General features: G+C 40.5%; 2 protein-coding genes across 7 annotated transcripts; both read right to left on the bottom strand.

Annotated features, from left to right (window-relative positions):
* Nucleotides 1–40220: 40220 nt before the first annotated feature.
* etv1 (ETS variant transcription factor 1) lies at nt 40221–175822 on the bottom strand. Of its 5 annotated transcripts, XM_063043774.1 has the most exons (12): nt 175675–175821; nt 175082–175205; nt 174175–174262; nt 173425–173472; nt 167564–167617; nt 112063–112192; nt 107716–107904; nt 106287–106534; nt 65171–65239; nt 57040–57209; nt 45441–45542; nt 40221–40658 (listed from the first exon to the last, which is right to left on the bottom strand). In XM_063043774.1, exons 2-12 carry the CDS (start codon nt 175136–175138, stop codon nt 40437–40439), a joined length of 1377 nt encoding a protein of 458 aa, XP_062899844.1. In that variant the 5' UTR covers nt 175139–175205; nt 175675–175821; the 3' UTR covers nt 40221–40436. The 5 variants fall into 5 exon arrangements, with proteins under 5 accessions (XP_062899844.1, XP_062899845.1, XP_062899847.1 ...); XM_063043775.1 differs by lacking the exon at nt 65171–65239 and having other exon boundaries at nt 175675–175822; XM_063043777.1 differs by lacking the exon at nt 107716–107904.
* A 67674-nt stretch (nt 175823–243496) lies between these two features.
* On the bottom strand, nt 243497–1071525 carry dgkb (diacylglycerol kinase, beta). Of its 2 annotated transcripts, none has more exons than XM_063043771.1 (25): nt 981558–981568; nt 981134–981415; nt 901961–902037; nt 870702–870722; nt 853666–853831; nt 826697–826858; nt 813279–813328; nt 804644–804718; nt 785488–785607; nt 759838–759955; nt 748271–748359; nt 748056–748172; nt 713467–713565; nt 674574–674690; nt 651546–651619; nt 649640–649714; nt 620848–620933; nt 617317–617406; nt 614735–614895; nt 486499–486563; nt 395796–395886; nt 383179–383371; nt 330469–330589; nt 325454–325514; nt 243497–247722 (listed from the first exon to the last, which is right to left on the bottom strand). In XM_063043771.1, the coding sequence occupies exons 2-25, from the start codon at nt 981219–981221 to the stop codon at nt 247627–247629; spliced, it is 2412 nt and encodes an 803-aa protein (XP_062899841.1). In that variant the 5' UTR covers nt 981222–981415; nt 981558–981568; the 3' UTR covers nt 243497–247626. The 2 variants fall into 2 exon arrangements, with proteins under 2 accessions (XP_062899841.1, XP_062899842.1); XM_063043772.1 differs by lacking the exons at nt 243497–247722; nt 981558–981568 and adding exons at nt 317020–317092; nt 1071508–1071525.
* Between the last annotated feature and the right edge of the window lie 58728 nt (nt 1071526–1130253).

The raw sequence follows: 1130253 nt of genomic DNA, 5'->3' as shown, positions 1-1130253 counted from the left end.
GCTCAGGGACCTCAAAATGTGCCAATGGCACCGGAATATGACAGGTAATTTTTGCCTGCTGGCACTCCACACAAGCTGCAGTCAAATCCTTACAGCAACCATGTCTTTTCGAAACCCGTGCCACAGAATCTTTACAGCAACCAGGTTCTGTGAAGCCTTCCGGCCCACATGCGAAAGGGCAATCCATCACAATGGTGCAAGGGCAAATAGTGAGAAATCACAAAAGAAAGAAAACTCAGCTTCCCTGAACTTAATGTCAGCTATCTTCAGGCCTGTGACTACTGTTCAGTAAGCTCTGACCTCTGGGTCAGTAACTTAGTTGGCTCCCATGTCAACCCCTATGTGTATGGCCTCAACGGCTGACCATGAGAGGCCGTCAGCCACGGCATTATTTTCCCCATTGATTCATTACATGTCAGTTGTGAACTCTGAAATGTAGGCCAGTTGGTGTTGCTACCATGCAGACCAAAGGTCTGATATTTTGGCCATCATGTACACAACAGGTTTGTTGTCAATGAACGCCATGATATGGTGACCCTCTAGAAGAAAATGAAAATGGCAGACAGCCAGATAGAGACAGAGAAGCTTGTAGTCAGACGTGCTGTACTTCCTTTTAGGAAGGCAGAACTGGCAGTTAAAGAAGGCAAACAACTGCCACACACCTCCGACCAACTGTTCGTACGCAACACCCACAGCATAGTCTGAAGCATCAGCAGTAAAGGGTATGAGTGCGTTGGGGAACGGTGTTAGGAAGAGCTCATTTGGTATCATCAAATACACTAGTCATGTCCACTGGCCAGATAAGCACTTGATTAGAGATATTGCCTTTAAGCGCACAGGGGGAGCATAAGTTCAGCGGTTTGCAGAATGAAGTAGTGATTGAAGTTCGCCATGCCTAAAAAACTCCTGTAGTATTTTAGAAGTGCGGGGCAGTGGGAAGTTCGTAATATAGGCTACTTTTGATGCCAAGATGCGATGGCTGAGAAAGTCAATAGTTGACAACCCAAATTGGAATTTAGCAGGGTTAATAATCAACCCCTGTGGGCTTAAGCATTTGGAAATTATGCAGAAATGAGATACATGTTCAGATTTGGATGAACTGGCGACAAGTATATCACCTAGGTGAACAAAAAGAAAATCTATGTTTTTTAATACAGAGTCCATCAGTTATTGGAAATTCTGTGCTGCATTTTTCAGCCCAAGAGGGATGCACAGAAACTCAAGTAGGCCAACTGGGGTTATCACTGCTGTTTTGGGAATGTGCTCCAAGCACACAGGCACCTGATGGTAGACTTTGGAAGTTTTGGATGTGCGGGACCAGGTAATGATCGGAAGTGGTAACATCATTAAAGCATTGGTAATCACTGCATTGGCAGCAACTACCATTGGAATTAGTGACCATATAGTGGGCCGACGCTCAGGGACTATTCGGACTATTCGACTGGTGTACAATGCCAAGTCTTTCCATGTTAGTAAACTCAGCCTTCGTGATTGCCAGCTTTTCTAGTCCAGTCTGCGCACACAGGCATGGCCTGGCGGGCCAGTTGTAGAATGTGATGCTTGACCCCATGTTTTGTGACAGTAGTGGAGAATCTGGCTTGGTGAGGTTTGGGAATTCACCCAGTCAAGTAAACTCACATGCGCTGGTGTATGTGCAGGACAAAGTCGTTGTAGGGAACTTACTGGGGGAGCAGGGGAGCAGGGTGACACTCACAAGTCTGCAGTTCTTAAGATTGACTAATACTCCTTGGGCACACTGGAATTCTGCACTGAGCAGAGGTCTAGCCACTTCAGCCACAACCAAGTCCCATGTGTAACATCGCCCACTGAAGCACCAGTCGTGTCTCATAAATCTGGATCCTGCTTCCACTGGCGGCCTCCAGTGAGGGTTCATCGCTCTTTGCCTTCTCGTCAATAGGCGATGCTGGCAGCACACTCATGTGAGCACCCATGTCACACAGGAAGCGTCGCCCTGTAATGAACAGTGGACACCTCTGGCAGCGGGAACCCATGGTGTTCACAGACCTTTGATGTCCTGATGTGCTGGCACTATCAAAGCTGCAAGGCAGTTGACTCTTCCTAGTATTCATACCAAAGGGAGCATGGTAAATGCACAGGTCTAGCTTCGTATGTTTTGCAGCTGTGGGCGTCCTTATGTTGGGGGCCTTGCTTACCAGGCTTATTCAGGTGGAGAATGGAGGAGGAATGGCTCACCGCTGCCTAGCTGAGCGTAGACTGTCAGCCATTTTAGCGAGCTCCCTATAGTCTTTCATGGCTGCATCAGTGAGGGCTATTGCATTCGTTCTGCGCATTTGCTGCATGAAGGGTTCTTTAAAAATAAAACAAAGATGGTAATTTCCCAGGAGGGACAGCGTGTGGTGTATTAGCTCCAATGGCTTCCCATCTCCGAGAGCGGGTAAGGAGAGTAACTGCTTGGCTTGCTCGGACTCCGATAGTCCAAAAGTCTCTAAAAGGTGAGTTTTCAATGATGGGTATTTATCGTGTTCAGGCGGGTGTTCAAGCAGACTCACCACTCTCGCAGCCGTGGAGTTGCTGAATGATGCTACCATATAGTAGAATTTGCTGTTGGTAGTGGAGGTTTCTCACAGTGCAAACTGGGCCTCAACTTGTACAAATCAAGTGACAGCATTTTGTGCCCAAATCTCTGGTAGTTTCAAAGTGATTATGGTGGCCGACATGTTCAATAACACTGGAATCATCCAAGAGCATTGGGGTCACAAATGCAGGTGTATCGGAGACATTTTATGTTTCAGAAAAGTGGTTGCAACTCATTTATTGAAAACCAAAAACTGAGCACAAAGCACACTAAAAACACTATATGTAGTTACATCATTGGGGACCCAAGTCACCCCAGCACAAACTGTTCCAATTGCTACCATCCGGAAAATGGTGCCACAGCGTAAAAGCCAGGACTAACAGACTCCGGGACAGCTTCTTCCACCAGGCCATCAGACTAACTAATTCAAGCTGATACAATTGTATTTTTTCTATTCTATATTGACTGTCCTGTTGTACATACTATTTATTACAAATTATTATAAATTGCACATTGCACATTTAGATGGAGATGTAACATAAAGACTTTTACTCATGTATGTGAAGGATGTAAGAAATAAAGTCAATTTAATTCAATGCAATTCATCACAACATCAGACCAGCTTCTTAAAGTGAACCTCAACTCAATATTGGTGGTTTTGAATTATGTATATTTCTACCAATTACATTACCCTCTAACACCATCATCTTATCACTACTAATCAACAATTTTCAAAACCTGGGCTTCTGTACTTCAGCCTGCAACTAGATCCTTGACTTCTTCATCTTGAGTCCACAGTCAATACAGATCAGTACAGATCAGTAATAACATCTCCTCCTTGCTGACAATCCACACAGGCACATCTCAAGGATGCACACTTAGCCCACTACTCTACTCTCTCTAATCTTATAATTGTGTGGCTAGGCGCAGCTCAAATGCAATCAATTAATTTGCTAGTGACACCACTGTTGTTGAGAGAATCTCAGATGGTAATACGGAGGCATACAGGAATGAGATAGATCAGCTGGTAGAATGGTGTCACAACAACAACCATGGATTCAAATTCAGCAAGACTAAGGAATTGATTGTGGACTTCTGGAAGGGGAAGTTGGGAGAAAATATTGAGAGGTCAGCAGTGGGGAAAAGGTGAGCTGCTTCAAGTCCTGGGTGTCCACATTCTTGAAGGAGGCACACAACAGCTATACATTAGGAGTTTCAGGATATTCAATGTTCAAAGTAAATTTCTTATTCAAATGCAGTACATATATTGTATGTGAATTTCTTAGTCATAGAAAACTACAGCATAGAAACAGGGCCTTCAGCCCATCTAGTCTGTGCAAAACTATTTAAACTGTCTCGTCCCATCAGCCTGCACCTGGACCATAATACTCCATAGACCTCCCATCCATGTACATATTCAAACTTAACTTAAATGTTGAAATCAAAGTTGCATTCACCACTTCATTGGCAGCTCATTCCACACTCTCTCAACCCTAGAAGTGAACAAATTTTTCCTCGTGTTCCCCTTAAACATTTCACCTTTCACCCTTAACCCATGACCTGTAATTGTTGTCTCATTCAGCCTCAGTGGAAAAAGCCTGCTAGCATTTACCCTATCTATACCCCTCACATCTATCAGATCTCCCCTCAATCTTCTACGTTCTAGGGAATTAAGTTCTAACCTATTCATTCTTTCCTTATAAATCAGGTCATCCAGTCCGAGCAATATCATTGTAAATACTTGAAGGCATTTACATAAAAAATAAAGAAATACGATATGATTTATGAAAAACTATACACAAAGACAGAAAAACAACCAATGCGCAAAAGAAGACAAATGGTGCAAATAAAAAATAATACCGAGAACATAAGTTGTAAAGGGTCCTTGAAAGTGAGCCTGAGGTCATGGAATCAGTTCAGAGTTGTGGTGAGTGAAGTAATCCCTGCCAGTTCAGGAGCCTGATGGTTGTAGACTAATCGCTGTTCCTGAACTTGGTGGTATAGGACATGTAAAAAAAAATGAAGACCATATTAACAGACAGAAAGATGAGCACATACACTAAAAACAGAATATTGCACTGCTACATTTATTCTATCCTGACTTATGGAAATGAATACTGGACCATTTCTCCAGCAATGGAAAAGAGACTAGAAGCAGCTGAATTATGGTCCTACAGGAGAACGTTAAAATTATCATGGACCACACACACATCAAATGAAGAAGTTCTCAGAAGAGCCCAAGCAGTTCGATCACTCATACCAACAATAAGAGAAAGAAAACTCAGATTCCTAGGACACATCATGCTGAAAGATAAACTAGAAAAGCTCATACTCTCTGGAAAGATTGAGGGGAGCAAACCTAGAGGAAGACTTCGGCTTATGTACATCAAAAGCATAGCCAGGTGGCAACGCATCGAGGAAATGGAAGTCATCCAAAAAAAACGAAGGATAGATCTACATGGAAAACCATGATCACCAAAGTCCACATCGGATATGGTACCTAGACAGACAGACTCCATGTAAATGTGCTCATTGGTGGGAAATGCTTTGCCTGTGATGGACAGGGCTGTAGACTTTGCTGATCTTGGGTATTGGTGTTTCCCCATGATGCAACCAGTCACAATAATCTCCACCATGTACCTATAGAAATGATTCAAAGTTTTAGAAGACTTGCCACATCTACCCAAAGTTCTAAGAAAGTAGGTGTGCTGTTGTGTATTTTTTTTTGTAGTGATATTTATTTTCTGATACCAGGAGGAGTTAATACCAAGGAATTTAAAGTTAAAGACCCTCTCTACATCCAATCTCCTAAAGACCAGCTCATGCTCCTCCAGATTCTTTCTCTTGTAGTCATCAATAATCAGCTCTTTGCTTTCACTATCATTGAGTAAGAGGTTGCTGCTGTGGCACAACTCAACCAGATTTTTCAATCCCCGTCCTATACACCAATTAACCACTGCTTTGATTCAGTGAACATCAGTGGTGTCATCTGCAAACTTAAATACAGCATTGGAGCTGTACTTGGCCTCATAGTCATAGGTATAAAGTGAGTAAAGTGGAGGCCAAACATACAGCTTTGTGTTGCACTTGTGCTGATGGTGAGTGTGGAGGAGATGTTGTTGCTAATCCAGACTAAAAGGGTTTTGTAAGTGAAGATATCAATGATCCAACTGCACAGGGAAGCATTGATGGCCAGGACTTAGATTTTGGTAATAAGTTTTGAAGTGATGGTAGTGTTGAATATTCTGTTATGGCTATTATTCCGTAGATTTATTGAGTATACCCACAAGAAAATTAATCTCAGGCTTGTATAAGGTGACATATATGTACCTTCATAATAAAATTTACTTAGAACTTAAACTTTGAATATTGAGCTGTAGTCAATGAAATATTTATGCATCTTCATTGTCCACATGTTCCAGAGCTGAGTGAAGATCCAATGATATGGCATCTGCTGTTGACCTGTTGTGACGGTAGGCAAATTGGCATGGATCCAGGTCACTCCACAGTCAGGAACTGATATGTTTCATGACCTCCCTCTCGGAGCAGCTCATCACAGGGGACGTAGATTTTGGTGTGTCATGAATGACTCTAGCAAATTTCTACAGATGTATAGTGAAGTGCATTCTACCTAGTTGCTTCACTGCCGGATAAGGAGCCTCCAGTGAGTAGGATCGAAAGAAGATGCAGAGGGTTGTAGACTCAACCAGTTCTATCCCCATTATCAAGGACCTCATCGAAGGTTGATACCTCAGGAAGGTGGTACCCATTATTAAGGATCCTCACCATTTGGAACATGCCTCTTATCATTACTACCATCAGGGAAGAGGGATAGGATCCTGGAGACCCACACTCAGTGTTTTAGGAACAATTTCCTCCCTTCTCCAATCGGACTTCTGAGTGGTTCATGAACCTATGAACGCTTCCTTTCTACCCATCTTTTGCACTGTTTATTTGTTTGTTTGTTTATTTATCATACATTCCTTTATTTGTGCATTGATTTATTGTACCAATTGAAAGATTATAACTTATAATAATTCCTATGTCTTGCATTGTACTGCTGCCACAAAATAGCAAGTTTCATGACATGGTTATTAAATTTTTATTTATTTTTTGCTGAGATACACAGGCCTTTTTGGCCTCTCGAGCCACACCAGCAACCCAACAATCAGCCTAATCATGGGACAATTTACAAAGACCAATTAACCTACTAACCGGTACATCTTTGGACTGTGGGAGGAAACCAGAGGAAACCCACACATTCACAGAGGCTCCTGACAGAGTAGGCCAGAATTGAACTCTGAACTCCAACACCTTGAGCTGCAATAACGTCACGTATGCTAGTGACAGTAAACCGGATTCTGATTCTGACATATGTCGTCACTTGTATCCTTGACTGGAACTGCAGTGATACAGCAGCAGGTACATAACCCTGTTGGGAGGGATTGTAGCGAGTTCTGGGAAGAGTATGAATTTGGGAGGTTATAACACATTCAGGCTATTATTCTTAAAGATATATAAAACTAGATATAACAAATATATTTCTTTATTTTTGCACTTAATTCCCCATTTAAAAAAGCCAGATCTGCCATTCAGTTTGTTAACTACCTTATCAGTTTGCATTTGTGAATGTGAACCCTTGGGCAACAGCACATCAACGCATGTGTGTTCTATACCAATACCCTGAGTATGTCAGTGATTGAAAACGAAAATGGCAGATAATGGATAATTATGAGAATGGTGTTCCTAACACAGAACTTGCATTACAGAGGTGGGATAAAGGAGGGCAATGGCAGGACATGTGAGCTTATCAAAAAACAAAATGATGGGCTCTATAGAAATCACTGAAACTTCCCACACTAACCAGTAAGAATGATCTGTTTAACCATAAATTATATTTAGCTTCAGACCTTTGTGATACTGAACAAAAGAGCTAGGAAAAATTAAAAGTTTTGTCTGGGAAAAATATGAAAAAAGATTTGTAACTAACTTGCGAACATCCACAGGTTGTACCCCCTCACTGTGACATTATTTCAATTATATTGCCACCCCACATTATTCCTGCTAAAGTTCATCATTTCAAATTTTTCCACAACAAGCAGCAACCATTATGAAATTAGCCATTTCTTTCACATTGGTAAATCATTCTGAAAGCTGCCTTCTCCTGTAATGTGCCACCTTTTGAATTGTGAAATATCTGGTGATTTATACTTTTAAAATTGCTCCTAATGTTGATCCCTGGGCTCATTAAATACGTCACTCCAACTAGAAAAGGATCCATTGACTACCATTCTCTTCCCGCTGTTCTCTTAGTTAATTAGAGAGCAAAGTCAGTATTGTAAATTTAGTACAATACCCCAGTTTTTCCTCGTCCTTTGATTATAAAAGTAATTATAAAGGAACAATTGATTGAGAGATTTGAATAGTAGAGAATCAAAGGGATTCATGCTGGTCTAGGTTAACAGAAATCTAAACTTTAATCTTTAACATTGCATAATATATTATGATGGTTTAAACAAGCAAAGAGACTATAGTAATTAAAGCCCACCAACTTAAAACCAAGTAATAAACTGCATACAAATGAGTGATTAGATTTCATGAGGCATCTTTATTCAATAGACTTTTGTGACTTCTCCTGCATTCTCCATCCTTCTTTACTTAATCCATACTTTTCCAACCTGTTGAACCACATCCCCCCTACTTAGTTTAAAACCCTATCCACAGCCCTAGCTACGTGATTCATCAGGATCCTGGTCCCAGCACATTTCTTCTGCTGCCCATCCCACTGGAATAGCTCCCTGCTTCCCCAATACTGCGGCCAGTGTCTTACAAATTCAAACCCACTTCTCCCACTCCAATCTTTGAGCCAATTTGCATGTCTCAAGTAACAATTTAGATTAGATTATGATTAGATTAGACATTAGACAATCCAGACATTATTATCTTTTTGGTTCTGTGTTAGTCTCTTTTTTAATTTAGGCACCCACATGAATGACAACAACTGGATCTTTCCTCTCCCACTCCAAATTCCTCTGCAGGTCAATGAGATGTTATGAATCCAGGCACGAGGCAGACAACACAGCCTTTGGGACTCTCATTCCCTGTCTCTACCTTTCACTATACAGTTAGAAGTACATTTTTCTTTTCTCCACCCGCCCCCCCACCCCTGAATGGTTTCCTGAACCACAGTGGCATGGCTTGGTTGCTCATCCTCACAGGGAGCAACAGACTCAGACCTGCTGGGCAAGCTCAAGGGCTGAGGTTACTTCCCCCTACCTGCCTCACTCTTCTGCCCCTGGCAACAGATTGAATTTGAAATAGTTCATTTAATAGGTATGGCTGCCTCCTGGAACACAATGTGTAGGTAACACTCCCCCTCCTGGATGCATCACAGTGTTTGAAGTTCAGATTTTCAATCATCAACTTTGAGCCTGAGTTCCTCGAGGAACAAACACTTGCTGTAGATGTGGTCACCAAGAACCAAAATGGGGCCCACCAGCTCCCATATAATGCAATTAAAACACATCTCCTGCACCCCTATTTATTTAATTTGTTGTAATTTAGTATATTTTTTGTTAACTACTATATAAAAACACGCTTACTTGTCCTTACTTGCTACTTACCTATGCTTCCTTGCCAATGCCTTGGATCTTGAACTGCTCCACCAGTCCAACCACACAATGGGCCACCCAAATGACCTCTGCCTCTTCTTGCCAAAACCTCTTGAGCCAAAGTCTCAGTTCAAAACTCTAATTCTGCCCACTCCAAAAATGGCTTCTTCCGGAATGTCGCTCAGATTAAACCTTTCTTCTTCTTCTTCTTAGTCTAACTGGGAGTTGCTGTTTTCAATGGTTCTCGCTCTCACATGGACCACACTTCCACTACATTAAAAGAATGATATCTTGAGGTTGCCAATTATTGCCTTTTTGTCTTCCAAACTAATAAGTGTTCTTGATATTATTTTGTTATACTTAATGCAAGCGTTGGTTTATTGTTGCCTATTCTGACATCTGATACAGCCTACAGAAATTTCAATATTTCATCCCTTTTTTGTCAATGGTTCAGAAAGAAAAAGGGAAAAAGGAAACAAGGGCCATTTGATTTGGATCTTGCCACCGTTATTTTGTTCCTCATCTTCGGGGAATTCAAAAGTCTGAAGCAGTGTCTGGACCATCATTGGTTTACATTCAACAGAAGGCATATTAATACATTTGGAGAAGTAGTCTGATTATCTCTCCACATTCAAATCCCATGACCATTGATTGTATTTTAATGTGGTGAGATAATGTTAGATTGTAAGGCTGAAGAGACAGTGAACCAAACATGAACACCATTTAACATTTGATTTCATAGATACACAAAATTTTTCAGGCAATGTGAAGATCCCATTTTCAAGTTGTTAATGATATCCTGCCAAACATTCGTCAATAATTCTGATTCTGCCTTCATTTCTTGTCACAGAGTCTTGAGGGGAAGTGATGCTCCATCATTGGGGTTTATGGATCAAGTTAATAGTTTGGGAAATCTGGAACAGTGGGCTGCTGAACTGAAGGCACATTTACACTTTCAATGCAATGTGCCTATCTAACAACATAATGAAGGGAGAAAAGGAACATCAGGGTCTTATTGGTAGACACTCCCAGTTTGAGTAACACTTTTGCTGATCCCATGACTATTTTCCTGCATGCTATTGCACTGTGCTCTGGTTATTCTGCAATCAATTAAGATAGTTTATTACAAAATTACTTTTAGATTCTGAGGGATATTGTGACATGCCTGTTTGGCTAATAATTGGTGCTGCACAACTCATCCTTATTGTCCCTGAATTGCACTTAGTTATTACGTTCATGTGGTCATATTACCGGCATTAGGGATTGTTGCATTTGATGCTTCTAGAGAAGATGCGGTGACTTCAATAGGGAAGGGCTCTCTCATTCCATGCAACCTAGTTGTCATAATAAACCTAAACAGCTGAATTTCTTGGCAGTATTTCAGTTAATCAGCTCTTCCCTGTACAAATCCTGAAATAATCTCTCTAAATGTTCAACAGCCTTACACCAGTCATTTTTATAAAGCAATCTAGAAGACATTAATATAAGTCTTCATTTGCTTATTTTGTTCTGTAAGACTTGATTATCTCTAAAAGCAGCAATACAGGGATAAACAAATAAATTTCTTCCTACAGACTCTTGATATCAATCATTGAACTGTGTATCTAAACCTTCAAAGTTACATTCATGAAACTAAAAACTGGAATTGTAATTAAAAATAAGGACATACAAATAGGCTTTCATCTTCTTCTGAAAGGTGTAATGATGTCCGATTTTTGATTTCATTGAGGAGTCTCTACAAAACATTGATTAATCTCTTCAGATATTGCTGGATCTGCTTCATTCCATCATCGTTTACACATTTTAACTCTCTAAATCAGTGGAATGGAAAAATAGTGTTTTAAGAGTTCTCAGTCAATTTATAGATTGAGGTAATGCCTGTCCTACATACATATGTGTTATTCATTCATCACAAGGGGGTGGGAGAGTTAATATGCTCCATGTACTGTTTCGTGTAAGTGTGATGTTTAGGAAAACTTCCTTATCCTATACCTTTGCATAAGTATGTGGAACAGGCCTCATCTCATGATGTCAGTCATTAGACCATCAAAAAAGCAGCAGGAATATATTATTCTGATACCACTCCCTCCCACGACTGTTCTGCCATTAAATAAAATGATGCTGATCTTGTACCTCAGCACGATTTTCCTCCATGGTCTCTAGATCTTCCACACTTCCTTTAATGTCTTGAATTCAAGTGACCTCTACTTTAAATGCAATCAATGGCTGAGCCTTCATAGCCTTTGAAAAAGAGAATTCCAAAGATTCTTCACCCACTAAGTCAGACATCCCACCTCTCCCAGAAGGTCTGGGAGTCTCTCGCAGATTAATAGTGGCTCCCTGATGCCCGCAAATTATATACAATGTCCCGGAAATTGATTTTTTTGAGAACGAGCATGAGAGAACGTGCGAGAAAGAGTGAGAGAGCAAGTGCAAGAGCAAGAAAGCAAGCGCGAAAGAGAGCAACCATGAGAGAGAGAGAGAGAGCACGCACAAGAGCGAGAGCAAGAAAGCAAGCAGGAGAGAGCGAGCGCAAGTGAGAGTGATCACGAGAGAGAGTGCGAGAGTGAGAGAGCAAGATTAAGAGCGAGAAAGCAAGCACGCACGCGAGAGACCTCGAGAGCAAGAGCAAGAAAGCAAGCATGAGAGAGAGAGAGAGCAAGCGCAAGAGCGAGAGAGTTCCAAAAAAAAGTCAGTGGCAGAGTGTTCCAAAAAAAAATAAAACGTACGTCACCCCAGACTACACTGAAGTGTACCCCTGCCTAATAGGGGTCAAAATAATGACAGTGTTGCTCGCTGCACTGTTTGCAACAGTGACTTTTCTATTGCCCGTGGTGGGTTAAGATTGTAAAAGACATGTTGAGGTGAGTTTAACAGGTGTCATTCATTCATTAGCATAGCTAATGTTATTTAAACTAGCTGGCTGGCTGCTAAGGAGATACTCTATTGCAGACATCCCACCTCTCCCGGAAGTCTCCCGCAAATTGATGGTGCTACCTCCCTGAAATGAGTTTTTGCAGGGTGGGGTGTCTGCTAAGTGAAGAAGTTTTTCCTCATTTTAGAATTCAATGGCCCATCCTTATTTTGAGACTCTGAGCCTTAGTCTTAGTTTTCCTAGTCAGAGGGACCAGACTAAGAAGTTAGGCCCTTTTTTTCTCAACTGTCTGTCAAACCCTTTAAGAATGTTTCATGTTTCAATGAGGTCACTTTCAATTGTGAACTCTGGATAACAGCCCATTCAAGCTCCCTTCCTATGACATTCACACCTCCCCTGAAACTGCTCTGGTGAACTTTTGCTGCTTCTCTTTTACAGGAATTATACGACTATCTTGGTATTGTCATAATTGTACGCAATACTCCAAATCTGATTTCACTAGGCCCCATATAATTGTATTAAGATATCCTTATTCTTGTACACAAAGCCTTTTACAATGAAGGCCAAGATACCACTTTTCTTCTAAATTGCCTATTGCACATTCAAAGTTCAAAAACGTTAAAGTTCAAAATACATTTATTATCAAAATTTGTATAACTTATACAACCTTGCAATTTGTCTCCTTACAGGCAGCCACAAAACAAGAAACCCAAAAGAACACATGGAAAAATGACCAACAAACTCTCAATGTACAGAGGAAAAAAACACAAATCATGCTCATGCAAACAATAAAAGTAAGCAAGCAGCATTCAGAGTGAAAGTGAGCCCATAGACATGAGGCTTGGAACAGCCGAAGCAGGCCCTCAGCCTCAGTTTATCACACAGCGAAGCAAAATGTCAGATTGCAGACGTGAAGCTCAGAGCAGCAGGCTCACAGTCTCAGCATCAAAGTAGCAGAGGGTGGTATATACATTACGGAACAGCAAGCAGAACCAACTTGACCCTCATCTCTGATCCCAGCACCCTGCCCTTTCAATCCATTTGGCTCGTCCAAACATCAGGTTGTCTCTTACTTTATGTTCTTTGTTCTGTCACTTCGATACGCTCTGGACCTGTGTCCAACCTTTCCAAATCAGTCAGCTGCTTAGATTGATCCAACCTCACTCACCCTTTAGGTGGACAGGCTCTGAGATTCCTCTCCTCTGACTTTTCTCAACTTCACATGCCCTGACTCCATCTCGGCTATGTCTTGACCGCACTCCAACCACTTCTCCTCAAGTAAGCCTCGACCTCGCTCCAACTTTGCATTGCATCCGCACACCTCAATCCTCAAGTCAGCCTCGCCTTCGCTCACCTCATCATTGTTTGCAGTGATCGTCTACCACAACTTTCCATAGAAAAAAATGTTTATTAATAAAGTATTTGGTTGTATTTCTTGATTTTCAACCACCAGTAAGCTGTCACCTGTCTTCAGTGGCATCATGTTAAACCTGAGGTCATGTTAGGTTTCATTGACCTGTGCACAAGGACAGCCAAACCCCTGGGCATATCAACATTTAAAGTGTGTGAAAGTCTGATTTATTTGCTGGTTCTGATTTTAAAGGGTTTTCCCAATGAAAGGTGGAAAATGCCTTACCAGAAACAAAATGACAAATAGCAACTTCCCACGACGTGGTTTTAGAAGAAGTGTCAATGAAATGGTGGACCCTCTTCAAGTAAAGATATATCACTACACAAATCTGTTTACATATTTATAGTTATTTAGAGATACAGCATGGAATCAGCCCTTCAGGCTCTTCAAGCCATGCTGCTAGCAACCCCTGATTTAACCCTATCTTAACCACAGAACAATTTACAATAACCAATTAACCTACTAACCATCTTTGGACTGTGGGAAGAAACCGGAGCACTTGGAAGAAACCCATACATTCCATGGGGAGGAAGATGCCAGGATTGAACTCTGAAGTCTGATTACCCGAGCTGTAATAGCACATGCTATTACGTTACCATGGCATCACATATAAATACATATAAAGGCTGCAGAAGTATAGGTATTCTTCCACTCTGGGATTAAATCCTGTATCCAGGCAAAAAATGCAACTACTGGCTTCACAGTTCCCAAGATTGAGTGGACATAGTTATTAACAGCTTTGCTCTAGAAATTATTATGAAAATAATTCATATCTATATTACAGAAAAGAGAAAAAAAGTAAACAGATCACTTTAGCAACTGTTCTCTGACATCTGGGGAGTTCTGAAACATCAGTAGAAATACTGAAAGAATTGCAGAACCAGCAAATCACACCATTTTTTTAAAAAAGGATTTTTGTTGTTTTTTTTTTGCAGAATTTCGACCTTTAAAACATGGGCATTCCCACATTCTTGCACCTCACTGCATTGGACTTTCAATTAAATTATCCTGTAGCTCGATAGAAGTGGCAGATTGAAACAACAAATATTTGACTAACACAGAGTTTCTGCATAAGTGGTCACTTAAGTTGATTCAGACTCATTGTAAATTTAAGCAGGGTTCCTCACTGTGCTTTTATAGGCCCACCGGAAAGATTGGGACAGGAGGATACTAAGATGTCTAATTCTGATCACATGAATTTGTCCACTGCTATTACGATTTATCAGGTTGACAATTGACCTGAATGAATGAAATTATATGATATAATCTCTAACTCCTTACCCATCATTAGTCCATTTCTACGAGCTATTGAGAGTGGCGTTTTCCATTTGAAATAATGACAAAAGAATACTTCCAAATAGCACCAGGAATTTGGAATCCAGTTATCAGTTTTCAATGACAAGTGTTATGGGCAGCACACTGCCAAAATTCAGAATAATTGTAGAACAACAGCATCTTGTGAATGTTAATCCAACTCAAGCAAATTCAAATCTCTACCTTTGGCTGCTATTGCGATTTCTTTCCACAGATAGTTTACACACAATCCTGTAGAGAAATAAGCCTTATCAACTTTCATGGAATAAAAAAGGAGGACTGTCTGGCATACTTAGCATAATGGTGTAATCAAGCTGCTCACACAGTATTGCTCATCAAAAGCTGTCAACATTAGTTTAGGTAATACTTTAAACTTTGCTTGATTTATAGCAGAACCTACTTTGTGAAATATCATGTGTAAATTTATGCTATCTCTATCCAGACAGAGTGCAATATCATGCATGAATAATAAAAACCAAAAAGAAAACTACCAAGTCCTCAATTAGCATCAATGGGGAGAGTTTTCATCAGGATGATCATCTATCTAAAATGCTGAATTTGCTTCTTTCTCCTTCTCCTCAGTTTTTGCCTAAATTTCTGACTGCAAAATTCTGTTTTTTTTTATTTCTGATTTTGAGCATTGATAATATTTTGCTTTTAGATAAATGGGGTGTAGACCTTCCATCACTTTGTAATGTCAGGGTACCTGAACCTCTATCATGTTGCTTTATGCAATAACTTTAAAATCAGAACCAGATTGCTGGGAGTCATCAGCACTCTCTACCCTGAAATAAATTGTACTTCCATATACGTAACACACTTTGGCATTAAGGACCCAAGAAGGCATCAAGAAGATTTGATTGGCATCAGCAAAATTGTGGCATAAATATCGGCTTGAAAAGTTATGTGGGCCTTAAATGCAGGAGCAGCCAGTGCCACAGGATGATGGCCTATTCTAGCATATATTCAAGGGCAAGTGACCCACCCCAACCAAGCTTTCGATAGTCTTTCCTTCTTTTTAGGGAATAGAGGCAAACAACACTGTATCTTCAGTGCCTTTTGACATCATAGATCCATGGTACACATTCCTATCATTTACCTGGTCAAACCTGTCCCAAACAGGCTGCATGATTACAAGCAAGCATATAGAGCCATAGAGTCATAGAGCTATGCAGAGTGGAAGCAAAACCTTTGACTCAGTGTGATTGTACTGACCAAGATGCCTAACTGAGCTGGTACCATTTGCCTGTCAGATATTTTCTACATCTTTTCCTCTCTCTATTAAGACTATGCCCTCAAAAAATGGAAGCTCATGTACTTGAGGAAAAATGTTGGCTATTCACTTTAACTGTGCCCTCACCCGCATCTCCTCCATTTCCCGCACTTTGGCCCTCACCACATCCTCCTGTCACCACAACGAGAGTTCCCCTTGTCCTCACCTATCACCCCACCAGCCTCTGGATCCAGCACATTATCCTCCGCAACTTCCACCACCTTCAACAGGACCCCACCACTAAGCACATCTTTCCCCCTCCACCCCTCTCCACTTTCCGCAGGGGTCAGTCCCTCCGTGACTCCCTGATCCACATGTCCCTCCCCATGGATCTCTCACCCGGCACTTATCCCTGTAAGCGTAAGTGCTACACCTGTCCCTACACCTCCGCTCTTGCCACCATTCAGGGCCCAAACAGTCCTTCCAGGTGAGGCAACACTTCACTTGTGAGTCTGTTGGGGTCACCTATTGCAACCGGTGCTCCTGGTGCAGCCTCCTTTACATCAGTGAAACCCGACGCAGACTGGGGGAGCACTTCGTCATGCACCTCCGCTCCGTCTGCCAAAACAGACAGAATCTCCCAGTAGCCACCCACTTCAACTCTGCTTCCCACTCCCATTCAGATATGTCCATACATGGCCTCCTCTACTGCCATGATGAGGCTAAACTCAGGTTGGAGGGGCAACACTTCGTATACCGTCTAGGTAGTCTCCAACCCCTTGGTATGAACATAGAATTCTCCAACTTGCGGTAATTCCCCCCCCTTCCCCTATCCCTATTTCACTTTCCCTCTCCCCCAGCTGCCTCATGGTTACCTTCCTCATGGTTCCGCCTCCTTCTACTACCCATTGTGCTTTCCCTGTTCCTTCTTCACCTTTCCTGCCTATCCCCTCCCCCACACCTTTATCTTTCCCCTTACTGGTTTTTCATCTGGAACCTACCAGCCTTCTCCTTCCCATCCTCCTCCCACCTTCTTTATAGGGCCTCTGCCCCTTCCCTCTTCAGTCCTGACGAAGGGTTCCGGTCCGAAACGTTGTCTGATCGTTTCCACAGATGCTGCCTGACCTGCTGAGTTCCTCCAGCATGTTGTGAGTGTTGCTTAAACTAAAAAGTGCCATATTAAAATGGTTGATAATTACAAGACATTTTCAACACATGAATGTAGATTATAAAATGAATGCTTGAATTAGTTATTACACAGTATAACGCTATAATCCTCATAGAGGGATCAGAAGTGGAGACAGTGAGCATTTTCAAGTTCCTGGGTGTCAAGATCTCTGAGGACCTAACCTGGTCCCAACATATTGATGCAGTTATAAAGAAAGCAAGACAGTGACTATAATTCATTAGGAGTTTGAAACGATTTGGTATGTCAACAAAAACACTCAAAAATTCTATAGATGTATGGTGGAGAGCATTCTGACAAGCTGCATCACTGTCTGGTATGGAGGGGGGTGGGGAGAAACTACTGCACGGGACTGAAAGAAGCTGCAAAGGGGCATAAATTTAGTCAGCTCTGTCTTCGGTACTAGTCTACAAAGTACCCAGGATATCTTCAAGGGCCGGTGCCTCAGAAAGGCAGTGTCCATTATTAAGGACTTCCAGCACCCAGGGCATGCCCTTTTCTCACTGTTACCATCAGGTAGGAAGTAGAGACGGCTGAAGGCACACACTCAGCAATTCAGGAACAGCTTCTTCCCCTCTGCCATCCGATTCCTAAATGGACATTGAACCCTTGAACACTATCTCACAATTTCAATATATGTTATTTCTGATTTGCATGATTTTTAATCTATTCAATATACATATACTGTATTTATTTATTTGTTTGTTTGTTTGTTCTTCTAGTTAATGTATTGCATTGAACTGCTGCTGCAAAGTTAACAAGTTTCATGATACATGCCGGTGACAATAAACCTGATTCTGATTCTGATTCTCATTAGAACCAGGTTTATTATAACTCTCGTATGATAATGTGAAACTTGTTTTTCAGCAGTGGTACATTGCAAAATGTAATTAGAAAAAAACTGTAAATTACAGTAAGATATATCTTTTAATTAAATTAAATAAATAGTGCTCAAAGAGTGAAAAGAGCAAACAAATATTGAGGTAGTGTATGTGGGTTCAATGTCCATTCAGAAATGTGATGGCAGAAGGGAAAAAGCTGTTCCTAAAATGTTGGGTGTGTGCCTTCAGGCTCCTATACCTCTTCCTTGATGGCAGCACTGACAAGAAGGCACATTCTGGGTGACAGGGGTCTTAATGATAGATGCCATCTTTTAGAGGCATTGCCTTTTGAAGATGTCCTTGATGTTGATGAGGCTAGTGCCCATAGTGGAACTGGCTGAATTTGTAACTTTCTTCAGCTTTTACTGATCTTTTGCAGTCACCCCTGCATACCAGATAGTGATTCAACCAGTTAGAATGTTCTCCATGGTACACGTAGAAATTTTGAGTGTTTTTGGTGTTATACCAAATCTCCTCAAACTCCTGATAAAATATAGCTACTGTCATGCCTTCTTTGTAATTCCAGCAATATGTTGGGCATAGGATAGATCTTTAGAGATATTGATACACTTCTCACCTTTTCCACTGCTGATCCCTTAATGAAGAGGTGTGTTTTTTTCCCTTGATTCCCCTTCCTGAAGTCAACAATTAATTCCTTGGTCTTACTGATGTTGAATGCAAGGATGTTGCAACACCACTCACACAGTTGATCTATAAGCTCCTCGCCACCATCTGAAATTCTTCCAGCAACAGACCATAAGAGCATAAGACATAGGGTCAGATTTGGGTCATTCAGCCCATTGAGTCTACTCTACCATTCCAATATAGCTATTTATTATCCCTCTAAACCCCATTTCCCTGCCTTCTTCCTGTAATCTTTCATGCCTTAACTAATCAAGAACCTATAGACATTCACTTTAAATATACCCAATGGCTTGGTCTCCTCAGACATCTGTGGAAATGAATTCCATAGATTCACTATCCTTTGGCTAAAGAAATTCCTCCTCATATCTATTCTAAATGGACGTCCCTCTATTCTGAGCCTGTTACCTCTGGTCCTTAGACTCCTCATCTATAGGAAGCATCCTCTTTATATCCACTCTATCCAGGTTTTGCAATATTCAATGGGTTTCAATGAGATCTCCCCTTATTCTTCCAAATTCAAGTGAGTAGAGGCCCAGAGCCATCGAATGCTCCGCATACATTAATCCTATCATTCCTGAAATCATTCTTTTGAACCTCCTCTGGACCCTCTCCAATGCCAGTACAAATTTTCTTAAATAAGGGGCCCAAAACTGCTCATAATACAAGCGTGATCTGAGCAATGCCTCATAAAGCCTCAGTATTACATTATTGCTTTTAGACCATAAGCCATCGGAGCAGAATCAGGCCATTCAGTCCATCAAGTCTGTTCTGCCATTCCATTATGGTTGATCCAGGATCCCACTCAACCCTATATTCCAGTCCTTTTGAATTATAACATTGCATTAGCCTTCTTACCACTGACTCTACCTGCAAGGCAACCTTTAGGAAATCCTGCATGCAAACTCCCAAGTCCTTTTGCACCTCTAATTTTTGAATTTTCTCCCTGTTTAGAAAATAGCCTACACCTTTATTCCCTCTACCAAAGCGCACGCCCATACACTTCTCTACACTCTATTCCATTAATTCCATCATCTAAATCATTGAAATATAACATGAAAAAAGTGGTCCCAATACCCACCCCTGTGGAACACCTCTAGTCACCAGCAACCAACCAAAAATGGACCCTTTTAATTCGACTCTTTGCCTCCTGCCTGTCAGCCAATCTTCTGTCCATGCTGGTATCTTCCCTGTAATACCATGTGCTGCACCTTGTCAAGTGCCTTCTGAAAATCCAAGTAAACAACCTCCACTGACTTTTCTTTGTCTATCCTGCCTGTTATTTGCTCAAAGAATTCCAAATTATTTGTCCGGCAAGATTTCCCCTTAAGGAAATTCTGTTGACATTTGCCTGCTTTATAATGCGCCTTCAAGTACCACAAAACCTCATCCTTAAAAATAGATTCCAACATATTTCCAACCACTGAAGTCAGTCAAACTGGCCTTCTGCCTCTTCTTCTTAAAGAAGTCCTCCAGAATCATTTCAGAATCTAGTGATTCTTGATAGATTAAAGCTAATGCCTCCACAATCTCTTCAACACACTGGCATGTAGACCATCTGGAACAGGTGAAATCTACCTTCAGACCTTTCAGCTTCCTAAACATCTTCTCATTTGTATTAGCAACTACACTCACTTCAGCCCCCTGACATTCTTGAATATCTGGCATACTGCTAATGTCTTCCACAGTGAAGACTGATACAAAATACTTATTAAGTTCATCCGCTATTTCTTTGTCTCTCATTGTTACCTCTCTGGTGTCATTTCCAAGTGGTCCAATATCCACACTCATATTTTTTTTTATTCTTAATATACCTGAAAGTACTTTTGGTATCCTCTTTTCTATTATTGACCTTCATATTAACTCCTTTCTTTCCTTATGGCTTTTAAAGTTGCCTCCTGTTGTTCTTTTTAATGCTTCCCAATCCTTTAACTTCCCACTAATTTTCGCTACATTATGTGTCCTCTCTTTTGCTTTTACATTGTCTTTGACTTCCCTTGTCAGCCATGGTTGCATCATCCTCCCTTTAGAATAGTTCTTAATTTTTGAGATGTATCTATCTGTTGTGTATGTAATAGTTCAGTAATATTTGAGTAATATGGTAAATATATTGTTTGATTATGCATTCTTTGATGTTTGTGTAATGCATTGTGGGATATATATAAAAGTACATAAATGGCGTACATTATCACATCACCGCGCAATATACATGCCTAGCTTAAAAGTAAAAATGAACGTACTCAGGTTTATCTTCCAGACTCTCTATTTTTTTCCTTCTGATTAGTTCAATGATTTGGAGTTGCAAAACATAACAGTGGTGATGAGGTATTATAAAAATGAACCCGATCCAACTACCAACCTCTTGAATTGCAGGGAGACATTCAAGTTTATAAAATAGCAGAACATAGTGTGTGTCACTTCAAAAAGGGGAGAAAGAAATAGGTTAATTTTTTTAAAAAGATTGAAAAGGGAAGAATTCATGGGTTCATAAACATAGAGTATTAGGTGATAATAATAACTTAAAGAAGAGGAAAGGTGGCTGGCTACATGGGAAAGATTAACGCATTCGATAACACAAAAGATAGCTCAAATATGTTTATGGAACAGATTCAGCAGTATTTTAAATCAAATAGATTAGCCAATAAGAAACAAGTGCCAGTTTTGCTGAGTGCATTGGATTATGAAGGCATACAGTTTGCTTTGAAGTTTAACTGCTTCAACCAAACCAGCAGAAATAAGCTTAGCTGATATCATGAAAGTAATTCAGGAACATTTAGAACCAAAACTATTGTTGATTGCTGAATGCTTTAGGTTTCATAAGTGGAATCAAAATGAAGGGAAGTCCATTTCAGCATACATGATTGAATTGAAAAAGTTGTCTGAGTTTTGTCAATTCAATGATGGGCTTAATACTGTATTGGGAAATCAATTAGTTTGTGGAATCTTCCAAGAAAACATTCAAAAATGGCACCTAACCTAAACGTATGCACAACTTACATTTAAAAGAGCAGTTGAAATAACTGTATAAATGAGAACAGCAGACAGAAATGCAATTGAATTGAAGTCAGAAATGAAAGTGAGTGTGAACAGAAGCTCTGCTACCATTGAGGTAGAGGTTCACATACACCAGAGCAATGCAAATTTAAAAGAGAATCTTGTAGAAAATGCAACAAAGTAGGACACATACAAAGGGCATGTTGGACAGACAATAGTAAATGGACAACACAGGGTGGAGAAAAAAGCTAAAAAGTCAAGTTGCAATTTCAAAAAGAGCTCTAATATGCATGTTGATGATGAAAAACATGACGCTGTTTTGTATGACCTGTACAAAAAGGATAGGTTACACCTGAACCCAAAGGGGTCCAATATCCTCGCAGGCTGGTTTAATAGAGCTGTTAAGGAGGGTTTAAACTGATTTGACAAGGGGATGGGAAATGGAGTGATAGGGCTGAGGAAGGGAAAAACAGAAATAAATCAAAGATGATGTGCAACAGAGATGATAGAAAGGACAGGCAAGAGATTAGGCATAATCACAGCCAGTGGGATGAGTTACAGGGCAATAGAGGGGTGGTACAGATAAAACAACAACAAATACTGGACTAAGAGTGTTGTAAGCAACATAAGAAATAAAATGGACAATCTTGAAATTCAGCTACAGACTAGCAAGTATGTTGTGGCCATCTCTGAAACTTGGCGAAAGGATGGCCGCTATTGAGAGCTGAATGTCCAAGAATATACAGTTTATCAGGAAGATAGGTTAGTAGGCAGAGGGGTTGGTGTGGCTCTGTGAATAAGAAATAATATTAAATCGTTAGAAAGGGATGACATAGGATTGGAAGGTGTAGAGTCTCTATGGGTTGAATTAAGAACTGGCACAGGTGAAAGGACCCTAATGCAGGCCTCCAGACAACAGCAGCATGTGGATTACAAATTACAGCAGGAGATAGAAAACGAGAAACTAAATTCCAATGTGTCAGTTTTTCAGTGGAATGAAGAAAATTACAATGGCATGAGAGGGGAACTGGAAAAAGTTGACTGGAAAGGATCACTAGCAGGAAGGACAGCAGAGCAGCAATGGCTGGAGTTTCTGTGAAAAAATGAAGGAAGTGCAAGACAGATATATTTCAAATAAGAAGAAATTTTCAAATGGAAGAAGGACACTACCGTGGCTGACAAGTGAAGTTAGAGCCAAAGTAAAAGCAAAAGAAAGGGCATACAAGGAAGCCAAAGCTAGTGGGAAGATAAAAGATTGGGAAGCATTTAAAAACTTGCAGAAGGTCATTAAGAAGGAAAAGATGAATTATGAAAGCAAGCTGGTGACTAATATCAAAGAAGATACTCAAAAGTTTTTTTTAAGTATATAAAGGGTAAAAGAGAGTTGAGGGTAGATAGGACCAATAGAAAATGACGCTGGACATGTTGTAATGAGAGACAGAGATGGCAGAGGAACTGAATGCGTATTTTGCATCAGTCTTCACAGTGGAAGATGTCTGCAGTACACCGGACATTCAAGAGAGTCAGGGAAGTGAAGTATGTGCAGTGAAAATTATGACTGAGAAGGTGCTCAGGAAGCTTAAAGGTCTGAGGGTGAATAAATCTCCTGGACCTGATGGAATGCCCCTTTGGGTTCTGAAGGAAGTAGCTGGAGAGATTGCAGAGGCATTAACGATGATCCTTCAAGAATCGATAGATTCTGGCATTATACCGGATGACTAGAAAATTGCAAGTGTTACTCTGCTATTTAAGAAGGGTGGGAGGCAACAGAAAGAAAACTATAGACCTATTTGTCTGACATCAATGGTTGGGAAGTTGTTGGAATCGATTGTTAGGGATGAGATTATGGAGTAACTGGAGGCACATGACAAGATAGGCCAAGGCCAGCATTGTTTCCTGAAAGGAAAATCCTGCCTGACTAACCTACTGCAAATTTTTCAGGAAATTGCAAGCAGGGTAGACAAAGGAGATGCAGTGGATATGGTGAACTTGGATTTTCAGAAGGCTTTTGACAAGGTGCTGCACATGAGGGTGCTTAGCAAGATAAGAGCCCATGGAATTACAGGGAAGTTACTAGCATGGGTGGTGTATTAGCTGATCAGATGAAAACAGAGAGTGGGAATAAAGAGATCCTAATCTGGCTGGCTACCAGTGGAGTTCCACAGGTGTCAGTGTGGGACCACTGCTTTTTACAATGTATGTCAATGATTTGGACAATGGGATTAATGGATTTGTGGCTAAATTTGCCGATGATATAAAGATAGGTGTTGAGGAAACGGAGAGCCTGTAGAGAGACTTAGAGAGTTTAGGGGAATGGGCAAAGAAGTGGCAAATGAAATACAATGTTGGAAAGTGTATGGTCATGCACTTTGGTGGAAGAAGTAAACAGGCAGTCTATTATTTAGTTGGGGAGAGAATTCAAAATGCAGAGAAGCGAAAGGACCTGGGAGTCCTTGTGCAAGATACCCTAAAGGTTAACCTCCAGGTTGAGTCGGTGGTGAAGAAGGCCAATGTAATGTTGGCATTCATTTCTAGAGGTATAGAATATAAGGGCAGGGATGTGATGTTGAGGCTCCATAAGACACTCATGAGACCACAGTTGGAGTACTGTGTGCAGTTTTGGGCTCCTTATTTTAGAAAGGATATACTGACAGTAGAGACGGTTCAGAGAAGATTCATGAGAATGATTCCAGGAATAAAAGGACTACCATATCAGGAATGTCTGGCAGCTCTTGGGCTATATTCCCTGAAGTTCAGGAGAATGAGGGGGGATCTCATAGAAACATTCTGTATGTTAAAAGTCCTGAACAGATTAGATATGACAAAGTTATTTTCCGTGGTAGGGGAGTCTAGGACAAGAGGGCACAACTTCATGACTGAAGGGTGTCCATTTAGAACTGAGATTCGTAGAAATAACTTTAGTCAAAGAATGTTAAATCTATGGAATTTGTTGCCACGAGTGGCTGTGGAGACCAAGTCATTGAGTTTATTTAAGGCAGCCATAGATAGGTTCTTGATTAGCCGGGCATCAAAGGGTATGGGGAGAAGGCAGGAGAGTAGGGGTGACTGGAAGAATTGGATCAGCCCATGACTGAATGGCGGAGCAGATTCGATGGGCTGAATGGCCTACTTCTGCCGCTATATTTTATGGCCTTATGGTGTTATGGTCTTAAAAATCTGATGAGAGTGATGCCAGACTATGTGGCCTTGAGATTTACAATGCGAAAACTAACAGCACACAATCAATATGGCTTATGCCAGAATTGAACAGCAAATTAACTAAAGTGGAATTGGACACTGGCTCGACTGTTTCAGTCATTCCATAAAGTGAGTTTTAATGTCTTTACAAAGATATTGAACTAAAGTCTGCAGATATCCAACTAAGATCTTCTACTGGAGAAAAGTTAATTCCTATGGGAATGACATTTGTAACAGAGAAATACTATAAGCAGCAAGCCACATTGGCCTTGCATGTGGTAAAAATGGAAAGACCAGCACTGTGGAGTCATGAGTGGCTGAGACAACTACAACTTGATTGGAGATCCATCCACTATTTGTATCCATTGTAAGAGATTCAACAGAAAGCAAATTAAGAGAGGTATTGGATGATGCCACAACTGTCTCCATGCTAAACAGCATTAAAATTTGCCCAACACAGGGCAAACAGGTATTGGCACCAACCTCTGTGCCGCTGGTTGGAAAGCATATTTGACCAAGAAGGAACAATACTGCTCTGAGGAAAATGAAAGTGACAAAAGCAGTGGTCCAACTCAAACAGTCAGCAACATATCTGATATACTAATCAGGCAGTTGCTTGCAAAGTTTGGCTTGGTTTTGAGCTGGAAGAGAGTTCAAGGAGCTTCAGGAAAGTTGCAAGCATTCAGCTTTTATGAGTACGAAGAACTAGAATCTACTCTGCCTGTGTTAAGGTTATTGCATGATCTTGAAGTGGGAGACAGAAAGCTGCTTGTAAAAGTAGATGCAAAGACCAAAGCCCAGCTAGATGAATGGTAGATAAAAAAAAAGAAAGGAACAGATGGAGATATGAAAACAGAAGATACATCAGATGATGTTGTGGATGAGGAAACCAAGAGGAGAGATCAGGTTGTAAAGATAGCAATAGAAGAATTAATAAAAGAATACTCCAGTGAACTAAATGCATCTTTCCAAGTTCAAGATGAACATCCTTGAGAGAGGAGGATGATATAAGTGCTATGGAAATGGAAGAGGATAAACAAGACTTAATTTCTTGAGAAATTAGCAAATTCAGAGATACAACCAAGAAACTGGAAATATCTAAAGGAAGGCAAGAAAAAGAAAGGCAAAATGTTGAAAAGGAGAGAAGAGAGAAAGAATGGGAGTGAGAAAGAGAAATGCATGAAAGAGAGAAGGAACATGAGAAAGAAAAAGAGTGAATGAGAGTGTGAGCAGAACCAGGACCATGAGTGAGACGGTGATACGGATCAGGAGGGAAGCAAGGATCGAAGTAGATCCAGAGAGAAAAGCCAAGAAAAGGAGAAGCAGATGTTAAGAGCTGTCAGAACCACTTCCTGCAGTCCAAGACTCAACTCCTACAACCCCCACAGAGGAGGCCCCAGAAACTGAGATGGTTTTCACAGCCATAAGTCTCATCTACCAAACAGAGTGACCTCCCTCGTCAGGAAAGATGTTATCCCACAACAGTAAGATAGCCTCCACAATGATTGAAACTTCAGGCCTGAATGGGACAACTTAAAATTTACTATGCTGTGGAAGTCTATATTGTAGTTATACTTTCGAGTATACAGTATATATAGGTTTAGAGTCGCAAGGGACGAGACGAACCCAATCGCAGTACACAGGCATGGAGATTGAGTTAGGATGCAGACGCAGGTGTGCGCGTTGAATGGCAAACAGGTGGGAGTGCAGGAAGACAGGAGACAGGCAGAACTGATCTTGACACAGAACGTAGAAAGGGAAGCGGCAGACAAAACTTTTCTTAGCACGGAGAGACGGAGCTACATAGGTAAACATCATTGCTGAGGTAAAACTTAACGGACTTATCTTGACACGGAGCGACTGAGTCTCACAGGTGAACCTCAGAACTGGAGTCGAACTTAGAAAACTTATCTTGACACGAAGAGACTGAGTTTCACAGGTAATTCTCAGTACTGAAGCAAAACTTAGAACACACAGTCCTAAGCGGCTGGGAAATGTTAATTAACACACAGACAAAACCAACGATCTGGCAACTAGTGGTTGCAAAGTCAGAGTTCTTATGCTGCAGGTCTTGATGAAAACCAGGTGTGCTGTCATCAAAGGGAATTAGGAGAAAATGGGTCAAAAACAGCATAAAAGCAAAAGGGAGGGCATATAATTTAGCAAAAAATAGTGACAAGGTAAAGGATTGGGAAGCCTGTAAAAGCCAACAGAAGGCCATAAAATAACCTATAAAGAGAGAAAAGATCAAATATGGAGGTAGGCTAGCCAATAATATAAAAGAGGAAACAGAAAGTTTTTCAGATATAAAGAGTAAAAGTGAAATGAGAGTTGATATTGGATCACTGGAAAATAATGCTGGAGAGGTAATAATGGGGGACAAAGAAATAGCAGAGAACTTAACAAATATTTTGCATTACTCTTCAATGTGGAAAACACCAGCAGAAATGCAAGCATGCCAGAGGACAAAAGGGAGTGTTGTTGTCATACCAAGGAGAAGATGTTTGAAAGCAGAAAAATCTGAAGTTGTGTAAGTCACCTGGATCAGATGGACTGCACTCCAGGGTTCTGAAAGAGGTAACTGAAGATTGTGGAGGTATTAGTAATGATCTTTCAAGAAACACTAGATTCTGGAATGGTTCTGGAGAGCTAGAAATTTGCAAATGTCACTCCACTTTTTAAGATGGGAGAGAGGCAGAAAAAAAATAATAGGCCAGCTAACCTGACTTCAGTGTCTGGAGTCTATTATTTAGGATTAGGTTTCAGGATACTTGGAGTTACATGATAAAATAGGCCAAAGTCAGCTTGGTTTTCTAAAGGGGAAATCTTGCCTGACAAATCTTTTGGAATTATTTGAGGAAATAATATTCTGGATAGGAGAGTCAGTGGACATTGTTTACTTAGATTTTCAAAAGTCCTTTGACAAGGTGCCGCAGCTGAGGTTACCTAACAAAATAAGAGCCCATGGTAGTGTGGGAAAGGTACTGGAATTGGTAGAAGGTTGGCTGACTGGCAGAAGACAAAGTGGAAATAAAGGGGGCCATTTCTGGTTGGCTTTTGGTGACTGGTGGTGTGCTGTAGGGATTGGTGTTGAAACCACTTCTTTCCACATTGTATGTCAATGATTTATTAAAGGAATTGATGGTTTTGTGGCCAGTTTGCAGATAATATGGAGGTAAGTGGAAAGGCTCATAATGTTGAGGAAGTAGAGTGTCTGCAGAAAGACTTAAAGAGATTGGGGAATGGGGAAAGAAGTGGCAAATGGCATATAATTTCTGGGCGTGGCCAATCCTGCGCTTTGGTAGAAGAAATAAAAGCATGGACTATTTTGTAAATGGGGAGAAAATTAAAAAATCAGAGGTGCAGAGGGGCTTCGGAATCCTCGTGCAGGATTTCCTTAGGTTGAGTTGATGGTAATGCAAGGTGAGCAGTCATTTTGAAACGATTAGAATACAAAAACAAGGATATAATGCTGCAACTTTATAAAGCATTTGTGAGACCATACTTGAAGTATTGTGAACAATTTTTGGCCCTTTATCTAAGAAGTGTTGTGCTGCTGTTAGAGGGGATCCAGAAGAGGTTCATGAGAATAATCTCAGGAAAGAATAGGTAATTATATGAGGAGCATTTGCTGGCTTTGGTCCTGTATTTGTTGGAGTTTAGAAAATGAGGGGGAATATCATTGAAACCTATCAAATATTGAAAGGTCAGGATAGAGTGGATGTGGAGATAATTCCTTTACTGAGGGAGTCTAGGACCAGAGGACATAGCCTCAGAATAGAGGGATATCCATTTAGGACAGAGATGAAGAAAAGTTTCTTTTGCCAAAGGGTGGTTAATCTATGAATTTCATTGCCACAGGCTGCTGTACAGGCCAATCATTGGGTATATTTATGGTGGAGGTTGGTAGGTTCTTGATTTATTCGTATGTCAAGGGTTACAGTGTGAAGGCAGGATAATAGGGTTGAGGGGGAAAATAAATCAGCCATGATGGAATGGAAAAGCAGATGGTAGGCTGAATGGCCTAATTTTGCTCCTAGGTCTTAAGGTTTTATGTCTTTTTATGTTTTTCCAATAAACTTTGGCCAGCTCATATCTCTGTAATACTCTTTTCAACATTGTAATTCTGATACATCTGACTTTGCTTCTTCCTCACAAACTACAACATGAATTCTATCATATTTGATCATTGACTCCTAAAGGCTCTTCTATGTTAAGCTCCCTAATCAAATCTGGTGAATTACACAATACCTAATCCAGAATTGCCTTTCCCTTAGTGGGCACAACCACACACTGTTATAAAAATTGCCTTGCAGGCATTCTACAAATTCCATCTCTTGGGATTCTGCACCAACCTATTTTCCCAAAATACAAATGATGAAATCCCTCTTGACTATTGTAACGTTACCCTTCTTGTATGCCTTTCCTATTTCTCATTGTAATTTGTACCCCGCATCCTAGCTACTGTTTAGAGGCCCTGTGTATAGATCCTATCAGGGTCATCTTAGCCTTGCAGTTTCTTAACTCTACCCACAAGGATTCTACATCTTCTAGTCCTATGTCACCTCTTTCTGGGAATTTGATTTCATTTTTTAAGCAGCAGAGCCAGCCCAGCCCCTCTGCTAATCTGTTTGAAATGTTGATACAATGTGTATTCTTGGGTGCTAAGCTCCCAATTATGATCTTCTGTCAGCCATGACTCAGTGATGCCCACAATATAGAGTCATAGAAAACTCCAGCACAAAAACAGGCCTTCATCTCATCTAGTCAATGCCAAACCATTTAAACTACCTAGATCCATTGATCTGCACCCAGACCATAGTTCTCCATACCCCTATTATACATGTACCTATCCAAACCTCTCTTAGATGTTGAAACCAAAATCACAACCAGCACTTGTGCTGGCAGCTTGTTCCACACCTTCACTACCCTCTGAGTGAATAAGTTTTCCCTCATGTTTCCTTTAAACTTTTCACCTTTTACCCTTAACCCATGATCTCTAGTTATAGTTTCACTCAACCTCAGTGGATAAAGCCTGCTTGCATTCACCCTATCTATACCCACCATATTTTGTATACATCTATCAAATCTTTCCTCAATCTTCTTCATTCTAAGGAATAAACTCTCAGCCTATTCAATCTTTCCATATAACTCATGCCCTCCAGTCCCAGCAACACCCTTGTAAATTTTTTCTGTATTTTTTCAATCTTATTTACATCTTTCTTGTAGATAGGTGACTAAATCTGCATACAATACTCCAAATTAGTCCTTATTTTTGGCTCCACACATGGATTACCATGCTGATCTTCCGGAGGACCAATTTTGTCCCTTGCAATCCTTTTGCTCTTAACATATCTGTAGAATCCCTTAGGATTCTCCTTCATCTTGTCTGCTAGGGCAAACTCATGGCTTCTTTTAGCCTTCCTTATTTCTTTCTTAAGTGTCCTCTTGCATTTCCTATGTTCTCATTTGTTCCTATCAGCAATACACTTCCATTTTATCTCAGCCAGGACCTCAATATCTCTCAAAGACCATGGTTCCCTAAACCTTTTATTCTGACAGGCATATGCAAGCTTTGTACTCTCAAAATTTCACCTTTGAAGGACTCCCATTTACCAGGTACACCTTTGCCAGAAAACAGCCAATCCCAATGCACACTTGCCAGATCCTGTCTGAGCCCATCAAAATTGGCCTTTCTCCAATTTAGAATCTCAACTCAAGGAGCTGACCTTTCCTTTTCCAGAATTACCTTGAAACTAATGGCATTGTGATCACTAGATGCAAAATGTTTCCTGCAAAATATTCTCTCACCTCACCTACCTTGTTTCCATATAAGGGATCAAGTATTGCACATTCTCCCGTTGGGACTTCTATGCTCTGATTAAGGAAACTTTCCTGAACACATTTGACAAACTCTATCCCATCTAGTCCTTTTATAGTATTGGACACCAAGTCAATATTAGGAAAGCTAAAATCACCCATATCACAACCTTGCAACAGTCTGTAGTCTCTCTACAAATTTGTTCCTCTAAATCAGGGGTTCCCAACCTGGGGTCCACAGGCTCCTCAGTTAATGGTAGGGGTCTATGGCATAAAAAAATTGGGAACCCCTGCTCTAAATCCTGCAGATCATGTTAGTAAGGCTATAATATAGCCCCATTCACGTGGTTATACTTTTCTTGATTTTCAGTTCCACCCATAAAGCTTCACTAGACAAGTTCTCCAGTCTGTCCTGATTGAGCACTGCCTTGACATTTTCCCTGACTAGTAACCTCACCACTCCCCTCCCCCTTTAATTCCTTCAGCTCTATCACATCAGAAACAAGGGTACCTCAGAATATTGAGTTGGCCGTCCTGCCATTCCTGCTACCAAGTCTCTCTAATGGCTACAATATCATAATTCCATGTGTGATCCATGCCCTGAGCTCATCTGCCTTTCCTACAATACTTCCGGCATCGAAATATATGCAGGTCAAAACATTAGTTGCACCATGCTCAACCTTTTGATTCCTGACTTTGTCTGAGCTCTTGACAATATCCGTCTCCACACCCACACCACTTTCCACTATTTGTTCTAGCACTCTGGTTCCCATCCCACTGCTATTCTAGTTTAAAACTCAGCCCCCCCGCCCCCACCACTTGCAGTACCAGCAAACCTTCCTGCTAGGATATTACTGTCCTTCCATTTCAGGTGCAACCCATCTCTTCTGTACAGTTCCCATCCTCTCTGGAAGAGAGCCCAATGACCCCAAAAATCTGAAGCCCTGCCCCCTTCACCAACTCTTAGCCACGTGTTAAAATGTATGACCTTCCTATTTCAGGCTTCACTAGTATGAGGCATGGGTGGCAATCCTGAGATCACAACCTTTGAGGTCTTGTTCTTTAACTTAGCACCTAACTCCTTGAATTCACCTTCCTGCCTATGTCATCGGGACCTATATGGATCATGAGCTCTGGCTGCTCACACTCCCCGTTAAGAATACTGAGCACTCGGTCTGAGACGTCCCTGACCCTGGCACCCAGCAGGCAACGTACCATCTGGTAATTTTGTTTTCATCCACAGAGCTTCCCCTAATTAACTCATGAATTGCCAGTCACCACAGCTCGCCTCTTTTCCCCCCTTCCCTTCTGGAGCACAGAGCCAGACTCAGTGCCAGAGACTTGACCATTGTGAATTTCCTCTGCTAACCCCACCAACTGTATCCAATGTGATATGCCTGTTGCCAAGGGGCATGGCCATAAGGGTGCTCTGCACTGGCTGTTTAATCCCTTTCCCCTTCCTGACTGTCACCCACTCTCCTGTGTCCTGCAGCTTGGGTATAACTACCCTCTATATGTCCTATCTATCACTCTTTCAGCCTCCCTCTCTGGTCTTGCTGACACTGAATGCTATGCACTGATACTGAACGACATTAAATTTCTCATCATGTATTGCCTATTTACCTTCTCAAGGCTGCGTGCCTAGACCCCTACTTTACTCTTCTCTTTATACATGTATGATTGTGTAGCTACACGTACATGAGAATATCTGCAGGTATCGGAAAGCCAAGCAACACGCACAAAATGCTGGAGGAACTCAGCAGGCCTGGCAGCATCTATGGAAAAGAGTAAACAGTTGATGTTTCAGGCCAAGACCCTTAATCAAGACCAAGACATTGACCGTTTGCTCTTTTCCATAGTTGCTGCCTGACCTCCTGAGTTCCTCCAGCATCTTCTGTGTGAGACTGTTTAGCTGGCACAGTTCCAATGCCATCTTCAAATTTTCTGATGTCATTATATTTATTCGATGAATCACAGGTGGCAATGAATCAGCTAACTGGAGTGAGATGGGTCACCTAGTTAAGTGGAGACTCAAAAACAAACTCTCACTTAATATCAGTAAAACTAAGGAGCTTCTTGAGGAGGAAAGATGGCTATCATGCACATTATAATGGGAGGTGGGGTTGGCAGTGGATAGAGTCAGCAGCTTTAGAATCATGGGCTTAATATATCAGATGATGTGTCCTAGGCCTGGCAAACAGATGCAATCATAAGGAAAGTGCACCAGCATTTTTACTTTCTTGGGAGGTGAAGGAGGTTTGGCTTATCGTCGACCACGCTATCTCTGCTGAAAGCATTTTGTTTGGTTGCATCCTGGTCAGGTATGGCATTTCAAATGTGCAGGAGCATAAGAAGCTGCAGAGAGTGGTGGATTCTGCCCAATTCATCACAGGCACATCCCTCCCAGCCTTGGTAGCATCCACTGGAAGCACTGTCTCAAGAAGGCAGCATCCATCATGAAAGATCTTCACTGTCCAGGCTATGCCATCTCCTTGCAGCTACAGATATCATCAGACAGAAGGAACAGAACCTGAAGTTGCACATAACCAGGTTTCCATTCAACTGTTCGCTTCTTGACTGGCAAAATTCTAATCGCGGCTGTTTAGCAACACCATGATTATTTTGATCACTAAAATCAACTTTTTTTCCAGTAATATTCTTTCTTGTAAAAAATGTGTATTATTTATATTAATGGTCGTCTTGTGAATGCTGCTTCTATGCTGCTATGTCCCTGTGATGCTGTTATAAGAAGTTTTTCATCACACCTGTGTATATATGTACTTGGTCATATTTGTAAACTCAAGTTTGACTTTAAATTTGGTGTTTCTGTGTAGAAGGGAAGAGATGCAGAAATGAGGGACTGCAACACATTTCATTATGGATAATTTCAGTGAAAACAAACAAAATGTGGACCTTATTACAACTCTCCTGATTTAAATTCCCATCAACATCATCAGTGTTTACATTCTCTTATACAAGTCCCCATTCTGTTTAGAGGTTATGAAGTTATATAATCTCTCTATATATAATGCATTAATATGTAAATATTTCAACGTTAAATATTTGTAGCAAACAAGTGTGACTCTTTATGAGCAGTTGTGATATCTTAAGGCACTCTGTGGGTAGTTAGCCAATGATACATTGTTTTAAAATAATAGGCAGTAAAACGAAAGCCTTGCACCAGCAATCTACTCCATAGCTGGCCTGTAAAATCAGGACTTCTTCAACACTGGATTCCAATCCAAAAAAATTTACAAGGTTTTAATGTCTGTATTTTGCACTGTTCACATTAGTTACTGGTTCATGAATTGTGGCTTCATGGAATCCAACCTTAAATGTGCTTATATGTATTGAGCTAAGAGAAGGTTATTCATCCAATTACACTGCTGCTTGGCAAATCCCCTAATCGTTAATCACAGCAACCATTTACACAAAGTTATAAAGATGAACTTCATACTGAGCTACATAAATCTTGCTGCATGGTAAAAGCTCAAACTACTGCACATATTTTAGTTGAATATGATTCATTTCTTTTTTTTGCTTCTGACCCTAGACCCTAGTCAGCTCTCTGTATACCGCCAAGTCTGTCTCTATTAAGGCAAGTAATAGTGGTCTTGGACTCTATCCATCATCTGGGGCTGGAGTGATTCTGGCACCTTGGCAGCAACTGCATTTGCTTAAGGCTTATTTAGAGAGAAAACTTTCCAAAAAGATGAGAGGGTAATGCTGAGCAGATGATGGTCATAATACGCAGAAACAGGCCCTTCGTCCCTCCAAGTCTGCACCAGATATCAATAGAACTTAAGACATATGAACGGAAATAGGCCATTCAGCCCATTGACTGCTCCATCATTCCATCAAACACCCATTTATACTAATTCTGTTTTATTCTTCCTACATGCCCATGAACTTCCTGCGTATTCTACCGCTCACCTACCCACCAGGAGCAATTTATAGTAGCCAGTTAATCTAACAAACAACATAGCTTAGTGTTGTGGGAAGAACCCGGAACAGCAGGAGGAAAGCAAAGCAATCACAGGAAGAATACACAATCTCCACACAGGTATCCCCAAGTGTCATAGCGTCATAGAGCACAACATCAAAAAGGCAGGACCTTTGGCCCCTCTGATCACTTACGCTGGCAACTCATTCCTACACAGGTTAGTATCCAGCTCAGAGGCAATAGTTCTACTGGCTGTTCTATTGTTTCACTCCAGAGGGTGAACCAAACTCCCAAGTAGGAAGAATTGTTTAGAAACTTATTCAAAAAGATTACAAGATAATATCCTTAATAAAGTTCCAAAAAAAAGCAGGAATAACCCCATCAGAATGGGAGAGAATAAAGCCAGGCTTTACTGATGGAGAAAGTTTTTCAGATGCAGCAAAACCAGTTTGAGAGCTAAGATGAAGATGGCAGAATCCATCTGCCTGCCAATGGTCAAAGCCGCAGTCCTGCCAACTAGCTCAAGGATGATGACAGAAGGTGCTATGGACAGACCTTCAAATTAGTTGAAGCTTTATAATGAAATGCCTACATGGAAGGGATTCATAAAATTAATTCTATATTTTATTGAAGTGATGGAGAAGGGTTTCTGTTATGGAAGGAGGTAGGTGTGTGAGGTATGCAATGTTAAAAATAATACTTGGTAATTGGTATTAATAAGGTCAGACCCATCTTTTGCTGTTATGTACATAATTTTGTCCTGATTACTTTGCTATCACAGTTTTTGGCCATATACTTGGTTTTAACAAATATACTGTACTTCATTGCTTTGTACAAGGCTGTAACGTATTTAATTTACTGGCAACTGAAGTAATATGTGAAGTACAATGCTAGATAATAGCACATAGTGCTGTTAACACTTGTGAAATTGTTATTTTTGATTAGAAACCAAAACATACCCAGACTCCAAGCCAAACCATGAAATGCCACTACAGATAGATCCCAGGAAAATTGTCTTCAATGCTAAACTTAATGGATGAAAACTAAACCAAATATATGTATAGATAAATTGCAAGAATATTTTCTTTTGAATTACATATTTCACCATTCATTAGGAATTGAACAGAGTTTATTAAGCTATTACATTTTTTTTTCTTCAACACTCAAAAAAAAAACCCAAAAAAAGCAATACAAGAAGTCCATGAACCTTCAAATCACTCATGCCTTAGCTGAGGAAAATCAAATGACATTGTGATTTACATTAATTTGAATGCTACTTTGTGGCCATATAAAGCCAAACATACATGATAAATACAAAATTACAAAAATTTAGAAAATTTTTCAGAAACAGAAAAAATACTGTCCATCATTTACAGATGTCCCTCAACATTGTCTTTTTTTTTTGCTACATTAGATTTCCAGATGGCCATCTTCAGGCAGATGCGGTGTTTGCTTTTGTCTCCGGGCTCCTCAACACAATACTGGTTCACCTGTCACAAAGCTGGAGAAGCAGGGATTCAAGATGCTCTGCATAACATAGGGAGAACCTGCAAGGGTAATGCTCTAACAACTTAAAGTTTTTTTTCTGTGTGAATGTCTTAAAATTTCACAATAAATATGCTTAACAGAAAAAATGGACCAAGTAAGTACACACAAGTCTTATTAAACTTTGTTTGTCAGACTGCTTTGGAATGTACATTATTGGTTGCAGGAATTTACACTAAGTTTGGGAAACTTTGGGTCTAATTGTATTTTACAACAATAGTTTACAATAATTCACACAGCACTGAAATGTAATGTAAAAGTTTAGACATGTATATATATGGCAATTGTGTTTTGGAAATTAAATATATTAATTTATAACTGGGATTAGTAACCAAATCTCCACATACGTATATGCAGGTTATGATTTTTTTTTCTCTGACAGATTGTTAAGTGAATCATTTCAGTGGGTTCTTTCATGAAGTAAATTGGAGATACAAAATGCCAACTCCCTTTCTAAGGCCCAAAACCTGTCTTGCATTGACTTTGGAAGCTTTCTGTTGCAAATGACTATTTAATACTAATTTTGCATGTCCATACTCTTTCTAACTTGGGAAGTCATCACAACTAAGTTGTCCTCATCTTCATCTGGTGTCCATGCAACACCTAGGTCAAAAAGCTCATGGGCATGCAAAACTGATGCAACAATACTGAGAACTAACCACTGAAAACTCAGCAGTATAGGATTAAAGCTGGTCGATTCACATCTGCCATGTTCTTCCCTTTATGCACTAATCTATAATTCTTGTCATTATTCATTTTCCCACTTAATAATGTGAGGAATGCCAATGCTAGGCATCCACTGAGTGTATCAAATAATCTCAGAGAAGTCACTACATTCAATACATGCAAAGTAAGCTCCTTAATTCCAATCACAATACTTAATTCTATATTTAGAGATATGACTGCCATTTGGAGCTACATGTTATGCAAATACACAATACAATAAATCATGGGTCTAAAGGTGGCAAGCACTGCCTTGACCTTGCTGGAACAAAAATGAAGAGGGACGCTGTAAATATCGATGAAAAATAAGGGTACAACTTGATTATATGGTCCAAATCTGAACTCTATCAGTACTTGTTCCCTGTGAACCAGGCATGATTGCACTTGATGAGAATTACCAGAAGTACAATTCAGAAATGAATTGGAAAGAGCAAAACAACAGATTTGCCATTATATCAATAACCTGAAGTTACAATGTGGAAATATAGAAAAAGGTTGACGATCGCCCTTTTTATATTTATTTCATATACAAGAAGAGTGGTTGCAAAGTGGTCTGTCAACTACAACATTTAATTAGTGCCATTTCCCTTCCATTGCATTTGTTGGTTCTTGCAATAATTTATAATTACTCAATGCTTCAATGAGATTATAATTTGACCTCAGTTTGAGTATGGAGTTTCTCTGGAGGGATGTGGTGGATAACAAGAAGGGAATGTGCTTCTCTTTACATACTTAGATCTATTTCAGCAATGCAAGCTTTATGTGGATGAACACTTGTTCTGCCTAAATTACCTAACCATAATTCTCATCTGGTTATTTGACAGGAGGAGGAGGGCAGGGCCATGGAACAGATGAGTAGGATTAATTGGATAATTCTTTCAAATAACTTTTCTATGCAGTACAGTTCTATCACTCTTTTGAATGTATCAGTAAAATAAGTGATGGTAGCCGAGCAATGTTGCGGTCAAGGAGTGCATTCTACATGAGTGTAGTCATACTGATCTGAGATAACAGATGAAAAGTTTTAACCATCGCCACGCTTTTTACTTCCCAGATACTGAAAACATTAAGTTCTGTTGATACACAGAATTAGAAGGATATAAGGGTTTTAGGGTTTCACAAGAAGGAAAACCCAGCAAACTTGGCCAAGTAGAACTGAACTATGAAAGCCCCAGTGATAATACTCTCCGTATGCTCAGCAACCCGGAGAACCATATGGAATTTGAGATTTGAATACATTAGCAAAATAACATAAAAATCATTGTCCACTAGTGATCAGAATAAAAACACAATTGAAGCATTAAAATTATATTATTCGTAATCTACATTTTCCTTTTTTATTATCTCCATGTGTAATTATTTCATCACTACTTGGAATTTTTAAGGATTTCTCTGCATCTTGTGATTGCCTTCCCCAGATTAATTTTCAAATACCTGTATTATGAGGACTCGATAATATTTGATTCCTGGACTGAATGACTTGATTGAAAGCAGGTTCTTAAGGATTTTTTAAAAAGCTTACAAAATAACCCAGAGTGCATTTTCAGATGACAGTAATGTTAAGAATATTAATGAAAGGTACACAAATTTTCTTAAAGTTTGTTATGACTTCTTTTGATACAGAAAGGAAATGCAATATAATCCAAAATGATGCCCACTCATTTAGATAGATGGGGTAAATGCAAGCAAGCTTTTCCCACCGAGTTTGAGTGAGACAAGAACTAGAGATCATGGATTAAGGATGAAAGGTGAAATGTTTAAGGGGAACATGAGGGGGAACTTCTTCACTCAGAAGGTGGTGAGAGTGTAGAACGAGCTGCCAGCATAAGTGGTAGATGCAGGTTTGATTTCAACATTTAAGAGAAATTTGAATGGAGGGCTAAAATCTGGATATAGGTCGAAGGGACTAGGCAGATTAATAGTTCAGCACAGACTAGATAGGCCAAAGGGCCTGTTTATGTGTTGTGGCATTCTATGACTCTATAGCACTTAAAGTATCTTTTTAGTAGTGCAGAATAGTTAATTACATTATCATGCGCATGTTACTTCAATAAACATTATTGACTGAAGAAAAATATTGAAGCTTGAAGAAAGTGGGCAAACATTACCAATTCAGTCAGTAAAACAGAAACTTAATCAGCTCTTTGCTTTTGTTACTCTGGGAACAATCACACACAGTGCATACTTTGTCTTAATTTGGAATACCTGATTATCTGTCACAAACACAGCTTCTGCCATCTGAACACAGAAAAGGATGGCATGACACCCTCAATGTACATTAAACAAATAAAATTCAGTCACATCCATTTGCTTTAATTGTGATTTGATGAAAGAGCTTCAATTTTTGATGAAATATTGTGCTTAACAGGGTTACTAACAAAAGCAGTGAAATAATGCTGAACAATATTTGAGTAGGAAAGATTAATTCATTCACATCCAAATCCAGTTGACCAGTTTAATATCAATGCCGAGGCTACTCTTTGGGCTGCAGATATGAATATCTAAGGAATAAGTACTGATACTGCTCAATGTAATTTCAAAGCTCATGCATCCTGGTAACCCACTTTAAAAATTCTTAGTGATCTATAAAAATGTTTTATTCTCTATTGATATGGATATCACAATATGGTACTTGAATGTGCAGATCTGAAGACTGAAATGAGTGCAAATGAAATTTTGCCACTGACAGGCCACATTGGGTAACATTTCCCTTGATCTAGAAATCTTTAAGCTTAAAAAAAACCTTCAGCAAGTTGTAGGTGGGTAATCTTTTCTCAATTTCTAAAGCACACAGTTGCTCATGGTATAACTACAGCATAAGCTACATCGTAGGCAGTAAATGTTTAAGTTGACTATTTGTCCTGAAATGCTACCTGTACAGCAATGCTTCAAATTGCTTTATTAGACCCTGCGTTTGAAAGAATTTACAGAAAAGGAGACTGCAGTACAAGCATATTCTAGTATTCATATATTTTAACAAATATGACACAGCAGTAAAATGTTTGACTGTATATTAATGTGTACCCTGACAAAAAGTACTATATATCTACTTAGATATAGATTTTTTTAAAGAGTGACAGCTGTGTTAACACAGCAATATTAGATATGCAGTTTCTTTTATTACTGATATCAGCAGAGTTTTTGAAAGTTTGACTTGGTAAGTTTTTATCTGATAGGAAAGCAAAATTCTTAAGACAGCATCAATCAAACCACTTAAATATCTGCAACTTCCAATCACCCCATTCCCCCCCTCTTTCCCGCCAAATAAAAGGCAAAAACAAAAAAAACACTGCCCACCCTTTCCCACCCTGAAAAAAAAACAAGTAGAGCTCTAACGAGTCTTTTCATAAAGTGCACTGTCCCTGGTAATGGACCATGGGGTTAATGCGACAGAAACTGCGGACCCATTCCTTAACGTCAGAGATGCTGAAGAGACAAAGTAAATCCAGACTGGGTCACGGCTTACAGAGGAAAACAACAGAGAAAAAAAGAAAAATGAAGTGACTGCCCCAAAAAGGTTGCGTCAGTACACATAGGCTTCATTGTATGGATGGGGATTGCAACAGCCACTATCTTGTATATACGCCATGTTCTCATCAAAATGGGATAGAGGGACAGTATCCTCTTCATTGATGTGACGCTCCATGTCAGTTTTCAGTACAGGCCTCTGGTTGTCTGGGAAAGCCATGGAGAAAAGCGCTTCAGGGTCACAGACAAATTTGTACACATATCTTTCTCCAGCAACCTATAAAGAACAAAGTAAACAATTCCCATAAAGTCTAGATCTTCAAAGCATTAACAGAATCTTTAAACTGAAGTAACAAAATATCAAATTGCGGTGTGATTCCTGAGTGTTTTAATTTTGGAAATGTTATTATTTAAAAACTTACAATCATACTTTGAACATGTGTTCTGTAAAGTTATGGGAACTTTTCTCAACATTTTCAACATGACAGCTATGTTTTATCAGCACCTCTATTAACCAATTTGTTTCTCGCTTAATTGTATTGCTTTTTGAAGAATATCTATTCCAAATAAAATTCTTATCATCTGTTAAAAGGTTGGGTCAAGAAGGGACTTTTACTGTTCATTTTTACTTTCATCAGTGCTGCCTCATGGGACACACCAACTAATCGACTGTTTTTTTTTAATATAAGTAGGTCTCTAACTGCCTTTTCATCTCTGCGACAATCAACTCAGACTGATGAAATCTAATTTTTTTGTCACTGACTGCAAGATATTTTGAAATAATTCTGAGCAATACAAATTCACAGTGGAAATATAACCTCTGTAGGTTGATGCTAAATAGGGAATTAACAGCCGGTATTGTCCAGAATATGATGGGGCTAAACGACGACTCTTTTGCTTGCATCTTCGGAAACAGCTCTATTTCCATCTTTAATATCTCTATTTTTCCCTTTCCGGGTTCTTTTGCAGACCCTGACCTGGAGTTACACTCTGACTTTGGTTCTTTGCAGGAAAGGGACCCACTCTCAGGGTTTCACGATTGGCCGTTATTCGACATGCCAAGCATGCTTAGCTTGCCTTCGGAGGACTGTGATCTTGTGGCCCTGGAGATGGCCGGATCAAAGGTCAGAGTCCCAGCAGGAAATTGGCGAGTCGTGGGAGTTGGAAGATCTCTGGCTGTGTGCCCAGAGATCCGAGATCTTTGGGCACAGACCTCGGAAAGAGTGACACAATGGACTTTTACCATGGTAAAAAGAGTGAGTTGTTTGTTATGTCTTCCCTCTCACTGTGAAACAGAAAACTCTCTTTTTCCCTTATTAGGGAGGTGGAGAGAGAGCCTATGGTATGTCAAATACCGGGCAAATGAGTAGTCTTTGGGGTACCGCAAGTTTGTGTCTTTGCTGCACGCTTGAGTGCTCGGTGGTGGGTGCCGATGCTTTTTTTTTGCTGGTGGAGGAGGGGAGATCGTTGCTTTGCTGCTGCTTATGCATGGATGGAGGGGAGCTGGGGGGACTTTGAGCTTCTGACATTTAACTGTCATTCATTCTTTGGGGGCACTCCTCTATTTTTGTGGATGGTTGCAAAGAAAAAGCATTACAGGACGTATATTGTATACATTTTTCTGATATTAAATCCACCTTTGAAACCTTTGAAATACCATAAGAGGTTGTAGAAAACAATGACATGAGGAGAAATTATTAATTGTAGAACACAGAATAGTAGATCACAGGAAAAAGCCCTTCTGACATGATGTTTACGTTGACATAGATGCCAGTTTAAACAATAAGCAAGCCTGCCTACACAATGCCCATACATATCTTTATAGTTTATACTCTCTAATCCAGGCAACATCCTGGTGAACCTCTTCTGCACTCTTTCGAAAGTTTCCACAAGTTTCCTATAATGCAGTAACCACAATACTACAAATGCAGCCAGAAATTCCTTTCTTTGTCCTTGAATTGTCCTACTCTGTTCCTTGTTGCCCTCTTGCTTTTTATGTATGTGAAAGTGCTTTTGAATTTTCCTTAAACTGGCTAAGCACAGACATAATGTATCCTGGCCCTTTTTACCTCTCTTAATTTCCTCTTCTTTCCTGCTTCCCATATATAGCTCAAGGGCCTTGTCTGATTTCAGCTTCCAAAACCATTAGATGCATCCTTTTCCTTTCTGACTCAGTTTGCAACTTCTGTTAATGTTAATGTTAATCTAGACTGTAACGGAAACCATTTTTTGGAAAATTAACTTAATTAAAATAATCTGAAGGTAAATTTCTATCCAGTATATTCAAATAAACTGTAAACCTGGGTATTGAAGCTTTATTTTAGATCCTGTGTAAATATGCACCAAAAACAAAGCAAGAGGAATAAACTTCTTTTTTTACGCAGAGTGTAAATGTTAATGTTAATGTTCCTGAACTTTGAATGATCCTGTTCTTTATTTCCTCACAAGGACATGTAGGTCCTGCATTCTGACTAGTTGGTCTTTAAACAACTCTGATATGTCTTATATATGGACATACCCAGTAACAGCAGTTGTCAGAATAATCTTCCCAGCTCTGAGCTATAAAAGTTGTAATTAGCCTTTCCCTAATTTAACATATTCCTCCCAAGGGCTAGACTCATCTTTATCCATAACTATCTGATAACTGATGGCATTATGATCACCCTTCCATAAATGCACTCCCATCAAAAATAAATGTTGCTATAAATTCATATTTTTGGAATAAACTTGAGGGAGATACATTTTGTGTTTACTTTTAGTCAGAAATATAAATGTTTAATTTTTGAATGCATTTGCAAAGCAAACCTGTTCTATTTCTCTGCAAAGATATCTCAGTTAACGAGCAACAAACAAAATAAAGTAATAATGGAACTATTCTTTGAAAAATCAATACTACACTTACTGAAATCTATGGGGTCTCATTATGATTTTTGGTCAATACTTCCAACCCACTTTTAGAAACAGCAAAGTTAATTGTTAGTCAATCTTCTAGAGTTAACCCAGCATTGTCATTATAACTGGAGTGAAAAAAAAACAACTTCCAGATCTGAAAATGGGAGACAAAAACAGAAAACACTGGACCCACTCAGCAGGTCAAGCTGTATTGGTGGGGGAGAAATGAAGCTGGCACTTCAGGTCAAGGACCCTTCACCATGAGTGGAAATTTGCGAAAGCAAGCATATTATATTGTATGAAAAGGAAAGGTACTGGAGAACAGAGGGAACATTTGAGATAGGATGCAAACCAAAGCTAACAAGATAACAATTATTTATCATAAAAGCAGTTGGGGGGAGAAAAATTAAAAAAAAATGGAGAGAATCCCTTTAACCTGACCCCAAAACAAGTATTAATGAAATTGCTAATTTCAATACAGAGGATTAATAGTCCTTGTAAAATACTTACTCCCAAGCAGAATATTTCAATGAGTACAAAAATGTATTTTCTAAATAAGTTAAATAAATTATTCTTCAATATGCTTGTGGAATGTCTATTGTCATTTCTTTCAAATCTATAAATATCTTTTTGTGATATCTGTTCAGACAACATGACACTTCAATAGAAAAACTTTGTCAAACAGTCACAGTATCATCAAATTATCAGCACAGAAATGGGCCCTTCGGCCCATCACATTCATGCCAATCATTTTGTCCACTTAAACTAATCCTATTTGCTTGCATGAGGTCCATATCCTTCTGAGCAATCCCTATTCAAGTGCCTGTCTAAAAGTCTGTTAAAAGCAGTAATTGCACTTGACTTTACTAAGTTCTCTGACACCATATTTGGGAAAGCAAACACTCTGTGTAAAAAAAAGTCCCATCAAATCCCATATACAGTTTATTCCTCTTGCTTTGTTTCTGGTGAATATTTACACAGGATCTAAAATAAAGCTTCAATATACAGGTTTACATTTTATTTCAATATTCTGGATAGAAATTTATCTTCAGATTATTTTAATTAAGTTAATTTCCAAAAAATGGTTTCCCCTACAGTCTAGATTATTGAACAGATTATTAAACGATTGCTATTGACATTCCATGGGGCAGCACAGTAGCAGAGCAGATAATGCAATTGTTTTACAATGCCAACGATTGCTGATCAAGGTTCGATTCCCATCGCTGTCTATAAGGAGTTTGCACATGCTTCCTGTGACTGTCTGTGAGTTTCCTTCAGGTGCTCCAGTATCTTCCCACATTTGGTTAGGGTTAGTGAGTTGTGGGCATGCTATATTGGTGCCAAAAGCATAGCATCATATCACAAATCATGATGCAAATGATATGCAGTTCACTGTATGTTTCAATGTACATCTGACAAATAAAGCTAATCTTCTACTACCTCAACACGTTTAAATTGAACTGAATAAGAGGAGGTAAACATGGTACATGCAACATACTCTATACTATATTGCTGCCATGGTGATTTTTCCACCAGTAATATGATAAATCTTAAATTACAAACATAGGAGATATTACTTGATGATCAGCTCCCAAAATTAACATGGTTATGCAACAACTTCCTTTCTCTAAGAGTTTGCCAGATTGCTTATCTAAAATAGGCACAACTTTAAAACTGCATATTCATTGGCCAAAGTGTTACACCACTCAAATTTTGGGACATCACTGTTAAAATTCAGTGAATGATGGCATGCGTCTTGAATGGAAAGGAACCACAGACATATTTCTGTCTTTGTTTGATTTCTAATATGTAGGTTTCTAACACTGATGGCTACAAAAAAAGGAGATGCAAGTCTGGCCAGCTGTCTTCTACCTTAGTTAATCAAACCTTCATCATTCTTTTCTCTCTGGCCCAGCTACTGACCACTATGATTATCTGAACTATTAATGAATATACGAGTATGAAAAAGTGATTCAAACTGAGATTACTGGCTACTATTTCACTGAGAACATTCCCAAAGGTTTTAGCAAAAAAAAAAGAGATCAGAGTGATTTGGGCTCCTGTGATTAGTTTCCTTAGTTTAAGGAGTGCTGCATGTTAGATTTGGATGGTGTCTGAATAAGGTTTGAAGAACTGACTAGAGAAATTACTCATGCTTCTTGCTTACTTTTTGCATGATGCCTTTTTCATAGTAGTAGCGCAGTGAACGGCTCAACTTGTCATAGTTCATAGCAGGTCGGTTCTTCTGGATTCCCCAACGCCGTGCCACCTAGACAAAAAAGCATAAAAGTGCACACATTACAATACCTGCAAAGTAATATTCCATGCCAATGACATTGTTTCATGTTACTCATTATCCATTTCTCATTTAACTGAAGGAGCAAACACAACCTTTCCTTTATCTTAGCATTAAATGTGAAAAGTAGTTATAAAGAAGGCAAGATTTTATTAGGAGTTTGAAGAGATTTGGCACATCAACAAATACACTCAACAATTTCTATAGTTATACTGTGGAGAGCATTCTGACAGGCTGCATCATTGTCTGGTTGTAGGGGAATGGGGGTGGGGGGGGGGTGCTACTGCACAGGACCGAAAGAAGCTGCAGTAGGTTGTAAATTTAGTCAGCTCCATCTTGGGTACTAGCCTACAAAGTACCCAGGACATCTTCAGGGAGCGGTGTCTCAAAAATGCAGCATCCATAATTAAGGACCCCCAGCATCCAGGGCATGCCCTTTTCTCACTGTTACTATAAGGTAGGAGGTACAGAAGCCTGAAGGCACACACTCAGTGATTCAGGAACAACTTCTTCCCCACTGCCATCCGATTCCTAAATGGACATTGAATCTTTAGACTACCTCACTTTTTTTTAAATATACAGTATTTCTGTTTTTTGCACTTTTTTTTGCTCTACTCAATAAACATAATTGATTTACTTGTTCATTTATTATTACTATAATTTTTATTTTATTTATTATTATTATTATTTCTTTCTGCTAGATTATGTATTGCATTGAACTGCTGCTGCTAAGTTAACAAATTTCACGTCACTTGCCGGTGATAATAAACCTGATTCTGATTCTGATTCTTTAGGATAGCTTTGTAAGCAATTGGACTGATGAAAGTAAACAATGCACCAAAACTAATCTTCTGCTACCTGGCCTGACATAATCATTAAAGACAATGAGTAAAATAAACTAATTGTCCAGATGACCACCCATATATCAAAAGTACACAAACTTCACTTAAATAAAACAAACTATATCTGCAATTATATTTACGGTTTGAATCAAATTCACACTCCATTCTTTAATTTATATTGTTGAACTAATGAGTTATATTCAACAAAATTTGTTCCTCCATTAGCATTATAGCTTCACCCAGTTCTAGCTTCTCCATAATCATCCATTTCTCCTCATCTGTGAAAATCCTTTTATGAAAATCCACCTCTTTGATTGCACTTTGCATCTTGCCTCTGAACACCCCCTTTGGCTCTTTTCTCCGCTGACATAATTTAGATTAGATTAGATTATGAGGACACGCAGTCCTCTTTTATTATCATTTAGTAATGCATACATTAAGAAATAAAATCCTTTGCATCACATTTCAACCAGAAATGCAAGTTGCTGCTACCATCATATTTTATAATAAAGTAAAAGAAACATCACTGACTCTTACTCACTCACCCTTTTCTCCATGGTATTGGGTACAGAGGCAAAATATAACATTTTCTATGAAATTAAGATTTGAACAGACGATGATCGAACAGAAATCATGTTCCAAATCCAAGCCTTCTTTCCTTAGCACTGATAAGCTTTAGACATACCGTTGAGCACATCTACAAGGAGCACTGCCACAAGAAAGCAGCAAGCATCATCTTGGATCCCACCATCCAGCCCATGCCGTCTTCTCATTGCTGCCATTGGTAGGAGGTACAGGAGCCTTAGGTCCCACACAACTAGGTTTAGCAACAGTTATTGCCCTTTAACCATCAACTCCTGAACCAGCATAGGTAATTTCACTCACCTCAACACTGAACTGATTTCACAACCTATGTTCTCACTTTCAAGGACTCAGCAACTCATGTTCTCACTATTATTTATGACATAATTATTTATTATTATTATTTTGATATTTGCACAGTTTTTCTTCTTGTGCATGTTGGTTGTTTATCCATCTTTGTGTGTAGTTTTTCATTAATTCTATTGTGTTTCTTTGTACCTACTATGAATGTCCATAAGAAAATGGATCTCAGGGTAGCATCTGATGACAAATGCATACAGTACTTTCATAATAAATTTGCTTTGAACTTGAACTTTGAGCATTGAAGTTGTAAGGAGAGATTCAACAGTCAAGGACTTTACTCCTTGGAGTACAGGAGACAGAATGGTAACTTTATAGAGGGGCATAGATGGGGTGAATGCACACAGTCTTTTTTTCCAGGGAAGGGGAACCAATAACTAGGGGACATAGGTTTAAGGCTGTGGGGAAAATTTTAAACAGGATCTGATGGGCAACCTCCTCATGCAGTGAGTGCATGAGTATGGAACAAGCTGCCAGAGAAAGTAGTTGATACATCGACAACATTTAAAAAACATTTGGACAGAACATGGATAGGAGGGATGAGAGGAATATGGGTCAAATGCATGCAAATGGGACTAGCTTAGGTGGGCATCTTGGTTGGCATGGATGAGCTAGGCCCAAAGGCCTGTTTCTGTGTTGTGTTACCTATGATTTATTACCAAGCACAGTGACATCCATCCTCTAATATGCTGTTGAACATGCATTACCTCAAGCTGGCATCGGAAAGCACTGGAGAAGTACATTGAAATTGTCTCTCCAAAATCTAAATGTACTTGAAGGTTAGATGAACAAGTATTAGCTTCCCCTTCAAGCCAAAAAATCTCCATAATTGACTCTTTGATCACTCACAACGAGCTTTGGTGAGTGAACCACATTATCTGCATCGCAAGCCGAAAACCCACATTAATTATCCATACTATGAGCTTCATCAAAGAAAGAGATCTTTCAGAAGGCAGAGAAAATTGTGCTGAAGGTTTCAAGAATATTCTAAATTTGCCTTCAGCACAATACAACATCTTTATCAACTGCTGAGAATCCAACATTGATGATATGAAAGAGCATCTGGGAAGTCAGTGGCCATCTTGAGTGTCAATCAGGGAAGCACGGAAAGGCCAAGCACACGTGACAAAATATCTACTCAACTCCCACACCTTAAGCTTCACCCGCCCCTGCAGCACAGCCTGCAGATTCCACAGAGGTCTGTTCAGCCACCTGCAGAACTGGAGTGCAAATAAGTCACCCTTGACTCTGAGTTTACAATCCATTTTTCTCATGGTTGAGCTGTCATATATAAGACAACTAACCAAGAATCCACAACACAGCAACAGACCACTTGGTCCAAATGGTAAATGTAGGAGTTTATGCTGCACTTAAGCCTCTTCCCACCATCCTTCTTTTAACTATATTAGTATATCCTATTTCTTTTTTCTGTCATGTACATGTCTTGCTTCCTCTGAACTACATATGCACCATTTGTTGCAACTACTCCTTGCATTAGCCAGTTCTGCATTTTAACTATGTCAGAGTTTGAAAGTTTCTCTTAAACTACTTATTCAATTAATTGGAGACTGCCTTACATTTATGACACCTACTGATGCCCTGCTTCTACATCCAGGAAGCATCATTTCTACGTTTAACTTAGATGCAAGCTGAAAGGAAAACTCACAAGTTTGAGTATAGGTTATATTCAGACCACAAACTAGATCATAATGTTTCCCTAGTACTCTGTTAATATCACATCTTAGTTAAATAACTAACACTGTATTTGTATGATGCTTTACCTGTATTTAATTTCTAAAAGTATATGGAACGAACATGGCAATTTAAACACCGTAGCTTTAAGATTAACTAAGAAGAGCTATGATAAACTAATATATTCATTAACTGTATATCATGCATTGTACCATATGTAGCATACATACTTCAAATCAATTGACGGAAATGTAAATTTAAGGTGCCTCTCAGCCATTCTTTTGGTAAACAGGAAGAAAACTAGTTCATGAATATACATGATTTAAAAGTGTCTATCTGCCAGATACTTGAAAGCAGTAATGTCATACTGTTGATGTTCCTAGGCAAAATAGTATTTATCTTCACATTTTATGAATTCATAGCTGCTAAAAAGAACTGCCACCTTTGATCTTGGCTGAAGTCATTAAGAATTCTTTGACTGTTACCAACTGCCAGTGCAGATATTCTCCAAAACTGGCCAGGGAAGGAGGGGACAAACTTCCCAAGGGCTAGTCTAGGCATGTTCCCCTGCGTGCTTATTTGGAAAAGAAAATTCTCATATTGCAGTAACATACCAACAACAACTCAGTTCAAAACAAGCTAAACCCACTCTGAAGGCATTTTGAATAACATCTTTGACTGGGATTAAAAACCAGGGAGAACCAGACTGCTTAGAACAACAAGGCGCGGAGAGGGCATCCATACAAAATAATCTGTCTGACTACACGCTTAAACTTAAGATACTCATGTAGTAAGTGTTTCTTTTATTTCCTTTTAGTTTCTTCTGACTTCTATGGAATTATTCCAAAGATGTGAACATAGCATGTGAGTGAATATTTCATTTATGAGAACAAAAGCACTACTTATCCCAAATGATGCAAGCAAATGAATGGAACATTTTCACAAATCAAACATTGTTTTTCAAAAAAAGGCCACTTGCTGCTCCATTTTAGCTGTAAATCTTTCAGGAATGCATTATTTAGACAAGGATGAAATTACTTTATTGAAGAATCCACTGCTGCACTGCCTTTTAGTCAAGCTACTCTTCTTTCACAACAAAAAGCAGTAACCAACCTTAAAGATTTATTGCTCAGATTGGAGCCTTCAAATGCTGTACCATTCTCAATCTGCTTCAATGGTTTCTCTTTTTATGTGGTTCCCTACCTTCACAATTATAACACTTCTGATGGTTATATTGTCTGGTTCAAATGAAAGCCTTAGCAGTGTGGATGTGCTCATTAACATGTGAAACTTTTTGCATAAGCCTAATTATAAAGTAGAGCAGCATATTGCAAATTCCAAATCAGATTCAATGCAAATTTTTGCAGATGCCTTGTTTGAAGTGGGAAGATGAATTCTGATTGAACAGAACTAAATTCAAAATTGGTCTGAATATTGGAGCTTACCTGAGGTAATTTCTGACACAGTGCTGTTACGTTACAACAAAAGTTTTTCGGATCTGGGTCAGATAGGTAAAAGGACACAACTCTAATTTTCCACTTAGAACTACAAAACTTTATTCATTAGGACAGAATAGCAAATATTAAAACACTTATCTAGGTGTGTGCAAGCCCCTCTCACTGTAGCACACCTTCCACTCTGCCTGATCTGCAGCATTGCTCATGAACAGCCTGTTGGTGAGACCCTGATAAACTACCCCCAAGACCCCCAACTGCTCTACTTTGATACCCTTCCCTCTGATATCAAATGCTGCACTAAGTGGACCAATACATAGCACCAACTCAAACGCAACCATCCCTTGTCACCACTTTTCACGCGTCCCACCGCTGTGTTCACCTAACTTTCATGTTCCCATGGTTGTATTCCTATACTAGTCAGCAAAACTTCTTCAGCCATTTCTATTACATTCAAATCCACAGTGGTGTGACATTTGACAAGCACAGAGATTAACCCTCTACAATACAAGTGTTAAACAGTAAAATATCAGTTAGAATCCTGAAGCCTTCTCCTCATCATATCCTTGTATCATCTGTGCTTACTGGTCTTATTAAAAATCAGAATAATAATACTAGTTGAGACTAACTTTTCAAATCCATGATTTGAATGGAGAACCTTATCTGCAGGGAGAATGCACTGAAAATTTCAGGAGTTAATTTTCAAATAAATTTTAAATGGATGGTTAAAATATCAAACACAATGTACAGCAAAATTCATGGGTGTGGAAATTTTTGCATGATTTTTGCAGGACAACGGCAGAATTTGGATGATATGAAATAACGCAAAACGTTTCCATACTTTTAAATACTCAAATTACATTCATAAATGGTTTATGCTGGATGTTTTTGCAATGTTGCATACTGTTTTCTTTACTCATTCAGAGGATGTGGACTTTGCTGGCAAGTTTAACATTTACTGTCTATCCATAATGGTTCCTGGGGCGAGGAAGCAGCTAAGACAGGGTCTGGAATCATAAAAAGGTCAGACCCAGTATGAACAGCGTATTTCCTCCTTTGAAGAATATTAATGAACCAGGTAGTTTCACAGTCATTATTATTGAGTAAAGCTCAGTATTCTAGATATATTGATTTGTTCAATTTTAAATTCTCCAGATGACTTGGATGATTCAGTCCTGGTTCAATGATATCTGATAGTAGTTTAGTAACTCAACCACTATGTTACTAGCTTTTGACAAAATTCCATCTTCCATAAGAAGTTGGGACCACAAAACCTTCTCTGTGCCCTGGATAGTCTGCACATCACTTACTGTCGAGCAACAGAGTTAAATCATGATAGTTGACATCCATAATGAATGAATTATTGCAATGCATTTGGTGAACTATCAAACTTTTGAGTTAATAAGAAAGTTGCACAATTAGAGATCCAATACAGTTTCAATCCAAATGTATTAATTATCTAAAAGACTTTAAATATGAATCACCTGAGTTACACAAAGATCCAACAAATGACTATTAATTTAGTTAGTTTTTAGGCTTTTCAATCTGGTGCTTGCATGATAAGCTTTGGCCTTTTTCTATAATTTCTCAATTCAAAATTTATAATTGGGAAAAATCCGACAATTTTAATGTGCCCATTCTTAAACCAACATCTTCAGAACAGTTCTATTCTCATTCAGTTGCATCTCTAAAGCAACACAGAAAATGTCTTTGCCATCCTAACCAATCTGAGTGAATCCTTCCTGTTCTTTGGTTCATTCTTGGAAGACATTGCACTAGACATGTCCATGTCAATGCACTCTGAAATCTCTTTTAAAGCCACCAATTCAACCCAATGAAGGCAATGATAATAATTAGTAAAAGAAATGGAAAGAAGGACAGTAATATAAATAGCATTTACCCTTTGCCCTCTACTGTTAATTATATTATATATTCCATGACATAGAAGGAGAGCATTTGGCAAATCCAATCTATACTGTTCCTGTTATCTCATTCTTTCTTGGTAACCTATTCACTCTTACAAACTGAAAACTAAAACCCACCTTTGCTCAGTCCTACTGCTTTTTACACATGCTTCAGCGAGTTTCTGTTAACTGCTAAATTCACTCAACATATTAATGTACAACAGGTTGGATTTTAGAAATGTGCACAAGGAAGGCAAAACTACATGCTCGAAGAAAATATTGTCACATGCTTCATCAATGCATTTCTCTCTACTATAGCTCTGGGAGTGGAAGTATTTGGTGAAAATTCAACGATTCCGCAAAATTTACAAGACCCCAAATAAATCCAGGTTCTGACTCAGCAGCAGACAGATAGAACTCACACTACACAAGTGAAAGTCAATGGCTGCTTCAGCAGAGAAAAACAAAATAATACTTTCCTATAAGTTTTAACAGTAGAGTCATTAGCACACCTTGTCATCAATAACTTGTGCAGTTAGGAAGTCACCATTCTTCAGTAGATTAACTGGAACAGGCATATCATATTGATGAGCAAATTACAAACTACTCTGTTATGACAGACTCAGCCGTTGATACCACAATCCTTTTCCCTTTCACTCTCCAATCACACGCATGACTTCAAGAAACTCAGCAATCTGGAGTTTAACGTAGACTATCACATTAGGATGTTGCAGCCTATTATTAAGGGTTATTTTTACAATACACAATAATAATTATTTATTATTTGGTATTGTCTATCAGTATAAAATAAAATGGCAGAAAATTCATAGTTACATCATCAACTAATTCACTCCACCTTGACTTAGATGGGCACTGCTGATCTGGCATTGCAGCTGTGTTGCTGACGTACCTTACCCAGCTATACTGTATAGCTGGTGCCCCATCACCACCAGCAGTGCCTAAACCACCCAGTTGGGGCAGCACGGGAGGTTCAATAAATGTGGCCATGGCAGAATCAACCACACTCTGAAAACAAATTTTAAAAAATTCTTTTGGAGCATAAAGTAAATCTGCCACAGGAGTGTTTGGGACCTGACCATAAAACAAATGTTCACCGTGTTGATTTACCAAATAAAAGAGGATTCGACAGCCAACTAAAAATATACAGTTGGTTGCAAGTTTTTCAGGAAATAATACTTGCTATTCTGTGGTTGAAAGCGGTGTGTGACTCAGAAAATAAATGTGCCTGTATTTACGTGCTGATTTTCACAAACTTAGGATATCTTACAGTGCCAGATTTATTTAAACTACTACTGAGGTTGCTAGATAAGTGGATAGGGGTGGTTGAGACCATAAAACATAGGAGCAGAATCAGGCCATTTGTCCCATCGAGTCTTCTCCACCATTCAATCATGGCTGATCCTTTTTTCCCTTCCTCAGCTCAGTCACCGGCCTGCTCCTCGTAACCTTTGATGTCATGTCCAATCAAAAACCTATCAAGATCTGCCTTAAATACAATGAACAACGAGCCCTCCACAGCTGCTTGTGATAATTAATAGCACAAATTTACCACCCTCTGGCTAAAGAAATTTCTCTGTATCTCTGCTTTAAACGGAGACGGTGCCCTTTTATCCTAGACTCCCCCACCATGGGAAATATCCTTTCCAAATTTACCCTATCTAAGCCATTCAACATTCAAAAGCTTTCAGTGAGATCCCCCCCTCATTTTTCTAAACTCTACCAAGAACAAACCCAGAGCTATCAAATGTTTCTCATATGATAACCCTTTCATTCTCTGAATCATCCTTTTAAATCTCCTCTGAACCCTCTCCAATGCCAGCACATCTTTTCTTTGATGAGTAGCCCAAAACTGTTCACAATACTCAAGATGGGGCCTCACCAGTGCCTTATAAAGCCTCAGCATCACATCCCTGCTCTTGTATTCTAGACCTCTTGAAATGAATGCTAACATTGCATTTGCCTTCCTCTCCACCGACTCTACCTGCAAGTTAATCTTTAGGCTATTCTGCACAAGGATTCCCAAGTCCCTTTGCATCTCAGATTTTTGGATTCTCTCCCCATTTAGAAAATAGTCTGCACATTTATTTCTACTACCAAGGTGAATGACCATGCATTTTCCAACATTGTATTTCATTTGCCACTTTCTTGCCCGTTCTCCTGTCCAACTCCTACCTGGATCGTACCTGTTTCCTCAACACTACCTGCGCCTCCACCAATCTTCATATCATCTGCAAACTTGTCAAAAATTCATCTATTCTATCATCTAAATTATTGATATACAGCATAAAAAGAAGAGGTCCCAACACTGACCCCTGTGGAACACCCAAGTCACTGGCAGCCAACCAGAAAAAGATCCTTTTATTCCCATTCACTGCCTCCTGCCAAACAGCCAATGCCCTAACCACAATGGTAAGTTTCCTGTAATACCATTGGCTTTCAACTTGGTATGTAGCCTCATATGTGGCACATTGTCAAAGGCATTCTGAAAGTCCAAATATACAACATCCACCGCATCTATCCTATATGTAATCTCTTCAAAGAATTTCAATAGGTTCGTTAGGCAAATTTTTCCCTTAAGGAATCCATGCTGACTTTGTCCTACTTTATCCTGTGTCACCAAGTACTCCATAACTTCATCCTTAACAATTGACTTCAGAATCTTCCCAGCCACTGAGGTCAGGCTAACTGATCTATAATTTCTTTTCTGCTGCCTTCCTCCTCTCTAAAGAGTGGAGTGACATTTGCAATTTTCCAGTCCTCTGGCATCATGCCAGCATCCAATAATTTTAGAAAGATCATTACTAATGCCTCCACAATCTCTACCACTAGCTATTTTAGAATCCTAGGGTGCAGTTCATCTGGTCCGGATGAGATGTAACTTTGGGTCTTTCAGCTTTTTGCGCACCTTCTCCCTTGTAATAGTAACTGCACACACTTCTCTTCCCTCACACCCTTCAACATCTGGCACACTGCTAGTATCCTCCACAGTGAAGACTGATGCAAAATACTCACTTAATTCATCTGCCATCTCCATGTCCCCTGTTATTATTTCTTCGTCCTCATTTTCTAGTGGTTCTATATCCACTCTCATCTCTCTTTTATTTTTTACATATTTGAAAAAGCTTTTACTATCAACTTTGATATTGTTTGTTAGCTTGCTTTCAGATTTCATCTCTTCCCTCCTAATGATTCTTTTAGTTGCCCTCTGTAGGGTTTTAAAAGCTTCCCAATTCACTGTCTTCCCACTAATTTTTGCTTTGTTGTATGCACTCTTTTTTGCTTTTATGTTAGCTTTGACTTCTGTTGTCAGCCATGGTTGTAATATTTTGCCATTTGAGTATTTCTTTGTTTTTGGAATACATCTATCCTGCACCTTCCTTACTTTTCCTAGAAACTCATGGATAAAGAAGCCATTCAAGATGCCCGCATTTATTGGCTGGGACTTTGAGTAAAAAAGTTTATGTTGCAGAGATACAAAGCCTTGGTTCTGCACCTGTAAAATTGTGTGCAGCTTTGGTCACCAGGTGGTAGGAAAGATATGGAGTTTTTGGAGAGGTTGTAGAAGAGGATCACCAGGATGTTGCCTGGATGGAGTACAATAGAGTTTGGACAAACTTCGATTGTTTTCTCTCTAGTATCTGATGCTCAGGGATGACTTGATACAAGTATATAAAATTATGCAGCAGGCCTGGCCTGCTGCATTCACCAGCAACTTTTATGTGTGTTGCTTGAATTTCCAGCATCTGCAGAATTCCTGTTGTTTGCATATAAAATTATGAATGGATTTGGGTAGTGTAGAAAACTGGTGTCATTTTCCAGGATGGAAATGTCAAATATTAAGAGTACAGCTTCAAAGTGGAGATGGGAGAGGTTTAAAGGAAATTTGTGAGGCAGCGTTTTTGCATAGTTGGGTAACTACCTGGTTCACGCTGCCAGGGGAGGTGGTGGAAGCAGTTATGTGAGCCGTGTCGAACAAACATTTGGACACATGAACAGGCAGAGAATGGAGGAACTGTCTTCATGCACAGGGAATTGGGATTATATCAGTTTGGCATCATGGTTGTGTACCAAAGGCTCTGTTCCTACATTGTACAGTTCTATATATTTACTTTCCTACGTTAGGTAAGGTATCTTTTCAATATACTGCATATATAAAAAAAGCACATAGGATTCTGTCCCCAACATCTCAAGGCATGCAAGTCAAAGTGCCCTGTCCTTCTGCTCCTTCCATATTCCAGGCTTAACTAGGTGCCTCCCAACATTGCAGCCAGTCCATACTGGAGAACAGAGCAAGGGTAAGCTACCATTTGCCATAAACACCCTCAACATGTCATATTCGTTCAGAAAGGCTTAAAATCTCAGGCCTTTAGAGTTATATTGAAAAATGTATGTTCCAATGCAGAGTGAAACCAATTCCTAGATAACTAGTCAGCTCTCCATTCTGGACAGTCGTACTGCCTGAACCAGAAAGGACCTTTTCGAAGGGAGCCTCAACGTGACTATTTAATTTTCACTTCATTCTCACCTCACCACCCCATTGCAGACCTTACTGCTGATGTCATTAGCAGGCATCCTGCTTTTTGTCACTCTTGGTGCAGATGCTATGTAAACTCACCTCCTCTGGCTCAATGAGTTTGAACTCCATGCCTCGGCCTGTCCAGGCAATAAAGTGCGAGTTTGCTGGATCGTCCAGTAGAGCCACTAGGAACTGCCAGAGCTGGAGGGAGCCTCTGCGCTGGTAAGTAGGTCCTTCCCGGTATATGCCTGGCTCCTGCTTGATGTCACCTGTAGAAGCAATAGCCACCATTGAAACAACAATAACATGAAGCAGACAAAATTTATTTTGATCAGAATTCAGAAAAGGCCAGCACATTGTCATTGCTGATCCATCCTTTTATTACCGTGACATTTTCAACATTTCCTTGAGCAGGTTTCCATATTACCTATATACCTGAATCCATCAACCTTCATCCCAACTTACTCTTTTATCCATTTATTTTGTAATGCTGACCTACATTCACTCTGAGTTCTCAGCAGAGGTTTCAAATCAGACCATGGTGTTTCACACTTATTTCTTGCTTGTTTCATCCTCACATGTTACAACCTTCCAAGATTTCACACCTCTTCTAATGTTTCCTTCTTAAGTACAAAATCATAAGAATAGGCCATTCGGACCATCAAGTCAATGGAAGCTCTTAGTAGTACAAATGAGTCAAACCCATTCCGCAAAGTATTCTCCTTCAGATATGTAACCAAATCCCCTTAATTGGCCCTGATTGATTCTCTTTCCATTACAGCTAAAAGCGGTGTTTTCTGATCATAAATACACAACATCAAAAAAAAACTACAGATACCTTTGTAACTTTTGATCAAAATTTTGAACCTGCATCTCCTGGATTTTAATCCATTGGTTGATGGGGCAGCTTCTTTCTATTCATCCTATCTAATCCAGCCATAATCTTGTACACCTCCATCACATCCACTAAACCATCTTCGATGCAAGGAGAACAATCCCAGTTTCTCCAGTCTAACTTTATTCATGTAATTTTACCAATAAATTAGTCGTTTTATATAAAGATTGGGCATAAGATCTGCAGAACAACACATGCTTGCTCTATGTGAAGCTCATTGGCAAGATAATGATATTCACTTTGCTCCCTTTGAATGGAAAGCAGATGTCATGGAGCCGAATTTTGTGGGCAAGAAATCTAGTGTCATCTAAAATGGACTAGTTCCAAGATCTGAAGTTACACTGTGAAACTGAAGTACAAATGCTTAACCACACATATTCACTTAAAACTTCCCTCTCTGCTACATGAGTAGGTTAATCCTTATATAGGTTAGTGGAGGAAGTAATTTTGGGTGAATGTACCGACTGTTTATAGATCCCAGCCCTTGATGCCTGGGAGTTTAAAGCAAACTTGCTACACTTAGAATTCAGTTGGAAGTTGCAGAATAGATGTCAATATCAAAGTTAAGATGTTGCTGTGTTCTCATCAGGTTCCAGTTATTCTGAATTAAAAAAAATACTTTCACTTAGTACCTCATTGTCCAAGTTTAATGTTTTTTTAAAATTTCATATCTTGTATCTGGGGCTCAAGGAACAGCAATAGTGCAATGGTTTAAAGATTTAATTTAACCCTACTGAATATATTGACCATGAATATAAAAGATTTCCTTTTATTCATTTGTATGTATTTTTAAAATTATGAATAAAGTTTATTTTTTAAATAAATAAAGAATAAACCAAACAAGTTACATGTCTGGTGAAGAGCAGGACCCCTCCTCGTCACATCCATGAGGTACGCATCTACATCAGCTGGAAGATCAGAAATCAATGAAAGGTGCACTTTGGTTTGCTTTAAACGCACTGTTTTTTCAGTGCAAGGCACTGCGAACAATTGAAACCGCAGCATAGTTCAGGACTATGAAACCGTGCAGCAGCCACAAACCACTCCCTGAGAGAGTCCACAACGTAAGGCCACCACTATACTGCACACTGAGGACCTACATCAAATCCTGTCCAACCCATTGTTCTTTGGGTGCATGTAAAATTAAAAATGATCTCATGCTGAATTATATATACAATATATAAAAAAAATTATATAGCAATCTGTCCCCAAGAGCCCAAGGTATTGAAGCCAAGTACCCTGTCCTTCCATGTTCCAGGCTTAACTGAACAGCTCCCAACATTGCAGTGTGTCCACACTGGAAAACAGAGAAGGTGTTTTATTTGTCAGAAACACCATCAACATGTCACATTTGTTCAACTGAGGCTTAAACTCTCAGGCTATTAGAGATAGCTTCACCAATAAAAGTATGTTCAAATGCAGGGAGAAACTAATTCCTAGTTAACTAGTCAGCTCTCCATTCTGGACAGCTGTATTGCCTGAATTAGGAAGGACCTTTTCGAAGGGAGCTACAACCTGAATATTCAGTTTTCACCATTCTCCCCTCATCACCCCACCCCAGACCCCTCTGCTGGAATTATTCAGTTTGTACAGTGTATAGTGAGATATGAATACATTATACCATATACAGATGATTCTTACATTATAACCATTTGGGTAAAGGAAATTTTCCCTTACAAAATTCACAAATCACTTCAGAAAATTTGCAAATAAAATTCACTCTTGCAGAATTTATGAGAAAAGTAGTAAAGAAATAAACATAGCTTTCTTTTTAAACTCGTGTTTCTTGAAGATGACAGGGCTTTGCATTAGAGGGGTCAACTGTATTGCTAGATTTATGAGTATAGTTTTGAAAAGAAACAACAACTATCTTAAAAAGAAGAATGTTTCAGATGATAGAAAAGATCACCCATGAGGCGACTCAGATATCCTTCTACTAACAGCTTTTGGAACTTCTGCATCGCCTGTATACTGAGGGAGTGCAGATGACATTGAAAGCCAGCAAAAAGCTCAGCAGAGCCAGTGACATTGAGATCCTGCCAATGTTAACAGCAGGACCTCATTATCCTTTCTGTTCCATTTCCCACCTGGCAGACAGCCAAATCAACAGCCCAGCTCGTGGTGTGGATGGATCTCCAGCTGTAGCAGGCTGTAACTGGGGACATCTGTAGATGATCCCCTGATGGAGAGAGAAGGCTGCTGTAGGAAAGTGGTGGAGGAAAGAGGACAGTAGTTAATTGGTGGGAAGTCATCAATTTGCCTAGGATAGAGGAAGGGAAAGGACAAAGACTTCCTGCTTTATCTTGATCCATAAGGATTATTGTTTAATGATTTTCTCTAAGCACCTCCTTCCCATTGTTTTCCCAAGACTTAAACTACCTGACTGACCTCCATACTATTGAATGACTTGGAACCCTTTGCACCGTTAAAGGTAGAATTGTTACTGCCACTCTCCTCTATCTTAGAAAGGGGAATTGGTCACATAATTCTTTTACGGTAATGCCTCTATGTTCCTGACTCCCCTCCTTGCATGAATTTATTGTGTTTCTAAAAATACCTGATAATTTGATGATAGGGTTACATACCAGACCGCTTAGTGATCCTTTTCTATCAAAATACTGACTGACCTGATGTACACCTCCCTCATTTCCTGTTTATATTGTTTATGAATTCTACGCAGAATTCTCCCATGCCTAATGTTACTTTAGAAGACCTATCATTTTATCTCCCTGATATGTTTTTTTTTTCATGAACTAGACTGTTAAATAATAATACTGACAAGAAAATGTCTAAATGAACCTGTCTACATAAGGAAGGAAATAGTTATGTCAAACTAGTTGAAGAAAAATTTTTTGGAGGGGGGCATAATTTGGGCAGCAACAGACAGGTCAATCATTACCCATCAAGTACCCATTTGCCTTCTTGTGAAGGCTCATTCCATAACATAAATGCTTGTCATTTGAAAGTTGTTTGATCAAAACAGAATTCCAGTAAGTTAGTCACAAGGAGCACATATTATTTCAGAAATGATAGATGTTTGTGGAAGATATTAAATATTTTAGTGATAATGCTAAAGACATTATGCTAATCACAACTGGATTTCCCATACGCTGAATCTTTATTTGCTGTTTACTAATAGGGTGGACCTTTTCCTGGAGAATAAACATGTCATTCACAAAGAACAGCAACAGCATTTCTGTCGTAATTGTTTTTATTGATGAGGGGAAAGACAACTGGCCAAAATTGTATATTTGAAAACAAATATTCACTGTTATGTTATCTGATAATTTGCAAGTTTATATCAATATTGAACAATATTTTCATTCTTGTTACAACTGTTAATATCACATTTCCTCAAAATAAATGTTTTAACCCTCTATCTCACCAATGCCTTGATTCCCTTCCTTCCTAAGGTCCTCCACATTGCTTTAATCCCTTACATCCAAGTGCTAGTCTCTACCACAGTTCTACATGAATCTTTCCAACAGGCTCTTGTATCTCCCTTAGCAATGAAATACATTGAAACTGAATCTTACTTTTAAGCATTATCTTCTCCAGTTGTTTGACCATAGTCCAGAACATCTTTAGTCAAGTAAGTTCATCTTGCCTATTTTTTCATATCTCTATTCCTATCCTCTTTTAAAAAATCTAAATTTTTAGTGCAGCCTTTTACTGATTCCAACTTCCTTACTTTGGATTCATATTCAATTTTCCTTAGGTCTCCCAGATACATTTGGAAGATTTATTTCCTGTGAAAGTGCATAATGCATCAATGTAGTGCTACTGACAGATTAAAAACATCACGAGCAGCTATAGCTTCCCCTTCAGCAAGTATCAATGTCATTTCAAATCATGACTCAACAATCATGTGCCCTTTGATCAAATGGATCTCTAACAATAGAAGTTTGGAAACATGCTGCTGAAAGGATTAATTGTGTGTAGGTGAAAGCATTGGGGTAGAAGGACAACAACAGATGCAAAATGCAAAAGGAAATGAATAATTCCTCTCTCTTAAAATCACAAGATGGGTACATAACAACATGTGAAATGTGCTTAGTTAAAATGATGCAAGACCATAAGACATAGGAACAGAATTTGGCATTCATCCATCTAGTCTGTTCTCCCCATTTCATTGTGGCTGATTTATTATCCCTCTCAACCTCATTTACTCTATTTAGAAATACAGTGAGGAATAGGTCTTTTCAGTTCTTTGAGCCACACCAGTCAGCAACCCTTGACAACCCGGATTTAATCCTAACCTAATCATGGGACAATTTACAATGACCAATTCACCTATGTGGTATGTCTTTGCACAGTAGGAGAAAACTGGAGCACCCAGAGAAAACCCATACATTCCACCAGGTGGACTTTAAGAGACTTCTTACAGAGAATGATAGGATTAAACTCCAAACTCCAGTGCCTCAAGCTGTAATAGCATCATACTAACCGCTAAGCATTCTCCTGCCTTCTCCCCATAACCTTTGAGGCTTTCACTAATCAAGAACCTTTAAACCTCTGCTTTAAATATATCCAATGATTGGCCTCAGCTATCTGTGGTAATTAATTCCAGACTCACCACCCTCTGTTTAAAAAAATTCCTCATCTCTGCTGTAAAGGGACACCCTTGTATTCTGAGGCAGTGACATTTTGCCCTGGAGTTCCCCTATGTTGGAAACATCCTTTCCAAATCTATTCTATGTGGGTTTTTCAATATTCAATAGGTTTCAATTAGATCACCCCCCCACCCCCACATTCTTCTAAACACCAGCGAGTATAGGCCAAGAACCATCAAACTCTCTTCATACATTAAACCTTTCATTCCCGGAATCATTCTCATGAACTTCCTCTGGGCTCTCTCCAATGCCAATCCTTTCTTAGATAATGGGCCCAAAACCATTCGTAATACTCCAAGTGTGGTCGGACCAATGCATTCTGATACCTTAGCATTACATCCTTCATTTTATATTCACGTTCTCTAGAAATGAATGATAACATTGCATTTGTCTTCCCCTTCTTTACTAATGAATTAACCTGTAAGTTAAGCTTTAGGGAATCTTGCAGAGACCTCCCAAGTCCCTTTGCACCTCTGATTTCTGAATTTGCTCCCTATTCAGAAAATAGTCTACACCTTTAATCCTTCTGCAAAAGTGCATAGCCATAAACTTCCCTACACTATATTCCATCTGCCATTTCTTTTCCCTAAATCCTTCTGTAGATTACCTGCTTCCTCAACACTACCGACCCTTTCACCTACCTTTGTATTGTCTGCAGTTTTGACCACAAAGAATTCAGTCAATTCAGTCATTCAAATCATTGACATATAATGTGAAAAGAAGTGGTCACAATACCAACCCCTGCAGAATGCCAGTAGTCACTGGCAACCAACCAGAGTAGGTCCCCTTTATTCCCACTCTTCGCCTCATGCCAGTCAGCCTACCTTCTATCCATGCTAATATCTTTCCAGTAATACCATGGGCTCTTATCTGTTTAGCAGCCGCATCAAAGGCTTCTGAAAATCCAAGTAAACAATACCCATTGACTCTCGTTTGCCTATCCAACCTGTTATTTCCTTGAAGAATTACAACTGATTTGTGAGGCAAGATTTCCCCATAAGGAAACCATGCTGACTTTGCTGCATTCTATCATGTGGCTCCAAGTACCCTGAAACCCCATCCTTAATAATCCAACATATTACAACTTATGATGGCTACCAAATTAAGGCACGATATGCCTTCGAGCATCTTCACTTTGTCTGCTACAAAAGGCAAGATCTCTCAGTGGCCTTTCAGATTCCATTCATATTCTGAACGTTTGTCTGTGGCCTCTTCTAATGCCACAATGAGGCCAAACTTAGTTTGGAGGAGCAACACCACTTATCAGTCTGGGTAGTCTGCAACTTGATAGCATGAATATCAGTTTCACTAACTAACTTCTAGTAATCATTCCCCTCCCCCTACTCTTTCTTCCATTCCCCATTCTGGTTACCCTCTCTTCCCTTCTCGTCCTCATCTACCTGTCACCACCCTCTGGTTGCCCTCCTCCTATGATCCACTGTCCTCTCCTATTAGATTTTTTTCTTCAGTTCTTTACTTCTTCTACCTAAGAACTCCCATCTTCTTATTCCATCCCCACTCACCTACCCATCTACCCTACTCACATGGTCTCACCTATCACCAGCCAGCTTCCCCTCTACCTGCCCAACTTCTTATTCTGGCTTCTCTCCTCTTCCTTTCCAGTCCTGATGAAGGGTCTTGGCCTGAAATGTCAACTCTTTATTCCTCTCCATAGATGCAGCCTCGCTTGCTGAGTTCCTCCAGAATTTTGTGTGTGTTGCTCAAGATTTCCAGCATCTGCAGAACCTTTTTGTATTTATAATTGCATGTTCAATTGCATGTGATGTCAACTAAATTTAAATTCTTTTATTTACAGACAGTACCCATTCTTCAAATATGGTACTCAAATAACAATGCAAAGCCTATTTGTTACAGGAATTCCTTTAGTTTTTCATCTGATTTGTTTTCGTTTCAAGTATCATATAACCAAATTCTTGCAAATGGACAACAAAGGATATAATTTTACCAATAAAAAGCAAGCATGGCATTCAGACTTCTGATACATAATTACATCTGGTAGTCTGATCAACTGAATCTAAAAGGAAAATCTTCCCTGTCCATCCATCCAAGTGAACATCATCTCCATTTCTTCAATTCAGTGAATGTTTTCATGAACTATTCCCTCTCAACAGTATTATCAACTCAAAAATATCAACATCATACAGATTGTACTCTCACACCACCGTAGCCTCATATATACTGTATCACCATGCAAAGAGATATCATTGCTGGGAAGTTCCTCAGATGGACCTCCGACTGACAACTGTAAATCCAGTCAGGGGTTATTGGAGATAAGTTACTCTAGTGTCTCTCTGAACTTCCACTAATCTTTAGCTAAACTTAGCATAGACAATCCAGGTGAGATTCATAGCATATTGTTCTAAAAAAGTAATTTTGGATAAAATGTCTTCCAGTTTTTAAACATAACTCAAATTTTCCCGGGATGTGGAAATTCATCCTAATACAAACACAAAGAAACAAAGGAAGAATGCAGATGCTGGAATCTGGAGGAAAGAGTGAGCTACTGGAAAAAACTCAGCAGATAATGCAGAGAAATGGACTATTGAGGTTTTAGGTCGGGATCTTTCACATTGAGTTCCTCCATCAACTTTTTCATTGCAATTTAAGCCCAATTTGGTTTGTAGAAATATGTGCGCACCCCAAACAATAAATCCTATTTTTCACATGGTAAAGTGTTAAAATTAAGGGTAGATTGACTTACTGTCAAACTTTTCAGGAACTACACAGGTGTCATCATAAAAGTGTCTAGGACCTTTTTCATACATGCAACCTGTGGGTATAAGGAAAGAGACAATTACCAAAAGCTCACATTAGGATTAGTTTCCTTTCTGAGCAATATCCCTCTGGTTCACTAGGTGAAACAAGACAGGTTAATTCTCCTGGGCAGCCCTCTTGTTATCCCAGCTTTTTATGAGAATTATGCATCATTTGCAATTAGAAACCCATTTTAAAAGGCATTATGCCAGTAGTTTTGGTGACATAGCTGACAGTGGGCTAAATGACTGTAAAGGGAACTCGACTTACAGGGATTGGGTGCAATGTGGAACCTGGAGAGTGCATTCCTCTATGTATCTCCTCTTTCCATGAAGGCAAACATCATGGCATACTCCATGTTAAAAGCATTTTATTATCAAACACTCTCTGACAAGGGTAGAAATCATTAAGTGATGGAATATTCCCTTGCAAGTCGTTCACAGATTACAACTACGGCAGTCCAATATTGTGTTTCTGAAGACATACAATACAGCCAATTCTCCATGACTTCCCCCACTCCACTTCAAATGCACACCCAGCAAAACACAACACAACAAGTTAGTGAGTGAATAAAACACTTGTGTAAAATGGTAATAACTTTATGTGATACTGAAAGTAGAATGTTACTAAACGATGAAAGAGACCAAACCCCTGCCATTACACTGAGCCTCATCAAAAGGGTTGATCAGTGCACTGTTAAAGTAAACTGAAAATTGTTCTGTGCTATGTAGGGACATCAAGACTTCCTCTAAGTAAACAGGACATTTTAGGAAACGTTGAGATTGCAAAATATTTATTTTATTGCAATGTTTACATTCCTGAAGTACTTGCATGGCCCACATTTAAAATATACATTTACCAGACATGCACAGAAAGAACAAAATTTAAAAAAAACAGTCCGGCTAATACTCATAAAAGCACTAAAAATACACTATTATTTCCTTCCAGATGAAATATTGAGTTTCAGGGACAATGTTTTGACTTTAACTTTCCTGTTGACAACAGATTTCTTGACTCCATTGCAATCAAAGAAATAAACAATCCTGAAGGAGGCAATTTGAAGTTACAAAGTTTTGTAAACTCACTTTAAGGATGCGAGTGATTAGGAATGCTTCATTTGAGTGGAAGACTATAATTGTTGACTTCCGGGATAAATAATAATTCCATGATTTGTTGCAAATCTTGTTATGACAAATATACGAATTTTGAGAAAAAAGGTTAACTTACTGTTAATGTCACTGAAGTGATCATTACTACTTAAAGTATAATGTTAGATAGAGACAAATACACAAGCACAGGAATAGACTATGAGGCTGTCAAACCTGTCCTGTTATTCAGCGGGATCGTGATTGATCTGTCTCAGACCTCTTCTATGTCACCTCCATGTGGTCCTCAATTCCAAATTCTTTCAAAAGGTTAGCCACCTCCTCTTAAGATCCACACTCCAAAACTCCAAAGATTTATCCATCTCTGAGAGAAGAAATCCCTATGCACCTCAGTTTGAGACAACCACTTCCTGTCTTGCAATTCTGCCCCTGGTTTGAGACTCTCCCATTATTGGAATCATCATAATATATACCTTGTCATGCCCCCTTGGGAACTTTTCTGTATTAATGAGAATATGCCTCCTTTTCAGAATCCTAAAAAATATAGATCTAACATCTAGCCAATGGTCATAATCATTTCTCATCTCAATTACTAGCCAACTTTCTTCTGGATTACCTCGAACGCTAGTATGACCTTTCTTAAATAAGAAAAGTAAAACTGTGCACAATGTTCAGATCACCAACACCCTTATAGGGTGTGTGTGTATATATATATATAATCCCAGTTTATACAGGACAAATATTTCACAGTAATGTTATAAGTAAAAGGGAGCAAGAATTTAAATTTAAAACAACAACTCTCCTTTTAGGGTGGAGCTATGTCCCACAGTCACTGTTCTCTGAGGGAGCGTGAGGTGATTGAGGGAGCATGAGGTGACTGGATACCTTCCTAGTTGGAGTCCTGAAATGGGTGGCCACAGCCCTGAGTGGAAGCCTAAGGTGAGCGGCTCCTGTCCTCCGTGGAGCTTTGCTTTGGACAGTCAACAATTGATAAATCTGCTGTTTTACAACAAGTGTCAATGAATCATGCAGTAATCTGCATATGCAAAATTACATATGGTACAAAGGACATCTGTGAGCATTGAGTATGAATATTTAAAAAGAACACTTAGATAGGTTTATTGAAATTAAATGTGTTGCTGAGAATAGGTACTTTACAACATTGCGGGCATTTTAATAAAGTCGTCACCTAAGTAGTGACATTGTTCCTCTCCACGCCTTGTGGCACATTGGGCGGCAATCTTGCCGTTTCCTTGGCCATCTTTGTCTGCGTTTTATGAGGCCAAGTTGCTAGCTTGAAGCTCAACCCAGCACAGATGGAAAGCGTGCAGGGAGCCAACCAGATTCAAACCCAGGACCACTCGCCTCGAAGTTCGCTGCGGATGCCACTACACCACTGGCCAGCAAGTTATGCCTTCAGGCCACCATAACTTGCAACCCTGTTGTAAACTTTCACCAATCATATCTGTAACAACCCACTAACAGATCAGCCTTAAGTCTACTTGATAGTAATGCAGAGTGGTATCATTAATTGATTTTACCCTCACACAGGAAGATGATGACCCCGAGATCAACAAATTTTCGGGGATGAAAATGTGACAGAAAATCTCAAAGCCAAAATGAAAAGGCAAGAAAGTGAGGAAACTAATGAGCAGGCTTAATTAAAGAAGAACTTCATACTCTGAAAGCATCTTAATTAAAGACAATTGAATTTTCTTCACAAAACGATAGCAATGAGTAATGTTCTAACCATACACTAGTATAAAGAATAAAACATCACTGCACATGCATAGCTCTAAACACAGAAATACAAAAGCAGCTTTCAGTATTTTGACTCAATTACTATTATCCAATAGCACTTATATCCACTATACTGAAATGCCTTGAGAGGTTGGTGATGAAAAATATCAACTCCTGCCTGAGAAGTGATTCCTCTCCAATTTGCCTACCATCACTATAGGTCGAGAGCAGGTGTCATTTCATCGACTTTTCACTCAACACTGGAACATCTGGACAGCGAAGATGCTTATGTCAGGATGCTCTTTTATGACTACAGCTCACCATTCAATACTATCATCCACTCAAAATTAATCAATAAGCTCCAAGACCTTGGCCTCAGTGCTTCCTTGTGTAATTGGATCCTCAATTTCCTTGCTTGCAGACCCCAGTCAGTTCAGATTGGCAAAAACATCTACTCCACAATCCCCATCAACACAGGTGCACCACAAGGCTGTGTGCTTAGCCTACTCTCCATTAGCTCTATACTTAAAACTAAGGCCAAGTACAGCTCCAATGCCATATTTAAGTTTGCAAGCAACACCACTGTGGTTGACTGAATCAAAGGTGGTGATGGATCGGCACATAGGAGGGAGACTGAAAATCTGGCCACATCAATAACAACCTCTCACTCAATGTCAGAAATACCAAGGAGCTGATTATTTAGGAGGGAGAAACCAGCGGTTCATGATCCAGATCTCACTGGAGGATCAGAGGTGGAGAGGGGCAGCAACTTTAAATTCCTCAGTATTATCATTTCAGAGGATCTGTTAATAGCGTGTAAGTACAATTATGAAGGAAGCACAACAGCGTCTCTACTTCCTCAGAAGTTTGTGAAGATTCAGCATAACATCTAAAACTACGACAAACTTCAAACTTATAGATGAGTGCTGGAGAGTACATTGACTGGCTGCATCATGGCCTGGTATTGAAACACCAATGCCCTTAAACAGAAAATCATACAAAAATAGTGGACACAGCCTAGTCCATCACAGGTAAAACTCTCCCCACCACAGAGCACATCTACTCAGAGTGCTGTTGTAGGAAGGCAACATCCATCATCAAGTGCCTGCATCATCCAGGTCATGCTCTTTTTTCACTGCTGCCATCAGGACAGTGGTACAGGAGTCTCAGGATTCCCACCACCAGGTTTAGAAACAATTATTGTCCCTCTTTTGAACCAGAGTGGAAAATTTCACTCAACTTCATACCCCATCACTGAAATGCTCCCACAATCTATGGACTTACTTTCAAGGATTCTTCAATTCATGTTATTGGGATTATTGGCACCCAATTGCCCACCACTGAGAACATCTACCATAAACGCTGCCTGGGCAGGGCGAAAAGCACTATCAAGAATGCTTCTCACCCTAACCATGGACTTTTTACTCTCCTCCCATCTGGTAGACACTACAGGAGCCTCCACTCCTGCACCAGCAGGCACAGGAAGAGCTTTTACCCTGAGTCTGTGACCCTGCTGAACCTCACATCACAGCGCTAATTAGTATTGCACCTATATTGTACTTTCTCAGTACTTTTATATTTGTGTGCTGTAGCACTTACTTTTTTTCACAGTTATTTTCTAAATAACACTATTCTTTGCATTTCTGGCTAGATGCTAAAAGCATTTCATTTGCTTTGTATCTGTACTCAGCACAATGACAATAAAGTTGAATCTAATCTAATCTAATCCAATTTATTTATTTATTATTACTATTGATATTGTTATTATTTATTTTTTTTGCTTTTTCATTTGCATAGTTTGTTGCCTTTTGCATATTGGTTGTTTGTTCATCTCGTTAGGTGTGATCTTTCATTGATTCTATTGTGTTTCTCGGATTTATTGTGTATGCCTGCAAGAAAATGAATCTCACAGTTGGATATGGTGACATATCTGTGCTTTGATAATAAATTTACTTTGAACTTTTCTGAATTTCCACAGGATGCACTTTTTATCTTCTTTGGCTTAGTGACTAGAAATCAATTAAATGCAGAAAACTTCTATTATATACAAAGTATTTTTATTGCCGTACCCTCAAAAAACCTCATGTTTTCTTGAAATAATTATGAAGGTCTAACCTTGTATGATTGTTTAACAATCTCCTTCGGTTAAATAAAACTGACATTCTTGCTGAGAAACCTCACTACCGGTCATGGTGGTAAAAGGTTTCCGCTTGAGTGTCTGAGCAGTGCTTGCTCCCTTTGTGATATCCACTGGTAACTGCACAGTGCATTATCTAAACAGTATGAAGCTTGCAAATTAAACTAGCATTTCTTATTGGCAGGAGGCTGCCTCCTACAAAATAAGTCTTAGCTTTTTTTTAATCTAATTGCAAACTTGGAAAAAGCAGGAAAGCCTTCCGTTTACTAAATAATCTCTCTTCTACCTTTTAAGTAAACAGTAATGATGGGGACAAACAGCCTGTCCATCACAAACACACTCTTCAGGCAAGCTGACAAATACACAACAGCTTGGATGAACCTCAGGTCCAAACCTGGTCAACTTTATCAATAGTTTCAGGTGGGATATTTGAGATTTCAAGATCACTAGGACTACGCATGGTGTAAAGTGCCGGACTGATCATCAACTGGTCAGATCTGTCCTCAAACTACGCATTGGTCCATTGCATCACATGAAGCCAAAAGTCATTATACAGTCTTTTAGCATCAGAAAACAAGCAAACTGAACATTATGATCAACTTGCAACCAGCCGCGATGACAAGCTGACATCCCATGGACCCTTCACTGAAAGCACAACACAAAAGTGGGACTTGTTTAAAATTGTGGTGATGGAATCAACTTCATAACCCCTGACATCTGGAATCTCCATATACTGCTAGTGTCTTCCACAGTGAAGACTGTTGCAAAATACTTATTCAGCTTGTCCGCAATATTGATGATTTGGAAGAAGGGACTGAGTGTAGCATAGCAAAATTTGCTGATGACACTAAACTGAGTGGAAAAGCAAATTGTACAGAGGATGTGGAGAGTCTGCAGTGGGATACAGATAGGTTAAGTGAGTGGGCCAAGGTCTGGCAGATGGAGTACAATGTTGGTAAATGCGAGATCATCCACTTTGGAAGGAATACTAGAAGACCAGATTATTATTTAAATGGTGAAAGATTGCAGCATGCTGTTGTGCAGAGGGACTTGGGAGTGCTTGTTCATGAATCTCAAAAAGCTGGCTTGCAGGTACAACAAGTTATTAAGAAGGCAAAAGGAATGTTGGCCTTCATTGCGAGAGGGATTGAATTCAAGATTGAATTCACTGATTTATGCAATTGGCAATCGCCTCTAATCTGGGCCGACATTTACGTGCCAGGCAGCATCTAATTAATTAGCTTGTTTCTTTCGGCTTTTTTCTTAAAGATGTGCTGGGTGCATCCCGGCTACCGCTGCACCATTGCATGCTTCACGGCCCAGTATCGGTCCACGGCCCAGAGGTTGAGGATCACTGCTCTAATATTATTGGCTAGCTTAATTTTGTATTCCATTGTTACCTACTTAAAGACTTTTTTAGTTGCCTTCTGTTGGTTTTTCAAAGCTTCCCAATCCCCTAACTTCCCACTAATTTTTGCTCTATTATATGCCCTCTCTTTGGCTTTGACTTCCCTTGTTAGCCACAGTTGTGTCCTCTTTCCTTTAGAATACTTCTTCTGGTGGGATGTATATATCCTGTGCCCTCTGAGTTGCTTCCAGAAATTTCAGCCATTGTTGCTCTGCCATCATCCCTGCCAGTCTTTTCCAATCAATTCTGGCCAGCTCCTCTCTCATGCCTCTGTTATTCCCTTTACTCCACTGTAATACTGATATATCCGAGTTTATCTTCTCCTTCTCAAATTTCAGGGCGAATTTGGTCATATTGTGAACACTTTCCCCTAAGGCAGGGGTAGGCAACCTTAAACACAAATGATTTTCTTTCATGCATTATTGATTAATTTGAGGCAAAACATAACTAGATGTATTTAAATAGATAATTCCCATATTTCAAGTTTTTTATGGCATTTATCTGGTCCACCATCCACTCATTAATATGCAATCCAGCCCAAGGAGGCAAAAAGGTTGCCCACCCCTGCTCTAAGGGCTCTTTTACCTTAAGCTCTCTAATCAATTCTGGTTCACTGCACAACACTCAATTCAGAATAGCTGATCCTAGTGGAATCTTCCATGAACAGCTCTAAAAAGCCAACTCGAAGGCACTCTAGAAACTCCCCCTCCTGGAATCCAACACCAACCTAATTTTCCAAATCTACCTACCAATTGAGTCCCTTGTGACTATTGCGTTTTGTCCTTTTGGCATGCATGTTCTATCTCCTGTTGTAGTTTGTGGACAACTTCCTTACTACTATTTGAGGGTCTATGTACAACTCCCATCGAGGTCCTTTCACCCTTGCAGTTCCTTAGTTCTATCCAAAATGATTCAACATCTTCCAACTCTATGTCACCTCTTTCTAGTGATTTGATTTCATTTTTTTACCAGCAGAGCAATGCCACCCCCTCTGCCTTCCTGCCTTTCCTTTTGATACAATATGTATCTTTGGACATTAAGCTCCCAGCTATAATCTTCGTTCAGCCATGATTCAGTGATGCCTACAACATCATAGCTGCCAATCTGCAACTGTGCTGCAAGTTCATCTACCTTATTCCGTATACTGTGCACAATCAAATATAACACCTCCAGTCCTGTATTCACTCTTTTCAATTTTGTTTGCCTTTTGAATTGCAACTCATCCAGTTGACTGCAATTTTGCCCTATCAACAGCCTCTCCTCACTACACATTGCCTGTTTGTAAACCAGCTACCTCATCTTCAACACTATCATCTCCCTTTACTACGATACTTCTTGCATTGAAATATAGGCAGCTCAGGACACCAGTCGCACCATGTTCAACCTTTTGATTCTTAATTTTGTCTGAACTCTTACCAACATCTGCCTCCACAATCTCTCCACTCACTGTTCTGGCACTCCGGTTCCCATCCCTCTGCAACTCTAGCTTAAATTCCACCACGCAGCATTAACAAACCTCCCCGCTAGGATATTGATCCCCCTCCAGTTCAGGTGCAAAATGTCTCTTCTGTACAGGTCCCACCTTCCCTGGAAAAGTGCCCGATGATCCAAAATGTTAATGCTCTCCCTTCTAGACCAACTCCTTAGCCATATATTAAACTGTGTAACCTTTCTAGTTCTGGCCTCGAGTAGCAATCCTGAGATCATAACTCTCGAGGTCCTGCCCTTTAATTTAGCACCTAACTCTTTGAATTCTCTGTGCAGAACCTCATTACGGGACTGGTTCCTTAATGTTGTTATAGCCGGGGGTGGTAGTGGGGATATGCTCCCACTACCTATTAAATGTTCCCAATGGCGTGCATCTCAGATAGCTTCTGACAACCAAGTCCAGCTCCTGGCCTTCACGTATTGCTCAGCTGCTAATTCCAGTGGAAACTTTTCTACAAATAAGAGAAGGGGCAAAGGCTGGTAACTGGCACCTTAAAACCCGTTGCTTCAGGCAGATGGGACTCATCAGCCATGGTTGGCAGCACATGTAGGAGAAGAAAAATGCTGATCTCAAACCTTTGCCACCTTGGGGCTATACTGAGTCATGAGGAAGGCTTTGCGAGTAAACTCCAAGGAAAAATGCAGAGTCGAAGTCCCTAAGGTTGTCCTGTGTTGAGTTCAACTCTGACTTGCAACTCTCGCTGTGCCGCTGGTGCCAAGCTGTATCGGTCCCTGCTGTTTCTTTGGATTCATCAGTTGCGTAGAGGGGAGGGAGCCTGTTACATGGGCAATAGATTGCTCTCCATATGGCTTGCATATCACGTAGACAGTTGATAAACAACCTTCATGGTCAACCCCAACCAATGGAGGGCCTCAATCACAGGACAATTTACAATGACCAATTAACCTACTATCTGGTATGTCTTTGGTCTATGGGAGGAAACCAGAGCACCTGGAGGAAATCCATACGCACATGGAAAGGAACATACGAACTTGCTTACAGAGGTCACCGAAATTGAACTCAGAATTCCTGATGCCCCGAGCTTTAATAGCATCGCACTAAAGGTTATGCGGACGGAATCCTCACCTAGACATTCAAGTCAGCAGGTCCAGTTGCAATCAAAATGTTCCACAGTATTCTTACGAGCATCTGGGAAGAAAACATGTCTAAAGACTTCAAGGATGCCACGATCGTCCCACTCTTCAAAAAACAAGGGAAGCAGAGCTGACTGTGGCAACTACCAGGCAGGTCCTGGCCCATATAATTCTCAACCACCTAATCACAGCACATAAGAAGAGAACCTCCCTGAGACACCGTGTGGTTTTTGCTTGGGTAGCAGCACTATCGACATCGTTTTTGCTGTTCGTCCAGTTCAGGAAAAGTGCATGGAAGAAAATTTGAACTTCTATCCCATTTTCATAAATCTAACCAAAGCATTTGACACAGTCAACACGGAAGCAATGTGGATGGCAGTGTCAAAGCTGGGACCCCCTCGCAGATTCATCAACCTCATTTGCCTCTTTCATGACAAGAAGACTGGCCTTGTCCTGTCAAACAGAGCCATTCAACATTTCAAACAGTATGAAACAAGGGCATGTGTCGACCCCTGTGCTTTTTAACCTATTCATCACATTAATTCTGAACCATGCTGTCAGGGACCCTGAAGATTGTGTGTATCTGAACTACAGGCTTGATGGAATCACTCTTTGACCTGCATTGCCTGAATGTCAAGTTGAAGATGAAAGAAAAGCTCATCCTTGAAGTGCTTTATACTGATGACTGAACCCAATGGCCCACACAGAACCTGATCTCCAATTCTTTGTCATCAGGTTTGCAAAAGCCTTTCATCTCTTTGTCCTCACCATCAGCCTGGTAAAGACAGAAGTCCTATTTCATTCTGCTCCTGGATCTGCTGATGCCCCTCCTTCCATCACCATTGAGGGAACAAAACTGAATGCGGTAGATGAGCAAACAACAGGAGTTCTGCTGATGCTGGAAATTCAAGCAACTTTGATGTGTATTGCAGTAGATGAGTTCATGTACCTCGGCATCATCATCACTGATGTTGGCTCCCCGGACAAGGAAAATCAATGCCAGGATTTACAAAGTCAGCCAGAACCTCGGGCACCTGCACTCACTTGTGTTGAACCAGCACAATGTTCATCTATTCACAAAGCTCAAGGTGTACAATGCCATCATTGCTAGCAGTCCCCTTTATGGTTGTGAAACATGGACTATTTACAGAAGACAACTCAGAGAGACAGAGCACTTCCACATTTTCAGCCTGAGGTCAGTCCCAGACGTTCATAGCAGAAACAAGCTACAAATCTGGAAGTCCTCAGAAGATCAGAGACCACGGCATCGAGGCCACGGTGAGCAAACTGGGCAACAGGAAGCAAGGTAGGCTACGCAAAAGGTTCAAAGATTGTGTGAAACCTAACTTCGCATATGCTGGACTTACTCCAAAGCAGCTGGAACATACAATCAAGATGGGCTGGATGCGGTGCCTTGGTAAAACTTGCCCAGGACAACTTTAAGGAGAGGTGTCATGCAAACCAATTTACTGTCCAAGACCGATGAAAAGTTGCAGCAGCAATCGCTGCAGGTGACTCAGGACAGTTCCCCTGCCCTCTCTGCAAAGAAGATTGCTGCTCAAGACTTGGACCCTACAGCCACCTTCGGGTCCATAACAGATGAGCTGCACAAGAACGACTGCCATCATCGGACATGATGAATGACCATCAATGACATAGACAAGAGGCACCCCAGCACACATGCTAGGAACTTCCCCCACTCTTTCCATTTCAGGGTCAGAGATTAATGGTAAGCCGAAGAAGACCCTAAAGTTAAAAATAAGCATTTTTAAACCATTGAATCTTTGGACCATGGTACTTGAGCCAAAGACTTTTGAAGATAATAGCTAGCAAAGCAGGTCCTGTGGCCTGCAGGTGTCCTATTTCAAGATAGTAGACAAGAGCTGGGTGGATATGAGCTGTGCTTGCAACTCGCACTGAGTATAATCAGATTTGCTTCTGTTCAGCATCTTGGTAGGAAAAATCAGACTCAAAGATACTGAGGCAGAGCAAATTAAGTTCTCCTGCAATGCTCCTGACACTTGGTTTGAATTTTGACCTTTCTGTGTGGAATTTGCGCATTCCCCCCGTGACAGCATTGGCTTCCTCATGTTCTCCAGGTTCTTCCCACATCCCAATGTGCGGGTTAGTAGGTTAATAGTCTACTCCAAATTGCCTCTTGTGTATGAGAGAATGGTAGAAGCTGGAGGGAGTTGATAAGAATGTGAGGAGAGTAAGAATGGGGTCAGTGTAGGATTAGTGTAAGTGATTGTTGGATGGGTCAGTGAAGACTTGGCGCACCAGAGGGCTTGTTCCCATGCTGTGTCTCTTTAAGACTATTATCTGCTGTATCAGCTTCATTTCTGTAAAACTGGCATCAGAGTTTAATTAGCTCATTTCTGAGATCATATGCTTTATTTTAAAATGAAATGTGCATTCGTAAGTTGCTAACCTATTCTCCAATTTGTAAGCCTGATCCGAAGGCTGCTGAGTGAAAGTGTGCAGGTAGCTATATCTTAGTCTGCATTACCATATGCCTGCTGACTGACGTCCTCAGGGGAGAGCTGGTAAAATTAATTTGAAATAGTACAGCAGTTTGCACCAGGAAACAGACTCGAGTCAAATTGAACAGAAAATGATTTTATAACTGAATTAGATGTTATCTATCATAGTCAGATCAATCCATCATACACAATCTACAGTAGAATGCTGGCAAGCTTGTCACCAGAGTACAGATTGCATGTGGAACTATGAGCAGCAAATCTATTCTATCAGAATGAAATGACAATCCAAAAGTTGGCTCCTTGTCCTGCAGCTGCCTTAAACCAACGTGCATTGTACTGTCATAGCTTGAGCTGCAAAGGCAGGGCAAAATGGAGGAAATTATCCTCCAGGCAGTTCCCAGAAACCAGCTAGTAATTTCAACACCACCTGAGATGCAGATTGTGTACAAAATGGGAAGTTGGAGGAAGGGTGGGAGCTGGGTATGCAGAGTCACGGTGTGGGGGTAACAGGGCAGTGGGACTGGTTTCTTCCCAACAGTTCCTGCCTCCTTTCAATTTAAAAGGCACAATATGGAGGGACAGAATAGTCATCTTTGCTTCTTAGGAAAATCTTGTGGCTGAAAGACAGTAAAATATTTGAGGAAAAAGCAGTAAAAGACCACCAGGGCAGAAAGGGGCAGAAGATTTCCAACTCACAACAGCAACAAGACAGTTAGAAGTGTCAGGGAAAGTGTAAGCTGCAGCACCTTACCTCCAGCTGAGGCCTAGGAATTTAGAGAAGGATAAATTAACTGTGATATAAAAGCAGAAAGTGTTGAAAGCACTCAGCAGATCCAAGTAGGATCTATGGAATTACAGTGTTAATGTTTCAGATAAATAACCCTTGCTCGGAGTAACTGTTAACTCTGTTTCACTACCCACAGATGCTGCCTAACTTGCTGAGTAGTTCCAGCACTCTTGTATGTTTTTTTTTGTTTTGGATTTCCAAAATCTGCAGTTTTTAAAAAAAATATTCATTATTAGAGTGGAATGATGGGACTGTGAAGTCTGTGGCCTCTTGGCATGATAAGAGAAGATAAAATTATTTATAAAAATGTGAGCCGAATGTATAATTCTTGCTGGTTTATTCTAAACATGTCATTGTAACAGTCAGCACAGTGTTTCACTTCAGAAGCACTCTGATTTCAGTGGACATGGAACATTACGCACAGCCACTGCTGCAATACTTCCTGGCAAACTTAAGGCAGGATTAAATTCTGCCATATTGTTTCTCTCAAGGTCGTCACATTGTTTATGAAGATATAACCCCAATTTATGTAGGGTTGAAAAGGACAGGGGAGATTGTTGGTAGGGGAGGGAACCCGGAAAATCCAAGGAACATGTAGAGTTCTTTCTTTCTTTATTTATTAATCTTTTTATTGATTTAAAAAGAGCATAAATACAAACAAGAGGAGAATTATCTCAAATATCTATATCAATAACAATACAAAGAGGAAGTGAAGTAGACATTATCAAAATCATACATAGTATTAAGCTAATATGTGGTATATAATAGAAAAGAAGATAACTAATTCTCCTCTTATCAATTCATGGACAGAGAAAAACAAACTTTAAATTTTTAAATGAAGAAGGAAAAAACCACTACACTATACAAGAAAAGGGGAAAAAAAAGGGACTGGGCAATCCATTCTGAGGATACGACCAAAAAAAAAATGGAAAGACTTTCTGATTAAATCTAAAACTTTGAAAAAAAATAATTGAAAGAGTAATAAATCAAATCAAATGAAAATATTGAATAAAAGGTCACCCGATTTGCTCAAATTTAAAGGATGTATCAAATGTCTGACTTCTTATTTGCTCTAACAGGACATAATGGAGGAAAGCCAATAAAAGACAGTAGGTGGATTAGAGTCCTTCCACTTCAGTAAAATAGCTGATAAAGTTGAAAAGGCTATCAAACGTTGAGCAGAAACAGGAATATTTCCTGTTTCTGATGGGATAATCCCAAAGATTGCTGTAAGTAAATTAGATTGTAGGTATGGAGAGTCCTAATGAACAAATCATCAGGTGTAGGATACCAGAGCCAGGGACCACTGGGGCAGCCCTAATCAAATGGAAAAGACTGCAGGGCAGCAGTTCCGAGTTGTACAAGAAATGGAGAGCAATGAATGGCTGAAGATTGAGTATGGGTCAGGGAGACATTTATCTGCTGTAACCTTCAGATTCTGACTGCACCTTCCTGCTGGGTTTCTCAAGCCAACATGGTCACAGATAAATTTGAACCATTTAGTGGTTTACTGAGATCATTAACCTTTCACTTTGGCAGTGTGTGGTACTCACCTGTTTCAAGCAGGCTTCAATTATATCAGTGCCAAAGAAGAACGTGGTGACCTACCTCAATAACTATTGCTCAGCAGCACTTACAGTACATCTACAGTATTGAAGTGTTTTAAGAGGTTGGTAATGAAAGATATCAGCTCCTGCCTGAGAAGCAGCTTAATACTATTATCCCCTTAAAACTAATCAATGAGCTCCAAAACCTTGGCCTCGATACCTCCTTGTGCAATGGGATGCTCAATTTCCTCACTTGCAGACCCCAGTCAGTTCAAATTGGCAACATCTCCTTCGCAATCTCCATCATCACAGGTGCACTGCAAGGCTGTGTGCTTATCCCCCTGCTCTACTCGTTTTACACTTATGATTGTGTGGCTAAGCACAGCTCCAATGCCATATTCAAATTTGCTGATGACACCACTGTTATAGGCAAATTAAAGGTGTGTTGAATCAGCATATAGGAGGGAGATTGAAAATCTAGCTGAGTGGTTCTTATTCAATGCCAGCAAGACCAAGGGGCTGATTATAGACTTCAGGAGAAGGAAACCAGAGGTCCATAAGCCAGCCATCATTGGACAATCAGAGATGGAGAGGGTCAGCAACTTTAAATCCATAGCTGCTATTATGCCGGAGGACCTGTCCTGGATCTAGCACACACGTACAATTAAAAAGAATGCACAGCGGTGCTTCTGCTTCCTGAGGATTTGTGGAGATTTGGCATGACATCTAAAACATTGTCAAACTCCTATAGGTGTGTTGTGGAGAGCACATCTACATGAAATGCTGTTGCAGGAAAACGGCATCCATCATCAGGGACCCCCACCACTCAGGCCATGCTCTCTTCTCGTTGCTGCCATCAGGAAGAAGGTACAAGAGCCTCAGGACTCACACCACCAGGTTCAGAAACAGTTACTACCCCTCAACTATCAGGCTCTTGAGCCAAAGGGATAATTTCACTTGTATCATCATTGAAATATTCCCACTTTCAAGGACTCTTTATCTCATGCTCTTGATATTTATTGCTTATTTATTTGCTATTATTGTTTCTTCTTTTTATATTTGTTGTCAGTACTCTGGTTGAAGGCTCTAGTTGTGCAGTCTTTGATTGATTTTGTTACAGTTATTATTCTATAGATTTGTTGAGTATGCCCACAAGAAAATGAATTTCGGAGTTGCATATGCTGACATATATGTACTTTGATAATAATATTTACTTTGAACTTTGATATTGCCTAGAGAGGAAAAGATAGCATTAAAGGAAGTGAGATGTAAGGCTAAATGGCTGATTATGTGAAGTGGCTGAATTCAGTGGTTGACTCCTAAGCCCTCTCATGTTTTCTGACAGAAAGTGAGATGCTGCTTCTCAAGCTTATGATAACCTTTATTGGAAGTTGCTTGACAGCTCAGGATGAAAATGGGATGGAGTATTCAAGTGAAAAGTAATTAGATACTCAGAGACACCTCTGTAGACTGAACAGACGCGTTCTACAAAATGGTCACCCAGTCTGTATCTGGTTTTCCCATTCAGTGGAGACTGCAGTATAAACACTAAATGTACCACAATAAGTGAGAAGAGAGTTGCACCTTCATCTGGAAGGAACATTGGAGGCTCTGGACAACAGGAATGGAGGAGATAAAAGGTTAGGGGTTGCATTGCTTGTGATTTCATGGGGTGGTGCCATGAGAAGGGTGATGGATAACAGTGAATTGTAATCTTCAAGAGGGGCCAGTCTCCAGAATGCAGAAGTGAAGTGTGATGTCTGGTGATAGCATGTTTGAAATTATGGAGGATGATTGGTAGAATATGGATGCTGGTGGGTAAAAGGTGAAGACAAAGGAACCTATAGCTGAAAAATTGCAGAAAATGAAACCGATGTAGCTGGAAATCCCATCAATGATCATAGAGGTGAAAGCATGATTGAGGGGAAAAAGGACACATCAGAAGCATTGGCTTAGAAGGTGGTGATACAAAAACTAGGAGAAGCATTGTGGGAGGGAGTGTAGACAAAACTAACAGTAGCAATCTATGGGCATGTAATGGCCACTGGTTACTGACATTCCTCATCATATGGAGTGAGAGGATTCAAGAAAGAAGAGTGGAGGTATGGGGGAATTGGAGATGGACTATGGAAATTAGAGGCAAACTCTAACTCATTTATCTGGAATTATTCCTCTTTGCTGAAAAATAATGCATTTAAAACTGGTTATTTCTTCCACTCAAATACTTGAGAAGAACAAGTCATCTTATGCACACTGGACTGCACACTGGTATCTCACCATTTCAATTCAGGGATTTTTTTTAATATAAAAGTCTATCTTCCTCCAATTTCAGAAACTTAAGGATACTAAAATACATTAAGTTCAATGAAATAAAGCATTGTTATATTATTTATGCTTTATTTATGACTAGCACAGAGACTGCAAGTACAATTAAATTTCAAAAACCATCTCCACAAATGATTATCCAATAAAAGAAATAACATGGTTAATTTGGAACATCAATGTCATTCTGAACTTCATCGAAGTAATGGCCAACCTAATAACATTACTTCTAATTAAATTGCCAGCCTCTCCATTTTGACCAGATCTAATAAAAATCAAACAAATGCCACTTAACATTTACAGTAATAAATTACACTAACTGCTACACTCAGGGCACTTCAGTTTGCACAAAAGAAAATGCCAGTCCTTTCCAGAATGACAATGGGATAACATTTCAGTTCAACCTCCATAGAACCCTTAGTGAACAGATGCAGGTATCATTGCTGTCAGTAGTAACTGGCACTAAACAGCCTTGAGCTAACTTGGTAATGAGTTACTGTATTAGAACACCAAGTTCAAGATTTGTGATGAGCCATGTGCTTTCAACTAATCCAAAACATTTTAACTACAATTGTACTGCTCCTTAACTTCTTACTATCAAATTCAGATTAGATTAGATTAGATTATGAGGACACGCAGTCCTCTTTTACTGTCATTTAATAATGCATTAAGAAATGATACAATATTCCTCCAGTGTGATATCACAGAAACACAGGACAGACCAAGACTGAAAAACTGACAAAAAACACATAATTATAACATATAGTTACAACAGTGCAAGCAATACTGTAACTTGATGAAAAACAGGCCATGAGCACGGTAAAAAAGTTCAAAGTCTCTCGAAAGTCCCACATCTCACACAGACAGCAGAAGGAAGATAACTCTCCCTGCCATACCCAACCACAGTCCGACTCTGAGTCATCCGAAAAATTCGAGCTCCGACCAGCCCTCTGACACCGGGCACTGAGCACCATCTCTGCCGAATGCTTCGACTCCAGCCCCTGCTGCCAGCAGCAGGCAACAATGCAGAAGCAACATGCCAAGTGATTTTATAGTCTATGTTGACTGGCTTGGATAAGGGCCCAGAATGACCATCTCATTTATCTTAATGTGTCTGCATGCTGCATTGAGTTTTTAAAAAATCCTATGTGTATTCAAAGGTAGAGTGACCGACCAGGAACAGAACAAAGAACAGTATAGCACAGTACAGGCCCATGATGTTGTGCTATCCTTTTAACCTACACCAAGATCAATCTATCCCTTCTCTCCCATGTGTATCTCTATTTTTCTTTCATCCATGTGCCTATCTAATAGTTTCTTAAATGTACCCTATATATTTGCCTCTACCACCACCCCAAAAGCATGTTCCATGCACTTTAGTACTCTGTAAAAAACTTCTCTGACATCTTCCCTATACTTTCTTCCAATCATCTTTAAATTGTGCCCATACTATCCACTCAATAGCATCTTTCTTTTCATCTTGTGTACCTCTATCAAGTCACCTCTCACTCTCCTTCACTTCATAGAGAAAAGTCTTATATCGCTCAACTTTTCCTCATAAGGCTTTCTCTCTAAATCCAAGCAGTATCCTAGTAAATGTCCTCTACTCACTCTCTAAAGCTTCCACATCCTTTCTATAAGGAGGGGACCAGAAATGAACAGAATACTCCAAGTGTGGTCTATCTAGAGTTTTATAGAACTTCAAAATTACCTCATTGCTCTTGAACTCAATCCACAACTACACACCATACGACTTCTTAACCACTCTATCAATTTGTGCAGCAATTTTAAGGAATCTATGGACACGAACCCCAAGAGCCTGCTGTTTCTCCACATTTCTAAGAATCCTACCATTAAACTTGTACTCTAACCTTAAATTTGACCTTCCAAAGTGTATCACTTCGCTCCTTTCTGGATCGAGCTCCATTTGTCACTTCTCAACTCAGCTCTGCAGTCTGTCAATCTCCCCTAGTTACCTACAACAACCGAATAAATTATCTGCAACACTACCAGCCTGTGTCACCTGCATTGAAATTTTCAATATATATTACTACAGATATTTGAAAAAAGACATCGCTCAATTGCTGAAGATGCCTCACATGAGCAAACAAATTAGGAACAGAAGTAGGCCACTTGGCCTTTTGAACTTGCTGTACCATTCAATGAGGCAATAGCTGATCCGATGGCTGATGTTTGAGCATCCTAATAAGTGCTGAAGGACTGAATGTGCAGCATAGAAGAGAATTTGGTTGTCGGTGAACTATTAAAAAAACTTGAACTGAAAATAATGCATGAGGATATGGCCTGATTTAATGCTTTATTTACAATGTTTCAGCTCCTGCTGTTCTACCCATCCCCCACTCCAATAAACAATCATGGGTAATTGTCTCTTGACAGGGCCATATGTGAACCAGATCACACATCTCAGAATAGATCTCCAGCTTGCGCTTAAATAATGAAGATTCGCTTAAAATTTCATAATTGCAAAGTAGAAAAACAATCAGATTTCTGTGTCCTTGTTTCCCTGCAAGAAACGAGGCTCTCTGCAAGCTGGCAATTGGAAGGAAGTTAGAAAGTGGTGGTGAGATATTGAAAAGAGTTTATTGAAACGAGTGACTTAATTCACAATAATCACACAAACATATTTGTGCCCATTTATAGAACAATGCAAAATTGCCCAGCCATTCAAAGGAGATAGAAAGAAAACTTTAGAGGTTTAGAAGACTGAAGAAAGAGGAAGACAGAAAAAAAAGAGAGGATTATCTTTAATTTGTCATGGCCAAGCAGAAAGAGAACACAGATGTAACAGGTTTCAGATCACTTTTGAAATGTTTGGTGTAAAACAGTGTTCTGATCTGAATATTATTACAACACAATATTCAGGTTTATATTTGGATTTCAGGAACCAGAATCAGATTTAATATTACAGTAATATTAAATACTACTGGCATGAAATTTGTTGATTTGTGGTAGCAGTGCATTGCAATACAAAATAATAAGAACTACAGAGTATTAATAGATACAGAGACATATTCTGTATATATATATATATATATATATATATATATATATATATATATATAGATAGATAGATAAAATTAAATAAGTAGTACAACAAGAGAGGAAACAATTACTGAGCTAGTATTCATGGGCTCATTCTCTAGTCATAAATCTGATGTCGGAGGGGATGAAGCTGTTCCTAAAATGCTGGGTATCTTTGGGCTCCTGTACCTTCTCCAATGAGAAGAGGGCATGTCCTGCATGATGGGGGTCCTTAATAATAGATGCCACCTTGAAACTGCTCACCCTTTCCAATTCTGATCCCTTTTTGAGGACTGGTGTGTGTTCCCTTGACTTCCCCTTTCTAAAGTCCACAATCAATTCCTTGATCTACTGACACTGAGTGCAAGATTGTTGTCACGACACCAACCAACTGATCTTTCTATCTCCTAGCCACAATCTCAAATTTTGCCAAAAATAGTTGTCATCAGCAAATTTAATAGATGGCATCTCAGCTGGGCCTAGCCAGACAATTGTGGGTGTAGAGAAAGTAGAGCAGTGGGCTAAGCACGTATCCTTGAGGTGTACCAGTGTTGATTGTCAGCGAGGAGGAGATGTTATTTCCAATCCACACGGACTGTGTTTTCACCGTGAGGAAGTCAAGGATCCAATGGCAGATGGAGGCACAGAGGCCCAGGTTTTGAAGCCTATTGATTAAAACTGAGGGTGTGATTGTGTTGAACACTGAGCTGTAATCAATAAATCGCAGCCTGACATAGGTATTACTATTGTCCAGGTGATCCCAGACTGATTGGAGAGCCAGTGAAATTGCATCCGCTGTAGACCTATTGTGGCAATAGGCAAATTGCAGTGGGTCCAGATCCTTGCTTAGGCAGGAGTTAGTTCTAGCCATGACCAACCTTTCAAAGCACTTCATCACAGTAGATGTGTGTGCCACTGAGTGATAGTGGTTGAGACAGCTCACTCTGTTCTTCATGGGCAATGGAATGATTGTTGTCTTTTTGAAGCAGATGGGAGATTGAAGATATCCTTGAATACTCCTGACAATTAGTTGGCACCTGTTTTCAGAGCCTGATGCCTTGCAAGGGTTCTCCCTCTTAAAAGATTTTTTTACTTTAGCCTCCAAGACAGAGATCACAGCGTCATCAGGTCATGTAGGGATTTGCAGTGGTGTAGTTTAATTCTTTCTTTCAAAATGTGTATAAAAAACATTGAGTTCATCTGGGAATGAAGCATCATAGCCACTCATGGTTAGGTTTCGCTTTATAGGAAAAAACGTCCTGCATTCCCTGCCAGAGCTGAAAGGCAACCAATTCCATCTCTAAACTCAATTGCAATTATGTTTTCACCCTTAAAATTATCTTCTGTAGGTCGTACCCGAACTTCTTGTATATCTCTGGATCACTGGTCTTGATTGCCACAGATCTGGCCCTCAGCGGATTACAAATCTCTTGGTTCATCCACAGCTTTTGGTTTGTTCTCGAAGACACACTCATCTCAAAGACAAATCCCTAAGATGAGTCCAGTCCATATAATCAAAGCAGTCCTGTAAGCACTCCTCCAGCTCCCTTGACCATACCTTCTTAGTCCTCACCATTGTTGCTACAGTCGTTAGTCTCTGCCTATGCGATGGGAGTAAAAGTACAGCCAGATAATCAGACTTTCCAAAGAGTGGGTGTGGGTGACACAGTGAGCAATCTTGATGATTGTATAACAGTGGTCATATGTGTTGGCTCCTCTGGTTCCACAGGTGATATGTTGGTGGTAGTTGTTCAGGGACTTCTTCAAGCTGGCTTGGATTAAATCTCCTGCAATGGTGGGGAAGACATCAGCGTGTGCTGTTTTAAGCCTGTTAATTACTATACATTGCTCAGCTCCTCCAGTACCTGTCTGATATTGGCCTGAAATGGTATGTACACTGCTACAAGGATGATGATGGAAAACTCTCTCAGCAGATAGAATGGATGACATTTGGCTGCTAGATGTTCTATGTAGGTTGGGTGAGTTGGACTGAGACAGAACTGCTACATTTGTGCACCGTGATGAGATAATCATAAAACATACTCCATCTCCATTTCCTTTAAAAGGGTGAATGATGAAGCCATCGAGCTGCAGCACTGAATCTGATATTGCTGGTGTGAGCCATGTTTTCATAAAGTGGAGTACACAGCAGTCCTTGATGTCCGCCTACTAAAGTAATCTGGCTCTAAGGTCTTCAATTTTATTTTTCAGAGACTGTTCATTTGCCAGCAGAATAGTCAGGTGTGGAAGTCTAAAGTCTCTGTGTTTCAATCATATGTGTAAACTGGCACAGTGTCTCTGCTTCCTTATACTTAAAGACTAAATTCACTCATGACCCGAGTCTGCCGTCTGAGGTTCATCAGTTTTGATGCCCCTTACTGAAGTAACTGTAGCTGTGACTGTGGATTTCAGCTGCCATAGTCCTAAATGGGAAAATTTGATGATTCCCATTGGAGCTGCATGCAATAAGTCACCACTTAACAGAGCCATCTTACTGGAAATGTAACCAGATAAATGATTTATTTACATTTATCCAAGTATTGGTCAGGCAAAAGTAAACATCCATTACCAGATGTACACACATTGGCCTCAAAGAGCAATCAGTTCACAGTCCCTAATGCACAATGGATTATCATTCCAAATAATTGTGGTAGAAACCAAAAAGGTTGTAAGTGATAGAAAAGCTTCATGCTTTTGTGCTCTATCTCCATCTCAGTTAAGAGTAATCTTGGTTTTCAGCAGCTAATACACTTCCAGACCATCAAACATTTATTTTTGCCTCTCTGGTATAAATCATCATGATAACCTTGCTACTACCAGCACAGCCATTGGCCATGTTCCCTGCACTAACTTTACTTTGCGTCTCCATTTCCCACTCATTACAGGAAAGAGCACCAATCCGCATTCCAATCTAACCCACGTAAATTGTCACTGGTGAAATGAGAGAATATGTGGCAGCAGTTACTCTGCATGGACAGACAAGTACGATTTTGAAGTCTGAGTGGATTATTTTTTTCTTGGATGCACAAGCCAATGACATGAATGGGATGCCACATAATCCCTGAGGTTCAAATGGCACATTGAAACCCAAAATGTTGATAAGTGGTCAAACCAGCTTTAGGTAATAAAGCATATTTATAATGCATTATTTCAGCTGTAAGTCTGCAAATCCAAAGTTTTTATAGAGTCATAGAAAAGTACAGCACAGAAACAGACCCTTTGGCCCATCTAGTCCATGCCAAACCATTTAAACTGCCTACTCCCATCGACCTGCACTGAAACCATAGCCCTCTTTACCCCTACCATCCATGTACCTGTCCCAACCTCTCTTAAACATTGAGCATGGGTCCCACCACTTAATGTGCAAACTCATATTGCAGACATTGCTGAGCAGAATGTACGCTCGAAGGTTTCAGTTCGGTGTCAAGTGTGCTCATACCTACTCTCCACACCCTTTCATGCCCCATTTCTGTGGGACTTCCATGCTGCTAGCAAGGAGCCATGTCCCAAGGGTTTTATTAGGGAATTAGTGCTTTCAGACAGAATGTAACAGCAGCTTAAAGGAGAGTAGTTTGCAAAAATTCCATAATCCTTTCATGCATTTGTAAGTTGGTAGACTACATTTCTAAAGTTAATAGAAATCTATTATGTAGCACTAAACAAGTGTTCTGCCATCCTTTTTAACTGAGTAGAAGTGCACAGAGGATAGTGAGATCAGGGAGGGATATGTTGATATTCTGAGGTACTTTAATATCAAAAAGGAGCCATTGAGGCTCTTCAAGAACATTAAAGTGGTATATCACGAGAGTGTGGTGGGATCTATCCCAGGTTGTTCTTTTATTTAAGAGAGGTAACAGAGACAAGCTAAGAAATTATAGGCCAGTGTTAGACTATAGGGAAATTATTGGAGAAGGTTCTTAGGGATAGGATGTATTAACATCAGGAAAAGCCAAGGCTTTTGACAGACATTCAGAATGGCTTTGTGCAGAAGAGTCATGTCTTACAAGGTTCATGGAATTTTTAGAGGAGGTGACAAAAATTATTGATGAGGGCAGGGCAGTGTATAGTGCAAACATAGACCTCAGTAAAGCTTTCATCAAATCCTTTACAGTAACCTCACCCAGAAAATGAAAGCACATGGGATCAATGGACACTTGGTAGATTGAATTCAAGATTGGCTTGGCCATAGAAGACAGAGGGATGAATTCTGAATGGTTTATGAACCCATGAACCACTACCTCACTATTTTCATCTCTTTTTGTACTAGTTTTTTTTTTGTTTTGTACTGTACTGATGCGGCAAAGCAACAAATTTCACCACAGATGTCAGTGAAATAAAAGCTGATTTTGATTCTGGCTGGAGATGTGTGACCAGTGGTGTTCCATATGGGGAAGGTGAAGAAGAGGTTCACCAGGATATTACTTGGGTTAAAGGGTATTAGTAATAAGGGAAGACTGGACAAACTAGGATTCTTCTCCCTGTCTGAGGGAAGACCATAAGACATAGGAGCAGAGTTAGGCCATTTGGTTCACTGAATCCACTCCACCATTCCAACATAGCTGATCCATTTCCCTCAGCCTCAACCTTTTGCCTTCCCCCTGTATCCCTTCATGCCCCGACTAATCAAGAATTTATCAACCTCTGCCTCAAATATACCCAATGATTCGGCCTCCACAGTCACTGTGGCAACAAATATCACAGATTCACCAATCTCTGGCAAAATAAATTCCTCCTCATCTTTGTTCTAAGTGGACATCCCTTTATTCTGAGGCTGTGTCCTCTGGTCTTAGACTCCCACACCATAGGAAACATCCTCTCCAAATCTATTCTATCGAAGCCATTCAACATTCGATAGGTTTCAATGAAATCTTCCCCCATTCTTTTGAATTCCAGAGAGCCATCAAACGCTCCTTATATGATAAATCTTTCAATCCCTGAATGGTTTTCTTTAGCCTCCTTTGAACCCTCTCTAATGTAAGCACATCCTTCCTGATAGAAGATCATGAAATTATGAGAGCCATAGATGGGTAAAATCTTCCTTCCAGGGTAGAAACAGCAGATAGTCAAGGACTTAACGTTAAGGTGAGAGGGACTAGAGTAAAAGGGATGTGTAGGGCAGTTTTTTTTAATTTACATAGGGAGAGGTAGGTGCCTGGAATGCACTGTCAGGGGTGCTAGTGAAACTGTAGCAGTAGTGGCATTCAAGAGGCTTGCAGACAGGCACATGAATATTCAGGGTGGAAGTATATGTATTACATGCTGGCAGATGAAATGAGCAGAAGGACTCTGCTCCTGTGTTGTACTATGTGCTGCTCTGTGCAATGTTCTATGTTATTTCATTTCTAGTGATGAAAATATTTACATTTGTTTACCATACATTTAACCCTGACAATCAGCTAAGAGTTATATGAGGAAGCTTGCTATCAGTTTGACAGTTCAATTTCCATTGATGAATTCTTGGTCTGCCAATGCGACACAATCCATTGAAAATCCCACTGAAACAGTATAAATACTGCTTATGTACTGTATTCTTCCATGCTTTAAGCTGATTTCATGCAAAAGTTACTGATAATTAAAAGCACTCTTGCAGAACTTAACCTTGACGTTCATAGAGAACACATGTGACTTTGTTTTGAATAACAAATCAAAGGTCATTTTGCTGATACTCATTTGTTAATGATCTGCAATCCAGGTTCATTTCCATGTTATAAATAACCAGAATCCAGGTCAATGCCACCTCTACCTTGGGATCTGAAGGGAGACAATGACAATATCTAGCCATTTTATCCTTCTGTGAACTTCGAGCCTCAGCCTCCATTGGTTGTAATTCTTCACAGTTAGAAATCAAAGGCAAGCTGAAACCATATGTTAACAAACCATTTTCACAGAACCATATGTGTAATATCTGTTGATGCACGTTCTGATGTTGATTTTGCTTGAACAATATTTTTCTGACTTCAGTGAAAGTGGCAGAATTAACAGAATTAATATCTGAGTGGTTTTGTCCCCAGTGCACCCTCCAGCATACTATTCAGAACTAACTGAAATTCACCCCATTGGACAGGTAGGTTGATATTTTATTCCATTTTGTAACTTGGGAACAGCAGTGCAAACAGCAGTACATAATTTATTTAATTTCTACGCACCTACTCTACCGATAACCATAGCCACACGGCCAAAATTGCTAAGATTTTTATGTAAATGGAAATCAGAACAGTGAATTTGGCTCTGTCGCAAGTGTGTCATTTATGTGTCACTCCTAGTGAAAAGTTAGAATGTTCATTGAGTTTTCTTCAGAAAATAGTATCCAAAAGAGACCAATCTAAATTAGAAGTTGCATTTAATAAACGCCATTCAGAGGATGCAGGCCTGCTTTCGAAGGTCAGTATTTATTGTTCACGTTCAGCTGTCCTGAGGTGATGAGTTGTCTCACTTTGGTAAACCTTTGCTGCGTTCCCTGTGGTGCAAGTACATAGTTAGGTAGAAGACCAGATCTGACCACTGTGCTCTCTGAGACCATATATAATTGCAGATAAGAGAAGCAAGCAAAAGGGTAACTAGCAGGACAGTAAGGTTTATTAGGTACCAAAGTGGCAATCTTTGCAAGGAGCTAGAAGATGTTGGTGAGGCTTTAAATGTACCATTCTCATATGTATTTGTAATGGAGAAGGACGCTGTAGCTGGAGAATTCAGGCAAGGGAACTGTGGAATTGAGAAAGAGGTGGTATTACATGTCTTAGCAGGCTTAAAGATAAATCCAGGACCTGATGTGATGTATCCCAGGCTGCCGTAGGAGGCAGGAGAGGAAATTTCAAGGGCTTTGACAGAAATTATTAAATCTTCTTTGGTCACCTAAAATGTGCCAAATGACTGCAGGATAGCAAGACACCTTTATTCATTAAGTTCAGTAGGGTTAGACCCAGGTAATTCCAGGCCATGAAGTTACAAAATGTAATTATCAGTGGAATTATTGAAAAAAAAAGACCCGATTAACCTTCAGTTGGAAGGCAGAGATTGATCAAGGATAGTCAGCATGGGTTTGTTAGAGGGAGATCCTGTCTGAATAATTTGATTGAATTTTTCCAAAGGGACTCAGTCTGTTAATGAGGCTAGAGCATTCACTGTAATTTAAGTGGATTTCTTTAGGTTCTTTGGCAAGGTTCCACAATGGAGACTGGTTCTAAAGAAGGAGCCAGTGAAATGCTGGCAATTGGCAAGTTGGATACACAATAGGTCAGGTAATTGGAGACAGGGTTATGGTTAATTTCTGCTTCTGTTATTGGAAACTTTTAACCAATAGCCTGCCAGAGGGATCGATGCTGGGACCTTTGAAGATTGTTATATACATTTACAATCTGGATGTAAATATAGGAGGTATGTTTAACAAGTCTGCAGATGACAAGAAGATTGATGGTGTTGTTTATAGTAGGCATAATAGTCTTTCAGCTACAAGGTGATACTATTGAGTTGGTAAAATGTGTTGAGAAATGTACATGGAATTCAATCTTGAAAAAAGTGCCATCTGATACATTTCAGGACTAAAGTGGCTGTATTATATGCACTGAATGATAGTACTTTAGGAAGTACCAAGGAACAGAAGGAGAGGGACCTTGACTCAGTGACCAATTTATTAGGTACACCCTGCTCATTATCGCAAATATCTAATCAGCCAATGATGTAGCAGCAACTCAAGGCATAAAAGCATGCAGTCATGGTCCAGAGGTTCAGCTGTTGTTCAGACCAAACATCAGAATGGTGAAGAAATGTGATCTAATTGACTTTGAACGTGGAATGATTGTTTGTGCCAGGCTGGTTTGAGTATCTCACAAACCGCTGATCTCCTGAGATTATCGTGCACAACAGTCTCTGGAGTTTACAGAGAATAGCGTGAAAAACAACAAAAAACAACAATGAGTGGCAGTTTTGTTGGCAGAAGTGCTATGTTAATGAGGAAGGTCAGGAGAATATCCAGACTGGTTCAAAATTACAGGAAAGTGACAATAGCTCATAACCAAGTGGTGTACAGAAGAACATCTCTAATTACACAGCACATCAAATATTGAAGTGGATGGGGTACAGCAGCAGAATGCCACACAAAGCAGAAGACGACTTTCTAAGACCACTTTATAAGGCCACTCTTTTACATCATAATGTGGCCACCGAGTACAGATTTCCAAGGATCTCTGAAGGGAACAGCTCTGGTTAATAAGTTGGATAAGAAAGAATATGAGCACAGAAGATAAGAGCTTTGAGGGGACACTGGATAGACTGGGTTTGTTTCCTTTTGACAAGGGAAAGCTGAGGGTTGAACTGACTGAGGTATACAAAATCATGAACATCATAGATAGGGGAGAAGGTGTGAAACTTACCCCCATAGCAGTAGTGTCTATAACCAGCAGGCATGTGCTTAAAATAAAGGATGTGAGCCTTAGATGGAAGTTGAGGAAGAATTTTTTGAATCTGGATAGTGGTTGAAACCTGGAGTATGTTGAATGAAAGAGTAGGTGAGGGCAGGTACGCTCACAAAATGATTAGATGAGCATTTGAAATGTCATGGCATAGATGGCTACAGACAAGTGTGATACTTAGGGTTGGCAAAGTCAGAAATAGGCTGAAGGAGTACTGTTTCCTGGCTGTGAGTCTATGACTATCTTTACCCCTTTATTTGCATTCCTTTACAATAAAGGTGAAAGTGTTAATTGCCTTTCTAAACTTTTTGTTCTACCTGCATGTTTACTTTCACTGTGTACGTGTACATGTATTTGCATGGACGTGTCTTTTTAAAATCACTTCCTTGTTTTTTTGCAGTCTATTTTCTCTCTGTCTCTCCACTGCTTGACGTAATTCATATTTCTTATATTGTGATGTTATCTATACCTACGTGCCTGTGATATTGCTGTAATCAAGTTTCCCATTGCACCATACCTTAACATACTTGTGCATATGACAATAAACTCAACTTGACTAACAGTTCCCATTAAATACCATTGTTCTTCAATTCCTCACCATTTTAAAAAAAATCTGCTTTTCTATTTCCTATACTAATGTGTATAGTTTCATTTCTCCCACGCAATATTCCAACTTCTTTGGTCTCAGCCCAAAACATTGACTATCTATTCATTTTCATAAATGCTGCCTGACCTACTGAATTTCTCCAGCATTTTGTGTGTGTTGCATTGGATTTCCGGCATCTGAAGACTTCTGTGTTTGTGCTTGTCTTCAACCATTCACTTTGTCCTTTCATATCCCCTTGAAGGATCTCTGCATCCTCCTCACAAATCAGTTGTACATAATCAACAGTCTTTAATACTTCATGCCTACCCCCTCTTCACCACTCCCTCCCCCCAACCCTGTTCCATCAGAACCATTCACAAAGATTTCAAGAACCTGGGCCAAGCACCAGTCCTTATGATACCCCATGGTCCTCGCATCCTAACTCAAGGATCACAAGATAACCAGAGTGCTGCAGGGAGAACTCCAGCTTCAGTTCCAGTGACTCTGGTTCAATCCTGGCCTCCAATGCTACCTGTGTCAAATTTGCATGTTCTCCCTGTGATTATGTTGCCCATGGTTGCTCTGGTTTCCCATTTAATGACTTGTTGTTTGTACATTAATTGTCTCTTGTTAATTGTTAATTCTCATCAGAGAATCAGAGTGGAGTTGAAGAGAATGTGAGAGAAAACAAACGAGAGAAAGGTGAGGCATGGGTTTGCATTCTGCCATAAACAATAAGCCAAATTACTTCCTCCATTGTCATAATAAAATACCATTATTATTGATTTTATTCTCTGCTCCACTGTTCTTTATTTATTCTACCAGTTACAATTCAAGAATCTCTAACATATTTCTGGAAAATGATTACCCTTTCAAAGTTCTTATTATCGTGCCCATTGTTATAATTTTCCAACTGCTCCATTACCAATTTTTAAATAATAATAGTCCAACTTCCCTTCTATTGAAATTAAACTACCACATCAGTAGTTCTTTCATTTTGTCTCTTGTATTTTTTTAAATTGAAGTTTTACATTCAAGACCTTCTAATCTCTGGGAACAATTCTAGGGTCTATAGAACTTTAGAAGGCGTGAGCCAGTGCGTTCAATATCTCCATAGTGACCTCCTTGAAAACCTATTCAGGATGTTAGTTCTGGGAATTTATTAGCTTTCAAACCTATTACTATCATTTTACGAGTGACAACTTCTTTCAGATCCTTCATCTCTCTGGACCTGTTATTTTCCACTGTTGCTATGAGGGCTTTTGTCCCCCCCACCCCACCATTTCCTTCTCTGAAGCCACAAGTGGGTTTCTGTGCAAATGTCCTGGACCCAATGTAATTTCATTTGTCTCTGTCTATAAGAGACCATATTAACGTTTGGTGATTTTTCCTTCTTGCGCAGTACTGTATATTAGCTAAAATAGGAAAGTGGTTGGGAAATAAGTGTGACTGCTTCAATTTGTATTAGCTCAGTAGTATTAAGTGCACTTTGGTAACTGGAAAGACACAGTATACAGTATTGTGCAAAATTCTTAGGCAACCTAGCTATCTATATGTACCTAAGACTGCTGCACAGTATTGTATCTCAGCTTTTTCCACTCTTAAATTGGACTTCAATTCAACTTTTAAGCTCCTTTTCCAAAACCTGCAGAGTCTGAGTGATATCACATCATAAAAAGTCTACAGTTTGGAGACTGCCAGTGTTGCATCCAATTCATCATTAAAGTGTGAATGGAGCATTCACACTTGGGAGTAGTTTGTTAAAGAAGGATTAGGGGATATAATAGTCAAATTTATGACTGAAAGGGATTTTATGCAAAATGCAGGCTCCTCAGCTTCCCTCCCAGCTCTGTGCATCAAGAAACCTTTGGCATGTTTCCTGTATTTTCTTTTATGTACTATCCACATCTGATGCAGCACACATTCATAAAATTCTTTTTCTATGTTCACAATATCAAAATAAGGAATTTCCACACTGATGGAGGTACTTCTTGCTGAACCTGTACTTTCTTAGTGACTTACAGACACTTTACAGACGACGTCAGAATTGAACTCCGAACTCCAAACTCCAACACCCTGAGCTGTAATAGCATCGCACTAACCACTACACTACTGTGATGACCAATACTTCAATTACTTCATTGATTTGAACGAAGGAATAAAATAAAATTATTGAAGCAAATATATAGGAATAATATGATTGAAATAGTAGGTCATTGTAACTTCCCTCATATTGACTGGGACTGCCTTGGTGCTAAGGGATAAGCTGGGGCAGAATTTGTTGAGTGTCCCAAGATGGTTTGGCTAAGTAATATGTAGATGGACCTACAAGAGAAGGGGTGGCACTTGATCTCCTCTTAGGAAATGGGGCTGAACAAGTGGCTGAGAACACTTTAGGATCAATGACCATAATCCTATTAGTTTTAAAATAGTTATTGAAAAAGACAGGATACGACTGCCAAACGTTATAGAGTTATATTTGTAAAAATTACAAGGGACTGGATTGTCCAGTGTTCTCCTAGGGTTAGGAAATGAAGAGAATGGTGATGTAGGCAGTGAAAGAGGTTTTCAAGAAGTAGAGTGGGATCTTGATCAAATTGGAAAGCAGGCTGAGGAATGGCAGAGATTAATTTAGATAAGTACATTTTGAAGTGTTAAACCAGAGTAGAACTTGAATGATAAGACCCCGGAGAGTGTTGCAGAGCAGACAGAATTAGGAGTACAATTTCATAATTCCCCTAACGATGGCATCACAGGTAGACAATGTTGAGAAAAAAAAAACTTTTGCCACCCTGGTATTCACCCATCAGACCACTGGGTATAGAAATTGAGATGTAATGTTGGAATTGTACAAGATATTAGCCAGGCTGCATTTGGAGGATTGTGTTTCAGTCACTCTCTTGTAGGAAAGATGTTATTAATCTGGAAAGTGTAGAAAGGACTGAAGTATATGTTGCCAGGACTTGAGGGACTGGTTTTAAAGGAAGAGGTTAGGCAGGCTAGGATTTTATTCCTTGGAGCATAGGAGATGAAAGGGTGATTGCATATAAGTGTAAAATATCATGAGGGGCATAGATAGGATGAATGTGCACAGCATTTTTCCCAGGATTGGGAAATCAAGAACCAGTGGGTATAGGTTTAAGGTGAGAGGGGAGAGATTTAATAGGAACCTGGGTGGCAACTTCTTATATAAGAACATAAGAAATAGGAGCAGGAGTAGGCCATCCGGCCCATCGAGCCTGCCCTGCCATTCAATAAGATCATGGCTGATCTGTCCATAAACTCAGCTCCACCTTACTGCCTTTTCCCCATAACCCTTAATTCCCTTACTATGTAAAAATCTATCTAACTGTATCTTAAATATATTTAGTGAAGAAGCCTCAACTGCTTCCCTGGGCAGAGAATTCCACAGATTCACCACTTTCTGGGAAAAACAGTTTCTCCTCATCTCCGTCCTAAATCTTCTCCCCTGAATCCTGAGGCAATGTCCCCTAGTTCTAGTCTCACCTACCAATGGAAACAACTTTCCTACTTCTATCTTATCTATTCCTTTCAAAATTTTGTATGTTTCTATAAGATCCCCTCTCATTCTTTTGAATTCCAGAGAGTATAGTCCCAGGCAACTCAATCTCTCCTCATAGGTTAACCTTTTCATCTCTGGAATCAACCTGGTGAACCTCCTCTGCACTGCCTCCAAAGCCAGTATATCCTTCCTCAAGTATGGAGACCAGAACTGCACACAGTACTCCAGGTGTGGCCTCACGAGTACCCTGCATAGTTGCAGCGTGACCTCCCTGCTCTTGAATTCAATCCCTCTAGCAATGAAGGCTAACATTCCGTTTGCCTCTTAATAACTTGTTCTACCTGCGAGCCAACCTTTTGCGATTCATGCACAAGCACTCCCAAGTCCCTCTGCACAACAGCATGCTGCAATCTTTCACCATTTAAATAATAATCTGCTCTTCTATTATTCTTTCCAAAGTGGATGACCTCGCTTTTACCAACATGGTATTCCATCTGCCAGACGTTGGCCCACTCACTTAACCTATCTACAAACATTTGTATATCCCTCTGCAGACTCTCCACATCCCCTGTACAATTTGCTTTTCCACTCAGTTTAGTGTCATTGGCAAATTTTGCTCTGCTACACTCAGTCCCCTCTTCCAATTCATCAATGTAAATGGTAAATAGCTGCGGGCCCAGCACTGACCCCTGCAGCACCCCACTCACCACTGACTGCCAACTAGAGAAACACCCATTTATACCAACTCCCTGCCTTGTATTGGTTGGCCAATCCACTATCCATGCCAATACACTTCCTCCGACTCCACGCATCTGTATCTCATTTATAAGTCTCTTGTGCGGCACCTTATCAAATGCCTTCACAAAGATGGTGGTACATACATGCAATGAGTTGTCAGAGGACGTGGTTGGGGCAGGTAAAATAACAACATCTAAAAGGCATTTGGACAGGCACGTGAACAGGAACAGTTTGAGGGATATGGGCCAAATGTGGGCAAGGGGGACTAGCTTAGATATGGATGAGTTGGACTGGAAGGCCTGTTTCAATGCTGCAAGACTCTGACATTTGAACAGGTATGTGAATACAAAAAGATTAGAGGGATATGCGCCAAACACAGTCAAATGGGACTAGTTTAGATCGGCATTTTGGTCAGGATGGACAACTGCTTCTGTTCTGTAAGATTCCATAACATTGGCACAGTTACGTGCATAGAAAATGTTTCAAGGGACCTGGGCCAAAAGTAGGCAAATGGGACTAATTTAGGTGTGCATCACAGTCTGAATGGACTAGCTGGACCAAAAGGCCTGTTTTATGTTGTATAATTCTATGGCTATAATGATATGTCAAAATTTAGTAATGATACTTATATTGGTATAGTGGTGAACTGATGAAGAGTGAAAAAATCAGTGAAATGATACAGATAGACAAGACCCTGGTCTACTGCAGAGAGAAACATGAAACAGTACTAGAGGGAAAACTGGTATCTTAGATGCATACAAATTCAGGTCAAGTTCAGATGGGCTAAGTACAGAGCTCATCATTCAGGGCGTACAGATTCAAAAATAATGGACATTAGATTCAAAATCATGAACACAATTAAAACACAACTAAAACTAAGTTGCACTGTGACACCAAATTAAATTCTAATGTTGATATGTAATCTGTGCATATATAATTTACAGTTTCTTTAGTTGTACCTCAGTATGTCTGATAAGTCTGAATCAGCTCATTACTTTATCTTTTCAACTGGAATTGAGACTCCTCCATTTTTTTTGGCCTTAATTTTATTTGAACTCTATTTGGAATGTATACAATTCAAACAAAATAAAAGCTTCCAAAATTTTGTTTTGAATAGAAATGTTATACTTGGCTTCATTTTGCAGCAACATGTACAGTTGATTAATGAAATGATGTGGCCCAGCCTATTGGACTAGCTGTATAATTGAACCAGCTTAAACCCTTTGTTACACATCCTTCATCTCCTTTTCCTTCATCTATCTGGCCATCATAACATTATGACTTTTATACAAACATTTCTACTTTCTAGTTAGACACCAACAAGGATCCCTAGCATACCATATCAGCTAATATATCCACTTAATCTATAAGTTTTCACCCCATCAAGTCTCTCTGTACCAGCAATGTGCATTGGCAATCAGAAAATTTTCTTCACTCCATCAATCACCTCAACCATTAGGATACCAGCAAGCTTCAATTCACCAATTTGTTTTACAACTCCTTGATATCTTCTACATTTTATGAGAATATTATTTTACAGGGTTCTTTACTGCAAAATTTTTCTCTTTATAAATGATTGATCATCTCTAGAGTACTATTCAATAATCTTGCAATTGTTTAGAAATCATCGGTAAAGACGACAACTTTGACTTTTATCATAGGTCTTACAAAATACAGCGAGGTTTTGTATTCCCCCACCGAAATGATAGGTAAGTAGGCCCGCCCAGCTGATGTATCCAAAATTCAGGACTTGGAAACTGCATTGTGACCTTGTAAATGAATTATCTGCATTACCATGTGAGGCTGCTCTTGTTCCCTCCACATAACTTGCATCACTTACTTGAAGCTTACCAACAATGATGTGTAGCTGGAAGTAGTATTTCGAATGGAATTCAGACCATCCAGTTCTTGTTATCTCTGCACAATGTGAGTGGGACATCCTCATTCACTGGACTTCAATTGTGCACACAAGCAGAGCACTGGTGTCATTTTACTCTGGGCATGCCTGCTGCTGTAATGTCCGTATCAAGTAATCTGGCAAAGGAAGCAGCTGCTAAAATTGTACACTCTGCCCTGTCTAACTGGGAATTCTAGTCTTTCCTTTCCTCCATTTTCTGAATGAAACTTAATGCTCACTCGCTCCATTCATGCTCAAGCTTGGCTTATATGCTGAGGCCCCAAGGGGATAGATTGAATCAATCACTCCTGAGTAAAGATGATGGGATTGGTCTAATGTGGACTTCTGCCTTCCATTACTAGCTTAGGAAGACAGCCAAAACCCATTTGACCTCGTTATACTGTAATAGGAGAATAAATCCGGATTATACTGTTGACATGAGCTGAACTCAGAATGCTGTTGAATGCAGCTGTAACTGTGACTTATAATCATTTAAACTGAAAATATATATTTGTACTCATCAGTTTTAAGGGTAGACCACAGAAATAAATTATCTAATGTAGTGAGCTATAAAGCCCTTCTCAGCACTGCAACATTGCATTCCTAAGGGAAAAAAATTGTCCTTTCAGGAAACAAAATGTAAAATTAATTTATGTTTGAAGTCCAATTAGTGTTAAACATTGAGAACAAATACTGGGACCTATTCTTTTTCTCAATAGAAGCCTGTGCATTTACAATATACATATACCGTACTCTGCTAAAGTGGGATCACTTCTAAATGTGACTGTCATTTCCTTGATTTGCACACAAAGATTTGATTTGCCATTATACCTAAAATAATTGCTGGCAACTTAAATTCAGAGTTCTTTGTGAATTTACTGCATACCGCAGTGGACTGACCAGCATTGTTTTAAAAACAGAGATTTTATTCAAGGATACTATCGTTTTGTGTAAAGAATTAAGTAGTGAGTGAGTGACTGAATTTCATTAAGCTTGTCATTCTTCTGTGGGAGTGTCAGTGATGCAAAATGGAGAAGACTAGGGAAAGGCGAGGTCAGATGCTAGACCAGGAAAGAGCCAGACGTTGGTGCGTCAGTATGTCATGCCCAGAGGAAATTTCCATTCAGGTTACTAAGGGGCTCCTAACAGTTCCAGTGAGCCCTAAATAAGAAAATACATATCTGGATAGAGGGTTGTCAAGACCCTTGGTTAACATAGGGAAGAGACATTGTAGGGGGGGGGCGCTATCAAGTTAAGAGAAATGAAACTAGGTTTGTAATTGCTCCAGGATGCCAGCTGCTGACTACAGGATCAAACATAGGCAGACTGCATTGGCAGGGAGTAGCAATCAATGAAAAATATTAGATCAATGACTGGAGATCATGAATCTCGTGGGTGAATCTAATTAAGCAAAGAACAAATTTCTATCAAATTGTGCATCTATGAGAAATCTTGAACATTTTAAATATTCATTTATAAAGTACTTGTTTCTATACAAAACAGTGAGACTCAGATTTCAACAAATTATTGATGTTCCAAATCTATATTCTCGTTTCCCTTTAAACAATCATTTTGTACCAATGAAACAATAATGATAATGAAAACTTTGTGCACCAATGTCGAAAATTAATCATGTTCATACTAGTTCAGTAGAAGCACAGTCTTCTCTGAATCAGAAAAAGAGGAGCCTTCCCCATGGTAGGAGATATGGGATCGAGGAAAATATGGCTGTGTGAGTTCAGAACTGGCTTGCCCATTGAATCAGAATTAAGTCTAATATCAGAGCATATTTCATGAAATTTGTTGTTTTCTGGCAGCAGTACATTGCAAAACAAAGAAATTAAAATTATACATTACAATAAAAAGTATATTAAAAATAAATTAGATAACTAGTGCAAAAAGAGAGGGAAAAATGCTGAGTTTGTGTTCATGGGTTCATTGTCCATTCAGAAATCAGATGGCGGAGGGGAAGAAGCTGTTCCTGAAATGTTGAATGTATGTTGAACGAAACCCAATTTCCCTCGGGATTAATAAAGTATATCTATCTATCTATCTATCTATTCAGGCTCCTGTACCTCCTCCTTGATTGCAGCAATGAGAAGAGAGCACGTGCTGTGTGATGGGCATCCTTAATGATGGATGAAACCCTCTTGAAGGTGTCCTGGATCCTGGGAAGCTCGTGCTCATGATGGAGCTGGCTGAGTTTACAACTTTCTGCAGCTTTTTCCCCAATACCTTGCAGTGGCCCCTCCATACCAGACAGTGGTGCAACCAGTTAAAATGCTCTGTACCACAAATCTGTAGAAATTTGTAAATGTCTTTGGTGACATACCAATTCTTGGCAAATTCCTGAACAAGTATGGCTGATGTTGTGCTTTCTTTGAAATTACATCAATATGTTAGGGCCAGGATAGATCCAAAGAGATACTGACACTCAGGAACCTGATACAGCTCACCCTTTCCATGGTTGGAAGAAGCATGGTTGCAGATGAAGCATATTCTACCTGGAGGTTTGTGACCAGTGGTGTTCCACAAAGGTCTGTTCTGGGATCCCTGCCCTTTGTGATTTTTATAAATGGCTTGGACGTGGAAGTGAAAGGGTGGGTTAGTAAGGTTGCAAATGATATAAAGGTTGATGGACTTTGGGATCGTGTAGATCAGCGGTCCCCAACCACCGGCCCGCAAAGCATGTGCTACTGGGCCACGAGGAAACGATATGAGTCAGCTGCACCTTTCCTCATTCCCTGTCACACACTGTTGAACTGGAACATAGGGTTGCCAACTGTCCTGTATTTGCCAGGACATCGCATATATTGGGCTAAATTGGTTTGTCCCATACGGGACCGCCCTTGTCCCATATTTCTCCCGCTAAGGTAGAGCGTTCCTATGAAATCTTTCATGCCGAAATGGTGTAAAGCGAAGAAGCAATTACCATTAATTTATATGAGAAAAATTTTTGAGTGTTCCCAGACCCAAAAAATAACCTACCAAATAACACATAAAACCTAAAATAACTCTAACATATAGTAAAAGCAGGAATGATATGATAAATACAGAGCCTATATAAAGTAGAAATAATGTACGTACAGTCTAGTCAGGAAGATTAAGCCAAAACCGATTTGTGGGAAAAAAATCAGCACGTACGCGCATGCGCACGTCACGCATGTGCACACAGGTGCCTGCGCAAGGCTTCGTGGTCATGGTAGTTTTTCTCGGGGTAAACACAAGTGTCCCATCAACACACACAAAAAATGCTGGTGAACGCAGTGGGCCAGGCAGCATCTATAGGAAGAGGTACAGTCGATGTTCGGGCCGGGACCCTTCGTCAGGATTTGTCTACTACTTTTGTCCCTTATTTGGGAGTGAGAAAGTTGGCAACCCTAACTGTAAAAGACAGGTTGAGGTGAGTTTAACCCTATTTGAACACCCACCCCCCCTCCCCCCGGTTGGCCGGTCCGCGGGGCAATAAAGGTTGGGGACCCCTGGTGTAGATGGCTGTCGTGGGCTAAAACGGGACATCAACAGGATGCACAGCTTTGCTGAGAACTGTCAGATACAGTTCAACCCAGAAAAGTGTTAAATGATTCACTTTGGAGGGTGAATTTGAGGCAGAATATAGGATTAATGGTATGATTCTTAACAGTGTGGAGGGACAGAGGGATCTTCGGGGTCCACGTCTATAGATCTTTCAAAGTTGCCACACAAGTTGATAGGGTGGAAGGCGTCTGGTGCATTGCTGTTCATTAATTAGGAGATTAAGTTCAAGAGCCTTGATAGAGGTAATGTTGCTCTATCAAACCCTGGTTAGATCACACTTCGAATATGTGTTCAGTTCTGATTGACTCATTATAGGAAGGATGTGGAAACTTTAGAGAGTGCAGAGGAAATTTACCAGGACACTGCCTGGATTAGAGAGCATATCTAATGGAGATAGGTTGAGCAAGCTAGAGCTAATCTCTTTGGAACAAAGGAAGATGAGAGGCAACTCGAAAGCAGTGTACAAAATGATAAGAGGCATAAATCAATTGGATAGCAAGAGCAGGGCAGAAATGGCTAATACCCTGGGGCATAATTTTAAAATGATTGGAGGGAGGTATAGTGGGGTTGTCAGAAGGGAGTTCTTTACATAGCATTGAAAACAGTTTAAAAGTGGCAGCAGAGGCAGATATATGAAGGACGTTTGTAAAACTCTTTGATAGGTACATGAATGATAGAAAAATAGGGGCTATGTAAATGGAAAGGATTAAATTGTCAACTCCTTTGCTTACATCTTTGGAAGCTCTATTTCTATTTTTATTATCTCCTTTTTTCCTTTTCAGGGTTCTTTTGAAGACCCTGACCTGGAATTACATGTTGACTCTGGTTCTTTTTGAGTCTCATGACCGGCCACTTTTCAATATGCCAAGGACGCGGACCAGAAGACTAGTGCGCCTTCAGGGTGCCGGATTTTCGTGGCTCCGGAGGCGGGCGGACTTGAGGATGGTGCCGCCGCCTGGTGCATTGTGGGAGATGGAAGATCGTAAGCAGCGAACTGGCAGCTGCCCGAGTGCTCAGAGACCCAAGTTCTTTGGGCACATAGCTCAGAAAAAGCAGTGCAACAGACTTTTTACACCATAAATCAGCAAGTGGTTTTGTTATGTCACCCTTCTCGCTGTGAAACAGGGACACCTCTTTTTCCCCTGTTAAGGAGAGAGAAAGCCTGTGGTACGTCGAATTACTGGGTGAACGAGTAGTCTTTGGGGTACTGCAAGTCTGTGTCTTTATTGATGCTTTGCTGCATGCTTGACAGCTCGGTGGGGGCTGCCGATGCTTTTTTTGCTGGTGGGGGAGAGGGGATTGTTGCTTTGCTGCTGCTTGTGCGTGGGAGGGGGGAGCTAGGGGGGCTTTGGGGTTCTAACATTTAACTGTCATTCATTCTTTGGGGCACTCCTCTGTTTTTGTGGATGTTTGCGAAGAAAAAGAATTTCAGGACGTATATTGTACACGTTAAATGTACCTATTGAAACCTATCGAAATTGATCTTAGAGTATATTAAAAAGTCAGCACAACATTGTGGGCCAAAGGGACTGTACTGTGCTATAATGTTCGATGTTCTTCACTCCAAGGGCTTGAGCATATAATTTAAAGTAACACTTCAGTAGAGTATTCAGGCAGTGTTGCATTGTCAGAGCCAATGTCAGCCAAATGTCATTTACCATTTGAAGATGAAGTGCAAGGTTGGAACCCATAAATATAGTTATGATTCATTTGTAACCAATGCAGATGTGCTCATCTTCGTCACATTACCCCTGTGTTATAAGTGACTGCACTTCTAAAAACTAATAAGAAGATAACAATTGGGACTAGACCATTCAGCCTATTGTGTCCCTCACTGTCTTTCAAATAGATCAAAGCTGATCATTTGCCTCAGGACCCAAAGTCTTTCGCTAACCCCCTATTTCTTACTTCTCTCAACGAAATATATTCAATTTATCTTGAATACACTCAGCAAATGAATCTCTACAGCCCTCCTGAGTACAGAATTCCAGATTATTATCCACTGGGTGAAACGTCCTCTGAACTCAGTCCTGCAGATATTTTGAAAGGAACCCCTTGTTCTAGATACTCCAACAAAAGGAAAGATTGTATCGACATCTGCCCTGTTGAAATCCTAAACATTCTATCTCCTCCATAATTCACGGACAGTGAAGTACCTTTTTTCAAATCTTATAGTAACAAATGCAAATTAAACCTTAATGTGCACCTTTAAAAAACTATAGTTTAACAGAAAAAATCGGACAGGATGGTGGTGTAGTAGTTAGCATAATGCTGTACAGTAACCGCATCTCGGGTTCACTTCCCACTGTTGTCTTTAAGGAGTTTGTACGTTCTCCCCATAACCGTGTATGGTTTCTCCACGTTCTCCAGTTTTCTCTCATAATCCAAAGATGTAACGGTTGGTAGGTTAATTGGCCATTCCAAATTATCCCGTGATTAGGCCCAGATTAAAACAGGGGATTGTTGTGTGGCATGGCTTTAAGGACCAGAAGGACCTATTCTGTGCAGTATCTCAATAAATAAATAAAAACTTCAAATCCGCATAGCAGTAGTTTATTTTTTTTATAAACTGCTGAGGCTTGTCAGCTTCCTGTGACTAGTATTCTGTGTTAACAATAGACAAGGACAACATGTTGTGTGATTCAAAGATGTTGCAGGAGTTTTGTGTCACTGTTCACTTTATTTCAGACTTTTAATATGTGATAAGCTGATCAATGGAACGTTATTTACATACATTAATACCTCCAGGTTTCATTTAAAAATGTAAGCTACAATGCCAAAAGGGCAAACTAAATCCTTTTTGGGAATCTTATATCGTTCATTGTATTGAGGTGTTGTTCTTTAAGCAAATAATAACATAAAGATGAAGGATTGAGAGAAAGTAGCTAAGAGTAAGACCTCCCTCTAACAGCACCACAACAGTGGACAAAGCAAATAACCTTGGTAATGAATGGTTTTATCTTTAATAACCACAGTTTCTCTGGCCATTTTCACACAGGCAGAGGTGGAAATGTGAGCCCAAAGCACTTTTCTAATGCTAACACATCAGATAATGGATTCAGGCTGAGCCTCCACTGGGATTGAAAATGACTGGTAGCAGTCCCTTCAGTGTAATTGTAGAAGCCAGTTATTCGATAAACTCCAGCTGAAAACATCTTGCTTCATTGCTGCTGTTAGTTTGGATTCTGTTTTGTGCATTTGTACCTCAACCACACTAACCTGAATCATATGCATAATCCCGTGGCTCCTGCTTAATCATCATGGGCTGCGGAAAACTCTGGTTCGTTGGACCACTAATCATAGTGGCATGTTCGTAGACTGGATCATGGTATTCCTGTTTGAACCCCTGAGGGGGAAAGGGGATGTTGGGCTCAGACAACTGCCTCTGGTACATGGGACGACCTTCTCTGGGCAGTCCATGAGGAGGTGGGAATGAATGGCATGGCTCGGAGAGCTGACGCCGGAATCTGCAAGTGACATAAAACAGGAAAGATCAGTGAAAACTAAAGTAAACTTTTATCATATTCCTCAGTAATCAAGCTTTCTTTACACTGTCAAAAATTAGCATTTCTATGAATTACCCAGCATGTTAAACAACATTAGATGTAAGCTGAAAGTAAGATCAAGGGATAGGGTGATAAGACTCTGTTAAAGAAACAGGAGGGAATAATTAGATGTACTTTGGCTGAAGCTGATTAGATGGACAAACAACCTTTCGCTCACAGAAAATTTTGCTTCAATACTTAGTATACAACTACAATAAGTACTCAGAAGTGAACTGAAAGGCAACACAGTGTCATCCCACATGGATGGGAAAAATACATACTTTGCAGTGTTCACATTGAGATGACTGCCTAAATGGACAATAATCACACGGAGATTGAAGCTACTAGGGAGTAGATAACTAAGAATTTGCTTCCCCAGCACGGAGTGTTTCACTGTAAGAGACTTTAATGGGTATCTAGAAAAGCTACCTTTACAATGTTTAAGAACAGATATCAATGAATCATTCCAAGCAGTAATATATTTTTGCAAGTTGACCCAAGTTAAAACCAATAGCAGTTTGACCTTGTAAAAATATAGCAGCATGTGAACTCTTTGGTTCGGCTAGTGTCTTGTAGGCAGTCCCACATATCCATTGCCCACTTATATACAAGAGAATTAGTGCTAATAATAATGAACATAAAGACATATATTTTAATAATAGAGACGAGGCAGTGAATTTTCCAATGATCTGAAAAGACTGTTGAAAAGGCATGGTTTAGGATACGACACAAATCAGGCGAGAATAATTCAGTTGTCCATTGCAAGTCAAACTTGACTTCCATATCATTGAACTCAATGAAAAAGTAAATTCTAGTAGTGTAAAGCCATGATAGTTGACTGTGTTATACTACTGCCCAAGGCCTGTTGTTATTTCTGGCTGTATTCCCAACCAGTTTTCTATCCATGCACTAAGAACAGCTTTCAGTGCAGAATGGAACCAATATATGATCAAACCTCTGCAAGAAGCCCAGTAATTAGCAAAAAATGTTTGTTTGTTGCTAATTTAGGTTTTACCACATTTTAGAGGGCAGACATTGATAGAATGAGGAAATTCTCTTGACAACTAAATAAACATTCAAAAGGTCCAAGTGTACTTGCTAACCTAGGATCCATTGGGTAGGTGTTCTCTGGAATGGGCTGGGTGGCAGGAAGATGAGCTGGAAAACTTCTGTCCGGTTTGGGAGTAGCTGCAGGATTAGGTGACCCATGGTGCAAGGGGGACACTGGTGTGCTGGATGGGGTTGGCGGGTTAGAGGGTTTCAATCCAGCAGGCGGCTTCTGGTCGTAGGCACTGAAAGAAACAGAAGCAAGCCCACAAATGTAACAAGAGATAATTGGGCAAAATGCATTTCTCCCTGCATTGTCAGCTAATAAATTTGACCTTGCTTTTGGCATTAGATTAGCTGTAGTGAAAAGGATCTAAATAATCTCCTTAAGAAACATACACAAAATGCTGGAGAATCTCAGCAAGTCAGGTAGCAGCTATGGAAATGAATAAACAGTTGACATTTCGGGCTGAGACCCTTCTTAAGGACTGGTGAAAATGAGGCCATCAGGGCCAGGGAATTGGAAGTGTTGAGGAGTGGCAGAGTGGAGATACATCTTTACCAAAGGAGGTGTAAGCCACTCCTTCCCTCCGCTACCCTGAAAGTCACCCTTGGGCAAAGTGTAGCATTTGCTTAGCCCCAGATCAGGGTAACATGAAGCCACGGGAACAGGTGGTGGATGGTCGTATGAGCAGGTGGTGCATATCACAAGTTCTGGTTATGCGATCACTGATGCCAGACAGACAGTCTCTGAAGAGTATTGATAATGGCTGGGGTCACCTATTTTGTAAAGACACTGCCCAGAAGAAGGCAATGGCACTTCTGTAGAAAAATTTTGCCAAGAGCAATCATGGTCCCAGATACTTGTCACAAGGAGGAACAGTCCGTTGATTTTCATAAAATAAGTGATAGTGGGGAAAAAGCTACAAACGCTGGAAATCAAAAACAAAAAGAGAATTCTAGAAGTGTTGAGTACGTCAGGCTGCAGCAGTGGATAGAGAAGCAGAATCACCATTTCTGTCGAAGACTATTCTGATGTGTGGTCTGATGAGCGGTCTCCTGAAGGATCTTCAACTTGAAATGTCAACTCTCTTTCTCCTTCCAGAGATGCTGCCTAACCTGCTGAATATTTCCAACATTTGTATTTTTATTCCTGAGGGAGGACCTGCTGTTTCATTCATGTGCTGGTACATTTTAGGCACAAAAGATAAAAGCACAATAGTGTACTCCTGCACTAGCAGACTGACATTATGGCTCTGCTTTGATGTATAAAGTGAGCATGCTGATGTTCTGGAACATTTTGACTTACAGGGACAATCAGGGAATCCTCTGTATCAATATTCATTTGGGAAAAGAAAGAAAAGCAATGCTTTGCTGATACCGCTTTAAAACATTGACGTTTGTTAATTTTTGACTGTAATATCAGTGCTTTGTTGGGAATTTAACACCAAGATTTACTAAGGGCTTCATTCCACTTCCTGGTACAAGACAAGACAAAACCCATGACACCATTCCAGGGAAATTACTGCACTGGCCTGCATTATCCAAAAGAGTCAGGAATTCATTCACAGCTGCAATTCCTAAATTTCAAAGTTAAATTCCAACTCTATTTTTCTTTCCACTAATACAGCCTGACCTGCCGAGTGTTTTCAGCATTTTTTCCTTTTTACTCTAGATTTCCAGCTTCTGCATTTTCTTTAATTCTCAGGGATTTGTTCTTCCAACTTCAAATAAAGTATGATGTTCTTCAGTTGAAAAATGGGTTAACCTGGAGTGGAATAACTTTGTGCACAATTCTGGATGGGAGGCAGGAACTTAGTTTTCAGAGCGATTTTCTTTCTCCTTAGCTCAATTTTTTTTTCCAGATGGTCCACCTACCCAAGTGGCATTATAAGTAGTGCAACATGCAAGAGTCTTCCACAGTGGAATTTTCAACTGTGCTGATCTGTAAAGGTACAGTTCTCACTCAAACTGCAGACAGGATTAACAAACATCTTAAAGTTTGTGACACACTGCAGCAATAGGGAGGTCCCAGATGCCATACTCAAATGAAAGGACATCAGCTTTTTCCCCTTCAGTCCACATATGCAGGCAGAGCAGTCACTTGCCTGCATCACAGCGTCCCACATAGTTCAGGCATTCATAGTTGAGCATATCATAGATTCATAAAAATCTACAGCACATTCCACACACCCACCACTTTCTGTGTAAAAAAGCTTACCTCTAACATCCCCCTTGTGCCTACTTCCAAGCACTTAAAACTATGCCCCCTTATGTTGGCCATTTCAGCATTGGGAAAAAGCCTCCAGCTATCCACACGATCAATGCCTCTCATCATCTTATACACCTCTATCAGGTCACCTCTCATCCTCTGTCACTCCAAGTTCACTCAATCTATTCTCATAAGGCATGCACTCCAATCTATGAAATATCCTTGTAAATCATCTCCCCTGCACTCTCTCTATGGTAACCACATCCTTTCTGTAAGGAGCTGTCCAGAACTGAACACAGTACTGTACTCCAAGTGGGGTCTAACTAAGGTCTTATATAGCTGTAACATTAACTCATGGCTCTTGAACTCAGTACCACAGTTGATGAAGGCCAACACACCATATGCCTTCTTAACAACACTGTCAACCTGCACAGAAGCTTTGAGTGTCCTATGGAGACGGACCCCAAGATCTTTCCGATCCTCCACACTGCCAAGAGCCTTACCACTAATATTATATTCTGTCTTCAAATTTGACCTACCAAAATGAACCACTTCACACTTATCTGGGTTGAACACCATCTGCCACAAAGATCTGAATTTCTGCCAGAAAAAGATGATTGCAGGCTCAAAAGGATTTTCAAAGAGCATCCTTCCTGCAGGCACCAGTCATCAACAACCTCTCCAAGTCCCTTTAGTCCAAAGGGAACACTTTCCAAATCACCTCTCATTATTTAGTTGCAACTCTCCCCTGTGGCTGGAAGAGGGCTGTTTATATGCTGTGGCATTTCTCTGCAGAGACTGCATCTGTTGGGCTACACATTGAGAAGTGAAAGAACTCACAGCATATCAGTAAAGAAGATCACATTGAAACTGACAATGTTAATTTTAATGCAGTGTTTTTCAGGGAAAGTTAACAGTGCTGGTTTGTGAGGAACACAAGTTCACTCTCCTTACGTGATTGTCACAAGCTGCAATAGGGTAAATCGCAATGCCATTGTAACATCTACAAAATAACACAGAGAATTCTCTCGACCCTAATCTTTTACACCCATCCAAATTAAGCAATACCCAGCATAGCTACATTGTTTCCATGTAGCATTCAAAATATTGAATATTAATTAAATATTAAAAATTGTAATCTTATGAGAGAACTAGGGATGGAATGAACTAAGAATTAAGAGCACAAATGTAAAGTGAATTTACTGTGCAGGACAAATAAAACTTGACTCAACCCATAAATGTGACAAGAAGGCAACAATTCACCTTTACTTCATCTACTTCAGATCGCTTTAATTAAAGACGTAGAAGCCAACCATGAAAGTGACTTTGTAACGTATGAGGCAAAACTATCATCAGAAGTTGCATATCGTACTCCTGTTCCCCTACAAACCCCACCCCACCCTTCCCCAATCAAATACACTGATGAACACACTGGGTTAACTACGGAAGAAATGCGAGTGCAGTTTTAAAACAAGTCTGCGTTAAGTGTATTGATATGAGCAATTTCTGCTGCTTAAAGCAGAGATATAAATAATCATGGAACACCTGAAAGAGAAGGAAGACATTCGGCCCACCCTACATGCTAACCAAAGAAGAGCCATCCAGCCTGATGTACTTTCGAGCACTCAAACTATAGCTTTGCAGGTTCTGATACCTCTAGTACATCTGCAAATTTTTAAGCGATGACAGTTTCCCCCTCTACCTCCTTTTTCAGCTGTGAATTCCTAACCCCTACCATGCTCTGGGTAAAAACCTCTCCCTGTTCTCCCGTCTGACCCTCCTATGGATTACTTTCAAGCTGTACCCTTACATAATGCTCCTTCAGAAAGGAAATAACAACTAGAACATAGAACAGTACAGGTAATTCAACCTACTACGTTGTACTAATGTTTTAGCCTACACTAAGATCAATCTAACCGTTCCCTCCTACATAACCTTCTATTTTTCTATTATCATTTGCCTATCTAAGACTTACTTAAAATGTCCCTCATGTTTCTGCCTTACCACCACTTCCAGCAGCAGTTCCAGGCACTCATCACTCTCTGTAAAAACTTACCCATGACATGCCTCCCTATTCTTTCCTTAACTTCATGCCCCCCTCGTGTTAGCCATTTTTGTGAAAGAAACATATTAGCCATTGGAAGAATGAGTCATCTATTAATAACTGGGAACACCAGTGAACTCATCTTACCTGACATTATACAGGCACTTTTCCCCGTAGCTGAACTTGAAAGGTTGCTCATGGCTGCAGGCAGGGCTCAGCTCAGAACAGGGACTCTGCGGTTCCTTCTTGATTTTTAGAGAGAGGCCATGAAAAGCCACTGAAATGAAGTGGGAGACACAGAATGAGAAACAGCATCTTGGCAGATCGATACATGTTTTCAAAGAGATCCGAAAGAGTATCTTTGCTCTCTATCTTGCCATCACTCAGGCCTTGTGCTGGTTTCTTTAACGTGCTGTTAACAAACACTGTTTGATTTGTTTGGATCCCATTGAAAGCCTTCAAATGCAGGCTTTTAACTAGACAGGATAGGCCAATGGTGATATACAAGACGGTGATAGCTAAATATAACAGCTCACTCATTGAGGATTACAAATTAGTGAAAAACGAGGCAAACAAATACTCACAAGGATGCAATGTTGAAGAGTTAAGGTGCATAGCAACATAGTTTATTTTTCCTGAGATTTAATTTTCTATACAAACAACTACTGCCAGAAGTCTCTTTGCAAAATATTTATAATAAATTACTTAAATAGTCATAATTATACAATCTTTATTGCACAACAAGTAAAGTGTGTATATTTGGAGTGATAACAGACCAGTTAAATAAATGGTTTTGCTTCAGTGTGCCTTTTAACATTCATAGGACATTTAGATGCCTGGAGAAGGTGGAGCTTGCTACATGGGCGACAGCTTGCTCTCCATATTGCACTGCATATCTGGACAACTAGGACACAATAACCATGATCAACTCTGACCAATGGAGGCCTCAGGACAAAAAACAACACTGTTGTTTGTGATTGACCTAATCTTACATATGCAACAAGGTTATATAAAGATCTTGATGTATGTCAGAGTATGATGCAAATCTCTACCTTTACAATTATGTGTATGAAGCAATTCAGTATTGACTAAGGTCAGAGCTCTCAGATTCCAAGTTGAGAAAGCACTAATATGGGCACTCACAAGAGAAGCCAAAAAAAGTGTTCATTTAAAATTGTAAGCACTAAATCTTCATCAGAAGTAATGCTCTTCCCTCAAAACCAAACCAACAGCATCTTAAGATTTCCAACAAATTTTTCAGCAATCTAAATCCTCTGATGTAAGGTATGATGTGGGGAGAGAAATGACTATGCAATATTTGGAACGGCCAAAAATAGCTTCCTTTTCTGTAGCATTTCCACGGTAGAAAAATTGTCACAAGGCATTGCACTGCAGCATTTCAAACAAAACAAATTGGGAAAATGCCATAAATTTGGTTAAAAGAGCATGAGGAGGGAAGAGACATAGTGAGATGGAGAAATTTAACAATGCAGTTGATTTTCTGGCTGCAGCTAGGTTAATGAAATTGAAGGCAAGTACGTACAGCTTCACCCTACACTGTGGTGATGAGAGATTGTGTGATGGCATTGGATTTGCTGACTGCAACATTCTAAACTCAAATTAAAACCTTAAACCCTATCAGGTACCCTCACTAAAGGGAGGTTATACAGCAACTACCTAATATTCAAAAGCTAGTTCACTTCTGTTTATTCTCCACGGTGAGTAGTGAGACCATACCCACTACCCGAGTAGTCAGTCCCTTCTCAGAACTAAGGAGGAAATACTTCCAGCTAACGAAGTAGTTTAAGTAGTTCATTTATTTACAGAGATAGACATGTAAAACCAAACAATATTCTTAAAATACATTTAAAATTCAGATGATTTCTATCTTAAACATTTCCAAATTACAAACCACTTCTGAAACAAAGGATTTCCATAGCACAGTTACAATTCCTATAAGTAAAAAGTCATACCCACATGCTGCAGATGAACCAGTCATCCATCGCAGAAATCAAAGGCAGAGGAATGGATTCTAATTCACCCTGTGTTTCTGTCATAATTCTTGTTGCGTGACCATTCCTGACAAGCCTGGACTGCTTCTCTGTCCTTTATACTGTTTGTCTGCCCTTGATGACTTCACTCATGTGATATTTTTTCTTATACCTTTTAACACAGGTGGTCTAAAAGCTTCTGGAGATAGAGACCCCAGATAGCCACAATTAATGCTGTGAAGATGACTCCCTGAGTACACAAACCTTCCAACTATTAACACATTAGCTATTTGATATACAAACTGAAAATATCAATCCGGTCTGTAAGATGGAACTAAATAATTTAGCTACCATGGTCTTGTTTATAGTTTGAAACAAGCCAAATTAACAGATCCCATTGTCTTACACACTCTTCTTGAGCAGTTAGGCCAGGAGCTGTTAGACCAGCAATTCTCTGCTGGAGACAGTGCTTGTTTGCAAAGCTATATTTTTTAACTTCAAACTGATTACTGCTTGCCAGTTATATTAAGAACTGCGGACTGGGTCCTGTTTACAACAAGCAGCTAAGCAAAGAATATTGGATAAATTTTAATTTATTTAAAACAACACCGATCTTTAGAAATGTCAGTTACTGTGTTTAGAAAACTGAGCTGGTCTAAAAAGAATAAAAATGGTTCCTGGCCCTGGACAATAAATATCCATCACAATTCGAAGAAGATGCTGCAGTTGGGATGGCCGATCTAAGTCACAAAGACATAAGGTGACATTCCTTTTAACTTTTTCAGTCATTTAAATGAATTTATATCATAGCTGCTTCCACCATCAACCCTGGAAGTCTGTTCCAGGGACTTGTCTGTGTAAAAAGACAAATCTGTGTAAAAGACAGCCCACATATCTCCTTTGAACTTTACTCCTCTCATGTTAAAGCTATGCTTCCTAATATTTGCCATTTCTACCTTGAAGAAAAGGTTCTGCCCAGCTACCCAATCTATGCCTTTAATAATCTTATAGAACTCTATCAGATCTCCATTCTGCCTCTGATGCTGCAGAGAAAATAACCCAAGTTTGTCCAACCTCACCTTAAAGCTAATATTCTCCTATCCTGGCAAACATCTTCTGCACCCACTCCCAAGTCTTCATATCCTTTCTATAATGTGGCAAGTAGAACTCCACACAATACTCAAACAAATATGTTGTATTTGTTGACTGTAGTGATAACTTGTACTTGGTGATTATAGTGATGACTTGCAGCGGACTGAAAAGCTTGAGCATGTAGATATTAAGAAAGAGGAGGAAAGAAAGAGGAAATGCTGGAAAGCATCAAGTTGGATAAGTCGCCGGGGCTGGATGAGATGTACCCCAGGCTACTGTGGGAGGCGAGGGAGAAAATTGCTGAGCCTCTGGCGATGATCTTTGCATCATCAATGGGTACGGGAGAGGTTCCAGAGGATTAGAGGGCTGCGGGTGTTGTTCCTTTATTCAAGAAAGGGAGTAGAGTTAGCCCAGGAAATTATAGACCAGTGAGTCTTACTTCAGTGGTTGGTAAGTTGATGGAGAAGATCCTGAGAGGCAGGATTTATGAACATTTGGAGAGGTATAATACGATTAGGAGTAGTCAGCACGGCTTTGTCAAGGGCAGGTCGAGCCTGATTGAATTTTTTGAGGATGTGACTAAACACATTGATGAAGGAAGAGCAGTAGATGTAGTGTATATGTATTTCAGCAAGGCATTTGATAAGGTACCCCATGCAAGGCTTATTGAGAAAGTAAGGAGGCATGGGATCCAAGGGGACTTTGCTTTGTGGATCCAGAAGGCAAAGAGTGGTTGTAGACGGGTCACATTCTGCATGGAAGTCGGTAACCAGTGGTGTGCCTCAGGGATCTGTTCTGGGACACTTACTCTTCGGGATTTTTATAAATGACCTGGATGTGGAAGTGGAAGTATGGGTTAGTAAGTTTGCTGATGAGACAAGGGTTGGGGATGTTGTGGATAGTGTGGAGGGCTGTCAGAGGTTACAGCGGGACACTGATAGGATGCAAAACTGGGTTGAGAAGTGGCAGATGGAGTTCAACCCAGATAAGTGTGAAGTGGTTCATCTTGGTGGGTCAAATATGATGGCAGAATATAGTATTAATGGTAAGACTCTTGGCAGTGTGGAGGACCAGAGGGATCTTGGGGTCCGAGTCCATAGGACGCTCAAAGCAGCTGTGCAGGTAGACTCTGTGGTTAAGAAGGCATACGGTGTATTGACCTTCATCAATCGTGGAATTGAATTTAGGAGCCGAGATGGAGTACTGTGCTCAATTCTGGTAGCCTCACTACAGGAAGGATGTGGAAACCATAGAAAGGGTTCAGAGGAGATTTACAAGGATGTTGCCTGGATTGGGGAGCATGCCTTATGAAAACAGGTTGAGTGAACTCGGCCTTTTCTCCTTGGAACGACAGAGGATGAGAGGTGATCTGATAGAGGTGTATAAGATGATGAGAGGTATTGATCCTGTGGATAGTCAGAGGCTTTTTCCCAGGGCTCAAATGATTGCCACAAGAGGACACAGGTTTAAAGTGCTTGGGAGTAGGTACAGAGGAGATGTCAGGGGTAAGTTTTTTTTATGCAGAGAGTGGTGAGTGCATGGAATGGGCTGCCGGCAACAGTGGTGGAGGCGTATACGATAGGGTCTTTTAAGAGACTTTTGGATAAGTACATGGAGCTTAGAAAATTGGAGGGCTATGGTTAAGTCTAGTAATTTCTAAGGTTGGGACATGTTCGGCACAACTTTTGTGGGCCGAAGCGCCTGTATTGTGCTGTAGGTTTTCTATGTTTCTAAATATGGCTAAGTATTTTTTTTAATTCAGCTGTGAATTGACATCCTAAGTTTTATACTCATCCTTCAACCCAACCTATTAGCATCTGCTACTCAAATGATGCTATATCATTTGTTTTACCAAAGGTTCACCGATCTGCACTCCTATTCTGTATCCTCAGCAAAAGCTTTTTTAGAACTCTGTTGCACTGATCTCATTCTTCACCAACTCCACTTGAACTGTATCCTAGCCTCACATTTTTGTATTAGCCTTCAGTTCTTTACCATATCTGAATTCCCCATCCCCAATGCAAGTTCCTTCAAGCCTTGCCCATCGCAATACCTGTAACCCCTTCTAGCCATACAACATGTGATTCCCTGCCACTCCCCCTCCTCCCAACAACCAGCTGTATACCTTGTGCATTTTGTGCTTCTTTCACCATGACATTAGTGCAATTTTGTGGCATGCACTGGATCTCCTTAAACCCTCCTGCCCCTTTCACATTCTTTAAGACTGCCAAAGTCCAAGCCTTTGACCAAGTTTTGATAATAATTGTGGAACATTTTGTTTTGCTCATGATGCATTCTTTTCCCATTATGTCACAATTAAAAAAGTCCAAGATAGGAACATTTTATAAACAAACACATGATGTTGTCTCTCCTCAGACATTTCAGTTAGAAAACTCAAGATTTCCCACAGTAAAACGCAGAGCCGTAGAATTTTTAAAAAGCTGTTTAGCAGTGAAAACAGGGCTTTGACAGGTGGATAAATAGTTGACTCACTAGCACAGTCATCCCTAATGACAGAAACACTGCAGGTTATAGAGCATCACATCATGAAAACAAATATGTTTGTTGCACCATCCTTCAGGGGTTAAAATAAATGGCTGCTTCAAGGTTACATTATGTAGCATGATACAGGCAGGGATCTCTAAAGCATACATACATGAATGCAGGATATTAATTTACATAATTTACTTTACCTTCCCACATATACTCAATATAACAAGAGGCTGTTAAGTACTAAATTATTCCTGATCAAATTAAAATCATCTGAAGTCACGATCAACACTAATTAAGTTACTTCTGTTCTCAACACAGAAACATCCTATCATTTAGGACCAGATTTTTCTTCAGTTTGCATCCCATCACTGCATTTAACAGGTAAAACGGAACCAAACTAAATTGAACAGGCAAAATTGCCTGCATTATAGAGCTAGTAGCGCCCACAACCAAAAAGATCTGTGATTTGAGAGTTCAATGTAGCTTGGATGAATAAATTATAACTAATAATTTTAGACAGATCTCCTCCACAAAACAAATTACTAATCATGTGACTAGTTCAATCAATATCAAAAAGAATACAAAGAATTAGGAATAGATAAACACTTTTTCTTGTGTATCCGGGGTAAAGCTGCCTTTATGTCAAGGTGGAGACAGTTTCTATTCACGTAACAGATGACCGCATCCTTGGTAAAGTGAGGAAACAAAACAGATTCAAAGCGATGAAACATGGTATATCAGTTAGTTAGTCAGATATGTAAACAAAGTACATTGATAAAAGGACTTCAATTCAAATAAGAAATTAATAAAAGTGGGATCACCAAACATTCCTGCATTTCATGGGAACTAGTATTCAGAAAAAGTCAGGAAGGTTAATTCATAAAATTACAGACTGGACAGGAAATAATTAACTCATTTACTAATTTTTACTACAGATAATAGATGTTGGAATAACTTAATATGCTCGAATTCAAGGTGTTTTCCTTTCAACCTAATTTTCTATTTCAGCACCACTAAATCTAATTTTCTATTTGTAAGCTTGAAAATTTAAAATCCAACTTGACAAGGTAGCATCGGGTCCTTGAAAGTGAGTGAATCAATGATTCTGATAGAGAAGCTCTCTTCTCATTGAGTTGGGTTCAGATTGATTCAACCGCTGAGTCTTCTCCACTCTGAACAATGCTATGGGTTCTTAACTCTGCTTCTTGCAATTTTTTTGGGGAAAGCAAAGCTCAAAAGTTCTATGCTCTTACATTCCTGCAGTAACAACCCTCCAATACAGGGAATGGTTGGTATCGCTTGACCACATTGGTAAGATGCATCACTTTGGTCCTTTGAGATCTCCAGTGTAAGGATTCACCTTCTCCCCACAAAGAAATAATCACAGAAGAAATACATGAGAAATAGGGAATGAAAAGTGAAAGGGAATTAAAGAAAATGAATGAGAGAATAAACACCGAAAGCAAGAACAAATAGTCAAAAAAGGGGTATTTTTGAGGTATAAGAACAGGCATGCTGCTTACAATAGAGGAAAAAGAGGAATGAGATTTGTAACTGAAGGTTCCAAAACCGCAAACTGTCAGAATTATAAAGCACAAATTCATTCCATCTTGCCAGTACTAGCTCTTTAAAATCTTCACCAGTGAAATCCAGTGTTTAGTTCTTTGTCCCTTATTCCAGCAAATTTTTCATCATACATGCTAATTTCTTTCTGAAATCTATCTAAAGGTTCAAAGTAAATTTATTATCAAAGTATGTCTATAGTATACAACCCTATGATTCATTCCCCCACAAGCAGCCACAAAAAAAAGAAAAGAAACACCATGGAACCTGTTAAAAGAAAACATCAAACACTCAACGCACAAACAAAAATCATGCGAACAGCAACCAAAAAACTCACAGAACATTAAACATCAAACTGCAGAGTCTCAGAAAAATGGTCCAGGAGTGACAGCCACCGTGTCATGTCAGTTTAGCCCTTGTCGGTGACTGCAGGCCTCAGCCACAGAACCAGAGCTGCACCAAAGTGCCTTGATCAAATCAGAATAAGATGTATTATCACAAGCAGCATGTGTTGTGAAATTTGTTAACTTAGCAGCAGCAGTTCAATGTGATATATGATAATATAGAAAGAAAAAAGAAAAACAAATAAGTATATCAATTACAATAAGTGTTATATGTAAATACAAAATAAATTAAAATAGTACAAAAACAGATTAGATATTTTAAGAAGTGAACAGATAGAAAAATAAAAAGAGTAGCCAGAAACACATGGAACATGAACCGAAGCGTTATCCAATCCTCCAAAAGTGAGTCCCAGAGTGTGTTCAGCACTGAGGACATTAAATATCAAAATGCAGATTTCCCTGTAAAAGAGTCCCACAGCCACATACTGCGCTGCCAAATCAATCAAAATCAAGATTCCTGCACCTTCCAATGACAGCGGTGAGAGGGAGACCGGTCAAATGCAGGTAGACAGTGCTGAACACCCGCTCAGCCTCCGCTCTCAGCTTCGCCAATTTCAATCTCGCTCAGCGTTTTAATTGGTGAGTAATGGAGCTGACCGTGGGTTTGCATTCTGCAATTAGGAAATGATGGCTGCACACTACGCTCTCAACCTCACCAAGTTCCTCAGGAGATAGCAAAAGTGCAAGATCACTCAGTCAGCCCAAAAATACATCATCAAAATGGAAATTACAGACTGCAGTTGATTGCAGTTCAAGAAGCATAGCTAAAGGAAGAAGAAAAGGTAGTTTCATGATCTGTCTATACGATGTTGCCGTTGGTCGCTAGCACCACATTCAGATATTAACACTGTAAAAAGATAAAAAAAAGGACTATATATATATATATATACACACACACACACACACAAGTTCTCAAACTTGCTGTGAACAATAAGTTTAATAATTCTCCCTCCATACCCTTGCCACCACTGCTATTGCCATTTGAAAAAATAACTCCTGTGTTATGAATAAAAAAACTAATCAATTTATCCTCTATCATCATATTAATGATAGCAGAGTTCAATGGTATTCAGAGTAATTTTTGTGAAGCACCAATTCATTGGAAGAAATTATGAAAAATCACTCATGGTTAATTTATAATACTCTTTCCAGCAGTTAAATTAAAATAACAGGTTAAAATACAATTTAATCCATCTACATAATTTGTAATAATAATATGTGGAAGTTTTGACTTGCCCCACATGGCCCATCATTCCTGTACAACAGAGTAAATTTCCCTTGGAGTAAATTTCCAGTAGGACAAAAATATACAAGCCCACATTATCAATGCTTTGACCTACAAGCAACCCTTGTGCTTACTTTTGACACCACTAGCCTTACTCTCCATCTAGCAACTATCTAATTCTTTTTTAAAGTAATAAAAATATTAAGAAAGTAGTGTTAGAAAATTGTGGGCATATTGACAATAATCTTTTGGTGCACTTTGTAAATGGGACAGGTGCCAGAGGACTGGTGAATGACAAATGCTGCTCTGTTGTTCAAGTAAGGGGGGGTAAGGATAGGTCTGGTATCTGCAGGCCAGTCATCCCTTACTGGTCAGAAAATTTCAAGACATTGATCCATTGAAGGATTAATATTCACCATGAAAAAAGGATTCATTAAGGCAAGCCAGAATACATTTGTTAAAAGCAAATAATGATGAACAAATCTGATAGATTTTTGATGAGCTAATGGAATAGGATGATCTGTGGTCATGGATTCCCAGAGAGTTTTGATAAGGTGCCATGTATCAAGTTTATCAGCAAAGTTGAAACACCTAGTATAAAAGGGAAATTAATAGCGTGTACAGTATATGAAGTTGATTAAGCGATGGTCCACTTCATATATTGTTATAATTGTGGGTTCTCAGACTAAAGAAAGATGAGTTGTGGCAAAACAAATCCTGTTCTCAAATGCTGAGGAATACTTTGTTTCAATGTAAATCCTAGTGAATGTAGGCCTAGTTGATCCAGTCTCTCCCCACGTGATGGTATCTCCATCCCATGAATCAATCTAGTGCACTATTGCTGCATTCCCACTGTGCCAAATGTATTGTTTCTTAGGTAAGGAGATGAAAACTGGACACACTGTTCCATGCTTCATTTATCATTACCTTGTTTATTGTTTGTAAGCCACCAATGTTCCTGTATTTAAAACCTCTTGTAATGCAGACAGGACTTACTCACCTCTAGTTCACCCTACCCGAGTTAAACCGCATTCATAAAAGTCAGTTTGGATCTACTTGAACCTGAGCTTACATGGAAGTCCAACCTGGCATAATCTTTTGTAGTGAAGCCCCATGTATCAACAGGATCTGCTGTGCAGCAAGACCATACATGTATGGAGTCTGAACAGAATCTGCTCATGAAAAGGCTGGCATGTCCATGCATCGTGTTTTATTTCTAAAATAGCCACATCCCACTTTACATTTTGAAACTGTAGTTTCCCGGGAGCCAGCACAACTGGGAGAACCCTGAAGATAAGGGTTCAGTTCAGTATGACTCTCGTGTTCTGAAGGCAAACTTGTCTTTTCTTCTGGACATATAGAAAGGCACAAAACTGGGCAATTCAGCAGAAGCAATACCAAAGGTATTCAAAATTGATCCTGTTGTCCAGTGGAATAGAATTGCCCCTTTGTCTTCAGGCTGATATGACTACTGAATTTGCCTATCCACAAGGGAAGGTGTTACTCCAAAATCACAACAATAGGACAGGTCTTGTGTCACTGCAAGGAACTGGCATGGGATTGCCTCCTATTTATAGCTCTAGATACAATATACATACACCCCATTTCCCTTGGCATCATGAATTTGTGGTCTAGATTTGTTTTCTCCCTTTCTTAAGGGCTCCTTCCAATTTTTAATAAAATTATTATTTGTTAATAGGAGCAGAGGTCATAAAATTGCTAGGTATTTGCAAACCTTCTATTGCATCTCTTATTCAGATGTCTATTCATTGGCACACATACTATGGATTTCTTCTTCAATGAGTGTGATTAAGCCTGGATTATTTTAACATGAAAAGGGAACTATGAAAGATCAGCAAAGATTAAATAAGTATAATAAGAAAAACTGGAAAGTGTTCAAAAATTGTGCAAAAAATTGTGGTCAATAAGAAGTATCTCTTTAAAGTAAAGAAAATGCAATTTTTCCATAAGTCCATTGTGTTGTATGTATACATGTCAAATATTTGACTAGTATTCTATCTGTCTATGGCTGTAAAGAAATTTAATAGCTCTTAATTAACATCTTCCAATTCTTTATTTCCTATTCTGTAAAATATTAATGATAATTTACTGGGTTGAAGAAGCAGGGATATTATGAACAATTTTTCACACCTTTGGGAGTTAAAACAGAACAGTTTCATCTTCAAGCTGTGTGCTGCTGTTGTGGCACCATATGACTAGATTGAATGCCCAAAGAAAACTGTAGGCTTCATTTCATGGAGATGACCCAAAGAAACATGCCAATATCTCAAATAAAAGTAAATATTTTACTTTACTGTTAGTGGCAGTGCAGGAAGAGCAAATATGCCTGAAATAAAGCCACAGAGAAACATGAAATTCTGATGCAAACTGAAATGATTAATGCTTGGTGATAACTTAAAGGTCTTACAAAGGAGATACAGGCCTAAAATAATAACATAACCATTGTCATAAAAGATCGATGTCTGTACAAACAATTTGAAAGCCAGGATCAAGATAATTCAGAAATAAAAAGTCAGAATTCATTCATCCTTTTCACTCTCATGGATATAAATAATCTATTACATCCATTATTTGTAACATTGTCAGCATCATAAAACATCCAAACAGTATTTATTTAACAATAATCATTCAATCGCTTTTTAGAATTTGTATTTCCTTTACAGGACATTAAAATAGGTGCTAAAGAGCCACTTCAAACTTCAAATTGTCTTGGCACTTTTCAGATTATGGAAGGTGGTACAGTAATGGCTTAGAATTTATCACATTTGGTGCAATCCATCAGTCATATTTAATTGTTAGTGTGGCACACTGTTCTTTTGATGTTTCAGAAAATGAATTCATATCATTTGGAACAATGTTGCTATCTTATTAAATATTGGACAACTTGTAAACTGTGGAGATGAATTTCTGTTGGAAGGTCAGGAAACTAGTTTTAGGGTTAGTTTTGATTATCTGTCAAAATCCAAAGTTCTGGTTACATTTCTTATACCAACAATATAGTAGAATATTTGAGAAAATTATTTTAATATGAAATTGGTAAATGGTAAACTGGTTTATTATTCCCTGATGTACCAAAGTAAAATGAAAAATGTATCCTGTATTCTATCAATTGTGATGGTATCGCATTTGCTGACCACAATGTTCTGAACTCAAACGAAAATCTTATGCCCCATCTGATGATATGTAACCCTGAGTACTCCCAGTAAAAAGAGATTATAGTATAACTACCCAATCTTCAAAGAGTAGTTTAATTCCTTGTTTATTCTCCATCCATGGTGAGTTTAAGTGCCAATGCCCATTATTTGTGTTGTGCCGCGCCCCCCCCCCCACCAAGGAGGAGATACTTCCAGCTAACAGAGTAGTTTAAGCACAGTTCACTTATTTTCAGTGATGCACACTTAAATCCAACAACATCCTTAAAGCACATTTAAAACTCACAGGATTTCTGTCTCATAAAAGATTTCCAAATTACAAACCATTTCTAAAATGCAAAGCATTCTTAAAGCAAAAAGCACAAAGCATAAAGGATTTCCAAAATGGAAGTACAATTTCAATAACTAATATGTCATACCAAAGATGCAGAAAAATAATCTGTCACAGAAATCGAAGCTGAAGGAATGGATTCTTATCGTTCTTCAAGGTGCCCTGATGTTCCTTACTCCATTCCTAATAATCCTGAACTGTTCTCTACATTTATATCTTTTTTTCTACCACTTGCGTGACTTCACACGCATAAGAAAGTTTCCTCAGAAATCCTTTTAATACAAATGGTCCAAAAGCATTTTTGGGGATACAGTACTCAGCTACCTCCACTTAATACTGCAAAGTTAACTTCCTTTGAGTACATAAACCTTCCGATGATAAATACATTAGTTATTGATCTGCTAAATGTTTGTATCCATCTGACCTGCAAGCTTCCTTAACGAAGCAATTTAAGAGTCAGCCTGTATGTTTGAAACAAGCCAATTTAAACAACCCATTGTCTTGGACTGCATCTTGAGCAGTAACAAAGAAAGTGTAGCAACTTATTACAGACAGTGTTTGTGCTATAAAAGGAGCTTGTTTGCAAGGCTATGTTTTTGAACTTCAAGCTGATTAGTCTTTTCCATTTAGAAATTAAGAACTGAAGATTGGCTCCCATTTATGACCAGAAGTTAAACAAACTGTTAGTTGGAAGGTTACTTACAACAGTTTGTAATCTTACAAGTCACAGCTGCTGTGTTTAAAAAGCTGAGATTAGCAAAATATGAGACCACTGTACCAGCAGAGTAAATACCCATCACACCATATAGATCAATTCTGCATTGAGGCAGTATAAGGTAAAACAGTAACTGACTACAGGATAAAAAGTTACAGTACAGATAGACAGCAGGATGCAACATCACAAAGAGGTAGATTGTGAGGTCAAGATTCCATCTTATCGTACCAGGGAATCATTCAATAGACTTATAACAGCAGGATAGAAGATGTCCTTGAACCTAGTGGTGCATACTTTCAAGCTTTTGCCTGGCTGGGGTGCGGGGGGTGGTGAAGAGAGAATGTCTACAGTGGGTGGAAGCTTTGATTATGCTCCCTGCTTTACTGAAGCAGCAAGTAATAGTAGAGACCAAGGAGAGGAGGCTGGGTTCCATGACGTGCTGAGCTGTCCTCATAGCTCCCTCGTTTCTTCCCATCATAGACTGAACAGTTGCCATATCAAGACAGAATGCTTTCTATGGTGAACTAATAAAAACAAAATTGGTGATGGTCACAGGAGACATGTCAAATTTCTTTAGGTTCCTGAGAAACTTAACATACTGGTGAACTTTTTTGGCCATGACATTCATATTGTTAGACCAGGACAGACTATTAGTGATAATATTTATATAAAGAAGTCCGAGACAAAAATATCATTTTGGCAATGTTCATCTATTGTAAGGAAATAGCAAAAATATTCATACAGAAAGCACATTCATAAAGAGGTATGTTTATAGACAAAGCACTAAAATCTCACAAGTCCCTCTGTGTTCAATTTCTTTAGAGGAACTAAAGCTGTAGGAAGCCCTGCATCAAGTCTCATCTCTGCTTCGTGAATAAAACTTTATTATCCTCATCTCCAAATGACTACCTAGTATTTTTTGACTTTTCCTTTTGTAGTCTCCTAGCCTAAATGACTTTGAGCATCTCTATCTTTGGCTTCCTGTACAGTGAGCTCTTTGGGATGAAGAATTATCTGCCTCAACCCAATTCCTGTCCATAAGGCCCACCCTCACTCCACTTCTCCTTAAGCCTTCTAAAATCTGTTTGAAATCATTGATTTATAGGGCCTCTAACCACATTTTAGTGGCTTTAAAGCCACTCCTGTTTGGTTTTTATGTATGGCTCCTTGTCATCTTTCCTGATCACAGCATTATAAGCAAAGACTAATTCTTGCTGAAGAAATGGCTGTAATGTGTTTGTTGGTAATGAGAGTAACATACAATGCTGAATCCCACCAACACCACCAGTCATGAATAGATATTTTGGCACAATTACATGGGAAAGTTCGAAGCAACCAGATTCTTCAGTTCTTCGTGGAAAAGTGACAAAGATATTATCTACAAACCAGCCTATGAACAAAACCCATTACATGTTGAGAACTATCACCCTGAGCTGCCACGATGAATTTTTGACATGGCCAGCTTTCCCAAAATCAAATAAAGCGGGAAAGGGAAGTACAGTGCAGTTCTGCCACATCATAGGATTATTCAAAGCTTAGAAAAGATTATTCAATAGATGAAATTGCTTAGCATCTGAACCACATGTTCACAAACTTCAAGAACTCACATTCCTTCTTTGGTTAAGTGGTCAGTGACATTGACTGTGCAGCAGGCTAATTCTTGCTTTCAAGGAAGCAGCACAGTATCATTATATTTACGACAATCTCCTAAGGTTAATTATAACGAAGAAAGAAAGCTCAAAAGATGGCTTCTCAGTCACCGGTCCTATCCTATTTTCTTGTGAATAATGATTCTTAGTAGCCACAGTCTGAAGTTGAATAAACACAATGCTACTAATTCTTCTACATTCTGACATTAGAAAGCTAGAGCTATTTAAAAGCTGACGGCTCAAAAACTAAATATGTTTTGTTAAATTTCCTGCAACACTTGACTTTGGAGATTTACATCAGATGTAATTTTTCAGGATGAATGGAAATTTGAGTCTACGAATATTATATATACCTGCAGCACTCCTTAAAGAACAATTAATGATTTTTATTCACATTATATTTGTGGAACAATTACGATTTTAATCTAAGAATATTATTATAGTAATAGAGCTGCCAATGTTTCATTCTTCTCTTGATGGGTTTGGATTTGCAGACCATGATGTTCTAAACTCAAAGACCTTAAACCTATCGGATATAAAACAACATGAGTACTCTCGCTAAAGCAGGAATTTGCAACCCTTTTATGCCATGAAACCCTACCATTAACCGAGGAGTCCGTGGACCTTTGGTTGGGAATCCGTACAGTGAAGGGAGGTTATACTGCAGCTACCCAATCTTCAAAGACTAGTTCACTTTCCTGTTTATTCTCCATGGTGAGTTTAGCTGCCATTCTATTTTATAAAACATTTCCAAATTATAAATCATTTCTAAACCAAAAAGGATTTCCAGAACACAGGTATAACTCCTACAAACTAAAATACATACCAATAATGCAGACAAATGAGTAGTCCTTTGCTGAAACCAAAGCTGGAGGAATGGATTCTAGTCTCCCCAGCTTCCCATCATTCTTCTTGATGTTCTTCAACCACTCCAAATAAGCCTGAACTGCTCTTGACATTTATACTCTTTTTCTACCATTTGGGTGATTTCACACAGATGTAGTGTTTCCTTAGACACCCTTTTAACATAAATTGTGTATAAAAGCATTTGGGAGACAGAGATCTCAGTTTAATGTTCATAAATCACAATTCATACTGTAAAACTAAGTTCCTGGAATACATAAACTTTCCAACTATGAGCACATCAGTTATTTGATATGCTAAGTGATATAATCCATCTGGAATGCAGGATTCCCTGAACTAAGCTACTTGGAGTCAGCTTGTCTGTTTGAAATAAGCCAAATGAAACAACCGATGGTTTTATACTGACTGCATCTGTGCAACAATAAACCAGGTGTAACAGACTAGATCTTACTTCTCGCACATCTACCATCAACAGAGCTTGTTTGCAAAGCTGTTCTAGAGACAGAATTGCTTTAACTTCAAGCTGATTACTGCTTTCCATTTACATTTTAAGAACAGAAAACTTGCTCCCATTTATGATCAGAAGTCAAACAACTGCTAGTTAGAAATTAACTTACAATTGTTCGTGATCTTACAAGTGGCAGCTGTTGTGTATAGAAAGCAAGATTAGCAAACAACGAAGAGGCTTTCTGGCTCAAAGTGAATATTCATCACATTCACTATCAATTGGAATTCCAGATTTTTTTCTCTAGACCTATAATTGACTTTTGACTCAATTTACAATGAAATATTAGGTCCAGTGGGTGAAGTTTTGACTTTCTTTACTCATAATCCCATCAACCCTCTACTTTTGTTTCCAATTCTATGATTCCAGAAGAATTATAGAACTGTCATAATGAAGAAAGAGCCCATTCTACCTATTAAAACAATGCTACCTCCAGCTGAGCAACCTCATTTGTGCCACAAGTGCACAGTCTCTCTTGAAAACTACAATGAATTCTGTTTCTATCATCCTTACAGGCAGTGAGATTCAAAGCATAATAACCCCTTAAAAAGAAGCTTTTTCTTCACCTCTAATATCCTTTGCCAAAATTTTAAACTTAAGCCCTTGGATCTCTGAAACTTATCCTGTGTCTACGATGTGTGCATCTCTATAAAATTTAGTTTCAATCTTCACAGAAAATGCTGGAGCAAAGCAATAGGCCAGGCAGCACCCATGTAAAAGAGCAAACATTTGATGTTTCAGGCCAAGACCCCTCATCAGGACTGAGAAAAAAGGTGAGAATTCAGAGAAAGAAGGTGGGGAGAGTGGAGGAAGAAGTACAAGGTGGTAGATGATATGTGAAACTGAGAGAGGGAGAGGATTGATATAAAGAGCTGTTAAGTTGATTGGTGAAAGAGATAAGAGGCTGGAGAAGGGGAACTGATAGGAGAGGACAGAAGACTATGGAAGAAAGGGGAGGGTTTTCTTTTCCAAGGGTGCTGCCTGGCCTGCTGAGTTCCTCCAAAGACTGCTAAGCAACCAATGTGGAAAAGAAGACAGATTGTGCAAATACTAAAAATATAAATAGGTAAATAATTAATACTGAGAGCACGAGTTGTAGAGTATTTTTTTAGATTAGATTATGAGGACACTCAGTCCTCGTTTATTGTCATTTAGAAATGCATGCATTAAAAAATGATACAATGTTCCTCCAGAATGATATCACAAGAAACACAGGACAAACCAAGCCTAAAACTGACAAAACCACATAATTATAATATATAGTTACAACAGTGCAAGGCAATACCGTAATTTGAAAAAGAGCAGACCATGGGCATGGTAAAAAAAAGTCTCAAAGTCCCGATAGCCCCATCATCTCACGCAGACCGTAGAAGGGAGAAACTCTCCCTGCCATGAACCTCCAAGCGCCGCAAACTTGCCGATGCAGCACCATTGGAAGCACCCGACCGCAGTGGATTCTGAGTCCGTCCGAAAACTTTGAGCCTCCGCCCAGCCCTTCGACACCGAGCACCATCCTCTGCGGAGCGCTTCAACCCCACCTCGGCCGCCGAGCAACAAGCAAAGCCAAGGACTCAGAGCCTTCCCCTCCGGAGATTTCAGATGACACAGTAGCAGCAGCAGTGAAGCAGCCATTTCAGAAGTTTCACCGGATGTTCCTCCGTGCTCTCACGTCCATCTCCATCAAATCAGCATTGTGCACGGCAACCTACTTGACAAATAACAGACATCACCACCAGAGTGGCCACTGCGAGCTGCATCACGCTGCCATCTTCTCCTTGTAAGTGAGTCTATAGATTGTGGAATCAGTTTCAGAGTTGAGGTAAGTGAAGTTATCCACCCTGGTTCAGGAGCCTGATGGTGGTAGTGTAATAACTGTTCTTGAATCTGTGTATGGGACCCAAAGCTCCTGTACTGTACCACCTTTCCCATGGTGGTAGCAAGAGAGCCTGGCCTGGATGGAGGGGCACAAAGTAAATTTGATGGATGGAGATCCTGGTCTTGATGATGGATGTGGCTTCCTTATGGCAGTGCTCCTTGTAGATGTGCTCATGGTGGGAAGCTCTTCGGCTGTGATGCACTGGGCTGTATCCACCACTTTTTGTACACTTTTCTGTTCTTAGGCATGGGGGTATCTCTACCAGGCTGTAAGGAACCAGTAAGAATACTCTCAAATGTGCATCCGTAGAAGTTTGTTAAACTTTCAGATGACAAACCAAATCTACACAAATGTTGAAGAAAGTAGAGATGCTGTCATGCCTTCTTTGTGATCGTACTTATATGCTGGTCCCAGGACAGATTTTCATATATGATACTGTCAAATATTCATATTGGTGTTGATCAAAGATGAGTATTTTCCTAAGTTATGTAGCTTATGTTATTGGACCTCCTAAACTCAGTTTGTGACACTCACTTAACCAAATAGGCGTAGGTTACCACAGAGAAGGGCTGGAATCCAAAAGTGTGCAGATCCACGGCAGACATCATACTTGACATTTTGTTATTTTGCCCAAAAAGCAATGCATATCAGAGTAAGAAAGGCAATAACACACACAAAATGCTGGAGGAACTCAGCAGGCCAGGCATCATCTATGGAAAAGAGTACAGTCAAAAAATTTCGAGCCGAGACCCTTTGGCAAGAATTTTCCATAGCCGCTGCCTGGTCTACTGAGTTCCTCCAGCATTGTGTGCATTTTGCTTGGATATACAGTATCTGCAGAAAGGCAACAAAATAGTTTCTTTCTTTCTTTCTTTTTTTTGCATGCACGTGCGTGCATGTGCGTTTGTGTGTGTGCGTGCGTGCATGCGTCCATGCGTGTGCGATGTTGGCGGGACGATATCTTTTTCATGCCTTTTCAAGGCGCGGAGCGAGAGAGAGAGACTCCTCACACAGACATTTCGCAGTATTTTTCCCTTTATTTTGCGAGGTCGAGTTGCGATCTCGACACTCAACCTGGCATGGCTGGAAAACATACTCGGGAGCGGCCCCGACTGGATTCGAACCCGGGAACTTCCATTCCAGAGTCCGACTCTGATGTCATTGTGCCACCAGCCGGCCACAACAAAATAGTTTCAAATGACAATTATTAGGGTACATCATTGTGAACTGTTTTCTTTTTAAGAAAAAAAGATCACGATGTCAAAAACATTCATGATTCCCTACTTACCCCACTCCAATATCCAATGTAGAGTCTTTGCATCACAATAAAAATCTAGGCCATAATTTGTTTCATATTTGTTTATTATATCATTGAGAATAACCTTGGATCTGGACTCTGGTTGGCAGGATGAAACTTGAATGGACTTAGAGCTCATTATGAATATAACACCAGTGTTCTGGCCTCTGAAGTCGTGTTTTGTTTTTCTATGTACACCACTTGCTATACACAAGCTGTTGTTTGTATCATTTCCTGCGCGGGTTTGTTTTGATTCAATTTGAAACTCTTGGTGGCAAGGCACACATCTCCATCCTCTTTCTTTGCCCTTGACACAGTATTAACTGCGAGTCTTAAGTTTTTGTTAATAATAGTAAACATTTAGTAGATATATTTTGAAGAAAATATTATGTTTGTTGTTTATCATTATTAAGATATCATTGTGCCTCAAATTTACTCTTGTTTACATGGCATAGTTATGGAGTATTACACATGAGTATAACATTGGTTAACACTAATAGTGAGAATAATCAAGAGTATTAGTACATTCAGGTGCGTGACAATTTTGTATTATATTTAATACATATCTTGCTTCACATACTTCATTTTCACAAGTAAAAGATTTCATTAAAAGTTTTGAAGAAAGCTTCTATCTCTGATGATTTTTAAGAAGTTGCTTAAGTTACTGCACAACTTTGTAGATATGCCTAGCGAGGGCAGTAGTGTGAAAAGATGCACCGCCTGCATCTAGAACATAGGACGATAGAAAACCTACAGCACAATACAGGCCCTTTGGCGCACAAAGCTGTGCCGAACATGTTCTTACCTTAGAACTACCTAGGCTTACCCATAGCCCTCTATTTTTCTAAACTCCATGTACCTATCCAGGAGCCTGTTAAAAGACTGTATTGTATCCGCCTCCACCACCACCGCTGGCAGCCCATTCCATGCACTCACCACTCCCTGCGTAACAAGCTTACCCCTGACATCTCCTCTGTACCTACTTTCAAGCATCTTAAAACTACGCCCTCTCGTGTTAGCCACTTCAGCCTTGTGAAAGAGCCTCTGACTATCCACATGATCAATGCCTCTAATTATCTTATACACCTCTATCAGGTCACCTCTCATCCTCCGTCGCTCCAAGGAGAAAAGGCCAAGTTCACTCAACCTATTCTCATAAGGCCTGTTCCCCAATCCGGGCAACCATAGATCTGAAAACCATAGATGATAATGTTGGCTTCTGATCTGAACAACGTTGATCAGCAAGACCTGGAAGTCAGATCAGAATGTAGCTCATTTATTGCATCGTCGTGATGCTCGAATGAAACCACAATTAGCACAGTGACCACATGAGCTTGTTCCAAAGGTGAAGCAGAAAGAATGGGAGCAGCATATGCTAAGCGCAAAGTTGGGATGTAAATAGAGAAAGAACGTATTGACAGAGAAAGCTTGTATAGACATGCAGAAATAAAGTATAGACATGGTGGGAGCGCATGTAGAGGTTACGTTAAGTGTGCTCAAAGAGGAGCATACAGTTGAGGCTGCCCCAGCAGAGGCAATGGGGTATGAAGCAGTATTTGACTTGGACAGTAGTGAGTACATAACCAGAATTTATCATGCTTTGCTGCCACAGCTGTCATTGTAGCTTACTAAAGAATATGCCCAAATGCATTTTGGCTACAAAAAAATAGTCAGCACTCCAGCTCAACAAGGCGAAATGGTCCACTCCACACAGCCAACATGTCTTTCACATAGTCCGGGTATTGACAAACAAGGTCTACAGCAGCAAAGGACCACAACACCCCCTTCTGCAGTTCTGCCCATGGCAAAGACCTCAGTCAAGAGTTGCTACTTATGCCAGTTCCATCTGCACAGACGTGGACAGACTGAACATCCAACTATCCCAAGACACACATTTGGCAAACAAGTCTCCACATCGCTCTCATTCAGGAGCTGCATGTATATTAGATTTGGCTTGGTATCTAGCTCGTCGAGACCTAATCACAGCAGGACTAAAAGTGTTTGACAACCAGTCTGCCATGCATCTGTCCTGGAAGTCAAGCTTTTGCAATGGCATGGAAGGACTAAGTCTCAGACGTAGTGAAGAGCTATACCTTCTCTGTAAGTGGCGTGGTGGGAGTCACTGCAACATACAAGAAGGGTTAGGGTAGTTCACATTAATAATACAGCTATGGTTTTAAAAATGCTGTGGCAGAGGCTGGACAAATGTTATGGCTCTCCAGAGGCATTTGAAGAATCTCTCTGCAGTAGACTTGATAATTTTCCAACTGTCTCACACAAAGAACAGCGGAAGCTGCAAGAGCTTCCAGATCTGTTTTTGGAACTGCAAACTGCAAAAAAAAGGGTTACTGACTAAGACTGAGTTTCATGGCCACAGTGAGAGGAATAAACCCTGTAGTGGAGAAATTAATGAACAATATCCAGGAACAGTGGATAATTTAAGATTTTAGATATAAAACAAAGTCCCTTATCTGCCATTTTCATTCTTTGTGGAATTTGTCTGGCACCACACAGAAGTGCAAAATGTCTCTAGTTTCATGCTCTCAACTTCTAGTAACACACATAGACAGGCCTCCAGCAAAAGCATGGAAAACCAATACCCCAAACATGGTCAACAAAACTGAAGTAGAAAACTATCATGAACACTGATCATACCCTGTCCATAAGAAACCTCACCCCATAAGAAATGCAGATGGTTCAGAGAAAAAACATTTGCAGACAGGCGACACTTTCTAAAGAGCACTCAAGATGTTTCAAGTGTTGTGCTTCAACAGCACACCAAACACAGGACTGTAAATCTATTAACCACTGCACTGAGTGCAACGGTGACCAATACATATCAGCACTTCATTCAGGGCCAGCACCTTGGGCTGTTAATGGTTCCAGCAGAGCATGGTGGGCAACCAGCCGAACATCCATCCGTTGTAGCTACTTCTTCATGCCCAGAGGTATACATGAAAGGTTTCCAAGGTGAACCCTGCTCTAAAATATAGCTAGTCAACATCTACCCAAAAGGACATCCTGAGCCAAAAATGAAGGCATATATGACATTGGATGATCAGAGCAATGTTTCATTGGCAAAATCGACATTCTTTGACGGGTTCAGTCTTGAGAGTTCTGTTCTTCATACACACACTAAAGACATGTTCTGAAATGTCAGAGGTTGCAGGAAGAGCCAGTGAATTTGTAGTGGAGTCAATAGGAGGGGAGATCTGCTTATCCTTGCCAGCCCTCATTAAGTGCAACTATATTCCCAACAACAGGGATGAAATCCCAATTCCTGACTCTGCACACAATCATCCACATTTTGAGGACATAGCTGGTAAGATTGCCCCACTTGCCTCTCCTGCTGAGATTCTCCTGTTGCTTAGCAGAGATACCATCCATACAAATAAGATACATGAACTGCGCAATGGTTGGCACAATGCATCTTCTGCCCAACAACTGGAGCTGGGTTGGTTCATAGTGGTTGAAGTCTACCTCGATGGTGCTCATCAGTCCTTTGTCAGCACATACAGGACCAATGCCCTGGAGGAAGGACGCCTGTCATTTCAGAACCTGTGAGAGTAGAACCTAGATGGAAGAGAAGATTGTAGATAGGCATACCAAGTGCCCTGACTTACTCACCTCTGCTCAATCAGCTGGTATTCTGTCACTAGGATTATGACTACAAGTTGGCACATTTCATCAAAGATAAGGTCTTCCTTCGAATCATGAATGAAACCTTTATCAAGGATGAGTCTAACAGTTGGGTAACTCCCCTTACTTTCCTCTCTCATTGACAACTCCTACCAAATAACAGAGATCAGGCCCTAAGGTGACTCACGTTTCTTAGTTGCACATTGAGAAGGAAACCAGAAATTAAAGATCATTACATGGAGTTCATGGAGAGATTTTTCAGGTACAATCAAGCTGATTTAGTGCCACCACCAGATCCCAACGTAGAAAATTGGAATTTGACCAACTCGGTATTCACCACCCCCAGAAACCTGCCCAAATATAAATTGTCTTTGATTCAAGTGCACAGTTCAAAGATATATCAGTGAACAATGTGCTCTTGCGGAGTCTGCTGGGGATCCTGATGCACTTCCGAGCTAAGTCCATCACAGTGATGGCAGACGTCGAACAAATGTTCCACAACTTCCTGGTGAGAGAGGATCATCAAGGTTACCTCATATTCTTCTGGTTTCATGACCACCAACTGGACAACAAGATTCTTTAGTACTGCATGAGTATTCATATATTTGGAAACTGTCCCTCATCAGCTGTGGCAATCTAGGGCCTTAAGAGGATAGTTAGAGGGAGAGAAGGAATGTGGGACTGAAGCATGGAGGTATGTAGAAAGGCATTTCTACATTGATGATGGTCTGAAATCACAATCTAATGCAGAAGAAGCAGTCAGCATGCTAAAAGTAGTGCTAGCCATGTGGGCACAGTCTAATCTTAGATTGCATTAGATCACATCCAACAGTGATGAGGTCATGCAATACTTCCCATCTGAAAATTTGGCCAGGGTCTACAGACCTTGAACAGGACTTCCCTCCTATGCAGCATAGTCCGGGCCTTGGATGGAGCCTCATTACCCTACTTTCCCGGACACTGATACTGAAAGACCCTTTATACATCATGGTGTGCTATAACTATCAACAGCCTAGATGACCCTCCTGGATTTACTGCTCCAGTCAGCATCTGGGATGTTCACGTTAACAGAGTTGACCACGGACGCTTGCGGATGGGATGTCCCATTCCCTAAAACAAACATGACCACTGGTGGCAGTGGTGTTCTTCCCTTCAGGATCTTAAAGGCTTAAAAATCCCAGGAACCTACACAACAATTCCACTATCTGCAGCTCAAAAGAAAGAAAACCGCATCTTCTCTGATGCATCAAGAAAAGCTATTGCTGCTGTTGCATTTCTGAAGGTCCCAGGCACTGCTGGATATAGTGAAGTTAGATTCATCCTGGGCAAGGCAAAGCTTGCTTCCAAATCAGATCTCACCATTCCAAGGCTTAAGCTCGGTGCGGCTGTTCTAATAGTTGAGATGGCAGAGATGATAACCAAAGAGCTGGACACAGAACCAGATGATATGGAGTTCTTTACTGACAGCAAAGTTGTGTTCAATTACATATTTAATTAAATAAGGAGATTCTATGCTTATGTACATAATAGGATCTAACGCATCAGGCATTCAACTCAGAAGAGCCAATGGAACTATGAACCTACTGATCTCAACCTGGCTGAAAATGTTGCAAGAGATCTCCAAGCTCATCAACTCACTCTCTCCTCATAGTTAACTGGCCCAGCATTTCTTGCTGATCCCCACTAGGAACATCCCAAAAGCTGGCAATTTCAAAGTGAGAAAGGTGACTGTGTAGCAAGACAGTTTTCGAGGCCAGTCTCTGAGACCGTCCTTCTTTTGTCAGAAACTTAGTGAAATGATCATTTGATTTTTAGTTTCAGTAGTTCCGTATGGCATCCCATGGATGCCAGGTAGGAAGTGTTCTGGTCTCTAAAGGCACATCACTACCACGGATTCAGCAGCGCATCAGATTCGGCAATTGCGCTCGTGAATATGCATGTCAGCTAATTATTGTTTCATTGTAATGGTATTTAACTCCATTCATTCCATCGTAATTTATGTCGAGACTTGGACATGGACATAGCAACGCTTCGCTGCCTGCATTCAGTCTGAGAAATTGGACTGTCAAGTCAACTGACTCTGAAGACTAGCGGTATTCGTTTTATATTTAGTTGTTCTTTTCAGCCGCAGTGTAGGCTTCATTTTCCATTTGAGAGTTTTAGTTATCGGCCCTGTTTGGCCTAGTGTTTATTGTTCTTTATCCTGTAACACCGTTCGTATTGAAGTCTATGAACTATCGACCTGTGTCACTGTCTCTCACTCTGCACTTGGGCCATGTCCATCACTTTCTGTGTCATGACTTACCAAGTGCACATTGAGAAGGAATGTTTTTGTATCATTTCCTATGTGGGTCAGTTTTGATTTGATCTGAAGTGCACGGTGGAAAGGTGCACATCTCCATCCTCTCTTTTTGCCCTTGAAACAGCAATATCTGTGAGTCTTATGTTTTTGTTAATAATGTAAACATTTAGTAGACATATTTTGAAGGGAGTATTATGTTTATCCTTTATCATTATTGAGATAACATTATGCCATGTATTTACTCTTGTCTACTTGGCATAGTTATGGAGCATTGCATATGTGTATGACCTTGGTTAATACCGATTGCAAGAATAATCAACAGTATTAATATATTCAAGTGTGCAGCAATTCTGTATTAAATTTCATACATATTTTACTTAACATTCTGCAGTTCCACAAGTAAGAGATCTCATTAAAAATCCTAAAGAAAGCTTCTGTCTTGGATGATTTTTGAGAAGTTGTTTAACTTGCTGCATAGCTTTGTAGATACAGACTGTGAGGGCAGCAGACCAAGACTGAAATGGTCAATGCTGAGAAATGAGACAGCTGCTAAAATCAAACTTAAATTCTTGAAAAGAATGAGTAAATCTCAGGTTCTTGGAATCAGATTTCCCTGCTAAATAGTGTAAGGGTTCAATTGTACCCATCTGCCGATCATAATTCACCTATCTGTGTGTACGTTTTAACCCTCACTAACAATGATAGAATTCATTGCATTGATTCAGATCAGTCAATAAATAAATAGAAGAGAAAACAAATGCCGAGACTTAGATTCCCATCTTTAAAAAGAATCCATCAGAAAACATTATTCAGAAAGATGAACGGGAAATATATATAAGGACTATTTATCTCGGCACAGAGATTAACACATCCTTCTCTTGCTACGAGTACAAATAAAAACAATTCCATCAGGAGGGAAGAAAATACTCTAGCTCATCAGTCACTCAATGAATTTCCCTATGTAGAAATCATCCATGCACATTGAAAAAGTGCATTAGGGTTAGTGGTGAGGTCATGGTGGCCTTGGACAGGAAGTGGGGGGAAAAAATTGCTTTTTAATGACCTCCAGAAAATTGTGTGCAGGTAGACAGGAGCAGGATGGTTTGGCTCCATGAATACAAGTTACAGATTTTTAGTGTTCTCTGAGAGAGAGAGAGAGAGAGAGAGAGAGAGAGAGAGTGAGAGAGACCACCTCAAGGTAAAAGTAAAAGAGCCACATGAGCCTCTGGAACTGAACTTAACACAAGAAGAGAAAGAAGAGAGAGCAGGAGTAGGTCACTCAATTCCCCAAACCAGCTCAATATTTAATGTGAACATTGCTGATCTGCTTGAGACCTCATCCTCTCCTTTGTGCTAATTCCCTGCAGCCCTAAATCTCCGAGGCTATCAAAATATTATCCATTTCCTCTTTATATACTCCCATTGATCTAGCTCTGCAACCTTTAAGTGAATCCATCCAAACAAATCACATAGCTATGTCCCCCCATTTGAGATTTTCTCACAATGGAAATATCTTGACAACTATAAGGTCTCTACCTCACAATCCTATGCTTCAATCAGATCACAGCTCATTCTTCTAAACTCCAAAGAAAATACATCTAATTTCTTTAGTTGTTTTTGATAGGACAGTCCTCTCATCCTCCAGGAAAGTACTGGAGTGTGGTTGTTATGAGGGTTCCTGATAGAATCAGGAGGGAGTCGCTAATTTACTCTTATCTCATGAATCAGTTCTGGACAGCATCCAATGCCAATGCATTCTCTCTTATGGTGGCCTCACCAGTACTCTGTACAACTGTAATAACACTTTCCCTTTCTAAATTCTAACCATTCTCCACTTAGATAATAGTCTGCCTTTTGATTCCTTTTACCAAAATGCATGATCTTACGTTTATGCATGTTAAATTATATTTATCAAGTGTTCACTTACTCAAACTATGTAAATCCATGGGCAAATTCCTTTTACCCTTATTTCAGCATATCCTCCCACTTATTTTCATGCCATCCCTAAACCATTCATACAAGTTTCAATAGGTGCATTTAATGTCTCAGAAAATTATATAATATACATCTTGAAATTATTTTTCTTCACAGACATCCACAAAAACAGAGGAGTGCCCCAAAGAATGAATGGCAGTTAAAACTTTAGAACTCCAAAACCCCCTTCAACTCCCCCTCCCACACATAAGTGGTAGCAAGGCAATGACACCCCCATCACCCCCAACAGCAAAAAAACATCAGCACCCTCCACCGAGCACTCAAGCATGCAGCAAAGCATCACTTCAACTGCCTTCTCTGCAATAACCAATCTTTAATCCATTGTAACCCAGGTTAATTACACCCAAAGATGTAATGTTAGAAAGCCCCACCTGTGGAGAGATGAAAACAAGGTTTACCAAATTTTTTTAAAAAAAGAGAACTTGGAAAAAAAATCTATGCAGGAACAAGGCATTGCTGACGCAGGCAGACAAGCGAGAGAAATGCAGCAAACTATTAGAAACTAAAGATATAAACTGTTAAAAGTGGAATTAGTAGTACGTATCCCTCCCCTACGTACTTGAAAACCTCAGGGTGAAACCATTGGAAGAGAGATGATAGCGATAAAAGTTCTATTGAAGCTACGACTATAACAAGCAGCAGCTATAACGAGACAATATCAGCAGAGACAAGTGTCCAAAATCTCTACTGTGTAACTGGAAATTAGTTCTGTTAAATCATTCCAAGGGATTTGGTCAGTTTTTTTTTGTATAAGTTTGTGACTTGACTTTGCGTGGATGATCAACTATTTCATTCAATGAACCAAGAAACAAATGGCGAGCCAACCAAGATCAAAGAAACAGCGTGGGTACAAAATGTTTCATGATATAGCGGAATTAATGTGGTTGGATGTACAAGTTTATTTTCATTTGAAGGATCTAAATTTGATTTTCTGAAAAAACTGATTATTTTTGCAAAGACTGTGATGAGTTACTCATTGAGATTTGCTTCGTTTAAAAGTTGTGATGTTGGAAATTTGTCATGAAAGGAGTTAAGCTGTATAGATATATTTTTGGAATTTGAATTGGAATTTGTAGATTTACTAAATGGAACTGAAACTTAAGCATAATACTTAAGAATATGAATTCGATTAGTTTCTAACTAACAAGGGAGAAATAAAAAGGGAAGGTTAGTCAGTAAACCTTTAAATAGGGAATAACACTAGATCTAATTAGTTGGAGAAATTGAGGTAATAAAGGTTATTCTAATGAATTTCACTGATTCCAAATGAAAAGGAACTTGGTTTCCGTTTAATATCTGAGATTTGGAACCTAAGCAGAATGTTGGAATTTTGAATTGTTCTTACTCATGTAAATACCTTGTATATATTGTTACTTTTTATAAACAAAACTTACCTCCCGAAGTGTGCGTTTTCTACTCATTGCCTCCTCTCAATACCTAGAGCTACTAGCACCTAATGTGGTGCTATGTAATTTGATTTTCTCATAAAGAGTGCGGCAACCAGTCACACAAGATAAGACCAGTGCTGCACAGGTGTTACACCATAACATACTTTCCTCAATATCATGAGCTCTTATCTCATTTAAATGTCTTCCGTAAATCCAAGTACACAACATTCAGAGTTTCCCCTTCACTGACTCGGGGAGAATGCAGGAGAATGGGTTTGAGCGGCATATTCAATCAGCCATGATGGAATGGTGGAGCAGACTCGATGGACCAGGTGTCCTAATTCTGCTCTTATGTCTTATGGTCTCGTGGACTTTGCTTGTCATGGGAATGTACAGCACTGAAACAGGCCCTCTGGTCCATCTAGTCCATGATGAACCATTTAAGCTTCCTACTCCTATCAGCTTGCATTAGGACCATCGCCCTCCATACCCCTACCATCCATGTACCTATCCGAACTTCTCTTAAATGTTGAAATTGAGCTTGCATGCACCACTTGTGCAAGCAGCTCATTCCACACGCTCATGACCCTCAAAGAACACTACTAAGTTTGAACAATATGATTTACCTTACGTAAAACCAAGATGACTTTCTTTCATTACTTTAAACTTCAGGAAATGACTAGCTACTTCTTCCTTGATTAAAGATTCCAGCATCTTGCTCAGAAACATATGTTAAGCTTATACACCTATAATTATTCACCTTTTGTCTTTCTCACTTCTGGAACAATGGAGTCACGTTTGTGGTTTTTCATTTCTTGGTAACTTCTTTGAACTCACTTCAGCTTTGAGAAACTTGAATGGTTCCATTATCTCTACAACCTATTCCATTAAGGTGGGTGTTGCTGGGTTACTTGGCCATCAAAAATTGCTCCTAGTATGAGAGTTAGTGATGAGAATTTTAAAAGGGATTAATACAGTATGAGTGTAAATGGGTGGTTGATGGTCAGCATGGACTCGGTGGGCCGACAAAACTGTTTCTGTGTAGTGTCTGTACAACTTAAATGAGAAGCAAAACTTCGGGTGCCTAAAACCTACATCCACATAATTTTGCTTTCTTTGTTATTTAAGCTAAAATGACTTCACATCACTGCATTTATATCAATATTCAAAAGCATGCTGATCCCCTCCTTGATTAACAAAGCTACTTCTCCTTTCTACTTTTACTTATTCTTTTGAAGTCTTGAATAACCACGAATATTGGATTTTCCCAGTTCTGGTTTTCCTACAATCTTGCCTCTGTGTTAGTTATTAGATTGTACCCATGACACTATTTATGCCACACACACAAAATGCTGGAGGATCTCAGCAGTTCCAGCAGGATCGATGGAAAATAGTAAATGGTCGACATTTCAGGCCGAGACCCTTCATCAGGACAGTTTACTCTTTTCCATAGACACTGCTTGACCTGCTGAGTTCCTCCAGCGTTCTGTGTGTGTTGCTTGTGTTTCCAGCATTGCAGATTTTCTCTTGTTTGTGATTGGAATACTATTTATGCCATCAACTGCCTTTTCTGGCTACAATGCTGCAATATGTGCGTTCAGATAAAGAGCTTCTGCACTTTTTATTTACTTGGGTTTACTTTCGTCCACACATCTTTGCTTTTATTTGCTGCCCCTACCTGTCACACTTTGATTGTCATTTACCCCTGCATCACCACCCTCTTATTTCTCTTTGATTTATTCAATTTTCCGTGAACAGAAACCCTCATCCCTGACGGCACTAACCCCAACTGCGCACAAGTGAGTCAGCATCTTCAAGGGGATGTGAAGGCAGGAAGTGGAACGTTCCAGAGAGGGGAAGATAACAAATTCCCAGCTGCTGTTTGGGTTTCCAGTCAAGGATTCACTGATCTATCAGCAGGCTGGTGCCTATTTAAGATAGCATGATAAGGAGAAATCTTAGGATTGAATCAGAAATATTGGAAAAGAAAGTTGGATACTTCATAGAACATGTTCTACACTTAACTTCCTAAAAATGGTCTACATCTTTACTTTTTCAAAACTTAATCATGGCACTGTTTTTCTCAAACATTCTTTGATGAAGTCATCAGATAAACTTCATCTGGAATGACACACTTCCTTGATCTTTTGAGAAGTTTTATTTAGATAAAGGAATCAAACCATCAACAAGAGGCAAGAGCACTGCTAGGGAATGAAAACTGCACTAGACACAAAGGTAAAATGAAACTGGAGAAAAGTAATAGAGAATAAAAGCAATTTAACTACTTGCAGTTGACATGATTGTTCTAATAATTTTGAAAATCTCATTCAGTCATAGTGCAGAAATATGCTCCTGTCTATACTAATCCTCTTTACCAGCACTCCACAATTCAAAGCTCAAAGTTCATTTATGATCACTGTGTACTTTATATAACAGAAAACGAAGAAACTCGAAAGAACCCATTTTTAAAAAGAAGAGCACTAAACACCTAACGTGCAAAGGGAGAACAAAAACAAATCATGTAAACAATATAAGTTAGCAAATAGCGTTCAAATCATTGTCCAGATACTTCTTAAATGTGGCAAGAGTACCTACCTCCACATGCGCTATTGTGTTCTAGATACCACCCTCCATCTGTCTGAAAATAATTCTTCCTCACATCCCCTCTAAACCCTTCACTCCTCACCTTAAACCTCTTCCTACTGATTCAGACATCATGCCATGGGAAAATGTCACTTCCTATCTATTATTTTTGTGCCTCATATAATTAATTTATTTAGTGATATAGCTCAAAGTAGACCCTTTGATCTATGTCAACAAATTCAATTAACCCTGACATATTCACGGGCCAATTTATAATGACTAATCAACCTCTTTGGTACGTCTTTGGACTGTGGGAGGAAACCAGAGCACCAGGGGAAAACCCATGCTTTCCATGAGGAGGAGGTACAAAGACTCCTTACAGAATGGCAATGGAATTGAACTCCAAACTCCGAAATTCCCTGAGCTGTAATATCATCGCGCTAACCACTATGCTACATTGAGGCCCCTGCTAAGGATATTTAATACACCCTCAGCAGGTTCCCCTTCGGCCTCATCCGCTCAACGGCAAACAAAAACCAGTTCTATCCCCTGTCTCCTCCTAAATGACATGTCCCATTTCAGACAATGTCCTGGTGAATGTCCTCTGCATGCTGTCCTTCCAATAGTCTGGTGGCCATTACTGCACACAGTTCTAATCAATATTTTATACTGTTGTACCAATAGCTTCTTGCTATTATATATCCCTTTAAATGAGGGTAACTATCTAAGTGGGAAAATGGACAATCAATGTTTAGGGTCAAGTGGCATAGCCTGCTCCATTGAGTTACTCTGTGTAGCTCCATTTTCCAGCATCTGCTGTCCCTTATTTCTCCTTCTAATTGGCTGCTTTCACCACCCTATCTCTGCAAAGTTCCACTCTCAAGGACCTGGGGACTTGTTCATGAGGTCCCTTTGTTCAGCAACACTCTCTCAGCTCTATAATTTATGGCGTAAATCCTCTCCTTATTTGACACCCATAATTCATCACCGCCTGCTTGCCAAGATTAAGTTTCCATTTCCCATTGCTTTGCCCAAATAACCAGCTGATCAAGATCAATGAAGCTTAAAAATAAGTAGTTTGGGGAAGATTGTGGTGGATTATTGAGCATGTGGGGTGCGGGGGAAGAGGCTGGTGGTCAGTGGTGGAGTTTGCCACAAATGTAAGTGAAAATATCAGACATCCCACCCTGCAAAAAATCATTTCAGGGAGGTAGCACCATCAATTTGCAGGAGACTCTCTGAACTTCTGGGAGAGGTGGGATGTCTGCAATAGAGTAGCTCCTTAGCAGCTAGCCAGCTAGTTTAAATAACGTTAGCTATGCTAATGAACGAATGACACCTGTTAAACTCACCTCAACATGTCTTGTACAGACTTAACCCACCATGGGCAATAGAAAAGTCACTGTTGCAAACAGTGCAGCGAGCAACACTGTCATTATTTTGACCCCTATTCGGCAGGGGTACACTTTAGTGTAGTCTGGGGTGACGTACATTTTATCTTTTCTTTTTTTGGAACACTCTGCCACTCTGACTTTTTTTGGAACTCTCTCGCTCTCTCTGTCGCTTGCGTGCGCTCTCTCGTTCATGGTCACTCTCACTCGCGCTCACGTTCTCGCTCTTGCTCTCGCACTCTCGCGCACTTGCTTTCACGCTCTTGCTCTCGCTCTCACTCGTGCTCGCTCTCTCGCGCTTGATTTCTTGCTCTGGCTCTCGCATGCGCTCTCTCTCTCGTGGTCGCTCTCAGTCGCGCTTGCTTTCTTGCTCTCGCTCTTTCTCTCTCTCTCTCGCTCTCTCTCGCACGCTCTCTCTCTCGTGGTCGCTCTCACTCGCACCCTCTGTCTCGTGCTTGCTTTCTTGCTCTTGCGCTCGCTCTCTCACTCTTTCTCACACGTTCTCTCACGCTTGCTCTCAAAAAAATCAGTTTCTGGGACATTGTATATAATTTGTGGGCATCAGGGAACCACTATTAATATGCGGGAGACTCCTGGAACTTTCGGGAGGGGTGGGATGTCTGAAATATTCAAAAAGTGAGTCGACATATATGCCAAGCTTCTAATAACATGTTTAAAAATGATACTGGCCATTAGGGTTGGCGGGGAGGGGACAGAATAAAAAGAGATATATTAAACAAACTCAGAAATCACATGACCGACTATTTGCTCACCGACAGCTATGGAAGGTAATGCGATGACAGCACAAAAAAAATATTGGTTTGAACCAGCCTTATAATTATTTGGACTAGCTCTATGATAGAGATATTGCTGACAGCCAAGTCTAGGACAATGTTCTGTTAAACCGGAAGCCTGCTAAGAATCTGCTTACACTGAATCAGGTTCCTAAATAGCACTAAGTATACTGTGATGGCACTTATTGATTAATGATGTGTACAATCATTTCCTTCAGAATCCACAGACTAATGATGCAGATTTATAAAAGAAAAGAAACATTATATTCCAGGTATTTACAATAGCTTCAACATAGTAGTAAAAATAGTGTTTAAAAATGGATATAGTTTCATTCACTCTTTCATTTTGCACTCTGAAATGTGAGAAATACTAGCAAACTACATTTTAGTATGTTTACACCTTAATTTTTCAATTATTTAAAGGGTACACTGTTATACATAGAATTATGTTTTATACAAGATAAATATGCCAAAACAATTGCACAATTGCTTGATTTTTACAGCTGACAATAACATACCAGTCAAGAAACATCACTATTTCTCGATTTAGGGATGCATAATTCAAGATGCATTAAATTTACATCTACCATTGCAAATCATTTGTTAGGTTATTAAAACATATTCTAGAAAAATATAATATATGCAAATAAATTTACATCTGTCATTAAAAAAAACATCTCTTTATAAAGACTAATTCACAAAATATGCCACCTTTGAAAATCAAATCAATGTAAGTATTGTCACTAAAAGGATTGCACTCCTTGTTTGCAAAGCCTACATCTGAAATGGTTTTCAAAGAACTCATTTGAACTTGTCTCTTTCCTTTTGGCAATGCTCACTAGTCCTAATAATCACCTTGCAAACCACAAGTGATGAATGAAATTACTGACTGGATGTTGGAGTTCTCTTGGATTTTCAATAGGCAACGCTTTGCAGTCACTGTTTGGAATTCAGTATAAGGCTTAGAGTTGCTCTAAGACCCAAGGTAACATACAGGACTAGTCACCATGCTGGCACCTGCAAGGTTATTTCTCCTGTTCAATGGATAATTGTAAATCAGAAATCCACCTTTCTTGTTTTCTTAGGAGTACTCTACATCTAATTCAAAATAAGTGCCAGAAGCCGACAACAGGCCCATTCCAAGATTTAAAAATATGTGCTCAGCCGCTTTACATATATTTTCTCGGATCAGTGCAGTAGTAAGCACTTGAGATACATCATAGGCTTTCAATAGCTCCTTTCCAGTACATTTACCCCAGCTAAGTACTCCCCAAAACCCATTACTAATAGGTCTAATCTCAGCTATCAGCTCAGCAGTCTTTTACAGAGCCATTAAGGAAACTCACTTGGTGAGTGGCTGAAAAGGCAATGACATTACAGCAGAATCACTTAACTGCTACTGAAATGAATTTAAGGACTATGTATCTTACTTGCTCTCCTCATATGGTATTTGTTTTAAGTTTTCTGTTACAAGCCATGAATGAAGAACAAATAAAATTTCCTTTATCCCCCCTTATTTTTTTAATCTTCTGTCATACACCCAGCAACAACCTGCAAAAGGTACTAACAAGATGCCCCATCCTCGAATCCTGTAAATGAGACTTTCACTGAATATTCAGCTCAGTGTGGCCTGGCCCCCCAGTTGCAAATCCGGATTTGAATCACTGTTATCGCTGAGCCTAAATCAACAGCTAACCTTAGCAGTGTGGTGCACATTTTGGACTGGTATACTGGTACCATCTTGAACAGTGCTCCAAAGACACAAGTTTGAACCCCACCATAGCAGTCGAGGAGTTTAAAATCAGTTAATTAAACAAATCTAGAATACTGACCTAGCATGAATTCCCCAGCTTCCAGAAACAACCAATGTACTCAATCACCCATGACCTACGATACACCAAATTTCAAAGGTTTACTGTGAAGAGCATTCTGACTGATTACAGCATTGGAGGCACCAATGCACAGGATCAGAAAAAGCTGTGGATTCAGCCAGCTTCATCTTGGACACTAGCCTTCACCATCACCGAGGACATCTTCAAAAGGAGATTCCTCAAGAAGGCGGCATCCATCATGGAGGACACTCAGCATCGAGGATATGCCCTCTTCTCATAACTACCATCAGGGAGGAGGTACAGGAAGATGCACACGCAACATTTTCTGAACAGTTTCTTCCCCTCTGCCATCAGATTTCTGAGCAGTCCATGAATCCATGAACACTACCTCACCATTTTGCTTCGTTTTGTACTACTTACTTATTTTATATATTCTTATTACAACTTAATTGTTTTTCTTAAACATATTGCTCTTTACTACTGCTACAAAACAACCAATTTCACGACTTGCGTCAGTGATAATAAACCCGATTCTGATTCCAACAGGATCAAGTAAGTTTTAGTGTGAAAGAGAAAAGGTTTAAGGGGCATCCAGTTCTGAAGAAGGATCTCAGCCCGTAACATTGACCATTTGTTCATTTCCATAGCTGCTGCCTGACCTGCTGTGTGTGTTGCTTAAAATTTAAAGGGTAATAGGTAGATGGAACAAGCTACCAAAGGAGGTGGCAGACGCAGGTTCCAATGACAACATTTTAAAAATATTTGGATCGGAAAGGTTTAGAGGGTAAATAGGTCATGTGCTGGCAGATGAAATTAGCATGGATAGGCATCTTAGATGGATGGCATGGATAAGTTGGGCCAAAGAGCCTGTTTTATGCTCCACAATTTTATTAATTTGTCTATCTCTATGAATCTAGGAACCACAGTACTTCCAAATCTGGATGTGGAGACTGTAAGGAAAATGGCTCGATCAATAATCAAACTCAGATTGCTGGGTTGAAAGTCCAGCACTCAACCACTGCATCACAGAGGATTGTGAGTGAACCCAAATGCAGAAACCAAATCAAAAGTGCAGTGATCCAATCATAAGTTCAGTAATCCAAGATCTTGATGCACAAATAAGATCCAAAAACGGTAGGCCGTAAGCAGACATAAACACACACACACACACACACCTCAAAAAAATACCAGAGGCTCTTGCTGCTTACAAGATCACACTTTAAGACTGAGCAAAATAAAGTACAGGAAGTAAGGTCTAAATAAACATATGATAATTGGGAACATGTGCAGTCAATGATCAATAACAAGACAGTCCAAATCAGTTCTGAAAAAAAAACCCTTAGGGAATCATATCTGCCCCTGCTGGCCAATCCCGGAATAGACTGGAGTCCTAACAGAAATAGACAACATCTGTAGTCTATTACATTAGACCTTACATTCTAAACTTAGCCATGCCTATCTGTTCCAACATAGATATAGAGTTGGCTTTTACCCAACAAGTGAGAAATTTCCCAGGTACAATGTCCAAAAAAGGGTGGGATAAATCCATTTTGCACATTATACCCATTTTAGTCTACATTCAGTCAACAAAATATGAGGAAGTAATTTTGTTAATAGTCTGATCAAGTGGCACTTACTAATAATCTGATCACCAGTGGTGAGTTTGAATTTTACCAGGGCAGAAGGACTGAATTTAAGATGAGGCAATTTCATTGAAGGTGACTCAGACAACCATTGTTAACTTTAAGTCAAAAGGAACTGGGCAAAATTTTCCACGAGCTGGAGTCACACCCCACGCAATGGCAGAGGATAGCATTAAATATTTTAGAGGAAAATACAAAATAATGGATTTTCTTATTTGTAAGTTGCATATATTTAGGTAAACATCACGAAACATAAGAAAGACATTAAAGAATTCAAAGGAGTCAAGGTGTATGAGGATAATGCAAAATATAAAGCTGAGGTATGATCTGTGGGGCAAACTTAAATAAACAGATGGCCTACTCTTCCTCCTAACCCTTATGTTCTTTTATTATATTGTTATAGCTGTTGCTGGTAGAGACAAATCCCATCAGTTCCTGAACATTGCTGCAGGAATTCATTTGGCCATTGTCCTGGGTCAAGCTTCCTTCAGTTGTTTCATTACAATCCTTCTTCCATCATATGATCAAAAGTGGTAATGCCAATTCTTGAATTCACAGTGTTAGCGTCACTGAGAAAATCACATAGAAGAAAAAGTGTTCTATGTTTAATGCAGCAAGGTCTGGGTCACATTCAAATCAATTGGAAAATGAGCAAATACTCTTTGCAGAGCACATTAAATAAGCAACTGCAACAAGAGAAGCTCTAATTGCCTACCATTGATATTCAACAGCATTATTAGTCAATATTCTGGATGTCACCCATTAACCAACGATTTGAATACACAGATAGCCACAAGGGAAAACCAGAGACTAGATAACCTACAGCAAATGACTCCCTAAAGCATTTTTGTCCATGTGCCACACATGAGACTGTAAATCTTACAACTGACAAGATGCATACAGCTCCAGCTATCACCCAAAATGCCTGCTTAACTGACAGCCATTCCACATTCGATCTCTTCACCATGGGTCCAGTCTGCACCTGCTATTAAACAATCTGGCAACTCACCAAATCTGTTCAGACAGCACTTTTCATACCCACGGGTTCTACCTCTTAGAAGAAGGACAAGAGAAGCAGGCACAGGGGAAGATATCACACAACACCCTTATATTAATATATTCTCATCCTTTCATTATCACTGCATCTGAATCTGGCAACACTCTACCTAACAGATCTTTCATCACAAGATCCCAAAAGTTTAGGAAGGCAGCCCATCATTACCTTCTCAAGAGCAAAAGGAAAACTGGCTTTTCATGAATGCCATGCATAAATGAAAGGGATCCTGAAAAATGGCCAAGAATTTCATCTGAGAGGGCCATTTTTTTTGACCAGTATAGGTAACCAACTTTGTACTAGAAATCTGAGCTCAGCTGCCAGTTTGTAGTTACCAAGTTTGAAGAGAATCAGCAATCCAGCTTAATGTGCTGTTCAATTTAAGATCATATCATACATAATGCAACAAATGACTAATGACAGAATCTTGAAATTGAATGCACAAGACTGACAATTCATCAAAATTTCCCCACTGATAAATTGCTTAATTCCAGTGTCCTTCTGAGGTCACTTTAGGAATTCTATCCATTGTTTTCACTGAATCAGAATCAGGTTTAATATCACTGTTGTCTTTGCAGCAGCAGTACAATGTAATATATAATAATAGAAAAAAATATGTCAGTATATATATATTAAATAGTTAAATAAGTGGTGCAAAAATAAAAATAAAAAGGTAGTGAGGTTCATGGGTTCAATGTCCATTCAGAAATTGGATGGCACAGAGGAAGAAGTTGTCCTTAATCACTGAGTGTGTGCTTTCATGCTTCTGCACCTCCTTTCTGATGGTAGCCATGAGAACAATGAATGACCTGGATCCTTAATGATGGATACTGCCTTTCTGAGGTATCACTCCTTGAAGATGTCCTGGATACACACGACTAAATCGTCTTGCAAATCCTGAATTTTTCTATGCTGATTTAAACTATGTACAAAAAATGTTGAAATATGCTCAATCCTGACCTCTGCTTCCGTCTGTGCAGGGGTTACATATTTTTCCTTGTAATCATATGGATGTTCTCTGGTTGCCCCAATTTCATCCCACGTCCCAAAAATGTGGGATGGAACTAAAACTGAAACTGAGGATATAATGAGATTAGCGTAAATGAGTACTTCATGGTCGATACACTCTTGGTGGACCGAGCAGCCTGTTCTATGAGCACTATGTCTCAAAGTATAGCTCATAACAAATTTAGTTAGCCAAATATGACTACAAAAGTTGGAATTATACCTCAAAATAAAGACCAATTCTTCATCATCTTGATCATTCTCTACCACTGTTAGAAGTGACATGACTACCTTGGATATAATTCTTGTACATTTGTAGAATAATCAAACTTTATTAAGAAAAACTGAAAAAGGTTCTAGTTCTTTTCCAGCGTACGTGACTAATAAACTCTTCTCGAGCTTCCAGCTGGGTACAGTCATTGATTATAACCGATATTTCAATGACAAACTCTGCTATCTTCATCAGGGAAGAAATACTGAGTTAGGGCTCTGGCCTATCACTTGTGAAGTCTGGGATTTACTCTGGTTGAATCTTCTTAAAAGATAGTCTCCTCGCTCATTACACCACAACACATCAGGTATATAGCAGTTCAATATAAGAGTAATCCAACGAGTCCCAATCCTCTACTCTTTCCCCATAGCCCAATAAATTCTCTGCTTTGGAGGCTCAGCCCTCTAGATTGCGAGTATCGCAAATGTATTTTTCTCCATTGGTCTCATTCCAAACCTTAACCAGTCACGGTGTAAAGAATATTTTCTTCACATTGCTTTTGAACCTTTCGCCAGTCATTTCTATTTATACTCCCTAGTTCTTGGCCTCTCTCAACATGAAAACAAATTCCTCGACCCACTGGCCATCAGTTACCTATCAATATTAATCCCACCTCCTAACATTTGGTCCTCTGTGCCATGCTGTTGTATGCATTCATCTAAATGCTTCTTAAACATCGTCAAGTAGGGCAGATTTCAATTACCCTCTGAGTGAAAACAAAATCTCTTCCAATCCCTTCTAAATTTGTTTCCTCTTCCCTAAAATCTTTGTCCTCTAGTCATAGATATCTCTGTTAAGGGAAGATTTTTCTAGTGTAACTCATCGCTCATTATACAGCTCATTCAGATCCCACTCACTTTCTTCATGCTGAGGACAATAAACCCAGCCTAGCCAGTTTCTCCCCATAGCTGATACTCTATCCCTAGTAACATCCTTGTGTATTTCTCGTCAATCACATGCAAGGTTGAAGGTATGTTTATCATCATGGTGTGTATGTAGTATACAATTCTGAGATTCATCTTCTCCAGACAGACACATAATAAAAAAAAATGAAGGCCATTCAAAAAAGACATCAACCCCCAATGCACAAAAAAAAACACACACAAAAGGCAACAAGAAGAACATCAACCCCCATGTGCAAAAAAAATCATACAAACACAACAAGAACATCAGACACCCCCCATATACAGAACACAAATCAGGCAAATGGCAATAATAACATCAACCACCCCTTGCGTGCAACAATTAAACCGCACAAATGGCAACAAGAATATCAATCACCCTCCCCACGCATGCAAAAAAGAACAAACAAATCTTCTTTATGTGTGCTGAACAGAACTGTATATAGTACTCCACCTGTGCCCAGATATGATCTATGTATTTTTTAACCGTAATCTCCCTGCTCTGATTGATTACACCTCAATTTAGGACAGGTCTTCCGCATGCTTTAATGATCATCTACTTATGCTGTCACCTTCAGCCTTTCTTAGTCATGTCCCCCTAAATCCCTTTTCTTTAGTACACAACAGTATGAGGGTCTGAGACACAAGGTAATTCATGACTTAGAATGCATTTTCTTTCTTCTGGAAGGGGACATTTATCTCATTAATTGTGAGCCCAAGGAGTCCTTAAGCTGTTTCCTAAGCTGTATACACAATATGTGATAATCTGCATGAACACAATACAGCTGGCTTTAGAGCAGTCAGATTTTGCACAGTGGCACCCTTTTGTACCAAGAAACTCTACACCTTCAAAACTAAACAACTATAGCCAAGTGGCACTGATGCCAATCCATATGAAGTGCTTTGAACAGCTTTAAAATCTCCATTCCTGTCACACTGGAAACTCACCAACATTCTTACTGACAGAACCCCTCTACGACAGATGCCATAGCACTTGTAATGCACCTGGCCCTGACACACCTAGAAAACAAAGACACTTAAGTCAAAATGCTGTTTCTGGATTTCAGTTCGGTATTGAACACTATTCTCCAACAGATCTCGGTGAGCAAACTCCTACTCAGTCTAAATACACCACTGTACTAGGTGTTGACCTTCTAACCAATAGACCACAGATAATCAGGATGTACCACCGCTCCTCCCTACTGATCATCCTCAAGACGGGTGTCCCCAGAGCTGTGTGCTGAGCCCATCGCGGTACACTCTGCTCACGTGTCACTGCATGGCCAAACACCCGAGCAATCACGCTGTCAAGTTCGCTGACGACAAACAGTGTTGGAGCTCATCACCATCAATGATGAGATGGCCTCCAGAGAGCAGCTGGTAGAGCTCAAGGCCTGGTGCCAGGCAAATGACTTCTTCCCTAATGTCAACAATGTCAACGAGACAAATGAGATGGTTCTCAAATTCAAGAGAACTCACACCACTCAAGCTCCTCTTTACGTTTGCAGCATAGCAGTAGAAAATGCAAGCAGCTTCAAACTCCTGGGAATGCATATCTCACAAGAAACCTCATGGTCCTGGAATATATCCTGCACAATCAAGAAATCTCACCAACACCTCTACTTCCTGAGAATGCTAAAGAGATCTGGAGTATACACAACAATACTAACAACCTTCTACAAATACGTAGTAGAGAGGGTCCTAACATGTTGCATAGCATTGAAGGAAGGTGGCTATCTGAAATCATCATGTCAATATTGATGAATATGCAGAATTGGTGACAGGCTACATAGGATAATATATTTAAGGTATTATCATGGTTCATCATTACACTGCCAGAGCAAACTAGCAAGCATAGCTGACTGCAGAGGTTCAAGCACTGCTTAGGGATTGGGATGCTGCCTTCAGATTGGAAGAAAGGATGATACTAAGGTCTGCAAGAGCTGTGCTCTCCCATACCATCACAAAGGCAAAGCCCACAGAAAATCCACAAACACCTTTGCGACACCAGGGGCATGCAGCACATGTGGCACGGTATACAAACCATAACCAATTACATGTCCAGCCTGCACATCAGCAACAGCAACACTACCCTTCCTGGTAGCCTGAGCACTTTCCAATTACCATTTGAGCAATTGAATGATGTGACCTCAAAGAAAGCCCCTCTCTTCCTGAGGAACAGGGACCCTGTCTGACCACAACCGAGATGATGAGGAGCCTAGCTAGGGTAAAAACCACGCAAAGCTGCAGGACAGGACAACGAAACTGAGTCAGTTTCTGAGGGACTCTGCGGCCCAGCTAACAGAGGTCTTAAAGGACATCTTTAATATCTCTCGGTAACTGCAGGCTTCAAGACAGCCACCTTCATTCCAGTGCTCAAGAAAGCAATGGTAACTGACTGACCTGACTTCAACAATCATGAAGTGTTTTGAGTGGCTGGTAATGGATTGTATAAAATCACACTTTATTGTACCCTTTCCAGTTAGCCTACCGCTGAAAATGGCTCAATGGTGATGCCATCGCTTTGGCCCTCCACTCTTTCATGTCTCACCTAGAAAACAATGTCTCATACGCCAGGATGTTGTTCATCAACATCACCTCAGCATTTAAAATGATCATCCCTTACAGGTTGATGGGTAACTACCCTCGCTGGAACTTGACACCCCTCTGTAACTGGATCTTGGACTTCTTGATGGAAGGACCCCAGTCAGCCCAAGTTGGCAACAACATCTCAAGCTCTATCATACTGAGCACTGGTGCCCCTCCAGGGATGGGTGCTCAGTCCACTGCTGACTCACGCTGCACTGCCAGATTCAGCTCATTGAAAACCAAATAATGGCAGCATTAAGATAGGTAAATGGAAGCATTAGGATAGGTAAATGGAAGCACGTCTGAAGAAATAGATTTGAAGAGATTTTTACAGTGGGAATAGATAAGATTAGGGAGAGACTTCTAGGCAAATGTTTAAGAACTCAACAATTTTACAATAAAAAAAGAATAGGTGCAAGAAAAGTCAGTGCTTCAGAATTGAAGAAGGGGTCTGCAGTGACACAGAAAATAGTAATTTAAGTTTAAGTTGGGTCAGCTTGAATATTGATGTTGGAGAATGTCAGATTCATTCTAGAGAGGTGGCCTTAAAATCAAGATCTCAGATTTTTTTGGAGGGGTGAATAGATTGCCTCTCCAACACTGAAGTTAAGTTGCATGGAGTTACTTATTCATGCATTGCATGATGTTAGTTTTGCAGTGAAACAACATGGTGACTGATGGTTGTGCAGAGTATGGTGATGAAGGCAGAGATGGGACATCTCTTAGTTGACATTGTGTTGGAAATATAAAAACAGTGTGACTCACAAAAAGCAAAGGCTATTGACATAGAGATATAACACAGAAGGAAAACGTGTCTTAACATGTTGAACATGAGGTGGACACGGAGACAGTAAGCCAGATTGCAATCACATTTCATGCACAGAGGTGTGAACATAATACAAAAGGAGAGACAAAGCATAATCATCACTGTTTTTCCCCAAGATATTGTGTGCCTTAGACTCCCCACACTTATGGAAAGGGAGAGCTATTTTTTCACTGGGAGAAGGGCAACAAAGGACTGAACATTTCCTTGATCGTACCTCAGATACGAAGACTAATCAGCAGACTTTTGATGGGTGTTTACAAGAGGTGTGGAGCTTCAGAAAAATATCCAAACAATATAGCTTTATCATTGTTTCAAACTGATAAACATAGATAATTAGAACAGAAAATGCTGAAAATATACAGGGAACATCTGTGGAAAGTGAATTGTAGTTGATATTTCAAATCAATAACTATTTATCAGAATGGACCTGCTGAAGGCATCAACCTAAAGCATTGTCTGTTTCTCCTAAGATGATACTTGACCTGTTTCTATCAATTTCCAGTTAATTTCAAATTTCTACTATCAACAGCTTTTTTGCTTTTCAACTATTAATGTGCATGTACACAAGGCAACACTGCTAGCAGGAACATTTTCAGACCACAAGACCATAACACATAAGAGGAAAATTAGGCCATTCAGCCCATCAAGTGTGCTGTGCCATTTCATCATGGCTGATCCACTTCCCTCTCAACCCCTATTCTGCCTTCTCCCCATAACCTTTCATGCCCTGACTAATTAAGAGCCTATCAATCTCTGCCTTAAACACACCCAATGATCTGGCATCCTGTGGCAAAAATTCCATAGATTCATCGCTCACTTGCAAAAAAAAAACATGTCCTCGTCTCTGTTCTAAATGGATGTTCTTCCATCTGAGGCTGTGCTCTTTGGTTCTAGACTGCCCCACCACAGGAAACATCCGTTCCACATCCACTTTATCGAGGCCTTTCAGTATTTGATAGGTTTCAATGTGATCCCTTCAACAGCCCCCCTCCCGCCATTCTCCTAAATTCCAGCAAGTAAAGGCCCATAGCCATCAAACTCTCCTCATATGATTGCCTTTCTTTCCCAGAATCATTCACATGAACCTCCTCTGAACCCTCTCCAATGTCAGGACATCCTTTCTTAAATAAAGGACTTAAAACTGCTCACAATCGTCATGCAATCAAAGATTCTACTATTGTCAAAATTTGAAATCTAATATAATCCAATGATCTATGGAGTTGGTTCATTTATTCAAGTGGTCTGTAAATAGCCACCTAAAACAATACAGCAAAAGAGTACTCTAATTCACCTTATCATAAAGTGATAGTCTGCTAGGATAGCAATTCTGAACTTTGTCCATTTACCTCTGCTGGAAGTTCACGTGTGTAGATTTTGGATAATCCAGCTATAAGCATTATGTTAGTCAGGTAGCCTGCTAATGTATAATGTTATGGCTCATACATTTTACATAAAACTGATTCTCCAAGGAACCCCTCCAGTACAGAGTAACTTCTTTTAGGAGAATTGTTGGATGGGCAGGTGGGGAGGGAGTGTAAGGAAATTGGTGAGAAGAAAAGTAGCATAAATTGTATTCACTGGCATTTCAAACTTTATAATTGCATTCTTTCCAGGCTTTCTCTATGTTGTAATGTTGAAAAGTATAAAGGTTAACAAATCAGACATAGCATTAATTAGTCAAAAAACTGCAAATAGTTCTGGCTACGGTGTGGACTCAGCACTTTTTGCTTTGCTCGAGCACAGTTATTATAGGCAAAGATGGAACAAACAGAGTATTCATATTTCAAAACTGATTTTAATATTTTCCAGTTTCTAAAGAACGCAAGCTCACAGATACATGAAAATGAAAATGTGGCAAATATAGTGGGAATTCACATTAGCAATATTAATGTTATTTCATGTTTATTGAAAAGTAGTGGATCATTTACAAATATTACACTATCACTGGATAAAGTGAGATTTTAGCCATTGGGATCTGACTGTTTCATTTGTAAGCTTGTTTTTGGTAATATAACCAAAGTGTACAAGTTACACATGACTTTCCTCACAAGACACAACTCGGCAGTAAGCCAGCTGCCACAACAGCAGGAGCTATCTCTGCTCAGAGATTAGTAATACTGTGGACTGAAAACTGTGATGTAATTTTTCTTTTGTAAGAGCCTTTAATATATTCCCGGTTTAAACTATGGTAGAATGGGTTAACAAAAAAGAGGTATCTTCTATAATCAAAACTAGATGGAACCTTGTTGAATTAGAGACGAGGTTATGCAATGGTAGAAAGATGATTTTCATCGGACCTAATTTCTCCAAGGTAGCTTTCTAGCATTTTAGCAGACAACCCCAATCTGGTGATGTAGTTTAAAACAAAAGCAAAAACTACAAAGCTACAATCACGGTGCTGAAGCATTTCAAAGTGCTTTTCAAAGAGATTTAGCTTAACGTCACTCCACCTGCTTTTCACTGGAGAAAGGGTGGACTTATTGATTAGCTCCTTAACTTTCCGAGCCAGTATTAGCCTGTTGGTTGCAGCACAGCAGCACTAAGTTACGGAAGTTTGGGTGCAAGCTGGTCGTGATTGGTACGTCTAAAAAGGACAAATGAATGGATGAAATCCATGAACAAGAGGCCATCAAAAAAAATAGTATTATACTGAAAGACTCTCAACACAGTAATTGACCACAATATGGGCTTTCACAAACAGCTCTGCATTATGGCCATTCTGCTAATGTCAATGCACCATAAAGAATCTGCTGCACACACTTAGATTTGGAAAAATGGTCTGCATACATGAAAAAGATTAATTCATAAGAAGGTAAAAAAAAGGGCCAATTACAAGTTTAAAAGGCCTTAGTGCCAATGTCTTATCTGCATAATCAACGTTCACTAATAAGAAAAAAAACTCTTTGATATTGGCCTAAAATAACTCTACATGTTAATGTTATTTATTTTAAAAGGCCATTTTATTTTCAGTTATTTCTGATGTACATAAAATAGTCACTTTTCAACACAAAACTGAGGGAATAAACCACAGCATAATTCAGTGGATTCCGGGACACATCCGAACCAGTACATTTTGGCCCAAATTAAGTGGCTGCCCCAATTAGCCAATGTTTTACGGAAATAATTCTTAAAGTATAAAAAAGACAAACTGACGTTTTCCAGAGTAAGAAATTATATACTTAAATGAAATACGGAACAAATTAGAACACTACCTGTCATGTTTAATAATTCCAACACATAAAACTAATTGAAAGAAAAACAGGGGTGCCTGAGAGATGCACATAAGCTTCATTTTTACTTTGAGCAAGGAGCACACTGATGACGTGGTGGCATGGCAACGTATACCATTCATGCACTTTCCTATATACCTATAATGAATTATTTAAACAAACAATCAATGCTTAATAAAACAATAAATTTACATTATTCCTCAAATATTACTGAAATATTAAATACACAACACTACTGTGTTATAATACCGTACAATTAAATTGTGTATTCGTTCCTAATAGATATCGATGAAGGAATTAACCTGATGTATGTTGCCATGTTCTTTTGATTGACTGCAAATGAACATAATAAGCACAGACACCTAGTGCAGATAATGGACTGCCTTCATACAATGCTTTCGGTGATTGCATCATCCAAGTCTTCATTCTCATTGTAATATTCAGAATGTTATTGATAGCTTCAAATTCTTCATTGTTCCTAACTTGCTGAAGTAGTGAAATCATTTCATTTTCATTCCCGGCCATTTCTGACACCTCCAAACCTCAATGCTTGAAACTGCAGTGAGCAAAACGGTTCTGAATTGTTTTACTGCTTATTTCTCGCCAATTATCGGTGACAAAAATCACTGCTTTTTGCACACGAACACACGCAGCTGACCCTATTTAGAAACTGTTTGCTCGAAACACAAAGTAACATCTAGTGGCTACACAAGTATGCGTACACAACTGATGCTAGTTAGAAGCTGCTTGGCAACCGTCTTCTGTCCTGATTGAGCTGCATAGTGTCCCAATTAAATGTAGAGAATCCTGGCTAGTTTCTTGATTTGCTTTTCATCTTTAAGAGCTTTCCCAAATAAGTGGCTGCCCCGATTAACCGATGGCCCAATCAGTAGGAATCCACTGTATAATTATTCTTCTGAGCCTCTAAAACTAACATTATGAAGCTACGCTTGTGTTTTATCCACGTGGATAACTAAAGCAGAATTTTTGTCATTTATTCATATTTAAATTCATCTTTATATCAAGGGCAGTAACACAAGAATTTTCAAAATAATGTTTTTCCCAGATGCATGGAATTTAAAAAAAACTCGGTAGTTTCATCTATCTAATCTAGGTTTAAAATACCCATTAGAACATATATTTTTATAATGTTACAAAAGATAAACATCATTCCTGTTTTGAAAGGTCTTGAGACTTTTAGAAGGATTATATTGGAGGATTAATCAATTAGGCTTACAAGGCATATAGAGATGGCATTTTGTAAATGGGATGATTGGTGACTGCATGAAGTTCCAGTAACTGTCTCCATCTCTATTATATTGGGGATTTATCAGAGCTTAATGGACTGGCTTCAGTTGAAGTTCCTGGGGTGGTTCAGTTTCATGTAACCGGCTCATGGCAAAGCCAAAGACAGGTCTTAACAACTGAAACTGCTGTGTCACATTGACAGTCCAAAAGGAAACTGGGCTTCATTCCAAGTTGTCTGCTTAGATTCTAAAGATATTTCTGATATTTTAATTCTTCATTAGTTCCAAACCCAAACTCGGCATGATCGTGGCAGCAACATTCAGACAGGAGAGGGGACAATTCACTCTGACAATCTTATTCATAAAGACTACAGAGGCTGCAGTTAGGTTATTAAATAAGGTTAGTTTTACCATGCAATAAGCCTTTTGCAAATGATTAAATTATTTTTTTCTCCCATTAATGAATCAAATTAGATTTTTTTTCTCCTTTTAGAAACAAACCATCAAACACCAGAATGCAGAAATGGAATTTAAAAGCTTCACTACTCAACAAAAGAGTTTCCATACTTTTATCTTCTCTTTTTTCTTTTTTTTTCATACAATACACTGTTCCGCCAGAATCCTCAAAATAATAGGTACTGTATGCAAAGGCACGAAGCTCCAGGGACTGAGGTACAAACCTGTCCTTGGGTACAATTTATGTGGTGTTTACACGTTCTTTCTGCTGTCTGCTTTTCTCTGGGTTCTCTGCTTTTTCCCACATTCCAAAGATATACAGGTGGGGGGCTGGGGATTGGGATGGAATTAGCTACTTAATTCAACCCTTGGGGTAAATCAATATAGAAAGAATCAAATTGAATCAGCTGGGCATCTTAGGGAGAATAAGTTCCAGAACTACAGAGAAATAAAAAGGAAGGAAAATGGAATAGCTTGGCTTGGAGACAGCATGATCCTGACAGGCTTAATGGTCTCCTTCTATATCATAATAAGCAAGTAAGCACAGAAATAATTCTTCCGCAGTAAGTGCAATTCTCATATCTATTTTACTAGAACACTTGGAGTACAAACCTGGATCTCTGATCATATTTCCTTTTCAAATTCTAATTTATAAAATATATGACTGTGGAGATACGCAGAATTCCTGTTTTAAAACTCTGTGAAGTAGACCGTTCTGGTTCCCAGGCATTCTGGAAGTGATGAGATAACTCCATGCAATTCACTTTTATAAATGGAATCAAAGAGCTACTCCAGCACAGGAGGAAGCCATTCAGCCCATCAAGTTCAATCCCATCAGAGTTCCTGATGAAGGGTCTCGGCCCAAAATGTTGACTGTTTACTCTTTTCCACAGATGCTGCCTGGCCTTCTGAGTTCCTCCAGCATTGTGTGTGTGTTACTTGGATTTCCAGCATCTGCAGATTTTCTCTTGTTTGTGACTGAGCTCCACATCCTCACCTTTTTGCCATAGTCCAGCAAAATATCCTATCTCAACTGTCCATCTGTGCCTTTTTGAAATCAAGACACAAGATAATACAGATTCTGTAATCTAGGGCAAAAAATATTCTGCTGGAGGAACCCAGCAGGTCAAACAGCAACTGTGGAGGCAGAACAAAGGTTGAGGTTTTAGTTTCCTCTAGCAGATTTTCCGTTGATTCCTTTTTGAATGCCTTAACTGCTTTTTGTGCCACCCCTAGAGCATAACCACTCTCTGTAGAAAGCATTTTCTTCACAATACCAAATTTTGCCCCTCACGATCCTTAAGCTACTCTCTTATTGTAAGAACTATGGATCTCTTAACTGCCAAAAAGAAGCACTGAAGATGTGGTACATCGATCCTTTTATTCTTTTAAATAAAATGTTCTCTTTTATGATATGTTATAAATTGCAAGGCATCACTAGGTAGCAAGAAAGACAAGATTTTTCAGCTCCATGTCACAGCATAGGAGCCACAGCCCCTTAGAACAGACTGGTGACCATCTGGTAAAACAATGGGGCTGACCCGCTCATGTACTGCCTCATGTTTTCACAGTCATGTTTTGATATTAAATGACAAGTGAAATTGCTGAGTAATATTTAAAGGGAATAGATGAAAATAGTTAATACCAAGAATTAGAGGCTATCAGGTCCCTTATCTGTACCTTATGAAGCATTTTCCATTTTGTATCTAAAAATAAAAGCAGTATTGACTACATTTCTGATACAAAAAAGTTCACAAATTTAATTTAGTACAGTGTGTTATTTGTAAACCTGAATCCAGTAAATATTCAACCAGTGTAAAATGGTTTGCTGCATTGTCCAGTGGGTGCAATCTCACACCTCAATTACTTTTGAGGAAAATCTAACATAACTGGATCTGCAATGATTTAACTAATCTGACCCAGGATGCAATGGGGTGGTTCAAATGGTCCCAGAAAGCCTTCACAGAAAGGAAATGCATCTGCTGAAATTGACTTTCTTCATCAATCTTCAAGGACCTACAAAGCGCAGAGTGTGGCAAAATCTCAATCAGAGATGAGCTTGATTCTCTCCATTTCAAAACAGAAGAATGGACATCTGTCACTCACTGCCTGCACTCACATGAGGAACAGTAGTGTGGGGTGAGTCGGGGAGTAAGAAGCCAAGAGACTTAACAAATGGTACAAGTAAACTGGATCCCTTCCTTAAACAACCTCAGCATTCTTTAAAAAGCTACAACAGCACTGAACTGTTAACAGGTTTACTGTCAGAGCAATTTGCCAAACTAGTTTTTCGACATCTGTCACTGCATTAGAAATCCACATTTCAATAGTGAAGGGAAGGCTGTTGTGAGAAAAAGCAGACGCTCTTTAAAACAAAACAATGACGAGATGAGGTTAGACATACATATTTATGAACAATTACAAAGATATCAGTAGACATGGGAGTTCATGTAGAAATTTGCACCATGATGTCTGAATGAGCCGCCCCTTTTTGATCCCACAACTCTCCTGATCACAATTCAGTGAAAAGGGTCACCTTGATTTGAACAAAGATTACCATATAGCAACATAGAATCATTGCACACAATGACAGTACAATCAGTCTTGCAAATAAGATATTACAACAACTTCTAAAGGAAAACAATTTATCCTAAAATGTCTTCTACAACAAGCAGCTGAGTTGGCAATTCCTGCAGGTGCTAACTTGCCCGATTTACAATAGAGAGCAGCGAAAGCAACATTTTCAGTCTGTCCACAGCAAAAGGCAGGGTATCCCAACGGTTACCATTTCAAGTCTGCTTCCCTTTCACATTCTGTTATGTCTGCCCATGGCCTCTTCTACTGCCACGATGAGGTTATTCTCAGACTGCAGGGGCATCACTTATATTCCATCTGGGTAGCCAACTTAATGGTATAGATATCTATTTCTGCAACTTCTGGTGATTACTTCCACTTTTCCCTCTTCTCTCTTTTTCCCTTCCCTTTTCAGTTACCATCATACCCCTTCTCTTCTACCTGCCAATCATCTCGCTCTGGCTCCTCTCTTCCTTCCCTTTCTTCCCTGGTCTACTGCCCTTTCCTATCAGATACCTTCTTCTTCAGCCCTTCACCTCCCAGTTTCTTAATCCCACATACCCCTCTCCTATCACCTATCACTTGCCAGCTTGTACTCCTTTCCATCCTCTTTATTCTGGCTTCTGCCTCCTTCCTTTTCCAGTTTTGATGAAGGGGCTCAGCCTGAAACATCAACTGTTTATTTCCCTCTGTGGATGCTGCCTGACTTGCTGAGTTCCTCCAGCATTTTGTGTGTGTTGCTCAGCATTTCCAGAACCTGCAGAATCTCTCGTGTTCAGGATACAGTACACATGAATCAGAGCAGCCTGCTTGCCATTGTTTGAAAGGAAATTGCAAAGATGACTTCAAAGCACAATACATATGAAAATCTTCTGTATAAACATTTAGGTGAATTTTCTATTTAAGACTGGCAACAGCATCCTTAGAATTTAACATGTACTAATTAAAAGAAAATCAAATGAATTCATCCGAACAAAACTGAAACGGGACATAATCCAGCAAAGTTCTTATTTATTTGTTTGTTTGTTCATTTGTTTATTTAGAGATACAATGCGGTAACTGGCCCTTCTGGCCCAATTACACCCATGTGACCAATTAATCTAACACATACGCTTTTGGACCGTGGAAGGAAACTGGAGCACCTGGACAAAATCTACGCAGCCACAGAGAGAATGAGCAAATTCCTTACAAGAAGCGGCAGAATTGAACCCCAGTCGCTGGCCCTGTGTAAAGCAGCTGAGCTAACCGCTACACTATCATGCTACCCCATAATATCTACCAATGGGAACAAGTCACATCCTGTCAGTCGGCAGCATTAAACAAAATTATTTGTTCTGCTGTTCGGAAAAGTTTGTGAGGATCTAAACAAAACGAAACAACATAGCAGTTATGTTGTTTCAAATTACTTGACTATATGAATTTAATGAATTACACCAACCAACATTTTTGGATATTTCTGATTAAAAATCCATGTAAATATAAAAGTTTTATTCTCAGAAATTAACTGCAGAGCTGCCCTAACCAGGCAATGCAGTTTTCTGTATAAGATTCTAAATGCAATAATCTTATTTATTTATTCATTGAGATACAGTGTGGAATAGGCTCTTCCAGTCCTTCAAGCCATGCTGCCCAACATTTCCCCAATTTAATTCCTAAAGTTTAGAATGACCAATTTACCTAACAACCATAACATCTTTGGACTGTGGGAGGAAACCAGAGCATCTGAAGGAAACCCACACGGTTATCGGGAGAACATACAAACTCCTTACAGGCAGCGGTGGGAATTAAACTGTAAAGTGTTGTGCTAATCGCTCTGCTATTGTGCCACCCTAGCTTAATAAAATTGTTATGTCCCAATATTCTTCAGTGAGAACATGGAATTTAACAACACTACTTTACCCCCTGCTATCTCAAAGAACGGGTCAGTGACAATGTTGACCCATTTTGTCCTCCCTAGCTGAGACACCAAAAATGTATACATGAATGGTGTAAGCCAACAACCAAGTTTGGAATGGCTGCTTTCTTGACAATCCTGATTGGGGATACTTGGTGGTTGTCTCTTCTTATTGCAAGAAAACAACATGCTGTTGAATTCTTCATCAACAAGGAAGGAGGCATCCATGATGCATTTATATGAGTGTTGCATTAGTAGGTAGCTCCTCGGTGATTAGAGAAGGTCAATGCAGGACATCGGGCACCAAAAGACACCAACAGTGAATGAGTGGATATGCAAGGTCACTACAGACCAGTCAGCCTTATGTCAAGGGTAGAGAAATTATCAGAACAAAAAATACTGAGGAATGGAATTTATGGAATTTGAAACTGATTATGGATGGTCAGCATGGTTTTGTGTGGCAGAAATCCGGTCTTAATTACTTGATTGAGATGGTTAAGGAGGTAACAAAGGCAAATTATGAATGCAGTGGTGGTAATATGTTGTCTATATGGATTTTAGTGAAGCATTTGACAAGGTCTCACATTGTAGGTTGGTCCACAAAGTTAAGACACACAGGATCTAATGCAAGCTGACTAATTCAATTCAGAATTGGCTTGGTGATAGGAGACAGCTGAGAAGGCAGTGGCAAGAGAAATGTTTTATTTTTGTTTGCTTAGAAATAAAAAACTAAATATTACTGCAGGCATCAGTGCAGGGAGTTATGCTGTTTCCAACATCGTTATTGACTTAGATGTGAATGTAGGAAGAATGACTCATAAGATTGCAGATGGCAGGAAAATGAGTGGATATCTGGATAGCCATAGAAGGTCGTCTAAGGATATAGATCAGAGGGAAAGTCGTTTAGATCACTGACAGAAGTATTTTAGGGAGTCAAATAGAGGTATAGCGTATAAAGTAATTGGAAAAGCACTAAGAAAAGCTAATGAACAGGAAGACTTAGTGGTCAAAGTCCACAGTCCCCTGAAGTGGCAACACAGGTTGATAGGATGGTGAAGAAGGCATATGACCTGCTTGCCTTCTGGGGCAGCTGAGGGAACTATGTTTGCAACTTTACATAACACTGGCCCGGCTACACTTGTATCATTATGCAGTTCTGGTTGCTGCATGAAAAGAAAGATATGATTGTGCTGTAAAGAGTGCAGAGGAGATTCAACAGGATGTTGCCTGGATTCAGGGAGAGATTAGATTACTGTTGTTTTCTTGCAGGTAGGAGGCTACGGGATGATTTGACAGAATTATATATTTTTGTATAATATAGGGTAGATAGAACTACGTCATTTTCCCATTAAGAAGAGAGGAAGAGTTTTAGCTGTAATTTTTTTACACAAAGAGTAGTGGATGTCTAAACAAGAGGAGGGTACAATTACTATATTTAAGAACTATTTAGACAGATACGATAGGCAAAAGGGGATCTAGTCCTAATGTCGGCAAAATGTAATTAATGTAGATGGGTGTAAAAGTTGGTAAGTATGTGATGAATCCATTTTTTCTGCTGTATGACTCTGACACTAATGTCACTCATAGAACCAATGACACAAAAATAGAGTCAGCTCCACAGTAACTCTGATGTGGTTTACTGTATTGTCATTGTACTGTAAAAGCCATGTAATTCACCATCTTAGGTGCAGCATGCTGGCTACTAAGGCAGCGATGCCTGGCTTTACTTGTTAACAGAGGACCACTGCTCAGTACATAAAAAGTTTTAAATCCACAGAATTATAATTTGACCAAGAAGAAATATGATTAAGTAATGAGGCAGTGCTGCTAAGCAGCAAAGAGAAATGTCATCTCAGTTTGCACGCTCAGCCCTCACATTGGTTTAAGTGCCTCAAAAGGAACATTTATTTTTATAAACAATTTTTTCATGTCGATAATAACGCATGAATGTATATGAGTTTCAATGGCACACAACACGACTAATACATTCCTTACAGTAATATCAGCATGCCTAAATATTACACAACTAATCAAAGTGAGTAACATAGAGCACTTAACATTGATCCAATGGCAACAGGCCTAAAAAGGTTAATGGTATGAGCTTGCACTACTTGTTATGGTTTTTCACCAAGTCTCCAAATACCTGGTATACAGCATGTACGGCAATATGCAGTGAACACAAGCACATAAAATACTCCATACGCAGTTGGTCAGTAATTTTCAAATTACCCTGCATGTTTGGGAGGCTATCCCCTAACCCTTTTCAATTCCTGGCATACTTCCAGATCCTCCATCCTAACTTCTGAAAGATGGTGTTAGCTACTTGAAGGAAACCATCAATCATTGCAGAAAAATGTTGAAATCTGATGACTTTGTGGGTGCCAGTTTGAAAGCACACACTGAAAGTGATAATATGTGGATTGTTCACATTAATCAACAGTAATGTCTTTCTATCGCCGTGAATACCCAACCTTTTCAATAGAGCATGCAATGAATTCATGTTACTGTAACAAGAGTTGGCTCAAGCAGCCGAAGCTGCATGCAATTGGTTCCCCATCTGTCTTCAGTCCAGAGAACATATGAATGACAGATCTCTCTCTGTCTAACACCTTGATCCAGTTGGTATTTCCTAAAGCTGCCTGCAGCCACAACAGCCTCATTCATAACATGGATCCTAGCTTTGTCCTAGCTTTGTTGATGTCACACAGACAGGGAAAGAACACTTCACTACACCAAACCACCACCACCCCCCCCCCTTACCCCCACACAACACACACACACCAGCACCTCACCACAAAGCAGGACACTATTTAAATTAAAAAGAACCACTAAAAATTAAGTCATATTCTACTCACAATTTTCAGACTGGAAATCTGGCACAAACTGTTCATCATTGTCAGGGACCTGAGCTGTTGGGGGGAAAAAAAAAGAAAATCTGTGAAAATACTGAATGTGAACATATTTAAATGAAATGGCAGCTCAGAATAACCCAGTCTTGGCTTTTCAGTGATATGCAACACATTCAACATGGGGAAAGTAACTGCTGCAAAAGGAATAGCAATCCCAAAACCACAAAACTACCAATAAACTAAATCAATCCAGCCATTAACATTTCTATAGAAGATACGGAATTTTTACTTTGCTCTATTACCTTGAGTAGAGCCTATTCTTTGCATGTTTAATAATCTTTAAACCACTGAGTTGGCAGGGTACAGGGTTCCACGGTTCAGTTTCTGAAATGCACCAATCCACAACAGGAAAGCCTTTCAATGATATTTTCCACCACAACAAGTCTTTCCAGTTGGGATTGTCTGAAGGACAATTTGTTTTATTCCTGGATTTTCATTAACAAAAAGTCAATGAATGGCATTTTTAATCTTAAACAAATAGGACAATGTGAAATGGGAGAAAAAATATAACCATTAATGAACCCCAAAACTGTAACTCAGGGCTTTAATTTTCAATATTGCAGTTCTAATGAAATATGAATACATAAGAATCTCTCAATTACCCCAATCCAACGTCAATCAGACACCTTTTGTTTTTTACCCAATAACAAGTAACCACGATGTGGGAAATAAAATCCCTACTAGACTCAAACTCTGTTCCTGCCCTGCTACTCAAGCATCAGTTTTATTTCAGGCTTTTTGTCCTACTAATTTTGATCCAATAATTTTAATATGTATTTTGGTTTGTATCAAAACTAAAATCTTGGCCAAAAAATTTGGAAAAGAATAATTCACAATATGAAAATGGTGCAAAGTGCAAACGTGCACACACACACACACACACACACACACACACACACACACACACATGCAGGTACACAGGAAAATTCATTTGGAGTATACTTGAAACTATTTTTGACTAATGCAAATTGATTTGATGTCCTGCTTAGATCTGAATTTTCATGTGTAAATAACTAAGCTCTCTATTATGAGTTTAACTAATCAGTCTTGTGAGTTCTCCTATGCCATTTAGATTGGGAAACCTCAGGAACAATTTATTGTCTTTGCAAGCTTAATGAAATCAGTTGATAAGATGGCCTGGGATCTCCATTTAGTTCAATACCATGAGTTAAGAAATAAAAATGGTTCAGGTTTCTGTTCTTCAACATTATCCGGACTCATGCAAGGATAGGATTTTAACTGGAAAATACTGGAGCTGAATTGCCTAAAATGCTCACTAGTAGATTTTACCAATAAGATAATCAGAGAATGACTGCTGTATTTGAAGCCATATCCTGGGAGAGTTTATAGCTTTTGTCATGACATGTGAGGAGAAAATACAGACCAGAAAAGTAACTGTAGAACACTAATACATAAGAGTAAAATTTTGACCAACCAGGTAATTTACTTTTTGAAGCTAAAACTGCAGAAGCTGGAATTCTGAAATAAATACAGTTAATCCTGGAAATACTAAGCCGCATGTCAGGGGTATAGCTAAGTGAAATGGTTGGCGGGGGCAAGGTTGACAGGAGGACCTGTTTCTGTGCTGTATGACTATATGATTACTACTTAAGCTGCATTTTCTACAGCTACTCTGCAAAATGGGAAATCTGGCCGACTGTTAGCACATACCAGGAAACTGGGTGCGATCTGTGCTGATATTTTTTGACCCTTCATATGAATAAGATTCTCCAACTTTGAAAAGAGGTTCTGATAGGCTAGTTTGTCTGGTGGCCGCTGAAGTTGCAAAATTTTATGATTAACTGAAAAATTGAGGACCTTTCCCTAAATTGTTTTGTTGCCTATTACTAAAAACAAATTTTTCTAAGAATAACAATTTTTGTATTTTTCTCAAGATTGAGCACGGCCTAATATTACAATAAATGTCAGGTAATAGAGAATCCCTCAAAGTGAGTGTTTGCTTTGGTGGCTCAGTGATTTCCCACAAACATCACTGCTAACCGATGCTGGACATGTAAAAACCGCATAAAACATATTTCTGTCTTTGGGAATCTCAAGAACAAAAACAAAATTTAGATATGGTTTAAAATTAATTTTAGCTTTAAGGTGAGATTTGCTTTACTCTGATGTAAGGGACTATGAGGTTTGTTTTCTCAAGCACTTAAAATCATGGAGACTTTGAGGTGAAAAGAGGAAGTCAGCTCACTCCACTATCAATTTTTCTCCACAATAATGAACCCAACTGGCAGATTCATACAGGCATGAAAATATAAATGCAAAAGTATCATGTCATAATGAAAGCATTAATTTCTGTGATTAAACACAGGATCCAGTCCCTCATTTATAGTCATTGCACAACAAAACCAACAGCAACAAAACATCTGGAAGGACACACTTCTCCCTAAACAGAAGTCTGAAACATAATGAATGCCAAAATACATTTATACTTGTGGTAGTTAATGGTAACAAGTTCTCAGTGTCTTTCTATGTCAATAATAAGAATCTTCAGGGCACAGCAAAACTCTTTCTAAGCTGCTCTCTAAACACAACTAAACCCAAAAACAGAAGACTGCTTCAGTTCCAAAATTGTGATATTTTCCTTTGGAATGAGCCACTCTGACAGATTTTTCCACATGATGAACAATTTCACAAGTTTGTGAAAATTATGAGCATAATTTTCCTGAGGGTATCAATTCCACAAAAACTCAATTTGTCTGTAACTTTTAGAACCATCACTAACTGAAACGCTCCCTGTTTCTCTCTCCACAAATGCTGCATGACCTACTGTGTACCTCAAGCATTTTTGTGTTTTTAATGCAGAATTCCAACTGCTGCAGCACTTTGTTTGAAGACCGCCATTCTATTATTCTGACCGTTGTTTAGTTTCAGGAGATGCAACTAAGCAAACTAATACCTAAACAAATCCTAAAACCGAATCAATAAACTGAAATTTGCCTATCGCCGTTTAAGATTAGGCAGCTGATTCAACTGGGATTAGTGACACGGCACCAAATCTGGGCGACACGTATGGCAAAAGTAAATCAGGGTACAGATGCGCGTAATTTATAAAAGCGGTGTTCAACAAAAGATGGAAGCAGTGAGGAATATCGGGTTACACAATAAACAAACTTGATACAAATACACGCACAAAACGTTGGAGGAACTCAGCGGGTCAGGTAGCATCTATGGAGAGGAGTAAACAGTCCACGGTTCGGGTTGAGAACCTTCATCAGGACAATGCGAATATACTGTTTTGATGTGAGCGAGCATTTCCCCATTCTCGCTCCTGTCACAAACCAAACAATGCCAATTGATACTGTCAAAACGCACAACTCAACTATGAAAATAAACTGCTCAAGACAACACAAAGTGGTTCCTGTATACCTAATAAATTAAATATAGCTACACGCTTTTTTTTCTGAACTCAAAGCAGTATCCTCATATTACAAGCTAACAATCCGTGCGCAACAGAAAGGGATCATCTGGGATACTTTTCAATAGAAAGTAGGGAAACAAACATTTACTTTTTGGTCATTTCAATTTTAATGCTTTTCAAAATGCTTGATGGATGCTGGGATAGTTGAGCACACTTTGGTTACTTTCTATCTGTTTCCAGTTCGCCCAGTCCCCAATCATTCTCCCCATTCTGTTCATCAACTTCAACTGCAGCACGAACAATGCTTTGGCAAAGCGCGCTATCATTGCAGATTGAAATGGCAATAATCCAGCTCTACAGTTATTTTGCAAAAGCGCTGAAGTGGTCGCAGAATAGTGTAATGTCCAGTACTTTATAAAGCAGTGACCGTTTAGATCAGGTTTTCGAGACAATTCATAACTAGCAAAAATATTGCCAAGCAAACTGAACGTTTGGTAGAGCTTTGATATGATAACAAAACCAAGGAGCCGCACACTTAATGTTCTCCACACAACTTAACAACTGGGTTTCATGACTACTCTTTGCTTATATACAATAGATCGGTGTCACCAGAATTCACCTTCACGGCGCACAAATCTAGAGCAAAAATAACTTTAGTGAAAAATTATAATCACTATACTTCAGCAAAGCTATACACGCTATTAATCAATTTCATATCCACTTATGATGTTTAAACCTGAAATGCACTTTTCTGCTACAAACAGTTCATATTCGCATATAATTATTAATAGATCTTAGTAATCAACTTACAAACATCTTGTGTTTTGTGCGATCATCACAGAAAATTACTTACTGCTACACAAAACAGCTAAGTAAGTTTAAGAAGCCTTCCAGCCAAGAGTCAATTTCTTTTCAGTGAAATTGCCATTTTAAGTGTCTCAGAGACTTTCGAACACTTGGTCATCCCACACAGCCCAATGAAAACGCAGGGAATGCCTATTCCTCCTATCCTTTTGGCGTTCAGTCATTTCAATCAGCCGACTCAAATGCTATCGAACTTCTCAAAGGCTGCTCAGAATCTTTTAGAGAGCGCTGAATAAAAAAAATAATTAAACTTTTCTTTTAAAGTTATCATTGTCCTAAAGGTGCCAGGGAACTGTTATTCCCCATATAGGTTTGTAGAGACAGCAGTCCACATGTTCCAATAGGGGGGAAATATAGAACTGTAACGCAGCAGGACTTGCAAATACTGGGTAATGGAATAAGATATCTTTTCAACGAAAATCAATTACTACTCCTTAGTACTTTAACCTGCTCTCTTCTATTCACTACTGTGTTTGCTAATCTTCATTTGTGTTTACAAGAATGACAACGACCTGCATTGCATTTAATGCCCAGATTCGCAGATTACGATCAAACTTTAGTTATTTAAATGATACAACCAGGGTAATTAAGAAATGCAAACAGAACGAAGCACACTTGTGTAAACATTTTCTGCACTGTAATTAAGTATCGAAATTGCTGACTAAAAATCATAATGACATAAAGAGTGATAAAGAGAACTGTATTCTATGTCCGAAGTTCCTACAAATATTCTAGGGTCAACTATTTATTATAACGAACCTCTTTAACATTAGAAATATCCTCATACCTATTTCTAAATAAAACTGAAAATTATTCATAATGCAAACTGATACAATTTAAAACAAACAATAGTTACTTGAAATTAATTTTGGTGCTAAATTAAGGCTAATTTATATTAACAACAACATGTTTTAAGTATAAATGCAATCTAAAGTTATAAGTATCGAAATCGTCCGAGTTTCGGATTTTTTTTTCTTGTGTTCCAAATAAATATAACAGATCTAAAATATACTAGCTACAAACCTAAACTTTTGTGCTGTGAGCAAGCTGGATAAAAGACACTTGCACTCAGATCCTGAAGCATCCCGTCGCGATGAATCGAGGAATATAAACACTTTTTGCCATCAGAAAACAACACCTAAAGAACATCAGAGCTCGCTTTTGGCACCATCGGAGCTCAGATGCAGCTTAGTGTCTTAATAATTCACGCTTAAAAAAATCTCCGGCAGCAATGAAGATTGATCAAGTAAGATCATCGCCAGTCAAAACTAAATTGTGCTTTCAAACTTAAGTCTAGCTGTCTGGGCGGCTGCAGATCTTCTCCCAAAAGCAGATGTGATTGTATACTGGAAGCAATTTCTCCTGGTAATCTGTGATGACACTGGGAAGATCAGCCCTGTGTTCCCCAAGGCAGACTAATCACAGTCTATAATGTATGCATGACACATGAGGTGGCTCTTTTTGAGCTCAATTAATTGGGTTTCACGTTAGGAACGCAACTTTCAGGCGTCGCGATTGTATTTTCTACATTTTTATTCTATCTCGCAAGGATGAGACACATTCTTACCTTCTGCGAGCCACGTTTCCTGCAGCTGGCTCAAATCCTGGAAGAGTTCTGCAGATACAGAAAGAATGAAAAATGCCAGGTCATTGTTAAAGATGAAATAGTCCATCTGAAATCAAGTCAACCGAAAACACGTGAAATGGATTTATTAATAACCTTGTGCTAACATTCAATACGATGGAACAGTATCTCCTTATAATGCTGTAAACTTGGATGAGAATCTTAAACAGCGATATTGATCAGATCTAAGTTTCATGCGTCGGATGTTAAACAGCTCTTGGTCACCACTACCTAGATTTAGAAGTAAATTTTCACGCGGCTGTCTTTTAAGTTGAAATTGGACCTAATATTATGATCTGACCGCAACAACAGGAGGTTAAACGGCCAGAGAGGATGGCGCGATTTATTCAATTAGTTTCATCAGATATGCGCGATCTCCATGGTTTAAAACAGTAACATTCCCAAGCACAACAAATAGTGTGAAATTATCTGGACAGACTGTGTAAAGACCGAAAAACCCGGTATACAATATAAGTGTTAAAGCAGAATTACAGTTATACCCTATACCACAGGAGACTGAATATATAAACGGTGGTGCATTTGTTTGACAGTAAACGTGAGACGTGAATTTGTAAACTTATCCACAAACACTCGTGGTAGAGGAAATGTCAATTTATGTTTTGAGATATTTCTAACATAAATAACGGCTTGGGCGCTATAAAGTAGATATTTAATTTTGAAAAAAAAAGTTACCTTCTGAATCTTGAGCTAAATCAGTGTCAATGAGTTTCCTTTTCCTTTCATTTGTTGTCCTTTCGCTACATTTTCCTCCATGCGGTTTCTTCAGAAGACAAAATGTTTGTTAAATCGTAGAACTACATTCTTACTGAACAAAAAAGTATACAACACACCTCGCAGATACTCAGAGTTGAGATACAAAAAAAGTGTCAAGAGCAGCCCGGCTGGCTTTGACCAGTATCTGCACATTTGGGAGCGTAATGTAGAAACAAAACCAAAGGAAAACTTGATTCCAGACCACCACGTGGACATGGTTTCTTTTTCAACTATTTGTGGCAAACGATTCGTCAATTCGTATTTAGCAGTCATGCCAAATTGTGTGGGATTTCAAAACAACTAACTATGTTATTAAAATATGGAAAAAAGGCGGGATTGGTGTTTTGTGTGATAATGTTAGACAGCAATAGTGCTAAGGGAAATGTAGTTCTACGTTTGTCATGCACAGTAAATAAGCAGTGATTTCTCTGCTCGTACTTGCAACAGGATGGCCTGGTTTACAAACAGCGAACAACTGTCTTTTTTTGTCCACACTTTGCGGAAGCTTCTGCCTACTTCTGAGGTGTTCCTGATTTTTCATAATGATGACAATTTATGGCATGGTCGAGTCGAGGTACGACGTAGGTACTTGAGATATGCTTCCCCATATCTGGTGAAAGATAGGGAAGGTGAGGGAGAGTGGGGAGGGAAGGCAATCTTGAAGATTTCTCCTATTTTAAACGTGTTATTTTTTTATCCTCATTAGTGTGTTGGCTGTTATAAATATTAAATGATGTGCAACTGAGGTTACGTTCATAAAACTGTATTTTTAACATCACGTACGTTTGTCAAGTTTTTTACAAATCCACTTTGACAGTTCACTTACAGGAGTCACCATGTAAGGCACTTGCTGGTCGTAGTATCCGTCCATTCCGTAGCTCATCGCAAACTCTTAGCTGGCTTTATTCTTCAGCATTTAGATAGACTGTGTCTTGACGGACTCGATCAGCCTACAATGACAGACAAGATGGCCAAAGAAAAATCCTGAATGGACCGGCTGAACTTGCATAACTAATTAGCCTGCAGCGCACCATTCACAAAAAAAAATCTCAGACTACCGCCCCAACCTGTTCCAGAGAGATAGCGATCGGCCTGAAAACATGGACAAACTGCACGGAATTTAGCGGCGTGGTGGGGGGGGGGGTGTTGAGAAGACGACACAAATACGCGCACAAAACAGATAAACTGATCCCATCCCAGCACTTCGGAATTATCTGTAAATGTGCGTTCGCATCGATAGGGTTTGTAGACCAGAGTAATATACAGTAAACAGGTAATGGCGATAATCATGGGGTTCCAAAATGTGGTCTTTATATGCAGATAACGGGGCCAGATGGAGAGCGTTTTATTATTATTGTTATTTCTGCAAAGCTGTATCACGCAATGCTCTCGGCTTGCAAAAGTTGAACAGGGTCTCACCTGAATGGGTGTAGCGCGGCCGCCTATAAATATTCCCGTCAGATTTGGTAAATAGCATGAATTAGTTGATGTAAGTCCTTTCAAGACAGCCCAGACCTATGATTGTGCTCAATTCACTCGTTTTTCCTTTGCTTCTCCTCCAGGGGCCTCCAGTGTTTTCTCACGGATCTCTCTCATTGGTCGCCTGTCTATTTCATCGGCTCCAATTTCCAGCCGTCAATCACTCACTCCTCTACTTGATTAAAGATACAGGCTTACTTTCTCAAAGACTAACCTAGTTTTAACGCCTCTATAAATGGAGGAGGGGGTAAAGGGATTGAATTAGTTTGTACAAATCGCATACAATTTTAAACATGACTGTCTTGGAAAGAGAAGACGGAAATATTCATCATTTAAATCAAGTTGCTGAGTCCTAGATTGTAGCCAATCACAGCTTCCTCTCAGCACAAAGTCCAGATTCGAATCAGTGCGAGAGAAATGTGCACTTGTTTTGTGGGTCCGAGAATACATAAAACTGACTGCATAATTTCTGCCTAACAACATCCATCCTATATTCAAGTTATCCTTGCCTGCCTGAAAACGTCTCCGTGTTGACTGATATGATTCGCTACTTCTACCACGAATCACTTCTTTAAAATTGCAAAAAAAGAGAACTAAAGCTGAAGAATGTATCAACTGCATCATTTCTACCGTTGTCTAATCGTGTTTACTGCTTGCAAAAAGTCATAAAACCTCGGGCAGTCGTGACGCATCGTTGCATAGTTGCAGATGTTTTATTTTAAAACATATATTTTGTTTTTCTCTGAGCAACTGTTAAGAGTGTATGTTGAAACATTTCCTTTGAAAAGAGAGTCTTTGGTTCTAGAAATACAAAGTGAGTTAAAAGTTCTGTGGCTGAGCGTTTTAAACTTCATAAAATGCCCCAGTCTCTTTCCCACTGTTTCTTTAATATAATCTGAGCAACAGTTTTCAAGCTATCTAATCAGGCAGGAAGAATGGTTCCCGCAGCAACGGGGGGTGGCGCTTTGTGCATGACCAGACAGATTTGCATGGCTTTGGTGAGTTAACCAATGGTGCGGGCTGCTTTTCAGCTGATTGATTTGTTTATTCATAGAGCAACAGTTACCCTCCAGGCGAAAGACTGGGAGAACGAAAGAGAGAGAGAGGGAGAGAGAGAGAGAGAGAGAGTGAGTGAGTGAGTGAAAAGAGTCCTTTCAAAGTGAGGGGGGGGGGAATAAAAAGTCAGCAAAACCAGACCGCAAGAAATGATGGGGGAGGGAAAGTTCATTCACGAAAAAAAAACAGGCACAGCCAACGACTGAGAGAGAAAACGTGGGGGAGGGAGAGTTCATTCACAAAAAAGGTCAAATTCAGCGAGCCGCAAGAGACCAAGAGGAAGGAGTTCATTCACAAAAAAAAAGAATCTGGAACTTTGATCGAGGGGGAGAGTTCATTCACAAAAGAAGTGTGTATTGGACAAAGCAAGTGCGTGTATCAGACAAAAGTTATCAAGAAGCTTGAGAATAAAATATCAAGAAGAAAAATGATAAGGGAGAAAATATTTAAAATACGCGGTTAGGAATTTTACTTTGGAATTAAACACAGTGAGAAAAACTTCAGAAGTGTGAAGACAAAATAACAATCACTTATGCAGACATTATTGTCTACCAGTCATCTAAACACATCCTATCAAGTCATTATAATCACAAGTTCTGCAGCATTATTTAAAACGCAAATGTTCCTATTTGTTTCACTCCCCACCCCCATTCCTATCAAAAGCGACCAGTTTCTGTCATCGAAGGTTCATTTTGAATGCGCATGCACGAGTCGGTGATCCAGCAGAGTCCTGACTCCGGACACTCTCCAGAATCCGCTGCGTTTTGCCACTCCCGCTCATGCGCCGTGTACTTGGGTGTGCACATATACGGTGTGGGCTTTATGTTGGCAGATGGGGAGTCTGCAGAGTCGTAAATCAGCTAGCTTCTAGACTTTGTACCAAATAGGAGGTTGGTATCTTTGGGTTGTCATCGCATGTCTAAAGAATCTGCTTGGCAGAGCCACTTACTGCACAAAACCTGGTGACATCTCCGTCGGATTCAAATTAATGTGGCATGATATACAGTGTAATTGCACACTTCAGCGTCTTGGGACTTGAAATGTAAATCTATGTAATCATCAAAGAAGAGTTTAATCTGGACCAATCACTAGCAGAAGCAAAAGAAAGTCAGGAGAACTTAACTGTCTTATTTTAGATACAAATTGCTTTCTCATCCATTGCTTACTCATATTTCTTAATATTATTGCTGGCACACTTCTGTTATTTTTCTCCCTGAGGGTGGGAAGAAATGGATTAGTCTCTGATAACATGGAGGTATAGATGTATATGTGTGTGTGGCCAATGAGTTAACTATACAAGCCAACATTTCACTTCCGTTTTTTGGAGAAGACTGGTTAATGCACCGGGCTTTCTATGCTTGCAATACCCTTGCCCTGCTTCTGTTATTCTACAACTAAAACTGGCTTTGTAAATTAGATGCGGGGAAGGTGCAGGGGAATAGTGTCTGACTTAATAAAAGCAGGAGAAACAGATTTTAAGTTTGAAAATAAAAATTTAGGGTTCCTGACAATGATGTACCCAAGGACATTGTATAGATGGTGACTGAAAAAATAGGACATCAAATGAAGAGAAATTGAGTTGTAGTATCCTTGAAAGGGCTAGCTACTATGGATGCAGATGTGTGAGCTGGAGATGGGGGTGTGATTGCTGAGAATTTTAAAGTTACTTAATGGTTTATTTTTTAAATGGTATATTTATCCTCTAGTTCTCAAATGCCAGATTTGAGGGACAACATAGAAATCCAAGAATAAATAAAGTGTCAATTACAACTTATATCAATATATATTTTTCTTACACATACCGATGCATCAAAGTATGTAATGAATGAGAGAATATTCATTTTGATATATGTTCTTAGTGTGTCCTCTCATTCTTTCTTCACTTTTCATTACTCACTTTCTTCACTTCACATTATTTGGCATCCAGTTCCACGAGTGATTATCAAGGGTCAGACCAAAGCTTCTCTGAGTGAATGCATCACACCTGTGGACACTTGTGAAACCCCAGCCCGTAAATTGTGTTAAATGGGGAAGGGACATTTGGAGTGGCATTGGGAGCAGACAGAAGCCCTGCATAAACAAGCATGCAGGTACAGCAGGCAGTGAAGAAAGCTAATGGCATGCTGGCCTTCATAACAAGGGGAATTGAGTATAAGAGCAAAGAGGTCCTTCTGCAGCTGTGCAGGGCCCTGCTGAGACCACACCTGGAGTACTGTGTGCAGTTTTGGTCTCCAAATTTGAGGAAGGACATTCTTGCTATTGAGGGAGTGCAGTGTAGGTTCACAAGGTTAATTCCCGGGATTGCGGGACTGTCAGATGTCGAAAGATTGGAGTGACTGGGCTTGTATACTCTGGAATTTAGAAGGCTGAGAGGGGATCTTATTGAAACATATAAGATTATTAAGGGATTGGACACGCTGCAGGCAGGAAACATGTTCCCGCTGATGGGTGAGTCCAGAACCAGAGGCCACAGTTTAAGAATTAGGGGTAGGCCATTTAGAACGGAGTTGAGGAAAAACTTTTTCATCCAGAGAGTGGTGAATATATGGAATGCTCTGCCCCAGAAGGCTGTGGAGGCCAAGTCTCTGGATGCTTTCAAGAAAGAGATGGATAGAGCTCTTAAAGATAGCGGAATCAAAGGTTATGGGGATAAGGCAGGAACTGGATACTGATAGTGGATGATCAGCCATGATCACAGTGAATGGTGGTGCTGGCTCGAAGGGCCGAATGGCCTACTCCTGCACCTATTATCTATTGTCATCAAGAGTTGACTGCATCACTGCCCATGTGTTAATTAGGAGCATTTCCAGGTGCAGGTTGATGAGACTAGGCAGCACAAAGGACCAGCTTCTGTGCTGTCGTGTTCTGTGACTTTATGACTCTATTTCCACATCAGCCACAGTGGTCTGCAATTCCTACATTGACCTCATTAGGCACCTTAAAACTCGCAAAGCAAGTGTGGATGGTAGTTACCTTAATTTCCAGTAACCACCGAGAAGTTTTACTGCTTCTCAGGTGAATATTAATTCGGTCTCTCCTGGCTCACTTCAATCCCCATCATTCCCTGTGTAAGAAAATTGTTGTTTGATATGGTGGTGTCCTGTAGGGAAAAGATAACCAATCATTGCAGCAAAAAAGTGACCCTAGAGGTTCCTTTCTCACAATGGTTACTGCAATGATTACCTTCTCCTTCTGTGTATTGTCCAACCTTCATGTTTGGCTGTCATCAACTCTAAAAGAAAGCAAATTGAATGTTAGACTCTATCTTTCTGCCTGCATCTTATTTATTTATTTATTTATTTATTCGTTCAATAGACAATAGGTGCAGGAGTAGGCCATTCGGCCCTTTGAGCCAGCACCACTATTCACTCTGATCATGGCTGATCATCCACTATCAGTATCCAGCTCCTGCCTTATCCCCATAACCTTTGATTCCGCTATCTTTAAGAGCTCTATCCATCACTTTTTTGAAAGCATCCAGAGACTTGGCCTCCACAGCCTTCTGGGGCAGAGCATTCCATATATCCACCACTCTCTGTGTGGGTGAAAACGTTTTTCCTCAACTCCGTTCTAAATGGCCTACCCCTAATTCTTAAACTGTGGCCTCTGGTTCTGGACTCACCCATCAGCGGGAACATGCTTCCTGCCTGCAGCGTGTCCAATCCCTTAATAATCTTATATGTTTCATTAAGATCCCCTCTCAGCCTTCTAAATTCCAGAGTATACAAGCCCAGTCGCTCCAATCTTTCGACATATGACAGTTCCGCCATCCCGGGAATTAACCTTGTGAACCTACGCTGCACTCCCTCAATAGCAAGAATGTTCTTCCTCAAATTTGGAGACCAAAACTGCACACAGTACTCCAGGTGTGGTCTCACCAGGGCCCTGTACAGCTGCAGAAGGACCTCTTTGCTCTTATACTCAATTCCCCTTGTTATGAAGGCCAGCATGCCATTAGCTTTCTTCACTGCCTGCTGTACTTGCATGCTTGCTTTCAGTGACTGGTGTACAAGAACACCTAGATCTCGTTGTGCACTCCTGTTCCTAACTTGACTCCATTTAGATAATAATCTGCCTTCCCGTTCTTACCACCAAAATGGATAACCTCACATTTATTCACATTAAACTGCATCTGCCATGCATCTGCCCACTCACCCAACCTGTCTAAGTCACTCTGCATTCTCAGAACATCCCCCTCACATTTCACACTGCCACCCAGCTTTGTGTCATCGGCAAATTTGCTAATGTTACTTTTAATTCCCTCATCTAAATCATTAATATATATTGTAAATAACTGCAGTCCCAGCACTGAACCCTGCGGTACCCCACTGGTCACCGCCTGCCATTCCGAAAGGGACCAGTTAATCACTACTCTTTGTTTTCTGTCAGCCAGCCAATTTTCAATTCATGTCAGTACTCTGCCCCCAATACCATGTGCCCTAATTTTGCCCACTAATCTCCTATGTGGGACTTTATCAATGGCTTTCTGAAAGTCCAGGTACATTACATCCACTGGCTGTCCCTTGTCCATTTTCATAGTTACATCCTCAAAAAATTCCAGAAGATTAGTCAAGCACGATTTCCCCTTCATAAATTCATGCTGACTCGGACCAATCCTGTTACTACTATCCAGATGTGTCGTAATTTCTTCTTTTATAATTGACTCCAGCATCTTTCCCACCACCGACGTCAGGCTAACCGGTCTATAATTCTCTGTTTTCTCTCTTCCTCCCTTCTTGAAGAGAGGGACAATATTAGCCACCCTCTAATCCACAGGAACTGGTCCTGAATCTATAGAACATTGGAAAATGATTACCAATGCATCCACGATTTCTAAAGCCACCTCCTTAAGTACCCTGGGATGCAGACCATCAGGTCCCGGGGACTTATCAACCTTCAGACCCAACAGCCTATCCAACACCATTTCCTGCCTAATATATATTTCCTTCAATTCATCCATTACCCTAGGTCCTTTGGCCACTATTACAACTGGGAGATTGTTTGTGTGTTCCCTAGTGAAGACAGATCCAAAGTACCTGTTCAACTCGTCTGCCATTTCCTTGTGCCCCATAATAAATTCACCCACTTCTGTCTTCAAGGACCCAATTTTGGTCTTAACTATTTTTTTCCTTTTCACATACCTAAAGAAGCTTTTACTATCCTCCTTTGTATTCATTGTGATACAGTGCAGAATAGGACCTTCAGGTCCTTCGAGCCACGCCGCCAGCAACCCACCTATTTAACGCTAGCCTAATCACGGAAGGGCCTATTAACCTACTAATTGGTATGTTGTTGGACTGTGTGAGGAAACTGGAGTACCCAGAGGAAATCCATGTGATCACGGGGAGAACGTACAAACTCCTTACAGACAACAGCGGGAATTGAATTCAGGTTGCTGGTGCAGTAAATCATTATGCTAACCATGATGCTAGCATGCCTCTTGCAGGAGTTAGACATTGAACTCTGTTTCACAGGTGTAGATAATTATTAATGACCATTTTTAACACCAAATAGGGTAGTTTATTGGCTTTTAAAATGTCACTGCTTTTTCTTATAGAAAATTGAACATTAGCACAATCAAACATATGACCTTTTACTTTTTAATCTGACTTCTGTCTCTCCTATCACAAACTAATGGAGGGAGAATGATGGCTCTGAATAAAACTTCTATTATTGCACAAGCTGAGAGGTTTTTTTACAACATTGCAGATGATAACATTGAATGGAGCCTAAGAGCTGAAGGAGCTGTGGGAAGTGTACTTGTGAATAGTGGCTTCATTTGGCCATTCCAGTAATTATTCCCGGTCCCTGAATGGAGGAACCTGGTATCACAGCTTGGTATCACAGGATTAAGAGCTAAAAATCTTGAGTGAGAGGAATTAGAAGATAGGAAGAGACATACTATCACACTGGATGGAGAAAAAGCTGTTTCTCAACTTTTAACTTTCTTAAAAATAAATTTAGAGCTGAATATTTTTCTCTTCTGTGGAGGAATGGCTGATTATCCTGGCAGGAACTAGATTTGGAGCTGTCAGCATAACCAGATCATACTTTTGTTAATGGAGCTTATTTACATTGGTGCTGGCCATTGGATCTCAACAGAACAGGACCTTGGCCTGAAAATATATTAATCAGAGCATCATTTTAATGTTCAAACTGAAGAAGCTCCTTGCTTTTTTTGTGGAACTATTAAAGGCAACCATTTGCAACACTTTGTAGTAAGTGTCCAATAGTATGCAAAGCACTGAGGAGAATGACAGTTCAGGAGATGATTGTATAGACATGTAGCAAACAATCCAACTCCTGGGATAATGCTAGGCATTTCCTTACTTTATGCCCTGCTGACCAACTTATGGCAATTTTCCCAGGTGCCTTGGGGTGGGGTGGGGTTTGCAGCCCCACACACGCAAAAAAATAATAGTCTGCTAGTGTGTTTCAATCCCCTTGACCCTGAGTCCCAGAAGGATCAGCAGTGGTGTAATGTGGTAGGTGCAGTCTAGGAATAAGTAGCAGATTGATTTTTTCCAGGCCACTGAAAGTAATAATCACACTTCCAGGTGATGCCAGTACATAATGAAAGCAGCACATCTCATTGAATTATTCAAAACTAAATATGGAAACTTGGGTGTAAAGTTCTGTAAGTAATGGAAGTGGCATATTCTTGTTACAATGGAACGGAAATCAGGAACAGTTATTACCTTTAGGATCCTGAAACAGTGCAGATAACTTCACTCATCTCAACTCCGAACTGATACCACAACCTTTGAACTCACTATCAAGGACGCTAAAACTTATGGTATCAGTATTATTTATTTAATTATTTAATTTTTCATTTGTACAGTTTGTCTTCTTTTGCACATTGGTTGTCTTTCGTTGATTCTGTTGTACTTCCCCGATCTACTGTGATTGCCAGAGGTAGTGAAAACAAAGTTGAGGTTAGATATTAGAAAGTATTTCTTACCACAGTGAGAGCAATAGCCAGAAAGAAATTGTGTGGAAAGGTAGCTAATACTGGGGTACAGTAAGAAAAATATTTAAAAATTTGGTCTTTGTTCTTTTCTGACTCTGCAGCAAAGATATCCACAAAGGAGGACTGCACATGTGTCAAAGGTTATTAGAAATTATTTTATTATAGTTATATAAGGAATAAAATACAGAAAGAATGAAAAATGGTTAATGAAGTAGAAGTGATAAAATAAAACTGATCAACCCATCACTAAGTTACACAACACAATATACTGCCCTCTATCTCTTTGTCCCACTTTCACTCACTCTCACACTCACTCGCTCTCTTTTTCTCACTCTCTCAACACTTGTCACAACCCTGCCCAAGAGAATATTTCCCCTTTGCACAAAGAAAGCTGTCATTTTTTATATTCTTCCAGACCCTTTACTCTAATACTTACCCAGACAAACATGTTTTCCACCATTTTCTACTCTCAAGGATGCAGAGGGTAGTCACACTAAGTTCTCAAAACATTGCAATGGATTGGTTCCCTTGTACATTTCCACATGCCACAGCAACACCATTTTGTCATACAGACTTCCATTTTGTGTTACACATTTTAGCATATGCCAAGGAGATATCAATTTAACTCTTTCCTTATGGGTACTGGACATTAAATATTGTCAAGAAAAGGTAACATGATTGAAATTCTATGAGAAATAGAACAAAGCTTAATTTATCAAATCACATTCCATCTGGAGCCACAGTACCTTGTGGAAAATTGTGGACTTGTTTTGTGGGGTTTTCTATCAGCTGGAATTAAAGGCTTGAAAACTATGGCAGTGTGCCCAGGTTCTTATTATGCACTCATAGTGGATGATATTCCTGCCGAGAGGATACATCTACAAAATTGACCAAACCTCAAACAGGTAAAGCAGCTTTACTGTCTGAACCTATCTTGCAAATATTCCTTTTTGTCAGTATTTTTAAGCAGATTGAAAGGATTATTGTTCACAATTCTCAGGTGGCTTTGTGACATAAAGTGAGGACACAATACTACAATTTCTTAAAATCTCATTTGGTGGTGTTCATTATGTACGTTACCTTCTACATGTTTCAGTGCCCTGTTAATGCTGGCAATCCCAACTGTAATCGCTGCACCTGCGGTGACAATGCTTTAAGCTTTTAGACTCGAGAGTTATGGAATTCCATTTAAACTCAAATTCTTTTCTCCTCAAAACCTACCTCTCTCTCTAAGATTTTTGCCAACTACGTAGGTGGTTCAGTATCAAAATAGACTTTGATAACAGTCCAATGAAGTACCATGGGATGTTTTGCCATGTTAACCATGCAATAGAAATGGAAGTTAGTTATGTTTCTGTTTTTCCTACATTATGAAAGCATGCATTTTTTTTTGATGTTTCCAGCTGTTATATGGTACTACACAATTCTCACTGTTAGCATTGCGAGTGAGAAGATTAAAACATTCTGCTTGGTTTGTACATCACCAGCAGCTTAAAGGGGCATGTTGTTCTGTGACCCACATAACTTGTCACTTTCAGTCGTTCTTCTCGGTTTGGATACCCTGATTTGATGTTTGTTCCTGCTCCTTTTATCTGTTGTTGCTTGCCTCTGTAATAAGTGTCATCTACTTTCATTGGCAAGTGCCTAAACCACTCAGTATGATTGCTTTTTCCACGCTCTGCTTTTCAGTAAGATGCAGTAAATAGAAAGTGCTCACAGAATGTGCAGCACATTCCTTATCTGAAAAGAGAAAAATTATTTCACTTTGTGTATTTAATCTCTAGTCCCAGTGCTTCACCTCATGCAATAGCAGTTTAATTTAACAACATAAATTCTATTTTAGCCATGCCTGGACTCTGTAGGTGACGTATTGAAGGAATAAGTAAGATCTCAGTCAGGGTCCTTATTCTGATGAGTGACAGATGTTAATTCAATGTACTTATTTGTAATAACTACTGTTTTAATGGAGGAGATTCCGGAGAAGAAGGCCCAAAGACAAAGAATTCTAGCAACACACAAGTTAGCAGAGTGTTGCTGCTTCTTCTGGGAAGATTCTGAGGTATAGGATCTATTCTTGTCTGGAAAAACTAAGACTTATTAGGTATAGTTAGCATGTTTTATATTTTTCCAACAGTGGGGTGTGTCTTACAAATGAATGAATATTTTGAGGAGGTGAAAAAGAAGATTCAGGGTTGAGCACTGTATGTACGTATATGTGGACTTTTGTAATGTTTTCGATAAAGTCCCACAGGGTTGTCTGATTCAGAAGCTTGGTGCACATGGAATTCATGGAGACTTGGTAGATGGGATCTTCCGCATCTTGGCCCACAGAAGACAAAGGGTAGTGGCAGAAGGATGTTAATCTGACGAATGGAGGCCTGTGACCCTTGGTGTTCGACAATATATCACAAACAACAGAGGTCCTAGCACTGATTATCAGCCTACCTCTTTGTACAAAACATATATATGTGTGTATATGATTTGCAGACAACATTAAAAAAAAAGGCAGAATTGTGAATAATGAGGCAAGTTGTCAAAGAAATTAGCAAAATATAAACCAATTTAAAATATGGGCAAAGAAATGGCAGATGGATTCTGATTTGGACTAGTGTGAGGTATTACACTTTGGGAAGTCAAATGCAGGAGGAATGTACACTGCAGATAGTAAGCCACTTAGAAGCAATCATGTTCAGGGAGATATTTGAATGCAAGTCTGTATCTCCCTGAAAATGCAACACAAATGGATAGAATGGTAAACGTGCTATACTGAAGCTTGCTTTCATCGGATGGAGTGTTTTGTGTAAAATTAGGGAAGACATGTTGCAGCTGCATAAAAGGCCACATAAAAAGTGAGTATTGTGTACTTCTGGTTGCTGCATTTCAGGGAAGATGTGGAAGTATTAGAGAGCAAAAGAAGTTCATGAGGATACCTCTTGGATTAGAGAGGATTTGCTGCGAAGAGAGGTTGGACAAACTTGGATTGTTTTCTCTGCGGCATTAGAGGCTAAGTGATGGAAGTATATAAAACCATAAGAAGTATGGACAGGGTTTGGAATTTAGGGTCAAAAAGAACACATGAGTATTATAAGGAAGACAGAAAAGAACTAAAGAAGGGAATTAGGAAAACAGGAGAGGCCATGAAAAGTTCTTGGCAAGTAGGAATAAGGTGAATCCCAATGCATTCTATACATACATCATGACCAAGAGGATAACTTGGAAGAGAGTAGGACCACTCAAGGATAAAGGGGGGAACACTTGTTTGGATGTGGAGAATGTGAGTGAGGTACTTAATGGGTATACTGTATTACTTCAGTATTTACTAAGGAGAAGGTACTGGAGGACCAGGAGATCAGTACTGAGTGCACAAGTACGTTAGGACATTCAGAGGTCAAGGATGAGGAAGTGTTGGGCCTTCTAATGAGTATTAAGGTGGATCCCAGGGCCTGATGGGGTTTACCCCAGGTTGTTGAGGAAGGCAAGAGTTGAGATTGCTGGGCCCTTGACAAGTATCTTCATGTCCTCTCTAACCACAGGCAAGGTCCCAGAGGACTGGTGAGTGGCTAATGTTGTACTTCTGTTTAAGAAGGGAACAAGGGAAAAAGCTGGGAACTTATAGACTGGTGAATCTCATGTCAGTTGCAGGGAAATCACTGGACAAAATTCTGAGGGATAGTATATATGAGGATTTGGAAACCCATGGCCTAATTAAGGAGAGCCAGCTTGGCTATGTGTGGGACAGGATATGCTTTACCAGTTTTTTGACAAGGTGAGAGAGATTGATGAAGGTAGGGCAGTGGAAGCTGTCTATATGGATTTTAGTAAAGCATTTGACAAAGTCCCTCATGGGAGGCTAATCCAGAAGATTAAGATTTATGGGGTCCGCAGCGAGTTGGCTGTTTGGACTCAGAACTGGCTTGTGCATAGAATATAAAGGGTACTGGTTGAAGGGAGTTATTCAAGTTGGAGGTCTGTAATTAGTGGTGTTCTGCAGGGATCTGTGCTGGTGCATCTGCGGTTTGTGATGTATATAAATGAGTATATCAAAATGTAGATAGGTGGATGATACCAAGATTGATGGAATTATGGATAGTGTAGAAGACGGGCAAATAATACAGCATGATATAGATCAGTTGTTGATATGGGCAGAGAAATGGCAGATGGAGTTTAACCTAGATAAATGTGAGGCGTTCCACCTTGGTAGGGAAAACGCAAGGAGGCAGTTCACTGTTAAGGGCAAGATCCTTAACAGTATTGCTGAGTAGAGAGATATTGGGGTTCAAGTTCATAACTCCATGAATGTGGCTACACAAGTCGATATTTGCTTTTATTAGTCGAGACATTGAGTTCAAAAGTCAAGAAGTTGTGTTGCAACTTTTTAAAACTCTGGTTCGGCCTCATCTGGAGTATTGCATACAGTTCTGGTGCCCACGATAGGAAGGATGTTGGGACCTTGGAGAGGGTGCAGAAGAGGTTTACCAGGATACTACCTGGTTTAGAAGACATGTGCTATCATGAGAGTGTGTAGGTAGGAGGGATTTTTTTTTTTTGGGGGGGGCATTTGGTTTACTTTTTAGCTGGTTATATTAGTTGGCAATATTGTGGACTGAACTGCCTGTTCCTGTGCTGTACTGTTCTATGTTGTTAGTATGATTTTTTTTGCCAGAATGAAAAAAATTCAAATAGAGAACATAGCTTTAAGGTGAGAGAGAGAAAGTTTAAAGGAGATTTTTGAAGTAAGTTTTTGGCACAGAAAGTGAGAGAAGTCTGGGACACATTGGCAGGAGACAGTGGAAGGAGATACAATAGTAATGTTTAAGAAGCATTTGGACAGACACAACAATAATAGAGGGTTATATAAATGTGCAGACAGACAAGATATTTAAATTAGCAGGTGGCACAAGCATCTTTAGCCAAAGAGACATTCCTGGCTTGCACTGTTTTGTGTTTTAAACTCCTGGTATTCCCTACCATGTAAGAACAGAGGAGAAAAAACCTTCCCAATGGAACTAAGAATAAAAAAGTATCATACATACCTGGACAATGATTTTTCTAAAATAAATGAAACCAATGTAATAGAAAAATCCCATCAAAATTCTGTTCATGCTCCAATCTGGAGAAACATCTGAAATGTCCGCTTTGCTGCTGCTGCTACTGTGCTGTCCGGAATCTCCGGAGCAGAAGGCCCTGAATCCTCGGCTTTGCTTGTTTCAGCGGCTGGGGCGAGGTCGAAGGCGCTCGGCAGGGGATGGTGCTCGGGAGGCTGTATCGGAGTGGCTGGTCGGAGGCTCAAAGTTGTCGGATGGATGGTCTCAGTGTCGGCTGTGGTCAGCTGCTTCCAATGCATCGGCAGTCATCAGTGCCTGGAGGTTTGTGGCAGGGAGTTTCTTCCTTTTGCCGCCTGCTATCAGGGACTCGGGAGTTGATCGGGACTTGAGGCTATTTTTTACCGTGCCCATGGTCTGTTCTTTATCAATTTATGGTATTGCTTTGCACTGCTGTAACTATATGTTATAATTATGTGGTTCTGTCAGTGTTAGTCTTTGGTTTGTCCTGTTTTTCTGTGATATCACTCTGGAGGAATATTGTATCATTTCTTAATGCATGTATGCATTTCTAAATGACAATAAATGAGGACTGAGTGTTCTCATAATCTAATCTAAATAGCTGCAGATTTTAAACACCAAAGCAAAGTATTTCTCCTGTGCATAAGAGATTCTGCAGATGCTAGAAATCCCGAGTAACACAAAATGCTGGAGGATCTCAGCACGTCAAGCAACATCTATGGAGAAGAATAAAGTGCTGATGTTTCAGTGTTGATGAAGGGTCTTGGCCCAAAATGCTGACTATTTATTCCTCTCCTTAGATGCTGTTGAGTTCCTCCAGCATTTTGTGTGTTTTTCTCCTATTGTTTCTTCTTGTGCTTGTGATCAACACAACATAACTCCGATTCCATGACTACAAGTAGTAAAATTCATTCCATTTAGAAGTGTTTCCTTGTCATAAATGGCCCTGTCGAATTTCAGCCCTGATTTTAAAACAGATCTTTTATATATGCAGAAATTCACCAACTTGCTGCTTGGTAAAGGCTAGTGACTACATTTATTTGCCTGAAATCTAATATTACTTCCTCCTTGTGCAATGCATCCCACTTATTTAATTGAATAACAGATTATTAAGATTTGGGGACTTGTAGTGCCTGAGGGATCTGCTGGAATCTGACCAGTTAGTGTTGCACAGTACAGTAGTATGCTATCAGATATGTGTGCCAGGAGTTTCCTGCTGATTAGAGAAATGGTTTACTGTATTATCCAGAGACAATTGAAAAGAATGAGATGGATCTGGCAGGTAAGGTTAGGGGAAATCTCAAGAGGTTCTATGGCTATGTTAAGAGGAAAAAGTTGGTGATAGGGAGAGAGAGAGAGAGAGAGTAGGTCACCTTAGAGATCAGCAGTGCCACTATGAATTGAGCAATAGGCAATGCATGGGATTTAAACAACTATTAACTGTTAACTGAGGAGAAAGTTATTATTGCTCAAGTGCTGAGGGAAACAAGTGGAGATGTTTTTGGGGACATTCATAATACCAAAAAAGGACGTGCTTGCAGCCTTACAGTAAGGTGGAGAAATCCCCAGGGCCTGACCAAGTGCCTTCTCTTTTTTTAAATTCAAAGTTTTATTATTATTTATTCTTATTTTACAAAGCAGCACAGCATATCACAGAGCAGATACAGTACAGCATATTTACACAGCCATCCCATGACAGGAAAACAAATAAAACTTAGAGACAGAAAGAAGTTCTAATTTAAGTTTAAATTAACAAACAACCAAAATTAATCCCACACATCTTGCACTTTTTCCTCACTGTTATTTCTTCCCAACATGTGTTCATATGATGAAATCTTAATCAGTTCCTCAATCCATTCCTTCACAGTGGGACATCTGGATTTTTTCCAATTTTGCAATATAATTCTTGCAACTGTGATGAGACCCACCTTTAAAATAGTAAATCTGTCCTTGTTTACATTAGGTATCATTGTCCTATCACCCAAGATTCAAAGCCGTGGGCACAAGGGCAGTGTGGAACCCGACCAATTCCGTAACAGATTAAGATCTTTACACCAAAATGGACGAATCATGGAACACTCCCAAATCATGTGAGTTCTCAAACCTTATGGGAGGCTAGGGAAGAAATTGCGGAGGTCCTCATGAAGAGATTTGTTTCATCATTAGCCACTGGCAAAATTCCCAAAATCTGGAAAGTGGCTGATGGTGTTCCATTGTTTCAGCTTGGCAAGAACAAACCAGGAAACTACATATTGATCAGCCTGACACCTTTGGTGGAGAAGTTACTAGAGGGAATTCTGAGGGGCAGGATATTCCAGCATTTGGATGGACAGAGTCTGATCAGGAGGAGTCAGTATAGCTTTGTTTGTGGAAAGTTGTCAGTCAAATCTTTTGAAGAGTAACCAAAAATATAGATGAGCGTAGGGCACTAGATGTTGTCCATTTGACTTAGGAAGGCATTTGACAAGGTTCTGCATGTTAACCTGGTCTGAAAGGTTATGTCCCATGGAATCCAGGGAGAGCTTGTTAAAGTGAATTCAAAATTGCCTCGGAGGTGGGAAGCAGAGGGTGGTGGTTGAAGGTTGTTTCTCAAATGAATGCCTGTGATCAGTGTTTGGACTGTTGTATATCGCTATTATATAAATTATTTGGATGTGAATGCACAAAGCTTGGTTGGTAAATTTGCAGATGACGCAAAATTAGATGACATTGTTGACAGTGAAATTTATTGAAGATTATAGGGAGATTTTGATCATTTAGGGAAGTGGCCCAAGTGGCAAATTTATTTCAATCCAGATAATGTGATGCATTCTAGAAAATCAAGGCAGCATAAGGCTTGTACTATGAATGCTGGGCCAGTAGGGAGTGTAATGAAACAGAGCAACTTAGGAGTACAGTGGATCACTTGTTGAAAGTGGCATCACAGGTAAACAGGGTGGTGGAAGTAGCATTCAGCATGCTGGCCTTCATCAGTCAATGCATTGCTTTGTGAAATTATGTTGCAGTTGTACAAGTCGTTAGTGAATCTGCACTAATGACTTATGCAACTAAAATATGGCACAGTTAAACTGGAAAGGGTGCAGAGAAGATTGAGAAGGATGTTACCAGGATGAGAAGGCCTGAGTTATAGGGAGAGTTTGGTCAGGCGAGGTCTTTACTTCTTAGAGCTTAGGGGAATGAGGGGCAACCTATGGAAATGTTTACAATCATGAGAAGCATAGATAGAGTAGACATAGGGGAGTCCAAAACTAGGGGACAATTTTTAAAGGGACCTGAGGGGTAACATTTTCACACAGATGGTGGTACGTATATGGAATGAACTGCCAGACGAAGTGGTTTGAGGCTTCATTTAAGAAGCTCTTGGAGGGGTGTCACTTAGAGGGATACAGGTGAACACAGGAAATCGGGACCAGCTGGATGAGCACCATGGCTAATGTGGACTTATTGAGCAAGGGCTTGTATCTGTGCTGTACTGCTCTGTGGCTCGAATTACTGGCTCTGGTCCACATTTTAATTGGTTCCAATAATCTATTACATGCATTGAAGCTGTATAGCAATGTGGAGAACTGATTTTGAGGGCAGTTGCAAGTTCATAAATGACAAATGTAGGTTAAAACCCTGACTTGCCAGATGGTACAATTGAAAACCTTCAGAAGGAGCATCTTTGGCAATATTATTCAGACTAAGATGTATAGTGCAATGTCACTGTGCTTCTAAACACCACAGAAATATATATTATGTCCTGTTGAATGCTGATACCTATGCTCTCGAATTTGAATGTTTCTTTTTAAAAAGTGATATGTAACCCCTTCCTACCAAGCAATATAAATACTGTTCTTGAAGGCATAGAGGAAGAGAAGGGGCTTTTGTTATGTTAAACTTGGACAGTGCATGCTGGACTTTAGCTGGTGTGTTTTTAGGTGCTTGGCATTTGCGGACAAATTGATGAGCTCAATAGAATAAGATTCCAATAATCCAGCATCCAGCTGTGTGGAAAACTTTGCGTACCATGCAGTTAGTCTCAACGTGAGCAGAAAGTCAGACACTGTGTAGGGTTTACAGACAAATCCAGAGCTCTGTGTACAATGTAGGCTGTATATGTGGGTACAGCTCACTTCAGAGTCCAGAATTTCAGAGGTCTGGAACATGGTTAGATTTTCAGCATGAGGTAAATTCTGGAGGGCTGGAATGCTTCCCGCTCCTTTTAAACTCACCAGATTCACCAGGAAATTTATTATACGATTTTGCAACATGCCATTATTTTAAGTGAAACAAAAATGTGCTAAAAAGAGTAACATTCAGATGAACGGAAAATTGGGCTCCACCAAAGTCCCAAGGTTGCTGGACTATCGAAGTTTTATTGCAACCAGTTACTTATTTATTACAGTCGCACAAATTGTAACCTATTAACCCGCATATTTATATTTCTTTAATGTTTTGCCGTGTACCTACCTAGGGAAGAATGCACCTTAACTGCCAAAGATCTGCAGGTGTGTTAAGATTTTCCCAAGATGAAATTTTCCATTCCTAATTATTTTAGAGATTTATAATAAAACGTTAGCTAGCTCATCATATTTGAACATCATTGTCAAAAATGGTTAAGAAAAATCAACCTTTTATCTGCAAGGATGAAGTAATACTTACTAATTAGAATTTGGTATACAAAGCCAGGCAATCCCACAAGGATGCAGAACTGATGCAAGCAAATGGTATTAATATAGATAGAACAAAGTTCGGCTCGGACCATAATGAGACAAAGGGCCTGTTTCTGAACAATACGACTCTGACTCATGGTGAGACAACATTGAAATTCACGAGGTTGGGCATGGCAAAAAAAGTGACACTATGTTTTCTCTCTAAAAGCTATCTGCAAGACTTTCTCATTTTGAAAATTTGGGGAGAAATACCTACCAGTTTACGGCAGATTGCAAATCTTGTTTTTCCAGTGGGCAAAAAGCCAATGCCATCAGATTTTCATCCAGCTGCATAATTTTTCTTATCAACATGCCTTACTACTTGCAAAACATCCCAATCTGTTTGTCATAGAAATGAAAAGGTAATTGATGTGTTTATTCATAGTTCCTAGTTATGACTCCATTTTTCCTGCAGGCTAAACTGGGAATTCCATTCACAAAGCTTCACCGCAAAGTATATCTTGGATTAGACTGAGACAGGGTGGAGTCGTTTGCCTGCACTATAAACAATGAGGTAAACTTTCTGGTGTCCATTCATAAATGCCTTTCAATACTTAAAGGCAAAGTCTAACTTCAAGTACTCGGGAAAGAATGTGATGTTCTGCAAAAGAGTGTGAGAAAGGCTTGCAACCTGGGAAATACAATTCTTGAAATAGTATTGAATAATCTTATGCACTGGAAGTCAAACTTACATAAACTCACAGTATGTCTCCTGCTATCTTATATGTGCAATGAGTGATTTGAGCTGTGTTTGGGTATGACTGTTGCTACTGTGTTTTGTACCTTGGCCCTGGAGGAACGATGTTTTGTTCGGCTGTATTCATTGGTACTCACGTATGGTAATTAAACTTGAATTTATTTTTTTTAATTGAACCAAATTCTGAAAAAAAATCAAACAAACAGCTTTAAATATTTTGATATTGCATTGCTGAGTTGGTTTTCTGCAGATTTCATCTGCGTAGTTCACAATTTGTTTTTAAATTTGGGGGAAAAAAAAACAAATTTGTGAAAATGACCTTCTAGCGGCAATTAATATTTAGGAGCCATTTTCCCACAAGCTGTTTCAGGTCTGAGGCTTAAGTATAAAATATCAGGACAGAGGTAATATTGGGTATAATGCTCAAATATATGTTCATATAAGCATAAATAATGGATTGCATGCAGTTTCAGAGCAATTGTCAGCAAATGGAATATAGTTTGTGTTAATGGTATGAATAAATAATAGGCAATAACTTGCCAGACCAGTGAAGTCCAACGATACTTAGACTTGTTCCTTGCCTGTGCAATCTTACTGATATTTTATATTGCTAGTTACTAGAAGTGGGAGGTGATAATGTTGTGCTGATGTTAACTGAGAAGGTGGGATTCAAATTAACAGGGCAGGTCAACTGTATATCTCCTTAACCAATAAGATAGAATAAAAAAATTATAATAAACTGCATGAAATACTGAGCAGGAAATGCAAGTTTTCAGAAACTCAACAGGTATTTGTATTTGTAATGTCCCAGTGATATTATTATTCCGATAATATTGATTTTTGATAAATTTAAATGTGCAGTTACACAGAAAAGATCAAGCCCAAGGTTTCTTCAGCAACTTTAGCCATGTGAATTTCTATTAAAAGGTGGATGTAAAAAGATAATATTTTCTTAAAGTTCATGGAGGGACCAGTGCTCTTGGGGTTGCAACTAGTAATTGGCTTATTAATTTGACACGTACTGATATGACACGAAAGGCTTTGTTTTGCTTGCTGCTCAGATAGATCATTTCGAATTCAAGTACGTACATTGAGGTAGTACAAAGCAAAAATTGACGACGGGATAGAGTGTTACATTTACAAAGGAAGTGTATTGTAGGTAAACAGGTATGTTAGAAGGGCAAGGTAAGTGTGAGGTCATCCCCTTTGGAAGGAAGAATGGAAGATCCAATTATTATTTAAATGGTAAAAGATTGCAGCATGCTGCTGTGCAGAGGGACTTGGGAAGGCTCGTGCATGAATCACAAAAGGTTGGTTTGCAGGTGCAGCAAGCTATCAAGGAGGCAAATGAAACGTTGGCCTGTATTGCTAGAGGGATTGAATTTACGAGCAGGGAGGTTATGCCGCAAATGTATAGGGTACTGGTGAGGCCGCATCTGGAGTACCGTGTGCAGTTCCGGTCTCCTTACGTAAGGAAGGATATACTGGCTTCGGAGGCGGTGCAGAGGAGGATTCCAGAGATGAGGGGGTTAGACTATGAGGAGAAGTTGAGTCTCCTGGAACTGTACTTGCTGGAAATTAAAAGGATGAGAGGAGGTCTTATAGAAACATAATAAAATTATGAAAAGGATAGGTAAGATAGAGGTGGGAAATTTGTTTCTGCTGGTAGATGAGACTAGAACTAGGGAACATAGTCTTAAGATTTGGGTGAATAAATTTAGGATGAAGATGAAGAGAAACTGCTTTTCCCAAAGAGTGGTGATTCTGTGGAATTCTCTGCCCGATGCAGCAGTGGAGGCTGCCTCAGTATATACAAACGTTTGGAGATTTAAGACCTATTTGGATAGATTTTTTCATAGTAGGGGAATTTAGGGTTATGGAGAAAAGGCAGGTAGGTGGAGATGAGTACATGTTCAGATCAGACATGATCTTATTGAATGGCGCAGCAGGCTTGGCAGGTCAGATGGCCTACTCCTGCTCTTATTCCTTGTGTTCTATTTTTAAGGGCCATGGCAAGATAGATTGTGAGGTCAAGAGTCTATCTGATCAGATCTTGGAACTGTTTAATTGTTTTACAACAGCAGGAAAAGAACAGTTTTTCTGCCTGGCGGTACATTTTTCAAGCTTTGTCATCTGCTGATCTATAGAAGGGGAGAGAAGAGAGAATGGTCAGGGTGGAAGGGGTGTTTGATTACTTTTGGTTTTTGATTATGCTCACTATTTTCTTGAGGCAGCAGGAAGTTTAGACAGGGTCAGTGGAGGGGGGGCTGGTATTCATGATAGACTGGACTGTGTTCACAAGTTATTGCAACTTCTTATGGTGTTGGGCCAATCAGCTGCCATACCAAGATGTGATGCATTCCAATAGGATATTCTCTATGGTGCATCTAGGAAAAAAATAGTGAGGGTCATTGGGGAAATGCTGAATTTTCTTAGCCTTCTAAGGAAGTAGAGGTATTGCTGTGGTTTCTAGGCCATATTGATTGGAACAGGACAACCTATTACACTTAGAAACTTGAAATCCTTAAACATCTCCACCTCAGCACCATTGATAGAGACATGTTCTGTGTTTCTCCCTGCTTCATAGAGTCATAGAACACTACAGCCCACTAGAAAAGCCCGTCAGCCATCCAGTCCGTGCCAAACTATTAATCTGCCTCATTCCATTGACCTGTACCCACCCTCCATACCCTTCCCATCAATGTACCTATCCAAATTTCTATTAAATGCTGAATTTGAACCCATCACTTCTTCTGGCAGTTCATACCACACTCTCGCCGCCCTCAGAGTGAAGAAGCTTCCCCCTCAAGTTCCTCTTAAACATTTCACCTTTCACCCTTAACCCATGAACTCTAGTTCTAGACTCACCCAACCTCAGTGGAAAAGGCATGCTTATGTTTACCCTATCGATACCCTTCATAATTTTGTTTATCTCTATCAAATCTACTCTTATTCTCCTACGCTTTAGGGAATAATGTCCTAACCTATTCAACCTTTCCCTATAACTCAGGGTCTCTGGTCCTGGCAACATTCTTGTAAATTTTCCCTGCAATCCTTTAATCTTATTGATAACTTTCTTGTAGATAGATGACCAGAACTGCATGCAATTCTCCAAATTAGGCCACATCAACGTCTTACACAACTTCAATATAACATCCCAACACCTGTATTCAGTACTTTCGCTTATGAAAGCCAATATGCCAACAGCTTTCTTTATGACCCTATCTACGGTGACACTACTTGAAGTTATGGATATTCCCAGATCCCTCTGTTCTACTGCACACATGTGCCCTACCATTCATCGTGTATATCCTTCTAAATTTCTTTTATCTTTTATCTAGATGGCTCTTAAATGTTACTAATTTGCCTGCTTCAACCACTATTTGTAGCTGCTAATTTCAAATATGCACTGCCCTTTGCTTGATGAAGCTGCCTCAGATGTCCCTCTTAAATCTCTCGTTTCCGATCTTAAACCTATGCTTCTTGTTTTTTTGCACTCCATCCCAGAGAAAAAGATGGTGTTTTCACCCTGCCTACGTCTCTCATGATCTTATATACCTCTCTCAGGTCACCCCTTGATACCCTACATTCTCTGGAATAAAATCCTAATCAATACAACCACTCCTTATAATTCAGGCCACCCAAGTCTAGCGTAGTGGTTAACACAACTAGTTACAGTACAGGCAACCCCAGTGGGTTAATTGGTCATTGTTAATTGTCCTTTGATTAGGCTAGGATTAAATCAGGTGTTTGTTTGGCATTGTGGCTCAAAGGGGCAGAAGGCCCCATTCCACACTGTATCTCAATAAATAAATAAATAAATAATCCTGGTAAAAGCTGTTCTGTACTCTTTCTAGTTGAACACATCTTTCCTACAACTTAGTGCCCTGACTGATGAAGGCCAACATGCCAAACACGATCCTATCTACCTATGATTCTGCTTTCAGTGATCTATGCACTTGCAAAAACACTCCCTAGGGCCCTATCATTCACCACATAAATCCTAGCCTGGTTTATCTCCCAAAATGCAATACCTCACTTATACCTGGATAGAAAGCCATTTTCCAGTCCTCAGACCATATACTGAGCTGACTAACATCCCCCTTTAATTTTTCATAACCTTTTACATGATCTACAATGCCACCTATTTTGGAATCATCCACAAGCTAAATAATCATGCCTTGTATATTCAAACCATTTATACTGTAGAAATGACAAGCAACAAAGGTCCCAGCATAAAGCCCTATAGCATAGCACTGGTCACAGGCCTTCAGTCCAAGAAACAGCCGTCAACCATCTCCTTCTACTTCCTACCACTGAGTGAATTATGAATCCAATCCACCATCTCCTCTGGATCCCACACAATCTAACCTTCCAGATTAGCCTGCTGTGAGGGACTTTTTCAGCGGCATGCTAACGCCCATATGGATAACTTCTACTGCACAGCCCTCAACTACCCTCTTGGTTACTTCCTCAAAGAATTCTAAGAGATTTGTCAGACACTACTTCCCATACACAAAGCCATGGTGATGATTCCAAATCAGACCCTGTCTCTACAAATGTTGGTAGATCTTGATCCACTGATGTCAGACACCTGTAGTTTCCTCACTTGTTTTTGCTTCCATTTTTAAACATGAGTGACATTAGCCATCCTCTGGAAATCACCTCTGCCCAGGGAAGAAACAAAACTCTATGAAAGACCCTCCATAATTTGTTCTCTACCTTACCACTGGGTCTAAGAATGCACTAGGTCAGGCCCTGGGGACTTATCCACCCTAGTGCACTTTAAGGCCTCCAATACATTTTCTCCACTCATATGTGGTCTAAATCAGCACCTCTCATTTCCCCCATTTCCCTATTTTCCATCATTTTCTCCATAGTAAAAGCTGAAGAGAAATATTTATTAAAATATCACCAATTTCCTTTGTTTTCACTCACAGATAACCATGCTAATCTTTGACCATAAGCCCATAAGATACAGGAGCAGAATTAGAACATTTGGCCCATTGACTCTGCTCTGCTATTTAATCATGGCTGATCCAATTTTCCTCTCAGCCTCATCTCCTGTCATCTCCCTGTTTCCCTTCATGTCCTGACCAATCAAAAATCTATCAACCCCTGCCATAAATATTCATGAAGACTTGGCTTCCACAGCTGCTTGTGGCAAATAATTCCACAGATTCACCATCCTCTGGCTAAAGAAATTCCTCTTCATCTCCATTCTGAAAGGATGCCCCTCTATTCTTGAGGCTGTGTCCTCTTGTCTTAGACTCTCCCACAATTAGAAACATACACTCTATCAAGGCCTTTCACCGTTTGATAGGTTTTAATGAGGTCATCACTCATTAAAGAGGGCCTATTCTCTCCCTAACCACTCTTTTACTCTAAATATACCTATAGAATCTGGGATGTTGCCACACTTGCTCTGCCAGATTCTTCTCACATCCTCGTTTTGTCCTCTCTAAAGTTGGCAAGAGATTCACCTGTTCTCAATTCCTCATGTACAGTGTACATCTTGTTTTTGTTTGTTAACCAAATCCTCACTATCTCTCATCAACCAGGGTTCCTGAAACCTGCCAACATTGTTTTTTCCCTAACAGGACAACATATGTCCTGAACTCTTGACATATACATTTAAAGGCCTCTCACTTAACAGATGTGCCGGATCTGCTGATACTGATCCAGAGATTCTTCAGAAGTCAAGAAAGAGGCATAAAACTTAATGGTTGTAGCCATTTTATTAAATATTACAAGAACAAAGAAAAACAAAGAAAAGTGAAACAAAGAAAAAGAAGGGACAGTTGTTTTTATACTCAGACTAGAGAAAGCACATTCCAGTGGTAATAATTAACCTATAAAATACCTAACTTCAAGTAGTGTGACACCTGCTGAGGAAAAACTCAGAAGCTTCCAGCAAAATACAGGATCAACTATCCCACAATCACTGAACAATTGGACGTATCTAGCTACTATATAAAAAATATAGGAAAAGTAAACTCCAGGAAAAGTACGAGAAACCTAACAATTCTACACCCTAATCCAACAGACGGTGCTTCTTCTGCAAGCAATCTCACCCAATCAACTACTGCAAGATCCTCCTTAATGGCTCCAAAATTTGCTCTGCCTCATTTCAAGACCTTAGCCTGCGTACTGGACATAGCCTTCTCCATAACTACGTTTGTATTTTAAAATTAATAGAATTATAACCAAAGGGCCCACCAATAGACTCTGCCATTTGCTCTACCTCCCCAGTGGTGGGGCCCTGTGTTTCCATCTCTCTAGTAGTTTCCTCTATATGTTGATCAAGGAAGCTTTCTTGGATACTAATTTCAAACCATTCAAGGTGTTTACACTATGGCTGGCTAATATTAGGGAAGAGAATCTCCCACCTATCCTAATCTATTATGTTTACAACTAATTACAATCTTTACCTATCTGCTCTCTCATCGCAGCTGACTACTTGGGGGGGGGGGGGGATGTCTATAATACTTTCTCATGAAAGTGATCATCCTTTTTTGTTTAAGAACCTTAAAGGCAAGTTCTACCTATAAGGTCTCACTGGATGATCCTCCCAGAGTATCCTCTTTAATCACCATTATTATGTCCTTCATTAAGAAGGCAACTCCCGCTGCTCTCTTACCAGCACCAGTATTACAGTTGTAGCATCGCTGTGTTGAACATTGAGCTACCAGTCCTGCCCTTCTGTCAGCTATGTTTCTGTTATAGCTGAAGGAGGGGGAGTTCTCATAGGATCAGCATGTGAATAGTAACAATATTTTCACCATTACACTAGCAACAAATTGTGGTCTAATATGTTTAATAATTTATTAGGAACATGTCTAGGCAGTGATATTTTACTCTGACGTTAAGGAGAAGAAACACTTCTATTTGCCTTTGGACACACAAGGAGCATACATTTTTGTTTTATTTGTGACATTCAAACTGAATAATGGTCAGGGTCATTAGTATAGCAATTGCAGTATTGAATTTGGACTACTAAAATAAATAGTTGATTCTTACTTAACGTTCTGCAGTTATCAGCAAAGAAAGAAACTGAATATAAATGCACACTGTATGTCTTCAAAAGAGTGGATAGCAAAATACCCCACAGTGCATTTAGAGGAATTGCTTCTTTCAATTTGAGCCAACGTTATTAATTTCCAAAGGTCTAAACTGTTTATTTGCTGAATACCCAAGCTTTTAGATTTATTCTAGGAATCGCGTTTCTATAAGTTTTTAATATAAATGCTCCTATCGATGGTAAATTTGTTTCCTTAAAAGCCTGCTCATGTTAACTCTGAAGCATATTGCGATCAGATAATGTTTCTCACTAGATAAACTTGCAGTTTCACATGAATAAGCACAGCCCAGGATATCCTCATATAACTAAAAGTCACATTTTGATTTCTGATGGCTCCTGTCATGTCTGTTGTCACTGCCAGTCTTCCTCCTTTTCCTCCTCCAACAATTATATGCTACTTTTGGTGACAGCATCTGAAATCATGGTATCAGCTCTCATACATATTGATTCCAAAGCTATTGCTTGACAACCCAGAAGTCAGTCTGATGTTGGTTTGGATGACTGGCCCAGCTGATTGGAGATAAAGTTAAGATCATCCTTCTTACTCACACTGAGCTCCTATTTTCCTGTCCCTCCAGTTTCATCAGTGGTGTTGCTTGAGACTTTGATCAAATTACAATTTCATCCACATCTTGCATGTCTTCTTCAATTATTATTTATCTTTTCTTTCTCTTGCGCATTGAGTGCTGGCCTTTACATTTAATTTCATTCTTTTTTCTTTAATTGGTTTCTTTCGGGTTTCTTGCTTTGTGGCTACCTGTGAGCAAACAGGTTTCACGGTTTTATAATTTATACATTCTCTGGTATTAAATGAATCTTGAATCTTCAATTTAGCTCTGTCATTGAAATTTCTTTCTTCTAATGTAAATATTACGAAGTTGTGTCCATAATTTTGAAACTCTAATCTATCATTATCTTGTTCCTCAACTTGTTGAAAGCTCTCTTCTGAAGCCTCGCAAGTCTTAATACACTGCAACTTGTGTATCTGCCTGCATCCATCTCCATAGCACCTCATACACATTTACTAATGCCCCATCACTGGCCTTGGTGGCTCACTGTGGCCCTTCAGTTGAGTTTTGATACCTTCATACTCTTCATTTTAAATCTAGTTTCATTCTAAAAATCTTTTTCATCTTAAAATCAATGTTCATGTCCTTTTGCTTCTCCAATGTAGCTGGAATTCATTCCTCTCTGCCTTCTGTGCTTTCCCATTCAATATTGACTGCATTATATCCCCAACTACATTTGGCCCAGGGCTAGTAAACAGTTGGTCTCATTTTGCTCTTAACTCTCTTAATTAGCATTATCCTTTTAAGGCACAATAAGTAACTTTTTTTTAGTCATTGGGGAGCTTTGCAGTGACTCCTGCGCCAGTAGGTTGCCTTCATACTCGGAGATGTTAGAGGAAACTCGAGCAGGGGCAGGAACATTTGTTGCTCACTTGCCTACTAAATGCACTATGATCATAAGTCTTCACTTTCAGAATGAGTGTTACAGTCCCAAATCCACAAGCTAAGTTCTCAACTTTGAATACTGTAAAACTAGAGCTATAAACAATCTGCTGGAAGAACTCAGGAGGTGGAGAAGCATTTGTGGAGTCCTGGTGCCGGGTATTGACCCAAAACATCGACAGTTCCTTTCCTCCCATAGATATTGCTTGAACTATTAAGTTCCTCAGGGAAATTGCTTGGTGCACATACAATCTCTTGTGTTTCCATCGGCTAAAACTAAATTGCTAGATTTGAAGGGAGAGTAGGTTACAATGGATTGAGAAATTAGATTAAAGAGTATGGTGGTACATAAGTAGAAGCAAACACTTAAGAAACATTTCATAATTATCAGCAAAGCTATACATAATTGAGAAAGAACAATCCACCCCTGACTAACAAATAAGGTTGTGTTAGAAGTAAAGAAATGATAGTAGGTCCAAGGATCAGGAGAATTTTAGTGACGAATAAAGGTTAACTGAAAGGAATTAATGTAAAGGTAATATTGGAGCATATTAGCAAGGAATATGGAAACAGATTCAATAAAATTTTGTCCAGAAAGAAAGTGAGTAGCAAAAATAAATGACGGTCTATTTTATCATGAGATCAATGGAATGAAAAGACAGTGATAGAAGTACAGCACAGAAATAAGCCTTTTAGCCCACCAAGTCTGCACTGAACATCAAGAACCTATTTATCTGAAGCTTACCCAGCCTATCTTATTCTCCCCACAAACTCCCTCAGATTCAAGCACTCACAACATATAAGGGTCTATTTATAATGGACAACTGTACTGTCACTACACATGTTTTTTGGCACGTGGGAGGAAATTGGAGTGCTTAATACTCTTTCCCTAGTATTTGGGAACATCCCAGTGGGTTTGGAAAACTACGTGTATACTGCCAATATTCAAGAAAAAGGGGAAAGACAAAACAAAGCTACAAACCAATTAAATTAACGCAAGTCATTAGAAAAGTGTTGGAATTTGTTATTAAGGACCTGGTAACGTAACAGTTAGAGAATCATAATACAATTAGACAGAATCTAGATGATAATATTAAAGGGAAGCCATGTTTGCTAAATCTAGTTGAGTTCTTTGAGGATGTAGAACTAGCAGGGAACAAATGGATGGAGTATATTTGGATTTTTAAAGGCCATTCAGTACGGTGCCATGTGGAATGTTACTGCACAAGAAAACAGCTCACAATATTGGGGTTAAGCAGGAAGTCATCACAGTGATTAGGCTATTACAAAAGGAATTGGACATAGTAAATAGGCCACATTCAGAATGGCAAGCAGTAACTATTGGGTACCACTGGGATTAGTGTTGGGGCCGTAGCTTAGACAAAGGAATCAAGTGTATTGTATAAATGATTTATTGTAAAATGAGGACAGAGAGTCTGTAAAAGGATAAAAAGTGAGTGGGCAAAGTGAAGAAAGAGAAAATATAATGTAAGGAATTGTGATATTGTTCACTTCTGGAATTTGAGAACACAGTATGCATATGTTCAGAGAAGTTTTGGTGTCCTTGTATAAGAAGCAAACTGTTAGTATTCAGTATACTCTATATATTCAAGGTTGAGGTAGAATTTTAGACTTATGGATAATGAAAGTTTGTGTGAGGACTTGTGATGGGGTTCAGGTTAATGATGATCTTGTCGAAAAGTAAAGTTTTTGTTTCTTCAATGGATCTTTTACCAGTAGCCTACTCTACAAAGTGGGTTCCAACATTTTTCAGCAAGGCCTTGCACAGCAGATAGTGCTCTAAATGTCGTCGGCTAGTAGAGCTAGAACTCTGATTTTATAAATTCACATTTTATGGCATCGTCGACCAGGAATGCATGCTGCAAGCTCATTTGGAAGAGAAATCCAATTAATATAAGGATTTTAAAAAATTTATGACCTTGCATTTTTCCATATTATATTCCATATCCTATATTGTCACTCATTCACTTAGCCTTATGTTGAAGTCTATGCTCACTTAGTCTGTGTTCTCCTGAAGTGCCTTTGCATCCTCTTTGCAGCTAGGACTACCATCCACTGTTGAATTATTAGCAAATTTAGGCATCTTGTGCATGATCCCCTTATCCATACCGTTGTTATGGATTGTGAATAGCTTAAGTTCCAACATCATTGCTTTGCTATTCATAGCATTCCGAACTATAAATGAACTCTTCATTCCCTCTGTCCATTTTTTTTATGTCTTAACTCATACCCAACACATACCAATATACTACCACCAATTCCATATAAGTATATTCCATTTGGTGCAACTTTATAGAAAACCCTTTTGAATGTCCACACACACCGCATCCGCAAAAATGCTCATTATTTATTCTGCTAGTTACAGCATTAAGAAACTAACACATTTTTGTTAAATCCAATCCCAAACAAGGGGAAATCTGCAGATGCTGGAAATGCAAGTTACACACAAAATGCTGGAGGAAATCAGAGTTCTTCTAGCATGTTGTGTGTGTGACATTTTTGTCAAATATGATGTTCCTTTCATAAACCAATGGGGACTATGCCCAATTCCATTATTATTTCCCACATCCTTAAGAAAAGATTCCAGCAATTCATCTACTACTGAGCTCAGGCTAATTGCTTCATTATTATTCTGCCTCCATCCCTTTTTCAATAGCCGAGTTATATTTGCTTCTTTCCATTGTCTGGAACTTGTGGAATTTTGGATAATATTAGTTTATTGTTATCACATGAAACAAGATACAGTGAAGAGCATTGTCGTGTGTGGCGTACATAATTACGCCGAGTTAGTAAAAAGAAACTAAGATGTAGAATATAGTACAGTATTGTAGTTAAAGTGAAAGCATCGTGTAGGTAGACCAGTGCAAGGGCCATGATGAGATAGATTGGAAGAATTTGTCTTTATTGAATAAAGTTCAGTAGATATTGTATGTATGATACCATCTGTGCCACAATTCATCCAAAGTCGGGTCTTTATCTTTAAAGTACTTGCACTAAAATATCGCAATGGGTTGTTTCTACATATGCTGAACAGCTCTATTCTTTTAACAAATAATGTCCATTTCTTTCAAAATCAAAGTGGGACAGCAGATTTTTCTTAAGAGGTGGTGGAAGATTATCTGAAACATCAGGAAATTAAGGGTTCTGTGAAACAGGCACAGAAGAGGAATGTTTGGTGGCTCCAGGCCCGTACGCACTGGAATTCAGAAGAATGAGGGGGATCTCATGGAAACCTGTCAAATGTTGAAAGACCTCAATAGAGTGGATGTGGAGAGGATGTTTCCTTTTGTGCGGGAGTCTAAGACCAGAGGACACAGCCTCAGAATAGAGGGATGTCCATTTAGAACAGAGATAAGGAGGAATTTCTTTAGCCAGAGAGTGGAGAATCTGTGGAATTCATTGCCACAGGTAGCTGTGGAGGCCAAGACATTCAGTATATTTAAGACAGAGGTTGATAGATTCTTGATTAGTCAGGGCACAAAGAGATACGGGGAGAAGGCAGGAGATTGGGGATGAGAGGGAAATGGAACAGACACAATGAAATGGCAGAACAGACTCAATGGGCCAAATGGCCTAATTCTGCTCCTATATCTTATGGTCTTATGGCCTTTAAGAGGTTGAGGCCAGAGAGAGATCATACAGAGTGTTGAAGTAGATTTGAGGGGTCTGATAGCTTGCTTCTGCTGGTATTTTCTTGAATTCTTATGGGTGACTTTGAGGAATTAGAAGTGTTTTTTTAAAAATAATTCTGGTAGTTTCATCACTGTAATTACTGAGATTAACTTTTCTAAAATACAGATATACTTTAATTTATATTTTTCTGTCTGTATTGAACTTATATCTCTGGTTAAATTGTCCAGGACCCTGGGCACCAGCCCAATAACTTAATCTTAGTTGTCTAAATGCGCCTTAATGACATCAACCCGCAAAACCATTGGAAGACAAGTTAGTTCTCACTTGCATATCTTATTGCTTTTCCTCTTCTTGACTGAAAATGTAAAAACATTACACTTCCTTAGGGGTTGCTTCTTTCTTTTCTCAAACCTACTATTGATAATTATGGTTAATATTTCTGTTGGTCCATCCCCAAGTTAGCATCAATATTGCCAGCTTGGTATTGTGGGTCTAGATTTTGCAGTATGCAGGGTAACATGCACAAAATGCTGGAGGAACTCGGCAGGTCTAGCAGCATCTGTGGAGAGAAATACACAGTCAATGTTTCAGGGTGAGACACTTAGGACTGAAAAGGAAGGGAAAAGAAGCCAGAATATGGAGGTGGGGGAGGGGATAGACACACATTACCAAGCTGGCAATATTCATGCTAACTTGGGGATGGACCAACCATAATGATCAATAGTAGGTGATAGTTGAAGACAGGCGAGGGAAAGGTGGATGGTGGAGGAGGGGGGATGAAGTTATAAACTGGGTGGTGATAGTACGTATGATGGATATTCACTTCCTAGGGCCCAAGAGGCTTATTGCTAGCCTTGGCTTTCTACTACAGCAGTATAACCTTTCCAAAGGGTTGTTTGTGACCAGGTTAAACTTCTAATAAATATTCCTTGCTCAGCATCTTGTTGTAAACAAGAATCAGTCTCCATTCTTAATGCAAACTGTAAGCAGTAGTATGTTTGAAGTGAAAAGTTCACCTAGGCTAGCTGCCAAGAGAAGTGGTTTGCAAAGTGATGTGACCATAGGACTTCTTGTCTGCATTAGACAAATGCAAAACAACTGGGCTGTGTTCATTGGCCTACATTAAACCAGGCAACTACAGTAATTTATTTGCACAGTTTTCCTTAGAAGCTTTTAGAACATTGGTGTAAATAACTTTGTCCCAGCAAAGTTAACTGGAAAACATCACATATAGGTTATGTTATCTCGTATTAAAACAGTATATATAAATGAGAAAGCACTGGGAGCTGTTAGGAATGAGAAGGAGAATGACAGAAAGGTGGAGTGACAGAAAGAAGAACTAGAATTCCTTCCTCAGCTTTCAGTTTGCAATGGACGGCCCATTCACCTGTAACTCATTGGTATGTTCTTCTAGTTCGTAAGAATTGTACATGTGTTTGGAATTGCTTTGTAGTTTGTAAATGTTTTGTAATTTGGAAATCTTTTATGTCAGAAATCCCCTGTGCTAAGTATTATTTATCTAAATTTAAATGTGTATCATTAAAACTAAAATAAATTGAGTTTAAACTACTTCACTAGCTAGAAGCATCTCCTCCTTGGTAGGGAGGAGGCTGGGCCCCACAACTCAATCAGTGGGTATTGCCAGCTAGGCCTCGCCACAAAGGCTAGACAGGGAAGTAAGCTAGTCATTAAAGAGTAGGTGGATACAGTATAACCCATAGATAGCTATATCAGATCAGGCTTAAATCTTCTTTTGAGTTTAAGTCTTTGCAGACAGGGAACTCAAAGCTATCAGAGTAGAAAAGATAAAGGACTAAAGAAGAAGGAATCTGATAAGGGAGGAGAGTGGACCATGTGGGAAAGGGAAGGAGGTACAACACCAGAGGAGGTGATAGGCAGATGAGGAGAAGGCAAGGGTGAGAGAGGAGCCAGAACGGAGAGTGGAAAAGGAGGGAAGCTGGAGGGGGGAGAAATTACCAGAAGTTAGAGACATTGATGGAAGGATAGCTTCAGATGTATGCATCAATGGGCTCTCTTCCAGGATATTTGGGGCTGATAGATATTAGTAAATTGGTTTATTGTTGTCATATGTACCAAAGTATAGTGAAAATCCTGTCCTGCATTTTATTTTCATGGATCAATTCATAACAACAGTGGATTGAAGTAGTACAAGGTAAAACAGTAACAGTGCAGAATAGTATTATAATTACAGAAAAAGTGAACTGTGGGTGGACAGGTGCAAGGTCGTGGTGTGGTAAATTGAGGTCAAGAGTCTATCCTATCATACTAGGGAAATGTTTAATAGTCTTATTATAATGGAATATAAGCTTTCTTGGTTGTATGCACTTTCAGGCTTTTGAATCTTCTGCACAGTGAGAGGGGGAAGAAAGAGGATGACTAGGGTGGGCAGGTCTTTGACTATGCTCGCTACTTTACTGAGGCAGCAAGCGAAGGCTGTTTTCCAAGATGTGATGTGCTATGTTCAGAATTCTCTGCAGTTTCTTGTTGTCATGGACAGAACAGTTGCCATTCCAAGTCGAGATGCATCTGAATGGCGTACTGTCTAATGTGCATTGATAAAAATTGGTGTGGTCGAACCAGCTTGTGCTGTTAGTAATGTTCACTGCTCTGTTGACTTCAGCACTGTAAATACAAGCAGGAACCTCTGCACTCCTACCCCACCACCCTGACTCATCATTATTTGATATATGGCCCACTACAGTGGTATCATCTGCAAACTAGTAGAAGGGGTTAGAGCACAATCTGGGCATGCAGTCATAAGTGTGTAGGGTGTAGAGCAGGGGGCCAAGAATGCAGTCTTGTGGGACACCAGTGCTGAGGATAATCATGACAGTGATATTGCTGTATATCCTTTTTGATTGCAGGCCTTTGGTCAGGAGGTCAAGGATTCCACTGCAAAGGGAAGTGCTGGGTCCTAGGTCTAAGAATTTGGAGATTAGTTTGCATTGAATTATAGTATTGATGATGGAGCTGTAGTCTGATGTTCATGCTTTTATTGTCCAGATACTCCAAAGATAACCATAGGGCCAGGACAATGGCATCTGCCGTAGACCTGTTTTGGTAGTAGGTGAATTGCAGTAGGTTGAGATTGTCCAGAAAGCTGGAATTAATGTGTGTCATGACCAGCCTCCCAAAGCACGTAGTGATAGTGGGTTTCAGAGCCATTGGGCAGTAGTCATTAAGACATATTACTATGTTTTCTTTAGTTAATAGGGTGATAGTGGTCTTCCTAAAGCTGGTGGGAAGCATAGAGTGAAACGGAGTATTTGTAATGTCTGAAAATTCCCCACCAGCTGATTTATGCAAATTTAAAGATATATCTGGGTCACTATCTGGGCCACATGCTTTCTACAGATTCATTCTTTGGAAGAATGATCATCATCATCCTCATCATTATCATCATCAGGTGCCATGCCCAGTTTGAGCTTTGACAGCCATGGCCCACACACTCCTGTTTCAGGTCAAGTGGATCAATTCATGGGTATTCATTTCCAGTTCTCTGGCTGCTGTCTCCATCATCATTTGCCTTTGTCTTCCTCTTGCTTTCTTCCCTTCAATCTTTCCCATAATTACCGCACATTCTAATTCCTCTTTCCTAATCACATATCCAATGAAATTACGTTGCCTTTTCATGATCTCATACATTATTTCTCTTTTTGTGTTTGCTCTGTTCATGACATCCTCAGTAGATATTTGTTCCGTCCATGATATTCTTTGCATCCTCCTCTAAAACCACATCTCTGCTGCTTCAATTTGTTTCCTCATGTTACTAGATATTGTTCAACATTCTGAGCCATATAACATAACTAGATAAAGGTAACATTTCAGTACTCTGAGGCGGTTTGTCATGACTAGTTCAGTATTGGTCAGTATACTCTTCATTCTCCTAAAGGTGTCTTTTGCCATCCGTATTCTTCTTTTGATGTCCATATCGCACCTGCCATCTGATGTCACCCAGCTTCCTAAGTAGCAAAAGTTCTGTACTTGTTTTGTGTCTTCCCCATTAATTCTCAGCCTGTAGATAGGATTCTCCTTCTTTTTGGATATCACCATACACTCTGTCTTTTTGCAATTGATAGACAGACCCATTTTTGCACTTTCTTCAACAATTATATCGATTAAGTTTTGTAGATCTTCCTCCATACTTGCAATTAAAACAGAGTATTCTGCATATCTGAAATTATTGATGTTTTCACCGCCAACTTTGATTCCCAAGTTGTCTCTTACTTTTTGTAATATTGTTTCACTGTACACATTAAATAAATCAGGGGAGAAAATATACCCTTGTCTAATGCCTCTCTTGATATTAGTAAACTGACTCACTTCTCCATCTATTCTTACAGCGACAGTTTGTTCCCAGTACAGATTTCTGATTAGGCGGAGGTCTTTTGAATCTAGATCTAGAGTTTTTTGTAATATTTCAAATAACTTATTGTGCTTCACTTTATCAAATGCTTTTGTGTAGTCGATAAAACAAACAAACAGATCTTTTTTTGCACTTGAATAGCTCGTTCTGATAGTATCCTTAACATCAATATTGCGTTTCTTGTACCTTTGTCCTTCACAAAACCACATTGTTCTTTACCTATTTCAGCTTGTATCTTACTTTTAGCACTTGTCATCAAAATTCTTAGAAGTATCTTGCTGATATGACTCATTAAACTTATGGTCCCACGTAATTCACATTCTATTGCTCCAGGTTTCTTAGGAAGAGTGATAAATACTGATTTTTTTCATCTCTTCTGGTATTACTCCAGTCTCATAAATATCATTGATTAAATCAGTAAGTTTTTCAGTTCCATAATCTTCAAGGGTGATAATTTGTTCTATTACTAATTCATCAGGACCTGCTGCCTTTCATTTCTTCATCTTATTGTATTACAAACTTCAGATTTTAAAATACTTGGACCTTCAATGTTTTTCTTAATTTCTGGTGTTACGTACCTCGTAACTGGGTTGCCAAACCAGCAGAAATGGAACACTCATTGGAGTCTGTGATTACTGGAACTAATAAAGTTTTATTAACGAAATAAGTAATACAGTACACTAATCACAAGGATATAAATGTAACAGGTTAGCAATGATAATACACACATATACACTGAAATAGGGTAATAGGAATCAACCAAGCTGTATCACAGTCTTGGGGTAAAATGATCAGTCTTAAGTGAAGCAGAGTTCAGTTCAGTTTAGTGCAGTTCGAAGTAATCGCTGTTGTTGTACTGTTGGAGAGAGAGATAGAGAGTAAGAGATGCAGTTGGTTTCGGGCAGACCTTTTGATGTCTTCTGATCCTGCTGTGGTCACCGACTGTGACCCCTCCGTTCCGGATACGATCGTTCTTCCGTGGTGAACCCGGCACCCAGGGAAGGGTGGACACACACCCCAGGTTCCCAACGATCGTACCTTTACACCCTGTGAGCCTCTGACCGATTCCCGTGAACCGGTCCTCCAAACTTGTGGGGGCACACTGCTCTTTCCAGGGTCTCGTGGCCTGTCGTGCCTTAGCAAACCTGCTCTTTTTATCCCCCTGCTGGGGTATCACCTGCCCATCAAACTTCAAACAGTTCAGGTTCAAAGCAAAAATAGGAAAACAGATTATTATCTGAATGGTGGCCGATTAGGAAAAGGGGAGGTGCAACGAGACCTGGGTGTCATTATACACCAGTCATTGAAAGTGGGCATGCAGGTACAGCAGGCGGTGAAAAAGGCGAACGGTATGCTGGCATTTATAGCGAGAGGATTCGAGTACAGGAGCAGGGAGGTACTACTGCAGTTGTACAAGGCCTTGGTGAGACCACACCTGGAGTATTGTGTGCAGTTTTGGTCCCCTAATCTGAGGAAAGACATCTTTGCCATAGAGGGAGTACAAAGAAGGTTCACCAGATTGATTCCTGGGATGGCAGGTCTTTCATATGAAGAAAGACTGGATGAACTGGGCTTGTACTCGTTGGAATTTAGAAGATTGAGGGGGGATCTGATTGAAACGTATAAGATCCTAAAGGGATTGGACAGGCTAGATGCGGGAAGATTGTTCCCGATGTTGGGGAGGTCTAGAACGAGGGGTCACAGTTTGAGGATAGAGGGGAAGCCTTTTAGGACCAAGGTTAGGAAAAACTTCTTCACACAGAGAGTGGTGAATCTGTGGAATTCTCTGCCACAGCAAACTGTTGAGGCCAGTTCATTAGCTATGTTTAAAAGGAAGTTAGATATGGCCCTTGTGGCTAAAGGGATCAGGGGGTATGGAGGGAAGGCTGGGTTCTGAGTTGGATGATCAGCCATGATCATAATAAATGGCGGTGCAGGCTCGAAGGGCCGAATGGCCTACTCCTGCACCTATTTTCTATGTTTCTATGTTTCTAAACGGTCTGTCAATATCTGAATTGTGTCTCTTTCTCGTTAAGCTCTCTCTTCTCTCTTATCAGCATTTTGAATGTTTCTCCATTGTCTTCCGTTATCTCTCTCATTAGCATCATCCGTTTGGTAACTCTGCTTGGCGTCACACATGACACTAGTTTTTCGCCTCGATCGTCTTCAAACAATTCCTGAATATACTCAGTCCATCTGTTCATAATCTCATCTTTTTCCATGATAATGGTACTGTCCTTTGATGTCAAACATCCACCTGAAGAACAGAGGAGCTTTTTACCAGTTATATTCTTGATTTGTTGATGTAACCTTTTTGGATCAGTAATAGGGATTCTTTCTATTTGTGCACATTCCTGATTTAACCATTCTTTGGCTTTTTGACATAAGCTTTTAACTTTTTTATCTATGGACTTATATTTTATAGGATTTGCCTTCTTCCGTCTCCTTTCTTCCATTAGATTTTTGATTTCATCTGTAGTCCATTTATTCTTTGTGCTTTTTTCTTTTTTAGGGATCACTGACTTTGCTGATTCTACCAAGGCATCCTTTAGAGAGTTAAATTTCATTTCTACATGATTGCTCTCATCTTCAACAGATTCTATTTCTTGACCTTGAAATCAATTCCTGACTTCAATTGTAAATCTTCGTCTTGAGTTTTCTTCTTTAATTAATTGCAAGTAGTGAAGGGATTGTTCAGGTTCTGGCTACTTCAGTTTTTTAAGTTTTACTTTTACATGACATACTACTGGGTTATGGTCACTATTACAGTCTGCACCTGGATATGTTTTCCATTGAGTCACTGAGTTTCTAGATCTTTGGTTGAAAGTAATAAAGTCAATTTGATTTCTGGTTTTATCACCTGGACTTTTCCAGGTCCACAAGCGCCTTGGATGGTTTTTAAAGTAGGTATTCATAATGCCACATTCCAAGTGGAAATAATTTTCTTTTGTGTTACTTTAATTTTATGAGCAGTAGCTTGATGACGGTCGAGGATCCCCTGCTGACCAGAATCAACCATACCGAGCGAAGCATCTTCAGAATTATCTTGAAGATCCTCTTGACGCTGTTGTTGTGTGATACATTTTGTGAGTTTGACCATGGTTTTCTTAGCAAATAGATTCCAGGAAACCTAGTATCTAGCAATGGTGGTTTGCTATTGCCTACCATTGGGCAAAGTAAAGAAATCACCATTTCTCTTCCCATATATTCATCCGCCTGTACTATAGCCATTGACATTTGAGGTCCTAGGTCATCCGTCTTCTCCAAAATAAGTTCAGTTACTGAACGTGCCGGATCTGCCATTGGCCTTCGCTCATATCCTGAGCAGAAACCCTTGCAGGCGCTACTGTTCCGGGTCAGAGTGGCCCTGGGAGCAATGAATGACTAAGGGGTAACTCCACTTTCCCCAAAGCTCTGAAAGTCCCCAATCAGAGCCTCATCACCAGTTGCAGTTTAGAGTCATACCCAGGCCAAAGAATGATCATATGTCCATGATAGTGATGGTGGGTTCAGGTGCATTAGAGATTGTCAGGGTGGATGGTGAATTGACAATCCCCTTCTGTTCAAAACGTGCACAGAATGCATTAAGCTCATTGGGAAAGGATGTGCTATTGTCTGTGATGCTGCCCCACTTCCTTTCATAGACCCTGATGATGTGTAAACCCTGCCATAACTGATAGCTGGTCTTATGTCCACAATGGTGGACTGTGGTTTCAGGTGCATTGGATGCTTTTAGAGAGGGTGGTAATATTCCAATCCCCTTCTGTTCAAAGCATACATAGAATGGATTAAGCTCATTGGGAAAAGCTATTGTCATCAATGCTGCAAGGTCGCAGTCTGATCTTAGCTTCCAAAATCTTGATCCCTTTTCCTTCCTGACTAAATTTAGAACTACTTGGGTCACCTAAGGTTCCCTTACCTTCCCACTCTTGTCTTTCCTCCTTATTGTACATGCCGATCCTGAATTCTCATCAGCTGGTTGAAATCAGATGTGGATTTACCCAGCTGCAGTAGCTCCTAACCAGTTTCCCTATCTTCTGTCTTATCCTGCCATAATTTGCCCTCCTCCAATTTAACAGCTTCTTTCAAGACCCAATTTTATCCTTCCTCCTAACTATCTTAAAACTTAATAATTTGTGGTCACTCTACCAAAACTATCCGATCACTGTCAGATTCATCACTTGACCTGTCACCTTGTCCACAACTAGGTCCAGTAAGTCCTCTACATAAGTTGGACATCCCACATACTGTTTCAAGAGCCCCTCTTGGATGCACTAAAGAAATCCTGCCCCATCCAAGTTTCTTGAGTTAAGAAGTTCCAAACAAAACTGGGGAAGTTAAAGACCCCACTATGACAACCCTGTTGTTTCTGCATCTTTCCATAATCTGTATGTATGTCTGTTCCTCCACCTCTCAGGGGCTACTGGTGGGGCTATAGTATAATCCCATCAGAGTAATTGCACTGTTCTTATTTCTGAGATCCACTCCAACTGTCTGTGTCGATGAGCTCTCCGTATATTATCTCTGAGTACAGCTGCACCTTTCTCTCTCAATAGTGGTGCAATCAATACCTCCACCTCTTTTACCTTCTCCACTATTATGTCTAAAACAACGAAATCCAAGAATGTTGAGCTGCTAGTCTTGTCCCTCATGAAACCAGATCTCTAATGATGACAACATCATAATCCCATGCACTGATTCAGACTCGAACTTTTATCCTCTTTACTGTGTAAAAGTAAACACAGAGACTGGTGGGTGTGAGGAATGCACTGCCAGCGGCGGTGGTGGAAGTGGATAAATAAGGTCTTTTAAAGGCCTCTTAGATAGATACATGGAGCTTAGAAAAATAGAGGGCTATAGGCTAGGGAAATCCTAGGCAGTTTCTAGAGTAGATTACATGGTCGGCACAACATTGTGGGCTGAAGGGCCTGTAATGTGCTGTAGATTTCTATGTTCTAAATACATTTCTGCCAAACAGTCTCACCATGTTTAATAGCCTGACTTTGCTTTTCTTCCTTTCAGTCCTACAATTCGTACCATTGTTCTTGCCCTCAACCTGACACATGTTGTCCTGTTGTCATGTTTCCACCTTCCTACCACTTTAGTTTAAACCCTCCCAAGTAACACTAGCCTATCTCCTAGTGAAGATGTTGGTTCAACTCCAGTTTAGATGTAAACTGTCTTGTTTGTACAGGTGCCACTGACCTAATGACCAATAAATCTGAAGCCCTGCCTCCTGCACTAATTCCTTAGCCATGTATTGAACTGCACTATGTATCTATTTCTCACCTCACTCACATGTGGCATGGGTAGTAATCCTGAGTTTACAACCTTCAAAGTCCTTTTTCACTTTCCATCAAGTTCCCCAAAACTAGCTCCCTAAATTGCTGGGGCCTTGACTAGGCTTTTTGTATCCATTCCAGCCATAGATGAGATTCTAGAGAATAGCCAGTGTTGGTCTTTTGTTTAAGAAGGAAAATGGGGACAGTTCAGGAAATTAGTAGCTGGTCAGACTCAGACAGTGGTCAGGAAGCTATGGGAGAATATTCTTAGGATTCTTGCATTTGGAAAAACATGGGCTAATAAAGGACGGTTGGTATGGCATTTTGCAGGGCAGATCATGTCTTACAAGACTGAGTTTTTTGAAGAGGTGATGAAGATGATTGAAACAGGGCAATGCATTTTGTCTACATGGACTTTGGTAAGGTGTTTGACAAGGTCCCACATCATTCATCAAGAAAATTAGGATGCATGGGATCCACGGTGAATTCAGAAACACCGAAAATCTGCAGATGCTGGAAATCCAAAGCAACACACACAGACACTGCAGGATCTCAGCAGATCTGGCAGCATCTATGGAAAAGAGTAAACAGTTTGTTTTGGACCGAGACCACTCATCAGGTCCCTTCATCCTGAGTTAGGGTCTTGGCCCGAAATGTCGACTGAGACTGTGCCTTCTGGTCCTAGACTCTCCCGCTATTGGAAACAACCTCTCCATATCCACTCTTCTAATTTTCTCTGAAATCCTGTCCAACAGCACTATGAGAGTACTGTCACCAGAAGGATGCAAGGTGGTTATAGAAACATAGAAACATAGAAAATAGGTGCAGGAGTAGGCCATTCGGCCCTTCGAGCCTGCACCGCCATTTATTATGATCATGGCTGATCATCCAACTCAGAACCCCACCCCAGCCTTCCCTCCATAGCCCCTGACCCCCGTAGCCACAAGGGCCATATCTAACACCCTCTTAAATATAGCCAATGAACTGGCCTCAACTGTTTCCTGTGGCAGAGAATTCCACAGATTCACCACTCTCTGTGTGAAGAAGTTTTTCCTAATCTCGGTCCTAAAAGGCTTCCCCTCTATCCTCAAACTGTGGCCCCTCGTTCTGGACTTCCCCAACATCGGGAACAATCTTCCTGCATCTAGCCTGTCCAATCCCTTTAGGATTTTATACATTTCAATCAGATCCTCCCTCAATCTTCTAAATTCCAACGAGTACAAGCCTAGTTCATCCAGTCTTCCTTCATATGAAAGTCCTACCATCCCAGGAATCAATCTGGTGAACCTTCTTTGTACTCCCTCTATGGCAAAGATGTCTTTCCTCAGATTAGGGGACCAAAACTGCACACAATACTCCAGGTGTGGTCTCACCAAGTCCTTGTACAACTGCAGTAGTACCTCCCTGCTCCTGTACTCGAATCCTCTCGCTATAAATGCCAGCATACCGTTCGCCTTTTTCACCGCCTGCTGTACCTGCATGCCCACTTTCAATGACTGGTGTAAAATGACACCCAGGTCTCGTTGCACCTCCCCTTTTCCCAATCGGCCACCATTCAGATAATAATCTGTTTTCCTATTTTTGCCACCAAAGTGGATAACTTCACATTTATCCACATTAAATTGCATCTGCCATGAATTTGCCCACTCACCCAACCTATCCAAGTCACCCTGCATCCTCTTAGCATCCTCCTCACTGCTAACACTGCCACCCAGCTTCGTGTCATCCGCAAACTTGGAGATGCTGCATTTAATTCCCTCATCCAAGTCGTTAATATATATTGTAAACAACTGGGGTCCCAGCACTGAGCCTTGCGGTACCCCACTAGTCACCGCCTGCCATTCTGAAAAGGTCCCGTTTATTCCCACTCTTTGCTTCCTGTCTGCTAACCAATTCTCCACCCACACTAATACCTTACCCCCAATACCGTGTGCTTTAAATTTGCACACTAATCTCCTGTGTGGGACCTTGTCAAAAGCAATCTCCTGTGTGGGACCTTGTTATAATTACCTTCTTAAGGGCAGTTAGTATCAGTAAGTCTTTACTTGTGAGTGAATATTGAAGGTGTTTGAGTGGAAGGTGACATTGATTTTATCAATGTAAAAATTCCTGTGCTATTTTATACTATGACACTGCATTGAAACTTACTTCACATAGCATTTGATTAATTTCTTATAGATGTAAATAATTGTATTACTCTCTAACATTTTTTTAAAATCTGAGATACTTGCTTCAAAAACAAATTTCCTCTTTTGTTACCAGTTTTCTCTAACTTCCGGTAAATTATTCCCTTTTGCCCCGTCTCTCTTTTCCATTCCCCATTCTGATTACCCTCTCATCGCTTCTCTTCTCACGTACCCATCACCTCCCTTCAGTTCCCCCGCCCCCCTTTATTTCATGGTCCATTGTCCTCACCTATTAGATTCCTCCTTCTTTTACCCTTTAGAACATACAACTGCCTGTCTACATATTGTGTTGGGAATCCTTCCTGGGCACACCGAACAAATTGCTCCTCTTCTAAACCCTTTGTACTGAGGAGGTGCCAATCAATATTAAGGAAGTTGAAGTCACTTTTGACAACAACATTGTTATTTTGCATTTTTCCAAAATCTGCCTCCTGATATACCCCTTAGTATCTCTGTTGCTATGGTGGGGGGGGGGGGGTGGTGACAGACTATAAAATACTCCCCATAGAGTGATTGCTCCCTCCTGATTCTAACTTCCACCCACACTGACTTAGTAGACAAACCCTTCACAATAGTCTCCCCTTATGCATTTGTGATTCTATCCCTGATTATCAATGCCACTTCCCCCCACCCTTTTGTCTCCCTCCTTGTCCCTTTGAAACATCTAAACCCTGGAACATCTAGACTTCACCTCTTACACTTATCATCTCCCAGCTTCTTATTTCAATCCCTCTCCTCCCACCTTCTTATTCTGGCTTCTACCTCCTTCTTTTCGAGTCCTGATGAAAGGTCTCAGCCCAAAATGTCGACTACTAGATGCTATCTGACTTGCTGTGTTCCTTCAGCAGTTTCTGTGTGATTCTTTGTTTACTATGACTATTGGCTCTTTTCAAAGAAAATTTCTACTTTCTCAGAAAATGATAACTATTTATGACAATAAGCATTGATTGGTTAGTTGGTACTGGGGCATCAGGGTGATTGTAGCTGAGGCCAGCCCTGCTCTCTTTCATTTCTGGACATGCACAGTTCTATCAGGGATACTTGGAATTGTGTATGTCAACTCCAATCCTGATACAGATTCAAAGGCTAACCCTTTAAACATAATACCCCTCTATTTGTACCCCTGCACCTCAAATGAGGATTCAAAATCAACCTAATGGGAAATTTTTTTATTGTTCAGCCTTTGCTTTTTTTCCAAAGTGACAGTACACCAATGTACTACAAAGCAGAGCTATTGTGTTATACAAATTAGAGCATACACAGATTCTTTATTTCAAAAGACAGTTGTTATCAGTAATAGACTGCATGCTGACAATACGGTACAGTGTTATGTCTCTGATTCCCACTGTCCACACTTTTTGCTGCAGGAGAACAAGTAGTGTTAAACTTAGATGCACCGTTAACTCTGAGATCACATTAGATGGACTTTTTACATGTTCTAGATACCCATCATGTATTACATCAGCGCTGAGTCAGAATCCCTCATCCATGGGGGAGGTCTCTTGCCACACACATTGTAGATGTTCAAGTAATAGCAGATTGCCATTTATTGGGACATCTCAGCATGTGCAATAAATCCCATGTCACATAATTTCAAGAACCCAGGGAGTGGATGGGCTGGGGGAGTTGCTCATCTTTGAACTTGTGACAGTGATGCTCAGGGCAGTCCTTGGGCTGTTTTTGTAGAATTCTGGGCAATGTCTTCCTTAGGATGCAATTATTGTCATTCGTGGTATTGTTTCCTTTTTTCTGTTGGTTCACAATGACAATTACATTGGGGTAAGATGTCAGCTAATTGATAAAGGTCCTGTAGCTATTAGATATCACTATCAAAGGCACACTTGACAGCTGTAGTATTATGGATGAGGAGTGATACATCACCAGAAAACATTCATATTCATTGCTGCGAGGTTTGGTTTGTAAATCCTTCATGCTGATCTTCACAATTTTCTTATTATTATGTATACACAATATTATGTATTACATGGGAATTATGACTTTGTAAATATTTTGATTTACATTTTTTTCTACATTTGAATGATGATGAAAATAATGGGGAAAAGGTGAGAGATATCTGAGTATTAAAAAAACAGTGAACAGTTATGTAATATTTATGTGTAAAGGATGTAAACTGTCATAGTTCACAGAAAGGATAGATCACAAATAGTGCTAAAGCGTTCATTCCATCTGTACCACCACCATCTTTCAATAAAACATATAGGTCTTGCATTATGTAACCAAAATAAAAGGCATCATCAAAATCCTTCTAGGAAAGTGGTTAGTTTTTCTTAATGATATTATGATTACACAAAACTGAGCTACAGTGCAGATACCCTGAAGAACAATTCTATTTGTAGAAACACAAGAGAATCTTCAGGTGCCAGAAACCCAGAGTAACACACACAAAATGTCAGAGGAATACAGCAGGTCAGGCAGCATCCATGGAAATGAATATACTGTCGACTTTCTGGGCTGAAACCACTCATCAGGACTCGAAAGGAGTGGGGAAGAAGCCAAAATAAGAAAGTAGGTGGAGGGGAAGGAGTACAAGCTAGAAGGTGATAGGTAAAGCGGGTGGGTGGGGGAGGGGTGGATGAAGAAAGAAGCTGGAGGTGATGGTGAAAAAGGGAAAGGACTGGAGAAGAAGCGATGTGATAGGAGGGGAGAGTGGATCATGGGAAAAAGAGAAGAAGGAGGAGCACTAGGGGAGAGGTGATAGACAGGTGAGAAGAAGAGAAGAGGTAACAGGGGCCTAGGGTGGAGAATTGAAGAAGTGGAAAGGGGTAGGGGGAGCTTACCAGAGGCTGGAGAAACCACTGTTCATGTCATCAAGTTGGAGGCTACCCAGGCAGAATAGGAAATGTTGCTCCTTTAACTTGAGTGTGGCCTTATTGTGGCAGTAGAGGACACCATGGACCAACATTTTGGAATGAAAATTGGGATTGGAATTTAAATGGCTGGCCAGTGGGAAATCCAGCTTTTTGCAGATGAAGTGAAACTGTTCAACAGTATGGTCCCCTAATCTACTAAGGGTCACGCCAATGCAGAGGAGGCTGCATCGTGGTTAAATTAGATAACCCCAATGGATTCACAGGTAAAGTGTTGCCTCACCTAAAGTACTGCTTGAGGCCCTGAATGGAGGCGAGGGAGGATGTGAATGTGTAGTTGTAGCACTTCTTCCACTTGCAGGTGTAAGTGCTGGGAGGGAGATTAAGTAGGGACAAACAAATAGACAAGGGAGAATCTTTAGCCAGAGAGTAGTGAATCTGTGGAATTTGTTGCCACAGGCAGCTGTGGAGCCCAAGTCATTGAGTACATTTAAGGCAGAGGTTGATAGATTCTTGATTTGTCAGGGCGTAAAGGGATACAAGAAGGCAGGAGATTGGGGTTGAGAGGGAAATGGATCAGCCATGATAAAATGACGGACCAGGCTCGATGGACCAAATGGGCTAATTCTGCTCCTCTAGCATATGGACTTATGGAATCGTGGAGGGAATGATCTTTGCAGAACGTGAAGAGCGATGGTGGGCGGGGGGGGGGATGGGAGGGAATAAAGATATGCTTGGTAGTAGGGTCCCGTTGAAGATGTTGGAGGTTGTGGAGAATGATGTATTGGATGTGGAGGCTCATGAGTGGTAACTGAGGACAAGAGGAACTCGATCCTTGTTAAGGCAGCAGGAAGATGGGTCAGGGCCGATGTTCAGGAAATAGAGGAGATACAGGTGAGGACAGCATCAATGGTGACGGAACGGAAACCCCATTCTTTTAAGGGGACATACAATGGAAAAGAAAGCCTCATGTTGGGAACAGATGTGGTGAAAATGAAGAAACTGAGAAAAGGAAATGGCATTTTTACAGGAGACAGGATGGGAAAATTTATAGTCAAGATAACTGTGGAAACAGCAGGCTTATAAAAGATATCAGTAGACAATTTGTCTCCAGAGATGCAGACAAAGTGATTGTGAAACTGAAGAGAGGTTGGCCTGGTTTCTGACACCACAAAAAAAAAGATTATTTTAAATAATAAAGAATAATTTCTTACAGTTCAAATATTTGTGTTTTGGTTGAAGGATATATCCAGGCATTGCTCATCTTCATTGGCTACCATGTTTGATATAGTAAAATAAGTTCTGCATAGAGCTTTACATAAATAATTTTTTTAACAAGGCATAGATCCAAACTATACAGCGATGTGAACTATTACATTACTTGGTATTTAACCAAGGTGAAAGTGTTTGTGTCTCAAATGCAGTTCAACAGTATCCTTCAGAGTAAGAAAAAAATATTTTGTCCAGCATTTTCACTGGTATTAATTGCCCTGTATTTAACATTGAAACATTAATAAAAAGATGTTCTGTATGGGCTTTATGCTTTTCCTGCTTTTACTGTCCTGCATTGGTGACCTTAGTTGTAGTGTGTTGCTCAAATGTCAGGTTTATTAAAATTGGCAATCATACCTACACTGTTGGGGAAATGGTTGCTTATGCCCTGCAGATAAAGGTGGACAGACATCAACACTGTGTTATAGAGAGATAACAATGGTTATAGTGCACTGAGAAAACTTTACTGCGTGCTTAGTAAGTCTTTATTATTTTTTATTCCTGGCAGATACTAGAAACAAATATCACATAAAAAAGGGGCATAAATGTATACAATCCAGGTGCATGTCGCACTGAACTTACAGCAATAAGTAAGTGCTTTGTGATGAAGCCCATGACAGAAGAAAATATCAACTGAGTGGATTGGTTAGTATGGCCTTTTCACCTGGAACTTATTTTGGAATCCAATTCAAGCTGTTAACATAAGATAGGTGATTACTGATCAGGGGTCTCTCGTAAGACACTCACTTGCAAGAGACATTAGTTGATAATCTCACAGGTCTGCAACTCCTGATTTTTCATCCATCCAAACTAGTGGTGAAAAATTAAGGGCTAAGAACTTCTGATTCCCCATTGATACTCTCACCAGTAACTGCTTCTCATTTGAAATACCTGATCAAGTCTGTTCTTTTTGACAGCTGTTAGAAATAAAGCTACAGAGCCCAATTTGTACATGATCACATCCAGAAATACCTTACTCGCAAAGAGGATGAAAACTTGGGATCATGAGTGCTTGTGAATAGTGCAATAATTTATTAACTGGGTTTGATTACATAAATGGGAATTTGGAAATAAAAAGACACCCTTTATTGCTTGAATTTCTCTTGTTATAATGTCCTGGTTTGTGCTTGCATCTTTTTAACCGAGGAGAACAAAACAACCTATGATAATTCAAATTTTCTGACTTCACATACCAGATATTTCTGGTACCTGGTATAAGTTTAACTGTGCAATGATGTAGGCCCACCTTCACTGGATTATAGCTGTTTACATTTGATGAATATTTGGAGTTGACAAAAAGATGAGAGAGCGAGAGAAATCTTAATTGTTCAGCAGCCAATTAGTGGAATGCTGTCTAGTTTCAGAGTGTTATGGCTTCCCGACTTCTATGTTAAGATGCAGTAGTCAGGCAACGGCTAGTCGATCTAGTTGCACCTTGGCCTAATCTCTCCACCCTTTCACCTAAGCAGATGGAACGTCAGATGGCTTGAAAGGACAGTCTGGATTTTTCCTGACAAATGAGCTCATTTGCTCACTTAATCCAACAAGCATAATACAGAGGATTCAGGTTAACTGGGACACATCGGAACCAGTACACCCAACTGAAGCTACTTTGAAACGGTTCGCTCTTAGCATGGTGTATTGTCTAACGGCCCCACAAGATACTAGTTAGAAATTTGTTGGCAACTGTCCCCTGTCCCAGTTAAGCAGCAGAGTGTCCCAAGAATCTCAACTATTTTCTCAATTAGTTTCTGTTCTTTAAGAGATGTCTCAAATAAGCAACTGCCCTGATTAACCGATGGCCCAATTAACCAGTTTCCACTGTATATGAATCATTTTTGGTCAGGTTTGGCTGTATATTATTTATGGCTGTGCAAAGGTGATGTCTTTTTTTTGCTTTAGCGTACAATAATGATGAAACTTGACAAAGAGTCCAAATGCCAGGTAAATGTGAGCTCATCTCTATATAACTATTTGATTTTCTGTGTGAGAAAACGAGTAACAATCTTCTATGGCTAGGTAGGCAAAAATAGTGATGATGTCTGATTTGAACTCAAATGCCAATTGTGTGCCAACTGTCTGTATAATACCTTAAATATCAAAACCTTAAATATCTTTGGTAGCTTCATTTGTAACTGATGATATCTACAAAGACATATCTAAATATTTACTTATCTTTTTTGTCCCAGTAAAACACTTTTGGCAGTAAATCTTATCATTAGCAACTGTACATTTTGTTTTAAGAATTTACTTATCAAATTTTGGGCATGAACAAATGCAAACATTCAATAATTTGTGGAAACATAACAGAAGAAGCTTGCCAATGATGTGACTGGTTAATCTGGGATGAAATTACTGATATTACTGACAGTATCATTATTGACACTATAAATTAAGTTACAGTTAATTGTAGGAATTGAATGTTGATCTATTTGCCTAAGATTAAAAAAAACCTGAATACCTGATTTTTCCAAATTAAAACTTCCTGCATCAGTTTCATCTCTGTCATTATTTTGTAGGTAAAAGTATAACATTTCTATTCAACAAAATATACCGTCTAGGTAGTCTCCAGCCTCTTGGTATGAACATAGAATTCTCCAACTTCTGGTAATTCCCTCTGCCTCCCTTCCCCTATTCCTATGTCACTCTGCCCCCTCCCCCAGCTGCCTATCACCTCCTTCTACTACCCATTATGTTTTCCCCTATTCCTTTTTCACCTTTCCTGCCCATCACCTCCCTGCCTCCCTCCCCGACCCCTTTATCTTTCCCCTTACTGGTTTTTCACCTGGAACCTACCAGCCTTCTCCTTCCCACCCTCCCCCCACCTTCTTTATAGGGCCTCTGCCCCTTCCCTCTACAGTCCTGACGAAGGGTTCCGGCCCAAAACGTCGACCGATCTTTTCCACGGATGCTGCCCGACCTGCTGAGTTCCTCTAGCGAGTTGTGAGTGTTGCAAAATCTCCTCTCTTAAGTTACTAATTAATAGATCTTGAATGAATAATTGGATTAATCATAATCTGATCATAAAGCTATTTTTATTTAGTTGAATATGGTCCAATTTTTTAGTGTGTGTGTGTGTGTGTGTGTATATATATATTGTTTTTTTTATATTATATATTATATATTAGACAAAGTAAATATTCTAGGGATCCTGGGCCACAACGCTAATAGTATATTCTATTTTAAAACAAAGTTGTTAACATCTAGCATGATATTTTAAAATATCCATTTAAATTGTTACACATGAAAACAGTTGACTTGGGATTTTCCACTGGTTTTCAGGTTTTTACCACAATTCAGTTACAAATCATGATTAAAGCTGAATGTTTTGTGCCAGAACTGTGTGCTCTGGGGTGCAAACTGAAATGCAGCTTTCCACTGCAGTTAATTGGCATCTGCAGAACTTCTGCTATGTGCTAGTAGATTCCTTTTGGATTTTAAAGGGGTAATGCACATTCCATCAGATTTCCTATTAATGAGTGGGGAAGCTTTCCTGTTAAATTTCCTGTGTAATAATATCCGTAGATTACTGATTAGAACATTTATTTAGATTACCTGAGTTATCGTCAATTGTTTTTAAGGAAGCATAAATTATTTTTGCTTTTAACTTTTAATAATTTTAAAATTTTTCAACTTTTTTAATAGTGCATATGTGTTTATTAATGTCATTCCCAATTTTAGTGTGAGCCTAGGAGTCATAGCCCTACCAATTATCCAAAGTCATAGACATCAGTGAATCATTGTACTGGCACTTGCCAATCTCCTGGCAGTAGTCATGTGCAGAAGGATGTGCCTGTGTCCACACTAGACAAGGCAGTGAGGTCCTAGGAGAGACAAACTGAGGAGTTGCACCATTCAGTGGATAATATGGGCCAATAAACTAGGATAAAAAGGTGATTTGTCTGTTAATTCCAACTGTTATTTTTCAAATCATAATCTTTGTTCTCGTCCCTGCTTTCTGTTTTTAACTTCTGTACATCAGCTATATAAAACAAAGCAAGCAGTGCTTGCTCTAACCCCACAACCCTCAATCTGTCTTTACAACTGTACAAACAAACAACACCAAAACATTGTGGAAATAAATGAACTAATGCTTAACCACAGAATCACACTTGCGTTGGTTGTACCCTGTGATTTTTCTCTGCTCTTTTGTTGAATGCTGTAATTCACACGGGATTGCAGACTCTACAAGTGTTATAATTTCCTTTATTTCATCTAAGTATCCACTCTTCCTGTGTGAATCCTGACAATTACTAGATGGACAGATAACGTTGATTTTCACATCTCAGGCTCAATCTTGTGATCCATCAATTTATAGGTTGTGATCAATCAAAAAAATCAAAACGCACAAGACGTTGGTGGAACTCAGCAAGTCAGTAGTTAAGGACGGGAATAAACAGTCAATATTTCAGGCCTAGACCCTTTATCAGGACTAGAAAGGAATGGGAAGCAGCCAGAATAAGAAGGTGGGTAGGGAGGGAAAGCAGTATACACTGGAAGGTGAAAGGTGAGACCAGATGAGGGGGAAAGGTGGATGGGTGGAGGAGGTGGGAGGAGGAGGTAAAGGGCTGAAAAAGTTGGAATCTAATAGGAGTGGACAGTCGACCATGGAAGAAATGGAAGGAAGGAGGAGGGAAAATGGAGGGAGGTGATGGGCAGATGACTAGCAGAGAGGGGGTGAGAGGGTAACCAGGATGGAGAATGGAAAAGAGAGAAGGGGTGGTGGGGAAAGAAATTTCTCTGGAAGTCAGAGAAATCTTAATGTTCATGCCATCAATCTGGAGACTACCCAGACAAATTTGAAGTGTTGCTCCTCCAACCTGGGTTTGGGTTTGGGTTAAGATTAGTAAAGGAGGCCATGGGCAGACATGTCAGATTGGGAATGAGAAGTTGAATTGAAATGAGTAGCCACAGGGAGGTTTTGCTCTCACCTGATCTCAACTATTACCTGCTGAACTATCCCCTCCCTTCCTCCACCTTATTCTGACTTCTGCCCCCTTCCTTTCAGTCCTGATGAAGGATTTTGGCCTGAAATGTTGACTGTTTATTCCCCTCCGTAAATGTTGCCTGACTTGCTGAGTTCCTGCAGCAATGTGTGTGTGTTGTTCAAGATTTCCAGCATCTGCAGAATTTTTTTGTGTTAGCAATCCCAAGTATAGTCTTTCCACTGTCATTTCAGCTGACATGATCTGTGTTGTATTCACACTTTTATGCAAAAGACCATAAAACCATAAGACATAGGAGCAGAATTAGGCGACTTGGCCCATTGACTCTGCCATTCCATCATGCCTGATTTATTATTCCTCTCAATGCCATTCTTCTGTCTTCTCCCTGCAATCTTTGACATCCTAACTAAGAAGTTATCAATCTCTGCTTTAAATATACTCAATGGCTTAGCCTCAAAAGCCATCTGTGGCAATGAATTTCACAGATTCACCAACATCTGGCTAAAGAAATTCCTTCTAATCTCTGTTCTAAAAGGACATCCCTCTGTCCTGAGGCTGTGCCCTTGGGTCCTAGGCTCAGTCGCTAGAGGAAACATCCTCTCCATATCCACTCTGTCTAGGCCCTTCAATATAGCTTTCAATGAGATTCCTCCTCGTGCTTCTAAACTCCAGTGAGTACAGGACCAGAGCCATCAGATGCTCCTCAATTGTTAACACTTTCATTCGCAGAATCATACTCATGAATCTCTGGAGCCTCTCCAAAGCCAGCATATCTTTTCTTAGATAAGATGCCCAAAGCTGCTCATAATATTCCAATACCTTTAAAGCCTCCACATGATATCCTTGCTCTAACATTCTAGTCCTCTCAAAATTAATGCTAACATTTTGTTTGCCTTCCTTACCACCAGCTCAACCTACAAATTAACCTTTAGAGAATCCTGCACAAGGACTCCTAAGACCTTTTGCACCTCTGATTTTTGAATGTTATCCCCATTTAGAAAAGAGTGTTGATGCTTTTATTCAAAGTTCAATGTTCAAAGTAAATTTTATTACCAGTATATGTATATGTATGTGTCACCACATATAACCGTGAGATTTATTTTTCTGCAGGAATACTCAGCAAATCTATAGAGTAGTAAATATAACAGGATCAATGACCTTCTACCAAAGTGCATGACCATACACTTCCCCACACTTAATTCCATTTGCCACTTCTTTGCTCATTCTCCCAATCTGTCCAAGTCCTTTTGCAGACTCCCTGCTTCTTTATAACACCACCTGTTCATCCATTTGCAGACTTGGCCATAAATCCATCAATTCCGTCATCCAAATCATATTACATGAAAAAAGCAGTCCCAATAGCGACCCCTGCAAAAACCACTTGTCACCATCATCCAAACAGAAAAGGCCCTCTTTATTCTGACTCTCTGCCTCCTGCCAATCAGCAAATTTTATATCCATACTAGCATCTTTCCTGTACTACAATAGGCTCTTGTTCATCAGCTTCATGTGCGGCACCTTATAAAAGGCCTTCTGAAAATCCAACTAAACCTTATGTAATCAGGTGACTGTCGAATCTTATTCATTATTGTTAACGGTGTACTTAGGCATCTATCCGTATTCATTATTGTTAACGGTGTACTTAGGCATCCATCCGGGTAATGCTAGAATAGTTGTCTGTGCCTTTAAGTGGAGACGGTGATGTCATTATGCACACGCGGGATAGTGGGGAGACCATTTTTCTTTTCGGCAGAAGAAGTTGGTGGGGGTTTGGGATTAAGTTCCTCCCAGAGATACTGGGCATGGTGAGGAAAGATGAGTATTAATTGACGATATCCATGTGAATTTGTTTATGCTTGTTGGCGATTGAGAATATCCGTAATTTGACATGTTTTACATGTGGATGCTTTAGATTTTCATGAGTGAAGGCATCGACGCTGGATCGCGTGGCTTGTGCAAAGTTCCTCACCGGCCTAGTAGGTCAGCCTTCCTGTAATTTAACTACCAAGCAATATCTTGTAAAAGTTGTGCGAAAGTGTACCTTTTGTTTAACTTTATTGTATCATGACTGATTGTGAATGCAACAGCGTAAAGTGAATGTTTAGTCTCTGTTTGGAAGTTCAGCACGTGTGTACTAAAAAGTAGTAGACATCTTAGACGAGAAGTATTTGCTTACATTTTCGCTGCAATGTATAAGGTGCAGGGTTGGTGGGATTCTAATGTTGTTTGTATTGTGTTCCTGCAGAATTGCCACTACTGTATTAGCTTTATGCGGTTTGCTTTATGTATTTTTATGTTGCATACACAATTCATCGATACACAAGGGTGTGGATCGAAATTTAAACTGAGATTGTAATGGCAGGAACTGGTTGTAAATTCATTCGTTTTGTTTTGAGACCCTCTTCCAGCACTAAAACAGATAAAGGAATTAAAACCTGAAAAAGTATTTGTTGTCCTGAGTGTGTACTTTTCCCCAGGCTACAAAATTTGGTACCAGGAGTTGGGTTAATTCCAAGCCAGTTTAGAGGGTCTCTGATTGTTGTATGCAGTATAATATACAATACCTAATACAGTAATGTATGGCACGTGGCCAAGTGGTTAAGGCGTTCGTCTAGTGATTTGAAGGTCGCTAGTCCGATCATGAGACTGACGGATGCCTATAAAGTACGGTAGTGGTGAAGACAGGAACGCTGTTCCTGTCGGGGGGAAGGAGGGAGTGCCTGTTGCCTTGTGGAGGGCGCGGTAGAGCCGCGGAAATGTGCTATGACATCAGCGACTGATGTCAGGACGCAGAACGGAGACGTGGATCCAGGGAATTGTGGGCCATGAAGTCATCGCGTTTGCTGCAAAGGACGGCAGCAACTCCTTTTGCAGGCTTGTTGTTAAAACTTTAAAGACTTGAGCTTTTACTATGTTACACTCAGATTTCACACCAGTTGAACTTGATTTGAATGAACAAATTAGGGAATTGCATAGTAGATATGATGAAGCCATGGCAACCATAAATAAATTAAGTTATATGTCCCAAGGGAAAGACACATTGTTTCATTCATGGGGGATGTTGAGAAAGGTGGGAGGTCTGTTGATGACTTTATTGAAGAAGTACACTGTGCACTTCATAGTAGAAATCAGCCTGACCAGGATCAGTATGACTTTGTTCCCTGCTCAGGGGGCAGCCTTAGAGGAAGCACGTATGCGCAGTGATGCTGAGGAAGACCAGGGCTGATGACTTGTTCACCTATCTCAGGGAAGCTTTTAGAGACGAGTGTAGTGCACCCCAGCTGTGGCATGGCTTCTACAGTCGCAAACAGCGTGAGGGTGAAGATGTAAAAGAGTTTTCACATGCCCTGGCCCAAGCTCTTAACTTGCTACAGAAGCACTCCCCTGATGCCGTGACCAATAAGAGGGTGGTGCTAAGAGACCAATTTATAGAGGGGATCAGAGATCCTTCCCTCAGAAGGGAGCTCCACAGCTTCGTGCGGGACCACCCTCTGTCCTCAATGATAGAAGTGCGAGAGGAGGCTCGTCTGTGGCTCGTAGAAGAGCCCCTGGGAAATACAAGGTCTGGAAAGTCAAAGTGTAGCAGTGGCCAGGTACAGTGCTCGATTCTTAAAGCTCGGGAATCTGAGTCTGTCACACTAGATGATGTCCTTAAAGTGGTCGCAGAGCAGGGCAAAGTCCTTTGTGAAATGACTCAAGCAGTGAAAAATCTCACTGTACAGAGGGATTTTACACGCGCTACTAGCAGTAGACATAAGTTACAGCCTAGGTTCACAGAAGATGGGCAACCAATATGTTTCAAGTGTCAGGAGGGAGGGCATTTGGCCAAGGATTGCCCACAGAAGCGGAGTACAAGGGAAGTGGAGCCTGCATCCTCCTGCCCTCAAGAGGTTGGGAGTCGGGCAATCCGGCAGAACCTCAGACACAGATAATGTACAGTTGCTGCAACACGCCATAGGAACATGTCCAGTTGTTGAGCTTGAAATATCAGGTGTCGCTGTCCGTTGTCTGTTGGACACAGGTAGTCAGGTAAGCACCCTGACCGAGCAGTTCTTTCGAGAACACTTGAATGGACAGGACAAGGATATGTTGTCCACTGCTGGCTGGCTTAGGCTAACAGCTGCAAATGGTCTTGATATTCCTTACCTTGGGTATCCAGAGCTAGAGGTTCAAGCAATGGGCATGAAGATACCAAATTGTGGCTTTCTAGTAGTCAGGGATCCTGTTAGCACCGAACCACCTATCCCATGTACTGTAGGCATGAACATTGTCAGCCAGTGTAGGCAACTTGTCTACGCAGAGTTTGACACAAGTCTAAAAGGGAAGCTGGATTCTGATTGGAGAGATGTTTTCCAGAAAGTGCAGATGCACACCACTGAAAAGAAAGCAGTAGTCCGAGTATTGGGAAAAGATACTGGGCACATACCTGCTGGATCTGTAGTCACCATTGCAGCTAGCAAGGCCACTGGCGATGCTGGTAGTGACCTTAAAATGTTGCATGAGCCGCTTAACACCCCTTTACCAGGAGGTGTTGTTGACATTCCTATGCTCATTGAATCGTATAGTGTCAGTGCAGATTTTAAACCTCTCTCCAGAGGATGTATGGCTCGCACCTAGGATCTGGCTGGGTATCCTGTCAAAGGTGGAGTGCATGGATAGTGATCAACAATGTGCAGTAAGATTTCAGCGGATCTCAGCTGGTGTTGATCACGTGACAATGGGTGTAAAGGAGGAGTGTAGTAATCACAAGTTAAAAAGTCAATTCTAGACAAGCTCGACATTGGGAGTAGTGAAGGACAACAAGTTCAGCTAAGAGCTTTACTGGTTAAGTACCTGGATGTCTTTGCAGTTGAAGAAGTAGACCTTGGGTACACTGACAAGGTCAAGCATGAAATTCAGTTAATTGATGACGAGCCTGTTTCACTGCCATACCGTCGTGTTCTGCCAAATCAGAACAATGAAGTGAAAGCGCACATCTCAAAGTTGTTGAGGAAGGGTGTAATTCAGGAGAGCAATAGTGCATATGCCTCACCTGTGGTGTTTGTCCGGAAGGCAGATGGTAGCATAAGACTGTGTGTAGGTTATCGGAGACTGAATCTTATGACCAGAAAGGACGCGTTCCTGCTCCCGCATTTTGATAATTGTTTTGATGCCCTGCGGGGAGCGCAATTTTTCTCGACAGTAGATCTCGTGAGTGGTTACCACCAAGTGGCGGTAGAGGAGTGTGATAGGCATAAGACTGCTTTTTCGACCCCGTTTGGTCTGCATGAATACCTTCGCATGCTGTTTGGGATCTGCAGTGGACCGGTGACTTTTCAAAGGCTCATGTGGGCAACCATGAATGACTTAGTCTTCCAAATCATGCTTGTGTACTTGGATGATATTCTGGCGTATTCACAGACTGTCCAGGAACACTTGGAGAGGCTCAACACTGTGCTTAAGCACCTCGGGGAGACTGGTCTGAAGGTAAAATTGGAGAAGTGTCATTTTCTGCAGTCAGAGGTCAAGTTCTTAGGACACCAGATATCAGCCAAGGGGATAGGCACCAATCCTGAGAAGGTCTCAGCTGTTCAGCAGTGACCAGTACCATCGACAGTTAAGGACTTAAGATCGTTTCTTGGTTTTTGCAGTTATTATCGACGATTCATTCAGGGATTCTCAAAGATTGCAGGTCCGCTGCATGATGTAGTGAATTTGTGTACTAATGTAGGGAGTCCAAGTAAAACAAACCGGCTGTTAAAACAGTCCTGGACGGAAGAATGTCAAACTGCCTTTGACTTGCTCAAAGAGAAGCTGACCAGATCCCCCATCCTTGGCTTTGCCGATTTCTCCCAGCCTTTATAGTGGAGACCGATGCCAGCAAACATGGGCTAGGAGTTGTGTTATACCAACAGCAGGGAGAGGCAAAGGGGGTTATTGCATATACAAGCCGGCGATTAAGGAATGCCAAGAAGAATGATAGGAATTATAGCAGCATGAACTTGGAGCTGCTTGCACGTAAGTGGGCTGTGGTAGAGAAGTTTTGTGGATACTCGCTGGGTTCCAATTTCACTGTAATCACTGACAATAACCCCCTATCCCATTTGAAAACTGCCAAGTTGGGAGGAGTGGAGTAGAGATGGATCTCACAGCTGTCAGTGTTTGACTTCGATGTCCAGTATTGTCTGGGTCGGAGCAATACTGTGGCTGATGCACTCTCCAGGCAGCCATTTGCAGGGGAGCCTGAGCCTGTCTCAGAGGACGCGGAGTTTGATGGGTCTGTGGCGATCTGTAGTTCGATCAATCGCGGCACTGCTCTTGACCCGGCACTGGTTACTGCTGGTTAAGCAAATTTGAGCCTGAGAAGCTGGTACTAGTGATGTAAGTGGTCCGATGCAAGGGAACACTCCAACCCTCCCAGGTTATTCTAATGGGGACTTGCAAACTTTTCAGCAGCAAGACCCTGTGTTAGGTGTCCCAAGAGACTTATGGGATCAGAAAAGGAAGCTGAGTGGCCAGGAGCGTAAAACTCTGCCTAAACCTGTTTCGTCTCTGTTAAAGCACTGGGACAATAACAGGGAGCGTAAAGGGTTACTGTATAGGGTAGGTGAGGATGAGAAGCTTGGGGAGTGTTACCAGCTTCTGGTACCTATCAGCTTGAGGAGCAAAGTGTTAGAGTATGTACATGACTCTATGGGCCATCAAGGCATAGGACGCACTCTGCAGTTGTTGAGAAACCGATGTTTTTGGGTGGGCATACACGAGGATGTGGTATGGTGGATCAAAAATTGTCCATGTTGTGAGCTAACTAAGATGCCTCAGCCTAGGATCCATCCCCCCATGAAGTCATTTCTGGCTTCTAGGCCACTTGAAGTTGTAGCTGTAGAATGTCTTAGTGGTCACGGACATTTTCACTAAATTCACCCAAGCATTTCCCACTCAGGATCAAAAGGAGGATACCACAGTAAGGGTGCTCTTGAGGGAATTGTTCATGAAGTACGGTGTTCCTGAGAGATTGCATCCTGATCAGGGCCGTAACTTCAAAAGTGAGGTCATAGCTGAGCCTTGCAAACTATACAGGGTAAAGAAGAGCCGTACTACACCTCATCATCCTACTGGAAATGCGCAGTGTAAGCGTTTCAACAGGACAATGCATGATTTGTTGCATACATTGCCTCCAGAAAAGCGCAGATGGCCACAACATCTACCCGAGTTGGTGTATGCATATAATGCGACACCTCACACAACCACCGGGTATTCATCTTACTATTTGTTGTTTGGGGTGGATCCCCACTTGCCCATGGATGCTCTGCTGGGGCAAGAACAGACTGTGGACTGGAAATATGACTGGCTAGCTGTACACCACAGCCGACTGAGGGATGTGCATGCCAGAGCAAAAGAATACTCTGAACAGAAGGTGGCAGAACGCATTGCCTGGTAGGAGGACAGTGTACTGTCCCAAAATTGATGTGAATGCACTGGTTTACCTGAGGAACAAACCATTAGGCCGTAATAAGATCCAGGATGCTTGGAACTCAACTATCTACAGTGTGGTAGAGGTACTAGGCAATATATACACAGTGGAACCTTGGGAGGGTGGGCCGAGCAAGAGGGTGAACAGGGTAGACATCAGGGCCGGTGAGAACCATCCCACTCCAGCTACCTGAAGGAGTCTGCAAACTCCAGTAACTTAGGCCAGCTCACCCCTGGGGCATGAATCAGATTCTGAGGATTCAGAAAATGGTGTGATATTGGTAGAAGATATGTCAGAACAGGGTGCACAGAGTTTTGACCCTAGCCTAGACAGCATATCTGCTGAAAATATGACACCTGGAACTGAGACTGGAGAGCCGACGACTGCTAATGCAGGGGCGGAGGTCGGTAGCCCTCCTGTCGCAACACCCCGCAGGAGTAAACGAGTAAGTGCTGGACAGCACCCTAACCCACATCACGAACCAAGGTCAGTCCTTAATGAGTCCTCCATAAGTCCGGCCGCAGTGTCTGAGATACTGGCTAGTCTCAGTTCAGTTCTCTTTAGAGAAGCAGTTAAGGAGGTTAAAAGTACCATTGTAGTGAGCGAGTAATCGAGGACGATTACTTGAATGCAGGGCAGAATGTAACCGGGTGACCATCGAATGTTATTCGTTATCATTAAAAGTGTACTTGGGCATCCATCTGAGTATTGCTAGAATAGTTGTCTGTGCCTTTAATTGGAGACGGTGATGTCCTTACGCACACGCGGGATAGTGGGGAGACCAATTTTGTTTTCTCAGAAGAAGCTGGTGGGGCTTTGGGATTAAGTTCCTCCCAGAGATACTGGGCATGGTGAGGAACGCTGAGTATTAATTGACGATATCCATGTGAATTTCTTTATGCTTGTTGGCGAATCGAGACTATCAGTAATTTGACATGTTTTACATGTGGATGCTTTAGATTTTCACGAGTGAAGGCATCGGCGTTGGATAGCGTGGCTTCTGCAAAGTTCCTCACTGGCCTAGTCGGTCAGTTTTCCTGTAACTTAACTACCAGGCAATATCTCGTAAAAGTTGTGCCAAAGTGTACCTTTTGTCTAAATTACTGATTGTGATTGTGAATGTAACAGCGTAATGTGAATGTTTAGTCTCTGTTTGGAAGTTCAGCACGGGTGTACTAAAAAGTAGTAGATGCCTTAGATGAGGTGCAGGGTTGGTGGGATTCTAATGTTGTTTGTATTGTGTTCCTGCAGAATTGCCAATACCGTATTAGTTTTATGCTGTTTGCTTTATGTATTTTTTATGTTGCATACACAATTCGTCGATACACAAGGGAGTGGATCGAAAGTTAAACTGAGATTGTAACGGCGGGAAACCATAGAAACTACAGCACAGAAACAGGCCCTTTGGCCCTTCTTGGCTGTGCCAAACCATTTTCTGCTTAGTCCCACTGACCTGCACACGGATCATATCCCTCCATACACCTCCCATCCATGTATCTGTCCAATTTATTCTTAAATGTTAAAAAAGAACCCGCATTTACCACCTCGTCTGGCAGCTCATTCCATACTCCCACCACTCTCAGTGTGAAGAAGCCCCCCCTAATGTTCCCTTTAAACTTTTCCCCCCTCACCCTTAACCCATGTCCTCTGGTTTTTTTCTCCCCTTGCCTCAGTGGAAAAAGTCTGCTTGCATTCACTCTATCTATACCCATCATAATTTTATATACCTCTATCAAATCTCCCCTCATTCTTCTACGCTCCAGGGAATAAAGTCCCAACCTATTCAACCTTTCTCTGTAACTGAGTTTCTCAAGTCCCAGCAACATCCTTGTAAACCTTCTCTGCACTCTTTCAACCTTATTTACATCCTTCCTGTAATTTGGTGACCAAAACTGAACACAAAACTCCAGATTCGGCCTCACCAATGCCTTATACAACCGCATCATAACATTCCAGCTCTTATACTCCGTACTTTGATTAATAAAGGCCAATGTACCAAAAGCTCTCTTTATGACCCTATCTACCTGTGACGCCACTTTTAGGGAATTTTGTATCTGTATTCTCAGATCCCTCTGTTCCACTGCACTCCTCGGTGCTTTACCATTAACCCTGTATGTTCTACGTTGGTTTGTCCTTCCAACGTGCAATACCTCACACTTGTCAGTATTAAACTCCATCTGCCATTTTTTAGCCCATTTTTCCAGCTGGTCGAAGTCCCTCTGCAGGCTCTGAAAACCTTCTTCACTGTCTACTACACCTCCAATCTTTGTATCATCAGCAAACTTGCTGATCCAATTTACCACATTATCATCCAGATCATTGATATAGATGACAAATAACAATGGACCCAGCACTGATCCCTGTGGCACACCACTAGTCACAGGCCTCCACTCAGAGAAGCAATTTTCTACCACCACTCTCTGGCTTCTTCCATCGAGCCAATGTCTAATCCAATTTACCACCTCTCCATGTATACCTAGCAACTGAATTTTCCTAACTAGCCTCCCATGTGGGACCTTGTCAAAGGCCTTACTGAAATCCATGTAGACAATATCCACTGCCTTCCCTTCATCCACTTTCCTGGCAACCTCCTCGAAAAACTCCAATAGATTGGTCAAACATGACCTACCATGCACAAAGCCATGTTGACTCTCCCTAGTAAGTCCCAGTCTATCCAAATGCTTGTAGATTCTGTCTCTTAGTACTCCCTCCAAAAACTTACCTACTACCAATGTTAAACTTACTGGCCTATAATTTCCCGGATACTTTTCGATCCTTTTTTAAACGACGGAACAACATGAGCCACTCTCCAATCCTCCGGAACCTCACCTGTAGACAGCGACATTTTAAATATTTCAGCCAGGGCCCCTGCAATTTCAACACTAGTCTCTTTCAAGGTCCGAGGGAACACCCTGTCAGGTCCTGGGGATTTATCCACTTTAATTTTCCTCAAGACAGCAAGGACCTCCTCCTTTTCGATCTGTACAGTTTCCATGATCTCACTACTTGTTTCTCTTAATTCCATAGACTTCATGCCAGTTTCCTTAGTAAACACAGATGCAAAAAACCTATTTAAGATCTCCCCCATTTCCTTTGGTTCCGCACATAGCCGACCACTCTGATCTTCAAGAGGACCAATTTTATCCCTTACAATCCTTTTGCTCTTAATATACCTGTAAAAGCTCTTTGGATTATCCTTCACTTTGACTGCCAAGGCAACCTCATGTCTTCTTTTAGCCCTCCTGATTTCTTTCTTAAGTATTTTCTTGCACTTCTTATTCTCCTCAAGCACCTTATTTACTCCCTGCTTCCTATACATGTCATACAACTCTCTCTTCTTCTTTATCAGAGTTGCAATATCCCTTGAGAACCAAGGTTCCTTATTCCTATTCACCTTGCCTTTAATCCTGACAGGAACATACAAATTCTGCACTCTCAAAATTTCTGCTTTGAAGGCTTCCCACCTACCGATCACATCCATGCCAGAGAACAACCTGTCCCAATCCACGCTTTTTAGATCCTTTCTCATTTCTTCAAATTTGGCCTTCTTCCAGTTAAGAACCTCAACCCTAGGACCAGATCTATCCTTGTAAACTGAGATTGTAACAGCAGGAACTGGTTGTAAATTCATTCATCCTGCCTTTGTCCATCCTGCCTGTTATTTCCTCAAGGAATTCCAACAGATATTTCAGGCAAGATTTCCCTTTAAGGAAACTCTACTGACTTTGGCCTGATTTATCATGTGCCTCCACATATCCCGAAACTGAGAGCGAGAAACAAGCTGATGTCTGACTGATTTAAGTGCCGGGCTAGATTGAAAAGGTCAGCGTACTGGAACTGGAGGCGAGAAACGTTAAGCTTCCTGCTTGGTGAGTTATACTCGTCTTTGCGCTGAACTGAGAATGTGTGGCTTGCAACTAAATGGGCTCCTGGACTGGCTGTGGTGTTGGCCGGCTTTGTGGCTGTGAACTTTAGTTCTGAATATTATTTGCTTACTTTTTAATGTTTGCATGATGTGTTCTTATTTTCGCACATTGGGTGTCTGATAGTCTTTTTTAATAGGTTCTATTGGGTTTCATTGTTTTGTGGCTGCCTGTAAAGACACAAATCTCAAAGTTGTTTACTATATACATACTTTGCTAATAAATGTACTTTGAACCTCATCCTCAATGATAGACTCTAACATCTTCCCATTCACTGAAGTCAGGCTAACTGGTCTATAATTTCTTTTCTTCTGCCTCCCCGCCTTCTTAAAGAGTAGAATGACATTTGCAATTTTCCAGTCCTCTGGAACCATTCCAGAATCTACACATTCATGAAATATCATCACTAATGCCTTCGCAATCTCTTCAGCTACCTCTTTCAGAACTCTGGGATATAGTCCATCTGCTTCAGGTGATTAAACTACCTTTAAACCTTTCAGCTTCCCAAGCACCTTCTCTTTAGTAATGGCAACTGCACTCACTTCTGCCCCCTGATACTCTCGAATTTCTGGCATACTTCGTGTCTTCTACAGTGAAGACTGACACAAAATATTTATTAAGTTCATCCATCATTTCTTTGTACCCTATTACTACCTCCCCAGTGAAATTTTCCAGTGGTTCAATATCCACTTATGCCTCCCTTTTACTCTTTATATATCTGAAAAGAAACTGTTGGTATCCACTTTGATATTTTTGGCTAGCTTACCTTCATATTTCATCTTTTCTCTCTGTCTGCTTTTTTAGTTGCCTTCAGCTAGTTTTTAAAACCATCCTAATCCTTTAACTTCCCACTAACTTTCGCTCTATTATTTGCACTTTCTTTTACTTTTATGTGGTCTTTGATTCCCTTTGTCAGCTGTGGTTGCCTCATCCTCACTTTAGAATATTTCTGCATCTTTGGGATGTATCTACCCTGTAACCTTCTGAAATGTCCCCAGAAACTCCAGCCATTGCTGTTCTGTTGTCATCCCTGCTAGTGTTCCCTTCCAATCAACTTTGGCCTGTTCCTCTCTCATGCCTCTTTAATTCCCTTTACTCCGCTGTATTCTGATACATCTGACCTTATCTTCTCCCTCTCAAACTGCAGTGTGAATTCAGTCATATTATGATCACTGTCACCCAAAGGTACCTTCACCTTAAGGTCCCTAATCAATTCTGGTTCATTGCACAACACCCAATCCAAAATAGTGGGCTGAAACACAAGCTGCTCTAAATATCCATCTCGTAGTTCTCTCTCTCAGGATTCCCCAATTTACCTGCATCTTGAAATAACTCATGACTGCTGTAACTTTGCCCTTATAACGTGCCTTTTATATTTCCCATTGAAATTTATATCCCATATCCTACTTACTGTTCAGGAGGTTGTATATAACGCCCAGTCAGGGCCTTTTTACACTTACAGTTTCTTAACTCCATCCATAAGGATTCTATATCTTCCAATCCTATGTCACCTCTTTCTAAGAGCCACCTTACCCCCTCTGCCTACTTGCCTGTCCTTTCAATACAAGTTGTATCCTTGGATGTTAAACTCTCAAAACTTTGATCTTCTTTCAGCCATGAATCAGTGATGCCCACAACATCATACCTGACAATCTCTAAATGCACTACAAGATCATCTATCTTATTCTATGTAGAGCGTGCATTCAAATATAACATTTTCAGTCCTGTACTCATCACCCTTTTCAATTTTGCCTCCTTGTTACACTTCACCTTATCCCACTGACTGCAATTTTGGCCCAATCATCTCCCCGTCCACCCTCACAGTCTCACTATATTGCATTGACTTGTATACCAATTGCCCCAACCACAGCTCTATCACTCCAGTTCCCATCCCCCTGCCAACTTAGTTTTAACCCACCCACAGCAAACCTGTCTGCAGAGATAATGGTCCCGCTCATTGGACTGAGTTTAACCATCTGATCATGTTTCTCTTTACAATTTGATGAAAAATAATATGTTTGCAGTGTTGATTTGTACCAGGCATACAATCAGGTACTGACTTGCATCAGTTTGACTGCTTAGTGCCTACCCTGGTATCCCAATGCTAGTAATGTTCCATCTGTCATTTAAATGACTCTGCTCTTAAAAGGAGGATCCACAGACTTCTGGAGATTTTAAGGTAAGATCTCCTGTACTGCCAGCACATTCAATGAACTGCCTCACACTGAAGAAGCAGCCTCCTGATGAGGTAACACACATAAAAGTTGCCGGTGAACGCAGCAGGCCAGGCAGCATGTACAGCACCTATAGATGCTGCCTGGCCTGCTGCGTTCACCAGCAACTTTTATGTGTGTTGCTTGAAATTCCCCATCTGTAGATTTCCTCGTGTTTGCGTCTTGATGAGGTAACTCCACATCAAAATTTATCTTTTGGCCAACCAGAACAGCTAAAGTGTGTTTCCTTTTAGAAAACCAGGGAACAAACATTACAAGCAAAATGTTGAAATCCTCCAATCTCTGGCATTGCTGTCAGCATTTTTGAAATATTATTTTCAAGATTCAAGAGTGTTTAATGTCATTTCCTTTAGACAAATGTAAGGAGAACAAAATAATTGTTACTCTAGATCCAATGCAGCACAAAAAATACACAAAAGAATAAATAACACAATAATAATGCTAAAAGAACACAATACTCATAAATACATCAGATTGCGGATTTACATAGATTGATTGTATTGTGTGTCCATAAAGTGACGCTAGGCTGTACATAAGGAAACTGATGGGAAATAATAAAGTAGTGGTGGAGTTAGTGGATGGAGTTGTTGATCAGTCTTACTGCTTGGGGAAAGTAACCATTTCTGAGTCTGATAGTCCTGGCATGGATGCTACATATCCTCCTTCCTGATGGGAGTGGGGCAAACAGTTCATGAGCAAATGTGTAGGATTCTTCTTGATGTTACTGGCCCTTTTCTGGCACCTTTCTAAATATATTGTATGTACTGTATTTGATGGCAGGTAGGCTGGTGCCAGCGATGCTTTGGGTAGTTTTGATGACCCGTTGTAGAGCCTTCCCGGCTGCCACAGTGTGGTTTTCATAGGAAGCAATGATGCAGCTGGTTAAGATGCTCTCTACTGTGCATCTGTAGAATGATGTGAGCATAGATGTGCAATGTTCAACTCTCTTCACCCTCCTCAGAAAGTATAGGTTTTGGTGAGCTTCTTCATTGTGTAAGCTGACTTCACTATGGCACAAGATCATCTCATGGTTATGGTAATCATCAAACTACCTGATAATCCTTAGGATGACTGAATGCCAACCTATGTATGTCCACACTAGCTTTTAAAACATATTTTTTACACTATCACTGTCCAATATAGATCACAGAGATCTAAGCAAAAATTGAAATATTCTGAATTTCCCTCTGTAATACTGAAAATGTGGATGTAAATAGCATTGTCTGTGACTGCATCAAAGGGAATCCCACAGAACAGAAGGACTGCTCCTACAGGCAGCTGAAGGAACAGATACCATAAAGATACAAGCACCAAATCAGCCGCAGTTGGTGCTTTGAAGATAATTGAATAAACCCCTCATTGTGTTGCTGGAAAGTCTAACCCATCAGCAATGTTGCAGCTGAAATGAATGGTGGAATGTTCTGATAAAAATATGCTGAGGTGTCAAATTGTGTAGGATGTTTTGTCTGGTTAATACCAGGCATGCAGAAGAAAAAGAATTTTGAAAATTGGCCATGGGCAGGATATTAAATGTGCAATTGTGCTGTTTCATTTAGCAAGCAAACATGCTGAGATTAAAATAAAGCATTTTAAAAACACCATATTGAATGTTAAAATATCACAATGTCACATATTTAGAATGGCAATTTGCATATAGTAACATGCAAACAAATATATAAAATCTTACAAGTCATTTTAAACTCTTCTGCTATCTTGGTTAAGACATTCCAATTGCAGCAGTGATCTTGCTATTTCCCTAGTAGGTGATGTAATGAATCACAAAGTATTATAGGGCAGAATTAACCTATTCAATCTATAGTACTGATTTTTTGAACTAGTCTCTATCCCATTATAAATTTTCCCTTTGCAAGCATATGCAGTATCAAATTTCCTTTTGAAAGCTATCTCTGAATCTGCTTTCATCACCCATATGGATGCTTGCCATGTAGAAAGAAAACAAATTTATAAGTTCGAGTTCATTGTCATCTGACTGTACAACCAAACGAAACAATGTTCCTCCGGACCACGGTGCACCCACACAAAATATATCACACACAGCACATAAACCAAAATATTATCCAATAAATAAGTTAATAGAATATAATTCAAAATGCAAGTGATAAAGCGCAGCACTGGTAAACAGTACAGTAAACAGCTCACTGACCTAGTGACGAGACCTCGGTAGTGGCAGAGAATACACTAGTCTCACAGCCTAATGGAAGAAGCTGTTACCCAGTCTGACAGTCCTAGTTCTGATGCTTCTGCACCTCCACACTGATGGTAATGGGTCAAAGAGATTGTGGGATGGGTGGTAGGGATCCTCAACAATGCTTTAGGCCCTTTGTGTGCAATCTTCTTGATGAATGTCACAAATGGGGGGAAGGAGACCCCAATGATCCTCTCAGAAGTTTTTCCTGTTCTCTGTAGGGTCTTGTGGTCTGATGTCCTGCAGCTTCCATACCACACAATGATGCAGCCAGACACAACATTTTCAATGCTGCTCCTGGAGAAAGTTATTAGAATGGGAGCAGGGAGCCTTGCACACCTCAGTCTCCCCAGAAAGTATAGACACTGCTGTGCCTTCTTGACTGGTAAGGAAGTGTTGTGAGTCCAGGTTTGATCATGTGTTATATGCACACCAAGGAACTTTGTGCAATTCACTATCACTACACAAACCCATTGATGTGCAATGGAGGTGGTCGACGTGTGCTTTCCTGAAGTCCACAATCGACTCTTTTGTCTTGTCCACGTTGAGACTCAGGTTGTTGTTCTCACACCATTTGACAAGCCCCTCTGCCTCCTCTCTGTATGCTCACTTATCATTGTTGATGATGAGGCCAACTTATGTACAGTAGTATCATCAGCGAACTTGATGATGTGGTTTCAGCTGAATCTGGCAGTGCAGTCATGAGTCGGAAGTGGACTGAGCACACAGCCCTGGGGGTGCACTAATGCTCAATGTGATAGAGCTTGAGATGTCACTGTGAACTTGGAATCACTAGGGTCTTTCTGTCAAGACCTCCATGGTCCAGTTACAGAGAGGGGTGTTGAGTCCCAATGAGGACAGTTTACCCATAGCCTCTGGGAGATGATCATGTTAAATGCCGAGATGAAGCCAATGAACAACATCCAGGTGTATGAGGCATCATTTTCTAGGTGGGACAAGATGGAGTGGAGGGCCGAGGCAATGACATCATCAGTGCACCAGTTTGAGCAGTAGGGGAACTGGAAAGGTTCCAATGTAGCTGGAAGGTGGGATTTTATATGCTCCATTATCAGCTGCTCAAAACACTTCATTATTGTTGAGGCTAGCGCCACTGGGCAGTAATCATTTAGGCCAGTTTCCATCACTCTCTTATGCAATGGTCGCTTCCTTGAAGCCTGCAGGGACAGTGAACAGAGAGATATTAAAGATGTCCATTATGACCTCTGATAGCTGGGCCTCACAGTCCCTCAGGACCTGACCTGCTATGCCTCCCTGGACACGCTTTAGTCTGTGCCTTTCAAACAGTCCTGCAAAGCTGAGGTAGCATATTCTCAACAGGTCCTGATATCCCTGGGACCGGGTTTTACCAGTTGTCTCTACGTGGGATTAGCAAAATGGATATGTGGTCATAGTATCCAAGGTGAGGATGAACGTAGTCTTGTAGGCTCCATGTACGTTGGTGTAAACCACGTCCATAAGCCATAGGAGCAGATTTAGCCCATCTAGCCCATCGCCTCTGTTCCATCTTTTCATCATGGCTGATCCATTTCCCTCTCAGCACCATTTTTCTGCCTTCTCCCAGTAGCCTTTCATGCCCTGACTAATCAAGAACCTACGAGCATCTGTCTCAAATACACCCAATCCTGGTCTCCACAGCCACCTGTGGCAACAAATTCCACAGATTTTCCACCTTCTGGCTAAAAAAAATTGCTCCTTGTCTTCATTCTAAATGAATGTCCCTTTATTCTGAGGCTGTGCCCTCTGGTGCTAGATTCCTCCACCACAGGAAACATCCTCTCCACATCCACTCTATCTCGGCCTTTCAACATTTGATAGGTTTCATTGAGATCTCCTCCTCATTCTTCTAAATTCCAGTGAGTACATTCCCAGAGCCATCAATCGCTCCTTGTGCAATAAGATCTAATATATACTCTCTGCTGATTGTGAAGTTAACATGCTGGTAGATCTTCGGCAGGACTGTTTTTAAGTTGACATGTTTGAAGACACCAGCACCAATGAAGACACCGTCGAAGTTATTGGCTTTGAGGTTGCAAATTACATCGTACAGATCCTGCATCGCCTCCACAGCGCTTGCACAGGGCGGGACGTAAACAACAATAAGCACAATGGCAGTGAACTCCCTCGGTATGTAGAAGGGTCTGCACTTCACCATTAAAAACTCTGTCTGCAGTGAGCTGTGTGCTACCACTACTGAGGTATTCAGGCGCCAGTTCTTATCGATGCAGACACACAGACCTCCTCCACGGGTTTTCCCGGAGGTCGCAGCAGTTCTGTCCACCCGAAAGGAGAATGGGTCGTCCAGCTGGATGGTTGAGTGTGGAATGGTGTCCAGACAAAGCTGAATATTCCCATTATAATTTTAGCTAAGTAAATGTATGAGTACTTATCATAAGTTGCATTTTGTGTACCAAAATCATTCTCAATCAGTGCTGCTTTTATATGGAAATGGAGAAAATAGCTCACAGAGCAGACCTGACTGTTTAGCATTTATCCTGTCATGTTATACCTGCTTAATTTATCCATAAAAGAAGTCATTGAATGTTTCCCCACTTTTAGTCAAACTTCTTTTTTTTGTAAAAGACTGCTTTTGCATAAATCCATAAGCCACATGTGCAAAAGAGAGTATTTGCAGCAGTGGCAGCCATACGTGCAGTGCGTACTGGCGGACACTGTTACACCGGCGCCGCGGATTACCCATGCCGGAGTAAGCCTTCACGAGGGCCATGAAGACAGCTTAAATGGAATCTGCTGAAGTCGGGCATTTGAACAGGCTGTAGATAGGGTGATCTTGAAGCAGAAGAACAAGCCTGATGTTGCATCTTTCTCTCAAGCTTTCACCTCTCAGTCCCTGCCCCAGCTTGTTTCCCACAGTACATCACTCTTGAATACCTACCTCAGTTGACTGTAACCTCATCTCAGCAGCTAATCATTTAAACCCCCAAATTTTATTCTACTGAGTCCTTTTGGCCTGACCTGACCATTTTTTTCTACACTTGCTCCACCATGCTAGGTAAGAAAGTTCTTTTTTTGGTGTCAGACATGAAAAACCCATGCTACTCCACATAATTCCAAAACAGAACTCTGTAGCTGCAGGCTGTATCAAAGACACAGTCTGGCCTTCATGCACAACCTGCTTAATATGCTTTTCAGAGCAAAAGAGATTTTGGGGCCAAGGTTTCTGTCCCTAATCTGACTATTATTGTTGGTTTGGTAAATTGAATTGGTTTCTCAGCTGTTGTTACTAAATCAAGGGACAACCAAAAGAATGTCGCCGAATGAAATGGATTTCTACTCTTGAAGAATCACTGAGCCTAGCTCAAGGTAGATAACAAAAGTCTGGCAGGAAACTGGGGTTCCTTGTTTAGTTGGCCACTTGAAAAGATCTTATGGACAATATTCTGAGTTTGTCCTACAGCCCTGGAGTGTAAGACACTGAAAACATAACACAAAGATCCATTTATTACCTGAATCGCAGATTCTTACAGCCTCTTCACCCTTGACTTCTTGTAAACCCTTCTGCTGAATGGTATTTTGTGTGGGAAACATCAGAAGTACAGAATCACTAGCAGAGAATTTAGCTGCATTGCCAGCTTTTTTATGTTGTGTACACAATTTCAGTCATTTGCAACAGTATTTGAGCAAATTGGTAGGAGAAATAAAGGAGCACCTCCCACCCAAGTCTCCAGCCCCTCTGAAAGTTGATTTTGAAGCAACTTGTCAGATCTCACGAAAAGCTGAGATCTGACAAACTGCTTCAAAAGAGTTTTCCGTCATATTTTGTACATCTAATAATAGGATTGAAAATACTGCTGCATTATACCAGTAATAGGTTCTCTGATACATTCTGTACAAAATTCTTAAAGAATTGTTAACATTTTAGTTTCAATAGAGGACAAGGAACTCCCTATAAATATTTCTAATGTGACACAACTGCTCTTAAAATGGGTTTGTTCTGTATTAAAGTTTAATATATTTAATTGCTATCACTTTAGCCCTCTGTCCTAATGACAGGAAAGCTTCTGCAAAGGAAATAGCTCTGAGGTAAAAATTGTCTCCCCAACACTTGCCAAAAGGTTAAAGCTGGGAGGCTAAATCTGCTGTAGAAGATAAATGCTTGTCATCTGTATGCCACAGACCAACGGCACACATTCCAACAAAACTTTCATGATTTAATTCTTATATTCAATCATAGAAATGACAACTGTGCAAATAAATGGCCTACAGTAATTTAGTTTGGGGGAAGGGGGTTGTTCTGCCTTTGCAGTAAGGGAAAACCTCACCTGCTAATGGTGCCTAATGCAATTTTGGTCATCTATTACCTGATTTTCTGAATATGATTGTAAGTGGCCAGGACGACTATATAAAATCAGATTTTCAGTATGTGCTTTCGTGGCAAGATTCCAGCAGAGAGAGAGGGCAACTTTTTCATAATTCCTTGTTCTCACTTGAAGAGAAAAATGCACATAGTTTTTTTTCTTTCTTGTATCTTTAACTCCTAGTCCTCTTGATGATTGAAGAAACAAAGCCACTCTTGGGAGGTGGTGCCCTCAGCATCGGGGCTTGGTTCTTGTGATTTATTGTAATCTGTGAAAAACAGAAATAGAGGGAGGGAGGAGATTGAATGAGTTTAAAATTAATATTGGAGCTGTTTTATAAAATCATCATAATACTAGATTGACTAAAATATATATTGGATTACTCAAATGATTCACCAATCAGAAAAATAGGATTCTTAATTGCAATCCTTTTAGGTATGCCAAATATTCTCTTCCTTATGTGGGTCATGGTAATGAATGAGGATTTTTGACTGCAATTGGCACTTTTGAATTACACAGTTAAGTAGTACATTTTTGATAATATATTGGAGAAATTATTGCATTGTATGCCATTTATATTTTTTTCTTCTAATGCTACAGACTGCAAGTTACTTGAGAATTAATGTATTTACTCTAGTAGTTCTGCCCAATACAATCTGTGAAGGAGTGTCTTGCACAGTCAATATTGACACAATCAAAAAGAACAAAATATCTTTCATAATTTTAACTGAAAAAGGAATCAATCCCCCTCACCCTGTTATTGTTTTTAAACAGATTTGAGTATTAATCACATGAATACATGGTTTTCAGAGCATTAACTTTTACTCCATAAAACAGCTATACTTAGCAATCACGGTGTGACTGGATGTTTTGCCAGCTGGGAAAATGGTTGATTTGTTTCTTCCAGACGTTCAGCTGGTCATTATTATAACAAGCTGGCCTGGAACTTTAGCCTCTGAAAGGGACTGGAGTCATAGACATAGAAATCTACAACACATTACAGGCCCTTCGACTATGTAACTTACTCTAGAAACTGCCTAAAAGTGTCCCTTCACTTTTTCCTATTTCCATCTTGTTACATGTGAGCCCTTTTTTTGGTCAGTCATTAAAATATTGGTCTTCGTTAACTATCTTGGAATAATGGTTGCAATTCGTTCCTTTTCATATTTTTTTCCTTCATATACAGCTACTTTAGCTAATTATATGATAATTAGCATTAACGTTGGCAAATCCAGTGAATGTCAGATGGACTTCCTACCTTTTATTAAACTGGTAACATTTCTGTGGATCTGATACCCATTTCATTTTTTTTTTAAAATTTGCTTAATGCAGATGGTGCTTTCTGGGGAAAAATTCTTAGGTGATAACTTTAATTTATTTTCGAGGACAGCTGCATCAAAATGTACTAAATGTAATCGTATTATATCACTGCAATCAGAAGTAATGAACGTCAACTCTACTTGGAACATAGCAATTAAAGTATTCTTTCACAACGTTAGACTAGGGACATTATTGTGTCATTGCAATTCTATAACCTGCTATGAAAATGACAGAAATGCAAAATTAAAATAAATGATTAATGGTATTTTTCCATGTTTTATACTAATAGGTATCCCTGAGCCTTGAAATTAATAGACCTGTCAAGCTTCAGGTTGTTATAGATGGAGTGCTGAACAAAAATGGAAATTAAATATTCTTCAGACACTGCGACACGACACTTCTGAATATTTTAAATTTAATTACTAGTTACTGAATTTTTATCTTTTATCACTAATTTAATTGTTACAAATTAATTAGAATTTTGTCATAGTTATTTCTCTTATATTGAAGTGTGCTTATTTGACCAGAATGTTAAAGCACACAGTGTAAATTAGTTGTCAATAATTTTGTAAACAACTATTAAGAGAATTAATAGTAGAATTACCTTCCTCTCCTTTTGTGGTTTTCATTGGAATATGGAATTCTTTTTGGTGTTTTCATTGGCTAGTGTAATCAGTGTACTGTGTTATCTAAATGTTTACTTAAACTGGTGGTCATCTTAGAACCAATTCAAAATTTGAAGCAATACACAGCAAGTTGATTGGTTTATGTCAGGTTATGTACGTGACTCAATGATGGCTTCACTTACAACTTGACTGGGTATTCACCAGGCTTCTTTTAAAGATTTTGGTTAACAGAAATCACCGAGATTTTGCCAGGCTGCCTATGTCCTCTTTTCCACCTTTCACCGCAACCTTTCCTCCTTTAAAGGGTCACAATCATCTTTAGGACTGATTAGCTAGCTGGTGATACGCTTCTATACTGACAAAATTTCTCTCCAACTTGTAACCCAAGAATTTTAGATCAATGCAAGAATATAAAATTAACCAACTCTGACTAAATCCTTTGATAAATTAGTCATCTAAATCAGAATATCAAAATTTTGGACTGAAATCAATTAGCTTTATCTGAAAGGTCTAAGTTAGTGATATCTGAATAAAATCACAGTTTCTCAAAGTTGATCTAAAAGCTAGTTACATACAAATATCTGCCTGTGCACAACATGCAGATTCACCCAAAAACAGAGCAATACTAATCTTTGACAACAACGTTTTCATTTATAGGCAGACAATCCTTCCTCGGCTATAATTTTTACAGTAGTTAGGAGAATTTAGATTTATACCACACGCTAGTTCAAAAAGTTGTAGTTTTCTGAGAATGAAAATAAGTCTCTATCTTATCACATGAACAAGTAATACCTCTCGCATCTACATATCCTGTTATGTTTAGTTTCATATTTCAGACATGCTGGAGACACCGCAGATGAAGTGTTAACAACTGAATGTTATGAAATTAGGTTCCTACTGCTGATGGTTGTTCTAGGATGGTATGTTGAGAGGCATCACTAAAACTAAATTTCTATGTTCATTTTTTTCTTTGCAGGATTTGCTAGAATAATGTGTTCAAGTGTCCATGTTAGTCATAATGAATTCACAGCCACTATAATAGAAAATTTTCTATTGAACTGTCAACACAGATGCATTTTTCACTATCTAAAGGGATGTATAATGGGTTGTATTCAAAGATAGACTTAAAATTTCACATTTTGTTACAGAAATAAATCACAATTTTTGGAGGTTTTATTTTGAATGTTCTGCAAAGACCACTAACAGGGTGTTGTATTTATGGGCTATCCAGTACATGCTTGGATGTGAATTTTGTGATCAATGATCTGAAATTACCATAGAAACCATAGAAACTACAGCACAGAAACAGGCCTTTTGGCCCTTCTTGGCTGTGCCAAACCATTTTCTGCCTAGTCCCACTGACCTGCACACGGACCATATCCCTCCATACACCTCCCATCCATGTATCTGTCCAATTTATTCTTAAATGTTAAAAAAGAAACCGCATTTACCACCTCATCTGGCAGCTCATTCCATACTCCCACCACTCCCTGTGTGAAGAAGTCCCCCCTAATGTTCCCTTTAAACTTTTCCCCCCTCACCCTTAACCCTTGTCCTCTGTTTTTTTACTCCCCTTGCCTCAGTGGAAAAAGCCTGCTTGCATTCACTCCATACCCATCATAATTTTATATACCTCTATCAAATCTCCCCTCATTCTTCTACGCTCCAGGGAATAAAGTCCTAACCTATTCAACCTTTCTCTGTAACTGAGTTTCTCAAGTCCCGGCAACATCCTTGTAAACCTTCTCTGCACTCTTTCAACCTTATTTATATCCTTCCTGTAATTTGGTGACCAAAACTGAACACAATACTCTAGATTCGGCCTCACCAATGCCTTATACAACCTCATCATAACATTCCAGCTCTTATACTCAATACTTTGATTAATAAAGGCCAATGTACCAAAAGTACCAAAAATTGGAATCCTATGCAGATTTAGCATGGTTCCTCCTTTGCTAATTTTAATTTCCTGACTAATTTACTTTCATCTGTAAAACTGCTGGCAGTGTGTTGAATTCCTGCCCCATTATCTCTCAGTTCATTTATACTGTAAAGATTTTTCCATCCCTAATTAGAGGTAGTTTATCTTTGCCCACAAGTAATCAGACATCATTTCATATTTAATCTGTAGCCTGGATTAGCTCACCCTCATCTTGTCATCATTGACTGCCTCATATTAAAGAACTGTGAAGTGAAAGTAAGGGTTTATTTACAGTACAAGATATACTGTCTCATCAAATCAATGAACCATACCGATGAAGAAATCTTAAAGCTGAGAAATATTTGTGAAACACAGCATAATGAGCTTCAGTGTACAAACAGAAAAGTGGACAAATTTATACAATAACAGTATAATGGATGGCCTTATTTAGATGAAATAGGAAGATAAAAGTTGACAAATAAAACTTAAAGCCACAATGGAAATTCCAGACGATTGATAAGCTATTAAACTAACATAACTCCAAAAGAAAATGAATCAAGCTTTGCAGTTCCATGAAATAATGAGAAAAGATCAAGTCAGAAACTTAAAAATGATACTACTTAGGGAGTTATTAACAGAAAATGGAAACAATACAAGGTTTCTGAATTCTAAAGGCTTGTGTAGAACCCCAGAGTTATGGGATAATAAAATCCATTGACAAGAAGATATGCATGATGTAAAAAGGACTATACATTTAGAAATCAAGAACTTGAGGTGAATAATATAAGCCAATCTTATATTCTGTAATTTCTTTCCCATCTGAGAAACATCAGTTAACATCTTATTTCAGTAGCTAAGTAAGTTATATGCTGGCATTCTAAGATTTTCTCTTTCCTTCATTTCACGTCAGGTTTTACCTGTTGAGCTTTTTTCACAACATAATCACAGCCAGAAAAGCCTGACAGCAAAGGCTTTGCAATTAGTCAACGTCCTAGCTGCACCATGGAAGGCTCGTTTTAGAACTCATTGCCCCAAGCTAAGTGTTCCAGTATAGTTATAATACTGGCGCCTAAGAACAACGTGGAAACATGCTCAGGGCTCCCCTGTACAAAAAAGGCAGGACAAATGCAATCCAGTTCATTTCTAACTAATCAATCTACTTTTACAAGTTAATGGTGTGGTTAAAAAGGTGTATGGTGTGTTGACCTTCAGTAGTTGGGGGACTGAGTTCAAGAGCCATGGAGTGATATTGCAGCTCTAAAAAACTTGGTTAGACCACACTTGCAATTTTGTGTTCAGTTCTGGTTACCTCATTAGATGAAAGATATGGAAGATTTAGAGAGGATTCAGCAGACATTTACCAGGATGCTGCCTGGATTGGACAGTATGTCTTATCAGAATAGGTTGAGTGAGCTGGGGCTTTTCTCTCTGGAGTGAAGGAGAATGAGAGGTAAGTCGACGAAAGTATACAAAATGATAAGAACAGATAGGTTAGGTGAACAGATAGAGACTTTTTCCCATGGCAGGAATGGCTAATATGATGAGGGCGTAATTTGAAGGTGACTGGAGGAAAGTATATGGGGAGGTCTGAGATAAGTTTGATTTAAATACACAGAGCGGAAGGTGTATGGAACGTGTTGCCAGGAGTGGTGGTAGAGACAAATACATTAGGGACATTGAAGAAATTCTTAGATAGAAAAATGGGGAGCTTTGCAAGAGGGAAGGGTTAGATTGATCTTAGAGTATGCAGGTTTGATAAGGCTGCACTGTGATGGTAAAGCCCTAAACTCATTTTAAGCTATATCTGATTGTGACGGGATCCTGGATTACCCCTATGAACTGTGCTTTTAAAAGAAAGAGAGAGAGAGTTGTGGAACACGGACACCTTGTTAAAAAGAGAGAAAGAAAGAGAGAGAGAGGCGAAGACTGCTCACAGTTTGTATATACTTTCTACAAGGACGCTGCCTGCTTGTAAGTTTTTACAGAGAAAGAAGGAAGGAGCTACTTGAGAGACAGTTGGTATTCAGCACGGTAAGATAAATAGAAGATCAGATGATAGACCTGCAGACACATGGTTTTGGACACTGAATGAGCTTTGTTGTGCCCACAGAAATGGTGAGTTTTGGAGGATCGATCAGTGGCTCTCGCAGTGTGAAAAGGGTGTGACCAGTGGGGAGTTATTCGTGTTTCAACCCTCACCTGGGTTGATAATTCCACCACAGAAGAACGGTCCCCTTTGTTGTGGTCACAGTCGGTGACTTCTAAAGGAATTTGGAGGATAACGGGAAGATCGACGGCATCAGCTCACTTGAAGACTCAAATCACTCCCTCTCTCTCTCTCTCTCCATCACTACTCAACTGAATACCACGAACTGAACTGAATTTTACTCAACATCGTAAGACTATCTATTTATCCCCAGACTTGAAGAAGCTTGGGTTTCGTATATCTCCACACTTACATATATATATATATATATATAAAATCATTGCTATCCTATTTGATATATCTGCATTTATATTACTGTATTGCATAGTTACTAATAAATATTATTAGTTAATAGCAATACTGGACTCCAAAGTGTTTTCCATTTCTGCTGTTTCTTTAACCTGTCACGGGGTACGTGACATGGTATAGATGTCTACAGGTATCCTCACTAAAAGGAGGTTATACTGTATCCACCTACTCTTCAAGGACTATCTTGCTTCCCTGTCTAGTCTCTATGGTGGTGTTCAGCTGCCAATACCCACTGCACAAGTAGTGGATTCTCCTCCTTACCAGGGAGGAGATACTTATAGCTTACAAGGTAGTTATTTTATTTTTTAAATTATATACATTTAAATTTAGACACATAATTCTTAACACAAATTTAACACTCACAGACAATATCAGATTTATAAAAGGTTTCCAAATTACAAAACATTTACAAATTACAAAGGATCTTCAAACACAGGTACAATTCTTACGAACTAAAAGAACATACCAATGAGTTGCAGATGAATAAATCATCTGTCGCAGAAGCGGAAGGTTGAGGAATGAATTCTAGTTCTTCTTTTTGCCACTCCATCACCCTGTCACTTTTCTGTCATTTCTAATGCTTTCAAATATTTATACAAGATGACATATTCTACATGTGATGTTTTCCAGATATTAATAAACTCTTCTTGGGGTTCCAACTGGTTACAGGTATCCATTCTAACTGACATTTTGATGACAAACTTTGCCATCTTCATCAGGGATGATGCCTGGGCATGTCTAGTCTGGTGGTGTTTATACCCCCATCATCTGTCCCTCATGATTGGTTAGTCCTTGTCCAATCAGGTTTCTGCTCTCCCACCTTCTTTACAATTGAATTCCAGTTCTTACTTACAGTGAGACCTTTGTCGTTGTTAAAATTCTTTTCCTCAAGTTTTATTTCAATGGCTTCCTTTACCAGGCGGTCCCAAAAGCCATTGGCACAGCACAATAGATTTGTGCCATTGAAATCAATCCTATGGCCATTGCTAACGCAATGTTCTGCTACTGCCAGTTTCTCTGTGCATCCCAAACAGATACACCTCCTGTGCTCCTTGATGCAGGTTTCCACCGTGTCCCCCATCTGGCCGATATATGCTGCTCCGCATTCACAGGGAATCCTGTAAATGCCAATCATCCTGCGTCCCAGGTTGTCTTGACCCGCATAAGCTGTGATTTGAACTTCTTTATGAGTATGTGGATGGTATTAATCCAGTATGTCTTCAGAAACCTGGCAATATTTCCAAAAACCATGGAAATATAGGAAAGACACGAGGTAGCGACGGTTTCCTGGTTTTTTTGTCGGCCCTTTAAAATGCTGAAGATCCTGAAAGCTTACGGAGTGCCAGACCATCTACTGAGAGCAATAGAGTCCAGCTATACCTAAACCAGGGCGAAAGTTGTATCACCAGACAGAGAAACAGCACTGTTCGAGCTCCTAGCTGGTGCGCTGCAAGAAGACACTCTGGCACCCTACTTAATCATCCTTGATTACGCTCTGCGTCAAGCTACCAAAGATCATGACAAGCTTGGTTTTACCATAAAACCAGCACAAACCAAAAGGGTCAGACCAGTTACGCTCACAGATCTCGATTTTGCAAATGATATAGTTCTGCTCTCTGACCAGATGGAGGAAGCACAGCAGCTACTGACAAAAGTGGAAATTGAGTGCAATAAAGTTGCACTTCACCTAAATGCTAAAAAGACAGAGTACATGGCATTTAACTGCGACAAAGGTACTCTCAAGACCATAAAGAATGATACCGTTCTTTGACTGTAAGTACTTTGGGTCAAGAATAATGACTTCGGAGAAGGACATAAAGATACAGAAGGTGCCAGCGTGGAGGGCTATGAATGACATGAAGGAAATCTGGAAGTTGAACCTGACCAGAGGGCTTAAGAAGAGGAACTTCATAGCAGTCATAGAGTCTATTCTTAGGTACGGATGCGAGACATGGACACTCACCAAGACCATGCGAAAGTCTCTAGATGGTTGCTATACATGAATGCACTGGCTGGCTCTTGACGTGAGTTGGCAAAAGCACACGACGAACGTCGAGCTCCATGACAACATACCAATGCTCACCACTAAAATCGAGGCGAGAAGACTGCAACTAGTGGGGCACTGTCTACGCCACCCCGAGCTATCTGTCAGCCTAGTCATCGTATGGGAGCCCAAGCATGGGAGGATGAACCCTGGGCGCCCTCCCAAGCCTATGGTCAACACGCTCCAAGAAGACAGCGGCACGGCTAATGTAGATGAACTGAACACACTGATGAGGGAGAGGGAAAAGTGGAGAGTCCGTCATCATGCCCGATGCCGGCCCCCTAGGCCTGAGTCAACACAGTAGTTGTAGTTTAAAGGGCACAATTAATTTCCTTCAGCTTGTAGCTATTCTGTAGGAACATCGTGCATAATCATCTTATTTCCTTCTGGATGTTCTAATATGACAGCAACCGAACGATAGCCTCGGACATGCTGTCCATCAGAAACCCACTCACATAGACCTATACAGCACCTCAACAATAACAGCCACTGTCATGCTTTCCAATGCACAGTGGTTCATTCTACCTTGATTAACTGTGAGAAAGCTATTTTGGACCTGGAGGGTCTCCATGAGGAAATAAGGTTTCCCTGTGAATGTGGAGCAGTGTACATCGGCCAGAGAGGATGCACAGTGGAAACCCACACCAAAGAGCACAGAAGGTGTATCTGTTTGGGTTACTCAGAGAAACTGACAGGAGCAGAACATTGCATTTGCAATGGCCATAGGATTGACTTTGACAGCTCAAATCTACTGTGCCATGCCGATGGATTTTGGGACTGCCTGGTGAAGGAAACCATTGAAAGAAAACTAGAGGAAATGAACTTTACCAAAGATGAAGTTCTTGCTCTAAGTAAGAACTGGAGTTCCATTGTAAATGAAGTGGGAGAGTGGGAATATGATTGGATGAGGACTAACCAATCAGGAGGGATGGACAACAGGGGTATAAATACCACCAGACTAGATGTGCCCTGGCATCATCCCTGATAAAGGTGGCAGAGTTTGTCATCAAAACTTCAGTTAAGATCAATACCAGTACCAGGCTGGAAGCCCGAGAAGAGTTTATTCATCATATATGCTGGGAAAGCACTAAATCTTATTTCCATATACCTTTGCTGTGACAAAGTAACTCACACAGATAGTCTTAAAAGTTTCTGGTGACAGAGGTCCCAGACACCCACAATTAATGCTTTGAGGGCTGACCTTGGAGTACAGAAGCATCCCTATTTGTAACAATGTTTGATATATTAAGTGACACAATGCTATTATCCTGCGTTTAGCTGATGTAGAGAACTTCTTGGTTACAAACAAGAGAAAATCTGCAGATGCCAGAAAACCAACTAATATACACAAAATGCAGGAGGAACACAGCAGGCCAGGCAGCATCTATGGAAATGAGTAAACAGTCAACATTTCGAGCCGTGACACCTCCTGACGAAGGGTCTTGGCTCGAAACATCGACTGTTCATTCTTTTCCATACATGCTGCCTGGGCTGCTGAGTACCTCTAGCATTTTGTGTGAATTTCTTAGTCACTCCACTTTGCAAAGCAGAACTCTTAGCAGGCTATCAGCCTGTATTCTGTAACAACTGTTTGCAAAGCTGTACATCTAACTTCAATCTGATTATTGCTTATAATTTACATTAAAAACTGGAGACTGGTTTTTATTTATAACAAAAATCTGAGAAAAGAACACTTGTTAGAAGTCTAACTTTGTAACCAACAACTCTGACCCTTTGGAAAGGCCATGCCACTGTGCAAGTTAGCAATAAACCTCTCAGGTCCTGCAAAGTGAATATATATCACAGCACACCATCATGGGCAGAAGGGCCTGTACTGTGCTCTAATGTTCTATATTGTAAAGGGCAAACTCAAATTCTTGATCTCCCAAGCTAACTTGTCATGGCCCTTGCACTTTATTTGTCTCTCTGCACTGCACTTTTTCGGTAAGTGTAACTCACTATTCGACATTCTCTGTTTTTCCAATCACCTCAGTGTAATAGTATAGCATGCAGAACAACTATTTTGCTATCAAATTCTTTGAATCTTGCTACATGTAACGATAGTAAAACAATAGTAATAAAGGATGATAGTTTACCTCATGTCACACCTCAAATTACTCAGATAATGCATCTAAAAATACAATTTCCAGAAACAAATCCGCCTGACTTACATTTGAACTACTTAGCACTTAAAATGAAGCTACATTAATATATGAATGAGAAATTAGTTGATGGACTGGTAAGTAGAGCTGGACAAAATAGTGTGAGAAGAGGCTCATATGGGACATAAACACTAGAATCTGTAGTTGGGTCAAACAACCCATTTTTGCAGCATTTATTTAATGAAATTCTATGTAATTAATTCTAACTACTTGTACAGTCTTCCCAACTAGCACCGAGCCTCCTTCCTTAATGGTGTCAGAAAAGTGACATCCCTACATCGCTCTGCCGGAGAATTTGAGAAGATTCTGCTGATCTGCCTGCTGCTAGTCATTCATGGGAACTATCGGGATTATCCTCAGCTGCAGGTTTGATGTCACTTCTGGCTGTGGTCGAGTTATTTGACAGCTCCTAGGGAGCTTTTATTTTTTCTTTATGGAGAACCCATAGTGAAAATGATAGTTTAAGGTTAATACAAAGAGTGTAGTTCTTCAGTTGTATAATTGATTTCCTTCATGTTTGGAAGTATGTACATTTAGTTGGTGGTTTTGTATTAAGGCTTGTAACTGTACCTGGGCATTTGGAATTTTTAAAACATAAATCAAGTTGGGAAGGGTTTGGGAGATACCAAGCCTTCAGTTGCTTCTTCCTTTGATGGTCATAGCTGATGAATTTACACACACCTTGACAATTAATATCACCTTTTCCAAGCCCCAATCCAGTTTCATCAGTAAATTTACTGTTGATTGCAGAAATATGTACAAAGTTTTCTGCCTGCTGGTTCCAATTTTAAGTGCGGTACAGTTGCAGCTAAGTCAGAATATCTTTGCCCAATCTGATTAGTGTCCTGAGCTACCTAAGTCAGCTACGAGAACAATTATTTAAACTTTTTAGTCCCATCTAGCAATATTAAAAAGAGCTGATTCTGCGATATTTGGTTGAAGTCCTTAGGAGAATTCATGGTTTAAATTTGTGAGGTCAAAGCACATACAAGAACATGGCTAATGTATGCTGGGAGAAAATGAGCAAAAAATCTGTGTGAATGCACTTCATTGAAAAATATTATTTTCTTCCATTAAAAATAATATAATTGTGAAACAAAGTAATGAATGAGGTATCACTCAAGGTAATTAATTCATTCAGAAGTCAAATTAGGGATGGAAGTAGAAATAGGAATTGATTTATTTTGCTTAAATTTTCACATGGGATTGGAGAAAGAGTGGATAATTATTAGAAGTGGAAGTTAAAAGGAAGGTAATGGCCCACTTGCAAGAGACACAGGAGGTTTTGCAGATGCTGGAAATCTTGAGCAATACCCACTAAAAGCTGAAGGAACTCAGCGGGTCCAGAAGATCTATGGAAGAAAATAAATAGTTGACTTTTTGGGCTGAGACCCTTTATTACTGATGAAGGACTTGGCCTGAAACTTCAATTCTTCATTTCCCTCCATAGATGCTGCCTGACCTGCTGAGTTTCCTCCAGCATTTTGTGTGCGCAGACCAATTACAAGCATCCTGTAAAGTGTATGGAAACACAATTACTAAACCTTTGTCCATTGGCTTCCAAACTCTTGGAAAAGAAAAAAAATAATTTCAAAAGATCAAGGAAGCAGTAATCCTGCTTCAATGAATGAAAAAGGAGTAATCCAGGGAAATTAAGTGGCAGTGTTTTTCCAATAAGTCACCAATGTTCCTGATTGGAGATGATATTTTCTCATTTCATATAATTTCTCTTTGTTCTTTGTTTTTTTTCTGTTTCTTTTCTTGGGAGCAGCAAAGGCTAACGGGAGATCTGACAGAGGTTTAAAGATTAGGAGACACATTAATAAAGTAGACAGGGAGTATCTTTTTCCCAGGGTAGAAGTGTCTAATACCGGAGAGCATGCATTGAAGGTGAGAGAGGGTAGGTTCAAAGAGGATGTGAGGGGTAAGTTTTTTACTCAGAGAGTGGTGGATGCCTTAAATGTGCTGCCTATTATGGTGGTAGAAGCAAGTACTTTTGAGGCTTTTAAGAGATGTTTAAATAGGCACATGAACGTGAGGAAGATGGAGAGATATAGACATTGTGTAGACAAGAGGAATTAGATTTTGTTTTTTTAAATTTACCTTTTAGCTAGTTTGGCACAACATTGTAGATCAAAGGCTCTGTTCCTGTGCTGTACCGCTCTGTATTCTATGTTCTATGTTCTATTAACCTGGGTCAATCAGGATTTTGGCAAAACAACATTATTTTGTGAAGAACTAACAAGAAATTCAGTTTGTGTAGATATTCAAAGCGAGACATATGACCAAGATATGAAGTTGTGATCAACACAAAGGAAATATGATGCCCTCTATTCACTGTGCTGAAATGTGCTATTATCAACGATAAGATTGCTTGAAGGCAGATATCTGTGGTGATATCTCAGTGTACTCGGATAAGCAGCACAAAATTTTAAATCAGATTCAACAGACAAATGAATGCTGAAGAAGAAAAGCCAGAGGAGTTTTCTTGAGGAAAGTAGAATGGATCAAAATGTGATTTAGAATGATAAGACCTGCAAACCTCTATGTTGGACCATTGATATTCATGACAGGGGTAACTGTCATAATCCATCAGTTAGTTACTGTCAAGGCAAAGATGTCAAGGAAGTCAACCAAGGTAAGCTCGTGGATGACCAAGGGCTTCATTCTGAGCTGATTGATGTTCTGGAGAGGAGGCTTTGCAAGCAATATACCTTCAATCCTGGCAGGGTTCATTTGGACAAGAAGGAGGTTGATAAGAGCAGTACCTTCTAGGCAAGCTTGGTAGGGAGATAAGCATGATTATGAGATAGGTCAATCAGAAGATAATAGTGACTGGTTCCTTGGGGTGCTTTTTGGAGGCTGCCAGAAGAGACAGAGTGAAACCCATTGCTTAATAGGAAGAACTTTGCATCTAGTGATCATAATGCCATTGGATTCAAAGTAAATATGGAAAAAAGATACGTCTGGTGCATTGGTTGAAATCCTAAATTGGAGAAAGGCCAATTTTGATGGCATCAGAAAAACTCTGATAAGGAAAAATGGAAGATCCAATTATTATTTAAATGGTAAAAGATTTCAGCATGTTACTGTGCAGAAGGATTTGGGAGTGCTTGTGCATGAATCGCTAAAGGTTGGTTTGTAGGTGCAGCAGGCTATCAAGAAGGCAAATTGAATGTTGGCATTCATTGCTAGAGGGATTGAATTTAAGAGCAAGGAGGTTATACTGCAACTGTACAGGGTACTAGTGAGGTTGCATCTGGAGTACTGCATGCAGTTCTGGTCTCCTTACTTGAGGAAGGATATACTGGCTTTGGAGGCAGTGCAGAGGGGGTTCACCAGGTTGATTCCAGGGATGTGGGGGTTAGATTATGAGGAGAGATTGTGTCACCTGGAACTATGCTCGCTGGAATTCAGAAGAGATCTTTCTGAAACATATAAAATTATGAAAAGGAAAGATAAGTTAGAGGCAGGAAAGTTATTTCCACTGGTAGGTGAAACTAGAACTAGGGGACGTAGCCTCAAGATTTGATGGAGTAAATTTAAGATGGAGATGAGGAGGAACTGTTTTTCCCAAAGAGTGGTGAATCTGTGGAATTCTCTGCTCAATGAAGCAGGGGAGGCTACCTCAGTAAATATATTTAAGACCTAGTTGGATAGATTTTTGCATAGTAGGGGAATTAAGGGTTATGGGGGAAAGGCAGGTAGGTGGAGATGAGTCCATGGTCAGATCAGCCATGATCTTATTGAATAGCAGAGCAGGCTCAGTGGGCCAGATGGCCTACTCCTGCTCCTAATTCTTATGTAAGTATCCATGGGACAGGTTGTTCTCTGGCAAAGGTGTACTTAGTAGTTGAAAGGTCTTCTAAGCTGAAATTTTGAGAGTACAAAGCTTCTTTATGCCTCTTAGAATAAAATGTAAAAATAACAGGTTTAGAGAGCCTTGATTTTCAAGAGGTATTGAGGCCCTGGTTCAAAAATAAGGTGCATTGGATGCATAGGCAAGTAGGAACAAATGAGGAACTTGAGGATTATAAGAAATGCAAAAAAAAAAACAACAAAATGCACAGGAAAGAAATCAACAGGGCTAAAAAAAGCCATGAGATTGCTCTAGCAGACAAGGTGAAGGAGAATACTAAGGGATTCTACAGAAATGCTAAGAGCATAAGAATTGCAAGGGACATAATTGGTCATCTGGAAGATCAGAATGGTAATCTATGTGTGGAGCCAAAAAAGATGGGGAGGATCTTTATTAGAATTTTTGCATCATTATTTACTCAAGAAATGGACACAGCTTCTATAGAAATGAGGCAAAGCAGCACTGAGGTCACAGACCCTCTATAGATTACAGAGGAGGTGGTATTTGCTGTCTTGAGGCATATTAGGGTGGATAAATCCCTAGATCCTGACATGGTGTTCCATCAACCTTTTGGAATGCAAGTACAGAAATTGCAGGGGCCCTAGCAGAGATATTTAAATCACTCTTAGTGACAGATAAGGTATGGGAAGATTGGAGGATAGCTAATGTTGTTCCATTGTTTAAGAAAGGCTCTAAAAATAAATCAAGAAATTATTGGTTGGTGAGCGTGATACCAATAGTAGGCAAGATATTCTAAGGGACTGGATATATGAGTATTTGGATAGACATGGACTGATTAGGGGGCTTTGTACGTGGTAGGCTGTGTCTAACCAATATTATGGAGTTTTTCGAGGAAGTTACCAGGAAGGTTGATGAAGACAAGGCAGTGGATGTTGTCTACACAGACTTTAGCAAGGCATTTGACATCGTCCTGCTTAGGAGGTTGGTCAAGAAGGTTCAGTCACTCAGCATTCAAGATGAGGTAGTCAATTGGATTAGGCATTGGCTCTGTGGGAGAAGCCAGTGAGTAGTAGTAGATGGTTGCCTCGCTGTCTGGAGGAGATACTAGTGAGGTGTAGCAGGGATCAATGCTGAGCCTGTTGTTGTTTATCTATGTCAATGATCTGGATGATAATGTGGTTATCAATGTCAATGATCTGGATGATAATGTGGTTAACTGGATTAGCAAATTTGTAGATGCCACCAAGATTGGGGGTGTAGTTGACAGTAAGGAAGGCTATCAGAGCTTGCAGCAGGATCTGCACCATTTGGAAAAATGAGCTGAAATACGACAGATGGAATGTAATCCAGACAAGTGTGAGGTGTTGCACTTTGGTAGGACCAACCACGGTAGGTCTCACACAGTGAGCAACAGTACACTGAAAAATGCGGTAGTACAAAGGGATCCGGGAAAACAGATCCATAGTTCATTGAAAGTGACATCACAAATGTAAATAAGGTTGAAAAAGTACGAAGAAAGTTTACAAGGATATTGCCAGGAATTGAGGAGCTTAGTCATAAGGAAAGATTGAAGAGTTTGGGACCTTATTCCTTGGAAGGTAGGAGACTAAGGGGAGATTTGATAGTTATTGATGGTATAGATAGGATAAATGCAAGCAGGATTTTTCCACTGAGGTTGGGTGGGACTACAACTCTCATGGGTTAATGGTGAAAGGTGAAAAGTTTAAGGGGAACATGAGCGGAAACTTCTTCACTCAGAGGATCGTGGGAGTGTGGAATGAGCTGCATGTGGAAGTGGTGCATGCAAGCTCAATTTCAACATTTAAGGGATGTTTGGATAAGTACATGGATGGTAGGGATATGGAGAACTATGGTCCAGGTGCAGGTTAATGGGAGTAGGCAATTTAAATGGTTGGGCATGGACTAGATAGGCCTAAGGGCCTGTTTCTGTGCTGCGCTTTCCTATGATTAACAGTGGCAATAAAGTAGAAAGGCTGATGAATACTTGGAGTGGCAAACTGAATTCCAAAGAATTATAGAAAGAGTTTAAATGAAAACGAAAGGAGAGATAGGCCTGCAAGGGAAAATTAGTATGAAAAAATATAAAGCACTAAAAATGGAAAGGGTAATGATACGCTGGGGTGTGTGGCGACCGTCAGAGTGTGCAGGCAGATGAACACAAGGAAAACCCGTTGATTTGGTCTTGTAATGTCAGTATTCTTAGGATGCATATGTAACTAGGGAATAAGGTAAGAGTTTGAAAAGGTAACAGGAATAGTCATTAAAGGTGACTAATAAGAAGGTGAGTAATAGTCATATTCAGAGTGCCATACAGGATGAAGAAAGGCCCTTCAGCCCAACTGGTCCATTGGATCCAAGGTGCCCATCTAAGGTGGTCCTATTTGCCATATTTGGCCTTTATCTCAAGCAGGCTATTTCCACTGAGTTTTGGGTGGGACTACAACTAGAGGTCATGGGTTATAGTTGAAAGGTGAAAATTTTAAGGGGAACATGAGGAGAATCTTCTTCACTAAGAGGGTGGTGAGGGTGTGGAATGAACTTCCAGCACAAGTTGTGCATGAAAACTGAAATTCAAAGTTTTAAGAGTGGTTTGGATATGGATATTTCTTGTCCTTGTATTTCTCTAAGTGTCTCTTAAATGACATTAACGTACTTGCCTCAACCACTTCCTACGTAGACTACTAATTTTGGGGGTAAAAGTTGCCTCTCAGGTTCCTATGAAATCTCTCCCCCTGTCACTTTAAACTTATGCCTCCAGTTCTTGATTTCACAACATTGGAAAAAAAAGCTCTGTGCATTCACCATATGTCCCTCATGATTTTATGCATCCCCATAAATTCACCCCGCATTCTCCTATGCTCCAATGAATGAAGCCCCAGTCATTATATAAGGCAATTAAACCAGTTTCATATTTGAGACATAGAATACATAGACAAAACACATGACAAAAAAGACAGAAGCAGGCCCAGTACATAAGATAGTAGCTGATCTCCTAAACTGACCCCTATAACCTCCAACTCCCCTTTCATCAAAAAAATACCTATCTCAGCTTTGAGAATACATACAGGCCCCTGTGGAAGAGAATTCTAAAGATTTACAACTCTCTGAAAGAAGAAATTCCTCCTTAACTGAATCTTATCTGGAAATTTCTACTTCTGAAAACAAGTGCTCTCTCCCACAATTCTATATTGCTCCACCAAGAAAATGTCCAATGTGTCCACTTCATCAAAATCATAAGATCTTTCATGTTTCCTCTTATTTTTTTTCTAAATTCCTGACTTTCTCTGTGCCATTATACTCAATATTTTCTTGCAAAACAATACCCTCATCAGAGGAGTCAATCAAGTGAACCTATTTTGCACTAATTTTAGACATGTATATCCTTCCTCAACAACACACACATAAAATGCTAGAGGAATTCAGCAGGTCAGGCGGCACCAGGATCTGAAGGATCCTGATGAAGGGTCTTGTCCAAACTGTCGACTGTTCATTCATTTCCATAGATGTGCCTGACCTGCTGATTTCCGGCAGCATTTCATGTGTATTGCTTTGGATTTCCAGCATCTGCTGAATCTTTTGTGTTTATATCTTTCCTTAAGTATAGGGATCAAAAGTGCAGGCAATGTTCGAGAAGGAATCTCAGGAAACCTTGGACAGCTGGAGCAAGATTTCCATTCTCTTGTAGGATTACAACTAAAGAAAGTTAGACCAAAAAACCATGACAAAACAGTGCAAGGATTAAATTTGGCCACATCTGGAATATTGTAAATAACTTTCTATCTTATGAAAGATACAAATTTTTTTTAACAAATGCTACAGATAAAGCCAATGATGTTATTGAGAGAATCTTGAGATATTAGAACTTTTTCTATTGGTGTTGAAGTATGGGGTGATCTGATAGAGATCTTCAAAACAAGATAGTACAGCTGTGATAAGTTGTTTCCACTGCTCATTGAAATAGTTACATCAGGGCACATTTTCAAAATACTTTCTCAAAGGATTACAAGGAAGGCTAATAATACTCTATGAAAATGGGGGATTGAATATCGACTGCTCTCTGATAAAGTACCGAGGAAGAAGGCTCACTCAGAAATTTGTTTTGGAAGGAATTACCTGCTTTAAAAAAAAATGCAATATTTAAAGGAATAAGTGAAGAGGCAGAGTGAATTTAACTGGAGAGAGAAAAAAAAACACAATTAGTTACTATTTAGGATCCAAGATACTGCCTTGTAAACTGATATGTATCAACTCTGAATATTTGTTGCCTTGAGTATTTTCTGGTCAGTTCCTGTTATGCTGTTTTTTGTTTCCTATCTTTTTTCCCCCCTGACCTACAATTGCCTTTTAATGTTTTGGGCCTGGAATTGCAGGAGAGATGGAAAGTTCAAAGTGAGATTCAGAGGATCAGGACTTGGTGACTGGCTTTCTGCAATGTAGCTGTTGATTGACAACTAGGGAGAGCACAGAAGATGATCAGCATCAATTGGTAAGTGGTCTCTCTCTTGGACAGCTGTCAAGTGATGCAGGAGAACAGGGGAGACAGGATGAAAAGAAGCTGACACGGGGCTAACAGGGTAGGAAAGGAGTGAAGAGGAATGAGCTAGTGGGAGAGTAACTGAGGAGGGAGAGGACTAATGAAAACAATTAAGGGAAGTAAAGTAAAGATAGGAAGATTAAAGAGGGTTGTTTCCAACGGAGAGACAAGATCAGGTTAATGTTTGTGAGAAGGAGTTTTTAAGGAAAAGTGTGCGGACAGTGTCCAGGTCATGATATGCATTTGTCAAAGAGTCTTACAGCAAGAAAACTGTGTCTTTGGCCCTAAATGCCAAACATCAGGCATTCATTTACATAAATCTAATTTATTCTCTTGCATTTCCGTCAACACTCCATCCACAATTCCACAACCTACCAACTCTTGGGACAATATATAGCAGCAAATTAACCTACCAATCAGCATGTCTTTGGTATGTGGGAGGAAACCAGCACACACAAGGAAAACCCAAATGGTCACAGAAAGAACATGCAAACCATACAGACAGCACCCGCTGTTAGAGTCAAACCTGAGACCATGGAGGTGCGAGGCAGCAACACTAACCACAGAGTCTATGTACTGTAGGTTAAGTCCTGCAGTTGAGCCTACTCTCTAATTATCTTTCCCAGCATGTTAGTGCAGTAGTTAGCGTAACACTTTATAGCGCTAATAATTGGACGAACGGGGTTCAATTCCCACAGCCGTATTTTCATCACCAAAAGTGTGTGGGTAACACAGCGCAGCACATCACAGAAACCAATCTTCCGGCCTTGGACTCACTTTACACCGCACACCGTCGGAATAGTGCTGCCAGGATAATCAAAGACGCGACCCACCCAGCCAACACACTTTTCGTCCCTCTACCCTCCAGGAAAAGGCTCAGGAGCTTGAAGACTCGTATGGCCAGATTTGGAAACAGCTTCTTTCCAACTGTGATAAGACTGCTGAATGGATCCTGACCCGGATCTGGGCCATACCCTCCAAATATCTGGACCTGCCTCTTGGTTTTTTTTTTGCACTACCTTACTTTCCATTTTACTATTTTCTATTTATGATTTATAATTTAAATTTTTAATATTTACTATCAATTTGTAATCCGGGGAGCAGGAATCACAAAATCAAATATTGCTGTGATGATTGTACGTTCTAGTATCAATTGTTTGGCGACAATAAGGTATAAAGTATCCTCTCATATTCCAAGGACATATTGGAGAAGGTTAGTAAGTTGTGGCCATGCTCATTGGCATTGGACATATAATGACACTTGTAGCTGCCTTAGCACCTCCTCGGATTGTCTTGGTTGTTGATGCAAATAATGCACTTCCCTATGTGTTTGATGTACACGAGAAGTAAAACTAATCTTTATCTTTAGTAACGCTAATCCATTGGACAAAAAGACATTCCATCGAGACTGTGAGGTAACCAGTGCACGATGGCTACTGCTTTGTGAAAAGAATTCTTGCCCAGGCTTTTTGCACATTCCAAAAATATAGTGAAAGCAACACATCTTCCATGATAGGGGACTGCCAAAGAGAAATGGTAGCTTTCCGAAGGGGAATTTAGCAATATTGAAGCTCTCACATTACTGTCGAAAAAATTTCTGAATTTAGGAAGAGTTTCTGGGCTACTTCCAGAATTCCAGTTTTGAGTCTTGCTCACTGGCAAACATATATCTATCCCAAGTAAGATGGTTAAAGGACTGGGTTTACTTTCCCTTTAAGTAATCTTCAAAAGCCTCAAAGCTCTGCAATTGGAGCAAAAGGTTAGCTTCAGTGTCACACCAGTCAGCTGAGGTCTTTCTGAGTAACGGTAGTAAACATGCTTACAGCCAAGATAAAATGATCAACTTGGTCGTTCTACCTTATCATTGGATAAGTGTATTCCAGGTGTTATTATCAAAAATACTTGCTATCCTGCTTCCTTAGGGACTGTGTTAAGGAACTGGAGCTGCACTTCGATGACCCTTGGCTTATACAGGAAACTGAGATGATAGATAAAAGCTACAGGGAGGTGGTCACCCCCTAAGTTGCATGAGGCAGGCACCTGGGTGACTGTCAGGGGAGGGAAAGAGAATAGGCAACCAGTGCAGAGAATCACTGTGACCATTCACCTCAATAATGTCTACCACTTTGGATGCTGTTGCGGGGTCAATTACTGGGGGGGGGGGTGCAGTGCTATAGCTTACCAGCATGCAGGTAGATTGGAACATTTGGTTGGTGCAGAACTGGAAGAGAGGTAATTTGTAGAATGCTTACAAGATGCTTTTTTTAGAACAGGTTGTGGTTGACTCCACTGGGGGAATGACAATTCTGAATTGGGTGTTATATAATGACACAGATTTGATTAGGGAGCTTAAGGTAAATTAACTCTTAGAAGGCAGTGATCATAATGTGATGTAATTCATCCTGCGGTTTAAGAAGGAGAAGTTAAGTCAGATGTATTAGTATTAGAGTGGAGTAAAAGGAACTACAGAGGCATGAGAGAGGAGCTGGCCAAAGTTGATTGCAAGAGGACACTAGCAGGGATGATGGTAGAATAGCAATGGCTGATATTTCTAGGGGAGTATTGGAAGAAGTATTCTAAAGGAAGAATGAGGCAACTGTGGCTGACAAAGGAAGTCAAAACAACATAAAAGCAAAAGAAGGGGACATATAACATAGCAAAAATTAGTGGCAGAATATTGGGAAACTTTTAAAAACCAACAGAAGGCACCTAAAAAAGCAAAACAGAGAGAAAAGATGAAACATAAAGCCAACCAATAATCTAAAAGAAAGGTCTTTCAGGTACATAAAGAATAAAAGGAGAAGACAGTGGATATTAGATCACTGAAAAATGATACTAGTGAGGTAGCAATGGAGAACAAAGAAATGGTAGACAAACTTGATAAGTATTTTGTGTCAGACTTCACTGTGGAAGACAATTGTAGAGTGCCAGAATTACTAGAGCATCGGGGGACAGAAGTGAGTTAGTTGCTATTACTAAGGATATGTTGCTCAAGAAGTTGAAAAGTCTGAAGGTAGATAAGTCACCTGGACCAGGTGGACCTCACCTCAGGTTTTTGAAAAAGGTAACTGAAGAGACTGTGGAGGCATCAGTAATGAACTTTCAAGAAACACTAGATTCTGGAAGGGTTCTGAAGGACTAGAAAATTGCAAATGTCACTCCACTCTTCAAGAAGGGAGGAAGACAGAAGAAAGAAAATTATAGGCCAGTTAGCCTTACTTCAGTGGTTGAAAAGATATTGGCGTCCATTATTACGGAGGAGGTTTCAAAGTATTTGGAGACGTATTATAAAATAGGCTAAAGTCTTCATAGTTTTCTAAAGGAGAAACCTTGCATGACAACTCTGTTGGAATTCTTTGAGGAAATAACAGGCAGGATAGACAAAGGAGAGTTAATGGATGTTATTTGAATTTTCAGAAGGCCTTTGACAAGGTGCCACACATGAGGCTGCTTAATAAGATAAGGGTCTATGGTGTTACAGGAAAGTTACTAACATGGATAAACTCTGATTTCAAACCCCTGCTGCCTTGCGGCCATACCCATTCATGGGAAAGGCTTCGGGAGTAAACCCTGAAGACAAATCCAGAGCTGGAGTCCCTAAGGCAGCCCGACACTGCCTTCAACCTTGTTCTGGCAACTCCTGCGATGACACTGGTGCCAAGCTGTATTGGCCCTTGCCCTTCCCTTGGGCAACATCGGTGTCGTGGAGTGGGGAGACTTGCTGCATGGGCAACTGCCGGTCTTCCATACAACCTTGCCCAGGCCTGCGCTCTGGACAGGACAGAGACTTTCCAGGCACAGATCCATGGTCTTGCGAGACTAACGGATACCACCACCACTAACATGGATAGAAGATTGGCTGATTGGCAATAGGCAAAGATTGGAAAGAAAGGGGGCCCTTTCTGGTTGGCTGCCAGTGACTAGTGTTGTTCTGCAGGGGTTGGTATTGGGACTGCTACTTTTCATGTTATATGTCAGTAAATTGGATGAAGGAACTGATGACTTTATGGCAAGTTTACAGATGATACAAAGATAGGTGGAGGGGCAAGTAGAGTTGAGGAGGCAGGGTGTCTGCAGAAGAACTGAGACAGATCGGGAGAATGGTCAAATAAGTGGCAGATGGAATATAGTGTAGGGAGGTGTATAGTTATGCACTTTAACGTGAGGAATAAAGGCATGGACTATTTTCTAAGTGGGGAGAAAATTCAAAAATTAGAGGTAAAAAGGGACTTGGGTCTCCTTATGCAGGATTCCCCAAAAGTTAACTTGTAGGTTGTGTCAGTAATAAGGAAGGGAGATGCATTGTCAGCATTCATTTGATAAGGAATATAATACAAAAACAAGGATGTAATGTTGAGGCTTTATGAGACATTGGCCAAACCACACCAATTTTGAGCCCCTTATCTGACAAAAGATGTGCTGGCATGGAAAAGGGTCCAGAGGAACTTCACAAGAATAATCCGGGGAATGAAAGGGTTAACATATGTGGAGTGTTTGATGACTCTGGGCCTGCACTCGCTGGAGTTTAGAAGAATGAGGGAGTATCTCACTGAAACCTTTTGGATATTGATAGGCTAGATAGAGTGGATGTTGAGAGGATGTTTCCTATATTGGGAAAGTGTTGGACGTTAGAATTGAGGGGTGTCCACTTAGAATAGAGATGAAGAAAAATTTATTTAGCCAGAGGGTGGTGAATCTGTGGAATTCATTACCACAGATAACTGTGCAGACCAAGCCATTGGGTATGTTGAAGGTGGAGATTCGTAGGTTCTTGATTATCCAGTGTGTCAAAGGTTACAGGAAGAAGGCAGGGATTGGGATTGAGAGAGATAATTAATCAGCCATGATGGAAGGATGGAGCAGACTCGATGGGCTAAATGGCCTAATTCTGCTCCTATGTCTGATGGTCTTATGGTCTTTATGATCTTGTGCAGTAGAGTTTAACATTTAGTATTCAATGAAGATTGGAATATAGGATATACTGTATGTGTGTGTGGGGGGGGGAGGGGTGAGAGGGGAGGGGCGCACAGCACGGTAGCATGGCAATTATCGAAATGCTAATACAGCACCAGCAGTAAGATCAGTGTTTGACTCCTGCCGCTGTCTGTAAAGAGTTTGTACATTCGCCTGTCACCATGTGAGTTTCCTCTAGGTGCTCTGGTTTCCTCCCATATTCCAAAGATGTATGCTTAAGGTTAATGAGGTGTTGGCCCTTGAAATGTGGTGACCAGTAATCTTCACTGATTTAATGCAAAACATTGCATTTCACTTTGTATTGAAATATATGAGGCAAATAAAGCCAATTTTTATAAGTACTTATCATTTTGCTACTCATTAAAAAACATTTAATAATTCCACAGTTATGCAAACATTTCTAATTTTAAGAGACTCACAATATCTAATAATAAAATCTATATCTTAAGTATCCATGGAATTGTCACACTGTTTTGAATCGCCTCTACAATCCTACACTTAAGACAGTATTCTGCTACATACTTCAAAATGAAGTTCAGAGTTGAAATATTCCTCCGAATATTAAAAGTTATACACTTGAATTATTTATTTCCAAATGAACTTTGCAATTAAAATGTTTCCTTTCTTTCAGTGAATATTAAAACAAATATACTAATATGGCTTAATTTAAGTTTATTTGTTCACTGTGTACATTTTGTAGTAATTAAAACTATGTGTATGCTCATATTGTGTTTGAATTATACAGTGAAGAGACAGCTGGACAATGACAGTAACCTATTTTGCAAACTGAGTGAAACCTTCCTATTGAATTGTGGAGGCTACTCCAAAACATGGGCAGGTCCTTTGGGTTATTTAATGGAAGGGATCATTACCCCAAAACATCATTTATGAGGATGTCTTAAACTCCATACATGCAATTAACAAATCCTTATGAATATCCTAACTCTGTTTCCCAGCGATAAATAATATATAATTGAGAATAAGATAAAAATATTCATTTTCAGAATTTTGCCAAATTCGTTGTCTGTGCGGTTTAATGTACATTCGCAGTCCCACTGTTCACACTTCATTTATTTTCAGTTGATTCATCCGAGGTTTATTTTTCCTGTACAGATATATAATTTGTACACATCCCTTTCCTGGGTAAAATGTAAACACTGGAAAATATACTGTACACAGTCTTTTAAAAACATCAGTTACAACCCTCGCTCTGCCCAAATATTGGTAATTACTAAGATGCAGTATTTATTGGCACACCACCATTTTCTTTTTAAATTTGACTTTATAATGGTTTGCATTAGTCAACTGCAATTTTTTTCTGACAGGGAAGGTAAATTGTTAAATAAATCAGAAAATTTGAACTCTAAATTTCTCATAGCTTTTAGCGGTCCATTTAATAAGGATGTAATTTAGTTTAAATATGTGTCCATCTGAAATGTTGTTCATTATATTTTAACAAAGATAACACTTAGCTGTCCCAAAACCGTTGTGCATTGCACGTACAAACCCACTATTTATCAACATAACATCTGCATACAACAAGCATGAGATATGCCACAAGTCTCTATATTACTGACATTCTTTGTCCATTAAAGATTATGAGCTGCTGATAAAATCAAATGGATCGAAAGCTGAGGTGAAAACAGTATAGACTCCAACAGCCAAAAACAGATCAATTGGCCTGATGTGCTACTTTTGGCTTTTTGGTGCAATAATCCCATTTCTTTATCCTCCTCCACAAATCTGTACATGATTTCCTTTGATGTGTTAAAGAATGGATACATAGACACCTCAGTACAGAAGGAGGGAGTCCCAGGAGTACCTGGATGCCTAGAGCACACAGGAGTGGTGACCCAGCTGATCCAGGAGGCAAGGGAGAGCAGAGAAGACCTTGCAGCACTCTGGCTAGGCCTAACCAACACTTATGGATCCATCCCACACAAGCTCATTGAAACAGCACTGTCAAGACACTATGTTCCAGAGATGATCCAAAACCTCATTCTGGACTATTACAGCGACTTCAGGTTGAGAGTCTCCTCAGGGTCACTAACATCCGCTTGGCATCGGCTGGAGAAGGGCATAATCACTGGCTGAACAATCTCGGTGTCACTCTTCTCATTGGCCATGAACGTGATTGTCAAATCAGTGGAGGTGGAACGTAGAGGTCCCATATCTAGATCTGGTACTCGGCAGCCCTCCATAAGAGCGTTCATGGATGACGTGACAGTGATGGCAACATCCGTCCCCGGGTGCAGATGGCTCCTTCAAGGGCTGGAACGGCTCATCTCATGGGCAAGGATGAGCTTTAAACCAACTAAGTCCAGGTCTCTGGTCCTGAAGAAGGGAAGAGTGGCCAACCGGTTCCGCTTTACCCTGGGAGGGATCCAGATTCCATCGGTGACAGAAAAACCAGTCAAGAGCCTGGGCAAGATCTTCAACAGTTCCCTGAAGGACACAGCCACACTTTAACAAACCAGGAGCAACTTGATAACCTGACTCACCACGATTGACAAATCGGGGCTTCTAGGAAAACTCAAAGCCTGGATGTACCAACACGGAGCCCTGCCATGGCTACTCTGGCCCCTTCTAGTCTACGAGGTGAGAATGTCAACAGCAGAGGCTCTAGGGAAGACCATCAGTCAGTTTCTCCGCAGGTGATTGGGGCTCCCCTGGACCTTAAGCTGCATTGCCCTGTATGGGCATTTCACCAAGTTGCAGCTCCCCATCAGCGGCTGTCAGAGGAATTCAAAGTCACTCGGGCCAGGGAGGTTATGATGTACCGAGGCTCCTCTGATGTTAAAGTCGATCCGGCAGGAATCATTCATTTTTTATGGACTTTCACAATGGATACAAAGAAACACAATTGAACCAATGAAAAACTATATACAAAGACTGACAACCAATGTGCAAAAAGACAACAAATTGTGCAAGTACAAAATAATAATAATAAATTAATAAGCAAGAAATAATATGACAAATATGAGCTGTAGTGAGTCCATAGGTTGTAGAATTAGTTCAATCAGTTCACTATTGGGGTGAGTGAAGTTATCCACTCTGGTTCAGGTGCCTGATTGTTGAGGGTGCGGGACTTAAGTCTCCTGCAGTTCCTTCCTGACAGCAGCAGTGAGAAAGAGCATGGCCTGGATGATGGAGCTCCTTGAAGATGGATGCCGCTTTCCTGTGACAGGGCTCCTTGTAGATATCCTCATTGGTGGGGAGGGCTTCACCTGTGATTGACTGGGCTGTATCCAGTACCATTTCAGGCTTTTCTATTTAAGGGCATTGGTGCTCCCATACCAGGCTGTGATGCAAACAGTCAGTATACTCTCCACTGTGCATCTATAGAAGTTGCTCAAAGTTTTAGATGACGAAGTTTTAGTTTTAAACTCCTAAGAAAGTAGAGGCACTGCCATGCCTTCTTTGGAATGTGCTAGATCCTGGATCATTTCAGAGGATCTGTGCTGGATCCTGGACAGATCCTTTCAAATGATAACACTGAGATGGAAGTTACTGACCCTCTCCATCTATGATCCCCTGATGAGAACTGACTTGCGGACCTCCAGATTTCTCCTCCTGTAGTCCATAATCAGCTCTTTGGTGTTGCTGATAGTGAAAGAGAGGTTGTTATTGTGGCACCATTCAGCCAGATTTTCAATATGCTGATTAGTCACCACATTTGATTTGGCCAACAACAGTGGTGTTGCTAGCCTCCGTCCAATAGAACAGGGGTCCCCAATCTTTTTTTGCACCGCGGATTGGTTTAATATTGACAATATTCTTGTTAACCGGCCAACCGGAGCGGGCGGGGGGGGGGGTGTTCAAGTAGGGTTGCCAACTTTCTTACTCCCAAATAAGGGACAAAAGTAGCAGGCAAATACGGGACACTTGTGTTTACCCCGAGAAAGACTACCATGACCATGAAGCTTTGCGCGAACACCTGTGTGCGCATAGATGACATGCGCATGCGTGTACGCGCCGATTTTTTTTTCTACAAATTGGTCTTGGCTTAATCTTCCTGATTCTGTCAAGTGAAACTACACTGTACATACATTATTTCTACTTTATATAGGCTGTGTATTTATCATATCATTCCTGCTTTTACTATATGTTAGTGTTATTTTAGGTTCTATGTGTTACTTGGTATGATTTGGTAGGTTATTTCAAGTTCAACAGTGTGTGACAGGGAATGAGGATAGGTGCAGCTGACTCATATAATTTCATATCGCCAAATCATATTGTTTCCTCACGGCCCAGTAGCACATGCTTTGTGGCCCAGAGGTTGGGGACCACTGCCATAGAACAAAAGACTAGAGACCAATAATACAATCAGAAACAACTTACTGAAATTCCCCAGGGAACAGAAGTTTATTTTTCTAATTAAACTGCAAATATCTTCTGATCCATTTACCAGAAGTTTCCGAAAATATAAAGGGCTTGTTCTGGGACTCAGTGACAGCTCTAACCACATTGTTATTATGCCTAACAACAAGCAAGGTGAGACGAGATGAAGGGCACACTGTAGTGAAGCAGGTAGCACAATGTTATTACAGCTTGGGGCATTGGGGTTCTGTGTTCAATCCTGGCATCCTCTGTAAAAAGTCTGTATGTCTGCCCTCTACAGACTCCTTACAGAGTACACCCCAATTGAACTCCAAATGCCTGGGTTTTCTCAGGGTGCTCTAGTTTCCTCCCACAGTCCAAAGATATAGTTAGTTGGTAATTGGTCATTGTAAATTGTCCTTAGAGTTAAATTGGGGGGTTGTTGGGCAGCACAGCTCACAGTGGCAGAGCAGCCATGCTGAATCTTAGGATTCCATGCTGAAGATTAAAATAAATAGAATACATGAAAAATTAAATGAAAAAAAGACAAATAAAATGCTGTCATTCTTTCTCTGTCTATAAAAGTGAAAGGGCCTGTTTTAAAGGTACTGTTCTTTTAAAGGTTTTTTTTAAGGTACTTAGGGTAGTCCAAGGTAATATAAGTTGTCCCAGGATGTCAGGATGTTTACTAGATGGTGGGATCTACCAATGGAGTGCAGTGTAACACCCCCCCCCCCGCCCCCCGCCGGGGTATGTGATCCTACTGAATAGTAATTGAATGAAAACTTGGCTTAATTTTGTCAAAGAGAACTCAAAGAAAATCTGAAGTGGAGTGGGAATGAGTTACTAGTTGTCTTTTAAGACCAATAACCAGGCAGGTGTGATACCTCCAGTGATTGACAGCCAGAGAAGGCCAAAGTCACATGATAGCCAACAACTCTGTGTAAGATACCAACACTGTAGAGACTGATTGACAAGTAGGTTTGACATCACCTGTGCTTCCAGCATCGAAGTCAGGCCAGGCTCAATACTAACACTGCACAAGGTGCCTGTACTGTAGAAACTGAGAGTAGCCGAGCCTGATATTCCATGAGGTGCCAGACTATCATGGGGTAGGCCAGAAGAAAAGTCAGTTAAGCGGCATGAGCACAGTAGTTAGAAGAATTTGGGATGTAGGCTTGAAGACTAGGAAGAACCATAGGTTGCAAAGGTTTTAATGAAAATAATGAAAGCTAATAATCTACTGTTCCTGGTCTGCTGAGTCTGCTCGTATCTGCACATAATCATGTTGATTTATGGCTTCAAAGTTCTTCATAAACTCCATAGTTACATTACTAGATACACAATTAAGGATGTTTTGTTTGGCGTGAGGATTCCTTACCTCATCTCCTGCCTCTCTGGAAGGCAGGGAGACCTCCAGTGTCCTTGATGACTTCACCTGCAAGAAGTGCATACAGCTGCAGCTTCTCACACTCCACATTAAGGAGTTAGAGCTGGAACTGGATGAACTCCAGATAATTTGGGGGCTGAGGGGTGATAGACAAGACATATAGAGAGATAATTACTGTGTTATTACGTGTGTACTTAATAACAAACTTCAGTTCCCAGTGTGCAAAGTGGGTGGTTCACCCGGAACCTGAAGTGATGTGGGTGTGCTGGTCGCAAGAGCTCAGTTTGGAGCTAGAAGCCATAACTGGTGCATCCTGTAAATAAATATGTGGTAGCGTTAAAAACAATGCAAAGTTTGTCATTATTAAGAACAAATATAATGTGGTGTCAGAAGTCAGCGTAAGGATTAAATGTACCTTGAACAATTAAGAAAGAGACACTAGATTCCGATGGAGAGAAGCTGCCAGCCAGAAAGCATGTTGAGTCCTGAGAGAGACTCAGGTAAGAGCCCAAAAATTCTGTAATGGATAAGCTAAGTCCTCCCATCCCTATGCAGTTTACTGTCAATCTAACTGACAACTGAAAACATTTCAAACAGCGTTTCAATATATATTTAGATGCGAACAAAGCCGGAGGCGTGTTTGAAAAATTGAAAGCGTCTCATCTTTCTACATGTGATTGGCAAAGATGCTTTGGACATCTGTAACAACTTTCAAATTGATGAGACAGCCCTGACATTGGACACCGTGATGACAAAATCTGAGGAGTATTTAGTCCCAAGTAAAAACATCATGTTTGAAAGATGTAAGTTCTTTTCCTGTGACCAGAAACAAGATGGTAGCTTTGACTAATTCTTAGCTGAGCTTCATACACTGAATAAGTTCCTGTGAGTTTGAAAATTTGAGAGTCTCGCTAGCTAGAGACAAAAAAGTTTGCAGAATCCTAGATAATGGACTTGGAGAAAGCCTGCTCCTTGAAAAAGATTTAACGCTGCAAAAGTCTATGGATATGCATAGGGCAGCACAGACCACACAAACACAAGCCAAGAAGCTGCACAAGACAGACACAACAGTGAATGCTGTGAAAGCAGAGGGACAGAGCACAAGGCACTTCCCAAAGCAATAGTGAAGCAGAGAGGTAGGCTCAACCAGCAAATGTGGAGGTAGACACATTCCAAAGATGTGTCCTGCCTATGGATAGTCCTGAATTAATTGTGGAAAGAAGCAAAGTGCTGCAAAGCTGGGGCTACTAAGAATAAGGTGCACATGGTTGCTGAGGAAATGGAGGAAATCTTTGTCGATTCGATATAGACTGCTGATACTGTTAACACAAAATGGATTGTTCCAGTGACTATGAACAAGACAGTAACTCTATTCAAGCTTGACATCGATGAATCTATTATCCATAGGTGATTTCAAGACTCTCAAAGTAAAGAGCAAGATTTATCCAGTGAAGTTAAAAGTGACTGTCTAGACTAGAGAGAATGTACCAGCAAAAGGGGGCTGTATAGTGACATTTAAGCACAAGGGGCCGCAACTAAAGACACAACTACTGATTGTTGAAATAAGAGTACGGCCGATATTAGGTCTGAGTGCGTGTAAAAGGCGGAACCTGGTGGAACCATTTTTCAGAGTGGCTTCATAGGTGAAAGATGACCATGCAACACTCATGGAAGAGTACACAGATGTCTTTGAGGGGCTCAGATGCTTACCTGATGTAACCTGAGAGCATTATAACAGCATTGACAAGAGCTCCAGAGAGGTTATGCAGGAGAAACACAAGAACTCCACTTTGCATAGACATCTGTACCAGTTACACCAGCATGACAGTCAGGATGCCAGTGCTGAACAGAGTGATCATGATGAAGAAGTCACCAATCTTGCTTCCATGTCATACAGCTGTGGTTTAAAATCTGCCTCTCATCGACTTCCATTTAAAGTGAAAATCTAAAATTCTCCATGATCCTCTCTGAAGTTGTAAAGGAAAAATAAAAAGGAAGATGGAAGTTCACACAGAACTCAAGGTCAGAACAACAGCACCAGTTCAAAGCAAATCATCATGAGGAGTTGCTATCTATGATATGCAGCCAACAGAAGGAGCTCCATGAATTGAGATTCATTCAGTTGAAACATTTGCAAAGACTTACTGATTACATGGATGTAGTCCAGGGCTCTATTATGATGTACATGGAGTGAATTATGGTCACACAGTAAGAACAAGAACAGAGACAAACAGGTAGGAGCTTGGCAGAAAAATGTGAAAGAAAGAAACATGTTGATCAGTGTTCTAAAAAAGAAACTAATATAACACAACAAGTGAAAGCAATACACCTGTGGAGAGAAAAAGTAGACCAAGAAGGATCATAAAACCACCTCAGAGACTGATTGAGATTCGATGAGTGAAAAGGGATTGTATTTGCTCAATACAACTGAAGTTAATGTCAATAACTTTGTTGGAAAGCATTACAGCTTGTTGCAGGTTTATAAGGACATTGTATTGCATTTGTATTTTTCTTTAAAGGGAGAAGATATGTTATCATATGTGCATATACTATAGAACTTCAGATGCCAGTGGGCAATGCAGGCAGTTCACCTGGAATCAGAAATAACATGGGGGTGATGTCACATGCACTCAGTGTGGAGCTAGAAGCCATGGCTAGAATGTCCTCTAAATAAGTATGTGCTAATGTTAAATCCCACCCAAAGTTTGTCTTTATTAAAACAAACATAACAGTTATAGCAGTTACACCCAAGGTGCAAGGACACAGAAAACTGGATGAGAGTTGGGAGGGTGAAAGAGGTTAAACAGCCCATGCGGGTGAGACCTAGCAGAGAAATGTCACAGTGGCCAGGTCTCTGGCCCTGAGTGTGGCTCTGGAGCTGAAGGGAAGTGGGGAAAAGAGTCGACTTGTGGTGTTAAGGGATTTGTTAGGGGAATAGAAAGGAGGTTCTGTGGATGCCTACCAGGTGCCAGATTCCAGGACATCTTGGGTGAGTCCTCAGCTTTCTTAAGTGGGACGGTAAGCAGCCAAAGGTCTGGGTCCATATAGACACCAATAACATAGGTAGGAGGAAGGATGAGGTTCTGCAAAGTGAGTTCAGAGAGCTACGTGCTACGTTAAAGGAAGGGATGACCTCCAGGACAGCTACCCATGCCATAAGCTAGTGAGACCACAGACAGGAAGTTTAACACATGGCTAAACAGTTGGTGAAGGAGGGAGTGTTTCAGATTTTTGGATCACTGGGGTCTCTTCTAGCAAAAGTAGGACCAGTACAGAAGAATAGGGGAACTAATATTCTAGCAGGACGATTGCTAGTACTGCACCGGCAGTGGGGGGGGGGGGGAGTGGGGCAGCTGTGTTTAAACTAGAGTTGCGAGGTGATGGGAAACAGATTGCCAGAACAGATAGTACAGAGGCTGTGGAAACAGAGTGTTAAGACCATAAGACATAGGAGCAGAATAATGCCAACTAGCCCATCGAGTCTGCTCCACCATTCAATCATGGCTGATCCTTTTTCTCCTCCTTAACCCCAGTTACCTTCTCCCTGTAACCTTTCATGCTATGTCCAATCAAGAACCTATCAATCTCTGCCTTAAATACACCTAATGACCTGGCCTCCACAGCTGCACGTGGCAACAAATACCACAAATTCACCACCCTTTGGCTAAAGAAATTTCTCCGCATCTCTGCTTTGAAAGGGCGACCCTCTATCCTGAGGCTGTGCCCTCTTGTCCCAGACTCTCCCACCATGGGAAACATCCAATCCACATCTACTCTGTCTAGGCCTTTCAACATTCGCAAGGTTTCAACGAGATCTCCCCTCACCCGTCTGAATTCAAGTGAGTACAGACCCAGAGCCATCAAATGTTCCTCGTATAATAACCCTTTCATTCCTGGAATTATCCTTGTGAACTCCTCTGGACCCTCTTCAATGACAGAACATTTTTTTCTAAGATGAGAGGCCCAAAACTGTTCACAATACTCAAGGTGAGGCCTCATCAGTGCCTTATGAATCCTCGGCATTACATCCTTGCTCTTGTATTCTAGACCTCTTGAAATGAATGCCAACATGGCATTTGCCTTCCTCACCACCAACTCGACCTGCAAGTTAACCTATAGGGTGTTCTGCACAAGGACTCCCAAGTCCCTCTGCACCTCATATTCCTGGATTTTCTCCCCATTTGGGAAGTAGTCCGCACATTTACTTCTACTACCTAAGTGCATAACAATGCATTCTCCAACAGTGTATTTCATTTGCCACTTTCTTGTCCATTCTCCTAATCTAAGTCCTTCTGCATCCTACCTGTTTTCTCAACACTACCTGCCCCTCCACCAATCTTCATATCATCTTCAAACATGGCAACAAAGACATCTATTCCCTCACTTAAATCATTGATATACAACATCAAAAGAGGTGGTCCCAATACCAACCCCTGTGGAACACCACTGTCACTGGCAGCCAACTAGAAAAGGATCCTTTTATTCCATTTGCTGCCTCTTACCAATCAGCCAATCCTCTAACCATGTTAGTAACTTTCCTGTAATACCATGGGCTCTTAACTTGGTAAGCAACCTCATGTGTGGCACCTTATCAAAGGCCTTCTTAAAGTTCAAATATACAACATCCACGGCATCCCCTTTACCTATCCTACTTGTAATCTCCTCAAAGAGCTGCAACAGGTTTGTCAGGCAGGATTTTCCCTGACAGAAACCATGCTGACTTTGTACTATCTTGTCCTGTGTCACCAAGTACTCCATCACCTCCTCCTTAACAGTTGATTCTAATATCTTCCCAACCACTGAGCTCAGGCTGACAGGTCAATAATTTCCTCCCTGCTGTTTCCCTCCTTTCTTGAAGAGTGGAGTGACATTTGCAATTTTTCAGTTCTCTGGCACCATGCCAGAGGCAAATGATTTTGAAAGATCCTTTCTAATGCCACCACAATTTCTAATGCTACCTCTTTCAGAACCCTAGGGTGCAGTTTATCTGGTCCGGGTAACGTATGTACCTTTAGGTCTTTTAGCTTTTCGAAGATCTTTCTCCTGTAATAGTAACTGGACCTACTTCTCTTCCTTCACACATTAAAACATCAGGCATACTGCTAGTGCCTTCCACAGTGAAGACTGATGCAAAGTACTCATTTAGTTCATCAGCCATCTCCTTGTTCCCCATTATTATTTCTCTTGCCTCTTTTTCTAGCGGTTCTATATCCACTCACATTTTTCCTTTATTTTTAACATACTTGAAAGAACTTTTACTGTCCACTTTGATACTATTTGCTTGCTTGCTTTCGTATTTCATTTTTTCCCTTCTAATGATTTTTTTAGTTGCTCTCTGTAGGTTTTTAAAAACTTCGCAGTCCTCTATTTTCCCACTAATTTTTGTTTTCTTGTACGCTCTTTCTTTTGCTTTTTCACTTTTGACTTCCCTTGTTATCCATGGTTGTACTATTTTACCATTTGAGTATTTCCTCATTTTTGGAAGACATATGGCCTTCATCTTCCTTATTTCTTCCCAGAAATGCACACCATCGCTGCTCTGCTTACATCCCCGACAGCAGCTCCTTCCAATATACTTTGGCCAACTCCTCTCTCATAGCACTGTGATTTCCCTTACTCCACTGAAATACTGTTACATTAGACTTTACTTTCTCCCTTCCAAATTTCAAGTTGAACTCAGTCGTATTGTGATTACTGGTTCCTAAGGCTCTTTTACCTTAAGCTCCCTAATCGCCTCCAGTTCATTACAAAACATCCAATCAGTATTTCAGATCCCCTAGTAGGCTCAACAACAAACTGATCAAAAGAGTCATCTCTTAGGCATTCAACAAACTCACTCTCTTGAGATCCATTACCAACTTGATTTTCCCAATCGACCTGCATGTTAAAATCTCCCATGACTACCATAATATTGCCCTTTCGACTCACCTTTTCTTTTTCCCATTTTAATCTGTGGTCCACCTCCCAGCCACTGTTGAGAGGCCTATATATAACTGCCATCAACGTCCTTTTACCCTTGCAGTTTCTTAACTTAACCCACAAGGATTCAACATCTTCTGATACTATGTCACATCTTTCTACTGATTTGATGCCATTCTTTACCAGTAGAACCAGACCACCCCCTCTGCCTATCTTCCTATTCTTCCAATATAACGAGTAACCTTGGACATTCAGCTCCCAACTATAACCATCAGTCTGCCACGATTCAGTGATGGCCACAACATCATACATGGCCATCTATAATAGTGCAACAAGATCATCCCCCTTATTTCTTACACTGCGCAAATTTAGATACAACACCTTGAAGTACTGTATTTGCTATCTTTCCTGATTCTGTATCCATAATGTTTTAATAGTCAGCCTGTTGGCTGCAACTAAGTCTCATCACCTGCCTGCCCTTCCTGACAGTCTGACTGCATGCTATCTTTATTTTTTTACCATCTGCCCTATCCTGAGTCCCTTCACTCTGGTTCCCACCCTACTGCCAAATTAGTTTAAACCCTCCCCAACAGCTCTAACAAACCTGCCAGTGAGAATATTGGTCCCTCTCAAGTTCATGTGCAACCCCGCACTTTTGAACAGGTCATACCTCCCCCAGAAGAGATCCCAATGATCCAAGAACCCGAAGCCCTGCCCCATGCACCAACTTTTCAGCCACATATTTATCTGCCAAACCATCCTATTTCTATGTACCAAGACATCTGGCTGCTCCCCTGCCTCTCTAAAAGACATCAGACAAAGTTAGGAATCACAAACTTTAGTATGATGGGACTAATGTTCTGAATAGCATATATTTCAATGCAAGAAGTATTGTAGGAAAGGCAGATGAGCTCAGGGCGTGGATCAACACATGGAATTATGATATTGTAGCCATGAGTGAGACTTGGTTGCAGCAGGAGCAGGGCTGGCAGCTCAATATTCTGGGGTTCCGTTGTTTCAGATGTGATAGAATGGAAGGGTTTAAATGGGGAGGTGTGGAAGTACATGTCAGGGAAAATGTCACAGCAGTGCTCAGTCAGGACAGACTGGAGAACTCATCTAATGAGGTGCGATGGATGGAACTGAGGAATAAGAAAGGTATGACAATGCTAAGAGGGCTATACTATATTCCACCCAACAGTCTGTGGGATTTCTAAGAACAAATTGTAGAGAGGTATAAACTGTTGCAAGAAACTTCAGGTTGTCATAGTAGGTGATTTTATCTTTCCACATATTGACTGGGATTCCCATATTGTAAAAGGACTAAATGGGATAGAGTTTGACAAATATGCTCAGGAAAGTTTCCTTAATCTTTCTCTCCTAATATTGGAATGAGAAAGGGCTGGTGACGCAAGTCTGTGTAGGGGAACACTTTGCACCTAGTGATCATAAGGTCATTATTTTAAAGGGAATTGTGAAAAAGGATAGGTTTTGTCCTTGGGTTGAGATTCTAAATTGGAGAAAGATCAATTTTGATGATCTCAGACAAGATCTGGCAAGTGTGGATTGGGACAGGCTGTTTTCTGGCAAAGCTGTACCTGGTAAGTGGGAGGCCTTTAAAAGTGAAATTTTGAGAGTATAAGACTTGTATGTGCCTGTCAGAATAATAAAAAAAAGATAAATAGATTAAGGAGCCTTAGTTTGTGAAAGATATTGAGGCCCTGGTTAAGAAAAGAAAGGAGGTGCATAGCAGGTGTAATGTCCTGATTAAGATTCCTGCTGCTATGTTGTAGTTATTTCATTTTAGCAGTTTTCTGCAAAATTAGTGAGTCCTGCTGGTAGAATGTTTTGGTTTTGGCTAAAGATACAAAACTAATTTAGTATTATTATTTAGTATACTGTTCAATTTAGGATTATTGTGTCAGCCAATCAGGATGGTGAGATTTGGAGAAAGTTCCAGAGAGAGCAGGGCAGAGAGAGTTTTGTGACGGACAATAGTATGGTTTGGGGACTTTTGGCAGGAGCTGCGGAGTAGGACAGAAGGGAAGGTGCCATAGAATGCCATTGGAAGGAGAGTCCCCATTGCAAGAAGTGCCTTGTGCTGATGAATGGCTCCAAGGAGGAAGGGTAATACTCCTGAGAGAGTGAGCTAGTTTACTCAACTTGGTCTTTGAGGGGAGTTTGACAATGTGGCATGTGTTTTTCACACAGACCATGGGTTCAGTGTGTGAGTAAGAGATGCACCCTAAAATATCCAACTTTGGAAGAGATGAGCACCAATGGCTATGTACACATTGGCCTGATTTAGCTGTAATGGGCCCTTTTCTTTTCTTTTTCCTGTTAACTGTTCAATAAAGCTGAAATTGGTAAGGATACTTTTTTTATAATTTTATGCAGTGTACGATCTTTTACTTCGTGCTGACCGACAATTCTAAACGGGCAGTATTTACACAGCATTAGCTCAAACCGAGGATTCTTTAATTGGAACATCATGCCATTCCTATTTGGTTGAACCCCAAATCATACTGACCCCGGACAAATATTGTTTATGAAAGGTCGCCTTGTCACAATTGAGCTACATTGCTGCTAGCCAAGTTTGCATATGAGCCCGGTGAAAGGGTAACACAGGTATAGGCAGGTAGCAACAAATTAAGTACCTGAGGAATATAAGAATTGCAAGAGGACACTTAATAAATAAATCAAGAGGACTAAAAGAATGCATAAGGTTTTTCTCGCAGTTAAGGTGAAAGAACATATTAAGGGCTTCCACTGATAAATTAGGAGCGAATGGGTTGCAAGGAATACAACTGGCCCTTGGAAAGTTTAGAATGGTAATCTACACATGGAGCCAAAAGAGATGGGGGAGATCTGAAGTTGATTTTTGCATCGGCATTTACTCGGGAGAAGTGAGTCAAAGCAGTAGCGATGTCATGGGACGTTTACAGATTCAAGAGGTAAAAGAATTTTCAGGCTTGAGTCTAATTAGGGTGTGCCTCAGAGATCTGTTCTGGAACTCCTTCTCTTCATGATTTTTATAAATGACCTGGATAAGGAAGTGGAGGGATGTGTTAGTAAATTTGCTGATAACACAAAGGTTGGCGTTGTGGATAGCGTCGGAGATTGCAGTGGGACATCGATAGGATGTAAAACCGGGCTGAGAAGTGGCAGATGGAATTCAAGCCAGATAAGTCTGAGGTGGTTCATTTGGTAGGTCAAATATGATGACCGAATACAGTATTAATGGTGAGACTCTTGGCGGTGTGTTGGGTCAAAGGATTCTTGGGGTCCAAGTCCATAGGACACTCAAAGCTGCAGTGCAGGTTGACTTTAAACGCAAACAACAGGAATTCTGCAGATGCTGGAAATTCAAGCAACACACATCAAAGTTGCTGGTGAACGCAGCAGGCCAAGCAGCATCAATCAGGACGAAGGGTCTCGGCCTGAAACGTCGACTGCACCTCTTCCTACAGATGCTGCTTGGCCTGCTGCGTTCACCAGCAACTTTGATGTGTGGTGCAGGTTGACTGTGTGGTTAAGAAGGCATACGGTGTATTGGCCTTCATCAACATGGGACTGAGTTCAAGAGCTGAGAGGAAATGTTACAGCTATATAGGACCCTGGTCAGACCCCACTTGGAGTACTGTGCTCAGTTCTGGTCACCTCACTACGGGGAAGGATGTGGAAACTATAGAAAGGGTGCAGAGGAGATTTACAAGGATGTTGCCTGGATTGGGGAGATTGCCCAATAGGTTGAGTGAACTTGGCCTTTTCTCCTTGGAGCGATGAAGGATGAGAGGTGACCTGATAGAGGTGTGTAAAATGATGAGAGGCATTGATCGTGTGGATAGTTAGAGGCTTTTTCAGAGGGCTGAAGTGGCTAACACGAGAGGGCACAGTTTTAAGGTGCTTGGAAGCAGGTACAGAGGAGATGTCAGGGGTAAGTTTTTTTATGCAGTTAGTGGTGAGTGCGTGGTATGGGCTGCCGGTGATGATGGTGGAGGTGGATACGATAGGGTCTTTTAAGAGACTCCTGCACAGGTACATGAAGCTTAGAAAAATAGAGGGCCATGGATGACCCTCGATAATTTCTAAAGTAAGTACATGTTCGGCACAGCATTGTGGGCCAAAGGGCCTGTATTGTGCTGTAGGTTTTCTATGTTTCTATGAAAAATCCCTGACAAGGTGTTCCTTTGGACCCAGTGGGAGGGAGGTGCAGAACTTGCTTGAGCCTTAGCAGAGATATTTAAAGCATCAATAGCATAAGTGAAGTATTGGAGGATAGCTGATGATGGTTGTTCCACTGTTTAAAAAAGGTTCTCAGAATAAATCAGGAAATTATAGGCCGCTGAGTCTGACATCAGTAGTGGGAAAGTTATTGGAAGGTATTCTAAGGGACCGAATATATTAGTATTTGAATAGACAGGGAATGATTAGGGATGGCCAGCATAGCTTTGTGCAGTCTTACAGAGTTTTTTGAGGAAGTTACCAGGAAAGCTGATGAAAGCAAGGCAGTGGATGTTGTCCATATTGACTTGTATTTGGCAAGGTCCTGCATGGGAGTTTGGTCAAGCAAGATTAATCGCTTGGCATTAAGATGAGGTAGTAAATTAGAAACATAGAAACATAGAAAATAGGTGCAGGAGTAGGCCATTCGGCCCTTTGAGCCTGCACCGCCATTTATTATGATCATGGCTGATCATCCAACTCAGAACCCCGTCCCAGCCTTCCCTCCATACCCCCTGATCCCCATAGCCACAAGGGCCATATCTAACTCCCTCTTAAATATAGCCAATGAACTGGCCTCAACTGTTTCCTGTGGCAGAGAATTCCACAGATTCACCACTCTCTGTGTGAAGAAGTTTTTCCTCATCTCAGTCCTAAAAGGCTTCCCCTTTATCCTCAAACTGTGACCCCTTGTTCTGGACTTCCCCAACATCGGGAACAATCTTCCTGCATCTAGCCTGTCCAATCCCTTTAGGATTTTATACGTTTCAATCAGATCCCCCCTCAATCTTCTAAATTCCAATGAGTACAAGCCCAGTTCATCCAGTCTTTCTTCATATGAAAGTCCTGCCATCCCAGGAATCAATCTGGTGAACCTTCTTTGTACTCCCTCTATGGCAAGGATGTCTTTCCTCAGATTAGGGGACCAAAACTGCACACAATACTCCAGGTGTGGTCTCACCAAGGCCTTGTACAACTGCAGTAGTACCTCCCTGCTCCTGTACTCGAATCCTCTCACTATAAATGCCAGCATACCATTCGCCTTTTTCACCGCCTGCTGTACCTGCATGCCCACTTTCAATGACTGGTGTATAATGACACCCAGGTCTCGTTGCACCTCCCCTTTTCCTAATTGGCTACCATTCAGATAATAATCTGTTTTCCTATTTTTGCCACCAAAGTGGATAACTTCACATTTATCCACATTAAATTGCATCTGCCATGAATTTGCCCACTCACCCAACCTATCCAAGTCACTCTGCATCCTCTTAGCATCCTCCTCACAGCTAACACTGCCACCCAGCTTCATGTCATCCGCAAACTTGGAGATGCTGCATTTAATTCCCTCATCCAAGTCATTAATATATATTGTAAACAATGGATTAGACATTGTCTTTGTGGGCAGGTCAGTTGTAGATGGTTGCCTCTCAGGCTAGAGATCTGTGACTAGTGGAGTGCCACAAGGATCGGTGCTGGGTCCACTGTTTTTATCATTCGATAGCGAAGGTCTGCATGATAATTTTGTTAACTGGATAAGCAAACTTATGGATGACACAAAGTTTGGTTTGATAGTGGACAGTGAGGAAGACTATCAAAGCTTGCAGAGGTATCTGCATCAGCTGGAAAAATGGGCTGAAAAATGGCAGATGGAATTTAAAGCAGACTCGTGCAAGGTATTGCATTTTGGGAGGAACAACCAGGGTAGGTCTTACACAATGAACTGAAGGGCACTGAGGAGTGTGATAGAACAAAGGGATTTGGAAATACAGATATAATTTGTTACAAGTGGCATCACAGGTAGATTGTGTCGTAACAAAAGCTTCTGGTTCATTGGCCTTCATAGATCAAAGTATTGAGTACAGAAGTTGGGATGTTATCTTGAAGTTGTATAAGACATTAGTGAGGCCTAATGTTGAGCGGTTTAGTCACCTACCTTCAGGAAAAATGTAAATAAGATTGTTAGAGTACAGAGAATTTAGAAGGACTTTGCTGGGACTGGAGGACCTGAGTTATTAGGAAAGATTGAATAGGTTATAACTTTATTCTCTAGAACATAGAAGATTGAGGGGAGATTTGATAGAGGTATACAAATTATGAAGGGTATCAATAGAGTGGTGTCAAAATGATTGTTGTGATATGTCTCGGGTGGTAGTGTAGTGGGTAGTACTTGTCGGTCTCATTTCCAGCTACCGATGCTGGCTAGCAGTCTTGTAAAAAGGAGAGCTGAAAGTGTAAGTCTCTCCCTGCCAGTACATAGCTTCGACAACAGCAAGCCTCATGTAGTGCCTCCATGTGGAAACTGAACTCCTTTTGGACTCAGGCTGAACTACAGAGGACAGGCAGGAGGTCTGGCCCCTGCACGCATAGCACGCAGGCCTGCCGGTGTGTGGACATGTCCTGGTGCTCGTGAACCAGATCCCTAGGTAAATAGACCCACTGCCTTATGCGCAGCCTTAGGAGAGACAAAGCTATGGGAAGCCGTTCTAAGTGGAGGTCAGCGTGTGTGTGGCACCTGTTCCCCTGAGGGTCAGAGTGTGAGTGTGGGATCAGTTCCAAGCAACGAGTGTGTGTGTGTGTGTGTGTGTGTGTGTGTATCCTTTTCCAGTGATAGTGAGTGTCTATGGGACTCAGTGCCAGTGAGGGAAGGACAGTGTGTCAGTCCCGTTCACTGTGAGGGTCGATATATTTGTATCGTAATGGAATAAAGGGAATTACAGAGGCATGAGAGCTTGCCCAGGTGAATTGGAGAAGGTTCAAACATCAGAGGTGCAGAGGGACTTAGGAGTCCTCATGCAAGACTCACAGAAGGTTAATTTACAGATTGAGTCTGTGGTAAAAAAGGCAAATGCAATGTTGGCATTTATTTCAAGGGGTATAGAATACAACACTAGTCAAGCCACACTTAGAGTATTGTCAATAGTTCTGGGCCCTGTATCTCAGAAAACATGTGCTGTAATTGGAGAGTCCAGAGGAGGTTCACAAGGATGATTCTGGGAATGAAAGAGTTAACAGTTAAGGAGCATTTGGCAGCTTTGGGCCTGTACTCACTAGAATTTAGAACCATGCTGGAGCGGGGGGCGGGGGGGGGGTGGAATCTCATTGAAACCAACTGAATGTTGAAAGGACTAGGTAGGGTGGATGTGGAGAGGATGTTTTCTATGGTGGGGTATCCAGAACTAGAGGGCACAGCCTGACAATTGAGGGGCGACCTTTTAAAACGGAGATAAGGAGGATTTTTTTTTAGCCAAAGAGCAGTGAATCTGTGAAATGCTCTGCCACAGACTGCAGTGGAGGCCAAGTCTGTGGGTATGCTTAAGGCGGAAGTTGATCATTTCCTGACTGGTCAGGGTTTCAAAGGATAGGGCAAGAAGGCAGTTATATGGGATTGAGTAGGATCTGGTTTCAGCCATGATGGAATGGTAGAGCAGACTTGATAGGCTGAATGGCCTAAATGTGCTCTTTTGTCTTAAGGTCTTATGGTCTAATGTTTTTCCACTATTTTGTGAAATTGCCCGGTCAGTGATTTGCTTACAGTTACAATTCTTCAGTGCTTGTTGGGAGCACAAAGGTAGAAAAGTCACTTTGTAAAATGCCTTTGTTTCATTTACATGAGCCAAATTTAGCTCGAAGATCCAATGACGCCACCACAGAGCAAACAAAAAACATGGTATTTATAATGCACTTCACATTCTCAGTGCACTCCAACTCATTTTCCAGCCAACACATTACTCTTGACATGAAGTCACTGTTGTTATGTAAACAACAGCTAATGCCGATTTGCATACAACAAGATGTTAAATAACTAATCTGTATTTGTTTGTGCAGACTAAAGGACTATTAACTGAGCAGGATACCCAGAAACAAAGCCTTGCTCCTCTTAAAACATTGCTGTTGGATGGCAAGGAAATGAGTACTGGAAGGAGACTGTGGTGGTGTGGAGAAAGAACAAACAATCTGCCCTGTCTTGTGCTGCTTCATTTTGATTTGGAGATCAATGAATTTTAATAGGAAACAATGAGCTAATTCATTTATGGAGAATCATTTTAAACATTGGTCACTGCAGAATTTTATGTAGAACTGGAGTTTCTTTGGAATGCAAATGCATACACAATGATCTTTTTGAGTACCAGGTATCCAGTATTTAGAAACCACAGAAACCATAGAAACTACAGCACAGAAACAGGCCCTTTGGCCCTTCTTGGCTGTGCCGAACCATTTTCTGCCTAGTCCCACTGACCTGCACATGGACCATATCCCTCCATACACCTCTCATCCATGTATCTGTCCAATTTATTCTTAAATGTTAAAAAAGAACCCGCATTTACCACCTCGTCTGGCAGCTCATTCCATACTCCCTCCACTCTCTGTGTGAAGAAGCCCCCGCTAATGTTCCCTTTAAACTTTTCCCCCCTCACCCTTAACCCATGTCCTCTGGTTTTTTTCTCCCCTTGCCTCAGTGGAAAAAGTCTGCTTGCATTCACTCTATCTATACCCATCATAATTTTATATACCTCTATCAAATCTCCCCCCATTCTTCTGCGCTCCAGGGAATAAAGTCCTAACCTATTCAACCTTTCTCTGTAACTGAGTTTCTCAAGTCCCGGCAACATCCTTGAAAACCTTCTCTGCACTCTTTCAACCTTATTTATATCCTTCCTGTAATTTGGTGACCAAAACTGAACATAATACTCCAGATTCGGCCTCACCAATGCCTTATACAACCTCATCATAACATTCCAGCTCTTATACTCAATACTTTGATTAATAAAGGCCAATGTACCAAAAGCTCTCTTTACGACCCTATCTACCTGTGACGCCACTTTTAGGGAATTTTGTATCTGTATTCCCAGATCCCTCTGTTCCACCTCACTCCTCAGTGCCTTACCATTAACCCTGTATTTTCTACGTTGGTTTGTCCTTCCAACGTGCAATACCTCACACTTGTCAGTATTAAACTCCATCTGCCAATTTTCAGCCCATTTTTCCAGCTGGTCCAAGTCCCTCTGCAGGCTCTGAAAACCTTCCTCACTGTCTACTACACCTCCAATCTTTGTATCATCAGCAAACTTGCTGATCCAATTTACCACATTATCATCCAGATCATTGATATAGGTGACAAATAGCAATGGACCCAGCACTGATCCCCGTGGCACACCACTAGTCACAGGCCTCCATTCAGAAAAGCAATTCTCTACTACCACTCTCTGGCTTCTTCCATTGAGCCAATGTCTGATCCAATTTACCACCTCTCCATGTATACCTAGCGACTGAATTTTCCTAACTAACCTCCCATGCGGGACCTTGTCAAAGGCCTTACTGAAGTCCATGTAGACAATATCCACTGCCTTCCCTTCATCCACTTTCCTGGTAACCTCCTCAAAAAACTCCAACAGATTGGTCAAACATGACCTACCACACACAAAGTCATGTTGACTCTCCCCAATGAGCCCCTGTCTATCCAAATGCTTGTAGATTCTGTATTTTAGTACTCCTTCCAATAACTTACCTACTACTGACATTAAACTCACCGGCCTATAATTTCCCGGATTACTTTTCGATCCTTTTTTAAACAATGGAACAACATGAGCCACTCTCCAATCCTCCGGCACTTCACCCATAGACAGCGACATTTTAAATATTTCTGCCAGGGCCCCCGCAATTTCAACACTAGTCTCCTTCAAGGTCCGAGGGAACACTCTGTCAGGTCCCAGGGATTTATCCACTTTAATTTTCCTCAAGACAGCAAGCACCTCCTCCTTTTCAATTTGTACAGTTTCCATGGTCTCACTACTTGATTCCCTCAATTCCATAGATTTCATGCCAGCTTCCTTAGTAAATACAGACGCAAAAAACCTATCTAAGATCTCCCCCATTTCCTTTGGTTCCGCACAAAGCCGACCACTCTGATCTTCAAGAGGACCAATTTTATCCCTTACAATCCTTTTGCTCTTAATATACTTGTAAAAGCTCTTTGGATTCTCCTTCACTTTGACTGCCAAGGCAACCTCATGTCTTCTTTTAGCCCTCCTGATTTCTTTCTTAAGTATTTTCGCACTTCTCATACTCCTCAAGCACCTGATTTACCCCCTGTTTCCTATACATTTCATACAACTCCCTCTTCTTCTTTATCAGAGTTGCAATATCCCTTGAGAACCAAGGTTCCCTATTTCTATTCAATTTGCCTTTAATCCTGACAGGAACATACAAACTCTGCTCTCTCAAAATTTCCCCTTTGAAGGCTTCCCACCTACCAATCACATCTTTGCCAGAGAACAACCTGTCCCAATCCATGCTTTTTAGATCCTTTCTCATTTCTTCAAATTTGGCCTTCTTCCAGTTCAGAACCTCAACCCTAGGACCAGATCTATCCTTGTCCATGATCAAATTGAAACTAATGGTGTTATGATCACTGGAACCAAAGTGCTCCCCTGCACAGACTTCCGTCACTTGCCCTAATTCGTTTCCTAACAGGAGATCCAATATTGCATCCCCTCTAGTTGGTCCCTCTATGTATTGATTTAGAAAACTTTCCTGAACACATTTTACAAACTCTAAACCATCTAGACCCCTAACAGTATGGGAGTCCCAATCAATATATGGAAAATTAAAATCCCCTACCACCACAACTTTATGTTTCCTGCAGTTGCCTGCTATCTCTCTGCAGATTTGCTCTTCCAAGTCTCGTTGACTATTGGGTGGTCTGTAATACAATCCCACTAATGTGGCCATACCTTTCCTGTTTCTCAGCTCCACCCATAAGGACTCAGTAGACAAGCCCTCTAATCTGTCCTGCCTGAGCACTGCTGTAATATTTTCCCTAACAAGCAATGCTACTCCCCCACCTTTCATTCCTCTGCCTCGATCACATCTGAAACATCGGAACCCTGGAATATTAAGCTGCCAGTCCTGCCCCTCCTGTAGCCAAGTTTCACTAATTGCTACAACATCGTAATTCCACGTGTCAATCCACGCCCTCAACTCATCCGCCTTCCCCACCATACTCCTAGCATTGAAATATATACACCTCAGAAGATTTTTACCACCACTCACAACCTTTCTATCAGCGGATTTGCTTAAACTTTCAACATCATTTATTTTCACCCCAGCCACACTGTCAGCTCTGGCTCTCTGGTTCCCATCCCCCTGCAAATCTAGTTTAAAGCCTCCCCAATAGTACTAATAAACCTCCCTGAAATGATATTGGTCCCCCTTTGGTTCAAGTGTAACCCGTATCTCTTGTACAGGTCCCACCTGTCCCAGAAGAGGTCCCAATGATCCTGAAATCTGAAACCCTGCCCCCTACACCAGTTCCTCAGCCACTTGTTCCTCCTCCAGAGCATCCTATTCCTACCCTCACTGGCACCTAGCACAGGTAGCAATCCTGAGATTACCACCCTTGAGGTCCTGCTTTTCAACTTCCTACCAAGCTCTCTATACTCACTCTCCAGGACCTCCTCACTCTTCCTTGCTATGTCATTGGTACCGATGTGCACCACGACATCTGGCTGGTCACCCTCCCACTTCAGAATGTCATGCAATCGATCAGAGACATCCTTGACCCTGGCACCTGGGAGGCAACAAACTTTTGGTACTTTAAATTGTTTTTATGGTAACTTCAGTAATGAAATCCATCAAATAAAGGTTGGATAAGTTATTACGTAGATTTTGCATCCAATTACAGGCAGATATGGAGTATACTAGTAAGTTTCCCTGTGATCAATAATTTCAGCCAAATGGACTCGATAAAACAAAAAGGTGAAGGTGACTTTACCCAGGACAGTTAGATGGCAAATCTATGAATGTCAGCATGGTTTCCTTAAGGGGAAATCTTGTCTGACAGATCTGTAGGAACTCTTTGAGGAAATAATCAGTAGGATAGACAAAATAGAGTCTGTGCTGCTGTTTACCTGGATTTTCGGAAGGCCGTTGACAAGATGCTGCACATGAGGCTGCTAAACAAGTGGGACAGACAATGGTATTACAGGAAAGATACTAGATGGGACAGACAATTAGCTGACTATCAGAAAGCAAAGAGGGACCTTTCCTGTTTAGATGTCAGTGACTAGTGCTGTTCTGTACGCGTTGTTGTTTCCACTATTTCGCATGTTATATGCTAATGATGGGAAGATGGAATTGATGACCTTGTGGCCAGGTTTGTGGATGATATAGATAGGTCGAAGGCCGGTAGTCTTGAGGAAGCAGGGAGTCTGCTAAAGGACTTGGATAGATTAGGAGGATGGGCAAAGAAGTGACAGATGATTATAAATGCAGAGAAGTATATAGCCATGCACTTTGGAAGAATGAATAAAAGCATAGACTATTTTCTGAATAGAAGTGCAAAGGGACATGGGAGTCTTTGTGCAGGATTCCCTAAAGGTTAACTTGCTGGCTGAGTTGTTGGTAAGGAAGATGAATTCAATGTTGGCATTCATTTCGAGAGGGCTAGAATACAAGAGCAAGGATGTAATGCCAAGGATTTAAAAGGCATTAGTCGGGCTGCATTTGAAGTATTGTGAGCAGTTTCAGGCCCCATATGTACTAGCACTGGAGTGTGTCCAGAGCAGGTCTATGAAAATGATCCCAGGAGTGAAAGGTTTAACATATGAGGAATGTTTGATTGCTCTGGGCCTGTACATGCTGGTGTTTCCCTGAAAACTACATCTGCATGAAGTGCATCGAGCTGCAGCTCCTTAGAAACCATGTTAAGGAATTGGAGCAGCAGCTTGATGTCCTTTGGCTCATATGGGATAATGAGGAGGTGACAGATAGGAACTACAGGGAGGTAGTTACCCCTAAATTGCAGGAGGCAGGTACCTGGGTAACTGTCAGGAGAGAAACAGGGAATAGGCAGCCAGTGCAGAGTATCCCTGTGGCCATTCCCTTCAATAATATGTATACTGCTTTGGATACTGTTGGGGGGGTGGGGAGCAACTACTAGGGAAAAGCCACAATGACCTCAACTCTGGCACTGAGTCTGTCTTTGTCGTTCAGAAGGGAGGAGGGGTGAAAAGGAATACAGTAGTGATAGGGGATTCCATAATTAGAGGAACAGACAGCAGATTCTGTGGATGTGAAAGAGAGACCCGGATGGTATGTTGCCTCCCAGATGCCAGGTTCAGGAATGTCTTGAATCGGATCCACAGCATTCTAAAGGGGAAAGGTGAACAGATGGAAGTCATGGTAGATACTGGTACTAATGATATAATGTAAAGGAAAGAAATTTCTGAAGAGAGTATATAAGAAGTTAGGCAGAAAGATGAAAAGCAGTACCTTCAGGGTAGTAATCTATGGATTCCAGGTTGTGCCATGCACAAGTGATGGTAAGAATAGGGTGATATGACAGATGAATGCTTGGCTGAAGGATTTATGCAGGGTGCAGTGTTTCAGATCTTTGGGATCCCTCTGGAAAAGGTATGACCTGTACAAAAGGAGCAGGCTACACCTAAACCTGAAGGGGACCAATATCCTTGCGGGTAGGTTTGCTAGAGCTGTTGGGCAGGGGGTTGAGAACTGAAGTGATAGGGCTAAGGACGGGGCAGTTGGTATATAAATAGATGCAGTGTGTAGTCAGACTGTGAGGAAGGACAGGCAGATGATAGGGCAAAATTCCAGTCAGTTGGATGAGTTAAAGTATAATGGGGGCCAAAATCAAAAGGGGTGATGAAAACAGGACTGGAGGTGTTATATTTGGATGTACACAGTATACAGAATAAGGCAGATGATCTAGTAGCACAGAGATTGTGTGTTGTAGGTATCTCCAAGTCATGGCTGAAAAACAATCAAAATAGGGATCTTAACATCCAAGGATACATATTGTATCGAAAGGACGGACAGGTAGGCATTGTCTGTGGCGTGACTCTATTGGAAAAATAATTAAATCAAATCCTTGGGAAGAGGTAACATATGATTGGAAGATGTAGAATCATTGTGGTTTCAGTTAAGAAACAGCAAGTGTAAAAGAGTTATATACAGACCTCCGAACAGTAGTCAGGATATGGGCTACAAATTTCAATGGGAGACAGAAATGGCATGTCAACAGGGCACCGTTATGATATTGTTGGGGGATTTTAATATGCAGGCAGATTGGGAAATTCCGGTTTGGGCTGGATCATAAGAGAGGGAATTTATAGAATACATATAAGATAGCTTCTTGGAGCAGCTTGTGGCTTAACCAAGTAAGGGAATGGCAGTTCTGGATTGGGTGTTATGTAATGACCCAGATTTGCTTAGGAGGCCTAACATAAAGGAACCTTTAGGAGGCAGTGATCATAATATGACAGAATTCACCCTGCAGTTTGAGAGGGAGAAGATAAAGTCAGATGTATCAGTATTACAGTGAAGTAAAGAGAATTTTAGAGGCATTAGAGAGAGGTCAAACTTAACTGGAAGGGGACACTAGCTGGGATGATGGTAGAACACCAATGACAGGTGTTTCTGGGGGACATTCAGATGGTACAGGAAAGATACATCTCAAAGATGAATAAGTATTCTAAAGGGGGGAAGAAAGCAACTAAAAGCCATAAAGAGAGAAAAGATGAAATATGAAGGGAAGCTATCCAATAATATAAAAGGGAATAAAAATTATTTTCCAGTTATACAGTATAAAGAGTAAAAGAGAGATGAGAGTGGATATTGGACCACTGGAAAATGATGCTGGACAGGTAGTCATGGGGTACAAAGAAATGGCAGAGGAACTTAATAGTATTTTACATCAGGCGTCACTGTGGAAGGCACTAGCAGAAGGCTAGAAATATGAGAGTGTCAGGGGGCAGAGGTGAGTATTGTTGCTATTACTAAGAAGAAGATACTTGGGAATTTGAAAAGTCTGAAGGTAGATAAGGAACCTGGGCCAGATGGACTACACCCTAGGATTTTGAAAGAGGTAGCTGAAGAGATTGTGGAGGCATTTGTAATGATCTTTCAAGAATCATGACATTCTGAAATGGTTCCAGAAGACTGCAAAATTGCAAATGTCACTCCATTCTTTGAGATGTGAGACAGGCAGAAGAAAGGATATTATAGGCCATTTAGCCTGACTTTAGTGGTTGGAAAAATGTCTATTATTAAGAATGAGGCTTTGGGGTGCTTGGAGGCACATGATAAAATAGGCCAAATTCTGCATGGTTTTTTAAAGGAGAAATCTTGCCAGACAAATCTGTTGGAATTCTTTGAGGAAATAACAGGCAGGATAGGCCAAGGAGAGTCAGTGGATGTTGTTCATTTGGATTTTCATAAGGACTTTGACAAGGTGCTGCACATGAAGCTATTTAACAAAATAAGAGCTGATGATATTATGGGAAAGGTACTATCATGGATAGAAGATTGTCTTCAGAAGAATTTAAAGAGATTGGGGGAATAGGTAAGGAAGTGGCAGATGGAATATAATGTATGGAGGTGCATTGTCATATAGGTTAGGCAGAAATATTAAAGGTGTGAACTATTTTGTAAATGAGGGGAAATTTCAAAACTCAGGGGTGCAAAGGGACTTGGGAGGCCTTGTGCAGAATTCCCTAAAGATTAACTTGCAAGTTTAATTGGTGGTAAGGAAAGCCAATATTTATTTCCAGAGAACTAGAGCAAGAATGTAATGCTGAGCCTTTATAAGACAATCGGTCAGTATTGTGAGAAATTTTGGGCTCCTTATCTAAGAAAGGATGTCATGGCATTGGAGAAAGTTTAGAGAAGGGTCATGAGAATGATCTCAGGAATGAAAGTGTTAACATTTGGGGAGTGTTTGAAAGCTCTGCTCACTTGAGTTTAAAAGAATGAAGGGCATTCTCATTGAAACCTATTGAACATCGAAAGGTCTGGATAGCGCGGATGTGGATTCGAAGTTTCTTGTATTGGGGAAACAGCCTCAGAATTGAGGGTCATCTGTTTAGAACAAAGATGAGGAAATTTTTCTTTAATCAGAGGGTACAGCCTCAGAATTAAGGGATGTCCATTTAGACAGAGATAAGGAAAATTTTCTTTAGCCAGAGGTTAGTGAATCTGTGGAATTCTTTACCACGGATGGTTGTGCAGGTCAGGTCAATGGGTATTTTTAAGGTGGGAGTTTATAGGTTCTTGATTAATCAGAACATCAAAGGTTACATGGAGAGAACAAGAGACTGGAATTGAGAGGCATAATAAATCAGCGATGATGGAATGGCAGAGCAGATTCCATGCAATGAATGGCCTAATTCTGCTCCTAGGTCTTAAGGCCATAGTGATAGATTTTTAATTAGTAAGTGCTTCAAAGATTATGGGGAGAAGACAAGAGAATGGGTTTGGAGGGAAAATAAAATAGCCACATTTGAATAGCGGGCCAATCTCGATGGGTCAAATGTTTATTTCTGCTCCTGTCTTATGGTCTTATTGACTTTATCAAATTAAATGTTATCTAATATTAGTAACTTAGTTTTCTCATTTCATCTTAATTTATATTAACCCAAGACTAGATACTTAAAATCAGCAAATAATTGATGCTGAATACTCCTTTGTAATTTATTATGCAATCTGTTTCCACCACCAGTAAGTGCCACTTTTTAATTTTTCATCTTTCTTTAGACTCATTTGCCAATAATCTGAAATACTTACTGTAATTCGTATTATATGCAATTTCTATTTTAAGCAGTTCAGAAATGAATGCTAAACAAAACCCAGAGTATTATTGCATCATTTGTTAATATCCATCTCAGCTACAGCCAACACTAAGTCCCATCAATTCGAGTTGTCAGAATATACAACTGTTCTTATTGATCTTTTGGCCTAAATCCAAGTCCCAGGTTAGTAGATAATACATGGTAGTATTTAGCACAGATGTCTAATAGCTAATTTTGGATGAATACAAAGGATATTATTTTCTGCTTTGCCTTGTAAAGGATATAGCTTACTCATTTCTCATTGGGAGAATATTTACCTCATGTTGATAAATTATTCTCAAACATGTCATGTTATTTTACACATGCGCAAGTGTGTTCCAACTTTCAGTGGACCCTGGTGTGCTCCATGTGAATACCTTACATAATCTGGCAGCGTGACTAAAGTTAACCTCGTCAATATGCCATGCTCTCAGTAGTAAGTTACATATAATTAAGCCAACAAAAACAAGATTAAACAATATGCTCCAATATTTTAAAGATCTGAGGCTCACTGTATTTCATCAGTTAATTCATAAGCAAATTATAATCAGAGACCAAAGCAAATTTCAGACATCTTCCTCAGTTCGGTTGATATGTTTATATTAGCTTTCCTTTGCAATTGTTACTTTGAACTATGAAAAACAACCCTGGTGTTAGCATATATTGGTGACATTTTAATTTAGAATTTACAAGAATTATTATTCAAATAGAACACAGTATTTACAATTCTATCAAGATGCAGCTGGTCTACCCAGGGAACAGTGCTTTGCTGCTGAATAATTCTGCCATATTACTTCAATGTATATTTCATCTTTTTAGTCTTGATTATAACGCAGAAGACAATAGATTTAGGAGCACAATCAGGCCATTCAGCCCATCACATTTGCTCCACCATTCTATCATTGATGAACTATTATTTGTCACAACCTTCTCCTGCCTTTATTTCACACAGTATTTTTCCCTCAAATCTCTTAAAGTGTTTCTGATGTAGTAAAAGCAGAACAAAATAATTAAATAAATTAGGATACAAGTGAAGTTTGCAACTCACTGGTTACAGCTGTCTAATCTTTATCATTGATGTGCAATCCCACTACATTTAATCTCACTTTGAGAGTTTAGAAGCCCGCATTACTCCTCGCCATGAACACGTTCATGTGCCTGACTAAACCTACTATCACGTACATCACAGACCCTTCAGCGCAGGAAGCTTCTGCAAGTTTTGACACCAAGTTAAACTAATTCCATCTGCTTGCACATGATTCATATCATTTTATTCTCTGCATGCTCATGTGCCTGCCGAAATGCCCCTTAAAAGTTGTGATCATATGTACTTGCACCACTACCCCGACAATCCATTCCAGGCATGTGTCACTCTGTGTAAAAACACTTGCCTTGCACATCTCCTTTAAATTTTTCTCTCTCATCATACTGTATGTTCTCCAGTACTTGACATTTCAATCCTGGGAGAAAGGCTCTGACTATTCAGTCTATCCATGCTTCTCATTATTCTACATACTTCTATCAAGTCTCCACTTGGCCTCCAATACTCCAGAGAAAACATTCCAAGTTTGCCAAATCTCCTTCTAGCTGATGTTCTCTAAAACAGGCACCATCCTGGTGAAGCTCTACTGCACCTTCTCCAAAGCCTTCACATTCTTTTTACAACAGGGTAATCAGAATGGAATGCATATGCCAAATGTGGCCCCACCAAAGTTTTATACAGTTGCACCATGTCTTCTCAACTTCTATACTCAATAGCCCAACTGATGAAGGCACACTTTGCGATGCAGTATACCTTTACCTCCCTATCTATTTGTTTTGCCATTTTCAAGAACCAATGGACTTGTACTCTAAAATCCGTCTGCACATCAATGCTCCTAAATATCCTGCTATTTATCGCAGGCTTCCCCCTCACATTTGACCTCCCAAAGCAGCACACCTCACACTCTATCTAACATTTCTCTGTCCATATTTTCAGCTTTTCTTTACTTTTCTGTATCGTTTCCTAACCTCTTCTCTGTCTGCAGCTCCACAAATTTTTGTATTGGCTGCAAAATTACTAACCATCCACATTTTTTATCTAAATTATTTACGTATCTCACAAACAACAGTGGTCCCAGCACTGATCCCTGTAACACCATTAGTCATAGACCTCTAGTCAGAGAAACATCCCCCTTTCTAATTACTAATTTCTATATGCTAAGTCTGAATCCATTTCCCATGAATCACATGTTTCTTAATCATCTGAATATGCCTACCATGAGAGATCTTGTTAAATGTCACACTAACGTCCATTTAGAAAACATCCACTGCTCTAGACCCACCGAATATCTGTTATCTCCGTAAAATATCCAATCAAGTTAGTGAGACAAGACTTATCCTGCACAAAGCCATGCCGATTATCCCTAATAAACCCATGCTGTTACAAATCTGAGTAATCCTCTCTTATAGCTTTCCTACCACTGATATAAAGTTTACTAGATTATAATTTGCTGGATTGTCCCTATTGGCCTTAAGCAAAGGAACAACTTTAGTTATTCTTCTGTCCTCTAGGACCCTGCCTCACATTAAAGAATACCTCCTTCAACTCTCATCAAAGTTGCTGGTGAACGCAGCAAGCCAAGCAGCATCTATAGGAAGAGGCGCAGTCGACGTTTCAGGCCGAGACCCTTCGTCAGGACTAACTGAAGGAAGAGTGAGTAAGGGATTTGAAAGCTGGAGGGGGAGGGATAGAGCCGAGAGCTGGACAGGTGATAGGCAAAAGGGGGATACGAGAGGATCATGGGACAGGAGGTCCGGGAAGAAAGACAAGGAGGGGAGGGTGACCCAGAGGATGGGCAAGAGGTATATTCAGAGGGACAGAGGGAGAAAAAGGAGAGTGAGAGAAAGAATGTGTGCATAAAAATGAGTAACAGATGGGGTACGAGGGGGAGGTGGGGCCTTAGCGGAAGTTAGAGAAGTCGATGTTCATGCCATCAGGTTAGAGGTTACCCAGACGGAATATAAGGTGTTGTTCCTCCAACCTGAGTGTGGCTTCATCTTTACAGTAGAGGAGGCCGTGGATAGACATGTCAGGATGGGAATGGGATGTGGAATTAAAATGTGTGGCCACTGGGAGATCCTGCTTTCTCTGGCGGACAGAGCGTAGATGTTCAGCAAAGCGGTCTCCCAGTCTGCGTCGGGTCTCACCAATATATAAAAGGCCACATCGGGAGCACCAGCCGCAGTATATCACCCCAGTCGACTCACAGGTGAAGTGATGCCTCACCTGGAAGGACTGTTTGGGGCCCTGAATGGTGGTAAGGGAGGAAGTGTAAGGGCATGTGTAGCACTTGTTCCGCTTACACGGATAAGTGCCAGGAGGGAGATCAGTGGGGAGGGATAGGGGGGACGAATGGACAAGGGAGTTGTGTAGGGAGCGATCCCTGCGGAATGCAGAGAGAGGGGGGGAGGGAAAGATGTGCTTAGTGGTGGGATCCCGTTGTAGGTGGTGGAAGTTACGGAGAATAATATGTTGGACCCAGAGGCTGGTGGGGTGGTAGGTGAGGACCAGGGGAACCCTATTCCTAGTGGGGTGGTGGGAGGATGGAGTGAGAGCAGATGTACGTGAAATGGGGGAGATGCGTTTAAGAGCAGAGTTGATAGTGGAGGAAGGGAAGCCCCTTTCTTTAAAAAATGAAGACATCTCCCTCGTCCTAGAATGAAAAGCCTCATCCTGAGAGCAGATGCGGCGGAGACGGAGGAATTGCGAGAAGGGGATGGCGTTTTTGCAAGAGACAGGGTGAGAAGAGGAATAGTCCAGATAGCTGTGAGAGTCAGTAGGCTTATAGTAGACATCTGTGGATAAGCTGTCTCCAGAGACAGAGACAGAAAGATCTAGAAAGGGGAGGGAGGTGTCGGAAATGGACCAGGTAAACTTGAGGGCAGGGTGAAAGTTGGAGGCAAAGTTAATAAAGTCAACAAGTTCTGCATGCGTGCAGGAAGCAGCGCCAATGCAGTCGTCCATGTAGCGAAGGAAAAGTGGGGGACAGATACCAGAATAGGCACGGAACATAGATTGTTCCACAAACCCAACAAAAAGGCAGGCATAGCTAGGACCCATACGGGTGCCCATAGCTACACCTTTAGTTTGGAGGAAATGGGAGGAGCAAAAGGAGAAATTATTAAGAGTAAGGACTAATTCCGCTAGACAGAGCAGAGTGGTGGTAGAGGGGAACTGATTAGGTCTGGAATCCAAAAAGAAGCGTAGAGCTTTGAGACCTTCCTGATGGGGGATGGAAGTATATAAGGACTGGACATCCATGGTGAAAATAAAGCGGTGGGGGCCAGGGAACTTAAAATCATCGAAAAGTTTAAGAGCGTGAGAAGTGTCACGAACATAGGTCGGAAGGGATTGAACAAGGGGTGATAAAACAGTGTCGAGGTATGCAGAAACGAGTTCTGTGGGGCAGGAGCAAGCTGAGACAATAGGTCGGCCAGGCCCCACCGAACTCGTTTCTGCCGACCTATTGTCTCAGCTTGCTCCTGCTCCACCGAACTCGTTTCTGCTCGACTTCTCTAACTTCCGCTAAGGCCCCACCTCCCCCTCGTACCCCATCTGTTACTCATTTTTATGCACACATTCTTTCTCTCACTCTCCTTTTTCTCCCTCTGTCCCTCGGAATATACCTCTTACCCATCCTCTGGGTCATCCCCCTCTCCTTGTCTTTCTTCCCGGACCTCCTGTCCCATGATCCTCTCGTATCCCCTTTTGCCTATCACCTGTCCAGCTCTTGGCTCTATCCCTCCCCCTCCATATTTCAAATCCCTTACTCACTCTTTCTTCAGTTAGTCCTGACGAAGGGTCTCGGCCTGAAACGTCGACTGCGCCTCTTCCTATAGATGCTGCTTGGCCTGCTGCGTTCACCAGCAACTTTGATATATGTTGCTTGAATTTCCAGCATCTGCAGAATTCCTGTTGTTTCCTCCTTCAACTCTACTCACTTTCTATATATCAAAGACATATGGACCTCATATGGGCCCAGGACACTTGTCCTTTTGTGGATTGCACAGAAAAGTCTTTAATTCAGTCCTTGGCTCCTTCTCTCAATTTTTCTTCCAATTTATTGACTGCTGTATTGGTGCTCCTTGATTACATTTGCTGAAAATTTCCACCTTGCTTTTACCTTCCATCTTTGATCCCCTCTGTTTTTGGATCTCAGGGACCAAGCTAGTGTTAAACATTAACCCAAAATGCCAGCAATTTCTTTCTCCATACAGACACTGCTTAACCTGCCAATTTCCCCCAGCAATACATCTATTACAAGTCTTCAGACTCCCACAGCTATTTCCACCATTCTACCAGTTTTTTGATCGCTGTTGTAGTTACTCCATTGACAAGGGTTTCTCCAAAATGTCTTCCCTCTTCCTAAACCATGGCTCCTGTCTACCATAGTTTACCGAGTTCTTGACTGCATCTCATCTAGTTCTCCACATCTCTGCTTTCATTTCTTCTCCTTAACACCTCCACCACAGCAGCCTTTGTATTCAACAGATCATCCTCTACAATTTTCACTTTCTTCCACACATCTTTCACCAGACATAACTTCCCTTTTCCACTTTAGCAATCTAAAGGAATCATTCCCTTCCTGATTCCCTGGTGTATTCTTTCATTCCCTGTAGTCATACCCATTCTTACAGTATTTTCCCATAGCACTGCAGACAACATGTCATTTTACCTCTTCCCTTCCAACTACATAGGGGCCCATCCTCTAAATCATGCTGACTATTGGGTGGTCTATAATATAATCACATTAACATGGTCATCCCTTTCTTATTTCTCAGTTCCACCCATATAGCCTTGGTAGACGAGCTCTCCAGTCCTGTCTCAATATTGGCAAGACGTGCGGCGGGGGGGGGGGGGTGAATGTGTGAATTCAGATAGTTATGGAGGCCAAGTTATTGGGTATACTTAAAGCAAAGTGTGATAGATTCTTAATTAGTAAGGGTGTCAGAGGTTTTGAGGAGAAGGCAGGAAAATGGTGTTGAGAGGGATAATAAATCAGCCATGACGGATTGGCAGAGCAGACTCGATGTGCTAGATGGACTAATTCAGCTGCTCAGTCTTATGGTCAAACAATCCTCCTGAGTGAGCTAGGAATTCATTTGAATTTCTTTCAGTCTAGTCCACTGCATTTGGTATTTATGATGTGGTCTCCTCTACACTGAGGACATGAATTGGATGACCAATATGCAGGGCAACAATGTTCAGTCTAAAGAGGCAACTTAAAACTTCATTCCAAAGCTGCTAACTTTATATAAATGATTTGAGATTAGAACATAGTACAATACCACACAGTACTGATCCACAATCAATTCAAAGCTTTTTCCTACATGGCCCAGAACGCTGCATTTTTCTTATATCCTTTTACCACCCCTGGCAGTGTAATCCAGGCATTTATCACTCTTTATGTAGAAACTTACCTCTGACATCTCCCTTATACGTTCCTCCACTCACCTTAAACAGATGTCGTCTGGTATTGACCTCTGCCTGCCAGGAAACAGAAAATGGCTGTCTCCTGTATCTATGCTTTTCATAATCTTATACAGCTCTACCAAGTCTCTTCTCATCCTCCTTTACTCCTGTAGCCCTCTCATTGGGCTCGTACATGAACTTGGCTTGTTAGCCGGCTCTGCTAACAACCTTGTGACACATCAGAGAGAAGGCCACCTTTCATTTCAATATACGTCTAGGGTCGGTATGATTTGGGGTTCAACCACACAGGAACATCGTGATGTTCTGATTAAGGAAATCTCAATTTGAGAGAATTTTGTGTAAGTGCCACCCATACACAATTATCGGTTGACAAGAAATAACAGATCCTACATCACATAAAATTACAAAGAAAGTATATTTACAAATTTCACCTTTATCAAACAGTTAATAGAAAAAAAAAGAAAAAAAATAAAAGGGCCCATTACAGTTAAACCAGTCCAATAGACACAGACTGTTGGAGCTCATACTGGAGTCAGCTTTTACTCCCGTGCTGGGACCCACAGTCTGCGTGAAAGCACACACCACATTCTGAACCTCCCTTGAAGTCCAACTTGAAAAAACTGGTTCTCTCAGGAGTGTTAGCCCTTCCTCCTTGGAGGCATTCATCTGCACAAAGCACTTCTCGCAACAGGGACTCTCCTTCCAATGGCATTCTGTGGCATCTTTCCTTATGTTCCGCTCACTGCACCTGAACCAGACTACTGTCCTTCAGAAATCTCCTCCACAGCTCTTTAGACTTTCTCTCACATTGCACAAACCTGATTGGCAGACTCACATTTCTACACTGGACTGCGTGTATCTTTATCTTTAGCTGAAGCCAAAACACACTTTCCAGAATGGCACACTGCTTTTACAGAAAGCTGCTAATATGAACTACCTCACAGCACAGCAGTAGAAGTCTTAACCAGGATATTACACTCTAAAGAGAAAAGCCCCAGCTCACTTAACATTTCATCATAGATTGGCACAAGTATACCAAACTGTGGCTGCCAATACAAAATTAAGCAGCATTGCAAACTGAGTTGTGCAAATTACAATGGACAGCAGTTACTCCTAGGCAAAGCATGATTAGATAAGAAACTAAATACGTAGTAGTGAGAAGGGAAGTGGAAGCAGGTCTCTACCTGGTATAGAGGGTTATTTGCCTTTTATCTTTGCATGGGTGACTAAATTGAGGACACAAGAGGGAACAATAAAACAGATGTGTATCATTGTTCAGATTTTGTGTAAGTGATCTCAAGATCTTGAGTATCTTTGATGGGGATGCCTTCTGAAGCAGACTGCAAGATTGGAACAAAATACATTTCAAGAAGCAACATTGAAGAAATTGAAAACAGCAATGCAGAAATGACCATTGTAGAGCTATGAGACAATGACAAATTGTCAAAGTGAGCATCAGCATTTAACTCCTTGAACAGTATTTATATTCAAACTGTGAGTTAGTGTAATGAAAAACAAGCTAGAACAGTAAGTTAAATGTACAGTCATTAGTGATTAATTGAATGCCTCTATACTTGAAGTGGTTTGAGTACTAAGATTGAGTAGTACTAGACTTCATTTGAGTGCCTCTTGGTTTACTGTTGAAGCTGCAAAGAACCAAGAGGGTCAAGGTGGCATGAAAGTCAGCAGTTGGAATATTCTTCTCCAGATTCTCTCCTAGATCAATTTAAACATTACATAATAGAATAATCAACTCAATTTAAAAGATAACATTTGGTCCACAGTCTTACCATCAACTAGACCTACTAATGTAATATAATGTCCTGGGATACTTTGCATGAATGAAAATAATAAAATCCCTCTGAGACAAATAAGCTGGCATTTTGAACAGAAAATTGCAGTACAGCTTTATGAAGGAGATTGGCTTTATGGATCAAACTAAACAAGGTAAGGAGAATGATGTAGGATTAAGCTGGTCACATAATGGTCAGCTCAGATGGAGTGGGCTAGAGGGTCATTTTCTGAACTATGTTACTCCACAATACTAAGACAGGAAAAGAACATCAGCCAAATAAAATCAAGAAAGTGGAACAAGCCAGAAATTGAATTGGGTGACAGACAGGGTGAGGGGTTTGTGTGAGAGCAGAGTCGATGGAAGAATTGGAGCACAAGAATGAAAGGTTTAATTTCAAGCTGGAATGCAGAGCCAGCAGTATCAGTGCAGGGAGAAGCAGAGTTATCATATCAGCTGTTACCTCCCACATTGACAAGGCATTTTCACCCACAGAACTGCCCCTCACTGGATGCCTTTTGTGTTTTTGCACCATTCTCTGTAAACGCCAGACACTGTTGTGTGTGAAAATCCCAGTAGATCAGAAGTTTCTGAGATACTCAAATCACCTTCCAAGCAGGTGGGGCTTGTCAGCTGCGGTTAGCAGCTCACCTAGATGAAGGAAGACTCTAATCTCAAACTTCCACTGTCTTGCAGCAATACCCACTCATGGGGAAGTGTTTGGGAGTAAACCCCTGACCAATAATCTAGAGCTGGAGTCCCTAAGGCAGTCCTACACTGAGGTCAATGCTTTCTGGCAACTCCTTCAATGCTGTTGGAGCAGACTATATTGGTCTCTGCTGTCCCTTTGGATTAGTTGCGTGGAGATGGGTGGGCCTATTGCATGGGAAACAGCTTGATCTCCACATCATACTACCCTGGTTTGCTCATTGACTGACAGTGCTGCACCAACAATGTAGACATCTATAACACAACATTCATGTTTGACTCCAACCAACAGAATGCTTCAAACCACCCTGTCTGGCACCAACAATCATTCCATGGTCAAAGTCACTTAAATCACATTTCTTCTTTATTCTGATGTTTGGTTTGAACAACATCTGAACTTCTCGACCATGTCTGCATGACTTTACGCATTGAGTTGCTGTCTCAAAAATGTCTGATTAATTATTTGCATTAACGAGTAGGTGTACAGATGTACATAATAATATGGCCACTGAGTGTATAATCTATAATATAATAAGCCACTGTAATCAGAATACATGTGCAAGATCTTGAGTGAAACATGATCATGGCTATTTCAGACACATGGGTCATGTTGGTCCATCAATATCACTTTTGTAATGGATGTATGATAAGAAATGTCATTCCTTTGACATTATTTTTAATCATTGCTAGAGAAACAGACTGATCAATTTGGTCAATTCTGGAATAACCATGTTTTACAGGAACCGTGATGAATACAAATTTCTGAAGTAAAGTTTGGTCTTATCTTTAATATCTGGGCTCCCATGTTATCAACCAACCTGCAACACCAATCCCATGATTTGTCCACTGGCCCAGATGTCTGACCACATCTATTTTGACTACACAGTTCTCTCCCCAGCCCAGAGATTATTCTTCTTTAACGAGGTCAGCTGCTGCTATTTTCCACAGCAGTACTGTCAATAATGCATCTCTCCTCTTGGAATACCATAGTGCTCTCCTTCCTCGGAACACACCTGAAGTGCAGAGCAAGGTTATTGCATAGAAAACTACAGGTCAAGCGCTGGAAAATGGAATCTGTATAGACAGGCACTTGATTGCTGGCACTAACACAAGGGGCCGAAGGGTTTGCTGCCAATCTCTATGACAAATGCAAAGGACCCTGCATCACCAGTAAGCCATGAATGTGTAAATAAATATACTAAATAAATAAACATTTTTATAAATAATAAATACAATGCAAGTAAATAAATGTGAATGGTTTAAATATTTATCAGTGAGGTTGAAAAGATAAAGCAAAATCTCCAGAATTCTGAAAAGTTAAACATTGAACAACATTGGCAGAGCATGAAGAGCAAAAGTTGAAGAATGATTTGATGTAAAAGGTTACCAAAACATAAAGCAAATGATTGTAAATTTTATTTAGATAAATGTTAGAACACAGTTTAAAATTAAATTTCAGAAATATCAGAAAAACTATGAAAATATGGAGAAAGATCAGAAAATAGCATTAAAGTAGATAATTCAATTGCGTTAAGAATTCAACTCAATACAAACAGGTGACTCCTCTGTGTTGTAAAATCATTGAATCTGAAGCGTGAGAAGACGTAGCTCACTCAGGTTCACCAAATGAATTTGCATCGATTCGCAGCAGTATGGTGTTTTGAGCAGAGGCTAATCTAGGATCGGGATTGATTGGAAAGAACAAATTAAAATAAGGCAGCAGTAAACAAAATGGCCTTTGTTGGAATGGAAAGAGTTAAAGTGGGAATTTTGAGGCTTTAGCTCTTCGAGGCTTCAGCAAAGAGCTTGAAGCCTCAGAGAGGAGAGACTTGAGCGAGAGAAGGAGGAAGGAGAAAAAGCTGCGGGTATTCCCCCCCCCCCATTTTATTTATGGTTTTCCTTCTTTACATTTGCACAGTTACAGCAGTGGGGATGCCAAGCAGGACAGTTGAATGCTCTTCTTGCAGGATGTGGGAAGGCAGGGAGTCGTCAAGTGTCCCTGATGACTTCACCTGCAAGAAGCGCATCCAGTTAAGGAGTTGGAGCTGGAACTGGATGAACTTTGGATCTTTCGGGAGGCCAAGGGGGTGATAGATGGGATTATATAGAGAGGAAGTTACACCCAAGGCGCAGGCACCGGAGACTGGGCGGCAGTCAGGAAGGGGAAAGGACTTAAGCAGCCAGTGCATACTACCCTTATGGCTATTCTCTTCAACAGAAGATCGGGTGGGGCGGGGGGGGAGGTGACCTGGCAGAGGAAAGCCACAGCGATGAGGTCTCTGGCACTGAGCCTGGCTCTGTGACTCAGAAGGGTAGAGAGGAGAAGAGGAGATAGGGGATTTGGTAGTTAGGGGAACAGAAGGGAGATTCTGTGGATGAGGACAAGGTTCCTGGATGGCATGGTGCCTCCCAATTGCCAGGATCCAAGATCTGCAAAGTGAGTTCAGGGAGCTGGGTGCTAGGTTAAAGGGCAGGACATCCAGGGTTGTGATGTCAGGATTGCTACCCGCACTATGTGCTAGAGAGGCCAGAAATAGGAAGATCATACAGTGTAACGTGTAGCTTAGGAGTTGACATTGGAGGGAGGGCATCAAATTTTTGGATCATTGGGCTCTCTTCCAAGGAAGGTGGGACCTGTACAGAAGAGTCGCTTTGCACCTGAACTGGAGTGGGTAAGTGGGAATCTTAGTGGGAAAGTTTGCCAGTGCTTATGGTAGGGTTTAAACTAGAATTGCACGGGGATGGAAAACAAAGTGCCAGAACAACAAATGGAGAGGTTATAGAGGCAGATGTTGTTAAGACCCCAGACAAATTCAGGAATTAAAAAGGTTGAGCATGGTGTGACTAATATCCCGAGCTGCATATATTATAATCCAAGAAGTATTGTAGGAAAGGCAGATGAGCTCAAGGCATGGATCAACACATGGAATTATGATATTGTAGCCATAAGTGAGACTTAGTTGCAGGGGGGGCAGGGCTGGCAGCTCAATATTCAGGGGTTCTGCTGTTTTGGACCCTAAAGAGCAGGACGGGTTAAAGAGGAGGGGTGGCATTACTAGTCGGGGAAAATGTCACAGCAGTGTTCATTCAGGACAGACTGGAGAACTCGTCTAGTGAGGCTTTACAGGTTGAAATGGGGAATAAGAAAGGTATGACCATGTTAATTCGGCTTTATTATAGACAACCCAACAGTCCACGGGACTCAGAGGAACAAATTTGCAGAGAGATCACAGACTGTTGCAAGAAACATAAGGTTGTGATAGTAGGTGATTTTAACTTTCTACATATTGGTTGGGTCTCCCATGCTGTAAACGGACGGGATGGGAGAGAGTTTGTCAAAGGTATTCAGGAAAGTTTCCTTAATCAGTACATAATGACAGAGTGTGCAAATCAAAAAAAAGTCTACTATTAGGAAATGAGACAGGCCAGGTGACAAAAGTTTGTATAGGGGAACACTTTATATCTAGCGATTACAATGCTGACTAGTTTCAAAATAAATATGGAAAAAGATATGGCTGGACCCTGGGTTCAGATTCTAAATTGGAGAAAGCCAATTTTGATGATATCAGAAAGCATCTGACAAGTGTGGATTGGGACAGGATGTTTTCTGGCAAGCATTATTCTTGGTAAGTGAGAAGCCTTCAAAAATGAAATTTTGAGAGTACAAAGCTTGTATGTGCCTGTCAGAATAAAAGGTAAAGATAGCAGCTGTAGGGAATCCTGGATTTCAAGAGATACTCAGGCCCTGGTTAAGAAAAAAAAAAGGGAGATGCATAGCAGGTATAGGCAGATAGGAACAAGTGAGGTACTTATGGAGTATAAGAAATACAAGAGAACATTTAAGAAAGAAATCAGGAGGGCTAAAAGAAGGTATGAAATTGCCCTAGCAGACAAAGTGAAGGAGCAAAAGGTTAACAAGGAACAAAACTGGTCTTCTGGAAGACGAGATTGTTCTCTCGGACCCTATGGGAGGCAAGTGCAGAAATTGTAGGGGCCCCAGCAAAAACATTTAAATCATCCTTAGTGACAGGTGAGGTACTGGAAGATTGCAGGATCACTAATGTTGTTCCACTGTTTAAGAAATGTTCTAAAAATAAACCGGGAAATTATAGGCTGGCGAGCCTGACGTCAGTCATGGGAAGTTAATGGAAGGTATTCTAAGGGACTGGATTTATAAGTATTTGGATAGACATGGACTGATGAGTGGTACTCAGCATGGTTTTGTATGTGATAGGTCATGTCTAACCAAACTTTTTGAGGAATTTACCAGGAAAGATGATGAAGGAAAGGCAGTGGATTTTTTCTACATGGACTTTAGCAAGAGATTTGAAAAGGTCCCGCATGGGAGGTTGGTCAAGAAGGTTCAGTCACTTGGCATTTAAGATGAGGCAGTAAATTGGATTAGGCATTGACTTTGAGGGAGAAGCCAGAGAGTGGTAGTGGAGGGTTGCCTATCTGACTGGAAGCCTGTGACTGGTGGAGTGCCACAGGGATCAGTGTTATGTCCATTGTTGTTGGTCATTTATAATAATGATCTGGATGATAATGCGGCTAACTAGATCAGCAAATTTGTGGATGACACCAAGATAAGGTAAGTAGTGGACAGTGAGAAAGACCATCAGAACTTGAAGTGGGCTCTGGACCACCTGGAAAAAGGGTGAAAAATGGCAGATGCAGTCAAGTGTGAAGTGTGGCACTTTGGGAGGACAAATCAGGGTAGGACTTAAACAGCGAATGGCAGGGCACTGGTGAGTGGGGGGAATAAAGGGATCTTGGAATACTGGTCATTCATTGAAAGTGGCAGCACGAAACAAAAGTTCTTGCACGCTGGCCTTCATATATCACAGTACTGCGTGGAGGAGATAGGATGTTATGTTGAAGTTGTATAGGACATTGGTGAGGCCTAATTTGGAGGACTGTAAACAGTGTTGGTCATCTACCTATAGGAAAGATGTAAATAAGATTGAAAACATACAGAGAAAATGTACAAGGATGTTGCTGGGACAGGAGGATCTGAGTGTGACAAGAATACACATAGATGTTAGCTGTCCTGTGTGATCAGCAGTTGGTCTGCCACCTGTCTTCGGGAGGGAGAGAGAGATAAGGAAGACAATGGAACAGCATTTGGAGATGTGTAATGAAGGGACGGGAGAGAGAGCTGTCTAGAGCGGCTCCCCCTTTGAACCCTGAACTGTTTGAAGTGATGGACAGGCGATACCCCAGCAGGGGGATAAAAAAGGACAGGTTCGCTAAGGCAGGACACACACGACACCACGAGGTAACGAGACCCTGGAAGCGGTGCCCCCCCGCAAGTCGGCGGGAGTCGTTTGGAAGGCTGGTTGCGGAACCAAGCCTTAGACGCACAGGGTGGAAAGGTACGATCAGCGGGAACCCGGTGTGTGTCCACCCTTGCTTGGGTGCCAGGTTCACTGCAGAGGATCGATCGCATCTGGAGGAGGGGTCACAGTTGGTGACCTCAGGTGACATCACAAAGGACTCGCCCGAAAGCTGCTTGTGAGCAATATCGCAGGTCTGTGTGTGGAAGCCGTTTTGAATGATCATTCGTTCTTGTTCTCTCTCTCCCTCCCCCCACATTGTCCATCGCCACGGCAACGATTACTGCGAACTGAACTAAATTGGACTGAATTTTGCGTCACTTTGAAATTGGTCATTTACCTCTAGACAACGATAGAGCTTGATTGATTCTGTTATCTTAATTCTGTGTACATGTGTGTTTATCATTGCTGAACTGTTGCATTTATTATCCTTTTTTGATTAGAGTACTGTGTTGCTTGTTTCTTTAATAAAACTTTCTTAGTTCTAGTAATCCAGACTCCAACTGAGTGATCCATTTCTGCTGGTTTGGCAACCCAGTTACGGGGTACGTAACATAAGTTATAAGGAAAGATTGACTAGGTTAGGACTTTATTCCTTGGAACATAGCAGACTGAGGGGAGATTTGATAGAGGTATAGAAAATTATGAGGTGTATAGATAGGGTAAATGCAAGCAGGCTTTTTCCACTGAGGTCGGGTGGGACTACAACTAGAAGTCATGGGTTATGTGTGAAAGGTGAAAAGTTTAAGGGGAATATGAGGGGAAACTTCTTCACTAAGATGGTCGTGAGCGTGTGGAATGAGCGCCAGCATAAGTGATGCATGCGTGTTTGATTTCAACATTTAAGAGAGGTTTGGATAAGTACATGAATTTTAGGGGTATGGAGGGCTAAGGTTTGGGTGCAGGTCAATGGGAGTAGGCAGTTCATATGGTTTAGCACGGACTAGATTGTCCAAATGGCCTGTGCTGTACTTTCCTAAGACTTTATGATTTTATATAAAAATCATTATCATCTCCTCAGAGCCAATTTTTCTGACTTATGGTGAAATCAAGGACTGATAGAGAAATGCAGTCATGTATGAGTAAAACTAAAATATATTAAATCATTTTAAATGACTTAACTCTTAAGATTTAAAATTGCAGTCATCCTTCTGAATTGCCCGAAGTTACTTCAAGAAATAAAAGAGGCTTGTGTTAGTTAAGCCATCTTCAATTCTGTGAAATGGCAACTTAATTCACAGAATACATTTGGGCTTGAAGTCATTGGTTCTAAGTGATGCAGGAGACTCAATGGCTCCAAGTAAAGAAGTTACTGATAAAATAAGTCAGATGCTCAACTTGTCTGGTTCATTCAATTTTTCTCAAGTTTCTGTTGTGTCAATGGAGAATGTAGTCAAAAAAGTCCTGCTATCCCTTGGCTATTTCCACCACTCAAATGAAAGTTTTTAAAAGTGATCTGCGTACATGGGCTGAGAAATTTTAAAAAATGGATTATCACATGAGACCTATTAATGTTAATGACTTGTTCAAAATACAGGTGAGTGTCTGCATTTCCTACAAGTTACTATACCTGTCCCTGGGAATTCACTAACCAGATAATTAAATGATCCTAATAAAGAAATATTGTGATTTCTTTAAACATTTATTAAAAAGGTAACAATTAGGTTGAATGTTTCTATTGCAATATCAGATTAAAGTGAAGGCAAGAAAAATGCACATTATGAATTCTTTTTATCAGAGATTACTCCTACTGCTCTGAGCAACAGTAAATCACTTGGGACCACACAGGATGAGATTTTGACTACTACATGAGTTGGACTGACTATCAGATTTTGATCTGAATAGAGGAGGGAATACAAATTTGATTTGTAGGAGATTCCCAGTCAGGACCCAAGGAAAGGGTCCTGATTTCCCAGTCTTTTTGGTCCAAATTCCTCTTTTCATCATTATGGCTCGGTGAGGATGAGAATTGGATAGGAACTAGAAACGTGTACAACAGCTTTATGCATGTGACTTTGTACTGAAATTGCAGACAGGCATCAATAATATCAGTGATTCCTAAACTACAGAGTAAATAGTGGATCTTTCAAGTTAACCTCAGAACAGTAGATTAAGCTTGCAAGCTGTAGCAAGTCATCAGAGCTGGGAGCGTAAATTGCACTAGCCATTTTCATATCTATATTCTAATTATTCTTTACTTTAACTCACAAGTTTAAAAATTATCCAAATGTTTTTACCCTGCTGTGCTTACTAACAAGGCTGGATGGACAAATCCCATAAGCTGAATTTCTTATATTTAATATTAACAGCAAACTTTTCAAACATCTACTATATATTCCCTAAACATAATTTCAAAAGTTAATAAACATTGATGTGGAGTTCAGAAAGGAGGATTGCTTTTCTGCAGATTGATAAAAACTCTAAAAATGAGAAAGATAAAATTCTCAATAGTGGATTGACAAGAAAGGGGTGATGTTGTAAATGATATCAACAGATCTTTAGAAGGTCATAAGAAATATGAGCAGTATTGGACTCTACACTCCTTTACATATCAGGAACTGCAGATGCCAGGAATCTGAAATAAAGGCACAAGATAATGGAAGCACTCAGAAGGTCAAGGGAAAGAGAGAACTTCAAGTTTTCCCTTTATTAAGGAGAGAAAGAGAGAGCCTGTAGCAGGTCGAATTGTCGGGTGAATGATTAGTTTTTATTGTACTGCAGATCATGGTCTTTAATGGGGGCCTGCTTGGTGGGTGGAGGGTGTTGATGCTTTTTTGAGGAAGTTGTTGGGGTGGGGGATGGTTGTCCCTCTGCTGTTGATTCTGTGTGGGAGGGTGAGTCGGGGAGGGCTTTGGGGTTCTAACGTTTTAACTGTCACTTATTCTTCGAGGCTTTCTTCTGTTTTTGCGGATGTCTGCGAAAAAAAAGAATTTCACAATGTATGTTTGTATTTTATATACATTTCTCTGATATTAAATGGAACAACTGAATAGAGTTGTATATAATTCATTACTACAGGTAGGGAAAGAGTTTATGATGGAGTTAATTCTTATTGAAGGTCAATAGAAAGGTAAGAATGATTGATTGATATTTAAGGTACTGATGCTCCTCTTGCCGCATTAACAATCACTCTTATACCTACAATTTACTTGCTTTTGAATTGCCACAGATTTTCTCTTAAAAAAACTGTCAAAACCAATTTGCATCTTCTGCTGTACAGAGTAATTGAAATGGTTGTCCTACAACCATACCGTATATGATTTCTTGCTAGGACATTGGCAATGTAGTTTCTGACTCATGTGAACAACAAGTGAAATTCACCCTGAAAGTGTCATTTCATAACCTGAAAACCCGAGTCTATTTTCATTTTATAATTTATTTTGAGTACAAAATTGCAGGAAAAAGTCATAACAAGTAAATTAATAATTAAAAATTTCAACAGAGTAGATAAATTTTAAGTGTAGAAGAGCCAAGGATTATATGAATGAATGCAGGAAAACATCCTGAAATCTGATCATTCTAAAATTGACAGTAAATTGGAAACATTTTGACAAGGAATTCAGTCAGTCAAGGATGAAGGACAAGTTAAGAAACAAATTGAACAATTGTTTAAATATCAGGAGAAAATCTTTACTTAACCTTTTCCCAGGATATGTAATAAGTACTGTCATCTATTGAGCGGACTGCACGTGGTTTGTAATATTGCTTTAACCAGCTGCTTAGTTTCACTTTGACATGTTTTTTCTGCAATAACAACTTTTCAGCTAGTCATTTCCAGGAGCATAAGAGCAGGAATGAATAATTTAGCCTGGCCCATGTAACTTAACCAATAGCTTAATTCCCTTAATTCAAGGAGTCCTATTAGATAGAAATATATTATAAATTGCATTATTAAAATTTCCACTGAATTTTGACCAGTTGACAATCAACTATATGATCCCTAATGGACACATAGAAGACATGTTGCCATGGAGCTGCAAGTTCAATCCTCCATCTATGCTACTTCTTATTGGGAACAGTTTCATATGTCTACATTTGGTCCATATCCCTCTAAACCTTTCTTACCCACGTAACCGTCCAAGTGTCTTTTAACATTTATAACTGTACCTGCCTCTACCACTTCCTATGGCACTTCATTCCACCACCCTACCCTCTATATGGAAAAATGAGCTCTTTCAGGTCCCTTTTAAATCTCTCCCCTCTCACCTTAAACAAATGTCCTATAGGTATTTGAAATTGAGCAGGGTGGCAACAATCACACCTCCCTATACAAAGACTATAGTTCAAAGTCAAATCTTAATTCCTTTTGGCATTATGAAGAGTACTTCTGCTTACATCTTGCATGAAGATTGGCAGAAAGATCTCCAAAAATGAAATGTTATTTTATCTGAAATACCATTGGTCCACGTAGGTACTAATGACATGAACAGGACATGTGACAAGGTTATGTATAGAGAGTTCAGGGAGTTGGGTGCTATGTTAAAGGGCAGGACCTCCAGGGTTGTGACCTCAGGATTGCTACCCGTGCCATGTACTAGTGAGGCTCGAACTAGGAAGATTATACAGTTAATACGTGGCTAAGGTGTTGGTGTAGGAGGGAGGGCATATAAGATTTTTGGATCATTGGGCTCTCTTCCAGGGAAGGTGGAACCTGTACAGAAGGGACAGTTTGCACCTGAACTGGAGGGGGACTAATATCCTGGAAGGACGGTTTGTTAATGCTGCATGGTGGGCTTTAAACCAGAGTTGCAGGAGGATGGGAACCAAAGTTCCAGAACAATTAGTGGAGAGCCTGTAGAGGAAGATGTTGGTGAGACCTCAGTCAAAGTTAGGACTCAAAAGGTTGATCATGGTGCGACCAGTGTCCTGAGCTGCCTATATTTCAATGCAAACAGTGTCGCCGGAAAGGCGGATAACGGTGATGAAAATGAAGGTTTGCAGAGGCAGCATGTAGTGAGGACAGGCTGTTGATAGGGCAAAATTGCAGAGAAGAGGATGAATTGCAACATATAATGTGGACAAAATCAAAAAGGGTGAATACAGGACTGAATAGGTTGCATCTAAATTTGCGCAGTATTTGGAAATAAGATAGATGAACTTGCAGCATAGTTGTAGATTGGCAGGTATGATGTTGCAGGCATCACAGAAAGGTAATATCTGAGAGCTTAATGTCCAAGGATACACATTGTATTGAAAGGACAGGCAGGAAGGCAGAGGAGGTAGCATTGCTCTGTGGGTAAAAAATTATATCAAATCATTACAAACAGGTAACATAAGGTCAGAAGGTGTGTTGAATCATTGTGGACGGAACTAAGGAACTGCAAGGGTAAAAAGCTCTTGACAGGCGTTGTATACATATCTCCCAACAATAGTAAGGATGTGGTCTACAAATTATAATGGAAGAAAGGACACGCATGCCAAAAGAAATGAAACAATAGTCATTGGGGACTTCAATATACAAGTAGATTGGGGAAAATCAGGTTGATGCTGGATTACAGAAGGGGGGATTTCTTGAGTGCCTATGAGATGGCTTTTTTAGAGCAGCTTATGGTTGAGCCCACTTGGGGGATCAGCAATTCTGGATTGGCTGTTGGGCAATGAACCAGAATTGATTAGAGAGCTTAAGGTAAAAGCACCCATAGGGAAAATGATGAAAAATATGATTGAATTCTCCCTGAGATTTGATAAGGAGTAGCTAAAATCAAATATATCAGAATTACAGTGGATTAAAGGGAGTTATGGAGGGAGGAGTTGGTGAGAATTAATTGGAAAAGAATACTGGCAGGGATGACGCAAAGCAGCAACGGCTGAATTTCTGGAATCAATTCAGAAGGCACAGGACATATACATCCAAAGAGGATGGAACATTCTGAAGGGAAGATGACACAACCATGGCTAACAAGAGGTCGAGGCCAACATAAAAACCAAAGGGAGGGCATATAATGGAGCAAAAAATAGAGGATTGAGAAGCTTTTACAAACCAACAGAAGGCAACTAAAAAAGACATCAAGAAGATAAAGATGGAATACAAAAGTAAGCTAGCCAATAACATTAAAGAGAATACCAAAAGTTTCTTCAGATAGATAAAGTGAAAAAGAGAGGTGAAAGTGAATATTGAACCACTGGAAAATGATGCTGGAGAGGTAGAAATGGGGGACAAAAAATAGCAAACTAAAAAAGCATTTTGCATCAGTCTTCACTGTGGAAGACACTAGCAATATGGTGGAAGTTCCAGATGTCAGGGGTCATGAAATGTGTGAAGTTACCACTTCTAGAGAGAAAGTTCTTGGGAAACTAGAGGTAAATACGTCACCTAGACCAGATGGTGTACACCCCAGGGTTCTGAAAGAGGTGGCTGAAGAGATTGTGGAGGCATTAGTAATGATCTTTCAAGAATCACTAGATTCTGGAATGATTCTGGAAGACTGGAAAATTGCAAATGTCACTCCACTCTTCAAGAAGGGAGAGAGGCAGAAGAAAGTAATCTATAGGCCAGTTAGTATGACGTCAGTCATTGGGAAGATGTTCAGATAATTATTGAGGATAAGGTCTCAAGGTACTTGGAGGCATATGATAAAAGAGGCTGTAGTCAGCATGGTTTCCTCAAGGGTAAACCTTGCTTGACAAATCTGTTGGAATTCTTTGAAGAAATAAACAGGATAGACAAAGGAGAATCAGTTGATGTTGTATACTTGGATTTTCAGAAGGCTTCTGCCATACATGAGGATGTTTAACAAGCTACAAGCCATGATATTACAGAAAAGACTCTAGCATGGATAAAGCTGTGATTGAGGCAAAGAGCTGGAATAAAGGGAGCCATTTCTGGTTGGCTGCTGGTGACTAGTGATGTTCCATTGGGTTTGTGTTGGGACCCATTTTTTTAAATGTTATATGCCAATGATTTGGATGATGAAATGGGCTTCACTCCTCCCGTCCTCCTGGTCTCGCCTATCAACTACCATCTTGGATTTCACCCTCCCCTCCCCCCCCCTTACTCTGATTTCTCATCTTTTTTTCTTCATTTCTGATGGAGGACAATGAAATGGCAGGTGAACAGACTAAGTATTTTGCATCAGTCTTCACTGTGGAAGACACTAGCTGTATGGTGGAAGTTCCAGGTGTCAGGGGCATGAAATGTGTGAAGTTACGACAGCTAGAGAGAAGATTCTTGGGAAACTGAAATGTCTGAAGGTGGATAAGTCACCTGGACTAGATGGCATATATCCCAGAGTTCTGAAAGAGGTGGCTGAAGAGTTTGTGGAAGCATTAGTAATGATCCTTAAAGAATCACTAGATTCTGGAATGATTCTGGAAGACTGGAAAACTTCAAATGTCACTCCACCCTTCAAGAAGGGAGAGAGGCAGAAGAAAGGAAACTATAAGCCAGTTGGTCTGACATCAGTGATTGGGAAGATGTTGGAGATGATTATTAAGGATAAGGTCTCAAGGTACTTGGAGGCACATGATAAAATAGGCTGTAGTCAGCATGGTTTCCTCAAGGGAAAATCTTGCTTGACAAATCTGTTGGAATTCTTTGAAGAAATAACAAGCAGGATAGACAAAGGAGAATCAGTTGATGTTGTGTACTTGGATTTTCAAAAGGCCTTTGACAAGGTGCCACAGATGAGGCTTCCTAACAAGCTGCAAGCCCATGGTATTACAGGAAAGGTTCTAGCATGGATAAAGCAGTGGCTGATTGGCAGGAGGCAAAGAGTAATAATAAAGGGAGCCTTTTCTGGCTGACTGCCAGTGACTAGTGGTGTTTCACAGGGATCTGTGTTGGTACCGATTCTTTTTACATTATGTGTCAATGATTTTGATGATAGAATTCATGGCTTTGTTACAATGTCTGCAAACAATATGAAGATAGGTGGAGGGGCAGGTGGTTTTGAGGAAGTGGAGAGGCTACAAAAGAACTTAGATTAGGAGAATGGGCAAAGAAATGGCAGATGGAATAAAGTATTGGGAAGTGTATAGTCATTTACTTTGGTAGAAGAAATGAAAGGGCAGACTACTTTCAAATTAGAGAGAAAATATAAAAATTTGAGGTGCATAAGGACTTGGGAGCCCTTGTGCAGGATTCCCTTAAGGTTAATTTGAAGTTTGTGTCTGTGGTGAGGAAGGCAAATGCAATGTTAGCATTTGTTTCAAGAGGACTAGGATATAAAAGCAAGGATGTAATATTGAGACTTTATAAAGCACTGGTGAGGCTTCACTTGGAGTATTGTGAGCAGTTTTGGGCCCCTTATCTTAGAAAGGATGTGCTGAAACTGCAGAGGGCTCAAAGTAGCTTCACAAAAATTGATTCTACAATTGAATGACTTGTTATATGAAGAGCATTTGATACCTTTAGGCCTGTATTCCCTGGAATTCAGAAGAATGAGGAGTGATTTTATTGAAACCCATTGAACGGTGAAAAGCCTTGGAAGAGTGCATGTTTCCTATGGCGGGAGAGTCTAAGACCAGAGGGCTTAGCCTCGGAATAAAGGGGCATCCATTTTGAACGGAGATAAGGAGGAATTTCTTTAGCCAGAGAGCAGTGAATCTATGGAACTTGTTGCCACAGGCAGCTGTAAAGGCCAAGTCTTTATGTATATATAAGGCAGAGTTTGGTAGATTCTTTTTGGTCAGGGCATGAAGGGATAAGGGGAGAAGGCAGAAGACGAGCAGCGAGGAAAATTCGATCAGCCATGATGAAGTGGCAGAGCAGACTCAATGGGCCAAATGGACTAATTCTGATCCCAGATCTTATGGCCCTATAGCTTTAGGCTACCTACCCTGGAATAAAGACTGTGAGAGTCTATCTTAGCTGTTTCCTTTATGACTTTATAAACCTCTGGAGGGTCAGCCCTCAGTTTTCTTTGCTTCAGGGAAAACTGTTCCAGCCTATCCAGTCTCAAATAACTCATGTCCTCTAGACCTGACAATATTTGTGTATCTTTTTTGTACCCTCTTATCACATCCTTCTTCTGCTATGGTGATCAGAACTGCACGTAATATTCCAGATGTGGTCTCACCGCCTATTGTTGGCAGAATCTTATGTGGCAACGAGGAGACATACAGGAGTGAGAAAAATCAGCTTGTTGAATTGTTTTGCCACAATCTCGCACTCAACATCAGCAAGACCAAGGAATTGATTGTGACCTTCAGGAATAGGAAGTCAGGAGAATACTGAGGCACCCATTGTTGAAAGGATAAGCAGTTTCAATTTCCTGCATGTCAACAATCGTGGAGGATCTATCCAAGGCTGGATACATTGATACAATCCTGAAGAAGGCACACCAGTGCGGCTCTACTTCTGTAGGAATTTGAGGAGACTCGGTATGCAATCAAAGACTCTCATTAATTTTTGCACTAATACAGAGGAGAGTGCATTGGCTGGTTGGATCACTGCCTAGTATGGAGGCTGCAATGCACAGGATCTCAAGAGGCTGCAGAGGGTTGTAGAGTCCGCCAGCTCCATCATGGCGCAACACACCCCTACATCTTCAAGAGACAGTGCCTCAAGAAGGTGGCATCAATCACTAAGGACCCTCACTATCTGGGACATACCCTCTCCTTATCACCATTATCAGGGAGGAGGTACATGAGACCTACTCAACAATTCAGGAAGAACTCCTATGACTTCACAACTTTTATGGAGCCAATCATTTACAGTGGGAAGGAGAAGAAAGGATGCTAGAGAAACCAAAGTTTGAGATGCGGGTGTACGCCAGCCATGAATTGTGAAACAGATATAAGAGTTAGAAAGATCAACTTCATTTCCCAAGCTATGAGATGAAAATGTCCTTATTACCTTCCTGGTCTAATGAACGTCACTGCCAGGCCATAGGTGTGCATTTGGCTGTGATTTAAAGACTGCTGGTTTGGCTTTTCAAGATTGTGTCATCAATATTGCATTGCTGTTTGTATAACACCGAAGTTCCCAAATTGTCTGCCACACTTTTTACTTTACAGCAATCCCTTTAATTAATTGCAATTGCTCTGGAGAAGCCTCAAATTATAAAAAGTCCAAAGAAGAGGGAAAAAAACTCCATATAACACCGTATTTTTCTACATGATAGGCCAATTGGGGATTATCCCTCCAAATTCTGTTCAGCTATTTTTAATAATTGCAATAGTTCAAGTATAACTAGGGACTGGTTTGATTCTCAAACTCTGTATGAAAGTACTATCTTTCCTTTGTTGTTTATTCATAGAAAAGCAGTATTGAATAAAAAATACTTGCACATATGGAGCATCAAAAACACTGAAATGTTTCAAAGCATTTTACATAATGAATTGCTTTGGGAGTGTTGTATTTGTGTTGACTGTTATGTTCGTGATATGAATTAAAATAGTTGCAATTAGAATTATTATTTATCAGTCATCCATATAGCCAAAAGCTATCACAATTTACCTGCTTGTCTCGAAGTCAAATACTTAAATGTTTAAAATCTTCTGCCCTTTCCAATAAGCTTAACCTTTTTCTCATTCCACCATGTCATTTGACGGATAGTTGTGAAGCTTTCTCTGTAAATACCAGTCTTGCAACAGTTCTGTTTGTACTGCTAGGACTTGCAATACAAAAACTCAAATTATCTCTAAGATTTAGACAGAATGAAAATTTTGCTACAGTCACAGAAATTTAAAAATTCTGTAGTTATAGGGAAAACAACTGAAACCAGCATTTAAAAACAGTTAATGCCCAAGAGGATTTGGAAGCTCAAACATACTCTACTGAAGAATTCTAGCTGTGAGCTGATATTAACCTCCTCATGGAGTCCAGTAAAGGAGAGTGAATTTGCTACAATGCCCCAACATAATCCTTGCACAGCCTTTAACTAGGGTAGTTAAAGCGAGTTCATTCATCTCAATGGAGACGAATGGCGCCAAGAGATATGGGTATACATATTTGAAAATAATGGCTAATGATTTGAATTGTGTAAAATGTTTTGTAGTATAATAACTAAATTTTAATATTTACAATGTTGCTAAGATTATTTTTATTTGTTTTATTACTTTTTGTATGGTTTTCGAATGCCTGGGCAGAACTATGTAAACTCATACTTCAACATCTTGATTTAAGAATGAATTTTTGCATTACTTTAGGTACTATTATTGAGAGCGCAGCACAGAAACAGATGGTCCACTACATTCATGCCTACTCTTTTCACCATCTACTCTAATCCCATTTGTCTGTAATTGCTCTACATCCCTTTATGCCTTGCCTATTTAAGTGCCTGTCAGACATTTTTTCTTGTACGAATAAATTTTACGATCCACATGTCCTTACCGTGCAAGGGGTTTGCATCCAAGGTTCTCCATCAATTTGCATTGGTAGGAACTTGCTGGTTCTGAAAAACAAAGGAACAGCTGATGCAATCACAAGAGAACTAATTTAAACTCCTTGTAAAACAATAGCAAAAATCTTTCAGTGTCTTTATATATTATCTCTGATTTTACGTGACTACTATATTTATACCAAGGAGCGATTGTTCACAATGCATTGATATACTGTACTTGTCCAGTTTTGTGATTACTGATCATTATTATCACCCATATAAGCTCTAGATTTGCATTAGCAGATAGGTAATAAGACCATAAGACCACTACAGAAAGGAGCAGAATTAAGATATTCAGCCCACCGCGTCTGCTCTGCCATTTCCTCATGGCTGATCCATTTCTCTCTCAACTCCATTTTCTTCCTTCTCCCCATAACCTTTCACATCCTGACGAGCCAAGAACCTATCAGCCTCCGCCCTAAGTGCACGTAGTGACCTGGTCTCCACTGCTGTCTGTGGCATTAAATTCCGCAGGTTCACCACCCTCTGGTTAAAAAAATTCCTCCTCATTTATATTCTAAACTGATGTCCCTCTATTTTGAGGTTGTGACATTTGGTCTGAGACTCCTCCACTGAAAGAAACATCCTCTTTGTATCCTCTCTCTCTAGGCCTTGCAACATTTCATAGGTTTCAGTGAGATCCCCCTCATTCTTCTAAATTCCATTGAGTAAATACCCAGAGCCATCTATCACTCCTTATACAATTAGACTTTCATTCCTGGAATCATTCTCATGAACCACCTCTGAAACTCTCCCCAATGTCAGCACATCCTTTCTTAAATAAGGGGCTTAAAACTGCTCACAATTCTACAAGTGAGGCCTCACCAGTGTCTTATACAGCCTCAGCATTACATCCTTGCTTTTATGTTCTAGAAATGAATGCTAACATTTCATTTGCCGCTGATTCAACCTGCAAATTAACCTTTAGGGGATCCTGCACAAGGGCCCTTTGCACCTTGGATTTTTAAATTTTCTCCCCATTCAGAAAATAATCTATGCTTTTATTCCTTCTACAAAGTGCATGAACATAGACTTCCCTACATTGTATTCCATCTTCTACCTCTTTACCCATTCTCCTAATCTGTCTAAGTCCTTCTGCAGCCTCTCTGCTTCCTCAACACTACCTGCCACTCCACCTCTCTTAGTGTCATCTGCAAACTGGGCTACAAAGCCATCGGTTCCATCATCCGAATCATTGACGTACAATATAAAAAGACGCAGTACCTACACAAATCCCTGTGGAACGCCACTAGTCACCATCAGCCAATCCGATCCAAAAAGGATTCCTTTATTCCCAGCCTTCACCTCCGGCCAATCAGCCAATACTCTATCCATGCAGGTATCTTCCCTGGGCTCTTAACTTGTACAGCAGCCTCATATGCGGCACCTTGTCAAAAGCCTCATGAAAATCCAAGTACAGAACATCCATCTTTGTCAATACTGCTTGTTATTTCTTCAAAGAATTTCAACAGATTTGTTAGGCAAGATTTTCCCTTAAGGAAACCATGCTGACATTGGCCTATCTTGTCATGCGCCTCCAAGTATCCTGAAACCATATCCTTAAGAATTGACTCCAACATCTTTCCAACTATTGAGGTCAGGATAACTGGCTTTTAATTTCCCTTCTTTTGCCTTCCTCCCTTCTAGAAGGGAGGGACATTTGCAATTTTCCAGTCCTCTGGAACCATGCCAAAATCTACTTTATCAAAGTTGCTGGTGAACGCAGCAGGCCAGGCAACATCTCTAGGAAGAGGTGCAAAATCTACTTGTTCTTTAAAGATCTTTACCTATGCCTCCACAATCTCTTCAGCTATCTCTTTCAGAACCTGGGGTGTAGTACATCAGGTCCAGGTGACTTACGTACCTTCAGACCTTTCAGTTTCCCAAATACCATCGCCATATTAATAGCAACTACACTCACTTCTGCCCCTTGACATGCTCGAACATCCAGCATACTGCAAGTGTCTTCTACAGCGAAGACTGATGCAAAATACTTATTCTGTTCATCCTTCATTTCCTTATTCCCCATTACTATTTCTCCATTGTAATTTTCCAGGAGTCCAATATCTACTCTCACCCCTCTTTTCCTGCTTTAGGAATCATTTTTGATATCATTGGTTAGCTTACCTTCATATTTCATCTTGCCCCCCCCCCTTATGGTTTTTCTCCCAGTTACTTTGTTGTTTTTTTTTTAAATCCCCAAACCTCTAACTCCCCACGAATTTCTGCTCTATTATATTACTTTGTTTTTGCTTTTATATTGGCTTTGGCTTCCCTTGTCAGCCACAGTTGCATCATCTAACCTTTATAATACTTCCTCTTCTTTGGAATGCACCTACCCTGCACCTTCCAAATTTCTCCCAGAAACTCCAGCCATTGCTCCTCTGCCGTCATCCCTGCTAGTGTCCCCTTCCAGTCAACTCATGCCTCTGTAATTTCCTTTTCTCCTCAGTAATACGGACATAATCTGACTTTAGCTTCTCACTCTCAAATTGCAAGGTGAATTCTATCATATTATGATTACTGTTTCGTCAAGGTCATCCCTTCCCCAGATGCGAAGCCAATGGTCCAGAAATCTGAAACCTGACCCTTGCACCAGTTCCTTAGCCACGCATTCATCAGCCAAATCCTTGTCCTCACTGGCATGTAGCACAGGCAGCAATCTAGAGATTACTACTCTGGAGATCCTGCGTTTTTAATGTGAATATTTAGAAGGCAATTTAAATTTGAAGAGATAATCAGAATCAGAGCTTTATCCCGTTGAAGAATACCCTATGGCCATTGCAAATGCAATGTTCTGCTATCGCTTGGCTTCTCTCTATTTCTGCAGTCTCTGAAAGGATCACCAGGATCCTGACAAAATACCAGATGAGTATCACCCACAGACCCATAAGGAAGCTCAAATCGCAGTTTAAGTGGGTCAAAGATGACCTGGGACTCATGTCAGCTGGTGATTACAAGAGTCCCTGTGAACGTGGAGCAGGATATATTGGCCAGAAGGGGTGCACAGTGGAAACCCTCATCAAGGAGCACAGGAGGTTTATCCATTTGGGTTACCTGGTGAAAGCGGCAGTAGCAGAACATTACATTCGCAATACCCATAGGATTGACTTAGATGGCACAAAACTACTGTGCCATGCTATTTGGTTTTGCGACTGCCTGGTGAAGGAAGCTACTGAAATAAAACTAGAGGAAAAGAATTTTAATAAAGATGAAGGTCTCACTGTAAGCAAGAACTGGAATTCAATTGTAAACAAGGTGGGACAGTGGAAACCTGATTGGATGAGGACTAACCAATCAGGAAAGATGGATGACTCGGGTATAAATACCACTGTACCAGGCATGCCTCGGCATCATCCCTGATGAAGATGGCAGAGTTTGTCATTGAAAAGTCGGTAATAATCGATACCTGTATCTGGCTGGAAGCCTGAGAGGAGTTTATCCATCAGCTACTGTATATCTCTAGATACTCCAAAGTTTCTCTGCCATAAGCAAAGTATAGGTCAGTAGTGTAATGGAAAACTCTCTGCTGGCCCAAATGACCACAACTCATAAGAACCTCAACACTATACAGAACAAAGCGGTTTGATTGTGGTACACTTGCCCCTCTAAACATTCAATCCCCCCACCATCAGCACACAGTGGAAATGGTATGCACCATCTGCAGAAGATACTGCATTACTTGCCTGAGTTATTCAGATAACTAAGGCAAGTAATGCAGTATCTTCTGTACGTGGTACATGCCATTTCCACTGAATAACTTAATTACTGACAACTGAATAACTCAATAACTGGGCCGCACAGACGCATAGTGGTTAGCACAACTCATTTCAGTTCCAGTGACACAGGTTCAATTCCTGTCGTTGCCTGTAAGGAGTTTGCACGTTCTCCGCATGAGAGTGTGGCTTTCCTCTGGGTGCTCTGGTTTCCTCCCACAGTCTACAGATATACCAGTTGGTAGGTTCATTGGTCATTGTAAATTGTCCCATGATTAAACTCGGATTAAATTGGGGGATTGTTGTGCAGCACGGCTCAAAGGACTGAAAGGGCCTATCTGCACTGTATCTCAATAAACAAATTTTTAAAACATCTCCAAGACCCTTGAGCTTTACCAGAAAAAAGAACAAGAGCGACAGGAACCACCTGAAGATTTACATAAATTCTCAATTCACATACCATTGCTGATTCAGTTTTTTTTATCGGAGCTGGATCTAAATTCTGGAACCCCAGCTCCTTCAGAAGAAGGATTATAGCAGTCCAAGAAGGTGGCTCATTAAGAACAATTAAGGAAGTGCCAACTTGCCAGTGGTGCACAGATTCACAAAACAGTACAAGAGATCGGTAAAGCTTGTTTTCTGGTTTTGCATTGTAATGCCCAGATATGTAAAATCTCCAGGTAAAGATCCCTAATATGCCACCAAGTTATTAAATATAAATTAAACCTATGAAGATGCTAAAAAGATTCAAATATTTGGATTAAAAATCTCTTCTAAATATTGCATTGTAAAAGTATTCCAAATACTTTAAAGACACATATACACAAACAAAAAGGCAATTTTAAAGTTATTTTACCCCAAAAGTTTCTAATATGGACCAAAGATCACAGATTTTTTCATTTTAATATTTTTGCATTAATTCTGGACTTTAATGAGCCTGAGGCAGGAATGGGAATAATAAGCAGCATAAAAAATTCAGAAGACTTTATAATTGTTGCCAGAAATAACTTAGCAAGGCTGGTTCTCTCAGTTGAACATACCCACTGTCTGATGCATAGGGTGACTAAATCAGCATTCATCAGGTAGCCACAGACTACAGCTTATCATTGCTGGATTTATAACTATAGATTTACTTGAAACAAGTCTGGTGGAATTTGATATGTCAGCATTTAATCTTAGTGCTGCATTATAACGTCAAACCATCTGCCCTGCCATACCTTGTAGGACTGTTGAAAGAGATTGAATCGTACCTGAGAGTTACCAAGGAGCACTGTGCCAGCCTTTTCCCTGCACTTTTTAACCCAGTGTAGATCTGTCCCATTTCCATGGCCCCCTCCAAGCCGATTACTTCAAGTAACTGGTCACTTATATCTGAAAAGTAAATAGGAAACTTCATAATCCAAGAATGAATTAGTAATCGTAATAGGTCATAATTCAACCCAGTCAAGTTTTTCTCCTGGTAGCCAATCCTCACTGCAGAAACATTTCATAGATTAATTGCATTTCAGTAGTCCTTTTAGTTGTTTTAGCTACACAGTCATGGAACGATCAGCTCCTGTAACTGACAAATAGCTGGAATTCAATTCCAATTTTGCCATTAGACAGTACTTTTCAATTTAAGAAATACAAAATTGTTTTGAGCCCAAATAAATCCTGAGATAATCAATTCAGTTAATTCAGAGATACCCTCTGAAGTATTGTTTTGCTTTTTTTTTTGGACCAAATTCATAGAAGCCAATAACTTGCCATTGACTCTACTGGAAACAAATAGCACATAACCTAATTAAAAATGTCTGTTTAGATTTTCAAAGTTTAGTTGTTTAATTGTTATTTCTGCACCATAAAATACCAGTGGAAAACATTTCCCTACCTCTGATCTCAATTGTTATGGATGCTAAGAATCATCATAAATGGAAAATGAGATCTCGAGCATATATTGAACATGTCCAGGAAAAGACATTGTTGACATGGTTAGTAAGTTTGTAGGTAGCACCAAAACTGGTAGTATAATGGACTACTGTGGAATGTAGATCAAGTGGGAAAGTGTGCCAAAGAATTGCAGATGGAATTTAACTTCAACAAGTGCAAGGTGTCTGACAAGGAGAGTCAAAGCCAACATAAAAGCGAAAGAGCAGGCATATAATAGAGCAAAGATTAGTGGGAAGATGGTAGGAAGCTTTTAAAGCCAACAGAAGGCAACTAAAAAAGCCACAGGGATGGAAAAGATGAAATGTGAAGGAAACCTACCAAAGAGGATACAAAAAGCTTTCTCAGATATACAACGGGTAAAGGAGAGGTGACAGTAGATACCAGATTGCTGAAAAATGATGTTAGAGAGGTAGTAATCAGGGACAAGGAAATAGCAGATGAACTATTTTGCATCAGTCTTCACTGTGGAAGACACTAGCAGTATGCTAGATGTTTGAGAGTGTCAGGGGCAGATTTAAGAGCAAATGCGATTATTAGGGAGAAGATACTTGGGAAGCTGAAAGATCTGAAGGTAGATAAGTCACCTGGACCAGATGGACTACACCCAAGGTTTCTGAAAGAGGTAGCTGAAGAGATTGTGGAGGAATTAGTAATGATCTTTCAGGAATTACTAGATTTTAACACAGTTATAGAGGATTAGAAAATCGTAAATGTCACTCTACTCTTCAAGAAGGGAAGGAGGCAGTAGAAGGGAAACTATAGGCTAGTTAGCCTGACCTCTGTGGTAGGGAAGATGTTGAAGTCAACTGTTAAGGATAAGGTGTCAGGTACTTGGAGGCTCATGATAAAATAGGCCAAAGTCAGCATGGTTTCCTTAAGGGAAAATCTTGCTTTATAAATCTGTGGGAATTTGATGAAAGAACAAGCAAGATAGACAAAGGAGATTTGATGGATAATGTGTACTTGGTTTTTCAAAAGGCTCTTGACAAAGTGCTGCACATTAAGTTGCTTAACATGATGACAACCTGTTGTATTACAAAAAAAAAATACTAGCATAGATAGAGCACCTGCTGATTGGCATGATGCAAAGTGGGAATAAAGGAGTCCTTTTCTGGATGGCTACTGATGGGTAATGATGTTCCACAGGGGACGGTTTTGGAACCATTTCTTTTTACCTTGATTGTCAATGATTTGGATGATATAATATTTTAAATGTACAAGTCATTGGTGAGACCACACAGGAGCATGTTATGATCTTGCACCATATTGTTTACCTGCATTCATTATACCTTATTCTGTTTTCTGTTATTGTTTTACCTTGCGCTACCCCAAATGCACTTTGTAGTGAATTGATCTGTATGAACAGTACCAGTGTTTTTCACTGTACCTTTGTACATGGGACATTAATAAACCAATTCCAATTCTAACTTGAAGAATGAGTTATTTATAGAATGGTGGGATACTTACAGAATCCTCAAAAGTACAACCAGAAATGATTTTTACCATAGCTAACATGTTCAAAATGTCTTTTGGATGCATGTATAGCTCAAGATTTTAGAATAAGCACCTATTGTTCTTTCAGATGAATAAGTAATAATTTGCAAAGTTGAAAACTATGGCATTTATTGGAAAAAGATTTTTAAAATTTATGTATGTATGTATGTATGTATTTATTTATTGGAATACAGTGTGGAATAGGCCCTTTCAACCCTTTGAATTACGCTGCTCAGCAAGCCCCAAATTAACACTAGCCTCATCGCAGGACAATTAACAATGACCAATAAACCTACCAACAGGTATGTCTTTGGACTGTGGGATGAAACTGGACCACCCGGAGGAAGTCCAGACAGTTATGGGGAGAATATACAAACTCCTTACAGCTAGTAGCGGGAATTGAACCCAGGTCACTGGTATTATAAAGCATTGTGCTAACCATTACGTTACCATGCCGCCCAATTTTGTTGCATCTCCAATAAACGTTGGACTCTTCAGACTATTTTAATTCCCCAATAAGAAAGCTGGGATCAGGATGCCCTGTTCAATATTTAAGTGAAAATGAATGTATTAAATATATGGCTTTTGTACTTATTTAATAAATTCATTATCTTTAATTGTACTTAAAATGCACCAAAATATGTCATTGTGTTCTCTTAGAAGCTATTCTAAGCTTCTTTAATATTCGGTTAGTGCCATGCTAATGTGTCAGCTCTCAGTACACAGCTATCTCTAGATACACCAAGGCCAGCAGCAATCTAGACACATTTTAAAGTTTGCACTTTCATTTGGCTTAGTAAGTGTGTCAGTTCCCAAAGCAAAGGTTTAATACAGTGGGAACAATCCCAAAATAAACATTTATTTTGCTCTTCTTGACAGGTAAACAACTTATTTTATCTTGCTGTGGGAAGCCCGTGACCCATAAAAGTGAATGTGGAAACAGAGACAGTTAAATGTTCTAACTGGCTGTATTTCTACATGCTGTAATGCAGCCAGTTAAAAAGAATCTGGTTTTGTCCTTCTAGAATGAAGTCTTATTCAGTGTTCTGTTAGAATCGCAATCGAAGAATCCTTGCTGAGAGCCTGTCAATAACTTTTGCTCTCAATAATGAACAATTTAGCACAGCAACAGAAAGTATCAAGGTTAGAAGGCTGGGAAACTGGAAATGAAATGAATCATGAAAACTGATCTGCAAAACTAGCCAAGGTGGACATACAACTCATTATAAAATATAGAGCCTCCAAAAGACTCAAGAACAGACTTGAACTTGTACCAATATATGGAAAGAAAACCTGCTGGAAAGTACAGTGGGACTGAACTGATGTTGATCAACAAAAGCTAACAAGTAGGCATTTCCAAACCAACAGTATCAATAGTTTATACTCTTTATCACTGTCTAGCAGTCCCAGGTGAAAAGGAACTCTTCTTTTTCTGTTACAACTTCTTATCTGTGTTGCATATACATGTATCACTCCACTTCTTCACTAATTTCCTTTTCTCCCCATTGATGAAATTCACATTCATTGTTATAACCTCTATTGTTTGCTTGTTTTTCACTTCATGTTTATTTGATTTCCCCTGTTTTTCTTGTTTTTATTTTTCTCTGCTGGATCAAACCTTTGCAGGATCTAAACAAATGCTAGTAGTGGTTGCAAATTCTCATGATCAACAGTGAAGGACAACTAGGCCAAAGGCATCTTGGGCAACAGTACTAACCAGCAAGAGACAATTTATAATCGATTTTACACCCCATATAGCTGTTTTTTCAATAAACCTAGATATGGAGCTGGAAATAAATAAATCCTGGTGAATTAAAAGAACAACTATTTTCAGCTTTTGGAAAGAATATTAGAATTATTCCAGCAACAATAGTAATGTAAAAATAAAGGTGAATCAGAATTGGAATCAAATTTAATGTCATTGGCATATGTGTGAAATTTGTTGTTTTGCAGCAAGCAGTACGTTGTTTTACACACAGTAATAATAAAAACTATAAGTTACAATAAGAAAGATATTTTAGATTAGATTCGATTAGATTATGAGGACACTCAGTCCTCGTTTATTGTCATTTAGAAATGCATGCATTAAAAAATGATACAATATTCCTCCAGAGAGATATCACAGAAACACAGGACAAAACAAAGACTAACACTGACAAGACTACATAATTATAACATATAGTTGCAGCAGTGCAAACCAATACCATAATTTGATAAAGAGCAGACCATGGGCACGGTAAAAAAAAAGTCTCAAAGTTCCGATCGACTCCCGATAGTCCCGATAGCAGGTGGCAAAAGGCAGAAACTCTCCCTGCAATAAACTTCCAGGTGCCGATAACTGCCGATGCATTGGAAGCACCCGACCACAACCGACTCTGAGTCCATCCAAAAACTTCGAGCCTTCGACCAGCCTCCCGAGCACCATCCTCTGCTGAGCACTTCGACCCCGCCCCGGCCGCCAAGCAACAAGCAAAGCCAAGGACTTGGGGCCTTCTCCTCCGAGATTCAGGATCACACAGTAGCAGCGGCAGTGAAGCAGGCATTTCAGAAGTTTCTCCAGATGTTCCTCAGTGCTCTCACGTCCGTCTCCATCAAATCAGGATCATGCATGGCACCCTACTTGACAGACAAGAGAAATCATTCACTGGAGTGACCGCTGCGCGCTGTGTTGCGTTGCCATCTTCTCCTCCTCCATATTTTAAAAATTCATTTAAAATAAGTTGTGCAAAAAGAGAGCAAAAAAGGGAAGCATATCATGAGATTGTGCACGAGTTCAATGTTTACTCTGAAATCTGATGGTGAAGAGGAATAAGCTGTTCTGAAAATGTGAAGTGTGTGTCATCACCTGTACCTCCTCCTTGATGGTAGTAATGAAAAGACAGCATATCCTAGGTGATGGGCATTCTTAATGATGGATGCCACCTTTCTGAGGCATTGCCTTTTGAAGATGTCCTTGATGCTGGGGAGGTTAATGCCCATGATGGAGATGGCAGAGTTTCAATCCTGTGAAGTGGTCCCTCCATACCAGATGGTTAGAATGCTCTCCATGGTACGTCTGTAGAAATTTGCTAGACTTTTTTGGTGACATACTGTCTCCTCAAAGCCCGAATGAAATACAGCCACTGTCATGCCTCCTTTATAATTGCATCAATATGTTGGGCCCAGGATAGACCTTCAGAGATGTTGACATCCAGGAACTTGAAACTGCTCAAACTATCCACTGCTGATCCCTAGATCAGGACTGATGTGTGTTCCTGAAGTCTGCAATCAACTCCTTGGTCTTACTTATGCTGAGTGCAAATTGTTGCACCAAGAACCATGGACTTCGGTATGTCATCATCCACAGGGCATATCTGTGCAAGTGTACATAGCTCATGGTCTGTTATGTTTTCTTGTTATAGAAATGAACCATGGACCTCTGTAAAGCCTATATTTTAAATGGGTCTTTAATGTATTCCCAGGCAGTTTCTTCCCCATTCTCCAGTCCTGATGAAGGGTCTCAGCTCCAAACAGTAACTCTTTATTACTCTCCATAGATGCTGCTTGACCTTCTGAGTTTCTCCAGTATTTTGTGTGTGCTACTCCAGATTCTCAGCAATTTTCTCTGCGCAGAATTCCAAACGTAGTTTTGTGAGATATCTGGCAGACTGTGATCTTGAGTTGAGAGTTTGCAAGAAAGGTGCCATTTCTTTGCTTGTAAAGTTTGTGGATAGTGGAGAATGGATGGGGATTGAATAGAATTAAATTAACATTGAGGAGTGTGTTGTTTTCTATGACAATCCATGAGAAGTTATGCTATTCGTCATTGTGATTTTTTTTAAATTTACACTGAAATGTTAAAAAATTGTATAAAAAGCTGCAATTGTATAAAAAGTGGCATAATAGGAAGTACAGCAATCAATCGAACAAGCTTCCAATTTGCCATCATCGTTTCACCATGTCATCAAAATATTAAAATACCCAGTCTGAAAACAATAGTGAGAAGAATATGGCATGGGCATGACAGGTTTGGTTGCAATTTAGAACCTGCAGCATTTGCAAAACCAATGTAAATATTGAACTGGGCATCTGCTTCCCGTGATATTTTTCATCCTCTTTCTATCCATCTCACTGATAGTTATAAAGGTAAGTAGATGTTCTAATTAATATTAATAAACACAGGTCATAATTGAAGCTCTCAAAATTCAAATAATTTTCTAATTAAGAAACAATAGCAAATCATGAGCCATGAGCACTTGTACAAACATGCACTGCAGATGTTTACACTATGCTTTCCATGAAATGTGTACCTCACATGTTGTGGTATTGAAGATTTGGGCAATTTTGTTCTAATACAATTATAACACTTGCACCAACTCAAAAATGTGGAAAATTGCCAAGTACAGTCTGTCTGGAGAAAGCAGAATGGATCCAATCTCACTAACTGCCACCCAAACATAAAATGATTACATGAGATTCTCTGAGCATGATCCTAGGCCCAACTATCTTCAGCTGTTTCTTTAACAATTTTCATTTTATCATTAGTGAAGATATATCACTTATAATTGCACAGTATCCAAATTTCATTTGCAACTTCTCAGCAAATGCGACAGTGTAGATCTTAACCTGGACAGCATTCAGAGACAGACTAAGTAGGCAAGTAAAATTTGTATTATCAAAGTGCAAGACCATAACCATCTTCAATCACTCAGAGAGAGTCTAAATATCTCCCACTCCATCACTGACATGAAATGCATTACCATCATCACCTTGTGGATCAACTAGAAATACAACTGGACCAGCCACACAGATACAGTTGCTACAGGATCAAATCAGAAGCTGGTTATCCTGCTGAAAATGACTCACTTCCAATTCTTCCAAAGTATTTCTCCTTTCTGTGAGGCACAAACCAAGGATATAATGGGATGCTCTCACTTGGCTCTAACAGTACTCAAGAAGATTGGCACCATCCAGGACGATGCAGCCCAGCATCCCAAATATTCAGTCATTGTTCAAAGTTCAAATATCAAAGTTATTTTTATCAAAGTATATGTATGTCACCATATTTTTACAGACAAACACAATAAATACAAAAAAAACAATAGAATCAATGAAAAACTCTACACAAGACAAATAACCAATGTGCAAAAGGCAACAAATTGTGCAAAAACAAAGAGAAAAACAAAGTAATAACAATAGATAAATAAGTAATAAAAATATTGAGAACAGGAGTTGTAGAGTCCTTGGAGGTGAGTCCACAGGTTATGGAATCAGTTGGAATCCCAGTGTTGGGGTGAGTGATAATATCCACTCTGGTTCAGAAGCTTAATCGTTGTCGGGTAATAACTGTTCCTGAAACTGAAGGTTTGGGACCTGAGGCATCTGTACCTCCTTCCTGAAGGCAGATCATGGGCTGTGGTGTGTATCACCCATAAAAACATTTCTCGTTGCAAGATTTCCAGAAAGCTGTTTTGCTCTTACTCTTCATCATGGAGTGGAAACTTATTTTCCATCATAAATGACCTAAAAATATGCTGGACTATTGGAAAAACCCACCTGGTTCATTCATACTAGCCTTACCAACAATGCCAGGATGCAGAGAATGAATAATAAAAAGAAATTACAAGGTGAAATTCTTGGAATATGTACAACTTTCAAGAATTTCACACATCAAAGCATGGTAAACAACCCAGTACTGAGATGTATTTCACTTGCTGACACACAGGATGGCAAGATGTTGGCCAAATGCCTGTCACTGTACATCTGCTCCTCCAATGTGTAATGTATGAAGACTACTTCTGAGCTTATTTTACAAGATGAGGAGGATATTAGGGAAAACCTAAGGTAGACGAGTGCTGAAGAATTAATTTTTCTTTTGAGATCTCCGTGGGCATTCTTGTATTTGATGTTAAAAGTTACAAAAAAAATGTAACAAGGCCAATTCCCTTGGATAGAAAAGCTGCCCTGCATTATTACTAGACTTTATGGTGACGTGTGAGAATTCTTAGCTTATTACACAAAATAGATTTTGATTTGAGGTGTAGATTTTTCCAAATGTAAGTCTTGTAGATAGTGCTAAGTGCCACCAGCTCTTGAGAGATTTGCATGTTGGATTCTGACTTGTCTATAGCCAATGGTAGATCAAGACTCATGAGAGGGACAGTCAGCTTTCAGCTGATTTAGGGAGGAGTGTTAATTGTGTAGTCCTCTTCTCAACAGCACAGATTTAAAACAAGACATTTATTGAAGTCAACATCACTTCATGTGAATATCTCAAAAAATCACCCACATTCCATTGTATTTCATGTGTATTTAGGTAAGAAAATGTAAATAACAGTAGCAAAGGATGCTCATACTGTGATTATGCAAAAATCCAAATAACAATCTGAAATAGTCCAACCTCTGTTATTTGCAAAATTATAGAGTCAATAATCAAAGAGGAATTAACCAGTCATTTAGGAAAGATGAACATAATTAAATCAAGTCTACATAGTTCTATGAAAAGGTAAAACATGCTTGACAAGTTTTCTTGAAGTCTTTGATAATGTTACAGGAAGAGTTTTTAGAGGGGAATCTGTAGTCCATTTAGATATCCAAAAGGCATTTGACAAGATGCCACATAAGAGCTGAAATAAATTAAGTACAAGGAATTGGAGGAAGTGTGCTTGTATGGATTGCAAACTGGCTGTCACACAGAAATTCTCAAGTTAGAATAATTAAGTCCTTTTTAAGCAGGAGGGATGTAACTATTGGAGAAACCTCAGGACTCTTGCCCCTCAAATGTTGGAGTAACTAATGTTTCTGAAGGGTTTCTGAACTAATGTTAATGAAGGGTTTCGGCACAAAATGTCGACTGTACTTTTTTTCCATAGATGCTGCCTGGCCTGCTGAGTTCCTCCAGCATTTTGTGTGTTGCTCAGATTTCCAGCATCTGTAGATTTTCTCTTGTTTGTGATTTATTCCATGAAGTTTAGAAGAATTAAAGGTGCCCTTATTCAGATCTTGACAAAGTAGATATTGAAATGTTTTCACTAGTGGAATGGTCCCAACTAAGGTAAAAGCTACAATATAAAGGGCCAGTCTTCTAAAACAAAGATGTGTAGAGGTTTATTCTCTCAGAAGGTAGTAAATCTCTGGAATTCTCTGTCATAAGACAGAGGAAGAGAATTAGGCCATTCAGCCCATGGATTCTTCTCCTCCATTCTATTATGGCAGATTTATTATTCCTCTTAACTTCATTGTAAGTAATTTGAAGGATTAATTGACTTCTGCCATGCTGGACATCAACTGGCCCTGTAGAGGGATGCTGCAGCTTTTTCCCATTGGTTGCCTTGCATGCCACGGCACTGGTGTCCAGTTCCAGGCGCCTCAGGGGTGTAAGAATAGCAAGTGCATGAGACTTGCAGGCTTTCCTTTGTCTCCAGGAGCTCATTGTCATACTGAGTACTGAGGTTGTGACCAGTGCTGAAGAGCTATTGGGAAAGTATGCTGCAGATATAGGCCCATGTGCACACTTAGCTAAGGTTCGTCCATCGTCATCAGTGAAGACCTCGACACCATTAGTACTTTTTATGAGGTTGAGTTGCTAGCTCGACGCTCAACCCAGCATAGACGGAGAGCGCGCAAGGGAGCTGGCCGGATTCGAACTCGGGACCTCTCACCCCGAAGTCTAATGCTGGTGCCACTACGCCACCAGCCAGCTTGATGGTATCAAGATTAGCGCTTGATCTGGATTTAAGTGAGGGAGAGTTGCTCAGTGTCAGCCACACTCTCTCTTCCTAATTCTCATCTGGATCCAGTGGCAAGACAAGAGTCGAGATGGCTGGAGATGGGACTAGGCGCAGTGGGTGACCAGGACGTCTTCTGTGTCTTGTTGTGCTCTACACATTCCACGACGCTTGCAGAGACCACCTTCCTGACTGTTGGACCTTCCATTGGTCTTGTTCGCTCAATCCGCCGGAGTCCATCTTCACGTGCTGAGATAGATATTTCCCTATCTCACCGAGGGTTTGAGACCTGTCGGCTACGCTCACCTGGTTTAGCCGGTTTGTCGAAGCTGTTGCATGCAAACTGCTACGGGGAGCCACAGGTGAGAGCTGAATGCCAGGTGGGGACCAAAGGTGGACTAACCGCCCTGAAAAGGACGCGACATGTTTCCCCACCAGAGGTGCTACCCCTCCCTGACACTCCATACACCTTAGCTAAATATCTGTTGAACACTTAATTCTGTAGTTGTGCAACTTGCGGAGTCTTAATGAAGTACCTGTTGAGTTTGAAGAGTTACTGAATGTGTAGTGTCATTATTTCTGAATTTTAGGGGGACTTTGATGTTTGGTCAAATGTTTTACTGTTTGTCTGTAAATAAAGATTAATGTGCTAATTCATAATCAGTATCTCCTTTCTCACTTACCAAACCTGTGAGTCTGCTTCCTCATAACACCATCTCTCCTGCCTTTTCTCTGTAACCTTTGACAACCTTACTAGTCAAGAACCTATTAAAGTCCACTTTAAATATGCCCAATGACCTGGCCTCCACTGCCATCTGCGGCAATGAACTCCACAAATTCACCATTCAATGGATAAAGAAATCCTCTTCATGTCTATTCTAAAGGAACATCACTCTGAGACTGTGCTCTCTGGGCCTTTAATCTCAAAATCAAAATCAGGTTTATTATCACTGGCATGTGATGTGAAATTTGTTAACCTAGGAGCAGCAGTCCAATGCAATACATAATCTAGCAGAGAGAAAAAATAATACTAAATTAGAAATTAAAATAAAATAAAATTAAAATAAAATAAAAATAATAATAATAAATAAACAAGGAAATCACGTATGTTGAATATATTAAAAATGTGCAAAAACAGAAATACTGTATATTTTTTTAAAAAGTGAGGTAGTGTCCAAAGATTCAATATCCATTTAAGAATCGGATGGCAGAGGGGAAGAAGCTGTTCCTTCAGGCTTCTGTACCTCCTACCTGATGGTAACAGTGAGAAAAGGGCATGCCCTGGGTGCTGGAGGTCCATAATAATGGGTGCTGCCTTTTTGAGACACCACCCTAAAGATGTCCTGGGTACTTTGTAGGCTAGTACCCAAGATGGAGCTGGCTAGATATACAACCTTCTGCAGCTTCTTTCGGTCCTGTGCAGTAGCCCCTCCATACCAGACAGTGATGCAGCCTGTCAGAATGCTCTCCACGGTACAACTATAGAAGTTTTTGAGCGTATTTGTTGACATGCCAAATCTCTTCAAACTCCGAATAAAGTATAATCGTTTCTCCAATATAGGAAGCATCCTCTCCACATCCACTCTATCTTGGTCTTTCAACATTCAATAGGTTTCAATGAGATACCCCCTCATTCTTCTACATTCCAGTGAGTACAGGGCCAGAGCCATCAAATGCCTTATAACACTAACCTCAGTCCCTTTGCATCTCTCGTGTCTGAACATTCTCCCATTTACAAAAGTCTACGCCTTTATTCCTTCTATCAAAGTGCAGGACCATACAGTTTCCTACACTATATTCTATCTGACACTTTTTTGCCCATTCTCCTGCAGACTCCCGGCTTTCTCAAAACTACTTGTCCCTCCACACAGCTTTGTATCATCTGCAACTTGGCCATAAATCCATTCGTTTCATCATCCAAATCACTGACATATAACCTGCAAAGAAGCACTCCCAACACTGACCCCTGCAGAACATTACTAGCCCCTGGCAGCCAAACAAAAAAGGCACTCTTTATTCTTACTCTTTGCCCCCAGCCAGTCAGTCAGCCAATCTTTTATCTGTGCTAATTTCTTCCCTGCAAACTATAGGCTTTTAACTTTTCTAGCAGCCTCATGTGTGGTACCTTGTCAATGACCTTCTAAAAATCCAAGAAAACAACATCCATCAACTCTACTTTGTCTATCCTACATGTTATTTCCTCAAAGAATTCCAACAGATTTGTTAAGCAAGATTTCCTCGGAAGGAAACCATGATAACATTGGCCTATTTTATCATGCGCCTCCCAAGTACACTGAAACCTCATCCTTAATAATGGATTCCAACATCTTACTAATCACTGTTGTCAGGCTATTATATAGGCATCCGTTAGTCTCATGAGACCATGGATTTGCACCTTGCAAGGTTTTTCCAGGGCGCAGGTCTGGGCAGGGTTGTATGGAAGACCAGCAGTTGCCCATGCTGCAAGTCTCCCATCTCCACGCCACCGATGTTGTCCAAAGGAAGGGCATTAGGACCCATACAGCTTGGCACCGGTGTCGTTGCAGAGCAATGTGTGGTTAAGTGCCTTGCTCAAGGACACACACGCTGCCTCAGCCAAGGCTCGAACTAGCAACCTTTAAATCACTAGACGAATGCCTTAACCACTTGGCCACCAGTCAGGCTAACTGGCCTATTATTTCCTGTCTTTTGCCTCCCCCCTGTCTTAAAGAGTGAAGTGACATTTGCAAATTTCCCATCCTCTGGAGCCATTCCAGAACCTAGTGATTCTTGAAAGATCACGACTAATGCCTTCACAATCTGTTTAGCTACCTCTTTCAGAACCCTGGGGTAAACTCCAGGTGACTTATCTACCCTCAGACCTCTCAGCTTCCCAAGCACCGTTTCCTTAGTAATAGTAACTGCACTCACTTTTGCCCCCGACACTCTTGAATTTCTGGCGAACTACTGGTGTCTTCCACAGTAAAGACTGATGCAAAATTCTCCACCGTTTCATTATCTGCCATTACTACCTCTCCAATGTCATTTTCCAGCAGTCCAATAACCACTCTTGCCTGTCTTTTACTTTTTATATATGTGACAAAACATTAAGTCTTTATATTATTGGCCAGATTACATTCTTCTTTCCTCTTCTTGTTTTTTTTAAATTGCCATTTGTTGCTTTTTAAAAGCTTTCCAATTTTCTAACTTCCCACTAATCCTTGCTATATTTTACTTTCATGCTGCCTTTGACTTCTTTGTTCCTGGAGGGATCATGAGATATGATTAAGGTGCAGATAAATAAATATTAGAAAAATTACAGAGTAGAGAGACATACGAAATGAGCACAAAGTAAGTGCTGAGGGGGGCACAGATCCACCATAAACACATTGATGGCCAGGCAGGACTGGGTGGCCTGAAGGCCTATTCCTGCTGCTATTTTTTTTTTACGTTCTTGCAATGCATAAAGGCATAAATATTTCATTATGGTCACATAAGTTACAATTGCATTGAGCTTTTAAAAACTTGCAGAAGGAAACCCAAAAGGTCAATTGGAAGGAAAGGATGAATTATGAGAGGAAGCTGGCGACTAACATCAAAGAAGATACTAAAATCTTTTTTAAGTACAGGTTTCCCCCACTATCCGAAGGTAGAGCATTCCTATGAAATGGTTTGTAAGCCGGAATGTCGAAAAGTGAATAAGCAATTACCATTTATTAATACGGGAAAAAATTTTGAGTGTTCCCAGACCCAAAAAATAACCTACAAAATCATGCCAAATAACACATAAAACCTAAAATAACAGTAACATAGTAAAAGCAGGAATGATATGTAAATACACAGCCTATATAAAGTAGAAATACTTTTCTGCAGCACTGTCTAGCGCAGCAAAAATCTCGCAGAAACTCTCTCTAGTAACCTTTAAGCTATGAAGCTGCCAAATCACACCAAATAACACATAAAAATACACAGCCTATGTGGAGTAGAAATAATGTATGTACAGTGTAGTTTCACTTACCAGAATCGGGAAGACTCCAATAAATTGCGGTTTCATCACAGTTAAACACTTGCTTATACGAATAAACACCTGACGCAATTGACAATCGCCTCTGATCTGGGCCGACATTTACATGCCGGGTGGCACTTAATTAATTAGCTTGTTTACTTTGGCTTTTTTCTTAAAGATGTGCTGGGTGCATCCCGACTACCGCTGCACCACTGCGTCCTTCGCAGCCCGGTATCGGTCGGCGGACCGAAGATTGGGGACCACTGCTTAAACTATGAAGCTGCCCTCGCTTCAGAAACCAATCAAACCACCCATGACTACCTTTAAATTCCACTTTGATCACCATCGTCCAGTGCTTTCTGTTTCAGCTTATTAAAAAGACTGACTGATTTCTCCTTAAGTATGAGAAAAATTAATGGAATACCACACTTTGTACACCCATCAATCCACTCAAGCAATAGACTTTCCATTTTATCCATTATTGGATGCCGACTAAGAGAGACCACTTTGCTATGAGCAGAACCAACAGTAACATCGGCAGCTTTCAAAATTCTTTCTCTCTGCATATAAATAGTGCAAATGGTGGACGCAGGCAAGTTCAACGTGCGGACAAGTCCTTACTTTGTTCATCATGATCGAAACGCTTAATTATGTCTAGTTTTAGGCTAAGTGTAACACCCTTACAAGCTCTTTTAGGCTTTTCCAATACCTTAGAGCTCATCTTGCTAATGAATACACAAAAAAAAAGATCAAGATAAAGCATGCATTTAAGCAATGCCGGCTAGAATGCAGTTCCGGGGGAGGAGCTTGGTTGTTCAGGCACACGCTGCCTTTTTTCACATGCTGCCTTTTCTCATAACAGTGAAAACACCTTCTGTTAGTGAAAACAGGTAACTAATGTAGGTCTTTCGAAACAGCAAGGTGTCGTAAAGTGAATGTTCAGAAAATGGGGGCACCTGTATATAAAAGGTAAAAGAGACTCGAGGGTAGCTATATAACTAATAGAAAATGATGCTGGAGATATTGAAATGAGAGACGCAGAGATGGCAGAGGAACTGAATGCATATTTTGCATCAGTCTTCACAGTGGAAGACGTCTGCAGTATACTGGACATTCAAGAGTGTCAGGGAAGTAAGTTTGTGCAGTGAAAATTACGACTGAGCTCAGGAAGCTTAATGGTCTAAGGGTGGATAAATCTCCTGGACATGATGGAATGCACCCTCGGGTTCTGAAAGAAGTAGCAGGAGAGATTGTGGAGGCATTAATGATGATCTTTCAAGAATCAATAGATTCTGGCATTGTACCAGATGACTGGAAAATTGCAAATGTTACTCCGCTATTTAAGAAGGGTGGGAGGCAGCAGAAAGGAAACTATGCACCTGTTAGCCTGACATCAGTGGTTAGGAAGTTGTTGTAATCAATTGTTCGGGATGAGATTACACGACAAGATAGGCCAAAGCCAGCATGGTTTCCTGAAAGGAAAATCCTGCCTGACAAACCTATTGCAATTCTTTGAGGAAATTACAAGCAGAGTAGACAAAGGAGATGCAGTAGATGTCGTGTACTTGGATTTTCAGAAGGCCTTTGACAAGGTGCCGCACATGAGGAATATAAGAACCCATGGAATTACAGGGAAGTTACTATCATGGGTGGAGCACTGGCTGGTCGGCAGAAAACAGAGAGTGGGAATAAAAGGATCCTATTCTGGCTGTCTGCCAGTTACTAGTGGAGTTCCACAGGGTCGGTGTTAGGACCGCTGCTTATTACGATGTACGTCAATGATTTGGACTACAGTATTAATGGATTTGTGGCTAAATTTGCCGATGATACAAAGATAAGTGGAGGAGCAGGTAGTGTTGAGGAAACAGAGAGTCTGCAGAGAGATGTAGATAATTTAGGGGAATGGGCAAAGAAGTGGCAAATGAAATACAATGTTGGAAAGTGTATAGTCATGCACTTTGGTGGAAGAAATAAACAGGCAGACTATTATTTAGATGGGGAGAGAATTCAAAGTGCAGAGATGCAAAAGGACTTGGGAGTCCTTGTGCAAAATACCCTAAAGGTTAAGCTCCAGGTTGAGTCAGTGGTGAAGAAGGCGAATGCAATGCTGGCATTCATTTCTAGAGGTATAGAATATAACAGCAGGGATGTGATGTTGAGGCTCTATAAAGCACTCATGAGACCACACTTGGAGTATTGTGTACAGTTTTGAGCTCCTTATTTTAGAAAGGATACACTGACGTTGGAGAGAGTTCAGAGAAGATTCACGAGAATGATTCCAGGAATGAAAGGGTTACCGTATGAGGAACACCTGGCAGCTCTTGGGGGATCTCATAGAAACATTCCAAATGTTAAAAGGCCTGAACAGATTAGATATGGCAAAGTTATTTCCCATGGTAGGGGATTCTAGGATAACAGGGCACAACTTCAGGATTGAAGGATGTCTTTTAGAACTGAGATGCGGAGAAATTACTTCAGATAGATGGTGGTAAATCTGTGGAATTTGTTGCCATGAGCTGTTGTGGAGGACAAGTCATTGGGTGTATTTAAGGCAAGATAGATAGGTTCTTCATTAGCCAGGTCATCAAAGGATATGGGGTGAAAGCAGGGGAGTTGGGATGACTGGAAGAATGGGATCAGCCAATGATTGAATGGTAGAGTAGACTCGATGGGCCAAATGGCCTACTTCTGTTCTTATATCTTATGGTCATATATTTAAGACTGTAACTTAATTGAAGGATGAACATCAAATAATTTGAATATGACAAACAAATTACAGAAATTAAATGACTCCCTATTATTTGGAGCAATTGCAAAGATCAGTGGAAGTGAAGGTCAGAGAGGAAGAGGAAGACCAGAGATCGCAGGAAAGAAGGACTAGATACTCTGGCAGTAGTAGTGCTGATGACCTTCCAAAATGCAGTGCCCGCAATTGAGTTAATTTGGCCCTTTGCAGCACACTCCTAATATTGTAGATTCTGCAATATTACAATTCTAACTGGGTGTATAACATACAAAATCCAAACAAGAATAAATATTAGTCCTCTTCACTTTGCCTTTTTCGGTGCTGTAGTTTACCTTCAGATATGCCTTATCTAAATTACGAGCTGCAGAGTCCTGTACTTCTCATCTTTCCTTATTAACAGAAATTTTGCTGCACTGCATGGAAGCAAAGCACAGGCAGGTTGGAGTTTCCTGAGAAGTGTTGCCATATGGCAAACATATTGGCTCTACCAAGGAAATCGACCTTCCCCATCGTCTCCTGGCAACATCCAAGGCATAGTATGTGTCGGACACTCTCTTTTGCATTGAATCCAGCTGGCCCCAGCACTTCTGATTATGAAGAAAATAAAAAGCAGAAAAAAAGTGATCCTAATTATGGTGCTGAAATTACCTTGAGGTTCCAGTATTTTAAACTACATAACTTTGGTAAAATTCAACACTCACTTCTATTTCCCCATGTGGCAATACTTTAAATGTTCACAAGGTCAATAGCTGCACACATTTCATTCATGGTTCGTATTAAGATCAGATCTGAAAATAAACACTTAATTCACAAATACATTCTTATGACGCAGTTTCATGCCTGTAAGTGGATACTAATAATTAGTTGAAGGAAATTTACATTCCCAAATAAAAAGAATCTTTATTTTATGCTCTCTGCATGTCTACTGAAAGAAAAAAAACATCATGAGGACCCTCAACAATTCTCAAAATAAGTTGAAAGAAACACAGAAAATAATATGAAATCTCCCTTCTCTGCATGTTCGCAATATGTCTGCTGTGTATCAGTAAGATAAGGCTTTGAAGGGTGCTTGCTTCTTTTTCCTCCCTCTGCTTATTTTCAATGTGTATTAGCTTGCAGGCTGTGTGGGAATGTGTACACAGTACACAGCCACTCCTGCCTTTTCTATAATCTCTGCCACTTCACGTGTCTCTTCACATTACTGCAGGCTGAAAACAAGGCTTGACCTTATGAATGAGTGTTGATGTCAGCAAATTATGAATGGCACTCACTCAGCGGCTGACCTGTCATGCTCAGTCCTCATGATTAGATGAAATTACCAGGGAGACACCATGTTCATTTCCTCTTTAAATTTAGAAAGCCTTTGGACAGGACCGCAATCAGTTCAGAAATCATTTTGGTGCAATAGGCATGATTGAACTTGTTTTGGCCTCTACAGATCTAGATGTTAAAGATCAGCATTGATTTTATTGGCCTCTTTAGTCTGAACCTGCTAGCTACATAATGTGTTCTTTCACAGCTTCTTTCCCCTTTATACTTGTTGCAAGATCCAAGAACACAAGTAGTCAAACAAAATCGATTTCTCTAGCAAGCATCAAAAAATTTTCATGGAATTGCTTTCAAAAAAATCGTTCAGTCTTTGAGCTGAGGTAAAATATAATGGTGCAGAAATTATACTGTATATTGTGATGTAGTTCAATATAAAATCCTTTAACCTATGATTTGCCTTCCAGGTCCTATGAACATCTGATGCACTAACATAGGGAAGTGCATCAAGATCCACAGAAATATCCCAGGATATATATCAGCTGGATGCTACTCTGTGATTTCCATGCACGCATGTCTGACAGCAGATGATGTGAGTCTTTCAGGTACCACAGTACCTGTGAGGCCTGTTTTTCTTGTAAGATAAAAAGACCTACTTAAGCATTGAATTTGGCATTGATAGCCCATATCAAATACATCTCCATCTAGTTAAAATACTTACCCCTCGCACACGTCTTCTTCATGATCCTTCAGCCCTAATTCATGCTAGTCACAACCCTAATTCATGCTCGTCACAACCCTAATCCATTCTAATCCAAATACAACCTAATCCTACAGCCCCTCCCAACTTCAAATTTACTATCATGAAAACTCTCCATTTTTATTATATCCCACTTATAATCTGTGAGTTGTTCTCCTACACTCACTTCACAATGGTCCAATCTATAAAATACCCTGAACCTTTCTCAGAAAAGAAGCTTGTGGCAGCAAGAGTTATGTATTTAATATTTCAGTAATACTTGAGTAATATTGTAAATATGTTGTTTAGTTAAGCATTATTTGTTGTTTTCACAATGCATTGTGACATATATGTATTGTAAAAGTATGTAAATGGCATACATCATCATGCCACCATGTGATAAGTGAGCACCTCGCTTAAGGAAAAAGACAAAGTTAGACTTGCATTTCCGGCTCTTTTGTTTTCTTTTCAATTAGCTTTTATGCTTTGGACTTACAGTACCTAACAGCAAGCTCCCCTTGGCAATCCTGCACCAGTATTTAACATACCAAGCAGACACCGAAGCAATTCTAGACCAGGATATTTAATGTGAGAGGGGGAAAGTTTAAAGGAGGTGTGCATGGGAAGCTTTCTTCCCTCAACACATTGTGTAGTAGGTATTTGGAAGAGGCTGCCAAAAATTGTTCAAGCAGATACAGAAGTAGCAATTAAGATGCTTTTAGATAGACGCATCAGTATGCAAGAAATTAGGGAAATGTGTCATGGGCAGACAGAACACTTTTAGTTTAATTTATCACGTTCAGCATAGATGCTGTGGGCAAAGGGCTTGTTCCCGTGCTGTGCTGTTCATAAAATTTTAAATCCCAACCTGAGGTTCACTCTCCCAACTTCTTAAAATAGCTTTTGTCATCTGGACAGTCTAATGATATTATCTCGCAAAAAGCACAGCATTTTGAATTTTCTATTTACATTGCTGAGCAAATATTACCATAAAAACCCATGTGCCCCTCTGATCCTTTGCTGGATGTAACTCTGAAATGCAAGGTGTTAACACTGTCAAAAAGTTTAAAAAGGATACTCTCAATTACCACCTAAGAAACATAAAGCATCTAATGACCCTTGGTCCAACATTTGGCAATCATCTGAGATGGTTTCCTTCGTTCAAAATAGTTTCAGCATCTATCTTGGCAAGCTAACAATTCCGTTAAGGATTGTTGGATGGCTTAGACAAAAAGGTAGAGGCCATTACAAATAAATAGTGCATATCAGCAAGTCTCAGGGCATACTGTATGATGATAATTTGCAAACAGTGACTTCTATAATTTACTGGGATGATTAATCAGACCTTTTTGTCCAATGATATGATTATTTATTATTTCTAATATAAATCAGATCCAGGTTACAAAAAATCTCTGCTGAACATATGTAATAGGTAAGGCATACTGCTTGAAGAGGCATTTTTTTCCGTAGTTATTTAATTTCTACTTTTTTCTGAAGTGATTGATACACAGCACGATAGAATTACTTTCTCAGTAATGGGACCTGAGCCTGGATGTTAATGCATCTCCTTCTTCCTCTTCTTTCACACCTGTAAAAATAATGCTTCCTGCCTATATTTGTATGTGGTCCACTCCTCTTCTACTCCCTGCCTTCTCAATCGCCATTTTAGGACATAATCTGGCAAGTAATATCGACTACAAACCCATGGGTTCCCATTGGTCCCTCAACTACACGTCCTCTCACCAATTTGCTGTCAGGCCTCGACGCCCTTCTCTTGGTTTCTTCCACATCTGTATTGCATCTGTTCCAGTGATGCCACCCTCCACACCAAAACATTCAATTTATTTTCCTTTACTTTCAGTTAACAGGTCCTCAATTATATCCATGTTATTCCTTGCATCTCCATTCTCTCTGCACCCGTAATCACCATGGTAATTTAGCCCTCCAACTTTCACATTACCAGATTTCCAACAGCACCTCAGCCAACACTCCACTCTTCCCTTTTCTTTATTCTGAAGAGACTGTTCTGAGCAGGATATGCTGGTTCAATCCCTCCTTCAATCCCCAAATTTTCTACATGTTAAAATATAGTTTATTTCTGACTATTCCCAGTTCTGCTTAAACGTCACTGACCTGAAACACTGAGTTTGTTTCTCTATCCATAGATGCTGCTTGACATGTTTGGCATTACTGTCCTTTATTTTGCTATAACTTCACACTTCTGGCATCAACATTGTTTTACATTTATATCGGCTCTTGATTGTATGCATTCAGATGCATGCAACTGGCAGTATTTGATTCAAGACACAGATCAAGAGCTGATTATCTACCGCACTTGGCCAGCTGCAGAGTCAGAATCAGAATCAGGTTTATTATTACCAGCATGTGACATGAAATTTGATAACTCAGCAGCAGCAATTCAATGCAATGCATAATCTAGCAGAGAGAGAGAAAAAAATAATAAAATAAAACATAATAATAAATAAACAAATCAATTATGTGTATTGAACAGATTTTTTAAAAAGTGCAAAAAACAGAAATACAGTATATTAAAAAAAAGTGAGGTAGTGTCCAAAGCTTCAATGTCCATTTAGGAATCGGATGGCAGAGGGAAAGAAGCTGTTCCTGAATCGCTGAGTGTGTGCCTTTAGGCTTTTGTATCTCCTACCTGATGGTAACAGTGAGAAAAGGGCATGTCCTGGGTGCTGCATGTCCTTAATAATGGACACTGCCTTTCTGAGACACTGCTCCCTAAAGATGTCCCTAAAGGAAGCAAACTGTAATGTGGCACTTTTCAATGTAGCCACTAATCATTATTTTTATTTATTTTATTTTATTGAGATACAGCATGGAACAGGCCCTTTTAACACTTCAAGCCACGCTGCATAGCAACCACCAATTTAACCCTAGGGCAACTTACAATTAGCCTTCTAACCAGTATATCTTTGGACTGTGGGAGGAAACCCACATGGTAACCAACCAGGTGATCATACAAACTCCTTACAGACAGTGGCGGGAATTGAACCTAATTCGTTGGTACTGTAAAGCGTTGTGCTAACCACTATACCACTGTACTACTCCACAAGGACATGCTCTAAGCTATATCTGAATGTCTCAGCTTTTCCAACATTACTCTTGGGGAGGCAGCAGATGGAGGATGCACCTCTAAAGAAACAATGAATCAATCATTGTGCAGGTTATTTTCTCACTTTTAACTTCATAGTAGTAAAAAATGTCCGCCTTGTGAGCCTGTTAATAATTCTAATGCATGTTCCATGTGACTTTCTGGCTATTTCAAATAATGGTCAGAAAATTAAGGGCTGTTAAATCTTATCTTGGAGTGACAAAGATGTATTCTTAGCATATAAGGTTCTCTATTCTAAGTTTACCCTCTCTTATTACACTGGTCGACAATTTTTTTTTCCCAAAAGCGTTGCTTCCTCAGAATTTTTTTTTTGTTTATGATAGATCAATTGAAGCTGAACACAAATATAATTTCAGATGACTTGTATCACGTAGGAATTTGGAGAAACAAGAAATTAACTTATTGAATATAAAGTGTTTAATTGCATAACAGTGCTGATGCTTTGCAATAGTTAAACTAAGCTAAAAATGTTTTGACGAAGATTTTCATTTGTACTCAATGTCTGAGCCTTCTTACTTAAGTGTCCTACAATAAACAGCCGGCACTGATGGATTCCAGTTGTTCTGGTACTGTTTCTCCATGACCACAATGTCCTGGTGAAACCTTTCGCCACACTCACCACTGACTGGGCCAGGACCTCCATGGAAGAGGTCTAAATGGGAATGCAGAAAATTAATCTTTAGTGACATGTTGCACTTCATGGTTTTTGTATGTTGAAGTGTGTTGTCAACCAACTGCACGTAGTTTGCTGCTTTGTAGTTGCTACGGAATTTTCAACAAACTCCTTGAATGCCTTCCATGCAATTTTCTCCAGTCCAACTAGAATTTCTTCAACTTGCCTGTCAATTTGACTGGTTTGATTTATGGACCAACAAAAATGCCTTCCTTAATCTTGGCATCAGTTAGTCTGAGAAATACCTGTCTCAAATATTGAAATCCATCAAGGAAATTTATAGCTTTTCTAAAACCTGTCCTGCCACGCAGTATCTGCCCTGCCTAAACATGCCCAGGCATGCCTTGTCAAGATAGAAAACTTTTCAGCTTACATCGTGTACTTTGTGAGTAACATTTTAATTGACTTGAGTTATGAATTGAAATAACAAATACGATAGGTGATATAGGTGATTAAATAAGATTGTGTTAGAGAAATGTCATGGTGGTTTTCATGACCAGCAGCCCGAAATCCATAAGATATACTCAGAAGTATTCAGGAAGCAAAATCTTTATTGTCCAGAGTTAGTTGTCTCTGCACGGGGTACCACTCTTATAGAGCTAGCTCTTACTTTAGATGATTCTGACAAATCAGGATGTTGCAATAGTGATGAAGGACTATTTCCACTAAATCTGCCCTGGCAATTGACTTGAGTTTTCTGGTGAGACTTCCTAAAATAAGGGAATGTAAGTGGCTCATCCCTAGATACCACATCATTATTCCCACAAGTGGAAAATTAATAGCTTAAAAATCAAATTTAAAATTTAAAAAAATCAAGACCTGTTACAAGTTGAGAATCTGAACAGCACACATCAAATGAAGAAAACTGTATGTATAAGGTCATGTTAATTTCAGTCGCAACACCTGCATCTTGGGAAACAAATGATCTAGTTTGTTTTCCATTTTAAGTCTTCAAAATAGAAAATGTTGTACATCGTTAATCTCTAATGTACTTTAATTTTGGTGACTATGCCAACCATTCCTTTTGAATCCCCCAAGTAAGGACACTGATTCTCTGAATGTCAAACCATTATTGTAATGGCATTTCTAGGTTTTCCTGTTTCTAATGAATGTCTTTTTTATTATTGCAGCTGCTCGCATTGGAACACTAACCCAAATGTCTGCCTTTAGCACACTACTGGCCAGCATCCAGAACTCTAGCAGCGCGTGCATACTGCCCACATTGTATTTGTTTTGTACCACTGAAAACGTGCTGGGGGTATATGCACAGGGGTGACTGCAAGCTAACTGTAGTCCTGTATGCCAGGATATGGTAAATTTCAGTTCATTCATGATCAGCAGCTGATCCAAATGAAAGGGTTGTGCTATAAAGAGATCTTGTCATCATGGATTTCTGGCTCGCAAGGAAAGCTTTCTTTCCATGGAAGTACTATGCTTGAAAGTGTTCAAAAAGTGTCCTCATTGTAAAAGCTGCAGCAGATGCAAATTCCCTGCTCCATTTTAATTCTCTAGACTATTTGAGTATTATTATGCAGACAATGCCCTTTTTAATTGGTGCAAATTAACTTTGAGACTTGTTACACATTTGATTAAACTTTGGCTCTTTTTACCCTTATGAGGAATGAACATAGGTCAGGGTTTCAAATGTAGAATCTCTCTATGCAGTGAAGAGTCGTCATTTTTTTTTAAAAGCAAAGGAATGGAATCCAAAGAAAATACAAAGAAAAACTTAAATACGTCCCTTATTTTCACTGTATGTCCACAGCAGTGAAATGAGAAAGTAAATAAAACGTGGTTTGGAGCTGATTCTCAAATTCAAATGAGTAATTAGTTATAGTGTATATATACTTTTGTGCATGGATAGAATTATTGTGCATTCTGTAATGTCAATTACTAGATGAGTAGTTATACTGAACTGCCTGCACCATGCATTTGGTAACAAATTTTGAGGCATTTCAAATTGATGGCAGAGTGCTTTTAACATCAAATCATAGAAATGGTGCAAAGTAGTTTCATTCACTACCATTGTTAGGAAGTTGTTATGTAAATCTGGAGTAAAATCCTAATCTACCTCTGGAAAAAGTGATGATCATTTAGAATTAGAATCATAAACCAATACAGCACAAACACAGGCCCTTCAGCCCAACTAATCCCTGCTGACCATGGTGCCCACACAGCCAGTCCCAATTTCTTGCATTTGGTCCATATTCCTCTGTCCCACCCCTCATGCATCTATCCAAGTGCTTGCTATTTATTTAATTTATAATATTTACAGATAACCATGGTAATAGGCCCTTCCCGCCCAGCGAGCCCATGTCACTCAATTACATGCATGGAATGCAGGAGCACCCGGAGGAAACCCACGAAGTCATGGAGTATACGTAAAATTTCCTTACAGACTGAGGTGAGAGTTAAACCCAGCTTGCTGGTATTGCAATAGACTTACACTAACCGTGCTGCCCACTACTATTGTACTCTGAAATGATGCTATTGTACCTGACTTGACCACTTCTTCTGGCAGTTCATTCCGTAACTCATTTCTCCAGCTGCAGCATAAGTGCAACCTGAAGCTCAGTTAGAAAAACTGCATATATCTGAAGAAGTGTGTTAACTGCGATGAAAGGAGGCAAGCTAATAAAAATCAAACATAAAGATAATTGCAAAAGATTAAAACAATCTATTTTTTTGAAATCCATGGAATAATAAAACAGAAATTCATACTAAATATGTTTTAAAAACTGATAACCTACAGAATGTTTTGAGACTAAAAATCAATCAAGCATAATTAAAAGGTTGGGCGGACTAGATGGGCCGAATGGCCTAATTCTGCTCTTACGCCTTATGATCTTAATATATACAAAATGTCAAACAATGGGTTCAAATGTGAAAGAGCCAAAATAAGCTCAATGGACTGTGTGCTGGATAATTCAATGATTAAAATTGTACACAAAGTGGCTGTAAGTTTTATACATAATGTTATTATTAAGTATGATACAATTTGGAGAAATCAAATATGTTTCTCAATCATGGATAAATCTCTTTCAATAGAAATACCTGCTACCCAAATATTCCAATATAGCTTCTTAATATACATTTTCATCAGTGGTACAGTTGCAGTTGAATAGGCAGAGGAGACTTCATGCAAGTCTGGGAGAGAGACTTTAAAAAAGAGTTTTTTCGGGAGGTCAGCTTTTTTTGACAGCTCAGTCACAGTCGAATTGATGGAGGAGGCCTCAGCGAGAACAGGCTTGTGTGAAGTAAGTATCTGGTGAGTTTCTTCTTCTTCTTTCCACTTTTTCTTCATTCTTTGTCTGTTGGTGCATCGTTTGAACACTGAGAATGGCTCCAGGGGCTGTGTCGTGTTCTTTGTGACAGACATCCAGCTTCCCAGATAACCACATCTGCACCAGGTGCACCGAGCTGCAGCTCCTCAGAGAATGTGTTCAGGAGCTGCGGTTGCAGCTTGATGACCCTTCCACTCATATTGGAGATGATAGATATGAGCTGCAGGGAGGTAGTCACCCCTCAATTACACGAGGCAGGTAAATGGGTGACTGTCAGGATAGGGAAGAGAAATGCACGGACAGTACAGACTACCCCTGCGGCTGTTCCCCTCAATAATAAGAATACCATTTTGCATACTGTTTAGGGGGATGACTTCACGGGGTAGGGGCGCAGCGACCAGGTCACTGGCACTGAGTCTGGTGATCTGGCTCAGAAGGGAAGTGGGTACAAAAGGACTGCAGCAGTGATAGGGAAATTCCATAGTTCAAAGATCCAAGTAAATTTATTACCAACATACATATATGCCACCATATACAACATTTTCTTGTGGGCATACTCAACAAATCTGTAATAGAATTATAACCATAATAGAATCCATGAAAAGCCACACCAACCTGGGTGGTCAACAGTGTGCGAAAGACAACAAACTGTAAATACAAAAAGAAAGAACCATAGAACCATAGAAACTACAGCACAGAAACAGGCCTTTTGGCCCTTCTTGGCTGTGCTGAACCATTTTCTGCCTAGTCCCACTGACCTGCACACGGACCATATCCCTCCATACACCTCCCATCCATGTCTCTGTCCAATTTATTCTTAAATGTTACAAAAGAACCTGCATTTACCACCTCGTCTGGCAGCTCATTCCATACTCCCACCACTCTCTGTGTGAAGAAGCCCCCGCTAATGTTCCCTTTAAACTTTTCCCCCCTCACCCTTAACCCATGTCCTCTGGTTTTTTTCTCCCCTTGCCTCAGTGGAAAAAGCCTGCTTGCATTCACTCTATCTATACCCATCATAATTTTATATACCTCTATCAAATCTCCCCTCATCCTTCTACGCTCCAGGGAATAAAGTCCTAACCTATTCAACCTTTCTCTGTAACTGAGTTTCTCAAGTCCCGACAACATCCTTGAAAACCTTCTCTGCACTCTTTCAACCTTTTTTATATCCTTCCTATAATTTGGTGACCAAAACTGAACACAATACTCCAGATTCAGCCTCACCAATGCCTTATACAACCTCATCATAACATTCCAGCTCTTATACTCAATACTTTGATTAATAAAGGCCAATGTACCAAAAGCTCTCTTTACGACCCTATCTATCTGTGATGCCACTTTTAGGGAATTTTGTATCTGTATTCCCAGATCCCTCTGTTCCACTGCACTCCTCAGTGCCTTACCATTAACCCTGTATGTTCTACCTTGGTTTGTCCTTCCAATGTGCAATACCTCACACTTGTCTGCATTAAACTCCATCTGCCATTTTTCAGCCCATTTTTCCAGCTGGTCCAAGTCCCTCTGCAGGCTCTGAAAACCTTCCTCGCTGTCTACTACACCTCCAATCTTTGTATCATCAGCAAATTTGCTGATCCAATTTACCACATTATCATCCAGATCATTGATATAGATGACAAATAACAATGGACCCAGCACTGATCCCTGTGGCACACCACTAGTCACAGGCCTCCACTCGGAGAAGCAATTCTCTACTACCACTCTTTGGCTTCTTTCATTGAGCCAATGTCTGATCCAATTTACCACCTCTCCATGTATACCTAGCGACTGAATTTTCCTAACTAACCTCCCATGCGCGACCTTGTCAAAGGCCTTACTGAAGTCCATGTAGACAATATCCACTGCCTTCCCTTCATCCACTTTCCTGGTAACCCCCTCGAAAAACTCCAATAGATTGGTCAAACATGACCTGCCACGCACAAAGCCATGTTGACTCTCCCTAATAAGTCCCTGTCTATCCAAATGCTTGTAGATTCTGTTTCTTAGTACCCCCTCCAATAACTTACCTACTACTGATGTTAAACTTACCGGCCTATAATTTCCCGGATTACTTTTCGATCCTTTTTTAAACAACGGAACAACATGAGCCACTCTCCAATCCTCCGGCACCTCACCTGTAGACAGCGACATTTTAAATATTTCTGCCAGGGCCCCTGCAATTTCAACACCAGTCTCCTTCAAGGTCCGAGGGAACACCCTGTCAAGTCCCAGGGATTTATCCACTTTAATTTTCCTCAAGACAGCAAGGACCTCCTCCTTTTCGATCTGTGCAGTTTCCATGATCTCAGTACTTGTTTCCCTTAATTCCATAGACTTCATGCCAGTTTCCTTAGTAAATACAGATGCAAAAAACCTATTTAAGATCTCCCCCATTTCCTTTGGTTCCGCACATAGGCGACCACTCTGATCTTCAACAGGACCAATTTTATCCCTTACAATCCTTTTGCTCTTAATATAATAAGAAAACATAAATAAGCAATATATATCAAGAACATGAGATAAAGAGCCCCTGAAAGTGAGTCCATAGGTTGTGGGAACATTTCGATGGCAATGAAGCCCTGCTGTCACCTATGTCACATCATTTAACTTTATAACAGATGATAGTATTCAAGCCCTGTCACAACTGCTGAGCAGTTTCTGTAAGCAAACTTCTGTCACCTGCCCTGTCTCATTCTCCATAAGCAGATCAAATATCGCACACTCTTCATTGGGACTTCGATTAGGGAAACTTTCGGGAACAGATTTGACAAACTCTATTCTATGTAGTCCTTTTACAGAGTGAGATTCCCAGTCGATATGTGGAAACGTAAAATCACCTACTATCACAACCTTATGTTTCTTGCAGCACTCTGAAATCTCTCTACAAATTTGTCCCTCTATATCCCAGAGACTGTTCAGTGGTCTGTAACGTAGCCCCATTATCATGCTCTTGCCTTTCTTAATCCTCAGTTCCACCCTTAAAGCCTCACTAGACAAGTTCTCCAATCTGTTCTGACTGAGCACTGCAGTGACATTTTCCCTAATTAGTAACGCCACCTCTCCCCCTCTATCATATCTAAAACAATGGAACTCCAGAATCCTGAACTGCCAATTAAGTCTCACTAACAGCTACAATATCATAATTCCACGTGTTGATCCATGTTCTGAGCTCAACTGCCTAACTACAATATTGAAATATATGCAACCCATAATATTATTCACACTGTGCCTGAATTTATCTGTGGTCTTAACAACATCTGTCTCCACAACCACTCCGGTATCTGTTCTGGGACTCTGGTTCCCATCCCCCTGCAACTCTAGGTTAGCCCCCTCCTGCGCAGTACTAGCAAACCTTCCCACTAGAATATTTGTTCCCTTTCAGTTCAATGAAAACTGTCTCATCTGTACAGGTCCCACCTTCCCTGGAAGTGAGCCCAATGATCCAAAAATGTAAAGCCCTTCCTCCTACTCCAATTCATTAGCCATGTATTAAACAGTATAACTCTTCCTAGTTCTGCCCTCACTAGCATGTGGCATGGGTAGAAATCCTGAGATCACAGTCCTGGAGGTTCTTCCCTTTAACTTGGCACCTAACTCACTGAACTCACTTTGCAGAACCTTGTCCCTCTTCCGACGCATATCATTGGTACCGATATGGTCCACGACTTCTGGCTGCTCGCCCTCCCACCTAAGAGTGCTGAGGACTCGATCTGAGAATTGCTGGACCCTGGCACCCGGGAGGCAACATACTATCCGGGAATCTCATTCTTGTTCACAGAAACTCCTTTCTGTTCCCCTAACCAATGAATCCTCTATCACCAAAAGTCATCTCTTCTCTCCCCTTCCCTTCTGAGTCACAGAGGCAGACTCAGTGCCAGCGACCTGACTGCTGTCACTTTCCTCTGCTCGGTCATCCCCTGCAGCAGTATCCAAACTGTTGAAGGCTTGGTCGTAGGGGTACTCTGCACTGGCACCCAGTTTCCCGGGTCCACCACCTTGGTTGTAACTACCTCTCTATAATGCCCTGTCTATCACCCCTTCAGCCTCCCAAATGATCTGGAGTTCATCCTGTTCCAGTTCCAGCTCCAAATCCTTAACGTGGAGTGTTAGAAGTTGCAGCTGGATGCACTTCCTGCTGGTGAAGTCATCAGGGACACTTGAGGACTCCCTGTATTCCTCCATCCGACAAAATGAGCAATCAACTATCTTGCCTGGCATTTCTACAGCTTGAACTGTGTCACTATAAAGGAAACAACAAATAAACTGGGAAAACGCTTTTCACCATCTCTCAATCAAACGTCTCCTTACTAAAGTGTCAAAGAGCTAAAGCCTAAAATCTCCAAATCCCCACTCTAGCACTGTCCACTCCTACAATAGTCACTCTGCTTGCCTCTGCCTTATTTTTATTTATTCTTGTTAGTGAATTTCTAACTCTGATTGGCCACTGTTCAAATGCTGAAATGCCTGCAAAGAGCAGAGCTTTAATGCACACTCGAATCACCACTTCTCTCGTTCACAATCTCTGGCTGGCCGCTGTTCAAATGCCAAAACTCCTGTGAAGCATTGCTTTTTAATGCACATTTGCTAACCTGTGTGAGTCACCTCTTCCCTTGCTCCTGCTCTCCGACTGGCCACTATTCAAATGCCAAAACTCACACTAAGCGTTGCTTTTTAATGAACACTCGCCAACCTGTGAACACGGCCCAGTCCAACTACTTGAAGCAATCCCCTAGCCGCTCATCTGCCCCCCCCCCCCGCCCCCAATGACCTAACCTATGGAGCTTTGCTCCGAGCCTCTGCCTGTATGTACTGAAATGCGGTCTAGGCGCAGAACAGTAAGCATTTCTTATCTTAGTAAAATAGTGGTCATGTGCATCGGACTTCTGGTGCCGCTGGTTATATGATGATGGTAATTGGATAGGAGTTTTCTTCAAGCAAGCCTGGTTGAAGTCACTGACTATGATTTGAAATGTGTTGGGATAGACAGTGTCTTGTTTGGAGTTGGCATCATACAGTATCTTAAGCAATTGATTACAGTCGGCCACTGGTAGTACGTAAACGATACTCAGCATTATGGAGGAGAACTCCCTAGGTAAATAGAACCGTGGTATTTGACTGTTAGGTATTCAAGGACAGGGGACCAGAGTTTGATAAAGCTGCAACATCAGAGCACCACCGAGAGCTTATCAACAAACACACATCTCCACCAGTTGCCTTTTCCGAACCGGCAGTTCGGTCCATTCTGTGAATCAAGAAGCCTATAGGTCTGATCAGCATATCTGGCGTGCTAGGATTAAGCCATATCTCATTCAAACATAGAACACAGCAATCAGCATATTAAGTTAGAGGAGTATACACAAGATTCTATGGACACGATAGAGGCACCTGGCACCTGGCAGTATGTTGCCTCTCAGGTACCAGAGACAGAGATGTCTCATATTGGGTCCACAGTATTCTAAAGGAGAAAGGGGAGCAGCCAGAATTCTTGGTACACATTGGCATCAGTGACACAGGTAGGAAAAGCAAGGAGGTCCTGAAGTGAAAAGTTAAGGAGCTAGGTAAAAAGCTGAAAAGCAAGACCTCCAATATTACTGCCTGTGCCACTCAGGAGTGAGGGTAAGATTAAGATAATTTGGCAGATAAATGCATGGCTGATAAACCGGCGAGGGGGCAGGGTTTCAAATTACTAGATCTTTGAGCTCTGTCCTGGGGAAGTTACGACCTGTACAAAAGGGACGCTTTACACTCAAGGAGGACCAATATCTTTGCAGGCAGGTTTGCTAGAGCTGTTTGTGAGGGTTTTAAATAATTTTGCAGGGGGTTAGGAACCAGAATGATAAGGCTGAGGATAGGTCCATTGGTTTACAAGCGGAGGCAATGTAGTGAGATTGTCAGGAAGGACAGGCAGATAATAGGGAAAAATTGCAGTTAGTGGGTTGAGCTGCAGTATAAAAGTGGGACAAAACTGAATACAGGACTGAAGGTATGATATTTGAATGCCCGCAGTATAAAGAATAAGATAGATGATCTTGTAGCATAGCTAGACATTGGCAGGTATGACAATATGGGCAATATTGAGTCATAGCTGAAAGAAGAATTTCATTGGAAGCTTAACATCCAAGGATACACATTGTATCGAAAGGACAGGCAAGTAGGGAGAGGGGGAGGTGTGGCTCTTTTGGTAAAAAAAATCAAACCCTTAGAAAGAGGTGACATAAAATCAGAAGATATAGAGTCCTTATGGTTAGAATGAAGAAACTACAAGGTAGAAAGGCCTCCAAACAGTAGATTGGATGTGGCTACAAATTACAACAGGAGGTAGAAAAGATATGTCAAAAGGGCAATGTTACAAAAGTCACGGGATATTTCAATATGCAGGTAGATTGGGAAAATTAGGTTGGTGCTGTATCTCAAGAGAGAGAACTTGTAGAATGCCTACGAGATGGCTTTTTAGAGCAGGTTGTGGCTAAAGCCACTCGGGGATCAGCTGTTCTGGATTGGATTTTGTGTAATGAAGTGGATTTGATAAGGGAGCTTAAGGTGAAGGAACCCTTAGGTTAAAGTGATCAGAATATGATTGAATTCACCCTGCAATTTGAGAGAGAGAAGCTAAAGTGAGATCTGTCAGTATTACAGTGAAGTGAAGGGAATTCCAGAGGTATGAGTGAGGAGCTGGCCAAAGCTGATTGAAAGGAGATGCTCGCATGGCAAAATAGCAATGGCTGGAGTTTCTGGGGGCAATAGGGGAGGCACAGGATAGGTACACCCTAAAGAAGAAGAAGCATTCTAAAGGCAGAAAGGCAGAACTGTGGCTGCAAAAGAAGTCAAATCCAGCATGAAAGAGAGAGCACATAACACTGCAAAATTAGTGGGAAGGTAGAGGACTGGGAAACTTTTAAAAATGAGCAGAAGACAACTAAAAGAGCCATAAGGGTGGGAAAAAATGAAATATGAAGGTAAGCTAGTCGAAAATATTAAAGGTGATACCGTAAGTTTTTTCACATATATAAAGAGAGAAGGAGAACCCAGAGTAGATATTGGACTATTGAAAAATGACGCTTAAGAGGTAGTAATGGGAGACAAGGAAATGCCAGACAAACTGATTAAGTATTTTGCATCATTCTTGCCGGAAGTTTGGAAGTGTCAGGGCCAGAAATGAATGTAGTTGCTACCACTAGGGAGAAGGTGCTTGGGAAACTGTCCGGTGTAAAGGTAGATAAGTCAGCTGGACAAGATGGATTACATCCCAGGGTTCTGAAAGATGTGGCTGAAGAGATTCTGGAGGCATTCATAATGACCTTTCAAAAATCAACAGACTCAGGCAGGGTTCTGGAGGACTGGAAATTGCAAATGTCACTCCATACTTCAAGAAGGGAGGGAGGCAGAAGAAGGGACAGTATAGCCTGATCTCTGGTAGGGAAGATGTCGGAGATGTTGTTATGGATGCAGTTTCAGGGTACTTGGAGGCCAAAGTCTGCATGGTTTCCTTAAGGGGAAATCTTGTCTGACAAATCTGTTGGAATTATTTGAGGAAGTAACAAGCAGGACAGACAAAGGCGAATCGGTAGATGTTGTACACTTGGATTTTCAGAAGGCCTTTCACAATGTGCCACACATGAAGCTGCTTAACAAGATAAGAGCCCATGGTATTGCAGGAAAGATACTAGCATGGATAGAGCATTGGCTGATTAGCAGGAAGCGAAGAGTGGGAGTGAAGGGAGCCTTTCTGATTGGCTGCCAGTGACAAGTGGTGTTCCGCAGGGATCAGTGTCAGAACTATTTTATGTTGTACGTCAATGATTTGGATGACAGAATTGACAGCCTTCTGGCCAAGTTTTCAGATGACACAAGATAGGTAGAGGGGGCAGGCAGAGTTGAGGAAGCAGAGAGACTACGGAAAGGGTTAGACAGATTAAGAGAATAGGCAAAGAAATGGCAGATGGAATACAGCGTCAGGAAGTGTGTGGTCATGCACTTTGGTAGAAGGAATAAAAGCATATACTATTTTCTAAATGGGGAGAAAATTCAAAAATACGAAGAGCAAAGGGACTTGGGAGTCCTCGTGCAGGATTCCTTAAAGGTTAATTTGTAGGTTGAGTCAGTGGTGAGGAAGGCAAATGCAATGTTGACATTAGTTTCCAGAGGACTTGGATAAAAAAGCAAGGACGTAATGCTACACACATAAAAGTTGCTGGTGAACGCAGCAGGCCAGGCAGCATCTCTAGGAAGAGGTGCAGTCGACGTTTCAGGCCGAGACCCTTCGTCAGGATGTAATGCTGAGGCTTTAGAAGGTGCTGGTGAGGCCTCACTTGGGGTATTGTGAGTAATTTTGGGCCTCTTATCTAAGAAAGGATATGCTAACATTGGACAGGGTACAGAGGAGTCCCACAAGAGTGATACAGGGAATGAATGGCTATTGTATGAGGAGTGATTGATGTCTCTGGGCCTGATTACTTGCTAGAATTTAGGAGAATCATATGGGAGGGATATCATTGAAACCTATCTAATGTTGAAAGGCATAGATAGAGCAGATGTGGAGAGGATGCCTTATAGTGGGAGATTCTGATGTCACAGCCTCAGAATAGATAGATGTCCATTTAGAATGGAGATGTGAAGGAATTTGTTCAGAAGCAGGGTGGTGAATCTGTGGAATTTGTTGCCACAGACGGCTGTGGTGGTCAGTTCATTGGGTGTATTTAAGGCAGAGGTTGATAGGTTGTTGATTAGTCAGGGCATGAACGGATATAGGGAGAAGGCAGGGGAATGGCGTTGAGAGGAATAATAAATCAGCCATGATGAAATGGTGGACCAGATTCGATGGATGGAATAGCCTAATTCTGCTCCTATGTCTTATAGCCTTATAGTTCCCTGAGTACATTTTATTAAACTATCTTAATGGCTGGAGTTCCATAAGCTGCTATGCCAATATAACATAACTGGCTATCTTTAACTCCATATTGAATTATTAGTGATCCAGTTTTAAAGATGATTACATTCTAGAATTCTTGTTGAGTACCATTTAGATACTAAGTATTTATTCCACTCTCATAAGGAAATGAAGAAATGTAGTAAAAGATTGCAAAACATAACTTGTTCATGATGATTCATCAGTTTATTCCAGTTACACTACACTATGTGAAATTGCCAGCACGAGGGGATTACAACAACATCTGTGATTTTGTTAATCACAGTTCAGATAATATTCCAACAACCTGCAGGTTTTATTGAATAAAGTCTAAATGAGTACTTATTGGCTTACAAAGCCATAATTACTGCTTAGCAGGATCCCAAATCTTAAGAAAAAAACTAATTTAAAGTATGTGAATATGAATTACCTAAGTAAGAACTTAGGGAATTCAGCAGAGAACTGCAATGATCAATTTTAATATTAAAGTATCATATTTTATTGTTAATATTTATTAGATTTCTGATTTTATCTTAATCTAATGATGGTTAAAACATTTATTTCAGGCTCTGTAATATTAGCTGCAAGAGTGATTTCTATCTTTTGAGTTGCTGATCTTGAAAATTACATAAATTGACTTGTCAAACAGCTGACGAAATAGTGGTACCCTAACATTCAAACCCTGCCAAACAAAAAAAAGGTTTAATTTATTCCAACTCTTTGCTTTTTGTCTGATAAGTGGTTCTCAGTCCATATCAAAACATTACTCTCAATTGCATGTGCTCTAATCTTGTTAAGCAACTTCCTGCACAAGGACCTTAAAATGTCTTTCAGAAAGCTCTCTGAAGATCCAGAACCATCACCCCCATGAGTTCCTGCTAACTGTGCTACAGATTTATACAGGGAATAAAAGCACCAAGCAGCACCTACTTATACAAATCCCCTGTTCCTTTGTTCTCTTTACATTCCCATCAAAAGTCCTAAATTTGACCACTCATCTGCACACTAGAAACATTTTACAGTTAACAACTGAACTGGAACTGAGAGGTAGCAGTTCTAGACACTGCATTATTGTAACACCCCTTTTCTATTCTATTAATCACATCCTCAAAACACTCCAGAAGTTTAGTCAGAAGATTTCCTTTTCATAGATCCATGGTGACTGCCCAGTTCCACTACTTTTCTCAAGACGTTATGTAATTACTTCTTTCATTATAGCTAGTTAAAGCAGAAACATGGTATAAATATTATATCACAGCTCCAACAACATAGACACAATCATAATCTTCGTTTTTATTTGTGTAGAGTTAGCACATTTTCTCCATGACCAAACAAGTTTTTCCCAGATGCTTTGGCTTCCTCGACATCCCAAGGACATGCTCATTGGTAACATGACTGGCCATGATTTATTTAGTGTAGTCTGAGTGGCAAGAAAACCAGGGCTGGGGGAAGTTGATGGAATTCTAATTTGATATATTACTTAATAAACAGAATGTTAATTAATATGTTATGGTGGTGTCTTAAGGTTGTGAAGCTGGGGGTGAAGGGTAATAGGGTATTAGGGATAAGACCTATTAAATGCCCCCAATGGCATGCATCTCAAATAGCCTCTGATAACCAAGTCCAGCTTCTGGCTTTTATGTGTGGCTTAGCTACTAAGCCTGGTGGAACTGTATCTACTGATAAGAGAAGGGGCAAAGGCGGGTTGCTGGCACCTTAAAACCAGTCGCTTTGAGCAGATGGCACTCAACAGTCATAGTGGGCAGCTCACTTAGGAGAGGGAAAACTCTGATCTCAACTCTCTGTTGCCTGGTGGCTACACACACACATGGTGAAAGCCTTCGGAGTAAACCTCGTGATGAGAGACCTAGTTGAGGATGGCTAGGACCCAAGTGCTGGAGTATCCGAGGCTAGAATCGAGACTGAAATGAAGATTGGGTTCTTAACTAGACACCAGATGAAAATCCAACTTAGAGCTAATGATTGAGCACCAAACCTCAGTTCAGGTGCTCTTTAAAAATTAAAGTACCGGCATAAAAACATGGCTACCAATTAGTGAGCCAGGCCTGAAGCTTTAACGGGGCATGCCAGCTGTCAATATTCCACAAAGTCAGAGCATCTAAACCCTGGAGGCTAGCACAGATGGGTGCGTATTGTAACAGGACCCACTCCCCAATGGCTGACTCCTGATGGCCTTGGCTGCTCAGAGAGACAATGACAGTAGTCTTTGGTGAGAGCTGGATCCAAGATTTCCCTCTCAGGAACCCAGCAATGTTCCTGAGGTCCAAATCCTTCCCAGTCCCCAAGGAACTCCCGAACACCCCGTCCAGTTTGTGAATTCTTTTCATAGCCAACACCTGTTCCCCGTCGACAAACCTGCGTGACAGCAGAGGTAATGCTGTTGGGTCCAAGGGCTGGTGCTTACACGTTTTAATTTGGAAATGTGTAAAGTGGGATTGATCTTTAGGGTCTTGGGGAGCTGCAAGGTGTAAGCCACTGGGTTTACTTCCTAGGGAACTTTGAAGGATCCGAAGAACTTGGTTGCCAATTTCCTAGACTCCACCTGGAGAGACAAATCCCGAGTAGACAACCAGACCTGTTGCACAGGCTGCAAATCTGGTCACTGTCTTTTCCTGTGGTTAGTCTTTATTTCAGCCTTCTGGGTACAGAACAAAACAATCTCCCTTGCCTTCGTCTATTTCTCCTTGCAGCGTTGGACAAGATCCTCAGCTGCAGGAACCGCAACCTCGGTCTCCTGCTCAAGGAGGAGTGGCAGAGAATACCTTAATTGGCATTTGAACGGGGACATCCCATGTGCCAAATGCTGTGAAATGTTGTGGGTGACTTCTGCCCACATCAAATGGTTGCACCACTCGTCTGGTTTTAATGATGCCAGGCATCTTAGGGTTCATTCCATATCCCGATTTAGCTGCTCCATCTGGCCTTTGGACTGCAGATGAAATGCAGAGGAAAGACTCACTGTTGCCCCAATCAGCAACAGAATGTACTCCAAAAATGTGATGTGAATTGAGGACTGCAATCTGACACAATGTCCACTGGAAATCCATGGATCCTGAAGACCTGGTGCAGGACAATTTTGGCTGTGTCCACCACAAATGGTAGTTTATTCAAAGCAATTAATTTGCGGGACTTCAAAATCTATATACTACTAAAACTCTCATGCCCTGTCTGTCTGTTTGTCTGTTTGTGACCTCCAATTAGTGCAAACGGTGTATTACAGCGGCAGTTTTTTTGGCTAAAATGAATTAAAATGTGCTAACTTACAGAATGCAGGCAAATTTCAGGGTTATATATTCGTATAAAATTGCTAATTCGCAAAAATCAACAGATTCCCTTTCACCAGAGAGCCGATCCGCCATCATGGAAATCTGGACACGACAGCCCGACGCATGCGCACGGCCAGCCTCAGCAGCAACACCTACCAGAGCAAAAGGACAGGGCAGCTCTATCTCGAGGGGTCACATTCTGCTAACCACCATCAGCATGTGTAGGATTGGGACAGATCTAACTGCCACCCATCAATAAGAGATAATTAAATCTTATTGTAATGGCATACTTCGAGACACCCATAAAACCCTTTGCTGCAGTCAAAGGACAGCGCTGACTATATCACGTCCATTTAGAAGAGCTCCAACTACATCATCAAGAATAATCAGCATCCTTTGTGTGCTGCTAATCGTATCTTCATACCAACATTAGGGTAAAAGACATGGTCAGCCTAATTATGCCACATGGAAAGGGAAGAGGGACATTATGGTCAAGAGATGACGCAAAGCGTCATTGGGAAGCGGCAAGGAGAGGGAGAGAACAAGAACTGGATGATGCCAGGGCTGCACGACTCCAGGATCAAAGAGTCAGGACAAAAAAAGGATGAGAGAAGAAGAGACAGAGGAGGAGAGGCATGCACGTCTCCAGGATCGGAGACAAACAACAAACAGCAGAAGAGATGAAGAGATGGGGGATGAAAGGACTGCACGTCTCCAGAATGACAAGAAGAAGCACAAGGGTGGCAGATAAACCAGAAATGATGCCATTAAAGGTGTCTGTCATTAAACGAGGAGGAGCTATATTTGCTTTGCTACGTGTCGTTCTTCTTTGATAAACTGAGGTTTTCTATTCCGTTTCCAAAGCAAAGCGATACCAATAGCATTCAGGAAAATTTAATGTTCATTCTGGTCACATCAGACTGCACTACCCTTCTCTCAAAGAGTGCCCCAATGGGTCACCCCGTTGTCTTCTAGTATGATCTACAATTACCATGATGACAACACTGCACCCACTCCAATGTCTGAGGTGTCAACCTCCACGATGAAGTGAAGGTTCTGGTTAGGTGCAACCAAATGAGAGCTGTCATTAACTGCTGTTTATGCTCTGCAAAGGCAACCTCCGCTTCGGTAATCCAAAAGAAAGGACCTGTGGATCTCTTGGTTAGTGCTGTCAGCAGAGCCACCACTGAGCTGAAGTTCCTGGTGAAAGTTTGCAAATCCCAGGAATTGTTAGACTTGTTTCACATTTGATGGTTGTAGCCAATTTCTGAATACCTGAGTCTTCAGATTGACATTAGAGATAATAAAATCCAAAAATAAAATGGTAGTTATGTGAAATTTGGATTTTTCCGGCTTGACATAAAGTCCATGATCAAGAAGCCTCTTTAAGACGTATCTAATGTGAATGGCAGACTCTTCCATGGACTTCGAGAAAATTAAGATGTCCAGAAGGCAAAGGCGTACTTATGGAGAGCACCCCGGAGCAAGTCATTTATAAAGGCCTGGAAAATGGCTGCTGCATTCACAAGGCCAAAGGATATGAGCAGGTCTTCATTGTGCCCTGTCAAATGTAGTCTTCCACCCTTCACTCTCCATTAGGTGAACCAGAATGTATGCACTACGCAAGTCTAGCTTCGAGAATACTCTTGCACCTTGGACAATCTCAATGGCAGAGTTCATGAGTGGAAGGGGGTATCGATTCATGGCTATTATGCAATTCAGCCCTATATAATCAATGCATGACCGGGGACTCCCATCCTTTCGCTTATGAAGAAGAGGCCTGAGCCGGCTGGTGAGGTGGAGGACCGAATGAATTCAATGGCAAGAGCCTCTTTTATGTACTCCTCCATAGCATTTTTATCTGGACCTGAGAGTGTGTACAATCAACCCTGTGGAAGACAGGTACCAGGCTGTAGGTCAATAGTGTAGTCATAGGGTCAGAGCAGTGGAAAGGCTGAGGCTTTTCCCACGCTGACCTCCTCCAAATCCTTGTAGACAGAAGGGATTTCAACCAGCTTGGGTGTTGAAATTACCATCGAACCTTTCTCTGAGGATGACTCCTGAGGGTCCTTAGGTAGTGGGGTGATTCGGCAGACCTCAGAGTCTCCTCCATAGGTTCACTAGTTAAAACAGAAGCCTAATCAGAGTCCAAATCCTCATCCTTATCCTCAGACATTGGCAGCAAGGCACTACAAATAGTCCCTGTACTCCTGGGACTAGGCTTTGTGGGTATGCGTTTTGGAGCCTTTCCCTTAGATGGGACCTGGCGATTGGATTCCTTAGGCTTGGCTGGAGCCAGTTTGTCTGCCTTTGGAGACAGGACTGGGTCTTTCCGAAGGCTCCAGATTATTCCAAACAAAAATCTGCCTCCTCATAGGTCACTGGTCTCAGGAGAGTGTGGGCATTAGAGCACCAAGCCAAAAACATTCCTTTTCAACTACTGGATGAGGCAATGATCCTCCCTACCTTCCAGGTAATGAAAGAGTTATGCTGGGACAGCCAAGGGTGCCCGAGGATCAGGGTATGTGAGGATAATTGATACAGAAACAAATGTTCCCTATATGTTCCTCTGTCGTCATCCACAAACTCAAGATTATTGACCTCAGGAGGAGGAAACCAGAGCTCCATGAACCAGTTGTCATTGGGGGATCAGACTTGAAGAGGGTCAGCAACTTTAAATTCCTTTGTGCTATCATTTCAGAGGATCTGTCCTGGGACCAGCACATAAGTTCCATTACGAAGAAAGCACAACAGCGCCTCTAATTTCTGAGAAGTTTGCAAACTTCTATAGATCTGTGGTGGAGAGTATATTGACTGGCCGCACCATGCCCTCATATGGGAACACAGATACCCTTGGATGGAAGAGCTTACTTAAAGAAATTACATGGTCCAGTAAAGCCCTCCCCACCATTGAGCACATTTACATGGGCCTTTGTCGCAGGAAAGCAGCAGCATCCATTATCATTGACTGCCATCATCCAAGCCATGCTCTCTTCTTGCTGCTGCCCTTAGAAAGAAGGTACAGGAGCCTCAGGAATGACACCATCAGGTTCAGGAACAGTTATTGCTCCTTAACCATCAGGCTCTTGAACCAGACGGAATAACTTTCTTCCACACATCACTGAACTGTTCCTACAGCTATGAACTTACTTTCAAGGACTCTTCATCGCTCGTTCTCGATATTTATTGCTTATTGTATTTCATTTCTTATTTTTGCTCTGCTGAAGCTGGTAAAATCTGAGGTGCGGGTACTTGCAAATTCTAGGAGCTTTCAGATTATCCTAGTGGTGTTTAATATTGTGGCTTTCCGGAGATCCACATAGATATTGTTGTGTAGGCCTAATTGTTTAATGCTATTGTGTAGTGTCTCTGGGATCATACCATTTATAGATATTACTATTGGGACAATTACTATTGCCCATGTTTTATAGTCTTCAATTCCCTCTACTAATTCTGCATATCCCTGGTGTTTTTCATTTATCGAATTCTGTATGTTATGTGTGTTTGGGCTATATCTATTAAGTAAGTTGTTCTTGCTTGTTTATCCTGTAATGTTATATCCCAACAGTTATTATGGATTGCCCTATTTGTAATAACGGATCGTAATATAATTTATAGGACTCTGACTCTAAAAGTGGATCAGGCTTATATTTATGGTAAGGTATGGTGTCTTTTATAAGTTTGTGTCTTAAAGCCGGGTTTTGGAGAATGCTGTTTGCCACATAATTGGGTCTGCCTCAGTAATCAGATTGAGTTAAATTGCTGCAGGATCCTGCAATGTGCTGGATTGTTTCTGGTTTCTCTTAGCATTTTCTGCATTTATTGTCTTGAATTTGATTATCCTTTATTGTGCATTTTTGATAACGTTTTTGTGTTAGCCACCTGGTCCTGTATTGCCTCTGCTTCTGAGAAGAGGTCTCCAGCTCTGAGCCAGGCATTTGGCGCTTCCTTGTCAACATCTAGTCTGGTTAGATCATGGGGATGTCTTCAATGGAGGGTCATGCCCCTCCATTGGTTAACTTTTTCTTCTGTAATGATAATTTCTTCATTTACATGAGTTGTGCTTATTTGTTATTATTGTTACTTTTCTTTTTGTATTTACACAGTTTTTTATCTTTTGCATAATGGATGGGGGAGGTCATTCTTTGATTCTATAGGTTTTCTTGTATTTACTGTGAATGCCAACAGGAAAATGTTATGATAGTCATGGGAGATTTTAACATGCAGGCAGACTGGGAAAATCAGGTTGCTAATGGATCTGAAGTGAGTGAATTTGTTAAATGCCTATGAGATGACTTTTTAGAGCAGTTTGACATTGAACCTACTAAGGGATCAGCTATACTGGATTATGTAATGAACCAGGGATGATTAGGGAGCTTAAGGTAAAGGTAACCTTTTTGAAGACAGTGATCACAATATGATTAAGTTCAAATTGAAATTTTGTAGGAAGAAAGTCAGACATAGAAGTTTTTCAATGGAGTAAAGGAAATTACAATGGTATGAGAGAGGAGTTGGCCAAAGTAAACTGGAAGGAGATGCTGGCAGGGATGACAGCAGAGTAGCAATGGCATGAGTGTCTGGGAGAAACGAGGAAAGTACAAGATAAGCTTATTCCAAAAACAAAGAAATACTCAAATGGCAAAATAGTACAACTGTGGCTGACAAAGAAAGTCAAAGCTATTGTAAAAGTAAAAGAGAGGATATACAACAAAGCAAAAATCAGCGGAAAGTTAGAGGCTTGGGAAACTTTAAAAGACCCGCAGAAAGGAATTAAAAGAATTATTAGGAGGGAAAAGATGAAATATGAAAGCAAGCTAGCAAACAATATCAAGGCAGATAGAAAAAGCTTTTTTTTTAAGTATATAAAAAATAAAAGAGAGATGAGAGTGGATACAAGACCACGAGAAAATGAAGCTGGAGAAATAATAACGGAGGACAAGGAGATGGCAGATCAACTAAAAGAGTATTTTGCATCAGGCTTTACTGTGGAAGACACTAGCAGAGTGCCATGCGTTGAAGGGTGTGATGGAAGAGAAGTGAGTGCAGTTACTATTACAAGGGAGAAGGAAATCAAAAAGCTGAAAGATCTAAAGGTGAGTAAGTCACCCTGATCAGATGAACTGCACTCTAGGGGAGAGGTTGTGAAGGCATTTGTAATTATCTTTCAAGAATCATTGGACTCTGGCATGGTTCCGGAGGACTGGAAAACTGCAAATGTCAATTCATTCTTTAAGAAAGGAGGGAGGCAGCAGAAAGGAAATTATAGACTAGTTCTTCTGACCTCAGTGGATGGGAAGATGTTGAAGTCAATTGTTAAGGATGAGGTTATGAAGTATTTGTTGACACAGGACAAGATAGGACAAAGTCAGCATGGTTTCCTTAAGGGAAAATCTTGCCTGACGAACCTGTTGGAATTCTTTGAGGAGATTACAGGTAAGACAGATAAAGGGAGTGCAGTGGATGTTGTACATTTGGATTTTCAAAAGGGCTTTGACAAAGTGGCACACATGAGGTTAGTTACCAAGTTAAGAGCCCAAGGTATTACAGAAAGGCTTCTGACATAGGGCATTAGCTGATTGGTAGAAGAAAGTGAGTGGGAATAACAGGATCCTTTTCTGGTTGGCTGCCAGAAAGTAGTAGCATTCCGCAGGGGTCAGTGGTGGGACCACTTATTTTTATGCTGTATATCAATGATTTAGATAATGGAATAGATGGCTTTGTTGCCAGGTGTGCTATTGATACGAAGATTGGTGGAGGGGCAGGTAGTGTTGAGGAAACAGAAAGCCTGCAGAAGGACTTAGACAGATTAGGAGAATAGGCAGGAAAGGGGCAATTGAAATACAATGTTGGAAAATGCATGTCATTGCACTTTGGTAGAACAAATAAATGTGCAGACTATTTTCTAAACAGGGAGAAAATCCAAAAATCTGAGATACAAAGGGACTTGGGAGTCCTTGTGCAGAACAGCATAAAGGTTAACTTGCAGATTGAGTCAGTGGTGAGGAAGGCAAATGCAAAGTGAGCATTCATTTCAAAAGGTCTAGAATACAAGAGCAGGGATCTGATGCTGAGGCTTTATAAGACACCGGTGAGGCCTCACCTCGAGTACTGTGAACAGTCTTGGGCTCCTTATCAAAGAAAAGATGTGCTGCACTGGAAAGAATTCAGAGGAAGTTCACAAGGATGATTCCAGGAATGAAAGGGTCATCTTATAGGGACATTTGATGGCTCTGGGCCTGTACTCACTGGAACTAAGAAGGATGAGGGGAGATCTCATTGAAACCTTCCGAATGTTAAAAGGCCTAGACAGAGTAGACATGGAAAGGATGTTTCCCATGGTAGGGAGTCAAGGACAAGAGAGCACAGAGAACAGAGTGGTGACCATCTAAAACAGAGATGCAGAGAAATTTCTTTAGCCAGAAGGTTGTGAATTTGTGGAATTTGTTACCATAGGCAGCTCTGGAGACCAGATTGTTGGGTGTACTTAAGGCAGAGATTGATAGGTTATTGATTGGCCATGGCATCTAAGGTTACAGGTAGAGGGCCGGGGAGTGGAGCTGAGGAGGGGAAAAACAGATCAGCCATGATTGAATGGTAGAGCAGACTCGATGGTTCAAATTGCCTAATTCTGCTACTATGTCTTATGGTCTTATGGTCTAAAATGAATCTCAGGGTTTTGTATGTTGTCATATATGTACTTTGATAATAAATTTACTGTGAACGTTGCTATGTTGTAAGAGATTTGAAAAATATGAGGAAGAATGAATGGGCAGATCAAGTTTCCTGAACATATAATGACATATGGAAAACTAGGCTGTACAAAGAACATTGAGTCTTTACCAGGTTAGGTGAATAGACAGTGTGGGAAAGTGGTGCATAATGTGTGAAAATGAGAGGATGTTCTTTTTAGCAGGAAGAATAGCAATTTAAATGTGAGAAGCACGAAGGAATGTTGTAGTTTGAAAATCTTGACATACAAAGACAAGAAATAATCATGATGGCATAGCAAACATATAAGTGGACAATCTCTATGTTGGTGTTTATTGAAAGGAAATCAAGCACAAGAAAGGGAATTCTTGACAAACTTGCATAACTTTGCTGAGTCTACACTTAGATTACTTTGAGCAGATGTGAATACCACCCCCCCCACCCCCCCACCCCCGCCCAAGGAAAAGAGAATACTTGTCTGGAGATGAGGCAGCATGGAAATACAGGATTAATTCTTCTGAATGGGGTGATTGTCCATATGGAGTGCTCATAAGACCATTCTCATTTGAGTTCAGAAATATACATGAATTTATTGGACAAAAATGATTGAGAGAAATTGACGCACCAAATACCGAGATAATCTGATTTAACACAGATATTTCATCATACATCACAAAACAGTCCTCTTACTTACTGATCATCAAGCTCCCCCATGTAGAATCCTATACCAATTCAATTTTATTCTCCCCACCTTCCCTTCTACTCTCCAGGTTCAACCAGCGATCAGTTAACATAGACTTTGGGATGTGATCACAGGAAGAAAGCTCACACAAATAACACCAGAGATAATGATTGAACTGGATCTTGACAGCTCCGAGGTAACAGTTCTACAAACATAGCTATTCTGCTGGCCAAGTTGTGTAACTGTACCACCTGCTATCAACAAATTTTCATCCAGTGATAAAAGTTAAAATCATCCCAATTAAGCTTCAAAATTATGACAATTTGCTCCAGTATGAGGTCCCACTGGATCAGATGTAACATTTATTGTGACTAATTTGTGGCATCCCCATTTTCTGTCTATTGATTTTATCAGTGAGAAATTTGCTCAATACATGAATTTTGTGCATAAACCATTGAACCAATTCCTTGTCCTACATCCAGTTTAGCAAAACTTTTCAGCAGAATCAACATTTCAACAGCTTACACCTAAAACTGCAAAACAAGTTTTTCTCGTATGAATGACCTATACTTTTAAGTAAAGTTGCTGGGTAGAACTTTTCTGCTAACATAAATATGTCTTTTGATTTCTGCTGACTTGTGCATCTGAGTTGGTCCTCACTGAAGTCCATTAAAAAAAATCTATTCTAATTCTCACTTGTATTTTTAGTTTTTTTTAAAATCACTTCCCAAGTAATGATTATGGCAACAATAATGGTAATAGCTCAAGGCCATTATATATTACTTTTTATTTTTTTACACAAGCAATCATTAGTCAACTTGTCAAGACTGTTTTCCTTTTAAAAAACAGAGAACAGAATCTTTCAGGGGTCCATGGAAGAAATATTTGCTGTCAGGAGGAAATCCAATGCATTGGCAGACATGTGAAAACTAGCACCCATACTAGTTGTCAAACGCAATCAGCAAAGCCAGGTCTTTGCGGTATTTCTACAACTCCTTCATTTCTACATCACACAATATGTCAATGGGGGTCCCCTGCCAAGCACATTTGATCAAATGGCAGCAGCACTAACTCGTGACTGTGTGTTTTAGAAGAGGTATGAGGAATTCTTCAGCTCATTCTAAATTCATTTGTGGACCTTGTGCAGAGGGACTTAGGAGTCCTTGTGACAGACTCCCAGAACGTTAATTTACAGGTTGAGTCTGTGGTAAAGAAGGCAAATGCAATGTTGGCATTTATTACAAGGAGAATAGACTATAAAAGCAAGTAGATAATGCTGAGCCTTTATAAAACACTAGTCAGGCTGCACTTGGAGTATTGTCAACAGTTTTGGGCCCTATATCTCATTGGAGAGAGTCCAGAGGAGGTTCACAAGGATTATTCTGGGAATGAAAGGGTTAACATATGAGGAGTGTTTGGCAGCTTTGGGCCTGAACTTGCCAGAATTTAGAAGAATGTGTGGGGATCTCATTGAGACCTACCGAATGTTGAAAGGACTGGATCAGGTGGATGTAAGAGAGGATATTTCCTACAGTGGGGGTATCCAGAACTAGAGGGCACAGCCTTAAAATTGAGAGGTGACCTTTTAGAACAGAGGTAAGGAGGGATTTTTTTAGCCAGAAAGTAGGGAATCTGAGGAATGGTCTGCCACAGACTGCGGTAGAGGCCAAGTCCATGTAAATATTTAAGGCAGAAGTTCATATTTTCCTGATCGGTCAAGACATCAAAGGATATGGCGAGAAGGCAGGTGTATGGGGTTGAGTGAGATCTGGGATCAGCCATGATGGCCTAAATCTGCTCCTGTGTCTTATGATCTTCAGTACTGTCTACTGGATTACCAGAACATATTCTGCAACTTCTATTACATATATGATCAAAAAATCAAGAAAAATGATTTTTCTGTTTCTTTCTGGTATGGTTAGTAGCCTAGGAAATACTTACTCACTGATCCATGAGTCAGTGAAGAGGGCCTTTTCCACATAATCATAGTAGCCAAATATAACTACAATCCCACCTCACCAACTTCCTTGAGCAACACTATCCTATAAATAAAAGTGCACTTCTGTGTGAGACACTCACACAGACTTCAGTTTGGGATGCTGCATTTACTATTTTGAAGGTGTCTGAAATCTTCTGGAACAATCGTGTATTCTTCTTTTCATGACCCTTATGCTGATTCCTCCCTTGATGCAGAGGGAATGGCCAAGTTGTGTGAGGTTGGGATTCCCTTTTTCTCCGTAACTCTGCACTGCTTTGTGTCAGCTTCCTGGTACTCATACAAAGAAAGTGAGCTGGTGGGATTTAAATGATGCAATTTAAACTTATTTATTTAGAGATACAGCATGGAATTCCACCCCTAAGAGTTGCACTATTCAGCAATGCTCCTATTTAACCTCAGACTAATCACAAGACAATTTACAATGACCAATTAACCTACCAACCAGTACGTCTTTGGACTGTGGGAGGAAACTAGACACCTGGAGAAAACCCACATCCACCCAGGACTTAAAATAACCAGGGCTTGCCTTTTCTTCCAGCAGTGAGTATTGAACTGATCAAACTCAGTCACGAAAACCCATTTCCGTACAGACAGCATTAGCATCTCTGTCTCAATGCTTATAGTACAGCATTCCATATTTATTACCCGTTCAATTGTGCACCTTCATTCTTCTTGCTATAATCCCAAGTTAGCAATCACCTCTCAGATATTCAGTAAGCTTTGATAGTAAAGTTTGTCATGAATTTGAAATGCTGAGTAAGTTGCCCCTTTGACAAAAAATTCTAACACTGATTCATCTAGCTGTATCCATGGGCATTCATGTACGGTAGCTTAAGTTTCACTTGTTAACAGGTAGTGGAAATCAGCTGCCACTACCTATTAAATGCTCTCAATGGCATGCATCTGAAATAGCTTCTGACAACCAAGTCCAACTTGTGGCCTTCATGTGTGGCTCAGCTACTAAGACCAGTGGAACCATTTCTATTGACAGGAGAAGAGGCAAAGGCAGGTTACTGGTTCCTTAAAACCAGTTGCTTTGGGCAGATGGGGCTTATCAGCTCACTTAGGAGAGGGAAAACTCTGTTCGCAAACCTTTGCTGCCTTGTGGCTATACCGATTCATGGGGATGGCTTCAGGAGTAAACTCTGAGGAAAAATCCAGAGCTTAAGTCCCTAAGGCAGTCCAATGTTGAGTTTAATGCTGTCTGGCAACTCCCATGATGCCACTGGTGCAAAACTGTATCAGACTCTGCCGTTCCTTTGGATGCATCAGCTGCATGGAGAGTGTAAGCCTGCTACATGGGCAACAGCTCGCTCTCCATATCGTACTGTTCTGGGTTGGTTATCACATTGATGTCCATAGTCAACCCTGACCAACGGTGGGGGGGGGGGGGGGCTCATGTATGGTTGAGTGACAATTAAACTCGATCTGGAATTTGAAATGCTTCTCATAGGTCCATATACACCAGTAATAGTCATGATCTTCAGGACAGGAATAGATGCATGGTGCTATGCAGAAACATTAACATTGTATCTTCTGTAGATCACGCTACAGAATCTGATCCATACCAGCAGTTCTGACATTCACAGGTGCAGATTAGCCTGCGCTGACATTGCTATTTATATGGTTCATTTACTCTCCTCCCTTCATGCTGTCATCTACCAGTGCAACAAAACTTTCTAGCTCCACCATATCATTTCCACTGCCCGGTATTTAGCACCAGATACAGCTCTTTACTGTCAGCAGATTTCAGATTAAAATCTTCTTATAGAAGAAAATTGGAGTCACCTCGAAAATTAGATTTTGTGAAAACAATAACATCTGAGAATATTTACGATTCCTTTTCAAAAGCTGAAGGCAATATGTTGGGTGATTTAGTCCAGTGCGAGTGATTAAGAAGTCAAGAATACACCAGCTAAACTAAAACCTGTTTTCACCTGGTGATTTGATTTTTCTCTTGTTACCCAAAGATTCCATGAAATGCTTGCCACTTTTATATTTTTTTTAATTTTAAACATGTTGTCAGACAGTTGAAACTTTACCAATTTCTTATGCATAACAGTTGGAAATATCTGAAAAATCATCTTGTATGCAAGCTACAAAATATGATTTTGCTTAAACATGCAATTTAACAATATCAGCCACAATTTGTACTTTTGCCTCTCAATTTTTGGCTTCAATGACTCCAATGGATCCAAAAATGAATGCTACCTTATGAGTATTAACAGCTCAAAGGCAAACTTCTATCCAAATCCTCAATAACTGAAGGAATGAAAAGTGTCACTGTACTATCATTGCAAAATATTTAAAACCAAGAAAATTTCAGAATTCCAGAAATCTCACTCAGCATTCAAAAGAGAGAAAATGTGGATCCTTTTTATTATATTTTGTTTTGCTAAGGATCTCTAGGAAAACCACTCTTTCCAGATGATAAGAGACCTGGTTTATATTTCCTTTATTTTCACTGATTGAGTGTGTGGTGAATGATTTGAAACAACACTTCACTATCAACACTGTCACATCTTCTGTTGTAGCAAAGGCAGTTTTCTGCTCAGGGACATTTTGGTGGAGAGCACAGCATGACATCCAAACAGCATAAAGGTGACCTTGATACACTCTCACCCACTGTGTAGATGAGATTACTCTTTAATGGTTATGATTTGCTATAAAAGGAGTTGTGAAACGATTTGGGTTGCACTTATCTGGTCTCCACAATTTATATATTTATCCTTTTTCCTAGTACCATCAACTAGGACTAATGATCGATGGGTTGGATCAACCATCTGTCTGTGCTCTCTCAATTCGATGGCAATGGTTTCCTAGCTACAGGAGGAACTCTTACAGAAACAGAGTCAAATTGGTCATTTGCTTCTGCAAACATTCAGGCACTGAGCTTGATAAGCTTACTGAATCTACAATACCTTTATCATCCTGCTTAGTCTCTTTTTCCAGATGAAGGGGTGGAGAATTTTTTTTATTTGCCTATGCTAAACACAAATAAGAGAACTGACTACGGTTTGCATTCAGCAACTGATGTTCAATCTTATTAAATTCCACAGAACCAAATACTGAGAGGTGAACAGAGCCAGGTATCGAGTTGCAGGTACATGATACATTCGAGGCCAAAAACATGCTTCCTCCTGGAAGTTCAATACAAACTTTGTATCTTTCAGGTATGACAAAAGAATTTGCAGCTGCCCAAGTGTTTAAAGGTTTGTCAGCTAAGAAAACCTGCAAGCTACCATTATAATTTCAATTAGACTCCCTGGTGGTCATTGCTATATTCAGATTCACCTTTATGATTTATCACATGTACATCGAAATATACCATGAAATGTGTTGTTTGCATTAACACCCACCATATTAGTCCCCCTCTGGTTCATGTGCAAACCGTCCATTCTGTACAGGTCCCACCTTCCTTGGAAGAATGCCCAATGATCTAAAAATTTCATGCCCTCCCTCCTACACCAACTCCTTAGCCACATATTAAGCTGTGTAATCTTCCTAGTTCTGCCTTCACTGGCATGTGGCATGGATAGCAATCCTGAGATCACAATCGCAGAGGTTCTGCCCTTTAACTGAGTACCTAACTCCCTGAACTCCCCATGCAGAACCTTATTGCTCGTCCTAGCCACAACATTGGTACCTATATGGACCACGACTTCAGGCTTAATAATGCCGAGGACTTGATCCGAGATATCCTGGACTCTGGCACCTGGGAAGCAGCATACCATCTGGGAATCTCGTTCTCACCCACAGAACCTCCTGTCTGTTCCCCTAACTAACAAGTCCCTATCACCCCAGCATACCTTTTCTTCCGCGCCCACCCCCCACCCCTGAGTCACAGAGGCAGACTCAGTGCCAGAGACCCGACCTCTGTGACTTCCCTCTGTTAGGTCATTCCCTCCCCCCCACCCCGACAGTTTCCAAGTGATATACCTGTTGTTGAGGAAGATGGCCACAGGGGTGCTCTGCATGGGCTCATTCACCCCCTTTCCCTTCCTGACTGTCACCCAGTTTCCTTCGCCCTGCACCTTGGGTGTAACTACCTCTCTATATGTCTTATCTATCACTCCTTCAGCCTCCTGAATGAGCCAGAGTTTATCCAGTTCCAGCTCCAACTCCTTAACACAGTTTGTTAGAAACTACACTGGATGCTCTTCTCATAGTTGTAGTTGTCAAGGACTCTGGAGGTCTCCCTACCTTCCCACATCCCGCAAGAGGAGCATTTCACTATCCTGCCTGTCCTAGCTGAGCAGATATAAAGAAGAGAAACAAAAACTTGAGCGTTTCTTTCCTTTGCATTCTCTGAGTGAAGCTTCTCTTTGCTGAAGCCTGAAGAGCTAAAGCCTTAAGATCACCACTCTGACTCTGTAATCTCAGATGACGGCCGCTGCACTTATCCCTGTCTTCCTTTAATTTGCTTGCTTTTACTATTCAATCTTAAACACTGATTGGCCACTGGTCAAAGTTCTATTATGCTGGCGCATACTGCTCCTGCCTTTTATCCTCAGACAGTGGACCTGATTGAAGTCCCCTCCTCTCCAAATATCCTATGTCCGGATTGGCCGCTGGTCAAAGCTCTGTTCTGTTAAGTTATTAACATTTGGGACATTCTGATAAGTTGTTATCATTTGGGACATTATTTGAATATTAATATTGCAACAGATATCATTTTCCTATTACGAAAACACAACATAAGAATGGGATACAGGTGCTGTGTTACTCTCTTTCTGTGAATGATACATGACATTCAATAGAAGCTTTGAAATCAGCATCTGGCATCCTCCAAGGCTCAAGGTGGTGTGGACGGTCATATATGCAAACTTAGGCTTTGACTACATGTGATAGTTTCGATGAATAAGAAATAGATCATGCCTTCACAAATCTTCACGTAACAAACTGAAATATAAAGAGCAGCTGAGAGTACAGCATCAGAGCAACAGAAAGCTTAAACCTAATTAACAATCATGCATTTTACAACCATTAATGGAATTAAAATTACCTTCACAGAATAACAGGTTTGAAATCTAAATGTGATCTTATGATCAGAGGAAATAGACAACAGGTTTCATTTAGTGCTTCAAGTATGGAGATTTTGTTCCATTTTTAAAAATCCTATTGGATTAACTTTAGACTTTCGATATTGATTTTTTTGCTTTCCATATATTTTGTTTACAGAATACTTTTGGTATATCGAAGAAAAAAAACAAAAGGTCTGAAAATACTTCAGAATTCATCAAGCATAAATATCTTCTTAACGAATCAAATAGCAATTTTTTTGTGAATACTACCACTGGAAAATATCTTAGTATGTTGCATGAATAAGAAAATCTAATTTGTGGATCTATTTATAATCAGTATCTTACGTTGTCATGATTAACTTGATAAATTTCCTAGACAACTTCCTACCTTGAACACAGTATTTCAGCTCCTTGGCGTCAATCACTGTTCGCTTTTCTGGCACCTTTTTGCTGGTTCGATGATAACTGCGGCGTTTTTTGCTCTCACCCCAAAGGTTCGATCCACCATGAATGCTCGGTATATTCAAAACAGCTATGCCTTCTAGAGGCATATTGCTCAAGTCCAGTAGAATTCCATCACACTAGAGTGAGGAATCACAACAAGAATAAGACAACTACTTTAGTTGAATCAAGATAAGCTACCACATGCAATGTTAACTATTAATGTTAGTATAGTCCACTTAATAGTCATGTGCACAGGGATCAGTGAATATTGTAATCATCCATTTAATGCTGCATTAGATACCAAGGTTAGAAACTTGTTCTCTGTTGTATGTGACAATTTGCAACATAAAAAGATGTGTGCATATTGAATGCCACTTCTAAAATTTAACTGAATTGGCCTAGAGCCAATCATTTTCACAGCTGGCATCTGCATCTTGCAGTACCTGGGTTCAAAGGTTGATTCTCAAAGTAGGGCACCTTCCCAGATTGAAAAGTAGATGTCTTCCCAGACTGAAGCCAAAAACAAATGGAGAAACTTACGGCTTCTAAGGAAACCTTTAGATGTATTAACTCTCGCCACCATTGCATGTGAAGGCTCGGAGGCTATTTTTCGATGCCTGCTGGGAATTTATAGGTGATAAGCCATTCCAGGTTTGATCCTGGAGGAACAGGAGGTGTAAGATGCATTCATTTCATACCGCATGCTGAAATTTAAATCAACATTTAGAAAGGAAATAATTCCTTTGGAATGGTTTTGGCGCAGAATTCCTGCTCCCTCAGGCAATCCATCAGAATAGTGCCATTCAAGAATCAGGGCTTCTGATCTCCTGAAGTATGGTGAATTGCAATTGTTCCTGAATTAATTTGTTCATTTCTGAATCTCGATAACTATACTTAAAGGTAACATGCTGTGTTTAATCTGCATGAAGGGTAATCCTTCTAAATAGAAGATCCACAGGGGTTCTTAAATTTCCCTTGGCTTTCTGCTGAGGAGCTGAGGGCAGCTGGAGCCAAGAAGGACAGGTGCAGACAGCAGTATTTCATCATCATCAAAATCACACTCAACACAGTGACCGAATGTTAAAGATTAAGAAAAAATGGATTTCTGTGACATTCAATTGAGAGAAGATAAATTTGATACTTTTAATTGCCTAGGAGTCAATCTTTGTCTGAAACAGGTTATCATTAAAATTTAATTGTTGCCTCAAAAGAACAAATTTCTGTACGTAGACACATAGGGCTCCTGAATTATGTAGGAAGCTTGAGGAATTTTTATCAAAAGTTTACATACTGAACTGCATTTTTTGGCTTCTCCGCTAGGAATTACTCAATAGAACAGTGTCCTTCTGCAACAATACGTATAAAAATATTTCATTTTAGTTTTCAAGGAATTAAAATCTATAAGGTTCTTTAACATTTATGTAATTTACTCTACGGAAATTCTCCCCATGTAGTAAAACTATAAACTTCTCTTTTGTTTTCACCTTTGCTTTATCAGTGAAAATATACTTATAAAATTTTAAATACATTTTGAAGACCCTGTTTGAAGAGCATACTGAATCATTCAAAATGAATCAAAGATGTAAAATGCATGAGTTGTAAAATAAAGCAAATGGAATGAGCAGTATACAATTTATGAAACAAGTTTAGTTTAATATGCTGTTAAATATAACTATTGTTGTAAAGAATGATTCACATAGCATGACTTTGGTCTTACCCCTTGTTACACTACAATAGATTTGAGGATGCCTGCTCCAAGCAGATTGGTAGATTCTGCTGAAGAACATGTCCCTACTCATCGTGTTTTAGAGGACAGGTAAGTGACATCAGCAGACAGTAAGTCATTTAATTGAAGATCCAGGCTATGGCATTTAGGAGATCTTAGTGACAATAAAATTAATACTGGGAATATAAACATGCCACTGTTTGTCAGTTGAGGGATTCAACTATAAAAGTTATAAGCAGTGTTGGTAAAAACTCTGGCAGCCTCAAGACCATGGAGTTGATACAGAGCTGGCATAGGGTGGAAGAAAGGGAGGGGGTTTAGAGTTAAGTGTTACTGAAGTGACAAATTGTAAGAGAATACCTTCAAAACTGATAGAAAATAGAGAAGGAGGAAGTAACCCTAATGCTTTTAATTTCTACTCATGTAAAGGGGAATATAAAGGAGGCACAGATGTACTGCTCAGCTACTGAAGGAAGGGCTGTTGATACAGGTCACAGGAAGAAGCAACGGGGAACAACATTCTGGAATGAAAATATGTCATCAGTGGCCATTGTCACATGAGTGAAATCAGCAAAATTGACCAGCTGGCAGGTAATCATTCTCATGCATACAAAATATAGAAAATTTGGCAAAAAAAGGCAAACTTCCACCTGCTTTGCTGTGGCTGCAGGGGTCCATCACGGACGAGTGGCAGAAGGAAGTTGAAGCACTATGATTTCCAACTGCCTTTGGCAAAGTCCCTGATTGTATCACACAGGCGTTACACCTACTCGACTTGTGGCAAGGCACATCAACCCTTTTACATTCAGCCTAGAAACATCTGGTTAAAATTAAATTGTCTGGAAGGAAAATGCAATGGTGCAAACATTATGGAAAGACCCTGTGTGCATTTTTCTAATGTTTTCTGTTACAACTATCTTTATCAATGTAAGATTTAGGTTTCCAATAGGAGTCACATTCTGTGAATTTCAATCCTGTAAGGTTTATTCGCATGCAGTTCTATTTCTTTTTCTACTTTTTTCTAATCACCATTTGCAAACTAAGCCCCTTCACATTACTTTTGGACTATGAAGGTATAATCGTCTAGTTTAAGGAGTTATTCTCAGCGTTAAATGATAAGAATAAAACAACGGAGAGATTAGTAAAGAACAATGCTAATTATCGTTCAGTCCACACCAGCACAAGTGGAACCAATCTATCATTTCTAATACCATAATTAATCTCCTTTTTCTGCCAAGGGTAAAGATTTTATCATAATGAATCAGGCTTAATGAAAAGCAAAAGCAAGCAATGGCTAGCAAAATACATTATGCATGATGTGCAAAGCAGTGTTCAAAAATTACATCAGGTAATGATAATTGTGGGAGAGAGGTAATGGTTAATATACTAATTCTGGAGATTATGCTGGCATTTGTATATCATACAATTGTAATACACTTTGGTATATCAGTTTGAGTTTGTAATTCTTTGCTTCAGTAACAGCACAATTTCATTTAAATAGGAGGAAACCATCAAGTACAGGGCCAGTCTCTACTTGGATGTAATAAAGGGAAACGGATACTAACATCACAATGGTCATTTTTCCCACTAAACATTTCAGGATTAGCAGGTTAAAGGCAAGAGAAATAAAATCCAGGAAGGTTGAAAAAAGACTGATGATTCACTGACAGAAATTTACACAATTGCACAAAGACCGGATTTAGACCCTAATACCAACCTAAGAGTTTGTAGTACTACTTCATTTTTCATGCCCTCTGATTTTTGAAAATGCATAAAAGCCAAAACAATTATGCTCTTCTATTCTTCTAAACATATATCTGTGGAATGTGGACAGCCCTGACAAGAGCTCAGACTGAATGAACTGTTTTCTTAAATTACTGCTTCCTTGTAGTGAAGGTACTCAGCGTTACTTTTGGGCTGGATGTTCTCAGCATCAATAAAAGAAAAGTGATATACTTTCAAGTCAGGGTGCTGAGCAACTTAGAGGAACTCCTTCAGATGGTGTGAACTTACCTGTTACCTACAGACCTTGTCTTTGTGGCTGGTGGCTGTTGTGCTTTTCAGGAGAGCTAGCAAAGGTATTTTTTATAGCTGTATCACTCAGCTAATTGCTGCATGCATGTTGAGGACAGTGCGTGTGGAAGTCGCAGTATACTAATAAATGATGCTCGGGCTGGTGTTTGGCGTTCAAATCAAGTTGCTTTCTTTTTAACCTCTCTGATGTTGTACCTCCAGAGTGGTGCTTCAGCTGTACTTACTGAGGCAAGTGGATAGTATTCTATCACACTCCTGACCTGTGCTTTGCAGATAGTGGAAAGACTGTGGGGCATCATGAGATGAGTCACTCTTCGCCTGGCCTCTGATCTGCTCTTAAAGCCTCATTCAGTCTTTCTACAATTCTGTAAAATATTTATCTCTCTCGCTCTCTCAGTTGGAACAACATTATCATTACCATAGAATTTTACAGTGCATGAGGGGGTCATTTAGCCTATCAAACCTATGCTTAGGTATGCAGTGGCCTCTTGTAAGTGAACTGTCTGAAATATATATGTATATATGTAACTTTACTATTCAGTAGCAGGAACAATAAAAGTCAATTGCCCATGGGGAATGCCCAGAAAACAGCTGTAACGTTATATAATTTACAGGCTGAATTAAAATAATTTGATCTTTTACTTGGAAGAAATGTCAAATAGTAGGGGGTCTATTGCAAAAAATGATGCACACCACTTGAATTCCAACTAATTCATGTCAGTCACATCTTTATACATATTAAAGTGTGCTTCATACAAGATATGATAAATAAACAGTCTAGTACTCCCAATGGTTAATTTAAAAGGAATTTTCTAAATGAAGTAAGGTGACTTAAATAAAAAAGGAAGAGTTGTGTCAGATAGAAGTTGCTAGGGAGGGCTTCTATTAACACCCAATATCGAACTCAGCAGGTAATTTACTGCTGTAATTATTTGACTAAGCTCTGGCTTCTCACAGTCTACTTACTGGATTATAAAAAAAGCTAAAGTACATCACTACATTTTTAAAGTTCAAGAAGCAGAATTATTTGTATAACCTTTATTAAGAACATATTGGAAATATATAAATTCATTTCTGTCAAAGCCTGGATTGCCTTCCCTAGATTTCCCTTTGACCTCATCTTTAGAATTTCTTGATGACAATTTGTTGTTGGTTGCTGCAGGCATTTTTCCTTCTACTGATAAGAAATAACACTGGATTATAGTTCTTGTTGCTTTCCTACTTCTGCCACTCTAAAGTGATAATAAATGTTGAAACGGTTTCATTTGTTATGTGGTTTCATAAATCATATTTGAAATCTATTTAAAGTGTTGAACTCAGCAGTTTCTGATGGCACCTGAAAAGTAACTAAGCTAATCCTGTGAGGCTTTCCTCAGCAATCTAAAATAAAACACAAATTTGAAAAAAAGAAATTAATTCAAAAAGAATATACAGGAAAACAAATTTGGAATGAATTCTACCAAAGCTCTTCCTGATGGTGGTATTGTAGATTTATTTCTTTTGGGCTTGGAAATAAATTTGGCAGTACAGATAAAAATCATGCCAGAAGGGTCAACATTTATACTACAGGCTACTGACTTTTGGTCTATTCACATTAATTTTGAAGAAAATTAGACATATGACCCTTCATACCTGACTTTCTTCATGTGCTTCATTGAGATAATTATATTGCACAAAGCGTAAAATCTACTGTAGTGACCTGTGCAGTTATGGAAATATTTGGGATTAGGTGCATTTTTAAATGATTATAAAATGCACAATGTTCTTTAAAATAAATAACTCCTCCTGGGACTAACATGAATATTGCGACAACACACACAAAACACTGGTGGAACGCAGCAGGCCAGGCAGCATCTATAGGAAGAAGTACAGTCGACGTTTCGGGCCGAAACCCTTTGTCAGTCCTAACGAAGGATCTCGGCCCGAAATGTCGACTATACCTCTTCCTATAGATGCTGCCTGGCCTGCTGCATTTTGTGTGTGTTTCCAATGTCTGCAGATTTCTTCGTGTTTACGTTTTTAAAGAATATTGTGACATGTTGCTGAATCCACTGACTTAAATACTCAGAATGTGTCTTTGAGCTTTTAAATTAACTTATTTCTCTTGTCATGATGCTGCTTGACCAGTTGAATATTTCAGCATTTTGTTTGTTATATTAAATAAAATTCACAATACCTTTGGAATCGGACTGGAAGGGAGAGATAGGGGTGTAGAAGAAAGGGGTTAAAAAGGCAACAATTAAACAACAGTTAAAGTCTTTGTAAATATACAGAGATTTGGTGAGTCAATAAGATATAAAACCCTATATCTGTGTAAGAAGTCATCAGAGCAGCCAAGTAAATTATCTGCGCCTTTGACCTTTCCTGCAATTATTGTATCTATGTGTCATTCCTTCATCTATTAAGTGGAGTGTGACAGCAGAAAGCCTCAGTGCTCAGAATACTGGTTTTAGTTGAAGAACACTAGACTATTACACCTCAGACTAAACACAAAACGTAAGAAATGGCAGGGGTCACAATAAAGTTCAATCTATCTTCAATATTGACATCCTCTTCTTGGTCTGAAGTCAAAAGGAATATCAACATAAATGGTTTGTTGATAATAATTTGTGTAATGTTGGAATCAATTACAGGAAAAGGCTTAATACAAATCAATGGTATGTTTTGGCACTTCTTTGGAAGGTGTAGAACCACAAAGAATAGGTTTCAGCTGATGAAGAAAGTGCTAAGCAAGTGTATTTTCTCAACTTCCAGTACTTGCAGATCATAGTTCTGAAAGGATATATGTTTTCATGCAGTCAGACTCTGACCCTTAACAGCCTCCGAATGAAAAATATTTTTGATTTCTCAGGGAAGGAACTTTTTATTTCTTTGGCTCTCCTCTTTGTCACCCTTTAAGTTTTGCTCAGTCTCTTCTGTTGCAAGACTTATTCAATGATACTACATAGTTCTACTTTTCCAATCCTGACAACACCTTTGCAAATCTCCTCTCTACTTTCCCTGGTGTAATTACCCCTTACTTCAATACGGTGACTAGAATTGCAAATAATTCTTAAGCTGTGACCTAACCCTTGCGACATAGCTTCCCTAATCTATGTTCTAATTAATAAATGAAAGGATTCTGTGACTTATTAACCACAATATCTACCTGTTATACTGTCCTTAACGATCTGTGGACACACTTTCATTGTTTGTCTACACATTTCAATATCCTCTTACTTAATTGTTTATTCACTCACATTGCTGTAGCTACACAAATGTTTTCTTGCATTTTCCAGCATTAAACCCCATTTAAAAACTTACTGTCCAATTGACTGATAAATATACAATATATTTTTCTATAGGACTTGAGCTTTCCTTCTGACTGTCAGTCACGTAGCCAGTTATTATAACATCTGCAAATCTGCAAATTTCCATAAAACCTGCACAATTCACATCAAACACAATGTCATTCTTAAGCTTCCTTGCTACCTCTTTAAAGAATTAATTCAGATTACTCAAACTAGACCTTCCCTCAATAACTGGTTTCCTCTGATTAATCTGTGCCTTCCTAAGTAGCTTGTAATGATTCCTAGAATTTGCTCACAATCAAATTTAAACTAATTGGCTTCTAATTACCAAACAAAATGAATAGCTGGAAGAACTCAGCCAGTCAAGTAGCATCAGTTGAAAGAGAAAGTAGTCAACATTTTGGATCAATAACACTTCCTCTAGCCTCTGGTTATTTGGTTCAACTCTTCCTTGCTTTTTAACCAACTTGTTACTTGACCTCTAGTACTTTGGTAGCACTGTAGCTAAATTGAAAAAAAAATACAGATAAGGACTCTACAATTTTTTCCCTGATTCTTTTAATGAATTGGGATAAATTTAATCATGGGAACTGTTAAGTATGCATTAAGAACTTTTATTTATATCCATGAAGGCATATCCATCATGGGGAGAAGGCAAGAGAATGGGGGTGAGAGGGATAATAAATCAGCCATGATGGAAAGGTGGAGCAGACTCGATGGGGTGAATAATCTCATTTTGCTCCAAAGTCTGATAGTCTTAGGGCCTAAATCCACTGTCTCCACACACAGGTTAACTTTCAGGTTCCTCAGACCTTACTGATTTCTAAGTTATTCTTTTGCACTTCCAAAGCAGCTTTGGATTATTTTTGATTTTCATACATTCACTTTGGTTGCCTAATATAATTTGTTTTAATTTCACTCCTATACTTTCTATGCTTCTTCAGGTATTTTATGCTATCCAGACATCCCTTCCCACCGATCTCTCTTATCCTTGTAAGCGGAACAAGTGCTACACATGCCCTTACACTTCCTCCCTCACCACCATTCAGGGCCCCAGACAGTCCTTCCAGGTGAGGCGATACTTCACCTGTGAGTCGGCTGGGGTGATATACTGTGTCCGGTGCTCCCGATGTGGCCTTCTGTATATTGGCGAGACTGGACACAGACTGGGAGATTATTTTGTTGAACACCTACGCTCTGTTCGCCAGAGAAAGCAGGATCTCCCAGTGATTCCACACATTTTAATTCCACGTCCTATTCCCATTCTGATATGTCTATCCACGGCCACCTCTACTGTAAAGATGAAGCCATACTCAGGTTGGAGGAACAACACCTTATATTCCGTCTGGGTAGCCTCCAACCTGATGGCATGAACATTGACTTCTCTAACTTCCATTAATGCCCCACCTCCCCTTCGTACCCCATCCGTTATTTATTATTATATATATTTTTTTCTCTCTCTCTTTTTCTCCCTCTGTCCCTTTCACTATACTCCTTGCCCATCCTCTGGGATACCCCCTCCCCCTTTCTTTCTCCCTAGGCCTCCCGTCCCATGATCCTCTCATATCCATTTTACCAATCAACTTTCTAACTCTTGGCTCCATCCCTCCCCCTCCTGTCTTCTCCTATCATTTTGGATCTCCCTCTCCCCCTTGCACTTTCAAATCTCTTACTATCTCTTCTTTCAGTTAGTTCTGACGAAGGGTCTCGACCCGAAACCTCGACTGTACCTCTTCCTATAGATGCTGCCTGGCCTGCTGCGTTCACCAGCAATTTTTATGTGTGTGACCTTGAAGAGGTATATTTGGGAATCTCACCCTTTTTTAATAGGAGGAGATTACCCTGAACTTCTTACATTTTTATCATCAAGCCCTTTGCATGCAAGTGTTGAGGTAATTGTCATGACTGACAATGAAATAAAATAACTGAAATAACTAAAATAACTGGGCCCAGAACACACACACTCATGACTCAAACACACTTGTTATTCACTTGTGCACAAGGCCCCCCGGCACCCACACTGTTCTGAAGGCTCAACAGAAAACAGAATTTTATATACAGGTTTGGCTTATCATTTATGGATATTGATTATTCTAAATTGTATACAGTGGCATGCAAAAGTTTGGGCACCCTTGGTCAAAATTTCTGTTACTGTGAATATTTAAGTGAGGAGAAGATGATCTCCAAAAGGCATAAACTTAAAGATGAAACATTCTTTTCAACAGTTTAAGCAAGATTAGTGTATTATTTTTGTTTTGTACAACTTTAGAGTGAAAAAAAGGAAAAGAGCACCATGCAAAAGTTTGGGCACCCCAAGAGATTTGAGCTCTCAGATAACTTTTACCAAGGTCTCAGACCTTAACTAGCTTGTTAGGGCTATGGCTTGTTCACAGTCATTGTTAGGAAAGGCCAGGTTATGCAAATTTCAAAGCTTTATAAATACCTTGACTCCTCAAACCTTGTCCCAACAATCAGCAGCCATGGGCTCCTCTAAGCAGCTGCCCAGCACTCTGAAAATTAAAATAAATGATGCCCAAAAAGCAGGAGAAGGCTATAAGAAGATAGCATAGAAGATTTCAGGTAGCCGTTTCCTCAGTTCATGATGTAATTAAGAAATGGCAGTTAACAGGAACGGTGGAGGTCAAGTTGAGGTCTGGAAGACCAAGAAAACTTTCCGAGAGAACTGCTCGTAGGATTGCTAGAAAGGCAAATCAAAACCCCCGTTTGACTGCAAAAGACCTTCAGGAAGATTTAGCAGACTCTGGAGTGGTGGTGCACTGTTCTACTGTGCAGCGACACCTGCACAAATATGACCTTCATGGAAGAGTCATCAGAAGAAAACCTTTCCTGCGTCCTCACCACAAAATTCAGCATCAGAAATTTGCAAAGGAACATCTAAACAAGCCTGATGCATTTTGGAAACAAGTCCTGTGGACTGATGAAGTTAAAACAGAACTTTTTGGCCGCAATGAGCAAATGTATGTTTGGAGAAAAAAGGATGCAGAATTTCATGAAAAGAACACCTCTCCAACTGTTAAGCACGGGGGTGGATCGATCATGCTTTGGGCTTGTGTTGCAGCCAGTGGCACAGGGAACATTTCACTGGTAGAAAGAAGAATGAATTCAATTAAATACCAGCAAATTCTGGAAACAAACATCATACTGTCTGTAAAAAAGCTGAAGATGAAAAGAGGATGGCTTCTACAACAGGATAATGATCCTAAACACACCTCAAAATCCACAATGGACTACCTCAAGAGGCATAAGCTGAAAGTTTTGCCATGGCCTTCACAGTCCCCCGACCTAAACATCATCAAAAATCTGTGGATAGACCTCAAAAGAGCAGTGCATGCAAGACGGCCCAAGAATTTCACAAAACTGGAAGCCTTTTGCAAGGAAGAATGGGCAAAAATCTCCCAAACAAGAATTGAAAGACTTTTAGCTGGCTACAGAAAGCGTTTGCAAGCTGTGATACCTGCCAAAGGGTGTGTTACTAAGTACTGACCATGCAGAGTGCCCAAACCTTTGCTACGGGCCCTTTACATTTTTTGTTATTTTGAAACTGTAAAAGATGGAAAAAAATAGTTTTCTTGCTTAAAATATTAAATGTGTCATCTTTAACTTTATGCCTTTTGGAAATCAGGTCATCTTTTACTTGCTTAGCTATTCACAGTAACAGAAATTTTGACCAGGGGTGCCCAAACTTTTGCATGCTACTTTTGTATGTTTCAATTCCTTACTTGCACAATCATTCACCATTCACAATAGAGGTGTTAGAGTCAACTGAAACTACAAGTAGACCCCTGATGATATTGTGAAGTTGTAAAGGCAAGTTAGTTGTTGGGTATGTTTCACATCCTTCTATTATCGCATCTGTCTCTGGCACCTCCTATTGTATAAAAGGATGCTATGTTTTACGAAAAATTTTCTGGAGAAGTCTTGCTCATCTGGCTTGAGTATATCCTGCCACCATCTATCTGGTCTGTAGTAATCAGAGTTGTCTCTGGCAGTCGCTCTTCAAAGGTCTCACTTGACTACAACTGCCCTGTGCTATTTTTGCCTTATGGCAACTTCCACACTCTCTCCCTGTTGTCCTGTAGAGGACAACATAAATCTTACTGAATTTCAATAGCAAGGAGTCTCTGAAACTCTGTGACACTTTCATCAGGGGTGATTGGCTGTTGTATTATGATGGAGGTGGCTGTACTGTGGGCTAACATTCCACAGAATAATCTCAGGCAAGAGACTAAAAGGAGTATGACAATTAACAAGAATACATCTCGCATTGCCCACTGTACAAGGGAATTGCCTTAGTCCCCAAACAAACTGTGAAGTCAGTTATTGAGTTCCCAAGGTGAGGATGCAGCCTGGGCAGCTCTTTCTCAATCACCCTAACTTTATCAGCTTCTACCTGGATGTGCACAGCCAAACTGGTGATATTTTGAGACATAACAGAGATGTACATGCAACACACTTGACCAATGATAGCACAAGCACCTCCCTTTTTGGCCAACAAAATTCCAATGCTAATCAATTTTGAAAGGCCAAAGTGCCAGATTACCATTATGTCAGTAGTGCTGACATTGATGGCTCGTCTCATATCATATACAGTAATGCTAAGGCTCCATTTTGCTCAACCTAAACATGTTTCACCAGCTGTCAGTTATGAAATTAGCTGAGGCCCTCCAATGGTCAGGGTAGACCATGGAAGTTGCATCCCACCTGTACACGTGATATGCAATCTGATACACAAACGTATCAGGGCGGTAGGATATGGAGAGCAGGCTGAAGTTAGCATGCTGGAAAAAAAAGTGCTGATCTCCTGTACCAGAAATAAATACCTTTATAACAAAAGCCATGGGGAAAAATATAGCATCTGCAAATGATCTTGCTGTTGATTAGCAATTCTGCACTGACCGGAGATAGAATATTGTAAGTGTTCTTTTTGCTTGCAAGATTATTTCCACCAAATACATTACTAATGTAATGCATTTTATACAGGGCTTCTTGCCATGGATTAAGAATGAAGTATGTATAAAAAAAATTGTATTCAGTTTAATTCTCTCAATTGCCCCAAATAATTGCTTTCTGATATTATCATATGATATAAATACCATTAATGTTAAGAAAATCCCAAAATTGTACCAGAAATATTGGCTGCATTTATGCAGGTCTTCTCCCCAAATATATCATACCAAATTAATTCATTGCGAACCAGCAGCAGATTCTGTTTACCAGTGAATTTCCTGTAGCTTTTCTAAAGCCTGGTTCAATTCCAATGTAAATGGTGAAAAAATTAAATAAATCCATATAAGATGAAAGAGATGACTGCATCAGCCCCAAAATATGTTCATAGAAATCAGACCTCTGGATTCTGAATTAAAATGATTGTTAAGCATTGGAATTGCACACCAAATAATACTGCATATTCCTTAAAGTAACTAATCACCTGTGGAAAGGTTAGGGAGAGTTAGTCTTAAACCATTGCTACTAAATGGCTATTCATCTTACCTCTATCTCTACATATTCATGTAATCTCTTGCATGTAGCAGAGAATGTTTCAGATGTCCCAAATTCAAAATACCAGAATTTGTTCTTCATTCTACAAGGAAAGGATACAATATGTCATTTCTCAGAACTATTTCTTAGGAAGTAATCATAGATCAGAAACAAACTGATAATTAGTCATAGAATTATTAGTCAGTATCTCAGAAGCTGGGACTTTTGTTCACAACGGTCTCTAGAGGTTACAGAGAATGGTGCATGAAACAAAACAAAAATCCAGTGAGCCGCAGTTCCATGGGTGAAAATGCTTTGTTAATGGGAGAGAATGGCCAGACTGGTTCAAGCTGACAGGAAGGTGACAGTAATTCAAATAACCATGTGTTACAACAGTGGTATGCAGAAGATCATCTCTGAACACACAACACATTGGATCTTGATGTGGATGGGAAGAGCAGCAGAAGATAACAAACATACACCCAGTGACCACTTTATTAGGTACAGGAGACAGGTATCTATAATACATGGGATGGCTATTTCGCCTTTTTCGTCAGTGCAGCTCCAGAAAGACCTATCAAACCTAATCCAACTTTCCAATTTCTGCACTATAGCCTTGCAGTTACTTCATTTTAAATGGTTATGTGGGATAGCACACTACATCTGGGACAGCCAACCAGTCCACGCTGCTGGTTATAATACTCCCTCCTTTTCCCATCTAAATTTACCAGCATACCTTCTTTTCCCTTTCTCTCTTATTTGCTTAAACAAGCTCTCCCAAGTTGAACCAGGTCACTTCAATCATTCCCCATAGCAGTCAGTTCCTCAACATCACTACTCTCTGGTAAAGAAGTTTCTGATGTTTCTTTTTGATCAGTATTTTATACTGGTGGGCTCTGATTATATCCCCCATACCCCCAAATGAATGCATTTTTTTTGTATCACTTCAATCAAAACCCTTCACAATTTTCGGTCACCCTTCAGCCTCAATTGAATACACATCAAGTACTTTTTAAATGGGATAAGAGATTCTGCTTCCATCATTCAAGAAGTTTTAAAGAAAAACTATTTGTAAATTGAGATATTTTCAGATCATCATCTTAATTGAAAACACTATATTAATTAACTCTTGACAGTGCTGAAAATCTACATCACACAAAATCTGCTAAGGAAGAGAGGGAAAATACAGATGAAAGACAATGACAGAAGCAGCTGCTGAATTTTTTTAAAGTTGCTCGGTAAACTTTGTAGCAGCATTCAGAGATTAACGTTTAAGAACCCAGAAATCCCACAAGAAGCAAATGAGAAGTCTTTCCACTATTGTCTACTGTAACAGTTGGACAAAAGTTAACTCCCTGCCAAAGTGAAGCAACAGTTTGTTTACCTATCACTCTTTTGATCCTCTTCTTCTTTTTCATATGTCCTATTATTAAACTAATACTTTCCCAACAACTTTATGCTACTGACTTTCAGGTGATCCAAACACATGCCAACATTTCCTGACTAGGATCCTGCCAAAGTTTTCATATCACCACATTTTCAGCTATTTAAATAATTAGTTGGTTGCCTTGTGCTGTCTAAAACTGTTACTGAAAACACTGTGTATTTTATATGTTCTTGAAGTAAACTGACCATATAGATTATCTCTATTTCTAAACAAATTTCTGGCTACATTTAGCTGGTAGGCCTGGGTTGCTTTTAGCTTTATTTTAGCTTCTGTAGGAGTTTTGTGGACTTGAAGGAGTAATAATAAGATAACAGATATGCTCAATTCACTGTTAAATGTTTGACTGATTGATATTGTACATTGTCACCACTTCCTGTTACAGACTAGACTTGTCATCAGTCCAGTTTTATAGGGTGGCAACATTCTATTTAATCTTTGAGTTCTATTGTAGTGCATGTTTCATTAACTGGGCAAACATTCAGTCACACTAAAATAGTTCAAAGAGAAACAAATTTGACAATATTGATATTGTTGACTTGGAATAAATAGGGAAGTTTACATATTCTTTTCGCAATTTTCGCATTAAATGAGTCGATCTTCAGGATTTTGTTTCCTGATGCATTTGTCTGGATAGAACCAAATTTGGCAGTCACCTCTCCTCAGAAGATAACATGTTCATTCTCTCCATTTGTATCAGAACTGTCCATTTCTGCCAAACACTCATCTATGATATTGGTTCCACATTTCCCTCTACTAATATAGGCCATCCTGCTGGGCATATAACATAGCCGTACCATTCACAAAATAATACATGAAGAACCACACTGCCACATTAACTCATTTAGTCATACCTTGTCAGGGACATTCCCTTTGTTGTGTCTAACCCTCCTTATTCTCTCTGCTGCTTCAAACTAAATTGTTTTTGATTTTTCCTAGTTCTGATGAAGGGTCTCAGACCTGAAATCTGAACTTTATTTCTCTTTCATAGATGTTGCCTGAACTGTTGAGTGTCCCCAGCATTTTTCATTATTTAAGAAGTCCTTTATGTGACAAATTTGTTTCTTTTTACAAAGTCTGCTGTTCGGGCCCCTCGCAAAACCAGTGCAATTAAATACACAAGTGATTGTAAAAATGCTGGAAATCTTGATAAACACACACAAAATGCTGAAGGAATTCAGCAGGTCAAACAACACCTGTAGAAGGGAATAGTTAGTCGACGCTTCAGGCCAAGACCCTTCATCGGTTGTAATTATTTGTTTTTTACAGTTGATACTAACCCATAATTTACCTGGGGGACCTCAATGTCCATCACAAAGAAAGGCTTAGTAGCATCATCACTAATCAAGTTGTCCTTCATTACCAGAATTCACCTCATTGAAATGTATCGAATGGTGGAAGGTCTTGATAGAGTGTATGTGGAGGCGTTGTTTCCTATGGTGGGAGAGTCTAAGACCAGAGGACGCAACCTCGGAATAGGAGGGTATCCTTTTAGAACAGAGATGAGAAGGAATTTCTTTAGCCAGAGTGGTGAATCTGTGGAATTCTTTGCCACGGGCAGCTGTGGAGACCAAGTCTTTATGTAAATCTAAGGCAGAGTTTGATAGATTTTTGATTGGTCAGAGCATGAAAGGATACAGGGGAAAGGCAGGAGGTCAGGGCTGAGAGGAAAATGGATCAGCTATGATGAAATGGCAGAGTAGACTTGATGGGCCAAATGGCCCAGTTCTGCTCCTATATCTTATGGACTTCTGGGCTTATTCTAACTGGATGTAGCTGTCAGACTGAGGTTTTATAAGGTGGGTTGTTAGAACTGATAAGCCTGAAACAACTCCACCCAATCTGTGACAGGTTTCTGTAGGAGAAACCAGACCTACAGAACTTAGTTCTTCTGCAGACAAGCAGTTCCCATTGGATTGTGCAGCACTACCACTTGTTACATGGGATGCATTTGGAGCAGATCTTAACTGAAAAGTTAAAACTGAAAATCTGTAAGGAACTCTGAAGGGAAATTATTAATCCAAAATGAAAATATAAATGAAAATCCCTTACTCACTCTTCCTTCAGTTAGTCCTGACGAAGGTTCTCGGCCTGAAACGTCGACTGCACCTCTTCCTAGAGATGCTGCCTGGCCTGCTGCGTTCACCAGCAACTTTTATGTGTGTTGTTAATCCAAAATGATAATTTTGTTTTTCTTTCCACAGATGCTGCCTGACCTGCTCAATACTTGTAACAATTTCTGTAATTCCTTCCTGGAAGGGTTGTGCTCATGATGGACCTGGCTGAGACTTCAGCATTCTGCAATACTGTGCACGGGAGCTTCCATGCCAAGCTGGGATGCAACCACACCAAATGCTCTCCACTGCACAGCAATAGAAATTTGCAAGATTCTGCGGTGACATACCAAACCTCCCCAAACTCTGAATGAAACATAGAAAACCTACAGCACAATACAGGCCCTTTGCCCACAAAGCAATGCTGTCCCTACCTTAGAACTACCTAGGCTTTACCCATAGCCCTCTATTTTTCTAAGCTCCATGTACCTACCCAGGAGTCTCTTAAAATTCCCTATTGTTTCTGCCTCCACCACCGCCGCCAGCAGCCCATTCCATGGACTCACCACTCTCCGCCTAATAAACTTACCCCGACATCTCCTCTGTACCTACTTCCAAGCACCTTAAAACTATGCCCTCTCATGCTAGCCATTTCAGCCCTGGGGAAAGGCCTCTGACTATCCACACAATCAATGCCTCTCATTATCTTGTACACCTCTATCAGGTCACCTTTCATCCTCCGTCGCTCCAAGGAGAAAAGGCCGAGTTCACTCAACCTATTCTCATAAGGTATGCTCCCCAATCCAGGCAACATCCTTGTAAATCTCCTCTGCACCCTTTCTATGGCTTCCATATCCTTCCTGTAGTGAGGTGACCAGAATGGAGCACAGTACTCCAAGTGGGGTCTGACCAGGGTCCTATATAGCTGCAACATTACCTCTTGGTTCTTAAACTCAATCCCATGATTGACGAAGGCCAATGAACCATATGCCTTCTTAACCACAGAGCAACTTTGAGTGTCCTATGGACTCAGACCCCAAGATCCCTCTGATCCTCCACACTGCCAAGAGTCTTATCATTAGCGCTATATTCTGTCATCATATTTGACCTACCAAAATGAACCACCTCACACTTATCTGGGTTGAACTCCATCTGCTACTTCTCAGCCCAGTTTTGCATCCTATCAATGTCCCGTTGTAACCTCTGACTGATCTCCACACCATCCACAACACCCTCAACCTTTGTGTCAATCGATGAAGCAGAATCACTGGCGTTACCATCAAACAGAAACCCACCAGGATCGATGAAGAATAAAGGTCAGTATGATGTGTACCAATAAATGTAGTAACCCGTGACACTATGTCGTTAGAATAACAGAAAATAAAAATTGGGAGCGGTACGTTACAGACAAAACTAAGTGATCCTACAATGAACAAATCAGACTAAAGTTCTTTAATCATCCTACAGCCAGTTCTAAATTGTGATGGAGAATTAAACTTAATCTGAAAAGCTGGCTCCATCACTAATCTCAATGATGAAGCAGCCCTTCACAACCTCAGTGATGAAGCAGCTCTTCACTTAAGACTAAAAGTCAAGATGGAGGCAGTTAAAAATACCTCTGGCCCGAAGTGCTGGGTGCATAATCTATCAATGCTTCCTTCCAAAGACACCACCATCACAGAAGTCAACCTTTATGGAATTTGATTCATTTCACAAGAAATCAAGACATAATTGAGAGTCCTTAATAGAGGAAGAACTAATAACATCCTATGTGCAGTGCTGACAGCTAATGTTCCAAAACTAGCAGGTCCTCTATCAAGCAGTTCCAGAACAGCGACAGTGTTAACATATATCGATTAAAATAAAATCTTACCCATGTATGGAAAAACCTGTGCAACTCCAGTCCAAACTAGTACCGACATCTTAATCTGTTTGTCAGCATGGTGATTCAGGATATAATTGACAGTATTTATCTATAACCTGCTTAGCGATGTTCAATATGTGTTCCATCAGGACTAAGCGTTTTTATTTTAAAGAGCATAATTCCATTGACGAGGGACAGATCACTGGTTTTGACATCAGGGAAGCAATTAATCAAAGTGTAGCATCAAGGAGCCTGAGTAACACTGTAGATACCAGCAACTATGGGAAAACACTTGATTACCTCATCACTGGTATTTTGTAGAATTAAGAAACTACAAGGGTAAAAAGACCCTGATGGGAGTTATGTACAGTCCTCCAAACAGTAGCCAGGATGTGAAAATCTGGTTGGTGCTGGCAGAATGCCTACAAGATGGCTCTATAGAGCAGCTTGTGTTTGAGCCTAGTAAGGGAATGGCAATTCTAGACTGAATGCTATTTAATGACCTGGATTTGATTAGGATGCTTAAGGTAAAGGAACCATTAGGAAACAGTAATCATAACATGATAGAATTCACCCTGCAGTTTGAGAAGTTGAACCTAAAAAACAGATGTATCAGTATTACAGTGGAGTAATGGAAATTACAGTGGCATGAGAAAGGAGCTGGCCAAAGTTGATTGGAAGTGAACACAAGCAGGGGTGTTTGCAGAACAACAATGGTTGGTGTTTCGGGGGAAATTCAGAAGGCACAGGAAAGGTACATCCCAATGATTTAGAAGTAATCTAAGTATTCTAAGAGAAGGATGAGACAACCATGGATGACAAGGGGAGTAAAGGACAGTATAAAAGCAAAATAGAGGGCATACAATATAGCAAAAATGAGTGGTAAGGTTGAGGATGGGGATGCTTTTAAAAACCATGAAAAGGCAACTAAATCAGTCATGAGCAGAGAACATAAGAATATAAAAACATAAGAAATAGGAGCAGGAGTAGGCCATCCGGTCCATTGAGCCTGCGCTGCCACTCAATAAGATCATGGCTGATCAGGCCATAGACTCATCTCTACCTACCTGCCTTTTCCCCATAACCCTTAATTCCCTTACTACGCAAGACTCTATCCAACCTTGTCTTAAATATATTTACTGAGGTAGCCTCCACTACTTCATCGGGCAGAGAATTCCACAGATTCACCACTTTCTAGGAAAAGCAGTTCCTCTTCGTCTCCGCCCTAAATCTACTCCCCTGAATCTTGAGGCTATGTCCCCTAGTTTCACTTACAAGTGTAAACAAATTTCCTGCCTCTATCTTATCTATTGTTTTCATAATTTTATATGTTTCTATAAGATCTCCTTTCATTCTTCTGAGTTCCAGTAAGTACAGTTCTAGATAATCCCTCTTCATAGTCTAACCCCCTCATCTCTGGAATCAACCTGGTGAACCTCCTCTGCACCACCTCCAGAGTGAATATATCCTTCCTCAAGTAAGGAGACCAGAACTGCACACAGTACACCAGGTGTGGCCTCACCACGACCCTGTACAGTTACAGCACAATCTCCCTGCTCTTAAATTCAATCCCTCTAGCAATGAAGGCCAACATCCCATTTGCCTTTTTGATAGCCTGCTGCACCTGCAAACCAACCTTTTGTGATTCATGTACAAGCACTCCCAAGTCCCTCTGCACAGCAGCATACTGCAATTTTTTACCATTTAAGTAATAATCTGTCTCCATAGTGGATGACCTCGCATTTACCAACATTGTACTCCATCTGCCAGACCCTTGCCCACTCACTTAGCTATCTATATCTCTCTGTAGACTCTCTGTATCTTCTGCTCAATTTGCTTTTCCACTCAATTTAGCATCATCAGTAAACTCAGATACACTTGTGACTAGAATACACATAGATTAAGATGTTAGCTATCCTGTGCTGGCACCAGTGGGATCAGCAGTTGGTCTGCCACCCGTCGTCAGGAGAAAGAGAGATAAGGAAAACAATGGAGCAGCATTTGGAGATGTTAATGAAGGGACGGGAGAGTTTTAACGGAAGGAGAGCTGTCAGGATCAGCTCCCCCTTTGAACCCTGAACTATTTGAAGTGATGGACAGGCGATACCCCAGCAGGGGGATAAAAAGGGACAGGTTCGCTAAGGCAGGACACACGACACTGCGAGGTAACGAGACCCTGGAAGCGGTGCGTCTCCCACAAGTCGGTGGGAAGTTTTGGAAGGCTGGTTGCGGGACCAAGCCATAGACGCACAGGGTGGAAAGGCACGATCAGCGGGAACCTGGTGTGTGTCCGCCCTTGCTTGTGTGCCAGGTTCACCGCAGAGAAACGATCGTATCTGGAAACGGAGGGGTCACGATCGGTGAAAGCTGACTGCGAAGAATATCGAAGGTCTGTGTGGAAGCCGTTTGAATATTCATTCGTTTTGCTCTCTCTCTCCTTCCCCCCCCACTGTTCATCTCCCACAGCAGTGATTACTGTGAACTGAACTGAACTAAATTGAACTGAACTTTGCATCACTTTGAAACTGGTCATTTACCCCTAGACGACGATAGAGCTTGATTGATCCTGTTATCCTAATTCTGTGTACCTGTGTGTTTATCATTGCTGAACTGTTGCATTTATTATCCTTTTGATTAGAGTACTGTGTTGCTTGTTTCTTTAATAAAACTTTCTTAGTTCTAGTAATCCAGACTCCAACTGAGTGATCCATTTCTGCTGGTTTGGCAACCCAGTTACGGGGTACGTAACACACTACACTCAGACCCCTTTTCCAGATTATTAATGTATATCAAGAACAATTGTGGGCCCAGCACTGACCCCTGCGTCACACCGCTCACCACTGACTGCCAACCAGAGTAACACCCATGTTTCCCAATTCTCTGCTTCCCATTTGCTAACCAATCCTCTATCCATGCTAATACATCACCCCCAACTCTATGGATCCTTATACGATGGGTAAGTCTTTTATGTGGCAGCTTATCAAAAACCTTCCGGAAATCAAAATAAATAATGTCCATCTGTTCCCCTCTATCCACTGCGCTCATTATATCCCAAAGAACAGTAAGTAAAGTTCCAGTGAAAGATGTCATATTATGTTAAGCTAGCCAATAATATAAAAAAGATTTTTCTGATATATAATGAGTAATAGAGAGATGAAAGTCAATATCATACCAGTGGAAAATGAAGCTGGAGAGGTAACAATGGGGAATAAGGATATGGCGGAGGAACTTACTAAGTATTTTGTGTTAGTCTTCACTGTGGAAGATACAAGCAGAATGACAGAATTATGAGAGTGTCAGGGGGCAGAAGTGAATATAGTTGCTATTACTAAGGAAAGGATGCTTAGGAAGCTGAAAAATCCGAAGTTAGATAATTTACCTGGACCAGATGGATTACACCCCAGGGTTCTGAAAGAGATCTCTGAAGAGATTGTGTAGGCATTTATAATGATCTTTCAAGAATCACTAGATTCTAGAATGGTTCTGGAGCAGTAGAAAATTGCAAGTGTCCCGTTACTCCTTAAGAAGGGAGGAAGGGGGAAGAAAGAAATTATAGTATAGTTAGCCTGTCTTTAGTGGTTGGAAAGATGTTGGAGTCTATTATTAACAATGAGATTTCAGGATACTTCAAGGTACATAATAAAAAGGCGGGAGGAGAAGATGGCAGCGCGCCGCGCGTGTGCAGCTCTCCGGTAAAAAATGATATCGTATCTGTTAAATAAGGGCCGTGGACAATTCTGATTTGATGGAGAATGAACATGAAAGCACAGAGGAACAGCTGGAGAAATTTCTGAAACGCTTGTTCGCTGCTGTCGTTACTGCGCGGTCGGGAATCTTTTGGAGGGTAGGCCTCAAAATCCCCAGCCTTGCCTGCTTTTGGCGACCGAGAAAGACGTCAAATCGCTCGGACAGAGATGGCGCTCAGCACTCGGTGTCGGAGAGCTGATTAGAGCTCAAAGTTTTTGGATGATTCAGTGTCGGATTGTCATTGGCATGGCAGGGAGAGTTTTTCTTCCTTCTCCCATCTGCGTGAGATGTGAGACATCTGAGAAACTTTGAACTTTACTGTGCTCATGGACTTCTTCATCAAGTTATGGTATTGTTGCACTGCTGTAACTATATGTTATAATTATGTGGTTTTGTCAGTTTTTTTCAGTCTTGGTTTTTTCCTGTGTTTTGTGATATCACACCGGAGGAAATAATGTATCATTTCTTAATGTATGCATTACTAAATGACAATAAAAGAGGACGTGTCTTCATAATCTAAAAATAAGCCAAAGTCAGCATTGTTTTGAAAGGGGAAATCTTGCTTGACAAATCTGTCTGAATTCTTTGATGAGATAAAAGGCAGGATAGATAAAGGAGAGCCAGTAGATGCTGTTTATTTGGATTTTCAGAAGGCCTCGGACAAGGTGCTGCACATGATGATGCTTAACAAAATAAGAGCCCTTGGTATAGTAGGAAAGGTATTAGCATGGATAGAAGTTTGGCTGACTGGCGGGAGGCTAACAGAGGGAATAAAGGGGTCTTTTCTGGATGGCTGCCAGTGACTAGTAGTGTGCCGCAGAATTTGGTGCTGGGATGGCTTCTTTTAATATTGTATGTCAATGATTTAGATGAAGGAATTGACGGCTTTGTGGCCAAATTTGTGTAAGATATGAAGACAGGTGATAGGGCAGGTAGGGTTGAGGAAGCACAGTGTCTGAAAAGAGACTTAGACAGATTGGGAAAATGGGCAAAGAAGTGGCAGATGGAATATAATGTAAGGATGTAATGTAATGACACTGATATAATGTAATGACACTGTTGTGCCCTTGGCAGAAGGCAAAAGATGTGGACTATTTTGTAAATGGTAAGAAGATTTAAAAATCAGAGGTACAGAGAACTCATGCAGGATTCCCTAAAGGTTAACTTGCAGGTTGAGTTGGTGTTAAGGAAGGAAAATCAAATGTTAGCATTCATTTTGAGAGAACTAGAACAAAAGCAAGAATGTAATGTGTTTATAAGGCAGTGGTCAGACTGCACTTGGAATAGTGAACACGAGGAAATCTGCAGATGCTGACGAAGGGTCTCGGCCCGAATCGTCGACTGTACCTTTTCCTTGAGATGCTGCCTGGCCTGCTGCGTTCACCAGCAAATTTGATGTGTTTGCTTGGAATAGTGAGCACTTTTGGGCCTCTTAACCAAGAAAGGACGTGTTAGCATTGGAGAAATCCCAGAGGAGGTTCACAAGAATGATCTCAGGAATTAAAGGGTTAACATAGGAGTTGTATTTGATGGCTCCGGGTTTGTACATGCTAGATTTCAGAATGAGGAAGGATCTTATTAAAACCTATCATATATTGAAAGGTCTGAATAGGGTTGATGTGCAGAATATGTTTTCCAGGGTGGTGGAGACTAGAACCATAGGGCACAGCATCAGTATTGAGGGATATCCATTTAGAACAGAGATGAGGAAACATTTCTTTAGCCAGCAGGTGGTGAATTTGTGGATTTCTTTGCAACAGATGGCTGTGCAGGCCAAATCATTGGGTATATTTGAGGCTGAGGGAGAGAAGGCAGGAAAATGGGGTTGAGAAGGATAATAAATCAGTCATGATGGAATGGTGGAGCAGACTTGATCAGCAGAATGGCTTAATTCTGCTTCTAAGTCTTATGCTCTGATACTGTCGATGAGATAGTATGTCAGTGGTAAGTTTTTCTACGCAGAGAGTGGCGAGTGCGTGGAATGGGCTGCTGGCAACGGTGGTGGAGGCGGATATGATAGGGTCTTTTAAGAGATCCCTGGACAGGTACATGGAGCTTAGAAAAATACAAGGCTATGGGTAACCGTAGGTAATTTCTAAGGTAAGGACATATTCAGCACAGCTTTGTGGGCCAAATGGGCTGTATTGTGCTGTAGGTTTTCTATGTTTCTATACCTTGCTCACTATGCTGACGACCGGTCTCAAATACCAATAACCTGTTTGGATTGGATTTGCACAGCTTTCCCTGTATCTGGACAAGTCCGGTAACAAATGTGACCTCATTATTTAAGATATTTGGGAGAGAATTAAACACATGGACAATGAATGCCTGTTAGAGGAAAATTCTAGTGTCAATAATGAAAAAAGCAGGAACAGGACATCACAAAAATTTGGTGGATTTTTTGAAGAAAAATCATGTTTGTCTAACCTGCTGCAATTTTTGAGGATGTGACTAATATAATCGATAAGAGGAAACCGGTGGATATGATGTACTTAGAGTTTTGAAAGTTTGGATGGTCTACATGGAGAAGATTAATCAATCAGAAAGAATTATGGATAACTAGTCATTGATTGAGAATTAGTTATTGGAGAGAAAAAAAGAGTAGAAGTTAATACCTTTTTCCCTCTGGTTCACAGGCAGTGACTAACTTTTCCTGCATGATCAATGCTTTGAGCCCACAAGGATTTGCCTGAGGAGACCAAATGTCACATTTCCAAGTTTGATGGTGAGACCAATCTACAGTAGTGAGTGTAAAGGGAGTTCAAGGGTATAGGGACAAGATGAATGAGTAGTAGAGGAAATATGAAATAGAAAAACATGAGGTAATCCAATCTGGTTTGCTGAACAGGAAAATCATAATATTTCTTTATTGGCAATAGATTGGGTAGTGTGATGTTCAAATGAACTTGAATGTCACTGGAAATTACCAGACCAGTGTAACAAATGATTAGAATGGCAAATGATATGTTAGCCTTTATTATGAAAATGACTGAATGCAGGGAAAAAAAGTCTAAATGCAATTATATAGAGCTTTAGTGAGAACACATCTGGAGTACTGTGTAAACAACAGGAATTCTGCAGATGCTGGAAATTCATGCAATACACATCAAAGTTGCTGGTGAAAGCAGCAGGCCAGGCAGCATCTCTAGGAAGAGTTACAGTCGACGTTTCAGGCCGAGACCCTTCATCAGGACTAACTGAAGGAAGAGTTAGTAAGAGATTTGAAAGTGGGAGGGGGAGGGGAGATCCAAAATGATAGGAGAAGACAGGAGGGGGAGGGATGGAGTCAAGAGCTGGGCAGGTGATTGGCAAAGGGGATATGAGAGGATCATGGGACAGGAGGTCCGGGGAGAAAGACGGGGGGGGGGGCGGGAACCCAGAGGATGGGCAAGGGGTGTAGTCAGAGGGACAGAGGGAGAAAAAGGAGAGAGAGAGAAGGAATGTGTGTATATAAATAAATAACGGATGGGGTACGAGGGGGAGGTGGGGCATTAGCGGAAATTAGAGAAGTCGATGTTCATGCCATCAGGTTGGAGGCTACCCAGACGGAATATAAGGTGTTGTTCCTCCAACCTGAGTGTGGCTTCATCTTTACAGTAGAGGAGGCCATGGATAGACATGTCAGAATGGGAATGGGATGTGGAATTAAAACGTGTGGCCACTGGGAGATCCTGCTTTCTCTGGCGGACAGAGCGTAGGTGTTCAGCAAAGTGGTCTCCCAGTCTGCGTCGGGTCTCGCCAATATATAGAAGGCCACATCGGGAGCACTGGACGCAGTATATCACCCCAGCCGACTCACAGGTGAAGTGTCGCCTCACCTGGAAGGACTGTCTGGGGCCCTGAATGGTGGTAAGGGAGGAAGTGTAAGGGCATGTGTAGCACTTGTTCCGCTTACAAGGATAAGTGCCAGGAGGGAGATCAGTGGGGAGGGATGGTGGGGACGAATGGACAAGGGAGTCATGTAGGGAGCAATCCCTGCGGAAAGCACGGGGGGGGGGGGGAGAGAAAGATGTGCTTAGTGGTGAGATCCCGTTGGAGGTGGAGGAAGTTATGGAGAATAATATGTTGGACCCGGAGGCTGGTGGGGTGATAGGTGAGGACCAGGGGAACCCTATTCCTAGTGGGGTGGCAGGAGGATGGAGTGACAGCAGATGTACGTGAAATGGGGGAGATGCGTTTGAGAGCAGAGTTGATAGTGGAGGAAGGGAAGCCTCTTTCTTTAAAAAAGGAAGACATCTCCCTCGTCCTGGAATGAAAAGCCTCATCCTGAGAGCAGATGCAGCGGAGACGGAGGAATTGCGAGAAGGGGATGGCATTTTTGCAAGAGACAGGGTGAGAAGAGGAATAGTCCAGATAGCTGTGAGAGTCAGTAGGCTTATATGCAAGAGACAGGTACTCTTTTGGTTCTTTACCTAAGAAAGCATATACTTGGTATAGAGGTAGGGCAGTGATGATTCAGTAGACTGGTTCCAGGGATGTATGAGGCAGGACTCAGTATTTCGAGACAGTATTTTCTAGAATTCATAAGTACCGTATGACAAAATATCTCATTAAATTTACAAATCCTTGACAGACTAAGGGCAGGAACATAGTGTGGGCATCTAATAATTGAAGATTAAGAAGCAAACCAGTTAGAACAGAGACAAGGAGAAAATAATTCCTGACACAGTGTATGATAAGCATTTTATTGTGTGGAAGGGAGGAAAGGGGAGAGGATGGCTGGTATTGAAGGGATGGAGATACTGAAAACAATAATATTTCATGCATTTTGAATTCTACCTATGATTGTGTGATGCTTCTTTTGTAATATAGGTACTTGTAACATTGCAGAGGCTTATTAGTGTAATACGAAGTTTTATTTCCTTTAAGAGAAAACGTGATATGGTGCTAAAGCCTAGATCTTTTGATGTTGTTGGTAGTCTGGGGTCATACATGTAATGAACTGCCGATGAGGTAAGTACTATGAGCAGAAATTCATATTATCTATGCCAAAGTAGCAATTATTACAATTCATATGAATGTAATGTAAACACTCTTTATAGAAGCATAGAATGTAGAACAGTACAGCACAGGAACAGGCCCTTTGGCCCATGATGTTGTGCTGAGCCGAGCCAATTAAAATAATGACACTTAAATTAACTAATCTGTTCTGCTTGTTCATGGTCCATATCCCTCCATTCTCATTTTCTTGCACCAATCAAAGAACCTCTTAAATCTTATTAGTATATCTACAGTACTTCCACTACCACCTCTGGCAGTGCATTCCATGCACCCATCACTCTGTGCAAGAGAACTGTCCTATACGTCTGCTTTGAACTTTCCCCCTCGAAACTTAAATTCATGCCCTAGTGTTAGAGGCACTTCAACTCCAGGAAAATGTTTATCTATGCCTCGCATAATTTTATAATCTTCTAACCAGTCTCTTCTCAGCATTGACTGCTCCAAACTCTGTCAACATATGCCCTTTCATCCATTCAACATCCCGTAAACATTTTCTGCACCCTATCCAAATCCTCCACATCTTTCCTGCAATGAAACAACCAGAAATGAATGCAATATTCCAGGTTTTGTAACATAACTTCCAGACTTTTGAACTCAGTGCCTCGACTAATACAGTTAAGTATGATATAGGTCTTCTTTACCACCCTATTAACTTGTGCGGTCATATTTGGGGGAGCATAGTGGTGAAATTTACAACACACACAAAACGCTGGAGGAACTCAGCAGGCCAGGCGCTATATGAGTTATCTGTCATTTCAGGTGTATCCGATAACAAATTCAAATTTGAGATAAACAGATTTAAATTTCTGTATTTATATCAGAATAACTAGATTCATATTGCATAATCTTTGTCAACAAAAGGTTTTTCAGGTAGAAGATTAGGCCTGAACAATAATGTAACCATATGAGTTCTGGGAGAATCTACCGCGATTTTTCTTGTACATAGTGTCGAGGAGACCAAGTTACTTGGGGACTTGTAAGAATTTCTTGTTAAAAAATGTTGTATTACTATGCATAATCACAAAATCAGTCTTTCTACTGTACCCTCAACATCTTGAACTGAGATGAGGGAAAAATTCTTCAATCAAAGGTTTGTGAATTTTGTGTTCTCAGCTACTCAAACCAGTGAATGCTCAGTCATGGAGTATGTTCAAACCTCGAATCAAGGTCTTTTAGAACATTAGGAGATTATATTTTTGGCTGGATTGTTGCTGTACAACCTCCAAGAGGACCATAATCTTGTCGTGGTTTGGAGGCTTGCTGCCTCTATGATCCAGAGTACTATGTTGGCTGGAGCAAAGGCTTTATGCTTTGGCTCTTGGCAGGGTCACCCATGCCAAACAGGTCAAAGGGTACAGTCCATCAGTCCTCCAGACTCGAGGTTTCAACTCAGGATTAACAACCCTGATTGGTAAAACAAAATTGTTACAGAAACAGCAATGAAGAAACCTACATCTGAGTGCGACAGTATTCCAGAGTCTTCGTCCAGGGGTTGCATGACTGACAGTAGCTACTGACGTGATGAAGGAAGCCCTGAACACCACCCGAGATGAAGGACCTTCATCGCTGCCCTGAACAGTAATGGCGTAACAGGCAGTAAGTAATATTGCCCAGACATCGTACTGTGGTTCACCAAAGACAGGAAAATCATTCTGGTGGAGCTTACAGTACCAGGGGAGGAAGGATGCGAGGAGACTCACGAGAGGAATGCCCTGAAGTACCAGTCCTTAGTCCAGGAGTGCAGGGACTAAGGATGGCAGACGCGGCTAATCCCCGTGGAGATCGGCTGTAGAGAGCTCCCGTCAAGGTTGCAATGAAGATTGCTGTCTATACTAGGCATTGATGAAAAGAGCAAGAACCAAGCAGCTCGCAGGATGGGGGAGGAAGCAGAAGGGGCCTCTTGCTGGATATGGAGCAGGCAAGAAGAATTGATGGGCAGTGACTTGACCACCACTGCTGACCTGCCAACTGGAGATCGTAGTGATTAAGGGTCGAAACACTCTGTGAAGGTTGGGCACCACTTGATGACATCTGCTCCTGGCTAAAGGCTATGGTTACCTCATCAGGTAGTTGTAGAAGCACCCCAGTGTATAGCGCAAGCAACAACACAGAGGGCTCTCAGTGATGTGAAACACATTTTGTCAAGTAGTTCAAGGCATTAATACTTATGCCAGCTACATCATAAGTGAAACATCTCAGAACACCATTTGAAGAAAGAACAGGGGAGTTTTTATTTATTTAAAGGTACAGTACAGTAATAGGTTCTTCTGGCCCAACTAGCCTGTGCTACCCAGTTACACCCATGTGACTTACTAACTTACTAATGCGTGAGGAAACTGGAGCACCCAGAAGAATGTCAAGCTGTTAGGTTGAGAATGCACAAACTCCTTAAAGCCAGCTGTGGTATTGAACCCAGACTGCTGGCTCTGTAGCAGTATTACACTAACTGTTATGCTGTTATCCCTGATATCTTGGGAATTTGTACCCCCTTACTTATCATCACAAAAAAAGGCCTGATTAATATCAGAACAACATTTAAAGAGGTTTCCATGAACAATTTGGAACTATGAATCCTACATTACAACAATGGCAATGGCCTCAAGAACGACTTCCTTAGTTATAAAATGCTGCATATCATCCTTATTCTTTGAAAGGGACTTTCACACAGGCCATATTTTTTCTGTGTCAGGGGACAACCAGTTGAAGCAAAAGCATCAAGTCAGCAAAATGTTCCGAAACTGCCACACTATACACTGCAACTTGAACCAAATCTTAGAGAATCAATCAACAACAAGGCGAAATCTACCAGCAATTAAATTGCAAATAATGGATTATTTCTTAAAAGAAATGTCCTTCTTTTAGAGGGTAGTGAATCTCTAAAATTCCCTGCCTCTGTGCTTGGTTAATGGCCAGATGGTTAGATATATTTAAGGTGGGGATAAATAAGCATTTGAAAGATCAAGGAGTTGAAGATTAAGGGGAACTGGCACAGAGGAAGAGTTGAGGCAAGGTTTGGTCAGACGCAATCATATAGAATGGTGCTACAGACTTGAAGAGCTTAAGGGTCAATTTCTCTTGAATTCTTATGTTTTTGTGTTCCTGCTACAGCATACAGTATGTACTAAACTGTGTAATAATTAAAGGATAGTATTAGGTAGAACACTCAGGTCCAGGGTGTGGTTCAGCAACACTGGTGCCAAGCTAATATTGCATATTAATTGGTATCACAATTTGCCTTTTCTGTGTGGTTCTGATTGGGTTTCATTGCATGCATGATAACACAATACATTTGGATTTTCACAAGATAAGAGCTCATATGCTGTATTGAGGAATGGCTAGCTAACTAACAGCAAGCAATGTGCAGAGTCATTTTTAGATGTAAAACCTGTAATGAATGTCATGCATGTCACTTGCCTCAACACTGAACTGGCTCCACAAACTACAGACTCCCTTTCAAGAACTTTACAATTCACATTTTTAGAATTATGTAATTAGTTTTCACAATTTGTCTTCATTTGCACATTGGTTGTTTGTCAGTCTTTGTTAATGTATAGTCTTTAATAAATTCTATCTCTTTTTTAATTTTCCTGTAACTATCTGAAAGAAAATGAATTTCAAGGTAGTATATGGTGACATATATGTACTTTGATAATAAATTTATTTGACTTTGACTTCGAAGAATCAGTGATGGGACAAAAGCTGCTTACAAATTATATTAACAATTCATAGGACGTAAACAAATTTATTGTAGGTACAATGGTGGATGATACAAAAGCAGGGAAGAATGTGAGGAGAATGCAGACAGTTTATAGAGAAACATTGATAAATGATGTAAGTAGGAAATTGTTCAAAAATATTAAAGTAGATTATTATTTAAAAGACTGCAGAAATTGGCATCATAAATGAATTGGGCTGTGTTTGAACATGAACATAGAAAGTTAGCATATGATGTAGAAGATAAGGAAGATAACTGGAAATGCAAGTGGAATGCTGCCTTTTACTTCAAAGTGATTTGAAGATAAACATGGAGAAGTCTTACTACAGCAGTAGAACACACCAGTGGTATTACAAGTAGAGGATACTCTTTCTGGTTTTAAGAAAATAATCAGTGGATTCTGGTTAATTGGGACATATCAAGTCCAGTACGTTTTAGCCCAATTAAGTGGCTGCCCCAATTAGCCGAAGTTTTTTGGAAATAGTTAAAGCGATATTTTTTAAAAAAGACCAACTACTATTTAAGTGAGAAACACATTAAGTATTTAATTGAAATATAGAACAAATCAGAACATTACCAATACAGTATTATAAAACTGTGTATTAGTTCCTAAAAGTTATTGATGGAAGAATTCACCCAGGTACACCACTGTGTTCTTGTGATTGACTGTAAATGAACAAAATCAGTGCAGATAATGGACTGCCTTTATGCAGTGCATCCTCCAAATCTTCATTTTCATTGTAACATTCAAGGTGACTACCAATACCCTCAAATTCTTTGTAGTTCCTAACTTGTTGAAATAGTGAAATCATTTCATTTTCATTCCCGGTTGTTTCTGGCATTTCCAAGCCTGAACGCCAGAAACAGCAATGAGCAAATTAGTTCTGAATTGTCTTTCTGATTATATATTGCCAACTATAAGTAACAAAGATCACTGCTTTATGAACACAAACACACACAACTAATGTTATTTAAAAACTGTTAAGCACGGTGTACTATCTAATGGCCACGCAAGTGCACATGACTGATGCTGGTTAGAAAGTGTTCAGTAAATCTCCTGTCCCAATGTGTCCAAAATAAATGAAACGAATCCCAGCTACTTTCTCAATCAGCTTTTGTTCTTTAAGAGTTATCTCTGATAGATGGCTGCACCAATTAAGCAATGGCCAAATTAACCAGAATCATAGAATAGACAAATTGTAATTAACTGGTATATTATGATTGGAAGCAATTTCATGAAGATCTACCTGGATGAACCCTGATATGTCCTGGGAGGAAAGTTTGAACTGATCGTTTGTTATTAGGGGTTTGAAGAATGAGAGGTAATTTTATCAGAGCATAAATTTCTTAGATAGTGTAACAGGGTAAATGATGGAAGAATGTCTTGCCTCCTGCATGAGTCTAGGACAAGATCCATTGCTCTCAGAACTAGGATGTATCCATTTAAAGCTGGGATTAAGGGGAATTTCTTCTTTCAAATAGATACATGCCATTGAAATTCCTTCCCTCTGTAAGTTACAGAAGTTAAATCCTTTAATATATTGAAATCAGTGATGGAAAGACTTTTAGATTTGTAAGGGAATCAGGATTGTGGGGTTCACAGACAAAACACTGGAGGAACTCAGCATGTCAGGCAGCATCTATGGAAATGCTCTCATGATGAAGCTTTTCATTCCAAAAACTAATGAACACACAGCTACCTGGATGATACTTCTTCCCACCCTGTCACCTGTAAAAATACCATCCCCTTCTTTCTCCACTGCATCTGCTCTCAGGATGAAGCTTTTCATTCCAGAACTAAAGACCTCATAGCTACCTGGACTGTACCTCTTCCCACCCTGCCACTTGTAAAAATGCCATCCACTTCTCTCATCGCATCTGCTCTCAGGATGAGGCTTTTCATTCCAGAACTAATGAGATTTCCAAGAAAGGGGCTTTTCTTCCTCCACCATCAATGCTGCTACCCCACCAGGGATAGAGTCCCTCTTGTCCTTACCTACCACCCTATCAGCCTCTGCGTCCAGCACTTAATTCTCCATATCTTCCACCATCTCCAACGGGATCCCACCACCAAGCACATCCTTCCCTCCCCCTCCCCACCTCCCACTTTCATATCACATGTACAAGGGATTGCTCCTTACGTGAACCCCTTGTACATGTGATATGAAAGTGAGAAGAGGTAAGAGGCCAGAGTGGAGAATAAAAGAAGAGGGGTGGTGGAGGGAAATGTTAACTGTTTTACTCTTTTCCATAGATGCTGCCTGGCCTACTGAGTTCCTCCAGCATTTTGTGTGTATTACTTTGATTTCCAGCATCTGCAGAATTTCTTGTTTCTTATCCGTGGAAGTGAAGAAACAGTTGCTGTTTTGGGCCACGACCCTTCTTCAAAACTGGACAGGTAAGGGGAAGACACCAGAATAAAAAGGTTGGGGGGGGGGTGTGTGGAAGGAGGCTAGCGGGAAAGTGATAGGTGAAGCTGGATGGGTAGGAAAGGTAAAGGGCTGGAGAGGAAAGAATTGAATAGGAGAGGAGGGTGGGCCATAGGAGAAAGGGAAAGAGGAGGGGCACCATGGGGAGGTGATCGGTAGGTGAGAAAAGGTAAGAGGCCAGATTGGATAATAGAGGACGAGGGGAAGGGGAGAGAATTTTTTTCACTGTAAGGAGAAATGGACCAACACCTCAGAACGGTAATGGGAATCAGAATTAAAATGATTGGCCACTGGGAAGCTCTAGTTATGGCAGGTGGAGTAGAGGTGCTCGGTGAAGCAGTCCCCTTACTTACAACATGTCTCACAAATGTAGAGAAGGCCGCATTGGGAGCACCAGGCACAATAGACAACCCCAGAAGGTGAAGAGTCGCCTAACCTGGAAGGCCTCTTTAAAGCCCTGAATGGAGGTGAGGGAGGAGATGAATGGGCAGGTGTAGCATGTTGGCTGTTTGCAGGGATGTGCCGGGAGGGAGAACACTGGAAAAGTAGACTTGAGGATCCTTTTGAATGGCAGAACAGATGGATGCTGAATATCCTAGTCCTGTTTCTGTTTCTGATGATTCACAGCTGGTGGCAAGGCTGATACCTTTCGGGGACCCAAGCGGCAATCACAGTGCCCAAACAATTGACTTGACTGACCGGATCTTTAACAATCAACTTCAATTCAATACTTACTCTTTTTTATCCTCTTGTGAAAGTTAAATCCATAAAAAATACCCATTGAAAATAGATAAATACCACAGATATTAATTGTTGGAATTTCAATGATCTTTTCCAAGAGGAAAATTTGGATTAAGCTGTAGGAAGTCGGAACAAATATGCTGCAATTGGCATTAGTTCAAGTCACTCCAGCTGAAAAGAAAAATGTGATCTTTCATGTACCATTAGCCCTGCACTAATTATTGTCATTGGGCCATCAGAGCTTGTTTATGATGTCTGTGGTTGACAGAACACTGAGACACCCTGACAAGGCCAGCCCCTTGATGTTTTTTTTTCATTATTGGCATCAGCTCATCTTCCAGTTACTTATGTATATTACAGGCTTCATTGCCTCAATGACCATATATGGAGCATTGCACAATTACTGCTGTCAGAGAAATTAATTTATTTCTGTTTGATTTCACAAACCAGCTGTTTCATAGCAAATATCTCATAATCAACAGAATCAGTGAACTTCTGCTTGAACCTTCTGAGTGCTCACTATTGAAGCTATTTGAAAAAGTTACATCTGAAAACAAATAAACGGAAACGTCAACATACTATGAAGAAATATTAAATATTTACAGGTTATGTGCTGTTGAATTTGATATACCTGGTAATCTTCTGACCAACAAATAATTTTATTTATGATGAAATCAAAACTGAGCATCTCTATACAGCTTGCTAAAAACTTGGGGAAATGTATGCATACAGTGATCTGAAATTGCCAATAATTAAAGTCACCCTTAACAGTAAATCAATCTGTAGAATTATTTCTTTTTGGTTTATAGAAAGCATGGCAGCACCTCTACTTCCTTAGGAGTTAACGGAGATTCAACATGATATCTAATACTTTGACAAACTTCTATAAATTTGTAGTGGAGAGTATATTGACTGACTGTATCACAGCCTGCTATGGAAACATCAATGCCCTCGAACATAAAATCCCAAAAAATGTGGTAGATACGGCTCAGTCCATCACAGGTAAAGCCCTCTCAACCATTGAGCACATCTATACAAATAGCTGTCGCAGGAAAGCAGCATATATCATCAGAACCCCCCACCAGCCAGGACATGCTGAATTCTTGCTGCTGCCATCAGGAAGAAGGATCAAGAGCCTTAGGACACAAACCACAGGTTTAGGAACATTTATTACCCCTCAACCATCAGGTTCCTGAACAAAGGGGATAACTTCACTTAGGTTCACTTGCCCCATCATTCAAATGTCCCCACAACCATGGGCTCACTCTCCAGGACTCTTCATCTCATGTTCTCGATATCTATTGCTTATTTATTTATATTATTGTTTCTTCTTTTCGCATTTGCGCAGTTTGTTGTCTTCTGCCCTCTGGTTCAATGCTTTATTTTGGGCAGTTGTTCATTGATCCTGTTAACAGTTACTATTCTATTCTATTATATAGATTTGTTAAGTATGCCCACGGGAAAATGAATCTCAGGATCTTATATAGTGACATATATGTACTTTGATAATGAAATATACTTTGAACTTTGATCTTTAGATTCTTCTAATGTGGGTGGACAAATCTTTTGAAGCACTGTGATCTACATTCTGGGCCTTCAGTTTTCACTTTAGTATTTAAATTATATTAAATAAGGTAAATATATTTACTGCATTTGATATGTGTAAGGCTCATAAACAATGTTCCCTCCAATTTTTAGTAGACAGTGTGCGCAAAAATATTATGTTGTGCAAATTTTTTTTCCTGTGACAAAAGTATGTGCGCACTGAATGCACACATGGCACAGTTTATGTAGGTTTACAAAATATTTGACATAAAACTGCGCAGAATAACAACAAAATAACATACATATTTAAGTCACTCGGTTATTTTTTCTCTCTCCCGTCTTTGGCATTTACCCATTCTTTGTAAACTCTATCTAGACTAATAGAACTTCCATCCAATTGTTAGCTTTTGATTCTCATCAACATATCCAAATGGCATTCACCTAAATGGTTTCTCAGCTTGTTTTTCAGTTGATTCATTAGGCTAAAACCTCGCTCACAGTCCACACTAGATGCAAGAAAGATTCCCCCAATGTCCATCAACTGTGCAAGGTCGCAAAACTGTTCATTTTGAAGTACAAATGCCAACATTTGAGCGAAGTTTAAAATCGGTTTGGATTTAATTTTTTCTTGCACAGAAAATTTGAAATCATTAAACTGTCTAACTATTACAATATTTTTAGCTAGAAAATCATGATATTTTAGACACAAGGCATTAACTTGTTCATTGCCAATGTGAAGTCACAATCTGCAATTGCGGAGAAATCAAAAGCTGACCATTCTTGTACCTCAACTTTGATCTCCTCGTTTTTGCGCTCGCTCATCTGCACTCAACCATCATGCATAGCACTCCTGTAACGGGTAATGATGGGTTCTGTTGCCCGAGCTTTTGTACACCGTCCAAATGCAATTTACTTGACAAATGATGCTTCAAGAAATCAAATTTCCAAATATCATCTCACTTCTTTCCACTAGCAAATTCTCCAGCAACTTTCGCATCACGATAATACAGACAGATAACCCCAGTTTCCGAATCGAACATAAATATTTCTCGTAGCTGAACGTTCATGACCTCATGAGCTTTCAGTGTAGCAGTTTCTACTATTTTGTTAAGCCATTCAACTTTAAACAAATTTGCAGTTCTTTTGTGCTTCACGTCCTTCGCTTCTTTTGAATTCGACATAGTGAATCAATATTTTTTCCAATAAAACTTAGTAAGCTATCTACAGGATTTGAAACAAATCTTTGTAAAATTTATGCTATGAACACTGTCTGCCAAACATAGATTCTGCCATGATCCAGCTGTACAAACTGGAACAGGATAGGTGAGGTGATGTAAATTAGTGACATGCATTGTGGTATTTGAAAAACTGACTAGCTAGTTAACAGAAACAGTTAGCTACAAGACTGTTTTCAATAAGTATAATTATTAATTACTACATTATTTTAGGTAACTAACCTTTTGTGCGCACAAAATTTCAATTTTAAGGCTTCAATCTTTCCTCACAATACAAACCTTTGCCATTTTGCAACTGTTCTGTGTACAATTCCCAATATTTCAATACTCCTTTATGTCTAGGTATGAGAAATAGGGCAGTAAAGACATGCCTTGACTCCGCATTGAACATTCTGACGGAGCTAGAGATGAAAACCACAGGAAAGAGGGATTATACAAATAACTTTATGAGCATCAAACAAGAAATTGTAACATGAGCAACATACAATAAGGCTAATTGACGTTAAGTGGGTCACAAACAAAAACAAAATACTTGAAGTAAATGAAGTCTGTTGTGAAAGCAACTGTAATGCAAAACAAAGAAGGCTGAGCACCCAGTCAAACAGCAATAAATACAACCAATCCCCATGCTAGAATTTTAAAATTAGAATCTGTTATCATGCAAAATCATGCCATTCATCATATTGTACACATGATGGGTTTTATTTATAGAAATCCAATTTGCCCCATTTCTCATCTCTATTTCTGCACCTTGAAAAATATTACCTTAAAATCAAGAACCCTAGAATGGCACATGAGCCTTAAGCTAAATAAATGAAGGATATCAGAAAATATAGATAAATCATAAACAAGGCTGTAAAAGAAGGGTTCCCGATCAGGGGTCCATGGACCCCTCAGTTAATGGTAGAAGCCTATGGCATTAAAAAGGTTGTGAACCCCTGCTGTAAAAGCTTGAAGTTTTACAGTGCAAATGCTGATTTAGCACTGCATGCAAGGTTAAAAAGCACATAAAATAAAATACAAAAATGTCATTTATATTTAAAAAATGTTAAACATGGGAGGGATGATTTGTAAGCCCAGACTGAACAGGAATAACCACTAGAATATCAAGATTTAAAAAAAAGAATATTGAATGCTCAGCTCTTGCAGGATTTCAAGGGAACATAACATGTTACAGAGCAAGAGCAGGTGATCCGGAAAAGTAAATTCATTCCCAGAAGTCTTGACTGTAGAAATTCTGAATAAACACGACAAAAGGAGGAGGAATGGCTTGTTGTGGCTGTTAGATCATCCAGTACAATCTTGGCTGATCCAGTCTTGGCCTTAACATCACTTGCCCACTCTCTCTCCTTACCCATACATCTGTTTACCTCCACCTTAAATATGCTTAGAAAATGTGCCTCCTCAGGTTTCTGGGGTAAAGAATTCTTAAGTTTCAAGACTATCAAGTGAAGAAATCCCTCCTCTCTAACTAAATTTGACTTCACACAGGACACCAACAAATATCACTCAACCTATTTAAAACAGAATAATATATTGCGATAGAAAGACAAATGCATTACAGGCATGAATCACTGCAGAAAAATTAGCTTTTCTCATCTTTACACTCAGGCTTCTTAATAAACTACAGAAACCCAGTCTTATTGAGGTGGTACCAGCTTGCTAGTCTTTGTAGTTACAAACTGTCTTTGATGCTGTCATGAAAAAGACCATTGATCTTTTCTGACACTTAATGCATCCTTCAGCATGATTTACTGCCTTATTTCCACACTAATTTCTCCGCTATCATAGGTGATAAATATCACATACATATAAATAGTTTTCTTTAAACATTATAGTTTACCGATTGGAATTTTGCATTGTGTCTATAATGGAATACATATGAACGATCAGTATAGTAGCAAGTATTGCTATTCATTGATATGGATTTCAATACATTCTGCTAAGGCTACAGTTAGTTCAATAAGATAGGAGGTTTTCCTTCACAGTCATTCAGCAGAATGCAATTTTCCCCCATCTTCAGAAAAAACACTGCAAATCATTAAAGCACATCACTTCTTGGTTGCTATTAAATAAATGTGGTGAAATAAATTTCACTAGCTAAGCTTTGTGAAGGTTCGGATGTGAACACAGTCTGAATTTAATTTGCTTCATAAACTTGTGTACCACTAAATTACTTATTATATAATAATGTTTTGATTCCTCAGTGCAAAGGAGGAATGACACTGTTGTTCTAAAATCTGGCATCGGAAGGGCCCTTGCAACAGTAAGACAGGTAAACTTGCAATGTTTGGGTTGGCTGATGTCACCAGTGAGAGGTGCTATTCACTTTCAAGTTGGGGGTCTCAGAACAGAATCAGTAAGTTGCCAACAGTGAAAATATATTTACAGAACTCTCAGCAGGATGGGCTTTCACTTAAGAGAAGTGAAAGACAGAAGCCACGAAGAGCAAGAACATTACAGAAGATTTTTTATTTTGCTCCACCAAGGCCCAATAAAAATCACACCCAATGCACAAAATCTTATACTTAAGGACAATTACTGTTGTCATTTGTGATTTGGCCATTCAATATCTGAGCACCATATGTTTTGGTATCTGAACATACCTGAACAGCAAAATCTGTCCACAAAGATGAACACCAAATCTACATTGGGCCCTGGGACCCCACTCAAATAGATTAATACAAACGCTGCATGTTTTGAGTAAAAGGGTGAGCTGCTGTTTTTGAAACATGCTTGAAAATTGAGCTGGTCAGATATTGGGGAGCCAATGAAGAGTAGTTCATTTGAAACTAAGCAATAAATATTTCTTTAAGGACTAAATGAGATTGGCAGGGCTGTCTTCCCACAAACTTGAATAATAGTCTTAAGGATTAAATAATTGTGTAAGAAGATCACCTACAGAGCAAGGGTGGACAGCAGGCTGGGTGTTGTAATTAGAACAACCTGTACCACAGTGTCCTCAAAACTGCAGAGCTGATTGTTGACCAGGAAGGGGGAGGAGGATGAACTAGGCGGATCAGAAATTTAAAGATTAAGCAGCCTTAAATTCCTGAGCGTTACCACATCAGACTTATCCTGAACCCAGCACATAGATGCAATCACATGGAAAGCATGCCAGAGTATTTACTTTCTTCAGAGATTAAGAAGGTTCAGCTTGTCACTGAACACCTCCTGTCAAGATGGCACCTGACAATGTTCCTTCGTTCAACATCTTCTGGAAAGATCCCGAAACCATAGATTTCACTTCTTTTATGTTTAATTTTTGTCTTGGATGTGATTCTGGAACTGTTGGAGCCTTTGATTTGCTGTTTGGAGATTGTTTGTGTGTTCCAGCATTCTTCAGTCTCTGAGACAATTCTGGAAGGCAGAAGCAGTGTGTGTGAACCTCACGGCGGGCAGGGCACTAGCCAACATTTGACTCCATATTGCCGATTAAAGCTTCCATTGTTCAATGATTGATGTGACGAGGGAGATTGAAATATCGAGGCGGATGTGGAAGGTGAGTGCTGGCTGACTGTTTTTCGACCGCTCTGCTACCGGAGAGGGAGGCCCACCGCTGTGCCTGGAGAATGTTACCCAGATTTTCTGCATTTTCGATATGGACTTAAGACTATAGAATTTTTTCAGTCTTATAGATGTTTTTTACTTTCTGTGTTTTTTGCCCGATTTTTCTCTTCTTTTGTGCAGGAAGCAGGATTGGGGGGGGGGGGCGGGTTCCAATGTGCCTCTTCTGCTTTGTTGGTTTTTTTGAGCGGGGAGGGGGAATTAGGAGTTGACGTGCCTGTTCTGATTCTGTTCACTTTTTGTGCAGAGAGGAGGGATTTGTGGGTTGATGTACCTGTTCCATTTTTGTTAGTTTTTTTGTGCGGGGAGGGGGGATTTGTGGGTTGATGTACCTGTTCCATTTTTGTTAGTTTTTTTGTGCGGGGAGGGGGGATTTGTGGGTTGATGTACCTGTTCCATTTTTGTTAGTTTTTTTGTGCGGGGAGGGGGGATTTGTGGGTTGATGTACCTGTTCCATTTTTGTTAGTTTTTTTGTGCGGGGAGGGGGGATTTGTGGGTTGATGTACCTGTTCCATTTTTGTTAGTTTTTTTGTGCGGGGAGGGGGGATTTGTGGGTTGATAATTGTTCTGCCTTTCTTTTCTTTCTTGGTTTTATGGCTACCTGAAGAAGAATTTCAGAGCTGTATACTTTGATAATAAATTAACCTCTCAACCTTTGAACTTCAAGAAACTTCTACAGAAGTTGTGTTGAAAGTGTTCTGAATGGTTGCATCATGGTCCACCATGGCAATTCAAATGTGCACAAAAGTAGGAAGCTACAGAGAGTAGTGACTCTGCCAAATACATGACAGCCACATCTCTCCCCATCACTGGTAATATCAATAGGAGGGACTGTCTCAAGACGACAATATTCGTCATTAAAAGTCCCCGCTATTAAGGATCCTTGTAGCTACCATTGGGCAGAAGGTACAGAAGTCTGACATCCAACACCACCAGGTTCAAGAACAGTTACTTCCCTTCAACCATTCAGTTCTTGAACTGACCAGCACCACCCTAATCACCGGAGTTTAGCAACACAATGACCACTGCGATCACTTTGCACTAAGATGGACTTTGTTTATTTTTTGTTCTAATTGAGCTCTTTCTGACAAAAATTGTGTTTAATTTAAGCTTTTCTTGTGAATGCTGCTTATATGATGCTACATTCCTGTTATGCTGCAGTAAGTAAGTTTTACATTGCACCTGTCCATATGACAGTAAATTTAACATTTTGACTTTTGCTTTTGAAAGTCATGGCAGGTGTCTAACTTTGAATAGAAATTTGAACCACATTCCTGTATAGTTCAATAAATAAAGGTTCGCTGAAGGTAGTACTGACTACAGAACACTGGATACAACACTAATGTTTTGCATTGTTTGGAATTATACAGAACATTGATGGCATTATTTTGTATGCTTTTAGAATAAATAAGTAAACTTGCATCAAGTTCCAATAAGCTTTTGAAGCCACTCTAGTCATAATCCTATTATGACTGCATAGTTGGTTGCATAATGATGAAGAGCATAGAATAAACCAAGTAATTTTAGCATAGGAAGAGATCACTTGTCTGTTCTTCATCAACACTGAATTTGGATCCTTCAGCCACAGATTACAATTTTGTTTTTTTTCATTTTCTATCTGATGCCCTATATGTGTCTTTATGAAGTAATTATACAGAATCTATTTGCATATTATAATAATTTTATCATTACTCCTTGCTTTGGGCAAAGCATTTTACATTCCAATAATTCATTATTTAATAAATCTTTATACTTAATCTTATATGTTGAGCTTATTTTGTGTTTGTCCTCTTACTCTCTCTTTAACTACCAATAATAATTAAGTACTATTATTTGCTATAGCTTGAATGTCTCATCAATCTTCTAATGCTTTCTCATTAACTTTCTTCTGTATTCTTGTGCAATATCCAAGGTATTCTGGCTCCATGACTGGGCCAGCCTGAATTCGAATGCTACCTAGCACCAACATTCTCACACCCATCATCAAAATTATGTACACAGGCAGCCCACAAATAGTTCTACCAGTTAAGTATTATCTGATGTCTGCCAAGCTGTATAAAGAAACATTCACAAAGCTGAGAAGTTTTCAAAAATGGATTGAAGGCTTTGCATGCCATCAATATTATACAATTGTAAAATTATACAAAATTATACAATTAAGCAAAAAAGAAATCTAATTTATTAAATTATTTTTGTATCTGAATCAACTCTTAAATTTTCTCTGCACACTCACACACACACCATGAAATAAATACAGACACACTCTTTCTGCTAGGTCTAACCTAGCACAGAGAGATCCATAGACTTGCCAGTGGTGAGGGGTTACTGAAACCATGCTCCCGCACTGAATTCTATGAGAAATGGAGCATTGGAACGCACCTGGAAAAACAGCGCAGGGCTACTGATCACACATTTGGACTTGACATTCATGTGGAAAATCTGAAGATGATCATGGCTGGATGGAGAGCTGCACAGACCATAGGGACTGACAATTCCCAACCTTTTCCTTCTATTCCTTAATATTCTTAGTTCCCTTACTATTCAACTAAGAAGCAACAATAACAAAGTAATGGAAATCTGTTCATTATTTCTACCATAAATTTCAATCTTGAGCATCTTAATGAACAAAAGATAATTCACGGCTATTTTTGTTGGCTACAAGAAGTTGAAACATAGTTCTTGCATTTTATCGTGAAGTTTCATCTGGGAGTCTCAGATGCATGCCGGAGGCCAGGGATCACTGTTTCAGTAATCCATGAGTTTAGAGCTAAAGGTTGTGCTGTCATGCTGAAGGCAAAGGTGAACTTCATCAGTGATATCTGCCTTTGTTAAGAAATGGCTCCGAAAACATAGAATCAGAATTTCAGAATCACGTTTATTATCGTTGACGTATGTCATGAAATTTGTTGTCTTGTGACTAAGATTGACTCACCAGTATTCTCATTTGTTAATGTCATGACTTGCACACCATCACAAATCAAATGTAAGTTAAAGAGGTGAACTTTTGATTGGTAGCTGACTTTAAAGCTTGTGTGAAAAAGGCCTCAATTAGTGATTGGTGTTGCTTCCTGCATTTTTGTTACAGTTGGAATAGATTTCAGTGGTAACAGGACAGTCAACCTGAATCTTCACTACCATTACTAACAAATCCATCACGATATTACCATTGTTGATGTCTTCTCCTCTCTTTACAGCAGAGTGAAATTATTGTTTACCCACAATAATTTAGTTCACTTCTCAATTATCATCACTTCATCACCTCTTTCAACAGCAATTTCTTGCCCGACCACAGAAGATGAAATGGCATTTCAGAATACTCAATTTTCTGCTCACCATGCTGTTTCCTCCATAATATTTAGAGGACAAAAGTCTGAATGGGTAATTCTGATCTTTCCATTTGGAATACCTGCTCCGGAATAACTTCTGTCTTAAAATTCAAGTCCACAAGACCATAAGACATAGGAACAGAATTAAGTCATTCATCCCATCAAGTTAGCTCCACCATTCCATCATGGCTGATTATTATCCCTCTCAAGTTCATTCTTCTGCCTTCTCCCCATAACCTTTGATGCCCTTACTAATCAAGAAACTATCAACCACTACTTTAAATGTACCCGATGACTTGGCCTCCACAGCCATCTGTAGCAATGAATTTCATAGGTTCACCACCCTCTGGATAAAGAAACTCCTCTTCATCTCTATTCTAAAGGGATGTCCTTGTATTCTGAGGCTGTGGCCTCCGGTCCTAGACTTCCTCAATATAGGAATGTCATCAATCATTTCATTTGTCCTACCTTCAGGATTTCTTGCATTTTCTTCCTATTCCCACCTCTCTCTCTGCATCTTTCCTGCAAGAACAAGAACCAAGGACCCTGAAAGAAGTGGTTTACTTTCTCATAGGAGCCACTCCTCTAAGCAGACATCATCAATGAAAGTCACTAGTACCTTCAGTGTACCTTAGACTTGCAGCACAACACATGGTCTACTGCGCAGCACAGATTCCTGCCTTCCAACATGCTTCCAAGACACTTAACGTACGTACTGTATCATGATTACCAGTGCTCTAAAAAGTATTTTTCAGAACACTCATGCTCTTGCGAATAACGTGTGGTTAAACCTTGCAACCTTCTGATGTGGTAGATCTGCCCTTCACTTGCCATGAATGGAAACACTGACAGGTGTTGTGAAAAATCGAAGCATTAGTTCACTTATTTGCTACTTCCCCGACACATAGATAAAGAATTTACATAACTGCAAATACAGCAGTCATAAACAAACCAGTTATTCTCTGGAATTAACACCATCACCATTACTGATTCACTTCGGCCAGCATAGAATTTTAAAAATATCTCCAGAACATTTAGATCAAAATTATTCAACAAAGTTCATTCTATGTACAGTATCTGCAACAGCTAACCTTTTTTCATGGGGGGAGGGTCACTCTAGATTATAAACACCAGATTTTCTTCATTGAATCATTGCTAAGAGCAAACATTGCAGAATGTACAGATAATAGCCTTTTTTAAATGGATGATTCAATTAGTTCAACGATTCATTTTACTGCCTGTGTGTAGTAAACATTAGCCTCTCTTATTCATGACTATAAGTGAAATTTAGAGTTTGAGGCCTGGTAGCGTAGGGGTTAACACAACGCTTTACAATACCAATGACCCGGGTTCATTTCCTGCTGCTGTCTGTAAGGAGATTGTACATTCTCTCCGTGACCGCATGTGTTTCCTCTGGGTGCTTTGGTTCCCTCCCACAGTCCAAAGGCATACCAGATGGTAGGTTAGTTAGTCAATGTAAATCGTCTTGTGATTAGGCTAGGGTTGGAGGGTCAGACACCCTGAGCCAATAGGCTGGTCCTGGACTTATTTCCTGGCATAATTTACATATTACTATTTAATTATTTATGGTTTTATTACTATTTAGTTATTTATGGTGCAACTGTAATGAAAACCAATTTCCCCCAGGATCAATAAAGTATGACTATGACTAACAGTTGGTAGGTTAGTTGGTCAAAGTAAATTGTCCTGTGATTAGGCTAGGGTTAAATCGGGGGTTGCTGGGTGGTGCGGCTCAAAGGACTGGAAGGACCTCTCACACGGGGTATCACAATAAATTAATGAATAAATAAAATTCTTCAACCAAGCAACTAAAGAATGAGGCCAACATTTGCGACAAATTTGACTTTAGTAAGTAAATAGGTTCTGATTTACTTTTTCCCCTCTAATCTTCTTTACTTTCTCCTTCTACTCAAGAAAAAGCCCAGCTATACTACTAAAGGGGTTTCCAATGCAAATTTCAGGAGCTGCACAAAGTAGGATTTTATGCCATTTTATGTCTCTCTAAGGGCTCACTAAATTTCCTGCCATGGCCTCCAGATTGAGTCTCCTGGTGCTCCATGTGTGACCCTGGACACCAAGTGTTTATTAAAGAGTCAGCTGTGGAACGCAGCTCAGCTTCATCCAAGTTCCACAGAAAGCTTGTTTCTGGCAATGGTGAGAGGGATCTCAGGCAGTTACCCAGACTATTTGCTTTACCAAATACAGCTGCAAGATTTCTCATAGAAATTGTAATTGGTTTGTGCCTACTTCTAAGTAAATTCATGTGGAGTTGTTCCTGTCTTAGATTTATTTCATCGTATTCTGGATTATTTTGTACATTGGAACAGATTATCCAAAACATCTGTGAATGAGCAAGCTACAAACTTTAGTTAAGATGGCATTATTGATTTGTGACTTTCACTGCAAGGCACCAAACAAATACAAGGAATAGTTGCTCATAAGCTAAGAAATTAGACTAGTCATAGTCAAAATGATATTGTAAATGGCATCAGTGCTGGTACCACTTATTATCATTACAGACAATATCATTGCCTCCATGGACATTGTAATGGATTATTGCCATGCAAATGATTGGTAAAGATAGTCAGATCTTTAAATGTCCCTTTTGCTAGCAACTACAAAGTGGCTGCACAGAATGTTTTTCCTTATGATATGTGGGAAAGGATTGAAGTGACAGAGAATGAGGATCTTCTGTGTACTTGCCACATTATCATCTGACCTGACAGAGTGCCACTCTACAAATGTCCCCGCATGACTGCACTTACTGAATAATCAGCGAGGAAGAGAAGGCAGCACGTTGAACTGAGACGATAAAATAAAAAGACTGTAAACATTGATAGACCAAACAATAGCTATTTTGCAAACATCTTGAGCAAAGCAAAATTAGGCTGGCAGATGTTGTATGCTATATATCAATGTCAGAACAGAGCCCTTTAATTCACGGCTCATTGACAAACATCAAATGGCTTTGATCTTTTTTTATAGCAACTGTCATGTAATAGACATTTTCTCAATAAAGGAGTTCAATTGCAGCTGGTAAGGGTTAAAGGTGGAATGCCAAACTGACAACATGCTCAGGGTAAAATTAATTTTTCAATGTTTAAATGGTTGCTGATTGACCAAATTCTGTTGCAAGAGAAACAGTCCCCTGAATAAATTGTTTTTGAAAAGTTATTTCCTAATGGAACTCTACTCTTCTGTCCTGGTTCAATACAAATGTCAATATGTATTCCAATAAACTGGACAATAAGAATGGGATCCACTGAAGGCCCCAAAATGCAAGAGTACTGCATTTGTTGGTTTTGTTTGTTCTCCCCATTTCTAATAACTGGACATTTTAATTTGTCCAATGTCCTTGAAAAATCAAAAGTGCAACAGGTTTTTCTTTTCTTCTAAATAAACATTTTGTTGAATGCGTATTTGGTATTAATCCTAATGATGTATCAATGCAACGGGGCCCGGGTCCTTGGGTGAGGAACGACCCGATGTTTGGACGTTTTATGTAGGGCCAGGTAGATTGAAAAGTCGGGCTGTTTCTGCTTGCTACTCCATGACATTAGTTAGCTTCACTCTTTGTTGCACTGAAGCTGCGGCTGTGGGCCTGATCTGGCTGCTCGGAGCTTTGTGTCTACGGAGTCACTTTTGTTCTGAATGTGGTTTGCTTGCTTTTATTGTATATTTAAAGTATAAAGTATATTGTTTGCACAATTTGTTTTTTCATCTCTCTGCACATTGGGTGTTTGTTGGTCTTTTGTTATGAGGTCTTTTGGGTTTCTTGTCTTGTGGCTGCCTGCAAGGCGACAAATCTCAAGGTTGTATAATGTACACATATCTTGATAACAAATATACTTCGAACTTTGAACAAATATGTTTGTTGCTGCAAGACTAACTTGCAACACAATCTCTCAGATATTCTTGCAACAGGACAATGGTCCTGGGTAATACTTATCTTCTGTTGACATTGTTTCCACAAAATGCATGCACACTTATCCAAAATCTACAAATTGTTTCTGTTGAGTCATTTCTGGAATAATTTAAATTGTAAGAGGTTATTATATGGAACAAAAATTGTTTCATAAAAGGTATTTATATTTAAATCCTTATTGAAGGCCCACATGCATCAATTTAGGATGTAAAGAAAGGTAGACATATACAATCAAAATAGTGGGTTAGAAAAATGCTTGGTGATTTCAGCTATTTCTCATAGAATATGAGTGATCATACATAAGATAACCAACCTCAGACAGCAATAAAATCCATTTTAGCTTAGTCAAAATAATTTAATTCAAGTTATCTGATAATTTAAATGTTCTTTTTTTGCACTAAATCCTCATATTTCTTTGTTATTTGCATTGCACATTCCGATTATTTGATTATTTAAATTTTGATTTTATACAAGTATAAAGCTGAAGCAGGATTTCTCTCCGTATTTTTCATTAGGTAGATTATTCAAGTCTAAATATTTTGGCATATATTTGAAAATAGACGTACATGAGAGATGGAGAGAAGCATGGAGAGGAAGAGGGAGGGAAGAGGGGGAGAGAATGAGGAGAGAGAGGCAGACACATAGGAGACTGAGCAGCAGAGACAAAGGCAAGGGAGAGTATAAATGCAAATTATGATATTAAGAAGCGAGACTATTTTGTTTTTCCCAGATTTACTTGCTGATATTCTTGGAACTTATACAAGTAACAATTATTGATCTACAGTAAACATAAGAATTACTGAGCTTACTTAATGGTGGTATTAACTTGCTGCATATTTTATACATTTGGAGGCGGAACAGGTTTTAGAAATGTTTGAAAGACTTGGTAATGAAAACAATTATTAGAGCAGACCCTTAGGTTCACTTCAAAATGGGGATCCATCTGAACTGCTCAGTGGTTGCCCAGTGAGACGTGAGGGAGCTTGTACCCATACGGTCAGCACCTACAGATTAAATGCAGGAAGGAGGTGGTAAATATAGTGGCCAGACCCAGTATGGATAGATGATAGCAGCTCCTCACCTCACGAAAACAACAAAAAGAAATGCATCTTTTACAGAGTTGTCAGCATTGATCCTCTTAAGGATCACTTCCTGAGCTTCTCGACCCTTGTAGCATATGAACTGCCATCCAATCAAACCCAACTCTGCCATTTCTATTTGACAGTTTCAAATGTGAATAAATAGCTGGTGTGGGCCATGAATTTGATATTTTACCCCAGAGGAATTGAACACTGGTTTAGAGGCTTTGCTTGAAGCCAAATGAGGTGGGCAAATGGGTACACAATTCCCACCTGGGATCTTTGGGATTTTGATTATGTGACAGCCCATCTTCAGGGCAGCCAATCAGTTAATATATGCCCACTTTGAACAATAAATGCAGCATTTGGTGCACAAGGGCAGATAAAGCTTGAAACCTATATCACTGGCTGTCAGTTTGGGAATAACTACTGTCAACTGAGTTTCTCTGAGAGTTTGGGAGTTGCCTCTGAATAGGTGAAAGTAGGTGTTTCAGTGTGACACATGATCGCTAAGTGTGACAAATTAATTCGATAATCCGGGCGACTGGTGGACATGCCAACAAGATTTTGTCAGTCAGCCTCCTTGTAATTATCTTCCACCTCCAAAGTCTTATTGGACATTATGCTGGCACAACCCACATCTGCAAAGTATCCTCCTTCCGGATTTTCTGCAGTAATACTCATTTGACCTTTGTTCTTAGGAGTTCCTTGGACAAATGTGGCAGTTGACAGCTCATTCTTTGACAGGCTGTCAATTACTGTCCACCTGCCTTTCACCACACACACACACACAACTTCCTACAAAGTTAAATTGATAATTTTATTGTAAACTAAAGAGAGCTCAATTTGCAACTCAGATTGTCAGCATTTTAAATCTAGAGTGACATTATAATAGTTCAGTTCTAGAAAATTTAATGCAATCTAGTTTTGTTTGAAATTTAAACTCATAAAAATCCCCATTGGAATGGTGAACTATGCAAAGCAATTGCAAAGTAATTGTCCAGGAGAGTGTGATATCAAAATGCAAAAATGCTATTATACATGCATTTATCAAGTGCCATGTAGTGGCAATGTGAAATCTTGTCTGAGCATATTTTATTTTTTCAGAAAACGCAGGATAAAATCAAGACAGGTACCATCCAAAGTTAGACACACCATCCAAGCTGTGATCAGCAAAGAAATGGAAGGTCCACTTGAAAGTGTCATCAAGCAACCCTTATAAATAAACTGCTCATTGATATCTATTGTGGAGTCTACAAGGACCAATCCACCCCAGCATCATCACAGCTTTAGCCTGAACACGGGCCAAGAATCTGAATTCCAAAGGTGATACGAGAGCAACTCCCCATGACGTCAATATTAGAACTTGACTGAATGTGGCATCCGTCAAGATGTCCTTTGCTGTCAATCATCTCATAGGCATTTAGCATCTCCAACACTAAAGGACTTGCATACTCACTGGTTACATTGCCACCAGGAAGCTCCCTAGGGATGACATGGTAGTGTAGTGGTTAGCACAGTGCCTCCCAGTACCAGCAACCTGGGTTCAATTCCTGACGCTGCCAGTAAGGAGTTTGTACGTTCTCCCCGTGACATCATGGGTTTCTTCCAGGCGCACCAGTTTCTTCCCACAGTCCAAAGATATACCGGTAAGTAGGTTAATTGGTTGTTGTAAATTGTCCTGTGATTAGGCTAGGGTTAAAACAGGGGTTGCTGGGTTGTGTGGTTTGAAGAGCTGGAAGAGCCTATTCCACGCTGTATCTCAGTAGGTAACAACTTCCAGGAAACCAGAAAACACTACCAATCAGTCACAAGCAAAAACGTGGAGCATGTACTGTACACAAACACGAGGAACTCTGCAGATGCTGGAAATTCAAGCAACACACATCAAAGTTGCTGGTGAACGCAGCAGGCCAGGCAGCATCTCAAGGAAGAGGTACAGTCGACGTTTCAGGCCGAGATCCTTCGTCAGGACTAACTGAAGGAAGAGCTAGTAAGAGATTTGTCTCTTACTAGCTCTTCCTTCAGTTAGTCCTGACGAAGGGTCTCGGCCTGAAACATTGACTGTACCTCTTCCTATAGATGTCACCTGGCATGCACGTACTGTAGTTCTTGTTATAGACTAGATATCCTTTTGACAAGTCACCCACTCCCTGATACCACAAACTCATTTGACCATTGAAAGGCAAATGTTAGGAGCAGGGTGGAATACCCTCCATTCGCCTGCAACTGTGCAGCTCTAACAGATCACAAGAAACACAACACTACCCAACCCAGGACCATGTAAGCATGATGGTGGCAGAGTGCACCATCTGGGAAACACATTGAAATACTTGCCGAGGCTACTCTAACAGCACCTCCCCAACCACAACCTCAACCACCAAGATGGGCAAAGGGTGTTAAGCACAACAAAATGCTCCCCTTCAACATTCTGCCTTGAAAATAAATCACTCTTCTTCATTGCCATTGCAACTAAATCCTGGGAACATTGTCCCCAACCATAAAGCGAGAGTGTTATCTCCAGAAGAGCAAAAGTCATTCCAAAGACCATTGTTTCTAGGACCATAAATGCTGGCCTTGACATTGCTGCACAGATACCCAGGTGTAATAAAATAAAAAATGATGATGTTGGATTCACTCAAAGAGAATTCAGCAATCTGCTGCTTCTGAAAAAGTATTTTTTTACTTGAATGATGATCATTTTTAAAAGATTTTTTTTGTTAAGTCTACTAGTGTTTCATTAACTGCCTAATAACTAATAACACTTCATTAAGCAGATTACACCTATAGAAATTTAAAATGATCATGGAACTTAGAACTGAGGCAAAAATATGTAAGTGAAGCGGCAATCCAATCAGACATAGGTGACTTAATATAGACTTGAGTGAAGAGGGATCACTGCATTAAAGAAAAGGAAAAAAGTATTAAATATTCACCAGACATTGCTGATAATGTAATACACCTTAGTGGAAAAAGACCAATGCATTAAAAGCTTGGTTTAAAAAAGAGTACAAAACCGTGCATTAAATTGAGATCCTGCTGTGGCAGAGGCTGGGCCACAGGTGATATTTCAATGAATTACACTCATAAGTGGCCATGAATTATAGATGACAGCTTAGTTAGAGAAATTATTTTATTTCAAATTAGGACCAAGCAATTAGGCAACTAGAGGCGTTGTATCCTGCAGCAGTGTGAAAGCTAGTGCGGCAGGCTGGGTTGGGTCATATGACATGTCCTTTGAAGAAGCAGATAATTAAGCTAAGTATCTCTTAATGTTCTGGTTTCCCTCCGTCTTTTTGAAAGGTTAAAACAGTATATTTTAAAGAATGGGAGTTAGCAAAAAAAAGTAGTAGCATACCAGGTTTAGAGATTGAATAAATGTAACCTGTCTGCATGAGTTTTCATTTCCAGCTAATTGCAATTTTCATAAAATTCATAAAATGTGATTTTTTTTCAGACATGTTTTTAATAAGACAGCACAAAGGTGTTGGAAAATTGTTCCTGAACATTCCTATCAATTTTGTCAATGTTCAAATAGAATGCAAGGCAAGTTAAAAGACTCTCTGCATGTACAATGATTTAGTATACTTTCTCAGTGATACCAGTTTCAGTACTGAACTGCTACCAGCTGAAACTCACATGGAATTGACAGATTAGAATTATTCTGCACAGTCCTCATTAGGCTTGGCCCCTGTAAAACTGCATCTTTTTGCTCTCTTGGATATTTTACTAACCAAGGAAGGTCTGTTCCACCTGGACACTTCATTCCATAATATTTTGAGCTGTAGTTACCAAAGAAATAGAAGCCTAATCCTCAACACTTGTTTAAATGGAATTTGCATGACTTCACATTCATTAACATAAAGCCGAGTCCATCTTTCAAACCATCTGGAAATCTGTTACTACTGAATAAGTCGCACTTATTTTGCTGACTGATTTATATTATGAACAGATCGAGTACCCATCAAGGAAAACCTGTAATGCATAAACTGTTCATGCATCTTCTTTACAAACAACAAATATTTATTACAGGCCTGGGATCCGTCACTGTAGTGTTTCATTATAGAGTGACATAAAAAGCCTCCACTTTCAGCAAGAAATGGTCTGAATCAAATCAGTAACTGTGTACGTTACCAGGAGCTTTCATAGTCTTTCAAAACTGATCTCTTTTTTCAGACTCCAAAATCCAAAATTCAGTCGCCTCTTTTGCATGATGTTGGCTGGATGTTTTGGAACAGCAGCAATTAAACTAACCATGTTCCCTATCACAATCCACAAACGGCAGCTTTGTGATTTTACTTAAATTTATGAAGGTCTGAATATTCTTTAAAGTTTTAACAGTAGTCTAATCCTTTAGGATGTCTCCTGACCAAGTTAATAGGCAAATATTAAATCTGCTGACAATTTTATGGATGAGCTACTCATGTCAATCCCATACAATACTCCATGATTGCCAAGAGGTCCCAGCAATTTCTCATTGGGAGGTTTGCTGGAGGAAGGGTTAATCATATATATTCCCCAAAAAACAGCCACGATTGTAAACTTATAACTAACAAAGAAATCCAGATCATTGTGGACCTCAAAGTTCCTTGTGCTGCTTGGTCTTAGTTGTGTAAAGCCTAGTCAATGACTTTTATTGTGATTTCATTAAATCAAACCATCTTTACAAGACATCAGATCTTAGCAAAAGGACACCACTGAGCAAATGCAAATGTAACTAATGGGCTCTCTGTGATGTTAACTGATGAGGTAATGGTTTCTCTGTAGCAGCAATGTTTGGGTTATAACTAGAGATAACGGGTGACTATCCAATGGGGGAAATATTATTCTTTCTTGTGTGTCTGAAAGCTGTTGGTTTCGTGGACTTTTGCCAGAAGCTGTGAGGGAAATGAAGAGAGGAGACTCGACTTGAGCGAGCCAGTGGGTTGCTTGACTGGGGGGGGGGGGGACTCCGAGCGGGGGTCCGAAGGAGGAGAGCGAAGGTGCAAGAAGAACTGCTGAATTGCATGAGCTCCAACTTTGTGTGCATATGACTGTTTGATAAGATTATTGGCACCATTTCTTTTATATTTTGTTTCTCTACTAACCATATTGTCAAAGTAAAGAGTTAAAAAGCTTAATCATTTAATCGCATTTTGTGTACGATTTGTTATTTTGGGGTACTGATTTGTAATGGGACACATCGCGCAGCATCCACCCAAATGAGATTTCTTGAGTTTGGCCAGGCAGGGGTGTCATCATCCCCTAGATTAAGCCGCTAGAAGAAGTGAGTGTTACACAACACATACTGTATCAAGGGAAGGATACAAGCCTCAGAACTACTGTTCAGAAATTAATATTAATCTACAAATGTTCAATATGTCCGTCCAAATTCCTGTCACTATTGGTTTGCAAGTTATTTTAAACAGTTTAATGAGATTGTAAAAATAGCAAAAGGAAGCATGCTGTAATATAATCTTAAGCATGGATATCTCATTCTCTTTGCATCTCTGATTGTGATTGCGATTACCCAGGGTAATCAAGCAGTGTTCCTGTTTCTCAGCAGTCTCACATTGCCACAGTCTGACTGCTAGTTTAGAGATTCAGCAAATAGATAATTTATTTGATAACTTATAAATAAACCACAACTGTAGTTTCATGCAATTGTGAAATTATTGCAAATTTGTGTTGAGGATAATAGGTTTGCTTTGGGATTGGTGAAGATATGGATGGCTTGTTTGGCAAGCTTTAGGTTAGCTTGTAGCACCAAAACTCATTCCTTGCAAATTTTTCCATGGAATCTCACTGGTCTAAGGCTCTGTGTTTATTAAGCATGTACAATGGAGCAAACCCCAGAGGCATTGACTTATCATTGAATTACAGTATCACAAACACCAAGTTCAGCTGTGTCACTGTTGAAGAAGATTGAAGAAATGTTGCTGCCCAGACCAGCTCCTTTGGGAACCGAGGTACATAAGACTAAGCTCAACAAAATACCAGTTCAAATACTGAATGGACCATTAAAAATAACATTTTAAAAGATGAAACAGAGAAACTAAACCAATCTGATAAATGAGCACAATAAGTACTATTTCAAACAAGATTAAATTGAAAGTATATAGTATGCTAAAACATCTTCTTAAGCCACTTAAGGCAAAAGATACTCTTTTAAATATAAATGAGCACAATAAGTACTATTTCAAACAAGATTAAATTGAAAGTATATAGTATGCTAAAACATCTTCTTAAGCCACTTAAGGCAAAAGATACTCTTTTAAATATATTGTGTAAAAATTACAAGGTTATATTTATTTGAAGCTGTTAGAAATAGCTGAAAATTATGAGCTTGCAACAAGCAGCCAGAAGCAGTGAGTCAACTAGTGACTACATTGTTTCCATTTATGATCTTATTTATGTTGCAGTTTTTAAGTCTTTTTAAGATTGTGCCTTACTTACACAATAGATTTTTATCCATTTGAATCTATAATATATTTGATGCTGCATATAAAATTGCTGTATTGATGGAAGGAGCACTGAAGTATAGTTTCCACCATCAGACCTTGGAATAATTGCAGTCCTCGAGAGAGCTGAAACAGAGACCAAGGTTATGAAGCCAAGTCCAAAATGTACTGGTGAGTTCACTCATTTGCTATCAGTCATCATTTACCTCACTGTTAATCAAATTAGAAGAGTTGAAGTCCACATTTTGATAACCTGCAGATCCAAGGTTAAGCCAAGCCACAAAGCAATTTGAAGCTAACCTTTTACAGACTTTTGGACTATCAGAGTCTGAGTGAGCCAAACAGTTGCTCTTCTTACCCTGCCTCAGCGATGCTAAACTGCCAGAACTAATGGTCCACATTCTGTCTCTCCTGGGAAATCACCATCCTTGTTTTTATTTTTGAAGAATTCTTCATGAAGCAAATGCCTGATCAAGTTCACATAACCCTACTAATGCACTCGTGAAGGATTATTGTTAAAATGGCTGACAGACAACACTCAGCTAGGCAGTAGTGCATCATTCCTCCTCCTTTCTCTACCTCAATAAGTTTAGACAGCAAGACCCCCAATATAAGGACATCCGCAACTGCAAAGCAGACGATGCTGGGTCTGTGTTTTTATCATGCTCGCTTTAGTACAAACATTAGGAAGTGCCAACTGCCTTGCAGCTTTGACAGCGCCAACGCATTGGGCTATCAGAGGTCTGTGACCACTATAGGTACCAACTGACAGGGTTGTCTACTGTTCACTACTGATGCCCTTTCAGGGCGACGCTTCCTGTGTGACACGGGTGCTCAAGTGACTATGCTGCCAGCATCGCCGAGTCATGAGAAGGCAAGGAACGATGATGTCTCACTGTAGGTCGTCAACAGCAACAGGAGCCAGACCTATGGGACATGACGGGTGATGCTCTCTTCCTGTGGGTGACATTACACAAAACTTCATTCTGGCTAAAGTGGCTAGACCCCTGCTCGGTGCAGATTTCCTGTGTGCCAGAGGACTATGAGTCAATCTTAAGAACTGCCGGCTTGTGGAGGTCAAGGATTTTGGGTTGTTACCCTGCTCCCCCAGTAAATTCCCCACAACAAATCTGTGAAGCGCATCCACCACCACATCTGAGTTTGCTTGAATGCTTGGTAAATTCTCAAAGCTCACCAAGCCCACATTCTCCATCACAGTCAATAAACATGGGGTCGACCACCACATTTCTACAACTAGCCCACCAGTCCATGCCCGTGCATGCAGAATGGACCTAGAAAGGCTGGCAGCCATGAAGGCAGAGTTTACCAACAGGAATGACTTGGTATTGTACACTGGTCACATGGTCCCTCGGATTTGTCCTTCCATATGGTCACTAAGTCCAGTTGTGGTTGCTGCCCAGGTGGCATTTACCAATGCCTTAACGAGGCCACACCCCCGATTGTTACCCAGTCCTACACATCCAGGAGTTTTCAGCACATTTACCCCGAAAGTTAATTTTCTCCAAAGTTAATCTAGTTAGGGGCTACTATCAGGTACCAGTGTGCTCGGAGGACATTCCAAAAACAACTATGATAATCCCATTTGGACTTTCTTTTTGTTTACCTGGATGACATACTTGTCACCAGTGCATCCATATCTAAACACATATCTCATTTCCAAACACTGTTCAAGTGTTTAAGTCAATGTAAGCCACTGACTTTCTGGGCTAACTCCTCCCATCAAAAGTAGCTACTATTATGGATTTCCCACCACCCCCATAACTAAAAAAAATACAGGAGTTTTTAGGTGGTAAATTTCTATCACTACTTCATTCTGTGAGCTGCTGAACTTATGCTTCCTCTGTATAGTGTGCTTAAAGGCAATATCCTGTTTTTTTGTGGATGGAGCTTAGGAGGATGATGGCTCCTAACGGTGACTGTTTTGCTTGCATCTCTGGAAACAGCCTTTTTTCCTATCTTTGATATCTTTTTTTTCCTCTTTCAAGGTTCTTCGGAAGATGCATGCTGACTTCGGTTCTTTGCAGAAATGGGACCCACTCTCAAGGACTCACGACCAGCCGCCTTTCGATATGCCAAGGACATGGCCTGGAAGACTGATGCGCCTTCAGGGTTCTGGATTTTTGTGGCTCTGGAGGCGGGCTGATTTGAGGCTGGTGCTGCCGCCTGATGTGTTGTGGGAGTTCAAGGAAGATCAAAAGCAGCGAGCTGGCTGCTGGTTGTGTGCCCAGGGACCTGAGTTCTTTGGGCACAGAGTTCAGAAAAAGCAACGCAACAGATTTTTAACACCATAAGTCAGTGAGTTTCGTTATCTGTCCCCTCTCACTGTGAAATGGGGACACCTATTTTTCCCTTATTAGGGAGAGAGAGAGCCTGTGGTATGTCGAATACCGGGTGAATGAGTAGACTTTGGTGTACTGCAAATCTGTGTCTTTATTGTTGCTTTGCTGCATGCTTAAGTACTTGGTGGGGATGCCGATGCTTTATTGCTGGTAGGGGAAGGGGGTCATTACTTTGCTGGGGGGAGTTGGGTGGGGGGGGGGCTTTGGGGTCCTAACGTTTATTCTTTGGGTCACTCCTCTGTTTATGTGATGTTTGTGAGAAAAAAAAGAATTTCAAGATGTATATTGTATACATTTCTCTGAAATTAAATGTACCTATTGAAACCTATCGAAGTGCTTGATTGGTCAACAGACATGACTAGAGCATCTGATGATACCAAATGAGGTCTTTCTAACACAACATTACTGGCGCACACACAACCCAAGACACCACAGTCTATGCTGTTTGTGCTGTGCATGAACAGATGGTTGGAGGCATGTGGCATCTGCTCACCTTCTTCAGCCAGCAACTCCATCCCTCCGAAAGAAAGCATAGCACGTTTGACCGTGAGCTTCTCGGTCTCTATCCGGCTGTCCATCATTTGTGTTTTCTTCTAGACGGTTGCTATTTCACAGCATTCCACCCTCCTCAATAAACCCAAGTCCTTCTCAGCTATTCCTACCTCCCATCACGGCGTACAGCACTCTTGGGTTCCTGTTGACCTACATTCCCCCTCATCTCCTTCTACTTTAGGCCACGAACTTATCAATCATCCCTGATGAGTTATTAACTTCAAACTTTCTTCATAGTAACTGGAAGAGTTGAACTGCATGTGCATGTAACAAGAGCTGTATAACTCCTCTCCTTCACCTCAGGCCACGAACTTATAATCACCACCACTGTGGACACTTTCTGGAGGTCCAAGATCCATATGCTCCATGACTGCTGGACTAAGTGTGTACATGTAGCAGGGGACTATGTTGAAAAATAAATTGCTAGGTTTTTACAAATTGACTCCTTCTACCTTAGGCCACGAACTTATCAATCACCCCTCATGCAGTATTTGCCTAAATTGTAGGGACAACTCACTGAATTATCTTTTGTGGTCATATCCTACTAGATGTTATCAGAGAACTTTCTTAGGCTTCTGTGGAAAAAGGAATGACAATCTCACAGTAGTGATCACCAAAGTTGAATCGATAAGAAGCCCTAAGTTCAAATGTCACAACTGAGTGTACTATGGATGAATTTGGGTACATGCCATGGCTTAGCTAAAGAGTTGACTTCTGCCTCAATTTAGATCAACTTTACAAAGTTTATGAAATGAAATGTTCTTGAAATATGTGAAACATAGTTTGACCATTTTATTTTTTGCTTTATTAGAGAGTGACATTGCACCATAGCACAGCTCCTGACGAAGAAGTGATTGAAAATATTCTTGAAACTTGTTTAAATAAACTCAGCTTCCTGAGAATAACTGACCCATAGAGCTATGAATGTCATTTATGACACCTATTAAAAAGAACGTGGTTTCAAGCAAACCACATTTTGAGCTTTCCTAGCAAGTCGTTTACACAAAAGCTGTCTTGTTGAATTTGCTGACTGAATCCAAACTGTTCAACCTAGAGCAAATGATCTCTACTGATGTGAGCCACACATTAAGAAGTTGTGTGCAGGCTAGATCCACTTCAGAATGCAGCAATCCAAACAAGTCTGACAAAGAAACAAAACTTTCCTTGAATTCAAAACTGGCTTTCTCACCAAACTCTGTAAGGAGATCAAGAAGACAGGGAAACTAGTTTTAAATAACCCTATAACAATTACAGCACAGAAACAGGCTATTTCGGCCCTTCTAGTCCATGCCAAACTCTTACCCTATCCTAGTCCCACCGACCTGCACTCAGTCCATAACCCTCCATTCCTTTCCTGTCCATATATCTATCCAATTAACTTTAAATGACAACATAAAACCTGCCTCAACCACTTCTGCTGGAAGCTTGATCCACACAGCTACACCCTCTGAGTAAAGAAGTTCTCCTTCATCTTACCCCTAAACTTTTGTCCTCTAATTCCCAACTCATGTCCTCTTGTTTGAATCTTCCCCACTCTCAATGGAAAAAGTCTAATCACGTCAACTCTATCAATCCCCCTCATAAATTTAAACACCACTAGTAAGTCCCCCCTCAACCTTCTACACTCCAAAGAATAAAGACCTAACTTGTTCAACCTTTCTCTGTAACTTAGGAGATAAAACTCAGGCAACATTTTAGTAAACCTCCTATGTTTATATAAGAGTTAAGGTTCTTCTTCTTCTTCTTGTTTTACGGCGGTTGGCACCCAGCGTAATGGTGCATTACCGCCACCTTCTGCTCCAAAATGTGCGATAGACTTACATTCCAAATTCCTTCACCCAATCATACACACACATATACCCTAACCTACATTTTATCCTCCCATCTTTGGCCATCCTAGCACCCTATTCCTGCTTATTCATCATATCCTTTAAAAAAAAACCTGTACCCCTTAAGAAAGCTAAAAATACCTGTGCTCTCTCACCCATGCCCAGCAACCTTTTAAACATGAATTCCTGCACCAATTCCCTTAGATTGATTATCATATCATCATCTCTCTCTGTATCCCATACTTCCTGCAACTCAGAACTACATGTTCTACTGACTCCTCTTCCTGACATACCTCACACAATCCTGTCTGGTGTTTCCCTATCATTTTCAATGTTTTGTTTAACATACAGTGCCCCAGCCTTAACAACTTGCTCCCCATTCCCTACCAGTCAAACATCTCATCACATTTATTACTTTTTTACATTTCTCCTCAACTTTCCTGATATGGTCTGCCCATGTTAATCGTGATTCAAATAAAACTCCCAGAAATTTAAATGATCCAACCCTTTCTAATTCAATCCCATACATCCTTAACTTCTTCCCTACCTCAATTCTTTTCCTGCTGAAAAATACAGTTTGAGTTTTTTTCTACTGAAAATCTACATCCCCAATCATAACCCCACTCCACCACTTCATCAATTGCTCCTTGTAGTTTCCTGACTATATGCTCCATGTTCCTGCCTCTTTTCCACAAGGCCCCATCATCCACAAACAGTGACCTACCTATATCCACTGGTACCTTTGTGATCATAATGATGAAAAGTAACAGGCTAACCACACTACCATGATGTGTGCCATTTCCCACTATGTACTGTTTTGATAATTCTAATCCAATCGGAACTTGAAGTTTTCTACCAAACAAAAAATCTTTAATACAATTAAAAACTCTCCCACCAACCCCCATATTGTGCAGTTTAATTAACAATCCTTCCTTCCACATCATATCATAGGCTTTTTCAATGTCAAAAAACACTGCAACTACTGACTCTTTATTTGCTTGGGCCTTTCTTATTTCAGTCTCTAACCTTATCACTGAGTCCATGGAATTCCTTCCCTTCCTAAAACCATTCTGGTAACTTGCCAGCATTCCTCTCTTCTCAAGCTCATACAATAACCTTTCTGTTATCATCCTTTCCGTTATCTTACATATGTTTGTTGTTAATGCTATTGGTCTGTAGCTAGTGGGTTTTGATGGATCCCTGCCAGGCTTCCTTATTGGAGTTACTACTGCTTCTTTCCATGCACTTGGTAATCTTCCCTCCTCCCACACTCTGTAAAAAATAAAAATCTGCTGAAGTTGGAGGTCTAAACAGAGGACAGAAACTGGCAGATATCAAAATATGAGGTAACATCTGTGGATAGGAAAAACAGTTATGTTTGAGGTCAAAGTCCCTTCACCAGAACTTGAGAAATGAGAAATGAATTGAGAGTGAAGGGAGAGGAAGAATGGATAGAAAAAAAGGAAGCATTACTCATAGGATGAAGTCAGGGACTCCTAGTGTTTATGGAAACATCTGCATAATAGATCAATGACAGAAGCTGGAGAGATAGAGATACTGTAGAGATAAAGATAGAGAGAGAAATAGAGAAATAGAGAAATAGAGGGAGAGAGAGAGATTGAGAGAAATAGAGAGAGAGAGACACACACACAGAGGGATATGTTGACAAGTTTTTCACACAGAGAGTGATGGGTGTAAGGAATGCACTACCTGTGAAGGTGGTAGAGACAGTTACGATGGGATCTTTTAAGAGACTCTTAGATAGGTACATGGAGCTTAGAAAAATAGTGGGTTATGCAGTAGGGAAATTATGGACAACTTCTAGAGTAGGTTATATGGTCAGTACAACATTGTGGGCCAACGGGCCTGTAATGTGCCATAGATTTTCTATGTTCTTTGCTTTGGAAACATTTGGCCTATGATATCTATGACACACTTTGCAGCATGTCAAGCACAAATTGCCAAATAGCTGTAGATAGGCAATGGCAAAGCTATTTCAACCACATGCCTACTTTTAGTGGAATATAGCTTAAACTCCTACAATACAGATAAATGTTGTTCATCTGTACCTACACAGAACATGCCATTGGCAAAGTAATGTAATCACAATTGGATAACATCTAATTTACTTTTTATCACAATATTTTATTTACAGATGTATAAGGTGAACATCCGTATGCATATGCTGTACAAAAATGAGAACTGCATGCTCAGTGACTTCATATATTACCCATGAGAATAATTACAGACAACCTGGAACATTCATTCAGGCTGTTCAGAGAGGATACACTGGAGGGCTCATCAACAGAGGCAATCTGGATGGAGCTCAGAAACAGATAGGTGCAATTTTGCTGATGGTGCTGAGAGTGGGTTTATGGGATGGGGGGAAATGTAATTTATGGTCATCTGTCAAGCAGTTGGAGTTGGGGGGTTGTGGGAGTTGATGACTAGGAAAGGGTCAGGTCAAATGATTGTCACAAGCTGCTAAGAGTTTGAATGGAAGTCAGTATGTACAGAGAGATGGAGCATCTGGATGGAGAGTAAAGAAGACAATAATGCAGGATTCCCAATCCTTTTCATGCCATGAGGCAATACCATTAAGCAAGAGTTCCGTAGATCCCAGGTTGGGAACCTCTGGCATAAGGAAGCACTGTGAAAGCCTAATTCTGCAGAGATTCACTGTAAATGGTGTGGACTACTTTGATGTAAATGAAAATCCAGTAACTAGCTTTTGGAAGATGTCACCCTGAATGCCTTGAGCAATCACACCACCTAAGCCCCCAATTTTTTTTCTCAATTTACCTCTCACAGTACTTGAATTGTGCACTATACTTAAACATGATGATTCAGAATTTGGTTTCCAGAAATGTAACTATATCTCAGGACAATGATGAAGAAAAGAATGCATTGTCAAAGTAAAACATTTAGAGTCTGACTGCCCACCTTCAATGAGGCTTATAAAATGTGGTAGATTATTATTCTGAGATTAAAAGTAAATTTGTAGAAGATAGCTTTGTATCATATTTGAACATCATTTCAAATAGCTTCAGCAACACACATTCCAGTAAGTTCAAGTTTAATTGTCATTCAACCATACATGAATAACCATGAATACAGCCAAATGAAACAGTGTTCCTCCACAGCCAAGGTGCAAAACACAGTATCAACAGTCACACATTTAACACACACACACACACAAAGGAAGTAAATATATAATCACACACAAAAGATATATATAGCCCAATAACAATAAGGTGTCATTTGTTATTTTGTGAGTCAGATGCATAGAACATGATTATAATAGGAACTATCAGCACCAATACAATTCATAAATCATTACTCTCCTTACATTTCAAAGTAATTCATCATCAGGACATTCCATTCTTGATCAAGCTCCACTAACATCTTCTGACTAAATTATCTTTTCTATTCTTCCACAGATTAATAGAAGATAGAGGGAGTCTGTTGTCGGGAGGTGATCATATCTCCCATATATACCTTGGTATGATCATTTTAACTCAGGTGTAGGAAAAGAAAATCGTCCCTGAAAGAAGAATCTCAAGACCCATCCAGTGAAAAACAAAAAGGTCAGGGGTCAGTGTAGCTGAGTACATTTATACTGACGGAATGAAAATTCAATCTTGTTGAATTCAGAGACGTACCTTTAAAATAGATATTGTACTCCCAACCAAATGGAAGTCTTATGTGCAGAGCTAGATTTGATGATAATAGGATTATATAAAAAGGGGATTGCTGCAGACTGTTACAGTATTGAAAAAAATAGTAAATCTAGTAAGATAGAAAATGGAGCAACTGGTTGCCAAGGCTTAAAAGAGAGATAACACAATGCAGGAACTTGAGACAGAATCTGTGACCAGCTTGCAGTGTGCAGCAGACCCTTCCTGGCCTCACAATGCTTAATGGAGAAATTCTGTTGGATCATCACCTGTACAGGGTGGTGGTAAGCTTAATGCTATGCCTAGTATTAGTGATAACTGTTAATGTACTTGGAAGACAGCAAAGTAACTGCAGAGAATAAACAAGCTGTAGTTGTTTGTCAGGTGGATGCCACTAAATGTAATCTGCAAACTTTTCCCACAATTAATGCTCACTGATGCCAAGTGATCTTTCAAACGGAGATATCAGTAATTTCTCAACAAGATACCAAGCTGGGATGCAATCCACATGATACAAGATGTAGTGAGCCTTGCCCCAGTCATATATTCCAAAGACTTCTGGTTGGATGTATGACATAAACACAAGGAAGTCTGCAGATGTTGGAAATCCAAAGCAACACACACAAAATTCTGGAGGAACTCAGCAGGTCAGGCAGCATCTGTAGAAATGTCTATTAATTTCCCTAGATGCTGCTTGACCTGTTGAGATTCTCAGGCATTTTGTGTGAATAGCCACCATAGTCAGCCTTTTAGCTTCTCTGCTAACATGGAATGTGAATGCCTACGGCAAAATCATTTTGTAAATATCACCCCAAAAGGCTCTAAAGAGGATGGTGGCAAGCTACCTTTTCAACCAATTTAAGGGACAGTAACATATTGTGTATGTCTGTTCTGGTATTCAGCAGGGGAAAAAAAAAGTTAAAGTAGTGGTCATACGTATCAGTTAGACTTTTTGACCCTAACAGCACATTTTCATCTCGATCGCAGTGTTGCTAGATATCGCTACAGACAAGGTGAGTTTGTTTGATATTGACTAATCTCTGGACCGCAGTTCGGCAGCAAACTGAGGGTGACTGACAAGGAAGTATGTAGCAGGATGTGTGGAGTTTGCTTGCTTCTTGCATGTCTTTCTTCACCTTAATCATAAGTATTGTACCGAAGATATTTAAAAAATCACGATATTAAATTACCAACAGAAAAATTGTTGATTTCAGAAATATTAATAAAATATACTTGTAATTAATTGCTCAGTAATTGTTTGAGTCCTTATGCTCTTTCTATTTCGAACAGACATGTTGACAAAAATGTTTTTATATTAAGTTTAAGACCTTAACAAGCCCGAGCATCAGTTATAGGCACCTCAGCCCAGTAAAAAATAAGCAAATTGGGGAATAAAGAGTTGCTTGGTTCTCAACACCACACATATACTTCACCTGATGTCAGGATAAAGTATACAGCCTTGTGCAAATGTCCTTTCCCTCACACCCTTAAACAGCAGATTACCCGTTCATCAAAACATAAATCTGAAGTATGTAAATAACCACCTCTTTATAGAGCAAGTTTCTTCTGCCTCCTGTCTCTCCACTGGACCCCCTTTACAGATCGGAGAAAAGATCAGAAGAACTATCTTAGTTTTAAAGTTTGCAATAGCAAATAAAGTTGCCAAGTACATTAAAACCATGCTGTGAACATCAGCAGATGTTGGCTTCACAGATCATTTGAAGCTACAGTTTGCTGCTCCTTTATTTCATAAAACATGATGAACATCTCCACAGACTTCAGAGACATAAACTAATATTTAAAGATTTATCATGAGATTTCCACATCTTGAAAGGCTTATTTTGGGCTTTCATGCTTACTTTGACTAATCTTGAGAAGGGAACTAATACTTCTTCCTAAAAGATTGACAGCAAATGGTAGTAGTTGAAAACATCAAATAATATTCAATTTTCATATACCTTGTCCTCTCTTCAATTCTAAAAATGGAAAGTATTTTATACACCACTTAATATATTTTTTTAAAAAATCAGCTGATTGGGTTCAAGACAAACACATCTGAATAAACAAATTGGTTGTTTATCGTTGGAGAAAACCTAATTTTAAGGAAGATCAAACAAAGTGAAAAATTGTTACATCTGAAATACTTCCCGTCATGTTCCTGCAGTTCTTATATTTCATTTTACATCATGATGTAAGATTATCTTACTAAAACATTCCTCAGCATTAAGAAATTATCTGGTCAACTCTGCAATAGTCTTTGAGAATTTGCTGTCATCAAATTGGTGAAACAGTTACTACATTCCAAAAGCAACTTTACTCCGAAATGTACTTACTGACTGTAAATTATTTGGGAATGCTCTAAGGCTCTGAAAAACATAATAAAATTTTGAATTGAACTGAATTGACTTTACTTCTTACATCCTTCACATAGAAAATGGCAGACCTTTCTGTTTAGTACCCAGTGCCTGAGTGAGAGAAACCAGAGATTATCCAGGACTGGACATTGTGCCAGCTTAAATGATATTGTCACTGCTGTCTATAAAATGGCCAAAGTGTTGTTATGATACTAACTGAATGGGTTCTGAAACTCCATGGATGACAAATACAATCCCATTGATTCTTTACTGTAGATTTCTACGATAATGGAACTCAGTGATAGGTTAACGTTTCACTGAGGTTTCTACTGAACTTCTGTTAGGTAGATTGAGAGACTGGTCCTTCTGGTCAACATGGTGCCAGCGAAGAATGATTCTATGGGCAACATCTTTCAGATAGCAAATCTTCCCAATTATTTCACTTGTTCTATGCCTTCTGCTTGTCCTTTTGTCTTGTTGGTGTTACAGAAACTGATGGTGCCTGTGACGTACAGTTTGGAACTCGATCGAAGGAGCCCGCACTATGCTGTGTCCAGAGAGCCGCCTCGTTGAGATCAGACACAGGAGGGGATCGAGAGGGTCAGAGACACAAGCTAACTTGTGGAAAAGACCAGAGACGAGGTGCAGGGTCATGAACAACTCCACCTCAAAGCCATGAGAAAAGCTAAAGCTTCAAGGTGAATGAAGAGCAGGGGTCAGCAATGGCTCCCAACAGAGACGATCAGCAGCCAGATCGGCGCGTTCAGTCCCGGATCAGTGCGTTCGGCATTAGGACCTGGGTTGGCAGTTACTCTTTATGGAAGGCCCAAGTTCGTGCTGCTGCTCTCCTTGCATGCAGACGAAAATATGTTTCCCATATTCTGAGGTTTATGTGATTATTGGACTACACTTTATGTTGGTTACATTCAGCTTCTCAGTGTTTCCTTTCTGATGGACAATAGGCAGGAAGGTGATCTGTTAATTTTTTTTGTGTATAAGAGGGAGGTTGGGGTTTGATGCTACTGTCACTGTTCTTTTCTGCGAGTGAGGGCGTCGGGGATTGTTATTTGTAGAGGATCATTGATTGTTATTGTGACTTTTTTGCTGTGGGTGGGGGATTTTGGGGTCTGCAAGTTCTGTTTCTTTTCTTTTTCGTGCCAGTTGGAGGCGGGGGGGACGGATGTCTTTTCTTTCATCAACACCCATAGTCTTTCTGTATTTAATGGCCCTCTGGAGTAGGCAAATATCAGAGTTGTATTGTGCATGCATACTTTGACAATAAAATTAACCTTTTTGGACCATTGGTGATAAGTCTGAAGCATTAATATAAATGAAAATTAATTTTCATTGCATTCAATTTTAAAAGGGTGTCATTCTTCACTCAACTTAAAGAAAAACGGAATAGTCTGTTCCAAGCCTATAAAAATATGAGTGTCTTTCACCATCACAAAGACACCAGGACAAATAATGCAGGAAAGGTTACACAGGCAATGCTTCTTAGCCATTTAACAGTTGAACAACCAAAGGAAGTTGTCAACACCTCATGGTCCCTCTTGTTAGATGAAATGTCATTAGGTTGATGTACCTGGCAGAAGTATTATGGATTTTCAAAGCCATTGCCTGTGAATTATTTGCTGTCATAACTATTCATGGATCACATACGAGCCACAGTTAATGCAATGTGTAAATTAAAGACAATTCACTTCTGTTACTCTTTGTGGTGAAGAAATTACATTTTATTATTCTAATTAAGAATCACTTTAGAAAAAAAGTCTTTACCGATTTCTTTAAATGATAAAAAGTTTGCACTTCTGAGCTGATTCATCTCCAAGAAGGTATATTAGTTCCTGTTCATAGATGGTTTCCAAATGCTCAGTATACAACACAATTCAGAAGTGGAAATTTCCATGACTATGTACAGCAAAGCTCAAACGTAGAGTTATTAATTAGAGCACATCACCTTCCCTAGTTTTGAAATAAGGGAAGGTATACAGATGAAAGGTTTTTAATAATTCTATCCTTTTGTCTGGCCTGTTTTCACGTTATTAAAACTCTTTGCTTTATCCTGAAACCGAGAAGAAATAGGGTCATAAAGGGTGGTTAAATAATACAGCAGGGAAAGAGCCCTTCTGCCTAACTCATCTCTGCTAACCAAGATGTCTTTCTGATCTAGTCTTACTAACCTATATTTGACCCATATCCCTCTAAACCTTTCTGATTCATGTACCTGTTTTGTTCTGTTGGCGAACTGGGGGAGCTGACAGGCATGAGGGGGAGAATTGTCACAGGGGAATAAGAGATGGAAAGTGGTGGATGGGAATTTTCTGACTGCAGGTATGGACTGAATCGGCTATCATCAGAAATATAAACACAATGGATAACCTCTGGACCCTGTGCACCCCCTCTCCGAGTTGGTACATACAGAAATCATAGAGAGGTAATTTTAAGAAAATTCTCACATTACCTACAAACATGTTGGATTGATATCCAAGTCCTACAACACTGAAACCCTGTTTCCATAAGCCCCTGAGTGTCAGGCCTGTACAGATAGGTAGTTTTTGATCTCCACCCAACTAATAGAAATCACCTACCACTCATTTGCAACTCATCACCTGCAGCCTATTTAAACCCAGCTTTCATCCACAGTCCTTGTTCACCCATTGAAGCAGCCAGTCAATCCTAGCCTCCAGTTATCCTGTTGCTTGCTGGGTTTGGTATCTGTTCTCTCTTGTTTTGTAGTCCCTTGTGGCTTGTAATTTTTGTATTATTATTATTAAAGCTATTGATCATTGCTGAATTGTCTCTGCTGCTCTGCTTTTAGGTTAAGCTTCCTCTACATTTCCTGACAGGATAGGTGAACCATCGATTGACTCAGCTTGCTTAAAAGGAAGTTGTCTGTTGACATGAGCACATGACTCAGAAGAAGCAGGAAACCATTGACCATCTGCTCACCATTCTCTTCCAACTCTCCATCTCGATACAGCAGCCCCAGCACAGTCAACCTCCTCCCTTGGAGCTGTGGATTCCAATGCCTGAATGCCATGATGGATCTCCAACCCGATGTCACAACTTCCTATCCCAGTGTGTCTTACGATTTCTGTATTTGATAGACCAGGCCAAGGTTTCCTTTGTCATCTCTCTCCTGACTGGATGAGCTCTGACTTGAGCCACTACTAACTGGGACAATAAAACCACCATTTGCAATAATTGTAAGGAATTCACTGCTGAGCTGCACTGGGTTTTCATCCATCCAGGGAATGGAAGGAAGGCAGTGGATTGGCTACTTTGCCTGCATCAAGACTCACGCTTGGTGCTGAAGTACAGCATGGAATTCAGGACCCTTGTGGTGGAGTGCAGGTGGAACACAGAAGAGTTATTGGCCCATTACCATCGCGGCCTCTCAGAGCATTTGAAAAGTGAGTTGTCTACCCGGGAGATGCCCACTAACCTTGAATACCTCTTCCCAAGCTACCTCTCCATTTCCTGACCCTTAGGTAGAATTTCCTAAGATATGTTTTAGAAGCTGACTCTTAGTGCTGAACTTAGTCCTATCCAAAATCAATCTCACCCTCCCCCCCCACACAGCATATAACCCTCTATTTCTTATATCCATGTGCCTATCTAAGAGTCTCTTAAATGTCCCCAATGTATCAGTCTCCACCATCACATGTATACGGAGGAATTTAAGGTGGGGGGTTACATGGGAAGCAGGGTTTAAGGGTCAGTACAGCATTGTGGGCCAAAGGGCCTGTACTGTGCTGTACTATTCTATGTATGTATCTATCTATCACCCCTGGCAGTGCACTCCAGGCACCTATCACTTGTGTATATATTAAAAAACAACCTCTGACATTTCCCTAATCTTTTTATCCATTCACCTTAAAAGTATGTCCTCTGATATTGACCATTGCCATCTTGGGAAAAAGTTGCCTGCTGTCTTTTCATCTTCTGTAGCTCTATCAAGTCACATCTCATCCTACCTCACTCAAAAGAGAAAAGCCCTCATTCATTCAACTTTTTCTCATAAGACATGTTTAATCCAGGCAGCATCTTAGTGAATCTCCTCTGCACCCTCTCTAATGCTTCCACATCTTTCTCATAATAAGGTGATCAAAACTGAACACAATACTTCAAATGCAATCTTCAAATGCAGTTTTTGAACTCATTCCCCTAATTAATTGTCAGGACGCTGCAGCAGGGATCCAATTGCAGACCCAGTACAGGGATATTAATTGAGTAACTAATCGCAAGGTGCAAACAAAGTCTGTGTCAAAGTCCAGGCAGAGATCCAAACATCCAGAGAAATCCAAAAACCAGAATGAGGAAACAGACAGAGTTGATATTCAGACAGACAAAATGCTGGAAAGGCTCAGGAAAATTCACTGGCACAATTTGGCAACAAACAGGTGAAAACACAGGATGGAAATACACTGAGCAATAAACAGAGAGGCAGATGATAAGCAGAGTACAATGAGACACAGGTGGCAACAATACAGGTAATAATGAGAAGCAGATGAGAGACGGTGTACTCAGTAATACAGGGGCCAGAGTAGAGCAGGAGAGGGGACAGAAACAGGTGGCAATACAAAGCCATAGACTGACAGCGAGGGGGAAACACACAAAAAGACAGAGTTCAACTGGAGGTACTGACACTAATAAAACCCAACATAGCATACACCTTCTTAACCATCCTATCAATTTACATAGCAACCACGAGGCATCTATTAATTTTACAACAAAATCCATCTGTTCCTCAACACTGCTAAGAATCCTATCAACTTTTTACTCTGCTTCCAAGTTTATCTTCCAAAGTGTATCACTTCACACATTTGCAAATTGAACTCTATCCACCACTTTTCAGCCAAGCTCTGCATCTTGTCTATGTCCTTTTGTAATCTATGACAACCTTCTACACTATCCACAACATCACCAACCTTTGTGTCATCTGCAAACTTGACTAACCTACCTCCCTGCTTCATCATCCAAGTCATTTATAACACCACTAGTCATCAAACCAGGCAGAATATGCTCTATCTGGAATAGTGGTCCCCAAGGGCCACAAAGCATATGCTACGATATGACGCAAACACGAGGAAATCTGCAGATGCTAGCATTTCAAGCGACACACATAAAAGTTGCTGGTGAACGCAGCAGGCCAGGCAGCATCTATAGGAAGAGGTACACTCAACGTTTTGGGCCGAGACCCTTCGTCCTGATAAATACACAGCCTATATAAAGTAGAAATAATGTATGACCAGTATAGTCGAGAAGATCAAGCCAAAACCGATATGTGGAAAAAAAAATCGGCACGTACACACGTATGCACGTCACACATGCACACACAGGTGCCTGTGCAAGGCTTCATGGTCATGGTAGTCTTTCTCAGGGTAAATATGTGTCCCGTATTTGACTGCTAATTTTGTCCCTTATTTGGGAGTGAGAAAGTTGGCCGGTCCGCAAGAATATTGTCAATATTAAACCGGTCCACGGTGCAAAAAAGGTTGGGGACCCCTGATCTAGAATCATCCACTGCCTTCTGTCGGCAAGCCAATTCTGAATCCATGCAGCTAAGTTTCCATAGATCAGTTCCTCCTGACTTTCTGAATGAGCCTCCCATGGGAAACCTTGTTACATGCCTTACTAAAATCCATATACATACCACCCTACCTTCATCAATTTTTTCTGTCACTTCCTTGAAAAACTCAGTCAGGCTCATGAAGTATGACCTGCCCCTCAGAGTCATGCTGACTATCCCTAAAAAGACGGTTTATTCAAATGCTCACAAGACCTTTCCCTAAAAAACTCTCCATTAGTTTGCCTACCACTGGCGTAAGACTCACTGGTCTATAATTTCTAGGATTATCTCTATTACCTTTCTTGAACAAAACAACAACATTTGCCATCCTCCAGTCCTCTAGTACTACTCTTGTGGCCAGTGATCATTGTCAATGTCCCAGTAATCTCTTTGCTCGTTTTCTGCAGTAACCTGGGGTATATCCTGTGCAACCCTACGCAGCTATCAATCAAAAGTTTCAACATGACCCGTTTCTTGACCTCAACATGTTCCAGCACATTAGTCTATTGTCTGCTGATGTCACATTCATCAAGGTCCATCTCACTGTGAAACAAGGTATTCATTAAAGATGTCTCCTACCTTCCCTGACTCCCTTTATCCCTAATCAGTCCTACTCTCACTCTAGCTGTGCTTCTATTCATCATGTGTCTGTAGAATGCATTGGGGTTTTCCTTAAACCTACTCACTGAGGCTGACTCATGTCCCCTTCTAGCTCTCTCAAATCCTTCTTAAGCTGCTTCCTGGCTACTGTAACTCTTCAAGAGCATTGTCAGATCTCTGCTTTTAAAACTTCATTCTCTTGACTAACTGTTCCACCTCTCTCGCCAACCCTACTATCCTGTCCCTGTCTCAGTGGGACAAAGCTACAAAGCTATCCAGAATCCCATAAAATGGCTCCATAAATTTTCCGTTTAAGATGACGCTACTTACTGGTTTGAGCAACAACTTTGCTGGTGACAAAGGAAGCAAAAAACTAAATACTTTGATATTCACACTTTTTCTGGTAAATGATCTCTGCAAACAGTGGCCTGTGGCTTCCCTGTTGGAATTGAGTGCAATTGCCTGTACGATCTGGCATTTTTGTAGTTTGACTGGACTCTCACTGTTGGAGGGCGGTTGCAGCATGTCTGGGCTGGAGATATCGGAGCCGACTTGAAAGCAATTCAATGCAGTGGAGCCGAGACGGGGTGAGGAAAGATCCGAGGTTCGATTGAATTGCAAAGGCCAGGTACTGGCCTTATCAAGCCAATGGAGCTCGAGAGCGAGGAATGACACGAGGTTTGTACAATCTAAGCACTGGGCCAGATTGAAATGGTTGGGGTGTCGAGGTAGGAGGTGAGAGATGGGCCAGTTCGGCTCACTGCTCCTTGGGGCCTGCTCAGCTTTGTTCTGGACTGAGGCCTTCGAAATGAGCTTCTGTGGACATCTGAGTTGGCTACAGTGATGGCCAATGTTGTGAACTTCAGTTCTGAATACTGTTTGCCAGTTTTATTGTTCACACGATTTGTTTTTTTTCTCTCTGCACATTGGGTGTGTGACAGTCTTCTTTTGTTTTTAATGGGTTCTATTGGATTTCTTTGTTTCATGGCTGCCTGTAAGAAGATGAATCTCAAGGTTGTATAAAGTATACATTGTTGGTGCATTGGTGGCAACCTTACATTTTCTTTAGCATATGTGCCTGCCTTTTTTTTTTAAATGAGGTTGAGCTGATAGCTCTATGCTCAACCCAGCATGGATGGAAAGTGTACAAAGAGCCTGCCAGATTCGAACCTGGGACCACTTACCTCGAAGTTCGCTATGAATGCCACTACATTGCCAGACAGCAAAAGTATACTTACTTGGATAATAAATATACTTTTGAACTTTGAACAACCAGTCAGTTTAACAACGTTAAGGTCACCAGTAACAACAATCCTGTTATTTCTTCACCTTTCCAAAATCTACATCTTGATCTATTATTCAGGGCTCCTGTTGCTATGGGGGAGGGGTGCTATAGAATACTCCCAACAGAGTGATTTCTCCCTTCCTGACATCCATCCACACTGACTCAGTAGACAATTCCTCCATGATTTCCTCCCTTTCTGCAAAAGTGATACTATCCTCAATTAGCAATACCACATTCCATCTCTTCTATTTCCCACCCTAAGCTATTTGAAACATCTAAATACTGGAACATTAAGCAGCCATTTCTGCCCTTGCAACAGCTGAGCCTCTGTTTGCTTCCCTTCCCGTTAAGATACAACTTATTCTCATCTTAGGTGGAGCATTATGTTTATGATTACACTGGGATGGAGTGTTTCAGCTATGTGGTGATACTGGAGAGGCTCAACCTGTGTATGGGGAGTAGAATGGTTAAAAGGGTCATTGATTGAGGTATATAAAAACATGAGGGGTATAGATAAGGTAGATTGCAAGAAACATATCCATATATCAAAGGCAAATAACACTCAAGGACAAAAATTTAGGGTAATCGTGCAGAAGAGTTTCAGTAAGAATCTGAGAAAACTTTTTTTTTAACGTATAACGTGATGAGCACCTGGAACATAAGAACATAAGAAATAGGAGCAGGAGTAGGCCATCTGGCCCTTCGAGCCTGCCCCACCATTCAATAAGATCATGGCTGATCTGTCCATAAACTCAGCTCCATCTACCTGCCTTTTCCCCATAACCCTTAATTCCCTTACGATGTAAAAACCTATCTAACTGTATCTTAAATATATTTAGTGAAGAATTCCATAGATTCACTGCTCTCTGGGAAAAACAGTTTCTCCTCATGTCCATCCTAAATCTTCTCCCCTGAATCCTGAGGCAATGTCCCCTGGCTCTGGTCTCACCTACCAATGGAACCAACTTTCCTACTTCTATCTTATCTATCCCTTTCAAAATTTTGTATGTTTCTATAAGATCCCCTCTCATTCTTCTGAACTCCAGAGAGTATAGTCCCAGGCGACTCAATCACTCCTCATAGGTTAACCCCTTCATCCCTGGAATCAACCTGGTGAACCTCCTCTGCACTGCCTCCAAAGCCAGTATATCCTTCCTCAAGTATGGAGACCAGAACTGTACACAGTACTCCAGGTGCAGCCTCACCAATACCCTGTATAGTTGCAGCATGACCTCTCTGCTCTTGAATTCAAACCCTCTAGCAATGAAGGCCAACATTCTGTTTGCCTTCTTAATAACCTGTTGTACCTGCAAGCCAACTTTTTGTGATTCATGAACAAGCACTCCCAAGTCACTCTGCACAACAGCATGCTGCAATCTTTCACCATTTAAATAATAACCTGCTCTTCTATTACTCCTTCCAAAGTGGACGATCTCGCATTCACCAATGTGGTATTCCATCTTCCCGACCTTGGCCCACTCACTTAACCTATCTGTATCCCTCTGCAGACTCTCCACATTCTCTGTACAATTTGCTTTTCCACTCAGTTTAGTGTCATCAGCAAATTTTGCTCTGCTACACTCAGTCCCCTCTTCCAAATCATCAGTGTAAATGGTAAACAGCTGCGGGCCCAGCACAGACTCCTGCGGCACCCCACTCATCACAGACTGTCAACCAGAGAAACACCCATTTATACCAACTCTCTGCCTTCTATTGGTTAACCAATCCACTATCCATGCCAATACACTTCCTCCGACTTCATGCATCCGTATCTTATTGATAAGTCTCTTGTGCTGCACCTTATCGAACGCCTTCTGGAAATCCAAGTATACAACATCCACCTGTTCCCCTCTATCCACTGCATTCATTATGTCCTCAAAGAACTCCAGTAAGTTTGGCAAACAGGACCTGCCCTTTCTGAATCCGTGTTGCATCTGTCTAATGGAACCACTCCTTTCTAAATGTTTTGCTATTTCTTCCTTAATGACAGCTTCAAGCATTTTCCTGACTACAGACATTAAGCTAACTGGCCTATAGTTGCCAGTCTTTTGCCTACATCCATTTTTAAAAAGTGGCGTGACATTTGCTGTCTTCCAGTCCACCGGGATCTGCCCAGAGTCTAGAGAGTTTTGATAATTGATTACCAACACGTCTACTATAAGCTCCGCCAATTCCTTCAGCACCCTAGGATGAATCCCATCAGGACCAGGGGACTTACCTCCCTTCAGGCCCTCTAGTTTGCTCATCACCATCCCTTTAGTGACAGTGATTTTATCAAGGTCCTCACCTCCCATTTTGTCCATAACATCCTTCTTTGGCATATTAGACCTGTCCTCCACCGTGAAGACCGACACAAAATAGTTGTTCAATGCCTCAGCCATTTCCTTACCACTCAATATCAATTTCCCCTTATCATCTTCCAGGGGACCTACGTTGACTTTAGCCACCCTCTCCCGGTTTATGTATTTATAAAAACTTTTGCTCTCTGTTTTTATATTTTGTGCTAATTTACTTTCATACTCTATCTTCCCTTTACTTATTTCTTGTTTAGTTGTTCTTTGTTGCTTTTTAAAGTTTTCCCAATCCTCCAGTCTCCCACTACTCTTTGTGACTTTGTACACAAGCTTTTAATTTGATACTATCTTTTATTTCCTTAGTTATCCAAGGCTGGCTCTCTCCACACTTACTGTCCTTACTTTTGACTGGAATATACTTTTGTTGAACACTGTGAAAAATCTCTTTGAAAGTATTCCACTGTTCCTCAACTGTCCTACCAAATAGCCTGTGCTCCCAATCCACATTAGCCAACTCCTCCCATATCCCATTGTAGTCTCCCTTGTTCAAGCATAATACACTAGTTTCAGATATAACTATTTCATCCTCCATCTGTATGCGAAATTCAATCATACTATGATCACTCTTTCCAAGAGGATCTCTGACTACAAGATCATTAATCTTATGTGTCTCATTGCACAGAACTAGATCTAAGATAGTATTTTCCCTTGTGGGTTCGCTAACATGCTGCTCAAGAAAGCCATCATGGGTGCATTCTATGAAGACCTCCTTTGTAGAATGTACTTTCTGAAAGAATGGTGGAAGCAAAGGTTGCTGGCAGCATTTTAGAGATATCTAAGAGAATACTTGAATCCTCTGGGGCATAGAAGGCTAAAAGATGACTGTCAGTCTGGAAGTGTTAGGCTGAACAGCCCATTTCCATGCCTCTATATCTCTATCTATAAGTCTATGAAAATAACACATACTTTCTCATACCTGGTAAAACTAAATAAGATGTTAATTAATAATAAAAAGGCCAACAGGAAGAAGTAATAAGCTTTCTTTGGATGCCAGTCAGGGAATAGACACTAATCTGCTTCTACAACCTATTTCCAATTGGGGTACTACACCTACAGTCAGCTTGTGCAGTGAAAATGCTCCAAGATCACAGTAAAACGTTTAGATTTCCAATACTGTAGAAAGAGAACAGCTGTCATTAAATGAATTCCACAGGTCCCGCAATTCAACAGGATTTCTTCGGTGGGTGAATGATGCAAAATCAAGAGAAAAAGCTGCAAACAAGAGAAAGTCTTCAGATGCTGGAAACCCAAAGCAAACCACAAAATGCTGGAGGAACTCAGCAGGTCAGACAGCATCTATTGAAAAAGAGTAAACAGTCAACGTTTCGGGCTGGTACCCTTCATCAGGACTCAATTCTTCATCAGTCCTGAGTCCTGATGAAGGGTCTCAGCCTGAAACATCGACTGTTTACTCTTTTCTAGAGATGCTTCCTGATCTGCTGAGTTCCTCCAGCATTTTGTGTATGTGACAATTTACATTGCTTTCTAATGGGTTCCACAAGTACAAATATTCTGTTAACCTTCTGCTCTAAGACATTTCCAAGCTACTTCGCAAATTTCATTGAAGGCTGGTGATAAATATGCCTGCTATGTTTCTGTTCATCAAAGCATAAATATATTGGGGTCTTTTCTCTAGATCTCCAGGAAACAGTTTATCTTTTATTGAAATACATATCTGCATTTCAAGGATGATTTTTTTTTATGGTTTTGCATATATTTTGTTTCAAAGGTTCACATAATTTGTATTTCAAAATCTACATTTAAGTCCAACATAGTATTTTTCTTTCTATCTCAGGCTTCCCCTTTGATTTTTGCTCACTTCTTCAGATTAACCCTGCATCTCCATTCTCTTTTCTGCCAGATACATATAACTACTCCAATTCTCTTTCATCTTCTTTTCCAAACATAAATCAAAAGTATCAGTATTGAGTCTTTTATGGAGTGTGAGAGGCATGCAGGAGGATTGCAAAGCAAAATTAAATACTCTAGATTAAATACTCAAGATTTCTGAAAGCAAACAAATTATTTGGACTCGCAGAAAATGGTTAGATCTTGAAATCACTCAATGTAAAAGACTTCAGGTTTAAGATGTTGCTACCAAATGCATGTGACAGCTCACTGGTAGTTCAAAAGGCTAGAAATGTGACTAAAACATTAATAACAACACCTTTACTGAAGTAAATTGCAGTAAATTATCACCACAAACAATGAAAGACAAATGAAGGCTAAGCAAATTTGAGGGGTGAACCATGTTAATATGTTACCAAATTGCCACAGTTGGAGTGAGCCACTCAAAGAGGAGAGGTTGAGGCAAAGGGAATCCGATGCCTATACAACTGGCCCGGGTGCAAGTTTGGATTGCTCTAGGCATTAAGGAGATTTGGAGAAATCAGTAGCAGCTTCGGGCTGGGTGGTGAAATCTGGGCCTGGAGCAAGTTGTTGGGCAGTGTGTTCTAGGCCCAGTGCCTTTCACTGTAGCAGTGCCTGATCCTAGTGCAAAGTACAATATGTTGTTTGGACAATTTAAATGATATACTGGAAAGACAGGGTATTGGGATCAGAGGCAAGAACTGATTTCACTCACTCTCCGGCAATGTTTACTCCTCTCTCCATGGCACCGAAGCTATGAAGAATGCCCTTGGCTGCTGTGCTCCATGCCTGTTAATATGATGGACTGATACCAAGGCTCAGGCCTATTCTGGGTTGCTCCTAGATTCAGATCTAAGGATTCTTTTTGGTTCAGAATGTTGCTGCTCACTTCTATTGTTTGCATGATTTGTGTTTTTTTCCCCTTTTTTTGCATATCAGGCTTTGGTCTTTATATAATTTTTTTAAATTGGGTTCTTTTGGGTTTCTTGCTTTGTGGCTGCCTGTAAGCAAGCAAATCTCAAGGTTGTATAACTTATACATTCTTTGATAATCAATGTAATTTGAATGAAATCAGTTCTGTTTACGTGTGCTGAGAAATTTAGACGTAGGTTTCTTTGGGTTTTTGTAGAGCGGTAACTGGCAGGTTCTGTCTCTTGTTCCTTTGTGATAACAAATACAAGGCGATTAACACCTTCTTCAAGGACTATAGTTCATTGCAGGGAAATTGCATATCCAATGTAGAGATCGAATTAATGCCAGTAGCAAGGAAAAGACTGTTACCAAAATTATTGGAAATACCTCTATGGATTGTGGCAGGATAACCAACCTCATCACAAACCAGATGCTAATTCAGCAGTGGGACACAATCTGGCCAGAGTGGATATGAGGAAGACAGAGACTGCTGTGAAAATAAACCTCAAATGGAAGTTAAGAGTCACTACAGCTCAGAAGTTGTAGAAAGCTGGAAAATTCACTACGAGCCAGCCAGTAGATCTGGGGACGAGGGGCTGTCTGGGGTGGGAAGATGCAGTTTGGGGGTGGAGGTAGAATTGATCCTGGTACTAATTGAGGTCAAATATCTTTGTATTTGCACAAACAAAAATTACCTCAAGATCATTTCTTGTCCTTTCCTTGAGCAGCCGTCACCCTTCCTTTTGTGAATCACAGACTTAGGCCACTGTCCTTCTGTTGTGAATGGGGATGACAAGATGGCGCACGTGCACTCAAAAGTAATAATATGCTCCCCCCTGCCAAGTTATGAGATATTTGCAATGTTCCCTCCTCTTTCAAATGCTACTACTTTGCATATTGCTGGGAGATGATTGAATTCAAAGTTGTACATTGATGCTGTTTATGATAATCACTTGTTTGATGCTTTATCATTGGAAATAGATGAAGTCAACATTAATTTTTTTTAAGGTTTCTGCGCAGTAAAAAAAATTGCATGTTTCCTTCAGAGGAGAAAAGTCAATAAAAGAAAGAAGGTAATGATAAAGAACTAGAATAACTATAATTGATGCAATTAGATAATTAATGTACTGAGAATTTGTAGCAAGGCTCATCTCTGACTTGCAGGTGAGCTTTGCTACAAAATAATATTGAAATAATGCTGCCAAGATTCCCTACATGCTAGCATTTAGTAAATAACAGTTCTGCTTCTCTTGCATATTGAAAGAAAAAAATCTCAAAATTAAATGAACTATTGAATAAAATATCAATAAAAGAATATTCCAGAAATGCCAAGCAGATTGGTGACCTAAAGGCATCAATCACAGCAGTTCTGCGAAACAGAAGTGAGTATCTTTCTTGACCAAACTGAGAATTTCAGTGCAAACAATAGGATAGTTCCTTTCAACAATTTCAAGAATGGACAGTAGCATAAAGTACATAGTTACTGGCAGGACCCTAAGGAACATTGACTGCTCTGCTCTCAATACATGATTCTGTAGCGAGGCTCAGCTCAAGTGCCTTCTAAGTTGCACCGATGACACAATTATTGTTGGCAGAATATCAGCTGGTCACTTCTGGAAGGGAAAGTTGGCAGAACAATCCCCAAAGGATTAGTCGTAGAAAGGATCAGCAGCTTCAAGTTCCTAGGCTTCAGCATCTCAGAGGATCTACCCAGGGCCAAACATATTTACGAAGAAGGCATAGGAGCAGATATGACACATGAGTATGCAGAGAATGGAGGGATATGGACTATGTGCTGGCAGAAATGATTATTTTAATTAGGCATCATTAGTATAATTAATTTGGCACAAGATCATAGACTGAAGGGCCTGGTACTTGTGTTTGTACTGCTCTGCATTCTGTGTTTGAGAATAACAATGCATCAGAGTTATTTAAAAAAAAATATTTTAAAATCTTACCTCATGAATGGATGACTTCAAACAAATGTTACAAATAATGCTTTATCAGTTCCTCTATTTAAATATATTTAAATAAAAACAAAACTTTAAATTTTAGTGGAGTTGCTTGCAAAATTAAAAAAAAATATAGGAGACTGACTTTAATCCAGCTATTTGAATGCAAATAGTACAGGGAAATTTGCATTGTAACCCAAACTCTTTCTTACTCTCTCCACTATTTTATACCTGAAGATTTACATGAAAGGCCACTCAACTCAGAAGAACAGGAGCCCGATCTCATACCAACATGTGACATTTCTGACAGACAGTCATATGGTCTTGAAGCCTCCAGCAGTATCTGATGGCAGCAGAGTTCCCAAACACTAGAGGAACAACTGAATTAAATTCTATAATTTTGAAGGACACCATTGTGGAACCAGCAGATTAAGGTTATTTTCTTGCACTGGCAGGGAACAGCTGCAACCTGATTCTCTGTAAATTTTTTGTTACCTCTGACAACAGCGACATTCTTCCCACCATCTTCAAGTATGTCAGCATTTAGTCCTGCAGATGAAGCCTGGGATTTAAAACCTCTTGTACATAATGCTCCAAGGGAGTACAAATTGCCCACACCTACTCAATCATTTCCACCCCTAAAACAAAATGAGGGTTTAACATTTGTAGTTCAATTTCCAATATATTTTTGTTTCTCTCTTACATATTTATGCAAATACCTGACCAATTTAAAAAAGGTTCAAATCTTTTGCTAAGTTCATGAATGAACATGCCTTATGGAGGCATCCATTCGAAGACCGCAATGGGAAACTGTGAGTACTTTCTGATCTAGTGAATTCTATAAATCAGGATAAGTGCAGTTCACAATTTCCTGACATGTTGTTGGCAAAAGAGGTTCTCTGATGGAGGGGGAAGAGTGATAGCAGGCCTTAAGTGCCTACACTTTTGAACCCCTTTCATGGTACCCTTAGTCTCCCATTTGGCCTTGCTTAAATGAATAACTGACAGACTCAATTTAGCAGCTATTATCTTCCAAAGCGCTTGACATGAGCAAAGCTCTCATTATCTAGATCCTGATCCAAAGACTCAGAAAATCTGTGGATCTGTGCTAATCACTGGCAGGTCAACCTAATCATTCCTATATAGTTGTAGTATAATGGATATTTTCATCATTTAGTTTAATTGCAGTAATAAAATGACTTTTGACATTTCAAGGCTTATTACTGCCTTATTAAGGTTTGCTTTATTCTGTAGCACATAGCAAAAGCTGAAAAGTTATAAGGGGTTTATGGGAGATGGTCAGCTTATTTCAAGCTGTTTTAGGGAGCGCATTGGGTAGGGAAATGTTATGTGCATTTACTTACCTACATTTTAGCTAGAGGTGAGAGTGGAAGGCCCTGAAATTTTAAACTCTGGGCTTCATCTAAATGCTGGCAGCCCACTTCCTACCTATGGCCTATCTTATGACCCTGTTAGATGATCCTTGCTCTTCTTGGACCAGATAGTTAGATTCCGGTCAGTTGATCCATCAGGCCTCGAGCCTGATTTGCAGTCAGCCTAATGGAAAAGTACAACATTTTCCTCACTCAGCCTCAGTTACAGTACATACAGTGTGATTTGGTGTCCTGAATAGCATAAAACGCTTGAGACAAGGCCGCATTTCTGCTTGATCATAGTCTTCCTTACCTATTTCAAATGCCTGGCTTATTTAGATCAATAAACTGTGCATGTGTCCAAAACAAGTCAAACCAAGTTGAAATCTCTTGATTTCTCTTGGTTTTTGATCAGTCACATCAACTACAGTACTTCCAGGTTACTGATAAGACCATAGACCATATGGCCATAAGATATAGGAGGAGAATTTGACTATTTGGCCCACTGAGTCTGCTCTGCATGGCTCGTTCAATATCCTTCCAACCCCATTCTCCTGTCTTCTTCTCACTACTTTTGACACTCCTACTAATCAAGAACCTATAAACCTCTGCTTGAAATATGCATGCAACACACACAAAATGCTGGAGGAACTCAGCAGGTCAGGCGGCCTATAAAGAGTATAGTCAACGTTTTGTACTGGAAACACTTCAGCAGGACTGGAGAAACAAAAGCGAGGAGTAGATTTAAAAGGTTGGGGGAGGGGAGGAAGAAACACAATCTCTTAAATCTACTCATCCTTTTATTTTGTCCAGTCCTGCTGAAGGGTCTCAGCCCGAAATGTCGACTGTACTCTTTTCCATTAATGTTGCCTGGCCTGCTGAGTTCCTCCAGCATTTTGTGTGTGTTGCTTGGATTTCCAGCATCTGCAGAATTTCTCTTGTTTGTCTTTAAATATACATTATGACTTGGCTCCACAACTGTCTGTGGCAATGAATTCCATAGATTTACCAACAACTAAACAAATTCTTCTTCACCTCTGTCCTAAAGAGACGTCCTTCTCTTCTGAGGCTGTGTCCTCAGGTTCTAGACTACCCTGCTACAGGAAACATCATCTCCACATCCACTCTATCTAGACCTTTCAATATTTGATAGTTTTCAAATAGATCCCACGTCATTCTTCTGAACTGCAGCGAGTACAGGCCCAGAGTCATGAAACACTCCTCAAAAGTTAACTATTTCAGTCCTGGAATCATTCCCATGAAGCTCCTTCTATGCCAGCACATCTATTCTTAGATAAAGGGCTCAAAATTGCTCACAATACTCCGAGTGAAGCCTCACCAGTGTCTTGTAGAGCCTCAGCATTACATCCTTGCTTTTACATTTTAGTGCTCTTAAAATGAAAGCTAGTATTGTATTTGCCTTCCTTACCACCGACTCAACCTGCAAGTTGACCTTTAGGAAATCCTGCACAAAGACTCCCAAGTCCCCTTGCACCTCTGATTTATGAATTTTTCTCCATTTAGAAGATATTCCATGCCTTTATTCCTTCTATCAAAGCGCATGACCATAAACTTCCTTATATTATATTTCATCTGCCACATTTTTGCCCATTCTCCTAATCTGTCTGGATCTTTCTGCAGATTTCCTGTTTCTGCATTATCCTTCATACTGTACTCCAATATCTTCGCAACCACCGATGTCAGGCTAACTGGACTTTAGTTTCCTATCTTTTGCCTCCCTCCCTTCTTAAAAAATGTAGTGACATTTGCAATTTTCCGGTCCTACGTAAATATTTGAGAATCTAATGATTCTCAAATCAAGATCACTATTAATGCCAGCACAATCTCTTAAATTACCTCTTTCAAAACCCTGGGGTTTAGTCCATCTGATTCAGGGAATTTATCTACCTTCAGACCTTTCAGCTTCCCAAGCATCTTTTCCTTAGTAATAGCAACTAAACACAATTCTACTCCCAGATATTGTCAAACTTCTAGCATACTGCTGCTGTCTTCCACAGTGCAGACTGACACAAAATCTTTATTTAGTTAATCCACCATTTCTTTGTCCCCCATACAATATTTCCAGCATCATTTTCCAGTGGTCAGATATTCATTCTTGCCTCTCTTTTACTCTACATATCTGAAAAAAACTTCTGGTATCCTCTTTTATACTTGTGGCTAGCTTACCTTCATAGTTCAGCTTTTGTTTCCTTCTTGCTTTTTTTAATTCCCTTCTGTTAGTTTTTATAAGCTTCCCACTCCTCTAGCTTCACAATAATATTTGCTATATTGTATGCTCCCTCTTTTGCTTTTAAGTTTTCTTTAACTTCCCTCATTAGCCATGCTTTCCTCATCAATGTGGATAATGTGGAGGTTTTGGAACATGACCTGGCCAGGTACTTTGCATTGTCCTTAGCACAAGAGTGTAACACCAGCACAACACTGCATTCCTTAGACTCCTTCTTCAGTGTAAGAGCAATGGCCCAAATAGTAAGAATTATATCAAGTATGTGTAAGGATTGTTTTAGGAACTTTATCTAATGGAACTTAGTGATTACCTCCTCTATACTTGTGAGACCTGTCGTAAATCATTTAATTATTTAACCTATTTATACAATGTGGCCAGTATGATACTAATTCCTACAAACTGTGTGTTAATATGCATACAATACGCACTGGAAGTTTTGTGAAGATTCTGAAGAGATCAGTATCTGAAAATCTTGGGGACCTATGAAAAGGAGCTTCATTTTCTAATAAAAATCCTATAGATTGCTCAATTACTACTCCACTATTTATTAAAAATATTTCATATATTGCCTCTATAGTGGAAGGATTCACATAAGTTATTTAAAGCATGACTGATGACAAGTGCAAGAAGATGGCTAGAAAATGAAAAGTATACAGTGCAGTGAGGTACATGACTGGGCTGAAGCACCCACATTTATATACACTTCACTATCTAGAGAAAGTCAAAAATAATATTGCACTATGCTTGAAGCCAATCACTTAAAAATTAATTTGGGAAACTCCAAGAAAAATTATGTTGTGTACTTGATTGATTAAGCCTGGAGGAGAGCAATATTACATCTCAAAGTTCAAAGTACATTCATTATTAAAGTATGTATAGATTATACAACCTTGAGATTTGTCTTCTTGCAGACAGCCACAAAAGAAGAAACCCAGAAGAACCCACGAAAATACCAACAAATGCCCAACGTTCAGAGAGAAAAAAAAACAAAATTTTAAACCAATAAAAGTTACAAATAGCATTCAGAAGAAAAGTGAGTACTACAATAATTTCCACCTTTGCTAATCTGAAAAATGACAGAGCAACCTTTACTATATCATCTCTGTTCTGGGAACTTTACAACTGAAGATCCCATTGTTCATGGGACCACATTTCTAAATTGTTGACTGATATCAGTTAATTGTGACTGATCATGACTGATATAATGATAATTGTTGACTTATTGAATCAGATATTCAATAAATGGAAGATTTTGGACTGCCAATTAAGATCAGACCTCCATCGTTGACGGAATGCAATATCTTCTTCATTCACATCGGGGCAGCATTTTAACATAGCAGTTAGTGTAACACTATTATAGTGCCAGTGACTGAGGTTTGATTCACTTGCTGTCTGTAAGGAGTTTGTACATTCTCCCTGTGACAACATTTGTTTCCTCTGGGTGCTCCAGTTTCTTCCTAGATTCCAAAGATCAACAGGTTAAAAGGATAAGCAGGTTCAGCAATTCACCAAAAACTCTTTAAGTGTCTTATCGAAAGTATCCTGACTGTTTGCAACAGTCTCCCACAGCAACCTGAATGTGCAGGAACATAAGCAAGTGCAGAGAGTCTCTATGACACAAGGCATCCCTCCCCACCATCAGTATGAGGCACTGCCTCAATAAGGCAACATCAATCATTAAAGACCCTCACTATCTGGGCCATGTCATCTTCTCACAGTTACTTTTGGGCAGGAGCTACAGAAGCCTGAAGTCCCATACCACTAGGTTAAAAACAGCTGCTTTCCTTCAACTAACCTGCACACCACACCTCAGTGTGACCACTTTGCACTAAATTATTTGTTCTCTTTGAACTGTATTTTCTATATTTTTAAATATTTTTTCCTAGCAAATATAATGCTGCCTGTCTGTGAAGCTGCTGTAAGTTTTTTGTTATTGCACCTGTGCACACATGTACATGAGTAGATGATAATAAATTTGACTTTGACTTTAAAATGTTTGCATTTTTACATTGCTCTTCATCTGTTTCAAGCAGGTGAGTTTTTCACCCATCTCCAAACATATTAAATGTAGCATCGTATGTATATATATATACGATGGCGCATATATATATATGCGCCATCGGTTACCAGGAGACCCAGCAACTATGCCCTCTTTCCCTCCGTTGCTGAATTCAAGTTCCTGATGGTTCAAATTCCAAAATTCAAAATAAATTTATTATCAAAGTTCATGTATGTCACCATGGTTCCTTAAGCTTGTTTTAGCTGGGAGTTAAATGCTCCTAATGGCATGCGACTCAAATAGCCTCAGACAACCAAGTGCAACTCCTAGCTTTCACGTGTGGCTTAGCTACTAATTCTGGTGGATCCTTTTCTACCGACAGGACAAGGGACAAAGGTGGACTACTAGTGCCTTAAAACCAGTCGCTTCAGGCATATGGAGTTCGTCAGCCGAGGTTAGCAGCTCATCTAGGAGAAGGAGAACTCTGATCTCAAACCACCGCTGCCTTGCAGGTATACTCACTCATGGGGAAGGTTTTGGGAGTAAACCCTGAAGGGAAAATCTGGAGCTGGAATCCCTAAGATAGTCCTATGTTGAGTTCAATGCTGACTGGCAACTCATGTGACACTGCTGCCAAACAGTATCGGTCTCTGCCTTTCCTTTGGGTTTATTAGATGTGTGGAGGATGAGTTTGCTCCATGGGCAACAGTTTGCTCTCCATATTGTACTGCCCTGGCTTGTGTATCTAGACATCTAGGACACAACATCCATGGTTGACCTTGACCGATGCAAGCCTCAAATATGCCACCATATACAACCCTGAGATTCATTTTCTTGCAGGCATACTCAAAAAATCTATAATAGAATGATAACCATAATAGAATCAATGAAAGACCACACCAAAAGAGCATTCAACCAGTGTGAAAAAGGCAATAAATTGGGCAAATATTAAAATAAATGGGAGTAATAATAATAAATAAATATTCAGTAAGTATTGAGAAACTGAGATGAGTTCTTGAAAGTGAGTCCATAGGTTGTGAGAACATTTCAATGATGGGGAAGTAATGTTATCCCCTTTGGTTCAGAGCCTGATGGCTGGAGAGTAATAACTGTTCCTGACCCAGGTGGTGTGAGTACTGAGGTCCCTGTACCTGATGGCAGCAGCGAGAAGACAGCATGGCCCGGATGGTGGCATTCCTTGATAATGGATGCTGCTTTCCTGTGACAATGCTCTGAATATAAGTGCTCAATAGTGCAGAGGGCTTTACCATGATGGACTGGGCCACATCCACTAGTTTTTGTGGAACTTCCTGTTCCATGAGCTACTATTAAGGCTTGAAATTGGTGTCCTGAGTATTGCAGAAAAATTCCAATAATCTGTCGTATTCAGGACTTTACAGCATTGGCATGTTTTCTGAAGTATGGATGTTATTTTAATCTCCCACACAATTGTAATGATAAGTTTTCCGGTTGACACAGCAAGTTTAAAGAGAGCAAAGAAAACAGAACATCAGAAAGCCCAAATAATCCATAGCTTGAATACATTTCACAGAAAAGAACTGAAGAACAGAAATACACCCATCGATTTGTTCCTTCTGCTGCATATCCACACATTCACATGTGCAGAGTTTAAGTTTTACTCATACCCTTTCCAAAATCCACTGCTTCAGGCCAGTAACCCTCCCGCCTCTATCTCTTTTTCTAGGGATCGATGTAATGTGTTTGCAATGATTTAACTTTAATGTTGATACAGCAATTCCATTTTCCTCTGCTCAATGACATCATGTACTTTTCATTTTAGTGGATCAGTGACTTTGTATGTCTTTCTATTGGCATCTTCAGTAAAGTTCCACAGTACTTCCTTTTTTTATTTTCTGATGTGTAACTGACAAATGTTGCTAAGATTATTAAATCATTTTCAGAACAATGACATTTATCAACAAGACTGATTTGGTGATATCAAAACAGACTGTGGTGATGGAGCTCTGAAGGTCATAGCTGTCGAATTACATTTGCAGCAGGTAGTGAGCGAGCCAACATGAGGGAGCTCATCCTTGCCCTTCTCTTTATTGCAGAACTCTTTACTGTCGTTTTTCCTTTAGCACCTCACAAACCAACCTTTCATCTCAGGTTCTGAGATGCCAGTTTAGGCCGATCATGGAACCCAGTTGGGCAGCAGCAACATCCAGATTCCACCCCTCCCCTCCCCATCCCACCCCCGCCCCATAACTTGCAGGTTCCCCTCAACACACCAGGCCATTCTGACTTGAAAGTATAATTCTGAGTCCATCCTCTGTAGCATTTTGGGAGTACCTTCTTCAGATAATTCTCTACTAGCTTTGCAAAAATATTATGAACAGACAATTATTGGCGTACTCTTATTGCTCTGTCCCTGTTACTGATAACAAGGCATTTTGGAAGCTTATAAAATCACAAGTTACAAAACAGGTCAACTTCTGTAAAGCAACTCACACGAAATTCTGGAGAAACTCAAAAGGGCAGGCAGCATCAATGGGAATTAATAAACAGTCAACATTTTGAGCTGAGACCCTTCATCAGGATTGGAAAGGAAGGGGGAAGACAGCAGAAGAAGATGGTGAGGGGAGGGGAAGGAGGCAAGCTGGAAGGAGATTGGTGAAGCCAAATGGGTGGGAAAGGTCAAGGGTTAGAGAAGAAGGAATCTGATAAGAGTGGATCGAAGGAGAAAGAGGCCCAGAGAAAATTAATAGGCAGGTGAGAAGTGAAAGGTCAGAGAGGGGAATGGGGGAGGGATGGGGGTTGGTGAAGAGATTTATTCAGCAGGTTGGAAGCTACCTGGATGGAATATAAGTTGTTGCTCCTCCACACTGAGGGTGACCTCAACTTGGCACAGGTAATGGGAATTGAAATTAAAATTAAAATGTTTGGCCACTGGGAAGTTCCTCTTGTGGCAGATGGAGTGGAGGTGTTCGACACAGTGGTCCCCCAATACAGGTGTCCTCCACTTTTCGAACATTCGCTTTACGAAACCTCACTGTTACGAAAGACCTACATTAGTTCCCTGTTTTCACCAACAGAAGGTGTTTTCACTGTTACGAAAAAAGGCAGCACGCAAAAAAAAAATCAGCGCGTGCCCCGAGCAGCTGCTCTCCCCGGATTCGGAACGGCATTCTCGCCAGCATTGCTTAAACACGTGCCTGTGAGCAGCCGTTTGCAAGATGAGTTCTAAGGTATCGGAAAAGCCTGAAACAGCTCGTACGGGTGTTACACTTAGCGTAAAACTAGACATAATTAAGTGTTTCGATCGTGGTGAACGAAGTAAGGACAAAGTGAGTTTGGTTGTGGAAGCTGATGAAGATGATGTTGAAGAGGTTTTGGCATCCCATGACCAAGAACTGAAAGATGAAGAGCTAATGCAATTGGAAGAGGAAAGGATAACAATCGAAACCGAATGAGTAATGATAAAGTACGACTAATTTTAAAAGGGTCCGTCGGTTTAGGGCATATTTGCAAGATGGTTTGAGTCCTTACAAAGAACTGTATGACAGAAAAATGCACAAGGCTCAGCAGTCAAGCATACTGTACTGTCGTTTTTCAAGCCTTCCACATCAGACGACGAACATCGACCTTCGACATCGAGGCAGGCGGTCAGAAGAAGATGACCTGCCTGCCCTGATGGAAACAGATGACACCCCAGTGTCCCACCACGCCAACCCCCAGGCCACGGACAGATACCGATTCGCTGAGAATGCAGCGGTAACCGGGAGGCGCACAGCACATCTTTTAGAAAAAAGCCGAAATAAACATGCTAATTAATTAGGTGCTGCCCGGCACGTAATTGTCGGCCTAGATCAGAGGCGACGCAATCGGCAATTGGCTCTGATCTGGGCTGACAATTACGTGCCGGGCGGCACCTAATTAATTAGCATGTTTATGTCGGCTTTTTTCTTAAAGATGTGCTGTGTGCCTCCTGGCTACCGCTGTACCCCTGTGTACTTTGTGGATCAGTATTGGTTCACTGCCCGGAGGGTGGGGGCCACTGCACCACCCAAACTCCGACGACTCAGCCTAACACACCACCATCAGTGTGCTTGCTGTCTTCCCAATTCTGGTAAGTGTTAGTACACTGCACATACATTATTTCTACTTTATATCGGCTGTGTATTTTTACATGTTATTTGGTATGATTTGGCAGTTTCATAGCTTAAAGGTTACTGGAGAGCGCTTGCGCCATGTTTCTGCAGAGAGCGCTTGCGTGAGATTTTCACTACGGAGAACAGTTCAGGCAATGATTGTGGAAAAGTATTTCTACTTTATATAGGCTGTTTATTTATGACATTCCTGCTTTTACTATATGTTATTGTTATTTTAGTTTTTATGTGTTATTTGGCATGATTTGGTAGATTATTTTTAGGTCTGTGAACGCTCACAAAATTTTCCCATATATATATATAAATGGTAATTGCTTTTTCGCTTTACGACATTCCGGCTTACGAATTGTTTCATAGGAACGCTCTACCTTCAGATGGCGGTGGAAACCTGTACACAACGGGGCTCACCAATGCAAAGGGGGCCACATCAGGAGTACCAGACACAATAGATGGCCTCAGTAGATTTGCAGGTGAAGTGTTGCCTCATCTGGAAGGACAGCTTGGGACCCTGAATGGAGATGTATGGACAAGTCTAGCACTTAGGTCACTTGCAGGGAAAAGTTCAGGGAGAGAAATTAGTGGGGAGGGATAAATGGACAAGGGAATCGTGGATGGAGTGATCCCTGTGGAAAATGGAGAGAGGTGGAGAGGTAAAGATATGTTTAGTGGTGCAATCCCTTTGGAGATGGCGGAAGACGCAGAGGATGAAGTGTTGGAGATGGAGGCTAATGGGGTGGTAGGCAAGGACAAGAGGAACTCTATCAATGTTAAGGCAGCAGGAAGATGGGCTGAGCACAGATGTTCAGCAAATGGAGGAGATGCAGGTAAGGGCAACATCGATAGTAGAGGGAAGGAAACACAGTTCTTTGAAGGAGGACATGTCTGATGATCTGGAATGGAAAGCCGAGTCTTGGAGACAGATGTAACAGAGGCAAAGAAACTGAGAAGAGAGTGTAACTTCCGGAAATATAGTAGATGCTGGTTAACGGGACATCAGTTAATTGGGGCCACCGCTTATTTGGGACAACTCTTAAAGAACAAAAACAAATCAAGTAAATAGCTGAATTCCCTTAGCTTATATGGGATGCTGAAAAGCTTAATTGTGACAGGAGACTGTTGCCAAAGATAATTTAACTAGTATCAGTCAAGTGCACGTCGTGTGGCCATTACACGAAGCTTAGAGCAAACTGCTTTTAAATAGCGTGACTTGATAGTTTCTTTTCAAAAAGCAGTGATTTTTGTCACTGGTAGTCAGCGAGTAATAAACAGCAAGATATTTCGGAACTGTTTTGCTCACTGCGGTTTCAAGCATTTGGGCTCCGAGATGCCAGAAACAGCTGGGAGTGAAAATTAAATGTTTTCACTACTTCAACAAGTTAGAAACTACAAAGAATTTGAAGGTATTGACAGTCATCTCAAATGTTACAATGAAAATGTAGATTTAGAGGATGCGATCATTGAAAGCACTATTTGAAAGCAGTCCACTACTCTACACTGGGCGTCTTCACTGATTTTGCCCATTTACAGTCAATCAAAAGAACATGACTGTGTACACTGAATAAATTCCTCCATCGATAACTATGAGGAACTAGTATACAGTTTTATAGTACTGTAGTAGCTTTGCTTGTGTTCTAATTTAATCTGTATTTCATTTAAATACATAATTTGGTACGCAGTTAAACAGTAGTTTGCTCTTTTTTAAACCTTTTTAAGTATTTCTATGAAAGTTCAGCTAATTGGGGCAGCCACTTAACAGGGCCAAAATGTACTGGTCCTGGTGTGTCTCAATTAACAGGAATCCACTATATTTCTAACCTTAATAAGAAATAGGTAAACGTGATGGGGTAGGGGATATTGTTTAGTCCAGGTAAAGCAGCCATATTTGGACCTCTGATGAAATTTAAATTAATGCAGTGAAAACTGCAGATAACATCATGAAATATTTTAATGTTGTCCTTTAAGTGGATTATGCATGAATCTTTTTGAGAAGGAAACAAACAATTTCCTAATGATGCACACATTTTCTAATGCTCACTTTCAGTTGTATTGGGGGCCTGGAATACTACCGTGAGGCAGAAACTTCTTGTTCATACTTGGGCCATGGAATCTGCCATGAAGTGTCGACAAATAGACCAACAACTGGATACCTCCCAAGCAGAGACTGCACAACAAGCAGTAAGCCAGAGATTTGAGCCTCACTGGCTGTCACAGCCATCTTGCTGATGCATCTGTCTATTTGTGCATTGCTCTAGCCCATGCCTATGGTCCAGGAGACTATTTTCCAATGGAAGAATGCATCTAGGACAGTGGATAACTAAGCAGTGTGGAGGTGACAAGTAATGTCAGAATAGAAGAAGATCTCTTCCATTATTATTCATTGAACTGCCAGTGCCTTTTGTATTCCCACAAGAAACTCACATATCAGGATAAATTAATATGGGGCATATTTCCCCATCCACAACATAATTCTGAAGTAATTACGTTGTGGAGTGGCAATTGAGGAAAACTTAGATCTGGATCTACTTACTCCACAGCAATGATCATTTTTTTTTTAAAGCAGTAAGTAGCAGGTGACAAAGCTTGCCCACCACTACTCTACTCTCTGATACTGAATTGCAGAAAGTCTTCTGCAACATACTCTTCTAAAGACTCCACATCTGGTTCGGTCAGTGACCAAGGATGGCTGAAAAATCACCATACTCAGTGTAGGTTAGGAAATGTGATATCTTTGAAATTGTTCCCAAAGTAGGCCCTTATTCTGATTTTGCATCCAAATACAGTGGTATGCAAAAGTTTGGGCACCCCGGTCAAAATTTCTGATACTGTGAATAGCTAAGCAAGTAAAAGATGACTTGATTTCCAAAAGGCATAAAGTTAAAGATGATACTTTTCTTTAATATTTTAAATAAGATTACCTTTTTATTTCCATCTTTTACAGTTTCAAAATAACAAAAAAGGAAAAGGGCCCGGAGCAAAAGTTTGGGCACCCTGCATGGTCAGTACTTAGTCACATCGCCTTTGGCAAGTTATCACAGCTTGTAAACGCTTTTTGTAGCCAGCTAAGAGTCTTTCAATTCTTGCTTGGGGGATTTTTGCCCATTCTTCCTTGCAAAAGGCTTCTAGTTCTGTGAGATTCTTGGGCCGTCTTGCATGCACTGCTCGTTTGAGGTCTATCCACAGATTTTCGATGATGGTTAGGTCGGGGGACTGTGAGGGCCATGGCAAAACCTTCAGCTTGCGTGTCTTGAGGTAGTCCATTGCGGGTTTTGAGGTGTGTTTAGGATTATTATCCTGTTGTAGAAGCCATCCACTTTTCATCTTCAGCGCTTTTTTTTTACAGATGGTGTGATGTTTGCTTCCAGAATTTGCTAGTATTTAATTGAATTCATTCTTCTCTCTACCAGTAAATGTTCCCCGTGCCACTGGCTGCAACACAAGCCCAAAGCATGATCAATCCACCCCCGTGCTTAACAGTTGGAGAGGTGTCCTTTTCATGAAATTCTGCACCCTTTTTTCTCCAAACATACGTTTGCTCATTGCGGCCAAAAAGTTTTATTTTAACTTCATCAGTCCACAGGACTTGTCTCGAAAATGCATCAGGCTTCTCTGAACCTATTCTGGTATCTGGTCCCCACTTTTCCTTCGCTACATCGATGACTGAATTGGCGCTGCTTCCTGCATGCATGCTGAGCTTGTTGACTTTATTAACTTTGCTGCCAACTTTCACCCTGCCCTCAAGTTTACCTGGTCCATTTCCAATACTTCCCTCCCCTTCCTAGATCTTTCTGTCTCTATCTCTGGAGACAGCTTATCTACTGATGTCTACTATAAGCCTACTGACTCTCACAGCTACCTGGACTATTCCTCTTCTCACCCTGTCTCTTGCAAAAATGCCATCCCCTTCTCGTAATTCCTCCATCTCCGCCACATCTGCTCTCAGGATGAGGCTTTTCATTCCAGAACGAGGGAGATATCCTCCTTTTTTAGAGAAAGGGGCTTCCCTTCCTCCACCATCAACTCTGCTCTCAAACGCATCTTCCCCATTTCACGCACATCTGCTCTCACTCCATCCTCCCACCACTCCACTTGGAATAGGGTTCCCCTAGTCCTCACCTACCACCCCACCAGCCTCCGGGTCCAACATATTATTCTCTGTAACTTCCGCCACCTCCAATGGGATCCCACCACTAAACACATCTTTTCCTCCCCCACCTCTCTGCTTTCCGCAGGGATCGCTCCCTACGCGACTCCCTTGTCCATTCGTCCCCACCATCCCTCCCCACTGAATCTCCCTCCTGGCACTTATCCTTGTAAGCGGAACAAGTGCTACACATGCCCTTACACTTCCTCCCTTACCACCATTCAGGGCCCCAGACAGTCCTTCCAGGTGAGGCGACACTTCACTTGTGAGTCAGCTGGGGTGATATACTGCGTCTGGTGCTCCCAATGTGGCCTTCTATACATTGGCGAGACCCAACGCAGACTGGGAGACTGTTTTGCTGAACACCTATGCTCTGTTCGCCAGAGAAAGCAGGATCTCCCAGTGGCCACACATTTTAATTCCACATCCCATTCCCATTCTGACATGTCTATCCACGGCCTCCTCTACTGTAAAGATGAAGCCACACTCAGGTTGGAGGAACAACACCTTATATTCCGTCTGGGTAGCCTCCAACCTGATGGCATGAACATTGACTTCTTTAACTTCCGCAAATGCCCCACCTCCCCCCGTACCCCATCCGTTATTTATATACACACATTCTTTCTCTCACTTTCCTTTTTCTCCCTCTGTCCCTCTGACTATACCCCTTGCTCATCCTCTGGGTTTCCCCTCCACCCCTTCCTTCTCCTTGGGCCTCCTGTCCCATGATCCTCTCATATCCCTTTTGCCAATCACCTGTCCAGCTCTTGGCTCCATCTCTTCCCCTCCTGTCTTCTCCTATCATTTTGGATCTCCCCCTCCCCCTTTCAAATTTATTACTGGCTCTTCCTTCAGTTATTCCTGACGAAGGGTCTTGGCCCAAAACGTCGACTGTACCTCTTCCTAGAGATGCTGCCTGGCCTGCTGCAAACTTCTGACGCTGAATTTTGTGGTGAAGACCCAGGAAAAGTTTTCTTCTGATGACTCTTCCACGAAGGTCATATTTGTGCAGGTGTCGTTGCACAGTAGAACAGTGCACCACCACTCCAGAGTCTGCTAAATCTTCCTGAAGGTCTTTTGCAGTCAACCCGGGGTTTTGATTTGCCTTTCTAGCAATCGTACAAGCAGTTCTCTCAGAATGCTTTCTTGGTCTTCCAGGCCTCAACTTGACCTCCACCGTTCCTGTTAACTGCCATTTCTTGATTACATTATGAACTGAGGAAATGGCTACCTGAAAATGCTTTGCTATCTTCTTATAGCCTTCTCCTGCTTTGTGGGCATCAATTATTTTAATTTTCAGAGTGCTGGGCAGCTGCTTAGAGGAGCCCATGGCTGCTGATTGTTGGGACAAGGTTTGAGGAGTCAGGGTATTTATAAAACTTTGAAATTTGCATAACCTTGCCTTTCCTAACGAGATTGTGAACAAGCCATAGACCTAACAAGCTAATTTACGTCTGAGACCTTGGTAAAAGTTATCTGAGAGCTCAAATCTCTTGAGGTGCCCAAACCTTTGCATGGTGCTCCTTTCCTTTTTTCACTCTAAAATTGTGCAAAACAAAAATAATACACTAATCTTGCTTAACATGTTGAAAATAATGTTTCATCTTTAACTTTATGACTTTTGGAGATCAGTTCATCTTCTACTCAGTTAACTATTCACAGTAACAAATTTTGACCAGGTGTGCCTAAACTTTTGCATGCCACTGTAAATGGCAGAATGAGATGCAATTCCTTACAACTGAATGTGAATTGAACTGAACTTTTACTATACGTAACCATCAACTCTATGAAAGATGGAACACAATTTTAATGCTTAAGAAAACAATTCATAAACTAAGTATACCTTTGAAGTAAAAATTAAAGTATCTTCAGACACAATGTATCATTTCTGTCTGACCTCTAATTAAACTGGAACATCTGTGAATAAAATGCAATTGTTCTACTCCAGTTACTGAGCATAACTGAAACAAAGAACCTGTCAGCTTGTCATCAGTGGAGGGAAAAGATGATTGGATACTATTGACCCTTGTAAAAGGACTGCAGCAAGCAGATAGATCTGGAAGTAGCACTGTTGCATTGGTACAATGTGTGCAGGAGCACTTTGGTTAAATTTCATAAAACGCTAATGATATGGGAGGTCACTGAACACAATTTTCACTTTCTTATCCTGTCAGCCGGGCTTTCCTGCTGTTCAGTTAATGACATTCTGTAATTTGACAACCAATTATGTTCAGACCTGTTTATTACTTTTAGATTTCTTACTGTCAGGTCACCAAGGATGATTGGGGGTTGGAAAGAGAAATTCTCAAATGATGGCTAGAAGTGACAACGAATCATTTTATGAATGGTGTAAGTGTCTCAACTTTCTTAGGCCCAAAAGTCAATCGGCCTTAGAGGAGCATAAAATGTGCAGCATGAGCAAAAGTGTGACCAAGCACTTGGCTTTGGAGCTGAGGACAAAATTCCCTGTTTAAGCAGGGTAAAAGCACAGCAGGATATTTTTTGTCATGAATTCAGGCACATCAATGGCCATAGGGTTTCTGAGCATCTGGAATGGACATCTGCTGGCAAAATGAAAAGATATTGTTCTACAAGACTAGCAATAAGCAAATGTAAAAGTTAGTCATATTCTTCTTCCATCCTGCCATTAGCAAATGGGAAAGAGATTGCTTATTCTGTCAAAAAACACAGTCCAAAGACGTATCAGTTAGTATTTTAATTGGTCATTGTAAATTGTCCTGTTATTAGTCTAGGGTAGGGTTTCCCAACCTGTTTTTGTGCCATGGACCCCTACAATTAACTGAGGGGTCCATGGACCCCAGGACTAGGGTGACCATGGTAGCATAGTGGGTAGCGCAATGTTATTACAGCTGGGGGCGTTCTGGAGATTGGAGTTCACTTCCAGCACCGTTATGTAAGGAGTCTCTGTACGTCCTCCCTGTGGACTACGTGGGGTTTTCTCTGGGTCCCTCTGGTTTCCTCGCACAGTCCAAAAATCTACAGGTCATTGTAAATTGTTCTGTTTTTAGGTTTGGGTTAATTGGGTTTGCCATGGGTTGCTGGGAGTAGGAAGGGCTTACTCCAAGGAAAAGGGGAGAGGAGGGGAGAGGAGGGGAGAGGAGGGGAGAGGAGGGGAGAGGAGGGGAGAGGAGGGGAGAGGAGGGGAGAGGAGGGGAGAGGAGGGGAGAGGAGGGGAGAGGAGGGGAGAGGAGGGGAGAGGAGGGGAGAGGAGGGGAGAGGAAGGGAGAGGAAGGGAGAGGAAGGGAGAGGAAGGGAGAGGAAGGGACTGTTCCTACTGGTGGAAAGGATGAAAATAAGAAGGCACAGATTTAATGTGAGTGACAAAAGAGTTAAAGATCAGAAGAAGAAAATAATTTTTAGACAGCAAATGGCTATCATCTAGAATTAAATGCCTGACGGGATGGTGGGGATAGATTAAATTAAACCTTTTAAAATAAACTTTGATCTATATTTTTAAATGAAAAAAGGGTCATGGCTTCAGAAAAAAGGTGTGGACATTAGAAATACAATTGTGGTCTTACAGAGACTGAATCCCCCCTTCTATGTTGTCATCCTTCAATCTATGAAAACAGATTATCTAATGATAGTCACATTGTGGTTCACTGGTGCTTGGTACATGCAAAATATTTTCGATGTTTTCAACACCGCAGGGACTAGCCATCAAAAGATTTTTTTTTGTTTGTAAAGCATTTTGAAGTATTCCAAAGATGTAAAAGGTACATTTTAAGTATGTCAGTGTTTTAAGAAACTTTGTGTTCCTTGTGGTAAAGATACCAAGCCAGCTGGACAACGTTTAGCCCAGTGGTAAGTGACCTAGGAATCAGCCAGGACTTCATTAAGTAAAACTTGCTATTGCACTCCATTTGACCACTGTCAGTTGCAATCTCCCCAGGCATATCCCTCTCCCACTTTAGTGTTCACCTGAAGCTATATCTAATGCCACAGGTGGGCCAAGATTTGTACATACAGTGGAACAAGCAGCCTGTAGAGCTATGGCAAGCATTGGCAGCTTGCCCAGGTTATTTTCTTGAAGCCCAAGGGCCTCCCATTGTGGGCACATGATGAAATACATCAGCCGTCCTCATGCCAAATTAAGTTGCCAATTTTCTAACCCATCAACATTTGGGATGATAAACATGATGGATTCATGCATGTGCAGATATGCTAGCCAATCAACTAAACACTGCTTACTATTTTGATGACTATTATATTAATGAAGGAACAAAAATTGAAGATGAAGATATTGCATTCTTTCCCGAGCCCTTTTCATCTTAAATGGACTAGCATCTGTTTTAAAATTAACTTGGTAGGGATTAAAAGATTAAAAACTTGATTGAAATATTTTCCCTCAGGGTGCTAAAATTAGCTAGAACTCCACATCCAGTTTGGCAGTCTCAGAAGAATAATAAATTGCCACCTACTTTCTCTCAACATAATGTCTCAACTGAAATCTGCTATGTCTGATTACATTAGCAACCTAAAGAGAGAACTGAGCATGCACCAGATGGAAAATTTACCATAGATGTGTAATAGGCATAATGCAATTTGATATGCCTGGGACCAGCCAGAGAGATCGATTAGTCCTTCACAATCCTAAGTTCCTGACATCAACTGCATAAGACAACCACTTAGAAAACTACCATGCTGTTTTCTGTATCTCAATTTGATGTAATAGTTTGCTAATTTGCATCAAATTTAGAAAGGTTTATGGAAAACATTGACAATGATTAAGCATGTTCCCCATAAGATGATGTATTTACCAAAGGGAAATATATAATGGAGGATGATTTTTCACCTTCATTCATGGTTTGATTGTAAAATTGTAAAATTCAGAACTCAAGTGGCCCCATCATATATTTTTTTAATGTAATGTAGTTCCACTAATTAAAACCTGGATTACTCCTAAATCAAATGAGTCAAAACAGGTCATGTGTGCTGGGAGAAAAATAGGCATCATCCTGCATTTTCCTGAGTAGTGTCAGCAAGTCATGTTGCAATTGTCAGGAAATTTAGAGCTTCCACATCAACAGGAAGGTCTTGAGGTATTTGGTATTACTTGCTATTTCCTAGCTTTGCTCCTCAATACAGACAAAATCCCAACACTAATGGTGAGACTAGGCACATGGAGAGGACAAGCAGAAAAGAAAATTCTAGTCAGTTTTACATTCTATTGAAATATTTGAGATTAGATTAATGTATTTCATTTTTTTCTAGTTTTTGAAACTGTTGCTTGTTAATTACTCTTGAAAGAACTGAAAACTCTGAAATTGCAGCAAAAATGCTAGGTCATTCACAAACAATAAGGGTCATTGAAGCTGGTAAGCCTGAGGGTGGGTAGTTATTGAAGAGATGTATAAGGTTACTGAGCAGGTTAGTTCTGATTTTATTCAGGAAATTACTTTTAGAAGACCGAGAATGGGTAACAATAAGACTGGTAGCGATGAAAGGTTAATGATAAAGGCGCTAGATTGAAAAAGGGCAAAAAAATTCAGATCCCAAATTAACTAGGCATGACATTCAAATGAGGTTGTAATTGTGCAGTGGAAAAGCAGGGAAAGTAAGATGCAGACGATGCAAAGTTCAGCTCAGCAATTTTTTGTTGGTGCCACGGATACTGAATTGGTGACTGATACACAGTTGCACAATGCTAATTTGATATAAGTATTATGAAATTGGGGCTCGGTGCTTCAAATGATGGCCTCCTTAACTTGCTAAACAGGCATTAAGTAGCAAGAAGGATCCCCTCTCTGTTAGCATTAACTAATGTAATGAACACTGACAATTTTTTTTTTCTACTGCCAAGATCCAAGACAATTCTTGAATAACTTGAAATCACTGAGGTATAAACGTGGGCGTAAGATGCCAAATAGTGTGAACTGCATGAGTGCAGTAGGAATTATGGGTGCTTGGTTGGCATCACTACATACCTTGAGGCTACCTTAGGGGCTTGTTTGCTTCTCCAGCTTTCATTCCCATCACCTTTTCAGCATATGTTGAGAGGTCTTGCCAGAGATATTGGCTGTTTCTCTTCCTCCTCCACCAATGCCTGCACTGCACTGTTGAAAAACCATGAAGACCTCTCTGCTCATGTGGCATTATACTTGCTTATCGTTTGCTTTAACTGAACTTCTAGAATCCTTGCCAGCATCGACTGAAGATATTGCAGACTTCCACTTTAAGGAATGCACACTAATCTTGGTTAGTGGAGGTTAGATCTAAATGGTACATGACAATCCTGAAAATGCCCCACCATGTGAGGTGATAAAACACTGCAGTTAGCCAAAATCATTGTGAGTGGCTTAAACAGGTGCAATAAGATGGACATTTTAATTCTATACCAAGAAATGAAAAGTAGTGTAAATGCGCATTCATAAATTTGTGATATTGATAACATTGCTGCCACGTTTCCTAATTATACCATTTAAACAGTAATTGTAATTTGAAATTACATCACTGGCCCTTAAGTGACTTGAAATAGCTCGAGGTTATGAAACAACTGGTAATACATGTTATGTGTCCTTCTGACATATATGGAAAGTTTATCAATTGGTTATTATAGTCGTCCCTTTTGTACAGGTCATACCTTCCCCAGAAGAAATCCCAATGTTCCAGAAATATGAAACCCTGGCGCCTGCACCAATTCCTCAGCCATTCATGTGGCAAATCATCCTATTCTAACCCTCACTGGTTCGTGGCATAGACAGAAATCCAGGGATTACTACCCCAGAAGTGCTGCTTTTCAGCTTTTTACCTAATTCTCTATCTCCTCTCTTCAGGACTGCCTCCCTTTCCCTACCTATGTCATTGCTACCAATATGTTCCATGATTTCTGGCTGCTCACCTTTCCACTTTAAAATGCTGTGGACCCAATTCAAGGCATCCCTGACCCTAGCACCTGGGAGGCAAAGTACTATAGGGGTGTCTCTTTCACATCCACAGAATCTCTTGTCTGGTCCTCTAACTATAGAATCCACTATTACTATTACACACCTTTCCTCCCCCTTCCCTTCTGAGCTATAGAGAAAGACTCAGTACCACAGATACGGTTGCTGCAGCTTCTACCACAGCAGTATACAAGCAATCATCCCACCCAACAGTATCCAAAGTGGTATACTTATTACTGGGGGGAATGGCTGCAGGGTTACTCTGCATTGGCTGCTTATGCCTTTTCCCCCTCCTGACAGTCACCCAGGTACCTGCCTGCTATAACTTAGGGGTGTCAACCCTGATTCTACCTCCTCCTCATCCTTCCACATGAGTTGAATGTCATCGAGGTGCAGCTTCATTTCCTTAACACGGTCTCCAAGGAGCTGCAGCTCAATGCACCATGAAAATATAGGTATCAGGGAGACTAGAGGTCTCTCAGAGTTTTTGCAACAATTCCAGAGAACATACCTCTTACTCTGCAGCCACTGTGAGTGCTGTAGTCATGTAATAGTAGACAAAGAAAGAGAAAAAACATCTAACCAGAAACTTACTTAAAACCTCTGCTTGCTCAAGCCTATTCTCACCAAAGCTTGTTGAGCCAAAATCTTCCACTCCAACAATGGCTGCTCTATTTGCACCACCTTTCTTTTTATTGGCTCAAATAAAACTCTATCACAATGGCTTTGTTCTTTTTAAAGGGCTCCACCCTTCAACAATGTCTCTCTCTCTCACTCACTGCTTCAGATTAGGATTCACTCTCGATGAGCCTTGTTCTTTTCAAATGGCTTCTGCCCTGCAACGATGTCTCTCTCTCTCTCACTCTCTATTTCAAGTTATGATTCAAGATATTATAAGCAAAAGCTCTGATTCTCAGCTCTCCAAATTTGCTAAATTTATCACTTTTGGAATAAAAGTGATGCAGGGTTAACTGTTAAGAGTTAATATATTTTTCCACATCAATGATATGTCTGCTAAATTAACTTCAGTGACAAGTCTTGAGAAAAAAAAAGTGAATTCACTGTTCAGAACTGTTGAACAATAAATGGACATGGCAACCATTAAGAGACAAGCCAACCAAACAACTCCATTTACTATAAAATGGCTAATCAGTTCCACAGCAGGACGTGGAAGCTGAGATTTTAAAATTCTGTCCCTCAATATGCTGGCAGATTAATCTTGAATCATTGCTGTCTAATTCCCATTAGGATCAAATGTAATGTGAAATCGAATATTTCGAGCAAAATGTTTCTTTCAGAGATGCTGATTGCATTATTTACATGAAAAACCTGGAGTGGGAATGAAATATAAAGTTTCCAAGTTTGTCAATGATACAAAAATAGCCAGAAGGGCATGCTGTGATGAGAACATTGTGCAATGGGCGATAGATTGCAAAATATCTGAAGGAGTTTAATGTGGGAATGTATATAGTCAGGTACTCTGATAATAGGGATCAAAAAACAGGTTATTTTCTAAATGGAGAGAGACTGCAAATGAGGAAAATTCAGAGGAAACAACATGTAAAATGCTAGAAAAAGAGAGTGGGTCAGGCTGCATCTCTGAATGGAAATGGACACTTGAAAATTCAGGTTGAGACCTTTCATTAGGACCGGAAAGAAAATGTGGAGAGTTAAAGATGTGGGGTGGGGGATGGGTGATGGGGGAAGGGGTGACCAAGAGCAGGCAAGTGATCAGTGGACATGGGTGAGAGGAGGATAATAGGCAGGTGAAGGAAGAGGAGTGAGAGAAGCTGGGAGTAAATAGGGGGAAGTGATACAGGGACTGAAGAAGAGGACAGTGGGCCATGGAATAAGGGGAAAGAGGTGAGGAGGAGAACTGAATGGAGAAATGTGTGGGCAATAGGCAAGTGGAGTGGGAGAGAAAGACGAAAGAGAAGGGGTGATGAGAACAGTGACCTTAAGGAAAACAAAGGGGGTGGAAGATGGGCAGAGAAGAGTACCAGAAATTAGAAAAATCTCTGCTCATGTCATCAGGTTGAAGTTTACCAAAATGGAATATGAGATGCTGCTTCTCTAATCTGCATTTATCCTCATTCTAACAGTAGAGAACGCCATGTTTAGACGTGTCAGTGTAGGTGTGGAAAGTGGAATTAACTGCCTTTAGTGTAAGGATAACATCATCCTTTTTAACTTCTGATGGAAAGCTTGGTTTGTTTGGAGGTAGATGTGTTAAAACCTAAAAAAAAACTAATATGAGAGAGCATAGAAAATAGGTTAGTTAATAAAAAAATTGTGCCTGATTTTTACACCTGTTTTAGATATTTCTGTCCATTTATATTAAGTACAACATACACCTTTTTTGATTATCACAACTAATCACAGAATAAATATAATGATTCATGATATTACTGTTTTGGGTGGATCATTAATGTGACAATATTGTAACAAAGAGTTTAAATTAACTTACCGACTGTTGAACTTCTCAGGATGTTTCTCCCGCATGATATGGAATCTGTGGGCTATTGAGGCATCCTGAAAGAAAATTAAGGGAGAAATTGAGCAATCATGTTTTAGTATAAATTTATATGAAATTTAATATTTTCAAAGCAAATTGGGCAGAATGCAAAATGGGCTGTTGATTTGCTATTGCCTACTTTGAGCCAACATGCAAAACAAATTGCTGTCCTGTATATATAATCTTTGAATGGCTCAATAAACATATGCGTAAATTAATGTTCCATCTTTGCACTTTGTCTAACCCAAGTATAAATGTAATAGACCTGCCAGAGTTCCAGACACCAAGTTTATACTCTTGTGGTGGTGCAATAGGAATAGAAAGAGCACAATTATTATATCCATCCTTTTCATAAGGATAGCATCATTGCAGAAAACTGAACTCTGTTTGTAGTTCAAAGACACAGGTTTCCTTTTCAATGGTATTTTACCATTTGCATTCAGTTCATCTTCAACTAAAAGCTTGGGTGCTTTGCAGATATTGCAACCAACATGGGGCATATATTGATGCCAATGGGCTAACATAATGCTCCGAATTCCTTCCTATTTCAACATCAACTCCATGAAAATACTCTTAACTGCAAAAACCTACTCTTGTTTCTCATCACATGTACAAGTCAGGACATGTACTGCAAATTCTGACAGATAGTTAAATGAATTTTCAGATTAAAGCACAATTTTACGGCTAGATTTGTTACAGATCATTCAGAAATAAAGACCAAAATTGAGGGCAAGGGAGAACATACCCACTGTTGTGGGTGTTAAACAGGTCTAATTCCTATTGACTTGTCTATGGGACTTTTTTTTGCCAATTGTCAAGATCTTCAGCTGTGATGCTGTTCCTTGCTGGATAATTACAATCCAATGTCATCCATCTGGTCAGTATCTAATCCCCTTTCACGTATTTCAAATCGATGATAATAGATTCAGCTGTTTGCCTTCTGCAGCCACTTTTCTGATGAACTACAAGTAGAGATCTTGGTGTGTGAAGTGATTTGGAATCTCTGACCAATATAATTTGAGATCCAATTTCTTGCATTGAGAGTAATCTTTGCCCATGTAAAAGAAACTGGGCTTAGTAGATTTATACTTTGTCCAGTTTCCTTTGCTTGACACTCCCAAACTCAAGGATGGTAATCCATTAGATGGATAAAATCAGCCTCCTCAATGTCTAACATGTGCTATGATTTATTTGATGACGAATTAAGTTTAAGCAGCATTTCTTTAAAAAATGCCACAAAGAGTTTAAATCAAGTTTTCGTGATCATACACATCAGCAGAATGGGTCGGGTGAGAATACATCGCTGACTTTGAATGCCAGTAATAAGTCAGTATCTACGCTCAACTGTTTTCATGTACAATCTTTTGATATTTACTAGCAAAAACATACACACTGTCAAAGTTGAAAGGAAATTTAATCAATATGTTTTTACTCCTTCCAACTTCACATTTTTTAACCTTCCTGAAGAAAATCAAACATTTTTCCCCCACCAACTCTCAAACAGATAACCATTGGTGATAACGTGTAGGTAAATGTTAACCATGCAATTGAAATCTATAATCCAAGCTGTAAAGAATACATACTGTAAAGCAGAAGAAATGTTCCATGTTATGAAAGAATAGGTAATATTAAGCTGGTGGCTTAAACAGAGAATTCTGGATGAGTGGCCTGAAGCTTTAAGAAATGTTTCTCTTTGAAAAACATATTATTTGTATCAATCAAAGCTGAAACCATTCTGGAACTCTATGGTATTACATATATGAGTGAAATTGCATCAACATAATTTAGTTAAGCAAAGTCAAACTGTGAATTATGTACAGTATTTGCATCTGATCATAGGCCTCAGTTCCTACAGCAAATTTTGTCCAGCCTTCCCTTATGCATACATGAAATTGGAACAGTTAAGAAACATTTTGTTTTTCCAGCTAAATAGATGTTTTCAGTCTCATCACAGACATTTCATTTATTTTACATTTCCCTCTTCTACCTTCTCTTCCACTGAAAATTAACTTGTATTTCTCTATAACCCAGTTCTAAGGGCCAAACACCCAAAATGTTTACTGTTTCTTTTTTTTTCCAAAGAAGAGTTTTCCCTGCATTTTCTGTATCTGTTGCAGACTTTCAGCTTTGATTTTGATATCCATAGGTATATCCCTTTTTTCTCCCCTTTTCAGTGGAGTTTAAACTTCAGTCTTACTGCAATATTCAATAGCAGAAAGCAAAGCCAAGAGCAACCAATTTTGTTAGATCTTGGTGATGTAAATAGGAGTAACTAACACAGATTATTGTTGGGATCATTGAAAGTCTGAATGTTCTGGACAGGCATAAAAGGAGCTCAGTGCCAAAATTTACAGATGACATTAAAAAAAGAAAACTGCAAAGAAAAAAAATGAAAATGATAAAGATAGATTAACGGAAAGGGCAGATTAATAGTCAAATCAATTTAATACATGGAGATGTGAAAAGGATAAATGAGGTTATTGAAGATTAGAATTTTGGAGTTCAAGAATAGAGAGGATTAAGTAAAACTTGGAATTATGACAGAGTTGTGCAAGTATAACAGATAAAAATTGTATTAAGTATTCACATCAATGTGTATCTAATGATGAAAATACTAATAATAAGATTAAAATGGATTCTCTACTGCAACTAATAATCTTATGTAATGACAACAGTCCAGTTGTATTTCAGGTTATTACTAGTACTATTATTATTACTACACAGCATACTACTAGGAGAGAATTCAGCAATACTACTACAATCAATGCCTAGGGAATGTGGTTAGGTTCTCTGCTGTCAGTGTTAATGAGGCACAAGTACTGCTTTATACCTAACAGGCCATATTTGATCTTTGTCCAGGTTTTGTTCCAGTGGACATAGATTACTTCATGATTTAAAGAGGTTTGAATGAAATAGAACACTGCAACCATCAGCAAACTGACTCACTTTCGACCTTAGCACTGATGAAGCAGTTGAAGTTGAATGGACATAAGGTACCTCTCTTTGGGGAGTTTCAGCACTGATATCATGAAGGTGATATGTTTGACATCTTTCCACTCCTCCCACTCTGCCACCTCAAAATAATATCAACTTTGATCAGTTGTCCTTTGTGTGAGTCCTGTCAGTTTTCACCATTGATTCACAATGGCTTAACTCAATGAAATGTTGCTGTGGTATCAAAGACAAACACACTTACACTAATTCTTGTATCAGCTCACAGTGAAGCAAGGCTGAAGCAAGACTTTGAGTTAAATGGTCCTGATGAAATCAAACATTAAAAGAGGAGAACAAGTACTGCTTGATCACATGCTAACTAGTACCTTCTAACAGTCTGCTGAAGATGGAGCATAGACTAATGGAGCTGTAATTGGTTGGATTAGTTTGATGTTGTTCTTTGTAGAGAGAAACATAACAGAACACGTTTCTACATTGCCAGGCAGAAAATAGTTGTACTGAAATATGGCTAGTCCTGTAGCACAAATATTCAATTCTACAGAGGTGGCTGTGGATTCACCATGTTACCACTGCCTTTTCTGTGTGCCTGCTCCTGCCACTTATTGAATCGTAATTCATCTCCTCACTGTTTGGGTTCAATAGAATAATAGGAAATGCCAATTTATGAAGTTATAGATTGTGGTGGAGTACAGTTTTGTTGCTGCTGAATCCTGCAGCAATTGTTTTAGTTGTCATGCAGATGTTTAGTTTGTGCTGACAGATCAGCATTGACTCTGAATAAGACTGTCACATTAAATTAAGAGTTTCCTGGGTGCAAAGAAGAGAGTTGATCACCATAAGAATTGGGTGGGCAGTCACTTCTATCAATCCTGCCATGAGCAAGTACATCCAGAGCAGCTGGATCACTCCAGAAAAGACCAAGCAGGTTGCTCCCTCATGCTAATTCTTTCATCACATGCCCCTAACCAGTCTGTCAGTAATGCTGTTGAGGAATTGGCCAGCTTGTTCAAGGCCAGCTCAGTCTGATACATTCCTTCCACTACATTCTCTGCAATTAAAATCACCTGATTTATTTGTCTTTTCTCATTTTGAAAAAATACCTGGAACTTGAAACATAAGACAATTCTCTTTCCAAAGAGTGGGAAGGTCTGCCCCACAGCCATCCCATTCCAATTGGTTTCACATATCAGCTATGCACTGTCCCACACCACTCCCCAACCCACCTCTATCTGGCCATCATCTTCTCCCCATCTGGTTCCCATCAACTACTTGTATCTATGTACTGGCAATCTTTCCTGTTCCCTTAAAATCCTGGTGTAGGGTCTTGATCTGAAACATTGACCCACACCATTTGCCTATACAGATGCTGTTTGACCTGCCAAAGTATGGCCTTTGTTCTCTTTCAATTGACACTGCATGACCCGGTAAGATTAAAAAAAAAATTTTCAGTTTTTGTTTATTCCATATATATCCAGATTGATGATTGCCATTTGATACTAAGTTTCTTATTTCTTTCCAATTACAACACTGACTTTCCTAATCAGGATCTGCTCAGAGTGAGAGATGGGTAAAATTCCAATCATCAGTTTACTTTGTTGCGTGGTACTGGTTACGCTGTGTTTCCATTTTTAGGACAATAAGATGATGAAATCCGGCACTAATTAATTAAACTGTTTTGATTACTAATCTTAAATTGGTAGCCGTGACTTATTACTTCTCCATACAAAAAAAATGCTATTTAGTAACAATTTATTCTAAACAGCAGGTGAGTTTTTGTGCTCTATCAATTCTCACTAGGAACTTACAGTAGTTAACACCACTAGGAATGCATTTTCAGGAACCGTGGAATTAGTGATAATAGACGCTCTAGATAGTCTATTCATTCAAATTAAAATGAATAGCCAGAAAATCAAAATCTGACTCAGACTGTGCAATGATACCATGAAGCAAAAAAAACTTGATAATGCTCAAGTCTAGCAAGATTGCATTAACTAATGTAAAACAATAGTAAATGCTTTTGTTTTCCTTTTCTCAAGCAATGCTTTTGTTTTCCTTTATGCTCTGGGAGCCAACATCAGAAAATAGGACACATTACTGGCCTCTATTTACTGTTTTTAAATAGGACATTCTGTTTTATTTGAGGGTAGATAAATATATCAGAAGGAATATAGTGAAGAAATAGTCTGAAGGGTTGAGTATGTTAGGTTTTTGGAAGTATTTAAAGGTATTTTTTTTAAAGATTGGTGATTTCAAGGCAATGAGAAACTGGCATAGGAGAACAGATAAGACCTAATCACACTGAATGGCAAGGAAGAGTTGACTGTCTGAGTGTTCTTTTCCTACTCATGTTTATTTATGTTCTTTAGATTTTCATACTGTTAAATTACTTCTAGTTCCAAACAGTCTCCAATTCTATGTCACTGCAATTTCAAAGTGCAGCAGCTAGTACTAGTCTCCTTCCATCTTACAGCTATTATTTATCAGGTGTTTCCTCTTTTCTACATTAGATGCCTTACCTGAGAAGATATCTAATCACCTAGTAATTTCAGTAAGCAATAGATGTCAAAGTAACACAGGGTTAATGACCTTTCCTACAGAGAAAATATTGAAGTTCACTGGGCAAACATCCAGGCATCTAACCCACACAGTAATCCAGTATACTATCTATCCACAGTTCTCCAAATTCATATTTGCTAGATGACAAACAATCCACTAAAACCTCCTCCCTAAATTAGGGCTAATTCCATAAACCCATTGTTTGAGGTGAGTCCTATTCAATGGAACCAGCTGTTTTCTACTCTGATTCTTTATTCCTCTCCATAATTTATGTCTGAAATCTTTGTTCTTTGAGTCTTTGAGACTTTGTCAGCCCCTTCCATCATAATCTCAAACACCAGTATAAACTTATTCTCATACTGAACAACTTCTCCTGGAAATCTTCTGATTTCCTCCCAATAGAAAAGTTATTGTTGGAATCTTTGTGGGTATAAGCAAGACCTGTCATTCTGTGATTTATCTGCTCTTTTCTTTATTTCAGACCTTCACTAAACCCTTCCTTACTTCTTTCTCTGGTATGTTCATGACTGTATCACTATTGCTTCCTTCTCTCACACTGAACAAGAAAATAGAATTATCTTTGCATCCAACTTCAAGACCTTCCCTCACCTTCATATCTCCAACTTCCCTTTATGTTATTGTTCTCCACATTTCCAGGTTACGAGATGGGCTTACAGTAAACATTCACAAACTATTTCTTAGAGCAAAATGCCGTCACTTGGTTCATACAAGCAGAGGCTCAATTCACGCTTCAAAAAATCTCCACTGACAACACAAAATACTTCTATGTGGTAGCGTCGCTCAGCAACTCCATGGCTGTGAGAGTGGTGAGTCTGCTTGAACACACACCTGAACTCGATAAGCACTGATTGCTAAAAACACACCTTTTACAGACTTTTGGTCTATCAGAGTCTGAGCACACCAAACTGTTGCAGTCCCTGCTCAATCTTGGCACTGGTAAGACTTTGGAGCTAATGGACCACATGCTGTCCCTCCTGGGAAATCACCATCCTTGTTTTATTTTTAAAGAACTCTTCATGAAGCAAATTCCTGACCAAGTTTGTAAAGCCCTCACTAATGCATCCATGATGGACAGTGGGGAGCTTGCTAGAATGGCTGATAGTCTACACTCAGTTAGGCAGAGGTACGTTATTCCTCCTCCTTTCTCTACCTCAATAAGCCCAGTCAGCAAGGTGCCTAACATAAGGATGCCTGCGGCTGCAAAATAGACAATGCCAGACCTGTGCTCTTACCATGCTTGCTTTGGTAGGAACGCTAGGACATGCCGACTGCCTTGCAGCTTTGACAGTGCCAGCACATCAAGACATCAGAGGTCTGAGAACTCTGTGGGTTCCAGTTTCCAGAGTTGCCTACTGGACACCTTTTCAGGGTCACGCTTCCTGTGTGACATGGGTGTTCAAGTGGGTGTGCTGTCAGCATCGCCTATTGACCAGAAGGCAAAGAATGACAAACTTCACTGGAGGCCGCCAATGGCAGCAGGATCCAGACTTATGGGACATGATGGGTGACACTCTGCTTCACTGGGTGATGCTACACATGGGATCTTGTCCTAGCTAAAAGTGGCCAGATCTCTGCTCGATGCAGATCTTTGGCACAAGGACTGTTGGTTGATCTTGAGAAGTGCTGGCGTGTGGATATCAAGGACTTAGGATTGTTACCCTGCTTCCTCAGTAAGTTCCCCATGACAACTCTGTCAAGTGCATGCACCACTGCATTTACTCAACTGCTAGGCAAATTCCCAAACCTCACCAAGCTCACATTCTCCCTGAAAATAGTAAAAAATGGGGTTGAGCACCACATTTCCACAACTGGCCCGCCAGTTTGTGCCCACTTGCATACACTAGACCCAGAAAAGCAGACAACCATGAAGGCTGAGTTTGCCAACATGGAATGACTTGGCATTGTACGCTGGTCAAATAGCCCCTGGGCTTCGCCCCTCCATATGGTCCGTAAATCTGATGGTGGTTGCCACCCATGTGGTGATTACCAACAACTTAATGAGGTCACCACCACCAATCGCTACCTGGTCCCACACATCCAAGACTTTTCAGCACATTTAGCTAGAAAGTCAACTTTTTCCAAAGTCCTTTTAGTTAGGGGCTACCATCAGGTACCTGTGTGGTCAAAGGACATTCCCAAAATAGCTGTGATAACCCCATTTGGTGTCTTAAGAGTTTTTGCGCATGCCATTTGGCTGACATATGCAGCACAGACTTTCCAACAGCTGACTGACTGTTTTAAAAGACTGAGATTTTCTTTTTGTTCACCTGGATGTCAAACTCAGTGCCAGTGTATACAAATATGAACATGTATCCTATCTCCGCACACTTTTCGAGCATTTAAGACAACACAGGTTGATTATTAACCCTGTTAAACGCCAGTTTGGGCTGTCAACCACACACTTCTCAGTCATCGCATCTCCACAGAAGATGCGCAATTCTTCTGTCAAAAGTAGCCGGTATTATGGATTTCCCACCACCCTGCATTACTAAAAAAACTACAAGAATTTTTAGACATGGTAAATTTCTATCACCACTTCATACTGCAAGCTGCTGAACTTATGCTTCCCCGTATAGTGCGTTTAAAGACAACACCCCTAATCGTGAACTTGACTCGTCAGCGGACATGACCAGGGTATTCGCTGGTGCCAAACAAGTTCCTTCTAATGTGATCCTGCTGGCGCATCCACTCCCCAACGCACCGATTGCCATTATCTCTAATGCTTCAGACTGTGGTGTGGGTGCTGTGCACGAAGAGTTGGTTAGAGGTGTGTGCCAGCCGCTTGCCTTCTTCAGGTGGCAGCTCCATCCCCCCGAAAGGGCGTACAACACATTTGACCGTGAGCTTCTCAGTCTCTAGCTGTCGGTCCACCATTTTCTTTTTCTTCTAAAGGGCCACCATTTCACAGAGTTCACTGACCACAATCCCCTTGTGCATGTGATTGTCAAAATATCAGACCCTTGGTCTGCATGACTACAGTACCACTTAGCCTACATATCAAAGTTCACAACTGATATACAACATATCAAGGGGAAGAGTAATGCCGTGGCTGATTGACTCTCACAGCCAGCCACTAAGGTCATATGCTTAGGGGTTGACATGCCGGCATGGCAGCTGACCAAGCTAATGACCCAGAGGTCCAGGCTTACCGAACAACAGTCACGGGTCTGTGGTTGGCTGACATTGAGTTTGGGGAAGCAGTGATTTCTCTCCTGTGTGATGTCTCAATTGGTCTCCCTCGCCCCTTCGTGTCCACAAACTGGAGGTGGACTGTTTCTGACTCCATACATGGGCTCTCGCATCCGGGCTAGAAGTCCTCACATTAACTGGTTGCACTAAAGAAAGGACGTGCGTGGTTGGACTGCAGCCTGTGTGGAGTGCCAGCAGGAAAAATAACTGTTATGGCACCTTTTGAGGTCCCAGTGTGATGGTTCGACCATGTCAATATAGACTTGATGATCCTCTTTGCTCTGCCGTGTTTTCACACACCTCCATATCATGGTGGACCGTATCACCAGGTCGCCAGAGGTCATCCCTCTAGATTCAACGACGGCCGCATTGTGGCTCAGGCATACAACAGCACCTGGGTTGCTCTGTTTGGCACTCCATCTGATATTTTCACTGACTGCAGTCCCCAATTCATATTAAACCTTTGGGCTGTGATGGCCCAGAACCTTGGCATTAGGCTGCATCACACCACAGTGTATCACCTGCAGTCCAATAGCCTATGTGAGCGGTCTCCACTGCCCCTTAAAAGCTGCTCTGAGAGCTTCACTGACCGATGAGTGTTGACATGATTGTCTCCCATGGGCCCTGCAGGGGCTCAGAATTCTTCCAAAAGAGGACCTGCAGGCGTCTGTGGCTGAGTTGGTATAGAGACAGCTGTTATGTTTGCCAGGTGATCTCATTCCTGACACCACAACCTCTTGCTCGGCTTCTCAACAGTTTCCACCCTCTTCAGTAAATTCAATCCTTTTCACGTATTCCTACCTCCCCATCATGGCATACATGGGTGACTGTTGACCTAGATTCCACCTCGTTTGTTTTCATCCGCCATGATGCACACCAACATTCCCTTAGGCCCCCTTATGATGGCCCGTTCCGTGTTTTGGAATGTGGAGAAAAGACTCATCATAGATAAGAAGGGTAAAAACAGAATGTATTTCAGTAGGTCGTCTTAAACCAGCCCAGCAAGATTTGTAGGATTCCGCTACTATGCCCCTACCTTCACGACATGACCATGTGTGTGTCAACACAGCTCTGGACGAGCCAGGGGCACCCGCTGTTCCTCCACCCATGGAACAGAGGACCTAACAGGCTGGGCAGTCTCACAATGCTGGCAAATTCTGGGGTGGAGGGCTGTGTAGGGTAACATAATTGGTGGAAATGTACATAATTCACAACCATTGCCATTAAGTTGGGGTTTCACTTCAAGAAGCTGCTCTGACATGATGGCATAATTATGTAAAGGACTTCTACTGCACTTTAGGTTCAGTTTCAGGTTTTCAATAAATGAGTTGCAACAGCCTTTCTGAACCATAAAATGCCTCCACTGTTTTATTTGCAAAACCCCACAATAGAAGTTAGACAAGTAGAAAGTGTTCCACTTGTGTTGAGGTAGGGCAAGACTTGAAAAGGAAGTGAGAAGACCCCGCTGAGTATTGTAGAACAGAGACTTAGGTCCCGACTATCTAGTTTCCTGAAAATGGCAACACAGGTGGACAGGGTGTCTTGCACACCTGTCTTCAGTGGTTCATCACTGAGCATTTGGGGAGACACAAGACATAGCCCGGATTCAGGATTCACCATGAAATATTGACATTTTCCATCCTCCCACAGAAGATGCTTGACCCACTGAGTTTTTTGAGCAGTTTGTTAGTTACAATGAGTACAGGGGTTGGGGGATGAGGGTCATAGTACAAATGTACAAATAGTGCTGAGACCACACATGGAGTATTGTCCGCATTTCTGGTCACCAAGTATTAGGGAAATTGTAATTAAGATGCAAGGGGCGCAGAAAAGATTCATAAAGATGTTGCGAGAACTGGTGGGTTTGAATTACAAGGAGAGATTGGGTGTTTTTACCTTGGGGCATAGGAGATTGAGGGGGGGGGGCTGACCTTAAATGTCTGAAATAAGCATGTCTCAGGGAAGAGCAGCTGCACTTGGACATTTCTTGTTCAGGTGCCCTGTTGATTATTAAGGCAGCCTATCCTGTTAAAGGGAGCTAATAATGTGTAACTGAGAACTACAGAGCAGCAAGAATGATTTAGCAAGTTTAATTTTTCAAAGCAAAAATTTCACATTTCTTCTAATGAACTCTATTACATTGGCATAATTGAACTTGAAGTAGAATTAGACACTTCATATGATTTAAATACTCCACAGAATTAATATTAAAAATATACAGTAAATGCAAAAAAACACTCTAAATATTAATCACGTAGAACAGAATGTGTTGGTTAGGATCATTAGCACTAAGAATGAGATCAAAGAGACAGTAAACAAAAGTATGACATTAGGTGACATAACAGGTACTAATACAAAGTTATAATGCATTCAATATAATCAAAAGACTACTTTAGAATATCTTATTGTTCTCTTATCATTACTGTGTAAGAGTGGTGAACATATTTCTTAGTTGTATTGAAGTGAAAATGAAAATAAGTTGGAAGTTAGTTTTACATTTACACACAAGGACTTGTGCTCATATTATCTAGTGACTGTATGTGCAGTTGTAACTATTTTGTTGTGTGCTGTGTATTACTGCATGTAATACAGTGAGAGGAGGTGATAGAGAGGAGTGGAAGGCAGGTGGTCACGCCGGGGCCACGGGAGGCAGACAAGTGGGTCACAGTTAGGAGGGGTTAGGAGGGGGAGGGGGAAAGTCAGGTGATGGGGAGTACCCCGGTGGCTGTGCCCCTTAACAACAGGTACTCCTGTTTGAGTACTGTTGGGGGGGACAGCTTACCCGGGGGAAGCGACAGTGGCCGTGCCTCCGGCACAGAGTCTGGCCCTGTAGCTCAGAAGGGTAGGGCAAGGAAGAGGAAGGCAGTTGTGATAGGGGACTCGAGAGTAAGGGGGTCAGATAGGCGATTCTGTGGACGCAGTCCAGAGACCCGGATGGTAGTTTGCCTCCCTGGTGCCAGGGTCCGGGATATTTCTGATCGTGTCCAAGATATCCTGAAGTGGGAGGGTGAGGAGCCAGAGGTCGTGGTACATATAGGTACCAATGACATAGGTAGGAAAAGGGATGAGGTCCTGAAAGGAGAATATAGGGAGCTAGGAAGGGAGTTGAGAAAAAGGACCGCAAAGGTAGTAATCTCGGGATTACTGCCTGTGCCACGCGACAGTGAGAGTAGGAATGCGATGAGGTGGAGGACAAATGCGTGGCTGAGGGATTGGAGCAGGGGGCAGGGATTCAAGTTTTTGGATCATTGGGACCTCTTTTGGCGCAGGCGTGATCTGTACAAAAAGGACGGGTTACACTTGAATCCTAGGGGGACCAATATCCTGGCAGGGAGATTAGCGAGGGCTACTGAGGTGACTTTAAACTAGAATGGTTGGGGGGTGGGAATCAAATTAAAGAGGCTAGGTGTGAGGAGGTTAGCTCACAACAGAGGGATGGGAACCAGTGCAGAGAGACAGAGGGGTGTAAAGTGAGGGTAGAAGCAAAAAGTACAAAGGAGAAAAGTAAAAGTGGCAGGCCGACAAATCCAGGGCAAGCATTAAAAAGGGCCACTTTTCAACATAATTGTATAAGGGCTAAGAGAGTTGTAAAAGAGCGCCTGAAGGCTTTATGTGTCAATGCAAGGAGCATTCGTAATAAGGTGGATGAATTGAAAGTGCAGATTGTTATTAATGATTATGATATAGTTGGGATCACAGAGACATGGCTCCAGGGTGACCAGGGATGGGAGCTCAACGTTCAGGGATATTCAATATTCAGGAGGGATAGACATGAAGGAAGGAGAGGTGGGGTGGCGTTGCTGGTTAAAGAACAGATTAACGCAATAGAAAGGAAGGACATAAGCCGGGAAGATGTGGAATCAATATGGGTAGAGCTGCGTAACACTAAGGGGCAGAAGACGCTGGTGGGAGTTGTGTACAGGCCACATAACAGTAGTAGTGAGGTCGGAGATGGTATTAAACAGGAAATTAGAAATGTGTGCAATAAAGGAACAGCAGTTATAATGGGTGACTTCAATCTACATGTAGACTGGGTGAACCAAATTGGTAAAGGTGCTGAGGAAGAGGATTTCTTGGAATGTATGCGGGATGGTTTTTTGAACCAACATGTCGAGGAACCAACTAGAGAGCAGGCTATTCTGGACTGGGTTTTGAGCAATGAGGAAGGGTTAATTAGCGATCTTGTCGTGAGAGGCCCCTTGGGTAAGAGTGACCATAATATGGTGGAATTCTTCATTAATATAGAGAGTGACATAGTTAATTCAGAAACAAAGGTTCTGAACTTAAAGAGGGGTAACTTTGAAGGTATGAGACGTGAATTAGCTAAGATAGACTGGCAAATGACACTTCAAGGATTGACGGTGGATATGCAATGGCAGGCATTTAAAGGTTCCATGGATGAACTACAACAATTGTTCATCCCAGTTTGGCAAAAGAATAAATCAAGGAAGGTAGTGCACCCGTGGCTGACAAGAGAAATTAGGGATAGTATCAATTCCAAAGAAGAAGCATACAAATTAGCCAGAAAAAGTGGCTCACCTGAGGACTGGGAGAAATTCAGAGTTCAGCAGAGGAGGACAAAGGGCTTAATTAGGAAGGGGAAAAAAGATTATGAGAGAAAACTGGCGGGGAACATAAAAATGGACTGTAAAAGCTTTTATAGATATGTAAAAAGGAAAAGACTGGTAAAGACAAATGTAGGTCCCCTGCAGACAGAAACAGGTGAATTGATTATGGGGAGCAAGGACATGGCAGACCAATTGAATAATTACTTTGGTTCTGTCTTCACTAAGGAGGACATAAATAATCTTCCAGAAATAGTAAGGGACAGAGGGTCCAATGAGATGGAGGAACTGAGTGAAATACACGTTAGTAGGGAAGTGGTGTTAGGTAAATTGAAGGGATTGAAGGCAGATAAATCCCCAGGGCCAGATGGTCTGCATCCTAGAGTGCTTAAGGAAGTAGCCCAAGAAATAGTGGATGCATTAGTGATAATTTTTCAAAACTCATTAGATTCTGGACTAGTTCCTGAGGGTTGGAAGGTGGCTAATATAACCCCACTTTTTAAAAAAGGAGGGAGAGAGAAACCGGGGAATTATAGACCGGTTAGCCTAACATCGGTGGTGGGGAAACTGCTGGAGTCAGTTATCAAGGATGTGATAACAGCACATTTGGAAAGCGGTGAAATGATCGGACAAAGTCAGCATGGATTTGTGAAAGGAAAATCATGTCTGATGAATCCCATAGAATTTTTTGAGGATGTAACTAGTAGAGTGGATAGGGGAGAACCAGTGGATGTGGTATATTTGGATTTTCAAAAGGCTTTTGACAAGGTCCCACACAGGAGATTAGTGTGGAAACTTAAAGCACACGGTATTGGGGGTAAGGTATTGGTGTGGGTGGAGAATTGGTTAGCAGACAGGAAGCAAAGAGTGGGAATAAACGGGACCTTTTCAGAATGGCAGGCGGTGACTAGTGGGGTACCGCAAGGCTCAGTGCTGGGACCCCAGTTGTTTACAATATATATTAATGACTTGGATGAGGGAATTAAATGCAGCATCTCCAAGTTTGCGGATGACATGAAGCTGGGTGGCAGTGTTAGCAGTGAGGAGGATGCTAAGAGGATGCAGGGTGACTTGGATAGGTTGGGTGAGTTGGCAAACTCATGGCAGATGCAATTTAATGTGGATAAATGTGAAGTTATCCACTTTGGTGGCAAAAATAGGAAAACAGATTATTATCTGAATGGTGGCCGATTAGGAAAAGGGGAGGTGCAACGAGACCTGGGTGTCATTATACACCAGATATTGAAAGTGGGCATGCAGGTACAGCAGGCGGTGAAAAAGGCGAATGGTATGCTGGCATTTATAGCGAGAGGATTCGAGTACAGGAGCAGGGAGGTACTACTGCAGTTGTACAAGGCCTTGGTGAGACCACACCTGGAGTATTGTGTGCAGTTTTGGTCCCCTAATCTGAGGAAAGACATCTTTGCCATAGAGGGAGTACAAAGAAGGTTCACCAGATTAATTCCAGGGATGGCAGGACTTTCATATGAAGAAAGACTGGATGAACTGGGCTTGTACTCGTTGGAATTTAGAAGATTGAGGGGGAATCTGACTGAAACGTATAAGATCCTAAAGGGATTGGACAGGCTAGATGCAGGAAGATTGTTCCCGATGTTGGGGAAGTCCAGAACGAGGGGTCACAGTTTGAGGATACAGGGGAAGCCTTTTAGGACCGAGATTAGGAAAAACTTCTTCACACAGAGAGTGGTGAATCTGTGGAATTCTCTGCCACAGGAAACTGTTGAGGCCAGTTCATTGGCTATGTTTAAGAGGGAGTTAGATATGGCCCTTGTGGTTACAGGGGTCAGGGGGTATGGAGGGAAGGCTGGGGTGGGGTTCTGTGTTGGATGATCAGCCATGATCATAATAATGGCGGTGCAGGCTCGAAGGGCCGAATGGCCTACTCCTGCACCTATTTTCTATGTTTCTATGTACTGTATTTTGTACCTTTGCCCTGGAGGAACACCTTTGTTTAGCTGTATGCATGAATTGAACTTTATTTTTACCTTCATAATGCAGAATGAAATGCCAGAAAACATACTTAAAGCATATGCTTATGAATACAAACCCCGTGCAATAAACTAATTGATAATCTCCCTTTGTTGTCAGTTATGATGGTTGAAGGAAGAATTGAGTTGACACCCTATAGCTGTTTACGTTCTGAGAATGTAGGAATCCCGGCTATAACACTGAAGATCTGCTCTCCAGAGCCCGGCCAAGTTGCTCTATTACATCTACCCACAATGTGCAAAATTGCCTCAATTATGACTTGTTCACAAGAAAAGGTAAGTCCAACCCATCCAGTTTGTTAATCACCTGTGAATTGACAGTGGTATGGAGTGTCACTCACCCGTGCCTGGTTTGGATTTTAATAGGGTCACTAAGGGACAGATCTCATCACAACATCAGTCCAAATATGGATCAATGAACTTAATTATACAGAGGTGAGAGTAACTATCTTTGACATCAAAGTAGCATTTGCTGATCAATAACATCAAATAGCACTGATAAATTTGAAGTCAACGCACATTAATGGAAAAAGTACTCCAAACCCCCCAGAGTCATAACTCTCACAAAGGTAGATAGCCATGGTTATTGGAGGTCAATCATCTCAGCCCTAGGCATCACTGATGAAATTTCCAAGGCAATTTCTTAAGCCCAGTCATCTTCAACTGCTTCATTGATAACCTTCCTTCCACCCTATGTCCACATATGGATATTACACAATGTCCTCAGCAAATGAAGCAGCACATGCCAGCATATCACATTCAAGCATGTGCTGATAAGTGGCAACCAACATTCATGCCACATAGTACCAGGTAATGGCCATCACCACCTTGACAGAGTTTTACCATCTGCCTATGAAAATCAATGGCATTGCCATCACCAGAATAATCAGCATCAATGTCCTGCAGAGCACTTTCCACTTGCACCGGCCACAAAGGTGGATAAATTGTTCATCGTATGCCTCTTTGAGCTAATAGAATGAAACAATTTTGGCAACATTTGTTGACATGTCAGAAGCTTCCTCATTTTTCTTTAACAATGCAGATGTGTTTTTAGAATCATGCAAGAGGGCAGTTGGGAGTTCAGGTCAATGTCTCAACTGAAAAATATTACTTTTAACAATGCAGCAGTCACTGGTGTTTCACTAAATGCAGCTATCTTATAACCTAACCTCTGGACCTTCATGCGTCATACGCAGTCATAGCTGACATCCTAAAAACACCCAATGCAATATTACTTCAATATAAAACAAATGTAAAGGCCTATTGAAAAAGGCTTTGAGATTTTAGGGAATAGAGCACAGTAGGCAGCTGCTACTACAGCTCTTTCCAATAGAAGAATCCTTCCTCAGGCAAAAAATCATGTAGCTGGAGATGCATAAATCACTTACTTGTGAGAATGAAACTGGCTGTCATGGATGGTGAGAAAATGAGCCAGAAGTAAACTAGTTTGACAAGCTGAGGTATATGAGCTGAAGTACATCAGTCATTCGTTGAATCACATTATTCCAGGTGGAAAAGCACAGGTGCTTAAATATTTGTTAAGTTAACAGATTCTTTCCCAATGACCTGATAAATGTTACTGATTTTACAGATCAGTTCTGCAAAGAGTCTTTTGCACCCCTTCATGTAGCAAATGGAATTTTATTTAAACAATGAATTAAATTCATAAAACCCTTTGTTAAGGTGAAGATTCATTAAGTAAACAAATAATCTGCTAGGCTAGAGGAACACAATGGTTTGAAAAGAGAAATTGTTGATGTTTCAGGTCAAACTTTACACCAAGACTGAGACTGGAGAGGAGAAGTGGAGTGAATGAATTCATGAAGTAAATGCTTGCTAACCAGAGGTAGACCTGTTATTGGGCACATAAAGGTGAAGTTCTACCACTTCTCCTGCGCACTCTTTCAGAACTGTTTATTTGGCAGACATTATTTCTCCTGCCATGCAGAGAAAGCTGTGCCTTCCATGACTCCTCGGCATCTATCTGTGCTATTATCCAAAAGTGATGGCTCTCATTAATAATTAAATCCATCCAAACAATTTCAACATTGAAAGAAAAAACGGACAGAAACTGAGAGGTTTTCAATTTCTTTAAATTATACCAAAAGATGCATTTCCAATGCATACACACAATTCGTCGTCGTGGCTATCCCTCCAGGTCGGGGATGATGGTCTTCGTTCTGTTGATCTACTTATGGGCTCTCAAGTGGCTTATGAGTCCAATCTTGGCTTTGAAAGTTCTTCCGCATTCAGGACAGGTAGTTCCAGATGGCAGATCGGACTTTGGTTGTTTCTGCCTCTCTTTCCATTTTCTTCTCTTTTCTTCTAATTCTGCACATCTGTTGGCTTCGAAAGTTGCTGTTCCTCCTTAGATGATGGCTTGCCAGAATTTCCTGTCCTTGGCATTGGTTTCCCAATTGTTGATGTCGATGTTACATTTCTTCATGTTGGCTTTTAAGACGTCTTTGAACCTCTTCTATTGTCTGCCTCTTTTACGTTCCCCTTCTTTAAGCTGGGAGTAGAAGATTTGTTTCAGCAGACGTTCGTCTTTCAACCAAACAACATGACCGCTCCATCTTAGTTCGTTCTTGATGACGTAGGCTTCAATGCTTGTTGTTTTTGCTTCATTTAGCACACTGACGTTGGTTCTTCTATCTTCACAGCTGATATTTAAAATGTTTCGAAGACAGCATTGATGGAACTTTTCAAGTGCCTTCAGATGTCGTCAGTATGTTGTCCAGGTTTCTGATGCATACAGGAGCGTTGGGATTACCACGGCTTTGTACACTAACATTTTGGTGTCTGTTCGGATGTCACGATCTTGAAAGTCTCTTGTTCAGAGGTTTGTAGGTTTTTTGTGGGTTTGATGTGTGGTAATAATGATTATTTATGACCTCCCACAAGTTACTGTCAATACAGTAACTGAACATACATGATCCAGTATGTAACATTTCAGCTCAGAATTGAGCAACAGCAACACATGGCCATAAGTAATTCTATTTTCTTGATGAAAAGAAAGTGGACTTTCATGTGCCTTATTGGGATTGAGCGCCACAAATGGAGGTCACAAGTTCAATACTTGCCAAACCAAATGACAAAGATATCTGCTTTGGAACCTTGCTTTTTAGAACATAGAACATAGAATAGTACAGCACAGTACAGGCCCTTCGGCCCACAATGCTGTGCCAACCCTCAAACTCTGCCTCCCATATAAGCCCCCACCTTAGATTCCTCCATTTTGAACTCAACTATTCCAAGCTAAAGAATTCTTTCCAAATTTGATAAATGGCCATGGTGAATCTTTTATTTAATAACTTTTATAGTGTTTCTACCTAATTAAAAATACAAATATACACATTCTTAAAAAAATAGAAATCTTATGAGCACTGTTCTTTGAGAAGACCATTTAAGATGCTTGTCTCAAATTTCTCTGACAGTACTTAATGGCCAGTTTAAAATCATTTACATATGGTCTCATCCAAATTTCCTCCTTCGGGACATGTGCCGCATGAATTTAATAACAGGCCAAAATTGACCAATCATGGTGCTTGCTCACTATTAATCATTTTCATACTTTTTGGCACTCAATGAACTGCATAATTACTGTTCCTTCTTTTTGGGCAAAGAAGTAGATATTATGGAAGGAAATTAGATCATCACCTCATCACTCTAGCTGACAAGTTCCAGAAAAGATAAGAAGCTGCGTTGGCAACTACAGCACAGCCTATAATTTAAGTTTGTTGGAAGACCACCTGAACATTGCTTAGCCAGCACATTAACGAAGGATTGGAAACATACTTCTTTGGATGGAGTACTAGGAGTAGTAACCCACTTGGAATACAATGGAAAAATTTAAACTCCAATACTGCAGCCTTTTCTTGTAGCATAGGTTACAATGGGACATTATAAAATATTCCAAATATTATCACTTAAGAATCAAAAATAATCTAAGTAGCTACTTCCTTTCAGCGCCTGGGTGGGTTAAGTCCAAGATCATTGTGGAAAGTTTACTTTGCACATAACATTTTATAACACATAGTAAATAATGTAACAAAGGATTTATTTTGCTCAAAGCTCACTGATACCATCGAACTTCTGGGTGAGAGCAAGGCATAGTTACCTGGCACCTTGGTAATTACTATTGTTGTCATTCCACTTGCAAGAGGAGGTCACAACTGTGAATATTGCTTTGCAATAGATGAATTTGGTCAGTGGTGCTTTTCACGGCATATATTATCCTTCTGACAACATGAAATTGTTGCTGAAATTTATGTAACTATGCACAAAAGGTTTGACTTTTTTTACCAAGGAACACAATTTGTTTATCATTTAGGTAGTTTTGTGTCCACTGTGACACATCTAACTTTGTTAGCTGTTTTTTGTTCAGTATGAGGGGTGTTTTCTCAACATTGGCCCACTAACAGTAAATTCAGATGAAGTTTGGGCAATAAACACATTTTCCCATGTTTTAATATCAGATATCCCTCCTCTCCCGGAAGTTTTGGGAGTCTCCTGCATAGTGATAGCAGCTCCCGGACGCCTGGAAATTATATACAATATCCCAGAAATTGACTTTTTTGAGAGTGAGAGCGAGCATCCTGATTGGTCTCTCTTTGTGCTAAGTAGACCTATCAGTTTTCTCTGTGGGTGGGCTTTATAGTCAACCTCAGAAATAATGACAGTGTTGCTCTCTGCACTGTTTGCAACAGTGACTTTTCTATTGCCCATGGTGGGTTAAAAAGTAAAAGACATGTTGAGGTGAGTTTAACAGGTGTCATTCGTTTATTAGCATAGCTAACGTTATTTAAACAAGCTGGCTAGCTGCTAAGGAGCTACTCAATTGCTGTCCTATGTGTTGAGGCCAAACTCCCTGTAGACTTGCTTAAAGTTGTATTTAAGCAAGTCTACAGAGGTATTCAATATTCAATATTCAGGAGGGATAGACATGAAAGAAAAGGAGGTGGGGTAGCATTGCTGGTTAGAGAGGAGATTAATGCAATAGAAAGGAAGGGCATTAGCTGGGAGGATGTGGAATCGATATGGGTAGAGCTGCATAACACTAAGGGGCAGAAAACGCGTGTGGGAGATGTGTACAGGCCACATAACAGTAGTAGTGAGGTTGGGGATGGTATTAAACAGGAAGTTAGAAATGTGTGCAATAAAGGAACAGCAGTTATAATGGGTGACTTCAATCTACATATAGATTGGGTGAACCAAATTGGTAAGGGTGCTGAGGAAGAGGATTTCTTGGAATGTATGCGGGATGGTTTTTTGAACCAACATGTCGAGGAACCAACTAGAGAGCAGGCTATTCTAGACTGGGTACTGAGCAATGAGGAAGGGTTAATTAGCAATCTTGTCGTGAGAGGCCCCTTGGGTAAGAGTGACCATAATATGGTGCAATTCTTCATTAAGATGGAGAGTGACATAGTTTATTCGGAAACAAAGGTTCTGAACTTAAAGAAGGGTAACTTTGAAGATATGAGACGTGAATTAGCTAAGATAGACTGGCAAATGACACTTAAAGGGTTGACGGTGGATATGCAATGGCAAGCACTTAAAGATCGCATGGATGAACTACAACAATTGTTCATCCCAGTTTGGCAAAAGAATAAATCAGGGAAGGTAGTGCACCCGTGGCTGACAAGTGAAATTAGGGATAGTATCAATTCCAAAGAAGAAGCATACAAATTAGTCAGAAAAAGTGGCTCACCTGAGGACTGGGAGAAATTCAGAGTTCAGCAGAGGAGGACAAAGGGCTTAGTTAGGAAGGGGAAAAAAGATTGTGAGAGAAATCTGGCAGGGAACATAAAAACTGACTGTAAAAGCTTTTATAGATATGTGAAAAGAAAAAGATTAGTAAAGACAAATGCAGGTCCCCTACAGACAGGAACAGGTGAATTGATTATGGGGAGCAAGGACATGGCAGACCAGTTGAATAATTACTTTGGTTCTGTCTTCACTAAGGAGGAAATAAACAATCTTCCAGAAATAGTAGGGGACAGAGGGTCCAGTGAGATGGAAGAACTGAGGGAAATGCATGTTAGTAGGGAAGTGGTGTTAGGTAATTTGAAGGGATTAAAGGCAGATAAATCCCCAGGGCCAGATGGTCTGCATCCCAGAGTGCTTAAGGAAGTAACCCAAGAAATAGAGGATGCATTAGTGATAATTTTTCAAAACTCTTTTGGTTCTGGACTAGTTCCTGACAATTGGAGGGTGGCTAATGTAACCCCACTGTTTAAAAGAGGAGGGAGAGAGAAACCGGGGAATTATAGACTGGTTAGCCTAACATCGGTGGTGGGGAAACTGCTGGAGTCAGTTATCAAAGATGTGATAACAGCACATTTGGAAAGCGGTGAAATCATCGGACAAAGTCAGCATGGATTTGTGAAAGGAAAATCATGTCTGACAAATCTCAGAGAATTTTTTGAGGATGTAACTAGTAGAATGGATAGGGGAGGACCAGTGGATGTGGTATATTTGGATTTTCAAAAGGCTTTTAACAAGGTCCCACACAGGAGATTAGTGTGCAAACTTAAAGCACACAGTATTGGGGGTAAAGTATTGATGTGGATAGAGAATTGGTTGACAGACAGGAAGCAAAGCGTGGGAATAAACGGGACCTTTACAGAATGGCAGGCAGTGATGAGTGGGGTACCGCAAGGCTCAGTGCTGGGACCCCAGTTGTTTACAATATATATTAATGACTTAGATGAGGGAATTAAATGCAGCATCTCCAAGTTTGCGGATGACACGAAGCTGGGCGGCAGTGTTAGCTGTGAGGAGGGTGCTAAGAGGATGCAGGGTGACTTGGATAGGTTAGGTGAGTGGGCAAATTCATGGCAGATGCAATTTAATGTGGATAAATGTGAAGTTATCCACTTTGGTGGCAAAAACAGGAAAACAGATTATTATCTGAATGGTGGCCGATTAGGAAAAGGGGAGGTGCAACGAGACCTGGGTGTCATTATACACCAGTCATTGAAAGAGGGCATGCAGGTACAGCAGGCGGTGAAAAAGGCGAATGGTAATGCTGGCATACATAGCAAGAGGATTCGAGTACAGGAGCAGGGAGGTACTACTGCAGTTGTACAAGGCCTTGGTGAGACCACACCTGGAGTATTGCATGCAGTTTTGGTCCCCTAATCTGAGGAAAGACATCTTTGCCATAGAGGGAGTACAAAGAAGGTTCAACAGATTGATTCCTGGGATGGTAGGACTTTCATATGATGAAAGACTGGATCGACTAGCCTTATACTCGTTGGAATTTAGAAGATTGAGGGGGGATCTTATTGAAACATATAAAATCCTAAAAGGATTGGACAGGCTAGATGCAGGAAGATTATTCCCGATGTTGGGGAAGTCCAGAACGAGGGGTCACAGTTTGAGGATAAAGGGGAAGCCTTTTTGGACCGAGATGAGGAAAAACTTCTTCACACAGAGAGTGGTGAATCTGTGGAACTCTCTGCCACAGGAAACAGTTCAGGCCAGTTCATTAGCTATACTTAAGAGGGAGTTAGATATGGCCCTTGTGGCTAAAGGGATCGGGGGTATGGAGGGAAGGCTGGTACAGGGTTCTGAGTTGGATGATCAGCCATGATTATACTGAATGGCGGTGCAGGCTCGAAGGGCCGAATGGCCTACTCCTGCATCTATTTTCTATGTTTCCATGTTTCTAATAGAATAAAAAAAATGACTCCATAATATAAGTACATATTTTAATGTCACATTTTCTGCATATACCCAACTTGGTTTACACATTAGACAAAATCACTAAACAAAGTATTACATACACCCTTGGAGGTCGACTGGGGGGAGGAGGGGTATGGGGTTGTGGGGGGCGGGGGTGCTACCTCCATGAAATGAGTTTTTGCAGGGTGGGATGTCTGCAATATGGTTTTCACAAATGCTACTGGTGCAATGAACAACAGAACAAGAAAGATTAGGGAGCAGAGCTAATGGCATGTGTAAAATAATCAGAGGAGGAAATATTATTTCTTGGCCACTGATGGTGAATGCCTGAATGGAAAATGTTTCTTTTATCATCACTGACTACAAAGTGCATAGAGGGAAGAACAACTAGTGGCCAATATCACAACACCCATTCAGCACATATTTCTTCCCCACTATCCCTCTGGGTATCTATGGAATTGCTGATTGAGGACTAGAAATATTATTCTTCATGATAAACTTATCTGGAATTTACACAGTTCCCAGAGACAGTCAGAGTCTGAGTACAGATAAACGTCAACAGAATTCAAACAAATAAGGAATTGTCAGATTAGAAATGAGATAGAAAGAGACAGATCAAGAAGATGTCATTAAGCACGGAAATGGAGCAAGACATAAAGATAACATATGACACAAAAGAAATTTTCTATCTACTGGTGATTTGTTTCACTAAAATTATGCAGGAGCTCATGTATATGCTCAAATAAGCTTAACAAATGTCTTACTAAGATTTAATTGAAAGGCAGTAATTTCAGAAACATTTAGCTTAAAGTGTTATTTTAAAATCTATTAGCTTTCAAATCATTTATTTTTATAGACAAGTTTAAAGAGATAGTATAATTACAAATATTTTAAATTCTTATCTTAGATATATATTCTACTGAAGTGCATGATCATTTGAAAGCAAGTTTACCGTTACATTTGGAAAGCAGCTGCTGATTCATGTTTCTCCCCTCAAAATTAAGGTTTGTCAAATGTTTATTTTTCAAAGACAATCCCTCTTTAAATGTGCATGCTGTGTTGACAAAAAACATTCACATGACAAGGCAATCAGACAATGCCTCCCATTTTCTGGAGGGTGGTCTAACATTGATGACAATAATGAGCATGAAGTTTATCTTAGATTTCACGCACCACTGTCCAATTGAGCGGTTGACATTCACTTCATAGCAGAAACAGACACTATGTGCTAAAAGCCATGACAAATGTGCACCTTCTCCCACATTACTGTCCATCTCATGGGCAATTAACTGCATCACAGAAAATGTGACTGGGTAATGTGTGACTATCATGTACGAGTCTTAAATAGATTTAAAAAGGGAAACAAAAATAGGCCCTTTGATTTTTTTTGTCCTGTAATTGTATTTACCTTATACCCATTTTCACATTTTAAATTAGACTGTTATTAAAAACATAGACTAATTAGATCAGCCACTTTATTTATCATCTTTATGTTGCACAACTTATCCCTCAAGCATTTATCTTTCTATGAAGAAAGAAGCTTGCATCAAATTATGACCTTATTTCTTCGAATGATTTCTGACAGCTTCAAAACCAATGAATTCTTTTTTTAGAAAAGGGACTTGATTTGCATTTGAAGATATTCCTACAAACAAAAAGCAAATGAAATGACCAGAACATTTCTTCATGGTTGGGTTACAGAAGAAAAGTTGCCCATAGCAGCAGGAGAATGTCTTGCAATCTTTCAAATAGGATAATGCAATCCTCTGTGTCAACTTGAGCAGATGGATATGCTCTCACTTTAGCGATGCTGCTGAAAGATGACACATTGGACAATGTAGGACTGCCTTAATTATAGACAAAAGTACAAGCCTCTGTTCTATCGTAGAACTTGAATTCAAGTGAGGACTGCAAGGTTGAGAGTGTTATGTAGATTGAGCAGTGCGGAGGTGAGCCATTCAGCCCAGTTCATGCAGACCAGTTTGCACGGTTCATTTATCATTCTTCCGCATCTAACCCTGGATTCCATTCTCCCTCCTGTGCATATCATTAAACGCATCAATCATACCAGTGAGTTTTAATTGCTCATTGCTTTTTCTGGATTACATGGTTTATTTTAGTGACCACCTTGTATTGATGGCACTTGACTTCGCAATTCCTACGAAAATGGGGGCCTTTCCTTCCAGGTGAGGTGACACTTCACCCGTGAGTGGGCTGGGGTGATATACTGCGTCCGGTGCTCCTGATGTGGCCTTCTATATATTGGCGAGACCCGACACAGACTGGGAGATCGTTTCGCTGAACACCTACGCTCTGTCCGCCAGAGAAAGCAGGATCTCCCAGTGGACACACATTTTAATTCCACATCCCATTCCCATTCTGATATATCTATCCACGACCTCCTCTACTGTAAAGATGAAGCCACACTCAGGTTGGAGGAACAACACCTTATATTCCGTCTGGGTAGCCTCCAACCTGATGGCATGAACACTGACTTCTCAAACTTCCGCTAATGCCCCACCTCCCCCTCGTACCCCATCCGTTATTTATTTATATACATACATTCTTTTTCTTTCTCTCCTTTTTCTCCCTCTGTCCCTCTCACTATACCCCTTGCTCATCCTCTGGGTTTTCCCCCCTCCCCCTTTTCTTTCTCCCTAGGCCTCCAGACCCATGATCCTCTCATATCCCTTTTGCTAATCACCTGTCCAGCTCTTGGCTCCATCCCTCCCCCTCCTGTCTTCTCCTATCATTTTGGATCTCCCCCTCCCCCTCTCAAATCTCTTACTAGCTCTTCTTTCAGTTAGTCCTGACGAAGGGTCTCGGCCTGAAACGTTGACTGTACCCCTTCCTATAGATGCTGCCTGGCCTGCTGCGTTCACCAGCAATTTTTGTGTGCGTTGCTTGAATTTCCAGCATCTGCAGATTTCCTCGTGTTTGCGCCTTTAAAATACTTTTTTTAAAATGAAACAAATAGGGTCTTATCCAATAACACATTATGCCAAAATAGTCCTGAAGACTAGATTTTCCTATGAAAACAATTTCTCTTCCAACAGCTTTTTCAGTGACCATACAAAAGAAAAAAAAAAGCGTTATAAAGTCTTATGGAGTGTAGTTTCCATAATCACAGACACTAAAGCATTTTATAGCCAAAAATATTCACTTACAGTGCCCCTGTGTTACAGGGGTGTTGGAGGTGTTGTGTTCCTGGAAGACCATCAGTACCACAATTTTTGTAATTCGTGTGAGCCCTTTTCTCTTTAAGGTTGTCACAGCCGGGTATGTGGGGGGAGTGGGAGAGTAGTGGGGATAAGCCCCACTACCTATTAACTACTCCAAATGGCATGCATCTTAAATAGCCTCTGACAACCAAGTCTAGCTCCTGGCCCTCATGTGTGGCTTAGCTACTAAACCCAGCAGAACCATTTTTACTGACAGGATAGGGGGAAAAATTTAGTTATTGGTGTCTTAAAATCGGTCACTTTGGGCAAATGGTGCTCATCAGTTATGTTTAACAGCTTATCTTGGAGAAGGGAAACTCTGTCTTCAAACATCTGCTGCCTTGCAGCTGTACCCACTCATGGGGAGGACTTTGGGAGTAAACCTTGAGGGAAAAGTATGGAGCTGGAGTCCCTAAGGCCGTCCTATGTTGACTTCAATGCTGACTGGCAACTCCTGCGACACTGCTGGTGCCAAACTATATCGGTCTCTGCTATTCTTTTGGATTCATCAATTATATGGAGTGGAGGAGCCTGCTGCATGGGCAACACTTTGTTCTCCATATTGTACTGTCCCGGCATGTCTACTGTTTTTCATATCGACTTCAACACCTAAGACACAACAACCATGCTCAACTCCGACCAATGGAAGCCCATAATGTGAGCACTTTTCTCCCCATTGATTCCCAAGTTAGGGGCAGAGCTGCATCCCTCAACAATAATGCCCTTACAGGTGCGTGGTCTACAGGCAAGAGAACTCTCATTGCATAATTGGCAGAAGACAAAGGGCTGCTGTTTTAATTAACTAGGAATGTTACATTGTTTGATAAAGTAGTGTTGTAAAAATATCAATAGAAGGGATTGGCCCTAGTCAGTTTCCAAAGCATATCCCTTCAATGACCTCCAGCTGCCAAGCAACATTCTTAATTATTATCCTTGGTAAACTAGTTTGGTTCTCTGTTTACACTTAGTTCTTAACTTTTCTTACATAAGTTTCGTAAGAGTGAATTTTATTCCATTTCTCAAAATTTTTGATCATGATTTGTGAATTTCTTAAGGGCAGATCACTATTCCCTGACTTACTATATCACAGAGGTGTACTGCTCTATAGCAGACAAGCTGCGAATAGCAAGATTTCATGTCAGTATGATAAATTACCAAACAACCTGTTTCAGCATTGTCCAGCATAAAAAGGACTCCCTTATTCTTTCAATAACGCTGAGGGATTCCTTACTACCTCAGGAGAAATGGCAAATCTAAGACTGAAGCTCTCCTTCAGTCCTGAACTGAGAATCAGTCTAGGTTCAATGCTCAAGTCAGTGGACTGGGCCTTGAATACACAACCTATTGAGTGACAAAACTGAGTCAAGGCTGACACATAACAAGAGTTACATTACTTACATAAATATCATTCTGAAAGACATTAATTCTATATGTTACTGTCTTATTTCTTTAGCTGGATGCAGCCTCACATCTGTTAATTACATAAATCCACAGTGTTGTCACAAGGTTGTCAGGCAATGATAGGGATTCAGTTTAGGATACAGATAATAGTATTACAACCGTATTTCATTTCTTTCATTACTCTTCATTACTCTTCTCTTGCATCCTAATGTTGCAAATTATCCCTTAAAATCTCATCACCATCACTGAAGGTTTCTAGGAAGGGATAATCCTTAACTAAATTTGACTTTAGAGTTTTGTGAATGCCAGGAAGGCGAAACAAAGACTGATCAAATGTTACTACTACACATATCTAGTATAATAAGTATATCCAGAACAATACTTTTGCCAGCATTACTCCTTTAGTAAGTTGGCAGCAAACTAATTGAAATGGTTATTCCACAGTCTTTCTTCCGGAGGAGGGTTTCTTCCATCTTCACCATGCCCTGACCACTTGTTTTGGAGCAAAACATGGCTACAAACTTTCAACCTTCATTTCAACTCCATGAATGGATACCATTTCCCCTCCTGTTATCTGTAGGTTGGACTGAATTTTGTGCTCTGTTTTCAATCAGCCTGTTTTCCCTACTCATTCTATGTGCAAAATATTCCAGTACACTTGTTGCTGTGCTCTTCTTACAGATATTACACAAAAGGAGCTAAAAATTATTCAGCTGTACATATAATCATCATAAATTCTGTTTAATAAGGATCACATATTACTGATTGTTTCGAAGCTTATGAGTGAACAACTTCAGAGACCAAATATAGTGGCTTACAGTTCTCACAGCTAAACAACACATCTGTTGTCAGAGTGTGTAATGCCTTTATTTTCTCAGCAATTCAACAGCTTTTGTTTTTCTTTATGTCACCCAATTGATCATTTATCTGACAGACATAACTAGATGCCTTGAAGCACCTGCCATAGTAAAGTGTGACAAGTGGCACAGTTGTTACAACATCACTAATGGTTACTCAAGGCATATTGCACCCGTATTTCACCAGGTGGGTGAAGCAAAGTGCAACTGAAATTGAATGAATAAACTCTTTAATTGTTGCTTGGATTTGTAGCTGGAAATGGCTATCGTGTAATATAGAGGAATTGTTCGCACCCATTTATGACAGATTGAAGTGATTACTTTTCTTCAGAATTCCCTATAACTCTCTTTATCAAAGAGTGATGGAAACAGAGTCTTTGATAGATGGATTAGCAAGGGAATGAAATATTACAGGAGGAGAAAGGGAATGCCAAGTTGGAGTTACATTGCGATCATCCATTATCTTTTTCAACACCAGAACAGTTCTGAGAAACAGAGTAGTCTATTTCTACTTCTAATTCATAATTTTGTAATACTAATGAATGCTTATGAATATTATGCTACCCTCCATTAAACTATGATCTGATATCTGTAGTAGTCTGTTTTAAATCATCCAACCTTTGCAGATCTGTTAGGGGTTTACAGTGAAATAAATGTATTCATACATTTGAATCAGAAAACCTCACTGCTGAGTTTTAATAAAAGTGAAGTTGGTTATTGATGTGTGCAGGGAGCGACAAAGGTGGTGAACACAGAGAGCTTTAATCAGACGAACCAAAGATGTTTACAGGCACATAAAAACCAACAGCTGCCACAAAACATGCAGGTTGTCCTCCTTTTGTTTATCTTGAGTTTTCCACTGCTGTATAAAATAATAAAGGCATCTTCATTTTATTGGTTTATATTCATAGTATTTCTTAAATGGTCGCTTCTAAACTATTTACCCCAAAAAAATCTTAAGCCATTTTTTCCCTCTGTTAACCTAAACTTTGCATCGTAAGGTCACCTTGCAACACTCATTTGGAAAATGAGAATGTAAACTTTTCTCAACTATACTATCAGTATCTTCTTCATGGTTTCATGTTTCATCTCTTCATGTGTCTCCAAAGGGTTGACACTTCTTCATGATATGCTAACTCAAAATGCTCAAGATTATTCTAGATTTCTTTTGTGTGTATTACAGTGAAGTGACCTTTATCATGTGTGTTCATTTGAGCTCTTTTAATTGACTCTCATTCCAGTACTTTATTTTAGAATGAATTGTATTTGCACAAATAATCCCTACACAGGCCATCTTTTCTCTATGCATACTTTATATTTCTGGTTCCCTGGAGTGGCTTAATAAGTTGAAATACTGTTGAAGTGCACTGGTGTAATGTGGAAATTGCAGGTGATAAATTGCACACAATAGCTATAAACTAATGAATGGCCAATTAATTAATATTTTTAGTGCAATTTAGTGGGGGAGACATGTTGATCACCATTTGGAGAAACGTTCTGGGTATGTTGATTTGTAGCAGGCACAAGAAATTTTCTTTCTATGTACAGTGAGGTGGAAGAACAGGCTTGCATTTGGCACATTTGACATTGCAATACTCTATGGTAAGTAGGCTGCACTGGATGCAGTCCAGATTTTGAGTTCTACTCTCCAAAATTGGATTTTCATTTTTTTTTGAATCAGAAGTACAATTGGTGATATTAAAAACTTTAAAATGTCAGTAAGGTGGGTCAATGGATCCGATTGCTTACTTCTGGGATGAAAGGTAACATCCCGTAATGTTTGATGGGGAAAAAACTCATCATTTCATTGTCCCAATAATTATACATTTAAATCCTGTTCTTTTCCTACCTGCATACATGCAGAGGCTAAAGAGCAAAGCTCAGGAGATTAGGACAACAAAGGGTTGGTTGTAGGAGGCAGAGGACTGGCTACGAGATTGCTTCAAGTCTGTGGACTTGGCATTGTTCAAGGACTTATCACTGGAACTGAATGAGTACACCATGGTTGTCACGGACATTACTAAAACAGTTGTGGATGAGTGTGAACCCAGAGTCTTACCCAACTGGAAGCCCTGGGCGAACCACCACCATCTGTTGAGAACCACATGAGAGGCATTCAAGTCTAGTGACCAAGAAACCTATAAGAAGTACAGGTATGACATCCGGAAAACCATATCACAGGCAAAGTGGCAATTCTGGACTAAACTTGAATCAACAAAGGATGCTCGACAGTTGTGGCAGGGCTTCAATACTATCACCTCCTACAAAGTTACATCAAACGACATAAGCAACAACAGGGCTTCATTTCCAGATGAGCTCTATGACTTCTACACTCCCTTTGACCATCAGAGCATGGAAGAACCATCACAAACTCCCAGAGCCCATGATGATCCTGTGACTTCAGTCTCTGATGCCAACATGCAAGCAGCCTTCAGGAGGGTGAACACACGGAAAGCATCCAGCCCAGGTGGGATACCTGGCCAAGTACTAAAGACCTGTGCTCATTAACTGGCTGGAATGTTCACTAAGATCTTTAATCCCTCACTTTGGCATCTGAGATATCCACCTAATTCAAGCAGGCTTCAATTATGCTGGTGCCCAAGAAGAACCTGGTAACCTGCCTCAATGACTATCAACCAGTAGCACTTACATCCAATGTGATGAAGTGCTTTCAGAGATTAGTGATGAAAGGTATCAACTCCTGTCTGAAAAGTGATTTGGATCAGCCCCAATTTGTCTTCCGGAGCAACAGGTCCATAACAGTTGACATCTCAATTGCTCTTCGCTCAACCCCGGAACACCTGGACAGCAAAGATGCATAACATCTTCCTAGCACAAAGGCTTGCTAGTACTGCATGGTGGGGGGGGGGGGGTGTTTAGACTAGAGTTGCAGGGGAATGGGAACCAGAGTGCCAGAAAAGATAGTGGAGTAGTTATGGAGATAGATGTTGTTTATACATCAGACAAGGTCAGAAATCAAAAGGATGAGCATGGTGAGATGAATGTTCTGAGTTGAGTATATTTCAATACAAGCAGTATTGCAGGAAAGGCAAATGAGCTCAGGGCATGGATCAACACATGAAATTATGATATTGTAGCCATTATTGAGACTTGGTTGTAGAAGGGGCAGGAATGACAGCTCATAATTAGAGGTTTCTGTTGTTTTAGATGTGATAGAGCGAGAGGGATTAGAGGAAGAGGGTTAGGGTTACTAAGCAGGGAAATCGGCATGACAGTGCTCAGTCAGGACAGAGTGGGGAGAGGGTTACTCAGGATATATGGGTGGAACTGAGGAATAAGAAAGGTTGATGGACCTATATTATAGACCAGCCAACAGTCTGCAGGACTTAGAGGAACAAGTTTGCAAAGAGAACGCAAGAAAAATAAGGTTGTTATAGTAGGTGATTTTAACTTTCCGCATATTGACTGGGACTGCCATGCTGCAAAAGGACTAGGTGGGATAGAGCTTGTTAAATGTGTTTGGGAAGATTTCCATAATGAATACACAGAAGTGCCAATGAGAGAGAGTGTGGTACCTGATCTCCTATTAGGGAATGAGGCCGGGCAGGGAATACTTTGCACTTAGTGATCATAATGAAATTTTTCCAAGGTAATTATGGAAAATGATACGTCTGGTCTACGGGTTGAGATTCTAAATAGGATAAACGCCAATTTTGGTGGCATCAGAAAGGGTCTCACAAGTGTGGATCGTGACGGGATGTTTTCTGGAAAAGGTGTACATGTTAAGTGGAAGGCTTTCAAAGGTGAAATATTGAGAGTACAAAGCTTGTATGTGGCTGTCAGAATAAAAGGCAAGGATAACATGTTTAGAAAACCTTGGTGTTTGAGAGATATTAAGGGCCTGGTTAAGAAAAAAATAGGTTTATTTCAGGGATAGGCAGGGAGGAAAAAATCAGGAAATTGAAGAGTATAAAAATGCAAGAGAGCACTTAAGAAAGAAATCAGGAGGGCTAAAAGAAGGTATGAGGTTGCCCTAGCAGACAAGGTGATGGAGAATCCAAAAGGTTTCTACAGATATATCAAGAGGAACAGAATTGCAAAGGACAAAATTGGTCGTTTGAGAGATCGGAATGGTAATCTAAGCATGGAGCCAAAAGAGATGGAGGAGATCTTAAAATGATATTTTTGCATCTGTATTTACTCAGGAGATGGACACAGAGTATATAGAAGTGAGGCAAAGTAGCAGCAAGGCAAGGACCATATACAAATTTCAAACGAGGTGGTGTTTGCTGCCTTGAGGCAAATTAGTGTCGACAAATCCCCAGAGCCTGACAAGGTTCTCCTTTGGACCCCGAGGGAGGCAAGTGCAGAGATTGTAGGGGCCCAAGCAGAGATATTTAAATCATCCTTAGTGAGACATGAGGTACCGGAAGATTGAAGGGTAGCTAATGTTGATCTGTTGTTTAAGAAAGGCTCTAAGAATAAACCAGGAATTTATAGGCCAGTGATACTGAAATTAGCAGTAGGAAAATTAACGGAAGCTATTCAAAGTGACTGCATCTATAAGTATTTGGATAGGCAAAGACTGATTAGGAATTTTCAGCATGGTTTTGAGCGTGGTAGGTGACGTCTAAGAAATTCTATAGAGTTTTATAAGGAAATTACCAAAAAGATGATGAAGACAAAGCAATCAATGTTGTCTACATAAACTTCAACAAGGCATTTGACAGGTCCTGCATGGGAGGTTGGTCAAGGAGTTTGATCAATCAGCATTCAAGATCAGGTAATAAATTGGATTAAATATTGGCTTTGTGAGAGAAGCCTGAAAGTGGTAGAAGATTGTTGCCACTCTGACTAGAGGCTTATGACTAGTGGAAAGCCACAAGGATTAATGCTGGGTCCTTTGTTGTTTGTTATCCATTTCAGTGACCTGGATGATAATATGGTTAACTGGATCAGTAAGTTTGCGGAAGACAGCAAGATTTGGGGCGTAGTGTACTGCAAAGAAAACCTCGTAGCAGGATCTGGACTGGCTGGAAAAATGGCCGATGGAGTTCAGTGCGGACTAGTGTGAGGTGCTGCACTTTGTGAGGACCAGTCAGGTAGGTTTTACATCATGGGCAGTAAGCCACTGAGGAGTGCTGAGCTTGCTGTTGTTTGTCATCTATATCAACGATCTGGATGATAATGTGGTTAACCGGATCAGCAAATTTATGGATGACACCAAGAATGGGCAGTGAGGAAGGCTATCATGGCTTGTATTGGGATCTGGACCATATGGAAAACTGGGCTGAAAAATGGCAGGTGGAATTTAATGAGGACAAGTGTGAGGTGTTGCACTTTGGTGGGACCAACCAGGGTAAGTCTGACACAGTGAACAGTAGGGTACTGAGGAGTGTGGTAGAACTAAGGGATCTGGGAAAACAGATCCATATTTCAATGGAAGTGGTGCTATAGATAGATAGGTTCTTAAAGAAAGCTTCTGGCACATTGGACTTCATAGATTGAAGTACTGAGCACAGGAGTTGTGATGTTAAATTGAAGTCATTTAAGATGTTGGTAAGGCCTAATTTGGAGTATTGTGTGCAGTTTTGGTCACCTACCTACAGGAAAGATATAAATAAGATTAAAAGAGTGCAGAGAAAATTTAAAAACGCAAACACGAGGAAATCTGCAGATGCTGGAAATTCAAGCAACACACACAAAATGCTGGTGGAACGCAGCAGGCCAGACAGCATCCATAGGAAGAAGCACAGTCGACGTTTCGGGCCAAGACGCTTCATCAAGGCTAACTGAAAGAACAGACAGTAAGAGATTTGAAAGTGGGAGGGGGAGGGAGAGATCCAAAATGATAGGAGAAGACAGGAGGCGGAGGGATAGAGCTAAGAGCTGGAAAGTTGATTGGCAAAAGGGATACAAGGCTGGAGAAGGGAGAGGATCATGGGACGGGAGGCCGAGGGAGAAAGAAAGGGGGAAGGGAGCACCAGAGGAAGATGGAGAGCAGGCAAGGAGTTATAGTGAGAGGGACAGAGAGAGAAAAAAAGAGAGAGAGGAAAAAGGGGGGGGGAAGAAGAGAGGGGGGAAGAGAGGGGGGAAGAGAGGGGGGAAGAGAGGGGGGAAGAGAGAGAGAGATAGAGAGAGATAGAGAGAGAGAGAGAGAGAGAGAGAGAGAAAGAAAGAAAAAAGAAGATAAATACCTAGACAGAATATAAGGTATGGTTCCTCCAACCTGAGTGTAGTTTCATCTTGACAGTACAGGAGGCCATGGATACACATATCAGAATGGGAAAGGGATGTGGAATTAAAATGTGTGTCCACTGAGAGGTCCTGCTTTCTCTGGTGGACAGAGCGTAGGTGTTCAGCGAAATGGTCTCCCAGTGTGTGTCGGGTTTCACCAGTATATAGAAGGCCGCACAGGGAGCACCGGACGCAGTATATCACACCAGCCAACTCACAGGTGAAGTGCCGCCTCACCTGGAAGGACTGTCTGGGGCCCTGAATGTTGGTGAGGGAGGAAGTGCAAGGGCACGTGTAGCATTTGTTCCGCTTTCAAGGATAAGTGCCGGGTGGGAGATCAGTGGGAAGGGATGGGGGGGGGGGGAAACAAATGGACAAGGGAGTCACGTTGGGAGCGATCCCTGCAGAAAGCAGAAAGGGGCAGGAGGGAAAGATGTGCTTGGAGGCAGGATCCCGCTGGAGGTGATACAAGTTATGGAGAATTATATGTTGAACCCGGAGGCTGGTGGGGTGGTAGGTGAGGACAAGGGGAACCCGATCTCTAGTGAGGTGGCGGGATGATGGGGTGAGAGCAGATGTGTGTGAAATGGCAGAGATGCGTTTGAGAGCAGAGTTGATGGTGGAGGAAGGGAAGCCCCTTTCTTTAAAAAAGGAAGACATCTCCTTCGTCCTGGAATGAAATGCCTCATCCTGAGAGCAGATGCGGCAGAGACGGAGGAATTGCGAGAAGGAGATGGCATTTTTGCAAGAGACAGGGTGAGAAGAGGAATAGTCCAGATAGCTGTGAGAGTCCGTAGGCTCATAGTAGACATCAATAGATAAGCTGTCTCCAGAGATAGAGACAGAAAGATCAAGAAAGGGGAGGGAGGTGTCAGAAATGGACCAGGTAAATTTGAGGGCAGGGTGGAAGTTGGAGGCAAAGTTAATGAAGTCAACGAGCTCAGCATGTGTGCAGGAAGCAGCGCCAATGCAGTCGTTGATGTAGCAAAGGAAAAGTGGGGGATGGACACCAGTATAGGCTTGGAACATGGACTGTTCCACAAAGCCAACAAAAAGGCAGACATAGCTGGGACCCAGACGGGGTGCCCATGGCTACATCTTTAGTTTGGAGGAAGTGGGAGGAGCCAAAGGAGAAATTTTTAAGAGTAAGGACTAATTCTGCTAGACGGAGGGGAGTGGTGATAGAGGGGAACTGATTTGGTCTGGAATCCAAAAAGAAGCACAGAGCCTTGAGAACTTCCTGGAGGGGGATGAAGGTATATAGGGACTGGACATCCATGGTGAAAATAAAGCAGTGGGGCCCAGGGAACTTAAAATCATTGAAAAAATCCAGAGCATGCGAAGTGTCACGAACATAGGTGGGAACGGATTGAACAAGGGGGGAATAAAACCGTGTCGAGGTATGCAGAAACGAGTTTGGTGGGGTAGGAGCAAGCTGAGACAATGGGCCTACCTGGACAGGCAGGTTTGTGGTTCTTGGGTAGGAGGTAGAAACGGGAAGTGCGGGGTGTGGGAACTATGAGGTTGGAGGCAGTGGATGGGAGATCCCCAGAGCTGATAAGGTTGATGATGGTGTGGGAGACAATGGCCTGGTGCTCCTTGGTGGGGTCATGATCGAGGGGTAAATAAGAGGAGGTATCAGCAAGTTGTCACTGTGCCTTGGCAAGTTAGAGGTCAGTACGCCAGACTACAACAGCACCTCCCTTATCAGCGGGTTTTATAGTAAGGTTAGGATTGGTGCGGAGGGAGTGGAGAGCAGAGCGTTTGGAAGGAGTGAGGTTGGAATTGGAACAAGGTGTGGTGAAGTCGAGACGGTTGATGTCCCATCGGCAGTTAGCGATAAAGAAATCCAGAGCGGGCAGAAGACCAGAGCTGGGTGTCCATAAAGAGGAGGAGGGTTGAAGTCCAGCCTTGTATCCTTTTTGCCAATCAACCTTCCAGATCTTAGCTCTATCCCTCTCCTTCCTGTCTGTTGGATGAGACTAGAACTGCATACAGGTCATGGGTTAAAGGTGAAAGGTGAAGTGTTTCTGCTAGCCAATAATATTAAAGAGGATACCAAAAGATTTTCAGATGCATAAAGTGTAAAGGAGAGGTGAGAGTGGATATTGGACCACTGGAAAATGATGCTGGAAAAGTATTAATGGGGAACAACAACATGGTGGACAAACTGAATAAGTATTTTGCATGAGCCTTCATGGTGGAGGACACTAGCCATATAGTGTCAGTTCCAGGTCTCACGGGTCATGAAGAGCGTGAATTTACCATAAGGTAACTAAGGTCTGAAGGTAGATAAGTCACCACAACCAGATGGTGTACACCCCAGTGTTCTGAAAGAGGTGGCTGATGAGATTGTGGAGGTATTGATAATGATCTTTAAAGAATTACCAGATTCAGCATAGTTCCAGTTGACTGGAAAATTTCACTATACAGGAAGGGAGAAATGCAGAAGAAAGGATAATCCAGTTAGTCTGGCCTTAAAGCTGCTAAGATGTTGGAGTCGATTATTAAGTATTTTGCATCAGTCTTCACTCTGGAAGACACTGGCAGTATTCTGGAAGTTTGAGAGTGTCAGAAGGCAGAAGTGAGTGCAGTTGTGATTATGTGGGAGAAGGTGCTTGGGAAACTGAAAGGTCTGAAGGTAGATAAGTTGCCTGGAGCAGATGGCCTACACCTCAGTGTTCTGAAAGAGGTAGCTGAAGAGATTGTGGAGGCATTATTAATGATCTTTCAGAAATCACTAGATTCTGGAAAATTGCAAATATCACTCCACTCTTCAAGAAGGGGGAGAGTCAGATAAAAGGAAACAGTGGTTGGAAAGATATTGGAGTCGATTATTAAGGATGAGGTCTCAGGTTACTTGAAGGCACATGATTGAATGGGCCATAGTCAGCATAGTTTCATCAAGCGAAAATCTTGCCCGACAAATCTGTTGGAATTCTTTGAAGAAATATCAAGCAGGACAGACAAAGAAGAATTGGTTGATGTTGTGCACTTAGATTTTCAGAAGGCTTTTGACAAAATGCCAAACATGAGGCTGCTTGACAATCTGCGAGCCCGTGGTATTACAGGAAAGATTCTAGCATGGCTAAAGCAGTGGCTGATTGGCAGGAGGCATTGAGTGGTAATAAAGGGAATCTTTTCAGGCCAGCTGCCAGTGACTAGTGATGTTCCACAAGGGTCTATGTTGGGACCAGTTCTTTCTATATTTTACGTCAATGACCGGATAATGGAGTTGATGGTTTTGTTGCAAAGTTTGCAGACCATATGAAGTTAGGTAGAGGGGCAGGTAGTTTTGAGGAAATAGAGAGGGCACAGAAGGACTTAGATTAGAACAATGGGCAAAGAAATGGCAGATGGAATATATTGTTGGAAAGTGTATGGTCATACACTTTGGTAGAAGAAATGAAAGAGTTGACTATTTTCTAAATGGAGAGAAAATATAAAAAACTGAGGTGCAAAGGGACTTGGGAGTCCTTGTGCAGGATTCCCTAAAGGTTAATTTGCAGGTTGAGTCTGTGGTGAGGAAGGTAAATACAATGTTAGCATTCATTTCAAGAGGACTCCATTATACAAATAAGGATGTAATATTGAGGCATGATAAAGCACAGGTGAGGACTCAGATGGAATACCATAAGCAGTTTTGGGCCCCTTATCGGAGAAAGGACATGCTGATGCTGCTTGGCCTGCTGTGTTCACCAGCAACTTTGATGTGTGTCACCCAAGTTATTTCAGAATTGAATGGCTTGTCATATGAACAGCATTTGATAGCTCTGGGCCTGTATTCACTGGAATTCAGAAAAATGAGAGGTGGCCTCATCGAAACCTATCAAATGGTGAAAGGCCTTGATAGAGAGGATGTGGAGAGGATGTTTCCTGTGGTGTTTCCTCTGGTCTTAGACTCTCCTGTGGTGGGAGAGTCTAAGACCAGAGAACACAGCCTCAGAATAGAAAGGTGTCCTTTTAGTATAGAGTTGAGGAGGAATTTCTTTAGCCAGAGAGTTGTGAATCCGTGGAATTCATCGCCACAGGCAGTTGTGGAGGCCAAATCTTTACGTATATTTAAGGCAGAGGTTGATAGATTCTTGATGCAGGGAAAAGGCAAGAGATTGTGGCTAAGAGGAAAATTGGATCAGCCATGATGAAATGGGAGAGCAGACTCAATGGGCCAAATGACCTAATTCTGCCCCTATATCTTATGGTATTACAATTTAAGGGTAACATGAGGAGAAAGTTTTTCACTCTAAGGGTGGTGAGAGTGTGGAATGTGGTAGATTAAATTGTTTGGCATGGACTAGATGGGCCGAATGGCCTGTTTCTGTGCTGTAGTTTGCTAAGACTCAATGACTATGACATCAGGATGTTTTTTTTTAAAATTGACTACAGCTCAGCATTCAATACTATCATCCCCTCAAAACTAATCAATAAGCTTCAAGACCTTGGCTTCAACACCTCTTTGTGCAATTGGATCCTTGATTTCCTCACTTGCAGACCCCAGTTGGTTCAGATTGGCAACTACATCTCCTCCATAATCTCCATCAGCACAGGTGCACCACAAAGCTGTGTGCGTAACCCTGTCTTCTGCTCACTTTACACTTATGACTGTGTGGCTCCTATGCCATATTCAAGTTTGCTGATGACACCTCATATATGATGATCATCATATAGGAGGGAGATTGAAAATCTGGCTGAGTGCTGCCATAACAACCACCTCTTACTCAGGGTCAGCAAGACCAATCAGCTGATTATTGACTTCAGGAGAAGGAAGCCAAAGGCCCGTAAGTCTGTCCTCATTGGAGGATCAGAGTTGGAAAGGGTAAGAAACTTTAAATCATCAGTGTTACTATGTCAGAGGACGTGTCCTGGGGCCAGTATGCAAATGGCATTACAAAGAAAGCCTGGCAGCGTCTCTACTTCCTTGGCAGTTTGTAAAGATTCGGCATGACATCTAAAACTTTGACAAACCTCTATGGATGTGTAGTGGAGAGTATATTGACTGGTTGCATCACAACCTGGTTTGGAAACACCAAGCCGTTAAATGGAAAATTCTACGGAAAGTAGTAGATATGGCCCAGTCTTTCACTGGTAAACCCGTCTCCACCATTCAGCATATCTACATGAAAACACTGCTGCAGGAAAGCAGCATTTCATCATCAGAAACTCCCACCACCCAGGACATGCACTCTTCCCACTGCTACCATCAGGAAGGAGGTACAGGAGCCTCAGGACTCATACCATCAGGTTCAGGAACAGATATTACCCCTCAACCATCAGAATCTTGAACAGAAGTGGATAATTTCATTCTCCCATCATTCAAATGTTCTCACAACCTGTCACTCACTTTCAATAACACTTCATCTCATGTTCTCAATATATATTGTTTATTTATTATTATTTATTTGTGGATTTGCACAGTTTGTTGTCTTTTGCACACTGGTTCAATGATCCTTTCATGGTTATTATTCTATTTTGTATTTATAGAGTATGCCCTCAAGAAAATGAATCTCAGGGTTGTACATGTTGACATACTTTGATAATGCAATTACTTAAAACTTTGAAATCACAAACCTAGCCAAATTTAAGTAATTAAAAAATCAATTTGAGCCTTGACAATGGTGTTGACAGCTTTTAGTGTTTGAACCACAAACAAGATAAATTACCAACATTAGATGCAGAGGAACTGACCTGTTCTCTCCTAATCCCTTCTCCCAAAGAACTAAAGAATAGTCATGTAAAGGAGAAGTTTTAATGTCTGTATATTGAATTGAATGGGATAAACTGGGCACAATCTTGTCTACTATTCTTACTAATTGTAGGCACCCTATATAATGCATTTAAGCCCCTTTTCTCACTTCACATTAGCTCCTGTCCCCCTAATAACTGGTTACAAATTTGTAAACATTATCTTATTTCAGCATCAACAATAAATTGTTGCCTATATTTTACTTAGCAACCACACAGCTCTTCTTGATCACTACTTGGCAACACGGCTTCAAAGCTTTATGTCCGGCTGTGTTATCCATTGGTTGCCATAGCAGGTGTTTATTTTTGAAGACAATAAAAAGAAACTACTGCTACATTCCACTATTTGATTTAATGCCAAATATTACGTCTCATTATTTGATTTTGAATCTCATGCTACAGTTCTCTATTTGATGTATGCTGCATTATCATTGAGGTACTGAAATAGGATTTTGTTTTTCTAGTTTGCTGGTATAGTTTGATTTAGGTTATTGGGGTTCATTTTCCCTACTTACGTTAATGTTATTATATTACATAGTTTAGTGAGCCAAATTCCTTTCTGTAATGACAGCCATGTTTCTGGATTTTCCACTTGTTTTTCCAATTCTGATTTAACTCAGTGCTTTGTCTCATTTTAGTGTATTTTGCCACAGCTAAAGTAGTTCATTATTTTTTATTCTGTTCTCTTTTTGAGTGATAACTTTTGTTCTATATATCTCAACCTTTTCTGTTTGATACAATTTAACTTCTAATATAATGAATTTGGAAGTTATCACTACAGGATCAGTTTGATATTAACAGAACTAGAATGTAAACCTGAAATAGGCAGTCCAAGCTCTAAAGCTTAACTTGAAAATTCCTTCTGGCTACTGCAAAACATATGGACAATAACTGAATCATCATGTCCAGATTTAATATCAATTTATAACGTATTGTTACTGCCAGTTATCATAACATGCGTAGTACATAAATGGGCAGGGTGTCAGGGTTGGAGGCGAGTGACGGTCTGGTTCAGCTCACTGCCCCAAGGGGTTTGCTCATCTCTGTGCTGGATTAAGGCTGTAGCCTGCAACTAGTGGACTTCTGGAATGGCTGCAGTAATGCCTGGCTTTGTGAACTTCAGTTCTGAACACTGTTTTCTTGCTTTTATTGTTTGTATAATTTGACTTTTTTCCCCTTTCTCTGCACACTGGGTATTTGACAGACTTCTTTTGTTTTTGGGTTTCTTTGTTTTGTAGCTGCCTGTAAGGGGACAAATCTCAAGGTTGTATAAAGTATACATGTTTTTATGATAAATATACTTTGAACAATATCCAAGTAATATTAAACATAGGCTTTGCCGAATGATAGTAGCTTATTAGATAACAACTATGTTAATTACAAAAGATAGATCTGTTTTGAATAACTAATTTTTGAATTTATGGATTGGATTGTGCTTCATTTTGGCACTGCAGTAAGTATGAAAACTACCCTTCAGTGGCAAGTTCATCTTTGACTTTCAACTCTAAATGCGACAGTGCAGAAGCTTTGGAGGTCAGATGCCACTTTGTGTTTGGCCCATAGCTTTAAGTCAGTCACATATAGCATATGCAGTATAACTTCATTCATTTGAATGGGGCCACTGACTTGCATTGAGGGAAATCAGAGGAGGCTCACGAGAGTGATTCCTGGAATGAAAGGGTTACCATACAAGGACCAATTGATGGCTCTGGGCCTGTACCCCCTGGAATGCAGAAGAATGAGGGAGGTCAGTGTGCAGCCCAGCTGACAGAGGTACTGACGGATATACTCAACATCTCTCTGGAACAATCGACTGTCCCCTCAATTTTCAAGGTGGCAACCATCATTCAAGTACCAAAGAAGGCAACAGTAAGCTGCCTAAATGACTATAGTCCTGAGGCACTAAAATCAACCATTATGAAATGCTTTGAGCAGCTAGTCATGATGTGCATTAAAGCCCTTCTCCGAGCCACATTGGATCCTTTCCAGTTCACTTATCACTCAAATTGATCAATTAATGATGCCATTGCCTCTGCCCTCAAGTCTGTCCTGTCCCGTCCCATCTGGAAAATGAGGTCTCATGTTGCTACTTATAGACTTCATTTTGGCATTTAACACCATTATACCCCAGAAACTGGTGGGGAAACTGCCCTCGATGGGTCTCAATACCTCTCTCTTTAACTGGATCCTGGACTTCTTAACAGTAAGGCCACAGTCAGTCCATGTGGGCAGCAACATGTCTAATTCCATTATGCTGAGCACTGGCCCCCACCAGGGCTGTGTGCCCAGCCCAATGCTGTTCATATCCACATGTCTGTGTTGCAGGATTTAGCTCAAATCGTATCATCAAGTTTGCGAATGACACAGCAGTGGTTGGCCTCATCAACATCGATGATGAGTCGGAGTAGAGAGAAAGAAAGTAGAGTCGCTGGTGGACTGGTATGAGAAGAACAAACTAAGTCTGAACTTGGAGAAAACCAAGAAAATTATTGTGGACTTTAGGACAGTGCAAATGAACCATCCCCTTGTGTGCATATATGGCTCCTCCGTAGAGAGTTAAGTGCACAAGTTAGTTCCTGGGATTTCACATCACAGGTGACCTCACCTGGTGCCTCTCTCAACATCATATCCCTGAATAAGGCGGCACAGCAGCGCTTCCACCTCCCACCCCCCCCACCCTAAATGAATTTTACAAGAGAACCACCTGTGTCCTGACAAGCTACATCTCCATCTCTCCATCTGGTAGGAGAACAGTAGAGCATCGGAGAGTGAGAAATGAAAGTGAAATCACAAACAATACATTGTGTTCTATAGCGTCCTGTATCAATGCATTATTATTGGATGACTGGATAAATCAGATTTACATGAGAATTTAGAGCATGGCTTGCACTCATATTACCTTCAGGTGGCTTTTTCAAATACAAATTAGCAGTTAAGTAACAGCGACCTAGAAATTGTACAGTGCATGAAACATGCTCTGGAATCACTCTGTGAGAGGGGTCTTTGGCAAGATTGACCTTCATTGTACACAATATACAACACACATTGACAACACAATTCATCAACTTTTCATGCTGCAGGATACATTAATGTAAATTTGGAAGTCACACAAAAAGGACTAATTTACTGGTGGTATAAATTATGAATTCACAAAGTTCTGGCACAGTTACCAGTTACCAGAAGTAATAATGCAGTGTTGGGTAAGTTGATGGTGTTATGCCGGGACCAACACGTGATTGGCCATCCTGCTTTTGTGACACCATTTCGACAGAGTGATGCCAGAGATGAAGATTTGATTGGTGCAATCCAGAGTCCCTAGCATCTCAATCTCCCCCAAAAGAAGGCAGCCTCAGGTTTCAACAACAGCTTCTTTCTCACTGCCATCAAGTTCTTGAACCTATCTGTATAACCCTAATTCTACCTTGGAAAATATTTCCCTCAACCTGTAGTAATATTATTACATACATTTTTGTTTAGTTTGTCAAGTTATGTAGAAGCTATGTTAATTTACATTTGTATAATTGAGTTTATCATGTTTATAATACCAGCTGTTGCAAAAAAAAATGGCATTGATAGGTGTGTTTGTATGTATGCCCACGACAATAAATTTGAAATTGAAACTTGAACATGAATTTGTGTGCGATGTGCCCAAAAGTCAGTATATCAATGCTTTGGAGCACAATTAATCATTATTTTCTCGGATGGATTCTCCAACAAATTATGGAGAACTTGAACAGTTCACTTCCTACATTGGATACTACATTCCTGGTCAAAGCCCCATCTAAGTCACAAATCTAAGGTGCAATGCTGTAGCTGCGATGTCATTTTGTGCTGCATATTGACTGATGTGACCTTGCATGCCTGGTGTCACTTGTACAGTATATATGAGCACCAAGCATATATTGACAGAAACTTCCACAATGCAGCAAACACGTCAGCAACTACTGACCACAATTTACTACCAATTATGCACCTCAATTCAAATCATGATGCCCTTAAAAATCCAGAATTTCTAGACCATTAGTGAGGAGTTCACTTGAATACTCCTGTACACTAAAATTTTGGTCAAGATCCCTACACTGAGAATAAGCATTATTTCGAAATGAACACACTTGCCTAAATGACATTGGGGCAGCTGCCCAATCTGCTTCATTACAACTTTAACATACCAGGGTGACATATCAATCAACTTTGACATACACAGCTTTATTATATGTTATGGAGGGAAAAAAATCTAAGTATTGTAGTGAAGAATGACAGATTTGCTTTATTTTTGGCTCCTCAAGGCTTCTTTTCCAATTCATACCCAGCCATGGTGCTCAGAGTTGAAAAGAAAAACATAATATAGGAAAGGTAAACTATTGTCCAGAATATTGATCTGGAAACTATTCAGATCACATCAAAGCAGAAGGGGAGATTAAATTAATTTGGAGCAGATGTAGTCTAGGTTGGGATAATGATTTAAAACCCTAAATAGAAGAAATAATTTACTTCAATATAATAGAGCTCTTGCCAAGAAGAACTATTTAGTTTTCTTCATGTTTATCCTCTTTGAAACCTTCTGTTATCTGTTCCAAAATCAGCAAGGTTACTACTACTATTTCTAAAATTATGTCCCCTTCTTTCACAAAGGCACTATATAATCCATGTTCTATTATAGATCCAAATTTATATAAATCTCTGAGGTTTCTTTAAAACATAAAAACATAAGAAATAGGAGCAGGGCTAGGCTATCTGGCCCGTCCAGCCTGCTCCACCATTCAATAAGATCATGGCTGAACTGACCATGGACTCATCTTCACCTATCTACCTATTCTCCATAACCCTTAAATCCCCTACCATCCAAAAATCTATCTAACCTTGACTTAAGTACATTTACTGAGGTAGCCTTCATTGCTTCATTGGGCAGAGAATTCCACACAGATTCGCTATTTATTAAAACTTCAATTTATTAAAATTGTATTTTAGAAACTTTATCTGTTCAAAGAATCTTAGAAGCAACAGAAATGTGGTTTCTTAGAAGAATGTTGAAAATATCATATAGAGATAGGGTAACTAATGAGACAGTACTCCAACGTGCCCATACAAAAAGATCTTTAATGAGAACATTAAATGAGAGGAAACTTAAATTCCTGGACCATGTCATCAGAAAGGGAGAAATAGAATGCCTTACATTATAAGACCGTATGCCTGGGAAATGCAGAAGAGGAAGGCAAAGAAGAAAATATATGGACACTGTGAAAGAACCAACAGATCTAAGTGTGTGAGATATCATTGACGCTGCATGAGATCACTCGATGTGGAAAGCCATGATCACCCAAGCATGTAACGTGCCAGGCACATGAAGAAGAAGAAGATCTGTTCTAACTCACCATGCAATTCTTCTCATACTCAGAACCTCGAATTTATGTTTCCTCATTCTTCTGAATGTCATTGCCACATTTCAAAACTCTTGTCACAACATTCCCAAAATCTAGAGATACCTCTCTGGGATTTCACCCTTTCTCCAACATATACTCCCCCTTCTTGTCAATTATCTTTGCTTTATCTATATATGCCTAGCATCATTCCACACATTTCTCCTGTTCTTTACCTTCTTTTCATTCCTTCTGGATTTAAGTCTTAGCTTTCCATATTTTGCAACCAACCCCACAACCTTGATGGATGTGAAACAGTATCTTGGAATTAACTGAGCTTTACTTTGTGCCCACTGCAGGTAATTATGGGCAATAATGTTGATTAGTGCCCTTTTCTGCCACCTCTGATAATGCTAGAAGCATAATACCACTTTTGATGTGGCTGAATGGTCTGTACTAATGAATGTACTGTAGGTCAGTAGACCTACACATTTTACTGAACTTGTTCATCAACAGTATCCCACAACTGTAATACAGTTCTCTTTATGGAGAATTTCAAATATATTTTTGCATTATTTTTAGTGCTAAGCAGCGGAAAATGCATTGTGGCATAACAAGCCTCAGAAGCTCTTCAATTTACTTGTTGGATGGTGAATACATTTTCATCTCATTCTTCTTTAATTCCAGTCATTAACCAAAGTTTAAAGATAATCAAACATTTATATAACTGGGCTTGGAAGGCTGAGTATCCAATTAATTATGAGATTGGATAGTAGAAATATTTCAAATGCAAAATAAATCCAGAAATTATCTACCCAATGTCTTATTAGGATTTGTTTAATATTCCATTTTCGCCAATTTTCAGTAAGAAGCCTTCCTAATGCTTAATTTTAAAATGATACCTGGCCCTAATCAATGAAAGTTAAAGAGCTGAAAATGCTTTTCAAAAAGAAGCTATGAAGAATTTTATACTTACTGAGAACCAAGAGCGTCTTTGATACTAAACCATCGGGTTAAACATGATTTTATGATTTCATATATAACATGAAAACCGTAAAAAATCTGACACAGTCCATCACTTCAGCTAAGTCACAGTCACAGTAAATCTATTATACTGTATAAATACTATGATGTCACCATATACTACCTTGAGATTCATTTTCTTGCAGGCATTTGCAGAAAAATAAAGAAATGCAAGAGAGCTTTTGAAAAACTATACATAAGCAAAGATTGAAAAACAACCAATGAGTAAAAGACAAATTGTGCAAACAAACAAATAATTACTGAGAATACAAGTTGTAGATTGTTACAAACAGCAGTTGTAAATCAAGGATTTTCTAATGAATGAAGGTTAATGCAGTTCTACGCATTATAAAACTAAATCAACAAATAAAGCAGATTAAATTAGAAATGATTATATTATTACCAGAGGAATAGAGTATATGAATACAAGTTTACAAATAAGTAACTTTAATTGATTACATAAAATGCATAAAAGCAGATTACTGAGATTCATGTTCCTATTGACCGTTGGGAACTTAACATGATTGTCAGTTACAGGCTTGCAGCTCCTTCTTCCTAAAACCTTCCACTGATTATATCATTGCAGGAGTAATGCATAATCTGAATATTTCTATTCACTGTTGTTGTTGTTCGTCCACGTTGACGTTGAAGAGGACCTCGACACCGTAATGATGGTGTCGAGACTAGCGCGTGATTTGGATTTAAGTAAGGGAGAGTTGCACAGCGTCAGCCTCACTCTCTCTTCCCAATTCTCATCTGGATCCAGTGGCAAGACAGAGTCTAGATGGCTGGAGATGGGACTAGGCACAGTGGATGACCAGGACGTCTTTTGTGTCTTGTCCTGCTCTACACGTTCCACGACGCTTGCAGAGACCGTCTTCTTGACCCGTTGGACCTTCCGCTGGTCTCATCTGCTCAATCCGCCGGAGTCTGTCTTCACATGCCGGGATAGACAACTCCCTATCTCACCGAGGGTTTGAGACCCATCGGCTACCCTCACCTGGTTTAGCCGGCTTGTTGAAGCCGTTGCCCGGGGTGTGGCCGCTGTCGCATGCAAACAGCTACGGGGAGCCACAAGTGAGAGCTGAGTGCCAGGTGGGGACCAAAGGTGGACTAACCGCCCTGAAAAGGACGCGACATGTTCCCCCACCAGAGGTGCTACCCCTCCCTGACACCCCATATTCACTAATTAGATGCTGTTTTACAGGCTCCCTTGTTTCAATTGTGCTTTTGAACTTATTATCTCCTTTGTGTATAGGACCTTGCCAACTCCAAAGGCTTGAATGAATAATAGTAAAGCTTATATGGTCTAGGGCTCAGAAGTCAGAATAGGAATACTAAACTAAGGAATAAAGACCAATCTTGGCCTAACAGGCAACCAAAAATCTAAAACTTTTAACTTCAATACAGAAGATGACCTATAATATATTTTTCCCAAACAACTTCAAAACAAAAAAAATGTTGTCCATTCAGGGAGCATTCTCTTGTTCCCCTTCCATCATTTTAGCAATGATTCATTGAATAACAATGCTGTCCTGCAGCTGCAAATATTTTGCTTGGATTTGGTATATATCCTTTTAAGAGCTGGATTCGGAGGATGTACCTGCTGGGTCAAATGTTCACACCTTAGACAGTGTATTGAAAAGAAACACTGTACATTACAAAGGAAACATGACAGAGGAGCTTTGTTCAAGTTTTTGATCTTTATCTTCACATGACTTCCAGAGAGAGCATCAGGATACTATATAATCCCATTAAGAGGTAATTATACAACCTCTAGGTGAAAACCTCTTGAGCATCAAAGAAGGTCTCGTGATTAACAATTCTTTTGCAGAAATATCTATTATTCTCCCTCCGCCAGATATTATACAATAAAGGAGTTGGGAGTTTCCAAAGTGAATGTTATGTCCAGCTTGTTTTCTCTCAGGTTTTAGAGAAGGTAGAAGCAAAAGCCGGGCAGTAATGATTTGCCAATAGAAGTAAATATCAACTTTTTCTTTTAAATCCGCCAAGCACCATTTCAAGACTTAAATTAAATGTTTATCTGCAACAATAGGTATAAAAGCTTATCGTTCGAGCCAACTTACAAATTCAAAATTAAATTGTTGTGTGATTGAAATCACTTGAATGTAATTCTACCCCAAGTTTAGATGCAAGCGAAATCTTTTTGTAATATAATTTTTATTGAGTTTTCAAAAAGAATACATGAAAAGATAAAATCTACCCTCCCCCCTCCCCTTAACCCTCCCCCGCCCCCATATATATAGTCCTACCTAAAAAGAAAGAAAGAGAGAAAAAAGAAAAGAACCACCTGGGTGTTGGAAGGTTTCCACATGCTCCATGGAATTCAAAATAAATTTGGTATAATTATTCATTACTTTCCCCAAGGGACCAAGGTCTTTATCAGAGCACTTAAATATGCCATCCTATCTTTTGTAAATAAGGGCGCCAAATATTCAAAAATGTTACATATTTATCTCTTAAATTATAAGTAATTTTTTCGAGTGGAATAGAACTAGCCATTTCATTATTCCAACGATCCATACTTAAATACGAATCAGATTTCCAAGTAACTGCTATAGTCTTCTTAGCTACTGCCAATGCAATTTTTGAGTCTGGATTGATGTTATTCAGACCCTGCCAATATTTTTTTCTTTTTATTTTGTGGAGATACAGCGTGGGATAGGCCCTTCCAACACTTCGAGCCACACCACCCAGCAACCCCCAATTTTAATCCTAGCTTAATCACGGCATAATTTACAATGGCCAATTAACCTACCAACCGGTAATGTCTTTGGACTGTGGGAGGAAACCGGAGCACCTGGAGGAAACCCACACAGTTACGGGGAGAACGTAGAAACTCCTTCACAGCAGTGGCAGGACCAAGGCCAACAAGAAAGCCTTGACAGCAAAATCCAATACAAGCAGCAAATTAGAAGAAATGAATTAATTCCATTAACTTCAGATTTATTCAAAGAATGCTGAACACAGAAATGGACCACCTGGTTAAATAATGTTCACACTGCACAGAAGATTGGAATGAAGACTTCCTAGAACATGAAAACAGCATTAATGTTAAATCTGCAAGCCAGTTTGCTCTCAAGTGCACTTTATTGTGAAATTCCCAGACATTTAACCCAGTTATTTAACCTTCTATAATAGTTAAGCAAATATGTGTATCTACAACAAGATAGTTGCTTAAAATCTTGTTGCAAACACAAACTTTTGTTGAAGTCAATATAAGCTTGCATAGAGCATAAAAACTGGCAGGGAGAACAAGTAATGTGGTATTGGAATAGAGGATTACCCGTTATTGTGTGGTGAAGTGAGTTCCTTGGGCTGAATGACCTATACCTGCTTTTGGCTCATCTATCTACAGGGCTGCTGGGTTGTTTCTGTTTTCCTCTACATCTGAAGTTAGCCATGATAAGAAATCTTTTATGTAAACACTACCACCTTAACGGCGACCACAGCTCCAAAACGGATATGATCTATAGCAACTGTATGTACATGTAAATCATCCCGACAAATCTCTCTGGAGAAGAGGTGTCTGTCCAGTTATCTAGCTCAGTCCCATTTCAGTCACTCAAAACCTGAACTCAAGCAATTTCATTTTACCAGTGCAAACATGAAACTGTCACATAAATACTTGTTATAATTGAACATGACATTTTCCACTGTTTAAAAACTTGCTCTAATCATCAATAGTTTAAAATGAATATGTTATGTTTAAATCGATTATATAAGGTTTTCTGTAGAAACAAGAGAAATATTCAGGGTTGAGTTTTGCTCTGCATCAAGGGCATTTTGGAATGCGTTCTTAGAATACTAAGCAGAAAGAGTCTTAGCATGCAACTATCGTAGATCTATTGATGGCTCTTATTGGCCCCAAAAGACATTTAACTATGTCAGTAAGATTTATGAACTGTCAGTCTTTTTAATCTGATGACTTTGGAAAGTCTCAGTACAAGTGGGCAATGATCGCTTCTTTTAGCAACAAAATAGTGCTGTATTCATTGCAGCTGAACAGGAATCTAACTTACTCAAAGGAACCTGCCACATACTGGCCTTCAAAATACAGCACAATAAAGTTTTCATTGTTTACTTTAAAAATATTAGCTATGGTTGAATATGCGAGTCTGTGAGATGCCACTTTTTCAAAAGACTTTTCATTTTTCATAAAGTTGACTAGAATATTAGAAATTGCAGGAAAGCCAAATAAAGGGTGTTTCCTTCACTACTCTGTGGGTCAATTTTAATTCAGTTATTGCCCTTCCCCACATTAAGCTCAGTTTTTCAGGTTTTTTCCCCAATCATTCCTCGTGTCAGAATCACAATGCCCTCATCACAACTTAACCATCTGGATCGCTGGAAAACTTGGGAGTCTTAAATTTCATTCCCCTCCCCAAGAAAGCACTCGCAACACTGCAAGATGCTGTCTGTAAACAAGAAACAGTGCATCCCGATGCATTTCAACTTATAGGTGGTGACTTTAACTAGGCCTATTTGAAGAAAACGCTGTCCAATTATATCCAAAATATAACCTGGAGCACCAGAGGTCCAAAAACACTAGACCACTGCTAGTGTTTGCAGTGTTTTTCCTTACCTAGACCGCATTTTGGCAAGTCAGATCATTTGGCTGTAGTCCTTCAATCTGCATACAGAGCCTAAAAGGCAAGGGGCCAGAGATCAAGACAACTAAGATGCAGTCATGGGAGACAGAAGAATAGTTACAAGTTTGCATTGAGTCAATGGACTAGGCCGTGTTCAAGCACTCAGCTGAAGATCTGAATGACAACACCGATGTTGTAACAGATTTCATTATAACAACTGTAGATGAGTGTGTCCCCCACAAAATCATTCAGAGTCTTCCCCAATCAGAAGCCCTGGATGAACCATGAAATCTGGAATTTGATGAGGGTCAGATTAGATGCATTCAACTCTGGAGATCAAGAATGCTACAAGAGGTACAGGTATGATCTTCAGAAAGCCATAACACGGGCGAAGTAGAAATTCCAAACTAAAATGGAATGAACGAGGAATGCTCGACAGCTATGGCAGGGTTTGAATGCCATAACCTCCTAAAAAGTTAAATCAAGCAACATGGTGGACAGCAGAGCTTTGCTTCCAGATAAGGTCCATGCGTTCAATACTCACTTTGACCATCAGACTTGGGGGAACTATCATGCTCCTCCACATCTCCAGATGTTTTGGTCTCGGTATCTGAAGATGTCATGTGGACTGCCTTCAAGAGGGTGAACCAAAGGAAAGCATCCGGTCCAGACGGGGTATCTGGCCAAGTACTGAAGACCCATGCTGACCAATTGGCTGGTTTGTTTACAGATAGCTTGAACCTCTCACTTTAGCAGCGTGTGGTACCAACATGCTTCAAGCAGGCTTCAGTCATACCATTGCCCAAGAAGAGCATGGTAATCTGTCTCAATGACTATCGTCCAGTGGCACTTGCATCCACAGTGATGAAGTGTTTTGAGAGGCTGGTGGTGAAACATATCAGCTCCTGTCTGTGTGGTGACTTGGATCTGCTCCAGTTTGCCTACCGGAGCAACAGGTCCACAGCAGATGGTATCTCATTCACTCTTTACACAACCCTGGAACATCTGGACAGTGAAGGTGCATATAGCAGGGTGTTCTTTATTGATTACAGCTCAGCATTTAATAACATCATCCCCTCAAACTAATCAGTAAACTCCAAGACAAGGACTTCAATAGTTCCTTGTGTAATTGGATCCTGGATTTCCGCACTTGCAGACCCCAGCAGTTTGAAGAGGCAAGAGCATCTCCTGCACAACCTTTATCAGCACAGGTGCACCACAGGGCTGCATGGTTAGCCCCCTGCTCTACTCACGTTACATCTATGATTGTGGCTAAGTAGAGCTCCAACACCTTATACAAGTTTGCTGATGACACCACTATTGTGGGCCACATCAAGGGTGATGACGAATCAGCATGCAGGAGAGAGATTGATAATTTGGCTGAGTGGTGTCATAACAACAACCTCTCAGTCAATGTCAGTAAGACCAAGGAACTGTTTGTAAGCTTCAGAAGAGGCAGCCAGACGTCCACGAGGCAGTTCTCATCTGAGGATCAGACAAGGAGAGGACCTGTTGTGGACCTGGCATATAAATGTAATTGCAAAGCACAAAAGTGACTCTACATCCTTAGGAGTCTGTGGAGATTCAACATGACATCAAAAACTTTAACGGACTTCTATAGATGTGTAGTGGAGAGTGTAGTATGAGAACACCAATTGCTTTGAACAGAAAATCCTAAAAAGGTAGTGAATTCTACCCAGTATGTTAAGGGTAAAGAGGATATCTACATGATACACTGGCATAGAAAAGCAGCATTCAACATCAAAGATCCTCACCACCCAGACCATACTCTTTTCTCACTACTGCCTTCAAGTAGAAGGTACAAGAGCCTCAGGACTTGCACCACCAGGTTCAAGAACAGTTACTACCCCTCAACCATCAGGCTCTGGAACAAAAGAGGATAATTACACTCATCTATTGAGCTATTCCCACAACCAGTGATCTCACTTTAATGACTATTTATCTTGTTATTTCATGCTCCCGTCAATTTATTGCTATTTATATTTGCATTTGCACAGTTGTAGTCTCTAAGCCCCACTTGATCTTTCATTGATCCTGTTATAGTCACTATTCTACAGATTTGCTAAGTATGCCTTCAGAAAAAAGAATCTCAGGGTTGTATGTGGTAACATACATGTACCCTGCTAATAAAAGCTACTTAGTCATTAATTTAAACAGTAAACATTTCAGGGCCATAAACTCCATTGGTTACATCCCTCTAGCCTAAAAAGGATGTATTTATTCCAACTCTTTGATTTCTGTGTGACAGCCTGCTTACAATCCATGCTAACCCACTTCCTCCAATACCTTGGGTTCTCAATTTATGTAGCAGCCTCTTAATAGGCACCATGTCCAATGCTTTTTGGAAATCTAAATACAGTATATCTACTGACTTCTCTAACAATTCTCCCTGTCACATTGTCAAGGAATTGTAATACTAATAACAGATGACCAGCGCTCACTATTATTTTATTTTACAAGTGTAAACATCCCCATAAACATACACACGCACTGTTGAAGAGGGAGGTATTAATGTATTTTGAATTTTCTCATTGTCTCTTTTATCTTCCTCTCTACATTTGAAATCTTTAGTCTTTTTGTCTTTTTTCCAATGACAGCTCCTTGATTTTATACAGAATTCACTAGTACAGTAGCATATTATAATAGACTGAAAAACCTGGGTTTCGGTTGGGACGAGAGCCGATTTCGCTTGTTGTCTGCGACGGTCATCTCCATGGCTCAGAGGCTATGAAGACTGCTCTGTCTGCTGTGCTACGTGCCATTAATATGATTAGCTGATAACCGAGGCTTTGGACCAATTCAGGGCAGTGCTGTGTTTTGGATCTGAGGTCTCAAGTTTGGTTTGAAATGCTGCTGCTGTTTGCCTCAACTGTTGGAATTTTTTTTTTCTTTCTCTTACGCATCCAGTGCTGGTCTATTATTTTTTACTTTTATTCTGTTTTTCTCTTTAATTTGGTTATTTCGGGTTTCTTGCATAGTAGCTATCTGTGAGCAAGCAAATCTCAAGGTTGTATAATTTATAAATTCTTTGATAATAAATGAATCTGGAATCTTCCTGGTTCCAGTAGAGCTGTTCATTAAGGATGGGTGAGTAAATGGGTAAATGTGAAGGCAGATACCGGAAAATGTGAATAAATATAAGGTTATCCACTTTGGTGGCAGATTATTACTGAATGGCAAATAGTTGAGAAAGTGAGAAAGGTTAAAAGAGTGCAATTGTAAATCGCAAAACTGCAATTATATTGAGCTTTGATTCAATCCCCGATTTATTTTGATGAAGCTCAAGAATATGGTTATTTTAAGTCTCATTCAATCAGTCATGGCATGTCATTGCTGCACAGTGACAGAGATATGTATGGCATAAGGAATTTAGGTTCCATAGGTGATGGACTCAGCTGATCAGCTCCGTATCAAAGAGAGGGAGAGAAGGGGAGAGGGAGAGGGTGAGGGAGAGTGAGAGAGAGTGAGGGATAGGGAGAGAGAAAAGGAGAGATAGATGGAAATCGAGTAGAGAAAGGGAGGGAAAGAGAGTGACAGCGATAAGGAAGAGAGATGTAATAAATAAAAGCCATCTTAACTTTTCATTCCCTACTTTTATAGGTACCTTAAGTCAGCCTTAATTTGAAGGAATTGCATACATTCTAGAATAAGTATGTACATGTAAAAGGGATTTTAATCAATTTTTAATAAAACAAACTTCCTCCTGAAATCCATGTATCCATCTTACTAGATATACCATAAACAGCATTTCCAAGTTGGGTAGTAATTCATCCCTTTTATAGTGCCGAAGGAATACAGGAAATGCCTATCACACATTGTAAGCATCTTCCCCACACCTATCATCAGCATCATTAACTTTTATACATTTCGCTCCACACTCAGAAATCAATCTGAAAACTTATTGATCTTCACTGTCACATTACCTATTTACTTTACCAGAACAAAGTCATCAAATCAAATCCACAAACCACGAGGAATAACTGCAGCTCATCTCCAGAGTAGTTACTTTTAGATGCATCAGAGATAGGACAAGAGCTGAGTGATCTGTTGTTATATGATTGCCCATAAGCAAATTAACACCATGACTCTGAATTTATATAACTAACTCACTGATGTGACCTGGAAATAAGTAATTTGACCTTATAAACCAAGCCACAGATCATGGTTACAATTGTCTTCAAGGCACAAAGATATACTTAAAGTGGATGAAGTGAAATGCCCCAAGTATTAAATACTCAAAGCTCTTCACAGGTATATTTTCAACAATACAATCATTCTCTTCTCGGGTTAATTTTTAGTTGCCAGTAAACATTAATTTTATATAAAAATTACAATCGTTTTGTTTTGCCGCTGAATTAAACAGTTCTGTGGCATTTTTCTACATAATATTGATTAATATTTCTTGTTCTTATAAGGATGAACCTCCGTAAGCACTGTATCATATGAGTGATCGCCCACCTACATCATTGCAACAAGTTTATTTATTACATCCTGATGGCGCAAGATTTTTTTAATTGAATAAAATATCCTTATGGTTAATTTGAATCACCAACATTTTTCCAGATGTTGGATGAGATAGAGGTATTCTTCCAAAACCTTCACTTGTTTTGTATCAGTTCATGGGTGCACAGTGGTAGAAAACTGAATGAAAAATCAACCCCTACTGACACCCATTCATTATTTTTGTTCATGATTCATTTGCTTTCTGGTAAACTTTGCAATTATTTACCAATATAATATGGTTGGGCAAATGATTAATTCACTGCAATATCAGAGTAGATGGTCTGTCATACTTACGACTATTTTTGCTTCACTAGATTTGGAAATTATAGTCTAAAGATACATCATTTTTTAATAAGTAAATAAGATGGAATGCTCATGGATAAAATAGCAAATCAGCATATCTGATCATAAATGGTACCATCAATTGAGAACATTTATGCATTCTTATTAAATGTACATCGGAAGTTGCAAAACTGTGCTGTATATTTCCTTCATTTTATTAAATGCCTATTGCTTAAAGAGTAGCTGCGTAGAGACCTTTTGCCTATAAATTTTTTCTGGCTATGAGACAATTAACTGACACAAATGAGGAGCATCAAACTGTTATTTTAATGTATACATTCATATATTTTCAATCTGTTAACATCTCTGCCATATTCAATTACTACGTTAACACTTCTTTTAAACTAGTAGCGTTAGACTAATCACTCTTAACAGCTGCACACACAAATGTGGCAAGCACATGTTTGCTAATATCACTAATTGTCATTGTAAGGCTGTTACGTTTCTTCTATTTTTGAATTTCAGATTGTGTAAAATAGTAAGTGTAAGCTTCCTAATATAAACTTTGGCCTCTTTCCACTCTATCCAGAGAGAAGCTGGCCGACATCAGTTAAATACACTCTATTTCTCATGGTGCAAAGCTTGCCTGTGATAAAGTATTTGCTGTTTAGTCACCAGTATGATTCATGGAAAGTTTTACAAAAGTGCCACACCTATAACTCATCTTTTGGTATGTAGGAAATGAGATGCTTGGTGCCAAGATGGATTCTAGAGGCTTTGTAAAAAGTTACATATCGCCCAAGTATCAAACCTCATTAACTAGATCAAAATCTAGTTGAAAGAGTTGAGCAGTAGTAACTCTGTCTGCTCATCTGAACCCAGTCAGGTGGGCAGTTAAATATTCTGCATTACCTGACAAATAACCAGCTGGATAATGCCTTGACTACAAGTTTGTTAACTTTCAGGAACAGTTTTGGTTTCCTTGCTTGGCAAAGATGTATAAGTAGATCAGAAAGCAGAAGAGGTGCTCCAGATATGATCTCTACCTTCTTCTGTGGAATAGCAGGTTAAGTTAAATCATCATAACTCCTGGGACTCTTGACTCCACCTTGACACCATAACATGAGATGTCCAAAATTTCCCATCCAGCATACCATTTTCAATACACACGTAACTGGGACCTCAGTGATTTTCCAAGGTAGTTATTACTTTGTGCCCTTTCTACCAAACTGGCTAGAGATGAAAACAGAGGCTGTTAACACCAAGAATCTCCTTCTAGATTTTACTCTGCTTACCAATATCAGGCTGTTTTTCAAGAGGGTGAAACCTCGCGAAGTGACAGGCCCAAATAGAGAATCTGGTAGGGCTCTGAATACCCTTGCCAACCAACTGGCAGAAATATTCAAAGACATTTTCAATCTTTCATTGCTATGATCAGAAGTTCCCACCAGCTTCAAAAGAGCAACAATTAAACCAGTGGCTAAGAACAGTAGCGAGAGCCGCCTTAATGACTACCATCCGGTAGCTCTCACATCTACGGTGATGAAGTGCTTTGAGAGGAAGGTTTTGGCTGGAATCAACTCTTGCCTCAGCAATGACCTGGACCCACTGCAATTTGCCTGTTGCCACAATAGATCTAAGGCCAATGCAACCTCATTGGCTCTTCAGGCAGCTTTGGATCACCTGGACCATACAAGTACCTATGCCGGGATGCTGGTTATTGACTACAGCTCAGCGCTTAACGTAATCATTACTGCAGCTCTGATCAAAAAGCTCCAAAAGCTGTGCTTTTGTACCTCCCTCTACAACTGGACCCTCGACTTCCTTACCAGAAGACCAGAATCTGTGCGGATCTCCACTTTGCTGACAACCAACACTAGCATACCCCAGGCATGTGTGCTTAGCCCACTGCTCTACTCTCTCTACACCCATGACTGTTTGGCTAGACACAGCTCAAATGCCATCTGCAAATCTGCTGATAACTATTGTTGTCTGAATTTCAAATGGTGATGAGAGGGTGTACAGGAGTGAAATATATCCGCTAGTTGAGTGACATTGCAGCAACAATGTTGCATTCAATGTCAGTAAGACTAAAGAACAGATTGTGGACTTCAGAAAGGGTAAGGTGAGAGAACACACACCAGTCCTCATAGAGGGATTAGAAGTGGAAAAAGTGAGCAATTTCAAGTTCCTGGGTTATCAACATCTCTGAGGATCTAACCTGGGCCCAACATATTGATGCAGCTTCAAAGAAGGCTCAACAGCAGCTATATTTCATTTGGAATTGGAGAAGATTTGATATATTACCAAAGACACTTGCAAATTTCTACAGATGTACCATGGAGAGCATTCTAACTAGCTGCATCACCATCTGGTATGTGGGGGTGGGGGGGGGGGGGAACGGATATTGCGCAGGATCAAAATAAACTGCCAGAGAGTTGGAGACTCAGTCAGCTCCATCATGGGCACTGGCCTCTGAACTATCCAGGACTGCTTCAAAGAATGATGCTTCAAAAAGGCAGCATCCATCATTAAGAACCCCCATCGGCCAGGGCATGCCTCGTTCTCATTGCAATCATCAGGAAGGCATACACTCAACATTTCAGGAACAGCTTTTTCCCCTCCGTCATCCAATTTCTGAATGGACATTGAACACATGAAACCTATCTCACGTATATGTAGACACACACACACTTACTGTTATTCACAGTTTGTTTTTTTTTCTATTATTATGTTTTGCGATGCACTGCTGTTGCAAAGATAACTAATTTCACAATATATGCCGGTGATATTAAAACTGATCCTGATTCTGATTTTAAAAATACTCCTTCTGCATAATTAAATGAAATTGCTGGCTATAATATCTACATAATTCTGAAGTACTTATTTCAGACAATGGCATCATTTCAAGATTGGAGTCACTGAGAGGTGTCATGCTGCAATTACAGTAATCATTTCTTACTGCCTAAACAATAAAATCTGTTAGCTTTAATGATAGTTCAAACAACTACTTCTCACTGGCTTGCTCGCTCAAGTCAGCTGTCATTTTACATCCCAATTTCAAGCATTTTGGCCGGTAAGTGACTTTATTGTACTTCCTATTTGGAATTACAGAGCCACAAAGTAATGCTGCACAGAAACAGATCCTTCAGCCCAACCCATTCATGCTAATCAAGTTGTCCACCTATGCAAAAAAATTAAATGTTTAAAAATATGTAAATAAAGTCAATACTAGTTTGAGTTACAGATAGAATACAGGAGCAATGGACAATGCACAAAAGGTAAATCCGAAGAAAGCCATACAACCATTAGACATTGGAGCAGAATTAGACAATTTGGCCCATCGGGTCTGCTGCCCCATTCTATCATGGCTGATTTACTATCTTCTCATTCCCATTTTCCTGCCTTTTCCTTGTAAACTTGACACCCTTACTAATCAAGAACCTGTTAAGATCGGCTTTAAATATGCCCAATGATTTGGCTCTCACAGTCATCAGTGGCGAAGAATTCCACAGATTCAGCACCCTCTGACAAAAGAAATTCCTCCTCATCTCTGTTCTAAAGGAATGTCCTTGTGTTCTCAGACTGTGTCTGCTTCTCTGAGCCTCCCCCAGTATAGGAAACATCCTCTGTATGCCCACTCTGTATAGGCTTTTCAATATTTAATAGGTTCAAATGAGATCCCTTTTCATTTTTCTAAACTCCAGCGAGTACAGCCTAGAGCCAAAGGACACGCCTCATATGTTAATCCTTTCATTCTCGAGATCATTCTTGTGAAACTTCTCTAGACCTTCTCCAATGCCAGCAATTCCACGTGTAGATATCAGGCCCAAACTGCTCACAATACTCCTTGTGCAGTCTGTACAATGCCTCAAACAGCCACAGCATTACATCCTTGCTTTTATATTCTAATGCTCTCAAAGTGAATGTGGTCATTGTGCTTGCCTTTTTTATTACTGACTCAACCTGAAAGTTAACATTTTGGGAAACCTGCACAAGGCTCCCAAGTCCCTTTAAACTTCTGATTTCTGAATTTGCCCACCATTATGTTTTCTACCAAAGTGTATGATAAAACACCTCCCTATGATATATTCCATCTGCTACTTCTTTGCCCAATCTCCCAATCTGTCCAAGTCCTCCTGCAGAGTCCCTGCTTCCTGAACGCTAACCGCCCATCCACCTATCTTTGTATCACCCACAAACTTGGCCATAAAGCCATCAATTCCATCATCCAGATCATTGACATATAAATGAAAAGAAATGGTCCCAACACCAACCCTTACTACTGTTATTTCCTCAAAGAATTCCAACAGATTTGCTTGGCATGTTTTCCTCTATGCTGACTTCAGCCTATTTTATCATGTGCCTCCAAATAACCTGAAATCTCTTCCTTAATAATGGACTCCAACATCTTCCCAGCAATTGAAGTCATGCTAAATGGCTTATAATTTCTCGTTTTTTGCCTCCCCCCCTTCTTAAAAATTGGAGTGACATTTGAAGTTTTCCAGACCTCCAGAACCATTCCAGAATTTAGTGATTCTTGAAAGATCAATTTTAATGCTCCCATAATCTCCTCAGCTACCTTTTTCAGAACACTGGATTGTTTTCCAATCCAATAGGTTCCCATTAATTTTTGCTATAGTATATACCATCTCTTTTGCCTTTACGCTGTTCTCGACTTCTCACCCATCATGGTTGCCTCGTCCTCACCTTAGAATACTACTTCTTTGGGATAAATCTATCCGGCATCTTCTGATTTGCTCCCAGAAACTCCAGCCATTGCTATTCTGCCATCATCCCTGCTAGAGTCCCCTTTCCAATCAACTTTAGCCAGCTCCACTCTCATGCCTCATGTAAGGCAACGGAATGGTTACAGGATTGCCCAGAGTCAGTGGACTGGGCTGTGTTCATGCACTCATCTGAGGATCTGAATGAACACACCAGAGTTGTAACAGACTTTATTAAAACAGTTGATGACGAGTGTGTCCCTGCAAAATTGCTCAGGGCTTGCCCTAATCAGAAACCCTGGATGAACCATGAAATCTGGAATTTGAGTATTTAAATCTAGAGATCGAGAATGCCACAGGTGCAGGTATGATCTCTGGAAAGCCATCTCACAGGCAAAGTGGAGATTCTGGACTAGACTGGAATCGCTCGATAGCTGTGGCAAGGTTTCAAAGCCATAACCTCCTAGCAACATGAGGGAGAGCAGAGCTTTGCTTCCAGATGAGCTTAATGTCATCTATGTTCACTCTGACTACCAGAACAGGGAGGAACCAACATGCACACCCACATCTCCCAATGATCCTTTGGTCTCTGTACCTGAACATGACATGCAGACTAATTTCAAAAGAGTGAATCCAATGAAAGCATCCAGTCCAGACGGAGTACCTAGTCATGTACTGAAGAACTGTGCAGACCAACTTTTCATAAATTTTGCTTAACTAAATCTCATGTAGGGTTCTCAGTAATACTAGATGGACTGTTACCTGTTAATTGCCTATCACAAAATGGCTTCTCTGAAGTGTTAAAATAAAATGGTTTCTCGTACTGTTAACTGCTGAGTAAGGAGTTCTCTGTGGCAGCATGTTTGGTTTATACTTGGTGATAATGGAAATTGTATTCATTTGCTCGCCAATGGAAGTCATGTTCTGCTATCTTGTACATATGTGCTGAGCTGAGGATCGCAGGCTTTTCGGGAGGAGAACCGAAGAGGGAGGACATGCTGGACGTGCTCTGGTTGACCACTGTGGTTGGTCCCAGGCAGCCAGTCAAGGTCGTCGGTGGGGATCAAATGGTGGAAAAAAGACCCCGTTAATTGAGCTCCAACAGTTGTGCACTAAGTGGTTGAACTCTGATAAGTTTGGCATCTTTTACTCTACTTTTATATTGTATCTCTATTAATTACATAGTTCCAGTAAGATTTATAAAGTGTAATCTGTAAATCGTACATTGTGTGCTGTCTGATATTTGATGTGTGAGTTTGTACCAGGTGGCATTACACAGCAACTACACAAACATCAGACACAGTTTGTCTGGCAGATGGGGTTTCCCCTAGATAAACACAAGCCGATAGTCCTGAGCGTTACACTTATATTTCAAGATGATTTCTAGTTTGCATAATAATTTCTCTCACTTCATTACCCACTTGTCTGCGACATTACCACTCCAACCACATACATGTAATATTGGATCATTTTTCTGAATAAAGAAATGAGAAAGTATAATGTTTTATAGTTATTTATTTGTTTTTTAAAATCTAGTTTTAGGACCTATGTGAAGATCTGATTATGTTTTAGGTCATATTTATGCAGAAACAGAGAACATTCTACCACTACTGTATGTGTGTTGCTTTAGATTTTCAGCATCTGCAGGATTTCTCATGTTTATAATATAATGTGTGTCCTTGAATATTAGGCTCCTTACTGTGATCTTCTTTCACCCATGATTCGCTAATGCCCACAATGTCATGCTTGCACTACAGGATCATAATACCTTATTCCAAATCCTGTGTGCATTCAAATATAACACATTCAATCCTGTGTTTATCACCCTTTCAATGTTTCCCTTATGTTGTTGCTGTTCAGACATTAAGTCAAGTCCGACCCTTAGTGACCGTAGGGTCCATAGGGCTTTTGTGGCAAGATGCCAGGCCTTTCTTCTGCCCAGGTTAAGACCCAGCTGGGTTTGAAATCAGGACCACCTGCCCAGAAGTCCAGTGCTGATGCCACTACGCCACCAGCCAGCCCATGTTACCAGAAGATAAATACTTAGCACTTTCTAAACATTTTGTCTTTTTATTTAATTTGGAGACTCTTGTAACCTCTCCTGCATTCTCCTTCCATTTTACTTTGTCCCCATTTTTCTGAACTGTTGAACCTACCCTATTATTTTTTTTTTAAAGCCCTATCCATAGCTCCTAGGGTGATGAGGAGGAGATACATCTCTACCAAAGGTGATGCAAGGCATTCCTTCCCTCCACTAAGCTTCAGATCATCCTTGAGCAAGGTGTAGCACTTGTTTACCACCACCCTCCCCCCAAGTCAGGGTCATGTGAAGCCATGGGAGCAGGTGGTGGATGGACGTATGAGCAACTGGTGCATTTCACAACTCCTGGTTATGCAACCATTTACACAAGTCAGACACTGCCCAAAGGAAGACAATGGCAAACCACCTATGTAGAAAAATTTTCCAAGAACAATCATGGTCATGGGACCATGATTGCGTACTTCATACGACATGGGACAGGAGGTTCTGTGGGTAAGAACAAGACTCCTGGGTGGTATGTTACCTCCCAGGTGCCAGGGTCTGGGATATCTTGGATCAAGTACTCAGCATTCTTAAATGGAAAGGTGAACAGGCAGAAGTCACAGACCATGTAGAATTGATTAGAGAGCCTAAGGTAAAAGAACCCTTTGGGGAAAGTGATCATAATATGATTGAATTCACCCTGAAATTTGAGAAGCAGCAGCTAAAGTCAGAGGTATCAGTATTACAGTGGAGTAAAGGGAAGTACAGAGACATGAAAAAGGAGTTGACCAGAATTCATTGGAACACTGGCAGGGATGATGGCAGAGCAGCAATGGCTGGAATTTCTGCAAGCAATTCTGAAGGCATTGCATATATACATCCAAAAGAGGAAGAAGTATTCTAAAGGAAAGATGACACAACCAAGGTTAACAAAGAAAGTCAAAGCTCACATAAAAACCAAAGAGAGGATATATAATAGAGCAAAAATTACTGGGAAGCTACAGGATTGGGAAGCCTTTAAAAACCAACATAAAGGCATCTAAAGAAGTCATTAAGGTAAAGGTGGAATACAAAAGTAAGCTCACAGATAATATTAAAGAGTATACCAAAAGTTTCTTCAGATATATAAAGTGTAACGAAGAGGTAAGAGTGGATATTGGATTGCAGGTAAATGATGCTGAAAAGGTAGTAACGGGAGACAAAAAAAAACAGCAGATGAACTGAATAAGTATGTTGCATCAGTCTTCACTGTGGAAGACATTAGCAGTGTGGTGGAAGTTCCAGGTGTCAGTGGGTGTGAAATTACCATAACTAGACAGAAGGTTCTTGGAAAGCTAAAAGGCCTGAAGGTAGATCAGTCACCTGGACCACCTACACCCGAGTTCTGAAAGAGGTGGCTAAAGAGATCATGGAGGCATTACTAATGATTTTTCAACAATCACTAGATTCTGGAATGCTTCCGGAAGACTGGAAAATTGCGAATGTCACTCAACTCTTCAAGAAGGGAGAAAGGCAGAAGAAAGGAAACTATAGGCCGGCTAGTCTGACCTCAGTGGTTAGAAAGATGTTGGAATCGATTATTAAGGATGAGGTCTCAAGTTACTTGGAGGCAGACGATAAAATAGGCGGTAGTCAGCATGGTTTCATAGAAACATAGAAAATAGATGCAGGAGTAGGCCATTCGACCCTTCGAGCCTGCACCGCCATTCAGTATGATCATGGTTGATCATCCAACTCAGAACCCTGCACCATCCTTCCCTCCATACCCCCTGATCCCCGTAGCCACAAGGGCCATATCTAACTCCCTCTTAAATATAGCCAATGAACTGGCCTCAACTGTTTCCTGTGGCAGAGAATCCCACAGATTCACCACTCTCTGTGTGAAGAAGTTTTTCCTAATCTCGGTCCTAAAAGGCTTCCCCTTTATCCTCAAACTGTGACCCCTCGTTCTGGACTTCCCCAACAATGGGAACAATCTTCCTGCATCTAGCCTGTCCAATCCCTTTAGGATTTTACATGTTTCAATAAGATCCCCCCTCAATCTTCTAAATTCCAACGAGTATAAGCCTAGTCGATCCACTCTTTCATCATATGAAAGTCCTGCCATCCCAGGAATCAATCTGGTGAACCTTCTTTGCACTCCCTCTATGGCAAGGATATCTTTCCTCAGATTAGGGGACCAAAACTGCACACAATACTCCAGGTGTGGTTTCACCAAGGCCTTGTACAACTGCAGTAGTACCTCCCTGCTCCTGTACTCGAAACCTCTTGCTATGAAAGGGAAAATCTTCCTTTACAAATCTGTTGGAATTCTTTGAAGAAATAACAAGCAGGATAGACAAAGGAGAATCACTTGATGTTGTGTACTTGGATTTTCAGAAGGACTTTGACAAGGTGCCACATGAGGCTGCTTAACAACCCCTTGATATTACATGGATAAAGCAGTGGCTGTTTGGCAGGAGGCAAAGAGTAGGAATACAGGGGACCTTTTCTGGCTAGCTGACAGTGACTAGTGGTGTTCCACGGGGGTCTGTGTTGGTACTGATTCTTTTTACATTATATGCCAATAATTTGGTTGATGAAATTGATGACTGTTGAAAAGCTTACAGATGATATGAAGATAGGTGGAGAGGCAGGTAGATCTGAGGAAGTAGAGAGACTACAGAAGGACAGATTAGAAGAAAGGGCAAAGAAATGGCAGATGGAATACAATGGAATGTGTATGGTTATGCACTTTGGTAGAAGAAATGAAAGGGTTGGCTATTGTCTAAATGGAGAGAAAACACAAAAAAAAACCTGAGTTGTTTGTCATAGGAAGAGCATTTGACGGCTTTGGGGCTGTATTCACTAGATTTCAGAAGAGCAAGGGCTGATCTCTTTGAAACCTATAAAATGGTGAAAGGTCTTGATAGAGTGGATGTGAAGGAGATGTTTCCTGTAGTGGGAAAGTCTATGACCAGACGACACAGCCTTAGAATAGAGGGACGTATTTTTAGAATGAAGATCAGAAGGAATTTCTTTAGCCAGTGAGTGGTGAATCTGTGGAATTCATTGCAAGAGACAGCTGTGGAGGTGAAGTCTTTATGTCCACTAAAGGCAGAGGTTGATAGTTTCTTGATTGGTGAGTACATGAAGGGATACAGGGAGAAGGCAGGAGATCGAGGCTGAGAGGAAAATTTGATCAGTCATGATGAAATGGTGGAGCAGAACTGATGGGCCAAATAGCCTAATTCTGCTCCTATATCATATGGTCAATGGTCTTATAATGATAGTGATGATCCACAGACCCTAATTCAATGACTTGCCAGGACCGAGATCACAGCATGGTTCCATTGAGCCTGTCCCATTGGAACAGCTCCTTCATTCCTCATTACTGGTGCTAATGTCCCACAAGTTCAAAACCACTTCTCCCACTTCAACCTTTGAGCCATGCATATAGTTCCCTGATCCCTTTTTAACCTTTGCTCAGGTAACAATCTAGAGATTATTGCCTTTTTTTTTACATTTTAATTTAGCACCTAGCTGCTCCAATTCTCTCAGCAGGTCCTCTTTCCTCATTCTTCACACATCATTGGTACTCACATGGACCATGACAACTGGATCTTTTCCCTCCCACTCCAAATTCCTCTGCAGGTCAGATAAGATGTCCTGTACCCGGGCACTAGGCAGACAACATAGCCTTTGCTACTCTTGATTCTTGTAACAGAGAATTGTGTCTATTCTCCTGCCCATACTATCCCCAATCACAACTACATTTCTCTTCTCTCACTCATCTTGAATGGCTTTCTGGACCATGGTACCATGGTTCAGTTACTCATCCTTCCTATAGCCTTCACTCTTATCCTCAGAGAGAGCAACAATATCAGAAGTGTTGGGCAAGCTCAAGGGCTGAGGCTTCCTCTGCAATACCTCTGACATCTTCCTGCCTCATTCACAGTCAAACCTTTTTTCCCTAGCCACAGACCATATTTGAAATAATTACTCTAAGTGTGACTGCCTCTTAAAATACAGTATCCAGATAACTTTGCCCCTCCCCGATGCACAGTGTTTGAAGATCAGATTCCAGGTCACCAACTTTGAGCCTGAGCTCCTTGAATGACTAACATTTGCTGCAGATGTGGTCACCAGAAATGGCAGTGGGGTCTACCCGCTCCTAATCATGCAGTTTCAACATGTCACCTGATGGTTGCATCCCTATTTTATTTAATTTTTGTATGATTTGGTATCTTTTAGTTGTATAAAACCAACATTGTATGCAATGAAAAAACCCATACCTGTTCTCACCTGCTACTCATTAGTGCATCTGCCTCTTTTCACTGAAGCCTCTTGACCCAAAGGCTCAGTTCTCCACTCTAACACTGTCCACTCCAACAAAGACCGCTCTGCTTAAATAGCACTCCTTTTTATTGGCTCAAGTGAAAGTCACTCCCAATGAAACTCACTGTTTTAATGTCTTCTGCTCAGCACAGATCCCGCTCTTTCTCTCACTACTTCCAATTATGACTCACTCCCAACAAGACTTCGTTGTTTTTATGGCTCCCACTCAGCACAGATCAAGCTTTGATTTTTGCAAATTTGTGCAGTGGATAACTGTGATTCAGGCTTTGCCTCTATCCATGTTGAAGCACATTTTTTTTTATCTTTTGTCCTCATATTCTTCATCCCTTTCTGTTTCTATAATTGCCCAGATATTTTAGCTGCTATGGGCTAATCAGACAAAACTGGATATACTTTTATCTTCCTCATTTTTTCTCTAATCCTGAACTGCTTGGAAAATTTGGCAGACATTCTTTATTTTGTTTTTTTTTTGGGTGGAAAGCTTATGATCCATTTTACTTGGCAGATAGAAATGGGACTTATCTTTATGCAAAAACAAAGCCTAAATGCCTTCTGAATGTATATATTTATCAATTAGAAAGAAAACATGTATTCAAGTTTGTTATCAATTTTCAGTCTCCCAGAAAATTTCCCAGAGCTGCACCACTCCACCACCATCATTTCACAGCAAAAGACCTGGTCTGTAGGGTTTTGAGTCCAGTTCTGGCTAGGTTACATTTCTGGAGTGGGAACAGCTGCAGAAGAAATCCCGGTTGGTAGTGTAATTCAATGCATACTGACAGAGGATGACACCATTCCAAATATTAGAAATATTTTCAGACAACATCATCGCATGATGGCACACCAGGTAGTGCTAGTGAGTCCCAGCTTCAGCAACTGCAATCAATCCTGACCTTGAGTATTGTCTTGTGTCATGTTTGCTTATTGTATCTGTGATCGCACAAACTGTACGGAAATCTGAATTCTTTCAAGACACGTCTTGTCCTCCAAAGTACTTCTACACCAGCACCTATTTTAATAATCCATTTGTTAACCTATAGAAGTAAAATGTTAGCAAAAATATATTAGGGTAAAGCAGTCATCTCAGATTTGCTAGAACAATGTTTAAAACTTGTTTTAAATTCAGAAGTGCAAAATTCCCATGTTCTTGAACAGCTTGGTAAGGTAATAAAGGTAGTGATTCCAATATTGCACACCTGAATAAGCATTAAAACCTTCTCATCCTGTTAAGTATCAGTTGGTGATCTTAGCTGGTTTCTGGGGGAAAGATCATAGATAAAGTTTAGGTGTTTCTCAAAGGATGGTGTACATTTTGGGACACAGCAAAGTTTCATTCAGCACTTAAACCTTCTTACAATCTGAGAGCTCCAAACAGTAAACTTTGTCCTGTCACACCACATCCTCATATACCAGCTATTTAATGAAATTTCTAACACAAATAGTCTGAACTACAGACTTCCCATCTCTTGTGGCGCCTGCAATGACAGCTCTTTAACTCTTTCCATAAGATAGTCTGTATTCAGGGGAAATACAGAGAAACAATGATACAATTAATAGCTCATTGCTTTAAACCATTTAGATTATCATTTCCATTATAAAACTGGTAGTAACACAAAATGTGATTTTAATCTTCAGTTGCTTAGAGCAGGGGTCCCCAACCTTTTGCACAGCGGACCGGTTTAATATTGACAATATTCTTGCGGAATGGCCGACCCGGGGCGGTGGGGGGGGTGTTGTTCATGTAGGGTTAAACTCACCTCAACATGCCTTTTACAGTTAGGGTTGCCAACTTTCTTACTCCCAAATCAGGGTCAAAAGTATCAGTCAAATCCTGACGAAGGATCTCAGCCCGAAACGCCGACTGTACCTCTTCCTATAGATGCTGCTTGGCCTGCTGCATTCACCAGCATTTTTTGTGTGTGTTGACGGGACACTTGTGTTTACCCCGAGAAAGACTACCATGGCCATGAGGCCTTGCGTGGGCACCTGTGTGCGCATGCGCGTACGTGCCAATTTTTTTCCACAAATCGGTTTTGGCTTAATCTTCCCGACTACACTGTACATACATTATTTCTGCTTTATATAGGCTGTGTATTTATCATATCAGTCCTGCTTTTACCATATGTTAGAGTTATTTTAGGTTTTATGTGTTATTTGGTATGATTTGGTAGGTTATTTTTTGGGTCTGGGAACGCTCAAAAATTTTTCTCATATAAATTAATGGTAATTGCTTCTTCGCTTTACGCCATTTCGACACGGAAGGGTTTATAGGAACACTCTACCTTAGCGGGGGAAATACGGGACAAGGGCAGTCCCGTATGGGACAAACCAATTTAGCCCAATATATGGGATGTCCCGGCAAATACAGGACAGTTGGCAACCCTATGTTCAAGTTCAACAGTACGTGACAGAGAATGAGGAAAGATGCAGCTGACTCATATCGTTTCCTCGCAGCCCGGTAGCACATGCTTTGCGGCCCGGTGGTTGGGGATCACTGGTTTAGAGGAGTGAAGAGAGAGGGCAGTGAAGTTTGTCAGCAGTTAACTTCCTTATGCTTCTGATGCTTTCTCTCTCACAAGTGAATGTTCCTGCCAAAGTCATTTTCATTACAGCAACCATTTAAAAAAGTTCACCAGGGTTTACAGCTTGATTGAATGTGGACAGATTCCCCTCTTGCTACATCTAACAACATTGCTGTCAAAATGGGATGCCTTCAGGTTCTTCTAGGTGGAAAAGCAGAGAAAATTCATTCTGGTAGTCAGATTCAGACTCAAATCTAGACCAACTGCTCCATTTTTGCTAAGCTAAAATTCTACAATTTAAATTTGACAAGAATTACTTCTAATCAACTTTTGGTCTTTGAGAGCATTGCGCAACTACTTTGGTGGCAGAAAACACAAGAGAACTGAGATGCTGGTATCTGGAGCACAAAACTCACTGGTTGAGCATCAACTGAGGCAAAGAATATGACCCTGCATCAGGGATAGAAGTGAACAGTGAAGATAAGCAACAAAAAGCATTGTGAGGGAGGGGATGAGAAAAGGGCTGGAAGGTGATAGGTGAGGCAAAAGGGAAAAAATACAAAATAAAAATGTCAGCATACTTCACAAACATGGTTACATTGACCACATCCTGTGAAATTACACACCTTCATCTTCACCCCGTAACTGTTTACAAGCAGAACAGTTTGCAACTTTGAAATGAAACTGAAATCCCAGTTCCCAGATGTCTGCAGCCCCACAGCAGTCAACAAATGCATAGTGCTAGTCTCCCCAATGCTCATTCATACTTAAGTGCTACATATCAATCAGGCATTTGTAAGATGGGAAGACCTGTAGTTTAAACATCTTTTCCTCAATCCAAGCTATTTTAAAAACCTTTGTTATGACAACCCAATAATCATGCAAATTATTTGGAACAGTATGCACCAAATAATGTGACTAGGAAAGACATTTTTGAGTAAGCTTCATGAACATTCCTGAAGTGCATTTGTTGAAAAATCCCTTAAAAAGAGATCAAGTATTAACTATTATCTTCCAGATAAATCTCAGTTTAATTGCTCATGTAAATCTGTCATCAGAACTGTTTAACCCAGTGTGAGCATACCCTTTACATCAGCTGGTACAGTGCACATCCGGAGTTCAGCTACTGTTTCATAATTGCACTCCTTGCAGCTGCAACTACACACATTTATCGTCGCAACAAATGAACAGCTGTGGGCTTTTCTTCTCCAGGGGTGACTGACCAAATTGTGCATGATTCTTCTGCCAGCTGACATCAGCTGGTAGCACCATTCCATGAAATCTGGAGTTGCGTCTTTAAAATAATTGACAAGCATTCGTGCTAAGGCACTCTACTTCCCTTGATACACAATATGTTTCTAACTGTAAGCCTCGCATCTTAAACATCAAATCATGGTTGAACTGGACTACAGTGGGCTTCCCTCATGTGGCAGCTGAAGGCTAATAGAGAACTTGCCATGAAATCCCAAAAAGATCCAATCCACTAGAGTCCAGGAAGAGTTCTAACAGAATACAGACAGCAATGCATGAGCACAAGGAAAAAGAGCAGGAGAGGACCAGTTGTCCCCAAAACCTGCTTCAGCATTCAATATGATCTTGCCTCATCTGTACCTTTGTCTTCTTCTATCTTCTGGGTGGGTATCTTAAAAGGATGGAAGACAAGAATAGCTTCTACCAGAATGCTAAACACCTTTCCAGAGGCGCTGTTATGTTCTGGGACTCTTAATTCTATCTCTCTCAATTTCATATAGTCCAGAATTACTAAACTCTGTAAATATCTACATTGATCGAGCCTCTAACAATGCTCTGGAGTAGATAATTCCAGAGACCTATCACCATCTGTGAGGAGGGGTTCCTCTGCATCTCAGTTTTACTGCCACCTTACCTTTTAACTATTTCCTTGCTTGAGAATTTACCATGCCCCATAGGATCTGATATGGATCGAATCTCAAATATGCTTCCAAGTAAGCAAGGAAACGCGAGCACATGCACAAAAGTCAGTGCAATAGGGAGCGAATAATATTTAAAAGTTTGAAGCTATTTCACTTGCACTGTCACCTATTCAGTCAGACAGCTGAAGTCTTTATATACTGTACATTCACATTGCCAAAAGCGAGCGTAAAGATAAAAAAGGTATCTACGAATGTTGGAACTGTGGGAAATGATGGAAAAGTGGGAAATAATGGAAATGGTAAGCATTTGGGCAGCATCCCAAAGAAAATGAAATGTGTGTGTTTCAAGTATGATCCTTTAGAATGAAGATAATAACATCATAGCATATCAGGTGTAAGTTAATCTTCAGTAACCCATCTCTGTTATAATTAGGGTCTGAGAACATACCAGTGCTACTTGTGACATGTAAATTGTGAAATCAGTCTTGACCTTCAAAAGGAACAGCTTTTCCTGATATTTGACCTTTATCCATTACATATCCAATTTCTTTAGCACCCATGATAAGTCACAGGAGTCAACCCGCATATGTTTTACCATGGAGATTTTTTTTTAAAGAACTGCAGAAAATTTAAAAATGCAAAATAAAAATAAGACTAAAATGTAAGAATAGCTTAAGAGTTAATATCTTACACATCTGCCTAGCTTCCAAGGGAGATGAGAGTGTAGCTACTGTTTCAAAGTCTGTGATTTTCAGTCATTATCCTTTTGTTCCTGCTTCCATTAACAACCCTCACACATAGAAACCGTGAAATGATTTTCATTTGGAGCGACAAATAGTACAATGCTTAAAAAAAGACAACTTTCTGATGCTGAATGTCATGTAGTGGCTGGAAAGAATTTCTTTTAAAAATGTATCGATTTATATCTTTGCATAAAAGTCCCATTCAAACTGGGAACATAAAGAACTATCTTTGCAGATTCAACAATGGTATTATCTAAAAGCTAATGTATTCCCATCAAATGTTTCTTTCTGTTATGTTAAACAGAGAGTAACCAAAAAAAAGAGCAAAACGAGGCTTGATATGGGTTGATTAACTATTTATAGAAAAGAATCACTAACAGTAAAATCTACCTTTAGGTTAAATTATCAAGCTGGACATAATATTTCAAAGACACTTTAAAAAATTGAATATAATCAATATAATTATATCTGAAAACTCAAGTATTATTTAGTAATACAACATAATGTCTAAAATATATATAAAGGTTAAAGTCTTCCAGCAGTGAATATGGTTTTGGATTACACTGGACAACAAATTTTATCAAAAGTGTTGCTTCCTCAGAATTTTTTTTTGTCTAAAAAAAACCATTTATATGATGTAGGAATTTGGAGAAACAAGAAATTAACTTCTTAAAATTTTTATTGAATATGATGTGTTTAATTACATGACAGTGTTGATGCTTTGCTAAAACTAAAAATATTTTGTTGTTGATTTGTACTTATACTCTGTGTTTGAGGCTCTTTGCTTAAGTGTCTTACAATAATTAGGTGTCACTGATGGATTCCAGTTGCCCTGAAACCATTTCTGCATGACCACAATGTGCTGGTGAAACCTTTCGCCATGCTTGGCACTGATATGACCAAGGTTTGGAGGAAAGAAGTCTAAATGGGAATGCAAAAATGAATCTTTAGTGACATATTGCACTTCATTTTGTATGCTTGAAGCATGTTGTCAACCAGCTGCAAGTAGTTCAATGCGCTGTAGTTGCCAAGAAAATTTTCAAGAACATCCTTAAATGCCTTCCATGTGATTTTCTTCAGTCTCACTAGAAGTTCTTCAAATTGCCTGTCACCAGTGACCAGTTTGATTTGCGAAGCAACAAAAATGCTTTCCTTAATCTTGGCATCAGTTATTCTGAGAAACATCTGTCTGAAATATCGAAATCCTTCATGGAAATGTATAGCCTTCTAAAACCTATCCTGTCATGCAGCCTTTGTCCTGCCTGAACGTGCCAGGCATGCCTGGACAAGACAGAAAACATTTCAGTTTCCATTGTGGGCAACATTTTAATTGACTTGAATTATGAATTGAAATAACAAATATAGGAACTTTCAAGTAAATGATGCATGATAGAGAAATTTCATGCAGATTTTCATGATCAGCACCCAAAATCCCTAAGATACACCCAAAGATATTCGGGAAGCAAAATCTTTGTTGAATATCGTGAATATATTATCAAGAGAAACTGCTTAATCTTGCAACGCATTTCTCACGATGTAACAATTTTAAAATAATCCCATGTTTGAGTTGGAATACGTAGGAATGTATTTTTTTAAAGATTAAATGTTAAATAACTAAAAGGGGTAAATTAAAGTAAAATCACAATGTAAAGGCAGGATTTCCCAGAGCAAATAAGGAAGAAATTTTCTTAAAGGAGTGTTTGGACAAACTTGGATTGTTTTCAATGGAGTGTTGGAAACTGAGGGAGACTGGAGAGGAGTTTATAAAATTGAGAGACATGGACAGCATATTTTCTGGGGTGGAAATGTCAAATACTAGATGGCATAGCTGTAAAGTGAGAGTGGAAATGTTTAAAGGGGATGTGCAAGGCAAATGTTTTTTTTAGAAAAACACAGATAGTGGCTGGTGTCTTAACACACTGTCATGGGGAGGGGGTGATGGAACAAATAAGATAGTGATATTTAAGGGGTCTTTAAATATCCACATGAACATGTGGGGAATGGAGGGATATCAATCCAGTGCAGGCAAATATGATCGGTTTAATTAAGCATTCTAGTCAGCACATACATCTTGGGCCAAATGGCCTGTATCTGTATTGCCATGAAATACCGAAATATATATAATGGAGTAAATTATGGATTTAAATTCCTTCAGATAAGGAATAGAACTTACGTTTACAAACAATTTTAAATACAGATGATCATAACTCCCTAGAATTGTAGGATTCTTGTTTCACTAATTGCATGGAGGACCAACGAAAAATAGGCTTAATTTGTGATAAAACTGAAAAAATGACTTTGACTCTCTGAGAACTCAGTTTTATGACTATATTTACGTTACCAATTTAAGTTGATAAAGACTGCGTGGAATACATTCTTCATTAACTCAACTGCTCATTGAAATTGCATAAATAATAACACCACCAGCCCCCACATCGCAATGGATGAGCAAATTACTGACTGTCAGATGAACTAGAAGGTAACAAAGGCCTTAAACTTTAAAACACATGTTTAAGATTGTTAGATGTTACAATTGGGAACTGGAGGTGGAAATTCCTGGTTAAGTGCAAATACGATGAGGGCAGGATCATCTGCAGGCCTGTTTGCAGAACTTATCAAACCAATGGAGAAACACACACACATAATGGTGAAATGACTGTCAGAATAGTTTTGCAAAGGTAGAATTCAGTTTGGCTTAATGCTTTTCATTAAGGAAATGTGTGCATCAGAAATGAAATTGTAAAAGGAAGTTTTAGAAAATACGGAGAAGGGAACTGATACCCTGGGAGGTAAGTTTGTGAACTGGGATTTCATACGTTGAACTTCACTCACTGGAAGAATATTTCAGAAATTAACATCAATATGAGCATCCAACCAACAATGGATGGGAAAAATCTGAACAGAAATTTTTACAACTTTTGATATATGCTCCCAAATATCCAGCCCCTTGCAGGATTGTGAATGCATGTGATAATTTATTGATTTTTTAAATTTTATTTTGAGATATGGCATGGTAATGGTCCTTCTGACATCAGTCTACACCACCCAATTACACCCATATGACCAATTAGCTTACAAACTCAGACATCTTTGGAACGTGCAGGGAAACTGGAGCACTGAGAGGAAAGCCTCACAGTTTCCTCCAAGGAGGAAATGTACAAACCCCTTACAGACTCAGAGTTGAACCTGGGTCTCTGGTGCTGTAATGACATTATGCTAACCGCTATGCTACTGTGCCACCCATGATCCTTTACTTCATGAAAAAGCTCTCTCATCTGCCTAACTGCCTTGAATATACTCTTAACCAAGAAAATTTATTACATGTCACAACATTTAGATGAGGGTTTCTGATAACCTATCTGAAAGTAGTGATCACTCTGCACCTAAAACACAGTTCACAAAGTCCATGTTTTTTCTTCTGAATTTTCTGTGCTTGTAACATGTTAACCCGTAGAAATAAACTGCCTACAAAGTGCTATTCAATGACATGCAATACAGGTCTACAAATGTATTGGTCCATACATTGTCGGTGGTTGGCAGTGCATATTGGTGCCAAGAGCAAGGAGAATGCCTCGATGCCCAATAGCACTCATGTCTACTGTGATTATGATTTGACAGGTTGGTCATGGGGAGAATTAACACATAACTGTGCAATGATCTCCAATTTGTCCACTGCCACAACAGGTCTACAGCAGATGCAATCTCACTGGCTCTCCACTCAGCTTTGGAGCATCTGTTCAACATCAAAACATTTATCAGGCGGTATTCTATTGATTCAGTTTGCATTCTACACCATTATCTCCTTGGTGCTAATCAACAAGATTCAATACTTCGGTCTGGTCTCTTGACCTCCTTCTGCAATTGATCATTGACTTCTTTATTGGGCCACCACTGTCAATGCAAAGAGGTAACATTTCCTCCTTGACAATGAATGAAGGAGCAACTCAAGGATGTGTGCTAAGCCCACCACTCTACTCTCTTTATACATAGGACTGTGTGGCTAGACACAGCTCAAATGACTTTGCACTCAACAGCAGCAAGACAAAGGAAATGATTGTTAACTTTAGGAAGGGGAAGACAGGGAGAATACAAACCAGTCCTCAATGATGGGTCAGTAATGAAAAAGGATGAGCAGGTTTAAGTTCCTGGGGTGTGCTTAGCCTCCTGCTCTTCTCGCTATACACTTATGACTATGTGGCTAAGTATAGCTCCAACACCTTATTCAAGTTTGCTGATAACCCACTGTTGTGGGCCGTATTGCAAGTGGTTATGAGTCAGCATGCAGGATGGAAATTGAAAATGTGGTGTCAAAACAACAGCCCCTCAACAAGACTAAAGAGCAAATTGTAGACTTCAGGAGAGGGAAACTAGAGGTTCAGGAGCCAGTCCTTATCAGAGGATCTGAGGTGGAGAACATCAGTAACTTTAAATACCTAGATGTTGCTATCTCAGAGGACCTATCACATAAATGTAATTGCAAAAAAAAACAACAGTTCCTCTACTTCCTTTGAAGTCTGCAGAGATTCAGCATGGCATCAAAAACTTTGACAAACCTTCTATAGGCGTGTAGTGGAAAGTGTACTGACTGGCTACATTATGGCCTGGTATGGGAACACCAGTGCCTTTGAACGGAAAATTCAACAAAAGGTAGTGGATTCGGCCCAGTACATCATGGATAAAGCTCTCCCAACCATTGAGCACATCTACATGAAATGCTGTCATAGAAAAGCGGCACTGATCACCAAAAATCTCACCACCCAGGCCATAATCTCTTCTCACTGCTGCCGTTAGGGAGGGAGGTACAAAAGTCTCAGGACTTGACACCACCAGGTTCAAGAGCAGTTACTACCTCTCAATTATTAGGCTCTTGAACAAAAGAGGATAATTCCACTCATCCACTGATACATTCCCACAACCAATGATCCCACCTTAAAGACTCTTTATCTTGTTATTTCATGCTCTCATCATTTATTGCTATTTATTTATAGTTGCATTGCAACATTTTGTTGTCTTCTATGCTCTTGTTCTATCACTGATCCTGCTTACAGTTACTCTTTTAAAGATTTGCTAAGTATGCACACAGGAAAAATGAATCTCAGGGTTGTATATGGTGACATGCATGTACTCTGATAATAAATTTTATATTGAACTTTGGTCAATGTCTCAGAGGATCAGTCCTGGGCCTAACACATTGATGCAATCACAGCAATGGTTTAACTTCATGAAGAGTTTGAGGTGTTTTGATATATCGCTAAGGATTTTTGCATATTTCTACTGCTGTGCAGTGGAGAGCATCCTGACAGCCTGGTATGGAGACTCCAATACACAAGATTGGAAGAGGTTGCAAAAGGGTTTCAGACAAAGCCAGCTCCATCACAGGCACAACGCTCCCCACCATTATCAACATCATCTAGGTAGTGACTCAAGAATGCAGTATCCATCATTAAGGACCGCTACCATCCAGGGCATGCCCTCTTCTCTTTACTACCATGAGGAGAAGCTACAGAAGCCTGAAGAGCCACAATCAATATTTTAGGAAAAAGATTCTTCCCCTCTGCCATGAGATTTCCAACTGGTCCATGAATCCATGAACACTAGAACATTATTCCTCTTTTATACCATTTATTTATTTCTGGGATCCACAGTTACTTTTATGTCTTGCACTATACTACAGCCACAAAATAACAAATTTCAACATCATATCTTAATGATGATTGATCCCGATTCTAATCTTAAAGGGTCCAGTTTGGGGAGATCAGTCTGGGAAATCTGTTGCTGGGAAGTGGCATGACTGGAGTTTACGCCAAGTAAAAATTATTTTTCTTTTCATCAGTTCCCTTAGCAACTAATTACAACAGTCTGCTCTACAAAATATGATACTCTAACCTGTCGCAACCCTTCAGGTCCCATTCCCAAGCCTGAACCAATAATTGACACCATGATTGTCTACTCAGCCTCTATCCTCCAATTCCCTTTTCTTCTCCATCCCCACAATTTCCCGACCATCAACACAAGATCCATAAATGAACTCCACATACTGTACTCAGGTCACTCTTGATTGGTGAAGGATGCACCTCAGAGTTGGTTAACTTTAAAAGGAGTTAGAAAATCGCTTTATTTGTCACATGTACGTCGACCAAATACTAAGCCAGAGCAGAAGAAGAGAACTACCTTTTCAATCAGGTTCACACTCAAGATTAAAAAACTCAGAACTTTGTGGCAGTTTTTCCAGAGCTAGACTGCGACCACTGAGCGGGATTCATTAGAAAGGACGAATAAAAATATAGTAGGCACAAGTGAAGCTGCCATTGTTGTGAGTGGGCCAGTGTTTGGAGTGGCTTTGCCTCATCGGTCCTGGGTGAGGTAAGTATCTGGTACGTTTCTTTTTTTTCTTCTTAACTCTTCATTCCGCATCTGTTAGGGCACAGTAATGCAGTGAGAATGATTTTGGGGCAGTGTTTTCTCCTCTGTGTGGGATGTGGGAATTCTGGGAGACCTCTAGTCTTGCAGTAACCACACCTACACCAGATGCGCTGAGCTGCAGCTCCACAGTGAACATATTAAAGAACTGGAGTTGCAGCTTGATGACCTTTGGCTTATATGGGAGAACGAAGAGGTGATAGACAGGCACTACAGGGAAGAGGCAGGTAACTGGGTGATTGTCAGGAGAAGGAAAGAAAATGGACATCCAATGCAGAGTATTCCTCTGGTTGTTCCCCTCAATGATAAGTATACCACTTTGGAAACTATTGAGGGGATGACCTAGTGGGGGGAGCCACAGTGACTACATCTCTGGCACTGAGTCCAGTGCTGTGGCTTAGAAGAGAAGAGAGGTGAAGAAGACTGCAGTGGTAATAGGAGATTCTATAGTCAGAGGAACAGAGATGAGATTTTGTAGGTGCAATAGAGACATCAAGATGGTATACTACCTCCCAGGTGCCAGGGTCAGGGATATCTCAGATTGGGCCCCCAGCATTCTCAAGGGCAGGGCAGCCAGAAATCTTTGTGCATATTGGCACCAATGACATTGGTAGAAAAGGTGAAGAGGTCTTGTAGTGAGATTTTAGGGAGTTAGGTAGAAAGCTGAAAAACAGGACCTCCAGGGTAGTAATCTCCGGATTGCTGCCCATGCCATGTGTGAATGAGGGTACGAATAGGAAGATTTGCAGATGAATGTATGGCTGAGGAACTGGTGAATGGGACAGAGGTTCAGATTTATGGACCATTGGTATCTCTTCATGGGAAGGTACAACCTGTACAAAGGGACGGGTTACAGCTGAACCAGAGCGGGACCAATATGCTTGCAGGCAGGTTTGCTAGAGCTGTTCATGAGGATTTAAACTAATTTGCCAGGGGGATTGGAACCAGACAGAAGGTGCTGAGGATGGAGTAATTGCTTTACAAACAGAAGCAGCGTGTAGTGAGACTGCTGGAGAGGCTCATGATTTGGCAAAATGGCAGTGAACAGGCTGAGTTGCAATGTAAAAGCCAGACAAAATCGAAGAAGTTTAATACAGGACTGTAGTATGCAGTATATGGAATAAGGTAGGGGAACCTGTACGACAGTTACCAGCTGGCTTGTATGACGTTGTGGGCATCACTGAATCGTGGCTGAAAGATTATAACTGGGAGCCTAACATTCAAGGATACACAGTGGATTGAAAGGACAGGCAGGTAGGCAGAGTGGAAGATATGGCTCTGTTGGTAAAAAAATTCAAACGATTTTTAATTGTTAAAATTGGTGATATAGGGAAGGAAAATATTGAGTCGTTGTGGATAGAGCTAAGGAACTGCAAGGGTAAAAAGACCCTGATGGCAGTTGTATACCTACCCATAAACAGTAGTGAAGATCAGGTCTACAAATTATGACAGGAGATACAAAATGCATGCCAAAAGGACAACGTTACGATCGTCAATATGCAAGTAGATTTGGAAAACAGGCTGGTACTGGATCCCCAGTGTGGGAATTTTTAGAATGCCAATGAGATAGCTTGTGGTTGAGCCCACGAGGGGATCAATTATTCTGGATTGGTTGTTGTGCAATGAACTGGAATTGATTAGAGAGCTTAAGTTAAAGGAACACTTAGGGGAAGTGATCATAATGTGACAGAATTTAACTTGCAACTTGAGAAGGAAAAGCTAAAGTAGTGTGTCAGTATTACAGTGGAGTAAAGGGAATTACAGAGACATGAGTGAGGAGTTGGCCAGAATTGATCGGAAAAGAACACTGGCAGGGATGATGGCAGAATAGCAACGGTTGCAATTTCTAGGAGGAATTCAGAAGGCACAGGATATATACATCCTAAAGAAGTAGTATTCTAAAGGCAGGATGACACCACCGTGACTACAAGAAAAAGTCAGAGCCAACATGAAAATCAAAGAGAGGGCATAAAATTGAACAAAAAAGAGTGGGAAATTAAAAGATTGGGAAGGTTTTTAAAAACAACGGAAGGCAACTGAAAAAAGTCACAAAGGAGGAAAAGATGGAATACAAAGGTAAGCTAGCCAATAATATTAAAGGGCATACCAAAAGTTTCTTCAGATACATAATGTGTAAGAGATACAAGAGTAGATATTGGATAGCTGGAAACTGACGCTGGAGAGATAGTAATGGGGGACAAGGAAATAGCAGATGAAATGAGTAAGTATTCTGCATTAGTCTTCAATGTGAAAGGCACAGTGTGCATAAGATGTATATTCTGTCTGGGTAGCTTCCAACCTGGTGGCATGAACAACAATTTCTCAAACTTCCGGTAATGCCTCCCCTCCTATCCTTCACCATTCCCCATTCCCTTTTCCCTGCCTCACCTTGTCTCTCTACCTGCCCATCACCTCCCTCTGGTGCTCTTCCACCTTTTCTTTCATCCATTGCCTTCTGTTCTTTACTATTGGACTCCCCCTTCTCCAGCCTTGTATCTCTTTCACCAACTTCCCAACTCTTTACTTCATCCCACCCCCTCCCAGTTTCACCTATAACATTTCTCTCTCCCCCCACCTTTTAAATCTACTCATCCTTTTTTTCCTCCAGTCCTGCCAAAGGAACTTGGCCTGAAACATCGACTGTACTTTTTTTTCTATAGATGCTGCCTGGCCTGCTCAGTTCCTCCAGCATTTTGTGTGTGTTGCTTGGATTTACAGCATCTGCAGATTTCCTCTTGTTTGGGAATAAAGGGAGCCTTTTTTGGTTGGCTGCCAGTGACGCGTGGTGTTGCATAAGGCTCTGCTTTGGGACCACTGCTTATCATGTTATATTTCAATGATTTCGATGACAGAATTGATGAATTTGTGGCCAAGTTTGCGGACGATCGGGCCAAGTAGTTTTGAGGAAGCAGGGAGAGGCTACAGAAGGACTTAGACAGATTAGGAGAATGGGCAAACAGTTGACAGATGGAATGCAGTGTCAGGAAATGTATGATCATGCACTTTGGTAGAAGTAGTAAAAGGGTAGACTATTTTCTAAATGGAGAGAAAATTCAAAAATGAGGCACAAAAGGATATGGAAGTCCTTGTGCAGGATTCCCTAAAGGTTAATTTGCAGGTTGATTCAGTGCTGAGGAAGACAAATGCGATGTTAGCATCTTTTTCAAGAGGACTTGAATATAAAAGCAAGGATGTAAAGTTGAGGCTTTATAAAGGACTGCTGTGGCCTCATTTGGAGTATTATGAGCAGTTCTGGGGGCCTTATCTAAGAACGGATGTGCTGACATTGGAGAGGGTTCAAAGAATGTTTACAGAAATGATTCCAGGACTGAAAAGCTTGTCATATGAGGAGCGTTTGATGGCTCTGGGCTTCTACTCACTGGACTTCAGAAGAATGAGGGGTGAAACCTATCAAATGTTGAAAGATCTCGACAGAGTAGTTGTGGAAAGGATGTTTCCTATGGTGGGGGAGTGTAAGACCTGAGGACACAGTCTCAGAATAGGGGAACATCCTTTTAGAATGGAGATGAAGAGGAGCTTCTTTAGCCAAGGAAAGCTGAAACTATGAAATTTGCTGCCAAAGATGGCTGTGGAGGCCAACTCATTGGGTACAGTTAAGACAGAGTTTGACAGATTCTTGATTAGTCAGGGCATAAAAGGATATAGGGAAGTGGCAGAAGATTGATGAAATGGTGCAGCAGACTCGATGGGCTAATTGGCCTAATTCTGCTTCTATAGCTTACAGTCATATGGAAATACACAGTGAAATATATTATTTGCTCAACATCTATCATAGTCTGAATTCATGCTCTGGGAAGCCTGCAAGAAAGGATATCGAGGAGCAGATAGGGAAACAGATTCTGGAAAGGTGTAATAATAACAGAGTTGTCATGATGGGGGATTTTAATTTCCCAAATATCGATTGGCATCTTCCTAGAGCAAGGGGTTTAGATGTTCAGGAAGGTTTCTTGATACAATATGTAGATAAGCCTACAAGAAGAGAGACTGTACTTGATTTGGTATTGAGAAATGAACCTGGTCAGGTGTCAGATCTGTCAGTGGGAGAGCATTTTGGAGATAGTGATCATAATTCTATCTCCTTTACAATAGCATTGGAGAGAGATAGGAACAGACAAGTTCAAAAAGTGTTTAATTGGAGTAAGGGGAATTATGAGGCTATCAGGCAGGAAATTGGAAGCTTAAATTAGAAACAGATGTTCTCAGGGAAAAGTATGGAAGAAATGTGGCAAATGTTCAGGGGATATTTGTGTGGAGTTCTTTCCAATATTTTTATTAGTTTCTACATAGAAGAATACTGAGTACAGGAAAGTATATCTAAAAGGTCAAAAAAAACCTACCAATTATATTACATCTATTCATAATAACAATCTCATTACCCCGTATTCATGGAAGTTAATCAGTTATATTGAAATATACTAATTTATTACAAAAAAAGAATCTAACCCCTACCAAGTCCAAAGCTGTTTATTAAGGAGAAAAAGGTAAACTACCATCTCATATAATAAAAATTAATAATAGCCAACATCTGAATTTAAACATTGAATTGAAAGTTTTGAAAATAATTCAGAAAAGGACCCCACAATGTTTGAATGTCTTGACGAGATTCAGAAATTGGACAACAAATCTTCTCTAGATCTAAGCATGACATAACGTCGCATAGCCATTAAGCATGAGTAGGTGGAAAAACATCTTTCCATTTAAACAAAAGCACCCTCCTAGCTATAAGAGAGCTAAAGGTCAAAATGTGTAAATCAGATGTCTTCAGCTTGATATCTTGTCCTGCAATAATGCCGATTACAGCCATTAGAGGATTAGGCTTAAAATTGACTTTGAAAAGTAAGGAATGTGTGGAGTTCTGCATAGGTTCCAATGAGACAGGGAAGTTAAGGTAGGGTACAGGAACCGTGGTGTACAAAGGCTGTAATAAATCTGGTCAAGAAGAAAAGAAAAGCTTACAAAAGGCTCAGAGAGCTAGGTAATGTTAGAGATTGAGAATAGTCATAGTCATAGTCATACTTTATTGATCCCGGGGGAAACTGGTTTTTGTTACAGTTGCACCATAAATAATAAATATTAATAGAACCATAAATAGTTAAATAGTAATATGTAAATAGTAATAGTAATATGAAGATTATAAGGCTAACAGGAAGGAGCTTAAGGAGGAAATTAGGAGAGCCAGAAGGGGCAATGAGAAGGCTTTGGCGGCCAGGATTAAAGAAAACCCAAAGGCATTCTACAAGTACGTGAAGAGCAAGAGAATAAGACGCGAAAGAACAGGACATACCAAGTGTGACAGTGGGAAAGTATGTATGGAACCGGAGGAAATAGCAGAGGTACTTAATGAATACATTACTTCAGTATTCATTATGGAAAAGGATCTTGGTGATTGTAGTGATGACTTGCAGCAGACTGAAAAGCTTGAGCATGTAGCTATTAAGAAAGAGGATGTGCTGGAGCTTTTGGAAAGCATCAAGTTGGATAAGTCGCTGGGACTGGATGAGATGTACCCCAGGCTACTGTGGGAGGGGAGGGAGGAGATTGCAGAGCCTCTGGCGATGTTCTATGCATCATCAATGGGGAGAAGTTCTGGAGGATTGGAGGGTTGCGGATGTTATTCCTTTATTCAAGAAAGGGAGTAGAGATAGCCCAGGAAATTATAGACCAGTGAGTCTTACCTCAGTAGTTGGTAAGTTGATGGAGATGATCCTGAGAGGCAGGACTTATGAACATTTGGAGAGGTATAATATGATAAGAAATAGCCAGCATGGTTTTGTCAATGGAAGGTCGTGCCTTACAAGCCTGATTGAATTTTTTGAGGATGTGACTAAACACATTGATGAAGGAAGAGCAGTAGATGTTGTGTATATGGATTTCAGCAAGGCATTTGATAAGGTACCCCATGCAAGGCTTATTGAGAAAGTAAGGAGGCATGGGACCCAAGGGGACATTGCTTTGTGGAATCAGAATTGGCTTGCCCACAGAAGGCAAAGAGTGGTTGTAGACAGGTCATATTCTGCATGGAGGTCGGTCACCAGAGGAGTGCCTCAGGGATCTGTTCTGGGACCCTTATTCTTTGTGATTTTCATCAATGACCTGCATGAGGAAGTGGAGGGATGGGTTAGTAAATTTGCTGATGACACAAAGGTTGGGGGTGTTGTGGTTAGTGTGGAGAACTGTCAGAGGTTACAGCGAGACATTGATAGGATGCAAAACTGGGCTGAGAAGTGGCAGATGGAGTTCAACCCAGATAAGTGTGAAGTGGTTCATTTTGGTAGGTCAAATATGATGGCAGAATATAGTATTAATGGTAAGACTCTTGGCAGTGTGCAGGATCAGAGGGATCTTGAGATATGAGTCCATAGGAAGCTCAAAGCAGCTGCGCAGGTTGACTCTGTGGTTAAGGCAGCGTACGGTGTATTGGCCTTCATCAATCGTGGAATTGAATTTAGGAGCCAAGAGGTAATGTTGCAGCTATATAGGACCCTGGTCAGACCCCACTTGGAGTACTGTGCTCAGTTCTGGTCGCCTTACTACAGGAAGGATGTGGAAGCCACAGAAAGGGTGCAGAGGAGACTTACAAGGATGTTGCCTGGATTGGGGTGCATGCCTTATGAGAATAGGTTGAGTGAACTCGGTCCTTTCTCCTTGGAGCGATGGAAGATGAGAGGTGACCTGATAGAGGTGTATAAGATGATGAGAGGCATTGATCGTGTGGATAGTCAGAGGCTTTTTCCCAGGGCTGAAATGGTTGCCACAAGAGGACACAGGTTTAAGGTGCTGTGGAGTAGGTACAGAGGAAATGTCAAGGGTATGTTTTTTTTTTACTCAGAGTGGTGAGTGCGTGGAATGGGCTGCCGGCAACGGTGGTGGAGGCCGATATGATAGGATCTTTTAAGAGACTTTTGGATAGGTACATGGAGCTTAGAAAAATAGAGGGCTAAAGATAAGCCTAGTATTTTCTAAGGTAGGGATATGTTCGGCACAACTTTGTGGGCCGAAGGGCCTGTATTGTCCTGTAGGTTTTCTATGTTTCTAAAGACACAGAAATATGGCCTCCCAAACTGGATGATTAGGTTTAAGTTGTTTATAGACAGTAGACACAAAACAATATGTTTCCCAAAGATTGCAGGCTTCATTGACAGGTCAGTAGTAGAAAAGGTGAGCAGCTTCAAGCTCCTGGGCAACAACATCGTAGAGGATCTATATTGGGCCCAACACATTGATGCAATCATGAAGGTGGCATGTCAGGGACACGACTTCATTTGGAGTTTGGGGAAATCAGAAACAATCCAAATTACAGTACATGTTTTGTCAAGATCACTTCAATTAATGGTCCTGTTCTGTTCTCATTCAAGGCAAATCACCTGCTAGTCAACCTTGATTGGCAACGAAATAAGGAGAATGCCGAGACTTTCCTGTAATGTACTCAAATATAGTATTCAGCAGCTGCCACTCATGATATGGATTTGCATCATGAGTACATTTTTGTATATGCTTCTTGCATGTTGGCAAAAAGGTAGGAGGTGCCTTTCTCCTGAGACACAGAGACGGAGAGATTGATCCAGAATGGACCATGTGAAGGTGAGAGCTGAATGTATATTAATATCTTTAGGCACTACTCTCTTTCATTGTCTCCTATGGTTAGGGGAGTCAATTACATTTGTAATAGAAAGTAAACCCCTTCTTAAAAGCAGAAAATACTGGAAATGCTCAGTAGATCGGGCACCATGTGAAGAAAGAAAAAAGAGTTAATGTTTCAGGTCGATGACCAAGTTGTGATGAGGAGTCTTTGAACTGAAATGTTAACTCTCTTCCACTTTACATTGATGTATAGTGTTTACAGCATCTTTTAATCTCTCAGATTTGCAGTATTCACAAGACCTTGCTAGGTCATTTTTAAGCCAAAATCAGCCACCACCACGAAGGCAGTGCAAACTGCTGCTAACATGGTCCATGTTAATTCTCTTGGTATAATGGTGAGAGCAAGTATTCTGATTCTTGTGGTTCATGTGCAAAGAGGACTCAGTGAACTTCAAAACAGAAACTTTGCACTGCAACTGGTTAAGACAATTCCCCAGAAAGAGCTGAAGAAATTGCATGGACAATTAGACAGATGTTCACCAATGGCAGGCACATGGGTAATGCTCGTTTTGGTGAAAGCAATTTGGTCCAGGAATCATAGAAGTAGTTGTAGACTTGATTAGTATACAATTCAAGCATGTGAAATTTCCTGAGCTCTACAAGGGTGAATCTCAAACATGCTCCATACACATCATCCAGACTTGGTGTACTTGAAGGCAGTGAGTTTGTTCATAGGCCTGGAGTATACAAAGACACTGAAAACACGGTTAAAATATGCTCAGCTTGTCAGGATTCTAGGCCATTAACTCCAATTCAAACAAAAAGTTGCTCTAAACTGTTCATTTTGACAACCACCAGATGGAAACAGACGAACTGCTCATATTAGCAGTCTTCTTCATACGGTTAGAATTTAAATAGTGGTATTCTGCAACAAAATGGTTGGATCATTGCTAAATTACAACCAATCATCAGACAATAGGCTACAGTTCTGCTCCTGCTCAGAGTCAGAGTAATGCAGAGATACAGGCTCTCTGCCCACTATATCCATGGACCTCATGTGTGCTACACTAATCCCATCTATCAGTAGTTGTTCCAGAGACTTTTATGCCAAGGTGATTGAAATGTTTGCATAGATACTTCTAGAATATTGTGATCCCAACCACTCCCATGGTAAAAGTGTTCTTCCTCACAGTCTCACTGAACTTCATTTTCCTTGTCCTAAACCTATACTCTCTGGTTTAGATATCTCCACTATGGTGTATCTCCTTATCAAGTACCCCACAAGCTTCTCCACATTGAAGAAAGAAAACACAGACTATCCAGTCTTTCCTCATAGCCGAAAGGCAATATTCCTCTGCATTCCCTCCACTGTAATCATGTCTTTCGAATGGTGTACATAGAACATAGAATAGTACAGCACAGTACAGGCACTTCAGCCCAAAATGTTGTGCCGACCCTTAAACCCTGCCTCCCATATAACCCCCCACCTTAAATTCCTCCATATACCTGTCTAGTAGTCTCTTAAATTTCACTAGTGTATCTGCCTCCACCATTGACTCAGGCAGTGCATTCCACACACCAACCACTCTCTGAGTAAAAAACCTTCCTCTAATATCCCCCTTGAACTTCCCACCTCTTACCTTAAAGCCATGTCCTCTTGTATTGAGCAGTGGTGCCCTGGGGAAGAGGCGCTGGCTGTCCACTCTATCTATTCCTCTTAATATCTTGCACACCTCTATCTTGCCTCGTCTCATCATCCTTCTCTCCAGACAGCAAAGCCCTAGCTTCCTTAATCTCTGATCATAATGCATACTCTCTAAACCAGGAAGCATCCTGGTAAATCTCCTCTGTACCCTTTCCAATGCTTCCACATCCTTCCTATAGTGAGGTGACCAGAACTGGACACAGTACTCCAAGTGTGGCCTAACTAGAGTTTTATAGAGCTGCATCATTACCCCATGACTCTTAAACGCTATCCCTCGACTTATGAAAGCTAACACCCCATAAGCTTTCTTAACTACCCTATCCACCTGTGAGGCAACTTTCAGGGATCACGAAAAGTAGAGGTCCCAGAACTAATTCTTGTGGGACACCACTATTCACAACCCTCCAATCCAAATGTACTCCCTCCACCACAACCCTCTGCTTTCTGCAGGGAAGTCAATTCTGAATCCACCTGGCCAAACTTCCCTGCATCCCATGCCTTCTCACTTTCTGAATAAGCCTACCATGTGGAACCTTGTCAAATGCCTTACTAAAATCCATATAGATCACATCCACTGCACTACCCTCATCTATATGCCTGGTCACCTCCTCAAAGAACCCTATCAGGCTTGTTAGACACAATCTACCCTTCACAAAGCCATGCTGACTGTCCCTGATCAGACCATGATTCAATAAATGCCCATAGATCCTACCTCTAAGAATCTTTTTCAACAGCTTTCTCACCACAGACGTAAGGCTCACTGGTCTATTATTACTCGGACTAACCCTCCTACCTTCTTTGAACAAGGGGACAACATTCGCCTCCCTCCAATCCTCCTGTACCATTCCCGTGGACAATGAGGACATAAAGATCCTTGCCAGAGGCTCAGCCATCTCTTCCCTCGCCTCTTGGAGCAGCTTGGGGAATATTTCATCAGGCCCCTGGGACTTATTCATCCTATTGTATTTTAACAACTCCAACATCTCCTCTCCCTTAATATCAACATGCTCCAGATCATCATCATCATCATCAGGTGCCGTGCCCAGTTTGAGCTTTGACTGCCATGGCCCACACATTCCTGTTTCGGGTCAAGTGGATCAATTCATTGGTATTCATTTCCAATTCTCTGGCTGCTGTCTCCATCATCATTTGTCTTTGTCTTTCTCTTGCTTTCTTCCCTTCAACCTTTCCCATAATTACAGTGCATTCTAACTCCTCTTTCCTAATCACATGTCCAGTGAAGTTACGTTGCCTTGTCATGATCTCATACATTATTTCTCTTTTTGTGTTTGCTCTGTTCATGACGTCCTCATTAAATATTGTTTCATCCATGATAATCTTTGCATCCTCCTCAAAAACCACATCTCTGCTGCTACAATTAATTTCTTCATATTACTAGATATTGTCCAACATTCTAGCCATATAACATAACTGGATAAACATAACATTTCAGTACTCTGAGGTGGGTTGTCGTGCCTAGTTTAGTACTGGTCAGTATACTTTTCATTCTCGTAAAAGTGTCTTTCGCCATCCCTATTCTTCTTTTGATGTCCAAGTCGCACCTGCCATCTGATGTAACCCAGCTTCCGCAATAGCAAAAGTTCTTTACTTGTTTTATGTCTTCCCCATTTATTCTCAGCCTGCAGATAGGATTCTCCTTCTTTTTGGATATCACCATACATTCTGTCTTTTTGCAATTGATAGACAGACCCATTTTTGCACTTCCTTCAACAATTATATCAATTAAGTTTTGTAGTTCTTCCTCCGTACTTGCAATTGACACAGTATATCTGCATATCTGAAATTATTGATGTTTCACCACCAACTTTGATTCCCAAGATGTCTCTTATTTTTTGTAATATTGTTTCGCTGTACACATTAAATAAATCAGGGGAGAAAACACACCCTTGTCTAACACCTCTCTTAATTTTCGTAAACTGACACACTTCTCCATTTATTCTTACAGCGGCAGTTTGTTCCCAGTACAGATTTCTGATTAGACGGAGGTCTTTTGAATCTAGATCTAGAGTTTTCTATAATATTTCAAATAACTTATTGTGCTTCACTTTATCAAATGCTCTTGTGTAGTCGATAAAACAAACCAACAAATCATTTTGCACTTGAATAGTTCGTTCTGATAGTATCCTTAACATCAATATTGTGTTTCTTGTACCTTCGTCTTTCAGAAAACCACATTGTTCTCTACCTATTTCAGCTTGTATCGTACTTTTAGCTCTTGTCTTCAAAATTCTTAGAAGTATCTGCTGATATGACTCATTAAACTTATGGTCCTATGTAATTCACATTCTATTGTTCCAGCTTTCTTTGGAAGAGTGATAAATACTGATTTTTTTCATCTCTTCTGGTATTATTCCAGTCTCATAAATGTCATTGATTAAATCAGTAAGTTTTTCGATTCCATAATCTTCAAGGGCAATAATGTGTTCTATTACTAATTCATCAGGACCTGCTTCCTTTCCTTTCTTCATCTTATTTATTGCATTACGAACTTCAGATTTTAAAATACTTGGACCTTTAATGTTTTTCTTAATTTCTGGTTCGTCACCTCGATTGTCTTCAAGCAATTCCTGAATATACTCAGGCCATCTGATCATAATCTCATCTTTTTCCATGGTAATGGTCCCCTCCTTTGCTTTCAAACATCCACCTGAAGAACAGAGGAGCTTTTTACCAGTGATATTCTTGATTTGTTGATGTAACCTTTTTGGATCAGTAATAGGGATTCTTTCTATTTCCTCACATTCCTGGTTTAGCCATTCTTCTTTGGTTTTTTGACATAAGCTTTTAACTTTTTTTATCTAAGGACTTATATTCTATAGGATTTGCTTTCTTCCATCTCCTTTCTTCCATTAGATTTTTGATTTCATCTGTCATCCATTTATTCTTTGTGCTTTTTTTCTTTTTTAGGAATCACTGACTTTGCTGATTCTACCAAGGCATCTTTTAGAGAATTAAATTTCATTTCTACATGATTGCTATCATCTTCAACAGATTCTATTTCTAGACTTTGAAATCTATTCCTCACTTCAATTGTAATTTTTTGTCTTGAGTTTTCTTCTTTAATTAACCGCAAGTAGTCAAGGGATTGTTCAGGTTTTTGCTTTTTTAGTTTTTTAAGTTTTACCTTTACATGACATACTACTGGTCACCATTACAGTCTGCACCCGGATATGCTTTGCATCGAGTCACTGAGTTTCTAAATCTTTGGTTTATAGTAATAAAGTCAATTTGATTTCTAGTGTTATTACCTGGACTTTTCCAGGTCCACAAGCATCTTGGATGGTTTTTAAAGCTGGTATTCATAATGACCTGATCATTCATCTTGCACCATTCTACCCATTTCCACCCTTTCATTTCTTTCCCCTAGTCCAAATTTTCCTATGGTATTTCCATCAGCACCTTGTCCCTCTTCAGCATTTAGATCTCCCATGACAATAACAATATCTTGAGATTTGCATCCATTCTTTGCTTGTTCAAGCTCTTCATAGAATTTATCTATATCTTCATTTGTTCCATCTGTTGTTGGTGCATATACCTGTATAATTGCTAAATCAAATGGTTGTCCTCTGAATCTAACAAGGAGCATTCTTTCTGATAATTACCCAATGTCCTAAAACACTTTTTGCCATGTTTTCATCAATAAGAATTCCTACTCCATTAGTATGGGATATTCCACAAGAATAAACTAGTGTTTTATTTCTAGTCTGACATGTTCCACCACCTATCCAACGAACTTCGCTAACTCCCATGATGTTAATCTTTAGTCTTTCAATTTCATTTATCACATTGTCCAATCTTCCTGCTTGATATAGGGTTCTTACATTCCAAATGGCACTAATTTTCTTTTGTGTTACTTTAATTTTATGAGCAGTACCTTGATGACGGTCAGGGACCTCCTGCTGGCCAGAATCAACCCGAGCGAGCGAAACAACTTCAGAGTTGTCTTGAAGATCCTCTTGACACTGTTGTTGTGTGATACATTTTGTGAGTTTAACCATGGTTTTCTTAGCAAATTGCAGTGGTGGTTTCCTACTGCCTACCATTGGGTGAACTAAAGAAATCGCCATTTCTCTTCCTAAATGTTCATCTGCCTATTCTATAGCCGTTGACATTTGAGGTCGTAGCTCATCCGCCTTCTCCGTCATAAGTTCAGTTACTGAACCTGCCGGATCTGCCGTTGGCCTTCGCTCGTATCCTGAGCAGGAACCCTTGCAGGTGCTACTGTTCCAGGTCAGAGCGGTCCTGGGAGCAATGAATGACTAACTCCACTTTCCCCAAAGCTCTGAAAGTCCCCAATCAGAGCCTGATCACCGGTTGCAGTTTAGAGTCATACCCAGGACTGAAATTCGGAACCTACCCTCATCTCTGCCTGTTTACGCTGAAGCCTGTTAAGCCAAAGCCATCCCACTCTGACTCCGTCCACTCCAACGATGGCTGCTTCGCTAGACGGAACTTCCAGAACATCAAACTCACTCATATTTTCCTCACTGTCAAGTTCCCTCTCATTGCTGAATACCAAAGAGAAGTATTCATTGAGGACCTCGCTCACTTCCACAGCCTCCAGGAACATCTTCCCTCCTTTATATCTAATCGGTCCTACCTTCACTCCTGTCATCCTTTTGTTCTTCACATAATTGAAGAATGCCTTGGGGTTTTCCTTTACCCTACTCACCAAGGCCTTCTCATGCCCCCTTCTTGCTCTTCTTAGCCCCTCCTTAAGCTCCTTTCTTGCTATCCTATATTCCCTCAATAGACCCATCTGATCCTTGCTTCCTAAACCTCATCTATGATGCCTTCTTCCACCTGACTAGATTTTCCACCTCACTTGTCACCCATGGTTCCTTCACCCTACCATTCTTTAACTACCTCACCGGGACAAGTTTAGCCCCAATATCCTGCAAGAGATCCCTAAACATTGATCACATGTCCACAGTATATTTCCCTGCAAAATTTACACCCGCAAGTTCTAGCCTTATAGCCTTATAATTTGCCCTTCCCTAATTAAAAATTTTCCTGTCCTCTCTGATTCCATCCTTTTCCATGATAATGTTAAAGGCCAGGGAGCGGTGGTCACTGTCCCCCAGATGCTCACCCACAGAGATCTGTGACCTGACCTGGTTTGTTACCTAATACTAGACCTAGTATGGCATTCCCCCTAGTTGGCCTGTCAACGTACTGTGACAGGAATCTGTCCTGGACACACTTAACAAACTCTGCCTCGTTTAAACCATTGGAACTAATCAGGTGCCAATCAATATTAGGGAAGTTAAAGTTACCCATGATAACAACCCTGTTATTTTTGCAACTTTCCAAAATCTGCCTCCCAATGGTAACCACAAATGCATCCACTCCAGCCGAGCTTAACCAGCATCTAAGGTTGAATCTGGTGATCTTGATCCAGTGGTTTTTTCAGAACTTGGCGGCTACAGCCATTTCATTAAATGCTACAAGAACAAATAATAAAGATCATCTCATACTCAGACTAGAGATAACAACATTCCAGTGATAACAATTAACTGACTGAACAGCCAGATTCAAGTGGTGCAACACCTGCTGCAGTAAAATTGAGAAGCTTCTAGAAAATATAGAATCAGTTATACTACAATTACTAGAACATATACTGAACAACTACACATATGTAGGTGATTATATAAAGCTACAAGGATAGGAAAGTTAAACTACATGAAAAATACTAGAAAATAACAATTCTACACCCTAATCCAACATATATGATTTTTTAATAACCTCCCTTGTCTTATATATAAATGTCTCAGTTAATTGAGGTAAGTAACTTGTTTGCCTTCTTCACCGCCGTACTTGTACTGTGTTGCCATTATGAGGGATCCTTGGACTTCTACATTGAGGTCCTCTGTTCCTCCATAATCTCCATGGCCCAACCATTCATTACGTATGTCCCTTCATCATTAGGAGCCAAATTAGGCCTTCTGAGTCTGCTCTGCCATTCAATCATAGCTCAGGTTTGATTTAAGAACTGCTACAAGAGCCCTTACAATGTATTGCGAAACACCTAAATATAGTGTTGAAGAATGGTCTCAGCCCAAAATGTCAATTGTTGATTTATGCCCATAGTTGCTGCCTGACCTGCTGAGTTCCTCCAATATTTTGTTTGTGTTGCTTTGGATTTCTAGCATCTGCAGACTTTCTTGTGTTTGTGAATACCTACGTATATCAGTCACAATTTAGACATAATCTTTGTTTCATATACTTCATTGTTACCACTATTTTTAATTCACAAATAATTACAATGAATTGTGTCAGATAACATCAAAGCAACTGCTTTCTATCACCTCTGTAAGTACTAGTCTTGTACAGAGGAAATCGTCAATTTAGATAAAAACCATACTGAATTCATCACTGCGTTAATATTAAAACAATGACTTCCTATGTATTGACTACTTTGCTTTCCCGGTAACAATGTAATCATGTGTTCATTAATGTGTCTATGGTTGAAATCCTTTAGTGGGATAACATAACCATCTCCAAAACACCCTGCTAATAGCAGCTGTTACTAGCAAAATTAAATTAAGTCATCCCATGAACTTTGACATGTACATGATAACAATAAGGCTGAACAGCTGTTAACTCATTGAAAGATTCAGAAGGCAATTTGTTCTTTCAGTTTACAATGTTGCCTCAGTATGGCTGCTTCCTTTTTACTACGTCCCCACCTTCATTAATCTCCTTGGGACAAGAGGGTATTTTAATTGGATTAATTAGTTTTACCCTAAAGCCAAAAGAAACTTCAGGCTGCTAAGTAAGAAAGAGTAGAATATTTCAGTCCCAACTCCTGCCTTCCCCTCGTTTATCACATTAAGTTCTCATACACATATGCACAGTCCTAAGTGCAGCAGACTGAATCAGCACACAATCCCGAACTGGTTTGGTGAATCTGCACACAGTCCAACACAAATCGAATCCACACACAATCCCACAGGCAGGGTGGATAACACACTCCAAAGGAAAAGAACATGTTGGAAGTTCCATGGAAAAATAGAACAGTAACAGGCAGATGGAAAGATAAATATGCACATGCAAAGGCACAAGATAAACCAGCAGACATACAAATGCCTGCTGACAGAAAATCAGCTGGTTGTACATGTGCTTACACACACACACACACACACACACACCCCACACACACACACACACACACACACACACACTCATGAACTGAGGAACGTGACAATTACATGAGAGAAAACAGTGCTGAAATTTAAATTGTATATATCAAAATAACGTACAGTCAAACAAATTTTAGATTTAAACAGAGCCGTAAATGTTTGAAAGCAGACCAGCACCCCTGTCTGAAATGATCCTCAAGTAACACCCAGGAGAAATCTATGGGGTTACAAATAGCATGTTTCATTGGAAAAGAAAACATCAGAGATTGTTCGAGAGAAGAATCAATTACTCTTATGAGTTCTAGCATATGGTCCAGCTGGCTTAGGAAAATATAATTCATTAACTAAGTAAGGAGATGTTAGCAGCCATCTAATGTTTTCATTACAAGGATAATCTGCTTCGTTTCAGGAAATGTGCAGACCAGATCTGGTTTAAATGCTTTTATTTGAATGACATTAAGGAATGCACATGTTATTATAAAAATAGTGATTTAATGGGAATGGCTTTTATATCTGCTTTGGAAACAGCTCTCAACTTCATAAAAGATAATTGTGGTTAACTGTTGTAAAGGATGTACCCCAGACTTAACTAAATTATCTTGAATTCTAATCAAAAGTTGCACATAATTGAAAAAAAACTTTTCCCTAGTTCAATCATTTGTGCACAAAATTGCATGAAACAGTAATGATTAAGACATAATGTAAAGATACAGCAAACTATGAATACCATGCAGCATGTCAGAGAAACAATGCACAATTTACTGCAAATGGATGCCTCAAGCAGATAATGTATGAATAGAAATTCACCACTACGCTGGCTACCAATTGTATCCCCCTGCTGATGTTTGGCACCACTGAAGTCAATGAAAATATTTTGCAAAACTCCAGTCTATAAACTATCTGCAAGTTTCTAAGATAAGATTAAAATTTAAAACATGCTTCTCTTTGCCAAACCAAAAGTCCAAGTCAAAGTAAATTTTATTATCAAAGTACATATACCTGGATGTCGCCATATAAAACCCCGAGATTAACTTATTTTCTTGCAAGCATACTCAGCAAAACTATAGAATAGTAACTATAACAGGATCAATGAAAGATTAACCAGAGTGCAGAAAACAACAAACTGCAAATGCAAATATAAATAAATAGCAATAATTAACAAGAACATGAGATAATGAAATAAAGAATTCTCAATATGAGATCATTGGTTGTGGGAACATCTCAATGGATGGGGCAAATGAGTGTAGTTATCCCCTTTTGTTCAAGAGGCTGATGGTTGAGGGGCAGTAATTGTTCTTGAGCCTGGTGGTGTGTGTCCTGATGGCAGCAGCAAGAAATGAGCACGGCATAGGTGGTGAGGTTTTATGATGATGGTTACTGCTTTCCTAAAACAACGTTTCACGAGAGATGATCACTGATTGGGAGGGCTTTACCCATAATGTACTGAATCCACTACCTTTTGTAGGATTTTCTGTTCAAAGGCATTGTTATTTCTATACCAGGCCATGATACAGTTATAGAAACATAGAAAATAGGTGCAGGAGTAGGCCATTTGGCCCTTCGAGCCTGCACCACCATTCAGTATGATCATGGCTGATCATCCAACTCAGAACCCTGTACCAGCCTTCCCTCCATACCCCCTGATCCCTTTAGCCACAAGGGCCATATCTAACTCCCTCTTAAATATAGCCAATGAACTGGCCTCAACTGTTTCCTGTGGCAGAGAATTCCACAGATTCACCACTCTCTGTGTGAAGTTTTTCCTAATCTCGGTCCTAAAAGGCTTCCCCTTTATCCTCAAACTGTGACCCTTCGTTCTGGACATCCCCAACATTGGGAACAATCTTCCTGCATCTAGCCTGTCCAATCCCTTTAGGATTTTATACGTTTCAATCAGATCCCCCCTCAATCTTCTAAATTCCAACGAGTATAAGCCTAATTCATCCAGTCTTTCATCATATGAAAGTCCTGCCATCCCAGGAATCAATCTGGTGAACCTTCTTTGTACTCCCTCTATGGCAAGGATGTCTCTCCTCAGATTAGGGGACCAAAACTGCACACAATACTCCAGGTGTGGTCTCACCAAGGCCTTGTACAACTGCAGTAGTACCTCCCTGCTCCTGTATTCGAATCGTCTTGCCATAAATGCCAGCTTACCATTCGCCTTTTTCACCACCTGCTGTACCTGCATGCCCACTTTCAATGACTGGTGTACAATGACACCCAGGTCTCGTTGCACCTCCCCTTTTCCTAATCGGCCACCATTCAGATAATAATCTGTTTTCCTGTTTTTGCCACCAAAGTGGATAACTTCACATTTATCCACATTAAATTGCATCTGCCATGAATTTGCCCACTCACCTAACCTATCCAAGTCACCCTGTATCCTCTTAGCATCCTCCTCACAGCTAACGCTGCTGCCCAGCTTCGTGTCATCCACAAACTTGGAGATGTTGCATTTAATTCCCTCATCCAAGTCATTAATATATAATGTAAACAACTGGGGTCCCAGCACTGAGCCTTGCGGTACCCCACTAGTCACTGCCTGCCATTCTGAAAAGGTCCCGTTTATTCCCGCTCTTTGCTTCCTGTCTGCTAACCAATTCTCTATCCACATCAATACCTTACCCCCAATACTGTGTGCTTTAAGTTTGCACACTAATCTCCTGTGTGGGACCTTGTCAAAAGCCTTTTGAAAATCCAAATATACCACATCCACTGGTCCTCCCCTATCCACTCGACTAGTTACATCCTCAAAAAATTCTCTGAGATTCGTCAGACATGATTTTCCTTTCACAAATCCATGCTGACTTTGTCCGATGATTTCACCGCTTTCCAAATGTGCTGTTATCACATCTTTGATAACTGACTCCAGCAGTTTCCCCACCACCGATGTTAGGCTAACCGGTCTATAATTCCCTGGTTTCTCTTTCCCTCCTTTTTTAAAAAGTGGGGTTACATTAGCCACCCTCCAATCCTCAGGAACTAGTCCAGAATCTAAAGAGTTTTGAAAAATTATCACTAATGCATCCACTATTTCTTGGGCTAGTTCCTTAAGCACTCTGGCATGCAGACCATCTGGCCCTGGGGATTTATCTGCCTTTAATCCCTTCAATTTACCTAACACCACTTCCCTACTAACATGTATTTCCCTCAGTTCCTCCATCCCACTGGACCCTCTGTCCCCTACCATTTCCGGAAGATTATTTATGTCCTCCTTAGTGAAGACAGAACCAAAGTAATTATTCAATTGGTCTGCCATGTCCTTGCTCCCCATAATCAATTCACCTGTTTCTGTCTGCAGGGGACCTACATTTGTCTTTACCATTCTTTTCCTTTTTACATATCTATAAAAGCTTTTACAGTCCATTTTTATGTTCCCTGCCAGTTTTCTCTCATAATCTTTTTTCTCTTTCCTAATTAAGTCCTTTGTCCTCCTCTGCTGAACTCTGAATTTCTCTCAGGTGAGCCACTTTTTCTGGCTAATTTGTATGCTTCTTCTTTGAAATTGATACTATCCCTAATTTCCCTTGTCAGCCACGGGTGCACTACCTTCCTTGATTTATTCTTTTGCCAAACTGGGATGAACAATTGTTGTAGTTCACCCATGCGATCTTTAAATGCTTGCCATTGCATATCCACCGTCGACCCTTTAAGCCATTCAATACACTCTCCACTACACAATTATCGAGTTTTGCCAAAGTTCTAGATGTCAAGCTGAATCTCCACAAACTCGTAAGGAAGTAGAAGCGCTGTCACTCATCCTTTGCAATTGCTCTTATGTGCTGGGTCCCGGACAGTCCTCTGAAATAATAATGGCAAGGAATTTAACGTTGCTATCCCTCCCCACCTCTGATCCTCCAATGAGATCTGGCTCATGGACCTCTAATTTCCCTCTCCTCAAGTCCAATGTAGGAATAGAAATTCATCCACTGTATCCCCTTGCTGATGATTAGCACCACTGAAGTCAATGGAAAGAATGTGCAAATCTACGAACTACAAGTTTATAAGACTAGCATACAAAATAATGCTATTTGCCAGGCAAAAAGTGAACATGAAAGAAGCATTGGATGTAATTGGCCTCTTTGCCTTTAAACATACAGTATATCAAGATTGTGCACAACACAAAATAATTGTGATTTCATAATTGTATCAGCTTTCTGACGACCCTTAGTTTCTGACTATTCTTTTGTAAACTAAGCATCTAACCCTGGCAAAACCTTCCCTATAGGCTCTCATTTAAATGCCCGATTCTAAATGTGTTTTTTCTCTGATTAACAAAGAATATATTCAAAAGTATGAAGATAAGGGCAGTATCCTAGAGCAGAAATTAAAACAGAAAATGCTGGGGAAATTGTCAGGACAGGCAGCATCCATGGAAAGAAAACTATTAATGTTTCTAGTTCAAGACCATTCCTGAGAACTCATCTGAGAACAGAAGTTTTCAAGAAATTGGCCAAGAATTTACAATCAGCATTAACATGATGGTTTGAATAGCTCACAAATGACAATCATCCTGAAATCATATCATTGACTTCAATCATCGTCAAACGCTACAGACTCTGAATGTTTACAAGTGATGCTGGCATGGTTAGTAATTTTTTAGATTTGGTGGCGAAGAAGGTTATCTAAAATTTCAACAGAATCTAACATAACTGGGAAAGTAGGTCAAAGAATGGCAGTTGAATTTAATTTGGAAAAGTGCAATACGTTATAGTTTGGGAATTTAAACTGGGGCAGGATTGTCCTAGTTTTCTAGCATCAGCAGTTCTATTTTGATGTAACAAACAAGCTCTATATGAACTCAATGGAATAGACTGCATGTATGCAAGCACTAGGCTTTGCTTTGAACTCATTGTATTTGCTGGCAAGGAGTCGAGATAACATTTCTGTAACTGATAATGCCTGCAGAAAGGATTTTTTTCAAGGTGGCAGAAGAAATTAAACAGAAAAGTAGAGGGGCGGGGGGAGCTCAAACATGAATCTTAGTCAAAGGAGCTGAAGTGATCATATTTTCATTTCCTAGGCAGGGCTAGCATAAGATCAAGTTGAGTTCAATGGGTAAATTAAATACAGAGTAGGAAAAATTGCATTGTTATTTTTGAAAACGTTAGATTTAGAGGGAGTTTCACGGGTCTTAGTTGTGATAAGAAACGTAACAGAGGCAGGAGTTGGCTAGTTAAACTCCCTTCTCTCTCTGTATTTTCTTTATGAATTGAGGTAATAAATCCCAAAAATTCATTACACTCTTGGTGAAAAATAATCATTATATCTCAGTCCAGAATGGTCAACTCCTCACTGTGAGATCATGATACCTATTTGCACACACCAGCCCGGGAAAATATCATGCCTCATTTACCCTGTAAAGTCCAGTGAGAATTTTCTTTTTATCAATGAGATCACCTCTCATCCTTGTAAACTCTAAAGGTAAGCAGGTTAACAATGTGAATGATTTATGATGCTATTTTTATTATATATTATGTAGATACAAAGAAAGTAAGGTTAAACCAACAATTTTGAAATTGTTTTTTATCATCAATTATTACAGCCTTAATTTTCTGTAAGCAATGTTGTCAATAAAGGTCTTTCTGAACTGTCAATCTAATCACTATGAATACAGAACATAGGTTTGAGTGGGAGAGTGACAGTGATTACTGATGTCTCCTCACATCACTTAACTCATCATGAATACCGGCCTAAAGTTAACAATTAAAGTATAAATGAGGCTGCTACTGCTCACCATTGCTTATACCTGACATGGCATTGCAATGGCAGGCAAGTACAGGTGTTAGAATAGACACTAACTTCCTCTACATGGGAATTCTTCAACACATGAAAGACTGCAGGTGCTGGAACTCTGGAGTAACACACAACAAATGCTGGAAGAACTCAATGAGTCAGGCAACATCTATGGAAGGAAATGAACAGTCGATGTTTCTGGTCAAGACTCTTTATCATGCCTGGGAAGGATAAAGACAGAAACTGGATAAAAGAGCAGGGGAATTGCAGGAGCACAGGTTAGCAGGTGAGAGTGGACCAATAAGCAGATATGCGGAGGAAACACCTGAATTCACCTGTCACCTGCCAGCTCATGCTCCTGCCTTTCCTCTTACCCTTTTCTTCTGGCTTCTGCCCTTTTCCTTTCCAGTTATAATGAAGGGTCTCAGACTGAAATGTCAAGTGTTCATTCCCTCCATAGATGCCTCCTGAGCTGCCGAGTTCCTCTAGCATTTTTAGTGTACTACTGAGTTCTCAAGATTTGACCTGACGTGTATTCCTCTGTTATAACGTTATACAAATGGCATCTTCCTGCCTCTTTCCTGATTAAAATACATTGATATGTGGCATTGAATTGTATTTGCATGGTAAACATCAACTGCTTAGAAAAATAGAGGGCTATGGTAACCCTAGGTAATTTCTAAGGTAAGGACATGTTCGGCACAGCTTTGTAGGCTGAAGGGCCTGTATTGTGCTATAGGCTTTCTATGTTTCTGTGCTTAATCTTATCACAGGAGGTTCAGATTCGCCCATGTTGTACTTCTAGATATACAAGCTCTTTGATGTTGTTACATAATAAGGAAAATATCAATGCCAAAGCTACCAACAAAATAATGCACTTTATTGAAGGCAGGCATTTCAACTCCTAGCAGTAGCTGGGAAAAACCGTGTATGAAACTTCATACATCATGGTACACTCTTAAAGGTACACTCTTAAAGGCACACTACCATTCATAGATACTGTAATAATGTCATAGACATTGCTAATTTTTATCAAGTACCTCTCTTGACTACAAAGACTATTACTAGTGGGGTCTCAAACTTTTAAGATCTGTTCATTGTTAGGGAATTTTCAAACTTTAAATTTAAAATGTAAATACTTATTTTTGTTTTAGTTTCTACTTTCTTTCGGGCGAGGATTTGCAGTCAGCGGAGATCTACCTGTACATACCAAACAGGATTCAGATCCATCTACTTATAGTTCTTTGGCAGGAATGTGTGGCCCTGATCTGGGTTAATTCCTTTCATCAAGGTCCTGCACAATGACAGGGCTTGACTTGCTATGTGATCACAGGGGAAACAAGCACAAACCACACAAAAAAAATCAACACACTTTTGACGCAAACAATAGGAATTCTGCAGATGCTGGAAATTCAAGCAACATACATCAAAGTTGCTGGTGAACGCAGCAGGCCAAGCAGCATCTGTAGGAAGAGATGCAGTCGACGTTTCAGGCCGAGACCCTTCATCAGGACTAACACTTTTGACAGTGGCTGCTGGCACTCAAAGCTGTCAAAATCTCTAAAAATGATCTGACTTATAAATATAATCAAAAACTTTTAAAAGCTATTAACCAATTAAAATATAAAACTAATATAATACAGAAAATTCTTCAACTATTTTAAGAACTTAAGCACTCAATTTCAACAAAAATATCCGGTGATGTTTGCCTCAGTCTCTTACAGCCATTCAATTCACATGAAGCACAGCTTGCACTGGAGGGAGTTCAGCAACAGAGTTCAGATTGAAAACAATTGCAACTAGCTGACTACAACTTGGGAATTTCACCTGCAAATCTGCTGGGGTCGTCTGTTGTATCCAGTTCTCCTGATATAGCCTCCTCTACATTGGTGAGAGAGGTCATAAACTAGGCGACCACTTCTGCCAAAAGCAGAAGTTCCCAATGGCCAAACATTTAAATTCCAATTCCCATTCCCATTCTGGCATGTCAGTCCATGGCCTCCTCTTGTGCCACAATGGGGCCACCGCCCTGGTGGAGGAGCAACATCTGGGTCGCCTCCAATCTGATGACAGGAATATCGATTTCTTCTTCCAGTAAATAAACTTCCCTCCACATCCCCTCTTCTTCTATTCCCCATTCTGGCCTTGCAGTTCTTCTCACCTGCCTATCACCTCCCCCTGGATCTCCTGCTGCTTCCTTTTCTCCTACGGTCCAGTCTGCTGTTCTATCAAATTCCTTCTTCTCCAGCCCTTTATATTTCCAACCCACCCGGTGTCACCATCAAATTTTTTTCTATCCTCCTTCCCCTCCTCCTCCACCTTTTTATTCTGGTGCCCTCTGCCTGCTTTTCAGTCTTGAAGAAAGGTTTTGAACTGAAACATTGACTGTTTATTCATGTCCATAGAGGCTGCCTTACCTGCCGAGTTTCTTTACTATTTTGTGAGTTCTTGGGAACTTATTCATGCTACTGACAATTGCATAGAGAAAGGATCAGCAGATATGCAGACCAAAAATGTGGGCTTTTCATTACACTTGCTACATTTCCTTCACTCAGCTTGAGGTGATCATTTCATAACCCTTCAACATGATGCATTAAGATACACGTTGGTATGTATATTCTGTACTGTTATCAGCTAACAGCTAACAATTGTTCTGTGAAGAATTTTAAACCTTTAATAGTGCAAGAATGTATCTCATAGCAGACATCATACAACCGTCCAGCAAAGACTGGCTCAAATATATGAGGAGAAAGTGGTCAAAACTACTTACTTAAAGCTGGATCATCTTGCCAGAGTAAAATCACAAGGCTTTTTTCCTCATGTAAATCATTGTCATTGGACACCATGATAAAAATTTATGGATCAAGAGAGTTTGATTGATACAGATTATCTGCAAGAAAATTAGTGCAGACATATGTAATGAAACTCAAATAATCTGGACCCTCAGGACTTTGGTGTAACTGAGTTGCCATTTTTTCTGGACTGTTGGTTATTTACTCCTATTGACATTTCTGCAGATGTTGCAAAGTACCATTGTGGATTTTCCACTGAATCAAGCAAGTGCAAAGGGAGAGGGCAGGAAGTAAGTTTAAAAAGATAATGGAAATGGGGCCCCATTGAATTAAAAAAGGGCAAGAGATCAGAACCAAGTGAGCCTGATGCAAAACCACCTTGATTGCTAAGCAATCCAGTTGTGGATTATTGCAGTTTAACTCATGATCTCCAATCTTTCTGGCGAAAATCCGAAAATCGCCATTCATATTTTGCAGATGAGATTCCCTGTAATAGAACATATACAGAAATCATCAAATCTCTATTCCTTTATTGTCACGGGAGTGTGTAGCCACCTCTCTACCTACAAGACTATTGCACACATTAATCATGCTTCCAGAATTCAATTCTGAATTTACCCCTTTTACAATTCATGCTTCTTTTCAAGATGTTGTGGATGAGGTGTTAGATTTAATTTACTTTACCTTTTTCATGTTTGATGCACTTCTACAGGGAAACTCAACTTTTATTTCACTATTTCACATTTCTACACTTCAATGACACTTTACCATTTTCTCTATTTCTCATGGTTATAATAATCTCTCATCTTCCTTCTCATATCTGACCAGTCTTTGTTCCATGACAGTATTCCAAATAGCATGGTGGGAGGAAGGATGGTGAATCTCCAGTGTTGTGGCTTCAATCAACATCACAAGAACAGATTAACCAGTCATTAGTTCATTGCTGTTTGCAGAAGCTTGCTGTGCATAAATTAGTTCCTACGTTATCATCAAAATTCACTCAATCTTTACAATATTCTCTTTCTCTGGTTTTGGTTATAAATCCCCGCCTTTAATTGATCAAGGGGTCTGAAACTCGAACCACAAAGGTGAGACAGATGTTAGAGTTGGTGTCAGTAAGTAAAAATCAGTCTTATTTGTCATTAGAGAGTTATCTGTTATTCCTTTTCTGGCCTTTATGTGTGAGTAGGCAAAGAACATTCTCCAGAAACCTTGGTTTGAGCTATCATCTCAAGTATGCTCTATATTCTGTAGCTTGCTTTTGGTGCTTGTCTTGAGGATATCTGTAAAGCCTCTCCATTTCCATCGAGCAGGGTGAGAGGACAACATGGAAGTGTACTGGTTAGCACAACACTTTACAGTACCAGCAGCCTGGGTTCAATTCCCACCACCATCTGAAAGCAGTTTGTATGTTCTCCCTGTGACCAATGCTTCCTCTAGTTTATAGTGACCACTGTGTGCAAAAATCGTCAGCTGTGCAGTTTTTCTTTTGCCCAGTGACAACAACATGTGTACATTGAGTTATTGATTCAATAATTTCATCAATAAAACAGTATAAGTAAGCCAGTTCTAAAATCTGCAGTCAAATCATCACAACCTCCACATTGTCAATACTGTTTGCATCAGAAACGGAAAAAGAATGGGATTGTATATGATTGCAAGATAGACTTAACATGCCAACAAGGGTGACAACCTTTTGTGTGCAGTTTAAATTCTTTTATGCGCAAATAATAAAAGATATGTACATATATACACACACACACACCTTAGAGGGAACATTGCTCGTGACCATATGGGTTCCCTCGGGGTTCTCCAATTTCCTCCCACAGTCCAAAGACATACCGGTTAGTAGGTTAATTGGTCATTGTAAATTGTCCTATGATTAGGGTAGTGTTAAATCAGATGCTGCTGGGTCGCATGGCTTGAAGGGCTGAAAGGGCCTTCTCCACACTGTATCTCAATAAGTAATAAAAAATAACAATTTAGAGCATAGATAACAAATTTCACAACATAATCTGGTGATATTAAATCCATTTCTGATTCTAATAATACAGCATCCACTCCACTTCAAATGATACCGGACAGTCAAGGCCTTAGCTCTGAAGATATTGGCCACTGAGGGGACGCTAACATTAGTACGAAGAACATGCTGGTGCTGGTGTTCCCTGATTCTCAGGTGCTTTCACCCAAATCTTATATTTGGACAATGAACTAAAGCTATCTTTTTCTGCAATTAGACACCTGACATTTATTCTTTTTTTTCTTCAGTATTAATCATTGTTTTAATCATGCACTATGGACTAAACAATATCACAAATGAAATCAGTCCAATGGAGATCACGTTCAAGTACTAATATGCAAATTAAAAAGCAGAAGCTCAAACTGAAGGGATTATATCTCATCATTGTTCCAAACCTATACTTCAATCAGCTTAAAAACAAAATAAACCCTAAAGGTTATAGAATATTCTATCTGCATGGATTTTTGTCAGTCACATGGAAGGTATATAGTTTACATGTGCTCCAAGAAAAATTTTCAATTTGTTAAATTGTTTTTTGTACGGTAGAAAATTACCAGGGAAATTATGGGAGATCTCATGATTTGCTAAGTTGTATTAAATATTATCTGAGATTTGTAATATTATTGCATTGATGTCCAACTTAGTAATCAAGCTCATGGTTAGAGACTTCAAAACATCTGCGCTTTTTATATTCAGATCACGTCATCAGATTTATTCCAGATTCATTGATCAAACAGTGCAGAACCAAGGATCTACTGAGAATGGGATTTTTTAAGAAGTAACACTGGATAGAACCAAAATATAACAAATTCCTTAGGCCAAGTAAGATAATCAGAATCAAGTTTATTATCACTGGCATGTGAGGTGAAATTTGTTAACTTAGCAGCAGCAGTTCAATGCAATACATAATCTAGCAGAGAGAGAAAAGAATAAGTAAAAACATAATAAATAAACAAGTAAATTACATATATAGAATAGATTTTTTAAAAAGTGTGCAAAAACAGAAATACTGTATATTTAAGAAAAGTGAGATAGTGTCCAAAGCTTCAATGTCCATTCAGGAATCAGATGGCAGAGGGGGAGAAGCTGTTCCTGAATCGCTGAGTGTGTGCCTTCAGGCTTCTGCATCTTCTACTTGATGGTAACGTGTGGCGCGTGGCCAAGTGGTTAGGGTGTTGGGCTCACAATCTGAAGGTCGTGGGTTTGAGCCTTGGCCAGGGCAGCATGTTGTGTCTTTGAGCAAGGCACTTAACCACACACTGCTCCAGTCCACCCAGCTGAAAATGAGTACCAGCAAATGCTGGGGGTTAACCTCACGATAGACTGGCGTCCTATCCTGGGGCGGGGGGGGGAGAGTCTTGTACTCTCAGTCGCTTCACGCCACAGAAAAACCGGCATAAGCACCTGATGGGCCTCGAAGGCTCGGGACAGACTTTGACTTTTTCACTTGATAGTAACAGTGAAAAAAAGGCATGCCCTGGGTGCTGGAGGTCCTTAGTAATGGCGATCTTAAGACAGCTGTTCTAGACAGAATGGATGTTTCATTTTTGATGTTCCGGAGAGGTTGTTCAGAAATCTATCTATCTATTGATTGAGATAGAGTGCGGAACAGGTTCTTCCTGCCCTTCGAACCATGCCTCCCAGCGTCCCACCTATTTAACCCTAGCCTAATTGCAGACAATTTACAATGGACAGTTATGTTACTAACCGGTACATCTTTGGACCGTGGGAGGAAACCGGAGCACCCAGAGGAAACCCATGTGGTCACAGGGAGAACAGACAAAATCCTTAAAGGCAATGACAGGAATTGAACCTGGGTTGCGGGTATTGCCAAGAAGCAGAAGACACACAGTGAAAGCTACAGCTGTAATTACACAATCTGACATGGAAGATCAAATGTTTGTATCAGACCTTCCCAATTTTTCACCTGCAGTGAAATTAATGAAGGTTCCTGCTAAGACTTCATATAAGATGGGATAAGTTTTAAACACATGGGCTGCTGAATTATAGTATAAATCCGAAGATAATCATACTCAAAGACAGTGGTACAGCCAACATGTATGCATCTCAGGTATCAAGTTACCCAAATAAGATAAACAACTAAATTAATTTTTTGGGTGGCTAAGGAAAAAAATATACCAGCTAGGATACTGGGAAAATTCCCCACACAGTTTTTCAAATGGTATCATAATATCCTTGACTTCCACCTTATTGCTGAGACTTATCAGTGATGTCACCTGGCATCATCAGGCATTCTAGGTCTTTCAACATCAGACACTCGCCCAGGTGACCTAGCCAGGGCTGGTCAGGCCCTGGCTTGTGTCCTGGCAGCGCTGGTCCACAGATCACACCTCTTGATCCATAGTCATATGGAGGCTCACTCAGCTGCCTCTGTGATGGTTCTGATGGCTCTTTTCTTTGCAGCCCCTGTAATGCCAAGGAGAGAGTAGGTTCTGCACAGCGAGCAGCCAGCAAAATCTCTACATCCCACCTCTATAGGCGTGAATCATGCCTCCACCCCTGTATCAGGTACTGCTCTACCGGCTCCTGGTACTTGGCTTTCTTACATTCAAATGCCTCCTCACTCAGGTCTTCCCCAAGGAACTGTCAGTTCTACCACGAGCAACTGCTTTGAGGTTTCTGACAGAATGACCATGTCAGGCCTCACTAATGATGATGCAATAAAATCAGGGAACTTCAATTGCTTGCCCAGATTGACTTTCAGTTGCCAGGCAGATGCCATGGTGAGCAAGCCTGCTTGTAATCTGGGCTGAGGTGTGGTTGGTCTCCAGCTTTGACAAAAGCTATGGGCTTTCAGGGTTGGCGGAGGTGCCTACTGTTGTTAGTAGCTGAGGAGACACATTCCTTATTTGGCAGATGACGTTTCAATGTAACATATTGTTTAGAGGATGATGCCTACAACAACCAACATGCTACTAACACTCCACTGCTCTGTAAGCCTGGAATGTACACTTGAGTTTTGGGATAGTGTATGATACCATCTACTACAGACTCAGATAGGAGTGTTGTCACTGACCAAAACTGTCATTCAGCTTAAAATGTATACAGAAAATAACATATTAATGAAGAGAGAAACAAAGCCATTTCTCTATATGATGAAAGACATCTCTGTTGTTTGTCCGCATTGTGTTTTCTAAAACGATCACAACCAAAATTACTGTCAGAAACAGATGTCTGTAGTGCAGATAACTGTAACTGGCAGCAAGAGATACGAGGTTATTTGAATAAATCTGATTGAGGAATTATGACTCAAGAGGACATAAAATACCAATGATAAGAAATAAAATTTAAAACATTTGTTAATCAGTATAAATCGCAACAAAAGTCTAAATGGTTGAAACTTGATTCTCTGTCTGGAAGCCTGTGACTAATGTGGTGCCACAGAGGTCAGTGCTGGGGTGAACCTCTGTTATTTATGTAAACAATTTAAATGTGAATGTACTCAGCATGATTAGCAAGTGTGCTGATGATACTTAGGCTACGTCCACACTACGCCGGATAATTTTGAAAACGCCGGTTTCGAGTAAAAATGACAGGCATCCACACTAAGCGTTTTTCAAAATATCTCTGTCCACAGTAGATGGATATTTGGGCGAATTTCCTCCTACTGGGCGTGCGCAGGACACAGAAAACAAGCGAAGAGGAAACGGTATACTTGGTGCACGTTTGTCCAGTTACATAGAAACATAGAAACATAGAAAATAGGTGCAGGAGTAGACCATTCATCCCTTCGAGCCTGCACCGCCATTTATTATGATCATGGCTGATCCTCCAACTCAGAACCCCGCCCCAGCCTTCCCTCCATACCCCCTGACCCCCGTAGCCACAAGGGCCATATCTAACTTCCTCTTAAATATAGCCAATGAACTGGCCTCAACTGTTTCCTGTGGCAGAGAATTCCACAGATTCACCACTCTCTGTGTGAAGAAGTTTTTCCTAATCTCGGTCCTAAAAGGCTTCCCCTTTATCCTCAAACTGTGGCCCCTCGTTCTGGACTTCCCCAACATCGGGAACAATCTTCCTGCATCTAGCCTGTCCAATCCCTTTAGGATCTTATACGTTTCAATCAGATTCCCCCTCAATCTTCTAAATTCCAACGAGTACAAGCCCAGTTCATCCAGTCTTTCTTCATATGAAAGTCCTGCCATCCCAGGAATCAATCTGGTGAACCTTCTTTGTACTCCCTCTATGGCAAGGATGTCTTTCCTCAGATTAGGGGACCAAAACTGCACACAATACTCCAGGTGTGGTCTCACCAAGGACTTGTACAACTGCAGTAGTACCTCCCTGCTCCTGTACTCGAATCCTCTTGCTATAAATGCCAGCATACCATTCGCCTTTTTCACAGCCTGCTGTACCTGCATGCCCACTTTCAATGACTGGTGTATAATGACACCCAGGTCTCGTTGCACCTCCCCTTTTCTTAAACGGCCACCATTCAGATAATAATCTGTTTTCCTATTTTTGCCACCAAAGTGGATAACTTCACATTTATCCACATTAAATTGCATCTGCCATGAATTTGCCCACTCACCCAACCTATCCAAGTCACCCTGCATCCTCTTAGCATCCTCCTCACAGCTAACACTGCCACCCTGCTTCGTGTCATCCGCAAACTTGGAGATGCTGCATTTAATTCCCTCATCCAAGTCATTAATATATATTGTAAACAACTGGGGTCCCAGCACTGAGCCTTGCGGTACCCCACTAGTCACCGCCTGCCATTCTGAAAAGGTCCCGTTTATTCCCACTCTTTGCTTCCTGTCTGCTAACCAATTCTCCACCCACACCAATACCTTACCCCCAATACTGTGTGCTTTAAGTTTGCACACTAATCTCCTGTGTGGGACCTTGTCAAAAACCTTTTGAAAATCCAAATATACCACATCCACTGGTCCTCCCCTATCCACTCTACTAGTTACATCCTCAAAAAATTCTATGAGATTCGTCAGACATGATTTTCCTTTCACAAATCCATGCTGACTTTGTCCGATCATTTCACCGCTTTCCAAATGTGCTGTTATCACATCCTTGATAATTGACTCCAGCAGTTTCCCCACCACCGACGTTAGGCTAACCGGTCTATAATTCCCCGGTTTCTCTCTCCCTCCTTTTTTAAAAAGTGGAGTTACATTAGCCACCTTCCAATCCTCAGGAACTAGTCCAGAATCTAACGAGTTTTGAAAAATTATCACTAATGCATCCACTATTTCTTGGGCTACACATTAGTGGTGGGTAAATTGATGGAAAGTATTCTTAGAGATGGTATATATAGTTTTCTGGATGGACGGGGTCTGATTGGGAACAGTCAACATGGAGTTGTGCATGGAAGGTCATGTTTGACAAATCTTATTGAATTTTTTGATGAGGTTACTAAGAAGGTTGACAAGGGTAAAACGGTGGATGTTGTCTATATGGACTTCAGTGGGGCCCTTGACAGGGTTCCACACAGCGGGTTGGTTGGGAGGGTTCAATCGTTGGGTATTAATGTGGAAGTGGTGGAATGGATTCAGCAGTGGCTAGATGGGAGACGTCAGAGAGTAGTGGTGGATGGCTGTGTGTCAGATTGGAGGACGGTGTGTAGCAGTGTGCCTCAGGGATCGGTACTGGGTCCAATGTTGTTTGTAATACATATTAATGATCTGGATGATGGGGTGGTAAATTGGATTAGTGAGTATGCAGATGATACTAAAACAGGTGGTTTTGTGGATGATGAGGTATGTTTTCAAAACTTGCAGAGAGATTTGGGACAGTTGGAAGAGTGGGTTGAAAGATGGCAGATGGATTTTAATGCTGAAAAATGTGAGGTGCTGCATTTTGGTAGAACTAATCAAAATAGGACATACATGGTAAATGGTAGGGCATTAAAGAATGCTTTGGAACAGAGGGATCTAGGAATGGTGGTGCATAGTTCCCTGAAGATGGAATCTCATGTGGATAGGGTGGTGAAGAAAGCTTTTGGTTTGCTGGCCTTTATTAATCAGAGCATTGAGTATAGGAGTTGGGATGTAATGTTGAATTTGTATAAGGCGTTGGTAAGGCCAAATCTGGAGTATTGTGTACAGTTTTGGTAAACGAATTATAGGAAAGATGTCAATAAAATTGAGAGAGTACAGAGGAGGTTTACTAAAATGTTGCCGGGGTTTCATCTCCTAAGTTACAGAGAAAGGTTGAACAAGTTAGGTCTTTATTCTTTGGAGCATAGAAGGTTGAGGGGGGACTTGATAGAGGTGTTTAAAATTATGAGGGGGATTGATAGAGTTGACATGGTTAGACTTCTTCCATTGATAGTGGGGAAGATTCAAACAAGAGGACATGGGTTGAAAATTAGAGGACAAAAGTTTAGGGGTAACATGGGGGGGGAAACTTCTTTACTCAGAGAGTGGTAGCTGTGTGGAATGAGATTCCTGCAGAAGTGGTTGAGGCAGGTTCTACGTTGTCATTTAAAGTTAAATTGGATAGATATATGGACAGCAAAGGAATGGAGGCTTATAGGCTGTGCAGGTCGGTGGGACTAGGATAGGGTAAGAGTTCGGCATGGACTAGAAGGGCCAAGATGGCCTGTTTCCGTGCTGTAATTGTTATATGGTTATATGGTTAAAAACTTAAAAGGAATTGCTCTTGGCTCTCGCGCAGGAGGACTTAAAACTAAAAAAAACACTGGAGTGTATGGAGGCAACCGACAGGGAGTTCACGGACAGTATGACCCGGCTGACGACGAACATTGAAAAACTGACTAACTCTGTTGCATTAATAAAGCACCTTGTTAAATGTATAAAACATGTCTGCATCAGTGTTATCGTGTATTTTCATACAATGTTGCATTAGGCTGTTACACATTTATTGTCAGAGAAGTACTTGCATAAATAGGTAAACCAAATTGGTTCTTGGTTTTTGATCCTCCAAAATATTCCGCATGGAATTTAAACTGGAGGTGGCGGAGGGTGTTTTCTGTCCTTACCTTCATACAAGCAAGGACAGAAAACAGGGCAAAGTGAGTATACTTATTTATTCAGTAAGCTATGGGTCGAAGTATTTGGTGAGTATATTTCTAACTCTTCTGGCTTCGGTCTCGTTGCTGTCTGTTTTGAAATTGTTAGGTTCTGTGAAGTGCAGAATCAAATATCGCTGTGGTGATTGTACGCTTTAGTACCAATTGAAGAAGAAGAAGCCGTGCTGCTGCCATCTGTTGCGACACGTCATGGCAGCGGTTTTAAAAAGCTCCGTTTACCATGTCCACACTGCTACTGGATATTAGGCGTTTTCAGATTTATTTACTCTGGAGACTGTTTCTGGAATTCTCCATTTTCAGGGGATGACAACGCCGTTTTAGTGTGGACAGATGGTCAAAACGAAGAGAAAAAGCTTTGTTTTCAAAATTATCCGGCGTAGTGTGGATGTAGCCTAAATTTGAGGATCTTGTTTACCGAATTGCAAAGAGACCTTGATCAGTTAGGGAGATGGGCTGAGGATGGCAAATGGATTTTAACTTAGATATGTGTGAGTGACACATGTTTGATATTCAAGGGGGGTATAACTTATGCAGAGAATGACAGGGCACTGACAAATATTTGGAAACAGAGAGGCCTGGGAGTGCAAGTGCATAGTTTGTTGAAAGTGGCAATGAATGCAAATTGACAGGATGGAGAAGAAGTCATTCAGTATACTGGCCTTCATCAGTCAGGGCATCGAGTTCACGAGTACCAACATTATGTTGAAGTTATGTAACTGGGACCAAGGACAACATCCAGTGTAGACTCAGCAAAGCTAGAAATGTCTTCAAATCAATGAGCAACATATGGGGATCAGTCAAATGTAGTGTCCACACTAAGGCGAAGCTGTACCAGAGCTGTGTTCTGTCCACACTCCTGTACAGATCAGAATGCTGGCACGTGTCAGAGAATGACCTTGCCAAGCTGTCATCATTCCACACCATGAGCCTCCAGAAGATCCACAGTATTTTCTGGCCAAGAAAGATCTCCAACCATGCCCTACTCCTTCAGTGTCACCATGAAGACATGTCCACAACCATCATTAGGAAATGTCGGGGATGGATTGAGCATCTGGAGAGAAGAAAGGACAACTCCACCATCAAGACAGCACTCTACTGGAGCCCTGAAGGGCGAAGGAAAGGCAGGAGACCAAAGACAACTTGGCACTGTACTGTAGAGGCAGAAGTGAGGATCCTGAAGCAGACCCGGAGCACGATAAAGAAGTTGGCCAAGGACAGACAGAGTTGGAGGACCGTCATCGCTGCCCTAAATGCCAGCAGCATAAGAGGCAATAACTAACTAACTAACTATACAGGTTGCTGGTGAAACTGTACCTGGAATACAATTCTGGTCACCCTGTTATCGGAAAAACATTGTCAAACTGCAGACGGTGCAGAAGAGATTTATGAGGATGTTGCCTGGATTAGCAGGGCTAAATTACAGGGAGAGACTGGCCACCATGGACTTTTAATCCTTGGAGCATAGAATAAGAGGTGATTTCATAGAAGTTAATAAAATCATGAGGGTTATGGATAAGGTAGCCATAGTCTTTTCACCAGGGTCAGGGAGTCTAAAACTAGAGGGCACAGATAGACGAGGGGAGAATTTTAAAAGAGATCTGAAAGGTAACTTCATTACACAGAAGGAAGTGGGTAGATAGAATAAGCTGCCAGAGGATGCAACTTTTAAATAGCATTTGGATACATACATGAAGAGGAGAGCTTTCAGGGTTATAGGCAAATGAACCTAGTAGGGAAGATGCGGAGGTCAACATCGATCAGTTGAGCCAAAGGGCCTGTTTCTATGCTGTTTTACACTATGACTCTGAGCTATATAGCTGTGAATCCTCAAGTAGTATCCAAGATAACTTCAAGGAGTGGTGCCTCAGAAAAGCTACTTCCATCATCAAGAACCGCCACCCCACAAGACAAGCCCCCTTCTCATTGTACCCATCAGGAAGGAGGCACAGAACCCTAAAGGCACACACTCAGATTCAGGAGCAGCTCCTTCTCTTCTGCCACCTGATTTCCAAATGGACATTAAACCCATGAACACTACCTCACTACTTTTTTAAAATTTCTGTTTTTGCACTACTAATCTTAATTTAACTATTCTATATATAGAATATACTTACTGCAATTCAGTTCTTTTTCTATATTTATCACATACTGCATTGTACTGCTGCTGCAAAGTTAACAAATCTTACAATGTATGCCGATGATATTAAATCTGATATCAATTCTGTAGAAGAATCATGTACACTCCCTTAATCAGTATACAGTATGAATTGCAATACAGTAAAGTATTACAAAGCTACAAAAAACTGAAACAAAAAAGTTGTGTGTGTGGGGTGTGGGGGGTGGAATACAATGTTAAAAGATGAATACGACTGTGAGAAAGGAAAGCAGTATGATTCAATAATTGTGAAATGTTTACAAGGGAATTAGCAAAGAGTTACGTGCCTAATGTGTTGTTAACAATGACACAAATGAAAAACAGTAAGTAAAGGAATTTTACCTGGTATGATTTTCAGTTTATACAGATTAATTATTTTACCTGGTATCATTTTCAGTTTATACGGAGATATATACAATCGGCTGAGTGTGACAATTAAAAATACCTCTTAAGATATTCAGACTGCCTCAAATCCTGCTCTCACTGCGTCCCAACATTCAACTTGCCATATGCAGTTTAATAACATCCAAAGCAACAAACACAAAATGCTGGAGGGACTCAGCAGGTTAGACATCATCTACAGAAATGAATAAGCATGTTATTCATAATAAACGACTGTTTATTCATTTCTATAGATGCTGCCTGACCTGCTGAGTTCCTCCAGCATTTTGTGTTGCTTTGGATTTCCAGCATCTGCAGATTTTCTCTTGCTTGTGTTAACAGAATATCCGGATTTGGACTTTACTCTCACTGACATTATGTACATGCTCTTACATTATTTTTCCTCTTTCTATGTATGTTTCCTCCAGGCAGATGAGTTCTGATCAACAAACCCTTACAGCTTGAATAAATAAAGATATTCCCTAAGTTCTCTCTGCTTTTCCCCCTTGTCAGCAATTGCTTGCTTGTCTAAAACTCATTGACCTTAACTGTTAGCTATCTTTCTCCATATGGGTGCTGCCCAACTTCCTGGCAAAATACTACATTTTCTGTTCTTTTTTCAATCTCAGATTTCCAATATTTGCACCAGCCCTACCATCCCATCGCCGATCCTGAAATGCCATGACATAGCTATGGCATTATATAGAGGATTATGAAAATTGAAAAATTACAAATAGCCAGTCTGATAAAGAGTCAATGACAATTAAGCATTAATTCAATTTCATTCACAGAGTATCTCTGCCATTTTCTGTTTTCTTTTATTGAGGACTTTATTTGAGAACCCTGGGCAACATTTCAAAGAATCAAGGATTATTTCCAAATTAAGCATCAGAAGAAATGTAATTCACTGTTCCAAACACTGATCTCCAAAGCATTGCACCAGATTTTCTGAAGTGATTTCAAACTGCCTTTTAGATACAGGGCAATAGACAGATGTTTCACTCTTTTAGGAACACGTGATCCTGAAAAAATCAATATAGGAATACAAACAAGCTACAATAGCCTCATTCAAGCTCAATTGTAGCAAGAAGGCTTTTCAATGAGAAGCATTTCACTGTTAGGTGATGTTTACCTTCTTAGGTATCCACAGAACATTTGTACAATTGCTATATTTTTCCATTAAATGTTTACGTTGTATATGATGGTAAAGCACTTTTGTATTCAGCATTAACAATACATGCATCATGCAATCTATAAAATAAAATAATGCCATTAATAAGTGCATATAATAACAAAAGTTATTTATGAGTTCACACTTACTATTTTGCTTTGAGAAATCTAGGGCATGCTCTGACAGATTCAACCCAACAAACCAAAAAAAAACTCCATTATATCATTCCAATCTTAGCTGCTTTGTGTAATTAGAATGCAGATTTGCAGAATTTTATATTAAAAGATTACAAGCCTGGGCCTATATTACCAATTACATTTGTCCCTTAAGGTGAAGTAAGTCCACCTCCTGCTGATATTCCAAGTGTGCATAGACAGATGCAGCAGGTTGCAAACTTTGCAAATTTATATTCAATGCACCTTATTCCATGTAAACTTTGACTTTGTATTGAATGCTTGATTTACACTTTCATCATGCTAAATTGATGGTGCTAGTTGGAGAAGTGGGGGGGGGGGGCGGCGGGGAGGAGATGGAGGAATCCGACATAAAATTATTCAATTATATTCATTGTTCTGGGATCAGACAAATTGTATTCATAACTCAAAGCACAGCACTGAAAGTGATGAATGGGGCTTCCTTTTAACTAATGCTGATTAAACAGAAATACAACTGTAGGCGGCCAGGTAAAAGTTTGAACTCTAAAATTAGCTGCACTGTCATTTGTGATTCATTCAAATATACATCCAGCTTGAGAATATTTTTCAGTGGGTGGCCTCCTACTCTCCCCACAGTGACTGAAATACAGGGCTGATTGAAATTAGTTACTTGCTATTTGCAGTGGTATTGGGGATTGGTATCAGGAACTTTGGCAGTTGCACATCAAATAGGTTTAGCGCCAACTTGGCAATGAGCCTTTGGCTTCAAGCAACAGATTGTGCTGACCTGCTGCTAACTTAACAGATTTGTATTTGGCTTGCAATGCAAATGGAAATTTCCACCAGGATCAACATGATTCATTTTGCTCCAGATTTCTCTCATTATAGATGACTCTCTGCTTTAAGAATAGAGCAAGACCACCAGAGGAATATTGAAAAGAAAAGATACCTGTCTTTAAAGGCATGATGTTATTTTAAGGGCGAAATTTGTTACAACATTCAAAGTAATACAGCAGGCTACTGCATTCTTCTTTGACTGCATAGAGAACCAAAGCTGGGGTCAAGAATGGCCTCCCAAAGTTCTTGTGAAGATATATGTAAATGTCCGCACCATTTGCCACAAGTAGGACTTACCGGTGACCAAATATTTTAATCCCCATTCCGACACGTCGATCCATGGCCTACTCTTGTGCCAAGATGAGGCCACCTTCAATTTGGAGAAGCAATACGTTGTATTCCATTTGGGTACCCTCCAACCTGATGGAATGAATTCCTCCTTCTGTTGACGAAATTTTCCTCTCTCCACTTCTTCTATTCCCTGCTCTAAACTTTTACTTCTCCTCATTTGCCTATTACTTCCTCTGGGTCTCCCTTTCTCCTTTGGTCCACCATCCTCTCCTATCAGATTCTTTGTTTTCCAGTCCTTGACCTTTCCCACCCACCTGGCTTCACTGATCACCTTCCAGCTAGCCTCTTTTCCCTCCCACTTCCTTTTTATTCTGGCATCTTTCTAATTCATTCTCAATCCTGAAAAAGGGTCTCAGCCGAAAGGTTGACTGTTTACCCTTCTCTACAGATGCCGCCTGTCCTGCTGAGTCCCTCCAGCGTTTTGCATGTGTTGCCATGTAAAACTTGTAGTTTACTGACAGGGAAGAGAGGCCTGGGATTATGGTTCAATAAATCTGTAACAGCCCTTTGCAAGAATAACTAAATATTTTGTCCCATATCGTCAACTGTAAGTTAAACACAAGCAATAAAATCCACAAGGTTTTCATTGCACCTGTGCATATGACAATAAACTTGTCTTTGTAACAAATATGAGATTATTTTTGAAAATCACTGCTTTCAATATAATCCATGGAGCCTGCTTTGATCTTGTTTCAAATTTGCCTTCTACGTCTTCAGTTTGTTCCTTTTTAATTTCTGGTAATGCAGTGCAGGTTTATCATGACCCAACTGCCAATGATCAATGCGTGAACATGAAACTTACATGCAAGTTAGTTATAAATTAAAAATGCATCAAGTCCTAGAGAAAAAAAAACAAGCTCTCCTGCAATAATCAAGCCTGGCTTGCTCCAAACTCAATATAATATTCTGGAAATAGTTTACAGTAGATCCATTGCAAATTAACGTTTGTTTTTTTAAGAATCAAAACAGCCCGAAATAGATTAATAAATAAATAAAGAGAATCAGTCTCTCATTGTTTAATGGTTCCTAGGCCTCTGTTTTTTGAAGTGAGAATTTAATGGAAGTAGAACTAAGTCACAAGCAATAGCATTTTTATGATTTGTTTTGTCAATCACAAACTGTTGTGCTGACAAAACAAACATAAATGTTAGATTACAGATGAAATAGTTTGTAAAACTGTAGACTTACGCTGGTCCTGCAGGTGCAGAATTATTTTTCCAGAGTTACTTTGAGTGATCAATCTACTCAGTTGCATAAATTCCCAGAGACTATTTGAGAACGAAAGAACAATGACTAAACCAGACCATGTGTTTTAAGTCCCAAATGTAACCTGTGCAGTTTTCAAAAGAAATTTTAAATTTAATAAATATCATTTACAGACTAAAACAAGAAGCCAACAGCAATTTGCAAAGAATCATGTTTATTATCACTGATATATATTGTGAATATGTCACGAGGATTTGTGAAGTAAGTAGTCCTCCTCCCTGTCTCTGACGTAGAGAAATTTGGCAAACAATTTGTCCATTGCTTGTGCACATGTCAATATGGTGAGATGCTCCTTCAAGATGAATCTACTCAACACTCTGAAAAGCCTATATTGAGGTCTAGGAAACACGCATAACATGCCGGAGAAACTCAGCAGCTCGGGCAGCATCCATGGAAACATTGACTGTTCGTTTCCACGGATGCTGCCTGACCTGCTGAGTTCCTCCAGCGTGTTGTGTGTTTTGCTTTGACCCCAGCATCTGCAAGAGTATTTTGTGTTTGAGGTCTAGGAGCCACTTGTAGCAGAGCAGACAGTGGTGGCCCAGTGATATCAGGTTATGCTGGGCTGAAAGTTGGAGCTGTCAAAGAGAAAGCTTGTACAATTGCAAGCGAGGTGGAGGTGGAGCTCACATTAGGCCAAAGAACTTGATCAGTGTAACTACAAAGACGGGATGGAGATGTTGATCAGAATAGAAAAATGCAATTAGCAATTGCGAATTAGCCTTGGTGAGAGGGTCTGAGAAGGGGCATTGCCACAGCATAAGAGAGAACATCTAGCTGATCACTGGAGACTGAACGTGGCTCAGAATGTGAATGAAGGAGAGCAGGATGTGGAGGTGGGAGAATGGAGGCAGATTCACAGCAGCAATTTGAATTGCAGTTTTGTTTTCAGCTGTATCTATAATTTATGGCCGTAGCAAACCTTTCCAACTAGATATTTAATGCTGGGCATGCAACTATTTTGCAGTTTTGCTTATAGTACTTCTATAGTGGGAGATTTGCAATAATTCAGTTCCTTGTATATACATTTAGATTCATAAAGGCTGGGATTAGGTCCTTCACATCACTGATTTTGTGCCATCCATCAAGCATCTATTTATATTCACCCTACACTGCACCCATTTCCTGGCTTCTCATGAGGGAAGAAAACAGTGCGGTTAAAACTATTTTTCAATACCAAAGGACAGACTCAGTCCAGCATTCTGCACAAACTCGGCAGTTGCTGTTTGTCTCTAATCAGAGGTATCGACGACAATGAAAGAACAATAAGTAGATCACTTAATCCTGTTGGGTAGATATCCAGGGAAGTCTCAATACCCTGCTTCATCAGAATGGCAATTATGACTGTTATACATATAGTATCAGAGTGAAAGACACTTCATCCCAAAAGAAGTGTATCTAATGCATCGCAAGACTTTAGTTAACCCACGCTAGAATCAGCAACAGAAGGAAGTTAACTCATTCTGTGCTTGAATATCACTTAGTCAGACAGTGCCAGGAAGTCATTGAATTCTGATGGAATAATACAGTATATTGTACTTTGAAATCAGCCTGAGTGCACAAAGATCAGTGGTTGGTTGAGATTCAACTTAGGAAATGATCCTGAAGCAAAAGCTGAAGTCTAGTAACAATGTTGCAGCCATGGAGGAATTTATAGGTTACACACTCACAGTGTGGAATAATTTCTCTCCAATTTCAACTTCCTCACTATCATTGCTCTTCCATGGTAAATAGGAATTGCACAATATCATGAGCAAAAACCCATTTGTTGCATTAATGTTACAGAGTCGTACAATCTGGAAAATGGCCCTTTCATTTATCAGCCATCTGTGCCAACATCAATCATTCATCTTCCGATCAAGATGGCACAAACAATGATTCCTCAGATGACATCTTCCTGATAAAGAATCTTGTGCTTTCCCGGTATACAGTATATGATGAATAAACTCTTCTCGGGTACAGGTATCGATGATGTTTCAGTGATAAACTCCGCCATCTTCTTCAGGGAGGAAGATGGCCGACTTTGTCATCAAAACATCATCAATATCTGTACCTGGCTGGAATCCTAAGAAGAGTTTATTCATCTTCCAGATAGTCCACAAAACTATCTATTTCACTTCTATGTGTTCTTTTTATTTTAAATGTGTTTCTGGTACTGTTAGAGCTGGTAATTTAGTTTGTAGATTGATTCAGTGATCTAGCGCTTTGCTATCTCTGAGAAAATCCCAGGAGGTGAGCAACGTCAAGGTGAAGAAGCTTAGAGACAGGGTGAAAGCCTATGATTGACTCCATTTCTTGCTGAATAAAGCATCATGGAAGAGTGAAACATCAAGGTGAACGCAGAGGGCCAGCGAGTGTTGAGCGCCGACTCCCTGCCTCTTGTTTGCTGTTCCTGAGGGAAGGTGTCTGTGTGTGACGTAGTTCTTGCTCGCTGCTCCTGAAGGAAGCTGTTTCTGTGTGATGGATCTCTCAGTCATTGCTGCCGAGGGGAAGTGTTTGTGTGTGACGGGTCTCTCACTCACTGTTCCAGAGGGAAGACCTTTTTGCGCAAGTGGTCTCTCGCTCCCTCGATGCTGTCACCAAAGTACTGTGATTTATGGATTGGACTGTGGACTCTAGTTCAAATTGTGCTTAATCTATAGTAGTTCAGTGTTGGCACGTGGACAAGTAGTTAAGGCGTTCGTCTAGTGATTTGAAGGTCGCTAGTTCAAGCCTCGGCTGAGGCAACGTGTGTCCTTGAGCAAGGCATTTAACCACACATTGCTCTGCGACGACACCGGTACCAAGCTGTATGGGCCCTAATGCCCTTCCCTTGGACAACATCGGTGGCGTGGAGAGGGGAGACTTGCAGCATGGGCAACTGCTAGTCTTCCATACAACCTTGCCCCAGCCTGTGCCCTGGAAACCTTCCAAGGCGCAAATCCATGGTCTCATGAGACCAATGGATGCCTATTATTATTATTACAGTAGTTCAAATTTAGTTCAAAAATGTGGACTCTGTAGTTCAAATTGGACGCTTTCATTTTATGCTTTTATATTCTCTGTTTTCACCCGTTCTTATTGCTGCTTGGTGCCATTTGTTAGGTTTATTTGAGTAGGGAGGTTGTGTTTTCGGGTTTGATGCCTTCCAGTTTGCATGATTTGTTTTGTTGCATGTGGGGAAGGGGCGTGGTCTGAGGTTGTAATTGCTGTTTGTGCATCCGCCCCCCCCCCCACCCCGAGTGTGGGGGTGTGGGGTTGGTGATCATATTGCCGTTTGAGAGATTTGATTTTTTTTGTGCATGGGAGGGCTGATATTTTTCTTTAAATGGCTTCTATGGTTTTCTTGTTTTGTGGCTATTTGAAGATATATCTCAGAGTTGTATACTGCATACATTCTTTGATAATAAACGTACCTTTGAACTCTAGCCTATACTCATCCCTTTGTTTACATAGCATATTCCTGTCCCGACACTCTACTACTCATTTACCAACTTAGTCAATTAGCCAACCAATTCATACGTCACTGGGAAATATGACAAAACCTGAGCACTCCAAGATGCCTCAAAACAGTTAGGGGAAGAATATACAAACTCCAGAGGTCTGTTGGCCAGATTAGACCCAAGGTCAGCAGCTCTATGACCATCACTGCATGATACAGTTGCTGTGATTTTCAGAAATAGAAATTCTGTAGAATTATGAACTAGGTGAGTGCTGTGTTCTTTGAAGATATGTTTGAATGTTTATGGTAGGTTTGGAAGAGGGATAGAGAATGTGAAGTAGGGAAGCAGAACATTGAGTACACAAATCCACACCAGTTTCCAGCAAGGTGGTGCTCTGAAAACCCCATAACAAGCTCAAATGGAAAAGCTGAACCAGGAGTGCCAGATCTCAGACAAGCTCCACACTATAGTAGATGATGTGGTGTCAGTGGCCCCTGATGAGGCAGTAAGTTCTCACATTCAAAGGAAAGTCTTACCTGCAACATACAGAGATATTGGACCCATCTTCTTTTGTGAAGCACTCCCTGTTAAGAACTGTTCTTTGACATCAGTCCTTCTGTCTTTCACTAACGTTTGCTTTGTCATTCATGCTGTTTCATGTTCACTGCAAAGTTGCAGCTGTAAAGTCAATTACATGTTGCCCACTGACTAATACCATTGCAACCCAGCAGCCCCTCCAGCAGCACATATGGGGATGGAGTGCCCTAACACTGTTCATCTGGAGAAGTGTCAGTTGCATCTTGCAATTTATTTCCAGCTTCAAATCAATTATAAAACACAAACTAAATCCAAACTTATGTCAGAATTTTTAGACCATAAAACCTTGCAAGAATTTTCAAAATGTTTTACTGTACACAAAATCAAAATCTTCAATTAAGACACAAAGAAATTCAATTTCTATTCTGGACTGCACACAGAACCCTCAAATGATCCTTCTTCTCTGGGTTAGGTGCCTCCGCGATAAACTAATCCAGCACTTGTTTAAATCACTAACCAGATGGTGGTAATATGGATGAATCTTGAATCTGTTGGCTAAAGGACTCCACAATAAATTCTGTCCTTCAGTAAGATGAAAGTCAAAGAAATTCCATACATTGGGAGCTGCTGTGCCATTTTTCAAAAGGGGAAACAATTCTGCCTGAATTGTGCAGAACCTCTCCAGCGTAATCTGATTCAACGCTAGTCACAGAATGAATAATAAATGGCAATGTTACCTAAGGAGATGTTAGAAACTGCAAACTCCTTCATGAATATAGGTACCTTCCTGTATTTAAAAAAAAAATCAAAACTTAAATGAGTCTTCAATCTTCTGTGTGAAAACACTCACGGATAGAATTGTATCCTCAGTTGTTGGATGTTAATGAGTTGGGTTGTGCTGTGCCAAGCCCACTGTCTGGAGTTGTTTGCCATGGTGTCTATATGAGCAGGGCTGGATATGGAGGGTTGATCTTACTGCCTCCACTTTGGATCAAAGAAAATGATTAAAAGTGGTAATTACTTAAAAACTCATAGAAATGCTAAAATATAACACTGAAATAACCTTATAATCTGTCAATGAAGAAATTCTAAAATAAATGGTCTCTAATCCCACATATGACCTGACAAATATCAAAATAAAACTGCAGATGCCAATAATTCTGAAATAAAAACAAAGTGCTGGAAACACTCAACATCTGTGGAAAGTGAAATAGATCAATTGACAAAAGGTATTAGACCTGAAATGTTAACTCTGTTACTCCTTCTGCAGACGCTGCCTGACCTGCTGAGAGTTTGCAGTAACTTCTGCTTTTATTGCACAAATTCAGTGTGGCATGGGGGAATCCCAGCAATACTGGCCACCACTGGATTCCACAAGCAGGTAATCAGCACAGCATTTTAACACATGCAGCCACATTTGGCATTCAAAATCCATGCATGGAAGACAGAGTCTGAAACCATCAACCCCAGCAATAAATTTTGTCCTGGTGGGTAAAAACATAGGAATTCATTTTCAATGAAGAAACTAAACTTCATTCATGACCTGCACGATATATGCTCTAAAATGGATGTATATTGATGTAAACAATGCAGAACAGATTTTTACTCATTATTTTTAATATATGTAATGTGGGTTGGATAAGGCTGGATTAAAAAATCCAAAGATAAAATACTCGGACTGCCAAAACTCAGATAAAATCTGAAGATCTTGCTATCCTAGATAAGATGATCAAGTAGAGGACAGATGGGGTGGCACAGTAGCATAGTGGTTGGAACAGTAGCATAGTGGTTAGCACAACGCTTTACAGTACCAGCGATCTGGGTTCAATTCCCACTGCTGCCTGTTTGGGGTTTGTACGTTCTCCCTGTGACTGCATGGGTTTCTTCCATGTACTCCGGGTCCTTCCCACAGTCCAGAAGCATACTGGTCGGTGGGTTAATTTGTCATTGTAAAATGCCCCATGATTAGGCTAGAGTTAAATCGGGGGTTGCTGGGCGGTGTGGCTCAAAGGGCCGGAAGGGCCCTTTATAGTGAAAATGTTCCTGTTGTGCCTTAGATATGAGATGCCTTGAATTACTTGAAAGTAGCATGATTGTTAAAGTGCCCCATGCATCTGTTCATTAATGTGAATGATTTTTTACTTTCTATGATCACAGCTGGGTCAGCAAAATAGTGTAATTATTCAAAATTTTGTCAGTATTGGATTGTGGCAGCATTGCAAGGAGCCATGAGGAACATAAATGCTGTGGAGATATGAACAGTGGAATCATTCTTTGCTAATAGAACTGAAGCAAACTGAATTATAAAGTCAAGTTATGCAGCAAGGCAACAAGCCATTCAGCCCATCAAGTTCATGCCAAGCAGTAGGACCCCATTCACCACAGCCTTAATGCCTAGGTGATTCAACTGCTCATCTGGACATCCCTTAAGTCTGATGTCCCAGTGTTCACCAAGTTGTTTTCAACTTAGTACATCTTGAGGATGTTGCTCCAACTGGTGATGAAATGTCTGCAGCTAATTGCCTACCTCAGTAAACACCGCCACATCAAACACTTCAACCTGAGCTACCAATATTCACCCCCCATCCTGAACCCCTTAAATCTGTACCACCATTCTCTCTGGCTGAACATTCTAGGTACTCACTACTCTCTGGGTGAGAGAGCCCCACTCCCCACATCCCTCTAAATCTCTTGCCCTTTACTCCAAGTCCAAAAGAGCACTCTGTGCATAAACACTTCTCCAGTAATAATTATGAAACAGGAAAACAATCTCCAAACGCATGTACACTTTGACGAGAATGGCAGGTTGATAACAATCCATTACAGGTTATAATGTGTGCAACATATTCCTGCCATTAATTTATTATTTAAATCTGAGGACTGATTATTAATGTCTAAAAATGCCCACAATTATTTCATTCAATTGCTACTTCAAACACAAGTAATGCAGTATTTAATAGTAGATAACAAATATCTCATGTAATTTAATATAATCAGAAAATGACAGGGGTTTAGCAAGATGTGACAATTTACAGTTCTTCATGTAACAACTCTGGAGAACTTAAATGGAAAAACTTAAATATAAATATAGATGCAGGACCTCTTTATTAGTTAGATCTGTACACTTGCATGTTAATACAAATATATAATCAGCCAATCATATGGCAACAATTCAATGCATAAAAGCATGCAGACACTGTCAAGAGGTTCAGTTGCTATTTAGACCAAACATCAGAATAGGGAAGAAATGTGATCTAATTGACTTTGACCGTGGAACGATTGTTGATGACAGATGGGGTAGTTTGATTATCTCAGAAACTGCACATCGTGTTGTATTTTCACACTCTAGAGTTTATAAAGAACAGTGCAAAAAAGATCTAGCGAGTGGCAGCTCAGCTGACGAAAATGCCTTGTTAATGAAGGAGGTCAGAGGAGAATAGCCAGACTGGTTCAAACTGACAAGAGTGATAGTAACTCAAATAATCACGCATAACATCAGTGGTATGCAGAAGAGGATCTCAGGACATACAACACTTCGAACTTTGATATGGATGGACTACAGCAGCAGAAAACCATGAACATACACTCAATGGCCACTGTGTTAGCTAAAGGAGGTACTGGTCACTGAGTGCATGTTTGCTTTGTTTGTAATGTAGAAAATAAACAAACCCTGGTACTTGAACCTCTTACCATTACTTCATAACTATATTACACAAGAACACAAACAAATAGGAGCAGGAGTAAGCTTCAGAACCTTCAAGTTCCCCCACCATACAAAATATCTCTGTAACTCAGGTTTTAAAAGACCGATCCCTTAACTTGTAGTTATGTCCCCTTGTCCAACTTTCCTGACTGGTGAAAGTATTCCAGCATTTACCATCAGAAGCCCCCTTTAGATCACAGATGACTGAATACAGTCTCCTGTCATTCCTGCAACCTCTAAAGGAATACAGGCCACAACTATTTAGGTTCTTATTAGGACAATCCTCTCATCCCAGGAATTAGCCTGGTGAATCTCTTTTGAACGGGATCGTTTTTTTTCCACGGAAGGGTACCAAAACTGCAAGCATTATCGCAGGTGAAGTTTCACTAAAATGCTAACAAAACTTTCCTATCTTTAAAGTCTAACTCCTTTTCAAAGAAGAACAAAATGCATCTTGCCTTCACTGCTTGTTGGACCTACCTGCTAGGTTTTTGTGATTCACACACGAGAACAATGATATTCCTCTGTACTTCACTTGCAGTTCCTTCCACTTGGATAATAATCTGCCTTTTTTTTTAATTTTCCTTACCAAAATGCATGACTTCACTCTTGCCCACATTAAATTCCATTTGCTAGTCTTTAGCCTACTCATTTAACCTACCTATATTTTGTCACAGTATCACAGTGTCCTTATCATAACATGCTCTTTCTGCTATTTTTGGATCACTGGCAAAATCGAAAACCTTGCATGCTGTTCCTCCCTCTAAATTACTGTAAATAGTGAACAACTGGGGCCAAGTACTCAACCTTGCAGTTCTTCACTTGTTATCTCCAGTAATTCCAGCTCTGTTTTTTGTGAGGCAGGCAGTTTTTAATCCATTTTGCACACTTCCACTGCACTCTTATGTTCCAGTCTTTTACGTGGTACATTGTCAAAAACCTTTTAGAAATCTAAATACACTACAGTATGTCTACAGGTTCCTCTCAATGAACTCTCCCTGTCTCATCCTCAAAGAATAGGAGTAAGTTTGCCAAACATTATTTAACCATATTGACTGGGTTTAATTATGTTCAACTTTTCTAAATGATCTCCTTTTTGGTTACTGGTTTTAGCATATTGCAATAATGCACATTAATAAAGGAAATCACATTAGCAATATACGTGGCTGCTATACTGGAAGTCCTGAAGATTTCAATGAAACAATGTATACTGAAGTAGAAACCTACAAACAGGAATGCTGTTATAAAATTATCCACAGGGGTAATAATGTAGTTCACAGACTTACCACTCCAATAGAGAAGTAGTTGTTGATAATGTTATAAGGCACGGGGTCTCCCTTTTCTTCTTTGTAATTGGGAATCACCTCAATTTTCCATCTGTCCAACATGACCACTGTGCAGTTCTCAATGTCTTTGATAATTTTCATCAGACTCTCACCTTCATAACCTTACAAGGTAACAAAGAAATAACCCTGTCATATTGCTGAAACTGCTTGAGTGAGGCCAAACAAAAAGAGTAGTATACAGTATGTGATTAAAATAAACACATAATAGAATGAAAGGATACATTTAGAGACACTCCCAATGCATTTTCCACTCACTGTCAGACCTGGTATGTTTGTACAGAGCTGTTCAATACTTCAGTTAACAAAAATAATGTGAACTAAGTTTTGTTGGATAGTGGAACCTATTCAGCCATTCCTTCATATTAACTCAGATCAGTACTGGAACCAAACTCTTCTTTCTCTGTATCACTGACCATACATTTGATTTTGCAGTCAAGTGCATTCAGAAAGAAATGGATGAGAAATTAAAAATCTGAATCTGCCAGCCCATGAGTAACTGACCAACCTTCTGGCATATATTTCCATTCTAGATGCATCCAATCACTACATTCGATATTATCTCAATTGAACAATGCTTTAAAAAGAGCTAATCATAAAAAAGTGACATGAAAATGCATAATCATTAGACTAAGGAAAAGATGATGCACTCAATATGCATAAAATGTTAGAGCAGATCATAGCATGGTGAATAAAGCATCTGGAAACTCTGTCATTACCTATGAGACTGACAGTAACATTTAGTTATAGGCTGTATGTGGAAGTCCCCAAGTTACCGTCAGTGACCCAATACACCTTTGTAGGCCGTACTGTTGCAACTTTCACCAACACAATTACCCTGTCAGCAATTGCATAGACATGTTTTAAGTTTGACACAAAGTGATCCTGCTACAAAATATATTGACAATCCCACACAAACTAAGTTCAGTTGTCCTATGTTACAACATTTAATATTCCCCAACAATTAATAAGCACTTTACTGACTTTTTTTTTAAAACGTATTTCAGTTTCTATCCATATCTATCAGTACATATCTATCTGTATTTAATGCTGTGCACAACATGTAAATATTAATTAACAACTGCTTCTTGGTGTTCTTTCTGAAAGTTCACCAAGTCACCAACAATATTATAGCGGTCTCTGGTGAGAATTCCTCTTGAATTGTAACAGAAAGTAAGGGGACCTCAAGCTGCGAAGACTTGCAGTCAGATCTTCCCATTTTCTAATAGATCTGTGTGGCAGACTTTTACAAAGACAGTGGAAGCACAATCCTTTCACTATTGACCGATAATTATGAGCTATTTGTAACATGGTGGTTATACTCTACAGCTCAAATCATTTTGTAATTTTTTTTTCACACCTCGAGAACTGCCTTGCATCAGAATTCAATTCTGAATACACAGAGACTTACTCAACAAACTTTGGAAAACAATCGGTCAAATTTGTCTACTGTGTTTGGAAAATTCTGCTTTGTGTTGACTTTAACTTTGGTATATTGCACATGACGCTGCTACTTATTTAACTACTTCTTTACATGTAAAGGGATACTGCTTTAGATTTGGATATACAGTAAGCTGAAACTAGTAACAAAATGCTCTCAAATTTGTTCTGGTTTCCAAATTGATTTGTCTATCTCAGGTTTCCAAACAGCATGAGTCAGTGCTGAGAACTGACGAATCCTTTGTCTTGCAAATAAAATTCCTTGATGTAATTCAGGATGGTAATTTGACACTGCTTAAATAATGCAATTGACAATCAGGAGATTCAAATACTTTTGCTGTATTTACTTATTTTAAGTAACTAAAGTTTACTTTAAAAAGTGGTCAAAAGAAATTCTATTGGTCTGTTGGTTTCAGGATTAGAGCTGCAAAAACATTGCAACATTTTAACCAATACAAAAGATCATGCAATATTAATTTGTGCCAAAGCTAACCTAATATTGAAATTCTGTCGCAAACAACAGGAATTCTGCAGATGCTGGAAATTCAAGCAACATACATCAAAGTTGCTGGTGAACGCAGCAGGCCAAGCAGCATCTATAGGAAAAGGCGCAGTCGACGTTTCAGGCCGAGACCCTTCGTCAGGACTAACTGAAGGAAGAGTGAGTAAGGGATTTGAAAGCTGGAGGGGGAGGGGGAGATGCAAAATGATAGGAGAAGACAGGAGGGGGAGGGATAGAGCCGAGAGCTGGACAGGTGATAGGCAAAAGGGGATACGAGAGGATCATGGGACAGGAGGCCTAGGGAGAAAGATGGGGGGGGGGTGACCCAGAGGATGGGCAAGAGGTATATTCAGAGGGACAGAGGGAGAAAAAGGAGAGTGAGAGAAAGAATGTGTGCATAAAAATGAGTAACAGCTGGGGTACGAGGGGGAGGTGGGGCCTAGTGGAAGTTAGAGAAGTCAATGTTCATGCCATCAGGTTCTGTCGTCTATTGAGCTTACTTAGCCAATTGTACAATCTAAAAGCCCAAACCAAAAGTTTTAACAATGACTGAAAATAATTCAATGGGAACTTCTGTCCTTACCTCCTCCTGATCTAAGACACCGAGCCAAATCATTGCCTGTTCCAAGTGGAAGAACTGCCACTGGAGGATGTTGAGGCAAATTTGCCTTGTCTGTAAGTAAAATAGATAAATATTTTAAAGTTTATTATGTAACCATTTTAAATTTTCTGTAAAAATGAACCAACAAAAGTACTTTGGGATAGATAATGTTTCCCATTTGTTGAGAGTGTCGCATGTACATCTATGCATTACTCAGCTTCTGGAAAATGGAACCAGACTAACAAGGACAAAGCAATGTCACTACAATGCACATTTGCAGCCCATGGCAGAAAATTTCAGGATTTAACCTGAAACATGAAATTTGATAGAGTAATATAGCAGAGAGACAGACCCTACAGGCCAACATCAGTGCCAAAAAGATGCCTTCCTAAGCTATTCCTATTTGCCTATAATTTGGCCTTATGTAAACTTTTCCTATCAATGCACCTGGCCAAATTGCTTTCAAGTATTATAATTACACCCATCTCTACCAATTACTCTGTTAGCTCTTTCTATATAACTACCACCTGTGTGTGGAAAAACCTCTCCCCCAAGTCCCTTGAAATATATTCACCTCTCAACTTAATCACTTGCTTCTAGATTTAGTTTCCCCATCCTGGGAAAAAGATTATCCCTATCCACTTTACCCGTGCCTCAATATCCTTCATGATTTTATTAACCTTGATTAGGGCAACCCTCAGCCTAAAGGAAGATAAAGAGGGAATCCTAAGAAAAATAGTCCCAGTCTCCCCACAGCCCTATCCTGCATTACTTCACACTTGTTTAAGTTAAATTCCATCTGCCATTCCTTTACCTACTTTTTCATTGATCAAGATCCTATTGTAATATTAGAGAACGTTTTGTCGCAATCCACAACATTGTTGTCATCCACAAACTTACGAATCATGCTACACACATCAAAGTTGCTGGTCCTAACAAAGGGTCTCGGCCTGAAACGTCGACTGTACCTCTTCCTAGAGATGCTGCCTGGCCTGCTGCGTTCACCAGCAACTTTTATGTGTGCTGCTTGAATTTCCAGCATCTGCAGAATTCCTGTTGTTTACAAATCATGCTACCTGCATTATCATCTAAATTGTTAATATATGTCACAAACTACAAGGAACATGGCACTAATCCCTGCAGACACCACTGGTCAGAGGTTGATAATCTTAAAAACAATTCTTGACTATGACACCTCTCCTTTCATCTCCAATCCAATTTTGTATCTGATTGGCTACCTCAACCTGGATCCCCTGGGATCTAACTTTCAGGAGCACTCGACAATGAGGGACTTTGTCAAAATCCTTGCTAATGTCCATATAGATAACTTCTACTATCCTGCTCTCAACGCAATCCTCTTGGTCACCTCTTCAGAAAACTCAATGAAATTCATGAGGCTCGACTCCCCATACACAAATCCATGATGACTATCGGCATCAACCATTGCCTTTCCAAATGCCGATAGCACAAACATCAGACTCAGCATTTACTATGTTGAGGATTTTTCCTCCAATTTGAAAGTGGCAATGAAATATTAATTTTGATTTGATTCAGCACTGGGACATTACTGTTGGCAGAAAAGAGTAACAGTCAACCACAGCTACGTTTAATCTGTGTTCTCAGCTGGATGCTTATAATGGCAGATTTTATCCAATTAAAAGGTTTTCCAGTCTAACAACTGGGTAGAAAGAGAAGGAAGTAAAATTCAGTACAATAAATACACCGAAACACTCTGTGAATGAAAAACACTAAATATACTTCCATAAAATAATGAAGCTTTTCAAGAAAAAACAACTGAATAATGAAATGAAGACTCCTGACTTGATCACTACAGTGTTTAAATTTTTAAAAAATCAGGCGGGAATATAATGAGTTAGGATTCATGCTATCAATTAACTTCTTATACTTAACCTAATCTTGCGTAATTAAATATTTTAGCTGTTAATATTTTTTAATTGTAGTGCTTCAGGGTCAAAGCTCTCCACTCAATGCCCTAGTGCTGCAGAAGGGTAAGTATTGTGAAAGATGATGTTATCCCCACAAAACTTCACCCAAGATTTCGGAGGTATATACTGAAATGGTTGAACTGCAACTGCACTTGAGCACCCCCTGTACAGAAGCGTAAGTGAAACAGATTGGCACATTCTTGGACTGTAGTCTCACTTTCCTCCAACTTCAAGTCAGCAGTATCGAAAATAGGCAGAGGTTTGAGTAACACAGATGATACCAAGACTGTCCATGTACATATTTAGACTATTGGAAATATCAGGACCACACACACAAAAAAAAAATCATCTGGGCAGTAACATACTGTATTGTAGTGGTCTGAGATAAAAAAAAAGGACCTTTCACTTTTACTTTGGGGATTTTAGTCAATCGGAGTCATCTCCCATTAGAGCTTCATATGCGAAAGTAGGTTAAAGTGACTTTAATCAGTTATTGCCCATTGCCTACAAATAGGCATCTCTAGCAGGGATATCTGGATAGCTATTGTGGCTGGATAGCTGGTAAGCTAATTATGCTATCCCATGCACAGGGACACTGAAGCCAATTTTAATTCCCTTGCTGTGACATCAGATAAGATTTGTTTAATTGGCACAGGCCATGATCAAACCTGGGTCCTATTTAGTTGACATGGCTCAGTTACTCTTTGAGAAAACTGCCCAATTAGTTAGAAGAATTAATCAGTTCTACCCAATTGTGTATGCATGAATTCACAAATACACATGGTTGCATTGATAATTTTTATGTTGCAGAGCATCTGGCCCTTTCTGTGTTGGGGATGTGAATGAATTCCGGCTGCCTTGCTTGTGACTGAATGGATTATTACTGTGTTGGAAAAGTCTTATTTGTTTCAATGTTTTACTTGCATCATCACCAAGACAACCTGAGCAGTGTATTTAATATTTATAGCATGGGAAGCATTACAACTCAATAAGAGAGTTTTTGCTTTTGATGGAACATTCTCTAACCAGATCATTTGTTTCCCAGCCTCCAATAAATATTCATATTCTTAAGTAAAATGTTTAAAATCAAATGAAGGGAACTAAAAGTCCATATTTAACTGGCAAACTTGTGAGATATTGAGTGGAAGGTTGTTGATAGTGAAACAGAAATGTGCATTGGGGCATGGCAGTGGAAAGGGAGCAAGTGAGATTATAAACTATGCACCAATGAAAAATAGTGAACGTCCAAGAGTAGAAAAAATATAACAACATTGCTCCACTATTGAATAAACTGCTTTGTTTTATCTGAATGTTTGGAGCTCCTTCAAAAAGAATTACGGGTTATTTCCCCTATTTGAAATTTACTATATCCCAAATTAATCCTTTTTGTTTCAATAGTAGTGGAAGAACTGACCACATGAGAGTCTTCATGAAGAATCAGTTCACTAGATAGCTGCAAGCTTGCCTTTATCTTTGGTGTTTTCAGTTTTATTTCAGGTTTCCAACATTTATCCAATTGTGGGTACAATTCTGGGGCTTACAGTAACTCAGTAACTCACAACCTTACCTATGCAATCGAGGATCCATCCTACTGTTCCATCTCCACCACAAGCCAGAAGTCTAAAGTCAGGAACATCTCTGAAAAAATTTAACCTAAATAAAAAAAACAGATTGTGACAAGCCTATCCTTAATGAAAAAAAATTGATGCTGCTGGAAAGAGGAAAACACTCAGTATGCCAAGAATCTTCTGTTTTATTTCCGGTTTTTAAACTGAATGTTTCCTTTATAATGAGATGTTCAGTAATTTCCACAATAGGACTTGCACTAAATGATTTATTACTAAGAGTCTCAATTGCAAAATTGTTTAGCCTTCCTTACACTCAGTGGCCATTTTATTTTTTTACACCTGCACACATGCTCATTAATACAAATATCAAATCAGCCAATCATGTGGCAACAACTCAGTGCATAAAAGGATGCAGACATGGTCAAGAGGTTCAGTTGTTGTTTAGCCCAAACATCTAGAATTGGGAAGAAATGTGATCTAAGTAAGCTTCATTATGGAATGAATGTTGGTGCCAGACAAGGTGGTTTCAGTACCTCGGAATCTGCTGATCTCCTGGGATTTTCATGCACAACAGTCTCTAGTGGTTATAGAGAATGGTGCACAAAGCAAATAACATCCAGTGAGAGGCAGTTCTGCAGGCAAAAAACCATGACAATAAGACAGATCAGAGGAGAAAGGCCAAACTGGTAAAGACTGACAGGAAGGAGACAGTAACTCAAATAACCATGCATTACAACAGCGGTGGGAAGAAGAGCATCTCTGAGCACACAACATGTCAAACAAAAATAAGTATCACCAATCAAGACATGCCTTGGTATCATCCCTGATGAAGATGGCAGAGTTTGTCACCAAAATGTCGGTTATAATCGATACCTGTACCCAGCTGGAAGCCTGAGAAGAATTTATTTGTCATATACACTGGGAAAGCACTAGATCTTTTTTTCATAATAACTCTTATCCCAAATACTTATTCTAACATTTTAAATATTAGTAAATTCCCATCAATCCTCTTGATTTCAGAGAATCCTACCATAGTCCCTTGAAAATCATAATCCTTATCCTGGCAAATATGGAAGTATGCAAATCCACATTTCTACTGTGGTCATTAACGTTTTGACCTATGGATTTGAACTCAATAGCTCTCTGCAGTAACTTTTAAATACATCTTGCCTTCCAATAGATGTTTTAAAAAAAACTTATTATACACTTTTACACATTTCAATGGCTCGGCCTATAGAACTATGCAGTCTCTAACGTATTATTCTTAGCCTCCTTTAGAAGCTCACAATTTAAATCATTCCATTTCGCAATACAATTTTCCTAAAAGGAGTTAAATGACAAATGATTTACCATTAGAGTATTCAGTCTCTAGATTTCCTATAATTTAGTTATCAAGAACTTTCACTTTTTAGTTTAGTTATAAGTTTACCACAGAAGTAATGAAGTGAATAAAATAAAGTGCATTTAAATTAAATTTGTACTTTATCTTCAAATACAAATGTCTTTAAACTGCCATTTCCAGAGAAAAAAGTTTTTATTTTAATATATTGCATCCCCATTCAATTGTGAATAGCTGTACTTTAAACTTTTGACATTGAAGCATGATTCATATATCAAAGTATAGCACTTTGATGTAGTTAACAGCTGAATCAATTCCAAGTGATATTCTGATTTTGCTGAGAGAAAAAATATGGTCTATCAAAATTTAGCATTTTCTTTAATAAACGATCTCAGATAATTTGAAATCTTGCAGTTTCCATGTGGGATTACAATTTAATATCAATGATGGAAATGTGGCAGCACGATTGAGATATAGTAGAGCATCAGTAGAATTCATACAGAATTAAACAGCTTTGTAAAACACAATTTCAGTTTTGTATAATGAATAGTTTCTCTTGCTACAGCCAATGGCAGTATTTGATCAGCTTTCAACTATAGAATGCCTTTATAAGCAATAACCTGCATTTACACAACATTTAACATAGCAAAAAATTCCAAGGCACTTTACATAAACATTTTCAAACAAATGTTTCTTTTGAACAGAGAAACCCAAATCCCCTATCTAGAACTATGAACAATTAGGACTTGATGTATACTGGTAAGTCTCCAGCGAGTTTCAAACATCTTGTTTCAAAGTTATAATTTGCAGTTGGAGACTTGCTGCAAGTTGGAACTGTAGAGGGAAAGCTGCCAATTGAATTTCATGGCACTCAGGGAATGGGTAACATCGTTGCCAACTGCCACACAGCTCCACTGTTAGGAGTGTTGAAATATTTAAATACAAGATCCTCACTCCTGACTTCAGCCAACCTCCTGCTGTTAATTTAAAACTATAATATTCCATTTAAATGGCAATTCCCCTGCTGAACCTAAAACTTAAATTGACGCTCATGCAACTCCTCCATCTTCTGAACAGCAATCATCTCCATACATCAAATCTTGAGTGATGAATTGCTAGTTAGAACAAATGACTAGTCAGAACTGTGTTTTGTTCCAACCGGTTCAAATTAGTGCCGTTTTGCTATACTTGTTCCATCTGGTGCTACAAACTCATTACATTTTATTTTTATCCCAATTTTTTTATGAAGTTATGAAATGTGAACTGCAGTCAGAAAAGTCTGTCTTGCAAAGAACAGAACTTTAAAATTTAGCTTTTCCATACATCATACCAAAAAATATTAATAAAACAAAAACATCTCAGATGGTCTGCTTAGAGCCCAGCAGAATTACCACCTGGTCTACTTTATTAAAGAGCTCTTACAGACACAGCATACAGGGAACCTTGAATAAGTATAACCTGAGAAAAAAAAATTGCATTTTTAAAATTGATTGTTTCTTCAAAGCAGGAGACTTTGAAGAAGTGCCTCAAGGAGAACAACTTTACATCCATTAGAAATAATGGAAATCACAGTTTCTGGAGTAAGGTGATTCTAGGAGCCATGGTCAAGGGAAGTGTGCATCTTCAGCAGGTGTGATGCATGTTTTTGCCTGATACGCCTGCCTATCATTTCAATGGGCAAGTCAAATAAAACTGTGTGAATAGTGTGCAAACAATGAAAATTTACACCCTGCAGAGAAAAAATATGCATAGGCCATAGAATTTGCAGGAGCAATAGCTAAAATGGGCAGACATACAGGACCAGTTCCAAAGAAGTATGCACAGATTCAGTGCTGATCTACCTTAGGCTCTACTTTAGATTTCCCATTTTGCGTTTTATATTCTGCACTTTTCGCTTGTGTTTTTGTTGATGTTTGCACATTTTTTTGTGCATGGGGAGGGGGTTTGATATTTTTTCTTTGAATGAGTTCCATGGTTTTCTTCGATTTGTGGCTATCTGTGGCAAAGACAAATCTCTAGGTTGTATACTTCATACATACTTTGATAACAAATGTACTTTAAATCTTTGAATGATAACACAAGTAAAGCTGGCATAGACATTGGATCTGAAGGAAGATAAAATTAGTAAATGGATAAATCTCTACACATTTAAAATAACATTAAGACCTCAGAATGGGTATATGGGGTGTCAGGGAGGGGTAGCACCTCTGGTGGGGGAACATGTTGCGTCCTTTTCAGGGCGGTTAGTCCACCTTTGGTCCCCACCTGGCACTCAGCTCTCACCTGTGGCTCCTCGTAGCTGTTTGCATGCGACAGCGGCCACACCCCAGGCAACGGCTTCGACAAGCCGGCTAAACCAGGTGAGGGTAGCCGACGGGTCTCAAACCCTCGGTGAGATAGGTGAGTTGTCTATCCCAGCATGTGAAGACAGACTCTGGCGGATTGAGTGGACGAGACCAATGGAAGGTCCAACGGTCAAGAAGGCGGTCTCTGCAAGCGTCATGGAACGTGTAGAGCAGGACAAGACACAGAAGACGTCCTGGTCATCCACTGCGCCTAGTCCCATCTCCAGCCATCTAGACTCTGTCTTGCCACTGGACCCAGATGGGAATTGTGAAGAGAGAATGAGGCTGACGCTGCGCAACTCTCCCTCACTTAAATCCAAATCACGCGCTGGTCTCGACACCATCATTATGGTGTCGAGGTCCTCATCGACGTTAACGATGGACGAACAACCAAGACCTCAGAATGGTTGTCAAGAATCAAAACTTCAGGGAGGGTTTCAAGGCACGGGGAGATTACGGCAAAGTTCAATTACGTCCCTAAATTAAACCTACAGTCAAAATCATTTGCCTACAATTGTATCACAACCAATTAATCTTCAGACCACTGCACTGATGATATTAATCAAGCTGGGCCTTATTTTTAGTCCTTATGAAATCAGCTGGACCACGTTAAGGTTTCAAAGACAGATCATCCATTTCAATATGTGAATACTGGGCCAGCTAGTTGACACCAGCTGCATGAGGTTTTGGGATAGGAGAGGGAGGCAGAGCAACAGAACATTTGACCTAAGAAGCACAGGCATAACTTAGAACCGAAAACAGGCATGGCCTTTCAGAAGAATCAGAATCAGGTTTATTACCACTGACTTACAGCACCTATAAAAAGTATTCAACCAACCCCTTGGAGGTTTTCATATTTCATTATTCTACAACATTGAATCTCAGTGGATTTAATTTGGCTTTTTTTCACACCGATCAACAGAGGTGATTTCGTATCAACATGAAAACGCATCTCAACAAAAGTTACCTAAATTTTACAGATATACTACACAAAATAATTAATTGCATAAGTATTCACCCCCTTTAATATGACACACCAAATCATCAATGGTGCAGCCAATTGGTTTTAGAAATCACATAATTAGTTAAATAGAGATCTGTTTTTAGAGATCAGTGTGCAGTCAAAGTGTTCCAATTGATTCTGTTAAAAATACACCTGTATCTGTAAAGTCTAACTGCTGATGATTCAGTATCCTGTTAAAAAATACACCACAAAGACAAAAGAACACTCGAAGCAATTCCATGAGAAGATTTTTGCAAAGTACAAGTCAGGAGATAGATACAAGGAAATTTCCAAGTCACTAAATATCCCTTGGAGTACAAAGAAGTCACAATCAAGAAATGGAAAGAATATGGCACAGCAGTAAATCTGCCATCCTCAAAAAATGAGTGACTGTGTAAGAATGGGACTTGTGTGGGAGGCTTATGACAACTCTGTAGGAGTTACTAGCTTCAGAGGCTGAGATGGGAGAGACTGTGCATACAACAACTGTTGCCCAGGTGCTTCAGCAATCACAGCTTTATGGGAGAGTGGCAAAGGGAAAGACACTGTTGAAAAAAACTCTCATAATATCTCGGCCAGATGGCATGCGGGAGACTCTGAAGTCAGCTGGAAGAAAGTTCAATAGTCTGATGAAACCAAAATTGAACTTTTTGGCCATCAGACTAAATGCTATGTTAGGCAGAAGCCAAACAACACATCATCAAAAACACACCATCCCTACCATGAAGCATAGTAGTGACTGCATGATGCATTGGGGATACTTTACTAAAGAAGGCCTTGGAAGGCTTGTGAAAGTAGAGGGTAAAATAAATGCAGCAAGATACAGGGAAATCCTGGAGGAAAACTAGATACAGTCTGCAAGAGAACTGTGGCTTAGGAGAAGGTTCGTTTTCCAGCAAGACAATCACCTCATGCATAAAGCCAAAGCTACACAGGAGTGGCTTAAAAACAACAAAGTTAATGTCCTGCAGTGGCCAAGTCAGAGTCCAGACATCAATCCAATTGAGAATTTGTGGCTGGACTTGAAAAGGGCTGTTCACTCATGATTCCCATGAAATCTGACAGACCTTGAGCAGTTTTGTAAAGAAGATTGAGGAAAAATTGCAGTGTCCAGATATGCAAAGCTGAGAGACCTATCTACACAGACTCAAGGCTGTAATTGCTGCCAAAGGTGCAGCGACTAAATACTGACTTGAAGAGGGTGAGTAATTATGCAATCCATTATTTTGTGTTTAATAATTGTAATAAATTTAAACCAATTTGTAGAACTTTTATTTTCACGGACACAGAAGAGTCTTTCTGTTGATCAGTGTCAAAAAAGCCAAATTAAATTCACTGTGATTCAATGTTGTAAAACAATAAAACATGAAAAATTCTGGGGGAGGGGGGTGAATACATTTTACAGGCACAGAATGTGGCATTAAATTTGTTGTTTTGCAGTACTATAAATTACAAAATAAATACATAGAGCACAAAATAAAAGAATAGTGAGATACTGTTCATGAGATTATGGACCATTCAGAAATTTGAAGAAGCTATTCCTGAATCATTGAGTGTGAGCCTTCAGAGGTCCTGTACCTTCTCCTGATGGTAGGAAAGAGAAGAAGGCATGTCCCTTAGAGGTGTATGTTGCCTTCTTAGGGCACTGCCTCTTGCAGATGTCCTTGAAATCGGGAGGAAGGTTAGAGCTACAACCATCTGCAGCCTCTTTTGATCCTGTGCATTGGAGTCTCCACAGCAGGCTGTGATGTATCAAATCAGAATGCTCTCCACTATACATCTATAGAAATTTGTATGCCAATTTGGTGACATCATTAGAGACATACACCACCTAGGTTATGCCTTCACCTTGCTGCTACCATCAGGAAGGAGGTACAGGAACCTCAGGACTCCTACCACCAAGTTCAGGAACAGTTATTACATCTCAACTATCAGGTTCTTGAACCAAAGGGAATAACTACACTCAATCTCCACTTGCCCCATCATTGAACTGTTCCCACAACCTATGGACACCCACTTTCAAGGACTCTTCAGCTCATGTTCTCAATATTTATTGCTTATTTATTTATTATTACTATTTCTTTCTTTTTGAATTTGCCCGGTTTGTGGTCTTTTGCACACCGGTTGAATGCCCAAGTTGGTGCTGTCTTTCATTGATTATATTATAGGTGTATCGAGTACGCCCACAGCAAAATGCATCTCAGGGTTGTATATGGTGACTTATATGTACTTTGATAATAAACTAATTAAACTAAGCCACATATAAAGTGCCAAAGAGGTAGTTCACAGCCAGTCTGCTTCCATTATTTAAGAAGAGAGGCAGGAATAAGCAACACTCACAGCACGCTGGAGGAACTCAGCAGGTCGGGCAGCATCCGTGGAAAAGACCAGTTGACGTTTCGGGCCAGAACCCTTTGTCAGGACTGTAGGGGGAAGGGGCAGAGGCCCTATAAAGAAGGTGGGGGGAGGGTGGGAGGGAGAAGGCTGGTAGGTTCCAGGTGAAAAACCAGTAAGGGGAACAGATGGCGGCGGAGACACGTTCCCAGGAAGGAGATGTGGCTGTGGTAGCGGGTCTGGGTCAGGATCTGGTCGAAGAGGCGGAGATCACAGAGGGGGAGCAGTGAGAGAGGGTCTCACTGAACTCCCGTCGAAGAGAAGATTTATACTTCTTCAGGGTAGGCATACCTCGAGAAACTTCGCAGCGGCGTAGCGAATCGTAAACACAAAATAATCTGCAGATGCTGGGGTCAAAGCAACACTCACAACATGCTGGAGGAAGTCAGCAGGTCGGGCAGCATCCGTGGAAAAGATCGGTTGACATTTCGGGCCGAAACCCTTCGTCAAGACTGTAGAGGGAAGGGGCAGAGACCTATAAGGAAGGTGGGAGGAGGGTGGGAAGGAGAAGGCTGGTAGGTTCCAGGTGAAAAACCAGTAAGGGGAACAGATGGCGGTGGAGACACGTCCCAGGAAGGAGATGTGGCTGGTAATTAAAGACTTATGATCTACCTTCAGTGGTAGGGATATTATTGAAAAGAATTCTTCAGAAGGATTATCTGCACTTGGAAAGGGAGGCCTGATTCAAAGAAAATCAATGTAGCTAGTACTTAGATAAGAAAGGCAGAGATGGTTAAGGACAAATGCAGGCAAATGAGATTAGTGTAGATAGATGTCACAGTCCACATGAAAGAAAAGGATCAGAAGCACTCTTTTCTGTGCTGGTGTTTATCTGATTCTAATACTTTATCATGTAAGGATGCTGCATACATCCTGACCAATCTGAGTGAATGTTTCAAAGAGTTAACAAACTGCAATGATAAGAGCTGTGATGTGTCCTCATGGCAACACACACAAAATGTTGGAGGAACTCAGCAGGGCAGGCAACATCTATGGAAAAGAGTACTGTCAACATTTTGTGGATGTTGCTTGGATTTTCTGCATCTGCAGATTTTCTCTTCTATGCAACCTCACGGACTTGGACTTCAGTGAAGCGTCTGACAAGATCCCAAATGGAAAACTGGCCTGAAAAGTGAGAGTATCTGAAACATAAGGCAAGTTGGAAAACTGGATCCAAAATTGCCTTTGTCATGGAAAGCAGAGAATAAGAGAGGAGGTTATTTTCTTATGCCGTTATAGGTCTGTGATCAGCAACATTCACACAGTTATCAGTGCTGGGACCCTTACTGATTGTTGCATATAATAATGGTTTGGATAAAAATGTAGGTAATACGATCAGTGAGTTTGCCCGTGACATAGAATTGATAGTAGTATTGCTGGTAGTGATGATAGTTGTATGCTACAGGATGCTACTGATCAGTTGGTAAGACATGAGAGGTGGAATTTGACCCTTATAAGTACACGCTGATACACTTTGGGAGGACTAATAATTGCAAAGAGTTGTGGACACAGCTCAGCAAATCAAGAAAACCAGATTCCCCGCCAAAGATTCTGACTACCCTTCTCACTGCCTCAGTGAAGCAGCCAGCATTATCAAAGACACTGCTCAGTCTGGACAGTCACACTTTTCACCCCTCCCATCAGGCAGAAGATACAAAACCCTGAAAGCACGTATCACCCCTTTCAAGGGCAGCTTCTATCCAGTTGGCACAACACTTGAACAGCCTCCTAGTATATTAAGGTGGATTCTTGTCCAAAAATTGAACTTGTGGCCTTGCATCTTATTTACTATCTGCACTGCACATTCTCTGTAACTGTAACATTTCATTCTGCTTTCTGTTATTGTTTTATCCTGTACTACCTCAATGCACTGCTGTAGTGAAATGACCTGTATGAATGGCAAGCAAAAATAGAAAGCACAGTATCTCAATAACAATAATGAACAATTTTTCAACTTACGTACGGAATGAGTGGCAGCACCTTTAGTAGGACTGCCGAAGAAAGTGACTATGGTGTACAAGTTCAAGGATTCCCGAAGATGGCAGAAGAGTTATATAAGATGGTGGAGGTGGCATATGGAATGCTTGCATTTATTACCCAGGTTGCAAAACATTGGTTAGGATATGCCTGGAATACAGTTTAGAAAAGACATGATTGCACTGGAGAGAGTGCAGAGGAGATTCACCAGGATATCATCTGGGTTGGAGTATTTCAGATTTTAGGACAGGCTTCACCCGCAGGATTGTTTTCCTTGGAGAGGGAGAGATTGAGAGATAATTGATAAAATTTCACTAAATTATTAGAAACATAGAGAGGGTGTATAAGTAGGAAATATTTCTTCAAAAGTAGAGTGCTCAAGTTTAGAGTAGGGCTAAGAGTTAAGAGGGGACTGGAAGAAAAACTTATTTCACTCAATGGGTGGTTGGAATCTGGACTGTTTCATCTGAGTGGCATGTGGGGCAGGTATTCTCATGATATTAAAGAAGTATCTAGTCAGCTTGAATCACTCTGGTGTAGTACTCTGTGGGCCATGAGCTGGTGATCGTGGTTGGTTTAGAGGGGTTTTTGATGATTGCCGTCTATGTGGTGGACTAAAGAGCTCTGGTTCTGTGTTGTGTGTCTCAGTACCTCTTATATAAGCAGTCGTATCCAGTCTACTCCAGAAGAAGGGGTTCAAAACAATTTTTTTTCAACTTTAGAACAAGGCCATATTTTACTTAGTGTTTCTTATTCACAATCCCAACAGTCAGATACAAATACAATCTACCTTGTCACATTATGAATCCACTTTGGAAGGTGTCTTATTACTCACATTCTGACACAACCCCCCCACCCCCACCATGATCAGTGAACTCATAAGAACATAAGAAAACAGGAAAAGGGTTTGGTCATTGCTTCCCCCCAACTTCAATACCAGGGCTTTATGTTTCTACCATCTTTCAACAGCAATCGACATCCTTGTAAATCAAACCTATTCTAATCCCCGCACCCCCTTGAATGCACTCAACGTCACCAGCACAGATCAAGGTAAATAATTCAAAACTCTGAGAGAAGAAATCTCTCCTTTTTTCTGAAATTGGAGTCACCTTTTTCAGAAATATGGACGCTAGCTCTGGATACCTCACAAGGAATACACCTGTCTGCATCTGCATTGCTGAAGCTCCTCAAAATCTTGTATGTTTATAAAAAAAACCTCTCATTCTTCTAAACTAAAATGAAAATATAGATACAATCTGCTCAACCTCTCATGGTAAATCAATGTCTTCATTAGGTGAAACAACCTTCTTTGACTGTTACTACTTTTAGATATGTCTCCTTTGGGGAAATATGAAGATCAACAACATACACAGCCCTCATCAGTGCCTGCGGAATTGCATCAACATTTCCCTATTTTTATTCTTCAAACCCCTTGTAATAAAGACCAGTATTTAATTAGCCTTCCTAATTATTTGCTAACCTACACGTCAATCCTTTTCTGCTTCATGCATTAGGAGCCCGAGATCCCTTTGTACAACAATATTTAGTAGGCTTACAATGTTTAAATCATAATGTGCTTTTGCATTCTGGCTTCTGAAGTGAAAAACCTCATTATTTTCTCATTGTACTCTATTGTCAATTCCTGACAAACCCACACCCACTGAAAATCAGTAGAAATCATCAATAAATGGCACTATTATTTGTAATTATGTGAATAATATTACCACTTCTGTGGTCCTGCATTGTGTTGGATTTTCTCATTCACAGAAAGGGAATTGTTGTCTCAACAGTGCAGGTGAAGAACCAGGTGCCCTATACTAGGAGTTCCCAGCACAAGAGCACGATTTAGCCAGCATTGGTGTAAAAAGGGTGCGCTGCAGCTGCTTCTGCAAATCAGCAGGGAAACATCAAGGTCAATGCTCCCCCTACGACAGGGCAGGCACCAGATATCCAAGCTGTGTAAGGTGTTTCCATGCACTCGTCCTGTGCAACGCTTTCAACATTGTAGCTGCTGTTGTGAAGTTTCTGTGAAATCATGACTCCATTGATTTCAATAGACTGCAGCTTGTTTAGTGGATCCTTCAGTAATTTAACAACTAAAAATACCATTCCCTTCTGCTGATCACCAACCCCAAATATTTCACCATTGTTCTGTAATATTCAACAGCTAGCAACGTGTTTCGATCACTGGTTTCTACTGCTAGCCCTTCTCAAAACAGATTCTTGTAGAACTTTGGGTGAAAAAAATAGCATCTTCAAATTGAATTACTTTCAGAATGAAATGCTCACAGACTATCCTTGTTCCTAAGCAGGACGTTAGGTGACAGTCAGAGCGGGGAAAGTGAAGGTGAGCAGACAGGTAGTGCAGAGCACCCCTGTAGCCATTCCCTTGAAAAATAAGTATACTGCCCTGGATACTGTTGGCGGAAACGACTGACTAGGGGTGAGCCACGGTGGCAGGGTCTCCGGCATTGAGTCTGACCCTGTGGTGCAGAAGGGTGGGACGGAGAAGAGGAGAGCTGTCGTTATTGGAGACTCTATAGTCAGGGAAGCAGACAGGAGATTTTGTGGACGTGAGAAGGACACTCGCATGGTTTGTTGCCTCCCGGGTGCCAGGGTCCAGGATATCTCTGACCGGGTGCACAACATCCTGGTACGAAAGGGAAAGCAACCAGAAGTTGTGATGCATGTTGGTACCAACGACATAGGCAGGAAGTGGGATGAGGTCCTGAAGTGTGAGTTTCTGGAACTAGGCAGAAGGCTGAAGAACAGGACCTCAAGCGTGGCGTTCTCAGGATTGCTGCCAGTGCTATGTGATAGTGATGCTAAGAATTGGAGGAGATGGCAGTTGAATGCGTGGCTGAGGAGTTGGTGCAGGGGGCAGGGTATTAGACTTTTGGATCATTGGGATCTCTTCTGGGGAAGGTGGGACCTGTACAGATTGGATGGGTTGCACCTGAACTCGAGGGGGAGCGCTATCCTTGCAGGTAGGTTTGCTAGCATGGTTCGGGAGGGTTTAAACTCATTTGCAAGGGGGATAGGACCCGGAACGATAAAGCAGAGGAAAAAGTGCATGGAGTAAAGCCAGATCTGACATATAAAGAGGCTTTGAGGAAAGAACAGCAGAATAAAGGGTGTAAAGGTAGTAAGGTAGAAGGGCTAAAGTGTGTGTGTACTTCAATGCAAGAAGCATTAGGAACAAAGGTGATGAACTAAGAGCTTGGATACATACATGGAATTATGATGTAGTGGCCATTACAGAGACTTGGCTGGCACCAGAGCAGGAATGGATTCTCAATATTCCTGGATTTCAGTGCTTTAAAAGGGATGGGGGGGGCGGGGAAGGGGAGGAGGGGTGGCATTACAGGTCAGGGATACTATTACAGCTACAGAAAGGGTGGGTAATGTAGCATTATCCTCTTTTGAGCCAGTATGGGTGGAAGTCAGGAACAACAAGGGAGTAGTTACTCTATTGGAAGTATTCTATAGGCCTCCTGGTAGCAGCAGAGATACAGGGGAGCAGATTGGGATGCAAATTTTGGAAAGGTGCAAAAATAACAGGGTTGTTATCTTGGGTGACTTTAACTTCCCTAATATTGATTGGCACCTGATTAGTTCCAAGGGTTTAGATGGGGCAGAGTTTGTTAAGTGTGTCCAGGATGGATTCCTGTCGCAGTACGTTGACAGGCCGACCAGGGGGAATGCCATACTAGATCTAGTATTAGGTAATGAACCGGGTCAGGTCACAGATCTCTCAGTGGGTGAGCATCTGGAGGACAGTGACCACCGCTCCCTGGCCTTTAGCATTATCATGCAAAAGGATAGAATCAGAGAGGACAGGAAATTTCTTAATTAGGGAGGTCAAATTATAAGGCTATAAGGCTAGAACTTGCAGGTATGAATTGGGATGATGTTTTTGCAGGGATATATACTATGGACATGTGGTCGATGTTTAGAGATCTCTTGCAGGATGTTAGGGATAAATTTGTTCCAGTGAGGAAGATAAAGAATAGTAGGGTGAAGGAAACATGTGTGACAAGTGAAGTGGAAAATCTAGTCAGGTGGAAGAAGGCAGCATACATGAGGTTTAGGAAGCAATGATCAGATGGGTCTATTGAGGAATATAGGGAAGCAAGAAAGGAGCTTAAAAAGGGGCTGAGGAGAGCAAGAAGGGCACATGAGAAGGCCTCGGCGAGTAGGGTAAAGGAAAACCCCAAGGCATTCTTCAATTATGTGAAGAACAAAAGGATGACAGGAGTAAAGGTAGGGCCGATTAGAGATAAAGGTGGGAAGATGGGCCTGGAGGCTGTGGAAGTGAGCGAGGTCAACAATGAATACTTCTCTTCTGTATTCACCAAGGAGAGGGAACTTGATGAGGGTGAGGACAATATGAGTGAGGTTGATGTTCTGGAACATGTTGATATTAAGGGAGAGGAGGTGTTGGAGTTGTTAAAATACATCAGGACGGATAAGTCCCCGGGGTCTGACGGAATATTCCCCCAGCTGCTCCACGAGGCGAGGGAAGAGATTGCTGAGCCTCTGGCTAGGATCTTTATGTCCTCGTTGTCCACAGCAATGGTACCGGAAGATTAGAGGGGGACGAATGCTGTCCCCTTGTTCAAAAAAGGTAGTAGGGATAGTCCAGGTAATTATAGACCAGTGAGCCTTGTGTCTGTGGTGGGAAAGCTGTTGGAAAAGATTCTTAGAGATAGGATCTATGGGCATTTAGAGAACCATGGTCTGATCAGGGACAGTAAGCGTGGCTTTGTGAAGGGCAGATCATGTCTAACAAGCCTGAAAGAGTTCTCTGAGATGGTGACCAGGCATGTAGATGAGGGCAGTGCAGTGGATGTGATCTACATGGATTTTCGTAAGGCATTTGACAAGGTTCCACACGGTAGACTTATTCAGAAAGTCAGAAGGCATGGGATCCAGGGAAGTTTGGCCAGGTGGATTCAGAATTGGCTGGCTTGCAGAAAGCAGAGGGTCATGGTCGAGGGAGTACATTCAGATTGGAGGGTTGTGACTAGCAGTGTCCCACAAGGTTTGGTTCTGGGACCTCTACTTTTCGTGATTTTTATTAACGACCTGGATGTGGAGGTAGAAGGGTGGGTTGGCAAGTTTCCAGACGACACAAAGGTGTTGTGGATAGTGTAGAGGATTGTCAAAGGTTGCAGAGAGATATTGATAGGATGCAGAAGTGGGCTGAGAAGTGGCAGATGGAGTTCAACCTGGAGAAGTGTGAGGTAGTACACTTTGGAAGGACAAACTCCAAGGCAGAGTACAAAGTAAATGGCAGGATATTTGGTAGCATGGAGGAGCAGAGGGATCTGGGGGTACATGTGCACATATCCCTGAAAGTTGCCTCACAGGTGGATAGGGTGACTAAGAAAGCTTATCGGGTATTAGCTTTCGTAAGTCGAGGGATAGCGTTTAAAAGTCATGAGGTAATGATGCAGCTCTATAAAACTCTGGTTAGGCCACACTTGGAGTACTGTGTCCAGTTCTGGCTGCCTCACTATAGGAAGGATGTGGAAGTATTGGAAAGGGTACAGAGGAGATTTACCAGGATGCTGCCTGGTTTAGAGAGTATGCATTATGATCAGAGATTAAGGGAGCTAGGGCTTTACTCTTTGGAGAGAAGGAGGATGAGAGGAGACACGATAGAGGTATACAAGATATTAAGAGGAATAGATAGAGTGGACAGCCAGCGCCTCTTCCCCAGGGCACCACTGCTCAAATCAAGAGGATATGGCTTTAAGGTAAGGGGTGGGAAGTTCAAGGGGGATATTAGAGGAAGGTTTTTTTTTTACTCTGAGTGGTTGGTGCATGGAATGCACTGCCTGAGTCAGTGGTGGAGGCAGGTACACTTTTGAAATTTAAGAGACTACTAGACAGGTATATGGAGGAATTTAAGGTGGGGGGTTATATGGGATGCAGGGTTTGAGGGTTGGCACAACAATGTGGGCCGAAGGACCTGTACTGTGCTGTACTATTCTGTGTTCTAATGATGTTTCTAAACATGCATTCTCTTCTAGTTTACCTAGATCTCAAAACCTGTAGAACGTATTATCTGTCCTTTTCTTCATGGAAAAACAACACTGTGGGTCACTCTAATATACTGATTCTGAAAGTAGCTTTAGAAGCAAGAACTTCAAATATGACATATACAAAAGAGTTGTCATACATCCTAGGGTAAATGATAGTATCAGTTTCAGCTATCACTGCTGAGGTGTTGTGTGTCCTCATCATGGTCAGCATATAGATCTGTACAAGGTCTGAACCCTATTCTTAAAAACATGAACCCACAAGACAAGAAACAGTTGCCATTGATGAACGGAGAGAGCTAGAAGAATGCCTCCAAGGAATCGGAAGGACCTGGACAAGCTGAAAGATAGCAACCACAGTGTTCTTATACAAGGGGAAGCTATAGAAGTTTCAAGGTTACAGGCATGTATGCTTGTCCTGAGAAGGGTCTTGACATGAAACAGTGACTCTTTATTCTTTTCCATAGATGCTGCCTGACCTGCTGTGTTCCTCCAACATTTTGTGCGTGTTACTCAGGATTTCCAGCAACTGCATAACCTCTTTTATTTAGCCATGTACACCTGGTAGGAATTCCATGTGAAGACCTTAGGGTGGTCTCTAAATGCCTACATTTGTTAGCAGAGCAGGTAAATTGCTCATATATCTGTTTAGTCTATTTCCATGGGAGGAGGGAAAAGTGGATGAAGTCTCCTCTCCTTCAGAATAAAGTTTGGATAGAATGCCATGAAATGTTGCAGAGATTAGCTGGAAAGCTGAAAGTGACATTGGCTTTTACTACCCACATCCATCAAACCATACCTGTGAAGTTGCATTTGACGTCCCAGAGATGGTCAGATTTTAAAAGACAGTGCAATTGTGTAAATGGTATACGTCCAAGGGGAAAGGATCAATGAAACCAAGCTTTAATGTTGTAGATAACAGTTGTCATGTTTCAGGTTAATAACCCTAAAAGGTATCCGCTAGTCTTGCGAGACCATGGATCTGTGCCTGGAAAGTCTTCACTCTCCAGGGAGCAGGCCTGGGCAAGGTTGTATGGAAGACCAGCAGTTGCCCATGCTGCAAGTCTCCCCTCTCCATGACACCAATATAACCATATATAACCATATAACAATTACAGCACTGAAACAGGCCATCTCGGCCCTTCTAGTCTGTGCCAAACTCTTACTATCACCTAGTCCCACCGACCTGCACTCAGCCCATAACCCTCCATTCCTTTCCTGTCCATATATCTATCCAATTTAACTTTAAATGATGACATCGAACCTGTCCCAACTACTTCTGCTGGAAGCTCGTTCCAAACAGCTACCACTTTCTAAGTAAAGAAGTTCCCCCTCATGATACCCCTAAACTTTTGCCCCCTAACTCTCAACTCATGTCCTCAATCTCCACCCCCTCCATTTTATTCTGGCATATCTCCCCCTTCCTTGCCAGTGGCTTGGCTCAAACAGTTGACTGACTGACCTGCTTAAACAGGTTAGGAAAGATCTGCCGAAGTGGCTCTGTCCATCCCGTCCATCATTTATCTGCTGCCTAATCGGCTTGTTGTCCAAGGGAAGGGCATTAGGACCCATACAGATTGGCACCCGTGTCGTCACAGAGCAATGTGTGATTAAGTGCCTTGTTCAAGGATACAACACATTCCCTTGGCTGGGGCTCGAACTCACGACCTTCAGGTAGCTAGTCCAATGCCTTAACCACTTGGCCACGTGCCCACACTAATGAAAATCCTAATGCAGATGAATAATATGTGTAACACTAATCTTAACATCATTTAGGGGAGTTTCACAAAAGTTGAATTGAAATATTCATACTACTTAATTGAAAATGGCAATTTCCTGATATGTGATAAAAGTTTGAGATAATTGACAGAAATTATCTCACTGTGGGTTAAACTACTTTTGTAACCAACTGTAGTGTTAAGTTTTCCCCAGCTCTGTGAAAATGAATTTCTAGCCCTTAGTACTTCAATGGTAGGTCATCTGAAAAAAAAAGATCAATCCTTCTAAACTATCTGAATTTTAATTTATTCCTGCAAAAGGACTTAGGTGCCAATACGGCATCTCCCGTATAAGATATAACTTCCATCAGTCTTAGAGATTATATTAATTACACGTACTGTAAATCTGACTAATTGCTTCAGCGTGTATAAACTGAAGGGAGTAATTAAATACAACTTTTATCACCAGTTCAAATCCCCTTCATCCCTCTAAAGAGTTTAAGCTGATTTACTTTCCATTATGCACTCAGAGGCTACATTGTGGGATCCAACATTACTGAAGTAAAAACAGCACCCACATTCTATTTTGTCTGTTTGCATTGAAGCTTTGATGCAAGGAGAAGGCACTGGGGAGCAGGGTGTTAATTTGTTTCTTTGGAGATTATTTTTACCATGTGCATTTTGATGTTTGAACAGGGAGGTTGAGATTTCTCTCACAGCATGTCTGAAAGTTTAGTCAGTCTTCTGCTGAGTGCACCTTTCACTTTCTATAACCAAGAAAGATTAGAAAACCTCTGTTTGTTATACTATCATCATTGTTGTAAGGATTTCCAACATGAGCCATGTTAGCTATAATTGTGTTGTATTAAAATTCATATCATGATTTTTTAGGGGTCAGAGACTGCAGTGGATAAAGCTGTGGCAGTATAAACAATTGGAAAACTTCCAAAAGTGCAATGAGGAAAGGTTTGCTAAGATATGAATAGGTTTCTGAATTAAAGCCTTGGGTTTTGCAAACAAGTTGGTATAGCATAGTTGTGGCCAATTTTTTAGTCTCCTCCATTCTGAAATTCAACTGATGTTAACCACCTTACCTCTCACGATTTTGAATAAAACAAAGCTTCTATATTTAAAAGGAAGAATGAAGATTTTCAAAATTTAATTTTATGAATAAGCAATGCATAATTTACTTATGAAATGTTTCAGTTATCTACCAGTAACTTAAAGCTATATCATAATGCATTAATTAAACTTTGCAGGACTCCTGTTACAGAAGAGCTACATCCCTTCCAAAGGGAAGTTGGACTGAAATAGTGCCCCTTAGAATGACCCAAAATGCAGCCAATGAAGCAATTCTAAACTCCAGTCACTATTTAAATAAAATCAAATAGACATCAGTAATGTTTATGTGATCTTGCTTCAGACTATTAATATACTTCAGTATTTCTGACTCAATGGTAGATGTTAACCTGGTCTTTTGAAGAATTCCCTGATCACTGGAAGAACTTCCCTGCTTTTAGAAACATTCATGTTCAGTTGAGGTTGGAGAAAGCTCTGGTTAAATCAAGATCTGCTTTTACTGTACTTCAAGTATGTATCCTTAGCCCCTGCTCTACTCCCTTTACACTCATGATGATGTGGCTAGGCACCCCTCAAACAGTATCTATAAATTTTCCAATGATACCGTCATTGTCAATAAAATCTCAGAGGTATACAAAAGTAAGATAAATCACCTGGTGAGTAGTGTCGCAACAACAACCTTGCACTCAACACCAGCAAGATTGTGGGCTTCAGGAACGAGAATTCAGGAGATTACAATCTTGTCCTCATTGAGGGGTCGGAAACGGAAAGGGTGAGCAGCTTCAAGTTCCTGGGTTTCAACATCTCAGTGGATCAATCCTGGGCCCAATGTGTTGATGCAATTATGAATATGTGGCTCTTCATCATTAGGAGTTTGAAGTGAATTGGTATGTCACCAAAGACTCTTACAAATTTCTGTTGTTGTACAGTGGAGAGCAATCTGACTGGTTCCATCACAAACTGATATGGAATGCACAGGATCACAATGGGCTGCAGAAAGTTGTGAACTCAAGCAGCTCCACTAAGGGAAAATCACTGCCAGCTATTGAGAACACCTCAAGAGTTGGTGCGCCAAAAAGGTGTCATCTATCACTAAGGACTCTGGCCATCTGGAACATGCCCTCTTCTCATTACTACCATTGAGAAGGAGGTACAGGACCCTGAAGTTCCACACTCACTGATTCAGGAACTTCTTCCCTCCACTATCAATTTTCTAAATGGTTCACAACTTTCTTTTTTGCACAACTTATTTATTGTTTTTCTTATGTCTGCACTGTACTAGTGCTGCAAATCAACAAATTTATATATAACCAGCTTTTGTGGGGAGAATGATATTTTGTTGTTTTTCAAATAACCTCAGCAAACTATTGTATTGCATCCATCTGATTATACACACTGAAGTCACAGTGCATGGTAGAGAGAAGGGTATATCAGTAAAAAGGAAAACGTCCAGTTTGAAATTTAATAAAAAGTTAACAGAGGTAAAGGTGTATTTTGTATTTGTGAAGTACAAAGCTGAATTTTGAGAATATCTGAACATTTTATTTTCAGAGTCTATTCGGAAGGATCAGAATCAGAATCAGCTTTAATATCACCAGCATATGTTGTGAAATTTGTTGTCTTTGCAGCAGCAGTTCAATGCAATGCATAATAATAATAGAATAAAATCTATGAATTACAGTAAGTATAGTTAACTAAGTGGAAAATAGAAATAAAAAAAGTAGTGAGGTAGTGTTCATGGGTTCAATGTCCATTCAGAAATCGGATGGCAGAGGGAAGAAGCTGTTTCTGAATCACCGAGCGTGTGCCTTCAGGTTTCTGTACCTCCTTCCTGATGGTAGTAATGAGAACAAGACATGACCTGGGTGATGGAGGTCCTTAATGATGGACACTGCCTTTTTGAAGCAACGCTCCTTGAAGATGTCCTGGATACTACAGAGGTGAGTGTCCATAATGGAGCTTACAACTCCATCAAGTTGTAAGCTCCAAGTTTACAACTCACTGCAGCTTATATTGATCCTGTGCAGTACCCCTACCCACCAATACTGGACCACGGTATATCTGTAGAAATTTGCCAGTGTTTGAAGAACGTGGATGAGGAAAGAGACATAATGAAAGGGTCAGATTTTAGTCATGATAGAGGTGGGAAAGTTGGAGGAGTTGTGTTTTTGATTAGCGATCCCATCACAGCAATACTTAGGATATTTTCGGTCCAATGAGGCAATATAGGTATAACTTAGAAATAAGAAAAGGATTATCATTTTGATGTCTTTATACTAGATTCCTTTCTATAACTAGCAGGTATGCAGTGAAATTGCAGATAGGTGCAGGAATAATAGGCTGTAATAGTAGACAATTTAAATATCCTTCATATTGATTAGGACTCCTATATTGCTAAGGGATTTGATGGTGCAATATTCATTAAGGATGTCCAGAATTTTTTTTAAAGTAATAAGTAGGTGGGCTGATGTGAGGGGAGGGGGTAACACTCTGACTTCTCTTGGGAAATGAGGTAGGGCAAGTGGCTAATATGTCAGTGTCAGTAGCAACCATAATTCTATTATGGTTTTAAAATAATTATGAAAGTGATAGGTCAAAGTCCTAAACTGGGCCAGGGCTAATATGGTGGCATTAGGCATTAGACAAGAACTTGCAAACATTGACTGGGAAAGGCTACTTACAGGTAAAGTGATGAAGGTATTTTAAAGATCATTATCATGCTCTACGTATGGGAAAGGTCTTAAAAAGAATATTGCTCATTAGATTAGATTCAACTTTGTCATTGTGCCGAGTACAGATACAAAGCCAATGAAATGCAGTTAGCATTTGATCAGAAATGCAAAGGAAAGTGTTATTTACAAGATAACTGCGAATAAAAAGTAAGTGCTACAGCACACAAATATAAAAGTACTGAGGCAGTACTGCTTAGCGCTGTGATGTGAGGTTCAGCAGGGTCACAATCTCAGGGAAGAAGCTCTTCCTGTGCCTGCTGGTGCAGGAGCGGAGGCTCCTGTAGCGCCTACCGGATGGGAGGAGAGTAAAAAGTCCATGGTTAGGGTGAGATGCATCCTTGATAATGTTTTTCACCCTGCCTAGGCAGCATTTATGGTAGATGTTCTCAATGGTGGGCAATTGGGTGCCGATAATCTGCTGGGCAGTTTTCACCACACGCTGGAGTGCTTTGCAGTCTGATATGGGACAATTGCCATACCACACTGAGATGCAGTTGGTGAGTATGCTCTCAATGGTACAGCGGTAAAAGTCCATCAGTATCCTGGGACAGAGGTAAGCTTTCTTAATGCTCCACAGGAAATAGAGGTGCTGTTGCACCTTTTTGATCAGGATGGAGGAGCTTAGGGACCAGGTGAGGTCCTCGGAAATGTGGACACCAAGGAACTTGAAGCTTGATACACACTCCACTACAGTTCCATTGACGTAGATGGGGATGTGAGTGTGGCTCCTAGCATGCCTGAAGTCCACAATGATCTCCTTGGTCTTCTGGGTGTTAAGGGGCAGGTTGTTGTCAGCACACCACGCAGCCAGGTGCTGGACCTCGTCCCTGTCGGCCTTCTTGTCATCCCCTCTGATCAGGCCAACCGCCATGGTGTCATCCACGAACTTGATTATGGAGTTAAAACCATGTATGGGAACGTAGTCATAGGTGAAAAGGGAGTACAGAAGAGGGCTCAGCACACAGCCTTGAGGCATGCCAGTGTTCAGGGTGACAGTGGAGGAGGAGAGGTTGTCTAACTCAACTGATTGGGGTCTATTAGTCAGGAAGTCCAAGGTCTAATTGCAGAGGGATGAGCTGATACCAAGCTGTATATACTGGGAAGGTGGTTGTGGAATCGAGTGAGTTCAAGGAGGTGCATGATGATATACTGAAAACCTGCATATGCAACCTTGAAGCATGTAAAGCTAAATTCATCACTGTGGCACAAGCAAGTGTATCCTAGGACTTTGTCAAGATCCCAAATGGTAGCATGGTCCAGGATATGAGATTACACGCAATCCAAGGTGAGCTAGTCAACTGGATACAAGACTGGCTTGGTGGAAAGAGTCTGAGGGTGGTGATGGAGGGTTTTTTTTTCAGGCTGGAGACCTGTGTCCAGTAGTGTACTGCAGAGTTTTCTTTCAAGTTAAAGTTCAAGTTTTACTTGTCATTCAGTTATACCTGTACATGAATACCCATGAATACAGCCAAACGAAAGAGTGTAACAGAACATATTAATGATTTGGATGAGATAACAAGTGTCTGAATTAGTAAGTTTGTGGATGACACCAAAATTAGTGTGCAATGAGTGGTTAAGAAGGTTGTTTAAGGTCACAACAGCTATAACTCTGAGACAAAGGAAGGACAAAGCACAGGCATTAAAAGCAGACACATCAGACCATTCAATGGCTGTTTTAGCCAAAATGACAGGAAATTGAGAAATCATCATGAGGCAAGTGAAAGAAGGGTTAGTTTGTGTCACTCTGTGGTGCAATTCTTCAGTACAGCATTGAGTTGAGCCAAGTTAGAGATGACAGTTGACCATTATCACTTTGGATGTGGTAAGTGTTGTGTCTCTTAGAGTCTCATTACAGTGCAGCTGAAGATATCTTTGTTGGCCAGAAAGAACCACAGTCTACAAATCAGTGAATTTGAATGAACCAAGGGTACTGGAAGTAGACAGACCAATTGACTTTTTTCTTGCCATGAGGATGAAGCAATGGATTCTTCCATCTTATGAACTTGGCTGAATCAGTGTTTAAAGTAGAAACAATGATGCACTAGGTAATCTGTTGGACTAGAGATCATTTCCAAATAAGAAGTTATTTGTCAGGTGTTCTTTGGTATGATATAATATTCATGTTTGTGAATGTGTGGTCTCCGTCTTCCCCATATGATTTGTGCTGGCTGCTGGGTTTGGTAACTGACTTACAAGTAAAAGCAATAAATTATCAGTTGTCACCTGTGAAAGAGGGCAATAAATGGATGCTAGCTTGGACCAGGGCCAATAAAAAGGTGACATAGGTAAGTCAGATGACCTAAAGCCAACGAGGTTGAAATGGAACATTTAAACTGATAAGAAGTGATTAAAAGTAAGAAGCTTCAAATGCAAAATAGCAACAATTCTTTGGAGACCAGGCATCGTGGACATGGAGGACCCCAAATCACAGTATGGACTACTTTGCTGGGTATGATCTTTTCTATATTTTTGACTGTTCATGGAGGGTTGGAAACTCAATAGATCGGTACACAGATATTCGGTTGTGTAAGTTCAAGTGCTTTTTAGTTTAAGACAAAAAGGTACTTGACAGTAAATACAGATTCTCTCTGAGCCTAACTGACCATTATTATTACGGGGTAATCCTTGTAACAACTTCCATTATCACCAGTTGCTAGATGTACATGATGTCTTCCGGTCAAGAACATTTTGAAGAATACTGCAAATTAAACAAGTCAAGTCATCAGGACCTTGGCATAACCTTTTGTGATTTAAGTAGAGAAATAGTCATAGAGAAGTACAGCACATAAACAGGCTCCTTGGCCCATCTAGCCTATGCCAAAACCATTTAAACTGCCTGCTCCATCAACCTGCACCAGGACCATAGCCCTCCATACTCCTACCATCCATGTAACTATCCAAACTTCTTTCAAACATTGAAATCAAGCTTGCATGCACCATGTGTGCTGGCATCTCATTCCACACTCTCACAACCCTCTGAGTGAAGAAGTTTCCTCTCATGTTCCCCTTAAACTGGTCACCTTTTGCCCTTAATCCCTGATCTCTGGTTATAGTCCCATCCAACCTCAGTGGAAAAAGCCTGCTTCCGTTTACCCTAACTGTACCCCTCATGATTTTGTACACCTCTATCAAATCTCCTCTCAATCTTCTAAATCCTAAGAAATAAAATCCCAACCTATTCAATCTTTCCTTATAACTCAGGTTCTCCAGAGCCAGCAATGTCCTTGTAAATTTTCTCTGCATTCTTTCAACATTGTTTACATCTTTCCTGGAAGTAGGTAACCAAGATTGCACACTATACTCCAAATTAGGCCAATATATTATTCAGTTTCAACATAACTTCCCATCTCCTATATTCAATAAACTGATTTATGAAGTCCAATATGCCAAAAGGTTTCTTTACGATCCTATCTACCTGTGATGACACTTGCAACTGGTATGGAGGGGCTACTGCACAGAACCGAAAGAAGCTGCAGAAGGTTGTAAATCTATTCAGCTCCATCTTGGGCATCAGTCAACAAAGTACCCAGGACATCTTCAGGGACCGGTGTCTCAGAAAGGCGGTGTCCATTATTAAGTATGCCCAGCATCCAGGGCATGCCCTTTTCTCACTGTCACCATCAGGTGGGAGATACAGAAGCCTGAAGGCACACACTCAGTGATTCAGGAACAGCTTCTTCCCCTCTGCCATTCGATTCCTAAATGCACATTGAAGCTTTAGACACTACCTCACTTTTTTTTAAATATATAGTATTTCTGTTTTTGCACATTTAAAAAAATCTATTCAATATACGTAATTGATTTACTTGTTTATTTGTTATGTTTTATTTTATTTTATTTATTATTATTTTTTCTCTCCCTCTGCTAGATTATGTATTGCATTGAACTGCTGCTGCTAAGTTAACAAATTTCACGTCACATGAAGGAGATAATAAACCTGATTCTGATTCTGAATTATGGACCTGTAATCCCAGATTCCTTTGTTCTACTGCAGTTCTCAGTGCCCTACCTTTCACTGTGTAAGGCCTACCCTGGTTGGTTCTACCAAAATGCAAATGCAAAACCTCATACTTGTCTCCATTAAATTCCATCTGCCATTTTCAGCCCATTTTTCCAGCTGAAGTACTTCTGTGGAAGCTCCAAACAATGCAATCAAATATTGTGCTTACCTTACCACAAGTGTACAGTCACTTCTTTATATGGCAAGAAGACATTTTCGCCCATATTACTAAAGCTTGCCTCAATGTTGGATGACCACAGTCAAACACCAGCAACTGTGGGGTATTTTTGGACTTCTGCTAAATATTTTTAATTTAAGGATTATCAAATTAGGAAAGAAAAGTTCAGAATGGAAGCAATGAATAGAAGAGAGGGGTGAACATATGACAATATAGGAATAAAATATAGGGAGAAATACAACTAGCAACTGGTCAGATTGAAAGCACAATGCGCAGGTTTGTATGCTTGACGGGGTTTAAACTTTGACTAGTGGTGGAGATGATTTCTCAAAGAAGCAAGAATGTGCTGCTGTACTGTGATCATTAAGTTTGATAAAGAGGTGTCCTGCATGTCCCAAAGGAAACAATCATCAAAGTCTTCAAATCACAAAATGTCAGCTAGAGATTTAATTCTATTCATGAAACTGGGAGAAAAACATCACTATCGACAAGGGCAACCTGTCACAGCCACAGATTCAGCAGCGCAGCAGATACAGCAATTGCACTCATGAGTGCGTACATGTTAGCTAATTATGATTTCATTGTGATGGTATTTAACTCCATTCTTTGTGTGATTGAGACTTGCTGTCACTACGTTTGGATATGGCCCAAACGCGGAATGAGGGACTCTGAAGCAGGTCGATAGTTCACAGACTTTAATGCGAACAGAGTTAGGGGGAAAGGAAAACAATAAACACCAGGCCAAACAGGGCCATTAACTAAAACTCTCAAATGGAAAATGAAGCCAACACAACACTGCTGCTGAAAGGAATAGCTAAATATAAAATTAATACCGCTAGTCTTCAGAATCAGTTAACTCAACAGTCCAATTTCTCAGGCAACACCGAATGCAAGCAGGCAGTGAAACATTGCTGTGCTTTGCTCAAGTCTTGACAAGCGCTGTGACGGGAGTTTAATACCATCACAATAAAATAATAATTAGCTGACATATGCATATTCACGAGCACAATTGCTGTATCTGCTGCATTGCCAGATCCATAGCTGTGACACAACCGTGTATTTTAGTTGAAACTTATCTAGCTAACAAATGTCCTTCAGGGAATATGATCTGCCATGCTAGCCAATGACCAACATATCCAGTGAAGGTGGAAAAAAAACGCTCATAAATGGCAGTAAGCTTGCAAACTTAATTTTCAATAAAATGAAACGTGGGTATGTTGAATTGTTTGTGATCATTGTAGACATATTTCTGGGACACCCTAATAATAATGACAATAATCAGAACAGGATACAATTTAAAATGAATGGCCAATCCTTGTTAGAGAAGTGATCACTACAAGAATCACCTACATTTCTGTAATGTGTTAATGCTGCACATTAATTTACATCTATTTCTGTAAAAATATTACTGATGCACATATGGGAATGCAACTGTTCACACAAATAGTTATTTTTCGCACTTCTCTTGCCATCCAATCAAAGTTCAAAGAGAAAGCCAGCAGAATGATCAAGGACTAAGCAGAATATCCAGACTTTTTCTGATTCTCTCAGTTTTGCAGAATATTTGGCTAGGTCACTTGTTGAGAGTTAACAGATGCAACAGACTTACATAGAAACTAAAGTTATTTTCATGAACAGTGCTGTTCTCTGCGAGTTTAATTTTTTTTTTAATTTCCATTTTTGCTATGATGCCATTTGCCTCCCATCTGGATCTTTGTTTTGAACTCAGTTCGTTTGTAATGCATATTAATCTGTTTCGCTAGCTATTGGTCATTGGTGGAAATCCAAAAAAATATCACTGTCTCTTGGAGAGAAAGAATGGAAATGTCAGATTGAAATAGTAAGTTGTTTTGTGTGGGAAATGTTATGGAATATTCCCAAGACAATGTACCCAAGCTTAATATTACTCTCCACCAACAATATTTATAGAGGAGAGAAAGTTCTGCAGATTTTATTTCATTCTTTCTATTTCTTGGATCACTGGAAGCAAAAAAACTATAGCTTTTCTGAATGCTGAGGACTTCATTCCTTGCCCCTCATAGAACCTCTCGTCAGACAGGATCAGAATGTTGGCCAGATGATCTGCTTCTTTGGGGCACCCTTCCGAAATTGGCAGCATTTTATGATATGACATCCATGCTTTTATATTCAACAACAAGGCCAATGGAGGTTAGCACTCAGTATACCTTTGTCACCACCTCATTCACCTGTGCTTTGACCTTCAGTGACCTTTTGGGCAGGGAGGAGGGAAAGATGACAGACCAAGATCTTTCCATTTGATTAACATTTTATATTTGCTGCAGGTAGAAGCACCATGCAGGTCACCCTTTAGATAAACTCTACAATTTCTCAGGTAGCTTGAACCTGGAAACATAGTATGATCTGAGAGTTGCATCAAATCAGTCAGCCCAAAGATGTGCAGTCCTTTCAAAGATTCTGACCCCACAACCTCCAACTCCACTGACTTTCCCTGCTATTTATTCAGGATGATATTACTTTTGTCCAGTCCTGAGGTTTTGGATGATTGCTTTACTGACCTTTCAAACCCCTACACAGACATTTTTAATAAAGCCAATTCCCATTTTACCCCATGGACTCCATATTTCTTGACCTCAATTTTGCTTGTTGACCTTTCTTGCTCCACTGTGCATGTAAACTTTAGCTCATCTACCACCACCATCCATATCCTACCCCAGACTGCCTCAGCCACTTATTTTTCCCATCTGTTTCACCATTTACTGCTTGTGTTTGAACACACTGAATACAGAAGGATTTTTATAATTCCTTCCACAGCATCATCTACCCTATCTTGACAAGGTTTTCCAACTTTACATGTCAGTGCACTGTTGCATTCTTCTGCTGCTAGTCTTCTGCAAACTCATATGCAGTAAACCCTTTAAGAGACTAGGCCGAACCCTTTAGAGCTCCCATTTTTCTCACAATTAAGTAAAATATCCCCAAAACCTCATCCTTCAAGCCTTCAATCACGTCCACTGTTTTTATTCTACTGCTGCCCAACTCCCACTCGAATACTGTGAAACACTTTATTGTGTTTAATTTAGCATTATATCCCAATATAAACACAAAAATTCTGTTAACATTTTTTTCTTCACTGGACTCTGCTAGCAACATATTAAAACTATACCTCTTTTTTCAATGAAAGGTAGTTCAGAAACAGTACAATTGTTCACTGTAGTTTTGTTTATGATTTACAGGAAAGAGTCTCTACGGTTGAAGAGAAAGTCAGACGTTTAAGATATAATACTGTTGTTTGTGAATTAGGAAACAGATGTGTCTGGTAATCTTGCCTCAGGCTGACTGCAATCTTGTAATGTTTCTGTAAGGGTAAGATTTATCAGCTTGTACATCCCATCCTGCTGGGAACACAGGGTATCATAACAAACTGCACAGCGCATAATTCATACAAGAACGTTATTCACTATTTGTCTTCAACATTAATGAAACTTGTCAACTCCCAAGATAACAAAAGTTTCAATGCAGATTTAAGAGACTTCAGTGTGTCTCAGTATCACAAAAGCTGAAGTAGATTTTCATGATCTTATTAGAGAGCAAAATATTAATATATTGCATCTTACTTATTTTAAGGTGATAATTAGTAAAATTGTTTTATATACTTTATAATATATAACAACAGAATTTTACAGTGTACAATTCCAGGTTGCATTTCAGTCTTTAGAGAAGTTAATATGTGTCACGATGCCCTTTCAAATAGCTTTGATTTCTTTGTTCATATATTAAGTTATACTCGATAATTGAGCTTTAAAACCAGGATTAAATGTCTAAACATGAACTATTTTCTATGGATTATGTTAGTGCTTACTACAAGATCGGAAAATGATTTGTACCTACATCCTTAATGTTCAACATAAATATTATTAAAAACATGAATTTGGTAACCTTTTCATATTTTCAATCTGTACATGATATTTCTAATTCCGGTTTTCCTGTTGTACTTACCCTGGCATTGGGCCACTACTACCAAGACTGTAAACCTGGCGAGGATTCAGCAGAAACTGGAATTTTCTGAAGATTCTATGAAAAGATTAGAAAATAAATTATCCATTAGTTAAAACAACCTGTTTTATGTTAGAATTTTATGTCAGCTTCCTAGAAGAGTCTATTTGATAAAGCATAAAGGAATCTTTATAGACGAAGTAATATATGTGAATTCATCATTTAATATTAACGAAGAAGTGATCTGTATTGTTACTGTAATCATTTTAGTTTTAATGATGATTTATAATGAAGGTCTTTTCCAGGAGGGTGCTTGGGTCAAGCTCGTACTGGTGTCACACCTAATTAATGTCCCCAGGTAGTGCTTTTACAGAAATGTGAGTTGAAACAGTGCACAAGTCACAGGGGAAGATAAATAGAGGCACTTGTAGGGGATATTAACTAGACACGACACTTATACCAGGTCATATGTTTTCTATTCTTTATTTTCACTGAACAATTAATGAGTGACAATTTCAATCATGCAATGCTTAGTATTTCATTGAAATTAGGCACAATTAAAAAGGAGAATTTCTCAAAATTATTTTGTTGTATTTGTCTTATAAGATTTATTTTTCAAAATTAGTATTTAAATCTGATCACCCAATCTTAAATTACAGAAAATAAACTGCTGAAGGAACTCTCTGTGTCAGGAAGCAAAGGGATAGTGTCTATTACATTATATTATACCTGCAGGGGATGGATAAGTCCTTAAAGATAAACTAAATTTATCAGAAGTGCAGTCAGTATCAGACATTTTTTGATCAAAATTCTGCAATTTTATACATTGCAAAACAACCAACATTACAATTCTCAAATGCATTTTAAGAATATCAAACTGTCATACTGCTTTACAGATGGTTGTTGGGGGTAATATTTTAAGCATTATAGAATAATCAGGAAATGGAGGAATATAGCATAACCTTTATGAAGAACTGCATTAACATTCATAAGCATCATGCAGTTACAGTAAATTCAGGAAAAGCTGTAGTAAACATTCCTTCTACATAATGACTTTACGTCACCAGCTAAAGCGTAATAACGATGATCTCAAATTGCTTGGCTTGTGACATTGTAGCAAGTGGTGCCCCGTTGAGCTACACTGCCAATGCTTGTGGATGTTCAGGACAGACATAGGGGGCCAGACAGGAGCTAGCCTAGAAACAGATGATTCTCATCAGGCATTCTGCAATAACATTTATGCCATCTTCTACTTTGTACTAGGCCCCTCCCTTCTCCTGCTGGATCACCTTTGCCTCCATCTACTATGTGCTGGTTCTACTTGGGCCAATTACTTGTAAGATTATCTTTGGAAGTCTTGGAGGTCCAGTATGTTTACTTCCCTGAAGTATGAACTACAAAGACCACTTCAATTTTGTGGTGACCACCATGCTGTTACTCATTTGCTGCAGAAATGTGAGCCTCTTTGCCGGATAAGCAAGAGCAAATAATTGCTTTGGAGAATGCCTACTCTTCCTTCACTATTTGGAATTACATTTTAAGAGGCAGAGGTTGACTGTGCCCTGGTTTAGGCATTTTGAGGTTTCTGAAGCAATGGAGACTCACTTTAACCAGGTCTCTGACCTTTTCCGAGGAGTTCCATTCATACACCAGCTTGGAAATACAGTAAGCATGAGCAATTTCAGATGACTAACACTGTTTTTATTGTGTTTATTGGTGATAACTTCTATTTGCGTTGGATACTGACTAATCTTATATTTATATTTTAAAATATTGCATTATAATACATCCATAATTATCTGGGTTTATCATTAGTCTTCCCCAATTAGATTGTTGTTTGATTTCTCACCATGAACAACATTCTGTTTCATTTTTCAAAACTCAATGACATACAAAGGCAGAGGCTCACCTTTCTCCTTGTTTCCCACCACTTTTTGGATTGACGAACACCAGAAGAGGATGTGTGCCTGGAACTGGCGTTATCTGGAAAAATATATCCACACTATGCAATTCAATCATCACCAAAGTTTCATTTACATATTACTTATCTCACTTGATTTTAAGAGTTTGAATCCTATTGGTACTATATTTAACAGGCCACCAAAGGAACTAACTGTTCCTGTAAAGGCAGGAGGAGAAGATAGCAGCACGCCGTTCGCGCGCAGCTCTCCAGTGAAAATGATATTGCATCCGTTAAATAGGGGCCGTGGACAATTCTGATTTGATGGAGACAGACGTGAAAACACAGAGGAACATCTGGAGAAATTTCTGAAACGCCGGTTCGCTGCCGCTGTTACTGGGCGATCGAGAATCTTCCGGAGGGAAGGCCTCAAAATCCCCAGCTTTGCCTGCTGCTGGCGACCAAGATTGAGGTCGAATCGTTCGGATAGAGATAGTGCTCGGTACTCGGTGTCGGAGGGCTGATCAGAGGCTCGAAGTTTTCGGATGACTCAGAGTCAGACTGTGGTCAGGTATGGCAGGGAGAGTTTTCTTCCTTCTCCCGTCTGCGTGAGGTGTGGGACATTCGAGAGACTTTGAGCTTTTTTACGGTGCCATGGCCTGTTCTTCATCAAGTTATGGTATTGTTGAGAGATTGAGAATCCCGGATGGTCAGTTGCCTCCCTGGTGCCAGGGTCCGCGATATCTCGAATCGAGTTCTCGGTATTCTCAGGAGGGAGGGTGAGCAGCCAGATGTTGTAGTCCATGTAGGGACCAATGACGTGGATAGGAAAGAGGAGGAGGTCCTGCAAAGAGAGTTTAGGGAGTTAGGTGCAAAGTTGAAGGACAGGACCTCCAGGGTTGCAATCTCCGGTTTGCTACCCATGCCACGTGCTAGTGAGGCTAGAAATAGGAAGCTAATGCAGCTAAATACATGGCTAAGGAGATGGTGCAGGTGGGAGGTCTTCATGTTTCTGGACAATTGGGCTTTGTTCCAGGGAAGGTGGGACCTGTTCCGACGGGACGGTGTGCACCTGAACTGCAGGGAGACCAACATCCTTGTGGGTAGATTTGCTAGTGCTGCTCCGGGGGGTGTAAACTGGATTTGCAGGGGGAGGGGAACCAGAGTGTTAGAGCAGATAGTGAGGTGGAGGAGGATAAAGGTCATGCGAGGACTGCATGTATAGACAGAAATCAAAGGTTTGTACATGATAGAAACATTCTCAGGTGCATCTATTTCAATGCAAGGAGTATTATAGGTAAGGAGATGAGTTTAGGGTTCATTATTGCTATAGCAATCACATTATTGCTATTAGTGAAACTTGGTTGCAGGAGGGGCAGGACTGGCAGCTTAATGTTTCTGTTGTTAAGGATTCCGTTGTTTCAGACGTGATAGAGGGGAAGGGATGAAAGGTAGAGGAGTGGCATTATTACTCAGGGAAAATATCACAGATGTGCGGAGACAGGACAGCCTGGAGGGCTTGTCTACAGAGGCCATATGGGTGGAGCTGAGGAACAGGAAACGTGTGACCACACTAATAGGGTCGTATTATAGACCGCCCAATAGTCAGAGAGAACTGGAGGAGGAAATCTGTAGAGAGATAGCAGACCGATGTAAGAAACAGCAAGTTGTAATAGTTGGGGATTTTAATTTTCCACGTATTGACTGGGACTCCCAAACTGTGAAAGGGCTAGATGGCTTGGAGTTTGTCAAATGTGTTCAGGAAAGTTTTCTAAATCAATATATAGAGGTACCCACGAGAGAGGATGCAATACTTGATCTCCTATTAGGGAACCAGATAGGTCAGGTGACAGAGGTATCTGTAGGTGAACATTTTGGGCCCAGTGACCATAATGTCATTAGTTTCATGTTAACTATGGATAAGAACAGGTCTGGTCCTCGAGTTGAAGTTCTAAATTGGAGAAGGGCCAATTTTGTAGAAATGAGAAAGGATCTAGGAAGAGTGGATTGGGATAAGTTGTTTTCTAGCAAGGATGTGTTCAGTAAGTGGAAGGCCTTCAAAGGTGAAATTTTGAGAGTGCAGAGTTTGCATGTTCCTGCTAGGATTAAAGGCAAAATTAATAGGCATAGGGAACCTTGGTTTTCAAGAGATATTAGCGATCTGGTTAAGAAAAAGAGACAGGTGTATAGCAGGTATAGGCAACAAGGAACAAATGAGGTACTTGAAGGGTATACAAAATGTAAGAAAATACTAAAGAAGGAAATCAGGAAGGCAAAAGAAGACATGAGGTTGCTTTGGCAAATAATGTGAAGGTAAGCCCGAAGGGTTTCTACAAGTATATTAGATTAGATTAGATTAGATTATAAGGACACTCAGTCCTCATTTGTCATTTAGAAATGCATGCATTAAAAAATGATACAATGTTCCTCCAGAATGATATCACAAGAAAACACAGGATAAACCAAGATTAAAACTGACAAAACCACATAATTATAACATATAGTTACAACAGTACAAAACAATACCATAATTTGATAAAGAGCAGACCGTGGGAATGGTAAAAAAAAGCCTCAAAGTCCCAATAGATTCATCATCTCACGCAGGCCGCAGAAGGGAGAAACTCTCCCCGCCATGAACGTCCAAGTGCCGCCAACTTGCCAATGCAGCACCATTGGAAGCACCCGACCGCAGCGGACTCTGTGACTGTCCGAAAACTTCGAGCCTTCGACCAGCCCCTCCGAGCACCATCCTCTGCCGAGTGCTTCAATCCCGCCCCGGCCGCCGAGCAACAAGCAAAGCTGAGGACTCAGGGCCTTCTCCTCCGGAGATTCTGGACCACACAGTAGCAGCAGCAGCGAAGCAGGCATGTCAGAAGTTTCACCAGATGTTCCTCTGTGCTCTCATGTCAGGATTGTGCACGGCACCCTACTTGACAAATAACAGTCATCACCACCGGAGTGGCCGCTGCGAGCTGCATTGCGCCGCCGCCATCTTTTCCTCCCGTCGTATATTAAGAATAAAAGGATAGTAAGGGACAAAGTTGGTCCCCCTAGAAGATCAGAGTGGTCGTCTATGTGTGGAGCCTCACGAGATGGGGGAGATCTTAAACAGTTATTTTGCATCAGTACTTACTCAGGGAACTGGCATAGTGGAAATGGAAGGAAGGGAAACAAGCAGTAGTGTCATGGAACATATCGAGTTAAAGAGGAGGAGGAGGTGCTTGCTGCCTTACAGCGAATAAAGGTAGATAAATCCCCCAGGCCTGACATGATATTTCCTCAGACCTTGAGACAGACTAGCGTAGAAATTGCAGGGGCCCTGGCAGAAATATTTAAAATGACCTTAGCCAAGGGTGCGGTGCCGGAGGATTAGAGGGTAGCTCATGTTGTTCCGTCGTTTAAAAAAAGGCTCCAAAATTAAACAAGGTAATTACAGGCCAGTGAGCCTGACATCAGTAAGAGGTAAATTATTGGAAGGTGTTCTGAGAGATCGAATATATAAGCATTTGGACAGCTAAGGGTTGATTAAGGATAGTCAGCATGGCTTTGTGCATGGTAGATCGTGTTTAACGAATCTTGTAGAGTTTTTCGAGGAGGTTACCAAGAAAGTAGATGAAGGAAAGGCTGTGGATGTTATCTACATGGACTTTAATAAGGCCTTTGACAAGATGCCACATGGGAGGTTAGTTCAGAAGGTTCAGACACTAGGTATCCATGGAGAGGTTGTAAACTGGATTCAAAATTGGCTGTGTGGGAGAAGACAGAGTGGTAGTGGATGATTGCTGGAGGCCTGTGACTAGTGGTGTGCCTCAGGGATCTGTGCTGAGACCATTGTTATTTGTTGTCTATATCAATGATCCAGATGATAATGTGGTAAATTGGATCAGCAAGTTTGCTGATGACACTAAGATCGGAGGCGTTGTGGACAGCGAGGAAGGCTTTCAAAGCTTGCAGAGGGATCTGGACTAACTGGAAAAATGGGCCAGAAAATGGCAGATGGAATTTAATGCAGACAAGTGTGAGGTGTTGCATTTTGGAAGGACAAATCAAGGTAGGAAATACAGAGTACATGGTAGGCACTGAGGAGTGCAGAGGAACAAAGGGATCTGGGAGTTCAGATACAGAATTCCCTGAGAGTGGCATCACAGGTAGACAGGGTTGTAAAGAAGGCTTTTGGCATCCTGGCATTCATAAATCAAAGTATTGAGTATAGAAGTTGGGATGTTATGGGGAGGTTGTACAAGACATTGGTGAGGCCAAATTTGGAGTATTGAATGCAGTTCTGGTTACCTAACTATAGGAAGGATATCAGTAAGATTGAAAGAGTGCAGAGAAGATTTACTAGGATGTTGCCAGGTCTTCAGAAGTTGAGTTACAGGGAAAGATTGAACAGGTTAGGGCTTTATTCCTTGGAGCATAGAAGAATGAGGGGGGATTTGATAGAGGTTTACAAAATTATGAGGAGTATAGACAGAGTAAATGTGAGTAGGCTCTTTCCACTTGGATTAGGAGAGATAAATGATTATGAAGACACGTAGTCCTCTTTTATTGTCATTTAGAAATGCATGCATTAAGAAATGACACATTATACGAGAGGACATGGTATAAATACTAGAGGACATGGCTTTAGGGTGAAAGGGGAAAGGTTTAGGGGAACATTAGGGGGAACTTCTTCACTCAGAGAGTGGTGGGAGTATGGAACGAGCTGCCATCTGACGTGGTAAATGCAGTAAGTTTACCACATGTAAGTTTTAAGAATAAATTGGATAGATAGATGGATGGGAGAGGTCTGGGCGTTATGGACTGGTTGTAGGTCAATGGGACTAGCAGAATAAAGTTTCGGCACAGACTAGAAGGGCTGAATGGCCTGTTTTCTGTGCTGTGTTCTATGGTTCTAAAATATTGAAAGTTTTAACCAACAACTCAACACTGCAATAGGAGACATTTTATTTGTAAATTAAGTTTCTTCATTTTCAGAATGTTTCAAAATTGATGCAAAAGCAAGTTAGTGGAATTCTATAAAGTATTGTCCTCAAAAGCAGTTCTTTTAAATTATCAGTCCTTTTCACCCATTCCAGCAGAACATCCACCAAGTGTATTTATCCATTAAAATAACAGGGATGAATATGAAGAAAAATCAAAAGGTAGTTGTGCAATTATATCCCTTCACTTTCAATTATTTCTTGAGATTGTAAAAGAAAGAAGATAGCAGTTTATATTGAGGATAGTCCTAGCAAGGTAAAAACATTGTGAAAGCACGTCAGATCCTTTTTTCACAACTGGTATAAATGGGTTCCCATACTTCTGGGCCCCATTTATTCCCTAATCGATCTATCTGTTTGTATCAAGTGCTGAATTGATGAACATTCTGTCCTAAAGGGGACTGCTGAGTTTGGAGAGATGAACTGGAAACTTTTCTTGGGGTAATGGAAACAATACCCCCATTCTCTTCCCCTTTATGACATTCACAAGGCCCAGACTGCTGGCTGACTCTATTTCATTGCAAATTAGTTGCTGCCCACAAAGTTCACACAGCTGACCATTAACTATCCCTTTAGCACCAAGAGCTAAAAACAACTCCATTAAGCAGGAACATGGGTAAGAGGCTCTACACAATGTTTGATTTCTTTTTGGTGTAAATTTCATAATGACTGCTGCAAATATGCAAGTAGGTAAACATTTAATATCACAATCGCACTTCATATTTTTTTCAAGTTTCCAAATGGTATAGAAGGTCATTCAGCATATTGAGTCAATCCTGGCTCTCAGACCAGCTCCATCAATCCCATTTCCCCACTTACTTCCTTTGGCACATGCTCTCTCATATATCCATCAGCTTCATCCTGATTCTCTTGCCATATTTCATGGTAACCTACCAACAAGCATAGCTTTGAGATGACAGGAAAAACTGGAGCACACAAGAAAACCCATGCAGTCACAGAAGGATGCCACTTAGACACCTGGGGTTGGGATTGAATCCGGATCACTGAATCCAAGAAGCACCAGCACTATCTGTTCTGCCACAGTGCTATGGAAAATGAGTCAATGTATCATGGTAAAGATGAAACATGTGAGAAACCTACAGTGAGGAAACATTAGATTTCACTTTAGCCATATGATTTATATTTCTGGACAGGAATTCTCTATCCTACCCATGAACTGTTTTGAAAGCAACTCTTTCACCAAATTTTCCATAGACTTACCAACTTTTACAGTTAATTAAGTAGCGTATTTAGTTGAAAGTAAATCTCTGATTATTAAGTGCCTTTATCATAATTGGCACAGTGGCATTTGGCACCGTGCTCTTACTTAATGTTAACACCCACACATTCCAAAAACCAAATGCCATGAATCACCAGTGTATTTCATGTAACACCTATTGGCTTCAGAAACATTGCACCCCAAATTCCAAAGCAATGCCCTACAGTTTCATATCACTCTTGTATAGTCATAAACTTCCCTTGAGTATTCGTCATATTTTTCTTTCCACGATCACACTGCTGTCCTTTTCAGAGCATTAACTATGTGCCATTGGAGCACAGAATGACAGAGATGAAGTACCTAACTACCTCAGTATGAAGTCCCGATGGAATCAGGTAAATTAATGAGACTCATCCAAAGGTTATGTATGATCTATTACTTCCTCTAATTATAAATAATAATCCTGATCATTATGCTGGTTAGCTATAAAGAACTAAGATAAATGTGCTTAACTATGATTAATAGACATCAATGAATTGCAGTCTTTTTCGTTGCCATGGTATCTCTAGAGTGCACCGTAGTTATTCGTTTTTGTTTCTTTTCTCCTCTGATACAAGCATTAATTCTTTGGGAAGTAAATATGAATTTGCTTTGCAAATCAGTTTTAGACTTCAGTAGTACTTAACTCTTTGGAATGGCGCTCTTAGAGGATTGGTAGGGTACTCTAAAACACCTGAACAGACATGTGAGCCCTGCAATTAAAGAAATTATTTCCTGAGTAACACCAAAAGATATATATAATGTTATTTCTAGCACTAGGAGTAAAGTCCTTTCTGACAGCTGGAAGCCTTAATTTAATGGTGTGTCATATTGGAACACCTTTATCAACCATCCCACAGTTGGCAGCTGACTCTGAAACCTGAGGGCAAAGAGCTTGGCAAATGATATTTATTTTACTGGATCTGAAACTGATCACTAAGTTGTTGCATTAACCAGGACTACCCTATCTCCGTTCGTTCATATTGAAAAGCACTGCTTATTACATCAAATGCCGCATTCATTCATTGCGTTTCGAGAATGAACTATGATGACTGAAAAACACAGATGAAAGAAATAAGCCAATAATTTATTGTACCATTAATCAAAATGAACATTCATTCCAGCAAGTGCCAGTGAGTGGCACCAGAACAAAGTCAAAGGCTTATGATGCTTCTACCAAGAATGAATGGAAGTTTTTACCAAGTATTACTCCTGCACCCCTCCCCCTTCCCTTTTCCTCTTCTGAAGTTGAAAACTCGCGCTGGGTTACATTTCTTAAGGTGCCAGTCTCCCCTTCTGCTGTGCCAAAGTGACTGTGCTTGTGTCAGTCTGGATTGCAATTATTGGCCAACCATTGGAAGCAGCTCCGCATCTTGTCAAAACAGGTACTGTACATGGATTTTAAATACGGGTTCAATATTTCTAATACAAGAACAAAACTCAAGGAAACCAAAGAAATAACAAGAGAAAATATTGAAAAATACAATCCAGAGGTTGTTGGCAAGATGGAGAGTAGACAGTGTGCTTTCATTAACAAAGTTGTTGACAATCAGAAATTAATTACATTTAATTTATTTGGCATGTACCTCAGATTATTCAGATGAAAGTGCAAGCATCTTTTTCATTACAGAATACAACTAATTTCTTGTGTGATTGTTCCATGCACTCACAGAAGAGGAAAATTTCCAGTCAGTCTAGTAAACAATTTGGCATACAGCAAGGGAGTTGCTATTCACAACTCGTCCATTTGAGTGACAGAAATAATTAATGTTCTAATTACCTGCCTTTTGAAAAGAATCTGGCTCATCTTCAATGGAACAAGCTTAATGAACAGGCCATTTTGATCAGGTATGTCAAAACCTGGCTTGAAGCAATGTACATACAGTGCGTTATTCCCATCCAGAATTCCTTTGCTTCTATTGTTTCACTCGAAATTGCGTGCTCAGACACTGACAGCCTTCTGCTTGTGGTAGTCTTGACATGGTTAATAAAGCCTCAACAATAGTGCAGCATGGTAGGATAATGGTTAGTGCAACACCTCACAGTACCAGCAACTCAGGTTCAATTCCTGCTGCAGCCTGTAAGGACTTCTTACATTCTCCTCATGACAAGGAGGGTTTCCTCTGGGTGCTCCAGTTTCCTTCTACTGTCCAAAGAGGCATACAATTTGGCAGGTTAATCAGTCATTGTAAATTCTACCGCGATTAAGATAGGATTAAATCAGGGGAATTGCTGGATGGTGCAGCTCGAGGGGTGGGAAGAGCCTATTCTGCACTGCATCTCAATAAAATTAAAATAAATGAGACCTGGAAAAGGATTCACTGACTTGAGACACTGCTATTTCAGTTTTGCAACCACTCCAGGTGATTATAAAACCATAAAACCATAAGATATAAGAGCAGAAGTAGGCCATTCGGCCATCGAGTCTGCTCCACCATTTAATCATGGCTGATCCATTCCTCCAGTCATCACCATTCCCCCGCTTTCACCCCATATCCTCTGATGCCCTGGCTAATCAAGAACCTGTCTATCTCTGCCTTAAATACATCCAAAGACTTGGCCTCCACAGCCGCTCGTGGCAACAAATTCCACAGATTTAACACCCTTTGACTAAAGTAATTTCTCCGCATCTCAGTTCTGAAAGGACGTCCTTCAATCCTGAAGTCATGCCTCCTCGTCCTAGAATCCCCCATCATGGAAAGTAACTTTGCCGTATCTAATCTGTTCAGGCCTTCTAACATTCGGAATGTTTCTATGAGATCCCCCTTCATTCTCCTGAACTCCAGGGAAAACATCCCAAGAGCTGCCAGACGTTCCTCATACCCTTTCATTCCTGGAATCATTCTCGTGAATCTTCTCTGAACCCTCTCCAATGTCAGTACATTCTTTCTAAAATAAGGAGCCCAAAACTGCACACAATACTCCAAGTGTTGTCACACGAGTGCCTTACAGAGCTTCAATATCACATCCCTGCTCTTATATTCTATACCTACAGAAATTTTCTCTGTGGATTATCACCTTGTCGAGGTGGCGAAGCTTGTGTGGTCCTGAGGTCCCAAGAGCGATGCTGTCTGCAGCTATGCTCCTGGTAGGGTCACCCATGATGGTAAGGTCGAGGGTGAGGTCCCTGTGACAAACAGCAATCCAACCAAGACCTTAACGGTGGAACAGACGGATGAAGTTACCTCGAACTCAACGGATGTGAAGGCGGATGAAGGCTGCAACAAATCCCTCAGCTCCAATCGCCGTGGTTTCCATGCCATTGGAATCAGTTGGTTGATTTGTGAAGTATCGTGTGCTTCTTGGAGTGCAACATCAAGTACACATTAAACAAATACACACACAGGCGTCTTCGCTCTGTGGGCCACTTCTTCAGGTCGATCGGGGGAGGGCGATGGGAGCAGGCAATGTGATGGTTGAAAGCTCCTAGTCAAGAACCGGCACGAAAGCGGTGAATACTTGATTCAGTCGCTCAACTTTTGGACAGAAGCATGAAAGCTGTTCGGTAGCAGTATTCACGCCTGAGCAGCCCTATTTAGGGTCCACTCTGCTCACCCTGAACTGGGAAGGGGCTAGAAAAGGTGCCTAAAAATAGTCTGCTTTACCCCATCCTGTCTGGAAAGCCACGTCCAGAGGGATCACCATCATGCGGTCGAAAAACACCGAGAAGTGAAACTAAACTATAAAATATACGAACTCTGATGGATAACCCAAATTCAGACTGACCAGAGTATGGAACAGATGGCAGACCTTTCAATCTTGCTCCTCTCAAGTCCAAAAACAAGACATCCACGTGTTCCTTCATTGAGTTCCAATACGCATATGACAACAGTGTTGCAGCTCTCTCAGAAAACCACCTACAACAGATTCTAACTGCCTTCAACTGTGCATCAACCATGAATTCAATTCCATCAATTGAATTACCATCAATTCTAAGAAGACTCATCTACCAACTGTCACCAACTGAGACAAATCAGATAGAACCATCAATTCAACTTGGCAAAATAACCCTGGAAAACATGGACCACTATCCGCATCTTGGAAGTCACCTCTCCTCTAACGTCGACCTTAATGACGAGATCTAACATCGTCTTAAATGTGTTGGAACAGCTTTTGGACATCTCTGAACAAGAGTCTTTCATGATCCTGACATCCGAACAGACACCAAAATGTTAGTGTACAAAGGAGTGGTGATCCCAATGCTCCTGTATGCATCAGAAATCTGGACAACATACCGACGACATCTGAAGGCATTTGAAAAGTTCCATCAACGCTGTCTTCAAAACATCTTAAACATCAGCTGGGAAGATTGAAGAACCAACGTCAGTGTGCTAAATGAAGCAAAAACAACAAGCATTGAAGCCTACGTCATCAAGAACCAACTAAGATGGAGTGGTCAGGTTGTTCAGATGAAAGATGAATGTCTTCTGAAACAAATCTTCTACTCCCAGCTTAAAGAAGGGGAACGTAAAAGAGGCGGACAACAGAAGAGTTTCAAAGACATCTTAAAAGCCAACATGAAGGAAAGTAACATCGACATCAACAATTGGGAAACCAATGCCATGGACAGGAAACTCTGGCAAGCCATCGTCGGAGAAGGAACAACAACTTTTAAAGCCAACAGATGTGCAGAATTAGAAGAAGAAAATGGAAAGAGAGGCAGCAACAACCAAAGCCTGATCTGCCATCTGGAATTACCTGTCCTGAATGCGGAAGAACTTTCAAAGCCAAGATTGGACTCGTAAGCCACTTGAGAGCCCATAAGTAGATCAATGGAATGAAGACCATCATCCTCTACCTCGAGGGATAGCCACGACGATGGCCTCGAGGGATAGACACGACGACGACCTCCAGATATGAATGCTAACATTGCATTCACCTTCTTCATAACCAACTCAAACCGGAGGTTAACCTTTAGGGTATCTTGCACAAGGACTCCCAAGTACCTTCACATCTCTGCATTTTGAATTCTCTCCCCATCTAAATAATAGTCTGCCCGTTTATTTCTTCCACCAAAGTACATGACCATACACTTTCCAACATTGTATTTCATTTGCCACTTCTTTGCCCATTTCCCTAAACTATTAAGTCTCACTGCAAGTCCTCTGTTTCTTCAACACTACCCGATCCTCCACCTATCTTTGTATCATCAGCATATTTAGTCACAATTCCATTAATCCCATAGTCCAAATCATCGACATATATTGTAAAAAGCTATGGCCCCAACACTGACCCCTGTGGAACTTCACTGGTAACCAGCAGCCAGCCAGACTAGGATCCTTTTATTCCCACTCTGTTGTCAGCTGACCAGCTAATGCTCCACACTAGTAACTTCCCCGTAATTCCATGGGTTCTTATCTTGCTAAGCAGCCTCACGTGTGGCACCTTGTAAAAAGCCTTCTGTAAACCCAAGTACACCACATCTACTGCATCTCCTTTGTCTCCCTGATTGTAATTTCATCAAAGAATTGCAGTAGATTATTCAGGCAGGATTTTCCTTTGAGGAAGCCATGCTGGCTTTGGCCTATGTGTGATTATGTTAAGCACACACTGTGTTGCAAATTATTTGTTTCTTAATAATGAAACTAGTTGCAGATATATTCAACTGATAGTTTGTTATTGATCGGTACAGTCTAACATATTGGATTTTCAGCCTTTTAGGAAGAACAGTGATATGTGCTGGACGACTTATATAACTTATGGAGTAAATCTTTGGTGCAAGAGTGATGACTCTAGTACATGCACATGGCACACGTATTGGAGAGAGTACTCACTCTAGCTATACAATCATTCTGCCAGAAGAATTGATCAATATTATTCTTCAGGGCTATTGCACACTTGAATGTAACAGATGGCTTTTTGCACCAATCATTATGCCAGTAGGCAACTTACCATTCAGAGGGCAGAAAATCTGATAGGACAACAGGATCTTAAAATCAACCTCCCAGAAAGAAGGCCAACCTTGATAATTGGGAAGAAAGTACATTACCTGATGCAACGAAGCATAACTCAGTGGGGGCTTTCAGACACAGTGATGGTATTTGTGGAAGAAACAAAGACATATCAAGGGTCTCTTTCCCCATTACAGCTGATAAATGTCCCAAAAAGTTAGTCAATAGCAATATAGAAAGAGATGGAATAATGCCAGTAGCATAACCCATAAAGAAAGAAATTTAAGGAAGGATTAGGAATTCTCCCGTACAGCTGAAAGTTTTTGTATAGTTCACAGTAATTTAGATACAGAAAATTGATTAGTCAGAACTATTGTTAGACAGGCAAATACCATTACTTTCTTATCTGCATGTTCAGTATTTGTTCAGGGGACAACTGCGCCCACAAGGTGACACCAACTGACAAGCAGAGAATGATAGATGTCCCTGCTGTAACAGTGTGTCACACATGCATGAAGGCAGCACTGGTCATCAAAAACAAGCTGCTTGAGGTCTCTCTGGCTGTGATTAGAAGGCCTGTTTGATCTTGAACTGGGTGTGAGGGAATGAACGAGTGAAGCAAGAACATAGAACAGATAACAGTACTGCAGTGGACAGGCCATTTGCCCATGATGTTGTGCTGAACATACTGCCAATTTATAATAAATGTCTTCATCCTGCATGTCATCCATTCCCCACCCCACCCCATTCCTTTATTTTCATGTGTCTATCTAAAAGCCTCTTAAAATCCACCAAACAGTCTGCTTTCACAACTACCCCGGTACCGTTTCGGGCACCTGTCACACTTTGCATAAAAGTAAACTTGTCCTCATGTCGCCTTTTTACTCCCTCCTCTAACCTTAAAAGCATGTCCTCGGCTACTTGATATCTCTGTCCTGGGGAAAAGTTTTGATAGCCTACCATATCCATGTCCCTCATAATTTAAAAAACTCTCTCACTCCTCAGCTTCTGACACTGTAGGGAGAAAAACACAAATTTGTCCAAACTTTCCTTGTAGTTCCTACCCTTTAATCCAGACAGTATCCTGGTCAATCTCTTCTGTACCCTCTGCACTGTTTTCACATTCTTTCTATAATGGGGTGACCAGAACTACAGATAATACTCTAAGTGTGATCAGACTAAAATGTTACATAGCTGCAGCATGACTTTCTTACTCTTATAGTCAAAACCCCTGCTATATGCCTTCTTCAGCAATGTATTCACTTGTGCAGCCACATTCAGCGAATTATGGACATGAACCTCAGGATCCTCCTGTGCCTCAATGCTGCTTCTCCTTTCATTTGACCTCCCAAAGTGCAATACCTCCCACTTAAATTTCACCTGGCACTTCTCTGCCCATATCTGTAACTGGTTTATATTCTGCTATTTTCCTTAATAATCCTTTACAACATCCATAACTTCACTAGTTGTTATCTGCCAATTTGCTATTGCACATTGTTGGATCTAATCATTTAATTCCTAGATTAGACAGTTTAATTGTTATTTTCTTTGCAGTTTAACAATTAATTATCTGATCATATTTTAAGTACTTTTTGTATTTTATGCTAGTTTAATATGCCTCCAGTGATTATACAATGTATAATTCTGGAAAGCTCTGGAAGCTTCTTTGTTCTGCTTTAAATAAATAAGTGTGTTCTCATTGGTTAACTTGGTACTGCAGTATTCAAATAAGTACTTTCCAATTCATAGTCTCTTATCTATAAATTTGAATGGAATTTTCCTTATCTCAATAGTATAAAAATAGCTGTTTTATGCTAGGCACCATTTTTAATTTTTCTCTCTCCTATTACTTTCTGTTTCAATATCTCTTTGTTCTATCAACCCCTAATAAAACAATCATGAAGCAACAAGTTTCATGCCTCTTTCCTAACTTCAAAAATATCACTGGATTAAAACATCAGAATCTGACAAGTGGCGTAATCGGCAAGATTTCTGAGTTTGGAACTTGTAGAAATTGTCCAGTCGAAGTAGAATGCTTAGCACCGAACTAAAGGGGTAAGAACTTCCTCTTATGTTCCAAATTGTTGTTCAAAACTATTTCTGGTTGGGAGTTGGGAGTTAGGAGTGAGGAGTTACAATCTGTAAAAAAAAAGCAACACAACTGGGTAGAGCCACATGCAAAACCAGGAGTGCATGGTTTAAATACACAAGCCGGTAGAGCATCAAAATTTAAATTCTTGCAAACAGTGGAGCATGGATAAAATGATAACAAATTTGTGCAATCCAGTGGAGAAAAACTTAAACACATGCAAGCTAGCAGAGTTTAGGAGAAAATAATTAAGTTCAGGTTGCAGGACAACCTGTTAAAATTCCGAGATCGCGGTCAAAGTAATAAAAGATATGTATGAACTAAGAATGAATCAAGGCAATGGCCAAAGTCATGAAATGAACTACAGAATCTCTGTTACATGTGAACAGATAACTGAGGGTTTGAGCTCCTACTTGAATAAAACATTCTGGTTTGATAAAGTTAATGAGAAACATCAATGTTGGATCTAGTGAAACTTGGCTTCTAGATGATGTTGTGAAAGTATGGGATAAGACCCAGGAAACGGCTGCTACTGATTTAGATTGAACATCACGTGGCTGGTTTGATCAAATGTGTGAGTGGTTGAAAGAGTTAGCGTTGAGTAAAGTCTTACTAATCAAAAGAAACATGAAACTTTTGATAAGCTACAAAAACAGCATGATAGAAACAGTAAAAAGTCCAATGAGCAAATCTTTGCATTAACCAAACAAGTGAAAAAACATGATAAAATTGATGTGCATTGCAGAGTTTCAAAGCAAACTCAATGTAAGAAAGGGCAGCCGTGACTTCAAGTGGATGTTCGCCAAAAGAATTACAGCTCACATTGAACAGTCTCCCTATACAGCGCCACCATCCGAACTCTAGAGATTTACAGTATACATTGGACTGACACTAGAGACAGTAACATCATCTGAACTCCAAAGAATTACAGGATGGACATGATATGGACTCTACAGCAGCCCCTAGTGACTCAAGTGAGAATGGCAGTGATGAATTAATAAGTTTTACAGCTATGTCACAGCTTACTCCAATAAAGACCAAAGGAGTAAAGACACAGGGGAATGAAAATAAAATCATTGCTAATTATTGTACTGACAAGCTAGTGGCAGATCCATCAACTATTACTCAACCACTCATCAATCTGCTGAAAGAGAGTAAGTGCTCGGACAACCCTGTGATTCCTAATGAAGAACAACTGAAAGTGCTTCAAACTTTAAAGGTGACATTGTGTACTGCACTTGCATTATGAGTCCCAGATAAAGATGATTGATAGATTCTCGTATTGGCAGTGGAATCCAAAGCTCAGGGCACAAAGTCGACAAGCATTTGAAAGATGTATGACATGCCAGAAAATGAATCCTGGAGCAAAGGAAAAGCTACCATAATTAAGTGCTCCTGCCCTACCTGGTCCATTTTTACACTTACAAGTGGAGCACATTTCTTTACCAAAGTATCAGGGATACTCAGTCCAGAGGTAATAGTGGACATGTTTTCAAGATGGGTGGAAGCTATTCCAGCAATGAAAACCACTGTCACTCATACAGCAAAAATTCTGGTCAAAAACTACATTCCGAGATGGGGATTCCCATGTCACATTGACTCTGAACAAGGAACACATTTCACATGATTCACCCTGTACAACTGAGGTAAAGATCGCAATCACAGGTGAATTATTCCTAGTTCCTGTACTCCAAGCAGCAGAACGGAATTATCATCCCAGGTAGAATGAATAGGAGTTACAGAGATGTGCACAGCACAAGAGCAGGAGGTGGCACAAGTAAGGCCAGTTTAGGATCAGCTCACTGGAGTGCAAGAATGAATTCTCACTCAGTTGAAAGGGAGATTTTTAACCAGATGCAGATGATAAGGGCTTTGACATGAACTAAAAGTCACTTTCTCTTCACCAGGCATTGTTCAAGGTGATGAACAGCCTGGTAAGGAGATCATAAAAACAAGAGATTCTCAAATGCTGGAAATCCAGAGAAACACATACAAAAAGCTGGAGGCACCTAGCAGGTCAGGCAGCATACATGGGAAGGAATAAACAGTCAACATTTCAGGCTGAGCCCCTTCATTTGTACTCGAATGGAAGAGAAAGAAGGCAGAATAAGAAGGTTGGGGGAAGGAGAAGGACTACAAATTAGAAGATAATAGGTGAAGCCAGGTGGGTGGGGGAGGGGGCATGAAATGAGAAGCTGGGAGGTGATAGTTGGAGAAAGTAAAGAGCTGAAGAAGGAAGAATGAGAAAGGAGAGGAGACTGGATCATGCGAGAAAGGGAAGGAGGTGGGCACCGGGGGAAGTGATAGGCAGATACACTCGCTGGATTTTAGAAGATTGAGGGGAGATCTTATTGAAACGTATAAAATTCTAAAGGGATTGGACAGGCTAGATGCAGGAAGATTGTTCCCAATGTTGGAGAACGAGGGGGTCACAGTTTAAGGATAAAGGGGAAGCCTTTTAGGACCAAGATGAGGAAAAACTTCTTCACACAGAGAGTGCTGAATCTGTGGAATTCTCTGCCACAGGAAACAGTTGAGGCCAGTTCATTGGCTATATTTAAGAGGGAGTTAGATATGGCCCTTGTGGCTGAAAGGATCAGGGGGTATGGAGGGAAGGCTGGTACAGGGTTCTGAGTTGGATGATCAGCCATGATCATACTGAATGGTGGTGCAGGCTCAAAGGGCCGAATGGCCTACTCCTGCACCTATTTTCTATGTTTCTATGAGGAGAGGAGAAGCGGTAACAGGGGAGCTAGAGAGGGGAATGGAAGACGAGAGAAGGGAGAAGGGGAAAAATTACCAGAATTTAAAGGAATTGATGTTCATGCCATCAAGTTGAAGGGTACTGTAATGGAATGTTACTCCTCCAGCCTGAGATTGGCCTTATCGTACTCATTGTAGCAGTAGAGGAGGCCTTGGAGCAACACATCAGAATGGGAAGGGGGATTGGAATTAAAATGATTGACCACTCGGATATCCTGCTTGTTACAGATGGAAGGAAGGTGCTTAGCAAAGTGACCCCCAATCTACATCAGGACCCACCCATTGCAGAGCAGGTCGCATTGGGAGCACCCAATTCTGTAGGCAGCCCCAAAAGATCCGCAGGTGAGTTGTTGCCTCACCTGGAAGTGCTGTTTGGGGCCTTGAGTAGAGGGTGAGGGAGGAGGTGGGTGGGCAGGTATAAGACTTCTTCCACTTGTAGGGATAAGTGCCAGGAGGGATGAATGGACAAGGGATTCACAGAGGGAATGATCACTGCAGAAAGGGGAAAATGGAGAAGAGTAGATAAAGGCATGTTTGGTGGTAGGTCCCATTCAACATGGTGAAATTTATGATAAAGGATGTGCTGGATGTGGAGGCTCATGGGGTGATAGGTAAGGGCAAAGAAACTCTATCCCCGTTAAGGCCGCAGGAAAATGGGGTGAGGTGGATGGCTGGGAAATGGAGGAGATGTGGGTAAGGGTAGCATCAATCAGACCTATTCTGTATTCTGACTGATGACAGTATTGCTACCCAATCAACCGTGGAACCATGTCATCGAGAACAACTTAATTATATAAAACACACCAAAGATCATGAACTTTCCACAGAAAGTATCAAAAAAATGACATAAGAATGAAGACAAGGAATTAGAAAGGGTGATGATAAACTTCTTCAAAGAGGAGGTTTGACAGAGCCTCCTGAAGGGCAAAAAAAGAGAGATTTATGGCAGACATTCCAGGTCTTTAAGGCTCAGGCCTTGGCCTAAGCTGGCAGTGGGAAAGATATAGAAACATGGAAAATCTACAGCACAATATAGGCCCTTCGACCCACAAAGTTGTGCCGAACATGTCCCTACCTTAGAAATTACTAGGGTTACCCATAGCCCTCTATTTTTCTAAGCTCCATGTACGTATCCAAAAGTCTCTTAAAAGACCCTATCGTATCCACCTCCACCACTCTTGCCAGCAGCCTATTCCATGCACTCACCGCTCTCTGCATAAAAAAACTTACCCCTGACATCTCCTCTGTACCTACTCCCAAACACCTTAAACCTCTGTCCTCTTGTGGCAGCCATTTCAGCCCTGGGGAAAAAGCCTCTGACTATCCCCACAACCAATGCCTCTCAACATTCTATATACTAAAAGACACTCATCTTTTGGAACAGCTGTTGTCCAGAGCACCCAGAGGAAACACACATGGTTGCAGGAAGAACAAACAAACTCCACAAAGATAGCCCTACTTGCTCAAATTGAATCTGGGTCACTGTAGCTGGGAGACAGAGCTCTATTGTCAAAAATGACCAGCTAAGTTGAAATCAATTCATTCACGGCAGGCTGAGGATGCTGGGGGCTTTCTTTGACTTTTTAGTTCCACTTTACCAAATACATTTACCAACTTGGACATCACAGAAGAATGCTGTATTGTTTATTTTGAAAATATTATTATTAAGCAATTGTTTACAGATTGAGCCTACTTTGTCCCATATGAATTAACATGCGTCTGAAATGAATCAAATCAATAAAAGCAGTCTTGGGGGGTATTAGTATCAATTGAAAAGATTATCTTTGAGCTAATGATACACTGTTTGAACTTAACTAGAATCTTTGGGAGCTAAATTGGGCCAGATGGAACATATTATTTAAGGTGCTACCTACTCAAATGAGAACCAGATTTGAAGTCCACATTAAATGCATACTATTTGTATGGAAGCTACACAAAATATTACCTTAGTAAAGAAAGTTTCAAAGAATTATCTATCAAAAACTGTCAACACAAGAAGAACTAACATGGTCATGCAAATTGATGGCCATATTCTATTTTTATTCTATATTCCAACTTTTTCCTAACACAGTCAAGCATAAAATGTGAAATCTAATCACTCTTGTCCACAACTAGCATTATTTAAAGTGATTTCAAACTACTTACATCTTTAATTCCTGACTTGTTTCTAGATTGTCACACTATCTATTATTGGTACTGGATGGGCAGAAATTTTCTCAGAAAATATGACAAAGACAAAAACTATCAAAAATCCCTTTCACTAACTTTGCGATGTCAATAACAATGTTGCAAATTCAATCAGATTATTTGCAACCTTGGAGTTATACTTGATTATGTTTCACGTGCAACACAATGAACAGAATTAGATAGAGTATGCATTGCAAATGCCATTGCTATCGCACATCCTGATTAAATTCTAATATTTCTGGATTGCTGTTCTAATATCACTCACAGTTTGCCAAAAAGAGAATTCTGGCAGGTAATATGAAAAGTAGCTTTGTTTGACTTGACTGCATTTTTAACCAACCTTGTTCAAGATTCCAGCCTGAGGGTATAATTATTTTTGTGTGCATTGGCATGCCCTCCTATTGTTTTAAATGAGGAAACTGTAATGGAGTGAATCTACAGTGCAAATTACTGTTAACTTCCATCAGCACTTCCATAATTATCCATTGCAATGTCAGATTATGCCCTGCTGAATGGTAGATTACAGACTGGGACCTTACCTAACAGTAAAAGCTATTCTGTGAAGCTTTTTTAAGAAAAGTCTGAATGTTTTTGTGCTTGTCAATATTGCAAAGTAAAGTTCCACTGTTGTTCCGTGGTGTCAAAGTACATGAAAAATAACAAAAGTCATTGTTAAGTAGAACTTGATAAAGCCCCTACGAAGTTTACTATCCTGAATGCCTTGGAAAGGAGTATCCTTTATAGAAACTGGAGACCACATTGAAGAAAAAAAGTAAGTAATATGGCCCCAAAACTGTGCTCTGCAATTTAAAAAAAAATGATGGAATTTGTTCTTACCTGATCTGATCTCAGTCTGGCCATTATATTTCTGCCAGTGTTCCTCATACTTTTTATTCCCTATACACCAAAAATATGTCTATCTCAACATGAATATATTCAATGAATTGGCATCTGCAGGTTTCTAGGGAAGAGAATTTTTAAAAATCACAAAATTCAGAGTAGAATAAAATCTCCTCATTTCCAATTTAAAAGGATAACTCCATTATTCTGAATTTATGTTTCCTATTCCAGGTTCTCTCACAATTGTAAACATCCTATCAGCAACCAGCATATCAACGTCCTTCAAAATATTAGATGCTTTGATAAGCTCACCCTATTCTTCTGAACTATCGTGTATGGACTGGATCTTGCTCAAACTCTCTGCAAGAAATGACCTCTTCATCCCAGAAAAGCAAACCAGTAAATTTTCTCTGAATCATCTCAACAGTTATATCCATTATTTAATAAATTTCACCAATGTCTACCACAAATTTATCAACGTATTCCCACAATCCTGATTGATATGTTACAGAACCTAGACCTCTGTACCTCGTTCTAAATTGGATCCTCGATTTTCTAACTGGAAGACCACAATCTGTGCAGATTGGTTATAATACCTTCTTGCTGACGATCAACACTGGTGCACCTCAGGGCATGTGTTTAGCCCATTGCTCTACTCTCTCTACACCCATGACTGTGTGGCTAAGCATAGCTCAAATACCATCTATAAATTTGCTGATGATACAACCATTGTTGGTTGAATCTCAGATGGTGACGAGAGGGAATACGGGAACGACATATACCAACTAGTGGGGTGGTGTCACAGCAACAACCTTGCACTCAATGTCAGTAAGACGAAAGAGCTGACTGTGGACTTCAGGAAGGGTAAGACGAAGGAACACATACCAATCCTCATAGAGGGATCAGAACTGGAGAGAGTGAGCAGTTTCAAGTTCCTGGGTGTCAAGATCTTTGAGGACCTAACCTGGTCCCAAAATATCGATGTAGCAATAAAGAAGGCAAGACAGTGACTATACTTCATTAGGAGCTTGAAGAGATTTGGTTTGTTAAGAAAAACACTCAAAAACTACTGTACATGTACTGTGGAGAGCATTCTGATAGGCTGCATCACTGACTTCTATGGGGAAGCTACTGCACAGGATGTAAATTTAGTCAGCTCCATCCTGGGTACAAGCTTACAAAGTACCCAGGACATCCTCAAGGACCGGTGTCTCAGAAAGGCAGCGTCCATTATTAAGGATTCCCAGCACCCAGGGCATGCCCTTTTCTCACTGTTGCCATCAGGTAGGAGATACAGAAGCCTGAAGGCACACGGCCAGCAATTCAGGAACAGCTTCTTCCCCTCTGGCATCCGATTCCTAAATGAACATTGAACCCATGAACACTACCTCACCTTTTTAGTATATACTATTTCTGTTTTTGCACAATTTTTAATCTATTGAATATATGCATACAGTAATTGATTTAGTTATCTATTTATTTTTACTTTTTTTCTTCTATATTATGTATCGCATTGAACTGCTGCTGCTAAGTTAACAAATTCCATGAAACATGTTGTTAATAATAAACCGGATTCTGATTCTGATCTCTTTAACTTTGCAATCCACCTCTCTTTGCAAGAAATACCAACCCTTGATGTGCCTTCCTGGTAACCTGGTGACTTTGTCTGTTTTACCTTTGAGAATACCCAAGCTACTATGAACCTCAGCAGTTTGTTATCTCTCATTTTTCTGCCCCATCACCATTTTATTACAGTATTGTAAGCCATTTTTCCAATGTGACACCATCATTAAACTTTTTAGTTAATCTACAGCTGGATCATGCTTCTTGTAGGGTCTATTTCTCAAATAAATACATCTTATATGAGAATTAATAACTCTCATCTTAAAATATCTAATGCTCTGTATACGTTATCTTTCATTTTATTCTCTTGTTTTGTAGTTTGCCTTGGGAAGATTGCCTTTACATTTACCTTTCCTTTTAAGACACTAGTTTTATGCCAAATTTCTCACTCTCAAATTGAATATGAAATTCTATCATATTATCCTCTTCCCCAGAGAATGTCTTAACCTAAAATAATCTATTCTTTGGTTGTCTAAACAAGAAACTGTCCAAATAAACATTATGAACTTGTTTTCAAAGCATCTGTATCTTTGCAAGTCGATTGGCCAAATCTATTTGGGGTGGAACAGGCACTGGGCCTTCAGCTACCTGGGTTCAATCCTGATTTCTGTTACTGTCTATGTGAAGTTTGCACATCTATTCTGTGACCGTAAATTTTCCCCACAGCTCCAGTTTTCTCCCAAAGACTTGCTGGCTGGTGAGCTAACTGACCAGTCTACATTAGCCTTGAGTGATGATGGAAATGTAAAGAGAATAAAATGGATTCTGTGTACAATTTCGTAAATGGATGCTTGATTGTTGGTTGAGACTTTTTCAACCAAAGAGCATACTTATAAGCTGTCACACTTTACGATTCTATGATTTCAGATCAAGATTGCTGCAGTTCATAATATTGCAATATTGTTTGCAAATCCTTACAGCTTTGTGAATTATACTTTTTCCTAAGGCTGGGAACACAATATTCCAGGGTACTTGACATATCATAAGAATATGCAGAAGAGTAAAAGAAAATGTGCTGCCTCTGTTAACAGAACATGAGATCAGCATTTTAGGAAGAAATCATTTTGGCTCAGAAGATTCTATGTTGCTGTATATTAAGGAGCCCATTGACTTCTGTCTCTTCAATTTCTTATCTGTATCCAAACTCATTCAGTATCTGGATTTCCCTACTGCCTTACACTTTCTCTTTAACTTTTTTGAATTTTCCCCCTCAAGTGATCCTTCCCTCCCACTACAACAGTTTATTGCATTCTCATGAGGGCAATAAGAACACTTCCCATCTGAACTGATCCTGTTCAAGTTCATGAATTGGCAATGTTGAAAGATTGCACTTTCCAAGTTTCTGCCTTCTTTTATATCCAGAGGCAACAGAATGACAGCTTTCCACATTGTTGGATAACGCACCTGCAAACCCTGCCCGTCAACAGTGACAGAGTTAGCTCGTTGTATCTTGGTGCGTTCCTCTGACTTTTTTGTTGGCAAGGAATTGTCGTCTCTTCTTTTCACAGTGGTTTGCCTATCCTGGAATTCAAACAAAATGGAAACATAGTTAAGCTCTCATTTCTCAGAAACATAATAACATATTCTAAGAGACTGTATTTACACATGGCATCGCCTACCATCATTTCAGCAAAGGATACAGTTTTTCAACTAAAATGATGGCAATCGATCAAAACAAAACCTTAATACCTAAACACGAGGAATTCTGCAGATGCTGGAAATTCAAGCAACACACATCAAAGTTGCTGGTGAACGCAGCAGGCCAAGCAGCATCTATAGGAAGAGGCGCAGTCGACGTTTCAGGCCGAGACCCTCCAACCATGAGCTAAGTCTGTTGTCCTAGAGTTTCTCTAACATCAATGAAAAATTTAACAAATTTCATGACGTATGCCAGTGATATTCAATCTGATTCCAATTCTGAAGATGTTTCTGATGCACAAGATGGGATCGGTAGGAAGGAGTCCTCTATATATTCAAATTATTCTAAACCATACTCACATTCTTTTTTTATAGAACATAACTCATTTGTATAAATAACTTGGCGCTGGGAAACATCTTTCATTTCTCTGTATGTTTAGGCTCTAGGTCCCAATTAGGCAGTGAAAGTACAAGCATGTCCCTGAGCACTGACTTGTGGACAAATCACTACCCCCGGATGTGCGTGGGAGGGGGCGGGATTGTGAATCAAGGATGCCCACTCCATGCAAGAGCCAATCCACAACATTTAAAAAACAAAATACACCATCTTTAAAAGTCTAGAACGGCTCACTATTTTGGCCTAATGTGTAAAGCCTAACTCCAGTCTGCAACTTTTGACACTGGGTATTTAGGGTACACATAACAACATAGAAGGAAGCTACTCAGTCAATTGAAGCCACACTGGTTTCCAGCAGAATAATCCCATCAGCCTAGGGTAAATTTTACAGTATCCAAGAAACTTGTCAGCACATCTTCAGGATGTGGGAGAAAATTAAGAGCATCTGGTGTAAACCCATGTAGTCACAAATTCTAAACTGACAGTGCCTGCATTCCGAATCAAATCTGGATCACTGCAGAATAAGTCAGTAAAATTTACAGTTGCACATTTCTGAGCGCATAATAGTTTAGAAAATATGAACTCTTGTTAACAATACTTGATTTGATAGTACTTGAATCCTGCTGAAATGTCTCGCCCGAAATGTCGGCTTTACTCTTCCACAGATGCTGCCTGGCCTGCTGAGTTCCTCCAGCATTTTGTGTGTGTTGCTTCGATTTCCAGCATCTGCAGATTTCTCTTGTTTGTGATTCAGTTGATAACATCTTTGTTCAAGGATGCAAGTTCACATTTTACCATGGAGAGCTGAGCTTAATTAATGTATGCTAATAATCCACTTCAAGCATTGAAGCAACACTGTCAGAACTACTGTCCTCAGATGGGACATTTAAGCTTAGGCCCTATTTGCCCTTTTAGCTGGCTGCAGAATATAGTAAGCCACAAATTTGAAGAGGAAAATGTGGACTATCTGCAGTGCCCTGTCCGATATTTATTTGTAAACCAACATAATTATCATTTATTTGTAGGAGCTTAATGTGTGCAAATTCTCTGCTGTATTTTTTTTTAAAGTCACTATACTTCAAGAAAACTCAACCAACTGTAACAAAAATTTTACAGAACCTTTCTTTCCAAGGTTGGGAATTTGCATTTATCTTATAAAAGTGGTCCTTCAATGAGCTGATAAAGTATTTGAATCCAACCACACCAAACTCCAATGAATAAACCAGCACTTCTTTGAAACAAGCTATGAATTTGCATGAATTCTTAGTGGGCTAGATTTGGCAAAACCGCAAGGAGAACTCAACCACAAATTTTAGCCTCACATTCATGAAACATGAAACTCTTGTCTGGGCAAGATAACTCTGGATCAGATCCAGCCAGAAGTTGCAAACATGTTACTGTTTAGCTAAGCCCCATAATGCTGCTAGTTTGAGACCAGCATCTAAATGATATGTAAGATTACTTATGAAAGACAAAACCTTATCCCAACCTTTAATTAAATCCAGGGTAATCATTTGCAATACCCAATATTCTGATCTGAGACTTAATAGGCTCAGACTTTACAAAACCATTATTTCTTCAGCAGAAACTTCAAACAAAGTAATTCAGCAGTTATTTATTCTCTCTTTGTTTGCTATCTTTGGCCAGGCCTATGAAAACTACTTTATTAGTACTGCCTAGTTGAAAGATACCAGTGCACTGCACACAATCCAGTAGTCAAACTTCATTTAAAATTAATTACATGCTTCCTTTTGAACACAAACAAGCATATTACTAATTTAAGTTTTGATATAGTTGTGATGGGCAGAGCTACAATGGCACTAGACAACGACTCCTTTGAATTCATCTGCAGAAATAGCTGAATTTCTGCATTTAATGTCTCTCATTTTCCTTTTCATGGTGAATGGGTTTTGTCAAAGAACCGGACTTAGAGCTACACTCAGTTCTGTGTATCAATGGGACCCACTCCTGGGGCTCACCAACAGTCCATTTTTTGATATTCCAATGATGTGAAGTAGAAGATAAGTGTGACTTTCAGGTCCTGTGGACAAGCTGATTCTTTTTTTTCTTCTTCTTCTTCTTCTTCTTCTTCTTCTTCTTCTCCTTCTCCTCCTCCTCCTCCTCCTCCTCCCTCTCTACCTCTATCTCTCTCTCTCTCTCTCTCGTGTAGGGGCTGGAGGACTCGGAATAAAAAAGCTGACTTCAGCATTGTAAATCAGCAGGATTTTTTTCTCTTGTTAGTTTCTCCACTCACTCTGTGACACCTGTATGGCACCTCATTGTCCGTTTATTAGGGAGAGAGAGAGCCGTGGTATGTTGAATGGTTAGTTTTTATTGTACTGCAGATCATGGTCTTGCTTGGGGGCTTTGCAATTGCTTGCTTGGTGGGCGAAGGGTGGCGAGACTTTTTTTGCTGAAATAAGTAGGGGGAGGGTTGCTGCTCTGTTGCTGCTTCTGCATGCAGGGGGTAGGGGGCTTTCGGGTTTTAAAGTTTTTACTATCACTCATTCTTTGGGGCACTCTACTGTTTTCAAGGATGTCTGTGAAGAACAAGAATTTCAGGTTGCATATTGTATACAGTCTCTGATATTAAATGGAACTATTGAATAACACAAAAAATAATATCCATCCAAAATCAGCTGATTTAGAAGCAGTATGAATCAGGCTGTATCACAATATTATGCTCCACCTTATTGTTGATATGTGTCTTTCTGCGATTTTAAATACAAAACATTCATGACTTGTATCAATAAATACCTTAACCAGGCAGTTTCTCAGTCTGCCTTCAATAAGGTAGCAGACAGAAAGGTCACATAATAGGAATATCAAGGACCCTTGGTTTATGTCATAGCACTGTTTTTATTATTTATTCATTTTTCCGGATGCTAGTATGACTAGAAATGACAGCATTTGTTGTCCATTTCTAAGTGCCTTTGGGAAGTTGGAAATGAGCCTTCTTCATGAAATGTTGCAGTCCTTAAGGTGAGGATACTCCCACAACGTATCTATATCTATTCTGAGTGCTGATGAAAGAATGATGACAGATTTCCAAGTCAAGATGGTGTACACTTTAAGGGGAACCTTCGTATGGTGATGATCCTATGTGCCTGCTGTCCTTGTTCTTTTTGGTGATGTGGTTCATAAATTTAGCATGTGTTATTGGAGTGCCATGAGCAACTGCAATGCATTTTGTAGATGGTCAATATTACAGCAATATTGCCTTATCGATAGATGAAATGCCATGCACCAGTTAGTGTTGAGCTTCTCATATACTGATGATGCACTCTTTCAGGAAAGGACAGAATAATTTATCACTCACCTAATAGATATTGTTGTTCTTCTAAGTTTGCTGATGATACCAGGTTAAGCAAACTGCAATTATGGAGAAATATGGAGGCTTCAAGAAAATATAGACCACGTTGGTGAGTAGGCAGATGATATATAATGCAGAAAAATGTAAGGCCATCTACTTTGATGCACAAAGTAGAAAACCAGACCATTTTATAAATGACTAGAAATTGAGTAAAAGTGGCATAGATGTGATTGTATAGCCTAAATGCATGTAAAATAGGTGAATATCCATTATGAGGAGAGGACTGAATAATGAACTATGGAAGTTTTGTTGCAATTGTATGGGACTTGATGAGACTGTACCTACAGTTTTGATTTCCTTCCCTAATAAAGGACTTACTTATCACAGAGGCAGCAGTGCAGCATAGATTCAGCAGAGTGATCTATGCATGACAATTTGCCATATGAGGAGATAGAGTATAGAGTAGACTGGTACTATGTTCTTTAAAGTTTAGAATAATGAGAGGAGATCTCATTGAAATGTACAATCTTACAGGATGTGACAGGGTGGATGGAACGGGGGAACAATGTTTCCAATTGCCAAAGAATCTAGCAAGTTTCCAAAAGAAGACCATTTAGTACAGAGATGGGAATGTTCTTCACACAGAGAGTGGTGAATCTTTGGAATCTCTACACCAGAGGGCTGCAGAGCATCCGCCATTGCATTCATTTGGAACAGAGATTGATAGATTTCTGGACATTACAGGATATGAGGACAGTGGAGGAAAAAGTGTTGATATAGATCATCCCTGATCTTGATGAATTGGCAGAGCGGGTTTTAAAGGCCAAATGGCCTACTCACTGGATTTCCTCCCAACCCACATGCTTTCATTTTGACGTAAATTAATTAGTCATGATTCATGCCGCACCACTATTCTGACTTTATCTTTACATTTGTATCTAGCTTGTCTAATAACCCATTGCTCATTATTCTGCATTATCAATGCAGTATAATGTTTTCAGTTAAGTCTTTTCACTGTCTTTTCAACCACTCGTTATTTCACATTATTCTTATTTCATTATAAGTAAAATACATCGATCGGTGCTTACAACAATTTTCTCTGCTTCCGTTCCATTTCCCAATTCCAGGCAACACAGGAAGAATTTCTGCCTTCAGAGAGTGATCAATTCTGCAAGCTAAGGGCTGTAGAGACTCACTTATTGGGTTCATTCAAAATAAAGATATTAAAGTAATGAAGGGTTGTACGGATAAAGCTGGAAAATGCTTTAAGGTGGAAGATCAGTCATGATTCTCAGACCATGCAGAGTAGGTTTGAAGAGTCAGATGTTCTTTTCTCTTACTTTATTATGGTAGAAAGTCTTGAAGATTGTGAGGAGGCAGATTACCTTCTCTTTAAGTACGGTATCCAGACTATAAAATATACTTGCCTTCATTTGCTTTGTCATTTGTCTCATTGATCTCAAAACAAACCTATCATTTTCAACCCTGAAGCAAGACATATGAAATTATGGAAAATCTCACATTTGAGCTGGTAATTCAGAGATATTACTACCTCAACACTTATGTGCATTGTTATACAGATAGTGAAGATAATTACTGAAGACAGCGAAGATAGAATTAAGAATAGAGGGAGTAGAGACCATGAAAATCAATAATTAGGAATAAAAAATGGAAAAAGAAAAATAGTTTAGAGACAAAATTTTGTATCAATCAAAATGCAACAAAACTCTGATAACTTACTCTCCAACCGTTTGGCTATTCCAAAGACTCAGCATTTGGCTCTATATATACTATATCCCATTACCTTTTTATACATTACAAGGCCCTGATTCCTACACTCTCTTTCACTCACTGGTGCCAAGTTTTCCACTTTTTTTTACTCACTGGGATCTCAATTCCCATGCTTCTTTGAAACACATCCAGATCTGCTACCTTCTCTTCCTTAAAACTGTCCCGACTCTGAGTCAGCATTCAACACCATTATGTTTTATAACTCCAGAAGTAATCAAAAGAAAAAAAAAACACAGGAGCCCAGAGATAACTCTAATATGTTTCATTTTTAATTTAATGAGTCACGCATGGTGTCATGACATATGCTATGCACGTACTTTTACATATAACCCATAATGAATTATGTGAACAACAAAGAATGCTTAAAATCAAGCAATATAATTACAATATTACTCAAATATTACTGAACTATTAAATACACTATAGCCCTCCCTGCTTAGCTATAAACTCTAAGTCAATAAAGAGTGCATCTCAACTCAAATATGCAATGTATTGCTCTTTAGATACTTTATATACTATATATGCATACTCAGTATACTAGAAATACAACTACTATCTAGACATCCACAGCATCGTAAATTTTAAATTGTCCATTTCAGGCCTAAAGATTTAATTGCTGTGGAGGTTAGTTACTCTTGTGGGATTATATTTTCCTTACAAAGGGGACCACAGCTTGGCAGGAGCGACTTGTGGTTGTGAAAACGATCTCAGGTTCTGGAGCTTGCTCTGCGGTAGTTGTAGGAGTCCATTCTGAGAGTGGAGAAAGAGGTTCTGACAGCTCCGGACTGCTTTCTTCACTAACAATTGACTCTTCTCTCCTCAGCTGATCGTTGTGTCATCTCCAGATGATATCAGACGCATCTTCACTGTGTAAGAGAGTGGTCCAGTTCTGCTCTTAATCTTTCCAAGTATTCACTTTTCACCACCTCTGTAGTCCTTTGCCGGGACTGTTTGTCCAAGTGTGAGACATTGAAACTCCTTGTTTGAGGAGCCCTCAATTTGTCTCAGCTTTCTGTCCTTCATACTCCTTCTGAGATTGGGCTTGAGGAGATCCAAGTGTGAATGCAAAGGAAGCCACCCCTAGATACAGCATAGCTGGTGAGTTGTTGGTTGTGGAGTGTGTTGCATTGTGGTATGCAAGGGGAAAACTGGCAAGCTTCTGATTAGTGTAGTGTGTTCCACTGACATTGCTCACAGTGCATTTGTTAAGACTCTGGGCAAACCATTCCGCCAAGCCATTTGTAACTGGGTGGTACAGTACAGATGTAATGTGTCTTATTCTATTCATTTTCAGGAATGACTAAAACTGTTCTACAACAAACTGTAGTCCATTGTCACGGACTAAGTGTTCTGGAACACCAGTCCTAGAGGAGAGCCTTTTCAACACTTCAACAGTGTGCAAGGCCATAGTGGCAGTTATTGGAAACACTTCTGGTCACTTTGTAGCTGCATCCACTACTACCGAGAAATTTGTGCCCATGAATGGTCTCCCAAAATCCATGTATATGATTTGCTAGGGCAATGCAGGATATTCTCATGGTTGGAGAGGCGCTGCTCTTGACATCTTCTGGACGTGCTGTCATCCCGAACAGTGCATAGCAAGTTGCCCGATCTGCTGATCTATCCCAGGCCATCAGACAAAGCTTCCAGCCAACACTTCAAAAATTTGATAATGCCTAGATGGCCACCGTGTAGCTCCTCCAACACTTCGCCTTTCAGCTTGCTTGGTACAACAACTCTCAATCTCAGCTTGAGGCAACCACCATCAGGGTCAAGTTAATATCAGTGCTGGTAAAAATAGGGGCATTGGAGTTTCTGCTGCATGTTCTAGCCATTTTGGGTGGCCACAAAGAGCTGAGACAATGTGGGAACTTCTTTGCTGTAATAGGGAGACTTCCAATTTGCATTAGGGAGAATATATTAGGAAGTGTCCTCTTTTCTAAATTTTTCACGTATTTTCTTTTCCAAGGATAAACAGGACAATCCATCAGCAATTCCATGATTAGTCATCCTCTTGAATTCGATCTTGTGTGCTCCAAGAAACAAAGCCCATCTCTGCATTCATGTTGCTGCTACAGCTGCTAGTGGAACACCCTTCTGTGGATTGAAAGTGGACACCAGTGGCTGATGATCAGTAATAAGGGTAAACTCTCTCCCATACCAGTACTGGCTGAAATGTCTTATAGCCCAAACCAGACTCAAGACTTTTCTGTCAATATGGGCATAATTTTTCTGAGCAGTGGTAAGGGTAAGGCAGTAGTGAATCTGTGGAATTATTTGCCACAGGCAGCTGTGGAGGCCAAGTCTGTATGTACATTTAAGGCAGAGTTTGATAGATTCTTGATTGGTCAGGGCATGAAAGGATAAGGGGAGAAGGCAGGAGATTGGGGCTGAGAGGAAAAATTGGATCAGCCATGATGAAATGTCGAAGTGGACTTGTTGAGCCAAATAGCCTAGTTTTGCTCCTATATCTTCTGGTCTTATAGAATGTAATGCAAAAGCTATGAGATATTCACTTCCACAACACATTACGTGACTGCACTGATACTATAATACAAGGTATCACAGGCAAGTTTCACTGGACGATTTGGATCATAATGTGTGAGTACAGTGTCCGCCATGACCACTTCCTTTGTCTTTTGTAAACTACCTCACACTTCTTTGTCCATTGCCATTGTCTCTCAAAATATAGTCATCATTTCACGGGGTAGAGCAGAGTACTCAGGTTTGTCAGGAACCTTTTATAGTAGTTGACAAATCCGAACAAGGACCGCAACAAAGAAATGAGTCCTTTGGCCTTGAGGCATCTACCACTGATTGAATTTTCTCAGCACACTTGTGTTGACGGTGTGACCACAGTAAGTGATGCTTGGTCTAAAGAATTCATACTTGTTGCATTGTGCTCTAAGCTCATAGTCTTCAAATCTTGTTAACACTTTCTTGAGCAGTTGGAATGTTCCTTGTTGTCCTCACCAGTAACAATGATATCATTCAGTTAACACTGAGTGCCTGGGAAGTCTCTAGCATCATGTCCATAGCTTTCTGCCACAGTACAGGTGCAGAAGCTACTTCAAAAATAAGCCTATTATAGCAATAAAGGTCTTTGTGAGTGTTTATCATGAGAAACACATTAGACACTTCTTTCATTTCCATCTGTAGGTAAGTCTCAGCTACGTCTACATTGCTGAACAATTTTCCTCCAGAAAAGGTTGCAAAGGTTGCAAAGGTATCCTCTACCCTGGGCAAAGGGAATTGATCTACTTTCAGTGCTGGGTTGATGGTGCCCTTAATTTCACCGCAGATCCTGACAGACTCATCTTTCTTGGCTACTGGGATAACTGGTGTTGCACATGGCTCCATTCAAACTTTAAAAAATGCTTCAACCATCATGAAATCTAGCTCACTGGCTACTTTATCACAGATGATATAAGGAACTGGACGGGCTTTGTAAAACTTAGGTGTGGCATTTTCATTTAACACTGTTTTATTGCTGATATGCTTAGGTCTTCCAATTCCATCCTTGAACACTGCTGTGGCATCATTGATTACATTTTTAAATTTGTTTTCAGTTTACTTTATTGCAGTGGATATGGCATGCAAATGATGCAAATAGTGGATGGATGTCCAATCAAGTTGTAATTGTCTCAGCCAATTGTGGTGCCGCAAAGCTGTCCTTCCTGCTTTTATCCCATACAAGCCCAATGTGGCTTGTTAGTTGCTGTATTTCACAGCTACGAATCTCGTTCCCATAGGAGTTATCTTTTCTCCAGCTTGATACCTTCAGGCATCAGTTCAGTATCTTTGAAATGCCACTCAAGCTCATTTTGTGGAATGATTGAAATAGGCAAGCCAGTGTCCTATTCCATCTTAATAAATATGACATTCACTTCTGGTGTAAGCCACATTGATTGTCTCCTGTTAGTTTTCACATTTTAGATCTCAAGGCTACCCTACCCTGCGTCACTCTCATCAGATTTTTTTTTATCAAGAACATGCAAATTAGTGCTAGTTTTGAAACTGCAAATGGACTTTTTATCTTTTTCGCTTCCCTGTGCATTCCATTTATTTTTCTCTGCATGACATGCTCTTTTTATCTGTCCTATTTTGTTGAATTTTCTGCACATTTTGCCTTTAAAACTCCATTGGTCTGGTTTAGGTGAGCCACTGCAACAACAGTAACACAATTGGTTTGGCCAGACAGATTTCTGTTTAGACATTGCAATTTTGTTCATGCTCACTTTCATTCCTGAATTTATCAGCTGTTTCCATTGATACAGCAATTTCAACTGTTCTTTTACATGCAAGTTGTGCTTCAGTTAGCAGCTGTTTTTGAATGCTTTCTTCTACGATTCCACAAACTAAACGATCTCAGCGCATGCATTATTGAACTGACAATGCTCAGAAGATTTCTTCAATCCAGGCATGCATCCTGAAATAGATTCCTTTTGATTCCACTTATGAAACCGATAGCATTCTGCAATCAACAATGGTTTCAATTCTAAATGTTCCTGCATTACTGTCACAATATTAGCAAATGAGCAAGGCTCATTTTGGCTGGTTTGGTTGGAGCAGTTAAAGATCTAAACAAACTGAATGCTATTTCACAAATTGCACACCACAAAACTGAGCTTCTCATTGGCTATTTTATTTGCTTTCAAATACTGCTCAATTTGTGCAACTAAATAAATTATACTTGTATTTATTTGTTCTTAATATCACCCAGTATTCAATGTTTATGAACCATTGAATTTGGTGATTTCTTCCTCTTTTTTAACTCAATCTTCTTTCTCTCACCCTTCCAATGAAAATAACATGCTGTGCTTTTTTAAAGCTCAGATGTCTGTTTCTCCCCTTCGAAGAAAAAAACATACTGTGCTTTTTTTAACATTGTGCTTCAACAGGTAGATTATCATCTCGGGTTCATTTTAAAACTTACTCATCACCACTGTTATGTTTTGTATCTCCAGAAACTTATTGAAAGAAAATCATGGGAGCCCGTGGGTAACTTGTGAATGAGATGTTTTTACTTTAGTGAGGCATGAACATACGACGTGGTGGCATAATGACATATGCCATTCAAACAATACATTTGCAATATTACTCAAATATTACTGAAATATTAAAAACAGAACAAACACCATTAGCACCTCAGTACTAATAAACAAACTCTTAAATCTGGGCCTCTGTATCTCTCTCTGCAACCGGATCCTCAACTTCCTTATTAGGAAACTGCAGTCAGTGCGGATCAGGAACAACATCGCCGATTACTGATTACCGTGGTCACCACTGTGGCATAGCAGTTAGTGCGACACTATTACAGCTCGGACATCAGAGGTCAGAGTATAATTCCGATGTCATCTGTAAGGAGTATGTATGTCCTCCCCATGAAGTATGTGGGTTTTCCCTGTGTGATCCTGTTTCCTCCCACAGTGCAAAGACATACCAGTTAGTACATTAACTGTTCATTGTAAATTTCCTGTGATTATGCTGGGGTTAAACCGGAGTTGCTGGGCAGTGCTGCACAAAGGGCCTGAGGAGTCTGTTTTGTGCGGTATCTCTAAATAAACATCTCCTCCTCACTGACCATCAACACAGTCACACTAGTGCTTAGCCCACTGTTCTACTCTTTCTACAATCATGACTGTGTAGCTGGGGACAGCTCAAAAGGCACCTATAAATTTGCAGATGATATCACTGTTGCTGGCAGAATCTTAGAAGGAAGCATTCAAGAGTGAAATAGATTTGAAATACTAGAATATTGGTAGCTCGGGTTTACTATTTGGAAGCTTGGTTGATCGTCGAGCCTGGAAAAATGTTTGATGGGATATTGATTGGATGTTGCGATCTGGTTGGCTGGTCCAAAACACTATGAACGGTTTAGCAGAAGATTCTGATTGGCTAGCTTTGAGGGAGGTCCATTGGAAGGGTTTGCTTCACCATCCAGATCCTGAGATTACTGGTCAATTATAGACATCACTCTACAGGAAAGCAACACACACCAATCAAATTCTGAACTTCAATAGTAAACACCCAAAGTGTCATAAACAAAGCTGCATGAAGACCCTCTTCTTGAACGAGTCAAGTTCAATTAAACTTGAGCTTGAATTTGAAGGCACACCAGAGGATCTAATTCTCCCGGAATTGCGGAGATTTGGCATGTCACCAAAGGTCTGCAAATTTCTATAGATGTATGGTGGAGAGCATTCTGACTGGTTGCATCACTGTCTGGTATGGAGGCTTCAAAGCACAGGATCACAAGAGGCTACAGAAACTAAGCCAGCTCAGTCTGGGGCACGATCTTTCCCACCAGTAAGAACATCTTCAAGAGGCAGTACCTCAGGAAGGTAGCATCCATCATTAAGGACTCTCACCATACAGGATGTCTTCTTCTCATTAATATCATCAGGGAGGAGGTAGAGGAGCCTGAAGATACAAACTCAACATTTTAGGAACAGCTCTTCCACTTCTCCATCAGATTTCTGAATAATTCATGAACACTACATTGTTGGTTGCCTTTACAATATTTATTTATTGCTGTGACTTATAGTAATTTTTATGTCCTGCACTGTACAGCAACACATGTCCATGATAATAAATCTAATTCTGATTTTGATTCCTGTGCTTCCTTTGCATTTACCAGGTTCACTGCAAAATGTATTATTCTACTGTGTAACATCCTAAAGAAGTTGATTAAGATGGTTAGGAGTATTAATAACGATATTATCCAGACCATGTTGGATTAAGGGAATTTTATCATAAATGAATTGGAAGCATCAGTTTTATAGATGTTGAAGTTTGAAACAAAATTGAATTTTGCCCTATTTCAAATCTTTTCAAGTGAACAGAAGTCCTTAATAAAAATTACAGTTTAATGTTCAGTACACAGGCTGATTCATGGCTTGGTTCATTTAATTTCTATTCATTTTAATTCCCTGCTCTTTCCCACAGACTGAATTCCTACGAATTGCTTTCCTCTCACCCACAACTGGTCCTGCCCTGACCAGAACAGGCAAGCCTGCAATTCTATCACAAGTGTCCAATTTGTGAAAATTATAGATGTAGATGCTGGAAGTCTAATGCAAAAAAAAAACAGAAAATACAGCAGATTTGTCATGTTCAGTTTGGTTTTCTTTCCAGTTTTTTTTAATCCTCTGCAATGAGATAGTGCTAGCATTAACAACTTATTTTCACCGACAAACTCATATTTGCCTGCCATTATGGATACTGAGTATAAAGTATTGGAACCAGAAACTCTAAATTGTTCAAGAGCCAATTAGATATTATCATGAATTATCTAGACAGACTGTATCATGTAACTTTGTGTTATCAGTTATAGAAACTGCGAGTAATGTATGTATCAAGAATTCACTCAGGCAGACAGCACGTGGCCCCGGAGATATAATAAAACATATTTTAAATTTGCATCTCAACACTATTCTTACAAAATTAACACAAACACTCTATTTTTGACATTTGACAAATCACAACAGTAACCTTTTAATTTGAATGTTTTATTCAGTGTCAAAATAAAATTGGACGTTTCCAAAAATGATTTCATTTGGAAGAAGACAAAAGGAGACAAGAAATCTGTTCCTTAAAATATAGTAGATATTATTACTTTGTTATACTCATATCTAATGCATGTGGGAAATGGCACTCTGGCCTGAGAGTTCTTTTAAATACGGATTTGGGGAATCAATGATTTTTGGGTTTCAAGTCTGAAATGAATGTATCATAGAGGGTCAATGGAGCCCAAGAAAAATCATTGCGTCTTCCCTGACAGAAGTAAACATAAAAAAATGACTAGTAAATTTTCGTTGTGGGGGGCTGCCCACTTCTGGGAGTGTATTGCAAGTGTACAGAACAATATTGCATAATTCCAATTTGTGACTGTCGGCCATTCACATTAATGGATGATAGAGAGTTCATACAGGCATGGCTAGATTTTCCTTGTTTTTCTTGTGTGGGGAGGGGGGATTTGGTGGGTAATGACTATGCTGCTTTTCTTTTCTTTCTTGGTTTCATGGCTACCTGGAGAAGAAAATTTTTGGAGTTGTGTACTTTGATAATAAATGAACCTTCGAATCTTTAGAGTTGAGCAATCATATGCTTTTCTAACCATTGACTAAAAGAAACATGTTGAGTGTATTGACTCCTCAATGACTGTTCCGTTTGTGTGAAGGTAGGTGTATTAAACCATTCTAGCAATAAGATGGAGGTGTAGCCAAACCTGAATTTTGCAGTTGCCTCATTTTTTGTGTGTGAAAATCACCACAAACATGTCAGTGCTGGTTGTTGTTCACTAATGAAGCTGCTTTGTTTTGATTAACACTTCTTTGTTGCTCCTGATCATTGCTTTTCAGGAAATAAGACAAGTACATTTATCATTCTCCCATTATATCATTTTAAATACTGATATTAGAAGTATTTAAGTGTTAATAATTCAGGCATAATTCAGTTGCAAATTAAGTTGGGCACTTGTCAATTGACAGTGACTGAAGTCAGGTTACCTGTCTAAAATGCAGATCCTTGTTTTCATGTTTACCTACTATTTAGATGAAATGGAAAAGAAAAAAAATGCAATTTACATGCTTTACGTTTCTTTTCAAATAACAGATGCAAAGAATGCAATTACATTGCACCTTTCTGATACTCTTCACAGCACATTACACTCAAAGTAACTTTGAAGTGTGGGAAAAAGTAAGACGTTTATGACAAGTGACATATTGTTTCTTCAACAGGTTTATAAGAGGCACATTCAAACCAAAACCTCACAGGTTTGATAAAGCTTTAGGTGGGCTTTGTATTGCTTTGAAATTGTAGCCATTGAAACAAAAAGAATGAGTGCTACCTCTAAAGAAAACCTTGCATTTCTTGACTTGTGTTCGAGTCATGTATCCCTGTGTGGTTAAGAGTCATTGAATCACTGCCAGTCATACTCATTAGGATTTATGATTAGGTGTCTCCAATTGTTAATTAAGTCCAACCAACAGCACCAGCAGATAATGGTTACTTTCTTTTTAGTGTATAATTACAATATAATTACCCACAGGATATCAGAACGATACAAAACCTTTTCACTAAATGTGCCCTCATTAGAAATCAACTTATAACGCACAATTATTCAGTCAGCCTGAATTAATTGAAACATTATTCCATTAATGGATGTAACATTAAGTACCAAGGCCTGGTAATTTCTGTGCAGATTGGGTTTCATGTGCAGCAAAACCTGCTTATTATCATAATGTTTTACAGCCTAAACCCACTCATTATCATTGAATTCCAAAACACCACTCCATTCCCCATTCATTTCTATATAATTTATCATGTTTCAGGTCATAATATGGTATAAAGTCACTGATTATTTTATTTAGGTTACAACATCTCAACCAGTCATAATTAACCCATGTTAGATGTATAAATATCTCTGAACCTTCTCACACCTTAACCTTGTTAATGACCTCTGTTTTCTACTATTGTTTTGCAGGGGGTTATTGGTAAGTATTTTCTTTTTCTTTTCCTCGTCTGTAGGAATACATCTATAAAACCACATCTGGATCCGGATTAATTGGGTCGTAGTGGGACCAATACATTTTGGCCCAATTAGCTGAAGCTTCATGGAAATAGTTAAAAAGGTATAAAAAAGACAAACTAATATTTAACTGAGTAACAACTTACGTACTTAAATGAAATGCAGAACAAATTAGAGCACTACTAAAAATACTACAGTACTATAAAAACTATAAAGTACTATAAAACTGTGTATTAGTTCCCAATAGTTATTGTTCGAGGAGTCCCTTCAGTGTACACTGATGTCTTCTTTTGATTGACTAAATGAGCAAGATCAGTGCAGACACCAAGTGCTGATAAGTGCTTTCAAAGGTTGCATCCTCCAAATCTTCATTTTCATTGTAATATTCAAGATGATTGCTGATACCTTCAAATTCTTCATAGTTTCCATCATTTTGAAGTAGTGAAATCATTGTATTTCCCCTCTCAGCGGTTTCTGGCATCTCAACGACTGAATGCTTGAATCAGCAGTGAGCAAAACAGTTCTGAATTGCCTTACTGTCTATTACTCACCATCTATCAGTGACACTATCACTGCTTTTTGAACACAAGCATGCAGGTAAAACTATTCAAAAACTGTTCGATCTATGCACGGTATAGCATCTAATGGCCACACAACATCCATACAACTTAATGCTAGTTCGAAACTGTTTGGTAACAGTCTCCAGCCCCAATTAAGCAGTTTAAGCCAAATAAACGAAGGGAATTCTGGCTATATTCTCAACTTGTTTTAGTTCTTTAAGAGTTGTCCCAAATGAGCAGCTGCCTCAATTAACCAATGGCCCAATTAACCTGAATCCACTGTATATCTAGAGGTTTAGTTAGCCGCCACAAAACACGACTGTATAATCATCAGTACCATTTTGGACCATTCAACCACTCACCACAACTCGGAACTGATTCCACAACCTATGGATCCACTTTCAAGGACTTTACAACTCATATTCTCAGTTTTGTTTGTTTATTTATTTATTTTACACCTTGTCTTCTTTACACATTGCTTGTTAGTCTTTGTGTGTAGCTTTTCATTGATTTTATTGTAGTTCTCCATTTTACTGTGAATGCCCACAAGAAAATTAATCTCAGTGTTGTATGTGGTGACATATTAATGCTTTGATAATAAATTCATTTTGAAATTTGAAGTACTTATAGAAAAGGACCCTCTGGCTCTTCAGCAAAATTATATTTATTATGTGAGAGCCTGTACACCAAGCTGCAACCTATTAGTCCACAGTTTGGTAATACTTTACTTATAATCACTGGGAAAAGTATGTAGCCTCTCCCACAGCAGGCGTCGTGTAGTGCCTCCTCACTGGCGACACATGGAAACTGAACTCCTTTCGGGCTCAGGATGAACCACTGAGGATGGGGAGGAGGACCGGCCCCTGCACAAGTAGCACGCAGGCTCACCGGTGTGTGGACACGCCCTGGTGCTCGTGAACCAGATCCCCAGTTATGGGGAAATAGCCCCACTGCTTCGTGAGCAGCCTTGGAGGAGTCGAGGGCTACAGGCGTAAACCCAGACAGCTAATACAGAGTGGATCCCCTAAGGTGGCTAGATGTCATCGAACATCCTTCCGGCTGCTCCTGCAGACAAGCTGGTGCCAAATGTATTGCTTCAAAAGCTTTTGTTTGGACTCCACTGGTGAGGCCGAGAGGGGGATCTTGATGACTGGGGCATCTCAGGATCTCCATACCTTCCTCCCAGGCTTGTGATGATGATCATCACCCGTTGTCCTTCAAGACAGACGGATGCCAACCACCACTTGGAGAAGATATTGAAGCTTTGACATGAAGAGCTTTATCCCCACTGCTCTCAGACCAATCACCTCTTTCACATCACCTTCCTGGTGGTGCTGTTGCCACGATCTCATACTCTTAATTTTAACTCTCTTTGTTATTCTGTTAATGTCACTTTTGCACTTCTTTCAATTTGAACTTTAAATCTTGCATCATTCTGTAGTTTTGTACATATTATAGTTATTAGTTACCACATATTCTGCTTACTCTATAACCTTCATATGAGCAAGGACTTTCACTGCACCTTGGTTTATATGCTGAACTAATATCGTTAATAAAAACCATATTATTAAGAGCAGGACATTAATTCCAAGTGCTGTCACGCTAGCCACAATCACCAAATTCCATCCAGACCAAGAAACTGATCTGTGATCAGAGGTCTCTATCCACTTTGTTTGGCTAATACATTTCTCTGATGCCAGATCTTTGATCTCATCAGAATTTCCAGATAAACCAAACATACATGATTCCATATTTTTAAAAAACTCGTTCATTGCTTCATTACTGAATTTGAGGATATATGAATTTTGATGTGAAATGCAGGCTCCAGATCCTATTTTCTCCGATATAACGAAGTGTTTATCTTCTTTCCTTTCAAAAATGAACAGACCAGCATGGCTTGGCATCGCCTTTCTGAAAACAAATAGAAATAAACTATTCCAAATTTGCTCTATATCTATGTGAACTAAAGCATAAATCTCAACTGTTAACTCCTCTACTTGCAATGTTTCTTCTGTGTGTTATGGATACCTTTTTGCTAAACTCAGCTTTTTAGTGCAGCAGAAGTAACTGTTCAAAGTTCAATATGTTTACAGTTAATTTGTAACAAATATTATTTCGCCATCCCCTGAGAAACAATACTGGCAAGGCTCAGGAAGCCTACTGTTGACTTAATTGAGTCTGCAACCTAATCAGAAGAAACAACATTGTCTGTTAACCACAGGCTCCATCCATCTGACTTGATCAATGCAGTTGTGAAAAACTTGCATGGAGATGAGGTCCACATGGAATGACTGCCAAAACATATATAAATATCGTGGCGAGCATTTGGTCCATAATGTCAAAGAAGCTAGTTAACTCAACAACTGTTTTATTGTGATGAACACAAAACAGACCGGGCACCAGGTCCGGGAGAGTGAACCCAGCCAGTCTCATTCAGACAGGGGAGGTGACCATCACGCACCCCAGTTACAATTAGGGTGACCCACAAATACACAAGTGAAGAACTGTATAACTCAAGACATTAGCCAGCTGTACTGCCGTTGTTGTCCACCCAGGTGTGGATAGCTGGTCCGTGTTGGGGAGAACACCAGGATGGATGAGAGCGATGGTCGACCCTATGTCCACCGATGTCCGGCATCTGATGCCCCCCACCACGTAGTCCATGTATGAGCCTTGCTCTTCAGCCAAACAGCCCACCCACAGGGGTGAAAAGGAGGGGTTCTGATGGAGGACTCGGGCGGTGTGCTGTCCGCTTAGCGTTTCCCAATGGGGGTTCTGAGCTGAGGTGTGGTGCTGGTGCGGGGCATTCCCGGGCCAAATTACCTGCCTCACCGCACTGGTAGCAGTGACTATTTCATGGCCCCTGTTGGGTTGGCGCGGTGTTAGTCAGACCTGTCTCATGGGCTCCTCCTCGTCAGTTTCCTCCTCATCCTCAGTGACACAAGCCCAGGCTCACTGCGTACAGGGCGATGCTGGAACGCCTTGGGAGGCTAAAATTGCTTCTGCCTTCTCCACCTCGTCTAGCGACGATGGCGACATCAGGCGAACATGCTGCCGAAGGCGTTCCGTCGACAGCGCCTTTACGAGTGCATGGAGGGCAAGCTCTTCCTGGGCCACGAGAGGGAATGAGGGTGTCCACGCCAAGCACAGTGGCGGAGATCTGCTTCAAATGCCCCCAAGTTTTCTCACATACGGCGCCATCTGCTGCACAGTTCTTCCCTCATTGCTTCAGCCCACGGCCTCTGCTCGAAACACCCCTCTAGTGCCACGATGACGACCCCGTAGTCACGCTGCTCCACTGGCATTAGTTTGAAGAGGGCCCGCAGGGCATCTCCCTCCAGTCCCAGGGCAAGGTACACTGCCATCTTGGTGGGGCTCCACCCATTGTGCTATACGGCAAGTTTGACTTGCGCCAGATAAGGTTCCAGGCGGCTGGTATCGTTGTATCTGGGGAGTTTCAGGATAGACTTTGAGGCGCAAATTGTCGAGGCCCTTTGATCTTCCTCTTGCTCTGGTGGCATCTGCCATGGTGCCCATCCTCCCATAGCTACGGCGTCTTGGGCTCCCCGGTGCAGGTCGCTACGGAGGCCAGTGATGTGCTCTGCTCTGTCTCCCAGGTTGGGGAGCCTGAGTACGCTCGTTCTGTTTGGGCTCCCTGGTGCACAATGCTCGGTTCCCAGGTCCTCCCTCCAGGTCTCAGCTTCATGACCCCTGCCCATGGGGGAGGCATACTGTTTGGTCCCTCATCTTATTCCCCGGGTTTAAGGCACTCTATCCGATGCCATAGCTCTTCGATCTGGTCGTCAATTTCCCATTCCACTCCTGACACCAATGTCGTGAACATTTGGTCCATAATGACAGACGAGGAAGCTCATTGAACTCAACGACCGTTTTATTGTGATAGACACAAACAGTCCCAGAGAGTGAACCCAACCAGTCTCACACAGATGGGGGAGGTGACCATCCCACACCCCAGTTACTGTCAAGGTGACCCACAAATACAAAAGCGAATAACTGTATAACCCAAGCTAAAATATAGCAATAAATGAACTGGGACTTCCCACCATAATCCCACAGAAGCATTTTAACACAACAACAATAAACAGTGCTAGTCATTAGAAATGCAGGGGTGGGCTGTTGACCAGCACCCCCCCCCCCAGAGGATCACAATATTATAAGATGGTAAAGTGGTAAAGATGGGGAGAAGTTACAGATTCAAGATTTAAGACTGTTTAACTTTTTAACTGTTTCACCTTACTGCTTGGGGAAAGTAACTGTTTTAAGTCTGGTGGTCCTCGTGTGGATGCTACATGGCCTCCTCCCTGACAGTGGGAATGGGACAGGCAGTCCATGAGTAGGGTAGGTGAGATACTTCTATGATATTGACGGTCTTTTTCCAGCACATTTCTGTACTTATGTCCTTGATGGGGGAAGAGGCTGCTGCCTGTGATGCGTTAGGCACTTTTAACTACCTGTTATACCTATGGACGTACTCCTCGTCGGATTCCACATCGGCGACGTGGCTGCAGGTCAGGGATACAAGTGTGTTGAAGGAAACAAGGTTTTAGACTCCCAATAATGACTATCTTGCTGGCAAACATGCAGTCTCTGGTGAATAAAGTCGATGAACTCAGAGCTAGAGTGCTGAATCAGAGGGACATTAGGACTGTGTTTCCTGCAATTCTGGTTAACCCCTTCTGTACCGGATGCAGCGATTCAGATCAATGAGTTGACTATATACTGTCAATGGTATGTCGCATCCGGAATTATTTCCAGTTAGCGGACAATTTCCTTCCATGCCGCTCTGACGTACTGGGAAATTGCGTACGAGGCAAGTTACAGCAGTGGTTTGCCATTGCCTTCTGCCAAGTGAGTTTTTTTTAAGAGATCACCAGCCAGAGCTCTTAAAAAAAGAATCTTACCAGGAGCCGGCTGGATTCAAACTCGGGATCTCTTGCCCTGAAGTCCAGCACTGATGCCACTACGCCACCAGTCGGCCTTATACACCATCAGGATAGATCTATAGAGTCTTTCAAAAGCAGAGGTGAAGCAATATGCCTCATAATCAACTCTTCTTGGTGCACAAATATATCAGTGCTGTCCCAATTCTGCTCACCAGACCTGGAATATCTTGCAATTAAATGCTGTCCATTTTACCTACCACAGGAGATTTCCATGATCATTTTGGTAGTGGATTATATTACATCTCAAGCCAATGTCAATCACGCTTTAGATGATCTGAGCAATGATCAACATGCATGAAACAGTGCACCTTAATGCCTTCATTTCCGTTTTGGAGGATTTTAACCAGACAAGTCTGAAAAAAAATCACTAAACAATTACCATCAACAGATCACTTGCAATACCAGAGGAAACAACACACTGGACCATCGTTACACCACCATCAAGAATGCCTACCATGCTGTTCCACGGCTTCACAAGGAAGTCTGATCACCTGGCTGTACTTCTACTCCCCGTGTATAAGCAGAGACTGAACACTGCAGCATCAGTAGTGAGGACCAAGAAGGTATGGACAAGGGAAGCACAGGAGTGTTTGCAGGACTGGTCTGAATTGGTGGACTGGACTGTATCCAGGGATTCATCTTCAAACCTGGATGAGTATGCTCCAGTTGTAACCACTTCATTAAAACCTGTAGGGATGAGTGTGTGCCTAGAAAGACTTACTGTACATTCCAAAACCAAAAGCCTTGGATGAACCAGGAGGTATAACGTCTGCTGAAGGCTAGTTCTGTAGCATTCAAGTCTGACAACCAGGACTGTACCAGAAAACCAGGTATGACTTTTAGAGAGCTATTTCAAAGGCAAAGAGACAATTTTGAATGAGGTGGGAGGCGATATTGGATGCACAACAACTCTGGCAGGGTTTGCAAGACATTACTTCTTACAAAGTGAAACCCAATAGCATGAATAGCAGCTCTGCTTCACTACCAGATGAACTCAACGCCTTCTATGCATGTTTTGAAAGGGGGAACACAACTACAGCTGTGAAGATCCCTGTTGTGCCCGGTGACCCTGTGATCTCTGTCTCAGAGGCCGATGTTAGACTGTCTTCAAAGAGGTGAGCCCTTGCAAGGTGGAAGGTCCCAATGGAGTACCTGGTAAAGCTCTGAAAACTTGTGCCAACCTATTGGCAGGAGTATTCAAGAAAATTTTCATCCTCTCACTGCTACTGGTGGAAGATCCCACTTGCTTCAAAAAGGGAACAATCATACCAGTGTCTAAGAATAATAATGTGAGCTGCCTTATTGACCATGGCCCAGTCACACTCACTTCTGCAGTGATGAAATGCTTTGAGAGGTTGGTCATGACTAGACTGAACTCTTGCTTCAGCAAGAACCTGAACCCACTATTTGCTTATCGCCACAATAGGTCAACGGCAGATGCAATCTCAATGGCTCTTCACACGGTCTTAGACGACCTGGACAATACAAACACCTATGTCAGGATGCTGTTCATCGAATATAGCTCAGCATTTAATACCATCGTTCCCACAATCCTGATTGATAAGTTACAGAACCTGGACCTCTGTACCTCCCTCTGCAATTGGATCCTTGGCTTCCTAACCAGAAGACCACAACCTGTGTAGATTGGTGACAATATCTCCTCCTTGCTGACGATCAACACTAGTGCTTCTCAGGGGCATGTGCTTAGCCCACTACTCTACTCTCTCTATACCCATGACTGTGTGGCTCGGTGTAGCTCAAATATCATCAATAAACTTGTTGATGATACCACGACTGTTGGTAGAATCTCAGATGGAGATGAGAGGGCGTACAGAAGCGAGATATAACAACTAGTGGAGTGATGTCGCAGCAACAACCTTCCACTCAACGTCAGTAAGATGAAGGAGCTGATTGTGGACATCAGGAAGGGTAAGATGAAGGAACACATACCAATACTCGTAGAGGGACCAGAAGTGGAGAGAGTGAGCAGTTTCAAGTTCCTGGGTGTCAAGATCTCTGAGGAACTAACCTGGTCCCAACATATTGATGCAATTATAAAGAAGGCAAGACAGCATTTCATTAGAAGTTTGAAGAGATTTGGTATGTCAACAAAAACACTCAAAATCTTCTATCAATGTACCATAGAGAGCATTCTGACAGGCTGCATCACTGTCTGGTATGGGGGGGTGGGGCAGAGGGAGCTACTGCACAGGACCAAAAGAAGCTGCAGAGGGTTATAAATTTAGTTGGCTCCAGCTTGGGTACTAGCCTACAAAGTACCCAGAACATTTTCAAGGAGCAGTGTCTCAGAGAGGCAACATCCATTATTAAAGACCTCCTGCACCCAGGACATGCCCTTTGCTCATTGTTACCATCAGGTAGGAGGTACAAAAGCCTGAAGGCACATAATCAGCAATTCAGGAACAGCTTCTTCCGTTCTGCCATCCAATTCCTAAATGGACATTGAACCTATGAACACTACCTTACTGTTTCTATTATACATTATTTATTTATGCAAGATTTTTAATCTATTCAAGGTACATATGCTGTAATTGATTGATTGATTGATTGATTTTCTTCTATATGATGTATTGTATTGACCTGCTACTGCTAAGTTAACACATTTCACTACATATGCTGGTGATAATAAACCTGATTCTGATTCTGATAAGCCTTCCTCTTCACTACAGTACAGCTTCTGTACCATGCAGTGATGTAGCACGTTAGGATGTTCACTAAGGTGCATCTGTAAAAAGTCTATAAGACCATAACACATATAACACTTAGGAGTACAATTAGGCCATTCAGCCCAGCAAGTCTGCTTCACCATTCTATCATGGCTGATTCCAGATCCTATTCAACCCCATGCACCTGCCCTCTCACCATATCCCTTGATGCCCCGACAATCAGTAATCTATCAACTTTTACTTTAAATATGCCCACAGACTTGGCCTCCACCACAGTCTGTGGCAGAACATTCCACAGATTCACCACTCTTTGGCAAAATAATATCTTCCTTACTTTTGTCCTAAAAGGTTGCCACTCAGTTTTGATGCCGTGCCCTCTAGTTCTGGATAAGCCCACCAGAGGAAACATCCTCTCCACATCCACCTTATCTAGTCCTAAATTCCAATGAGTACAGGCGCAAAGCTGCCAAATACTCCTCATAGGTTAACCCCTTCATTCCTGGAATCATCCTTGTGAACCTCCTCTGAACTCTCTCCAATGACAACACATGCTTTCTGAGATAAGGGGCCCAAAACTGCTGAGAACACTCCAAGTGTGGCCTGACTAGTGTCCTGTAAAGTTTCAGCATTATCTTCTTGGGTTTATGTTCTATTCCCCTTGAAATAAATGCCAACATTGCATTTGACTTCTTTACCACAGACTCAAACTGTGAATTAACCTTATTAACCTTCCGGGAGTCTTGCATGAGGACTCCTAAGTCTCTCTGCACCTCTGATCTTTGAACCTTCTCCCCAGTTAGATAATAGTCTTCACTATTGTTTCTTTTACCAAAATACATCATAATGCATTTCCCAACACTGTATTCCATCTAAAAAACTTGTTTACCCATTCTTCTAATTTGTTTAAGTCCTGCTGCAATCACATTGCTTCCTCGGCACCACCTACTCCTCCACCTATCTTCGTATCATCTGCAAACATTGCTACAAAGCCATCCATTCCACTATATAAATCACTGACAAACAGTGTGAAAAGCAAAGGTCCCAGTACTGACCCCTGAGAAACACCACTAGTCACTGGCAGCCAAACAGAAAAGCCCTTCTAACACCATGGGATTTTATCTTGTTAACCTGCCTCATCTGAGACACCTTATTAACTGTCTTCTGACAATCCAAGTAAATGACATCCACTGCCTCTCCTTTGTCCACTCTGCTTGTTAATTCTTTGAAGAATTGCAACAGATTTGTCAGGAAAGTTTTCCCTTCACAGAAACCATACTGACTAATCTTATCATTACTCTCCACATACCCCAAAACCTCATCTTTGATAATGGACTCCAACACATTCCCAACCACTCAGGTTGGGCCAAGTGGCCTATAATTTCCTCCCTTCTTAAAGAGTGGAGTGACTTTGCAAATTTCCAGTCCTCCAGGACCATGCCAGAATGAAGTAATTCTTGAAAAATCATGTCCAATACATCCATTACCTCTTCAACAGCCTTCTTCAGGACTCTGAAATGTAGTTCATATTGTCCAGAGGTGACCTATCTACCTTACAACTTTTCAGATTGCCTAGGTAATTTTCCTTTGCAATAGCAATGGTACTCACTCCTACCCCCTCATACTCACGCACCTCTAGCATACAGCTGGTGTCTTCCACAGTAAAGACTGAAGTGAAGTACTTAATAAATTCATCTGTCGTTCTTTGTCTCCCATTACTACCTCACCAGCATCATTTTCCAATTGGTCCAATATTATCTCTCACCTCCCTTTAACTCTTTATATAAATGAAAAAGCTTCAAATATCCTGCTCTATATAATCGACTAGTTTGCCCCCCATATTTCATCTTTTCCCTTCATATAGCTTTTTTAGTTGCCTTTTGTTGGATTTTAAAAAATACCCAATCATCCAACTTCCCCCTCACTTGTGCTACCTTATATGCCCTTTTCTTGGCTTTTATGCAGTCCTTAACTTCCCCTGTCAGCCATGATTACCTAGGTCTGCCATTTCAGAACAACTTCTCCTGTGTGACATTACTATCCTGCACCTTGTGAACTATTCCCAGAAATTTCAGCCACCTCTATTCTGCCATCATCCTCACCCGTATCTCCCTCTTGAATGTGCATAGTCCAGCTCTTTTAATCCTCCTCAGAAAGTAGAGGTGTTGGTGAGCTTTCTTGATTGTGTATGATGTGTTCTGGGGCCATGAAAGTTTGTGTGAGATAAAAACTTCCATGAGCTTGAAACTGCTCACAATTTCCACTGCTGTACTGCTGAGGGGTGTGAGTGGTGCAAGTTCTCCAGAAGTCAATAACCATCTCCTTGTCTTGTTGATACTCAGGGATACATAGCTAAAAACACAGAGGTCACTGCTCAGCCTTGACCCACGAGACATCTCATCCCAGAGCTTACTTTTTGTGATAAGTGACACTTGTCTGCAAATCATTTTCTAAGAAATAGTTCGTAGAATTATAATCTCAATTCAAAGTAAAGTTATTATCAAAATACATATATGTCACCATTTTCAGATTCTATTTCTTACACCCATTTCACAGTCAATTCAAAGAAACACCATAGAATTGATGAAAGACTGCACACAACAGGATGGACAGGTAACAGATGTGGAAATAACAATAAACTGTACAAATACAAAATAAAAAAATAATTAATAACAACAAAATAAATATCAAGATCATGAGATGAAGAGTTCTTGAAGGTGAGTCCATAGGTATTGAGAATGGTTCAGTGTTGGGGTGACTGAAGTTGTCCCCTCGAGTTCAAGAGCCAGATGATTGAGGGGTAATAACTGTTCCTGAATGTGATGAAAGTGATACTACTGTACCTCCTTCCTGATGAGAAGAGAACACGGCCTGGATGGTGGGGATCCTTGACAATGGATGCTGCTTTTGTTGGACAGCGCTCCTCATAAATGTGCTCAATGGTGGGGAAAGCTTTATCCGTGATAGACTGGGCTGTATCCACTATTTTTTGTAAGCTTTTCTGTCAAGGGCAGGCAGTGATGGAATCAGTCAATATACACTCCACCATACATCTATAAAAGTCTGTGAAAGTTTTAGATGTCATGCTGATTTTTCACAAACTCATAAGGAAGTAGAGGTGCTGCCGTGCTTTCTTCGAAAGTACACTTCTGTGCTGGGCCCAAGACAGGTTCTTTGAAATGATAACAGTGAGGAATTAAAACTCACTGACCCATTCCTCCTCTGATTCCCCAATAAGGATTGGTTCACTGGTTTCCTCCTCCTGAAGTCAATAATCAGCTCCTTCGTGAGAGGCTTTTGTTGTGACAGCACTCAGCCAGATTTTCAGTCTCCCTCCTATGTGCTGTTTTGTCTCCACCTTTGACTTGGCCATCAACAGTGGTGTCGTGTTGTAACAGTAGGGAAATTGGATTAGATCCAAGTCGCTTTTGAGGCAAGAGTTGATATTTGCATCACCAACCTTCCAAAAGCTCTTAATCACAGATGATGTAAGTGCTATTGGATAATAGTCATTGAAGCAGGTTACCATGTTCTTCTTAGGCAGTGGTAGAATTGAAGTCTGCATGAGGCAGGTAGATACCTCAGTCTGCTGAAGTGAGAGCTTACAGCTATCAGTAAACACTCCAGCCAGTTGAGTAACACAGGTCTTTAGTGCTCAGCTAGGCAACCCGTCTGGGCTGGATGTTTTCCGTGCTTCACCCTCCTGAAGGATGCTCTCATGTCAGGCTCAGAGACTGAAGTCACAGGGTCATTGGGGGCTGTGAGAGTTTGCAAAGCTACCTCCATGTTTTGATGGTCAAAGTGAACATAAAAAAGGCATTGAGCTCATCTGGAAGTGGAGCCTTCTTTTCACCTATGTACAGTACATTTACTGTAATTCACGGTCTTTTAATATTATGTATTGTATTATATTGCTGCCGCAAAAACAACAGAACTTCATGCCACATGCTGGTGATATTAAACCTGATTCTGTATCCTCCCATCCTTCAATGTACTAACATCCTTTCTAAAGTATGGCTCTCGGGAATGGACGCAATGCTTCAACCATGGAAAAGTGACATTTTATATAAAAAATCCAAAATTAACTGCAGACGCTGGAAATATGAAAGAGAAAGAGAGACTGCTGGTAAAATTTTAGTAGGTCAGCCTGCACCTGTGGAAAGAAGAACACAGGGTCTGTGATCCATTGTCAAAAATGAGAAGCCGAAGCAGAGATTCAGTGTTGTATATACATTCTGCCATTCCATCCTAGTTTCTTACTATCAGTCCTAGGATCTACAGTAAACATGCTCCTTATCTGTTTTGCTATATGCTCTAGGTACAATTCAAAATTTGCCCCTGGAGATGCGTGCATCCTTCCTTGAGTGCATCTATACCACCAGTATTGTACTATATTATGTGGGCAAAGATTTTAATTCAGCCCAGTTCTCTTGACTGGCAACATATACAGTATCTCAGTTTGCACATTGATTTTATTCTCAAATAATCTCTCAGGCTTGAAGTCGACTTACTTCCACTCCAATTTTGTAGATTATGAATTGACTGTTGAGAATGGAACAGGGGGTCGGTTAGTGGATAGTTTGTGAAGTGGTGTATTCTTTCTGCCATTCATATTGGGCTTCTGTGTGTTCCTGACAAATGTATTTGAGATTCTCAATACCCTCCTGAATGCACTTCGTCCACTTTAAGCAGCCATGGACCAGACAATGTTAAGAGTCACCAGAAATGTTATCATGGAGGCACTGGGTACATCCATGAATCTTTTCATTTATCCCATCATCTGTTAATCTCTTCACATGTCACAAATGTGAGAACAATTTAAGTTTCACCATGGCACAGCCAGTAGAACTGCTCTAGAAAGCACAGTTTCATCCTGACCTCTTGGACTGCATGTATCAACTTTGTAATTTCTCAGGAGGTCAGGCAATCTGGCCTGTCTGGCAGAATTTACTGAGAGCAACAATGCTGGGGATGTTGGCCTGAAAGAGGACATTGACATTGGTTTACTTATTCTTCTAATGAATTTGGAGAATTGTATAAAGAGAACAATGATGATATCTTTCTCGAGTCTTGGTGTGCATAAAGAAGTATAGATATGGCAGAGATAATTCCTGCTCAACATATTACCTGTTTTATCTCAACTCTATAGACTCAATATTCAAATATCCATTTCCTCAAATATTCAGTGGCCTTGTCGGTGCATTAAATGCAGTGGTAAGTTCCACCGTTTGTCTTTGCTGAGGAGGAGGCTCCACAAGAAGTGGTCCAGATCTCACCATGAAACATTTTGTCAAAATGCATTATACAGCTTGGATGCAGAAGAGGTTATTTCTCACATAACAGTGAGAAAGATTAAGGTAACCGTCAGACAATGATGCTACCTTGTTTGACACTGGTCTTTACTTAGGCAGTTTCTGCAATAGACTTTTTGATTAGGAGCCTGGCTTGCAAGCCTTCATAAACTGAACATCAAGATCCTCTGAGCCACTGAATTTGAGGATAGTCCTTCCCTATGGTGGAGTCTATCAGTGAGCTCTACCCCACTATGAAACACTCCTACCCTAAGTATAAGTCATCCTTCCCACTTCAGCTCAACTAAGCCCTTTTATTTAAGGGCGACATTTTAGAATTCTTTTACCATTGTAATGAGCTTAACTCATTTAATCAGTCGGGTTTGCTGAATATTTCATTCACCAGTATATAATTTGAATTTAATATGCTTAAAATTATTAGATTAATTATTACATAACCCCGAAATCTTTACATTCATGCATACATATTACAGTAAATCATTTTTTAAAGATTCTTCTATCTAAAGTGTTTCTATTCCTCCAAAACAAATTACAACTAACTTCTATTTATTTGTTGCTTCCCCCCACTTTAATCTTACGTAGACATTTTTTAAGATACTCTGATTCCCCCATTGAACGTGAGCCACTGCAAGAGCTGCATGAGAACACTCTAATTCAGAGCTGCCAATACAGTTACAGAAAGCAGATGGAGTATAGAACCATCAAGGGAAGTTTAATCCAACTGAAGAACAATAACGAAACAGAGAGTAGTGAGAATTAATACATAGAAGTCAATGTCCAGCAAGTTGAAAGAACGTAAAAAAGAAATAGAAGAATGAATGCTAAAATATCAGGTCAGTGAATGAAAATATGAAGCTGGTAATAGTGCTCACTGAATTTAAGTGTAACCATAGTGATAGTATCGACAGCATAATGTCATCTATGGCACTGATTAAATATTGCACCATAGGGATGAGTGCCAAATGCAGCGAGCAATAATGGAAAATTGTTGTTTTCTATCGTAATGCAAAAAGAAAAATAATCCAATGCCAGTTTTCAGCATACAACAAACTTTCTGAAATGATTTGTCAGGGTCACTGCACAGAACAGAATCCACATTACGTGACTGGTGGAGATCATAAAAAGGGCATTTTACACCCTCTGAAAACTCTATTAAGATCAAAGGATGAAGGAACAAATGAAGAGATAAAAAAGGGCAGGAAGGAGAAAAAGGAATGAAGAAAGTAGAGGATAACAACACATGAACTTTAGCATTATCTGGTTTTTTTTTAACCACACACTTCTTTAAAAAGAATTTTTGTTAGCACTATTGGAAAGATTGTAAGAGTGTCAAGAGAACGGAATAAAGAATAGATGTATAGTTGAGGAGGATGTGCAGAAAAATAGTGAAGAAAACTAAGTCAATCCAGTAGGTAAAGCAGACAAGGCTGTTTTAAGGTGCATGTGGAATACAGGACTAAATTGCAGATACTTTAATGCAAGGAGTTTGATGAGCAAGGCACATGAAACTAGAGTGAGTTCAGCACATAGGTTATGATTTTTTTTTTATCACAGAAACAAGATTACACTGAAGGTGGACTAATAAGGATACACTGTGGGAGAACCAAGGAGGAAGGAACATACACATGAAAAGTAGGACACTAGGATTACCAAAGAAGGGAGCATAGGTAGACAAGTTGTTAAAAGAGGGTATGTGGGCTACATACCTTCAACTGCTGGGACGCTGAGTTAAAAAGGAAAGAGATGACAATACAACTCTACGAAATATTGTTTTGGAGTATTGTGTACAGTGCTGGGGATCTGAAGGAGATGTACAAAATTATAAGGGGTATAGATAGATTTGGCAGAATGGCTTGCTTCTGTGCGTTGTGACTCAAGTTTTAGTGGAAATTGCGGAAAACAGTCTAATGATTCTTTCTGCTAGTCCTCTCCTAAATTGTATAGATATCTTTTTACTGACCAAACTAGAGGATAACAGACAATTGACTTCCTGCCCACCCCTTTACAAGTAGAATGTACGTCATAATACTGTAGCAAGATTCGTGCTAATATCCATGGCTTTTCTGATAAGAGCTCTCAGCAGAGGTGGGAGTGCATCAAAAGGAGTTCTTCAGAGAGAACAAATCAGCTTGGTTAGGTGTTATCCCAGGAAAGACAGAAGTAAAACCACTATTCCATTGTGATTGTAGATTACACTCAGCAGTCTACCTGTTCTGAGCAGCACATCTAGCCAGAGGTTGCACTTAGTAATGGGCAGATCTCTCAATCTAGCAGCATATTCCCTATCACCAATATTAAAAATGATTATCAGAAAATATTATTAAACTGGCACTTTAAATTAATGCAAAGTATCTGAACATAGCTTCTAACGTAACAAAAGATTCAAACTAAAATGGTTGGACAAGCTTCAAACTACATTCAATGTTTGTAAAAGAGATTTAGAACAGACATCCTACAGTGACTTCAAATACAACACAAGAAAAATGGAAATAATTTGAAAGTGAACCATTATAATGCTAATATATTTTATTATCATATTAAGAAAGTTCAGTAGTTCATTGAGACTATATTTTATATTTTAATATTGCTATTGGAATGAATCATATTTCTCTGTAATTTCTGCTGCTTTGGGTTTAGGGTTGATTAACAGGATATGCGTAGAATTGTGTGTGATGGATGTTTACTGACCAGGGCCGAAAGGGGATTTTTGCTAAGCTCAGTTTTCTAACATAGCAGCTGACACTTGTCAAGATCGAAGAGTTATTTTTGAGTAAGTTAAAATTCCAACCAATATTCTTTGTTTAGCTTCTTCTGGTAAACAGGATCCAGTCTTCAATTCTTAGTGTAAATGGCAAGCAATAATCAGTCCGAATTTAAAAGGACAGTTTTGGAAATAAACAGCACTGTCTATAGAGCACAGACAGCTGGCATACAGCATGAGGTGGATTGCTCAGGAGATGCAGTGTAAGACAATGAGGTTGTGTTAATTGGCCTATATCAAACTGGACAACATTGGTTAAGCTATTTAGTTTGAGGAAGTTTAGCAGACTAAGTTGATGCTTATCACCTAGCTCATCAAATAGCTGATGTAACAATAGCTGGATGATCTGTGTACTCAGGGAGTCAGCATTCACAGCATTAATTCTGGGTTTCTAGGATATCTGAATTCTTTCAATCAAAATCTGGAAAAATAACAAATGCGTATGAGGTCACCTAATTGCAAAATAAAACAGCATTAATGTTTGAAAGGTTGTTAGGAATGGTCATGGAACAGCAAGAAGAATAACAGAAATGATTAGAATCCATTCCTCTGCCTTTGATATCTGTAACAGATGAATCGTTCATTTGCGACTTGCTGGTATGACTTTTTACCTCAGGAATTTTATCAGTGTTTTGGAAATCCTTGTTTGGGCATCACTTGTAGTTTGGAAAGCTTTTATAAGATCGATAACTGATGTGTATTTAATATTTGAGTAATATTGTAAATATATTGTTTGATTAAGAATTCTTGTTTGTTGAAATAATTCATTATGGGTATATGTAAAAATAAGTGAACTGCATGTGTCATGATGCTACAATGTCATACGTGTGCACCTCACTTAAAGTAAAAACAAATATATACTCATTTATCTCCTGGCTCTCTTGTTTTTCTTTCAATTAACTTTATGTTTTGGAGTTTCAAAACACAACAGTGGCAATGAGGTATTTTTAAAATGAACTCAAGACAAGTAACTACTTGTTGAAATGTAGTAAGATATTCAAGTTTTTTTTAAATGCAGCAAGAAATAGTCAAGTTAGAAAAATGTGCAGTGCATTTTTTTTCTTTGGAGCAGCATGTTTTCTTCACAAAAGGAAAGACGATTGAGTAAAACGAAAGACAGAAACCAGAAGAATTCATGAGTTCATAAGCAGATCAAAGTTCAAAGTAAATTTATTATCAAATGTCACCATTTACAACCCTGAGATTCAGTTTCTTGTGGGTATACGCAATAAATCCGTAACAGAATAATAAACATAAGAGTGCAAAAGACACAAATTGTGCAAATACAAAAATATATAAATAATAAGAAGAAATAAACAAACAATAAATATTGAGAACATGAGATGAAGAGTCCTTGAAAGTGAATCCAAATGTTGTGGAAACATTTCACTGATGGGTGGTGAAGTTGAGTGAAGTTGTCTCATTTGGTTCAGAAGCCTGATGGTTGATGGGTAATATATATTCCTGAACCTGGTGGTGTGAGTCCTGAGGCTCCCGTTATTTCTTCCTGGTGTCAGCAGAGAGAAGAGAGCATGTCCTGGGTGGCAGAGGTCCCTGGTAATGGATGCTGTTTTACTGCAATAACATTTTGTGTAGGTGGGTTCAATGGTGGGGAGAGTTCTACCCATGAAGGACTGGGTGGTATCCACTATTTTTTGTAGGATTTCCTATTCAAGGGAATTGGAGTATACATACCAGGCTGTGATGCAGCCAGTCAATATACTTTCCACTACATGTCTGTAGAAGTTTATCAAAGGTTTAGATATCATGCCGAGTGTTCACAAGCTGCTAAGGAAGTAGAGGCACTGTGGTGCTTTCTTTGTAATTGCACTTATGTGCTGGTCCTAGAACAGACCCTCTAAAATAATAACACAGTTAATACTGAGTAATACGAATCATAAAAAAAAAGAGCAGAAAGGTCCAACCACACCGGAAAGATTAACGTGCTTGATTGCTCAACAGACAACTAGCTCATGTAGACTGAGCTAATTGAGCAATATATATTGAAGCAAATGAAACAGCCAATGAGAAGAGAGTGTCGATCTTGCTGAGTGCATTTATCTTTAAAGGCATATAGTTTGCTTAGAAATTTAACTGCTCCAAGAAAGCTAGCCAAAATGAGCTTTGCTGATATCGTGACAATAAAACAGGTACATTTAGAACTGCAGCCATTGTTGATTGCAGAATGCTTTAAGTTTCATAAGTGGAACCAAAAGGAAGGGGATTCCATATCAGCTTTTGTGGCTGAATTGAACAAATTATCCAAGCATTGTCAGTTAGAGATGCATTTAATGATGCATTGAAAAACAATTAGTATGGGTCATAACTGAAGCACAACTTACATTTCAAGAGCAGTTGAAATTGTAGTATCAATGGAAACAGCGGACAGGGATACAATTGGGTTGTAGTCAGGAATGAAAGTGAGTGTGAACAAGATTGCAAGATCGAAACAGAAAAGCCTGGCCGAACAAACTTACAGAAGATGTAATAAAGTAAGACACATATAAAGAGTATGTCAGGTAGACAAAAATAAATTGACTGCACTGGAAAGAGAAAAAGATAAAACAAAGTCAAGTTTCAGTTTCAAGAGCACTAATCTGCATGCTGTTGATGAAAAATCTGATAATGATGAGACTGGGTAACCTTAAGGTTTACAATGTGAAAACTAGCAATAGACAAGCAATATAATTTTCACCAGAACAGAATTGGACACTGGCTTGGCTATTTCAAACATTCCATACATTGGGTTTAAATGTCATTTCAAAGATACTGAACTGAAGCCTGCAGATTCCAACTAACAAGTTATACTGGAGAAAAGATAACTCCTGTGGGAATTACATTTGTAACAGTGAAATACTATAATCAACAAACCACATTGGGCTTGTATCTTCTTTAAAAAATAAGGAGGGTCAGCATTATTGGGGATGAAATTGGCTGAGGGAACTACAACTTAATTGAAGATTCATCCACTATTTGCATGCCACACCCCCTGTAATAGAGTCAACTGTAAGTGAATTAAGAAAGGTACTGGATGATGCCACAACTGTCTCCATGCAGTACACCATGAACCATTGCCCAACAGAGGACAAACTGGTGTTGGTGCCAACCATGGGGCCTCTAGTTGGAAAGCATATTGGACCAAGGAAGGAACATGCTGTTGAGAGGAATATGAAAGTGACGAAAGCAGTGGGCCAACTACAACAGTTTTTGTAGGTAACATACCTGAGAAAGCTTCTGATATGTTAATCATGCAGTTATTTGCAAAATCTGGCTTGGTTTTAAATTGGAAGAGAGTTCAAAAAGCTTCAGGAAAGTTGCAAGTATTCAATTTTTGTGAGTATAAAGAACCAGAAACTGTTCTGTATGCATGAAGATTATTGCATTAGCTTCAATTTAGAGACAAAAAGCTGCATGTAAAAGTAGATTCCAAGACCAAAGCCCAGTTAGATGAAAGGAAGAGCCAAGAAAGAAAGGAGTCAATGGAGATACTAAAACATAAGATTCATCAGTTGATATTGTGGATAAGGAAACTAAGAGGAGATATCAGATCATAAAAGGAGCAACAGAAGGATTAATAAAAGAATAATCTAGTGAAATAAACGCACCTTCCCAAGATCAAGATGAACATCCTTGAAAGAAGAAAACGGAAAAGAAAGAGAAGGGTGACAAAAGTGCTAGGGAAGTGGAAGAGGATAAACAAGAATTAATTTCCTAAGGAATGAGCAAATTCAGAGATGCTCACAAGAAACTAGAAGGAGGAAAAGGAAGGCAAGAAAAAAAAGACAAGAAGAGGTAAGGATCAATGTAGATCCAGAGAAAAAAGCTGAGAAAAGGAGAAGAGAGTTGTCCAGAGCTGCATTCTCAGAGTCAACTCCTACAACTACTACAGAGGAGGCCCCAGAATCTGAGATTGTTTTCACAGCCAACAAATCTCACCTGCCAATCAGAGCGACACCCCTCCCCCTGCCACCTGTCAGGAAAGACGTTATCCCGCAAGAGTAAGAAAGCCTCCACAGCAGTTAAATTTTCAGATTAAAAAAATTGACTATGCTGTGGATGTCTGTATAGCAGTTGTACTATATAGTATATTGTGTGTATGATTGACATGAATACTATGTATAGTTATATATAACTGTATAGTTATATATAACTGACTAGACAGCAAGACACTACATATTTGAGTTGAGATGCATTCTAAATTGAGTTGGACTTTAGAGCAAAGCAGGGAGGAGTGTTGTGTATTTGGGTGGTTGTTGTCTCTCGGAGTCCGAGAAAGACTAAACATTGTGCAGTCATCGGTGGATACGCATGTGGCTTCGGAGGCCGCAGGCTGAGACACACATGCGATTGCAGGTTGGACATGGAATGGCGATTGAACAGGTGCATACACAGCTTTGCGGCGCCGGTCTCATGCTGCTGCAAGGCGCTGATTTCGGTCATCCTCAAAGTCAGATGCAGCTTTTCTGATCAGGGCGCGCCACGCAGCCCTGTCGGCTGCAGACTCGTCAAGTTGTCGAGGCTGGAGGTCTGCCCATTTGATGTAAAATTTCAGATTGTCTTTGAATATTTTTTTGGGGCGGCCCTGATTGCGACTGCCATGCTCAAGCTCACCGTAGAGCTGCTGCCTGGGGATTCTTGTTTCACCCATGTGGATTACATGGCCAGTCTGGGCCTGGAGTATCCTTGCCTCAACACTTGTGCTGTTGGCTCTGTCAAGGACTTCCTGGTTGGTGATTCGGTCCTGCCATTGAATCCTCATGATCGACCGCAGAGAGCACACGTGCAACTGCTCCAGTTGTTTGATGTGCCTGCAGTATAGGGTCCAGGTTTCACAGCCGTACAAGAGAGAGGTGAGGACCACAGCCTTGTACACCTTGATCTTGGTTGAAAGCTGAATGTCCTTGTGCTCCAGAGCTTTGACACGTAGTTTCCCGAGTACCTGGCTGGCATTCTGGATCCTTGCTATGATCTCTTTGTCAAGGGATCCGTCACTGGAGATGGTGCTTCCTAGGTACTTGAAGCTCTCCACATTCTTCAGGACAGTGCCGTCAATGGTGATGCATGGCTGAGGAGGGTGACTGTTTGGTGCAGGTTGTAGGAGAACCTCTGTCTTACCAAGGCTGATTGTTAGGCCGAACAGCTTTGAGGCTGCGGAGAACTTGTCGACAATCGTCTGCGGGTGGTTCTCCTGGTGGGCCATGAGGGCACAGTCATCAGCAAACAGGGCTTCAGTGATGAGCCTCCTCAACATTTTGGTCTTTGCAGCAAGGCGTCTCAGGTCAAACAATGATCTGTCTAGGCAATATCTTGTGTAAATACCTAAGTCTAGATCATATTTAACATTTCAGTAATATTCTTATGATATTGTTTGATTAAAAGTTCTTGTTTATTTAAATAATTCACTGCAGGTTATATGTAAAGATATGTAAATTGATACATCGCAATGCTACCACGTCAGACGCGTGCAGCTTGCTTAAAGTAAAAACAAGCTTAGACGTGCATCCCCAGCTCTCTTGCTTTCCTTTCAATTAGTTTCTATACATTTTAATTACAGAACATAATAAAACCTCTGTGAGTTTTAAATACGTTTCAAGAACTTTGTCTGGATTTAAATGTGTATGACTAAAAATAAATGAATGATATTTAAATTTCTTTGTTAGCTGGAAATATTTCCTCCTTGGTCGGGGGGGGGTGGATTCACACCACTCAATTTGTGCATTGGCAGATAATCTCACTGTCGATGTTAAATAGGGAAGTGAACCAGCATTTTAAGAGTAGATGGCTACAATATAACTTCCCTTCAGTGAGGGTACTCATAGCTATCTATACCAGATAGGTTTAAATCTTTGTTTGATTTTTGAACTTCGCAGTCAGCAAACTCAATACCGTCTCATGTGCAGTAAGTTAATACTATAACTGAGTCAGCCTCCCAGGTAGAAATATGAATCCTGAGTAGATGCTAACAAAATTCACAGTTGTGAGTTTTAAAGGAAGAGGAGAAGATATTTGTGAATGTTGGTCAGTTTTGCTGGCCAAAATCTGGAGGAACGAGATGGCTAAAAGAGAAGACATTATGCAATACCACAGCTTCCTTTTACACATCTTCAGAATAAGGATTAATTTAACCAGAGATGAAAAAGTGTTAGAATAAAAATATAAGCAAAGGCTAAATTTCAACTATTATGTAGCACTAATGAATTCAAACTAGTGAGTAATGAATTATTAGCAAAGCCAGATTCTAATGAAAATTTAGAGTTGTATGAATTAGAACTAATAAATTTCATCAGAATTAAGTAACTGGATGGGGATGAATTCAAAATACTCGACCACAAGATATAGAGACAGGAGCTGGTCATTTGATCCCTCAGGGCTGGTCTGCCATTCATCGTGACTAACGTTTAAAGCTTAGTTCCCTTAATAATTAAAAGTCTATCAATCTCTGTTCCAAATGAATGTAATGACTGCATAGCTTTCTGAAGCATGCTTCAGATTTTTGTGAAAAAGCACTTCATGACACATGATCGTCCACTAAAAAAAACAAAAATATCCTTCCCCACTCCCATCCCATCCCATCCCAGCAGCAGAGCATCAGTATTCCACATTTCATCCAATGTTCCAAAGAGTTTTCCCAGGCATAAAACATAGGAGAATATAGAGAACATACGCCTAAATTCCCAAGGTGCATCATAATGAATAGAACATCATACAGATAATTCAGACTATTGCCCCAGTGTAATCCAGGAATATATTACATAAATAAATACAACTTAAATACAACTCTCATTTGTAAGCTTGGAATCAATGAATTCACCTGATTACAGTTCTTTATACTGAAAACTACCCTCACCATTCAGCATTAAGGTACAAGTCTTCACTATGTAAATGAAATTAATTGCAGGATACTGTAGCTTAATTTAGTGAACACGCAGCTAAAGTTGAAAGTTTTAAACCCATCATGACATCAGGAAAATGCGAATTCATAAAACTGAATAAAACCTTGAAGTGAAAATAAAAGAATCTAGTCTCATGAAAGCCCGAACTGTTTTTTTTTAAAATCCATCTGGTGCACTACTATCTTCAGGGTAGGGATTCTGCCATCCCCACCGAATGTAGTATCTGTATTTCTCCAGACCAACCAACATGATTGACGCATCACTGCTTCTGCGCTTCTGAGGTGATTAGAGATGAGCAACAAATGCTGGCATGGTCAACACATCTACATACTGCAAACAAATACATCTTAAATGATCAAGCTCATGAGCCAGCAAGTAACTTGGTTATTTGCTAAAATGCAGACAAGAAAATTTACCGTGCTTGGCTGAGTTTAAAATATCAGGTGACTTACCAATACGATGGGACAAATCGAAGCTGGGGGTAAGATATGATCTTTCAGTGGCCCAAAGTCACATTCCGGTTTCATGTGGGACGCACACTTGTTGTGCAGCTGTAAAAAATATAAGGTCATATTCAGGTAAAGGTAGAATATTTGGAAACGATCTAACTTTTATTCTAGAATGGGAGATAAATAATATAAATCTAGAAAATGACTTCATTATTTTAGTAAAAATGTTGTCCATGGTAATCATCTATTCTACAATAATTTAATTAAATTGCTACACAAAGTCTATTTACACGTGTAGAAGCTTACAAAGATAGTTACATATGAACATACAAATTACAAAATGGAGTATGACATTTGGCCTGTCAGACCTGCTCTGCCATTAAATCAGATTATCGATAGCCTGATAATATCAATTCCACATTCGTCCTGTGATAACTCCCCCCCCCCCCCCACTCTCTTGCTTATCAGACAGCCATCTACTTTTGCCTTAAAAATATTTGGACAAATTTTTCTGAAAGAAAAATGCTCAGAGCAAATTTTTTGCCTCATCTGAACTAAATAAGTGACTCCTTCTCTTTAAACAGTGACCCTCAATTCTAGATCTTTCCACAAAAGGAAACACCAAATTAAGATCTTTCAGGGTCTTACCCATCCCCTCTTAATTTTCTAAACTTCAACAGATACAAGGCTTGCCTTTTGAGCCTTTCCTCATAAGGTTGCCTATTCAAAATATTAGTCCATTAATCTCTCCCTGAACTGTTTTCAATGTTTTAGAGCATTTCTTAATTGACGATACCAGTACTGTGTAGAGTGACCTAGACATATGTCTTCTCACAAATGTCCTATAAATCTGAAACATATCCTCACTACTTTTCCATCCATTCCTGTTGCAAAAAACAAATATATTCTATCAGTTTTACTGATTACAGTACTTGCATTTTGCAAATCATACACTAGGACATATGCATCCTTCTGTTTCCACTCTGTCTTTAAGTCAGCAGCCAATTTAACAACCATACAAACTTAGGACACTGAAATACACCATTCAGACTGTTGGGTAATGCAGGCTCTGAAAATACATCTTCCATCAGTGCCATTAACCCCACACTATTTTCTCTATAGTCCTACAACATATAGTAGGGGTGCAAGGTAGCTAGCAAATAGTGCAATGCTATTACAGCTCAGGACATTCTGGAGTTCAGAGTTCAATTCCTGTGTCATTCTGTAAGGAGTTTCTGTATGTCCTCCCCATGGAATACATGGGTTTTCCCTTGTGCTCTAGTTTCCTCCCACTGTCCTGAGATGTACTGCGTAGGTTAATTGGCCACTGTGAATTGTCCCGTGATTAGGTTACTAATCAGCTGCATGGTCTTGGTCATAGCAAGGACTAGGCCTCAAGTCGCAGTGTTGCCTGTTTGCAGCCACCCAGGAGAGAGGCGCTGGAATCGGTGCATTTGACCGGAGTGCCAGAGGTGGAGTGATGCGATGCATAGGCTGGAGTCAGTGTCCCCTCCAGTTTTCGCTCAGCAAAAGACAAGATGTATTGTGTTTGACTACAGATTGCTACAACATTCATGGACTCGGGGACTTGGACTTTTTATTGTGTGACTAGATTTCACTGCTATGGGTGCCTTGTGCCGTGAATGCCTGTGGGTACAGTGTTTTGCACTTTGGCCCCGGAGGGACGATGTTTCATTTTGGCTGTATTCATGGGTATTCATGTATGGTTGAATGATATTTAAACTTGAATTTGCTCTTGAAATTTAACTTGTTAGGGTTAATTGGCATTGGTATGGTTGCTAGGGCATCATGGCTCGAAGTGCTAGAAGGGCTGACTCCATGCTGCATCGCTAAGTAAGTAATAACAAATATCCTTTCACATGCCCATCAATTCCCCTTTAAATCATTGATCACATATTGCCACCAAGGGATAATTTATAGTGGTCATTTCACCCAGCAGTTTGTCTTTCTAAAATAGGAGGAAACGAGCATCCAACAGAAACCCAACTGGACATAGAGAGAAAATGCAAACTTCACACTGATGTTATCTGCAATTGGGGTCAACCCTATGTCCATGAAGTTATGATGCTGCAGCTTTGATGTCTTCATCCATGCCATTTCTACCAGTTGTTAAAAGCTGAGGCTCCTGGTGGTACACTGCTTATTAATCTTGCCTACTTGCTGATAGCCCATTTATGCCTATCCCCTTGTTTCTGTTGGCCAACTAGAATTCCATCCATATCAATTTGTTACCTGAAACACTGACATGGTACCTTCCAGCAAAGAAAATGCAAAGATAAAGATTGGGAAGAGATCCAAGAAACTTCTAGACTATTATCAACTTGAAACAGCACACCAATGCAAACTGAAGTATATTTCCACCAATATTGCTTGTAGGACTTTTGTCACAAATATGTCAACAATTTTGTGATCTGCATATGCAGATAATTTGTTCTAGAACAAGCCAAAACAACAAAGCACATGCAGAGGACCCCGTCATTGATTAACTTCGATAGACTTTGGTGAAGTTTCCAAGTTCCGGTCTTGTCACCTGAATTCTGCAAGCTCCTTGCATTCTTTCCATTTGAGGAGATTGGTTTGAAAATGCTCTTTCAAAAACTAAGGTGATTAAAACTGAATATAGGACACAGAAAAAGCACGCTATTAATTTATAATTAAGTAACTTAGATGTATCCAGTAGCTTATACTGTATTGAGGCTTTGACATTCAGCATAGCAGCCTTCTTGTTTTGTTAGTTAGAGCTAACAACAAAAAAACACAAGAAATGCTAGGTTTAGGTTCTTTGATGCAACCAGTGGCTACACTTCCCCTATTATTCATTAGTCCATAGCCTTCTATGCTTAAGTGATGTAAGTGCTAATCTAGATAATTATTAAATGCTGTCAGTAATCAAAGCAGTGAATTCTAAGTATTTCCACAGTCTCTGGGTGAGGAAAAGCCCCATTATATTCCCCATGAATCTCTTCCTCCATGTCCTAAACATATATCCCCAGTTTTACCTACATCTGATATGGGGAAATTTTCCTGTATTCTGTTAAGATCCCTCATAATTTTACATACCTGGATCATGATTTCTCTTAACTTCCTTTGCTCTGGGAGAAAATAGCCAGCCTTTCAAGTCTCTGCTCAATACTGAACTATTCCATTCCAGGCAACACTTGGTGAATCTCATCTGCACCTTCTTCGCAGCTATCATATCTTTCCTGTACTTTGGTACCAAAAGTTTTTCATCAAAAGTCAAAATGCATTTATTATCAAAGTATGCATACTATATAGAACCTTGAGATTTGTCTCCTTACAGACAGCCACAAAACATAGAAGCCCATTCAAAAAGACCATCAAACTTTCAATGTGCAGAAAGAAAGCAAGTCATCCATACAATAAAAATAGGCAAATAATATTCAGATCTGAAGTTAACAAAAGTGAGGCCACAGCAACAAGGACAGTCATAGCTGATTCAGGAACCCATTAATTGCAGGCCACAGACTCAGTTCAGTACAGAGACGAGTAAAACTTGTGAGCAACGAGCTGAATGGCATCCCATCCCTCTCCTCCGGCCCTGACACCCTGATCGTTCCAATCTGGCCAGGTGCTTAAATCGACCAAACAGTGGGCTTAGCACCGTCAATGATCCCTCCCAATCATCCAGCAATCTCTTTGACCTGTTACCACCGGGCAGACTGTACCACAGCATTAAGACAGAAATAGTTAGGATGGGAAACAGCATCCTCTTCGAGGCTGTAAGATGATTGTAGTCTCTGCCACCACCCATGTCTCACCATGTATGAAGCAGAAGCACGAGGAGCACGGTTTACTTTTTAATTTGTGTCATAAATGCACCTTATTAACTGTTAAGTTATGTGTTGTGAGTTATATGTATTGTGCTGTGCATCTTGGTCTGGAGGATCATTGATTTCTTTTGCGGTATACATGTGTACGGTTGAGTGACAGTAAACTGAACTTGGTCTTGCCATATTCCAACTGAGCTCTGACCAGAGTTGAATAAAGTTGGAACTTAACCTTCCTACTTCTTTATTCAATGCCCTGACTAATGAAAGCTAGCATCCCATAGGTCTTCCTAATCATATTGTCTGCCTGTATTGCAACTTTCAAGGACTTATACTCTGAGGTCTCTCTGCTCCTCAGCATTGTCTAAGGCCCTAAGTGTTAACTGTTTCTCCTTTCATAGATGTTACCAGCCTTCCATGCTTCTCACTTCATCCTCCCTCCCCTACTCACCTACCTTCCTCCTCAACTGGCTTCACATATCACTCCATGCATACCTCCTCTTTCCCTACCTTCTTAGTCTGGCTTCTTCCCCCTTTTTTTCCAGTCCTGATGAATGGCTTCAGCTCAAAATATCTTCTTTTTGTTCCTCTCCATAGATGCTGCCTGACCTGTTGATCCCCTCCAGCATTCTGTATGTGTTTGTTACCAGACCAGTTCTGTGTTTCCAGATTTTTTTTTGTTTTATTTCAGATTTCCAGGGATTTGTATTTTTGTAAACAAACCAACATATCATTGTTTTTGTGGTTGAAAGGAAGTAATGAAAGTCTGGATTTGTCAGCTTCTGTAAACCTCTAAGACACACTAGATAAAAGCAAAGAAAATGTAGAATAGATCATAGGACTGTAAAATATAGGAGCAGAATTAGACCATTTGGCCAGTCGTGTCTGCTCTGCCATTTCATCATGGCTGATCCAATTTTCCTCTCAGCCCCAGTCTCCTGCCTTCTACCCGTATCCCTTCATGCCCTGATCAATCAAAAATATATCAGCCTCTGCCTTAAATATACATAAAGACTTGACCAGAAGCAGCCTCTGGCAAAGAATTCAACAGATTCACCACTCCCTGGCTTAAGAAATCTCTGTTCATCTCCATCTGTCACTTTTTTGCCCATTCTCCTGTTATGTCTAAGTCCTTCTGTAGCCTCTCTACTTGCTCCAAACTACCTGCCCCTCCACCTATCTTCATATCGTCTGCAAACTTTGCAACAAAGCTATCAACTCCATTATTCAAATCAATGACATATAAGGTAAAAAAAAATCAGACCCAACACAGACCCCTGTGGAACACCACTAGTCACTGGCAAACAGCCAGAAAAGGCACCCTTTATTCCCAATCGTTGCCTCCTGCCAATCAGCCACTGCTTTATCCATGCTAGAATCTTTCCTATAATACCATGGGCTAGTAGCTTGTTAAACAGCCTCATGTGTGGTATCTTGTCAAAGGCCTTCTGAAAATGCAAATGCATAACATCAACCAATTCTCTTTTGTCTATCCTGCTTGTTATTTCTTTAAATAATTCCAACAGATTTGTCAGGCATGTTGTTCCCTTAATGAAACCATGCCGACTATGGCCTATTTTACCATGTGCCTCCCAGTATCCTGAAACCTCATCCTTAATGATTGGCTTCAACATCTTCCCAACCACTGAGGTCAGACCAACTGGCCTATAGTTTCCTTTCTTCTTCCTCTCTCCATTCTTGAAGTATGAAGTGACATTTACAATTTTCCAATCTTCCGAAACCATCCTAAAATCCAGAGATTCTTCAAAGATCATTACTACTGCCTCCACAATCTCTTCAGCCACCTCTTTCAGAACTCTGGGGTGTACACCATCTAATTGAAGTGACTTACCTACCTTCAGACCTTTCAGTTTCCCAAGAACCTTCTCTCTATTTATGGTAATTTCACACATTCATGACCCCAGACACCTGGAACTTCCACCATACTGCTAGACTGATGCAAAATACTTATACAGTTTGCCCGCCATTTTGTTGTTGCCCATTACTACCTCTCCAGCATCATTTCCAGTGGTCCAATATCCACTCTTGCCTCTCTTTTTCATTTTATGTATCTGAAGAAACCTTTGGTATCTTCTTTAATATTATTGGCTATCTTACTTTCGTATTCCATATCTACCTTTTTTAGTTGCCTTCTGTTGGTATTTGAAAGCTTCCCAATCCTTTAACTTCTTACTAATTTTTGCTCTATTATATGCCCTCTTTTTGGCTTTTATGTTGGCTTTAACTTCTCTTGTTAGCCACAGTTGGGTTATCTTTCCTTCAGAATACTTCTTCCTCTTTGAGATGCATATATCCTGTGCCTTCAAAATTGCTTCCAGACATTCCAGCCATTGCAGGCTCTGCCCGCATTCATGCCAGTGTTGTTCTCCAATCAATTTCGGCCATCTCCTCTCTTATGCTTCTGTAATTCCCTTTACTCCACTGCAACATTGATACATCCAACTTTACTCCTCGTTCTCAAATTTCAAGTTAAATTCAATCATATTTTGATCACTTGCCCCTAAGGGTTCCTTTACCTCAGAACAGATTTGCTTTTTGGAGATCCTTGAGAACTGAGGGAAAATTGCTTCCATTTACATTTTATGGGCTCAGGGGTGATGAATGATGCTTCCTCAGACAGGGCTGAAGGTGTCTAGTGGGATGGGGTGAAGTAATTTGTGAGGTAACACGTTGCCTGTGCGGGGTGTCTGAGTACAGATATGATCAAGGCTCTCATTCCATTCTGAATGTCCCTTACCAATTATGGGTGGTCTTGGGGCAGAGACTCCCAGCAGTAGTCAAATATAACAAAAGACTAAGAGACTCCTTGGAAGGTAGACAGATGGATGTAAAGTTGCTACAGCAAAAGGAGGAGACCTGCATAGATAGATGGTGGTAAGTCAAATTAGAATAGGACATACACAGTGAATGGTCAGATCCTGGAGATTACTGTGAAACAGAGAGACCTTAGAGTACAAGTAATGATAGGGGTACTAAAGGTTGTGGGGAAAAAGACAGGTAGATGGAGATGAGTCCATGGCCAGGCCAGCAATGATCTTATTGAATGGCAGAGCAGGCTTGACGGGCCAGATGGCCTACTCCTGCTACTATTTCTTATGTTCTTATGTAAGTACATGTTTTGCTAAAAGCAGTATCCAGGTAGTTGAACTGGTGAAGACAGTGTTTGTCACACTGCCCTTCATCAGTCAGGGCATTGAAATTAGGAGTTGGGATGTTATATCACAGTTGTACAAGATGTTGGAGAGACTGCCCTTGGAGTACCGTATACAGTTTTGGTCATTGTGATATAGGAAAAAAAATCTTTACACTGGACAGAGTGCAAAGCAGATTTAAAAGGTCTCAAGGCACTGATCTTGAGAGGTTAGACAGATTAGGATACTATTTCTTGGAGTGTAGCAGATTGAGGGGTGACTTTGTCAAGTTGAATTAAATCAGAACGGGTATCACTGGGGTGAATGGAATGCACTTTTTCCTAGCAAAAGAAAAGCAAGAAGACACAGGTTTAAGGGGAGAGGTGAAAGATTTAAAAGGGACATCAGGGGCTATGTTTTCACACAAAGGATACTGCAGAAAATGGAATGAGCTAACAGAAATTGTGGTAGGGACATGTAAAATAACATTCAAAACATATTTGGATAAGTACATGAATTGGGGCGGGGGGGGCAGGGGTTGCGTTATAGGGATATGGACCAAATGTAGGCAAATGGGATTAGCCTGGTAAGCACAGTGGTTGGTAAGGATGAGCTGGGTCAAAGGATCTGTTTCCTGCTGCATTACTCTATGAATCTATGTTGCAAAAGAAATGATTTTAAAATGAAGACCTTCTGGATGAAGGGAGTGAGTTGGAGGAGAAAATACAAAATTTAAAAGAGCTGAAACACGGAGAATGGAATTGTACTGTGATAGAAAATGGGAGATACACTTAAATGATTGGATAAAAGGTTTGGATTCAAAATCAATCATTGCTCACTTACCAGTTGATAATATTGCTATATCACTTTATACACACAGATTACACTTTCAATTACCAAATCATATGTCTTGAAATGTAGTTCTGCTTTTAGTAGGCAGTAAGTAACATAAGAACAAGTGCTCACTGAAAGCCAGTTTTCAATGAGCTGTGAATTTTTGCTGCTTCATTTCATCAGACAATCTCAAGCAGTGGCAATGGACTGCCCCTAGTGGTGAAATGCATGCAATGATGTGAATTCTAATTTCTCTCCAACAAAACTGAAGTTGATGATGAGAAGATCAAAACACATGCATTTCTCTTTTGTAGAGGACTACATATTCAATATTGTTGAATTTATATAGCAAAGTGATGCAGTTGATAACATCAATTTTTTGTTATCAAATAATATGAAGTGTGCTATTTCTTGAATTAGGTCTTTGCAAAGGAAAGCTACCGACGCACCTTTAAAATAATGGCACGGGCAGCAATTAATTTTGAAGTGTGTTAACAGTCACTTTCTAGTCAGGCACAATAGCCAGTTTGTGGTCAGTGGATTTACACAGACAGCAATAAGATCAATTTTCTATTAATCCGTTTTTGCTGGTGTTAGTTGCTGGATAAATGTGCCTTCGGATGCCAGGAGAACTGATGACAGATTTTTTTTTACATCCACCTGACAAGGCAGATGGAGACTTAACTCAATGTCTCATCTGCCAGACAGCATATCTGCCGAGGCAGCTTTTCACTGAAGTGCCAGACTAAATTAGTGTATTTGCTTAACAACTGTTAATGCTGCTAGCTCTTGTATAATTTCTTGATCTGGAAGAAGTTAGTACTTTTGAAAGAAATGTTTTTTTAAATACGGTTAATTTATTGCTGAAGAACTGGGAATATGTCATTATAGCATATGTCTCAAGTTCCATCAGACTCGATTTCCAAAGAATGCCACTACTGCACTAGTTTGCAATTCTCCCTTCCCCAAGGCCACTGTGCTTCAGCTTGCAGGAGTGGCATTGTAATTAGCACCAGTACAGTGCTGCATGTCCATGTAAACTAGCAGCAGGAATGAAAGAGAGCAGTAGGATTAGAACTGATTTCAGTGAGGGGCCTCATGCTGAACAGGGAAATTTCTATACATCATCTCAATTAGATTTCAGGTCACTGCTCTGGGGTGGAAAAATTGCAGCTAAACCCATCGTTCTAAGTAGGTTCTTTGGAGGAATACATGGATAAAGTACATTTGACAATAGCTCACAAGGGTTGACTTGAAACACTTTTAAAATGCAATAGTCATTACATAAATTTGCAAAAGCACAAAAAGATCCCCTGCACAGTATGAGATCAAGAATCTGATGTGATAAAACTACGTGGTATTGGACAGTGCTGCATGTCCATGTAAACTAGCAGCAGGAATGAAAGAGAGCAGTAGGATTAGAACTGATTTCAGTGAGGGGCCTCATGCTGAACAGGGAAATTTCTATACATCATCTCAATTAGATTTCAGGTCACTGCTCTGGGATGGAAAAATTGCAGCTAAACCCATCGTTCTAAGTAGGTTCTTTGGAGGAATACATGGATAAAGTACATTTGACAATAGCTCACAAGGGTTGACTTGAAACACTTTTAAAATGCAATAGTCATTACATAAATTTGCAAAAGCACAAAAAGATCCCCTGCACAGTATGAGATCAAGAATCTGATGTGATAAAACTACGTGGTATTGGAAATACGTACTTTCTGTCACCTTAAACAGGATTCCACTGGCAGGCAAAACTTCCTTTTCTATTGCTTTTTAGCATTCCATTATACTAGAAATACAACTACGATATAGACATCCACAGGATGGTAAATTTATAATAGTCCCATTCAAGCCCAAAGATTTAATCGCTGTGGATGATTTTTAATTTTGTGGGATAACATCTTTCCTAACAAGGATGGTGGGGGGGGGCGGGGGGGAGTCACTCTGCGTGGCAGGTGAGACTTGTGGATGTGAAATAATCTCAGGTTCTGGCGTCTCCTCCATGGTGACTGTAGGAGATGATGCTGAGACTGCAGGAAGTGATTCTGACAGCTTTGGATACCTTTCTTCTCTAACAATTGGCTCTGTTCTCTTCAACCAATTGATGTGTTGTCTCTGGATGACATCAGGTGTAACCTCCACTGTGTCGGAGAGTGGCCCAGTTCTGTCCTTAATCTTTCCAGGTACCCACTTTTGATCACCTCTATAGTGCCTCATCAGGACTGCCTGTCCAGGAGTGAAACATCAAACCTTGTTTGAGGAGCCCTCAATTTGTCTCAGCTTTTTGTCCTGTATACTCCTTCTGAGATTGGGTTTGGGGAGATTCTAGTGTGAGTACAAGGGATGACCCAGGAACAGCATAGCTGGTGAGTTGTTGGTTGTGGAGTCTGCTGCACTGCAATACGGGAGGAGGAAATTAGTGAGCTTCTGATTCAGTGTCAGTGTAGTGTGTTCTGCTGACATTGCTCGCAGTGCATTCTTTAGAATCTGAGCAAACGTTTCTGGAAGCCATTTGTAGCTGGGTGGTATGGTGCAGATGTTAAATAGCTTATTCCATTCATTTTCAGGAATGACTGAAACTGTTCTGAAACAAACTGTGGCCCATTGACGCTGACTAAGTGTTCCAGAACACTAAGTCGCTCCACCAACACTTCAGCTCTCAGCTTGGATGGTATAACAACTTTCATTCTGCCCATAAGTCAACCCCATCAAGGGCAAGTTCATCCTGTTGCTGGTAAAAATGGGGGAGCTGGAACGTATGCAGCACATTCCAGCCATTTTTGGTGGCCATGTGTATACCTGAGATGGTATAGGGTCTTTTCTGGTTTCCCTTTGGATCATCTCTGCTGTCATGGGGAGACTTTCAATTTGTGTTGGGGAAAATATGTTAAGAAGAGGTGTCCTTTTTTGTAAATTTTCCTGGTATTTCATTTCCTAACGGTAAATGGGACAATACATCAGCATCTCCATGATTGGTCATAGTCTTGAATTCAGTGTTGTAATTGTGTCCTCCAAGAATCAGCCAATCTCTGCATTCATGCTACTGCCATTAGTGGAACATTCTTCTGTGAATTACAATTGGACACTCATGGTTGACGACCAGTAATGAAGATAAATTCTCTCCAATACAATTACTGGTTGAAACATTTTACACCCCAAACCAGACTCAAGGCCTCTCTGTCAATCCATGCGTAATTTTTCTCTGAAGTGGCAAAAGAAGTGATGCAAAGGCTATGGGGCATTCACTTCCATCACTCATAACAAGTGACATGACTGTCCATTTACCATATGGCAAGGTGTCACAGACAATCTCCACTGCACATAATTACTGCCTGTTACACCGTTGGCATTTAGGGCACCAATGAAGGTCTTCCATCCATGTAGTATTCAGGGCTTCCTTCATTTTGTCAGTAGCTTCCTCTCAATTTTCAGCACTGTCAATCATGCAAGACCCAGGTGAAGACCCAGGAATACCATCACAGTCAGATGTAGAAGAGTTCTTCTTTGCTGTTTCCAACAGTTTATCAGTCAAAGTTGTTTGCTCTGCACTGAACCCCCAACCTGGAGGGCAGATGGACCACTCTTAGTCTGGCCTCCACCCTTTGACGTGTTTGGCATGGGTGACTTTACTGTGCCAAAACATAAAGCCCTGATTCCAGCCAACATAGCTCTCTGTGTCAATGAGGCATTGCAGCCTCCAAACCCAATGACAAGGTGGTCCTCTTGGAGGCTTCACTGGACTACATAGATCATAATGTCCAGCGTCACCATTTCCTTTGTCTTTTGGAAAGCCTCCTCACACTACTTTGTCCATTGTCATTCCTTCCTGATCTGTAGTAATGAGTTCAGGGGATATAGTAATTGAAAAATCTAAAAATTAATGTAACTGTGACGTGTCCTTTGGCCTTGGGCATCCATCACTGCTTGAAGTTTCTCAGCACACTGGTGTATTGCTTGTGCAGCAATCGTGTGACCACAGTAAGTGATGCTTGCTTTAAAGAATTCACTCTTGTTGAATCATGCTCTGGGCCCATTATCTTTTTAATACTGTCTTGAGATTTTGAAAATGTTCCTTATCATTCTCATCCATAACAATGAAGTCATCTGGTTAACTCAAAATGCCTGGGCAGCCTTACAGCACCTGGTCCATAGTTTTCTGCCAGAATGCAGGTGATCCTGAAATAAAGCCCTTTGTGAGTGTTTATGATGAGAAACACTTTGGGCTCTTCATCCATCTCCATCTGTAGGTAGGCCACTTTGTAGGCCAGTTTCAATACTGGGTTGATGGTGACCTTAAAATGACCAGAGATTCTGACAGACCCATTCTTCTTGGCTAGTGGGACTTCTGGCATTGTGCATGGGCTCCAGTCAACCATTGAAAGAGTTCCTTCTGTCTTTACGTGACCTATGTAACTCACCAGCTTCTTTATCATGGTTAGCATGAGGAACCTGACTGGCTTTGTAAAACATGGGTGTGGCGTTTTCATTTAACACTATTTCACCCTGGATATGTTTCTGTTTTCCAATGCCATCCTTGAACATTACTGTGGCATCACCTGGTACTCTTAATGCACTTTCTGTTGTCTCTGTTGCAGGGGATGTGGCATGCAAATGTGGCATGTGGATTGTTCTCCTATCACGTTGTAGTTGTCTCAGCCAATCACGCCCCCACAATGCTGTCCTTCCTGTTTTATTATATACAAACTCAATGTGGTTTATTGGTTGTTGTATTTCACTGTTACGAATGGCATTTCCACAAGCTATCTTTTCTCTAGTATAATTTCTTAGTTGGTTATCTGCAGACTTCAGTTTAGTATCTTTGAAATGTCATTGAAAATCATTTTGTGGAATGACTGAGACAGTCAGACCAGTGTTCAATTCCATTTTAATTAATTTGCCATTCAGTTCTAGTGTAAGCCATATTGTTTTTCTCTTCTTAATTGTCACATTGTAAATCTCAAAGCTACATAGTCCTGTGTCATACTCATCATTATCAGATCTTTCATCAACAGCATGCAGTTTAGCGCTGTTTTTGAAATTGTGCTTGACTTTCTATCTTTCTCTCTTAACTGTGCAGTCCATTTACTTGCATCGGCCCAACATGCTCTTTGTATGTGTCCTACTTTGTTGCATTTTCTGCAAGTTTTGCTTTCTAAACCTACATTTGTCTGCTGTACTGTGATGCTAGTAAGATTGTGAACCCTGTAGAATTTTCTCTATTTCTACATAAATATGACCTAAATTGTGATCAGATCTTCACAGAAGTCCTAAAACTAGATAAAAAGAACCCAAATAAATAAATAACACAAAAAGCATTATACTTGTTCATTTATTTATTGAGAAAAATGATCCAGTATTACATGTATTTGATGGAAAATGTATGTGAACATTTGCTTTCAGTAACTGGTGTGACCCCCACCCCCCCACCCCCGCCACATACAGCAATAACCTCAGCCAAATGTTTCCGTTAACTGTTGATCAGTCCTGCCCCTCCTTACAAAACTGCTTTAATCCTGGGATGTCGGTGGGCTTCCTTGCATGAACTGTTTGCTTCAGGTCTTTCCACAACATTTCTATAGGATTAAGGTCAGGACTTTGACTCGGTCATTCCAAAACACCAACTAGCTTTTTTTTAAACCATTCTGTTGTTGATTTACTCTTGTCTTTCAGATCATTGTCTTGGTGCATTATGCAACTTCTATTAAACTTCAGGTGATGGACTGCCACATTCTCCTGTAAAATGTCTTGATACAATTTTGAATTCATTGTTCCCTCAATGATTGCAAGCTTGTCCAGGCCCTGAGGGAGCAAAGCAGCCCCAAACAATGATGCTTCTTCCACCATGCTTCACAGTTGGGATGAGGTTTTAGTGTTGGTGTGGAATGCCCTTTTTCCTCCAAACATGGCAAGGTGCATTTCTGCCAAAAAGTTCAACTTTTGTCTCATCTGAACACAGGGCATTGTCCCAGAAGCGTTGTAGAACATCCAGGTGGTCTTTTGCAAACTGGAAACATGCAACAATTTTTTTTTTGGAGAGCAATGGTTTCCTCCATGGTGTCCTTCCATGAATGCCATTCTTGTTCAGTGTTTTTCTTACAGTGGACACATGAACAGAGAATTTAGCAAGTTTTAGAGATTTCTGCAGGTATTTTGCTGTTACCCTTGAGTTCTTTTTCACCTCCTTCAGCATTGCACGGTGTGCTCTTGCTGTGATCTTTGCACAATGCATAAATATGACCTAAAATGTGGTCAGATCTTCAAGTAAGTCCTAAAACTAGATAAAGAGAACCCAATTAAGTAATAACACAAAGCATTATACTTGATCATTTATTTATTGTGAAAAATGATTCAATATTACATGTATTTGTTGGAAAAGTATGTGAATCTCTGGGGTAATGTCTTCTACAAAATCAATTTGGAGTCAGCTGTTCCAATCAATGAGATGAGATTGGAAGTGTGAGTTGTAGAGGTGCCCTACCCTATAAAAACACACACAGAGTCAGGTTACTGGCACAGCCTGCTCTTTTCATGAAAGTGTCATTTGATTTTGAATGCTTTCTTGTGCGATTCCACAAAATAAATGATCTCTCAGTGCATCATTAAGCCCATCACTGAACTGACAATGCTTAGACAATCTCTTCAATTCAGCCACATGTGCTGAAATGGACTCCCTTCCTTTTGATTCTGCTATAAAACCCAAAATATTCTGCAATCAACAATGGCTTTGGTTCTAAATGTTCCTGCATTACAATCATGATATCAGCAAAACTCATTCCAGCTGGTTTGGTTGGAGCAGTCAAACTTTGAAACAAACTGTATGCTTTCCCACCTATTGCAAAGTGTAACATTGACACTTGCTTTTTATTGGCTATTTCATTTGCTTCAAAATGCTAATCAATTTGTTCAGTATACATTACCCGTTGTGCAGTTGAATGTATCCAATGCAGGCAGCCACTTCTGCTTTTTAAAAATATTATTATTAATATCTAGTACTCACTGATTATTAACCCATGAATTTCATTTGTTTTCTGTCGTTTTTTACTCAACCATTTCTCTCAGCTTCTGAAGAAGAAAATTCGCTATGCTTTTTTTTTAACTTGACTGTCTCGCTGCATTTCAACAGATAAGTTGTCGTCTCAAGATTGACTTAAAACTTACTCTCACCACTATTATGTTTTGTAACTCGAAAACATAAAGCTAACTGAAAAAAAAACAAAACACGGGAACCGGAGGCAAACGTGTCTACTTCATTTTACATTAGTGAGGGGTTCACTTTTGACGGGTGGCATGACGTATGCCATTCACAAACTTCTACATATAACCTGTAACGAATTATGTAAAGAAACAAGGAATGCTTAATCAAACAATATATTTACATTATTATTCAAATATTACTGAAATATTATTCACACAACAACCCCCACCACCCAGGCTGGGCTCTCTTCTTGCTTATTACCATCAGCAGGTGGCACAGGTGCTTTAGGTCCCATACCACCAGGTTCAACAACAGTTATTATAGATAGATAGATAGATAGACATACTTTTTGATCCCGAGGGAAATTGGGTTTCATTACATTTGCACCAACCAAGAATCGAGTATAAATTTAGCAATATAAAACCATAAATAATTAAATAATATATAAATTATGCCAGACGGAAATAAGTCCAGGACCAGCCTATTGGCTCAGAGTATTTGACCCTCCAAGGGAGGAGCTGTAAAGTTTGATGGCCACAGGCAGGAATGACTTCCTATGACGCTCTGTGTTGCATCTCGGTGGAATGAGTCTCTGGCTGAATGTACTCCTGTGCCCAACCAGTACATTATGTAGTGGATGGGAGACATTGTCCAAGATGGCATGCAACTTGGACAGCATCCTCTTTTCAGACACCACCATCAGAGAGTCCAGTTCCATCCCCACAACATCACTGGCCTTACGAATGAGTTTGTTGATTCTGTTGGTGTCTGCTACCCTCAGCCTGCTGCCCCAGCACACAACAGCGAACATGATAGCACTGGCCACCACAGACTCGTAGAACATCCTCAGCATCGTCCGGCAGATGTTAAAGGACCTCAGTCTCCTCAGGAAATAGAGACGGCTCTGACCCTTCTTGTAGACAGCCTCAGTGTTCTTTGACCAGTCCAGTTTATTGTCAATTCATATCCCCAGGTACTTGTAATCCTCCACCATGTCCACACTGACGCCCTGGATGGAAACAGGGGTCACCGGTACCTTAGCCCTCCTCAGAGCCACCACCAGCTCCGGCATTTAGGATGGATTACCATACATCCATCAAGCTCCTGAACCAGCGTGGATAATTTCACTCACCTCAACTCTGAACTGACTCACTTTCAGGGATTCTATAATTCATGTTGTATTATTTATGTATATTTTCATAAATTCTATTGCATTTCTTTGTTTTCTTGTAAATACCTAAAAGAAAATCTGAAAGGAACATATGGTGACATATAAACACTTTGGTAATAAATTATCTTTTATTTTAATTTTGACATTCATACCCAGTTCAACCCAGAACTGAGCTGCTGGTATATATTGCTCCATCACCAAGATTGCAATCTTCTACCTTTGCTACATTTTCTGCCTCCACTCCTCTTCACCTACTTGTCATTGAAATTCTCATTGCTGCTTTTATCATTTGTTTACCCAGTTGCTCCAACCTTTCATGGTAATCCTCCATTTTCCATCAGCATGTCCAAAGTCTACTGGTTTCTGGTTTTGTCATGCCACCAAATTTCATTTGTGTTAGAATATCTCATGATATGAAATGGCAGGAGGAGAAGATGGCGGCACGCCTGCGTGTGCGCAGCCCTCCGGTGAAAAATGATATTGTATCTGTTAAATAGGGGCCGTGGACAATTCTGATTTGATGGAGAATGGACGTGAAAGCACAGAGGAACATCCGGAGAAATTTCTGAAATGCTCGTACGCTGCTGTCGTTACTGCGTGGTCGGGAATCTTTCGGAGGGTAGGCCTCAAAATCCCCGGCCTTGCCTGCTTTTGGCGACTGAGAAGGAGGTCGAATCGTTCGGACAGAGATGGCACTCAGTACTCAGTGTCGGAGAGCTGATCAGAGCTCGAAGTTTTCGGATGACTCAGAGTCGGATTGTGGTCAGCATGGCAGGGAGAGTTTTTCTTCCTTCTCCTGTCTGCGTGAGATGTGGGACATTTGAGAGGCTTTGAACGTTTACTGAGCTCATGGACTTCTTCATCAAGTTATGGTATTGTTGCACTGTTGTAACTATATGTTATAATTATGTGGTTTTGTTAGTTTTTTCAGTGTTGGTCTGTCCTGTGTTTTGTGATATCACACCGGAGGAAATATTGTATCATTTCTTAATGCATGCATTACTAAATGACAATAAAAGAGGACTACGTGTCTTCATAATCTAATCTAATCTAATCTCTTTTATCAGTTAACTTCCTTGGCCTAACATCAAATTCCTTTCCTGTATATTTTGTTTCTTTCTTTTCTTTACCTACTACTGGTGGCTATAACATCACCTATCTAAATTTCCACATCAAGGCCATCTCCACTTCCTCCTCTCCCTTTAAGATCCTGTCGCCTGGACATGAATGCTTCAACCTACATTATGAGCTAAAATCCTGAGGTGGGCTTCGAACTTCTGATATTTAGGTTCGGTTACAGTAGGCAAATGTAAAACAAAACTGTACATATGCACCTATTGGCACCGTGCTTCTAAACTGTGCATAGAAATAAACTAAACCAATTGTCACATTTAATCACACGCCCATTAAAAGTTATGAAAATCTCTATTTCCAGACAAGGGCTTCAATTTTAATACTTCAAATCCTTAGGTATCCTGCCAGTTCTTTTGAGTAATATAATTGCGCTAAGGCTGTCAAAGCAAGTCTCCAGCGTCAAGTTCTGGATGAATAAATCTTTCTTGCAACCACATAATCCACAAAACAAACCTCAGATGAACAATTAAAGCTCTGAAGACACTGCACTGAGGAGTTGCTGTTTCACATTAGCATGCAATCTCAGATTAATTACATATTGTACATGATGCAGATGATATTCCAATGCTATATTTCATTGTTAGATAGAAGTACCCTTTTATTAAGTACCTTTCTCTTTGAAAGCACAGTCCTTTAATGGTTGAATTTTTAAAAGTCCTTGTTAATCTTCATGCTCGTCATTTAGAATTTACTTCGCATTTCTAAACCTGGCCCAATAAAATTGGTTTAAAAGTTTCAACTTTTTGGTTTGGAAATGCAGCAAAATGAAACAGATGTATCAAAATAGCACAATATTTTGAGGCAGCAGGATTTAGTTGTAGTTTTTTGGTACTGTGTTCTTGATCTGAGCTGTGTGACTATAGACCATCACCAGACAGAACCTAGCTGTTTCTTTACTAAAAGTTAACCAGCAAGGAATATATTTACATAATCATTTGTGTTTACTTGCAGACAGTTTAGATTTAAAACATGATGGCAAAAGCTCAGAAGTAAATGACTTCAGATTATGTGCCTATGGCCTGTGCTCTGTGAGACAGGGTGTCAAAATGCAATGAACTTGACAGCATTTGTGGAGACAGAAATAGAGTTAGAGTTTCAGGTCAGTGACATTGCATTGTCAAAAAATGTCATTATCCTTCTCAATCTGTAATCTGCTGAGGGTCAGATCAGAGGCACTCAGGTCTGGTGAAGAAAGAAGTTACAAGAGGTCCAGGTATGATCTCCAGAAAGCCATCTCACGGGCGAAGTGGCAACTCCAGACTAAACTTGAATCAACGAAGGATGCTTAATAGTTGTGGCAGGGCTTGAATGGTATCACTACTAATGAAGTTAAACCAAGCAACGTAGGTGACAATAGGGCTTCACTTCCAGACCAGTTCAATGCCTTCTATGCTCACTTTGACTGTCAAAACATGAAGGAACCATCATAAGTTTCACAGTCCCTGATGATCCTATGCTTTCAGTCTTTGAGGCTAACATGTGAGCAGTCTTCAAGGACGGTGAACCCATAAAAAGCATAGAGCCCAGACGAGGTACCTTGCCAGACTGGTTCATTGAGGTCTTCAACGTCTTACTTTGACAGTCTGAGGTACCCACCTACATCAAGCAGACTTCACTCATACCAGTGCCTAAGAAGAACGTGGTAATCTGCTTCAATGACTATTGTCCAGTAGCAGTTATATCCACAGTAATGAAGTGCTTTGAGAGGTTGGTGAAGAAACATACCAACTCCTGCCTAAGAAATAACTTGGATCAGCTACTAGAGCAATAGGTCCACAGCAGATGCCATCTCATTGGCTCTTCATTCAACCCTGGAACATCGAACTAGCAAAGATGTATACATCAGAATGCTCTGTATCCACTGAATCTCGACGTTCAATTCCATCACTCCCTCAAAACTAATCAATAAGTTCAAGACCTTAGCCTCAATACATCCTTTTGCAATTGGATCCTTGATTTCCTCACTTGCAGACCCTAATCAGATTGGATTGGCAACAATATCTTCTCCACAATCACCGTTATTTTAGGTGCACCATAAGACTGTATGCTTAGACCCTGCTCTACTCACTTTACACTTATGATTGTGTAGCTAAGCACAGCTCCAATGCCGTAGTCAAGTTTGCTGATGACACCACTGTCACAGGCCAAATCTAAAGTGGTGATGGATCGGCAGATAAAAGGGAGAGTGAAAATTTGGCTGAGTGGTGCCATAATGTCAGCAAAACCAAGAAACTGATTATTGATTTCAGAAGGAAGAAACCAGAGGTCCATGAGCCAGTCTTTATTGGGGGATCTCAGGTGGAGAAGGTTAGCAACTTCAACTTCCTCAGTGTTAACATTTTGGAGGACCTGTCTTGGGCCCAGCATTAGATCAGCATGTAAGGGCAATTGCAAAAAAACATGGCAGCTCCTCTCCTTCCTTAGGAGCTTGTGAAGATTTGGCCTAACATCTAAAACCCTGACGAACTTCTATAGAAGTGTAATAGAGAGTATATTGATTGGTTGCATCACAGCCTGGTATGGAAGTACCAATGCCTTTGAATGGAAAATCCTACAAAAAGTAATGGGTACGGCCCAGTTCATCACGGGTAAAGCCCTCCTCACCACTGGGCACACCTACACAAAGCGTTATGGAATCCAGCATCAGGCACCCCCACTATCCAGGTAATGCTCTCTTCTCACTGTTGCCATTGAGAAAGTGGTGCAGGAGCCTTTGGACTCATACCACCAGGATCAGGAACAGTTATTACCTCTCAACCATCAGGCTCTTGAAACAATGGGGATAAGTTCACCCAACTTCATTGAAATGTGTTATGGATTTAATGACCATGCCCACAGGAAAATGAATCTCGGGGCTGTATGTGATGACATATATGTACATTGATTTTAAAAAATTACTTTGAACTTTGAACCTTAAGTGTTAACTCTGTTTCACTGTCCACATATAATGCTAGACCTTGTGAATATTTACAGTACCTTCAGTTTCAGTGAACAGTTTACATTATACAAGCCTGCATTTTTAGAAAGGATAATCATTGATTCCATCTACTTCCTGAAAATAATCTTACCAACAAGGTACAAATCAATTGTGGTGTACAAAACTTAAATCATTACATATGTGGGTCTTTCAAGACATTATCATAGAGCTGTAGAGCACAAAAGCAGATGCTTCAACACATTTCACCGTAAGTTTCAATTTACATGTGACAAATAAAACTAATCTTTATCTTTAAACAACAGGAATTCTGCAGATGCTGGAAATTCAAGCAACATACATCAAAGATGCTGGTGAACGCAGCAGGCCAAGCAGCATCTATAGGAAGAGGTGCAGTCGACGTTTCAGGCCGAGACCCTTCGTCAGGACTAACTGAAGGAAGAGTGAGTAAGGGATTTGAAAGCTGGAGGGGGAGGGGGAGATGCAAAATGATAGGAGAAGACAGGAGGGGGAGGGATAGAGCCAAGAGCTGGACAGGTGATAGGCAAAAGGGGATACGAGAGGATCATGGGACAGGAGGTCCGGGAAGAAAGACAAGGAGTGGGGGGGGGTGACCCAGAGGATGGGCAAGAGGTATATTCAGAGGGACAGAGGGAGAAAAAGGAGAGTGAGAGAAAGAATGTGTGCATAAAAATGAGTAACAGATGGGGTACGAGGGGGAGGTGGGGCCTTAGCGGAAGTTAGAGAAGTCGATGTTCATGCCATCAGGTTAGAGGTTACCCAGACGGAATATAAGGTGTTGTTCCTCCAACCTGAGTGTGGCTTCATCTTTACAGTAGAGGAGGCCGTGGATAGACATGTCAGAATGGGAATGGGATGTGGAATTAAAATGTGTGGCCACTGGGAGATCCTGCTTTCTCTGGCGGACAGAGCGTAGATGTTCAGCAAAGCGGTCTCCCAGTCTGCGTCGGGTCTCACCAATATATAAAAGGCCACATCGGGAGCGCCGGACGCAGTATATCACCCCAGTCGACTCACAGGTGAAGTGATGCCTCACCTGGAAGGACTGTTTGGGGCCCTGAATGGTGGTAAGGGAGGAAGTGTAAGGGCATGTGTAGCACTTGTTCCGCTTACACGGATAAGTGCCAGGAGAGAGATCAGTGGGGAGGGATGGGGGACGAATGGACAAGGGAGTTGTGTAAGGAGCGATCCCTGCGGAATGCAGAGAGAGGGGGGGAGGGAAAGATGTGCTTAGTGGTGGGATCCCGTTGGAGGTGGCGGAAGTTACGGAGAATAATATGTTGGACCCGGAGGCTGGTGGGGTGGTAGGTGAGGACCAGGGGAACCCTATTCCTAGTGGGGTGGTGGGAGGATGGAGTGAGAGCAGATGTACGTGAAATGGGGGAGATGCATTTAAGAGCAGAGTTGATAGTGGAGGAAGGGAAGCCCCTTTCTTTAAAAAAGGAAGACATCGCCCTCGTCCTAGAATGAAAAGCCTCATCCTGAGAGCAGATGCGGCGGAGACGGAGGAATTGTGAGAAGGGGATGGCGTTTTTGCAAGAGACAGGGTGAGAAGAGGAATAGTCCAGATAGCTGTGAGAGTCAGTAGGCTTATAGTAGACATCAGTGGATAAGCTGTCTCCAGAGACAGAGACAGAAAGATCTAGAAATGGGAGGGAGGTGTCGGAAATGGACCAGGTAAACTTGAGGGCTGGTGAAAGTTGGAGGCAAAGTTAATAAAGTCAACGAGTTCTGCATGCGTGCAGGAAGCAGCGCCAATGCAGTCGTCGATGTAGCGAAGGAAAAGTGGGGGACAGATACCAGAATAGGCACGGAACATAGATTGTTCCACAAACCCAACAAAAAGGCAGGCATAGCTAGGACCCATACAGGTGCTTTGGCCCACCACGTACATATTTGCTGATATACATTATTCCCATTTTCCTGCTTAGGTCCATTTCCTTCTATACCGGCCTAATTAAATGTCTGTCTACATGGTGACCCAGTATCTTCCTACAGCTTGCAATGCTGTTCCTCACTGTTAACTGATTTGGGATTCACTATCAAAAATATATTTTATATATTTTAAATGACAGAAATTTTATTTCCATAAAAATTTACTTTTCCTACTTGAGAGATTTATGAAGAAAATCCATATGGATTACAGTAAATGCACCACACTCTTCAACACTCCTTGATACCACCATAGAAGTTTCAATTAATTCAGTCATCCTTTGTAAACCCAAGCTGATTTCTCATGATTAACCTGCATCTTTTTAAATGATGATTTATACCAGACATCCCACCTGTCCCGGAAGTTCCAGGAGGCTCCCGCATATTGATAGTGGCTCCCTGACACCCAGAAGTTATATACAATATCCCGGAAATAGATTTTTTGAGAGGGAGAGGGAGAGGGAGAACGAGCATCCTGATTGGTCTCTCTTCATGCTAAGAGTGGTCCCCAACCACCAGGCCACGAGGAAACATTATGATTTGGCGATATGAAACGATATGAGTCAGCTGAACCTTTCCTCATTCCCTGTCATGCACTGTTGAATTTTAATGCACGCTAGGTCATCAGTGACCCAAAACGTGCAAAGGAATGGGTCCGTGACCCATTTGTGAATGTCCCCAGTGAATCATCCATGTCAGCGTGGGAAAAAGATCACTTCCTCGAGCTTGCAAATGACGGTGGGCTGAAAAGTATGTTTGACATAACATCTCCGCTGGCATTCTGGATCGAAGTCAAGGCTAAATATCCTGAGATAGCCATGAAAACACTGAAAACGTTGCTTCCATTTCCAACGTATTTCTGCGAAGCGGAGTTTTCTGCAATGAATGCAACGAAAACTAAATTGCGGAATAGACTGGATAAAAGGAACCCCCTTTGAGTATCACTGTTTCCCATCACCCCTCGATAGGACCGTGTTGTTGCAGGAAAACAAGCCCAGGGCTCCCACTGATTCAGCAATATTGGTGTGTTGCAATGATTTTATATGTTCATATGAGGAAAATATGCGCTGTGTGTTTAATATCCAAACGTTACTTAAAATGTTATGATGCTATTGACTTATAAGTGACTTATAATTCAGTGGTCCCCATCCTGGGCCATGAAGAATACAGCGGTGGCCAGAACGCACCCAGCACATCTTTAAGAAAAAAGTCGAAATAAACAAGCTAATTAATTAGGTGCTGCCCGGCATATAAATGTCAGCCCAGATCACAGGCGATTGCCAATTGCGTCGTCTCTGATCTGGGCTAACATTTATGTGCCGGGCGGCACCTAATCAATTAACTTGTTTATTTCGGCTTTCTTCTTAAAGATGTGCTGATTGCGTTCTGGCTACCACTGTACCGCTGCATTCTTCATGGCCTAGAGGTTTGGGACCACTGTTATAATTGACTTATCACTACGTTCACACAGCAAGGAAAACATGCGGTGTGTTTAATATTAGATTCGTCAGATAAACCCCTTTAGAAACGAAATTGATTGTATTAACCACTTACAAGTAACCTATAGTTGACTTATTACCTATATTCCGGTCGTGTTTAACATCACCGCCCACCACCGACCCCACCCCCACCCCGGGGGTCGGCCGGTCCGCAAGAATATTGTCAATATTAAACTGGTCCGCGGTGCAAAAAGGGTTGGGGACCCCTGATTTAAAATAGCTGGCTGGCTGCCAAGGAACTACGCTATTGATGTCCTACGTGATGAGGCCAAACTCCCTGTAGGCTTGCTTAAAGTTGTAATAGAATAAACATGATAATATAAGTACATATTTTCATGTCTCATTTGCTGCATATACCCAACTTGGTTTACAGATTAGACAAAATCACTAAACAAAGTATTACATACACCCTTGGGGGTCGACTGGGGGGGAGGGGATATGGGGTTGCAGGGGGCGGGGGTGCTACCTCCCTGAAATGGTGGTGCTACCTCCCTGAAATGAGTTTTTGCAGGGTGGGATATCTGTTATACTGTACTTAAGAGTTCTTAAAATAATTTACCCAGCAACAATACCCTGACTGGTTAATAAGTACTTTCTCAATCCCTTTCATTCTTTTTAAATATATTGGCAGTTTTTCAGTCTTCTGCATCACAACTATAGCCGAAGAGGTCTGGGAAATGATAGTTATTGCTCAGTATTGCCAGAAGTTCCCATAAAATCTTGCATATAAACCATATAGTTACAATTTTTGGCTGAAGCTTTGGGGCTTTCCTCAAGCAGTTTTACAACCGAAGAAGGTATCAAAAGTACCTGAAGAGCGTTAAAGTCAGTTTAAAAAAAGGAGTAGGAATCCACTCTGTTTTTACCCCTCTCTTTCACACACACACACACACACACACACACACACACACACACACTTCCATCCTTTCCTCAAAAATATCCAAGTTCCCTAATATTTGCAAGTTATCCTTTCAAAGTAAGTATATTCCGCGTAAAAGAAAATACAAAGCAAAATAGCCACATTAAGCTTCACCAAAGTCTGCAGGTTACTAAGCAACAAAATGCAGAGCCAATATGGTTGAACATGCACATCCTCTTTGTTGAAAAAGGTTTGGAAACAAATCTTTGAATCACACACCAGGCTCATTGGCCAAGAGAAACACTATAATTTTAAATAATTAATACTTGTCTTTAGAGTATTAATAATTATTGCCAATATTACCTCACATGAAAAATAAAGAGGTCTGTAGTCAGAAAAACAGACCCTGTAATTGATTCTTAAATACAGCCTGCTTTCATTAAATAACTAGGCTGAGAGAAGAGGTTTTTTTTACAAATTAGATTAAAAACAAAGTCTAAAATCAAGTGCCTGACCCCTAACAGGAGTGATATATTTTATGCAGAAAAGTTCACTTACCACAGGTAACTTAGCAACAGGAAATTAAATCCCAAATAGGGTTAATTTACCAAGGAGTCCAAGGCCTCATTGTGGTGCAATTCAGTGGCACTGTAATCTCATACATTTGTCACACTAATTCCCAACCCCAATGGTGAGGCTACTTGTATGCTAATTAACGCTCACCAGGCAATACAACATTAAATCAACGTACCTCAATGAGCCATTGAAATTCAATGATAAATAGCAGCTCTGTAACTTGACAGCATGCAGACTTAGCAATAAAATTATCAAATTCTTACATTAAAGTAAAGCATGATGGACTGTGGGAAGTGTGCCGAGCTCTTTGGGATATGGAAGAAATCAGATGCTAATTCCAGATTCATTAAACAGCAGGATCTCAGTTTCATCCTTCAGTCCTGCAGTGCACTAAACTAACTTAGATTTTTTTATGCGTGATGATCAAGCCAAACAGTCATTTTGCCTGGACCCGACTTCAATTTCCATTTGGTAACTAGCACAGTAAATAACGAACTCTCAAAGAACTCAAAACGGTCGCATGCTCTTTTGAATACCAGATGTCGTTTGGGAGAGATGATGGGTAGACATTATATAGAAAAATGACGTGAGCCTTGTGTCTTTGCAACTCGGAAATAAACACTGCACTGTAAATACCACACGCCTGAATTTCTGTTGGTTGAGTAGTTCCAAAGCTGCTCTACCCCAACACTGGTACTAATAAATCCAGTCACTGTGAGATCCTAATATCAGAGTTTAGGCATGACATTTAGCATTTAGTAAAAGCCAGTTACGAGCAAACACAAAACATAAAGCATTTGCCTGTTTGAACAAGGATTACAACTTAATTTGAAGCCAGATATGAAGATGTTCTTTTATAATGACATTCATTTCCAAAGATGTGAATTTTAAACAAGACTTTCTTCATTATGACATTAGTTCAAAATACTTAGCCGGGGTGAGGTAATGCAATGTTCTGAGCCACTTCTTTTTGTTGCAATGGTTGGATCTCTGATCAAACCCTATCTGCTTTCCACAAAAGTACAAAAAGGTCCCTACCCAACCCCTATCTCATTTGCAGATTTCAGATTAATACTTGCAGAAAAGAAAAGAGCAGACCATCTGGTTTTCTGCCCCTGCCTAAGATTTGCGCTCAGCAGTCATAAGAGAGGAATCAACAAAGGATTCTCGGCCATTCTGGCAAGGCTTGAATGCGTATCACCTTTTATAAAGTTAAATCAAGAGACATAGACGACAGCAGGGCTTCACTTCCAGCTGAGCTCAATGCCTTCTACGCTCACATTGACCATCAAAGCATGCAGGAACCATCTCAAACTCCCAAAGCCCCTGATGAACCTGTGATTTCAGTCTTTGAGGCCTACATGCAATTAGCCATCAGGAGGGAGAACCCACTTAAAGCCCATATGGGGCACCTGGCCAAGTATTAAAGATCTGTGCTGTTCAACTGGCTGGAGGGTTTACTGAAATCTTCCATCTCTCACTTTGGCAACCGGAGGTATCCACCCACCTCAAGAGGGTTTCACATACTAGTGCCTATGAAGAATGTAGTAACCTCCCTCAATGACTATTATCTAGTTGCAGTTATGTCTACAGTGATGAAGTGTTTTGAGAGGTTGGTAACATATCAACTTGAGCCTGAGAAGACTTGGATCCACTCCGATTTGCCGAATAGAGCAACAGGTCCACAGCAGATGTCATCTCATTGGCTCCTCACTCAACCTCAGAAACATCCAGACAGCAAAGGTGCATACATCAGGATGCCCTTTATCAACTACATCTCGGCATTCAATACCATCACCTTCTCAAAACTAATCAATGAGCTTCAAGACCTTGGCCTCAATACATCCTTTTGCAATTGGATCCATAATTCCCTCACTTGAAGACCCCAGCCAATTCAGGTTGGCAACAATCTTTTCTCCACAGTCTCCAGCAGCAAAAGGTTGTGTGTTAACCCCCTGCACTACTTGCTTTACACTTATGTCTGTCTGGGTAAGTACAGCACCAATGCCATATTCAAGTTTACTGCCAACACCACAGTCACGGCTGAACCAAAGGTGGTGACGAATCAGCATATAGGAGGGAGACTGAAGATCTGATTGAGCGGTGCCACAACAACAACCTCTTACTCAAGGTCAGCAAGAACTGATTATTGACTTCAGGAGGAGAAAACCAGAGGTCCATGAGCCAGTCCTTATTGGAGGATCAGAGGTGGAAAGAGTCAGCAACTTTAAATTCTTCAGTGTTAACATTTCAGAAGATCTGTCCTGAGCCGAGCATGTAAGTGCAATTATGAAGAAAGCACAACAGGACCTCTACTTTCTTAGGAGTTTGCGAAGATTTGGCATGACATTTAAAACTTTGACAAACTTCTATAGATGTGTAGTGGAGAGTATATTAACTGGCTGCATCACAGCCTGGTATAGAAGTATCAGTGCTGTTGAATGGAAAATCCAACAAAAATTAGTAGATACCACCCAGTCCATCATTATGTAAAGCCGTCCCCACCATGGAGCACATCGAACATAGAACATAGAATAGTACAGCACAGTACAGGCCTTTCAGCCCACAATGTTGTGCTGACCCTTAGACCCTGCCTCCCATATAACCCCGCACCTTAAATTCCTCCATATACCTGTCTAATAATCTCTTAAACTTCACTAGTGTATCTGCCTCCACCACTGACTCAGGCAGTGCATTCGACGCACCAACCACTCTCTGAGTAAAAACCTTCCTCTAATATCCCCCTTGAACTTCCCACCCCTTACCTTAAAGCCATGTCCCCTTGTATTGAGCAGTGGTGCCCTGGGGAAGAGGCGCTGGCTGTCCACTCTATCTATTCCTCCTAATATCTTGTATACCTCTATCATGTCTCCTCTCATCCTCCTTCTCTCCAAAGAGTAAAGCCCTAGCTCCCTTAATCTCTGATCATAATGCATACTCTCTAAACCAGGCAGCATCCTGGTAAATCTCCTCTGTACCCTTTCCAATGCTTCCACATCCTTCCTATAGTGAGGTGACCAGAACTGGACACAGTACTCCAAGTGTGGCCTAACCAGAGTTTTATAGAGCTGCATCGACATCTACGTGAAACACTGTTGCATGAAAGCAGCATTCATCTTCAGGGACCCCACCACCCAGGTCATGCTCTCTTCTCAGTGCTGCCATCAGGGAAAAGGTTTGAGCCACAGAGGTAACAACACTCAACTTCACTTACCACATTATTGAGATATTCCTACAACCTATAGACTCACTTTCAAAGACTCTTCATTGCATGTTGTCAATAGTTTTTGCTTATTTATTTATTATTACTATTGCTTTCCTGTAGAATTTGCACAGTTTGTTATCTTTTGCACCAAATGCCCAAGATGGTGTGCTCTTTCATTTATTCAATGATTGTTATTATTCTATTGTCGATTTATTGAGAATGCCTGCAAAGAAATGAATCTCAGAGTTGTATTTGGTGACATATACTGTATGTACTTTGATAAAAAATTTACTTTTAACTTTGAACTTTGAGAGGAGAAACACTTCTAAAATAGGCTGGCTTTCAGTCCAATTGTCTTTCTGATGGTCTAGTGCTTTGTCCTTAATTATCATGTAACTCCCACTGCTGGCAGAATTTATGACTTGGACCTCCTGGCTTCACCAGCTTTCTGGTTGCTGATCATTTTTTGCATCTGAAAACTTATTACTTGACCGTTGATGATAGCAAATCCAAGAACAAAACAAACTTCATCTAACATCCACTCACAGACATTTTTCAGAAATGAATTTGATAAAGAAGTAACCGCAAATGCCGTTCAGTCCTTTGAGCCTGCTCTACCTGGGGCAATTGAAATAAATAAAATCCTAATAAGTTGGATGTGGAGAAGCTATTTCAAAGAATGCAGGAAACTGAGTGCTTGAATATGTTTAAGATTGGGTTAGACAAGCACAGTAGTTAATCAGCAAGAGGATATAAGGTTACCATGGGTAAGCTGGAATGCTGAGTGATGCTTAGGTTATAGTCACTTCAGCCACAATCTTATTAAATGTTGGAGCAGATTTAGGGAGTAAAGTGACCTACTTCTGCTCATAATTTGCTAATACTGGGTGTGCAGTTAAATGACTATGTTACCAAACAGAAACTATGCATGGTGCCAAAGTCTAAGAATTAAAGTTGATTTTGCTATGCAAAAAGTTTAATAGCTGGTCAGATGTAATAAATGGTAAAACTTAAATAGATGGACACTAAACTCTAAATTAGGAACAATCTGGATTTAATAAAGATTCATAATCTGTTCCATTTATTAAGTATCCCATTTACACAGGTGATCAATCAGCAACAAAAGGAAGTATTTTGACACAAGAACTAGATCATGGTATGAAAACATATTGAAATTATTATGCTGCAGATGATCATGTCTTCATTGTACTATAAAGAGAGCCATGTGTGCAGCTCTGAAGGTAGAGAATGTCATAAACAATATGCGTGAGCCACCATTTGCTTTAGTTCAGATTCGCAGAATCCTAGCATTGTTAGCTTGAAAATTACCGAGATGGGCAAAAGCCAATGGCCAAAAATAATTTGGAGGAACTGCCTGCCATACTTACCCACATTGCAACAGAGATTACACTTCAATTTAAGAAGAGCTTGGAGGTGGTTATACTTCCTCAAGAGGAAGATGAGTGATGAAGGGACTAAACTATTGAGTTTTGTTTCAGCCAGGAAAGTCAATTGTACTTTTTTTCCTAGATGCTGCCTGGCCTGCTGAGTTCCTCCAGCACTTTGTGTGTGTTGCTTGGATTTCCAGCATCTGCAGATTTTCTCTTGCTTGTGATTAGAGTAGGCACAAAATTAATTCAACCAAGCTTTAGTATTGTCACCTACACAATCATCACTTTCCTGCATAACAGTGCTGACTCCAGCCTGATTAATCCAATCTCCTTGGTCATGGAACCAGAGAATACTACAGTACAGATACAGACCCCTCAGCCCTCCTCAGTCGATTCTGACCTAAAGTTGTAATTTGTCCCATTTATGTGCACCTGGACCATATTCCTCTGAATCTATTTCATCCACATATCTATCCAAATGTCTCTTAAATGTTACAATTAAATCCACATCTTCCACTTCCACTTCCACTTCCAGTGGCAGCTTGTTCCGCAATCGCATTGTCTTCAACCTGAGCCTGAGGCTCTGGTGGGTTCCTGTGCTGTGGAAGACGTCCTGCCTCGTCCCTGTGCTGAAGACGCCGCGCCCCAGCGGCCTCAATGACTACAGACCGGTGGCATTGACCTCCCAGATCATGAAGACCCTGGACAGACTTGTTCTGGAGCTGTTCCAGCCTATAGTCAGGCCGCACTTAAATCCCCTCCAGTTTGCCTACCAGCCCCAACTAGGAGTTGAGGATGGTATCATCTACCTGCTGAACCGTGTCTACGCCCACCTGGACAAGCCAGCGAGCACTGTCAGGGTCATGTTTTTTGACTTCTCCAGTGCATTCAACACCATCCGCCCTGCTCTGCTGGGGGAGAAGCTGACAGAAATGCAGGTGGATGCTTTCCTGGTGTCATGGATTCTTGATTACCTGACTGGCAGACCACAGTATGTGTGCTTGCAACAGTGTGTGTCCGACAGAGTGATCAGCAGCACTGGGGCTCCACAGGGGACTGTCTTGTCTCCCTTTCTCTTCACCATTTACACCTCGGACTTCAAGTACTGCACAGAGTCTTGTCATCTTAAGAAGTTTTCGGATGACTCTGCCATAGTTGGATGCATCAGCAAGGGAGATGAGGCTGAGTACAGGGCTACAGTAGGAAACTTTGCCACATGGTGTGAGCAGAATTATCTGCAGCTTAATGTGAAAATGACTAAGGAGCTGGCGGTAGACCTGAGGAGAGCTAAGGTACCGGCGACCCCTGTTTCCATCCAGGGGGTCAGTGTAGACATGGTGAAGGATTACAATTACCTGGGGATACAAACTGACAATAAACTGGACTGGTCAAAGAACACTGAGGCTGTCTACAAGAAGGGTCAGAGCCGTCTCTATTGCCTGAGGAGACTGAGGTTCTTTAACATCTGCCGGACGATGCTGAGGATGTTCTACGAGTCTGTGGTGGCCAGTGCTATCATGTTTGCTGCTGTGTGCTGGGGCAGCAGGCTGAGGGTAGCAGACACCAGCAGAATCAACAAACTCATTCGTAAGGCCAGTGATGTTGTGGGGATGGAACTGGACTCTCTGATGGTGGTGTCTGAAAAGAGGATGCTGTCCAAGTTGCATGCCATCTTGGACAATGTCTCCCATCCACTACATAATGTACTGGTTGGGCACAGGAGTACATTCAGCCACAGACTCATTCCACCGAGATGCAACACAGAGCATCATAGGAAGTCATTCCTGCCTGTGGCCATCAAACTTTACAACTCCTCCCTTGGAGGGTCAGACATCCTAAGCCAATAGGCTGGACCTGGACTTATTTCCAGGCATAATTTACATATTACTATTTAACTATTTATGGTTTTATTATTACTATTTAATTATTTATGGTGCAACTGTAACGAAAACCAATTTCCCCCGGAATCAATGAAGTATGACTATGACTATGACAATGACTATTGCCACTAAACGAAGTAGCACCCTCTCATATTCCTTCTGAATATTTCACCTTTCACCCCAAACCTGTGGCTTCTAGTGCTATTCCCATCCAACCTGAGGGGAAACACCTGCCTGCATTCACTCTATCAACACCCCTCATAATTTTGTAGAGCTCTGTAAGATCTCATCTCTTTCACGTGTGCTCCAAGGAATAAAATCCTAACCTATTCAACTTTTTTTTCATAACTCAGGTTCTCAAATCCTGGCAGCATCCTTGTAAATTTTCTTGGCACTTCTTCAAGCTTATTGATATCTTTCCAGTTGATAGTCAATTTCTGTATTAGCCTCCCAAAATATCTGAGGTGACACCTCATCAGTACTAGGAAGTTAACCATCCTTATCCACGTCAAGACAAACAGCACCTTCTCTTTAATGTGGATCTGATCCATGAGACCACTAATCTTTTGCCTCAGCTCTGTAACCTCTGTGTCTATCTCCCAAATGAATACACAGATGCAAAAATCATTTACAACCTCCACTATTTCTTTCTGCTCCATGCTAGATAACCACACTGATCTTCAGAAGGACCAATTTTGTGCCTTTTGCTCTTACTATTACTATATCCAACATATCCTTGGAATACTCCTTAACTTTTTTTGCCAGACCAACATCATGTCTACTCCTAGCCCTCGTGCTTTCTCTCATGATCGCTTGCATTTTTTATGCTCATCAGGCATTTCATTTGATCTTAACTGCCAACACATGATATGCACCACTTTCTTGCAGCCTTTTAGTTTTGTGGGAATATTATCTGAATATTGAAGATGACAACTTCATCTCTTCTCCAACGTGTGTGCATGCATCCACTTCTTGATCAAGGTTGTAAAGTGATCAGTAATTGAGACAATCTTGCAGAACATGAACTAAGCTTCAATGAGCAAATTATTATCGTGTGTCACTATTGATTACATCTTCATCACTCTGGTAATGATTAGAAGGAATCTAATAAAGCAGAACTGGCTGAATTAGATCAGTCTTGCATTTTTGTAAATTGAACACATGTGGCGAATTGTCAGCTAGCTAATGACTTCAGTCCTGCATGAGAAATTCCTGCAAAAAGGTCTGCCAAATATTTGTACACAGATCTTTAGCATTCTATTTGTAGTATTATATTATATTTGGTGGATTCTGCCACTTTATCATTTACAGAGTGAGTTGACGAGCAACAAACAATCAGTAGGAGGAACTCAGTAGGTCAAGCAGCATCTGTAGAGGAAAAGAATTGTTAATATTTTGGGTCAAACTTGTATCAGGACTGAGTGAATTAAATTGGCTAGCTCATGGGAAAGTGGATCCTTGGGAGAATACTGAGGAAACATATATTGTGCACATTCAGCTAAGAACATTGACCAGCACTGAGATTGAGACCTATCATCTGTACAAACAATCTGGCCTTCAATGTGGTTGGAATGATAATACCAAAATGTTCATCTCCTTGTCCACCACCATTTTCAACACTATGTGATAATACTATAGAGATTTACTTTGATATCTAGTCTGTTCCTGTGAGGTACTGTTTTATGTTCTATGTTTCCAGTTTTAAAATCACACCATCAGAGTAATAAAACTTGATAGGCTGAATGTTGGAATTTAATGTACATAATTATGCACACATTATTTCTGCACCATCTCCACAAGACGATATTCTTTGTTTGTTCTCGTGCTGGTGTTGCAAATGTGTTTTGTTTAAAGGTTGATCTGTACTAATCTACCCACAACCTAATACTTGTTGGGTGATGCAAGGCGGGGGGAGGGAGTGTTCTGTTGGTTCTACAAACTTAGCTTCATATTTTGAGGAATAATTACTCAGGCTCATTTGTCCCCTCATTCTCCACTTTCACTCAAAGCTCATAAATATACTGATGTTAACTTGCTCTATTCAGCTTTGAGTGAAAGAGGAGAATCATCAGGGCATTAGGCAACTCCAGTGGTTATTCAGCATTCTGCTGAGTGTGCTGCCCTCATGCAACTGCCAGGATTTAGTCAATAACTAAACTCCCAGAGTAGATTGACTGCTTATTCTCATGATATTGCATTGTACACAATAGAGAATACAAATAAATTATACAACAGATAAAGCTGAAAGGAGTATTTAGATGGCATGACAGAGTGAAACGGAAAACAGAGAACCTATTTGGATCAGTATTCATAAACTAGATAGATATGTTCATTATTTAAAACATGCTGAAAAATTACCATCTCAATAAAGGGGAGATATTTAATATTTACAAGTAATAAATTCACAACTTACTTGAGCAAACATAATATTATGACTCACAGCAACTAAAATTGACTTGTTTTTTTCATATCTGAAGCATAATATTAAACTATAGTCATCATTTCATTCCACAATATCAATGAGACAGTAGTCTCATTTAGTGGAAATTACATTGACAGTAGTTCAAATTAGCTCTGATTGAATTAACATGGATAGCTACTTTAAACCATGTTCCACAATATTGGTATCAAATAGATTTAAATGCATGAAAATCCTCTTCAAATATTATAGCAAAGTCATTAACACTGCTGAAACAAGTGGAGTTATTTGCTACCAGCATTGCATGATTCAGTTTTAACTAACGTATAAAGCCACGTCAAAGCAGAATTAAATTTGTACGTGGTAGCAAATTTGCTTCCAAATCAGAAGTTGAATTAATTATATGACATTATATTATGTAACGTTACAGAGTACAATGCTGCAATATGAGATTTTGCTGCGTATTCACATTCAAAATAGGGCAACCTAGAAAGGAAGTTTCTCTGTTGGGATGTCCTTTATAAGTACGGCTAGCATTCAATATCTGCGGATTGCTACAGCTGCAAATACTTACAGTGATTTGACACCATACACAATGAAGGCCTGTAAGACCCTGATAACACTTGATGGTTTTATGGCATTTGTTACATTTCTTTGGACAGTTTCCTTCCACCCAGAAGTGATGCATTACCTAAAGGAAGCAAATATGTATGTAATTTGTTTAGAAAATACATTTTGTCTATAATGTAAATCCAATGCAATTCACAGATAAGTAAAAGGGCAGCTCACAGTTGCATTCTTTTTTGACTTGACATAGGTGTTGATGCAGGAGGGAAGAGCTCTGGACACACAGCGTTCGTGTACAGTATACTTGCAGACTACAAAATTAAAAACATGGGTCAATAAAATTAACGTGACCTTTCAAACGTAAGGCAAAATAATTAAAAGTGTCATATTTTCATTATTATAATTGATATTTAATCCCTGTCTGTGCCTGAAGAGAAAATATCAAGCATGGATGTTTATTTCCACTGCACTTCAGGAAGAATCTCTAGCCAATATGTTGCTATTAATAGTTACGGCTGAAAAAAGTAGAAAGGAGTCATCATTTAACCAGTTTGAGTCCATCCACCATTCAGTGATTTCCTGACTGATCTATTACCAAACTCTATTTGTTTGCTTTGTTTCAGTTTACTTTAAAATGCTCTTGACTGGTAAAAATCTAATGACCTGTTTTTTATTAAATGAAATTTAATAGCTATTATCTTAATTATATCAGACTTTGTAGAAAGAAATATTTCTTGGTTTCTCTTTTGAATGGTTCAGCTTTAATTTCAAGGCTCTGCCACAATGACCAAGGTTTGCAAACAAATAGTGAAGGTTTCAGCAATTATCCTCTCAATTCCTTTCAAAATTCCAGCTTCTCAATCAAAGAAGAGACCTTTACCCATTAAATACCAGGGAATATAACCCTGGTTTATACATTAGCTAGCATATTATATCATTAGAATGCTGACAGGACTTTATTGAATCTGAGTTGTACGCCTTCCAGTAACAAATCATTTCTGAGGTATGCTCTCTAAAAGTGTGCAATGTTCCAAGAACAACCTTTAATTTTTACAATTTTATAACGAAGGAAAAAAGTCCTCCCAGTTTACATTCAGGTCCTCCAGATTTTATTCCTCTAGGTATCATTCCATCAAACTTAGTGTACATGGAGTTTTAAATCGTTGCACTTCTCCTATCTTATCTTTTTATACCATTTAAAAATACTCTGTTCTATTCCTTTTTGGTTCAAAATGGATGACTTCATAGTTATATGCACTAAAATTCATCAACCACAGCTTTGTCTGTTAGCCATAAATCAATGTCGCTTTATAATTCAACGTTCCCATCTGTGCTATTTACCGTGTCACTAATCTGTGTCACTGTAAACTTGAATTTATGGGTCACTATTGTTTTTATTCATAGCCATTAATAAATATTGAGAACTGCTGAGACCACGGATTCCAAATATGCTCTGGGTACCACTGATTCATCATCATTATGATGTGCTGTGTCGTAAGACGTCAGCAATCATGGTCTCATGACGATTGCTCTTGGCAAATTTTTCTACAGGAGTGGTTTGCCATTGCTGCCTTCTGGGCAATGTCTTCACAAGATGTGTGGCCCTAGCCATCATCGATACTCTTCAGAGATTGTCTGGCTGGTATCAGTGGTCACAGAACCAGGATATGTGATTTGTACTAGCTGCTCATCTGACCATCCACCACCTGCTCCCATGGCTTCATGCAACCCCAATTGGAGAGCTTTACAGATACTACACCTTGCCCAAGAGTGACTTGCAGGCTAGTGGAGGGAAGGAATGCCTTACATCTCCTTTGGCAGAGACATGTCTCCACCCTGCCTCCGCCGATTACTATATTCTAATTGAAATGTAAAGCTACTTTGGTTACTGAGGCCCCCATTGGTGGGGGTTGACCATGGAAATTGCATCGTAGGTGTCCACGTGATATGTAAGCCAGTATGCAAGCTAGAACAGTATGATACGGAAAGCAAGCTGGTGCCCACACACCCGGCTCCCCTGCACCATTCAGCTGATGAATCCAAAGGAACAGCAGAGGCTGATAGAGTTTGGCACCAGCGACATCTCAGGAGTTTCCAGTCAGCCTTGAACTCAACATAGGACTGCCTTAAGGGCTCCAGCTCCGGATTTTTCCTCACGGTTTACTCACAAAGCCTTCCCCATGAGGGGGTATAGCCACCAGGCAGAAGTTTGAGATCAGAGTTTTCATTCACCTCGGTGAGCTGCCAACCATGGCTGATGAGCCCCATTTGCCCAAAGCAACTGGTTTTAAGGCACCAGTAACCTACCTTTGCCCATTCTCCTAACAATAGAAATTGTTCCGCCAGAAGGCAGCCTGTTTAACTATCTTACCTCCCTTCTAACAAACCCAACATCGTCACCAAGCTAATGTTTCGCCTTCTGTCCTACAAGAGTCATATTAAGTAGAGCCATATCAAATGCCTTCTGAAGGTCCCTATAAGTCACTGGCATTTTGTTGTCTCCAATTTCAGTTACTTCTACTAAAAGATTACATGAATTTTCTGGCCGTGATCTACCTTTCAAAAGATTCATGTCAGATCTTGCTAATGAGCTTAATTTTCTCAAAGCACTCTATTACTTCAGCCTTAACTATGGATTCCAATATCTACCATACAAAAATGTTGGACTAATTATAACTTATAATTGTATTGAGAATTTACTAGTTTAATTCCCTGTCATTTTGTACATAGCTGGCCATTGGTGTCATGGCATCCTCACCAGACTTCACATCCGGGTTTGAATCAGGCTGGCTCCTTGCACATGCTGAGTTGAGTGTCCAGCTAGCAACTCGGTCTTATAAAAACAGACAAAAACGCTAAAGAAACAGCTAGATTGCCACAAGGCATGGAAAGGAAAAACAACTTGTACGTAAATAAATTGCATTCAAGGTTTCCAACAAAGAAAAATCTCAGAATTGAGAGCTTTTTAAATTTTTAAGAATAAAACATGTTATTTTCTTGCCTACATCTTTAACCTGTACTGAAACCCCATGGATTTCCCATTATTGAAATGATTATATTTTCTCAATGCTCAAAACCACTCACAATAACTTCAGTTAGCTTCAGTTTTTGATTTATTAGTTCCTTTGAAATGCCAATTATACTATCTATTTACTGCAATATGAAGAATAGCAATTATTTAACAGGTCTTTATTTTCATTTGCAGTATTTCAACATCTGTTGACACTTTTCTGACATTCACCAGGGTAATCACATGATCACTTAATTTTCTCCGCATGTATGTATCGTTTTGATAATGTTATTCAGATTTACTATTTAGAAACTCACTAGAGAAAAACTGAATGAAAATGTGTTCACTACACTACCAGAGGAATCAGCCAGATGAGACACATCATGCATAGAAATAAGAGAGCAACACACATAAAATGCTGAGGGAACTCAATAGGCCAGGCAGTATCTATGGAAAAGAGTAAACAATTTTCCATTTCGGGTCAAGACCCTTCTTCAGAACCCTTCATCAAATAAGTGAGATTTATTTTAAATAGTGAATGAAAATATTCCAGGCTTTACCAGTTGGTCAAATCAATTAACCAAATATGGATATAATAAAGAGGGTAAATTAGTCCATTGAAATTACTTTTTTTTTAAATTGCTTGGGTATAATTTGCACTCTGTCATAAAATATCACCCAGAAATAACAAGAGAATGAAAATGATCTATTTTATATAAAGAATCACTCTTCAGCGCAGGCAATCTGAATTTTCAAAAGTGTTCATTTCTTTTTCATAAGAAATGAACTACATTCTGATTTAAACTTCATTCCAGTTATGCAATTCAGGTAAGTTGGATTCATTACTCTTCAAAATAATTTTCTCTCATACAGACTGTAACATAATAAAAAATGTCTAAATATGAAATGCAGTTGTCTAATGAATTTATTTACAAGCTATCATACATTTGATCTGAGGCATATTATAGCCTACTTCTAACGAAGATCCCACATTCATAATTTCAAAATATTTCTGTTTATGTACAATTTGTCTGCATTATTTAGATTATTTAATTAAAATGACGTTGTGGTCAGTTTTTAGTGCATGTGCTGTGTATTACATTTTGTAAAAATATTAGGTGAAAGTCTGAATAATTCCAAGCGACACTAACTCTTTTCAAGCTCGCAGCATGTAAGGTGTCTGTACAAATTAAACACTGTAGGTTTGTTAAATGTTTGCTAATAGCAGCTGGATTATTTTTGGTCTCAGGCACTAGTGGCATGAGAACAAAAGACCAAAGAGTTCATCTGTCTCTGCACAACTCTGAATGCTTGTGGATTGAACCCCTGTTTGTTGAGGCACCTTTCACTCAGGTCTTGGGACTTCACCTAGACCGTGGGATCACAATCAGTGTCCAGGACAGACCCAGGGTGTTTCCATGAGTCGGAATCTGAAGTTCCCCTGACGACAGTGTTTTTCGAGATCCCAAGAAGATGAGCATGGCTTTGAGGTTGCAATGCTTTGTGACCCTGGGGATGAGCCAATTCTATGCTGGTGCCACTGACTGAAGAGTTGCAGGAGAAAGCAGAATATTGTGAACAGAGGTCTCTGTCGGAGATGTCGGGCAAATTGGCAAAATGCTCCCTCTCCTTTGTTGGTGAGAGATATTTTGTTGCCGATTCTCGAGTTGGAGCACTTGGAAAAATATGCGACGTGGCAGACTTGAACGCTGTAAATCAGTGTATTTTTTTTTGACTTGTTAGTCTCCTCTCTCGCTATGTGACACCTTTCTACCCTTTATTAGGGAGGGAGGGAGAGACTGAAGTATGTTGAATTGTCGGGTGAACGATTAGTTTTTGTTGTACTGCAGATCATGGTCGTTATTGAGGGCTTTGCTTGGTGGCTGGAGGGTGATGATACTTTTTTGTTGAAATAAGTGGGGGGGGAAGGTTGTTGCTTTGCTGCTACTTGTGTGTGGGAGTGGAGAATAGCAGAGCTTTTGGGTTCTAACATTTTTACTGTCACTCATTCTTTGGGGCACTCTTCTGTTTCCATGGATGTCTGTGAAGAACAAGAATTTCTGGTTGCATATTGTATACATTCTCTGATAGTAAATGGAACAATTGAATAATTGAACAGCGACAATCAAGTCCCCCAATGACAGCAACATTCAAGTGGAGATTAAGAACCATAAACCCTGACATTTCTGCGAAAAATTTTCTAACTTACTACATACTATTTAGAGAGGTTTATTTGTGCTTTCCATTTTATGATAATAAATTAGGCTCAAGTTACTTTGTTCCGCTTGTACGCTTATTAACACATCTCCTGGACACTCGAATAGTTTGGGTCTTCTGGGTCTGATTGAACCAGCCCATTAAAGTACAATAAAAAAATCAGATCAGCCAGCATCTGTGCAGGCAGAGGGATGGTTGACATCTCAGGACTGGACAAGGACTGGGAGAGGAGAGGGGAGATAGTTACTATGAAGATGTGAAATGGAAGGGTGAGAGAGGAGTTGAGAGGTGAGAGAGGAGTTGAGAGGTGAGAGGTGGATACAGGAAAGGTGGGTGCTGATGGGCTGATGGGGGGTAGGTGGGGATCGAAGAGGTGGAGATGAGACACAAGGGCTGGTGGGTGAAGGGTAGAGCCAGAAAGAGCCGGGCCGGGGATGGGGGGATGAGGAAAGGTGGAGGTAGAGGCAGAAGCAGAGAGGAGATGGTGAGTAGAGATACAGGAGGCTGCAGATCTGATAAGTAAGGAAGGTGATGTATTGCCAGATAAGGGAGGGGTGGCGGACGGATGGAAGCATTTGGGAAAAAGGCTAGTTGTCTCAGTTGGCTAAGTATCTGGGTGATAGGGAGATAGAACCATGTGGGGGAGGGGAATAAATCTGGATAGTGGGCAGTGGGGGGGGGGATGATGGGAACACAGGTTGGAGAAAGGGAGGTAAAAGAATGGGATGGATCAGGAGAGAGCAAGAAACATGGGGGGGTGGGAGTGTGCTACTGAAATTGCAAAATTCGGTATTCATTCCAATGGATTGTACACTACTCAGGCAGATTATGGGGTGCTGTCCTTCCACAGATGGGGTAGTAGAGAAAGGATGGTGTGGGAATGGGAAAGGGAATTGAAATAGCATGCAGCCAGGGACTTTGGATAGCCATTGTGCTTTGCAAAACAGTTGCCCAACGTTTTGGTCAGGCTGATGTAAACGAGACTACACTGAAATTTCAAAATAGACCAGGCAAGGTAGGAGGTTGTTAATCTTTTCCTGACTGGAAGGGTTGTTTAGTGGTGAGGGAAGTGTAGGGACATGGATTTCGTTTCCAACGGTCACAAGGAAAGAGCCATAGGATGAAGAGAGGTAAGGATGGCAGAGAAAATGATCCCTGTAGAGCCTAGAGAGGGGTGGGGAGGGGAAGATGTGACCAATGTTGGCAAAATGTTGCAACTGACAAAAAAAGATTAAGGAAACAAAGGCTGAGAGGGTGAGAGGTGAGAACCAAGGGAACTCCAACTCTGTTCTATCTGTGAGGCAGGAGTAGGACGAGGGTGCTCAGAGGTGGAGAAAGAGAAAGAAAGGGAAGGGTAACAGGGGGGAGAGAGAAAATGGGGAGAATGAGAGAGGGGATGACAGAATGACATATATAAGAGAGTGAGAGAAGGGAAAGAGAAAAGAGAGAGAAAGGGGAAAGAGAGAAAGAGGGAGGCAAAAAGGGTGAAATGAGAGAGAGTGAGAGAAAGGATGAAAGGTAGATAGGGCAGAGAAAGAGGGGAATGAAAGGTGGGAGAGGAGGCCAAGGGGTGGAGAGGAAGAGGAGGAGGCCAGTACACACAGGTGGGGGGGGGTGCGGTGTTGAGTCCAGAGGAGGCGAGTGTACAGTAGGGAAAAGATTGGTGGGGGGGGGCACAGAGTGTGGGGGTGGGACAGAGAGTGCAGGGGGGTAGAGAGTGTGGGGGTGGCAGAGAGTACGGGGGATGGGGAACGAAGAGCGCCAGATGGGCAAAGAGTCTGGGCACAGACGATGTAGTCGGTGAGGCATAGAGGGCTGGAAAGAGAGACGGAGGGTGAAGCAGGGCGGGGGAGAGAGAGAAATGGGGAGAGACAAGGTAGAGAGATGGGAAGAGGAAGAGAGGGGGAGAGAGAGAGAAGGTGGAGAAAGAGATGGAAGAGAGCGAGACGGTGAGAGGGAAGGAACTGGAGAAGGGATGGAGAGGGAAAGGGGTGGAGAAGTGGGGAGAAAGAGAAGGGGGTAATGGGAGAGGTGTGGCAAGAGACGGGTCGCAAACATAGTGTAGCGAGAAAGAGGTAGAGTGAGAGAGGGGTGGAATGAGAAGAGGGAATGAAAGGGGGCAGGAGTGAGAAATGGGAGGAGCATGAGGGGGCAGAATGGTAGAGGGGAGGAGTGTGAGAGGGGAGGAAAGAGAGAGGAAGATCAGGAGAATGGAAGAGTAAGAGAGGGGAGGAGTGAGACAGGGGATCAGTCGGGGAGAATGATGAGATGAGAAAAACAGGGAGAGAGATGGGGAGGAGAGAGAGATCAGGAAAGACAGGGGAGAAAGAAGGGGCTAGGAGATATGGGATTGAGACCGTGGGGGAGATGGGAAGGAGACAGCATGGCAGGGAGGTACATGGGTAGCGAGAGACAAGGAAATGGATGGGGAAGATGGAAGGAAATACAAGGTGGGACAGCAGTAGGGGAAAGAGAGGTGGGGGTTAGACAGCGGGACAAGAGATATGGGAGAGAGAAAGTCAGGACAAGATGGGGAGAGACTAGCTGAGTGACAGGGTGACAGAAGGTGGTGAGAGATGGGGGGAGCAGAGTCCTTCAGTTTTCGATAGGTTTTAATGAGTTTTCTCATCATTCTAAATTCCAGCGAATACAGGCCCGGAGCATTCAAACTCCCCTCATATGTTAACACCTTCATTTCCAGAATCATTCTCATGAACATCCTCTGGACCTCTTTCCAATGCTAGTACGTTTTCTTAGATAATGGGCCCAAAACTGCTCAAGGTACTCTAAGTGCAGTCTGACCAATGACTTATAAATCCTCAGCATCATGCCCTTCCTCTTCTCTTCTAGTCCTGTCAAAATAAATGCTAACTTTGCATTTGCCTTCCTTAACACCAACTCAAGGTGCAAGATAACTTTTAGGGAATCCTGCACATGGAATCCCAACTGCCTTTGCACCTCTAATTTCTGAATTTTCTCATTGCACACCAACTGCCCCATCCTCAGCCCTATTACTTCAGTTCTCATCCCCCTTTTCATACAGGTCCCCAGAAGAGATCCCAATGGTCCAGAACTCTGAAACTCTGCCCCCTGCACCAATTCCTCAGCCACTCAGTCACCTATACTATAATCCTATTCCTGCCCTGACTAGCACGTGCACTGGGAGTAATCCAGATATTGCTACCTTGGAGGTCCTGCTCTTCAGTTTCTCTATATTAATTGTGCAGGACTTTTTCCCCTTTTCTATCCATGCGATTGGTGCCAATATGCACCACAACCTCTGACTGCTCACCGTCCCTCTTGAGAATCTTCTGCAGCCATTCTGAGACATCCTGGATTCTAGCACCTGACAGGCAACACACCATCTTGGCTTCTCTTTCCAGCCACAGAATCTTTTGTCTGTCCTGAATATAAAGTCTCTTATCACTATCGCTTCACCTGACTTTACCCATCCTTCCTGAGCCTCAAGAGCCGGCCACAATACTATTGGCATGGCTGCTGCTGCTGTGCCCTGACAGGTCACCCCCACATCTCCCCCAGGAGCATCTGAAAGGGTATACTTGTTGCTGAGGAGAATGGCCATAAATGAATCCTTGCACTGACTGCTTACTCCCCTTACTCCTCCTGGTGCTCACCCATCCACTGTTTGAAGCCTGCACTGTGGGTGTGACCACCTCAGTAAAAGTCTCATTCTTGGGGTTTTTCAGCATCCCAGATGGCCCTGAGCACGCAGCTCCAGCTCCAGATCCTTCATCTTGTCAGTTAGGATCAGCAGTTTGACGCACTCCCCGCAGATGCAGTCATCAGAGGGACTATCAGGTACCCTGAAATCCAACATCTCATACAAGAAACATTCTGCTAACTTAACTACCATCCTGCCAACACTTTTTATACCCCTAACTTCTCAGACTTAAGTTTGAGCCTGCACCTTTTCTCACCCAAACCTGTTGAGCCAAAGCCTGACCACTCTAACATTGTTCTCTCCAACAATGGCCACTCCACATAAGCTTTGCTTCTTTTTATTGGCCCTTGCTAAGTTAATATTAACCCAAGCAATCTCGCGCTCTGCAGACAAATCCCAACAGGCCCTGCTCGCTTTTAAGAAACTGACAAGCCATGTCCACAGGGAAATGTCTCAAACTCACTCTGTGATCATCCACTCCACAGATTGGGGTGGGGGGGGGAAGAGAAATGGGGGAGAGAGGGGAAAGAAATACAGGGGAGAGCGATAGTGGAGGAGACAGAAAGACGGGATGCCTTGTTAACATAGTGGTACGAATGATATAGTTTGGCAGAGTGAACATCATTTCAATGTTGTGTGAGCATGAACTCTTAACATATTTTCCTGATTGTACATAATGCATGCACAACTATGCTGTTCAAATTCATGCATCAAATAGCAGATATTTTACAGCCTGCAGCTCAACGCAAAGCCGTGCCCAGTTCAACTCAACCGTTTCTTTACATCATGTACATCAAAAAATCATCAGATAGAACTTAACAAAATAACTTGGAATACAATTTTGATTATTCACTAATGTTGAACAAGTTTGTTGAATAATGTCTTCACCAACCTCATCAACTCGAGAGATCTCCCATTCATTACCAATCCCACACTACTACCTTCTCGCTCTTACCCAAGATCTACAACACTAACTGTCCAGTTGGACCATTCTTTATGTCTGTTCCTGTCCCAACAAACTAGTAGCTGCATACCTCGATCCCATTTTGTCTTCTTTGATTCAATCCCTTCCAACCTACATCTGTGACACTTCTTGATATCTTTAAGTTCCCTGGCCCTGATTGCTTCATTTTCACTATCAACATCCAGTCCCCTAAACACATCTATTCCCCATCAGAAAGCCTTAAAAAGTTAGCCCCTTCTTTCTGGACAACAGACCTAACTAGTTCCCCTCCAACACCACCCTCCACCATCTGGCAGAATTAGTCCTCACCCAAAGCAATTTCTCTTTCAGCTCCTCCCACTTTCTCCTAATCTCAGTTGTGAATCACATGGGCCTCAGTTTTATCTGCTTTTTCGTTGGCTATGTGGAACAGTCCATGTCCCAAGCCTACACTGGTAACACTTCTGCACCCATGCTAAACTCATCAATTTCATCAACTTTGATCCAACTTCTACCCTGCCCTCAAATTCAGTTGGTCCATCTCTGACACCTCTCTCCCGTTTCTCAATCTCTCTGTCTCCATCTCTGGAGGCAGGCTGTCTCCTGATAGCTTTTTATAAACCTTCTGTCTCTCACAGCTGTCTTGACTACACCTCCTCCCATCCTGCACTTGTTAAAATGCAATTCTCTTTTCTCAGTTCCTCAGTTCCTCTTATCTCCGCTGCATCTGCTCTCAAGATGAAGCTTTCCATCGCAAAACATCTGAGATGTTCTCTTTCTTTGTACAGGATTTCCCCTCCTCAACTATCAATGCTGCCTCATCCACTTCTCCTCCTTTTCCCAACATCTGCCCTCACCCTACCTTCCTACTGATATAAGAGGGATAGAGCTCCCCTTGTCCTTACCTACTAACCCACCTACCTACACATACACATCATTCTCGACAATGTCTGCCATCTTCAATGGGATTCTCCTACCAGATACTGCTTTCTGCAAAGATTTCTCTCTCTGTTACTCTCTCACCAACTCATCCCTCACCATTGATCTCTTTCCTAGCCTTATCCTTGCAAGCGGGACATGTGCTACACCTGCCCCTACTCCTCCTCCCTCACCAGCGCTCAGGGCTCCAAGCAGTCCTTCCAGGTGAGGCAACACTTCACCTGTGAATCTATTGTACTCAGTGTTCCCGGTGGGCTTCCTCTACATTATCCTGATGTAATTTGAGAGACCGCTTTGTCAAGTGTTCCCCACAAAAGGCGTCATTTCACAGTGGCCATCCATTTTAATTCTACTTCCCAATCCCATTCTGACATGTCAGTCCATGGCCTCCTCTACATTCACGCTGAGGTCATCCTCATATTAGAGGAGCAACACCTCATATCCTGTCTGAGTAGCCTCCATAACCTTTTCTGGATAGAAACATCGATTTCTCTAACCTTCAGTAATTTCTCCCCCCTCCATCTTCTGCCATTCTCCATTCTGGTTCCCCTTCTTTTCTCACCCACCCATCACTCCATCCGGCACCTTCCTCCTTCCTTTTCTCCCATGGTGAACTCTGCCCTCCAATCAGATTTCTTCTTCTTCAGCCCTTTAGCTCCTCCACCTATCACCTCCCAACTTCATCACCCTTCCCCACCCACCCACCCACATTCCCCTCACCTGTTCTCACCTCACACCTGCCACCTTGTACTCTCCTTCCAGCACCTTTCTTATTCTAGATCCTTCCCCTTTCCTTTCCAGTCCCGATGAAAGGCCTCAGCCCAAAATGTTGACTGCCTATTCTTCTCCATAGTTGCCGCCTGATCTGTTGTATTTCTCCAGTATTGTGTGTGTTGTTATTGAGTAAGTTTTGTATATTATCCAGCTTTATAATGCAACTCAGTAATGATATGGCTGTGAGACTGATGGTCCATTTTTCAATTCATCTCAATACTCACAGGAACAACAGAGGCCTTGTTTGCCAAAACCAATCAGCATGTTCAAGCAGAGATTGCAGTAGGCAGGTTTGTTGAAGTGTTTCAGCCTCCAAACGTGTTGACCATCATCCTTCACATTCTGCCAAGGAAGAGCAATCAGTAATCCAGATTATGCTACCGCTTACAAATAAAAAATACTCAATTAATTCAGTTTAACATTTATTATAATCACTCTGAAAGGAGATTGCAGATAGCTGCTGCAGGAATAAAGGGAACCATTAGGAAACAATTTTAACTTCCCTCTTATTGACAGATTATCATAGAACAAAGAAATTGGATGGGGCAGAATTTTTTATTTGTGTCTGTGAAAGTTTTCACAAGCGATATGTAGATGGCTCTCATGGACTAATAAACTTTAGCAAGACCCTTTACGAGGTCTCACGTGGTAGGTTTGTGTGGAAGGTTAGACCATAAGACCATAAGACAAAGGAGCAGAAATCAGCCATTCAGCCCATCGAGTCTGCTCCGCCATTTTGTCATGAGCTGATCCATTCTCCCATTTAGTCCCACTCCCCTGCCTTCTCACCATAACCTTTGATGCCCTGGCTACTCAGATACCTATCAACCTCTGCCTTAAATACACCCAATGACTTAGCCTCCACTGCTGCCCGTGGCAACAAATTCCATAGATTCACCACCCTCTGGCTGAAAAAATTTCTTCGCATTTCTGTTCTGAATGGGAGCCCTTCAATCTTTTAGTCATGCCCTCTCGTACTAGACTCCCCCATCATGGGAAACAACTCTGCCACATCCACTCTGTCCATGCCTTTCAACATTCAAAATGTTTCTATGAGGTCCCCCCTCATTCTTCTAAACTCCAAGGAGTACAGTCCAAGAGCTGTCAATCGTTCCTCATATGTTAACCCTCTCATTCCAGGAATCATTCTAGTGAATCTTCTCTGAACCTTCTCCAATGTCACCACATCCTTTCTTAAATAAGGAGCCCAGAACTGCACACAGTACTCCAAGTGAGGTCTTACCAGTGCCTTATACAGCCTCAACATCACATCCCTGCTCCTATACTCTATTTCTCTAGAAATGGTTGGATCATATGTGACCTGGAATGAACTAACAAACTGGCTAGGTGGTAGGACATAAAAGGTGGAGACAGAGACTTGTTTTGAACAAAATGGTACAACATAAAATAAATAGAAGCTAGGCATATTACTTGATTTTCCCAATATCTCCCTCTGCATTTCTTTACTCACTTATAGTCAAAAAAATAGATATTCAGACTTGAATAATCACAGCTTTACTGTGCCTCTGCTGGTTATTATTTTTGATGGTAGGATACAATATGGAAACAATTGTTAGTGTTTCCCTCAAGTGGGACCCAGACCCAAGTAGTCACAGGGTAATCTAGTCAGCTGCATACCTTAGTTTGATTAAATCATCAGTGATATTTTCCTCTAAGACCATAGGATATAGGAGCAGAATTAGGCCATTTGGCCCATCAAATCTTCTCTGCAATTTCATCATGGCTGATCCGTTTCTCTTCTTAGCCCTAGTTGACTACCTTCCTCCCATACCCCTTCATGCTCTTAATAATCAGGAAGCTATCAACCCCTGCCTTCAATATACATAAAGTCTTGGCTTCCACTGCTGCCTGTGGCAATGAATTTTACAGATTCACCACTCTCTGGCCAAAGAAATTCCTCCTCATCTCCGTTCTAACAGGACACCCTTCTACTCTGAGGCTGTGTCCTCTGGTCTTAGACTCTCCCACCATAGGAATCATCTACTCTATCAGGGCCTTTCACCATTTGACAAGATTCAAAGTGGTCACCCCTCATTCTTCTGAATTCCAGTCAATGCAGGCCCAGAGTCATCAAACGCTCTTCATGTGATAAGCCATTCAATCCCGGAATCAATTTTGTGAACCTCCTTTGAAGCCCCCTCCAGATTCAGCATATCCTTTCGAAAATAAGGGGTACAAAAATGCACACAAAACTCCAAGTGAGGCCTCACCTGTGCTTTGTAAAGTCTCAAAGTTACATCACTGTTTTTATATTCCAATCCTCTTGAAATGAATGCCAACATTGCATGTCTTCCTTACCACAGACTCTACCTGAAAATTAACCTTTAGGGAATCCTAAAGGACTCTCAACTTCCAAGGCACCTCAGATTTTTTTTTTGTATTTTCTCTCCATTTAGAAAATAGTCAATCCTTTCATTTCTTCTACCAGAGTGCATATCCATACACTTCCCAGCACTGAATTCCATATGCCACTTCTTTGCCCATTCTCCTAATCTGTCCAAGTCCTTCCGTAGCCTCGCTATTTCCTCAAAACTACCAGCCCCTCCACCTATTTTTGTATTGGCTACAAACTTTGCAACAAAGCCATTAATTCTATCATCCAAATCATTGATGTATCATGTAAAAAAATCAGAAAAAGACAAATGTGCTCAATCAGGATTAAAATAGTCATAATATTTTATATCAGAATGCATACAAACAATAAATTTCTAAACACTGCACCAATCATTGTTCTTCGCTGATCATTTTCACCAACCATTATGTTGAATAGGAATATACATTTTTCTATGCTAAGGCAGAAAAGGTACCTAATTAAATAAGAAAAAAGATCTATTGTTTGGGAATTTACCAACAATAATAGGCTGAAATGGCCTAACCTAGAGTGACCTAGTATTTGTGTCCTGGAAAACTTTCTATCTGATTTTTCCATTCTCCTTTTCAGAAAATATCCATCTTCCACTTGACACTGTTCCATCACTGCATTAGTGAGACTCGCAAGCTTAGAAGTCACACATATTATCTACATACCTCAATGCTCCTTGAAGTAACTTGCTGGTGTTTCAATCTATCACATAGAGCTTGCCATTTTTGCACTTGCCACACACGTCACTCACTTTTACTAGAAATACTTGCTATTTTCATCAAATAACATCCACCACAGGAATTATTTGCAAAATGACTGCTCAATCTATGATTTCAATCAAGGTGTATCTTTTGAAAATCAAAAAAGTTAGGAAATTGAAATAAAGACAACAGGTGCTGAAACACTCAATAGGCAGCATCAGTGGCAAATGGAACAGCTAACATTTCAAGTCAAAAGCCATTCATCAGAACTGGGAAAGGAAGAAAAGAAAAATAATTATTTGACCCAACTTTCCTTTCAGAATTCCAATGAAGGTTTTCAACCTGAAAAGTTAGCTGTTCCTCTATCCACAGACGCTACCTGCCTTGGTGAATATTTCCAACATTTTCTGTTTTTTCATGTTACACTTTTTGGTGAGTTTACCAAATGCATATTCTCTGTCTTGAACTTGGAAAGCTCCTCTGATTATAGCCTATATTGGTTCCTTAAGCAGATGTTGTTGATTCATCAATCAGCTGCTTGTACGTCATTAAAGTGCCATCGCCTGCATGTTGAGATTTCAGTGATAATGTCTAAAGGAGACAGTTGGCTAAGTGAGGTCATCCCTTTTCCCTTCTAAATATATTGGTTACTTTTCTATTTAACTTTAAATTAAATCCTATCCAACATTTTTGGATTAGATTCTTCTCCCCTGGCATCAGATTTTCAAATGAACATTACCTCATACTTTGCCTTCTTTTTGCACTAGTTATTTAAATATTGGAACTTTTTTTTAGTTTTCAGTTTTGGAGTTTTTTTGGATTGCATTGTAAGCTGCTGCAAAACAACAAATTTCATGACATTGGTTAGTGATAATAAATGTGATTCTGATTAACTGCAATGTGGGAAATTCACTTTACAGCAAAGCATCAAGTGTAAACACATTTTCAGAATCAGAATCCGGTTTGATATCACCAGCATGTGTCGTGAAACTTATTAACCTAGTGGCAGCAGTACAATGCAACACATGATAAATAGAGAAAAATAAATAAATAAATTACAGCTGTAACACCCTGGGAAAGGTGTCACTGCTAATGTAATGGTCTTTCTGTAGAAGCAGTGTTTGGGTTAAGGTGAGAGATAACGGGTGTTATGGAATGTGAACTGGGTCCTTTGCTCGGTGAAAGATGAAGAGAGAAGACACTGGAGAGAACCCGTTGTAGGATACCACCCAGTGCAGAGATCATGATTTGATGGCACCAAGATCGACTGAGAATTGGTGAATTCAGCTCCAACTAGTGCTCGTTTGACTGTTAAATTATAATGGGCCCTTTCTGTTTTTTTCTTTCTTTTCTTTACTAAACCTTTAGGTAAAATTCATAACCTTTAATTGTATGCAGTGTGCTATCTGTTGTTTCTTGGCACTGCCTTGTAACAGGATTGCAAATTACAGAGCATCCACACAAACCGGGGTTTGGGGTGGGTGAGCCGGCTCACTCTCACGGTTTTGCAGGACCGGAGCGTGTATTCACTAGACTTACGCAGCCAAAGAAACTAGCAGGGTTTCACAGTAAGTGTATACATGTATATTAAATAGTTAAATTAATAATCAGAGTGAAAAAACAGAACTAAAAAAGTGATATAGTGTTCATGTACCTCATTCCTGATAGTAACAATTAGAAGAGGGCATGCCTTGGGTGATGGGGTCCTTAATAACGGATGCTGTTTTTCTAATGCCACTAAGTCTTGAAAATGTCTTGGATATTATAGAGGCTAGTACTCATAATGAAGCGACTAATTTTACAACTTACTGTAGATTCTTTAATTTTTAAATTTTAAATGCTAAATTAATTCAGTCTTTGTTTAGTCATAAATTATGCTATCTCTAAGAAAACAAAAGCAAAATAATGCTAAATATAGACAAATGAAACAGAACAAAAATAAATACAAGAAACAACCCGTGGACAGGCCGTACTGGAGAAGAGTAACAGAGTCAATGCTTCAATCAGATGATCATTAGGTCTGTGCTTATGAACTTAGCTTATTTTTTTAAAAATCACATCTATTGTGAAAGCTGCTTTGTTTTTCTGCTATCTAATAGCAGAGCATTTGTAACATTTTCTGAACATCTTAAGAAAATTATGTGTTCATGGTCCACTGTGAATGAGATTAGATTAGATTAGAATAGATTAGCTTTATTTGTCACATGTACATTGAAGCATCCAGTGAAATGCATGATTTGCGTCAATGACCAACACAATCTGAGGATGTGCTGGTGGCAGCCCACAAGAGTTGCAATGCTTCTGTCGCCAATGTAACTTACTAACTTCAACCTGTCCTTCTTTGGAATGTAGGAGGGAAGAAGAGTATTGGGAGGAAAGCCACATGGTCATGGGGAGAACATACAAACTCCTTACAGACAGCAGTGGGAAATGCAGCCTAATCACTGATGCTGTAAATGTTGCACTAATTGCTATGCTACTGAGCCACCTACAGACAGTGGGAACTGAACCCTAATGCAGAGTGGTGGGGTAACTTATTATTCTGAATCCTAGCAGCACAGGTAATTATTAAAGGTACCATTCAAAACAAAAGGAGGAACTTAACAGTGCTTTGGCCAAGTGTTAATCCATCAGCTAAAATGATTACAGGCTCTCTGCACATCATAGGATTTTTGTACATTGTTCGGACACAACTGGGCAAGGTTTAGCACTTACATGAGAAAGCCTGCCGATGCTGAAAATCGAAGCAACGCACACAAAATGCTGGAGGAAATCAGCAAGTCAGGCAGTATCTATAGAAAAGAGTAACTAGTTGAAGTTTCGGGCCGAGGCCCTTCATCAAGAATGGATAAAAAGATAAGAAGTCAGAGCAATAAGGTGGAGTGGGGGGAGGGAGGAAGAAGTACTAGGTGATAGGTAAATCCAGGAGGGGAGGAAGGGGTGAAGTAAAGAGCTGGGATGTTGATTGATGAAATAGAGAAATGGCTGGAGAAGGGGAATCTGATAGGAGAGGGTAGAAGACCATGGAAGAAAAGGAAGGAGGACCACCAGAGGGAGATGATGGGCAGGTAAGGAAGTAAGATGAGAGAGGGAATTGGGAATTGGGAATAGGGGAATGGTGAAGAAGGGGTGGGAAGGCAATTAACGTAAATTTGAGAATTCAATGTTCATGCCATCATTGTGGAGGTTACCCAGACGGAAGTGGGGAGAAGATGGTGGCGCAACAGCAACACACGTGGCCACTTCGGTGATGATATCTGTTATCTGTCAAGTATGGGACCATGCACAATTCTGATTTGATGGAGACAGACGTGACAGCACGGAGAAACATCTGGAAAACTTCTGAAATGCCCGCTTCGCTGCCACTGCTACTGTGTAGTAACCGGAATCTCCAGAGCTGAAGGCCCCGAAATCCTCGGATTCGCGTGTTTCAGCGGCCGGGGAGAGGTCGAAGGCACTCGGCAGAGGATGGCACTCAGGAAGTTGTATCAGAGAAGCTGGTCGGAAGCTCAAAGTTTTCGGACGGATGGACTCAGTGTTGGCTGGGTTCGGCTGCTTCCAAGGTATCGGCAAGTTGATGGTCCCTGGAGGTTTATGGCGGGGAGATTCTCCCTTTTGCCGCCTGCAATTGGGGACTCGGGAGTCAATCGACTCGGGACTTTGAGACTTTTTCTTACTGTGCCCATGGTCTGTTCTTCATCAAATTATGGTATTGCTTTGCACTGCTGTAACTATATGTTATAATTATGTGGTTCTGTCAGTGTTAGTCTTTGGTTTGTCCTGTTTTCTGTGATATCACTCCAGAGAAACATTTTATCATTTCTTAATGCATGTATGCACTTCTAAATGACAATAAAAGAGGAGTGAGTGTTCTCATAATCTAAACCTAATATAGTGTTGCTCTTCCAGCCCGAGTAGGGTCTCATTGCGGCAGTAGAGGAAGCCCTGGACTGACATATCGGAATGGCAATGTAAAGCAGAATTGAAATGGGAGGCCACCGGCAAATCTGAGCGTAGGTGCTTGGCAAAATGGTCTCCCAATCTACATCGGGTCTCATTGATGTACAGGAGGCCACACTGGGAGCACAAGATACAGTAGTTAACCCCAACAGGCGCACAGGTGAAGTGTTGCCTCACCTGGAAGGACTGTTTGAGGACCCGAATGGTAGTGAGGGAGGATGTGTAGAGGCAGGTGGGGCATGTTTCACTTTCAAGGGTAGGTCCCAGAAAGGAGATCAGCGGAGAAGAATGAAAGGACAAGGGAGTCACACAAGGTGCAATCCTTGCAGAAAGCTGAAACACCTGCTTAGCTCCTCCCCCGATCACGGTCAAGTGAAGCCATGGGAACAGGTTGTGAATGGTCGTATGAGCAGCTGGTACAGATCACAATTCTTCGTTATGCAACTACTGACGCCAGGCAGACTAACTCTGAAGAGTTCTGATAATGGCTGGGGTTACCCACATTGGAAAGACACTGTCCAGAAGAAGGCAATAGCAACAACTTCTGTAGAAAAATCATGATCATGAGACGGTGGTCACCTACATCATACAATATGGCACACAATTGTTCTGTCGCTCAACCCTCACCTGCTTCATCAATAACCTTCCTTCTATCAAAAGGTCACAAGTGGGGATGTTCGCTGATGACTGCACAATGTTGTGCACCATTCTGACTCCTCAGATAGTGAAACAGTTCATACCCAAATACAGCAGAAACCGGGCAACATCCAGGGTTGGGCTGACAATTGGCAAGTAACATTCAAGCCACACAAGTACCAGGCAATGATCACCTCCACCAAGAAAGGCTCTAACCATCGTCCCTTGACATTCAGTGGCATCACCATCACTGAATCTCCTACTATCAACATCCTGGGGGCTTACCATTGACAGGAAACAGAACTAGTCTAGCCACATAAACACCCTGGCTACCAGAGCAGGTCAAAGTCTAGGAATTCTGCAGCATGTAATTCACCTCCTGACTCCCCACAGCCTGTCCACCAGCTACAAGACTCAGATCAGGAGGGTATTAGAATACTCGCCATTCCCCTGGATACGTGCAGCTCTATCAACACTCAAGAAGCTTGACACCATCCAGTACAAGGCAGTCCACTTGATTGGTAGCCCTTCCACAAGCATCCAATCCCTCCACCATTGATGAACAGTTGCAGCAGTGCACAATATTTACAAGATGCACTACAACAACACACCAAAGTTCCTAAGGCAGCACCTTCCAGACTGATGACTGCTACCATCTAGAACAACGAGAACAGCAGATACCTGGGACCACCATCACTTGGAAATCCCCCACCACGTCATTCACCATCCTGACTTGGAAACATATTGCTGTTCCTTCATTGTTGTTCGGTCAAAACCATGGAATTCCCTCCCTAACAACACTGTGGGTTTATCTACACCTCAGAGGCTGCAGCAGTTCAAGAAGGCAGCTCATCACCACCTTCTCAAGGGCAACTAGGTATGGGCAATAAATGATGGCTTAGTTGGCAATGCCCACATCCCATAAATGAATAGATAAAAAGAAAGAATTTCTGTTCATGGAGGAATCTTGCACTCTGAAGGAATAAAAGATATTGAGTTACTGTGTAGGAACTAAAATCCATAACCGTCTGAGTATGTAGCAAGGCAGGGGCAAGGGAGTGCTCCCCTGTTGTGCAACTGTTCTTTCATCTGTCTGTACACACTAATGCTTTATCACTTCTGCTTTTTAAGCAAATATGATAGCTGACTACTTTCAACCACACAATTAGTCCCTTATATACAACAGCAGCATACAGTGTGTTTGGTAACATTTCATCTATGAGAACTAGCTTGTCCATATGAATATAGAAACATAGAAAATAGGTGCAGGAGTAGGCCATTCGGCCCTTTGAGCCTGTACCGCCATTCAGTATGATCATGGCTGATCATCCAACTCAGAACCCTGTAGCAGCCTTCCCTCCATACCCCCGATTCCCTTTAGCCACAAAGGATCTAACTCCCTCTCAAATATAGCCAATGAACTGGCCTCAACAGTTTCCTGTGGCAGAGAATTCCACAGATTCACCACTCTCTGTGTGAAGAAGTTTTTCCTCATCTCGGTCCAAAAAGGCTTCCCCTTTATCCTCAAACTGTGACCCCTCGTTCTGGACTTCCCCAACATCGGGAACAATCTTCCTGCATCTAGCCTGTCCAATCCCTTTAGAGTTTTATACGTTTCAATCAGATCCCCCCTCAATCTTCTAAATTCCAACGAGTATAAGCCTAGTTGATCCAGTCTTTCATCATATGAAAGTCTTGCCATCCCAGGAATCAATCTGGTGAAGCTTGTTTGTACTCCCTCTATGGCAAGGATCTCTGTCCTCAGATTAGGGGACCAAAACTGCACACAATACTCCAGGTGTGGTCTCACCAAGGCCTTGTACAACTGCATTAGTATCTCCCTGCTCCTGTACTCGAATCCTCTTGCTATGAATGCCAGCATACCATTCGCCTTTTTCACCGCCTGATGCCCACTTTCAATGACTGATGTATAATGACACCCCGGTCTCGTTGCAACTCCCCTTTTCGTAATCGGCCACCATTCAGATAATAATCTGTTTTCCTGTTTTTGCCACCAAAGTGGATAACCTCACATTTATCCACATTAAATTGAATCTGCCATGAATTTGCCTACTCACCTAACTTATCCAAGTCACCCTGCATCCTCTTAGCATCCTCCTTACAGCTAACACTGCCACCCAGCTTCGTGCCATCCGCAAACTTGGAGATGCTGCATTTACTTCCCTCATCTAAGTTATTAATATATATTGCAAACAACTGGGGTCTCAGCACGGAGCCTTGCGGTGTTGCACACCTGGACACAAAAGAGACTTCCAGGCATATGGATATATAAAATAAGAGAAGAGACCCTCGCCACCACTCCCACCCACAAGCCTGTGCATAGATAACCTGATCTGTTTGTATTCAGGTCAGTTTCTATCACCCCGTCAGAAGTGTTCACCAATTTGCTTATTAAGAATTCCTCTATCTCACCCTTAAAAATGACAACGGTCTACTTCCAACACTATTTAACGAAGAGGTTTACAAATATTGATGGCCCAATGAAATGTGTTCCTTGCCCCATCAAATGGCTGAACTTCTTTTGCAGTGGTGAACTCAGCCATGCAGAAATATGAATCAACGGATCACAGGTACCTAAAGATGTGCAACAATTTGTGTCACTACTGTTGCACCAGCACGTAACAGTACTTGTGGTGAAAAACATGGGAAAATATTTCATTAACTTCCCGTAGAGCCCTAAGTACACATTATAACAAGGACCAAGTTGTCCAAGCTGTTATGTATTCATGTATATTTTGACTCTTCCACGCTTCTGTCAGTCTTCCCTGTGTGCTACGTACTGAACATTGTGTGAGAAGGCATTCTGGGTAGATGAATTACAAGGAAAATAAACAGTAGCATATTTGTTCATCACCTCTCCATCTCTTGTGTGTTTTTCATGGTCACCCAGCTTCCCAGTACCACAAACATAATATCTGACAATGAGATAACAAGCCCTCAAACGATATTTATTGCTTTGTTCCCTTTGGCAAGAAAAGTCAGTATGTGTTGCACACCTGGACACAAAAGGGACTTCCAGGCATGCAGAAGTTTAAAATAACGTCTTTATTTTCCTTTCTGGAAACACCGGAACACAGCGCATCAACTCTCCATGCATGCTGCCGGGCCGTCTCCGTCTACTCCCTCACGTGCACACTCCCATGCCCCCAGGACCCCTCAGCTGCCCCAAGTGCCTGTATAAGCTTTGCCCCTCGTAACCATCAATTAACCTCCTAAAATATTACTATTGCTAGTGCAACTGACCATTAATCAAATTGTGAATGAACAAAATAACAAACCAAAGCAATAAAAATAATATGAACATATTATAAGAAAATTAGGGGGGTATCCAGTGTCCATTAATATGCTCCACATTATTATGGGTCCCACATGTGCAATGTTGGTGATGTACCTCTGTGCAATGTGGGTGAGCGAAAAGAAAGCAGCCGTAGGAAGTATGGAGAGTGAAGAATCCAAGGGGAGAGAATGAGAATGGACAGTTAAATGAAACGAGAGAGAGAGAGAGGGGGGAGGGGGAGGGTGAGAGGGAGAAGGAGAGGGAGAAGGAAAGGGAGAAGGAGAGAGGGAGAGAGAGAGAGAGAGAGGGAGAGAGAGGAGGGCAAGAGAGGGAGGGAGGAGAGAGAGAAAGAGGGAGAGGGAGGGAGGGGAGAGAGAGAGAGGGAGAGGGAGAGAGGAGGAGAGGAGGTGAGGAGGGGAGTGGGAGAGGGGGAGAGAGGGAGGGAGAGGGAGAGGGAGACAGACAGACAAACAAACAGACAGACACACACACACACACACCTGTAAGTCTAGCTATCGTTTCTGGACTGTGATTGAGTTTGAAAGTGACGACAATGTTTGGAAGTATGGGCTATATAACAAAACGACAGAGCAATGGAGTTCATATGCTGAAAGATTAAATATTTTGCACAGGCAAATCAAATTTCAGATGCTATTCATGTTCCAACTTTTCTGACTGTGATGGGTGCAAAAATGTTTAATTCATTACACAGTCTAGTGCAATTTGCTAAGCTTGGCAATAAGTCTTGTGAGGAGACGGTTAAAGTCTTCAAAGAACATTATTCATTAAAACTTTGAGTATTGCTGGGTGGTTTAAGTTTAATGAAAGGAATCAAGAGGAAAGCAAGTCTATTTCACAGTTTATGGTGGTAATGAAGCAACTGTCTGAACACTGATTTTGGGCAGTCACTGAAAAGCACAGTATATGATAGACTCGTATGTGGTGTAGTGAGGCAATTCAGAAACATTTGCTTACAGAGGACGGAATAACATTACAGAAGGCAATTGAGATCTGTACATCCATGGAGGTGGCAGCTAAAGAAGCACAGATATTAAGTGCAACTTCCCAAGTTCATAAAGTTTCCACTGACTTTTAGAATGAGATACATTGGCAATCAACGTTATCATTGTGGCAAAACTGGGCATTCAACAAAAGATTGCCAAAATGTGACTAAAAGGGACATATTAAACATGCCTATAAAAGTAGAAAGATACTGTCAACAAAAAAACACTGTAATAAAGAAAAATGACTTTTTAAAAACAAAAAGAAATGTGAACAAGGTAGAGCATACTGAGGACAGACTAGGTGGCTCTCGCTCTGTGGTTGAAGAAGTTTTATGAGTTTTATCTATTTCAGGACACAAAGATGGCTATTGGATGACCATGTGGTTGGATAGTGACATTGTTGAGGATGCAGGTAGACACAGATGCTGCAGTATCATTGGTGTCAGGGACAGTTCACAAGGAGAAATTGCAGCATCTCACCCCAGACAGGGCAAGGTTGACTCTAAAGACTTACACCGGTGAGGTTGTTCCAGTGAGGGGAGCTGTATATGTTACAGTGGAGATTAACGAAGAGAGAGAGAGAAAATTCCACTGCACATTTTTAAAGATAGTTATCCAGAGCTTCTGGGCCTATCGTGGTTGAAGCATAGATCAAACTCAATTGGAATGAAGTGCACTTGATGGGCAGGAGCACTGGTCTGCAAGAGGTGTTGGAGAAACATGCCAAAGTAGTCAACGGAGAACTAGGCCATATGAAGGGAATCGCTGTTAAGCCTGGCTGTTAAGCCTGAGATCTTAGTGAAGCTTTACAGGCAGCTGCTGAGCCTCGGTCGCAGCAAGGATAAAATAGAATGGATTGAAGAAGAAGATCAATTAAATGATACAATAAAAATGTGTGGCATGAAGAAACCATTTCGATGATACAAAGAAAAGCTTCTAAAAATCAAAGAGTACACATATGCAAAGCAGAGACGAGCATGTCTCTTGAAAAAATATGACAGTGAAGGCATCTGGGACACTGAAAAGTGGCATGCATCCTTGCAAACCCGTGTTGGCAAGAGTTGGCAACTGGATGAACAGAAAAGAACAATGCTTCAGATTTGGAGAGAGCAGTTCTCAACCGAAGAACTGCAGATCCACAAGAGAGAACAAAGACCATATAGCCATAAGATATAGTCGCAGAATTAAGCCATATGGCCCATCGAGTCTGCTCCACCATTTCATCATGACTGATCCATTTTTCTTTTCAACCCCAATCTCCTGCCTTCTCCTCAGATACCTTCAAGCCCTGACCAACTAAGAACCTATCAATCTTGGCCTCTACAGCTGGTTGTGGCAACAAGTTCCATAGTTTCACTCTTCTCTGGCTAAAGAAATTCCTACTACTCATCATTCTAAAAGGATGCCCTTCTATTCTGAGTCTTAGACAGTTCCACCAAAGGAAACATCTTCTCCACATCCACTTAACAAGGTCTTTCACCATTCAATAGGTTTCAATTAGGTCACCCATCATTCTTCTGAACTCTAATGAATACAGGATCAAGGCTATCAAATATTCTTCATATGACAAGCCATTCAATACTTCAATAATTTTTTGTGATTCTCCTTCGAACCCTCTTCAGTTTTACCATATCCTTTCAAAGATAAGGGTTCCAAAACTGCTCACAATACTCCAGGTGAGGCCTCACCAGAGCCTTATAAGTCTCATCATTATATCCTTGTTTTTATATTCTAGTCCTCTAGAAATGAATGCTAACATTGCATTTGCCTGCCTCAGCACGTGCAAATTGACCTTTGGGGAATCTTGCACAAGCACTGCCAAGTCTCCTTGCACTCCAGCTTTTTAAATTTTCTCTCCATTTAGAAAATAGTCAACCCTTTCAAATGACCATACACTTCCCGACATGGTATTCCATCTACCACTTCTTGATGTTATACTCAGTCCTCAGCACTGAAAGTTTGGTGATGGTTGTCATGTGACCAATTCCTCCAATAGTCAATGATTTGGAAGTCCATTGGAAAACAAAAAGAATGAAAATATTTACGGATTGAGTTGCCAGTGGAGAATTGAAATCGAGCGCATAATAACATCAAGGACCTTTGATCGGGTGGTAGAGAAAAAGACTTACATGACAGAGATGCTAGAGAAGGAAATGAATGACACTACAAGGAAATGCACTTTAGGAGAGTTTGTGGTGATGGGAAATGCATTTTTGATGAGTGGAGATGATGTGATTCCCATACTAAATAGTCCTGCCTGAACTTTGACTTCATTGAGTTCTTCAACATGGACAAAACAGCCACTCCTTAATCAGCAAGATCATTTGTCACCCATCACCTGTGCTTTCTGGGGTGCCCCCCACTGACAATGCAATAGCCTAGCCAAGATTTAGACATACACCACCAAGAGAAAAAAATGACCTTGCCATCATCCCCAGGTTCTCAGTACCCTCACAGGAACTGGAAGCCTGCAGACAGATTGTATGTTTAATTTAGTGACTAACTGCCGGCACATGGGGCAGAATAATCCCCAGGGTTATGTCTAGGAATAGAGGCAGTCTACCTCTTTCTCTATATTAGAAAAAAATGTTTTTTGTTGTTGGTTGCATTTGATTATTATTCCATTGAGTGTTAATAGTTCAGCTGCTGTTCTGTGTATGGGAAGGGGGAGAAATCTATAAAAATTATGGGGGAGAGATACGTTACGTATTCATGTATATTTTGACCGCAACAGATTGCTTTACAACTTCCCTACACATTACAGGCTGAAGGTAATGTGAGAGAGTTTTCTGGGTAGATGACTTACAAATAAATAAACAGCAGTACATTTGTTCCTCATGTCTCCAACTCTCATATGTGGTACCAGGCTTCCCAGAACCACAAATAATGCCATAAAATTTAAGTCAAATAAGATCTTTCATTCAGCTACCAACGTACTATGCAAGATTTGCTCCTAACCCGGCTAGCCTGCTGAAACCACTTCATGAGCTTTTAAATAAATGAACATTACTGTCAGTGCACAGATCGCTGTGAAGAGGCTTTTAAAACTGTCAAAACAACTTTGTCACAATCTGAAGCACTCACATACTTCAACCCATCATTGCCCATTCAGTTGGCCTGCGATGCATCACCCTATGGTGAGGGGGCAGTTATCTCACACATTATGATCTCCGGTGAAGTGTATCCAATTGCTTTTGCATCAAGAATATTAAGCAAGACAAAATGCCACTATGCCCAGATTGAATGGAAAATGTTTGCAATTGTCTGTGAAGCTAAGAAAATCCATCAATTCCTCTTCGGTCGACGATTTACACTCCTGTCAGATCAGCACCTCTTGACATCAACTTTTGGTCCACATGTGGTATGTGGGTGTTCCTTCTCTGGCTGCAAGTCAAATGCAACATTGGGCTCTCGTACTCTCTGTATATTAGTGCAATATAAAGTACAGGAAGTCCGAGCCTAATTCGAATGCTGATGGTCTATCCAAACTTCCCTGTTACAGCTCCAGAGTCATCTCCGAAAGAGAGCTTATACTTCAAGGAAGTACCTACAGCTCCAATAACTGCAGTGCAAATCCAGAAGGACACACATGCTGACCCTGTTCTATCTAAAGTGGTGGACATGGTAACTCATGAATGTAAAGGAGAACCAACTATAGAATTGAAACCATACAAGGCTGGATGGAAGGAGCTCACAGTCCAATCAGGGTGTCTACCATGGGGCTGTTGTTTTGTCATTTCTCCATTGTTAAGACTTCTCCGTGGATCGTCACCTTGGCGTGGTGGAGAAGCTTGTGTGGTACTGAGATCCCGAGAGTGATGCCGTCTGGAGCGATGCTCCTGGTAGGGTCACCCATGGCGGTAAGGTCAAGGGTGAGGTCCCTGACAATGAACAATCCAACCAAGACCTCAATGGTGGAACAGGCGGACAAAGTTACTTCGAACTCAACGGCTGTGAAGGCAGATGAAGGCTGCAACAAATCCATCAGCTCCAGTCGTCGTGGCTTCCATGCCATTGGAATCAGTTAGTTGATTTGTGAAGTATTGTGTGCTTCTTGGAGTGCAACATCAAGTACACGTTAAACAAATACATGCACAGGCGTCTTCACTCTGTGGGCCAGCTGATCGACAGAACGAAGACCATCATCCTCGACCTTGAGGGATAGCCACGACGATGATGACGATTGTTAAGAAAGCAAGTACTTGACAAGCTGCATGAGGGACACAGGGGCATTATGTGCTTGAAGTAAATTGCACTCAACCAGGAATGGATGTTACCATTAAAGAGAAGGCCAAAGCATGGGCACATTTTCAGCAAGTGAAAAATGTTGCTCAACTTACTCCTTTGCAACCATGGTAATAACCCGAAGAATTATGACAGAGGATCCACATAGATTTTGCAGGACCTGTAAGAGGCCACGTGTTCTTGGACAGACACAGCAAATGGCCTGAGGATGCCATCATGAAGAGCACTACATCTGAAAATGCACTGAAGAACTAAATTTCATCTTTAGCTCTTTTGGGCTTCCTCAACAGCTTGTAAGTGACAATGGCCCACAACTACTCACTGAAGAGTACAATGCATTTATGGAAGCAAATGGTATTCAGCATATAAAGTCAGCACCATATTATCCAGCTACTAATGGCTTTGCTGAATGATTAATACAAACAATGAAACAAGTCCTCGAGACTTCATTGGGAAGTGGATCCCTCAACCAGTGTCTGAGCACCTTCTTGTTGACATAGCACAGCACAACTCCCACCACCACCAAAATGGTTCCTGCCACTGCAGTCATGAAAAGACAGCTTCGTACCTGGCTTGACCTCCTCAGACCCCAAATACAAAACAGATTATACTAAATGACTAGAAAACCCAAGCAGAGAGATGTGCTAAAGTGCAGTACAGAAGTTTCACAGCTGGCGAGAGAGTAATTGCCCGGAACTGTATCTCTAGAACTAGTAGATACCTGTGATGGTGGTAACCACAAACTGGTCCTGTGTTATACACAGTGGAAACCAGTAACCACGACACCCAGACAGGGCATGTTGATCAGCTATTGCCTTCTTCTGAGGCCACTGAAAACCAACACAAACTGACCAAACCAGATCCAGTTGTAGAAATGGGACAGGATTCTGAGACAATGACTGCCAGATCAAATGACACAGCCAATGCTTCCTCCATCACCTCTGCTTTCTGACGTGCCCCCTACTGACAATGCTTACCCAAGCCAAGATCTAGACATACACCACCAAGAGATAAAATTTCTTTGGCCTCATCTTTGGGTTGCCAGTACCCTCATAGACGGGCTCCAGGCAGATTGACTGTCAAGTTTAGTGACTAACCCTCAGAACCTGAGCAGAATAATCTCCAGGGTTATTGCAGGGAAAAGAGACAGTCTACCTCTTTCCTTAGCTCAGAGAAAAAAATGTTTTTTTTGTTGATCATTGAATTTGATGATTATTCCACTGAATGAAAAAAGATCTAGTGTTTTCCTGGCGTATATTATGAATAAACTCTTCTTGGGCGTCAAGCCATGTACAGGTATAGATTATGAACAATTTTTCAATGACAAGCCCTGCCATCTTCTTCAGGAATTATCCCTGGGCAAGTCTAGTCTGGTGGTATATATAACCCCACATTCCATCCCTCCTGATTGGTTAGTCCTCATCCAATCAGGTTTCTGCTCACCCAGCTTGTTTACAATTGAATTGCAGTTCTTACTTAGAGCGAGGCCTTCATTTTTGTTAAATTTTTTTCCTCTAATTTTATTTCAATGGGTTCCTTTACAAGGTGGTGCCGTCGAAGTCAATCCTATGGCTATTGCCGGGTTATCCAGAGAAATCAGTGTAGCAGAACACTGCATTCACAATGACCACAGGATTGACCTCAACAGCACAAAACTACTGTGCCACACCAATGGCTTTTGGGATACAACGTGGAAGAGCGGACACTGATTGGATGAGGACTGATGGAATACAGGAGGAATAAATACAACACAAGACTTGCCCAAGCATCATTGCTGAAGAAGATGGCAGAGTTGGTCATCGAAACGTCAGTTGCAATTGATACCTGTACCCAGTTGGAAGCCCGAGAAGTGTTTACTCCATTGAATGTTAATTGATCAGCAGTTGATCTGTGGATGGGAAGGGGAAGGAAACCTTGAAAGTATGGGGTGAGGGATGTATTATGTATTCATGTATCAGTATTACATTGGAGGAAAGGGTATTACAGAGGCATGAGAGAGGAGTTGTCCAGAATAGATTGGAAAAAAATCACTGACAGGTATGATGGCAGGGCAGCAATGGCTGGGATTTCTGGAAGCAATTTGAAAGCCACAGGATATATACATCCCAAAGAGCAATAAGCATTCTAAGGAAAGATGATACAACCGTGGCTAACAAGAGAAGTCAAAGCCAATATAAAAGCCAAAGAGGGCATATAATAGAGCAAAAATTAGTGAGGAGTTAGAGGATTGGGAAGCTTCTAAAAACCCACAGTAAGCAACAAAAAAAGTAATTAAGGTAAAGAAGGAACATGAATCTAAGCCAGCCAATAATATTAAAGAGGATGCCAAACGTTTCTTCAGATACATAAAGTGTAAAAGAGAGGTAGGAGAGGATATCGAACAACTGAAAAATGATGCTGGAGAGGTAGTAATGGGGGACAATGAAATGTCAGATGAACTGAATAAGTATTTTACATCATTCTTCACTGTGGAAGAGACTAATAGTATAGTTGTAGTTCCAGGTGTCAGGGGTCATGAAGTAGGTGAAGTTACCATAACTAGAAAGAAGGTTCTTGGAAAACTGAAAGGTCTGAAGGTAAATAAGTCACCTTGATCAGATGATATACATCCCAGGGTTCTGAAAGAGGTGGCTGAAGAGATTTTGGAGGCATTAGTGATGATCTTTCAAGAAATACTAGTTTCTGGAATGATTCCAGAAGAGTGGAAAATTGCAAATGTCATGCCACTCATCAAGAAGGGAGAGAGGCAGAAGAAAGGAAACTACAGGCCATTAATCTGACTTCAGTGGTTGGGAAGCTGTTGGATTTGATTATTAAGTATGAGGTCTCAGTGTACTTGGAGGCACATGATAAAATAGGCTTTAGTCAGCATGACTGCCTCAAGGGAACATCTTGCCTGACAAATTTGTTGAAATTGTTTGAAGAAATAACAAGCAGGCAGACAAAGGAGAATCGGTTGATGTGCACTTGGATTTTCAGAAGGCCTTTGACAAGATGCCACACATGAGGCTGGCTGACAAGCTATGACCCATAGTATTACAGGAAAGATTCTGCATGGATAAAGCAGTGACTGTCTGGTAGGAGGCAAAGAGTGAGAACAAAGGGAACCTTTCTTGTTTGGCTGCCAGTGACTAGTGGTGTTCCACAGGGGTCTGTGTAGGGTTCAGTCTTTTTACATTATATATCAATGATTTGGATGATGGAATTGATGCCTTTGTCGCAAAGTTTGCTGACAATATGAAAATTGGTGGAAAAGCGGGTGGTTTTGAGGAAATAGAAGGGTACAGAAGGACTTAGACAGATGAGGACAATGGGCAAAAAAAGGCAGATGGAACACAATGTCGGGAAGTGTATGGTCATGCACTTTGGTAGACGAAATGAAAGGGTTGACTATTTTTTAAATGGAGAGAAAATACAAAAAAAACATGGAGGTACAAAGGGACTTGGGAAGTTCTTGTGCAGGATTCTCTAAAGTTTAATTTGCAGGTTAAGTCTGTGATGATGAAGACAAATGAAATGTTAGCATTCATTTCAAGATGACTAGAATGTAAGAGCAAGGATGTAATGTTGAGACTTTAAAAGCACTGGTAAAGCCACACTTGGAGTATTGTGAGCAGTTTTGGGCCCTTTATCTTAGAAAGGCTACGCTGAAACTGGAGAGGTTCATGAAAATGATTGCAGGATTGAATGGCTTGTCATATGAACAGCATTTGACTACATTCATTGGAATTCAGAAGAATGAGGGGTGAGCTTATGGAAGCCTATCAAATGGTGAAAAGCTTTGATAGAGTGGATATAGAAAGGATACTTCCTACGGTGGGAGAGTTTAAGACAAGAGGACATAGCTTTAGAATAGAAGGGCATCTTTTAGAAATCAGATGAGGAGGGATTTCTTTATCCAGAGAGTAGTGAAACTCTGAAGTTGTTTGCCACAGGTAGCTGTGGAGGCCAAGTGTTCATGCATATTTAAGGCAGAGGTTAGCAGGTTCTTGATTTGTCAGGGCATGAAGGGATACTGGGAGAAGGCAGGAGATTGGGACTGAGATGGCCAAATGGCATAATTCTGCTCATATATCTTATGGTTTTATGGTCTTCAGTATGTTTTGACCTTTATGGGCTGCTGTCAGGCTTCCCTGCGTGTTACATACTGAATGTAATAGGATTTGGGCAGGTGACTTACAAGCAAAATAAACAGCAGCATGTTTGTTCCTCACCTCTCTGTCTTCATGTGGGTTATTCACGGCCACTCGTATTCCCAGTACAACAAATATAACACAAATAATACATGGGAATCCACTAACGGATGTGATGCTCAGCTATATCTGAAGGCATTAAGAAAAAAAAGTTGTCTTTAGTCTCATTTAGTATTGTAAAGAGTTAATCTTTGTGCATATCAAATATCTTACCACCACTGCCTTGAGTGTACGTGAACTGGCTGCAGGACCTTTGATTACTACTATGGGAAGATAACCATGAGATACAACCATGGGAACAACTGTGGGAACATAAAAGTTAGGTGAACACAGGGGTGGGGCTCATGAAAAGTGGTGACAAGGGATGATTGGTTCTGATTTGGTCAATTGAGTTGGTGTTATGTATTGGTTTACTTTACTGCAGGATTTATCAGTCGAGAGGGTCTCAAAGTAGAGCAGTCGGGGGGCTTAGAGTAGTTCTTCAAGGCCTCACCAACAGGTGGGTTGTGAACAGTGCCACAGATCAAGTGGGAGGTGTGCTGGAGTTAGAGGCCTAGATTTTAATGTTTGCTCTGCTCTCTCCTAGTAAACTTAGTTTTGTAGTTTGAAGCAGATAATTGTAGTTTGTGTCTTTCTGCCTATCTGAGCTGAATCTGAGTACCTTTTGATGTAACAACAACCTTCCAGGTTAGAGAATTCCTGTGTTCATCACCCTCTGCAAGAAGTTCATACATACCTCAATTTTAGATTGGAACCATACCTCCTCATTCAAGTCTTTTCAACTAGAGGAAACACCTCAACATCTGCCCTATCATGCCACCTTTAAAATCTTGCATCTTTAGTAAGTATATACTTAATGTCTGTAGTTTCCAAAGAATACCAGTCCATCTTCTTTAGCCATTAATACCAGGATACCTTTGCATCCCAAGAATTAATCACACGAATCTCTTCTGGGTTGCCTTCATTGATAATATATCCATGCCTATATTAACAGTATATTCAGGACTCCAGATGCAATTACACTATTAACATGAAAGATTTTAGTAATACTTTTCTAAGATTAAATTTCATGCCCCTTGTCTTAAAGACCAGGATGAATTTTGACTTCTTAATTATGTGCTGAACTTGTTTTTGAGTGTATAAAAATATCTCCACCCCTTTGTATTCCATTAAAATGCAGTCTTTCTCCATTTAGATAGTGGTCTGTTTTTTTTTTATTCCTTATAACAAGATGCCTGACCTCATTCATTCCTATATTAAACCCCATTTGACAAGTATGTGGGGAAAATAAAATATGGGATTTATGTGAGTCTGCTGTAAGTGTGTGGTTGAACGCCAGAGGCTAAGTCGTGTCTCTGTGCAATATTACTCTGTAATTCAATGCTAATTCTGAAATGATGATTCTGGAATTCCTATCGATATCTTGCTGGAGATTACAAATATCCACATCATTACATGTCCTTCCATCTACTTATGTACCATTCTCAAACTTGGATACCAAACACACTCAGCTAAGTCATTAATGTAAATTATAAATAATTGATGTCTAAGAACTGATCTTATATTCTACAAGCCTGAAAAAAATCAATTTTTGAAACTGTCTTCAATGTGATGACTAATTTTCTATTCATTTTAACATGCAGTATATCTCCCACTCAGCTCGTACCTTTTGCTACAGTCTTTTATGTGGCACCTTGTGAAATGCCTTCTGGAAATCCAAATCCACTACGTCGACAGGTTCCCCCTCTTTTGCCTCTGCCTAGTACTTCCTTGAAGATCTCCAGCAGGTTTGACCTGACTTAGTTTGGTTGCATTAAGATTCAATTAATATCTAGCTATTTTTTTTGTTGATTATAGATTCCAACATTCTGTCAATGCAGTTTGAGGAGGCAACAATTTAAGTTCCACACAAAGGGTAATTAAGATTCTCAGAACTCACACATCCAAAGTTTTAGAATGTCAAGATGGTGAATGTTTATAAATGTCTCTAAGTAAAATGAATTAAAAAAGAAAGAAATCATAAAACACTTTTAAACAATTTAAATCAATGAAACAAAAATAATTAAATAAAAACACATAATTTACCTTTCTATTTATCTTTCTCTCTCAGCTACTCCTTTCTATCCCATAAATGGACTTGCTAGACTTATAATAAATCTAACGTGCTGTAGGTACCTTAGTGAACAGATCAAAATTACTTGTTTATCCACACTGGTTATGATTTTCTATGCTGAATATACCTCACACTCCATAACCACTTGAGCAGTAACCATCTGTGTCACTTTATCAAATGTCTTTTGGGAATCTAAAAATGTTACATTTACTGTTTTTATTGATCTATTCTGTTAATCACATTCTTAATCAAATTCTAGTAAATTTGACCATCAAGAATTTTCTTTTGATAAACTTATCTAGTCATTTTACCATCTCAAACTGTTCTGTTAATCACTCCTTCAATAGATTCCAGAAGTTTTCTAATGAACTAAGTTACTGTTGCTGCCCTGTAATTCTGTTTTCCCTCTATCCTTTCTTAAACAAACACTTGCAGTTTTCCAATCTACTGGAATCATTCCAGAATCCTGAAAATGTGCAAGATTGCAACTAAAGCATCAACTGTGAAGATAGACACTTCTTTTCATACCAGGGAATGCAGACCACTAGGACCAGGGGATTTGTTGACCTTTAGTGCCATTAATTTGTCTCATATTTTGTCTCCAGTGATATTAATTATTTTAGGCTTCTCACTTTTCTTGCACCTGGCTACCCATCATTTTCGCTGTGTCAGGTTTTCTAACAGTGAAATCAGATATAACCTATTCCTCATTAATTAGTCATTACTATTAATTTTATTGTTTTAGTTTCTAAAAGACTAGTATTTATTTCTCCTGCTCCCTTTGTTACATAATAATGGACACCCTTACAATGTTTTTATATTCTTGCTGGTTTACTCTATAAATTTACAACTTTTCTTCTCTCTAATATCATACTTAATTTTAGCTACGCATAGCTTCTTTATTTCTTTTGTGGAATTTATATTAATTGAGAATTATGAAATATTTATTTAAAAATCTGAAAAAATTAATCTCGGTTAACTCACTTCACTGCTTGCATAATTGGCTGTATTCACATCTTAGATCTGGTTTCATCTTCAGTCACTTTCAGACAGAAGTGAAATTCTGTGATAGAAACACCTTCTGTTGTAATCCTTCACAGCAGTGCACAGTCCTTTACAGCTGATCAACCCTGTCTCAGTACTTATTACTAGATCTAAAATAGCTGCCTCCTTGGGTGGGTTCACATTGTAAAATTTAAGAAAGAAGTCTCAAGTTTAGTCAATAAATGTGCATGTTCGTTTTCCTAATTGATACGAAAATAAAGTTTCCTCAACTGAGCCATCCAAACTATTTAGATTACAGTCTTTAATACAGTCCAGATAGTTAATTCGACAGGACATGAATTCACTATGAGTGAACCTTGTACTACTTCCTCCCCTCCCTCCATCTTCTTACTCTGACTTCTCCTTGTTCTTTCTAGTCCTGTTGAAGGGTCTCGACCCAAAACATCGACTGTTTACTCTTTTCCACAGATGCAGCCTGGCCTGCTGAGTTCCTCCAGCATTTTATGAGTGCCACTATGATTGAAGCCCATTATCTTCTTCCCGACTGCTGAGGCTGGTGACATACGTAATTATATACCTCTCTCCCTTTCTAGGCCTTTAGCTACTGTGACGAGAATAGACATAGATTAAGATGTTAGCTGGCCTGTGCTGGCACCAGTGGGATCAGCAGTTGGTCTGCCACCTGTCTTCAGGAGAGAGAGAGATAAGGAAAACAATGGCGCAGCATTTGGAGATGTTAATGAAGGGGAAGGAGAGCTGTCAAGATCGGTTCCCCCTTTGAACCCTGAACTATTTGAAGTGATGGACAGGCGATACCCCAGCAGGGGGATAAAAAGGGACAGGTTCGCTAAGGCAGGACACACACGACACCCGAGGTAATGAGACCCTGGAAGCGGTGCGTCTCTCACAAGTTGGCGGGAAGTTTTGGAAGGCCGGTTGCGGGACCAGGCCATAGACGCACAGGGGGGAAAGGCACGATCGGCGGGAACCTGGTGTGTGTTCACCCTTGCCTGGGTGCCAGGTTCACCGCAGAGAAACGATCGCATCTGGAAACGGACGGGTCACGGTCGGTGACCTCAGATGACATCACAAACGGCTCACCCGAAAGCTGACTGCGAAGGTCTGTGTGTGGAAGCAGTTTTTGAATATTCATTCGTTTTGCTCTCTCTCTCCTTCCCTCCACTGTCTGCGAACTGAATTGAACTAAATTGAACTGAACTTTGCGTCACCTTGAAACTGGTCATTTACCCCTAGACAACGATAGAGCTTGATTGATCCTGTTATCCTAATTCTGTGTACATGTGTGTTTATCATTGCTGAACTGTTGCATTTATTATCCTTTTGATTAGAGTACTGTGTTGCTTGTTTCTTTAATAAAACTTTCTTAGTTCTAGTAATCCAGACTCCAACTGAGTGATCCATTTCTGCTGGTTTGGCAACCCAGTTACGGGATACGTAACACTACAAATTTAACTCCCTGAACAGTCTGACCAATGCCAGGTTGCACATGGTTCAGCTGGCAATGTTATAATTATTATTTTTATGGTTCTACTTGTTACTTTAGGTTCCACATCTATATCTGCCCTCTGCAAGAAGTACTTTTCCCTTCTATCTGCATTGTTAGGTTTTATATAATATACAAAAGAATTTCCTCACCACCCTCCTCCCAGCCAATGCACATGGCCTTCATCTCCAAGATCCCCTTGCCTCAAGGAGATGCCTTTATCCATGGCAAAGTGTCGGCATTATACAAACTCACGGATACATAGAACAGAATCTATGCCACTCTGACCACACTGCTCCACTGAGTTACACATTTCTTTCCATACATCCCACTCCACTCTGGTTCTTGTTCATCCACACAGGTTGCAAGATTCTCACATCTGTTGGGCAAGGCCCTCCATACCACGTATCCATGCACTCTCCTGTCTAAGCATTGACTAAATGTGAAGTGCTTCTCAACCTTGGTGGAGTGACTGATCCTTGAACATTGAAATGAGTGTGAAGAGAGATGAATGAAAACAAGCTTCAGTATCCTTGGTTTACAACAGGTACGCCTAGGTGCTCCTTGGAATGAAGTTAGAAAATGGATAGGATTATCTCATTTCTAGTGTCCTATGTGATCACTCTTCACTCACTTTCATTTGAAAAGCTCACTCATGAAACATCAATGCTTGGGCAAATCACCAGAAAAGAACTGGTACTGTAGAAGTCATACACAGTCAATGGCATCAGTGGAAAACAGCAGGAATGCTAAAGTATCAAATTTGGTGCATTCCTTTCCATATGAAGACTGACTCGGGAATTAAGATTACTTGTGCAGGTTTGTGACTCACCGTTTCCAGACCCAAGAGAACCAGGAGAGGGATTGTTGTCATTCCTCCCTGAATCCATTCTTCCAGAGACACTGTACCATCACGATCATAATCTATCTCTTCCATCATCTCCTGAAGAATCTACCACAAAATATAAAAATCCTTTAAGAGCATAATTAAATCATTTGTCACAACAAATATCTGCCTGACTGAAGTGTTGGGGATTTTGATATCCTTGCCTGTTTATGCTTACATATTAAAGATATGCGAATAGCAACAGAGATTTGAACTGAAGCTATTCTGACTAATTAGTTTCACATATGAACTTTGACCAAAATACTGAAAATGTGATAAACAAATTATTGGAGCTTGTTTCTCTTAAAGCAGTTTCACGTATTGGGCATCGTTACTGAGTATGTGCAAATGAGGAAAAATGCATTTATCATATCAAAATCTGCAGTCACATTTGAAGATATTGCTTCATTTGTCTGGTCCATTCTTGTGGCTCAGATAGATTGGGGCTCCTTATGAGGTCTGGTGCTCATTCCAAGAATCAGATTTGGAACCTATATAGTGAAATAGTTAAAAAGTTGGAAATATCTCAGAAAATGTGTAGCTTGAATGGTTGATGGTTGGGTTGAGTTGTTCTCTGATCCTGGTAATCCATTTGCAAATATTTTGTCACCATGTGAGGAGACATCATCAGTGCACTGTTCACTTGTGATGTGTCCTCTGAATGTTTGGTCTTTATATACTTATCAATCAGCTGATTGGCCATCATTACAGAAACTCAATTGTGACATAGGGAGGGGTCTCATCTCTGATTTGGTGCATGGTGAACTCTTGTACATTGTGGTCTGGAATTTTGCCCACATTGGCCTATAAATAGGATCGAGGTCTACATGTCTGCTTAAAGAATTCTTTGTGGAAACCATGCTTCTAGGAGTTCTCTTGCACGCTGTGCATTTGCTTATGCCATGACTTTCACTGATACCCGGTTGAACTTGTGCCCCTCTTGATCTTCATGGGTGGAGATAAGCGAGAGTTCGTCATGCCACTTCACAGCCAGTTGATGTTCATGGATCCTTTTGGATAGTTTTCTCCCAGTTTGGCCAATATAATATTTGCTGCAGTCCCCGCATTGAATTTTGTAGACCTCATTGGTCTTGTCCAATATCTTGGTTTGTTCTTTTGGGCTGCAGAGCACTCTTCTCAATGTTGCTGTTGGCTTATGTGTGACCAAATTTCTACGTTCTTGGGGCAGTTGGGCCATCACTTCTGAGATATTACAAATGTATGGAAGGATAACCCATATGATCACTTCTTGTTTGGTGTATTGTTGACCTCACAGGCATCCTCACGCAGAGTTCACCATGCAACAAATCAAGAGATGAAACCCTGTTCCTTCATCACGATTGAGTTTCCGTAATGATGACCAATCAGCTGATTGACAAATATACAAAGGCCTAGAATTTGGAGGACACTCCACAAATGAGCAATGCACTGATGATGTCTCCTCATATGGTGATGAAATGTTTGCAAATGGATTGCCAAGTTCGGAGAACAACTCAACCCAACCAGTTAAAAAGTTAAAAAAAAGACACTCCCTACTACCAAAAGAGCATGCAAAAATGAAGAGACCCACTGGCACAATGGCACAGCCACTGCCACACAGCTCTGAATACTCAGGTTCAGTTCTACCCTCTGATGCTCTGATGTTGCTGTATGGAGTTTGCATATTCTGCCTGTGACGAAGTGGGGTTCCTCTGAGAGCTTTGACTTCCTCCCACGTCCTAGACACAGGAGTTGGTAGGTTAATAAACCACTGTAAGTGGCCTCCTGATGTGATTGTGAATGGTAGAATTGGTGTAGAGGGTGTGGTGTCAAAGGGAAAACAAAGACAATATAAATGGCGGGCAGTGCAGACTTGGCAACTTGAAATGTCCATTTCCTTGCAGTGTGATTTTATGAGTCTGAAACAAACACAATTAAGATATGGTGAAGGGAAACAGATGATGAAATGAAAAAGTAGCCATGTAGATGCAATACTGCTGGGTCCAACCAACCTGCTGGTACAAGCAAATTGATAGTGAGTTTACCTACTCACTAAATTATATTTCAAATATTTGTAGAACACAAAAAATGACTCTGGAAAAACTGTATACAATTCTCCACATGTCAATCTTATTATCACTTGTCTCCAGAATTAGCAATATCACACAACCTTCCTTTTTTTTCCAGCTTTTTCACAGAGTTAAGCTTTTCTACATTAACTTACAATAAAATTATTATTCTTTTTCATTGTTTTTACACAGCACAATTATTCTACTCTGATCTAAGTGGTAGGTGTTCTGTGTAAGCTACCATTTTTAAAGGTTGTAACACAATATATAGTTATAGAGAAATGGGCTACCTAGTCATTTTATTTGTACAAGATTGGATTTGTGTTTGTGCTTTATCTGGGAGGGAAAGAGGATTTAACTTGAACTCAAATGATGATGAACACACTCCACGTGGTACTCTGAAATGAAGAAAGTGAAAAACGCTACTTGATTTCCATTATTTCTCCTTATTTACTTTCAAGTTCTAGTTGACAATTTTCATCCTAAGGAAATTGCTGAGTGGTGCACACTGGCAGTTTCACACAAACACCGATTCCATTTGAAGCACTTTGTAAAGTCGGCCTGTTGCAGATGAGCTCCATGAACACTTTAATTTTCAGTCATGTCTTTTGACTATGAAATATTTAGAACAACCCTATTGTTCAGTTTAAGTAACTGAGGCAGCACTTGTTACATGAATGGTAATTACCATCTGACTGAACAAGTGACAAGGCACTTTACTACAACATACCAATATTTCAAAGAACTATTTGTCAGTTAAATTACCAAATAATTAGTTAATTTATGAGATGCTGATATAACAGATAAATTTAACACTATTATGTTAAATTCTGTAACAAAACAAGATGGGATTTTCTTAATTGAAATACCTTAACTGGACCCAAAAATGGAGCAGAGATAAGGTTTTACAATAGGAAGCAGGAAAATAAAGAGAACCAGAGACAATTTATAATTCCTAAAGTTACTAAGTTAAAATATAAGTTCATCACCTGGATCCCCCACCTATATTTTAATCCAGTTTGAAATCTGTGTTTCCTCATCCTTAAACTATCTATTTCTGGAAAAACCTTCATGTAAACACATAAATTAAAAGTGGCCGTACATTCAACCACTCAATCCTGCATGCTAATCAATAAGATCAGGGCTGATCTGATTGTAACATTAACATATTTCCACTTATCTTTGGTAGCTATTCAACCTCTTGATCAGAATTTATCTATTTCTGGTTTCTGGTTTCTGGTTTCTGGTTTCTGCACTTTCAGGAAAGGAAGCCCAAAGACTCAAATCCCTTTGAGAGGGAGAAAAAAAGATCACCTTATCCATATCTTAAATAGGAAGCCTTTTTATTTAAAAAATGGGATCTCTATTTCTGAATTTCTTCTTACCACCTCTGCCCAAAGGAAACATTGTCTCTATCAACGCCTTGAAGACCTTATATCATTGAAGTCACCTGTTATTCTTCTTGATTCATGTTGATATAATCCAAGTCCAAATTATGAATAAATTCAAGTTATGAATGAACTTTCATTCATAACTTGTTCCAGGTATTAGTCTGGTCAACTTTCTCTTGCACAGATGTTTTGATTCACATGCTTTTTTCAATCAGGAGATTAATACAGATCCTCCATCTAAGCCAGTGGTTCCCAACCTGGTGTCCATGGACTCCACAGTTAATGGTAAGGCTCCATGGCATAAAAAAGGTTGGGAACCCCTGATCTAAGCTAACATTAATCATGATTTTCTGCACTTCTGTCAAATCCCTTCTCAAATTCCTTTGCTTCCAGGAGAATAAATTTAGCTTCTCCAATCTCATCTTGTACCTGAAATTTATTATCTCTGAAGCCTTTATTGTAATATTTCACAAGGCACTTCACAAGAATAATGTCAGATGAAATTTGCCAACAAGTCAGATAAAGTGGTATTTATTAATTTATTTAGAGATACAGTGTGGAATGGGCCCTTCCAGCCCTTCGAGCCACACCACACAGTAACCCCCGACAACCCCCAATTTAATCCTAACCCAGGAGTTCTCAACTTGGGCTCCACAGAACCCTTGCTTGATGGTAATGGTCCATGGTATAAGAAAGATTAGTAACCTCTGTCTAATCTAATCATGACAATTTATAATGACAAATTAACCTACCACCAATACGTCTTTGGACTGCGAGAGAAAATCAGAGTACCCGGAGAAAACACACACATTCCATGTGGAAAACATAAAAACTCATTACTGAGGATGTTGGAATTGAACTCTGAACTCCAACACCCTGAGCTGTAATATCATTGCATAAGACAAAAGGGTTTTTTTTGGATATGTATTAGTGAAAAAGAAGTAGAAAGGTGATAAGAATAGTGGTAGTGATGGTTGTTGTGTATTTGAGTGATATTGGAAATATATTGTTTGATTAAGCATTGTTGTTTACATAATGCATTATGGGCTATATGTAAATGGCATGTGTCATTATGTCACCATATCATACATGTGCATCTCACTCAAAGTAAAAAACAAAGTTAGACTTGTATTCCTGGCTCCCTTCTTTTCCTTTCAATTAGTTTGATGGTGGGGGGGGGGGAGACAGAGAGAGAGGAAGGGCTGGGGGAATGAGAACAAGAGAGACAGAGGATGACAAGGAATGACAAAGAAGTTTGAAATGAACCTGAGACAGCTACCTACATGTGAAGAACAGCAAGATGTTCAAGCTCAGTAAGAAAACAGTACAGCACGTGCTTCTTCGGAAAGAGGAGAAAACTTTTGAGTTTAAAAGTTAGCAGGAAATTGTCAAATTCACGGGTTTATAAACAGTGAGTATTGAGCGATAAGAATCATAAACTTTAAAAAAAAGCAAAAATAGCTGGCTATGGCAGGAAGATAGATGCATTCAATTGCCCAAGAGAAAACTGGATTTTGTATACTGAACAGATTGAGCAGCATTTTAAAGTAAATGAAGCCAATGAGAAACAAGTACCGATTCTGCTGAATGCATTGTATTTAAAGGCATAGTTTGGTTAGAAGTTTGCTCCAATCAAAGCAGCCAAAATGGGCTTTGCTGATAGTGTGCAAGTAAGGCAGTAACACTTAGAACCAAAACCATTGTTGATTGTAGAATGCTTTAGATTCATAACCACAATCAAAAGGAAGGGGAGTACATATCAGTGTACATGGCTAAATTGAAGAAATTGTTTGAGCATTGTTAGTTCAATGATGGGGTTAGTGATGCACTGAGAGATAATTTAATTTGTGGAATCTTACAAGAAAGCATTCAAAAGTGGATCCGAACTGAAACACTGACTTTTAAAAGAACATTTGAAATCGCTGCTTCAATGGGAACATCAGATAGAGATACAAGTTGCAGTCAGGAATGAAAGTGAGTGTGAGCAAAATTGTAACATCTAAACAGAAACGTGGCTGGCTGAACAAATTATGTTATTGTTGTGGCAGGGGCTCATATACACCAGACCCATGCAGATTTAAAGATGAAATTTGCAGAAAATGCAACGAAGTGGGACACATATAAAGAGCCTGTCAGGTCGACAAAAGTAAATAGATTGTGCAGGGAAGAGAAAAAGATGAAAAGTCAAGTTCAAAAAGAACACTAATCTGCATGTTGTTAATGGAAAATTGGATAATAGTGAGAATGACACAGGACTGTGTAGCCTTGAGATTTACAATGTGAAAACTAACTGGAGGCAAACAATATGGCTTATAACAGAAGTGAACTGCAGTTTAATTAAAATGGAATTGGATACTGGTTCGGCTGATTCAGTCATTCCATAAAATGAGTTTTAACGGCTTTTCAAAGATAATAAATTGAAGCCTGCAGATATCCAACTAACAGTTTATAATGGAGAAAAGATAACTCCACTGTTACAAAAGATGACACTTGTAACAGTGAAATACAAAACCAATAAGCCACTTTGGGCTTGTACAGTGGCATGCAAAAGTTTAGGCACACCTGGTCAAAATTTCTGTTACTGTGAATAGTTAAGTGAGTAGAAGATGAACTGTCCAAAAGTCATAAAGTTAAAGATGAAACATTCTTTTCAACATTTTAAGCAAGATTAGTGTATTATTTTTGCTTTGTATAATTTTAGAGTGAAAAAAGGAAAGGGGCATCATGCAAAAGTTTGGGCACCCCAAGAGATTTAAGCTCTCAGATAACTTTTACCAAGGTCTCAGACCTTAATTAGCTAGTTAGGGCTATGGCTTGTTCTCAATCATTGTTAGGAAAGGCTAGGTTATGCAAATTTCAAAGCTTTATAAATACCCTGACTCCTCAAACCTTGTCCCAACAATCAGCAACCATGGGCTCCCCTAAGCAGCTGCCTAGCACTCTGAAAATTAAAATAATTGATTCCCACAAAGCAGGAGAAGGCTATAAAAAGATAGCAAAGCATTTTCAGGTAGCCGTTTCCTCAGTTTGTAACGTAATGAAGAAATGGCAGTTAACAGGAATGGTGGAGGTCAAGTTGAGGTCTGGAAGACTAAGAAAACTTTCCAACAGAACTGCTCATACGATTGCTAGAAAGGCAAATCAAAACCCCCGTTTGACTGCAAAAGACCTTCAGGAAGATTTAGCAGACTCTGGAGTGGCGGTGCGCTGCTCTACCATGTAGCAACACCTGCACAAATATGATCTTCATGGAAGAGTCATCAGAAGAAAACCTTTCCTGCCTCCTCACCACAAAATTCAGCATCAGAAATTTGCAAAGGAACATCTAAACAAGCCTAATGCATTTTGGAAACAAGTCCTGTGGACTGATGAAGTTCAAATAGAACTTTTGGCCGCAATGAGCAATGGTATGTTTGGAGAAAAAAGGTTGCAGAATTTCATGTAAAGCACACCTCTCCAACTGTTAAGCACGAGGGTGAATCGATTATGCTTTGGGCTTATATTGCAGCTAGTGGCACAGGGAACATTTCGCTGGTAGAGGGAAGAATGAATTCAATTTAAAGACCAGCAAATTCTGGAAGCAAACATCACACCATTTGTAAAACAAAGCTGAAGGTGAAAAGAGGTTGGCTTCTACAACAGGATAATGATCCTAAACACACCTCAAAATCCACAATGCACTACCTCAAGAGGCGCAAGCGGAAGGTTTTGCCATGGCCCTCACAGTCCCCTGACCTAAATATCATCGAAAATCTGTGAATAGACCTCAAAAGAGCAGTGCATTCAAGACGGCCCAAGAATCCCACAGAACTAGAAGCCTTTTTCAAGGAAGAATGGGTGAATATCCTCCCAAGCAAGAATTGAAAGACTCTTATCTGGCTACAGAAAGCATTTACAAGCTGTGATACTTGCCAAAGGGGGTGTTACTAAGTACTGACCATGCAGGGTGCCCAAACATTTGCTTCAGGCCCTTTTACTTTTTGGTTATTTTGAAACTGTAAAAGATGGAAATAAAAAAAGTAATCTTGCTTAAAATATTAAAGAAATGTGTCAGCTTTAACATTATGCCTTTTGGAAACCAGGTCATCTTTTACTCGCTTAGCTACTCACAGTAACCGAAATTTTGACCAGGGATGCCCAAACTTCTGCATGACACTGTATGTGATAAAAACAGGAGGGCCCCCATTGTGTGGGCATGATTAGCTCAGGCAACTCCACTTTCCATGGAGATTCATCCAGTATTTGCATATCATATCCTCTGTAATAGAGTCAATTGAATGCAAGTTAAGTAAGACATGATGATGGCACAACTGTCTCCATACTATACACCATGAACTACTGCCCAACAGAGAGAAAACTGGGGTTTGTGTCAACCTCTGTGCCTCTGGTTGGAAAGCATATTAGATTAGATTAGATTAGATTAAGGATATTGGATCAGGGAAGGACAATGCTGCTCAGAGGAATCATGGAAGTGACAAAAGCAGTGGTCCAAATACGAAACTTTTTGTCGGCAACATATCTGAGAAAGCTTCTGATATGTTAATCAGGTAGTTACTTGTGAGTTTAAGGAGCTCCAGAAAAGTTGCAAGCATTTGACTTTTGCAGGTATAAAGAACCAGAATCTGCTCTATTGCATGAACTTCACTTGGGAGACAAAAAGCTGCTTGTGAAAGTAAATGCAAAGACCAAATCCCAGCTTGTTGAATGGAAGGCCAAAAAGAAAATGATTCAATGGATTTACAAAAACAGGATTTGTCATGTGATGTTGTGAATGAGGACACCAAGCGGAGAGATCTGATCGCAAAGGGAACAATAGAAGGATTAATAAGAGAATACTACAGTGAACTAAATGCATCTCCCCAAGATTAAGATGCACATCCTAAAAAGAAGGAATAGGAAAAGAAAGGGGAGGATGACAAAAGTGCTTTGAAATGAAAGAGAATAAACAAGCCATAATTTCCTAAGAAATTAGAAAATTCAGAGATACAAGAAACTAGGAAAAGAAAAAGGAAGGCAAGAAAAAGAAAGACAAGTTGAAAAGGAGAGAAGAGGTAGAGAGAAAGGTCATGAATGAGAAAAAGAAATGTAGGAAAGAGAGCGGAAACATAAGAAAGAACAAGAGCAGGTTAAAGAGACAGAAAGAAGCCAGGACCGGGAGAGAAGCAAGGATTGAAGTAGATCCAGTGAGAAAAGCCAAGAAAAGGAGAAGGAAGATGTCCAGAGAGTCAAGGACCTGCAGACCCTACGTCAATTCCTTATAACCACTATGGAGGAGGCTCCAGAATCTAAGGTTGTTTCACAACTATAAGTCTCACCTGCCAAGCAGAGTGATTCCCCTTGTCAGGAAAGATGTTATCCCACAACTGCAAGAAAGCCTTCAATGTGATTAAGTCTTTAGGCCTGAATGGGTCAATTTAAAAGTTATTATGCTGCGGAAGTCTGTATCATAGCTGTATTATATAGTATATAGTGTATGTAGTTGAGATGCACTATATGTTGAGTTGGAACTAATGACTAAGCAGGGAGGAGAGGAGTATTGTGTATTAAACATTTCAGTTATATTTGAGTATACTGTAAATATATTGTTTAAGCATTCTTTGTTGATTAAATAATGCATATGTAAAAGTATGTAAATGGCACACATTATAACGCCACCATGTCATATGTGCAAGCCTCACTTAAAGTGAAAACCTTAAGTTAGACTCACATTCCTGGTTCCCTTTTGTTCCTTACAATTTGTTTCATGTTTTGGAGTTGCAGAACATAACAATAAAAGACCAAGAGGCCAGAAATAGAGGAGTGCAACAATCTCAGAGGATTATAGCCTAGACAGGCTCCAGAGATTGAATACAGCCAATACTGGATCTGACAACAAAGCTAATAATTGTAAGGACTAGAACAGGAGTCAATGAAGATCAGCAAGCACAGAGCTCGGGTGAACTGGCCAAGTTAGTGTAAGGGACACAGAGTTTAGATTACCTTGAGATTACAAGGAATGCACAGCAGGAGAGAAATAAAGAAGTAATTGGATGGAATTACAGGATAAAGTTAATTTATAGACTTTATTTGAATCATTCATGTTATTTGAATAAATCTGGCACAACTAGTATATAGTGTCCACAAAAAGACTACAAATTGTGTATATTTCAGAAGGTAGTTAAGAGCCATTCCCGCTAGTGGATCTGGAGTCAAATCCAGGGCACGTTGGGTAAAGATGACAAATTGTCTTTGTTGAGGAACATTTGTGAAGTGGAAAGGTTTTCATGACAATTCAGGAATTTCATGCTCCTTAATACCGATACCAGATTTTTATTCCAGATTTAGTCAATTACAGGAAATTACACTCTGTGTCACTGTAATAGGTACCTCCTGATTAATTATTTACATTAGCGAATGGGTGTATAGGTCTACCTAATAAAGTGGCTGCTGAGTAAGCTTTCCCCAAATACAACGGTGGGCTTTAAGCAAGCTTTCAGATCAATCATCTAGGGCACCAGATTATTGTTCCATTATTTAAACCGCAATGCTGTTGTGCTACTCTGATATGTAATTTTCATTCCTGATCTTGTGTGATTTTGGGTTTTAAAGTTTAATATGTCTTTCTGACCATAAATGGGATTAGGATAGATGGGCAAAACAATTGGAATGGACATAGTGGACTAAAAGTACACTGTCTCTATTACCAAAACTCCTTTTATCATGATAATCCAAACTGGCCACTTAAATCATAAAAATATATAGTGCAATCTCACAACCCTATTTACACTAAAATTAAATAATGTGAATGCTTACCATTACTAATATCATTTAAAAATTATTACGACCATTGAGTTTCAATATACAGAAGTATGTGCCCTATTTATCATGAAGAGACATTGATCTGAAATGTTACATTCTGTTTCTCTCTCCATGGATTAAACAGCAGTTGTGGAGTATTTTGTACACTCTGTTTTTTTGCTTTAGGTTTTCAGTATTTGCTACAATTTTCTTTTGGATTTTATGCCCTAGTTGATCTTTTCACCTGGAGTTCATGTCATATTAGTTGCCAACAAGCTTTTGATTATCCATTCCTCTTTTACTCTTGCTTTAGAATATTTAACTTTAATCTCCATTAGTCTAATGAGGAAAGAATATGTATGTATTTTTAGGCAATGCTTGATCCTTATGTAATGAGCAGGTAACAGGCCTCCTTAAGGTGGAGAAGCATCATTTAATTTCTAATTAAACTCATTAACCAAGGTTAAAATTCAGCTCATTGCAGCACCTTCAATTTGACTAAGAGACTGCACTGCTATCAAATCAAAATGGTGCAAAATTTTGAACGGCCAATATTTCAATTTCTATTTTTTGTACAATGTCTCTGACAGATATGACTTCGGAACTATTCTAACTTAAACCCGCAGCCTGAACTTGCATTGTCACTTGCCCCATAAGTTTACTGGTAGCACATACCTGAAGCCTAGTGGTTAATCATAATCTCAATTAATATTCAGAGAATGTGCACTTGGGATCCATCAAGCTTGGAATGCACACCTTCAGGCGGGAGACCCCTTAATAGAGTTCTGCTCTGAACCACAAAAAGATGTGCAAGGTGTGAAGGCACATTGTACTTATTTAAATTCTAATTTTCTTCTATAAATAATAAATTAAAATGCTAAATTATGAATCATTGGAAGATATCAGAAGAGGAGGATATAGGGAAAAAAGCCATTGTAAACTGCTCACTTAGAAAATTAAGGAAAGAATGCATGCTTAAATTAGATGATAATTTCAACCAACAGATAGTTTTCTTCTAAATAGTCAAATATTAGAGGTGAACAATATCACTCTTTGTATACCTGGAGTAAAGGTATTTTAACAATGAGTACTTAAACAATGTTACATACAAAAATGGGTTTAACAGTAACATGCACGTGATTTATCTTTTCAATTCTCCTGAGTCTACCCCATCGCACTCATGTCAACTGATCATAAATTAGCTCCAACCTCAGGTCAGGTGGGAGTTCAATGGTATATTATTTATAAATAATTTGTAAATCACTGTTTTATACATTATAACTTTCAATATAAATATTGAACAATTGAAAATTTCCCTCTGTAATATGGATAGATGTTCCCAAGATGCTGACAACACCACTGCTTTTCAACTGTTGGGAAAAGCAACTATATTTCTTTCTCTCTACTGATCCCTTCCTCACATCCTTAACTTGTCCTTCCCTCTTTCTGAGAACATACTTCATAGAATCAATAAAAGCACATGTGAGTATTCAAACTATTGAGTCTATGCTGATTTTATATACAATAATCTATTCAGACCCAATCACCTGCTCTTTCCGTCCAAATCCCCTGCCTTTTCCTTCATAGTTTGTAAATTATTTTCCTTCAAATACCCTTTCTAATGGATAACTTAATTGTGTTCTCATTGCCTCATAGAGTGGATGTGGAGAGGATTGTTTCCTGTGGTGGTTAAGTCTAAAACCAGCGGACACAGACCCAGAATAGAGGGACAGCCATTTAGAATGGAGATAAGGAGGAATTACTTTAGCTAGAGAGTGGTGAATCTGAGAAATTTGTTGCCACAGGTGGCTGTGGAGGCAAAGTCATTGGGTATATTTAAGGCAGAGGTTGATAGATTCTTGATTGGTCAGGGCACAAAGGGATACAGGGAGAAGGCAGGAGACTGGGGCTGAGACGGAAAATGGATCAGCTATGATGAAATGGCAGAACAGACTCGATGGGCCAAATGGTCAAATTCTGCTCCTACATCTTACAGTCTAAATGCAGTGAGCTCTATTTTGTCAACCCTTCCCTGTCACAGTGTATCATTTTCTCTTCAATGTGTACCACCCTCACCCTGTTTATGAATCATCTATTAATCAAGTGAATCTTATATTATTTTATTTCAGTTATCCTATTAAAGACAGTCATGATCTTATACATTTGCAGTAAACTTATTCTCAAACACCTTTAGTCCAAGTGGGACAACTCAAGTTTTTCTACTATACATATGTAGCTTCTCATCTCTGGGACCATTACTTGTCCTCTCCAGAGCCTTTACATTCTCCATAGTGATGAACAGAATTTCATCTTTTATTGTACTGTAATTGCGGCCCAATCAAAGTTTTACAAAGACTCAACATGCCCTCCCTGCTGAAAATCAAGAATCTGAAGATGCTGGGAATCTGAAATAAAAAAAAATACTGGAAACCCTTCACAACTCAAGCAGCATGTATGAAGGGACAGAATTAACATTTCATATCTGATGAAGGAGTCAGACCTAAAATGGTAACTATTTCACTTTGCACAGATGCTGCCTGACCTGCTGAGTGTTTTCAGCACTTTCTATTTTTATAGTCACCCTGCTTTTGTGATCTATTTCTCTATTAACAAATCCCAGAATTCCATGTGTTTTTCTGATTGCTCTCTCAACACAACTTGCCACTTTCAGTGTTAACTTCTGCTGTTACTCCAATAGACCCTTCATCTAGTTCAGCTAGTTGAGTTGTGCTGCAACAACAACCTTACAATCAATGCCAGTAAGACCAAAGAACAGATTGTGGACTTCAGAAAGGGTAAGGTGAGAGAACACACACTAATCCTCATACAGGGCTCAGAAGTGGAAAGGATGAGCAATTTCAACTTCCTGGCTATCAATATCTCTGAGGATCTAACCTGAGCCCAACATATTGACGCAGCTACAAAGAAGGCACAGCAGCAGCTTTATTTCATTGTGACTTTGAGGAGATTTGGTATCACACTACAGATGCTCATAAATTTCTACAGATGTACTGTGGAGAACATTCTATCTGGCTGCATCACCGTCTGGGATGGGGTGGGGGGGGGGGCTACTGTACAGGATCAAAATAAGCTGCAGAGAGTTGTAAACGTGGTCAGCTCCATGACTGCAATTAGTCTCCGTGGTATCCAGGACACCTCCTAGGAGCAATGCCTCAAAGAGGCAGCGTTCATCATTAACAACCCCCATCACCCAGAACATGCCCTGCTCTCATTGCTACCATCAGGATGGAGGTACAGAAGCCCGAAGGCACACACTCAATGATTCAGGAACAGCTTCTTCCCCTCTGCCATCTGTTTTCTGAATGGACATTGAACCTATGAACACTACCTCACTATTTTTTTAAATTTGTTATTTTTGCATTACTTATTTAACTATTTAATATATATTCTTGCTGTAATTCACATTTTTCTCTCTCTTATTATGTATTGCATCGTACTGCTGCTGCAAAGACAACAAATACCGCAACATATTAATTCTGATTCTGATTTAAACAAGTGTAAATCAAGGATTTGTTCTGTTATACTGCACCATGCTGTGGCAAGTTACTTCAACTTGTTTCACAAATTTATTTAGAATCACTTCTGCATAGCATCTTGGGAACATCTATCCAGATTACTGAGAGAGATTTTCCCCTTCAATATTGAAATTAAAATCCTAAAATGTATAAAACAATGATTTACAAATCCTACATAAATAAATAATCGAAATCTTGTCTTCCCTGAGGTTGGGATGAGTTCATGAAGAATGTACATGAGTGGAGAGGAGTAGATTAAGAAGCACAGAACAGATGATAGTGTTCAATCTTCTTTTCTTACATAACTGTTTAACTACTGATTTGTAAGTGCTGCTATACCAGATATAGAAATAGTGATATTATTCTGCTTCAATATTTGACTCTTCAGAGTCTTTTTTTTGCATATGGATTTATAACTCTGACATGAAATATTTTAAGATTATTAACAGATTATATGGTGCTTCAAAAATGTGTAACTGACAATTAGTTACTAAAACTAAAAGCTTAATCAGCTTAGCTATGAAGCAAGTAACAGATTATACAAAATGCTCATGAATTGCACTGTTATCTTTACTACATATCTTACAGTAAGTGGTGAAAAGGATGATAGACACAAAATGAGACATCAAGAGATCATCACATAAAATCTCAAACAAGAGGAAATCTGCAGGTGCTGGAAACCCAAGCAACACACACAAAATGCAGGAGGAACCCAGCAGGCCAGGAAGCATCTGTGTAGAAGAGTTAACAATTGACATTTTGGGCCGAGACCTTTCATCTGGGCTCAGCCCAAAACATCGACCGTTTACTCGTTTCCACAGATGCTGCCTTGCCCGCTGAGTTCCTCCAGCATTTTGTGTGTATTGATCACATAAAATCTACTTACTTTCTACAAACCACTCCCAACCCAGCTCCAGACAACACTGACAGCCATCACACTAACTCTGTATTTAATGACAGGTATCATTAAGCTTAAGTTTACATTACTTAGGCCATTCAACAACATGAAACAGCCACAATTAACATATAGATCTTATTTTGCAAATTCTTTCAAGTTCACCCTTTGTGGCCCTTTGATTTGCAGATCTGTCAGAGGAATTTTTACTGCTTCTTTGAGAATCAGAGACAGTTGAAATATGTTTAAATAATTAGAAAATAAATAACAAAATAACAAAATGACAGATTTATTGATAAACATCCTGCTTCACAAATTGCTTGACATGTCAATCAATATACTCAGTCATTTCTCTTTGAACGGAGGAAGAGATGCAGATAATTTTCCTCATGTTGCTATGGCATACCAATGTTATTTTAGGAATGCTATTGGCATAATTTCAGAATTTAATTTTATCTTCAAATCCTTATGTATTTTTAAGAATTGAAGATTTTTTTTTAATGAATTCTATAGTGAGTTTAAATCTAAACCATGATACAAATGGATTCTATTCATTCTTAGCTCTTAAACTGGTCAGTTACATAGAAATCAGTAGTAGCATACTAAGATGAATCAGGTTATCAAATTAAACCAAGTTCTTGTACTAGAGCAGAACAAATCTATAAATGACACCAGTGAAATTCACCATTAAGTAAAATAATAGATTTTTAGATTTTATTTAAATGCTCAAGAGAAGAATATTTTGTTTTCTGGAGATACTAAACTCCATCTGCTAAACAGTCCTGGAACTAAATCTTTTGCTGAACAAAGATGTAAATGCTGGTTCAAAAATATTTCACTTCTAAATAATTTTTCCCTAATTTGATTCACAAACACAAATTAAAGAATTGCTTTCTATACATACATGTTTGCACACATTGAATGTTTAATGGAATAAAATCATACTTATTGTCATAATTTCTCCTGCAGTAAAATAAATCAACCCCATTCAAGTTCTCATCAAAAGTAGTTTCCTTTTGAGAGAACAGGATGCAAATTGAAAGTTAATCTGAAAATTATTCAGCTCGGAATGTGCTTGGATATTTCACCTAGTTCTATGGTAAAATTAATGAGATCTTGGAGTCAACTGGCCAGCGATTGTTTTTGTTCAAACATAGCAGACATAACTGAAAAAGGGATCAAAATTGAAAAAAGTGACAAAAAGGTAAAATAAAGTCATAGTACCCTGTTGTTATACCAACATTGCTTGCTGACATCATTGATTGATCCCCAATTTGCTCACAGTGTATTGCTATGAAATGATCTGCAGATATCAAGTTCAAGCTCAAATGCAAGTTTACTTATCATTCAACCATACATGAATGTAGCTAAATGAAACAGCGTTCCTCTGGAGCCAAGATGCAAAACACATTACCAGCAGTGCACAGTACATAGCAAAGACTACGTAAGGTTATGATTACAGAGAAAAAAAAAGTACAGTCACAAAAATAAAATAATATAGCCCAAATCCTTGTGTGGCATTACTAGATTGATGGTGTTATCCTGGTCTAGCTTGTGAACATCAAAGGACATTGCCAAGTAAATGCTGGAGAGAAGCACTACCTTGGCATGTCCTCCCCTGGGTGACTGCCACAGGCAACGTCATGGCCTCAGCCGAAGTCAAGTCTTCACCATAACCGAGGCAACGCAGTTCCCCCACTGTTGGTCACACCAATGAACCAGTGAACCGGGCTTGCAGTATTCCATCATTGCTGCTAATTTTGTAATGGATCTATTGCACAGTGGAACATCATCTGAACAGAAAGTCATGTCCATGTATTTGCAGAATTATTTATATTTCAACTAATTACATAGAGAATTATAGATGACCGAGAGTAAATTAGTCCAAATTAACTGGATATCAGATGTCTGGTGTGAACTGTGCAAATGAATTGTTTGCAACTAATAAACCCAGTTTATTTTCACTTACAACTATTTAATTATTTTTTTCTAATCCATTTTATCTGCATTTTTAGTCCAGGACACCTGGAGAGCTGAGAGAGGAGTAGTGACAGGTGGGTTTTGCTTTTGAAAGAGGGAAATAGGTCAAAGAGTTCATTCAGCCGAGAGCTGCTTTTGTGATTGCACTCAGCAATCGTGCATAAAAACCTTGACGTGTCACTACATTTGATTAAGAACCATGACATCAATAAGATTTATTACAAAATTACTGTAAAATTCTATTTCTAGAATATGGTATGTTGTGTTACTAAACATATTCCTTCACTTTTTCTGATGAAAACCTGTATTTCTACCAATCGAAAACTGAAATGTCTAACGCATCAAGTATCAATATGTCAATAATTATTCTTTAGGGACAATTGAATTACCCTGGGCCAAGCTTGCTCAGCAAGTGACTGATTATTTTCAATACAGCTTCATGCCTGTGCACTCATTACTTAATATTAGCATTCAAGTTCAAGTTTATAATTATATATATATACAACCAAACAAAAACGAAGCAACGTTTCTCCGGACATTAGTGCACCCACACAACATATAACAAAAACAGCACATAAACCAACTATAAATAAATTAATAAAGTATAATTCAAAAATGCATGTAGTAAAGCACAGCACAGGTAACCAGAAAACAGTAAACAGCTCTCGGTAATGCCAGCGTATTCATCAGTCTCACAGCCTGGGGGAAGAACCTGTTACTCAGTCTGGCAGTCCTAGTCCCGACGTTGCTCTACCTCTCTCCTGATGGTAGTGGGTCAACGAGATTTGGGATGGACAGTAGGATCCTCAAACATGCTTTGAGCCTTCATCTGCAACATACCCAATAAATATCAGAAATAGTGGAGAGGGAGACCCCGATAATCCTCTTGGCAGTTTTCACTGTCCTCTGTAGGGACTTGCAGTCTGATGCTTTGCAGCTTCCGAACCACACAATGATGCAGCCAGACAGGACTCTCTCGATGGTGCTCCTGGAGAAAGCTGTTAGAGAAGGCAGGGAGCTTTGCACTCCACAATCTCCTGAGAAAGTGTAGATGTTGCTGTACCATCTTGACTAGTGAGAAGGCGTTGTAAATCCAGATTAGATCGTCTGATATGTGCACACCAAGGAACTTCATGCTCTTCAGTCGCTCCATGGCAGAGCCATTGATGTGCAATGGAGAGTGGTTAACCTGTGCCTTCCTAAAGTCCACAACCATTTCTTTTGTCTTACTCACGTTGAGACACAGGTTGTTGTTCTCACATCATTTGACAAGCCTCTCTACCTATTCTCTGTATGCCAAATCATCATTTTGCTAATGAGGCCAGCAACTGTTGTATCATCAACAAACTTGATGATGCAGATCGAGTTGAATCCGGCAATGCAGTTGTGAGTCACCAGCGTGAGCAGCAATGGATAATTCACAGACCTTGGTGGGCACCAACGCTCAGCGTGATGGAGCTGCCAAATCAGACTGACTGGGGTCTTTCCATCAAGAAGTCCAACATCCAGTTATAGAGAGGGCTGTTGAGTCCCAACGCGGACAGCTTATTCACCAGCCTCTGAGGGATGATTGTGGAAAATGCTGAGCTGAAGTCGACGAACAACATCCTGGCATACCAGGCATCATTTACTAGGTGGAACAGGACAGAGTGGAGGGCAGAGGCTATGGCATCATCACTGCACTGGTTTGAGTGGTGGGTGGACTGGGAAGGGTCCAATGTAGCTGGAAGGTAGGATTTTATATGATCCATTACCAGCCGCTCAAGGCACTTCACACTTGTTGAAATCAGTGCCACGGGGCGGTAATTATTCAGGTCAGTTACCGTTGCTCTCTTGGGCACTGGAAAAATGATGGCTGCCTTGAAGTCTGCAGGGACAGTGGTCTATTTCAGAGAGATATTGAAGATGTCAGGTAACACCTCTGTTAGCTGGGCTGTAGATTCCCTGAGTATCTGACCAGGAACGTTGTCTGGCCCTGCAGCTTCTCATGTGTATACCCTGGCTAGGGTCTTCCTCACCTCAGCTGTGGCCAGACAGGATGCCTGTTCCTCAGGAAGAGGGGGGGCTTTCTTCGATGTCACTTCGTCCAAGTCGTTCATAGAAAGCATTCAGCCTATCAGGAAGGGAGGCATCACTGTGGTTGACGCACAGGGTGGACTCGTAAGTGGTTATGGTTTTGTGTACGCTGCCACGTGTGCTGCATATCCCTGGTGTCACAAAGGTATCTGTGAATTTTCTGTACATGCTCACACTTCGTCTTCATTAGACTTCAATGTCAATGTCCAGGAACATTTCCCAGGAAAACAAACAGAGCTATATTAAAAAAAAATAAATGCACAACCATAGAGACCTTCCTGAAATGAAACCCTTTGATCATTGAATATCGATCATCGAACAAAGGTTTTAACATTCCCAATCCCAGCCACCCAGCGTTCTTACAGCACCACCAAGTGAGTGATAACTGAAGTTACATACAGGTTTGAGCTCGGTCACATCCCATTGTAGATACTCGGCAACATGCATCATTTGATTGATGATCTGGTCAAGTTCCTGTTGAACAAAGAACATACTTATTTTTTGACTCCATATAACAAGATTTTGAGCCACAATTCTATTAACACAATTGTTTACCTTTTCTAACATACTTCAGACAAAAAACATATTAATATCAATATTGGAATGTTCTTCTGTCTTGTACGTCTTCAAACCACTATGACATAAAGGGCGTTAAACATGTTTAAAATAATAGAAGTACCAGCCATGCACTGCCATCAGCTCCAGACCCTTTCTTTAAAACTAAAATCTTTTATCTGGGTAGTCATGCACATAAAACTGAGCTACATTAAAATGTATTTGACTGTTTAAAACAACAGTCTTGCTAAAGCTCTCCTAAACTCTCACTCTATTGTCATGCAAACTGTCCACCCAGGGGTGCCATATTGCTTGTACCACAAAACAAAAGGAAACTTCTGAAATGTCAGTCCAAATACTGGAAGCTTGGCAAAAAAAGGAAATGCATCTGCATTGCTCTAGTGCACACACAGCAGCAGCTGGGATAGCTAGCCTTAATAAAATATGACCTTTAGTTTGATTGCCCGTGTGTGGGAAAAAAAATGCACATCAGGGCTAATATGAAAACCAGTTGGCAATATGCAGGTGATTTGGTGAGCCAAATTTTAGAGGACTATTGACAGCAAGTGTTGATAATGGCTCCATCTGCTGGTGCACACAAAGTGACACTTAATCTAGAGTCCTTGAACAAAGCATCAACCAACCAATACTGACCTTTCCCCCCAGTGCTCCTCCCTCCCAATGAGCAATCATAACAATGATTGTCAACAAGGGCAATTATTTCTTTTTCATTTCTCCTCTTCATGAACAGTTTTGGATCAGCGAGAACAAGATAATGTGTGTAGAAGGACAGCTCATCTTGAACAGAGAGAACTCGACATGTACATATTCTAATAAATGCCATGGTGAAACACTAACTGCTTCCTTTCTATGCTGTCTGATCTGGTACATTTCCAGCATTCTCTGTTTTATTTCAGGTTTCCAGCATTTGTAAAATTTTCCCTTTCTACTGGGTTCTCTCCTAGGGCAGTGTTTCACTAAAATTCCACATAACTCTGGATTTTTTCTATGTTGGCTTCCCCCTCATGCATTTCCCTTAGTAAGTAGTATTTGATCATTTTCGAACTTTGCTTGTTCCCCAAAATGCACCCTTTCCCACCCCATAACTGAGGTGGTTGCTGAACCTCATTTTATTTGTTGCAATGTAAGTTTCTAAGTCTGTAAATGTAAATGCTCAAGTTTCAAAAGATTTTGAAATTATCAGCTGAGCAGTCAAGTGAGAAAAGTGCTATTGCTGCGTGCTGAATAACAAAAACATATTAATGCACGGCCTTGAATTATCTGAAGATTCAGAATGGATGTCCCTTCAATTAGTATATGCCGAGGAATTTGGTCACTAGTCCTATGTCTCGGGATACATGCCGAATGCAATGTAACACAGTTTCAGGGGAATCCAATACAAGCTCTTTCTATCACTCACAATGAGACAAAATTTAGTTAATGATTTCACATTGAAGGATTCTCTTGGGAAGAGTGGTCATAGCAATGGCATCCCATTTGAGAATGAGAATGAGAACCTTTAGTCTAGAACTAACATCAAATCAATGACAAAAAGAAGTGGGTCTGGATAAAATATACTTCAGAAAATAGTTTAAAAGTTGAATGTCATATCATTAAGAAAGTGATTCATAATTAAGAAATCGAGACTCTATTTGAAGAATCTGTGACCAACTAAGAAAGTTAAGGAAGGTAAATAAGATTGGGGAAGTACTGATGGGAAACAGAATTGGAACAACACATTGCAATATCTTCATGGCTTTGGGGCACTCATCGCTGTCAATTTGCACAATAGAAGGTTACACTTTTGAACATATTGAAGAAGTACAAATTGGAAAACTGATGGATAATAATCAAAGTACCTTGAAATAGACAGCTTTACAACATAGATAAAAAAGAATTGCTGTGAGGTGACAAAGAGCAAAACAATACGTAGATGTCTGAAAATAATGAGAAGTAGTAGGAATGATTGACTAGAAGGAAGCCAAACACAAGTGATTATGTAAGCACATGGCATGTGCAATAAAATGCATGTGGATGTATGAATTTCAGAAGCTTTTAAGGTATTTGAAACATATTGCTGCAAAACCTAGATATCGTCTAAAGTGCACCACAAAATATATGACTGATGATCAGTAAATCTGCATCAGTACTGCCTGCTGGGAGAATCTTCCTTAAATAATGGCACAGATAGGCAATGTTACTTTGATAAAATCTCATTTAAAAGTCACAATCCTCTCCCAGGACTTTACATAAAGACCACAAGTTTTAGGCAATAGCCAGTCTAAGATTTCCGTAGAAATACTCATCCAAACTGCAGCTACCAATTTATTGTTATGCATATATGCAGACCTGTTTTTATTATAAATTTAAATGATTGTAGGATGTAGATGCCACTAACAATACCAAAATTTGTTGTCCATTCATAATTGTCTATGAACTCCAGAAGGATTTAAGTATCAACTACATTGATGTGGAGTCACATGTCCGCAAAGAGACGGAAGCCAACAGATTTACTTCCCTGGAGAATCTTAGTGAGCCAGACAGAATTTTATACAATTCATGATTTCATGGTGATTATTATTGCTGATGCTACCTTGTTCTAATTCTGGAATCTATGTAATTACTTGCATTTAAATTCCCAAGCTGCAATTCCAGTACTCTAACTCATTATTGTGAATCAAGAGTCCAAGCCTCTACATACAAGTCCTATAACTTCACCACTACACTACCATATACCCTTAAGCCAGCAGAAAATTATATGCCAGTCCTCTTTATCTGTGCATTTTACCTGAAATATGAAAAAAAGTAAATATTTCCCCCAATGCTTTTTTTTTCTTTATCAAACTATTTTAGATTAGAAGAACAATCAGGATAATAACAAGTTTTAACCAAGAATCTTATGCCAAAAATGGTGACAAAACAACAACTTGTTGCTAGTGACCAGCACAGAACAGAAATGACCAACTAAAGATGAAAAGACTTTTTGATGGTTAATGAATCAAGATGCTTACATATCAAGGTCACAATGCATTATGGTTAACAAAAAGATATTTGTAAAAGAAGCTACAGCAAAGGTTGTGCAGAATGTCTGATTATGCCTAATGGACTTCTTTTTCAGCTGCTTCCATTGCTTACAGATGCTATTGTCTGCCTGGAAGGCCAGAAATCAAGGTTCAACAGGTGGATACCCTAAATGAACACACTGACATATGAATAGACATTGGCGTATTCAGGCTTATATCTGCAAGTGCCTTCCACCAGCTTTTTGTATATTTATTGATTTTTTCATATAGGTTTTATTGTAAATTGTAGTTTTCTATGCATTGCACGCTGCACTGCTCCCACAATACAACACATCTCCTGACATACGTCAGTGATAATAAGCCTGTTTCTGATTCTGAAGTGTAGAGAAGAATGAGAGGGGCCTTTAGTGAAGCTTATTAAATCACAGTTAATAAGCAGACTGGATGCATGATGTTCCTGATGATGGGAGTCTGGGTTAGGTGGGGGGTAGGGGGTGGGGGTGGGGGGGGGTGCTGGAGCACGTGCAAAGGGAGACAGCCTAAGAATACAGTCCAAATCATTTGGGACATGATGTGTGAAAATGTCTTCATTCAAAAACTGAAGAACCTGTGGAATTCTACACCACAGAAGACAGACAAGATCATATTATTAAACTTATTCAAAGTGTTAATGACAAAAGAGACTAAGAGATATGGGAGGAAACAGGATCAGGGTCCTGCATTTGGATAATCAGCTATGATTTTGTTGAATTTGAAGTAGTGAGTAAGAGAGACAGACATGTGGCCAGGTGGGACCATTTGAAAAGAACAAGTCTTGTCGAGAGTGAGTCATAATTTGAAATAATGAATGGAAGAGAAACATCATTGCAGGGTGGGAGCTATTTGAAGAGCATAAGTCTCGTTGGATTGGAGTTTTACTTGAGACAATAAAAAGAAGGGAGGTGTAAGCGGAGCAGCCATTGTTGGAGTGGGAGGCTTTGGCTCAACAGGCTTCAATGGCCACAGGCTTGGGCAAGCACAGGCAGAGGTTCTAAGTAAGCTTCTTGTGAGTTTTTTTTTCCTCTTCCTTTGTTTATTAGTGCATAGCTGCTGCACTGAGAATTGCTTAATAGTTAGTGATATGTTCTTTGAGTGAGATAATTACATCGGCATGAAGGGCATTGAGTTGCAGTTCCTTAAAGACTGTGTTAAGTTTCTGGAGCTGCAACTCTGGGGCTGAGCTTTAGATCTTTCAGGAGAATGAGCAAGTGATAGATAGGAGCTACAGGGAGGTAGTCACTCCTAGTTTGCAGAAGGAAGGAACTTGGGTGGCTGTCAGCAGAGGGAAAGGGAGCCTTGCAGGCAGCTAGTGCAGATTACCCCTCAATAATAAGGATACTGCTTTGGATACTGACCGACCGGGGGAAGTGGCAGCGACTGAGTCTCTGGCACTGAGTCTGGCTTTCTGGCTCAGAAAAGGAGTGCAGTATTGATACGGGATTCCATAGTTAGAGAAGCAGACAGGTGATTATCTGGATGTGAAAGGGACACCCCAATGGTATTTTATTTCCCAGGTGCCGGGGTCAGGGAGGTCTCAGAATGAGTCTGCAGCATTCTAAAAGAGGAAAAAGAGCAGCCAGAAGTTGTGGTGTATATTGATACCAACAATGTGGGTAGGAACAGGGACGACGTCCTGAAGAAAGAATACAGGGAGTTAGGTAGAAAGTTGAAAAGCATGACTTCCTGGATTGGTGCCTGTGCTACGCACCACTGAGGGTAAAAAAAGGATGTTTTGGCAGATGAATGTGTAGCTGAGAAATTGGTGCAAGGGGCAGGGTTTCAGGATCATTAGGATCTCTTCTGGTGAAAGTATGAAATATATAAAAAGGACAAATTACACTTGAATCAGAAAGGGACCGATATCTTTGCAGGCAGGTTTGCTAGAGCTGTTGGGGAGGGTTTAAAATAATTTGGCAGGGGGATGGCAACCAGAGTGATAAGGCAAAGGATGGGTCAATTGGTTTACAAGTCGATGCAGCGTGTAGTGAGACTGTGATTATGGACAGGCAGATGACAGGGCAAAATTGCTGTCAGTGGGATGAGTTGAATTGTACAATTGGGGTAAAATCAAAAATGGTGATGAATACAGGAAGGAAGATGTTATATTTGAAATCACGCAGTTTAAGGAATAAGGTAGGTGATTGTGTAGCACAACTAGAGATTGGCAGGTATGACAATATGGGCACTACTGAGTCATGGCTGAAAGAAGATCATAGTTGGGAACTTATCATCCAAGGATATATATTGTATCGAAACAATAGGCATGCAGCCAAAGTGGGTGGGGAGGCACTATTGGTAAAAAATTAATAAAATCCTTAGAAAGAGGTAACATAGGATCAGAAGATGGAGAACTCCTGTGGGTAAAGAGACCCTGTGGGGAGTTATATACAGGCCTCCGAACAGTAGCCAGGACGTGGGATACAAATTACAACGGGAGATAGCAAAGGAATGCAAAAAAGGCAATGTTACAATCATCATGGGGGATTTCAATATGCAGATAGATTGGGGAAATCGGGTTGGTGCTATATCCCAAGAGAAGGAATTTGTGGAATGCTTACAGATGAATTTTTAGAGTAGATTGTGATTAAAGCCACTAGGGAATCAGCTATTCTGGATTAGTATTGTGTAATGAACCAGATTTGATTAGGGAGCTTAAGGTAAAGGAATCCTTAGGAGACGGTGATCATAACTTGATAGAATTCTTCCTGCAGTTTGAGAGGTAATGATAAAGTCAGGTATATCAGTATTACAGTGCAGAAAAGAGAATTGCAGAGGCATGAGAGAGGAGCTGGCCAAAGTTGATTGGAAGGGGACACTATCAGGGATGACAGCAGAACAGCAATGGCTGGAGTTTCTGAGGCAATCAGAAGTCCAGGATAAAAACATCCCAGAGGAGTTGTTTTCTAAAGGGAGGATGAGGCAACCATGGCTGACAAGGGAAGTCAAAGAGAGCATAAAGGAAAAGAGAGGACATAAATATAGCAGAGGTTTGTGGGAAGTTCAAGTATTTGGAAGCTTTTAAAAACCAACAGAAAGCAACTAAAAAGCCTTAAGGAGAGAAAATATTTAAAATGAAAGTAAACCAGCCAATATTATCAAAGAAAATACAAAAAAAAAATCAGATTTATAAAGAGTAAAAGAGAGTTGAGAGTAGCTGTCAGACCACTGGAGAGGTAGTAATGTGTGACAAAGAAATGACAGACAAACTTAAGTATTTTGCATTAGTTTTCACGGTGGAGGACACTAGCAGTATACCAGAAATTCTAGAGTGTCAGGGGGGCAAGAGTGAGTGTAGCTGTGATTACTAAGGAGAAGGTGCTTCAGAAGCTGAAAGGTTTGAAGGTAGGTGAGTCATCCGAACCTGAAGGACTACGCTCCAGGGTTCTGAAAGAGGTGCGTAGTTGAAGAGATTGTGAAGGTACTAGTAATTTCAAGAATCACTAGATTGTGGAATGGTTCCAGAGGACTGGAAAAATGCAAATGTCCCTCCACTTTTTAAGAAAGGAGAATGGCAGAAGAAAGGAAATTACAGACTAGTTAGCCTGTCTTCAGTGGTTGGAATGATGTTGGAGTCCATTATTACGGACAAGATTTCAGGGTACTTGGAGGCACATGATGAAATGTCCCTGAGTCGGCATGGTTTCCTTACAGGGAAATCTTGTCCGACAAATCTGTTGAAATTCTTTGAGAAAATAACAGGGAGGATAAACAAAGGAAAGTCAGTGGATGCTGTTTAACTTGGATTTTCAGAAGGCCTTTGACAAAGTGCCGCACATGAGGCTGCTTAACCAGGTAAGAGCCCATGGTATTACAGGAAAGATACTAGCATGGAGATTCAGATCTGATACTGGCAGGAGGTAAAGAGTGGGAAAAAAAGGCCTTTGCTGGATGACTGTCAGTGACTAGTAGCATTCCACAGGGACCATGGTGGGAGTGCTTCTTTTCATGTTATATATCAATGATTTGGATGATGGAATTGATGGCTTTGTGACCAAGTTTGCAGACATTGCAAAGATAGGTGGAGGGACAGGTAGTGTTGATGAAACAGTGAGTCTACAGAAGGACTTAGACATTGAGAGAATAATCAAAGAAGTGGCAGATGAAATATAATGTGGGGAAGTGTATGGTCATGCAGTCCTTGTGCAGGATTCCCTAAAGGTTAACTTGCAGGTTGAGTCAGTGGTAGGAAGGCAAATGCAATGTTAGCATTCATGTTGAGTGAACTAGAATATAAGAGCAAGTTTGTAATGCTGATGCTTTATGAGGCATAGGTCAGACTGCACCTGGAGTATTATGAGCAGTTTTGGGGCCCTTATCTCAGAAAAGGTTTGCTGGCATTGGAGAGAGTCCAGAGGAGGCTCAGGAGAATTATTCCGAGAATGAAAGGGTTGACATACAAGGAGCATTTGATGGCTCTGGGCCTGTACTAACTGGAGTTTAGAAGAATGAGGCAGAATCTCATTGAACCCTATTGAATATTGGAAGGCCTAGATAGAGTGGATGTGGACAGCATGTTTCCTACAGTGGATGAGTCCAGAACCAGACAGCACAGCCTTAGAATACTCGCATGTATCTTTATAACAGAGAAAAGGAGGGTAGTGAAGCTGTGGAATTCATTACCACAGATGGCTGTGGAGACAAGTCATTGAGTATATTTAGAGCAGAGGCTGATATGTTCTTGATTAGTCAGAGTGTCAAATTTTACTGGAAGAAGGCAGGAAATGGCATTGAGAGGGATAATACATCAGTCATGATGGAATGGCGGAACAGACTGATGTGTCAAATGGTCTAATTCTTATGTCTTATGGTCTTCTGAATGGAAGGAGCCAGCCAGAAAGGCAGAATGTCCTCACCTTATTTTTATGTTCACGCTGAGCAGTATAGTGTAGAAGCATTGATTAAGAGCAGGTTATGGAAATATTTAGTTTCATTTTGAAATAATTAAAATAATTTGATTTGCTAAATAAGTTGCTACTACATTTTTTGTTCCTTAGAAACAAGTTGTAACAATCTATCATGTATTGTTAAAACTTGGACAACAATAGATAAAACAAGGAAGAAGAATTTGTCCATTTTTGTGTCAGAAAATGCAACACCTTTCTATGGCCATATTAAATGACAAGAATGTCTTGTTTTTACTCATTTCACCAACAAACCACTGTAGATTAATGCCAATATGGTACTGTGGATATGTTTATGAACCAGTATAGGTGGCCAGGACTATAGATCCAGAGACATAAATTCAAAATCTTCTACTGCTACCGAATTAAATAAATTTGTCCTAAAATGCTAATCACTTGCTACTATTATAATCTACTCTGAAAATGAAGCATGCAGGTCAGCCTCTATTGTGTATCAATAGCAAAATACAATGAATAAAATTTTAGCAATCATCACCAGGTCTCTAGAGATCTTACCGAGCTATCTAGCGACCCATTTCCATCAGTGTCATATAGACGAAACATGACTAAAAGGGAAAATAAAAAGAAATCATTCATCTTTGAAAAGCATCCCTAACATATCAATAAAACCTTATCAAAAATGGAGTCTATCCCATGCAAAACATTCCCATTTACAAATAATTTCTCATTTACTTTGATACTTTCTTTTTCAGCTGTACTAACAGGAATGAATCTCAATAGATTCAATAATAGATTCAGAATCTCAATGGACTCAGTAGATACATATTAAGCTAATCTTACAGTAATTTCCACATAAGCTACTTCAGGTCTGATATTAAATTACTTCATTTATCAAAACAAACTAGGATTTAAAATGTAGGAGTAGGCTACCTTGGTTTTAATAGGGCATTACTGATCAGTTAGCGCATTACTATTTCCTTCAGAAAAAAAATAAAATCAAATTAACGGATACCTTTACCATTGTGAGGGAAATTATCAAAGTAGATACAAAGAACATGGATCTGCTGGTGGGGAAATCCAAAACTTAGGCCTCTTTTAAGTCCAAACAGGACTTAATGACAAGAAACTGTGGAACCAGTAACAAAAAAGTTGTGGTGAATAGCAAAAATGCATTTAAAGCCAAGAGAGAAAATACCCTAGCCTAGATGGAGAGGATAAAAGCATTCAAACGCGAGAAATTAATAAATAAAGGTTAAAGGATACACACATGCAGCATTAATAGCGGCATAAACCATAAATATATTTGTATGGTGCAATTCTGTGAATAAAACTATCAGGATAAAAACTGTTTTAATGTGTAATTTTACCTTATGGGGATAGGATGAGGGGCAGGGAGAGGGGAGACTGCTTATTAGCCCCTTACATTGGGGAAAGGTGTAGGCCAGCTTAAAACAAAGTTTAATTTTCCTGTTAAATTCACAAAAATACCAACATCAGCTAGCAAACAACAAAAGACAAAAGTACAACTTGTCAAGAGGCAATTATATTGATAATCAGTAGACCAACAGCTGGAAAATGATGTTTTGCTGATGGAATTTTCGGGTTCCACGATAAATGTAATAATGCATATTCTTCCACCACGGTACCATATTTTACTTCTTAATTTTGCAGTAGTTCTCAGTATGATACTAATAGTGTATCACATTCGCATATGCTGTGCTCTATATTTTTCATTAAATCTGAAGGCTGGTCTGTATTTTGAATATCATAAAAACAGGAAGCAGCAGTATGTTTATTGAATACAGATGTAGAGCACTCACCAAATAGCTCTGGTTAGTGGAATGACCTGTTGGTATTAGAAAGCAATGAAGTTCCTAATGTTCCCAACAATTCAATTGCACTCGCACAACTAAATGCACAAAATGATGGCGTCCCCATACCAAAAAAAACACTCTTTTATTCTTGAAATAAAGATATAACTGGGGAAATCAAGTCGATTCTTCAGGTATATTTTCAGGAATATCATGCTTATTGATGTTGTGGATTCAAGCTAACTTGTTACCAATAGACAAAATAAGACACTTTGAAACCACAATCTAGATATCAGTTAGGTCAGAACATGAATTATGTTAAGGGATTAAGAGAGTATTATGAAGGTTTTGACACAGCCTAGTGTGAACAAATACAAATATAGTATTAGAATTATAAGGTCTACAGCCTTAATGTATGGAAAAGATCTAATCTTAGTTAAATGTATCCCATTAAAAAGTATTCATAGACAGAATTATTATGAATTGCTTTCCAGCAACACACATCAAAGTTGCTGGTGAACGCAGCAGGCCAGGGAGCATCTCTAGGAAGAGGTACAGTCGACGTTTCAGGCCGAGGCCCTTCGTCAGGACTAACTAAGTAAATGAATTGTTTTCCGTTTGCTTCTCTGAATGCAAACAGATCTCCAAATAATCACTTGATTTGCATTTCAGAAATAAACTATTGAAAATTTAAAATCCAGAAACATTTTTTTTCAGACACACGACTGCCAGTTAATCTGAGAATACTGCGACATTAGCAGCAGACCTCCAGTAGGGGGTGCTCTGTCTCTCTGCATTCTCTGCGGTTCTCTCTGGGACAATGGCAAGCATGTACAAGAAAAAGGTAGATTCCTTTCGATAAAATTGCATTAAAATGTTGCCAACAAATATAACAGAATTTCACAATAACTCATTCAGTTTTAAATTCACCAACAAAATCTCATCTAAATTATAATCAGGTATAATTGGAGCCTTTTCCAAAATATTCAAGATTTACTTTTGGGAAAGGTTAATTTGAAAACTTATTTGAAAGTTTTAGGACAGCTGGTCACAACAGCATGATGCAATAACTAGCTGCTTTAAGTTCACGGTTCCATATCGCAGTAGGATTTGCAGTCCAGAGACATCAATCTACCTGATGCAATATATCAGTGGCTGTGGGATTGTCCCATAAAACAGTACTAGACAGGAATAGGTCCTTCAGTCCACAACATATGCCAAATTAAACTAATTCTCTGCTGCCTGGTCCATATCCCTACATTCCCCGCATATTCATGTGTCTATCTAACAGCCTCTTAAATGCCACTATCACTTATAGTTGAAATGATTCTATCTCTCCTACCGGCAGCCTGTTCCTGGCGCCCACTGCTCTCTGTGTAAAAAACTATTGCCCCAGCCAACTCCCATAAGGACAAAGAACTGTCCCTGCAAGCCTGTTCCACCATTCATAAAGATCATAGCTGATCCTCCACCTTACACTATTTTTCTGTTCTATCCTCATAATATCTGAATCCTTTAAAGTCCAGAATCTGTTTTGAATGAATACCACAGCTGACCCACCATATATAGAGACTTCTATCGGTTCACTACCTTCTCTTCATCTCAGTCCGGAATAGCCAATTCATTACTCAAACTGTACCCCTGGTTCTGAACTCACAGCTAGAGTAAAAATTGTCCCTGTAGTTAGCCTGTTGTGCTCGATCAATTTTCTAAGTTAAAAAGAGATCTTTTATTCTTCCGAATAGCTTCATAATCATTCATGGACTCTTTGAAGCATAAAACAATGGGTCAGGTCATACTGATAGCAAGCCAACAGTTCAAACAGTATGTCATTAGCAAGCACATAGTTGCACGTACAGACGTGTTGCATCTGGTTTGCCCCTGGATTCACCATTCATTTCAAGGCCATTCCTCAGTGTCCTCAACCCCCGCATCCTGAGTAAGGAAACATTATCTAAACATTGAGAAATTGCAAAGCTTTGAAATGCAGAGGGATATGGGTGTCCCATTGCAAGATTTGCAAAAGTCTCTTGTGCAAGTACAGCAATGTTGTTCAGGAAAGCTGATAGAACATTATTCATTGCTAGAGAACTGAATATGAAAATAGTGAAGTTATGCTTCAGTTACTGTATTTCTTGGGACTGCATCTGGGGCACTATATACATTATGAATCTCTTTTTTAAGTTGGTATGTCAAGATATTGTAAGTACTTGAAGTTCATAAAAAGTTTACTAGATTAGTACATGGAACATGCCTGTTCCCCCAGGGAGGAAAGGCTGGACAAAGTAACTTTGTAAACACTGGAGTTCGGAGAATGAGAGGCATATTAATTGAAACATGCAAGGTCCTAAGGGACTTTAGGGATCTTAATGGAGTGGATGTGGAGAGAGTGTTTCCTCTTGTGGGAGAATCTAGAATTAGTGATAACTATTTAATAATAAAGGGGTCACTCATTGAAGATGGACAAGAGGTGATAGCTCTTTCTCTCTTGAAATTTCACAAGTCTTTGGACTTCCCTTCCTGAAAAGGTATTGAAAGCCAAGTCTCTGAATCTTTTAACACAGAGATAGATAATTTTTTGATAAACAAGTGGGTGAAAAGTTACTGGGGTAAACTGGAAAAGAGTTGAGATTACAATCGGATCAGTTATGACTATTAAGTGACAGAACAGGTTTGAGGAACTAAGTAGCCTACTCCTGCTCTTAATTCATACATTTGTGTAGTGTAGAATACTGTTTCCCTTCTTTGATCCAGAGCTTCCAATTAGTTTGAATATCCAATAAGAATTCCCTTGAAATTGTAGAATAGCATTACTGAGGCCAACATTTAGCTACTCAATTCTCTCTGTGAAGTTCTTTAGAACGCTCACAGTACCATCACAAATTTTATGTGATGGGTTTAACATTCTGATATTCTAATGCTCACAAGCTTTAATCACACAAACATTTAATCTGGAATCCCTAAGTACCTTTGAGAGTGAAAAATGGAGGGATCACAATTCTAACATAGGTAGCCATTTGATGAAAACTTCCATGACATGATACTCCTTCATTTTTCTTTTACTTTCCAACAACACTTTTTAAACAATAATCTTCTAGGTCTTTTTTAACCATCACTTACCAAATGCAATTGTCTGACATATCTACAGTCCTGATTTATACAAGTAGTTGTTTCCTCATTCTGAGTAACAATTTCTCCAATGAGAAGCGAGGTACCCATGCTTGTTGTTTGCAATGAAGTTCAAAGGATTTTGTGATGGATTAGGTGGCCATACTGCCCCCCCCATCAATAACTTTTTTTGAAACCTAACTTTGCAATTGGCTGGAGGTACACTCCATTTGCACTATTAAGTGTTTTTTCTTGCCTTTGGTATCAAGTACTCTAAAGTTAGCTCACTATCTTTATTCGTATATTATATCACCACAACTTTGCATCTTTTATATTGAATGATAAAAAATAGAATGATAGCTTAAATAGAAGTAAAATAATTCATCTCATTTTGAGAGGTAAATTAATGTTTAGCTCTGCTTAGCTCATTACACTATGTTTCATGAAACGTTTTTCCTTTCCAATCAACTTGATCTGTCCACTCTTTTCATGGCCCCACAGCAGACATACACAACTAGCAAAACAGCCATTCTTCGTTACTTATGAGTCAATTTTAAAATGTGTATTTGCAACAGGACAACTTGGACACAGTACATATCAGGACATCTCTGGTTTTTGCATGTCAGCTTCTCTCCATTAAAACCAACAGGTCAAGTTAACCAATTTTATCTTTATGTGGAATGTTTTGAATTGCAGCCAAAGTATGTACAGCTGTGGATTTCCTAAACTGTCATTCTAGTTGCCCTTCTGACTGTCATTAGCCGAATCAAAGGCGGTGACAAATCAGCATATAGGAAAGAGGTCAAAAATCTGTCTGAGTGGTGTCACAACAAGAACCTTTCACTCAATGTCAGCAAGATAAAGGAGCTGATTATTGACTACAGGAGGAGGAAACCGCAGGTCAATGAGCCAGTCATCATCAGGGGATCAGAGGTGGAGGGGGTCAGCAACTTTAAATTCCTCAGTGTTAACGTTTCAGAGGATCTGTCCTGGGTCCAGCATGTAACTGCCATTGCAAAGAAAGCACCACAGGACCTCTACTTTCTCAGAAGTTCGCACAAATTTGGCATGTCATCTAAGACATTGACAAACTTCTATAGATGTGCGGTGGAGTGTATATTAACTCTCTGCATCATGGCCTGGTGTGGAAATACCAATGCCTTTGAATAGTAAACCCTACAAAAAGTATTGGATACAACATGGGTAAAGCCCTCCCCACCATCGAACATATTTACATGGAGCACTGTCACAGGAAAGCAGCATCAATCATCAAGGATCCCCACCGTCTAACTCATGCTGTCTTCTTGCTGCTGCTATAAGGAAGGAGGTACAGGAGGCTCAGGACTCACGCCACCTGGTTCAGGAATGGTTATTGCCCCTCAGCCATCAGGTCTTGAACCAGAGAGGAAAACTTCACTGACCCAATCACTGAACTAATCCCACAATTTATGGACTCATTTTCAAGGACACATCGTCTCACTTTCTTGATATTTATTGCTTATTGATTTATTATTACAATTATATTTTTTATTTTTCTCAGCTCAAGCTGGTAAACCCTGAGGTATGGGCATAGCCGAGCACACTCATTTCTCAATTTCTAGGAATTTTCAGGTTATTCTAGTGGTGTTTAGTATTGCCAATTTCTGGAGAATTACATAAATATTGCTGTTAGGCCTAATTAATTAATACTATTGAATAGTGACTTTAAGATGATACCAGCTGTAGATAAAACTATTGGGACAATGTATACCCTGTTCGTGTTCCATAGTCTTTCAATTTCCTCTTTTAATTCAGCATATTTCTGCTGTTTTCACTTACTGATTCTGTATGTTATGTGTTTTGGAACGGTTATATCTATTAAGTAAGTTGTTCTTATTTATCCTGTAATATTATATCCAGATGGTTATTATGGATTGTCCTATGTGTAATAACAGAAAACTGGATCCGGCTTGTATTTATAGTAGGTTTGGTGTCTTTTATGAGTTTGCATTTTAAAGCAAGATTTTGGTGAATAATGTCTCCCACTTGATTTTGCCTGTGTTAAGTAATCAGATTGAGTTAAATTGCTGCAGGATCCTATAGATTGTTGGATTGTTTCAGGCTTCTCTTGAAATTTTCTAATTTTCTACATTTATCATCTTGAATTTGTTGGTCTTTTATTATGTATTTTTGATCATTTTTGGTGTTAACCACCTGGTCCTATATTGCCTCAAGGAATCCTTCTGTTTCTGAGAAGAGGTCTCCAGCTCTGAGCCAGGCATTTGATGCTTCCTTGTTGACATCCAGTCTGCTCAGATCATGGGGATGGTTTCCATGGAGGGTCATGCATCCTGGAGGTTAACCTTTGCTTCTGTAGTGATAATTTCTTCATTCTTCTGGATTGTGTCTTCATTTAAGTTGAGTGGTGTGTACTTCTTATCAGAATTGCATCTGCTCACATGGAGCGCTGAATTCTGTTTTCATTGATGAAATTATAGTTTTAGAAATTAAACTAACTCCTGTGTATTTTTTTATGTCTGTTATTCCTCTTCCTCCTTCTGTCCGAGGCAATGTTAAACTAAGTGTGTTCGAGTGTACATAGGATTTTCTAAAATTGTCATTTCGTTTCTCATTTATCTTTGTAAATTTTTCAGATCTGTTTCAGACCAAGACATTATACCAAAAGAATACACTAATATGGGTACAGCCAAAGTGTTTATTGCCTTCATTACAATTTTACTATTGAGCTCTGTTTGGCAGATTTTCACCACACTATGATATGGTTTCTTTGCAAGTTGATATCCCAGATATTTACCTGTTTCGTATTTACCCATCGTTTGTATTGTATCCTGCTGCTCTGTTTATATTCTACTAGTTCTACTGCACCTTTTTTGTGTTTTATGTTCTACACTTAGCTAATCCAAAATTCATGTTTATATCTGTCGAAGATAGTTATACTATTTGAGTTAAATGCTTTAGCTTTAATGATGAAGGAGTGTATAATTTTAAATTGTCTACGTATAGAAGGTGTGTCAAGGTACAATTATTCGGCTGTCTCTGATTTGATACACTATTTTCATCTGATTCAGTAAATTAGACAGCGGTTTTAAAGCTAGACACAACCAAAGTGGGCTTAGAGAGTCACACTGAAAAATGCCTTGGCTTATTTTGATAATGGTGGTTGTTCTTTTTTTGATTGTTAATAGATAGGGTGATTATGGTATACCAATGCTTCATCAGATGTTTAAGGAATTTCACAAGTATTGGGTATAGTTTATATATATTAAGAACTTCTATTAACCATGAGTGTGGAATAGAATCAAATGCTTTTTAGTGGTCAATATAAAATGAAAGATGTCTGCTTTTCTGCCTGGCTTGATTTAGAATTACAGAATCTAGTATCATTTGTACCTTACATCCTTTCATACATTTATGGCATCTTTTCTGCACTTCTGTAAGTATATTGTGGTTATCTAAGTGAGCGGTGATTAGTTGTGTGACACATCATGTTACAATTTTATATGTAGTTTGTAAACAAGTAATAGGACAGTATTTTGATGGATCTTTTGTGATTTCTCCTTTAGGTAAGAGATATGTTTTATCTTCTGTCAGAAGTTTGGCACCTTTTCAGGATTTATAAGAAAATTGTTGATATGTTTTAATAGATATGAATGATGGCAAGTAATTTTTTATACCAATAATTATGAATATCATCACTGCCTGCACTTTTCCAGTTGCGGGTATTTTTTTATAACGGCTTTTAGTATATCCATTGTAAATTAAGGTGTTTGTATATCTTCAATTGTGTGAGAGTGTCCTTTCCCCTCTAATCTAGCTTGCTTCTGGATGGTGCGTCACCCTGTTTGACCAGATAGTAGACCAAAAGTTCATTATCTGTGTGCGTGTTGGTAATTCTGTGCTAAGGTCAGTCATATTTTGGTGCATTGAATTTAGGTTCAATGTCCTGTATAAACCTTTTTCATTGTTCCTGAGCTGATCATTCTGTTTTCTTTGTCTGGCACATTTCATGGACCTATTTAGCCTGGTTTTGTATGCAGCAAGATTTTGTTTTAGTGTATCTATAAATTCTACAGCGCTTTTGTTGGGTTTATCATATCTTATATGCATCTTATGTTCCCTTAGCTTTTCTTTTCACTTTCTTGCTTGGGCTAGCCATCTTATACTCCATTAGGCAGGCTACTTCTTTTGTTTCTTAATCTCTTCTGCCATTTAGGTGTTCTCATTTAATTACTCAATTTTGACTTTCTGTTACTGGGTTTCTCTGTTTATGAGCCATTGCACTGCACTGCTGTTACTGTTGTTACTATTGTTATTATTTTTTTTTCTATATTTGCACAGTTTGTTGTCTTTTGTGCATTGGTTGTTTGCCCGTCCGTCCTGTTGGGTGCAGTCCTTCATTGACTTGACTATGTTTCTTGTATTTACTGTGAACTCCCACAAGACAATAATGTACTTTGATAATAAATTTACTTTTGACTTTTTGACTTTTGAATTTACCGGTGAATTGAGCAGGATGACTGAGAATAAACATTTGCATTTTTCAATGCTGGCTTAGCAAGGCAGGTGGGAAAATTGCAGGCAATTTTACTTGTTTGATTAGCTTCCATTCTTAGTATGTTATTTAATCTAATTAAATAATTTTCCTCTTTTAAAATAGTGTGATAAAGTCAGACATTCGCAATGCAAAATCTGTGACAGCTTTTATATATAGTACTTCCTTAGGTCCTGATCTCATCAGACACTGCTCCTCCTAAGCTGAGCAGAAACCAAAATGCTCCTGTGCATATAGCCTGTGTTACCACAGAGCTGGAATTTTCTTCTATATAATGTTAATATAATTTTGAAATTATGCTAATATAATGTGTGAAATACCCTATAATTGTGTTGATGAATATAATCCATAAATTATCTGAATAATAAAGTACCACAACTTTTACTTTGAAGCATTTTAGAGCTCAACAGATTTACATTATCAGTGTTTCAAGTTACAACACTGTTACAAATTGTAACACAAACATAGAAGGTAGTAGCTCTTTGTTAATAATCTGCCAGTCCGCTGAATGCCGACACCATCTAATCAAAACATTTTACTTTTGCCATTGTGCCTGTCAGCTGTTTTGACTGCCTAACATTGTTTACTTGTGTTGTGAGCTGTGGTTTTTGTTTGTTTAATGTGCAAACTACAAAAAAACACATTTCAAGTGTCGCACAGTTTTCAGGCCGTGTAAAAATTTCTTGCTCAGATCAATGTTTGGTCCATGTAGCTATATAAACAAATAGTGGGAACATTGTCAGTAGTCAAAATAATTCCATGAACACCTTGCCAATCAGTTCACAGCTAGCTTTGCTGAGAAAGTTCACAGAGATGACCTGCCCCCAGGAGTGACTGCATATGGCAAGCTTCTCTATCAAAGTTATGGGACGTGAAAAGTTAATAGGTTGAAAACAATTAACTACTGTATATACCAAAATTCCCAACAAACACTACACAGTCAAATCTCCATGTAGTCTCAAGCATCCATAAAGTTATTTTTATATATTTGAATGAGAAAATTTGGAACTATATTTGCTTGAAGTTATCCTAAATTTGAAATTCTTCAAGTAACCATTTTCCTTAAATTCTGGCTCACATTTCCAAATTTTTCTGGGCCACCGTCCCCTTGGCTCCCAGACCACATCCCTAGCTCCCCCCTGCCTTTCCCAACATTACATAAAAACTATTAACAACTTTGATTTATGGTACACAGTGAAAGAAAATAGGAACTGCAAATGCAAAGCAGTGACAAATAATTGGAAAAATTAATTAAATCTATTTAAAACTACAGATAAAAATATTTCTTTAATTACAGTATATACTATTTTCATCAACAATTTTAGAGAATACATTAGTCCAACTGTTCACTATTCATTGCTTTTTCACTTTTCAATGTAACAGATGGGCTTGGTGCAGTGATATCAGCTTCTCGACATCTGGCTGAATGAAATTCAGGAGTCTCTGATCCCTATTGTCAGGAATTTATAGACTGCTTCTTTGCTGATAAAGAATTGGGTGACTGAACTGAAACCGCGCTCCACTAAATATACTGTTGGAAATGCAATAAAGAACATATTGACCTTTTTCCACAGTGCATGATAGTGTGCAGAGATTTATTTCTGCAACCAAAAGTTTTGATATGATTTTTTGAACTTCAGCTTCAGCTCAAAGCTATTTTGTAGTGAGATCAGTTCTTCCTTCATCCTTCCTGTTAATTCCTCATTACAAGTGTTCAGGAATGGATTCATTACCCAATCTGGAATTTGAATGAGAAGATCCTGAAATCTCTTTTACATGTCTTTATGCAACTCACCCAAGAGGGTACAAGATACTTGAAGATCATCACCTGATATTCTTTCTTTCTCTTCTAACTCAGAGAGACTTAGAAATTGGAAAAGGTCATGACTGCCAATGTTGCACTTAAATAAGATTAACTTGGTCAGGAACGTGGAGACAACTGATTAGATTTTGACGATTTTCACTTCATGTCCTTGCAACTGTCATGCCTAATATTCTTGAGTTGATAGCTGAATGAAGCACTCAAGTCTTCAAAAAGAATCCGTGAATTACACAGTGAATGGTAAATATGTTAGGTACAGATTCTCTCAAGAAACTAATAACAGTGGCATCTTGTCATTGATGGTGCCACATCTGTTGCACAAGCAAGAATGTTGATCAGTGGAACTGTCTTTGTCTTTGAAAAATTGCTAAAAAAAAAAACCCCAAAATATTGACTTCCCCTTTGAATCTGTTTCTAGTCCCCTTGCAAATAATAGCTCTTGAACCACACTTCTGTCTTTTATGAAGTGAACACATCCAAGAAGCAAAGATTTGTTGCCTGGCAAAATTGACTCATCAAACTGTAGAGTAAATTCTGTTGTTCTAAGTATGTTGTACAATATGTCTTCCACATCCTCAGACAGTTCACCTATTCGCCTTTGAACAAAGCTGTGGTTGAGCAGAATTGATTTCTATTAATTGGTCTGTTAACTTATGCAAAACCAAACTCAGAACCTCCCTTACTGCTGGCAGAATTAGTTCTTCTCCAATTGTATGGGGATTTCCAGATATAGCAATGAGCAATGAAATATTGTATAAAGCATACAAACCATCAATGTTTGTTGTGAAGTCCTGGGAAACGTGTTTTGAAATGTTTTCTGTTTCTGAAAGTTTTCACGAAGTGACTGAAAAATAAATCAGTTCTTGTTTACTTTATCAGAGTGTAGTTTCTTCAAATGTTCAAGGAGCATTCAAAACAGAAGATCTTGAACTTTACTCCATTGAATGCCATAACCTAATTCACAGGAACTGAGTCATTGCGTGATTATGGGAACCATAATAGCTGACAGTGTACTACAGTAGTGAATGGCAATAATGTGTGGGCCAGGCCTGGAAATAACATGAGTTCTTCAGTCCAGATTTCTCATGATATGCCAAATACAGAAGTGTCACGTTTGCTTTTCAACAACTATAATGTCCTTCAAGCAAAGTCTAAGGGAATATTGGGTTAGCAAGAGATGAGGTGATTATGTGATCATTGTAAACAATTATTACTGATGATCAAATACTTACTATAAGTAATTCATTTTTTAAATTAAACCCAGAGTCTCTCAGCTGCCCTCCATACCACTGAACGCCCCTCTCCCCCCACCCACCACCCCCTTTATCTTTAGCACCTTTGTAGAAACTCAAACTGCCCAAACTGCCCCAGGGGTGTAATATCACCTATCCAGGGAACCACTAGCTTAGATTATCAAATATGAATGGCAGTCACTCACAAGTCAGAGTACATAGATTCTAGTATGTATTCTACTTATTAAAAATAAATTATCGGTAGCCTCAAGCATTGTCAACTTTTCAGAGTTAACAACTGACGCCGAGGAGCAGTCATTGACTTGGGAAATCACAGGCCCTCTATTACAACTTACAGATTTACAGAGTTGCAAATTTAAGTTATTTGAAGTCATTGGCTCATATAATACATTGTAATGAATGCATTTTTTTTTACCTTTAGACATGCACTGGGTTGAAGTTGTGAGTAATTGAGGCTCTCAGATCATGAGGATTTCATGTTTAAAGCATGATGCAATCTTTTTGTAGATGAGGTGATTAGGATGTTACAATGGGCCTTAAATTCAAAGTTCACAGTAAATGTATTACCAAAGTGCATATGTCAGCACATACAACCCTGAGATTCATTTTTTTTACAAATATACTCAATAAGTCCACAACAGAATAATAGCTATAATAGAATCAATAAAAGACCGCACCAACTTGGGCATTCAATCAGTGTTCAAAAGACAATAAACTGTGCAAATGCAAAAATAAAGACATAATTTAAAAATAAATAAGCGATAAATATCAAGAACATGAGATAAAGAGTCCCTGATAGTGAGTCCATAGGTTGTGGGAACATCTCAATGATGAGGCAAGGGAAGTTGAGAGAAGTTAACCCTTTTGGTTCCGGAGCCTGATGGTCCATTTTCAGTGTCAAATTATTCTTGTAAATTTGCATAAAAATAGAATATTTCTGAGGCAAGATTACAAAGGTCTGAAAGGGCAAAAAGCCCAACGATTCTTCAAATCCACACACTGCCAACAGCACATGGACAAATTACAAGAGGGAAACCGATATAGCTGTGGACCAACTTACATTCGTGAGGAAAGTAACTCTTTAGAAGAGCTTGAGATGGAAGGAAACTCAAGTAAAAAGACTTCTGTAAAATCCTTCACATATTTCAGGCAATGCCTGAATAGATCCCTCTTTTGAAGCCCCGCATGTAAAAAGCAGTGTTTGAATCAATATCATTTCAAGCCTATTATAAGTGATTAAGTCACAAAACAACTGAGTTTAAGTTAAAAATTGTACGTAGCGTGGCAATAGACTTGCCGCCTTTTCTTTGCCACCTCAACTCCAGTGGACTTGAAATGGCAATCCCATTCACACCTCTGTTGATGTAATGAAAGAAACTCTAAAACTTTCAACTGTTCTTCTGCAGATATAGTAGTAGCTTACATACATTCTAACTTGTCCTCAGGCCGACCTCCTTCCAGTAATGACAAGTAGCAAACTATGTCCTTCAGCTGAACCACGTCTGGTCCATGAATGCTGGCAATGGAAGATGATACAGAAGGAGATGACGTTTCTTGAATATTCTGCAGCTCATTCTTTGTTTCAGAGCCTAGGAAGGAAAATGAAACATATTTTCAAACAGGAGTTATATTTTTTAACTTCACAAATTCACAATGGACAAGAAATGTGAATATTTTTAAGACCATAAGGGTTGCCAGTTCATAAGAACTCTCAAAAAAATGTGCATTTCAAATGTTGTTTGGAAAAGATCAACAAATCTGATTCTGTAAGGCTAAGATTACAAAAGTGAAACACCGATAGAACAGTATTTGTTTTATTCATTTATTTTCCTGTCCTTCTACTGTTATTTCCATTTCATTTATCCTGCGTTCCTCGACTTCTTTCAATTTTGAGGCAAACTGGTATTTGATGAGACGTCTGTTGATGCATTTTACATTTTCACTAATAGCAAATACTTACCCATTACTGTAGTACTTTCTTTTCTCAACAACTCCAGGTCAATTTCCACAAAATAAAATCTTAGATACTGGTCCAAGTATTATTAAATTCATTGTAAAATATAGTTGGAACATCATTTAATATGATGTTTAGAATTTTAGGAGAAATTCCAAGATTTTTACTGTGGCATTGTTTCATCTAACATTTGTCATAACTTTAACTGAATTCATGGATACTGTACTGAATGTATATACTATGATAAATTATTTTTAAATAATGAGCAAAAACATTTTGTTTTGTGAAATGTAACATAAAACAACTGCGAAGATCAGAGCATTCATGCATAAAGTGGTCAGGTCACTATTCGATAGAGTACAGTACTGAGCAGCCCACTATAGTAAGAGGAGTAAAACGCTAAAATTAAGGCTTTGAGCATATGATACAGATTGCCCAAGGAAATTCAGCAATGGAAATCTAGCAAGTTGAGGAAAGAGATGACCGGATACCATTAAGCTTATTTCAAATGAAACTTCAGGCTGCCAGAAGGCTTCACAACAAATCTTCTTTCACATTATTAGCTGCTGTTTTTATGCTGAAGTTAAACTAGCATTTCTCACAAGCTTTAAGATTGTGTCCAATAGTGATCCTGCCTTTTATGAAAATAAGGATGGAGCTTTTCTCCTTTCTAGTCTGCAGAGGTCTGGTTCGGCTCGGTCAATGTGGCCTCTTAGCGAGGAATGTTCTTGTTTTCTCACAATCTGTTTACAATGGACTGGTATCTCTGAGGAACCATGAGCACCTATAAGATCCACAAGATGGGATTCTCCCATGCCATCTTTCTGAAGATCAGCTGGGAAGGAGGCCCAGAGCAACACAGCTTTTTGGTTGTAAATTATATCAAAAGGTGCATAATTCCTGCCTGAAGAAAACAGACAGCTAAGCCACATACCAATGCTAAATGAGCAATGAAAGATATGACAATTCCAGAATTTTCACAAAACTGAATTGAAAATAGATACAGTGACCATAAAAAAATGTTCACCCGCCCCCCCCCCCGGAAGTTTGCATGCTTTATTGTTTTACAACATTGAATCACAGTGGATTTAATTTGGTCTTTTTGACACTGATCAATAGAAAATGACTCATCTGTGTCAAAGTCAGAACAAAACTCTACAAAGTGATCTAAATTAATTACAACTACAAAACACAAAATAATTGTTTGCAGAAGTATTCATTCCCTTTAATATGGCACAGTAAATCATCACTGCTTTTAGAAGTCACATAATTAGTTAACTAGAGAGCACCTGTGTGCAATCAAGGTGTTTCAATTGACTGCAGTAAAATACACCAGTATCTGGATGGTCTAACCGCTGGTGAGTCAGTATCCTGGCAAAAACTACACCATGAAGACAAAAGAACACTCCAAACAACTTCCTGAAAAGGTTATTGAAAACGACAAGTCAGGAGATGGATACAAGAAAATTTCCAAGTCACTGAATATCCCTAAAGTCAATCATCAAGAAATGGAAGGAATGTGGCACAGCTGTAAATCTGCTGACAGCAGGCCGTCCTCAAAAACTGAGTGACCACGTAAGACGGGAACTCAAGAGGGAGGCAACCAAGAGACCTATGACAACTTTGGAGGAGTTACACGATTCAGTGTCTGAGATGAGAGAGACTGCGCATACAACAACTGTCACCCAGGTCCTTCAGCAGTTGCAGCTTTATGGGAGAGTGGTACAGGGAAAGCCCTTGTTGAAAAAAACCTTTCATGAAATCTTGGCTAGAGTTTGCAAGAAGGCATGTGAGATACTCTGAAGTCAGTTGGAAGAAGGTGCTATGGTCTGATGGAACCAAAATTGAGCTTTTGGCCATCAGGCTAGACACTATGTTGGGCATAAGCCAAACACCACATATCATCAAAAACACACCATCCCTACCGTGAAGTATAGTGGTGGCTGCATCATGCTGTGGGAATGCTTCACTGCAGCAAGCGCTGGAAGGCTTGTGAAGGTAAAATGAATGCAACAAGATGCAGGGAAATCCTGATGCAGTCTGGAAGAGAACGGTGACTTGGGAGAAGATTTGTTTTCCAGCAAGACAATGATCCCAAGAATAAAGCTGAAGCTACACAGAAAAGGCTTAAAAACAACTAAGTTAATGTCCTGGAGTGGCCAAGTCAGAGTCCAGACCTCAATCCAATAGAGAATTTGTGGCTGGACTTGAAAAGGGCTGTTCACTCACAATCCCCAGTTTTGTAAAGAAGAATGGGGAAAAATTGCAGTGTCCAGATGTGCGAAGCTAATAGAGACCTATCCACACAGACTCAAGGCTATAATTGCTGCCCAAGATGCATCTACTAAATACTGACTTGAAGGGGGTGATTAATCATGCAATCAATTATTTTGTGTTTAATTATTGCAATAAATTTGGACCAATTTTGTAGAAATTTGTTTTCAATTTTGACTTGTAAGCGTCTTTTCTGTTGATTAGTGTGAAAAAGCCAATTAAAATCCACTGTAATTCAATGTTGCAAAACAATAAAACATGAAAACTTCCAAGGGCGGGTGGGTACTTGTTATAGGCACTGTATATAGGCAATGAAATGACTAAAAACGTTAACACATCAGAAACACAAAGCTAATTAAATGCACATTAGTTCAAAAATTAGTTGAATAAAATATAAGTCTTGTCTCTTTCCTTCCATTAAAATATGTGGAGTCTGTAAGGGAACATTCTGGAGTTATGTGAATATAGCAGATATTCAAACAAGAACTAGTCTTCAGTTCTTAATGTGGATTGTAAATTGCAAGCAGTAAATTAAAGGTTAAAAACATGCCTTTGCACTGTTTGTGGAGCACATGTTGACCATCAGACTAAGAGAGATGGTTTACAAGATGATGATCTTGAGATGTCTGTATATGCATCAGCCATACATTAAGACAACTGGGTTATGTTAATTGACCTGCATTAAACCAGGCAACATGGCTAAGTTATTTGCACCATTGTGACTTGAGTTCAAGCTGGCAGACCAGGCTGATGTTCTCACATAGCATATTAAACATGGTCACAGGTATATTGTAGTTGCAGTCCATAGTTGATCTATTGTGGACTCAGAGAATCAACTCGCGCAAACACTCTTGGACGTCTGGCTCTCTATCTTCCGAAGTTTATAGAATATGTGTCAATTAGTTTGTCCTAGGGGTATTTGAATATTCAGATGTGTCTCCCACTGTAGATAAATAATTCAAAGGAAGCAGTGTCAACCCAAAATATTGAAGTAAATGATGTCATTCTAACTATTGAAATTGCCTTGTATCACCTACTGAAACCTTTGAACTTAAAAATACATCACATTTGGTAGCCTTGAGTTTGAGTGACTCTACCTGAGTGCCTCCAGAATAATACCTGCTTGTTGTGCTGAACAAAGACTTCTACATCACCAGCTTCAGTGACTTTGATCATCATAACAAAAGTGTCACTGTATTGATTTAGGTGTGCCCTGATACAGAACAGACTGAAGATGCTGCAATTTGGAGTGAACTATAAACCGCTGAGTGTCAGCAGGTCAAACAGTATCTGTGGAGTCAAAAAATGGTCAGAATCTTGGGTGATGTCCTGATGCAGGCCACAACCTGAAAAGTCAACAATCCCCTTAGATAGATAGATACTTTATTGATCCCAAAGAAAATTACAGTGTCACGGTAGCATTACAAGTGCACAGATATACAAATACTCAAATATTAGAGAAGTAAGAAAGAATATAAATTAAGTTAGCTCAAACAGTCTACCAGGAGGGGTTCATCACTTCCCCTGCTATAGGTTGACTCATTATAGAGCCTAATGGCTGAGGGTAGGAATGACCTCATACAGCACTCTTTGGAGGAGAGCAGTTGTATTACTGAAAGTGCTCCTCTGTTCAGCCGAGGTGGCATACAGAGGGTGAGAAACCTTGTCCTCAATTGACAGAATTTTCTATAGGGTCCTTTGTTCCACTACAGACTCCAGCGCGTCCAGTTTGACTCCTATAACAGAGCCAGCCTTTCCAATCAGTTTATTGAGTCTGTTGGCACCACCCATGTGCTCCAACACACTACCACATAGAAGATCGTACTGGTGACAACAGCCTAGTAGAATATGTGAAGGAGAGGCCTGCAAACTCTAAAGCAGTGGTCCCCAACCTCTGGGCCACAGATCGATACATCGCCTCGAAGCCTGCAGGGGTGCAGCGGTAGCCAGGACGCACCCAGCACATCTTTAAGAAAAAAGCCGAAATAAACAAGCTAATTAATTAGGTGCAATTGCCTCTGATCTGGACCGACATTTACGTGCCGAGCAGCACCTAATTAATTAGCTTGTTTATTTCGGCTTTTTTCTTAAAGATGTGCTGGGTGCGTTCCGGCCACTGCTGCACCGCTGCATTCTTCGTGGCAAAGTATTGGTTCACGGCCTGGAGGTTGGGGATCAGTGCTCTAAAGGACCTCAGTTTCCTCAGGAAGTAGAGCCAACACTGGCCCTTCTTGTACACAGTTTCTGTGTTGGTGCTCCACTCAAGTCTGCCAAGGTGCACCCCCAGATACTTGTAGGTCCTCACCATATCCACATCCTCACCATCAATAGCAACAGGGAGCAGTACCAGCTTAGTCCTCCTGAAGTCCATCACCATCCCCTTTGTCTTACTGATGTTGAGCTGCAGATGATTCAGTTTGCACCATTTGACAAAGTCCTCCACCAGAGCCCTGTATTCATCCTCCTGTCCTCCCTTTATACACCTAACTATTGCTGAGTCATCAGGTAATTTCTGCAGATGACGTGACTTGGTGCTGTGTCTAAAGTCTGAGGTATACAGGGTAATCAGGAAGGGAGACATCTCCTGTGAGGCCCCAGTGCTGCTTATAGTCATGTCTGACACACAGCTCTGAAGCCACACAAACTGTGGTCTGCCAGTCAGGCAATCCATTATCCAGGGTACAATGGAAGTGCCAACCTGCATTGAATAGAGCTTTTCCCCCAACAATGAGGGCTGTTTTGTATTGAAGACACATGAGAAATCAAAGAACACGATCTTCACATTGCTGCTCTGCTTATCCAAATGGGAGTAGGCTCTGTTCAGCAGATAGATGACAGCATCGTCAACTCCAATGTGCTCCTGGTAGGCAAACTGCAAAGGATCGTGGGCTGATCTAACCAGGGGTCAGAGGTGAGCCAGGACCAGCCGCTTTTGGGTTTTCATGATGTGTGAGGTCGGGGGTCACTGAACGGTAATCATCCAGGACTTTTGGTTGACCCTTCTTGTGAACTGGGACCACACACAATGTTTTCCACACAGTCAGGACCCTTTCCAGGCTGAGACTCAGATTAAAAATGCACTAGAGAACTCCACACAGCTGCTCAGCACACTCTTTCACGACATTGGGGTTCACACCATCCAGTCCCAATGCTTTGCCACGTCTGAGTTTCCCCAGAGATCTTCTCATCTGCTCAGTAGTGAAGGTGAGTCCATGATGACTGGGGAGTTGGTAGAGGCGGGGTCTGTGGAAGGTGAAGATGAGGGACGATAGCAGTTGCTGTATGGGGGTGTGGATGGTAGGAGCAGGGCAAGGATGGATGTAGACAGTGGTAGCCTGTGTTGTTCATCCATGTGTTGAACTGGAGGAGGGAGGAGGGGAGGCATTGGTGTGAAGGGAGCATTGGGTGCCTCAGCACCTGCACTGGTGTCCTGAGGGTGGTGTGAACGAGGGAAATTGTCAAATCTGTTGAAGAATTGTTTAACTCATAACCTCAAACATGAGATAATCTGTAGACGCTAGAAATCCAAGCAACACGCACACAAAATGTCTTGATGAAGAGTCTGTGCCCGAAATGTTGACTGTACTCTCTTCTATAGATGCTGCCTGGTCTGCCGAGTTCCTCCAGCATTTTGTGTGAGTCCCTTTCTCTCCACAGTTCAAGTTAAGTTCAAGTTTATTGTCATTCAACTGTACACGTTTCGCCAAACAAAACAACATTCCTCTGGACCAAGGCACACAACATAGTACATACAACTCACACACAATAAATAAAATCATATTACCAGAAATAATTTAACAATTAATAAGCTGCATTTATGACACTGTTTAAAAGTAAACAGTATAATGCTACAGGTGCTTTTTTCAGGTGAAACCTGGGTGGTGGCAGGGAGTTCAGTTGTCTCATGGCCTGGGGGAAAGCGACTGTTTCCCATCCTGACAGTTCTTGTCATAATGTTGCGGTATCTGCTGCCTGATGATAGTAGGGGGATCAAAGAAATTGTTGGACAGATGGGAGAGATCATTGGCAATGCTAAGGGCCCTGCATATGCAGTGCTCCTGATATACATCTCTGATGGGTAGAAGAGAGACCTCAATGATCCTCTTGGCAGTCCTCTGTGGTTAGATATAGCAGGTATAGCTGGTATGGACACTCTCCATGACGCTCCAGTAAAAAGTTGTTTGAAATGGTGGGGGTGGGGGTGGGTGGGAGCGAGCCACACTTGACTTAATCTCCTCAGGATGTTGCTCTGTGTTCTTGGCCAAAGAGGTGATGTTGAAGGACTGGGGAGTTCAGTTACATGCACTCCCAAATATTTGATGCTCCAAACTGTGTCCGTAGAGGAGCTGTGCAGTGAGGAATGGTAAATTTGCACATCCTTAATGTCCACAATCATCTCTTTAGACCTGTCCACAATGAGGCTCAAGTTGTGCTCGCACCATTCTACCAGCTGTTGTGCCTCCTCTCTGCATGCTGTCTTGTCGTCACTGTTGATGTGTCCCACCATTGTTGTATCATCAGCAAACTTGATGGTGTGGTTTGAACTGGATCTAACGGTGCAGTCATGCATCAGCCGTGGCCTCAGCACACAGCCCTGGGGGGGGGGGGGATGTGGGGCACCGGTGCTCAGCTTCATGGAGCTAGAGATGTTGCTGCCAGCACCAACTGACTGTGGTCTTTCTGTCAAGAAGTCCAAGATGCAGTTACAGAGAGAGATGTTGAGACCCAGCGAAGATAGTTTTCCCACCAGCTTCTGATGGATGATCATATTAAATGCCGAGATGTAGTCGATAAGCAGCATCCTGGCGTACGAGGTTCCAGTTTCCAGGTGGGTCAGGATGGATAGAGTGGAGAGGCTTCATTAGTGGACAGAGTTGAGTGATAAGCAAATTGGAAAGGGTAAAATGAATCAGGAAGATGGGATTTTATGCAATCGATAACCAGCTGTTTGAGGCACTTCATTGTTGTTGAGGTCAGTGCCACAGGACGGTATTTGTTGAGGGAGGTTACCGTCACATTTAGGTGGGATGATGGTGGCTGCCTTGAAGCCTGCAGGGATAATAGACTGCTCCAGAGAGATGCTGAAGATGTCCTGGTGAACCTCTGTTAACCGGGCTGCATGGACCCTCAGCACCTGACTTGGTACGTTAACAGGCCCCGTACCCAGCACCCAGGGCATGCCCCTTTCTCACTGTTAACATCAGGTAGGAAATACAGAAACCTGAAGGCACACACTCAGCAATTCAGCAACTGCTTCTTCCCCTCTGCCATCCAATTCCTAATTTGGACATTGAATTTTTTTATACTACCTCACTTTTTTAAAAAATATACAGTATTTCTGTTTTTGCACTTTTTAAAATCTATTCAAGATACGTAATTGATTTACTTGTTTATTTATTATTCCTATTTTTATTTTACTTATTTTTTTCTCTGCTAGATTATGTATTGTATTGAACTAACGCTGCTAAGTTAACAAATTTCATGTCACATGCCAGTGATAATAAACCTGATTCTGATTCTGATTATGAGCTTTACATGGGTTGACCCTGGCTAGGGGTCTTCCTCACATCAGCGAGTCAGAGTGCCTGCTTCTTGGTGGGAAGGTGGGGAGCTTCACTCACTGGTACAGCATTCTGAGCAACAAACCATGTATAAAAGACATCCAACCTATCAGGAAAAGAGGCATCGCAGTTGCTGAAGCACAGAGTGGATATGTAGTCCTTTATGGTTTGAAAGCCCTGCCACATATGCCTTATGTCTCTGGTGTCACAGAAATGGCTATATATTCTCCGAATAATCCCGTTTTGCCTTCCTGCTGGCATGAGAAAGCACAGCTCTTGCTGATATGAAAGCCATCTTATCCCCCGATCTGAAGGCAGCAGCCCGATCTCTCAGCTATGCCCAGATCTCAGCTGTCAATAGCTGCCTTTCAGCTGGGCACAGATTCTTCTTGACCTGCTGAATTCTTCCAGCAGTTTATTTTACTTGTCACAGATTCAAAGGACAGATTTCTTTGCATACCAGCAGGAAGCTACAGGAATTTACTTTTCCATCATGAAATCCACAAGCAGCCCATTGTCAGTGCACAGTCAAGCAATCATCAGCAATCAGCTGTGAGGAAGTTCAGAGGCTCCAGGCTCCCATTAATGTGTGTTGCAGTCCCAAACTTCCTCACAGGAATGGAACGAACTTCCAGCATTTCACAGCAAAAGCTCAGCTAGTATTTGAGTCTGATGAATATTATACTGGTAAATTAAAATAACCAGATGAATTCTTTGAATTGGCTAGCAAAACATGTCCAAATCAAGACAAAATAAGAATGGCTACCCAATTAAGAGAAAGCATTCACTTCTTGAACTGGCAGAGAACCTTCTAAACTACTTGCAGATAATAAAATGGGGAATCATGTATATGTGTTCCTTTGTTTTATATTTCCCCACTTGTATTTCCAATCAACATGCAAGGTCCCCAAGGAGTGGACAATAAAAACACCTGTGTCAGGATGCTGTTCGTTGATTATAGCTCAGCATTTAACACCATCATTCCCACAGTCCTGATCGATAAGCTACAGAACCTGGGCCTCTGTACCTCCCTCTGCAATGGAATCAACTTCCTAACCAAACAGTCACAATCCGTGCAGATTGGTGATAATATCTCCTCCTCACTGACGATCAACACTGGTGCACCTCAGGGATGTGTGCTTAGCCCTCTGCTCTACTCTCCATATACCCATGACTGTGTGGCTAGGTATAGCTCAAACGCCATGTATAAATTTGCTGATGATACAATCATTGTTGGTGGAATCTCAGATGGAGATGATAAACTTGCAGGAGTGAGATATACCAGCTAGTTGAGTGGTGCCACAGCAACAACCGTGCACTCAACGTCAGTAAGACGAAAGAGCTGATTGTGGGCTTCAGGAAGGGTAAGATGAGGGAACAAAAATCAGTCCTCCTAGAGGAAGCAGAAATGGAGACAGAGAGCAGTTTGAAGTTCCTGGGTGTCAAGATTTCTGAGGATATAACCTGGTTACAACATATCGATGCAGCTATAAAGGAGGAAAGAAAGCAGTTATGTTTCATTAGGAGTTTGAAAAGATTTGGTTTGTCACCTAAAATATTTGAATACTTCTACAGCTATACTATGGAGAGCATTCTGACAGATGGTACCACTGTCTGCATGGGGTGGAGGGAGGGGGGTGGGTGGGGGCACTACTGCACAGGACAAAAGAAGTTACAGGAAGTAAACAGGAAGTAAAATTAGTCAGCTTCATCATAGGTACTAGCCTCCATAGTATCCTAAACATCTTCAAGGAGTGGTGCCTCAGAAAGGCAGAGTCCATTATTAAGGACCCCATCTCCCAGGGCATGCCCTTTTCTCACTGTTACCATCAGGAAGGAGGTACAGAAGCCTGAAGGCATACACTTAGCAATTCAGGAACAGCTTATTCTCCGCTACTATCGGACTCCTAAATGGACTGAATCTATGAGAACTACCTCTTTTTTTTTAAAAACATATATTACTTCTGTTTTTGCACTATTTTATTATTTGAAAAAGGAATGAGGGATTACCCTGGAAACAACAGACCAGTGAGATTCAAATTACTGGTAGGAAAGCCTCTGGTGAGATTTCTTAGGAATAGGATTTTTTGAGCGTTCAGAAAACCATGGCCTGTTTAGGGAGAGCCAGCATGGCTTTGCGTGGGGCAAGTGGCGTCTTGCAAACTTGATTGAGGATTTAGATAAGGTGATGAGGATGATTGATGAAGATAGTGCTGTGGATGTTGTCTACATGGATTTTAATAAGGTGTTTAACAAGGTCACTCATGGGAGACTCATCCAGAATATTAAGGTGTGTGGGATCAATGGTGAAATGGGTTCAAAACTGGCTTGCCCATAGAAAACAGAGGATAGTGGTTGAAGGGAAGTCTGGGATTAGTGGTGCTCCACTGGGATCTGTACTGGGACCTCTGCTGTTTGAGATGTATACAAATGACCTGGATGCAAATGCAGATGGTTGAGGTAGTAAGTTTGCAGATTATACTAAGATTAACGTGTTGTCGATAGCATAGAAGACTAGCTAAGAATACAGCAGGATATAGATCAGTTATAGGTTATACATGGAGAAAAAACAGATGGAGTTTGACCCAGCCAAATATGAAATGTTGCACCTCGGTAGGTCAAATGCAAAGAGACACCACACTGTTAAGGGCAAGATCCTTATCGGTGGACCTCGGGGTCCAAGTTCATAGGTCCCTGAACGTGGTCACACAGGTTGATAAGGTAGTTAAGGAGGCATATGGCATGCTTGCCATGACTAGTCGAGGTACTGAGTTCAAAACGACAGGAAGTTATGTTGCAGCTTTTTAAAACTCTAGTTAGGCCACATCCGGAGTAATCCATACAGTTCTGGTCGCCACATTATAGGAAGGGTGTCAAGGCTTTGGAGCGGATGTAGAAGAGGTTTACCAAAATGTTGCATGGACTAGAGGTCATCTGCTATATCGAGAGGCTAGACAAACTTGGGTTGTTTTCTCTGGAGCAGTGGAGGCTGAGAGAAGATATGACAGAGGTTTATAAGATTTTCAGAGGCAAAGATAGAGTAGACAGGGAGCATCTTTCTCAAGGATTTGAAATGTCGAATACCAGTGGGTACACATTTAAGGTGAGAGGGAGTAATTTCAAAGAGGACGTGAGTTAAAGTTCTGAATTGCCATTGCTCCTACCAGTATCACTGAAGTTTTGTTTTGCATTGGTTAATAGAGTCTTAATTATTCACACACAAAAGCTCACTGTTCATTTTAAAACTAAATTCATGATATGTTATATAGTCTAATCAACTGGAAAAACTGCATCTGTACCACGAGTGCTTTAAAGCTTCAAGTCTAGGTTCAACCACACATGAATACCCATGAAAACAGCCAATTGAATCAGCATAACTCTGGGACCAAGGTGCAAAACATAGTGTTAACAGTCATCTACAACACAAGGCACATATAAAATAGCAGTAAAATACAATCACACTGAAAAAAACTGGCCCAAATCCCTGACTTTATGAATGTTGCAGCACAACAGGTCAAGAGCAAATATCATTTCATTGGCTCATCACTCAACCCTGGAATACGTGGACAGTGAAGATGCATGCATCAGGATGCTCTTCATTGACTACAGCGCTGTATTCAATACTATCATTCCCTTAAAACTAATCAATAAGCTCCAAGACCTAGGCCTCCATACCTCCTTGTGCAACTGGATGCTCTTATTTTCTCACATGCAGACCCCAGTCAGTTCTGATTGGCAACATCTCCTCCACAAGGTGACCACAAGGCTATGTGCTTAGCCCCCTGCTCTACTCATTTTATACTTCTGACTGAGATGCTTAGGAGAGCTCCAATGACATATTTAAGTTGGCTGACGACACCACTGTTGTTGGCCAGATCAAATGTAGTGATGAATCAGGAGGCAGACTGAAAATCTGGCTGAGTGGTGCTACAATAACAATCTCTCACTCAATGTCAGCAAAATCAAGGAGCTGATTATTGACTTCAGGAGGAGGAAACTAGAGGTCCACGAGCAAGTCCTCATCACAGGATCAGAAGTGAAGAGGGTCAGCAACTTTAAATTCCTCAGTGTTAACATTTCAGAAGATCTGTCCTGGGCCCAGGAGTCAAATGCTATTACAAAGAAAGTACAGCCGCACCTCTACTTTCTTAGAAGTTTGCACAGATTCAGCATTTCATCTAAAACTGACAAATTTCCATGGATATATGGTAGAGAGTACGGTTGTCACATGGCCTGGTATGGAAACACCAATGCCCTTAAAAAGAAAAGCCTACAGAAAGTAGTGAATACAGCCCAGTCCCTCACAGGTAAAGGATTCCCGTCCATTGAGCACATCTACACGGAGCCCTCTCGCAGGAAAGCAGCATCCATCACCAAGGCCCCCCACCATCCAGGCCATGCTCTCTTTACACTGCTGCCATCAGGAAGAAGGTCTAGAAGCCTCAGGACTCACACCACCAGGTTCAGGAACAGTTATTTCCCATCAACAATCAGGTTATTGAATCAGAGGGAATAACTCCACTGAACTGAACACAACCTACGGACTCACTTTTGAGGACTCTTCATTTCATGTTCTCAATGCTCATTTACTTAATACTTTTTTTTGTATTTGCACGGTTTGTTGTTCTTTTGCACATTGGTTGTCTGTCCGTCCTGTTGTGTGAGGTCTTTGTGTTTCTTTGTATTTACCACAAATGCCCACAAAAACATGATTCTCAGGGTTGCAGATATAAACTTTGATAATGAATTTCCTTTGAACTTTGGTTACCAAATTTTTACTCTGTAACAAATTTGAAATATTATTTCTTGTGTATCTGTGTTAGTTAGTTATAGGATAGTTTTTATTGAACCTCCTTTCAATAAAGTTTATCAGAAATATAATCATTTTCTGAATACCAAAGTGATTATAAATCCTACCCAGTTTGCATCACATACCAAACTTCTTCCAGGTCCTGCATACGCATGATATGTTAATGTACAGAAACATCTTGTCAACTAAATTGGCACCCACCAACATTCGATGCATGCTGAGACACACTTTATTTAAAATTCATTGACACATGGGTGAACCATAAACAGCACAGTACACTGATGCCAAAGCAAGTTTTCACAATGCATATGCATTCATAATGTACATGTACATAAATTAGAAGAGACCTGGTTTCTTGATCCACTGCCATGGTAATCAATGACTTTTTTTACAGGTCATTTTGGATTTTAACAGCACTCCCACATCCCACCCCACCTCTGCCGAACCCTAGCCCGACTTGACCAACTTCACAATTTCTAAGCGAAATGTTTTTCCAGATCACTTCTCACTTCCCATCGGTAATAACGTTGGGGAATCTAAGAAGAGAAAGTGCTTGCAGTTGCTCCAGAGTTTACATCCCAGCAAGACCACTGTGTCAGCTTGTTTGTATAGCCAGCATGCTGTGTGATTAATGAAGATGGAACATATCCTCTCTTCCCAAATCTGCTAAAACTGCAGCTGAGTAAACACCTTTCTGTTGATTCTACACAGTCTGGTCCACACCAGAAGCTGCAGGTAGCTGGGAACATTGCAGTAAACTGGATTGCCTTCAACTTTAAGGAAACAAGATAGGGAAGAACTCCACTTAAAAAAAAACTAAATACCACATTAAATCTTTGTCATTCAAACTGACTCCCTGTTCCCTTTTGAGATCACTCAGAGCAATGTGGACACAATCTGGGAACATACATTATTATCCCACAGTGGTTGGCAGAATTGACAACAGGGCTGCGCAGATATTAATTACCACAACACACAACTCCCCACCTCACTTTCTATGGTACAGACTAAAGACCTATGCTATTGGGGTCTGGGGAATGTTCTGGTACAAATGCCACCATTAACAATTAGACGTTGCAGCTGATGAACTTTAAACTCAAGGGAAATCTGGATGTCTGGCCCTTATTAAAATTCCTTCATGGGGAAACATTATCCATACCTAAATGACATTAGAATTGTGGTAAGCTACCCTTATGATCCACTGCACGACTTCTGGCAAGGTATGCCCAGAGCACTTTCGGATGAGGAGCTCAAGGATATAGATTAAATGATGATGAAAGAATTGCAATATGCACCTAGTGGCCACTTTATTAGGTACAACTGCTCACTAGTGTAAATATCTAATCAGCCAATCTTGTGGCATCATATCAATGCATGAAAGCATGCAGGCATGGTCATGAGGTTCAGTTGTTGTTCAGCCCAAACATCAGAGTGAGTAAGATGTGATCTCAGTGATTTTGACCATGGAACATTTGTTGGAGCCAGACAGGGTGGTTTGAGTATCTCAGAAACTGCTAATATCCTGGGAATTTCATGTACAAGAGTCTTTAAAGTTTGCTGAAAATGATATAAAAGACAAAAAATAATTAGTGAGTGAAAGATTTGTGGATGAAGACACTTTGTTAATGAGAGAGTTCAGAGGAGAATGGCCAGACTGGGTCAAACTGACATTAAGGCAACAAAAACTCACATAACCATATGTTATAGCAGTGGTGTGCAGAAGAGCATCTCCAAATGCACAGTACTGTACATCCAACTTTGATGTGGATGAGCTTCAGCAGCAGAAGTCTATGAACATACACTCAGTGGCCACTTTATTAGCTACAGGAAGTACCTAATCAAATGTCCACTGAGTGTATAACAAATTGGGGTAACTTGAACCTTTGAGGGGCATTCTCCAGGTGGTGGTATATCCATGTACCTTTTGCCCTTGCCCTCGTTAATGGTACAGAGTGCAGGTTTAGGAAACCACACTGGAGTAGCGTTGGAGAATGATTACAGTGCATTTTGCAGATGGCACATACTATAGCCATGATACACCAGTGATAATAGGAATGAATGTTTATGGTGGTGGATGGGAATTAGTCAAGTTAGTGACTTTGTCTCAGGTGATGCTGAACTTTGTGTGCCGTTGAGCTCAATGTTAGTAAAACCAAAGAACTGATTGTGGAGTTCAGACGGGTAAGACACAGGAACACAAACTAATCCTCAGAGGGACCAGAAGTGGAGAGAGTGAGCAATTTCAAGTTCCTGAGTGTCAATATCACTAAGGATCTAACCTAGTCCCAACATATCTGAAGATGACGGCGCATGTGTATCGTGAGGCTCAGCGTCTTACCAGATTTCAAAAAATAGTGCTAATTTATCTGCTTGTTTCCTGCGTGTTCACTCGATTCAGCTATGCGAACTACACTTACTTATAGCAAACAGTCACTTTTGGACATTAACTATCGATGCACCAATACAGTTTTGGACTATCCATTCAACTTTGACCAACTACTGTACCTCCGGAGTTAGTAAGGACAGCGCAGACCTGCATTCAACTCGCTTCGACCAGAAGGGCCTGGCGCTGGCGTCAAGACCGTAAACAAAGATGGGGGAAGCGTGGAGATTTACGTGCTAGGCTAAGGCTAAACCCACACCGGCCAGCGCTACCTAGCATCTTCCTTGTCAATGTTCGGTCCCTGACAAACAAGCTGGACAAACTAAGGACTTGGACCCTCAGACAAAGAAGGCTTATGGATTGCAAAGTTGTGTTTTTTACGGAGACGTGGCTAAACAGTGATGTCCCAAACAACGTGGTGGAACTGGAAGGGTGCACGGTCTTCAGGGCTGACAGAGCTGCAACAGCGACAGGTAGAAGTAGGGGAGGTGGTTTATGCATCTATGTGAATTGATCATGGTGTACTAACTCTACCTGACACTCATTGCTCTGCTGATCTAGAATACCTGATTATTAAGTGCAGACCTTTTTATCAACCGCGAGAGTTTACACGCATCATTGCTGTCGCAGTTTATGTACCACCGGATGCTAATGCTAAAGTAGCCATGAAAGACCTCAGTGCCGCTATTAGCAAGCTGCAGACATTGCATCCAGACGGAGCCTTTATTGTCACTGGGGACTTCAAACTACGTACCGTGCTTCCAAGATTTTACTAAAATATATCATGCACCACAAGGGGAAATAAAAACTTAGATCATGTCTACACAAATGTGGCTGACACTTACAAAGCCACTACCCTCCCCCACCTGGGACAGTCCGACCAACTTTCATTGTTTCTGCTTTCCAAGTATAGCCCGGTCATTAAATGTGTGAAACCAACAATGAAGGCTATTACGATCTGGCTGGAGGGTGCTGACTCTGCTCTTCAGCACTAATTCCAGCACACAGATTAAAGTGCGTTTGCTGCCCATGCCACCACAGACTCTCAGATTAATATTGATTTATATACCACCTCTGTCTTTGAGCACATCAGCAATTGTGTCGATAGAGTGACATCACAAAAACAAATAAAAGTTTTCTCCAATTAGGAACCATGGACGAACAGGGAGGTTTGCCTCCTGCTCAAAGCCAGAGATTCAGCCTTCAGGTCTGGAGACCAGGAGGCTTACAGTTTAGCCAGGGCCAACCTAAGGAGGGGAATCTCTTAGGCTAAACACATATACAAACAGAGAATTGAGGAGCATTTCAACTCCTCGGACCCCTGGCGCACGTGGCATGGCACACAGGTCATTACAGACTTCAAACCATCTAGTACTGTGCCCCCTTCCAGCTCTGCTTCCCTCCCTGATGAGCTCAGTTACTTCTACGCTCACTTTGACCGAGAGAACAAGGAGGTCACCCTCAAAGCGGATCTCCCACCTGGTGAACTGCCTCTCTCATTTTCCACCTCCGATGTTTGCTCCACCCTGAGCAGGGTGAATGTACGGAAGGCAGCTGGTTCAGATGGAATACCTGGCCATTTTCTCAGAGTCTGTGCAGGGCAGTTGGCCGGGGTCTTCACGGACATTTTCAACCTGTCCCTGGCCCAGGTGGTTGTCCCCACAAGCTTCAAGATCGCCACTATCATGCCAGTGCCAAAGCATTCCACTGCCACGGGCCTGAATGACTTCCGCCCAGTTGCATTCACCCCCATCATTGCAAAGTGCTTTGACAAACTGGTTCTATCACATCTGAAATCCTGTCTGCCCACTACCCTGGACCACATCAATTTGCCTATCGCACCAACAGGTCAACAGAGGATGCTATCTCCACGGCACTTCACCCTGCCCTGACCCACCTGGACAGCCCCAACTCTTACATCAGATTGCTGTTCATTGACTTTAGTTCAGCATTCAATACTGTGAACCCTTCCAAGCTGATTGCCAAACTTCGCCAGCTTGGTATCAGCTCATCCCTCTGCAACTGGACCTTGGACTTTCTGACTAACAGACCCCAATCAGTTAAGTTAGACAACCTCTCCTCCTCCACTCTCACCCTGAACACCGGTGTGCCTCAAGGCTGTGTGCTGAGCTCTCTTCTGTACTCTCTTTTCACGTATGACTGCGTTCCTGTACATGGTTCTAACTCCATAATCAATTTCGCAGATGACTCCACGGTGGTTGGCCTGATCAGAGGGGATGATGAGACGGCCTACAGGGATGATGTCCAGCACCTGGCCGTATGGTGTGCTGACAGCAACCTGGCCCTTAACACCCAGAAGACCAAGGAGATCATTGTGGTAATCAGGCATGCTAGGAGCCACATTCACGTCCCCGTCTACATCAACGGAGCTGTAGTGGAGTGTGTATCAAGCTGCAGATTCCTTGGTGTCCACACTTCCGAGGATCTCACCTGGTCCCTGAACAACTCCATCCTGATCAAAAAGTCAAGAAAGCTCACCTCTGTCCCAGGATACAGAGGGACTTTTACAGGTGTACCATGGAGAGCATACTCACCAACTGCATTTCAGTGTGGTATGGCAATTGTCCCGTATCGGACCGCAAAACACTCCAGTGTGTGGTGAAAACTGCCCAGCGGATTATCAGTACCCAGTTGCCCACCATTGAGAACATCTACCATAAACGCTGCCTGGGCAGGGCAAAAAGCATTAACAAGGATGCATCTCACCCTAACCATGGACTTGTTACTCTCCTCCCATCCAGTAGGTGCTACAGGAGCCTCTGCTCCCACACCAGCTTCTTCCCTGAGGCTGTGACCCTGCTGAACCTCACATCACAGCGCTAAGTAGTATTGCACCCATATTGTACTGTCTCAGTACTTTTATATTTGTGTGCTGTAGCACTTACATTTTATTCGCAGTTATTTTGTAAATAACACTATTCTTTGCATTTCTGGTTAGATGCTAACTGCATTTCATTGGCTTTGTATCTGTACTCGGCACAATGACAATAAAGTTGAATCTCATCTAATCTAATATCAATGCAGCAATAAAGAGAGCAAGACAGCAGCTATGCTTCATCAGGAACTTGAGGAGATTTGGTTTGTCACCTACAACACTTGAAAACTTCTACATCTGTCCCTTGGAGACTATTCTGACTAGCTACATCACCGTCTGGTATGGGAGGGGGACACTAATTCACAGGATCGAAATAAGCTGCAAAGAGTTGTAAAATTAGTCAGCTACATCATGGGTACTAGCCTTCATAGTATCCAGGACATCTTCAAGGAGCAGTGCCTCGAAAGCAGCATCCATCATTAAGGATCCCCACCACCTAGGGTATACACTTTTCTCATCGTTACATAAGGTAGGAGGTACAGAAGCTTGAAGGCACACACTCAGCGATTCAGGAACAGCTTCTTCCTTTCTGCCATCTGATTGCTAAATGGACATTGAACCCATGAATACCACCTCATTTTTTAAAATTTTCTGTTTTTGCACCACTTATATTAATTAAATTAATTTAGCTATATATATATATATACACATCTACTGTAATTCAGGTTTTCTTTCTATGTTTGTCATGCTGCCACAAAGTTAATGAATTTCGCAACATATGCAGTGATATTAAACCTGATTCTGATTCAAAAGTTATAGTGAAGAATATGGCTAAATTCTGATTTGCACAATTCTGATTTGTGGAGACAGACATGAGAGTACAGAGGAACATCTGGAAAACTTCTGAAATGCCCGCTTTGCTGCCGCTGCTACTGTGTGGTAACCGGAATCTCCGGAGTAGAAGGCCCCAAATCCATGGCTTTGCTTGCTTCAGCGGCCGGGATGAAGTCGAAGGTGCTCGGCAGAGGATGGCGCTCGGGAGGCTGTATCGGAGGGGCTGGTCAGAGGCTCGAAGTTTTTGGATGGACGGACTCAGTGTTGGCTGTGGTCAGCTGCTTCCAAGGCATCGGCAAGTTGACGGTGCCTGGAGGTTTATGGCAGGGAGTTTCTCCCTTTTGCCGCCTGCTATTGGGGACTCGGGAGTCAATTGACTCGGGGACTTTGAGACATTTTTTTAACCGTGCACATGGTTTGTTCTTCATCAAATTATGGTATTGCTTTGCACTGCTGTAACTATATGTTATAATTATGTGGTTCTGTCATTATTAGTCTTTGGTTTGTCCTGTTTTTCTGTGATATCACTCTGGAGAAACATTGTATCATTTCTTAATGCATGTATGCATTTCTAAATGACAATAAAAGACGACTGAGTGTTCTCATAATCTAAATGCTGCTGACATTTGTTTTGTAGCTTTCAGAACAGGGGAAATCCACTCACTCCGGCATCCTTCCAATCATCAATAACAATGAAAGAATCATTGCTCATGTTATCAATCGGCAGTTACTCATCAATAAACTATTTATAGATCCTTAGGTTAAGCTTTTGCCATTACTTCAGATCCAATTCTCTTTTTATGCTTCAACGAAATGAATTCCAGGGATGACCTGACATCAGTGCATCTATTAACTAGCTACGTCACTGTCTGGTACCTGAAAAGCCCTGATAAAATTGGGTCATTCACAATGACTTCAAGTGGAGCGAGTCTAATCCTAAATTCAGAAGTGATAATGTTTCCTGATACTATGCTGTACCCAATTTTGATAAGACCATCTATCTCTACATACAACAAGATTCAGGAAGTATGTAGGCTAGAGCAGGGGTCCCCAACCTTTTTCGCACTGCGGAACGGTTTAATATTGACAATATTCTTGCGGACCGGCCGACCGGGGGTGGGGGGGGGGGGTAGGGTTGCCAACGAACAAGAGTAAGTCCTGACGAAGGGTCTCGGCCTGAAACGTCGACTGCGCCTCTTCCTATAGATGCTGCTTGGCCTGCTGCGTTCACCAGCAACTTTGATGTATGTAGCAGTCAAATGCGTTGTTTACCCAAAAGACTACAATAACCATGAAGCCTTGCACGGGCACCAATCCGCATGCGCGTCGTGACCTGCCGATTTCCACCCCACCCCCCGCCCCCAAGCAAATCCTTTTTGGCAATTCTGTTCGTGGGGTTGGGTGTTAGTCACTACCGGAATATAGGTGATAAGTGGGTAATACACTCAATTTTGTTTCTAAAAAGGTTTATCTAACGAATTTAATATTAAACACACAGTGCATATTTTCCTCGCATGGATATAATGATAAGTCAATTATCAGGGGAGCTTGAAGTGTTGAACAAACTTCCAGTAGAAGTGGCAGAAGCAGGTTCGATATGATCATTTAAAGAAAAATTGGATAGGTATATGGACAGGAAAGGAATGGAGGGTTATGGGCTGAGTGCAGGTCAGCGGGACTAGGTGAGAGTAGCGTTCGGCACGGACTAGAAGGGCCGAGATGGCCTGTTTCCGTGCTGTAATTGTTATATGATTATATAGGTCACTTATAAGTCAATAGCATCATAACATCTTAAGTAATATTTGGACATTAAACGCACAGCACATTCCCCGTATGAATATATAAGATCATTGCAACACACCAATATCGGTGAATCAGTGGGATCCCTGGGCTTGTTTCCCTGCAACAACACCGTCCTATCGAGGGGTGATGGAGACAACGATACTCGAAGGGGGTTCCTGATGTCCAGTCTATTTCGCAGTTTAGTTTTAGTTGCATTCATTGCAGAAAACTCCGCTTCGCAGAAAAATGTTGGAAATGAAAGCAACGTTTTCAGTGCTTTTGTGGCTATCTCAGGATACTTAGCCTTGACTTTGATCCAAAATGCCGACAGAGATGTTATGTCAAACATACTTTTCACCCCTTCGTCATTTGCAAGCTCGAGGAGTTAATCGCCTTCCCGCCCTGATACGGATGACGCGCAGGTCATGACCTCGCATGTGTAATGGCTGAGCAGTGGCCGTGACAGGGAATGAGGAAAGGTGCAACTGACCAAGTCATATCGCTTCCTCGCGGCCCGGTAGCGCATGCTCTGCGGCCCGGTGGTTGGGGACCGCTAGGCTAGAGTTATGAAAAGGTAGTATTTGCACTGCACAACTGCCAGGCATTCACTATTTTCAAAAAAATGACAACCTAATGTCTCTCCTTAGCATTCTGATCCTCAAAATTACATTGTTATTGATCGGAAACACAGCAGAACCAGGTACATTAATGCCATGAATTTTAAAGAAGGTCAGAGTATTAATTCTGCTTCGATAGCTCACCTTTTTAAATGGCAAGTGACATACTGCCTGGATAAATATAGATAATTTACATTTAAGTGGAATGTATTATGGGACAGTCTGATCGATTAACAGTCTATTCAGTGCCTTGGGCATAAACTTCCTCTATTCTGGATGCTTTGGTGGCCTTACATATTGTCCGTGGATTCCATTCTAGGAACTGACACAGCCTCTTTAACAGCACCTGAGAAAAACACCTTGAAGGACAGGGACAATAAAGACAGAGCAGTAACATCCCCTGAAAGTCACAATTTTTCTCATGTATACTTGATCAAATGATCACCCTTCCTTCATCAGCTATGAGTTGATATTCTGAAATTTCCTTCCTGATTTAATTTGGAAGAAACTTTGTGCAAAATAAACTGCACCCAAAGGGCAATGAAAATGGGCAACAAATACTGGTTAATTGTGATGTCCAGATATTTGTGATAAAAATTTAGAAAACAATTGATTCGAAGATCTTTTTAGTGACAAAAAAACTGAAAAAAAAATACCAACATATTTCTACTCTTTTTTGATGTTTCAATGCATGAGTGACCAATAAAGGTATTGTCTAAATTCATTAAACAGAGAAAGCTGAGGTGGGAGTTGGAAATACTTGAAGATAACTTGCTCTATTCATGAACTTCCTCGGCATCCAGTTGTAAGGTGCTATTGAAAATTTTCAATGCATTAATCACTTGCTGATTCTTGAAGGAAATTACACACATTATTTAAAGAGTTAAGTTATGAAAACACAGTAACTTCTATTAACATGGAGAAATTAGAGAACTACAACAGTACTCATCTGACAATCCTGATGCAGGAAGGTTACTGCAGCCCATAAATTAACAGCTTATTAAATGAAAGTAAAAATATATATTAATATATATTAATAATAAAATATTCAATGAGTGTAGGACTGTTAGTTGTTTATTGACATTATGTGGTGAGCATACTTTTCAACAAGAATGCTCATAATTAGGAAATGTACATGACTCATATAGTTGGCCCACGGTTATACTTTTCCATATAGAGATAAAAAATAAAGATTAATACTTTTAAGAAATGGAATTGCAACTAGCCATGCTGGTTTTCTGATTTCAGAGTATAGTTTGCATCATATCTTACCTCCTTTCTGTTTTACTTTAGAGAATATCGGTTGCCGAATAAAACTGGCTGACAATTCACTAAAGTTTAGTTTGCATTTCAGCAATATTTGATGGGAAAGGTCAAACCTTATTTAAGCACTTATCTCAACATCAACACAAGAGATGCTGCAGATGCTGGAAATCCAAAGCAACATACACAAAAAAAGCTGGAGAAACTCAGCAGGTCTTCTCAATTTTTTTTTTTTTTTGATTCTCATCTTTTCTTCTCCTTGTATATTACCCTTGGTAAGTTACCTAAATAATCATTAGAAAAAATTAACTTCAGTGTCAGCAGTCTATTTAATCACAAAGGGCAATATAGTTGATCTCAACTTATCCAGCTAATATTTAGGAAGATATTTCTAGCGAAGGTTATTAAAACTGTTCTTATTTCACTTTCCTAAGCTACAGTATGTTATCATATTGCTGTAATTATGGTTAAAGAATCTTGAGCCTATCCTGTGAACCTACTGTCGCAAAGAATGGAATTAATGCAGTACAAAATTGAACCTAAAAACAAATTTGTCTACCTATAAGCCTAGAATAGAGCACCTGATATGATTCCCCAGGATATCAAAATGACAGATGGCCATCTCTCACATGTACAGTTTAGGCAACAAGTTTGCTGACTTCTGATTGATCATCTTGGATTCTGCAAATTGGAGTAAAGAGCCAAGCTTCAGGAGTAGAAATCAGAACTAAGTTCACAAAACAATTATTTTTCTAATTTCAGCCCCAAAATTCTTCGAAAAAGACACAAACTCAGAGAGATTTTTTTCCTCAGCTAACTTATATAACTCAACTAGGTAAAACCAAACCACAAGGTTTACAACATAGACTGAATGGAATTGATCACAAAGTGGACATTTGTTCAGTTTACAACAGCTGGCTTTATAAAATATATACTTCCAACCAAACAATAGAACTTGGGTGCTAACAGAAACAGTATGTAAGCTTAGGGCACATAATCACTCTGCAAATTTCAGCACTTCTTAAACAAGTCATGTTCACCCTAGCATGGTACAACAAAGTTATATTTCAATATATTAAATCAACCTCTCAGATCCATATGCAAAACTTATAACAAAAACTGGACATGGCTGATCCCACCCCATTTGTCACACTTTCCCAATCCATTGCCTGCACCCCTTGCAAGGCATTATTTCTGACTGCGGGAAACACAGCTATAGCATATCCTCTTTATATCACAACATTGACTTGTTCTATAAACAACCATTGGAGGCCCAATAGCTTTATAATCTGTACTTCTTTGGCTATTTTACTAATACAGAGTGGGTAAACTACTAAATGAATGGTGATGGCTTCCAAAATTCTTCCTCTCTGGTGTATAGCAAGATGGGTGAATTGCTTGTATGCCCCTATGTAGTTATTCTGACATCAAACCCTGGTTGGGCTTGTTTGCAGCTGCTCACTATTTGGTGAAACCAAAGCCAATGCTTCCAGCATCTGCTGCACACACCAGCCATATTCTCAGGATGAACTAGACAACCCAGGGGAATTTGTAATCCAAAACAGATGGCTTAAGGTCAGATAGGAAGTGAAAATGTTTTCATTTCAAATAAGATCCTTATGTGACTTGAAGTCACCTTCCAGTTTAATGAATATGTAAGAAATAATCCAATCTCACAGAAAGGTTTGGCCATTGAAATCAGTCAAGAAAGCTGCTTGCCTCCCTCAACAAGCTTTCTGTTGTAAAGCTATTATTATCCAAATGCCCCTTGACTCAAAAAACCTGAAGGTAAGTGCACATTTCATAACGAAAGTCCTTTGGTAGCAGTTCTCAAAGCTAGATATAGCAGGGGCATTTCCTGCATAGTCAAAATTGTCTCCAAATGCCCATTCATTCAACATCTCAGAATCAGAATCTGGTTTTACAAAATAAGTTATATATGGCAGAAGGGAAGAAGCTGTCATTGTCTTAAGTCTCCTTCCTGATGATAGCAATAACAGGCATGTCCTTGGTGGTGGGGAGGTTACTGTTCATGATGGAGATGGGTGAGTTTACAACACTCTGCTGCTTTATCCAACCCTATGCAATGGCCCCTCCATACCAGACAGCTAGACTACTCTACGGTATATTTGCGGAAATTTGCTAGTGTCTTTGATGACATACCAAGGCTCCACAAATACTTTATTAAATATAGCCACTGTTGTGCCTTCTTTGTAATTTAGATCACTCTGATCTAGATTTTCCGAACATTTATTAATCCCTTTACCTCATCATCATTTGTCACATCAGTACAGCTTTATGGAACAAAAGCAGAAATAATTGACTTGAAGCATTCATCCGGTTTCTCCCTCCACAGATAATGCCTAACCACTGTCCTCTTCAATTTTATACTAAGTTCTGTATACTTCATTGTAGTATTTTGTTAAGTGTTCTCGTTCTCTATTCTGGTTTGAAGGGCTATAACATGTGGGATTGTACTGGGATCAGGAGTTGCATTCCACAGTTTTACAGTCTGCATTATTGTCTGTGGAAGATATTGAGACCAGTGCCTAAATTTTATGACAATGGAAGCCAAGTGGAATTATAAGCTATGAGGACACAAGATGTAGATAGAAATAAAGAGATATATAAAATAACACAGAAAAACTCAGCAAGCCATTATAGAACTGAGAAAGAAGCAAGAGTTAACACTACTGGTTCAATCAACACACATCAAAGTTGCTGGTGAACGCAGCAGGCCAGGCAGCATCTGTAGGAAGAGGTGCAGTCGACGTTTCAGGCCGAGACCCTTCGTCAGGACTAACTGAAGGACTACTGTTTCAATGATCACTGAGTACTTCAGAATTCCAGCATTTGCAGTCTTCCAATGTTAAGGGCTGAGGACCATCTTCAGGACCTGAAAAAGGGTCTTAGCCTGAAACGTTGACTATTTATTCATTTCCACAGATGCTGCCTGACCTGCTGACTTCCTCTAGCATTTTGTGTGTGGCTCTGGATTTCCAGCATCTCCAGACTTTCTCATCTCTACGATCAGTAGTCTTTTTCTTTCAAAAATACTGAACGATTGGACAAGAATGTGGAACTATATGTAGAGAAAGAAAAATAATTCTCTTAGGAAAGATAAAAAAGGATTGAGAACTAGGAAATGAACAGCAATCAGAAAGGCAAATAATGTTACACTTTGTTGGAAGAGAAATGGAATAAAAGGTAATTTATGTTTTAATTGTTTAAATTAAAACATAATTTAAACAATCACAAAAAAGTGTACATATTGAGTCTTTCTGAGATCACGACTTGATTCTCATGCTAATGTTTTTACAATACATAACACATTTGCCTTGCAGGAAGAGCAAAAAAAAAAAAAAAATTCACTGGACTGACTCTTGCAATGAGGGAGTTACAGTACTTTAAGGAAAATCTGACAGTTTGCTGAGCGGACCAAGTCTCTTTTCCCCAGATGCTTGAGAAAGTGAAAAGTAATCTCATTCAAACATGTGGGGGTCTGGAAAGGCTTGACAGGTGAATGATTAGAGAATGCTTTTCTTGAGACTGTGGAATCTTGAGTTCAGGGCTAGAGTGACTGAAGGAGGTCTTGACCTTCACTCAAAGGAAAACGTATCTTCAAAATTCTGTGTGCCAGAGGGCTATGGTTGCTCATTCAAGGAATATATATCCAAAACAAAAACCAACAGATTTTTGAATGCAAAGAGACTCTATGGGGATAACACAGGAAAAGAGATGATCAGCTATGACCTAACTTAATAGTTGTACAGGCAGGAAGATCTGAAAGGCCCATTCTTCCTCGTATTTCTTATAATCCATCATCCTTTTCTTTAAAGAAATGCCTCATAACTTCTCCTCTTTCAGCAATTATCATAAACTAACTCCTCAGCTGGACTGCCCAACCTAAGGGATTTTTTTTTCTCTCACCCTATTAAATTTCTTTGGAAATGCAGAACAATGGAAATAGCCAACAGAGCCTCATGTTTCCCCTTGGTAACTTTACCATTCAAGCCACTGTTTAGGCTTTCTGAAAACAGAAATACAGTGTACATATTGACTTAGAGGCCCCTACTGCTTACCCCCTGCACTGAGCGAAGGACTGCTGGAGTTTCTCGCCTGTGATGAAGGTCTTGGAATAGATGATTTGTTCTTGAATGACAGGAACAGATGCCGACAGAAGTCATCAGACAGCTCAGCTTCCAAGAATGTCTTCATAAACAGTTTGAAGCCTTCAAAGTCTATTGACTAGAGGTAAAATAAACAACAGTCTCAGAGAAAATAACAAAAATATGAGAAAATAGCTTTCATTTAAAATTAAGGCCTCTATAACTCCAGTTGAAATATAAAGATTTATTTATAGTACTGTGTATGTTTCAATATGGAACACTTCTCTTCATTAGTTGCAATCTTTCTTGATTGTCATATTTTATAATGTGATGAATATTACAATTTTTATATCAAAAATTAGTCTAGTATTTGTCATTCTTTAAATAAAGTTAAGCTTTAAATTATGCAGGTTACATAACATATCCAGAAAACAGTAATATCATTTTCTTTAACAGATGTTTCAATTGCACATTGTGCATTTCTGTATCACATAACTCAGCCAACGATCCGATCAACTCATGACGACCTCATTCCAAATTACTTAAAAATGTAGTGGAGTTCTTTGATGAATAATCACCCACAAATAGTGCACAAAGGACAATTACAAATACTTCCATACTACATTATATTAACCACTGAAATTGTAGATTTCAGTCAATTATTGTGTACATACACTATCTCAGAAGAATGATTTCTGAATTTTAATTTAAGGATCAACACATTAAACTGAGTTTCACTGTAATTATAACTGCTGGTCCAAGAAGCCAATACCATACAGGCTGAGGGTTTAGAGAGGTATTTTTGTACCTTTATATTTATGGAATATTGCAAAGATGATTACAACATAATTAAGCACTTCCATTTTTATGTTCAGAAATATTCAAAAAAACAGATGTGGTTGATTTCAAGCTCCCTTAGACATCTTGAGAGTTGGATGTACAAAGCTAAAACTAGGAGGACATTAAATTCCGAGGGTATCTCATATTGCTCCAATTTATGATAGGACAGCAATAAATAACAAAGGTAATCAGAAGCTACACCAGAGCCTTAATTTTGATCCAACACTAACTAAGCTCAACTTCTTAGCATTATAGTCACCTGATGCCTTTATACTGTTCTTTACCAGATTCAAAACCCAGGACACAAAAGCAATCTTTCACCATTTCAATACTTTTTATTTGAAGAGAGCAATTCATTGCCTTCAGATCAATAGGAAAGCTGAACACGACACATGACTTTGTGCCAGACTTTGAATTTTCATTGAATACTCTACATGAGTACCTACTCACTTCTCATCTCACTTCACTCCCCCAAATTAATCTTCATACACATTGTGCTTTTATATTTACTGGTGTTAAATGCCATCTGCTCCTTCACAGTCCAGTGATTGGTTGCCACATTATTAGAAGAATGTGGAGGCTTTGAAGAGAGTGCAGGGGTAGTTCACCAGGATTTTGCCTGGACTGGAACACATTAGCTATAAGGTTGGAGAAAACTGGATTGTTTTATCATGAGAATTGGAGGTTGCCTGACAACTTAATAGAAATATATAAAAATATGAGAGGCATAAATAGGGTAGTTAAGCAAGAGTCCTCCTCCCCCACACCCCGAAGGTAAAAATGGCAAATATTACAAGGCACAGCTTTAAAATGAGAATGGAAAAGTTTAAAGAAGATACTGGATATAAGGCAAGTTCTTTTTAAAAATAAACTTGGAGTGTTAAGATCCTGGAAAACACTGCCAGAATCATTAGTGGAAAAAGATACAACACCAATGTTTAAGATGCATTTGGATAGGCACGAGAACAGGCAGGAAATGAAAGGATATAAACTGTGCAGACAGACGAGATTAATTTGATTTGGCATTATGGTAAGCATAGATACCATAGGCTGAAGGGACGTGTGCTGTGTTGTTGTATGTTCTATGACTTACACATTAGTATTATGGAAAACATCCAACCTGGTATTATCTATAAAAATACGAAACATTGTACAATAAACCATCTGCACAATCCATACATGATTAGGTTTAGTACCAACTAAAGTCAGATGGAGAGTTGAGTGTGTGGGCTCTGGAGCTCTGGAGTGTCTAACAAGCATTTGAGCAAAGTACTAGAGGTTAAGTAAGGATACTATCAATTGTCACTCATACAGTTTCAGAAAATCAGCTAAACTAGAGAAAGTTAGACATCTTCAACATTTCTAGGACAATGACATTAAATAATCTGTAATGTATGCCTTTAATTCAAATCGAATGTTTAGAAAAACACACTTTAAATAGAATTGCATGTCTTCAAGGCATAGGTCATTTTGCAACTCATCAGTTTGTGGGAAGATCTGTGAAATATTCAATCTCTTTAGGACTAGGGACAGTAATGAGCAGCTCAAACAATCAGATTTTCCATTTGCCAATCATGTTTTGAGCCCAGCAAACAACACAAGGGGTAAATATGTTGCAGTGAATTACAAGCCTTTGAACTCAATAACACATAGTTCATTTAACACAATAGCCTAGACTATGAGTTTTAATTCCATATTCACTGTGCCAAGGACTGTTAATACATCACACAATCATGTATATGATTGGGCTTAGTTTTCAGCAAAATAACTTCCTGACATTCACATCAAACCATGCACACAATTAGCCTGAAACAAAGTTATTTGAAATACCGTCAGCTTTTACATAGGGTCACATTTCAAATATTCAGATTAAGGTCTGGGAGAGAGTAGAACATTTAGCCCACTCCAGCAAAGCATCAGCATGATAATTAAATGCATTCTTCTAAGCAAAAAACTGATGCTCTTCTTCTTCTTCTTCTATTTCCGGCTGTTCAGACGCATCTAGGCATATTGCAGCCCTCCGCAGGATGTATAATTAATTACAGAACTTCAAGGAACTCAAATTCTCGATTACAACCTAGTCTCATGTATAAACTGAATGATAGACTCTTCAATCAGATGTTGATTCTCTTGATGGCCAAACAAAGATTGAATAGAAAACCAAAATAAATTTAAGCCAGATAGCCTCTTGAACAGCATGCTTCTTTCAATTTTGTATCGGTTACAGATCAGCAAAACAGGCTGGACTGTCTGTGGACTACCACAGTCACATAATCCAGTAGGGTGTTTTCCTATTATCTTTAAATAACAGTTTAGCCCACAATGCCCCCACCTAGGTCTTGTAAATTTCACCATATCTCTACGACTTAAAAGGTAACAGTCTGAGACCGTTTAACTAGTGGGTGCCTAGAAAAATAATGCCGGGTCCTTAATTCATTTTTCCAATCCTCCTGCCACTTCTTCTCTATACCTTTTTTAATCCTACTTCTCAATTCTGCTCTGACTAGGGGAACTCTAATTTCTACATGCCTGCTCTGTAAGGAAGACTTTGTAATGCCATCCACAATTTCAAAACTGATGCTCTTTGAGTCTATTTCCATTAAAAATCTGCAAATAGTTAGTTGTGGAAAACATGAAATGGAATGCAAGGAAAAAACTTTGTGCTGCCTCTGCACTTACGTAATCACTGAATGCGGGCAACCATTCATGTCACAGCTCATTGACTTAATTCTCAACAGGAGAGATACTGTTGTGTATAACTGTCATGGTCCAGTCCGTGAAGTCTGCATTCCAGTTCACGGTCTGGTCCATCGTTCCTTATTCCAGGTTTTCCAATTTTCCCTTCTCCTGTTGTGTGCCTTAATTGAGGCACATGATTCCCATTTTGGGCTGGCTACATAAACTGCTCCTGGGTTCAGCTTCAGTTGCTAGACTGTTCCCTTCCCTCCCCCTTCCTTCTATAGCCCTCTCCTGCTACCTTCACCTGAAGTCTCGCCTGTTACCTTTGCCTGAAGCCTCGCCTGTTACCTTTGCCTGAAGCCTCGCCTGCTACCTTTGCCTGAAGCCTCGCCTCTACTAGGTAGCTCTGGCTGTTTGCCGCTACCTTGAGTTGGGAACTATCACTGTGTTCACGCTTTCACTAGGTAGGTCCGGCCATTTGCCACTACCTTGCATTGGGAACCGTCTCTTTGTGCCCTCGCCTCTGCTGGGTAAGTCCGGCCGTTTGCCGCTACCTTGAGTGGAGATCTGTCTCTCAGTGTTCTGTGTATGAGTCCCAGCCCTACGTCCTGCTCCCTAGGAGGGGTCCTGACTCTCTGTAGAGCCCCGGCCCCAAGTCCTGTTCCCAAGGAGGGGTGCCGGCTCTGAATTCCATGTTCCTGTTCTCCCTCGACCAAGGCTCTGCGTTCCGCATTCCTGTCTCCCAAGACCAAGGCTCTGCATTCCACGTTCCGGTCTCCCAAGACCAAGGCTTTGTGTTCCAGCCTCCCAAGTCCAAGTCCCAGCTTCGTGTCCTCATCCGCGTCCTGCCCAGGAGTCTCACGTCCAGTCCTGTAGCCACGTCTTGTCCTCGCCTAGATCCAGGGTCCTAGCCGGAATCAAGACCCAGGTTCCGGATCCCCGTCCAGTCTCTGGCTCGGGGTCCTTGTCCAGGTTCTAAGTTCCTAGTTCCTCATCCAGGTCCCGCTTCCCTAGTCTAGTCCTAGCCCAGGCCCTGACTCCTAGCTTCGACCAGGGCCTGTGTCTTGTCCAACGTCATTTCTTCCCCACTTCCCTTGCTTGCTTGACTCACACCTAGTCCTGTTCCTAGTACTTCAGTGTCTGTGTCTTGCATTTGGGTCCGCTCCCAGCGCCCCCTTATGACAATAAGTACATAAAATGGACCTGCAATCACAATGAGTTTAGCAATAGCTCTTCAAAGCCTCATGAACAGCACCGCAGATCGAGTGCAAGTTGTGCTGCAGTAATACGGGCCCTGCACATGCCTAAATAAATATTTCAATGCTTGATCTGTTCTATCCTAATAGACAGTTTTGTAGTTCTAAGTAGATAATTGGTGTTTGTCTCTTTCGGTCTCATCGAGTCAGATCCAAGAATCTATTGTTTTAATTAAACATTTTCGCACAGTCAAAGGATCTAGCAGGTGCAATAGAAAGCAAAAATGTTTACAGTAAGAAGGAAGGCCCCTTGTGCAAAGAATACTGAGTACCAGGATGGTCCGATGTCTCCAAGGGGTTTGGCAGATTTGCCAATTTGCTGGCTGGCCATGTTGTGCTGATAGATTGCATTGACAAGCCGGGTTCTTGACGATTAAAGATGAGGCACCATCTATCGTCTGTACTAAAGGGGTTAGGGTTTCCAAACAAGAGGGAGAGCCAGAGAGAGATTCTTGCTGCTAGTGGCCATCATAAACTAGCAACACAAGACAATTTCTTGGAAAGAGGAGCAAATAGGGAATCTTAAATGTGAGGTGGAGGCATTGGATCAACAGGGCATTAGCGTGGCCGAGGCCACCTGGTCGGCAGAGACCTGGGCTAAGGAGGTGGAGGGAAAGAGAGTCACGATCACCCGCTGCCTGGCCAAAGTCCAGCAGCAGGAAGTGGCATGAGGGGGCTAATTGGCAACCAGATCTAGTGAATATCCGAGCTATCCGATGATGTGGATAGCTGGGATGAGGATTTTTAGTTTGATGGTGAGAATCAGGATGAGAGGGTGGAAAGCTGCACTCCTCCCCATGCTCTGCAGCCCTAGAAAGCATAGCCAATTAACGTGTCCATGTCCACAGAATTGTGGTCTGACCAATGTCCCTCTCTAAGCACCCTTCAGTCTATGGGGTCTCCCAGCACTCTGGCCTTTCTGCAACCCGGGACAATGTGTCAGTCAGCGAGAGGAAGAGTGGGAGTAGAGACAAGACACACTGACAACTTTGCTGGTTACTAGGGACTATTTCTCCAAGGAATTGGTGGAGCCGGGGGATCAGTACAGACAGAAATTGGAGGAATCTTTGGTGCGTGGTTAAGGATATGGGGCACGGGAGGTGGTGTGATCTTATTCAACCATGAAATGGGTGCCCTGGGAGGATTTTCTTTAAACCATGGGGGTAAACAATGTCCTACAAGGGACAGTTGGGGAGGAAAGATCTTTGAGGGAGAGAATAACAAATGCAGTAAAGGTTAAGCATCTCTCCCTGTCAGACTGGGATTTGAAGTCTCAAGAAGAATGGTATACAGTGGAGGAGGGGACCGAGGCTTTCTGTCAGTGAGCCCTGATCACTGGGATTTATGACCATGGGGATGGCCTGCCCGAGGATCAAAAGTTCACCTTGACCATGGTAAAAATGACGGGACCCTCCCCCCACCATCAGAAGGGAACAATGCTGTCCTTTTTAGGGTTAGTGGAAGGCACAACAATGGGATTGGCTATCAGGCTGCTGGAGTGGTTAGAACACATAGGCAGAGCTTGTATGCAGGTGAGAAAGATAGAAAAGCAGAATGGAAGTGGTCCCAACTGATCCTTAAGGAGATGTTTTTGGCACTGTTCAAGGCAGGCATCCCGAAGGAATGGGTGGATCCTGGCACTTATCCTTGCTAGCAGAACAAGTGCTACACCTGCCCCTACACCTCCTCCCTCACTACCATCCAGAGCCCTAAAAAGTCCTTCCAGGTGTGTGACACTTCATCTATGAGTCTGTTGGGATCACTACTGTGTTTGGTGCTCATGGTGTGGCCTGCTGGATGTCGATGAGACCTGACATAGACTGGGAGGCCACTTTGCTGAGCATCTTACAATTCGTCCGCCAGAAGAAGCAGGATCTCCCAGTGGCTGCCCATTTTAATTCCACACTCCATTGCCAGTCCTATCTGTCCATCCATGGCCTCCCCTATTGTCATGACAAGGCCACACCTCAGTTGGAGGAACAGCACCTTGTATTCCATTTGGGTAGCCTCCAACCTGATGGCATGAACATTGATTTCTCAAACTTCCGGTAATGCCCCCAACTCCCCTTCACCATTTCCTATCCCCTTTTTCCTCTCTCACCCCATCTCCTTGCCCACCCATCACCTCCCTCTGGTACTCCACCCTCCTTTTTTCATTCTTCCATAGCCTCCTGTCTCTTCTCGGCTCCTTACATCATCCTTCCCCCTCCAAGTATCACCTATCACCTGGCACTTCTCTCACCCCTCCCCCCACCTTTTACATCTACTCCTTAACATTTTTCTCCAGTCCTGCTGAAGGGTTCAGCCTGAAACGTCAACTATACTTTTTTTCCATTGGTGCTGCCTGACCTGCTGAGTTCCTCCAACATTTTGTGTATTGTCTGGATTTCCAAAATCTGCAGATTTTCTCTTGTTTGTCAGATGGAGAGGTCCTCAGGTGATGATCGAAGGACTGAGAGGGACACTCATCCAGGCCTGAATGGTTACATTAAGGGCAGCTACCAGCTCAGAACAGCTAGGACCTGTGTCAGAGCTGGTTGTGTCATCAATCAAGGGCACTTTGGGTCTGAATGTGCTGAAAGGCAAGTCCTTGCAGGTCCCCAAAAGGGGCCATTTACTTTTGGGGTGGCTCAAGTGACAGTACCAGTGGAACTGTCGGTACCAAGTAGGAGCCCCTCGTAATCATGTCTCCATGCAAACGGGTGAGCATCAAGCAGTACCACATCCTGGGTGGAACCAAGGTGATTGGAGGAACAGGAAGCACTGTCGAAGGAGGGGATTACTTGGCCAGCAACATCCCCCTATAATAGCCTGGTGTGACCTGAGCAGAAGCGGGTTGGATCTGGGTGAATGATGATAGATTTTAGGCAAATGAATAAGCACATCTTGTCCTTCACAGCGGCCGTCCTGGATGTGGTGGCCATTTTATGGACATTGGAGTTAGGGAGGGGAAGTATTAGCATGCTGTTGTGGATTTGGCCAACACTTTCTTTTCCATTCCCTGATCCCTAAGGTTCTAAGACCAATTTGCATTTGCAAGGCCAGACCTGAGGAGGCAGATAGTATACCTTTTGTCATCTTCCAAGGGGACTTTTGTAGAACCGGACCTTGAGCCATGGCATTATAGCTCGAGACTGACGATGGATCTCACTCAATCCAAACATCTCAGTGTCCCACGTAATGCAGAGGCCCTTGGAGAAGATGGTGGGGGAGGTACTAGACAAGGTGGTTACCTCCCTGAGGGAGAGGAGATGGTCTATTAATCCTAACAAGATCTAAGGCCAAGCCAGAAAGTTTTGTTCCTGGGAATACAGCAGCACTCTGGATGTGGCAAAATACTCAATGGTCCCCACCTCTAAAGAGAAGGCCCAATGGTATTAGGGGCTACCTAATAGTGATACTGAGATGATATCAGGTATCCCAGGAAAAAAAAGACCCATTTCCAGTGGGGTCCAGACCCAGCAAGCTGCCTTTGAGACTGGAAACCGGCTGTTGAACAGGCACTCCCCCGGCTCCGAGACAACATGAGGTACCTTTTGAACTATAGGTCTCTGACACCTCTCAAGTAGCTGAATAGGGTTTGTGACAGCTAATGAAAGGGTGTCAAGCTCCCTTGGGGCTTGGACCAAGACACTTGCTGAGGGTGCAACCAGATACAGGTTTCCCCCGCCATCCGAAGGTACAGCGTTCCTATGAAACGGTTCGTAAGCCGAAATGTCGTAAAGCGAAGAAGCAATTACCATTTATTTATATGGGAAAATTTTGTGAGCATTCGCAGACCCAAAAATAACCTACCAAATCATGCCAAATAACACATAAAACCTAAAATAACAGTAATATACAGTAAAAGCAGGAATGATATGATAAATACACGGCCTATATAAAGTAGAAATACTTCTCTACAACGATTGCCTGCACAGATCTCAGTAGTGAAAATCTCACGCAAGCACTCTCAGCAGAAAATCTCACACAAGCGCTGTTGGCATAAACGCGCTCTCCAGTAACCTTTAAACTATGAAGCTGCCAAATCTACCAAATAACACGTAAAAATACACAGCCTATATAAAGTAGAAATAATGTATGTACAGTGTATCACTTACCGGAATTGGGATAACAGCTCCGGCATGTAAATGTCGGCGCAGATCAGAGGCGATTGCCAATTGCATCACCTCTGATCTGGGCCGACAATTACGTGCTGGGCGGCACCTAATTAATTAGCATGTTTATTTCGGATTTTTTCTTAAAGATGTGCTGTGTGCTTCCCAGCTACCGTTGTGTTCTTCGCGAATCGGTACAGTATCTGTCCGGGGCCCAGGTGTTGAGGTGGTGGGACACGGGGGTGTCATCTCATCGTCGATCAGGGCAGGCAGCTCATCTTCTCCTATGACTGCCCGCCTCGATGTCGAAGGTCGAGGTTCTTCGTCTGCTGTGGCTGATGTGGAAGGCTTGCTTGACTGCTGAGCCTCACGCAATTTTCTATCACACAGTTGTTTGTAAGCACTCAAACCATCCTGCAAATATCCCCTAAACCTACGTACCCTTTCAAAATTAAAGTCATACTTCATCATTGCAGCGAAAATCTCACGCAGTTGCTTCACTTTCTGCATACGGTTGCATTCAGTTTCGATTGTTATCCTTTCCTCTTCCAATTGCATCAGCTCTTCATCTATCAGTTCTTGGTCATGGGATGTCAAAACCTCTTCAACATCATCGTTGTCAACTTCCACAAGCCAAACTCACTTTGTCCTTGCTTCATTCACCATGCTCGAAACACTTAATTATGTCTAGTTTTACGCTAAGTGTAATACCCTTACTCTTTCCGGCTTTTCCGACACCTTAGAACTCATCTTGCTAACGGCTGCTCAATGCAACGTGTTAAAGCAATGCCGTTCCGAATCCGGGGCAGAGCGACTGCTCGGGGCATGCACTGCCTTTTATCGCACACTGATTTTTTTCGCGCGCTGATTTTTTAATTGCAAGCTGCCTTTCTTTGTAACAATGAAAACACCTTCTGAAAGCGAAAACAGGGTACTAATGTAGGTCTTTCGTAACAGTGAGGTTTTGTAAAGCGAATGTTCGAAAAGCGGGGGACACCTGTAAACCTCTTTTGAGAAGATGCTTTTCACTTATTACTAGGCTCTTTTAGCCTAGCACCACATAGGCTGAAAGGTGGTGGTCTTGAGATCTCAGCCACCCATTATGCAATGGGTGAAATCCAATATTGTGACCCACAAAGAAGGCCGAGCTCAGTACTCTTCTATAGTCAAATGGAAATGGTACATAGCGGATCAGGTGGAGATAGGCCCCAATGGGTTGAGCCACCTCCATAAGCAGGTTAAGGCCCTAACTGATGATGACCATAGCACCTCTGATGAGGCTGCAGCCCATGACTCTTCACCTATACAATGGGAAAAACTGCATGACCTTCTGTAACCTTGAGTATAAAGAACATGTGTGGTTCACCATTGTCTCCATCTATTGGCAGAAAATGGAGGAAGGCCACTGCCCACCACCCTACAATGGGGCCAGAAGTAACAGTCGAGGAGGAGGGAAGATCCTGCTAACTAAGAGAACTCGTGGCTGTAACCCTGTGAGGTCACAGGGTGGGTGTGAATATACACCAGCTCATGGGTTGTGGAGAATGAGATGACTGTATGGATGCCCCAGCGGCACGGGGAAAATTGGGAGATACATGGATGGCTTCTTTGGAAGCTATCTTATTGGGAAAACATATGGGATGAGCCCAGTGTTGGCAGATCACTGTCTACCATGTAGATGCCCACACTTCTCCTGACACGGAGGAGGTGGCTGTTGACAGAACTGCTCAGATAATGACAGCCACGGCGTCACCAGAGGAGGAAGACTGGGGTTGTTTGGCCTTATGGGCACATCAGCAGAGTAGGAATCTAAGGGTATGTTAAGGAGTATTCTAGAGTTAAATATCAGGCAGAATATAGCAGATATTGATTCAAACAAGAACCAAGCTTCAGTTGTTAAGGAAAATGTAAATAAGTTCAGGGAGCTTGCAATTAGCCTTCAGGTTTTATTGTATATTACAAGTAATAAACTAAAGTTAAAAGCCATTTTTTGCAAAATGGTGACCATGAGACATTTGCATATGCATGAGCCAAAAGTTAAGAAAACTGGATTGTGTTAATTAGCCTGTATCAAACCAGGTGACATGGGCCAAGTTATTTGCACCACTGCAACTTGAGTGCAAGCTGGCAGATCAGAATGATGTTGCCACTTTGCATATCAAACATGGTCACAGGTAGTTTGTGTACTTATGATACCTGTGTACTCAGAGACAACCCTGACAACATTAATTTTCTGGCTCTCCAGCGTCAGAAGCTTTTAAGAATATTTCTGCTAATTATTCTCTCCCAAAAGCATCTGAACCTTCAGAGATGCCTTATCAATGACTATGTGCTTTCACAAAGGAACCATTTGTCAACCCAAAGTACTGAAGTGAACAATGTCATTGTAACTATTGAAATTGTATTGAAACACCTACTGTTGGTTTTGATCTGAAGAGTATAAAAATGTGATGTGCCTTTGGGTTTGTGAGCCTCTACCGCAGCAGTCCCCAACCACCGGGCCGTGGACCGGTACCGGGCCGCAAAGCATGCGCTACCGGGCCGCGAGGAAAGAATATGATTTGGTGATAGGAGTCAGCTGCACCTTGCCTCATTCCTTGTCATGCCCACTGTTGAGCCATTTTGCATGCGAGGTCATTACCCGTGCATCATCCACGTCAGCGCGGGAAGAAGATCAACTCCTCAAGCTTTCAAATGACAGCAGGCTGAAAAGTATGTTTGACATAACATCTCTGCCGGCATTCCGGATCAAAATCAAGGCTAAATAACCTGAGACGGTCACGAAAGCACTGAAAACGTTGCTTCCATTTCCAACATATCTCTGCAATGAATGCAACGAAAACCAAATTGCGGAATAGACTGGACTTAAGGAACCCCCTTCGAGTATCGCTGTCTCCCATCACCCCTCGATGGGACTGTGTGGTTGCAGGGAAACAAGCCCGGGGCTCCCACTGATTCAGCGATATTGGTGTGTTGCAATGATTTTATATGTTCATACGGGGAAAATATGTGCTGTGTGTTTAATATCCAAACGTAACTTAAAATGTTATGATGCTATTGACTTACTTATATAACCATATAACAATCACAGCACGCAAACAGGCCATCTCTGCCCTTCTAGTCTGTGCCGAACGCTACTCTCACCTAATCCCACCGACCTGCACTCAGCCCATAACCCTCCATTCCTTTCCTGTCCATATACCTATCTAATTTTTCTTTAAATGATAATATCGAACCTGCTTCTGCCACTTCGACTGGAAGTTCGTTCAACACTTACTTCAAGCTCCCCTGATAACTGACTTATCACTATATTCTTGCGAGGAAAATGTGCGCTGTGTGTTTAATATTAAATTCATTAGATAAACCCTTTTAGAAACGAAATTGAGTGTATTAGTCACTTATCACTGATATTCCAGTCGTGATTAACACCCCTCCTGAACAGAATCGCCAAAAACGATTTGTAGAAAAAATCGGCACGTACAAGCATATGCAAATCACGCATGCACACTGGTGGCCGCGCAAGGCTTCATGGTCATTGTAGTTTCTCGGAGTAAACAACGTATTTGACTGCTACTCTTGTCCGTTGGCAACCCTACCCCCCCCCCCACTCTGGGTCGGCCGGTCCGCAAGAATATTGTCAATATGAAACCGGTCTGCAGTGCAAAACAGGTTGGGGACCCCTGCTCTACCGAGAGTGTCTCCAGAATGATGCCTGCTTGTTGTGCTGAATAAAGACTTGATTTTCACGATGTTCAATGTCTCTCCAGTGACTTTGTTCACAGTCACATTAGGGTGGAAGGAGTAAGGAAACGGGCTGAGGCCGGAGGGGTGGCTCTCAGATGTGATAAAGCCAAAGCAACAGTGAATTGTCCAATATGCCTGCAGGTGAAGGCAAGGGGATTGCCAGAGGGACTCTGGGGAGGAAACCAGGGAGGTATGGGGGCAGGCCAGATTTGACAAGTGGACAACATTGGGCCTTTACCTATGCATTAGAAAAAGAGATGTGTTGATTATGGTGGATGGTTACTTCAGGGTGCTGATGGCAATGCCCTGCAGCCATGCTAATCAGGAGCATACAATTAAGGGTCTGCAACTTCAATCCTCCATGTGTGGAATCCCCTGGAAATACAGTCAAGACAATAGCTCACATTTTGCAGGAGCCAAGGTCCAAGATTGGGCCGCAGAGTCCAGGATACTGTGGGTATTTCACATTCCCTATTATCCACATGCTGAAGGGTGGATCAAGCAGATGAAATGGGCTGCTGAAACAGCAGATCAAGTTCCAAGCACCAACACACATCCAGTTGGGTGTCCTACAACAGGCAGTGGACAACTTGAATTCCAGAGCTAAGGTCAGGAAGGGTCCCCAACGTCCTGACATTTGGTAGTGTCTGACCCTCAAAAGGTAGAATTGGAAGAGGAGTTGAAGAAGATATGGGAAGGAGGGTAATGTCCTGGGAATAGAAACAGTAAGTAAGGCAGGTGCTATCAGAGGCTCAGAAAAGAGAGAAGTAACATGGACAAGGCAGAGACAGCAAATATCGATGATCCGTAGAAAACCAAAAGAATGATAAACAGAGCTTTAAGAAGGAATATAAAAATAAACATGCATAGGCCATCAAAGTAAAGGTAATTGGGGACATAATTTGCCTCTTAACGATACTGCACCTAAAAACATGGGCAGAAGCTGCATGAAGAATTATTGCTTAGCCAAAATCATCTATTACATTGAAATCTTCTCCATGTCTACATTCGATTAACTGACAGAATGGACAGTATGTGTGATAGGATCTAACCATCATTTTTTTTTATAAATCTAATAATTTAAAACCATTTATAATTAAAGAAATCTTCACTTTTAACAGAAATTTCCAATTTTTGATAAAAAGATAAAAGCATTAAATCTCAAGGAAGTAAACTGCCAGTTTGTATCTTCAGCATTTGATTTCTCCTTTTAGGGTTTCGTTACTTGTATCTTTCCTCCAATACAAGTAAAAACAGAAGCCATAAATAATTCTGGCATCTTCCCTCTTCCTTTCCAGCCCTGATGAAAGGTCTCAGCCCAAAACATCAACTGTATTTTTTCGGTAGTTGCTGTGTGTCCTGCTGAGTTCCTCCAGAATTTTGTATGAAAAGCCACAAATAGTCCATTCCATCAATGTGTGTAAGTAATTTTTAAATTTGTTTTTTTTAATGAACTGTATGAGACATTTACAAATTTATGAAATCTATGGATCTTCAAGTCAGAAAAGGAATAAGCAAAATATTGATCCTCTATGACAATTTTTCTCTCTCTCTCGCCTCCTGTAGCTATTGACAATTGATTGTCCTAGAACTTCCACTAGTCCTGATTGTGTGCATTGACAAACACAGTGATGAGTCCTGACTGAGAATGTGCAGTCTATTTCACTGTAAGTGATTTCACCCTTTGTTCAAAGTTGAACGCTAGCAAAAATAATTGGACAACAATCAAAACAGCAGTCTCCAGACACTATAATATGGTGGAATTCTTCATTAAGATGGAGAGTGACATAGTTTATTCAGAAACAAAGGTTCTGAACTTAAAGAGGGGTAACTTTGAAGGTATGAGACGTGAATTAGCTAAGATAGACTGGCAAATGACACTTAAAGGATTGACGGTGGATATGCAATGGCAAGCATTTAAAGGTTGCATGGATGAACTACAACAATTGTTCATCCCAGTTTAGCAAAAGAATAGATCAAGGAAGGTAGTGCACCCATGGCTGACAAGAGAAATTAGGGATAGTATCAATTCCAAAGAAGAAGCATACAAATTAGCCAGAAAAAGTGGCTCACCTGAGGGCTGGGAGAAATTCAGAGTTCAGCAGAGGAGGACAAAGGGCTTAATTAGGAAGGGGAAAAAAGATTATGAGAGAAAACTGGCAGGGAACATAAAAACTGACTGTAAAAGCTTTTATAGATATGTAAAAAGGAAAAGACTGGTAAAGACAAATGTAGGTCCCCTACAGACAGAAACAGGTGAATTGATTATGGGGAGCAAGGACATGGCAGACCAATTGAATAATTACTTTGGTTCTGTCTTCATTAAGGAGGACATAAATTATATTCCAGAAATAGTAGGGGACAGAGGGTCCAGTGAGATGGAGGAACTGAGCGAAATACATGTTAGTAGGGAAGTGGTGTTAGGTAAATTGAAGGGTTTGAAGGCAGATAAATCCCCAGGGCCAGATGGTCTGCATCCTAGAGTGCTTAAGGAAGTAGCCCAAGAAATAGTGGATGCATTAGTGATAATTTTTCAAAAATCGTTAGATTCTGGACTAGTTCCTGAGGATTGGAGGGTGACTAATGTAACCCCACTTTTTAAAAAAGGAGGGAGAAAGAAACCGGGGAATTATAGACCGGTTAGCCTAATGTCGGTGGTGGGGAAACTGCTGGAGTCAGTTATCAAAGATGTGATAACAGCACATTTGGAAAGCGGTGAAATCATCGGACAAAGTCAGCATGGATTTGTGAAAGGAAAATCATGTCTGACGAATCTCAGAGAATTTTTTGAGGATGTAACTAGTAGAGTGGATAGGGGAGAACCAGTGGATGTGGTATATTTGGATTTTCAAAAGGCTTTTGACAAGGTCCCACACAGGAGATTAGTGTGCAAACTTAAAGCACATGGTATTGGGGGTAAGGTATTGATGTGGATGGAGAATTGGTTAGCAGACAGGAAGCAAAGAGTGGGAATAAACGGGACCTTTTCAGAATGGCAGGTGGTGACTATGGGGTACCGCAAGGCTCAGTGCTGGGACCCCAGTTGTTTACAATATATATTAATGACTTGGATGAGGGAATTAAATGCAGCATCTCCAAGTTTGCGGATGACACGAAGCTGGGTGGCAGTGTTAGCTGTGAGGAGGATGCTAAGAGGATGCAGAGTGACTTGGATAGGTTGGGCGAATGGGCAAATTCATGGCAGATGCAATTTAATGTGGATAAATGTGAAGTTATCCACTTTGGTGGCAAAAATAGGAAAACAGATTATTATCTGAATGGTGGCCGATTAGGAAAAGGGGAGGTGCAACGAGACCTGGGTGTCATTATACACCGGTCATTGAAAGTGGGCATGCAGGTACAGCAGGCGGTGAAAAAGGCGAATGGTATGCTGGCATTTATAGCGAGAGGATTCGAGTACAGGAGCAGGGAGGTACTACTGCAGTTGTACAAGGCCTTGGTGAGACCACACCTGGAGTATTGTGTGCAGTTTTGGTCCCCTAATCTGAGGAAAGACATCCTTGCCATAGAGGGAGTACAAAGAAGGTTCACCAGATTGATTCCTGGGATGGCAGGACTTTCATATGAAGAAAGACTGGATGAACTGGGCTTGTACTCATTGGAATTTAGAAGATTGAGGGGGGATCTGATTGAAACGTATAAAATCCTAAAGGGATTGGACAGGCTAGATGCAGGAAGATTGTTCCCGATGTTGGGGAAGTCCAGAACAAGGGGTCACAGTTTGAGGATAAAGGGGAAGCCCTTTAGGACCGAGATTAGGAAAAACTTCTTCACACAGAGAGTGGTGAATCTGTGGAATTCTCTGCCACAGGAAACAGTTGAGGCCAGTTCATTGGTTATATTTAAGAGGGAGTTAGATATGGCCCTTGTGGCTATGGGGATCAGGGGGTATGGAGGGAAGGCTGGGGCGGGGTTCTGAGTTGGATGAACAGCCATGATCATAATAAATGGCGGTGCAGGCTCGAAGGGCCAAATGGCCTACTCCTGCACCTATTTTCTATGTTTCTATAAAGCAAAAATGTTTAAATGCTGGAAATCTACTTATTCTAATGGACCAAAAGGTTAACTCTCCTTCTCCATAGTACTCTGTCTGACTGAGCATTTCCAACATTCTCTCTTCTTACCCAATTAATTTTCTCCCCCAGAACACACTTCAGTAATGTTTGAACACAGTCAAGAATTAAGCCTGGTGTTTTACCATTATACTCTGTAAGCCATCAGTATTAAAGTTGACTACAATAATATTAATTTCTTAATTTTTACTCTACACAAACACATCCAATGGTGCTCATGCCCAAGTAAAGGTCCCAGCTGTTCTCACGCCATTCCTTCATCATAAAGCACAATACATTCTTGAATATGTAACACTTACTTGACTGAGAATATCTTCCTTCTGAATAGCAGATCAGGGAAAAAGAGGAAGTCATACGTTAGTGCAAGAGATATTTAAAGAATTTAAACAAGAATAGAATGAAAGAGCATTAGACTCTGACACATTTAAAATATAAATTGAGGTCTTTGAATATAAAAAACTGTTAAAAAGAGATTGATAACTAATGTGATACAAATAATGTAAATGTGAACCATGCAGTATCCCTCATGACTCTTATACATTTCAATTAACTTTATTTAAATGTAGCCACTATTGTAACATCAAATGGCAGCCACTTCATGCATAACAAACAACACTTTGATGCTGACTGGATCAGCTGTGTTCGTAAAGTTGATTGGGTTATAAATGTTGGCCAACTGATTGACTCCTTGTTCTTCCTTAAAATTACACCATTTATTTTCATGTCTGTCAGAATAAATAGGGAAATGGTCTGGAAATTTAAGAAAAGGTAATTTAATAGTTTTGCATAGAAACTGATCATTCAGTCTAGGATAACTGGTCATGATTCCTTTGAATGTCAGAGGCAACATGAGGCCAATTTCTACAAACATCTCTGATGTCTCAGCTTAACATCTTACCCTAAAAATGCCAATGCTGACAGACTGCAATGGAATATTATCTTGTATTTGGGATTCAGGTTTTCAAACCAACATTTAAACAATGGCCTTCAATCTGATCAGTCAATTACATCAGCAGGCCACACAAGAGACTCCACTGGTATTGAGTCCCACTTACATAAATGCCTTGGTTTCAGAATGCAAACCTAGATTTGACCTAAAACACGTTCCCAAAGAATTTTGAAATCTCATATTTCAGAGTGATTTGCAACAGAAGAAAAATCTTTAAATCCATATGTATTGGTTCACATTGTCTTTTAATTTGGCCATTTGTAAATTGCACAGCAACTGATGTAATAAACTGCTGTGATTCATAAATCAACAAACTCTTTTTTCCACCGAGAACACTAAACATTTCTGAACTGAAAACCCTTTCACACCTAGAGCACTAAACAATTCTGAACTGCATCATTATTATATACAAAGTGCTATCACTTGTGCATTTTATAAAAATTGCTCCTGAGAATCAGCCGAAGTTTGCCTTCAAACTCATTTTGTGGCTGCTTTAGGACAAGTCTGATGAATATCTCATCTCCAATTAACCACCTTTTCTCATTTCCCTCACAACCATTACTGAACAAAATCTATTCAAGTTCACTTATTATCAGTGTTTATACAACCTTGAAAATCATCTCCTTACAGGCAGCCACAAAACAAAGAAACCCAATGGAATCTATTTAAAAAGGAAACCTGTCAGACACGTAATGTGCAGAAAAAAATACAAGTCACACAATCAATAAACGTAATCCAATAACATTCAAAACTGAAGTTTGCAAAAGCGAGTTCACAGCCACGAAGCCAGTCATCAATGCAGCCAATCCGGGAACCCATTAGTTGCAGGTCACAGCTTCAGTTCAGCACAGAGATGAGTAAAGTAAACGTGGAGCAGCAAGCTGAACAGTGGCCCATCCGGCTCCTTCAGCCGCAGCACCTCGACCTTTCCAATCTGGCCTGGCGCTTAAATCAGCCAAACCTTGGGTTGTTCCAGGCCCTGCCGCTTCAATAGCCCAAGCTCGAGCCCAGGCTCCGCTGCCTCGATTTGGCCCATACCTGACCTTTCCAATCTGGCCCGGTGCTTAACTCTCACTCTTCATAATTCTTAATTAGAGTCTAAGAATAATACAGCATGGAAAAGGCCACTCAGCCCAACGGATCAATATGGAACATGGCATCCTCCTTGCTTGCTCCGGTTGCCTGCATTCTGCCCCCAACCCTCTAACCCCCTTCCCTTCCTGTACTCATTCAAATGTCTCTTAAATGCTGCAGTTGTACCTGCCTCGACCACTTTTCCTGGCATGTAATCCCAGGTGCTCACTATCTTCTGTATGAAGTTACCTCTCTGGGCTCTTAAATATCTCCCCTCTTCGCCTGTATCTGTGCCCTCTAGTTTTGGGCTCCCCAGCCCTGGGGAAAAAACTATGACCATCCACCTCATCCATGCCCCTTATGATTTTATGAACTTCTAAGAAGTCACGTCTTATTATCCTGTACTAAAGGAATAAAGATCCAGCATGACCAACTTCTCCCTCTAACTTACCTCCTCTAGTCCAAGCAGCATCCTCAAATCTCTTCTGCACCCTTGGCAACTTGACAATGTCTTTCCTATAATGGTGTGACCAAAACTGTGCACACGACTCCAATTGTGGTCTCACCAATGACTTGTGTAACTGCAGCAACATGTCCCTATACTTCAACGTAGTTCCCTATCTGATGAATGCAGCATGCTGGACACCTTCTCCACCCTGTCAACCTATGCAGCCACTTTCAGTGAACTGTGCACTTGTACTCCAGGTTCCTCCATTCCACCATTATCAATACCCCATCCGCCCAAGTTCAGTATCAGCAAACTTGCTTATTATGACTTGCACATTCACATCCAAATCATTTACATAAATAATGAATAAGTGGTCCCAACACTGACCCCCACTAGTCATAGGCCACATTCAGAAGATCAACCATCAAACTCGGCTTCCTATCAGAGTTATTTCTGAGTCCACCTCACTATCTCCTCCTAAATTCTGTACAAGCTAATCTTCCAGACTAGGCTTTTTTTGAAGGCCTTACTAAAATCTGCATGGACAACACCCATTGCCCTACATTCATCCAGACCCTGAGTTAACTCTGAAAAACTCCAAAGACTTGACATACATGACCTCACATGCATAAAACCATGCTCACTATTCCAAGACAGTTGCATAGTGGTTAGCGCGCTTTCCAATGCAAGCAGTCATGACTGGGGTTCAATTCCCACCTCTGTAAAGAGATTGTATCCTTATCCTTCGACTATGTGAGTTTCCTCTGGATGCTCCAGTTCCAGCACAGAGTAAGTAAATTGTGGGCATGCTATGTTGGTGCAAGGAGCATGGTGACACTCACAGGCTGCTACAGCACAATTCTTGGATCGTGTTGGTCGCCGACAGAAACGGCACATTTCAGTGAATGTTTTGAAGTACATGCAACAATGAAAACCAATCTAATCTGGTCAGGTCTTGACTATCCAAGTGATGGTAAATCTCGTCCCTCAGCATTCCCTGACAAATCCATCTCATCCTTCTTTTTGCCCTCCTGATATCCCTTTTAAGCCTGCTTTTTAAACTTACTATATTCTTTGGGGGATTATCTTGTAATCACCTGCTTAAAATCATATATGCTTCTTTCTTCTTCCTGATCAGAGCCTCCATGTCACTCATCAGCCAAGGTTTCCTGAAGCTTCACCTCAACAGGAACATGAGGCCGCAGGACTCTTGATATGACCCTTTTAAAAGCCTCCTCCTTGACAACTGTTCCTTTGTCTTTATCTAGTCACCCATGCAACTCCAGCTAGGACCCGGCTGATGCCTTCAAAGTTGGATCTTCTCCAGTTCACGACTTTAACCTGCGGATCTGCTCTTTCTTAACTCGTAACTATTTTAAAACTAATAGAATTGTCATCACTAGACACAAAATGTATCCCAACTGCCACTTCAGTTACTTGACCTGCCTTGTTCCCCAGCAGAAGGTCCAGTATTACTCCGCCTAAGTAAGTTTTTCTAAATATTGCACAAATAAATTGTCTTGAACTCACCGCACAATTTCTGCCCTATCCAGGCCTTTTGTACTTTAGGTAGTGCAGTTGATAGTGGAAAAATTGCAGCAGGACCATTGTTGTGCAATACAATTAATTACAAATTCATGGCTCTCAACATAGAAATATTATTTAATCCACTACCAGTGCTCAGCCCAAGGGTTGGTTTATTGAGAGATAATAAACCTATTGGTTGGAATGATGAAGAAATCCAAAAATAAATTCACTCGAGATTGCAAAGTGGGAAATTGATACATTACCTTTAGGAATCTGAATTACCTGAATGTGACAGGTGTGAAAAACTTTTTTTGGGATTATTTGGGGATAATCAGGGAATAGGGAACCAGGGAAAAGAGAGATGGGTAATGCATCTTGGGAACACTAATAAGGCCAGGAGGACAGGACAGACACCACAAGTGTATTGAGGAACCGACGGACCTCTGAGTACTTCTACAGAAACAGCGAAGATGGCAATACCAATAGGCAATGTGGTTGGGAAGTCATATGGGATACAAGTCTTCATTAGTTGAGTTAATGAATACAGAATTAGGGAAATTATGCTTAGCTGGAGTACTATGTAAAGTTTTTGCTACCATGCTTTAAGGATGATGTGATAGCACTGGGGAGGGTCCAGAAGAGATTCAATAGGATGTTGCCCAAAATGGAGCAGTTTGGTTATGAAGCAAATCTGTAGAACCCAAGTCTTTTCTCCCAGAGTGGAGAAAGGCATAATTGAGGTGTATAAAATTTGGAGTTTATAGATAGGGTAGATTGCAGGGAGCTTTTCTCCATGTCGGAAATAGATAAAATTTGAGGACATTAAATCTACCTAAAATAGATTTAGGTAAGGGGGATGAAATTTTGAGGGGATATGAGAGACGTAGTTTCAGAATTGTACAGCATAGAAACAGGCTATTCGGGCCATTATGTTTATCTTACTCAACCTACATTAATTCCATATTTCTCTGTGTCCTGATCTTTCAAGGACCTATCCAATTTCAACCTCAACATTGTTACTATTTTTGCCTCGACCTCCTGCTCTAGCTGTTCATTCCAAATATCAACTACAACTCTGAGAATTATTTACCCCTCAGGTCTCTGTGTTTTTTTCATTTATTCTCCCTCTCACATCTTAAACTTATGTCCTGAGTCTTGATGTAGTCTTCGTCAAAAACATCAACCTTCGCTCTGCCTCCACAGCTACAGCCTGATCCATTAAATTAATTCAGCAGTTTGTTTTGGGGTTTTTTCACTCCTCATTAAAGCTTCTGTAGTCCTTTGTGTCTCCTATACCCTAAAGTTTTAGACTCACCCATCATGGGAAACAGACACTGGCTATCAAACGTCGCTCAAAATGTCATCTACCTCTATCATGTCACCTCTCAACCTTCTGTACTCCAGGGTAAACAGACCTAGCTTCTCCAGTCTCTCCTAAGCTAACCAACACCCTTGTGAATTGCTTCTGCACCATCTCTAACTCAGATATGTCCTTCTTGTAGTATGGTGATCAGAATTGACATAACACTCCCAGTGTACAACTGTAACATGATGTCCCAACTTTCATATTCAATGCCTCAGCCAACAAAAACAAGCATGGCATGCTCCATCCTCACTCTGTCTACCTGTGTTCCTACTTTCAGGGAACTATGTGTCACAACCACGGATTCAACAGCGCAGCAAATTCAGCAGTTGTGCTCGTGGATATGCACATGTCAGGTTATCATTATTTAACCCCATTCATTCTGTCCTCGTATTTGTCGAGACTTGAACCCAGGACAGAACACAGAACACTTCTCCGCCTGCATTCTGCCTTGCCTGAGAAATTGGACTCTTGAGTCAACTGAATCTGAAGACTAGCGATATTTGTTCAATTCTTAGCTGTTCTTTTCAGCTGCAGTGTAGCCTTTGTTTTCCATTTCAGTGTTTTAGTCAACGGCCCTGTTCGGCCTAGCAGTTATTGTTTTCTTTCCTTTAATACAGTTTGCGTTAAGGTCTGTCTTCTCTCGACCTGCTTCAGTGCCTCTCATTCCGCACATGGGCCATGTCCGATCTACAGGGTGACACTATGCACTTGTATGCACGCCCACTGCTGTCTCTAAGGAGTTGGTATGGTTCTCCCTGTGACCATGTGGGTTTCTTCCATATGCTCTGGTTTCCTTCTACATTTCAAAGACCATGTGTTAGTAGGTAAGTTGGTCACATGGGTGTAATTGGGTGGTGTGGGGTTGTTGGTCCAGAAGGACCTTTTTCTGTGCTGTATCTTTAAATTGAGCACAGAAATAACTCAAAGTCTTTCCATTCAACAACACTTTCCAGGGCTCTGCCATTCTCAATGCATGTCCTGCCCTAGTTAAACCTTACAAAAGGTATCACTTTGCCTATTTGAGTTAAATGCCATTTATCTTAGACAATATTCTTCACCAATTCTGGTGCCATCTGCAAACTTACTTATCTATATTCTCGTCTAAATCATTAATATCTATGACAAACAGAGGAGCCAAACTGATCCTTGCGGTACACCACTGGTCACAAGCCTTCAGTCAAATATCATATGTACATTGAAGCATACAGTGAAATGCGTCATTTGTGGTGACAGCCAACACACTTAAGGGTGTGCTGGGGACCACCAACATACTGTATGTCACTTTATATTCTGGTGCTAACATAGCATGCCCACAATGCTCAGCAGAACAACACAGAACACAATAATCAACAAAACATCAACAGCAAAACAAACTGTTCTTTCCTCCCACACAAGCACATTCACAGTATTAAACCCCAGGGCATGCCATCTTCTTCAGCCTCCAGCTGACTCAGATTTGTATCTGGGCTTGCAGAGATTGAGCTCCAACTTCCCCAGCAGACTCAAATTTGCAAGCCTGGATCCTCCTCCCACTCCCAAGCCAATTTTGTTTTCAATTTACCAGCTTGACTTGGATTCCAAGTGTTCTACCTTCCAAACCAGCCAAAAATGTGGATCCTTGCTAAAATCCATGTAGACAATATCTACCACCCTCCCTGCCTTTCTCAATCCTCTTGGACTCCTCTTCCACAAATTATTCAAGCAAATCCAAAAGAAATTATTATCTATAAACAAAGTAATTTTAAGACAGACGTAAAATGCTGTTAAATCAGTGCTGGTTCAAGCCAGATTTTGCATTAAACAATATGTAAATGAGTTTAAGAGAACATGTACAAATTAACTTGGAACCATAGAATGCAACAAGGCAGGAGGCCCATGTATTTGGCAAACTGACTTTAACAAGCTAATAAAAGCGATGATCTGCCCATGTGTTGGGAACATTATTTTATATATTTCATATTAAATTTCAATAAGTTTGCAGTTGGATTGGCAAAGTGCACTGCTATGGGATAATATCTATTTGGTCATCAGTTCATTCTTCTGCACAACTGCCATTGGCCTTATCCGAGACGGTGATGAGTCTGCATACAGACGGGTGGTGGAACAGCTGGCCCTCTGGTGTGGTCAGAACAGCTAAATATGCTCAAGGCTGCGGAGATGACAGTGGACTTCAGGAGGAGCCCCCCAATACTCCCCCCACTCACTATACTCAACAGTATTGTGTCTGCTGTGGAGACCTTCAGGTTTCTGGGTGTCACAATCTCCCAGGACCTGAAGTGGACACCCAACACGGACACTCTTATCAAAAAGGCTCAGCAGAGGTTGTATTTCCTACGTCAACTCAGGAAGTACAACCTGCCTCAGGAGCTGCTGATTCAATTCTATTCAGGAATAATTCAGTCTGTTCTCTGTTTGTCCATCACTGTCTGGTTTGGATCAGCTACTAAACAAGACAAGAATAGACTCCAAAGAACCATCAGGGCTGAGGAAAGGATTATTGGTGTGAAGCTGCCCTCGATCCAGGACTTATATGCATCTAGAGTCAGGAAGCGAGCAAGCAGCATCATTGTAGACCCATCACACCCTGGACATCACCTGTTCCCACTCCTTCCCTCTGGTAGGCACTTCAGATCACTGTATGCCAGGACAAATATGTACTAGAACAGTTTCTTTCCATATTCCATCAGTCTTATGAACACTTGAATTTTAGTCTATTATAAACCAAGTCCACCTGTACATACACAGGTATACCTCATTGTATATAGTTCACGATTATTTGCCCTATTGTTTTGTTTGCTTTTTGATTCTGTACAGCAAGAGCTCAGGGAAACCGACATCAAATTCCTTGTATACGTCCACATACTTGGCGATAATAAAGGATTCTGATTCTGATTCTGATTCTGCTCAAAAGACAAAACACATGTGAATCTTTCTCCATTAAGCAAGCACAGAAGTATTATGTTCACCTCCTAAGGGAGGTAGAGGCATTGGTGAGCTTTCTTTCCTGTGACACCTACGTGGTTGGACTAGGAGAGGTTCTTGGTGATGTTCACTCTAAGGAATTTGAAGCTTAGAATAATCACGTAATCACTTCATTGCCTGTTCTCTCAACCTCAACACTGTTGATAAATAGCAGAATGTGCACAGTCCCACTTCCTGAATAATTAAGACACCTGAAATTGCTCAAGGTACCAGTTACTGATTGGCAATGTCGCATTCAAAGACTCATTTCCCCTGACTTTGTTATCTTTAATCAGCCTCATCCCACCTAGGCTAATATATTACCCCCAATTTTAATGCAAAGCATCTATGTGGAACTTTATCAGATGCCTTCAGGAAATCTACATTCACTACATCCACTGTTGTTTTTCATCCTCTTTCATTATACGTTCAAATAACTCAAATTGGCCCAACATAATTTTCCTTTTAATGCAACCCTGTTGATTCCGTATGATTACATTATAAATTTCTAATTATCCTGTCATTACCCCCTGAATAGTTGATTCCAGCATTTCCCAATGACAGAAATTCAACTAACTGGCCTATAATTTCCTGATTTTTGTCTCATTACAGTTTTGAATGGTAGCATCAATTTTCAGTTTTCCAGTCACTGGTAGCTCAAAAAAAATGGTAGATTACAATCAACAAATCCACCATTGCAGCAGCCACTTCTTTAAGACTTTATAATGCAGATCAAGATACTTAGCTTTCAGATCCATTTCTTTGCCTGCTACTTTTTTGCAGTGACAGATTTTTCTTCTAGTTTGTTCCTGCCTTCATTATCTATTATTAGATTAGATTAGATTAGATTATGAGGACACTCAGTCCTGGTTTATTGTCATTTAGAAATGCATGCATTAAGAAATGATACAATGTTCCTCCAGTATGATATCACAAAAACACAAGACAGACCAAGACTAAAACTGACAAAAACCACATAATTATAACATATAATTACAACAGTGCAAAGTAATACCGTAATTTGATAAGAGCAGACCATGGGCACGGTAAAAAAAAGTCTCAAAGTCCCGATAGCCCCAACATCTCATGCAGATGGTAGAAGGGAGAAACTCTCCCTGCCATGAGCTTCCAGCGCCGCAAACTTGCTGATGCAGCACCCTGGAAGCACCCGACCACAGTCCGACTCTGAGTCTGTCCGAAAACTTCGAGCCTCCGACCAGCCCTCCAACACCGAGCACCAAACACCATCTCTGCCAAGCACTTCGACCCCAGTTCCAGCCGCCAAGCAACAGGCAAAGCCAAGGATTCGGGGCCTTCCCCTCCGGAGATTTCGGATCACACAGTAGCAGCGGCAGCGAAACAAGCATTTCAGAAGTTTCACCAGATGTTCCTCCGTGCTCTCACGTCTGCCTCCATCAAATCAGAATTGTGCACAGCCTCCTACTTGACAGATAACAGACATTCATCACCGGAGAGGCCACGCGAGCTGCATCGTGCCGCCATCTTCTCCTCCCACCAGAGGAGGATATTATTGGGATATGTTTAGTGTTTCTACTGCAGAAGCTGATCCAAAACAATTCAGAATCTCTATCACTTTCTAATAACATTTCTAAATAGTAATTCTCTAGTACCATCTACTAAGTGACTAATAATTATTTTAGCTCTGTGGTTCCCAAAGCAGGCTATATCGCCTCCAAAGGGGCAGTGGGAGTTTCAAAGGTGGCAATAAGGATAAAGGGGGTAGTGGGGGTTTGCTTACTAGCGAGGGGGGCAGCTGGGGGGGGTGGTTTACAGGCTTAATTCGAGTGAAGAATGACATTATAAGCATTTGATCCTCAGTGCCGCATAATTGATTAGAATAATCACGTAATCACTTCATTGCCTGTTCTCTTTGCTCATTATAGTTGTTGAAAAGCAATGTGGTACTTCTGCATTTGCATCAGACAGATGTGAATCACTCTGGTTTCTTCGGCTACGTGAGTGTAGGTAAGACAATCTCCAGCCCCGCCAAATGTGTTAGGTTCAGGCGTGAGCCCCCCTCCCCTCCAAAAAATCCCCTTGTGGTAAACCATGTATATATGTTGTAACTCGGTTACCTGTCTGGACACACCCCTCTGCTGACTGCCCCTGTGGCTCCTCCCACAGAGTCCTGTATAAAGGTGTTCGCCTTGCCCCTCCCCCTCAGTCCGGGGACAGACACTCACTGTGGAGGTCGTATTGTACAGCGAATAAAAGCCTTTCAGTATTTTACCAAACCTCAGTCTTTTGGAGTAATTGAAGGTGCTTCAATTTTATTCGCTGTACGCTTTAAAACATGGAACAGTCCCTGAGACCAGAAAAATTAGACCTCAATCTGCAAACACCTGAAGCTGGAAACGCTTTCGAACTCTGGCTGGCCTGTTTCGAAGCGTATCTAGAGGAGATTAAAGCGACCGACCCCGTAGCGAAGTGCAGAGTTCTACTCTCCAGGGTCAGTCCACGGGTCTATTCACTGATCAGAGACCAGCCGAACTACGACGGCGCAATGAACGCACTCAAAAGACAATACCTGCGGCCGATAAACAGCGTCTATGCTCGGCACCGTTTAGCAACACGGCAACAACGCCCCGGGGAATCGAGTGCTGAGTTCGTCCGGGCCCTACAGACACTCGTGCGGGTCTGCAATTTCCAGGAGCTGACGGCGGCGCAGCATGCAGAACTCCTAGTGAGAGACACCTTCGTCACGGGGACCAGGTCAGTGTACGTGCACCAGCGGCTGCTGGAAAAAGCCGATCTTACCCTAAGTTCGGCGATGGAGCTGGCTGATACGTTGGAGGCCGCTCTGCATAACTCGGAGGCTCTCCAGGCACGCGATTCCCCGATGGCCTCGTGTGTGCCGCAGACCCCGCAACCTGCCGGCGAATCGACCTCGGCTGCCGCCAGTCGTGAGTCCGCGAAGTGCTACTTCTGCGGACTGGAGAAGCACCCCCAGAAACGCTGCCCGGCCCGACAAGCTACCTGCTCCAGCTGCTGAAAGAAGGGCCACTTCGCCAAGGTCTGTAAGTCAAAACCGCGAGTGGGATCGAGCAGCGCCGCGTGCGAGACGTGGGGATCGCCATCTTGCCTGCCGCCATCTTCCCTGCATGCCACCACCATGTGCGAGACATGGGGGCGGCCATCTTGGTTGGCACCACCTCCCACCGCCTACGACCAACGGGTGCTCATGGGGCACCCCACCACGCCGCACCAAGACAGCGACCCCACCCTGGCTTCCATGACCCTCAACCAAAGCGCTCCCCAACAGCTCGCAAGGTCAATGATGGACATCCTGGTGGAGGGGCACAGGACAAGCTGCCTGTTTGACACAGGCAGCACGGAGAGTTTTATCCACCCGGCCACGGTGCAGCATTGTGGACTCGTGATACGGCCGGTAAGTCGGAGGGTCACCATGGCCTCCAGGTCGCATACAACAGACATCCGGGGGGTTGTGTAGTGACACTAGTGGTGCAGGGCACAGAATATCGGGACTTTACGTTACTGGTCTTGCCTCAACTGTGTGCCCCTGTGCTGTTGGGGTTGGACTTCCAGAGCCAACTGAAAAGCGTGACAATGAAGTATGATGGGCCCCTCCCGCCAATTACTGTCATAAATCCTGTTTTGTAGAGATACGTCACGTACCCCGCTACTGACCACACACACACACACCGACCCGCGCATCCCACCCAACATCATGCCAACTGCAACACTACCGACACCACTTGCGGCCTCTCCACCCTCAGGATCCCTCCCCCACTGCTGTTCGCCAACCTGACCCCCGACTGTAAACTTGTGGCAACTAAAAGCAGGAGGTATAGTGCGGGGGACAAAGCTTTCATTAAGTCGGAGGTGCAGCGGCTGCTCAGGGAGGGGGTCATTGAGGCAAGCACAAGTCCTTGGAGGGCGCAGGTGGTGGTTGTTCGGAACAGCTAGAAGAATAGGATGGTCGTGGACTATATAGCCAGAGCATCAATAGGTTCACGCAGCTCGACGCGTACCCTCTACCCCGCATCGCAGATATGGTCAATCAGATAGCACAGTACAAGGTGAACTCGACCATAGACCTAAAATCCGCTTACCATCAGCTCCCCTTCCGCCAGTAAAACCGCCCTTACACTGCCTTCGAGGCGGACGGCAGGCTTTATCAATTCCTGCGCGTCCCCTTTGGTGTCACGAATGGTGTATCTGTCTTCCAGAGGGCAAGGGACCGGATGGTGGACCAGTGCCAACTGAAGGCCACGTTCCCATATCTGGATAACATCACCATCTGCGGTCACGACCAGCAGGATCACGACAACAACCTCCAAAAATTTCTCCAAGCGGCCAAATCTTTCAACCTCACCTATAACAAGGACAAGTGTGTATTTGGGACCACCCGACTTGCTATCCTTGGGTGTGTCGTGGAGAATGGAGTCATTGGCCCTGACCCCGACCGTATGCGCCCCTTGTTGGAACTCCCTCTTCCCAATACCCTCAGAGCCCTCAAAAGGTGCCTGGGCTTCTTTTCATATTACGCCCAATGGGTCTCTAACTAGGCAGACAAGGCCTGCCCCCGGTCCAGTCCACCACATTCCTCCTCTCTGCCGAGGCCCACACGGCCTTCAACCGCATAAAAGGGGACATTGCCAAAGCAGCAATGCATGCGGTGGATGAGGCCAGTCCCTTCCAAGTAGAGAGTGACGCCTCCGACTTTGCGCTGGCTGCTACCCTCAACCAGGCAGGAAGACCAGTGGCGTTCTCCTCCCGTACCCTTCAAGGCCCTGAAATTCGACACTCTGCGGTAGAGAAAGAGGCCCAGGCCATAGTGGAAGCTATAAGGCACTGGAGGCACTATCTTGCCGGCAAAAGGTTCACCCTGCTAACTGACCAGCACTCAGTCGCATTCATGTTTAATAATCAGCAGCGGAGCAAAATCAAAAATGATAAAATTCTGAGGTGGAGAATCGAACTCTCCACCTACAACTATGACATCATGTACGGGCCTGGGAAGCTCAACGAGCCCTCCGATGCCCTATCCCGGGGAACATGCACCAGCGCGCAGATCGACCAGCTATACGCCCTACACGTAGACCTTTGCCACCCGGGAGTCACCCGGCTTTTCCACTTCGTGAAAGCCCGGAACCTGCCTTACTCCCTTGAGGAGATCAGGATGATGACCAGGGACTGCCAAGTCTGCGCAGAGTGCAAACCGCACTTCTACCGACCCGAAAAGGCACCACTCATCAAGGCCACCCACCCCTTTGAGCGACTGAGTGTTGACTTTAAGGGCCCCCTTCCCTCCACCGACCGCAATGTGTACTTTCTTGACGTAATTGACGAGTACTCGCGGTTCCCCTTCGCCATCCCCTGCCCCGACACCACTACCATGTCAGTTATAAAAGCCCTGCGCAAGCTCTTCACTCTGTTCGAATACCCATGCTATATCCACAGTGACAGAGGGTCCTCGTTTATGAGTGACGAGCTGCGCCAATATGTACTGGCTAGGGGAATTGCAACCAGTAAGACCACGAGCTATAATCCCCGGGGGAATGGACAGGTAGAGAAGGAGAATGGCACAGTGTGGAAAGCCACACTCTTAGCCCTCAGGTCAAAGGGACTGCCGGTCTCCTGCTGACAGAAGGTCCTTCCCAAGGCACTCCACTCCATCCGCTCCCTGTTATGCACAGCCACCAATGCCACCCCTCATGAGCGGCTCTTTTCTTTTCCCAGAAAATCGACCACTGGAACCACCCTACCAACTTGGCTGACTTCCCCGGGGCCAGTGCTGCTCCGGAAACATGCGAGGAGCAATAAATACTCCCCGATAGTCGAGAGGGTTCACTTACTTCATGCGAACCCCCAGTATGCCTACGTGGTTTTACCTGATGGGTGGGAGGACACGGTCTCCATCCGCAACCTGGCGCCCGCAGGAGCTCCAGGCCCCTACCCTGAACACTCCATGGTGACTATTGACCCCGTACCCACCAATGTATGTACCTACGAGACACCGTGCACCCCAAATCCTATACAGACACCACACGACACTCCCATATCGGGCGCCACGCACACGCACGAGGGATTACCGATGCCTAACGTGCTGGCACCTGAAGTCAGGCCGGAGCCAGCACAACCGCCATCGCCGGTGCAATCACCGCCGGTGCTACGTAGATCACAGCGACGGACTCGACCGCCTGATAGACTTGACCTGTAAATATACTTCTTGTAAATATTGTCAGTCACTTCACCCAGCGGGACTCTTCTTAAAAAAAAAGGAGGGGTGAATGTGGAAAACCATGTATATATGGTGTAACTCGGTTACCTGTCTGGACACACCCCTCTGCTGACGGCCCCTGTGGCTCCTCCCACAGAGTCCTGTATAAAGGTGTTCGCCTTGCCCCTCCCCCTCAGTCCGGGGGCAGACACTCACTGTGGAGGTCGTATTGTACAGCGAATAAAAGCCTTTCAGTATTTTACCAAACCTCAGTCTTTTGGAGTAATTGAAGGTGCTTCACCCCTGTTTGTGTAATTCACTACCCTGTTACAAATAAATGCCATGAAATAACAGACATTATAACAGGAATTAAATTTATGAATCTTGACTAAAGGGTTAGTAAAGAATAACAAAAAGAAAAAGGGCCCATTGTAATTAAACAGTCAAATGTGCATAAGTTGGAGCTCATGTTGAACTTCTCTGTCAGTCACACGTTGGGCCCTCGGTTAACATGAAAGCATATTTCTGCGGGCATACTTAGCAAATCTACAAAATATTAACTGCGAGCAGGATCTGTAATCTGTAAGTATCAGAACTGTAAACTAAACAAACTGTGCGAATGCAGATAATAAATAAATAATGAGCATGAAATAACAAGATTAAAAAAGTCCTTAAATGAGTGCAGTTATCTTTTGTTCAAGAGCCTGATGGTTGAGGGGTAGTAACTGTTCTTGAACCTGGTGGTGTGAGCCCTGAAGCACCTGTACCTTTTACCTGATGGCAGCTGAAAGAAAACAGCATGGCCTGGGTGGTGACGATCTTTGATGGTGGATGCTGCTTTTCTATGGCAATGTTTCATGTAGATGTGCTCAATGGTTGGGAGGGTTTTACCTGTGATGTACTAAGCCAAATCTACTACCTTTTGTAGAATTTTCCAGTCAAAGCATTGGTGTTCCCATACCAAGCCATAATGCAGCCAGTCAGCACACTTACCACCACACACCTATAGAAGTTTGTCAAGATGTTTGATGACTTGCTCAATCTTCACAAACTCTTGAGGAAATAGAGCCACTGTTGTGCTTTCTTGGTAATTGTATTTATATAATGGGTCCAGGACAGGTTTCTTGAGATAGTGACACTCAGGAATTTAAAGTTACTGAACCTCCTCCGATGATTACTGGCTCGTGGACCTCTGGTTTCCCTCTCCTAAAGTCTACTGTCAGCCCCTTGGTCTTATTGACATTGAGTAAGAAGTTGTTGTTATTATACCACTCAGCCAAATTTTTAGTCTCCCTCCTGCATTCTGATTCATGACCAACTTTGATACAATCCACAATAGTGGTGTCATCAGCAAACTTGTACATGGTGTTGGAGCTATAGTTGGCCACACAGTCATAGATGCAAAGTGAGTACAGCAGTGTGGAGTATGTGAAATATGAATTTATACCAACATCAAACAAATAACGACAACCAATGTGTCTGTTGTGTGAAAAAGTCTTTTTTTCCAAATGAGGCAATGAAACCATCCAAACTCCTTAAACATTTGAAGAAAATACACTCTGATAAAGCAAACAAGAACTTGGCTTATTTTCAGTCAGTTTGTGCAAAACTTTCAGAAACTGACATACACTTCAGAACATGTTTGCCAGCACTTCACAACAAAGCAGTGATGGATTGCATGCTTCATACATAATTTCATTCCTCATTGCTAAATCTGCAAAGCCATATACAATTGGAGAAGGATTGATTCTGCCAGCAGTAAGAGAGGCTCCGAGCATGGATTTGCTTAAGACACCAGACCAAATCAATTCCACTCAGCAACAACTCTGTTCAAAGATGAATTGATGAAATGTTTGATAATGTGGAAGACATTGTGTAACATACTTAGAATAACAGAATTTGCTCTGCAGTTGGATGAATCAATTTTGCCAGGCAATGGATCTTTGCTTCTTAGTTACGTTCACTTCAAAAAAAGATGAAAGCATGGCTTGAGAGTTGTTATTTCCAAGGGGACTAGAAACAGATACTTTGGGATGCTGGGCAATTTTTCAAAGAGAAGGATATTCTGTTCACCAACATTCTTGCTTGCGCAACAGATTTGGCACTACCAAAGACAAGACACCACCGTGCGTAATGAATTTCTTTTAAAAAAAAGCATTACTTACCACTCACAGACAACATTTTGTTGCAGAAAAACCCAAGTAATCAGATACATAAATAATTAAATACCATTATCACAGCGGCGAACAAAATCATACCCCATGTGTTCCATTCTCAACCACTTCGAGAGCCTTGCATTGAGAATGATGAAGAGTTTGAAGGCTCACTGTTACACACAGAAGTCGGGTGACCCTTAAAAGGAAACAGCCCGAGACTATTATATGTGCTTTCTGAAACTGATAATCAGATTTAGCAGAGCACGGTTTCAGTGCAGTACCTCGAATTCTTTAAAAGCAACAAAACATTCTGCAAATTACTTAATGTAAGGATCTAAAACTCCTTCCGAGTGACATTCAGCCTGATGTTGAGAAGCTGATATCACTACTACAAGCCCATCCACCTCATTGAAAGAATAAAAGCAATGAAGTGGTGAATTGTTGGAGTACTAATGTACACTCTAAAATTGTTGATGAACATAGTTTCTACTGTAATTAAAAAATTTTATTTGTAGCTTTAAATAGATTTGAATATTTTTGCAATTGAATTTGCTGTTCTCGTTTTCTTTCACTGTACATCGTATTTCAAAATTGTTAATAGTTTTTATGTAATGGCCAGAAAGGGATAGGGGAGCACTGGGGATCAGGCGGGCGGTAATCCAAAATTATTTGGAAACCATTATTTTTAGCTGCTCTCTTCATTTTTATATGCCCTTGGAAACACTAACTTTTTAAAAATTATTTGCAAGCTTACTTTAATAGTCCATCTTTAACATCTTGATGATTTTAAATCTTTGCTGGCTTCCAATTCCAATCCTCTGATCTTTCCAAAATTTTTCCCAATGTTGTATATCTTTCATTTTTGTACAAAGCATTAATCCCTTTAGCCACAAAAGTTGTATCCTCACAGTACAGTCCTTCCTTCTCAATGAAATATACTTTTGCTGAGATTTGAAATATCTTCCTAAACATCTGTCACTGGTAACCCAGAGTTTCAATTGTTAATCCATTATTTTCCAAGCCAATTTCAATGTTAAAACATTTCAATTGCCTATATTAAAATTTTGGATAGTAGTTTCAAAGGCAATTTTTTCATCACTAACTTCATTTGAAATTGTACTGTGTGATGATCTCTCTTTCTGAGGACACAAATAATTAATCTGGTCAGGACCAGACCTAAAATAGCCTGTTCAACCTTTGGTTTCAATCTATTGTTCTGAAACACTACCATCGTTACATTCTGTGAAGTCATGCCTAGCAAGGATGGTGAACCTAGAGAAGGCATGGCCAGAATCGCACATGTAAAAATAAATTATGACACACAGCATGCAGTCCTAACCTTCAATTCTTTAAACCCCACCTAGAACAAAAAGATATAGAATGATTACCTTTACTACCAAAAGAAGCAGAAAATGATTCTTTACAACATGAGAGCAGAGAGTTTGTTTTACGGTGGCTTGGTGCCAGCTAGATGTTTGCAAGAACATAAAGACCATAGACACTGGAGCATAATTACACCATTCAGCCCATTGAGTCTGCTCTGCCATTCCCTCATGGCTAATCCTGGATCCCACACAACTCCATACATCTGCCTTCTCACCATATCTTTGATGCCCTGACCAATCAGGAAACTATCATCCTTTGAGATATGGGGCCCAGCACTGTTGACAATGCTCCAAATGCGGCCTGACTAGTGTCTTATAAAGCCTCAGCATTATCTCTGTTTTATGTTCTATTCCTCCTGAAATAAATGCCAACATTGCATTTGCCTTCTTTACCACATACTCAACCTGTAAATTAAACTTCTGGGACTCCTGCACAAGGACTCCCAAGTCCCCTTGCACCGCTCGTGTTTGTATTTACTCCTTTGAGAAAAGAGTCTACATTTTTGTAATACATTTCCCAACACTGTATTCCATCTGCCACTTCTTTGCCCATTCTTGCAAGTTGTCCAAGTCCTGCTGCAATCGCATTGCTTCCTCAGTATTACCTATCTTCATATCATCTGCAGGCTTTGCTACAAAGCCATCAATTCCATTATCTAAATCACTGACAAACAATGTGAAAAGCTGTGGTCCCATACTGACTCATGAGGAACACCTCTAGTCACTGGCAGCCAACCATTATTTTCCCACTCACTACCTCCAATCATATCAGCCATTCCTCTATCCTTGCCAGTATCTTTCCTATAACACCATGGGATTTTATCTTGTTAAGCAGCCTCATGTGTGACACCTTATCAAATGCATTCTAAAAATCCAAGTAATGACATCCACTGCCTCACCATTGTCCACTCTGCTTGTTACTTCCTCAAAGAACTCTAACAGATTTGTCAGGCAGGATTTCCCTTGACAGAAACCATGCTGTCTATGATTTATTTTATCATAACTCTCCAAATAACCCAAAACCTCATCCTTAATAATGGACTCCAACACTTTCCCAACCACTAAGGTTAGGCTAACTGGTTTATAATTTCCTTTCTTTTGCCTTACTCCATTCCTAAAAAGTGGAGTGACATTTGCAATCTTCCAGTCCTCCAGAACCCTATCAGAAACAGATGATTCTTGAAAAATCATAACCAATGCATCCGTTACCTCTTCAGCAACCTCTTTAAGAACTCTGGGCTTGAATTTATCTGGTCCAAGTGACTTATGCACCTTAAAACCTTGCAATTTGCCTAGGACTTTTAGCTTTGTAATAGCAATAGCACTTACTCCTGCTCCCTGACACTCACGGACCTCTGGCACACGGCTAGTGTCTTCAACAGTGAAGACAGATGCAAAGTCCTTATTAAGTTAGCTGCCAATTCTTTGTCTCCCATTAATACCTTACCAGCATCATTTTCCAGTGCTCCCTTTTACTCTTTCTATAACTGAAAAAAACTTTGTATTTATATTATTGGCTGGTCTTGTCACCACGTTCAGATATGGCCCAAGTGTGGAGTGAGAGACACTGAAGCGGGTCAATAGTTCACAAAACTTTAATGTGAAAAGTGTTAAAGGGAAAATGAAACAACAAACGCTGGGCCATACCGGGCCGTTAACTAAAACTCTCAAACCAGAAACGAAGCCTACACTGTGCGTGAAAAGAACATCTAATTATTAGATGAATACTGCTAGTCTTCAGTCTCAGTCGACTCAACAGTCCAATTTCACGGGCAAGGCCGATGCAAACAAAAGCGAAGAGTTGCTGTGCTCTGTCCAAGTCTCGACAGCACTACAACGACAAGTATGGAGTTAAATACTATCACGATTAAATAATAATTAGCTGACACGTGCAAATTCACAAGCGCAATTGCTGTATATACTGCCCTGCTCAATCCATAGTTGTGACAATTCTGCCTTCATATTTCATCTTTTCTCATCTTATGGCTTTTTAGTTGCCTTTTGTTGGATTTTTAAAAGCTTCCCAATCACCTTTGCTACCTTATATACCCTTTCCTGGGCTTTTATGCAGTCCTTAACTTCCTTTGTCAGCCACGGTTGCCTACCCCTGCCATTTGAGAACTTCTTCCTCTCTGGGACATATCTATCTTCACCTTGTGGAACTATTCCCAGAAACTTCAGCCATCTCTGCTCTGCCATCATCACTGCCAGTATCGTCCACCAATCCACCTGGGCAAGTTCCTCTCTCGTGCCTCTGTAATTCCCTTTATTCTATTGTGATACTGATATGTCTGACATGTTTCTCTCTATCAAATTGCAGAATGAATTCAATCATATTATGATCACTGCCTCCCAAGGGTTCCTTTACTGGATTATTACACAACACCCAATCTAAGATAGCCTTCCCAGAGTAGATTCAACCACATGCTGCTTTAAAAAGCCATCTCATGGACATTCAACAAGTTCTCTCTCTTGCTATCCAACACCAACAAAATTTTCTCAATCCCCTTGCATACTGAAGTCTCCCATTACAATTGTGAAATTCCCTTATTACATGCCCTTTTCCGCACCCTTTGCAATCTCAACCCCACATCTTGGTAATATTTGGAAGCATATATATGATAGCCATAATTTTTTTTACCCTTGCACTTTCTTAACTTTACCCACATAGTTTCAACATGCTCTGACCCTATGTCACCTCTTTCTAAAGATGCAACTTCATTTCTTACCAACAGAGCCACACCACCACTATGACAGTTTTAGTCTGAGTAAACCACAACATGAGGATGGCCAAAAATGTCAACTTTTGGCTGAACACTGATGCCAAATAGGTCTCAGTTCTAATTCTCCTATACCTAAGTGCTGCCTTCAACACAATTGGCCACAACATTCTCCTAGATCACCTTGAGAACTGGAGTGGCCTCACTGGTAGTACCCTAATTGGTTTTGCTCATATATCTTACAGAATCTCTTGGAGACAAATTTTCTAAGAGATATGATTTACATTTTGGTGTTACCCAGAGAAGCCGTCTTGGTTCCCCATTTTTCTTCTTATACAGGATCCCCTTAGGAGACATTAGCAAGAAATAAAAACTTGATTTGCACCGTAATGCAGATGAAACACAATTGTACAACTTGGTTAAGCCTGATGATGCTAACACCCTCTCTTCTGACTTCTGGTACAGCTGCAATAAACAACTGGGTGAGAGAAATTTCTTCAGACTAAATGAAGATAAACTGAAATACTTTTAGTTGGTCCCAAAGCCAAAAGATTCTTGATAAACTTGGGAATTAGTAACCCTTGCAAGCTTGGGTGTTACTCTTGATTTAAGATTGGAATTTTAAATCCCATTTAAAGAAAGTAATCAGAGCAGCATCTTTTAACTAACATAACTTTGTCTTTTACTTTCATGTTTGCAGTTTATCCCATTGTAAAGCATTTTGAAATACATCATTTGTATGAAATTGCTCTATAAATAAGATACAATTATTCTTTTTCTTTCTGTCTATCTTCCCTTAATAAAAAATCGAGTATTCATTTCCCAGCTTTGTAACGCAACTCTAAAATGCCTATCAGATCATTCTCAGTACTTCTTATTTGTGCAATTAACTCATTTGTCTTGTTGCACATGGTGCATGCAGTCAGATAAACAGAAGTTAATCTTGTATGTTCTACCTCATCACAATATACTAGTTATCAACACCCTGTCAATGTCTCACAGTACTGTCATTTCTTTTCTCCACACCTCCACTCAGTTTAAATAACTGAGTGAAAGTTTAATAATTATGTGTACCCTTAACATTCTCTAACACCTTCACATCCTCAGATTGTCACAAATTGTTCCACAGTCAACTAATTAATACAGTCACTCTTATAATGCAGTTAAATTATTAAAATAGATTCTTCATAGCTGCTCTTGCATTGCAGACAAAACCATGGCAAAAGGGGCAGAGATCTCATTTGTATTTGTAAATTCCAGTTCAGAATACTGAGCATATAATAGACTAAGACTGGTAACATTTTTCCTTCATCTCCTCTCATATTTATTGCTAAAGTGTAGATTTTCATTTATACTTAATATATTGTATAATATGGCTTTGATAGATTGGTGCACCAGACACTGCTGATTAATTGAGAGTTAGTACCTTCAAGAAAGGATGTCCTTTTGATACCGCTATCTCATTTGCTGACACAAGCAGCAATTCAGAACTGTACCACAATAGCACTGAGTTTGGGACATTGCACCTTGGAGAAATAGCATGCAGTGGAATCATGCAAATCAAATAGAGAGTGGAGAACTCTAGATTCAACAGTAGCAAAGGCAGGGTGCTGGATATGTGCTGGATATGTGCTGGATATGTGGGTGAGTTTGAATAATACAAACAAACATTGCAAGTAATGGCAAGCAATATGACTGAAAAAGGATCTCATGCTTTCCCAGCAGATATGAATCTCTTCTCAGGCTTCCAGCTGTGTTCAGGTATCGAATCTAACCAACATTTCAATGACAAACTCTGCCATCTTCAACAGGGATGTCTAGTCCGGTGGTATTTATACCCCTATATGCCATCCCTCCTGATTGGTTAGTCCTCATCCAATCAGGTTTCCGCTCTACCACCCTGTTTACACTCGAATTCCAGTTCTCAACTTAAGAGTGAGACCATCAACTTTGTTAAAATTCTTTTCCTCTAGCTTTATTTCAATGGTTTCCTTCACCAGGCATTCCCAAACCCATTTGTGCCATCGAAGTCAATCCTGTGGCCACTGCAAGTGCAATGTTCTGCTACTGCCGATTTCTCTAAGTAACCAAAATGGATACACCCCTGTGCTTCTTGATGCCGGTTTCCATGCCTCCCAATGTAGAGCGGTTCCTTCTACGTTGCTTAACCATGCAAAAACTATTTCAGACACAGAGAGTCTCCACAAAGAAATAAGGTTATTTTGCACATCGTTCCTACAGAATGGCTACAAGGTGAAAGAAATCAATCAGGCCCTTAAAAGGGCTGACAGAAAAACCAAGAAACCTAACAACGAGGAAGAACCTGTTGCTACTGCCTGTCTTCTCTATATTTCCGTGGTTTCTGGAAGGATCACCAGAATCCTGAAGAAATACAGGATTAACATCATCCACAAACCCATAAGGAAGCTAAAAATTGCAGCTTATGCGGGTCAAAGATAACCTGGGCCTCAGGACAGTTGGCGTTTACAGGATTACCTGTGAATGCAGAGCAGCATACAGTATATAGGCCAGACAGAGCAAATGATGAAAACATATATCATGGAGCACAGGAGGTGTATCCATTTTGATTACCCAAGAAATCAGCGGTAGCAGAACATTGTATTTGCAATGGCCATAGGATTGCCTTTGATGGTACAAGACTACTGTGCCACACCAGTGGTCTTTGGGGCCACCTGATGAAGGAAGCCATTGAAGTAAAACTAGAGGAAAAGAATTTTAACAAAGACCATGGTCTCATTTTAAGTAAGAACTGGAATTCGATTGTAAGCAAGGTGGGACAGCAGAAAACCTGATTGGATATGGACTAATCAATCAGGAGGGACAAGTGAAGAGGGTATATACACCAACAGGCTAAACATGCCCAGGCATCATCCCTGACGAAGGTGGCAGAGTTTGTCATTGAAACATTGGGCTAGAATCGATAGCTGTACCCCGCTGGAAGCCCAAGAAGAGTTCATGATTGAAGTCGTGGGTGAGAGCACAAAATGAGAAACTGGGGAGGTATGTGAGAAGAACACAATATTGTTATTATTGATAAGACTAAAACCAAAGAAGAATGGGTAAATTTGCAGCACCATGATAGGAGGACGTGTTTTAAACCCGAAAGGTGCATTTTACTTTCGCACTGTCAAAGACTTCCTAGTATACAAGTTTAGCACACACAGCAAGAGAAAACCTTTGATGAATACACGATCTCCCTAAAGAAACTGGCAAAAAGGTGTAATTTCCAGACCGTTTAGATCGGGTATTGCAGGACTGCTTGGTATACTAACAGACTGATGAGAAAACTTAAACACAACTATTTGACACATTTGAGGAAACAAGTAGAATAATTGCCAGTCTAAAGGCAATTCTGCAGTGCAACAGGAAATATGCCAACAGAAGTGACATGGAAGGCACTGTCTTTTTCATGTAGAATACACATATACAGCTTAAGTTCTTTCAGGGGAAACATGATGGCTACACGAATGCACAATACTGAATAGCTGTAGGTCATTTAATTGCTTCTTATTGACGTTATGGGAACCACCTAACCTCAGTAGGCCTGTTCAAAAGTGCAAGCACAGACCAGGCAGTTTGATTCTAGTTGTGAGGAGGATTAATGGAATAATCGTCACAGAAGCTATGAACAGATACTTGGAGAATTCAAATTAACATAGCAGAGTTAACACACAGTTGTTAAAGGAAAAGTAGGCTCAATGAAACTCATAGGATGACATAAAAAGGTGAAGAACATACACTCCAAATCATCTGAATGACTTTGAGATATTTGAGTAAGTCCTACACATGAGATTTGCTACTATCGAAGTAGTGGTCAAGACAAAAAGCAGAAAGTAATGGTAAATACAGTGGACTCTAGTTAATTGGGAGATACTGAGACAGTACATTTTGGCTCAAACAGCTGACCCAAGTAGCCAAAGTTTCATGGAAATAGTTAAAAAGATATAAAAAGACAAATGGAATAACAAATTACGTAGTTAAATGAAATACAGAACAAGTTATCACACTACCAACACTATTGCAGGTACTATAAAACTGTATTGGCTCCTAACACTTATTGGTAAACAAATTCATCTGTGTCACAGTCTTTTCTACTGTAAATGAACAAAATCAGCGCAAAGATCTAGGGCAGATAGACTGCCTTCATACAATGCTATCAATGACTGCATCCTTCAAATCTTCCTTTTTTTTGTGACATTCAAAATACCTTCAAATTTTTTGTTATTTCTAACTTGAAGTGAAATTTTTCATTTTTACTCCCAGCCATTTCTGGCATCTCAAAGCCTGAATGCTTTAAAACACAGTTGTGAATTATCAGTGACAAAAAAAAATTGCCACTCTTTGAACACAAACACCCGCAACTGATGCTGTTTAACAGATGTTCACTTGAAGCAGTGCTGTGTCTAAATGCCTTGAAAGTGCACCCAAATTTTGCTAGTTAAAAACTGTTCAGCAACTGTATCGTACCCCAATTAAATGGCATAATGTCCCAAATAAACAAAGGGAATCCCTGCTGTTTTCTCAATTTAGTTTTTGCTCTTCAAGAGTTAAGTGTCTGCCCTGATTAACCGCTGGCCCAGTTAATTGGAATCAACTATATTTGTTTTTCAGATCAAAGGATAGTAGACAGTAGGTTCATTAGGAATCAGTTCTGGTACAATTTGACATGACTTATATTAATGGTTTAAAAATAGGTACTCAGTAGAATTTCCAAGATTGTAGATGATAGAATACTTGGAAGGATGATTATCAATGAGGGCAGCAATAGATTGTGAAGAAATACACAGTATTTTGTCAGAAAGACTAAGAAATTACATTGATTAAATGACAGTTCTGATCGATGCAGAAATGTACAAATCTTTAAAAAACAATCAAAGAGCATGTTATAAAATGCAGAGAACCGCAAGTTTCATAAATGTTGCTTAGAATATGAATGCAGACATGTCATGCTGAAAATGAACAAAACGCTAATTTATTGATCCTGTTCTTGTTACCGATCTCTTGGAAAGATAGGAAGTTTCCAATTAAGATTCTTAGAATGGAGGAGGAGGTGTTCTGGGGATGAGGAACACAAGAACACAAGAACCAGGAGCAGGAGTAGGCCAACCGGCCTATCGAGGGTCTGCTCCGCTATTCAATAACATCATGGCTGATCTGGCCATGAACTCATCTCCACTTATCTGCCTTTTCACCATAACCGTTAATTCCCCTACTATGCAAAAATATATCCAACTAGATCTTAAATTTATTTACTGAGATAGCCTCCACTGCTTCATTGGGCAAAGAATTCCATAGATTCACTACTTTCTAGGAAAAGCAGTTCCTCCTCATCTCCGTCCTAAATCTACTCCCCCGAATCTTGAAGCTATGTCCCCTAGTTCTAGTCTCATCTACCAGTGGAAACAACTTTCCTGCCTCTATCTTTTGACACGTACCCCGTAACGGGTTAAAAGAACCAGCGGAAACGGAACACAGCTGGAGTCTGTTTTGCTGTTAACTAACACTACTTTATTAGTAACTACATAATACAGTAATATAAAACTAGGTAAGTTGAACAGGTTAGCAGAATTCATGCATATATAGGTGTGGAAATATAAAACCCAAACTTCTTCAAGCTTAGGTGGTAATTGATACAGTCTTACGATGGTAGGTGAGAAAAGTTCAGTTCAGATGCACAGGTTAATTAATGCAAGATGTTTGTAATCCAAAGGCGAATGTGGTGAGAAGGCAATTACATCGATATTCCACAGATTCCATGACAGTAGTACAAAATAACAGTAGTAGTAGGTTTTATCTCTGAAGTTGTTCCACTCCACACATGAAATATCACCGACAGTGGTCTTCAATGAATATCCTTTCAACACAAGTGGTACCACACCCGAATTCAGCTACGGGACATCTCAAAGTGGTGGCCACAGGATACTCCAACAGAATCCACATATGGATTATCACCAACAGTAGCTTATCACAAAAGGGACCCTCTCTAAGGGAACCACCACCCAGGCAAGAGTCGACACACTGGTAGATTCCACAAGGTTACCCCAAAGACACAACATGATAGCCACTTAACCAGTTCCACGACATATGAAATAACTGCAACAGTGATTCGCCACTGGTGTGTCTTTCTTCAGTGAACTAGCACACCCAAGCAAAGAGTAAATACACATGTGGTATTCATAAAGGTTTTCCTCTCACCAGAGAACTCACTCCTGTGGATTAACTAAGTCACAATCACACTTTCGTAGTCGAATGGAAACAAACTCACCCTCACGGGCTACTTAGAGAGAGAGCCCAAACAGTGATCTCTTTGTCACTAGGTTCCTTCTGTTTTAAACGTATCTCTCCTCTTTTCTCTTCCTGCAAACTTGTTTTAGTTGCAGAAAACTTGTGAGAGTCATTTATCAATACTCAGGATCGATCTCAACTCACCCCTTTTGGGCTACTGAAAGTTTAAACCAGCAACCGACTCACTGGTGTCTTCCATTGACCGAATCCATCTTGACTCTAATTGTGTGTGTCTGCGTGTCCTTGTATACTCAAAACAAGCTGCAGAGAAACCATAACATCGATTGTCCATCAAATAACTCCACCCCTCTGTCTCTCTCTCTCTCTCTCTCTCTCTCTCTCTCTCTCTGGAGCAGCTCAAACAGTGTCCAAAAGTTAGTCTCATACTCCCGATGTTTTATAGTGACAGTCCACAGAAAATATAAACCCTAGGGGTACATAACACTTTTATATCCCTTTCATAATTTTATTTGTTTCTATAAGATCTCCTCTCATTCTTCTGAACTCCAGCGAGTACAGTCCCAGGCAACTCATTCTCTCCTTGCAGTCTAACTTCTCATCTCTTGAATCAACCTGGTGAACTTCCTCTGCACTACCTCCAAAGCCAGTATATCCTTCTTCAAATAAGGAGACCAGAACTGCACACAGTACTCCAAGTGCGGCCTCACCAGTACCCTGTACAGTTGCAGCATAACCTCCTGCTCTTAAATTCAATCCCTCTAGCAATGAAGGCCAACATTCCATTTGCCCTCTTGATAGCCTGCTGCATCTGCAAACCAACCTTTAGCGATTCATGCACAAGCACTCCCAAGTCCCTTTGCACAGCAGCATGCTGCATTTTTTTTTACCATTTAAATAATAATCTGCTTCCATAGTGGATGACCTCACATTTACCAACATTGTACTCCATCTGTCAGACCCTTGCCCACTCACTTAACCTATCTAGATCTCTCTGTAGGCTCTCTGTATCTTCTGCAAAATTTGCTTTTCCACTCAATTTAGTATCATCAGCAAACTTAGATACACTACACTTGGTTCCCCTCTTCCAGATCGTTAATGTATATTGTGAACAGTTGTGGGCCCAACACCGACCCTTCCAGCACACCACTCACTACTGATAGCCAACATGAGTAACACCCATGTATCCTAACTCTCTGCTTTAACCAATCCTCTATCCATGCTAATACATCACTCCCAACTCTAAACAGCCTTATCTTAGGGATAAGTCTTTTATGTGGCACCTTATCGAACTTCTGGAAATCCAAGTAAATAATGTCCATCTGTCCCCCTCTATCCACAGCACTCATTATATCCTCAAAGAATGTCTGTCAAACAGGACCTGCATTGCTGAATCCATTCTGTGTAAATCATCACCAAAGCCTCTACTATATCTTCTGCCATTTCTTTTAGTACCCTGGGATGCATTCCATCAGGACCAGGGGACTTATCTATCTTTAGGCCCTCAAGTTTGCTCAGCACTGCCTCAGCTATAAGCTTAAAATGAAAAAGCTGGGGTTGTTGTCCTGGGATGAAACTGGTTTGAGAGGAGATTTGAAAGACCATAAGACATAGGAGCAGAATTAGATCATTTGGCCTATTGAGTCTGCTCTGCCATCCAATTAAGGCCGATTTATTTTTCAACCCCATCTTCTTGCCTTCTCCCCATAACCTCTGACAAAATCACTAATCAAGAAACTATCAAGGCTTAATGATCAGGCTTCCACAGATTCACCACCCTCTGTCTAAGAAATTTATCATCTTCTCAACTATAAAAGGACATCCTTTTATTTCTGAGGCTGGTCCCAGACTCTCCCAACAAGGACACAAGCTTTCTATACCCACTCTATCCAGGTCTTTCAATTGTTAATAAATTACAATGAGATTTCACCCCCCCCCCCCACCCACCCTTATCCTTCTAAATTCCAGTAAGTACAGGTTGAGCCAACAAACTTTCCTCTTCTGTTAACCCAGGGTCATTCTACTAAACCTACTTGTACCCTCTCCAATGCCAGCACATCCTTTCTTAAATATGGGACCCTAAACTGCTCACAATATTCCAAATGTGGTCTTAACAAAACCATAGAAAGCCTCAGCATTATACCCTTGCTTTCATATTGTAGTCCTCCGTGAAATGAATGCTAACGTTCCATTTGCCTTCCTCACTATCAACTCAAACTGCAAGTTAGCATTTAGGGAATCCTGTAATAGGACTCCCAAAACCCTTTGCACCCCCGATCTCTGAAATTGTACCCTGTTTAAAAATCTATGCCTTTATTCCTTCTACCAAAGTGCATGACCATACATTTCCCTACACTGTATCCCATCCTGCCACTGAGTTGTCTATCCTCCCAACCTGTCCAAGTTGGAATGGGACATTTCGCTGAACACCTATGCTCTGTCCGCTAGAGAAAGCAAGATCCCCCAGTGGCCACACATTTTAATTCCACATCCCATTCCTATTCTGATATGTCTATCCACGGCCTCCTCTACTGTAAAGAGCCACACTCAGGTTGGAGGAACAACACCTTATATTCCGTCTCGGGAGCCTCCAACCTAATGGCATGAACATTGACTTCTCAAACTTCCATTAATGCCCCACCTCCCCCTCGTACCCCATCAGTTATTTATTTATATACACACATTCTTTTTTCTCTCTCTCCTTTTTCTCCCTCTGTCCTTCTCACTATACCCCCTGCCCATCCTCTGGGCTTCTTCTCCTCCTCCCCCTTTTCTTTCTTCCTAGGCCCTTTTCTTTCTTCCTGTCCCATGATCCTCTCATATCCCTTTTGCCAATCAACTGTCCAGCTCCTGGCTCCATCCCTCCCCCTCCTGTCTTCCCCTACCATTTTGGATCTCCCCCTCCCCCTCCCACTTTCAAATCTCTTACTAGCTCTTCTTTCAGTTAGTCCTGACGAAGGGTCTCGGCCCGAAACGTCGACTCTACCTCTTCCTATAGATGCTGCCTGGCCTGCTGCGTTCACCAGAAACTTTTATGTGTGTTGCTTGAAATTCCAGCATCTGCAGATTTCCTCATGTTTACAACCTTCAGGACTCTTGATCTTTGTGACAGAGATCTGTGTCTATTCCCCTGACTAAACTGTTCTCAAGCTAAACGATATTTCTCTTCCCCCTCCTCTTGAATGATTCCCTGAACCACAGCACTATGGTTAGGTTGTTCAATTTTCCTACAGCATGCACAGAGAACAAGAATCTTAGGGTTGATAGACAAGCTCAAGGTTAAGAGTTATGGGAAGAAGGCAGGAGAATGGGATTGAGGAAAAGAAAAAATCAGCCATGATTGAATGGCAGAGCAGACTCACTGGGCCAAATGGTTTAATTCTTCTTCTATTTCTTATGTTTTAAGGTGAATTTAATTATGAGCCATTGGATTCTAAAACACTTCCATTAGCATTTTAAAAGAGGGGTATTGATATTGACTGGAGGTAATGACATATTTATTTTTATAAATAATTTGTCTAAATAGAGAGAGAAATATAATCATGTTTATAAACATATAGTTGCCAAGAAATTGATCAATAGTTGATAAATTAAACACACTAGGTTGTAGGATGTAGTGTCATCTCTCTCCAATATTTATTCAAATGACTTCAATGGAATGATTTATAGAGGTGGAGTGCACTTCAGTTACTGCAAAGGAAAGTCCAAAGACAAATGTTGACATGTTATTAGAATTCCAAATAACCATTCCCTTTACTCTTTCCTTGCATGACCCAAACTCTTGAATAAAGTTAACTTGAATTTAGCGAGGTTCAGTCATCATTCAGGTTTTGAAGCACTGGTTTCTCAACATCAGATGTTTTTAATTGAGTGGACTTGAAGGTTTAGAAGGGAAATCACCAACTGATATTAAAAACCAAAGGCAATGAAAGAACATTCATATTGTCTTTATGGTACCTCTATCTACTTTTGTGAATCGAGATTACTTCAATGAAGCCACAACAATTCTAAATAAGGTATGGTCAATAATGTTAACAATTAAGAATAAATGCAAACTGGGGCAGATGTATACAGATAAAGTTCTTTATCTCTCACATTCATTTCAAAATATCTGTCAGTTTACAGTCAAGGACCAAAAAAAATGTCATGACCACTACTGATTTACAAATTCTTTCTGAATAAATGAACCAGTGTCAATTATCCATTTGGGCTTACATTTGATACTAGAACCAGAAAGAATAGTTTCATCTATGTCTCCAAAGTGGCCAAAAGAATCATTCAAAGGTTCAAACGTTTATCTTATACAACTCTGAAATTCTTCCTCGGGCTACTTTGAATACATGGATACTATTCTTTCTGGTACTGATATCAATTGTATTAAATTAAAACAAAAATACTTGTTAAAATGGGTGAACAAACAATCCAATCTATCTCACAATCTGCAGATTCAAATAAACATCCATTCATTCCATGTAATAAATGGAACTGATAAATATGAACTACCTGCTCAGGGTTGTATTTTACAAGCACACCAGCACCATGGAATTCTTCGAGAACATCATTAAGCTTCTTTGTAGAGTCTTAAAAGAAAAGAAAATATTTTAGATAGTAAGAGCTTTTTCCTAGGAAAAAAATCAGATGAATTTGTCACTGGTCAGCAATGATGGATTTTCGTCATACTTTATGTCCTAACATCCTAGGGTAATCGAACAATACAATCAGAAAGCCAGTTGCACAAACAAAAATAAAACTGCACTGAACAACATCAGCCTATTGATTTACATCAGCATGAGAAATACATCATAAATACACATAGTAAGATTCAAAATGTAAGAAAGTGGGCCAACAAATATTCCTTTGATACCTGCTGTTATGATATGATAGATATATTTACAGCTCTATTTTAAAGAAGTTCTCCTCATGGTCAAGCAAATACATTTTGAACTTGGTTCTCTTCTTTGAAACTAAACAATATATTTTATCATCCGCATCGGCATCCAGATTTGTCGACCACACAAAGCATGCCAAAAGTACCATTTGGAAAGAGTAATAGCAAATGATATAGGGATATGGGGATTTGTTAACAGATGTGATTAATTGCAGTGTCTGGACGTAGAGTACACAGGGCTGAATGAATGGTGGTCTGGATGTTTTCTGGTGTGTTAAGGAAGAAGTTCCGAGGAAACTCATAGGTTCTCTTGTTTTGGATGTCCACCTGAACAAAATATTTGCAAAGGAATTCCCAGAATACAAGTGGCCTATGACAAATGGTAAATGGCATTGTTTTCTCCCAAAAGAGGCAATGTACCATTTCTGTTAAGACTACATAGAAAGGGCATCAATAAAGTGAGTAGAATTTCCGTTCTGAAAGTTTCCAAAGAAATATTTCCAGTCTCACATCATTCAAAATTTACCTTAATAGTGTAATATATTAGAAATTATGGCAAAGAAGACAGCTCCAGTTATAAGTAGATTGGGCTTATTGGATTACTAAAATCATTTACATTCTCACTGGGAATAAAAAAAAATTTTATTTCAACACGTACAGTATACTTCGAAGTTAAAAGACCATAGATACAAAGAGCTAATTTAGCATCTCTCTACAGATGCAGACTGATGTGGATACACATTCTCAGGTTTTGTATTCATCAGAACTACAGTACGTATGAATTTCTATGAACATTTACACAACAGTGAACATTGAGGGCAATATCTATACAAGACAAGAACTTCAATTAGATGTTTGCACAGCATTTCAACCATCACCACTGTTGGGAAAACACGTTTTCCTCAAGTCTAAGCTGGTTTAAATTCACAGTAATAGTTGATACTAAGTGTAGATATAAATCTTCCCATTAATTTACAATTATTTGTGCCCTGAGCCAAACATACCAATTGTAAACACCTTTTAACATTTTATTTTCTTCTTCATCAGAGGCCAATGATTGTTTTTTTCCCAAAAAATCAATTTGACTGATGAAATTATATCACTCATAAACTAAATACAATAATAGTTTTCAGTCAATGCTTATATGACTAAATTTTACACTAAAAAAAGTTTGGATTCATCAAACCATAATGTTAACTGAGAAAAAATTCGTCAGCCCCATGCACTACCCTGTGATAAAGCTGCATAAGACAGCATTTCAGCTGATCTTCCTGAAAGTAGAGATGCATAACTGGAATTGCTGAAACCTGGAAAAGAAACATCATCACTATTCAGATGACTATCCAGAGAACGGGGTGGAAGAGTTAGACATCCAAAGTGAGTAACAGGGCTATTAGTGACCTCCCAGAAAATTCAGATGGCTTTACCTCAAGAACAGAAGTGTGTTCGACTGTTTCTGCCAAGCTGACCCCTTTAACGTCTACTGTAATGGGGATTCCCGTGGATATAACAAATGATGTATGGCAGTAAATAATGCGCAAACAAGCATGCTTTCCTCTGCCTGACCTACTCCTATGTTTTTCGAGTATACATGCAGTCGTGCATGAGAAGAGCAGCGTCAAGGAAATATGTACAATTATTATCAGCACTGCAGCTCAAATGACAACAGACTGAGAATCCAAACTGTCTTCTAGAGAATCAAATAACAAGTAACAGAGGAAAGCAGAATGTATGTAGATCGCTATGAACTTATTAACTGGGAGCAGACAGGATGGGCATAATACACATAATACATATTACAATTTGCATCTCTTATACAGAACTGTGCAAAAGTCTTCAGCATATCCTCTAAATATAGCTAGGGTGTCTAAGACTTTTGCAGAGTACTGTGGTAATGTTATATATTGCAGAGTACTGCCCCCACAAAAAAAGTACAAATTTCATGACATATGTGAGTGATGATAAACCTGCTTCTGATATGGGTCTCTATTGTGGACTGAGAGTGGGAAGGAGACAGGGAGGGTGGAATCGTGGTTGGGAAAAGGGGAAGGGAAAGGGGAGGAGGACAGAAGCACCAGACAAACATTCTGTAAAGATCAATAAATCAGTATTTTGGAATAAATTACCTTGCCTGTTGTTTCAGGGCTGGCTGTGTTTGCACCTGTGCCACCCCCTGCCAGCTGTCCCATACCCCACCCGCTCTACCCTCACCATTCCTAATATCCTTTGCTCCTACCAGATTTACAATCTCACTCTCTGCTCCTAGTTGGCTAATACATTATTGTGCAAAGGCCTAAGGCACCCTAGACAGACTTTTGTACAGTATTGTATTATACCTCATTCACCTAAGATGCTGCATTTTCTGTTATTTGCATTTATTCTTCTGAACACTAGATGGGGCAATGAACAAGCAACTACTTTCGAAAAAAGTGACAGAAATATCTCCAATTCAAGATAAGAGGTTCATTTGTCACTGATAACAGGCCTTCTGGTGTTTCTCCTCTTATATAGAAATGATAAACACCAACTTGCTTCTTTCAATAACTCCGGATATTTGTAACTCATTTGGGAGTGCAAAGTTACATGCTTCTAAGTTGCATATGTTAAACAACTTCCAATCATTTTTGTTTTCGATAAAAAAATAAATATTAGTTGGAGAATTACATGTGGGACAAACAATTGGTAGACTGAAATGGGGGTTCTCCCAATTCCCACAGTAACATCAATGGAAGATCCATGGAAATAAACTAAATGGAATAAAGGGTTTCTGAACCATGAACAGCATAGAAAAGAGTAGCAGCATTTCTAGATGTCTGTGCTTTATTCACTTCAGTAGTACAAAGCTGCTTCCTGAAAATAAAAATGCTTAATTAAACTTATTGCTTTTAAAAACAAAATTCTTCTTTCCAAGTTAGTGTGTGATCTCTGTCTCAGAGGCCAATGTTAGGCTGACTTTAAAGAGGGTGAACCCTCGAAAGGTGGAAGGTCCCAATGGAGTACCTGGTAAGGCTCTGAAAACCTGTGCCAACCAGATAGTGGGAGTATTCAAGGACATTTGCAACCTCTCACTGCTACAGGCAGAATTTCCCACTTGCTTCAAAAAGGCAACAATTATACCAGTGCCTAAGGAGAATAATGTGGGCTGCCTTAATGACAATCACCCGGTAGCACTCACATCCACAGTGATGAAATGCTTTGAGAGGTTGGTCATGACTAGACTGAACTCCTGCCTCAGCAAGGACCTGGACCCATTGCAATTTGCCTGTCGCCACAATAGGTCAATGGCAGACACAATCTCAATGGCTCTTCACACAGCTTGAGACCACCTAGACAACACAAACACCTATGTCAGGATGCTGTTCATTGACTATGGCTCAGCATTTAATACCATAATTCCCACAATCCTGAGCCTCTCTACCTCCTTCTGCAATTGGATCCTCGACTTCCTAACCGGAAGACCACAATCTGTGCAGATTGGTGATAACATAGCCTCCTTGCTGACGATCAACACTGGTGCACCTCAGGGGTGTGTGCTTAGCCCTCTGCTCTACTGTCTATTTACACAGGTCTGTGTGGCTAGGCATAGCTCAAATACCATCTATAAATTTGCTAACGATACAACCATTGTTGGTAGAATCTCAGGTTGTGATGAAAGGGTGTACAGGAGTGAGATATGCCAACTAGTGGAGTGGTGCCACACCAACAACCTTGCACTCAACATCAGAAGAAGACAGAGCTGATTGTGAACTTCAGGAAGGGTAAGATGAAGGAACACATACCAATCCTCATAGTGGGATCAGAAGTAGAGTGAGTGAGCAGCTTCAAGTTCTTGGCTGTCAAGATCTCTGAGGATCTATCCTGATCCCAATATATTGATCTAGTTATAAAGAAGGCAAGACAGCAGCTATACTTTATTATGAGTTTGAAGAGATTTGGTATGTCAACAAATACACTTAAAATCTTCTATAGTTGTACCATGGAGAGCATTCTGACAGTCTGCATCACTGTCTGTTATGGGGGAGCTACTGCACCGGACCGAAAGAAGCTGCAGAGGTTATAAATCTTGCCAGCTCCATCTTGGGCACTAGCCTACAAAGTACCCAGGACATCTTCAGGGAGTGGTGTCTCAGAAAGGCAGCGTCCATTATTAAGGGCCTCCAGCACCCAGGCCATGCCCTTTTCTCACTGTTTCCATCAGGTGGAGGTACAGGAGCCTGAAGGCACACACTCAGCAATTCAGCAACAGCTTCTTCCCCTCTGCCATCCGATTCCTAAATGAACATTGAATCTTTAGACACTACCTCACTTTTTTTAAATATACAGTATTTCAGTTTTTGCACATTTTTTATCTATTAAATATAAATAATTGATTTACTTGTTTATTTTTTTACTATTATTATATTATTTATTATTTTTTCTCTCTGCTAGATTATGTATTGCATTGAACTGCTGCTGCTAAGTTAACAAATTTCACATCACATGCCGGTGATAGTAAACCTGATTCTGATTCTGTTATCAAAAAAAAACATCAGCAGTTATTATCACAGCAGCATGAAATCCAAGAGTATGAGCAATTAAATAATTAATATTGTTGGAATGGCACAATTCTTGCAACAGTCAAGCTATCAGTAATAAATAATACTAAGGTACCCTGACTACTTTTTTATTAGATATTCATTGCAATTTAACATCCAATCACAGCCACATTCTTTAATGCTCAACTAGAACAGTTGATGGCTCTAAGTTTGTACTCAACAGCATTCAGAAGGAAGCGGGGGGCTGTTTAGGATCTCATTGAAACTTACTGAACACTGAAAGGCCGGGACAGAGAGGAAGCGAAGAGAATATCAGATTCAGAATGAGTATCAGAATCAGGTTTATTATCACTGGCATGTGTCATGAAATCTGTTAACTTTTCCATTAGATGATGAATCAAGCATCTGAGAATAATCCCTTTAGAACTGAGATGTGAAGGAATTTCTTCAGCCAGAGGCTGGTAAATCTGTCGAAATCATTGTCATGGAGGCCTCTAGGGGCCAAGTCATTCGGTGTAATTAAGGCAGAGATTGATAGGTTCTTGATGGGTAAGATGGGAGAATGGAATTGAAAGAAAAAACAAGTCCATAATTGAATGATGAACAGACTCAATGGGCCGAATGGCCTAATTCTGCTCCAAAACATTTTGGTCTTAAGGATATCAATGTTTACAATCCTGTTGAAAAGATATCCATGCAGATCAATTTTACAGTGTTCTACTGATTCAAGTGCACCAAATAGTAGCAGAAAGTACACATTTGAAACATTCCTGGAGGGAGCTTTGTGTAGAAAATTGAAATTTCTGCTCACAATTCCATTTCGAATGCTCACTGGCAAAAAGCTTTAAAGTTCTTATTAGGCGTAAGTTATTGAATGCACTTTTATAATATTTTAAGTACCTAATAAAGAAAGTCAAGATTTACAATGTGCTAAAATATAAATATCAAAACAATGCTTTCTGATGTTGCTAGAAAAGAATATCATATCACAACGCTGTGTCAATTGCATAGATTTTAAGTTGGCATTAGAACAGGTTTCATAACATCCTTTTGTTAGTATATTAATTAGAACATTAACAAAGAATGTGGATATATTTCAAGCTTTTTTTTCCAAACAATAGCTGCTTTGGTATCTAGGGAGGTACCGTCTGGTTTTGCTTCATTGATGAAGGATATAGCAGCAGAAAGAGCTATTAATCATCATTACTTTAGTCTTAAAGCCAAATACCATAGCTTTCTCAGGCTGAGAAAGCATTTAACCCATTAAAAAAATACTTCCATCTTTTGTGTAAAAGGCAATAATTTTGCATTTCTCCTATAATCAGCTTCCATCAGTCTAGAATTTAAATGTAAGTAATAGAATTAAACACCCATAGCATTATTAAAGTGCAAGTAACTTGTAGAGAGAAAGAGATGCAGTTGTCACACATAGCTTTTTACCAGCAAACTCAACAGTTTGCTGAACTTACATTTGCTGAAGATCAAGGAAGTGTTCATGGGCCCTAGCTATGCTTTTATTACTAGCTACGTAGAATTCCTTGTTCCAAAGCTTTTCTGGAACACCGTTCCAACTTTTTTGCTGCTAATATCAATGACATCATCAGTGCTACTTTCCTATACTTGTATAGGGACCACTCTATTGGTGACTCCCTTGTCTGTTCAGCCCTCACCACCCAGAGGTCTTCAAACTTTCTATGCAATTGAAGGTGGTAATAACACCTGTCTCTTTCCCCCCTCCCTTACCACTATCCAATGACCTAAGCCCACTTTCCACGTCAGAAAGTCACTCGACTCCAGACACTAGAATACTACAACACAGTACAGGCCCTTTGAAAGAGGTTCACCTGCATCTCTTCCAACTTGGTCTACAGCATTTGTTGCTTGCAATGTGGGCCAGCTACTCTCTCTCTGCAATGGCCATCTTGAGCTCTTGCTTGTATGTCATTTTATCTCTTCTTCCCTCTCCCATACTGGCCTGTCTGTCCTTGCTACTTGAGGAGACCAGGTTCAAATTTTAAGAACAATTATCTCATGATCCACTTAGGTGGCTTACAATCCAATGATATGAATATATTGAATTTTCCAATTTCAGCTAATCCACGCCCCCAATGTTCTCATCCCAAATACATTCACTTGTCCACCTAATTTTTTTCTCTTTGTTCAGTTCTCCCTTCACTCTCCCTTCCCCATCCAGTTCTACCTATCACCCATCATAGCTACCATCACTAACAACACCCTCCCCCACCCCCAGTACACTGCTTTATATTGGAAATCTTTCCTCTGAGTCCTCTTAAGTGCCTCAACCCAACATATTAATACAAATCTTTTGCCTCCACTGACACTGTTTAGTCCACTCAATTCTTCCAGTGGTTTCATCCACAAAATGCCAGCGGAACTCAGCAGGCCAGACAGCCTCTACAGAAAAGAGAATCAGTCAACGTTTCGGGTCAAGATGTTAACTATTTACTTTTTTCCAAAGATGCTGTCTAGCCTGCTAAGTTCCTCCAGCATTCTGTGTGTGTTCCTTGGATTTCCAGCAACTGCAGATTTTCTCTTGTTTGTAATTGGTCTCCGAGTAGTTTTTTTTTGTTCAAGGTTCTAGCAACTGCAGCCTCCTTTATTTTAAATTTTCTACACTTGTCTTGTTCCAATTAGTAACCCTTGCTGCAGCTAGGGACATATTGAACAATGTGTGGATCCTTGTAATAATGTGATTTTTTTTTTATTTTGCTGCAGTTAGTTTTCTCTGGCCATGAGAGGGCACAAATAAATCAGTGGAGCTTTACTCATGAAGGTAACTACTGTGTGTCCTAAAATACATATCTAAAAACTTTATTTCCAATTATTACTTCTTTTGTTTCTTTATATTTTTCCTGCTAACCCAATTACATTTCTTTTAATCGGACCTCAACTCACTCTAAATCTTTTCTAAAATTCTTTCTTTACCTTCTCAACAAATTAATTTGTGTCACCATCACTTGGGCCATTCCATCTCTCTAGGTCTTCAACTTAATCTTTATACTTTACACTTTATACTTTACTTTACTGTCGCCAAACAATTGATACTAGGGCGTACAATCATCACAGCGATATTTGATTCTGCGCTTCGCGTTCCCTGGAGTACAAATCGATAGTAAATATTAAAAATTTAAATTATAGATCATAAATAGAAAATAGAAAAGGGAAAGTAAGGTAGTGCAAAAGAAAACACGAGGCAGGTCCGGATATTTGGAAGGTACGGCCCAGATCCGGGTCAGGATCCATTCAGCAGTCTTATCACAGTTGGAAAGAAGCTGTTCCCAAATCTGGCCGTACGAGTCTTCAAGCTCCTGAGCCTTCTCCCAGAGGGAAGAGGGACGAAAAGTGTGTTGGCTGGGTGGGTCGTGTCCTTGATTATCCTGGCAGCACTGCTCCTACAGCGTGCGGTGTGAAGTGAGTCCAAAGACAGAAGATTGGTTTGTGTGATGTGCTGGGCTGTGTTCACGATCTTCTGCAGCTTCTTTCAGTCTTGGACAGGACAACTTCCATATCTTTCATTTCTCTTTGACTCTCCCCTTTTTTTTGCATCTTAAAACAAGTTTAGGTTCTTTCTCTCTTTCACATTCCACAGATTTTGCCCAAAAGGTGTATTTCCAGTATTTTCTGTTTTCATTTCAGGCTTACATTTAATTATGGAACCTGTTATCAACTTGAACATTCAGTCCCAATTCTTTCCAAGCAGGTTGAACAAATGAATTTAGTGAAATGAGTTACTGTGCATCAGAAGATGCCTATTTCAACAAACTCTGGGTCACTGAGAAAACTTATAATGCTAAAACAGCTCACCTGAAGCCAAAATGTAACAATATTTATGTACTGTACTTCCAAACCTTGCATTGACCTTAGTTTACACATCTTTTAAAGCATTAAATAATTTTCCTTAGAAAATGAATTCCCATAACATGGGTTTTATAAATACTGATTTAGTTTTCCCAATGAGGTAGATTTCACCTATCCTGTCATATGGTTTCCCCATAAAATAGTTGGCATTCAACAGAAATGGTTAAAAATTTGACAATTATTCTTGATATTATTTTAAAAGTCATAACTGAAGATCAATAATGTAATCCAGATAGAATCAAACCATCTGATACACATATTAAAAGTCAAATGATAACCTGAAGCTCAGAATGCTCTGTTTCAATATAAAGAACTTTATATATAGAGCTGTGGTGCAGTCTCAAATTTTTGCAATCCCATCATTCAAATTTATGATTACCCTCCTAAACGTGTGCAAAAGTTGAGATTCTGACTCATAAGCCAACTGAAAATTGGAGCTACCTGTCACAAGGACGGGAGCATTAGGAGCAAGGGTGGACCCAAATGCAAGACACATCTTGTGAGGGTAATTAGATTTAGTTTATTGTTTGATACCAGGAGAGCAAAGCAGAAGGAGGAATAGCAAACAGGACAAGGACTACGACTAGGCTGGGACCAAGGGTTTGGGCTTGGACTCGGAATCGGCTCACAGAACTAGAGGAGACATGAAGAGGCTAGGGTATGGACTCTGAGCCAGAGACTGGGCAAGGACCCAGTATCTGGGACTTGCCTCGGGCTCGGACCCCAGAACCAGGCATGGACATGACATGGGCTATGGAGAGGCGGAACATGGAAAACAGAACCTTGGTCTTGGGAGAGCAGGTACATGGAACCATCGACACATACACAGAACACAGTGTCGGGACCCCTCCTAGGGTACAGGACATAGGGCCGGGACTCACACACAGAACAGAGAGCCGGGACCCCTCCTGGGGTACAGGACATAGGGCCGGGACTCATAACCCTCCGTGGGGCAACGGCAAGACGGCCTGACTTGCCCCACGGAGGCGAGGACAAGACAAGACATGACCCCCCGTGGAGCAACGGCAAAACGACCTGACTTACCCCATGGAGGCAAGGACAAGACAAGACAAACACCAAAGAAGAACAAAGTTCCTATCTAGCTCCAACCATAGAACTAGACCGAGGTGAAGGCGAGGGCTACAGACAAGGGCTAGAGGCAAGAGGGGCAGAGAAGGGATTCAGACAGGGGGGTAGGACAGGAATCACAGACTGCCAGGGCCAGGACTTGACTAGGTACTTGAATGCCGCCAGGGCCAGGACTTGACTTGGTACTCGGATGCCGCCAGGGCCAGGACTTGACTTGGAGCCTCTGGGTAGTGGCGAGCTCTCGACTCGACCCAGGAACAGTAGACAGCGGCTCCTGGTTCTCTCCGGCGGGTTAACTGACGGACCCACCTTGATGAGGAAACTTTCCAGGCTCGCTTCAGCGAGGTAACTGGACAGGGTTGCTTCAGTGAGGAAGGGCGAATTGCCAGCACTCGCTTCAGCAGAGACTAGGCTTGCTCCGGCCAGATGACATCACACACCGTACCTTAGATGACTTTGCAGACGCTCCCGTGCCGAACAGCTGAAAGCCAGAGACTATAAACTACCAGTTCAGCCGAGCGTTAATTGCCTCTAATCACTAAAGCTGAGGGACATGGGAAAACAGGGAATCAACGGACCGGATCGTAACATAAACAAGGTAAATTTAAAGGGACCCCGATCTGGACCGTGACACTACCAGAATTTACAATGCGTGGGTTTGGATTTTATTGTTTTTGTGGATGAATGAAGTTCTACTGTATACATGTATTCTCAAGCCAAAGTTTAATAGATAACATATTTAATTTAACCACAAGAGTACCAGAAATAATCCCACATATCAATATTACAAACCCTACAACCGAGGAGGATTAATTATTTGACAGCACTGGAAAGAAGGTAATGTTTTTCCTGCTCAATCTCAACTTGTCAGCATCTGTGGAAAATTCAGGTTTAACCTAATTGTTATTGGGCAGCAGTGAAAGGAGGAAACTGTGAATCATAATTGTCTTAGTTAGATACAAAATCAATAACACTTATGACAGCCATTTCTGGCACTACACATCCAATTAGAAGGACTGCAGGGACTTTTTGATAACTATTATCCAGCTATTGGGCATGGTTAACAGATCTGTGCCAAAGCAAGTAAGAGATCAAAGAGGCTGGATGAGCTTGCTGAAAAGTAGCTAACTCAAGTATGTACAGCCTGCTCATCACTTTTACTAAATTCATGCAATGTCACAGTAGAAAAGCATGGCATTTAGTCTCTTGGTACTTTTACCTCCTACTAATATTCTGTTTTATTCCTTTCTTGCACCTAATTATTTATCCAATATTCTACTTGAACTCTGAATGGGATCTCAGTGTTTCACTGTAAAAACTGCATGCTTGTTGCATTTTAGTCAACAATATTCATGCTTTGTCTGTATTATACTAAGTGCAATTTTGTGGGAGTAACAATAAGATATAGCAGGAAAAAAAGCCACTGTATGGTGATTGCCACATAGCTGAGGATTTATTATGAAATCTGGCTTCCGGATGCTTCTATCACCAACCTTAAGCTTGTGCTTTCTCCCTTCCTGACCACCAGATTTGTTGTTCATCTGCTATCGTGGCACACATGAACTTCAGCTTCCCAGACAAACTCAATCCAATGCAATTCACCTACTGCCAAAGCAGATTCACAGCGAACAGCATCTCCCTGCCCTACGCTCATCTCTGGAGCATCTGGATGCTCTAAGCAAGTTCTTCCTGAAACTCTTTGACTGACCTGGGACACAACAACTCCCTTTGCAATTGGATCTTTGACTTTCTGACCAACCAACTGCATTCAGTACGGAAAGGCAGCAATTGTCCTCAAACAGCTGTGTCCTTAGCACTCTACTCTACTCCCTGTATACACCCAACCGCATGGCCAGCTTCTGATCTAACTCCACCTACAAATTTATAGGTGACACCATCATAATGCGCCAACAAAAACAAAGATCCCACTTACCCTGGGCATTCACCCCTCTCCCACTGGGCAGAAGATACAAAAGCCTAAAAGCTTGTATGTATTAAAAACAGGTAGGTCAGCATTGTAGGGCCCTGATGAGCTGAGACAACTACAACTTTATTGGCGATCCAGCCACCATTTGCATGCCACATTCCCTGCAATAGAGTCAACTGAAAGCAAATTAAGGAAGGTATTGGATGATGCCACATCAGTGCTCAAGGAAGGCATTAGAAAACCCAAACATATCAAGGATAAAATAGTGTTAAGTGAAAATGCCACACCCAAGTTTTACAAAGCCCACTTGGAACCTTATACTATCTGTGATAAAGTAGCCAGTGAGCAAGATCGCATGAATGCTGAAGAAACTCTTTCAGAGACCAAAGTGTTTCTCACCATAAACTCTCACAAAGGGCTTTATCACTATAATAAGCTTATTCTTGAAGTAGCATCTGCACCTGCACCTTGCCAGAAAGCTACAGACCAGGAGCTGCAAGATGTCACAGATGAGGACCATTTTTTAGGATTTGTCAATTACTATAACAGGTTCCTGCCAAACCTGGCTATTGTGTTCCACCCCTTGGACTTATTACTACAGGTAGGAAAGAAATGGACAAAACAATGGAAGGTGGCTTTCCAATAGGCAAAGGAAATGGTAAACTCTAACACTGTACTCACACATTATGATCCACATTGTCAAGTAAAGCTTGCCTGTGATGCCTCACCTTACAGTATATGTGAAGTCATGACATATGTTATGATTGATGTAAATGAATACACCATTCTTTCCTTACTGCTGCAGGAAAAAATATGCACAGATTGACAGAAAGGCATTGAGTCTTGTGTGTGGTATAAAACATTTCAACCAGTACCTGTATGGGCGAGAGCTTACCCTTATTACTGATCATCAACCACTAGTGTCCATTTTCAATCTACAGAAGGGTGTTCTACTAGCAGCACGAATGCAGAGATGGGCTCCATTTCTTAGCGGACACAATTACAGGATCAAATTCTAGAGGACAACTATTCATGGAAATGCTGATGGATTGGCTTGTTTACCCTTGGAGAAAGAAATATCCGAGAAAGTTACAAATGACAACACTCCTCGTGACGTATTCTCCTTAATGCAAATTCAAAGTCTCCCTATTATGGCAGAGATGACACAAATGGAAAACTAGAAAACACCCTGCACTGTCTCCGGACAACATGGCCACCCAAAATAGCTGGAATGCGTAGCAGAATTTCCAATACCCCATTTTTACCAGCACTGGAATGAACTTGTCCTTGATGGGTGTTGCCTTATTTGAGGGCTGACAGTTGTACCATCCAAGCTGAGGGCTAAAGAGTTGGAGACACTACATGCCATTCATTGAGGTATGGTCAAAATGAAAGTGTTGGCTTGAAGTTCTATCTGGTGGCCTGGGATAGATCAGCAGATTGAGGACCTTGCCATACACTGTTCAGGATGCCAACAGATCCTGAAGTTGCCAAACACCTCTCTATCCCTGGGAATGACCATCATTGCCCTGGCAGAGGACTCATATGGATTTTGCCAGACCACTCATGTACCCAAATTTCTTGATAGTAGTGGATGCAGCTACTAAGTGGCCAGAAGTGTTCCCAATAGGCTCCACTGCAGCCTCACACTCGGTTGATGTGTTGAGAAGCCTCTTCTCAAGAAATGGTGCTCCAGAACACTTAAGTCAGTAATGATGGACCAGTTTGTTGCAAAATAGTTTGCTATTCCTAAAAATTAATGGAATAAGACATATTACATCTGCACTCTACCACCCTGCTACAAATGGCTTCGCAGAAAGGTTTGTCCAGACACTAAAGAACACATTGCAAGCAATGTCAGCAGAACACACTGCACGAACATTGAATCAGAAGCTGCCTGATTTCCTCTTTGCATATCACAATGCAGCACACTCCACAGTCAACAACTCACCAGCTATGCTGTTCCTGGGTTGTCCCTTGTCTTCACGCCTGGATCTCCTCAAACCCAATCCCAGAACGAGTATGCAGGACAAACAGCTGAGACAAATTGAGGGCTCTTCAAATAAGGAGGTTTGATGTTTCACTCTAGGACAAGCAGTCCTGGTGAGGGACTACAGCAGTGATCAAAAGTGTGTACTTGTCAAGATTAAGGACATATCTGGACCACTCATGTGAAGACTGTGTCTCATGTCCTCTGAAGATAACACATCAATCTTCATGTTATTCCACAAAAGTAAGAAGTCCTGCACAACTATTAAATCTTTAGGTCTCAATAGGACAATTAAAATTTACTGTGCTGTGGATGTTGATATAGTAGTTGTATTATATATTACGTGTGTGTGTGTGTTCTTTGTTTACATAGTTCATTACGGATTATATGAACAAACTATGTGAATGACATACATTATTACACCACCACATCATATGCGAGTGTTTCACTAAAAGGAAGAAAATAAGTAGCCTTATCCCCGGCTACCGTGTTTTTCTTTCTATTTGTTTCTGATGTTATAAATATTAAAGTGTGGTTGGGGTCTTTGATTATTGCTTGCTGCTTTCCAGTGGCAACGAGAAGTAGGGATAGAGCCTGTGGAAGGGAGAGATTGGTTTCCATGATGTGCTGAGAGGCATCCACAGCTCCAGGGAGATTCTTGCGGTCATGGGCAGAGCAGTTGCCAAGCCATGGTGCTTCCGTATAATTCATTAAAATACAGAAAACAATTGCAACCCTAACTTGCATGTTGACAGTTCAACAGTAATTACACTTTGCTCATACTCCTTGGTGAACGCCTGTCCATTATACCCATACTCTCGAATCATTCAACCAATTTCCCAACGTCTTTCATAGCTTTCAGTCACCTCAGTTAAATCACTTCTTCTATCACAGTTGACCGTTCAGCTCAATGGTATCTTCTGGGCAGATTTTCCTGGTGTGCCCAAAGTCACTGGCGAGACAAGACCGAGAAATGCAGATTCGGGAACACTGGTCATGGGAGAGACACTATTGATAGTGCAGATGCTGAGGTCTTCCTATGCTCTCTGGCTCTGGGAACTTTATCCCATTGGCTCTCTTCAGATTTGATACAAGCCCTTTTGATCAAAGCACACCAGCCTATTCTGTGCTGGGAATGAGACTCCAGTTCTCTGACAGGAGTACCATTGTGATTGAGGCCCTGTGCTGCTCAGCACATTTCCCCTGGACCTGCCTCTCCAAGTAGACTGTGTTAACAGTCTTGCAGCTTAAACTTAATCCACACCGGGCCTCTAGTGGTCTTTTACTGAGACAGAACTAATCTGCTCATTGAGGATAGCCTTACAAGAGTCTTCTCAGCAATGGATTAATGGAAGGTATCTTCATAGTTGCTACAGTCTGCTTTGTAGCCTTTAGTTTTGAAGAGGGAGACAACTGGGGCGAGATCGAAGCGCTCAGCAGAGGATGGTGTTCGGTGCTCGGTGTCAGAGGGCTGGTCGGAGGCTCGAAGTTTTCGGACAGACTCAGAGTCCACTGCGGTCAGGTGCTTCCAATGGTGCGGCATGGGCAGGTTTGCGGTGCTTGGAGGTTCATGGTAGGGAGAGTTTCTCCCTTCTACCGTCTGCTTGAGATGATGGGACTATTGGGACTTTGAGACTTTTTTTTACCGTGCCCATGGTCTGCTCTTTATCAAATTACAGTATTGCTTTGCACTGTTGTAACTATATGTTATAATTATGCGGTTTTGTCAGTTTTAGTCTTGGTTTGTCTTGTTTCTTGTGATATCATTCTAGAGGAACATTGTATCATTTTTTAATGCATGCATTTCTAAATGACAATAAACGAGGACTGAGTGTCCTCATAATCTAATCTAATCTAAAAAACTGTAACACCTCAAATATCCTGTGGTGCCGTCTCCTCCTCTCAACTGCTGGTGAGAATGTCATGGAAAGCCCCCAAATTCCTGGGGCCAGCTGCTTTTAACAGTACAGCAAGAAGACCAACTTCCGACTCTGGATGTTGAAATTGTCAAGCACTGTCAACTTGTGGCTTGCAGGAACAAACTTCACAAGGCTGTGAAAGCTTTCAGAGAATCCTGTTGGTCAGAGTGATATTCTGACTGGGCAAGGGGGAAATGAAGCTTCAAGATACTAGCAGGAGGATTGGGAAGCAGTGTGAAGGCCACAGAACAGATGGTGGATCTAACTCCATATATACAGTTCCCATTTTGAAGTTCACAATTCCAGATAAAGGGGCAGCCTCCCTCCCACAGGGTCGCAGATTAATCCTTCATCAATGAATTGCATATCACTGAGAGCTGCAAAATTCATCCCATATCAAGTTATCTTGGGTCGAAAGCCTGCATCAGGACACAATGACCTAGGTCTAGTTAACCTTGACCTACATCCTAACCCTAATAAACTCAAATCAACTCAAAACGTGAGAAAGCAATGAATTGCTGATGTTTTAAGTTGAAGCAGCATCTGTGGGAGGAAACGAATTGTCAATGTTTCTACCTCAAACATCAGCAACTCCTTTCTTCCACAGATGCTGCTCAACTTGATGATGTCCTACAGCAGAGTTTTTTTGCTCCAGATTCCAGCATCTGGAGTCTCCTGTGCCTCCAGCTTCCGGTCCTTTTCCTTACAAGGGTAGGCAGTGCTTTCCTTCAAAAGGGCTGATGAATCGTTTGCTGAAATGAGTTTAAAGAGGGATGTAGCGACCAAACTAAACCAAAACTGAACTGCCAATAACCTGTAGCCCTGTAGAGTTGCTATACTTGCATGATGCGCTCACAGCTCCAATGATTGCTTCAAAAGTTAAACCCTTATTCCTGTTCAGACGAGCCCTACACATGCCATTGTGCACTGCTGGACTGCCCTTTTGTTGCTGAATCATTCTACAGATTTCATACCCCACCCCCTTCCAAAACGGCCTTTGCATGCTGGGATAAGCAAATCCCTACCTCAGCGAGGGCTCTAAACTCATTGGATTTAGCTGGCCTATCAAAACTGTTTCCTGGGGTGTGTTTGCTATCAATGCGAACAGCTTCTTGGAGCTGCACATGAAAGCTGAGTAGCAGGCAGGGATCTGCAGGGCACGAGTAGCCCTGATAAGCGCATTGCCGAGGTACTAGCCGTAGGTATACACCCCCTTATGCCTCGTATTTTATTGGATATCTTTTGGATGTACTTATAAATAGCATGGATTAAAATTAGCAAATTTTTCTAAAATTCCATCAGACATGGACTATATTTAAATTCCTGCTGACTTCCTTTCCGATCAGCTGAAAGCTTTCAAAGCATTCAGCTGCTCTGTCTATAATTATAGACCAGCGACTTCCTGACAACAATCGTTAAGCTAACTGGTCTTAAATAATTTGTAGGTTATAAGAATCAAGAATACATTCAGAGTCCCTCTGAGCTCGCTTTGACTCCCTCCCTCCTATGAACTTCCTCTTGAGCTTCTCTTTTTACTGGTCTCTGCCTACTCAATCGACTTCCAATACCCACTACCCACTCTGCCATTTACCATGAACCCAACCATCAATCTTTTCAGTTGCCAAGAATCATCTCCTATGGCACCCAACTGCTGCTTTCATCCAGGGCCTGCAAGGATGTGATCTCCTGGTGATCCTCAACATGATTATAGCCACAGTACCACGAATAGTCATGATTGCCACAGTAAGTAATTGCATTGGAGTAGATTCACCAGGTTGTTAAGCAACAAACACTCAGCTGGCGGGACTCAGTCGGTCGAGCAGCAACCGTAGGTAGTGGGAGAAAGAAAACTCTGCTAAAGACTCAGGAGGAAAAGTGTGGAGTGGAAGGGGGGACAGGAGTTGCCTGATAAAGATATTCCAAATTGTGAATAATCTAAGTTTTCCCATGGCAGAATCTAAAATTAGAAGGCAAATGTAAGGAGTATGAGATTTCGAAGGAAGTTAAGCAAGAGTTCTTTCTTATCCAGTGATTAGAATCTGGAACACTCTCTTTGAGGGGTGGTAAAGACAGAAATATCTCACAACACTTTGTAAGCATTGAGACCAACTCTTGAATCGCCAAGTGAGATGATGTGGGATTGGTACAGAAAGGTAATGTAATAGTCAGCATGGGCCAGAGGACTGGTTTATCCTCTGTCTAACTCTCTGGCTCAGCAACCTAATGGTATGCTTGCATTCATAGCAAGAAGATTTGAGTACAGGAGCAGGGAGGTACTACTGCAGTTGTACAAGGCCTTGGTGAGACCACACCTGGAGTATTGTGTGCAGTTTTGGTCCCCTAATCTGAGGAAAGACATTCTTGCCATAGAGGGAGTACAAAGAAGGTTCACCAGATTGATTCCTGGGATGGCAGGACTTTCATATGATGAAAGACTGGATCGACTAGGCTTATACACTCTGGAATTTAGAAGATTGAGGGGGGATCTTATTGAAACATATAAAATCCTAAAGGGATTGGACAGGCTAGATGCAGGAAGATTGTTCCTGATGTTGGGGAAGTCCAGAACGAGGGGTCACAGTTTGAGGATAAAGGGGAAGCCTTTTAGGACTGAGATGAGGAAAAGCTTCTTCACACAGAGAGTGGTGAATCTGTGGAATTCTCTGCCACAGGAAACAGTTGAGGCCAGTTCATTGGCTATATTTAAGAGGGAGTTAGATATGGCCCTTGTGGCTAAAGGGATCGGGGGTATGGAAGGAAGGCAGGTACAGGGTTCTGAGTTGGATGATCAGCCATGATCATACTGAATGGCAGTGCAGGCTCGAAGGGCCGAATGGCCTGCTCCTGCACCTACTCTCTATGTTTCTATGTTTCTAATCTTTGCCAATGTTTCAGTACTTCTCAGCCATTGTTGCAATTCTCATACACTCCCCTTCCTTCAGTCATTTTCGTAACTCATGGCAGGTGTTATTGCCAGGAGGAACAGAGAAAGACATCATTAATCATCATCTAATAAGAAAGGTAAATGTTAGTTTTATGCTAAGTAGCTTGAGGACACCTTATTCCATCAGTGATGAACAATACGGAGTTAAGTAATAGTGCATTATAAATTACAGAGATTGGCTTTTTGTATTATACTTTTAAATTGTGACTGTATGAGAGTAAGGATGCAAATCTGCTTCAGTTATGTGAATATCAATAAAAAAACAATCATAATGATTTGCATGGTGTTGTAAAAATTTAAGAGATTAACAGTTAACATAACAACCTCATACACATCTCAGCCCAATGATTAATTTGACTTATCCTCTGCCATGACAAAGGAAACAAATGAGCTTGAACTGATTGTTTAATAGCAGCCAACATGCAGGTGTTATGTGTCACTGTCAAACACTTTGATTTTATATACAATTCTTGATATCTCTGCATGTTATGGCACAAACCATTTTATAGCTAATCTGTGATTCCCATTAAAAGAATAATTCAATATAGTTCTTCTGTTGCATGATCCTTCTTCCTGCATTTAGTTTTCAAGCTGAATCTGAAATGCTTTTGGAGGTAGCAAGGGACTATATATACACATAGCATTCACAACATCAAGGTGTCAAGGAATGAGGATAACCATTTTATTTAATTGAATGCATCTAGGCAAAAGGTGTCATATTCCCAGCAGAACTTCCATGAAATTTGACTTCAACAAATTGCCTTCTGCCCAAGTTGTTTAAAAAAAACTGTATCAAACCTTCAAATTATCTTTAAGGTTACTTTGCTTTCCTACATCTCACTCAGTTCAAGTTAAAAGCAATATTATGAATTAATTCATTTCATTCCATTGTCTTAAATTTATAATGCTCATGTAGAATCATACATCCTGTCCCTTCACTGGTCTCACCTACACCGGTCTACTGGTGCCTCATACTCAATCCTCTGAACTCATATTTTATCCACTCTGACAGTTCTCTAAGAGTCTAATTCTGATCTCTTGAATAGAAAGCAGGACACAGATTACTGGACCTCAGCCTACTCCTCCATTAAGCATTGATCTCTCACAGCTGGATTACCACATGCAGTTGTAAAACACTACAGCCCAGCTGGACACAGAAAAGAATTAGGAAATATACTGAGAAGCTTCAAAATGAAACACATACTACAACCATATGGACGTGACTCTCTTATTTGTTGAGAAATTGAAATTGAAATATATTTAAGTAATTAGATTATGCTCATGCAAAAGTCAGTGTTTTTTTTAAAATATAAAGAAAGGCTTGCACAATAAGGACACCAAAAAATTGAAAAGAAGATCATTTAGAAAGAACATAAACCATTTCCTAGAAAGCTAGTTAACTTCTGGAACTGTCTACTAAAGATGGCTATGTGAAAACTAAATTTGATATCCATAGATTCAAACTAGACAAAAGTTTATTTAAATAATCACGAACTACAACTGTGAAGACAAATGGAAAGTGATTTTTTTTTACATCTTTTGAGGTTTTATCACTACTTTTCTATGATGTTAGCTAATTGTTATCTGAATGACTAAATGAAAGTGTGGACTTATTTGGTTAATTTGTCAAAAAGTTTAAAACAGTAACATTCTTTAGAAATAGATAACACGAAATGTCAACAGAGTAAAGGTAAAAACATGACTTTATACTTTAAGAGAACATGGAACCAGAAAAGGACTGACAGTGATCTAAAATAGATTCCTGACAGTGTTGCATTTAAAGTACGGCTGTGAATGAATCTCATCTTAAAAGTATCTCATCTTGTTTTCTATGATATTAAAGTCTCTATTTGTAAAGCCATCATTTTCCATCTCGAAGCATTGTGTAATTGTGGCAGGAAAAATGTTTGGAGATGGGTCTTCAGAGATGAGTTTTAAGCTATTTTAAATGTCCTATTTGAAATAATTGCAATAGTCTTTATTTACTGGTTTTCAAATTACATTAATAAGGGAATATATTTCCGTGAAGATTTCTTTCAGCTTTCAATGCAGATTCAAATTGCTGAGCCAACAACGTAATAATTTAAAAGAGCTTTTTCCTTTGTGACATGGATAATTATTAAGTACTGTGAATAACTAATTGTTACAGCATTCAGGTATTTTGACTTTCCTCCTCATCTCCATTTTCATCACTATTATAAGTAACTGCATTGTGCAGAACTGATTCCTGTAAATTAGTATGCGGCAGCATGCAAAAGTGCCCTTAAGTCATGTTCATATTCAGAAGTCATTGATTTAATCTGCAGTGAAGTGCAGATGAGGTATTGCGTAACTAAAATTCTCTGAGGATCTTTTGGGTGTTAGCTATAAACAGAACAGGCTGCTCAGTCAGAGAGTGAAGAACAAGGTAAAGCTCTGGGCTTGGTGGCATTTTAAGGTGCACATCGAAAACAAAACAATGTTTATGCCTGCGGTATGAGAGAACATTTATAAAATTCATTTAATTAACATGAATTCTTTTGTGAATTCTGGTTGTTTACAATGGGAAATAACTGCAGAATAAAGAGCTATTTCTGAGGCTGAATTGTATGTACTTGTCAAATTAGAATTGTAACATACATGGAAACAAAATCAAAGAACTGCTTTTGAGAAGGTGTAAAACTGGGAGCATCCTGAGATCCATGAAGGGATTAGTTGGGGAAAAGAGAAAATACATTCAAACCATGTGAGAAATTTTATCAGAAGACAAACCCAGAACTATGAGGAGAGAAGATAAATTCTGATGCCTTGCCCGTCACTAATCCATCTGCATTCACTTTGCCTGTTCTGGTTATTCAATTAATATTCTCACTTGAAAGCCCAAGCCAGCAACCACTGCTCATCTCATTAAAATTGCTATCACTTAAATACTTTTTCCTCCTTCACGTGTACCTTGTTAATTTACATATTTTGCCATACCTGCATCCTTTGCCCATTCCTAATTTTCCCTCAAAAATGTTGCCTTGAACTTTTCTTGATCATTATTGTCTAGTACAAATATTTGAACAGTACTGTTGAGTAAGGAGTTCCAGCATCTGGATCCAGCAAAGATGAAAAATATTTATATATTTTCAAGAGACATCTGAATGCATCTTGGGCAGATTTGCAGGTGGAGTTCCAATGTTGTCTTCATCCTTCTTGGAAAAAAAGTCATTGAATTGGGACTTGCTGTTGAGGAAGCCTTGATCAACTTTGACAATGACATTGTAAAGCGGGCACATTGTAGCCATAATGGTAAAAAGAGCAAATAAGGTGAAGCATTTGCTACTTAATCATAAAAAAGAAATTGCCTTAATTTCTCTCAAAGCAATTTTTTGAACTGCAATTTATTTTAATTAAATAAATAATGGATAAAATATACTTTTATATGGATAATATAGTGCCTACAAAAAATATCCCCACCCCTTGGAAGTTTTCATGTTTTATTGTCTTACAACATTGAATCACAGTGGATTTAATTTGGCTTTTATTGACACTAATCAACCAAAAAAGACTTTTTCATATCAAACTGAAATCAGATCTCTACAATGTGATCTAAATTAATTACAAATATAAAATACAAAATAGTTGATTGCATAAGTATTCACCCCCTTTAATATGACACATCAAATTATCACTGGTGCAGCCAATTGGTTTTAGAAGTCACATAATTAGTTAAATGGAGTTCTGCTTTTGGATCCTATGTGCAGTCAAGGTGTTTCAATTGATTGTGGTAAAAATACATCTATATCTGGAAGGACCAACTACTCATGAGTCAGTATACTGGCAAAAACTACACCATGAAGACAAAAGAACACTTCAAGCAACTTCGCAAAAAGGTTAGAACACCAGAAGACCATAAGATATAGGAGCAGAATAAGGCCATTTGGCCCATCGAGTCTGCTCCACTATATCAACATGGCTGATACAATTTTCCTCTCAGCCCCAATCTCCTGCCTTCTCCCCGTATCCCTTCATGCCCTGAACAATCAAGAATCTATCAACCTCTTCCTTAAATATACATAAAGACCTGGCAGTCTGTGGCAAAGAATTCCACTGTTTCAGCAGAAATTCCTCATCATCTCTATTCTGAAAGGATGCCCCTTATTCTGAGGCTGTGTCTTCTGGTCTTGACTCTCTGACCACAGGAGGAGTCCTCTCCACATCTACTCTATCAAGGCCATTCACCATTTGATAGGTTTCAATGAGGTCACCCCTCATTCTTCTGAATTCAAGTGAATAAAGGCCCAGATCCATCAGATGCTCTTCATACCACTATCCATTTAATCATGGAATCATTTTTATGAATCTCCTTTGAACCCTCTCCAGTTTCAGCATATCCTTTCTCAGATAAGGGGTCCAAACCTAATCATTCCAGAATCTAGTGATTCTTGAAAGATCATTATTAATTCCTCCACAATCTCTTCAGCCACGTCTTTCAGGACCCTGGAGTGTACACCATCTGGTCCACGTATTGTACCTACATCCAGACCTTCCAGTTTCCCAAGAACCTTCTCTCTAGTTATGGTAACTTCATACACTTCATGTCCGCTGACACTTGGAACTTCCACCATACTGCTAGTGTCTTTCACTGTGAAGACTGATGCAAAACACATATTCAGTTTTTCCACCATTTCATTGTCCCCCATTACTACCTCTCCAGCATCATTTTCCAGTGATCCAGTATCAACTCTTGCCTCTCTTTTACACTTTATATATCTGAAGAAACTTTTGGTATCCAAAAGTTTTATTGGTATTATTGAAAAACACAAGTCAGGAGATGGGAACAAGAAAATTTTCAAGTCACTGAATATCTGTTGGACTACAGTTAAGTCAATCATCAAGAAATGGAAAGAATAAGGCACAGCTGTGAATCTGCCTAGAGCAGGCTGTCCTCAAAAACTGAGTGACCGTGCAAGAAGGGGACTAGTGAAAGGGGCCATCAAGAGAGCTATGGCAACTCTGGAGGAGTTACAAGCTTCAATAGCCGAGATAGGAGAGACTGCGTATCCAACAACTGTTGCCCAGGTGCTTCACCAGTCACAGCTTTATGGAAGAGTGGCAAAGAGAAAGCCACTATTGAAAAAAACTCACATGAAATCTCGGCTACAGCTTGCCAGAAGGCATGTAGGACACTCCGAAGTCAGCTGGAAGAAGGTTCTATGATCTGATGAAACTAAAATTGAGCTTATGTGCCATCAGACAGCACATAGCAAAAACACATCACCCCTACCGTAAAGCATGGTGGTGGCTGCATCATGCTGTGGGGATGCTTCACTGCAGTGGGCTCTGGAAAACTTGTGAAGGTAGGGACAGCAAATCAGACAGGTAAATCAAGCTAAAAGACAATTATTGTAGATTGCCAAAAATAGCTAGAGCTAAATTACAAGGCTATTACTGAGAAGCAATATCCTAATGTGATTTTTTTTCAATATCTATTTCACTGTTCCGATCAAGATGTCGCCAGCAATGATTCCTTGAGTGACATCATCCAGATAGCCCTTTAATTATTTCACTTACTCTACATCTTCTGCTCGTTCTTTTTGTCTCAATTGTGTTACACAAGCTATTGGAGCCTGTGACGTGCAGTTTGGAAATCAATCAACTAATATAATACTCTGCTGTGTCCGGACAGCTATCTCGTAGAGAAGACCAGAGACAGGGACCCATAGACAACTGAGAACATGAGCCGACTTGTGGAAAAGACCAAAGACCAACAGGATCATGAATGACTCCATCTCGAAGTGTTGAAGAAGATTGAAGCATCGAGATGAATGCAGAGGATGTCAGCATTCGCTCTCAACAGAGGCCACAAGGTTAGTCGTCTGGTTGGCAGCATTCAAGTTCAGACCTGACATGGCAGTCGCTCATCATGGAAGGACAGAGCTCGTGCGGCTGCTCTCCCCAATAGCTGATGGAACGGTATTTACAATATTCTAAGATTCATGCGATTACTGGACTGTACTTTCTATTGATCTCCTTCAGTTTTCAGTATTTTTCTTTCTTGTTGCTGATTGGCAGGTGGGCGATATGTTATTTTTTATGCGAGGGAGAAGTTGGGCCTTTGGTGTCTGATGTTTGATGTTCTGTTGATGTTTTTCTGTGTGGGAAAATCTGTTAGTTTGTGTGTGTGAGAGAGGGGTAGGGGTTTGGATGTTATTGTCACTGTTCTTTTCTGCAAGGTGTTATCATTGCTGTGCTTTTTTCAGGATTTGATGTCATGATTTGAATTTGAAAGTATCGTCACTGCACTGTGTGCAAGGGAGGAGGTGGAGGGTTTGGGATTGTTTCTTTTTCTTTTTCATGTCAGTGGGGGTTTCTGATGGCTTTCTTCTTGACAACTCCTATGGTTTTTCTGTATTTCCTGGTTATCTGGAGAAGACGAATATTAGAGTTGAATAGCACATGTGTACATTGACAAAAATGAACCTTTTAATTTTGATTTAAATGAACCTTTTTCTTGTTCATATTTCTTAAATTTTCAGCACAAACAATGAAGAGGCGAGCAAATTTGAGGGATAAGCCATGCTGATGTGTGCAAAATCGGCACAGTTGGAGCTGGAGTGAGCAACTCAGAGAGAAGTCAAGGCAGCAGAGCTTCGATGGCTGTCCAACTAACTGTGAGGTTGGACCACTCTAAATGCCGAGCCAACTTGGAGAGGCTGAGAATGGCTTCGGGCTGTGCGGCGTGATCTAGGTTCAGAGCAAATCACTGGGCAGCTTTGTCTAGATCTAGAGTGTTTCACTGCAGTGGGGCCTGGATCCTAATGTGAGGCACGATTCACTATTTGGAGAAGTTCACTGCCAGCCAAGGTAGACTGGAAAGGCAGTATGCCGGGACCAGAGGCAAGAGTCAGACTGATTTTGCTCGCTCTCCTGTGATGCACGCTCCTCTTTCCGTGACGCTGACCTGATGCTGGGAGACTTTTCTGACTGCTGTGCTTCGTGTCTGCAGGATTCGTGGTGATTGCCCGCTAATATGATGAACTGAGGCTGAGGCATGGGCCTACTCCAGCCTGCTCCAGGGATTCCGATCTAAGGACTCAATCTGGTTCAGAATGCTGTTGCCTGCTTCTATTGTTTGCATGATTTGTGTTTTTTTTTCTCTGCACATTGGGTGTTGGTCTTTATTTTTTTTTCTCCAGGGTTTCTTGCTTTGCGGTTGCCTGTAAGCAGACAAACCTCAAGGTTGTACCATTTATACATCAGGCCTGCAGAAATACAATGTCAAACGTTGTATAGATACAGGTCTACCTAGACAGCAGAAGGTAAAATGATGTCAGGACTTCCTACAGCATCATCCAAAACATTCCCAAAGTAGTCAGAGAAGGAAGCAATGCATGGGAGAAAAGAAAATCACCTCCTTCAAATCTTCTGCAAAATGCAAAAATGCTGGGTTTTCTTTCAGAATGCTGACTAATATATTGATCTATATATTAATCTTGAATTAGCACCAGAACTACTTTTGACTTGTTCATTGTTGTTTGTAATCTTTTGTTGTTTTGCTCAAATAGTAACAATGATTGTACATCAAAAATAATTCTATGCTATTCTGAGATAGGCTGAAAGTATAGCATGCTATACAAATATGCCTGCTTTTAAAACCAGTTGACTTAAAACCCGTCACTTCAGGCAGATGGGGTACCTTAGCCATGATTGGCGGCTCATCAAGGAGAAGGAAAACTCTCAACTCAAACTTGCGCTGCCTTGCGGCTATACCCACTCATGAGAAAGGCTTAGGGAGTAAACCCTGAGGAAAACATCTGGAACTGGAATCCCTAAGGCAGTCCTACGTTGAGTTCAATGGTGACTGACAACTCCTGCAAAGCTGCTGGTACCAAATTGGACCAGTCTTTGCCATTCTTTTGGGTTCATCAGATGTGTGAAGAGAGGGAGCTTGCTACATGGGCAACAGCTTGCTCTCCATATTGAGCTGCCCAAACATGTGTATCTACACAGCTAGGATGCAATATCCATAGTCAGCTCTGACTGACAGAGGCCCTCATTTTTAACTAATTTATGAAAACTTTCATTCATCTAACTTTAACCTGATGACCAATATGAAATTGACATACTTACAGTCAAGAGCAGTGATGGAATATAAAAGTTCCATTTCATAATATGGAAGAAATCCTGCCTCTCAACTCAAAATACCAGGTTACGCAAGCAATTCTGCAAATGCAGAAAATCTTGAGCAACACACACAAAATGCTGGAGAAACTCAGCAGGACCAGTGTCAATGGAGGGAAATAAACAGCCAACATTTCAGTTCTAATGACAGGTCTTGGCCCAAAACGTCAACTGCACAAATACCTGGTGCCTTGCTTATTTTATCTTATGCCATTGTAAGCTTCCCCTTGTGCTTTGGGAACTTGATGACATAATAAAAATTGGATCAAATGTAGGATTAGTGTAAATGGGAAGTTGATAGCATGGACTTGATTGATCAAATGACCCACTTCTGTATTGAGTGACTCCAGGGTGAAAAAGGAATAGGAGATGGTGAGATATAAACACTGTCATGGGCTGCTTCAGTAGAGAATCTACTGTAGATAATGAATTATATACAATGACAGTACTTCACTGCATTCCTCTCTTTCTTGAACTTAAAGAAGTTCACTATAAATTCACTGGCATACCAGCCCGAATAATTTCTATAATCCCAAGAGTATTTTTAAAAGTGTGTGAAATATAACACACCAAATGCAAATCAGCAGCACGATATTAAATATCAATTAAGTAGCCAGAGTAAACATGCAGCATGTAAAAGAAGCAGTGCAGCTGGTTTACAACAGCAAAGAGATGGCCGGCTGCCTTTACCGAATGCTGATGATTCATTGGGCTATTGCAAAATTACACTTGAAAAAAAATATATAAATCATAGTGTCTAATAGTTAAGCCAGGAAGCAAAAAGGAAAGGGAGCCAGTATGATCCACTGCCAAGGCTTAAAAGGTTAGTCAACCAACAAAAGTCATGTGAATAAGAAAGAATTACTGTGGGAGAACAGATTTATGGATTAGAGCTTGCAATTAAAGAAAGGAACACAAATCAACAAGTAAAATACTTAATCCCAACTGGAAATGGCAAGGTTATGACCACTGATGCCTTGATAATTTCCCTGCTTGGCCCCGTTGTAATGTTGTGACCAGCAACAAAGAGTCTTTGATTAATAGCTCAGTATTTACAGGACAGGATCAGAGAGGTCGGGATCAGTTTGGCGTTACTGCTCTGATACAACATTCACAGTGACATTGCAGTGGATAGGTAGCATGTCCATATATTGTATTTACATAATTACAATTTTACTTACTGTATTCTACAAGTATATTCCACGCATTTTCCATGCCTATTGCATATCATTAAGAAATGCATAATGGAAAGCAAACTTCACTCTACTTTAAATTACACTCATTTTGTTTTCCAGGCTGAGGGTTTCTAGTGATCAGAAGAGCCTAGTAGCAAAACTCTCACTCACTATAGTTATGGTTATGCAAGATTATAGGGGAATCTTGAGCAGTTAGGTATCTGTGCTGAGGACTGGCAAATGGCTTTCTATCCAGATAAATACAAGGTATTGAATTTTGGGAGATCAAACCAGCACAGACTTATACAGTGAATGGTAGGACCCTGGGGAGTATTATGGAACACAGGGGCCTACAAGTTCACTGAAAGCAGCATCACAGTTAGGTAAGATGTAGATGCCATTTGGCACACTGACCTTCCTTAGTCAGGGCATTGTGTAGAAGAGTAGGGAAGTTATGTTGCAGTTATATTAGACATTGGTGAGGCTGCACTTGAAGTACTGTGTACAGTTCTAGTTATCCTGTTATGAGAAAGATGTTATTCCACTAGAAAGATTGCAGAAAAGATTTACCAGAATGTTGCCTGGACTTGAGGGTTTGAGTTACAAGGTGAGGTTTTGTAGACTAGGACTTTATTCCCAGAATATAAGAGATTGAGATATGGCCTGCACCTATTTTCTATGTTTCTATGTTTCTATAATGGGTACAGGCAGGGTGAAAGGACAGACTTTTTCTGGGGGAGGGGGTCGGGTGATAAAAACAAGAGTGCATAGGCTTAAGATCAGAGGCAAGAAATTTAAAGTGGCCACCAGGGTGAGCTTCTACAGCTTCTTCACACAAAAGATGGTGTACCTTTGGAATGAGCTGCCAGAAACAGTGGTGGATCTGGGCACATCTGTGACATTTAAAATGCATCTGAACAAGTACATGAGATTTAGAAGGCTATGGGCCAAATGTCGACCAATGGGGTGAGTTTGCTGGGCAACATGGTTGGCATGAGCAAGCTGAGCCAAAGTGCTTGTTTCCATGCTGTATAACTCTGTGATGGTGCAGAGGAATCCAAATTTAGGGAAGTCAGTCAGCATATTATTTTAGTAGACTTGTAGAAATTGGATGGCACAGTCCTATTAAAATGTAGGAATTAAGTCAGATGAAAAGCTAGTGCCAAGGCTTGAAAGCTTACTGGACCAGGTGGAGCTATGAGAATAAGATGGGAGGTTTAATATTGAGAGGAGTTAGGCTTATAGATTACAGCTGAAAAAGATGGTAACAGCCCAAGTACCCCATTAATATACAATCACAAACTTGAAGATTTTCATACCATTCTCTCCATCCTCACAAAACAATTTACTGTAAATTTCCTTTCCTCCTGTACAGTGCTGCCAATACCTCACAACCTGTCTTACCGGTCTCTATTCCTCCCACATATCTGCTTTAAGATTTTCACTGGGAAGAAAACTAAAATAATTCCACACAAAACGCTGGAGGAACTCAGCAGGTCAGGCAGCATCTATGGAAATAGATAAGCAGTCGACGTTTCAGGCCAAGAACTTCGGATGTTGCTTTGGATTTCCAGCATCTGCAGACTTCCCCAAATGAAATTGTGAACAGAAAACAACTAAATGAAAGTTACTCTGGAATACAAAACGAAAAATAATCACAGTCACAAAACTACATTACATTGTATTGTCTAACCTAATGACACGAGTCATGAAACAATACAGCATGGAAGCAGGCTCTGCATGCCAGCTGGTCCATGCTGATCACCACATCATCCCTGTTAGTCCAGTTGCCCGTGTACAGCCAGAATCTACAAGCTCCTCCCCTCCACCTACTTCAAATGTTTCAATTTTACCTGCCTCAGTCACTTCCTCCAGCAGCTCATTCTAGGTGCCCACTACCCACTGTGTAAATTAGTTATCTCTCTGATCTCTCTTAAGTCTCTCCCCTCTTTATCCTGTATCCTGTGCCCTTTAGTTTTGGACTCCCCAATCCTGGGGAAAAGACTATGACAGAACATCTTATCCCTCATTATTTTATGACCTCCTATAAAGTCACCTTTAATTCTTCTATGCTCCAAAGGAATAAAGATGCAGCACAGTCAACTACTCCCTGCAACTCAGGCTGTGTAGTCCAGGTGGTATCCACATAAATCTCTTCTGCACTACTCCAGTTTGACATTGTCTTTCCTGAAACCGGGAGACCAAATCTATACCCAACACTCCAACCGAGGTCTGCCAAATGGCTTATAAATGCCACATAATGTCCCTACTCCTGAACTCAATGTCCTGACTGATGAAGGCCAGCATGACACCACCCTACTTATTCAGCAAACTATAGACATGTGTACTCCCATTGCCCAGTGCCATTCACTGTAAAGGTCCTACACTGGTGTGAACTGTCCAAAATGCATCACCTCACACTTACTTAAGTTGAGAACCATTTGCTATTCCTCAGCCTGTCTTCCTAACTGATCAAGGTTTTTTTTTTAATTCAGTCTCACAGGGTTTCAGTAGATACATCAGTACTCTTGTCTGGTTTACACTAGTTTGAAGGTTCATAGCTTTATGTAGTGTTGAAGGGAGTCATACGGCCCAGTGACTCCATGCCAGCTCTCAGAGCAATCCAATTAATTCCATTCCTGCACTGAGTTCCTTGCATCCATTCCCTAAAACTTGCCTGCCAACTACATTCCAATTTTCTTGCCACCCACCTACACCTGCAATGATTTACCACAATGATTTAACTTACCAGAATCTTTGGGATGTGGGAAGAAACCAGAACACTCAATGAAAACCCGGGCAGTCATAGGGAGAAATGTGAAAATGTCACATATACATCATGTGGTCAGGATTAAACCCGGTTTATTGGAGTGCAGGACATCAGCACAACCAGCTGCACAATTGTGCCACCCATGATGCCAACCCTGTGCTGCTGCTAAAGCCAACAAATGTATTCTGAAGATGGTACTGCTTCTTGAAATAGCAGCACAAGCACACTCATCTGCTGCTCCCCTTTAATCCCTGCACAGTCGGCAAAATGATGAAAGGAAAAGTTGTGTTTGTAGCAATAAAAGAGCTGCAATCTGCAACAAATCCAATGCAGAGCTTTGTATATCAATGTTCCTTCTGCAAATGTATGATTGCAGCAAAGCAGCTTGTTATTTTTGTGCACTTCTGCCATTGAAGCAGACATCCCACCTCTCCCGGAAGTTCCGGGAGTCTTCCGCATATTAATAGTGGCTCCCTGATGCCCGCAAATTATATAAGATGTCCCGGAAATCAATTTTTTTGAGAGAGAAAACGAGCGAGAGAGCGCGCGTGCGAAGAGACCACGAGAGCGTGAGAGAGCGCGACAGCGACCACGAGAGAGAGAGCGAGCACGCGCCATGGCAGAGTGTTCCAAAAAAAGAAAATATAAAACGTATGTCACCCCAGACTACGCTAAAGTGTACCCCTGCCTAACAGGGGTAAAAAATAATGACAGTGTTGCTCGCTGCACTGTTTGCAATAGTGACTTTTCTATTGCCCATGATGGGTTAAGACTGTAAAGGACATGTTGAGGTGAGTTTAACAGGTGTCATTCGTTCATTAGCATAGCTAACGTTATTTAAACTAGCTGGCTAGCTGCTAAGGAGATACTCTATTGCAGACATCCCACCTCTCCCAGAAGTCTCCTGCAAATTGATGGTGCTACCTCCCCGAAATGAGTTTTTGTAGGGTGGGATGTCTGCTGAAGTAGCTGCTGGAAGACAGTCAAGGCTAAATATAAGGCTATGTTTTTAATACACTGGAGCCGAGAATCACTGATCAGACAAGTATCAAGATTTCATTTTGAAATTATGGAAGAGCTAAAATTGCATTCTGTACTATATATGCTGGCTAGGGATTTCCTTTGAGCAGCTCCAATTCTGCTGCACCTCCAGTAAAAGTACAGTGGTGAGTGGGAAGTGTTCCAATAAATTTCTTGTCCCTTGGTCCTTAAAAGGCACAGACGCTTCATTCATCTGAAGTAATGTGATCTGAGATGTGGATGGAAAAAAAAATTCTTCACAATTTCTAACTGATGTTCCACTCAAAGACAAAATGTACACAGCATTATTACTGAATTTCCCTCATACATTTTCCCTAAAGAAGCAGTCCTGTTCAAAATCAAATCACCCTTACAACTGCTACTGGGTTGTCTTTTACTGAGCCTGTCGAACTTTGTATCCATTAGGGCCCCTTTTTCCTCTGGGAACTCATTATGGAAGGACTGTGCCGCACACAACACATTGTTATAAATCTTCAATATTCTGGCAAGGATGATACAGAACATTTCCAGTTTACCCAAGCCTCTGAAACATGGTTTCCAAACATTAACGATATGCTCCATAATTTCCAAGACGCACAAATGGATTTTGTTAAACTGACTTTCCATTCAGCTACAGAGTGGCCACTGACCTTTGATGAGTTAGGTTTTAAATAGGGCACCTTTGATCAAAGGGAAACCGCTGGATTACAGCCATGTGATAATGGGTCAGTTAAAGCATTGTGGACATTCCCAGAGTAGTGAGCATTTCATTTCCTAGTTGAAAACAAACTGAAAAACTGGAATACAAGAAAGCCACTGTACCCAAGTCTTTTCACCTTTGTAATCTTGCGACTTTTCACTGCCCTGTATCGCTGCTGCTAATTACAAAGGAGCTAATTTATGATTGCTTAAAAACCGGACATAAAAACACTCTCACCAGCCAATATCAAGATAATAGGCTAATTTCCTTGTTATTCAAACTTGTTGATAACCCAGAATACAGAAGTGAATAAAATTAAATTTATGGACACACTATAATTTGTGTCAAATTTCAGTAGGTATATTTTCATGAGAGATTAGATTACTCAGCTTTTATTGGGAGAAATTGTTATTTGCTCTAAAATACCTTGTTTACCCTATTTTATCTCATCTGTTTCCATTTCCCACATTCTAAGTAGCCTCCAGATACCTACTGTAAGTTTTATTCAGAATCTTCTATTAGATTTGTATCTAGTTTTATGTCAGCTACCTTAACTTATAGAATCAGCCTCGTATCTAAATAAATCAATAAATGAACATGTGACAGCTCTTCAGAATTTAAGAATAATGGCGAAGGAAAAGAAAAAAGGAGAGAGGAAATCTAGAAATATAGATAAAAAAGGAGCAATAGTTGGCTATTCTTTTAAGACTGCACCATCATTTAATGAAATCACAGGGACACTTGTGTCAGTACCACATTTCTGCTCCTTCCCAAATGCATTGGTGGCTTTTGCACAAAGATAATTATTTCCTTTCTCTGTAATTCTAACAACTTGGCTTTGAAAGCCTATTGCAATTATGAATTTTGCAGGTTCACCATCCTCTGAGTAAAGAAACATCTCATATTCTCAGTCCTATATTTTTTGTACCATAACTGAAGACTGTGTCCCTTATTCTGGATACCCAACCAATGTAACCATCCTTCCATATCATGTCTGTCCAGCACTGTCAGAATTTGGAAGCTCCAATTAGGTACCCACAAATTTTCCTGAAGCTTACTGAATACAAGTCAACTTAATCTCTTCTCAAACAGCAGTTCCACTAACTCAGGAACCAGTCTGATGAATCTTTATTGCAGTTATATAGGAGGGAGACTGAAATTCTGTCTGAGTGGTACCACAACAACAACTTCTTACTGAATGTCAGCAAGACCAAGAAGCTAATTATTGACTTCAGGAGAAGAGAACCAGAGGTCCATGAGCCAGTTCCCATTGGACGATCAGAGGTGGAGAGGGTCAGCAACTTTAAATTCCTCGGTCATATTATTTAAGAGCACCTGCTCTGGCCTAGCACATAAGTGCAATTGCAGAGAAAGCATGACAGCACCTCTAGTTCCTTAGGAGTCTGCAGGGATTTGGTGTGACATCTAAACCTTTGACAAACTTCTATAGGTATGTGGTGGTATATTGACTGGCTCCATCACCACCCGGTACGGAAACACCGATACCTTTGAATGGAGAGTCCTACATAAAGTAGTGTATATGGCCCAGTCCATCAGGGGTAAAGCTCTCCCCACCATTAAGCACATCCACACAAAGCATTGTTGCAGGAAAGCAGCATCCATTATTAGTTACCAGGACCTCTGGTTCTCTTCTCCTGAAGTCACCGCCACTAGGTCATGCTCTCTTCTCGCTGCTGCCATCAGGAAGAAGGTATAGGAGTCTTAGGACTCACACCACCTGGCTCAGGATGAGTCATAGAACATAGTATAGCACAGTACAGTACAGTCATTACCCTTCAACCTGCAAGCTCTTGAACAAAAGGGATAACTTCATTCAACTTCACTTGCCCTATCAATGAAATTTTCCCACAACCAATGGACTCACTTTCAAAGACTTTTCATCTCATGTTCTCAATACTAATTGCTCATTTATTTGTTATTATTATTTCTTTCTTGTTGTACTTGCACAGTTTGGTGTCTTTTGCACACTGGTGGTGTGGTTTTTCATTGATTCTATTTGGTCAGTATTCTATTATGAATTTATTGAGGATGCCTGCAAGAAAATGAATCTCAGGGTTGTTTATGGTGACATATATGTACTTTGATAATAAATTTACCTTGAACTTTGAACTTAATCCAAGATCATAGATGCAGCTATAAAGAATGCAAGACAGCGTCTATACTTCATTAGGAGTTTGAAGAGATTGGGTATGTCAACAAATACACTCAAAAACTTCTATAGATGTACCATAGAGAGCATTCTGACAAGCTGCATCACTGTCTGGTATGAGGAAGCTACTGCAAAGGACCGAAAGAGGCTGCAGAAGGTTGTAAGTATAGTTGACTCCATCTTAGGTACTAGCCTACAAAATACCCAGGACATCTTCAAGAGGTGTCTCAGAAAGGCAGCGTCCATTATTAAGGACCTCCAGCACCCAAGGCATGGCCTTTTCTCATTGTTACCATCAGGTAGGAGGTACAAAAGCCTGTAGGGACACACAAAGCAATTCAGGAACAGCTTCCTCCCCTCTGCCATCTGATTCCTATATGTACATTGATCCCGTAAACACTACCCCACATTTTAAATACATATTATTTCTGTTTATGCATGATTTTTAATTTATTCATTACACATTTACTGTAATTTTTAAAAAAATTTTTCTTCTTCTATATTATGTACTGCATTGAACTGCTGCTGCTAAGTTACCAAATTTCATGACACATGCCGGTGATAATAAACCTGATTCTGATAGATAAGGAAACCATGACAGCACATTCTATTCCAGGTGTTATCTAAACCCTATAAAATTGTAAGGCAATCTTGCTGGTATACTCAAATGCCCCTGCGATGGCGATCAACATATCAACTTGACTGCTTGCTCCATCTGCATATTCGAGTTCGCTGCAAATCTCTCTGCACATCAACTCTTCCCAATCTAGCAATCTTCGAACAATATCCAAACTCTCTGTTTTCCTGGATAACTTTGAGAGGAATAAACTAAAGAATCAGATACGGAAACTGCACTGAAAGAAGTGCAAGATTTGGCATTCAGAGTAAGGGAGATGATAAAAGGAGAAATGAATTACAGTGAGAGACATACCTACTGCAATATATGATAACATAGAGGAGATGAAGCAAGAAATATTTGCAAAACAGATCAAAGAATTTTACTGAATAAATTCAACTGTATGTCATTTAGGATTACTCATTTTAATCAGGCTATCAATAAAAACATGAAAATTTATGTTAATGTAATTCATATTGCAATGATCCAAATAAACTATTTTAAAAGTAAAATCAACAATCTGTTGGTTTATTGAGAGACATATATTTATCTAAAAATAGTACAACTCAGTGGAATAAATCATAACACTTAATTTTTTCTTATCAACAAGTCATCAACTTTATTTGCTCTCTAATCCTATAGACATTACTGAGAGATTGGTGTCAATAGCATCAGTTACATTTCTAGTTTAAATATCACATCCAATACAGCTACCTGATTTCTAATAACTTTGTATTTCCATGTTAAACATTTTTTTCTGTAATTTAACTGGCATTCACAATTGCTATATCTTCATTAATGTAATTATTAGAAATAATAGTCTATCTGGGTGGCAGGGTGGAGATACATCTCTACCAAAGGAGGTGTAAGGTGCTCCTTCCCTCCACTAGCCTGCAGTCACCCTTGGATATCCCCTCCAATCAGGGTCACATGAAGCCATGAAAGCAGGTGATGGATAGCCGTAGGAGCAGTTGGTGCATATCGCAAGTAGAGGTTATGCGACCATTGACGACAGGCAATCTCTGAAGAGTATTGATAATGGCTGGGGTCACCTATCCAGAAGGTGGCAAAGGCAAACCACTTCTGCAGAAAATTTGACAAGAACAGTCATGCTCAAAAGACCATGATTGCCTATGCCATATGACACGGCACATAATGGTGATAATGAGTAGTCTATCCAAACATTTATTGGACGGGGACTGGTGAAAAATGGTGAAAAAGAATCTAGTCACTACAAACCCAATTTATGTTCTAATTTTCATCTCTAATTCATTGTGACAGTTTCTCTGCCCAACTTTTCCCAGTATAGCTACAAGATCTTGCAATGAATCTATAAGATAATTCATGTCAAAATCAAGATAAGTCAAATAGGCAGAGGAGGAGGAGTAGCTCTGTTGGTAAAAGTGACATCAAATCTTTAGAAAGAAGTGAAATAGGATTGGAAGATGTAGAATCCTTGTGGGTAGAATTAAGAAAATGGAAGAATAAGAAGACTTTGATGGGAGTTATCTACAAGCCTCCGAAAGGAGTCAGGATGTTATCTGTAAATCACAACAGGAGATAGAAAAAGCACGTCAAAAATGCAATACACACAAAAAGTGCTGGAGGCAGCATCTAAAGGAAGAGGCACAGTCAACGTTTCGGGCTGAGGCGTCAACTGTACCTCTTCCTATAGATGCTGCCTGGCCTGCTACGTTCACCAGCATTTTTTGTGCATTGTTTGAATTTCTAACAACTGCAGATTTCCTCGTGTTTGCGTTCAAAAATGCAATGTTGGATTAGTCATGGAGGACATCCATATGTATATGTATTGGGAAAATCAAGTTGATGTTGGATCCAGAGAGAGAGAGTACGAGAGAAAGTTTAAGAAATGCCTCCAAGATGGCTTTTTGGAGCAGCTTGTGGCTGAGCAAAGAAAATTATGGAGGTTTCAGCAAGGAGCTGGCCAAAGTTGACTGGAAGGGAACACTACCAGGGATGACGTCATAAGCAGCAATGGCTGGAGTTTCAGAGAGCAATTCAGAAGGTGCAGGATAGATACATCCCAAAGAGAAAGTAGTATTCTAAAGGCAAGAAGATGCAACCATGGCTGATAAGAAAAGTCAAAGCCAAGATAAATGCAAAAGGGAGGGTACATAATAAAGTCAAAATTAGTGGGAAGTTACAGGATTGGGAATTTCTTAAAAACCAACAGAAAACAACTAATAAAAACATGAAGTGGTGAAAAGATGAAATACGAAGGTAAGGTAGCCAATAACATCAAAGGGGAAGTCAAAAAGATTTTCAGAGATGTAAAGAGTAGAACAGCAGTGAGAGTAGATATTGGACAGTTAGAAAATGATGCTGGAAAGATAGTAACGGGGAAAGTAAATGGTGAAAGAATGGTGTAAATATTTTGCATCAGTCTTCACTGTGGAAGATATTAGTGGTACGCTGTATATTTGAGAGTGACAAGGGGCAGAAGTGAGTGCAGTCAGTATTTCTTGGGAGATGGTGCTTGGGAAACTTAAATGTCTATAGATAGATTAGTCATCTGGACCTGATGGACCACACCCCTGGATTCTAAAAGAGGTAGATGAAGAGATTCTGGAGGCCTTAATAATAATCTTTCCAGAATCAATAGATTTTGGCATGGTTCTAGAGGACTGGAAAATTACAAATGTCACTCCGTTCTTCAAGGGAGGGAGGCAGAAGAAAGGAAATTATAGGCCAGTTAGTCTGAACTTAGTGGTTGGGAAGATGGTAGAGTTGATTGTTAAGGATGTGGTTTCTGGGTAGTTGGAGGCACATGATAAAATAGGCCAAAGTCAGTATTGTTTCCTTAAGGGAAAATCTATCCTGACAAATTTGTTCCAATTCTTCAAAGAAATAACAAGCAGGATAGACAAAGGAGAATCGGTGGTTACTGTGTACTTGGATTTTCAGAAGGTTTTTGGCAAGGTGCCACAAAAAGTATAAGGCTGCTAAACAAGGTAAGAACCCAGGGTATTACAGGAAAGATAGTAGCATGGATTGAGCATTGGCTGATTGGCGGGAGGCAAAACATAAGAATAAAGGGATCCTTTTCAGATTGGCTGCCAGTGACTCGTGGTGTTCCACAGGAGTCACTTCTTTTTATACTCTATGTAAATTATATGAATGATGAAATTGGTGGCTCTGTGGGCAAATTTGCAGATGATACAAACAAAGGTGGAGGAGCAGGTAGTGTTGAAGAAGCAGGGGAGGCTGCACAAGGACTAACTGCATATGAGCAGCAACTGAAAGCTTTGGGCCTGTACTTGCTGGAATTTAGGAATAATGTGGGGGGGAGGGTTCCCATTGAAACCTGTTGAATGTTGAAAGGCCTAGATAGAGTGGATATGGAGGATGTTTCCTTTGGTGGGGTGTCTAGGTCTGGAGGCCTCAAAATAGTGGGACATCCATTTAGAATAGCGTTGAAGAGGAATTTCTTTAGGCAGAGGGTGGCGAACCTGTGGAATTCGTTGTCACAGGTGGCTATGGAGGCCAGGTAACTGGGTGCATTAAAGGCAGAGGTTGCTGGGTTCTCGATTAGTCAGGGCATGAAAAGTTATGGGGAGAGGGCTAGGGAATGGGGTTGAGAGGAAAATGATGAAATGGCAGAGCAGATTTGAAGGGCTGATTGACCTAATTCTGTTTCTATGTCTGATGGCCTTGTCTTTTTTTTTCTTTTTCTTGTGCACTTGTAAAACGTGTCTTTTTCCAGTTGCGATTGAAGTTCATTAAGCTGAAAAATAATCACTGGTCTAAACTACTTAATTCATACTGCCAATGAGTATTAGTTTCTGCTTTTATTGCATAATAGCAATGTTGACAATCATTTGCCAGTATTTGAAAATTAGTAACCTTCACAAATTGAATACACTCTTTATTTATGTGTTGGAAATGATCATTACATATCATAAATAGCAGGTGAAAGCAAACTTCTCATGAGCATTACATTTAAAACCGTGCACTGCCTGGTGGATTTATGATTCCTGGTTGCACAATGGAAGCTGTACAGTGGGATATTTCAGCAAACCTAATTTTCTAATGAATCTCTCCCCTCTCACTGCACACCTGATTAATTCTAGGGTGATGCTCTATTTGCAAGAACAATTTGAATTAGCTTTCTTGTAAAACAGAATAATAGACTGCAAACGAGTGTTAAATCAAACTGTGTAAGAACTTATAAAACTCAACATCTGCTGAATTTACTGTGGAATTATTTTGATGGCAGCCTTGTAACCTCAAAGACTAATAATCCTGCGTCCACCACCGCACAACTATACATTACATTCAACTGCTGATACTAAGTGCACTGTTAAAGTTGTCGCAAAGAGGCCAAAGATAAATCCCACAGCAAGGGACAGAAATATAAAATTGAAATATGATTTAATAATTAACATTATCCAGGGATAGGACGATTTTAGAAATAAATGCGTAATTGACTTTAGCACCAAGCATAGAATGATGGAAATAGAACCGCAGATAAAAATATTCGGTGCAAGTAAATGTTTCCATATTGCTCTATTTTTCCATTGCTTCTCCACACAGCAAGTTTGAGGCACCACTTCAATAAGAATCACACTTGCCCTGAATCACAGAAACACATCTAGTGAAAATGAAAGTGGAATGTGCACAGTTGACATCAAACGAAATGTGCTAACGTTGCAATTAACTATTTTTGAAAATGCTTTTCTGCATAATTTATTTTATTTTAGCACTTTTATCAAGAATTTGTCATTTGTAAAATTTGTTAAAATATCAATTGGAAGTTTAGGAGACACAATAAACTAAAGAAGTTGGGAAATAACCCAACTTTGTAAAGTGAAGGCAAAAGATTGCTGAAATGTCATGATATTGTCTGCACAGAGAGGTCTTGGGGTCTAAGTTTCTAGCTCCCTAAAAGTGGCTACACAGGTAGGTAGGGTGGTTAAGAAGGCTTATGGAAGGTTTGTCTTTATTAATTGAGGCATTGGGTTCAAATGTCAGGAAAACTCTAGTTAGGCTGCATCTAGGGTATTGCATACCATTGTGGTCACCCCACTACAGGAAGGATTTTGAGGCCCAGGAGAGGATGCAGAAGAGGTTAACCAGGATGCTGCCTGGATTAGAGGGCATCCACTATAACAAGAGGTTGGACAAACGTAGGTTGTTTTCTCTGGAGCGGTGTAGGCTGAGGGGAGATCTGAAAGGAATTTATAAGATGATGAGATGCATAGACAAAATTGACAGACGGTATCTTCTTCCCAGGGTTGACATGTCTAATACAAGACAGCATGCGTTTAAGGAGAGCAGGTAATTTCAAAGGAGATGCGGGAGGCAGGGTTTTTTTTACACAGAGAATGGTGGATGCCAAGGATGCACTGCCTGGGGTGGTGATAGGGCCAGATAAATTAAGGATTTTTAAAAGGAATGTGAGGGAAATCGAAGGATATGAATACTGTGTAGGCAGAAGTGATTAGTTTAATTGCTATTTGATTTATAGTTTGATTGGTTTGGCACTACATTGTGTGCCGAAGGGCCTGTTCCTTGTCCCACGCTCTATGTTCTAAAAAATGAATTTAAAAATATTTTTGTCCAATTGGACTACAAACAGAGTGGAGTGGAGTGGAAGATATCTAAATCAATTACATTTCAACTTCATAGGCGAGTTGACAAGGCATAAAATTAAACACAAATAAAACTGCTGTAATTTCACAGGGAAACCCACAATAAAAATATGCAGTGTGCATTAAGCCCAAATGATTAGTGAGGTAGTCCTAATTCTACATGCCTCTTAGATATTCATCATTCCTTTAATTATCTAATCACCACATTCAAGAAATTGGTATATTTTCTGCTTCAGCTATAGTTAGTGCAGTTACAACTCTCCATGAAATATCATCAAAAAATTAACTCAAAATATGCCAGCGTACCTTGTGAGCTCAGTGTCCTTCAACCTCAACTTGCTACGTTGCTACAGAGCAGTAAGGTTACTTAACAGTGGTTGATTGTGTATGTACACGATCTTATACCCATCCTCAGTTCACTAAAAATTTCAGAATGTTACACCCCTTCTCATTCCACCAATCACCTTGAAAATCCTATCTCACCTCTCCCCTTCTCCACTCTGTGATGGCCACCTTACCTCTTCACTCGTAGTCCTGATATAGGATGTCGATCTTCTGAGCTTCTCCCGCAGATTGTTTCTTGCTTAAGATTCCAGCATCTCCGATTCAGATTAACTGCATACCAATTGTACATCAAAACATACATTTGTGGTGACAACCAAAACTACCTAAGGATGTGCTGGGGACAGCCCGCAAGTGTTGCCACACAATCCTGTGCCAGGATCGCAGGTCCACAACGTTCAGCAGAACAACACAAGCAACGAGGCAGCAGCAAAACAAGCCCCTTTCCCACTTTTCACCCACCCATTCACACATATAGATAGGCCTTCAATGCCAGGACAGGTTACATTCAGAGTCCTTGGCCCAAGGTTCTCAAAATCACAGACACTGGGCCAGCATACCTCCTGCCTGCCCTGATCTCCAATCCCAGAACTCAGCAACCCTCGTCCATGGGGCCCGCCCACGGGAACTGATGGCTTTCATCCTCAGGGCCTGCTGACCAGACGTCTGTCCATGGGTGTTGCAGTAAGTGCCTAACTTACCTGCTTATTGAAATCCACTCCCCTGTGGGAGGTGGGGATTGTCCGTGTAAGGTGTATTGCAGCCCCTCACACTCCTCGCCACTTGGCTGATGGTGTCACAGCTCCGGTAGAGTATGAATCCAGCACATGGTAACCACACGGCTTCTTTTCAATCTCTTGAGTTGCCATGGACCAGATAGCCGAAGGTGCCACAGAACTGGGTAACAGTGGGGGTGTGCCGCAGTAAAGACGGCCCAAGCACTCACAGTAGATAAGTATTTACCACCGTGTGCGTGTTTAGTGCCTGTTTTGTCCTGCCACTTCAGGTGCTCAGGTTAGATAAGAATCTGTAACCGAGTGTATCTTGAAGGGTTTACTGAATGTTTAGCGTCTGTCCTGTCCTGAAAATAAATAGTTAACCTACTTATCAGTGGTGAGACTCTTCTGTTCCCACTCACCAAACCCGCCAACCTGCTTTCTCACAATTGGCACTGCAAGTAGGTCTCGGTAATTGAACAGAAGATGGATATCTTTAGAAGACAAAAGAAGAGGGAGAGCCCCCACATCTACGTGAGGAATACTGAGTCCCGGGGTGGACAAACAACAGTATGGGATTCGGGAGTCTCGCCAACCTACTGGTGGACTACAGGATGCACACAGACTGGTCAGACATGGTCTCACATCAGCAATGATGTCTCTTGTTCTCCTTCTTTTCCTGAAACCCTTTTGCGCTTCAGGAAGCTCCCACCCTAAATAAGGTTGCAGTCTTTCCTGAGTAACCTGTGGTAAAATCTTACTGGTGTGAGGAACGAGGGTGATTGTACAATAACTTTCACACTCCATCGGATCTGCTTTCTTCAATATTGGCAAGAGCATGGATTTTTCCCATTTACTTGGCATGACGTTGCATTCCAGAACAGCCGACAGAGGATTGTCGGTATTACAACAGCTGCATCTGATTGCTGTAGTATCTCAACTGGAATTCCATCACCGCCAGGTGCCTTGTTCTTTGGTAGAGCTTTTAATGCTGCTTCAACTTCTTCCTTCATCACCATCGGCTCCTGATTGTCAGATATAGGATGATACTCCTGATCCGGTTGATCTTTCTGATGTAATGACTCACAGTATTCCTTCACAAACAATGGAAAATCTGCAGATGCTGGAAATCTAAATAACACACACAAAATGCTGGAGGAACTCAACAGGCCAGGCAGCATCTATGGAAAGAAGTACAGTCGACGTTTCGGGCCAAGACCCTTCGGCAGGACTGGAGAAAAAGGTGATGAGAGTAGATTTAAAAGGTGGGGGAGAGAAGAGAGAACCACAAGGTGATAGATGAAACCAGGAGGGGGAGGGATAAAGTAAACAGCTGGGAAGTTGAATGATGAAAAAGATACAGTGCTGGCGAAGGGCGAGTCTGATAGAAGAGGACAGAAGGCCATGGAAGAAAGAAAAGGGGGGTGGAGCACCAGAGGGAGGCGATGGGCAGGCAAGGAGACAAGATGAGAGAGGGAAAAGGGGGTGGGGAATGATGAACCGGGGAGAAGGGCATTACCGGAAGTTTGAGAAATCGATGATCATGATGCCATCGGGTTGAAGGCTACCCAGATGGAAGATGAAGTGTTGTTCCTCTAACCTGAGTGTGACCTCATCACAACAGTAGAGAAGGCCATGGATTGACATATCAGAATGGGAGTGGGAAGTGGAATTAAAATGGGTGGCCACATCTGAGGTCCTGCTTCTTCTGGCATACGGAGCATAGATGCTCAGCGACGCAGTCTCCCAATCTACATCGGATCTCACCGATATACAGGAGGCCACACAAGGAGCACCAGACATAGTATGTGACCCCAACAGACTCATAAGTAAAGTGTCACCTCACCTGAAAGGACTGTTTGGGGCCCTGAATGGTAGTGATGGAGGAGGTGGAGGTGTAGGGGCAGGTGTAGCACTTGTTCTGCTTGCAAGGATAAGTGCCAGGAGGGAGATCAGTGGGGAGGGACAAATGGACAAAGGAGGGAGCGATTCCTGCAGAAAGCAGGAAGTGATGGGGAAGGAAAGATGTGCTTGGTGGTGGGGTCCCATTGGAGGTGGCGGAAGTTTCAGAGAATTATGTGGCTGGATGTGGAAGCTGGTGGGGTGAGGACAAGAGGAACCCTATCCCTGGTAGGGTGGGAGGAGGATGGGGTAAAAGCAGACATAGCTGAAATGGAAGAGATGCGGTTCAGGGCAGCATTGATGGTGCAGGAAGGGAAGTCCCTTTTTTTTTGTAGAAGGAGGACATCTTCTTCATTCTAATATGAAAAGCTTCATCCTGATAACAGATGTGACAGAGAATGAGGAATTGTGAGCAGTGGATGGCATTTTTACAAGTAACAGGGTGGAAAGAGGTAGAGTGCAGTTGGCTGTAAAGGTCCGTAGGTTTACAATAGACACTAGTCGATAAGCTGTCTCCAAATTGTGAAGGGTGTCATGGAAAGAGTAAACAGTGTGGGTGTGTTGTGGTAAAGAGGGCCCAGGCACACACTCTAGACTAGTATTTACCACTGTGTGTATGTGTCATGTCTGTTTTGTCCTGGAACTGTGGGCACTCAGTTTAGATACGTATCTGTAACCGAGTGGAACTCCTAGGGTTTACTGAAGATTTAGTGTCTATCTTGTCCTGTAAATGAATATTTAACCTGATCACCAGTAGTGAGTCTCTTCTGTCCCCACTCAGTGAACCTGTAAACCTAATTTCACACAACAATGGGGATCGCTGGCCTTCAACCACGAGCAGGACTCCCAACTCCAACTACCAGCTCCTGCTCCTGACCTCTAACTCACCCTCGTCCATGTCTGTAAACACTTCCTTAGCCTCTAACTCCCTACACTATACCTAAAATCATCCCTACGATTTTAAAAAAGCCACAACCACAATGGATATGCAGCTTGGCGCTATTTTGATCTGATATCAGACATCTTGATCCATAGTCGCTTATATTTCCAGAATACACACTTGCTGTACCAGAAAATATAAATTACAAATGATTTAGAACAATTGAAGCAGCTATTGGATTAACATAACAAAACCCAGCAGAAATGAAAAAAAATGTTTATTCTCAGTCTGACCATTGGATCGTGGTAGATTTTCAGCATGCATTTAGCTGCATCAGTTTTTAAAATGATACCAATAAATACTAACGGCTGGATACTTTTCCACACAAAGAAATTAGCTTAACATGGATTTAGGTGTACTCAGCACATGCTGTAAGCTATACAGAACGTGACACATTACGAGACCCTCCCAAAAGCGCCATCTTCCAGGATTTAGATGCTCTTACACCCTGGAGTACGGATAGCTGGCACAGCCCCTATTAGAGTTCAGGATGGTCCCACTAATTGGTATTCATATTTTGGGCATTAACAATTGAGTATTTAAGGAACACCTGCTCTGAGGCTCAGTGTTCAACTGTAAACCCTACTAATGATTTTGTCTAGCATTTGTTTTGTGTTTAGTTAGCATTGGAGTCACTGGCTAGAGGGGGCCAAGAACCCTTTTATTTTTTGGACTGACCACCAGAACCCGACTTATTTTCAGGAAGCCAAGAGCCCGAATTCCAGGCAGGCCAGATGGTCTTTGTTCTTTGACCCATTTGATTTCATCCTGACCTATTGACCGGGGTCAAAGAACCAGAAGCCAGATGCCCTGCCCCGTCAGTTTGACGAACAGGAATTAGAGGAGCAGCCTGCCACCATTTGCCCCAAGCCAGGATAGTCGCACCAATTTATTAGGGAATGGATACTCTTGTTTGCAAGGCCAAAGCACAAGGGGAGATTACTAAGAACGGTCTTCCAGGTTGGCTGTCCATCCCAAGTCCAGTCTGGCCCCAGGTACTCTAATGAGAACATTCGTTGAGAATGACTGCCCATCTGGGGATTGACAGGACCCTCAAGTTTATCAAGAGGAGGTATTGATGGCCTGAATGATGAAGGAAATTTGGCAGTATGTGCAGGCATGCCCAGAACATGGAGCCCCGTACCCAAAATCAAGGGCTCCTCTACCCCTACCTATTCCAGAAAGACCATGAGAGAGTGTCTCCATGAACTTTGTCACAGATCTACCGCCATCCAAGAGGAAGATGGTCATTATGGTAATTGTCAACTGCTTTAGAAGGCCTGCAAGTTTATTGCCTTGGAGAAACTACCATTTACAGTGGAGACAGCCAAAATTGTCCAGAAGCAGGTCTACAGGATCCATGGATTCCCGGAGGACATTGTCTCGGATTGTGGTCCACAATTTGCTTCATATTTTTGGAGGGCATTCTATAAACTGATAGGTACAACAGCAAGCCTTTCCTCTGGGTTTCACCCACAGTCCAATGGCCAAATGGAGTAGACCAACCAAAATTTAGACTGTACTTTAAGATGCCTGGTCTCAGAAAGACCTGATGAATGCTGCGGGCATTTGGTGTGGGCAGAGGTCACTTTGCAGCATTCAGCACATGAGATGTCACCTTTCAAGAGCCAGTTTGCCTTTCCTCCAGCTCTCTTTCTGAAACAGGAGACTGAAGTTGGTGTCCCTGTGGCTGAAGATCTCATTCAATGCTGCAAGCAAAAATGGATTAGGGGAAGAGAGATTTTGCTGGCCTTGACCCTGAAGGTGGAGACCAAGGTGAAGATGGGGACTCGCTTTACTACTTGGGCAACAGGTATGCCTGTCCACTCATGATTTGCCTCTCTGGGTGGACTCTAGAAATTTGGCACCTCAGTTCATTGGACCCTTCAAAGTCCTGAGGAAAGTAACCCTGTGGCTTACAACTTTCAGCTCCCCAAGACCCATAAAGATCAATCTCACCTTCCACATCTCTAAATGAAAACCTGTCTGCACCAGCCCCTTAGCCCCACCACTATCAGTCCTGTTGCCATCCAGGTTTATCGATGGGGAATGGGTCTTCATGGTGAGAAGACTTTTGGACACACGTACTGTTCAGGGCTTTCAGCAATACCTTGTGGACCGGGAAGGATTTGAACCCAAGGAGAAGCACTGGGTGCCGGAAAGAGATATCTTGGATCCTGATGTCATCCATGATTGCTGTCACTGCATTCTTGAGCCAAGGCTGTCAGGAGTCAGCCATAGGGGAGGTGGTCCTGTTACAAGACACTCCCAACTGCACCAGCTTCCGGGATTTAGACCCTCTTACTCCCTGGAATACAGACAGCTGGCAGAGCCCCCTTAAGGGTTCAGGATGGTCCCGCTAATTGGTAATCATGTTTTGGGTGCCAAGAATTGAGTATTTAAAGAACAACTGCATTGAAGTTTGGTGTTCAATCCCAAGTCCTACTAGTGATTTTGTTCAGTGTTTTAGTTTTGCTCAGTTCTCAATTCATTTCATGATCCTTGCTTCAGATACTCCAACATTTGGGTCCAAGCCATCCTCATTAAGGAGTTTCATCACAGCAGATTTCTTAAGGCCTTGGCATAACTTCATGAAATTTCTGGAGTTGTACTATCAAGGAGGTCTTAATAAGGTCTTCTTAATACCAATTTCTACTGCAAATAATGGGGATAAACTGACTGACCTTCTGTTGAATGTAATAGTCTGACCATCAGATGACTGGACATTCCACTTCATGGGCGTATCACTGATCAGCAGTAGTGGACACATGGGGCAAGAACGGTCAATGAGATTGGCATCCAACATGCCCCAATACTTATACAAGGACTTATACAGTGCAGGTTCTTCTAACTTTTAAGGCTTGCTTTCCTGCTAGATTTGAGGCTCACTTTCCTGAAAAGACACCATTTTGTTTCTTCATCACATTAAAACACAACAGAATATCTAACATTACCCCCTTGAGAATGAAGCTGGAGAATTAAATAAGGAAGTGGCAGGTAAGCTAAATCAACACTTTGCATCAGTTTTAATAATGGAGAACACTGCAAATTATCCCTAATCTCACAGGCCAAGTTCAACAGTATGGAAAGACACTTAACAATTATCATGGGGAACAAGATTTTGGGAAAAAAAACTAATGGGATTCAAGACAGGCAAATCACCAGATCCTGATAAGTCTGCACCCAGGTGTCTTGAACGAAGTAGTCACAAAGAATGGAGGCACTGAATGAAGTTTTCAAATGAATAAGAATACCACAAATATGACACTATTGTTCCAGAAAGGAAGACGACAAAAAAAACAGGTGACTATGTTGTGAGCGTAACATCTGTTGTTGACAAGATGCTAAAGACAGTATCAAAATAGAAATAGCTAATCATTCAAAGAAGCTTAATGTGATCAAACCAAGTCAACATACTTTTATGGGAGCAACACCTTGCATTCCATTTGGGTAGTCTCCAACCTGATGGCATAAACACAGATTTTTTGAACTTCCAGTAATGCCCCACCCCTTCAGCATTTTCCATTCCCATTTCCCTCTCTTACCTTATCTCCACACTTGCCTATCACCTCCCTCTGGTGCTCCTCCTGCCTCCCCAGCCCTTCAGATTTTTCAACAATTGACTTCCCGGCTCTTTACTTCATCCACTCCCCACTTCCAGTTTCACTTATCACCTTGCGCTTCTCTCCCCTCCCCCCACCTCCTTCCTCAGACTTGTCATCTTTTTTTGTTCCAGTCCTGATGAAGGGTCTCGGACTGAAACATACACTGTACTTCTCTCCACAGATGCTGCCTGGTCTGCTGAGTTCCTCCAGCATTTTGTATGTATTGCTTGGATTTCCAGCATCTCCAAATTTTCTCTTGTTTGTGATTGGAATACTTTTATGAATGGAAAGTAACGTTTGACAATTTTGTCAAATTAGTCCTATCACATTTGACAATCAAAGATGTAACAATAGAGGGAAAACTGTGGATAGAGTATATTTTGTTTTTCAGAAGGCATTTGACGAGGTGTGACATAAAAGGCAAGTGCTTGGAATATAAGGGGGAGTATGTTATCATGAATGGAAGGTCAGTTCTTACATAGAAGACAAAACCAGAATAATATGTCTTCATTTGGCAGGAGGAATGTCCCCAGTGGAGTGCACTCAAGATCAGTTATTGGCTCTCAATTACTTATAATTTATATTGATAGCCTGGAGAAGGGGTCAGAGTCTAAGGTATCCAAGTTTATTGATGATATGAAAGTAGGTGTGAGGGCATGTTGCAGTAAGGACCCTGCAGCAAAATATTGATCAGCTGAGATAGGTTGGGAAAAATGTAGTATTAATAGAAAAGTCTAAACTTATGTCCACTTAAGGGATACCTAAGAGAAGATTATTATCTAAATACAAGAAAATGTCAGATGAATGAAGTACAAAGGAGCTGAGATACTGTTGCACTTGAATCACAAACGTTGCTAAGCAAATGCCACAAGTGGATGAGGAAGCAAAAGGCATATTGGTCCGTATTGAAGGAAGGCTACAATTGAGATAAAGGGGATTATTGTTAGAACTGAACAGGGTACTGGCAAGGTCATACCTGGAGTACTGTGCAAAGCTTTGGTCCTCTTATTTCAGGAAAAAAAATGTACTGGTGTTGGATGCAGTTTAAAAGAGATTCACAAGGGTAATTCCCGGTACGTGAATGTTAAAAGAACAAGCAGTGAAAGAAATTAGAAACAAAAGAAAATCTGTAGATACTGGAAATCCAAGCAACACACACAAAATGCTGGAGGAACTCAGCAGATCAGGCAACATCTATGGAAATGATTAAACAGCCGCACTTTCTTGCATACTGTCTTGTGTGGGAGAAGCTAGTGCTCATTGTCTGGAAAGCTTTTGTCATTTCTAATGGTTATACTTAATGTTTGTCAGTATAAATAGTATTGCTTAGCCAGGCTTCAAAAGATTTAGATAAAATTCCCTACAGTGTTCACGATGATGGAGTCCAGGTAAGATCAATTTTATAACTTTCTATGCTGATTCTGGTACTAATTGACATTAGCAGAATTTGCTGCTACTGTATGCAACACAATGTTAAATGCAAAGATTGATACTGACCACATAACCACAATAACAAATCACACTTACAGGGATCCCTGTAACTAACTTTCTCTATCGGATTTAATTCTTTTAAAGATTTAACCTTAGCACTTAATGATTAAGGTGACTGTATCAATCACCACCTCAAGGCTCGTGCCATGCTGAATGAACGTATTTTTGTTACATTTTAATAATCTGAATTCTTTGATAGAAAATATACGTTTCTGAAATATGAATTGTATCACAAGGTGTAAACTTTGAAGAATGGAGAAGCAAGGACACAATTACAGTATAGAATTCCGCTACAGAAGAATCTCGGAGTCAGGGAACAACGGTAAAAGTTTTCGCTTACTTCAATTTATTTCTTGTTTTATCCCTTCCACCTTTCAGTTACATCTTACACGCTTCGATATATTTTTTTTCATTCATTTATTACAGGAACATTTAATTTTGATACTACTGTTTATAGGAGCCTGTCGTGTAGAAATACTGCTTTATCATTCACATTACTAGTGACTGCAATTTATAAATATTTCTCTCAAATGACTAAAGGCTAAAATAATGAAAAAAATATAAGAGCTTTCTTTTATATATTGGGATCGCAATGAGGGAAGTAAAGAATTGACATGCACGATTGAACAACCCAAGCCCCATCCCTCACTCCTCTAAATCTGTTCATGGGGAAGGAAACAATTTCAAAATGTGGTCTATTTAGGAAATGCAACAATCTATTTAACCACCCAAATATCACCTCTCTAACTTTAATTTGGCTCCTTATTCCTCGCTCTGTTGATGCAGTCAATAGCACCAGAACAGTACAAAACTGGAATGGGCCCTTTGGCCCATCACGATAAAGGCTTTAGGTCAGCAGTTGAACTAGAAATTAAGTGCTTACCAAAAGTAATCCCATTTTCCTGCAAATGATCTATATCCCTCTATTTCCTGCAGGTTAATGTGTCTTTCATGGCTCTTAAACATGGCTATCATATTTGCTTCCATCACCACCACTGGCAGCACATTCCAAACACCAACCACTCTCTGCATAAAAAAAATTGCCCAGCAGATCTTCTTTGAAATTTTCCCCTCACCTTAAAGCTATCCTCTCTTATTTTTGCCCCTGCGAGAAAAGGCTATGACTGTCCATCATTCATATCCAAAATCACAATTAGAATCAGGTTTATTATCATTAACATGTGTTGTCATTTTTTTTGTTTTGCGGTAGCAGTTCAATGCAATACATAAAGTGTTCTATAAATTACATATAGTACATACAGAACAGTGCAAAAGTCTTGGGCACATGTACAAATTCTGTAAGTGAATATGCTTTCAAAAATAGTGAAATGAAAATTTTCTAAATATTAAAAAAAATACTATAAAGGGCAGTAAACAGTAAAAAACTAAACCAGCTCAATATTTCGTGTGACCACCTTTTGCTTTTACAACGGCATCAGGTACACTGTTGTGCTGTTCTGTAAGAAAATCATCTGGTAGGTTGTTCCAAGCATCTCGGAGAACTTGCCACAGTTCTCCTGCAGACTTCGGCTGCCTACCATGCTTCTGTCTCTCCAGGTAATCCCAGACAGCCTCAATGATGTTGAGATCAGGGCTCTGTGGAGGCCATGCCATCTGAATCCATAGAAAAATCTAGCATGCACAGTACTGTACATATTTATGACAAACAAGAGAAAATCTGCAGATGCTGGAAATCAAAGTAATTAACACAAAATGCTGGAGGAACTCAGCAGGCTAACCAGAGAGTTTTGAGCTAAGACCCTTCATCAGAACTGGAAAAAAGAGATGAGAAGTCAGGGTAAGAGGATGGTGGGGTGGGGAGAGGAGAAAGAAGTACAAGGTAGTAGATGATAGGTGAAACCGAGAGAGGGGGGAGGGATGAAGTAAAGAACTGGGAAGCCGATTGCTGAAAGAGACAGAGGGCTGGAGAAAAGGGAATCTGGCAAGAAAGGGCAGAAGACCACGGAAGAAGAAAGGGAAGAGGGATGAGTACCAGAGGAAGGTGGACAGGTAAGGAGATAAGGGTGAGAGAGGGAAATGGGAATGGGGAGTGGTGAAGGGGGGTTGGCATTTACTGGAAGTTCGAAGAATTGTTGTTCATGCCATCAGGTTGGAGGCTATCCAGATGGAAAAAAAGGTGTTCCTCCTCCTTGAGTGTGGCAGTAGAGGACATATACGCATATATTATATAATCTTTCTTTCTGCACTACTTAGGAGGGTTAATGGCACCTAACAGTGACTCCTTTGCTTGCACCTCTATTTCCACCTTTAATATTTTTATCTTCCCCCTTCAGGGTTCTTTTGAAGACCCTGACCTGGAGTTACACACAGGCTTTGTGGGAACGGGACTCGTTCTCGGGGTTCCACGACTGGTTGATATTCAACATGCCAAGGGTTTGGCGTGAGAGTCTCACTCGTGTTTGGAAGCCTAAGATCTCGGGGCTCTGCAGACAGGTCGATACAGGGTCGATGTCATGGTAGGAGACTAGTGTATCATCAGAGAGGCCGGAAAATCTTTCGCTGAGGGCCCGAGGTCTTTGTGATCTTTGGACACAGAGCTTGTAAAAAGCGATGAAACAAACTTTTTAACTTCGCAAACCAGTGGGTTGTTGTTATGTCTCCCACTCACTGTGAAAAAGGTAGAGGGACACTTCTCTCTCCCTTAATAGGGAGAGAGAGAACCTGTGGTTTGTAGAATATCAGATGAAAAGCCTTTGAGGTAACTTTGGGGTGTGTCTTTCCTGTTGCTTAGCACATGCTTGGGCTCAGTGACAGTGCTGATGTGATTTTCTTTTGCTGGTGGGGGGGGTATGGTTGCTTGCTGCCACTTACGTGTGGGAAGGAGGAGCAGGGGAGGGACTTTGGGGTTCTCACATTTAACCTTCGTTCATTCCTTGGGGCACTTCTCTGTTTTTGTGGATGTTTGCGAAGTAAAAGCATTTCAGGATATATATTGTATACATTCTCTGATATTAAATTGGACCTTTGAACCTTTGAACTTACACTCAATGGCCACTTTATTAGGTTATCTCTGGCCCTGCTCGTCAATGCAAATATCTAATCAGCCAATCATTAGGCAAGCAACTCAATGCATAAATGCATACAGACATAGTCAAGAGGTTCAGAAATTGTTCAGACCAAGCATCAAAATGGGGAAAAATGTGACCAAAGTGACTTTGACCATGGGATGATTGTTGGTGCCAGACGGGTTGGTTTCAGCATCTCAGAAACTGCGAATTTCCTGGGATTATCATGCACAAGAGTCTCTAGAGTTTAGAGAATGGTGTGAAAAACAAAAAAATACCCAGTGAGTGGCAGTTCTGTGGGTGAAAATGCCTCATTAATCAGGGAGGTCAGAGCAGAATGGACAGACTGGTTCAAGTTGATAAGAAAGCAACAGTAACTCAAATAACCATGCATTTCTTCAACGGTGTGTAGAAGAGCATCTTTGAATGCACAATACATTGAACCATTGAAGAGAATGAGCTTCAGCAACAGAAGCCAATAAACATAAACTCAGTGGTCATTTTATAATGAAGAGGAGGTACCTAATAATGTAGACACTGAGTGTACATAAGATAAATAATTATTGCAAAAAGACAGCAAAAATAGTGAGGCACTGTTCATGGGTTCATTGTCTGTTCAGAAATCTGATGGCAGTGGTGTAGAAGCTAGTCTTCAAAATGTTGGCTGTGTGCTTTCGGGCATGTCTGGTGGGGGGGGACGGTTCTTAATGACGGATCTCACACTTACACTCCATCTGCTATTTCTCCACCCATATCTGCAGCCGATCTAAATCCTAGTGTATCATTTGACAAACACCTTCACGATTAAAATCTCCACTAACATTTGCATCATCTACAAACTTACTACTCAATCTATCTACATTTTTGTCAAAGTCATTCATATATCTCACAAGCAATAAAGGTTCCAGCACTGACCCTTGTCAAACACTGTTGGTCACAAACTTCCAGATAGAATAGTACCCCTCATCACTCTGCTCTGCCTCCTACGAGCAAGTCATAGTTAAAGACATTTTAATAATTTTAGTAACTCAAAGTGTTTTAAAGCAGTTATTGAAAGTTAACCATCAATAACTTTACATACTTAAAACTTACTTGCCCATGCTCTAACTTGTTCAATTAGGAAGTACTAGTAAATGACAAAAATTGGAAATATCCTTGAGTGTTTTCAGCTGCTGGGGCATCCCTGTATTGGTCAGGGTCGACCACAGATGTTGCATCCTTGTGGTCTATGTAAAGTCCATTTTCAAGCCAGTTCTCAAGTCAGGGCAGTACGATACGGAGAGCAAGCTGCTGCCTGTGCAGCAGGCTCCCCCCCTCCACGCAGCTGATGAATCCAAAGGGAAAACAGAGACTAATCCAATTTGGCACCAGCTTCACCGTAGGACTTGCCAGTCAGCATTGTACTCATTGGCTGGCCTAGGGACTCCAGTTTAGGATTTTTCCTCAGGGATTACTCATGAAGCCTTCCCCAAGAGTGGGTATAGCTGCAAGGCGACAGAGGGTTGTGATCAGTTTTCCTTCTTCTAGATGAGCTGCCAAGCACAGCTGATGAGCCCCATCTGCCCAAGTTGCCAGGTCTGTTCATTAAAGGCGGCTGTATTATTTTCAGCAAGTACTATCCATTCTGACTGCACTTTATGCCAATCTATTTTCTACAGTGAAGTTATGGCTAAGGTCCTCCTCAACTGTTTCCTCCAAATGATGGAAAAGCCACTCCCAAACCACAGTGTAGATTCTGTCCATCCAGGGAAACAGTGAACATGATATTCATTGTGTGAAAACTCCGAGAAAACTGCAGGATGCAGCAGCAGCAACCACTGAATGTGACCTTTACTTACCTCGCTAAAACATCTGACTTCATCAATCATGAGGGACTGTGGAACACCATCTTCAAGTTCAACTGCCCACTAAAACTTGTTTCTACCATACATTTGTTCCATGACAACATGTAAGCCATGATACCAGCCAGCAGAATTCCAACAAAGCAAACCTCAGTGAGATACAAAATAATGCTGCACATTGCCCCAACTCTTGTTTTAATCCTTCTCAACTCGAATGTTGCATCTCACCACCAAAACATTACTGTGAGAAGAGCTGGGTTTGAGAACTAAACTAGCTTACAGAGACCACACCTCTGAAACTCAATGATCAGGTTGCAGTAAATAATCAACAGCAATGTTTGAATACACTCAAAGACTGAATTTCAAATAATTGTTGGCTCATTTACTGAATCAAATGAGTGACATCTGTGTTCAACGTTCACAAGGTAAATGACCTCTACCAACCAGCCTCCACTGCCCTCCAACAATAATGATTTACTACAAGATTTACTACAGACAAAGGAAAAGGATTTGGAATGTTCTCATAGCTTCCTGGAAAAACTGCTCAAAATGTAGAAGCATTTGGATGGCAAGAAGAACTTCAATGGCATGTATCAGATGTACACAGAAGTCCTTTCCAAATATTTGCCCCTTCAGATATCTCCTATGCCAAAAAAGGATACAGTTTCCACATTGACTTCATGGTCATCTCAGAACATAATGAAAGGAAGTGTAAATCATCCTTGATTCCAAGAGACAGCCAAGTAAAAAGGAAGTACATTTATACCAATTTATTTTCCATATGAACTGATAATAGGGATTCATTCATAGGAGCAAAATGTAGCTAATTTTTGGAGAACAATAAAAATTATTAGATAAACTTGGGACCTGGAAAATTACCAAAAGCAGTCAAATTCAACAGTCTAGGAAGCAATCATCGAGAGAGATGTTGGTCTGAAACAATTTCAAACCAATGCACTTCATGCTAAATATTGTTTTGCTGCTAAAAGCTAGTGAGTTATCCTCCTGAATTCCCTTTATGGCAATTACTTGTGAGTTCCGACATTGGCTTGGATTGAGCTCACTTGCAGTTGAGAGTTCCACAGAGGAAATCAGCATTCGGCATATCAGCACAGACAAGTCCTTATTGCATACCAAGCCAAACAAGGAAATCTCAGACACCCTGGACATCAGATGTGAACTTCATCACAGGATTTACAAACTCTATTCTGGTGGGGAGGCAATTGGATATACTTCGAATCCAGCTCCTCAGCTTTACACCAAAGATGCCTGGTATGAGAACTGCAACCCTATTTATTTGAATAGGTAGGGAATCATACAAAAAGAGATGTTGACACAAGGTTAATTTCTTTTTTGAAGTTTTAAATAAATTTTTATAATTTTAACCTAAGTTTCACATATAGTAGATCCTTTTACTGATTTTTAAAAGTTATTTAAATTCATTTGCCGAGATTATTCTTAAAATATTGAAACATTTAATACAGTTCCAAACAACAGGAATTCTGCAGATGCTGGAAATTCAAGCAACACACATAAAAGTTGCTGGTGAAAGCAGCAGGCCAGGCAGCATCTCTAGGAAGAGGTGCAGTCGACGTTTCAGGCTGAGACCCTTTGTAGGACTAACTGAAGGAAGAGTGAGTAAGGGATTTGAAAGTTAGAGGGGGAGGGGGAGATCCAAAATGATAGGAGAAGACAGAAGGGGGAGGGATGGAGCCAAGAGCTGGACAGGTGATAGGCAAAAGGGATATGAGAGGATCATGGGACAGGAGGTCCGGGAAGAAAGACCAAGGGTGGGGGGGGAACCCAGAGGATGGGCAAGGGGTATATTCAGAAGGACAGAGGGAGAAAAAGGAGAGTGAGAGAAAGAATGTGTGTATAAAAATAAGTAACAGATGGGGTACGAGGCGGAGGTGGGGCATTAGCGGAAGTTAGAGAAGTCGATGTTATCCCCTTCTCGCAATTCCTCCGTCTCCGCCGCATCTGCTCTCAGGATGAGGCTTTTCATTCTAGGACGAGGGAGATGTCTTCCTTTTTTAAAGAAAGGGGCTTCCCTTCTTCCACTATCAACTCTGGTCTTAAACGCATCTCCCCCATTTCATGTACATCTGCTCTCACTCCATCCTCCCGCCACCCCACTAGGAATAAGGTTCCCCTGGTCCTTACCTACCACCCCACCAGCCTCCGGGTCCAACATATTATTCTCCGTAACTTCCGCTACCTCCAACGGGATCCCACCACTAAGCACATCTTTCCCTCCCCCCCCCCCCGCATTCCGCAGGGATCGCTCCCTACGCAACTCCCTTGTCCATTTGTCCCCCCCATCCCTCCCCACTGATCTCCCTCCTGGCACTTATCCGTGTAAGCGGAACAAGTGCTACACATGCCCTTACACTTCCTCCCTTACCACCATTCAGGGCCCTAAACAGTCCTTCCAGGTGAGGCAACACTTCACCTGTGAGTTGGCTGGGGTGATATACTGCGTCCGGTGCTCCCGATGTGGCCTTTTATATATTGGCGAGACCCGACGCAGACTGGGAGACCGCTTTGCTGAACATCTACGCTCTGTCCGCCAGAGAAAGCAGAATCTCCCAGTGGCCACACATTTTAATTCCACATCCCATTCCCATTCTGACATGTCTATCCACGGCCTCCTCTACTGTAAAGATGAAGCCACACTCAGGTTGGAGGAACAACACCTTATATTCCGTCTGGGTAGCCTCCAACCTGATGGCATGAACATTGACTTCTCTAACTTCCGCTAGGCCCCACCTCCCCCTCGTACCCCATCTGTTACTTATTTTTATATACACATTCTTTCTCTCACTCTCCTTTTTCTCCTTCTGTAACTCTAAATATACCCCTTGCCCATCCTCTGGGTCCCCCCCCCCCCTTGTCTTTCTTCCCGGACCTCCTGTCCCATGATCCTCTCGTATCCCTTTTGCCTATCACCTGTCCAGCACTTGGCTCCATCCCTCCCCCTCCTGTCTTCTTCTATCATTTTGGATCTCCCTCTCCCCCTCCAACTTTCAAATCCCTTACTCACTCTTCCTTCAGTTAGTCCTGACGAAGGGTCTTGGCCTGAAACGTCGACTGCACCTCTTCCTAGAGATGCTGCCTGGCCTGCTGAGTTCACCAGCAACTTTTATGTGTGTTGATACAGTTCCAAAGTTCTTCACAAACACCCACAAAGCCTGACAACCCAGTGATTTCAGTCTCTGAGAACGACGATGTAAAAGCATCCTTCAGGAAGATGAACACATGGAAGCATCTGGTCTAGATGGTGACGCATTTGAGTACTGAAGACCATTGGCTGGATGCTTACTAACATCTTCAATCTCTCACCTCATCAGTCTGAGGTACCCAAGAAGAACGTAGTAACCTGCCATAGTAATAACTATTGTCCAGTAGCACTTGCATCCACTGTGATGGAGAGCTTTGAGAGGTTGGTGATGATGCAATGAACTCCAACCTGAGCAGCGACTTGGATTTGCTCCAATTTCCCTACGGTCACTTGAGATCAACAGTAGGTGTCAAGTCATTGGCCCTTCACTCAGGTCCGGAACATCTGGACAGTGAAGATGCATACGTCAGGATGCTCTTCACTGGCTATAACTCAGCATTCAATACTATGATCTAAATGAAACTGTTGTTTCATAGCTCCAAAAATCATGGCATGTTTACATTTAATCCATAATGAATTATGTAAACAACAAAGATGCTTAATCAATGTATTAGCAATATTACTCAAATATTACTGAAATATTAAATATACTACACTCCTCCCTGCTTAGCTATAAATTCCTACTGAATGCTTTTCAACTTGTATACAGTGCCTACTAAATTAATTACAAATATAAAACACAAAATAATTGATTGCATAAGTATTCACAACCTTCAAGTACTTAGTTAGTAGATGCACCTTTGGCAGCAATTATAGCCTTAAGTCTGTATGGATTGGTCTCCATCAGCTTTGCACATATGGACACTGCAATTTTTCCCCATTCTTTACAAAACTGCTCAAGCTCTATCAGGTTGCATAGGAGTCATGAGTGAACAGTCTTTTTCAAATCCAGCCACAAATCCTCAATTGCATTGAGGTCTGGATGTTGACCTGGCCACTCCAGGACATTAACTTTGTTGCTCTTAAGCTATTCCTGTCTAGCTGTGACTTTATGCTTCGGGGTCATTTTCTTGCTGGAAAATTAAATCTTCTCCTAAGTTGCAGTTCTCTTGCAGATTGCATCGGGTTTTCTTCCAGGATTTCCCTGTATTTTGCTTCATTCATTTTACCCCTTAGCTCCACAAGCCTTACAGGGTCTGCTGCACTGAAGCATCCCCACAGCATGATGCAGCCACCAACATGTTTCACAATAGGGATGGTGTGTTTTCAATGATGTGCGATGTTTGGCTTATGAAAAACATAGTGTTTAGTCTGGTGGCCAAAAAGCTCAATTTTGGTTTCATCAGACCATAGAACTTTCTTCCAGCTGACTTCAAAATCTCCCACATGCCTTCTGGCAAACTCTAGCCAAGATTTCTAGCCAATTGTTTTTTCAACAGTGGCTTTCTCTTTGCCAGTCTCCCATAAAGCTGCCACTGTTGAAGCACCTGGACAGCAGTTGTTGTATGCATAGTCTCTCCCATCTCAGCCACTGAAGCTTGTCACTTCTCCAGATTTGTCATAGGTCTCTTAGTGGCCTCGCTTTCAAAGGTATATTTAGTGTTAGAGAGATGTATATAATACACATCCTGAAATGCTGTTTCTTCGCAAACATCCATGAAAACAGAGAAGTGCCCCTAAAGAATGAACAATAGTTAAATGTCAGAACCCCAAAGTCTCCCCCCCACCAACTTCCCTCCTTCCCGCACATAAGCGGCAGTAAGTAACGATCCCCTTTCCCCCCACCGGCAATCAAAAACATTGGCACCCACCACTGAGCACTCAAGCATGAGCAAAGCAACAGCAAAGAAACAGACTTGCATTAACCCAAAGACTACTAGTTCACCCGATATTTGACATACCACAGTCTTTCTCCCTCTCCCTCCCTCCCTCTCTCTCTCCCTTTCTCTCCCTTCCTCGCACAGTCATTCAGTTTTTGAGGACAGCCTGATCTAGGCAGATTTACAGCTGTATATATTCCTTCCATTTCTTGATGATTGACTTAAATGTACGCCAAGGGACTTTCAGTGACTTGAAATTTTCTTGTATCTATCTCCTGACTTGTGTTTGTCAATAACATTTTCTTGGAGTGTTCCTTTGTCTTCAGGGAGTAGTTTTTTGCCAGGATACTGACTCACCATCAGTTGGACCTTCCAGATACGGGTGTAATTTTACAACAATAATATTGAAACACCTTGACTGTACATAAGTCTTCAAAACAGATCTCCATTTAACCAATTATGTGACTTCTAAAACCAATTGCCTGCACCACTAATGATTTTGTGAGTCATATTAAAGTTGGGGGGGGGGTGAATACTTATGCAATCAATTATTTTGCGTTTTATGTTTGTAATTAATTTTGATCACTTTGTAGAGATCTGTTTGCACTTTGACACAAAATAATCTTTTTCTGTTGATCTGTGTCAAAAAAGCCAATTAAGTCCACTGTAATTCAATGTTGTAAAACAATAAAATGCAAAAACATCTGGGGGTGAATACTTTTTATAGGCACTGTACACGTATGTATGCTATATATTACATCTAGAATATAGACATCCATAGCATAGTAAATTTTAAATTGTCCCATTCTGGCCTGAAGATTTAATTACTGTGGAGAATTTTTATTCTTGTGACAAGGGGGATCACTCTGCTTGGCAGGTGAGACTTGGGGCTGTGAAACAATCTCAGGTTCTGGGGACTCTTCCACGGTGTTTGTAGGAGTTAACTCTGGGACTGCAAGAAGTCTTTCTGACAGCTCCATCCACCTTTCTTCTCTAACATTTGACTCTGCTCTCCTCAACTGATTGATGTGACCTCTCCAAATGATATTTGACACAGTCTTCTGTGTAGCAGAGTGGTCTAGTTCTGCGCTTAATCTTTCCAAGTACCTACTTTATTCATCCCTGTAGTCCCTCACCAGGACTGCTTGTCCAGGAGTGAAACATCGAACCTTCTTGTATGTGGAGCTCTCAATTTGTCTCAACTGCTTGTCCTGCATACTCCTTCTGAGATTGGGTTTGAGCAGATCCCAGCGTAAACTCAGGAACAACCCAGGAACAGCAATAGCTGGTGAAATGTTGATTGTGGAATGTGCTGTAATACGATCTACAGGGAGGAAATTGGCAAGCTTCTAATTCAGTGTTAGTGTAGTGTGTCCTGCTGACATTGCTTGCAATGCATTCTTTAGACTTTGGACAAACAATGTGTAGCTGGGTGGTACGGAATAGTTCTAATATGTCTAATTCCATTCATTTTCCGGAATGACTAAAACTGTTCTGCAACAAACTGTGGTCCATTGCCACTAAGTGTTCTGGAGCACCAGTCCTTGAAGACGTTTCTCAACACATAAACAGAGTGTCAGGCTGTAGTGGAGGCTATTGGGAACACTCCTGGCCATTTTGTAGCTGCATCCACTACTACCAAGAAATTTGTGCCAGTGAATGGTCTGACAAAATCCACATGAATCCTCTGCCAGGGCAATACTGACCCTTCCCAGAAATGAAGAGGTGCTACTCTTATCATCAACCTGAAGAGCGCAAGGCAAGCTGCTCGATCTGCTGATCTACTCCAGGCCACCAGACAAAGTTATGAGTTAATGCTTTCATTCTCATCACACCTAAATAACTGTCATGTAGTTTCTCCAGCAGCCCAGTCCACCAAACAAAGTGCCCTCCCCAGCACTGAGCACACCTACAAGAAAGCAGCATCCATCACCAAGGCCCCCACCATCTAGGCTGTGTTCTCTTCTCACTGCTGTCATCAAGGAGGAGGTACAGGAGTCTCAGGTTCCACATCATCAGGTTCAGGAACAGTTATCACGCTTCAGCCATGAGGTTCCTGAACTAGCATGGATAACTTCATTTACCTCAACACTGAACTGATTACTGTACTCAACCTAACTTATGGACTCACTTTCAAGGACTCTACAACTCATGTTCTAAGTATTATTTATTTACTTATTTAATATTATTATTATTCATCTTTTTTGTACATGCACAATATTTTTCTCTTGCACAGTGGTTGTTTGTCCTTGTTGGTGTATAGTTTTTCATTGATTCTATCGCATTTCTTCTACTGTGAATGCCTGCAGGATGAATCTCAGGGTATTATATGGTGACAAATACGTACTTTGATAATAAATTTACTTTCAACTTTGAAAAAATTTACTTCAGTACAAAGCCTGTACGTCTTCATAGGCAGCTCTTAGGAATACAGGGTTGCATAGTGACTCTTTGCAAGTTGCTCTCTGCAGAAATTTGTTCAGGCAGACTGGCAGATGTGGCAGCAAACCTCAATCAGGAAATCCAACCTCTACAGTTATGTTGATGCTTTGATGCTGCTACACCACAATAAAATGACTAGCCATTAGAATCAAAAAAAAATTATGGACATATTATTTCAAAAATGTGAATGAGGAAAGAGAGAGTTACATGATTAATTAATAGTTTTGTTCATAAAATACATGAAAACATTTACTGAGCAAGTGTATTCTTTTACTTTTGACATTCAACTGAGTTTCTAGTTGCTTTATAAAAACACCCTGAAGGTCAAAGTTCATAGTAAAATTTATTATCAGAGTACATACATGTCACCACATACAATACTGAGATACTTTTTCTGCAGTCATACTTAGCAAATCTATAAAACAGTAACTATAAACTGTAAACAATCTGTGCAAATAGCAATAAATAATAAGCACGACATAACAATATATGAGTCCTTAAATGAGCGTAGCTATCCCCTTTTGTTCAAGAGCCTGATTGTTGAAGGGTAGTAATAGGAGTCTCAATAGAAGTCTTGTAATTTATGTAATTCAGTGTTTTTATTAGTTTTTTGAGCCTTTAAACCTTATAATTAAAATGCTTATGTTCAGTGATAGTGAAAAATTTTAGAAACGAATATTTGCAAATGTCTCATATACTGTATACTGAGTGGTTTTAAAAGATTTAAGTTTTTGACCTCAACTGTTAAGTATATAGCTTAAACTAATGTCAATTTCTTAATTACTTAAGTTTGCTGATGATTCAGAAATAGATGGAAGGCTATGTTGTGATGAGGACATTGTGATTCTGCAAGGGAATATAGACTGGTTGAGTGACTGTGTGAAAACCTGGGAAAGGGAGCTTCATTGGGATATGGATAAGATCATGCAATTTGGTGAGATGAATCACAAGGTGGATTATTACCTGAATGGAGAAGGACTAGAAATGAATCCAGTTCGCACGAATCACAAAAGGTTAGCAGATAGGTCCAAGAAGCAGATAAGGCACCTTAATGCATTTTGGCCTTTATTGCAAAGGAGTTGGAGTTTTGTTATAGTTTTAAAGGGTGTTTGTGAGGCCACACCTGGAATACTATACATAGTTTGATTCCCTTGCCTAAGAATAATACTGTTGCTTTGAAGGCAGTCTAAAGGAGATACACCAGGCTAATTTCATAAAAGGTTGTCCTTTTATGATCGGCTATACAGTTTGAAGTGAAGTGTAACCTTATTTAATCATGCAATGTCTTAGGAGGGTAGATAGGGTCGATGGTCGATAGGGTAGATGGTAAGATGTTCTCACCAACGTGAGAGTCACTAACAAGGGACATTATTACAAGATCTGGAGCTGGTCATTTAAAGCTGAGATGCATAGAAATTTCTCCTCTCAGAACATAGTGAATCTCTAGAATTCTCTGCTCCAATAGTAGCAACAAAATCATTAGATGTACTTAAAGTAGAGATAAAGCAGGCTTGTAGATTAATTGCTCACATGGGTATAATTAGGTGGCATGAGCTCATCGGACTCAAAGAGTTGTTACGTGCTGTATCTCTAAATCTAGAACCTAAATATAAAGTGAGGGCACAAGCGGCAGTATCTTGATTCAGCCAATCTCTTGTGGCCTTGTCCTTTGATTAATGAGATGCATGTATTGTGATACTAGCAAAATAAAATCACATAAAACACAATACTTTTAATACAAACCAGCCTAATTAGGAAGTACTTCTAGCATCCAATCACTATGCTTGGGAGACTAGCTAGGACTGTTGCCGCAAAGCAACTCCGGGTAATCTCTCCATCTGCAGTGGGCAATCCTAAAATTATCCAATGCCCCAAGCATTTTCATATCTTACTGGACACTCCAGATTAAATCAACAAATCCTGTATTTATAATCTCAAAATCCACAGTGTTCAATTAATACATTCAAATATATGCATCTAATTTCCCATGGTTATTATTGTTTGATGATTCATTGTAGTTTGCAAAGTATTTCTGATTCTTTTGCCATGTATGTTTGTACACAAGCTCTGAGTTTTATTGTTGGATGAAGCTGTCATAATTTTTTGTCATTGCAAGAGTTCCTCAAGTGCACAGCCATATTATTGTTCTTTCCCTTAATATTTAAGTTCAAGCTTTCTGCAGATATTATTCCTACATCCATTTGGTTTCTGAATTGTGTTAATATTTAATAAACAGAGAGTTTCATTTGTCATGCATTTCATTGTCCTACAGACTCATTTAAGTATTTTGCTGCAAAAAAAAAACCATCTTTGGAAATACCTGTCAGGATGCTGTTTATTGACTACAGCTCAGTGTTTAACACAATCATTCCTGCAACTCTGATCAAAAAGCTCCAAAACCTGGCCTTCCGTTCCTCCCTCTGCAACTGGATCCTCAAATTCTAAACCGGAAGACTGCAATCTGCACGGATCGAAAATAATATCTCTATCTCGCTGACAATCAGCACTGGTGCACATCAGAGATGTGTGTTAGCCCTCTGCTCTATTCTCTCTACCCCCATGACTTTGTGGCTAGGCACAGCTCAAATGGAATCTTTAACTTTGCTGATGATACAACTATCGTTGGCAGTATTTCAGACGGAGAGAGGGCGTACAGGAGCAAAATATATCGGTGTCAACTGCGCAGAATCAAAATCAGCTGCAGAGTTGTAAACTTAAATCAGCTCTATCATGGTCACTAGCCTCCGTAGTATCCAGGACATCTTCAAGGAGTGATGCCTCAAAAAGGCGGCATCCATCACTAAGAACCTGCATCACTCAGGACGTGGCTTGTTCTCATTGCTATCTTCAGGAAGGAGGTACCGAAGCCTGAAGGCACACACTCAACATTTCAGGAACAGCTTCTTTCCTCTGTCATCTGATTTCCGAATGGACATTGAACCCATGAACACTACCTCACCATTTTTTTATTTTTATTTTTGCAATATGTATTTAATTTAACTATTATATACCTACTGTATTTCACATTTTTTCTATTATTATGTATTGCATTGCTGCCACAAAGGCAACAAATTTTACAACATATGCTGGTGATTTTCAGCATGATTCTGAGCTGTTTTGTATTGTATTGCTAGCAGTTTATGAAAGGCACTCTTCGTTGTACAGGACATTACATCTCTTTTCAGTCACTGAGGTCAGATGGACTGAGTATATTCAGGAATTATTTGAAGACGATCAAGGTGAAAAACCAGAAATTAAGAAAAACATTAAAGGTCCAAGTATTTTAAAATCTGCAGTTCGTAATGCAATAAATAAGATGAAGAAAGGAAAGGCAGCAAGTCTGATGAATTAGTAATACAACAAACTATCACCCTTGAAGAATATGGAATTGAAAAACTTACTGATTAGAGACTTACATTAGAGACTTAAATGAAATAAGAGACTTAATGACATTTATGAGACCGGAATAATACCAGAAGAGATGAAAAAAATCAGTATTTATCACTCTTCCTAAGAAACCTGGAGCAATAGAATGTGAATTACATAGGACCATAAGTTTACTGAGTCATATCACCAAGATACTTCTAAGAATTTTGATGACAAAAGCTAAAAGTAAGATACAAGCTGAAGTAGATAAAGAACAATGCAGTTTTGTGAAAGACAAAGGTACAAGAAACACAATATTGATGTTAAGGATACTATCAGGACGAGCTATTCAACAGCAAAAAAGATTTGTTTTATCGACTACACAAAAGCATTTGATAAAGTGAAGCCCAATAAGTTATTTGAAATATTACAGGAAACTCTAGATCTAGATTTGAAGGACCTCCGCCTAATCAGAAATCTGTACTAGGAACAAACTGCCGCTGTAAGAATAGATGGAGAACTGAGTCAGTTTACGAAAATCAAGAGAGGCATTAGACAAGGGTGTTTTTTCTCCCTGATTTATTTAATGTGGACAGTGAAACAATATTTCAAAAAATAAGAGACATCTTGGGAATCAACGTTGGCGGTGAAAACATCAATAATTTCAGATATGCCGATGACACTGTGTTAACTGCAAGTAGGGAGAAAGAACTACAAAACTTAATTGATATAATTGTTGAATAAAGTGCAAAAATGGGTCTATCTATCAATTGCAAAATGACAGACTGTATAGTGATATTCAAAAAGAAGGAGAATCCTATCTGCAGGCTGAGAATAAATGGGGAAGACATAAAACAAGTACAGAACTTTTGCTACTTAGGAAGCTAGGTGACATCAGATGGCAGGTGTGACATGGACATCAAAAGAAGAATAGGGATGGCAAAAGACACCTTTACAAGAATGAAGAGTATACTGACCAATACTAAACTAGGCATGACAACCCACCTCAGAGTACTGAAATGTTAGATTTATCCAGTTATGTTATATGGCTCAGAATGTTGGACAATATCTAGTAACATGAGGAAACGAATTGAAGCAGCAGAGATGTGGTTTTTGAGGAGGATACAAAGAATGCCATGGACGAAACGAATATCTAACAAGGATGTCATGAACAGAGCAAAGACAAAACGAGAAAGAATGTATGAGATCATGAAAAGGCAATGTAGCTTCATTGGACATGTGATTAGGAAGGCGGAGTTAGAATGCACGGTAATTATGGGAAAGATTGAAGGGAAGAAAGCAAGAGGAAGACAAAGACAAATAATGATGGAGACAGCAGCTAGAGAACTGGAAACGAATACCAAAGAATTGACCCACTTGACCCGAAATTGGAGTGTGTGGGCCATGGCAGTCAAAAGTTTAAACTGGGCACGGCACCTGATGATGATGAGTCAATAGTTGACCCTGGGAGGCACTCTTTATGTTTCTCAGTACATCTCTATTCAAAGTCTAAGTGTGAGTCAGTAATTTTGGAGCAAGCAAACAATCTTTGTTCCCTGGGATACAAAGTGTACTGGATTGTTAACTTTTCCCTATTCCTTGGCAGGTATATCCTGCATTCTTGACCTATTCACAGACCCATGCATGGAAACAAACTGAAGTCACTCGAAAATAATTTTTATCACTGTTGCGTGCTGCTGGACTGATGTTTCTACATTTCTAAAGTATTCTCATTTCCAAGGATTGCATATGTACAATGGAGGACTTGAAGATCAAAAGTGGTCCTTTTCACCAGATTTGCTGCACATTTTTTCCTTTCTAAAGCCCATGTTTGCAAGATGTTGGGGGAAATACTTTCATGAGAATACTTTGATAAAATACCTTTCCTCGTTGTATATTCACTGAGAGCATGAAAAGCTCAATACAGCATCAATGTCAATCATTTTCTGAGTCTCACTATTGCAGTGCTCGATCAATTGTAGCACAATGCTAGGATTCTGAAGTCACGCAGTCAGCCACCAATTTGAAAATATTCTCAGCAAAGTCCAAGTTGTTGTGTTGCTTGTGGAAACATGTAAATTTGTTGGTGGGTTTATTTCTTAACTGTTTAGATCCAGTCTAATAAGATATTTTCTCTGTCTCCACAATGTTACCACCTGCTCCTGGGCAAAGCTGTTCACTCCAACATGGCCGCTGGCACAGAGTTCTCTGGAAGCCCTCTGCGCTTCGGCATGACTAAGCTCAGTTTCAGACCTGTCCTACAGAACTTAAAATGCTTTTGACAGCCAATGTGACCTGATCCTAGGATCACCAGTTGTGAAAACTGTCAGATATTACTGATTGTGAGCATCTTTGACATTCACAGTCAGTAACAATCAAGCTGATCCGAATGTTAGAGGCAAACAACAGGAATTCTGCAGATGCTGGAAATTCAAGCAACACACATCAAAGTTGCTAGTGAACGCAGCAGGCCAAGCAGCATCTGTAGGAAGAGGTGCAGTCGACGTTTCAGGCCGAGACCCTTCGTCAGGACTAACCGAAGGAAGAGTGAGTTAGGGATTTGAAAGTTGGAGGGGGGAGGGGGAGATCCAAAATGATAGGAGAAGACAGGAGGGGGAGGGATGGAGCCAAGAGCTGGACAGGTGATTGGCAAAGGGGATATGAGAGGATCATGGGACAGGAGGTCCGGGAAGAAAGGCAAGGGGGGGGGGGAACCCAGAGGATGGGCAAGAGGTATATTCAGATGGACAGAGGGAGAAAAAGGAGAGTGAGAGAAAGAACAAGTGCTACACATGCCCTTACACTTCCTCCCTTACCACCATTCAGGGCCCCAAACAGTCCTTCCAGGTGAGGCAACACTTCACCTGTGAGTCGGCTGGGGTGATATACTGCGTCCGGTGCTCCTGATGTGGCCTTTTATATATTGGCGAGACCCGACACAGACTGGGAGACTGCTTTGCTGAACATCTACGCTCTGTCCGCCAGAGAAAGCAGGATCTCCCAGTGGCCACACATTTTAATTCCACATCCCATTCCCATTCTGACATGTCTATCCACGGCCTCCTCTACTGTAAAGATGAAGCCACACTCAGGTTGGAGGAACAACACCTTATATTCCGTCTGGGTAGCCTCCAACCTGATGGCATGAACATCGACTTCTCTAACTTCCGCTAAGGCCCCACCTCCCCCTCGTACCCCATCTGTTACTCATTTTTATGCACACATTCTTTCTCTCACTCTCCTTTTTCTCCCTCTATCCCTCTGAATATACCTCTTGCCCATCCTCTGGGTTCCCCCCCCCCTTGTCTTTCTTCCCGGACCTCCTGTCCCATGATCCTCTCGTATCCCCTTGGCCCTATTCCTCCCCCTCCTGTCTTCTCCTATCATTTTGGATGTCCCCTTCCCCCTCCAACTTTCAAATCCCTTACTCACTCTTCCTTCAGTTAGTCCTGACGAAGGGTCTCGGCCTGAAACGTCGACTGCACCTCTTCCTACAGATGCTGCTTGGCCTGCTGCGTTCACCAGCAACTTTGATGTGTGTTGCCCGAATGTTAGAGATTCATTTTTATAGTAAGCATGTTGATAGCACAACCACCCATAAAATAATCAAGTAAAACTTGGAAACTAGTTTTAGTAAATAAAGAAAATCTACTTATCCTTTTCCCAGGATGAATCAGAATTACAATCAGGTTTATTATCAGTAATACATGTATATCACGCTTTTTGTGTTTGTTTTGTGGCAATGGTACAGTGCAAAGACATAGAAGTCGATGTAACTTACAACAAATAGATATATAAATAGTGCAAAAGGGGAATAGTTCATGTGTTCATAGACCATTCAGAAATCTGATCGCAGAGGGGGAACAGATTTCCCCATTCAACTGAATGCAACCTGTTGTTTTTCCCTCAAGTTGAACACAGGAAAGGCTTTGCCATCTACCATACCAGCCTGAGAGCTAATAATCCTCATCCTCATCAATTTGATTCCTTGAAGGGTCCAATGTTGCAGGACAGAAGCAAACTGGTGGTCAATCAGTAGGGTGGAAATCACCACCTTTAAACAAGACCCTCACTAGTGTTGGGAAGTGGTACATCTGCTGGGATACTGGGCAAGTATTGACAATAATAGCAATGTGTTGGAATGTCACATTCTCAGTGACATTTCCTCAAATATTTTACTACAATGGCTTTGGCAAATTTGTCTTCTACAGTTTGATATTTGATTTTGGTTGCATGTTACGGAGATGAATTTTTTCTATTTTTTAATGGGCACTGTTAACAGAAGATGCAGTATTTGAATGATGGCTAAGAGCTGAAACTCTCCTTTGAGTCTTTGTAGGAATTGAACAGCTTCACTTGGAGTTAAATGATAACATCAAAGGTAGAAGAAAAGCTGTTTCTGCTTCTAAGAAAATGCAAAACAAATCAGGAATAACAAATTACAATATAACCAACGGTGTGCTTCTCCGTGCTTTTCCAAAATTTAACTAGTTCTGTGCATCTAAATTCCATATCAATCGGAGTCCTAAGTGAATAAATCATATGTGCAACCACCATTACTGATGCTTGCCAGCAACCAAAGCATTCTTTTACCTAATAGTCTTCGTCATACTAAAACATTGCTGAAACTATGAGATGAGTGGAGAGTCAAGCACTCCCCAGTCTCTGCCAACTTGTTGCAAAAGCAAGAAGGTGAAAGATTTGAGCTTTAAAAGAGGAATAGAATGAATCATCTTTTCTGGAACATAGAACTATCCCTATAACCTTTTCAAGATATTAAGCTATCTGCAGGGAAAATTTCTTCCATTCGCTAAATCTTAACTAAATCTCATTAGTATTTTACTGTTATCTTCCAGTTAGGCATTCAGAGCCAATGTGAATGATTTGCTTATATCAGTATTATACCTTTATACCTTTCAATATTTTAAAGTTCTAAGACTTTTTTGAAGACATTCAGCTTGCTTGTTATTTGCAATATAACACCCTGTGTCAGAATTTTCACTACTGCCCTGCTTTGATGTCTTTGGAATGCATCAACATTTTTTGGAATCAGAATCATAATCAGATTTCTTATATACTAACTAATATGCATATATACTTTGGTAGCACAAATACAGTGCAATACATAAAAATTACTATAAATTTTAATAAAAATATATAAAAAGAAATAAATTGTGCAAAAAGAGCAGCATAGTGAGGAAGTGTTCAGGAGTACATTGACTCTTCAGAAATCTGACGGCAGAGGGGAAGACACTGTTCCTAAAACATTGAGTGTGTGTCTTCAGACTCCCGTACCACCTCCCTGATGGTAGAAATGAGAAGAGGGCATGTCCCAAATGGTGAGGGTCCTTTATGTTTAATATCACCTTCTTGAAGATGTCCTCAATGGTAGGGAGGCTGGTGCCCATGATGAGTTGGCTGAGCTTACAACCAATCTTATGCACTCGAGCTCCATAACAGGTGGTAATGAAACCAGGCAGAATGCTCTCAACCTGTAGAAATTTGCTAGTCTTTGATGATGTGCCAAATCTCCTCAAATTCCTAATGAACTATAGTCTTTGACGTGCTTCCTTCATAATTGGAACAACATGTTTTGTCCAGGATAGATCTTCAGAGATGTTGACGCCCAGGAACTTGAAGCTGCTCACCTTTCTGCTGCTGATGCCTCAATGAGGACCGGTGTTTGTTCTCCCAACTTCCCCTTCTGAAGTCTACAATCAATCCTTGACCTTACTGACATTGAGTGCAAGGTTGTTGTTGTGACGCCGATCAACATTACCCCTCTACATCAGCACATCACCATCGAAGATTCTGCCAGCAAAAGTGCTGTCACTGGCAAATTTATAGATGGTGTTTATGCTGTGCCTAGCCACACAACCATGAAATTAGAGAGATTTATGAAATATGGTAAGCACACATATTTGAGCTATCACTGTGTTGATAGTCAGCGAGGAGGAGATGTTATTTCCCATCCACACTGACTCTCATCCCCTAATGAGGAAGTCAAGCATCCAACAGCAGAGGGTGGTACAGAGTGCCAGGTTTTGAAGCTTCTTTATTATTTCTGAGGGGATGATGGTGTTGAATGCTGAGCTGTAAACAATAAACAGCAGCCTGATATAGGTATTGCTGTTGTCCAGCTGATCCAAGGCCAAGTGGAGAGCCAGTGAAAGTGCATCCACTGTAGTCCTGGTGTGGCAGAAGGCAAATTGCAGCAGGTCCAGGTCCTTGCTCAGACAGGAGTTAATGTTAGTCAAGACCAACATCTCAAAGGACTTCATCACAGTACATGTAAGTGCTACTGTGCAATAGTCAATGAGGCAGCTCACACCAGCTTTCTTGGCCTGATGCCTTTTTGAAGCAGGTGAGAAACTTTGACTGCAGCAGTGAGAGATTGAAGTTATCCTTGAACACTCCCACCAGTTGGTTGGCACAGGCTTTCAGTGACCTACCAGATACACCATCAGGGCCTGACACCTTGCGAGGGCTCACCCCTTTGAAAGATGTTCTGTCATCAGCCTCCGAGACCGAGATGACAGGGTCACTAGATACTGCAGGGGTTTGCACAGGTGGACTTTTATTCTCTCTTTCAAAGTGTGCATAAAAGTGTTGAGCTAATCTGGGAGTGGGACAGTACAGCCATTCAAGATGTTAGATGTCCTTGAAAACTCCCACCAGTTCTACACTATCATCAGGACTCGCTGCCTTGCAAGGGTTCACCGTCTTGAAAGATCTTCTGACGTCAGCCTCCAAGGCGGAGATCACAGGGTCATCAGGTGCTGCAGGGATTCACACAGATGTAATATTTTTTCTCCCTTTTAAATCATGTATAAAAGGTGTTGAGCTCATTGGGAAAGCAGAACACCCAAAATAGAAATTTAATGAAGTGATCTAAATTTATCTTATCTTAAATTACACAGGGACGTACAATCTAGATTGCATTATAATCAAATATCTGAGAAACAATCTAGAGTTTGATCAAGCAACATACACAAAATACTGGTGGAACTCCGCAGCCAGACAGCATCTATAGGAAAGTGCACAGTTGACGTTTAAGTCCAAGACCCTTCAGCAGGACCCTCCTCCAGTCCTGCTGAAGGGTCTCAGCTTGAAACATCAACTGTACTCTTTTCCACCGATACTGCCTGGCCTGCTGAGTTCTTCCAGCATTGTGTATGTGTGTTGCTTGGATTTCCAGGATCTGCAGATTTTGTCTTGTTAGAGTTTGATGAATTCTATTAGTAACAATATCATACTGTCTAGATTCTTCCTGAATGACAAATTGTCACTTTCACTGAGATATTCACACACTGAAAGTTTTATGATTATCTTGTGAATTAGTTTAGGGACCATTGGAGTTAATGTTTGGTTGTATTGAAGAAACCAGTCTTAATTTGTAAATAGTGCCAGCAATTATAATAAAATTGTTCATTTCAAGGCTGAAATTGTCACAGTGGTCAGTAGGACAGTTTAATGGATTGGTGCATTTCTGTGGTTGGATATAGGACCAATACATTGACTGTAGGCTGCAGAATCATTGCACCAGCTGCAGTCAATGAGCATACACAACAAGGGACCACCAACTCCACCTCATAATTCTAAACAACACACACAAAATGCTGGAGGAACTCAGCATGCCAGGCAGCACCTATGGAATAAAAGTACAGTCGACGTTTCGGGCCAAGACCCTTCAGCTGTGCTCTTTTCCATAGATGCTGCCTGGCCTACTGAGTTCCTCCAGCAATTTGGGCGTGTTGCTTTGATTTCAAGCCTTTGCAGGTTTCCTCTTGTTCATAATTCTGAAGTAGAATTTACTTCCACTCAAAGTTTTAAGGTAAAATTGAGTTGACTCTACCCTGCTGTTACAATTCAGACAAAGGAACTGTACCTATGAAAACAAGAAGAATGCCATAATTTCTTGATAAATATTGGGCATAGATTAAACCATCTTCATTGTCACATCTCTTGCAGCAAATATACCATGCTGGAAAAGTTCTTCTACTTATTTGTAAAGAAACTGTAAGCACAGCTTTTATATTCCCATACAAATGTTGTTAAAACTAGAAGAGGAAAAGCTGGAAACACTGACATATGCGAGCAGGAAAGGTCAATCGCGTTCAGCCTTTTGTTGAACCCGGCTTGCCGTGGCATGTTGCACTTTTACTGCTTCCAGTTGCCTTGGCTCCAGAGATCCAAACAACCTTTATCAGCATAAATATTGTGATCACTGATTTTAAACTATTAATTGATTTTGCATCTATTTCATTTGAGAATGGCTTGCCTCTGATGTTAAGGTTCTGCTCCAAAATAGATGATCTTCCTTTGAGTTGCACTGAACTACACATACCACAATTTTTCCACTCACTTAATCCGTCAATGCCAATTTATAATTTTAGTGTTCAATAAACACTATTTAATGTGCCACTATTTTTGCTCCCATCAGCAATCAAGCATGTAGGCTTTCTCATATTATCAAAGTTGATAATAAATACAGAAAGAAAGACAAACTTTTTTATTGATATTGCAGATCTCATATCCCTTCAGAACATGCAAAAGCACTTTATAGCCAATGCTTAAGAATTGTTCTCACTTGGAATCATGAAACACAAGAAATTCTGCAGATGCTGGAAATCCAAAACCACACAAACAAAATGCTAGAGTAACTCAGCAGGTCAGACAGCATTTGTGGAAATGAATAGATAGTCGACATTTCAGGCTGAGATCCTTCTTCAGGGGAATGTCGACTCAGACAATGAGAAGCCTGCGTCCGGCATTTTTTCATGCCTTTTCATGCCTCTTCAGGACTGAAAGGGGAAGATGCCAGAATTAAAAGGTGGGGGGGAAGAGGAAGGAGGCAAGCTGGAAGGTCACTGGTGATAGGTAATGGGGTGGGAAAGGTGAAGGTTTGGAGAAGACGGAATCTGATAGGAGAAGAGAGTGGACCATTGGAGAAAGGATAGGAGGAGGGAACCCATGAGAAATTAATAGGTAGGTGAGAAGAAGTAAAAGGTCAGAGTGGAGAACAGAAGAAGGGGTGGTGGTGTGAAGTAGAAATCGATGTTCATGCCATCAGGTTGGAGGCTACCCAGACGGAATATAAGGTGTTGCTCCTCCACCCTGAGGAATGCCTCATCTTGGCACAAAAGGATGGACTGACATGTCATAACAGGAATGAGAATCAGAACTAAAATGTTTGGTGACCAGGAAGTCCCGTTTCTGGCGGATGGAGCAGAGGTACTCAACAAAGCAATCTACGATGGGTCTCACCAATGTAGCACTCTCTGCACTGGGAGCACCAAGCACAATAGACTGCAGATTCACAGCTGAAGTGTTAGCTCACCTGGAAGGACTGTTTGTGGCCCTGAATCGAGGTGTATGGGCAGATGTAGCACTTAGGCCACTTGCAGATATAAGTGCCAGGAGGGAGATTAGTGGGGAGGGACAAATGGACAAGGAAGTTGTGGAGGGGGCAATCACTGTGGAAAGTGGAGAGATGGGGGAAGGTAATAACATGTTTAGTGGTGGGATCCCTCTGGAGAAGGCGGAAGTTGCAGAAGATGATGTGTTGAACGTGGACGCTGATAGGATGGTAGATAAGGACAAGAAGCAATGTATCATATTAAGGTGATGGGAAGATGGGGTGATTGTGAATGTCTGGGAAATGGAGAAGATGTGAGTGAGGGCAGCATCAATATTGGAGGGAGGGAACCCCGATTCTTTAAAGAAGGAAGACATCGCTGATATCCTGGAATAGAACATCACCTGGCTTTATCTATCACATTCCAGCTAGACTCCTTTCCCTCCCCCCATCTTTTTATTCTGGCATCTTCTCCCTTCCTTCTCAGTTATGAAGAGGGGTGTCGGCCCAAAGTGTCAACTATCTGTTCATTTCCATAGATGCTACCTGACCTGCTGAGTTCCTCCAGCGTTTTGTTTGTGTTGCTTAGGAATCATGAAAGTTGGTTAACTTGGAGCAAAATCTTACAGACAACAATAACAAGATTGACTGCATTAAGACTGGGAACTGAAGGATAGACAATGCACCAGAATCAGGAAAACATTAAAAAGAAAAGAAAAACAGGAAATCTGACACAAAAATAGGAAGCACTGGAAATTTGGTTTGGAGTGGCTACAGAGGATGTTACTATTTCAGGTATATTATTGGATCAGGAAACATTATCTCAGTTCTTATTTCCCCAAAAACTGTTCAATGTGCTGAGTATTTCCACCATGCTCTACAGCTACATTATGGAAAAGAAACATGTTCTTTGAAATTGTGAAGAGGTTTGTTTGACATCAAGATGAGTAAGCAGATATCTGTTCTCTCTAAAGACAACATTTGTAACAATATAACATTCCCTCTGTACTTACAGTGATGATAGTGGAATTGTGTGCTCATCGCTGGATTCAGAGATGATCTCATGAAGTACTAACAGCCAACCCATAGCCAATCAGAGCTCCACCACAGGTACTCGCACCAGTTCAAACGTATACTGATTATCCCTACTGCTAACCACCAATTTATTTCCTGCTGGCAATTAAACACTGAGTTCCCACAGAGTAGATGCACGTGAACTAGCAGAAAGTGGAGTCTGAATCATTGCTTTAAATAACAAACAACATTTAATGGCAGTGGTGCAATGGTTAAATTATCAGATTAGTAATCCAGAGTCAAATTCTTCCAAATGGTGGAAGCAAAATTTAAACTCAATTGTTAATCTAGAATTGGAGAAAAATCTAGTCATTAGTAATGATGTATTGATGTAAAAACTCAACTGGTTCACCAATATCTTCATGAAAAGAGACTGCCCTTCCTTATAAAATTCCACCATCTTAAAGAAGGATCTTATGACTGATCATATCTTTACCTCCCCCTCCCCCACATCCCCGCTTTCTGCAGGGTTCACTCCCTCTGTGATTTATCCCTGCAAATGCCTAAGTGCTACACCTGCCCATTCACCTTCTCCATCGCCTCCATTCAGGGCCCCAAACAGTGATTCCAGGTGAGGCAGCACTTCACCTGAAAATCTGCTGGGGTCGTCTATCATGTCCAGTGGTCCCAAAACAGTCTCCTTTACATGGATGAGACCCATCGTGAATTGGAGGACCACTTGATCAAGCATCTGCACCCCATCCGTCAAAAGCGGAAAACTTCCCAGTGGCCAATTATTTTAATTCTGGTTCTCATTCCCATTTCAACATGTCGGTCCATGGTCTCCTCAGTATGGAGGAGCAACACCTTATATTTGTCTGGGTAGCTTCCAACCTGGTGGCATAAATATCTTTTTTTTTCCAGTAAAAAAAACTCCTCCTTCGATCCCCCACGCTGGCCTTTTAACTCTTCTTACCTGATTATCACTTCCCCCTGGATCCCCTCCTCTTTCCCTTTCTTCAATGGTCCACTCTCCTCTCCCATCAGATTCCTTCTTCTCCAGAAGTTTACCTTTCCCACCCACAAGTCTTCACCTATCACCTTCTAGCTAGCCTCCTTCACCTTGCCCCACCTTTTTTATTCTGGTATCTTTCTCCTCTGTTTCCAGTCCTGAAGAAGAGTCTCAGCCCAAAATATCGACTATGTATTCATTTCCATATATGGTGCCTGACCTGCTGACCTCAAGCATGTTGTGTGTGTTGTTTTGGATTTCCAGTATCTGCAGAATTTATAGTCTGACCTCAATATGTTTCCAGACCCACCCAGGTAAATGGCTCTTAAAATGTTCTCGACACTCAGCTGAAGGGCATTTAGGAATAAGCAGTATATACTCACCTTATCAGTGTGCCCAATACCCCAAACCACAAAATTCTCAGTAAAAAAATACAATTGCTTCTGTTTAGGAGAATACTGCAGTCAGTCAGAGTAGCTGACAACTTCTCGTATAATACGCTCAGAGGCCACTATTCCTGTAGCTAATAAAGTGGTCACAGAGCGTATCTTCATGGTCTGCTGCTGTTGTAGCTCATCCACTTCAAGGTTCAACCAGCTGTGAATTCGGAGATGCTCTTCTGCACACCACTGATGTAACACATGGCTACTTAAGTTATTGTCACCTTGAATCTGCCTGACCTCTTTCATTAACAAGGCATTTTCACCCACTGAACTGCACTCTCCGTATTTCTGCACCACTCTCTATGAACTCTAGAGACTGTTGCACATGAAAATCCCAGGAGATCAGCAGTTTGTGAGATACTCAAACCACCCTGCCTGGCACCAACAATCAAAGTCACGTAGATCATATTTCTTCCCCACTCTGATGTTTGGTCCAAATAACGACTGAACCTCTTGACCATGTCTGCATGCTTTGATGCATTGTATTGCGGCCACATGATTGGCTGATAGATATTTGTTTTAACGACCAGGTGTAGAGGCGTACCTAATATCCTGCTGCCCACAAGGGCAACAAAAACATGTGAACACCACTGCCTGGAAGTTGTCCTGCAAACCACGTCATTCTGACTATTGCTGTTCCTTCACTTTTGCTGGAACACTCTCTCACAGCATTGTGAGTACCCACACCTGAAGACAGCTTAACGCCAAATCACTGAGCTGCTATGACATGACTGGCTGATCAGATACTTGCATTAACAAGCAGGTGTACAGGTGTACCTAATAAAGTGGCTACTAAGTGTATACAGTATCTGTTTCTACTCTTGCCTTGCTCCACAAACTACTGTCCCTCAGGTTTCCTGTTTGAGAGAACTCTAGTCAGGGATAGATGCAGCCTGTGTCTTCCATTGAGTTCAAAGGCCCTGAACTGGTAGGTGTTCCAGCATAAATATTCTATCTCGTGCTTCTGATTACAGAGGCCAAAATAAAGGCTGAAACAGAAATTAGAATGATCAGTGAGAGCTCTCAGCTCAACTCGAATTAAATTAACAGAATACTAGAAGCTTGTCTTTTACAAAATAAAACATGCATAAATCTTAAATAACAGAAAATGCCGAACAAAGCTGTTTCTTCGGGCAATTGCGTTTTAAATAATTCTGATCCATAACGTCGCAGCATGACATTACATAACAGGTACCGAAATCAACCAAGCTGTACATCCGAAAGCTAGTTAAAATTTACAGGCGCCACAGAAGTGCGATTCTCAATGGGCGACCCTTCAAAGCGCAAATAATTTAATGTAGTTTGTCTTCTGGTTCCATATCGGCCTGGGACACGAATAATGCCTTTCATTTCTTGAGAGGAATAGACAAACAAATCGACAGTGACCTTTTTTTAAATGGTCCCTCTTCAGTCAACAGCCTGGTGGTGACCAGCCTTGATTTGGTACTAGCGCAAAGCACATGACGCAAAGTCGAAGGATGAGAACAAACAGGCAGCAATTAAGTAGGTGTTCGGGGCTCAAAATCAGCATCCAAACAATGCTGTATTTGAAATGCAGCCCGAAAAATTACAACGTTTCTGTTTTATTTGCAAAATGCATTATTTGTCATGCTCATAAAAGGAAAAGCGCTAATCTTACATGCAATTTAAAATCCAACATTATACTTTAAAATCACAGTGTAATGTAACAGCTCCCGTTAGTCCATGTTACACTGCGATTTGTTGTGCAGTATTAATCTTTAATGTATCTCTAATGCACACATTAAACCTGGCGCCGCTTTAGTTCAGCAACAGCATCTTAAACAGCGGCATTATCAGGGAAACTAAATTATTTGGCAAATTCTTTAACACTTACACTGGGCGTACTTCTGTAGCTGGGAGAATTCTGCTGGGCTGAGAGTAATCCACTTTTCCTGGTTAGTCATGGTGGTCTTCGAACTCATTTCCTTGGCATGCCAAGTCCACTTCTGGACGGATTAAACGACCGCTGGGTGGGATTTCCACTCTACAGCACGCACATTAGGCTTCAGAGGGTTTTTTTTAATTCTTAGCTGACTTGTAGAGGCAATGTCTGCGCGAAGCGGCAGCAGAAGCTACTGCTGGTATAAGCGCCTCCAGATCGAACTGCTGCAAATATCTGGAAATAGACAAAAGCAAGCAGCGGTGATGCGTTTGTTCATTAGATCAGAACTTGTTTCAGCAGAGAGCTGGTGAACGTGCACTTCTGGTGACTCCAGCATAAATATTCAGTTTTAAATTCCGATAAAACAGTTACGAACCATTTTGCGTTTTTGATGTATTATCATAAATCATCCTATCGATTATTTTATAGTCGGTTGCAGAACGAGAACTTGGATAGAGTTCTCTGTAATCCTCTGCACGTGTCAAGTACGTCATAGGTTTCTTGCCCAAGGGAGGAAAGCTCATTATTACTCAGTCCACTTAATCTAATTATTCCATAACTTTCAGAGAATATAAAACAGTATAGAACATTACACCATACAAACAGGCCACTTGGCTGAAGATCTCTGTGCCAACCAAGATGCCAGTTTAAACCAATCCCATCGACCTGCAGGTGCCCTCTGTCCCTTCATTCCCCATCAAAAAAAATCTTAAAGGTTGCTGGCATCCTCTATTATCATGTCCCTTTGCAACCTATTCCATGCACCTAATGCTATCCATGTAAATAAAATGCATCTCCTTTAAAATTACCATCTTTTACCATAAATCTAAGGCCTCTAGAGTTCAGCAATTCCATCCAGGGAAGAATATTCTGTCCACTGCATTTATACCATGAATGATTTTATACACTTCTGTAGGCTGCTCCTTAGCCTCCAAAGCTCCACAGAAAACAACCCAAGTTCATTCAACATCCACTCATAGTTAATACTCTACAGTTCAGGCAATATCCGAGTGAACCTCTTCTGCACCATCTTCAACACTTCCACATCTTCCTTGTAATCTGGAAATCAAACTCAAACAATCCTCCAAATGTAGTTCAAAGATGTTTTACACATCTACAGTAACATTTTGCCTCAACACCCTGACATGCAGCACATCTTTTGTGCCCTATATACTTGTGTTGCCACTTTCAGAGAGCTATGGACTTGCACCCCAAGATTACTCCACACACCAGTGCTCCTAATGATCACGTCATTTTCTGCTGCATACTCTTTGAAACCATGCTATTAATTTTAAATAAAGATAAAAAAAAAACAAAGACTTTGTCTTTTAAACTGTATTTTCTCAAGACTCCTGGGCTGCAGCGGATGGTGAATAATTGAACTTTCAACATCACACCCCCAGCCAAACACCATCAGCAAGGACAGAACCCTTTTAACTTTCCCCTTGGGCCCTTAAAAAAGGTATCCTGACTGATTAGGTAAGAGAATGGACCTTGGAAATAATCAAAAGTTCTTGATTGTCTCGTTCGCTGTGTTATTTTTTTTACCCATGAGGTAAATATTAAAGTCAGTCTATTCCAAAGTATATTGCAATAAAATACTCTGGTTGCACATTATGGTTGACTTAATTATAACAGATTACTTTGAGAAGTGGCCATATTCCTTTCAGAGAGTGGATCAGTTAAATGTTCTTTCTAGAGCTCTAGGAGTATATTACTTGGAGGTGGAGTTCAGGATCAGTAGGAAAAAGATAATGGATTCTCTTCCTAGCTTTGGAAATGCAATTACTTTACCCTAATATAATCAATAAAAATTAAACAACATTAACTTCCTACAAAGTGAGATAGGGTAGCATAAGTGGTAATAACCCATCACTCCCAGATGAGTTCAATACCTTTTATGCATGCTTTGATGCTATGACACACCCTCAGATCACTGGATACCTTGTTATTTCGGTCTCTGAGGCCAACATATGTGCATCTTTCAAGAGAATTAATTCAAGGAAGGCATCTGGTCTAGAAGGTAAACCTGGCCCAGTACTAAAGATGTGGATCAACTGGTTGGAGTATTTACAGACATATTTAACCTCACACTTCTGTGGTCTGAGGTTCTCATCTGCTTCAAAATGTTATCTATTGTACCAGTGCCCAAGAAGTTGTGGTGACCTTCCTCAATGATTACCATCTCTGGTAATGCTTACACCAACTATAATGAAATGCTTCAAAAGGTTGTTTAACGTGCAAATCAGCTCCTGCTTCAGAGACGACCAGGATCCACTCCTATTTGACTACTACCAGAGCAGATCAACAGCAGAAGCAATTTATAGGACTCTGCACCCTGCACTGTGTCAAATGGACAACAGGAGTTCCTACATTAGGCTGCTGTCCATTGACTACAAGTCAGCATTCAACACAATATTGCCATACAAACTCGTTTTCAAGCCCGAAGACCTGGGCCTTTGTACCTTCCACTGCAATGGAAAATGACTTCCTCATCAGTAGACCTCATTCAATGTGGATTGGTAATAAGTGTACCTCAAGGCTGCATGCTTGGTCCCCTACTCTGTTCTCCATACACAGAACTATGTGGCTATGCACAACCTCAATGCCATGTTCAAATTTGACAATAGCACTACTTTTGTTGAACAATTCACCGGTGACAATAGGTCATCTTAGCAGAGCAACATAGGACACCTAGTTGAGTGGCACCACAAGAACAACCTCTCATTCAGTGTCAGTTGACTGTTGACTTCAGGAAAAGGAAGGAGGGCAAATACACACCATTCTATATTGGAAAATCGACAGCAGAGGGAGTCAGCAGCCTTAAATTACACACCAGATGACCTCAGCACAAATAGATGCAGTTATAAGAAAGACACTGGCGTGCTTTCCTTAGGAGTTTAAGGGCGCTTGGCTTGTCACCAAATATTTTAACAATATGTACTGTTGAAAGCATCCACACAAGTTGCACAGTTTCTGGGACAGCGATTGAAATGCACAGGAACATAAGAAGTTGCAGAGAGTGGTGAACTCTGTCCAATATATCATGGATGCATCCTTCTCCACTGTTCATATTTTCTACAGGGCGTAATGTCTCAAAAAGGCAAAATCTGCCATCAAAGACCCCTTCCATCCAAGTCATGACATCCTTTTGCAGCAATCATTAGCCAGAGGCTTGAAGTCCCATGCTATTAGGTTCAGGAACAGTTACTTTCCTTCAACTGTTTGTTTCTTAAACAAATCAGCAAACACTAATCAATACAGTTAGGCAGGGAGATGGGAACCAGAGTGATTGATCAGAGCATGGAGCAATTGATATAAAAGTTAGATGCAGCATGTAGAGACACTGTGAGGAAGGATAGGTAACAGAGAGGGCTTAATTGCAATCAGTTGGATGTGATGAAATGTGTATATTTTAATGCAGGAAGTATCAGGAACAAAGCAACAACATCATAGCCATTACAGAGACTTGGCTCTCACAAAGGCAAGAATGGCTGCTGGATATTCTGGGGTTTAGATGTTTCAAGGGGAACAGGGAGATAGGTAAATGTGGTGGGGCGAGCATTGGTAATCAGGGAGAGTATCACAGCTGCTGAAAGGGAGGACATCACAGAGCGATCAGCCACTGATTCAATGTGGTGAAAGTTAGAAAAAAGAAGCACACAATCACTCTATTGGGAGTATTCTAAAGATCCCCAAACAGCTACAGAGACACTGAGGATCAGATCAGGAGGCAGGAGTAGGTGCATGAGTTTGTTAGGTGTGTCCAGGAAGGATTCCAAATACTATATTTAGACAAGCTGACTAAAAGAGAGGCCACACAGAATCTGTTACAAGGCAAGGAGCCTAGTCAGGTTTCAGAACTCTCAGTGGGTGAGCAACTTGGAGACATTGATCACAACTCCCTGATCTTTACCATAGACCAGGAAGGGGAAAGGAGCAGATAGTATTGAATAATATTTAATTGAGTGAGGGCAAAATATGATGCAATGGCAGGACTTGGGCGTATAAATTGGGAGTAGATGTACTCAGGAAAAAGCACAACAGAAACGTAGAGTTTGTTCAGGGAGAACTTGCATGGGCTTCTGGATAATTTGTCCCATTGAAGCAGGGAAAGGATGGAAGGGTGAAGCAACCATGATTGACAAGACGTGGTTGAAATGTAACCAAAAGGAAGAAAGAAGCATACTTACGCTTTAGGAAGCAAGGATCAGACAGGGCTCTTGAGAGTTACAAGACAGCCAGGAAGGAGCTTAAGAATGGACTTAGGAGAGCTAGAAACAGATCTAAGAACACCATGGCAAGTAGGATTAAGGAAAACAGCAAAACTTCTTACATGTACATGAAGAACAGGAGGATAACTAGACTGTGAGTAGGACTGCAGTGGATACAGTCAAGTCCAGCATGGATAACGCCCTCCCCTCCATTGAGCACATCTGTATGGAATGCTGTCACAGGAAAGCAGCATCTATCATCAAGGATGCTCACCACCCAGTTCATGCTCTCTTCTCACTGCTGCCATCAGGAAGAAGGTACAGGAGCCTCAGGATCACAGTATTAGGTTCAGGAACTGTTATTACCCCTCAACCATCAGGCCCTTGAACTAATGGGAATAACTTCACTCAACTTCACTTTCCTTATCATTGAATTGTTACCACAAACTATGGACTTCCTTTCAAGGACTCTTCATCTCACATTCTCAATAGTTATTGCTTATTTATTTATTTATTTTTATCGTTTGTATTTGCACAGTTTGTTGCTTTTTGCACATTAGTTATTTGTCCCCCCATTCACCCCCCCCCCCCACCCACCGTATCAGGTTTGGTTTTTCATTGATTCTATTACGGCTCTTGGATTTACTGAATATGCGCACTAGAAAGCAAATTTCAGGGTAGTATATGGTGTTGTATATGTACCTTGATAATAAATTTACTTTGAACGTTGAACTTTGACTGATCAGGGATAAAAGAGGAAATGTGTCTGGAATTGGAGGAGGTAAACAGGGTTCCTTAATACGTACTTTGTTTCTGTATTCACCAGTAAGAGGAACATGGACAAATGTGAGGACTGTGTAAAACAAGCTGATGTGCTGACACATGTTGACTTTAAGAAAGAGGATGTGCGTGAACTTTTGGAAAACATTATGGTTGATCGATTGGTAAGTACTCAGGGCTGGGACACCTCAGGTCCCTACAGTATATGAGGGAAGAGACTGCAACACTTTCAGTGATGATCATTACATCCTCACTGGGCACAGGCATAGCACCAGAAGATTGCTCAAGAATGGTAATAGGGATAGTCCTGGGAACTACAGACAGTGAGTCTTACTGCAGTGTGGAAAGGATTCTTAGAGACAGAGTTTACAAGCATTTCGAGAAGCATAGACTGATCAGGGATAGTCAGTAAGGCTTTCTAAGGGGCAGGCCATGCCTTATCGCCTAAATGAATACATTTTAATAACAGATAGTTGATTGGCTGACTGGCATAGAAGAAGGTAAAGAGTGCGAATAAAGAAGTCCTTTTCTGGTTGGCTGCCATGGCTAGTGGGGTTCTGCTTGGTTTGGTGTGGGGTCCGCTAATTTTTACTTTACACGTTAATGATCTGGATGATGGAATTCTGGCTTTGTGGCCAAGTTTGCAGACGATACAAAAATTGCTAGTGTTGTAGAAGAATTTGGACAGATTAGGAAGATGGGCAAGGAAGTGGAAGATGGAATACAGTGCAGGGAAGTGTTTGGTCATGCACTTTGGTATAAGGGATAAAGGTGTAGACTATTTCTGAAATGGAGTGAATTCAGAAATTTGAGGTGCAAAGGGACTTGGGGGTTCTGATGCAGGATTCCCTAAAGGTTAACTTGTAGGTTGAGTTGGTAGTAAGGAAGCAAATACAATGTTGACATTCATTTCGAGAGGACTAGAATATAAAAGCAAGGATACAATGCTGAGACTTTATCAGACATTAATCATAGCACATTTGGAGTATTGTGAGCAGTGTTGAGCCCCATATCTAAGAAAGGATGTGTTGGCGATGGAGAGGGTCCAGAGGAGGTTTATGAGAATGATCCCAGGAATGAAAGGGTTAACCTAGGGGGGGTATTTGATGGCTCTGGTCCTGTACTCACTGGAGTTTAGGAGAATGAAGGGTGTAGGGCCTCATTGGTCCTACACTCCCCTATTAATGGAAAAGTGTTCTCCACATACACCCTATCTAGGCTTTTCAATATTCAGTATGTTTCAATGAATATTGAAAAGCCTAGATAGGGTGTATGTGGAGAACACTTTTCCATTAATAGGGGAGTGTAGGACCAAAGGACACAGGTTCAGAACAGAAAAGTGTCCCTTCAGAACAGAGATAGTCATAGTCATACTTTATTGATCCCGAGGGAAATTGGTTTTTGTTACAGTTGCACCAACCAAGGAATTCTTCAGCCAGAGGATAGTCAATCTGTGGAATTCATTGCCACAGATGGATGTGGAAGCCATGTCATTGAGTATATTTAAATGGAGGTTGATAGGTTCTTGATTAGTAAGTGTATCAATAGTTAGAGGGAGAAAGTAGGAGAGTGGAAAAATAAATCAGATATGATAAGGTGGTGGAGGAGACTCGATGAACTAAAGGGCCTAATTCTGTTCCTATGTCTTATGATCTTTGATGAAGGTAAAGCAGAGGATGTGGTGTTTATGCACTTTCATAAGGCTTTTGACAAGGTTCCCCAGGGTAGACTCATTCAGAAGGTCAGGAGGGATGCGACCTAGTGAAACCTGGCTGTGTGGATTCAGAATTGTGTTGAACACAGAAGGCAGAGGGCAGTCATAGATGGACATCAAGGATTTACCTTGAGGTTCATGATCAGTGGTGTTCCGTGACCCATGCCTTTCGTGATTTTTTATAAATGACTTTAACAAAGAAGTGGAAGAGTGGGTTAGTAAGTTTGCAGAATTCACAAAGCTTTATAGAGTTATGAATTATGTAGATGATTGTTTCAGGACATTGACAAGGTGCAGAGGCTGGGCTGAAAGTGGCAGATAGAGTTCAACTCAGGAAAGTGTGAAGTGATTCACTTTGGAAGGTTGAAGTAGAAGACAAGATACAGGGTGAATTTCAGGATTCTTAGCAGTGTGAGGAACAGAAGGATCTTGGGGTTCACGTCCATAGATCCCTCAAAGTTGCTGTGGAAATTGATGGGATGGTGAAGAAGGTGTGTTGGCCTTCATTAGTTGGAGGATTGAGTTCAAGAGCCACAAGGAAGTGGTGCAGCTCTATAAAATTCTGCTGGACCCCGCTTAGATTGAGGTCATTCCTGGTTGCCTCCTTATAGGAAGGATGCAACCAGAAAAGAGTGTAGAGGTGATTTATCAGGATGCTGCCTGGATTAGACAGCATGTATCCTGAGTGTATGTTGAGCCATCTAGTGCTTTCCACTTTGGAGCCAACAAGGATGAGAGGTGACACACACAAAATGCTGGAGGAACTCAGCAGTCCACACAGCGTCTATAGAAAAGAGTACAGTCGACAATTCAGGCCAAAACCCTTCGACAGAACTGGAGAAAAATTCCAGAGAAAATTGTAATTCTCCAAAACTTCCTCCATTTCCAACGGGAAACCACCACCAAGCACATCTTCTCCCTGCCCCCACTTTCTGCTTTCCACAGGAATTGGTTCCTACACAAGTTCCTTGTCCATTTGTCCCTCCCCACTGATCTCTCTCCTGGCACTATCCTTGCAAGGATAGGCTACACCTGTCACTATACCTCCTCCCTCACTACCATTCAGGGCCCCAAACAGTCCTTCCAGGTAAGGCAACACTTCACCTGTGAGTTTTTCGGAGTCACATACTGTGTTCGGTGCTCCCGGTGTAGCCTCTTGTATATCGGTGAGACCCGACGTAGATTGGGAGACTGCTTCGCTGAGCACCTATGCTCTGTCCGGCAGGAAAAAACAGGATCTCCCAGTGGCCACCCATTTTAATTCCACTTCCCATTCCCATTCCAATATGTATATCCATAGCCTCCTCCACTCTTATGATGAGGCCACACTTAGATTGGAGGAACAGAACTTTCTATTTCATCTGGGTAGCCTCCAACCTAATGGCATGAACATCGATGTCTTGAACTTCCAGTAATTCCCCTCACCCCACCCCCCACTCTCTCCTTCACCACTTCCCATCTCCTTTGCCCTCTCTCCTTATCTCCTTGCCCGCCTATCACCTCCCTCTGGTGCACCCCACCCCCCATTCTTTCTTCCATGGCCTTCTCTCTCTTCTCTCTCTGCTGCTTGGCCTACTGAGTTCCTCCAGCATTTTGTATGTTGTTTGGATTTCCAGCATCTGCAGATTTTCTCTTGTTTGTGGAAGGATTAGAGGTGACTTGATATAGGTGTGTAAGGTGATAAGAGGCATAGACCGAGTGGAAAGCTAGACTTTTTCTCGGGGTGGAAATGGCTAATATGAATTGGCATCATTTTAAGGTGATTGGAGGAAAGTGATTAGAGGTAATTTCAGGGAGATTCAGATATATTAATGATATTTAAGAGACTCTTAGATAGGCAAATAGATGACAAAGAAATGGAGACCTATGTGGGACAGAAGGGTTGGATTGAACTTAGAATAGGTTAAAATGTCAGCACAACATCATGGGCCAAATAGCCTGTACTACGGTGTACTGCTCTATGTTGTACAATGTTCTAAATGTGGTACCTTTATTCAAGGAGAGCAATAGGGATAAGTCAGGTAATTATAGGCTGACAAGGTAACCCTAGTGGTAAGAAAGTTGTTGGAGTAAAGTTATGAGGGATTCAATGAGAAGTGGGGATTGATTAGAGGTCAGCAATGCTTCAAGGAAAAGTCTGTCAGAACAATTTGATGTGTTTTCTTTTAAAGGGAAGTGACAGTTATGCTGAAGAGGGAAATGTGGTTGATGCAGTCTACATTGACTTCAGTAAGGCATTTGATTAGGTCCCACATGATAGACTGGTCCAAAAATTAAGATCCCATGCAATCCAGGATGAAAGGCCTCCCGCTTGGCAGATACTCCTTTCCCTGCAAAAAATGTTGCTCACCACTGTAGGATCCAGCCTAATAGCTCCAAAATTTGTATTACCCCAGTTCAGGACTTTAACCCATGAATTGATCATATTCTTCTCCATAACTAATTTATAACTAATAGAATTATGGTCATTGGACCCAAAGTGCTCACCAGCAGACATTTCTGCTACTTGCCCAAAATCTTTTCCCAGCAGCAGATACAGTGTTGCCCTCTGTCTAGTAGTTCCCTCTATATATCGATAAAGAAAGCTTTCTCGGACACATTTCACAAATTCCATTCTGTCCAAGCCCTTTACACTATGGTTGGCTCACCCAATATATTTTCCCCTCCAATTCCCAGTGACCATTGGGAACTTAAAACACAATCCCATCAGAGTGACCATTCACTTCTTGTTTCTAACTTATACCCATATGGCCCCAATGGATGAGCTCCCAAGAGCATCCTCTCTAATGTCCACTGATATATTTTCTTTCATCAAAGAAGGGCACTACCCCTCCTCTCTTGCCTGCCCATCTGTCATGCCTGTAGTGTCTGTATCCCAAAACTTTGATCTGGAGGTCCTGCTCTTCCTTTAGCCATAGTTCTGTAATGTCTGCAATATCCAAGTTCAGAGTCAATCCATGCCAAGTTCATCCACTTTACTTGTCAAAACACTTGTACGGAAATAAATACAGTTTAAACTAAGTCTTTCCTCTCCCTTTACTCTGCTCCTGCCTACACCGCTGACTAAATTTTCTCTCATTGGCCTCCAATTTGAATCATATTATTCCATTAGTAACAATTATTACCAAATATTCTCAGAACAAACACAATTCTTCCCAGGAATCAAAATCTTAAACAGCTTTTAATTTTGTGTGTATTTTTGCATCATGATTTTGAAACATCTTGCACTTCATCAGCTTTATCACTTTGTGGTGCATTTCTCGTCATTTTGTAAGATTTCTAAAGGATCCTGTAAGTAAGAAGTCAGTCATTTTGCTTCGGCAGTTGAACGGGGCAGGACTGCGCAAGCGCGTGTAAGGCAGACCATAAGGCAGCAGAGTGTTTAACAGAGAGCAGATTAATGGAGCAGGTGACGTTGTAGCGGGCGACGGAGTAGAGGGAGACGGAGTAGGAAGGCTTTGGCTCGAGCGGCTTTGGCGAGCAGAGGCTGAGGAAGAGCTTCACTCCAAGTGAGGTAAGTTTGGGTAAGTTCCTTTAATAAATCTAATTACCTTAAGAGTAGGTAATGGAGGCAGCAGTTAGGGCAGTTGAGTGCTCTGTTTGCAGGATATGAGCAGTCAGGGCAAGCACAATCGTCCCTGATAAATACACCTGCGAAAGGTGCATCGAGCTGCAGCTCCTGACAAACCAAGTTAGGGAACTGGAGCTGGAGCTGGATGAACTTCAGATCATTTGGGAGGCAGAGGCAGAAATAGAGAGGAGTTACAGGGAGATAGTCACCCTTAAGAGTCAGGAGACAGGTAGCTGGGTGACTGTCTGGAGAGGGAAGGGGAATAGACAGAATGAGCAGAGCACCCCTGTGGCCGTTCCCACCAATAATAAGTACATCATTTTGGATACTGTAGATGGGGACGACCTACCAGGGACAAGTTGCAGTGGTTGCGTCTCTGGCACCGAGACGGGACCCTCAGCTCAGAAGGGAAGGTGGGAAAAGAGGAGAGCAGTAGTGATAGGGGATTCGATAGTTAGGGGGACAGATAAGAGGTTCTGTGGAAGAGAGCGAGAATCCTGTATGGTCTGTTGCCTCCCTGGTGCCAAAGTCCGTGATATCTCGGACCGAGTTCTCGGTATTCTCAAGACGGAGGGTGAGCAGCCGGATGTCGTGGTCCATGTAGGGACCAATGACCTGGGTAGGAAGACCGAGGTGGTCCTGAAAGGTGAATTTAAGGAGTTAGGCACCAAGTTAAAGGACAGGACCTCCGGGATAGCAATTTCAGGATTGCTACCAGTGCCACGTGAAGGTGGGTTTAGAAATAGTAATATAGCGCAAATCAACACATGGCTGAAGATATGGTGCAGGAGGAAGGGCTTCAGATTTATAGATAATTGGGCAGTTTTCCAGGGAAGGTGGGACCTGTTCTGGCAGGACTGTCTACATCTAAACTGGAGGGGGCCAAATATTCTTGCTGGTAGGTTTGCCAGAGAGGCTCCAGTTGATTTAAACTCGATACGGTGGGGGTGGGGGGGGGGGGAACAAAAGTGTAGGAACAGATGTAGAGAAGAAGGAAGAAAAAGAAAATAGTAAACTTGTTTGCACTGTTAGTGATAATTAGAGAGAAAGAGGTGGAAAATTTCTCAAATGCATTTATTTTAATGCTAGGAGCATTATAAGAAAGGTGGATGAGCTTAAAACATGGATTGATACCTGGAAGTATGATGTGGTAGCTATTAGTGAAACATGGTTACAGGAGGGGTGAGAGTGGCAACTAAATATTCCTGGATTTAATTGCTTCAGGTGTGATGGAATTGGAGGGACAAGAAGGGGAGGTGTTGCATTGCTTGTCAGGGAAAATATTACAGCGGTGCTCTGGCAGGATAGATTAGAGGGCTCGTCTAGGGAGGCTATTTGGGTGGAATTGAGGAATGGGAAAGGTGTAGTAACTCTTATGGGGGTGTATTATAGACCACCAAATGGGGAGCGAGAATTGGAGGAGCACATTTGTAAGGAGATATCAGATATTTGTAGTAAGCACAAGGTTGTGATTGTGGGAGATTTTAATTTTTCACACATAGACTGGGAAGCCCATACTATAAAAGGGCTAGATGGTTTGCAAAATGTGTGCAGGATAGTTTTTTGCAGCAATACATAGAGGTACCAACTAGAGAAGGGGCAGTGTTGGACTTGGTTCGGGAAAAGAGAGATATCTACAATAAATATAGGCAGCATGGAGTAAATGAGGTGCTCGAGGAATATAAAGAATATAAAAAGAATCTTAAGAAAGAAATTAGAAAAGCTAAGAGAAGATATGAGGCTGCTTTGGCAAGTAAGGTGAAAATAAATCCCAAGGGTTTCTACCGTTATATTAATAAGAAAAGGATAGTGAGGGATAAAATTGGTCCCTTAGAGAATCAGACTGGACAGCTATGTGTGAAGCCAAAAGAGATGGGGGAAATTCTGAACAATTTCTTTTCTTCGGTATTCACTAAGGAGAAGGATATTGAATTGTGTAAGATAAAGGAAACAGGCAGGGAAGTTATGGAAACTATGATGATTAAAGAAGAGGAAGTACCGGAGCTTTTAAGGAATATAAAAGTGGATAAGTCTCCAGGTCCTGACAGGATATTCCCTAGGTCCTTGAAGGAAGTTAGTGTGGAAATAGCGGGGGCTCTGACAGAGATGTTTCAAACGTCATTAGAAACGGGGATGGTGCTGGAGGATTGGCATATTGCTCATATTGTTCCATTGTTTAAAAAGGGTTCTAAGAGTAAACCTAACAATTATCGGCCTGTGAGTTTGACATCAGTGGTCGGTAAATTGATGGAAAGTATTCTTAGAGATGGTATATATAATTATCTGGAAAGACAGGGTCTGATCAGAAACAGTCAACATGGATTTGTGCATGGAAGGTCATGTTTAACAAATCTTATTGAATTTTTTGAAGAGGTTGCTCGGAAAGTTGATGAGGGTAAAGCGGTGGATGTTGTCTATATGGACTTCAGTAAGGCCTTTGACAAGGTCCCACACGAAAGGTTGGTTAGCAAGGTTCAATCATTAGGTATTAATACTGAAGTAATAAAATGGATTCAACAATGGTTGGATGGGAGATGCCAGAGAGTAGTGGAGGATAACTGTTTGCCAGATTGGAAGGCGGTGACTAGTGGTGTGCCTCAGGGACCTGTACTGGGTCCAATGTTACTTGTCATATACATTAATGATCTGGATGATGGGGTGGTAAATTGGATTAGTAAGTATGCAGATGATACTAAAATAGGTGGAGTTGTGGATAATGAAGTAGATTTTCAAAGCTTGCAGAGAGATTTAGGCCAGTTAGAAGAGTGGGCTGAAAGATGGCAGATGGAGTTTAATGCTGATAAATGTGAGGTGCTTCATTTTGGTAGGACTGATCAAAATAGGACATACCAGGTAAATGGTAGGGCATTGAAGAATGCGGTAGAACAGAGGGATCTAGGAATAATGGTGCATAGTTCCCTGAAGGTGGAATCTCATGTGGATAGGGTGGTGAAGAAAGCTTTTGGTATGCTGGCCATTATAAATCAGAGCATTGAGTATAGGAGTTGAGATGTAATGTTGAAATTGTACAAGGCATTGGTGAGGCCAAATTTGGAGTATTGTGTACAGTTTTGGTCACCGAATTATAGGAAAGATGTCAACAAAATAGAGAGAGCACAGAGAAGATTTACTAGAACGTTACCTGGGTTTCATCACCTAAGTTACAGAGAAAGGTTGAACAAGTTGGGCCTTTATTCTTTGGAACATAGAAGATTGAGGGGGGACTTGATAGAGGTATTTAAAATTATGAGGGGGATAGATAGAGTTGACGTGGATAGGCTTTTTCCATTGAGAGTGGGGGAGATTCAAACAAGAGGACATGAGTTGACAGGTAAAGGGCAAAAGTTTAGGAGTAACATGAGGGGGAACTTCTTTACTCAAAGAGTGGTAGCTGGGTGGAACGAGCTTCCAGCAGAAGTGGTTGAGGCAGGTTCGATGTTGTCATTTAAAGTTAAATTGGACAGCTATATGGACAGGAAAGGAATGGAGGGTTATAGGCTAAGTGCAGGTCAGTGGGACTAGGTAAGAGTAAGAGTTCAGCACGGACTAGAAGGGCTGAGATGTCCTGTTTCTGTGCTGTAATTGTTGTATGGTTATATAGAAGAGTACAAATTCTAGGATCAGTTATCTAACAAAAGCCTTGTGCTCTATTTCCAGCATTGTTTGCTTTCAATTCAGGTTGAGTGCATAGAGAGTCATTGCTTGCAGCAAGTGGATTTATATGTTATTCAGAAATAACTTTTATAGACATTCATCATTTCACACATAGTTTTTTATTTTATAGCATAAATACTTATAGAGACATGAAAATGAAAAGGAGAGACAATGAAATTGACTTAATGGCATGTTTAAAGAGTCTTTAGTACCATTTCAGGACTGGATTCAGTTCATTGATTATTGAATACAACGTCTTACAGTAAAATGCAACATAATTTATTTTCTCATTTTACGATTTGAGGAAAATCATAAGTTAGAATGTAGGAAATGTCCATGAATCCCAAATGTGCTGTTAAGATTTTGAAAATACAAGAGAGACTACGGATGCTGGAAATCTAGAACAACACACACAAATCCCTCCAATAGATCTTGTCTGGCCTGCTGAATACCTCCAGCATTGTGTATGCGTTGCTTAAGATTTTGAAGTGTCTTTAACATTTATAAATATAAATCCATGACAGGCCTGAGTACATGGTCATGAGACCCATACTTTTCCCCATAGCAATGACATTAATGGTAGATAACACCATCTGCAAACCATGATTCTTGCATATGAGGATAATTGAATTCTAACACTTTGCAGTAATCTTGGTGCATACCAACACTGGAATCTCGGACTTGGCATATTATTGCATGGACCTTGGATTCCTAAGAGTCAGTGGGAATGTTGCATTTCCTCAAGGAAATTTTGGGCACATTCTTAAATATTTTTCTTTGTTTCGCCATTAATCTCTTCCCATGGGAGAGCTTAGAATAGACTGACTGTTTCAGAGTCTGGTGTTGGCATGAAAACATAATATATATTGCACATAATTTCAAGATTATATTTATTACACATTACTAGTTGCTTTGTCAAAGTGACATGTCCCCTAAGTGTGAATGCTTATATCCCAGATGAATATATTTTTTATATTATACTATAGAGTAAGTTCACTTTTAATGTGCCAACCTACGAATGCAGAACATGTTCAGAGCTAAATACTCGCAAATCATACAGTGTACAAAAAATTTTCAAGATAATTTCATGCTATTGCTAAACTAAGAAGTGAAACCAATTTTGCAACTTGCCAAGGCACTGCTTACCAAGGACTGCTGTATCTAGTGCTCAAGCTTCTCATTCGCCTCACATAGCTTCCCCTTGTAAGAAGAAAGCAAAAAAAACTGCAGTTCACTGAATACTGAATAACATGCACTTATATTAGGTTTTACTATATTTGATAATAGGTCAGATGGCAAATTAGAATTTGCTGCATTGGATTAAGGTATTTATTCTTGGCTTTTGCAATACATCCTGAAAATGATCTTATGAAATAATTGCCCAAACCTGCTCTGATTTTGTGAGATTCATATTTCGGTTTGACCAGCACTGTATTGGCTTTCCTACCTATATTTTGCTGTAGATTTTTCTTACAGGGTTCAACTACATTTGCCTTTTATTAAAAGAAAAAAAGTCACACATTTAGTATTATTATTATTATTATTATTATTTAGATCCCCCACTTCTGGCCCACAAAGCTCCACCACCCAGTACCCACCAATTTAACCCCAGCCGAATTACAGAACAATTTACAATGACCAATTAACCTACTAATCAGTAGTCTTTGGACTGTGGGAGGAAACCCGAGCACCTGGAGGAAACCCATATGCAAACAGGAAGAATGTACAAACTTTCTTACAGGGAACGCTGGAATTGAATTCCAAACTCTGATGCTCTAAACTGTAATCGCGTCACAGTAACAGTGAATGGTCGGGCCCTAGGGTGCATCAAAAACAAAGCAACCTTGGTATACAAATTCAGGGATTAAGGCAGCTCCAGAGTGCATCGAAAACAAAGCAACCTTGGTATACAAATCCAGGGATTAAGGCAGCATGCAGGATTCTCTGCAGCAAGGTTGCATACTGCTAAAGCTAGCAGGACTGCTGCCTGAAGCCAGTAACCCGGATCTAACCTTGATTCTTTTGTGCTGCTTGTGTACAGTTTGCTTGTGCTCCCTGTGACCACATGGAATTTCTCTCACAAACCTATGAGTTACCTATAGGAGTTAGTTGGTTAATTGGCATTTTAAATTGATCCAAATGTATAAGTGAGTGCTCGAATCGAGGGATGGATGCAGCAGAATGGTAGTTGATAGAAAAGCAAGAAATATAGTTTAGACAAATAGTTTGTAGGGAATGGGCTGCTGTGTAAAACAGCATGGAGTCAATGGCCTGAAATTATCTCTTCCTATGTCAAAAGGAAATTCAACATGATACATTAGTCTCAGTGTGGAATATAAAAGCAGAGACAGCATTAGATAGGCCACATCTTCATTATTGTGTGCAGTTCTGGTCACTGCACTATTGGAAGCACTTAAATGAATTGGGGAGGGTGAAGAAGAGATTCACCAGGATGCTGCCTGGGACAGAGTATTTCAATTATGAGGAGAGAATGGACAGGCTGAGTTTGTTTTCCTATGAATGAAGGAGATGAGAGGTGTCCTGTTTAATTCAAAATTATGAGGGGCATAATTGGAGAAACTCGTAAGAGGCTTAAAAAGTGATAGGTTTAAGGTAAGGGTAGGTGACCAAGGGTACCAGAGAAGAAAGAATTTTTTTCACCTGGAAGACTGAGAGGATCTGGAAGGTATTGCCTGAGCAGTTTGTGGAGACAACATTTATGTACTTAGTCTTGCACAAATTGGCAAGCAAAGAATGCTGGAAATGGGTCAGTATAGGTGGATACCCAATAGGGCAACAAAAAGCCTGGTCTTGTGCTCAGCAAACAGAGAGTCTCATAAAAACAACAATCTTAGGTGAAAAGAGTAAAGACAAATAAAAAGATATTCAAAACAGATCATGCTTTAAATTAGGTCCAACGTATGATATTCCATAAACAAATGCAGTGAGAGAGAGAACCTGTGGTTTGTTGAATTTCGGATGAAATGCAAAGCTTTTGGGGTAACTTTGGTCTGTGTCTTTGCTATTGCTTAGCACATGTTTGGGCTTGCTGATGGTACCGATGCTCGTTTATTTTTGCTGGCGGGGGGGGAGGGTGGATCAGTGCTCGCTGCCACTTACGCGCGGGAGCGGGTAGCTGTGGGAGTATTTTGGGGTTCTCATGTTTAACTGTCATTCATTCTTTGGGGCACTTCTCTGCTTTCATGGACGTTAGCGAAGAAAAAGCATTTCAGGATGTATATTGTATATATTTCTCTGACATTAAATTTGACCTTTGAACCTTTGATATTACTAGCTTGGGAAAGGAGTTTTGAGGTCAGGGATGTGGTGAATAACAAAATTCCTTCATGCTTCATGTTCAAAAACCAAATGCCATGGATTTTTTGCCCTTAGTTCTTGAGTTTAGCATTGTACAGGATCTTGATAGGGTGAATGTGGAGAGAATCTGGAACAGTAGGTCACTATTGAAAAATAAGGATCATCCATTTAATCAGGGATGAGCTAATTTCCTTTCCCTCAGGGCTGCAAATCTTTAGTCTCTAACTTAAGTCTCTTGCTAAACGCAGTCAAAACAAACTTCTTGAATATGTTTAAGCAATAGGTGCACAGAATCGTGAAAAGCAAGGAAATGAAAGGTTAACAGATGTGGTCAGGAATGCAGAATTGAGGGTACAATTGAATCAGCCACTATCCTACTAGTGGAGCAAGAGGCCTATTCATACTACTAAAATACACACTACTAGATCCAGAATGTGCTTTCAACAGAATCAGAGCAGGGTCTATTGTACTGCCCAAAGATCAGTGTTTATAATTATACCCAATGATTTTATAATTGGCTTAGTTTTATCTGATGTAAGCTAATTCTGAACTACTTGTTAGAATTATTCTCCTCACTGTTGAGCATGCAGTTCTGTGGTCCTGCATGCTCTTTGAGGTTATGAGATGACTACTGGGACAGTGATAAGCTTCTGAACGAGCATTGTCTTCTTAACCAGAAGTTATGTCCTTTTTATGAATAGGATGACAGAGCTTGCCAATTCTCAGTTTTCATTAAAATGAACTGCCTAATCATTCTCAGTTAAACAGAATTCCATAAAAGTTCATAATAAAACCTTCAGAGCAGTGATAGCAGAGTGGGGCATTGCTGATATTTAAACAGGGAGAAAGAGATAAGCTAGACAATTGCCGACAAGTCCAGGTCAGATAATTGTTGGGAGTCTATTATAATGTACAATATCATCTATCATGTAGCAATATTAAGGTTAAACAGGGGCAATCAGCATGAATTATTAAGCCTTATTTGAATAATAATTTGAACTTTCTGAAGAAGAAGTATATATTCATTTAGGGCAATGCATCAGATGTAGTCTCCATGGATTTTAGCATTGTAAAGATCCAACAGCAAGTTTGAGAGGGATAAGTAAAAGCCCATGAGATCCAATCAAGAGCAGCAATTTGGTTCCAAAATTTTCTCAGTGCCAAACAACAGAATGTAATGGTAGCTGGATAACAGTAGCATTTCATAGGACTTGGTACCCTCTATTTTGTAACCTATATTGATAAATTAGGTGCATACATGGGAGAGTGATAAAGCTTTTGCGTGAAAGGAAAATGGGTGTGTAGTTTGCAATAAGGAAGAAAGCCTTAGAATGGAATAAGTCATAGATGGCCTGGGCAGTAGGGCAGGCAACCAATATATGGAATTTAATATAGGGAACTGTATAGGATTTGGGAAGGTCCAACGAGGCAAGGGAAGAATATAAAGAGGGTAACAATTTTCATTTAGTAGAGGGTTAAAGCAAGGGGTGTGAATTTAAAGTAATTGGTCGGAGATTAGAATAGAGAAAAATAAAAGAATCACCCAGAAGGAATCTCAGTCTGAATGAATGGTGGAGGCAGAAATCCAAAACACATTTGAACATTACTTGGCTACATATTTTAAAAGCCATGCTTTGGGGACATTGTGCTGGAAAATTGGATTAGGCTAGATTGCCTTTATTACAAGTGGTCCAAATGCTATCCTTCCATTTCCTAAACATTCATGATTTATAGTTCAATGTCTTGTTGTCCCCTTGAAAGTTTCTGGATTATGGCTATAGCTTTACTGTCTACGATAAAATGAAGCTGAGTGCAACAATTGAGAATTACAGTGAGAAGTTAATTCTGAAGAATTTATAGTCCACAGGTTCAATATTGAAAGAAAATGGAGATTTTTCTAAATCCAAAATTAAATTTGTGTGGGTGCTGGAAGCATGTAGTACAGTTTGACATTTAGAATTTGAATAACTTTTCAATAAGAGACTAATTTCAAAAACAAATGCCACTTTAAAAAACTTACCAGAACTTAGAGAGAAAAATAATTAGAATACTGTAGGAAGGAGTTTCTGCATGGCAAACCTGTGCCAGTATTAGCTCTAAAACTGCAGATATCAAAAGTGGTTGCTTTTTCACAATCTGTTATCCTCACACACCCACATGCATAATTTTTTTAAGATAAATTTGAATAGATTTTTTTTATCATATTGGTACTTCATTATGAAGTTACTGCTGACAAGACCAGCATTTATCGTCCATTCCAAATTGTCCTTTTGAAGGTGGTGATGAGCCAGCATGTTAAACCATTACCTTAATACCAGAAGGTCATAAAATATAGGAGCAGAATTAGGCCATTTGGCCCATCAAGTCTACTCCACCATTTCATCATGACTGATGCATTTCCTTCTCAGCCCCAATCTCCCACCTTCTCCCCATATCCCTTCATGCCCTGACTAATCAATCAACTTCTACCTTAAATATACCGAATGACTTGACATCCACTGCCACCTGAGGCAACAAATTCCATAGATTCATCATTCTCTGGCTAAAGAAATTCCTCCTCATCTCCATTCTAAATGGACATTCCTCTAACCTGAGGTTGTGTCCTCAGGTCTTAGACTCACCCAACATAGGAAACATCCTCTTCCAAATCTACTTTATCAGGGCCTTTTAACGTTACAGCCCCGTCTGTTGAAGGCAATCGTACAATATCAGGGACAGAACTGCAGAATTTAGACCAAGAGATGATGAAGAAACTATGATATATTTCTGAGCCAGATTCCAGTATAATTTCAAAGTTCAGAGTTAATTTATTATCGAAGTATGTATACGTCATCGTATCATACACTGAGAATCATTTTCTTGCACACAATGACAGTATAACAAAGAAATATAATAGAATCCTTGAAAAACTACAAACGTTTGTACATACAAAGACTGACAAACAACCAATGTGCAAAAGAAGACAAAGTGTTCAAATAAAAGAAAGAAAAATAATAAATAAATAAATACCATGAACATGAATTGTAGAGTCCTGGAAAGTGAGTCCTTAGGTAAAGAATCAGTTCAGTGCTGAGGCAAGTGAAGTTATCACTACTTGTTCAGGATGCTGATGGTTGATGGATAGTACCTGTTCCTGAACCTGGTGATATAGGACCTAAGACTCCTGTACCTCCTTCCTGATGGTAGCAGTGATAGGAAAGTGTGGTCTGGAAGGAGTGTGTCCTTCATGATGGAAGCTGATTTCTTGTGGCAGTCTCCGTGTAGATGTGCTCAATGATGAGCAGGGCTTTTCCTGTGATCTACCATTTTTTGTAGGCTTTTCCATAAATGGGCATTGGTGTTTCAAAACTAGCCCATGATGCAAACAGTCAGGATACTCTCCACTGTGCATCAAGAGAGATTTGTCAAAGTTTTACTTGATTCTGAATCTGTGCAATCTTCAAAGAAAATGGAGGGGCAGCCATGCCTTCTTTGAAATGACACCTACGTGCTGGTCCCAGGACAGATCCTCAGTGATGATAACATCAAGGAATTTATATTTACTGACCCCCTCCACCTCCAATCCCCTAATGAAGACTCTCCTTCTGTAGTCAATAATTAGCTCCTTGGTTTTGCTGACACTGAGTGAGAGGTTATTGTTGTGGCACCACTCAGCTAGATTTTCAGTCTCTCTCCTATACGCCGATTCATCGCCAGTTTAGATTCAGTCAAAAACAGTGGTATCATAAGCAAACTTAAATATGGTATTGGAGCTCCAAGTCTCACAGTCATATGTATAAAGCAAGTTGAGCAGGTAGCTAAGAACACAGTTTTTGGTGCACCTGTGCACACAGTGATTGTGGAAGAGATATCATTGTTCATCTATATTGACTGAGGTAAGGCCTGTAAGTATGGAAATTGAGGATCCAGTGGCACAAGAAGGTATGGAGGCCTAGGTCTTGGAGCTTATTAATAAGTTTCGAGCGGATGATAGTTTCAAATGCAGAGCGGTTAGTCAATGAAGAGCATCCTGACTGTCCAGATGTTTCAGAGCTGCGTAAGGAGCCAATGAAATGGCATCTCCTGTTGACCTGCTGTGACGATCGGCATAATGGAGCGGATCCAAGCCACTGCCCAAGAGGAGCGAATCTTTGGAATACCATGTTCAGGGAACCAGTAGAGGCTACCTAATTAAATATATTTAAGACATAGTTAGATTTTTTTTTTGATAACGCATAGTTAGATACTTTATTGAAGAGCAGAGGAATTAACGGTTGTGGGGAAATAGGAAGCAGGTGGAGCTGAATTCCTGGCCAGATCAGTCATGATCTTATTAAATGATGTGGCAGGATCCATGGGCCAGATGGCAACTCCTGTTCCTATTTCTTCATTTCTTATGTTCAACAGGATCCAAAATCCAATTAATATCAAAAGTAGTTGTACACCTTTTGAAAAGAGGGAAACAAAAATACTTTAAAGTAATTGAAAACACTTAAGGGGAAGGATTAAAAGTTATATGTATTTGCATGATCACTATTTTGATAGCTTTAGAATTAAAATAAATTGATATTGCAAAGGCTTGCCACCCTAAGTATCTGGGCATGAAAATTGAAAAACATATTGGCAGGATCTCTCTTTTCACCTGGATGAGCAAAACAAATTGGCAGTTTAACACCTAAGAGACATTTTGTACAATTGTATTCTTGGTCCTGTTCCACTGAAACAAACACTTAGCAAAGCTTCAGGGAGTTACAGATGCATCCCTGTTCTTATTTTCTGATATATTTTTCTTTCCATTTTATTTCTTTAACTCTTACTATACCTATGAGGGTATTTTATTAAACCTGACTATGAAATAGAAGATCAAAGGGAAGAATTACAAGATACTCGAAGAGAAAATCAAAACCATACAGAATTTTGCAGATCCTGGAAATCTAAAGCTGCACTCACAAGCTGCTGGAGGAACAGCAGATCAGGCAGCATCTATTGGCCTGAGAACCTTCCTCAGGATTGAAAAGGAAGGGGGAAGATAATAGAATAAAAACATGGGGGGAGGGGAGGGAGGACAGCTAGAAGGTGATAGCTGAAGCCAGGTGGGTGGGAAAGGTAACGAGCTAGAGAGAAAGAAATCTGATAGGAGATGAGAGTGGACCAAATGAGAAAGGGAAGGAGGAGGAGACCCAGGAGGAGGGTATAGGCAGGTAAGAAGAGGTAATAGGCCAGAGTGGGGAATAGAAGAAGAGGGGAGGGGGAGGGAAAAAGTGTTTTTACCAGAAGGAGAAATTGATATTCACGCCATCATGTTGGAGGCTATCCAAATGGAACATAAGGTGTTGCTCCTCCACCCTGAGGATGGCCTCATCTTGGTACAGAAGGAGGCCATAGACCGCCATGGCGGAATGGAAATTATAATGTTTGGCCACTGGGAAGTTCTGCTTCTCACGGATGAAGGAGAGGTGCTTGATGAACTGGTCCCCTAGTTTATGACAGGACCCACCAATGTAAAGTAGGCCGCATCAGGAGCATCTGGCACAATAGACAACCAGACATCTCATGCCAATGACAATGTTGATTGCAGGAAAAAAAAAGTACGTGGTCCTGGGGAACAGCTATGAGGAACTTACTACTAATGAGGATAAGCGCAAAGAGACTGGCCGAAGCATGACAGAGACCCCAAAGGAAGTAATGAAAAATTATTTCCTCGTTCCTTGTAAAGAACTGGATCTCCACCACATATTCCTCTTCAAAGTCTTCAAATATGGCACACTTCTGAAATACATACTCATCTCGTGCAACTTTATGCTTGATTGTCTAATCAGATTCTTATCCCATGACACGGTTGGAAGAGTGGTGAATTTGCAGAGTCACCAAAGGACATCTTGTAATTACAATTTTGGGTATGTTCATCCTCAAACAATATTTAGCATTTGATGTGGTTAGTCATAGTCATAGTCATACTTTATTGATCCCGGGGGAAATTGGTTTTTGCTACAGTTGTACCATAAATAATTAAATAGTAATAAAACCATAAATAATTAAATAGTAATATGTAAATTATGACAAGAAATGTCCAGGACCAGCCTATTGGCTCAGGGTGTCTGATCTTCCAAGGGAGGAGTTGTAAAGTTTGATGGCCACAGGCAGGAATGACTTCCTATGACACTCTGTGTTGCATCTCGGTGGAATGAGTCTCTGGCTGAATGTACTCCTGTGCCCAACCAGTACATTATGTAGTGGATGGGAGACATTGTCCAAGATGGCATGCAACTTGGACAGTATCCTCTTTTCAGACACCACCGTCAGAGAGTCCAGTTCCAACCCCACAACATCAATGGCCTTACAAATGAGTTTGTTGATTCTGCTGGTGTCTGCTACCCTCAGCCTGCTGCCCCAGCACACAACAGCAAGCATGATCGCACTGGCCACCACAGACTCGTAGAACATCCTCAGCATTGTCTGGCAGATGTTAAAGGACATCATTTTCCTCAGGAAATAGAGACGGCTCTGACCCTTCTTGTAGACAGCCTCAGTATTCTTTGACCAATCCAGTTTATTGTCAATTCGTATCCCCAGGGATTTGTAATCCTCCACCATGTCCACACTGACCCCCTGGATGGAAACAGGGGTCACTGGTACCTTAGCTCTCTTCAGGTCTACCACCAGCTCCTTAGTCTTTTTCACATTAAGCTGCAGATAATTCTGCTCACACCATGTGACAAAGTTTCCTACCGTAGCCCTGTACTCAGCCTCATCTCCCCTGCTGATGCATCCAACTATGGCAGAGTCATCAGAAAACTTCTGAAGATGACAAGACTCTGTGCAGTAGTTGAAGTCCAAGGTGTAAATGGTGAAGAGAAAGGGAGACAAGACAGTCCCCTGTGGAGCCCCAGGGCTGCTGATCACTCTGTCGGACACACAGTGTTACAAGCACACGTACTGTGGTCTGCCAGTCAGGTAATCAAGAATCCATGACACCAGGAAAGCATCCACCTGCATCTCTGTCAGCCTCTCCCCCAGCAGAGCAGGGTGAATGGTGTTGAACGCACTGGAGAAGTCAAAAAACATGACCCTCACAGTGCTCGCTGGCTTGTCCAGGTTTCAGCAGGTAGACGATGGCATCCTCAACTCCTAGTCGGGGCTGGTAGGTGAACTGGAGGGGATCTAAGTGTGGCCTGACCATAGGCCGGAGCAGCTCCAGAACAAGTCTCTCCAGGGTCTTCATGATGTGGGAGGTCAATGCCACCGGTCTGTAGTCATTGAGGCTGCTGGGGTGCGGCGTCTTTGGCACAAGGATGAGGCAGGACGTTTTCCACAGTACAGGAACCCTCCGGAGCCTCAGGCTCAGGTTGAAGACATGGCGAAGTACTCCACATAGCTGAGGGGCACAGGCTTTGAGCACCCTGGTACTGACACCATCCGGTCCTGCAGCTTTGTTTGGGTTGAGACGTGGTTAAGCACATTGCTCCTTCACAGCCTCTCCACATAGTTCAATTTGAACAATTTCATTCTAAGCCATCAAGTCACCGCAGGAAAATTATCTTAACTGGCTATGATTTTTATCAACCTTTTCATGTCATTCAGTCAGAGACCTCAAGAATCTATCCTTAATCTAATCCTACTCCATGCATATATACCACTGGTCAGGACCAACAGTCAGATAAATTACAGTTTTCACATTTGTGCCAATGCCACCCAGCTCTACCTCTGCACAATCCCTCTCAGTCACTCAGTAGAATCCGGTGACCAAGGTTCAGTCCTGACCTCTGGTGCTGAGTGTGACTACAAGTTCTTCCTGCATGCTCCCACGTTCCAAAGATATGCAGGTTGGTAGGTAAGCTAGTCACTGTTTATTATCCCTAGTACAGATGGCTGGTAAAATACTCAGTGTGGAGCATCAGGTTAATGTTAAAGGGAAGTGAGAGTTGGAATGGAATAGTTGGCATAGACTTGATAGACTGATTGGCTTCTTCCTTTGTCATGGTAAAATACGAGAAATTTGAAATGACCAATCTGATTTGCCATGCTGGTCTTCCGGAATCCAATATTAGATGGACAGAGGATATCATTGCCTTCAGCACCCAGCGCAAATTTAAGTTCCTTGCTCTTCTTTGTGATTTGTCACATTGACATTTTTGAGGTCAAATGCAACTGATTCCAATTCAATGTCCTAATTGTCCTACGACTAAGTTCTATACTTTAGACCATTGTTGTCTCTACCACAGCAAATCTGCTTCTGAAACTCTCATACATGCATTTTATTTTCAATATTTTCCTTTTTGGGCACTCTTTTTCCATCAGTTATATGTTTCAGATGGCTGAAAACTGTTACACTAAGTTTCTTTCAGCCTTCAACACTGTGGTCACAGACCTACATTAACTTCCAGTCAGCCTGTGCACAAATCCCTCTGAGGCAACAGCCATCCACTCCATTAACTCTTTTTGCTCTAAAATCCTTAGAACTCTGCATCCTGAGCTCTCACAAAATCTAGTTTTCTCGTTCCTTTCTCTTAAATTCTCCAAATCTCTATCTCCTCTCCTGTAAGATATTCTTCCATAAGACTTAGCTCTTTGGCTAGTGATTTTATAGGAAAATGACCAATATGTTGAGCAAGTGTATGATTAGTACTTACCTAATGCAACAGTTAGAGAGGTTGATTGGACTAGAGCAGTTTTTATATCCCTCCAGTTGCTATTCCTATGAAAATGGAGCTTGAAGAGGCATGAAAACAAAACCCCATTTATAGAGGAACATACTGTAGAACAAAAAATGGTTGTCTTTGTCGTGGCTATCCCTCAAGGTCGAGGATGATGGTCTTTGTTCTGTTGATCTACTTATGGGCTCTCAAGTGGCTTATAAGTCCAATCAACAGACAATTTGGCTCACAATGTTGAAATAATAAGTAATCAAAAAAAAGTAATCCCTTCTACCTGCACTGTGTTTACATTTTTCTATTTCCTGCACATTCATGTGCATAGCTAAGAGCTTCTTGAAAGCCTGTCATCTTTGTCTCCACTGCCTCTTCTGGGAGCACATTCCAGGTACTCACCATACTCTGTACACAAAATAACATTGCCCTGCACGTTGTTTTTGAACTTGCCCCTTCTCACCTTAAATGCACGACCTCTGATATTAGATAAGTAATACAAAACAAATTGGAGTCCAGAGGAGGTTCACAAGAATATCCAGAAATGTAAGTGTCAATGTATGATGAGCGTTTGATGGCTCTGGACCTGTAGTTTAGAAGAATGGAGGGGGAGTCCCATTGAAACATATCAAATATTGAAAGGCCTAGATAGAATGGATATGGAGAGGACATTTCTTATAGTGGAGAATCGAGTATACAAGGATGATCCTGTAGGGCAAGAATCAAGAGAAATTTCTTTAGCCAGAGAAGATGAATCTGTGGAACCTACTGCTGTATGTGGCTGTGAAGGCCAATTCATTGGGTATATTTAAAGCAGAGATGATTAGCTCATGATTAGTAAGGGCTTCAAAGGTGACGGGGAGAACGTAGGTTGAGAGGGATAATAAATCAGCCATAATGGATTTGTGGAGCATACTCGATGGGCCAAATAGCCTAATTCTGTTCCTATTTCTGATAGTCTTATGGACAATGAAATAAAAACAAGCTCTGGTGCACAGGCTTTCTTCTTCAGAAGCACATTGGCAAAAATAATAATAAAACTCTCACTGCTATTGGGTTTGGTAATAAGCTTGCCGTGGTCAGTTGTAAAATTGATTTACAATGTACCTGCTCACTTCGTTATTATCAAGTATTTATATGTAATATTCAGTCCTTTTCTTAGAACATGGTTGAAACAACATTTACATGTTGAAACAACATTTACAAGAATACAGCAATGAAATACAGTTATATCATTTATTTACATGATAATTTTCATTTTATTTTCTGAATTCATTCACCAATTTTATTTACCTTGTTCTGCTGACATTTAAAAGTTTAGCAAACAAAAAAGCATTTTTTACATGTAATAACCCATTAATGAACTGATTTTGTAAGCTGTTTCTTTGCAGTCAGTAATGTTATCTCCAGAAAGCATAACTCACAGTAGCCAAGGGTGTGAACAATTAATTGGGCAGAATTCAAACCCAGTAGAAGAAATGAAAATCTGGCATTTAATAATACAAATGTTTTTTGTTTCCCTACACAACTGAACAACATGCTGTATAGGTTAATTTAAGAGTTTAATTTTTCTGGAAAGAGTAAGTAGATCTTTGGAACAACAAGTAGAGTATTAATTTCTTTTGAGCAAAGCTATTTGGTTTTGGTTTTCAAATCATCATCTGCATTTCTAAAACTGCCCTGTCTTGATGTTTACTTGGCCCCATTCAGCCCATGTGCAGTCACTGAAAGGGAGTCAAATTTTACCCAAGTGCTTGTCAGAATCAGAATCAAGTTTAATATTGTTTGCATATGTCGTAAAATTTGTTGTTTTGTTGCAGTTGTTCATTGAAATACACAATAATAAAAACTATAAATTACAATAAGTATATTAAAAAAAGAAAATTAAATTAAATGAGTAGTTCAAAGAGAGGAAAAAGTACTCAGGTAGTGTTCATGGGTTCAGTGTCTATTCATAAATCTGATAGCGGAGGGGGTGAAGCTGTTCCTGAAATGTTGAGGGAAAGTCTTCAAATTCCTGTACCTCTTCCTTGATGCTAGCAATGAGAAGAGGTCACGTCTTGAGTGATGGGAGTCCTTAATGATGGATGCCGCCTTTTTGAGACATCACCTTTTGAAGGCATCCTCGATGCTGGGGAGGCTAGTGCCGATGATGGAGCTGGCAGACTTTACAATTTTCTGCGGCTTTCTTCAATCCTTTGTGGTGGCTGCTTCATACCAGATGGTGATGCAATAAGTTAGCATGCTTGCTAAGGTACATCTGTAGAAATTTGCAAGGATCTTTGGAGACATACCAATTCTCCTTAAACCTCCTAATAAAATATAACTGCTGTTGTGCCTTTTTTTGTAATTCCATCAATATGTTGGTCTCAGGATAGATCCTCAGAGATGTTGACACCCAGGAAATTGAAACTGCTCACTCTTTTCATTTCTGATGCCTCGATGAGGACTGGTGTGTGTTCCCTCAATTTTCCCCTTCCTGAAGTCCACAATCAATCCTTTCGTCTTCCTGATATTGAGTTCAAGGTTGTTGCCATGACACCACTCAACCAGCTGGAGCTATCTCGCTCCTGTATGTCTCTTCATCGCCATCTGAAATTCTGCCAACAGTAGTTAAATCATCCACAAATTTATAGGCACTTGAGTTGTGTCTAGCCATATAGTCTTGGGAGAAGAGAGAGTAGAGCAGTGGGCTAAGCACACATCCTTAAGGCACACCCGTGTTGATTAACAGCGAGGAGGAGATGCTATTTCTGATCTGCACAATCTGTGAGCTCCTGGTGAGGAAGTTAAGAATCCAGAGGGAAGTACAGTGGCCCAGGTTTTGGAACTTGTTAATTAGAACAAAGGGTATGATGTTGTTGAACACTAAGCTGTAATCAATAAACATCAGCATGATATGGATATTGCTATTGTCCAAGTGACACAAGGCCAAGTGGAGAGCCAGTGAGATTGCATCTGCTGTAGACCTGTTCTGGTGATAGGCAAATTGCAGGGGTCCGGGTCCTCACTTAAGCAGGAGTTGATTCTACCCATGACCAATCTCTCTAAGCACTTCATCAGAGTAGATGAGAGTGCCACTGGGCAATAGTCGTTGAGATAGCTCAGCCTCCTCTTCTAGGGCACCGGTATAAGTGTTGCCCTTTTGAAGCAGGTAGGAACATTCGGCTGCAGTTGTGAGAGACTGACGATGTATTTGAGGCACTCCCACCAGTTGGTTGACACAGGTTTTCAGTGCCCTACCAGGTACATCGTCAGAGCCTGATGCCTTAAGAGAGTTTACCCTCTTAAAAGATTTTTTGATGTTAGTCTCCCAGACAGAGATCCCAGGGTCACCAGATGATGCAGGGATTCACATAAGTTTAGTTTTATTCTGCCTTTCAAAGCATGCATTAAAGGCATTGAGCTCACCTGGGAGTGAAGCATCACAGCCATTCATGATGTTAGGTTTCACTTTGTAGGAAGTGATAGCCTACAAACCCTGGCAGAGCTGACGTACATACAATTCCATCTCTAACCTCAATCAGAATTGTTTCATCACCCTTAAAATAGTTTACCAATGGTCGTATCTGGACTTCTTGTATATTTCTGGATCACTGGTTTTGAATGCCACAGATCTAGCCCTCAGCAGACTACTAATCCTCTGGTTCTTCCACAGCTTTTGGTTTGGGTATGTTCTCAGAGGCGCACACTCATTCCCACAGGTCTTAATGAAGTTGGTGACAACTGTAGCGTAGTAATTCAGATTCGAAGATGAATCCCTGAATATTGTCCAGTCCACCAACTCAGTCCTGTAAGCGCTCCTCTACTTCTCTTGATCATATCTTCTTAGTCTTCACCATTGATGCTGCAGTCTTTAGTCTCTGCCTACACTCAGGGATCAGATGATCAGATTTTCAAAAATGTGGGCATGGGATGGCACTGTAAGCGTTCTTAATTGTGCTGTTACAGTAGTCATGTGTGTTGGCTCCTCTGGTTCCACAGGTGATATGTTGTTGATAGTTATTCGGAGACTTCTTTAAGCTGACCTAGTTGAAATCTGCTGAAATGATGGGGAAGACATCAGAGTGCACAGTTTTGTCCCTGATGATTACTCCAGTGCCTGCCTGACATTGGCCTGAAGTGGAATGTACACCGCCACCAGGATGATGGTGGAAAACACCCTCGGCAGATAAAATAGATGGCATTTGATCTCATGATGTTTCAGATTGGTTGAGCAGGGCTGAGACAGTACTGCCAATCTGTGCTTTTCAGGACAAAAATAATTTTTGAATCATAATATGAACCAGTATTTATTCATTGAAAAAGAGGGTGTTCCAAGTGCTTGCTCATTCATGTGTGAAAGTATAAAAACACAACAACAAAAATCTGCAGCAAAAGTCAGAGTCTAAGAAGAAACTACCTTAGTTTCAGAATTTGCTGCAGTCATTATTTTGGCCACACACAGCTGAAATAGAAATGTTCATTGCCAGTATACAGTAGGTAGGGCAGATGCAAGATAACATGATCCGCTATAAAGTTGGAGCATTCTATTTCATTTCTGAAGTTATTCCTTTACCCACTAAGTAATGCTCCAATACCTACCAGAGAGATGAACCCACCAACAAAAGTGAAGGATCAAGAGGTACAAAAAAATAGTGATCTAAAATCCTGCCCAAAGGTCATCCAGCCCAAAATATTTAGTGAGATTCTTTCAGGCAATGCAGTTCCAGATATTTTAAGTGTCTCTAGCAATTGATATCACAGATGTATCTCTCCTTTGTGCCAGATCTATGTTTGGCACACAATTTTTCTGGTGGTTTACTTTGTCACTCTAAATATTGAAGAACATGATTTGAATATGGTCATCCACATTAATAGACACGAGTATATTCATCATCCATTGAGGAATGAATTACCTTATATTATCTGTCTGTCTGCAATGGCTGATAAGCAATGATTCTTGCACAAAGGTGACCCCCCCCCAAAAAAGTCTATTTTCTACCAATTTTTAAAATTCCGTTTTTAATGACATTTTCTTCTTCCTTTGGAATCAGAACATTTTGACAATGTTTACAGAGAATCAAAAGCAGATGACAGCATAGCACCACATAGAGGAAATGAAAAGACATCAGAACTTAACAGAACGCCATTGAACAGGGAATTATAGTTCAGGTTACTGAAGCAGCTGCTTGTAATATGCTTCAATAGAACATTATGTGGGAATAGATATTCACCAGCTGTCAAAGTCAAAGTAAATTTGTCAAAGTACGTACATGCTACTATGCAGTATACAGTACCTTGAGATTCATTTTCTTGTAGGCATTTACAGGAAAATAAAGAAATACAATAGAAGTTATGAAAAACTATACATAAACTAAGACTGACAGCCAATGTGCACAAGAAGACAAACTGAGCAAAAAAAAACATAGTACTGTGTACATACTCCTTGAAAGTGTGACTGTAGGTTGCGAGGTCAGTTTTTTGTGAGTAAAGTTATCCATGCTGGTTCAGGACCTGATGGTTGTAAGGTACTAACTGCTCCTGAACCTAATGATGTGGGGTCTAAGACACCCGTACCTCCTGCCTGTTGGTGGTAGCAAGAAGAGAGCTTAGCCTGGATGGTGGGGATCCTTGAAAAAAGGAAACTTCTTTCTTGTAACAGTGCTCAATGCAGATGTGCAACGTCCACACCAGGAACATTGGACTCTAAAAGAGTTACTTCCTCCCAAGCCATCAGGCTGATCAGCACCTCCCTCTGCCCATTAACCCATCCAACCACATGTCCCACCACAACTACTTTATCATTTTCTGTCCCATTCGCTTTCTGAACAGACACTCCTGTACCATAGGTCATTTCATGTACATACAATCAGTCTATGTATATAAGTCAATTTTAATGTATTTACAATATATTTATTGTTATTTATTATGTTCTTTTACTTATTGTGCTTTTTATGCTGCATCAGATCCGGAGTAACAATCATTTTGTTTTTCAGAATCAGGTTTAATATCACCAGCATATATCATGAAATTTGATGAATTTGCGGCACCAGTACAATGTAATACATGATAAAATAGAAAAAAAAACAACTGTGAATTACAGTAAGTATATACAGTTACAAGGAAAGGTTTGTGAACCCTTTGCAATTACCTAGTTTTCGCCATTAATTACTAATAAAATGTGATCTGATCTTCATCTAAGCCACAATAATAGACACACACAATCTGCCAAAACTAATAAAACACAAACTATTGTACCTTACATGACTTTTTTGAATACATTGCTTAATTATTCACTGCCCAGGCTGGAAAAAGTATGTGAACCCTTGTATTTAATAACTGGTAGAACCTCCTTTAGCAGCAATAACCTCAATCAAATATTTCCTGTAACTCTGACCAGACTTGCTCAACAGTGAGGAGGAATTTTAGACTATTCTTCCATACAGAACTGTTTCAGTTCATCAGTATTTCTGGGATAACTTGTATGAAAAGCCCTCTTCAGGTCATGGCACAGCATCTCAATTGGGTTAATGTCTGGACTCTGACTTGGCCATTCCAAAACATTAATTTTCTTCTTTTTAAACCATTCTGTTGTTGACTTACTCTTGTTTTTCAGATCATTGTCCATTGCATCATCCAACTTCTATTATGCTTCAGGTGACAGAATGCTACACTGATATTCTCCTGTAAAATTTGGAATTCATTGTTCCCTCAATGATCACAAGATGTCCAGGCCCTGAGGCAGCAAAGCAGTTCCAAACCATGATGCTCCTTCCACCATGCTTCATAATTGGAATGAGGTTTTGGTGTTGGTGTACATTGCCCCTTTTCCTCCAAACATAGCAGTGTGCCTTTCTGCCAAAAAAGTTCACCTTTTGTCTCATCTGTCCATAGAACATTGTCCCAGAAGTGTTGTAGAACATCCAGATGGTCTTTTGCAAATCTGAGGTGTGCAGCAGTGTTTTATTTTGGAGAGCAGTGGTTTCCTCCGAGATGTCTTTTGACGTACACCATTCTTGTTCAGTGTTTTTCTTATACTAGGCACATGAACAGAGTCTTCAGCAAGTTCTAGAAATTTCTACAGGTGTTTTGCTGTTACCCTTCAGTTCTTTTTCACCTCCTTCTGCATTATACATTCTGTACTTGGTTGAGATTTGCAGGATACCCACTCCTAAGGAGAAATGCAACATTAATGAATTTCCCCCATTTATAGACAATTTCTTTTACTGTCGACCGATGAACACTCAGGTCTTTAGAAATACTTTTGTGGCCTTCTCTAGCTTCATGCATCTCTACAATTCTTCAAATGTTCTCTGAAAGTTGTCTTGTTTGAGGCATGGTGCACATAAACAGATCGTTCTTGAGAAGTGCAATCTCTGTCAATAACCTGACTTTGTGTGCCTTTCTTTATAGGGCAGTGCACCTCTACAACCCATACCTCCAATCTCATCTCACTGATTGGAATACCTGAATCCAAATAGCTTTTGTGGAAGTCATTACCCCAGAGGTTCACATACTTTTTTCAACCTAGACTGTGATTGTTTAAATAGTGTACTCAGTAATAATGAGAAGAAGTAAAATTGGTTGTGTGTTATTAGTGTAGGCAGATTGCAATTGTCTATTATTATGACTTAGATTGTCAGATGTGGAAAATCAGGCAATAGGTTCACTGTCCACCGGGTGACAGAGGGGAAAAAGCTCTTCCTGAATTGTTGAATGTGTGCCTTCAGGCTTCTGTACCTCCTTCCTGACGGTAACCATGAGAAGATGGCAAGTGCTGGGTGATGGAGGTCCTTAATGATGGACACTGTCTTTTTGAGTGTTATGTAACCGGCAACAATGAGTATTAATCGAGACAGGTTTTATAAAAACAACCAAATATTTATTAAACACGTATAAACGATAAGGAAAAAAAAAACAAAGGAAAACTTTAACCGGAGGTTAAACAGGTACGCAGCTGTTCATCAACTCCACTCGGCTCTGGTTCATAAAGCGTTAAATGCGAAAACAGTTCTTAAAGCGATAACTTCGAAAGTCCAACAGTTTTACACATTCAGTTGGGAGAGACTTCTCTGGAGAAGGATTTCTTCACAGCTGCACCTTTACTGCTGGTTCTGTCCACAGGATTCTCGATGCCGAAAATAAACAGTTTAAATCGACTGACCTTAAATTCCTTTAGAGAGAGAGAGAGAGAGAGAGCACCTTTTTGCATGAATTCTTTGCTCTTTCTGGCAAGAGTTATCTTGACGCAGGTACTTCCCCAACGAAGACTCAATAAGGTCGATTCTTTATTAAACTGCCAAACGATGCCGACTTCTCTTGATCCTGCACTTCGCTGAATTCTTCACTCTCCCTTCAAAACTGTCGGAGTTGAGTAAATTGGCATTTCCAGCCACAAATTTCCAGTCCTATAAAACAATATCTTGTAGGAGAACGCACCTTCCGTTTTCAAAATGAAACTGCGTCACAGAAAACAAACACGCAACAGAAACAGAGGCACAACACATTCTACCTGGAAATCTACAAACTCAAAAACTAACTGCGTCATCTGGGTCAACTTTTATATAGTCACGGGGCACATGTCATCACGTGACCTCACATCGGCAGGAAAATCACATCAGGTGACCTCCAAAAGACCATTACATCATTCTCACAAAAAAAAAACAGATCTCCTTGAGCATGTAACACGAGGCACTGTTCCGTGAAGATGTCCTGGATACTACGGAGGCTAGTACACATGATGGAGCTGACTATTTTTACAACTCTCTGCAACTTACTTCAATCCTGTGCAGTAGCCCCCTCCCGCATACCAGATGGTGCTGCAGCCAGTTTGAATGCTCTCCGCAGTACATTTGTAGAAATTAGCGAGTGTTTTAGGTGACATACCAAATCTCCTCAAACTCCTAATGAAAGATAGCCGCTGTCTTGCCTTCTTTATAGCTGCATCAATATGTTTCGACAAGCTTAGGTCCTCAGAGATGTAAACACCCAGGAACTTGAAATCGCTCACTCTTTCCACTTCTGATCCCTCAATGAGGACTGGCGTGTGTTCCCTCATTTTACCCTTTCTGAAGTCCACAGTCAATTCTTTGGTCTTACTGACGTTGAGTGTAATGTTGTTGCTGTGACACCACTCAAGTATCTGGTAATTCTCGCTCCTGTACATCCTCTTGTCACCATCTGAGATTCAGCCAACAGGAGTTCTGTCATCGGCAAATTTATAGATGGCACTTGAGCTATGCACACAATCATGGATGTAGAGAGTGTACTTGTGAAAGAAAATAAATGATGTTGAATCTTGAATGTAATTTACCTGGGCAGTAAATTAATCGAGTAGTTTGGCTGTCCACTACCAAATCCAGCTGTGCTTCATTATTTTATCCTTTCAGCCCTGTCATGAGCCATGGCCTCAAAGAATGACGTCTACCAACTTTGTGAGTGCCATTTTCAGGGTAGGGACAGGGGCATACAACTATACACATCACCTGAAGTTTAACCCCAGCTTCATTCAAGGAAGTATCGGCATTCATGATGGAAGAACAAATCAATATAAGTAAAAGCACAGAGGAAAAAGTTTAAAATGACAATGAAATGAAATTTTTCTAGTTGAATTTGAATTGTGAATTTGAGGAGCGTAGACTATGTATGTATAAGCTTCAGACAACATGAATATGAATCTCAAGGATGTATATGGTATATATACATTGGTAATAAATGAACTTTGCACTTTGAACATGACTTAGAAGGAAGCATAATCCTATAGAGTTGGAGATTAGGCTAGGAATGGATTAATGCATTTCTCTACTGAATAAAGGAAGCAGCTCCCAGAAAAAAAGGCTGATCTGCAGAAAAGAGCTAGATAAATTTGCAGCCAGGAATGAAAGCTACAAAAGCAAATATGAATAAAGGTGCACAAATTTTGCGTCGAAAGTTAGAAGGAAGAAAATAAAAATCTGAAATAAAAATCACAAAATTCTGGATTTGCACTATCAACAAAGGAGAGAAAATACAATGGGTTTATCTTTTCAACTGACTCCAAAAAGACCCATTACGAAAAGAGGGAAAGAAAGGAAAGGGAATAAGTAATCAACAAAGAAACTAATGGTGTTGCTTCGATGCCCTGCAAACTGCTTCATGACAATCATGAACAGAAAATTTGCCCAGATAACACAGATATTCCAAAATTGGCAAATGATTTGCAAATGGTGTGAAGGGGCCCATGGAGGCAAAGACACCGGAAGATAAATAACCTGTGTACAACACATATTAGAATCATCAGTCATGAGCTGAGTGGACGTATCCATATTACTGGTTCAGACTTGAAACATCTATCAATGCCTTACAATATTCTCTGTGATCTCAGCAAGTCAGAATAAATAAAATTTATTTGGAGAGTTCTTCTTTTGAGTGCCTTCTAGTCATCTGAAGTTTTCTTTTCATTCATAACAGAGTCATTAATTTTGCCTTTCATTTCCATGTGCGTGTGTCTCAGTGTGAAATTAGCCCATAATAATGACATGAGGAATCAGCAACATTTCCTATACCAATTCTCTCCTCTATTGACTTTAGTGAAAGGAAACATTGGGATACAGAAGCAGGAAAAAAGATTTGCTATAAAACTGTTCTCACATAATTCGGAGTAGAAAGAGTTGGGTCCAACTAGAAAAGTCATGATATCTTAGTGCATTTCTCATAATCCTGAATTCCAATTCATTTCAGGAATCTGTTTAATTCCTTCATGAAATGCATCATGGTTTCTTTTTCCATTGTGCATGGTAGCAATGCAGATGAAGGCGGCAGGATCAGCTAATAATAACGGCAAATAACATTCTATGTACTTTTGCCGTGGTCACCAGGTTTGAGGCCTTGGCCAGCATTGGGGCATAAACAAATTACGATAACAATAATTTCCTCTGGGTTAAGTGTCACCTCAAATTGCTCTTGCACAATCATACAAATGTGCCACTACTTTCCCTGCCCTGTATCACAACTCTAATCTGGTGCCTGCCATCTCAGATATAGCCAAGAACTATTGGCAGTGATTGAAGAGGAAAAGGTGGAGCAGCAAGAGGGTTCTGATGATGATCACACACTGTTTCTTGATTTCATATTTGTAGTTATTTGTTCAGGAACCAACACTGCATATATTTTAGAAGAATCTTTAAAGGTGGGATCTAAGTGTGGTAAGACACCAGGCAAAGTGCCTTAAGGCTAGGGCAGGATCAGATAGCCTTGGTTCCAGTTTCACACGGAGGTGATTCAGAAGACTACTTCGACATATATATAAAAAAAGTTCAGGTGCTGGAAATCTGAAATAAAAACAGAAAATGTTGGAAATAGTCAGCAAGTCAGGCTGTATCTGTGGGAAGAGAAACAGAACTATTACTTCAGGTCAGTACCAGGGTGCTCAAAGCTTGTGCCCCTCAGCTATGTGGAGTACTTCGCCATGTATTCAACCTGAGTCTGAGGCTCCGGAGGGTTCCTGTATTGTGGAAGATTTCCTGCCTCGTCCCTGTGCCAAAGATGCCGCGCCCCAGCGGCCTCAATGACTACAGACTACTGGCATTGACCTCCCACATCATGAAGACCCTGGAGAGACTTGTTCTGGAACTGCTCTGGCCTATGGCCAGGCCACACTTAGATCCCCTCCAGTTTGCCTACCAGCCCCGACTAGGAGTTGAGGATGCCATCGTCTTCCTGCTGAACAGTGTCTACGCCCACCTGGACAAGCCAGCGAGCACTGTGAGGGTCATGTGTTTTGACTTCTCCAGTGCGTTCAACACCATCCGCCCTGCTCTGCTGGGGGAGAAGCTGACAACGATGCAGGTGGATGCTTCCCTGGTATCATGGATTCCTGATTACCTGACTGGCAGACCACAGTACGTGTGCTTGCAACACTGTGTGTCCGACAGAGTAATCAGCAGTAGTGGGGCTCCACAGGGGATTGTCTTGTCTCCCTTTCTCTTCACCATTTACACCTCGGACTTCAACTACTGCACGGAGTCTTGTCATCTTCAGAAATTTTCGGATGACTCTGCCATAGTTGGATGCATCAGCAAGGGAGATGAGGCTGAGTACAGGGCTACGGTAGGAAACTTTATCACATGGTGTGAGCAGAATTATCTGCAGCTTAATGTGAAAAAGACTAAGGAGCTGGTGGTAGACCTGAGGAGAGCTAAGGTACCAGTGACCCTGTTTCCATCTAGGGGGTCAGTGTGGACATGGTGGAGGAGTACAAATACCTGGGGATACAAATTGACAATAAACTGGACTGGTCAGAGAACACTGAGGCTGTCTACAAGAAGGGTCAGAGCCGTCTCTACTTCCTCAGGAGACTGAGGTCCTTTAACATCTATCAGACGATGCTGAGGATGTTCTACGAGTCTGTGGTGGCCAGTGCTATCATGTTTGCTGTTGTGTGCTGGGGCAGCAGGCTGAGGGTAGCAGACACCAACAGAATCAACAAACTCATTCGTAAGGCCAGTGATGTTGTGGGGATGGAACTGGACTCTCTGACGGTGGTGTCTGAAAAGAGGATGCTGTCTAAGTTGCATACCATCTTGGTCAATGTCTCCCATCCACTACATAATGTAGTAGGTGGGCACAGGAGTACATTCAGCCAGAGACTTATTCCACCGAGATGCAGCATAGAGCCTCATAGGAAGTCATTCCTGCCTGTGGCCATCAAACTTTCCAACTCCTCCCTTGGAGGGTCAGACATCCTGAGCCAATAGGCTGGTCCTGGACTTATTTCATAATTTACTGGCATAATTTACATATTACTATTTAACTATTTATGGTTCTATTACTATTTATTATTTATGGAGCAACTGTAACGAAAACCAATTTCCCCCGGGATTAATAAAGTACGACTATGACTATGACTAGGTCAATGATCCTTCAGACATAGGCTGTGAACCTGAAATATTAGCTCTGTTTCTCTTCCCATAGCTGTGGCTTAACCTTAAGTATAAGATAAAGAGTAACTCTATTTGTCATATATACACCAAAACATAGAGTGAAAAGTGATATTTGCATCAATGACCAATACTCTCCAAGGGACAATATTAATAACACTGAAAGAGTACAAGGAAAATTTACAAGAATGTCACTGGGATTTGAGGACCTGAGTTACCGGGCAAGATTGAACAGGTTAGGCCTTTATTCCCTGGTGCGTAGGAGGGAATTATAAGTGGTACAGATAGGGTGAATGCAAGCAGGATTTTTCCACTGAGGTTGTGTGAGACTAGAACTAGAGGTCATGTATTAAGGATGAAAGGTGAAATGTTTAAAGAGAACGTGAGAGGGAACTTTTCACTCAGAGGGCGGTCAGAGTGTGAAACAACCTGCCAACAGAAGTGGTGGATGCGGGTTCAATTTCAACATGTAAAAGAACTTTGGATAAGTATATGGATGGGATGGACACGGAGGGCTATAGTCCAAGTGTAGATCGATGGGACTAGGCAGAATAATTGTCTAGCACAGACTAGATAGGCCAAAGAGCCTGTTATGCTGAGATAGCCCACAACTGTGACCATGTTTCTGGTGCCAACATAGCAAGCCCACAGCCTAATAACCCTGACCTGTATGCCTTTGGATTCTAGGACAAAACTGGAGCACATAAAGGAAACCCATATGGCCATGAGGAAAACGTACAAACTCCCAGACAGTGGTGGGAGTTGAACCTAATCACCGGTGCTGTAAAGCACTATACCTAACTGCTATACTCTTGTGTGGCCCATATTTCCGCTGCTTAGTTTCTTTTTATTTCGAGCACTTTTTCAGGATTGACTGAGGGATGCAGTTGATTAGTGTTCAGAGAAATCCACAGGGTGAAATTGTAAGCCAGAAAGTGCACAAGGCTTGATGAGCAAACATGATGTAATCTATCTCTAACCTTTGTGCAGAACCTTGGAGCCCATATCCTCTAACATTTGTAAGTGATGGACAATTTCATTAACACACTTATGGTCTAGACCAGAATAATGCACCTGACAACTGACATCTCAGTGTAATGGACTCCAGTCAACATCTGGGGCTGAACTGAAGTCCAACATCTGCATGATCTGGACACCAATATCCAAGTCTGCTTGCAGGGTATCACTTCAGACCAGGAAGTAGTTGATTCCCAAGGTACCCATATGGATAGAACGTGGCCCCAAGTGGTACCATCCAGCTCTCCTCACCTGATACTACCGTCAGAGCAAACACTCTACACCACTACCACTACACTGTTTTTCAGTACATCAGTGATCCAGCCAGCTCATGTTATCACCTTGAGGTGTTAGCTCACCTTCCAAATTTATTTACAGACTTCAATTTTGTATGTCAGGGCTCTTTCATAGTTCTGTTTAAACCAGCAGCATGTAGGAGCACAAGGACAGACAAAGTTGGACAGAAGAAAGGGATTAAGAGAATGCACAACAGTGCATAGTTGATGTCTGATTATTCTTGACATGATTTGATTCTGAATGTTCTTATTTTTTTTTGCATCAGACCAACAGTGGGCAACAGTTAGAAGATGTTGCTACTCTGCTCTTCGGTTGGACATTGGCCTCATGGGCTGTGAGGAGTTTGCACATTCTCCATATGACTGAGCGCATTTCCCTTGGCAACCTTGGCTTCTTCCCACATCCCAAAGATGGACAGGTAAGTTATTTGGCCACCCCTCAGAATTCCGGGAGGTACAAGCTGCCTTTCAGACTTCAGCTCCAGCACACACCATGCTACAGAATAGTTTTCCTCATAATGCCTGTCTAAAAAACAGATGCTGGAAATCTGAAATAAAGACAAAAATCAAACACCAACAAGACTCAACAGTTCATATAGCATCTGCAGAGAGAGAGAGAAAAATCTTGTTTACTCAATCAAGAAAACAACTTCTCAATCTTGCTTATCAGCAAGGTAATGAGGTGTATTTACAACAACTATGTTATATGAATTATACATATGACCCCTTATTATGTCTTCATTAATATATTTGTATTGTGAAATTGCAATATAAACAATTAGCAATGCAGACTAAAATTCAATGCACGAATTTATTATTTTAAAAATCATATTTACAGGAAAATATTTGTAGTTTTAACGCTAATGTGAGCATTTAGTTGGTGTGAATTGGGATGGCATATTGGCATTGCAGTCATTGCTGTAGTTGACAGTTCCAGTAACTGGGTTTTAATCCTCACCTCAAGTGCTATCTGTGAGCTATTTTAATTTCTCTCTTTGATTGTGTGGATTTCCCCAGGAGCTCTGTTTTCCCCTCACAAGCTGGAGATATTAGGCTAAATGGGAACTGAAAAATAATGCTTATGTAGGTGGCTGGCAGGAGTATCTGGGAGGAGTTGCTGAGCACAAGAGAGGGAATAGATTGTGGGGGAATAAGTGGAGGGATGGAACATGGAGCAGTGTACTACAACAGCAGCCATTTGGCCCACAATGTCTGTGGCAACTACAATGTCTAACTAAACTAATTCCATCTGCCTGCATATGCATTATTTTTCATTCGTTCTACTCATCTAATATTTATATCAATGCACTTGTAATGTTACTGTGAAACTGTAATTTCCTTTAGGATGAATCTATCTATGCTGTATATCCACTATTGCTGCCTGTACTTGCGCTCATCTGAAAACCACTTTTAACACTGGTATTGTATCTGCTTCAACCACTTGCCCTGGTAGTGCATTCCAGGCACCTTCCACTGTGTGCAAAGAAAAACTTGCTATTAAACATTAACCTTCTCACCTTAAAGTGATGCCCTCCGATCTTTGTCATTTCTAGCCTGGGGGAGGATTCTGACCGTCTACCCTATCTGTGCCACTCAATGTCATAGATTTCGATTAGATTTCCATTCAGCCTCCAATGCTCCCCAGTAAACCATCCTCGTTTGTTTAATCTCTCCTTATGCTAATTCTCTCTACTCTGGGCAGCATCTAATCTCTGCCTTCTGCACCCGCTCCAAAGGGTTTATGTTCTTCCTGTGATACAGTGATCAGAACTGCACACAGTACTCCAAATGCAGCTGAAATAAAGTTTTATACACTTGCAACATGATTCCCAAACTTTTAACCTCATGGTCCAAACTGGTAAAGGCAAGCATGCCATTGGCATTGTTTGCCATTGTATCTACTTGTTGCCCACTTGCAGAGAGCTAGGGATTTGCTCCCCAAGATCCCTCCATACCTCAATGCTCCTATGGGTGCAACTAATTACTGTATGCTTTTCCCTTTCGTTTGACCTCCCAAAGTGTAGCATCTCATACTCGCCCAGATTCCACTCTATCTGCACACATTTCCAACTGATCTTCATCCCGCTGCATCCTTTGACACCTTCCTCATTACTCACAGCTCCACAAAAATTTCAGTCGTCTGCAAAACATTATTTTAATCAGACCACTTACATTTTTGACCAAATCACAAACAATAGAAGTCCCATTGGAACAGTATTGGTCACAGACTTCCAGTCAGAATAACACTCCACATTACGCCTCCGTATACCATGGCCAACCCAGTTTTGAATCTAGTCTACCGAGTCACATTGCATCATCTTTGTCACCTCCTCAACAATTGAATAAAGTTTGTAAGACATGACCTCTCCACCCAGAGCAATGTTGATTTTCCCTAATAAGTCCATGCTTTTCCAAATGAGAATAAACCTTCTCCCTGATGGGACAGATGGGATTAGTCTGAGACCACAAGTAAACTCAAAGGGCCATATAGAGAACATGAGAAAAAAAACTATTTGCAATAAAAAGATACATATTTGTACTAAATAAAGTAGAACATCTGCCTTTATTTAGTGCTGCATGTGTACTCAAATACAGCCTTGAGTTGCTTTTAATTCCAAGTGCTGTGTTGAACAAAGGCAAAATCGGAAAGAGAAAGTGTACTGGATATTACGTCTGTGAGTCAATCACATGCAGTATTTGGAAGCTTAAATGATCCAAAAGAAACTAGCACTGAAAGGAAGTTCAACAGTTCTGTTTATTATTAGGCAGGTGATAAGAAAATATCCTACATGGATGGTCCCAGGCCAGGCTGCGAAAGTTGGAGGGTTGGGCATAGGGTTAGCAACCCCATCCCATAAAGGCTTAGAGCTACAGGAGCTCTGATGACCTCATCTTAGAAAAAGTAACATCTTGAAATGGATCTACACCTGGAAACAGTATGAATGACTGGCCCAGGATAGAGGACTCTGATGAACTGCTGTTGACAGCATACCCCAGTAGAAAAAATGGGCATAAAAAAAGGAGAAATAAAGGTGAAAATGTAAAATCAACTGCAGAGAGTAGTAAGTAAAGATATGCAGTAGTTAACCACAATTATAAATTAGAAAAAGGACCTACAGAAGAGTAAAGAGAGTGGGAAAGGAAAGAATAGATAGTTATTCATTCAAGAAGAAATGAAAGCAAACAAATATCCTGCACAGCATTGGAGAAAATGAATGGAATCAGGGGGAAGAGAACGACTAAATAATAAGATTTTTAAAATGACAAAGAGATAATAAATTGCCTTGTCCCATCTGTAATCTTGCACTTGATTGTGTCACAAAATTCAATGTATAGAAAAGGATATGAAAGGATTCATTCACTACACCTTGAGAGCTCCAGGACCAATGATTTAAAAGTAAATTCTATGTTATTGCTGCTGATTTTTCTCCAATGTGGTACCTCTGATTTGAACTACACTTCTTACTGGACGGTGCAGTTGTGCACCCATTACTGTATAGTATTATGGTAAATTTTGCACTACCATCTTATCAGTGTGAACTTGAAAATCTTCTAAATCTTGTAATCTTTGATTTGTAAATTTTGTACATCATATTTTAAGGTAATTTTTTTTATCTTTTCTTACTTCTCTTCTAATGTTTGTATATCTGTGCACTTGTAATGCTACTGTGACACTGTAATTTCCTTTGGGATCAACAAAGTTTCTAGGCAATAAAGTATCTCCATCTATCTATCTACAGAATTAACTTCTTGAAGTGAAGGCCATTGGTATTCCTTCCTGGGCAACAAAGGTAAAGCAATGATGCCAGAGCTGGAAGTCGTGACAAAGTTAGTTTTGAATGGGAGAGGGACTACCCTACCGGGAAGAAGAAACATTAACAGAAGACCGAGGGAGGAATGAGTGATCAGCATTAGAGCGTAGGAGAAGTTAAGGGACCAAGTTTTGCGATACAGAGGAATAACACACACAAAATGCTGGAGGAACTCAGCAGGTCAGACTGCAACTGTGGAGAGAAATAAACAGATGATGTTTCAGGCAAGAACTTTCATCAAGGTAGAGAGGAGATTGGGAAGGGCAAGGTGGTGGAGAAAGGCAAAATAAAAAGTCTTTAAGAAAGACGTACTGCATAAAATGATAGGAGAAGCAGAGAGAAAGTTAAGGAGATAAATGGGCAATAGTCTTGATAATAGAAACAAACATGAACTGCCATTGCATCAGGAGAGAAAGTCAAACAGGTTATAAGCAAGATGTCATACAAAAAATAGCAACAAAACATAATAAAAACTAGCAGCAATGCTCAATTTCAACACGATAGCCTCAGAGTCCGGCTTGCAGCCTGTTTACTTAAATATCTCACCAACTTCCCACTATACAGATTGCAACATATAACAACACATAGCTTATTGAGAGCTTTACTTCATTTCTAAAATCACAGCTACAGAACTCCTAAAATAATGCAAGGAAGAAATTAGCATTTGGGCAATGAGAAACACAAGTACTGCTGATCAATTATATCATTTACCACCAAGTACACCTGCTCAATTTTGAAGAATTATTTGTAAGATTTTTTGAGATTTTGTGATCAGCTGGCATTCATATGATGTGGAAATGCTTGTACTTTGCTTGCCTGCAGAAGCAGGGACTTTGTGCACTAATAAAATGCCTGGAAGATGAAATTTCAAGATGATTTTTTCATCAAGATAAAAATGATCAAAGATCCTCAAAAATCATGAAATTAAGGAACTGACATCACTGGACTAGAATATATTTCAACATTTTTTATGTTAATGAGATGAGTTGAGATATAATTTGAAAATTTTAATTGGACCTGAACTCCATCACTACTTCATACAAAGAAGGGTACAAAGACAATGAATACTGTAGTGTAAGTTACCACATTTCTGTCCTCCATTCCCACTTTGATATATCAGCTTCCAGGCATTTCCCTCAAATATGTTCTAAAAGACTACAGAATACAATATCTGAAAAGTCAGCAACACAATAATTAAACTTGCAGTTCATTTAATGCAACTAGAAAAATCAATGTAGGATTTCACCTTTCACTACCATAAAGAATCCATCAGCTTTTTGGCTAAATTGTTATTCATAGCTTCAATGCCTTCATACTTAAGATTCATCAACAGTTTCTTATCCATCAATTGAGTGCCTCAGATGAAGGGAATATTTTCAGTAAGTTTCCAGCAGGTTTCCAGCAAAGAGATGTTTTAACTAATTTATTTTATTTGTGTTTTTAAATTTTCTGGGAATGAATATTTATAGAGAGGAAATGTCTTTTGTGATGGAAGATGAGAAAGGGAAGTAAGTATGAAGGCATTGTCGAAATGTGGAAGAGTAAGTCAGTTTTATTTAAAGACAAAGCGTGAAAATTGATAAAATGGTTCATTATTATTGTCACATGTACCAAGGTATAGTAAAAATATTGTCTTAAGTGCTTTTTATACAGATCATTACAACAGTGCACTGAATTTGTACAAGGGAAAACAATAACAATGCAGAATAAAGTGTTGAGTTACAGAGAAAGTGTGGTGCACATAGACAATAAGATGGAAGGTTATAACAAGGTAGATTGTGAGGTCAAACATCCATTTTATCATACTAGGGGAATACTCAATAGTCTGATGATATGTGCTTTGAGGCTTTCATATCTTCTGCCCAACAGGAGGTGGGAGAAGAGAAAATGTCTTGGGCTTTGGCTAGTGAGAGCTGTAGACAGAATCCACAGAAGGGAGACTGGTTTCCATGACATGCTGAACCGTGTCCGCCATCCTCTGCAGTTTCTTGTGGTCTCCGTCAGAGCAGCTGCCAGGCCAAGCCATGATACATCTAAATAAGATACTTTCTCCAGTGCAATAGTACAAATTGGTGAGGGTCAAAGGGAACATGCCAATTTTTCTTTAGCCTCCTGAAGAAGTAGAGGCACTTGTGAGCTTTCTTGGTTGAGGCATCTATGTGTTTGGACCAGGACAGACTATTGGCGATATTCACTTCAACGAACCTGAAGCTTTCAACCCTTTGAACCTTGATCTGTTGATGTAAACAGGAGTTCATTCATGCACTGCCCCTTTTCCTGAAGTTAATTACCAGCTTTTTGCTGACATTGCTGTTGTTGTGACACCATGACACCACACACACTCCCTCCCTCTTTTTCTTGTACTATGATTCATCATTATTTAAGATTCAGCCCATTATGGTGGTATCATCTGCAAATTTGTAGATGGAGTTTGAGAAAATATGGTCATGCAATCAAAAGTACACAGCTTTGAGGGGCACCAGTGTTTAGAATAATCATGTCAGAAATATTGAAGCTACTCTTACTGATTGCAGTCCTTTGGCCAGGAAGTCGAGGATCCAGTTGCAAAGGGAGGTGTTGGATCCTAGGTCTAGGAGTTTGGAGATGAGTTCACTTGGAATTATAGTTTTGAAGGTGGAGCTGTAGTCAATAAATAAATCTGACATAGATGTTTCTAGTGACCAGATGCTCCAGAGATGAGTGTAGGGCAAGGGAGAGAGGCAGGAGGCGAACTACAGTGGGTTGAGGTTGTTTGGGTTGCCCTAGAATTAATGCATGCCAACTTCTCAAAGAACTTCATAATGCTGGATATCAGAGCCATGGGGCTGGAATCATGAAAGCATGCAACCTTGGTTTTCTAGGGTATTGTGATGATAGGCTCAGCCGGCTCCATGATGGGCACAACTCTCCCCACAATTGATGACATCTTTAAAAGGTGTGGCGTGAAGTAGGCAGCATCCATCATTAAGAATCCTCAATATCTGGATCATGCCTTCTTCTCATTACTACCATCAAGGTTGTGGTAGGGGAGACTAAAGACCCACACTCAATGTTTTAAGAACAGTTTATTCCCTCCGCTATGGGACTTCTGAATGGTCCATGAACATAAAACCTCACTATTAGTCTTTTGCACAATTTATTATTGCAACTTATGCTTTTTTAATATTTTATACTGTGCTTCTTCCATCAAAACAGCAAATTTCATGACATATGTCTGTGATAATAAACCTGATTCTCATTCTTAAAGCAGGTGGGAAATGCAAATTGAAGAAAGGAGATGTCAAAAAAGTCTGCAAGTGCCCCAGCCAGATGACCTGTACTGGATCTAAGGACCCAGCCAGAATCCAGGCACAATAGTTGTGCAGGTTCACTCTCTGGAAGACTGACCTTAAGTCTGCAATAATGACTGTTGAACAGATGCTTTAGAGGCTGCCAGATGTCTGGTGACATTCCAGCCACTTTCTGCTTGTGCATAGATTGCGTAATAAAGCTCATCGGAAAGGACTAGTTTGCTTTGTTTTGTGATGTTATTGGGTTTGCTGACTGCAAAGTTCTTAAGCCAAATAGAGACCTTAAACATTATCAGATATAAATAGCCACAAGTACTCTCACTAAAGGGAGACTATGCTGTAACTGTCTAATCTTCAAAGACTAGTTTACTTCCCTGTTTATTCTCCATGACGAGTTTTTGCTGTCAATACCCATTATTGCAGTGGTGTGTCCCTCCACCCTGCCAAGAAGATACTTCCAGCTGACAAAATAGTTCAAAATACAGTTCATTTATTTTCAGTGATATACGTTAAATCCAAATAATGCTCTTAGAACACATTTACCACTCACAGAAAATTTCTATCTTATAAAACATTTCCAAATTATAAACCATTCCTAAAACAAAAAGGATTTCCAAGAAACATAGGTACGATTTCTATAATCTAAAGGTCATACCAATAATATAGACCAACAAATTATCCATCAGAGAAACCAAAGCCAGAGGAATGGATTCTAAGTCATCCGGTCTTCCTGTCATTCTTTTTGATGTCCTTCAACCACTTCTAATAAGCCTGAACTGATCTCTACATTTATTCTCTTTCTTACCACTTGGTGACTTCACACTTATATGCTATTTCCTCAGATACCCTTTTAACACAAATGCATTTTGAAGACATAATTCTCACTTAATGTTCACAGTTCACAATACATAAATGATGTAAAGCTAATTTCCTTGAATACATAAACCTTCCAACTATAAACATATTAGTTATTTGATGAGCTAAATGATATTATCCATCTCATCTGCAAGCCTCCTTGAACTAAGCAACTTAGAGTTAGCTTGGCTGTTTGAAAGGAGCCAAATTAAACAACCCATTGTGTTAGACTTTATCTTGAACAGTACTAAACTAGGTGTAATGAGCTAAATCTTACTCCTCACAAATAGAGAGTCTGCCATCTACAGCGCTTGTTTGCAAAACTGTTCTATAGCCGTACTTGTTTAACTTCAAGCTGATTACTGCTTGCCATTTATGTTTTAAGAAGGGAAGACCAACTTCCATTTATGACTGGAAGTCAAACAACTTTTAGTTCGAAGTTTACTTACAATTGTTCACGATCTTACAAGTGGCAGCTGTTGTGTTTAGAGAGCAAGATTAGCAAACAATCAAGAGGCCTTCTGGCCAGGAGTGAATATCCATCCCATCCTCCTATTGCTTAGCCAAGATTTCTAGCCCAGCTTCTTCCTACGGATATCAGCTTCAAGATCAAGACACCATCACTCCTCCATCGATTCTAGTAGATTACCAGTGCAAGAAAGGCTCTCTACAATCCAATGCTCAAAACACTCATTTGAGTACTTCTCAATGTAGGGGTTTCTGTGTGATTTCCTCAGAGTATTCACTTCCTTAATCTCAGCTGCACACATTTTCCAAACCTCAAAGTATTGTCACTTTTATAATTTTCCATAAACAATTGATAACAATGCATCAATGCCCATATAATTAGCAAAGTTTCCTATAGATTTTTTACAGCTGTACGTAGCAACTATTGTTCTGAGCAGGAAATTTTTAAACAACCTGAAAACTGTGTGGCACTTTACATCTTTTCTTTTGTTCCAACATTTTTTTAATTAAAAATTCTTATTAGATTATGATTTTTTTCCAAGATTGCTTACCAAAAACATCAGAAGCTCAAATTTTTACATCAAATGGCACAAACTGCAAATACAAGTAAACGATGTCAGGCAGTCAAAACAATTGACAGGCACAATTCCAAAAGTGTAATGTTTTGACTAGACTGCATTGGCATTCAGTGGACTGGAGATTTATTAACAATGAGCTTCCAACTTCCATTCTGTGTATATTGTTACAATTTGTAACAGTGCTGAAATTTGAAACACTGACAATGTAAATACATTGAAGCTCTAAAATGTTTCAAAGTAAAGGCTGTGTTATGTTTATTATTTAGAAAATTCATGAATTATAGTCATTAACACATAGTTAATTACAGGGTATTTCACAATTATATTAACATAGATTGCAAAATTATATTAGCATAATTTCAAAATTATATTAAAATTATATAAAAGAAAATTCTAGTTGTGCGACAACAAAGGCTATGTGTCTGGGAGCATTTAAGTTACTGCTCAGCTTAGAGGGAACAGTGATTATATGTCCTTATTAGTCCATCTTTAAGATCTTCTTCCCCACAAACAGTTCTTGCCATTTTCTTGATGCAAGTTCGAATCATTGTCTCCATTGCAGTTACTTCAGTTGGCAGTGTCTTTCAATGATCTCAAGATGTTCATTTCTTTCATACAAGAGTTTGCACTGCTCTCGATGCAGTGCGTGATTTTATTCAGATTTCCTGAAAACAATTCTTGTAAACAAGTTATGATAGTGCATTGCTGTCTTCTTTTGCTTAAGGATTAGTAATCTCCCATTTACTTACAGAAAATCATATCCGTCAGTTAAATGATTTCACAATATAATAATGCACGTAAAAATTAAACATATACAAAAGTAAGGAAGAGCATAGTTCTCCTGTTGAGGTTTCTGCCTATATCCTTAATTCTAAGCTACTCGAAAAAAAAATTGTTACAGCACAAGAGATGGTTATGACCCTCCCAAGGAAGTGAACACTCATTGGTATGCTGTCCTTAACATTCTAATACCAACCATACCATCTCCATTCTGTCCCTCTAGGTTCAGTGTCCGTTCCCACCTACCTCCACGACACATACTGTACGCTCAATCTCCTCATTAACTTTCAATTCCCTGAGCCCGACCGCCTCATTTTCACCATGGATGTCCAGTCCCTATACACTTCTAACCCCCACCAAGAAGGCCTTAAAGCTTTCTGCCTCTTTCTCGATAAAAGAGTCAACCAGTTACCCTCCTCCTTCTGGCAGAACTTACTCTCAACAATTTTTTCTTTGCCTCCTCCCATTCTCCAGACTTGAGGGTAGCCATGGCACCCACATGGACCCCAGCTGTGCCTGCCCCTCTTTGTTGGCTACATAGAACAGTACATGTTCCAAGTCTTCTCCAGTAATGCTTTCCAACACTTCCTCCATTATGCTGACAACTGCATTGGTGCTGCTTCACACTCTCATGCTGATCTCATCAATTTCATCTCCAACTTCCACCCTGCTCTTAAATTCATGTCCATTTCTGTCACCTCCCTCCCCTTTCTTAATCTCTCTGTCTCTTTCTCCAGAGACAAACTGTTTATTGATCCCCATGGTTATCTTGATTTTTCCTCTTCCTATCCTGCCTCTGTAAAAATGCTATTCCCTTTTCTCAGTTCCTTTCCAGGACTTCAGAGATGTTCTTCTTCAAAGACCAGGGTTTTCCTTCCTCTACCATTGATACTGCCCTCACCCGTACCTCCTCCATTTCCAGTACATCTGCAATCATCCCATTTTCCCACCGTCTCAACAGTGATCGAGTTCCTCTTGACCTTACCTACCACCCTATGACCCTCTGTCTCCAACACATCATTCTCCACAACTTTTGCGATCTCCAAAGAAACCCTATCACCAAACACATCTTTACTCCCCCCTTCTGCTTTCCACAGGGATCACTCACTCCATGATTCCCTTGTCCATTCGTCCCTGCCCACCAATCTCCCTTCCAGCACCTACCCCTGCAACAGCCAAGATGCTATATGTGCCCATTCACCTCCTCCCTCACTTCCGTTCAGGATCCTAAGGAGTCCTTCCAGATGAGGCAACACTTCACCTGTGAATCTGCTGAGGTTGTCTATTGTGTCTGGTGCTCGGGATGTGGCCTCCTCTACAATGGTCATAAACTGGAGGACTGCCTTATTGAACATCTCCACTTTTTCTGCCAAATGTGGAACTTCCCGGTGGCCAAACATTTTAATTCTGAATCCCATTCCCATTACAACAAGTCAGTTCATGGTCTCCTCTTGTGCCATGATGAGGCCACTCTCAGGGTGGAGCAGCAATACCTTATATTCCATTTGGGTAGCCTCCAACATGATGGTCTGAATATCGATTTCCCCTTCTGGGAATTTTATTTTCCCTCCCCCTCTCCTCTTCTTCTATTTGGCACTTTTATACCTAACATCTTCTCACCTGTCTATCACCTCCCCCTGGGTGCCTCCTCCTAACCTTTCTCCTATGGTCCATGCTTCTCTCTTATCGGTTCCTTCCTCTTCAGCCTTTCCCACCCACCTGACTTCACCTATTACCTTCTAGCTAACCTCCTTCTGGACTCTGGGTATAATGGTTTAGGTCTTCCCTCTTTACTTGTTAAAGATCGGGTCTCACTGATAAGAATGCGCACGTCTTCACTTTTGAGTTTTCCCAGAGAACTTTAACTGACCATGGCTACTCAAACATGAGGAAATCTGCAGATGCTGGAATTTCAAGCAACACACACAGAAAAATGCTGGTGAATGCAGCAGGCCAGGCAGCATCTATAGGAAGAGGTACAGTCGACATTTCGGGCCGAGACCCTTTGGTGCGTGGAATGCACTGCCTGAGTCAGTGGTGGAGGCAGATACACTAGTGAAGTTTAAGAGACTACTAGACAGGTATATGGAGAAATTTAAGGTGGGGGCTTATATGGGAGGCAGGGTTTGAGGGTCGGCACAACATTGTGGGCCGAAGGGCCTGTACTGTGCTGTACTATTCTATGTTCTATGTTCTATGTTCTATCAATTCCTGTAACATTAAGCATAACATGAATAGCAGTATTAACAGGGCTAGTGGTCCTACTTGTTGAATTGTAGGAGTACCACATATGCAATATATACTTATACCCAAATAGTAAATAAGCCACATTCAAATAGTTTTACCTGATGACAATATAATGCTTAGTTAACTTCAGAGGCCCTGAGATTACATCTCTTTTTCTGAAGAAATCACAACAGAATAGGTTTCAGTAACAACTTCTTCCCCTCCACCATCAGATTTCTCAACATATGTCAATAATATTAAACCTGATTCTGATTCTGAACCATATACAGTGGATTCCAGTTAATTATCTGTGTAAGCCCGATATTTAGGATTATCAATTAGTCTCCAACAGTAAATTTTCTCATGGGCTTGTTTCCCTGTTTTTCCACTTATAGTCAAGGTCTATCTGAAATATAATTGAATTCATAAAGATTCTGAATAATTTAATAAAAGGTTTCAACAGGTATATTTAATATCAGAGAAATGTATATAACATATATCCTGAAATTCTTTTTCTTCGCAAACATCCATGAAAACAGGCATGCCCCAAAGAATGAATGACAGTTAAATGTTAGAACCCCAGAGCCCCCCCCCAACTCCCCCTCCCACACATAAGCAGCGGCAAAGCAACAAAATCCCACCAGCAAAAAAAGAATCGGTAACCCCCCCCCCACCAAAATCCCACCAGCAAAAAAAGAATCGGTAACCCCCCCCCCACCACCACCAAGCCATCAAGTGTGCAGCAAAGCATCAATAAAGACATAGATTTGCAGTACCCTAAAGACTACTCATTCACCCGGTAATTAGACATACCACAGGCTCTCTCTCTCTCCCTAATAAGAGAAAAAGAGGTGTCCCCATAGCAGTGGAGGAGGCCGTTGGCAGATATATCAGTTCAGTGAAGAAATGAGAAGTGGAATTAAAAAGGCTGTTCCCCAGGAGATTATGGCTTTTTGTGGCAGATGGAGTGAAGCTTTTCAATGTAGTGCCCCTCCCACTCCCCCCACCCCCACAATCTATGTCAGGTCTCACTGATGTACAGAAGGCTGCACCTGGAGCGCCAGATGCCATAAGTGGTTTGTTGCCTCACCTGGAGGGACTGTTTGGGACCTTGAATAGTGTTGAGGGAGGAGGCATGGTGGCATGTGTAACACTTAGCATAGTTGCAGGGTTAAGTGCCTGGAGGGGAATATCAGCGGGGAGAGAGAAGTGGAAAAGGGAGTCATGGAGAGAGCGATCACTGCAGACAGCAGAGGGAGAAGAGAAGGGAAGATGTGCTGGTGGTGGGATCCATTGGAGATGGTGGAATTTAAACAAAAGTTGCACTAGATTTGGAGGCTCAAGGAGTGATAGGATAGGACAAGTTGTGCCCCATCACTGTTACATCTTGAGTCCAGGGAATGAGGTGAGGTCTGACATGTGGCAAGTGGAGCAGATGTGGGTGAAGGCGGAATTGATAGCAGTCTGAAAAGAGGACATCTTATATGTCCTGGAATGAAAAGCCTCATCATGAGAACAAATACAGAGGGGACAGAGGAACTGAGTGAAGGGAATAGCAATTTCTCCGGACCAGAGGAGTAGCCATGAGCCCCAGCTATGCCAGCATTTTGTTGGCTACATAGAACAATCCGTGTTCAAAGTCTAGACTGTTAATACTCTTTCTCTGCTACGTTTATGGCTGTATTGCTGTTGTTTTCTGCGCCCATGCAGAGCTTGCGAATTTCATTTACTTTGCCACCAACTTCCACCCTGCCCTCAGATTTACTTGGCCCATGATTTTCCACTTCTTTAATCTCTCTGTCTCCAGAGACAGATTATCCACCAACATCATTTACAAATGTACAGACTATGTTACTTTGACTACACCTCTTCCCACCCTGTCATTTGCAAGGACCCATTTCACAGATGAGTAGAAAAACACCTCATATTCCATCATTGCAGTCTTTAACCTAATGGCATCAACATCAATTTCCCTACTACTTGGTAACCACTTCGCTCTGCCCCTCCTCATTTCCCCGTTATCCCTCTGTCCCCCTTGCCCTTTCTTTTCCCCTGCCCCACCCTCACAACACCTTACCCGTGACCCACACCTTCCCGATGAAGGATCTCTGTCTGAAAATTCAGCTGTCTATTTTTCTCCATAGATGCTGCCTAATACATTGGGTTTCTCCAACTGCGTGTGCTGCCCCAGATTTCCAGCACCTGCAGTTTTGTGTCTATGTTCAATCTGGTGGTGTGACCTTATTTTAATTTCTCTTTCTTTCATTCAGAAGCAATGAATTTACATAGAAACATAGAAACATAGAAAATAGATGCAGGAGTAGGCCATTCGGCCCTTCGAGCCTGCACCGCCATTTATTATGATCATGGCTGATCATCCAACTCAGAACCCAGCCTTCCCTCCATACCCCCTGACCCCTGTAGCCACAAGGGCCATATCTAACTCCCTCTTAAACATAGCCAATGAACTGGCCTCAACTGTTTCCTGTGGCAGAGAATTCCACAGATTCACCACTCTCTGTGTGAAGAAGTTTCTCCTAATCTCGGTCCTAGAAGGCTTCCCCTCTATCCTCAAACTGTGACCCCTCGTTCTGGACCTCCCCAACATCGGGAACAATCTTCCCGCATCTAGCCTGTCCAATCCCTTTAGGATCTTATACGTTTCAATCAGATCCCCCCTCAATCTTCTAAATTCCAACGAGTACAAGCCCAGTTCATCCAGTCTTTCTTCATATGAAAGACCTGCCATCCCAGGAATCAATCTGGTGAACCTTCTTTGTACTCCCTCTATGGCAAAGATGTCTTTCCTCAGATTAGGGGACCAAAGCTGCACACAATACTCCAGGTGTGGTCTCACCAAGGCCTTGTACAACTGCAGTAGTACCTCCCTGCTCCTGTACTCGAATCCTCTCGCTATAAATGCCAGCATACCATTCGCCTTTTTCACCGCCTGCTGTACCTGCATGCCCACTTTCAATGACTGGTGTATAATGACACCCAGGTCTCGTTGCACCTCCCCTTTTCCTAATTGGCCACCATTCAGATAATAATCTGTTTTCCTATTTTTGCCACCAAAGTGGATAACTTCACATTTATCCACATTAAATTGCATCTGCCATGAGTTTGCCCACTCACCCAACCTATCCAAGTCACCCTGCATCCTCTTAGCATCCTCCTCACTGCTAACACTGCCACCCAGCTTCGTGTCATCCGCAAACTTGGAGATGCTGCATTTAATTCCCTCATCCAAGTCATTAATATATATTGTGAATATATATTTCACAGTGAGAGACAAGCAGCAGTGCAAGAGCAAAGACCAATCCATAAATAACTATAAAATTATTAAAATGTGGAAGCTTGCTTTCAATTCTATTGAACCCAGAACTGTTGCCATATTTATTTTATTTTTGAGGAGGCTAATACATTGTCTTGAACTCAGCGGCTTCTCAGACTATTTGGTCAGAAATTGACCACAGCCATGTGTGACTGAAGTCACATGTATGTCACTCCAGGCAAGAAATCATGGCTATCATGAAACAAATTTATTATCTCAGATTTGTTGTCATGGGATTAAATTTCCTTCAGATTAATCATCCAGGCCTCTGACAGCAAATAGATTAATTTAATCATCGTGCAGCCACACCATTGTGAGTTACTGATTTAGATTTGGGCACCATGTCTTAGAAATATATGATAGGTTTGGAAGTGGTAGAGTTCTTTGTGTACCAGAGCAATATGATGGTTTCATGAGTCCTAGTTCATAAATTTGGTTTGGACTTCCTTGCTTAAAAGGTTTAGAGCACCTTTAACCATGGCATTTGAAAGTAAAAAGGAAGTTTGTACAATCTCAACAGCTCATAATGGCACTCAATCTATGAAGGCAGCAATGGCTTCTGTTAAGCAATATGATCATTCACATATACTGTAGTCTTGCAACTTACTTCCCCTCTAGTGGCTGCGCAATTCCCTTTCAAATTCCCTGTTCGACCATGTTTACACCACTCATGCAGGCAACAAGTTCTAAATCCTACAGTTAGAAACATTTCCTCACATTTTCATTGTATACCTTGCTCATTCCTTTCCATCTGTACTCCTACTCTTTTCAAGTATCTACTAGCAGGAAGAAGAGCCCTCTACTTAACATGCCTATGTCCTTGTACAAACCTTCGAAATATCCTCTTCATATTTTTAGCATCAACAAAATCAATCACAACTTCTCTATCTTGACATTGAAACAGATCTTACATCACCTGAACCACCAGAGTAAATATTTTGCTCATCTTCTCTTGTATCTTCATGTTTTCCCCCAAGTTTTGTTGATTAGAACTGGATCTAAAACTCCTGTCACGATGTAGCAAGTTTTATTGAGGTTTAACATTACAACCTTGTACTTGCTCTTCATACATCTAATTCATAAACCTTAGCATTTCACATGCCACTACATAGTCACTCAACATATTTAGACACACATATGCACGCACAGGTGCTTACGTACATACTCACACACATACAAATCATTTAGTCTGTATATCCTATTGTTCATTCTGTCAAAATATAACACTTCAACTTTTTCATTAATATTTAGTCATCCATTTGTGCATCCTACTTGCCTATCTAGGTCCATTTTGACTACTCATAGTTTATAACATATCTAAATATGGTGTTAACTGCAAAAAAAATCCTGTCAGCTACACTTTTACAAAAAGTGACCTGTTAACCGATGTCCAATCTGGAAAATCACAGTTTATTATAATTCTGTTTTCTGTCCTTGAATCATACTTTTTAATTCATGCTGACTCAACAGATTTCAATTTTGTAAAAAAAAATGTGGAACATTCTTTAGTGCCATTTGAAAATCTAAGTAAACATTAAAGGTTTAAACAAATGCAATTCAATTATTTCAGTAGATCTTTCAATAGAGCGTCAATCTCTCTAATATTAAAGAAGGATAAAGATCCTGCTCAATGTGCATCTTATAGACCAATATCTTTATTAAATGTTGATTCTAAAATTTTTTCTAAATTATTAGCAAACAGATTAGAAAAAGTATTCCTTTTATTATTTCGGAAGACCAAACGGGTTTTATTAAGGGTCGTTACTCTTTCTATAACATACGTACACTGTTAAATATTGTTTATACCCCCTCACAAAATGTTCCTGAGTGTGTTATCTCTTTAGATGCTGAGAAAGCTTTTGATAGAGTAGAATGGCCTTACTTATTTAAGGTGCTTGAAATGTTTAATTTTAGCTCGAAATCTATATCCTGGATTAAACTGTTATATCATTCTCCTGTAGCCTCGGTCTGTACTAACTCTTTAAGCTCACCTTTTTTCCCTCTTTTTCGAGGTACTCGACAAGGCTGTCCCCTTAGTCCTTTATTATTTGATATTGCATTAGAACCTCTTGCAATTGCCATTCGAGAATCTCCAAATATTACTGGGATAACTCGGGGCTTAAAGTCCCATAAAATATCACTCTATGCTGATGACTTACTTTTATATATTTCTAATCCTCAAAAATCCATCCCTGCTGTTTTAGATTTATTAGCACAATTTAGTCTTTTTTCAGGTTATAAATTAAATCTTAGTAAGAGTGAACTTTTCCCGATTAATAAACAACTTCCCTTATATCACAACTTTCCGTTTAAATTGATTAATAATTATTTTTCATATCTTGGGATTAAAATTACTTGTAAACACAAAGATTTATTTAAGATTAATTCTTTACCCTTAATTGACCATATTACTCAACTTTCATCTAAATGGTTATATATTTAACTTTGATTGGTCGTATTAATGCAGTTAAGATGTTTTTTCTGCCAAAATTTTTATATATATATTTCAGGCATTACCGATTTTTGTTTCAAAATCTTTTTTTGATAAAGTTGACTCAAAAATTTCTTCATTTATTTGGCAAAATAAAAACCCGAGGCTGGGTAAAATACATTTACAGAAAGCTAAGAGAGATGGAGGTTTAGCATTACCTAACTTTAGATTCTATTATTGGGCAATTAATATTCGACATATGAAATTTTGGTTACTTGACCAGGATATACAATCCATTCCTAAATGGGTAGTATTGGAATTACAATCTGCTCAGGGCTATACACTTGGTTCTATTTTAGGTTCCTCTCTTCCTTTTGATTTGAAACGCCTCAAACAGGTCTCTAACCCGATAGTTAAATATACCTTACATATGTGGTTTCAATTCAGAAAATTGTTTGATCTTAACCAATTTGGGCTAGCGATTCCTATTTTAGGTAACATATTTTTTCCTCCCTCTTTCACGGATCGTGCTTTTCAAATTTGGAAGACTAAGGGTATTTCACGGGTTTTGGATTTATTTTTAGATGGTTCCCTTATGTCTTTTGAACAATTATCTAATAAATATAATTTATCAAGAATACATTTTTTTAGATATCTATGTTAGAAATTTCCCAAGTACTATACTTTCTTCCTTTCCAATGCTCCCTCCTACATATATTTCAGATACTATAATTAACCTTAATCCATGTCAGAAAGGTGCATCGGCTATGATTTATAATATTATTATGAAACTTAGGAAAGCTCCATTTGATAAGATTAGGGTAGATTGGGAACAGGAATTGGGCTCTATCATTTCCGTGGATGACTGGGGGCAGATTTTACAATTAGTCAATACTTCCTCTATCTGTGCTAAACATTCCCTAATTCAATTTAAAGTTGTTCATAGAGCACATATGTCCGAAGATAAATTAGCTCGTTTTTGTTCTCATATTAATCCTTTCTGTGATAGATGTCCGGGGCAGATAGCCTCTTTAACTCATATGTTTTGGTCTTGTCCTACTCTGGAAACTTTTTGGAGAGACATTTTTAATATTATCTCAAAGGTACTGAATATAGATATCTCTCCTCACCCTATTACTGCTATCTTTGGATTACCTAAAATTTCCAGTAATCTTTCTCCTTCAGCCCGTAGAATGATTGCATTTCTTACTTTAATGGCGAAAAGATGTATCTTACAACATTGGAAAGAGCTTAATGCTCCATCTACCTTTTTTTGGTTTTCTCAGACGATATTATGCTTGAATTTGGAGAAAATTAGAAGCAATCTTCATGATTCCTCACTTAAATTTGAACAGACCTGGAGATCTTTTATTCAATATTTTCATTTAATGTAATTTTTTTTCTTCCCCTTTTTGCTCCATATTTATATTCCCTTCTTGTTTTTTTTCTACTGTTTTTAATGGAGGTCAGGTTTGAGGACGTGATTTTAAGTCTTTTAACTCTACTTGTTTCCAAGTTAGCCCATTGCTTTGCTTTGCTTTTAGTTTAGTTGCACGGTGGGTTTTTTTTGGGGGGGGGTTCCGTTTTCTATTGATATATATATATAAATTAGTATACTATTATGTTACCTTATTATTTTATGTTTAAATTACATTGTTTGTATCATTTCTTTTCTGTTTTAATATCTCCTGTAACTTTATTATATTCTAACAGTGTATTAGTGCCTATATGGCTTACCTTTTGTATACTTATTCAATAAAAAGATTTAAAAAGAAAGAAAGAATTATTTCACTAGAAAATTCATTCAGGTTAGTCAAACATGATTTGATTTTAACACATCCTTGTTGATCTTCTTTAAACAAAGAATGGCATTCACTCATTGGTTATACAATGAAGTCATATTTGTCATGTAAGTATCCCCAATCCCCGATAATATACTGCTGAATATATGACTGCCACTTCACTACAGGTGTTCCTTCATCTTGTCCTGTGGTCAAGTAAACGGATCTTCCTGGTGGACAGGTTAGTAAAAGAATACTTATTTACTTATGTTAATACCCTATGAGATACATATAGTCTTCATTGATATTCCCATTTATGGAAAATTTATTCTTCATTGATAATCCAGGTTTTACATCTAGTTCTGTCATTTTCCATGCACTAGGAAAACAATTCCAACAACTTCCCTCAGCAACACACACTAAGATCTTCTCGTGTGCTTTTAGGCATAGAACAACAACATCTGTTGACTGACCTTGAGGTTCTACCTTATATCTTGCAACTGATAATTCATACATTCTTCAGATAAGCACTCCTTAGAGCGTTTACTACAGGTGCATCTCAGCCTGTACTGTAATATCTCTTTAGCTCCGAGAAAGCCATCTACTTTATCATGTCCTCAGAAGAAATCTCTTGTTTCCTCAAACCTTGGCTACCAGTGTTTCATTCTGGAGCAGCAGTTATCAGAAATGTAGCTGATTGTCTTATTGTGCATTCCGGGCTTTTTAACATTCCTCAATCTTACCTAACCAGAGGTTTTCATGCAGGATGAATGCACCACATATTGAGTGTGTTTAGGACCATCTCCTCACAAAGTTGCAATTCATTGAAGTACTCAGACCCTTTACCAAAATTCTTGGAGATATCCCCTTACCTAGCATTCGTCTACTTTTCCATAATGAAAAGCATGGAAACAATCACAGCACATATATCACTGCATATTTCTTCAAGGTTTAGAAAGATGCCATTGACTCACTGAGACTTTGCCAGCTCTTAGAACAATTCCATCAATCCTATTTGGACCAAAAGACCATAAAATCTAGGAGCAGAATTAGGCCATTTGGCCCATCAAGTTTGCTCTGCCATTTCATCATGGCTGAACCAATTTTCCTCCCAGCCCAGTCTCCTGCCTTCTCCCCATATCGCTTCATGCCCTGATCAATCAAGAATCTATCAACCTCTGTCTTAAATATACTTGAAGAATTGGCCTCCACAGCTGTCTGTGGCTAATAATTCTCTGGCTAAAGAAATTCCTCCTCATCTCCATTCTAAAAGGACACCCCTCTATTCTGAGGCTGTGTCCTCTGGTCTTAGACTCTCCCGCCTTAGGAAACATCCTCTCCACATCCACTTTATGAAAGCCTTTTGCCACTCGACAGGTTTCATTTAGGTCATCCCTCATTCTTCTAAATTCTATTCAGTACAGACCTAGAGGCATCAAATACTCTTCATACGACAAGCCATTCAATCCTGGAATTATTTTCAGCACAACCTTTCTAACATAAAGGACCCAAAACTGCTCACAATATTCCAAGTTAGGCCCCACCAGTATTTTATAAAGTCTCAACATTATATCCCTGCTTTTATATTCTAGTCCTCTTGAAATGAATGCTAACATCGTGTTTGACTTCGTCACCACAGACTCAACCTGCAAATTAACACCATAAAACCGTAAGACCTAGGAGCAGAATTAGGCCATTCAGCCCATCAAGTCGGCTCCACCATTCCGTCATGGCTGATCACGAATACCACTCAATCCCATACACCTGCCTTCTCACCATATTCTTTGATGTTCTGACTGATCAGGAAACGATCAACTTCCACATTAAATATACACACGGACTTGACCTCCACAGTAGTCTGTGGCAGAGCATCCCTCAGATTGACCACTCTCTGGCGAAAAATATTTCTCCTTACCTCTGTTCTAAAGGGTTACAACTGAATTTTGAGGCTGTGCCCTCTAGTTCTGGATACCCTCACCATAGGAAAGATCCTCTCTACATCCACCCTATCTAGTCCTTTCAATGTTTGGTAGGTTTCAATCCTTCTAATTTCCAGTGGTTACAGGCACAAAGCTGTCAAACGCTCCTCATATGTTAACCCCTTCATTCCTGGAATCATACTCGTGAACCTCCTCTGGACTTTCACCAATGACACCACATCCTTTCTGAGATATAGGGCCCAAAACTGTTGCCAATACACTAAGTGCGGCCTGACCAGTGTCTTATAAAGGCTCAGTATTATCTCCTTGCGTTTACATTCTATTCCCCTTGAAATAAATGCCAACACTGCATTTGCCTTTTTTACCACAGACTCAACCTGTAAATTAACCTTCTGGGAGTCTTGCATGAGGACGCCCAAGTCCCTCTGCACCACTGATGTTTGAACCTTCTCCCCCTTTTAGATAATAGTCTGCTCTATTGTTCCTTTTACCAAAATGCATTATCATACATTTCCCAACACTGTATTCCATCTGCTCACATCAAAGTTGCTGGTGAATGCAACAGGCCAGGCAGCATCTCTAGGAAAAGGTACAGTTGACGTTTCGGGCCGAGACCCTTCTTCCTGACGAGAAGGCTCCTTTTATTCCTACTCGCTGCCTCCTGCCTCAGCCATTCCTCTATCTATGCCAGTATCTTTTCTGGAATGCCACAGGATTTTATCTTGTTAAACAACGTCATGTGAGGCACCTTATCAAGTGCCTCTGAAAATCTAAGTAAATTTCCTCCACTGCCACTCTTTTGTCCACCCTGCTTTTTACTTCCTCGAAGAATTCCGTCAGATTTGTCAGGCAAGATTTCCCTTCACAGAAACCATGCTGACTTTGACTTATTTTATCATTAGTCTCCAAGTACCCCAAAACCTCATCCTTAATGATAGACTCCAACACTTTCCTAACCACAGAGTTTAGGCTAATTGGCCTATAATTTTCTTTCTTTTGCCTTCTTCCCTTCTTAAAGAGTTGGTGACATTTGCAATCTTCCAGTCCTCCAGGATCATGCCAGAATCAAGAGATTTTTGAAAGACCATGACCAGTGCATCTGTTATCTCTTCAGCAACCTCTCTCATGACTCTGGGATGTAGTCCATCTGTTCTAGGTGACTTATGACATTTGAGCTGCCTAGCACATTTTCCTTTGTAATAGCAATGGCACTCACTCCTGCTCCCTGACACTTACGGACCACTGGCACATTGCTCGTGTCTTCCAAAGTGAAAACAGATGCAAAATACTCAAATTCAACTGCCATTTCTTTGTCCCCCATTACTACCTCACCAGCATCATTTTCCAGTGGTCCAAAATCAACTCTCACCTCCCTTTTACTCTTCATGCAACTAAAAAAAACAACTTCTGGTATCCTGCTTTATATTAATCACTAGTCTGCCCTCATATTTAAGCTTTTCCCTACTTATTGCTTTTTTAGTTGCCTTTTGTTGGATTTTAAAAGCTTCCCAATCATTCAACTTCCCACTCACTTTTGCTACCTCATATGCCCTTTCCTTGGCTTGTATGCAGTCCTTAACTTCCTTTGTCAGCCACCGTTGCCTACACCTGCCATTTGAGAACTTCTTCCTCTGTGGGACATATCTATCCTGCGCTTTGTGAACTATTCCCGGAAACTTCACCCATCTCTGCTCTATCATCATCCCCACCAGTATCCTCATCCAATCCACCTGGGCAAGCTCCTCTCTCATGCCTCTGTAATTCCCTTTATTCCATTGCAATATTGATACATGTGAGTTATGCTTCTCCCTCTTAAATTGCAGTTTGAATTCAATCATATTGTGATCACTATCTCCTAAGTATTCCTTTACGTTAAGCTGCCTAATAAGATATGGGTTATTACACAACACCCAATCTAGGATAGCCTTTCCCTGAGTAGGCTGAAGCACCATCTGCTGTAAAAAGCCATTTTGTAGTCATTCAACAACTTCCCTCTCTTTCGATCTGACACCAACCTGATTTTCCCAATCCCCTTGCATATTGAAGTCCCCCATTACAATTGTGTCATTACCCTTATTACACGACTTTTCCAACTCTCTTTGCAATCTCAACCCCATCTCTTGGCTACTATTTGGAGGCCTATATATGATGCCCATAATTTTTTTATACCATTGCAATTTCTTAACTCCACCCACAAATATTCAACATTTTCTGACCCTATCTCACCTCTTTCTAAAGATGTAATTCCATTTCTTACCAACGGAGCCATACCAATGTCTATGCCCTCCTGCCTGTCCTTTTGATACAAATTACATCCTTTGATTTTTAAGCTCCCATCTATGGCCTTCTTTCAACCACGACTCTGTGATGCCCACAATGTCATACCAACCAATCGCTAATTGCGCCATGAGTTCATCCACATTATTCTGAATGCTATGCACATCTAATTACGGTACCTTCAGTCCTGCATTCTTCATCTTTTTGAATTTTGCCTCTGTAGTACAATTTAACTCTTTGCTCTGTCTGCATTTGTACCCAGTCATTGGCTTGTCCTTCCTTACATTCATGTTACACCTTTAGGGAATCCTGTACAAGGGCTCCCAAATCCCTTTGCACCTCAGTTTTTATTTATTTTCCATCCATTTAGAAAATAATCAACCCTTTGATTTCTTCTACCAAAGTGCATGACCATACACTTCCAGACTCTATATTCCATCTGCCACTTCTTTGCAATTTCTCCTAATCTGTATAGGTCCTTCTGTAACTTTTCTACTTCCTAAAAACTACCTGCCCATCCACCCATCTTCATATTGTCTGCAAATTTACAACAAAGCCATCAATTCCATCATCTAAATCATTGACATAAAACATAAAAAGCATTGGTCCCAACACAGACCCCTGTGGAACACCACTAGTTACCAGCAACCAAGAAGAAAAGGCTCCCTTTATTCCCATTCTTTGCTGCCTGCCAATTAGTTTCCTTCTGTTGGTTTTTAAAATCGTCCCAATCCTCAAACTTCTCAACAATTTTTTGCCTTTGAAAGCAGTAATGAGGATGAAATTTAGAAATAAAGTCCCATCTTTCAACACGATAAACAGCCTTTCACCTCACAAAGCTCAGAAGATGAAGCAATTTCTCCATTAGTTGCATAACTTTTATCAGACCAAGGATGAGATTACAGGGTAGCTGGTGGCACATGACAAGATAGGCCAAAGTCAGCATGGTTTCCTGAAATGAAAATCCTACCTGACAAATCTACTGCAATTCTTTGAGGAAATTATAAACAGGGTAGACAAAGGAGATGCAGTAGTTATGGTGCACTTGGATTTTCAGAAGACCTTTGACAAGGTTCCACACATGAGGCTGCTTAGCAAGATAAGAACCCATGGAATTACAGGGAAGTTACTAGCATGGGTGGAGCATTGGCTGGTCGGCAGAAAACAGAATGGGAATAAAGGGATCCTATTCTGGCTGGCTGCCGATTACCAGTAAAGTTCCACAGGGGTCGGTGTTTGGACCACTGCTTTCTACGATGTATGTCAATGATTTAGACTACAGTATTAATAGATTTGTGGCTAAATTTGCCAGTGATAAAAAGATAGGTGGATGAGTGGGTAGTGTTGAGGAAACAGAGAGCCTGCAGAGAGACTTAGATAGTTTAGCGGAATGGGCAAAGAATTGGCAAATGAAATACGATGTTGAAAAGTATATAGAAACATAGAAACATAGAAAATAGGTGCAGGAGTAGGCCATTCGGCCCTTCGAGCCTGCACCGCCATTTATTATGATCATGGCTGATCATCCAACTCAGAACCCCGCCCCAGCCTTCCCTCCATACCCCCTGACCCCCGTAGCCACAAGGGCCATATCTAACTCCCTCTTAAATATAGCCAATGAACTGGCCTCAACTGTTTCCTGTGGCAGAGAATTCCACAGATTCACCACTCTCTGAAGAAGTTTTTCCTAATCTCGGTCCTAAAAGGCTTCCCCTCCATCCTCAAACTGTGGCCCCTCGTTCTGGACTTCCCCAACATCGGGAACAATCTTCCTGCATCTAGCCTGTCCAATCCCTTTAGGATTTTATACGTTTCAATCAGATCCCCCCTCAATCTTCTAAATTCCAACGAGTACAAGCCCAGTTCATCCAGTCTTTCTTCATATGAAAGTCCTGCCATCCCAGGAATCAATCTGGTGAACCTTCTTTGTACTCCCTCTATGGCAAGGATGTCTTTCCTCAGATTAGGGGACCAAAACTGCACACAATACTCCAGGTGTGGTCTCACCAAGGCCTTGTACAACTGCAGTAGTACCTCCCTGCTCCTGTACTCGAATCCTCTCGCTATAAATGCCAGCATACCATTCGCCTTTTTCACCGCCTGCTGTACCTGCATGCCCACTTTCAATGACTGGTGTATAATGACACCCAGGTCTCGTTGCACCTCCCCTTTTCCTAATCGGCCACCATTCAGATAATAATCTGTTTTCCTATTTTTGCCACCAAAGTGGATAACTTCACATTTATCCACATTAAATTGCATCTGCCATGAATTTGCCCACTCACCCAACCTATCCAAGTCACCCTGCATCCTCTTAGCATCCTCCTCGCAGCTAACACTGCCACCCAGCTTCATGTCATCCGCAAACTTGGAGATGCTGCATTTAATTCCCTCATCCAAGTCATTAATATATATTGTAAACAACTGGGGTCCCAGCACTGAGCCTTGCGGTAACCCACTAGTCACCGCCTGCCATTCTGAAAAGGTCCCGTTTATTCCCACTCTTTGCTTCCTGTCTGCTAACCAATTCTCCACCCACACCAATACCTTACCCCCAATACCGTGTGCTTTAAGTTTGCACACTAATCTCCTGTGTGGGACCTTGTCATGCACTTTGGTGGAAGAAATAAATGGGCAGACTATTATTCAGCTGGGGAGAGAATTCAAACAGCAGAGATGCAAAGGGACTTAGGAGTCCTTGTGCAAGATACCCTAAAGGTAAACCTCCAGGTTGAGTCAGTTGTGAAGAAGGCGAATGCAATGTTGGCATTCGTTTCTAGAGGTATAGAATATAAAAGCAGGGATATGATGTTGAGGCTCTATAAAGCACTCATGAGACCACACTTGGAGTATTGTGTGCAGTTTTGGGCTCCTTATTTTAGAAAGGATATACTGACATTGGAGAGGGTTCAAAGAAAATTCACAAGAATAATTCCAGGAATGAAAGGGTTACCGTATGAGGAATGTCTGGCAGCTCTTGGACTGTATTCACTGGAGTTCAGGAGCATGAGGGGGGATCTCATAGAAACATTCCAAATGTTAAAAGGCTTGAACAGATTAGATATGGCAAAGCTATTTTCCATGGTAGGGGAGCCTAGGACAAGAGGGCATGACTTTGGGATTAAAGGACACCCTTTTAGAACTGAGACACAGAGAAATTACTTTAGTCAGAGGGTGGTAAATCCATGGAATTTGTTGCCACGAACAGCTGTGGAGGCCAAGTCATTGGGTGTATTTAAGGCAGAGATAGGTAATTTCTTGATTAGCCAGGGCATCAAAGGGTATGGGGAGAAAGCAGGGAAGTGGGGATGACTGGAAGAATTGGTCAGCCCATGATTGAATGGCGGAGCAGACTCAATGAGCTGAATGGCCCACTTCTGCTCCTATATCTTATGGTCTTATAGTCTAATTTTTGCTCTATTATGTGTCCTCTCTTCTGCTTTTATGTAGGCTTTAACTTATTTTGTTAGCCTCATTTGTGTCATCTTGCCTTTATAATACTTCTTCCTCTTTGAGATGTAAATACCCTGAGCCTTCTGAATTGTTTCCAGAAATTCCAGCCATTGCCATCATCCCCACCAGTGTTCTTTTCCAATCAATTCTGGCCAAATCCTCTCTCGTGCCTCTGTAATTCCCTTTACTCCACTGTAATACTGATAAATCTGACTTAGGCCTCTTCTTCTCAAATTCAAGTTGAATTCGAACATATTGTGATCACTTTCCTCTAAGGTTTCTTTTACTTTAAGCTCTCTGATGAATTCTAGTTCATTGCACAACACCTAATCCAGAATAGCTGATTCCCTAACGGGTTCAATCACGAGCTGCTCTAAAAAGCCATCTCATAGGCATTCTAAAAATTCCCTCTCTTGAAATCAGCACCAACTTGACTTTCACAATCTACCTGCATATTGAAATCCCCATGACTATTGTAACATTGCCCTTTTGGCATGCATTTTCTATCTCCCATTGTAATTTGTAGACCATATCCCTACTACTGTTTGGTGATCTGTATACAACTCCCATCTGGGTCTTTTTACACTTGTAGTTCCTTAACTCTATCCACAATGATTCAACACCTTCCAACCTTATGTTACCTCTTTCTAAAGATTTGATTTCATTTTTTACGAACAGAGCAACCCTGTCTGCCTTTCTACCTGTTCTTTAGATATAATGTGTATCCTTGGACATTAATCTCGGAGCTACACCTGTATTCAACACTTCATTATGCCCATAAATGTCCCACTGATTTTCTTACTAGGCACCTCCAGGAGCAAACAATACTAGCCAACTGTCAGCATGCCTTTGGACTTTGAAGTATTGGCAATAACCCATGCTCAGAACATGAGGAAAATTAATACACGCACAAAAGCCAGAATAACCTGAAAAATACACATTGCAGGTACATGATTTTGACAATTGTTTAATTTTTATTTCCATATCCAGTATGAGCTGATTAGTATTCCATTTGTGAGAACTATTCCTCACTAATATATTCCTTGCAGACTGAATTGATTATTTTGTTTATAAGGGCATATTTTGATAGTACATTTCTTGCAGAATAAATAGATGTTCTGCATCTGGTTGTGTATTTGTTTCACATATAATAGTGTTTCAGCTCATCACGTTTGGTCTCCTGACCACTGTAATCATCAAGCTGGCAAGAATCCTGCTTGAATATGTTATCTTTAGCGAGCATCATCTTAATTGACCATCACGCTCTGAGCCTCCAACCTTATACCATGTTCAAGGAGTTAAACATTATTGTTGTTTCAATAAATATTTAAACAGTTTCAAAACAATAACAATATTTAAAACACCAGTACATTTTAGAAATCTCTTTCTTTCTTTTTAAATCTTTTTATTGAATAAGTATACAAAGGGTAAACCAAAAAGGCACTAATACACTGTTAGAAATTATAGGAGATATTAATACAGAAGAAAAAATTGATACAAACAGTGCAATTTAAACATAAAATAACATGGTAAAATAATAGTATACTGATTTATATATATATATATCAATAGAGAAAAGGAAAAAAAAACCCAAAAAAAGACCCTAAAAAAAAACCCACCGTGCAACTAAACTAAAAGCAAAGCAAAGCAATGGGCTAACTTGGAAACAGGTAGAGTTAAAGAATTTAAAATCATGTCCTCAAACCTGACCTTCATTAAAAACAGTTAAAAAAAAAAGGCAAGAAGGGAATATAAATATGGAACAAAAGAGAAAAAAAATTACATTAAATGAAAATATTGAATAAAAGATCTCCAGGTCTGTTCAAATTTAAGTGAGGAATCATAAAGATTACTTCTAATTTTCTCCAAATTTAAGCATAATATCATCTGGGAAAACCAAAAAAAGGTAGTTGGAGCATTAGGCTCTTTCCAATGTTGTAAGATACATCTTTTCGCCATTAAAGTAAGAAATACAATCATTCTACAGGCTGAGGGGGAAAGATTACTGGAAATTTTAGGTAATCCAAAGATAGCAGTAATAGGATGAGGAGAAATATCTATATTCAATACTTTTGAGATAATATTAAAAATGTCTCTCTAAAAAGTTTCCAGAGTAGGACAAGACCAAAACATATGAATTAAAGAGGCTACATTTTAGAAATCTCGTGACAAAAGCTTGTGCTGTGTACTTAGAACATCATTTCTTGGATAACACAATGGTACAGCTGGTGTTTCACAGCTTCATTTACCTGGATTCAATCCTGGTTGCTGTCCAAGTGGAACTTGCACACTGTTTTCCAGCTCCTCTAGTTTTGTCTCAAGTCCCAACACATGCAAGTTGGTGGTTTGGGAGGTGATGTGTTTTGGGTGGGGAGTGGTGTAGTTGATGGGAGTATGGTGGGAATGGGCTACAGGGAATATCAGTGGGAAATAGGATTGTTCTGCGAGCTGCCATAGATTTGATGAGCCAAAGTTGTCTCCTTCTACAAGTCCACATGAAACCAACTCACTATCTAGCTTCCTTCACCCAGGAACAAATTTCTGTGACCTAGAAACCATTTGCTAATGTAGTTTTTTTTTTCTTTCTGTAAATTCAACACAGGCAAAATATCAAATATTCATTCAAATGAATTGATTTACCTACATCAACAAGCTTCAGTTCTGGTGAAAAAAACAAATTTCTTTTAAATGAAATCCTATCTTTTCCATTTACTGCTTACTTGCTCAACTACATTGGTTCTCTTACTTACCTGAAGTGCAAACATTTTAATTTTCCTTAAGCCTTTCCCCCACTATATTTCAAGGTGTGCACACATTGCCACTGAGGACTGAGTTTGTTTCCTCCAACGCTTCCATTCCATAATGCAAATAGAACTTAGAACAGTACAGCACAGTATGGGCCCATCAGCCCACAATGTTGTGCCAACCTTACAACCTACTCTAAGATCAATCTAACCCTTCCCTTCCCCCATGCCTTCCACTACTTTTTCATTCATGTGCTTAAGAGTCTCTTAAAAGTCCCTCATGTTTCGAATTCTACCACCTCCCCCGGCAGCACACTCTATGAATTTACCACTCTCTATGCAAAAAAAAACTTCATCTGACATTCCCTCTAGACTTTAATCCAATTTACTTGATATTATGCTCTCTTGTAATCTTTTCCACCCTGGGGAAAAGAATTCTGGTTGTCCACATTATCTATGCCTTTTTTCATCCTATATGCTTTGATCAATTCACCTCTCATCCTCCTTCACTCCAAGCAGAAAAGCCCTAGCTCATTAACCTACACTCAAAAGGCATGTTCTCTAATCCAAGCAGCATCCAGGTATATCTCATCTGCATCCTCTCTAAAGCTTCTGCATTCTTCCTCTAATGAGGCAACCAAAACATATACCTTCTTAACAACACTATGGCAATTTTAAGGAATCTATAGACATGGACCCCATGATCCTTCTGCTCCTCCACACTGATAAGAATCCTGCCATTAACCCTGCATTCTGCCTTCAAATTCGACCTTTAAAAGTGTATCACTTCACACTTTACTTAATTGAATTCCATCCGCAATTTCTCAGCCCAATTTTTCATCCTATCAATATCCTGTTACAAAGTACTGTTGCGTGCCAGCAGCCATGGACCACAGACACAGATTTTAATGTTAAACAAATATATTTTCAATACCTACCCAAAATATAGACAATTAAAACAACTGCTCACCTAGTCAAAAGTTAACAGTGCAATGCATCTTAGCCCACAAACAGTGGAGGTCGGAAACAGTTCCTCCCAAGTTTTACTCAAACAGAATCCTAGGATGGCAATCCAGAAGGTTCCGGAATCCACAGGAACAGGTACAGGTATCAGTGAGGAAGAGTTCATAAATCCACATTAAGATGACACAAGATGACGATCACGGAAAATTCCAGAGGACAAGTGATCATCATGTAACACACTGGATCCACGCGGGGATAACGAGGTGACAGTCACAGAAGGTTCCAAAAGTCGAGTGGTCGTCATTTAAATACTAGAGTCCACACAGGGATAATAAAGTGATGCCTAAGTTCGAAAATCCACGTGGGATACCACAAGGTGATGGTCACGGAATATTCCTTAACACGAATGGTCACCGTGTAACACATCTGAATCCATGTATGGATTAACAAAAGGTGGTCACCACAGAATACTCCAGAAATCCGAGTATGGATCATACAAAAGTGACAGTCACGTATCCAATATGCACTGTGTGCCGCAAATTATCACAATCTTCTGGACACAGAGAAATATTGGGAACGCCCACTGCTGTAGCGAACTCTTCAACTAACTCAACTCAACTCACTCTCTTGCTGGTAACTCACAGTCCGTTGCATCACTTAGCTGCAGAAATTTTTAGAAACCTCCCAAATTCATTAGAAAAAGCCTGCTCTCGTTTGTTATATGACGCTATCCCCACGCCTCATCCAGGCACACCTAAATGATGCCTATGGTTAATCCAAGCAACGTTGCCGTGCAACAGTACAACCACCTTTCACAGCACCACCAACCTTCATGTCATCTGCAGACTTACTAACCCCCCCTTCCACTTGCTCAGCTATTTATTAAAAATCCCAAAGAGCAGGGAATCCAGAAGAGAGCCCTCCAGAACACCACTGATCACCAACCAACAAGCAGAATAGAAGCCAATAAACTATACTACTACCACCCTCTGCTTTCTGTGGGCAAGCCAATTCTGAATCCATGTTGCCATGTTTCCTGAGATCATATGCCTCTCGACTTTCTGAATGAGCCTACCATGGTGAACCTTGCTAAAATGCATATGATCCACATCCACTACTCTACTTCAGTAAATTTGTTTTTTCATTGCCTCAAAGACCATAGGACCGTACAATATAGGAGTAGAATCAGGCCCTTTGCCTCAGAGTCAGATCTGCCATTTGATCATGGTTGATTTATTTTCCCTCTCAACCCCATTCTCCTACCCTCTTATAATTGTTGATGCCTTTACTAATCAAGAAATTTTCAAATACCCAATGACTTGGGCTCCACTGCCTTATGTGGCAATGAATTCAACAGATTTGTCACCTTCTGTCTAAAGATGTTCCTCATCTCTGTTCTTAAGGGACATTCTTCTATTCTGAATGGGTGTCCTCTTGTCCTCAGCTCAGAACATCCCACTAATGGAAACATCCTCTCTACATCCTCTCTATGCATGTATACTTCTGCTAGGTCCCCCTCATTCTTCAGCGAGTACTGGCTCAAAGCCATCAAATGCTCCTCAGACATTAACCCTTTCACTCTTGTAAAACTCCCCTGGACCTTCTCTAATGCCAGTACATCTTTTTCTTCGACAAGGGGCACAAAACAGCTCAGAATACTCCAAGTTCAGCCTGATTAATGCTTTATAAAGCCTCAGCATTATAGCCTTGTTTTTATATTCTAGTCTTCTCAAAATGAATGCTAACATTGCATTTGCTTTCCTTACCACCGGCTCAACCTACAAGCTATCCTTTAGGGAATCCTGCACGAGGACATTGAAGTCCCTTTACACTTCAAATTTCTGAATTTGTTCTCCCTTTAGAAAAGTCTATGCCTTTATTCCTTCTAATAAAGTGCATGACCACAAATACCCTGACACTGTATTCCATCTGCCACTTCTTTGCCTATCACATAATCTGTCCAAGTCCTTCTGCAGATGCCCTACTTCCTCAAAGCTACCAGGCTTTCCACCTATCTTTGTGTTGTTCACAAACCTGGCCACAAAGCCATTAATTTTGTCATCCAGATCATTAACATATAATGTGAAAAGTAATGGACCTAACACTGACCCCTGTGGAACACCAGTAGTCTGCAGAAAAGGTCCCCTTTATCACCACTCTTTCCCTTCTACCTGTCAGTCAATTTTCTCTCCTTGATTGAAAAGGATTAAATTAGGCTTGTGAGGCACAGCCTGCCCCTAAAAAGCCATACTGACTATCCTCAATTGGATTATGCTTCTTCAAATGTTTGTAAATCCTCTCTTTAACAACCCTCTCCAATTGTTTTCCCAGCACTGACAAAAGACCCATTGGTGCATAATTCCCAGAATTATCCCTATTAACTTTCTTGAACAAAGGAATAACATTTGCCTCCAATCCTCTGACACTACTACAATGGCCAGTGGGGATGCAAATATCATCAACATCCCTGTAGCATCTTCCCTCGCTTCTCATTACAACCTGATGTATATTCTGTCTGGCCCCAGGGACTTATCTATTCTAATGTTCTTCAAAATTTCCAGCACATCCTCTTTCTTAACACCAACTATTCCAGCATCTCATCTTGTTCTGTGCACACCTCACATTCATCAAAGTCCTTCTCACTGGTGAATGCAGAAGCAAAGCATTCATTAAGGATCTCCCTATCTCCTCCAACTCCATGTACATGACCTCTTTATCCCTAATCGGTCCTACCCTCATTCTAGTCATCTTCCTATCCTTCACATCTTTGTAAAATGCTTTGCTTTCTTTTTTCTTAAATCGACTTGCCAAAGCCTTTGTGCTCCATTTTGGCTCTTCCAAGTCCATTCTTAAGCTCCTTCCTGACTATCTTGTAACTCTCAAAAGTCTGCCTGATCCTTCTTCATAAGCCTTAAGTATGCTTCTTTCTTGCTCTTGATTTGATGTTCCACATTTCTTGTCATCTATGATCCCTTCATGCTATCCCAATGGGCCAAACCTATCCAGAACTCCATGCAAGTTCTCCCAAAGCAACCACCACATTTCCAATGTGCATTCACTGGGTACATTTGTTTCCAGTTTATGCTCCCAAGTTCCTGCTGTAGAGCATAATTTGTCCTCTGCCAATTAAATCTTTTCCTTTACTATCTGCTCGAACCCCTGTCCAAAGCTATGTTAAAGGTAAAGTAGTTGTGTCACACATATATAAAAAAAAGCAATTTCAAACATATTCTGGCTAGTGCAAGAGATCTACTGACTAAAACATCCCATTGTTTTATGTATTTTTGCTCCTTTCATTTGTTGAATACAGATTAAATGCTTAGATTTCAAACACCTGTGTATTTGAGCAATATGACACAAAGAGGTCAAGATTTATTTACCAGACAGTGCTCTGTAACAATAGGATCAGCTGGTTGCAAACTGAAAGTTTGTGACAATATTCCTCTAATTTTTTTGTCCAATATCACAGCAGAATGAACATACAAAAAAGTAAATTAATCAGAGAGTCGCTGCTGGAGCAAGTATTGCAGCTTACTCAGCTGATTTTCTCTCTACCGTGGGTCCTGCTTGATGCTCACTTTGATAAGTTATTGCTCATTTAATTTTATTGCCTGCTCTTTTTAAACCAACAGTTTGTCATTCTTTGATTACTTTTTGAATTTCAAATAGAGCTGTTTCACATAGTGAAATCATTTGACTGGACAAGTATGGAGTGACTATTTTCTCTGGTGAAGAACAACAAATGGCTTTGGTCATAAAATTTGAATTCGGCCTTTCAGGAAGAAAATGGTGAAGCCATTTGTTCAATTTACGTAGAATCTGCATTTGTATCCTTGGGCTGTCATAAGGCTGCAGAGTTCAAGTACGTTCTCCTGCTATGAGGTGATCTTTGGGCCAGAGCAGTTACTTCATTGACCACACCCCCCATCTCCCCATCCCCCACCCACTGTGCCCAATCCAAAAACAAGAACAAGGTTGAATTCCGCCAGAAATGTATTCTGACAGATGATGCTTGTTCTCGAGAACAAGCTTAACTTTGGAGTGCAAGCATTTGTTCATAGCAGTCAAGTGAAAATACTCATTTTGCTGCAGAATTTCCCAGAATGTATTTAATCAGTAAGCTTGCCTTCAAAAAAGCTAAACTTACTGTATCCATTGCGTGTAGGAAGACAACAAATATTTCACTCCATTTTGCTCAGAGATCATACTGATATTCTTTTCTGAAATGTGATATGTGCAGATTCATGGATAGTTTTGCTTATAAAGCTGGAAGATTAATTCTTCATTTTGAATGGGATAAAATATAAATTAAATTACTACAAAATGTGAATTGTGTGATTCCACTAAAGTGTCTTCTGACCAACTGAATGTTGCATTAAACATGTTAAAAGCTATTCCAATTTACAGATGGTGCATTATTATCACCCATGTACAATACCATGTTTAATAAACATTATAATTACTGGGGACCCATTTAGTCTCCCAGCAATTTTTTCTTCTCATTTATTCATATGCTGAGTACCATGGTGTAATATTAAATAGGATTTGCTTTCATTTAAAAAGCAATGCATGACTTTTACATAACAAGTGATAAAAATACATAACAGGATTATTGGGATTTGAAACAGAATATTGAACAGCACAGCACAAGGACTGGGCTTTCCACCCACGGAGTTTGTGATGGGCATGATGTCAAATGAAACTATTCTCTTCTGCCAGCGCATGATCCATATTCCTCTATTGCCTGCGTATCCATGTGTTTATCTAAAAGCCTCGTGGATGCGACAATCATATCTGCTTCCTCTACCACTGCTAGTGCTTACCACTCTGTGCAAAAAGAACATACCTCCATTAAGCATTACCCCTCACCTTAAAGCTGCACTCTCTGGTATTCAAGATCTCTATCTTGAGAAAAAGATTTTGGTGATCTGCTCTCTTTGCAGCTCTCAATTTTATCAGGTTTCCCCTTATCCTCCAGCAGTTCTGAGACAACAGTCCGAGTGTGCCGCTCCAAATGATGGATATTGGCCTGAAACATTGACTTTTTAATCCCCTTCACAGGTTCTACCTGACTTGATAAATTCCTCCAGCATTTTGTGTGCTTTGCTACTGGATTGTTGAAATTCTCCCTGTGGCTAATATTATTAAAGATTGAGTTCCCCTTTATTAGAAATGCTTGGTGCTAGAAGTGCTTCAGATTTGTTTTGATTCTTTAATATATAATGAGATACCATGGGATCACCATCATTTCTGACTCAGAATTAATGTGCTACTGGTGAGCAGTCTTTGTCTTATACCTGTTCATCACATATATATACTTAACAGTAAAAATTATTATATACCATTAAGGTAATCAAAATACCATGTCTGCAGGGTAACAAAAGCAGCATTGGGAGAATGACTGAATCATCTGGTGAACAACAGCAAACAACAGCAGGCGTTCAGTCTCCACCTACAATGCCGTGTTTTGATTAAATGGCTACAGTGCACTGTAATGGTATTGCACTTTTCTTTTGGTCTTTAAGTATAAAATCAAAAGATTGAATTTAAATACAGGTAAATGGAATGGAAACATTTTATTTTTAACACAATAATGACAATGGAGATTAAATTCAGATTTTATGCAAAAATAATATGTTTTGTAATTACCTGAAAAGCATGATGATCTTCGCTAGCAGAAGAAGTTAAACACAGCACCAAACACAACAACTACATCAGGTCCAAGAGACCTGAGGGAGAGGGTATATCATTGTTGACATCATTGTGGTTGAGGGACCTGGAAGCAAATACTCTTAGGATGAGGAGGCACTGTGCTAGTTGACTTTTTTCAAAAGAAGCTTCTTACAATGTTATCAGCCTCATTAACAAGGGGTTTTGTTGTTGAAATGTTTATTTTTATAAACTGACTTGATTTCTTGTTCTGTTATGAATGCATGCTGCTCTAGCTCTTCAGTAAGTCCATCACAAATTTTCACCATTTTATCTATGAGTACCTTTTCTTCTGTGTTAACATCATCCTCATCTTCGCACCTCCACTATTCTCATCATGATCACCCTGATTCAGAACCATTTCAGCTATTTCACCATCGGTCATTGAATGAACAAATTATGACTCATTATCAATGTTAGGAACATCTTCGATATCCACTTCCTCCAGCTTTTTAATAGACTCAAAGTATCATTTTTACGTATGTAAGGAGCTCTGACATAATTTTTTTCTCACTTGACATACATAATGCATGTATTCGAGTACAAGAAAGACAAGACTGTGCAGGCACATGACGTAGACAGGACAGCGCAGAGAGTTTAAAAAGGGGACCACCCTATACAGTGGGCAGCGGATTGAGTGGCAGCAAAGTGTAGAGCTTTGGCTCAATGGGCTTAGGTGGTAATGGGAAGAGACGTGAGCGAGGCACCAACTCTTTTTCTCCCCTTAGCAAATCGGCCCGGACAGACAGAGGAACAGCAGGGCTCACGCAGCTAACAGTTTAAAAAGTTCATGTGTTTGGCGAGGTAAGTGGGTGAGTAGACTTATTTTCCTTGATTCATTCCTGTGGAATTAGATAGTATGTCTGCAGGGTTAGTGCTTTGTTCAGGGTGTCAGATGTGGGAATCCTGGGAGACCTCCAGCCTCCCTGATGGCCACATCTGCGCCAGGTGCACCGAGATGCAGCTCCTCAGAGACAGTGTTAGGGATCTGGAGCTGCAGCTTGACGACCTACTGCTTATTGGGGAAAGTGAAAAGGTGATAGACAGGAGCTACAGGGAGGTAGTCATCCCTAGGCTACAGGGGTCAGAAAACTGGGTGACTGTCAGGAGAGGGAAGGAAAATGCCCGGATAGTGGAGAGCACCCCTGTGGCTGCCCCCCTCAGCAACAAGTATCTCGTTTTGGATGCTGTTGAGGGGGATGACCTGACAGGGGACGGCCATGGTGTCAGGGTCTCTGGCACTGAGCCTGGTGCTGTTGTGCAGGAGGGAAGGAGGAAGAAGAAGAATGCGGTAGTCATAGGGGATTCCATAGTCAGGGGAACAGACAGGAGATTCTGTGAGCCTGATAGAGATACCCACAAGGTGTGTTGCCTCCCAGGTGCCAGAGTACGGGATGTCTCGAATTGGGTCCAGAATATCCTGAAGGGAGAGGGCGAGCAGCCAGCTGTCTTGGTACATGTTGGTACCAATGACATAGATAGAAAAAGGGAGGAGGTCCTGAAGAGAGATTTCCAGGAGTTAGGAAGGAAGCTGAGAAGCAGGAGTAGTAATCTCAGGATTACTACCTGTGCCACGTGCTAGCAAGGGCAAGAATAGTCGGATCAGGCAGATGAATGTGTGGCTGAGAGACTGGTGCAGGGGGCAGGGCTTCAGATTATTGGATCATTGGGATCTCTTCTGGGGGAAGTATGACCTGTTCAAAAAGGACGGGTTACACCTGAACCTGAAGGGGACCAATATCCTGGTGGGAAGGTTTAATAGAGCTGTTAGGGAGGGTTTAAACTAGGCTGGGGGATGGGAACCGGAATGACCGAGTGGAGGAGGAGGAAAACAGAAATAAATCTAAGATAGTGAGCAGTAAAGATGTCAGGAAGGACAGGCAGGTGATGGGGCAAATTTGCAGCCATTGGGATGAGTTGCAGTGCAATAAAGTTGCAGCGCGATCAAAGCAAAAAGTACCAAATACTGGACTTTAGGTGTTATACTTAAATGCATGCAGCATAAGGAATAAGGTGGATGATCTTGTCGTACAGCTACAGATTGATGGGTATGATATTGTGGCCATCACTGAGACGTGGCTAAAGGATACATGTCACTGGGAGCTGAAAATCCAAGGATACATGGAGTATCGGAAGGATAGGCAGGTAGGCAGAGTGGGTGGTATGGCTTTATTGGTAAGAAATGATACCAGATCATTAGAAAGATGTGACATAGGATCGGAAGGTACAGAATCTTTATGGGTTGAGCTAAGAAATCGCAGGGGTAAAAGGACCCTGATGGCAGTTATACACAGGCCTCCTAACAGCTGCCATGAAGTGGACTACAAATTACAACAGGAAATAGAAAAAGCTTGTCAGAAAGGCAGTGTTATGACAATTGTGGGGGATTTTAACATGTGAGTGGATTGGGAAAATCAGGTCGGCACTGGATCTCAAGAGAGAGAATTTGTAGAATGTCTGCGAGATGGCCTCTTAGAACAGCTTGTTGTTGAGCCCACTAGGGGATTGGCTGTACGGGATTGGGTATTGTGTAATGAACCAGAGGTGATTAGAGAGATTGAGGTGAAGGAACCCTTAGGAGGCAGTGATCATAACATGATTGAGTTCACTGTGAAATTTGAGAAAGAGAAGCTGAAATCTGATGTGTCAGTCGTTCAGCAGAGTAAAGGAAACTATAGTGGCATGAGAGAGGAACTGGTCAAAGGTGATTGGAAAGGGACACTAGTGGGAAGGACAGCAGAGCAGCAGTGGCTGGAGTTTATGCGAGAAGTGAGGAAGGTGCAAGACAGATATATTCCAAAAAAGTAGAAATTTTCGAATAGAAAAAGGATGCAACCGTGGCTGACAAGAGAAGTCAAAGCCAAAGTTAAAGCAAAGGAGAGGGCATACAAGGAAGCAAAAATTAGTGGGAAGACAGAGGATTGGGAAGTTTTTAAAAGCTTACAAAAGAAAACTAAGAAGGTCATTAAGAGGGAAAAGATTAACTATGAAAGGAAGCTAGCAAATAATATCAAAGAGGATACTAGAAGCTTTTCAAGTATATAAAGAGTAAAAGACAGGTGAGAGTAGATATAGGACTGATAGAAAATAATGCTGGAGAAATTGTAATGGGAGATAAGGAGATGGCAGAGGAACTGAATGAGTATTTTGCATCAGTCTTCACTGAGGAAGACATCAGCAGTATACCGGACACTCAAGGGTGACAGGGAAGAGAAATGTGTGCAGTCACAATTACGACAGAGAAAGTACTCAGGAAGCTGAATAGTCTAAGGATAGATAAATCTCCCGGATCAGATGGAGTGCACCCTTATGTTCTGAAGGAAGTAGCTGTGGAGATTGCAGCAGCATTAGCAATGATCTTTCAAAAGTCAATAGATTCTGGCATGGTTCCGGAGGACTGGAAGATTTCAAATGTCACTCCGCTATTTAAGAAGGGGGCAAGGAACCAAAAAGGAAATTATAGACCTGTTAGCTTGACGTCGGTGGTTGGGAAGTTGTTGGAGCCGATTGTCAAGGATGAGGTTACGGAGTACCTGGAGGCATATGACAAGATAGGCAGAACTCAGCAAGGTTTCCTTAAAGGAAAATCCTGCCTGACAAACCTATTGCAATATTTTGAGGAAATTACAAGTAGGCTAGACAAGGGAGCTGCAGTGGATGTTGTATATTTGGATTTTCAGAAGGCCTTTGACAAGGTGCCACACATGAGGCTGCTTAACAAGGTAAGAGCCCATGGAATTACAGGAAAGTTACATACATGGATAGAGCATTGGCTGATTGGTAGGAAACAGAGAGTGGGAATAAAAGGATCCTATTCTGGTTGGCTGCCGGTTACAAGTAGTGTTCCACAGGGGTCCATGTTGGGGCAGTTGCTTTTTACATTGTACATCAACGATTTGGATTATGGAATAGATGGCTTTGTGGCTAAGTTTGCTGATGATACAAAGATAGGTGGAGGGGCCGGTAGTGCTGAGGAAACAGGGAGTCTGCAGAGATACTTGAATAGATTGGCAAAATGGTCAAAGAAGTGGCAAATGAAATACAATGTTGGAAAATGTATGGTTGTGCACTTTGGCAGAAGAAATAAACGGGCAGACTATTATTTAAATGGGGAGGGAATTCAAAGTTCTGAGATGCAACTGGACTTGGGATCCTCGTGCAGGATACCCTTAAGGTTAGCCTCCAGATTGAGTCAGTGGTGAAAAAGGCGAATGCAATGTTGGCATTCATTTCTAGAGGAATAGAGTATAGGAGCAGGGATATGATGTTGAGGCTCTATAAGTCACTGGTAAGACCTCACTTGGAATACTATGGGCAGTTTTGGGCTCCTTATTTAAGAAAGGATGTGCTAACATTGGAAAGAGTTCAGAGAAGATTCACTAGAATGATTCTAGGAATGAGAGGTTTAACATATGAGGAATGTCTGTCCGCTCTTGGACTGTATTCCTTGGAGTTTAGAAGAATGAGGAGGGACCTTATAGAAACATTTCGAATGTTGAAAGGCATGAACAGAGTGGATGGGGCAAAATTGTTTCCCATGTTGGGGGAGTCTAGTATGAGAGGGCAGGACTTAAGGATTGAAGGGCGCCCATTCAGAACAGAGATGTGAAGACATTTTTTTTAGCCAGAGGGTGGTGAATCTGTGGAATTTGTTGCCACGGGCAGCAGTGGAGGCCAAGTTATCGGGTGTATTTAAGGCAGAGATTGATAGGTATCTGAGTAGCCAGGGCATCAAAGGTTATGGTGAGAAAGCGGAGGAGTAGACTAAATGGGAGAATGGATCAGCTTATGATAAAATGGCGGAGCAGACTCAATGGGCCAGATGGTTGACTTCTGCTCCTTTGTCTTATGGTCTTATAATCTGTCAAACTCATCACTTTGTTCATCATCACCACTGAAAATAGCTGTAGTCTAGAGGCTGTGTTAGGCATGTACAAGTGCGGCTTCAGTTGCAGTGTTTCATCTATTGGTGGTTGCATACAGGGCATCCCTGAGGCTCGACTCCTTTTGGAAACCTTCCACACCTATGCCTCTGTTCACTGCCTTTCTATTTAATCTTCAGTGATCTCAGAATCCCTTGGTCACAGGGCTGAATTAATGAAGTCACATTTGGAGGAAAGTGCATGACATAAACATTATTTTTGATTAGATCTTCAGCTGGAGGATGAGCAGAACAATTGTCAAAGAATATTCAAAATCTTGTGGTTGTCATCCCTGCAGTGGGGACGAGGCACTGGTACAAAATGTTTGTGAAACCAATCATAAAAGATACCCCTTTCCATGTCCTTTTGTTAACATAATAAAGGACTGGTAAGGTATTCAATCCTTTCAAAATGAGGATGCACGATTTTGCCTACCACAGCATTGCTTGCCTTTTTGCATGCCTGCTGTATTAGCATATCCCAGTACAGTTATTCTGTCCTTAGCATCCTTAATTCCTGTGGGAGCTTTCTCATCAGTGGTAGTCAGTGTCTTCCTGGGGCAAGAAAACCAAAACAGTGATATCTCATCAGCATTGTAGGCTTGTTTTGCTGTTAGATGTTCAAGAACTACTATCGTGGCAAACTCATCAATGAATTTCTTTGCTGATTCATAATCAGCAGATATTTTATCACCGCAAAATTTTAAAAATTAATGCTGTGCCTTTTCTTAAAGTTCTGCAGCCAGCCTGCTGAGTATTCACAATTACTTTCAATTTTCAGTTTGCCAAGACAGATCTTTGCTTGTTTCATGAGGGGGGGCTATGGGATTCTAATATTTAACTGTCATCCATTCTTTGGGGCACTCCTCTGTTTTTGTGGATGTTTGCAAAGAAAAGGAATTTCAGGATGAATATTGTATATATTTCTCTGACATTAAATGTACCTATTGAAACCATTAAGCAGCTTATGTTTACTCTGATGCTGATGAATCCATTCCTTCAATACACAATCAAGATCTTAATTTTGCTTTGTGCAGTTTTTTTTCTATTTTTCATTAACTTCTGTTCATTATTTTCAGCATAGAACGTTAACAGTTTGTACTTCTGTTTCTTCAGGTCATAGATGGTGGTTGTTTCAACAGTATACTCCTTTGTCAGGTGCTTCACACTTACACCGCTGTCAAGTTTTTCCAACAAATTGAGTCTCTGTGTTATAGGTAAACAGAAATGCTTCCTCTTTTTCCTTTCAGTATTACCCAAAGGATTAACTGCAGGCCTTTTTTGACATTTTCAACAATAATTTCACAGCACAGAGCAGAGAATAAGCATAAAACACATGGTAGTGACTGTGAGTAATGCACAAAGGCGATGATGACTGCTGAAAACAAGTTTGCACCAACAGTGGCCCCCTCACGGTACGTGAGGTCACTTCTCAGAACTGTCTGTGGTGTCCAGAGACCTGCACATTGCCTGGGAACCTTCCCAGCACCTTGTGGAACTTTCCATTTGTGACATCATGTTAGCACTTTAAAAAATTTCAGATTCCGGAGGTTTTCAGATTTTAGATTTTCGGATAAGGGGTACTCAACCTGTAATAGGTTATGGGAGAAGACAAAAGAATGCGCTTGAAAGGGAAAATAAATCAGCATTGTCGAATGGTGGAGCAGAACCAATGGACCAAATGGACTAGTTCTGCTCCTACATCTTATGGTCTAATCTGGTATCACCCTGGTAAAGCAATTTTGAAACCTTCTCAAACCGTCACATCATTCATGTAATGGGGTGAGCAGAACTATTTGACTGTTATATTCTACACTCGGACCAATGAAGGTAAGTATACATTCCTTAACAATCTATTTACTTGTGTTGGGGTGTATGGGGTGTCAGGGAGGGGTAGCACCTCTGGTGGGGGAACATGTCATGTCCTTTTCAAGGCGGTTAGTCCACCTTTGGTCCCTAACTGGCTCTCAGCTCTCACCTGTGGCTCCCGGTAGCTGTTTGCATGCGACAGCAGCCACACCCCGGGCAATGGCTTCAACAGGCCGGCTTAACCAGGTGAGGGCAGCTGATGGGTCTCAAACCCTCGGTGAGATAGGGAGTTGTCTATCCCAGCATGTGAAGACAGACTCCGGCGGATTGAGCGGACGAGACCAATGGAGGGTCCAACGGTCAAGAAGGCGGTCTCTGTAAGCGTCATGGAATGTGTAGAGCACGACAAGACACAGAAGATGTCCTGGTCATCCATTGCGTCTAGTCCCATCTCCAGCTGTCTCGGCTTTTGTCTTGCCACTGGATCCAGATGGGAATTGGGAAGAGCCAGTGAGGCTGACGCTGTGCAACTCTCCTTCACTTAAATCCAAATCATGCGCTAGTCTCGACACCATTATCAATGTTGTCAAGGTCTTCATTGACGTCGACGATGGACGAGCAAGAGAATAGAACAATTTACTTGTGTCACCAATTTCAGAGACGTATAGACCTGGACCCCAAAGTCCTTATGTACATCAATGCTGTTAAGATTCTGCCTTTAAATGTATGCTTTCCCTTTGCATTTGTCCTCCCCAAGTGCAACATCTCATGTAAACTCCATATGCCATTTCTCCATTCATATGTTTAAGTGATCTTTACCAAAGGAATCGATTGACAAACTTCATGTCCACATCTCCACCATTTCTTGTGTCACTTACATGCTTAATAACTAGACCATCTACGTTTTCATTTGTTATTTAAATATATCACAAACAATGGATTTCCCAGCATGAATAACTGTAAAGTTCTGGTAGTCATGATCCACCAGCTAGAATAAGTCCCACCAAACATTACCCTGTCATCTATGTACATGCCAATTCTGAGTCAATGATCATTTCACCATGGATTTTATGCATTGTGAACTTTCAGATCAACCTATTATCAGGGTCATATTTCAAATCCCTTAAAGTATATGTAGACAACATCCACTGGCTTTGCTTCAATTACCTTTATCACCACCTCAAAAAAAAAATCTCAATCAAGTTTGCAGGACATGTCCTGCCCCATGCAAAGCCGCACTGACTACCCAATTAGCCCATGTGAACAAATCCAATTTTGGTCCAGGTGAGATTCTTCAGAAGTTCACCAATCATTGATTCGATTAAAATTTGGCACAGAAGTCCTACGTGCTGAAAGTTATTTGACTTGAGTGCCTTTGATGATCCCAGCAGAGGGGCAGCTGAGACAATTGATGTTAGTGCTCCTGAATGGGTTAATGAGACAAGCAGATCTGATCCACAACGGGACCAATAATCTGGTGGTTAGATAGAAGGGTTTAAACGAGGGACTGGCAATAGATGGTTAATTGATGATGAGGGGAAGGAGCTAAAAGTAAGCCTAAAGACAAATTAAAACATGAGAGATTGAATAACAAATTAAACTATGGGAAGCAATAAATAGCCAGTTTAGATGGTTAGAGAAGAGGAATTTTAAACGAGAGTGAATATTAAAGTGAGAACTACTATTAAGCTGTCTACAAAGCAATGCATACAATGCTGTAAGAAAACATGGAAACTGGAGTCAATAATATACTGGGAGGAACCCAAGTACAGTATAATAAGATTTGGAAAGACTTGCTTCAAAAATATCATGACCACAATAAAATTTTGCAAGGTATAGCAAATTTAAGAAAGGCAGAGGAGGATAAAGGTATTAAGAATAGCCATAACTATTAGGGATTGAGATGGGAGTCATTTGTAAGATAAAAATAGAGCTAGAAATAGTTCTGCACTGGAGAAAGCTTATTAAACCCACAATGCACAGTGGGAGTCAACATGTTTTAGGCTGAAACATCCATCTGCAATATTTCAATCTGCACAAAATTTAAGGTGTTTCTTACGATTAAACAGCACTTGCACACTCCACATCCTCAGGGACTTTATTCTGAAGCTAACTGTTGAACTGTGGTGCAATGTTTTGTGGTCTTGATGGAAAGGTGACAGGAGTATTGGATCTTTTGCTTGGCGGAGGGGAGGTGTAAACAAAAGCTTGGGAATGGTGATGACAGGGTTATGATCAACTGTGTCATTGGTTAGCTCTGATTAGGTTCACAATGTGACACAGAAATCAGAAAGTGAAGGAACAGGACTTCGAGCAGTGACTCTGACTGTGTGGATGGGCCGTATTACACAATAGTCATAGTCATAGTCATTGTCATACTTCATTGATCCCGGGGGAAATTGGTTTTCATTACAGTTGCACCATAAATAATAAATAGTAATAAAACCATAAATAGTTAAATAGTAATATGTAAATTATGCCAGGAAATAAGTCCAGGACCAGCCTATTGGCTCAGGGTGTCTGAACCTCCAAGGGAGGAGTTGTAAAGTTTGATGGCCACAGGCAGGAATGACTTCCTATGACGCTCTGTGTTGCATCTCGGTGGAATGAGTCTCTGGCTGAATGTACTCTTGTGCCCACCCGGTACATTACGTAGTGGATGGGAGACATTATCCAAGATGGCATGCAACTTGGATGGCATCCTCTTTTCAGACACCACCATCAGAGAGTCCAGTTCCATCCCCACAACATCACTGGCCTTACGAATGAGTTTGTTGATTCTGTTGGTGTCTGCTACCCTCAGCCTGCTGCCCCAGCACACAACAGTAAACATGATAGCACTGGCCACCACAGACTCGTGGAAGATCCTCAGCATCGTCTGGCAGATGTTAAAGGACCTCAGTCTCCTCAGGAAATAGAGATGACTCTGACCCTTCTTGTAGACAGTCTCAGTGTTCTTTGACCAGTCCAGTTTATCGTCAATTCGTATCCCCAGGTATTTGTAATCCTCCACCAAGTCCACACTGACCCCCTGGATGGAAACAGGGGTCACTGGTACCTTAGCTCTCCTCAGGTCTACCACCAGCTCCTTAGTCTTTTTCACATTAAGCTGCAGATAATTCTGCTCACAACATGTGACAAAGTTTCCTACCGTTGCCCTGTACTCGAACTCATCTCCCTTGCTGATGCATCCAACTGTGGCAGAGTCATCCGAAAACTTCTGAAGATGACAAGACTCTGTGCAGTAGTTGAAGTCCGAGGTGTAAATGGTGAAGAGAAAGGGAGACAAGACAATCCCCTGTGGAGCCCCAGTGCTGCTGATCACTCTGTCGGACACACAGTGTTGCAAGCACACATACTGTGGTCTGTCAGTCAGGTAATCAAGAATTCATGACACCAGGGAAGCATCCACCTGCATCGCTGTCAGCTTCTCCCTCAATATTGAAGGGAAGGAACAATTAAGGGGTTGGACAGGATGTAAGTCTAATGGGCTGTATTGTCCTGGATTGTAATGAACTTCATGAGGTTTGTTTTTTGGAAGATACATCCATCTGGGCAAGTGACGATCATTCACAGATTTCATTTTGCAGGTGGTGGGAAGGCTTTTCATTATCAGCTGTGTATAATTCATTACATGCAGAGCAAATCAAGTGACTTGAACAGAGGCTTCTGGGATGACAATACCTCAGGAGGGAGGTCAGACAGATTATCGATTGAGCACTCAGGATGATCATGATTGTGGATGCTTCAAACTCATCATTGACATGGTTGAGGATATTCCTGAAACACGTCCCTCCCATTCACTGTGTAATTATCCATCATGGTTCATTACTAGAGATGCACTGGTACTACCCAGCTTTAATCTGATTTATTCGGAGTGGGATTGGTCAATCCGGCTGTTGCTTGACGTTTAATGCATATGCAGTCCTGCATAGGAATTTCACCAGGTCTGTTTGCACTTTTAATGCTTTCACTATATCCTTCTACAGTCTTCACAGAACCAGAATTTACTAAATAGTGAGGAAATTGCCAAGCTACAAAGTTATCAGTTGTGCTGGTATACATTCCTGCTGATGAAGATGGTTTGCAGCACCTTTGGAGATGCAAAATCTATTCCTTGTCTGTCCCATATAGTGTGAAAGTGATGCTCCTTTGTCTCCAGGACAATTACAAGGTGTCTTCTCTCAATGATAACACAGAGAAATGCATCTGCAACTGGTAGATTGGCAAAATCAAGTCAAGGAGCTTATCCTTATTTTAGCTCACCCATTACATGTCAGAGGCACAATCTGACAATTGTCACTCTTCCACCCAACCACAATACATTCTGTACCTTTCTCACTCTGAGCTTTTTTCCAAGTGGTATTCAACACAGAGAAACATTGATTCATCAACTGAAGTATGAGTATACAGTAGTAGGTCAGCATACAGGGATCTTCAACACTTCACTCATCTAGACTGCTGTTCCCACATGCTTCAAATCAGCAACCATTATCCCTGTACTAAAGAGCTCTACAGCTTCATATTTAAATAAGTACAATCCGGTGGCACTGACACCAACCATCATGAAATGCTGTGAACGGCTGGTAATGTCATACATCAAAAACTACATTCCTGCCACACCGGAGACTCACAAATATGCTTACCGACAGAACTGCTCTACAAAAGATACCACAGCATCTGTCACGCATCTAACTCAGACAAACCTAGAAAACAAGGACATATGTCGGAATGTTGTTTCTGGAGTTTACTTTAGCATTCAACACTATTACCCCGCAGACATCAATGAACAAACTCCTATTCCTTGGTCTAAACACGCCACTGTGTAACTTAACCAACAGACCTCAGACTGTCTGGATACCCAAAGGCTCCTCCCTGCCCATCATCCTCAACACAGTTGCCCCCCTCCCCGCTTCAGGGCTGTGTGCTGAGCCTGTTGCTGTACACTCTGCTCACACATGATTGCATAGCCAAACACTCGAAGCATCATATTGTCAAATTCACCAATGACACGGTAGTGGTGGGGCTCATAGCCAACAACGATGAGACAGCCTACAGAGAGGAAGTGCAAGAGCTCAAATTCCAGGCAAGTAAACTCTTCCTCAATGTCAACAAGACAAAGGAGATGGTTATTGACTTCAGGAAACCTCGCACCACTCACCCTCCTTTTCATATCAACAGCACAGCAGTGGAAACTGCAAAGCAGTTCAAACAACCCTGCATGGTCCCAGTACACATCCTCCACAGTCAGGAAAGCTCATCAATGGCTCTACTTTCTGAGGAGCCTGAAAAGAGCTGGACTACGCACAGGATTACACAGCCTTCTACAGATGCGCAGTAGAGAGCATGCTAATATGCTGCATCACCCCGTGGTTTGGAAACTGCATTGTACTAGACAGGAGGGCTCTACAATGGGTAGTTAGGACTGCCCAACACATCACTGGCACACGTTTACCCACCATCAAGAGCATGTATACAGAAAGGTGCTGTTAAAATGCCAGCAAGATCACAAAGAGTCCCACCCTGCCTGATTTAGGACTGCTTGTCCCATTCCCATCAGAAAGGAGCCTACACAGTATCCACACTAGGGCCACTAAACTCAAAAGCAGTTACTGCTCCCAAATTATCAGGCTGATCAACACCTGTACACATTAACCCACCTCCACTATATCCACATCAGCCACTCCTCCCCATGGCCCCTCAGCACCCTCCCATCCACCACCACCCATACACTCACTTGACACATACACTCCACACCTCAACTCTACACCGACACAGTCACTGTTTACATATATCCTGTAGAAGAGCTCCTCATGCCGAGAGTCACTAGGTTACTGTACCATTTCCTGTAGGAGTCAGCATCACCTTATGTACAGTACATACCAGTCTGTGTAGAGAAGCTAATCCTATATATGTAGGTCACACTCAGACAGTTACTTATACATTGTGCTTTATAGGATTGTTTTTATATTTATTGTATTTTAATTGTGTCCTTTAGAGTTTTGTGTTTTTTTTAATGCTGCATAGGTTCTGGAGTAATAGTCATTTCGATCTCCCTTGCACTTCTGTACTAAAGAATGAGAACACACAATCCAAAATCTTTAAGTTTTTCATGATGCTCCAACAAGTATTACTCAACCAGCAAGGTCCAGAGTTAATACTGAAGGCTCTGATGGCTATTTCCTCCCATTTGCAGGGATAAATTGCAGGAGGGAGATTTGTGGGGAAGGACAAATGGACAAGAGAATCACGGAGGGAGCAATTCTTGCGGAAAGTGAGCTGTGGGGGGGATAAAGATGTGTTTGGCAGTGGAGCGGTGGCAGAAGTTGCGGAGAATGATATGCTGGATATGGAGGCTCGCAGGTAAAGAAGAGAGGAACTCTTATCACTGTTCGATATTTCTAGTCTCATCAACCACCTTGAGTAGTCACTGCAACACACACATACACACATGATGCATTCTGCACCATGTACCAAGATGGCAGCTTCCTTACCATCAGAAAGAAAGGGCTCTTTTAAAACAACAGAGCAGCTGCTGCTTGATAAGTCACAAAACGTATACCTGGAGATGTATCTTTTATTCCTTTCCTGAATGAGTAAGCATAAATCATATTGAATTGCTCCAGAGCAAGAGTTCCCTCACCACATCACTGCAGAAGATCAGAAAGGTGGCATTCCACCAACCTCTGATGCAAATGAGAGCATATGATAACCACCAGCCACAAGTAATGGCAAACAAAATAAAACTAAATTTTCAAAGATTTTCATGCTGCTGCCCATCTCACCACGACTTCCATAAAAATCATGATAAGCAGAATTCAGCAACTTAACTAATCAATAATATACAACGCAATATTCAATTACTCACCCTTGTACTTTATCTTCAAGTGATAAATTGTGGACTTTCTCCCAGGGATTATGGCATATTGTGGTCTTCTGCTACTGTATACCATCCACTTCAAGGTTCATTGCCTTATGCATTCAGAGATGCTCTTCAGAACATCAATACTGTAATGTGAGGTTACTTGAGTTACAGTTGCCTTCTTACCAGATTGAACCAGTGTGACCATTATCCACTAACAAGGCATTTTCACCCACAGAATTCCCATTCATTGGATGTGTTTTCGTTTTTCACACCATTCTCTTTAAACTCTAGAGCAGGGGTACCCAACCTTTTTTATGCTATGGACCCGTACCACTAACTCAGGGGTCTGTGGACCCTAGGTTGGGAACTCCTGCTCTAGAGACTGTTGTGCAATACTCAACCCACCCCATCTGGCACCAACAATCATATCATGGTCAAATTCAATTAGATCACATTTTTTCTCATTCTGACGTTTGGTCTGTACAACAACCAGAATGCTTAACCATCTCTGTATGTTTTTATGCATTAAGGTGCTGCCACATGATTGGCTGGTTAGATATTTACATTAATGAGGTGTAAGCATGTACCTAATAAAGTGGCCACTGAATGTAAATCAGAATCAGTGACCAGAAGTCATTCCAGAATCTAGCTCCATGTTCATCCAATATTCAGATACCCAGCATCAGTGGATGACAGACAGGAGGGATACCAAGGACAAAGGAGGGAGGCAGCAAGCAACTGAGTTGTAAGGTCAGTTGTGTTTAGCAAAGTCAATGTGTTTAGTAAAGTCACTTTTCCTTTGTGGCCACATCTATCAGGCTTTCTAGAGCAGAGAGTGAACCTGCAATCATAGTGTCTTGTCTGGTTTTTGCAAGATCAGTTCACTGTAAAAGTCATTAGGGGATATTTTTAAATCCTGGAAAAAACATTTAAACTGATAATCCTTGCTACATCATAATAGTGCTTCAAAAATACTTTATTGGCTCTTACTTACTAAAGTATCCTGAATTCATGTGGTCTATATAAAGGATTGCAAGGGACAAAATTGGTCCTCTGGAGGATCAGAATGGTAATCCATATGTGGAGCCAAAAGAGATAGGGGAGATCTTAAATAATATTCTTGCATCTGTATTTATTTGGGAGATGGACACAGAGTCTATAGATGTGAGGCAAAGTGGCATCAGCTTTACGGACCTTATACAGATTACAGAGGAGGGGGTATTTGCTGTCCTGAGGCAACTTAGGGTGGATAAATCCCCAGGGGCTGACAAGGTGTTCCCTCAGACCCTGTAGGAGGCAAGAGCAGAAATTGCCTGTTCTCCATTAGAGGTAATTAAATCATCCTTAGTGGCAGGTGAGGTACCAGGTGATTGGAAGATAGCCAATATTGTTCCGCTGTTCAAAAAAAGTCTCTAAAGGTAAACCAGGAAATTATAGTTCAGTGAGCCTGATATCAGTAGTGTGAAAGTTATTGGAAAGTATTCTGAGGGACTGGATATATATATGCTGTTGAATGGACATGGACAGATTGAGGATGGTCCACATGACTTTGTACGCGGTAGGTCATGTCTATCCAATCTGAGAGAGATTTTTTGAGGAAGTTACCAGAAAAGTTGGTGAAGTCAAGGTAGTGGATGTTGTCTACATGGACATCAGTAAGGCATTTAACACAGTCCCCTATGGTAGATTTGTTAAGAAGGTTCAGTTGCTCAGCATTCAGGTTGAGGTAGTAAACAGGATTAGACATTGGCTTTGTAGAACGAGCCAAAGAGTGGTAATAAATGGTTCCCTCCCTGGCTGGAGGCCTGTGACTAGTGGAGTGCTGCAGGGAACGGTGCTGGATCCGTTGTTATTTTGTTATCTATGTCAATGGTCTGGATCAGCAAATTTGTGCATGACACCAAGATTGGGGGCGTAGTGGACAATGAGAAAGGCTAATATGGCTTGCAGAGGGATCTGAACCAGCTAAAGAAATGGTCTGAAGAATGGCAGATGGGGTTTAATGCAGACAAATGCAGGGTGTTGCACCTTAGTAGGACCAGCCAGGGTAGGTCTTACACAGTGAATGGTAGGGCACTGAGGAGTGTAGTAGAACAAAGGAATCGGGTCCATAATTCATTGAAAGTGGTGTCACAGGTCGATAGGGCCATAAAGAAAGCTTTTGGCACATTGGCCTTTATAAATAAAAATATTGAGTACAGGAGATCGGATGTTACTGTATTTTGAAGCTGAATAAGACATTGGTGAGACGTAATTTGGAGTATTGTGTGCAGTTTTGGTCACATGTCTACAGGAAAGATGTAATTAAGGTTGAAAGAATACGGAGAAAATTTAGAAGCATGTTGCTGGGACTGGAGGACCTGAGTTATAAGGAAAGATGAATAGGTTACAACTTTAATTGAGAGGAGATTTGATAGAGGTATACCCAATAGAGAGGTATAGATAGGGTAAATGCACACTTAAGTTAGGTGGGACTACAACTAGAGGCCATTGGTTAAGGGTGAAAGGTGGAATGTTTAAGGGGAACACAAGGGAAAATTTCTTCTTTCAGAGGGTTGTGAGAGTGTGGAATGAGCTGCCAGCACAAGTGGTGCATGCAAGCTCAATTTCAACACTTAAGAGTAGTTTGGATAGGTACATAGATGGTAGGGGTATGGAGGGCTATGTTTCCAGTGCAGGTTGAAGGGAGTCGGCAGTGTAAGTAGTTCAGCATGGACAAGATGGGCCAAAGGGCCTGTTTCTGTGATGTACTTTTCAAAGAATATTCACATTTTATCCAAAATGCCACTTGTATTCACAAATATGTGTCGTAAACTATTTGAATGACAGTTCAAGAATAACACAACAATCATAATACAAACATAATAGTAGGGATCCTACCACCAGGCACATATTTCCCTCCCCGCCCTCCACCTCTCATCCCCTCCACTTTCCATTGGAATTGCTCTCTGCATGACTCCCTTGTCCGCTCGTCCTTCTCCACTGATCTCCTTCCTGCTGCTCATCCCTGCACATGGAACAAGTGCTACACCTGCCCCTACACCTCCTCCATCATCAACATTTAGGGCCACAGAAAGTCCTTTCAGGTAAGTTGATACTTCACCAACAAGCCTGTCATGGTCATCTATTGTATCCAGTGCTCCCGTTGCTGCCTCCTCTACATTGGTAAGACACAACGCAAATTGAGGGACCACTTTGTTGAGCACTTTCATTCTGTCCACCAGAAAAGGTAGGATATCCCGGTGGCTACACGAATATTGATTTCTCTAACTTGCAGTAATTTCTCTCCCTCCCTCCTCTCTTTTTACATTCCCATCCTGGTTACCCTCTTACCCTTTATTTTCAGCTCACTTGCCCAACTCTTCCCTCTGGTTCCCCTCTTCCTTCCTTTTCTTCCACGGTCCACACTCATCTCCTAAGAGATTCTTCAGCCCTTTACCTCTTCCATCTATCCCCTCCTAGCTTTTTACTTCACACCCCCCTCACCCAGCCACCAACCTACCTTCTCAACTTGTCCTACCTATCAACTGCCATCTTTTACTCCTTCCCCTCCCCTACTTTCTTATTTTTGTTTCTGCTCCCTTCCTTTCCAGTCTTGATAAAAAGGAATGGTCTGAAATGTTGACTGTTTATTCCCCTTCATAGATGCTGCCTGACGAGCTGAGTTGCTCTAGCATTGTGTGTGTGGTGCTCAAGATTTCCAGCATATGCAGTGCCTCATGTGTTTATAACAATTGGAATTAGTGCTAATGTGTTTAACCATTCTCAATAGCTATGGAAAGCAACAGATTCAAAAATCCTCATGAATTGCTTCACAGTATTGTATTTGTCACTGATTATCAGAGTGCGTTTCTCCTCAATATTAAATGATTATCATTTTTCAGAAAGTTCTCATGCAGTAATAACGTATACTTTTTCAGACTCTCTTCAGTATTAAGATCAATTACTGCTCTGCTCATATTGGATGCAATAAAAGCTTTCGCGTCTCAGTACAATGCTGGTGTTTGGACTGAAGACATATTCCAAAAGGAGGGCATGACTCCAGATACACTTACAGCACTGACATCTGTCCATCAAATCTGAAGCTTTACTTGGTTATGAACAGTTCGAAAAAATGCAGAGTGTAACCAATTTCGCTAGATCATGAAACAAAAACATGAAAAATATTGCCTTTGATCACCTTCTTAATTACTTGTCTACTGATGCCTGTCCTGTACTTTTTCCAAGATCATTCATTTTCAGAGCCTGATTCCAGAGTTCTAGTGATGACAAGACAGTATTTGAGTGAATACCAAGGAGTCCTGATAATAGAGACCAAGAGATATTTTTTCGGGATGAAGTCACCCTAATCCTAAAATGGCCATGGTTATTAGAGAGAAATCTTCTCAGATCCATGATGCAGGTATATGATCTGACCAATTTCAACTGATTCATTAATAACATTCCTTCCAACAGAAAATCAGAAGTAAAAACATTTATTAATATCTGCATAGTCCAGTTACAATGCAAATAATGATGCAGTATACACCCCCAAACAGCAAACTTTGGAAAAGTCCTGGATTTGAGGGAGAAACAGTTAACAAGCAATATGTGATCCATGCAAGTGCCTAGTGATAACTATTTTCAGAATCAGAATCAGGTTTAATATCACCAGCATATGGCAATAAATTTGTTGGTTTGCAGCAGCAGTAGATTGCAGTGCATAGTAATACACTGTAAAAAAAAAAGCTATATATATATAAATTAAAGTAGTGCAAAAGAGGGAAAAATACTGAGGAACTGTTCATGGCTTCATTGTCCATTCAGAAATGTGACAGCGGAGTGGAAGAACCTGTACCTGAAACATTGAGTGTGTGTCGTCGGGCTTCTGTACCTTTTCTTTGATGGTAGCAATGAGAAAATGGCATGCCCTGGGTGATATGGGTCCTTAATGATGGATGTTGCCTTTTTAAGGCATCACCGCTTGAAGCTATCCTCAATGTAGGGGGGACGGAGAGGGTTGGGGGGGGTACGAGTACGCATGATGGAGAGCTGGCTGAGTTTACAGCTTTCTGCACCTTTTACTGATCCTCTGCAGTGGCCCCTCCAGATCGGACAGTGATGCTATCAGTTAGAATGCTTGCCACAGTACATCTGTAGAAGTTTGCAAGTGTCTTTGGTGACATACCGATTCTTCTCGAACTCCTAATGAAACACACCCGCTGTTATGCTTTCTTTATAACTGGATCAATGCATTGGGCTCAGGATAGATCCTCTGAAGTATTGACACCCAGAAACCTGAAACTGCTCACATTTTCCACTTCTGATCTGTCAGTGAGGTCTAGTGTGTGTCCCCATGACTTCTACTTGCTGAACTCCACAATCAATTCCTTGGTCTTACTGACAATGAGTGCAAGGTTGTTGCTACAAGACCACTCAACCAGTTGATCTGTCTCAATCCTAAATGCCTCCTCGTCACCATCTGAAATCCTGCCATCAATAGTTCTGTCATTGACAAATTTATTGAAGCCATTTGAGCTGTGCCTAGCCACACAGTCATGAATGAAGAGAGCAGAGCAGTGGGAAAGCCGCCATCCTTTAGGTACACCTACTGTGATTTTCAGTGAGATATTATTTTCAATCCACACAGACTGTAGTCTCCCGGTGAAGAAATCAAGGATCCAGTTGCAGAGGGAGGTACAGAGGTCCAGGTTATGGAGCTTTTTAGCTAGAACTGAGGGTATGATTGTGTTGAACACTGAGCTGTAGTCAATAAACAGCATCCCACCACTGGTAAGGAGTTTGTACATTATCATTATGACCATCTGGGCTCCCACCATGGGCTCTGGTTTCCTCCCATACTCCAAATTTGTACTGGTTGATAGGTTAGTTGGTCATTGTAAATTGTCCGGTGCTTAGGCTCGGGTTGAGTCGTGAATTGCTGGTCAGCGTGAATCAAAAGGCCGGAAGGGCCTGTTCCACACTGTATCTCAGTAAATAAATAAACCTTCCCCTCCCCCACCCTTTTCTACGGGCATCTCCTTCCTTCTTTTCCAGACCTGATGAATGGTCCTGCCTGAAATGTCGACAGTTCCATGGATGCTGACTGACCTGCTGAGTTCCTCCTGCATTTTGTATATGTTATTTTGGATTTCCAGCATCTGCACAATTTTTTTCATTTCTATTAAGTATTGCTATTGTCCAGGTGATCCAAGCCCAAGTGGAGAGCCAGTGAGATTGCATCCAGTGTAGACCTATTGTGGCGAATGGCTAATTGCAGGCGGTCCAAGACCTTGCTTCGGCAAGAGTAGATTCTACCCATGACCAAGCTCTTAAAGCACATCAACAGTAGATGTGAGCATCATTAGGTGATATTCATTCTGGCAGCTCACCCTGTTTGTCTTGAGCACTGGTATGATTGTTACCCTTTTGACGCATTTTCACATGGAAGAATCTAATCACCTCCTTTACATTTAAAGGCACTACTGCCAGTAAATTTGATACCATCAACATAATATGTTGAAGGTAACACTATTGTCTAGAAGCTTAGCCAAAGAGTCACAAAATTACTGCAGTGTACCAGTAGGTTACAGCCTGGATATTTATTTGTAAGTTGATCCACTTCCCAACTCCCACGCCCTTCTCTCAGCTAGAAGGCAGGATTGCAGTGTTTTCACTTGCCTGGATGACTGCAACAATATAATTAACATTCAAGACAAAAAACAGTCCTAGATCTACCTTAAATAATCGTTCCCTTTATTGTAGGCATTCAATGGAGGTTGAGTATACAATCCACAAGTGCGATGCTGCCACTCACCATGATGTGTTTGACATACTCCAATCCTTGTTTTCAGAAATTTGAATACATATTAAATCAAAATACTAAGAACCCAAAACTTCTTCCTGGCTGCACATTGCTCCTTTGAAGCAGTTGTATAATACTTTTAATAAAAGTACACCAAGTAATGTATCCTATAATTTACAGTCACTACTATATACTTCACTATACATCCTATAAAATATACTATAGTGATTGATGATATATATGCCCAGCAACAACTTGCAGGCAGCAAAAAAACAAAACAAAGGTAAATACTACATGATTTATTAATAACACTTTATCAATAATGATCAACACTAATACCTTATTAATAACATTTTATAAATAATAATCCACACTAACAGTGGAGAGGTTAGTAAAGAGTGGTTGAGGCATGTGGAGGTGAACATTAGCACAGGCAAATACTGGTCATGGAATAGGCATATGTATATATATTCCACAAGGCTAAATTGTCAACTTGCGTTGCAGTAGTGTACAATTACACAGCATCAAACAAATACAAAAAGCTGTATTTCGCATACACAATGTCAAGAGTTTTAACATCCTTTTCTGAGTGTATGTAACTGTAGGGCGCAGTTGGCTGTACCACATGGGATGACCAAGACTCTACAGTTGAGTACTGCACTGAACTGTCTCATGCTCTACCTCTGCTGGTTTATGAAAGCAGCAACACAAAAAGGAACTTGAAGACTCTAAGCAGACCATTTTAGTAGAGATTTTGATTAATGCAACCCAGATCTTTGGCATCACACACCCCCTTGTAAATTACAAGAAAAAAAATAGGGAAAAGCAGTTGAATGTCATACTATACCTACTGAGGTGTGACATTTTACATCAGACAATCCTTTCTGTTAAAATATGCAATCCAAATATTAATCGATTTTATCACACAGCAGAACTCTGATCATTCCAGTGGGATAATTGTTTCCCACTTCCAACTGTGAACCAATTTATTAAAACATTTGTATTTTTCTGCACAGTGGAAATGAAGTCCAGCACAGGCACAGGCTCAAGTTAATAGCAATATCTCCACCGGTGCTAATAACTCTCCATCTCTTCAGTGGGCTTGAGATATCATGAGCAGTCTCTTGTTTAGAGGAGTAAGTGCGAGCTTTGCAAAGTGAGTGGAGCCTTTCAAAACTTTTTGGTGGGCTTGAGATTTCGTGATACATTGGGCACTTGGCAAAAGCCTAAAAAAAGAATTGAGGTTTATCTGGAATGAATATTGAAGGGTGGCCATTGTGTGAATGGACAATGTTAGAGTGGAGAGCTTGTTCATTAGCTCAAGAGACTGCAGCGAGAAGAGGAGAAGACTAAGGTAAGTTTCTTTATTTCTTTGTCTATTTATGCCTGGTGAGAAAGGGGAGAATGGATCCATGTCAGATGTGGGAGATTTGGGAGACCTCCAGTCTCCCCTCCATGAAGTGCATCCAGATACAGCTCCTCACAGACAGTGTTGGAGAACTGGAGCTGCAACTGAATGGCCTACGGTTCATTTGAGAGAACAAGGAGGTGATAGATAAGAGTTACAGGGAGGTAGTTGCCCTAAGAGGCAGGAGGCAAGTAGCTGGGTGGCTGTCAGGAGAGGGGACCGACAGTGAAGTGTTCCCCTATGGCTGTTCCCCTCAATAAGAGGTATACTGCTTTGGATACTGCTGGGGATTGATCTAACGGGGAAAGCCATAGCAACCAGGTCTCAGGCACTTAATTTGGTTCTGTAGCTCAGAAGGGAAGAGGAGGGAAGTACAGTGCAGGAGATAGGAGATTCAATATTTAGGGGAGCAGACAGGAGATGTTGTAGACAAGGAAGGCACAGAATGGTATGTTGCATCATAGGTGCCAGTGTCAGGGACATCTCAGATCATGTCCACGACATTCTAAAAGGGGAGTCTGAACAACCAGAAATTCTGGTACCTATTGGTACCAATGACATAGACAAGAAAAGCAATGAGGTCCTCAAGAGAGAATATAGAGAACTAGGTAGGAAGCTGAAAGGCAGGGTCTCAAGTGCAGTGGTCTCTGGATTGTTGTCTGTGCCTTGCACCAGTCAGGTTAAGAATAGGATGACTTGGCAGATGAATGTGTGGCTGAAGAATTCGTGACGGAGACAAGGTTTCAGGTTTGTGGGTTATTGGGATCTAGTCTAGGGAAGGCATGACCTGTACAAAAAAGGCAAATTACACCTGACAATGAGGGGTCCAATGTCTTTGTAGGCAGATTTGCCACAGCTGTAGGGGAGGGATTATACTATTTAGGCCGGGAGATGGGAACCAGAGTGGTAGGTCAGAGGATGGGAGGTTGGTATAGGGAAACTGCGAGGAAAGATAAGCAGTTGATAGGGCAATATTGCAGTCAGTGGGACGGGTTGAAGTGTGACTATTTTAATGCAAGAAGTATCAAGAACAAAGGAGATGGACATAGAGCTTGGGTCATTAGATTGAACTATGATGATCTGGCAGTTATGGAGACTTGGCTGTCATAAGAGCAAGAGTTGGCTGGATGTTTAAAAGGGATTAGGTGGGAGGTAAAAGAGAGGGCTGGGGGATTGGCAGTGATAATCAGGGACAGTATCACAGCTACAGAAAGGGAGGACATCGTGGAGGGATTTTCTACTGAGTCAGGGAGGGTCAAAATCAGAAGCAGGAAGGGAGAAATCATTCTATTGTGAATAGGCTATAGACCCCCAGAGTTAAAGAAACAGATCGAGAGGCAGATTTTGGAAAGCTGCAAAAATAACAGCGTTGTTGTCAGGGGTGACTTCAAATCCCCTAATATTAATTGGCAACTCCTTAGCACAAAATGTTTAGATGTGGCGGAATTTGATAGGCTTGTCCAGGAAGGACTGGATCTGGTGCTAAGCAATTAACCAAATCAGGTGTCAGATCTCTCAGTGGGTGAGCATTTTGGAGATAGTGACCTCAACTCATGTACCTTTTCCATAACCTCAGAGAGGAATTGGAGCAGACAGTATGGGGAAGAATTTTAATTGGGTATGATACTATTAGACGAGAACATGGAACCATAAGTTGGGAGCAGATGAACTTAGGGAAATGCACAAAAGAAATGTGGACACAAGAAATTCTGCAGATGCTGAACATCCAAAGCAAAACACACAAAATACTGGAGGAACTCAGCAAGTCAGGCAGCATCCACAGAAATTAACAAACTGTCAACATCTGTTGAGACACTTCTTCAAGATATGGAAAAGTGGAGGTTGTTCAGGGCACACGTGCATGGTGTTCTGAATAGATTTGTCCCATTTAGTTTGGGAAAGAATGGGAAGGAGGAGGAACCATGGCTGGCAAGGGATGTGAAACATCTAATTAAGAGGAAAAAATAAACTTACTTAAGGTTGAGGAAGAAAGAACCAGGCAGGGCTCATAAGAGTTACAAGGTAGTCAGGAAGGAGTTAAGAATGAAATTAGGAGAGCTAGAAGGGAAAAAGCAGAAGATCTTGGTGAGTAGGATTAAGGAAAGCTCCAAGATATTCTAGATACAAGTGAAGAAGAGAATGACTAGGAGGAGAGTAAAACTGATCAGGGATAGAAGTGAAACATGCCTGGAGTCAGAGCAGGTTAGGGATATTTTTAATGAATACTTGGCTTCAGTATTCACTGTAGTTTACAATGGACCATTGACAGGATTCAAGTCTGGTCTGAGAAATGGCAAGATGAACTGTTTTACTTTGGAAGGTCAAATTTGAAGACAGAATACAAGGGTAATGGAAAGAGTTTGAGGAGTGTGAAGCAACAGAGGCATCTTGAGATCCACATCCAGAGATTACTCAAAGTTCCCATGCCAGTTGATACAGTGGTTAAGATGGTATAGATGTGTTTGCCTTCACTAGTCATAGGATTGAATTCAAAAGTCATGAGGTAATGTCGCAGCTGTATAAAATTCTGGTTATTCCATACTTAGAATAATATGCATATTTCTGGTTGCCTCACTATAAGAAAAATGTGAACGCTTAAAAGAGTGCAAAGATTTACCAGGATGTTGCCTAGATTAGAGAGCATGTCGCTTAAAGATGGGTTGGGCGAGCTGGTGCTTTCTCTCTGGTGCGAAGGAGAATGAGAGGTGTCTTGATAGAAATGTACAAGATGATGAGAAGCATTGATCAAGTGGATAGTCAGAGCAGTTCCCCTCCTACCAGGCAAAAATTGCTAGTACCAAGGGGCATAATTTTTAGGTGAATGAAACAAATTATAGGGGATTGTCAGAGGTAATTTTTTTTTTAAACACAGTCGTGAATGCATGTATTGGTGATACAGCAAGATACATTAGGGCCATTTAAGAAACTCTTAGATAAGAAAAATGGAGGGCAATGTAGGAGGGAAGAGTTGGATTGGGTTTAGTGTAAAATTAAAAGGTTGGCACAACATTTTGGGCTGAAGGACCTGTACTACGCTATAACGTTCTGTGTTCTATTTGTAGGGCCAGAAAACCCCCAATGGAGACCAAACTGTAGTGCAAACATCGATAGACTTACCAGGTGCTTGGCTTGGAAAAAACTGTTCACTCAGCCTATTGCAAGTTAAATTGACACAAATAACCCAATTAAAATCAATGTGAAAAAGCAGTTACAAGAAGAATGTCAAGTAGATTTTGTTCAATTAATTAAATTGAATTGGTTTACATTATGTGTTTTTTTTTCAGTGTCACTAATATGTATATTGGTATTTAAAACATAGATTTATTTTTAAATATTCAAGTCTTTTTAAAAGTTTGTGAATGTCAAAGACACCAGGAGCCATACTAGAAAACAGTCAGTCCTAGAATAGTTAATAGTGTGAAATGTGAGGAGGTTGTTATGAGAATGCAGGGTGACTTGGACAGGCTGGGTGAGTGGGCAGATGCATGGCAGATGCAGTTTAATGTGGATAAATGTGAGGTTATCCACTTTGGTGGTAAGAATGGGAAGGCAGATTATTATCTAAATGGAGTCAAGTTAGGAAAAGGGGAAGCACAACGAGATCTAGGTGTTCTTGCACATCAATCACTGAAAGCAAGCATACAAGTACAGCAGGCAGTGAAGAAAGCTAATAGCATGCTGGCCTTCATAACAAGGGGAATTGAGTATAAGAGCAAAGAGGTCCTTCTGCAGCTGTACAGGGCTCTGGTGAGACCACAGCTGGAGTACTGTTTGCAGTTTTGGTCTCCAAATTTGAGGAAGGGCATTCTTGCTACTCAGGGAGTGCAGCGTAGGTTCACAAGGTTAATTCCCGGGATGGCGGGACAGTCATATGTCGAAAGATTGGAGCAACTGGGCTTGTATACTCTGGAACTTAGAAGGCTGAGAGGGGATCTTATTGAAACATATAAGATTATTAAGGGATTGAACATGTTGCAGGCAGGAAGCATGTTCCCGCTGATGGGTGAGTCCAGAACCAGAGGCCACAGTTTAAGAATATAGGGTAGGCCATTTAGAATGGAGTTGAGGAAAAACTTTTTCACCCAGAGAGTGGTGGATATATGGAATGCTCTGCCCCAGAAGGCTGTGGAGGCCAAGTCTCTGGATTCTTTCAAGAAAAAGATGGATAAAGATAGTGGAATCAAAGGTTATGGGGATCAGGCAGGAACTGGATACTGATAGTGGATGATTAGCCATGATCACAGTGAATGGCGGTGCTGGCTCGAAGGGCCAAATGGCCACTCTGCACCTATTGTCTATTGTCTATAATAGGCTGTCCCAATACTTTTTGGTTTCTTGGCTATAAGAAGTGGTAATTCTCAGAGCAAAAATATCAAGTGGTAATTTTGTACCTACTAACAAATTAAGAGCAACAGGGATAAACAGCTTTCAGTCTGAAAAGATGGAAGAAAAAAATACAGTCATTTACAGAATAACCAAGAGTGATTTGAAAAAAATATATTTAGTAATGAATTTTGATAGCTTTGGCTGCACTGTCTGAATAATTGCTGAACAGCAGATCCAATAATAACCTTCAAGAGAAAGTTATTTGACACCAAATGGGAAAGAAGTACAAAGCCCTGGGAGGAAAAAGCTAGGATGTGAGCCTTTCCAAAGAATAAGCACAGCAATACTGAGATAAATAACCTCTCAGACTAGTTTATACAACAATTCTATTATTATACTTTTCAGACAACAAGTTCCATAATGTGTCACACATTCAGCTGTTGCATGGTATACATTCCAATCGCTTCCAAGTTAAAGTGACAAAGCAGCATCCAGACTCTCTTTTGCAATTCACTCTCCTTAACTGAGACATTTTTCTGGGTGCACCATATTAAATTCTTCTAAAAATAGATGAACTGCTTTAGCTTTAACAAATATCTACAAAACCAAGAAGCCATTAGTACTCCAATAAATGGCAAGCATAACAAAACAAATTGCTAACTAAATAAAGCACAAGACCTACAAGGTAATAATCAGTGATATATTTCTTTAACTAATGGAAAAGCTTCATGATTATACCAGCACCAAGATTAACTGAAAAACTAGAGGAGCTCTCCATAAGAACAAGCTGCAGCATATAAGACTTAAGAAAAAGAACATGAATACTTTAGATTGAATTAAAGATAACTACTCAATTAAATGCTTATTATTCAGAACAACTGTTTGGCGTTTCTGGCAATTTGCAAATTCAGTACCAGAATTTCAGCAAGAACTGATCCTATATAGGCCAAATATCCTAACAATCACGAGTCGCTTTTTTTGATCCTCTACATTGAAGAATAGGCCTAGGATAGATCCTCAGTGGTTGCTGTCTATATGAAGATTATTGTGACAGAGCTGCCAAGTTCTATATTCTGATGACTGTAAAAGAAAATATGTCAGAGCCTAGTAAACTAGACAAGTTTTCAACAAAATGTCTACATCTCAGCAACATGTTCTCACTCTGCTCTATCTTATATTTCCACAATGCAAAGTGAGTACAGCCCATGCCAAGATCAACAAAAAAAAACTGTTGGAAGCATAAAAGGCTGTAGAAAGCTATCGTCAGAAAGCATTGGGAAGAGTTCCGAGATCATTACATGTGCCGATATATTTACAGGGCGTAAATGATCTTAAATTTTTAATTTTTAAAATGTACAAACTGAAGCTTTAAACAGGAACTAAGTTTTATAAAATATTAAATGAGAGGCTTCAATGCCTTTTCAGCAATATGGGCACTGGATTCTAAAGAAGGCCTGAAACTTTGCGAAGTTACTGTATCTTTATCGAATAGTGTGAAAAACATAGGAGTCTTCCATCTAGACCACTGTAATCTTAGAATATGATCCTACCAACCACAAATCATACCCTATGGCCAACGTTGGGAAAGACAAGCTGTCAAGTTGTCTCTGGACACCTAATGATTTTCACATATTGCCAGCAACGTTACGAGACTCAAACCTGGTCAAATCTCAGGCTTTTGACATCTGAGGCACAATCTCACCACAACAGTTAGTTCCACTCCAATTCTGCTCCAAAACTCTTACCTTGCATTTCACATAATGACTCACAATAAGATTAGATTGCAAAATATGCATGCATTTCTAAGACAGTAAGTGTTTCCATGATAGAGACTTGTGAGTACCTGATTGATAATGTTATCACTCACCAAGATCCCATATAATGTCACAAAGGGCACATCAGTTAAAGTAATGAAGAGCTATTGGAGATGGCATCATGCAACAACTCATCTTACTTTTGTCTTCTCTTGCTTTACCCCTTGATTTACAGTTTCATTTAAAAATGCGGTGCAAAGGACCCAGAAGTCAATGTTGGCTTTATAAGAAGAAAGATGGATTTTACAAATAAATTTAGTAAAATGGCTGCGATTGATGGAAAAATGTATCCCTTTACTTCACTTGTTATTGGCTTGGGTTTTCTAAATATTGGCCAAGCACATTAATGCATTAATTTGTTTAATTTTGAGCAAGTGATTTCTTTTGCCAACAGTTGCTTACAAGTATGATTGATTAATTGCAGATGCCACACAAAAGTAAGAAACTGCTCCAGTTCTTATCTGCTCAGTCCTCATTTACAGGAAATTAGTATCCACAATGTATTTAGAAATGTTGATGTGAATAAACGGCATCATGCACAAATTTCAATAAAATTTTCCCTGTATATATCCTTTGTGAGAAATTTAACTGTTTAGCTGCATTCTTTTCAGGCTGGTGAGGGGAGACTTGGAGCATTCCATAACACATTTTATTTTAGTTTGACATTTTTTTTCTGATATCTCCATTTGTTAGCAGTGGCCATTTGTAGCAAATATGATAAAAATGCTTTCAGAAAATAAATAAACCTAACATGGCAACCAATTTCTTATAGTCCCACCAAAGGCAGATTTTAAGTATTTTTACAGATGAGTGTTAATGGGTTATATGATGGAGAAAAGTGTCCATAGACTCAAAAGGAAAAATAGAGAACTAAGCAAGTTGTGTATGGTTGGACTACAGCTTATTTATGAAAACAAATGCAATGTAAATGGAAGTATCAGATCAAGAAAGAAACAATATATGCAGCCCACAAAACTGGAATACATTTAATTCAGAAGATAGACTAAAATTTGGAAATACTTAATAAATAATCATCACAATGTGTATACTCTTCCCCATGAACTTTATTCAGTTAATTGCCTGTAAAAAAAAAACAGGCAAGTGTTGGTGGTCTTTTCTTTTTCCATGAACCAAATCCAAATTCAAAAACACATTTGCAGCAGAATTCTGTTCTGTTTTGCAAGTCATTAACCCTGAGGTGTGACAAATTCTCTTTTATTCTGAAAGTTTTAAGATTCAAGATTCAAGATTCAAGTTTGTCCTATTGTCATTATTTAGTACATGAACGCAAAGAAGAACAAAATGATTGCTACTCTGGATCCAATGCAGCATAAAAAACACAATGAGCATAAAGAAAACAATAAAAACACAAAAAATCTAATAAATATAAAAGCAATAAAACAAAACACAATGTACATATAACTGTTATATACATAGAATTATTGTATGTATATGAAATGACACTAGGCAATGTGCATGTATGTTTCTTCATGCAGTTGAAGAAAAGTTGATCATTTCTAAAAGCCTCAATACTTTAAATTTCAGTTATGTTGACTTATTCAGAACATGACCAAAATATCACGAGTGATTTCAAAATTTACAAATGGACATTTAACTACATGAATGACAGAATGGTACAGGAGCAAAGTGAACTTCTGTTAAAACATTTAGGAAAATAGGCAATAAAAGCTTTTATTACATTAAAAGGAAATGTAATGTAATTATGGGCAACAAAAATAAAATGTAGCCTTAGGCTCAAAGTTGAATTAGTCATCATTTGAAGTTCATTCTCAAAAATTGAACAGAAATGTTACAAGTCTGACTCAAACATCAGTGTTCATGTATTTTTTGCAAATGGATTGTGCTGCTCTACTGACAACAAAAGCGTTGATGGAATTGTGCAGTCAGACCTAATAGGACACAACTTCCGAGACACAGGAATAAACTCAAATGACTAAATGGTTTCTTCACAAGTATTGATTGGAAGAGTGGCAAGTCTGGCAACTCCTTAAAGGCAATCTTGACCTTTCTCCCTTTCAATACTCTTAAATTCCAGCCGTATCTTGGCTTATTTGAAATACTAAACAGAAGTTATTTGTGTTGCATTAAAGTATATGAACGTATTCTGTCTTCACCAATACTGATTATAAGCCTTTTTCTGGAATAAGGATGCCGAAATTGGTTTGAGATCCCAGCCATTCTCCTCTCTCCTAGAACCACTGTAGGGTTCTTCCTGTACTTATTTTGCTTAATACCAGCCTTTATATTCAAAGGATCATCTTTCAACATTTCCACTACCACCAAATATAACTTCTGCTCTACCGTCCGCATTCAGCAAGGGGAACTCCCTTTCCAATACTCTACTCCAAATCATCCTAAAATTACTTTGCCTTTCCTCACACCACCTTCTTCTGCCAGATAGGGCATACCAGACTTTTCATTTGCCCAGCTTGCCTGTCAACACTCCACTCACCAATACTTCAAGCGGAATTGATTTACTCATACATTTCTCAATTTAATATACAGTGTTCATCAAATGGCTGCTTGGCAAACATTGAATGTGGTGACGAATCAGCAGATAGGAGGGAGATTGAACAGCTGGTTGAGTGGTGCCATAACAATCTCTCACTCATTGTCAGCAAAGCCAAAGAGCTGGTTCTTGACTACAGGAGGAAGCAGCAGCCAGAGGTCCATGAGCCAGTGCTCATTAGGAAACAGAAGTAGAAAGGGTCAGTAGCTTCGAATACCTTGGCATTAACATATCACAGGATCCGTCCTCAACCAGCACTTAAGTGTCATTGCAGAGCCTATACTTAGAAGTTTGTGTAGATTTGTCATGTCACCAAAAAATTTGCAGACTTTTATAGATGCACCGTGGAGAGTATCTTAACTGTTTGCATCATGGCCTGACATGGAAACACCAATAAAAGTGGTGGGCAGAGACCTCCTCACCATTGAATACAGGGAATACTTGCACAAGAAAGCAGCATCTATTATCAAAGACACCCTCTTTCTCATTACTACCATTGGGCGGAAGGTAGAGAAGCCTTCGGTCTAACACCATCAGGTTTAGGAGCAGCTATTACATCGTCTCCTCGCGCAGCAATCAATACGCCAGATTGTGTCACCTTGGAGTCAGTAATTTAAATGGGTTAAAGTGAAAAAAAATTGAACACCAAGTATAACTAAAGTGTTTTTTTCATAACGTTTGGAAGAATATAAACATAACTGTTATCCAAGAGAGTCTTAATGGTTACAAATTTGCTAGTTTTCAGAGTTCACATCACACCTATGTTACCTACAAGATCTTGAGAAATGTTTTGTCATATGCGTTACAAATGTACACTCAGTGACCAATTTATTAGATACCTCCTGTACCTAATAAAGTGGCCACTGAGTGTATGTATGTAGTCTTCCGCTGCTGTAGCCTATCCACTTCAGCTTTCAACATGTTGTGCATTCAGAGATGCTTTTCTGTACATCGCTGTTGCAATGTATGGTTAGTTAAGTTACTATCGCCTTACTGTCAGCTTGAACCAGTCTGACCATTCTCTCTGACCTTTCTCATTAACAAGGTGTTTTCCCCTGAAAAAATGCCACTCACTGGATTTTTTTGTTTGTTTTTTGCACCATTCTCTGTAAACTCTAGAAACTGCTGTGTGTGAAAATGCCTGATCAACAGTTTCTCAGATACTCGCACTGTCCCATTTGGCACCAATAATCATTCTACAGTCAGTCACTTAGATCACATTTCTTCCCCGTTCTGATGTTTGGTCTTAACAACAAATGGACAGCTTGCCGATGTCTGCCTGCTTTTATGCATTGAGTTGCTGCCATATAATTGGCTGATTAGATATTTGCATTAACAACCATGTGGACCTAATCAAGTGGCCTCTGAGTCTATAATATGAGAGTCAAGAAACATGAACTCTCACTAAAAATGTCTTAAAATTCCATTTCTCAACAGGAGGGTGCAGGTATACTGTTTTTTCAGCAATGTGAAAAGTTGCAACATTACATGTTATAATAATATTTTCTATTATGCAACTGATCAATAAATGTCTGTCATGGGAAAATGCTGGAATATACTTATTATAAAAGATGTAATAGGGAACATTTAGAACTCATTAATAAGATTGCACAGAACAAAAATGTGAAGGAAATTGTGTTTAACAAATGTTGGAGACTTTGAAGATGTAGCTAGTAGTTTTAAGAATGTAACCAGTAAAGGGGAACCAGTAGATGTGGTGACCTACTTTCCAGAAGACTTTTGACAAAGTCCTCCACAAGAAGATTAGTGCAAAGGTGTGAATATAAAGCTCATAGGATAGGGGATAATAGTGGTATGAATTGAAAACTTGTTGACAGACAGGATCTTTTCCAGATGGTAGGCAATGACAGGTAGTGTGTTGCAGGGATCAGTGGCTGCAGGTCAGCTATGCACAATATTTATCAATAATTTGTATGAGGGAGCAAAATGGGGCAAGTTTACAGATGGCACAAAGTTGTAGGGTGAATGTGAACTCTGAGGAGGCTGCTAAGGAATTCCATTATGATTTAGTCTGATTGTTTGCGGTGGCAAATGATTGGTAGGCGCACTGTAAGATTATCCAGTATTTTTCTAAAAAACTGGAACTAAGATTGTTACCTGAAATGGATAAACTGGGAAAAGGAGACCTGATGCCAATATTACACTAATTGTTGAAATAACGTTTGGGTGCAACAAGCAATTAGCATGGTAGGTGATATATTGGTCCTCAACGGAAGGGAATTTGCATATAGAAACAAACTGCCTTGCTGCTTCTATTTAAGCTTGTGCTGAGATTCCTACTGGAGTCATGTGTACAGTTTTTGCCTCCTCAACCATGGATAGAAGTTTTTGCCATGGACAAGCATACAACAATGCTTTATGAAACTGATTCCCAAGAAAGCAGGATTCACAAAAGAAGAGAAAGAAGAGACCAATTAGGTTTTAGAAGAAAGGGCAGGGAATATCAGAAATCAATAACTTTTGAACAGGAATAGACAGCAAAAGTGTTGGGAATATAGATAGATAGGCAATGTCACCATACTGGAGATAAGGGTTAAGATCTGAAGAAACTGTTTTCACCCAAATAAAACTGTGGACTTCCCTATGATGTAAGGCAGTGGGTGCTGAGTCATTGATTATTTTCAAGGGAAGTAGATATATTCAATATTAATGTGATACACAAATATAGGGAAAAGAGGGGAGCAGAATATTGAAATGGATGATCCACCGGTGTTACAACAAATAAAGCAACAGACTGAAGCGAGTCCTACAGGCCTTCTCCTGATTCCATTTTGCATGTTTTAAAACAGATTTCTATTTTTTGACAGTGCAAGTTCTTTAGTTTTGGAATACTTCTCCTGTATTGCCTGCACAATATAACTGCCGTGCAAGCAAACAGGAAAATCCTAGAGCTTTCATAACTATGTTGAAAACCTGCACATCTATTCTAAATTAATGATGAGTATCCCAGACACAGTTGAAAACTTATTTAGTAGAATTCATAGGAAATCAATTGGATAAATCTGAATTGGTTTTGGAGAGCATTACAAACTTCATACAATTTTAACACCAAATTCAATAGAAGCTTTATAAATCTAAAGTATGCATCAAATGCTTAATAAAGCAATTAATGAGATCTATGTTTAAAATCAATGGGATTTTTCAATTTACTAATGTTGTGCTGACCTACACTCATTTCCATGCAGAATTTTGCCACTAAGAATTGTTTTATTTAAAATATGATAATGTGCAACTTGTAGTTCTACTTCCACGTAATATGCTTCTGGTTCTGATTTTTCATTCACCCCCAGTTCTATTTAACCATTTTGACATGAGCAATCTAAGTTGTTTTGCTATACTGTTGGAAACTAGTCCCATCAGCTCGTGAAATATGCCCAAATAACTACAATGGTCTTTTACTTTTTTGCCAAGCTTAGTTTTCTAAGAAGTGTTGTTTTTGAGTAGGTTAAACTTCCAACCAAAATTCCCTTCTAGCTTCTGGTCATAAATGGAGGCAGTTTTCAGTTCTTAATGTAAATTGCAAACTGTAATCAGTTTAAATTTAAAAAGACAGCTTTGCAACAAGCACTGATCATAGAGCTGATTAACAAATCATGTATTTAAATGAGGAACAGAAGTTAGAATACTATCAATACTACGACAGTACTTTAAATGTGTGTATTAATTCCCTATACTAATCAACAGAGGAATTCAACTGCCATGTCCTTTTGATTGACTCTAAATGAATAAAATTAACCAGACACCTAGCATAGATAATGCACTGCCTTCATACAATTTCTGCCAATTGCATCCTCCCAATCATCAGTTTCATTGTTACATTCAAGGTGACTGTTGATACCTTCAATTATGTTGTTGTTCCTGACTTGAAATGTTTCATCCCCCTCTCTGGTCCTGAAATCCTAACCGTTTCAATCTGGCCTGGCATTTAAATCAGCCAAACAGCAGGTCATTCCACACTCTCCAACCTGGGCCCTGCTGCTTCAATATGCTCTTGGACCTGGGCCCCACTAGGCCTGTATCCGACCCTTCCAATATGGCCTGGTGCCTAAATCAGTCAAATATTAGCTTGGTCCTCACTCTTGGTCCCTCCACCTTGGCTCTGCCTCACCTCAGTTCTACCACTTCAAATCACCTCAGCTCTGCTCGAGCAGTAGCCATACATTGTCTCGTTCCTCACTCTTGGATCCAGACACTGCTGCCTTGATTTGGCCCATACACATCACACTGCAACCGTCCTGCGCTTTTGAGACTTAAGTTGACACTGCAAAAAAAATGGCAAGTAGTACAGGCAGTTCTACAGAAGTGGCCTTCTTCTGGGCAATGTCTTTACAAGATGGGTGACCCCAACCATTATCAAAACGCTTCCGAGATTGGCATCAGTGGTCGCATAACCAGGACTTGTGATCTGGCATCATAGCCATATCTTGTGATATGATCATCCATTACCTGCTCCCATTGTTTTATGTGACCCTGATCGGGGGGCTAAGCAGCTGCTACACCTTACCCAAGGGTGACCTGCAGGCCAGTGAAGGAAGGGAAACACCATATACCTTCTTTGGCAGAGACGCATCTCCACCCTGCCACAAGTGGCCATTTATATCCGACAGGGCTTAAGGACTTTGATTGAGTTTAGAACTTCACAGTCAAGAAACCCATTACCACCACAAACAGATGTTGGAAATTGCATTCTATTTGCATTTTTGTGGAAATCACCTCAGGTCATGAATTAGAAGGTCAAACGAATCAGCGGGGCAAAATGGGTGCAGTTTCCAATCCAGGAAAACTACAATACCCAATTCAAATGATAAAAGATTGCTTGTTAAATGAATGGTAGTTTGTTAACAACAATCACAGACTTAATGCTCATAACTATAGATTAACCAAAACTGATAACATCTCTGGTGGTAACCTGGAAAGCGCTATAAACAATGAGTTAAAAGTCATCGTGGCTTTAACTATGTTTTTCTGGCTGCAGGAATTTGCTGCTAGTTGTAATGGTTGATGTAACCTAAGGATGGTCTATCAAGAGAACTATTGCTTCCTTAATGTACCACACCCCAATCACTAACCAGTAGTTGTGATGGATATTCACTTTTCCAGAGCTCGAGACATGTTGCTAACCTCAGCTTTCCAGCACAGTGGTGTGACCTTTCCAAAGGGTCAGAGTTATTGGTGATGAAGTTAAACTTTTAACAAATGACCTTTGCTCAGCTTTTTACTGTAGACAAGAACTATTCTTCATGTCTTAATGTAACTTGCAAGCAGCAATCATTTAAAATTGGATGCACAGCTTTGCAAACAGTATAACAGCATACAGGCTGTTTGCACACAGCAGATAATTGGCTGCTAAGAGGTCTTGTTTTCAAGGTGAAGTGACCAGGAAACTTCCTGTCTGCATTAACCAAATACAAAACATTGGGGTTACGTCACTTACCACATCAAACGTGGTTACAACTTGAGATGTTTGTGTACTCAGAGAATCAGTCTTCACAGGATTTATTGTGGATATTTGGGATCTCCATCACCAGAAACTTTTAAGATCATTTGTGTGAGTTCCTTTGTCCCAGCAAACTTGTCTGGAGAACATCACACCCAGATATCATGTAGCAGAAAATAATATAAATATCAGAAGCATTGAAGATTGTTAGGAATGACAGGGAGAATGACAACAAAATCAAGTTACAGAAAGAAAAACTAGAATTCTTCCCTTAGCCTTCGGTCTCTGTGACAGATGACTCGTTCATCTATAAGTCATTGGTAAGTTCTTCTAGTTCACACGAATTGTACGTGTGTAAATCCTGTGTAGTTAGACTGTTATTAACCTCTATTTACCAAAGAACTGTTTAAGCTCTGTTTACCACATCCTGCTATCACGGATACTCTGTGCAATACTACCATCACTTCTTATCCGGATGGTGCAAATGTGTACCCATTAATGTATAATATTATGATAATTCTTGCACTACCACCTTATCAGTGTGAACTTGTAAATATTGTAATCTTTGACTTGTAGATCTTGTACATCTTATTTTTAAGATAACATTTTTTATTCTTTCTTACTTCTCTTCTAATACTTGTATATCTGGGCACTTGTAATGCTATGGTGACACATTAATTTCCTTTAGGATTAATTACCTTTAGATAAAGTATCTATCTAGTTTTTAAATCATTTATAATTCAGAAATCTTTTGTAAATCAAAGATGCTCTGTGAGTGTTAAATGTGTGTTAACAACCATTTAAAACTGCTTTGTTTGCTCCAGTATTATCTCCTCCATGGTTGGGGGTGGGGGGGCGCGGGTGGATGACTCACCACTCTTTCGGTGGGTATTGGCAGCTAAACTTCACTGTAGAGACTACACCGAGAAGATAGTACTTGGAAGAGTAGGTGGATACAGTATAAACTCCCTATAGTGAGAGTACCTGCAGATTCAAGACTCAAGATTTCATAATGTCATTTATAGTACACAAGTATAAAGGAGAACAAAATAATTAATATCTAGATCAGATAGGGCTTAGAATCTTCTTCTGAATTTAAGACTTTGCGGACAGGAAACCCAATATCATCAAACAATCAAACATATGCGTTTAGCCTTTTTAATGTCTTAAATCAGGTCTTGCAGTTTTCCTAATGCTTATAACCTGACATTTATCATCCTAATTTTTCCATTAGTTTCTGTAATATAGAAACCACAACTTACAAATGCAATTCAAAGTGAGCTTTAACTAGTCCTTTGTTAAAATTAGCAGTAACTTCTGTATTATTTGATTCTATTCCACACAAAATAAGACTCCAGTGTATTGTTATGATTTTTATACCTTTAACTGCTCCACAAGCTCACTTTTAGTCATTTATATATTTGAATGAAACATTGCTTTGTTTCTTTGCTCCATTTAGTTTGCATTTCCTAAGAAATACAACTTATATTTCTTGACAGATTGCAATAATTTACATGTTCACTGGCTAATGTCTACATTCATTCTGCAAGTGACTAATGTACTGTAATTTGTTGCTTTGTCCTCAATACCTTATACCTCCACTCAATTTGGTTTTGTGATAAATTTAGCAATTTTGTTCTAATGCTAAAATATGGAAAAACTGATATGAATTGGAACAGCATTCTTATTATTGGTCCTTGTGGCAGGGTGAATGCAAAGCTCCACAGTACCAAATTGCTATCCATCCGACAACTAATCCATTTATTTATTATCTGCCTTGCCAAATAAGTTTAGGAAATTCAAATCAATTTGCTCCACTGCATTATCCTCATTTACCTCTGTAAGTACTTCAAATAACATAATAGTTTATACATACACTGTAAGGTTTCCCTTCTGAAACGCATGTCAGATATTCAATTTTCATTTTTTTTATTTTCTTCATTTGTTATTGCAATATCCTCCCATTGATTAATCAACAACTTCTACATAGATTTTACATTTATCAGGATTATTGATGTATCTACAGTAGGGGCAGAGGAACTACTTTTTCTTCACATTTCATGCCCAGCTAATTTTATATTAAAAAGCAAATATTATCTTTCTATCGGTTTCTTAAATTTGTCATAGCCATAGGAGTTGCGGGAATAAGCTCCTATTAAATATTAAATGCTCCCAATGGCGTGCATCTCAAATGATCTCTGACCACCAAGTCCAACTCCGGGCTTTCACATGCGGCTTTGCTATGAGGCCCAGCAGAACTGTTTCTACTGACAGGAGAAGAGGCAAAGACAGGTTACTGATGCTTTGTGCAGAGGGGGATTGTCAGCAGTGGTTGATCTAGCAGAAGGAAAAGTCTGATTTCAAAAATCTGCTGCTTCGCAGCTATATCCAATCGAGGGGAAGGCTTCATGAGTAAACTCTGAGAAAAAATCCAGAGCTGGAGTCCATAAGACAGTCCTACATTAATTTCAATGCCAAATGGCAAATCCTGCAATGCTGCTGTTGCCAAACTATATTGGTCTCTGCCATTCCTTTGAATTCATCAGCTGTGTGGAGAGGGGGAGTCTTCTGTATGGGTAATAGCTTGCTCTTGCCCATAAGCAGCTCAGATTAATTACAAAAATACCAAGTCACCATGTTCATATTTCGTAACTCCAAAACATTAAAAGCTAATTTAAAGCAAAATAAGAGAACTGGGAATGTGAGCCTAACTTCATTTTTTACTTTCTTTTCAAATCTTTTTATTACTATTATATTATTCAAAAATAACACGAGTACATCAAAGTAAACAACACTTACAATGTCTCAAGGAAAATAAACATTATTTTAATGATTGAAAGATTTTTGGTGATAATAAAAAAAACCCTACTAAGCAGAAAAAGTGGGGAAAAAATCCCCATTAGGTGTACAACCCAGAGCCAGGCGTCATACAAAAAACTTCTAAAGATAAACAACAAACTGCCAGCATAAAAAAACCCCAAAAATTTATAATTAGATCATGGAGGAAATCTATCAATTAACTCAAATGATAATAATGAGCAAATGAACCCCATCTTTTCTCAAAATCAAATAAAGGTTCAAAGGTTCGATTTCTAATTTTCTCCAGACTAAGACATAGCATCACTTGAGAGAACCATTGTGACAAAGTGGGAGCTGATGTATCCTTCCATTTCAACAAAATGGCCCTCCCAGCTATCAATGTAACAAATGCAATAACATGTTGGTCAACTTTATTTTTTACTTTAAGCAAGGTGCTGCATGTGTCATGTGGTGGTGTGATGACATATTCCATTTATGTACTTCTGCAGATAACCTGCAATGCATTATGTAAACAACAAAGAATGCTTAACCGAACAATATTTACAATCTTACTCAAACATTACTGAAATAGTAAATGCACAACAACCTGGTCAAACAATACCTAAAGCAGGGAATTCCTAATCACAATCCAACCAACCCCATGGTAAAAGATTTTTTTCTGGCGTCTCCTTTAATTAGCAGTATTATTGGTTTACAACTTTATCCATAGGGGAAACAATCATAGAACATGGAATAGTACAACCCAGTAACAGGACCTTCTTCCCATTATGTCTCTGCCAATAATGCCAATTTAAACTAATCCAACTGCATGCACAAGGTCCATAGTCCTCTGTTCCACTGTACCACTTACCCTGGCAGCATATTTGAGGCACCTAACACACAGTATAAAAAAAAACTATTGCAAAATCTTTCCTCCCTTGTACTTCAAATCAATGCCTCTAGTATTTAACCCTAATAACGCCTTTGTATCAGGTTTTCCCTCAGCTTCTGATGATTCAGAAAAATAACCTAAGTTTACCCAACCTCCTATTATAGTTGGTAACTTCCAGTCCAGGAGATATCTTGACGAACGTCTTCTGCACATCCTTTCTGTATTGAGGTGATCTGCACGAAGTACTCCAGGTGTGGGCTAACCCATATTGTAAACAACTGTAATATGACTTGCCAATTTTTATACTCAATGCCCTGATCATAAAGGCAAATTTGCCATATGCCTTCTTTACCACCCTAACTACTTTATTGCCACTTTCAGAGACCTAAAACCTGGCACTCTGAAATCCATTTGAATGTTATTTCTCTAATCCACTGTATGCATTTGAACTCCCTAAATGCACCACATCACTTGTCAGGATTAAGCTCCATCTGCTACTCCTAGAGCCACATTTTCACCTGATCTATATCCTGCTGTATCTTTTGACAAACTTTCTCACCACCTGCACTTCCACCAATTCTTGTGTCATTGCATGTTTCTCAGGACAACAGTTAACCTCACTTCTCATTAAAATTGTAAGTAAAGACATGCGCACATTATCAAGGCTGACACTGTGTGTGACACTGAGTGCTAGATTTTTGGGGGTGCCCTTTGTTTTGAGACAATAAATGTCAATTTAGATGAAGGAGAAAGGATAGCTTTTATTTTTCTCAAATGTACCTTTCATATAATTTGGGCTTTTAAAGCTTATGAGTATTTACAATTTGAACTTCAGTCTGTGTTGTTTTGTGAACAAACTCAGTTTCAACAGAGAAAGGTCTAAGAATCAAGACATATGCTCATTTAATTGGTTCCTGTGAGTATTAATACATTTCTATTCTCCACAACACAACCAACTTTCATGCCATCTGAAAACTTAGCCACCCTATCACTTCTTCATCTAAGTCATTAAAAAAAATCACCAGGAGCAAGGGTCCCAGAGCAGATCCCAGCAGAACACTTCTATTCATGGGCTTCCAAGCAGAAAAAGCTCCATCTACTACCACCCTCCACCTTCTGCGGGCAAGCCAATTCTGAATCGATGCAGCCACAGCCACAATTCCGTTTTCCCATCTCGCCTGACTTTTTGAATGACCCTACCATGGGGAACATTATCAAACGCCATATTAAAATCCACATCCACTACCCTACCTTCATCAATTTGTTTTGTCACTTCATCAAAGAATTCAATCAGGCTCGTGAGTCATGACCTGCCCCTCAGAAAGCCTTACCCAAAATATAAGCAATTGGACACATAAATGCCACTTTGACTCAAGATTTTAAAAAAATGTTGTGCATTAATTTCTTCTATTTATCCATGGGCAATTACAATAGTTTGTCAGTTTGCAGTACAGTATGTCTACTTTCATCCTATGAAATGAATGGTATCACCACAGAAGGGGAGAGACATGGTAGGGTATATTTGCCATTTGGAGGGAAGAAAATCAGCTCATCTCAGGCTATTTCTTGTACAAAAGTTTCATTATGAACCCAGTATATTGTAAGTGATTATGTACCTACTTAATACAGCCCATATATTTGGGGAGTATTGAGCAACTGAGAGTCACACCACATTTAGTATAGCCTGTAAGCTGTCCACTTCCAGTTTACAGTGACTTCCATTAAGACAAGTTGCACTGGCTGACTCAGCTGACAAAGCCTGAATATAGACTGTAGCCCACCAAGTCTGCTCCACCATTCCATCATGTCTGGTCCATTTCCCTCTCAACTCCATTCTCCTGCTTTCTCCCCAAAACCTTTGACACTCTTATTAATCCACAACTTTAATATACCCAACGAATTGGCCTCCATGACCACCTGTGGCAACAAATTCCAAATTCACCACCCTTTTACTGCAGAAATTTCTCTTCATCTCTATTCTAATGTGAGCCTTTTATTCTGAGGCTGTGCACTCTGGTCCTAGTCTCCCCCACTATAGGAAATATCCTCTCCATGTCCACTCTATCTAGGCTTTTCAATATTCAAGGTTTTAATAAGGTTTCCCCCCATTCTTCTAACTCCAGCGAGAACAGACCCAGAGGCATCAAATGCTCCTCATTCCTGTAGAAGGGTTTCGGCCCAAAACGTCAACTGTGCTCTTTTCCTAGACGCTGCCTGGCCTGCTGAATTCCTTCAGCATTTTGTGTGTGTTGCTCCTCGTACATTAACCATTTCATACCCTGAATCATTTTTGAAGCTCCTCTTGACCCTCCCCAATACCAGCACATCCTTTCTTAGGTAAGGGGCCCAAAACTGCTCACAATACTCCATGTGTTCTCTGACCGATGCCTTAAAAAGCCTCAGTACTACTTCCTTACTTTTATGGAACAGGGAGGGTGAATGCCTGACATAATGAATAAATAATTTCACTGTTCATTCATATTCAAATTATTGATGTTCCAACTTTTGCAGTCTATCGTCTGTAAGTGATGTTCTCTATTGTTCTGCCTTCAGCCATTACTTTGACTGTGAATGCTTACTGTAAAGTGGGAACAAATGGGGATTTGCATAGATATTAGAAGTGAAAAATTTATCTCTTTCCTAAAATTGGCATACAAGGCCTTCTTGATCAAACCTCTGTATCAATTTGTGGCTACTCCACAAAACTTCAGTTTTCCTCTCTCCTCCTGACCCTCATATCCTTTGTTTTTCCAGAGCCCCCTCCCCCATTTCATTAATTTCATCTCTACCTCATTTTACTGAGGATGTTCAAACCATCCATGTGCTCCTTCTCCTCCAAGCACCACATGCCCAACATTAAACCTGACCCCAGTACCCAGCAGACCAGTCGTAGGGTCACTAGAACATTGACCAAACTAATAACAATCCACAACCACTCAGGTGAAAATGTTCTTACGACAATATCCTTTTCACTCTCACACCTTTGAAGGTGAAAGGAAGGCAAGATGTATAGTACAGTTTTTACTCCAGTCTACACAAGCCACTTTTCTCACTGCCAATCTACCCAACCCATCAAGCACACCTGAATACCCGGAGAAGAGCCTACAAGTTCTTATTGGCCTCATCAGCCATAGAAATTCTGTAGAACAACTTACCCTCCTGAGAGGCTGGCCAAGGTAAAGAAAACTGCCGACAAACAACAACAGAAGCAAGAACTTATTTCCATTTTGAAGCTGTTGCCATTCATTGCAGTAAGTTTTAAAAAATTGCATCTCTCTTTCATAGAATGTGGCTGTTAAGTAGCTTAAAAATCATTATCACAATTTTCAGTAATAAACATGAACTCTTATCTACAGAAAGTCATCACTACAGATTCAGCCACAACCAGCAGGGTTAAATACACTAGATACTGACAACATGTTGTAGTCTACTTAATCATTTCCTTGACTTGGTGCTTAATCAACTTCTGTGTTTCTAAACATATTTATTCACCTTTGACTTCTCTTAAATTTTATTCCAGGACTGTCTAAACTGCTTCCATTTGAAACAAACATCAATATTTTCAACTCTAATCATGAATCCAAACTTCACAATTCTTTACTTTCATTTGTATGCATCTTCAGGTGTACTACTGTAATAGAAAATAAGTTATTACACTGGTTCTCCAGACTTCTTGACTGTCATGTTTAACTACACTGAGCTGTGAATCCAAGCTGTCAGTGCACAGAATATATTCCAGACATCTTTTCTATGCATATTTATATTAAATGTTAGAACAGTTTCCTGATAGACAACTAACTGTTCATTATAATGAGCAAATATTTCAAAAGTTGAACTATTTGCTCACACACAAATTGCTGGAGAAACTCAGCAGGCCAGGCAGCACCTATGGAAAAGAATATAGTCAATGTTTCAGGCCAAGACCCTTCATCAGCACTGAAGAAAAAAAGATGAGGAGTCAGAGTGCGAAGGTGGGAGGAGGGGAGGAAGAAACACAAGTTGATAGATGAAACCAGGAAGGGGTGAGTGATGAAGTAAAGAGCTGAGAAATTGATTGGTGAAAGAGATACAGGGATAGAGAAACTACTGCACAGAACATCCCCCCCAGACACACAGGACTGACCTCTGGCAACAAACAGAAGCTAGAACCTCACCAAACAATACAGTGCAAGACCCCACAGAAATGTTACCAGGCGGACACTACTTGACAGACGGAAGTGGTGCACTCTCAACAGAGCAAGAGCTGGAATTTGTAGGATGGGAGACAATATGGTGAAGTGGGATTTAAAGACCAGCGAATCCTGTGAGTGTGGCGAAATGGTGCAGAACATTGAACACGTTCTGCGCAACTGCCCACTGTCACCTGATTTAGCTGACGCTGACCTGCTCAACATCAACCAACCAACACTAGTGTGGCTGGCCGTCTGATGTGACAAGCTATGATGATGAGGGATGGAGAAGGGGGAATCTGATAGGAGAGGACAGAAGCTCATGGAAGAAAGAAAAGTGAGAGGAGCACTTGAGGGAGGTGATGGGCAAGTAAGGAGATAAGGTGAGAGAGAAATGGGAATGGGGATTGGTGAAGGGGTTGGGGGAGCATTACTGGAGGTTCAAGAAATTGAAGCTCATGCCATCATGTTGGAGGCTACTCAGACAGAATATAAGGTGTTGCTCCTCCAACCTGAATGTGGCTTCATTGCAACAGTAGAGGAGGCCATGGACTGACATGTCAGAATGGGAAAGGGAAGTGAAATTAAAATAGGTGGCCACTAGGAGATCCGCTTTTTCTGGCAGATGGAGCGTAGGTGCTTGGTGAAGTGGTCTCCCAATCTACGTCTGGTCCCATCAATATTTGGAGGCCACATGAGGAGCACCAACGACCCCAGACTCGCAGGTGAAGTGTTGCCTCACCTGAAAGGAGGGATACCTTTGAGATGGCAGAAGGTACAGAGAATTATGTGCTGAATACAGAGATAGGTGGGATGGTAGGTAAGGACAAGATTAACCCTATCCCTGGCGGGGTGCTGAGAGGATGGCGTGAGGGCAGACGTGTGAAATGGAAGAAATGTGGTTGAGGGAAGTGTTGACGGTGGTGGATGGGAAGGTGGTAGCAGTGTTTCTCTCAAGGATATCAATTAATAAAATGTTGATTAGAAAATAACAAGTGACTTCTTCTCCAAACTACTGAGGAAAAATGTTGAGTGTTGGCGCATGGCCAAGTGGTTAAGGCGTCGGTCTAGTGATCTGAAGGTCACTAGTTCGAGCCTCAGCTGAGGCAGCGTGTTGTGTCCTTGAGCAAGGCACTTCACCACACATTGCTCTGCAACGACATGGTGCCAAGCTGTATTGACCCTAATGCCCTTCCCTTGGACAACATCGGTGGCATGGAGAGGGGAGACTTGCAGCATGGGCAACTACTGGTCTTCCATACAACCTTGCCCAGGCCTGCACCCTGGAAACCTTCCAAGGCCCAAATCCATAGTCTTACGAGACTAATGGATGCCTATTGAGGAAAAAGTATTAAATCTATTTTGTCTGAAGCATATTAAATACTAAATGAATACAGTCAAGGGCATTATTAAATGCATCTGAAATAGATTTGAAATATTTAGTAAAATTAGAAGATGCATTCTACAAAGCAAAGTCAGATAAAATTGTGAGCTATTGCCACAGAATGTCTATATTCGAAATCAGTATGATACAGATTTTCCATTTGTGGAAAACTGAACATAGAATAGTACAGTATAAGGGTTCCAGTGATGTCATCGTCCAGAATGGCAGCTTAAATCAATAGCTCCTCCAGAAAAACACATATATTGCCCCGTTAATCCATCAAATATAAGATCTTCTGAAAATATCTGAATTGATAAGGAGGGCAAGAATGGGGAAAAATAATGGAGATAAAAAAGTCATCACTACGGAGCCTATGCACGAGAGAGGTGCAATGCATGGCACTCCTACACATGCGGGCGGGGGTGATGCTGATGATGGGCCTCATTCAGGCGAAGTGGCAAATATGATAAAAATTCTGGAAGAGATAAGGGAAGTCCAAAAAGATATAAAACACCAACTCAATAATATCAAGTCAGAGCTCGCCAACGTTAATCAGAAAACAGCAGTGGCAGAGAATCGAATTGAGAAGGTGGAAGATTGCACGCAAAACATGGAACAGATACTAATTAAGATGATAAAAATATTAAATCACCAGGAAAGTAAATTGCTTGACCAGGTGGGAAGATCGCGATGGAAAAATATCAGGATTTATAATGTTCCCAAAGGAGTGGAGGGGATGTCGATGATGGAGTTTGTAGAAAAGTGCTGCGGGAAGTGCTAGAGATTCCACCAACTATGGAGATTGAAATTGAGAGGGCGCATCATTCGCTCGTACTGCAGCCCTCCAGAGACAGAGAAAGTAAGCCGCGCTCAGTAGTACTTAGATTCCTGCGATTCCAGAGCGAGGCCAAGATTCTCCGAAGGGCCCAGGGTAAGAAGAGGATGTTTTGGAACGGGAAGTTAATATGTTTTGATCATGATTACCCCCCCGGTGATCCTACAGAAACGGAAGGAATATTCCAAAGCGAAATGAATATTAAAGCAAGAAAAGATTAAATTCCAAACACCTTACCCTGCTAAACTGAAAGTATTTTACGAAGGAGGGATACAGCTATATCAGACAGTGTAAGAGGCGACTACAGACATGAACAACAGAAGGCTGCCTGTTAGCGTGGTCAAACCAAGGGAAAGTCTGGCTGAGCAGTTATCCCGATCTGCTGGAGAAATACTAAGAGAACCGAGAAAGCAGGGGACAGGAGGAGAACGAGAGAAGGATATTAGAAGACAGCCCTCACCTCCTCCAGAAGAGCCATAAGGTTTGGCTAACTTTAAAAGTGCTGATAAACTAAATGGAAGCAAAAATAGATGGTGATATACCTATCTGAAGTAATATGTATTATAATGTGCATTTTTTATTACTCAATTCTTCTTTTATTCATTCATTCACTCCTTTTTCCCCACCTAAGTGAGAATATATATATGGGAGGAATACACAGGGAAACCTTTTCTGTGTAACGGACATAGATTATTTTACTTACTTTTATAGGTACTGCAGCGGGGGCCCTCAACCCACAGGTAAGAGGGGCTATCCCTCATGGCTAGACTTTTTTTCTAGCCCAACCCAGGGTCATCTAGAGTCCCCAGCCTTAGAATCACACCGTCGTTACCTTTTTTTTTATTATTCGCGTTTCTTGGTTCTTATTTGTTTATTGATCATTTGTTCATCGTTGCAGATCGATTAGGTTATATTCTGCAAACTTCAATGATATACTATCAGATAAATACACATGGCTAAGGACAAAGTAAAATTCATTTCTTTTAATGTCAATGGGCTGTTAAATCCAATCAAACGAAGTAAAATTCTATCAAAAATCAAAAAAGAAGAAGCCCATATAATATATTTACAGGAAACTCACTTAAGTGATAATGAGCATGGAAAATTAAAGAGAATGGGCTTCACTGATTTGTTTTTCTCCTCATATAAATCAGGACATAGAAGAGGAGTTGCTATTCTCATCTTAAGCAAGCTAAATTTTGAAAAAGTATTTGAAATGGGAGCTAAGGAGGTCAGATATATTCTGGTAAGGGGGAATATAGATGGAAATCGAGTTACTTAATTGAATATATATGCACCCCCAGGAAGTGATATTAGTTTCTTCCAGAAAATTACTAATATTATGGTAACGGAAACAGAAGGTCTCTTGATATGTGGGGGAGACTTAAATTTACAATTACAACCAAAGTTAGACTCTTCCAATAGAAAAACTTATGAAACAAAGTCCTTTCATAAGAAAGTTAACACTTTTTTTGAGAATGTTGGTCTAATTGATACATGGAGGGACTTCTTCCCCGACAGAAGGAATTACACTCATTATTCTGCACCCCATTCCGTATATACAAGAATAGACTATTTCATAACATTTGGAAAAGATAAAGACAAAATAAACACCTGTGGAATTGGGACAATAGACGTAAGTGACCATGCACCTATATATTTATCTGTTGATTTTGACCTATAACCAAAAAATACTATTTGGAAACTAAATTCAAGTCTACTCAAGAATTCCTATTTTGAGAAACAAATTAAAAAAGAAATTGGGCTTCACTTAGAATTCAATGATAATGGAGAGGTTTCACCTCCCATTCTATGGGATACTATGAAGGCTGTCTTAAGAGGGAAAATTATAGGGATATCTTCATATAAGAAAAAAAAAGGAATAAAACATTAAAGGAATTACAAAATAAGCTAAAGGAACTAGAAAAAGAACACAAATTGAGTTTGGCACAGGATACATTAGAGGAAATTTTTAAAATTAGGAATAAAATTAATAGTTTGGCTACACAAGAAATTAGAAAAAAATTAATGTTTCCGAAACAGAGACACTATGAAAGTGGATCTAAATCTATGAAAATACTGGCTTGGAAACTGAAAAAAAAGATAGCAGAAAATACAATTCATAGAATTAAGGGTCCAAGGACAAAAATGATAAAAAATAAGCTAAGTGAAATTCAAGAAGCTTTTGAAATGTCTTACAAAACTCTATATTCCAAAACTCTGAGGGAAGCATAGCCCAAATTGACACCTCCCTGAATTCTTTAGAGTTACCCACTTTAAGCAAAGAACAAAATAGAATGATGACTGCTGACAGAACTGAAGCTGATCTAAAAACTGCAATTAGTAGGCTTAAATTAAGCAAGTCACCAGGATCAGATGGATATACGGCAGAGTGGTATAAAGAGTTTAGAAGTGAGTTAATCCCTGTTTTGCTCCCCGCACTGAACTGGGCTCTAAGAAAGGCACATATGTCACCCAGCTGGAAGGAGGCGATAATCTCAGGTATACCGAAAGAAGGCAAGGATAAAATGGAATGTGGGTCATTTAGACCAATATCTGTTCTTAATGTCGATTAGAGATTATTTACCTCCATCACGGCCAAACGATTAGAAGAGTTTCTACCCACACTGATACATAATGTTCAGACAGGTTTTATACAACAACACCAAATACAAGACAATATATGAAGGACACTTCACATTATGGATCATATAAAAAAAATGAAATTGAAGTAATAGTGATAAGCGTGGATGCTGAAAAGGCATTTGATTCGGTTAATTGGATTTATCTGTACAGAGGTTTACATAGATTTGGTCTACATTACACAATTATCAAAACTATACAGGCACTATATGACAATCCTACTGCTAGGATTAAAATCAATGGATATTTATCTAATAGTTTTACCCTAGAAAGGAGCAGGAGACAGGGTTGTGCATGGTCACTGCTACTCTTCGCATTATATCTGGAACCATTAGCTCAATACATCAGACAAAATGAAGATATCAGGGGAATTACTATTAAAGGGTCAGAACATAATTGGCCTGTTACGCAGATGACATTTTGATCTACCTAGGGCAACCAACATACTCTTTACCTAAATTGGTGCAATCCTTTGAACAATATGGCCAATTAACAGGATACAAGATCAACATAGATAAAACCCAACTACTTTCATATAACTATAGCCCACCAAGAGAAATTGAAAGGAGATATCCTTGGGCATGGCAAACAGAGTCTGTCAAATATTTTGGCATCATTATGGCAAAAGATTCGGCAAAATTATCAGAATGCAATTATCAGCCTATATATATAAAAATTTAAGGAAGCTATAACAAGATGGAACCTAATTCCTTTTCTTGGTCTCAGTTCAAGGATTGAATCTATTAAAATGAATATACTGCCCAGACTACTATATCTCTTTCAGACCCTACCAATAGAGATTAATCAAAGTCAATTCAACGAATGGAACAAGATGCTATCAAGATATATATGGCAAGGTAAAAGGCCTAGGGTTCATCTCAAAACTTTGCAATTAGCCAAGGAAAAGGGGGGATGGGGCCTACCTTCTTTTAGAGATTATTATTTTGCAGCACAGTTGAGAGCTGTGATATGCTGGTGCAACCCATCATATAATGCTCAATGGAAAAACATTGAGGAGGGGACACTTTCCATCCCCATACAGGCAATTTTGGCTGATAACAACCTACAAAGTTACATAAATACTATTGATAATCCATGGATGAAATGGACTTTTAAAATATGGAAAACTAATATAAAAGAATATAAACTAGAGAGAGATGTTGCAATTCTTAAATGGTGTGCATACGACTCAGATATTACACTGAACAAACTGGATGCTAGATATAAGGACTGGACAGCTAAAGGAATAACAGCTATTTGCAAATATAATGAAAGAAGGAACACTGTTCAGTTTTGGAATGCTCAAAGAGAAGCACTTATTAGAAAAACAAGACTTTTATCAATATTTACAGATGCGACAGTATGTTAATAAGACAGTTAAAAATGTAACCAAGGTAAGTACATGTCTGACAGAGCTACCTAGAAAAGCATATAATTCAGACAACGGTAGTAGAATAATTTCAAGCCTGTATAAGGGTTTGTCAAATCTTAAAACATATTTGACTTCATACATTAAAACAAAATGGGAGAAGGAAAGAGGGATAATAATTTCTGAAGAAGACTGGACAATAATATGGAGGTATCAATGGAAGTGTACCAGTTCACAGAAATAGAGGGAGTTCGGATTGAAAAACTTGATAAGATATTTTATTACACCCTCTCAGAAATCCCATTATGATAGTGACCTCCCTGTTTGCTGGAGAAATTGTGGAAATCAAAATGCAAACCACCCATCATATTTAGATTATGAAGACACGCAGTCCTCTCTTATTGTCATTTAGTAATGCATGCATTAAGAAATGATACAATATTTCCTCCGGTGTGATTTCACAAAACACAGGACAGACCAAGACTGAAAAAAACTAACAAAACCACATAATTATAACATATAGTTACAACAGTGCAACAATACCATAACTTGATGAAGAAGTCCATGAGCACAGTAAAAAGTTCAAAGTCTCTCAAATGTCCCACATCTCACACAGACGGGAGAAGGAAGAAAATCTCTCCCTGCCATACCCGACCACGGTCCGACTCTGAGTCATCCGAAAACTTCGAGCTTTGATCAGCTCTCTGACACCGAGTACTGAGCGCCATCTCTATCAGAACGATTTGACCTCCATCTCGGTCGCCAACAGCAGGCAAAGCCAGGGATTTTGAGGCCTTCCCTCCGAAAGATTCCCGATCGCGCAGTAACGACAGCAGCGAACTGGCATTTCAGAAATTTTTCCAGATGTTCCTCTGTACTTTCCCGTCCGTGTCCATCAAATCAGAATTGTCCACAGCCCCTATATAACGGATACAATATCATTTTTCACCGGAGGGCTGCGCACACATTTTCTGGGAATGTCCCGTTATCAAAGACTATTGGAGTGCCATACACAATGTTCCACAAGACATCTTTAAATGTGAAATACCCTTAGAAAGTAAGACCATATATTTTAGGTATATACCTCAAGAATGGTTGAAAAGAGATAAATATTTAATGAATATACTGCTGGTGGCTAGTTAAAAGATCGTTACCAGGAAATGGTTATCACAGGAGAGCCCAACTTTAAATGTATGGTTGGAAATTACAATGGACATTTACAAAATGGAGAAGATAACAGTATCTGTTAATCATAAGTTGGAACAATTTGATTCATACTGGGAAAAATGGTTTAACTGCATAACACCTCATCGGCCTGATTTTATTCTCACAAGTCCATGAATATGTTGTTAAAAAAAAGGACACTCTCTGCTTTGTACATAGTTTTCTTCTTTTGATTGTTCTTTCTTTCCTCTCCTTTCTGTAAGAGTATAACTCAGATAAATATTATGTGGAGATTTGTGACAAATATGACTATATGATATATATGTATGGTATATGAAATACATCTTTTGGAAATGTTGGTTTGATGATGAAATTCAATAAAAAATAAATTACAAAAAGAAAGAATGGTACAGTATAGGAAAGAGCCACTTGGCCCATCATGTCTGCACTGTTCATGATGCCAATCCAACTCATCCAATCCGCCTGCAAATGGTCCATAATCTTCAATTCCCTGCCTTCTCATGTATTTGCCTAAATGCTTTTTAACTGCTAATATCACATTGAGTCCTACCATATCCCCTGGAAATATGTTCCAGGCACCTGCCATTCTGCCTAAAAAAATCTCCTTTAACCACACCCCCATCCCCATCTAAAGCAGGTTCTTTTTCAGAATTTATTCAAAAATACAGTGAATTTAGAATGACATTTGAAAGAAAACAATCTTGACCACTTTTATTCACTTATGTAATATTATTGATTTTTCTTTTAGGCATTAGTTCACAGGATGTGGACATCACTGACAATCCTAACATTTATTATCCAAGCCTGTTGCTCTGATCTAAGGGGGCATTCGAAAATGGCCACTACATTGATGCCCCTGGTCTCACACAAAGCCCAAACTGTTTCGAGATGAAAGATTTCCTACCCTGAAAGACCAATGAAGGTCACAACACAATAGTTTCCTGATCATTTATAATGAAAAATATTGTGTTTAAATTCCATAACTACATTACTTCATATTCACTTTCCCCAACTATCCCAGGGGATGGAGGGCACAATGGGATATAATCTTGTGTTCCTTGATCAATGATGCAGAATTCTGGTTACTTCACCACTTCACGAGTCCTTTGAAATAAATTAACTTGACAAAGGCTAAGATTATGATTACTGGCAGTACTACCAATTTCAATCTCGATGGAGAGGAAACCTAAGTGGTTGACAGTTTCAATTTGCTTGGATCAATGATTAACACTGAAGCAGTTAGCAGTCAAGAAATCCAACAAAGAATCACCCTTGGCAGAGCAGCCATGAAGGATTTAGAGAATATCCTCTGGATCTATCTCTACATACAAAGATTCGACTCATGCAGGCGATGGTCTCTCAGCGACATTACATGGATGCGAAAGTTGGACGATAAGTGGGGATAAGAAGTGTATGAACTCCTTTGAACTGTGGTGCTGGAGAAAAAATAGTACACATCTCGTGGACCTCTCTCAGAATAAATTAATTGTTCTTCAACGAGATCAAACCAAGTCTTTCTCAAGAGGCTCAAATGACAAGACCACATCTACCGTACTTTGAGCACATCAGGCAAAGATACAGCTCTCTAGAAAAGGATATCATGCTCGGCAAGGTGGAACAACGGTAGAGAGAAAGGCTACCAATCAAATGGACACAATAAGGACAGCTATGAATGCAAGTTACCTACAATGAGCTACTTTTGTGAGGAACAAAACTCATTTAGGGCCACTATCCATAGGATCGCAACAAGTCGATGAAAGCTTGATGGCCTTCAACAACAGGTTATATCACCAGCCATAAATCCATTAGCACCCATTTTACATCAATGTAAAAGCCTTCCAATCCTATGCAATGTTGCAAATTAGTTTCCAGCCAATCTTTTTTTTATTAGTCCATTTATCTCAATTATCAAATCTGATGCCTCTTTATAATTATACTGACAACTTTGTATTACTTTGCTTAATATGATCAGCAAGTGTTAAAGAAAGTCAATATATTAGTCCATCCTTTCAAATTATTGAGCAACCATAATTCTTCCCTTTGACCTCACTTTCACAGGATTCCGCAAGTCAAATTGAACTTGATTTGCTAATGACATCTCTCACATAGACAACACCTTCAGCACAGTTAGTAGCTGTTGCAGAAGAAACACCAGCTCCTCAGCTTTGAGATAAAATTATTGGAGTAGAATGAAATGGCATAAAACAATGGCATTTCTCAATTTATACCAAGTGTAATGAACCATAAAATGAGAAGATTGTCCATTGTGTTAGATTTGATTCTAAATTGTTACCTTTCTTTTAGTTTAACTTTTCTATGCTTGCTTATCTGTTTTTATATAATCACCTATGTGTGTAATTGTTTAGTGAATTTTCTGTCATTGTAGTATAGCTAATTCTGTATTTTTCTGCGGCTGTGAAGCTAACCCATTGAAGCTAACTGTTTCATAGGCGTTCCTTATCAATGGCATATCTCATCTAGTCTGAGTTAGAAGTTTAAGCATAAGACAACCATGACTTCTTGGTTCTTTGTTCTTTCACTTTGCCCTCTCCTGAGCTTGTTATTATTTCTTTATTATGAACACCTACTTAAATGACTGCAACCACAGGTTTTATGCTTCATTCTTGGTTTTCAAAGAACCTCTGGATCATAACACCTCAAGTTCCAACAATTGTAACATCTTTGTTCCTCCCACTGATTACAATGCATGCTTTACATGAAAGAATATTCCAGCTAAATACCTTCTGATCTGCAAAGGGAATGAAGAAAAACTACCGAGCCTTTATTGATAATTACTTCCCATTACTTTAGCTTGCTCCTTCCACACATCAGCTGCACTAATAATTGCACAGGAAAGCAAGACCACTAATAACTTAATCATTTTCATCCAAACATCACCCACACTTAAAAATACACCTGTGAAAACCTCTTAATACAAGACCAATTTTTTGCTAATATTGAATGACAATGTGCCGTTTCATATCCCTACAATTACTGAAGAAAGGAAGGAGCACATTGGGTTTAACATATACCACTTTCAGTAACAAGCAATTATCCACAATGCAAGGGCTACTTGAAATTTATCCTGTAGAAATCATGCCTCTTGCCACAATATCTCAGCATCACAAGCAAGTGCAAGGATACAATCTCCTGGCATTAAAATAAGTCTTGCATAACAACTGAGTGCACACTTGTTTATTTGAGTGAGGTAAGCAAGGAAGACATTTCTTCTACTCACTCTTGCATAGGAATTATAAGTTTGAGCTCTTCACAAGGAAATTGTGTATTATGGGCGCATAATAGAAAAAAGTTCAAAGGTTCATTTATTATCAAAGTATACAACTCTGAAATTCTTATTCTCCAGATAGCCACAAAACTAAGAACAAAAAGAACGGCAACACAATCCCCAAATCCCCCCTCCCTGCACAAAAATAACAAACAAAAAATGAATCAGGGCCATCGACATCCAAATCCCCCTCCCCAGCACAAAAACAAACGAGAAAGATCGGGTGAAAAACACAGAATATAAAAAGCTATAAGACTGGGAAAAAAAGTCTATATTCCCAGTCCAATTCCATATCCATACCCAAAGTGTGTAAAACCTGGGTAACATTCTCCGGGCAGAGTGGCAGGCTCTCCCCTCTCCAGCAGTGGAGTGATCCCACTTGCAATCAAAAGGCAGGCAGCCAGTGCTCTCCTTCTGCATTCCCCTTGATACTTCAATCTCCCTTGTCACTTTAATAGGTGAACAATGGAAGCTTTAATCAGCAAAATGCAGTCGAACATCGGCTTGCACCAGTCTGTAATCTCCTTACCATGAGGCTCATGCTTGCTGCCTCTACCTCCTGGAATCCCCTCAAGATAGCAATTCAAGCAGAGAAGTTGATAAATTTGGATAGACAGTATACATATCAAGTTTACTTTTATTCATGTAAAATACATCAGAACTATGGACTTCCATTCTAAAATTCTTGACTCACATTTTATTGTTGCATAGGTGCAGATTAATGTTACTGATCCATAAAACCTCCCTCATGGCAAATAAGTTGTAAACACATTTTTAAAAGAATGTGTTTATGTTTTTGCCATCCAGAATACCACCCCGCCTCCAATACGTTAATGATCAGTGAAGCAAAGAAATACAAGAGCCAATTCTCTAAGTGTGAGTTTCTAATTTAATTTGACGTGTATAAGGAGCACTGGTCAGGAAAAAGGAGTCAGTCAGCAGACCTACCTTTTCATCTATTTAAAATAAGGTTAAAATAATTTAAAATAAACTCGTACAACAACAATATGTATTTGATGTAAAATGCATTCCAATGCATTTCCCAAAAGTATAGATCTTAAAATTTGAATATAAATATGGTAATGGGAGACTTGCAAGGAGTGGTAGAATGTTTCATGATGGAAATAGAGGGGGCATTAATAAACAATAACCATTTTATGACTGGTGTATTCCCTAGTTACCCACATTTGCAATGGGTAGGTAAACAGATTCTCAGAGGCACTGACTTGGGATTTTGGTAAGTAACAAAGGGGAAAAGAATCTCTGTTATGTGGCAAAGGACCTTTTCAGTTTTAGAGATTACAATAGAATTCATGTGGCAACAGATAATATGATTCCTTTCATTTCACTCTTCCCTATTGTATCATGAGGAGAGTCCAATATATATTCACAGATTAATTTACTTAATTTATCACATACATCCAAACATACAGTGAAATGCGCCATTTGTGTTAACAACCAACACAGCTCAAGGATATGCTGTGGGCAGCCCACAAGTGTCGCCACATATTCTGGCGACTATATAGCATTCCCACAATGCTTAGCAGAACACAGAACACAAGCAAGCAAGCAACAAAGCAACAACAGCACAACAAGCCCATTTCCTCCCCTCCCACTCACCTACCCACCCACACAGAGCATCCTCCAACACCAGGTCAGGTCTTTGGGACTCCAGCAGACTCACAGACAACAGGCCTTTGACTTCTCCAGTGGACTCCAGACTTGTAGACCCATGGTTTCCACTTCCTGAAATTCCAATCCACCTTCAGGCTTCAATCTTTGATATCAGCCCCAGGACTAGCCAATGATGGCAACCTGAACTCCAAGCCTCAAACTCCAGACTTGCAGATGACAGAACCCTGAATTACAGGCCTCAAACTCCAGACTTGCCGATCGCATACCTACAGAGTCTCATGGAATGGGGGGAACTAGCTGACCTGGTGAGCCACCTTTGTGTGTGGGAAGTCATGTCTGAGCATCCTCTTGGAGATTTTCAAGGAGGTACCCAAGAGGGCAAATGAGCATAGGGTGGTGGTAGCGTTGAAGGTTATGTAAAGTTACGGGGGGGATGTTGATCAGCTAGGCATGAGGGCTAAGTGACTGGCAGATGTGTTTCAATCCAGATAAATGCAAGGTATTACATTTTGGAAGATTAGATTGGCAAAGGGTAGGGGACTGGGTGTGTTATGAAACAAGGGACCTAGGAGTGCAAGTGCATAGTTCACTGAAAGCATCACAATAGATAGCATGCTGAAGGAGTATGATACACTGGCCTTTATCAGCCAGGGCACTGAGTATAGCAGTTGGGAAGTTATGTTGTAATTTATATATAAGACTTTGGCAAGGCCTCATTTGAAGAAACATCTTACTGATCTGTTATTGATAATCCACTGAGCAATTAACTTTTGCTGACTGAGCTGCAGAACTTCCTCAACAATAGCCTGCAAGTTGTGAGTCCAACTTGTAATGTTGACTTATTGTTGCCGACTGCCGTGCCCCCATGTTTGAGGAGGTGTTACTTTCAAGTTAAAATTCCACTAGGCATTAACAGTTGGTCACGCCTTACCTGTCCGTGTTGAACCCCTTTCCATCCCCTCCGCCAACCTAAGCAAATAGAATTTCAGCTTTCTTTCCATCTCCTGCCTAATATTTGTGTCAGCTGTTTGATGCAATGTTAACATTGTAAGTTATTTTCTGTATGGTTACAAACAATTGTAATACTTTCAAAGTGTTTCCAGAAAGGCAGTTCACACCAGAGTTAGATTTGATGTGGGGAAAATGGAAACATCAAAACAGCTCAACTTGCATATTTGTTATTGTGACTGACTAACTGCTCATGGAGTTTTGTGTCGGGTATATGAGCTTTGAGTGGACCCTGGGATGATTAGAGAGTTCATGTTCAAGGGACTGCATTGTAAGACTGAACTGCAAAAGGAAAAGATTCACGCTGATCAGTGCTGGACTCCAAACAGTTGAGTCATCGCTCATTCCTTACTGTCATAATTAATAAACATGACTTTTCAACACCTGAACCAGCCACACTTGAGTGGTAGTAAAACAAATTGCTGGAGGAACTCTATGAAACAAACAGGCAGTATCCGTGAAGTCAGAGGAATAGTCAGCTTTTCAGGTTGAGATCCAGTATCAAGATTTGAAAATCCCTTTGCTTTTGGAGATTCTGCCTAACCACCGAGTTCCTCCACTGCTTTAGTTTTTACTCCACCTGAGAACTAACTACCAGGAGACTTAAAGATACCTACTGTACTTAAATATCCAGCAAATAAACTTTTGTACTGTTTCACTCTCAATCAACAGAGCAAATCATCAATGTATGCAAGATGCCCATTGGATACCTGGTATTTTACAATGATGGATTTCAGTAGAAGCTAGTGTACTGATGAAGCATGGCTTGAACAAGCTGCACAAGGAATAAAGGTGATCATCTGATGAAGCTTTCACTGGAGAGGAAAAGAAGAGGAAGAATATTGGTAGTGTATGTATAGATACCAGGACATCCCGTCGTTTTAACTAACAAAATAGCCACTAACTTCTGGACCTGCAAAAACAACTTCACCCCTTTGCACTCCTGGTACTGGCATTGGTTTTATTATATCTCAATACTTGTGACAACAATAAAATACGTTTGCATGTTTCTTCACTAATCTGCTTCAATCACTCCTCACCAATATAGAGCAATAAGAAGATTATGCAATCATTTCAGTATATTTGTGTTTTGATATTCACCAAAATCTCCCATCATCCTCCCACTGTACCTGACAATCAATGCAGGAAATGATATGAATAGTGAGTATATTCACTGACCATACAACCCATCCACATTCTGTCAAACCCTCTCATTTTTATTGAATAAAGTCAGCTTGGTAGCTGCAAAGAAAAAGTACTTGCTTGCTATCTTGAATGTGCTGTGTATGTTTTTTACCTAGACCCCAGAGGAATGCTGTTTCATTCTGCTGTATTCATGTATGATTGAATGATAACTAAACTCAAACTTGAAAAATTGTTTCCTTTGTGGACAGGGGATTGATACGTAGAACTAGGAAAAAGAATTTCAGAATAACAGATTGTCCATTTAAAATGGAATTGAGGAGAAATTTCATCCATTAACAGGGCTGGAAACCTTTGGAAATATCTTACATGGAGATTTGTAGAGACAGAACACTTTTAGGACTGTGGGGGTTATGGAGAAGGTGGGGAGGGGGCAGTGTAGTTGAAAAAAAAGAGGAAAAGAACTCTGGAGGTCCACATGGACCAGCTCTGCTTCCAGGAACAGGCCCTTTATGATAGCTGTGCCAACGGTGATGTCAATTTAAATTGCATATCTGCCTCAATATACCCCTCAATTCCTTACCTGTTCAGGTTTCTGTCTTAGTGCCTCGAGTGTTACTGTCATATCCACTTTCATCACTTGCCTAGGTAGTGCATTCTTGTCACCTACCACTTTGTGTAAAATAAAACTGCTACATAATTATTCTTTTTTAAACCTTACCCCTCTCACATAAAATATATGTCCTCAAGTATTAACATTTCTACTTTGGGGAAAAAAAGACTGAGTATCTACCGAATCTATGTTTTTTTATAGTTTTATATATTTCTATCAGATTGACGCTCCAAGTATTGTCCAGTCTCCCCTTATAGCTAATATTCATCATTCAAAGACACAGATAGTGATCTTCTTCTGTACCTTTTCCACGTCCTTTATTGTGATGACCAAAACTGGACACAATGTTCCAAATGTGCCTAATCAAAGTTTTCTACAGCTGCATCATGAGTTCATAATGGCCTGAACAACGAATATAGATATGCTGCTTGTCGTCTTTACCATGCTATTTACTTCTTTTGCACCTCTTATGTTAATTTCATCTTTCAAACAGCGCTTGACAAAACAGTGCATGGAACACATAATACCCACTACCGTTTCATAATAGACATCTCCTTCAAATTGTAAAGGGGAAATTACACCTTATGAAGCAACATCACACCAGATTATATGCACAGAAGGCTTGAAAATTAGAAGTTGCATTACAGGTACTGCAGCTGCCTCTCAGCTCCAGCAAGTTTCAAGTTAACTCTAACCTTTGATACCAGCTGTGAGGTTTGCACAGTTCTTCCTGTGACCATGACTTTCCTTCTGGTACTCAGTGCCCATGTCCCAAGAAGGCTTTTTTTTAGTTAATTGGCTCCTTGTACAATTGTCCCCAGTGTATAGATGACTGGTAATGAGAGAGATGGAAAAAAAATCAGGTTGACAGGAATGGAAAAGTGCGAATGGGAATGGGCATGCCTGAGATACAGTAATAGCTTATGGGAAAAATAAGTAAGGAAATAGTACTGCTATGAAAATCAGCCTAGACTCAAAGCCAAAAGGAACTTCTATGTGGTAATGAAATACAAAAAAAAGGTCAACTTTATTTGTTACATAGGCATCAAAACGAACAGTGAAGTGTGCCATTTGAATCATTGACCGATACAGTCCAAGAATGAGATGTGGGCAGCCCACGTGTTGCCAAGTTCTGGCACCAATGCAGACTGCCCATATCTTACTAACACCAACTGCTAAGTCTTTGAAATGTGGGAGGAAACCCATGCAATCACAGGGAAGAACATACATGCTCCTTACAGACAACTTTGGGAAATAAAACCCCCATTCACTGGTATCGTAAGGCATCATACTAGCCACTCTGAATACTGCACACTGCACAACTACTGAAAATGGTAAGGAGGCATTCATTTAGAAAATAAAGACGTTTATTATTACATGCTTCTGAAAAGAATTGAACCAATGAAGAGCAATAAGATGAAAAGTCATATACCTCAAAGACTGTAGGATAGGCAGAAACAACATAGAAATCCACATCAGCAGTAAATTATAGACCTGTTAGCTTGACATCGGTGGTTGGAAAGTTGTTGGAGTCAATTGGCAAGGATGAGGTTACAGAGTACCTGGAGGCATATGACAAGACAGGCAGAACTCAGCATGGATTCCTTAATGGAAAATCCTGCCCGACAAACCTATTACAATTTTTTTCAGGAAATTATCAGTAGGCTAGACAAGGGAGATGCAGTGGATGTTGTATATTTGGATTTTCAGAAGGCCTTTGACAAGGTGCCACACATGAGGCTACTTACAAAATAAGAGCCCATGGAATTACGGGAAAGTTACATACGTGGATAGAGCGTTGGCTGATTGGCAGGAAACAGAGAGTGGGAATCAAGGGATCCTACTCTGGTTGGCTGCCGGTTACCAGTGGTGTTCCACAGGGGTCCGTGTTGGGGCCGTTTCTTTTTACATTGTACATCAACGATGTGGATTATGGAATAGATGGCTTTGTGGCTAAGTTTGCTGATGATACGAAGATAGGTGGAGGGGCTGGTAGTGCTGAGGAAACGTAGAGTCTGCAGAGAGACTTGGATAGATTGGAAGAATGGGCAAAGAGGTAGCAAATGAAATACAATGTTGGAAAGTGTATGGTTATGCACTTTGGCAGAAGAAATAAACAGGCAGACTATTATTTAAATGGAGAGAGAATTCAAAGTTCTGAGATGCAACGGGACTTGGGAGTCCTCATACAGGATACCCTTAAGGTTAACCTCCAGGTTGAGATGGTGGTGAAGAAGGCGAATGCAATGTTGGCATTCATTTCTGGAGGAGTAGAGTATAGGAGCAGGGATGTGATGTTGAGGCTCTAAAAGGCGCTGGTGAGACCTCACTTGGAGTACTGTGGGCAGTTTTGGTCTCCTTATTTAAGAAAGGATGTGCTGACGTTGGAGAGGGTACAGAGAAGATTCACTAGAATGATTCTGGGAATGAAAGGGTTAACATATGAGGAACGTTTGTCCACTCTTGGACTGTATTCCTTGGAGTTTAGAAAAATGAGGGGAGACCTCATAGAAACATTTCGAATGTTGAAAGGCATGGACAGAGTGGATGTGGCAAAGTTGTTTCTCATGATGGGGGAGTCCGGTACGAGAGGGCATGACTTAAGGATTGAAGAGCGCCCATTCAGAACAGAAACGTGAAGAAATTTTTTTAGTCAGTGGGTAGTGAATCTATGGAATTTGTTGCCACGGGCAGCAGTGGAGGTCAAGTCATTGGGTGTATTTAAGGCAGAGGTTGATAGGTATCTGAGTAGCCAGTGCATCAAAGGTTATGGTGAGAAGGCGGGGGAGTGGGACTAAATGGAAGAATAGATCAGCTCATGATAAAGTGGCGGAGCAGACTCGATGGGACGAATGGCCAACTTCTGCTCCTTTGTCTTATGGTAACAAGGATTATAGTTAAACTATGAATAACAAACTTACATTGGAAATCATAATTTAATAAACATTGTAAAGAATTGTCATGGAAGGTGTTATGTTCAGTAAATCCAAGACATAAAATGAATCAAATGAAAAACCCAGAGCCGTTGATAATGTGTACGCTTCATAGTTCTACTTTAGCGAGATGCGTACATATGACATGGTGACGTGATAATGTATTGCATGCATATATTTTGACATACTCAATAAATCCATAACAGAATCAAGAATAAACCACACCAACTTGAATGTTCAACCAGTGTCAAATGACATCAAACCATGCAAATACAAAAAGAAAAAGAAACTAATAACAATAAGTATCGAGAAATGTGCTGAAAGGTCCTTGAAAGTGAGTTCACTGGTGTGGGAACGTTTCAATGATGGGGCAAATAAAGTTCAGTAAAGTTATCCACTTTGGTTCAAGAGCCTGACAGCTGAGAGGTAGTAACTTTTCCTGAAACCTATGGTATGAGTCCCGAGGCATCTGTACCTTCTTCCTGATGGCAGCAGTGAGAAAAGTGCATGTTCTGGGTGGTGGGGGCTCAGGATGATAGATGCTGCTTTCCTGCAACAACTCTTCGTGTAGATGTGCTCAATAGTGGGGAGGGCTTTTCCATGATGGACTGGGCTGTATCCATTACTTTTTGTAGGATCTTCCATTCTAGGGCTTTGGTATTTCCATACCAGGCTGTGATGCAGCCAGACAATATACTCTCCATCACACGTATAGAAGTTTGTCAATGTTTTAGATGTCATTCCGAATCTCCGCAAAGTAGAGATGCTGCCGTGCTTTCTTTGTAATTGCACTTATGTGCTGGGCCTAGGACAGGTCCTCCAAAATAATAACACCAGGGAGTATGAAGTTACTGACCCTCTCCACCTCTGATGAGGACAGGCTCATGGACCTCTGGTTTCCTCCTCCTGAGGTCAATAATCAGCTTGACTAAGAGGTTGTTCTAATGGCACTACGCTGCCAAATTTTTAATCTCCTTCATATATGCTGATTTGTCACCTCCTTTGATTCAGCCTATGACAGTGACGTCGTCAGCAAACTTGAATATGGCATTGGAGCTGTGCTTAGCCACACAGTCATAAGTGTAAAGCAAGTAGAGCAGGGGATTAAGGGCACAATCTTTTGGTGCACCTGTGCTGATGGAGATCGTGGAGGAGATGTTGTTGTCATTTTGAACTGACTGGGGCCCGCAAGTGAGGAAATCAAGGATCCACTTGCATAAGGAAGTATTGAGACCAATGTATTGAAACTTAGTGGTTAGTTTTAAGGAGATGATATCATTGAATGCCAAGCTGCCTTTGCTGTCCAGATGTTCCAGGGTTGAATGAAAACTCAAGCAGATGGCATCAGCTGTGGACCTATTGCACTGGTAGACAAATTGGAACAGATGCAGGTCACTTCTCAGGCAGGTGTTGATATGTTTTATCACCAACTTTACAAAACACTGAATCACTGTGGATGTAAGTGCTATTGGGTGATAGCCATTGATGCACCAGTACAACTGAAGCCTACTTGCAGCAGGTGTTTACCTCAGACTGCTGAAGTGAGAGATTTAAGATCTCTGTGAACACTCCAGCCAATTGATCAGCACAGATTTTTAGTACTTGGTCAGCTATCCCGTCTAGGCCAGATGATTTTCATGGGTTCACCCTCCTGAAGGATGCTCACGTCAGCCTCAGAGACCTAAATTACAGGATCATCGGGGACTGTGGGACTTCATGATGGTTCCTCCATGTTTTGACAGTCAAAGCGAGCATAGAAGGCATTGAGCTCATCTGAAAGCATAGCCTTATGGTCACCATGTCACTTGCTTTAGTTTTATGAGAGGTGATGATATGAAAGCCCCACTACAGCTGTCGAGCATTCTTCAATGATTCAAGTTTAGTCCAGTATTGCCACTTCACCCATGAGATGGCTTTAAGGAGATTGTACCTGGACATCGTGTAACTTTCTTGGTCATCAGACTTGATTGCCTCTGATCTGGCCCTCAGCAGATTGCAGATCTTATCGTTCCTCCAAGGCTTCTTGGTGGGAAACAATTATTTAAACAACAAAGAATGATTAATAAAATATATTTAAAATAGTTCTCAAATATTAGTGAAAAATTAAATACACAACACTCCTCCCTACTTCAATATATAATGTAGTCCCCTCTCTTGCTATACAGGTAAATGCAATACACACGCTCAGATATATATATTTATATGAAGATATATATATACTTTTTTGTGAGCATGCATTTTTTCTTTCATCTCAGCTTCCCCTACCAGAGGCCTGAGAGACTGAGGGTTCAGCACAGTACCTACTTGTGCGCTCTTCCGGACCAAGATCTCAGATGTTATTCCCGGGATTTGTTGGAGCCACTCTCCCCGCCCAGGTGTCACAGCCCCACAGTGCCGACGGCTCCTATCACCAGTTGGATTACTCTGGTATTAACACTCCACATCCTTTCTATCTGCTCTTTGGTGTGTGTGTGAAAGAGCAGACAGAAAGGATGTGGAGCATTAAAGCCAGAGTAATCGACAGCATAGTGGATCGAAATATATCCACTGTAAAGTGAATTTTAAATTATCCTATTCAGGCCCAAAGATTTAATCACTGTGAAGGATTTCTTACTCTTTTGGGATAAAGTCTTTCCTGACAAGGAGAGGAGATCACTCTGCTTGGCAGGTGCGACTTGTGGTTGTGAAACCATCTCAGGTTCTGGGGCCTCCTCTGCGGTGGTTGTAGGTATTGACTCTGGGACTGCAGGAAGTGTTTCTGACAGCTGGATACCTTACTTCTCTAACACGTTGACTCTGCTCTCTTCAACTGATCGAGGTGTCTTCTCCAGATAATATCAGGTGCAATCTCCACTGTGTACGAGAGTGGTCCAGTTCTCTCCTTATATTTCCAAGTACCCACTATTGATCATCTCTGTAGTCACTCGCCAGGACTGCTTATCCAGGAGTGGAAGATTGAACCTCTTGGTTTGAAGAACCCTCAGTTTATCCCAGCTGTTGGTTGTGCATACTCCTTCGAATATTGAATTTGAGGAGGTCTAAGTGTGAGTGCAAGAGACGACCCAGGAACAGTGTAGCTGATGAATTGTTGGTTGTGTAGTGTGCCGCATTGCAATATGCAAGGAGGAAATTGGCGAGCTTCTGATTCATGGTCAGTGCAGTGGGTCTGCTGACATTGATTGCAGTTCAATTGTTAGACTCGGAATAAACCTTTCTGCCAAGTTATTTGTAGCTGGCTTCTCTGGTGCAGATGCAATATGTTTTATTCCATTCAGGAATGACTGAAACTGTTCTACAACAGACTGTGGTTCTTTGTTACTAAGTGGTCTGGAACACTAGTCCTTGAGAAGAGCTTTTTCAACACATTAGCAGTGTGTGAAGCTGTAATAGAGTCTATTGGGAACATTTCTGGCCACTTTGCAGCCACATCTCCTACTACAGGTGCACATTCCTTTATCCGAAATTCTGAAATCCAAAAAGCTTCGAAAACCGAAGTTTTTTTTGCCAACAGCTGATGTCACTCAGGTGTGACGTGGCAGCACTAGCAGAGGCCACCAGACGTCAGTTGTGGCTCAGCACTCGTACTGGTTACACGTGCATTTGCTGTTAGCTGATATTTTGTGTTCCCTGTTGACTTTGTGTTTAATTTCACTGTGAAAATGTCAAAAAGAGCTGCAGATACCCCTATGGGTAAGAATGAGAAAAAGAGAAGGAAGCATCTATCATTATCAATAACGCAGAAAGTGGAGTTATTGCAGAAGCTTGATCGTGGTGTGTCTGTGCGGCGTCTTATTGAAGAAAATAGTGTCGGAACTACCACCGTATATGATTTAAATAAACAGAAAGACAAGTTACTGAAGTTTTATAGAGACAGTGAGAGTGACGTTCTACATTTATTCCAACAAGTCATTTACCATGTGTTTGATTCGGTTTGTTTGAAGCTGTATATTTTTATATTTTATTGAATGTTTTTGTTGGAAATAAAATTTCTTCTTGTCATTATTTCCTACACAATACAGTATAACAATTATTTACATAGCATTTACATTGTATTAGGTGTTATAAGTAATCTAGAGATGATTTAAGGTATACAGGAGGATGTGTGTAGGTTTGGTGCGCCTCTGGGCCCTAAAGTACGCCGCACTGAGTCAGATTAAATAAGGGACTTGAGCATATGTGTTTTTTGGTATTGTTGGGGGGGGGGGGCTGAAATCCAAAAAATGCTGAATTCCGAAATGCAACTGGCCCCAAGGATTTCGGATAAGGGATTGTGGACCTGTACTTAGAAATGAGGCTATGAATGGCCTGGCAAAATCCACATGAATCCTCTGCCAGGGCAATCCAGGTCATTCCCAGGGATGAAGATACACTGCTCTTGGCATCTTCTGAATGTGTTGGCATCCCGAACAGTGCATGGTCAGCTGCTCGATCTGCTGATCTGTCCCAGGTCACCAGACAAAACTTTGAGGCAACTCTTTAATTTTGACCACACCTGGATGTCCAGCATGTAGATCTTCCAACACTGTAGCTCGCAGTTTGGATGGCACAACAACTCTCATATAGCAGCCTCTGTCAAGGGCAAGTTCATCCGGGACTGGTAAAAATGGGGTGGAAATGGAATTTCTGCTGCACATTCCAGCCATTGTTAGTGGCCACGTAGGCCACAGAACGCGTGGGGTCTTTTCTGGTTTCCCTTTGGATCATCTGTGCTTTAATAGAGAGACTTTCAATTTGCATTAAGAAGTATATGTCAGGAAGAGTGTCCTCTTTTGTAAATTTTTCAGGTATTTCCTTTTCCAACAGTGAACATGACAATCCCTTAGCATTTCCATGATTAGTTGTCCTCAAGTTTGACCTTGCAATTGTGTCTTCCAAGAAACAGAGCTCACCTCTGCACTTGTGCTGCTGCTGTTAGCAGGACACATTTCCATGGATTGAAAATGGACACAATGGTTAATTTTCAGTAATGAGAGTAAGCCTTCTCCCATACAAGAAATAGTTGAATTGTTTTACACCTCAATCCAGACTCAAGTTCTATCTGTCAATCTGTGTGTAATTTCTCTTTACAACAGTAAACTGATGTGATGCAAAGGCTGTAGTACATTAATTTCCATCACTCATAACATGCGATTGGACTATACCATAGGGCAAGCCATCACAGGCAAGCTTCACAGGATGATGTGGATCATAATGTGTGAGCACAGTGTTTGACATCACCATCTTGTTTCTCTTTTGGAAAGCCACCTCAATCTGCCTTGTCAGTTGCCATTTCTTCCCGATCTGTAGTAATGAGTCCAAGGGGTGGAGCATAGTAGCCAGGTTTGGCAGGAACCTGTGATAGTAATAAGCAAATCCTAAAATAAGACCACAACTGTGACATGTCCTTTGGCCTTGGGGTATTTGTCACTGCTTGAATTTTCTCAGCTCACTTGTGTAAAATCTCGTGCACCAATGCTGTGACCACAGTAAGCGATACTTGGTTTAAAGAATTCACACATGCTGCGTCATGCTCTGAGCTCATAACGTTTCATACTTTTTAGCACTATCTTGAGATATTGGTGATGTTTCTTGTCATCCTCACCAGTAACCATGATGTCTTCCAGGTAACACTGAGTGCCTGGATTGCCTCCCAGCACCTAGCTCATAGCTTTCTTCCTGAGTGCAAGTGCAGGTGCTGCTCCAAAAATAAGCCTAATGTTGCATTAAACCTCTGTGAGTGCTTATGGTGAGAAACACTTTGGACTCTTTGTCCATCTCCATCTGTGGGTAGGCCTCTGCTGAAGTATGCCCTCTAGAAAGTTTTACAAAGATATCCACTATTCTGGACAGAGAGTATTGATCTGCTTTCAGTACTGGGTTGGTGGAGACCTTAAAATAACCACAGATCTTGACGGATCTATAGTTCTTGCAGAGAATTCCTTCAGTGTCCATGCAATCTAGCTCACTGGCAAATTTACCATGGATGGTACATGGAACCCAATGGACTTTGTAAAACTTGGGTGTGTCATTTTCACTTAACACTATTTTGTCATTGATATGTTTGTGTTTTCCAATGCCATCCTTAAACATTGCTGTGGCATCATCCGGAACTTTCATTCACTTTCAGTTGATTCTATTGCAGGGGGTGTGGCATACAAATGGTGAATGGATCTCCAATCAAGTCGCAGTTCTTTTAGCAAGTCACAGCCCCATAACCCTGGCCCTCCTGTTTTTGCCACTTACAAGCCCAATATGGCTTGTTTGTTGTTGTATTTCACTGTTACAAATGTCATTCCCACAGACATTCTTTTTTCTCCAGTATAAGTTCTTACTTTGATACTTGCAGGCTTCAGTTCAGTATCTTTGAAATGCCATTCAAACTCATTTTGTAGAATGACTAAAATGCCAAGCCAGTGCCATTTTAATTAATTTGCAGTTCATATCTGATGTAAGCCATTTTCCTTGTCTATTGTTAGTTTTCACATTCTAAATCTCAAGGTTACCCTGTCCACTGTCATTCATCACTATTAGATTTTTCATGACAGCATGAAAATTAGTGCTCTACTGTTGGGAGGAGAGAGAGCAGCGCGCCGCGCGTGTGCATCCCTCCAGTGAGAAATGTTATCGTATCCATTAAATAGGGGCCGTGGACAATTCTGATTTGATGGAGACAGACGTGAAAGCACAGAGGAACATCTGGAGAAATTTCTGAAACGCCAGTTCGCTACTGTTGTTACTGCGTGATCGGGAATCTTCCGGAGGGAAGGCCTCAAAATCCCTGGCTTTGCCTGCTGTTGGCGACCGAGATTGAGGTCGAATCTTTCGGACAGAGATGGCGCTCAGTACTTGGTGTCGGAGAGCTGATCGGAGGTTCGAAGTTTTCGGATGACTCAGATTCGGACTGTGGCTCGGGCATGGCAGGGAGAGTTTTTCTTCCTTCTCCCGTCTGCGTGAGATGTGGGACATTTGAGAGACTTTGAACTTTTTACTGAGCTCATGGACTTCTTCCTCAAGTTATGGTAATGTTGCACTGTTGTAACAGTATGTTATAATTATGTGGTTTTGTTAGTTTTTTCAGTCTTGGTCTGTCCTGTGTTTTGTGATATCACACCGGAGGAAATATTGTATCATTTCTTAATGCATGCATTACTAAATGACAATAAAAGAGGACTGTGTGTCTTCATAATCAAAAAAAATGCAACTTGACTTTTTATCTTTTTCTCTTCCCTGTGCAGCCTATTTATTTTTGACTGCACAGCATGTTCTTTGTGTATGTCCTACTTTGTAGCATTTTCTGCAAGTTTCACCTTTAAGCCTGCGTTGTGCTGGTGTACGTGAGCATCTGACACAATTGTTAAGCCAGGTAGGTTTCTGTTTAGAGACTGACATTTTGGTGACACTCACATTCATTCCTGACTACAACTCAGACCATCTCTTCAGTTCAGCCGAGTAAGCTGAAATTCCGCTTATGAAATCAAAAGCGTTCGGCAATCAGCAATGGTTTTGGTTCTAAATATTCCTGCATTACTTTCACAATATCAGCAAAGTTCATTTTGGCTAGCTTAGCTGGAGCATTCATTCTTCTAAGCAAACTGTGTGCCTTTCCACCTATTGCACTCAGCAAAACTGCCACTACTTTGCATTGTCTATTTCATTTGCTTCAATTTGCTCAGAATACAATATTTCTTGTGCATTCAAACATGTCTATTCCCCGTAGTAGCCAGCTATTTTTGTTTTTCTAACTTTTTGATTATTACCTGTAAATGTCAACCATTTTCTGCTTTTTAAAAAAAAACTTGAACATCTTGCTGTGCTTCCAAACGGAAAAAAGCACTTGCAACACACATCAAAGTTGCTGGTGAACGCAGCAGGCCAGGCAGCATCTCTAGGAAGAGGTACAGTCAACGTTTTGGGCCGAGACCCTTTGTCAGGTCTAACTGAAGGAAGAGCTAGTAAGAGATTCTCTTACTAGCTCTTCCTTCAGTTAGTCCTGATGAAGGGCCTTCGCCCAAAACGTCGACTGTACCTCTTCCTACAGATGCTGCCTGGCCTGCTGCGTTCACCAGCAACTTTGATGTGTGTTGCTTGAATTTCCAACATCTGCAGAATTCCTCATGTTTGCATTTTTAAAAAGCACATGTGCTTTTTTTTAAAAAAGACTTAATATCCCTTCCCCTTGTGAAGAAAGAGTGTGCTGCATTCAACAGGTAGATAGTCGTCTTGGGTTTGTTTTAAATCTTACTCGTCGCCACTGTTAGGTTTTGTAACTCCAAAACACAAAACTAATTAAGAGCAGAACATGGAGTCAGGGATAATGTGTATGCTTCTCAGTTTTACTTTGGTGAGGCATGCACATATCATGATGTATGCCATTCACATACTTTGGCCTATAACCTGAAATGAATTATTTAAACAAGCATGCTTAATCAAACAATATTTACAATATTACTCAAATCATACTGAAATATTGAATACATAACAGATGGTTTATATAAATCTTTCACCGCAGCCACAAGAAACAGAAACTAAGATTAATGTGCAAAATCAATAAAACCAGTTTTGGAATTTATGAATGAGATAGAGGTCAACTAAATAAGAGTTTTGAAGTAATTTTAAAATTTAATTATTGTTTCATTGAAGCACTTAGATCACATAGGAAATTCCCTAGCACCTTCGAGTAATGGGAAAAAAGTAGGTCAGGATCTGATTAATATTTTTAGAAATACCACAGAGGCAAAAATTGCCTTGGAGGCTTCAGAGATCATTTTTATAATGATTTTAAGTTATGAAGTTTGACGTGAATGAAAGAACTATTTATCACAGTTGCTAAAATCTGCCCTTCACAAAATGCACAAGAGTATTCACTGGTATTTATCCAGATGGTGCAAGAATATTCTGCTGATAGGTGATGCCTAATAAACCTCTGAGAGATTATATCCTTACAATGTCTGTCACATGATTTTAAAGTTCCAGAACTTTTACTCAGCATTCAATCCTTAATTTCTGTATGACAAATTTACTCAATGTTAAATTGGAAATTTGTTGAATTCAATGTATTTGGCAATATAAAATTATGTACAATTAATGGGAAACACGTCCCTCATCAAAGGCAAAGAGCTGAAAACTTGGTATCAGTTAACATTAAAGGTTCCTTTGTAATGCCATCAAAAATCTATAGATTCTACAAAGGAGTCTTTAAAACCAATACTTTCAATACCAGAAAAGCCTTTGCCACGCAAAAAATAAATCCAAGATAAATATCAAGGTGAAAGGAGCTGAAGGAAAATGCTAAATAAGTTCAGCAAGAATCAAAGATGAAAAAGAAATCTTGCAGGCAAGATGAGAAATAACCCATATAATCACAATAAAATGTTTTTGGGTTTAATATGGATGTACAGTATTTATCCTTAAGAAAACACCAGTAACTTTTAGAATTGAAAATTCAAATTTGAAATTTCGATTACAATATCACTATAATAATGAACAATTAGAATGGAAAGACCATAATAGGAAGAAGTGGTATTTGAATGATGAAAGGATTGCTTTACAAAAGCTAGTAAATTCTCCAGGTGCATAGCAGAATAAGGTGAAGTATATGAAACTTCAATGTTATCGAAAATGAATCGAGCATACTTTTCCTGGAAGTGATTGTGTAATCTGGCACCAGGAGATAAATTTTATGAAGTTTAAAGTTTACCAGACATACAAAAGTTTAAAGTGGCCATGCTCAATCTTGCAAACAACTGACTCAAAATGATTTTTCCTCCACTGGCAGATGGCTATTCTAATTGGGAAAATCTAACTCAGAAGAAAAAAGAAATGGGGTACTCCATGGTTGACACACAGGAGAACATGTAAGGATACAAGAAACAAGGTTTTGAATGGATAACAGGTCATATCAGCAGTATCACAAAAGAGTAGAAGTTGCACAGATGCCTTGCTTAGCATCAGGTAGCATGTTGAAAACCACAAACGTAATAAAAACTACTGTTAAAAATAATCAACGGAAACCTAAATCAGACCGATATATGCTGCTCTGTGTTCACAGAGAGTCCTGTAAGCTATTTCAAACCCGAAGAGTCTCACCAAGGAAATAAAATGATTACACACAACATTCCTACAGTATGGCTATAAGGTGAAGGAAATCAATCAGGTCCTTAAAAGGCCGATAGAAAAACCAGGAGATCTATAAATGAGTAGGAACCTGTCACTACCACCTGTTTTCCTAATATTTCCACAGTTTCTGGAAGGATCCTGAAGAAATACTGGATTAATACCATCCACAGGCCCGTAAAGAAGTTCGTCACCACTTATGTGGGTCAAAGATGACCTGGGACTCAAATCAGCTGGCACTTACAGGATTCCCTGTGAATGTGGAGCAACATTTATTAGCCAGATAGGACGCACAATAGAAATGCGCATCAAGGAGCACAGGAGGTATATCCATTTGGATTACCTGGTAAAAACATCAGTAATGGAACATTGCATTCATGGTAGCCATAAGATTGATTTCAATGGCAAAAAAGACTACTGTGCTATATCAATGGCCTTTGGGA

This window comes from Mobula hypostoma, chromosome 3, assembly GCF_963921235.1.
Source record: "Mobula hypostoma chromosome 3, sMobHyp1.1, whole genome shotgun sequence".
In the NCBI taxonomy this organism is placed as follows: domain Eukaryota; kingdom Metazoa; phylum Chordata; class Chondrichthyes; order Myliobatiformes; family Myliobatidae; genus Mobula; species Mobula hypostoma.
Note: the sequence above shows the minus strand (reverse complement) of the source record. Positions and strands in the feature narration are given on the sequence as shown.

Bases quoted from the DNA above. Each gene is read 5' to 3' on its own strand.
- etv1 (XM_063043774.1), bottom strand. From the start codon at position 175,138: ATGAGCTACGGAATGGACGGATACTACGACCAGCAAGTGCCTTACATG. The intron at 173,473-174,174 runs GTAACTTTTTTT...CTGTATCTGCAG, and splicing joins TTTAGCTCAAGATTCAGAAG to AACTCTTCCAGGATTTGAGC. The intron at 107,905-112,062 runs GTAAGATGAGTT...TGTTTCTTTCAG, and splicing joins AAGTGCCTGTATAATGTCAG to TGCCTACGACCAGAAGCCGC.
- dgkb (XM_063043771.1), bottom strand. From the start codon at position 981,221: ATGAGTTCGAAGACCACCATGACTAACCAGGAAAAGTGGATTACTCTC. The intron at 785,608-804,643 runs GTATGTAACTTC...ATTTTGTGGTAG, and splicing joins ATGTGACCGAGCTCAAACCT to ATTCTTCAGGAGATGATGGA. The intron at 325,515-330,468 runs GTACGATTCAAT...TTTGTTTTTCAG, and splicing joins TGCTCCTTGGTAACTCTCAG to AACCAGCAAGTTCCTACCAA.